Here is an 849,258-nt window from a genome sequence, read left to right on the forward strand (position 1 = left end):
CCATCCTGCCAGGGAGGGCCCATTGGGACACACCTAAGCTCCCATTGTGTGTGACTGTCTAGGAGGAATACACAAAGCCCAACTGCCAACTAAACCCAGTAATGTGTACAGAGACAGGCTGTAGGCACCAAATGGCTAAACAAAGTGCCAATTTTCTAGAAGTGGAACTTTCAGAATAGTAATTTAAAATCTGACTTCATCACAAGTTTGGATTTTAAAGTGTGATTCCACAGACACCAGACTTGAAGTGTTTATGTCTTCCCAATTGGAAATTACATTTATAAATTGGAATAAGTGAATCCCAATATTAACCTATGGGAGAGATAGGCCATGCATAATGAAAACTACTTTGAGATTTTTGTACAGGACATGTAAAACCTATCCTACCTTTTAAATACATTGCACCCTGCCCTCTGGGTTGTCCAAGACCTACCTTGGGGGTGTTTTCTCTGTGTAAATAGAGAAGGTCTAAGCCTGGCAAAGGTTATTTTGCCAGGTCGACATGGCTGTGTAAGTTGCACACAAGGGTTTTGCAATGGTAGGCCTGATACATGGTTAAGGGTTACTTAAGTGGGTGGCACAATCCGTGCTGTAGGCCCACCAATAGCATTTAATTTACAGGCCCTAAGTACATGTATTACCACTTTACTAGGAATTTACAAGTAAATTAAGTATGCCAACTGGGTATAAGCCAAGCACCTTACCACTGGTTAGCAGTGGTAAAGTGTGCAGAGTCTAGAAGTGGGCAGAATTTTTTATTCCGCTGGCGGAATTGGAGGAATTTAGCAATTCTGCATTAGTCTTGTAACACAGAATCACTAATAACTTCTGCTGCTCCGCTCGGCCGGCGAAATTATTCATCACTAATATTTAGTTCACCATCTAATCATATTTGACTGTGTAGACCAGATTGCCATCTGCTGGTCCGGGTTGGAGACTGAACTGCAGCTGTCCTGCATTTAGCACTGAAACTTTATACACTCAAGTCATGTTCTGTGCAAGATATTTGGTGCCCTAGTTTAGAATGTTAGGGCTATTGAAGGGTACCTGCCTGATGTCTATTCAAAGCCCATTCACAATGGAAGCTGCTGTCCTGGCTCTTTGTGGGCATCTCTGGTGAGGAAGAACTCTCAAGAAGGAGCTGAAATGCAAAGCCAGAATGTGGAGAGAAAGATGCAGTGCTGCAAGTTGAAACAGTATATTGATACAACCTTGTATCCAATAGTGCAGCCATGGCCATTATGGAAATCATTTGGTGAGCAGAATGATTTACACCAGACTATTAAACGAAAACTGCTTCCTCTGCATCTTTTACAGCCCATTGGGGAACAAGCTGAACTGCACTGCCGCAAATAGGATACTTCCTATGGTATAAACATGAAATGTGGTACAACACACGTTTCACTGGCTACTTTACCTGCTCTGTGTTGGCTTCGGATCGGTTCAGCACGGAAGCTGAGAGTGGTCGACGGAGCAGCCTGGAGCCATTTTTCGTCTGTATTCAAAAATGAAAATTAGGATACAGCACTCCCTAACTCCAAGCACATGCAAACTTCTCAAGGAGAAGCAATCTCAAGGAGACGCACACATCACATTCCTCTATCCAGAGGACAACATGTGACTACACCAGAACAAACAGCAATAATTCCTGTTATGTATGGCAACTGCAGCAAACATGTGTGTTATGCTCTTATGTAATGATTCAAGGAAGTGCTGACAATCTGTGTTTCATTGGCATGTCATTCTCTGGTACCAACAACTTTTCTTCACACCAGCCACTTATATTATCAAGGCAGCAATAGGGGCTCCTGTATTTACATAGCTAAATCCAACTCTCCTGTATACTTTACTTAAAAAAAGTACTTCAATCAAACTCGGATCAAGAGTTATTAGAAATGCTACACACAGAATGAAAAGCTGCTGCAGACAGGTTTCAGCTGCTGGTTTATGAATTAGAGCATTTCACCGCGTGCTTGCTTCTCACTTCTTTTCAATTGGAGGTGGGGCTTGTTTTGCCTTTCAGATCTGCCAACCCTGAGGGCAGCAGCTGAGCAGGCGGAGCATGCTCTACTCATCCCAGGCCGCGAGACACGGGTAGCAGCCTCCCCGCAGCTCCAGGCGGCAGGACACGGGGTGAGTTCCATGGCAGAGGAGAGTGTGAAAATACACAGGGCTTGTGTGGCAGGGCCATGGACGAGGTATAGGCACCACAGTGACACTCACAGCAAAGAAAGATGTGCACTTGTGGCCACTGGGGATGCACATATGGCATTAGGGACTTGTGGACACCAGTAAGAGGCACATGAGCTGTAGTAGCATGCAGGCTGCCTTTGAAGGACAGGCCACCTGTTTACTTCAGGATGGACATTTGTATCTGTAAGGGTCACTCTGCTCATAATACATGTGGACTCCAGGGCGTGGCTTGTCTACCCCAGGGAGCGATTTTGCGGGCTCTGGCTCACAGAGGTGTGTAGGTCATTTCTTTGTGAAGGGCACATACATCCCCTCCTTCCCTCAGTGAGCTTTACACTTGTACCCTGAGGAATGCTTGGCTCCTGGGACATAAAGGCTTTCACTGATGACATGTGGAATTTCCTTGTGTAACTACATGCTGTCCATGGTTTATATGCAACCGGTTAATGTTTCACTGCAATACCATGGCAGTACCATGGCCAGACCCACTCGAAGAATATAGTATGTCCTGCTTGCCTCAAGACAAAACAAATGCAATGGCTTTAAACACAAGCAAGAGCCTCAATGCCCTACAAGGCATTTTGAACACAGTGGGCCTAATTACCGTTCATACAACTCGGGAGGTTTTCAGTGTCCTGCCTGATTCCTTCCTCACATTGTGTCTCCACATGCCTGGTACAAAATTCACCATTCCATTTGAATACCCTGCCCTGCTGAAGCAGGTTGGAATGGCTATTATAGGGGTGGTCAGAACTCCTTGGAGTTTTTCTGTCAGCAGAATTTCACTCAGTAAAGCTCTGTGAGTTCTGCCCTCCAAATACCAGCCAAACAAGCTTAGAAAAGTTGAGGAGAAGAAAGGCAACAAGCTGGGGGGAAGACCACCCTAAGGCTGTGAGGTCTAACACAATTTTTCATAAATGATATCATATAGTTCCTATAAATCTATATAGGATCTGCGCGTTCAGACAACATAAACTATGGGATTGGTGTCCAGACTGATTCCAGACACCTCCACCGGATATGTTCACCTGTAGACCAGCTAGTTCACAGTGCCACTATCATCTCCTATTACCAAGGAGCAAATAGTTTCTGGCAACTATCGAACATGATGACCCTGACCCCTCAGGGATTGTGGAAACAGTACAATACCTTTCGCTCAGTCACTCGTGCTAACTTTGTCTCAGAGAGATACACAGAATAAATGATGGGAACGTTTTCAATAAGCATTTATTAAACCAGCGTCATTCTAGTGTAAAATACGTGTGCTGCAACAACCATAAGACAGAAACAGATATATACGGTTATAAGCACCATCAGGGTAAATAGATGGTAGAATTCTACCATAGTGCTAAAACAATGAATATATGCAGGCATATAAGTAAATGAAAGTAACGAAGCGTACTCCTACGATGTTAACCCTAACTAGATGTACCTAAGTGTACCTAGCATGGTGTGTAGCCAAGAATTCCCCTAGAAAAGAGCCAACCCCATTACCTGATATGAGAGAATGAAGGACCCCGTCTTGGTCTTGAGTTGGACGCCCTGCATGGATGTCAGACCACTGCGTGCTTGAGTATCTGCGTACAGGGACCTCAACGTCTCGTGTCAGTTTGTCAGCATGGAAGTCTTTCTCCTCTGCCTCGCTCAGTGAAGATGGGGTGCTTATATACCCAAAAGGTACCCTCAGGGGTTCTACCAGGCTGTGTCAAGTTGGCCGAGGATGACGATAGTGATGAACCTTACACACAGTTAAAATGCAGAAGATGGTAATCCTCCTGTGATTCTGAGAATCCTCATACATAATAAATGAGGCTTGTTTTTGGAGTAAACCACACAATATTTATGCAGCACTTAACTAGGTAAAAGGTCAGTTCCAAAAATCGTTATGTAGTACAATGGCAGGGCAAATGTAGGTGAACAGTTAGGAGACTACCCAGGCCTATATTGGAGAACATTGGGATTTATAACAATGAGGTTCTAAGGGGTTTCATAGATGCCCGTTGCATAGTTTTACTAAGGATATTTTAATATATTCCTTCTCTGTGTTTAGCGTGTTAAACAGGTACACATCATTCTCCATCAACTCTGCAAGTATAACTTGTATGCTAAACTGGAAAAAAGCTAATTAGATTCCACCAAAATCGTTTTCCTGGGTTACGTGCTTAGCCCAGCTGGGAACAAAATGGATCCAAATAAGGTAGACACAATGGGCATTCCCCACTAATGTTAAACAAATCCAAAGCTTCCTTGGATTTGCCAGTTTTTATTGCCGGGTCATTGTCAACTTTTCTAAAGTCCTCACTCCTGTAACCCAACTCCTACTCAAGGTAGGAAAGTTTCACTAGGACTCAAATGCAGAAGAAGCCTTCTAAGAGTTCAAAAGAAAATTAGCACTGGCTCCAATTTTGGCTCACCCAGATACTTTGGGGCCGATTCCGATCTGGGTCGGAAAGCCCTCCGACCGAGCCAGATCCGGAGTGTTTTCCAACCGGGCCGGAGTCCTGCAGTCCGACCAAGCGAGTACGATGCGGCCGTATGCTGCCAGACTCGGTTCGGTCGGACTGCCATAGAAGTCAATGGGAGCCGGTCGTACGACGCGTACATGGGCTCCCATTGACTCAATGGGTACATCGCGGACAAGTGTGCCCCCTATAGTGGGTACGCATCAGTGCAATCCGCACCGTACATGCCTGTGTTGGGGAGACCCATGCGTCTCCCCCTGTGTCCGAGTCGTAGGGCTGCGGGTGACAGGGGTTCCGATGTGGACCCCCAAAGGCAACCACCCGGACAATTTGCGAGATGGACACTCCGGCTAGCACAGGCTTTCCAACGCGTGCATCGTACTGGCTTGGTCGTGAATCACATCCATTGCACGCCACGGTTAGCTTACGACCGAGACGTACGGAGCTGTTCGGACCCGGAAACGACACGGTCGGTGAATTTCATGTAGCTCGCATCGTACTTGCAGCTGTACGAGTCAGCCGGAAAACACGCGAACCGCTCATAGTTTTTCCTGCTTGATCGCGTTTGGTGCCCTTCCGACCCGGATCGGAATCGGCCCCTTTAAGTCACTTTATAGTGGAGGCTGATGCGTTGGAAACCTCTATGGGAGGAATCTGGCTCAATGGTTAGAGCGTCAGACCTCGATGCAGAGCACTGGTCCGGGACCAGGGTTCGATTCCCGTCGCGGCAGGGTCTCGGGCTATAAATTCCGCGGACCGGATATTCTCGCCTCAGTGCATATTCTAATCATGGGTCCCACGCTGCAACTACTGGGCAATAGCTTGCTTAATCTCCACAACAGCCCCAACAGCACTGGGATGCCTGGCTTCACCCTAGGGATGCCCAGGAGTGGACATTTCACAGGGAAAAAGCCAGGAAGGGTTCCCTAGCGGTATGAGTACAGCGCTGGGAAACCCCGAACTGGGGTAGCTGTGCGCTATATAAGTACAAGCACATTTACATTTACAATCTTGTATCAGCAAAACAAAACTACAGGAAAGATGCACCCCATTACCTATTATTCCAATAAGTTACTTCCTGCAGAATAGAACTACCCAATTGCAGATTGTGATCTATTGGCAATCAAAGCAGTTTTTGAGGAATGGCATCAGTACCAGTTAGGGGGAAGACATTATTTTTAATTAACACAACTTAATTATTAATTTTCGTCCAATGAAGGGAAATGCCGAAACTGATTCTCTTTCTTGAATTAGAGAATCAGAAATCATCATGCCCCAAGAAGAGCCAAAGCCCATCAATCCTATGGAACATTTTCATTTACTTTTTACAGGATCAACAAGCTCACAGAGGTGCAAAAACTCTAGAGCAATGTTTACAAAAGAATGAAAAGTTAGTGATCAAAGATGGGCTCCCGAGTATGAAAACTATTTGTACATACTAAGTAAATCATTACAACTGCTCATTTTGCAACTATATAATGATGCTCTGTTAGCAGAACACCCTGGTACTCAAAAAACCTTACAGGCATTTTAGATGGCCGTTTATGTCCGATGACATACAACAGTATGTGTACACCTGATTGACATGCACCCAAAGTAAAATTCCTCATGGAACTCCTGGGGGTTTATTATGCCCAATCCCTGTCCCATCCATGCCACGGCATACCTCATCCTTAGATTTTGTAGTGGCACTCTCAAAAACCAGCTACGGAAACACCACAGTGTTAACTGTTATGGATCATCTTTCCAAAATGGCCCACCTTATTCCATTAAATAAATTCCCCTCTGAAGTAGAATAGGCTTCCATTTTCATGACCGATATATTGTAAGATTATGTAGTCTTCTATCCTTACTTATCACAGATCATGGATCATAGTTTATCTCAAAATTCTGAAGCACAGTGTGTAGGTTGTTGGACATGGACATGCAATTGCATTCTAGCCTCAATATGATGGTCAAGCAGAGAGAACACATCAAACTATGGAACAATACTTACGTTGTGTGTTGATCAATTTCAAGGGAGACCGGTCCTCATTATTATGGGCCATTGAGTTTGCTTATAATAATGCTGAAAACACCTCCCTAGGGATGTCCTCCTTCTTTTGTGTTCAGGGATACCAATCCTTGGATGACTCCATGGGAAAATGCACAACTCAAGGTACCTGCAGTGCAGGACTACCATGCTCACCTAGGCATTCCCTGGGGTTGCAGGCCAGGCACTGTTGCCAAACCCCTGCTGTGTGTGTCCAAATCCTGTGTACGGCGTCGGCTTGTCTGCCTGTGGTGGATTTGCTGCAGGGCCTGGTCAAAGGTCAGGCCATGTTGTCATCTGTGTATGGTGGGGGGTTGGTTTTACGTTTGGTAATAAAATATCACTTTACGTTAAAAAAAGTAAAGGTATAGTTAGGTGAATATGTCAGGGACAAAATTAATGTTTTGAACTAAAAAACAGGGAAATTCACCAGTTATAGTTAACAAAGCTAGCTTTAACTTTAGCCCATGCCATTCACAGCTTTTCACCTTGCATCACTCATGAAATGTTCTCTGATATAATTTATTACATCACTGATGACACCCCAAATGGCATCATTGATGCCCACTGATGACATCACCAATGACATCATCCAAGCTTATTTTGTACACATTACTCTATAAACTAGTATGGCATGAAAGGCCTATAAGTAAGTACAAAATAGCTCAGAATAATATGAAGCATTATTAATGCCATCACAGATACAATTCATTTAGTTGAAGCGAGCATGTGTTTTGCGGACATTTGACCATATTGCCATACACTTCACGGGTTAGCCTAGTTCACATTAAAATTCAACCACAGATATATGAGACACTCTCTTTGCACACACTGTTCAATATATATACAAAAGTGCAGAGAAAGCCACTTTACTCAAGATACTCAACGTCTGATCCAAATTGAATGCCCTACTGCGTACAGCTTTTATATGTATCAAACCCCTCACAGTCACTGAATCTACATTGAGAAATGAAGTTGATATGAATAGAAAAGTGGGTACCGTAAACAGTGTTTACTTTATGGAGAGAGTTTATTCTATCTTAGCAGACAGTGAAACCTTCATGGGAAATACACCACAGAAAATTAAAACATATCTACTAAAAGCAGTGTACACGTTATGCAACACTTGTCAAAAAAGACACTATTTACCTAAAATAGCCAAGGTCTTAAGGTGCTAAATATGATACTGTCTGCAGCCTTCATACTGTGCCAGAAACTTTGCAGATAGCCTATATTTTCTGAAGCAACAGAAGCACATGTACATAAATTAATACCTGGTGCAACAGACATCTATCTTATACAGAAATTGTCAAGCTGTGACAATTCTGTCCAGTAACTGAAGGCTGCTTACAATACTTAGTATGCACCATATTTAGTACGTCAATCTGTGTGGAACATGCTGAACACAAGTTGTCAACTGTCACCTGCACACAGAATTACTCTTCAATGCAGAGATTTATGATGTGTTCAAAACATCTACACACCTATGATTCATTAGGAGCACATGCATTTTGTGAACACTACATCCATTAGCTGTATAAAATTAGGTAGAACAGTAATATGGTAGCTACTTGCCACTATGTAAACTATAAAACAAACAAACACACGCATTGGATGATGTCATCAGTGATGTCATTAATTATATAATTTGAGAAGTCAACAGTGAAATCAAAAGTTATATCAAACAACATGTCATGAGTGATGTAATATGTGAGGTCATAAGTAGTGCATGGCGGGGCACAAGTTTGAGGTTGCTCTGCTACCTATAACTGGCCAATTTATGAGTTTTTTTAGTTCAAAATATGAATGGTGTTACTGACATATTCACCTAACTATAACGTGACTTTGTTTTCTTCAATGATTTTCTAAGGTTTTTTTAATGCAAAGAAATATTTTATTACCATATGTAAAACCAACCCCATCATGGATGGTTGACAACATGGTCTGGCCTGCAGCATCGCCCTGGGGCAAACCCCCACAGCAGCCAACCCTATCTAATATTGGCCCCAGGGACCTGCCCATAATTTGAAAAGGGAGAGGAGCCGCATGACCACCCTTCCAGAGCCATTAATGGCCCTGGGACCCCATCCTCCAGGGCTGGCTCCTGCTATGTCCCGGGGTACGTAGCAGTTTCACTGGCCGCACTGGTGCAGGCAGGGAAACCTGTATTTCCTCTCACTTGGCGAGAGCAATTTTAAAGCTCCTGCAAAGTGAGAGCAAACACAAAGTTTGCTCCTAGCCGGCGGAAGCTTTAAAAATGCTCCCACCACCTGGGAGCAGACTTCAGATCTGTTTCCCTACCCGTATTAATGCAGGCAGGGAAACAGATCTAAATGTTGCGCCTACCCACAGGGAGCAGCATTTATAGCTGCGCCCTTTGGGCGGGAGCAATGCCGGCTCCCTCTAGATCCAGAGAGAAGGCTAGGGCCGTGGAGGCCTTGGAGCTCTCCTCACTGCCCCAAATGAGGATATGGTGGGTTGGACAAGCCCCAAGGGGTGGATTCCTGGGGATGCAATCATCCCAGGGAGGGGGACCGACTTGCACTTTAGTAAATGTCCGGTCACAGGGGGATGGGATCCCAGGGCCAAAATCGGTAAAGGGAGGGGTCTGCATGCCCCGTATTAACTTTGGCTGGGCCCTGGGGGATGGGGTCCCCAGGGCAAAAATTGTTATAGGGAGGGTAACACATGCTCCCTTCTTCCACAAAATGTGCCGTGCCATGGGGATGGGTTCCCTGGTGATGAAATCAGACCAGGGAGGGTTGGCTGCTTTTGGGGGGTTGGCCACAGGGTCTGACTGAAGGCCGTGCATGGTGTGTAGTTGGCTGCATGTGGCATTGCGGGCAGGCTCTGCTGTCAATCCAAAGGCTATGCGTGGCATAGGGTTGGCTGCATGCAGGGGGCTGGCTGCACGGCCTAGCTGCAGGCCACAAGGTTACATGTATGTTATAGTTAGGAAATAGAATTTTTAAAACATAGAAATTCACAAAAAAACAAAGGTTCAGGGACGATATAGTTAGGTTCAGATTTTACACACACAAAGCCATAGAAATCCAGCAGTTATAGTTATAAGTATCCCAAGCAACTATAATTCGTAGCCTAAGGTAATAATAGCTTGCGCCCTCACCATGCAGTGCTAATTATCCCACATATTACATAACTCATTACATCTTCTATGACATCATTGATCTAATCAATGCAACAATTGCTGTCGAATTATTAATGAGAACACTGTGCATGGCGGAGGCCCGTCTGGGGCCCAAAATGTATTTTTTAATTTTTGCCACAAATTAACAGGGGATCCATGAATCCACGGCAACATTTTTTTAAAAAGCATGCGCTGTCTCCTGTGCTTAATTTATATTCTGCCTCCCGGGTGGGCCAGGTCCCAAGGGATATATTTTTTTGGTGGGGGATGGCATGCACGTGGACCTTCCTCCCCAGGCCGATTTTAGACCCAGAGACCCCATCTCCAGGGCCCGGCCTTTTAATTACCATGGGAGGTAGACATGCAGCCCCTCTAACAGGCTGATTTTGGCCCCAGGGACCCCATCACTTGGGCCCAGCCGTAGTCTTAAGAGGGGAGGGGGAATGCAGCCCCCTCCTCCGGGCCATTTCAGACCCGGTCATACTGGTAATGGCAACGGGAGCTGCAAGACCCCCCTCCCCAGTCCGATGTCAGCCCTGGGGCCGGCCAATTCAAAAAGGAGGTGGGCCCCCCTCCCATAGCCATTAATGGCCCTGAGTACCCCATCCTCCAGGGCCAGCTCCTGCTATGTCCTGGGGTGCCCAAACCCAGGACATAGCGTTTTCCCTGCCTGAACTGGTGTTTTCAGGGACACCTGTGTTCCCGCTAGCTTGGGAGGAGTAATGTCAAAGATCCTGTTAAGCAAGAAGCAAGAGCAAACACAAAGTCCGCCCGAGCTGGCCAGAGCTTTAAAAATGCTCCTACCAGCTGGGAGCAGATTTTGGATCTGCTTCGCTGTCCACAGCGATGCGGGTTGGGAAACAGATCCGGATATTTCTACCATTCACAGGGAGCAGCATATTTAGCAGGGATTCCACTGAGGATATGGTGGGTGCCCATGGTGGGCACCAGGGCATCCACCCTTAGTTTGCCGGGCCTGGGGATGGGGTACAGGGGCTGAAATTGGCCTGGGGGGACCATGCAGCTCCCTCCCTCTTTGCTCATTGTCCGGGCACCGGGGGATGGGGTCTCTGGGGTTGCAGTCAGCCCGGGAGGAGGGCTGTGTGCACCTCCCAAATTTAACCTTAGCCTGGGGGGCCACATAACACTGCCCCTAAAAAAACCTATGCAGGGTATGGGATCCCCAGTACCAAAATTAGCCCTAGGAGGGGACACATGCCCCCTCCCCACAAAATGTGCCGGGCTCCAGGGGATGAGGTCTCTAGGGCCAAAATTGGCCCACGAATGGGGGTCATCTCCCCCAAAAAATGCATCACGCCCCAGGATACGGGACATAGGGAGGGGACCTGCGGTTGGGTGCCTTTTCCTGTAGGCCATGTGTGGCATGAAGATGGCTGTATGTGGGAAGTTGACTGCAGTGCCTGGCCACAGGCAAGGGCCTATGACCTCCCCCTACTATGTAGCCCCCTCCCTGACCCGATTTCGGCCCTAGGGACGCCATCTTCCAGAGCCTGGCCAATATAGTGTGGATGCCCTGGAGCCCACCCTGGGCACCCACTGCATCATCGTTTGGGGCCACTGGGGGAGCCCCAAAGCCAGCATAGCTCCCACCTGCAGGGAGCAGCTAAAAATGCTCCCTGCAGCGGGAGAAATATGTTCATCTGCTTTCCTGCCTGCTTCAGTGCAGGCAGGGAAAATGATGACAGTGTTTGCCTTCGCTTGGCAGGAGCTTCAAAGTTGCTCCCATCAAGCGAGAGCAAATACAGGTTTCCCTGCCTGCACTAGTGTGGGCAGAAAAACTGCTGTGTCCTGGTGGTGGACATTCCGGGACATCTTTGGAGCAATCCCAGGGGGATGGGGTCCCCAGTGCCATTAATTGCTACGGAAGGGAGGGTGCGCATGTCTTCCCTTCCCCTTTTTTTCACAGCCGTGCCCTGGGAGGTGGCTGAAGGAGGGCTGCGTGCCCCCTCCCCTTCATATATGACGGCTGGACCCCGGGGGGTCGCAGTCACTGAGTCCCAAAATCATCCTGGGAGGAGGACACGTGCCCCCATCCCACTATAGAATAAAGCTGGGCCCTGTGGAATTGGGTCCCCAGGGTTGAAATCGGCTCAGGGAGGTGAGCCAGCAGCCCCCCCCCTGTTCAGCTATTAGGCTGGGCCCAAGGGATTGGGCCCCTGGGGGTTGAAGGTGGCCCAGTAAGGGGGCCACATGCTTCCCCCACCTCTACATTATAAATAACAAATTCCCCTTGAACCTCTCCCACCGAAGGCGGTGAAAATTAGCAAGCACAGGTAACCGCCCATGCTTTTTTTAAAAGAAACTCCCACACATCCTTCGCGAATATGCGGAAAAAAACCATTTGTGGGACCCCACCACCAGGCCTAATGGGTAAGGGTATTCCTTCTTGTCCCACTTGTCTGTTTTTTAAATATATTTTTGTGGGACTCGGCCGAGTCCGAATCCCAAGATGGCTGCAGACGCTACCTGGTTATAGTGCTGGCAGCCAATCAGTTCTCATTTTGCAGAGGATTTGTGTCCCAAATATAGATTCATCTTTTTTCTTTACTAACTTCCAAACTACTGAACGGATTTACACTAAATTATAAAAATATATCTTTCTGGACCAAGATCTAGCTTTATGCTAAATTATGCCATAATTCCATTCAGCAATTCAGTCTGCAGTCGTGTTCAAAATCCCTTTGTAAAATTGCAATGGGAAAACTCATTTTGGGACCCCTTTTTTTCTTGGCCCACGCTTGATGAATCACCTTGAAACTTTCCTGACAGCAGTTGAACTGAGTGCTGTAGTAGTTTTTCCTATGAAAACTATCTTCTAACTGCACCTGGGCAGTAATATAATTCCGCTTTTGGAGTTGGTGGAATTGGGGAACACTGTCCTACTCATGTAACACGGAGTTCTTGCTAAATTTTGCCATCCAACACATGGTGGGATTACTTTTCTATTGGCACGTGCAAGTGTTTTCTTGGCACGTGCTGGCTTGCTTGAAGAGATTTGCTGGACGCTACCAATTGAAATTTGCTGGCCGCTATCGCTGCTTCTGGTCACAATGTCACCTTCCAGTGCCATTTTAAGGACACTAGCAAGTGCGAGGGCCACGGCCGCATAGCGAGCCAATTCTCTACTCGAGAAGCAGCTAAATCTAATTGAAAATATATTTTTCAGTTAATATTCTACTCCAATGGACTGTTCAGGTTGTTTTTTACTGCGAGAAGCATTTTTTTATTTTACTTTTTTTCAGCAAGAAGGCAGTGCCCCAAAGATTCCAACTTCCTGCTCCTGTCCAGACGGCTACTGTCCATCTCTTGGTCATTTTTCATTTGCATTTCAAGATGGAAGGATCACTTTCTTTGTCTGTTGCATATATACCATTGGATTTAAAGACTTTGTTTTTGTGATTTCACAAGTAACTTTAACAACTTTTGTAGAAGGGTGTGGTTTATTTGATAGAGGAAGTGCACCAATATTTATTTGCGCTTTCATTTGATTTTTTTTGCTGCAATGGGAGGTCTGCAGTTTCAGTGGGGGGCTAGTTTTGTTTTTTACATGTACTATTTTATCTTTTGTTAGGGAAAAAGTTTGCACAGTTCAGTACGTTTTCTTGTTGTTTGTTGAATTTGCAATATTAATTTACTTTACTATGTGGGCTAGTCTGCCCACAGGCCATCTAGCCAGATGGCCCAGTACTAGTCATGGGCACATGAAGCAACTGTTTCTATGGCATATGTTGTTTTAAAATATCATTTAGGGCAGGAATTGCATTGGATTGAATTATTTTTTTTATTTTTTATTTCACATTTTATTACTGAAAAAAATTGTATTGGTGGGGTAATATATGATGCATTGGGAGGATGTGTGTTGTTGCAAAAATGTTATAGCTGACTTAATTTTCATTTTTGGCATTGCTGCATTAATTGAAGTGGTTTCTCAGTGTTACCATGCCTCCTTTTTCTGGCCAGTGTGTGTGTGTGTATGTGTGTATGTGTATGTATATATAGGTGTGTGTGTCTGTGTGTGTGTGTTTGCCATAGACCAGCATTTGTCTTTGTTCTCCATGCCATGAGGCCAGGGGCCATTTTGTGCAGTCAGTGTCCATAAGCCTGTACGTGTATTTTGTTGTCCATGCCTCCTTGACTGTTGTTTGACCGACAGCCTCTATTGTGTAGCCAGCCTGTGTGCTCTTGTCATAGGCCTGCATGTGTTCTTTGTTGGAGCCATGCCTCCTTGCTTATTGTTGTTGTTTGACCATGCAACCAACCGGTGATCATTTTGTGTGGCCAGCCTGTGTGCTCTTGCAATAGGCTAGATTATGTTATTTGTTGGGGCCATGCCTCCTTGCTTTCTGTTGTTGTTTGATCATGTGGCCAGCAACCATTTTGTGTAGCCAGCCAGTGTACTTTTGCCAGAGGCCTGCATGTGTTCTTTGTTGGGGCCAGGCCTCCTTGCTTGCTGTTGTTGTGTTTGACCATGTGTCTGGCGACCATTTTGTGTAGACTGCCAGTGTGCCTTTGCCATAGACCTGCATGTTTTCTTTGTTGCAGCCTTGTCTCTTTGCTTACTGTTGTTTGATCATGTGGCCAGTGACCATTTTGTGTAGCCAGCCGGTGTGCGTTTGCCATAGGCCTGCATTTGTTCCTTGTTTGGGCCATGCCTCCTTGCTTGCTGTTGTTTTTTGACCATGTGGCCGGTGGCCATCTTGTGTAGCCTGCCACTGTGTGAATTCTTTTTTTTTCTCCAGTTTTCAAAGCCATTTTCTAGGGGGATTCATAAGAGGGGGCTATGCCTCTTTGTTTTTATATTTATTTTTTTACTTTTCCTTAATATCAGTTTAATATGCTTGAGGATCATTGTAGTATATGTATATATGAACAGTGTTTAAGATTATATATATTTGTTTTACATTTTCCCCTGCACCTCCTTACCTCCCAATAGGTTCTCATTGTCCCTTAGTATACCAACAATAATTATTTTTATTATTTATTTATAATTTGTTGTGAATTAAAAAAAGAAGTGATTTCCTTTACATTTGTTTTATGTTTTTATTTTTTGTTATATTCTCTAACCATCCACCCCCTGCCTGCCATATGTGCCTGCCGCACACCAGCATTCATTTTTTAAGGATTGTCATTACTCATTTTCCTTTTTACCCTGGACCTGTGGACCCCCCTGCGTTCCATATGTGCATAGCTGCACACCAATGTTTCTTTCTTAAGGATTAATCCATTTCATCCTGGAACCCTGTCTGCCTTAGGTGCACATACATGGGCATTCACTTTTATTACATTTCTCCCTGTTCCCCATTAACTGTCGTAGGTGCGCTGCACACCAGCATTTTGTTTTAAGGATTATTCCATTTCCCACTGGACCTCATTGCCTGACATAGGTTCACACACCAGCATTCAGTTTTAAGGATTATTTCATTTACCCCTGCACCTCCCTGACTGCCATAGGTATCTCCATTAGGTGCACATAAAGCAAACAGTTACATCTCTATGTTGTTATCCTGATTGAAAACTAAATGTTATGGTGGTGTGGGTTGACGTTGGAATGGATACACTATTGTTGTTAATTATTTAGGATAATAAGTAACCACACTAAATTACATTGTCTGTACTATGAATAATTCAAACTACAAAAATGCCATGTTTCACTACATGTTTTTCTTGATTGCTTGCATTTAGGTGTGTAAGAGACATCACCAACAGTACTGGCAGACAGAAGGTCTGTACAAAGTGATGTGACCACACCACGTGACGTTCGTCCTCCAGTCTCTTCCATTTGTGCCGCTAAGTGCCACTGTCATCTGATAGCTTAAGATGGCCCCAAAGAAAGGTGCTGCCTAAAAAGTGGACAGTGAGGATGAGAGGAAGAAGCAGATTGACACCACTGACTTTTTCAGGAAATCCTCCAGGGAACAAACCCGGTAGTAGCACTCCTGTATAATCTCCAACCTAAGCTCAAGGCCATGTCTCCCAACGAGGCAGCCCCTGCAATCATGGCAAGGAACAGTGAGTTTGAATTGGATTAGTATCAGCTGCAAACTAGGCTTCAATCGTTGCAGGAAACTGAGCAGAGTTGACAACAGGAGTGAAGCAAGCAATAGTAGATCTTCCTGAGGTAGGAGCTTCCTGCAGGGCAAGATGAACCTGCTGTTGAACCAGAGGCTTCCAGATCTCCAGCAAGAAATAAGAAGGGTACTCCACCATATTCTCCTAGCCCCCTTTAGATTATCTGGATATGGATTGTACCCCAGCTGAGTCCAAGACAAGCGAGGAAAGATAAGGAAAAGGAAAGTTCCTGAAAGCCTTACATTTATGGAAGGGGATGAGGATGATGAGCTAGTTATTGTCACAGAAGGTGGCTTAGAGGACACCAACATATCGCTCCTATTTAACCTGCCCCAAGGGATGTGGACCTGGTACCACCAACACCACCAAACCAAGCTTCGATATTTTTGAGGGCCCCACTGAGACCTGCATCCACTGCTACCTCAGTTGAAGAATGTACTGGAGAGAGGCAATCAACGACACATCCACCTACCTCCAGTTCTTCTTCAGTCATTGGCAGTGGCACATTAAGAAAGTTCTCCTCCCCAGTTCAGGACTTCTTTACGATTAGCTAGCAGGAGGATAACATTGCAACATACTCCATTTGCCACACGGGTGTTTGTTGGGGTAAGTCTGGTTTACACTGTGGTACTAGAGGCCAAATGAGCCATATGAAAAACATTATGCAATCTGGCTGGAGACTCACCTTAGAAAATTGCTGCATGTGGTGGTGGTGATGAGAGAGGAGAATCAGCTCTGATCACGGTAGGAGGTGAAGGTGATGAGGAAGAAGAGGGTTACAGCTTTTCGTAAAGCAGTCCTTTCCTCAGCAGTGCATCAGTATCATCTGCCTCAGCAACCTCAAAATTGCGCAAGAGTCAGATGGAGACACCACCGCATACAGTGACTAACCCAAGACGCACATTGAGTCTACCACCACCTAGTTCTGTCCAGTGGCACCACAAAAAAAAAAAATCCAAGGCACTATTATAGGCATGTTTAGGCAAGAGGAGCCATGCGAATGTAACCACCCAAAGGCACATTCGTACAATGGGAAGCCGACTCAAATGTTAACCCTGTATGTCCTCCATTTTTCTTTTGTGAAAGGAGTGGGATTTTTAGAATTTGTGATGAAATTTGTAACAGATCCCAACCTGAAACTGAAGGTTCCCAGCTGGACCTATGTTGCCAGAGTTGCTGTTCCAGCAATTCATCACCAAGTGCTGCAGTTGGTAGAGTCCTGTTCACACTATCCACCTAATGACAGACATGTGGACCATTTGTCAAGCCACTGATTACATGTGTATCACTGCACACTGGATTTTTTTGGGAGGGTTTAGGCAACAGCTATCTACTGGTCTCAGAAAATGTTTAAGGGCGCATGCAACAGTAGCCATGTTTCCCATGGAGAAATCCCAGACAGCTGCAAACATCTTGGAAGAGGTTAACAGCAAAGTGTTTGAATGGTTGTGACCAAGAGGTCTCAGAATTGGATTTGTTGCAATGGACAATAGCAGTAAAATAGTTAAGGCCATGGCAGATGGCGGTGATTTCAGGGTTGTGTGTTTGGCACATTGTACCAACCTGATTGTTAAGGACTTTCTAAAAAAAGAAGACATAGTCAGCAACATACTTACCACCTGCAGAAGAATCTACATTCATTTGAAGCATTCTTTTGAAGCCTCAAAGCAGTTGAGGATCATTCAGTGTGCTAATAGTGTACCAGTTAAAGTCAACACATTGGAACCTATTACATGTTACAACGTCTGTTTGAGCACTACAAATCAATCAATGACTTTGTTATTCAAAAAGTGCGGACGGAACTGGGAAAAGCATGACCATGAAGGTGAAGAAATGGAGCATAGTTAAATGCCTGCCACAGATGCTACTTCCTTTTGATGTTTTCACCCGGGAATTTAGAAAGGAGGACAGTACGATGAGCCAAGCCATCTTGTTGTTGCATCTACTACAGGACCAGTTAAAAAAGGTGTTGCAAAGGTTCACAGGTGTGGATGGCAAATGGCAACAGGAGAAGTGCATGACTTTGTTGACTTGGTTGAGAGCTTAATCCTTCGCTTGACTGTTAATCTAAGGCTGCAAAGAGACATCATGTCATCAAAGAGTATATATGTGCCACAATACTTGATGCTCGGTGCAAAGATTACTGGCCACTTTTACTGAAAATGGATGTTTCACTAAACAAGATGTGGATTGTTGATCAAGCGCGAGACCGTGAAGAAGAACAGCTGGAAATTTGAGTCTCGGACAGATGTTCTGGGGTATAGCCTTCAACTTCCAGAGATGGTGGTGATGTTGTCCCAGAGCAACTAACACCAGCAATAAGAAAAACTGCAACAACAACTACAGCAACAGAAGATTCAGACACAAACTCTGCTTGGTTTCAAGTGGCAGGGCTTAAGTCAAGTGCAGAGGTGAAGGCAAAAGAGGTTTAGCAGGTGGCAGCACCAATGACCATTTAGAGGATGTGCCGGGACAAACTGGATGACCCAAACGAGGCCTACATGGATCAAAACCCATTGTCTATTGGTAGGGAAAGATGTGCCAATGGCCAGAGCTCAGCACTGTTCCTTGAATACTACAGGAGGAGGAGGAAGATGAGGGTTATTGATCAGACTCAAGTGTGTTAGCTGACCAAGTTCTGGGCTAACCACCTGAGTCTGAGGACAAACTCTACTTCCCTGTCTGAGTAGGCCACCATAGAACTTTTTAATTATTTATCATCAAACTGCTTAGTGCTTTGCCAAACAAACAAAACAAAAAAAAGGGATATAGCTAGAGGAACATCATATATTTTGTTTTTGTCTGACTGAAGGCAGCCCTCCATTTTATAGCACATGTATGTCGGATTGGAGTTACATTGGAGTTGGAGTTGTGCAGTGAAGAAGCCTCCCCATTCTCTTCAAGGACATTGGAGACAATGGCTGCCTCTGTCCCATGCCTATCCTTTTTTTCATCTCCTAGCACAGCTGCCCCAGTAATGATCATTTGATTTACAAGACTGCCAATGTGTTGCTTACATCACAGAGGAGATACAATGAGTACCTTAGTGCTTGGATCAGAACAGGTAACTATTGCACCCATGAGTGATATTATTGAGTGATTGTGAGTCATGATTGATGATTCATGTGGTGGCAGACAGTGTGGGAGGGTGTTCAACTAATTTGTATACTTGATTTTGATGATTTACAATGTTTTACCTAAAGGTGATTGTCCCTTTCACACTTAGCAAGATTTATTTGCAGGGTTCATTAATTTTTGCTGGTTCTTCGGCAACCAGATCCATCAGTTTAAGTAATAAACAACAAGTTTACAATAAATACTCAAATTCTGTTTCTCTTCTTGTTTGTCAACAGAAGTGCACTACAGGTTTATCTCTCTCATTTGGGTCAGGTCGGAGTTGGACTGATTCATTACTCGGAGTCAGGAGGAGAATTGAAGGACTCAGGGCGGCACTACCTTAACAGCCAGAAGAAGGAAGTTATGGACTTCAAAGGGAAACCAACATGATGTTTACTCTAAGAGGTCTACTCAGCTCTGTGGACTGAAAAGAGGTGTGTTGATTTGAAAAATGCTGCTGACTGTGTGTGCTGGCTCAAATGTGAAACTCCTCTATTATATGGTTTTGGTCAGGGGGTAACTGCAGACACATGTGTTATGTCACATCATCATCATCACATAATGCACACCCTCAGCTAAATGTTATGATGATAGTTGTGAGATTAATCAGCCCAGTACATGCAGCTACTTGTCCAGGATAGGTTGTAAATTGCTCTCACTTCTAAGTTAATCAAACATAGGTCATAAATTGAATCAATGCAGCAGCCTACGCTCTTGCTCTGCTTCAGAGTCTTGGTATAGTCCTCATGAAGCTTACCTTCTGTCCTTCTCCTTGACTCTAGGGACGGACACTGGGCGAAGAATACAGACACACCACCAAATTTGGCATTTACTGTATAATTTTTCTTTAAACTATCATTCATTTTCAGAACTGTGCTGGTTCACACCTCTTGTATCTTTCAAACCTAAATGACAGAACATTTACAAATATAATACCTTGGGTCTCCAGGGCGGAAGGACTGTTTGCAATACATTTAATTGAACTGTGATTCCTTTATTTTCCTTCCTCAACAGATTTCATGTGCTGCTCATCACCCTGATGAATATTATTGTTGTGTAGTGTTTGTTTTTGTCACACCTTTCCCCAACTCCGCTTTCCCATTCCATCCATTCATCCAACCCCTAACCCTCTTCCCCCAGGCTGTGTGACTTATTGAGGTGTGACTTAATTTACACCATAAATGAATCACACACTTGGTGGGGCGGATGTGGTGAAAGCAACACCAATTCACTGCAGGACCTTCTATTACCTGAACAAGAGGCCACACCAGCCCCACCTACCGACTCACGCATAAAAAGAGACCTATAATTTAGATATAACATCAATTGTCAACATAATCATTCAGGCTTTGTGTTGTGTGAATGCTGAACTTAGTCTAGCTCCCCATTGTTCATAAGAAGTTGCTATTGCTAGTTTTTGTTATAATAATATCAGGTATTTGTGTCATGGTGGTAGTCTGGTCTCAATCTTTGTATAGTTATGATATAAATATAAGCCACTAACTCTGTGCTTTTTTTCAATCTAGTTGCCTGTGATGGATAATCCTTTTAATTAATCCTACAGTGGGAGTTCACCTAGGTGGGGCTGGAGTGGGACATTGCTTGTTGTGATGCCTTCCCTGTTAGCTCGCTAGCCTGTTACTACTACCACCACCATTAAAAAGGCACCTTAGGAAACCTTGCAGTAAGTTTTTGGAAGATTGAGAGAGTTAGCAGCCATAGATCCATCTCTTCAGGTAAGAGAACTATGGAGTGAAGTTAACTAGTCTAGGTAGTAACTAACTTCTGCTAGAAGATTAAGATGTTGGTTATCTAGGTTGTTGTAGGCAATATAGGCAATATAGGCATAGCAAAGACTTACCCCTTTGTGGTCAAAATAGTTACAGAGGCTAGTAGGAGAAGGATATGATTAACAGTCTGAATTCTAATGGAATGTCCTTGAACTGAGCCCTGCCAAAATACTCAGCAGTTCATTTCTCTCTCCCCTGAATCAACAGAGTTGTTCAGTAGTGGGTGTTGGTACAACTCTGACAGATTTTCTCCATGAATGACCAGGGCCGTGTTTGTATGGTGACGAGGGAGCAGAGACCCCACCATCGGGGACAAGCTGAGTATAATCAAATTCACTGAACTGCCAGTAGGTATGAATTACATGTCTTGTATGAGTAGTATTGCACCACAGTTCTCATTTGCCCTGAGTGGAATCGTCCCTTTACCTCTGAAACACAAGGAATATAGTGTAAGTTTCCATACAATTAGGTGTTGCCCCTTCCCTTACAACCATGTGTACCTATCTATCTCAGTGTCCCATATTTCCTAATGTGTTATCTATGCTGGTGTTTAACCCTCCCATATGAGACTCATTTCCCTTTGTATCATTGAGGTAGATGGACATACATTGGAATTCCATGGCTGGTGTCAATCTGTTATTAAAGAAGACTGCCCCAGACACACTAAGAGCCATCCTGGGACCATAGATGGATGCAAGAGCTAGCGTGTTTGTGCACTGGTTTGGTGGCTTTGCTACTTCCAAGAATCTCTTTTCTGGAAAGTCTCGGGGCCAAAGTGTGTCCTCTCCTCTGGTGTCCCTGCTGCGCATTCAATGTAGCTCTATTTGAATATCGCTGGGATACATGAGGAGGTATAGCTTTGTTGGATTTGCCATGTAACAGGTCAGATTTACCACTAATCTATGGGCTTCCATTCTGTTGGGTTGTATCTTGGCCCTAACTCTATGAAAGTACATGGGGGAAGGCATTTTGCTTTTTCGGGAGCTATCTCTTTGGACAAATAAAGCCTGTCTGCACCAAGTGCATGCGGTATCAGTGAACAAATGTAACATGACTTGTCTGATGTCTGGGCACACATGGTGGTCATGTGCTGACACTATGTGTTGTGTAGGAGTGCTCTGTGTAGTGTGTGCCTCCCCCGTTCCGATCAGAGGCCCCCAAGATCATCTGTGGCGTCCCTCAAGGATCCTCCTTCAGCCCGACACTATTCAATATCTACATGGCACCACTAGCACGCGTTGCCCGACAGCACAACCACAACATAATCTCATACGCCGACGACACTCATCTGATCCTCTCCCTCACAAAGGACCCCCTCACCATCAAATCCAACCTTCACCAGGGAATGAAGGCCGTCGCTGACTGGATGGAGGACAGCTGCCTCAAACTGAACACAGACAAGACGGAAATCCTCATCCTCGGACCCAACCCCTCCGCATGGGACATCTCCTGGTGGCCCACTTCACTGGGATCCCCCCGGCCCCCACCGACCACGCACGCAACCTGGGAGTAATCCTCGACTCGAAACTCTCCATGACCAAACAAGTCAACGCAGTCTCCTCCACCTGTTTCAACACCCTCCGCATGCTCCGCAAGATCTACAGATGGATTCCGACCAACACGAGGAAAACTGTCACCCAGGCCCTAGTCAGCAGCAGACTCGATTACGGAAATGCCCTCTACGCCGGAGCCCTGTCCAAGCTCATCAGCAGACTACAGAGAATCCAGAATGCCTGCGCACGCCTGATCCTCAACGTCCCGCGCCGCGACCACATCACCCCCCCACCTGAGGAACCTGCACTGGCTCCCCGTCGACAAAAGAATCTCCTTCAAGGCTCCTTATCCACGCACACAAAGCACTCCACAAAACCGGCCCAGCCTATCTCAACAGTCGACTCTCCTTCTATGTACCTAACAGGAACCTCCGGTCCGCCGACCACGCCCTGGCCACGGTCCCACGCATCCATAGAACCACTTCCGGAGGCAGGTCCTTCTCTCATCGCGCCGCCAAGATCTGGAACACCCTCCCCCTCGACCTGCGACAAACCGAAGACCTGCTGACTTTCAGGGGACAACTCAAGACCTGGTTCTTCGACCAGTGACAGTGCCTCCGCCCCCCCCCCCTCCCAGTGCCTTGAAACCCTCACGGGTATGTAGTGCGCTTTACAAGTTATGTGATTGATTGATTGATTGATTGTGTGGGATGCTAGTGTTGGGTTTACTGTAATTATAACTGACATGAGATAGGACCCTACACAAGTGATGTGCAAATGTTGGGGTGGACTCCATGTGACGAGGCATGTCTTTGGCAACGCATGGATGCGACCACACCCACAGTAAACCGAGAGTATACAATCGTAGAATAATACATACTTTATTGAACATGTCTTGGGGATAGATCCAGGGATAATGTTGGTAGTCCTCTGATGTTGGGGGTTTATTTACTTTTGGGAGAGTTCGAAAAGTTTGTGGAAAAAGTTTGTGGTCTTTAACTTGCACACTTGGGTATTGTTAGGATTTCAGAAGTGGTCACTGCAGAGATGGTGGGCCTCTGTAAGGGTGGTGCACTCTGGTGGTTTGATCAGGTACCTTTTGGATAAGAACTGTTATTCGTTGGTTAAGATCAGAAAACTTTTGCATCCTTATGCATATCATCATCAATCATTTTTGGGTATTCATGTGCTTTTCTTTTTAGGAATGTGCTTTTATATTCATATGTGCTGTTTTAGTGGGGCACAGGAAGGTGGCACAGATTGGGGTGTATACTTTTTGTACTTATTTTTTTAAACGTGGGGGGTTAATTCACGGGTAACCTTAATTTTAGTCTTACAGGTCATCCGTTCTTCCCCTCACCATGACGACAGAAAAGGATGATCGTTAAGGGGTGGTCTTCAGGACCGGGTGAATGATTTTGGCTGTTTTAACTAATATGTTATGGGTGTCGCTAGACTTCCAACATCCTAACTTTCCCTAGTGTCTGTGCGGGAGACACTTTTTGCGGCATGCAGTGGGACCCTCCAGTGCCGGGTGTCTTAACTACACCCTTTTTCTAGAGGGTTCTTTTTGGGCTAGCTTTTTTTTTCTTTTTACTGATCATTTGGGTGTTTCTCCAGCATTACATGTGATTTGCTTGTTTCTATTGTTGTGTACCAGAGAGGGTTGGAGCGCTGTCCCACGCCCATCATCTGTTCCTTGACATGGCATTGTCCAAGATTGGACTATTTACTCCACTAGACGGTGCATGTAAGGCCTTGTGTGTATCAGCTGATCGTTTGGCTGGATATGATGGTGAGCATATTATCATCCATTAACTGGACCCAGGCTGTACAAAAATAGGTCATAAGCAGTGCATGGTGGGGGCGTAAGTTATATATAAATGGTGAATGTCTGTTTTTTTTAGTTCAAAACGTTAAAGCAGTCACTGAAAAATGTACCTAACTATAACAATACTGTATTCTTTGTTTTTTGAGTGAAAATATATGTATATATATATATTCACTTAAAAAACCATAGGTTTCACACATGTTATAGTTAGCTGGGCATTTCCCACGTAAAAAAACAATGAAATTCCCCCGTTATAGTTAGTGCAGGAAACTATAACTCACGCGACCGCAATCCGCTGCTGATGATGTCAGATATTACATCACTGTATTTAGACACTTCTTTACCCATGTCTTTTTCCATTCATCTTTAGCTATACATATATTTCATTTTTTTTTTTCAGAAAGACACATATGTCATCAGTGATGTAATATCTGACGTCATCAGCAGCGGATTGCGGTCGCGTGAGTTATAGTTGCCTGCACTAACTATAACGGGGGAATTTCATTGGTTTTTTACGAGGGAAATGCCCAGCTAACTATAACATGTGTGAAACCTATGGTTTTTTAAGTGAATTTGCAAGGTTTTTTAAATGCTAATTCCTAACTATAATGTGTGTGAAACCTATGGTTTTTTCAGTGAATTTGTACGGTTTTTTAAATGGTAAGTTATCTATTTATTAATATTTTTTTTTAAACAAAACTTTTCCATGGCGCGCGCACGGTGCGCTTCACGCACCGTGCGCGCGCGGTGGGCACGCGGTGCGCTTCGCACACCGCGCCCCCACTTTACGCAGTTTGTGCCGTGCGCGCAGCCCCGAGCGCTTCGCCCCAAGGGCCAAATACATTGGGGTTTTTTCGAAAAATCGCGGAGTGCGCGCACGCAGCGCGAACTTCGCAGAATTTTTTCCGTTTGGGTGGTGCGCGCAGGGTGCGCGCACTCGGCGATTTTTCGAAAAAATAATATTTTTTTTTTTGCCCTTGGGGGTCCTTCTGGGACCCCCTGACCACGGCTAGGGGTCAGGAACTGTCCACCCTGCCCCCTTTTCACGTTCTCCACATTTGTTTTTCACCCCCTCAGAGTGCGAGAGACAAAATGGCGGCCGACACTTCCTGGTTTCGACCGATTCGAATGTTTACGAAGATCTAACAACCAATCAGAATTGCGCTCGCGCACGGCAAGGTGCGCGCATCCAGCGCGCACGCTGCGCGCGTACAGATATATATATTGATTTAAATGCTATTTTCTCTAGAAATACTGAGCAGATTTACACCAAACCTGCAAAAGGCACTTCATGGACCTTATGGCTACCTCTCTGCCAAATTTCACGTAATTCTGTTCAGCCGTTCGGGCTGTAGCTGCGACTAAAGTCCCTATGGAAAAATCCATGGGGAAAACGTGTTTTGGGACCCCCCCTTTTTCTCGGCCCCTGCTTGACGAATCACCCCGAGACTTTCAGGGTAGGAGCGGAGCGGAGCGCCCCATTAGTTTTGAAAATTTTGCGAGGATTCGTCAATCGGCGCCTAAGTTATTCAAAATAGAATTTTGAGATTTCCTATGGAAACTCGGTCCTAACTATAACTATCGACTGGCGACCGCCAGTAGATAATATGTGTGTATATATATATATATTCACTAAAAAAACATAGGTTTCACACACGTTATATTTAGGAATTCGCATTTAAAAAACCTTGCAAATTCACTGAAAAAAACATAGGTTTCACACATGTTATAGTTAGCTGGACATTTCACTCGTAAAAAACCATTGAAATTCCCCCGTTATAGTTAGTTCAGCTAACTATAACTCACGCGACCGCAATCCACTGCTGATGACGTCGCATATTACTTCACTGTATTCACTAAGATACTGTTAATAAGTCAGTTATACAATTAATTTTACAAAAAAAAACATCCATGTAGACACTTATTTACCCATTTATTCTTCCATTAACCTTTAGATATACATATATAAAAAAACATTTTTTTTTCAGAAAGTCACATATTCACTGGATGATGTCATCAGTGATGTCATCAGTGATGTCATTTGAGATGTCATCAGTGATGTCATGAGTGATGTCACTGACCATGTCATGAGTGATGTAATATGCGACGTCATCAGCAGTGGATTGCGGTCGCGTGAGTTATAGTTAGCTGAACTAACTATAACGGGGGAATTTCAATGATTTTTTATGAGTGAAATGTCCAGCTATCTATAACATGTGTGAAACCTATGGTTTTTTCAGTGAATTTGCAAGGTTTTTTAAATGCTAATTCCTAACTATAACGTGTGTGAAACCTATGTTTTTTTTAGTGAATTTGTAAGGTTTTTTAATGCTAATTTATGTATGTATTAGTATATGTTTTATATATTTATTTTACAATAAACTACCTATGTATAAAGTTATAGATTGACTGTATCCTTTAATATGGAATGGCTCAGCTATTTTATTTTGAATTTGGATAAAGTTGAACAGCAAAGTTAATATCTTCTATAAACTTATAAACAGTTTAAAATGTTTTTTTTTTTTAAGGGTTTTTCACTGTGCGCGCACCCCGCGATTTTTTGAAAAAAAATAAAATGTTTTTTCACCCTTCGGGGTCCTTCAGGGACCCCCTGACAAAGGCTAGGGGGTCAGGAACTCTCTACCCTGCCCCCTTTTCACGTTCTCCACCTTTCTTTTTCACTGCCACACACAAAATGGCATCGCGCACCGTGCGCACACCGTGCATGCACCCCGCGATTTAAAAGAAATAAATGTTTTTTTCACCCTTCGGGGTCCTTCAGGGACCCCCTGACAAAGGCTAGGGGGTCAGGAACTCTCTACCCTGCCCCCTTTTCACGTTCTCCACCTTTCTTTTTCACTGCCACACACAAAATGGCATCCGACACTTCCTGATTTCAACCGATTCGAATGTTGACTGACATCTAACCACTAATCAGAATTACACTTGCGCACGGCACCGTGCACGCACGGTGGGCGCACGGTGCGCGCATATAGATATTTCTGTACTTTTAACTGCAATTTTCTCAGGAACTACTGAACAGATTGACACCATATATGCAAAAGGCACATGCCTGACCTGAGGACTACCTCTTTGCCAAATTTCAAGTAATTCTGTTCAGTCGTTCGGGCTGTACCTTCGACTAAAGGTCCTATGGGAAAATGCATGGGGAAAATGTGTTTTGGGACCCCCCTTTTTTCTCAGCCCCCGCTTGACGAATCACCCCGAGACTTTCAGGGTAAGAGCTGAGCTGAGTGCCCCATTCGTTTTGTAAATTTCGCGAGGATTCGTCAACCGGCGCCAAAGTTATTCAAAATAGAATTTTCAGATTTCCTATGGAACTCGATCCTAACTATAACTATCTACTGGCGACCGCCAGTAGATAATATATGTATATATATATATATATATATATATTCACTTAAAAAACCATAGGTTTCACACATGTTATAGTTAGGTGGATATTTCACTCGCAAAAAACAATGAAATTCCCCGGTTATAGTTACTTCAGATAACTATAACTCGCGCGCCCGCAATCCTCTGCTCATGACGTCACATATTACATCACTCATGACATGGTCAGTGGCATCACTCTTGACATCACTGATGACATCATCCTTGTGATAGAGTGGCGGTCACGCGAGTTATAGTTATCTGAAGTAACTATAACGGGGGAATTTCATTGGTTTTTTACGAGTGAAATATCCACCTAACTATAACATGTGTGAAACCTATGGTTTTTTAAGTGAATTTGCAAGGTTTTTTAAATGCTAATTCCTAACTATAACGTGTGTGAAACCTATGGTTTTTTCAGTGAATTTGTATGGTTTTTTAAATGCTAAGTTATGTATGTTTTATTATTTTTTTTATATATTTATTTTTCAATAAACTATGTATTAATTTTATTTTCTTTTTTTATGGTTTTTCACCGTGCGCGCACGGTGCGCGCACCCCCGCGATTTAAAAAAAATAAATGTTAATGTTTTTTTCTGCCTTCGGGGTCCTTCAGGGACCCCCTGACAAAGGCTAGGGGTCAGGAACTCTCTACCCTGCCCCCTTTTCACGTTCGCCACCTTCCTTTTCCACTCTCGCACTGAAAACAAACAAAATGGTGGCCGACACTTCCTGATTTTGACCGATTCGAACGTTGACTGACATGTAACAACCAATCAGAATTACGCTCGCGCACGTTAGGGTGCACGCACGGTGCGTGCACAGTGCGCGGCTATAGATATGTATGTGCTTTTTACTGCAATTTTCTCTGGAACTACTGAACAGATTGACTCCATATATGCAAAAGGCACTTCCCTGACCTGAGGACTACCTCTCTGCCAAATTTTAAGTAATTCTGTTCAGCCGTTCGGGCTGTACCTTCGACTAAAGGTCCTATGGGAAAATGCATGGGGAAAACGCGTTTTGGGACCCCCTTTTTTCTCGGCCCCTGCTTGACGAATCCCCCCGAGACTTTCAGGGTAGGAGCTGAGCGGAGCGCCCCATTATTTTTGAAAATTTCACCAAGATTCGTCAACCGGCGCCAAAGTTATTCAAAATAGAATTTTGAGATTTCCTATGGAAACACGGTCCTAACTATAACTATCTACTGGCGACCGCCAGTAGATAATATATATATATATATATATATATATATATATATATATATATATATATACACAGGTTTCAGGGACGTTATAGTTAGTTGGACATTTCACTTGTACAAAACCAGAGAAATTCAACCGTTATAGTTAGTAGAGATAACTATAACTCACGCCCCCGCAATGCACTGCTGATTATGTCACATATTACATCAATCATGACATGGTCAGTGACATCACTGATTACATCACTGATGACATCTCAAATGACATCACTGATGACATCATCCAAGTGATAATCTGATGCACCTCCTAACACCCTAATATAACCTTTTATACACCCACTCTAAAATACAGACTACCATGTTCGAAACCATAGACACACCAATAGCAGTTAGAACATACCCGCTCAGTGATTCCTAGGTCTGAACACACACATCCACTCATTCACCCATACAGTAACTCATACATGCAGTCACTCATCAATACAGCACTATCATATGCACTCATACACCTATACATACACTCACATACCACCACTCATCCATGGACTTACTCACACACCTACTCAGTCATGCAAAGAATCAACAACACCCATTTACTCACCTATACGGTTATACACAGACCACCTCACTTATTTATACAAATACTAACACATACTTACTCTCTTATACAATCACTGATACAAGCACACTCTCATCCATACAGCCACTCTCACAATCACTCACTCTCACGTATAGTCATTTATATACTCTAACAATCACATATACTACCTTTAACATATGTAGTTACTCATACATATACCACTGAGATATCCATTCACTCACCAACACACCCATATACACATTCACCCACCCATACAGCCCTTCACAGATGCACTCTTCAACCCATACACCCAGTGAATCACCCACTCACACATCTATGCACAGAGTCACCCACCCCCCACCTACTCACACAGTCACTCAGGCATCCATACATATACTCAGACAACCAATCAATAACCCATATAGACAGTCATATAGCTACTCACCAACCCATGCGGCACTAATACACCAACTTACAGACTGATACAGACATTTACCCAGTTTACACACTAACCCATGCATTCAGTAAGATACGCTTGATCAGTCACTTATACAGTCACACACCTACTAAATCATCTATTCAGATACTTATACACCCACTCATTCTTCAATACACCATAAAACATATTTAAACTTTACAGAAACACACAGTCACTGGATGATGTTATCGGTGATGTCATCAGTGATGTCATAAGTGATGTCATCACTGATGTCACTGACCTTGTCATGAGTGATGTAATATGTGACGTCATCAGCAGTGCATTGCGAGGTCGCGAGTTATAGTTATCTCTACTAACTTTAATGGTTTAATTTCTCTGGTTTTGTATGAGTGAAATGTCCAACTAACTATAACGTCCCTGAAACCTATGATTTTTTCAGTGAATTTCACAGGTTTTTTTAAATGCTAATTTCTAACTGTAACATCCCTGAAATCTATGGTTTCTTCAGTGAATTTCAAAGGTTTTTTTAAATGCTAATTTCGAACTATACCATAGCAGTCGCGTTTGGTGGAGAAAGGTAAGCGTGGCTTCCGAACACCTCTTAGCAATCCCACTGTGTGAGATTTACTAGAGGTAACAGGAGGGGTAGTTAGACCGCAATGTCAACCTTGGGGGCCAACTACCCCTCCTATTACCTCCAGTAAGCCCCACACAGCAGGATTGCTAGCTTCTCATACTAGGCCACAACCCCTTACTCCACCACTCTGCAAACGCACCCCGCTGGCATGTTCTAATTTGGGGGATTAATTCCCCTTGTATACTGAGGGTCCCTGGGGGCCAACTTCCCCGCCAGGTACCTCCAGTAAGCACCACAGAGCTGGATTGCAGAGTGGTGGACACAGGCCACGCCCCATTTCTCCACTAGTCTGCAAACACACCCCCTGGTGTGTTCTAAGTTGGGGGATTAAGTCCCCTTGAATCCTGAGGGTCCCTGGGGGCCAACTAGCCAACCAGGTACCTCCAGTATACCCCACAGAGCTGTGTTGCAGAGAGGTGGTCTGAGGCACCGCCCCTTTTTACACCACTCTGCAAAGTTTATATCAATTTCCAATATTGATCCGGACCTATTTGCTGTACGATTTATTTTAGTGTGATAAGTAAATCAGGATAGTAGGATCTTCTTTCAAAACTTATGGAAACCTCACCATCATTAACATCTGTACAAAATGAATAAACTTGCACCAAAGTCTGAGAATTTTTGGTCTCTTTTGTTCTCATAACCAAAAAAATCATTCCAATTTCTATTTCTCAAAATGACGTGAATGTGAGCGGGATAGATTCGGTCTTATAATCCCATTTTGAATGTTTTTTTAAATTGCTATTTACTTTACTGCTAATTGTTTATTCTTAAAATGCTCAACAATAGTCCCTTTGTGCATTTTCCAAGGTTTCCATAAGTCCGTCAAATAATTAGGATGTCAAAATCACAGATGAAATGATGTCATTGGTGATGAAGAAAACATAGTTGAAAAAGTTTGTAAAGCTGCAGTTTTCAAATCTGGCAGTAAAGACACTGTTGATGTTGATGGTGAAGCTGACATATTCTGCATGCCAACATCAATGGAATCTGAAAAGGCAGACTCTGACCAAAGTAAGCATTGGTGGTGATGACATTGGCGATAACATTCGCAGATTGTCATATATCAAACACATACAATAGGACGGATGCTTACAATAAATCTAATCACTGCCAATCACTCAGGGTTGCATTCTATACCATAGTTATTTTTCCCACCATACCACCTCAGATTAGACCCAGTAATATGCAAATCAGATGTGGTCATGCAACAATAGGAACAGCCCAGCCCAACCCAAACTGCCAAGCCAGGTCCTCTCTGAACCAGAGCATAACAAACCCAAGACATGTTTCACATGATTAGGCCCCTTCTGTCAGTGTGTAGCTTGGTTCCAGTAGCACAGTGAGAAAGAGAACCAAGTCTGGGTATACCCATGGCTGTTTAGGAAGTTACATATAACTTCTCCAATAATTGATAATTGCATTGCTGCACAATACACTTGAAACCTGTGAAATGACAAAGTAAAATTTTCACTAATAATATTCAATAAATCTCCTCCAAAGTAAAATTCTGTTGTTTCATTACATTGTTGTTCAATCAAGTAGATGTTCATCCATGTTAGTATTTATGATTGCTTTATGTCTTTACTAGAAAAAAATAAGAATTGCACAACCATTAGAAGTGTTGTTGAAATTCCACCAAACATATTTGAGAACAACGAACTTAAGACACAAAGAGGGAAATAGTCTTGAAGCCAGTCAATTAGCATGGATAATGGTGTGCAACAAGTGAGCAAAATGTTTTAGGAGCTGAGTATGCAGTAGTTGTTGAATTTAAGACTCACCCCAGGATGTCTGCAGGGCAAATGTTTTTGATGCAAGTGGTTAAAGACACCTCTTTCTGAGGTAGAATTGCGACAAGTTTATTTAATTTATCAAAGCACTTATTTATGATATTTACTTTTGCACAGGTAACACTTACAAACGTTTCTTTGGAAAATATAATACCACAACATTTCACTATTTTGTCAACAATTAACACATAGTTAAATACGAAACACTCATAGGTGCATTTGATAAGAAGGAATGAATAAAACAGGTGCTGCAAGTCATTTACAAGCAAGGCTGCTTTTCAAAGTGTTGAAAGGACCATACACAGTGATAGAACCACAAAAGAGTGAATGTCCTGGTTGGTTGGTGCATGCAGATGTGTCAATGAGCTAGAGGATATGGGACAGTCTTTTGTCCAACATTTGAATTCAAAAGAAAACTTTCCAACATGTTGAAAAAAAGCAGTGTGTATTTTCTCACACCAGCCTAAGGACATGTGTTTCTGACAATCATAAAACTAAAAGGCAGTGATTGGCAAGAGACACAGAAGATGTGGATCTTCCACTACAGAGAATGGGATGCTCTCTATCTGTTCTAATGACAAATGCGTGTATGTTTCTTATTTGTGTTGACCATTCTGCTTTGAGGTCAAACTAAAGGGACTCCTCATGGCAATCTCATTAATGTGCTGTCATGGCACTTTATTCATTTTTAAAGTTTGTAATGCTCAATTCAATTGTATTATTTCTTGCATCTGAGCATTCCACCATTACAGATTAAGAGCAGGAGAAATAGTGGTAGAAATTGTGTACATGCATTTTGAGAGTGTTTGAAAACCATTGTCAATATTTTTCAATGTGCTGTGCATTATTTCTGTGTCAATTTCTCTCATTCTTTCTACAGCTTCTCTTTCGGAATATCCCCGTTCTTCTCTCATATCAGCATATATTAGGGTATAAATACATTGTTTATTTATTACCGGGTATGGCCCTAAGAAGAAATCATCTAAATCTATGTCTTCACTAAGCTTTGATAGATTGACAGTATTTAAAGTATATTAAGACAATCATTGTTGGTATGCAGATGGTGGGACAAAAAGTAAAAGCTGTAGCAGAATGGCCCACACCTAAATAAGTTAGGGATGTGCAATGCTTCCTTGGCTTTACCAACTTTTATCATTGTTTCATTGACCAATTATCATGCGCTGTGGCACCAATCACCAAATTGTTATGAGAAAAGGTGCGATTTGACTGGTTCTCGGAAGTTGAAGCATCATTTACAACTTTCAAGGCAACTTTTAAAAGTTCATCCTAATATAGAACAACCTTCTATGTTCTGATGTTGTTATTGATGCAGTACTATCGCACAGAAACAATTACACAAGACAGTTGTATTTGGTCATGTACATGTCCTGGAAGCTCAATCAAGCCAAGCAGAATTACATAATTGTGGAAAAGGAGCTATTGGCAATCAGAGATGCATTTAAAGAGTGGAGACACTATCTCAAAGTAGCCAAACAAACCATCACAATTTTCACAGTTCAGTTCATGAGTGCAGCCCGATTGCTCACACCACAGCAGTTATGATGGAAGTTAAGTTTTGCAGAATTATTTTTATTTGTAATGTATAGACCAGGAGCAGACAAATGAAAAGCAGACACATTATCTCGACAAGATTCCACGACAGCTCATACGACAGGACCACATCAATCTATCATAGCCCACTTGTCTGCATAATCAGCGCCAATGAGTTCTATGATACCCTTTGAGACCATTTCATGATCCTAGACTGGCAAAAATGGATCATGAGCACCTAATGGGAGTCATCGCCTAAGGTCTACCATTACACGATTCTCGTATCTTTGCTTCTATCACAGAATTACAACAAACAGTATTTCAATGGTTACATGAGAACCCAACAGCAGGACATCAATGATTTCCTAAAATACTAGATCTGGTACATAGGTACTTTTAGTCGCCACCCTTTTAAAAAAAATCTAGAGCTTATAACCGATGAGTGCGAAACCTGTGCTAGAAATAAAACTTATCATTCCAAGCCTAGAGGTCTGTTGCACTCCCTTCATACCCCAAAGAGACCATAGGAACACAACCCAACTGACTTGATCATTGGACTCCCAAAGGTGCAACATTGTTCAGTGATTCAGGTTGTAGTAGAAAGCCTCACCAAGTATGCTCATTTTATTGCTTGCACAAACATACCAACATTTGGCTAGCTGGCAACCCTTCTACCCCACACAGTCTGGCTCCATGGTTTGCCTAAGACGATCCTCTCAGATAGTGGCTCACAGCTCTCATCTCAGTTCTGGCAAGCTTGGTGTAAGGCATTTCAGATATCCTCCCCACTGTCCACAAGTCACCATCTGCAAACAGATGGACAGACAGAACAACTGATCCAAACCCTTAAACTGTGTCCGCACTATTATGCTGAGGAAGCCACAGAGTCTTTGGTGACTCTTCTCTAGCTTGCTGAAATAGCATACTCATATCACTCCTCAACTGGCACTACCCTCTTCTTTGGTTTGTATGGTTTTCATTTTGACACATTACCAGTCACAATACCCCGCTCTGTGGAGAACACACCCATTGTCAAAGACCCCTACAACACATCCATCACATACAATCACAAATCCATGATCACTTAGAGAAAGCCAGAAGAGCATTCAAACAACAAATACCATAAGCATGAATGTCCATGTCCAGTTAACCAACCAGGAGATAGGCTGTGGTTATCCGCATAACACATAATCGTAAAAAGCAAAGATATAATTTATCTTAAGTACAAAGGACCATACCAAGTAGTGCAACAAGTGAACCCTTTTACAAGTTGAGTCTGCCTCGCGCGTTGTGTGTTCCACACATTGCTTTAGAAATTAGCCTCACAAAACTGTTGCCAGCATCTACCCCCAATGTTGATTCATTACGAATGGTAGTATGAAGTCCAAGTGATACTAGATGCAAAACTGCACAGGAACATCCTGTGGTACTTGGTGTCCTGGAAAGGGTACAGGCCAGCGGACGATTTATGCGTCATTTGCACCATTGACATGTGCCTCGTTTACTTCCGCACTTCCCCCTCCTCCATCCTCACAAGCCAGTGCCTAGAGTGTGCTTGGGAGAGGAGGACTGTCAGCGCTGCAGTGGTGCGTGTTCTAGGACCCGCCCTGCAAAGACCTCTATGGGGTGCTCTTGCTATTGTGGGGGCCATCATGCTGACATTTTCTCTGTGGAAAAAAAGGCATATTACATGGTCTGCGCGCTGATGGCTGGTGGCTACGATGCCCTGTCCAACTGCTTTAACTCGGTTCATTTTCCATTTACCCAGAGTGTGTTGTCGAATGTTTATATGCATTCTTTTGCAGTGAGAGTGCCTTTGGGACCAAACTTACCAGCTGCCCTGGAGGGCAGCCATCTTGGGTGTGGCTGAGCTTTATATTAGACTGCCCTCCCCCTATGGGGGCCACTCACTATTCACGTGCTCTTGCTGATGCAAGAGCTCTCTGTTCCTTGGCTGTGCAGAGCGGTCTCTGAAGCGGCCTCCCCTCCTGCTGTGAGCATTGCGCTGGAAGCACGATGATACGTTGACAGCTCCCGTTCCATGCTGGCTCCTGCTGTTATATTTTGAAGCTCCGAGGGGGTAGTCTGGTGTCTGTGAGCAGGGGCAGGTTGTGCTCTGAGCGGTAAGACTTTTCTTGGGTGGGGCGCTTGTTTATTTACGCCCCGGGGAGCCTTTCCTGAACCAAGCATACTCGCTTATAAAAACACTCGAACTTCGACTCTTCAGCTCTCACTAAACCAAGTTTCAGCTGCCAGTCTGTTGTAATTCGCCTTGGGGCTCCTTGCCATATGTCCCATATATATTTGCTATGTGTTATATATTTTGTTTTTGAGCTCTTTAGCAGTGGCTGAAGAATCATTGTGTGTGCATATATATAAAACGATCAAAAATCAATAAGAGAGGAAGGGATCAACACGGCTAGTCCCCTCAGTAATTTATCCAGAATCAACAAAGCCAGTGTACATTAATTCAAAACAAGGGGCACTGTAGTTAAACGCAATACATTAATCAAAAGAGCACAGAGCCACTGGTTCCCTATGAACCGTTATGTCAATGGAAAGAAAGTTGGCCACTATGGGACAATACCCAGTGGGTATAAAAAGCCCTCACTCGCCAACCTGGTTGGTGACATGCTTCATCATTGGGCTTCCACTGGGACGACCGAATGTCATCCCAGTGTGCTGCGACACCAGGTTACTGCGGAGCGGGGTTAGTTGTGTGGGGAAAGTGCATTTAAAATATCCAATTGAGTCAAAAAGAAACTTTAAAGATTTTGCTTAATTGGAAAGGAGTAAAAAGGAGTGAGGGTCAAAAAAATAAAAGACCTGGTTCACTCCGTGGCGGTCAACATGTTTCTGCCTCTAGGAGTGTTAATCGGGCATTCTTCAGGACCAGAGTGGGATGTGCGGAGCCCCGGTGGTGTGAACTCACTAAGGTCCACCCTGCCGTGGGCTGCTTATGTGAAAATCAAAAAAACACTAAATAGTGTTAACTCCGCCAGACAAAGTAATAATTATGGGGAGAGGAACGAGTTTACTCTGACGATACAAAGAGACAAACAAACAGAAAGACAAAACATAAAGAGAGATATCAATGTTTGTCGCAAAATCGTGCTCTACAAATCAGGAGTTAAGAACTGTTGTGCTCGAAGGACAAATGAGTGCCTCTAGATCTACCTCAGGTGCCAAAAATGTGAGAAGCTGTGCACCTAGGTATAATCAAATATCGGTGTAAGATAACAGAACGTTATCTCTCTTTATGTTTTGTCTTTCTGTTTGTTTGTCTCTTTGTATCGTCAGAGTAAACTCGTTCCTCTCCCCATAATTATTACTTTGTCTGGCGGAGTTAACACTATTTAGTGTTTTTTTGATTTTCACATAAGCAGCCCACGGCAGGGTGGACCTTAGTGAGTTCACACCACCGGGGCTCCGCACATCCCACTCTGGTCCTGAAGAATGCCCGATTAACACTCCTAGAGGCAGAAACATGTTGACCGCCACGGAGTGAACCAGGTCTTTTATTTTTTTGACCCTCACTCCTTTTTACTCCTTTCCAATTAAGCAAAATCATTAAAGTTTCTTTTTGACTCAATTGGATATTTTAAATTCACTTTCCCCACACAACTAACCCCGCTCCGCAGTAACCTGGCGTCGCAGCACACTGGGATGACATTCGGTCGTCCCAGTGGAAGCCCAATGATGAAGCATGTCACCAACCAGGTTGGCGAGTGAGGGCTTTTTATACCCACTGGGTATTGTCCCATAGTGGCCAACTTTCTTTCCATTGACATAACGGTTCATAGGGAACCAGTGGCTCTGTGCTCTTTTGATTAATGTATTGCTTTTAACTACAGTGCCCCTTGTTTTGAATTAATGTACACTGGCTTTGTTGATTCTGGATAAATTACTGAGGGGACTAGCCGTGTTGATCCCTTCCTCTCTTATTGATTTTTGATAGTTCAGCAGCGCACAGCTGTGAGAGACCGTGTTGTTTCTTTCTTCCCCCCCCCTTACCTCAGGCGGGGGCTCTTTTTATCCTCCCGGGATTGCATCATCCCTCCTGTACCCAGACAGTATGGCCTCTCTTGGTCTTACTTTCTCAGACTCTGAGGTGGATGCTATTCTAGCACGCCCCTCACTTTTTGCGGACCCCTCCATATCACAAACAGTGACATATGCTAGCGAATGGGAACAACTCTCTGAGTTGAAGAAAAATCGAATCCGCACAATTCTGCATGGCACGATCCTAACGGAGTACCTACGGACTAATACAGCCCCAAGGGGCTTGCTAGTAACCAACGCTCCACGTATCTTTCTGGAGGATGCCACCTTCAGAAAAGACTGGGCAATGATAGCATGGCACTGCACTCGAGACTGGTTAGTCTTAATCATAAAAACAGCCGTCCGACTGTCTGAGGCGATTATGATCGAGATTACCCAAACAGAAACACAATTCAAAACCACACTCACTGGTTTTAAAAAACGACTTGATGAACTGAACAAAGACATCAATGAGTATAGAGAGAATCTCACACAGAGCAAGGTGAATCAATTTCAGAAAGATCTTAAGAAATTTGAATTTAATAAAGTATACCCTTATGCTGACCCGGCCTTTGTGGCCGTACGTAGAACTGAAACCAACTCCTACGGGACAGATGATGACTCCTCTAACAGCAGTGGTTCAAGCAGTGGCAGCTCCAGACAAACCAGAAGGGGCAGACAAAGAGGAAGGTCACGTCCCTTCCCTAATCAAGCACCTTGGGCAAACTTCCCCCCACAACAAGGTGCTATGGGCTCACACCCCATACAATTCCATTACCCATTCGGCCCACAGATGGGATGGAACCCTGGATATGCCTCCCCAATGTACCCTCCTAATCCGTTTTCACAGCCCCATTTTTTAGAGAGGGGCCAAAGGGGAAAAGGCCGGCGGAGAGGGAACAACCAAAGAGTACACTGGGTACAAGACGACCCAGTGGGCAACCATACCCGGAGCAAACAAGCTCAGGAACAGTTGGCCTCGGGACCGAGCACTTCAACAGCCTGATCGTCAATCTGTCTAATAAGACACTAACAGACCATGAGAGATCGGTTTTGGAAAAGGGATTGGGCTTTGTTCCTTCAGCCCGCCCCGACAAATTCCGCCTTCACTGCGAACTGGCAGCTTTTTTCAGGAAGTTGAAATTAAAAGCTTTCTTTGAAGGTCGAGTTAACGAGGGAGCTGACTTGGACGTAGGGGACACCCCCCTCCGACCACCATCGACCTTTAACCCTCCTCCACATACCATTCCTGTGGAAATTACGACCTTTGAACGAGCAGTTTTTGCCGAAATTGAGCACACAGTCATCCCCACTACTTTTAAGAATCTGAGGGCAGATGAGTACAGAGCCATCACCTCTCTCCGTGCGGACCCCACCCTAACCATAAAACCCGCAGATAAGGGGGGTGCTGTCGTACTACTGAACACTACCGACTACGACCAGGAGTGTCTCCGTTTATTGAACGACCGCCACAACTACACACCACTCCTCAATGATCCATCTGAGGAGCTCAAGGGTGAGATCCTAAGTGTGGTCGAAGAGGCACAGACACAGGGTGTCATCACCAGTGTTGAAGCGCGTTTCCTCACTGAAGGCCCGGGTAAGATCCCTTATTTCTACACCCTTCCCAAGATCCATAAAGAGAGAGTCCCCCCACCTGGACGCCCCATTGTCTCGGGGATTGACTCTCTCTTGGAACCCTTATCCCGGTTCTGTGACCACTTCCTGAAACCCTTGGTCCAAAAATCCACCACCTACCTTAAGGATACTAAGGACCTTCTGAAATTACTTAGTAACACCACGTGCTCTGAACACACTATACTGGCAACATTGGACATAGAAAGCTTGTATACGAGCATTCCCCAGGACGAAACCATCAGGGTCCTGGAAGAATCACTTGACTCCACTCCCTGGGAATACAGAACCACTAAAGAGTTCGTGATACAATGTGCTTCCTTGGCCTTGAAGAGAAACTTCTTTGAGTTCCAGGGACAATTGTATCTACAAACCACAGGTACTTCCATGGGGAGTACCTTTGCTCCCAGTGTAGCTGGACTGTACGTCTATGCTTTTGAACAGAAGTTCATCCTCCCGACTTCAAACCCTTATCGTTCTTCCATAGCCTTATGGAAGCGATATATAGACGATGTGCTTCTGATCTGGCAAGGTAGTAACAACACCCTCCAGTCTTTCCTCACATGGATCAACACTCTGAATCCGCACCTGAATTTCACACATACATACGACGAATCTGAGGTTGTATTTCTTGATGTGGTGATAACTAAGGTACGAGGGTCCTTTCAAACTAGGACCTATTACAAGCCAACCTCGAGGAACAATCTCCTCGAGTTTACCAGTTTCCACCCACGCACCCTGAGGGAAAATTTACCCTACGGACAATACCTCCGCCTACGACGAAATTGCACCACCCTGAGCGATTTCAAGAGCCAATCTCAGGATTTAACAACTAAACTGAGAACGAGAGGGTACCCATCCCCCCTCCTTTCCAGAAGTTACAAACGTGCGAGGAATCAACCAAGGGATGTACTCTTAACTGACTACCCAAAGGATACTGCGTCTATCCCACTTACCTGTGTCACCACCTATTGTACCCTTTCAAACCAACTGAAAAAGACTATCAATAAACATTGGGGTATAATTAACAGCGCTAATCGCAACTGGGAAAAACCACTCTTTTCATTCAAACGCGCACAAAGCCTCCGCAACAATCTGGTACATACACGACCACTGATGCCACGAGAGACCCCACAAAGATCTATAACGGAAGCTTGGGGCCTCCCCAAGATCACTGGGCATTTTCCTTGTTCTGACTGCAGTGTATGCCATCTGACCTCACATACCAAAACCCTCAACCTTGAACCTAACAAGATCTGGACCCAAAGAGGCCACACGAATTGTAACACTGCGAATGTGGTTTACCTCATTACATGCCCTTGCGGCTTACGATACGTGGGGATGACGACGAGGAAGGTCAGACTCCGGATATGCGAACACCGGAGTAACGTCAGGTGCAAACGCACAACTACCAAAATGAGTGAACACTTTCTATCTGTCAACCACACAACCAACGACTTAAGGTGGACAGTGATAGAAGAGATCTCAAGTGGTAGAAACATCCCTAAGGTACTTTTTGAAAGGGAGCAGAGGTGGGTCTACCGTTTGGGGACTAACCTTCAAGGGTTGAATGATAATGTCCCTTGGGCCAATATCCTTTGAACACTCTCAGCCTATATGATGATCACTATTTTCATTAGAAACCCCTGATACCACGGCTTTTTTGACTCTAATTAGTCGTTTGGTTTATCTCATCTTTCCTGCTTTAACGATAATTATTCTGTACATTAGGAACTCCTGCCACCCCGGCAGTGATGTCCGCATTGTGTCATTTCCCAGCTATGTTGACTTTGGTCTATTCAGGCCCTAATCTCAGACAGGCCAGGTCTCCTCGATCCAGTGCACGAGTCTGCCTTGCAGTCCTTTCGAGCAGTACCGTACACGTCTTTTTATGCCCTAATCTCAGACAGGCCAGGTCTCCTCGATCCAGTGCACGAGTCTGCCTTACAGTCCCTTCGAGCAGCACCGTACACTTGATACTCTCTATCCACCTATGTGGAACCGGGCATTTTCTCCAGGCCCCGATGCGCACTCCACGTGTGCTCTGTGTGAGTTCGTTTGGTGCTCCCAGTGGTTCCTGCCATTAAAGTTTTGTACAAACCTCCTTTTTTTCCTCCCTCGTTGTTAAGCGTTGCCTAGCGCAACGAACAACCTCTTCTTTCACACCTTTGCTCCGATTGGATCTCCCTAGGCCAATCAGCATTGGAGTAAGAGCTTTCTACCCAATCAGGTAGAAGCTCTCTTAGCGAGCCTGACTAGGGACGTGCCGAGTGGCCTTTATATACACACCCCCGGCCCCGGATCATTACCATCCGGACCCGGCAGCAAGAGGCTGTGTAGGCTCTCCACGGGTGCAGAGCAGCAAGGGCGTAAGTAACATTATCCGCTCCTCGCCCAACAAGGTAAGCGAGCCTTCGCTTTCTCCTCCGTTCGTGATATTCACACGAACTCCGTTTTCTTTTCATTTCTTCATGATGCAGGGTGTGCCAACTTGCTCCCACCCCCCTCCCGGGATCCATGAGGCATCTAACGGACTGGCCTCTCTGTAAGATCCGTTCCCTTATTTGTGCATACTGAGCATCGCGGGCCTTTTTCATCAGTCCCTAGCCCGATTTCTCCGCATTTGAGTGTCACTGTTACATTTCACGTGCGTTTCGAGATTTGACTACTAGTCACTTTTGATAGGATAACGTTCTGTTATCTTACACCGATATTTGATTATACCTAGGTGCACAGCTTCTCACATTTTTGGCACCTGAGGTAGATCTAGAGGCACTCATTTGTCCTTCGAGCACAACAGTTCTTAACTCCTGATTTGTAGAGCACGATTTTGCGACAAACATTGATATCTCTCTTTATGTTTTGTCTTTCTGTTTGTTTGTCTCTTTGTATCGTCAGAGTAAACTCGTTCCTCTCCCCATAATTATTACTTTGTCTGGCGGAGTTAACACTATTTAGTGTTTTTTTGATTTTCACATAAGCAGCCCACGGCAGGGTGGACCTTAGTGAGTTCACACCACCGGGGCTCCGCACATCCCACTCTGGTCCTGAAGAATGCCCGATTAACACTCCTAGAGGCAGAAACATGTTGACCGCCACGGAGTGAACCAGGTCTTTTATTTTTTTGACCCTCACTCCTTTTTACTCCTTTCCAATTAAGCAAAATCATTAAAGTTTCTTTTTGACTCAATTGGATATTTTAAATTCACTTTCCCCACACAACTAACCCCGCTCCGCAGTAACCTGGCGTCGCAGCACACTGGGATGACATTCGGTCGTCCCAGTGGAAGCCCAATGATGAAGCATGTCACCAACCAGGTTGGCGAGTGAGGGCTTTTTATACCCACTGGGTATTGTCCCATAGTGGCCAACTTTCTTTCCATTGACATAACGGTTCATAGGGAACCAGTGGCTCTGTGCTCTTTTGATTAATGTATTGCTTTTAACTACAGTGCCCCTTGTTTTGAATTAATGTACACTGGCTTTGTTGATTCTGGATATATATAAAACGATCCAGACATTGTTTTTATGAGCTCTTTAGCAGTGACAAATGACCAGTGGGTGAGCATTGTTCCAAGTGTATGATCGGTAAAGCGTGTGACGCTATCTTAGATGTGAGCTATATATCATGTATGATTGAACACGATCCATCAGAGAATACTGAGAAGAAGCATCATACATGTTATCTCGCAAAACTGTTTATGTTGATTGTATTTTATGTTGCTCAATAACCTTTTCTTTGGATATCTCTTTCCCCGCTGTTCCCTTTCCCTCGCCTGGCCACTCCAATACTCTGCGCTATCAAGGCATACTGAGTTGGAGGTGCCTGTAGGTGGGCATTATAGAGCATTGTGCAGATCCTGAGGAGATGGCCTCTGTGACATCATGTTACCACAGCCGTTGTGGGTGAAATGAGTTTGGCCATTATCTTCTGTGTCCGTGAGCCCACAAACTTCCTCGGCCAGTAATTGGCATAAGTGAGCATTGAAATCCCCTCCCCAGATGAAATATAAACTATGTTCTTCATTATGTTTCCTTGCTGCTAACTCTGCATCCAGTATACATATAACATTTAATATGTCTATACTAAAGATATTGAGTCAGATGTACAAACATTAGGAATATAGATTTCCTAATTGCGATTCTCTCCAAATTGCAATAAGAAAACTGGTATTCCTAATTTATGAAACTCATTGAGTTTGATTTAGGGATTCGTTGTGGGTCACAAATTGACCTAACGTTACCATATTGCATTTTGCATTTTGTACATTTGAAAAATAATTTTTCCCGTCGCAAATGGCCCAATTCTGCAAATCTGGCCGCTTGCAACTGGAAAAATGCTTTGTACATCTGGCCCATGGTTGTAAAAATTTACACAGATTGTGCAGGTTTTGAGACTCAGCTGCCACAGTTGCTTAAAGGCAAACAAAGGTATAGTCTGAAATAAAGTTGCCCCATTCCACATTATCTAACTTGCTTTCAGGCCTGCAGTGTTCCAATACAACATGGTAAGTCAGGACTATAAACCTTCCCATAGACATTAGATTCAGACCTCTCCAGCCTTAAAATCATGTCCTTCACAACTAGGTTGAATTCAGTTAAAGAGAACTGCTTGGTGGCGAGCTCTTCAATAAATAACACCGCATAGTCCCTTCCATAAACTGCCTACCTCACCTGAATTCTGTGATGTGTGCATTAATGTTATCACGTGTAGCCAGTCAATCTGGGCCATTAAAAGCACTTAAGGGCTAGAAATGGTCGGAAACAGGGCAGCTAAACTTTGACAGCAAATGTAACTGGAAGAGAGCTCTACCTTCACCAGTGCGCCACTGGAAGGAGCAGGCAAAATAGCGCCCACAGATGTGTAGCAGGGAAGCCTCCTCTTCTGGGCCTTCCAGGCAGCAAGGCAACCAACGATGTAGAAAGCATTTAAATAGGAATCGTCACCATCTAATTAGGAATAGGAACTCAATTCAATCATAAGCTGCTTAAGAGGATTTTTGTCCATGAATTTGAAAAAGTTCCAGGAATTATAATGTCAGCCAACTACATTGTTTTAAAAAAAAGAAATGTGAATAATTTCTGTCAGACCAATACCCTTAAAAGGAACTCTTTCCAAAACAATACCATCCAGAAATGGAAATACAGCATTGTTTACAGTCTGGTAATCCTGTTGTGCTCTGTGAGATGAAAAAGGTGGCTGAAATTCCTGAAGTACAGGAAATGGAACTGTTTTATCAAGAACATAGGGGCATATTAACAAGGAACAGGGAAAATTAACGCTAAGGGTGCTTAGCGTTAATTTTTTTAATGCCCGCTATCGCTGGATAATATCGCCTGGTTATCACGTTATTAACAACGCTAACCGCCTAGGCGATAAAAAATCCAGCGATAGCGGCATTTTGGGAGGTTATCGCTGGTAATGCAGCGATAAAACTACAAGGATAGGGATATCCTTGTTGATAGCCCATGGTGGATTTATCCATTTAATCCACCTCCCATTGGATTACATGGCTAAATCTGAAAATTAGCAGACGTAAAAAAGCAGCGTTAACCGTGGTTAGTGCTGCTTTTTTTGTCTCTAACAGGGTTAGCGTGAAGCTTAATAATAGGAGAAATGTCGCTTAGCTACATTTCTCCTATTATTTTGCTCTGGAATGCCCACTTTGCATCTCATTAGAGATACAAAGGGAAGCGTAGTGAAAAAGGGTGCTAACATGCGATTTTGCATGTTAGCACCCTGTTGTTGATAGGGCGATATTTTTATCTCCGCTTCTTTGGCTTTTAAAGCCAAAAAAGCGGAGATAAAGCCCTTGTTAATATGCCCCATAGTTCCCTTGTACTAAAAGTAAAACTATAATCAACATTATAATCCATGGTGGAATGGGTAGAATTCCAGAAGAAATCCAAATGTATGACCATAGTGGAAAAACATATCTGTCATGGGTCCAACAGCAAAGAAAAAGCTATATTTAGTACCAACTGAATAGAGGAGCAATGATTATTTCTCTTCTTTCAAAACCTTGAGCAGAGACATTTTCATGCAGGGCTATTTCTTGCAGCAGTATCATTTAATTTGATGTGGATTCTGTTGCAGGTTCATAATACATCACAGCAGCAGAGGTTACAATTATTAATATTGCAGCATCAGGGTCGCTCGTTGAAAGTGGCACTTGGGGTAAAGCTGGAGATAAAGTAATCTCATGAAAACCCGGACTGGGGATTCTATGGGGATAGACTGTTCTTGTGGTAGTTCCTTCAGGGTAGGAAGAGAATGTGGTGGTCTCTCCCGGAAGTGCCTTGGTGTTGATAAGAGTCTGCTGAACAGAATCGCCTTATAGTGCTTTTTAATGTGATTGTCCAACACCTTCCTGTTCTTTTTAGCCCAACGAAGCAGTGGCAGGATTACTGTCTGTTAGACCTGTCTTCCTTAAGGTGGTCTTCCCAGAAACAATTTGCCTACTTACCTCCAATTTTTGCTGAAATTAAATTTTGTTGGCCTTATGACTCTGCACTTTCCCACTTCTAAGCAGTGCTGAACCAGAGTTCAGACGAAGAACGGACCAGTCTGGAATCAGATCTTCTTTTTGTTTCTGCTGAAAATCTTAAGAATGAAAGAATCTGAAGAAGAGACCTGCAGCACCCCAGCACCAGAAAAACCCTTGGCAGCATTACCAGATGATCAACCGTATCAGTGTGCAGAGTCTGAGAAAACCCTTAGCTGGAGGTTGGACCTGGATACACCTGCATATTTTCACTCTGGTGGAATCACTTGGCATCCCGGAGTGCTTCTGGCAGGTTGCAGCGAGTGAGCGAGCAGCAGCGGCGTGGCCGCAGGAAAGCAAGAGGGCAGGAGCTGAGGTCACCGAGGTCACTGAGCCCCCGTGAAGACCAGGATTTGAGCCAGACTAGGGACCTGAGTCAGGAAGGCAGTAAGATGGCGAATGATAAACGGAGGTGAGGCGGGGAGAACAGAGTGAGAGTCTGGCGCCCTCGCAAAAGTGGCCCAGCCAGGTCTGGGCGCAGCTTGCGGGTCGGCCGGCTCCTGCTTGACTCTCGATTTCCCTGCTATCACTGCCCTTGCTGTCATTGGCAGCCACCCCTACTATTTTACTTCTGTTCTCAACCTTGTCAGCCCAGGAGGAGGTCTTTCCTGGCAGGTGGTGAGTACTCTGGACAAAGCGGCAGATTAGGCCAAACACTGCTGTGCACCAACTGCCCCACCTCGCATTATTGGGCTTTCTCTTGAATAAGGGGATGCATGGGTGGGGCACTGTGGTATTGCGGCAGTACCGAGTGTGGACCACACAACTAGGCAGCAGCACCCTAACAGTGCCTTTTGATATTCTAACAGCAGTGAAGGGCAGCCACTATGCCGGATTAGGTTAAGGGTCAAGGTTAATTCAACTTAACCAGAGCAGCACAGATTACAAGGTCATAACTAAAATTAAACCATCATTTCTTTACCAGCCATGAAATTTGATCATCATTGTTTTTATACAAGTCAATTTTAAGTAATCTAACACTGGCAGTCCATCCATTCACAAGGAAAAATTTTAAAAAAACATAACAATCAACACAAGAAGATCAAATACAATAAGGAAACAAGGAATATAAATCAAACCATAACCTCAGAGGAAATAGGCATCTCACAGCCATATATATAGCCTTACAAGGAAAACTCGCAAGTCATAGAAGTAAAAATGTGTCCAGAGATTGGAGACACCCATAACATTTCAACACAAAGTAATGATGAAGCAAACGGTGCATGAATTACTCATAATAAAGATAAGTCCACTCAATCAAATCAGGAAATCAGTCAATTTGTTACTGAAAAGGGACCAACAAGCCTGGAATCAAAACAAAAACAATACAAGAGGAAAAACCTAGCAATCCTAGCAGTCATCTGGACCTCTTCACAACATTACTACACACCTTACAGGCATCTACAGAGGCACAAATTATCCAGTCGGATAAGCTGGATATTCAAATTGAGCTAATGAATATAATAGCTTCATACATTGCAAGGATGAACATGAAATTGGACAAACTTGATAACGAGAGTGTAATCCACTTACCACAGCAAGGATCCTGTGCCTGTGCTCCAATAATCGAAAAAATGAGCCTGCTACCAGCTCTATTAGAAAAGATAATAACCATCAACGGAATATACCCCTCCTAAGCACACATACCATGGAGTGAAGGTGTGATCCAGACTTGACTATGTGGTAGTTTCACTACCATTGATGCCGCTTCTCTCCCAATTCTCCATTGAATACGCCACCAGTAGTGACCACACTTATCAACACATTTACTTCAACCTAAATTTACCCAAACATCAGACTAATCCAGTAATGGAGGGAAAAATCTATTCAATTGATCTAAAGTGCCTTAAATGGACAAACTAAACCTCATAGGAGCTACAAAACCCAATAAAATAATTAATAATAGCGAGCAGGACTGAGGGTCCAAATGCAATACAATCCTGGACAAACTTCACATCAATATTTACATCATTAATGTCGGGAAAACAAAAACAGGCATCAAGAAACTCAGGGGTATATTCACATGCCCCTATCACCACGGGAACATCACCTATTACGATGTTTCTGTGGTGATAGGTGCTTTGCCTTATTTACAAAGCAGCTTTAAGCCACTTAACGTGGCTTACCGCTGCAAACAAGGCCCCTTTCATGCTATGCTTAGCGTGAACAGGGAGGGCAATGGGTGTTGCAGTGGGCATTCCACCGCAACACCCATTGATTCTGACGCTGCCCCCTATTTACAAGGGATGCATAAATAGGAGGCAGTGCCAGCATTATGTCCTGGGAAATCCTGGTCTTATCCTGGCGCAACAAGGAGAAATGTTTCATTTCTCCTCTTTTTTGCTGTTTTCATGTGTGCTGCATTGTGCAGCACACATGAAAACAGCAAAAGGTCAATGATTGTTTATGTACAAGAAGGCCCCCCTGCACAATCCGTTTTCAACTTCTATGTGTGCCGCAGGAACTTACTGTACATAAACAATCTTCCCGTGCATGCAGACACCCTTGCACTATAGTGCAAGGGTGCCTGCATTGGCGCTAGGCTGCTAAGTGTAGCACCAGCACAACACAGATGGAAAAGCAGGGCAGCACCATATTATTTTAAATATGGTGCAGCCCAGCGTTTCTAAAGTGGCGGAGTGAGGCTTTAAGCCAGGAAGGCTAACACCTCACTACGCCACTTCCCCTGTAAATATGCCCAAAAACTTCAAGGAATTAACAAGTGAAGTTCAAATCCTGAAACGCAAAGTAAAGAAAGGCATCAGGAAATTTTAAAAAAGGATCCTGATCAAAAAACATGGGACACTGCAGGTCAGCTGAGGAAAGAATACAAAAAGCTGTTATGAGAAGATAAAAGAAAGAGAAATGAGAGATGCTAGGCAAACCAACTTCAGCACGTTTTGGGAAATAATAAACAATCTGACTACACCAGTGAATGCCTTAACTTCAAACGTACAAGAGCACAATTGAGGCAGCATGGCCGCCGGCTAGGTAGCCCGGTCGGGAGTACCCGAGACCTCAGGGTGAATGGCTAATGGTTGTTAAATGGTTGGTAAATATAATTTAGGACAGGGGAATTTACAATTCTGCCCGGATTGAGAGTTTGCTGCATTTCTCACATGCGAGGCAGCGAGAGGGCGGATCCATGCAGCAGGAGCCGAGGAAGCCTCCCACCGCGGCAGGGTGCAGTGTCAGCATGTGGACAGATGTAGCCTCGGAGCTGCATTGGAGTTGAGCAGTGGCTGCTCGGATCTCCTTCCAGGGTCCTCCAGAAGGTCATGGGAGTTGAGTGATGGACTTGGGGACTACCACAGTTTGCCTCCGTGGGGAGGTGCATGGGTCTTCCACCAAGAGTTTGACACTGGTAAGTGACCGGGGAGGGGGCAGAAAAGAAAACTCTTAGCGCTCCCAACTATAGCAAAGAGAGAAAAGGGAAAAGATACACATCCACAGTGGAAAATGATAAAGATTCAATTGGGAAGCAAGGGATCAGCTATTGTTTACGAAACGGGAAATTTGCAGTGAGCATTATTACCTTAGAAAACAAGAGAAAAAGCCCCATTATAGTACCTGTAGTAAGCACACAAGTGGGGCTCAAGGGAGCGGGCCAAATCTGGGACACATCTACCTTACCCCAACACCACCCCTGGCAGTACCAGGCAAGCAAATGGGAAAAAAAGAAAATAACACCTTCCCTGCGTTCCTTTTTTAAAGTACAAGCTAAGCAAGTCTCTATACGTACAGCAATCAGAGAGGTACAGGGAGACTTTAAAGCTAGGCCCAAGGCAGGCACAGACATGCAGAGGAAGGACAAACATCCCTCAAGGGAAGAGCTTGCTGTCAATAACAGAGTTTAAATTTTGGCCCTGGAAGGACCAGAGGATGACACCTTTACAAGTGTTAACTCCTCAGAGAGATTTGAATGATGTAGTCCAACAACCACTGCCACAGGTACAAAACCAAACAGAACAACCAGAAATAGAGAAATTGATGCAAACGTTAAACACTGGGATGAGTGTAAATTTGCCAAATCGGAGAGGAATCAAGAAAAAATACAAGAGACATGTGAGGTCCTTGAAGTGAAGGTAAACACCCTCATGGATAGAGTACTGGAGGTAGAAACCTCCCTAGATAAACTTGGGAAAGAAGTAGAAGCCTCACTAGAAAACAATGCAAGAAGGAAAAATCTCAGGATTTTTTAACGTTCCAGAGGGAATGGAAGGAGAAGACATTAAGGGGTTTGTGATTGAGCTCTTGAAAGACTTTATCCCTGGATTAGAAGTGTTAGGTTTAGAAGGAGATATTCAGAGGGTTCATCAAGACCCTTTTAAAAAAAGAACAACAAGGAAAAATGAGCTGAGAATTTTAGTCAACTTCAAATCCTATGTCTTGAAGAAAAAAATCCTGGTTGAGGCTCTTAATGCTGGCACCTTCTCTAGAGGGGACTAGACAATTTGTATTCTCTCAGATTTATCAAGAGCCACGCAGGATAGGCAGTGGGAGCTGGGTCAACACATACAGGAACTTAGGTCTTTGGGGGCCACAGCTCAGATGCGTTTCCCTGCTTCTTTGAAAAGTATGTGGAGGAATCAAATGTTTAGCATAAGAGAGCCCAAGGAAGTGGAGAAGCTTATAGACCAAATGAAAGTCCAGCAGACATAGACAAGGAAAAAGGAGGGAGAAATATAGCATGTAATAAGTATGCCTAGAGAGAAGGGTTGTCGAAAAGGGCAATTTATGCTTTGCCCAAGGGGGGTGGGAGGGGGAATGTGGATCACAATTAATTTAATGATTGTAATGTTCACAAGGTGTGAGAGCATATGGGAAAAAGGAAAAAAAAGTTTAATGTCCTCTGGCAATTGTTCAGGCAGAATGGGGTTCCCGGATATAATGCAAGATAACAATCTGTGTACTCACTAGGAAGAGGGAGCATCACTAACCACAAGATGCTCAACATAATGATGTGGAATGTAAATGGTTTAAGAGTCAAACATAGAAGACAAAACATTTTAGAATATATCAAATTATTGGATAGCGAGATAATAATCCTCCAAGAAACACACCTATTGAGGGTAGAATGGGAGGAGATTATGAAAAACAAAAATGGGTGGACAGTTATGTTTGCACTAATCAGATGTGCTGTATTAAAGATGTGTCTATTTTATAGACACATCACAATAAGCAATAATTGTGGAGGCCATTACTGACCCGAAGGGATGATCGGTGATAGTCAAAGTGAAGATGTATGGTGAAATGTACGCCTTGGTAGGATTTTACGGCCCAAACCTAGATGGCCCTATGCCGTTTTAGGCCCTATACAATCAGTTACTAGACATCACGACCCCTATAATTGTAGGATGGGATTTTTACTCCCTAATGGATCTTAAAGAAGACAGATTTTCCCCCGTAAAGTTTCTAATGTACCTACAATGAGAACATGGTTGAAAAGATATAAAGTGGACTTGGGGGTTGGAGAATGTTTGGAAAAGCAAAGGGAACAACTGGAAATATGTTTACTTATACGAATAAAAAATATGGTCATGCTTCTAGAATAGACTTTTTCCTAGTAGATAAAGGTTTAAGCAAGAAAGTGGAGCACATGCCAGCTTATCTGTCTGATCATTCAGCAGTCTGTATGAAGTTACAAGTAAGGAATTCCTAGGCAAAACCTATATGGATGTTAGACAGCACCCTCCTTTTAGAACATCAAATTGTGGATAAATTGAGACTAGAGACAAAGGAATATTTCTCAATAAATGAAGGTGCTGCCCCCATTCAGATAATCTGGGATGAAAGTAAGGGAGTAATTAGGGTGTTTTGGCCAGCTTGGCCTTCGTTAAGAATAGGAACATCAGGAACAGAATTAACCAGCTAGTGGTTAAAATTCAGAAATTATATAGGACACTGGAGGGTGAAGTTTCCAAGAAGACATAAAAGAGAAGAAGAATGATCTACTAAACATCCCAGAGGTCAGAACCAGAAACAAATGGTAAGCTAGTAAGCTATTGCATTATGAATATGGAGAAGGTAGTGGGAAACTTCTAGCCTGGAAGTTGAAGACTGAACAAAATAAAATTAAATATCCCACTTCTCCAAGATGAACATAGAGAGGCTCTTAATTCTGAGATAACCGCAGAAGAAGTGTCGAAGGTAATAAAGAAAGGGAAGGCAGCGGGTCCAGGCGCGCTCCCAAATGAGTTGTATCTGGCCTTGAAGGAAGTTACGGCCCCTCTATTAGCCAAGGTGTTTTCTCAGAAGGACAGGAATGAGGCTACTATTAGTATATTACTGATGCCAGGGAAGGGCCTGAAGTACTGCGAATCGTACAGGCCTATATCACTATTAAATTGTGACTATAAAATATGTACTCTGATACTGGCCAGGCAGCTGGGTAAGGTGATAAGCTTTCTGGTACATAAGGATCAGAAAGGGTTCATAAGAGGAAGACAGCAGCATGAATTGATCCATGAACTAATTGGGGCAATAGACTTAGCTACGAAAGGGAAAATTCCTCTCTCAATTCTTACCTTTGACACAGCTAAAGCTATTGATCGAGTCAACTGGGGTTTTCTGCATAAAGTCATCAACTACTCTGGGTTAGGAGAAAGATTCTCCAAGGCGGTGAGTTGTATTTGTAAAAGCCCCACAGCAAAGATTTTGGTAAACAAGAACCTAACGAAGGAGATAAGGATTAAAAGAGGTACGTGGCAGGGATGTCTGCTCTCACCGTTGCTCTTTAATTTATATATGGCACCCTTAGCTAATGTAATTATAGCCTGTCAAGAGATTATCCCCTTTCAGCTTTAATGGTGGCAGAAAAAAGTCTCATTATATGCTGATAATTTATTGATCTTTACAAGCGATTTAGGGACATCACTACCAAAGATCAGAGACATTTTGGTAAGATTTGGAGAAGTTTCAGGATATCAAATTAATCAGCAAAAACCGAAAATTATAGAATGGAACTCCCTAACTCACAATCGCCATTCAAAGGATAGGATAAGATATCTAGGGGTACTGGCGACTATCTTTTATGGGGAGGTCAAATACGATAAAAATGTCAATACTTCCTAAATTCACCTACATTTTAAAACAATACCACTAGGATTTAAATCGGACTGGATCAAAAAGCTACAGGGGGAATAATTTTATCCGGGCAGCCAACGGGATAAGAATAGCAAGGAAAAAGTTGAGAAGGAGAAAAGAACATGGAGGAAGTCCGGATCTTCTACTATAAAGTTGTGCAATCCAAATTTAAAATGTCAGATCACTAGTTAAGTTACACTCTGCTTATCCATTGTAACAGCAGGTAGCGATAGTAGCACATTTTTTTCTTTATAAATTTGGGCACCCTAAATACTTTAAAAGAAATCACACTGAAGACGCTACTATCAGCTTGTAAATTGTGGTATCAAATGAGAAGATCTTTAAACACTTCATATTATAGCACCTATGCCCCAATTTGGGAATCCCTAGGAACTCCAATATGACTCAGGGATAAACTATTGATTCCACTGAATGATGCAGGGATAGTGAAGTGGGGACAATTGGTAGAAGAAGGAGGTATAATAGGCTTGGAATCCCTCTCAGTAAGCGTCGAAGGTAGCCTGTCAAAGTTTAAATATTAGCAACTGACAAGTTGGGTAAAGAATTTAAGGAAAAAAGGGGCGGGCAACAGAAAACTAGAGGACGTACTACAAAGAGACCCACTAAAAAAAGAAGTGTCCAAGTGGTATTGGTTTATGATTCAAGCGGGAGAGGAAGACTTCACACTGCCTACAGAGCTTTGGGGGAGAGACCGTCCGACGCCGGACATACAAGGTCTATGGCAAGTATCTATGGCTACATTATGGTATACAAGAAAATCTGCACAGCTTAAAAGAAATCACCTCTTCAGACTACACAGAGCATAATGGACTCCGAAAAAGCTGACGAAGATGAATAGTCGGGAGGTGACGGTTTGTCCAAAATGTGGGGAAGAGAGAGCGAACAACATCCACATGTTTTAGCAGTGTCCTCAACTCCAGCGGTTTTGGTCCAATCCGGGCAAGGTGTTAAATGAGGTGATGGGCCAAGACATTGAAGTAAGTGAAGATTTAGGGGCCTATTAGGATGGCGGGTGGATCGCCACCGCCACATTTGGATGGAGGGTGGTCCACGGTGGATGGGAAGACCGCCCACTGCTTTTCTGCCAGTCGACACGTCGACCGGGCCGAAAACTGTCACAATATGGTGGCGATGTCTGTAAGACACCGCCAACCATATCAGGACGCCGGCGGAGAGCAGCCTTTCCATGGCAGCGTTGCCACCATTAAAAGGCATGTATTTTTTGCTGTTGGTGGCCCGTGACGGGCACCCAAGATGTCAGGGGTGGGGGGTGCACATGGGTGTACCGTTGGTACCCCCCTGCATTTACATGCACAATGTGGCAGGCACCGCTCTGTGCCTGTCACGTTGTGCATGCAAATGCTCTACATGCATTTCTTACATTGCGTCAGGTGCCAGTGTGGCAGGCGCATCCTAATTTGAATGGCGGGACCGCCGCACCTATGACGGGCGGTCCCTTTTGCCGTTGCGGCGGCAGGCTGACTTTGTCCGCCTGCCATCGTAATAGACCACTTAGTTATTTTAGGAGTTATTAGAAAACCCACTGATGATGTCAGGTTACCACACAATAGACAAAAAAGATTATTATTTGCATTAGTCCTGCTTGCCAGGCAGGAGATATGTATAAAGTGAATATACAATGAATCTGCACAAATGGTTATGATCATTGCAGAGGATCAATAAATTGGATTGTAGCAGAGGACATAGCAAAAGAACCAGTTTCTGGAATTTACGGAATTGGAATATAGTGAAGGAATTACTAAGATAATGGGGAAGTTCTGAAGAGGGTGGGAAGTCCAATGATTATTTACCAGGGCAATAAGTCAAGATCCAGGGGATCTGTTATGGATTTCCCATGTGCAGAACTTCCCACTGGATGGGGAACAAGAGGGATGGGCCCTCACAAGAAGGACTGTCTACACCTCTACTCTAATTTTGAAGAGTTGAATGGTAAAATCTTCTGAAGAAGGAACCGATGATCTTGCACAATGAGGACTAAAAGAAAAAAAAGAGAAAAAAAGAACACAATTGGGCCAATTTTCTAGCAAGATCTAGCGACGGCAACAGGAAAAGCAGAAAACTCCAGCTGTGGAAAAGATGGTATTTGCAGGGTAAAGGTAAAAACAGATTTATCAACTTATTTATCTTATGAAATAATCAACACAATATGGAAAGACAGAGGAGATGGAGCACCAGGGCCTAATGGCACCTTTCAACCAATTTTTAAGTACGATCCAACTTTCTGGAGCAAACATCTAGCCACACTATTTAAAGAAGCTGAGCTAGTAAATTCTATTCCATCTAGTTGGCAAGGCTAAAAAATTACACCAATCTACAAAGGTGGAGGTGGAACAAACCCAATAAATTATAGGCTAATTGCCCTGTTAGATGTAGAAGCAAAGTACCATGCCTCTCTGACCTTGGCAGACCTGATCAATTGTTCGGACAAGCTTAACTTGATTGCTATCATCCAGACAGGTTTCAGAAAAGGGATTGAAATGATCAAAAATATTCTAACTCTCTCACTAATAGCAGAAAAATGCAAGCGAAAGAAAAAACAACTGCACCTTTGCCTCATAGATCTAAACATAGCCTTTGACAGCGTGGATCGTCAACCATCTGTGGAAAAAACCTGACAGCTTGGAACATCCCTGACAGAATGTTAAGAGGTATACTGTTATTTTACTCCCGAACATGGATAAGAATAAATTCGGGAGATGTCTCCAGATTATCAAGAAAGCTGAATACAAACAAAGGCTTAAAACATCCTTTTCAATCTATCAATGTCCGACCGAACACAACGACTTGATAAGATCAACTCTCCTCCACCACAATTGGGAAACCTATCATTATTGCATATTTCATATGCAGACAATGTGGCGTTAATGAGCCTAACTAAGGTTGGTCTCTGAGGGTCACTCACGGAAATGATGGAATATATACCAAGTAATAAACTAGAAATAAATACCTCAAAAAGTAAAACAATGCTCATCAGCAATCCTCCTAGCACCAAACAGCAAAACATCTGGCTTGACGGTAAACCGCTAGAGGAAGGAACCAGTTCTAAATACTTATTTTTTATATGGATAATAGATTAAATCATCAAGAGCAGATAAACTATATGTCACAGAGAACCAGCATTAGCTTTCGCTTTTAGGACCCTGGCAAAAATACTGAAGGGGCCTTCCTACAAACCACTGTTTAACGTGATAGCAGCAAAAATGCTGCAAACAATATCTTATGTAAAGATTCTGTACTTTTGAACAAACTATTAGTTCCAACATAAAAAAGGTCTTTCAGATCCACCAGTCAGGATCACCGACCCAGGTGTGACTTGAATTTGGGCTTATAAATTAAAAAATAGGGAGATGTATACCACAATAAAGCTCTGCTATTAACTGAAACAGAATACAGCGTGCTCCCTACTCAAAAAGGCCCTATGAACAGAACTGGAAAATGACAATATCTCCAAAAAGCGTTAACAACTACCCGCACTGCTGAGCTATGGAACAACAATCTCCCTTTATCAACTTTAAAAAAAGTCATAAACTAAGAGGAAAAGTCCCATTCTCTGCTACTTGACAAAAACACCTTCAGCCTTAGATCGCACGCCTGGATGGTAATTAAAAATTACAAGATTCATGCACCAGCACCTTACTTAAGCATTACATTTTTGGTACATCTAACAAGACATCTGATTGCCCTACGCTTTGGGAAACTATCGTCCATTGTGGGCCAGCCAAACAGGATACATAAAGGGCCTGCAATATGCCAACTTTATGGCAGCAAAAAAGAGGACATCATTCATGTAATCTGCATATGTCTCAAACTTTATTCAGCACGAGTCACTTTATTAAGAAAAGCCCTAATCATCAGAGGAATAAGGACATGCAGAGATGCTATAAAGCAAGGGCTATATCAGTCCGATCCTCGAATTAACTGCAAGCTGATAACATTTCTCAACATCCATTACCAAGATCTGAAAATCAAAAATCAATGGGAGCATTAATTTCGACCTCTGTTTAGGACAATATTGGATTTTATCATCCATGAAAAGTAACATTACTGGATGTAAAGGAAGACTAATGAGCCCATGGATTAAGGGTGTATATCATAGAATGTGAAAATCTCTGAATTATTAAAAGACGTAATTGTACCAGTTAGGAACATTACTGGATACACACGACTACAAATGATTGTAACTACTAAGGGTGTATGCCCTAAAATGTGAAATTTTGTTATTGACCATGTCGGGCCACTCTGGAGTGTCAATCAATACAAACATGAATTGGTTGTTGTCAATTCATGCTTTAGATTTGTTTAAAATAGGATATTTATTGTATTTTTTTAATCTATGCGAAAAATATTAGGATTTTAATTAACTAAACAATAAATATTTATTCACTTCTAGCCTGTGCTAAAGTGTTTATGCTCACTCACATAAACATAGTTTGATTGCCATATACCTAACTGGCATATTTAATTTACTTATAAGTTCCTTGTACAGTGGGATACCATATACCCAGGCCTGTAAATTATGTGCTACCAGTGGGCCTGTAGTATGTATTATGCCACCCACCTAAGTAGCACTTTTAAACATGTCCCAGATCTGCGTGTGCAGCCGTAATGTAGTTTTAAACTACCATGTTGACTTGGCATTAGAAACCCCCTTACCAAGCCTTAAACCCCCGTTTTATAACATATAAGCCGCCCCTAAGGTAGGCACTGAGTAATAGGGTAGGGTGCTGTGTAATTAAACAGTTGGACATATACTGTTATGTTTTGACATGTCCTGGTAGTGAAAAAAACAAATACATTTTTCACCACTGTGAGGCCCAGCTCTTCCTTAGGATAACATTTAGGATTTCCTTATTACATTCAATTAGTTGTAATTTCCATTTAGAATCAGGTAGATATATCATGTTTGATATCTATGAACTTGTAATGACAAACACTATAATGGTAAAGTTGGATTTTTCAATACAATTTTGAAAATGCACTTTTAGAAAGTTGGCATTTTTCTACCCTTATCCCTAACAAATCTTGTATTGTCTCTGCAGCCAACTTGGAGCCAGGGCTGGGGAGTCAGGACATTCCATGCACTTCAAAGAGCCTTTCCAGAAGCATCTCCCACTTTCTAGAAGAATGGCATCAGGGAATAAAAACAGGACCTCAGACCCACTCTTCAGTTCACTACTGGACTTGCAGAAGGACTCTCAGATGATTGCCTGCTACGGTGACCTGCTGTGCACACTGCCGGACTGCTGCTGCACCTGGAAGGACTGCCTTGCTGCCTGGAGCCTGCCTTGAACCCTCAGATGCCAGCTCTTCTGTTGAGGTCTACATCTTCACCTGAATCCAAGGCTACCAGAGTGACTGCAAGGGCTAGTTTGCTGGACTCCTGTTTAGAGCCATAGGGACACAAAAGGCTCCCATCGTTTTGAATCTGCACCTGGACCCGACTGAATGAGTCCTGAACCACCAAGTGGTGTCCCACCAGTCCTGGACCTTTGCTTGTGGTGCTAAAAATGGCCAGCTGGGCAAATCCCCAAACTCCTTTGAGAACCAGTAGGAGACTGGTACCAACCGTTCGACTATCGGCCCGTGGTGCATCGCTGGTTGGATTGACTTGGAAGGTTGTTCCGTTGCCTTTTTTTCTACAGCAACAAATCCTTTTCAGTGGTGCTTCACCAATGGCGGATCCAACCTCATGGACTGTCTTCCGGTACGCCCTCTGCCTTATTGTGTTGGAATTTTTTTTACTTTAATTTCTGCGACTGAGTCCAAATGTTGAAATCTTTACTGCGACTTTGGCCCAAGGCCATAAGACGATGACGTTCCCATTTTAGACACCTCCTGAAGCCTTACCCCACTGAACTTTACCTTCTCAGATACTTTTTGTCTGAAGGTAAATGCTGTCAGCGTCCAATTCACTTCTTGCATCTGAACTGCCCTATATCGGGGTCCGCCATATTTTTTTTACTTTGACCTGGTGTTGTGCGACTACATGGCCGTGGTTTGCACTTTAAGCTTTTAGTCGCTAGTGTTTACAAAGAACTTTTAAAATGTATAACTCTGGTTATGCTGATTGGATTTTTGTTGTTTTGGTGTCAAATAATTCATTGAAATTGACTCTCGTGTTGTGTTGTCATTCTATTACTGTTTGTGTGCTGCATAAATAGTAAATACTTTACACTTGCACATTGCTTTTAGGTTGAGTCTAACTGCTTTAAGTTAATGTCTAAACCTGAGACAGAAAACCCAGTGGCACGTAACCAAACCACAAAATGCTGAGCATTACTTGAGTGAGATCAGTTCTAGGTATCAATCAATTCTGTGAGGAACCTAAACTCTCTTTCATCACAGAAAGGCACATTCAGCCACACTAGGAAACCAGGAATATATTATCAAGATTTTCATAATTAAAGTCTTATTCTAATGAAAGCAATATGAATGGTAACTAATATAAAAACATTCTAAATAGTGACAATTTTACTCAGGAGGGTGAGTAGTAAATATTGTCCCATAGTGATGATATCATAAAGCTTCTTTATATTTCAAACCCAACCTTCCTCTCGGCTAACTAAAGTAAGCTTTTCACCAAACCTGTCCAACTTTGAGTTTCAAGGATAGTTTGCACCAACAGAGCTCTTCTGAACAATAGAGACAATGTTCAGCCAATAACCTGAATCTGCTTTTCTTGTCTGCGTCTGCAGGCTGGACATGGTTTACCGGTAGCCTTCAGTAAAGGAAGGTGATTACAGCTCTTCATAACCCTCAGTTTCGGGACCCTGCTAAGACATTTCTCTGTAGCTCTGTTCCTTGTTTATGCATTTTACCTGAATGTTGAACGTTTTCAGAATAAACAATTAGCAGGCTTTGCCTCCGGAATACTTGCCATCTATGACTGGATGACAACAAATTGTCCCAGCTCAACCCGGAAAAGTTGGAGGTTATGTTGATGGGAAAAGCCAGCAATAGTTGGTTGGATGATTGGTGGCCTATTGAATTGGGCCAGGCCCCTAACCCTAAACAGTCAATCAAAAATCTTGGCCTAAAATTGGATCAGGCCCTGACCATGAAAGATCATGTTGCGGCGACAGTAAGCTCATGCTACTATGGTTTAAGGCTTCTCAGGAAAATCTTTCCCTATCTGCCTACCTCCCATCGCAGAACCTTAGTCCAGGCAATGGTTATTAGCCGTCTGGACTATGGCAATGCCCTTTTGGCAGAAGTGGGACAGACTCAAATGGCTAAACTGCAAGTAATTCAGAATACAGCAGCACGATTGATCTTGAATTGCCCAGCAGGATCAGCTTCGGCCCCCCTGCTGAGGGAGTTGCATTGGCTAACAATAAAGAACAGAGCCTTTTTTAAGATCTGTTGTCTTACATATAACGCATTGAATGAAAGAGGCCCTCTTTATTTGCGTAAAAAACTATTAAAGTGTTCTCCAGGTAGGAAACTTAGATCCAGCACTCTAGATCTTCTCCAGGTCCCTAGAATTCGTCTTACCCGCACCGGAGGTAGAGCTCTTTCATATTTAGCGCTATTGGAATAAGCTCCCTCTAGCTGTACGTAAAATTCCATCGCTAAGCGTCTTCAGGAAACAGCTGAAAGCGTTTTTGTTCCAAACAGGACACATCTTTTGATACCCGGATCTTTCTAGTCTCAGTGCATTCTCCTAGTTAGCGCCTAGATGCCCCAGGGTGAGTTGTGCGCTCTATAAAAAACATTTAACATAACATTATGTGAAGCTTTGCCTATCATTTAAAATAATAAAGGAGAAGTGAATTCATCAGGTTCTATGAAACTGTTTCATTATTTTTTAAAACACAATTACTGGGAAAGGGAATTTAATGCATACAAAAACATGAATATATTTAAGCATATTTAACTATCATGTTGCAAATAACAACATGAATAAATGTGCATTTTATTTTGAAATCGATAACTAAATAAACAGAATGTATATTTCAAGAGGAGGGCTACCTAGAAGAGAAAATATGTGATAATTATAACACGTTCTCATTTCCAACAAATGTTTGTCAGTTCATCATTTTATCCATGTTGAAGGAATGTGCTGCATGTCTCTTATACATTCTTCTACGTCTACAAAATATGCCACACATATCACAGTTTTTCTTAATTACATTTTCAGAATTACATTTTTTTTATTATTCTTTTCCGCAGCTGCTGCATGAAAAGACTCATGTCGACAGCCGCCCTCAGGGACTGTTGGTGAGCATACATGGAGTTGCCAAGAATGATACCATCTGATTGTGAGTCCCATCCGTCTCTCTTGAAGTAACATCTGTATATTAAAGTTAAAGTATATCATCTTCTCAAATACCAAAGTAACATCTGTAAACTACTTTTCCATGCAGTACATGGGGATGCCATTCCATCCATGAACAAAGGATGAAATGGAATTTCAGGAGAAAACTAAATTCTCCTGAAATCTTCCTTCTCTGCAGCCTCCCCTGCTACAGATGGAGAGGAATTTGATGGCCCTATGCAGGGTGACATCTCAAACACCCCTTCACTGCCAGGCCACTTGCAAGTCCCCATGTACTAATTTAAAACCATAGATGCTAGTCCTGGCAATGCAGAACTCTCGTGCAACTGACCCTCGGCCTGAAGGTACCGGAGTTATTGCCTCTGCCCCATCCTTGCACCCATATTCAATTCCGGTCTTCTTTCCATCTTTAAAAGGAGAAGACAATCCAAGTGAGACAGATTCCTCTTCCATTGAGCACTCTCTACTCAACTACTTCCCAAGATCCCAAGAGTCAAACCTCAACACGTAGGGCAAACAACTGTCTCTTTCAGATGGCCACCCATGATGAGAGGTTGATATGAAGAAATGCTGCCTTCTGGAGGATATATTCTTTGAACAACAGTCCTCTGTGCAGGGTGAGAGTTGTGAAATGGAGATCGAAAATTATCCGTAAACTTTTCCAACCCTTCAGACTTACTGTCCTGAGACACCATTGTAGCAAAACAGTGATTCCATGACCAAACTTGCTATAGCAAATGTATCTGCATAAATTAGACTCACATATACATCCATATATTCCATCTTATATCTACATGCAACATTCACCTACACTTGTAATTTCCCTTCAGATTTGGTCACCTCACCTGCAGTGAGTGGACATGTGTGGTAAGTGACTTTTTCCATGGATAGTGTGGAATAGATTTGAGTCGGTTTTGGGATTTATTACCACTGAAGTACATGTGGGTGTAACTTGAATGGCGAATAGCAACTGACATACTATTGGCAAGTCAGCATTTGTCTTTGTTTATCCCTCTCCGTGCCCCTCCTTAATTTTCATTGTACTCCTATCTTTTGTTCTTAGAAATTTCCCCATTTTTAAGTCACTCTGCCTCGCCTCACACACATTCACACCAAAACCTTTATGTAGGTGTGTAGAGTTCTCCGCAGTCATAGCAGTGAACCCTGCACAAAAAAGGTAGGAAAGGCATAGGTGTATTTCTACAGTGAATTGCATTTGAGAGTATGTCAATAGGAACAACAGGAGTACTACTTAACATACTAAACGTGCATTGGGGAATTGGCCCCAAGGGTGTGTTAAGAACAGATCAGCAATTTATTTCCTTAGTGTCTGTAGATTTCCACTTCAACCAGACAGTCATTCTGGCTATATTCTTTCCAAAACCCTTTGCTCCAGTGAAAAAATCAGTCCATTCTCTGGATATCAGAAAATGCCTGAAGAAAAGCAATTGCCCAGGAAGGAATTGTACAAATGCCTCCGGCCTTTATCACCCTCTGCCACAAAAAAAGCATGCTGACTCCTTTTCGGAAAGTAGTTTTAAACACCACAACAAGACTGGCAGCCACAGTACTACTTTTGTCAAGAGTAAATCTTATCAAAATCAGCAGGTCTGTCAAATAGGCTCCATATTCACAAAGTGGTACTACTCAGCTATCCAGACCAAGGCTGAATGCAGGCAACCCTCCTCAGTATCTTGTTTCAGTGTGATAAGACTCATCACTGTCTTCTCAATTGTTGCTGTATTTCATGGTAGTCACATTTTATGGACTGGTGAGGGACAAAGAAGGGAGACAAAGTAGACCCACTAGTGGGTATGAAAAGGACACCCTTTTTCTCATGATTTCTAATAGATTGTATCAGTGTTTTGCAACCACAGTCACAAACCATTATTCTGATACTGACTCCCTAATGAGAATTGTATCCCAATCACATATCCCATGTGTATCTGTTAGACCTGGCAGCCTTAGTGTGGCCTTCTCCCAAACCTTTTGCCTTCTCACATCCTGTTGTCTGGATATTGTTTTTGTTAGCATTAGGGCTCTGTGAACTTTACCACTGCTTGCCAGTGCTAACGTACTTGTGCTCTGTACTTAAAACCCTAGTAAAATTGGCTTACACCCAATTTGCATGTTGAAATTAACTTATAAGTCCCTAGTAAATTGTTACTACATACACCCAGGGAGTGTAAATTACATGTTACTTTTGAGCATGCAGCACATAATATGCCACCCACTTAAATAACCCTTTAAAACATGTCACAGGTCTTCCATTGCTGCCTTTGTGTAGTTTTAAAATGCCAATTCAACCTGGCAAAATAAACCTTTTGCAGGGCACAAACCTCCTTTTAAATACATATGTCAGCCCTAAGGTAGGCCCTAAACAGCCAATAGGGTAATGGGCATTTTATTTAAAGCACAGGACAAATGGTTTTAAGTTTCACATGTCGTGGTAGGGAAAACTCCCAAACTTGTTTTTCACTACTGTCAGGCCTACCTCTTCTATAGGGTAACATTGGGTTGCCTCATTACATTGAATATGTGCTAACATTTGATTGGGAACTTGTAGAATGTCAAGTTTGGATACAACAGGATTGTAATTTTAAATCCACTTTCATGGTAAAGTCGGATCTTAAGTGACAATTCAGAAAATACCACTTTTAGAAAGTGTGCATTTTCTTGTCCTATATGGTGCCTGCAGCCTCTGTTATGGGGCACATGACTATGAATAGTTGGCAGTTGACCTTTGTGTTCATTTCTCACAGGCAGTGGAACTGAGTGTTGGAAGGATAAGCCATCTTGCCAGGAAGGGTGAGCAAAGCTGTTCCCTGCCTCACGTATCTTTCAGAGAGCTAACTCCAGCACGCTCACAAAACATCTTGACATCAGCCTATTCTCACAATGGACCCATTGAATTCTGAGCAGTGGAAGGAAGGAACATTCCAGAACCAGCTGTGGGTGTAGTCTACATGTTTCCCCCATTTCCAAGGCTGACACCGGGTTTACATATTGTACCCTCAGACCAACTCTTCAGTACACTCTTGGATCTTTGTCAAATGTCCAGAAGATCTGTCTTGTACTTTAGAGGACTACCCTGCACTTAAGGCCTGCATTGTAGCTCATTGAACTGCCTGTCTGCTACCAGAACACCGTCCTGCTGCTTGAAGCTTTCCTTGTACCCTCAGATGACTTGCTTGCTGCTTAAGGCCTACCTTACTGCCTAATGCCAAGACGTCCAGAGTAACTCCAAGGGCTAGTTGGCTGGCCTTCTGTGTGAGCTACAGGGACATAACAAGCTCCAGAGGCCTTGCTTATCTCAGTTACAAAAGCTGATGCTCACCCCATCCCCATAACTTATGTACTGTGTGTGCTGTGCTGCGTTGAAAGACAGGTTTGTATATTGGGGCCCCAAAGAGAGCATTGTGCAGTAATTACGCTGCAGAGAAGTACACCAGATACTCCCACCCCTAGTGATAACTACAGATGCAAGAGTATAGGTTAATAAGTTAATGGACTGAGCAGTGAGATTAGTATACCTTTGAGCAATTCCTTTTCAGGGCAAGGACAACATGAGTGCATGCATATTAAGCAACGTGTTTTTCTCTTGTCAGAATTTGAGAATTTTGAGGGAAATGTTCCAAATGATTTGTCAGAGGTTTTCCAACCCATCTGTAGATCTTTTTGTAGATCAAACCAATGTCCTTCTTCTGATGTCCTTCCCTAGGTTCAGAGATCCTCTCTCAGCGGGGGTGAAAGCATTAACTTGCCAGTATATAAAAAGCCTGCTGTATGTCTTTCATCCAATCCCCCTGATCCCACCACTTCCGTTGAGAATTCAGGGGGAGGGAGCAGAAGTGATTCTAGTTGTCTATTCTGACTTTGGAGACATAGGTTTCCAATTTTCTTACTATTTCTCAAATCCATTTATTGCTCCTCCTCTGCTACCTCTGTATGTCTCCTGAGGCAGAATGTAGTGGTTTGCAATTTGAGAGGGAAGTGCTTCAGAAGTCAGGTATGTCCTGTTTCATATTCCATTCGGGCTTCCAGGAGATTATCTACTTGAAAGTCTTATGTTTATCATTGAGCTTCCTCTCAAAGTGGTGTCTTATTAATGACTTCTCTCCTATGCCTTGCACTCCTCACCAAACTTTTGCAGTTCATACAGGATGTGTTTGACAGGCGGTGGTCATCGTCTACTCCGATGGTACAGTGGAGAACAAATTGAAACATTCGCTCCTCCTGCGGTGCTCTTTCTGAGGTTAAAAGGTGGGTTTCTAAACTATTTAAGGCTTTTGTCTTCTTGAGACCCTGAGGAAGAAAGTACATTCCTAATCTGGACCTTCTTCTGGTTTTAAGATTGTCACATGATCCTCCCTTTGAGGCTTTTTCTGCGGTCTCCCTGAGGTTTCTATCTTTGAAGGTGCTTTTTTCACGGCCATTGTTTCTGCCAGTAGATTAGGGAAATCTAAGCTTTGAATTTTAATCCTCCTTACATCCTTTTGCTTGAAGATCGGATAGTGATAAGACTTGGTCCCTAAAATTAATTTGTTGTTTCATGGGTTTCAGGAGATTATTCCTCCCATTCTTCCTTCTACCTCTGATTCTAAATCTCTTGTGGATGTGGTCAGAGTTGTTATGATTTAATTGGCTAGATTCTGCTGATTTCAGTAAGAGTAATGCACTTTTTAATAACTTTGGTCAAGATTAGAAAGGGAACAAACCTTTTCCTACTTTGTCCTGTTGGATAAAAGAGGTATTTGTCATCCCTTATTCCAGAGCTGACCTGGTGACTCCATGTTTTGCTCAGGTTTGTTCAATGTAAGGCTTTTGTTGCAGCAATCTGGACTCCCCAATTTACCTTTACCATAGGTAAGGCTAGGCACACACACCTGCTCAATGCCAGGATACCCTTGTGGCTGATAGTGCACTTCACTAAAACACACAATATAAGCTTTATTGATGACTGTAGGTTGAATTTAGTGCAGGGCCCTGTATTAGATTTTGGCGCAGCAGCTCTTAGTGTTAAAACATGTATAAAGTTGTGGTTGTTTTGGCAGAGTCATGCTTGTGTTTTTGTTTATTGTACATTACAATGATATATGTGGTATGATTTCTATGAAAGGTAATTTATGCATGCTTTGGTATTCCTGTAGAGAGTAAGTAATGGGGTGAGAAATGGATGAGGAGGTAATGTCTGGATTACTTACCGGTAATCTTCATCACCCAGATCTCTTATTCCTCATTCCATTATATATGTTCCCTCCCTTGCCCCTTACCATTTGGGAGTTTGTGGGGGCTTTGTATGATCAGGAGGACTAGAAGTCGTGTTCCCCTTTAGTAGTTAAAGAGGGCAGGGAATTTTTTTCAAGTTTATTTTTTCAGAGATGTTTGTTAGGGGTGACTGAAGTGAGGAGTCTCCTCACAAATGCAAGTAAATAGGGGGATGAGCAATAAGGAATCTGAGTAATGAAGAATGCTGGTAAATGATCCGGACGTAAGTACCCGTAAAGTATGAGGAGTTTGACATAGGGCAGTGCAAAAAGTCACCTTGCTGCGTTGCCCTACACCAAAGTGAAAGGGCAGGAATGCACCGTATTTATGCAATACGGTGCATTCCTGTCCTTTCTACTTGTGCTGTTGCCATTTTGGCAGCCTAGCGCCAACGTAGGCACCCTTGCACTATGGTGCCCTGATGCCTCCGTTTCATGCAGGTTTTTTTTTTTGCGGAGGAACGGGCACCTTCCTGCATAGAAGCAATCCTAAGAGACGTTTTTCTTGTTCTATGTGTGCTGCAGAATAAAGCACACTTAGAAAGAGGAAATACTGAGGAGAAATAACGATATTTCTCCTCGTTATGCCTCATCTCGGGAGATTTAAGTATCTGGCGATTCCCCTGGTTTACATGATTTTGTAAATCTGGGACAGCATCAAAATCTATGGGTGTTGAGTGGAAATACCCAACGCAACATCAATGGAACGAGTCCTGAGTGGAGACTAAGGAGATGCAGCGATTTGCGCTGCATCATCTTACTGAAGATTTATGAGGCCACTCAAAAACATGCAGTGTGGCTTTGTGTGGCTTCAGAAATCTGATTTAGAGCCCTGTGTCATGCATGTACCACTTTATATGGTGCAAAAGTGATGCAAGGGTCGTATAAATAACTCCCTAAGAATGCAGTCACTAGCTACTGTTGTTTACCTGTGTTCTGTTCTCAGTTGGTGGACCAATCAGGTACATGGGGCAGACATGGACAGTTGTCCTCTGTATGCCTCTTCTGGGTGGGATTAGGGGGACAGATCTAATACCTTAATTGCCAGCTCTTCGTTTTCCTTTCCCCCAACATCCACCCTCAACCCATAAATGCTGAACGTACAAATAGCACAAGTTACAGCAGAGGTCCTTAAGTGCTGTTGGCATCTGAGTAGATAGCAATATTCCCTAACTACCTGATAAAAAATATGACAGCCATATGAACACCAATTTGCAGATGTTCTATCTTAAGAACTATCCCTCTCTTCTCTACTTCTTTCCACCTTCCATGAAAAGGCACTCTTTACAATAGGCACATTTATTTAGAAAACTGAACAGGTCATAAGATGATTGTAACATTTTTTTAGGATAGTCTTTAAAGTGAAAACTCAAGCGATTCTTCTTAAAGCAGCAGTAAATAACATGATATCTGAAGAGAAGTAAACCTCATAGGAGCAATCACAAGTAACTTACATGTTTTAAGTAAAAGTACATATAAAAAAGCAACAATTCACCAGCTGCAAATCTGCACGCGCCATCAAAAGGAGTTTAACTCTCACTCGCAGTCCAACTTCCAGTTCGGAATCTCACTTACATGACACTGCAGAATTAAAAAATATCTTTTCTTTTCTCCCCTTCTCTTTCCTTTTTTAAAGGTCTCTCCTTTAACGTGTATTTCTGTTTTTTTACTCTCTCTCTGATATTTTGCTGACTCCTGTTCTCCCAGCATTGTGTCTGTGTGGGTGCACTTTCATGGCATCTCTAGCTATAGGGAGGATCTTCTACTTCCCTGGGGTGGGGAGGACAGGCACCACTTTGGGGGGAAGAGTTAGGGAAAAAGCTGGAGGGATGAGGGTGTGGGCATGGTCAAAGGCTTTCACTGCCTAATTGGTTATCTTAGGCTCAGTTTGAATCTGCAAATGTTGCTTGTTGAGGGCTGGCTATTTTCTTTAGGCATTCATTTAATGTGGGATTTATGAACTTGTTAACGATCCTTTTAGGAGATGGATTTGGATAAGTGCCCTGGTAGAGACTGGTGTTTGCAATTTCCTGAATTATGATGACCCCATTCCAGACCAGGTCGAGGTCAGGCTACCTCTGTATTCTAGCACCGTACAATTTAAAGGTCCTATTATTGCGGGTAGGGATTTTAACCCCCTTGAAGACTGAAAATTGGATGCCTTAAGGAAGAATATAAGACAGTCTGAGCCTAAAACAGCAGGTCTTATTGCCGCCTTCAAGACTGAGATTGGCCTTATAGATCTGAGGCAATCATGATTTCTGCTACTCAGGGCCGGACTGGCTACTGGGCCTTTCTATGTTAAGAATGGAAAACCAAATGGTTTTAAAGTATTTTTTAAAGCCAATTGTTTTGCTTTCTTTACTTTGAAGCAAATGCAGTTCCCCATCAATATAAATCAGCCCCCATGGCAGTAAAATAGGGCCTCAGCTTGGCAGTAGACCAAAACGTCCAGTAGCCAGTCCGGCCCTGCTGCTACTTAGTCACAATAGTTGTTACACAGTTAGTCATAGTGCGGCATCTAGAGTAGATTTTTTTAATCTTCAAGTTCCAAGGAGGGCTGGATTCTCGAATTATTATGAATAGAGTTTCTGATCAAAAATAAAATATAATTTGTTCATTTGGTTAAGAGCACCTATATTGTTATTTCTCCTTGGCATTTTGTAGCCCTGACAAAGTCGATATGCTCAACAAAACACGTGCTGGCTACTGGGAAAAATCAGCTTTGAGAAGAAGCAAAATACATGACTTTGGGAGTACAAGAATTGAAATAATAACTGACGTGTGGAGTTCAAAATCTAAATGAGTACATCAACTGAATAGTTTATTATGATTGCAAACTGAATATTTATACTATCAGTGTGTGCCAATTGGGTTTATCTGAATATGTACAGGATCCTGTTTAGGCTTCCTAGTTGTGAATGAAGGGTGAACATTCCTCCCTTGTGTGCACCACTTCTACTTTTTCGAACTTCAATATACTGTATTAATTATCAGGTGAGTGCTGAAGGGACACCCGTCTTTCGCCCTTCTTTTAGTATGCTGTAGTTTCCTTTAAATTGAGTGGGAATGGGGTCACTCCTAGTGTAAAAATCTAAGTTTTGTTAAAATGTTGTTATCAGAGCTTGATTGGGTGGGATCAACAAAGCTGTTTTGACGGACGTTTTTCAAATTAATTTGGATTTTGTCCCTCTCCCTATTGTTTGGACACCTTTAACACAACATTAGCACATTTGGCTATGATGGTTAAAACAGAAAGAGTTTGCTTTCACTACTTCAGGAGAATGTCGAACTTGCAACCTCTACACTAAGCTCTCTTAGCTCAGCCAGAAAGGAGCTGGACAAAGAAAAACTTAAAGACTGCTTGCTACACAGGTGAAAAATTGCTGAGGCATTATAATGTAAACCAGGCCTGTTATGGGGAGAGGGAGAATGCTGTCAGACTGTTAGCATGGTGCATCAAAGCAAAGGCTAATGCTAACTTTGTAAAGCAATTGAGGACGCAGTAATTAAACAGCTAATGTCTAATCCCTGTCTAATGCAGAGATCATGTGTGTATCATTACATGGCACTCTAAAACTCAGATGACACCATCAATCCTAATCAGATTCCTGATTTTTTTTAAAAGATCACAATCCCTAGGATATCTTCAATTCAAAGTTTAGCTCTTCAGACCCCAATCCGGAAGAAATTAAGCTATGCTTAGGGTGTTGCAAGAATAGGAAAGCCGTAGGTAGTAATGAACTCACTATAAAGGTTTATAAGATCCTCTTCCCTGAGCTACAGGGTATACTGGTAAAACTCCTTAACTCAAAATTAGACAGGGAGCCCTGTGCTTTCTTCTTTTTCAGAAGTGATTGTCATTAGTATCTTGAAAAAAGATAGGTCAGCATCTCATCTAGTATCATACTGTCAAATTAGTCTTTTACATTCTGACTACAGTCTTTCATGAAAATGATAGCAGTTAGGGTTATGTCTATTGCTGTGTCTTTGATCCACCTAGATCAAAACAGGTTTCTGGTGAGGTAAGTCAATCTCAGCTAATACTCAATATTTGATACAGGCAGTGGACCATTTTTCTCAGAATAAACTGCAATCAGCTTTGTTGATGTTCGATGCAGAAAAAGCTTTTTATTTGGTGAGCTGGGAGGTCCTTTTTTGCACCAAGAGAGCTTTTTTATTCCCTTTTCAGTTTTAATCAATGCTAAACCTCTATGCGAATGCTTCAGCAATAATAATAATTAACTCTGTAGTTGAAGGCAAAATTAGGATTACCTGGGGAACAAGACAGGGATGTCAGTTATCCCCAATTGTGATTGCTCTCTTCATTGAACCTTTTGCTATACCTATTCGTAGGGATGAAAGTATCTCTCCCTGTCTCCATGGTATTGTTTAATTGAAGCTATATGCAGATGATTTGGTAGTCTGCTTAATTGGGGGCATATACCTGTGGAAAACAGATTTTTTTTTAATGCCTCAACTTTAGATCTAACTTACGAGTATAACCGCTTGCATCCAATCAGATATTTGGACATCTATCTTACATCTATTTATGAGGATTTGTATAAGCATAATATATTTAACAGAAGTCTAAATGAACTTGTAGCCAACACGTGTTTCATCTCAAGGTAAATCTACCATTGACTTCATCAGGGTCACAGAGAATTCCAAGTATATTGTCAAGTATATATTGTTCTCGTCTTAAATATCGGAGTGACTTCATGTGGCCACCAACCAATATATCTGACCAGTTTTTAACTCCAAGTTTTCTAAAATTATCTTTGTCTAATCGTGGTAGAAATGGAGAGTACTCCAAAATTTACAATCTTGGTGAGATATTTAAGATGTTGGACTTCTGTTTGATATATGCAAAGACCAAAAATAAAGTGGAAACATCAAGTACAACGTCTGCTGTACATTTGAATTTTGGACACTGATTTGGTGCTCATGGTATTATTGATTGTTATTTGGAGGCAATGTTGGCTTCACTATTTTAAGGGTTTAGTGGCCGCTTCCAGTCCTTGGAGCACCAATTAGGAATAAATAATCTGGGACATTGAAATACACCATTGCACACAGATTTCACCCTGCCACTTTCTGTTTATGTACCCTTTACTATCTTGTTTAGGATTATCAATAGTGATAGTCCATGGCTTGATTCTGGGCTGTGATATTTTTCGCTATCTGAGCGTAGGTTTATATTCATTGCAATGTCTGTAGCTTGTTCTGTGATCCAGCAACGGTGGAATGAAACAGTCACCACTCCTGGTTCATTGGCAAAAGAAAAAGAACAGCGGTAAGACTTTTGAACATGTGTATGCAAAAAAATTAACTGAGCGAAGAAGTAATGGCATTTTCTAGATTCAGTATAAGCATGTTCTCAGTAAGTGTTTAGCTTGGCATGTACTTTGTTTTAAATTTATAAATGTACTACATCTGCCATATTTGTATCAACCTTTTTAACTCTGTTTTAATGATGTGCTGCTATAATGTCTTAATGTATTCTCAATGTATGATGCCATTGTACCTATATTTGTATTTATAGTTATTTATATTTCCATGCCCTCTTTTTTCAATACTACCAATAAAAAAAAATACAAAAAAAAAAGTTTATTGCACTCAACTTTAACACGTGAAGTATATATCTATTATAGCTGTTTGGGTTTTTACCTAACTTTGTGCAATTTTTTTAATGAACTGGCCTAATATATGTAACTTATGATTGCATGTTAAAGACGCCAAAATCGATTACGTAATCCTAGTCACGGTGTCATTATAACAATACAAACTTTATAAAAAGGTCACTCTAATGATAAAGCTTTGTATTGCTATTTATCTGCAATGTGTTAAGAAATGTTACAACATTTCTAATGGTAAGCAAATTGTAAACAAAAGCGCATGTGTGTAACATATACAAACTGACATGTTTTATATTAGTATTCAATTAAAAGAGATTGTTTTTCAAACCTAAACACACAAATGAGCATACATTAGTTGAAATAGTGCTCTTGCAAACCAATCACATAATAGCCTACAAACTAATATCCAGAACAATAATTTGACATTGCTTCTCTCTGCTCATAGGTGGGTGATGCTCATGAGCATGCCACAGCGCAGATCTTGTGAGGCATCGGTATTAGGGTGAAGCCTTCTGCAGGAGTAAGATCCACATCTGTTACACCAGGAGGAAGGCGGAAGGTGAACTTCTGCAGCAGGCTCGTGAAGAAGATGAAGAGCTCCATCCTAGCAAGAGTCTCACCGGCACAGATCCGCCGACCTGGAACAAGCACATTAATAACATGTTTCAGGGATGGTAAAACCAGAAATGTAGCTACAGCAACAAACTAGATCTTTGGGTATTGCATTGTTGTCTTGCAGCAGGAGTCATGAACAGTAAGGACTCTCAATGTTAACTGAGACAATTTCTGGATGATCCTTCAGGCTCCATGCTGGTGATGCACTGTTTCACATTCATTCATTTTTCTTATAGTATCCAACACTTTCCTGAAGAAAAAATGAATACAATGGGCATATTGACTCTTCAAAGGAACTTTGCTTTCCTTGATATCACTTTCAGACATGATAGACAGACTCTGATCTGGTCGGTTGGCCTCAGCATTCTCTTAAACAGGTGGGAGATTAAAGAGGAGGTGCAAAGAAGGTTGTTTCTGTATTACACATATCTCAAGAAAATGTGATCCCGTCTTCGTAGCATATGCTAAACCTCCTTCAGGGTTTGGAAAAAGCACAGGGCTTTTTTATCTAATCCTCACTGTTAGAATCCGGTTTCTCTGGTTGGCACAGGTAGGTACTTGTGACAAGCAGGGAACCTTTCCTCTAGTCAGGGAAAGGGGTACACTCCTAAAATAACCCCTGCTCACCCTCTAGGTAGCTTGGCGTGAGAAGACAAGGCTTATCTCAGAGCGTTATAGGTTAAGCATTTGTGAACACATACAGTAACCAAGTGACAACACTACAAATGGACACCACACAGGTTTCATATTAAAAATAAGGATTCTTTATATAGAGTTACCACAAGACCATTAAACGACAAAAATACACAATACTGTTACTTTAGATGGTAGAAGGTTGCTTAGTTCTCTTAAGTTCTTAAATGCGACACTTTAAGTCAATGTACCTTTTAGATGCGACACGCAGGGCAACAAAAGTGTTGCAACGATGTTGGTGCGATTAAGTTTTTGGTGCAAAGAAATAAAGACGAGCGATCTTTCAGATGCGTTACGCTTCTCCGATGTTGCGAGAAGACTCGACTCGATGCGTCAGCTGCAGCGGCGTCACCCTTTACGCGATGCGACGACAGCGGCTTTGGCAGCGGCACTCTTCACCGACATTTGCGAGACGCTTCCGCTCGATGCGATGCTGCAGCGGCGACACCCCTTTACGCGATGCGATGACAGCAGCTCCGACGGCGACACGCTTCTCCGTAGATGCGAGGCGCTTTTCTTGATGCGGTGCAATGCGACAACTACAATGGCTGCGATGGCGACACGCTTCTTCCTCGATGCGAGACTCTTCTCTTGATGCGGTGCGATGCGTCAGCTACGATGGCTGCGATGGCGACACGCTTCTTCGACGTTGCAAGACACTTCCTGGATGATGCGAGAGGCTTCCGCTCGATGCGATGCTGCAGCGGCGACACACTTTGTGAGATGCGACAACAATAGCTCCGACGGCGGCACGCTTCTCCTTCTTGAGTCGCGCTTCCAGCTCCTTGCGACACGCAGTTCCTCAGAAGGCCCAACAACAGCAGCAGGCACTTCCAAAGAACTCTGGGGAGCTGGGGGGTGAAGTCTGTTGTTCCTGAGACTTCAGCAGGAGGCAAGCTCTATTCCAAGCCCTTGGAGAGCTTTTTAAGCACAAGTTGAAATAAAGTATTTTGTAGTCTTTCTCCTCTCCTTCAGCAGCAAGGCAACCACTGCAGGCCAATCCCCCTGGTCAGGGACAGTACTCCTCCTTACAGCTTTCCCAGTTCCTTCTCCTCAGGCAGAGGTTCTTCTTGTCAAGCAGGATCTAATTTCTTGGGAGCAGGGTCCCAATACTTATACCCCTAATTCCTTTGGTCCTCTGGGGTAGAGGGGCCTTTGCCCAGTCCAAACCAGTTCCTGAGCACTTTATTGACATGACTCTGACTTTCCATTCAGAGTGCAGGGCCGAGACATCAGCCGCTCCACAGGAGGTGGAGCCAGCATTGTGGTGGCAGAGCACAGTCCTATTCAGAGTCCAGGTGTACTCCTCCCACCCAGCTGGATGTCAATCTCTCTATTCACCACAAGGCTACCTAGCCCTGCCCCTCTGGGTTTCCCCAGCCCTGTTACTCACACAAACCAGACAGGCAGATACACATCATAGCAGAGGTGGGCTGAAATGGTTAGGCAAGCAAATACCAACTTTCTAAAAGTGGTATTTGCAAACACAGAATATTAAAATAAACTTTACTAAAAGATGTATTTTATTATTCTGAGTTCAGGCATACTAAACTCGAATTCCTACCATGTTCCCTGGGTCTGTTAGGATCATAGAATGTAACAATTCTAACAGCCCATTCTGGCCTATGGGGAACAGGTAGCCTTACAAAAGTGAAAAACGAAAATGGCTGTAATTCACTATTAGGACATGCCACACACATCAGGGCTTGTCCAACCTTATGATTACAATGCACCCTGCCCTTGGGCCTACCATAGGGGTGACTAATATGAAGTTAAGGGAAGGTTTAGGGACTGGCAAGTGGGTGCACTTGCCCAGTCAGCATGACAGTACCAGACTGCACGCAGGTTCTGCAATGACAGACCTTTGGTACATTTTACCAGGCCGCTTCTGTGGGTGGCACAACCAGTGCTGCAAGCCCACCAGCAGCATTTTTATTTACAAGCCCTGGGCACTCCTGGTGCACTTTACTGGGGTCTGACAGTAAACCAAATAAGCCAATCATGGAATCCAACCGACATATACATTTTAAATAGGGAGCACTTGCACTGTGGCACTGGTTGGCAGTGGCACAGTGCTCTGAGCAGCTAACACCAGCAAAACACATGAGGCACAGCGACAAAAAGAGGAAGGGAGACTCACGCCAAGGTGCCAGGTCTAACACTCACCCACCAGAGTTGCCCCTTGGTGAGATGCTTCATCATAGTGTTTCTTCCGTTCCACTGCGGAACAGGGCTTGGTGCTACCTGCAAAATTCACTGGAGCACTGAATGGTGGTAGAATAGTAGTTGGCAGTGATGGCTCCTCCATGGGGGCGTGGGGGTGTCACCCTAGTGCTTTTTCTCAGTGGAGAAGGCAGAAACATAAACTACCATTTTATGTTTCTGCTTCTCGCACTGCGAGAAAGCAGAAGTGCCTGGAGTGCCTAATTGTGGGCGGGCAGGTGGGCGGTCCTGGTCGAGGGCCGGGGGGAGTAGCTTTGCCCAGTGTTGTGGGTACTGACTGTTTGGTTGGCCCCAGGGCCGACCAACCCAGTCATGCGCACTCTCCCTTTTTCTCTATGTAGGCTGCTGCATGCAGCCTACATAGAGAAAATGGCCCGGCTGGGGCGCTCTCCACTGCGCCTCACCAATCACAACACTGCCATTGCAGTGTTGTGATTGGCTTTGGGTAGAGGAGGGAGGCTGCCTGCTGGCTGCATTCTGTAGGAGCACGCGGGTCCCGATGCCGGCTGCACCATTACACTGGCCAGGTGGCCAGGAGTGGAGCGGAGGCGACGCAGTAAGTAACTTTTTTTTTTAATTCCCCACACGCGCATCCCCCACTCCTCCCGCGAGCATGCCAGCTGCAGCTGATAAACAGATGATAAAAGCACTGTACAACGAATATGATTCCATGGCTTGTATTTTACTTAAACACCTGGCTTGGGTTTTCTTCTTCCAAAAGAAAAGGCTTGCAGTAATCTTATAGCAGGGTTTTTTGCTGAATGTGCTTTTTACCCAAGCCTTTCCTACAATCATGCTTATAGGGTTAGAGTGAGGTTAAAGGCAGCCAGACTACATTAACTGGACGCCTGCCAGAGACAGAGGGAAAGATAAGGTCTGGGCCACAAGACCTAATTTCTCCAGCCTCGAGCCAGTAAACACAAGGCGCAACGCAAGTAGTGTTTTGGTCCAATGTAACCTCTCTAAGCGACTACCGTCACCAGCCTGTGTACTGGAAGTCTACACCCACACTCAGATATACAACACACACTGTTACTGTGCCCCACTAAATGCACAAATAAACGCAAATCACTTGCCAGGAAGTAAGGGAGCAGGCTTAGATGTTCTCCTTTTGGATGCTGAATTTCTCAAGGGGCTTTTTGCCGCTGAAACTTGTAAAAACAACGAATAAATGAAAAAGTATGTTTTCAGGGAGGTCTACTAACTCTAAGGCTAGCTAACAATAGAACATGGTGGTAAATTGCTAGGTTAACATGGCACACAGAGGCACAGCATAGCTTGCAAGATGTCAAAGTTAATGGAGCTTTTTGCCGCTCTCTAATACCCCAGTCAGCAGTGCCAATCTAAAGTAAAACACAGTTATTATACCATGACATTATTTCACCTTTATAGACATATGGTAAAGCCTGCTTTGTGGCTGGGAGCAGATCGGCTTCCCATAATTACAATGTGAACCGCGGCACCACCGGCTCTGCAGATAGTGGATCAGTGATTAAAACTGAAATCACCGTGTAAATAGTTCGCTGACACAGCGTAAGTAACAACAATAATCAAAGCCTCAACTCTCCGGTTTGGGATGAAGTGGCGATAGTGCAGTGATTCAAGAAGGGACAGCGACTCAAGTGCTACTACTTGGGTGCAGGAGACGGCAAACACATTTCTCAGGCAGATACTCAGCGCGTGCTATTGACTGGCCTCGAGTAAATCTTTAACCCGACATCTTGTCGCGAGCATAACTGCGCTGCTCATCTCATTTGTGGCGGGCACCGGAATGTCGAACCTGACCACCGCGCCCTGCAGGTACATATTTCTACAAGCGGCTCTCTCGCTTGCCACTTCAAACAAAAGCGAATAAACGTTTCAGGCCAAACATGCTGTGCACCTGGACAGGTTCCAGTCTAGGCAAAGCAACGTAACGTTACACATCCAGTAATAAACCGCGACACCAATGCACAAAGACAGAGAAACTGACAAAGACGTACACACAAAAACAGACGCAAATACATAGAGATGAACACGTAATTGAAAAACAATGCTCAGACACACATGCAGCAAACCAGGCAGATGAGCCAGTGACAGAAACACATGCAAACACACAGAAAGGCAAACATACAGAGAGAACTGAGTGATAAAGACACATGCATGCGCACAATTATATACACAGAGACACATCCACATGTTTAACACAGTGAAGTGAGGGGAGGGGAGGTGCAGTGACGGATCTATGTTTATTAGGCCCAGCACTAATTGCTTTATTAACCTTCCTGCTTCCTCAAATTTGCTTGAAAATGCACTGTTTGTTCACTCTTTTTTAAAACTTTTCTTGAGGGGAAACCCCCCGAAACCTCCCATAGGTTGTTCGGGCTCGCTTGCTACGCTCGCCCTCCGCAGTGCAGTACGACAATAATGTTACACCTCACCACTTTCAAATGTCACCAGCCACCATTGGTAGTTGGACAGGGATTTCTAAATGAAATTAAAAATACCTGCCTGGTAGGAGAGCTATGCTTTATTCCGTCCTCCTGATGGTATGGTTAAAGAAAGGCAAAGAAAAGTAGAAAGTGTGGGTTTAATGACCCTTCTTTCTACATGTCTACATGTTTCAAGCCACTCTTCCCAGTGGCTATCTTCAGGACCAAGGAACTCACTGCCTGATTCCACTTCTGAACTAATAGTATAATTATCGCAAAGTGTCTTCCCACACTCTGCAAGCTCAAAAGTATACTTTTTACTTACTTGGTGTTATTGTCTGTCATAACAGCAATATATAAGGAGAGAGGTAGCCTGCCATGGTGTATGGCAGATACTACGGTAACAGATTGCTTCATATCAATAAGATAGGTTAAGCGTGCTGTGAATAATAGCTTTAAAAACACCTCAATGTGAGTAAAAGCTCATGTAGGCTAAAAGGGATACTAAATGAAGTGCCTAAGTGGGCACATCTATTTGGTATAGTGATCACCCCTGTGATTGAACACACAATTACAAACTACCTACTTCACAATACAGCAAACATATTTGAAAGATACTACAGAAATATAGAAAGCAAATGTTTTGCTCCATAGGTCCTCCGGTGGCAAGGTGACCCTGTAGTCACACTCTGTGTGTATATAAATAGGGGCAGTCAATATGAGCATGTGAGGAAAGCGTCCTACAATGTGGTCAAGAGTTGGCTATGCAACAGGATTGCCACTGGATTCAAGCAAGCCTGGCTGAAGACGGCTGAAATGCCAGAAACCGGTCCTAGGAAGCTTGTTTCCGGTCCAGGGAAGACATGGCTTGGCAGTTCGGGCTGGACTGTTCCCATGAGGCACAGGGTCAGACTGATTTGCATATGGCCATGTCTGAACTGGGGTGGCAAAGTGGGCTAAAGAACGGTGATGGATTAAACCCAGATCAGTTGACTGGGGGTGAGTGCTTGCAATGTTCAACACTCCGTCCATCATTTTCTTTGGTTTTGCTTTGTTCGCCATAAGTTGGCAGGGTATGCTCAGACGTGAGTCCCTTGCTCACTTTGCCACTGGATTCCAGCAAGCCTGGCTGAAGACGGCTGAAATGCCAGAAACCGGTCCTAGGAACCTTGTTTCCGGTCCAGGGAAGACATGGTTTGGCAGTTCGGGCTGGACTGTTCCCATGAGGCACAGGGTCAGACTGTTTTGCATATGGCCATGTCTGAACTGGGGTGGCAGAGTGGGCTAAAGAACAGTGATGGATTAAACCCAGATCAGTTGACTGGGGGTAAGTGCTTGCAATGTTCAACACTCCGTCCATCATTTCCTTTGGTTTTGCGTTGTTCGCCATAAGTTGGCAGGGTATGCTCAGACGTGAGTCCCTTGCTCACTTTGCCACTGGATTCAAGCAAGCCTGGCTGAAGACGGCTGAAATGCCAGAAACCAGTCCTAGGAAGCTTGTTTCCGGTTCAGGGAAGACATGGCTTGGCAGTTCGGGCTGGACTGTTCCCATGAGGCACAGGGTCAGACTGATTTGCATATGGCCATGTCTGAGCTGGGGTGGCAGAGTGGGCTAAAGAACGGTGATGGATTAAACCCAGATCAGTTGACTGGGGGTGAGTGCTTGCAATGTTCAACACTCCGTCCATAATTTCCTTTGGTTTTGCTTTGTTCGCCATAAGTTGGCAGGGTATGCTCAGACGTGAGTCCCTTGCTCACTTTGCCACTGGATTCAAGCACGCCTGGCTGAAGACGGCTGAAATGCCAGAAACCGGTCCTAGGAAGCTTGTTTCCAGTCCAGGGAAGACATGGCTTGGCAGTTCGGGCTGGACTGTTCCCATGAGGCAAAGGTCAGACTGATTTGCATATGGCCATGTCTGAACTGGGGTGGCAGAGTGGGCTAAAGAACGTGATGGATTAAACCCAGATCAGTTGACTGGGGGTGAGTGCTTGCAATGTTCAACACTCCGTCCATCATTTCCTTTGGTTTTGCTTTGTTCGCCATATGTTGGCAGGGTATGCTCAGACGTGAGTCCCTTGCTCACTTTGCCACTGGATTCAAGCAAGCCTGGCTGAAGACGGCTGAAATGCTAGAAACCGGTCCTAGGAAGCTTGTTTCCGGTCCAGGGAAGACATGGCTTGGCAGTTCGGGCTGGACTGTTCCCATGAGGCACAGGGTCAGACTGATATGCATATGGCCATGTCTGAACTGGGGTGGCAGAGTGGGCTAAAGAACGTGGTGGATTAAACCCAGATCAGTTGACTGGGGGTGAGTGCTTGCAATGTTCAACACTCCGTCCATCATTTCCTTTGGTTTTGCTCACAGGTACTACATCAAGGCGTCACCGTGGCCAATTAACCCATAGTACTACACTGGGGCCTGAATATTACCTGTCTCGCCCTGTTCGTTCCATTTTTACATGATCGGGGCTGAAGAGCGAGCGCGTATATAGGGCCTCCTCACTCCATGCTGAAGAGCTCCCGCCAGACAACTAGTAGTCAAAAAATTTAAAAGACAAATCAGGACCAACAATAGACAACATATCTTCAATTAGTGGTGAATGGTTGATAACTCAGTAATAACGATTCCAGTGTCATATACATTGCAGTTACCCCAGACGAAGGCACGAAGATTGTCCCGAAATACATTGAGTTTATGTCATCATGTTTATTTGAAATCCATTTTGAACCATTATATTCTGCAGCAACAAGCCTAGAGTGGCATTTTTTTATGAATCTGAACATTGGAATCCCTATGTCTCTGAAAAAAGTATTGAAGAAAGTATTGAAGAAGAAAAAAGTTGATTAAATTGGAGGGAAATTGTTAAAACTGGACTAACGTTGATTTAAATGGGCGACGCCAGTTGGTAGTGCATCTTGGGTCTGTTACACCTTCAGCGCACCAGCTGCTGACAAAATTATTATTTTGCCAGGTTGAAATGGTAGTTTAAAACTGCACACACAGGTTGTTATGTCAGGCCTGAGACAAGTTTAAAAAGGCTAACAGGTTACAGTCCCTTTTTTCTGATGACAAAACCAAGAGGTGTAGCCTGCCCAGCATCTTCAGTGCACTGAAAGGCACAGATGGGCCCGCTTTTGGCCTGGTGTTTACCCAGGTGCGTCCCCTGTGATTCCTGCACAGTGAGTGTGTTGAGCACTTTAGAATTCCACTAACCCCTCCTCTTCCATCTAAAGGTAGTGCAGGGATTGTGGCAGATAAAGTCCTTGGTGCACTGTCAGAACCTCTTCAGATGTTGTGACCCACACAGTGGGGGTGCACAGAGCACTTTAGAATCCCTTAATACCTTTTGTGTATGCTATTAAGTGCAGAGTGGCAATGTGGCTTCTAGAAGGAGTCGCCCTTTCTTTGAGCAAACAAGAAGGGAACTTAACAGACCTTCTCAGCATCTATTCTTAACAGAACAGAAAGGTCAGTATTAGATTATCTTCACAAGAGGCTGGAAAACAGCAGATCTGAACTTGAGTGGTAAGTACAGAATTTGAAGAAGTGATTGAATAAACAGGTTCACCAGAGTAGAGCCTTGGAAGCAACAGCAAGTGGTTGATAGCTTGAGGACTCTAAGAATAAGTATGTTGTGATTGATTAAGAGTTTAGAGGTTGTGGATGAGCTCTGTAGATTATGTGGTACTAAAATGCAAGAGAGATTACAGGTATATGGGGTGGAAAAGGGTAGAGGTGGATCAATGAGTAATATAGCAATGGTGTCTCTGTTAGTAAAGATTTTTGAAGAGCTTGTGGTGGAGAGAGTAAGTCATAGATTGTGCTTGTCAGTCACTATGGTTGAAATATGTTGAAGAGGTTTTGAAAGTATCATGAAAACAACAAGGGAGGGAGGGAATTTTTCTGAGGAACACTCTTAATCCTCCAAGCAATATACTCAAAAACAACAGAAGAGTGTGCCTCTTTATTAATCATATGAATAGAGCACAAGTGAGGAATTCGAATAGGTTCTTAATAAAGCCCTCACTCACCAACATGGTTGGCGACATGCTTCATCATCGGGCCCACCAGGAGAGGCCGAATGCCACCCTGGTGTGCTTCAACGCCAGAATTACTGCAGAGCTGTTTTTTTGTGTGTTCAGTGAAAGTGAAGGTGAGTTAAAAATGTCTCAGTATGAATGAGCGATAGCCCTAATTGATTTTGTATTTTATATTTTGTGGGCGATATTGTCGTTAAAGGCCTGGTAAATCACTTATGTATCTGGTACATAGGTACTTTTAGTCGCCACCCTTTTAAAAAAATCTAGAGCTTATAACCGATGAGTGCGAAACCTGTGCTAGAAATAAAACTTATCATTCCAAGCCTAGAGGTCTGTTGCACTCCCTTCATACCCCAAAGAGACCATAGGAACACAACCCAACTGACTTGATCATTGGACTCCCAAAGGTGCAACATTGTTCAGTGATTCAGGTTGTAGTAGAAAGCCTCACCAAGTATGCTCATTTTATTGCTTGCACAGACATACCAACATTTGGCTAGCTGGCAACCCTTCTACCCCACACAGTCTGGCTCCATGGTTTGCCTAAGACGATCCTCTCAGATAGTGGCTCACAGCTCTCATCTCAGTTCTGGCAAGCTTGGTGTAAGGCATTTCAGATATCCTCCCCACTGTCCACAAGTCACCATCTGCAAACAGATGGACAGACAGAACAACTGATCCAAACCCTTAAACTGTGTCCGCACTATTATGCTGAGGAAGCCACAGAGTCTTGGGTGACTCTTCTCTAGCTTGCTGAAATAGCATACTCATATCACTCCTCAACTGGCACTACCCTCTTCTTTGGTTTGTATGGTTTTCATTTTGACACATTACCAGTCACAATACCCCGCTCTGTGGAGAACACACCCATTGTCAAAGACCCCTACAACACATCCATCACATACAATCACAAATCCATGATCACTTAGAGAAAGCCAGAAGAGCATTCAAACAACAAATACCATAAGCATGAATGTCCATGTCCAGTTAACCAACCAGGAGATAGGCTGTGGTTATCCGCATAACACATAATCGTAAAAAGCAAAGATATAATTTATCTTAAGTACAAAGGACCATACCAAGTAGTGCAACAAGTGAACCCTTTTACAAGTTGAGTCTGCCTCGCGCGTTGTGTGTTCCACACATTGCTTTAGAAATTAGCCTCACAAAACTGTTGCCAGCATCTACCCCCAATGTTGATTCATTACGAATGGTAGTATGAAGTCCAAGTGATACTAGATGCAAAACTGCACAGGAACATCCTGTGGTACTTGGTGTCCTGGAAAGGGTACAGGCCAGCGGACGATTTATGCGTCATTTGCACCATTGACATGTGCCTCGTTTACTTCCGCACTTCCCCCTCCTCCATCCTCACAAGCCAGTGCCTAGAGTGTGCTTGGGAGAGGAGGACTGTCAGCGCTGCAGTGGTGCGTGTTCTAGGACCCGCCCTGCAAAGACCTCTATGGGGTGCTCTTGCTATTGTGGGGGCCATCATGCTGACATTTTCTCTGTGGAAAAAAAGGCATATTACATGGTCTGCGCGCTGATGGCTGGTGGCTACGATGCCCTGTCCAACTGCTTTAACTCTGTTCATTTTCCATTTACCCAGAGTGTGTTGTCGAATGTTTATATGCATTCTTTTGCAGTGGGAGTGCCTTTGGGACCAAATTTACCAGCTGCCCTGGAGGGCAGCCATCTTGGGTGTGGCTGAGCTTTATATTAGACTGCCCTCCCCCTATGGGGGCCACTCACTATTCACGTGCTCTTGCTGATGCAAGAGCTCTCTGTTCCTTGGCTGTGCAGAGCGGTCTCTGAAGCGGCCTCCCCTCCTGCTGTGAGCATTGCGCTGGAAGCACGATGATACGTTGACAGCTCCCGTTCCATGCTGGCTCCTGCTGTTATATTTTGAAGCTCCGAGGGGGTAGTCTGGTGTCTGTGAGCAGGGGCAGGTTGTGCTCTGAGCGGTAAGACTTTTCTTGGGTGGGGCGCTTGTTTATTTACGCCCCGGGGAGCCTTTCCTGAACCAAGCATACTCGCTTATAAAAACACTCGAACTTCGACTCTTCAGCTCTCACTAAACCAAGTTTCAGCTGCCAGTCTGTTGTAATTCGCCTTGGGGCTCCTTGCCATATGTCCCATATATATTTGCTATGTGTTATATATTTTGTTTTTGAGCTCTTTAGCAGTGGCTGAAGAATCATCGTGTGTGCATATATATAAAACGATCCAGACATTGTTTTTATGAGCTCTTTAGCAGTGACAAATGACCAGTGGGTGAGCATTGTTCCAAGTGTATGATCGGTAAAGCGTGTGACGCTATCTTAGATGTGAGCTATATATCATGTATGATTGAACACGATCCATCAGAGAATACTGAGAAGAAGCATCATACATGTTATCTCGCAAAACTGTTTATGTTGATTGTATTTTATGTTGCTCAATAACCTTTTCTTTGGATATCTCTTTCCCCGCTGTTCCCTTTCCCTCGCCTGGCCACTCCAATACTCTGCGCTATCAAGGCATACTGAGTTGGAGGTGCCTGTAGGTGAGCATTATAGAGCATTGTGCAGATCCTGAGGAGATGGCCTCTGTGACATCATGTTACCACAGCCGTTGTGGGTGAAATGAGTTTGGCCATTATCGTCTGTGTCAGTGAGCCCACAAACTTCCTCGGCCAGTAATTGGCATAAGTGAGCATTGAAATCCCCTCCCCAGATGAAATATAAACTATGTTCTTCATTATGTTTCCTTGCTGCTAACTCTGCATCCAGTATACATATAACATTTAATATGTCTATACTAAAGATATTGAGTCAGATGTACAAACATTAGGAATATAGATTTCCTAATTGCGATTCTCTCCAAATTGCAATAAGAAAACTGGTATTCCTAATTTATGAAACTCATTGAGTTTGATTTAGGGATTCGTTGTGGGTCACAAATTGACCTAACGTTACCATATTGCATTTTGCATTTTGTACATTTGAAAAATAATTGTTCCCGTCGCAAATGGCCCAATTCTGCAAATCTGGCCGCTTGCAACTGGAAAAATGCTTTGTACATCTGGCCCATGGTTGTAAAAATTTACACAGATTGTGCAGGTTTTGAGACTCAGCTGCCACAGTTGCTTAAAGGCAAACAAAGGTATAGTCTGAAATAAAGTTGCCCCATTCCACATTATCTAACTTGCTTTCAGGCCTGCAGTGTTCCAATACAACATGGTAAGTCAGGACTATAAACCTTCCCATAGACATTAGATTCAGACCTCTCCAGCCTTAAAATCATGTCCTTCACAACTAGGTTGAATTCAGTTAAAGAGAACTGCTTGGTGGCGAGCTCTTCAATAAATAACACCGCATAGTCCCTTCCATAAACTGCCTACCTCACCTGAATTCTGTGATGTGTGCATTAATGTTATCACGTGTAGCCAGTCAATCTGGGCCATTAAAAGCACTTAAGGGCTAGAAATGGTCGGAAACAGGGCAGCTAAACTTTGACAGCAAATGTAACTGGAAGAGAGCTCTACCTTCACCAGTGCGCCACTGGAAGGAGCAGGCAAAATAGCGCCCACAGATGTGTAGCAGGGAAGCCTCCTCTTCTGGGCCTTCCAGGCAGCAAGGCAACCAACGATGTAGAAAGCATTTAAATAGGAATCGTCACCATCTAATTAGGAATAGGAACTCAATTCAATCATAAGCTGCTTAAGAGGATTTTTGTCCATGAATTTGAAAAAGTTCCAGGAATTATAATGTCAGCCAACTACATTGTTTTAAAAAAAAGAAATGTGAATAATTTCTGTCAGACCAATACCCTTAAAAGGAACTCTTTCCAAAACAATACCATCCAGAAATGGAAATACAGCATTGTTTACAGTCTGGTAATCCTGTTGTGCTCTGTGAGATGAAAAAGGTGGCTGAAATTCCTGAAGTACAGGAAATGGAACTGTTTTATCAAGAGCATAGGGGCATATTAACAAGGAACAGGGAAAATTAACGCTAAGGGTGCTTAGCGTTAATTTTTTTAATGCCCGCTATCGCTGGATAATATCGCCTGGTTATCACGTTATTAACAACGCTAACCGCCTAGGCGATAAAAAATCCAGCGATAGCGGCATTTTGGGAGGTTATCGCTGGTAATGCAGCGATAAAACTACAAGGATAGGGATATCCTTGTTGATAGCCCATGGTGGATTTATCCATTTAATCCACCTCCCATTGGATTACATGGCTAAATCTGAAAATTAGCAGACGTAAAAAAGCAGCGTTAACCGTGGTTAGCGCTGCTTTTTTTGTCTCTAACAGGGTTAGCGTGAAGCTTAATAATAGGAGAAATGTCGCTTAGCTACATTTCTCCTATTATTTTGCTCTGGAATGCCCACTTTGCATCTCATTAGAGATGCAAAGGGAAGCGTAGTGAAAAAGGGTGCTAACATGCGATTTTGCATGTTAGCACCCTGTTGTTGATAGGGCGATATTTTTATCTCCGCTTCTTTGGCTTTTAAAGCCAAAAAAGCGGAGATAAAGCCCTTGTTAATATGCCCCATAGTTCCCTTGTACTAAAAGTAAAACTATAATCAACATTATAATCCATGGTGGAATGGGTAGAATTCCAGAAGAAATCCAAATGTATGACCATAGTGGAAAAACATATCTGTCATGGGTCCAACAGCAAAGAAAAAGCTATATTTAGTACCAACTGAATAGAGGAGCAATGATTATTTCTCTTCTTTCAAAACCTTGAGCAGAGACATTTTCATGCAGGGCTATTTCTTGCAGCAGTATCATTTAATTTGATGTGGATTCTGTTGCAGGTTCATAATACATCACAGCAGCAGAGGTTACAATTATTAATATTGCAGCATCAGGGTCGCTCGTTGAAAGTGGCACTTGGGGTAAAGCTGGAGATAAAGTAATCTCATGAAAACCCGGACTGGGGATTCTATGGGGATAGACTGTTCTTGTGGTAGTTCCTTCAGGGTAGGAAGAGAATGTGGTGGTCTCTCCCGGAAGTGCCTTGGTGTTGATAAGAGTCTGCTGAACAGAATCGCCTTATAGTGCTTTTTAATGTGATTGTCCAACACCTTCCTGTTCTTTTTAGCCCAACGAAGCAGTGGCAGGATTACTGTCTGTTAGACCTGTCTTCCTTAAGGTGGTCTTCCCAGAAACAATTTGCCTACTTACCTCCAATTTTTGCTGAAATTAAATTTTGTTGGCCTTATGACTCTGCACTTTCCCACTTCTAAGCAGTGCTGAACCAGAGTTCAGACGAAGAACGGACCAGTCTGGAATCAGATCTTCTTTTTGTTTCTGCTGAAAATCTTAAGAATGAAAGAATCTGAAGAAGAGACCTGCAGCACCCCAGCACCAGAAAAACCCTTGGCAGCATTACCAGATGATCAACCGTATCAGTGTGCAGAGTCTGAGAAAACCCTTAGCTGGAGGTTGGACCTGGATACACCTGCATATTTTCACTCTGGTGGAATCACTTGGCATCCCGGAGTGCTTCTGGCAGGTTGCAGCGAGTGAGCGAGCAGCAGCGGCGTGGCCGCAGGAAAGCAAGAGGGCAGGAGCTGAGGTCACCGAGGTCACTGAGCCCCCGTGAAGACCAGGATTTGAGCCAGACTAGGGACCTGAGTCAGGAAGGCAGTAAGATGGCGAATGATAAACGGAGGTGAGGCGGGGAGAACAGAGTGAGAGTCTGGCGCCCTCGCAAAAGTGGCCCAGCCAGGTCTGGGCGCAGCTTGCGGGTCGGCCGGCTCCTGCTTGACTCTCGATTTCCCTGCTATCACTGCCCTTGCTGTCATTGGCAGCCACCCCTACTATTTTACTTCTGTTCTCAACCTTGTCAGCCCAGGAGGAGGTCTTTCCTGGCAGGTGGTGAGTACTCTGGACAAAGCGGCAGATTAGGCCAAACACTGCTGTGCACCAACTGCCCCACCTCGCATTATTGGGCTTTCTCTTGAATAAGGGGATGCATGGGTGGGGCACTGTGGTATTGCGGCAGTACCGAGTGTGGACCACACAACTAGGCAGCAGCACCCTAACAGTGCCTTTTGATATTCTAACAGCATTGAAGGGCAGCCTCTATGCCGGATTAGGTTAAGGGTCAAGGTTAATTCAACTTAACCAGAGCAGCACAGATTACAAGGTCATAACTAAAATTAAACCATCATTTCTTTACCAGCCATGAAATTTGATCATCATTGTTTTTATACAAGTCAATTTTAAGTAATCTAACACTGGCAGTCCATCCATTCACAAGGAAAAATTTTAAAAAAACATAACAATCAACACAAGAAGATCAAATACAATAAGGAAACAAGGAATATAAATCAAACCATAACCTCAGAGGAAATAGGCATCTCACAGCCATATATATAGCCTTACAAGGAAAACTCGCAAGTCATAGAAGTAAAAATGTGTCCAGAGATTGGAGACACCCATAACATTTCAACACAAAGTAATGATGAAGCAAACGGTGCATGAATTACTCATAATAAAGATAAGTCCACTCAATCAAATCAGGAAATCAGTCAATGTGTTACTCAAAAGGGACCAACAAGCCTGGAATCAAAACAAAAACAATACAAGAGGAAAAACCTAGCAATCCTAGCAGTCATCTGGACCTCTTCACAACATTACTACACACCTTACAGGCATCTACAGAGGCACAAATTATCCAGTCGGATAAGCTGGATATTCAAATTGAGCTAATGAATATAATAGCTTCATACATTGCAAGGATAAACATGAAATTGGACAAACTTGATAACGAGAGTGTAATCCGCTTACCACAGCAAGGATCCTGTGCCTGTGCTCCAATAATCGAAAAAATGAGCCTGCTACCAGCTCTATTAGAAAAGATAATAACCATCAACGGAATATACCCCTCCTAAGCACACATACCACGGAGTGAAGGTGTGATCCAGACTTGACTATGTGGTAGTTTCACTACCATTGATGCCGCTTCTCTCCCAATTCTCCATTGAATACGCCACCAGTAGTGACCACACTTATCAACACATTTACTTCAACCTAAATTTACCCAAACATCAGACTAATCCAGTAATGGAGGGAAAAATCTATTCAATTGATCTAAAGTGCCTTAAATGGACAACCTAAACCTCATAGGAGCTACAAAACCCAATAAAATAATTAATAATAGCGGGCAGGAATGAGGGTCCAAATGCAATACAATCCGGGACAAACTTCACATCAATATTTACATCATTAATGTCGGGGAAAACAAAAACAGGCATCAAGAAACTCAGGGGTATATTCACATGCCCCTATCACCACGGGAACATCACCTATTACGATGTTTCTGTGGTGATAGGGGCTTTGCCTTATTTACAAAGCAGCTTTAAGCCACTTAACGTGGCTTACCGCGGCAAACAAGGCCCCTTTCATGCTATGCTTAGCGTGAAAGGGGAGGGCAAAGGGTGTTGCAGTGGGCGTTCCATCGCAACACCCATTGATTCTGACGCTGCCCCCTATTTACAAGGGAGGCATAAATAGGAGGAAGTGCCAGCATTAAGTCCAGGGAAATCCTGGTCTTACCCTGGCGCAACATGGAGAAATGTTTCATTTCTCCTCTTTTTTGCCGTTTTCATGTGTGCTGCATTGTGCAGCACACATGAAAACAGCAAAAGGTCAATGATTATTAATGTACAAGAAGGCCCCCCTGCACATAAACAAACATTTTTTAGAAAAGCCATTTTCAACTTCTATGTGTGCTGCAGGAATTTACTGTACATAAACAATCTTCCCGTGCATGCAGACACCCTTGCACTATAGTGCAAGGGTGCCTGCATTGGCGCTAGGCTGCTAAGTGTAGTACCAGCACAGCACAGAGGGAAAGCAGGGCTGCACCATATTATTTTAAATATGGTGCAGCCCAGCATTTCTAAAGTGGCGGAGTGAGGCTTTAAGCCAGGAAGGCTAACGCCTCACTCCGCCACTTCCCCTGTAAATATGCCCAAAAACTTCAAGGAATTAACAAGTGAAGTTCAAATCCTGAAACGCAAAGTAAAGAAAGGCATCAGGCAATTTAAAAAAAGGATCCTGATCAAAAAACATGGGACACTGCAGGTCAGTTGAGGAAAGAATATAAAAAGCTGTTATGGGAAGATAAAAGAAAGAGAAATGAGAGATGCTAGGCAAACCAACTTCAGCACGTTTTGGGAAATAATAAACAATCTGAATACACCAGTGAATGCCTTAACTTCAAACGTACAAGAGCACGATTGAGGCAGCATGGCAGCCGGCTAGGAAGCCCGGTCGGGAGTACCTGAGACCTCAGGCAGAACGCAGAAGTAGGCACGCATACCCCGTGGGTGAATGGCTAATGGTTGTTAAATGGTTGGTAAATATAATTTAGGACAGGGGAATTTACAATTTTGTCCGGATTGAGAGTTTGCTGCAGTTCTCACATGCGAGGTGGCGAGAGGGCGGATCCATGCAGCAGGAGCCGAGGAAGCCTCCCACCGCGGCAGGGTGCAGTGTCAGCATGTGGACAGATGCAGCCTCGGAGCTGCATTGGAGTTGAGCAGTGGCTGCTCGGATCTCCTTCCAGGGTCCTCCAGAAGGTCATGGGAGTTGAGGGATGGATTTGGGGACTACCGCAATTTGCCTCCGTGGGGGGTGCACGGGTCCTCCACCAAGAGTATGACACTGGTAAGTGACCGGGGAGGGGGCAGAAAAGAAAACTCTTAGCGCTCCCAACTATAGCAAAGAGAGAAAAGGGAAAAGATACACATCCACAGTGCAAAATGATAAAGATTCAATTGGGAAGCAAGGGATCAGCTAGTGTTTACGAAATGGGAAATTTGCAGTGAGCAATATTGCCTTAGAAAACAAGAGAAAAAGCCCCATTATAGTACCTGTAGTAAGCACACAAGTGGGGGTCAAGGGAGCGGGACAAATCTGGGACACATCTACCTTACCCCAACACCACCCCTGGCAGTACCAGGCAAGCAAATGGGAACAAAAGAAAATAACACCTTCCCTGCGTTCCTTTTTTAAAGTACAAGCTAAGCAAGACTCTATACGTACAGCAATCAGAGAGGTACAGGGAGACTTTAAAGCTAGGTCCAAGGCAGGCACAGACATGCAGAGGAAGGACGAACATCCCTCAGGAGAAGAGCTTGCTGTCAATAACAGAGTTTACATTTTGGCCCTGGAAGGACCAGAGGATGACACCTTTACAAGTGTTAACTCCTCAGAGAGATTTGAATGATATAGTCCAACAACCACTGCCACAGGTACAAAACCAAACAGAGCAACCAGAAATAGAGAAATTGATGCAAACTTTAAACACTGGGATGATTGTAAATTTGCCAAATCGGAGAGGAATCAAGAAAAAATACAAGAGACATGTGAGGCCCTTGAAGTGAAGGTAAACACCCTCATGGATAGAGTACTGGAGGTAGTAGAAACCTCCCTAGATAAACTTGGGAAAGAAGTAAAAATCTCACTAGAAAACAATGCAAGAAGGAAAAATCTCAGGATTTTTAACGTTCCAGAGGGAATGGAAGGAGAAGACATTAAGGGGTTTGTGATTAAGCTCTTGAAAGACTTTATCCCTGGATTAGAAGTGTTAGGTTTAGAAGGAGATATTCAGAGGGTTCATCAAGACCCTTTTAAAAAAGGAACAACAAGGAAAAAAGCGCAGAGAATTTTAGTCAACTTCAAATCCTATGTCTTGAAGAAAAAAATCCTGGTTGAGGCTCTGAATGCTGGCACCTTCTCTAGTGGGGACTAGACAATTCGTATTCTCTCAGATATATCAAGAGCCACGCAGGATAGGCAGTGGAAGCTGGGTCAACACATACAGGAACTTAGGTCTTTGGGGGCCACAGCTCAGATGCGTTTCCCTGCTTCTTTGAAAAGTATGTGGAGGAATCAAATGTATAGCATAAGAGAGCCCAAGGAAGTGGAGAAGCTTATAGACCAAATGAAAGTCCAGCAGACGTAGACAAGGAAAAAGGAGGGAGAAATATAGCATGTAATAAGTATGCCTAGAGAGAAGGGTTGTCAAAAAGGGCAATTTATGCTTTGCCCAAGGAGGGTGGGAGGGGGAATGTGGGTCACAATTAATTTAATGATTGTAATATTCACTAGGTGTGAGAGCATATGGGAAAAAGGAAAAAAAAGTTTAATGTCCTCTGGCAATTGTTCAGGCAGAATGGGGTTCCCGGGTATAATGCAAGATAACAATCTGTGTACTCACTAGGAAGAGGGAGCCTCACTAACCACAAGATGCTCAACATAATGATGTGGAATGTAAATGGTTTAAGAGTCAAACACAGAAGACAAAACATTTTAGAATATATCAAATTATTGGATAGCGAGATAATAATCCTCCAAGAAACACACCTATTGAGGGTAGAATGGGAGGAGATTATGAAAAACAAAAATGGGTGGACAGTTATGTTTGCACTAAGCAGATGTGCTGCATTAAAGATGTGTCTATTTTATTTTTAAAAAAACTGCAAAGGCAATAATTGTGGAGGCCATTACTGACCCGAATGGAAGATCGGTGATAGTCAAAGTGAAGATGTATGGTGAAATGTACGCCTTGGTAGGATTTTACGGCCCTATGCCGCTTTAGGCCCTATACAATCAGATACTATCACGACCCCTATAATTGTAGGATGGGATTTTTACTTCCTAATGGATCTTAAAGAAGACAGATTTTCCCCCGTAAAGTTTCTAATGTACCTAAAATGAGAACATGGTTGAAAAGATATAAAGTGGACTTGGGGGTTGGAGAATAATTGGAAAAGCAAACGGAACAAGGGGAATATGTTTACTTATACGGATAAAAAATATGGTCATGCTTCTAGAATAGACTTTTTCCTAGTAGATAAAGGTTTAAGCAAGAAAGTGGAGCACATGCCAGCTTATCTGTCCGATCATTCAGCAGTCTGTATGAAGTTACAAGTAAGGAATTCCTAGATAAAACCTAGATGGATGTTAGACAGCGCCCTCCTTTTAGAACATCAAACTGTGGATAAATTGAGACTAGAGACAGAGGAATATTTCTCAATAAATGAGGGTGCTGCCCCCATTCAGATAATCTGGGATGAAAGTAAGGGAGTAATTAGGGTTTTTTGGCCAGCTTGGCCTTCGTTAAGAATAGGAACATCAGGAACAGAATTAACCAGCTAGTGGTTAAAATTCAGAAATTATATAGGACACTGGAGGGTGAAGTTTCCAAGAAGACATAAAAGAGAAGAATGATCTACTAAACATCCTAGAGGTCAGAACCAGAAACAAATGGTAAGCTAGTAAGCTATTGCATTATGAATATGGAGAAGGTAGTGGGAAACTTCTAGCCTGGAAGTTGAAGACTGAATAAAATAAAAAGAAGATCTTAGCGATTTGAAGGGAGGACCAGGCCAATGTCACCTCGGATGATCGGGAGATTGAGTGAGCTTTTATTATTTTCTTTCAGAAGTTATACACAGAAGATGTGCAGATATCTGAAGAACAAATTAAATGCTATTTAAAGAAATTAAATATCCCACTTCTCTAAGATGAACATAGAGAGGCTCTTAATTCTGAGATAACCGCAGAAGAAGTGTTGAAGGTAATAAAGAAAGGGAAGGCAGCGGGTCCAGGCGCGCTCCCAAATGAGTTGTATCTGGCCTTGAAGGAAGTTCCGGCCCCTATATTAGCCAAGGTGTTTTCTCAGAAGGACAGGAATGAGGCTACTATTAGTATATTACTGAAGCCAAGGAAGGTTCCTGCGAATCGTACAGGCCTATATCACTATTAAATTGTGACTATAAAATATGTACTCTGATACTGGCCAGGCGGCTGGGTAAGGTGATAAGCTTTCTGGTACATAAGGATCAGAAAGGGTTCATAAGAGGAAGACAGCAGCATAAATTGATCCATGAACTAATTGGGGCAATAGACTTAGGTACGAAAGGGAAAATTCCTCTCTCAATTCTTACCTTTGACTCAGCTAAAGCTATTGATCGAGTCAACTGGGTTTTTCTGCATAAAGTCATCAACTACTCTGGGTTAGGAGAAAGATTCTCCAAGGCGGTGAGTTGTATTTGTAAAAGCCCCACTGCAAAGATTTTGGTAAACGAGAACCTAACAAAGGAGATAAGGATTAAAAGAGGTACGTGGCAGGGATGTCTGCTCTCACCGTTGCTCTTTAATTTATATATGGCACCCTTAGCTAATGTAATTATAGCCTGTCAAGAGATTATCCCCTTTCAGCTTTAATGGTGGCAGAAAAAAGTCTCATTATATGCTGATAATTTATTGATCTTTACAAGCGATTTAGGGACATCACTACCAAAGATCAGAGACATTTTGGTAAGATTTGGAGAAGTTTCAGGATATCAAATTAATCAGCAAAAACAGAAATTATAGAATGGAACTCCCTAACTCACAATCGCCATTCAAAGGATAGGATAAGATATCTAGGGGTACTGGTGACCTTCTTTTATGGGGAGGTCAAGTACGATAAAAATTTCAATACTTCCTAAATTCACCTACATTTTCAAACAATACCACTAGGATTTAAATCGGACTGGATCAAAAAGCTACAGGGGGAATAATTTTATCCGGGCAGCCAACGGGATAAGAATAGCAAGGAAAAAGTTGAGAAGGAGAAAAGAACATGGAGGAAGTCCGGATCTTCTACTATAAAGTTGTGCATTCCAAATTTAAAATGTCAGATCACTAGTTAAGTTACACTCCGCTTATCCATTGTAACTGCAGGTAGCGATAGTAGCACATTTTTTTCTTTATAAATTTGGGCACCCTAAATACTTTAAAAGAAATCACACTGAAGACGCTACTATCAGCTTGTAAATTGTGGTATCAAATGAGAAGATCTTTAAACACTTCATATTATAGCACCTATGCCCCAATTTTGAATCCCTAGGAACTCCAATATGACTCAGGGATAAACTATTGATTCCCCTGAATGATGCAGGGATAGTGAAGTGGGGACAATTAGTAGAAGAAGGAGGTATAATAGGCTTGGAATCCCTCTCAGTAAGCGTCGGAGGTAACCTGTCAAAGTTTAAATATTAGCAACTGACAAGTTGGGTAAAGAATTTAAGGAAAAAAGGGGCGGGCAACAGAAAACTAGAGGACGAACTACAAAGAGACCCACTAAAAAAAGAAGTGTCCAAGTGGTATTGGTTTATGATTCAAGCGGGAGAGGAAGACTTCATACTGCCTACGGAGCTTTGGGGGAGAGACCTGCCAACGCCGGACGTACAAGGTCTATGGCAGGTATCTATGGCTACATTATGGTATACAAGAAAATCTGCACCGCTTAAAAGAAATCACCTCTTCAGACTACACAGAGCATAATGGACTCCGAAAAAGCTGACGAAGATGAATAGTCGGGAGGTGACGGTTTGTCCAAAATGTGGGGAAGAGAGAGCGAACAACATACACATGTTTTAGCAGTGTCCTCAACTCCAGCGGTTTTGGTCCAATCTGGGCAAGGTGTTAAATGAGGTGATGGGCCAAGGCATTGAAGTAAGTGAAGATTTAGGGGCCTATTAGGATGGTGGGTGGATTGCCCCTGCCACATTTGGATGGCTGGGTGGTCCACAGTGGGCGGGAAGACCGCCCACCGCTTTTCCGCCGGTTGACACGTCAACCGGGCCGAAAACAGTCACAATATGGTGGCGATGTCTGTAAGACACCGCCAACCATATCAGGACGCCGGCGGAGAGCAGACTTTCCATGGCGGCGTTGCCACCATTAAAAGGCATGTATTTTTTGCTGTTGGTGGCCCGTGACGGGCACCCAAGATGTCAGGGGTGGGGGTGCACATGGGGGGTACCTATGGTACCCCCCTGCATTTACATGCACAAGGTGGCAGGCACCGCTCGGTGCCTGTCACGTTGTGCATGCAAATGCTCTACATGCATTTTTTACATTGCGTCAGGTGCTGCTTACAGCACCGCCCGCCGCATGGTAAAAAATGCGGGATGCGCCCGCCAGTGTGGCAGGCGCATCCTAATTTGAATGGCGGGACCGCCGCACCTATGACGGGCGGTCCCTTTTGCCGTTGCGGCGGCAGGCGGACTTTGTCCACCCGCCATCGTAATAGACCACTTAGTTATTTTAAGAGTTACTAGAAAACCCACTGATGATGTCAGGTTACCACACAATAGACAAAAAAGATTATTATTTGCATTAGTCCTGCTTGCCAGGCAGGAGATATGTATAAAGTGAATATACAATAAATCTGCACAAATGGTTATTATCAGTGCAGAGGATCAATAAATTGGATTGTAGCAGAGGACATAGCAAAAGAACCAGTTTCTGGAATTTATGGAATTGGAATATAGTGAAGGAATTACTAAGATAATGGGGAAGTTCTGAAGAGGGTGGGAAGTCCAATGATTATTTACCAGGGCAATAAGGCAAGATCCAGGGGATCTGTTATGGATTTTCCATGTGCAGAACTTCCCACTGGATGGGGAACAAGAGGGATGGGCCCTCACAAGAAGGACTGTCTACACCTCTACTTTAATTTTGAAGAGTTGAATGGTAAAATCTTCTGAAGAAAGAATCGATGATCTTGCACAATGAGGACTATAAGAAAAAAAAGAGAAAAAAAGAACACAATTGGGCCGATTTTCTAGCAAGATCTAGCGACGGCAATAGGAAAAGCAGAAAACTCCAGCTGTGGAAAAGATGGTATTTGCAGGGTAAAGGTAAAAACAGATTTATCAACTTATTTATCTCATGAAATAATCAACACAATATGGAAAGACAGAGGAGATGGAGCACTAGGGCCTAATGGCACCTTTCAACCAATTTTTAAGTACGATCCAACTTTCTGGAGCAAACATCTAGCCATACTGTTTAAAGAAGCTGAGCTAGTAAATTCTATTCCATCTAGTTGGCAAGGCTAAAAAATTACACCAATCTACAAAGGTGGAGGTAGAACAAACCCATTAAATTATAGGCTAATTGCCCTGTTAGATGTAGAAGCAAAGTACCATGCCTCTCTGACCTTGGCAGACCTGATCGATTGTTCGGACAAGCTTAACTTGATTGCTATTATCCAGACAGGTTTCAGAAAAGGGATTGAAATGATCAAAAATATTCTAACTCTCTCACTAATAGCAGAAAATGCAAGCGAAATAAACAACAACTGCACCTTTGCCTCATAGATCTAAACATAGCCTTTGACAGCGTGGATCGTCAACCATCTGTGGAAAAAACCTGAGAGCTTGGAACATCCCTGACAGAATGTTAAGAGGTATACTGTTATTTTACTCCCGAACATGGATAAGAATAAATTCGGGAGATGTCTCCAAATTATCAAGAAAGCTAAATACAAACAAAGGCTTAAAACATCCTTTTCAATCTATCAATGTCCGACCGAACACAACGACTTGATAAGATCAACTCTCCTCCACCACAATTGGGAAACCTATCATTATTGCATATCTCATATGCAGACGATGTGGCGTTAATGAGCCTAACTAAGGTTGGTCTCTGAGGGTCACTCACGGAAATGATGGAATATATACCAAGTAACAAACTAGAAATAAATACCTCAAAAAGTAAAACAATGCTCATCAGCAATCCTCCTAGCACCAAACAGAACATCTGGCTTGACGGTAAACCGCTAGAGGAAGGAACCAGTTCTAAATACTTATTTTTTATATGGATAATAGATTAAATCATCAAGAGCAGATAAACTATATGTCACAGAGAACCAGCATTAGCTTTCTCTTTTAGGACCCTGGCAAAAATACTGAAGGGGCCGTCCTACAAACCTCTGTTTACCGTGATAGCGGCAAAAATGCTGCAAACAATATCTTATGCCAGCATTGCTTTACACTGTAAAGATTCTGTACTTTTGAACAAACTATTAGTTCCAACCTAAAAAAGCTCTTTCAGATCCACCAGTCAGGATCACCGACCCAGGTGTGTCTTGAATTTGGGCTTATAAATTAAACAATAGGGAGATGTATACCACAATAAAGCTCTGCTATTAACTCAAAGAGAATACAGCGTGCTCCCTACTCAAAAAGGCCCTATGAACAAAACTGGAAAATGACAATATCTCCAAAAAGCGTTAACAACTACCCGCACTGCTGAGCTATGGAACAACAATCTCCCTTTATCAACTTTAAAAAAAGTCATAAACTAAGAGGAAAAGTCCCATTCTCTGCTACTTGACAAAAACACCTTCAGCCTTAGATCGCACGCCTGGATGGTAATTAAAAATTACAAGATTCTTGCACCAGCATTAAATTTTTGGTACATCTAACAAGACATCTGATTGCCCTATGCTTTGGGAAACTATCGTCTATTGTGGGCCAGCCAAACAGGATACATAAAGGGCCTGCAATATGCCAACTTTATGGCAGCAAAAAAGAGGACATCATTCATGTAATCTGCATATGTCTCAAACTTTATTCAGCACAAGTCACTTTATTAAGAAAAGCCCTAATCATTAGAGGAATAAGGACATGCAGAGATGCTATAAAGCAAGGGCTATATCAGTCCGATCCTCGAATTAACTGCAAGCTGATAACATTTCTCAACCTCCATTACCAAGATCTGAAAATCAAAAATCAATGGGAGCATTGATTTCGACCTCTGTTTAGAACAATATTGGATTTTATCATCCATGAAAAGTAACATTACTGGATGTAAAGGAAGACTAATGAGCCCATGGATTAAGGGTGTATATCATAGAATGTGAAAATTTCTGAATTATTAAGAAACGTAATTGTACCAGTTAGGAACATTACTGGATGCACACGACTACTAATGATTGTAACTACTAAGGGTGTATACCCTAAAATGTGAAATTTTGTTATTGACCATGTTGGGCCACTCTTGAGTGTCAATCAATACAAATATGAATTTGTTGTTGTCAATTCATGCTTTAGATTTGTTTTAGATAGGATATTTATTGTATTTTTTTTAATCTATGCGAAAAATATTTGGATTTTAACCCCTTGTGCGCTCATGACGGAACCACGCCATCATGAGCCATGGGCGGCGTGTGCTCATGACGGCGTGGTTCTGTCATGCTGCGGCCGCCCACGCGGCTCTAATTCCCCGCCTGTGTGGGCGAATTAGAGAGTGGGCGGAGTCGTGACGGAACCACGCCGTCATGAGCACAGCTCACCCGTGACTCATGACGGCGTGGTTCCGTCATGAGCATGGCGGCGCCGCGCTCACCCCTCACCCCCCCAGCGCTGCGGCGGAATTCGCGCCGCAGCGAAGGGGTTAATTAACTAAACAATAAATATTTATTCACTTCTAGCCTGTGCTAAAGTGTTTATGCTCACTCACATAAACATCGTTTGATTGCCATATACCTAACTGGCATATTTAATTTACTTATAAGTTCCTTGTACAGTGGGATACCATATACCCAGGCCTGTAAATTATGTGCTACCAGTGGGCCTGTAGTATGTATTATGCCACCCACCTAAGTAGCACTTTTAAACATGTCCCAGGTCTGCGTGTGCAGCCGTAATGTAGTTTTAAACTACCATGTTGACTTGGCATTAGAAACCCCCTTACCAAGCCTTAAAACCCCGTTTTATTACATATAAGCCGCCCCTAAGGTAGGCACTAAGTAATAGGGTAGGGTGCTGTGTAATTAAACAGTTGGACATATGGTGCCGATTCGGATCCTGGAAAAAATGTCCCCATATGAATCGTATCCGGTATTTTTACCGTACTAATCGTACAAGTAGCGTACAAACTGGTAAGTACGATTCATATGGGAAAAAGTCCATACGAATCGCATTGGGAAAATTTCCCCACAAGTTCTCGGGTCGGAAAATGTGTCCGACACATTCTCGGACGATTTACCCTACGAATCGGAAAAATGAAGTCCGACCGCGCAAGTACGATCCGTCCCGTCCTTCCAATTTTACAACCGTATGGAAAATACACCGTATGGACCGAACTCCCATAGCAACCATCGAGACATGTGCCCGCATACGCGCCGAACACCCCCCCCAGCCCCCGTATGTACGCGCCAAATGCCCCCCCCCGCCGAGGATGTACGCGCCGAACCCCCACCCGTGTATGTACGGAGCATACCCCCACCAGTGTCTGAATGGCGCGTACCAACACCCCACCAGTGCATGTACGCGCCGAACCCCCACCCGTGTATGTACGGTGCGTACCAACACCCCACCAATGCATGTACGCACCCAACCTCCACCCGTGTATGTACGGCGCGTACCAACACCCCACCAGTGCATGTACGCGCCCAACCCCCACCCGTGTATGTACGGCGCGTACCAACACCCCACCAGTGCATGTACGCGCCCAACCCCCACCCGTGTATGTATGGCGCGTACCAACACCCCACCAGTGTATGTACGGCGCATACCAACACCCCACCAGTGCATGTACGCGCCGAACCCCCACCCGTGTATGTACGGCACGAACCAACACCCCACCAGTGCATGTACGCGCCGAACCCCCACCCGTGTATGTACGGCACGAACCAACACCCCACCAGTGTATGTATGGCGCGTACCAACACCCCACCAGTGCATGTACGCGCAGAACCCCCACCCGTGTATGTACGGCGCGAACCAACACCCCACCAGTGCATGTACGCGCCGAACCCCCACCCGTGTATGTATGGCGCGTACCAACACCCACCAGTGTATGTACGGCGCGTACCAACACCCCACCAGTGCATGTATGCGCCGAACCCCCACCCGTGTATGTACGGCGCGAACCAACACCCCACCAGTGTATGTACGGCGCATACCAACACCCCACCAGTGCATGTACGCGCCGAACCCCCACCCGTGTATGTACGGCGCGAACCAACACCCCACCAGTGTATGTACGGCGCATACCAACACCCCACCAGTGCATGTACGTATCGTACAGACGCCAAAAACACGCATACTGAACCAGGACAACCCCAAACAACACAAGGAGAGTCAATTTGATTCACACAACACCACAAAACATGTCCAACATACACAAATACACCCCAAAGTTCAAACACAGCCACACCCACAAATGGACCAATAAAAAGGCCCAACACACACAAACCATGATCCTTTGCAACAGATCCACCACTGCCAGACCACAGAGACAACGCACAGCACCATACTACAGCCATCAATACACCTTACACTTGCACTCCTTCACACAACCACCATCACAAACACCCCCTCATTACATTCACACACACACACCTTCACAACCACACTCACACCCCCACAACCATCCACACCCACACCCCCACAACCATCCACACCCACACCCCACACCATGCCCACTAACAAGAATCCAAAGTTCACAAAGGATGAGCTGGAGGTCCTTGTCGACGAAATCATCAGAGTCGAGCCACAGCTCTTTGGAACAGTGGTCAGACGGACAAGCATATCCGAAAAAACAGCCATGTGGCACAGGATTGTCGATGCTGTGAATGCTGTTGGGGCCACCAGAAGGATCAGGCATGAGTGCCAAGCCAGGTGGTACGATCTGCGGAGGACGGTCCGCCGCAAAATGACGGACGATCACAACCAGGGGAACATCACTGGAGGAGGGCCGCCCCGCAGACTGGCACAGTACCATCCCTGGGAGGAGAAGGTGATGGCCACGCTGCCGCCGGTGGGAGTAGACGGAGTACAAGGAGTCCCAGACCCTGGTGAGTACACAAACAACTCACCTCACATGGGGGGAACGCCATACACAACCAAAATCCCAATCATGCACGCAACCCCCCCAAAGCCAGCACCGGACACAACCACACTCCAAAAACACACACATGCCACTAGCGCCTCCATGCCCCATCCACCAAGCAAGGCCATGCCAAGTCACAGGCCACACAAAACACCAACACAAGACAGGATGTCCCCGATGCCGGGAGGGTGTGCCCCAAAACTAACATAGAGCAACTCTGAAGCACACAACAATGCCCTCAGCCCATATGGCCTAGGGCACAGCCATACAAACAGCGTGTTCCCACACAGTACTGTGTTGCCTGCAAATGGTGGCCGCGTTGCCGGATGACATGGGTATGAAGGCACAATTTGCACATAACAGCAGCTAATCAAGACGCATCACTCTGGAAGAGTGTCAGCACACACCGCCACAGCAGCAGCGCAGACTCAGACACTCCGCCCAATGGGTGCCCGGAGATTAGAAACAAACCCACATGAACAAGCCAATGGCCTTTGAAAGACCTGCAGACTGTGTGTCCCCAGGAAGCTGGGCTGAGGCGACAGAGGGTGACACACAGAGGGAGGGAGGAGGCTGACAGAGGGAGGGAGAAAGGGAGACAGAGGGAGACGGACAGAGGGAGGAGGCTGACAGAGGGAGGGAGAAAGGGAGACAGAGGGAGACCAAATCATCCTTGGGTGGTGTGGCCATGTCCGCTCATCAGCAGGTGGACTGTGTGCATGTAGACAAGGTGTGGCAGTGCCTTAACTCCCCCTTTTTCCTGTGACAAACACTGGGCCATGTGTCAATCTGTGCACAAGTACATCCGTGCTGCAGGCACAAACCTAAGCTTACACACAGTAAACCTACCCACTGTGTTTGTTAGAACCCTGTCACAAATGCTCAAGTTACCAACCTGCATTCTCAAATAGCATGGTGAAAACACCATTTGGCAAAGTACAGTGCAACACGTAAGGCGGCTCTGCATGGCTTGCTACGCCCGCTCACTACACTGCTGACTGCGTTCCAAAAAGATGCATCAACTAAGATTGTGTCACACATAGGTAAAGTGTTGAAAACTGTGGCCAAGGGACATACCCATGCACAAGTGCACTGCGAAAGGAATGCAAGCCATATCCAACCACCCAGAGGAACTGTGCCAACTCAAAAATAAATGAAACATGGATGTTGCATGTAACTCAATTAACATTGTCTCTCTCACACACAGGTCAACGTCGTCGATCTCCCCCCAACACTGGGGGGGAAGACTCACAGGACCAGAGTCTGCGTGAAGAGGACCCCACCGGCAGCGACGACTCTCACCACTCCGTGGACGACCCAGACCAACCTGGCCCCTCTGGTGTCCAACCACCTGCAGCACCTGCGTCAGGTACAACTGTGCCAACCACCACCCCCATTCCTGCCACATCCCAGGACACACCCAGGAGCCCTGCCCGCACACAACAACACAGCCAGTATGTCCAGGAGGGACAAGGTTCTCCGGGCACCCAGGAGGAGGCAGGCGACACCGCAAATGCCATCCCTCAGGGGTCCCGGAGACCCGATGTGCCCACAACGGCAGGCTAGGTGCAAGTGGGCAGGGGTGGTGGGAGTGGAGGACGGCGGAGGCGCGAACCTGACCAGTTGGCTCAGGAACCGGTAATGTCACACGTCAGCAACATCCTCTACTCATACCGGCGTGACACCATGGGCATGGGCCAGATTGCGTCCACCCTCACCGACATCAAGGGGACCCTCGAGGAGATCAAGACCCTGCAGGCCGAGCAACATGCCTGTCAACAGCGACACCAAGGACGGATGGAGGCAAGACAGGCTGAGCTCGTGGCAGTGCAAACGGAAATGATCCGTGTACTCCGTCGGATTGCCGACAACATGGGCAACCCTCCCTGTGCCACCAGGCGAAGAACATCACCACCCACAGGGAGGGATCAGGAGGAGGAGGATTCATCTGACGGAGCATCCCAAGCATCGTCACGGCCTGCATCTGAGGGTCCCCGCAGGAAGGTGGGTCGTCCACGCAAAAGACCGTGAGAGTCAGCGGAAAATCACCATCTCCCAGGTCACCTGGCCTGGCACCTGGCCCTCTGGCCCAACAGCAGCACTACAGCAAATGACATTCTCTGCCACATGGACTTGCTGGTCACTGTCTGACCAATGTTGACAAAGACTGTGGCAAAGACTCTGATGACTTCCATTGGCAAGGATACCAACTCCCCCAGTGAACTTTGGATTCTACACTCCCGCCAAGCACCTCTTGTCATCCCCCCAAACACGTACCCCACCACAAATAAATATCTTCACAATCACGAGATGATGCCGTCATTTTGCATTATTCCACTACATGTGTGTGTTGTAAAATAAACCATGCCTGAGTTTTGAAGTAACTCCAACCATGCATACCCTGGGGTCTGAGTCTGGCACAGGACACACATGGGTCACAATGTAGCATCCAATACAGACATGGAGCACCATACTCACCCATGATAGGCCCAACCAGCTGAGGGGGTGCCCGCACAACTGTGCCCACAGACCTATTTAGAAGAGCAACAGTCATGCGCAGAGGTCAGGGATCATGTGGAGTGTCCTGGGGTGCTACTCCCAGGTATGTGTAGACAGGTGGCAGAACCATGGCCTGCATGCTTGAGTCAGGTGGATGTGGAGAATGGTGGGCCGGACAAGGTTGGATGCCTGGAGATGGCACAATGGGGTCTTGGATCACAGTGCCACAAGTTTGTGTTGTGGTTGTGGGCTGCATCCTGAGTGTGTGCCTGGATTGAGAAGGTCATCCTGCAGCTGCCAGTGATCCATTCCCTCCATCGCTGTTTGAAGTTGATGTTGCCTGGTCGCCGGATGTAGAAGCAGAGCTGTGCAGATGCACCCTGGATGTGGACAAGTATCATGGGAGTTGTAACGCACATGTCCGTAGAGTGCAGGGTAGGATTAGACACAGATGTCGTAGTTGACCTGGGGGATGGTCTCTCTTGCCTTGAGGTGGATGGAACTGGGGAACTTGTGCTTAATGCAGAGTGTGCTGCAGCATGAGGCACAGATGCCGCTGATCAGCATAGCACATGTGAGCAAGCAATCCATGATGAACACCAGCTCGTTTCCGTTGACACTGGGTGCCCTTGCTGCAGGCCCTGCAGCAGCATGCGCCATGTCAAGAAAACAATGCCCCAAGTTGCACACAAAGACAAGGATCTCAGGAAGGAACTATGCAAAAGGTGTATGTCAAGGAAGGAATGTCTAGTTCAACATGCCACACACACACACAATGGATGCACATGCAGCACAGTAGCCGTCGTGGAGACTGACATGCCAGAATACCTATACAGCCATGGACATCATGCACAATACAGATTCTAATCCCTGACGAACAGCTTGGATCTTGCTACTCTACACATAGACCCATATGCACCATCTCTGATAATTATGCCAGACATGCCGCATGCACAGTGGCAACAGACCACCATTGACAGAGCTGAGGCACCTTGGAGGCAGAGGGACACCTTTATTAGTCATGTGTGTCGGAATGCTAATGCAACTCTGTCAACACATACACAGGTCATGTGGATGAACATGTGGGACCGACACTGGCACCCCCCTTTGCACCACATATGCTGGAAATCCATAGAACTGGCACACAAGTGACGGGTTACAGCTAAACAGCCCCTGCTGCTCACGGAGAGGCTGCCATACACCATTGAGCCTCCAATGGGGAATTCACACACCATGTCAACCCGGTGCAACCCGTATGTTTTCGAGGGCAGTGTTAGACACATTGATGGCTCCATCACAATCCACAATCCCATTACAGATGACTGTCAGCAAGTCTGAACATCAATTCAGGTGAATTCAGCTCCATGTCATGTGCCCCATGGTGAATCTACATGTATGCTAAGTATCCAAACATGAACAGGAGCAGTGCACACACAATCAAAACAAATACCACACCCAAAAAGCCGTGCTGCATCCCTTACCCTAAGGCGATTTCCAAACGTGTCCGTGCATGTAACGCTGATTCAGCACATGTTGCCGTGTTCATGAGGAATAGCAGGAGCACAACAATGCCACCAGCAGACAGCATGCGCAAGTACCTGTGGATGAGAGACACACCAGAAGTCAGCCATTAGAAGCACATCCGCATGCATGTGCATGTACTCGACACGTATAAGGTTGTCAACATGCTAGGTGACAAGGATGACTCCAGAACAACATTCATCTATTGCACCATCACTCGAGTGACACATCCAAACACACCTCTGACTCACCTGGCAGACATGCAGATGGACACACACATTGCAACACATACCACACACGGCCCAATGCGTGCACACTCAGACACTGGAACTCACCACTAAGCAAAGAAGTTGCGTATGAGCCGACTCCGGATGTCCTCTTCCGCCTCCTCCTCCTCCACATCACTTGCCTCGTGACCAAGCCCTTCATCCTCCACGGGTGGATGGTCCTGCTCATCCGGATCCAGGATGAGTGGCACAGCTTTCTCCACTGCCATGTTTTGCAGCATGCAGCACATGAGGAAGATCTTGCATACCTTCACCGGTGCATATGGGAGTGCGCCACCGGTCTTGTGGAGGCAACAGAATCGGCTCTTCAGGAGGCCAAACGTCCTCTCTATCACTCGCCTGGTCCGCCCATGGGCGTTGTTGTAGCGGTGCTGGGCAGCCGTGCTGGGGTTGCGGAGAGGCGTGATCAGCCATGGCATGTTGGGATAGCCAGCGTCCCCTACATGGAAACATCATGGACAAAAGTGGGTCAGGAGAAGCAGTGAGACAGGAAGATGACGCTAAATACAGGACTGACAGAGTATACCCACCAACAAGACATGCCCGTTCGTTGCGCAGCGGCAGCATCATTTCAGGCACCCTGCTACGCCTCATGATGTAGGCATCGTGTGCTGATTCTGGAAAACGAGCACAGACATGTGAAATCACCATGTTGGCAAGACACACCACAAGGGCATTAATGGAGTGGTAATGCTTGCGGTTCCTATACGCTACCTCCTGTGCCTGTGGTGGTACCAAAGCCACATGTGTTCCATCTATGGACCCAATGACATGGGGCATCCCTTCCAGGGCATAGAACTCACGCTTGACACCTGTCAACTGCTCAGGAGTTGGGAATTTAATGAACTCATCTAGGTGAACCAACATGGCCTCTAAAAAATCATGCAGCACACGGCTGAACATGGTTTGGGACATGCCACCAACGTGAGCAATGGTATGTTGAAAGGTACCCGTGGCAAAGAAATGTAGGGCTGCCATCACCTTCATCTTGGGTGTCAGTGCACCAGGATACCTGTGTAGCGGTTGGAGGTGTGGTGCCAGCCGTGTCGTCAAGTCCTCAATCAAACGTTGGAGGAAGCGGTAGTGGCATATACAGTCATGTTCCCTCAGGTCAGCCAAGTCCCAAATTGGTCGAGGGAGAGGCGGAGCCCTGCAGTGAATTTGAAGGGACAACGAAGAGTGAGTACAGTACACCACCAATGTCAATGTACTGAGCACATGTTCAACAGGCAATACACATATGCTACATACAGAGTCAGGTCTGTGCAATGAGCCCTGGACACGTATGCCAGGCAGGGGACACTCCTACCAAGAGCCAGCTACAAAAGTCGATTCTCAACCTCAATATGCCATGCCATGAAACTATCTGTGGGCCAGTGTAAGTGAACAGGCAGACGCATTACAGGAGTTACAGACATCCACATATGTGCAGAAGAAGGATGTTTATTGTACAGGTTGCGGAACACTAGATGCACAGGTCACATGTCATAGCAAAAGGACAGACCACACACCTTGCCATGAGGGAGTACATGTCAAGACTGATCACACATACATTGAGAGTATGCAGATATGTCCTTGTTATAAAACTCCGCGTCCATGCATACATACACACCTTACGTCGGATTACACATGTGGGCTGGTGTGCGTAACAGTGTGCCATGCCCATCTACACACAGACACATGTTGGTTGCAGCAACTGCAGGTGAATTTGACCAAACACCTACAGCAAACCTATGGGAACACATGACACACACATGACATAGTTACAGCGTGCAACGCGGGCATTCACATCTCAGCGGTAATTTTCCGTGTACCTGGCATCAGGGGACAGTTGCGGGTGTCGGTGACTGTGCCATGCCAGTGACGCATGGCACAACAAGTCTGTACTACATGCACACATGTCAATGGAGTGAAGGGGATGTGTGGCACATAGTGCACCATCACACATGACATGTGTACACAGCTCATCATACTTAAATTAGCTTCACACCTCAGGAGTATTGTGCCACATCACGGCCTGACACACCTGTGCCCGGCACACATAGTACTGCACAGACAATGCCTTGATGTTCAGCCTTGGCCAAGTATGACAGCTCTATTCCTGTCTGTGTGCCGCCTGTCACCACTGTCAGGTGTGAAACGCACCGTACATACGCTCTGAGGGCGTGTGTAGGGTCCCTATCCCTATGGGTGTGCTGGCGTATGCGTACGCCATAGTAATACGGACCGTACACGTGTGTGTAGGGTCCCTATCACTATGGGTGTGCTGGCGTATGCGTACGCCATAGTAATACGGACCGTACACGCGTGTGTAGGGTCCCTATCACTATGGGTGTGCTGGCGTATGCGTACGCCTTTGTAATACGGACCGTACACGCGTGTGTAGGGTCCCTATCACTATGGGTGTGCTGGCGTATGCGTACGCCATAGTAATACGGACCGTACACGCGTATGTACGGTCCGTATCACTATGGCGTATGTATACGCCAGCACACCCATAGTGATAGGGACCCTGCACACGCGTGTACGGTCCGTATTACTATGGCGTACGCATACGCCAGCACACCCATAGGGATAGGGACCCTACACACGCGTGTACGGTCCGTATTACTGCATTTGGGGTGCCCTAGGGCCGTGGAACGCACCGTACCTGTGTGAAAATGTTGAAATAACATAGGGGACACATGAGGGAAAAGTATAAGGGCCTAAATGCATGCTGGTTGTCATGGAGACTGAGTTTACTGTTAGAATTTTTGCATCAGGTGGCCAGCAGAAGTCGGTTGGAAACAATATACTTTGTTGCAAAGTGGTTGTTGACTTGACATCATGCTCAATTTTGAAACCATGCAAAGCCCCTCACTGGGGTAGGTTTAAAGGGATTGGAGGAAACGTAGGATGCTAATGTGACTGACCAATCACTCCTGTTAATGTAACAGGCCAGCAAGGCAGATATAAGGCAGCCAGGTCCCATGAGAGAGCACTTGCCTGCACATCCTTTCATTCCACAACACTGCTGCTGCTCGTGATTCCTCTGGCACCATGTCCAGGTCTGTGGAGAGGGCCCAGCCATTCACACAGGAGGAGAACCTTGCCCTGCTGGATGTGATCCTCCCACAGTACACCATGCTGTATGGTCGACCAGGGGAGCAGGTGAGGGCTGACTCCACTAGCTTAGACTGTGCCCCTTTTTTGACACTGTGACTTCTGGCATCGTGTCCCTGTGTGACAGACATGCAATGTTGTTTAGTGGGTCCCAGGGTGGGGAAAGCCTCATGTCTTCCATGCAGCGCATGCTGTAGTTCCTGTGTGCACTCCTCACTTGCATAGTGCTTACTGTGAAAAACAATGCATGGTGCATGCCACATTCTGCCTGGCTACTCCTCCTGGGAATGTTGTTGCTACAGTCCTGATGTGATTCTGTGGTCCCCCCAGTGTGACAGGTGACAGTACCCATAGATGTGTGTTTGTTTAGTGTACCTGTGCTGTGAGTGTCCAAATGATGTGTTTGTCCCCTGGACATTGGTGTGTGTGTGTAAGTCCCCTGTCATGGGGATGAGTGCATATGGGGAGTGTTGCACACCAGCTGCATGAGGGATGGATATACCCTGGCCATGTGATGTGTGCAGGGAGCAGTGCTGTGTTACTGCCGTGCTGAGCCAGCCCCACACCTGTGACAACCCCCACTGTAGTGGCACATGGGCAGAGTGAGGTTTGTACCCGCAGTTGGCAATGGCAGGTGATTGTCCTGTACCTGTGTGTGTCTGTGTATTCTGCTGAGGTTGCGTCAGTGGGCTGGGGCATGTGATTGCTTTTAGGTGCTGTACATAATCCTGGTGTAGCTTGTGATGCACAGTGTGATCCAGGATCATTAATTGTGTGGCACCCCTCATGCCACCTGTGTACTTTCACTGCCACATAGTGCATTTTGCCTTCCCCAGAGGATAATGTCCCTATGACAAAGGTGCAATGAGTTTTCTGCACACCATGGCCTGTTCAAATAAGACAAATTATTAATATGTGTGTCTCTGTGTCATTGCTCAGGTGTATTAAAGTATTCTCACTTTTGCATCCTCACAGGTAGGCGTCCATGCCAAGGGGGAGATATGGAGGCGAGCCGTCAGTGCCGTGTGGAAGACGGAGGGTCGGAAGCGGCGCCTAGCCCAGGTGAGGAAACTCTGGCAGGATATCCGGTGCTGGACGAGGAGGATTGCACGGGTCCTGCTGGGGGACTCACCTGAGAGCAACAACAACCGTGGGAGCCGGCGTCTGACCCACATCCATAAGCGTGTGCTGGCGGTGGTCTTCCCCGACTTAGATAGGCGCTTACAGGAGAGGCAGCAGCAGGAATGGGGTAGGTACATGTGTGTTTGTCGTGTGTACCCAGCTTTTGGAAGTGCGCAGTTGCATGGATACACTGCCAGAGTTTAAATGTGCAGTGCATAACCAGTTCCACAAAGTAAACACCTGCTGTTCTTCCTCCCTTCCCCTCCTTGCCATGTGTTCCTGGGTCTGTGGGTAGTCACTCTTGCACAAGGTAATCTAGGCTGGCAGTTAATCCAAGTGCCCAATGCTTGCAGCATCATGTGTGTGGGTGGTATGTAAGCGGTTTTGGGACCTTGCCTGTGCCCTGGCCAGGTTAGTAATTGTGGGGTCCATGTCAGTTGGCACTGACGCTGAGTCCCGACATAGGAGTGTGTCTTAGAATTGTACTGCCTTACAGCATGCATGTACAATGTTGTGCCCTCTGACATGATGTGCATGAGTGGGAGTAATGCATAGTGCTGGGACGGTTGCTTCAGTTGCAGTCATATCCATCCTGGACCATGGAGGTGTGTGGCCACTACCGTGCCCTGGGGCACCTTTTCCTAGGTATCATGTGTGTCATCCAACAATGTGGACATTCTCAGTGTCTTCGGCATAGGTTGGGCTCTGTGGCATTGTACCCTGGCCTCATCTGTATTTGCGTAAACTGTGCTACATGTGTCCACGTTACAGTGTGACCCAATTTTGCCTGTGCATACCCACGGTGGGCAGTGCCTGTGTGTCTTGGTACGACAATCTGATGATGGTTGATTGTCAATGATGTATGTGGACAGGCACAACAGTGGTGGTTTGTGTACAATCAGGATTTAGTGCAGCCCATGTGTTTTCATCCCAGAGTAAGAGGTGTCAGTACTTCCTCTGTCTCAATCACATTGTCTCAGGTAGGGGGTGGCTTGTGAGGGCAAGGCCTACATGTCCAAATCTGTATTCTCCTTGCTAGGTCTGGCCTGTGTGTGATGTTTGTCTGGACATACACTCAAGGTGCAGTGACCCAGTCATGTTGGGCATGTTTCAATGCGTTAGCTTTGCAGCATGTGCAAAAAGTCAATAGACATGGTTCCTGCTAATCCCTTTTTTGGCAACGCTGTGTGGTACAGATGCAGTGCACGATTGTCCCCAGAGCCTGGCTCCTCTGTCCAATTTGATATCAAGTAATTTGCTGTTGTATAATGCACTCCATTGTTTCTCAGTGGCATGGTGGGTCAACCAGCTGTGTGTTGCAGGGCCTACATATGTACCTTGTATTGTAGATGTTACTCATGTTGCTTTTCAGGCTATGCACTGTGACCTATGTAGATCTGACTCATGTGACATATGTATTCAGTTGTCTGATTATTTTCTGTCTCTTCACCTTGCCCACAGCATCGTCGGGGGACTCCGAGGGAGACACTGGCACGGACCGTGAGGAGGGACCAAGCACCAGTGGCAGCAGTGCTATCTTGTCTGGCACATCGAGTGGCACGGAGGCCGAGGGGAGTGAGGCGGAGGACCTGTCCAGTTACACCACCGACTATGACGCTGATGGGTCCGAGGTTGAGCTCCCAGAGGGGGCGGAGGCTGCTCCCACAGCTGAAAGCAGCGCACAATCTCTACCCGCCCCCTCCGTTCCCATCACCGGCCTCCCACTTGCTCTGGCCCCTTCCCGCCGTGCTAGGTCACCACGTGTCTCCTTCTTGCCAGGCACCGCGCCCCCTCCCCCTGTCTCCACCGCTGCCTCAAATGCCGAGTCTGTGGACATCCTGCGCCAGTTGCAGGTTGGTCAGACTGCGATGCTGAATGTCCTCCATGGCCACACCCAAGTGATCACCCAGATGGAGGCATACCTGGAGGGCATCTCAGCTGCGCAGTCTGACCAACGCCAGTTGCTGCGGTCCATAGACTCGACACTGACTGCAGCAGTGGGTCTCCTGCAGCGCTACGTCCCCCCCACTACCCTTTCACCATCCACACTTCCCACTCCCATGCCTGTCCCAAGCACACCCAGACGTACCCATGCACACACCCCACCAGACACAGGCACCACACCACCAGGAAAAGCCAAACGCACACCTCCTGTCACGCACACACAGGGTGAAGTAGGCACACCCACTGGGTCAGGGGGCAAACGCAAGACACGCAGCCACAGTGGGAGTCCACATTCATCAAAAACCCCTGCCTCCAAATCCACTCCCCTCAGCTCTCCTGGCCATGATTCAACCAAAGAATCCTTCCTGGCCGCCCTGTCCCTGAGCCCCAGTGTGACACCACCCCGCAAGCGGTCAAAGGAGTCCCCGGTCAGGGTGGTTGAGTCCCCCCCCTGTTCACACCCTCCCCCAGTAGTGCTGCGACCCATCCCTCCGACCCCCCCCCCTCCTTGGGGCCTGTGGTTCTTTCGGGTACAGGGGGGACGCTGGAGGACCTTGCAACCGTGTGCAGCGCACTTCTCACATCCCCCTTTGGCGCTGCCCCATCCCCTGTGGTGGAGTCCTCCTTCCTTGCACCCACAACACCTACCCTTGCCCCTCCTGTCCCTGCGGTGCCTGGTCCTTCCCCTCAAATGATGCCCCCCCTTCTGTGGATGAAATGGACATGTGAACTGTGCAGGCAAGCTAGGGGACACACGTCCCGATGTGTACCCCCCCAGGACTTTGCTGATGGCCTGGCCCATGGGCCTTGTAAATAATGGACATTTAAACAAATGACAATTCGAATGCTGAATAAAGCTTTTTGTTTTTCTTTTGCACACTTATGCTTTCCTGGACTTGCTGCTGGTGGTGCTGCTCCATGGTTTGGGGTGGGGATAATGTGTTAGGTGTCTGGGAAATGTAGTGGTGTGCTGCTCATGGGGTGGACCCTGGTATCTGTGTGCCATCACAAGGTATTTGCAAAATAACTTTGTCTATTTTCAGCTCTTACTGCATGGTGACATTGTCCCAAGGTGTGTTCCTTCCTCTGTGGACCCTGACATCTTCCCTGCAGGGTGTTTCCTAAATGTTGTGCTGAGCTGTGTCTACATTTCCTTGGTGTGTGACGGATCCGTTCAACTTTGCCCATGCATGCTGGGCAATGTCTCCACCTGCATCATTAGTGGCATCCTTGGTGGTCACTGTACTTGAGTATCGAGTATATTTACGTGACTTCATGTGGACATGTTCCCTTTCACACACTCTGCATGTGTGTACTCCCAGCCTCGCACACATGTGTTTCGTGTTCAGCAGGGTCTTGGAGCACCTGACTGACAATTGTGGGTATTGTATCTGTGGGTACTGCACCCTTTTCTTTCCATGGGCACTGCTGGGAGGACTCTGCACCCACCCCTCCTGTGTCTGGGCACTGCTGTGAGGACTCTGCACCCACCCCTCCTATGTCTGGGCACTGCTGGGAGGACTCTGCACCCACCCCTCCTATGTCTGGGCACTGCTGTGAGGACTTGCACCCACCCCTCCCATGTCTGGGCACTGCTGGGAGGACTCTGAACCCACTCCTCCTGTGTCTGGGCACTGCTGTGAGTGATAGGCACCCACCCCTCCTGTGTCTGGGCACTGCTGGGAGGACTCTGCACCCACCCCTCCTGTGTCTGGGCACTGCTGGGAGGACTCTGCACCCACCCCTCTTGTGTCTGGGCACTGCTGGGAGGACTCTGCACCCACCCCTCCTGTGTCTGGGCACTGCTGGGAGGACTCTGCAACCACCCCTCCTGTGTCTGGGCACTGCAGTGAGTGATAGGCACCCACCTCTCCTGTGTCTGGGCACTGCTGGGAGGACTCTGCACCCACCCCTTCTGTGTCTGGGCACTGCTGGGAGGACTCTGCACCCACCCCTCCTGTGTCTGGGCACTGCTGGGAGGACTCTGCACCCACCCCACTTGTGTCTGGGCACTGCTGGGAGGACTCTGCACCCACCCCTCCTGTGTCTGGGCACTGCTGGGAGGACTCTGCAACCACCCCTCTTGTGTCTGGGCACTGCTGGGAGGACTCTGCACCCACCCCTCCTATGTCTGTGGCACTGCTGTGAGGACTCTGCACCCACCCCCCCCCCCCATGTCTGGGCACTGCTGGGAGGACTCTGCACCCACCCCTCCTGTGTCTGGGCACTGCTGTGAGTGATAGGCACCCACCCCTCCTGTGTCTGGGCACTGCTGGGAGGACTCTGCGCCCCCCCCCCCTCCTGTGTCTGGGCACTGCTGGGAGGACTCTGCACCCACCCCTCCTGTGTCTGGGCACTGCTGGGAGGACTTTGCAACCACCCCTCCTGTGTCTGGGCACTGCTGTGAGTGATAGGCACCCACCCCTCCTGTGTCTGGGCACTGCTGGGAGGACTCTGCACCGACCCCTCCTGTGTCTGGGCACTGCTGGGAGGACTCTGCCCCCACCCCTCTTGTGTCTGGACACTGCTGGGAGGACTCTGCACCCACCCCTCCTGTGTCTGGGCACTGCTGGGAGGACTCTGCACCCACCCCTCTTGTGTCTGGGCACTGCTGGGAGGACTCTGCACCCACCCCTCCTGTGTCTGGGCACTGCTGGGAGGACTCTGCAACCACCCCTCTTGTGTCTGGGCACTGCTGGGAGGACTCTGCACCCACCCCTCCCATTTCTGGGCACTGCTGGGAGGACTCTGCACCCACCCCTCCTGTGTCTGGGCACTGCTGTGAGTGATAGGCACCCACCCTTCCTGTGTCTGGTTTTTAACGTAGCTGTAAAGATATGTGCCCAGGTATTTTTTCATAAACAAAGGGCGATGTCTAAAGTAGCTTTGTAACGTCGTCTGCCCCCGGGTTACTTACATTCATATTGTGGGATGTATACACGTTGACGCAATTGGCATTGCGATCGAGAAAGTATATATTGCTTTCCTCCTTTGTTAACTAGAGACAGGTCTAAACCGTACTTAGTCGGCCGGAGAGACTCCGGATCTTATGTGTCATATTAAGTAGTGACCGGCTATTTACACTGGCAATAGACGTTGGACACGTTTGAAACTCTACACTCGACCTAAATACTGAATGATTCATGTACATATAGTTACACGATGTCGACATAATAACCCCGATTAACTATTTTTGGGGTTCTTTAGAACATGCTGTGAGTCTGCCATTTTCAAAGCCAATCGGTCCTCTTTATCTGAACAGCTGTAATAAGATGCCGATTATTGCGGTACATACACAATACTTTTGGTGATTTATTCTGACTGGACATGTGACTGGGATTCTGTCCCAAAACCGCATTTTAACAATTGCTAACATTTTTTAACACTACCCTTGGTTTGTTAAATAATTCGCCCTACATGATTCATACTTACAGGGCGGGGTCTCAATTACCTGAGTTGGATACCGGGTGAGGTGAGGTCTGACGCTCACACAAGTAAGGTGAGTTGGCGCTCTTCTCATACAAGATACACTGATTGGTACTGTTATGAGGTTCATTTTTAGAGAGCTTTGTATACAATGAGGAACATTGAAACAGAACACAACCTATCGTTTGTATTTTCTTTCAACAGGAGTGAAATACACCCTACTTGCCGTGAGGTCGATAGGTACCAGGTTGTATTGTTGGACAACTTGTCACTTTTTCTTTTCTTTTTTAATCACTTGCAGTAGCAATTATGTATTGGTCCTGAAGAAAGCCGGGAACACAATCCCTTCTGGCTGAAACTAGTCGACCCCTATATGACGCAACCTATTAGTTGAAAGTTGCCGCTACATGCTTTTTAAATAGGATTGGTACAGAGATATTCATTAAACATAGTTTCTCTTTTCCAACTCCCTTTTTAAATTTTCACTTGCACTGCACTTACTACACATAGCATCCATCAATAGAAATACATATGGCCGCTCTTGGTCGATTTCTCTCTCCAACTTGTACTCTACTCTAATCTTGGCTACTACATCTGCCTCTTTGATTGGAGGAGTAGTAACAAGATAGAAGGATGACCAAGTGATGACACTGGCCTCCCTTGGCAGTTGATGGAAATCCGAATCTAGAGTTCAATGTTCTATCTCTATTAGCAATACCTAGATCAGTTGATCTCAGTAACACTCCATTGGTTGTTCTTTTTCTGTTTTAGCTTCCTTATGTTTAGTTCCTCTTTTTGCACGACCACCAGTTCACTATTGTTTTTCATATGTAAGGATATAGGGGATTTGAACTGTTGTTTTGGTCATTAAACTTTTCCCTTAGACCCTTTTCCCATTGGGAGTTAATGTTGATGTTCTCGAGCAGCTGATGGCTGCGGGTCTTTTTTAACCTAAGTATCAACCTTGAGGTGATAAATTGTTTGAGCGTTTTTTTCACCTGTTCTAGTCGTGATCCAGTTTGAATATCTCTTCCCAGGAGCAGTTGTTATACTTTGCTATACAGATACGCTGCTTTCTTCCACATTACATCCTCTGGCCTACCTACGATATGGCAGAATTTAGCGGACTCACGTACGATGACTCATTCTATCAGTCTATTTTAGACACTACACCTAGTATTTTAGGTAACCTCTCTGCCTCCACAACAACTCCCAATATAGAAGATTGGGATAAAATTTGGATTCTTAAGAAATCCCATTCACGCACAGTTATCCATGGTGCGATAATGGCAGAGTATTTACGCAGCAACTGCGCACCCCCAGGCCTGATCGTGACTAATGTCCCTCGATTATTTCTTCAAGATAAGAAATTCCTAAAGGACTGGTCACTGATAGCATGGCGCTGTACGCGCGACTGGCTGATTCTCATTATCAGCACAGCCAAGCGTGCAGCGGATGCTATTCTGGTCGAGATTCAAATTAACGAGGCACAAATCAAAACAACTATCACCAGTACTCTGTTTAAAAAACAGCAAGATGAAACAAACAAATCCAATAAAGACTTTAAAGATACCATTCTTCTTTCGAAGATTGATAAATTTAAAAAAGATTTGGCCAAATTTAAACTGGAAGTAATCTACCCCTATACCAGTGAGGGTTATACACCAGCAGAATTTAACAAAAAAGGCAAAAGATATGGGTCAACTTACTCAGGGAGCAGTTCCGAGGAGGACTTGAGTGACCCAGATACCCCCACAACTAGTAAACAACAATTCAGGGGTAGAGGTATGAGACGACCTTGGAGGGGTTACCCAATGCCACAATTCCAACAATGGTGGCCTCCGACTCCATGGGGCTTTCCCCCACAGCAGTTTCAACCACCTAATGCGGCCTATCAGATGTACCCACAAGACTTTAACAACCAGTCTTTTTTAGGGGTAGGCCCAGGCAGAACAAGAGGCAGGAGGAGAAACCGGCAAGCTCAAGTTCATTGGAACGATCAACAACCTCTAGTTGCTCCACAAATGAACACCCGGAGCAGGTCCAAACAGAACCCTCAAACATCCGAACAGAGCCTACAGGAGACTTGATTGAGAACCTGAGTACCAAGATTCTTACCCAGGCTGAGATTACAGTTTTGAATAAAGGGCTTGGATTTGTGACAACATCGGCAGGCGATAACTTCCAAGTTCAATGTGAACTTGCTAAATTTTTTCGGAACGTTCGCCTTCATCATTTTTTTAAAGACAAAGAACAGATTGAGCCTGCAACAGATAACATTAATACTGGTCTAAGAAAACGCTCGACCTTCAATCCACCAACACATGCTATCCCGCCCCAAGTACTTGCTTTTGAGAGAGCAGTTCTTGATGAAGTCAGTACCCTGTGTCACAATAACAGAGGGGGTTATAGCAATCTACCTAAAAATGAACAGATGGCACTTCGTGCACTAACAGAGGACAGAGAGATCACTATTAAACCCGCAGATAAAGGCGGTGCCATAGTGATTTTAGACACCCAAGTATATCGTGCCGAGTGCTTGAGACAACTAGATGACAAGAGGTTTTACCGACTACTTAAGGAAGATCCTACAGAAAGGGTCAGTAGAATCATTACCAACAAGGTAGAGGAAGCTTTCAATGAAGGATGGATTACACCTCATGAAAAGGATTTTTTACAAACAACTCATCCGGTCATGCCATACTTCTATATACTTCCCAAAATACACAAGTTGCAGAGACCACCTCCCGGGAGACCTATCATCTCCGGGATAGGTTCTCTGCTTGAACCTTTATCTACGTTTGTAGATTTCTTCCTTAGACCACTGGTGTGTTTGATGCCTACTTATCTCCAGGACACGAAAGACGTATTACGTCTGCTCCCTACTGTGGATTTTGACCCTAGTCTAGATCTACTTGTTTCATTTGATGTAGAATCACTTTATACCTCTATTCCGCAAGATGAAACGTTAGACACGATTGCTTCTATCCTGAGAGAAACAGAACTTAATTCCATCACTCCGGTCAACTTCATCATGGATCTGGCACGCATGGCCATGAAGGAGAATTTCTTCAAATTTGAGGACAAGATCTTTTTACAAATCTCAGGTACGAGCATGGGGAGCATTTTTGCACCGTCTCTAGCTAATCTCTACGTGCACAAATTTGAACAGTATCACGTCCTCAACGAAGAGAATCCCTTCCATGAGTCTATCAGACTCTGGAAGAGATACATCGATGACATTCTTGTGATCTGGCGGGGTGATCAAGAATCGGTCAGGCGATTCCAAGAGTGGCTAAATACACAGAATACATTTTTAAAGTTCACTCTAGAGATGCACCCATCTAAGATAGCCTTTCTCGATTTGTCTATTTTTGCAACAAGCACAGGATTGGGCAGTGAGCTATATCGCAAACCTATGGCTCGCAACTCACTGCTTCGATATGATAGCCAGCATCCAAAGGCATTACGCGACAATCTGCCATATGGCCAATTTTTACGCTTGAGACGTAATTGCTCATCAACTGATCTCTACAAACATCATGCGAATGTCTTAACTGATCAACTTTCAGCAAGGCTCTATCCTAAGAGGCTTGTCAAGAATGCCCGCAAACGCGCTCTTAACAATCATCGAGAGGCTTTGTTAGAGAAGAAGATAGAAAAACCACCATCAGGTCGTTTAACCTTTGTGAATACCTTTAGTACTCTATCTAATGGCATTCAGAAATGTATTCGGAAGAACTGGCGTTTTTTGAATACCTCTAAGACAAACATTCCACTGCCACTCTTTGCCTTCAAACGAGGATCCAACTTGAGGGACAGATTAGTACATACACAAACTAGGGAACTAGAACCAAGGAGAGTAGGCACCCTTTGGGACCTTCCACCAGTCCAGGGACATTTCCCGTGCGGCAACTGCACAGTATGCCCACAAACTAAGCATACTAAAACTCTAGATCTGGGTATGACCAGACCTTGGATACAGAAGACTTACTCCAACTGCAATAGTGACAACCTTATCTATTTATTACAATGTCCATGCCATCTGAAGTATGTTGGCATGACGACGCGTAAGGTTAAAACAAGGATGCTTGAACATAAAAGCACCTTCAGATGCAGAAAAGAAAACACGAGACTCACCAGACACTTTGTGGAGCTTAAGCATCAGGCAGACGATTTCTCCTGGACTGTCTTGGAGAAACCATTTATACCGTCCTACAACAGTGATAAGGCTAGATTCTTATTTACTAAGGAGCAACGCTGGGTTTTTAGACTCCAAAGTGACACAAAAGGCCTGAATGATTCTATTCCATGGACTCTTCTGTAAAGGGTCTGACTCTGACCCATGATTTGATAAAGAGATCACAACGAGTCTAGTATTTCCCCCATGGGGTGTACTACATGTTCTGCACAACATAGGAATTGACATTGAGATTTTTGTCTTAATTCCTGGATTCTTTAGCACTATACTCGCAATATCTATTAGTGCAATGTACACACTGACTGTGTCCCATTTTCTGTGTTTAGGGTCCAATACGAATGGATATCCCTACAAGACTAATTGTCCTTTCTAGATCCTCCAACATATAAATTAAGATATCGTTTTAGATGCGATTATTCATGTCGCCAATCTACTCGCATATCATACATCAACATGAAGGTGTAAGAACTACTATTTCTGGGTATAGTGACGTAATTCTGTAGTCATCCATCGTCATTACCCCGAGCCATTTGTAAAACGTAGCGTGCCGCGTCACATGACTCACTCACGTTTTAAACTCTCGTCACACTAAGCCTCGGTACCTCCCACAAACACAGGAAGGACCGAGGCACCGACGGAGAGGTGAGTTCGACTGCGTGCAAGCGCTTCAATTTTGTTTGACCCATGGTTTTTAACGTAGCTGTAAAGATATGTGCCCAGGTATTTTTTCATAAACAAAGGGCGATGTCTAAAGTAGCTTTGTAACATCGTCTGCCCCCGGGTTACTTACATTCATATTGTGGGATGTATACACGTTGACGCAATTGGCATTGCGATCGAGAAAGTATATATTGCTTTCCTCCTTTGTTAACTAGAGACAGGTCTAAACCGTACTTAGTCGGCCGGAGAGACTCCGGATCTTATGTGTCATATTAAGTAGTGACCGGCTATTTACACTGGCAATAGACGTTGGACACGTTTGAAACTCTACACTCGACCTAAATACTGAATGATTCATGTACATATAGTTACACGATGTCGACATAATAACCCCGATTAACTATTTTTGGGGTTCTTTAGAACATGCTGTGAGTCTGCCATTTTCAAAGCCAATCGGTCCTCTTTATCTGAACAGCTGTAATAAGATGCCGATTATTGCGGTACATACACAATACTTTTGGTGATTTATTCTGACTGGACATGTGACTGGGATTCTGTCCCAAAACCGCATTTTAACAATTGCTAACATTTTTTAACACTACCCTTGGTTTGTTAAATAATTCGCCCTACATGATTCATACTTACAGGGCGGGGTCTCAATTACCTGAGTTGGATACCGGGTGAGGTGAGGTCTGACGCTCACACAAGTAAGGTGAGTTGGCGCTCTTCTCATACAAGATACACTGATTGGTACTGTTATGAGGTTCATTTTTAGAGAGCTTTGTATACAATGAGGAACATTGAAACAGAACACAACCTATCGTTTGTATTTTCTTTCAACAGGAGTGAAATACACCCTACTTGCCGTGAGGTCGATAGGTACCAGGTTGTATTGTTGGACAACTTGTCACTTTTTCTTTTCTTTTTTAATCACTTGCAGTAGCAATTATGTATTGGTCCTGAAGAAAGCCGGGAACACAATCCCTTCTGGCTGAAACTAGTCGACCCCTATATGACGCAACCTATTAGTTGAAAGTTGCCGCTACACGCTTTTTAAATAGGATTGGTACAGAGATATTCATTAAACATAGTTTCTCTTTTCCAACTCCCTTTTTAAATTTTCACTTGCACTGCACTTACTACACATAGCATCCATCAATAGAAATACATATGGCCGCTCTTGGTCGATTTCTCTCTCCAACTTGTACTCTACTCTAATCTTGGCTACTACATCTGCCTCTTTGATTGGAGGAGTAGTAACAAGATAGAAGGATGACCAAGTGATGACACTGGCCTCCCTTGGCAGTTGATGGAAATCCGAATCTAGAGTTCAATGTTCTATCTCTATTAGCAATACCTAGATCAGTTGATCTCAGTAACACTCCATTGGTTGTTCTTTTTCTGTTTTAGCTTCCTTATGTTTAGTTCCTCTTTTTGCACGACCACCAGTTCACTACAGTATTGCAGGCATGACATGATCCGCATCTATGGTTCCCCAATATTGGGGGTAATCCAGTAAGAGTGGTCTGTGAACATGTTTTACGGGCCTCTTGTCTAGTGTGTACTAACATGTCACGTAGGTTTCTGTTTCTCCTATATGCTATAATAGGTGGTGAGAGTACCTCGCCGTCATGTACATTAAGAATTTTCCAATTTTTGGTAATGATGTTTTTGATTTTGTAGTTTAATTGGGAATGATTGATGACACATACTGACTGGTCTTTGGGAGGGCGAGTCTGGCCAATCAAAAGTGCCTCTCGATTATAATATTTGGCTCTTTTAAATGCTGTTCTGATTAGTCGATGAGGGTAACCTCAGGCCAGCAGACGTGTTTTTAAAGCATCCCCATGAGTATGGAAATCTTGTATTGAAGTGCAGTTTCGTCTTATCCTGAGAAATTCTCCAAAGGGTATGGAGTCTTTCTGACAAGTGGGGTGAAAACTTTGATGTTGTAAAATTGTATTTTTGGCTGTAGGTTTGCGGTAAAAACTCACTGTTAGTTTTTCTTCTATACCTTGGATTACTATGTCCAGGAACTCGACTTGCACATTACTGGAATGTGAGGTGAATTTGAGATTCCGGTCACTGGCATTGAGCCAATCAATAAACTCTTCAAGTGTCTCATTGTCGCCCTTCCAAACAAAGAAAATATCGTCAATAAATCGCTTCCAGAGACCAACATTTTCAAAGAATGGAGCTACCTCGTTGAATATACGATTGCGTTCCCATTCTCCCATGTATATGTTTGCTATGCTGGGAGCACATGATGCTCCCATGCTCGTGCCTTTCACTTGCTGGTATATGAGATGGTTAAACTCAAAGAAATTGTTCGTAAGGACTATTTCCAAGCACTGTAATATGAAGGCATCTGGTCTATTTCCCGGTGTTCTATTGAGAAGCGATTCTACTGCTTGTAGAGCTTGACGTTGGGGGATATTAGTGTACAATTGTTCAATGTCAAGTGTCACCAAAATTTCCTTGTTTGGATCAAACGGTGTACCTTCAATTTTTTCTATGATGTCGCCCGTATCTCGTATATAGGAATCATAGTTTTTCGTGAGGGGGCATAAGAAGGTATCAACGTATTTCGATAAGGGTTCTGTACTGGATCCAATCGTAGAGATAATCGGTCTTAGGGGTGGATCTGCGACATTTTTGTGAGTTTTGGGAACTCCATATAGTGCTGGTACAGTAGGGCAGGATTTGTTCAAGAACTGATATTCCTGCTGACAGATAGAGCCTAGTTCATAGGCTCTTGTGGTGATATTCCGAATGGTTTGTTCGAGTTTACCCAACTCTCTAGGATGTGACTTGCTGTAGTGTTCTTTAACTGCCAACATGGCTAGAATTTTCTCATTGTAGTTCTCCTGATCCATGATTACGATACCTCCTCCCTTATTACAAGGCTTAATAATGATATTCTTATTATTTTTGATGTTGTTGAGTGCCTTATGGTCTGAGAGTGTTAAGTTATGTTGTTTATATGGAGGGACTTTAGTAATGCGTGATATTTCCTTTAATACTGTTTTTTCAAAAATATCCACCTCAGCCCCCACCATGTCAAGGGTGGGTGTGAAGGTGGAAGGTGGTTTACAGGACGAGAGGTTTTCTTCTGCTTCTTCTACTGGTCTCTGCATGAAAATTTTTCGAAGTCTAATCTTTCTGAAGAAAGCAAAGATATCTTCATGAAGTTTAAAGGAATTAGGACCAGTACTAGGTACAAAGGACAGACCTCTTCCTAAGAGATTTATCTCATCTGAGGTGAGGTGTTCTGATGAAAGGTTGAAAATGGGTAACGTATCTGTATTGATAATATCTGATCTACTTACGTCCTCCAATATTGCTGGTTGCGAGTTTTTAGGTATGGCTGTGGATGTTGAGGGGCCATGGATGTTTGTTGGTTCCCCCGATCCTGTCCCCAGCGTCTTGTTCTCCCATACTGTTGGCCCACCCCTCCTGTGTCTGGCCATGTACGCTGGGGACATACACCGGTGGGGGTACGCTCCGTACATGCACTGGTGGGGGTATGTGCCGTACATACACTGGTGGGGGTACGCGCCGTCCATACACGGGTGGGGTGTTGGTACGTGCTGTACATACGTGGGTGGGGGTTCGCGCCGTCCATACACGGGTGGGGTGTTGGTACGCGCCGTACATACGCAGGTGGGGGTACGCGCTGTCCATACTCGGGTGGGGTGTTGGTACGCGCCGTACATACGGGGGTGGGGGTATGCGCCGTACATACGGGGGTGGGGGTACGCGCCGTACATACACTGGTGGGGTGTGGGTACGCTCCATTCATACATGGGTGGGGGTACGCGCCGTACATACGCGGGTGGGGGTACGCGCCGTCCATACACGGGTGGGGTGTTGGTATGCGCTGTACATACGCGGGTGGGGGTACGCGCTGTGCATACACGGGTGGGGGTACGCACCGTACCCAGGCCTTTAGAACGTGGGCACAGGCCGTACCGCCATTGTTGGGGTGACGTAGGGGTGGGCGCGGTACGACCCGTACCCACGCTCTTAAGGCGTGGGTACGGTATGTACCGGAATTGTTGTGTTGCCGGTTCGCGTCATCACCCACTTCCGTTGTGGCGGACGCATGCGTTGCTGGACACGCCCCCACCCCCTCAAAGTGACCAGGCCCTGAAGGTCAGGTATGTCAAGGGCATGTATGATTTGTAACTTGGGTGGGGGTCGTGTGTCCTGCCCCTGCCCCCCCCTTTGCCCCTGGGTGTTGTTCTGACCTTCTGCGGCGTCTGCGGCGGTTCCTGTAGAGCAGGTGGACTGCTATGAGGGCTGGGATGACACGTAGGTTCGGGTCCATGGCTGTCCGTCATGTACAGGTGCTCCTTGTGCGCGTCGTCCTGATTTCCCTGCAGTTTTTGGCAGTCGGAAAATATATCCCGTGCGGGGTGACGTTGGTGCGGATCGTACTTCCTGGTTCATGAAACGCAGCCTGAATGCGTCCCGACGTCACGTCGGCGCTTTCCTGGATCACATTTGTATGGATATTTTCGTCGGTCGGTGTTTTGTACGATTCGTACGGAAATAGTTTTTCCATACGAATCGTACTTGCAATATTGTAATGTTTTTTGACCGGGTACGCGTCGGACGGAGAAAATGCTCCGTCCGACGGTTCGTACCCGGTTTCTCCAGGATCCGAATCGGCACCATACTGTTATGTTTTGACATGTCCTGGTGGTGGAAAAAAACTAATTAATTTTTCACCACTGTGAGGTCCAGCTCTTCCTTAGGATAACATTTCCTTATTACATTCAATTAGCTGTAATTTTCAATTAGAATCAGGTAGATATATATGTTTGATATCTATGAACTTGTAATGATAAACACTATAATGGTAAAGTTGGATTTTTCAATACAATTTTGAAAATGCACTTTTAGAAAGTTGGCATTTTTCTACCCTTAGCCCTAACAAATCTTTTATTGTCACTGCAGCCAACTTGGAGCCAGGGCTGGGGAGTCAGGACATTCCATGCACTTCAAAGAGCCTTTCCAGAAGCGCCTCCACCTTCTAGAAGAATGGCATCAGGGAATAAAAACAGGACCTCAGCCCCACTCTTCAGTTCACTACTGGACTTGCAGAAGGACTCTCAGATGATTGCCTGCTACGGTGACCTGCTGTGCACACTGTCGGACTGCTGCTGCACCTGGAAGGACTGCCTTGCTGCCTGGAGCCTGCCTTGAACCCTCAGATGCCAGCTCTTCTGTTGAGGTCTACATCTTCACCTGAATCCAAGACTACCAGAGTGACTGCAAGGGCTAGTTTGCTGGACTCCTGTTTAGAGCCATAGGGACACAAAAGGCTCCCATCGTTTTGAATCTGCACCTGGACCCGACTGAATGAGTCCTGAACCACAAAGTGGAGTCCCACCAGTCCTGGACCTTTGCTTGTGGTGCTAAAAAATGCCCAGATGGGCAAATCCCAAAACTCCTTTGAGAACCAGTAGGAGACTGGTACCAACTGTTCGACCATCGGCCCGAGGTGCATCGCTGGTTGGATTGACTTGGAAGGTTGTTCCGTTGCCTTTATTTCTACAGCAACAAATCCTTTTCAGCGGTGCTTCACCAATGGCGGATCCAACCTCATGGACTGTCTTCAGCTACGCCCTCTGCCTTATTGTGTTGGAATTTTTTTAACTTTAATTTCTGCGACTGAGTCCAAATGTAGAAATCTTTACTGCGGCTTTGGCCCAAGGCCATCAGACAATGATGTTCCCATTTTAGACACCTCCTGAAGCCTTACCCCACTGAACTTTACCTTCTCAGATACTTTTTTTCTGAAGGTAAATGCTGTCAGCGCCCAATTCACTTCTTGCATCTGAGTTAATGTCTCAACCTGAGACAGAAAACCCAGTGGCACGTAACCAAACCACAAAATGCTGAGCATTACTTGAGTGAGATCAGTTCTAGGTATCAATCAATTCTGTGATGAACCTAAACTCACTTTCATCACAGAAAGGCACATTCAGCCACACTAGGAAACCAGGAATATATTATCAAGATTTTCATAATTAAAGTCTTATCCTAATGAAAGCAATATGAATGGTAACTAATATAAAAACATTCTAAATAGTGACAATTTTACTCAGGAGGGTGAGTAGTAAATATTGTCCCATAGTGATGATATCATAAAGCTTCTTTATATTTCAAACCCAACCTTCCTCTCGGCTAACTAAAGTAAGCTTATCACCAAACCTGTCCAACTTTGAGTTTCAAGGATAGTTTGCACCAACAGAGCTCTTCTGAACAATAGAGACAATGTTCAGCCAATAACCTGAATCTGCTTTTCTTGTCTGCGTCTGCAGGTTGGACATGGTTTCCCGGTAGCCTTCAGCAAAGGAAGGTGATTACAGCTCTTAATAACCCTCAGTTTCGGGACCCTGCTAAGACATTTCTCTGTAGCTCTGTTCCTTGTTTATGCATTTTACCTGAATGTTGAACATTTTCAGAATAAACAATTAGCAGGCTTTGCCTCCGGAATACTTGCCATCTATGACTGGATGACAAGAAATTGTCCCAGCTCAACCCGGAAAAGTTGGAGGTTATGTTGCTGGGAAAAGCCAGCAATAGTTGGTCGGATGATTGGTGGCCTATTGAATTGGGCCAGGCCCCTAACCCTAAATAGTCAGTAAAAAATCTTGGCCTAAAATTGGATCAGGCCCTGACCATGAAAGATAATCTTGCGACGACAGTAAGCTCATGCTACTATGGTTTAAGGCTTCTCAGGAAAATCTTTCCCTATCTGCCTACCTCCAATCGCAGAACCTTAGTCCAGGCAATGGTTATTAGCCGTCTGGACTATGGCAATGCCCTGTTGGCAGAAGTGGGACAGACTCAAATGGCTAAACTGCAAGTAATTCAGAATACGGCAGCAAGATTGATCTTGAATTGCCCGGCAGGATCAGCTTCGGCCCCCCTGCTGAGGGAGTTGCATTGGCTAACAATAAAGAACAGAGCCTTTTTTAAGATCTGTTGTCTTACATATAACGCATTGAATGAAAGAGGCCCTCTTTATTTGCATAAAAAACTATTAAAGTATTCTCCAGGTAGGAAACTTAGATCCAGCACTCTAGATCTTCTCCAGGTCCCTAGAATTCGTCTTACCCGCACCGGAGGTAGAGCTCTTTCATATTTAGCGCTATTGGAATAAGCTCCCTCTAGCTGTACGTAAAATTCCATCGCTAAGCGTCTTCAGGAAACAGCTGAAAGCGTTTTTGTTCCAAATAGGACACATCTTTTGATACCCGGATCTTTCTAGTCTCAGTGCATTCTCCTAGTTAGCGCCTAGATGCCCCAGGGTGAGTTGTGCGCTCTATAAAAAACATTTAACATAACATTATGTGAGGCTTTGCCTATCATTTAAAATAATAAAGTAGAAGTGAATTCATCAGGTTCTATGAAACTGTTTCATTAATTTTTAAAACACAATTACTGGAAAAGGGAATTCAATGCATACAAAAACATGAATATATTCAAGCATATTTAACTATCATGTTGCAAATAGCAACATGAATAAATGTGCATTTTATTTTGAAATCGATCACTAAATAAACAGAATGTATATTTCAAGAGGAGGGATACCTAGAAGAGAAAATATGTGATAATTATAACACGTTCTCATTTCCAACAAATGTTTGTCAGTTCATCATTTTATCTATGTTGAAGGAATGTGCTGCATGTCTCTTATACATTCTTCTACGTCTACAAAAGATGCCACACATATCACAGTTTTTTTAATTACATTTTCAGAATTACATTTTTTTTATTATTCTTTTCCGCAGCTGCTGCATGAAAAGACTCATGTCGACAGCCGCCCTCAGGGACTGTTGGTGAGCATACATGGAGTTGCCAAGAATGATACCATCTGATTGTGAGTCCCATCCGTCTCTCTTGAAGTAACATCTGTATATTAAAGTTAAAGTATATCATCTTCTTAAATACCAAAGTAACATCTGTAAACTACTTTTCCATGCAGTACCTGGGGATGCCATTCCATCCATGAACAAAGGATGAAATGGAATTTCAGGAGAAAACTAAATTCTCCTGAAATATTCCATCTCTGCAGCCTCCCCTGCTACAGAAGGAGAGGAATTTGATTGCCCTATGCAGGGTGACATCTCAAACACCCCTTCACTGCCAGGCCCCTTGCAAGTCCCCATGTACTAATTTAAAACCATAGATGCTAGTCCTGGCAATGCAGAACTCTCATGCAACTGACCCTCAGCCTGAAGGTACCGGAGTTATTGCCTCTGCCCCATCCTTGCACCCATATTCAATTCCGGTCTTCTTTCCATCTTCTAAAGGAGAAGAAAATCCAAGTAAGACAGATTCCTCTTCCATTGAGCACTCTCTACTCAACTACTTCCCAAGATCCCAAGAGTCAAACCTCAACACGTAGGGCAAACAACTGTCTCTTTCAGATGGCCACCCATGACGAGAGGTTGATATGAAGAAATGCTGCCTTCTGGAGGGTATATTCTTTGAACAACAGTCCTCTGTGCAGGGTGAGAGTTGTGAAATTGAGATCAAAAATGATCTGTAAACTTTTCTAACCCTTCACACTTACTGTCCTGAGACACCATTGTAGCAAAACAGTGATTCCATGACCAAACTTGGTATAGCAAATGTATCTGCATAAATTAGACTCACATATACATCCATATATTCCATCTTATATCTACATACAACATTCACCTACACTTGTAATTTCCCTTCAGATTAGGTCACCTCACCTGCAGTGAGTGGCCATGTGTGGTAAGTGACTTTTTCCTTGGATAGTGTGGAATAGATTTGAGTTGGCTTGGGGATTTATTACCACTGAAGTACATGTGGGTGTAACTTGAATGGCGAATAGCAACTGACATACTATTGGCAAGTCAGCATTTGTCTTTGTTTATCCCTCTCCGTGCCCCTCCTTAATTTTCATTGTACTCCTATCTTTTGTTCTTAGAAATTTCCCCATTTTTAAGTCACTCTGCCTCACCTCACACACATTCACACCAAAACCTTTATGTAGGTGTGTAGAGTTCTCCGCAGTCATAGCAGTGAACCCTGCACAAAAAAGGTAGGAAAGGCGTAGGTGTATTTCTACAGTGAATTGCATTTGAGAGTATGTCAATAGGAACAACAGGAGTACTCCTTAACATACTAAACATGGATTGGGGAATTGGCCCCAAGGGTGTGTTAAGAACAGATCAGCAATTTATTTCCTTAGTGTCTGTAGATTTCCACTTCAACCAGACAGTCATTCTGGCTATATTCTTTCCAAAACCCTTTGCTCCAGTGAAAAATCAGTCCATTCTCTGAATATCAGTAAATGCCTGAAGAAAAGCAATTGCCCAGGAAGGAATTGTCCAAATGCCTCCGGCCTTTATCACCCTCTGCCACAAAAAAAGCATGCTGACTCCTTTTCGCAAAGTAGTTTTAAACACCACAACAAGACTGGCAGCCACAGTACTACTCTTGTCAAGAGTGAATCCTATCAAAATCAGCAGGTCTGTCAAATAAGCTCCATATTCACAAAGTGGTACTACTCAGCTATCCAGACCAAGGCTGAATGCAGGCAACCCTCCTCAGTATCTTGTTTCAGTGTGATAAGACTCATCACTGTCTTCTCAATTGTTGCTGTATTTCATGGTAGTCACATTTTATGGACTGGTGAGGGACAAAGAAGGGAGACAAAGTAGACCCACTAGTGGGTATGAAAAGGACACCCTTTTTCTCATGATTTCTAATAGATTGTATCAGTGTTTTGCAACCACAGTCACAAACCATTATTCTGATACTGACTCCCTAATGAGAATTGTATCCCAATCACATATCCCATGTGTATCTGTTAGACCTGACAGCCTTAGTGTGGACTTCTCCCAAACCTTTTGCCTTCTTACATCCTGTAGTCTGGATATTGTTTTTGTTAGCATTAGGGCTCTGTGAACTTTACCACTGCTTGCCAGTGCTAACGTACTTGTGCTCTGTACTTAAAACCCTAGTAAAATTTGCTTACACCCAATTTGCATGTTGAAATTAACTTATAAGTCCCTAGTAAATTGTTACTACATACACCCAGGGACTGTAAATTACATGTTACTTTTGTGCATGCAGCACATATTATGCCACCCACTTAAATAACCCTTTAAAACATGTCACAGGTCTTCCATTGCTGCCTTTGTGTAGTTTTAAAATGCCAATTCAACCTGGCAAAATAAACCTTTTGCAAGGCACAAACCTCCTTTTTAATACATATGTCAACCAGAAGGTAGGCCCTAAACAGCCAATAGGGTAATGGGCATTTTATTTAAAGCACAGTACAAATGGTTTTAAGTTTCACATGTCATGGTAGGGAAAACTCCCAAACTTGTTTTTCACTACTGTCAGGCCTACCTCTTCTATAGGGTAACATTGGGTTGCCTCATTACATTGTATATGTGCTAACATTTGATTGGAAACTTGTAGAACGTCAAGTTTGGATACAACAGGATTGTAATTTAAAATCCACTTTCATGGTAAAGTCGGATCTTAAGTGACAATTCAGAAAATACCACTTTTAGAAAGTTGGCATTTTCTTGTCCTGTATGGTGCCTGCAGCTTCTGTTTTGGGGCACATGACTATGAATAGTTGGCAGTTGACCTTTTTGTTCATTTCTCACATGCAGTGGAACTGAGTGTTGGAAGGATAAGCCATCTTGCCAGGAAGGCTGAGCAAAGCTGTTCCCTGCCTCACGTATATTTCAGAGAGCTAACTCCAGCACGCTCACAAAACATCTTGACATCAGCCTATTCTCACAATGGACCCATTGAATTCTGAGCAGTGTAAGGAAGGAACATTCCAGAACCAGCTGTGGGTGTAGTCTACATGTTTCCCCCATTTCCAAGGCTGACACCGGGTTTACATATTGTACCCTCAGACCAACTCTTCAGTACACTCTTGGATCTTTGTCAAATGTCCAGAAGATCTGCCTTGTACTTTAGAGTACTACCCTGCACTTAAGGCCTGCATTGTAGCTCATTGAACTGCCTGTCTGCTACCAGAACACCGTCCTGCTGCTTGAAGCTTTCCTTGTACCCTCAGATGACTTGCTTGCTGCTTAAGGCCTACCTTACTGCCTAATGCCAAGACGTCCAGAGTAACTCCAAGGGCTAGTTGGCTGGCCTTCTGTGTGAGCTACAGGGACATAACAAGCTCCAGAGGCCTTGCTTATCTCAGTTACAAAAGCTGATGCTCACCCCATCCCCATAACTTATGTACTGTGTGTGCTGTGCTGCGTTGAAAGACAGGTTTGTATATTTGGGCCCCAAAGAGAGCATTGTGCAGTAATTACGCTGCAGAGAAGTACACCAGATACTCCCACCCCTAGTGATAACTACAGATGCAAGAGTATAGGTTAATAAGTTAATGGACTGAGCAGTGAGATTAGTATACCTTTGAGCAATTCCTTTTCCGGGCAAGGACAACATGAGTGCATGCATATTGAGCAACGTATTTTCTAGGCCTGGGCGAAGCACTACGCTACGCTCGCGTAGTTTGCGAAGTTCGCGCTACTTCGCACTACGCGCACTGCACGTAGCACAGTGCGAACACGCGTAGCGTAGTTTTGCGTAGTGCTGCGGTCATCTTTTGCTTGCTCGCGGTCCTCAACGTCAAGTTGGCGACCGCGAGCAAGCAAAATGACATCCCGGCGAGACTTTTTCCTTGTTCGCGATCAGCAACATCAAGTTGGCGATCGCGAGCATGGAAAATAACCCTCCCGGCGAGATTCCCAACGCGAGGTTTCTCATTGAGAGGGGTCGCGTATGCTCGCGACCGCTCGCGATGAGAAACTACCAGTTCGCGTTGAGAAAGCTGCCGCTCGAGTAAAAATCTACTCGAGCAGCAGAAAACTGCAGCTCGCACTGTGCAAGATGCCATTTTCAATGATTGCACAGTGCCGGTTGCTTGTCCGCACTGTGCAATCATTGAAAACAACATCTTGCACAGTGCGAACATGTTACTACGCAGTTCGCGAAGTGCTACGCGTAGCTCGCGTAGTGTGAACTTCACTTTGCGTAGCTGCGCGAAGTGCTACTTCGCGAACTACGCCCACCCTTAGTGTTTTCCTCTTGTCAGAATTTGAGAATTTTGAGGGAAATGTTCCAAATGATTTGTCAGAGGTTTGCCAACCCATCTGTAGATCTTTTTGTAGATCAAACCAATGTCCTTCTTCTGATGTCCTTCCCCAGGTTCAGAGATCCTCTCTCAGCGGGGGTGAATGCATTAACTTGCCAGTATATAAAAAGCCTGCTGTATGTCTTTCATCCAATCCCCCTGATTCCACCACTTCCGTTGAGAATTCAGAGGGAGGGAGCAGAAGTGATTCTAGTTGTCTATTCTGACTTTGGAGACATAGGTTTCCAATTTTCTTACTATTTCTCAAATCCATTTATTGCTCCTCCTCTGCTACCTCTGTATGTCTCCTGAGGCAGAATGTAGTGGTTTGCAATTTGAGAAGGAAGTGCTTCAGAAGTCAGGTATGTCCTGTTTCATATTCCATTCGGGCTTCCAGGAGATTATCTACTTGAACGTCTTAAGTTTATCATTGAGCTTCCTCTCAAAGTGGTGTCTTATTAATGACTTCTCTCCTATGCCTTGCACTCCTCACCAAACTTTTGCAGTTCATACAGGATGTGTTTGACAGGCGGTGGTCATCGTCTACTCCGATGGTACAGTGGAGAACAAATTGAAACATTCGCTCCTCCTGCGGTGCTCTTTCTGAGGTTAAAAGGTGGGTTTCTAAACTATTTAAGGCTTTTGTCTTCTTGAGACCCTGAGGAAGAAAGTACATTCCTAATCTGGACCTTCTTCTGGTTTTAAGATTGTCACATGATCCTCTCTTTGAGGCTTTTTCTGAGGTCTCCCTGAGGTTTCTATCTTTGAAGATGCTTTTTTCACGGCCATTGTTTCTGCCAGTAGATTAGGGAAATCTAAGCTTTGAATTGTAATCCTCCTTACATCCTTTTGCTTGAAGATCGGATAGTGATAAGACTTGGTCCCTAAAATTAATTTGTTGTTTCATGGGTTTCTGGAGATTATTCCTCCCATTCTTCCTTCTCCCTCTGATTCTAAATCTCTTTTAGGTGTGGTCAGAGTTGTTATGATTTATTTGGCTAGATTCTGCTGATTTCAGTAAGAGTAATGCACTTTTTAATAACTTTGGTCAAGATTAGAAAGGGAACAAACCTTTTCCTACTTTGTCCTGTTGGATAAAAGAGGTATTTTTCATCCCTTATTCCAGAGCTGACCTGGTGACTCCATGTTTTGCTCAGGTTTGTTCAATGTAAGGCTTTTGTTGCAGCAATCTGGACTCCCCAATTTACCTTTACCATAGGTAAGGCTAGGCACACACACCTGCTCAATGCCAGGATACCCTTGTGGCTGATAGTGCACTTCACTAATACACACAATATAAGCTTTATTGATGACTGTAGGTTGAATTTAGTGCAGGGCCCTGTATTAGATTTTGGCGCAGCAGCTCTTAGTGTTAAAACATGTATAAAGTTGTGGTTGTTTTGGCAGAGTCATGCTTGTGTTTTTGTTTATTGTACATTACAATGATATATGTGGTATGATTTCTATGAAAGGTAATTTATGCATGCTTTGGTATTCCTGTAGAGAGTAAGTAATGGGGTGAGAAATGGATGAGGAGGTAATGTCTGGATTACTTACCGGTAATCTTCATCACCCAGATCTCTTATTCCTCATTCCCTCCCTTGCCCCTTACTATTTGGGAGTTTGTGGGGGCTTTGTATGATCAGGAGGACTAGAAGTCGTGTTCCCCTTTAGTAGTTAAAGAGGGCAGGGAATTTTTTTCAAGTTTATTTTTTCAGAGATGTTTGTTAGGGGTGACTGAAGTGAGGAGTCTTCTCACAAATGCAAGTAAATAGGGGGATGAGCAATAAGGAATCTGAGTAATGAAGAATGCTGGTAAATGATCCGGACATAAGTACCCGTAAAGTATGAGGAGTTTGACATAGGGCAGTGCAAAAAGTCACCTTGCTGCGCTGCCCTACACCAAAGTGAAAGGGCAGGAATGCACCGTATTTATACAATACGGTGCATTCCTGTCCTTTCTACTTGTGCTGTTGCCATTTTGGCAGCCTAGCGCCAACGTAGGCACCCTTGCACTATGGTGCCCTGATGCCTCCGTTTCATGCAGGTTTTTTTTTTTGCGGAGGAACGGGCACCTTCCTGCATAGAAGCAATCCTAAGAGACGTTTTTCTTGTTCTATGTGTGCTGCAGAATAAAGCACACTTAGAAAGAGGAAATACTGAGGAGAAATAACGATATTTCTCCTCGTTATGCCTCATCTCGGGAGATTTAAGTATCTGGTGATTCCCCTGGTTTACATGATTTTGTAAATCTGGGACAGCATCAAAATCTATGGGTGTTGAGTGGAAATACCCAACGCAACATCAATGGAACGAGTCCTGAGTGGAGACTAAGGAGATGCAGCGATTTGCGCTGCATCATCTTACTGAAGATTTATGAGGCCACTCAAAAACATGCAGTGTGGCTTTGTGTGGCTTCAGAAATCTGATTTAGAGCCCTGTGTCATGCATGTACCACTTTATATGGTGCAAATGTGATGCAAGGTCGCATAAATAACTCCCTAAGAATGCAGTCACTAGCTACTGTTGTTTACCTGTGTTCTGTTCTCAGTTGGTGGACCAATCAGGTGCATGGGGCAGACATGGACAGTTGTCCTCTGTATGCCTCTTCTGGGTGGGATTAGGGGGACAGATCTAATACCTTAATTGCCAGCTCTTCGTTTTCCTTTCCCCCAACATCCACCCTCAAACCATAAATGCTGAGCGTACAAATAGCACAAGTTACAGCAGAGGTCCTTAAGTGCTGTTGGCATCTGAGTAGATAGCAATATTCCCTAACTACCTGATAAAAAATATGACAGCCATATGAACACCAATTTGCAGATGTTCTATCTTAAGAACTATCCCTCTCTTCTCTACTTCTTTCCACCTTCCATGATAAGGCACTCTTTACAATAGGCACATTTATTTAGAAAACTGAACAGGTCATAAGATGATTGTAACATTTTTTTGGATAGTCTTTAAAGTGAAAACTCAAGCGATTCTTCTTAAAGCAGCAGTAAATAACATGATATCTGAAGAGAAGTAAACCTCATAGGAGCAATCACAAGTAACTTACATTTTTTAAGTAAAAGTACATATAAAAAAGCAACAATTCACCAGCTGCAAATCTGCACGCGCCATCAAAAGGAGTTTAACTCTCACTCGCAGTCCAACTTCCAGTTCGGAATCTCACTTACATAACGCTGCAGAATTAAAAAAATATCTTTTCTTTTCTCCCCTTCTCTTTCCTTTTTTAAAGGTCTCTCCTTTTATGTGTATTTCTTTTTTTTACTCTCTCTCTGATATTTTGCTGACTCCTGTTCTCCCAGCATTGTGTCTGTGTGGGTGCAATTTCATGGCATCTCTAGCTATTGGGTGGATCTTCTACTTCCCTGGGGTGGGGACAGGCACCACTTTGGGGGGAAGAGTTAGGGAAAAAGCTGGAGGGATGAGGGTGTGGGCATGGTCAAAGGTTTTCACTGCCTAATTGGTTATCTTAGGCTCAGTATGAATCTGCAAATGTTGCTTGTTGAGGGCTGGCTATTTTCTTTAGGCATTCATTTAATGTGGGATTTATGAACTTGTTAACGATCCTTATAGGAGATGGATTTGGATAAGTGCCCTGGTAGAGACTGGTGTTTGCAATTTTCTGAATTATGATGACCCCATTCCAGACCAGGTCGAGGTCAGGCTACCTCTTTATTCTAGCACCGTACAATTTAAAGGTCCTATTATTGCGGGTAGGGATTTTAACCCCCTTGAAGACTGAAAATTGGATGCCTTAAGGAAGAATATAAGATAGCCTGAGCCTAAAACAGCAGGTCTTATTGCCACCTTTAAGACTGAGATTGTCCTTATAGATCTGAGGCAATTATGATTTCTGCTACTCAGGGCCGGACTGGCTACCGGGCCTTTCTATGTTAAGAATGGAAAACCAAATGGTTTTAAAGTATTCTTTAAAGCCAATTGTTTTGCTTTCTTAACTTTGAAGTAAATGCAGGTCCCCATCAATATAAATCAGCCCCCATGGCAGTAAAATAGGGCCTCAGCTTGGCAGCCGACCAAAACGCCCAGTAGCCAGTCCGGCCCTGCTGCTACTTAGACACAATAGTTGTTACACAGTTAGTCTTAGTGTGGCATCTAGAGTAGATTTTTTTCAATCTTCAAGTTCCAAGGAGGGCTGGATTCTCGAATTATTTTGAATAGAGTTTCTGATCAAAAATAAAATATAATTTGTTCATTTGGTTAAGAGCACCTATATTGTTATTTCTCCTTGGCATTTTGTAGCCCTGACGAAGTCGATATGCTCAACAAAACACGTGCTGGCTCCTGGGAAAAATCAGCTTTGAGAAGAAGCAAAATACATGACTTTGGGAGTACAAGAATTGAAATAATAACTGACGTGTGGAGTTCAAAATCTAAATGAGTACATCAAACTGAAGAGTTTATTGTGATTACAAACTGAATATTTATACTATCAGTGTGTGCCAATTGGGTTTATCTGAATATGTACAGGATCCTGTTTAGGCTTCCTAGTTGTGAATGAAGGGTGAACATTCCTCCCTTGTGTGCACCACTTCTACTTTTTCGAACTTCAATATACTGTATTAATTATCAGGTGAGTGCTGAAGGGACACCCATCTTTCGCCCTTCTTTTAGTATGCAGTAGTTTCCTTTAAATTGAGTGGGCATGGGGTTACTCCTAGTGTAAAAATCTAAGTTTTGTTAAAATGTTGTTATCAGAGCTTGATTGGGTGGGATCAACAAAGCTGTTTTGACGGACGTTTTTCAAATTAATTTGGATTCTGTCCCTCTCCCTATTGTTTGGACACCTTTAACACAACATTAGCACATTTGGCTATGATGGTTAAAACAGAAAGAGTTTGCTTTCACTACTTCAGGAGAATGTCGAACTTGCAACCACTACACTAAGCTCTCTTAGCTCAGCCAGAAAGGAGCTGGACTTGGCAAAGAAAAACTTAAAGACTGCTTGCTACACAGGTGAAAAATTGCTGAGGCATTATAATTTAAACCAGGCCTGTTATGGGGAGAGGGAGAATGCTGTCAGACTGTTAGCATGGTGCATCAAAGCAAAGGCTAATGCTAACTTTGTAAAGCAATTGAGGACGCAGTAATTAAACAGCTAATGTCTAATGTCTAACCCCTGTCTAATGCAGAGATCATGTGTGTATCATTACATGGCACTCTAAAACTCAGATGACACCATCAATCCTAATCAGATTCCTGATTTTTTTTAAAAGATCACAATCCCTAGGATATCTTCAATTCAAAGTTTAGCTCTTCAGACCCCAATCCGGAAGAAATTAAGCTATGCTTAGGGTGTTGCAAGAATAGGAAAGCCGTAGGTAGTAATTAACTCACTATAAAGGTTTATAAGATCCTCTTCCCTGAGCTACAGGGTATACTTGTAAAACTCCTTAACTCAAAATTAGACGGGGAGCCCTGTGCTTTCTTCTTTTTCAGAAGTGATTGTCATTAGTATCTTGAAAAAAGATAGGTCAGCATCTCATCTAGTATCATACTGTCAAATTAGTCTTTTACATTCTGACTACAGTCTTTCATGAAAATGATAGCAGTTAGGGTTATGTCTATTGCTGTGTCTTTGATCCACCCAGATTAAAACAGGTTTCTGGTGAGGTAAGTCAATCTCAGCTAATACTCAATATTTGATACAGGCAGTGGACCATTTTTCTCAGAATAAACTGCAATCAGCTTTTTTGATGTTCGATGCAGAAAAAGCTTTTGATTTGGTGAGCTGGGAGGTCCTTTTTTGCACCAAGAGAACTTTGTTATTCCCTTTTCAGTTTTAATCAATGCTAAACCTCTATGCGAATGCTTCAGCAATAATAATGATTAACTCTGTAGTTGAAGGCAAAATTAGGATTACCTGGGGAACTAGACAGGGATGTCAGTTATCCCCAATTGTGATTGCTCTCTTCATTGAACCTTTTGCTATACCTATTCGTAGGGATGAAAGTATCTCTCCCTGTCTCCATGGTATTGTTTAATTGAAGCTATATGCAGATGATTTGGTAGTCGGCTTAATTGGGGGCATATACCTGTGGAAAACAGATTTTTTTTTTTTTAATGCCTCAACTTTAGATCTAACTTACGAGTATAACCGCTTGCATCCAATCAGATATTTGGACATCTATCTTACATCTATTTATGAGGATTTGTATAAGCATAATATATTTAACAGAAGTCTAAATGAACTTGTAGCCAACACGTGTTTCATCTCAAGGTAAATCTACCATTGACTTCATCAGGGTCACAGAGAATTCCAAGTATATTGTCAAGTATATATTGTTCTCGTCTTAAATATCGGAGTGACTTCATGTGGCCACCAACCAATATATCTGACCAGTTTTTAACTCCAAGTTTTCTAAAATTATCTTTGTCTAATCGTGGTAGAAATGGAGAGTACTCCAAAATTTACAATCTTGGTGTGATATTTAAGATGTTGGACTTCTGTTTGATATATGCAAAGACCAAAAATAAAGTGGAAACATCAAGTACAACGTCTGCTGTACATTTGAATTTTGGACACTGATTTGGTGCTCATGGTATTATTGATTGTTATTTGGAGGCAATGTTGGCTTCGCTATTTCAAGGGTTTAGTGGCCGCTTCCAGTCCTTGGAGCACCAATTAGGAATAAATAATCTGGGACATTGAAATACACCATTGCACACAGATTTCACCCTGCCACTTTCTGTTTATGTACCCTTTACTATCTTGTTTAGGATTATCAATAGTGATAGTCCAAGGCTTGATTCTGGGCTGTGATATTTTTCGCTATCTGAGCGTAGGTTTATATTCATTGCAATGTCTGTAGCTTGTTCTGTGATCCAACAACGGTGGAATGAAACAGTCACCACTCCTGGTTCATTGGCAAAAGAAAAAGAACAGCGGTAAGACTTTTGAACATGTGTATGCAAAAAAATTAACTGAGCGAAGAAGTAATGGCATTTTCTAGATTCAGTATAAGCATGTTCTCAGTAAGTGTTTAGCTTGGCATGTACTTTGTTTTAAATTTATAAATGTACTACATCTGCCATATTTGTATCAACCTTTTTAACTCTGTTTTAATGATGTGCTGCTATAATGTCTTAATGTATTCTCAATGTATGATGCCATTGTACCTATATTTGTATTTATAGTTATTTATATTTCCATGCCCTCTTTTTTCAATACTACCAATAAAAAAAAATACAAAAAAAAAAGTTTATTGCACTCAACTTTAACACGTGAAGTATATATCTATTATAGCTGTTTGGGTTTTTACCTAACTTTGTGCAATTTTTTTAATGAACTGGCCTAATATATGTAACTTATGATTGCATGTTAAAGACGCCAAAATCGATTACATAATCCTAGTCACGGTGTCATTATAACAATACAAACTTTATAAAAAGGTCACTCTAACGATAAAGCTTTGTATTGCTATTTATCTGCAATGTGTTAAGAAATGTTACAACATTTCTAATGGTAAGCAAATTGTAAACAAAAGCGGATTTGTGTAACATATACAAACTGACATGTTTCATATTAGTATTCAATTAAAAGAGATTGTTTTTCAAACCTAAACACACAAATGAGCATACATTAGTTGAAATAGTGCTCTTGCAAACCAATCACGTAATAGCCTACAAACTAATATCCAGAACAATAATTTGACATTGCTTCTCTCTGCTCATAGGTGGGTGATGCTCATGAGCGTGCCACAGCGCAGATCTTGTGAGGCATCGGTATTAGGGTGAAGCCTTCTGCAGGAGTAAGATCCACATCTGTTACACCAGGAGGAAGGCGGAAGGTGAACTTCTGCAGCAGGCTCGTGAAGAAGATGAAGAGCTCCATCCTAGCAAGAGTCTCACCGGCACAGATCCGCCGACCTGGAACAAGCACATTAATAACATGTTTCAGGAATGGTAAAACCAGAAATGTAGCTACAGCAACAAACTAGATCTTTGGGTATTGCATTGTTGTCTTGCAGCAGGAGTCATGAACAGTAAGGACTCTCAATGTTAACTGAGACAATTTCTGGATGATCCTTCAGGCTCCATGCTGGTGATGCACTGTTTCACATTCATTCATTTTTCTTATAGTATCCAACACTTTCCTGAATAAAAAAGGAATACAATGGGCATATTGACTCTTCAAAGGAACTTTGCTTTCCTTGATATCACTTTCAGACATGATAGACAGACTCTGATCTGGTCGGTTGGCCTCAGCATTCTCTTAAACAGGTGGGAGATTAAAGAGGAGGTGCAAAGAAGGTTGTTTCTGTATTACACATATCTCAAGAAAATGTGATCCCGTCTTCGTAGCATATGCTAAACCTCCTACAGGGTTTGAAAAAAGCACAGGGCTTTTTTATCTAATCCTCTGCCTTGTTTTTACATCCAGTAGTAGAAACATTAAATTTCCTGCAGAAGAACTTTAGCTGTGATACTTTGTAGCTTTCCAGTTTCTCTTCTTCCCATTCAAATTCAGTATTCACAGAGACTATGGATGCTGCTTTCTCCACCATGGTTAAGTTTGGCAGTACTCAAAAATAGACAGTCCCAAAAAGAAATCTACCAACAAGTATTGGTTGCGTTAAGGTCTGCACTCACTAAGTAGTGTTCACCAATTACTGTACACAAAGTCACAAAGGCAAGTCCAGAATCCTCACCGCTGACCAACAATGTTAGAATCCGGTTTCTCTGGTTGGCACAGGTAGGTACTTGTGACAAGCAGGGAACCTTTCCTCTAGTCAGGGAAAGGGGGTACACTCCTAAAATAACCCCTGCTCACCCTCTAGGTAGCTTGGCGCGAGCAGACAAGGCTTATCTCAGAGCGTTATAGGTTAAGCATTTGTGAACTCATACAGTAACCAAGTGACAACACTATAAATGGACACCACACAGGTTTCATATTAAAAATAAGGATTCTTTATATAGAGTTACCACAAGACCATTAAACGACAAAAATACACAAGACTGTTACTTTAGATGGTAGAAGGTTGCTTAGTTCTCTTAAGTTCTTAGATGCGACACTTTAAGTCAATGTACCTTTTAGATGCGACACGCAGGGCAACAAAAGTGTTGCAACGATGTTGGTGCGATTAAGTTTTTGGTGCAAAGAAATAAAGACGTGCGATCTTTCAGATGCGTTACGCTTCTCCGATGTTGCGAGAAGACTCGACTCGATGCGTCAGCTGCAGCGGCGTCACCCTTTACGCGATGCGACGACAGCGGCTTTGGCAGCGGCACTCTTCTCCGACATTTGCGAGACGCTTCTGCTCGATGCGATGCTGCAGCGGCGACACCCCTTTACACGATGCGATGACAGCAGCTCCGACGGCGACACGCTTCTCCGTGGATGCAAGGCGCTTTTCTTGATGCGGTGCAATGCGACAACTACGATGGCTGCGATGGCGACACGCTTCTTCCTCGATGCGAGACTCTTCTCTTGATGCGGTGCGATGCGTCAGCTACGATGGCTGCGATGGCGACACGCTTCTTCGGCGTTGCAAGACACTTCCTGGATGATGCGAGACGCTTCCGCTCGATGCGATGCTGCAGCGGCGACACACTTTGTGAGATGCGACGACAATAGCTCCGACGGCGGCACGCTTCTCCTTCTTGAGTCGCGCTTCCAGCTCCTTGCGACACGCAATTCCTCAGAAGGCCCAACAACAGCAGCAGGCACTTCCAAAGAACTCTGGGGAGCTGGGGGGTGAAGTCTGTTGTTCCTGGGACTTCAGCAGGAGGCAAGCTCTATTCCAAGCCCTTGGAGAGCTTTTTAAGCACAAGTTGAAATAAAGTATTTTGTAGTCTTTCTCCTCTCCTTCAGCAGCAAGGCAACCACTGCAGGCCAATCCCCTGGTCAGGGACAGTACTCCTCCTTACAGCTTTCCCAGTTCCTTCTCCTCAGGCAGAGGTTCTTCTTGTCAAGCAGGATCGAATTTCTTGGGAGCAGGGTCCCAATACCTATACCCCTAATTCCTTTGGTCCTCTGGGGTAGAGGGGCCTTTGCCCAGTCCAAACCAGTTCCTGAGCACTTTGTTGACATGACTCTGACTTTCCATTCAGAGTGCAGGGCAGAGACATCAGCCGCTCCACAGGAGGTGGAGCCAGCATTGTGGTGGCAGAGCACAGTCCTATTCAGAGTCCAGGTGTACTCCTCCCACCCATCTGGATGTCAATCTCTCTATTCACCACAAGGCTACCTAGCCCTGCCCCTCTGGGTTTCCCCAGCCCTGTCACTCACACAAACCAGACAGGCAGATACACATCATAGCAGAGGCGGGCTGAAATGGTTAGGCAAGCAAATACCAACTTTCTAAAAGTGGTATTTGCAAACACAGAATATTAAAATAAACTTTACTAAAAGATGTATTTTATTATTCTGAGTTCAGGCATACTAAACTCGAATTCCTACCATGTTCCCTGGGTCTGTTAGGATCATAGAATGTAACAATTCTAACAGCCCATTCTGGCCTATGGGGAACAGGTAGCCTTACAATAGTGAAAAACGAAAATGGCTGTAATTCACTATTAGGACATGCCACACACATCAGGGCTTGTCCAACCTTATGATTACAATGCACCCTGCCCTTGGGCCTACCATAGGGGTGACTAATATGAAGTTAAGGGAAGGTTTAGGGACTGGCAAGTGGGTGCACTTGCCCAGTCAGCATGACAGTACCAGACTGCATGCAGGTTCTGCAATGACAGACCTTAGGTACATTTTACCAGTCCGCTTCTGTGGGTGGCACAACCAGTGCTGCAAGCCCACCAGCAGCATTTTTATTTACAAGCCCTGGGAACTCCTGGTGCACTTTACTGGGGTCTGACAGTAAACCAAATAAGCCAATCATGGAATCCAACCGACATATACATTTTAAATAGGGAGCACTTGCACAGTGGCACTGGTTGGCAGTGGCACAGTGTTCTGAGCAGCTAACACCAGCAAAACACATGAGGCACAGAAACAAAAAGTGGAAGGGAGACTCACGCCAAGGTGCCAGGTCTAACACTCACCCACCAGAGTTGCCCCTTGGTGAGATGCTTCATCATAGTGTTTCTTCCGTTCCACTGCGGAACAGGGCTTGGTGCTACCTGCAAAATTCACTGGAGCACTGAATGGTGGTAGAATAGTAGTTGGCAGTGATGTCTCCTCCATGGGGGCGTGGGGGTGTCACCCTAGTGCTTTTTCTCAGTGGAGAAGGCAGAAACATAAACTACCATTTTATGTTTCTGCTTCTCGCACTGCGAGAAAGCAGAAGTGCCTGGAGTGCCTAATTGTGGGCGGGCGGGTGGGCGGTCCTGCTCGAGGGCCGGGGGGAGTAGCTTTGCCCAGTGTTGTGGGTACTGACTGTTTGGTTGGCCCCAGAGCCGACCAACCCAGTCATGCGCACTCTCCCCTTTTCTCTATGTAGGCTGCTGCATGCAGCCTACATAGAGAAAATGGCCCGGCTGGGGCGCTCTCCACTGCGCCTCACCAATCACAACACTACCATTGCAGTGTTGTGATTGGCTTAGGGTAGAGGAGGGAGGCTGCCTGCTGGCTGCATTCTGTAGGAGCACGCGGGTCCCGATGCCGGCTGCACCATTACACTGGCCAGGTGGCCAGGAGTGGAGCGGAGGCGACGCAGTAAGTAACTTTTTTTTAAATTCCCCACACGCGCCTCCCCCACTCCTCCAGCGAGCATGCCAGCTGCAGCTGATAAACAGATGATAAAAGCACTGTACAACGAATATGATTCCATGGCTTGTATTTTACTTAAACACCTGGCTTGGGTTTTCTTCTTCCAAAAGAAAAGGCTTGCAGTAATCTTATAGCAGGGTTTTTTGCTGAATGTGCTTTTTACCCAAGCCTTTCCTACAATGATGCTTATAGGGTTAGAGTGAGGTTAAAGGCAGCCAGACTACATTAACTGGACGCCTGCCAGAGACAGAGGGAAAGATGAGGTCTGGGCCACAAGACCTAATTTCTCCAGCCTCGAGCCAGTAAACACAAGGCGCAACGCAAGTAGTGTTTTGGTCCAATGTAACCTCTCTAAGCGACTACCGTCACCAGCCTGTGTACTGGAAGTCTACACCCACACTCAGATATACAACACACACTGTTACTGTGCCCCACTAAATGCACAAATAAACGCAAATCACTCGCCAGGAAGTAAGGGAGCAGTCTTAGATGTTCTCCTTTTGGATGCTGAATTTCCCAAGGGGCTTTTTGCCGCTGAAACTTGTAAAAACAACGAATAAATGAAAAAGTATGTTTTCAAGGAGGTCTACTAACTCTAAGGCTAGCTAACAATAGAACATGGTGGTAAATTGCTAGGTTAACATGGCACACAGAGGCACAGCATAGCTTGCAAGATGTCAAAGTTAATGCAGCTTTTTGCCGCTCTCTAATACCCCAGTCAGCAGTGCCAATCTGCAGTAAAACACAGTTATTATACCATGACATTATTTCACCTTTATAAACATATGGTAAAGCCTGCTTTGTGGCTGGGAGCAGATCGGCTTCCCATAATTACAATGTGAACCACGGCACCACCGGCTCTGCAGATAGTGGATCAGTGATTAAAACTGAAATCACCGGGTAAATAGTTCGCTGACACAGCGTAAGTAACAACAATAATCAAAGCCTCAACTCTCCGGTTTGGGATGAAGTGGCGATAGTGCAGTGATTCAAGTAGGGACAGCGACTCAAGTGCTACTACTTGGGCGCAGGAGACGGCAGACACATTTCTCAGGCAGATACTCAGCGCGTGCTATTGACTGGCCTCGAGTAAATCTTTAACCCGACATCTTGTCGCGAGCATAACTGCGCTGCGCATCTCATTAGTGGCGGGCACCGGAATGTCGAACCTGACCACCGCGCCCTGCAGGTACATATTTCGACAAGCGGCTCTCTCGCTTGCCACTTCAAACAAAAGCGAATAAACGTTTCAGGCCAAACATGCTGTGCACCTGGACAGGTTCCAGTCTAGGCAAAGCAACGTAACGTTACACATCCAGTAATAAACCGCGACACCAATGCACAAAGACAGAGAAACTGACAAAGACGTACACACAAAAACAGACGCAAATACATAGAGATGAACACGTAATTGAAAAACAATGCACAGACACACATGCAGCAAACCAGGCAGATGAGCCAGTGACAGAAACACATGCAAACACACAGAAAGGCAAACATACAGAGAGAACTGAGTGATAAAGAGACATGCATGCGCACAATTATATACACAGAGACACATCCACATGTTTAACACAGTGACAAGCACAGACCTCCATAAATGTCACCTTCTTGGTGAATGCCTCTACCCTATTTATATTTCCAAGATTTGTGTAACAGTAACAGCAGTGAGGCATTTAAGTGCTTGGAGAGTAAATAGCTTCACCCTAATTTCAATATCGCTAGAAAATAAAAAAAATTGTACCCAAACTAAATTGCAGTATTTGATTATTAAGCCTGAGCTGGGTGAAGGTACAAGAGCAAAGCTGTGTGAAGTGAGGGGAGGTGCAGTGACGGATCTATGTTTATTAGGCCCAGCACTAATTGCTTTATTAACCTTCCTGCTTCCTCAAATTTGCTTGTTCACTCTTTTTTAAAACTTTTCTTGAGGGGAAAACCCCCCGAAACCTCCCATAGGTTGTTCGGGCTCGCTTGCTACGCTCGCCCTCCGCAGTGCAGTACGACAATAATGTTACACCTCACCACTTTCAAATGTCACCAGCCACCACTGGTAGTTGGACAGGGTTTTCTAAATGAAATTAAAAATACCTGCCTGGTAGGAGAGCTATGCTTTATTCCGTCCTCCTGATGGTATGGTTAAAGAAAGGCGAAGAAAAGTAGAAAGTGTGGGTTTAATGACCCTTCTTTCTACATGTGTACATGTTTCAAGCCACTCTTCCCAGTGGCTATCTTCAGGACCAAGGAACTCACTGCCTGATTCCACTTCTGAACTAATAGTATAATTATCGCAAAGTGTCTTCCCACACTCTGCAAGCTCAAAAATATACTTTTTACTTACTTGGTGTTATTCTCTGTCATAACAGCAATATATAAGGAGAGAGGTAGCCTGCCATGGTGTATGGCAGATACTACGGTAACAGATTGCTTCATATCAATAAGATAGGTTAAGCGTGCTGTGAATAATAGCTTTAAAAACACCTCAATGTGAGTAAAAGCTCATGTAGGCTAAAAGGGATACTAAATGAAGTGCCTAAGTGGGCACATCTATTTGGTATAGTGATCACCCCTGTGATTGAACACACAATTACAAACTACCTACTTCACAATACAGCAAACATATTTGAAAGATACTACAGAAATATAGAAAGCAAATGTTTTGCTCCATAGGTCCTCCGGTGGCAAGGTGACCCTGTAGTCACACTCTGTGTGTATATAAATAAGGGCAGTCAATATGAGCATGTGAGGAAAGCGTCCTACAATGTGGTCACGAGTTGGCTATGCAACAGGATTGCCACTGGATTCAAGCAAGCCTGGCTGAAGACGGCTGAAATGCCAGAAACCGGTCCTAGGAAGCTTGTTTCCCGTCCAGGGAAGACATGGCTTGGCAGTTCGGGCTGGACTGTTCCCATGAGGCACAGGGTCAGACTGATTTGCATATGGCCATGTCTGAACTGGCCATGTCTGAACTCTCTACCACATATTGTGGTACAATATGTGGTAGAGAGTAATGTGACAATAGGGACATGAGGATTTAGGGAGTGTGAGATAATGCACGAGGATAGATAAGGTAGATGGTAAGAACATGGCAAATGGTATATAACTACTGTTACTACTTGATGACTTGACTAATTGGTGATGTGATTTCTTGCTACAACGAAGGTTGCCAATTATGTAGAGAGAAGAAGAAGAGGGCTGTTTACACCGACCTCGCTAGTGCTAGCTGCGCTTTTCGCTTGCTCAATAACTTTTAAATAACCCGTTTTTGTATTTACTTTTATTTCTGTTAATTTACCTTGTTTTTATCTGCAGCGACCCCCCTGGCCTCATTCTGCACTTTAAAACCCCCCTTGGGGACCACTACCACCGCCTTCGGCGGGTTCGGGATCACGGGGTACCGGGGACGTATTTTAGCGCCATCTTGGATCGGGCTCGGGTACTCTCGCGCATTCTCGCGAGATTTCGACCTGCTGAGCCTACTTGAGGCAGCGAGAGACGGTAGGTCAGCCTGGAGAAGGTGACCACTTTACACCGACCTCGCTAGCGCTAGCTGCGCTTTTCGCTTGCTCAATAACTTTTAAATAACCCGTTTTTGTATTTACTTTTATTTCTGTTAATTTACCTTGTTTTTATCTGCAGCGACCCCCCTGGCCTCATTCCGCACTTTAAAACCCCCCTTGGGGACCACTACCACCGCCTTCGGCGGGTTCGGGATCACGGGGTACCGGGGACGTATTTTAGCGCCATCTTAGATCGGGCTCGGGTACTCTCGCGCATTCTCGCGAGATTTCGGCCTGGCGAGCCTACTTGAGGCAGCGAGACGGTAGGTCAGCCTGGAGAAGGTGACCACTTTACACCGACCTCGCTAGCGCTAGCTGCGCTTTTCGCTTGCTCAATAACTTTTAAATAACCCGTTTTTGTATTTACTTTTATTTCTGTTAATTTAACTTGTTTTTATCTGCAGCGACCCCCCTGGCCTCATTCTGCACTTTAAAACCCCCCTTGGGGACCACTACCACCGCCTTCGGCGGGTTCGGGATCACGGGGTACCGGGGACGTATTTTAGCGCCATCTTGGATCGGGCTCGGGTACTCTCGAGCATTCTCGCGAGATTTCGGCCTGGCGAGCCTACTTGAGGCAGCGAGACGGTAGGTCAGCCTGGAGAAGGTGACCACTTTACACCGACCTCGCTAGCGCTAGCTGCGCTTTTCGCTTGCTCAATAACTTTTAAATAACCCGTTTTTGTATTTACTTTTATTTCTGTTAATTTAACTTGTTTTTATCTGCAGCGACCCCCCTGGCCTCATTCTGCACTTTAAAACCCCCCTTGGGGACCACTACCACCGCCTTCGGCGGGTTCGGGATCACGGGGTACCAGGGACGTATTTTAGCGCCATCTTGGATCGGGCTCGGGTACTCTCGCGCATTCTCGCGAGATTTCGGCCTGCTGAGCCCACTTGAGCCTTCTATCGGCCGCGCAGCGGTGACGCGCAGCGGAGCGCCTTCATCGCGCCTGAGTCCAGCCAGAGTCCTGCCCGTCTGCGCTCGTCCGCGCTAGGCAGGGCCTGGCAGGGCTCTTTGCCATTTCAGGATGTTATCTTCTGAAGATCTACGCGCGTTGCGCCGTGGGGTAAGTGGCTGCCGCCATGGTACCTTGGATCCTCTTTGTGGTCCTTATCAGTGCCCTATTTGTTCCTTCACTCTTCCGGCACCACAACCCATCCTGTTCTTTCAACCTAAATCCCCTAGAGCTCGCATTACTGGTCCCGTACGGGCCTCTGATATCTGTTCGCCTCTTAAAATATTTCTTTTGAATGTAAGGTCATTGGCCTGCCACTCACAAGAAATCTTTTCACTGATTATTGATGAAAATCCAGATATTTTCTTTTTCACCGAAACTTGGCTTCACGATAATTCTATGGCTGTGATTAACTTAGCCCTCCCATTAGGCTATACCATGCACTCATCCCATCGTAATGGCAGAGGTGGCGGCATCGCAGTCGCGGTAAAAACTTGCTATTTGTGTGCCTGGTCTCCCACCACTATAGCTGGATGTGAGAGCGCGCACTTCAACATCACTGTAAGTCCCCACTTCACCTTCGCGGGACTTTTAATCTATAGGCCTCCCGGTCCTGATGGAGCTTTTCGTGTCAGCCTTCCGGATGTGGTCTCTTCTTTAGCTCTGAAAACCAATAATTTTACGGTCATTGGTGATCTGAACCTCCACATGGCAGCACCACTTTCTAACCCAGTCCAAAGCTTGCTTTCTGATCTTGAGGCATTTCAATTAGTCCAACTGGTTAAATTCCCGACTCACATCGGTGGACACCTGCTGGATCCTTTTCTGACAAACATCTCCTCTAATATTGAAGTGCTCCAGCCCAAGCCTATGGCCTGGACTGATCACTATCTGATCGAAACGCATATTGCTATTAACATCCCCCTAGCCAATAACAACTTGCCTAAGACTCTCAAGCGTCCTTGGAGAAATTTAAATCTAGAGCATTTTCACCGTCTGTTGCTGCAGCACCAACCTCAACCTCCTCAGGAAGTTTCCCGTGGCTATGACGATTTCTGTAAGTGGCTTGACCAGTCTCTGGATACCCTTATATCAGCTAGGTGGACCAAGGCTAAATCCGGCTCCCCCAGTCCCTGGTATGACAAATCTCTTAGGGTACTGAAAGCATCTTGTAAAAAAGCAGAACGCGCTTGGCGCAAAAACTATGATACTGATCTTAAAGCAGCCTATAGATCTTGCATCAGGATGTATCATAGGGCTATATGTTCAGCCAGGGCTGCTTTTTACTCACAAGAAATAAAAAACAGTACTAACCCTACCAAGACCATTTTTAGGGTGTGCAAGGACCTCACCAACAAAAGAACCGCCTCCACGTTCATTGCCTCTATGACACACTGCGAAGATCTGGCCTCGTTTTTCGTTGAAAAAGTGGAGGCTATATACAGGTCGTATGCTGTGCCTTTCGTTAGAGAAATTAACAGTGCCCCTCTGACCTCTAAATCCTTATTAGCCATTCGAGGTCCTACCCAAGAGGAGTTCCTAAATTTGACGATCAAAGTTAAATCAGGTTCTCCGGATGATTCTATGAGACCCATGCAATTTTGTGATTTTGCCGATTGCTGTTACCCGGCGATGCAGAGCTTAATTGATCTTTCTTTTAGAACTGGTAGTGTTCCCACTGCTTGGAAGCAGGCCACTATTATACCAATTCTAAAAAAACCTTCTCTTGACCCTTCCAAATCAGAGCATTACCGACCTATTTCCCTCCTCCCTTGGATGGCTAAATTAGCCGAGGCTCACGCCAACAGGATTTTATCCCTCTACCTGCAAGAAGCAAACATACTAGATAACTCCCAGAATGGGTTTCGAGCCGGTCATAGTACCGAGACCGCTCTCTTGGCGGTGGTGGAACATATCAGGAAAATACTAGACCAAGGTCAGACGGCGGCACTGATCCTATTGGATCTAAGTGCCGCTTTCGACACGGTCTCCCACCACATCCTTTTACACCGCCTCGTGGAGGCAGGAGTTGGAGAACAAGCGCTTGACTGGTTTCGATCATTTCTTACGGGTCGAACCTTTAAAGTTTCTACTCCTCCCTACATCTCTGCCCCACGCCCCATTCTGCAGGGAGTTCCACAGGGTTCGGCCCTCAGCCCCACCCTTTTTAATTTGTATGTTGCACCGCTGGCGCAGGTAGCTGCCAGCTTTGGTCTTACAATAGTGTCATACGCCGATGATACACAGCTGGCGGTATCACTTAATGGCGACTCCAACATGAACGCCCCCACCTTTCAGGCAGCCCTCAAAGCTGTCGCCGGTTGGATGGCGAACAATCGCTTACAACTCAACGCCACCAAGACGGAGGTCATTCTTTTTGGTAGAGACAGCGAGCTTTGGGGTGACCAATGGTGGCCTCCTGAATTGGGTCCTATCCCTACTCCAGTCGCCGAAGTCAGAAACTTGGGCGTTTGGCTTGACGATCAATTGTCTTTTATTCCCCACATCAAGCGTGTCGCGGGAATTTGTTTTGGTGCTCTACAATGCCTACGGCCTATTTTTAAATTTTTTGACGCAGACACCAGGCAGATCATAGTCCAAGCTCTGGTGCTGACCAGATTGGACTACGCCAGTTCCCTGTTTCTGGGTGTTAATCAGGCTGAGCTTGCCCGCCTTCAGCGGGTACAAAATGCGGCGGCCAGGATGCTGGTCGGCCTCCCTAAATTTGTTTCTGCTCGCAGCACTATCCATGATCTTCATTGGCTCCCAGTAGGCCAAAGAATCAAGTTTAAGGCTTTGTGCCTTACTTTTAAAATTCTCAATTTGGCCTCCCCTCCTATTCTCACCCAGACCATTCTCCATTATGTCCCCTCAAGAGCTCTTCGGTCTGCAGGGTCCAATCTGGCCATTGTTCCTCGTTTTAAAAAGTCCAGAATGGGTGGACGCTCCTTTTCGGTGATGGCAGCTACATTATGGAACTCTTTGCCTGCCTCACTTCGTTCCATCCACGATTTGTTTCAGTTCAGGAAACAATTAAAACCCCATTTATTCTCCTCTGTATAGTTCAGTGTTCTGGTCCTCATTGTTGTGTTGTGTGTTCCATCTCCTAAAGAGCCGGGACGCCTCTTGGCTGCGGCATCTGTGCGCTATATAAGAAATAATAACATAACATAACAACATAACTGTTTAACTGTAAGTGTTCATTGATTAGAGTGGGTGGCGCACCAGTTATTGTGTTCACAGTAAGTTCAGTTTCTAAAGCTCCATTTAAGGTAGAGTTGAAGGCTGAGAACCAATATAGCTTTCAAATGAGAGTCTGAGGGGCACTGGGCACTCAATCATTGAAAGGTATACATGAAGCAAAATTGCGTGTCTCTAGGTGCTATAGGAAGCTTATAAGATTACGAGAAGAGCAAGAAAATGCCCACCCAATTCAGAAAGAAAACTTGTAAATCCTCCTTTACACGTACTTGTCTTTGCACAAATGGTGATTTACAAGTTTTGGAAATTCATTTACATTTTCAGTAGATCACAGAATACTGAACCAGCCAGAGGTTTCCAAGTATACTACTAGGTCTGTCATTTAGTTGCTATTTTGTCAATATGGAATTTTAGTTGAATGGGATAAAAGCAGTGCGTTGTTCAGATGCAACTCGTTTCTTTTTGTTGATCTATAGGGAAAACATTTTCCTCATAGAGAAATCCATTCCCCTATAACCTTTCCATGGACATGGATTAACTGCAGCCCCTTGCTGGAGCACATCTCTGACCATTTCCAGGGTGGGAAAGAGCTGGACAGTTGTTCTGAACATTCAAAGGTGCATGGTTATGGGCAATACACAATTCCTAAACAACAAAGTAGTAAAAGTATTTATGCCTGTTGGGTATCTTTGTGTGGAAATCTGAGACGGGTATTTGGAGCGATATTCAATCGTGAACATATGTTTATGGTCACCATGGCTTTAAAAATCATATCAAAAGTATTTAAGGTTGAGAAGATTGACTATTATCATGCTCTATGCATAAACATTCAGGTATGGATATCCAGACCCCAGTTGCTTGGAGGTGTGAAGTTCTTGCTCATATTAGGAACATTTCGATGAGGGTAGAGTAAGAAGATTCCCAGAACCAAATCCCAGGGCATACCTCAGTATATATTTGTGGAACTTGTACTGCACGACCAAAAATGATAATGAAAGACCAGCTAGTGTTAAGAACGTCTGACACTGAGTCACACTTGTGGTTTCATCTAACATTTTGAAGGCAATGTACTGATTCAAATAATCAGGGCAGATGGAGTGATGTATTCACTTCTAGTTTAAACTCGAACATTGAACAAGAAAAATGTATCTGCTTTAGTTGCTCAAAGATCGAATCCTAAGTTTGATTTTAGGTAGAAATCAAACTATCTTTGGGAGGCAATGTCATCGAATGCAGTTCGGCAGCATGAATTCAAAGGTTCAATGCCTAAAGTGCAACAACCCAGTATTGCTTGTGAAATGGCTGTCATTTCTCAAGCAGGAGCTTCCCATGTGTTTTTCAGTTAGCCGGTATTTGTTTGGATAACACTAAAGAAAAAAAGTGGTCCGAACAGGGCTAGCAAATGTAAGAAGAAATCCATAAAGAAGTTATGGTGTCACATTGGGTGTCTAAGAAATATGCATATTTTCTTTAGAAACACAATAGTTTCAATCAATATGCCAATACTACAAAGTTTAATTATAAAGTCTAGCCCTGTTATGCCTTTTCCTAAACAAAATTTGTAATTGATTTGTCACTGAAAAATAGGACATGCAAAAAAGACACCACAACACACTGGTGAAGATTGCCAGGCATGGAGCTGACAAGTGTACTTCTTTATCCCACATTCTGTATACAATTGGTTTGGAGGTGCATTCTTCACTGAAGAAAAGGGTGTGAATTCGAGGAGGGTATAACAGGCAGATGAAGAAGGGCAGACATTTTGTTAAGAAAGTCCTATGCTCAATGAAGGACTGACTTCATGTTTCTGGATAGCCACTTAACTCCATTGTACCTAAAATGTATACACACCCTTAGTCAAGCATGGTGCCCCCTGCTTGCAAGCACCAAGAAACGTTTTTTTTTTATAAGTATTCACTGCAGTGTTTTATTTATACAAGTCACCTCTGGTAGAAACCCCTCCAGCTCCACGTAGGTAATGTACTTCACTTACTACTGTGGCAATTTTGTGGTATATAAGTTATATGTCCTGTATGTGTTGTTATAAGACTGTTGTCTTTTCATGACGACTTAAAGACATCAACACCAAAATAAAGACTGTTGTATGAGAATATGGTCCTCTGCATGCAGTTTACAGAATGACCAGAGGAACTGCAGAAGCTGATGTTCACTTCTAGTAGACTAGAATATGGTCTGCGGCAAATAGGCTGACCCGAGTGCAAAAGTGAAGCCCAAGTTTACTCTGTATCCTACAAAAAGGGCAGACTAATGGAAAATCTAGACTTGGAGCCAGGCTGGGCAGAGTTGAATACCAATTACAGGAGACATAGTTGAGAGTGTCTTTGCCATGCCATTGTGCCTGCCTATGTCTCTACGGTCTGATCCTCAACACACCACTCTACTGAAGAAGGCTTGTAAGCACTGGGCCAATCACCAAGGGTGTGATAAGTAGGAGGAGCTTTTTTATACCTCTGTATCTCAGTAAAACCTCATAGGCTTTATTGGCTACCTGTTCAGTCTCATCATGGCCCAAGAGGAATACAAGATTTTTATCTCCCGTCTGGCTGATCATGCCAATGTAGAATATGGGTTGAGATGAAATAGTTATCCTTCTGGCACAATACCCTGTAAAAGAATCCAGGAATTCCTAAACCCAAAAGTGATTTTAGCAACATTGATTTAGGAGTAGGTTTTCCTTGTGAAGTGAGGTGCAATCAAAATGCTGATGAAGGCAAGCAAAGTTTTTTGATTTTGCCTTGCTTCACCAACTTGACTGTTTTCTAGCTGCATAATGTCCCAACGGGTCATCCAGCATAAAGGGATGGAGTGGCCTGGGGCAGAGGATGGGTCGTGTATTGAGGCTGGGCTCGATGCTGGGAACAGCACTTGGGGCTAGGGTTTAACAAAGAGAACATTTTAGGGATAACTGGGCTAATTTTGCAGTCAACATTGTAAGGGGTGGGTTGGGGGTGGGGAAGGACTCATGCATGAGAGGGAGTTCAGATAGAGAATGGCTACCATGCAGCGCTGAAACACACACTACCTTCCAGAGCCTCTCATGAAGCTCAGAAGTTTGAATAAAAATGGTGATTTGAGTGTCTCCACAATTCTTGATAATGTGTTTACATTTCTTTCACCAATCTCATATTGTGCTGTATGATCTTTAATTATTTTTTTCTACTGGGTCACAATTTCATTACCACGTCCAATCTTTCACACCTCATTTCTTTTCAGTTTCACTTCTTTACTTTGTTTCTTTGTGTTTCTTTGCAACCCAAAGCTATAGGAATGAATACCCCTTGTGGGTGAAGTTGGGTTTCTCGTCACTAGGTGTCGGTGAGTGTGGGATTCTGTATCCACTGACAGAGTTTTCTTTTAGATATCATGGAGATGTGACAGCTGTTACATACATTGGCATGATACACTACCACTGAAGGTTAACTGTTGCTAAAGTATTCTGGAGAGTTTAAGGCAGCAATTAATTGTATTTCTATCCACTGATTAGCAACCTCTGGCAGTGCTAAAAGCTAAAAAAGAGCCCACTCTTCAATCTTGCCTTGCCCCAGGCATCCCTCTGCAAATACCTGGAATACATGCAAATCTGTGGCCAAAAACACAGAGAGAAGACAGTAACACGTCTTCTTCATTTTTGAATGTCCTCCAATTGAAATCTCATAATTAAAATTCCCTGTTGTTGTTGAAGCAAAACAAGCTTAACTTCGGCCTTTGGCTCCAGATCTCTCAGTATGAATGAGCGATAGCCCTAATTGATTTTGTATTTTATATTTTGTGGGCGATATTGTCGTTAAAGGCCTGGTAAATCACTTATGTATCCAGCTCTATAAACAAGGTAGGTCAGTTGTTACTAAAATAATCCCCAATTTCACCACTGCACACAAGAAATTTATCAATGGGTAAACTCACGTTATTTTCAAAGGTTTGATTACACATGCTTTCACACCCACCAAAACATACACAGCAACAATTAGTTATTTGAAGGCATGGGTATTTACAAGTGAATGCTATTTTCTACAGATAGTATGATGTCATTACTTACTTCAATACAATTAAAAACAATATTGAAATCTATCATTTTAACTCATTGCTACAGATCAGCATTGGCAAGTTTATACTATGGAAGATAAGCTTGTTTATGAAAGGTTATATGTTTAAGCCACATCCCACCAACTTGGTAGAGGTCATTTGAAGCAGTTGCCATTGCATCTGACTTTTGAAGGACCTCTAGTAATCACTCATAGAACTGCAGCTTCATTAAAGATTTTCAATGCTTTCACATTTGACATAAGATGGACCACTAGTAACAAAACTGTGGAACAGCCACTCCATGAAAGAATTTCAGATCTTTTACATCTGACTCAAAAGGGATATCTGATAGCACCTTGAGGAAAAGAGTCTCTCTGAGCGAATGTTGATGATTTGGCATCTGATCGAGAAGCACATCTAGTAACAACTGGAGGAACCACTGCAATTTTTTAATACGTTTATTTACTGTTTTAACTTTTGTACGTGACAGCGGCAGCAGTGTATGCGAGGTGAGGATGAGGTGTGCAGAGTGGAAGTTCCCAGGAGGTCGGTGGAAATGCAGGTGGTGGTTCATGTATGCGGGTCCTTGGTCATGGAGGGCTTTGTAGGTGTGGGTCAGTAGCTTGAAATTGCATCTCTTCTGGATCGGGAGACAGTGGAGGTCCTTCAGGTGCTGGGTGATGTGTGTCGTCTTGGACAGGTTGAAGATGAATCTGGTGGCTGCGCCTTGGATCGTCTGGAGCCTCTGCATGAGGTTGATGGTGGTACCTGCATAGAGTGTGCTGCTGTAGTCCAGTCGGTTAGTGATTGTGGCCTGCGTCACCATCTTCCTGTTGAAGATGGGGAGTCACTTGAAAACTTAGCAGAGTGTGTGGAAACAGGCTGAGGGGATGACATTGACCTGACGTTTCATGGAGAGTTAGTTGTGGAGGATGATGCCGAGGTTGCAGTTGTGGTCTTTTGGCGTGGGGTTGGGTCCAAGTTCCAGGAGTGGGACATGTTCCAACAGCCACCAGCAGTCATTCCAGAGGGCTGTGTGTCTACCGTAGATCAGAACTTCAGTCTTGTCTGTGTTGAGCTCCAGGCAATTGTCCCAAGTACCAGTCTGCCTCTTAGCAATCACATTGCATCCCCCCATCTTTTAGCTGCCACCCAGAGCTGTAGACCTCACAGCAGTCGCACTGACCTCCCCGTCCCAGAATAATTGTGTTGTGTACTATTGTCAGTGCTCTGCATCTGCTCTTTTGGGAGGTATTGGACCCACTTCTGCATCATAGAATGCACCATGCATCACAGACCAGGTGTCCAGGTCATTCAGTACCCTCTCATCCCTTCTAGACAGTCAGATGTGTGCTTCTTCAGCTAATACCCATTCAACCGGGTACCTGCACCTAAGGGTTACTGAAGGGCCTCTGTCACCTAGCCAGCCCACGGCTATATGTTTCTTGGCTGGAACCAATGCAAGGTATCGGACTTTCCATTGCATTTTCTTCCCTCTGGTTTTGTTATTATGCCCAGTAGGCATTGGCGTGAGACATCCTCTAATATAATTCAAGTCACTGCCTCTAATCTTGCCACCACCATCATCCAAAAAGCATGTACTCATGGACACAGCCGTGCCATGTGTAGGAAGGAGTTACACCAAACAAATGATGGACGGAATGCTGACAATGCAGACATTCTCCCCCAGTCAAGAGATCTGGGTTAAATCCATCGTTCTTTTGCCCACTACACCACCCCAGTTTAGACATGGCCATATGCAAATCAGTCTTGACCCTGTGCCTCATGGGAACAGTCCAGCCCGAACTGCCAAGCCATGTCTTCCCTGGACCGGAATCAAGCATCCTAGGACCGATTTCTGGCTATCAGCCGTCATCAGCCAGGATAGCTTGACTCCAGTGGTGTAGTGAGCACGGGTCCCACGTCTGGGAATACCCATCCCACTTAGGGCGAAAAGCGTTACAACAAACAAATGATGGACGGAATGCTGCCAATGCAGACATTCTCCCCCAGTCAAGAGATCTGGGTTAAATCCATCGTTCTTTTGCCCACTACACCACCCCAGTTTAGACATGGCCATATGCAAATCAGTCTTGACCCTGTGCCTCATGGGAACAGTCCAGCCCGAACTGCCAAGCCATGTCTTCCCTGGACCGGAATCAAGCATCCTAGGACCGGTTTCTGGCTATCAGCCGTCATCAGCCAGCATAGCTTGACTCCAGTGGTGTAGTGAGCACGGGTCCCACGTCTGGGAATACCCATCCCACTTAGGGCGAAAAGCGTTACAACAAACAAATGATGGACGGAATGCTGACAATGCAGACATTCTCCCCCAGTCAAGAGATCTGGGTTAAATCCATCGTTCTTTTGCCCACTACACCACCCCAGTTTAGACATGGCCATATGCAAATCAGTCTTGACCCTGTGCCTCATGGGAACAGTCCAGCCCGAACTGCCAAGCCATGTCTTCCCTGGACCGGAATCAAGCATCCTAGGACCGGTTTCTGGCTATCAGCCGTCATCAGCCAGGATAGCTTGACTCCAGTGGTGTAGTGAGCACGGGTCCCACGTCTGGGAATACCCATCCCACTTAGGGCGAAAAGCGTTACAACAAACAAATGATGGACGGAATGCTGACAATGCAGACATTCTCCCCCAGTCAAGAGATCTGGGTTAAATCCATCGTTCTTTTGCCCACTACACCACCCCAGTTTAGACATGGCCATATGCAAATCAGTCTTGACCCTGTGCCTCATGGGAACAGTCCAGCCCGAACTGCCAAGCCATGTCTTCCCTGGACCGGAATCAAGCATCCTAGGACCGGTTTCTGGCTATCAGCCGTCATCAGCCAGGATAGCTTGACTCCAGTGGTATAGTGAGCACGGGTCCCACGTCTGGGAATACCCATCCCACTTAGGGCGAAAAGCGTTACAACAAACAAATGATGGACGGAATGCTGACAATGCAGACATTCTCCCCCAGTCAAGAGATCTGGGTTAAATCCATCGTTCTTTTGCCCACTACACCACCCCAGTTTAGACATGGCCATATGCAAATCAGTCTTGACCCTGTGCCTCATGGGAACAGTCCAGCCCGAACTGCCAAGCCATGTCTTCCCTGGACCGGAATCAAGCATCCTGGGGGAGAATGTATGCATTGTCAGCATTCCGTCCATCATTTGTTTGTTGTAACGCTTTTCGCCCTAAGTGGGATGGGTATTCCCAGACGTGGGACCCGTGCTCACTACGCCACTGGAGTCCAGCTATCCTGGCTGATGACGGCTGATAGCCAGAAACCGGTCCTAGGATGCTTGATTCCGGTCCAGGGAAGACATGGCTTGGCAGTTCGGGCTGGACTGTTCCCATGAGGCACAGGGTCAAGACTGATTTGCATATGGCCATGTCTGAACTGGGGTGGCGTAGTGGGCAAAAGAACGATGGATTTAACCCAGATCTCTTGACTGGGGGAGAATGTATGCATTGTCAGCATTCCGTCCATCATTTGTTTGTTGTAACGCTTTTCGCCCTAAGTGGGATGGGTATTCCCAGACGTGGGACCCGTGCTCACTACGCCACTGGAGTCAAGCTATCCTGGCTGATGACGGCTGATAGCCAGAAACCGGTCCTAGGATGCTTGATTCCGGTCCAGGGAAGACATGGCTTGGCAGTTCGGGCTGGACTGTTCCCATGAGGCACAGGGTAAAGACTGATTTGCATATGGTCATGTCTGAACTGGGGTGGCGTAGTGGGCAAAAGAACGATGGATTTAACCCAGATCTCTTGACTGGGGGAGAATGTATGCATTGTCAGCATTCCGTCCATCATTAGTTTGTTGTAACGCTTTTCGCCCTAAGTGGGATGGGTATTCCCAGACGTGGGACCCGTGCTCACTACGCCACTGGAGTCAAGCTATCCTGGCTGATGACGGCTGATAGCCAGAAACCGGTCCTAGGATGCTTGATTCCGGTCCAGGGAAGACATGGCTTGGCAGTTCGGGCTGGACTGTTCCCATGAGGCACAGGGTCAAGACTGATTTGCATATGGCCATGTCTGAACTGGGGTGGCGTAGTGGGCAAAAGAACGATGGATTTAACCCAGATCTCTTGACTGGGGGAGAATGTATGCATTGTCAGCATTCCGTCCATCATTTGTTTGTTGTAACGCTTTTCGTCCTAAGTGGGATGGGTATTCCCAGACGTGGGACCCGTGCTCACTACGCCACTGGAGTCAAGCTATCCTGGCTGATGACGGCTGATAGCCAGAAACCGGTCCTAGGATGCTTGATTCCGGTCCAGGGAAGACATGGCTTGGCAGTTCGGGCTGGACTGTTCCCATGAGGCACAGGGTCAAGACTGATTTGCATATGGCCATGTCTGAACTGGGGTGGCGTAGTGGGCAAAAGAACGATGGATTTAACCCAGATCTCTTGACTGGGGGAGAATGTATGCATTGTCAGCATTCCGTCCATCATTTGTTTGTTGTAAAGCTTTTCGCCCTAAGTGGGATGGGTATTCCCAGACGTGGGACCCGTGCTCACTACGCCACTGGAGTCAAGCTATCCTGGCTGATGACGGCTGATAGCCAGAAACCGGTCCTAGGATGCTTGATTCCGGTCCAGGGAAGACATGGCTTGGCAGTTCGGGCTGGACTGTTCCCATGAAGCACAGGGTCAAGACTGATTTGCATATAGCCATGTCTGAACTGGGGTGGCGTAGTGGGCAAAAGAACGATGGATTTAACCCAGATCTCTTGACTGGGGGAGAATGTATGCATTGTCAGCATTCCGTCCATCTTTTGTTTGTTGTAACGCTTTTCGCCCTAAGTGGGATGGGTATTCCCAGACGTGGGACCCGTGCTCACTACGCCACTGGAGTCAAGCCATCCTGGCTGATGATGGCTGATAGCCAGAAACCGGTCCTAGGATGCTTGATTCCGGTCCAGGGAAGACATGGCTTGGCAGTTCGGGCTGGACTGTTCCCATGAGGCACAGGGTCAAGACTGATTTGCATATGGCCATGTCTGAACTGGGGTGGCGTAGTGGGCAAAAGAACGATGGATTTAACCCAGATCTCTTGACTGGGGGAGAATGTATGCGTTGTCAGTATTCCGTCCATCATTTGTTTGTTGTAACGCTTTTCGCCCTAAGTGGGATGGGTATTCCCAGACGTGGGACCCGTGCTCACTACGCCACTGGAGTCAAGCTATCCTGGCTGATGACGGCTGATAGCCAGAAACCGGTCCTAGGATGCTTGATTCCGGTCCAGGGAAGACATGGCTTGGCAGTTCGGGCTGGACTGTTCCTATGAGGCACAGGGTCAAGACTGATTTGCATATGGCCATGTCTGAACTGGGGTGGCGTAGTGGGAAAAAGAACAATGGATTTAACCCAGATCTCTTGACTGGGGGAGAATGTATGTATTGTCAGCATTCCGTCCATCATTTGTTTGTTGTAACGCTTTTCGCCCTAAGTGGGATGGGTATTCCCAGACGTGGGACCCGTGCTCACTACGCCACTGGAGTCAAGCTATCCTGGCTGATGACGGCTGATAGCCAGAAACCGGTCCTAGGATGCTTGATTCCGGTCCAGGGAAGACATGGCTTGGCAGTTCGGGCTGGACTGTTCCCATGAGGCACAGGGTCAAGACTGATTTGCATATGGCCATGTCTGAACTGGGGTGGCGTAGTGGGCAAAAGAACAATGGATTTAACCCAGATCTCTTGACTGGGGGAGAATGTATGCATTGTCAGCATTCCGTCCATCATTTGTTTGTTGTAACGCTTTTCGCCCTAAGTGGGATGGGTATTCCCAGACGTGGGACCCGTGCTCACTACGCCACTGGAGTCAAGCTATCCTGGCTGATGACGGCTGATAGCCAGAAACCGGTCCTAGGATACTTGATTCCGGTCCAGGGAAGACATGGCTTGGCAGTTCGGGCTGGACTGTTCCCATGAGGCACAGGGTCAAGACTGATTTGCATATGGCCATGACTGAACTGGGGTGGCGTAGTGGGCAAAAGAACGATGGATTTAACCCAGATCTCTTGACTGGGGGAGAATGTATGCATTGTCAGCATTCCGTCCATCATTTGTTTGTTGTAACGCTTTTCGCCCTAAGTGGGATGGGTATTCCCAGACGTGGGACCCGTGCTCACTACGCCACTGGAGTCAAGCTATCCTGGCTGATGACAGCTGATAGCCAGAAACCGGTCCTAGGATGCTTGATTCCGGTCCAGGGAAGACATGGCTTGGCAGTTCGGGCTGGACTGTTCCCATGAGGCACAGGGTCAAGACTGATTTGCATATGGCCATGTCTGAACTGGGGTGGCGTAGTGGGCAAAAGAACGATGGATTTAACCCAGATCTCTTGACTGGGGGAGAATGTATGCATTGTCAGCATTCCGTCCATCATTTGTTTGTTGTAACGCTTTTCGCCCTAAGTGGGATGGGTATTCCCAGACGTGGGACCCGTGCTCACTACGCCACTGGAGTCAAGCTATCCTGGCTGATGACGGCTGATAGCCAGAAACCGGTCCTAGGATGCTTGATTCCGGTCCAGGGAAGACATGGCTTGGCAGTTCGGGCTGGACTGTTCCCATGAGGCACAGGGTCAAGACTGATTTGCATATGGCCATGTCTGAACTGGGGTGGCGTAGTGGGCAAAAGAACGATGGATTTAACCCAGATCTCTTGACTGGGGGAGAATGTATGCATTGTCAGCATTCCGTCCATCATTTGTTTGTTGTAACGCTTTTCGCCCTAAGTGGAATGGGTATTCCCAGACGTGGGACCCGTGCTCACTACGCCACTGGAGTCAAGCTATCCTGGCTGATGACGGCTGATAGCCAGAAACCGGTCCTAGGATGCTTGATTCCGGTCCAGGGAAGACATGGCTTGGCTGTTCGGGCTGGACTGTTCCCATGAGGCACAGGGTCAAGACTGATTTGCATATGGCCATGTCTGAACTGGGGTGGCGTAGTGGGCAAAAGAACAATGGATTTAACCCAGATCTCTTGACTGGGGGAGAATGTATGCATTGTCAGCATTCCGTCCATCATTTGTTTGTTGTAATGTGTAGGAAGGACGCACCTTCTACTCCACATCGCGGACAAGCAGAGAAATAGCTGCGCTACACACATACATTCTACTTAGCTTAATTGGCTTCAGGTAGATACGTTGGATATAATTAAAGTGTATCAGTTTGAATCTGGCATTGTAGGATACCTTTCTGGTCGACTCACACATTGCCCTCCACTTTCTGTCCATCGGTGGGTCTCCTAGTTTGACGTTTCTTGCCAGTTGGGCTTAAGGGATCTTTTTTACCCTGTCCTGTTTTATCTAATGTCAACACAATATGTCGGGCTGCACCTTTTATCGGCACCATCTCCAGGGTCTCCGTCTGAGAAGGAGTTTCCGGTAACTCTGTCCAGATTTCCCAAGCCATCCCCGCAAGCTTGGCATATTGCAAAAACTGCCCAGTCCCCCCGAGCACATCTTGCAAGGCTCTGCGAACTGGAAGAATTGCTCCCCAGGGTACAAGTCTCCTAACCTTCAACAGTGGCCCTCCCACAATCAAGCAACAGACAAGTCCTTGCCAATATGTTTAAACAATATCCACAAATCCAAGTCTCTTGCAACAGGGGGGTCACTTAGAAACATTGTTGGCCACCCCCTTCCAATGAACCGTCTGTCCTACTAGGTAGGGAAAAATTCTAGCACGCCTCACACCTCTCTAAGTTGTCACCTACCGCCACCCTCTGTGGTGCGTCCTGTAGCTTAGCTGCATAGTACTCAATGTTGGGTAGTCCCATACCACCCTCTTCCTAGTCTAATTGAAGGATAGTGAGCGCTACTCTGCTTTTTTTCCCATCCACCACTAGAAAAATCAGTAGACTATCCAGTACATTAAAGGTATCGAGAGTAAGCACACTCAGTGAATTCTGGACTACATAGAGATATCTGGGCAGAAAGAACATCTACGCAACCGCAATTCACCCTACTACTGAAAGGGCTAGAGTATTCCAGAGGTTTATGGAGCACATGCACACCTCCAGCATCTTGTCTATGTCACAGCAGAGCTGTCTTTTTGTTTTAGGGACCACCATGATTTCCGTATATCTAAATATATCCATTATTTGGTGTAGGCCTAAACTAGGAAAGCCAATGGGAACAACAATGTTTTGTGCCTGTTGATCCAGAGTACAGCTACAACTCCAAACTCACCTAGGTTAGCCAACTATTGTGTTACAGAGGCTCCGCTATCCTCAGATAAAAAAGTACATATTCTGCATATAAGGAGAACAGATGTGTGGAATCACCACTCTAAATACCCAGGTCTCCCATGTCTTTTTACAGTGTAATGGCTGGGGGTTCCACTGCCAGAGCAAAGAGTAACTGCAAGAGAGATCTCCCAGCCATGTACTACGCTCCATTGACCAATCCTTTGACACCACCCTACTGAACCTAGCTCTGGCCCTAGGGGCATTGTAGAGGAGCCACAGAAGTTCGGTCTGAACCCCATTTGCTTCAGGACCGGCATCAGGTACGTCCAGTCAGTGTTTCAAAAGCTTCTGCAATATCAACAGAGACCAACACAAGACCCTCGCAGTTATCCTCTTCTGTATGCAGGATATGTGTCAATCTATGCGGGTTCATGGCTGTATTACGGCCCAGTATGAAGCCACACTTGTCCTCATGGACCAGCACCCCCACCACCATGTGCAGCCATTCTGCTACAATCTTGCAAAGCACCTATGTGTCAGCACAGAGCATGGTCATGGGTCGGTAAGAGGAAGGGTATGCAGGATTCCCCCCTGGCTTGGGTATCTGACAGACCACTCCTTCTAGCAGTGTAAGGGCTAATTTGACCCTCCACTTGGCTTCCTAAAAAATCTCCAGCAACGGCTCCACCAACTGCGTTGTGAAGGTCTGATAAAACTCCAACAGAAGGCCATTTCATCCTGGTGTTTTCCCTCTGAGCATCATCCCAAGTGCCCTCCTCAGCTCCTCCAGTGTGAGCTCCACTTGGAGTTCTTTGCAGAGTATTAGCAGGACTCTGGGCAGTTCTAAGTGACAATGGGATTAATGGCAGACTCCTGAACTTTTCTTTACAACCCTTTCTAAGTGGTCTCAGAGCGTGCTATTGAGTGCCACTCGCGTTGTCGCCAGCGTTCCATCAGGACACCTCAAGGCCATGACAGGAGGCCTACCCACCTCCCGTTTTAGTATCCAAGCCATAGTTTACTGGGATTGTCGCCCTCTCAGTGCTTGTTCTCCGACAGAGTAAACTTGAATCCCATGTTTCCTATAGGGCCTGTCTGGTGTCCTTAAGTTCCATCTTTATTTCCTGTGAGTCGGTTTCTCGTCTCTGTAGGTTGCCTTCCTTTCCTTCTAATATCCCAAGTTCCTTCTGCAGTTGCCATCAAATACCACAGATATTGCTCATGCATTCTCCTCTTATTACTGATTTCAGTGCTTTCCATTCAGTGGCTCGTTTGGTCGTTGATCCTCAGTTAGTACACTGGTTAAGTCACCAACACCTCACCTACAGTTTCCTTAAATGCCTGGTCTGATAGCGCCTCACGTGATAGTCTTTAGCAGGAGGGACCACTCTTCAACCCCATCCCAGTGAGTTTGAGCAGCAGGGAAGAGTCACTCGATAAATATCTACTCATGTAGATTTGGCCAAGTGCACCCTGATGAGCACCGCCGTTGTCCCCAGGAATTGGTCCAGAAGACTGTATGTATCATACATGAGGGAGTGGTAGGAATATTCCTTATTAGTTGGGTACTTTGCTTTCCAGATGTTTACATACACCACGCTCTTCAATACATTACCTGGCGCAGAGCTCCACATGCCTGGCTTTGTTTGCGATTTCAGGGGCAACCTGTCCATTTCTCCATCCAGCACACTGTTATAGTCCCCAACAGATAGTATCTTTGAGTCTACATATTCAGTCAATAAAGCCTGCATCCTAATGTACAAATCGTTATCATGACTATTGGGGATGTGTGCTGTGCAGTATATAGAAAATAGTATTTAGAAGACATTGTGACGTGAAAAGGTAAATTAGCTTAGGCAGTGTTGATGAGTGAAAATGGAGGCAAAAAATTAATGTACCACCCAGAGACATCAAATTATCTTGTGATGTTTATTTCAAGTAGCTACTTCAAGTAGACAAAACTACATGTTCTTCCAAGGTGTTTACTGTACCATGCCAAGGATGTGGATCGGGGGAGACATATTGTTGAGGTTATGTTGACCAAAACAAGCCTGAGATTTGCTTGAAGGCCCTGGTAAGATGATAGGTAACAGTGAGAGAGAGGTCCAAGTTGCAGCTGTTAGGAGTCAGGAGGATTCTGGGCTAGTACAGATACAGATAGTACAATGAAAACTACTGGCACAGGAAAGGAGCACAGTATTGTGCAAGCCAGCTTTTAGTGTATAGAAAGGAGGAGTGTGTAACACTTGAGGAAGATCACAGAGTTGTGCATATTTGCTGCCCACAACCACAGTCCCTCTGCTCAGTTTCCAGGGAGAGTTCTGGAGCAGGCTTTCTGGTGCTTGATGCGACATTAAAGTGTCAAGCCCTACTTGAATGTCACTTCTTGCTTAGTCCTGGGTTTCTTGTGTTGCAGTTCAGGGTGGATGTGGCTTGGCAGTTTCAGGCTGGACTGTTCCAATTGGAGCAGTGTCCTGACTGATTTGCATATAGATGAGTCAAAACTGAGGTGACTTGGTGTGCAAAATAACGATGGATTGGGATGCGGCCCAAGTAATTACTAGTGGCTGACAATATTTCAAAAATTCCATCCATTTCTTTTTTGTATACTTTCAGGTTCTTCATAGGACACCTGGGGCTCACTTCAAAGAGGCCTCCTTTGCCCACAGCAAACCATAGCTTACACTTGTGCAGGGCCTTTATTTGTCCCCATTACCAGTCAGGACCCAACAACAATGAGCCTTTTTTGACATTATAGTGTCATAGCCTGTATTGACAGGATTGTTGGTTTTCCATATAGCATTTGGAGAGCACTTCGAAGGACGAAAACAGGACTCCAAAACCATTATTATGTATCCTGTGTCTAGTTGGTGAAAACTCAGATTTGTTCCACCAGACCTTATCTCTGAGGTTGATGTGGGTACAGGAACTGTGCAAGCCAGTTTTAGTGTATAAAAAGGAGGAGTGCGTAACACCTGGGGAATATCACAGAGTTGTGCATATTTGCCACTGCCCACAACCACAGTCCCTATGCTCAGTTTCCAGGGAGAGTTCTGGAGCAGGCTTCCTGGTGCTAGATGCGACATTAAAGTGTCAAGTCTTACTTGAATGTCACCCTTCTTGGGACTTGGCTTGGCAGTTCAGGCTGGACTGTTCCAATTGGAGCAGGGGCCAGACTGATTTGCATATAGCTGGGTCAAAACTGAGGTGGCATGGTGTGCAAAATAACGATGTATTTGGATGTGGGCCAAGTAATTACTAGTGGCTGACAATATTTCAAAAATTCTGTCCATTTCTTTTTTGTCTACTTTCGGGTTTTTCATAGAACACCTAGGGATCACTTCAAAGAGGCCTCCTTTGCACAAGCAAACAGTAACTTACACTTGGGCAGGGCCTTTTTTGTCCCCCATGCCAGTCCGGACCCAACCACAATGTGCCTTTTTTCGACATTACTGGGTCATATCTTGTTTTGACAGGTTTGTTGTGTTTTCATATAACATTTGGAGTGCACTTTAAAGGATGAAAACGGACGCCAAAACCATTATTATGTATTATTATGTATCCCATGTCTAATTGGTGAAAACTCAGGTTTGTTCTACCAGACGTTATCTCTGAGGTTGATGTGGGTACAGGAACTGCCTTAAACTGGATGTTGGTGTTAGATGTGGAAGCACACTAAGATTACCATAGTATGCACTCCCCATGCACACCCCCAACCCAATTTTATTTTTGGCTGAATACTTCAGCCATCTTAGAAATGCCCAAAGTGAGTGAGGTTAGCCCCAGGAAACTTTACCCCATTGATTAGGATGTCCCCGGGGGTCATTCCCACCCATCAGTCAGATTTAGGATTAAAAGAGGCTACCAATGCCCGACCCCCTAAATAAATCGTCCAACCACTTTTATAGCATCAGTAATTTACAATGGTTCAATTTACCAAGTAAGCTTCATGGAAAAAGATGCTAATTCAAGCTGGCACTCAATAACACGGGCAAATCACAAGGATCCCAGCCCTCAGTTCATTCAAAATCAGGTCACGCACATTTAAAATAATCTTGATCTGAATGGGCACCAGGGCCAAACGGCCTACCAAACACTTTATTCAAAAGAGCCCCAACCTTCTGGTCTACACATCTAACCCCCTTCGTGACTCATGTGCTGGAGACAGGTATCATACCAAATTGATGTTGAAGCAGCATATTCCGACCAATATAAAAAACAGATTAATCGCACTAATAGACGTGGAGGCCAAGATATATGCCTCAAACCAATTTAGAGGACTGGGTGACCAGTACCAACCTAGGGCTTGATTCAGAAAAGTAAACTTAGACCAAAAGTCTAAGTTTAGAAAAAAAGTCTAACTTTACTACTACTAAAGTCAGACTTTTGGTCTAAACGTAGGCCAAAAGTCTAACTTTAGTAGTAGTAAAGTTAGTCTTTATGTCTAAACTGAGACTTCAGGTCTAAACTTAGACTTTTGGTCTAAGATTACTTTTGCGAATCAGTCCCTCAGCCCCCAAACACAAACTGGATTTTGCGCGGAAATGTGCACCTTAACCAATTTATCAGCAGTCACCCTCTTGGTCAAGCAAGCCATTTCTTAATCTAACACACTTTATACATGCTTCATAGACCTTAAAGCTGCCGTCGATAGGGTCCCCAGGGCAAAGCTATGGAAAAAAATGGAACGTTTGGATGTTCCTGCAAAACTGCTTGAGGCCATCCTTAACTTTACTCAAAAACATGGGTTCAAATAACATTTGGAGATGCCTAAAAAGTAACCAGCGAAATTCCTACCACCAATGGCTTAAAACAAGGGTGCACCTTGGCTCCCTGCTTGTTCAACATCTATACAGCAGATCTGGAGATCCATCTACATCAAGTACAGGGAAGCTAGGAAACAAATAAATAGGAAGCCTGCAATATGTGGACAACATCTTCTTGCTCAGAAAAACTCCTCGAGGTCTACAGCAGCTGATTATCCAACTTGTAGATTACACAGTATTTGCACAATTGGACCTCAACTATCACAAAAAAGGTCCTGTGCTCCTCGAGTACTCACAAAAGACAACCCAGATTTACCTGGAAGGCAAATGGCAACACTTTGGAACAGGTTGTAACTTACAAATATCTGGGGATCCACGTTGATAGCCACCTTAACTATAAACAACGCATGGCATCTAGGCAAACAAAAGCAAACAAGATGTTATGTGCAATCAAAAGCCTGCAAAAAAAACTAAGACACTGCTCAAAAAACCATCTACTGAAGGTCATGGCAGCAAAAGTTTTGAATTCGATCTCATATGAATCAGAATTGCTCAAAAGCAAAGATGCCTCAGGCTTGAACTCTTCACAATCCAGCCTTTTTAAAAAAAAAAAACTGTTCAGGATTCTATGTTATATATCACAAGCAGATATCAGGCTGGAGTTCGGATTAAAAAAACAGATCCCAGCCTGACAAGGAGCCCTAATAACATTTTATTGGAGAATGAGGGCCGCATTCACAAACTCCCTTGCACACCAATGTTGGCTCTAAATAGAAATACTCAGTTTCACTTGTAGCCTTAGAACTAGAAGAAGCCTGACAGACAATACCTGTATACCCAGATTTTAAGCAAGTAATTAACAAAGCTACCAATCTGCAATCATTGTCAATAGACAAAGCTGCTTTGGCGAACAAAAGACATGCATGGGTTGTGTTGCCAAAATGCAAAGTCTTAAAACCCCAACCATATCTATTGGAACACTTCTAAGAATCAAAAAAGCACAACTTGATGCTACTGAGGTTGGGAGTGTTTCCATTCAAAAATCTAACACTGAAATGGAAAAAGATGTGGCCAACCCTGGAGTGCCGTCTCTGGATACAGCAGCGAATCACTACTTCATTTATTATGCATTTGCCCAGTTCTTCTACCTCTCTGGAAAAAGCTACTATGGCCAATATTGAAACAGCAGCAAATAAGAACATGATCAATCAATCAAGCACGGTTTTGTTGAGCGCAACTACTCACCCTTAAGGGTCTCAAGGCGCTGGGGGGTAGGGGTGCAGGTTCTAGTCCATCAAAGAGGAGGTCTATCGAACAGCCAAGTTTTGAGGTTTCTCGTGAAGAAGGGGAGTGATGTCGTCTGTCTGAGGTGGAGCGGTAGGGCGTTCCAGGCTCTGGCTGGGGGGAAGGAGAAGGAGCGGCCTCCCGATCTGGACTTCCTGGCGCGGTGGACCACGGCGTAGGAGAGCTGAGCTGTTCGTAGGGTCTTAAGGGATGCGAGGAATTCGAGTCGGCTTTTCAGGTATGCTGGACCAGTGTTGTGGAGGGCTTTGTGTGTGTGGGTGAGGATCTTGAAGGTGATTCTAGCCTTGATGGGGAGCCAGTGGAGTGTGCGCAGGTGCTGGGAGATGTGGCAGTGTTTTGTCAGGTTGAGGACCAGTCTTGCGGCTGCGTTCTGGATGTTTTGTAGTTTGCATGTGAGGTTTTTGTTTATTCCAGCATAGAGTGCATTGCCGTAGTCAAGTCTGTTGGTGATGAGGGCGTGATTGACGGTCTTTTTGTATTCGGGGGGGGGGGTCCATTTGAAGGTCTTGCGTAGGAGGCGGAGGGTGTGGAAGCAGGAGGATGCAACGGAGTTGATCTGGTGGTTAATTTTGAGTTCGGAGTCCAGGATGATTCCGAGGTTGCGTTTGTGGTCCATGGGGGTGGGCGGGCTTCCGAGAGCTGGGGGCCACCAGGTGTCATTCCAGGCGTTGGGGTGTGGGCCCATGATGAGTACTTGTGTTTTGTCAGTGTTGAGTTGTAGACAGCTGCTTTTCATCCATTTGGTGACTGCTTCCATGCCTTCATGAAAGTTGTGTTTGGCTGCATTGGGTTTGTTGGATAGGGAGAGGATGAGTTGAGTGTCGTCTGCGTATGTAACAATGTTGAGTCGTGGGCTCTGACGATGGGGGTGAGCAGACGTTGAACATCGTGGGGCTGAGAGAGGATCTCTGGGGGACTCCGCAGGTGGTTGGTGTAGGGTCCAAGAGGATGGGAGGGACTCTGACCCACTGCATTCTGCCAGAGAGGAAAGAGTGGATCCAGTCGAGGGCCTTGTCCCTGATCCCTGGGTTGCGAAGTCTGCGTGTTAGGGTGCGGTGAGAGACTGTGTCGAAGGCCGCTGAGATGTCGAGGAGGATGAGGGCTACTGTTTCTCCTATGTACAGGAGGGAGCAGATGTCGTCGGTGGCGGCGAGGATGGCGGTCTCTGTGCTGTGTTTTTTTTCAGAAGCCGGATTGGGAGGAGTCGAGGATGTTGTGCTCTTCGATGAAGATGGCGAGTTGGCTGTTGATGGCTTTCTGCATTATTAAAATCACTAGGAGGCTCCAGGGTCCAGCTAGCATGTAAGGCAGTGTGGTCCCTGGACTCAGTAGCAAATGAGTTCGAAAAAGTAGACTTATAAAATCAGTCTAATTATCGAGGCATTTTATCTCCCCTCTGTCCTCCCACTCCAGACATGTCATGGAACAGCAACATGAACGCCTTAAAATCTGCCACCTGCTGCATAAAGATAGTAGTAAAATAAGAAAAAGGCTTCAAACGTACATGTACCCAGTCTGGCTCAAAGGCACTTTGACAGTTTACATGCTCTTTGCACCACTACTCTGAGCTTTTATATCTGTTATGGCACTAATCGACTGTTTGAGTTATCACCATGAAGTTATATCCACATGCGTCTGGTTCAACTTGCATGTATCAGATGGACCAATTACAGAATTAAGTGGTGGCCGCCCGTGATCCCTAGTAAGCTCATGTAATTCTTGGTTTTATATTGCAAATCAATAACACTGCAATTTTAAAATATGTTGCCCTCTTTTATGATTTTATTTGTATGATTTTAAGTAATCAAAACAATAAACTTACTTACTGGTTAGGATGTCCCCAGGGGTCATTCCCACCCACTAGCTTGTGTCAGGCATAAATGTGGCATCTTCAGGCTCCCATATGTAACACTCCTGGACGTGTGAAAGTTCAGAAGACTGAATCTGCTGTCCTAGATCTGAGAAGAGCCTAGAAGAATGGACCTGCTCTCCCTCTTGTACAAAGGACAAGGCAATGGACTCCAAGGCTCATAAGGCTGACCTCCGGTTAAAGCTAAAGGGACACAACAAGCTACAGTAGGCAATTCCCTGCAAGTTCCAGCTGAACAGTGGCAAACGAACCTCGACTGGACCCTCTTGTTGGTCTTTGCCTGCCACCCTGAGAGTCTCTAAGGGCTCTAAAAGTGGTCTCCCATGGTGGATTCGGACTTAAAGTATTAAAGACATAAGGCAAATTATTTCACCAATACTAACCTGCTTAGTGTATCTGACACGCACTCCATCACAGTTAGCATCAAATTGTGCCTAGATCCTTTTTTACCACGACCATTGACTATCATTGGACCTTTGTGCTTCTTGGCGCGATTTCTATTTAAAGCTTTAAAAAATCATATCTCTGTTCCCCTATTTGGATTTCTGTCATTTTGTCTATTAAATTGTACTGTATTTTTTCTATTCATTTAACGATTTTTATTGTTTTGCATTGGAACTCTATTACTGTTTTAGTACTGCATAAATACTTTACCCATTTCCTCCAAATTAAGCCATTCTGATCTGTGCCACAGCTATCAGGGGTCGAGCTCAGGTTTATATTGTGACTTTAGTGGCTCATACAGACCAGGATTGTGATTATTACTTAAAGTGGGTATTCACCCCTCTCAACTAAACTATCTATTATTATGCACCTGCTATTTGTGAGGTACTACGTAGTTCTGTCAACAAACTCCTGCCATTTCATGCCTTGGAGTGACCTAATTTCTTTTACATATCTGCCAGAAATGTCACCTTCCCACTTTTGCTACCGGCAAACAGGCAGTCATAAAAGGTTCAAATGAGTTCCATTTGCAGCGTCTGTTCAGTTAATACAGTTTCAAAGAATTATGGTTCTCTCCTAAGTTTCATTATCCTTTTTGTCAATGTATTCCATTCACACTCAAAAAAGAAATGCTGGAGATATGTGCTACAGCAACAAATGATGGACAGAATGCTGAGTAAATCAAACATTCACCCCAGTCAAGAGATCTGGGTTAAATCCATTGTTCTTTTGCTCACTACGCCACCCCAGTTTGGACCCAGCCATATGCAGATCAGTCTTGACCCTGCTCCTCATGGGAACAGTCCAGCCCCAACTGCCAAACCCGGTCCTCACTGGACCAGAAACAAGCATCCTGGGACCGGTTTCGCGGTTTCACCGCTCATAAGCCTGGCTAGCTTGAACCCAGTGGCAGAGCGATCAAGGGACCCACGTCTGGGCAAACCCATCCTACTTAGAGCACAAAGTGCTGCAGCAACAAATGATGGACGGAATTCTGAGACTCTGTGACCATGAGATCGGTGACTCAGCGATGCGGCGAGTGTAAGGTAAGTGGTTTTATTTATTTTTTTATTTAATTTTTCTTATCTCATTGTCTGTCGACTTCCATCCACACCAGCCCCGCCCCGCCCCACCACTCTTACCTGTGCCTGACGCCAATCAATAATAGGTGATTCTGGTCAAGGCTATTGGTTTAAACAATCAGCTCAGGACATTGTTGTTAGGATGACGAAAAATATCCTTTCATTTGTACAGACAAATGTGGCAGCTGCATATACTGACTCTTTGTACCTCCATTTAATTGGCCCAGTTTTACTTTAAACACTGTTGCTTTATTAGAAAGTCACAAGTCACAAATCCAAAATTCTCTCTCTATTTAAGTATATAAGTGTTCAAATGGGCAATTATTTAGGTGCTTACCTTACCAAATGTGTTTTTCTTTTTTTTTATAAAATGGATTTCTTGATTGTCCATCTGCAACAGAGTAAACAGAATTAATAGGCTAATAGCTTCATTTAAAATTTGGTGGGTTGCCTCAGCTACATTTGGAGACGAGGCAACTGCTGACTTTTCCAAGCCATCGCCTCAGCTGGCTCTATCATGGGAAATCCATGGCCTAGCGAATCATCAGCCACAGGGCGTGAGGCAATAGATTTCCATCGCACCATTACTTTTGAGGCATAGCAGACTGGGGCCTGGACAATGAACAATGGCTCCCACAAGATGGGAGAAAACAACCTATATGTCACGGGCATTTTGTTTCTTCCTAGAACAAACACCAAATAGAAGTTTTCTTCAGGAAAACACAAATGAATGCCAACCAGTCCAAACAAACATTGTGCCTACTCCCCATTTATCTGTTCCTTTAATCTATCCACTGCATCATCAATTGCACTGAAGCTCAGGCAGGCAAAGGTCTCTAACAATTATGGTCGTTTTTCAGCCTCATCTACTTCATTAGCCTCCAAATCACTATGCTCCATGGTCTGGTCGATGTATCATGGTGCCTTGACACCACAGTGGCCCCCTACCCCTGCCCCTCAAAGTGAAAGGAATGTATTACTCCTCCCTGCCCAGTCCAGGGCTCGACGGGTGTCACTGTGCCCTCAGAAGCTGGCAGGCAGAAGGGAAGCCCCACTACTTCCACCCATCCATTCAATCAATCAATCAATCAATCAATCAATCAATCAATCAATCGATCATTTGTAAAGCACACTACATACCCGTGAGGGTTTCAAGGCGCTGAGGTGGGGGGGGGGGGTGCTGTTGCTACTGGTCGAAGAGCCAGGTCTTGAGTCGTCTCCTGAACGTCAGCAGGTCTTCAGTTTGTTGTAGGTTGAGGGGGAGGGTGTTCCAGGTCTTGGCGGCGCGGTGGGAGAAGGACCTGCCTCCGGAAGTGGTTCTGAGGATGCGCGGGACCGTGGACAGGGCGTGGTCAGCGGAGCGGAGTTTCCTGTTGGGTACGTAGAAGGAGAGTCGACTGTTGAGATAGGCTGGGCCGGTCTTGTGGAGTGCCTTGTGTGCATGGACCAGGAGCTTGAAGGAGATTCTTCTGTCGACGGGGAGCCAGTGCAGGTTACTCAGGTGGGGGGTGATGTGGTCGTGGTGTGGGACATTGGGGATTAGGCGTGCAGAGGCGTTCTGGATTCTTTGTAGTCTGTTGATGAGCTTCGACGAGGTTTCGGCGTAGAGGGCGTTTCCGTAGTCGAGTCTGCTGCTGACTAGGGCCTGGGTGACTGTTTTCCTCATATTAGTCAGGATCCATCTGTAGATCTTGAGGAGCATGCGGAGGGTGTTGAAGCAGGTGGAGGAGACTGCGTTGACGAGGATGACTCCCAGGTTGCGTGCGTGGTTGGTAGGGGCTGGGGGGGTTCCTAGTGAGGCGGGCCACCAGGAGTCATCCCACCAGGAGTCATCCCATGCCGAGGGGTTGGGCCCGAGGATGAGGATCTCCGTCTTGTCTGAGTTCAGCTTAAGTCGGCTTTCCTTCATCCAGTCAGCGACGGCCTTCATTCTCTGGTGGAGGTTGGATTTCGCGGTGGAAGGGTCCTTGGTGAGGGAGAGGATCAGCTGTGTGTCGTCGGCGTAGGAGATTTTGTTGAGGTTGTGCTGTCGGGCGATGCGTGCGAGTGGTGCCATGTAGATGTCGAACAGCGTCGGGCTGAGGGAGGATCCCTGCGGGACGCCGCAGTTGATCTCGGAGGCTTCGGCTCGGAACGGGGGGAGGCGCACTCTCTGAGTTCTGCCAGTGAGGAAGGAGGTGGTCCAGTCCAGGGCCTTCTCTTGGATCCCTGCGTCGTGGAGGCGCGTGCGAAGTGTGAGGTGGCAGACGGTGTCGAAGGCGACGGAGAGGTCCAGGAGGATGAGGGCCGCCGTCTCGCTGTTGTCTAGAAGGATCCTGATGTCATCTGTGGCCGCAATGAGGGCGGTCTCGGTGCTGTGGTTGCTGCGGAATCCTGATTGGGAGGGGTCCAGGATGTTGTTGTCTTCGAGGTGATGGGTGAGCTGGATGTTAACTATCTTCTCGATGACCTTTGCTGGGAACGGAAGCAGGAAGATGGGCCGGATGTTCTTGAGGTCGCTCGGATCTGCCTTGGGTTTCTTCAGTAGCGCGTTGATCTCTGCGTGCTTCCAGTCCTCAGGGAAGGTGGCGGTCTCGAAGGAGAGGTTGATGATGTTACGCAGGTGGGGTGCGATGGTACTGCCAGCTTTGTTGAAGATGTGGTGTGGGAGAGGGTCGGACGGGGATCCGGAATGGATTGTGCCCATGGTCTTGATTGTGTCCTCGATGCTCACGTTGGCCCAGGTTGTCAGGGGGTCGTGGTCGGTGGGGTGCGGTGAGTCAGGTGTGTCGAGGCCTGTAGGGGTCATCCGGCGGTTGAAACTGTCATGGATGTCAGTGATTTTTCGGTGAAAGAAGGTGGTGAGTGAGTCGCACAGGGTTTGCGATGGCGGGATTCAAGCAATGCTTTCAACCTCTTTTACCCTTTATCCTCTCCCCTTCAAGCAGAGACAGCTGCACTGAACTTTTTCTACCTATTCTTTGTGCAGGGTGAAGATGGGCCACATAGCTGAAATCCAAACCTGCCTTTCTGTCTCTTTCAAAAGATCTCAATCACCTTGGTAAGATGCATCCTGTGATGTTTGGTTATATGGAGGCAAGTTAGATAGTTGTCAGAAGCATTGTGTAGTATCCTGCATTTGTAATGAAATGTATTTTACACCTCCTTCTCAGCCAGTGCCTGTGCTCAGTGCCCAATAGAATGTTGGAATCATGACCTTCATCACTACACATTGGTTCTCGACTGCAAAGAACAATGGCTGGTGGAGATGGATTGGGACAATAGACTGCTACCAGAGTCTCACTTAATGACTGAGAAAAAGTATGCGTTGATGTGTCCTGCCCTCTCCCATAAAAAAAGCCCAGCACTGGCCCTTCCTCCCTCTAGGACCTGCCTTCTGCCACAGCGAATAATGCAAATTTCGCAGCGGAGTAAAACACGTTTGCAAATAGAGGAAGGTCTTCTGTGCTTTCATTTTAATGCTCTTGAAGCTTGCAAATATCAGGAGGAAAAGAGAAATATAGGGGATAGCTGTTTCTTGACCCAAGTCCCGTCTGAATATTTCTAAAATCTAAAGGAAACGTATTTTAAAAATAAAAAATGTGTGTGGTACAGGAAACAGCCATCATGTTTACTGAGTTACTTGTTTCCTTCCATTCCGACCCCAATTTCTTATTTCTCTCCAATTGTGCGTGAATGTCAGCTTTTTATGAAACAAAATATAGGTAAATCATTGAATGCCCCAATCTGGGTGCCGACATTAAAAAAAAAATACCAGCATGCGGCCTTTTGCCGACCCCTGCATAGTCTGAGAGCAGATGTACTGGGTTTGTGCCAAAGGTCACAGTTTGCATTGAGCCCACTGATAACAGCTGAAGGTCAGCAGCTGTGTGTACAGTGCTTGCAGGCCATGATCAATGGCTGAGTCCACCTGCTTCCCAAGGCGAGAAAATGGGGGCAGAGTGTGACCTTTGATCATAGCCTGTGCTGAAAGCCTCTTCAACCTGATCCACTATTCAGAAAGTCAGAAATTATTTCTTCTATTCCTTTCTGTTGGTCTGTTAGTCCTTCTCAATATATATGACCTATCAGAAATTGGGCATTGTATGTATCGACTGATCGAACTGAATTTCTATAAGGGCAAAACCTTACAAATAAATCACACATTTCCAATAAGCAGCAGGATGCTTTAATAGCTGAAGGTATGGGGCTGGCAAAATGCGCTGAGCCACAGGTCATGAGCCCATGAAATTCAGCAAGGTAGACTCAGCCTTTCATCCTTCTGTAGCTCAATAAAGTACCTTAACATATAATCACAGAACTTTGAAATGGCACAAGTGCAATATGTTGTAAAACAAAAGTTATTATTGTATAAAATATGACTGATGCAATTAGCTTTTGAACATTCACTGGCTAAATAATTTGAAAATGTTGACTTCTAGTTTACACTACCATGACCAGTTGTATTACAGGCAGGCAAAGAGTTGGATAAAACACGAGCTTAGGAATCAACTCGGTCTGGGGTTCTTGTGATTTATAAAAACTACTCTAGTAGGTCTCATGCAGAACTGTATTCACATCTTCTTATAGAGCTGTGGGCACACCACGTCGTGTAGTGCTCTAGAATACATTTTCTTCCTTAGAAGGCAGGGGGCCCATTATGATTTTATAAATAGTAATGGGAACGAAATTATAGTATGCTTATGTGTCACCCTCGCCCTGAAAATCCTCACAAATCTGCTATTCATTTGCACACTTTATAATTAACCCCTGCTGCTCATTTTTATCTGCTAGGAAAATAAATAGAATTTGAGAATAACGGCAGTGATATGAGAAGAAAGAACAGAATCCTAAAAGCAATGGTGGATCTTTCGCATCACATATTCTGAGTGGACAAGAGAAAACCAGTCAGGCGCAGCAAGCTTCATGCTTATTTAGAGTCTATCCAGATGTATCCAATGAGATGGCACATAAAGGTAGCAGAGTGCATAGTGTAAACCCACTGCTTAAAGTAGCCAGCACCCAGTGACCAGCAATGTAAAATCTCAAGCTCTGATGTTTAAGGCCATTTGGGGAAATATCTGATTATTCTAAGATATGACACAGGTGGATCTCAGCTGGTTTGAGAAGCTGTGTTTGAGCACTAACAGCCAGGAATTAGAAAAGGATTGCAAAAGGAAGTCTTGCACCAAGCTTGCTGTTCAGATCTAAAATTGACATTACCCAAATCACTTTAGAAGTTAATAAAAACGCATTTTAGCTTTAGATAACTTTTGTTATTTTACCTTTCTTTCCTAGTATTCTATATGAGTAATCTTGGCAATAGTGGGATTTGGTCTCATCACCACCATCCCTATTTGATCCTGCAATAACGCCACAGAATGCTTACATTAATTGGGGAGGGACATTGTCTAAGCTGGGCAAACAATAATGAGTAGTGTTGCGGTTTGGGTTTAGGGAGGAAAAGCTAAGTTAAGACAAACTGAGTGGTAGATACGGGCTACAGGAATCTACAGGAATTCAAACAAGCATTGGCAAAGCCAATATGTTTCGCCTACGCGCTATCTATTGACTTTGTCAATGTTTTTTGGACATGTTGCACAGTAGCGCATGCTGCTGTACATTCCAGCAGCCCAAACGTATATATTACTTAGTGGCAGTCAATTGTTCCATAGGATACCCGTTTTTTGTGTTGCTAATAACTTTGGCACAGTTTGACGAATCACTTCGAAACTTTACAAAAAGGTGCTACTTTTTAACTACTTAAAGCGTGGAAAGATTTGGGGTGATTTGTCAAGCGCGGCCCAAGAAGAAGTGAGTCCCAAAACACAGAATCCCCATGCAGTTTCCATAGACTTTTTTAGACAAGGCTGCAGCAAAACCACTGAATGGAATTACACCAAATTTGGCAGGAAGCTATATCTTAATAAAATTAAGGGAAAAAATAATTGTATATCTGGGGCCATATTATGTAAAGTGCCCGAGAGGCGCAATGGGCATGTGTGCCCACTTGGCGCATCTTGGGCACTTTGGTATTACAAAAAGAGCCGCATACACTTGTGAGGCTCTTTCCATAATGCAGATAGCACTGGTGCACATATAGCACCTGTTATTTCACCAGAGGGTGTTCCTTCATATGCATGAGGGCGTGGCCACACACAAATGAGGGAATCTCTTTGCCTCTGTGCCTATGTCGTATTATAGACACAGGTGCAGAGGCATAGGAATTGTCAGGCGGCGCACTGACAGTGCACCACCTAAAAGGTGGTGCACTGTCAATGCGACCCCTGATAGAAGTCCCCTGGAGAGTGGATACAGCCCTTTGAACCCCCAAAACATCCCCTTGCAGGCAGGTGCAGTAACTCACTGCACCTGACAGCAATTAGATCTCTCTCCCCTCTTAAAAGTGCAGGGGGTTTGCCACCTGCACAGTGAAATACAGAGCAGCTGCTTGAAAGTCTCTATATTTTTCACTTGAATGCTCTGCCCCCAGGGCAGCACAAGTTCGAGGGTGCCTTGGGGCCAGCTCTTTCAATGTAGTAGGGTGCACTTTGCCTGTTTGCACCTAGGTGCACCTGTTTTAAGGTGTGCCGTGGTGCAAACAATATATATATAAAACAAAGGTTACAGGGGGATGTTATACTTGGGGAAATAGAATTTATAAAATCCATAGAAATTCACTGAAAATAAACAAAGGTTACAGGGACGTTATAGTTAGACTGACATTTCACTCGTACTAATCTAGACAAATTCAGCTGTTATAGTTAGCTAACTATACCTTATGTACCCGCAATGCACTGCTTATGACCTCACATATTTCATCACTCATGAGATAGTCTAGGACATCACTCATGATATCTCAACTATCATCACTGATGCCATCTCAATGACATCACTGATGACATCACTGATGGCATCGTCCAGTGATTGCTGAGTGTCAAACATATATACTAAGGCAAGTGGCTATGGGAGTTTCTATATATGTGAGTGGATGGGTGTGCAAGTGGTGCATACAAGAGTGAGTGGGTATGTGAGAGACTGGGTGTTTCAGTGGGTGTATGAGTAAGTGAGTGGATGTGTGAGTATCTGCATGGGTGAATGAGTTTGTGTTTAAGTGGGTGTAATGGTGAATGAGAGGATGAATGAAAGTGTGTCAGTGGCTGTAAATAGTAAATGTGAGATTGAATGAATGGCTGAATGGGTGACTGAGCAGGTACATAAATGTTTGTATGGGTGAGTGTCAGGCTACATAATTGACTGTATGGTTGCATGAATGGATGTGTAAGTTGATTCATGGGTTAGTGAGTGAGTGTTTGAGTAGTTGTATAGGAGAGTGAATGGGTGTGTGAGTGGCTGTATTGGTGAGTGAGTGTGAGAGAGTTTGTATGGGAGGGTATGTACTTGTCTTAGTGACTGTATAGATGAGTGAGGTGTTAGTATGTCCATGAGGTAGTGGATGTGTGAATAACTGTATGGGTGAGTGAGTAGGTATGTGCGTATTTGTATAGGTGACTGATTATGAGAAAGACTGTATGGGTGTATGAGTGGGTTTGTAATTGTCTGTATATCTGTATGGCTTGATGTGTGAGTCACTGTATTGGTCAGTGAGTAGGTGAATGAGTGGCTGTATATATGAGTTAGCGGTCGTGTTAGTGGCTGTATGGGTGATTTGATGTGTGAGTGGCTCTATGAATCAGTGAGTAGGTGTGTGAGTGTGAATGATATCATCAGTGATGTTATGAGTGATGTCATTGACCATGTTGTGAGTGATATAATATGTGAGGTCATAAGCAGTGCATTTTGGGGGCATAAGTTACAGTTAGTTTAGCTAAGTATAACTGCTGAATTTATCTGGTTTGTACGAGTGAAATATCATTCTAACTATTAAGTCCCTGTAACCTTTGTTTTTTTCAGGGAATTTGTACATTTAGAAAAAAATCTAATTCCTAAGTTTAACGCCCCTGTAACTTTTGTCTTTTTCTGTGAATTTCTATGTAGTCGTGTTTGTAGAGTGGTGGAGAAATGGGGTGGGGCCTCTAACCAGCTCTCATGAATCCCGCTGTGTCACACTTACTAGAGGTAACAAGATGGATTCTGGACCCTTAAGGATCCTCAGCTTCCAAGAGGACTTCATCCTGCAACCAGTAGTGCACCAGAAGGTGCGTTTTCAGAGAGGTGGAGAAAGGGGATGTGGCCTCCAAAGACCTTTCAGCAATTTTGCTGTGTGGGATTTATTGGAGATAACAGGAGGCCTCGTAAGCCCCCACAGACCCTCAGCAGCCAAGGCGATTTCATTCCCCAACCAATAGTGCACCATGAGGCACATTTGCAGACTAGGGGAGAAAGGGGGCGTGCTCTCTAACAACCTCTCAGCAATCCAACTGTTTGGTACTTACTGGAGGTAACAGGAGTGCTTGTTGGCCCCCAAGGACCCACAACATTCAAGGGGACTTCATCCTCCAAATAGTAGTGCACCAAAAGGCAGGTTTACAGAGTGGTGGAAAAAGGGGTTGTGGCCTTTGACCACCTCTCACACAATCCAGCTGTGTGGGACTTACTGGAGATAACAGGAGGTCTTTCTGTCCCCCAAGGACGCATGGGGACCTCAGCCCCAAACAAGTAGCGCACCAGGAGGTGCGTTTTCATAATGGTGGAGAAAGAGAGCATGTCCTCTAAAGCCCTCTCAGTAATCCCGCTCTGTGGGACTTACTGGCGCTGACAGGAGCTGTTGTTGGCCCCCAAGGACTATCTGGAGCAAAGCAGACTTTATTCCTCAACCAGCAGTGCATCAGTAGGCGTGTTTGCAGAGTGGTCAAAAAAGGAGGAATGGCCTCTGAAGTCCTCTCAGCAATCCGCCTGTCTGAGACTTAATGGAGGGCGCAGAAAGGGTTCCTGGTTCCCAAGGACCTCAGCATCCAAGAGGGATTCATCCCCCAACCAGCAGTGCATCTGGAGGTGTATTTGCAGAGCAGCAGTGAGAAAGGGGGCGGGGCTTCTCACAACTTGTTGCTCCCGCATTTGGGTTTTTCAGGATGAGGGCCACGTGGCTCTTCTTCCCTGGGCCAATTTGGGCACTAGAACCCCATCCCCCGGGGCCCAACGTTTTTTAAATATATTTTTTAAATTAAAGGGAGTGGGGTCAAGCAGCCGCCCTCTCTGTCCAATTTCGGACACATGGATCCCAAACCCAGGCCCAGCATTTTTTCTTTTTTCAGCCTTGGGCCCAGAGCCAAGCCTCTAATGTGGGTGCCCTGGTTAGTTGTTAGCCCGAAACCAGTCCCAGGATGCTTGTTCTTGGTCCAGGAAAGATATGGCTTGGCAGTTCAGACTGGACTGTTCCCATGATGCACAGGGTCAAGACAGATTTGAATATAGCTGTGTCTGAACTGGGGTGGCGAAGTGAGCTAAAGAACGATGATGGATTCAACCCAGATCTGTGACTGGGGGTGAGTGTCTGAAAAGTTTCAGCTCTCCATCCATCATTTCCTTGTGTTTGCTCTGGTCCCATCCAGGGCACCCACTCACCAAAGATGGGTCCTGCGGGTGGAGCCTGAAGGCCCCCATGGTCTCTGCCATCTCCCCACCTCTTGTTGGAACAAGTATTGATTTTACACATAGGGAGCTGCTAACATGAAGCTCCCTGTGTGTAAAAGCTCTTGCTTGCTCAAAGAGGAGCACGGTTTGCAATGGCTTGACAGAAGCGATAAAGCCCCTGCCAAGCCATAGTAAACAGCTATGTCTCGGGGTGGGCACCCGTGGACATAGGAGGGCCGGCCCTGGGCAATGGTGAGCCCCAGGGCCATGTATGGCTCCAGGAGGAGGGGCCATGCATCCTCCTCTCCTTTCTTGTTTTTGGGCCTGGCTCAGGAAGGTGGCAGTTGAGAACGTCCTGGGAGGGGGGGCCAGAGGAGGTGGTGGTCCCTGGGGCTAAGGGGTATGTGGGGCCCCCATCTAAACAATTTAAAGCTCCAGGGAGGTGGTGGTCCCTGGGGCATGGGAGGCCTGTCAGACTGTGCCTGGGATGTGGCCCACCCAGGCGGATTCATCAAAAAGACATGCAGGCGCTCACAATTCCTTTTTTGCATTCCGCTGCAGCCCCATGGGTCCATCTGGGCATTTGTGGCAAAATTCAATAAAAAAAATGCTTTTAAACCCCGCAGGGTCCTTGTCAGACTCCCCACCATATCTGGGAGGTCATAGTGTTCCTACCCTGCCCCCTTTTCCTTTTACTTTTTTTGTGGAACTCTGCTTCACGGCAAGTCCCAAGATGGCTGGTTGAAGGGTCGACAGTCAATCAATTTTCAGTAGGAACTGCGAGTCCACTGCAAGGACTCGTGTCTCCAGATATCAATATGTTTTCAACTTAAATATCTCTGAAACTACTGAACGGATTCACACCAAATCACAAAAATACAGCTTTTGGACCAACATCTATCTTTTTGCTAAATTTGGTGTAATTGCATTTCGCGGTTCGGGCAGTAGTCGTGTTAAAAAAATGAAAAAGCACCATAGACATATGGGTGCCGATTCCGATCCGGTAAAACAATTTACCGTACGACTCGTATCCGTATTTTTTTACATACGAATCGAACAAGTCTCGTACAAACGGCGAAGTACGATTCGTACGTGAAAAATACATACGAATCGCTTCGGGAAAAGTCTACAAGACGTCCCCGGACAGTTTTACATACAAATCGTAAAACTGAAGTCCGAGCGCGCAAGTACGATCCGTACCGCCCGTCCGATAACACAAGCGCATGGAAAAGGCCCCGTACGGAGCGAATTTTGCACGACCCCTACCCCGAGTACACTTGTGCCCGGGTTATGAGTCGTACGGCCCTCCCAGCCTCCCACCCCTCCCGTGTACGTCCGCACCATACCCCCCACCCCCGTATGTACGGACCGTACCCCCCACCCCAATATGTATGGACTCTACCCCCTTAGCCGCGTATGTCCGCACCATACCCCAGGCGTACCCCAATCCTTGCGGATGTACGGACCATACATACACGAGGATTGGGGTACACGTGGGGTACGGTCCGGACATATGCGGGTGGGGGTACAGTCCGTACATACGGGGGTGGGGGGTACAGTCCGTACATACGGGGGGTGGGGGGTATGGTCCGTACATACGGAGGGTGTGGGGTACGGTCCATACATACGGGGGGTGGGGGGTACGGTCCATACATATGCAATGTTGGGGTACACACCGTACATGATGACACGTACGATGTGGGTGATGGCGTATACGTTGCGTACCAAGCCCCCTTTTCATCATGCATCGCAGCGTACTTAGCTTTTCCGGCACTTTTTGGCTCCCGTAAAAATATAGCCGTGAGAAGTGCTGTAGGTACGAAACGTACTTGCTGATCCGTAAAACGCTGCCTGACTCCGTGCGTACATCGCGTACGTGCTGTCCAGGATCAGAATTGTATGTATTTTTTTAGCCGTACGGTGTTTTTTATGATTCGGACGGAAATGGTATTTCTGTACGAATCGTACTTGCTGGTTTGTAAGGTGGAATTCCCGGGTACGGGTCGTATGGAGAAAACGCTCCGTACGACCATTCGAACCCGGGTTTTACAGGGTCGGAATCGGCACCAAAATGGGGAAAACACATTTTGGGACCTTCTTTTTTCTAGTCCTCTGCTTGACCAATCACCCCGAAACTATCAACTTAGCAGCTGAACCAAAATGGGGAAGTTTTGTGAACATTTCATGAAGCGGCACTAAAGTTATTTGCAAAACAGAAAAAATGATTTTCCTATGGAAACTTTGGTCCTAAGTATAACTACCACCTCTGTACTGTCGCCAGTAGGTAATACGTATACACATATATATATATATATATACAAACACACGTACACACACACACAGACACATATATATTCTCTGAAAAAAGCGATGGTTATAGGGACATTGTAGTTAGGCCTGGATTTCTCTCATACAAAACCATAGAAATTCAGCGGTTATAGTTACCTGAGCTAACTATAACTCACGCCCCCGCAATGCACTGCTTATGACTTCACATATTGCATCACTCATGACACGGTCAGTGACATCACTGATGACATCTCAAATTACATCACTAATGACATCATCCTGTGACTGTAAGTGTTTTGTGAATGTTTCTGAGAGCTAAAGATATGTAATAAGCTATAGCATAATTGAAATTACAATTCCTCTGAACTAGTAATTAGTCTTACTGAGTGGCTGTGTGACTGTCTGTATCAGTGTGTGAGTGGATATCTGAATAGCTGTATGAGTGTGTGAATAGCTTTATGGATGTGTTAGTGGGTATGTGAGTAGCTGTATGGGTGATTGAGTGGCTCTATTGGAGAGTGAGTGGGTGAGTGAGTGGCTGTAAAGGCAAGTTAGTGACTGTGTAAGTGGCAGAATAGGTATGTGATTGGTGTGTAGGTAGCTGTATAGGGGACTGAGTGGCTGTGTGACTGCCTGTATGGGTGAGTAGGTGAGTGGCTGTATAGGTAACTCAGCAGCTCTTTCAGTGTGTGTATAGGTATGTTAGTGGTTGTGTGTGGATATACTGGAGAGTGAATGTCTGTGTGAGTGGTTGTAAGGGTGAGTGAGTGGGTGTGTGAATGGTTGTATGGATGCATGAATGAATATATAAGTGGTTCTGTTGGTGTGCCAAGCACAGGAGGAAAACCACAAAATCAACGTAAACCAGAAATCCTGCTGTAAACAGCAAAATGGCACCGCATAAAAGGGCCTACAACGATAAAACGATTGGGTCACTGTCTGCAGCTAATGAAAATACTTGGAGCAAACTGAGTATGCGTATAGGTGAATGTTTGGACTCCAAATAACGTCCCATTATTGATCAACTAGCCCAAATTAAAGTTAAATTAGTGAAGCCTTTGGATCTCAGGACTTCCGCATGCACTCAATATTCGTCACTGATTTATTCCCTAACCAGGCTCCCTTACCCGTGATTGATCTCCTCCCTGCGTCTGCTCCTTATGTTGTTGCCCTGACCAATGTCCACAGGCTCGCAGCTGACAGTATGTAAACCACCAGGGGTTTAATGAACAAATCTATACACTGGTTGAACTACAACATTGCTGTCAAAATTGGGACATATCAAAAGCGATCTTGATGGCAAGACGTGTGCTGGGGATTGGCGGGGGAAAGAGGGTAGAATGGTGATGTCATTGTGGTTAATTTCCGTAATCCTATGGTTGTTCAGGATATACTTCGTAAAGCAAGTATAGGAATGTTTAAAACTAGTCCTGTGAAGATATTGCCACTTGACTTTTTTTTATCAGCATCTTGTTAACCCACCCTATATTCCTGAATGTTTGACTTCACATTTGCGTGTGTTGCCTAGAATCCCACCTCAAGCGATAATTCCCCTGAACAATAGATTCTCAACCTTGGCTGGGTTGGAGGACATCGACTGACGGTTCAGTGAGGAGCATAGTTTCTCCGGTATACTGGAGAAGGGTGGGGCACCTGACAGTTCCATCCCTGTTGCCCAATTGATTACTAATCCTGTACTGAACCATCCTCCTAAAGGGCCTGGTCCTCTGGACAAGGCCAGGGTACCTGATAGTCCAACCCCTGTTGCCCATTTGACTACCATTCTTACACCAAATTCTCTTCCTACAGGGCCCAGCACGAGCGCCTCCATGGATGAATGTCCAACAGACAATGCTTATATACATTTTTTAAGCTGGAACATTGTGGGCTTAGCCTCCAAAATCCTGATTGATGGATGGTGATCTTTTATTGCTAACTTCAAATTAGTTTTCATGCAGGAAACTTGGGTGGTAAATAAAATAGGCTGGTGTTGTTGTTCTTCTCACGAATATCTCTTACATAAACTGCTTTAATAGAACCACCGGTGTCGACTTCCAGATAATTTCTCATTATTGTATCAACTGTTTATCTATTACGTGTGCCCAGTATTTGTTTTATATTTATACTGTTTAGGGCTTTTGGCTCAAACTCTTTCAGAGGTTTGGGGTCCACCTCTGCACTGGTGGCGCCGTGAAGCATTAGTTCTTCATTTCTATTTTACACTAATTCGGTAATCTGCTTGAGCGCCATCGTCTTTGCTTTCTCTGAAACCCCTCGCGGAAACTAAATGAAATAGTATTCAATGGATTTATGTGCTTTAGATTGCCTGTGATCCCATCCTCATTGGGCAGAGCTAAAGGGGGATTGACTGCCTGGTTTAAATTTAATATTGGCTTTTCAGTTTTACTGCTCTTTCAGGAGCAGGGCGAGGCGCAGGCTTTCTGCCTTAGCTGGACTTATATCCATAAGATCTATCTGGTAAACTTCTATAACAATTTTTCATGTAGGGGCAATTGTATTTTCCAATGTCTCTTTTGTAGTGATGGATATGCTTGTGAAGAAAGAGGCATTGGCGGAATCCCCCCTTAAGATGATGGTGGCAGGGGACTTCAATGCTAAACTGTGGCACCCACTGTCTCTGTCTCCAACCACCTTTGACCTAATTGCTCGACACATTGATTGTAATGTGATGGACACTAGGGGCGGGTCCTATTTTTCCTCCTGGCAGAATGGGGTCTGGTCAACAAGGTCCCTAACTTTACTGACCAACATATTCCATCTTTCATAGGGCGGGGTGCTGGGAGCACCATTGATTACATCTTTACCTCTTGAAGTATGTCCCCAACTAATAATAATTGTGAGGTCCCTACCGGGATCTAGAGCGACCACAACCCCATTTCTACAAAGATACAGTTACCACATGTGCAATATAAGTTTAAGTCTTTGATTCCCCAGGTTCTATCTACTAAGGACAGAGGGAACAGTGTGGTATGGCAATCCGCAAACCTGAAGAGCATTATGTCTCAGGTTGTATGCAACAGTACTGGCCTTGTGAATAGCTGCAATCTCATACCTCGTGATCCAGCTCGCATTTGAACTGATTTCTCAAATCTTCTATTAAGGATAAAAGTGATACTCTTTAGACCTATTGCCCAGCCACGTCGCCATGCCAAATCATGGTTTGACAAAGCATGTAGAGCAGCCAATGATTCTTTATGCAAAGTCTTAAAGTAAATCCCCAGAGACCAGAGGGCAATCCTGGAAAGTAGAAAGATTTATCAGCAAGCCAGTAACAGAAGTTAGTCGGCCATGAAGGAGGAGAAATCAGAGTCCATTGTGGGTGCCTGCCAATCTAAAGATGGTTCTGTCGGGTATGAGCAAAACAATTACTTTGTTATACAAGTGAATCAAGGAAGAGGTAAGGAATCAATCAAGAGTTGACCACACAATGTAAGAGTACAAATCACGGTAAAGCCAAATTTGAAGGGTGTAATGTCATTCTTTATATATAAATTGCATCATTTATATAAAAACACCCATATCACTTGTAAAGCGAGGTTACCAAAGTAATAAACTGTAAAGTGAATCAGTGAGTCAGTGACAAGGTGACATAAGTGACAGAATTGTGCATAGTATGTACAGTGATCGAATACAGAAAAAACTTTTTATGTACACAATATGAAGAGGGCCAGTATCAAGGAAAATCACAATGACACCGTTTCACGAATAAATCAAAACATGTATAGAAAACAGGTCTTGAACTGGTCCTAGCAATTATCGTCGACGTTTCAACCCAGTGTAAGCGACATTAAATCGTCATGTAGGGTCTTCATCAGGACATTAAAATAAACGATGGCAACCTGCAAGAGCAAGTAAAGTACGTATCAATAATGTAATGTGCGATTATTTTAATGTGTGGTCCTGAATAATAAGAGGCCATAACTCACCTAGCCTATGGTCTAGGATGGCCTGGCAATCAAACGTTCAAGTGTAGAAGGACAGAGCGCCTCATCAAATGGGGTCTCTGTAAGTCAAAAATAGAGCGCGTGATGCCGTCAATAAACCGCTATCACTTGATTGTCAAGCAACAATGAGACTGCGTCTCTACAATGTTAAAGTTAAGAGGAGTACGAAAAAGGGAGAGTTATGATTAATCAAATAATTAACCTCCATTAAAACCGATTTGGGAAATTAAATAAACACGACAATCACGGGTTACACACAACCAACTTGGGTGCTTAAAAGAGCTCACCTCAAACGGCGTTTTCCTGTAAGGAAGGCCGAGTCCGGTGAATGAAATACGTCGGATCCAATCCGAAATCAATTTTCTATGAGTATCTGTAAGGACAAGCGTTCATTGAGGAAAAACTCATGGCCGGGTACAGAAAACTTGATAACTGGATTGGAAGAGTAAGTGCTTACTTAAATTGGAAGTCAAAGCCCAGCGATCACGACTCACGCTGCAGCACCTCCTATCTTAGTCGGAGGAAGCCGCAACTGACAGGCCGGCTGCTAAATGAAGGCAAGCCGGGGCAGTCCTGTCTGACGTAGACAAAGTGACGTGTCAGGCAAGTTGCCTAGCAACCACGTTCGCTTCAGGGAACTGAAGCAGCTGGGGCCAGCGCGAGATAGTCCGCGCGCTTGGCTGACGTAGACAGACAGTCAACGTGTCAATCTGCGCGATTGACTCGATAGACAAGGGATAAAATGGGTAAAAAACCGGCGAGCAATGCCAATATATAACCCGACCCATGACAAGGTCAATAGGTTTCAATCAATAGTCGAATGCCAGAGAGTGTGGACTACTCTTGCGCATAGGAGATAATTACGTAGACGTATGCAAAGCAATGTGTCGAGGAGGTTGCCTGGCAACTGCAGTCACTTCTAGGACCTGAAGCAGCTGGAGCTTGCACGAGATTGTCCGCGTGCTTTGCTGGAGTGTGCAGACAGTTAAAAACGTCAGTACATAACATTAGGTACAATTATACATGTTCCCAGAGATAATTATCAGACCCACACCTGCGTGTGCAATTAATAATAAAACTGATTCATGATGACATTAGTTTCAAGGAAAAATCGAGTGTCATAGTTTACATCACATGTACACAATAAAAACTTTTTAGAACAGCAAGCTCAAAAAACATCGCATGAGTATAGTGTAAGGGCCGTCCCAAATCCACATGTGAAAGGACCAGTTTACAACGAGAATATCAAAATGAAATTGTGACTGATCAAGCTCATGATGACAAACTCACATATACAGACTACGGAAGAGCCAAAGGTTATGCAATACAGAATTCATAGAGAAATGACTTTCTAATCAACATGTCATAGTTGACCCATCTCCCTAGATGTTTCCTCGAGGCTATTAAGACCTTGCTGGACAGTGTTGAGAGAATGAATCCATCTACATTCTTTTCTCTTTAAATTCAAAACAATCGAGCCACCTCTGGGCGCCAGGCTTGCCTTTTCTAGCACCCACCATTTCAAGTCTTCAGGCTGATGGTTTTGTGCTAGAAAATGATCCACCATGGGGGCCCCTTGTGTCTTGCATCTAATGCGACTCATGTGTTGAAGTATCCTCGCTTTTATTTTTTGTGTTGTTTGTCCCACATACAGGGAATCACAAGGACATCTTATCACATATATGAGATTGGAGCTGTTACAATTCGTGAAAGTTGAAGAGTTATATGTTCTGTTGTTATGGGTGAAGGAAGAACCCTCTATTGACAAAGGACAAGCTTTACATTGGCCACACTTGTAATGGCCCATGAGGGGAGGTAAACCCAACTGTTCCCTGAGACCACGTGGTTTAGGTGGTTCAAGGTATGCCTTGACAACACTGTCTTTCATATTCTTGCCCCGCTTAAACGCGAAGATAGGTTCTTCAGTGGTAGAGAGCTCACTGGCAACAAGATTCCAGTACTTCTTGATAATGTTCTTCATACCATTACTCTTTGTGTTAAAGGATGTGACACATACAATGTTCTCCTTCTTCGATCTGTTTTCCTTGACCTGCAGGAGTTCGTCTCTCGGGCAATACCACGCGCGTTTACGTGCGCGTTTCAAAAGACCCACTGGGTAACCACGTTCTTTTAGCCGAGCGGTGAGGATCTCGGTTTCTTTAAAGAAATCAGCTCTTCGTGTACAGTTCCTCCTTAGTCTAAGGTATTGACCATACGGAAGATTGTCTCTCAAGCTGCGTGGATGGTGAGAGTCATACTTGAGGAGGGTGTTCCGTTCCGTTGGTTTACGAAAGAGGTCACAGATTAGTTGTCCATCATCAACTTCAAAGGTGAGATCCAGGAAATCGATGGTACTGTTGTCATTCGACATGGTGAACTGGATATCATTAGTTCGTCCTTAGTACCAGACCAGATCATTATAACGTCGTCTATATAACGTTTCCAAACAGTAATGTGGTCAATGAACGGATTTTGGTAGTTGTAAAGATGTTCCTCTTCATATGCATCCATGAAGATATTGGCCAGGCTAGGCGCATAGGTAGCACCCATCGCCACGCCTTTACATTGGTAATAAAATTGCTTCATAAAAATAAAGTAATTATGTTTCATGGCAATTTCCAACAGGCCAACCAGAAAGTCGGTCGGTATCCAGTGAGGTCTCATTCTTTTGTCAAGGATCGCTTTAATCACTTCAAGAGCCCTTGTCTGGGGAATGGAGGTGTAAAGCAAGGATACGTCTAGCGTGACCAATAGCTGAGTTTGGGTATCGAATGGTTGACCCTCCAACAGTTGGATGATATGCATCGTATCCCGGACATATGATTTGGTCAAAGGTATCCATGGCTGCAAGAAGTGATCTATGAATTGGTTAAGCGGTTCCAATATAGATCCACATCCCGAGACAATTGGTCTTCCTGGCGGCTTGTCCAGGCGCTTGTGGATCTTCGGGAGGGTATAGATGGTTGGAATCCTGGCCTCACGTTTGTTCAGAAAATCACATTCAGACTGACTGAGGAAACCTTGTGACACTCCATCCATCGTAATCCTTTCAATCAATGATTTAATTTCAGTTGTGGGGTCTCTTGGTACCGGGCAATAACTGTCTCTACATCCCAATTGGAACTCTATTTCTGCAACATAGTCTTGTGTGTTCTGCAGGACAACTGCTCCACCCTTGTCCGCGGCTTTTAGCACAATTGCCTCATTAGCTCCCAGAGTTGAAAGGGCCAACTTTTCTGGCTTGCTGATGTTGTATTTGATGTATTCCTTTTTCTCAAGTAGGTCCATGGTTTCCTCAAGTACAATCTTTTCATAAGCGAGTATTTTTTCACTCATCATGTATGCACTCGGTGTAAATGTAGAGATAGGTCTGAAAGGTGTGGCTGTGGCAGCAGGGGCATAGATATTTTTAGAAAAATATTATTTCAGCCGGATTTTCCTGAAGAAACGTTGCAATTCAACCTTAACATTAAAGGAATCGGGAACAGATGTGGGTACAAATGATAATCCTTTCGCCAAGACCATCCTTTCTTCATTCGTTAGTGTATAATCTGAGAGATTGATTATGGGATCCAAAGTATCAGAGGGCAAGGGATCAGGAATAACTTGAGTCGTTATGAGGCTGATGTTAGCTTGAGGGACTGGTACAAGCTGGGAAATATCATTCCCAAGGCCGCTAGTTGTAGGTTGCTCCAACTGTGGAGTTTCTATCGGCGTGTCTACATGCTGCTCCAATGTGATCTCACTTGTGATTATCGCTGATGAATTGTATTCAGACATTGGTATTTTGGTGCCTTGTTGTGAGGGTAATGGCCTAGTCAAACCTGGTGGTGGACAAACGACAATTGCATCATCAGAATGCATATTCACCATCGGTACGTTTGTCTGCGGGTCGAGATCTCCCCATGGGCTTCTGGCTGGAAGAAGCGGACACGTGAATTGGTGCGTCGACTGTTCCCTCCCCTGCGGTTGTTCCATCCTCTTGGGCGACCCCAGAACTGATCCTGACCTCCACCCCTGTTTGATTGTCGGTGGCCCTCCCCTAAAAAAAGGGACAATTGGTTATCTTGGTGGCTGGTGGAAGGTCTATCCAAATCTGAATCTGAACCACTGCCAACCGTAGAGTCAGAGAAGGTCTTAAATCTCCTAGGGCCCTGTCTGCTTTTATTGGAAAAGAAACCTTGACTATCCTGTTGATAGTAATCATCCGCCAGGTATGGATATGTGGATTTTTTGTCGTAATTTCTAATGTCTTTAGACAGCTTATCCAGTTTTTTATTCAAAGTTATTGTATTGAACTCCACTAAGGTTTTCTCAGCCCTTTCCAGGGCCTCCTTGGCATTTGTTAGAGCACTATCCCCCAAGATTTCTCTCTTGAGTTCCGTAATCTCCTGTGTAAGTTTTTTCGTTTTTTCGATTGACACGTTGACTGTCTGTCTACGTCAGCCAAGCGCGCGGACTATCTCGCGCTGGCCCCAGCTGCTTCAGTTCCCTGAAGCGAACGTGGTTGCTAGGCAACTTGCCTGACACGTCACTTTGTCTACGTCAGACAGGACTGCCCCGGCTTGCCTTCATTTAGCAGCCGGCCTGTCAGTTGCGGCTTCCTCCGACTAAGATAGGAGGTGCTGCAGCGTGAGTCGTGATCGCTGGGCTTTGACTTCCAATTTAAGTAAGCACTTACTCTTCCAATCCAGTTATCAAGTTTTCTGTACCCGGCCATGAGTTTTTCCTCAATGAACGCTTGTCCTTACAGATACTCATAGAAAATTGATTTCGGATTGGATCCGACGTATTTCATTCACCGGACTCCTTACAGGAAAACGCCGTTTGAGGTGAGCTCTTTTAAGCACCCAAGTTGGTTGTGTGTAACCCGTGATTGTCGTGTTTATTTAATTTCCCAAATCGGTTTTAATGGAGGTTAATTATTTGATTAATCATAACTCTCCCTTTTTCGTACTCCTCTTAACTTTAACATTGTAGAGACGCAGTCTCATTGTTGCTTGACAATCAAGTGATAGCGGTTTATTGACGGCATCACACGCTCTATTTTTGACTTACAGAGACCCCATTTGATGAGGCGCTCTGTCCTTCTACACTTGAACGTTTGATTGCCAGGCCATCCTAGACCATAGGCTAGGTGAGTTATGGCCTCTTATTATTCAGGACCACACATTAAAATAATCGCACATTACATTATTGATACGTACTTTACTTGCTCTTGCAGGTTGCCATCGTTTATTTTAATGTCCTGATGAAGACCCTACATGACGATTTAATGTCGCTTACACTGGGTTGAAACGTCGACGATAATTGCTAGGACCAGTTCAAGACCTGTTTTCTATACATGTTTTGATTTATTCGTGAAACGGTGTCATTGTGATTTTCCTTGATACTGGCCCTCTTCTTGTATATTGTGTACATAAAAAGTTTTTTCTGTATTCGATCACTGTACATACTATGCACAATTCTGTCACTTATGTCACCTTGTCACTGACTCACTGATTCACTTTACAGTTTATTACTTTGGTAACCTCGCTTTACAAGTGATATGGGTGTTTTTATATAAATGATGCAATTTATATATAAAGAATGACATTACACCCTTCAAATTTGGCTTTACCGTGATTTGTACTCTTACATTGTGTGGTCAACTCTTGATTGATTCCTTACCTCTTCCTTGATTCACTTGTATAACAAAGTAATTGTTTTGCTCATACCCGACAGAACCATTGTTTTCTTGTAATAATCATACCCAGGTTCTGAGGGACACAGGGTCACCCCATTGTCTAGACATTATGCCAATCTAAAGAGCCACAAGCTTTTTGCAAAGCAGAATGATCTGTTTTATCCCCGTATAAACATGAAATAAAGTAACACTCTATATCTCGGCTGAGGCATGGTTGATGCACTTTGCTGGGTTGTATACTACCGACTGTAAGGCTGATGATGCCTCAGTGTCGATTATTCCTACGTGCTCAAAACTTGTTTTTAATGAGGAGGTTTTTAAGGCAAATGTAGACAGCAGATGCAAGAAGGCTCCGGGTTCGGATGGCATTCCGCTTGACTTATTTAGGGATGACCCAGTGTTCTGGACCCCGGTTCTCACTTAAGTTTTCAACTCTTCCTGCAGCCAGGGGGTGTCAAGGTCATGGCGTTTATCTATAATTGTCCCTGTTTTAAGAAAAGGAAACATGCATGATGTTGAGTGCTATCGCACGATATTCCTTTTGGATTCTTCAGCAAAAATTATTGGGGCAGTTGTATCGGACCGCTTACTGGATTGGATTAATGCCAACAGTATACTTGCTCCAAGCCAGTATGGGTTAAGAAAGGGGCTCGGGACAATTGAACAGTGCCTTAATTTCTACCTCATTGTGGCAACATATAAATGCCCCAAGAGTGTCTCCACCTATTTGGCTTTTATGGACCTATCAAGCGCATTTGATTGCGTCTCCCGCTCAAAGCTGTGGGTCATCTTAGAGAGCATAGATGTTGATATGGGGCTGGTTACATTCTTAAGGCACATCCACCATGACCTTACAGCCTCAGTCAGGTTTGGGAACGCTGGCGAATGCACAGAGCGGTTCAGCATTAAGCATGGGGTGCATCAAGGATGTGTCCTTGCCCAATCCTTTTTCTTCTCTATGCGAACAACCTAGAGAAAACATTGTTTTCTGTTGGGGCAGACGTTCCGCTTCTGGAGAAAAATGCTGTGCCCGCACTGCTATATGCTGATGATGCAGTTCTCCTGGCAAGGACTGCCAACGGCCTTAAAAAACGAATTGTCAGTTATGTTAGCGTCATGAAAGACCTGGGCCTGGAGCCAAATTTTAAGAAAACATTCACAATGATATGTGGCCCAAAAAATACCAAAACCTGTACACTAAATATTGATGGCAAACCCCCAGTTCCTTCCCCTATTTAGGCTTGGCGTTTGATGAGGATGTTTGTGGCTCACATGCATTAAAAATAGAATAACCCAATATACTCAAGCTGTAGGCACTACTTTCTTGCTTGCCATGTCTATCGGTAAGAAGTCCATTGCTCCAAAACTAGAGATATACAACGGGAAATGCCTGCAGATCTTAACATATGGAATGGGTATCTGGGGTTGTAGGGATGCACATGCAATGCAGATAGAGGAGAATAGATTCTGCGTCCCTCCCTCATCTCCGCATTTCTCCCTCCATCTGAAGTTAGGCATGGAGTATGTCCAAGACACCATTAATGCTGCCCACTTGGCTCTTTGGTACTCAATTTGGTCCAATCAAGAAGCCTGATTTTAACCGGGCTGTTATTAGAGATTGTTTAACCCGTGGCTTGACCATACCGTGCCTTCAATATATTAAAAACTGCTTTTCGGAACTTGGCTGTGCCTCATTGATTGAGCACCCAAAGTCAATAAAAAAAGGACAGAAAGTGGGTCCAGCATAGTTTTTGCAAGCACAAATAAGTCTCTAGGGAACTTTGGAAGTGGGCAAACCCTCAGTTAGAGATTATTGCCTTATTCAAGCAGCCTCAACAATTGCTCCGTATTTATTAGACGTGACCAACGTTATGAAAGAAATCTGTTTGCAAGATTTAGGTTGGGTTCCTTTCGCTGCATGATATGTTTTCCCTTAGGACAGTACTCTGACACTGTTGCCATTTGTTTATGTGATAAGCAATCACGTCAAACTATTTTACATTTTGTCTTTTTTTGTCAATTTTATCTGCCGTTTAGTAGGAATTTTTTAATACAGTGTCTGTGCAGACGCAAAGTCTCAAAGTGTAAAGCGTCTCTCTTCTACTTACTGCAACTTAACGATTGTAACATTTGCTATGCAGTTGCTAGTTTTCTGAAGTGTACTTTCGCTAAGGAAAAGAGTCTGCTGTTTTGATATAAAAAGCATTTTATTGTTTTTTTTTGTAATAATTGTCCATGCATTGTGTTTTAAATGTCTATTGCTGATGTACATTTTTTTGTAATTTTTACTCATCTGGCGCCTTCTTGTTGCCCTTGGAACTAGAACTCTTGCACTGTCAATTTATTTAATGCTAAATCAGTCCTCTTGCACTGTCACTTTATTCAGTGTGAAACAGCACAAGGAGTCTGTTCTTTAAAAAATTGTGGTAGTTTCTAACTTACAAGACATGACGGACTTCTGTTGTGTAGTTCCTATAAACCTATATAGGATCTGCGCGTTTAGATAACATATACTGTAGGATTGGAGTCGGCTGATTCTAGACACCCCTACCAGATATGTCAGCCTGTATACCATCTAGCTCACAGTGCCACTAGAAACCCCTCTTATCAAGGAGACTAGTTCTTGCAAACTATTGAACATGACAACCCTGATCCCTCAGGATCGTGGAAACAGTGTACTACTTTTGGCTCAGTCACTCGTGCTCACTTCGTCTCGGAAAGATACACAGAATAAACGCTGGTGACGTTTCTCAATAAGCATTTATTGAACGAGCGTCATTCTAGTGTAAACTAGGTGTGCTGAAACCACCATTAAACAGTAACAGATATAAAAACGATTATAAGCACTAACAGAGTAAAAGAATGGTAGATTTCTACAATCATGCTAAAACAATGAATACAGGCAAGTATATAAAATACATGACAGTATTAAAATGCATACTCCTACAATGCATCCCTAACTAGATGTACCTCAGTGTAACTAGCATATATGTGGGTTTAAAGCTAAGAATCCCTCTAGGGTAAAGTCAACCCCATTACCTGAAGTGAGAGACTGTGGGACCCCGTCTTGGTCTCGAGATGGACACCCAGCAAGGGATGTCAGACCACTGAGAGCTGAAGTGTCGTGTGCAGTAGCCTCAGCGTCTGTGTAGGAATGGAAGTCCTTTTTTCCTCTGACTATCTCAGCAAGAGATGATGTATATATTCCCAAAGTGGTACCCCCTGGGGATATACCTTGCTGTGTCATGTTGTACTGGAATGACGGAAGGAATGACCCTTATACATAGTTTTTATGCAGGAGATGGTAGGCCTGCAGTCCTGCTGTGATTTCAAGAATCCTCCTGCATTATGAATGAGGCTTAAGCTTTTCAGAGAAAACCCCATGTCATCTTTGGACATCACTGTAATTAGGTTAAAGGTCAGTACTAAGAATCGTTATGTAGTGCAATGGTAGGGAGAATATAAGTGAAGGGTTGGGTGACAACCTGAGCCTATATTAGGGTACCTATATGGGACATAACACTTGGAACTCCTTTTTTGGGGATTGTTTCCTCATGCCTGTACTTGCACAAGGACCTGTCCTATTTTTTTAATATGTGGTTGCCATTTTCTAATATGTGTGTCTCCATTGTAGTTTGTTTTTATTGTGTGTATCTTTTATGATCTGTCCTCAGAAGATCAAATAAAATCAATTTGATTTGATTGAGTGGCTGTGTAAGTCGCTGTATTGGTAAGTAAGTGGTTGTGTGAGAACCTGTATTGGTGAGTGAGTGGCAGTGTGAGTGACTGTATAGGTGGGTGTGAGTTCCTGTATGGGTGATTGAGTAGCTGTGTGAATTTTTGTATGGATGATTCAGTGGGTGTGTGAGTGGCTGTATTAGTATATGTGTGGGTATGTAAGTGTCTTTGTCTCTATGATTGGATGTGTTTTTTGAGTGAGTGGGTGCATGGATGGCTGTATGGGTGAGTTAGTGGATGTGTGAGTGGCTCTATGGATAAGTGACTGGTTATGAAGGTACTGGTATGGGTCTGTGAATGGGTATGTGAGTGATTTTATGGGAGTGGGGTTATGAGAAGTTCTATGGGTGTGTGAGTGGTTCTGTGGATGCTCATCAGTGATGTCATATCACTGACCATATCATGAGTGATGTAATATGTGAGCTGATTTGTGGAGGCCTAAGTTAGCTCAGGTAACTATAACTGCTGAATTTCTATAGTTTTGTACGAGTGAAATCTGAGCCGAACTATCACAGCCCTGTAACCTTTGATTTTTTCATTGAATTTCTAAGGATTTTTTAATTTTATTTCCTAACTATGATGTCCCTGTAACCTTTGTCTTTTTCAGTGAATTTGCAAGTTTTTTTTAATCTATTTCCTTACTGCAACGTCCCTCTAAGCTTTTTCAGTAACTTTGGGTGTGTGAGTGGCTGTAATGTTCAGTGACTTGGTGTATGAGTAGCTGTATGGCTGTGTGAGTGGGTGTGTCAGTAGCTAAGTGGGTCTGTGAGTGGGTGTGTGAGTCTCTTTGTGGGTCTGTGACTGGTACTCTGAATGGTGCTATTGGTCTGTGAGTGGGTGTGTGAGTGGCTGTGCATGTCTGTGGATGGGTGTGTGAGTTTTGCTATGCGTCTGTGAATGTGTCTGTTTGAGTGGTCAAATGGTTTGTGGACATTGCATACTTAGGGTTTTTGAAATGGAGAACTATGCACTTTGATCTTACGAGGGCACATGAATAAAGAAAATACTCATCACAGTCATCCAGGTTGAGATTGTGCTCCAGTAGATTAATTATGCAATCATTTCTGTTAAAGTTTAGAGATCATTTTTCAATGTAGAATAGCAAAGAAAATATATTTGCTTTGCATTTGCCAAACCCAAGAACTTAGGATCCCATCCATCACAGTCAAGTGAAGCTTCACCTGGGGCATCTGCTATGTTTATATTTGTAAGTGCTTTATGCACATATTTATTTGAACTAAAATATAGAATATAGTTAGAATGGAAAAAACTTTGAAGAAGAAGAGTGCCGTTTTGGAAAAATATGTCTACTGAAGTGGAGTGCATTCTACTGGTAAATTAATAAATGATTTCTTCGTGTGTAAATGCTTACTTATTATTGTGCATTACAGCTGTGTAATGGACCACTAGTTTACATACTTCTTTGTGTCTCTCTTTGCCATTGGTTTCAATGGGTTAATATTTATCTATTTTCTTTTTAACGCCATGAATTTATTGGAAATTATTGTGATACATAATATCAATTTTTCAGGAAAAGTCTCAAAGACAGTGTTTTTTTTTTTAAACTTGTTTTTATTGTATTCATTAGCAGCAGCACAATACAGTAATCAGATACATAATTTTCCACAATGTAGAGCAATGCAGTAGCCCCTGAATGCGACAAGTTGGCAGAAAACAGTTCAACAGCGGTACATTTCTCCAACATCCACCATTTCGCTCCCCCACCCCCGGGATCCCCCATCCCAGTCTGTGTCTGAGGCATCGTCTTCAGGATCTGAGGGCGGGTCACAGATGTCACCCCTATAGGAGTTCCACGCTCCCCATACTTTACTCCATTTGCCAGGACAGCCCCGTCTGATAAAGGCCGACTTCTCTGCAAACATGGCCTCGTCCATATCTGTGCCCCAAGCAGTGAGGCGCGGCAGTTCCCCTGTCCCCCATTTTTGAGCTATGTTGCGTTTAGCTATCATGAATCCTAATGTGGCCCAGCCCTGCGCCAGGCGCGAGAGGTCGTTAGGCTCCCAGATATTCAGCAGGCAGCGTCTGGGCTCCGGCACCAGCGTGACTCCCCCCGACTGTGACAGCATGTTCATCACCCCCCGCCAGTACTCCTGAAGCACGGGGCATTCCCATATGGTATGGAAGAAACCTCCCACCTCCCCGCAACCACGCAGGCAGAAAGGATGTGTCGCGCTGCCGATCTTGTGCAGTGTGTGCCTGGTGTAATAGGAGCGGTGGAAGATGCGAAGCTGCACCAGCCTGAGCCTCGATGGTATACCCGCCTCCCGTGGCGAGGCCAGCGCCTCTCGCCACTCCGGCTCATCGAATTCCCCCAGATCACGGGACCATTTCTCGCGGAGAGGGCCCATTGGGTCCGGCAGGTTGTTAATTAGCTTACGGTATGTAAACGATGTGGCCCTTTTCGGCATATAATCCGTTAATAACCGGTCCTCCAGGGGCGATGCCTCTGGTACCGCCACACCCGGTGTTAGCCGTGCCAGCAAGGCGTGTTTAATTTGCGTGTAGCGGAACCATTCGGAGGGCGCCAGTTCATATTGCTGTTGGAGACGGTCGAATGTGATAACGTCATTCCCATGCCACATGTCGCCAATCGTAGAGATACCTATAGCGTCCCACTTATCAAATCCCCTGCTGTGCCGGAGCCTCCCAAGCTGCCTGGAGTCCCACAGCGGCGTGAGCTTGGTCAGCACCCCGCGCCACCCTAATCTGGCCTGTGCTGCATGCCATATGGCCACCGTTTGTCTGAGAGGGCCGATGAAAGCCGGAGTCAGCCCACCTCCATACAGGGTTGCCAACACACCTCGTTCCCCCATTATGTCCCTATCTGCTCTAAATGCCGGGTCCGTATGCGGGACATGAAGCCACTGGTTTATGACTTTGAGCTGCGCTGCCCAATACTAGAGCTGAATGTCGGGAAGCGCTATCCCCCCGTCGTACCAGCCGCGAGTAAATTTTGACTGCGCTATGCGCGGCGGTCTGCCACCCCACAGAAGGGTAGTCACCTGCGCTGCTATCGCGCGGAAGTAGTCTGGCGGGACGCGATACGGTGTGTTTTCCAGCACGTAGACGAACCGGGGAAGGGCCATCATTTTAAAGAGGGCCGCCTTCCCCAGCAACGCAAGCGGTAGCGTACCCCAGTGGCGCACATCACGCCGGAGGCGGTCCAATGGGGGGTGCAGATTTAGTTGGAAGAAGTCCGTGGGGTTGGCCGTGATATGGATACCCAGATACTTAAACGACTCCGTCACCGTCTGCAACGGGCAGTCCACGGGGAGCCGGGGAGTGGGGCCGCGCAGCACATAGAGCACCGATTTCGACCAGTTGATAGTATAACCGGACGCTCTCCCGAAAATATCACAAATGTTGAGTAGGACAAGGATGGAGCGTCTCGGGGAGGAGAGATAGAGTAGCACGTCATCCGCGTAGAGGGAGATACGGTCCTCCCAGTCATTTGTCCATTTAAGTCCCCATATCTGGGGTTCCCAGCGGATCCAAGCCGCCAAGGGTTCTAATACCAGAGTGAAGAGCAGGGGCGACAGGGGGCATCCCTGTCGGGTGCCACGCGTAAGGGGAAAGTCTCTCGATATGTGTCCGTTCACGGCCACATGGGCCAGTGGTTGGGCGTATAAGAGCCGGACCCAGGCCCTAAATTTGGGCCCAAAGCCCAAGTGCGCCAAGACGGCAAAGAGGAAGGGCCATTCGACCATGTCGAATGCCATTCGCGCATCCAATGAGAGCAGCACCGCCGGTTCCTGCACCTGACCCACACGGGCCAACACTCCGTGTAATCGTCGCAGATTAAGGGCCGTGCTCCTGCCAGGCATGAAACCCGATTGGTCCGGGTGTACAATGTCCGGCAAGTGCGGCGTGAGCCTGGATGCCAAGAGTTTCGCGAGGATCTTCGCCTCTGCGTTCAGCAGAGAGATAGGGCGATAGGAGGTGCATTCTGACGCCGGCTTGCCAGGCTTAGGGATAGCCACAATAGTAGCTGTCCGTTGGTCCTGCGGGAGTATACCCGCTCGGAGACTATCCGTAAACATGTTGAGCAAATGAGGGGCGACCGTCCCGGCCAGTCGCTTGTATAGCTCAACTGGTATACCGTTGGGTCCCGTCGCCTTACCTGACTGCAGCGCAAGGATTGCCATTTGCACCTCCTCCAAGACATCCGCCGCCTCAGGGGCGAGCCGGGGCATCGCCAGATCCCGCACATACGTCCCTGCCTCCTCCTCTGTCATAGAGGAGCTGGAGGAGTAGACCCGCCGAAAGTGACGCGCAAGAGCGTCCGCTATCTCGCCAGGTTTTGTTAGCACCTGGCCCGCCTCAGAGGCGAGCTGCGCTATCCACCTGGTTCCACCCTCCCTCCTGTCAAGCCACGCCAGGAGCTTCCCCGTCTTATCCCCCAGGTCATATATCCTGTGCTGTGTGGCCAGCAGCTGCTGCTTCGTGTGCTCCGTAAGGTGCGCCCGATACTTGGTTTGCGCAGCCCGCAGGGCTGCGGCTGACTCCAGAGTTGGGTCCCGAGCCTGCCGATCCTCCGCCAAGCGCAGTTCCCGTTCAAGCAACTGTAGCTCCGCCAGCGTCGCATGCCGGTGCACCGCCATGGTGGTGAGCGCCTGATCTCGGAGGACTGTTTTGTACGCCTCCCATAATATCGTCGGCGAAGCAGCAGAAGGGGCATTTTCCTTAAAGAAGAGGACCGTCGCCTTTGACAGCGCTTTATGTATCGCCGGAACCTAGAGACAACCCGGGCGTATCACCGGAATACGGCGACGTGCAAGGCCGTAACAGTCATATTTCAGAAGTATAGGGGAGTGATCGGAGATACCCCTAGGTCTAATCTCAACACTATCGATATTGCGAGGACAGTTAGTGGAACCCAGGAAGTAGTCAATCCTAGTAAGACTGTTATGCACCCCCGAGTGGTACGTGTATTGCTTTGTCAAAGACAGTGTTTTTGATAAAGTGCAAAACACATAAATACACCTTTATAATTATTGTTTGAGAACAGCTGTTTACTAATATAGGGGCTGATTACGATGGCGGTAGGCCCACCACTGTCAGTCGTGCGGTGGCGAGCCCTCTGCCATCGAACCTGGATTCACCGCCTGCCAGATTAGGATGGTGGGCGGATCCAGACCTCGATCGTGGCGGGTGCAAAGACCGCCCTCCACGGAACTGCAACAGGCAATCGTTCCTATTGCCTGGCGGGGGGGTCTGCATCCCTAAAATGGTGGCAGTGCCAATCAGGCACCGTCCGCCAAATTAGGACGCTGGCTTCGGCCAGCCTTTTCATGGAGGCAAAACTGCCAAGGAAAGGCTGGAGGGGATTGGTTCTGAGGGCCCGGTGCGGGTGCTGCAGTCAGCAGCACCCACCGCACTGTTAAATTGCAAGATGCCACTGCCATGGTGGTGGTTGCATCCTAATTTGGAGTGCAAGATTGCCGCATGCAAGATGTGATTGTAGGACACACTTTTCATTAACCTGTTTCTTTTTTCTTGAAAGTTCCAGTGGGTTTTCACTTGTTTCTTAGAAGTGTGCAGTACTGTTTGTGCAGAACTTTGCTCAAGATATTTTTTGTCATTTTCTAAAATCAAAATGACAACCAGAGGAAGTGCCCAAGTCCAGGTGACACAGCAAGTGGAGGAGCAGGAGGCAGAGTTGTATCAAGAAGAATCTGGCGATGAAGGACCATCCTCTAAAAACAAAGTATTGCATGCAATTTCTTTATGATTCCACCTGGGAAATCCAAGACAGTGGCAAAATTCATCAAATGCAGGTTATGTGATAGGATCCTTTCAAGGGGCACCCCCAAAAAGTTTTCAAGCGGAACTACAGCATGTTATACCACCTAAAAACATATCACAGAATGGATCTCAAAAGGGCAAAGAAGGAGAGAGCTGGAGAGGAACCATCTGCCTCCAGGACTACTCCACCTGCTCCCTGACAGAGAGTGCCAACAGAACTGGAGAGATGACACTCAGAAATTTCTCACGAATTAAGGTGTGTTGGCACATATTGTCTAGACTGTAGTACCACTCTCACAGCTGGTGAACAGTCTATAAAAGTTATTCTGGAGACAGCAAGGAAACACACTTGCTGTTTTTTTTATTTGCTCCAGTATTTGCACCTTTTTTGTGGTTATACTTTTTTTTCCCTCCCCTTGATGCAATTTTCTTTAAACAAAAAATACAAAAAAAGGACAAAATGTTGGGAATAAAATACAAAACACAGTTCCAAAAAAAGAAGAAAAAAAAGGTTCTTGTCTGAACCACCTTTCATGGGTAAAACAAAAACATAAGCTGTATGTCTGTGTACAAATAGAGAGGACTGGCTGTGTAAGTGTGTGACTTATGGTGTTAGTGGCTGCATAGGTGACTGATTGGGTATGTAAGTGTCTATAAAGGTGAGTGGCTTGCTCTATGAGTGAGTGGGTTGGTAGATGAGTACCTGTAGTAGTGTGTTAGTTACTGTATGAGTGAGGGAGTGTATGAGTGGTTTAGGACAAATGGGTGTATGAGTAGCTGCATGAGTGATATATTCACTGTGTCAGTGGCAGTATGAGTGTGTGAATGAGAGCGTGAGTTTTTGTGCGAGTGAGTTAGAGGTTGCATGAAAGGATGTATCAGTGAGTGAGTGAATGAATGGATAACTGCCTCTGTAGGTGAGTGGGTGACTGTGTGAGGGGCGATATGTGTGAGTGAGTGGGTACATTAGGGCTTGTATGAGTATGTGAAAGGCTATATAAGTGAGTGATTCGGTGCATAAATAGGTGTATGTGTGAGTGAATGGGTGTTTTAAGTGGATGTTTAGTTAAGTAAATTGCCTGTATTGGAGGGTGAGTATCTGTGTGAATGGTTATATGAGTGAGTGAGTGTTTATAGGAGTTGTATGTGAGTAGAAAGAGTGCTTGTGTGAGTAAAAAAATAGCTGTGTTGAGAGGCTGTATATGTGAGTGAGTGGATGTCTGTGTGCTTCTATCGATGCACGAATGGGTTAGTAAGTGCTTGTGTGGGTATGTGAGTGGTTCTGTTGAGAGGCTGTGTGGGTGAGTGAATGGGTATATGAGTGGATGTATGGGTGAGTAAGTAGATGTATGAGTAGCTGGAAGGGTGAGTGACTGTATAATTGAGTGAGTGGGTGTGTGACTGGCTGTATAGGTGAGTGAGTAGATATGTGAGTAACTGTATGTGTGAGTGACTGCTAGTATCAGTGGCTGTATGGGTCAGTGAGGGCTGTGTGAGTGGCCTAATGCATGACTCACCACTGCTGTGAGTGAGAGAGAGAGAGAGAAAACGTTGTTTATTTAGACCATAGTCTTTTAAACAGTACAAAGCACAATTGGGATCCAATAGTAGGTACATTATGAATTCTATACCAAATAAATAATTAAAATTCCATACAAATAAGAAAAAGGGAAACACCCTCAAACAATCACAGTTCATTAAGCACAATTTATAAAAATCTCTAAATTTCTAAAAATTCACATTGATGGGAGAGCCCTAAAACATTTAAGATCAATTCCCCTCCTTTAATTTCTCCCTTACAAATTCTCTTGTTGTCTTCAGAAATGTTCCCAATCTGATTACAATTTCTAATGATGGCATATCTGTAAGTAAACAAACCGCTTGGGCACGTAAATTTAATTTGTGTGATAAGAATGTTGGGCGTAAAAACAATTTCTGTATGGCTAAGACAAATATGCAATCAAGCAATATGTGCAAAATGTCATTTCTTATTCCTAGCCCACACTTACAATTACCATCTGAGCCAATCAATGCAGCCTTTATTTTTTCTTCTGTCTTCCAAGGATTAATCCCAACTCGAGTCCTTAAAATTTCATGTCTTAAACCTTGGTTGGGCAAATAATCTAAGTACGGAAACCAGGCTTCGTTTGCTCATGAGCTTTTTAACCACTGGAACGATTTTTTCCCTATCATATAATCTAGGTCCTGTGATCTTGAGTAAGACTGCCCTTGTTCCCTAAGCGTTCTCTTTGTAAAATCGACTACCAGGGATTGCTGAGAGAGTCTCACATTAAGGCGCGCTGCTATTTTCTGGAAATTTCTTCTCACGTCCTTTGCCCAACTAAGGCTACTTGTTTGAATCTCCTCGCCATTGTGAGACCTTCTGTACATCCCCTGGGTCCTGACGTTTCCAAAATCTTAACAAAGACATTTGGGTCTGCACACTCCATGATATTAACCCTAGCTCCATTCTAATTGCTTGTATCATTGTGCTGCTAGGTAATGATATTAATATTTTTAAAATGTTTCCTTCTTCCCAATCCCACCCGCATTTACCACTCAGGTAAAGAACCTCTGCCCCGTACAGTACTTGCGGGGGGATCATTGCTTCAAATGCCTTTAGCATGGGTCTGTGTGACATATCACCATATTCTTTGTTACATTTTTTAAGTCCACATACTGACGAAAAAGCTTTTGCTTTTTGTGCCTCCAGGTGGGTGCGCCATTTTAGCGCACTACCAAACCAGAGGCCTAAATATCTATATTCTTTGACTACCTCCAATTTGCCTTGACCTAAAAACCAGTTAAAATTCTTATGACTCTTCCCAAAGCATAAAACCTTTGTTTTTTCCATATTTACAGTTAAGAACTTTCTATCACAGTAATTTTTAAAAGCATTTAATTTCCTTTGGAGTCCTATTTCTGTTTGATCAAGGATCACAAGATCATCTGCGTATAGAAGGCAAGGCACTTTATTACCACTCATTCTTGGGCTTGCGCTTCTTTCTACTTCTAATACTGCAGGGAGATCTGCTAAAAAGATTGCAAATAACAGGGGTGCCAAAACGCACCCCTGTCTAAGGCCATTCCCTACAGATATCTTATGAGTTAGCTCCGGGTGCCCCAAGGGTCGGGTGCCTTGTTAAAAAAAGCAGGGACAGTTTAACATGTGTTTTATATGACCTGGAAGGGAAAAAGTTCCAAATTTGTTTCCCCTTTTGTATTGCTGCTAGCTCAATAGGCTAACATGGGAAGACTCTATTAAACTTTAATGATGTCTAGTTTTTGGTTGGAGTTAGCTTGCAACTTAATTCAAAGTATCAAAATAATAGTTACAATAAATCCATAAACTTGCCAATGTCAGATTTATTCTAAGTATCACAAATAATTAGGTTTAGCACTTATTATTCATAAGCTACCTTAAACAGCCCAGTAGCCTCCTCTTCTGAAAGGCCATCCTCTGACAGTCTGAGTTACGCTGCTTCCTGAATGGGTGAGAGGAGGCCTTGGGCTGAAACAATACAGCCATTTGGTGGGAGGATATTTGCTTCCTGCAAAAGCCAGGGACAGGAATGGGGCTGGGGATATAAACTGAACTTCAAAGGTAGAAGCCCAGATGTCACAGGACCCACGTCAGCCCCCACTTCCTTGATGCCCAGTCAGATGGGAGCCACCCCAATTAGTTTAGGAGAGGGACTGGAAGGGGAATGCAGCGAAAAGTTAGCTACACCTGTAGGTTGGGTTAGCTAGACCTGTACTTCAAGGCCAAACTTCCTCCATTTTCATTTGCATTTGAATGTGCATTCTTGGACACAAATATGCTACACTTCCCAGCTAGTTGTCATAGCAGAAGGTGGCAACTTGAACCCCATTGGGGTTGGGGTGTTCCCGCTCTTGTCAACCCAGAATTGGGAATAAATATGGGAGATCTGAAGGAATCAAGAGGACTATAGGTAACGTGCTGTGCTATGCTCATTTGTGAATGTTTTAGGTGAAAGTTTACATGTATGGCCTCAGTCGTCATAAGACTGAAACATGTTGACTATGTGTAAACACACATTGAGTATTAACCCACTTCTAATATTTTAATCTTGTGAAAGTGGGGGTATTAATAAAAATTATGCTCCCACTACATAGTTTTACTATTGCTGGCAGTGTACATATAGCACTAATAGAGATAGTACCACGTTTAAAACAGCTCTCCTATGCAAGGAATCAAAAGAGTCTCAACAAGACCTATTCTGGCATGCATCCAGGATAAGGGGAAACCCTTAGATGAAGCAGGTCACCTGATTTGGGAGGGGATTTACATTCTTTTTATGCTAACTAGAAATCAACAGGACCTGTCTCAGGTTATGTAGATTTCAGGTCTGAAAATGTATGTATGTATGTTGCCCTTTTAGAGTTAATTCAATTGATTATGATGTGAACCATGAAATATGGGGAAAATTGATGACGGGTCGTTGATGTCCACTCTGAGACTGATCTAAGCAACTTGTAGGACTAAGGGTCTAAACACAATTACTTCTGGTTGGAATGTGTTGTCTCAGGGTATAATGGGGCAGATTTATGACGACTGGCGCATCCCTGCATATCAGCAGGGATGCGCCAGTTATTATGCGCCACAGCTGCGCCACCATGGATGCGCCGCATTTATAATGCGGCGCACCATGGGGCAAAAACGGCACAGATGCGTGACGCATTTGTGCCGAAAAGTGGCGCATTGCTGGAGTTGCGTCGCAAGCGCGACGCAGCTCCAGCAATGATCTGGGGGGCCCTATCTGTACAATGCTGCGTCAATCCTTACGCCTGCTTCAAGCAGGCGCAGGGTTTTGACGCAGCATGGGCCTAAAAGTGACTGAGTGAAATCTTGTAGATTTCACTCAGCCACTTTTAGGAGGCGTTCCTGCGCCGGAACGCCCCCACCTGCCCTGGAACGCCTACATGTGGCGCAGGGCTTTACAACGTGACGCATCTGGGAGATGCGTCACGTTTGTAAATGCCCCGCACCATGGCGCAGGATTTGCGCCGCTGCTGCGTCACAAAAGTGACGCAACGGCGGCGCAAAAGTGCCGCAAGTGCAACATAAATCTGCCCCAATATGTTTTAAGGACAATTTCTTCTGTATTGGCCTGTGGCTTTAGTAAACCCGAATATTTAATAACCTGTAATACTACTTTTGACAACTCAAAGGATAAGCAATGGTATTTCTCTACAATACCATGCATTAATAAGTATTCCATGTCAGGTTTATAGAAAGATACAATTACTTAATGTAACTCACCTGCTGAGAAAGGCATGAACGCTTCGTTCTTCACAAACTTTCCTTCTGAATCAAGAAAATGCTGTGGATAAAATTCTTTCGGTTTTTCAAAATGAGCCTCGTCTTGTAAGACAGATGCCAAAAGAATAGTGACTGCAGTTCCCTATGAAAGAAAAGGAAAAACGCAAAATTAGATATCAAGACAGATGTATGAGGAAAAGTAAATGTGCATTAAACATCTTCAATGTACTGGAAAGGAGAGAGAGTGCAGTAGACAACTGTCATGACACAATGTTTGAGAAGTTTGAGGAACATTCTAGAATTCCCAAACTGCATTAGATCTTTCCTCCACAGTCTCAGCCAGCAGGTTCGAATGTGGTCTTCTCAGTTAGTATATTATGGGTTACCGCAAGGTTAATTACCCAAAGCCCATTCAATAGGATCAGACATGATGGCAGAACCCCTACAGTTCCTGGCTCTAAACTGTGGAATGTTCTGAGGGTAGAGCTAAAGTACATGCGTTTCAGGAAGAGGCTGGAAACGAAACTATCCCGACTTTCTGTCAAGTGAAACTCTTCTATGCGAGCACTGCAATAAACAATACAGGGCCGGGCAATAGGAACATAATAGCTGCCATAGCAGCGGGTTAAAGTAACTAAAAGGCGACAGGTAGCTCTCTACAAAACATCTCAATACATACATTGAATACAAATGTCAATGTTTTCTTTCCTGCAAAGCACAATAATATAGGTGAGCAACAGCAGGGTACAAAATACGTAAGTAGTTATACTGTTCCTGTCTGTTGTGAGATAAGTAAGAATTACTATCTGACATATTGTTACAATTTCATTTTCTAGTGCAAATTTAAAATCCACACATAAAGTAGGAAAGCATCTCCTGGAGCCTGTGAGGTCAATTTGTATCATTTTGGGTAATGTTTGGTCCAGTGATCCTGTCATGAGAATGTTGTTGTACTTGGTGATCAACAATAAAGTTTATTTTCACTGTTAGCCTGCGGGGGCGCCAGCTATAAGCGTGCTGATAATTATTGATGTGAAGCAAAAGAGAAGAACTCAGTGTCATGCACTTTCCAGCAGACCCTTTTGTTTGTGTGTTAGGTTATCTTGGAAGCTTGCACCTGCAAACATTGACAGCTCCCTCAGATGAAGCACTTCACTGCCATGGGTGGCTCATCCTTCGAGTGATTACAAACTCCTCTCCATTTCTTCCCATGATAATGCATCTCTGCCACTCATGGTAAAAAAACAATTCCCCCATTGCAGTTGCTTTTCTCTGCCTCCTATGGTATCAATTACTGTTGCTTTCCACATACATGATAATACATTTTTACCCCTCAAAGAAACATCATTGTGCGGTCCCCAGTGGATCTCCAGTGATTTGTGGCTGGAACTACTTACAGGGCTCGATGGGAAGGCAATGCTATCTTAATACCAGACAACGCTGAAGGAGCATTATAAGCTTTTCCTTCTACCATGCTAATTAAGCTGTACAGCAAGCCACTGCAGAAAAACAGTACGTCTTCACAGCTTGAAAAAACAAGCATTTGCAATGCACTAGGTCTCGCATTCATGCGAGTTTTAGATATTGTCCTTGTAAATGACAATGTCTTTTATTTATGCTTTGGGTTTTAAAACATAAATAAAAGGCATTTATCATTTACAAAACTAATAGCCTAAACTCTCGCAAATGCAAGACCTATTGCATTGCAATAAACGGCCTTCTTGACCGCTTGTTAGATTGTAAATATCAGAGGAAGAGACCGGCCTGCGACGTCTTCAAAGTAGTGATAAATAGTGCAGTAAAGAAGATGTGTAAGACTTGAAAATTACACAGACATAGAGTGTGAAGTGAGGGTTGCATATGATCCGAGCTATAAACACTAACAAAGCTCTACAACACCTTTCGCTCTGTGATTACACTGTCGTGGCTCAGGATGAAGAGCGGGCGGGGGGTTATTTCCACCCCTCTCTGTGATTTGAGTGTGCAGTGTGGCATTGCGTAATGTCATTGCTATATTTGGCCTAATAAAAAACACTCCAGCTGTAGTAGGGCCCTGGCTATACCTCCTGGTGCAGGGATGGCTGTGCTTTATGGCCGGCATGGAAGGAGGGAGGGAGGGATGGTCTCAGCTGCAGCTCCGGGCTCGTACAGTGCCCCTGCTATTACGAGTGAGCGAGAGGTGCTGAGGTGGTGGAATTGGTATTGGTGGTGGTGGTATTGGTATTGGTGGTGGTGGAATTGGTGGTGGTGGTATTGGTGGTGGTCTTATTGGTGGTGTTGGTGGTGGTGGTATTGGGGGTGGTGGAATTGATGGTATTGGTGGTGGTGGTATTGGTGGTGGTGGTGGTGGTATTGGTGGCGGTATTGGTATTGGTTGTGGTGGAATTGGTGGCAATGGTGATATTGGTGGTGGTGGTATTGGTGGTGGTAGTGGCATTGGTGTTGGTGGTATTAGTGGTGGTATTGGTAGCGGTATTGGTGGTGGTATTGGTGGTGGTTTTGGTAGTGGTGGTATTGGTATTTGTGGAGGTGGTAATGGTGGTGGTATTGGTGGTGGTGGTGGTATTGGTGGTGGTGATATTGGTGGTGGTATTGCTGCTGGTTTTGGTGGTGGTATTGGTGTTGGTGGTAATGGATTGCTGGTGGTGATATTGGTGGTGGTGGTATTGGTGTTGGTGGTATTGGTGGTGGTGGTATTGGTGGTGGTGGTGGTATTAGTGCTGGTATTGGTGCTGGTATTGGGGGTGGTGGTGGTATTGGTGGTGGTGGTATTGGTGATGGTATTGATGGTGGTGGTGTTGGTGGTATTGGTGGTGGTGGAATTGGTGGTGGTGAAGGTGGTGGTATTGGTGGTGGTGGTATTGGTGGTGGTGGTATTGGTGGTGGTTTTGATGGTGGTGGTGTTGTTGTTAATAAAACAGGCTTTTGAAAACAACACAGCAGGTGGCTTTAGTACAGATGACATGTAACACAGATGTGCTGTTGTCAGCTTAAGCCCCTTAGCACACGATTATGTGCTACCTGGAATTCACATGACTTTCGCTAATCATTTCTAAATCCATTTTACTTGGGGGATTGAAACAGACACGAGATAATGCCGGGGTAAAGTGATTGAAAGCCGGAGCCCGTGTTAAAGGGGCGGCCATGCTGCCTATAGAAAACACAAGCGGTTTTAGCTGAAGCAGTCAGAGAAACACAATAAAGTAAATAGTGCTTATAGACTAAATAACAAGTCCTGTATAACAACTGAAGTAAAGGGGCCAGTCGCCATGGGAGGTTACAAATATAGATAAGGCCATACTAAGGAGGGACTAACAAGCCTATTAACAAATCCAAAGGCAGCATTTACGAAAGAAAATGACACAAGCCAATGAAAAATATGAGCGGAGAGTGTGCGCGGCTTCTCTCCCCTACTCTACTACAGCAGTATCACAGTGCGAGCAGTGCATGTACGCTGAGCTGGGCTCGACCTAATAAACTACTTGTGAGATAAAAGTGCTTTAAGCTGTATAGCACAGTTGTAAATTAGCCTCAGAAGAGGTAGAATGCATTCACATTCAATCTGTAAAACCAGACGACTGTGAAACAACAATGCAGCACTGCAACAACTGCAACACTGCAACGGCTACAACACTGCACATGTAACAAAGTGCAGATGTACTGTGACCAGGTGAGAAGGAGACCAAAGATGAAGCTAGAGGTGCAGAATTAGACCTGAAAGCCATCTGCAGCCTAAGAGGTAGCTCCTACTCCAGGCCCTGTTGGGAAGCGCAGGACCTCTGGTCTCCTGCCACCTTTACCCTCTGCTTACTGCAGTTAGGTCTGCAAACTACAGCTGCATTGAGTGCAGACTGGCAACACTTGTAGGAGCCGCAAAACTAGACCCTGGAACCAGTTCATGTGAGTGACCCTGCTTCTGCCAATGCTTTGTTGAAATGTCATTCACATTCTGGATCAGTTCACAAGACAACATGCATAGCGTGCAACAATGTGTCAGCCCTCTTCTGTGATTGATCTCGTAGTAGCTTCATTTCCCTTTCAGTCAGCTCACAGCACAGCCTTTTGGTGACCTATGTGTCAGCTATCCGGAGTGACTTAACTTTTACTCTTTTCAGAGTCCTCATCAGTAAGGGCAGAAAGTCAAGAGGCAAAGGAGTTTGCCTCAGCCATTAGGAGATTTTGAGCATGAACTATTGAACTGATTATTGAAACTGTGCAGTGAGTGGACCCCACTGGATTTTGAGAGGAATCCAGCACCTAAAATGGTTGCTGCATCACAAGAGTGCTAAACTGGACACAAGAGAGCAACAGGCTACTTGATTGTTCACAATGAGCTATTTACTGGACACATCCATTGTCGATTCTCTGGTGCTCACTAAGGAGACTCTAGGAGCCTCATTTACAAACATTTGATGCACGGCAGAGCAGCAGGCCTTCCGGCTGTGCTCCCATGCGTCAAAAGAAAAGGGCAGGAATGTGCTGTATCTACAAGATACGGTGCATTCTTCTACTTCTGCCCTACGCTGCCCCACAAACAGCAGCTGTGCATCAGCGCAGGCACCCTTGCATCATGTTGAAAGGGTGCCTGCGGTGTAGGGATGATTGTTTTTCTGCAGGAAGGGACAACTTCCTGCACAAAAACAATAATTGATGCAATTTTCCTCTTTCTATGCGTGCTGCATAGAAAGAGGAAAAAATTAGAAGAAATAAAAGCATTTCTCCTCGTTGCACCAATCTGTAGAAATCTGAAGCATTCCTGGGTTTACAATTCCTCGTAAATCTGGAAATGCTTCAGATTCTATGGGTGTTCTGTGTGAAAGGAGCACATATTTACAAGGCCATGAAAAGCCACGTAATGCGACTTTGCGTGGCCTTGTAAATATGTTGCTGCGCCAACGAAGTTTTGAAAAAGTGATGCTCCACTGGCTTAAACGTGGCGCTAGATATTTACCCTGTGAACATTGCAAATGGCCCCTAGGCCTAAAATACCCCTATAGACTAAATTAACCTGAAACATGTGTTGTTGGTGCTAAACTAAGGCTAGGGCCCTCTAACCAAAATATGGAAATAACTGTACAGTGGGGAAGAGTGCAAAAACCCAACTTTAAGCTGTGAGGTAACCAATAAATCAAGTTCAAACTTCATTTAAGTTTCATGAGATCATGGTTCTTATTTTCGTTCTCAGCAGTGACAGCCTATACGTTTCGCCTCTGCAGCTTGCAGCCCTTTGGCTCTTTCAAGACAGGAAAGCAGAGTATTTGTGTCCTTGTAAGTTTGTCAAGTTGCATTACATCGGCATAAGCACAGGAGCTATTTTCAGGTCTATAAAGCACAGCTTTATATGGCGGTCTCAAGCAGAAGAACTCTTTTCTGGTATTGATTGGTCAACAATAGAACTTGCCTACAAAAAAAGGGACTTGGGTCCCGTGCTCTCCATGCCCCTGGAATCACGCTATCCTGGCTGAAGAGGGGTGTAACCCCGAAACTGGTCCTAGGATGCTTGTTTCCAGTCCAGGGAGGACCTGGCTTGGCAGTTTGTGCTGGACTGTTCCCATGAGGCACAGGGTCAAGACTGATTTGCATATGGCTGGGTTCAAACTGGAACGGCATGGTGAGCAACAAAACAATAGATTTAGGCCCAGATCTCTGTACTGGGGTGAATGTATGACATTGAATGATTGTCCATCAACTGTTGTTTTGCATTTGTCACCCCGAGTGGGAAGATAATGCCCAGACGTGGGTCCTGTGCTCTCCATGCCACTGGAATCAAGCTATCCTGGCTGAAGAGGGTTGAAACCCCGAAACCGGTCCTAGGATGCTTGTTTCAAGTCCAGGGAGGACCTGGCTTGGCAGTTCGGGCTGGACTGTTCCCATGAGGCACAGGGTCAAGATTGATTTGCATATGGCTGGGTTCAAACTGGAACGGCATGATGAGCAAACAAACGATAGATTTAGGCCCAGATCTCAGTACTGGGGTGAATGTATGACATTGTTCTGCATTCTGTCCATCAACTGTTGTTTTTACAAAAAAAGAGAGGGAGAGAGAGTATGTGGGCTGGGGCCACCCTCCAAAAGTCAGATTTATTTAAAGAAATAAAGGACCCAACCTTACTTAAACGAGGAATATCTTGTTCCTTTTCCTGGGAAAAACATTACGTTTTTTGTGCAAACCTCACCACCATGGTTACCCCTTGGTGGCATGCTTCATCATAGGGTCCTTCCAATTCCTCCATGGAACAGGGAATGCTGCGACCAAACGAATTAAGCGGGAGCACTGATTAACAGACTATGAGATGCAGCTGTTCCAGCAGGGAAGGAGTGAATGTTTGTTTAAAATCACCTGGCTAGTGGGTGTAGTACTTTATTCCGACCCCTAGTCGGTAAGGTTAAAAACAGGGGATGAATAGGGTCATTAGGAATAATGTCCGTACACCCTACTGGTCAACATGTTTCAAGCCTACCCCTTTCCGCTATTCTTCAGAACCTAGTACAATACATTTTTTTAAAACTAGTTCTACTCTATTACAAAATATACCATTAGCTTTTAAGGAGAAATCTTTAAAGTCTTTACAGGCAAAAGTTAATACCTTCATCTGGGCCCTGAAAGGAGTACGAATTGCATGGAAGAAATTACGAAGGAAAAAGAACAAAGGAGGTCTGTGCCTCCCAGATTTAGTTATATATGCAAGAACCTTTTCCCTAATAACAGGAAAAATGCTAATGAATATACCAGATGGGTTGGACATTGGTATAATGCTTAAAGAGATGCTTCTTGATGTGGAAAATGGAAATCAGGGCTCTCTATATAAATTTGGAGACCCAAGATTCTACAAAAAAGTCCGTTTAAAAATATTACATACTCTAGCTACTACCTGGGCAAAAGTCAAAAACACTTTAGGATTCACCTATTTTAGCGCCCTTGCCACCATATGGAATACACTAGGCTCACCAGAATGGACTAAAGACGCCCTAGCAAGCCCTTTAATTAAAGCAGGGATTCACCAATGGGGCCAGTTAGCCCCGAATGGGATTTTACTATCCTGGGACGAAATTAACTCATTGACGGACAAAGAACTGTCAAAATTTAAATGCTGGCAAATAAGCAGTTGGTACCATTCTGTTGTGCTAGAGGTAGGACTAGCCAATGAAATGGAATCAACATTAGTCATGAATACAGCAAAGAAAAAAGAAGTGGCAACCCTTTATTGGCTACTTATGGAAATCGAAGACGGTGACATGAAGTTACCAACGGAACTATGGGGAGATAACTTGCCTGGCTGTAACATCGAAGAATTATGGCAAGTATCTCATGATATTTTCCACACGACAATACAACCTGCAAATTTAAAAAGAAATCATGTTTTTTGTATTTACAGGGTTTATTGGACTCCATTTAAACTCGCAAAATTCTCTAAGGGCCCGATCCCAAAATGCTCAAAGTGCCTCCAGATAAAGGTGGATGATATTCATATGTTTTTAACCTGCACAAAGCTAAGTCAGTACTGGGAGGAGATAAACAGAGGTATGAAAAGTATATTCGGTGTAAAATACAGGTAAACATAAATCTAGTCTTTTTCGGGCTCCCACCACAATATAAGCCAATGTGAAAGGGGGAAAACAGATTATGCTTATATTTGATCTTAATTGCATGAAGAGAAATATGTACAAAATGGGTTAAAGATAACCCCCCAAAGTTCCTAGATTGGGTAACTTCTATTAGATATACAATGAAGATGGATAGAGCCAGACCAGACAAAGGAAATAATAATACAAGTAAGAAAGATTTTTGGGCCCCATGTAAACGTTGGCTGGACACATTAAGTTAATACATCAAATTATTCATACAAGTCCAATGATTAAGCCTTACACTATTTTACTAATTCTCTTTGGCTCTTGTGGATTGGCCGGAGAGATATAGAGCCAATTGTTAGAGAAGCTTTGTGTAAAGCATTTCCATCCAGATTTGGAGCTCTCCGGTTGGTGCCAGCTCAAAGGGAGGCCACAGGAGTTAACTGAACAAGCTCAATTTTATCGGAAGGTGAATGAGGACAAAAACAAATCATTTATAAGGGATGCACCCAGAAGTGCAGAGGTAGTAAGGCAAGTATTTTTCTCCTTTGTACCAAAGAACTCAGGAAAATATATGAACGCAAATGAAGCAAGCTCCAGCATTATTTGAAACCAGGTGGGATGGGACAGGGATCCCTTGCCACATTCTATTTCCTTAAGCACTGAGCCAAAGGTTCAAGCCTATTATCCATTAAAACCAGAAGCAAAGTGGATTATAAGGGGCCTCATAGAACAATTACAATATTAAGGTGTAAAGGTGTCTAGTCTTTTAACCAGGAACACTTGCTTGTTCCTGGTGTTGAAGCCAAACAATTTATATGAAATTGTTTATTAGTAGAAGTTTAAATGCAAACAAAGACCTGCATGTGGTAGAAAACACTCACAGTAATTACTAGATAGATGACAAAGTTAGTTAGAAAAAAAATTGAAAAAGTCACTCAATATTATGAATGGATTTTTTTGTCAAAATATAGGGGCTCATTAGGATGGTGGAAGGACTGGAGTCCGTCCACCATCCTGGTGGAAACCGGGACCATCCACCATGCATGCGGCGGTCCCGCACACTGGATCAGGATGCGACCGCCACCTGCACTTGCGGTACCATGGGTACTCCCCAAGTGCACCCTGGCCTCCCCCAACACAAGGGGGGCCCGCAACGGTCCCCCAAATCCAATCCCCACCAGCCTTTCCATGGCGGTTCCACCGTTATGGAAAGGCTGTCCCCAGCTGTCATCGTAATTTAGTGGACAGTGCCTGCTAGGCACCACTGCCATTTTACCGGTGAAGACCGCTCTTGTGGCGGTTATGTGGTGGACGGTCTTTGCGACTGCCACGGTTGTGGTGAGATTCCCGCCGCCATCCTAATTTGTTGGGGGAAAACTCGCGGTTGAAGTACGGAAGGACCGCCACCGCATGGCTGGCAGTGGCCGTCCTTCCGCCATCGTAATCAACCCCATAGTGCTTGAATATGTAGTAACTAACCAGCTTCTCATTTGTTAGATTTCAATATGAATATAAAAGATTGCCCAAGTGGTATAAGAACAGCCCAGGACTCTTTGATGCAAGAATAATGCAAATCCTACAAGAAGATCAAGAGGTATTATCCTACATTGATGACATCTACATCATAGATGATGATTTTTCTCAATGACTAGACAGGATGCACAAAATAGTGACACTCCTAGCCAAGCATGAGTTTAGAATAAACCTTAAAAAAATATAAAATTGCTTATCTTAACATGATATTCTTCACACATGAATTATCCAGTGAGGGCAAAGCACTGGCACCTACATTCTACAGAAGTGAGATAATTTACAACCTTCAAACACACTGAGAAAATTCCAAGTGCTAATAGAGTTTTTTTATCAAGCTTACTTTCTATATTATGCTGAGTGTGTTAAGGCCTTATATAAATTCATTTCACACACGTATTCTGAGAAAAAGTGGATGAAAATGTATGCAGCTACATTACATGGACTGCAAGCAGACATGTTTAAGACTAAAGGCTTGATTCACAAAGGGCCTCTGCACTCGTGGCAGAGGCCACACACTTGTGGCAGGACCTCCGCATTGCAGTTTCTAATTGCAGAGATCCCGCCATGGCTGCAGGGCCCCCTCCACGACTACTGGGGCCTCCACTCTACGTTTGGAGGCCCTTGTGAACCAGGCCCACCATACATACAGATGTAGAACAACAGTATAAACCTAGTAATTAGAGTTGTTCCTAGTATTTCAGGCTACATATACAGAGTTTACAATAAGGGACAGATGACCCCCATACTTTATAGATCAAGTTTGATTGTGCTTGGGAATATTGAGGGCAGAATATCGAAGGGTCACAAAATTGTGACCAGAATATTGAGGGGTTAAATGTCAAAGATGTAAGTGCACAGAGGGAGGAATGGATTTACTATTCTTAACTCCACATCAACGTACCTTGAAGGGGAAACAGCGTTTACAACACTGTCTCCGCAACGCAATGCCATTACAACGCAGTCGTGACAACAACTGCGTTGTTAGTACGCAATACCATTACATCGCAAGTAATTACAACGACTTGCAGTAGGGGGCGCAATTGTATTGGATTTAAAAAACAACACCTTCCCTGCTGGAGCGCAAACTGGAGTAGGAATAGTAAATAATACTATTCTTAAATCCAGCGCGCCCCCTACTGCAAGTCGTTGTAATGACTTGTGATGTAATGGTATTGTGTACTAACAATGCAGTCGTTGAAACAACCGTGTTGTAATGGCATGCGATTAAATCGCATGCATTGTAAGGAGCTATATTCACCTTGAAGATCTATATCACCAAGGTACGCATCAGTGGAGTTCGGTATAGATCATGTATGAATTGTATCCTTTAATATTTTATTCCTCGATATTCGGATCATGATATTGTGACCCTTCAATATTCTGTCTTTGATATTCCCGATCCACACCATCACATTCATACTCAACTGCAGAGAAACAATTTACATCCACTGTGAAAATTCTCACAGTAGTTTAGATTGCCATTATGAAGGAGCACCGAATGGCATGAGGAAAGTAACTGTTGCCCTTTTCTGTATACCTACACTTGAGGCATCTACTAAATCTGTAATCCACAATGCTCTAGCCCCACACCTTCATTGATTGTAGTGGGCCACAATGTAAAATGCAACTGATTGTGAATACAATCAGACAAGTTAAACCGACGAATTTCTGAGGTATACACAAAGCATTCCACAAATACCAAATATTTTCTCAATGATATGTACGAAGGATAAAGAGCGTGTTCAATACGGAGCACGCTGCTGGAACTAAACAAAATTATTCTACAGCCTATGCTGCAGTACAGGGAATGTTTGAAGACCAATTTCAAGAAAGTGTGTTCACACACCAAACTTTTAGGTGATAGAACTGCACAGATAGCAGCAATACATGCCATATTACTTGCTCTTAAGAAAGCTGATCCGTCAGTTCCCATGTGTATTGTGTCAAATTCAGCATTCTGTGTACAGGGTTGCAATGTGAACTTGCCTCGTTGGCACCTTAATCAGATTTGAAGATTCAAAAGTAAATTTATAAAAGCAAAACAGCTCTGGGGAAAGGTAGCTGTTCCACAGGACAGGCTTCCTTTGGTCCAAGTGACACACACCATGACCCTTAAAAGTGAAGGATTTCACCCTAAAGGTAACTGTGCAGCTGAATTTGCTGCAAAGAAGCAGTGCAAGCCTTTAAGCTTGCTGCTGTAAATCGATTAAGAGAAAATAGCAAAGAAGCAGAAAGTGCCAATTGTGGTCAATGGTCACTGCAGATCTGCAGATAGGGGCCTAGGTGCAATATGAGGTGGACCACAATGGAACGTCGGCGAGATACACCAAGTACACCAGCTATGTATCGGAAGTGGAAATGCTCTTAGGGCCTTATTTACAAGCTTTTGGAGTTGGGCAGCACCGCAAGCCTTCTTGCAACGCTGCCCTGTGACAAATGTGAAGGGCAGGAATGCACTGTATTAATGAGAAATGGCTCTTTCTTGTCCTTTACCTCAGCGCTGGCGCACAATTGGCAGACATACGCCAATGCAGGCACCCTTGCACCATAGTGCAAGGGTGCCTGCATTGGGGGAATGATTGTTTTTGTGCATTAATGGAAACCTTTCCACACAAAAACAATCAACGGGGGCAATTTCCATCATTCTATGTGTGCTGCTGAATGCCGCACACTTTGAAAGAGGAAAAATGATGAAAAGTACAATTATTTCTCCTTGTTGCGTCTCCCCAAGTATCCCCTGCGAAGGCGTAGGCTTTTTATGCATTCCCAGGTTTACAGAACATTTTAAATCTGGGAATGTGTCAAATGCCATGGGTGTTACTTGGGAACACCCACCGCAACACCCATGTCACGCCTTTCAATCGCAGTGACTTGTGCTGCGTTGGGTCACACCATATTCACAAAGCCATGAAAAGCCACGCAGGGTGGCTTTACTTGGTCTTGAAGATATGGCACTGCACTGCACCGCACGCAACCTGAAGGTCCAAAAAAAGGAACTTTCCGGCAGTGCACAGGTGCTTGTAAATGATGCCCTTAGTTTCTATGTCCCAGTCATAAAAGAGATTTTGTCTATTCTCTGAGGAAAAATGTTTCTCCACGCAGGATAAACCAAAAATTCAATCCGATGCCGACAAACTGCGGGTTGGTTACTTTTCACAATCGATTCCCGTAAAGCTCTGGAGCTTTGTAGCAAATGTTTTTTAAAAAGTTCCCAAACTTCTTTCGGTACCCAAACAACCACAAGATTACACTTACAAGGCCCCCAGAACCTCAGAGCACTTAAAGGCCCTCAGGCTGTCAGGCAGAGGGAAACAGTAAAGTCCAGTCCAGGGCCAGTTGCTGGGATTCTTCACTGCTTCACTGATGATGCTAGCTTAATGCATATTGATGCTGTTCGTGGTTCGCATACTGTTTTATGAATCACTGAAGTCGTAATAAACATTTTGAAATTATTTAGTGACTCTGATAAGTCCTATTGTGGACAAGTACGAGAGGGCGGAGGTTTGTCTTGTTCTGCGCTGCCTGGGTGGTAGTCCGGGGGGAGCCCCGGGGGTGGGGATGGTCCTGGGAGTGGTAGCAGTGGGTGTTGTGTCCCTCAGGGGCCTCCGAGCTGCATGATTAGTAGCTCCATGGCATCTGTTGGTCTTCAGATGTGGCTCTGGGCTAGGCTCCCTTTCAACTGCAGGTTTTCGTCGTACATAAGACCAGGAGAAAGCAGGTCTTAAGTCCCTGCTGCTAACGTCCCTTATCGCCTGTTTTTTTACGGGAAAGCCTACTCTGCATATGATTAGCGTTAGTTGTCGCTGTCAGCCTTGTCAATGTTTTTAGCGGCAGCTATCGCAGGTAAACTGGCGATGTCGGCTGTTAGCGCAGGCTTGTGAATAGGGTAGTAAATCTATCGTAACTTTCGTGGTGGAAAAGGGCCACTAAATCGGCGATGAGTCCTTGAGAATATGCCCCCTAGTGTCTTTCTGACCAATGGAATAAAGGTCTCCAGGCTCCAACCTACCAGATATGGGATACAGATGAATTGTCCTTGCATCCTATGCTCTCCCTTTCAAGTGTGCCCCAAGTGTTACATGTCTCTCAACAATTTAGTCTATCAGGAGTTGCCAGTGTGGTGTCACAGGAAGCCCACAACCCTGACTCTGAATATTCTGTGGAGTTGAGCAGAGTTGTCTTAGCTCATTCAGGTCAGCCTATGGTTTGCTTCTGGGAGGCATCTCACACCTCTTTCACACCTAATTTCTGGCTAAGCACAGGCTGTAACACGCTGGAGAGTTAATGCAAATTAGCCTGTAGAGTCTCCAGGAACTACAAGCATGGCAAGATAAATTTCTTAAAGTTACTTTGCTGCAACATTTATTAAAACTATGACCACCATTTATTTGGATTTTAACATCTACTTAAAAAGTGGTTTAAATATTTTTCTAGCTTGGTCCGTTGCCGAGATACAGTATCTGAACTATGTAGAACAGCTGGGCCTGCAACAGTTAAAATAGCTTTCCGGTCCTCGCCTCTATAGGGACACGGTAACATGAATTTTTTACATGTCCCACTGTTAAACGCAGTGCATCCCACCTTTTGGGCTACAAGGCTTACACAGCGGTGACTTACTAGTTTTAACAAGAGGTGTTTACCTGGTAAAAAGGGTTATTTTAACAGGGCGCACTGCAAGTTTTGTATTGCAGCAGTCAGGCCACACTAAGAGGCCTGAAGCCACGTATTTCCTTTATCACATTAGTGGATGGCACAATAGGTGCTACACAATACAAGTGCCATTTAACTTTTCATGTCATTGGTGCAGTTTCAACACCCTATACAATGGTCTTATGGGAGCGTTAAATGTACCCATCAGGGCCATAAAATTCAGTAAAAAGTGGGGGGGTGACAGTGCAGAGAGGGTAATTTTATCATACCATGATATACTATTTGTCTTCAAATAAAACATACTACTGCAGTAAGACTAGCCCCTACTCCCCCATGATATCTGCCAAATGGTTTGGTCTCATGTTCCTTGGGTCTCATGTTCCTTGATCATATCGGTCCACTACTGATATTCAATCAATATAAGTACATCTTGACTGCGCTCAATTCCTGCTCTAAATTCATTTGGGTGTGGCCACGAATGACTAGCACTGCTCAAACAGTCGTAAAAGACCGTGAGTGCTTAATAGCAATAGGAGTACTTCATATGTTATATTTAGATAATGGTCCTGTGTTCACCTTCAAGGTGGTTTTGGATGCTATGTGTGCTCTGGGAGTATGACTGCTATACTCACACTCGTCACATGGAGAATCTAATGGTGTGTTCAAGTGTGCCATAACTACACTTAAGCAAGTCTTGACTGCTGGGTAATAGATATAAGATTGAAGTAGTTTCATAAACTGTATAGATTTCAGAGATCATTCAATACATTGCATATATGATTAATTGGTGGCTGAACCCCATGCCAAATGCTTTTCGTTGTCCCAATGTATGTCTCTGATCTTGATCTCCTTGAAAAAGTAGCAGAGTCAAAAACTGATTCATGGATACATGTCTAATGGCTAAATGTCGACTCCAGGATTTAATTTGTTTTGTTCTTTTAGCACTTAGAGTTGCTGATAGAACAGGGTCTGTTTCTGTTGTTTAGCGCTGGGAGGCCTGTTGGGTAGCCATTTGCTCTCAAATGCCTAGAATAGAAAAGAGTGAAATAGAAAAGAAAACAATAACAATCATCTCCTCCTGTTTCATGAATGGATTTATTACAGAATATTCAAAAAACTAGAGAGACACTCTCCAACAAAAAGGGCTCCTCCATTACTGAAAATAGACTTGCTGAGGAGTGGCTGACTAAAGTGGGAGAGCTAGTTCAGGAGCAGATCCCTCTAAATCAAGTCTTTAACTATATTACAGACCCCCTGTTCCAGTTATTGGGGTAGAGGCACAGGCACTGTAATGTTGTGACTACTTAATGGTGCAAAAGAAAAACTGAAAGATTTTTATTGATCACATCAAGGAGCACTATGTGGCTGATTATGTCAGACTCCAAAGTTCCTACAGATTAGTCAAGTATGTCCTCCCCTATTCTGGAACTACGCCAACAAGAGCAAAGCCATGTTGAAATTATTGGCTCTGGTCCGGGACTAATGAGCCTGCTGTGTTCCACATATTGTAGATTACAGTCAGGAATTATCTGGACATGGTGCAAGCATTATGTTCAACAAGTGAACCAGCATCTGCCATATCAATGATAGCAATTTCGTCTTCACCTGCAACTGCTGTCTTATATGCACCAATCAATTGAAATGATACAGATGCAATAAATCATTGTCTGGAAATAATCCCAATCCAGGTCCGAAGACTGGAGTTTTTTTTTCATAGTCTCTCCAGGAAACCCAAGAAAAAAACCTCTCCATTTAGTCAATGCTACAGATGGACTTTTATCTGTTGCTGGGGCTGAGACAAGTAAAATTGACCACCAGCGTTCTACATTTGGCTATTTTCAGCCATTAAGTAATTCCTTTTGTGGCTCACAATGTTAATTACAATCTTGCTGATGGTGCATGTGCGCTATCTTCCTGAAAATGTAATAATTTCTCCCGTGGTTCAAAGAATTGCAGTCACCTTCTTCTCAGTGAGTTGAAAGGGACCATTATATAGTTAGCATCACTGCATAAACTTTGCTGGGTGGTATCCTATGGGAAAAGAGTACTTACTAAATTTTGGGCCATGTAGAAATGATTTAAATCTCTTTTGTTTTATTCTAATTGGATGGCATTGTTACTCCAGATCCTTTTGCAAATGAATGGGATACAAATGCTCTTAAAAAAATGATAACTAACTTCAGTTTCTGTGTTTTCAACTTTTTAACTGTTTTGGTACTTCTAACTTTTTATACATTTTCTTCTGTTAAGCCTATCTGCTCTGTTCCATAGCTACCATGGGTTGAGTTAAAGGTTAAATTACTGAAACCATTACTACACCTAACAAGAATAGTAACATTTTTACTTGTGGTGAACTACCATCCACCCCAACTATAAATCCACTTTCTTACAAATGCCAAATTATTCCTTGACACATCAATAGGAAGCAATATCCTGAATTAAAACACATACCTTTGGAATAAAGTATCCTTTAAAGGTGACATCTGTTGTCGTCTCATGAGGCAAGTCCAAGGGCAGGATATTGGCAACCCTCTGAATTTCATGGATGACTGCATTGGTGTACGGCATACTCATTCGGTGCTCATATTTTGCCTGGGCAGAACCCAACACCCTTTCAATCTCTTCTTGAACTTTTCCTGAAACCGAAAATCAAATATATGAAACAGATCTGCCAGGGTTTTCAGTTCTGAAGCAATTATCTGAAAGGGGGGTGCAAGGGTAAAAAAACTAGCACATAAAGCTTGTTATTCAAACAAATCCAAATGTTCAACACAAATGATATGGTTTGGGGAGAGAGACACCCTAGGAGAGTAAATTATGTAGTTTTGTTGTCAGTGGACTGCACTGCACCATACTGTTCTCTTGTGATAACTAACTGTGTGAACTGAAAGTTCATTTGACCCCAGAAATGCCATGACACTGCCCTACAGGAGATGTGTAACTGCTCGATAATACACCTTGCTCCATCCTTCAAATTTCATAGATCCTAAAAGTACAAAGTTATAAGTCACACACTTATAGAGGTTTGATTTAGTAGAGTCCTTTGGAGCCTTTGTTTTTTGAAAGTACTGGGCAATCCTCATGACAGAGAGGAAAGTATAATGAATCAATATTTGGAAGGGTATGTTGTGGGCATTTGCTCCAAATACAATTCCTCATTGTATGTATTAGGGTGTTGCCACCTACATACGCAAAACAATAATATTTTGCCACCACCTCTAAGGGGATAAGGACCAATTCACAAATGAAAAGGGGTCCCGGGGGTTAGTATTTAACTAAAAAGATTTTAAGGAGGAGGTAGTGGTCCACGGGAAAAAGCCCACTAATAAAACATGTTTTTCTTTTTAAACGCAGTGCATTTTCTGTGTATGAATGTAAGTGGTGTTTAAAAACAAAATTGGTTTACTGAGAAGCAATCACAGACATGGTGGTCTGCTGACCTCAGCATGACACCATGCCTTTTTGTTTTGCCAATCATAGTGGATTGCAATTTACGACCTACTTTATTAATATTTATAAAGTAGCTTTAATTCCAACCCACTACGGTTTGGTATTTTGTGAGCTAACCTAATAATAAATAGGTTGATCCGCAAAATACAAATGCAATCGGTAACAGTTGGTGTACAAATTGTAAGCACTTTTAACTAATGCATTTTTAGTACATAAGGCCCTTTATGATGATTTTACTTGCTTTTTAGTTCTAAGTTAGTACTCCTGGATATGCTCACCTCCTTGTAGAAACATACCCTAAAAAAACTGTCATGGGTTTTGAACCTAAAGTTTTTAACTCCATCCCACCTTATACCTGTACCATAAGCAGTGTGACCCAGGCACAGTCTCCTACCATGTGATCACAAGGGAACTCCACAGTGTGTGGAGAAGGGAACAAGAGGCGTGGGGTTCTAGGAGCTAGCAGCCTCCACTACTAATTGTTTACCACAAAGAGCTGCTCCTAGTGTGATGACCCTAATACAGTTACAAAAACATTGTGAGTGAAGGCATCTCACAAAAAGTGACGGACTGGTCTCACACACCACCTGGTGTCATGCTTCATTATCGGCAAGTCCTCGCCCTCTAAAACCTTCGTTTGATAGAGGGCGGGCATACACCTGATGACAGGGATGCACATTATAGTTATCAGGAAATCTATTTTACTTCATTTCACCAGATGCTTCCGCAGCACCATGGCAACCAAACACGCTTTCACGCGTTACGCCCAGACGCATGACCACGCCTCAGTATCCCTAGTTCACATGGGATACTCACACCCATGCACGCACTCCCCCAGCCAGTCACGCTTCTCCTCTTTAGCTTCGTCCTGCCTCGAGCATCTCCTTGTTCGGGCATGTCCCGCTCCATACGCAACACCATTGGATGCGTGCCACCGCCATCTTAAGACCAGGCATTTACCGGCTTTAATGATACCTATGTCCGCTGAGGACACCGGAAGCCACACACCGGGAGGCACTCTCTCGGCTAATTTCACATCGTCACTACCAATTAACCATACGGCTGTACTATAAAATTGCCGGCACCACTCCCTCACTTCAACATTCGGGAGGACCGGGAGCAGCCATCTAGGATGCATGAGGGAACCTTTCCTGAGACAGTAAGAGTGTGAATGAGCTGAGTGATACACCAGGATCCGTTGATCCATTCTTGTGCGAGTGTGGCTGTTTTGCATCTATGTTTGGAGGTTTCCCTCCAAAACATTAATTCATGCAGTTTGTGGTTTACATATTTTTCCCTTTCAGAGCGGACAACAGGAGTTTTCCCTCCCCCTTCCCCCATGGGGCAAGTAGTTTTTGCGATTAGGGTAAGATTATTGAGAGCCACTTCGCGCTTACAATTTTCTGCTTCTATGTAAACACACATAGAGTGTCACAAGTCACGTGAATAGTCACTCACTTACAGGAACCAATGCATGCGCTGTTTCTTGATGCATTTTTATATGTTCTCTTGACCCAAACCTACTGTTACAAAAATTTATGATTTCTTTCACTCTTTCTCTAGGCTTGACATTTGGAAGCCGTTTAGGAAGTGGAGAGTGGTCTTTGCCACACCCGCACAGTGGTAGCTTCTTGCCACCAGTTGGTAAGAACGGAGCCCCTCTGTTTACACTTAGGTCCTGATGAATGCCTTGGACCCACCTGGGCCGACGCGGCAGAAACATGTTGATCACTCACGAGACGGTTAGGAGACACTAAACACTCCACTCACCGTCCAATGTTTTTAGTATCATATAGCTATTAGTCACATTAAAATAGATTTCCTGATAACTATAATGATTTGTAACCTCACGCACATTTTCACGGGCCCCCACTCAATAGTTTAGAAGTGCATCCCTGTCGTCAGGTGTATACCCGCCCTCTATCAAACAAAGGTTTTGGAGGGCGAGGACTGGCCGATGATGAAGCATGACACCAGGTGGTGTGTGAGACCAGTCCGTCACTTTTTGTGAGATGCCTTTACTCACAATGTTTTTGTAACTGTATTACAGTCTCCTACCACCCAGGTCATAAAACTGTCAAAGCTTACTTCATTAGATGTGGACAAGCGCACTTGTCGAAGAAAGCTACTATGTTGGTAGGGCAGGGGCAGAGGTACTACGATTTCTGTGTGAAGGGTGAGCTGGAGTGCACCCTCTCTGGGGCAGCACTGCCTCCTCTGTCTACTGAACATGTGCAGGCAGTGCCTGATTCATGTGCTAAAGAAACAGACGGAATGTACTGTGGAAAAGGGCACAATTCCCAGGGGGTAGGCTATTGATTTAAGAGGTGAACACTCAAGATCACCTGTGAATCATCAGATTGATTTCCAAGTAAGCATTACCCATAAAATCTCCCAAGAAGTACAAATAAACTACCTTGCACTGATATGTGTCCCATGGGAAGACCATATGCTGTTTCCCAGAATCCACGAAAGTAGGACCCTCATGTAGTGTCTTAATCTAAATATGTGATGCTATTTATGTACAATATTGTGTTGTGTGTATATATTAAAATATTATTTTTCTAAGTCAAACCACTGGCTGAGCATTGATTTAATGGTTACTATTGGATGGTCTGTTGAGATCTTCATCTCTAGCCCGACATCGCCTCTGTGAGTAAGCCTAAAAGTTGCTCTACCTTGCTACTCTAAGGGTCAAGTATTAAAGGGGTTCACATGGTTCCTGGTTTGGGGCTTAAAATTAGGGTTAAGCACCGAAGCACCAGCGGTGAAAGGCACATATTGTTACAATCTGAGTCCAGAAATGCCCCACTGCCCTGGGAGTCCTGAAAAAGGTCCTTCAGTAGCCATATTTTAAATCCTGGAACTGGCTCTTCAGGGTTGTTAAAGCAATACATTAATGAAATTACCTCTTGAAATTATTCCCCATTACCTTTAGTAGATAGATTAACTAACAGCAAGTCTAAGGAAAATGTGATAAGATCCAACAATGTTCAGCATCGGCATAAGCATAACAATGGATTGATTCACTGAAAGATGTGCAAGAGTTTTAGTCATAGGTTTATTCTGAATATGAGGAACCCCAAAGATCCTCAATTAAAGGGGAAATCTGTTGAATGATGTCACACTGTCACTAGCCCAAGTATGTGTCATCAATTGAAGCAACACTCTAAAACAGTGGCTTGTAACCTTTTGACTTCTGTTCACCCCTTCTTAAATATTGCTGGAACCCAGGGACCCCCACTGAATTATAGGAACCCTGGGAACCCCATTCAATTATTACTGGAAGCGGAGGACAATGACCTAAGTATTTTTGATGTTTTGAGCCACAAAACAGCACACTTTCTCCTCCAATCCTTCTCTTTCTTTTGGAACACTGGTACATCTTCTAGAATCCTACTCCAGCTGTATTTGGTCCTCATTTATTCTGGTCCAGTTTTTGTGAGTGCTAGGCCTTCTACAGTTCTCTAGCTTGGATATCTTGTCAGTCAGGAGGTTTATGTTTACCCCATCTTGCTATTTTTCCAATCACTGACCCTTTAACAAGACATGTGTTGCTTCTAGTTGAAATTCCTACATGATAAGCAAAACAGTGGATACAGGAAGTAGTTATCCTTACTTTTTGCAGATGATAGAAGGGAAGGTGTGACAATTTGTTTCAGCTTTTCACATTATCAATGATGCAGAGTGGGTAAAGAGGACTTTTGTTTCTTCACTAGATGGGTGTGTGTTAGACCTGTCAGCCTTAGGGTGGTCTTCCCCCATACATGTTGCCTTAATTCTCCCATTTTTGCCGATCTTTGTTGGCCACAGGACTTTACCATTGCTGACCAGTACTAAAGTCCTTGTGATCTCCCCTTTGAACATGTTAAAATGTGTTTACACCCAATTGGCACATTTTATTTACTTATAAGTCCCTAGTAAAGTGGTACACCATATACCTGGGCCGGTAAATTTTACTTGGCACTAAAACCCACTTGCCAAGCCTAAAACTTTCTTTTTGTTACATATAAATCACTCCTATGGTAGGCCTTAGGCAGGCCATAGGGCAGGGTGCACTGCAATTAAAAATGTCGGACATGTACTTTTAAGTGTTATATGTTCTGCTAGTAAAATACTTCTTTTTCCACTCTGGAAGACCTACCTCTCACATAGAATGGGTTACATTATTACATTTGATTGGTGCTAACTTTTGATTTGGGAATAGGTAGGAAAATTAATGTTTGGTGCCTGCGGAATTGTAATTCAAAATTGTCTTTAATAGTAAACCTGGTTTTAAGTCACATTTCTGAAAATGTTACTTTTAAAAAGTTGGTATTTTCTTGTTCTGTTTGTTGCCTGCAGCCAGTACCCTGGGTCACAGGACTAGGTGTAGCTGCAGTTGGTGTTTGTGTATAACTCACAGGCAGCGAGACAAAGGAGGAATAGGTGTTGTCAGGATTGCCCATCTTCATAATGATGAAGGGGAGGAGCTGTCATCTACCACACTTGCACATCACAAAGACTCAGCCTCAGCGCACTCACAAAGAGTTTTTGAACCCCGAAACAAGCAGGGTCCAGGACAGGGAGGCAGGAAATTCCAGACACCTCTGTATGGGGAGGGCCCTATAAGCTTCTCCCACTTCAAAGTGGACACCAGGTACAAATGGTGGACCCTCAGACTCAAACCTTCAAATCACTTCTGCACCTGTGGAAGACTCAGAAGAAGGTCTGCTCTGCTTCAAGAAGGACTTCTACTCTGCTGTTCTGCTGCCCTGCTGCCCGAGTGAGAAGGACTGAACCTAGGACCCAGAACCGCTAGAGTGACTCCAAGGGCTAGTTGGCTGGTCTCCTGACCAGAGCTGAAAAGAGGGTATGCATTTCCTAAGAATAGGGTAGAAAGGTCAGTGTATGAACTAAGGGATCAGATGCGGGGCATCTGATTGCTTAGGAGAAAAATCCCTCAGACACCCAAATGTGTGTCATGCTTCATCATAGGGCATGCTCTTTGTCGTGCCAGCATTGCAATGCCAACGGGCACTCACAAGGGGGCTCTTTGCCATAGTTCTTTTAATTTAAGCCATATGCGAAGATTGGGTATCTGTGTATGGGTTCGAAAGTGTAAATTGGTGTTAGTGTAGTGAAGTTTAAAATAGGCTAAGAGGTGCTCAGACAATTTTAATATATGGGTCCTCTTGTCTGGTTGACATGTTTCTTGCTGCTGTTAGTTATGACCGATCAATGGCAATTCATCAGGACAAGCTCCCTAATCTACACTGTGATTTAGGAAATCTTAGGAAGAATTAGTGAGTAGTGCCCAATCACTTCCGTTCCTTTTAAACAGAAAAAAGTATATTAAATAATACCTTCATTTAATGGTAAACATCCAATCTGAAGCAAAGGGAAAAAGGTATGAAAGAATTATTGCAAGCATTTGGGCAGCTGCAACGTGTTTTAATGGTGGACGTGCTAAGAGATCCCGATGCATTTCAGTGAACCAGACTTTTGAACTACAATCTACACAAGTAGGTTCTTGTGAACATCTTCCTCAGTAATTCTGAGAAGCCGTTATTCACCTAATTTTACATTGTTTGTAGGCATATTTTGAGCCTGCTAAAATTAGCATGGCCAGAGGGGGCTATTTTCATCCCTAATTGGGTGAGTCGCAACATTCGAATCAGTGTTTTGTTAAATATTTCTGTGGTGTGTTCACTGATGTTTTTATATCTGTTTTTTTTGGTTTTAAATATCCTCTTGCGTGTTGTGCAAATAATAATAGAGTGAAAACACAACACTAGAAAAATTCTAAATCAAGTTTCAAAAATAGAGTAAAATGTAGAAAATAAAGTGATACAAAGACAACAAAAATCCAAGTAGTAGAACCAGAGATCTGAGTTTTTAATGTTTAAGGTCAAAATAGTGGCAACAACACAAAACAGTACTCAAGGTTATCTGCTTGTACAGAAAGTCACAAGCTTAAGAAGTACGCGATGTTGGGTACAGGGACCATGTTCGTCCCGCTGAAGAGCTATCTTGCCAACTCTGAGCAAAGATTGCCGTTCGCACTGGTGGGGGTAATTGGAGGTGCGAGGACCAGGTTAAGCATCATGGACACTGCTTTAGCACGAAAAGATGATTGTTGCAGGAAATTTGCGCTGGTAGTTGAAGTGGGCTGTTGCTGTCGGCGTAAACAGCAAGGTTCTCTGAAGTTTCACGTTGGGGATCAACGTGGGCGTTGCGGTCGGCATAAAGAGCTTGTCATTGTGGACGGTAATTTGTCGGCTAGAAGAGGTCTCTTTACGGTCATGAGGATCACAAACGTCTGTATCTTTACCTTTTCCTTAGGAAGAGCACACTCTTATACCAGCAGGTCCAGGACCTGTGGGGGCAACTCTTTGGTATCAGGATGCACTCCATCAGAGGTTAGCAGCAGGGCTCAGATGGGTCCAGGCAGGTCCAGTTAGTGCTCGTTATCTAGGCCATTGTAGAGAGGCCTCTGGAAGCCTGTTGTTTCCCTGTAGCTATTGGTGGCACTTCTGTGGAATCTGGGTTCAAGGCAAGCAGGGCCAATATTCATTCTTTAGGCAGTTGGATAGTCCTTCTTCTAAATCTTCCATAGGTCCAGTAGTGTTCTGCAGGTGCCACTTTAATACCTGTTGCCAGCCTTTGTGTGGGGATTTCCTCGATCTACCCCCAAATCTGGTTCTGGTCAGTTCTTCCCCTTCTTCTGTGTTTGGCTCCAATCTGTCTAGTATGACAAACGAAAGGGCAGGTGTTAGTTTCTTTTGTGTGTGCTGCAGGCAGGATCGTTTGAAGTGTAATCAGGACAGGGCACAACTTCTCCCCAGCTATCCTGTCAGGGAGATCCTTTCCCTCCACACATATGCCTCTCTTCTCTATGTCTAAAGCAATACACACAACACCACAGGAGAGCCATTCACAGTCATATTACCCTGGACATAGGTAGAAAGGCACATTTGGTTTAGGGCAGAAAAAGGCCAAATTTCTAAAAGTGTCATTTTTAAAATAGTAACTTAAAATCCGGCTTTACTGTCACTTGACTGTAAACTGCGTTTCTCTATATGGTCCTAAGCTGAAGTTATCATGTGTTAAGTGTAATAAGCAAACCCAGTGTTAGTCTATGGGAGAGATTGCCTTGCAACAGTGAAAAACTACTTTAGGGATTTTTCGCTGCTAAGCCATGTAAAACTAAAACCCACATATCTGACTTTTTGAATAGCATACATCCTGCACTAAGACTCGCAAGGCCTACCTTAGGGGTGACATATAAGTATTAAGAATTAAGGTTTAGGTCTGGCAAAAGGTTTCTTTTACCAAGTCCAAATAGCAACTTAAACCGCATTGCAGGTTGCAGTTGCAGGCCTGAGAAATGTTTAACAAAGCTACTTTAGTGGGTGGCACAATGAGTGTTGATGCCTACTAGTAGAATTTAATTTACATCCCCCGGAGCACATGCAGTACCATATACTAGGTACTTGAAAGTTAATTTAATGTAGCAATCAGTTGGTGGCCAATTTTACTAAGTTTAAAAGGGAGAGCACAGGCACTTTACCACTTGTTAGAAGGGAAAACTGCACAGAGTCCTAAAAGACAATGAAAATGGGTTCAGTTGAAGAAGGTAAAGGAATGTAAATATCTAGGGTGAACCAATAGAAAAGGCCTGGTCCATTAGCCACTATGTCATCTCTCCCCTACTAAATGAAATACCACATATTCACTCTTGATTGGTACTTTATATTCTATGATACAATCTTAACCATTCTTTAACATATTCATAGTGTAGCCAACTGTTATTTGATTGTTGTGTAAAAAACATTCATTATTGTATACTCTGCCCAACCTCTCCTCTTCCTGCAAATAAAACCAGCTTATGAACCTTGTAGCTTATAATTACCACATTCCTGGTGCATGGGTTGAGTCCTCAAAAGTACTGACTACCTCCTAAACCAAACAGTGTTAACTTACAGTTGCTACTGAGTTCATTACACTGTGTATGGATGTGCATGAGTGAAAATGATTTGAAGGTGGTTCGTAGATTAGAAATTCTAAAATTTCCAATGTTTGTGTAGTTTAAGTTTGAATAGTAAGAATAACTAGTTATAGTAAATACGTAGATTAGAGTAGCAATAGTGTAGAGTGGAGTGGCATACAGTGGGGTGGCATAGATTTGAGTGGGGTAGAGTGTAGTAGCGTAGAGTGTAGTAGCATACAGTGGAATGGCATACAGTGGAGGTGCGTACAGTGGAGCAGTGGAGAGTTGAGTGACATAGAGTGGATTAGCATAGAGTCGAGTGGCACACAGTAGAGTTGTGGACAGTGCAATAGCATGGAATGGAGTGGCGTACAATCTAGTGCCATAGAGTGGAGTGACTTAGAGTGGAGCAGCGTAGAGTGTAGTAGCCTGGAGTGGAGTGGCATACAGTGGAATAGCTTACAGTGGAGTGGCGGAGAGTGGAGTGCCATACATTGGAATAGCGCAGAGTGGAGTGGAGTAGAGTGGAGTTGCCTACAGAGAAAAAGCATAGTGTGGATTGGCATGGAGGTATAGAGTGGAGTTGAGTACATTGAATAGCATAGAGTGGAATGGTATATAGTGGAGTGGCATAGAGTGAAGTGACGTACAGGGGAGTGGCGTTGAGTGGAAAAGCGTGGAGAGGCATGCAGTGGAGTGGCGTAGAGTGGAGTTTGGTACATTGGAGTGGCATACAATGGAATAGTGTACAGTGGAGTGGCGTAGAGTGGAATGGCATGCAGTGGAGTGATGTACACTCAACTGGCATAGAATGGTGTGGTGTGGAATGGATTGGGATAAAGTGGAGTGGTGTAGAGTGGAGTACCGTACAGTGTAGTGCTAAGAGTGGAGTGGTGTTGAGTTGATTGGCACACAGTGGATTGGCGTAAACTAGATAGCCTAGAGTGGAGTGGCATAGAGTGGAATAGCATATAGTGGAGTGCCATACACTGAAGAGGCGTGGAGAGGGGTGATGTCAAGTGGCTTATAGTGGAGTGGTGTAGAGTGAAGTAACATACAGTGGAGTGTTTTGAGTGCAAATCGCCTTCAGAGCAATTTTTAAAAGCACTAAAAAATTCTCCTTTGAATCATTGCTGAAAATAGTATCTGCCAAACTAGTCCCAACATTGGCATATGGGTCAGAGGCTTTCCCGGGAAAATTGGGGGCCTTCTTGAGCAACTCACCGAGCACAGTCTTTAGAAATTACCATATAACACCTCACCAGCCCAGATTAGGATGTAATTTGCACTAAGTGACCAACTGATCACGCAGAAGGCCTGCACTCCGCACGTGTAGCAGGGCAAAATTACTGAAAAGTCTGATTTAGCTTGAAGTATCATGCGCCAACAGCTAACGCCCTCCAAATGTCTGGGCACATGCCCTCTCTGAAGCACTGGGGCTAACTGGCATGAGGAGCTGTGGAACTTAAAACTACCGCATCCACAGTTTAAATCAGCTCTGAACAGAAAAGTACAAATCAAATACTCTGAATCTGATCACAGTACATTTGCTTAAAGAGAATACGCTGCCCTGGTCCTCATCAGTTATGTTAGAAAAGGTCCCCAAAAATACATCATGGAACCGTTTTCACCATATTACAAAATAAAATTCCTGCATCTCCGGACAGGCTGCTTTTCATCACTAGGCTTAATACCTCCATGGACAACTAAAACTGTGACTAAAATATGTTGATTATTTGTTCTATTTCAGGAATTGATAACACATCTGCTCTGCATATGCCCCACCCTCCTTGAGAATTGCAGGAGATTTCGTCGGCATCTGTGGATCAACGAGGGGTCATGGACATTATCATCTGCCGTTAGCCACTTATTGAATAATTGTCAGCCACAAGCAATCTCCAAATTTATAAAATTTCTGGACATCACAGATAAACTATTAAGAAAATATCCAGAACCTTAAAAGAAGTAGCAGCCTAGTTTCAAACTTCTTTAGAGCCGAAGATAAATCACAGATATTTGTTATTGAAGCACGAATACAAATAACTAGCTTTTACATGGTGTAACTTCGAAGATTTTATTATTTTATTTTAAACCACATGGTCACAATCTGAATAGTGCAATGAAACTATACAATGTCGACATTACTAAGTCAGAAGCTGCTTATTGAAATGTTTTTAATATATTCACATTACTTGCATTGGTTTAACTTGTACGATTGATAATTTGATCTTTTTCACTAATCATCTACATAATACTGTAAAAAACGAGGTATCGATCATTCTTTTAACTCTTATCACATTTGCACTTTATGATAAAGTATTTTTCTATTTTTTATTTTGAGTGCTTTGACTGGAGTGGCATACATTTGAGTTGCATACCCTGGCGTGCCATAGAGTCAAGTAGCATGTCGTATAGTAGAGTGGAGTGCAGTAGAGTGGTATACTGTTAAGTGAAGTGGTTTATATTGGAGTAGCATCTCGTAGAGTAGATTGGAGTGGCATATAGTGGAGTGGCGTAGACTGTAGTGCTGTGGAGTTGAGTAGCATGCCATAAGGTAGAGTGTAGTGCCGTAGCATAGAATACTATAGAGATTAGTGCCGCAGAGTGGAGTGGCGTACAGTGGAGTGGCATATCATAGAGTACAGTGGAGTGTTGTAGAGTGGAATGGCGTAGACAGGACTGCTGTAGAGTTGAGTAGTGTGTTGCACAGTACAGTGGAGTACCATAGCGTGGAATGCTATAGAGTGGAGTGGCATATAGTTGAATGGTATACAATAGCATAGAGTGGCATAGACTGCAGTGGTGTAGAATGGAGTGATGGTAATGATGATGATGAGAATACTTGTAGAGCGCACGAATGCCTGGGGGCGTCTTGGCACTAGAGAGTACACAAGCAATGGAAAGCACCAACTATTTTCTGAATAGCAATGTTTTTAGGGATTTCCTAAAAGCCAATGGAGAAAGCATAGATTTCAATTATGGTGGAAGCCTGTTCCAGTTCTCAGCAGTGCACCTGACAAAACTCCTGCCCTCCCACAAGGAGCACTGTGGGAGAGGGAAACCACTATCTGTGTGTCGTCAGCATAGGATACTAGCGACTTGCTGAAGGACTTAATCAGGCTAGCCAGGGGCATGACTTATATGTTAAATAGGGTCTGGATTACAATCAGTTGAAAAGGCTCAGAGGTAAACTCCTTAAGGAAGACTGTAAGGATACAAATCAGGTAGAAAGGAGCGCAGCAGTGTCAAGGCAGCATTCTTAATTCCAATACTCTGCAAATAGTCAATTAGCAAAGTATAACTGACCATATCAAATGCCACGGAAAGATCAAGCAAAATAAGGGCTGCACTGCCACCCTTAACTAATGTAATCCTGATTTCCTCTGTGGCCAACAATAAGCGCCATCTCGGTGCTGTGGCCGCTTCTAAATCCACATTGGGTGTCTTCTAGTAGCTGGTTGCTGTCTATGAAGGAGGTAAGTTGGGAATTTATGACCTTCTCTACCAGATTTGCCAGGAAAGGCATCTGAGAGATAGGCTGATAGCTGTTAGGGTCTGATTGATTTAAGCTGGATTTTTTCATTAGAGGGACAACTGATGCCTTTTTCCATTGTTTGGGGAAAAGTCCAGAAATGAACATTGCATTAAAAATCCTGGTCAAGTGGTGGACAGTAGATGGTAGGCAAGGATCCATTGGAGATCCAGATTTAGTAGACAGAAGGGTACAGTGGAATAGCGTACAGAGGAGTGACATACAATGAAGTGGAGGAGAGTGGAGTGGCATTGAGTGGAACAGCATAGATTGGTGTAGATTGGAGTTGCATACAGAGGAATAGCGCAGAGTGGAGTGGCATACAGTGGAATGGCATAGAATGCAGTAGGGTAGAGTGGAGTGGCGTAGATTGGAATAGTGAACAATAGAGTGGCGCAGAGAGTAGAGGAGTGGAGTGGCAGAGAGTGGAATGGCATACAGAGGAATATCATTGAATGGAGTGGCTTAGAGTGGAGTTGTGTAGAGTGGAATAGTGCAGAGTGGAGAGGCATACAGTGGGGTTCTGTAGAATGGAATAGCACAAAGTGGAGTGGCATACAGAGGAGTAATGCACAGTGGACTGGCATTGAGTGGCATAGAGTGGCATCGAGTGGAATAGTGTACAGTGGAGTGGCATAGAGTGGATTGGAGAGGAGTAGAGTGAAGTGGCATACAGTGGACTGGAGTACAGTGGAGTTGCATACAATGGAAAAGCATAGAGTGAGTGACGCCAGACTCTGAGTGCGAGCTGGCAAGTGAGCGGGGGTTCCAAGCACGCCTGTGGCTTTTTCCAGCTTTGCTGGGAGAGGACTCTGCTTGAAGCCACCTGTAGCAGCCTGCCGCCACAAGCCAGTTTGGTGACGGTAGTGCCGGTAGCAGCCAGCGGCCGGGGGCCTGGGGCAGTGCTCAGGCATTGGTCAGGAGAGATTGATGTGGGGGCTTAACGCCCAGTCTCCTGTCTCCCTCTAGTCTGCCTGCTTTATCTCCCGCTCTGAGAGGCAGAAGGCAGGCAGCATTGATGTACGGCGATCAGGGGACGGAAACAGATAATTGGAACTCCATGGACTCTGAGGACTCCAGTGTGCAGGTAGAGGCTTAGGCCGCAGAATCCCTTGGCAGCGCAGAGATGGCAGACATTAGGCCGGTGTGGCTTGTGCTTCCTGGAGGGGAGCCTGCATCCTGCACGCACATCCATCAATCGATCACCAATTCTGCTTACTGTTTGGTTGCTTTTTATCCTGCTTTCTATCCTGTTGTCTGCTGCTTGCTTGCACACCAACACTACCTGCTGCTATTTGCTGTTTGTGAGTGACCACAGATCCATGGAAGCAGCCCAGCTAGGCTATCCTTTGTGTGGTTTGTGGTCCGGTCCGGTACGCAAATGCACCCTTTTTGTTTGTTTCCTTTCTTTGGTCTACGAAGGTTTGCACCCAGTCTTGTTCTGTGCCTTCCTTTGGTTAGTGGATTGTCAGCATAAGCTGTGGTTGTGTTGCATTTGCCATTGCAGTGGTTTTTCAGCAACACAGTTGATGCAGGTTTTTCTCAGAGTTCATTGATATTGCCTGAGTGTTTTCTGTGTCCTTGACAAGTATGTGTGAAGAAATATCCCAGCCAGAATCGGCAGCCTAATATTGTGAGTGCTGGCTCTGACGGGTTTTAGGAGGGGTTTCAGGAGAACACAATGAAATTGAAGAAATTACGTTCTGGGTGAGTAATTTCATCTTCCCTGAGTCAACACCCAAGAGTAAAGAAATCTATTCATGGCATCAGAAGCTCCCAGCAACATCTCTTCAAATCTCATTCCGCTATTACTGTTTTTTTTCCGTGAAATTCCTAAAGTCGCTACTGAGGCAGTAGTGGAAGCCTCTAGTTCCAGTTGTCCTGTGCCTCCACTTTTGGCTATGTCCTCTTCCCTGGCTCATGGACGTCCAAAGGGAGTCAGTGACGACACTGGGACTTTGATGTTTGGCGGGGTACAAGAGGGTCTGTTTCATATGCCTCCATCTTTGTCATCTGAGGAGTCATCGCCAGCTGCCCTTTTAACGACTTCTAACCCCTCCGCAGAACATAATTAAAGATTGTACTTTAATTTCACCCCGGAGGGTGGCCATTGTCGAGGGCTATTTATGCAGAACTTCAGAAGTGAAATTTATGATGAAGCTGCTACAAGTTGTCAGAAAGAGGGGATGTTGGGTGAAGATATTATTGTTCCTGACATTGACTTTGATCTCCCAAGTACTCAATTGAATACTGGCAATGGAGGAGGTGGCCCTTCATCTGATATTTTATTCAGAATTGAGATTTTTTTTTTCTATTTTGTCTTTATTGGAAAAAACTGTGTTACGCTCTGATCATGTATTGGAAATGGTGTCTGCAATTTGTTTGAGGTGCATAATGTAAGCTAGTTAGGCCTTTCTAAATCAAAGTCGGACGTAAGTCAGTTTAAGGATAATATTGTGAAAACAATATGTCTAAAATCTTTGTGTCCTCAGGAAGGGTAAAGGATGCTTTTGTTCAGTATGGTACACCACTGCGCTATGTGGTGTCCCCCAAAAATGACCGTATTCCTGAAAATGAAGAGCCATGTTTTAAGTAGGTTGTTTGGTGACCAGGCTCAGAACCCCCCTCTGGGCACAGACAAGATATACATCTTTCTAATGGTTAAAAAGGGGTCAAAAAAGGCATCAAAAAGGCTGAGAAGGTAAGTGGATCAGTACTGTAGTCAGGAGTAGGACCGGGGGGAACCCGCAATTGCTAGTACATCGACGTCATTGCATCATCCTGTGGTCAAGTCAAGTAATACGTCACAAAGGGTCAAAATGGAGGGTAAGGTGGAGTCTCCTGCAAGGAGTCAGAAGGGTACGATTAAGAAAAGGAAAAATAAAAAGATAAGAAGAATCCCTAAACGTAAAACAAAAAAATGCATTTCCATAAGAAATATTATATGTAGAGTTGGAGAGTTTGGGGTTGATGACATTCCCTCTGGAAGGCAGTGGCTCAAATGTTCCTTCTATGCAGATTTCCCTCATTATGACACTGTTGGGGTGGAGGCAAAATCTGGAGCAGCGTCGGCTGGCTCCACTCTGTCCTCTGTGGGCTTTGGCTTCCATACCAAGGGGCTCATTTATGAGCCCCTGCGTCACTTTTGCGCCGCCGGTGCGTCACTTTTTGTGACGCACCAGTGGCAGAAAACATGCGCCATGTTGCGCCATATTTACAAAGTGACGCATCTAGGTAGATGCGTCACTTTGTAAACCCCTGCGCCACACTATACCTGCGCCAGGTATAATGTATGCAAGGGGGGCGTTTTGACGCAACAAAGGGTCGTAGAAGTGACGCAGTGAAATCTACGAGATTTCACTGCGCCACTTCTAGTGTGCAAATGCGTCAATTTCTTGCGCCTGCCTCACAGCAGGCATAAGACTGACGCAGGCCCTTTCACATGGGGCTTGCCCCATGTGAAAGGACACATTGCTGGAGTTGCGTCACTTTTGTGACACACTCCAGCGATGCGTCACTTTTGCGCCTACAGATACGTCAGAAATACTAACGTATCTGTGACTCCTTGCGACATGATGCGTCATACTGTAAATATGACGCATCACTGGAGTCGCAGGGAGGGCGCAGTGAAAAGTGGCGCATCACTGTTTTCACGCAGTGATGCGTCACTTTTCATAAATGAGGCCCCAAGTGTTCTGCTTGAGCCTCCTAGAGTGGGAGGGGGAATAGGAAGTGGAGGTCCTTTCTCCTTGCCAGACACAGATTCTAATGATGTTAGAAATTCGTTTGGTGGTCTTGAGAGCAAAGCTCCCACTTAGGAGGGGCAAACAAGGGGCATCAGGTGTCTTACCCACCGAGTATGAGAAATGTAGGTCACCACACCACAGTGGCTTCTGTCATGTACCCCCATCCTTTGGGTAAATTTTATGGATGCCTCTGCTAGGTTCTTTACAAAGGACTTGTGTAGAGCAGAGATCTATATCATCCATTCTCGAGTCTCCCTCGGTGAATAGAAGCACCATCCTAAACTCTTTCATGGAGATTGATGGCTTAAAGTTGGTGAAAAGTGGTGACATTACAAATATGACTATTCATTTGTTTGCTTCGTCCCCCTACTCTAGAGTCACCTCTGGTTCTTTAGTTATCGTAAATTCAGTTGTACAGAATTGCAAGTACTTTCTAAAGCATGGGATTGATGTTGTCCCTTCAGTAGAGCATTTGGAACCCCTATAAAACAATCGAATGGTCTAAAAGTATTTAAGTCAATGGTGATTGAAGCAGTGGAGCCTGACTCTGATTTTATACAAGGGAATACTAAAGAAGTAGGGGCCGATTCACAGAACTAATCTGAGACAAAATCCTAAACTTACTACTTTTGGTATTTACAGAAGGCATTTAGTAGTAGTAAAGTTAGGATTTTGTCTTAAGTTAGGATTTTGTCCTAAATTAGGATTTTGTCTTAGAACCAAAACTTAAGACAAACTTAAGTTTAACTTAAGTTTAATTTAAGACAAAATCCTAACTTAAGACAAAATCCTACCTTTCCTACTACTAAATGTCTTCTGTGAATACCATAAGTAGTAAGTTTAGGATTTTTTCTCAGAATAGTTCTGTGAATCGGCCCGTAGTTATTTCACTAGGACGAGGGGGTTGAGTAATTAATGTGGTGGAGGGCCCTCTAATACATCCCTGTGCTATTGATTTGAAGGATGATCCTTTCCAGTGGAGTTTGGTGGCGAGTGCTTTGAATAATGCCTGCCCTTCACTCAGGATCAATGAGCCTTTGATGTAGCTTGGGTGGGCTGCTTCTGTCATGGAATATAGTCGGGTTGGGTCCAGAAAAGGAAAAACGAAATTTTTTGAAATCCTTAAATCTCTTAATCATTTATTTACAAGAAACCTGGTCATGCACAGAGTTTGATTGCAGGGGTTATTTTGTATTTCCCTGCAATGCACGGCATTCCGAAAGGGGTCATGCTAGTGGTGAGGTGGCAATCTTACTAAAGAACATGGTTAACTGGAATCATGTACTTACATCCATCGAACTTGTGCCAATGCTTGAAATTGGCCTCATAAGGTGTAAAAGGCTGTCCATATTAGTGATTATTTATATTCTTCCTGGGAAACCATTTGATTTCCTGGCGAACTCACTCTTTGCCTTTGTGATTTACTGAAGATTGCCCCCCGGGTTATATGTATGGGTGACTTGAATGGAAAGGTGTCTAATTCTGCTTCTGCAACCTTTGCCAATGTTGAAAAAAAAGATATATGGTCTATTCCAGTGTTTTTATTTTCGAATAAAATTAGAACAGACAGGTGTGAGTTTTTACTACTAGAGACTCATGAATAATGTGATCTGATTATATTAAATGGAAGATCTCCTACGGGTGAAACTGCTTCATTTACCTTTCATTCATCCTCCACCCAGAATTTACTTGATTATGTGGTAGTCTCTTTTTCAAATGTTCGGGGTTTGTGTGCAACTGACTGTATTTCCAACTGAAATGAGTGTTCCTAGCTTAGTTGGTACGTCTGAGGCCTTTAATCTCCAAAAGTTAGATTCCTGGAACCCTTGTTTGGGTAAGATTTGCTTTAACAAGTCAAATGGTCGTTCTTTTCGGACAACTAAGAAAACAGCTACTCTAGGTGCTAAGATCAAGGGAGTTTGTGTCGAACCTGTAGGACTTGCTTGTGATGATCCTATTCTCCTTTAAGAGTCCCATATGGAAGAGTTCCATAAATTGAGCACTATGCTCCATGGCCCTTGGTTCCTGAAAAACTTCCTATTTAAGTATTTAAGGCTGTAAATCAGGAAATAAATTTACAAATAGGAAAACTGTATTTGCTGCTTCTTTGGTTAGACAGCAGGAAATTGACTGCCTTAAATGGTTAAGATCCCGATGCAAACTCCAAAAAGGTAGGAGGGAACGTGATTTAAAATGGATCAATCTCAGAGAGGCTGCGAGTGCTAAAGACTGTAGGAAATTCTGGCACTTGATTGCCAAATATTGTGAGTCTAGGGTGAATGTACAGGCAATCCCTATTTCTGAAAACTTCCGCGTGGAATATATTTATTTCAGTTGTGTGTGAGTAACAACTGAGCGTATTGTGCTCCCTCTGTTGACAAGATTATGGGGTTTATAAAGAATGCAAGAACTTCTGGTGCACTGGGGCCTGATGAGGTTCCCATCTTGGTTATTAAAAAGGAGGTAGTAGCTTGGGGATACTTCCTTGGCCAGTTATTCAAATATTGTATTATTCCAGGAAAACCACCCAATTTTGAAAGGCAGTGTTATTGTACTGCTGATTTTCCCAGCAAGTTTCAGACAGATAGCATTGTTGAATGCTTCACGAAAGCATTTTGCCAAGAGTGAACTCTGTCATTTAAAACAGTGGTCTCAAGACCAGAATATTATTTACCCGGAACAAGCCAGTTTTAGCAGGATACATAGTACACTTTATAATATTGTGATCCTTCAAACGGTAGTGGAAAACTACCCCTTTTCTCAAGGTATGTCAGTATACAGGGCATTGATTGATTTCTCCATGGCTTTTGATAGAGTTGACCATCAAACGCTCTGTAAAAAGCTACTCCTTTTGGGTGTTCCACACCACCTTTTGGTTCTTATTCCGGAGCTATGTTTGGATACCTGGTACCAAATCCTAATGGGAGGGACGCAGGATTTATCCTGTAAGGTTAACACTCAAAGTGGTCATAAGCAGGGCTACTTGTTGGCCACTGCTATTTTCATATATATATTTATGATCTCAAATCAAGTGAAATGTGATCCTCCCAGAATTGGTGCATTGATCATTGCCTCCCTACTATATGCTGATGATGAAGCCATAATGGAATTAACCCCAGCAGCTTACGGGGTTGTCTTGAAGCATTGTCAAAGTGTGCAAAAGTCCACTTTTTGAAGATTAATATTTATAAAAGCAAAGTCTTGATCTTTCGTAAGAATGGTCCAAGACTAAAGAAGAATCTAATTTTGGTATTTGGGTACTGATAAATTAGAAAACGTGGACTTGTACCTTTAGCTTGGGAAAGTCTTCACTATGAACGGGTGGGATGCTGATCACACGATACCCTGAACAGATTTTATAACATTAGTGTGAGACGTAGTTTTGGGCATGTCCTGTCAGTCTTTAGGGCTAATGTTCCCCCTTCTTTGTGCTATGCATGTGAAGTGCTAGATATGAGTTACTGCCACTCTTTTGAGGGGATTGAAGGTTGAAATTTTCATCATGGATGTAGTTTGAATACACTTGCAGCACCTCATGCTCTGCGTTTGGAGTTTGGTTTATTATCTTCTTACTCTTTCTCTTTGGGTGCTGTCTTGAGGATAGGAAACTCACTTCTGTGTAGAGAGGCGGGAGCTTTGTAGGCAGCCCTGAAACTTGAAATATTCTTCTTTCAGAAAGAACACAGTGCTTTTTTAGGACCTTAGATCAGGCCAAAGGCATTTTTGGGCCGTTCTGAATGTAGACTCTTCTATGCCCAAGTCCGCTCCGAAGAGCTTATTAAATGACTCTCTGTTTAAAATAAGTCTGGCTAGAGATATTGTCCTATGCCAGTCAAATCCACATAATCAAGTAGTTCAAGAGAGTAATTGGGGAACAAGCCTCAGCTTTATTTAATTTGGAATTTGTCTCATTGGATCAGAAGGCTGATCCTATTGCTGAGATAAGATCTGCTCCCTTTGCATGTAATTGCCAGTATCTGGGATAAAATTCTAAAAAAGGATAGAAGATAGTTGTGCCAGCTACCTATCCAAGATCTCAACCATGAGCTATTTGTGTGTCCTGTGTTACAGAATGTTCGCCGCCATTTTTTAAGGCCTTTATTTATCAAATACAACATACCTTCTTACTCGGAGGCTCATAAATCTGTATTATTTCATATGAATTAAATGATCGGTAACAAGCTCTACCAATTGTTTTAGATAATTTTTGAACATCTATTGGGGCCTTAGTGCATTACGGGTGGGAGTTTAAAATTAATGTTTATGTATGTCCCAAATGTTTTGATGGATTATGCTTAAAAAGTGCTACCTCTTGTCAGGTTTTTTAGACCTGCAATAATGGTATAGGGTATTTTTGCATATGTTTGCTGCTATTCTTTAACGTTGCATTTATAAAAATGTATTATGCCATATTTGTGCATCCTATACTACACTATGCATGTTGTCACTTTACAAAGGCTTGAAAATGAATGCATTGATCAAATTGTTTATATGCATTATTTGCTTTCCTTATTCTTGTGGTGCATGTTGCCTCCTTCTAGAGTTTGGAAATAAGTCATTTGCTCAAACTGGTTGGCCTAGTGCATAAAGTGTTTTTTGGGTCTTGTATATTTACATGTAATATTACATATTTTTCATTGCGCTGTGCATGATGTCATTTCCAAAGTCTGCATTTATAACTACAATATGCAATACCTGCATATCTTTTGTGGTGCTTTGTATGTCGTCACTTTATAAAGGACAGTAAATAAAGCTTGTTGTTGATGCGTGGTGTACAGTGGAGCAGCAAAGAGTGAAGTGGTGTAGAGTGGAATAGCGTACAGTGTAGTGTTGTAGAGTGTAGTGACGTGGTGTTGGGTAGGGTGGCACACAGTGGAGTAGCGTACAGTGTAATAGCATATGGTGGAGTGGTGTACTGTGGAGTGGCAGAGAGTGGAGTGGCATAGAGTGTCATAGCGTAGAGAGGAGTGGCATACAGTGTAATAGCGTAGAAAGGAGCGCCATACAATAGAGTTGTGTACAGTGAAATAGCACAGCGGAGCGATGTACAGTGGAGTGGCACACAGTGAAGTGGCAAAGAGTGTAATAGCAAACAGTGAAGTGGTGAACAGTGTACTGGGAAGGAGTGGAGAAGTATAGAGTGGAGTAGCATAGATTGGAGTGGTGTAGGGGGAGTGCCATTCAGTGGAGTGCTTAGAGTGGAGTGGGGTATAGTGGAATGGCACATTATAGAGTAGAGTAGAGTGAGGTACATTGGATCGGCATACACTGGAGTATCATAGAGTCAAGTAGCTTGTCGTAAAGTAGAGTGGAGTGCTGTAGAGTGGAATACTGTAGAGTGGAGTGGTGTATATTTAAGTGACATGTCGTAGAGTTGAATATGGTAGCATACAGTGCAATGGCATAGACTGTAGTGCTGTAGAGTCGAGTAGCATACTGTACAGTAGAATATAGTGACATTGAGTTGAATACTGTAGAGTGTAGTGGCATAAAGTGGAGTGGCATAGAGCGCAATAGTGTACAGTGGTGTCCATAGAGTGGAGTGGTGTACAGTGGAGTGGCATGTGATGGAATAGAGTGGAGTGGCGTACAGTGGAATGGCATAGACTGGAGTGCTGTAGAGTTAAGTAGCATGCCATACAGTACAGTAGAGCACCGCAGTGTGGAATGCTGTAGAGTGGAGAGGCATACAGTTGAATAGTGTAGAGTGGAGTTGGGTAGAGTGGAGTTGCATAGACTGAAATGGTAGAGTGGAGTGGGGTACAGATGAATCACATACAGTGGAGTGGTGTACAGTGGACTGGTGTACAGTGGAGTGGCAGAGAGTAGAGTGGCACTGAGCAGAATAGCATAGAGTGGAGTGGTGCAGCGTGGACTTGCATACAGTGGAATAGCACATAGTGGAGAGCTGTACTCTGGAGTGGCATACAGTGGAGTAGGACAGAGTGGAGTGGGGTAGAGTGGAGTGACATAGAGTAGAATAGAGGACAGTAGAGTGACATAGAGTGGAGTGGGGTAGAGTGAAGTGGTTTACTATGTAGTGGCATACAGTGGAGTGGCAGAGAGTGGAGTGGCATACAATGGAATATTGTGGAATGGAGAGGCATAGAGTAGAGTTACATACAGTGGAATTGTGTAGAGTCGACTGCCATACAGTTGAATGACATACAGTGGACTGGCATCAGGGGTGTAGAGTAGAAAGCATACAGTGGAGTGGCATAGAGCTTAGTGTAGAGGAATAGCGCACAGTGGAGTGGCCCAGAGTGAAGTGGGTAGAGTAGGGTGGCATAGAGTGGAACAGAGTACGGTGGAGTGGTGTAGAGTGTAGTGGCATAGAGTGAAGTGGCATACTGTGTAGTTCCGTGCAGTGGAGTGGCATACAGTGGAATATTGTAGAATGGAGTTGCATAGAGTAGAGTTGCGTACAGCGGAAAAGTGTAGAGTAGAGTGGCATACAGTGGACTGGCATGGAGGGATGTAGAGTAGAATAATGTACAGTGGAGTGGTGTAGAGAGTAGTGGAGTAGAGTCTCGTGGAGTGGAATACAGTGGAGTGGAGTGGCATACAGTGGAGTGGAGTACAGTGGAATATCTTAGAATGGAGTGGCATACGGTGGAGCTGCGTACAGTGGAATTGCCTAGAGTGAGTGGCGTACAGTGAAGTGGCATAAAGAGGAGTGACTTACAGAGGAATAGCACAGAGTGTAGTGGCTTACAGTGGGGTGGCATACAGTGGAGTGGCGTACAGTGGAGTGACATACAGTGGACTGGCATGGAGGGGCGTAGATTAGGATAACATACAGTGGAGTGGTGCAGAGTGTAGTGTGGTGGAGTGGCATAGAGTGGAGTGGAATACAGTGGTGTAGAGTGGCGCACAGTGGAGTGGAATACAGTGGAATACCTTAGATTGGAGTGGCCTACAGAGGAGTTGCATAAAGTGGGATTGCATAGAGCAAGTGGCGTACAGTGAAGTGGCATAGAGTGAAGTGACGTAGAGTGGAATAGCACAGAGTGTAGTCGTTTACAGTGGGGTGGCGTACAGTGGAAGAGTGTACAGTTGAATAGCGTACAGTGGAATAGCGTACAGTGGAGAGGCATTCAGTTTAATACAGTAGAGGGAAGATCTGTACAGTGGAGTTGTGTACAGTGAAATAGCGTAGAGCGGTGTGGTGTACAGTGAAGTGGCATACAGTGGAGTAGCATAAAGAGTAATAACAAACCATGGAGTGGCGAACGGTGTAGTGTGGTAGAGTGGAGAGGTATAACGTGGAGTGCCATACAGTGGAATGTCATAGAGTGAAGTGTTGTAGGGTGAAACGGCATAGAGTGCAGTGGCTTACAGTGGACTATCATACAGTGGAGTGGTGTAAAGTGGAGTGGCATTCAGTCGAATAGTGCATAGTGGAGTGGCATAAACTGTAGTGGCTTACAGTGGAGTAGCATGCCATACAGTAGAGTGCAACAGCATAGAGCGTAGTGGTGTATATGCCTTTACAAAACTAAAAGTCAACCATCTTGTTTTTACAACACTTTTTTTGTGCTTTACGTTATGGCCTTCGATATAGGTAAGTAGTAGCCTTTCTTGTTGTTCCCTACATATTGCCACTTTATTAAAGTGGTAATAGATAGGAAAATGTGTTAATATTTCTCAATTTTCTTTTTTTTTAAAATGTTTATGGACAACTGTGCTAGTACATAGAAAATACAGTAGTAGTTACAGAAACAAAAAAAATATTGAAAAACTAAAAAATGCACTGTAATACACTATATTAGAGAAATATAGTGTATTTTAAATTCTTTCCATATTTATCTATATTTTTATTTTTGTTGCGTACCCCTGTACTTCCTAGGTTGTACTCCGTGGGCCCGATTCACAGAACTAACTTAAGACAAAATCCTAAACTTACTACTTACTACTTTTGGTATTCACAGAAGTTAGGATTTTGTCTTAAGTTTGTCTTAAGACTAACTTAAGACAGACTTAAGACAAACTTAAGACAGACTTAAGACAGTCCTAAGACAGACTTATGACAGACTTAAGACAGACTTAAGACAGACTTAAGACAGACTTAAGTTAGGATTTTGTCTTAAGTTTGTCTTAAGTCTGTCTTAACATTATCCCACAAATCTTACCTTAGACAAGGGACCAAATTGCCCCGTAGCAGGGTGAGGGAGGAAGACCCCTGTAGTCAGAATGTGGGTATTTTGGAAGGAGACAAAAAAGAAGAGACGAAAACAAATTTAAAGGCACCATTCCAACCAAGGGAATCTATGAACTCTAAGGTATGGGAGCCTAAAAGTACTCACTTCAGAAACTAGTAGTATGGCACACACTCATTCACACTCTCTCTCTCTCTTACTGCCTCAAGGTGCATCTCCCTTGTCTGTACCTATGTGTGTCCTCATCACCTCCTCGTCGGTAAATGCAAGGAGCGAGTACACGCTATTTATAGTGTGAGCATGATGATGTGGTTGTTAATTAGTGTTGTAATTGAGTGAGAGTGGCTACCATATGTGGAGATCCGGTGTCTCCCAGTGTGCCACTCGAAATACCAAGGCGTCGCCTGACCTGCCGGGAGTGCAGTCATCTGATTATAAAGCCTTTTATGGGCATCCGGTGTCCGAATTAAGGCCGTCGAGTAAGGGCCAGGCATTCGCCTGTCCGATTCGGAGTTCTGTTTGTCCATAATGAATTGCCGAATGCCAATGGGAAATGTGAGGACCCGCCCTCCCCAAGACAGGCATGTTGTATTGTCTGAGGGCTACGCATGCGCATGGGTGTAGCGTCGCGTAAGAAGCCCTTCCATTTATTAACACTGCAACGAGGTAGTTTCAAGAGGAATGCACACGCCCAAGCAGAACAACTTGAGAAAAAGCTACACGACCGACACTATCCGAGGAAAGTGGTTAAAAAAGCAAAAAAAGAGCCCGAAACAATAATTAGGAAGCACTTCTAGAAACCACTTCTAAAGAGAAAACAGACAGAATTGTGTGCATAACAACGTAAACCCCAGTTTCCAATACTGTACAGAAAATCATAAGGAAGAACTGGCACATCCTAGATGGTGCGGAAAAACACTGGGAACCACAGTTTTTCGCTTAAGACAAGCAGGAGTCTACGGGATTAGTTGGTATATACAAAAACACCTCCAAAAGTGAAGGAAGAACAGACAACCCTTTGGCCCTTTGGAACACACAGAGGCCAACGGGACACTACGCATGTGGTGGTTGTGTTGCATGCCCTCTAACTGTGACCACGAAAGAAGTAGACATTGGCACTACAAATCCATGGAAACTGAAAAACTTTAGCAATTGCAACACCGAGAATGGGGTATACCTCCTCACATGGCCTTGTGGCCTCATGTATGTGGACATGACCACTAGGAAGATTAAAATCCGCATTAATGAACATCGAAGTGCCATAAGATGTAAGAAAACAAACACTAAACTGACAAGGAATTTCCTAGACCACAATCACAAAGACACCGATCTAAAGTGGGTGGTTTTGGAAGTAATGAAAAAACTGAAGATAGACCTGACCAAACCACTACCTGTCCGAGAACAACGGTGGGTGTACCGCCTTCGAACTTGGGAGAAGAGACTAATTGACGAGATCCTTTGGCTGCAACTTGGACAATAGTCATTACGCCACTAACGCACTGTCTTTAGAAATCTAAATCTCAAGAACGTTATGCACAAAGTCTAGTACAGGATTTCAAGTACCCCTAGCAATGACATATGTGCTGGGTATTCTACTTTTATAAAATATTTTTGCATAGTATCTTATTGCCCTCTAGATTAAGCATAGTGTTTTTCAACTCTTTTGTTGAGGAATTCAGTGTATACCCCTGGGCATTGTCTATAAAGCATGGGAATGTATGGTACTATCACATAACCACCTCATCCGTGACTGATCTATAATAAACGCAGTGTTTGCAATGAAAATTCCCCCCCCCCCCTCTTTTGTTTCAGTTGTACTATTCGACGATAAACACATCTGGGGAAAAGCTTAAATCGGGCATGTGATTACAACTGACGTGCTTGTCTTATACTGCTACTCATGGGCATGAGTGGCAGGGCTTCTTACGTGATGCTACACCCATGCGCATGCGTAGCCCTCAGACAATACAATGCGCCTGTATTGGGGAGGGCGGGTCCTCGCATTTCCCATTGGCATTCAGCAATTCATTATGAACAGACAGAACTCTGAATCCGACAGGCGGATGCCTAGCCCTTACTCGACGGCCTTAATTCGGACACCAGATGTCCATAAAAGGCCTTATAATCAGATGACCGCACTCCCGGCAGGTCAGGCGACTCCTTGGTATTTCAAGCGGCACACTGGGAGACACGGATCTCCATATATGGTAGCCACTCTCACTCAATTACAACGCTAATTAACAACCACATCATCACGCTTACACTATAAATAGCATTTACTCGCTCCTCGCATTTAACGACGAGGAGGTGATGAGGACACACATAGGTGCAGACATGGGAGACGCACCTTGAGGCAGTATAAGAGAGAGAGAGTGTGAATGCATGTGTGACATACTGCTAGTTTCTGAAGTGGGTACTTTTAGGCTCCCATACATTAGAGTTCATAGATTTTCTTGGTTGGAATGGTGCCTTTAAATTTGTTTTCTTCTCTTCTTTTTGGTCTCCTTCCAAAATACCCAGAGTCTGACTACAGGGGTCTTCCTCCCTTATCCTCCTATGGGGCAATTTGGTCCCTTGTCTAAAGTAAGATTTGTGGGATAATGTTACCACAAGTAAACGCGCGCACAGATGACTGTCACGTTTTTTCACACATAGCCACTCACTATAATGTCCATGCATGTGACTGAATGAAGAGCGATGTAAATAATGTCCTTGGTGCTCTTACTGTTAAATTTTATCTCGCCTACAAATTTATCTTTGTCTTTCAGGCTTGAAACATGCAAGCCGCATACCAGTGGAGTGTGACACAGGTCACCCCATGCAGAGGAACCCTCTCGCCATAGTCTGATAAGAGTGGAACCCGAACATTTTTTCCTTTAGGTCCTGATGAATGCCATGGATCCTACTGACAGAAACATGTCGACCATATTCATCACGGTGGGGGGACAATAGAATCCCCAACACACCAATCATTGAGTTTAATTACCATATAGATGTCAGTTACATTAAAATTGATGTGACATCTATAATGGCTCTTTATTCTCACTTTTTCTTATAAGAGCCCCCATTTAGTTTAGAAATGCATCCCTGTCGTCAGGTGTAGGCCCACCCTCTATCAAACCAAGGTTTTAGAGGACGGGGACTGGTCAATGATGAAGCATGACACCAGGTGGTGTGTGAGACCAGTCTTTCACTTTTAGTGAGATGCCTGCACTCACGATCTAACACTTTAGCACCTAGGTCAATCAATCAATCAATCAATAATACTTTATTTGGTTACATCAATAACCATAATAGCACATAAAAACATATTAAAGTTATTAAAAAGCGTATGATGATGTTAACAGTAAAAACGATGGACCAGATACTTAATCATTATTTCATTTCTCATATATTCACATTGTAATCGATTTCCTGCACTCAAAAATATTTTTTAAGAAGACGGTTACAGAAGCTATTACAGATTCTGTCTGTATCTGTTGTAGAACCTAGGTCATTTACTGGAAGCGGTCCCATTTGTGTTAAACAGGGAGAATTATAAAACCTGCTACTTACCTAGATCTAAGTACCGAACCCATAACACAGACAAAGTGTGCTTAAAACAACATGACTGCCTTTAACTTTTTCAAAGTCAGTCGTTAGCCAATCACATGATGCCTTGTCATCACCATGTATCCCAGCAGTTTCACAAATGGTATACCACAGCTTGAGTTTTACTGCCTTATATGTCCAAAACGGTTGAACGTATTTTTGTGAAACCTCAAAAAGGACACACCATAATCTATATTCCAGCAAAATTTCATACCTAATAAGTACAAAAAAGTCCATTGAAAAATAATTTTTTGTATGCACCCTCTTGACAAATAACTGCAAAACGTTGCATTGTCTGCCAATGGAGGAAAAGCAATAGGTCTGCAAAGTTTTGTGGAGTTTCGGCAAACGAGGGCAGTTATTAGCGAGCACAAATCAGAGAGATTTCTATCTCTATGAATCCTTGTTTGATAAAGGCATACATGGTAAGGGTATATCCATGGTAAAGGCATGTGTGGTAAAGGCATTGCTTGGTAAAGGCAATGCATAGTAAATGATGCATGGTGAAGGTATACGTAGTCATTGCATGTATTGTCATACAACCCGAAATCTCTAGTGTGTTTTCTCTCTCTTTATTTTCTTTCTTATTGGTCTAATTTGCTGACATTGCAATAGGTTGGCTGGGTAACATCCTCATATAGGAATTGGTCACTGCCTATCACTACCGAAAAGAGACCTGTCATGACCGCTTCTAGGTTGGTACCTTCTGCTCCTTCTTCTAGGCCTTGCGCACATATGTTTTCTTGGTGACCACTGTTTTCCAAGCCCTCATATTGTAAGTCCAGGGATTCCAAATGTGTTTGGTAGAGAGTAACCTGACCCATTAGGTTTGATCTTGCACATTCCAGCTCCTGATGTTTGATTTGTATGTCAAAAATTATAGTTTCTAAATGGTCAAAGTCATTCTGCAGTGCAGCATTCTGTTTCCCCAGGTTGTCTTTTACATCTGCAATAGCTTTATAAAGGTCCACCTTAATTTCTTCCCTTAATTCTCTTTTAAAAGATTGGACATTGGACAGCAAATCATTTTACTAAGATCTGCTGAAGACCCCATGGAGGACCGAGGTGTTGAAATCTGCAAGGGTGCTTCAAAGAAATTCATCAGTTTCTTTTGTGTTTGTTTCTTGGGTGACAAATTCAATTGTTTATAGTCTCTACTAAATATCTGCTGTCTCTGGTCGCCAGGCACAGCCTGAGGGATATCTTGACACAACTCTGAGCCAGATAATGTTTTTTTTGGAGATGGGATGCCTTCCCAATGTATAATGTTGGCCACTCTCCTCACCATCTCTGCTCATACTTGTTGCTTACAAAGGAGTAAAAGGAAACTCAAATGCACTTACTGGTATCTCTAATCCTAGCTTGGTTTCCCAAATCATTAATATGCTTTGCCTCGGTGCCTCTTGATGTGTCTCTCCTTAGCCAGCCTCATGATTTCTCCCTGCTGGGGCTGACACCGGTCACTGTCTGGCAAAGTACTGAGTCCACGGGCCTCTACTCTGCAACACCGAGCCCTAGTGGAAGCAAAATAATTAAACCAATCTCTCCCACCTCGCCAAGCAACCTCTTGCTGTCCTGCACCCCCAGTTCTGTACTTTCATTGAACAATGACTCCTGTAGCCGCAATTTTACCTTATCTGTCAATTGACCTGGACGCTGGCAGTTTGTTCATTTATTCCACCGCTGTTGGGGAGAAGCTGCATAACACCCCACTGGGCGACTACAATTCCCGACTTCCCTTGCGCCTGGGACGCACATAAAACTGCGAAGCCGGCCCATAGCATGTGTAGCCACAATTTTACCTTATCTCTCAGTTGACCTAGACGCTGGGCAGTTTCTTCATTTATTCAACTGCTGTTGGGGAGAAGCCACATAACACCTCGCTGATGGACTGCAATTCCCTTGCACCTGGGATACACATAAAATAGCGACGCCGGCGAGAGACAAGCGCGGGGACGTGCCTGGGCAAAGCCCGGGCCAAGGGGGGCTAGTCCAAGCCCATCGGAGCCCGTCAGACGCTGGGCTGGACCACCCCTTTAATGGCCATCCTCCTGGAGTTTTCCAGTACCAGTTTGTCCACAGGAAGGAGTACCCCCTACAATGGGTACAAGCAACAAGCGAAGCCTGGGGGGTGGGGGGGGGTAATGATTACACTTGATGCCTTTTTGCCAAGGGCTGCTAGCACCCTGTCACAAGAAATAGAGCTTACAGAACACTGACTTTCCCTGGAAGAAATGAGAAGTTGCCCAGCCCCATTATCCTTGTTATCTGTGACTGGTCCAGAACTGTATAAAACATCTCCCTCTGAATCCCTAACCTGTGATCTTTCGCATCTGGCTTTGGTCTCTGCAGATTACCACGCCCCCATTGAAGAGGCCAACACTGAACCAGCTGATAAAAGGAACAAATGTGGAAAAAGAGTAAAACCAAATCCAATCAAAAAAATATTAATCAAAGAAACTGCAGACAGCGAGCGAGGGAGCGCCACGTTTGTTATATTTATCTTCCGCTACAATCCCTGTATCGAGCAATGAAGAGGGATGGAAGAGACTGGAGAATGTTGTGTCTCTTCTTCTACAGCTGTTAATACACAGACTCCCTAAGATAGAAAAACATTTAGGCCTACTTGGGTCAACAGATGCCACAGGGGGAGGGACGGCCAGGGGCGTATCAGAGGCCCCCACAGCCCCCGCGGTGCAAGGGGCCCCCATTGTTCCATTGTTCCATGTTTGGAGAGGGCCCCCTCAGCCCCTTAGGAATGCCAGTGCATGCCTGACAGAATGCGTGCCATGGAATAAGAAACATTTAAACACTCGGGAAAGCCATTCTGCTTTCCCAAGCCAAAAAAACCCACTGTTCTGGTTACATCACTGGCAGACAGAGGCCCAGCAAAAGGTACCCCATGGCAGAGGCGTAATGCAGGCCCCTGGGGCGCAGGAGGGGGCAATCATAGAAGGGGGAGAGTGGGCATTGAGCCCAAGACTAATATATATCTGTGCGATCTGTGAGTGCCTGGGCCTCACGTGACATTCTGCAGGAAAGAGGGCATAATTTTGCGATATGTAACTGCAGGGATGCATATGAAGCAGGCCTACATCCCAGGCCTTTGTGATTGTGGGAGCGGTCAGCGGCATTGGGCGCACCTCAGACTGCTGTCCAGGAAAAGCAGCATCTGGAACAACATAATTTGCTCCACCTCCCTCCTTGTGATTCTTAATGTAATGCACACATTATTTGTGGCGAGTTTCTGGGCACAAAGTATGAAATCACATGAGTAGCAACTACCTGCAGGCAAACTTAGCAGTGTGTAAGCTGTCAAAATTGCTTCCACAGACCCACTGCATGCTGTCTCCGAGGTCAAAGTCACAGAAAGCGACATCCTTGCATGGTGACCCCTGTCTCCTTAGGGGTTCCAGGTTGTCATTCAGACACTCTGTGAACTGGAATGCTGGGCGAGAGGTGTGTTGTGTCCTCCGGGCCTCCATTCAAGCATTTGCCAGTTTTCACATAGTCACAATCTCATTCCTGCCTCATTAATAGTGAGGTGGGAGACATGCTTTTTTGTGACAAGTGCCCTCTGTGGTGCAAGGGACTCCCTCTGCAAAGGGAGCGGCTTGTCGCTGTTCAGTGGAATTAATGTGCTGCTAGAAGCCAGTTTGGTGCACCAGGCACTAAGACTGCTCTAAATTACCTATCTGATGCACCATATGATGCAGCAGCATTGCATGGAAGTTATAAGATGTATTCCTGTAACTTTCTTTACAATTATTTAAAAAAAATTAAATATGAAATGTATAAATTCCTTGCGTGATACGAGCTAGGATGGTGTATCATCCACCATTACCTACAAACTCTGTTTTCAGCTAGAGGTTGTTGCAATTGTTGTGTTGGGGACTCTGGCCAATGTGCTTTGTCTTGTAAAGTCCCTATGTATGGCAGCATGTTTCTTTGGCATTATTTTAGTACATTTTGTGGTTATGCGCAATGACTATGAACCACTAAATTCTATTTTGCGTGCAAACGCGTCTGTGCATAAAATAGGGATAACTGTCTGTCCTCAGTTTGTGGGAGTTTGAACCCACAGTTTGTGGCGTGTTTCTATAGCATTCGACGTTTAGCACTGGATGGGAAATTATGTCCTACCCCTTCTTTTTTTACTTAACTGTGTGCATCTTGTTGTTACCTTTCAATCCTACCCATTCCCTGTATGTCGTTCCTCATTTCTCCTGAGCATACTTCAGTCTAATTCCTCCACCCTGTTGCTCCTGCCCCATTTTTCCTCTTTCCTCCTCAGGGTCTCCTTGCTCAACAGGGTATTCATTGGCCTCAGCCTACTAGCTACTCCTTCACCTCCTGCCTCTCCCTACCATGCATCCCTAGTCCTCCGACAATGGCGGTGCTACAACACCATGTTGCTTCCTTGCGTCCTCACTTGTTATCCCAATATACTTTTTTAAAGTGCGATCAATTGGCTTGGCCACTGTTTACTTTCATCCATCGACACTTGTTTGAAAAAAGGCGAAAACAAAGCCAGCATTGCATTTTAAATTCCTTACTTTGAATATCAGGGTATTTCATCATGAGTAGCATCCCCCATCGAAGAGATGTGGAAGTGGTTTCCATTCCAGCTGCAAAGAGATTTCTCACAACGCATTTTAGATTATTGTCATTGAAGTATGTATCCTGGTTAGACTTTATCTAGAAAGAGAAGGATATGTGTGACCCTACTAAATAATTATTTTATTAGTCAATAGCAGTACCAAATAGTTACATCTTACTACTAATAAAAGCTAGTCTCCTTAACATGCAAACAATATCCGGACTCAGAGCAATATATATGTCTTGTGGTTGTTGATTTTTTTTAATAGCATTGGCCTTGTCGAGTCAAGTCCTATTTTCTAATTAAATAATCTAATTGCTTTTAAAAGTGCTGGCTTTTGACACATAATCAAAGTGTAGCCATCAAGACTGTGGTGCTGCAGTTCTTGCTATAGTCCACCCACTTCCTAGGCTATTAAAAATTACTATATGCAGTAGATCCGGCATGTCATGATAGCTGCACAGCAGCTAACCTTGGCAAGAGTCAAGCAGTACCCAGAGCTGTCATCTTTCTTTAGAGAGGAGGGGGAAGGTGTAGTTCCATTGCTTGCTTTTCAATTTCTTTGAATTTACCTGGGTCACATGACTAGATGTGTGTAGCAGTTGGCGTTTGGGTATTCCACCCAGACAGTATCAAGATGGAGGATCTGGGTGTTGGTAGGATTGCCATCCTGGCTTGATAGGGGGAGCTGTCACGTACCATCCTTGCACTTCAAAGGTACTGCCCCAGCTCGCACACAAAGGACTTCACTCTAGCCTATTGTGCCCCATGACAGACTGGGAGGCTGGGAGGCAGGAAATCAAGACACCTCTGAAGGGGCAAGAGTCCAGAAGCTTCTTCCACTTCAAAGGGGGCACTAGGTATAAAATTTGGACTCCCATACCTCCCCTTCAGTACACTCCTCAGCCTGTGTACACTACAGAAGAAGGCCTACCTAGCTGCCAAAGGACTGCTGTACTGTTTGAGGCTTGCCCTGCTGTCTGAAGACTGGACCTGCACCCTTCATTCCAAGCTCCGTGAGTGACTCCAAAGGCAAATTAGCTGGCCTCCTGATCTGAGGTATAGGAACACAAGCTCCAGAGGCCTCCCTGCAACTGCCAGCTGACCTGCTACACTGAACCTGCCTGGACCTGTAACTGGACCTTCCTGAACCCTTCTAGACTCCTGATCCCCAAGAGGTGGGTCCTGGGTCTTGGAACCTTGCCGTGGCATCAGTTGAGCTCCTACTAGAAGAAAAGGAGAAATCCAGAGGTTTTGGGATCTTAACGACTGCGAACGGGCCCATTCGCACCAAGATCTTTCTGCCCACGCCGCCCCTAATGCGAAGCTCTGGCGAACCCACCTCTACAAACTACAGGGACCACCAGCAACACCTGGCAATGCAAGATCTGTAATTCTCACTATAGCACCAACAGCCCGCCAGGAACGCCAATGTGAAGCTCCAGGAGCAATCAGCCACAATGCAACAGTAATGATCATCCTTGACACCCGACCTGCTCTTTGTGCTACAGCTCTCCCTGCGGCCTCCTCCACCGTGAGCTGGACTCTTCACTCTAAACTTTAGAAAGCAACTTTTTCAGCAGGACTAACCTTGTCCCTGTATCTGGCCTGGACTCCTACGTGGTTGGCCTCAACTTGTCACTTTCACCTAGTCTCGCACCACCAGAAAATCGTGAGTGGTACTTTGTGCTTTTCAGTTCTATACATACCTTAAATCTTTGAAACGGCATATCCCCAGTTCCACTGATTGGATTTTTATCATTTGGTGCCAAATTGTTTATTACATTTTACTCAAATTTTCTGAATTAGTAACACAATTTTACAATAGTTGAGTTTGTTGTTTTTGCACTGGTCAGTGATTGCAGAGGTGGGTACAGAATTGTACTAACACTCATGCAGTCTCATTTAATCTAGTCCTACCAGGGGAATCAGATTGCACATTGAAGGAACACATGCCATTTCATTGACTGGGGAGGATGTCAAATACCCCTTTAACTAGGGCTGCTAAGTTGAGGCAAAAGCAAAGTATTTAATGGAGAGAAACATACGGCATGGTTCAGGTGTGTGTTTCAAAACAAAGTAATCAGTAGGGCTGGTTATGTTTCTGTACGCTTTATGCGCGCAAGGCATATCTGCATATTTTATCAGATCTTCATCGACCTACAATCCAACAAAAAGGTGAGCTGTGAGGTAGTAAGTCCACATCAGTCCACAAACCTCTGTAAAATTACAAGTTTGGGTGTTTGGGGCTTCAGACAGAATCAGTGGCGGCTCCTCCGCTAAGGCAGAGGAGAGTTGCCCCACTGCTTTTTAGCAGTGAAGTTAAAGAAAAACAAAATGATAATAACTGATGTTATTATCATTTTATTTTGTCCTGATGCCCGGCAGCTTTGTGGACGGGCTGCTCTCATGACAAGAGCAGGGGGAGCGGTGAGCACACTGTAAGTGCGCATGAATGTTTGGCCGGCTGTCTTGGGCCAGCCAAACAGTCATGTGTACTTTGCATGTTCTCCATGCAGGCTGCATTACAGCATGTATGGAGAACATGCTCCGGCCAGAACAGGCAGCACATCCATTCTCCCAGTCAGCGTCTGAGCACCGAACCACAGTACTCAGACCAATCACAATGCTACATTGCAGAGTTGTGATTGGCTGACTGGGAGCCTGGATGTGCTGCCTGTTCTGGCTGGAGCGAGGTACAACGGAGGAGAGACTCAGTGAGGAAGTGGCAAGAAGGTAAGCAATTTTCTTTTTCTTTGTTTACACCCACTTCCCCACGACCCCACCCGCCGCCCCACCCCCGATCCGTGCCTGCCACCACTGGACAGTACAAAAAGTTCAGGCAGCTCGAGCAGTTCACACTAAATCTGGTCATTTATCTACTTATCGTGCAGAATAAATCTGGGTGGTTTCCTAGACCCATTTAATTCTGCTACGTACGAAAAACACAGAGGGAAGAAAGCCTACGACCGCAGGCCAGAGGCTTTCCGACTGACATCCCTGGTTTGACTTCTGCCACATAATTACAATGCAGGCAGTTAGAACTCAAACTAGCCGGTCATTCCGTCTGGCTTCCGACGACAGGCTCAGGGAGCCCATCGGCCCATCAGAACTGCAACATAATCACTTTAGGATGGTGTTTCTGCCATTGAAATTATGATGTCGGTTTCACACAGTCCTTCCATGCCGGCCTTTCTGACATGGAAAGGCTGTCGGAAAGAGACTTTGGGGTCCCCAAGCAAGGCGCCCTTGCCTCAGTGGCTTATAGTTGCGGGCCAGGGGGGGACACCTATGGTGCCCCCTGTAAATCCCTGCACCATGTGGCAGGCACCTCATGAGGTGCCTGCCACAGGGTGCAGGGATTCGCACAAACTCCCATTTCTCTATGGGAGCTTGTCCTGCGACCGGTTTCCGACCGCAGCACAAGCTCCCATAGGGACATGATAGTGTGCGACCACACCATGTTCGGACGTAATGTAATAATGCGGCCGGGACCGCCGAGTGGTGGTTGGTTGGTCCCAATTCTGCGGCGATGTCGGTCGGAGGCAACTCTGACCAACATTGCAATCAGGCCCAGAGTGTATAGACATCCTATTCCTTTTACTGACTTTTTTTGCCCAACCCTGGTAAGAAGAGTAATATTTCAAGCCCATTTTTAAGATGCTGTAAAAATACAATACACTTCCGAATAAGTTTCTGCATAAGTTCCATTCTGAGGGAGCCCATTTTTGGTAGAGGGCATGTTACGCATGGCAGACACACAGGTCTTGTGCAATGTGTCTGAACTCCGATCCAGCACCGTTTGTGTTTTCAGATTTAACGCAGAAGCCTCCAACAGCTTTGAAATATACATGCCATGCTAAAGTCACGTTTATGGTAGCCAAGACTGAGACACTCAGGGATACCCTGTGAGATCAACTTTTTCAATCTGTCCGACTCTTACAGAACATACTGTGCTTTCCTGGTGTGTCCGAAGCAAACGTCCTGCTTATCACCACCACCACTGCTGAGAAGGCCACTCTCTATGTATAGTTCATCACTTAAAATAGTTAATTGGACAAGTTAAAAAGAAATATCTACTGTAAGTCTGATCAAGTATGCATGCTCTACCTCTTTCTGCTTGACAAGAAATGCATCCATCAAACTCCGCTGGTCATTGGTATCTAATTTTTCGAGATATTTGACAAACGTGCCGGTTACAAATGCGTCGAATTCTGCCACGTTCCGGAGGACCTTCCTGTGTGCTCCGGGTAGGAATCCGATGAAAGGATAAGCATTATACAGCTGTGGGAAACAACAAAATCAGATCATTTGAGAAAATATGGCGAGCAAGGCCACAACCAACAGGCGCTGGTAAAGCCAGTGGGCCTTGCTTTGTTATTGGGCAGCCAGATGCAGGCAACACTCTGGGCACATGTGTAGAACATACTCTGAGCCTGCTTTACAGGCACAAATGCATACACAGGAAATATTCAAACAGGCACACCTGCTGAGAAAGACGACTGCACAGGCACAATACCATGATTATTTATTTTGTGGTTAAAGGAAGCAAATTAAACTGGGACTCGCTAAGCTCAGAATAGCTTTGGAATGGAAGTCAGCCAGGGGGCCCAGGTTCGAAAGCTGGAACAAAGATGTCATCACGTGGGATGGGCCGAGGGCAGAGTGCTAAGCTGGAAAGAGGCCAAGGGAACGAGGAAGCGCCCAATGGCTGAACAGTGGAGGTAGGCGCTGGTAGCATGGGAGAACCCGGAGGGCACCAGTATTGAGGAGGAAGGGCCAGGACAAGGGTCCCAACACGGAAGCGCTGGATTTAACACACCCCGCATCCTCCAGGGAGCCCAGGGGACTGCAGTGCAGGGGGGCCCCTAAGCTCCAGGGGGCCCCCTCAGCACTGCACTTCGGCCGGGGGGCTCCTGATAAGAGTCGGGAGGGCCCCTCCATATACCTTGCAGGGGGGCCCCCTCAATTATCGTTACGGCACTGCGACTGATTCCAGTAGGAGACGTGTACAGGCAGTTGATAGTAAGGGGCCCGGTAACCAGGAGAGTGGGGCATAGCGGCAATGAGAGGCCCCTCCCTGGCCCACTTGTGGGCAATCCCCACTGAGACTCCCTTTAGGTTATACTGGTCAAGATCGTTCATTTCAATCCTCTGCACAGGTTTTTCTTTTTTGTTATTTGGTTAGTGTTAAGTAGTTAGAGTAGCATTCAAATAACTGAGGGGCATATCAACAACAACCGGCGATAATTATCTCTAAGCGCACTTAGCGCTAGGATAATTATTGCCGGCTAGCGTGAATTTTTATCGCTGAGATAGCGTGCTATTAGCAACGCTTATCTCAATAGCGATAAAAATCCTCACGCTAACAGGCTAACGTGAGATTATCGCTGGAAACCCAGCGATAATCTCACGTTACCTTGTTGATAGGGACAGGCAAACTTAGCCATGATATCCTCCTTCCATAGGATATCATGGCTAAGTCAGAAAAATACCAGACGTAAAAAAGCAGCGTTAACCGAGGTTAGCGCTGCTTTTTTTGTCTCTAACAGGGTTAGCGATATTCTTGATAATTCTCCTATTATTTTACTCTGGAACGCCCCCTTTGCATCTCATTAGAGATGCAAGGGGAAGCGTAGAGTAAAAGGGTGCTAACATGCAAATTGGCATGTTAGCACCCTGTTGTTGATAGGGCGCTAGTTTTATCTCTCCTTTTTTGGCTTTTAAAGCCAAAAAAGCAGAGATAAAGCCCTTGTTGATATGCCCCCATGATTGGTATGCTTGTATACAGGACCGATGTTGAAAAGCTACCCACTTAAACAATGTAGTACAGATGTAACTGTGGAGCAAGTACTAGATAACAGCAGTCACTCAATAAAGATGTGGGCAATTTATTGGACTACTGCTAATGTCTGCTATGTACTGAGATGGTTATTAGATGAGTAGAGAGTTCGCTATAAGAAATCACCAGTAGTGATGAGCACTAGCAGTGCCTGTACACAAAAGACTGAAATCATTTATTGTAAAATCTGAACATCCCCAATGTAATGTCTTTCCTTCTTTTTTTCTCTTTTATGGGTGAGGATTTATATAAAATGCCAATAAAATACATTAAAAAATAGGAATAAAATTAAAGAACATTTTATGTGATAGTTCATCCCTCTTATCTACAATAGACAGCTGAAAATCAGGAAGAAAAGGGGGAATATGCGCGCATACCACTTAGTCTGACCTCTCTAAAATGTTTGAAAAGGATTTATGTTAGTTCAGGATGTCTCTTTTTCCAGAACTGCAATATTATGCAATTGCTCTCCTAATCTCGGTTGCCATAGAATTTTCGGTTCCTAAATTGCTAAAATATTTGAAAACATGGGACCCGCAATCCCTGTATAAAAGCATGTCTTTAATTTCCCCATTGCAGGTAATTTGCGACGAACATAGTCGCCTGTAATCTGACAAAAGCCAGGATAAAAGGCAAGACACAACATAATTAAAGCCACATTTTTAAAAACAAAAAGGAAATCTGACAATGCCTTTTTCTGTTCTGTTTTATTAGATAGAAAGTGATAATCAGAAACGAGATATTTAGGAAAACATGTTTATTTTCAATGTTGTGGGTAATTATAGAAAAGATAGAATCTTACGGCAGGTTTCTACATATTCGGAGCTATAGCGTTTTTTAAATTCTGACTTGTATTAAACTGAATATTTAAATGAATGAATGATCTAAACCAGGGGCGTCACTAGGGTTGGTGTCACCCAGTGCGGGTAACATATGGTGTCACCCCTCTCACGACTTACCCCATGGACCTCCTCTGTGACAGAGCCCAGGTCACCTCGTCCGGCACGCCTTCCCGGTGGTCATCCTGGCTCCTGCAAACCTCCCGTTCATCCACGTCCTTGGTCAGGGTGTCCCTTCTGGATCCGCCGGCCTCTGGTCGCGCTGGTTGCTCTCCCACCGCTTTCTCCTCCGTAGCGTCCGCTACCGTGTCCTCCGTGTTGTCCTCCTCTGCACTATTGCTTACAGCCGAGTTCCACTCCGCAGTTCCGCGCCATCGGAATTTAAAGTCCCTCCTCCCCCTTGCACCGGAAGTATTACACCGGCAACAGAGGAAGAGACCAGGAAGCAGGACTCCTTGGTGCCCCAGGGGCTCTCGCCACAAGCCCCCAAGGCCTTTTTCTGGCTTACAGTACTCCCCTACCAGGCCAAGAGTCCACCGGAGCATGAGAGAGGAAGTCCACATTGGAGCGACCCAGAAGGTGATATTGAAAGGACTGGAGGCAGAGGCGAGGCTGCAAAGTTTGGCCAGCAGCCAACACAGCGTAACGAGGTTGGTGTCACCCCCGTGTGCTGGTGTCACCCGGTGCGGTCCGCACCCCCCGCACCCCCCTAGTGACGCCACTGATCTAAACTTGTAAAGCGCAACAGGAGTGTCCAGGAGCTAGAGGCTCACACATGACTGCAGCCGAGGACGACCTAACTCTTAAAAATACCTGATTTCAGCTATATCTTATAGGTGGTCATATCAGTGGATGCTCTCAGACCCGCTGAAAGTTTGCTCCATTCTTGAGCCCCCAGGAGACTGAAAGATCTGCCGCCTCTGCACGCCGTGTACCTTGGGGACGCAGGCGAAATCAGCAGAGGATGATCTAAGTGCTCTAGTGGCTGCGTAGCGACAAGCACGCCTTTGGAGGTATCCAACAACTTTACCGCGGAGGGCTTTAAAGAAAATTACCATGGCCTTCAATTTTATATGCTTCCTCACTGGAAGCCAGTGTAAGGCCTTGAGATGAGGGGCCATATGAGACCTATATTTCAATCTGAGAATTGCCCTAGCCGCTGAATTCTGCACCACCTGGAGGCGCTAAAGGAGGCAGTCCAGTTGACCCAGGTAAAGGACCTCGGCATATTCTAATCTTGATGTAACCAGCGCCTGAACCACCATCTTCCTGGAGTCCAGTGGGAGGAGCGGGAGGAAGGAGGAATTTTTTCGGCATTCGAAGTAAGCCAAAAACAGGTTCCCACCAGGGCCTGAAATTTGGATCGCACAGAGAGGGTGTTATCAATGTAAACGCCCACATTTTTAACTGTGGATTGGGCAACACTCGGGGTGGATAGTTCCCCCAGCCACCATTGGCTCCAACTGCTCACAGAAGGCTGGCCAAAGAAAACAATCTCTGATTAATCAGGATTGCACTTCAGCTGGTTCTCCTTCAGCCATTTAAAAACCTTTGTGAGGCAATATCTGGTTGCGTCCCCATTGAAGTCTGTGCTTTTGTCGCATGAAAAAATCAGCAGAGTGTCATCAGCATAGAAAATTATCTTGGCGTCATTTGCCTCCATCAGGAAGAGGCCTGTGGGATTCCTATCTTCATACTGGGCATTAGGGCTGAAAAAGGGGGAGTCCATATCACCTGTTCTCTATCCTTCAGATAGGAAGTTATCCAGGCTAGAGCCCAACCTCCAATGCCCATGCTCCTCAGTCTGTCGAGGAGCATCTCGTGTGGCACTGTATCGAACGCCGCCAACAGATCAAGTAATATGAGAATTGCTCGACCCCCCTGATCAAGCACATCTTTGAGATGCTCCATCACCTCCAACAGAGCTGTTTTAGTACTATAATTGGGCCTAAAGCCAGATTGAGTGGGGTGCAAGAGATTGTTACTTTCTGCGTACTCCATGATCATGTTATTAACATGTTTCTCCAACACTTTGGAGAAGGCAGAGAGGAGGGAAATAGGCCTATAATTCATGGGAACGCTTGGGTCTGTATTTGTTTTTTTTAGGAATGGCTGGATATTTGCCTGCCTTCAGAGTGATGGCACAATGCCCATTGAAAGAGAGGTGTTTAGCACCTTATTGACTGGTTGGTTTGTGGTCGATGCTAAGACGGGTATTAATTTAGCTGGGCATGCATCTGCTGGTGATCCTGACTTGAGCCCATGAGTTATGCAATTGAGTCCTCAGATTCAATGGCCGAGAAGTGTAACAGTGATGGCCCTTGTGAGAGTGCTGGGGGAGAATGGAGCCTGATTATTTTATCATAGATGCGAGATGAAGTCATATCACCCTCAGCCTCGGCGAGGGAGGATTGATGGATCGTCATTATCTTTTCGTGAAAGGAGCGGGCCACCTGGCTTGTCCAATCTGCCTATACCGGGGCTTCCCTACTGGCTGCCTTGGGTGCCGTAAAGGACTTTACAATCCAAATAAATTCCCTGCCTTTGTTGTTAGTGGTCGCAATTTAGGTCTGCAGATAGCATATCTTGGACACTTTCATCATCTTATGATGAGATTTTAAAGCTGCCTTATAAATGATCTTATCTTCCGAGAGATAATGATTGTGCCACTTTCTTTCGAGGCCTTTGCATTTTTTTTTCTAACTCCCAAGGACTCATTGAACCAAGGAGCAGAGCGACAGATCCTCTCCGGAGTGCATGAGGTCAGTGGGGCGACCGCATCGATGTTGGTCCTGAGCCATGATTCTAAAGCACAGGCGTCCAATTTGGGATTGTCCGTGAGAGAAGGGACAGAGGAAATCGAGCGCCCCCTGAAGAGATGGCAGAGATATTTTATTGAGGGCTCTATTATATTCAGTCGCTTTCCTCCCAGGTGGGACATGGCCCTGATCTGGTCTGATATCCGGAAGTTAACCAGAAAATGATCCGACCAGGTTAAGGGGATTGGAGGGTCCGTTTCCAGTTCTGTATTACAGATGATTTGATCTAAAAAACCACAGGGTCGTATCAGCAAGGTTATCGCCGTTTTGCAGGGAACATCCCTGCAAAACGGAGATAACCTCGCTATCTCTGGAATTTTTATCGCCCTGGTGTTGTTAATAATGCGCTATCAGGGCGATACATTCCAGAGATAGCCTGCGATAAAAAAGTTATCGCTAAGCACGGCCAGCGATAATTATCGCTGGCCGTTGCTAATATGCCCCTAGATTACAAGCTGCCATTATTTTTGACAACATGATTAGAATAACGGGTTTGTCCCACAGACGACTAGGTAGGACCTTACAACTTTCTAACCAACGAAAAACCTAACCGTCACTTAGAATGCTGCTTTTTACTCAGGTCATTGTATGATTTAAATGGTCTGTAGCATTTGTTTACATCTCATTGAATCTTTTAGATGTTCATATCATCCGATAAACATGTCATACTGAAAGAAAGACCTCTGGCTTCCATTAATAAACATACATGTAAATCAAACTTTTACAAAAAACATAAAACTCACAATACAATACATACAATGCATTATGAAGGTGATTACAATCAAAATGAATCCAGTCAATATTAAAAAATAAACAGCAGCCGTTATCTTAATTACTTTGACAGATAATCATTATTTTGCATAAGATGCTGCTTGCTGCTTGCCACAAGGGTCACCTTTGTGCCTACTAACTAAAAAAGTCAAACAACAGGAATACAAATTGGTTTGCATCTCCACATTTTGACCCCACACGAATAAATTTAGCCAAATCATACTTAAGATTAAGAACTGGCATCTGTTACGGAATTTGGAACACCCACTACAACCACCACTGTTAGGATGAAAAACAATACCAGTATAGGCCAACAAACAGTGCGGGCAGAGATCGCCCCGGCAGCAAGAAAAAGAGGCCTTGGAATGGCCAGCTCGTTCCCTCGGTCCGACACCACGCATTTTACGCATCACAAAAATATTGCAGAGTGTCTTGCATTCCAAAATGAACGCAATGTGAAGAATAAAGCACACCAGACAGAAAAAGCAGAAGTACGGGCAATTCCACAATGCTGGTCAACCTTAACACCTCCCAAAATTGCAAAAAAGTGGTGGTTTCAAACCGTATTCCTAGACAATATTCCGAATAAATCATGAACTGGTTTTCCAGAGAGAACTAAAGCCACAAATGAGGCATTCGATTTCCATTTCCAAGGCACATTGACCTATGACAAGCACCATTCGGACTGGGCACAATATTCTTCAATGTCTAAAGCACTGCCAGCATTTCCTATTTACTGCCTATCCCTTTCTGTTTACTAGGTGCCAACCTGGTGATTTGATACACAAGGGGTCTCTTTCTCTCTCTTTCTCTCTCTCTTTCTCTCTCCCTCTCTGACTGACGATTGCTTCACAGCCAATTCTGTCAACAGCAAACAAATCGGGACCAGCAACAGAAACAGTGTGTGACACACTGGACCCTTTCAAGGTGTCAGTGTTCTTCAGGAACAAAGAGATAGCTCCACTTCGTTAAACATCTTCTTTTCAGCACAGCAGCCCTGTCAGAGGGTCTGCATTGAGCAAAGATGTGTGCTGAATCCCGTTTAGTAACTTGGGGTGCAAGGTACATCCCCAAACTGCCACTGGGTGTAAGGCAAAGCCTAAGCTAAGATGGGTCCCATCTTTACCTACACAGGTCTTAGTTTGACTAGTCACATCTCATGATAAAAGTGCAAAATGCCACATAGGTAAAACCGTCACTTCACAAACTTCATTGTTGGCTCATCAGCTTGAATCCCTCCAGAACATATATACAGAGTCGTGGCGAAATTCCCAAGATGTACCATGTTAAGTTTTTCCAACCCGCCTGCAACTTGTTCCTCACATGTGGGAAATTCCTGCGTGTATTTTCCAAATTACAGGACATATCCCACACTTAAAAAGTTCTATGGTGTAAGTATTTTCACTGTGTGCTCTTTGTGACATCTATATTGTTGCAAAGTCATCCTGTGCCCTGGGCACCCCCCAATGTTTTACTGAATGGAACTGGTGGTAACTGACTCTGACTGACCCTGGGCTCTGCCTAACCAGGCCCGGGGCCAGTGCTATGCTGAAAAAGACATTTAGAATGCAGTGAAAACACCTACATACAGCCCTGTGATTGGCACGATCTCCTAGTACATCATAGGGCCGGGGGATTAAAACTGTGGTTAAGTCCCTAGTATAGAATAAGGCAGGGCAGTGTAGAGGCCAGCCGCCTTTTCTGCACTTGCATGTGTGCACTGCTGGAGCATGAGGTCAGTTTAAAAGAAGCCCTGTGTTGCAGGACTGCTTTCAAAATGCAAATTGTGCCTAAACTCCACTTTAGTGTTTGGGGCACTTAACAATTAATAAACTACAATGTTTGGGCTTATTAGGTACCCCTAGGGTCTCCCCTGGGTGTCCCAGGGGTGGGTGAGAGGTCAGGTGTTTAAAAGGAGGACCCTTTCTGTTATTTATATTTTATTAATATGCCCTGGGTTAAGTGAAATTGCACATTTCACACACCCCCATTGTGATAAAGTGCTTCACAAAATCGACTTTGGTGCTAGGAGCACTGTGGAGGGAGGATCTGCAATATGTTTACCTATTCAGAACCCCTAAAGTCTCTCCTAGGTGTTCCAGGGGTGGGGGACTTGTAGACATAAGCAGAGGTCTTATAAAAGGTGTTTTGTTAAGCCCTGGTTTTGAAAAAATGGCCCAAGTCATTTTTCCCATTGCAAATCCTCGACCACATAGGTTAACATGGCAAGAAGTTATTAACTAATAATTTTCGCTAGGAGATTAATAATTAAAAAAAGCATTCATGGACTTCTCAGAACGGTATTGAGAAATCCAACACATGGTATTGTAGAATTTCTCATAAAATATACAGACAAGAAGTTATAAGTCTTTCTTGTCTGAAGACAAAATTCAACCTTCCAGGGGCCTGCCCTGATTGATTGAGTGGATTAGCCAGGCTCATTTAATGAGGTGATAAAGAGCCCCTGGGGTTATCCAGCTCTTATGGGAGGGCAGAGTTCTGCTACACAGGAATGCCAGAGCAGGGGGAGGGTTCGTAAACAAAATCCTTCTATGAAGGGAGGAGACAAGCAGAAGACACCAGTTTCATTTACAACTCTCCTCTTTGCACCCAGCCAGATGCTAGGCTTAAGGAAGGAATTAGCAGATGCAAGGGTGGGGGGAACAATGGAGATTGGCCATCCTGGAGGTGTGTTTAGCCAGCTCTTCTCTCCTTGCTGGAAATTCTGACATATTGAATTTTGGAGAAGTGTGCTTTCTAGGATATCATTGTGCCACACTTTGGAGGAAGTGGTCATGCTCTGGGGTATTGCCCTACACCTCATTGGACAGGAGTGCCCTCCTGCCCTCCTGCTCGACCCCAGAGAACACTGAATAAGTATCTGAGAGGGGCAGTGCCTCTCAGATCTGCTGCATGAACATTAAGAGAGGAGAAGGGTCCCTGCTGGAAGTTGATTTTTGCACCAACCAGGCCCTGCAATCTGACTCACTGAGTCTGCTGCACAATCTGAAACTACAGACCTGTGGATCAAACCTGCTTCAAAAGGACTAGAGAGTGGACTCCCTGCAAGCAACAGGTTAACAGGTCTCACCTGGAGCATCACCACAAAGAATCCTCAGCCGGGAGTACTACCAGTGGATATGTAAGGGTTTTGTCCAAGTGGATTGAGGGAACTGAAGTCCCAAACTTTCAAGGATCATCTTGGAGATTCCAGACCCTTGGATTGTGGGAACTGAAGTCCCAAACTTTCAAGGACCATCTTGGAGATTCCAGACCCTTGGATTGTGTTTCGGACACGTTGGATCTGCAGGAGGAACTTCAGGAAGGAGTTTCTAATGGAATTAGGCCTGCTAGTGGAAGCTGCACGACGTCTGGTGAGAAATCCTCAAGAAAAGTTGCTAAGTGTGAATTTGTCCCTGTCAAAGGCAACCAAATGTCCAAAAGTGGCACTGTTGGTTTCTAAGCACCAGAAAGGGTCTAATCTTTAAACATTCACATCTCTGGTTACCTACAGTGGATTGTTTTTCATTTTAGTGTCATTTGAAAAAGATACAAATATTTCCTATTTTGATAAATTGGTGGTGGATTTTTACTGTGTGTTGTGTCTTAATTATTTACTAAATTGGTGTTTTTAAATGCTTTACATACCTGGCTTTGAAGTTAAGCCTCCCTGCTTCCTTTTGGTCTCAGATCCATCTGTTTTTATAAGACTATTTAGGTTTTGCCTGCACAGTACTTGGGCTGTGCTTGTGAAATCTCATGTAGTCAATATATCTTAAAAAGGGGCTCTTTCCCACAGTCAAATTACTGTGTTCATTCGCTTTTTTGTGAAACTATTTTTTTGTCACACTGTTTAAGCCCCATTTACTGTCAAGATAAGATCTCTTTCTATGGAGAAGGGCGGAAGCTTCTAACAGTAGGCTGGAATGCTTGCTTTGTATTACTTAGTATCTTTTATTGATGTATATTATTTTTCTTTTATGGATATGTTTTATCCAAATGAAGATATGAAATTAAATGAATGATTATTTAGTTGTGTTGCTCACATCTCTAGCTGACTTCGGGCATTGTCCCTTCTGCTTGGAAACGGGCGATGGTCCGAGCGCTGATAAAAAAGCCCAATCTGGAACCATCGGACTTTGGGAACCATCGTCCGATTTCCCTGCTTCCCTGGGTGAGTAAGATCGTGGAGAGGTATGTCAATCTCCAGCTGGTCAGCTTCCTTGAGGATAACCAGCTGTTAGACACCACCCAGACAGGGTTCAGGCCTAAGCATGGAACAGAATCCGCCCTCCTAATGGTCATCGAGGAGTCCAGGAAAATCCTTGATCAGGGAGGAGCAGTGGCAGTGATCCTCCTTGATCTCAGTGCGGCATTCGACACGGTCAGTCATGCCACCTTACTGAACTGTCTTTCGGATGTCGGCATTGTGGACAAGGCGTGGCTCTGGTTAAAATCTTTCTTGAGCAACAGGTCATTCCAAGTGTTTGATGGACAGACAGTGTCTTCTAGCATTCCCCTGAAGTGCGGAGTCCCGCAGGGCTCCTCATTAAGCCCCGCGCTTTTTAACGTCTATATGAGGCCACTGGCTGAGGTAGTTCGCCCGTATGGAGTCAAGATCATATCCTATGCGGACAATACCCAGCTGTGGTCTCTCTAGCGCATGAGGCTCTTCAATCACGATCAGGGGGACTTACCGAATGTCTGGAGGAGGTGAAGACCTGGATGACTCAGTCATCATTAAAACTTAATGGTGACAAAACGGAGCTCATGCTCCTGGGCCCTGCCGACCCCACATTTGTCAACTTACTGTGGCCCCCCTGTCTAGGTCTCCCCCCGGCCCCGAAGGATAACATCAAAAGCCTAGGGGTATGGCTGGACAGGAGTCTCTCACTCAACACCCAGGCCACAAAGCTTTCAGCCACCTGCTTTGGAATACTTAGGACATTGAAGAAAGTTCTTCCTTTGCTCCCAATGGAGGCAAAGCAGATAGCCATACAGGGCCTGATACAATCACGGCTGGACTCCAACAACGTCCTATATCTGGGTGCACCAGAGTACACCTTAAAGAGACTTCAGCTGGTACAAAACTGTGCCGTGCGTACTCTGCTGCAGATTCCTCGTAGATTGTCAGTAAAGGCGGCTCTGATCAATCTTCACTGGCTCCCAGTGCGTAAGAGAGTCTCTTTTAAAGCAATGTGTATTGCCCACCAGGCTTTCTGGGATTCGGGTCCTCCAATCACCCGTGATCTAGTAAGCCAGTATCACCCAGGTAGAAATCTGCGTTCTAGTCAGGCCTTCATGGCAGCAGTCCCCAGAGTCAAAAGGTCTAGATCTGGCGGAAGGACGTACGCCTTTAACGCCGCCAAGATCTGGAACTCCCTCCTGTTTCACCTGAGATCCAATCCTGATCTCGTTTCTTTCCGTAAACAATTAAAAACACACCTATTCAATTCTGTTTAATTTAACTCAGTTTTTTCTTCTTTTTCTGGTTCTCAACCTCTTTATCCTTCACTGGTTCCTTTTTTTTAGCGCTTGGACGCCTCAGGGCAGCAATCGCGCTGTTATAAATTCACTTTCATTCACTTTCATTCATTCATTCATTCATTCATTCATTCACTTCGCCTGTGCTGTGCTGGGGCTCGTTGACTTTGCCCGTCTCTCCGGTTTCGCTGCTTCGTGTGCGCTGTGTGTCTCCCCTAGCTGCCGCTACCTTCCATCGCGCGGTCAGCGTAGGGGGAGACTACAGCTCCCAGACTGCCCTCCGACTTCTGCCACACCTGAGGAGCATCATCGCGCCCGGAGGTGCAGAAAACACTGAGGCTCCCTCGGTGGAGCGGGGCTCACATCTCTAGCTGACTTCGCCTGTGCTGTGCTGGGGCTCGTTGACTTTGCCCGTCTCTCCGGATTCGCTGCTTCGTGTGCGCTGTGTGTCTCCCCTAGCTGCCGCTACCTTCCATCGCGCGGTCAGCGTAGGGGGAGACTACAGCTCCCAGACTGCCCTCCGACTTCTGCCACACCTGAGGAGCATCATCGCGCCTGGAGGCGCAGAAAACACTGAGGCTCCCTCCGCGTCGCGGGACGCGCGCGGGCAGCGCCGGGCTAAGCCCGGGCAAAGGGCGGGCCGTCTAAGGCCGTCAAAGGACGACGAGGGACGGGACGGGCCACCCCCCTGACATTACTATACGGTAAGACTGTCCTCTGGATTTGGTGTGACCATTCTTTGGACTTGTCAAAGACTTTATAGGAATTACCTACCTCTATACGTCTTTATATCTGGATATCCGCACTACAATCCCTGCTGACTAGTACTCCACCATGTCTACACAAATGGGAAAATCCCGCACTATAACTGTCAATACATCACATGGAACTGCTACTGGGACAATTGACCAATTTTTTAAGAGGGTAACAAATGTACTTGAAAAAGAAATAGCTGACACAGAGAAGCGTCTTTCACTAGATTTATTAACTGGGGAACGTTCCTCTCTGGGGTTACTAGCCCAAGCTGTTTCTCCAGGGAGGACACACTTGGACTTAGTGCAGGGCCCCACTCCCCTAATAGCGGTAAGGGCGGAGGACGATGATGATATAACATCCAGCGCTAACACAAACGCTGTGCTTATTACAAATCCCTCCTCACCTTGTTCAAATACATCTGGATTATCAAGTTCCCCCAAATTATTCTCAATCTCCCCATTGACCATAGTTCAGCATCATAGCGAAAAGAAAAAAAAAAGGAAAAGAAGGGGATCACCATCTGTGAGAATCCAAACGAAAATACAAAAAATTAACCCCTCTGTTCCCCACACTACAAGATCTTCCAAGTCGGTAGGTCCCTCTCTCTCCTCGGAGATAAACGATTCGCCCACTATTTCTAATTTCTCAGGATCTTTAAATACCTTACATCTAGAAACAGATTTCACCAACAGATTAGAGGTGTTAATAAAATCCCTCCTACTCCCCTTGTTAGAGAGAACACGAATGATAAGTGCACATTTAGATAGCTTGGGCAGTCAAATAGAAGGGAATACTGCCGCCATGATAGAACTGCAAAGTGCTCATGCCAAAAACATTGGTAGTAACCACATAATACCTCCTACTCTGTCAATATCACAACCCTCGACAGGCGCCGCGTCTGTAACAGCAGTTAGCACACAGGGGAAAAAAGCTCTGTTCAAAACAAATAAACCGACAACTAGTAAGGAGAAATTTTCTTCACTAGATAATAGTCAGGGAAACAGGGAGACCGTCCAGCCCAGCAATAAAAGGGAAGGGGATAAGAATGGACCCACTAAAAACCTTCCAGCAGACAAAATCTCCAACCAGTAAATGAAGTAGTTGGGAACGAAAAGGGGAAGTTACCATCCACACAGTTACCTAGAGAAATAAAAAGAATAGTAGATTTACCACCACAATCGGCCCCTTATACGATTATTATGGCTGGGGTACCAGAGCTTGTAAAGGGGGTCAGAGAGGGTTATCATTCCTTAAAAAATAAAACCATCCATTGGCTCGAACTGAATAGACCATTACCTGCCCATGTCAGTGGAGAAATTTTGTCCGTGAGACGAGCAATTTGGGTGGGTTCAAGACCCAAAGATAGAACTGGGGATGTGATAATTATAAACTTTAAAGATCACAGAGCAGTAAGGTGTATCGGAGACTGGTACGAAACAAGAGGAGGGGATACTATCTCCACCCATTACGTTAGTTATTTTTATCCAAGAGACCCAACCTCATATTCAAAATCTATCCCAGTAAAAAACCTTCATCCGGATTGGAAGGAAGTGGGTCCCCAATTCCTGCGCCAAAATGTGGATAACTATCGCCCTTATCCTCAGTCATATAGGGAGTTCCATAGTAACAACAATAACTTTCCCCCACATTATGGGTGTAACGTGCCCACCTATAATCGTTATTCAATGCTCTTTGGACTAGATGAAGTTGATTGACTTAGACGGCAGTGGAGAGTCCCGCAAAGGCTGTCTCCTTCAGAGCCTTGCATAGTGCAGGACTCTGTAACTGCGGAAGGGGATGCCATCGGTAAAGCACTAGAAGACAGAGAGCAAGATTTATTGGGTGACCTACCATCTGTAAACGTAGAAGATACTCCCCTTTTTCAGGAACTTATAGACGACTCAGTACACAGTTTACCCATTGAAGACGAACTCCACCTGTTAGAAAACACACTAAATGGTACATTTAGTTTACCAAGAGTGGAAGGCCAACTGACCATAAAAAACTCCTCTCAAGAGGGAGTAGACCCGACTGAAAGAACTGATGTAACCCAGAAAAGTTTAAGAATACAATTTTTATTCTGGAACATTGCAGGGCTTAAGAGAAAAATTACAAATGGGAGTATTCTAAACTATGTACAAGAACACCACGTGATTTGTTTACAGGAGACATGGGCAACAACCGAGCTACATTTAAAAGGGTATAAAACCTTTTTTACTCCAGCAAAAGCCGTCTCGCATGGCAGACCCAAAGGTGGGTTGGTGACTTACATAGCGAATACTCTATTGGGCCTAGAGCTTACACCCCTTGCACTAGAACCAAACTACCAGGTACTAAAACTAACATTTGAGGAAAAAAAGATCATTCTTGTCGTAAATTTATACGATAATCTGATAGAAACTGATAGATTACATATATTGGGGGCTCTCCGTAAGAAACTCGTAACCTGGTCTAAACAGAAAAAAACTCAGGACCCCCCAAGTATCATATGGGGGGGTGATTTCAACCATCACCCATGTAGTAGAAGTAACACTAACCTCTGCGGGGTGGTGGATGAAACAGATGGTTAAATAACTCATTTCAGTCACTCAAAGGTGGGAAACTTCTTAAATGAAACCATGTCTGAATTAGGCCTCGTAATATTAAATACGCCAAAATCTTCTAATGGCCAGCTGGAACCAACCTATCTGGGAAGGGGCTGTGAGTCAACAATTGACTACATATTGGTCACAGCCACATTAGGAAATAAGGTTGGAAATGTTAGTATTCTTATAAATACCCTAAGTGACCATGCTGCCCTGGCCATAGTTTTATTCCTGGATCTCTCACTCAAAATTATGGACAATTCTTAGCAAAATGGGTGTAGACCCGGTCCTAGTAACTTTCCTTCGTGAATTATATATGAATGCCTCTGCCAGTGTACGTTTTGGAGTCCGGGGAGAACTCTCGAATTCATTTGCAGTAGAGCGTGGTGTCAGGCAGGGTTGTGTCCTGGCCCCCTTTCTCTTTTCGTTATATACAAATGGTCTTGAGACGGAGATGCTACAGGGGGCCCAAGACCTCCCTCGAGTTGGAGAACGCTTGATACCAGCGCTCTTATACGCGGATGATGCCGTGATACTTGCACGTACACCACGAGAATTACAAAAAGCAACTGAACGGTACGCAAGCTTCATGGGCAAATTAGACCTTCGAATAAACATAAAAAAAACGTTTGTTATGGTGGCAGGGCAGGGTAGAAAAAGGGGGAAGACTATCTATCTAGATAAGGAAAGGCTAGAACCAACGGATCAATACCCATATCTTGGCGTAGTGATGGATGCGAAGCTAAATTGGAAACCAGCCATTGAGGCTCGTAAACACCACCTTCTGAGGGCAAATGCTGCCCTAATAAAATTTTCACAAAAATTGGGTAAGAGACCACCTGTAGAGCTTCTCCGTATTTACAAAGCGAAGTGTCTCTCGACAGCACTCTACGGAGCAGGCCTCTGGGGACATAAAAATACTAATTCCCTCCAGGTGGCAGAAAACAACTTCCTGAGATTTCTCTTGGCGGTTCCAAAACGAGTCTCCACCTTCGCATCCCATACTGAATTGGGGACTCCCCATATTGAGGACCTTGCAAAAATTGAACCACTTTTACTGTGGTACCGCGTTTGGACTTCGACTAAAAATACCCTCACAAAGAAGTTACTGTCAGATTGTATGTCATTGGACCACGTGGGGAAGATCGAGTGGCTGATGTATATAAAATATTTTTTATTTGACCTAGGATTGGGTAAATATTACCTGACACCAGAACTTATTTCTGAAATACCCAAGAAAGAACTAAAAATAAGGGCACTGTCCCACGTCGAAGAATTACGTATGTGCGCAGAGGTCTGGAAACCATCGGTTCGCCACTCTATGCTAGTGATGACAACTCTGGATATCGAACCATACTTAACGTATGTCCAGTCGCAGTTTGAGCGGTTCTTATTGACCAGATTCAGGTTAAACATCTTCCATAGGATAGTAGCCTTCCCTTCTAAAAACACTTGGGAGAAACATTTGCCGGTGTGCCCATGCGATGAAATAGCAGAGCAATCTACAATGCATACTATTTTGTTCTGCAAATACTATATTTCACACCGCAAACTTTGGTTAGTTCCTGTTTTGAGACAGTTAGGTTTCAGAAGGTGTCGGCCAGCCATGTTACGGTTGCAATTCCTGGACTCTGAATTTGTTTGCAAATGTGTTAGTACTTTTCTCAAATGTATTTTTTATCACAGGAAAAATCTTGAGGACGTATAGTCGGTTATGTGAGGTCAAATGGTAGAATATATTTCCAAATTGTATTAATAACAATCCTTTTTTTTTTTTTTTTTTACCAAATCTATTTTATGGATTACTTATTAGACGGAGTATTGTAATTATAGGATACCAAACGTTGTTTTGGGCATATCCCCCAAAGCATCCTAATAATGCAGTTGGGGGTTATCTTTTTCTTCCGCTTCAAAGAGCCATAAAACCTTATTATATATGGGTTTTTTTTTCTCTTTTTTATGCATAGCGACACTATCTGATCATTTTTTGCGCTTTAGGCTATGCATGTACATCATATTATATTACAATATGCAACCACAAATGACTTTTGATTCTCCCCTTCCCAAAAGATCGTTATTTTGCATACATTCTAAACGTTTTGCCTTTATGAGAGCATTTTAAATCTCGTATTTTTTAATTCATATGACTTTTATTGTATAATTGATGAAATGTAATTTTGTACTTGCTTTTATGGTTTGAAACCAACTCACCGAATAAAGCTCATTTATTATTATTAGTTGTGTAAAGCAGATGATTTAGCCTTAGAATGTTTGTGACATTTCCTATTCATGCCTCAGTACCTTGCTTTGCCCTTTGATGGCATTATCAGATAGATTTTTTCAACTTAATCTATTTGGTCATTATGATAACATTCTAAAGTAATAAACATTGCATGTTTGAAAATAAAGTTAATATACAAGACCTATATTCTACTACTAAACAGGCAGCTACAAGTGCCTTTACCTTGAAGACTACAGGGTCATGATTTGAAAGGTGAAGCAGGTGCAGTAGCACCGGGCCCAACAGTTGTCAGAACTCCTCTAAACATATTTGATAACTTTGACTACTAAACAGAAGTCACAATTGCAGTTACCTTGCAGTTAAAAGGGACTTGATTTGAATGGTGCAGCAGGTGCAGTGGCACCAGGGCCAAAAGCTCTAGGTTCCCACTAAACCCAGATTAAAACTAAAATGTAAAACTAAACAGTCATTCACAAGTGCAGTTACCATGCAGACAACAGGGTCAGGATTTCACTGGTGTGGCAGGTGCAGTGGTACGGGGCCAAAAGTTGTCAGAACTCATGTAAACACCTACTATTGCTACATTTTACAAGTAAACAGGCAGTTAAAAGTGCAGTTATCCAGCCAGCGCTAGGGTCATGATTTTAATAGTGCAGCTGAGGAGTGGCACCGGGACCAAAAGCTCCAGGCACCCCACTAAACACCGATTATTGCTATATTTTACATCTAATTAGGCAGTCACAAGCACAGTTATCTTTCAGGTACTAGGGTCATGATTTGAATGGTTTAGCAGGTGCAGTGGCACCAGGGCCAAATGTAGTCATGGCTATACTAAACATCAAATATTGCTATATTTTACTGCTAATTAAGCAGTCAACAGTGCAGTTATCTTGCAGGCAACAGTGTCATGATTTGAATGTTGCTGCAGGTGCCTTAGTACTAGGACTAAAGGCTCTAGGCACCCCACTAAACACCTAATATTGCTATATTTTACTACTTATCAGGCAGTCACAAGTGTAGTTGTCTTGCAGGCACTATGGCCATTATTTCAATGTTGTTGCAGGTACAGTGGCACTGAGGCCAAATGTTTTCAGAACTACTCTAAACACCAAATATTCCTATATTTAAGTACTAAATGGGCAGTCACAAGTGTAGTTACCTTGCAGGAACTAGAGTCATGATTTCAATGGCCCAAAGATCTAGGAACCCCTATAAACACCAAATATTGCAATATTTTACTACTAAACAAGCAGTCACAAGTACAGTTACCTTACAGGCATTAGGGTCTTGATTTGAATGGTGTATCAGGTGCAGTGGCACCAGGGCCAAAAGTTGTCATACCTCCTCTAAGCAGATAATATTGCTATTACATCAATTAATTCCAATATTTCCCTCTTTCATTTCATTTTTCAAAACGTTGCTATTACATACCCGCACTATACCACTAGTTGCAGCACAACATATTGCCTTTTTGTACATAAACAGTCATAAAACATTTAAAACTTTATGTAACTTATATTGTACAACTATCAGTAAGCTACAAATTACAACGAAAGACAGCTTATTATTAATCACATAGGCGAAACCTAATGCATTACCAATGCTTGTTTTGTTGTGGCTTATTATGGATTTTAACATTACATATGCACAAAGTAACTTTATTTCACCAGCACAGTTGAACTTGAAACATTAAAAGCTATCGTAGTGTCCTGATGGTATTTGACCTGAATGTATAAGCACCGCAAGTATGCTAAGAACTTGAGTATTGTATTCATAGTGCATGCTAGTTGTTGTATTACTTAAGGAACAATGGGGCACATCGCAACCTGCATTTAAATCACATGGTCACGTAACTCAGTAACCTGTTTCACTTATCATCGAGGCTCGTGATAGAGCCGAAACGCATCAGGACTATGAAGAGGATATGCACGCCGCCACTTTCACTTCTGGAAATAAAACATTGGGAACTTCGAGATTTGGTTTTCACGTTTTTGTTTCATGTTGGATTGATTTATGGGCGCCCCGTTACTGTGTGTTGAAGCTGCCCTGCATGGGTCTATGGCTCCTTTAATGGAGGTATTGTTCGGTGTTTGCACGGACGCGGGAGCATGACCCACTTGCCTACATGTCACTAGAGGATTTCCTCAGGATTACTGCATAAGAGAGGTGAGTATGGGAGAAAGGACAGTATGTGGCTGCTTCCTTTTGGTCTCAGATCCCTCTGTTTTTAAAAGACTATTTTAATTGTGGCACTGTGTGCAAGAAAATGGGTTTTAATATTACAAATGCATGTAGTCACTTTATTTCACAAGCATGGTTGAACTTGGAACACTAAAAGCTATCGCAGTATCCTGATGGTATTTGACCTGAATTTATAAGCACCGCAAGTATGCTAAGACCTTAAGTATTCTATTCATAGTGCATGCTGGTTGTTGTATTACTTAAAGAGTACTGTGGCACATCAAAGCCTGTATTTAAACCACGTAGTTACCTAACTCAGTAATTTGTTTTACCTGTGGTCAAGGCTCGTGATAGAGCCGAAACACGTCAAGACTATGCAGAGGATATGCACACTGCCACTTTCATTAGTAGAAATAAATATTGGGAAATTCGAGATTTGGCTTCAACGTTTTTCTTTCGTGTTGGTTTGATTTACTAGTGCTTCATAACCTTGTGTTGAAGCTGCCCTGCATGGGTCAAAGGGTCCCTGAATGGAGGAATTCTTTGCTGTTTCCATTGACAATGAAGCACGACGCGCTTGCCTCCGTGTCACTAGCGGATTTTCATAGGATTGCTCCATACGAGAGGTGAGTATGTGGAAAAGGAGCAGTATGTTGCTGCTTCCTTTTGGTCTCAGATCCCTCTGTTTTTAAAATACTTTTTTTATTGTAAATATAGCCCAGTGACATTAAGGCCAGCTGGACAGTTATAGTAAGGTTAGCTTTCCCTTAGACAAGCTGCTTTTTAGTTTGCTAATAACTTTGGCACAGTTTGATGAGTCTTCATGAACTTTTCCAAAATAAAAGCAAATTCACTTAAGCTCCTTCCTAGAAAGTTGCAGGGTGATCCATCAAGCGGGGACCAAGAAAAAAGAGGAGTCCTTAAAGCAAGTTTCCCAATACATTTCCTTTAAACTTCTTTAAATAGCGCTACCGCAAAAACTGCAGAACAGAATTACACCACATTTGGCAGGAGGCTACATACCGGTTCGTGGATTGGGTTTTATGTGATTTGTTGTAAATCGGTTCAGTAGTTTTTGAGAAATTAAGGTTAAAAATTATTTGTGTGACTGGACGGTTCTTCTGAGGGAATCCCATGAGAGTCTCGGAGGAATGTCTATTAAAAAATAGAGCTTCTGATTGGTCAAGGAGCTTTTTTTACCTTACCCATCTTGCTCCCAGGGGAGTCAGATTCTGGTGGAAGTGAGCGCACTGATTGGCTGCCCAGCAACATGAGGAAAATGTTGCTGGCTGCCATTACAGGGTTCGAGGACGTAGTCCCCTCTTCTGAAGTTCTAAAACAAAATATTACAATGGGGCAAAGTTAGGGATTACCTCTACCACTCGGTCTTTTGGGGGGAGCCAGAGGGACCCCCCTCCCCGGGGGCCAAAATAAAAAAAAATCAGCTGTTTTTGCCACAATCTTTTGCAGACTCCCGTGGGATCACTGCAAACAAAATAATGACTCTACTCAACTTTTGTTGTACTACGAGACTGCAAAGACACCGGTAGGTGCAAAGGACAGTGAGGCACATGGACAAAATTCTTGCCAAATTAGCCCACGCCTGAACAGCAACCCATGAGGAATCCTGTCTCTACCTAAAAACGATGCAATACAAGTCATATTGTGATCGAACGATTGTGAGGATATTTTGTAATTACTTACTACAAATACTCTCACCGTGCATGTTTTAGTACGCGTGCATTACGTTTCCTGGTCCTGAAGAAATCCACGTTGACCCTCCTGGGCTACCGTTAGTGGCTGAAACATGTAGAACACACCCAGGATGACCACAATAAGGATACATCGGACCAATTAAACAGCCCATACACATCCACCACTTGTTTTTAGCATTGACCAGGAACCCCTTAAAGCTAAAATACATTTAAAAAAATTGAGACTTCAGGTCATAGGGATTCCAGAGCCATTTTTAAAATCACTACGTCACATGCACAAAAATCACAAAACAAAACCAGCTCCGCAGTAATTCTGGCATCGCAGCATACCGTGGAAGCATTCGGCAACCAGGGTGGTAACCCAATGATGAAGCATGTCACTTACTAGGTAGGTGAGTGAGAGTTCTTTTTAAAAACTCTGCGGGTTCCTATGTCCCTGCAATCAACACCAAAAGGGACAAAAGAAAGAAGACTGGAGTGTCCATAACAGAAATAGGTGGCTGATCCGTTCTATATTTGTTTTGTATCATTTGAATTGGGAAGACGAACAGAACACCACTTCTCCCTCTTTCTATGTTTATGTTCTACTCACTTTCTGCCTCTCCCAACCCATTGTGAACCCCGGGGACCCAATCCCCTGGGGTCGCATATATTAAGGAAGAGGAAGGGGCACTCTGCCCCCTCCTAAGCCAAAAGGGGAGGGGGGCTGTGTAGCCCCCCTCCCCAAAACTCTAAAGGCATCGTGGACCCCATCCTCCAGGGATGAGTAATAAAATAAAGGAAGAGAGTTGTGCTGACCCTCTCCCTGAGCCTTATAAAGTCCCTCAGCACCCCATTCCCCAAGTGCTAACTTTAATGCAGAGGGATTAGCACTAGCACAGGCAGGGAAACATGATGATGAATCCACATGACACATTTTGATGAAAAGAAGATGTATTTCAGGTGACAGAGTCCCCTATCTCTTCTTGTTCCTTCACCTTACACAACATCCTCTACTTTAACATTCTAAGGCAAGCTTCAATTCAACATTCCATTTAGAGAATGGAAGAACACATTACAGGTAAGTAGATGGGAGATTTATAGGAAACACAGGGATAAGGATTGGACATACCAATTTGCCATAAATTAGAACATACCAATGGATCATAAATTACAACAAATCTCCTATTACAAACATTTTAAGGAGTTGATTCTTCAGATATCTAGTACATTGTATAGTCTGATTGCCATTTGGTGGTTGGCTCTGTCTGATCCACCTGAGGTTTGTGATTTTACTAGATGTATTGGTGTAACTAGTAGATTCATCAGACTTTGGAATTAGTCACCGGACACCGGGCTATTCTGTCCCTGCTCAAAGTGAGTCTATCCTCCAAAATGAAAGAATTATGTATGACATATTTAATTTTCTTAGGTTTGCCCCCCTCTTTTCTGTCATAGCATTTGTTATACTTTCCTTGATGTTCTTCTACTTTATCCTTGACTTTAAATCTGACAACCCAAACAGTGTGTCCACCGTTAAGCAGAATTGGTGATAGTTTCGAACAATGATTCCTTCCTTTTAAAGATACAAAAGGAGATACACCAAACACAGCATTTGGGGTTGTGTGAAATCATGGCTTGTTTGTCAATTGTCACTAGTATGCGGTGTCACGCACTCCAAAGTATTAAAATATAGTATCTAGTGTTACTCAGTTTAGAGCTTGCAGAAGGGTACACTCTCTGAACCTGGAGTGTAAAATAAATGAATGTCAGTAAGCGTTCCCCATCTGGGGTTCGTTCCCTTCAGCACTGCCAAGTGCCCCTCTTGAATGAGGGTTCTTTATTCACAATAAACCCCAAAGTCATCTAATTTTTTAATGTTAGTTTTTTTAAATCATCTAATCAGTAATTCATTATTTCCTGTTCATCAATAATGACATTCATTCTCATGTCATCCCGTCCCAATGCATTAGGGCTTAGGGGAGCTCAGATGCCGTTTGTGAGCTCATGGACATGCTTAACAAAAGTGTTTTGTTAGAATGAATTACTTTTTTGAATAAGGTGGTGTCACAGACAGGAATACCACTGATTTGATGAATTAAAAAACTAACATTAACTTGGCAGTGCTGAAGAGAACAAACCTCAGATGGGGAACTCTTACTTACATGTTTGTCAATTGTCCAGGGATTCTCCCACGGTATATGATAGTGGTATGGTCTCCTTCACCATTTTATTAACTCACTCTACTAGCCCATTGGCTTTTGGACAATAAAGATGGGGTTTTCTGTGACTGATACACAATTTTATAAAGAATTTATGCCATTTCTTCAGAGGCAAACTGTACCCTGTTATTTGTGACTAAGGCAGTGGGATTGCCTTCCTTAGAGAATGGGTCTGAGAAAACTCTATTAAAGTAGATGTGTTAATGTTGTTTATTGAGTTGGTTGTGACCCACGAGAATGGTGATCTACTATAACAAACATGTATTTGTTGTTATCCTTATGTAGGCTTATGTGTCCTAAGATATTTGAAACTAGTTTATCCACAGGTGTGGTCTGCACTTCTATGGGGGGAGAGGAACCTTACGTATGACCTTGGACTTGTCACTAGATATGCATGCCTTACAGTCCCTCACTTTATTCTCCACCATAGAATCAATATGGGGGAACCAGTAATCATTTCTAATTTTGCTTTTGGTCATACTCCTCCGTAAATAGCCCTCATGGTAATTTCAATAATATTCTTACCCATGACTGACAACTCACCTTTTACATTCTAATATGGTTGGAGATTCTCCGGCAGATCTTTAGACTTGTCAGGCCAATCATAAATAACCTTGTCCCTGACTGAAACTAAGGTCTCATCGTCCTTGTTACTATGTTCCCATTCATCCTTATTAATATCAGGGACTTCTATGGCAAGAACAGCTTCTTTCAGAGTATTGACTCCCGGAATCCCTCCTTCCACAGGCGTCTGGGACAAATAGTCGGCTGCTTGGTTTGTGTCTTTGGAATGTATGCTATACTAAAGTTATATCCCTGCAATCCAAACACCCATTTACATACAGGAGGTGTAGCTTTCTCAAAGCATTTAGTTGAGAATATGGGAATCAGAGGTTTGTGACCCATTCTGAGGGTGAAAGGTAAACCCCACAAGTAAAACTTATAATGGTTTATGGCCCAATAACATGCCAATGCTTCTTTGTTAATAGTAGAGTAATTTAACTCAGTGTCTTTAAGTGTACTTGATGCAAACGCTATGAATGTGTCCTTTCTGTAATGTCTTGTAGATATGAATAACCGGACCCTTCTGGTTCCTGATGGACTCTGTATGAGAATGACCTCATCATTTGGGTGTGTCTGGGTGTGGTGAATAAAGTTCATGATGCAGTGCGTGCAGTTAGCAGTTGTACTCTCAAGAATAAAGACGTGCTCTACAGTACTCCATATGTGGCATGGTCATTTGTATGCTACCGGCTGACTTCCAGCAGACTGCTTGTGTGTGCCACATGAGACTCAGTCAAAGTGAAGCAACCAAAAGTTGGCGTATGTGGAGTCAAAACGTCACCCCAGCTGTTGCAAGGCTTTAGAAAAAGTGAAGGCCCTATGGAAAGTTCAGTCGAAGTTGGCCGACATCCTGCTGGTAAAGCCGAAAGAAAAGTTTCTGCGCCGCATCATAACACAGAGCCAGCCTACATATGGTAAGATAGCGCTCAAGACAGTGACAACCTGGTGCAGAGAAGCACCCAAGGCACGATAGCCATGTGAAAGAAAAGCGTTCCAAATGCTGAAGCATACAGGGGCCAAGAAAATGTCAAAGGCAGAAACCAGTAATGATGCAGAAGATTGAGAATGCTGAAGAACATGCACATGAGACAAAGCAGTCACTCACTGCTAAACAGAAAAAAGAGGCCATACAATCAGACTCTGATGCAAGCCTGCCTCTGGGGCTTGGAGATGGTATAAATGGAGCAGGTGCCAGCAGGTGGCAAGTGGCACCACAGTGAGCCCGGCTGTGCACATCAGGAAGTTCCACAGTGGGTATGATGTCACCATCTTCCTAAAACTGCATCTCCCATTCTATGCTGCCAAAAACAGAATATTGGCACCAGATGTCTTCCCTAGATTGAAACATTTGATGATTAGATTTGCACACTAGAAGAAACAGATCAAATACTTAAAGAATCTTGCCAGCGACATAGTGAAAGAAGTGATAAAGAAAATGCCACAAGGTTATGAAATATCTTACCGTCAGATTAAGGTTGCATTAGGAATCAGGTTAAATCCAATGCTGAACGTCAACTATAAATGTTACATCTTCAACCAAGCTTGATAACAAGCTGGACATACGATGGATGAGTTGGGTGAAAGTACCTCATCAAGCATTGCAAGGTGAACGAATTCAACAAAGAAGAATTCATCCATCTTAGAGGCATCAATGATTGCCTTTCTGACTCGATTGCCTTTCTGACTCATTCAGACAACGTATGTTGTACAAGACACAGTCTGACACAGTCATGGCTGCGAGAGCAGAAGAACATTCCAGTCAACAAGCTGTCGATACGGATGCTGGAGTAGCCCAGAGTGAATAAGCATTGAACATGAAAAGTAAGCAGAGACACAAGGTAGAGGATCACAAAGTGATATCTCAGAGGAAGAAGAAGAAATTGCCTTTCTGATTCGTATTACCCTATCAACATGAAGGGAAATGTCATGCCATTGGACAAACATGCAAAGGCCACGGAAAAGAAAACCATTTTGTAACGGTTTGAAAAGTGAAACAGAAACTAACTGTGTCACGTTCAGAAGACACAATGGATGCCATTAAGTTCCAGAAACCATCTAGCCATTCTAAAAAGACCAAGTGGGGACACCAGTAGAGGCATGTGGAAACCAAAAAAGGTCGATGGTCATTGAATTAATCTTCATCTGTCACTTGTCACTGTTGAGCAACAGTGAAGAATATGGCTGTGCAATGATGATGTCAACTAGTGAACGCCATGAGCACGTGGGTCTGGCCTCATGCAGGGAACAGTCCAAGCGAGATGGCCATGTGAAATAATGACGCTCCTTTTGACATTGCCCTATGATCACACCAAAGATAAATGCTTGTTTCATACCTTTTATCATCGACAGTAGTGCATCGATAAACATTCCAGCAAAGAAGTACAATGGACTGTTGCCAGTGCCCCGACTTAGAGCTTCAAAGACAAATGAATACATGTGGCCTACCTAGTCCATGAAACAATGATGAGTACTGACTTACTATGTCTGCATGTTTATTTATGTTGTAGTTGATGGAAATCAGACCTATGTTATGTAAAAAAAAGGGACCCCTTGAAAGATACTGCGGTCCACGGGACAAGGAACAAGGAACAAATGCTAAACAACCAACATGGGAAACTCGTCTAACCTTACTACTTATTTTCATACATCTACCATTTAATAAAAGAGTGCTGGTCTGTTCTTCATTTGAAATTTTTAGACTTATCTTATAACACAGCCAGTTAACCAATGTGTTAACAATGCTATGTGACTTTTCACTTCTATGTAACATTTCATTTCCATGTATAATTTAAATTCATATCATCATCACTTTATAATTCTTTATCCATTGTTGTTTTCTGCTGTGGCGTGGCCAGTTATCATCAACGCGTGTTTCGGCATAGCGCCTTCCTCAGGAGTGCCACAAACAAAAGCCTGGTATACTACTCAAAGACTGTAAAAACAATATGATAATACTGAACCACAGCTAGCACCAATGCACTACAACTCAAGTGCAATTCAGTTAAAACTGTATTTCAGCCACCAAGTCCACAAAAGAATGAATAGATCCTTCTCCAAAAATAAAAATAATGTTCAGTACTGTCTGGACATAGTGTTTTCACCTTTCAACAGAAGAAAAAAGTGAAGAGAAATTCCTTAAAGCATATCTTTCCAAACGTAGCCTACCCAGGGCTACAGTGAGAGAGAAGAAAAACTGTCCAGTGTATGCTATAACGTGTTCCCAAAAGAGACATGTGAGATTGTTTTGCATTCAAAATGCATCTCCCAAGGTCTTTAGGTTTAGGCTCCGGGAAACATCTACCATAATTAATGCCTTAAGATGATCCCCCTTATTGGTAAGGGGTCTAGCCTGGAGATATGGCCACAAGATTGCTACCCCTGCATGGGCAAGCTGGATTGAAAGTAAAGAAACACATGTGGGTAGAAGTGCTCACTCTAATTAACATTATAACTCTACATCCCACGAGATAACAAACTATAGTCTGCCTCAGACACTCTACCTAATTTAAAACTGTATGAGTGTGACCTCTATTTCACTCAGTGCCTTGAAAGGAGAGGCAGGCACCGTGAAGCGGGAATATTAGTCCTCCATAGTTCAATGTCCTTGTACTGCTTGAGATAACGTGTCCTCACCATGGCTCTGTACTGTATAAACAAACCTTCCCGGGATAAATGTCACAGAAAGATGCAGGTCTCTCAGCACCGTGGTGGACCAGGTGTAGTGAAGAGGCCCAACAAGGACTACGTGTAGCAAATTGACTTTTTCCACGCTATCTCGCCATTGAATCCCTTCACGTGGTTTTGGAGGGTAAAATTACAAAGTACCTCTCTATCTTTCCTCATTTGCAACCCCTCGTTTCCTTCTGTGACATTATTTTTTTCAAGAATGAGCCATTTCTGTCAGCTGTCTGGGGAATCACTTTTTTCCACACAGTGTTTGACCACAGGTGCCACCAGAGTTTTAATGGCTGAACGATGTTCCATCAGTCATATGTGGAAACTGCGACCGGTTTCCCCCACATACCCTAAACCACATGGGTAGAGCAGTAGGTAAACCACTTTTCGGGTTTTACAGATAATCATTTTCTTGGGCCAAATCTTGACACAATTATGTGTCCAAATATCTATAATCAATAGTGCTGTGCCAGGACATGCACTGACCACAATTGAAATTGTCTTTAAATGGATTTGTGCCATCAATAGCTTTCTGAATAAAAGTGCTACTTTTTTCATGCGCGACCGGACCGGCCTAACTTTAAAATTATTGTTTCTACGATGGGCAAACATCGGTTTGGGTAACACAGTGGAATTATCAGAGTTGATATTCAAGATGTGCCAATTAGAATTGATCACATCGCATACTTTTCCTTCATGACTGAATACCTTGTAATACATACTAATTGAGAGTCTTTCTGTCATTGACTTGCCTGAAAAGGTAATCTTGATCATATAATCTAGCTCTCTTGTAGGACTCATGGATAAGGCTCTTCGGGTATCCTGTTTTGAGGATTCTTTCATGAATTGTGGCAGCTTGTTTGCGATAGTCTTGCAAGTTGCTACAGTTACAGTGCAGTCTAAGAAATTGTTAGAACAGAATACCTTATTTCTGGTTTCGTTGACGGTAAATACTGAAATGCAATAGTGTGTTCCGTGCTGTTGGCTTGACAAATAGGACTACCTCAAGCTTTCCTTCCTTGTGTTTAATACAGATGTCTAATAAAGTAACTAGCATCTTGGATGAGATTCAGCATTTCATTAATATTAGGGCGGTGGTCTCTGCCTGTTCATATGTTTGTATTTAATCCCTAAGATCAACGCATATCTCAATACTTTTTGGTGCTTCTTTTGAAGCAATTACGATAACATAACATGTGTATTTGTAAAGTGCATGTCCACTAAAAAGGGTATCTTGGCGCTGAATAACAGATGTGTTTTGTTACCTGTGAGAAAGTGGCACTGTATATACTGTTCCCAAATAGGTACAGGGTGTACAGAGTCCACAGTCCCATGAGGTTTGGCAGAGGTTAAAGTTAGATATAACCTTACTCTCTAAAGTGGTAGCTTGGTCGAGCAGTAAGACAGTATCAGAGGACAGTGTAAAGCATTTGTTGCACACACTCAGTCAGCAAATGGTCTCACACATTCAATAACTGAACTCTAGGAAAATGGTTTATATACCAAAAAATATATGCTTCTTTTATTTTAAAACCAACAATAGGTATTAAAATATACTTTCTCAGAATGAGATGCTTTATATAAATACTTTTGCAAGATGCAATTGGCTTTTGTAGAAAGTTACAAGTTGTTGCAATAGGCAACACAATAATGCATTACATTACTTTCAGGATTACTTTTGGGATTCCAGGACTGGATCCTACATTCAGTCCTGGGACAGTACTTAGAAACAAGTGATAAAAGTCGACTTAGTTACTGTCATGAGTTTTAGACAATATTTTGCTATTTTAAAAGTTGACAAAATATTTCATAGAAAATAGTCAATGATTCCCTATGGAAGAAAATTCAAGTTGCAGGTGTAGTATGCTCTCGTTACTTTTGTAATCCAGTACTGGGTGCCTAGACTCAGTACTGGGACCTTTATCCAAAACAGGTAAGTAATTACGTTGTTACAATTTATACGATTTTTAAAGAATATTTAAAGTTTGTAGAAATCGACTCTTAGAAGAAATTTCACAGAAAAACAGTCAATGGTTTCCTATGGAAGAAAATTGGGTTACTGGTAAGTACGGTTGTGAATATTTTTCAGGGTCAGTGCTGGGCACCAAGATCCAACACTGGGAGCTCACCTATTAGCAGGTGAGTATTTTTGTTTTCGTTACTCGGCTGATTTTTGGTTAATATTTTAAGTTTTGAAAACTCCACACTTAGAAGAAATTTCAGAAGAAACCAGTCAATGTTACCCTATGGAGAAAATTGAGTTATCGGCTTTAAGGTAAGTACTCGACTGGCAAAGTTAAGGTTCTGGGCATAGACTCAGGGGTCTACCAGGGTCAGGTAGGTACAGTTGTTTCACCCTCAGCGGCACAGGGGCAGCCGGTTGCAGAGAGAGTTAGGCCCAATGTTATCCTATGGGTGGCAGGGGGCCTTGGTTGGTGGCTGCTGACTAGCAGGCCACACGGCTGTGGGAGCTGGGCTACTGGTCATTTGCTCAGGGGACTTAGATAGGTGTAGAGGTTACACTGCCAGGGCCACTTGGGCGGCTGGGTGCAGGGTGCTTTTGAGCCTTCGGGTGCTCAATTGATTTCAATGGAAAACTCCTGTTTAGAAAAAGACTACAAGCTCGGGGACAAAGATTCTTCAGGTGCCACCACCACTTCGAGAGGTAAGTTGGGTAGTTGGAGGATAGGTAGGTACCCGAAGTTGGGCACAGGGGGCCGCAGGGCGCCGGGTGCAGGGGTGCCTTTTTGTGTCCAGAAATCTTACCCTCTGTTGATCGTGGTTGGGGGATACCTGGTTCTGAGGCTGCAGGCGTCGTCAGGAGCATCGAGGGAAGTCCTTGGGTGCTGGACTCGGGGTCACAGTCGCCGTGGGGCCGTCCTCATGGTCTTTGTTTACTCCGGCACAGGCCAGGCTTGGCGGGTGCAGAGTGTGAAGGGTTCGCGGTTCCGGGCTGATGCCAGGGATTAGGAGCAGATTTTGAGTAGAGCCTCTATTCATGGGAGTCCCAGGGGCTTAGAGCCAAAAGGTAGCCAGGTCCTCCGGGGTTTGTGAGGTTGCTGGTCACAAGAGGTGCCGGGTTGTAGCAGGAGCAGGTTCGAGGGTCGACAGGCCGGTAGGGCTGGGGCCAAAGCAGTTGGTGTCTTCCTCTTCTTAGCAGCTGCAGGGCAGGTCTTCTTTCTTCTTGCTATTCTTTGTATTTCGGAATCTGGAATCTGGGGAAGGAAGGCTCAGGGTGCCACTAAATACTAGATTTAGGGGCGTTACAATTAGGTAAAGGGCAGGGACCAATGGGTCCCTATCCTGGGGTGGGTACACCCCCTATTCTGCCACTCTCCTGTGGGAGGGAGGCAGTATCCTAGTTCTGATTGGGTAGGGCCTCCCATCTTCAAGATGGCGAGCGCCCGGAGATGTGCTTCACCTCACCTCCCCCACCTGAGGGGTGGGGTTGGCAGGCTGGCACATCCCCTGTCCTTATTTGGGGTTTCCGGCCAAGCTTTCGCCAGAGTGGGGGTTGCAATTGGCCTGGGGAAACTCACGGAGGCGGCATGCCTTTGAAGATTCCCCCTGCCCATCCTGGGGGAGGAGATCTAGCACCTCGCCCAGGATGTGCATTGTTGCAGGCCCAGGAGAGCAGGGGCTCTCCTACCCAGGGGTCCAGCAACATGTCTGCTGTGTGGCAGCCTAGGCAGCCTCTCAGACCAGACGTGGATTGTAGGTAAGGTTTCAGGAGGCCTCTCTAAGATGCCCTCTGTGGTGCTTGGTACATTAAATCCCACACTGGCATCAGTGAGGGTTTAATGTGCTGAGCAGTTTGATACCAAACTTCTCAGTCTTCAGTATTGCCATTATGGTGCTGTGGAGTTCGTGTTTGACAAGCTCCCAGCACCATGTACTCTTAAATGACAGCACTGCACAGGAATGGACCTGGGTACTGTAGGGGCACAGGGCTCATGCTCCTGTGCCCACACCACTGGCATAGGGCACCCAGCTAGAAGGGTGGCTGATGTATGCCAGGGCAGTGTAAGTTGTGGGCATGGCACACAGGGATGTGTGCCATGTCGACTCTCTGTTTTGTCCTGTATTCAGACACTCAGCCTGCAAGGGCATTGTGTGTGTGTTAGGGTACAGGGCCTCTAAGGGTGGCACAATGAGTGCTGCAGCCCTTACAGGCCTTCCCTGGTCACAAGGCCCTGGGTACCTAGGGTACCATTTACCAGGGGCCGACATGTGGCCAGGGTTTGCCAATTTGGGTTGGAGGTTTTGGTTTAGGGAAGGAACATAGGCCCTGGGCACCTGATTGGCAGGAGCCCAGGGCACACTCAGTCAAAGTACAATCAGCAATTCTGCAAAAAGTGGGGGCATACCATGCAAGAAAGATGGCACTTTCTCACATTACTCAACTCAATTTATCAACTCATTTTATCAACCTCAGAAGAATGAAAAGCTGAGTGGACCCGCTGGGATTTTAACCTGTGACCATGAAGTCAAACACATGCCCCTACAATGGGCTCATTCGTCCACTAAGTCACCAGAACCGGCATATTCTGCACACTCCATTTTTTCAAATACTCCTAGAGCTTCAAGCTTGCCAAGTGCTTTTCTAGGGGGGTTCTCTCATGAGCGAGTGAATAGGGTGTGCTTTGCGTACCACCAGAACTGCATTGGGTTACAGTTTGATTTTGTGAAGAAATTTTTTGAGTAAGTCTAAATCTTCTGAAAAGACTTCTGGTAATTCCTTACATGCTCCCATTCCTGTAAAGGGTCTAGTTTGACTCCTAGATCTTTCTGCTGTTTCCAACCGAGAAGATTGGTTCCCTGTTTGGTAATAGACACCTTCCCTGAGGTGGTTCTGCCCTTGAAGGTTATATGCATTATCAACATACCTGCCAAAAGAGTTGGATCCCTATTATATCCTCCAGGGTTGATGTCAGGAGGTGACAAGGTATATTCTCTGCCATAAGATTTTTTTTAAATGTCACATTTTTTATTAAAGTCTATAGAGAATATGAATCTGCGAAAACCTCCAAAGAAATACCATAAAAACTCACATCATGTGTAGGATATAGCATCCTTGAACCCATACTTATACTAGATACCTGGAAAATATTTTCTTCTTTTCACAATCCTCACTTTCCATATGGATAACCTTGCTCCCTCTTTCTTAGCAAACCTTCGCAAAGTGTCCCTTTTTATTGCACTTCCTGCATGTTATTCCCTTAACAGTACACTTGGGGTTATTGGCTTAATGGTTCGCATGACCTTATCTATAGCATTTCAATTTTTCAACATTTAAACTTTTGTGTAAGCACATCCTTTACACACACTTTTGTCTGCTATACTATTCACACTACTAGAGTTTATCACATTGGTTTCAAGGCAATGTTTAATTTCTTTCCTTCAAAATGCTGTATGTTCAATGGTTTCGCCTATACTTATGGCTTGAGATAAGTCAGAATTTTAAGGCAATAATTTTTCCTGTACTTTGGTATCATTCGTACATCTAACAAGATGGTCTCTTTAAGAGAGTTAGTTTACAATCCAAACTTACATGTAGTAGAATAATAATTAGATAATTCCCTCAAGATGCAACACAATTCACAACTTTCAAAAGTTTACTTTGGGACAGAGATAAAAACTTATGCCTTTCCAAACCTACATTGATTTTTTTCTCTAAACGGTTCTACAATTCTTTTCAATGTATTCTGGTATGCATCCAACTGTACATGTACTATGTGCCTCTTCATACCCACTTCCTCCTCAACAGTTAATTCAGACAAATCATCAAATATTCTCCCTGCATGAATCCCTACATTATGTAAAAGAATATGTTGTATACGTATTAGAGAGAACTTATCTCCCCCCATAGCGATTATATGATATTCATACAATTGTAGCCACCTTTTCTATGGCATAAGTGGTTCTCCCAATTCATTGAGGAAAGGAGGCGGCTGGGACATATTAAATGAAGCCATGTCTCAAAATAATATTGGAAATATGGTGAAAGCACTAGTTCTAAAGTAACTACAAATAACTCTGACAGTGTACTGTAAAAACAATTGCCTTTCAACTGCGGTTTATACAAAATATAATATGACCGATGCACATCACATCAGTAAAATATACCCTAGAACATTTAAGCATATCACCTGAATTTGGGTTCATAAATACAGTCTCGCTGTATATTTAGAATGGTAAAGTTAACTCCATTTCTTGAAAATAAATATTTGTAGGATTCTGGAAAACTACTTGTGACTAAAATTAACTGCAGAAAGGCTAAAACTATGTGTGGAGCATTAGAGCATCTTTACTGTTAAAGTAAATATGATCGTAGCCCATGAACTACCTCTGAGAGGTGGTCACATTTCTCCTTGATCACAGCAATGATGCAGGCTTCACTGCCTTCCTTTCAATAGGTGTGCTGGGTGCCCTCCCCTTCCATGCTACAACGATTGCTTTCCTAGATGGGCCTGCAAAGGCACCCCTCCTACGATGCTACAACAGTCCTTCAAACGGCATTTCAGGCTGGACAGACACTCCTTCAACATGGGGATGATGCTTATGGTGCTCTTGTTAATCTGGAAGATGGAGTTATGCGGTGGTGTAATGCTCGTAGTGCAATGCTCTTCCCAGTGGCGTAACAAAACTTGAGGGGCCCCCCCTGCAAATTGCACGGAGGGGGCCCCCCATGCTCTGGTCCCAGTCAGGAGCTCTCAGGCCAAGGGCCCGCCATCCATGCACGGTGCCGGGGGTCCCCGTGGAGCTGGGGGCAACCCCGCACCGTGAGGCTGCAAGGGCTATTTTTACACCACTGACGTACCTACATGCAGCATGGTTGCCTTCATAACCAATACAGATCTAATATAGACTAAATATGAAGAAAACAGTCTCTAACATATATTTCCTTCCAAAATGCCAAGACATTCAGGTTGTCAACAAGTAAACTTAAGTAAAATTCCCTACTATAAAACTCATTAGTGGGTACTGCAGTGGGTCTGGCCCAATATGTCCCCCCGCACTAGATAACAAGATCACTCTTGAATCTCCCCAGACACCCACCTACCTCACAGTACCGCTACCAGCTGGTTGTCATTTACAAACAGGGTCTCATCATGGTCTTCACATCCAAACAGGGCTCCTCCCCCAAACGACCTCACTGTAATCCTGAGTCGGTAGATGCCTACTCGCAACCAACACTCAAACATAATCTTCTGAACTACAACCAAACCTGCTAGTGAAGCATCCGGGTCCCGTCCCTTACAGTTAATGGGGTCACTAAACATGAACACTCTTCCAGTCAAAACTTGCTCAATCACTCTGCGTGCTGCACTTAAAACTGCTCTCAAAAAGCACTTACCTTACAAGAATTGTCTGCACTCCAGCCTTTCACGGGAATTGTGTATGCAGAGAGCAGCAGCGGGTCATTTTTAATAATTATTTGCTATGTACTTCTTTCCTTTTATGTGCATCACAATATAGCAATGTGGATTGCGCTTAAAAATTATAAATCTGCCCCAAGGCAGTTTTCATGCTGGAAACACTTTTGCGACTGCAAATTGTGCAATCACAGACAAGCAACAGCATCACGCTCGCTAGTTAGTAGGTGTGCAAACTCTGCCCAATTGCACAGGAATAGATAATAACACATATAACAAATTGTTAGTCCTCATTCCTACATATTCAGGCAACACATGTTCACAATTTGCTCCTGCTATTTACTTCAGTTTTTTTCTGCCACAAATTGTGGGTTCAAACTCCCAAAAAATGAGGACAGACAGTAATCCTATTTTATGCACAAACGTGTTTGCACACAAAATAGAATTTAGTGGCTCATAGTCATTGCGCATAACCACAAAATGTGCTAAAATAATGCCAAAGAAACATGCTGCCATATATAGGGACTTTACAAGACAAAGCACATTGGCCAGAGTTCCCAACACAACATTTGCAACAACCTCTAGCTGAAAACAGAGTTTGTAGCTAATGGTAGATAATACACCATCCTAGCTCCTATTACTCAAGCAATTTATGCATTTCATGTTTCAAAAATTTGAAATAATTGTAAATAAAGTTACAGGAATACATCTTATAACTTCCATGCAATGCTGCTTCATCATATGGTGCATCAGATAGGTAATTTAGAGCAGTCTTAGTGCCTGATGCACAGAACTGGCTTCTTGCAGTACATTAATTCCACTGAACAGTGACAAGCCGCTCCCTTTGCAGAGGGAACCCCTTGCACCACAGAGGGCACTTGTCACAAAAAAGCATGTCTCCCATCTCACTATTAATAAGGCAGGAATGAGATTGTGACTATGTGAAAACTGGCAAATGCGTGGATGGTGGCCCGGAGGACACAGCACACCTCTGTCCCAGGATTCCAGTTCACAGATTGTCTGAATGACAACCTGGCACCCCTAACAGGGGTGACCATTCCATTGGAACATAGGAAGAATACATTACAGGTAAGGAGAGGAGGGAGGTTATAGGAAACACAGGGATAAGGATAGGACATACCAATCTGACATAAGCTAGAAAATATGGGTTTGCTGCAGTCTGGCGGGAGCATTTATAAATCTCCCGCCAAACAGGAGCAATCATTGAGTCTGCTCCCAGCTCGTGTGAGATTTAAAAATGCTCCCACCAGCTGGGAGCAGACTTGTGTTCTGTTTCCCTGCCCACAGTGGTGCGGGCAGCGAAACAGAACACATATTGCCAGGAGGGAGCAAGCATAAATAGCAGGTTTCTCTGGGCAGGAGCAATGCCGGCTCTTGCAGCATGGAGGGAGCTGGTTGTGGCTCTAAAGGCCCTGGGACTCCTCTGCTGACTCCAGCGAATGCTCTGTGGGTGCCCTGGGTGTGCACAAGACCGCCAACTTCTCACCCCGGGGAATGGGGTCACCGGGCTGAGAAGGATTGGGGAGCTGGGCCACACAGCCTTCCTCTCCTTTTAAACAAGAAACAGCCCCATGGGATGGGTTCCCTGGGTCCTATGAAGGCTCAGGAGAGGGGTCACATGTCACCCCTTCTCTTTTTTCTTACATTTGGCCAATGGAAATGGGGTCCCCAGAGCTGAAATAGGCTTGGGGACTTTTGTATATATTTAAGAAAAATTTAATGTACAGAGTACTGCAGTTCTGCCTTGGAATACTGGAGTATTTAAAAAAATGTATATGTTGAACAATTTAAAATGCACTGTAATACACTAGATTGTACAAATATAGTATACTACAGTGTATTTTCATTAGATTTAATTCTTTACAAAAAAGAATATGGAGTACCACTGAAATAGATATAAATTACTGCCCTACTTATAAAAAAAAATTGTGCAGTTACCCGTCAAGTGCTGTAAAACTATATGGAAAAATATAAATTAATTTGTCTACCTATTACCACTTTAAGAAAGTGGTATTAGGTAGGGTACAACAATAAAACCTACTACTTACCTATATCTTGGACCCTAACCCAGAACGCAGTAAATGTTTACTGAAAACTACATGGCTGCCTCCTACAGTTTTGAAATACAGCCATTGTCCAATCAGATTATGCCGTCTCATTGGCATGCACCATGGTATACTGCGAAGTTACAACGGTACACAATGGCACAAGAGATAACTAAGGGCCTCATGTAGGTAGCCAAATACCGGTCGGTAACGGCCGATTTTCGGTAAATATGCCGTTACCGACCGGTATTCAGACAAGTGAGATGTAGGAGTCCAAAAACGACTTTTCGGTAAATATGAGGCGGTAAATACCGAATCATATTTACCGAATTCTAAAATACCGAATCAGATTTACCGAATACATACTTAACGAATCGGTAAATATGAAGTGGTAAATATGAAGTGGTAAAAATTAAAATGACATGTAGGAGCACTCGGTAATTAAGAAATCCAAGAAAATCGGTAAATAAGAGTCGGTAATTAACACGGATTGAAAGCAGGTGGTAACCATCAGCAGTGCATATAAGCAATCCTAAAATGCAACAGCGTGGACAACATGGCCGCTATGTATGTCATTGCAAGGCGCCTACGTCTACAGGCAGCAGGACTGAGGGTGTGGCGACGGGAGGAACGCATCTACAGACAGCGCATCACACTATTCCAGCTGACTGATGCAGAGATACATGAGAGGTACAGGCTACACCCCGAAACCATCATGGACTTAATCAGGGACCTTCACCCACTCCTGGACCAGCCAATAAGAAGGGCGCACGCCATACCCCCACATGTGCAGGTGCTCTGCAGCCTACATCTGCTGGCATCCGGCAGTTATCAGGTGGTGATAGCTGCGGTGGGTGGTGTATCCCAGAGTTGCCTGTCACGTTTCTTCAGGAAGTTCCTGGATGCCATGATGCAGAGAATGCACCACTACATCAGCTTCCCCAACACACAGGCTGCACTGCAGAAAACAAAAACAGACTTTTATCACATGGCACAGTTCCCCCATGTCATCGGCTGTATTGATGGCACACACATCCCAATCTGTCCACCAGCTGACACAGAGCACATCTACAGGAACAGGAAGTCCACCCACTCCATCAATGTGCAGGTGATCTGTGATGCAGGGAACATCATCACAGATATTGTTGCAAAGTTTCCTGGGAGCACCCACGACTCGTACATCTTCCAGAATAGTGGGATCTACACACGACTGAGTGCCGGAGAATTTGGAGAGGGATACCTGCTAGGTGAGTAACAGTGACGCCCCTTGCAACCTGCAAATCATAGTGTAAAGAGGCATGTGACTGATGTTTCCCTTTAACTCATCTAGGCGACAGTGCATATGCATGCCGGTCATTCATCCTCACTCCCTACCTACACCCAGCAACCCAGAGTGAGAGACGATACAACGTGGCACACAAAACAACACGCAATGTGGTGGAGCGCACGTTTGGACTTCTGAAGAGCAGGTTCCGCTGCCTCCACAAGAGCGGAGGCGCACGCCAGTACACACCCATCACCTGCTGCAAGATTATTGCCACTTGTGCAATGCTGCACAACCTTGCCACGAAAAAAGGTACAGATGTGGAACTAACATATTTTGAGGACAACGAGGATGAGTCAGGCCAGCCACAGGGCAACGCAGCTAGAGTGCCAACTGCAATCGATGGGAGAGAGAGACGGACAGAGATCACATGCAACTATTTCTGAGTAAGTAAGGGGACACAGCCAGTTGTGATTAGTCATGACGTAGTTTTAATGTGGCACCACGCCATGAACACATGAACAAGCCAATCTGGCAATATACCATCTATACAAGGAGTATGTCCAGGGTTACGTCACCCATTGGGAAGTGGCTAAGCAGGGCCACATCAATGTTTGCGCATACGCGCTGCAGTGGTGGATGGCACGGCCTGTGCATCCTCACTAGAGCCAACCCCAAGCCGCCTGCTGCTCCTGCGTCCTTCTGGGACGGGGGGTGTGATGCTGCTCCTGCTGCTGGTGTCGATGCTCTCCGAAGCATCCCCTGCAGCAGTTGTCGACGCCTGACTAGTAAATAGCACCCCTAGTGCACTTGTCACCTGCACCATCCCCCGAGACAGGTCGCTGCAACAGTGTGTTAGGCCCTCCTGCATCGTCACAGAGCGCCGGCACAGTAGAGAAGTCGCAGTTGCCAGACGGTTGAGTGCCCTGTTGGTAGTGTCCCTTCTCTGCCGTTCCCGGCGCCGTGCCTCGATGTCAGCATCTAATTTGCTGCACAACTGCTGGATTGACTGGGACATGTCCCGAATGCCATCAGCCATGCCGCTGATGTTATTGTCCATGTTGACTAATGTAGTTTTCATCACCCGCATGTGCCTCTGGACTGTCATGACTGCCTTTGTTTGCAGGCGCTGTTGTTTCAACATTTGGCCCTCGAGACCCAAGAAGACACCATGGCCGTCAATGGGTGCTGGTGGACTCTGGACACGCGACCTGCGGCGCCCTCTTGCTCCCGTCTGTGCTGCCTGTGAGGTGTGGGGCACAGTGGCATGGCTCCCTTCCTGGGGCCTGGTGAGTTCTTCAGGGCCCATGCTGTCGTCTGACGAGGTGTCTAAGGCTCGTAGCCTGGCTGCTGGACGCCTCCTCATTCCCACACCTGCAAGCGGAGATGTGGCCGGTGATTCAAACATGAGTGGCGATGCTGGCTCTGGGTGAGGTGATGCTGGCTCTGGGTGAGGTGATGCTGGCTCTGGGTGAGGTGATGCTGGCTCTGGCTGCGGCGAGGCTGCCTGTGTTGGTGGTGCGGCTGCCAGTGGGCCTGCTCCCTGGTCTGAACTTGTGCTGGCTAGAGGTGATATTTGTGGCCGGTGTGCCGTCCCTCCTGCGGCATGCCCTGTCCTGCATGATGTCACATCTGTGGACAGAAATACAACATTGGCTCAGTGTCCCCGAAGGGCTGCATTGAAAGCGTCACAATAAATATTTTCACATTCCAAAATGTCCTCTGTCTCCTTGTGCCTCGAGTGCGTGACATGCCTTGTTGCCCTGTAACATTTACGTCATGGTTGGTGTTTCCCTGACTACATCTCCCGGAATGCATTGCCTGTCTGCACTGACACGTGTGGACTGCAGTGTGATTCTCGTTTCACAATGGGGGATGTGGCATAGGGATAGGGGGTGCTACATTGCTGTGCTTTCGTCTTACCTTGTTGTGTGGCGGCTCTGGCAGAGCTGTCGGCGTCCCCAAGACCCACGACGCTCTCTTGCTCGATTGTGGCCCCCACCAGCTCCTCCAGTTCGGTGAGGGCAGGTGCCCTGTTGGTTCCACCTCCAGTCTGGCTGGCCTCCTTCTGGATGTCGCCCATCTTCCTCTTGGTTACAATCCTCAGGTCATACCAGCGCTTCTTTAGGACCTCTATGTCCCTGTGGGTCACTCCCACAGCATTCACCTGGGCCTGGATGGCCAGCCATATGTTGCGCTTTTCAGCCTCAGGCACTTGCAGGGATTGCCTTCCAAACAGCTTCTGGTGCTGCTTCACCACCTCCTCCACCAGCACCTGGAGTTCCTTGGGGCTAAATTTCAGCTTCCTCCTCCTTTCCCCTCCGTCTCTCTGTGTTCTCTGGCTGGACATGATGTTCGTTTACCCGCTCGCACAGGCACCGGCTCCCTGCCTCTCCTCTGCACTCCAAGCCTCTCCAGGGTCGGCTAATTATGTACACCTGCCTGGGTGTGGCCACTTCCTGGTTGGGTGGGCTGTGGTTGCACAGGATTAGCTGTTTCGTCAAGTCATGTGATTTTATTTACCGATTCCGTACATACCGATTCGGTATTTTCCGATTCGGTAAATACCACCTCGGTATTTTCCGATTCGGTAAATACCACCTCGGTATTTTCCGATTCGGTAAATACCACCTCGGTATTTTCCGATTCGGTAAATACCACCTCGGTATTTACCGATTCGGTGAATTCCGATTCGTGATTACCGAATGTTACCGAATCGGTAACTGTTACCGAATTTTTACCTACATATAACTTACCGATTCTAATTTACCGATTCGGTACGGCTCGGTATTTAAGAAACGGTAAAATTTATTTACCTACATGAGGCCCTAAGTATTTTACCACTTATAACTTTTACAACACTTACACTATTTACACCTACTACCAAAAATTAACATTTAAACCTTATAATGTATAAACCTGCCACATTACTTCTACATCTGTTCACCCACTTTCATGCTACATTGGTTTCAAGTACCACACTCCACTCTACTCCACTCTATGCCACTCCACTCTACCCCTCTCTACTATACTCAATTACACTCTATGCCACTCCACTCTATGCTAATCCACTGTACATTAATCCACTGTACCCCACTCTACTCTATCCCACTCAGCTCCATGCAACTCCACTCTACACTCCTCCACTCTTCACTGTTACGTTCTACACCGGTTCACTGTACGCCTCCCCACTATACCCTACACCACTCTATGCTATTACACTCTATGCCACTTGCCAAAATGTCACTACACTGTATGACACTCCACTGTTATAATCACACTGTACACCACTCCACTCTATTCTACGCTACTACACTGTATGCCACTCAAATGTACTCACTTCACTCTACGCTACAACACTCTACGCTAATCCACCATACACCTCTCCACGGTATGCCACTCCACTCAACGCCACTCCCCTAAATGCTATTCTACTACACAACACTCCAGTCTGTGCCACTCCATACAATTCCACTTCACTCTATGCTACTCCATTTCTGCTATTCCACTCTAAGCTACCCCACTTTACAACATTCCACTCTACACTATTCCACTGTATGCCGCTCCACTTTACACCACTCCACTGTATGCTATTCCACTCTACCCCACTCTAGTGCACGCCACTTCACTCTACACCACTCCACTGTATGCTACTGGACTGTATGGTACTGCACTATATGCTATTTCACTCTACGCCACTCCACTCTTTTCCCCTTCACTCTATGCTAGTCCAATCTATGCCATTCTCCTCTACACTATTCCACTGTATGCCACTCCACTTTATGCCACTGTACTCTATGCTATTCCACCGTATCTCAATCCACTGTACACTACTCCACTCCACTGTACGCCACTCCACTCTACACCAATCCACTCTAGTGTATTCCACTACACTCTGCTCCACTTCATGCTATTCCACTCTATCCTACTCTACTGCACACCACTCCAGTCCACCGCACTTCCCTGTATGCTGCTATACTGTACGGTACTCCACTCTATGGTATTCCACTCTACACCACTCCAATGTATGCCACTCCACTCTACGCTATTTCATTGACTACCACTTCATACTACATCAGTCCACTCAATCCTATTCCATTGGATGCCACTCCACGGTACGCTACTCCGCTGTACACCAATCTACTCTATGCTATTCCACTCCACTGTATGTCACTCCAGACTAGGTAATTCCACTTTATGCTACTACACTGTAAGCCACTCTACTCTACGCCATGATGCTCTAAGCCACAATATGCTACGATACGCACTCTATGACACACCACTTTACAACACTGCACTCTGTGCCACTACAGTCTATACTACTCAACTGTAATGCAATCTACAAGCCTCTACTCCACTCTATAAAATGCTGTGCCCCTCCACTCAACCAAACTTTACATAATCCACTGTACATCATTTTACTCTGGTCTATGTCACTGTACAACACTGTGGTCCATTCTATGAAAATCTACCACACTCTACCCAACTCCTGCTATGACATTCCACCACAATTTACTCCACTCTACTCTATAGCACACTACTCCACTCAACGCCACTCTATGCCATTCTATTGTACAACACTCTATGTAATTCCACTATACCACACTCTACCACCCTCTACCATACTCTAGCTCACTCCACTCTACAACACTGTACTCTACTCTATGCCACTCTGCTCTGCTCCACTCTGTGACAATTTCCCACACTCTACGACATGCCATGCCAATCATACCACTCCACTCTATGATTATTTACTGTAAACTACACCACTCTACTGAAATCTACTGTACGACATTTTACCCCACTCTCTGCCACCATTCAACGCTCCACTTTATGCCGCTCCACTCTGATCTATACAAGTCCACTCTATAACACTGTATACAGCTGTGCAGTACTGTACTCCACTTTATGCCCATAAAATCCATTGTTCAACACTCTACTCCTCTCTACTAGACTTTCCAACAGTCTAGGATACAGCACCCCAATATGCTGTACGAGATGCCACTCCAATTTATGACACTTTACACTCCACTCCACTACACTTCACTCCACGTCAATCTACTCTATAATATGCAAATCCAGTCTATTACACTTCACTGAACACTATGCTAAGCTACTCCACTCTGCTCCATTACACTCAAATCCACTGCACAAATATGTATCTCACTCTACGCCACTGTATGACAATCCAGTCTAAGCTGCTCCACTGTTCAACACCCTACTCTAATCCATGCAACTCACCATGCACTGTGTTCACAGACATTATGGCATCTCAGATGTCATAAGTGTTTTTATGAATGCTATAATTTCACATGGTATAAGTGATGCAATATGCAAGAGTATAACAAGTGCATCCAGAATAGATTAGTTACAGTTAATGTAGTGTGGCGAGTGAGGAGACTAGACTGCGTATGGAGGTGCGTAACTTGTAGTAAATTGAATGTGGTGCGTAAATTAGAAATTTAAGTTATAACTATAACTTTAGAATTTCTAAAGTTGTTATAGTTTAAATTGGGTTTCATCGATCAGTCCATCAAGATTGAAGGTTCCTAATTCAATCCTGGCTACAGAAGAAAGTTATCATGTGCGAAGGGTCAACACTTTCGACTGACAGTTTATTGGTGATTGTTCACCACATGCTGGTTGTTACAAGCTTTTCCATACATGTGCAGGAGGGAGTTTGACAATATTGACAGAAATATGTCTATCCCTGTGATGTCCTTTTAGAAGGATGAAACACGTTGGCTGGGCTGGATTTTTGTATGTGAAGAAGACGTCTTTGAAGATTCAAGATTATGGCTTTTGTATATCTATGAGTTGAACGAAGAACTTTACATTTTGATGGACTGATTGGTGTTTAATTTAATGATCATATAATTGATCCACTCAAGTGCGCTATTGATATTTAGTAGTGTTCCCTGCATTGTTGCGAATTGCTTCACAAGAAGGGTGGGGTGTGTGAGCAGTAGGCCCTTTTGGAAGGTGTACCCTGTACTTTGCCTTTTGCGGTCGTGGAGAGCCACTACGGCTCTCATTTTGGGATTTTAGTTGGGGTTGTATAGAAAGAATAAATAACTAATAACGTCTTCCTAGCTATAACTTAGATTTAACCTTTGTTTTTTTCATTATTCAATATCTATATCACTATATCTATCTCTCTCTCTCTATCTCTCTCTCTCTCTCTCACTATATATACATATATATATATGTATATATATATATATATATATATATATATGTATATATATATATATCAAAGCTCAAAGTACCCTAACGTACAAGGAGCACTCGGGCCTCAGCTGCACACGAGGAGCCTTGATAGGTAAGCACGCCTCCAACACAACAATTCCTTTCACTGTTCAAAACTGCCCTGGATGCCTGATGCGTTTCGAAGTGTCCCCACTTCTCTTCAGAGGCTTTGGCAGTTTGGAAAAAGCGCTTAGGGCACGACCCCCTTAATTGCATAGATGCACGCCCTGGATGGGCTTGTGGGATTTGTAGTGCCTCACGTTGCGCAAATGTTCAGCTGGCAACCTTTCAAGCCCACAGATGGGCCTCGCTGTGCGTGATTCGTGCAAGATCCATACGCTGCGGCCCCACGATATCGGCCCATAATTAAAGACCGCATGGCCCCCGGTTCTCTCAGGGTGGCGCTCCTCCCGCGGCAGGGTCACCGCATAAATATCAAAGCACAAAGTACCCTAACGTACAAGGAGCATTCGGGCCTCAGCTGCACACGAGGAGCCTTGATAGGTAAGCACGCCTCCAACACAACAATTCCTTTCACTGTTCAAAACTGCCCTGGATGCCTGACGCGTTTCGAAGTGTCCCCACTTCTCTTCAGAGGCTTTAGCAGTTTGGAAAAAGCGCTTAGGGCACCACCCCCTTAATTGCATAGATGCACGCCCTGGATGGGCTTGTGGGATTTGTAGTGCCTCACGTTGCGCAAATGTTCAGCTGGCAACCTTTCAAGCCCACAGATGGGCCTCGCTGTGCGTGATTCGTGCAAGATCCATACGCTGCTGCCCCACGATATCGGCCCATAATTAAAGACCGCATGGCCCCCGGTTCTCTCAGGGTGGTGCTTCTCCCGCGGCAGGGTCACCGCGTAAATATCAAAGCTCAAAGTACCCTAACGTACAAGGAGCACTCGGGCCTCAGCTGCACACGAGGAGCCTTGATAGGTAAGCACGCCTCCAACACAACAATTCCTTTCACTGTTCAAAACTGCCCTGGATGCCTGACGCGTTTCGAAGTGTCCCCACTTCTCTTCAGAGGCTTTGGCAGTTTGGAAAAAGCGCTTAGGGCACCACCCCCTTAATTGCATAGATGCACGCCCTGGATGGGCTTGTGGGATTTGCAGTGCCTCACGTTGCGCAAATGTTCAGCTGGCAACCTTTCAAGCCCACAGATGGGCCTCGCTGTGCGTGATTCGTGCAAGTTCCATACGCTGCTGCCCCACGATATCGGGCCATAATTAAAGACCGCATGGCCCCCGGTTCTCTCAGGGTGGTGCTCCTCCCGCGGCAGGGTCACCGCGTAAATATCAAAGCTCAAAGTACCCTAACGTACAAGGAGCACTCGGGCCTCAGCTGCACACGAGGAGCCTTGATAGGTAAGCACGCCTCCAACACAACAATTCCTTTCACTGTTCAAAACTCCCCTGGATGCCTGATGCGTTTCGAAGTGTCCCCACTTCTCTTCAGAGGCTTTGGCAGTTGGGAAAAAGCGCTTAGGGCACCACCCCCTTAATTGCATAGATGCACGCCCTGGATGGGCTTGTGGGATTTGTAGTGCCTCACGTTGCGCAAATGTTCAGCTGGCAACCTTTCAAGCCCACAGATGGGCCTCGCTGTGCGTGATTCGTGCAAGATCCATACGCTGCAGCCCCACGATATCGGCCCATAATTAAAGACCGCATGGCCCCCGGTTCTCTCAGGGTGGTGCTCCTCCCGCGGCAGGGTCACCGCGTAAATATCAAAGCACAAAGTACCCTAACGTACAAGGAGCACTCGGGCCTCAGCTGCACACGAGGAGCCTTGATAGGTAAGCACGCCTCCAACACAACAATTCCTTTCACTGTTCAAAACTGCCCTGAATGCCTGACGCGTTTTGAAGTGTCCCCACTTTTCTTCAGAGGGTTTGGCAGTTTGGAAAAAGCGCTTAGGGCACCACCCCCTTAATTGCATAGATGCACGCCCTGGATGGGCTTGTGGGATTTGTAGTGCCTCATGTTGCGCAAATGTTCAGCTGGCAACCTTTCAAGCCCACAGATGGGCCTCGCTGTGCGTGATTCGTGCAAGATCCATACGCTGCTGCCCCACGATATCGGCCCATAATGTTAGGGTACTTTGAGCTTTGATATATATATATATATATATATATATATATATATATATATATGAATGATACCTTCATAAGAAAATCACTAAAAATGAGTCACATATGGAATATATATATATATAATATATATATATATATCATATGTGACTAGTGAGTTTTTTGTGGAAGGTATAATTTTATGTTCTTCCTCGATGAAGACCTACAGGTGATGGCTTTTTGTTTGTTGAAAAGTAGTAGTTATACACAATTAGCACCACTAGGGTTTTGCATGGTCCTGGATCCTCCGGTCAATACAGGAAGGTTGCCGATGCTGATGCAGCAAGCTATTTGGTGAGCAGCATCCAACCTGCTCATGGTGGTCACTTATGTGAGATACTTTCTGTATGACTCTTCATGAGTTTTTCATGTGTAGGTCCCCTGGCAGCGGGCTCGTAAAAAGTATCACACCTGGGCACAGGGTCTGACTCTAAATTGTTATTGTAGTATAACCTCACTCTATAACGACATCTGCTTGAGGGTGTCCTTTATTTATTTTTTATTGGCAATTATTAAGGGCTTTGTTGTTGTCTTTGGTTCTTTAAGTGGAGGGCACCCTTGGTACTTCTTTAGTCACTCTGCAGCTCATTTTGTGTGTGATAAACATCAATCATGCCAGAAGTATAGGCTGGAAAAAACAAACTAATGCAGCACTTTCTTTGGGAGTGGGATGTATGTACAATACAAATGGTACAATCAACACAGCTAAGCTAGGGACAACTTACCAAAACAATCGGTGCTGCCAAAAGTCTCAAGCCTTCATTGATCAAGCTCAGGAGTCGCAGGAATGTTGGGTCATTGTATTTAAATCGCTGGCCAAGCAAAATAGCCACTATGATATTGGCAACGGATGAATTCATGATTATTGTGTTGTCAAATGGTTGGCCTGGAAAGGAAAAAAAACTTAGCTGAATACAATGGTGAAAAATATTGTTCTATATTTTTCATCTCGTCTCCCTGAAGAATCATGAAATAGTCTTGAAAATATTGAGGAATGTATATTATATCCTTGGGGTAAATATTCTGCATTGTCCCCTTCAGAGACAAGAATAAGCCTGCAGAGAAAAAAAGAATGCACCCCAAAGGAGACACATTAAGGTTCACCCTGTTCTGGGTTTTGAACAAGAAATCAAGTAGTTAAAGTGCATCCTCATTTCTCAAACTGTAACTCAATGTTTGCAGCAGAAACAGAGATGGTTCTTTCCTTTAACCCAGCGGAGGATATTGTTAAACAACTTGGGAGTGTGTAACGGATCGGTGCATGCGAAATCAGAATACCTAGGGTTGACACAGTAAGCTATCATTAACTATTTTTTAAAATAAGTTTGTACAGGACGTCACACATTGAAGTGCCACACAATAATCAGAATCCTAGATATTCAACGGTTGAAGCAGCCCACCTATTACAATATGTCTTCCACATTGTTTTATGTTTTCCTACAATTGGACCAGAATTTTGTTTTGTTTAGACATAGATTCTGAACAGAGCTTCTTGAAACTATTGAATGGTAAAATTCAATATCACTATTTTGGACCCACCAAACTTGCAAAGCCTCCTTTATTAATAGCTTCCTTTACAGGCTCCAACTAGTTATAGCAAGCAATAAATACACCGAGGGTCACTATAAACGTGTTTTTGGTTTACTTTCCTTTATTTTGTCCAGATTTCTTTCATGTTATCAAAAATTGCTTTACTCAAAAGTATTGGCTTTAGGAATGGCTGCATGGCATTTTAGTTTGTTAGGTCTGCTGTTAGCCAATACCTTTCGATTTTACTAAAATGATATGCATAATATACTTTAAACAAGCATTGGTATATGTATTAGGCTTCACTTATGTGATGAATAATAAGCTTTTTTTGTTGTAAGTTGTAGCATTCTGAGTAGTTGTACAATATAAGTTACAGAAAGTCTGTTAAAGTGTTGTGACTTGTTTCTGCACAAAAAGGAAATGTATTGTGCTGTTACTAGTGGTATAGTGCGGGTAAGTAATAGCAACATTTCGAAAAACTTAAAGAGGGAAATAATAGAATTAATTGATACACTAGCATTATTATGTGTTGAGAGGAGTTCTGACAAACTTTGGGCCCGGTATCACTGCACCTGCTGCACCATTCAAATCATGACCCTAGTGCCTGCAAGATAACTATGTTTGTGACTGCCTGTTTTGTAGTAAAATATTGTAATATTTGGTGTTTAGAACAGTTATGACAACTTTTTTGCCCGGTGTCACTGCACGATTGAAATCATGACTCTAGTAACTGCAAGGTAACTGCATTTGTGACTGCTTATATAATAGTTCAATATAGCAATAGTTTAGTGCGGGTCCCTAGAGCCTTCGGCCCCAGTGCCACTGCACCTGCTGCACAATTCAATGCAATTGTGTCTGCCTGTATAGTAGTAAAATATAGCAATATCAGGTGTTTAGTGGGGTGCCTAGAGCTTTTGGTCCTGGTGCTACTGCATCTGCTGCACCATTCAAATCATTACCCTATTTCCTGCTAGATAAATGCACTTGTGAGTGTCTTCTTTAGTAGTAAAATGGAACAGCAATATTCTGGGTTTAGTGGGGTCCCTAGAGCTTTTGGCCCAGTGCCACTGCACCTGCTGCACAATTCAAATCAAGCCACGTTTTACTGCAAGATAACTGCAATTGTGTCTGCCTGTATAGTAGCAAACATAGCAATATTAGGGCGTTTAGAGGAGTTCGGACAACTATTGGGCACGGCGACAGTGCCCCTGCTGCACCATTCAAATCATGACCCTGTTGTCTGCATGGTCACTGCACTTGTGGTTGCCTGTTTAGAAATAAAATATAACGATGTTAGGTGTTTAGTGGGGTGCCTGGAGCTTTTCGTCCTGGTGCCACTGCACCTGCTGCACTGTTAAAATCATGACTCTAGTGCTTGCTATATTACTACACATGTGACTGTCTATTTACTTGTAACATATAGCAAAATTATGTGTTTAGAGGAGTACTGACAACTTTTGAGTTCTGTGCCACTGCACCTGCTGCATCATTGAAATCATGACCCTGTTGTCTGCAGGGTAACTGCACTTGTGACTGCCTGTTTAGTTGGAAAATATTGCGATTTTATGTGTATAGTGTGGTGTCTAGAGCTTTTGCTCCTGGTCTCACTGCACCTACTGCACCATTGAAATCATGACCCTGTTGTCTGCAAGGTATCTGCAACAGTGACTGCCTGTTTAGTAGTCAAATATAGCAACATTACGTGTTTAGAGGAGGTTGGATAACTTTTGGGCCCAGTGCTACTGCACCTGCTGCACCATTAAAATCATGACCCTATTGTCGGCAAGGTAACTGCACTTGTGGCTGCCTGTTTAGTAGTAAAATGTAGCATAGCTCTTGTATATTAACTTTATTTTTAATGCACAATGTTTATTACAATGTTTAGACTTTGATCATAATGATCAAATAAAATAAGTTGAAAACATCAATCCTATAATGCCTACAAAGTACAAAGAAAAGTACTGAAGCATGAATAGGAAATGCCACAAACGTTCTAAGGCTAATGCTTTACACAACTAAGCAATAAAAAAAAAGCATTCCAGCATACTGTTAGAAGCTCTCTGCCTTTTCCGTGGAAAGAGATATTCCAGGGGGAGTTTCCTTCTTGCTTTACTCCTTTCTTTTATTCTTAGTTTGTTTCTTAATTGCATTCTTTCTTTCCACATCTCTTGCCTTTTTCTCTTTCTTCTTCCGTTCTTTCTTATCTTCTTCCTTTCCTGCCTGTATTCTCTCCTTCTTTCTTTCGTACCCTCATTCTTTCGTGCCTTCTTTCTTTCTTTCTGCCCAGCTGTTTTTTTCTTTCTTTCTTGCTTTTGAAGCTGTGTAATATAGTGTTTCCTACATTTACACATTAATCCTACTCATTGTCCTATAACAATACTAATTTGTGTGCACTGTCTTAACCAAAGTAACAGTAGGTCGCTGCTTCTACCTGTAGTAAGAACCATGTATATATCAGCTATAATCAATGTATTTGCTCATGCTAACAGTACCCGGTTGGCTGCTGTGAGAAATCCGGTTGTTGTTTGAAATTGGGCTGACCCCTGTTTAAGCAACAACAACAATCCCTGTCAGAGTGAACGACTAAAGTCAGTAAATCAACCTGTGCTTAACCCTCTGGTAGCTTAGCACAAAAACAGCCAGACTTAATTTACAGGCAATTTGTAAAGTATTCCAGCAGCTTATGAACAGTAATAAAGTGAACACACACCAATTTGGAAAAATGTAGTACATTTTTGTAAATTATTCAACATCAAAACAAAACAAATCCAATTAGTAAGTATGTAATTAATATTTATTTTTGCATATTAATTAGCAGAGTAAGAAAACATTTACAAGTTCAAAAAATTAATTCATACTTAAAATTTCATACCTCACAAAAATACAGTAGTCTAAAAGAAGCGATAGTCCATCAAGTGCTCTGTGGATTTTGACAAGGATTTGTTTTATTTAGCAATAATAGGGAATTGACGTGCAGCTCAACGGGGGTGACCTAGTTCTGGGACACCCCCGCGCCGCACGGCCACCAGCTGCTGCGTGTGTCTTCCCCGCCTTACTGCCCGCTGCCCAAGCTGCCGCCACGTGACCACGCCCCCTGCCTTCTAGCGGCGTGGTCCGTGACCGCCTGACCTGCCCCCGTCGTCATTTGTGTTTAGAACTGTATTTAGTGTTGCCTGTTTCCCTGTAATTTGTTTTTGCCTTCTGTATTGCCTGTTTTTTGCCCCCTGCGTCCTCCCTCCCCGCTCCCCGCTTCCCGCCACCGCCGCTAACCCCGCCCCTTTTTGCCTTCTGTACCCTCCCCGCTCCCGCCTCCCAGCTGCTCCGCCCCCCCCGCGCACTTGGCCATATATGGCGACCGTGCGACGCAGGTGAGTGTGACCTAGTTCTGGGACACCCCCGCGCCGCACGGCCACCAGCTGCTGCGTGTGTCTTCCCCGCCTTACTGCCCGCTGCCCAAGCTGCTGCCGCGTGACCACGCCCCCTGCCTTCTAGCGGCGTGGTCCGTGACCGCCTGACCTGCCCCCGTCGTCATTTGTGTTTAGAACTGTATTTAGTGTTGCCTGTTTCCCTGTAATTTGTTTTTGCCTTCTGTATTGCCTGTTTTTTGCCCCCTGCGTCCTCCCTCCCCGCTCCCCGCTGCCCGCCACCGCCGCTAACCCCGCCCCTTTTTGCCTTCTGTACCCTCCCCGCTCCCGCCTCCCAGCTGCTCCGCCCCCCCGCGCACTTGGCCATAGATGGCGACCGTGCGACGCAGGTGAGTGTGACCTAGTTCTGGGACACCCCCACGCCGCACGGCCACCAGCTGCTGCGTGTGTCTTCCCCGCCTTACTGCCCGCTGCCCAAGCTGCCGCCGCGTGACCACGCCCCCTGCCTTCTAGCGGCGTGGTCCGTGACCGCCTGACCTGCCCCCGTCGTCATTTGTGTTTAGAACTGTATTTAGTGTTGCCTGTTTCCCTGTAATTTGTTTTTGCCTTCTGTATTGCCTGTTTTTTGCCCCCTGCGTCCTCCCTCCCCGCTCCCCGCTTCCCGCCACCGCCGCTAACCCCGCCCCTTTTTGCCTTCTGTACCCTCCCCGCTCCCGCCTCCCAGCTGCTCCACCCCCCGCGCACTTCACCATATATGGCGACCGTGCGAACGCGCAGCGGTCACGCGCAGCGGGCGCGCCGATTGTGCGCCGAAGGCGTGCCAAAGGTAAGCCCGTCTACGCCCGTCCGCGCCTGGACCGCGCCCAGTGCCAGGACCCCTGGCCCACGAGGACCCCGGCCAACCCGCCTGACATACACCGCCGCCACCCTCATCGCACTCAACACCGGCCGAATCCCAGGATGCTACCGAGCCACCCCACGACGCACCCACGGACCCTTCAGCTGCCACGCCTGCAAGTTCACCTGCATCCGGACCTGCCCGGCACCAGCACCTGCCAAGCCGAACACCAGCAGCTACCACCTCAAGTGCATCCTGCTCAACACCCGCTCCGTCCGCAGACACGCCATCGAACTCTGGAACCTCCTAGACACCACAGCCCCTGACGTCGCCTTCCTCACGGAGACCTGGATGAACGCCTCTTCAGCGCCCGACATCGCCATCGCCATCCCAGAGGGCTACAAGATCACCCGGAGGGACCGCACCGCCAACCAGATGGGAGGAGGCATCGCCATCATCCACAGGAACACCATCCGTATCACGACTAGCACTGACAACACCCTAACCACCGCCGAACACCTGCATTTCCAGATCCACACCGACCCGAAGACCACCCTCAGAGGCACCCTGATCTACCGACCCCCGGGACCACGCACTCAATTCAGCGAGGACATCGCCGACTTCGTCAGCCCGCATGCCCTCCCCTCCGCTGACTACATCCTCCTGGGGGACCTCAACTTCCACCTGGAGAACAACAACGACCGCAACACCAGCACCCTGCTCGACAACCTCGCCAACCTTGGACTCAAGCTACTGGTGAGCACCCCCACCCACCTCGCCGGACACACACTCGACGCCGTCTTCTCATCCAGCAAAGACATCGCCTTCAGCCACGCCACAGAACTCCACTGGACGGACCACAGCTGCGTCCACTTCACCTTCGAAAGAACGACGATCCACCACCACCAGCAACAGGTTGCCCGTAGAAGCTGGAACAAGATCACCGTCGACCAGCTCGCCGCCTCCCTGAGCCAGCACCCTCCTGCCAGCTCAGCGAACCCCAGCCAGGCCGCCGACAACCTCACGAAGTGGATCAGCAACTGCGCGGACGAACTCGCCCCACTGAGGACCCCGTCCAGCAGACCCGGCAGCAAGAAAGCCCCATGGTTCACTGACGAACTCAAGAGCTCCAAGAAGAACTGCCGAGCCCTCGAGAAAGTCTGGAGAAAGGAACCTACACCGGACAACATGACCACCCTCAAGCTCGCCACCCGGAAGCACCACCAACTGATCCGCGCCGCCAAGAAAACTGCATTCAAGGACCGGCTGGACAACAACGCACACAACTGCAAGGAACTCTTCAACATCGTGAAAGAGCTCTCCAACCCCAACGCCGGAAACAACGACATCACCCCTTCGCAAGACCTCTGCAACTCCCTCGCCTCCTACTTCCACAACAAGATCGCGGACATACACAACAGCTTCAGCACTCAACCGACGCACGCCACGACCACAGCAACGCCGCCCACCACCACCCTCCGAACCTGGACTCTGATCAGCACCGAAGACACCATCCGCATGATGAACTCCGTCCACTCCGGATCTCCGACTGACCCCTGCCCTCACCACGTCTTCAACAAGGCCGACGCTGTCATCGCACCCCACCTGCGGGACATTATCAACACCTCCTTCAACACCGCCACCTTCCCCGAGAGCTGGAAGCACGCCGAACTCAGCGCTCTACTCAAGAAACCTACAGCAGACCCCACCGAACTCAAGAATTACCGCCCCATCTCGCTACTCCCGTTTCCAGCCAAAGTCATCGAGAAGACCGTCAACAAACAGCTGGCCGCCTTCCTCGAGACAAACGGATCCCTTGACCCCTCACAGTCCGGCTTCTGAGCCAACCACAGCACCGAGACCGCCCTCATCGCCGCCACCGACGACATCCGAGCCCTGATGGACAACGGAGAAACAGCGGCCCTCATCCTCTTAGACCTCTCCGCGGCCTTCGACACTGTCTGCCACCGCACCCTAGTGCAGCGCCTCAGCAATGTCGGAATCCAGGAGAAGGCACTGGAATGGATCGTCTCCTTCCTCGACGGAAGAACACAGAGAGTCCGCCTACCACCGTACAAGTCAGAGGCCACCGAAGTCATCTGCGGCGTTCCTCAAGGATCCTCGCTGAGCCCTACCCTCTTCAACGTCTACATGAGCCCCCTCGCGGCCATCGCACGCCAACACAACCTCAACATAATCTCCTACGCCGACGACACCCAGCTGATCCTCTCCCTGACCAACGACCCCGCCACCGCCAGAGCCAACCTGCACGAAGGGATGAAGGATGTAGCCGAGTGGATGACGACCAGCCGCCTGAAACTGAACTCAGACAAGACGGAGGTCCTCATCCTGGGCTCCTCGCCCACCGCCTGGGACGACTCCTGGTGGCCCCCCGCCCTGGGCACCGCACCCAAACCGACGAACCACGCACGCAACCTGGGCTTCATCCTGGACTCCTCCCTCTCCATGACCAGACAAGTCAACGCCGTCTCCTCGTCGTGCTTCAACATCCTGCGCATGCTACGGAAGATCTTCTGGTGGATCCCCACGGAGACCAGGAAGACCGTCACCCAGGCCCTCGTCACCAGCCGACTGGACTACGGCAACGCCCTCTACGCCGGAACCACCGCCAAGCTCCAGAAGAGACTCCAGCGGATCCAGAACACCTCAGCCAGACTCATCCTCAACATCCCACGAAACAGCCACATCTCCAGACACCTGAGAGACCTGCATTGGCTCCCCGTCAACAAAAGAATCACCTTCCGTCTCCTCACCCACGCACACAAAGCCCTACACGATCAAGGCCCGAGCTACCTCAACAACCGAATCAACTTCTACGCTCCCAAACGCCACCTCCGATCAGCCAGCCACGCCCTCGCCGCCGTCCCACGCATCCGTAGAGCAACAACAGGAGGAAGGTCCTTCTCCTACCTGGCCGCCAAGACCTGGAACTCCCTCCCGGCCGACCTGCGCCTGACCCAAGACCACCTCTCCTTCAGGAAGAAGCTCAAGACCTGGCTGTTCGAGCAGTAACGGCACCCCCCCCCCCCTTAGCGCCTTGAGACCCTACGGGTAAGTAGTGCGCTCTATAAATGTCTTTGATTGATTGATTGATTGATTGATTGAAGATCCTCACTGCAAGGTTCCATGCCCTGGGACTGCTATTGTCTTTCTGGGGTAGCCGAGTAGATGGAAGTAAAGTATTCACTTGTAGAAGGAACTTGGCGCCCCTGCAGGAAAGCTGAATGGCTTTGATGTTTATTAATGTCAACACTGCAAAATGGCATGATTATATATTAAGTGCTCCTAAAGCAAGGCAGAGTAGCTTCTGCCTTAAAGAGTTTACGGCTGGGCAGATGCATAGAAAATGTAACAAGCTTTTGTCAAATCGACTGCAAAGTCGGCAGAGAGAGTTCGATCATCTTTGTTCCCAGAGCGGCACCTAATCTTTTAAGGGAAAAACTCCTGTTTGTATTTTTAAATAAAATCGCTGGATGGTTTGGGAAATGTGACACATAAGGTATGGTTGCGGCCCCCAGCTGCTGTAAGATTGTAAGACTGACCAGCTGTGTTTTTTTCCTGCCAGTTCACCTTTATCCATTGAACATGATTTTAATTTGATTTTTTTAAATGCCGCGTGTCTAATGTTTAGCTCCCAGGCCTCGTGTAAATTGAGGGATGACAAAGCTTGGCGGAGCGCGGTTGGCCAGCTGTTTTTGATCATATGCTGGCTTTCCATTTCGGACCAACACAAAGCGGCCAAGACTCAGGTGGGGAGGCTCTCAACTTCCAGCACAATTTAATTAGAGAAGCCATTCTGACCGGGAGCTGGTGCTTGAGTCCAAATTCCAAGCACACTTGACCTGGGCAGGTGTGTCTTGGTATGCGGTAAATGCTTTTGAACAGGACAGACTGTAGAGTGTGAAGAATCGTTGCGTCTTTGTCCTTGAGGAGTTCTGAACCATAAGTCAAAGACGGTAACATTTAGCGCTGATAATTTGGAATAAGTATGACTGAGACAAACTACACATTTTTGTGTTTATTAGATTGAGGGCAAAAAACAGTTTGTTTGCCAAGGCCCTTCTTTGTGCAACAATGCTTTTAGAACTGTAGTCTGGAGTCCAGTTCTACCCCTAGATATTTGTGGGTATTCACCTATTCGATCTTATTGCCAGGGACATTCCATTTAAGTTTAAAGTTTTGCTGCCTGTTTTTGGCCAAGAAGCAGATGACTTTGGTTTCACTGTAGTTTAGCTTCAGGCCTAAAGATTTAATTATACTATGTAGAGTGGTGATTTGACGCTGCAAGCCCCTGGAAGTCCGGCTGCATGAAACACTATCATCTGCATATTGTAAGCAGCGCACTGGTCTATGTGCTAGTTTTGGCGAGTCGCTCACTACTTCAGATAGCAGGGTGTCCAGGTCTGCTGTGTAAATATTAAAAAGGCAGGGGGGAGAACACAACCCTGTTTGAGGCCAATGGATGTGGGGATATTTCTGTTCATTCTATCACCCGTACCTGTTTTAATTTGTACCCCAGTGTCATAGAATAGATTAATGATGGCTTTGAGAAGGTTTGGGGGTGCTCCCCATTTGGTCATTTCTGCCCATAAAAGGCCCCTCGGGCCTGAGTTGAAAGCTGATTTTAGGTCAACAAAACAGGTGTATAGATTTAGGGCCTTATGGGTGACTTTTTCAATCATGAGGGTGAGAGCCAGGAGGTTAATGATTGTACCGATGCCTACCCGGAACCCTGTTTGGGTGGCAGGGATAATTTATTCAGCCAATGCCCATGCTTCCAGGTCTGTCAGAAGATTAGTGGTGTAGAGTTTTGCTTCAACGTCAATCAAGGTGATTAATCTATAATTTGCCGATTTTGTCCATGAGCCTGATTTAAAAATGGGGTGAAGAATGCTACCTCTCCATGATGGTGGAATTATGTTGGGGGTGAATGCCGAGTTGAATAGGGGGGTAAGATACGATGCCCAGAAGGTCTGGTCGTATTTGAATACTGCATTAGGAGTCTGTTCGGTCCTGGTGCCCCGTCTGATCTCAGTTTCTTCAGGGATTGCCCCACCTGCACTTCTTACAACCAATTAGCTTCTCGCAAACTTACAGTGGGCAATGCCCCTTTGGTAGTTACTTCTTTTGGTGTTGCACTGTGGGTGGATTTCTCAGGGTGGGCTGCCTCAATGTGCTCTATCCAGTCTGATTCAGAGATGCCGCCTTTGCAGTGGCAATAGCCGCAGTTTGCGATGGTGTTGATTTCTGGTCAGAACTTTTTGCTGTTTTTTGTGTGCTTGTGTGTAACAATTTTATCCATATGTTATCTTGATGGCAACATTTTGCCACCCAGAGTGCCTTCTTATAGGCGTGCCTTAGGGTCGCAATTTGCTCTAATATGGAGTGATTAGATGTTTAATTATTTTTGCGCAATTACCTATTATCCCTGTTGGTTGCTCTCTTTTCTCTCAGAAGGGCTGCGGTAAACCAGGGGGCCCCTTTAGTTGTTGTTTTGAAGATCTGTGGAGTATTTGCTGGCCATTTATAGACCAAAATTGCTAATAGAAGTTCCCAGTTGGGCCACGTCGCCTGTTGTGGATAATTTGTTTCGAGAAGTGAATATGATGATGAAGTTCATAAGGACTGCTGCCATCCATCCATTCCAGGCAAGGCGTTTTCGATTGTAGGCACAAGGATAGGCGATTAAGTCAGTGGTTTCTGGGGCTCTTGGTGGGTGATTAAGAAGTTCGACCTGCTGAGGAAAGTGGTCACTTTCTATTCTTGATTTTATAGAAAAAGACCAAATTTTGTCGAAGGACTCAGAGTCCACAAGTGTGTAGTCTAAAATGGGTGTGGTTATATTGAAGCTCCTTATAAACGCAGCCGGTTGGTCTTGTAGAAGGCGGCCGTTGAGGGCACACAGGCCGATTGCTTCTAGAGCTGTAATGCACAATTTCCCGAGGTAATCAGTTTTTTGATGCTTTGTTATCACCAAAGGTAATTGTTTTGTAGATGGCCCGGGGAACCGTTGGTTTTCCTCCTGGGCGTCTGTTTGCAGTTAGTGCATGTTAAAGTCAACAGTCAATATTATTTTGTATGTGGTTATGTCTTCTGGAGTGATTTTAGGATTGATACTAGTGAGAGGATCTGGTCCTGTTTGTTCTTCCTAGATGGATGAATATAGACATTGCAAAGTAAAAGGTTGGCATCCACTGTGTTGGTTTGTGGTCCTAGGTCTTTATTAGGTGAGAGTTTAAGGCATTGCTCCCATGCCAGCCCAAGGTCTACATTGTCCTGACACAGCTGGAGGTCAGTTGCTATGTAGATTGAAAGGCCTACTGCTGCTCTGCTCTCTTTGGATATTTTTGTTGCTTCTTGTTGGTACCAGGTTGGCGAGTGAGGGCTTTATATAAAACCTATTTAGGTTTTTTCTCCTTAAACAACATACAGTGTTGTTTTGAGTCAGCAGACTTGTGCTCCTTTGACCCTAAGAGGTTGCGTATAAACCACACGGACTTCGTTGTTTTTTTAGATTTATCCCTCGAGGGGAGTAGCCGTGTTGTGTTCCCTTCCTCTCTCGTTGTTTTTGAGGAGTGCTTCTTGTTGGTATTCTTTGAAACCTACGATTGGTGTTGGATCCTAGGCCCAAATTTCTTGAAGGAGGAGTATGTCAAACTCTTGTAGAAACAAAATCAAGTCTGACTCTCCCATCTTGTTTTTAAGAGCAAAGTTTCAACAATTGGCTTGAGGGGGTCTTTATATTGCCCAGTGATGAACATGCCATTCGTCCTGATTGGGTATGGGCCAGTTGGCTTTTTGCGAAGAACTATCTCATGTAACTTGGGGCCCCGGGCACTGCTTAGTAGGTGATGCACAGATTTCCGGTGTTAATAGGGTGCTTTCTGACTTAGTCCTATTGCGCCCCTTGAAGGGCTGACTGATGTTGTGCAGATTCTTTGGTAATAGTGCTGCTGTGGCTGTAACAGGCTGGAGTATCTCTCTGCCTCGATCAGTTTTAATTCAATGCCCCAGTTTAAGAAGCAATTTTTTTTTGCCAAACCATTGTAACTGTTTTAGTGTTGGCCCAGGTGACTACCATGTTTTCGTGCCCTGCCCTCTCTTGACTGGGTTTGAACTCATTGCCATCTATGTATTCTGTTTTCCTGTGGCTAAAGGCTTCTATTGTATGAATGAGTTTCAGGATTACACTTCTGTTCAGTGTGTCATGGCATCCTCTAGACCTATAAAGATGGATCATTTCTAGTCTCTGTGAGTTGACTCCATGAGTTTCAGAACGAGTCAGGTGCTGGATGCTATCAATGGAGGCTGACTAAAGAGATAAACAAGCTTGTTGTCTGTCCCCAGGAGGCATGCAAGTAATTTGCTCCAGAATTTGGGGAAAGGGATGGTGGTCACCCTGATGAATGGCGGTGGCTGAGAGAGATTGAGAGAAGGAAGAAGCTGAGATGTATGGCATTGCCTTTGGATTGAGTGAACGAGAGCATGTTGTGATCTGTGGGTTAGGCAGTGCATCGGTATGATCTCGTGCTAGCTTCATGTGCTGGAAAGCTGTGCGCAACTCCTCCAGTTGCTCACTATGGGGAGGCGTGTGTCCCGTAGAAGATGATTGCCTGCGCAGATTCGCACCAGTTAGCTTTGTCTCCTGCTGGGAAAAGTTGTGGACTTTTAAGACCATATGATGGTGCCTTGGTTCGCAGTCTCCTTTGCTGTTTTGTGTTATCATTTTGCTGGACTGCGCTTTGCGCATTTGAAAAATTGGGTACACCTCCGGCCTATGGAGAGAGTTGCTGAGCATTAGCTGGTCAGTGTAATGTTGTGATGTTTAGGTGGTTAGTGATCTTATATGGCGGTTGTCCCTGGCGTTCCTGAGGCATTTGCGTTTCCTTTTGGTTAGGAGAAGTTGGTGATGTTGAGCAAAGCCCTCAGAGCGAACCGGATATGACCCACCTTGAATTTTGTTTATTATTGGTCCAGATTGGTGACACACTATTGAAGGAGTAAGGGCTGCCTCTGCTGCTCACATGGTATCGTTCTTCGATGTTAGAGTTTTGGTAGGGGATAGTAGGGCGGGGATTTCCAGGTTTACTGTATTGGCAAATGATGCTGCCACAGGCAGTTTGGAGACTTAACTTCCATGAGGATTTCAGACAGGATATTTGGAATTGCTGTTAAGTGATCCAGGGTGGAGGCGCATTTACAAGAGTGATATGCAGTCTCAGGATCTTTTTGTACTCGCTTTATTAGGCTATTTAAATCCTATAGGTTTTGTTCTATGCCTGAAACGTGCGTTGCCAAGATGTTCAATAGTTCCACTTGAATTTCGAGTTCTTCTGATTGTAATTTAAGGGCAGATGAGATCACCTTCATTGTATTTATGAATGGTGTCCACAAAGGTGTGTCGAGGACAATGAGGATGATACGGAGTGCCGAACTGGCTTGCTTTGTAAGTTGCTTTGTGAAAAAACATAAAGATGCGTTACTCTTGTGGACTATGTTGTTTATGGACATGTCTTCTCAGGTTTCTTTATTGATATGGTTGTGACTGGCAGAGCCCATTTCGCAGCGGAGTCTGATTGGGGAGAGCAGGGCGTTGAAATCGTGCATGAGACCAGAGATTGCAAAAGTCTTTGAATGAGCCACTGCTTCAGCCTGTTTCTCATTGAATGGACTGAGTAACAGGTTCTGCCACTTTGATGAAGTCTCCAATAGGTGTCCTGAGTGTGTGGGGTCTGACTCTTTGGTGCAAGGGTTGCAATGGTTGGAGGAAGTTAAGATTGGGGAGTGATGTATGGACTGGCTGGACCCAAGAGTGATTTCTGGGGATGGGCCTTTGGATGGGGACCGATTTTGCTGTTCATGTTCAGTGGAATTATCTTGTGCTTTAACAATTGTGTGGTTAGAAAGTGTTTTTAAAGGGTTGTCTGTTGGAGGATCAGACAGGATTGGATGCAAAGTATTCAACATTGACATGGCTTATATTTTAGGGGATTTCAAAAAGTCAATTTTTTTAATCCTGAGGCGATTGCTTTTTGCGGATTGGTCCAGCAAAGATGATGTGAGGGGTTCAGCTGTGGAAATGATGTTGCCTTTGGCTGTGTGGGCAGTATGAACTGGCTGCTTGAGTTTAGACTTAGCAGCGCTTTTTTTGCAGGTTTTAGGGGTTCTCAAGACAGGTGCTTTGTTTTTATTGATGTTTTTTTCCAGTAGGCTGGTCAGCGCAGCTCAGATCCGCTCCACTCTTGTGTGCTCTTAAGTGCCAGAAGGGGGAGCGTCATTGTCGGGGAGCTGCTGGATGAAGTCCTGGTGTAGATTTATACATTCTGACTTAGGGCCTGACTATGACTTTGGCGGTACAGCAGCAACGTGCTTTTCGGCTGTTGAACCGCCAAAGCCGTGGTGTGACCGCCCGCCAGATTAGAAGTTAAATCCTGGTCTGTCAGGTACTCCTGTGGCAGTCTGATGGTGGTGATCTGACGGGGGCAGTCTGTTAGGCTCATAGAAGAGCCTATCATGCAGACTGCTTCTGTCAGAGCGCCAACTGCTAATTCCTCAATATGAGGCATATATGCCACACTGTGCAGGAAGGGGGGTACAAATCCAGGGGAGAACTAGATTTGCCACCCCGCATGCACAAGGGTCAAATCTGGCATAGGGCCCTGTTAGGGCTCCCTTTGTTTCCATTCTGCCATCCTTTTCATGGCGGGTTCACTGCCCTGAAAAGGGCGATGAAATGGCAACTCGGAATGTGCTTGGCCATGCCAGCTGCAGCACTGCCAGCATATTCCTGGTCTAGCGGAATCCTTGATCCTGGTGGTGCCTGCGGTCTCGTAGCAGTCCGACTGCTGCAGTTGTAATATAGTGGGCCGTCCTTCAGTGTGATGATTTGAAGTCAAAAATCTCTAGCGGGATGGGACTAGAGACTGTAGTCGACAAGAGTTCCATGAGGCCGGTACCCATTCGGTGAGGGATCACTGAACAGGATTTGCTGCTGCAGAGAAGAATGTAGCGGGAGCTGCCACATATTCAAGCTAACCTGCGATGTACCTGGTGTGGCTAGATAGCAAGTTGTTTGTGATCTTCTCTCGGTTCTCAGAGCAGTTTTTAGCCACAAATATCCAAGTTTTGGATTTTGCCTATCTGGGTTCCTTTAGCTCCACCACCAAGCGTCCTTTGGGTGTTTAGAGCTTCCTCAGGCTGGGTCCAGGTGTGGGTTCAAGATGGTTTGAGCCTTTTCTGTCCCTTAATCTCAGATCAGGAGGCCATCCAACTAGCCCTTAGAGTCACGTGGGTTGTCCTGGGTTCAAGTGGTAATATGAGGATCAAGCAGCAGGGCAGGCCTCTGAGGGTTCACAGCAGGCTTCAGGCAGCAACGTAGTGCTTACAGGTACAGAAAAGCAGTCTTTCAGAGCACACAGCTGGCCACAGCAGCAGGAAGTCCCCTGAAAGTCCTTACATAGGCCCAAAAAGTGTACTGAAGTGTGGGTCTGAAGTCCTATTTTTATACCTAGTGCCTTCTTTGAAGTATGAGAGGTTCATAGCGAATTCCCATTGTAGTGCTTGAAGTTTCCTGACTCCTTGCCCTAGTTCCAAGCTAGCTGCATAAACAATGCAGTGGTGACAAGATATTTGTGTGAAGGCAGGTCACAGCCTGTTCAGCTGCAAGTGGGGTTGTGCCCAGTTCCATCCATCATCGTGGCAGCTGATAGCCCATCCAGGCACACCTAATCCCTCTATTGTGTGGCTGTCTGAGAGGAATGAGCAAAGTCCAACTACATCCAGTTATGTGATGCTGGTCAGGCTGCAGTTACCAACTAGTTAGGGCTGGAAAATGCCAAGTTTCTAAAAGTGCCATTTTCAATATTGTATCTTAAAATCTTTACCATTAAAGAGGATTAAAATTACAATTTCTCAGACACCGAACATGAAATGCTTATCTGTTCTCAATCAAAAGTTAGCACTTATTAAATATTTGGCAACCCAATGCTATCCTATGGGAGAGGTAGGCTTCATAGTAGTGAACAACAAATTTTGTAGTTTTTTACTACCAGTACATGTAACACTTAACAATACATGTCCAACCTCTTAATTACAATGCACCCTGCCCTATGGGTTACATAGGGCGTGCCTTAGTGGTGAAATATCCAATAGAAGTGGTGTTTATGGCTTGGCAAGATGTTTGTATTGCCAATTTGAATTGGCAGTGTAAAACTGCTTTCAGCCTGCAGTGGCAGGCCTGGATCATGTTCCAAATGCCTACTTAAGTGGGTGGCACAATAAGTGCTACAGGCCCTGGGTATATGGTATACTACTCTACAAGGGACTTATAAGTAAATTAAATATGCCAATCAGGTGTAAGACAATTTTACCATGTTTTAGGGAGTGAGCGCAAGCATTTTAGCACATGTTAGCAGTGGTAAAAAGCACAGAGCCTTGAGGCCAAGAATAACGAATTAGGTAAAAAAAAGGAGGGGAGGAGCAAAATGTTTTTGGCTGACCCTGCGGGGAGGACCAAGTCCGACAGCTGCCATCTTTTTTCTCTTAATGCTGCCTAGGCCAAGTCACTCAAATTATTTCTTCATAAAAGTACTGCAGGTTTCATATTTTGTAACAAAAAGCATTTGTTAGCTAGAAAAGTGTTATTGTTTCTTGTTGGAACTGTTAGATTAGGCAGTCTAATTTAAACTTGGCATGGGCATGCAGTGTGTGGAGATGGGAGAGAAAACCACCTATACCAGGCAGACCGAATTGTTGCTAACAGATGTTTTTCCCTTTGTGTAAGGCTGGGAACCTGGTGAGTTTACCCATGGTCCGACTGGAACAAAAAAAGGCCGATTCACCAAAACAAAAGTGTCCTCCATATCTGCAATTTAAAGCAATTTTGAACTTTGTAAAGACACTGTATAAGTAGTTCACATGCAAGGTATGGAGGACTACATGAACTTGAGCTGGATGCAGGCCATGTTTGTATTTGATAGCACGTAAATCAACAGTAAATAAAAGCACAGGTGACCATAAAAATGCCCACAAACAGCCACAAACTGCCAACACATTGACCTGTCAGACCAGCTCATTCGGCACTGCCTGATTGCCGTGTAGGTCAGTCAAACCCTCAGTTTAGCTGCTCACAGAGAACATTGTCTCCTGATTGGAATATCCAGATGAGTTGGTGAGACAAAGCTTCAGTATCTTCTATCACGTATTAATTGCGTGTTCTATAGAATAATTTAGCATATTCTGTTCTGATTTCCTGAAAGAAAATCTTTCTCGAATTCTGCTGATTCTCCTTGGCCACGGTGTTGACCTTTGTGCTTGAGCACAGTGCCTTTCCACTTGAACCTTAACTTGGTTCATTTGATTCAGACACCTTCCTCTTAGAAACGTACCCTTCCCACTTTCAATGCTTTTTTTAAAATAGGGAATTTCTTTCAAGGAACCAATATAATTCTTGTTCTGTGCACTTTACATTGACATATTTTCCATATTGTTCTTTATAATATACCCTCACCCTTCATCAGCCAGGCTAGCTTGAATCCAGTGGTATAGTGAACACGGGACCCATGTCTGGACATACCATTCCCACTTAGGGCAACATATGCAAAAGAAACAATTGATGGACGGAATGCTGGACAATGCAAACTTTCACCCTAGTCACAATTATCGGGGTTAAATCCATAATTCTTTTGCTCACCACACCAACCCAGTTTGGAACCAGCCATATGCAAATAAGTCTTGACACTGTTCCTTGTGGGAACAGTCCAGCCAAACTGCTGGGCCAGGTGTTTCCCTGGACCGGAAACAAGCATTCTGGGACTGGTTTCAGGGCATCACCCTTCATCAGTCAGGCTATCTTGAATCCACGCCGCTAAGAGTGCGATGTGATCCAGCGATAGACGGCGATAAAATAAAACGCGCTCAGCGCGTTTTGCTATATTTATCGCATTTGCTTGCTAATATGGCCCCATATGCATTTTAGCATGTAAAGACAGAGATACTTGGTATTTTACCAAAAATATATGAGGTCTCTGTTGGCAGAGCGAAGTTGTGGAATTCACGTAGTTTTTGTTCAACTTTGGAGTTCTGTGTAGTAGTACTCCGCCAACTATGCCCACTCTTAACTGCAATGCCAGTGTTAAAGGCAGTTTATGCAGGGCATGGAATGTTAAGTCAATGCCCTGGAGGAAGTGGGGGTGTATGCACACAGGGGGACACAACATGTGCCCCTCTGAATGCCCCCTTCCCACAGAGGCAACAAGGGACCTGCTTCTTTATTGCCACACTTTCCAAGGGGGTTGCACAACCATGAAAAGTGTGGCAGTGAGGAAAATCCTAATATGCTTTGTGGGGCTGCAGCGGCACCACCAGCATAATAGGGGCCACAGACCACAGTGCCACCGCCAGAGATCGAGGATCGCTGGCGGCAGCAGTGGTTCAGTGGTGGTCCAACTGCCACTGTCCTAATGTGGCTGGTGGATCACCAGTCTGGCGGTCCGTGGCCCGCCACCACAGGTTTGGCGGTCCATTGGACCGTCAAACTCAAAATATGGGCCTAAGGCAGTAACATGACAACTTTCTAAAAGTGATCACCTGGTCCAATTTGAAAATTACACTTATAAAATGTAATAAGTTACCACCAATGTTATCCTATGGAAAGGGTAGGCCTTACAGTAGTGAAAAACAAATATAAGAGTTTTTCACTACCAGGAAATGTAAGGCTTTGAAATACATGTCCGCTTTTTAATTCCACTGCACCGTGTCCTCTGGGCTTCCCAAGGCCTGCTTCAGGGGTGACTTATATGTATTAGAAGTAAGGTAAAGGGTAGGCAAAAGGTTTATTTTGTCAGGTCAAAATTACAGTTTTAAACTGCACACACACAGGCTGCAATGGTAGGCCTGAGACATGTTAAAAGTGCTACTGAAATGGGTGGCTCAATCATTGCTGCAGGCCCACTAGTAGCATTTAAGCATTTAATTGACAGTCCCAAGGCACAGGCAAATGCCAATTGGTTATACGCTAATCTTGTCATGTTTAAGGAGAGACCACAACACTTAAGCACTGGTCAGCAGTGGTAAAGTGCACAGAGTCCTAAAGCCAGCAAAAATTAAGTCAGCCAAACAGGAGGTCTGAAGGCAAAAGGTTAGGGGGAAAGCATGCCAAGTCAACATTATTGCATTGACACCGGTTCTGTGTTAACAATGTCTCAGTCAATAATTGGAACTAGAACTACTTCAAAGGTAAGCTAACACAACTGCTGCACAATCTAATGCCCGTAAAAATGAAGGTCTAAAAAGAGGAGTTCTGAAAAGTTGGGGTCTCCTTACATTTGCACCCAACTGAGCACTTTGTACACCCTCTAGCAATTGACCCACAGAGTAGCGGTGTAGAGCCGCCTAAGGTTTACTCAGGGAAGTGGTGTGGCTTAGAAAGCTCAGACTCCTCAAAGCACAACATAATATTAAATAAATCAATGTCCACTCACTGCTTTTAATTTAAAAAAGAAAAAGTATTTTAATTCACACACAACCAAATTCTAAGCATAAAATGACAACTGTACATAATAAGAACCACACGTCTTTTGCTCCTGCTGAACTAGAGATATGAGTAAGAAGGTCTCTGAGATAACAATGTAAAGTCCCTTCCTAAGATGTTTGTCACCTAGATCACAATGTAAATTGTTTTTTTCACAGAGTCACAATGTAAATCTCTTTCCTATTGCATTTGCAAGGGATCTCACAATGTGAACTCCCTTCGTGCCAACTTTATTTGCAGTTGAGGGTTCAAAAAACAAAACCCATTCTTACTCTATTTGACACTGGGTTACATTATGGGGTTGCATCATTTAAAGTCCCTTCCTACTGTATTTGTTACATTGTCTGTGGTAGCAATGCATATGGCAACTATTAATAATTAAACTACTCGATAGGCTGACCAGCTGAGACCCCTGGCAATCCCTGAATTAGGTCCATACCATTAGGGCACATGACGGCTGATGAAAGGTCCTGCATTCCGGCAGAATGTAGTTTGCTTCATCTGTACCATTTTGGCTAAGGATCTAGAAACAGTGTTGATTTGGCTGTCTCGGACAAACTACTAAAGCAGCTGAGAGTTAACCCTGCAAGTGTCATATTGTTTCCGGTGAATAGCTGAAGTTGGGACATGGCATGCGATGACTTATTCAACACAATGTTTATTGGTCATTCTGTGGCTGCAACGCTGAATTTCCATAAACTATTCAACACGAAATTTGGAAAAGTTTCCAAACTCAAAATATGTAGGTGGCTTGAAGGTGGACTACACTAATTGCACAGGTTAGCACTTAAAAATAACTTTTTAACCCTGATTCTTTTAAAGGCATTTTAAGGTAGGCATCAAATAGATATATTTACCTTTGTGTGCTTCAAAATCTTTTATCAAATAACCACATTCTTCAATAATGTTGTCTTCTATTGTTGACTTGCCCATGCCAAAGTCACGTAAAGTTGTTAATGTAAATCTTCTCATCACCTTCCAGTTCTCTCCATGAGATAAAATGATTCCTATATAGAATTAAAATGAAAAGAACCTTTCAAGCTGAACTTTCATTCCACATGATTTATTTGTCAACTACAAGGTTATGAGTGGCACAAAGTAAACACATGTGATAAATAAAACATTGAGGCACAAATTCAAGCATCTTCTGCAGTTGCATCTCACCTTAATTATTGATGGATGTACCAAATTACAAACATTGTTACATCTCATAGCACACTGTGGACCAAATTACGCAATGTCCATGTGACTCATAAAGGTATGCGAATCAAAGACTGAGAGGTTTCTTTATACATTCCAAACACCTTCTTCCACAGGTCCCATTGTCTCCATAGAGTGAAAGGGCTGCTTTCAGCTGAGACTTGGCATTTTAATGGAAAGTGGTTGCCGTGGTGCAGGAAAAAGGATGCCCACCATTAACCTCCACCTGCAATATTAAACCAACATTTGCAATACAATTTGGTTCAACCTACTGTTGCAAGATGCCATTATTGCACTGGCTAGTCATTGTAAAATAAAATGCCAATGTTCTTCCACTTGTCAGTGCAAATATTGGTGTGAAGTTGCACTAGTGCAGTCATGGCCTGGAAAAAAAACTACACATACACACACCAACCTCTCTTCTTCTTTGATGTCTATCCACCTCTATGGACACTGTCTAAAATTGAGGTATGAGACTCAACGAACGACCAACCCCATGCTGCCCACACAACTACCCTGATGAGACTGGATGTTCAAAAGGGAAGAAGAAAAAGAAAAAATAACTGACCGGATACTTTTAGGTCACAAATCTCTAGAACAAACACTCCATCCTCGCCATTTAGACTAGCTTACTCAGCATTTTAGGCTTTATTTTTATTAGCATTTAGCCATGTTATGACCATTGAGTGAACAATTAAAATACCAATAATTGAACCGTTTGAAACATTCTAAAATGTTGCTGTCCCTGATTTGAGTTGTGCTAACACACAACTGTTTTGCATCTGACTTTGCTTTCAAACCTATGGAGTATAAAACTGAGTTGAGGGTTTTAGTAAGGAGGAAGTAGTGGCGCCCTGCAAGTATGCGTGTAGTAAGTTTTGGTGGACATATAAGTATGGTGCTAAACAGGAAGGGGAGACCCTATTAACCCCTCAAAGTATGTAGGAAAAGCCCTACAACAAAACTGTACAACAAAGTCCTGTGCACACATACAAGTTCAAACGCATAGATGCAACATAATATACAAGTGGTACGATCAGAGTGCTAAGGTAACACTGGAAATTCTCTATTCTGTAACAGAAACGCAACCAGACGACACGTGTTTCGTCGGGGAAATGAACCCCACGACTCTTCAGGGCTGGGAATGATACAAACAGATTGTATAAACATATCGCACAGGGTGACTGTTGGTGAAGAGCGTAAAACAAAAGCAAATGTCAAAAAACAGAGGTCACCCTACTGAGCATGGAAAACCCCACATTTGACAGAGACCAAGTGAACAAAACCAATTAAGGAGTGCAAGGTTGATAATACATCACAACGTGTATTCATTGATACATTCATCGAGTGACCATAAATATGCGACAGAGTGTAACCGCTTGGTGAGACAGAAATCAGGACAAGAAAAGCAGTGCTAGTGGACCCCGTCGCATTAAAGTGGTGTATCACGGGGAATCCATTCCGTGGGTAGAAGCCGCCCGATAAAAGTTAGGTCACTGGGAATGTGTGGCGACGTGCAGTGGACCCAAGGGAGTGGGCTGGTGGGCTCAGGAGCCACAGCCAGTGGAAAACGTTCACACTCTATGTAATGAGGTTCGCAGGGATAGAGGATCTGTATCTCTGTGCACCCAGAAGCGTCAGCCACCCGTGAATGTAACTGCCACATCGTTGCCGTTAGGGGACTACAATACACAGAGATTGCTGGGGAGAGAGGCCACTGCGCAATTGGAGATGCTCCCCTGCTGAATACAAGAGGTAGGGGCCCCATTCTGTGTGACTGACAGCACCTGGGTCTCCCCTTCCCATACACACCCACAGAGAAGACAAAGGTGCCACATCTTGATGCACCTGCAGGTGCCTGACCCCCCCCCCCGCACAAGTATTTGCCATGCCACAGTATTCAGGGGGGCTCAGACACACAGAGATCGCTGGAAAGATAGGCCACAACATGATTGGAGATGCCCCTCCACAAACCTCTGGCGATTAGATATAGGGCCCCTATGTCATGTGACTGCCCCCCCCCATAAGTACCTCTGGCATTATCACTGCCAGGAGCTCCAGACACAGTGGGGCCGTACAGGTAGGAGTCCTTGATATCTGAGGGCTTTGTGATGCCTTATTTCGTACTACTGGGCCTGCAAACCATCTCTAGGGGGCCTGTGGGGCGCTTGGGCATTAAGCTTGTGGCAGCAGTAGCACTTTTTTGCCTTGACCCCTAGACAGTTCCGCCACTCGATGGGCATGAAAGTACAGCCCTGCGCCCCTGACAAAACCTAGCTGGATCTAATGCTTCCCCCAACAAGATTCACTCTACTTCACTCTCCTTTCGTGATGAAGTTAAATTGTATGAACTTGCTCTACCATTATCACTGCAGGGGTTCCCCAGTCCAACACTGGTGCAGCAGCAGCTCCACTATTTATCCACCAGAATGCTCGTGCTGCTTGCAAGTTGCGGTGCAAGCGCAATCTCCAGTGTGCCCTACTATGGATCCTATACTCAAGGAGGTGGCAGCCATAAGAGTGTGTGCCAACATGGGGTGAGACTCCCCAAACTCCTCACAGACACAGACCAAGATAGAGTGCTTCGCAGAATGCTCTTTGGAACCCACCAATCCTATGGGTCATCAATCTTCACTTTCACCTCGTACCGACTCCCATGGCACAGAATCCATTCTGCAAGCAATCAAGGAATCACACACCGCCCCAAGACTAAGATCGAGGAAGTTGGGATAGACAACACCTTCCCGCACAATTATCTCTGCAGCCGAGGGACAGGTCCCTATCTTGGAAGACACCTCCAGAACTCTTCAAGTGATGGTCTCCCACGTCCATTCATCTGTCAAAGAATGCATGTAGGAAACCGAGAATAGGGTATGGTAAAACAACTTGAAACTTGAAATGGAGGGTATGGAAGGTGCTTCCCCAGTAACATTTCTTAATCTTGGATCTCATTCTGGCTTCTAGCTGACCAATTGTACCCATGCTTCATCCTCAAGAGAGCCCATCAGGGTCTGATGCAAAAACCTCACCCTTGTCTAGGATTTTCATCACCACGATCCTCAATTACAAGGACAGAGATGCTGTCCTCATAGGAGCCATCACACATCCTTGTATTCCTGTATTACACCTGTCTGGTCCACAAGTAAAGGAAATTGTTTGACACTGTGAAAGAGAAGCTGAAAACTCTAAGCCTCACCTTTTGTTTCCCAGTGTGCCTCAGGTGCTGCACAACTCCAGTTCCTTCTTTTTGACACTCCTGAAACGCCTTGGGAGTGGGCGATGGAAGAGAACTCTCTATCGTGGGCCCTCACCAACTAGCCTATCACAGTCTAGCAACCGCTCACAGAGTGACAAGAAAATCATGGCTGGGGGTCAAATTCCGTGGAGGCGCTGCTCCCAGAAGTGCAGGGGTCTGCATGCTGGATGCCCGGAGTTCTTGAGGGCAGAAGATGGGGACATCTGAAGGGACAGAAACATGATTAGCAGCCCCTCTGGTGGACGCACTAAGGACTGGGCCTCTAATCCTGACATGGCCTATGGCCAAGACTCCATTTGATGGCTGCTGAAAACTCTAATTACTGTTCACACTAATGCTGGTCCAGGAATTAAGTAAACCTCTCAACCAACAGGTTCTCTCCAGCAGCACTGTATTCTACTGCCCATGGAGAGACTGGGCACATATAGACACTGTATTGTTGGTTTGATGACTATGTTGACAGGGTTTGTTTGGGCAACAGATGCTATGAGGGTGAAAGGGTGGGGTGAGGAAAGTTGAGGGCAATATGGGATTTTTTTTTTCATGTTTTTCTCTTTTAGACTACTGTTCACACGTCACACATGCTGCACACCTGCAATACCACATCCACAAACCTTCCAGGGCCCAACTGTACCACATGGACATCATCATGAGTGGATTGAGGTAACTCTCTCCACCATGCCCGATGTACACACACCATCCCCATTGCCAGCATGGCCAAACTCACAATACTGACCTGGAACATGATGTCTGAATGAATGTATCAAGCATGGAATCATCTTTCAGTTTGTGAAATGCCATTCACCAATGGTCTTGCACTTCCAGAAGATGCAGCTCCTCAGCACACGCTGCCAAGTCTTCGTCCATGCAGGCTATGACAGGGTTCTCCACACAGGCCATACCAGAGGCTCACAAGGGACCACAATTCTTCTTCATGGAAACTTTCCCCTTTCAGTTACCCACTCTACCACAGATGCCTCCTGTAGGTTCACGATCCTACGGGTGTATTTGAGGGCATTCACTATAGCATCCTTTCTGTTTGCACCCCTCTACACTTGATGAGCGCATCCCTTGTGGACCTTCAGACAGTGATCCTCAATCTCCCCCTGAGCCATACGATTAAAAGAAGACACTTTAATGCAGTGCTCCATTCTCAGGTGAATTTCCGGAAGATCTAGGGGAGGTTGTGGTCTTATTACAATATACTTGTGGATTAGTGGTAGCAGCATGATCCTTGTCCCTTTCCTTTTGCTGTCTACTTGTTCATCTTCACCTGCTCAAAATCATCATGTTTGTCTGACATACTCTTGTTTGTCTATTGCAAGGGAATCAATAAAATGTGGTTATAAAAAGGATAAAAGTTCTCTATTTAGAGTTTAGCAAAGGGGATGCTCTATCAAATTGTGTAGGATATCCAGTTTGGTGTATTACAAGTGACAAAGGCTATAATGCACTTGTAGTATGACGAAAAGGAAAATCTGCTCTATCATATAAAATTCTGATAATAAAATAACTTCAAGTCAAAACTCTTAGCTCAAAACCTGACCCTAATGGCTGATGCCTATTCACTGAATTCTTACTATAAAATGTAAAAATGTATTTCTGAGTAGTTTATTGGTCCAAAGCAGAAAATCAAGCTAGTTTGCAGTACAAATGTGGTGTTTGTGATACTCTTGTGAGCAGAACATCTAAAATGACAGGAGATTTTAACTTCTCATTTAATCCGAGTTTTTACAAAATCTTCTTCTCTTTCTGCTAAATTGAGATGGGTGGTTTGTGGTTCTTTAAAGATTAAGTCTGTTGGCAGCTATTTTGTGAAAGTACCATGAGGGATACTCATTTTACTCTCCTGAGCATAAGCATTACTCTAGAACACATTATTCTTTTCTACCAGAGAGCCTAGTCCAATGACTGTTTGATCTTGCTTGCACTAATATTGTAGTTTATGATTTTTCCCTTAATGAGTCAATACTAGTTAATAACTTTGTCTAGATTCTTAGTTCTGCAAGGATATCTTAGAGAAAATAGGTGTGTTCTTGAGGACATCTTAGAACCTACCAAGCTTTTGATATTTGTCTTAGGTGTTGGTGTACAGCAGCTAGTATAAATAAAAAGAAAATATTAATTCTAGAAGTGGACGTCTAAAAACTACAAAGGATAATATATACAGGGGAAAGCCTTCAAGCAAAGATTGATTATGAGAACCAAGCCAACTGGGGGATCTATTTGATCATGTGGTTAGGAAAATATATGAGACCAAGGAAGTACCAATGTTAACTAAGATGAGAAAAGGGGTAATCATATACCTTGCTAATTAAAACTACAACAAGTAAGTAGCAGAGTGAAAGATATTATAGATAAGGGATCTACAGTCATGGTTAATAAAAAGATGCGGTGTCCTTTGAAAGCTTTCATACAGAGATGTATCATAAAGAAGGTAACATCCCAAAGTGTGCCATTACTCCCAATTCAGCCCTGTTGGGCCCTCAGGCTGGAACGCATTGAAACCCCGATTACCACACATGGTGCAATTATGAGTGCTGTGGTCATTACCACACTTGCTCATCTTTCAGGACAGCAAACATGGGGGCATATTATCAAGACAGGCGATAAAATTATTGCCGCTTTAGCGGCAGAACACTGCCACTAAAACCGCGATGATGTGCTTGATAATATGCTCTATGGCATTCCAATTGAAGCCCATGTTATATGTGAAGGACATCTAACCTGAGCTTCAATTGGAATTCCATAGAGCATATTATCAAACCCATTATTGCCGTTCTAGCTGCAGTTTTCTGCCGCTAAAGCGGCGATAATTTTATCGCCTGTCTTGATAATATGCCCTTGGTAAAAATGACTGGTGGAATAATGCCCAGTACATTCTGATACATGCAGATGTTGTTGCTCAGATCAGCAACTATCCATGAAATTCATAGTAAATGCCAGGTCCTGGTGTCCCACTATAAAGGATAAAAGAAAGTATATTTTTAGAAATCTAACTTGTTTGTGTTATTTTCATACATAAATCTTCCAGGAACCACCTACATTTAGTCAATAAGTTATAGAGCTGCCAGGTACATAAATGTAATACTCCCAGTAAGTCAGATTAGGTTTTGTAAGTCACAGCCCCTTCCCCCACTTGGCCTAGCCCCACATAACCCAGGCAAATTCTTTGTATCACCTTCTCCATGAGACGGAAGTCTGTTATGAACTCTCCAAAATGGCAGATACTTAAAACTTCTCTTTGGTAATCATATGAATCTTCAAACATCAGGGAATCAATTGTCAGTTGGCATACTATTATGTCATCAGGGTTTTAAATGGGGTGGGCTCTTACACACTCCCTGTCAAAGAGGATGTGTGGGAGATATTCAGGTACACTTAATAGGCATGGGCAGTGATCACGAGTAAAGAGACCCCATTTCTTTTGTATTGACAACTGCTACTAGAATGGCTGCCCTAACCCAGGCAAAGATGCATCTTATCTCATCAAGCAGGATTGCGTTGCCTCTCATTGATCAAAGATCACTTGAAGCTTGAGGTTAGTAAACCTGGACATCGACTTCTGCCATTTGCCTTTCCTACATCTTCATGATCTATTTTTAGGAGGTCCGTTGTCTCATGGGGTTTAAAGCCATTGTCAGAAAGAGGTTCTTAGGCAGAGCTATTGTAATCTTTTTTTAACTTCTGGCCTTTTGGAAAAAATTTAAAAACCTTTTCTCGAGCACCACCAAATCAAGGAACCTACTGCCTTAGCTCAGAAGCTCTGTTATCATGTCTCTGTTTTTTAACTTTTATTCTTTTTAAAATAATTTTTGTATTGAAGTTCAAATAAAATACAGTGGCATTTCAAGTGTAACTGTCTTGTGCATAGTCATTATATTGATGAATAGAACCAAAACCTTTGGTCCCTACCTCCCAACCTCCTGCATAGTCAAACTGGGGACCTGGCAGTATAGGGTCCCATGATTGTCCCTCTGAGGTGCTGGATCAGACATTTTTGAAACCGTCCCACTGTAGGTGCTCCAAGTGCTTCATATATTGTCCTATTTCTTGGGGCTCCCGCTTTTGTTGTAAATTGCTTTTTCAGCTATCATACGGGAGTTCATATCCGGTTTCTAGGATTCTAGAGAGGACATTCCTCTGGCCCCCCCAAGCTTTAGCAATGTTTCTTTTTGCCACTGCTAATCTCAGCATGGTCCATATTTTGGGATATTTCGGGGCCGTGTACTCTCCCCACACATTTATCATATACTTTTTGGCTGACTGTCCATACACATTCCCCGCTTGCCTCATTCAGTGTGAAAGGTCAGTCCAGACCAACTGAATTACAGGGAAGGAGCATATGATAGGATAAAAAGGGACTACATGCCCATACCCCCTCAGGCACAGACCGGTAGTGGCTCTACCCAGTTTCAGTAGGGTGGAATAGTACGAACGATGTAGTATACAGACCGGCACCAGACAGGACCCTGATTTTATCGAAATTTCCCTTGGGGCACCCAGGGCATTCTCCCACTCTCCATCTTCAAAGTTTCCTACGTCATCCTCCCACCTTTCTTTTAGCTATTTCAGGGCATCTGGAGAGTAATTTAGAATTGTTTTGTATGTCAATGATGTGGCTTTTGTGAGCATTGGGTCGCCAAGCAGTTTGTTCTCCGGGGGTAGGACTCCTCTAAGTCTCTGCTCCTTGCTATGTTTGACCGCAATGCGTACTTGACCTGCAGATAACGGGAGGTCTTGAAGTCAGCCAGTTGCTATTCCATATTTAATTCTGATAGAGTAATCACATCTCCCTTTCCCCACAGGTCTCCTGCAGTGGATATGCCTTGATGGAGCGGGTAGTACAAGATTTTGTATACCCCCACCCCCTATTCTGCATGCATATACTAATTAAATAATCTATTAACTGTAATATTATTAAATGAGTTTGCATGTTTTAATCAATATTACTAATATACGAAATATACGTGGGGTCTGCAATTTGCATGGCTAAATAATCTTTTTAATTAAAATCCGTACGCATACTAACCGTAGCATATGTATTGAATAGAATATTGCATGATATATGTGGCTTTTGTGATGTTTTCGTAATGATGCCCCAGATGACATCAAATGGGTGAATATGAACGCTTTAAGTGTCGCTATATGCTAGATAATTACAAGCACATAGAGGGATTAGTAAGGGGTTAACATTTTAGTGATTATTTCTATGTATGTATTAATTACTTCTTTGTGTTTGTTTCGCTTAAGTTGTCCTTTGGGCCTAAAAACAAAATGGCCGCCAACGTGACACGACGTGATGGCCACCATTCCATGAGGTTTCGGACGAAGTGCAACTGCGCTATAGTTTGTTCCTGTGGCCTCGTTATGACCCTTGTCATACTCTGCCCAAACAAGGCCACGGTGGGAAGTCAACCAAGTACCAAAACAAAGGACATTTACAAGAAACCGGAAAAATCTAAAACCATGACATAACCTCTTGAACTGTGCAAAACCTCACCGGACGATCCCAACCGACCATTTAGAAAAGCCCAAAACTTGCAAAATGTTACATCTTGACTTTACTTTTATTATAAAAATGAGGGTATAATAGAGAGACTTGCTACTTCTTTTTCCCTTTTCCTTTTGCTGACGAAGACGACGGTGACGCTACGTGACGGATGACTGCTGCGTTCCTGAACCTTTGACAGTTCGAATGCTGCCCATTTGTTTTTTTTGATGGACTATGAACTTTCTAAATTTTATGGGCACTGATAGATGCTTGCACGTCTCTGGTCCTTGCCCATCTTTGGGACTGTAGTGTGCTGCATGAAGGACTTTTGATTTCTGATCTTCTATTGACCGACTGATGGCTGTTTAATGACTTAGAGGACGCCCGATAAACAGATTAGGTAAATATGGTGTTCTGTGATTTACATAAAAAATTATATAAACTTTCTAAAGGCCAGCCTAATATTCTGCGGAAAATAGATAAACAAATATTGATTAACAAGCAAATGCGTTTGTCATTTATTTAGGGAGGAAAGATCAAAATCTTAAATGTGTTTTAGCTGGTTCTAAATCACCATCAACTAATCCAACTAAATGATCCATTGATCACGTGGGAGTAGTACCTTGATGTTTAGGATTGAGATCTGTAGGTGTAAGGAAATGAATGTATAAATATGTAATATAACTTTTCCTCTTTAGGTTAAAGGGTATTCCTTTCATCTCAGCGCTTGAACTGCTCATCTCTCCTGTAAGGGCAGACCAGTGTAAAATGACGTGTGAATGTTGGTGTTATGGGCCCCACCAATGACTGCATGTGTGAAAGTGTTAATGTGATATCTGGTCTGTGACGAAGGGAGGATATTCGGTACGGGTCGCATCCTTTTCCCCGTTACCCAGGTTTCCGCGCTGCAACAGTTTTTCTGGTAGCAAGATGATGGCTTTTATTGTTTTGGTTTGGTGATTATTGCTTGTAAATTGTTTATTGATTATTGATTAGTATTGGTTTATGTATTAACACTCTATGTTGAGTCACGTCGAGTTCTATGTTGTTTGACGGCTTCTGGGATGTAGGAAGTAGGAAGTTTGTAACAGTTCCATAGTAGAGCAGAGGTAAGCGCTGCTCTCGAGAAAGACGGAATTGTTGTCGCCCTGTAGGTACACAGGGAAAACGTGTGACGATTGGAGTTGCACAACGCATTGTCTGGGTTCGATTCAGTAACATCGTCGTGTGTTGCCATTAGAGACATTTTCTGTATGAGAGAAGTGTATGGTAGCGAAGGTCACCTGTGAAATTTTGGTCTTAGGTACCAGGAGTCCAGAAGGAGCTCTGATAACGTTTATCACTGGAAAGGTAATAGGTGTTCCCTAAGTTTGTTAGAAGGATAAAGTAGAGGGAAGTGCTACGTTGTTAACAAGTGTTATAATTCTGTAGTAGGGCAGACTGTTCGCTGCTCTCGGGAAAGACAGAATTCTGTGTGAATGAACTACATTTTCTGTATGAAAGTGCGTGAATGAAAAGGCATTCGGGTTAATTGCGAAACTGGGATTGGAGAATTACAGAAGTGACATAGACGCTACGGATTGGTGCGTTAGTGTGAGTCGCGCTACGATTGGTTAAAACCACAGAATAGTCGTAGGAGAAAACAAGCGATACACAAAATAGACAAAATTATGTATTACGATCCACCTGAGAAGGAAAAGAAGTCCTGGTTTGCGAAAATCAAGAAATTGTTGAAGAATGATAAACCGATTGTGACTAGGGAAGGACAGTTGCTTTCCCCACCGAAAACTCCAGCTTCCTTTATGGTTGCGAAATATGGATATCATACTTGTATTTGGATAGACCATTGGGTAAAATACACGAAGAATGACGGAGTTTTTGCATTTCCAGAGCACAGTTCATTTCATTTAGCGGTTTTGAGAAATTTGAGAGAGAAAATGATGAATCTAGAACCAAGACCTAGGCCAACACAGTTTGAAGCACTGACAGAATGGGAAGATGAAATGCATGACAGAGAGAGAAAGAGGAGTGGCGGAAGATATAGATACATGTTTGGTAGATATGGTCATGAAAATCATAATGACAGAATGAGGAGGTGGCGGAATGCAAGTATGACTGAAGGTTTGTTTCCTGTAATAAATGCTGAAGAAGTTGGAGGTAGAAAATGTACGGAAAAAAGACATAATATAGAATCAGGAGGTTATGGAGTACATGAATCGGAGGATGATGTTCTTGATGATATGTTTTATAAAAATCCACCCCCATATCAACCAGAATCTGAAATGTTGACACCAAGTGCCCCAATGAGAGAAACTTTGGAAATCATTAAGACTGAACCAGTACCCCAAGAATTAGGGAAAAATAATTCCTTCAGAGAGATAGAGAGAAAATCAGATGAGAAAGTGAGTGGTGAAAATTCAGCAGAATTAGCAAAAACAACTTTAGAATTAACTGAAAAGATAAGAGAATTGACTAACAATTTAGAAGTTGTAACTGTTTCAGTGACTATAGGCCCTGTGATGCCTATTTTTGATAAACAGAAAGATAGTGAACATTGTTTAATGGTTCCTTATAACAGCAATAAACAGACTGAGAGGCCAAAGAAAAGTATAGATGAAAATCCATGGAGACAAACAATGAGTACGATCGAGCCAAATGTTTCTAAAACCTGATATTAAGTCCAAATATAGCAGAGAGACATACAATGACAATGGAATCAGTATTAGAGACTCAAAAAGACTTAGAACGAAGTAATGTAGAGAAACCAGTAGGTCCTACTTCAGAAGAATTGAGCGAATGGTTGAGAAGCTTGCAGAGAAAAGACAAAGAATCTCAATCGATAGATGTGGCCAAGCTACGAATGGTTCTGGAAGAATTAATAGTAGGAACTATCCCCACAGAGAAGTTAAAAACTTATCTGGACGAAGAGTTACTATTTCTGTGCAAAAGTATAACTTGGAGAGCAAATAATCTGCATGAAAGATTAGAAGAAGTAGCAAATGAAATGGGTATAGATATTGAAAAGGTAAAGGCTCTACAAAAACCATATCGAATAGATTTTACTGAAAAAGATATTGAAAATTTAAATACCACAGGACGAATAAGTCAGATTAAGAAAATAATTATCTTGTTGAGAAAGTGGGGAGATGTGGATAAATGGAGAAGTAGATGGTACCGAAAACGAGATGATGCCACAGATAAAACCTTTGCAGCTTTCCCTGTAAAAGAAAAGGAAAAAGTAGTAACAGAATGCCCCATGAGAGAAATTCCAGGGGGAGGATATGTACATGTTCCATGGACTAGGCAAGATATTTTGTCATTTACCAATGATTTCCCTCGATTGCGCGAAAAGCCTGTCGAGTAGTATAGGCAAGTGGACAGATTTGTGAAACTATCTAAAGTATTATGGATTGATCTAAACAGTCTATTTGACATAATAGTACCAGCAGACTTATGGACAGAGTGCAAGCTCATGATTAATTGGCCTACGCAAGAATACCCTAGGGATCCAAAGACAGGACCCCCGACCCAGAAGTGATGAAGAAATATGAACAGGTTATTGCCTTTTTGAAAAATAAAGTACCTCCCAAAGAAACTGATTGGGTAAAAATTGACAGAACTCATCAGGAAAGTAAGGAGTCTGTACACGCATATTACGAAAGATTGATTCTGGCCTTTAAACAGTTCAGTGGTGATGAAAATTTTAGTGAAAAGGATTTGAGCCATTTTGTATACAGATTTGTATATGGTCTAGAGATTAGTGAAATGATCAAGCAACATACTGTAGATTGGCAAAACAAGAAAATAGATGAAGTATTGAGACATGCTAAATATTTTAGTGATGAGATTGAAGCCAAACAGCGTAAATTAAAAGAGAAAGCTATGTGGGCACAAGTAAAGGTGGCAGAAAGACAGGAAGTTCAGTTAATGGAACAAGCGAATAATACAGGACCCAGACCAAAGTTCACTCCTGGGAAAGGTAATGGAAATTTTAATATAGAAGAAGCTAAAAAGAAATTCCCATGTCATAATTGCAGAAGATTAGGCCATTGGAAATTCGAGTGTAAAATTCCCCCAAATACTAATAATGAAAACGCATCACTGAATCCACAGGTGCAGAATGAGTTGAGAGGTCAACCGCAGCGACAGCAGCAGGTTGTTACCCAACAGAATCGATTGCCAAAACCGCCTTTTCCACAAAGCAAAAATTCACAGAAATACAGTAATGAGACAGGATTCTACAACGAAGAACAGGTAACTAAGCTGCCGCTGTTTCGCAGTATTGGCTACAACGCGATGAGAGCGAGTCAGAAGAAGGTTATTGACGGTGCCGAGGGGAGGAAGAAGAGTGCGTATTTGGTGCAACTCTGAGTAGATAGACCCATTTGTGGACGGAAAAATAAATAATGAGAATATTACTTTCCTAGTAGATACTGGTGGTACTCAATCAACTGTTAGGTCAGCTGATGTTAAGAATCTTCCTCTCTCGGAGGAAACAATCCAAGTAGTTGGTGTATCATACAGACAGATTAAAACTTATCTTACAGAACCAGTGAAAGTTAGCATAGGGAAATTCTCTGAAATGCACCGCTTTGTTGTGTGCGATACAAGTCCTGTGAATTTGTTATGTAGGAATTTGCTGTGCAAAATGAATTTCACTATTTTCTGTACCCCTGATGGTATAGCATTTGAGACCCCTGATGAAGATGTGTTATATAAAATGACTATGGCAAACAGGGAAACGGAGGTTACTGAAGTCTATGCTGTATTTAACCCTGATGAATTACCTAAGGAATTGAAACAAACTATAAAGGCAGAAGTCTGGGATTTCACGGGAGAAGATGTGGGACTAATGAGAAATGTGGACCCAGTAAAAATAACAGTGAAGGAAGGAATAAGCTATCCAAATGTCACTCAATATAAATTGACATCTGAGATAATTGAAGGAGTTACTCCTATCATTGAGAAAATGATAAAACAAGGCATTTTGAGAGAGATAATGAGTAGTCCATGTAATTCCCCAATTATGGGACTGAAAAAGCCTAATGGGAAGTTCAGGATAATGCAAGATTTGAGAAAGATAAACAAAATCGTTGTGTCATGTGACTTAAAGTGTCACCATCGAAGTTGCAATTTTGTCAAAAAGAAGTACATTATTTAGGCCATAACATTGAAAAAGGACTAAGGAAGATAACGATAGACAGAATCAGGATCATACAAGGAATGAGAGCTCCAATGACGCAAAGAGAGGTGAGAATGTTTCTTGGAATGGTTGGGTATTGTTGTCAGTGGATAAGCAACTTCTCCCTGATTGCAAAGCCTTTGGTACGCTTGACGAAAAGTGATGTGAGAGATCCCATTGAGTTGAATAAAGAAGAATTGGCAGCTTTTAAGCGATTGACAGATAGTTTGTGCTAAGCGCCAGCATTAGGACTGCCTGACTATGAGAAAGAATTTGAGTTGCATTGCAGTGAGAGGAATGGATGTGCACTCTCTGTATTAATACAGAAACATGGAAAATGAGGAGACCAATTACATACTTTTCATCTATGCTAGACCCAGTAGCTGTAGCCTTACCTGGGTGCTTGAAAGCAGTGGCTGTTACCTGTAGGAGTTTGGAACAGAGTGAGGAAATTGGGATGGGATATCCTGTGAAAGTGTTTGTACCTCATGATGTGGCAATCCTTTTAACAAGGAGTCGCACTCAGTTCATGACACATAGTCGACTGACTAAATATGAGAAAGTCATATTAGGTGCAAAGAATGTGAGCCTTGTGAGATGCTTGAATGTGAAACCTTCAACGTTGTTGCCTGATTCTGAGAATGTGGAAGTCAGAGATGAAGCGGATCATGATTGTTTGGATGTACTGGAGTTTTGTACTAAACCACGACCGGATATAAAAGATGTACCTTTGCCAGACAGTGACTTTGTGATGTTTGTAGATTGGTCATGTCTGAGAACAGATGATGGAATGCTGAGTGCAGCATATGCAGTGTGTACCGTTGCAGCAGTAATGGAAGCGCTCTACCTGAAAGGAGTAAAATCAGCCCAAGTAGCTGAACTTGTTGCTTTGACTAGGGCATGCAAGATTGGAAAGAATGTGAGAGTGATTGTGCTGACTGATAGCCAGTATGGTTTTGCTGTTGTGCATGATTTTGGCCAAATTTGGCTACAGAGAGGATTTTTGACTTCAAGTGGAACCCCCATAAAGAATGCTGAAGTGGTTGGGAAATTGCTTGAGGCGATACGGCTGCCTAAACAATTGGCAGTCGTGAAGTGTGATGCTCATTCAAAAACTGGAGATTATACCGCAATTGGCAATCAGTCTGCCAATGATGTGGCTCAATATTGTGCACGTAATCAGAATTCCATTAATCGGGTGAAGGAGAAGGAAGTGAATTCTTGCACCTTAATGTTTACTAACATTGTGGGTACCTGGGAGGAAGTGAGGCAATTGCAGGAAGAAGCAGGAGATGAGGAAATGAAGCAGTGGGTAAAAGCAGGATGTGCACCAAGGGAGAAGGATCATGTGTGGATCTATCGGGATGGAAGACCAGTTATGCCTGATAGCATGGTGTCTGCCATGGCACGGATGTATCATGGACAGGGACACGTAGGGAAAGACGCCGTGATTAGGGCCTTTAAGCAGACCTGGTACAATGCAAAGTTTAGACTTGTAGCAGAAAGTCTTTGTCAAAGATGCCTTATATGTCAGCAGTACAATCCTGGAAGAAAAACAGTGGTGAGTCTAGGAACAATAGGTCGAGAAGGAGGGCCTTTCACCAGAATGCAAGTTGATTTCATTGAGATGCCTCCCTGCAACAGGTTGAGGTATGTTCTAGTCATGGTCTGTTTGTTTTCTAGATGGGTAGAAGCATACCCAACAAGAAGAAGTGATGGAATCACAGTGGCAAAATTGCTTTTGAGGGAATTTATTCCTAGATTCGGGTTCCCAGTAACAATTGAGTCAGACAGAGGAAAACATTTCCATAATGAGATCATAAAATCATAAAATTGATTTGTGAAGCATTGAATGTACAGCAAAAACTACATTGTGCCTATCGACCAGAAGCTTCTGGTGTGGTGGAACAAATGAATGATACTATGAAAAACAGAATAGGGAAAATGTGTTTAGCCACGGGTTTGAAATGGCCTGATGTCTTGCCTCCAGTACTCATGACTATAAGATCAATTCTAGACAGAACCACAGGGTTGAGCCCCAATGAAATTATCATGGGCCGAGCAATGCGTCATGTGTTCATACCAGTCAACAAGCTGTTACCTATAACAGTTGACATGGTGTTGGATTACTGTAAAGGCCTGGCTGACGCAGTTCATTCTGTGTTTCATCAGGTTGGAGCGGATGCCACCACCCTTGAGAAGAAGCAAGCTCATGATCTGAGCCCAGGGGACTGGGTGAGAATCAAAGTACACAGAAGGAGGAACTGTTTCGTCCCACGGTGGGGAAAACCACGACAGGTGATTTTGACCACAACAACAGCTGTGAAGTGTGCTGGAATCAAGAACTGGATTCATGCGAGTCAAACATTGAGAATTCAAATCCAGTGGATAACAAAGAAAGAGAATATTACGATGAATCAGAATCAAGTTCTGAATCAGATGAGGAAGAAACAAGAATAAGAGAAAACCCTGAAAGGGGGGAATCAGAATCAGATCTAACTTTTGTCCCAAGAAGTATTTCCTTGAGAAGAAGGTTACAAATTTCTGACACCAGCTCAGATTCAGAGACTGAACAAGTAACTCTACGATCGAGAAAAGAAAAAGACAGTGAAAAGACAATTAAAGAAATTGTTGATAAAAAAGTTCCAGACAAAAATTTGAGAGAAATTCCACCTGAAATAACAAAAATAGATGGACAGGTGCCAGATACAGAGAGAGAGGGAAAGATTCTTGTGGAAGACCCCCGAGGAGGTGTAGGGAATTCCTACCATCCAGTTAGAGGAAGGGACAAGTAGTCAGCAGGAAGACTGTGCGCAGGAAACTCGAGGAGGGACAGAAGTAGGGAAAACAGAAGAAGTGGTGGAAAGAAAAGCTGTTGAAAGTAAAAAGCAAGTTTAAACAGGAAAGCGAAGATGAAGTACCAGAAGGTCGAGTCTTAAGGAAGAGAGCATGGAGAACTGAAAAGAATGATAAAGGAAGTAAACTGAAAATATCAGCCAGAGATTAAGTTTGGCCGAACAAAATAAAGAGGCTAAGATATCGACTGACACTAGTAAATTCACCAAGAGCGGAACAGGTGAATGAAGTAACTAGTCAAGACAAATTAAAAGACGGAGAAATAGTTGTAATAGAGGAAAGCAAAAGAACAAGGAAACCTAACCAGAAGTATAAGTCGCCGGAATGGACGTATGTGGCCCTGCCTGAAATAAAAGAAGAGGCGGATAGCCAAGAAAATCCAGAGGTGACCGTACCGGAAGTGGTTGAGGAAGACGAAGAATCGGAAGTCCTGAGAGTTATCTTGTCCGACATTGGAGAAAAAATGGATGTTCAGGAAGTTCTGTATTCAGATTACGAGGGAAAGGTGAAGGACAATGAGATGCCAAACTGAATAAGACAAGAATGCTGCTAATGGAAAAACAATAAGATACGGGAAAAGACAAAACTGGTAGAACCAAGTAGGTGCTTAGAGCCTTGGGTTAGACAAACTAGTTGTGAAGTAGAAGAGGCTAAGTCAAAAGACACCGTCCATTTTTACAAAACGGCAAACACAGAAAAGCTAGATGTATATTCTTGAAGCGATGGTGTAAGATGTGTTGTTGTTGTAAAGGATTACTAATGCTTCTGTGGAGTGTACTAGCCCTGATGATCTTATTTAAGGTTACCATAGACACAATACAAGGACATAGTGAAAACAAAACTAATATAGAAAAGATTCAAAGGGTAGTTCCGACTAAAATAGATCAAAATTATTTGCATAAAGACAGGTCTATAACTGATTTTTCTAACAACGTTTTTTCGAAATTACTGTATGAATATGTAAAGACAATAGACGTAAGGGACTGCTACGTCTGTATGCAGTTACCTGCATCTGTATCGGAGGGAGTGACTTATCACCACCTTCAAGTAACATATGGAATAACATGTAGTGTAATAGCTAGTTTATTTTACCAAACAGGGAAGTTAAAATATTATTTCTCAGATGTAGATAACATATTTTCACAAGTACCATCAATTAACAAGCTAAATAAGGTAAAACCTGCAAAGATATTGGGTGAATTTTTCTTAGAGTCTAAAGAACCAACATTAGAGTATGTTTTTAGAAATAATTTGACTTGCAGTTTAAAGAAAGAAGAAAAGACATTTTTGGATATTGTTGAACAGAGGAGATTGAAAATGCAAAGGAAAGCATCTGAGGGAAAAATGGAAAAGACAGTTTGGGATGTTGAAATGGAAAAACACCTGAAGGGAGAAGTTAGTCCAACTATGGCTTTAGATTGGCCTCAGAAAGGTAAATTGTGTATTAGAAGGAATCAAACTGCATATGATAATTACTTTGTAGGTAATAGTGAGTGCCATGATACATACCGAATCATAGGTGGATGGGGATTTAAAGGAGGAAATGATCCAGTTTTTCCTGGGTTATATTTTATCTGTGGGAGCAAGGCATATTATCGTTTGCCAGACCATTGGTATGGCACATGTTATGTAGGCCTGGTTTTCCCAAAGATTTTTCACATGGGAAGAGGAGAAGATGGTGTACATAAGTTAGGTAGTTATTTAGCACGTAGAAAAAGCGGATCTTGGTCAGAAATTGTAGGTGACATCTTTGGAGCATTGATACCAGCAGTGGAAATATCTCTGAATGCAAACAAAATTAGAAGACTGTCAACAGTAGTGGATCGCTTGTCAACAAGCACCGCTGGAGGATTTTTATTGGGAGATGGTTGCCATGCGTGCTATGGTAATGCAAAATCGACTTGCCCTTGATATATTATTGGCAAAAGAGGGTGGAGTCTGTGGAATGCTGAAAGTTCAACATTGTTGTACTTACATTCCAGACGAGAGTAAAGATTTGAAAATTTATATTAAAAATATAACTGATCTGCATGATGAAATTGAACCACTGGAGGTTGAAAGTGTGTGGGAAAAGATTGGAAAGAAAATATCTTCTATTAAAGATTTCTTAGTAAACCTAGGTAGTACCTTTTTAGGAAAAATCTTATTTCCATTAACATGCGTAAATTTTGTAGTATTAATATTAAGATTAGGATGTCTATGTCGCAAGAGAAAGAAAATCCAGAAAAAGTTAAAAAGAGAAAATGTAAGAAGGTAGGATAAGAGACAAGAGAGGGAATTTGAAGAAGTAGAATTAGAAGAAATGAAAGGTAACATGTATAAAACAGCCAGAAGAGAAGAAATTGGGGAGCCAGAGATGTAAATTAAAAGCAAGAACTCATTTCAACTCCATGAAAAGTAATTCAGAATGTTAATGGTGTGGTGATAAAATCACCCAAGGGGGGATTGATGGAGCGGGTAGTACAAACTTTTGTATTCCCCCCCCCCCCTATTCTGTATGCATATACTAATTAAATAATCTATTAATTGTAATATTATTAAATGAGTTTGCATGTTTTAATCAATGTTACTAATATACTAAATATACGTGGGATTTGCAATTTGCATAGCTAAATAATCTTTATAATTAAAATCCGTACGCATACTAACCATAGCATATGTATTGAATAGAATATTGCATGATATATGTGGCTTTTGTGATGTTTTCGTAATGTTGCCCCAGATGACATCAAATGGGTGAATATGAACGCTTTAAGTGTCGCTATATGCTAGATAATTACAAGCACATAGAGGGATTAGTAAGGGTTTAACATTTTAGTCATTATTTCTATGTATTAATTACTTCTTTGTGTTTGTTTCGCTTAAGTTGTCCTTTGGGCCTAAAACCAAAATGGCCGCCAACGTGACACGACGTGATGGCCACCATTCCACGAGGTTTCGGACTAAATGCGACTGCGCTACAGTTTGTTCCTGTGGCCTCGTCATGACCCTTGTCATACTGTGCCCGAACAAGGCCACGGTGGGAAGTCAGCCAAGTACCAAAACAAAGGACATTTACAAGAAACATGAAAAATCTAAAACCATGACATAACCTCTTGAACTGTGCGAAACCTCACTGGACGATCCCAACCGACCAATTAGAAAAGCCCAAAACTTGCAAAATGTTACATCTTGACTTTACTTTTATTATAAAAATGAGGGTAGAATAGAGAGACTTGCTACTTCTTTTTCCCTTTTCCTGACGAAGATGACGGTGACGCTACGTGACGGATGACTGCTGCGTTCCTGAACCTTTGACAGTCCGAATGCTGCCCATTTTATTTTTTTGATGGACTACGAACTCTATGGGCACTGATAGATGCTTGCACGTCTCTGGTCCTTGCCCATCTTTGGGACTGTAGTGTGCTGCATGAAGGACTTTTGATTTCTGATCTGCTATTGACCGACTGACGGCTATTTGATGACTTAGAGGACGCCTGATAGACAGATTAGGTAAATATTGTGTTCTGTGATTTACATAAAAATTGATATAAACTTTCTAAATGCCAGCCTAATATTCTGCGAAAAATAGATAAACAAATATTGATTAACAAGCAAATGCGTTTGTCATTTATTTAGGGAGGAAAGATCAAAATCTTAAATGTGTTTAGCTGGTTCTAAATCACCATCAACTAATCCAACTAAATGATCCATTGATCACGTGGGAGGAGTACCTTGATGTTTAGGATTGAGATCTGTAGGTGTAAGGAAATGAATGTATAAATATGTAATATAACTTTTCCTCTTTAGGTTAAAGGGTATTCCTTTCATGTCAGCGCTTGAACCGCTCATCTCTCCTGTAAGTGCAGACCAGTGTGAAATGACGTGTGAATGTTGGTGTTATGGGCCCCACCAATGACTGCATGTGTGAAAGTGTTAATGTGATATCTGGTCTGTGACGAAGGGAGGATATTTGGTACGGGTCGCGTCCTTTTCCCCGTTACCCAGGTTTCCGCGCTGCAACAGTAAATAGGTCCCATTTATCAAATCCTTTCATATCTCCCAATGTGGCTAGTGCCTCTGAGTCTCGGAGTGGAGTTGCCTATTTAATTTTGTTTCACCATCCTAGAAAAAGTTCTTACTTTCTGCCATATTGTAACACCGTGCTGATGGGAACAGGGAGTTCTTAACTTTTATTTATTTATTATCTTTCAAAGACATACATGGAATGAAATATACAATAAGCGTTGGTAAAGCCAATAGGTTTCGCCTACGCAAGCTATTACTTTTGTCAATGTTTTAGCTATGTTGCACAATAGCGTGACTGAGGTGCAGCATGGCTGAAAGTTTTCAAAAAGTTTGAAATTGCTTGGGGGGGGGGGGCTGGGAAGAATATTGGCGGGAAGAAGGGTATGCAACACAAAAGCTGTAGATGCCTTCCGCATCGCAATTAAAAAAAAAAACACCATAACTCAATAGCTCGCTTAGGTGAGACCTATTGGCTTTTCCAACTGTTGTTGTAAGGTATTACACCAGCAGCTGACTAATGGCTGGATGGAAGGGTAACAGGCAGGAAGCCCTCATGCAGACAGATAGACAGACCTGTAGAAAATGCAAAAGACAACAGGCATTTGACAGATGCATGGAGAGAGACAGAAAGACTACGTGCAGACATACCTACGGATAGATACGTAGGCATGTAGTTTGAGTAGATAGGTGACAGTGCGACCTGTGCCATTTAGACTACCAATTGTTGCAGACATGTCACTGTTAGCAGTGTTGCCTTCTGGAAGTGGGTTTAAAAATTGGGACCTTCAGACGGGAGGGTGCTGGGTTGGGGAGGGTAGGTTCTCTAAGCCTCCCCATTACATGTATGTGTGTGTGTGTATGTGTGTGTGTGTGTGTGTGTGTGTGTGTGTGGCTTGTGTGTCACGTCATCAGTACTTCTATGTTTCTTCTTGTGATGGCCCTCTGAGTATGTGTGGGCTTTTGCTCATGGCTTTGCTATGGTGGAACCTGTAGGAGGGCTGGGGTGTGGGATCTTCACCAACACTGATAACTGAATGTGTGTGTAGTGAAGGCAGTGGCATCTAGGTTCATTTATGTAAGGCAATTAGCAAATGTTGCAAATATAAGCATTTCAGGTGGTGGGTGGTGGGGGAGAAGGTCATAATCTGTATTGTTTGTCTGATAAGTCATTTGAAATACTTGCTTAAGATCAGGGAGGGAAATGCTGTTTGAGTATTTCATGACCAGAGCACATTCAAACTAGAGTACAAAATACTAGCACAGACTTTAACAACTGTTGCTTTAGCTTTTAGCGAAAAAACGGTATGTGCTGAGCAGAGATAATTTTTCTGTTTGCAGGTGGCAGTGCGTCAATACTAACGGCTATTGGTTCCCTTGAGATGACGCCCATGGCAAGGTTTGGTTTGTGTATTTGTCAGCAAGACAGGTGGGAGGGCACCGGCGGCATCGGTATACATGTGGCAAGTATGTGATGGTAATTGGTTTGGAAACTGTTTCACAAGTTAGCAGACCCTTGCCAGAAAATGCCCCACACCCTCTGTAAACTGGGTTCTAGCCTACTATACACATGCTTTTGCACAGCTGCTTTCTGTACCTCTTTTGTGTAATTTCTCTATGAATTGCACAGTCCTCTGATATGGGCAAAAAATAGTGAGCCTGACATGCCTGGGACAGGGCTGGAGATGTAATCTCCCATCATTAGTTTAACAAAGGTCCTGCCAAAATTGCCCGCAGTTGAAAGAGACCCGAGAAGCGCAGAGAAACATGGAATTGGGAGTTACTATTAAAGAGCCAGCCAGGGCTAGAGACACTGGAGCAAGAAATAAAAGAAGAGCACAGCAGAGGAGCCAAGGAAGCATGTGTAACCATAAAACAGTGCGCGTTCCCTGCATCGACCCAACATCCTATGATTCTGGGCAAATCACTTAATCTCCTCGTTGCTAAAAAAGGAAAAAAACAAGAAATAAAAGACGAGCACTGCAGAGGAGCCAAAGGAGCAGGAGTTACCATAAAATAGTGCGAAACTCCAACAACCTTGGATTCCAGGCAAATCACTTAGGGCCTGATTGCAACTTTGGTAGTACAGCTCTGGGTCCACCACGCCACCACATCGCCAAAGCCGTTGTCAGGCCGCCCGCCATATTAGGAGTTTCTTCTTGTCTAGCGGGCTTTGTTTTTGATGTTCCCATAACGGTGCCCTGAAAATGGGCACCACAATGGGAACGCCAAAAACAGTTCCTGCACGGCATGGACTGATAAGTCCATGTCGTGCAGGAACTGGAGTGCATGCGTACAGGGGGGCTCCCTTTGTTTCCTCTTGGCTAGGGTTTGCATGGAGGAAAACCATGGTGGAGAGGAAACTCCAAATAAGCTTTGATTGCGGGACCGTGGGGGTCCTACCGAGGATATTGATGCCTCCTGAATGCCGCAACACCTCCAGGTAATGGTGGTTCCCTGGTGGCTGTGGCAGGGCAATGGCAGTCCAACCACCATAATCGCAATAGGGCGGTCGGGAGACCGTGGTCACCACACCCCCATAAGTCCAGATGTACATAGACCGCCAGACTTGTAATTAAGCCCTTAATCTACTCGTGGCTAGAAAAAGCAAAACAAAACAAGCAACAAATAAGGAAAAGCTGGTGAGTAATGGGAAGGGCAAGCAATGAAGCAACAGGAAAAACATTGAAAACACAAGTGTGATACTAAAAAAGATGACTGACACTGCTTTGGAATGAATAATGGGAATGTGTTTTAATTGTGTGTTCCAAAGGAGTGCCAGCCATTTTATATGCTGATCTCCATTCAAGGACAGAATGTTGTATAAGGGATAGAACTCCGACTTGTAGCTGGGGAAGAGGGTTAGAGTCTCAGCGGGAGGCTCAACATCATGTTATTCTGGGCAAATCATGTTAAATCTCTCCATAAATGTTTCCGTGGAACTGGTGCACATGCCTAGATTTAAAGTAACATTTCGCTCAGCATTACCTCCAGCTCAGACGTCTACGTTTAAAATTTACGTGATTTTGGTTATTGAACGTTGCTGGTCATTTCCTTATATTTATTTATTTATTTACTCATTTATATTGCGCAGGCGAATCATCCCCAGGGGGATCTCTCGGCGCATGGGAGAGGGGCACTCAATAATAAAAAAGAAGGACAGCTTAGAATAGCCTGGTTTTAAGAAGCTTCTTAAAGCTACGGTAATTCATACAGACACGGAGCTCATCTGGCAAGGAGTTCCAGTGGGTGGGAGCAAGATAGGAAAAAGCTCTCCCTCCCATCCTGACCTTTCTGACTCTCGAGACACAAAGCAGATTTTGATTGCTTGATCTCAGCAATCGAGTAGGGTGGTACCATTTGAGCTTCCTAGCCAATAGGAAGGGCCCAGCCCATGGAGAGACTTGTGGACCAGGCATAGCAGTTTAAAAATGGATCTCTTTTTCATTGAAAGCCAGTGGAGTTGATGAAGAAGGGGTGATGAGGGGGTCCGAGCCGGTTTATTGAGAATGAGTCGAGCCGCCGTGTTCTGGACCACGTGTAGTTTGGTGGCCAGGTCCTCCCTCAGCCCGACCAGCAATGAGTTCCCGTAATCCAGTCGACTAATCAAAAGTGACTGGACAAGGGTCCGTCTGGCCGTGAGCGGGATCCAGGGAAAAATCTTGCTAAGCATTCGCATGGTTCCAAAACAGGCCCCAGCCATTGATTTTACCTGTTCGTCCATAGCAAGATTATTATCAATTTTTATGCCCAGATTCTTCGCCCATTCTGTGGGGGAGGGGGCATCTCTCAGTTCAGATGGCCACCATTCAGGGGTCCATAACTCCTTTGCCTTCCCATATAGAATAATCTCGGTCTTTGAGGAATTAAGTTGAAGAAAATGTTTCCTCATCCATTCTGCTATGTTGATCATGCATTTACGGAATTTGGACCTGGTTACTGCGGGGCTTTCTTCGATGGGGACTATCATCTGGGTATCGTCTGCATACGATATGCATTCGAACCCGGACTCGCGGATGATGGCGGCCAGTGGGGCCACGTATAGGTTGAACAAAGTAGGGCTCAAAACTGAGCCCTGAGGAACCCCCTTGTCAATAGTAGTGGTCTGGGAGCTAAAAGGCCCAAGCTGGACACATTGAGATCTTTCCACCAGAAAGTTCAGGAGCCATTTAAAGGCCCTTCCTCCGACACCAATCTCTCGCAACCGAGCTAAAAGTGTTCGATGGGAGATGGTGTCGAAGGCGGCAGACAAGTCCAATAAGACCAGTATCACCGGGACGTCCCTGTCCAGGGACATCCTTATAGTGTCTGTTACCTCCAACAATGCAGCCTCGGTACTGTGTGAGACACGAAAACCCGACTGGGAAGCATCCAGTATATTATTTTGCTCTAGATATTGGTAGAGGTGCTGGTTGATCCGGGTCTCCATAATTTTCGCACAACAAGGCAGGAGAGAGATGGGTCAAAAATTCTGAAGGTTGCTAGGGTCAGCCAGCGCCTTCTTCAAAAGGGGTTTTATACGTGCCTCCTTCCACTTACGCGGAACAGTGGAGGTTATTAGCGAGATATTACAGACAGATGTAAGAGACTCGGCAAGAGCTGAGGACAATACTGACATTACGGCGGGAGGCATTAAGTCTGATGGAGACCCTGATTTGACTCTGGTTATTAGAGAGCGCACTTCGTCCCTCGTTATATTAGGGATTAGTTCTAAAGAAGGCTTGCTCGGGGACTCCAAAGATGAAGATTTGTCATATAAACCCTCTTCGGGGTCAAAAGAGCTATAGATCTTGTCAATTTTATTTATAAAGTGACTACCTAAATCTTCACAGAGTTCCTGGGTGGGCGGGGGGAGAGGGTTATTAGCTCTGGGATTTGTAAACTCCTTTACTATAGTAAAGAGCTCCTGAGATGAATTTTTTGCATTCATAATGCGGGCACCCAGATGCATTCTCCTAGCGGAATCACAGCTGTTCAGATAAGCCCTATGAGCGCCTCGATAGAGCAATTCATCCTGTTTCAGCTTGGATCGTCTCCATCTTCTCTCCTTGGCCCTACAGATAGCTTTCTCCTTTCTGAGGTCATCTGAATACCAAGGGGCGGGGGCAGCCCTAGTCTGGATGTTTACCCTCTTAAGAGGGGCTATAGTGTCTAGGGTTTTGGTTATGGCGGCTTCGAAGCGATCCAAAGCCGTGTCGCCATCATCGGCCTCATTGAAAATAGGAGAGATAAAAGCCCTGCTAAAGGAGTCCGATGTTACCTTTTTCCAGGGTCTACAGAGCTCCCTACGAGGGCGAGGGGGGCTAGAGAATTTTGTGGGGGCCCAGGAGAAGCTGAGGGCGGAATGGTCAGTCCAGCCCATGCTCCGCGGAAGTTCTACCCCCACCTCCTGAATGTTGGTGAAGATGGTGTCCAGCGTATGACCCGCCACATGAGTAGCCCCCGTGATTCTAGGAAGAAGATCAAGAGTCTCCATTGCCGCTATCAGGCATGCAGAGTCAGTGCTGAATGGTGCCTCCAGGTGGTGATTAAAGTCCCCCACAAGCAAAAACCCAGCGGCCTGAAATGTGTGTGGGGCAAGCCGTTCCAATAGAACGGAGCAGAATTCTTTCTTATTGCTTCCAGGGGGGTGATACACTAATGCACCTGTCCGTTCAGTAACCTGGGCCCGGATAACCCTGAATATCAACAACTCTAAGTATGGAGAGGAGACTGAAGTATATTCAACTGATGTTCATGTAAAGTGCTCCAATTCCTTTGGGTCTAGTTAGCGCTATCTTAAATTGATAAAATAAAAGAATAAACAGTGGGAGGGGGTTGGGAAACAAATACAAGGTGGTGTGAGAAAACAATAGTGGGCAGATTAGGTGAAGGGAGCAGGACAAAAGTAAAATCACATGTAGCTTCCAAACACACTTGTTCACAAAAAACAAAGTAGGACAACAAAAGCAGATGAAAAGTAGTACTTTGGCCGAGCTCCATTGATAAGAAAAACACATGAAGAACAACAGGAAATAGCATGCTACAACCAATAGACATGGAGAAAAAGTAGGTGGCAAGCACACAAACAAATGAAAAGTAAGGGCAGGATGTAAGCCCTTTTTTGGGTTTATATTAAATAAATAAATTTCACAAGCACAGCGTAAGCGCTGTGCAGGCAAGACCTGAAAATCATATGATAGACACCTGGAATTACCAAGCAACAATGGAAAGAGAAAACTATTTTAACTGTATTGGGCTTATAAATTAACAACAAAAAAGTTAACGTAAGTTCTGAGTCCAACATCAACACGATGGGGCATATTTACAAGCCGCTATTGCCACCACAACATCACTTTCCACGATGTTGTGGTTGCGATAGGTGCTTTGCCTTATTTGAAAGGCAGTGTTAAACCACTTAATGTGGCTTAACGCTGCCTTGTAAATAAGGCTCCCTTTCACAGCTTTACTTAGTGTAAAAGGGGAGGGCAATGGGTGTTGCTGTGGGCATTCCTCTGCAACACCCATTGATTTTGACGCTGCCCCATAATTACACAGGTAGCGTAAATATGGGGCTGCGCCAAAATTAAGACCAGGGATTTCCTGGTCTTACACTGGTGCAACGACCAAAAATGTTTAATTTCTCCTCGTTTTTGCTGTTTCCATATGTGCTGTGTTGTGCAGCACATATGGAAACAGCGAAACTGCACATAAACAATCACTCCCCTCAATGCAGGCACCCTTGCACTATGGTACATGGGTGCCTGCGTTGGCGCTAGGCAGGTAAATTTAGCCCGAGTGCAGGGGGAAATGCAGAACTGCACAATATTCTTGTAAATATGGTGCAGCCCTGCGTTTCAAAGTGATGGAGCTTGTTGTTAGCCTTCTAGGCTTAACGACATGCTTTTCCACTTTCCCTGTACATATGCCCCTATGTTTGCTGTATGATTTAGATCCTGAATGCATGCTGGGGTTATACTTCGGTACCATTGCAAAGAGGAGTTTAGGCAGGGATCAGAATTACCACCCGCTGTGACAGGAAACAACAGGAAAGAGTTCCTCAGTCCGAGCCTGCAACGCGTTTCCATCATAAACGGCCACTCCATCAAGTCCAACGCTTTCTCAGCGTCAACAGGAACTGGAACTGAAGGGAGCCATGGGTCTACTTTACAGAGATAAGTCATCAACATTCTGAGGTTGAATGTTGCAGAGGGCTGCAGTGTAAAGCCGGATTGGTCTGGCAGTACCAGAGACCGCATTAATGGCTGTAAACATTGTGCCAGGTTGGGCCAGTTTTTTATTTACAGTATTAAGTAATGATAATGGTCTGTAAGAGGAGCATTCAGTGGATTCTTTATTAGGTGTCACTATTACTGTGAGATTGGGCTCCATGGTGGTGGATGAAAGCCATCCCTTCACCAATCGCACCCAAAAGTCCAGGAGCGAGAATATCCATATATGTTTTGTAAAATTCAACTGGCAATCCATTCCCTCCTGCAGCCCTGCTACCGGGAAGGTTCATGATGGCTTGCTTAATGTCCCCCAGTGCTATAGGGGAATTTTACAATTCCTGTGCCTCGCCATCCAGCCAAGCCAGGGTCAAACTATCCAAATATTTCCATAGCTCTGATACTGCTCAATGGACATCAGGGGAATATAGATGCTCATTGTATTTACTGAATTCGCCCAGTCAAAGAATGGGTCAGATGTGACACCTATGACATCACAATTAAGGTTAGCAATCGGACTAAACGCACTTTTGCTTCTGGCGATCCAGGCTTGAGTTTTTCCAGGTCGGTCTCCCTCTCCAAACATTTTCACCCATGCTCTCCGTCCCAGGCACAAACCCTTATGGTTCGTCCCTCCCTGTGTTCAAGCAGTGCCTCCTGAAGCCGAGTGAGGAGCGCAACATTCTTAGTAGCAGTGTACCTAGTTTCTAGGTGTCAAAACTCTCTATCCAAGTGACAAATTCAATTATGAATTGATTTAAGTACCCTAGAGCTTTTAGAGCTAAGATGCCCCGAATTAAGGCCTCCCAGAATGCTGAGACATGTTCAACTGTTTGCTCATTCGCAAGTATTATTCCAGTATGGCCTCCCTAATCTCCACCTCATCACGCAGTTCAGTGCTTTGCAGTCGCCAGCTATAAAGTTGTGGCAGAGGGATGAGGTCAGTAGTGTCAAATTTACAAGTGAGTGGTCAGATGGAGGGCGAGGGAATATGTCTACAGTTTGCACCTTTTGCCTATGTATGTCCGAAATCAGCCACAAATCAAGCCGAGAGGAGAGGAAACAGCATTTACACCATGCATTCTATCGACATGCCTTAAGGAAAACGACAATGGACTCGGAAGTCCAACTCTTTCCCTACTGTTGCACAGACTGGAGTTGGAACAGTAATTTATACCTCTCTAAAGTCCAACGCTTTCCCTAAGCAGTCCGTTGTAACAATATGCATGGTAAAGGAGTGCATGGTAAAGACGCATTCAATGTAATGCACGCAATGTAACGGCTTGTGTGGTTCCGAGAGGACATGTCGTGCACTGAAGAACTGAAAGTGCACTTGTCTACTCAGCCCTCAGCCACAATCACGCAGCAGTGAAAAGGGAGATCAGCCGCCTACCATGGCACTGCCTTTCAGGAATGAGCGGCACTGACGTGACCCTTGAGTCAGCAGGGGCCCGCTCATTCAGGACTGGCTAGCTGCACAGCAGTGGTGTAAGGCTCTGACAGGCCCTAACCTCTGCCACTCTATGGTTTTCCCATAGCAGAGGGCAAACAGGTGGGCCCTCCCAAGGGGTGCACGGTCTGGGCTGCGCCTCTGCAGTTGGGTCGCAGTGGGGAGTTGATCAGACAGGGCAACATTGGCATCATAAAGGCATATCTGGCTGGCCTCCTCACAGCGGAACAAGGCCCTGCTAGGCCCCGGCCTCAGCTTCAAACATATTCCTCCGAGTCTAAGGACAGCTCTCCAGAGAAGCCATACAAGGGCACGTCCCCTTCCGCCGCCTCTGATGGGGCTCCCCATTAGGTGTTTGTAGACAGCATGGGCTCACTCTGGCTCTGCTCCATCAGTGTGGCCTCCAACTCTTGCGGCCGCCAAACATCCTCCAACAAGCGACTCGGCCCAGAATAGCAGCTGGGGCGCAGGTCACCACAGGGCACACAGCCCACAGTAGATATGCACAGGGCTCCAGCCCACAAAGCAGTCATGGCAGAGCAAGGCAGGCATGGCGGAGTCAACCAGCTGTGGCAAATATCTGTGGCATGGCTGTCGCTTATCATGCTGCCGGGGTAGGCCTCACATCGCTTGCTCCCACCGCATGTTCCAATCACCTCAGCTTGTGCATCTCTCAAGGAACGATTGATTCTAGGCTCATTCGGTACTCGGGCATGGATCTGCATCTCTCAACCTCTACAGGAGCAGCGTAGGTGCAGCTATTAATCTTTGAGGCCATCAGAGCCCGCAGTTCAGGCAGCCATCTTCATTGCTGGCTCTATGGCACCACCTGAAACCTTTTTTTAATTGAAAAATAAAAACTGCTGAGCAGGCTCATTAAACATGCCACTCACTTAGCTAAGGATCAGTGCTGTCAGTGGATCAGTCGATGCGTTTCGAACCCTTCTCAACTAATTTGGGGGTTCTCCTCAGGACTCAGACCTCAAGGAGAGCTCTCCGAACGTAATACATAATAGAGAATTGATCTCAGAAAGGGAGATTTGTTGTTTAATTTCAAACTCTTTAAAGTGTACAGAACCAGGAGGTGTAATCTGTTTTGAATTTGAAGATTTTGAAGTTTTTTATTTTGTGTAATGTATAGAGTCTGGATGTAGTGTAGTATGTATGTATGTATGTATGTATGGAGTATTTGTATAGCGCGTACTGTCACCCGAAGGGTATCCTGGCGCTTTAGACAATTATAACAACACCACACAGAGCAGTCAGGTGAAATTAAACAAACCTAGGAAAGAGAAACGTTTTTAGTTCCTTCCTAAAAGAGGGAAACTCCCCAGAACTTCTCAGCAGCAAAGGGAGAGAGTTCCAATGTTTAGCCGCCACAAAACCAAAAGCTCGGCCGCCCATCCGAGCCCTCAATACCTTTGGAACTACCACAAGATGTGCTGACAGTGACCTAAGGGGGCGAGTGGGCACATACCACTGGAACAATTCTTGCAACGGAGCGGGTCCTTGCCCATGAAGTCCTTTAAACACCAAACAAAGTGCTTTAAAGATAACTCGCTGTGCGACCGGCAGCCAGTGAAGATCAGCTAGCGCCGTAGATGAAGAATCGGAACGGCGATGGGACAGGGCTAGCTTGGCTGCCATATTCTGCACGCGTTGTAGCTTGGCCAACAATCTATTTGGAGCCCCCAGGAGTAGTGCGTTGCAGTAGTCTAACCTACTCAAAATAGTACCGCGAACCACTTCTGGACGAGCATGGGCCGGCAGCAGCGGAAGTATCTTCCACAGCATGCGAAGCAACATCATGCAGGTGGTCACAGTTTTATTTACGAAAAGATCCAGTTGGAGATTAGGCCCAAACACAACGCCCAGATTCCTGGCAGATGCTGCTGCCAAAGGAGCTTCCTGAAAAGAGGTAGGCCAAAAAGCAGGAGGCAGTGGCCGAGGGATGTGGTCCAGCGAGCAGTGTAAAACCTCTGTTTTAGAGCTGTTTAACTGCAGAGAATTCTGCCTCAACCAGTCCGCAGTTGACGCCATACATTGATGGAAAGTCTCCAGCGACACCGCATCTTTGCCCTCGATGGAAAAGATGAGCTGCGTATCATCGGCATAGTTAATAACCGAGATGCCGAATGATTTAATCAAGCTCACCATAGGGCGAAGATAAAGATTAAACAGTATAGGGCTGATGGCAGACCCTTGCGGTACGCCCTGCTCAACTGTTTTAATCTCCGACTGGAATGGTGGCAAAGCCACTACCTGGCGTCTGTCTCCCAAATAGGAAAACAGCCAATCACGAGCCAAGCCCTTCACCCCTATATCCTCAAGTCTTCTGACCAGGATGTCATGGTTGACTGTGTCGAAAGCGACCGACATGTCGAGCAGCACTAAAAAGGCCGCTCGCCCAGTGTCGGCTCGCGAACGAAGATCGTCCAACACGGTCACCAGGGCAGATTCCGTACCGTGTGCTGGTCTGAAGCCAAATTGAGACGCGTCCAAGCAGCAGTTGGTCTCCAGGAAACTGGACAGATGTTTAGTAACCAGTTTCTCCAGAATCTTAATAGGAAAAGGAAGCAGCGATATAGGTCTGTAGTTCGCTGAACAGGTAGGATCCAAAGTTTCCTTCTTCAACAGAGGTGAGACCACTGCTAATTTCCAACACTTTGGAACACGTGCCAAAGAAAGAGACTGGCAACAGATAGCATAGAGCGGAGGGAAAAGCTCCGCTTGGAATACTTTCCAGTATTTGTGTGGCAGTGGGTCCAAAGGAGAACCAGAGGATACACTGTTAGCCAGCAAACAGAACTCCTCAAAGGACGGAAGGGGAAAACTATCCAGCTGTGCCTGACTACCAACTACCCTTACCGCCTCCATATCGGCCACTAGAGTGGAACAAAATACGGGCTGAGTGACAGTTGTAATTGTAGGAGCAAGCTTACTTAAGATCAAAGCGATCTTATCTTCAAAGGCCTGCGCCAAGGAGGAACACAAAGCTTGGGAGGCAGGAATGTCGTTAGCCGCAGAAGCAGGTCGAGAGAGATCCCCAACAATCTTAAACAAGGCCTGCGTTTTGTTCGGTGCATTTAAGAGCGATTCCTCCAGGAATCGCGCTTTGGCGCCTTTAATCTGCATTTTATAGGTCAACAAGGCCTGCTTAAAAAGGGCTTTCTCGGGTTCCAGATAGTGTTTTCTCCAAGCTCGCTCCGCACGTTTACAACAGAGCTTCAAATGCGATAACTCCGCAGTAAACTACGGCATAGCAGTCTTGGATCTATTCCTGATTTTGCGCAGAGGAGCCAACACTTCTAGGGAATTAACAATTTTCTGACTAAGGCTCTCGTAGCTTGCATCCACAGAATCCCCTAATGGGGTTTCCCCGGTCAACAGGGACGGCAGGCAGGATTGTCTAAGTAACCTTGACCATTGCCTGCCCATCTTGGTCTTAATGCCAGTACTTCCATTCCCAGTTGAAGCCGTAGGACATGCCACAGAGAAAAGGACCAGGGCATGGTCCGTCCAACACTGCGGAAGAATATCTCGAACCACAACCTGTCTAGTATCGGCAAAGACCAGATCAAGAATGTGGCCCTTAGTATGGGTCTGTGAGTGCACCAGCTGCTGCAGATGAATATCGCTGCAAGCCTGAGTCAAATCCGGGAGAGCCGACCTTGTAGAGCCATCAGAACACAGGATGAAATCTCCCAGAATCAAAGTCCTAGCATGGGTATTAGAAAGCTCATAGATGGAATCAATTAACTCTGGTACTGCTGATAAAGAGCTGGCAGGGGGCCGATAACACAACAGCCCGGAGTAGAGAGTTCCTCCATGCCCTTTCAAAGAGAAGGCCAGAGTCTCGCAGCCCAAAATACGCTTTGTGTCAAGCACTGAGACATTAAGCGACTCCCTAAATATGAGGCCAACCCCACCTCCTCTAGCTCCCTCCCGCGGGTTATGTCTGATCTTATATCCAAGAGGACAGGCTAGCCCTAGTTCCACTGCACAATCCGCTCTAGTCCATGTTTCTGTCATGAACAGAACGTCTAACTTACAGGAGTCTATAAGTAAGGCGATTTCTGTATGATGTTTGCTCAGAGACCTCACGTTAAGCAGACCACACATCAGGGGCTGCGCCCACCGCTCGGTTGCATGCGGCTGGTGGCACGTATTCGTGCCTGGATTGAGTTTTAACAGCATGTCTCTGGAATAAGGTAACCGACCATCGGGCAGTAGAGCAGAGTTCCCGGCCCTCGGCACGACCTGTGCGCGAACGGGCGCAAACGGGCTTACCTCTGGCGCGCCTCCGGCGCGCCGCCGTCGCGCTCGCTGCGCGCCAACGCTGCGCGCTGGAACACACATCCCTTAAATGCTGTGTCAGTAATCCGCGCGGGAGTCCTGCGAGGACACACCTCTATCCCCACCAAAGATGGCCTCCGAGGTCGACCTAATCCAATGAGCCTCACCTAAGATGGCGGCCGGAACGCCGCGATCGCGTCCTGAGTAGCCCCCCAACAACTGACTAAATCCCGCAAAGTGCAGGTGAGTTGTAAATTTTTATAGTGCAGGTATGGTCTGACTAATCCCCCAGTAATTATGCCACCGAGAGCACTAAGCGCCAGAAATAGCTGCGCAAGATGCAAAATTAAAACAGATTAAAAACGGAAACAGCAGCACCAGACTACGCGTTAGCGCTGGCTATAAAGGTCTACCTGAAGCCACCGCAAGGCGCCTTAAATATACTGTCCGGTGCGCGGGAGTCCTGCGAGGACACACCTCTATCCCCACCAAAGATGGCCCCCGAGGTCGACCTAATCCAATGAGCCTCACCTAAGATGGCGGCCGGAACGCCGCGATCGCGTCCTGAGTAGCCCCCCAACAACTGACTAAATCCCGCAAAGTGCAGGTGAGTTGTAAATTTTTATAGTGCAGGTATGGTCTGACTAATCCCCCAGTAATTATGCCACCGAGAGCACTAAGCGCCAAAAATAGCTGCGCAAGATGCAAAATTAAAACAGATTAAAAACGGAAGCAGCAGCACCAGACTACGCGTTAGCGCTGGGTATAAAGGTATGTGTTGTAATTCATATGTGTTGTGTCTCAGTGTTATGTTAATTGTTAATATTTTTTTTTAAACAAGTATAAAAAATTAAAAATTACAAAAAAAACTTGTAATCAAAGAACAAATTCAAAATAAACAAAATATTTTCTCTGTAAACAAAGAAAATGTAATGATCATAACAATTGAGAGGTGTGATATTTTAGTTTGAATGAGGAAGTGAATGACTATCAGTATTGGCAAGTTGTTGTTTTGGTAATTTTCTAAAAGTGGCATTTTCAGAATTTTAACTTAAATTCTGACTTTTACTGCTAAAGAGGATTTTTAATGACAATTTCTCAGAAAGAAAGCATGAAATTCTAACTTGTTCCCAACTGCATCAGCTCTTAATAAATGTGATAAGGCAACCATGTGTTTTCCCATTGGAGAAGTAGGCCTCAGAGTAGTGAGAAAACAAATTCAGGAGGTTTTCACTACCATGACATGTAAAACGTAAATGTACATACCCAAACTTTTAGTTACAATGCACCCTGCCCTATGGACCTTAGGGGCAACGTTTATCCAATAAAAAGGTTGTTTAAGGCTTGTCAGGGAAGCTATTTTGCCAAGCCGAGCTGGCAGTTTAAAACTGCATTCAGGCTACAAAGGCAGACCTGTGACATATTTTAAGAGGCTACTTAAGTGAGTGGTACAATAAGTGCTGCAGGCCCACTAGTAGCTTTACATTTACCGTATATGGTATACCACTCTACAAAGGACTTACAAATAAATTAAATATGCCAATCAGTTGGAAGCCAATGTTACCATGTTAAAAGGAGAGAGCACACATAGTTTACTACTGGTTAGAGGGAACTGAAAATGTTCCAATCTCTCGAGAAAAATCTACATTTAAGTTTAATCCATAAGTTACATTTGCTCTATGAATGTATGAATGAGAATAGTATAGTGATGGAAATTTTGTGAATAGATTCAATGCCATATTTAGAGTTTCCTCCAGATATTGTAAGACTTTTAGTTTCTTCCAATTTTTATAAATGAGTCCCTTTGTCTTTCAACCATTCTAGAGTTTTATTTCTCAGTGCCTCACTGTTTCGTGAGAGTGAAGCACATTTGAAAGATGATATTGCTCTGTGGGATATTTTGCACTAATGCAAACAGGTATTGTTGCCAAGTGAGAAGGGTTACCCATCCAAACTTTTGTCTCATTGGTTAGGGAATGTACAGCAGTGATCTCTACTCCATGGTGAGTAAAACCTACAAAGCTGGCTGCTACGTGTGCCATATTTGACATCAAGGTCTGATAAAATTGGTCATTGGTGTTCTCATTTGGAATTCCATTTTGTAGAACGATTATAGATAACTATGGAGCTTCAACTAGCTGTGTGGCAGATGAGGTGGAATCAAGAAGATGTTATTTCTAAGGAGCATTGTGCATCCTTTAGCAAACCGATGGTTCCCACCTTTCAGATATATGAAGCCAAAGCTGTGGGACCTGCCCTGTACGGTGCTGAATTCTTGGGGGGGGGGGGGGGGGGGGGAGTCCAACTGTGCTGGTTTGTCAGGATCGGAGAATAAGTTCCTAAGAAATTTGGCCTACCTCCCTTTCAGTACCCCGTTATATCCACTGCTGCTTGATAGGGGTAGGAAGACGATCAAAAATAAAGCCAGATTGCATCTGCTAATATTTTGTAGGAGAATCTGGTCTACTCTCGAACTTACCAATTTAGCTGTCATGAACACAGACAGTTTTAACAAAATTAACGGCTTTCAGGCATCAAACAGAAATGCTGATTTCACTGGGTATGAAAGAGCTTTGGGAGACTCTTTGCCAAGTCCATGTTTCTTCCAAAGACCTGCTGAAAAAGCCATATTGGACTTGGATAATGCAGAACGATGCTCATAAGGCTGCCAGAGCTATACTGTCAGGGGAGTTTCTTGACTTTAAATTCACAGGCGCTGTGGCATTATATTGGGATATCATAACAGTCCAGATGGACAGGAAATATTATTTCCAATTCAAGATTGGTGTGTTACCATTGAAATCCTTCACCTGCAAATGATTCTGGTTGTATGGCCTGCTTGTAATACTGCTGCTGATTCTGTAGCCCACTTTTTGTCATCTGTCTGGCTTGTGCTGGACCTCGACAGGCATGTAGCCACTGCACTGTTCTTTTAAACCTAAGATCTGATCCCCACCCTCTATTTGCTTGTTTGGTTGCCACATTTTTGGGGCGAATGTGCTTCATTAGAAGAAGGGTCCTGAACCCCAAGTAAAAATCAAGGCCATATTGATCAAGGGGCAGTTTACCGCTTCTTTGCACCTTAAGTAGTTTTGCTTTTTTATGATGTGATGTTTGCTATTTTTAGGAGACTGTAGATTTGTCTCTCCATTCTTACTGAGTTTATGGATTGCTTCTCCTTTCTGTACCGTGCTAAGGCTGCTTATGTAAATTGTGAACTGTGTCACAATGTTATTTTTATTGATTGTGTGAAATTCTAGTGTTTTAGCTATGTATATATTCATTTTATATTTTTATTGGATACTTTTATGGCACTAGCTGCTGAAATAAAGGTACTTTTAATTAAATTGAATTCAATGGAATACAGAGAAGATGATACAACATTACACGTGGATCACTTACTTATTTGGCATGCCATTATACTGCTGCAAGACTAGTTTTTTTTTATATTCAAGTCAATTATATATCAGATTCAAGGGACTCATCCAAATGGTTTTTTCTGATGATTCTGCAGTTCAACTAGAAATTTCAAATCCAAAAAAGAAGATGGACATTAGGAGATGTGTCTTAAATACATTTTTGTTGGAAGATTCGCGCTACTTGATAGTTCAAGACAATTTATAGAGACTTGTTTTTAAGCAGGATATAATACTAACAGGCATTGCAAAAATTTGGGATATTTTTGAACCTACATAGAAGAAGTAATTCTATCACATGAGATAGCTAAGAGAAGGGGCATGGCTTCGCTAGACATGATGGCGGATGCGGTTCTCTAGAGCTCCGCATGGGTTCCTGAGAAGCGGCATCCATCCGCCATAAGGAGGACCCTAAAATGAACCGGAGAGCGAGCACTGGGCCCCCAGCAGCCAAGTCACCAGCAGACGGTGAGGCGATGTGGGAGGAAGAAGGCGACTGAAGGCGCTCGGCGGACTGCGAGGCAGGGACCGCCTGACTACAAAATGGCAGCTGCCTGGTGACAGCCAAGATCGGCCGAGAGATCCTGAAGGTCTGGGTTCCCAGGGACTGTACGAAATGCACCAGGTGCAAAAAAAGATTCCAGCAAGGGGCGAAAAAGAAGCCGCAAAGGAGCACCAGTAAGCGCGCGACTGGGAGTGGCCACGTTTTACCCAGGGATAGCCATGCCATCTACCGCTGCCATGGGCGCAGCCCTGCAGCCTCTCCTGTGCCTGGGTGCAAACCTGTGACCACCACCGTCCCTGAAATAGCCAGCACCCTGACATCACCCCTGGTTGCTTCTGAAGATAGCCCAGCCCGCCGAATGGCAGGAGGGAGCCCGATCAGATTTTGAGGTGGGCGGAGGGGGCGACCTGAGGCTAGAATTGGACAAGTGAGGAGTCGGTCTGACCCGCGGAGCGCCGAGGAGACAGCTGTGCATTCCCCTGCCACCCCCACTTCTTTCCCGGTGAACTTGGCCATTTATAAGGGCTGCCCCCCATTTGTCCCAGCAACTCCCTGGGCCTAGGAAGATTCCGCGGCCCGACAGAAACAGGGGTTGGAGAAGACTCCCGGGGAGGAGAGCCATCAAGTGCACGTGCAGAGCAGAGGGGTGAAAGGGACAACGAGAAGAGGTTCCCAACACTCTGAGCCCAGGGCCTGCGTGCAACCCCCAGGGGAGCAAGGTCGCAGACACCAGAGAGCCAAACAACAACAAGGGGCACTTCTCTTGATCTCGGTTCGCAGACGAGACAAGATAACATAGTCCGCCGAGACGGGCCTGAGAAGGCGGTCCGCAGTCAGAGGTGCTCCTGATGGTGGGCGATGGCCTGGAGGACTGGGATGACTGCCGTGCCCGGATGAGGAGGGCCCCACCTGGACCCAGAACAGCGGGTGCATCCTTATGCTGCCCCCGGAGTAAGGAGAGCCAGAATCCCAGCAAGGAAGAATCAAGAGGAGGCCCTAACGGAGAGTAACTGAACCTGCCCCAGATCTGCCGGTAGGGGACAGGAGGGGCTGGCGGTGGACCGAGCGGCACACTCTCAAAAACACTAAGAGGTGGGGACCTGTCCTTCCAAGAGCCACCAAAGCGAACTTCCCAGAGGCCCACCACCCATGTAGGAGAGAGTTGTGGGAACTGTAGGAGCCGACCGGAGCCTGAACTGGGCCAACAGAAAAGAGTGCCATAGGTGCCCGCAGACTATAGAACAAACATAGCAACTGGAAGTCATGGGATGCCCCAAGAAAACCGGAGGACCCCCACCCCCTAACTAGACAAGGCCGAAGTCCCCAACTCAAGCAGCTCAAGACGCAAACACAGACTCCAACGCCACCATGTCGGATGAGCTTGATAGGGTCCTGGCAGCCAAAGAGAAGTCACGCATCACCATGGAGAGGCGCTTTGGTACTCAGGCCATGGACCTCACCCTGTTGCGGGATGACCACCGGACACTGGCGGACAAGGTGGCGGATGGGGAAAAGCCTTATCCACGTTGCAGCCTCAAGCCAAAGCACAACAAGACTCCATAAAAGAATTGCAGGCTCGGTAGCGACTCTAGAGGAGAAAACGGACAATCTGGAAGGATGCTCCAGGCGAAGCAATCTGCGTATTTTGAATTTGCTGGAGGGAGTGGAGGGCAGAGATCCCATTAAATATACAAAAACCTTCACACCATGGGAGGAGCTCACCCCTTACTTCTCTGTTGAGAGGGCGTACCTGGTGCTGGAGCAGCCTCTGCCCCCAGGCTCACTCCCACGTCTCATGCAAGTAAAGCTTCTCAATTTTTGGGACAGGGACACCATACTCAGAGCCGCCAGGAACAACAACCCCATTACAGTGGAAGACAAACAAGTTATGCTCTTCCCGGACTATTCTAGAGCCATACAGCGGCAGTGTGCGTCATTCCTTGAAGTAAAGAGGCTACTACGGAATCAGAACATTCAACATTCCTTGTTGTTCCCAGCACGACTTAAAATTATCCATAATGTCACTACAATATTCTTTGCGGACCAAGAGAAAGCTATGGACTGGATGGAACTGAAACCGGAAAACTAACCTAGGTCATAGAAACAATCGAACATCCAGGCCCAAGACGACCAGGCCCCCGTGACGCAGAGCAAAGAGCACCCGGAGCCTTTCAGAAATGCAACCGCAAAATAAGTCACTGAAACTACCAGATCTAGAGCAAATCATAGCGGAACGTCGAAAGGCCGTTCAGGCGGTGACAGAGCTGGGGGCGAACCTCTCAGCCTCGGACAACGAAGATACTCCTCACGTTTTCACGCCCGATGAGGACCCCAACGATTCCAGTAACTCCGACGAGAACTCTGGGACTCTACCTACTGTTACACCACAGACATTAGATGCACTTATATAAGGTAAGCCTCCAGTAGTAGGCACATTGAACCTCCACACTAGAGAAGCCTCACTGCCTAGCCATGTAATACTAATCACACATCATGATTATATATGCCTTAAACCCACCAATATCGAATGCCCCCACTGGCCATACACACAGCCCTATGGAACCCACTGTGCGCAATAGTCTCAGAGGAGTGCGCGAGTCAGACGAACCCCCCCTTACAGGTCATTGGAGGGTACACGTTTGTACCAGTTTGGATGTGCCGTCCATTACAGCAGATCCACAGTATTGGGTTTACAACCCTAAAGTGTTCTAGTTTAACCCATTGCCAGACCCCGACCCCATACCCACCCTGAAATATTGGGCCGAAACATTCACAGTAGCATCCAGTCCTCAAACCTGGCACAATCAATTATATCCATGAGACACCAAGCGGGACCCCCAGGACCCCGTTCTCCCAATGCACGACCTATAAGCCACCATGAACTCCTTTGCGGACATTACATTTCTCACTCTAAACGCACGGCGCATACACACAGCTCGGAAGCGCTAAGCTATTTATGCTTATATCAAGCGCCAGCAAGCGCAGGTCATACTCTTACAAGAAACTCACCTCACAAAGGGGGAGCTTGAAAAGCTGCAAAAGAAATGGCGGGGCACCTTCTGTACCACAACGTATTCAGCGTATGCGCGGGGAGCACTCATCTAGCTTAGGCAAGGCACCCCCTTTTTAGAGACCAGCAGAAGAATAGATCCCGAGGGGAGGTATGCTCTATTAGAAGGGCTACTAGATGGTCAGCGGATATTAATAGGCAGTATCTATTACCCCAACACAGAGTAAACAGTATTACCCTATCAAATAGCCTTGCCCAATTTACCACTGCATCGTGGATCTTAGGAGGAGACTATAACTGCACATTAGATATCAACCTGGACAGATATCACCCACCCGCCCCAACTTCACACACCCATGCACAAACAGCCCATTTCCGAGCTTGGGTAGACACTGGTCGTTGATGGACGCATGGCGACTTGCACATCCGACAACAAAACTCTACTCCTTCCATTCTATTCCTCACGACCTGCAAGTACGGCTAGAACAGTTCATGTGCACACACACGATCCTCCCCATTACTCAAGACTCGGACTACCTAGGAATGGTGATATCGGATCACGATGCACATGTCACGACAGTTAAATGGCATCCACCCTCACCACCGATCCTCACCTGGCAGCTCCCCTGAGACACCTTAGAGAACCCGGTGTTCCAATACGAACAGAGAGAAAACATACAGAATTACTTCTCCGAAAATGCGTGCACCATGGGCTCTAGGGCACTCAAATGGGATGCCTTTAAGGTGGTCATGAGGGGAGTATACATTAGACAAATCACGGGGTTGCGGAAAACATTGGAGTAGAAGGTGCTAACAATGGAGCAGCGTGTAGCGCAATTGTCCAAAGAGGCAGATAAACAAGTGACCCTCCCTACACAAGTAGGGGAAGCTAACACCAAATACGCAGAAGCCTGCGCATATCTGCGCAGATACAACTTCTGCACCTATGCTGCCAGAGCCCACAGAGAGGGAAACCGCTTGGCTTATACGACAGAACCTAGGTGCACAACCCATCACCAGCATAAGGAATACGTCAGGTGATATCACATACACGCAGGCGGAAATTATGCTAAACTTCCATGAGTACTATAGCGACCTGTACAGGGAGTCGATCCTGAACAGGGAGGAACACATCCACAAAGTCTTACACTCCATCACTATGATGTGCTTGACGGAAGAGGACCGGTCCTCCCTAGACGAACAGCTCACAACGGCAGATATTAAACGCGCGATACAGCACTTAGCCAAAAGCAAAGCCCCCGGTCATGACTGCTTCTATAAGACCTTTTCCTAGCAACTAGCCCCACAGTTGAACACAGTCTGCAAGGTAGCGTTAGAGACGGGAACGCTCCCTAAGTCCATGCGGGAATCAGTGCTGGTGACTTTCCCCAAACCGGATCGGGATCCCTCGCTTAGGTCATCATACCGACCTATCAAATGGATCCCCCTGAGTCAAGGAAGACTGTCACCCATGCACTCATCACCAGCAGACTAGACTATGGAAATGCACTCTACACCAACATCAACAAGTCCCTACTCCGCTGTAGGACTTGACCTTTTTGGCTAAAGTTCCCTAAACTTTTTGCTTTCACCCTAGACCGTTTTCCTGACTTACAATAGCCAATTTAGATGATTGGGGTACTTTGCCACTGCTGATCAGTGTCAAAGTACAGGAGTTCCCTGTTTAAAATGTAATGGTGATTGGTTGGCCATGATTGGTATGTGTGCCTTACTAGTAAAAGTCCCTTGTGATGTTCAAGGGCTAGTAATGCAAGGACGCTAAGAGAAGGGAACTCAGGCCATCAGTGTAGGGCCTGCACGCAGAATGCTAAGTTAGCATGTTGTCCTGACAAGCGCAACCACTTGTCAGGCCTGACTTTCCCTTTTACATACACATTTGGCACCCCGGTGGTAGATCTCAGGTAACCCCTGGGCAGGGTGCAGTGTAGGTAGAAGGCAGAACATATACTAAAGTGTGTGCTATGTTCTGACAGTGAAAAACTCTCCATTTCGTTTTTCACTGCTGAAAGGCCATTCTGCCCATAGGACAGAATGGGGGAGGCTGGGTGCTGTGTTTGTTAGCCTAGTTTCCTGTCAGTTGATAATGGAGAGGTGAAGTTCAGTATGAACTCATAGTGTTATAACACATCTTTCTGTGAAGGTGGTTTTGTCACTGTGTGTTCATAAACCACTCTTTTAGAAAGTGGCTGCGTTTTGTGCTCTGAGTATTTCTGTGTGTCTCTGAAATGTGGATTGTTTGTCTGGAACTGAAAGGTGAGAGGAGCTGGGAGAGGTCTTGACACAGGGAGGGGTTGAGATGGCACCAGGCTGCCCTGCATCTGGAGAGTAGAGGGAGGAGAAGCCCAGGAGGTGAAAAGGCCTGGGCTGGTGCTATAAACCAATTGACCCATCTCCTGCTGAGTGATTAAGGATCCAGACCCCCAGTATCAAAGGGAGAGAGGTGACACTGGTAGGGAGACACCCAGAACTGATTTAGGGAGGGGTCAGGGACCCCTAAGCACATACGAACTTCAAATACATTAAGGGGTATAACTAGGAGAGTTGAAACCCCTGAAAGTGGGAATGAAACAGATATGGATTGAGACTGTAAAGGCTTGGACCCATTTTGTGGTCAAGAGGAACCTCTGCTAAAATAGGAGCAACTGAAGAGACTGCTGTGGATAGACAAATCCTTGCTTCGTGATCTGGGGCTGGTCTGCAGTTTGCTGTTCTAACTAAGAGAGAGGCTGTTGGGACTGTGCTTGGAGGCGCTGGGTTCCCCTGCTTGAAAACTGTGCTTTGTGCCGTGTCTTGTAACCCCCAAGGGCCCGAGGTGAGCTGGCTCCCTTTTTGGAAATGCAGGATAAAAATAGTTTCCGGAGAAGTCCCACGCGACGTGGTGTGCACGTGCTTTTGCAGCTTGAGACCCTCAGAAGTTGTGCCTTGTTATCGTGGGCACACAGGAGTAAACTAAGTCTCGAACACGCTGGGCACCTGTCGAAGTGCAGGCCAAGGCGTTGGTGAGGAGCGTCTGGTCGTGCTGTGCACGAAGAGACGAGGTTAGGCTCAGACGCGCTGGGTGCGTGTCGTGGTGCAGCCCGGGTGTTGATGAGGAGCGCCTGGGCCACGTGTGCACCAAAGGAAGAAGCGAGACTCGGACGCGCTGGGTGCTTGTCGGGGTGCAGCCAGGCGTTGGTGAAGAGAGCCTGGGCATTGTGTGCACCAGCGGTAGAAGTGAGTCTCGTCGTGGTGTAGCCTGGGTATTTGTGAAGAGCGCCTGGGCCTCGTAGGCACCAAACGAAGAAGTGAGTCTCAGACGCGCAGCATGCGTGTCGTGGTGCAGCCAGGACATTAGTGAGGAGCGCCTGGACATCACGTACACCGGGAGAAGAGGAGAGACCCGGACGTGCAGGGTGCGTGTCAACCTGCAAGCAGAGGCGCTGGTGTAGAGTGCCGGGTATCGTAAGTACCAGAGAAGAGGCGAGTTGGGGACGCGCAGTGTGCGTGTCAAGGTGCAACCTAAGGCGCTGGTGAGGAGTGCCGGGGTAGGGTGTGCACCGAATTTGAAGTAAAGTCTCCACAGTGTTGAGGGCGGGTCTCGGTGTTCACTGAGACCGGCGGAAGGAGGGCCACTTTATTGGGCCCACGGAGTAAGACAGCTGTGGCCCGGACCTGCAGCCCCAGAAGAGCTGAGCCGCCGGATCGAGTTCTGGATAAAGGCCCAAGTCACTGACATCAGAGAGGAGAGTGGGGTCACGCCCCCCCAGGTAACGTTGATCACGAACTGGGGTGGGGTGCGGGCCCGGAGGGACACACTCTCGGCCTCTCGCTTCTGTCAGCTGCGCGAGCCGTTGCTTCGGCTCGGATCCCGGCCCATGCTGACACAAGGAGGGGCAGTACTGGGGCTGGAGTGGGAAGCTGTACTTTTGTGTCATCATTTGATCCATAACGGGGACACTGTTGACGAAGCACGTAATACTGTCGTATTACACTTTGCATTATTGCTGCTAACTAAATATCGAACTGACGTATGACGCCTGACGAACTACATGCTGGGTGCGCTACGCACTGCATTATTTTTCCCTTGCATATTATCTGATTGTAATGTGGCGCATTGCATTATTTCTTCAGTGCATAGTATCTGGGTATAACGTAGCGCAGTGTATTATTTCTTAATCGCACCGTACAGGATTGTAGCGTGACACATTGCTTGGTTTCTTCCTGGTACAGGGCATGCTGGTGGTGACACGCATTGCATTATTCCTTCAATTGCAAAGTACATGACTGTGGGGCTACGAATGTCATTATTTCTTACACAGTGTAAGAGAATATGGTTACGCATTGCAGTATTTGTTTCCTTTTGCAACGTGTGTGATTCTAGCAATACGACTGGCCTAAACTTTTAGAAACGGTTAGAAGTGAACTTAACTGTTAGTTAGAAGCGGTGGTTGGGATTAGAACCTACCAACCCACCGGAAAGAATACTACCCATTCTTTTATGTTGATTTTGTATTGTGTGGTTTTATAGTATAATTGCTTATATAAAGATTATACTCATTTTATCAAAACTTGTGTGGAGTCTACTTGTGGTGAAATCATGGGGTTACTGTGAGCGTGGTTGCACATACTGAACACTTGTGTCTTGGAGATAACCCTGGCTGCTCGTGCCAAGCTACTAAGGGGGTGAGCAGGGCTATCTCAAATGGTGTCCTTACTTAGCCTAACATTGAAGCGAGGAGTCGGGGACTCCCGCCTCCAGCATTTGGTGGTGGCAGTAAGCGATAAGGACCCCCACTTCCAACATCCGCAAACTCCAGACTACACAGAACACCACCACCAGACTCGTCCTCGGCATCCTCTGGCATGAACACATCCGCCAACACCTGCGAAAGCTCCACTGGCTCCCCATGGAGAAATGAGTCACCTTCAAAATCCTCACTCATGCCTAGAAATGCCTACACAACAACGGACCCAAATAGCTCAACGAAAGAATCAACTTCCACATACCCAAAAGAAACCTCCAATCTTCCAACCTCACACTGGCTGAAACCCCGCGCATCCACAGAGCCAGAGCAGGCAGAGGATCCTTCTCTCACATTGCGGCCAAGACCTGGAACGAGCTACCGGCAGACATCAGATGTGCCCCCTCCCTGAACACCTTCAGAAAGACTCTCAAGACCTGGCTCGTCAGCTAAACGGACTTTGTAACCCCCCCTCAGCACCTTGAGACCCTCACGGGTGAATAGGGAGCCTACAATCCCCTGATTGATTGATTGATTGATTGATTGACCACTCTGCTCACAACAGTTTGCAAAATACTGGACATGATCATAGCAGATAGGCTCACGAGAGTACTCCCCCACCTCGTGCACCCCGACCTGAGTGGTTTTGTGCCTGAAAGGAATATACCTCCCAGAATATAGGAAGGCTTTTCCATGTCCAAGATAGGGTATGAGGTAACCCTGGGCGTAGTTCGCATAGTAGCGCTACGCATAGCTATGCGAAGTGCACTTCAAACTACGCCAGATACGCATAGCACTATGCAAACTGCGTAGTACGCTGTTCGCGATGATTGCACAGTGCCGGATGCTTGTCCGCACTGTGCAATCACTGCAAACGGCATCTTGCACAGTGCAAGTGGTCGTTTTCTGCCGCTCAAGTAGATTTTTACTCGAGAGGCAGCTTTCTCAACGCGGATTGGTAGTTTCTCATCACGAGCGGTCGCGAGTATACGTGACCACTCGCAATGAGAAACCTGACCTCCCCGCATTGAGAATCTCGCCGGGAGGTTTATTTTCCACGCTCGTGATCGTCACCTTGATGTTGATGATGAGGAAAAAGTCTCGCCGGGATGTCATTTTGCCCGCTCGCCAACTTGACGTTGAGGACCGCGAGCGAGCAAAAAATGCCAACTACGCTACGTGATTTTGCACTGTGCTATGTGCAATTTGCGTAGCGCGAAGTAGCACAAACTACGCAAACTTCATGAGCGTAGCATAGTTGTCCACCCAGGGTTAGTATGAGGCCGGTTCCTGCCTGCCACGTGCCTTGTGCTGGACCTCAAGAAGGCGTGTGACACCTTAGCATGGCAGTTTTTATTCGCGGTACTGCTGTGGGTGGGGGTGGGTCTTTGACTCATGCGCACATCAAGCTGTTATACACCAACCTCACAACTCGGGTTCGCATAGTCCCAGGGAACATGCCAGGGATGCCCCCTGGACCAACTGCTGTTCCCCCTCGCAATGGAGCCATTGGTGATAAGACTTAGGGAGGGGGCAAACTTTGGGGCATTCCGCTTGAGGGACGAACTCATAGTGTATCCCTATAAGTAGACGATCACTTTATATACATCAGAGACATCACTGCGGACCTTACGCCTCTCTGGGCCACACTCGACAACTTCGGGAAGTCAGCGGGATTGAAGGTGAACTGGGCCAAATCAACTATTTACCCCCTACACCCGAATGCACCCCAATGGGGGATAAACGCTTGAGAAGCCAAGCTGGCATGGAACGGGGACGCCCCACAATACCTGGGAATCAGACTATATCACACCCGAGAGATCTCCTTGAAGGCAATCACTATAGAGCCTTAAGAGGATTTAAAACCAGATTAATTTCTGGTGTACATTACCCCTGGCCCCAACAGGGAGGGTAGCTTTATCAAAGATGGTAATAGTACCCCGTCTCCTATACTACTTCGCAAATGTTTCGGTGATCCCCCGCATGCTTTCTTCCGAGAACTAGACTCCTTACTCATATCGCTGATATGGGGAAAAGGCCACTGCAGAGTAGCTTTGATGACATTGCAGTTGCCTACTTCCTTGCGGCGCAGCTACAGTGGCTCTCACAGTGGACGGCTGGGCATCACCTGGAGGAAACCGAAACACAAGCAAGGTCTCTGACAGCTCCCATGATACATCAAATGCTTCTGCCGGGAACCAAACCTAATCCAACCCATCCCTTCTGATGAAGGTGGCTAGGGCCTGCATGCTAAGAATTCACCGCATCTCTTGGGCTGTGCCGATATACTCCCCACTGTTACCATTGGCGGGTCTCCCCAAGGGACGCGGACACTACACATCTAGAGACTTACTTACCTGGTCAGAATACGCTCGCACAGAGGCGGAAGCCCTATTCACAGAAGGTCAATTGTCTTCCTTCAAAGGCCTGACAGAGGAGATCGGGCTCCCCGCTGGACAATTCCTTTTTCACAGACAGCTCATATCCGATTGTAGGAAGACATGGGATATGACAGAAGGAGAACCTAAAATGTACCCCACATTACACGCGATACTAAACATGGGCACAGGACGACACCTCATCACTTGGTTATACAGATCAATCATAGACCTCACATGTGTGCCACCAACGCGCCTCCGATCAAAATGGGAGGAGGAATTTGGTCGGGCGTTGCATGATAACTAATGGCTCACAGCCCAAGAACACCATTAAAAAGTGTCTAAAAACCAACACTTCAAAAATATCCAATTCAACATACTATACCGAGCGTAACTTACACTGTTGTGGCATAAGCGCTTCTTCCCTGCAACACAGTTTGATACCCACGCTGCCACTCGCCCAACGCCACATTTGTCCATTTGCTATGAACATTCCCCACATTGCATATTTACTGGACCGGAGTACACACAACGATACAGGCAGTCACAGGACTGGCGGACCTGGCCACATGGGAGGCCAGCGCCTTGGGGATATTCAAGCATAACAAGCAGAAAAAGTTGGAAACCCGCTTCGCGATATTGGCCCTGTTCCTAGCAAAGCGAAGCATCACACTACACTGGCGTTCTCCTACAGGTCCCCCGATAGCGGCATGGAGAGGGGCAGTTATGAAATGGGTAGCCATGGAAGAAAATGCAATCAGACGGGAGGAGGTGCACGGAACACGCCGCCGCCCCATATCCATGGAGTGGTTGATGCTACTTCACAGCTTCAAGCAGATACACAAAACCCCTGCAGGACCCCCAACAGCTACCCCGGTGGGCTCTAGCCCCATAACACCGCACAGGGAGCCGCCTGAGCGGGCCCACCCACCTCCAAGAGAACTCTGTGTTGTCCCGGTGAGAGAGCCACATCTGGTGCTACTAGACAAGCAAAAACAATGTAGTGTCACAGGCCCTGGATGCCTCCAACCCTACCCCCATCCCCCTGAGTTATTCCCCCCAGTTAGTTGGAATTAATGGATTCCTTCTGACCTGATACACGAATGGCGAGTGCGAATCAATCAGACCCAAGAACCAAGCAGTCCACCACAAGACCCAAACGTCCGCTAAGAACACATTTTACACGAGCAGGATAATATACACCCAGACAGTCAATCGTCTTCGTACCAACATTATGCGATGGTAATGCAACACACTGAAAACTAGACAACTGTAATTGTTGCTGTAATGTGTATACCTTGTTTAAATATGAAAATCCAATAAAAAGGTTTACAAAAAAAAATGAGATTGCTAAGAGAAACAAAGGAAAAGAGCTAATTACAAACCTACATACCCAAATATGTAAATCACAAAATCAATTACAACTAGTTAATCTAAAAGAATAAAATGCACAGCTTAATTTAAATAAGTTTTATGATAAATAAATTAGCCCAACAATAAAACCTATATGCAAAAGAGCAATGAGGAAAGGGATTATGTGGGGACAGGTTTTGCTGGATGGCACAAAAACAAAAGCAAATTAGTAGCATCAAAAATGTAGCTAATCACGGTATTATAGAAAAATATTTGTAAATCATTTTGAAAATATTTATTCACTTCATTAAAAGGTGGCTATATTTCATTTGAATAATCTTTAAAAAAACTTTGCAGATTCTACAATCCCGTAGATAGCCACTGGATGAATAAAACCTTTTACAACAGAAAAAAGTTAGTAGACTGTCACAAAGTTGCCTAACCTCCAAGCATCAGGCCTGGACGATGGTTTTCCCATTGAAGTGTATAAAACATTCTCAGCAAGGTTAATGTAAAATTTTACAAAACTAGCCAATTACACATTACAAGGATGCAAGGTGCTCAAAGGTTTTAAGCAGGGAATAATCCTTATTTCTTTTAAAACCAGGGAAACTAAATAGGATCTAAATTCTTATCAGCCCATTACATTGTATTATATAGATTATAAAATGTTAATTAAACTATTAACAGTTTGGTTTAAATAAATATCATATAAATTAATACATGAGGATCAGAATGGATTTGTGACAGGAAACAAATTAAACACTGGGACAAGTTACTTACTTGAAATCATTGCTATAGCTAATACAGACACATGTTAATAATGATGCTTGAAACAGATTACTAAGGGGTCGATTCCGATCCCGGGTCGGACAGCTCTCCGAGAGCTGTCCGTAGCCTTACCGTGCGACCAACACGTACCCGTTCCTGGTCCGTCCTGTAGATGAAGTACAATGCGCATAACTGCCAAAAACACGACCGACACGTAGACTGTGATTCAAGCTTCATTCTCCGTCCGAGCCGTACATCCGATCGCCGAACCGAGTCGCCCGGAAGCAGTATCCACAGCAGTTTCCGCCCTGACAAGTATGATGCGTACTTCCTACGCGCTGGACGGGTCGCCACGAACAGAACGTCACAGCATCCGGAAAACCAGCATATCAGCTACGATTCGCGCCAGAACTCAATCCACGGCTACGAGACCGACCAGCTTGCAGCGGGTACGAGACGGAGCAACAAGCAGCGTGTACGAGACAAACACATCAGGAATCCCATCGCGCAGGTCATACCAGTACTCTACATCTATGACCGGATCAGGAACCGATGCCGACGGCGCAGGCGGTAAGTCAGACACCTACCACACAAACAAACGACACGTACCCGCAAAATGGTACACACACACAGGGGATCCACATCCTGGCCACTAACAACAGGCCACCATAGGGGTTGCATGGCCAGCACCACTAACACCCCCACCCATAGGGCTTATGTTGTCCATCACCCCTGCCACACCCAGCCATAGGGCATATGTTGCCCATCACTACTGCCACCCCCATCCATAGGGGACCTGTTGCCCATCTCCACTGCCACCCCCACTCATAGGGCTTATGTTGCCCAGCACTCCTGCCACCCCATCCATAGGGGACCTGTTGCCCATCACTACTGCCACCCCCAGCCATAGGTGACCTGTTGCCCATCACCCCTGCCACCCCCACCCATAGGGGACCTGTTGCCCATCACCCCTGCCACCCCCAGCCATAGGGGACCTGTCGCCCATCACTACTGCCACCCCCACTCCTAGGGCTTATGTTGCCCATCACTACTGCCACCCCCAGTCATAGGGGACCTGTTGCCCATCACCCCTGCCACCCCCAGCCATAGGGCATATGTTGCCCATCACTACTGCCACCCCCACCCATAGGGGACCTGTTGCCCATCACTACTGCCACCCCCAGCCATAGGGGACCTGTTCCCCATCACTACTGCCACCCCCACTCATAGGGCTTATGTTGCCCATCACTACTGCCACCCCCAGCCATAGGTGACATGTTGACCATCACCCCTGCCACCCCCACTCATAGGTGACCTGTTGCCCATCACCCCTGCCACCCCCAGCCATAGGTGACCTGGTGCCCATCACTCCTGCCACCCCCAGCCATAGGGGACCTGTTGCCCATCACCCCTGCCACCCCCACTCATAGGTGACCTGTGGTCCATCACCCCTGCCACCCCCACTCATAGGTGACCTGTTGCCCGTCACCTCTGCCACCCCCAGCCATAGGTGACCTGGTGCCCATCACCCCTGCCACCCCCACTCATAGGGGCCTCGTGCCCATCACTCCTGCCACCCCCAGCTATAGGGGACCTGTTGCCCATCACCTCTGCCACCCCCACTCATAGGATGGGTGATGCGCCACACATTCATCATACTCCAATATTAGGTATGTCAGCAAAATACATCCCCCTAACATCATGACAACAGTGTGTAGTCTGTGACAAATGCCCACAACAGTGATTATGACTTCGAACATACAATATAACTAACAGCACATGTGTGACCAACAAATGAGTGTGCCCTACGCAAGGCAAGCATCACCATAGCACTGTGTCAATGTAAAAAGAACAACCCCTCACTGTGTAGAACAAAAGTTAAGTGTGGGCTTCCAAACTGCAGCAGATGTTGAGCATTGTGGTGATGGGGTCTAAACCCCCCCTCATCACAGTGACCAAAAGGTAAGTGTCATCATGGTCAAAGCTGCAAATAACAAACAGCATGTATGATCCCTGCTCCCAACACATTAAACACTTCTGGTGCGAAGTAGTGGTTGTGTCTCATTCCCACAGAGATGTGGTGAGGCTAACTATGCTGTGAAAACATAACACACTCTCGGCCATGTGCAGACAGGCACCACTCATGGGGGCTGACAATGCATACAGTGTACAATGACACAAGAGCAGAAGTGACCATCACAAAGCATACACAAATCTCGAAAATAGACACACTAATCAAAACAACCTGTGTAGACTGTAGGTGTCAGCTCACAAACTCCCATTCCATGCCAGCAATGGCACCTAACAACCAGGATGAATGTGCACAATGACGTGATATGACTCACAGGGACAGCAAGGAAAATCACAGAAACAGTATCCAGACAATGGCCCACGACAGCAATAGCAATGCACTGATGCAGATGCACAATCACAAACAGGCAACCTCACACTGCACATCTGACACAACATGTGTGTGTGTGTGTGTCTCAGTATGCCCAGGCAACTACACAACACATGAGGGGGGTTGAACCACAGTGACACAGATGTGGACACAGTGCCATACAAAAGTAAACCATCATTGGGACACCCTTAGTGGGCAATCAGGCATTGTGAGATGAGCAGGAGCACAACAGACACATGTGACACAAGCTGGAATGAACACCAACTAACACAGCAAGAGACTGACACACAACAGCACTACCCCCAGTGATCTGACATTGGGGTGACACAAGCATGCATGACACCTCCATTGTGATGACAAAGGCAGATGTTGTACAAACTGGGAAACCCAGACATGTGTCCTGTTCCACAAACGTACATCACACATACACAAACAAAAATCACTCAGCATGGCCCCACATCCATGGACAAACGGGAGCTAGGGGACCATCCATGCAAACATTTACACCAGTCCACCCTCAACACCACACACCCTAAACTGCAACAATGTGCATCTGTGAAGCCCACATGGACAGGTGACATTGCACATGCACCCATGACAAATACAGGAATGTTGGGAGGAACTAAGGTGCACAGACTCATCACACAAGGACAGTTTACAAACCTGGAGAATAACAGACATACTGCACAGTATGCGGTACAGGGCCATGACGTCAAAGCTCACGTAACCTTCAGAATAACTGCCACAGTCCCAGGACAATGCAGAAGCCAAGCAGAAACACAAGGCACACATGCTGACACCTGCCAACATTGCAGCCATGAACCCGACAAGTGGGAGCAGTCACACACACATACACATGTCTCAATCACTGAAAGGTACCACCCAGGGACAACTACATGACATTGCAAATAAACAAGTGCCTTGGGGAACCCTGACTGTGTCCCATCTGTGTCTGACAACATCATCACCACTCAGAAGTGACAAATCCCAATGATGATACACCAATTAACAGTAGTGTGTCATGCACCCACACATCTGGTAGCCCATGGCAAAGTAGTGGGATGAACCCAGTACCACTCAGCAAGCATCAACAATAATAACATATCAAGGGAACACTGCCTGTGTATGAAAAGGGATGTTCATACAACACACACCATGGGCCCAGGCTATGTCACGGGACAACACACTTACTTGAGGGGACCTACCTCCTGTGGAAGCCCAGCTGCGCCAAACATATTCACAGCACGTCTCACTCATGTCAGCAGAACACTTGGTCAGTCAGCCATCAGTTACCACACAATGAAGGCTCTGGTCACAACAGCCTGGGTACATGAGTCTCCCCTAAGTCATCTGCACATACTCAAAACATATGTCTAGCAAGTTGCACAGAGGACCCAGTTGCACCTATACCAATGATGCCCACACCTGTAGGTCCAGTGGTGACGCTCACAAAGTCTGTGAAAATGACAAATTGGACAATGCGAAGCACATCATTTGTGCATGGGTGCAAGCCAGAGATGTGACGATGCAAATTAAATGTTCACAAAGATGTCCACAAATAGTTGATCATGACACACCCAGGTAGCTGCAAAGGATGACATGGATACCCACCAGAATAGGATACATATCTCATGGACCACATGGAGTACCTCACATCAACACATCAGTATTCTACATTGGAAAACAAGCATTACAGGTGCAAGGGCATGTTAAACATAATCAACATAATGTACAGCTAAATCAAGTTCACAAGTATAAAGAAAAAAGCTTTATTCAGCATATTAAAAGTTAAACGTCCGTTCAAACAAGAGGCCAATGGCCAGTCCATGTCCAAATGCCAAGGAGTGAACTAGAGTGACAACTGTCACACGTTGCTTGCCTGCACTGCTAAGGACCGGGGTCATCGCCTCGGAGGGCCATACATGGGTCAGGCCAGGCACCGCAGGGACAGGATCAGGGCGCAGAAGAAGGAGGCAGTGAAGAGGTGGTGAATGCAGGTGAGACACTTGCAACTGCTGTGGAGCTGACTGATGTGGTGGGTGCAGTCACAACTGTGGGGCACAAGTCAGATGGGGTGGGTGCCGGCACAACTCCAGTGGGCAGGTCAGATGGAGTGGATTGGGTCCCCACGGCAGTGCCCAAGTCAGATGGGGTGGTCGTGGACTCCACTGCAGTGCCTACATCCATGTGAGCAGAATGGGGTGCAGGTGAGGTGGGCAGGACAGGGGGGGACACGGTCCCCACATCAGTGGCACTAGCCGTCTGACCAGGTGTGGAGGAGCAAGTAGTAGGGGGGGAGGGCCTTAGCATTTTAGGGATGGTGTATCTGTGGGTGGGGGAACCCGGGGCAGGGAGTGGTGGGGGAACCTCTGGAGTGGTGGCCTGGGGGATGGAGGATGGGAATTTGCCTTGGAGCTGCATAGTGGTGGGGGGGGTCTTGCTCTTCCGGCTCCGGGGGGACTTGCGGGTGGGGGTCTCAGTCTGACTGCGCCTGGGGGAGGGTGTCCGGGTATGAGGGGCACTCCCCTCTGTGTGTGGGGACTTCCTCTTCCCCTTGTAATCAGGATCTGCTGGGTCGATGGGGAAGAGGCCAAGGTCAAAGAGGAAGAGCTTCTGGGGAGATGGGGTTGCAGGTGAGGCAAGGGAAGGGGGCTGGGAAGGAGAGCTTTCGGAGGACTGCAGAGTGGTTGTGGATGACTGTGTGTGTGTCTGAAAACCAGCCCCTGTGAGTGTGGTATCAGTCCCCTGCACGTGCTTGTGTGCACGTCTAGACCTTGGTTTGGGTGTTTGTGTGCTGCCCGTGTCTGTGGCTCTGTGAGTATGTGCAGGTGTTTCTGTGCTTGGGACAGGTAGGCTGCTATGAATCGTGGATGGTGCAGGGGTAGGAGGGGTGCGGGACTGTTGGAGGAGGGACACTGCTGTCGTCAGGGAGGAGGCCATGGACTGATTGGTCCTCTGTAGGGCAGACATGCCCGATGAAATGCCCTCCATGAATGACACCAGTTGTGTCAACAGACTTGTGTGTGCATGGAGAACCTTCAGCATCGACGTCTGCCCTACATGGATCTGTCTAAGTAAGTCCACAGACTCCTCACTCAGGGCAGCAGGGGACACAGGGGCAGGGGGTGCGGTGCCTGGCACAAAGGAGACATGCTCACGAACACGGGAGCCTACAGGGACCTCTGGGATGGGAGCCAATGGGAGGGTGGTGATGGTGGTGGTGTTGGCGGTGGCGGGGACAACCTCACTAGCTGGGGGTTGGTGGCTGCTGACACCTGCCTACACAATGGAGTCATCCTCAGAGCTTCTGTGGCCCTCAGCTAGGGGGGATGGTGCTGACGACTCCTCTGTGTGGCTCCACTCGCCCTCCGTGCCGCTGGGTCCCCACGACTCCTCTCCTGTCGCTGTCAGGCTCTGTGGCTCCTCCTGGTCCGTGGAGCTGTCCCCTCCTGTGGCCGTGGATGTATCTGGATAGGAATAGGAAGTAAGAGAACAATATCAGTCACCTGCACCGACTGCACACACCACAGTGAGTGCATCACATCACAGGGCAAGCCCTGGCATCATCAGCTGAAAGCTCAAAGTGCCAACACTGTTTAGAATAAGCCAATTGTCATTCTCAACATCAACCATGGCACACATATCCCTCCTTGACTTGCACACATATGTCTTTTGCATGTTGGATGCTAATACCCCAATGTGCCGACATGCACCACCCACACATTATTTTGACATACAAGTTAACATGTAGGAGTATGTCACTATACACACAGCACATCTCTTGCTACTGACTCAGTACAGGTGTCCGGATGAAGGGATGGGCAGAGACTCATTTCACATGCTTGTGATGCATGCCAGCAACACACACTATGATGTTCTCATGTCCTAATGGGCAATGCCACAATGGGGTGCATGGTGCACTCTTGAACACAATGCTGGATCACTCATAGCAAGTTAAATGCCATGGCACTGGGATGCCCTGAAAGTCAGTCAACACTGTCTCCTGTCACAGCGGCAGGGCATCCAGACAACAACAATATGCACTGACTCACAATCCTAGCTCAGGGGTAAAGCTAACGTTGCAGATGACCGGCGCACTTGCTCATCCCCTGCAAACAACATATACAGGACCCAGAACACCCCACATCATGCAAATCAGACATATGAGTCTCTGCAAACACAACTCCCTGTACATTGACACATCACAGTCTGCCATGCATGTAACCCAGCTGCATGAAGGACACAGTTGCATACACCATTGTGAGCTGTCAGATGATCACCCACCTATATGTCACACAGGTCTTGTCTATCACAGTCACATCTCAGATGTCCTGCTGACCCTCTGAATCACGGACACCCCAGTTGTACGTAACAATAAGCCACACACTAATGACACAGAGGCAGACACCTGAGGGCACATGTCACTAAGCACAAACTGCAATTTCATGCACAGGATTGGGATTACAGAGTGTTTCTGAATGCCCTTGAGGGGGCATGACTGGGCAGGTCTCCATGAAACAGTGTTTGGCCCTGGACATTAGTCAGGTGGCTAAGCGAGTGTGACATACTTGATATACATACTCCTGAGGCCCCAAAATTGGAGTCCCCTGCTCCATGCGTTTGTTTGGAATACCCCAGCCACATGTGGTGAGTCAGAACAGCAATTGGAACACATCTCAAGGGCACACACAGATCACATGTCAGATCTCAGGCATTGGACAAACAATTGAACCACCCATGAAACACACAACAGAGTCACGGGAACAGATGCTGTCCAGTAGATGAAGCATAGCTGACTGCAGGGACACAGTGCCCTAGTGACACAAGCAACAGACTGTAGGGGCCACACCTGTAGAACAGATGAGGAGGGTGCATCACACAATTGAGGGACCTGAGTATTGGACTACAAGACCTACGTAATGTGGAAGTGTGACCAGGCCAAAAGACTGCAATTAGCATGTCAGACATAGTACACAGATTAGGCATGGACTTACCCCCTTCCTGCTGCTGTCTGGCCTTCAGCTGCCTATCCAGGTCCGGGAAGACCACCGCCAGTATCCGGAGCATGTGGGGGGTCAGGGTCCGGAGTCCGCCCCTCTTGAGTGGAGGTGACAGCTTCAGCTGGACTCTAGCTATCCTCCGGGTCCAGCCCCGAAGGTCCTGCCACCTCTTCTGGCAGTTGCGGATCCGCTTGTAGACCCCCACCAAACAAACAGCATGGGTGATGGTCAGCCATATCTCATGCTTCTGGTGGGCATCAACCTGTGAGGATGACAAAGTTAAAAGTACATTTACACACATGCCCCAGATTTATGCTGCACACATTTGGATATACATGTACCATGTTGTCTGACTAGAAGTACTAGCAGTGTGTACACCAGTGGCAAGCATTCTCACTGACTACTTTCATCCCCCAAAGTGTGTAGGTACATGTAATGGATGTCAGTCAGTGGTGTCCTGCTTCTGATTTGTGCACATGCCCTAGCAGGGCCTTGTGCGCCCCACAGCAGGAGCCAGTGTCAGCCATCTTGTCAGTCATATTCCACTCCCTGTGATGTGGGCATGTTTCAGAGAGGTCTTGATGGGCCAATCAGGGGGGGGAGCATTATCTGTGACTACAGGCCCCATCATGCTTTTGGATACACTCAGTTCACCTGCATCCCCACAATTCCTTCCTGTCAGTCAGCTGCACTGTGAGGTAGTGTGTTTGTGGTGGCAAACTGTCTGGCAGTGTCTATTTAGCTTTGTGCCACTGCCTTGCTCTATTTGTTTGTAGGTTGGTGCATGTCATGACACAGTTCCAAGTCACTATGAGTTGGCAGGTATTGTGTTTGTCTGACTGGCGTACACATCTTGGTATGATTATCTATTGGTTACTGTAGCTTTGCTTGCGGTGCATGGTTTCACTGTCCCCTTGCCACACAATCTTGGTTATGTTGTTTGTGTACTCACCAGGCTCTGGTATATCTGTTAGGCCATGGACACTCTCTGGTGGTAGGATGTCCCGCACCTTCTCCTCCCAGGTCCTGAAGTAGACTGGTATGGCAGGAGGGCCACCGCCAGTGCACTGACTCAGGGCGTGATCTTTTTCGATGAGTTTCTTGACCCTCCTGCACACGTCATACCACCTGTTCTGGATATCGTCCTTTGTGCGCCTTGCTGGTGCTTGTGCGTTCACCTTGTCCACAATCCTCGCCCACATCTTTGTTTTCTGTGACATGGGGGTCCTTTGGACCGATGTACCAAACAAATGTGGCTCTACTCTGATGATCTCGTTTACCAGCACTTCTAACTCACTATCTGTGAACTTTGGATTCTTCTTTGGGGGCATGGTGATGGGTGGAGGTGGTGAGAGATGTGTGTGTGAGGGTGCAAGTGAGGGTGGGTTGGTGTTGGTTTTGCTGGCTGTATGTGTGTGTGCTTTTGGATGAGGTGCTGATGGTGTGTGGGTTGTGTGATGGGTGAGTTGTGAGTGTGTCTGTGGTTGCTGTGTAATGGTGTTTGCTGCTGGATGTGTCTCCTGTTTGCAAGGGATGATGGTAGTGATTGTAGTCCTTTATATAGTTGGAGTTGAGGGTGTGTCTTTGTCCCAGTTTTTTTAAATTTGATATTTATTGGCTTTGTCATTGCTTGTTTGGTACTTTTGTTGTCTTTTTTCCTTTGGGTTTTGTAGGCATGAAGGAGACGTTCATCTGACGGAAACAGACGCTGATGTTGTCTCGTGCGGGCTTCTCCGCCTCGTTCACGCTGCCTATCTTTTGTGTTTCATACGCGTCGGTCGCGAAGGTCTCTGTTGCTTGTGGGCCCATTTGTCTGTGCGTATCGGTCGTGCGGCTTGGTCTCCATGCGAGTCGGTCTGGTTTTACACGCATTGCATCGGACTGCGCGTATCGGACATCGCGGGTAGTTGTCGGTCGGGTTCATTACGGGTTTGTGTCCGTCAGTGAAATTTGCGTCGGTTTTCTGGTCGGATCACTATTTTCCCTACGGCTCGGTCGTACGGCTTGTATTCCGTACGTGTCAGTTGTAATTCACACGCGTTGCATCGTACTGCACGGGTCGTACGGCGCTGGTCCGTGTCGGTCGGTATCCGGTCCGGGTCTGTGTTGGTCAATTCGTTTTGCGGCCGGAATCGGAATCGGCCCCTATGTGTGCTGGCACAGTTTATTTAACGTGATGGACTTTATTGGCACTGCATTGGCATGTGAGGCATTAATTAAACAGGGAATGAGACAGCGTTGTCCTCGATCCCCGTTTTATTTTCCTTTTTTTATTGAGCATGTAGCAATTGCACTAACTCCTAAATATATCACCCGAATGAAGATACATCAACATTTTACGCAGATGATATACATATATTTTTATAGCTAGAAGAAAACTCAGTTCACATGCCACTTACTACTTTCACAGAATAAGAACATTTGGATAGTTTGGAATTAACGCAGCCAAGATCGCATAATTATTCTTAAAAAGTTCATATGAAAAATATTTACCTCAGTATCTCAAGGGGGTGGAAACTGCTAACCAAAAAGAAATTTGTGTATATTGCATAACTACTGATTTGCAATTTTGATTAATCAGTAATAGGCTCAGAGCCCAATGTTTCTCAGTTCTACTTTAATTTAGAAAGTCTGGTTTCTAAGATTGACATGAATAATTAAGGAAGACAAGTAACTCTTTTATAAAATGTTTGAATCTTTATTTATATACTTTGTTTTTAAAAGTTGCAAGATGTTAACATTTTCTTATGTGTAAACTCTGACACAGATTAGACTTTTAAAAATAGGAAACACTAGTTTGGTATATTAGGAATTAAAAGGAATTGATACATATATTTAAGATTTTAAAAAGCTTAGATTCAAACAATGTGTAGAATATTTTTAAAAGATGGAATTATTTTAACAGCTGTTCACATTTTTTGCAAGTTTAAATGTTATTAAACAGGAAGACAAACTAAGTATATAGTTAATGGTATTTGAAATTCTAAAAACAAAAAGGTTCAGAAACAACAAAGTTCATTAACATATAAAGTTTGAATTTTTATTCTGATGCATTTATTCACTCAAAGAAGAATTTTCTTCTCTTATACCATATATAAGATTTGTCATATTAAACCATAACTACCCAGAATGTGTGTGGAGTTTACTACTTCCCAAAACTTGTCTTGGGGTACATTCACTATTAATGATGTAACAACGACATGGAAAGTAATTTACAATTGTTCAACAAAGAAAGTGGCTATGTACTCATTTACTGGCACATACAGGGCCTCATTATGATGTCTGTTGGAAAGCATTCCGACTGACTCCTTGTTATAGAGCTGTACGATTCGGCTCTGACTGACTAGGAGTCTCCGAATGCTGGTCGGAACCGAGTCAGAAAGACCGAACGGTTACCTTTCCATTGTAATCAGTAGGTCGGAAAAGTTTCCGAGTCGGTCGGAAACATAGGTTCCGACACGGGTTAGGAAAATCCAAATGCCATACGGAGCCTTTCCGACCGACATCGTAATGAGGCCCTGAGTTGTAAAGTCCGTTGATGAAGAGCTTCTAGTTACAAATACTAACTGTTTATTTGCTGTGAGGTGTTGCAGGAAAATATGATGAACTTTGATACATCATTTACTGTTATAGAAGCTTGGAAGTCGTAGGGCCCGATTCACAAAAGTAATCTGAGACAAAATCCTAACTTTATGACTTTCGGTGTTCACAAAAGGCATTTATGTGTAGTAAAGTTAGGATTCCTAACTTTACTGCTCCTAAATGCCTTTTGTGAATACCGAAAGTCTCAAAGTTAGGATTTTGTATCAGATTACTTTTGTGAATTGGGCCCCTTATTATTTATACAATCAGAATAACAAAGAACACATTGTTGCGGCTATTTAAAAAGATTCTGAATGTGTGTGTATGGACATAAAGGTAAGAACGAATGTGTCTCTACATGTATATAGAATAGAAAAAGCAGATTCTCTTGTGCCCCATGTTTAATGTATTGCTATTATTTATTTTCTTGCACAAATTCTTATGAATTATATACTTATTGAAGTTCGACTTGATATTATGGTAATGAATTTAAAAATAAAATGTTATACAAAATAAAATATTCATTGTTTTCTGACCCACTTTTAGAAAGGAAGTGAATAATTCTGATGCTGGTGAATGTTGATAGATATTGCCAAATTATTAATGTTTGACTTTAAATCTAAGGAATTAAATCACTAAACAATTTTTGTCACATGAATCTCCTTGTAGTAATATGTCAGGTAAAGGAGCATGCACTTACCATAGCCTTCATCTGTTTTTTGAAATATAGGGATTTTTTCTCTTTCCCCAAATTCTTCTGCATGATTTACTAGGGCATCCTTTACTGTCTTGTGACCTGCCAGAACAACATATTTCTTCCTTCCCATCTGAATGCTGAATATTGGTCCATATTCCTTGTATAACTTAAATGAAAACAAAAAAAGATTCAACATTTTGCAAAAATACTCTTATGTTTTATTTTATGCATTTGAGAACATGCCACAGATTACAAATAATATAGAAATAAAGCCTACAGTTCATACCAGTATTATTACTACACGTCTTACTATCATTAAATTCTTTAATCCATGAGATGACAACCTTTCCAGATAGGTACTAGGCTGCCATAACTTTAAGTATTAATGAACCAAATCCACTTATCAATCTTGGCATGGTACCAGAATATCCTATTATACTGAGCCACTGGAACTCATAATAGAAATTTCAGCTGGACAATATATTTTTTTTTAAAACAATATTTTTTATTACCATTTGAAGCAGGAAAAGAAGAACCAGGCGACAGTCCCGCACAACGTCCCTCTCAGGGGGTACTCATAATAGTGGGGGGGGCCAGAGAGCGCAAAGAACCTCCAAGTCCCCGACCGATCCAGGCAGCCAGCTTATAATAATAGAGGGATCAAAACCAGGCGTGAGGTGCAAAATCCAGTAGAGGGCCTCCTCTCTCGCTTAACAGCATAACCCTGCAGGGCTCAAGCTATTAGGGTCGGTCGTGGCAAATCTAGCTCGTTCTGGCACCCCCTCCCCCCCGTAGCGTCAAAGGGAACCAAACTCAAAATATCAAATTATCAAATTCCCCCATCACCCATCCCCCCCGTAACCCCCCCATGCCCCCCCCAGTGGTGGCGGCTACCAGTCAGACTTATGCCAAACTCCCAGCCATAGTTAAACCTGAAACAAGTGGAGGGCCCTAGTCGAGGGAGGACACACCGCCGCCGGCAGTCCCTTAGAGAGAAAGCGAACCAGTGGTCCCCAGCAGAAAATGAAGTTCTTAACAGACCCCAAGAAGACATCATCCATCCGTTCCATGCTCAGCAACTTCCACAATCTCGCATGCCACACCGAGATCACCGGGGCCTCCCTCCTCCTCCAGGCCGCCGCCAGAGTTATCTTAGCCGCCCCTACACAAAGCCAAAGGATCCTTTTGTCCGCACGCGTCTGGTGCTCAAGAAGGGGATCCCGAAGGCCCAGCAGCACGTAGGCCAAGGAATCCGCAATCGGATATCCCAGGATCTCCTTAATATGGGACAGTATTTCCTCCCAGTAGGGCCGGATGATCGGGCAGTCCCACTAAATGTGGCGGAAGTCCCCCAGGAGACCACAGCCCCTCCAACACCGATCAGAAGTGGCAGGGAAGTTGCGGTGTAGCTTGGCGGGTGAAAGGTACCAGTCCATCATGGTCTTGAGATGTGCCTCGCGGAGTTCCACCGAGCGATTGTGTTTGGCCAAATCTCTCCACAAGTGGGACCACTCTGCCTCCGAGACGGCACGTCCCAGGATGTCCTCCCAGAGGCCCATGTAGCGCGGTCTCGGGGAGAGCACAGTAGTCAAGAGGTGGTCATAAATAAAGGAGATGACCCCACGCATCGTCGAGGTGCGAGAGAGAAAGGCCTCGAAAGGGGTGGGCGGCCGCATCGCCGCCTCTCGAACCGACGGGGAGAGGGCCCAGTGCAGCAGCTGGGTGTGGCGGAACTGTTCCACCTGGGGAACCTCGTAATCCCAGCCACAGTTAGCAAACGTGAGCGGGGCCGTGCCATGAAACAGGTGCGTGAGAGCGAGACAGCCCCCCTCCCTCCAAGCATCAAAAGGTCCCTCCTGCATTGCAGGTGGAAAAGCCGGATTGAAATGAATGGGAGTAAAAGGCGACGGGAACGTAGTCCAACGCTCGTCTCCAGAAACCGAGTCCCAAACCTTAAGTGTAGTGCCAGTAGCCGTGCTGATGTACGCATTCTTGGGTCTATCCCCCTTAGGCTTCCATACTAAGTCCCAGATCGTGCGCCCCGTCACACTCCTGTCCATGTGAAGCCAGTGTTTCTCCGAGAGCGGTTGGGTCCATTCCACCAATTTCCGCAGTTGCGCTGCTTTATAGTAAAGGAGCGGTCCGGGAAGCCCACCCCACCCTCCCCCTGAGGGCGCTGGAGAGCGGCAAAGGAGAATCTAGCCCGTCCCCCCTGCAAAACGAAACGGAGCAGAAGCGTCTTTAGGTGGCGGAAAAAGTCACTGTCCAGGACAATAGGGAGTGCCTGATATAAATATAAGAGCTTCGGGAGGAGCGTCATTTTAATTGCATGTATCCTTCCTAGCCAGGAGATAAACAACGGTTTCCAGCGGTTCAAATCAGATTGGATCGAGGCCAGCAAGGGGGGGAAATTAGCAGAGTACAGTTTCCCCACCTTGGGAGTCAAATGCACTCCCAAGTACAATAAGGAGGAAGAAGCCCAAGACAGGGGCGAAAGCGGTTGGAGGCGCTCCACCTCTACCGACGAAAGCGTGAGGTTAAGGATATAAGATTTGTCATAGTCACCTTAAAGCCCGCCACCGCCTCAAAGCTCGCCAGGGCCGTCTGAACGTGGGGAAGGGAGTGCACCGGGTCCGCAAGGGTAAGCAAGACGTCGTCCGCAAACAGGGAGATCTTGTGCTGTTCGCCCGTGAAGGGCAAACCTCGTATGTCCGGGTGTCCCCGGATCGCTAGCGCCAGGGGTTCGATACTCAGCGCAAACAGCAAGGGGGAGAGAGGGCACCCCTGCCGCGTGCCCCGCGTATGCGGAAAAAGGGGTGATAAGTAGCCATTAACCGCTACCCTCGAGCGGGGGCCGCTATAGTTGGCCATGAGCATGGTCAGGAAGCGATCCGAGAATCCAAACGCCGCCAGTGTACGGAAGAGGAACTGCCAGTCCACCAGGTCAAAGGCCTTTTCGGCATCTAAGCCGATTAAGACCGCCGGGATGTTGAAGCGATTGGCCTTCTCAACGAGGTGAATCACCCTCCTGGTGTTATCATGAGTTTGAAGCCCCTTGATAAACCCCGATTGGTCCGGGTGGATAAGAGTCGGCATCAGATCTTGCAAGCGAGCCGCAAGGATGGAAGAGTAAAGTTTAGCATCAATATTGAGCAAAGCGATCGGCCTGTACGATGAACATACTGTGGGATCTTTACCGGGTTTGGGGATGACTGAGATGACCGCTTCTGCCATAGACGCCAAGGAAGTCCCCGATTCGGCCATAGCGTTGAACAACTGAACCAAGAAGCCACTAATATCAGCGGCAAAGGTCTGATAGAAGAGGGCCGTGAAACCGTCCGCACCCGGCGCTTTGCGGGGCTTCAGGGATTTAATGCACCCAGCACCTCCTCACTAGAGATGGGGGCGGAAAGCAAGTCGTTCCAGGCCCCAGACACCTGTGGGAGCGGGAGCCCGCGTAAATACTCCCCCTGGATAGCGGGGTCCAGGGACTCCCCCGCGTACAACGCCGCATAGAACTCCCCGAAGCGCTCAGCCTTGGCCGCATCACACTGCTGTACCGAGCCGGTTATATCCTGGATGCCTCCTATGTAGTCTCTTTCACGCTTACGGCGCAACTGGTGGACCAAATGCCTCCCCACCTTGTTTCCCTGAGCGTAGGAGAGCTGACGGAGCTTCAGGAGGGTGAGCTCCGACCGATTATTATAGTGAGCTCGGAGTTTGCCCCGGATAGCAGTCAGGGGCCGCAACGTCTGCCTGGAAGGTTGGGCCTTGTGCGCCTGCTCCCGCACCGCGAGCTCTGTCTCCAACGCCTCGCGCTCCGCCCTCCGCAATCTGTTAAGAGCCGCGTTAAGGGCCAAGCAACTACCCCGTATGGAAGCCTTAAAGGCATCCCAGGTAGTAAAAACCGAGGTGTCCTGTACCGGGTTAAGCTCAAAGAACTCCCGAATCGCCTTACGGAGCGCCCTGCAGGAGGGATCGTCTCTCACCACTGACGCCGGGAAATACCACCGGCGCGGGGCACTCCCCTCCGGTGCCCACTGGAAGCCCAGCGCAACCAGGCTGTGATCTGATACAGCAAGAGGAAAAATCTTGGCTTCTCTCAGGGACCCCCGAAGGGACTGATTGAAGAAAATGGGATCTAAGCGTGAATACGAGTGATGGACATGAGAGAAAAAAGTGTAGTCTCGAGAGAGGGGGTAGAGGGAGTGCCAGCCGTCTAACAAGCCCAGCTCCTCGAAGCGCCCGCGCGTCTCGTCGGAGAATACCCCTGTCTCCGTTCTCCTGCGGTGAGAGCAGTCCAATTCCCGATCCCACACTAAGTTAAAATCTCCCATCACGAATAGTGCCCCCTCCGCAAAGTCCTCTACAGATCGCAGCAGGTCCAGGAGGAACCTATTTTGCCCCACGTTGGGAGCGTACAGCACGAGTAACGAGCAAGTCCTACCAAGAAGCACCCCCTTGACAAGGAGCCACCTACCCTCCCTGTCACTCCTAACTCCCAAAGGTTGGAAGTGAAGCGTCGAGCGGAACATCAGGGCGACTCCTCGCTGCTTGGAAGCCGCCGAGGTCCTATAAATAAGGGGGTATTGCTTATGCTTCAACCGGGCTTCATCCCGCCGAGCCAGATGGGTCTCCTGGAGACCAACCACATCGAGGTGGTGATCTAAGATATACTTCCAGACCTTTTGGCGTTTCTGGGGAGAGTTCAACCCCTTCACATTCCAAGTTCCTAAGGTAACAGGCATTCTTCACACAGCCCCACGCCCAGCTCACCTAGGATCCCTCTAGCAAAAGGGAACTCCCCACTCCATACACCAGCCCCATCCATAAATGCCTCCTCCCAAGCAGGCCAGCAGCTCACCCCCGGGCCACCACCCCCAGACCACCCCCAGCCACCTCCCTGGCTCGTGCCCCTGGGCGACCCAGAGCCTGAGTGACATCGCACGGAAAGGCAGACCCCCCGCCCCCCACCCGGCCCCGGATACAGGCCACTCCGAAGCCTAGCATGACTCCCATCCCGCACCACACAGCCGCTCCCCCCCACCCCGACCCCCCCTCTACACCTCCACTGATTGAGACCCGCAGATCCATCGTGCAAGCAAGTTTGGGCCACCACCACTGACAGTTCCCCAGCCCTCCTCCCCCCACCCCGCAGCCCCCCCCTCTCTCCCCAGAACCCACCCACCCAACACTCAAACAAAACCCAAAGGCAAATAAGAAAAACCAGCCCCAACGAAAAGATTGCAACAACACAAACATTTCAACCAAGAGGGCTGACGTTAAGACCCTCAGGAAACCATGTCCCAGGAGACAGTCAAGTGTCCCAGTCGCTCATCGGCCTGGGGCGTCTTCTCCAAAAGTACATAGTCACCCACGGTACCGGAGCGGAAGAGGGGGGGCGTACCTCCACCGCCAAACAGCCTTCCCTCAGCCTTCAAGCAGCCAACGAGCTGTCCCGCGGCGAAACCCCCAATGCAGTCACCACAGAGGCCACCGCTCCATTCCGTTCCTGCTGACTGGCCGCCGTGTCCGGCCCGCTCTGCTCCACCTGCCGTCACACTCTATGCCAGGATGAAGAGCGCCGCCGGCACCGCGAGGGCGAACGCCCATCTCCCCGAGAGGGTGCAGTGTCCTCAATCAATCAATCAATCAATCAATGACACTTGTAGAGCGCGCTACATACCCGTAGGGTCTCAAGGCGCTGGGGGGGGAGGGGGGGGGGGTGCCGCTACTGCTCGAACAGCCAGGTCTTCAGCTTCTTCCTGAAGGAGAGGTGGTCTTGGGTCAGGCGCAGGTCGGGGGGGAGGGAGTTCCAGGTCTTGGCGGCCAGGTAGGAGAAGGACCTTCCTCCTGTAGTTGCTCTTCGGATGCGGGGGACGGCGGCGAGGGCGTGGTTGGCTGAGCGGAGGTGGCGTTTGGGAGCGTAGAAGTTGACTCGGCTGTTGAGGTAACTCGGGCCTCGGTCGTGTAGAGCTTTGTGTGCGTGGGTGAGGAGGCGGAAGGTGATTCTTTTGTTGACGGGGAGCCAGTGAAGGTCTCTCAGAGGTCCGGAGATGTGGCTGGTTCGTGGGATGTCGAGGATGAGTCTGGCTGAGGCGTTCTGGATCCGCTGGAGTCTCTTCTGGAGCTTGGCGGTGGTACCGGCGTAGAGGGCGTTGCCGTAGTCCAGACGGCTGGTGACGAGGGCCTGGGTGACGGTCTTCCTGGTCTCGGTGGGGATCCACCAGAAGATCTTCCGTAGCATGCGTAGGATGTTGAAGCACGTCGAGGAGACTTTGTTAACTTGCCTGGTCATGGAGAGGGAGGAGTCCAGGACGAAGCCCAGGTTGCGTGCGTGGTCTGTCGGTTTGGGTGCGGTGCCCAGGGCGGGAGGCCACCAGGAGTCGTCCCAGGCGGAGGGTGAGGAGCCCAGGATGAGGATCTCCGTCTTGTCCGAGTTCAGTTTCAGGCGGCTGATCGTCATCCACTCGGCTACCTCTTTCATCCCGTCGTGCAGGTTGGCTCTGGCGGCGGCGGGGTTGTTGGTCAGGGAGAGGATCAGCTGGGTGTCGTCGGCGTAGGAGATTATGCTGAGGTTGTGTTTGCGTACGATGGCCGCGAGGGGGCTCATGTAGACGTTGAAGAGGGTGGGACTCAGAGATGATCCTTGGGGGACGCCGCAGATGACTTCGGAGGCCTCTGACTTGTACGGTGGTAGGCGGACTCTCTGTGTTCTTCCGTCGAGGAAGGAGACGATCCATTCCAGCGCCTTGTCCTGGATTCCGACGTTGCTGAGGCGCTGTACTAGGGTGCGGTGGCAGACAGTGTCGAATGCCGCGGAGAGGTCCAGGAGGATGAGGGCCGCTGTTTCTCCATTGTCCATCAGGGCTCGGATGTCATCGGTGGCGGCGATGAGGGCGGTCTCGGTGCTGTGGTTGGCTCGGAAGCCTCCAATCCTAGAAGGTCCCTGGCCGCCTACAGTGATCTAAGTTGGACCAGCCTGTTCTGCCATCGAAAGATGAGGCGAAAGGGATGACCCCAGGAGTACGCCACATTCTGGTCGCGTAGGAACATTGTCACGGGCCGAAATTCACGCCGCTTCAGCAGCGTAGAGGCCGCCAGATCTTGGAAGAGTTGAGGATGGTGATCCCTGAAGAGCAAATTAGCGATACTCCTCGCCTTTCGAAGAATGCGTTCCTTGAGTTGGAAATCATTGACGCAAACTAAGATGTCTGGTGGGAGGGACCCCGAACCTCTCGGCAGCCCCACTCTGTGAACCCTGTCCATCTTGACCTCATGGAGATCATCATCACCAAGGATTTGCAAGAAGAGAGCTTCAAAATATCCACGCAGATCTCCCGCCTCACCGTCCCAGGGCACCGCTCGGATACAGATGTTGTTTCGACGAGATCGGTTCTCCAGATCTTCCGCATGGGCCTGAAGATCCAAGTTCTGCTCCGTTAGTCGAAGCACATCCTGTTGAAGCTGGTGGACGTCGCCCGCTAGGCCCAGGTCATGCTCCTCCAATGTTGCCACCCGCTCGCCAATGCCGTCCACATCTCTTCTCACCTCTCTCAGATCCGAGGCGAGCTGGGTGCGGAGGTTCGCGATATCTTCTTTGATGGCAGAGAAAAGTTCTAACATAAAGGCTTTAGTGGCCGGGGAGTCCTTTTCTCGCCGCTGAGAGGAAGCGCTGGCACCTGGGGGCGTCGTCGGCTGCGCGCCCCTTGGGGGCCCTTCCTTGTTCGTTTTGCCCTTGCGGGGCCCAGACGACATCGTGCACGATCTGGTGGGCGTATGTTATGCAAGACCGGGGCGGACTCCTCTACTGTCGACCGGCTTCTCCAAGGCGGGTATTTCTTCCGCTACTGCCCCACCGGTGCTCCCGCAGGATCGGGGCCCCCGCGGCAGAGGCCCCTCGCCACACCGCACAGCAAGCCCACCGTCGCTGGAGCACACGACCTTCATCGCTCCTCTACACCCCCCAGCCAGGCCAGCGTCCGCACCTCCACCGTATGACCCCCGGAAGGTCACGTTGGCACGGTCCCGGGCCGCCAGAGTGGTCAGCAGGCAACGCCTGTATGCACAGCCAGGGCAGGGAACGCACCTCCCGGCATCCGCATGGTACGTGGGGTGCAGGCCTCACTCCTCAGCCAGGTGTAGCAGCAACGATGCCCCACATGTAGCCCCCCCAGGGCCCTCGGGCCCAGCGACAGTTCAACGGGGGGGGGAAGAAGGGAGCCCACCGCCGTATGGAAGCTGCAGTTCAAGGGATGAAGCAGGCCTCACACCAACACTGTCTGCCCAGGCCCGAGCGCTACACAGGGGGGCGCTCCCTACCTCCACAGGTCCTCCGCCGATGCCCCGCCTGGAATGGAGTCACATCGGGGCCCCAAGCCCCCGCCAGCTCTCCGCAGATGCGGGAGGACCACGAACACGATGGTCCAACATCACTCCTCCAGCGGCGGTCCCCGGCGCACTCCGGATCCCACTGCGGCACCGCGGCTCCTCACAGGCATGTCCTCCGCTCGGCGCGGCCGCCGGTGCACTCCCCTCGCAGTGCCGATCCTGCCGTGAGAGCCACCGGGCAGTCCCCCTGCGGCCGGGCCGCCAGTCGACGCTCCGGAAGGTTCACAGCACCGGAGCCTGAAGCAACTCTGTAGAGGGAGCGCGGCAAAGGGCCCGCCCCCAGCCGCGTCCCCACGCAAGGCTCCCGTTCGTGGCTGCCAGCCATGCTACAGGCTCCAACGCCACCAGTGGGTCCGCCGCCGCTCCTGAGGTCGCAAAAAGCGGCAAAGCTCCTCCGGGGCCTCCGGGGAACAAGCGCCAGCTCTGGAAGGCAGCCGGGAGAGCCAAGGGAAGGCGCTACACAACGCTATGCAGGTACGGCGGCAGAGGGACAGAAAGCACGTCCTACTCCGTCGCCATCTTGGCCCCCCCCCCCATCGACAATATTTTTTAAACAAAATTTAGGAAATAATATTTATATCAGAGAGTATCTTTCTGACACAGATATTTTGATACAATCTCCAAGCCATCAGCCATACTATTGAAGATCAGGTATCATTGAGAGAGAGGGCAAAAGTGTGTAGGAGGAGAAAGACATATGTCACAGTTAGTGGAAGAAGATCAAGGAATATTGAAATTACCGGAAAGGAATCAGGAGATTACCTCCTTGTTCTTATTACATTTACTATTCCCTGCTAAACAAGGACATTCTAGCTTCACAATGTTCAACTGCAACAGTTGTTTACAAGACACCATGATTGTTGCGTCGCCAGTGGATATTTAATTATAATGAAGTGAACTTGTCTATGCACTTTAAAGTACGACATTTTCCACATTGTCACCAGCACGACGGCCATTTTAAAGTCAAGAACTAAGAAGAAAGTCTGCCTGTGCCTGCCTAATATCAAGTGGAACCCCCTTACAGACACTGCTGCAGGTTGCAGGAGTGGAGAGAGAAGCTAGCTGAGCCTCCACATGTCTACCCAACCGGACTCCTCACAAAACGCAGTGCCAGGCCTCTCGCAAATCGCGCCGCCCGGACCCCTGTTAGTGGGAGTATCCTTCCGACACCCTCCCGAGCGTCTGATGCTGACCTCCGGAAACAGCATGGGTCTCAAATGGAAGAGCTGGATAGAAGACTTTGAAGACTTCATGAAGGGCTCACAAGTGAATGATCCTGACCCACAACATACACAGACGTGAGGGAAGCATTGAAAAAGAAGTTTCTCCACAAGCGAAACCTAGACTATGACCGCTATACTTTCAACCCTGCGTCTCAAGAACGAGATGAGTCAGTAGGCAACTTCATCTCTCGCCTTAAGCGTCTAGCCCGTTACTGTGAATTTGACAACTTCAATACTGAAGATGCACTTCGCTTACTGATCATTGAAGGATGCCAATCGGAGTTGCTACGTCGTCACTTGCTGAAAAAACACTGTTCGCTCAATGACATTGAGGAGCTCACACAAATAAATGACCAAGCGGAAGAGCATGCAAAAAAGATGGAAGCTGGTAAGACAGAGAAATGGGAACATGCGTTCCGAATACACTCTCAGACAGACTCAAGACGTCGGCCAGATCATCAGAAACCGAAAAAGTTCACAAGTTCTTCCTGCAGCGAAAACAAGAGCAGTCACACCCGGAAACAACCGTTGCAGTGCTATCGCTGTGGCCTGGATTACCCTCACACGGGCCCCTGCCCAGCCATTGGACAACAATGCCACCGATGCGGGAAGGACAATCACTTTGAAGCGGCTTGTCATACTCGTCGTAAGGCAGCCGGGCCAACCAAGCGAAGTACTGGATCACGTCACCATGTGAGGGCAGTGCAAGGGAGAAGGGACCGCTCAATGAGCTCGTCAAGATCCAGCACCCAGTCACAAGGTTCATTAGATCCCGACGATCAACGTCAAGAGAATCGTCCGCCCTCACTCCCATATCACAAGACAGTGATGAATACGTGTGCATGGTAGCAGACCCAGACCAATTAAAGAAATACCCCAGACTACATATTCAAATGGGTAATCACTCCGCTAAGTTCGTTTTAGACACTGGAGCAAATACAAGAGAATGGACCCGAGACAGAAGTTGGAACCGGCCACGGTGTGCGTCTACACGTGGATGTCCAAGGAACCGCTACCGTGTTTGGGACAATTTCGCACGTCTTTGACCTACAAAGAAAGGACAGTTCAGGCTCAAACTCATGTAATAGAAGGCCCTGAAGCAGCCAACTGCCTTCTCAGTTTACCAACATCAGAACGTCAGAAGCTCGTAGAAATTCTGTACAGAGTTGACGACTCACCCGACATAATCAGCAAGTTCCCAAAACTATTCTCAGGCCTGGGAAAATTAGCCCATGTCAAAGTCAAGTTGCAGATCAATGAACAAGTGACGCAGCACCATAGGAAAGTACCATTCCATCTCCAACAAGCAGTGGATGACGAACTCCAAGACCTGCTAAGAGCGGACATCATAGAAAGGTCAACCGGGCCTACTCCGTGGGTGTCACCAGTAGTAGTTGTGCCCAAACGAGGACATGAAAACAAAGTGCGCTTGTGTGTGGACATGTGAGCCCCGAACACAGCCATTGAACGGGAGAGGCATCCAGGACCTCATATTAGCGACATGATCACTCGCCTGAATGGAGCGACAGTTTTCTCAAAACTGGACCTCAACAAGGGGTACCACCAGTTCGAACTCCACGAGAAATCTAGATACATCACCACGTTCACCACTAGGCCTGGGCGGTAAAGTCCTCGCGGAATTTGCAGAATTTGGGTAATTTCGTGTTCCGCGGAGAACGAGGAATTGCCCAAAATTCTACAGTCCGCTGTTTTGCGGAATGTTTTGCTTGTTCGCGAACAGGAAAAAAGCATCACGAACAAGCAATTCAGCATGTTTGCGGAATTTCTGCGTGTTCGCGGAGATTTTTTACCATTTCGCAGAGCTTTGCGTAGCGCGACTACGCAAATTCCACCCACCCCTATTCACCACAAATCGAGGGCTTTTCAGATACAAGCGCCTCAATTTTGGAATCTCTTCAGCGGCGGAGATCTTTCAAGAGGCAGTTCGGTGAGTGATCCAACACATCCCAAACTCATTCAACTACAGTGACGACATCCTCGTGTTTGGTGAAACACGCAAGGTCCATGACAAAGCACTGGATCGCATGTGTCATGCCCTTCTCAATGCCAACCTCACGCTTAACCGAGACAAATGTGAATTCCATAAGTCAACTCTCAAGTTCTATGGTCACATCTTCTCCAAAGACGGCATGAGACCCAATCCTGAAAAAATCTTGGCGCTTGCCGACACGCCACGACCCCATGATGTTAGTGACATTCGATCCTTCTTGGGCATGGCCAGCTACTGTGCCCGATATATCTAAGACTATGCGACCATCAGCTATCTGCTGCTAGAACTCACGAGGCAAAGCCAAAGCTTCCATTGGTCCAACAAACGCAAACATGCCTTCAATGAGATCAAAAATGCCGTGAGCTCCTCCATCCACCTCGTGTACTTCAACCCTCGAAGAAAGACTGAGATTACAGTAGACACTAGCCCCGTCGGACTTGGCGCTATTCTAGCTCAGTATGATGACGAGGGAGACCAACCTCACATCGTGGCCTATGCCAGTCGCAGCCTCACTGACACAGAGAATGCATACTCGCAGCTGGAAAAAGAAAGCCTGGCGGTTGTGTGGGCATGTGAGCACTTCCATCTTTTCGTGTATGGGAAACACTTCACACTCACTACTGATCATCAGGCCCTAATCACTATATTCGGCAACCCTCGAGTGAAGATGCCTCCACAGATTGAGTGGTGGGGAATCCGCCTGCAAGACTACACATACACCATCATTCACAAACCGGGGAAGGCAGAGAACCCGGCAGATTACATATCACGACATCCCCAAGCGCTGACGCGGACACGCACCTCGTTAGCCGAAGAACCTTCATTTTGTCAATGATAAAGCACGCCCACCTGCCGTCCCACTGGACGCCATTGTAGAAGCCACTGCCAAAGATGCCACACTTCAAGACGTCATGCAATGTATCCGCACAGACTCTTGGAGACATTTGGAGGACCCACAAGCCAATGATGCCATGAATATGCAAGAACTCTTATCTTTCAGACATGTCAAGGATGATCTCATGATCAGTGCCAACGGACTACTGCTGAGTGACAGAAGAATTGTTATTCCCCACCAATTAAGACAAGGAACTGTCAATCTAGCACACGAAGGTCACAGAGGTGAAGTGGCCACAAAGAAAGCACTGTGAGAGCGAGTCTGGTTCCCGTCCCTTGACCAGATGGTAGAAGCCACACTTCAAGACTGCCCGCAATGTCAACTAGTAGGATGAGAAGAACCACACTCCCTGCTGCAGATGTCTGACCTCCCAGAAAGCGTGTGGCAGCAAGATGCTGATGCTGAAATCTGGAAAATACATCATCGTCATCATGGATGAATATTCCCGATTTCCCGTTGCACACCAAATTTCATCCACAAAAGCATCTGCCGTCATACCTGTCATCGGCGAAGCGTTCACAGCGTGGGGAATCCCCATGGTATTAAAGACAGACAACAGGCACCCGTTCAACAGGCATGAGTTCACAGAGTTCGCAAATCACCTGAACTTCAAACACAGAAAGATCACTCCCCTGTGGCCCCAAGCCAATGAAATGCTTGAGCGTTTCATGGCCACCATAAAGAAAACTCTACAACATGCTGAACTGACTCAACGTGACATCCAACCAGCACTCAATGAAATACTACGAGCATACAGGACCACACCACATAGCACCACCAACAGATGTCCTGCCAATCTGATGCTTGGAAGAACCCCGTGCACCAGGACACCGACTGCGAACGCAGTCACACAGTCCAAACTCCCGACCTCGGACCACGAGACATTGGTGAATCTTGACCAAGAAAGCAAAGATGAAAGAGTATGCTGACAACCGTCGGCCTGCCAAGGCATCTGACATCCGAGAAGGGGATTGGGTGCTGGTAAGGTAGGAGCGGAAAACCAAGGCTGACAGTTGCTACTATGCCCACCCGCTCCAAGTATCAAGGAAGAAAGGGACTTTGATCACAGCTGCCTCTGGAACTAAGAGGACCACAAGAAACGTGTCGCTCTTCAAGAAATGCAATCCAGCAGTATACACTTGAGAAGAAGAAACTGATTGGGATACGGACATATCGAGGCAAGAATTGGATGATCAAGAGGAACCTCGATGTGTGGTCGACATGAAAGAAGTGAGAGAGAGGCGTCTCTCTCGCCGACCACAGAGTATTATCCGGAGACCAGCCCGACTCATCAAAGAACACTAAAGAAATTAACATGGGACACTGACAAATCAAAAAGGGGGGAGATGTCATGTCGCCATGCCTGACTCTGTCTGCGACTTCCGAGTCAGGCATGGCAGGAAGCGGAAGGGAGGGGCGAGGCGAGGGAGCATCAGTTCGGGGTTACAGGGGAATAAATAAAGACGTGTTAAGCCTCGATTATGTCCGTGCATTTCTGCGGAGGGCGATCCGAAATTAATATTCAATGTTGACTTACATTCATTCTTAGAGATGACTATGGTAATTGTACTCCTACTTACTTCCTCTTAAATAGGTAAACCCATTGTTTTCCATTTCCTTCTTATTGTTCAGCCCTGTGGTAAGCAGATATACATTTATAATTTTTATGAACTCAATTATCTTTCTACATTCTTTGGGCCATGTGTACAAATATCTTGTGCTCAATATTTTTGCAGCCGGTAAAGAGTTGTTCAGAACCGACCAATCTACTAATTGGTTGGTTTGTTAAAGTCAGCATTGTAGTGGGTCTTAAGCTGACCTACCACCTGAATATTAATTAAGTAGGTCGCAAATTGTGACTCACTATGATTGAAGAACATTGCAGGTATGATGCAAACTTTTTCATAATGTGGCTCATTTTCTTAGAGAAAATAAGACTTAGTTTAAAAGAAAAGTTTACTTTTAATGTTTGTTTCAGAGTTGACAGTGGGCCCCTGGACATCTGTCTATTCTTAAAACAAAATATTTACGTTCACATAGGGGAATCTGTTCCAAAAGCATTTCCATCCTTTGAAAGGTGAGTACATTTTCAATGTTTTGTGACCAGAGTTTGTTCGAAAAAAGTTTGATACATAACTTACCAATTCTGTATTTGGAAAGGACGTCTATAACATGCCCCTTCCGGAACCAATTAATTATAAATCCGGAATCCTTTTTTGGGGGGTCAGAAAAGCCTTTATGACTCCTAAAACAGAATTAGTACATCAAAAAAAGCATTTTAAGGGTGCATAATGCTTAATTGGACATTGTTCTGTACATTTGGTCCCTACTTTATTTAATTGTATTGCTTATTTGTGCTATCAATTCTTGCACATCTCAATGAACTAATGGGTAAGACATGTATACCAATAAGATGTGTTCATCTGGATGGTCTCCCTTGGTAGGTTGTTGTGGGACTTTAGGTATAACATCCAAAAGTATCTTGGTCTACTATCCTCTGTTAGCAAGACAGGGGGCTATCTCACTTGTGTAGTGATTTGCAGTAGGTAACTGCATTATCTGGTTTCATTCCTTGTACGCACTCTAGTAGTGCATGTTTGGAGGTGCCTGGCTCCACCTGCATATTAGTGGGGCCATCTTCCAAGGGCCTTAAGGCCACTGCTCTTATCTTATGTTTATGCTTTGCTAGTTTTAAATCTCTTTACTTCAGATTGTATTTTGTTTCCAGCAAGTGTCTATCTGCAAGGGAGTTTGCAACAGATCACGAAGGGCTGTTAGACTCTGGTTTGTTTTTAATTTTTAACTCACTGTTTTGGTTGCTTTAACTGCTGTGTCACCAAACTCCCTGACACACCTCTCGACCGGATGCCAGTCTTGAAAATGATGGCCACAGCACATATGCACAGCTGATGCTCACAGCGGGCACACCGCTGGCATGCCGAAGGTGCACCTAAGGCAAGCCCGCCTCTGCCCGTCTTTGCTTACATTACGCTCAGCACCAGTATTTATGCCGGTTGTTTGCCACAGCCTAGAGCCCGATGCTCCTCTAAAGACCAGCTTCTCAGCTTGAATTCTTCAGGTAAGCACTGTCTACGACCCACCTTCTGACCTTTCAGCCTTCCCAAGTCTCACACCTGCCCCTGTTGTAGGTTTACCCATCCTAACTTCAGGATCAGGGACTCCACTACCTCGGAGAATGCTACCCCTAAGATATCTTCGCCAGCAGTTTGTTGTGTCTTGATTAATGCCCGCTCCCTTTTTAGGCATGTACTTGAATTAAATTATTTTTCTCCAAAACACAATCCTTGGATATTGCTATTTTAACGTGGCCTCTAGCCTGGAAGTGTCCACTGCAACTCCTGCAGGTTACTCCATCTTTAGACAGGGTTGCATGGATAAAAGAGGCGGTGGACTAGCCATCATTTACTGCAGCACACTCAGATCTACCGTTATAGGTCACATCAGCTCAAGAGAGCTAGAAGCAATATCCTATAAAACCAAGCTCACTAACAATCATTCGTTCAACGGTCTTCATATTTAGGGACACCCTGGTCCAAAAGAGACATCTCTTCAGGCCCTGGGTCACCTTCTAGATACAATAATTGATGCTTCCAACTATACTATTTTAGCCAATTTCAATATCTATCTAGAAGATGCTCAAAACCAGGTTTCTGCCTTACTAAAAAATGTGATGGATATTCTGGGCCTAACCCAACTGGTTAAGTGCGCTATGCATGCAGCAGGCTATCTGCTATATTAAATATTTTTCAATAATCCTGTTCTTCTTACTCTTCCTTCCCTTCCTCTTGTGTTCAGACCATCTGGCATTTATGTTCTCTCTTACACACCATGCAGATGTACCTGTCCCTGCTAGGCCTAAATCCTCTTAGTCATCTCTTCCCTGGTATACTGTCTCCTCTGAAGCCTTAGGATCACCCTTGATACAAACTCCCCACTACACTATAAGGACCTTGATGAGGCAACTGAAATCGGCCCTTAATCGTACAGCACCAGTCAAGTCCCATAACAATCAGAGAAGGACGCCCTCCGAACCTTGGTTTTCAGAGACTCTTAGATTACAGAAGCAGAACTGCAGAAAGCTGCAAAGAAGATGGAGGCTCGGTTATGCCTCTAAAGAAAGGGAACTATATAAGCAATCTCTAGCAGTCTACAAGGATCTCATCACTAAAGAGAAAAAATTGTTCTATACCGACAAAATTGAAGCTTAACAATTTCAACCAAAGATTTGTTTTCTATAACAAAAATTCTTGCTAAGTCCCCAGAAAATATAGGGCCCGATTCACAGAACTAACTTAAGACAAAAACCTAAACTTACTACTTTTGGTATTCACAGAAGTTAGGATTTTGTCTTAAGTTTGTCTTAAGACAAACTTAAGACAGACTTAAGACTGTCTTAAGACAGACTTAAGACAGTCTTAAGACAGACTTAAGACAAACTTAAGACAGACTTAAGACAGACTTAAGACAGACTTAAAACAGACAAGTTAGGATTTTGTCTTAAGTTTGTCTTAAGTTTGTCTTAAGTCTGTCTTAAATCCTAACTTCTGTGAATACTAAAAGTAGTAAGTTTAGGATTTTGTCTTAAGTTAGGTCTGTGAATCGGCCCCATAAATACTAATGCCAATCATGCCTTATGCCTTATGTAACTCCTTAGCCTCATTTTTTAAGGACAAGCTAGAAGCTATTTACAGTCTTTTTGCAGGTCTTCTTCCCCAAAGCCACTCATCCAGAGACCACAAATTTGAATTTCGCAACTACCCCACTGGATCCTGCCACTGATTATACAGGAAGGATCTCCTCTCACAAACCTGTCATTTCAGAACACATCTCTATCATCTTCAATCAGATGTTTCTCAAATGTTTCCTCCCTACTAAATGGAAACTGACATCAGTTCTTCCACTTTAAAAAAAAAACACATCTAGATACTGCTGAACCCAATAATTATCACTCGGCTGCCACTCCCTGCAAAAACTGTTGAAAAGGCTATGAATGCTGAACCTACATAGTTTATTGAGAGTTATGGTCTCTTTGACCACACTCAGTTTGGATTCAGAAGTCACCACAGAACGAAACTTGCGTTGATGACAGCATCTGGGCAAATTAGGCAAGCCGTTGTTGCAGGAGGCAACGCTGCACTAGTCCTTTTAGACTCTAGCCAGCGTTTGACACTGTCGACCCAAAAAGTTTTTGGGAGCACCACACCTCTGCTGGGATTAAGGGGCTAGCAATTACACGAATGAAATATTTTCTCACTGATCTTGAACAATTTGTCGCTCTTGAAGATTTTAACTCTCCCACCTTCACTTTACCTCGTGGCATTCCCAAGGGTTCGTAACTGAGCCTTACCCTTTTCGATATTTATATCATACCATCCGCCAATCTGATCCAGTCCTTTGGGTTGTCTGTAGTTTTCTATGCCGATGACACTCAAATTGTTATATCTGTGGCCAGCAATCCCGTTGACACAGCCACTCATTTTGATATTTGTCTGCTTCATGTCAATAATTGGATGTCTTCGAATGATCTAAACCTTAACTGTAGTAAAACGGAGGTCTTGATTTTTGGAAGAAATACCCCCTTCTGGTCCCCACGATGGTTTCCACAGGAACTTGGCTTGCTTCCTATGCTGACTAACAAGGTGAAAAATCTAGGTGTAGTCTTTGACAACAAACTCTCCTTTGAGGGCACTCTGCTCTCTACCACTTTCTCACCCTTACCTAAAGTTGGGATTAAAAGCTGTTATGCTGTGTTCATTTTATGTAGAGCTCTCCTACACTGTAATGTGGGATCAATTTCAGAGGAAAGGTAGTAGAGGAAATGAAGATATTTTTGGAGGCTTTTATCAGAGGAATAGAACAAAAAATCTTTCAATTTGAGTCGAAAAAGCAGCATATTGACCCTCTTTTTAAAGGGTGTGGGGATAGCATTCCAGAGTGTGGCCGCAGCAAATAAAACCTCCAGTACTCCATCTGGTTCAATTAAGTTTAGGAACTAGAAGCAAGAATTAATGTTTTGACATTCCTGCTGGGAGAGGGAGTGCATGCCCCCTTTAAATATAAAGATGGCTTAAACCCAAAGTCACTGTAGACCAAGCAATACATTTGTATTGAATGCACTCATTGACCAGGAACTGGTGAAACTCTTTCTTGCTGACGTTATTACCTCTATGGAGGCCACAAAGGGAGCCTAGTACTGCATTCTGAAAATACTGCAATCTGCAATCAAAACATTACAACTTCATAGGAAGTCTCCATTGTCAAAATCAAGGTGGGAGGCAGCTATCGTCAGGATTCCCCCACCTTTTGGGAAATACTTTCCCTAAGGATTTTAATATGTGTCGGCAGCATTCAGCAAAATGTCCTTTGAGCAGGCAGGGTCAACAGCGCTCACCAAAGTGTCTATATTTCATTAGGATTTCATTATGTTATGTTATGTTAAAGTAGATTTATAGAGCGCATGGCTACTCAGAAGAGTGTCCCAGCACTAAGACAGAAAAGCGAGCAAAAAAAACAGAGGAAGGAAAAAGAGAAAAAAATAATTAAATTGTTTTTTGGAACAGCCAGGTTTTCAGTTGTTTGCTGAAAGCAAGCAGGTGGTTGACACATGTACAACAACTGATTTCAGGGACATTGTGCTCAAATGTTTTTCTTTGTTTTTGGGTAGGAGTTATACCTACAGCGAATCAAGGGTTATCAGCATAGTTAGAATCCATGAAATTCTACAACTGAAGCAGTGGCATCAAATAGCGCAGACGTACGTGGTGACAAAAATGTTCTCTGTGGAACACCAAACGTCATTGGGCTCCACTTGGTAGTAGACGTAGCAAGGCGAACTATATGGTGCATGCCACCCACAACTGAAGTGCTCTGTTAAAGAGGCCACATTCAGCTAGCGCCTGATGCAGGATGGTATGGTTCATGTCTCGAATAGTGCAGACACAGCTATGAAGATCTGAGCTCTGCCACCAGCTACTGAGGGCTCGGAAAGAAGCTTTCAAATCCTTTAGGACTGGTTCAGCTAACTCTTTTTCCACATCTGCCTTAGCTATCATTAGGATGTTTCAACATCAAATGCACTGGCTCTCCTGATCCGCTTTCATGGCCACATTGAAACCCTGCATGGGCTGCTGTGAAGCACCCCCGCCCTCTCTTGTCCGTGCCCAGCCCCTGCCCATCCCTTATGTCCATGGTCCTTCATGCATGCCCCTACCCCCTCCCTCTTGTCCACCATGGCTGTTGTGCTGCCACTAACACTCTCACTTTGTCATGCATGGCCTTCTGTGTTGCCACAGCCCCTCCCACTTGCCGTATGTGAGCAGCTTGCTGCCCCTGATGCCCTCCCACCTTTCTTCTGTTGTCTGTGTGTATGCCATAATGGTCTTACTGTTACCCTCCAGGGTGTGTTGTGTTACCAGTGCCCATCCTGCCAGCCCTCCATGGTCAGCTTGCTACTCCTACTCTGTTAACTTTTCCATGTGCTGGCCCCTATCCACTCCCTCCTACCTTGTCTGGTCAGTTGTCATTCCCCTGTCCCCTCCATACTGCCCTTCATGATCTGTTATGCTGCAACTGTCCCTCCTGTCTGTCTGGTATGGTCAGCTTGCTGCCCTTGCCTCTTTCCCTTCTGTTGTCCATGTGCATTGCTTTGTACCCTACCTAATCTATTGTGCTGCACTGCCTTCCCGCTCGCACTATGTGGTGTATTGTGCTGCTGCAAACCCTGACACCTGACCGTAAGGTCAGTTTGGAGCCCCTGCCCATATCCCTCCTGACCTTTGTTATCAGAATACTGTCCCTACACCATTACTCCTGCCCTCCGTGATCCAATGTACCATACTTGCCAACATTTTGAACATGGTAAGAGAAAGATTTTGTTAAAAAAACTGGGAGATTTGATTTTCCCCAATTGACTTACATTGAAAAAGAGGAGATTTTAGGCAGGAGACAGATAAACTAAAGCCCTTATGGTTGTTGTTGTTGTAGTAACTTTATTCGATATATAAAAATATCATAAGAGTATAAAAACATTATAAAAACAATATTTAAAATAGGAACGCCATACAACAGCAAATTTCCCGTATGTACAAGGAAAAATTTTGACAATATCTAAAACAACATAATTCATAAGCCACAGAGAAAAGAATGTTATGCAATGGGTGCAGCATAGAGAAGGGACAAATACAACAGTAAACAACTTTACATAGGGCTAGGAGCTATGGCAGAGGTAAGAAAAAAATGCTGAAGTTCAACTCAGTGACTGAGACTTCTTGAGGAGCCTCTGTCTGATCCTCCAGGCCCCCCCAAGAACTTAGCAGTCCCATAGATGATGCTGGGGACTGATGTCTCATAAGTTAAGATACACAGGGCCACCTTGTACGACCTGCAGCCCAAGTTGGCGCATACGGGTTTCAGCCATCTAGATCTAACATGGCTATAGGCCCGACAGGCAAAAAGGAGGTGGGCGATAGATTCCGTGGGGGAGGCACAACCTGGGCAACCCATAGCAACCCGCTGCTCGCCTCTCCACCCTGTCTGGAACTCATGTGCTGGTAGAGTACCATACCTTCATTTAAGGTAAAGTGACCTGTCACTAGGGGACTCGATCAGGTCCAGAAGGGGCTCCAATCTGAGTGCAGGTTTAATGCCTAGGAATTTCTCACTGAGGATACCTCTCTGGGACCTCAGAGTAACGGTGTTAACCCAGTCCCAACAGATTTTTTTTACGATGGCTTTGGGAGGGGGATGCTGGTTCTCCCAGGACTCACCCAAACCTAGCTCTACCACCAATTTATGTAAATTGGATACCCACGGGATCTTATAGCATGCTCCAAGTTTTAATATGTCATTCAGAGCGGATGCATACTGATCTAGTTCCGGGGACCTTCTGAGCCTTACCCAGTATAGTAAGGGGCGCAGCCTTGCCACATCACTTATGAGATGTCTACCAAGGTCACTACGGAGAGGAACTAATGGAGTAGACAAGGGAAGTGAGACTATGTCTCTGAAGAACTTATTTTCTGATTTAGTCAGGTCTGAGACATTGTCAAATCCTCATAGTTCCGCCCCGTAGAGAGATGCTGATAAAACCTTCCCCTGGTAGACCTCGATTGCTGCAGCTATTGGACAGCTATATGACAGCCTCTGATGTCTAGCTATAGCTCCCGCAGCTCGCTTATGATTCAGGAGCATTTTAGATAGATGTGGGGCCCAGTTCAGCTTGTTGTTAACCCGCACCCCAAGATAATCAAAGGCTGCCACAAGCTCCAGATTAGAATTGTCCACCCTGATGTCGTTCCTAAAGCTTTTGGAAGGGGACATGGCCATTAGCTTGGTCTTGGATGTGTTGATCTTGAGGCCCCTGGTATTGCAAAAATCGGTAAAACGAGTCAAAAGTTTTTGGAGGCCCATAGGACTCTTGGAGATCAGCAGCGTATCGTCTGCAAACAGCAGGGAGGGTGATTTTTCCCCGCTCAGGGTTGGCGTGTCGACCCCGTCAACCCTCAGATAGTCTGCCACCCCATTTATAAAGAGAGAGAACAGGGTCGGCGCTAGAACACAGCCCTGGCGGACCCCTCTCCTTACTGCGATTCTCTCGGTCATCTGTCCCTGGTGCCCCCACCTGACTCTTGCAAAATTACCTTCATGAAGCCGTTTAAGAAGGTCCAAAATTAAGGAAGCCCTTATGGGCTTAAAAATACCAAGAGTCTGTGGGCCCGATTCACAGAACTAACTTAAGACAAAATCCTAAACTTACTTCCATTTTGGTATTCGCAGAAGGCACCTACTTATTTTGGTATTCACAGAAGGCACTTACTCATTTCGGTATTCACAGAAGTTAGGACTCCTAACTTTAGGACTCCTAAACTAAGAAAAATCCTAACTTTAAGACTTTCAGCATTCACAGAAGGCATTTAGGAGTCCTAAAGTTAGGACTCCTAGCTTCTGTGAATACCAAAATTAGTAAGTGCCTTCTGTGAATACCAAAATGGTAGTAAGTTTAGGATTTTGTCTTAAGTTACTTCTGTGAATCAGGCCCTGTATGTTTGTACTGCCACTGCCTCTTTCTTCTGCCGTCAATGATCTGTTATATTGCCACAGCCTCTCTTGCCTGTTGTGCATGCTTGGTTTGTTGCCCATGCACCCCTTTCCTTTGCCACCAATCAGCCCTGCCACGTACCACGCATCTGGCATTAGACTATTGCATTTCAGTGTGGTGATCCGCCCAGAAACGCAAGGTCACGCATAATAGGCATAGTGCTACTATGCTAAAATAAATCTGGAGTGGTAGAGCACCATGGTATGGTATGTGGACTACTCCTGGAAGGCTTGGGAGCTGAGCTAGTAGCTGCTAATTCACTGATTGCTACACTGTATTGATAGAAGGATAAGTTTCGCACTGAAGCATTATATTCTGACCGAGATATCAGCTGGCGACTCAGTTTGAGTGCCACAGTCCGCTACTTTGATAGGCCCCACAGGATGCCACATCATGCTGTTGACTGCAGTTAAAAGATTGTGGGAGGCTGGCTAGGCTGTGGCAAATCATGGCAGCTCTGCTTGCACCGCCGCGCGTCGGGAAATTAAAATCAATGATGACCCTGCGATCTCTGGACCCAACACAACTGGACCAATGTGGCCTCTGGAGCCAACTGTGCAGCTCAGCTGCACCTGCCGCTGATCCTGAGTGAGTTTGATGCCCGGGCAGTGCACATTTTGCCAAAGGAGTGAGTTGTTGCGGTCAGGACTCTGAGGAGGTGGGTTGCCGGATTGTAAACTGAATTGCTGTGGATCGCCTTGCAAGTAATTGTCATTGACTGTGAGACAGTACCAATTGAGTGTTAATCATTACCAACAAATTTACTTTTCACACAACAAGTAGCCCCGGCCTTTGTTCCATCAGGTCTTGTGGATGGTCTGAAGAGTTTTTAAAATTAATCTGTGGCATTATACTGACCACTGAAGTGCCCTTCCATTTCTGGTGCTTTGCGGCAGTTTTAAGATCTTAGAGTTTCTTCTTGCTTAAATGAGTGTAATTTCTGATATTTATATTTTTCCCTCGTCTTCATTGCTTAATTTTAGCTCATAAGAAAGTGCACTCAGAGTCATTTGAATGTCATTCATAATTACACTAAAATTATGAAAATGTCACACATAAGCAATCTGAAACCTCGGCAGCTATGCTCCATGGTCCATTGTGCTGTCTCTGCACCTCCCACCAGCCCAGCTCGGCACCCTCTTCCATGCCCTCAATTATCGGAGTATGTTCCCCTGACCTCTGCCTCCCCAGAGTTCCCTAATGAACAACGTGATTTCTAACATTCTATATTTATTATAAATGTGTGGCACTCCTGATATCATCTTGATGTGATCAAAACTGTAATACCTAAAGCTTTTCCGTTAGAAATTATAAAAATTCCTTCCTTAATTAAATGTCTTAGGTTTTACCAGTTTGATTCAATCAAGATAGCTTCAGCTGTGCCACACTTTTGTCCTATGTAAGACTGTTAACTCTCAAGTTGTTTTTAGAACACTCTGGGAGGTTGCAGTAGAACACAAGGGAATTGACTAACAGGCTGCTCCGGTTGGAAGTACATGTTTTACTGAAAATGTCAGACTTCATTCTCATATGGCTGAGGAACATAATGTGAATTTACAGAAAATGTTCTCTCATTTTAGCTTCAGGAGCACTTTCCATAACCTCTATTGGAAAAACATGAGAAAACAGTTTTCTATCAATCATGATTCATGAAGTCACAGCAAAAGGCTTTTTCACAGAGTAAATCACCTTTGCACATACCACTATTCCTAAATTTAGAATGGTACCAACCTCAAATGATTTATATTATGACTAAAATCTGTTATCACCCTTTAAAAGTTCTCATTTTTGTGACCCTTAAAAACTGCCATTCGCTACAGAGCATTTCAATGGGGTGCTATCACGTATATTGGTCCCAAGATAGCTGCCAGCACTTCCTAGATGACAGCCAATCCGATCTCACCATGAGATCTGTGCTTAGGCGCTGCCCAGATATACACATTTCTTTTTGCTTTAATATCTCAAAAATTACTGAACAGATTTAGACCAAATCACAAGAGCTACCTTCTGCCAAATTTGGTGTAATTCCGTTCAGGGGTTCGGATTGTAGTTGAGTTCAAAATCCCTTTGCAAATTGAATGGGGGAAAAATGTTTTTGGATCCCCCTTTTTCTCGGCTCCCGCATCATGAATCAAACAGAAACTTTTAACACAACAACTGAGCTGAGTGTCATTCTAATTTTGAAAATTCTGTGAAGATTCCTCAAATGACACAAAGGTTATATGCAAAACAAAAAACACTTTTCCTATGGAAACTAGGTCCTAACTATAACAACCTACTGGCGACCGTCAGAAGGTAATATCTGTATATAGTCAATGAAAAAAGCAAAGATTACAGGGACATTATAGTTAGGTTCTGGATTTACTTGCAAAAAATGATGAAAATATAGCAGTTAAAGTTGTACTTATCATTAAAGTTATGTTAAGAAACTATGAATTGTTGCCTTAAGTTACTTAATGGCATGAGTTATAGTTTCTTCAGATAAATTTAACTATAAGTATAACTATAACTGCTGAATTTCTATTGTTCTGTGCAAGTAAATCCAGAAACTAAGTATAAAGTCCCTGTAACCTTTGTTTTTTTCAGTGAATTTCTATGTTTTTCTTAGCACGCACGGTAATATAACCAATGCAGCCCATGGCCGAAAGGTTTGGCCACAGGACCTGGTCCATTGCCAGGCCCTTCGGCCAACCCTGCGGCATGCACCCAAAGAGTGTGCAGCATGGGGTTGGATGCAGTGGGTGTTTTCTTTTTTTAATTATTTTTCTGGGTCCAGGAATTTACACAGGGAGCTGTGTTAAGACTCACGGGTGGAACCATGGATCGAACTGTAAAAAAAATTGGGCACATTTTAGCCCATCAGGAGTCCCTAACAGACCCCTCTATCTCTCTTATGGGGACAGGATACCTGTATCCTGACCCAATATGTGTTTTTGGGCTCTCATTTCCCCTTCCCCAGGCATTGCGACAAACAAAATGGCGGGTGCAACTTTCTTTAGCGCGCAGTGTCAGGGTTCACGGGAGGTTTCCTCTGCGTAATTCGGAACCCACCACTGTGAATATCATCTCCTCGGTTAAACCGAGTAATGGAATTTATGGGGCTCTCAGTTGGCGTATTTGTTGGCGCCGCTGGATTTCCAATATGGCCGCTGACGCATTCATGGGTCGGCGTTCTAGTCTTTACTGAATTCTAACGCAGCAGGTGAGGCGCGCCTGCCAACGTTCTCGAGCGCACTTCACCAGAGAAATTATCGAAGCAACACGTACCTCACCATCGTGGAAGCTAGGGTAGGTCGCGTCGAGGAATTTCGTCGTGCTATCCTTCGACGGTCACCTTACATACTCAGGTTAGTGTATCTCGTAGTAACTTGAATAGTATGTAGAACCTATTCCTGACAAGTAGGAAGTCCGAATTCTAGTCATGAGTGACAAAGAGTAGTTCAGAGTCCGGTGACAATTCTGAGTTTATTCCGCAGAAGGAATAAGACTCTCTCAGAGGATTCAATAAGACTCTCTTGGAGTATTCATAGTTTAAACCTGAACAACGCGAAACCCTCCTCGCACTGTTCATGTTTAATTCCTGTTGGGACAAGACAGATAGTGCATTAGTCTTAGAGTTTCCGAGTAAATCTACCATAGTACCTAAACAGCGAAAAGAACCTCAGACATTATAGATAAATAGGTTATCAAAACTAGGAAGTCTATTTACGCCTAGCTTACGGTTATCAATTCCCAATGCTGTAGCTCAACGAAAAAGTACAACATGCTCACGGCTAGAAGATGAAGTAAGTTAACAGTTACACACAGCAGTGTAGTTTATACTCGACAGAGAAAATTCACGTTACTCACCTGTTTAATTCTATTTCCAAGACCCGACACCACCTTCACTCCAGTAAGAAAAGAAGAAGAAGAAAGGGTTAGCAAGAGCCAGAGCAAGTCAGTTGTTACACACTCAAGCAACTGGGAAATAGAAGAGAGGTTTGGCCCTGAATACCTCCTGGTAAGACAAGCTAATTCATTACCTCATATACAGTAAGTTAATGCTTAAGGAATTGTGTAGTGAACAAATGCTAATTGTTGCAGAATCGTTTCTCTACAACGACGAAGATATCCAGGGCTGTCTCTTCTCTGTCCAATTCCCCTTTCCCCCGTCGACACTTGCCCGTAGAGAGTTATACCTATTCTCGCGGAAACGTTCCGATGGGGGCATTGGGAAATTAGCATCATTCTGCTCCCGTGTTAGTTGAAGACTGTAAACGCCTCTGACAGAGTGAAGTGCCCACGTTGTCATCAGCACCTGAGCAGAATGGCGGAAGGGTTAGATCTAAAAAATTTGAGTGAAATACTTGGAAATATACAAAGGGATCTAGGAGCTGTTAGAGAGGAGAATCAAATCTTAAGACAGGAGATACTGGTTATCAAGGGAAGGGAGACCATTTCTGGAACAAATGTAAAATCCACAGCCTTTGAAACTCTAGGACAAAACATAAGTTCAAGCTCTGTACCCTTGGGTACCACTCAGGTGGTGCACTCCTTGTCCCCAGTAATTCCCCTTGCTCCTCCGGAGCGATTTAATGGAGACACCCAAAAGGCCCAGATTTTTCTGACTCAATGCTCCCTACATTTTATGTGCCGTCCTGCGATTTTCCCTGATGCTCAATCTCGGGTAGCGTTCATTTTATCTTATCTTAGTGGGGATGCTGCCTCCTGGTCGATGCCCTTAGTAACACAAGATGATCCAATCCTTTACAATCTTGAAGATTTTAAGAAAGAATTTCTTCGTATATTCGATAGGAGGAAAGCTTCACAGGCCACGGATAATGAATTGCTAGAGCTTCGTCAGGGTAATAGAGAGTTGGTAGCTTATTTGGCTCAATTTAATAAGTTGGTAGTGGAGACAAATTGGCCAATGAATAAAAGAGCAGCAGTGTTTTACAGGGGATTGAAGGATGAACTAAAAGATGCCCTGTCTCAGGTTCCAAATCGACCCTCTGAAATCTCAGCCTTAATAGACCTGGTGTTAGAGATTGATTATCGCCTAAATGAAAGAAAGGGAGAAAGAAGAAGGGATTTTAGATCAAGTGTCCCTCGGTTTGATCGAATCAAGTCAGAATCAACACGAACTGTTGAGCAAACCACTCGAGAGGAACCTATGCAGATAGGTGCCATTAGAGGCCCATTGTCGCAGGAAGAAAAAGAAAAAAGACGTCAGAACAAGCTTTGTATGTACTGTGGAGGAAGTGGTCACTTTGTTAAGGCCTGTCTGAAGAGACCTAAGTTACAAAACAAGGAGAAGGAAAACTCTCAGCACCACCAGTAGGCGGAGTTGGACTGGTGGATGCAAGTAAAGACACAACTCCAGTGTTTCATCAACTGGCGAACACCCAGCAAGTCTCCACACCTCACCTGACCTTAGCTGTTACTTTGAAATTTCGAACAGTGATCTTGCAGGAAATCGCAATCATGATAGACTCCGGGGCAACTGGTAATTTTTGCGATCAAAAATTTGCAGTTCAGATAGGTTTACTGGCAATCAAAAAGGAGAAGAGCGAAAAGGTTAAGGCAGTTGATGGGTCAGACTTAACTTCAGGACCAATAACCAGCCACACTGAATCTGTACAGATAATTACCAAGGAGGGTCATCAAGAACTAATGCAGTTTGATCTAATAGATGCTCCTCAATTTCAATTCATTTTAGGAATTCCATGGCTCACAGAACACAATCCGTCAATTGATTGGGAGGCCAGAACCATAGCCTTAGATTGAAAATATTGTGCCCAACATTGTTTCTCTGAACCAGACACACTAGCTGAAAAAAGTGTGGCTGCGCAACTTTGTGACAATGGACAGACAGTATGCGTAATTCAAACTACTGAAATTCCAAAAAACCTTCAGGATTTCAAGGATGTTTTTGACGAAGCTGAAGCAGAAAGATTACCTCCACATCGGTCTTATGACTGCAAGATAGACCTGGAACCGGGGGCGAATTTACCATGCAGCCGAGTTTACGCCCTCACTGAAAAGGAGAATCTTCATCTAAAGGAATACTTAACGAAAAATCTGGATAACGGTTTCATTAGACCTTCCCAGTCACCAGTATCCTCCACTCTCTTCTTTGTGCCCAAGAAAGGAGGGGACCTTCGAACCTGTATAGACTTTCGAGCAATCAATAGAATAACAACAAAGAATCGTTATCCTTTGCCTCTGATCTCTGTGTTGATTGACCAAGTTAAAGAAGCCAAGATTTACACCCGACTTGATCTTCGGGGAGCTTATCACCTAATCAGAGTGCGAGACGGTGACGAATGGAAAACAGCCTTCAGGACTAAATACGGTCTTTACGAATATCAGGTGATGCCGTACGGCCTATGCAATGCGCCAGCGGCATTTCAGTACTTCATAAACGATGTTCTGAAGGACTTCATTGATCTATGTGTGATAGTATACATAGATGACATCCTGATTTATTCTAAGTCTGAAGAGGAACATCACGGACAGGTCCGAGCTGTTTTACAACGTCTCAGAGAAAATTCCTTATATGTGAAGCTAGAAAAATGTTTGTTTAACACCACCACAGTAGAGTTCCTGGGATTCGTGTTGTCACCTTCTGGAATCACCATGGATGAACACAAGGTAAAGGCAGTTGCGGACTGGCAATCTCCAACCACCATCAAGGAAGTCCAGAGTTTTATAGGCTTTGCTAACTTCTATAGAAGATTTATCCATGGTTTTTCTCAAAAGATTCTACCTTTAACCAGATTATTGAGAAAAGGAGTTCCTTTTAATTGGTCAGAGGAAGCTGAGCAAGCATTCACCTTATTAAAGAAAAGTTTCACTTCGGCACCTATTCTTCTACATGCTGACCCCACAGAGCCATTTTATCTAGAGACTGATGCCTCCGACTTTGCTATAGGAGGCATTTTATCTCAAAGGCACAAAAACACCGGCCAGCTGCACCCTGTGGCGTATCGTTCTCGTAAACTCAGCCCAGCGGAATGCAACTACACCATCACAGAGAAGGAGCTTTTAGCCATTAAGGATGCTTTTAAAGAATGGAGGCATTACCTCATGGGTGCTAAGCATACGGTGACGATATTCACTGACCACAGAAATCTGAAGTTTTTACGTTCTGCAAGAACTCTTATACCACGCCAGCTTCGATGGTCCCTCTATTTTGCGGAATTTGACTTCGTCATCACATACAGGCCTGGTTCCCAAAATGGGAAGGCGGACGCCTTGTCCAGATTGGATACTGACCATCAGAGTATCAAGGTCGAAAATCAGCAAATAATTCCGGCTGACAGAATCATTGGAACCATTTCCTTGGAACCTTTTGAAGATCAAATTCGAGAACACATGACCACTGCTCTTATCCACGACTGGGCCGCTGAAGACCCTCTACGAACTGTCCAGAATGGATTACCCTATCACGGACAAGCACTATTCCTACCCACCACAGACCTTCAAACTAAAGCCTTACGTGAATGTCACGATCACCCTCTAGCAGGTCATAAAGGTGTCCACAAGACAGATGAATTAGTTAAACGAAGTTTCTGGTGGCCACACATGACAAGTGACATTCGGCAATATGTTTTGGGATGTGAGATTTGCACTCGGGGAAAATCGGACAGGCAAGCACCAAAAGGCCTTTTACAACCTTTACCAACTCCCCCATATCCCTGGCACACAGTATCTTTAGACTTAATTGTCGATCTCCCATCCTCTCATGGTTTTGACACTATCCTAGTCTGTGTGGACACTTTTAGTAAAATGACACATTTTGTACCTATTAAAGGCACACCAACATCACTACAATTATCACAGTTCTTTAACCAACATGTCATTCGCCTTCATGGCATTCCTAAGGTGTTAATCACTGACAGGGGGTCCCAATTCCTATCTCGATTCTGGAAAGCTTACATAAAAGGGTTAGGTATCGACCACCGCTATTCCACTAGTTTCCATCCAGAAACGGATGGACAAACTGAACGCACAAACCAAGAGTTAGAACAATACCTACGGCTTTATTTGCTTGATGAGGAAGCAGATTGGCCTGATTACTTGTGGTCTGCTGAATTTGCTCACAATAATGCTCAAAATGTTTCCACTGGGTACTCCCCCTTTTTCATAACTTCTGGCAGGCATCCTAATGCACATATTCATTTGTCTAACATCGAAGTCCCTGTAGTTCAGGATTTTGCCCAACGCCTAGTCAACATCCACCAATCGGCTACACAAAATTTGGCCGCTGCTAAGGCGTCTTATAAACGTGGTGCTGATCGGAAAAGACGACCTACGCCCATCCTTAATGTAGGAGACCTCGTTTGGTTGTCTACAAAGAATTTACGCCTGAAGGGCACCCGTAAATTCCAACCACGTTTTATGGGTCCTTTCCCTATTGAAAAAATCATAAATTCTGTCACCTATCATTTGACATTGCCAGCTACTACTAAAATTCACCCGGTTTTTCATGTTTCCCTACTAAAAAAGGTGCAATCCACTTTACGTCAAACATCTCCCCCTGCTCCCATTATTGTTGAGGGAGACCCTGAATATGAAGTAAAGAGAATTTTGGACTCAAAATGGAGTCGCAATCACCTTTTTTATCTCATTGATTGGAAAGGTTTTGGACCTGAAGAGCGATCCTGGGAGAAATGCTCGGATGTCCACGCGCCACATTTGATCCAGGCCTTTCATGCCAAGTATCCTAATAAACCTCGCTTGGAGGAAACCCTGTTGAGAGGGGGTACTGTCAGGGTTCACGGGAGGTTTCCTCCGCGTAATTCGGAACCCACCACTGTGAATATCATCTCCTCGGTTAAACCGAGTAATGGAATTTATGGGGCTCTCAGTTGGCGTATTTGTTGGCGCCGCTGGATTTCCAATATGGCCGCTGACGCATTCATGGGTCGGCGTTCTAGTCTTTACTGAATTCTAACGCAGCAGGTGAGGCGCGCCTGCCAACGTTCTCGAGCGCACTTCACCAGAGAAATTATCGAAGCAACACGTACCTCACCGTCGTGGAAGCTAGGGTAGGTCGCGTCGAGGAATTTTGTCGTGCTATCCTTCGACGGTCACCTTACATACTCAGGTTAGTGTATCTCGTAGTAACTTGAATAGTATGTAGAACCTATTCCTGACAAGTAGGAAGTCCGAATTCTAGTCATGAGTGACAAAGAGTAGTTCAGAGTCCGGTGACAATTCTGAGTTTATTCCGCAGAAGGAATAAGACTCTCTCAGAGGATTCATTAAGACTCTCTTGGAGTATTCATAGTTTAAACCTGAACAACGCGAAACCCTCCTCGCACTGTTCATGATTAATTCCTGTTGGGACAAGACAGATAGTGCATTAGTCTTAGAGTTTCCGAGTAAATCTACCATAGTACCTAAACAGCGAAAAGAACCTCAGACATTATAGATAAATAGGTTATCAAAACTAGGAAGTCTATTTACGCCTAGCTTACGGTTATCAATTCCCAAGGCTGTAGCTCAACGAAAAAGTACAACATGCTCACGGCTAGAAGATGAAGTAAGTTAACAGTTACACACAGCAGTGTAGTTTATACTCGACAGAGAAAATTCACGTTACTCACCTGTTTAATTCTATTTCCAAGACCCGACACCACCTTCACTCCAGTAAGAAAAGAAGAAGAAGAAAGGGTTAGCAAGAGCCAGAGCAAGTCAGTTGTTACACACTCAAGCAACTGAGAAATAGAAGAGAGGTTTGGCCCTGAATACCTCCTGGTAAGACAAGCTAATTCATTACCTCATATACAGTAAGTTAATGCTTAAGGAATTGTGTAGTGAACAAATGCTAATTGTTGCAGAATCGTTTCTCTACAACGACGAAGATATCCAGGGCTGTCTCTTCTCTGTCCAATTCCCCTTTCCCCCGTCGACACTTGCCCGTAGAGAGTTATACCTATTCTCGCGGAAACGTTCCGATGGGGGCATTGGGAAATTAGCATCATTCTGCTCCCGTGTTAGTTGAAGACTGTAAACGCCTCTGACACGCAGATCCGCAAGTCCACTGTAGGAATCAGCATCCCTATATATCCGTATTTTTTTGCCCTTTCAATCTCTCTAAAACTACTGAATGTATTTACATTAAAAAAAACTTTCTGTACCAACATCTAGCATTTTGCCAAATTTGGTGTAATTATTTTTAGCGGTTCAGGCCGTAATTGTGTTCAAAATCCCTATGGGAAAATGCATGGAGAAAGTGAATTTTGGGACCTGAGTTGTTTCTTGGCCCCTGCTTCACGGATCAACCTGAAACTTTTAACACAGCAGCTGAACTAACCAAAGTATACGTTTAGAAAATTTCATGACAATTGGCCAAGTGCACCAAATTTATTTGCAAAACAAAATAAACTCTCTCCCTATGGAAACTAGGTCCTAACGATAACTACCTACAGGCGACTGCTGGTAGCAAACACACACACAAACACACACTCATATGTGTGTGTTTGTATATATATATATATATATATATATATATATATATATATATATATATATATATATATATATATATATATATATATATATATATATATATAGCTAAAACAAAAAACACAGCAGCTTCTAATCATCTACAACTATCTGATATTCAAGTCATTCTGCAGAACGAAGAAGCAGATCAACAGCAGATCAACACATTCATTTCCAACATGAACCCAAGGTATAATTCTTCAGCAATCTCTTGTTGTGTCGGGGTCTGCTGAGACTCCATTTAAACTAAGATCGATTTTTGTGCCTACTTTGCCCAGAGATGCCATTGATATCTTTAATGATAGAATAACGGAGGAGATCAAAAATCTAAATCATAATTCATACAAACTACAAAGGGCATGGAGTGACCATGATAGAATATACCATAATTTAATCAACAAGCACCAAAAAGGAATTAAGTCATTATTAGAAATGCAGACAAAGGAGGCAATATTGTTTTGTGGCCCAGAACGAACTATCTTGCAGAGGCCTACAGACACCTGAACAATGAACAATGCTACAAAAGAGGTACCACTCACCAAATGAGAGAGGTCAACATCTCATTTTGTAAGGATTTAGACAAGTGGAAAAATGAAGGTCTCCTGACTAAAGATACATTTCTATTCTTGCGTAATAATCATCCAGTAGTGCCTGTGATATATTTCATTCCCAAGGTCCATTAAAAAACTGTGCCTATACTCGGTAGACCTATCATATCAGCAAGAAACAGCACCTTTGAGAAAACATCTCAGTATAATGATTATTTTCTTCACAATCATGTATCTAACCTCCCTTCGTTCATTAAGGATACAAATGATTTCCTTCGCAGGATATCTGACATTCCTTGGTCTAGTGACTATTTGTTGATGACATTGGACATTACTGCTGAATACACGAGTATTAACCAACAAGATGGACTCAATGCAATGAAATATTATTTGAGAAGCAGACCAATGCGGTTGTATAAACATAGCAGTATGCTATTATCTATGATTACGTGCTGCTTGTATAATGATTTCTTTCATTTCAACAATGAGATATTCCAAAATTGAGAGGAGTCGCCATTGGGGCCTTTATCTTCCCCGGTTATGCATGTTTACACATTGGCTGGTTGAAGGAGCAGGTCCTAATTGCTAAACATGTTGAAGCTTGGGAAAATAATGTTGTAATTTGGCTTTGTTACATCGACGATGTCTTTGCTATATGGAAAGGGACAAACGCCAGTGCACAAGGATTTGTAGATAACAACAATTCTAACAATGTAAACCTTGAGTTTACTGCCCATAATAGTTCTGTAGAAATGGATGTCATTGATGTCCATATCTATGTGGAAAACAATGACATTGAATCTCAATTATTCTGAAAAACCACTGCAGGTAATTCAATTTTACTTGCTCGCAGCTTTCATCCTAGATATTTAAAAGAAAGCAGACAGCATCCCCTATGGGGAAATGCTGAGACTGCATAGAATTAGGCAGTCAAACTTAGGGCCCGATTCACAGAACTAACTTAAGACAAAATCCTAAACTTACTACCATTTTCGTATTCACAGAAGGCACTTACTCATTTTGGTATTCACAGAAGACAATTACTCACTTCGGTATTCACAGAAGTTAGGAGTCCTAACTTTAGGACTCCTAAATGCCTTCTGTGAATACCGAAAGTCTTAAAATTAGGATTTTTCTCAGTTTGGGAGTCCTAAAGTTACGACTCCTAACTTTACTACTACTAAACTGAGAAAAATCCTAATTTTAAGGCTTTCGGTATTTACAGAAGGCATTTAGGAGTCCTAAAGTTAGGACTACGAACTTTACTACTACTAAATTGAGAACAATCCTAATTTTAAGACTTTCGGTACTCACAGAAGGCATTTTGGTTTCCTAAAGCTAGGAGTCCTAACTATACTACTAATAAACTGAGAAAAATCCGAATTTTAAGGCTTTTGGTATTCACAGAAGGCATTTAGGAGTCCTAAAGTTAGGACTCCTAACTTTACTACTACTAAATTAAGAAAAATCCTAATTTTAAGACTTTGGGTATTCACAGAAGGCATTTAGGAGCCCTAAAGTTAGGAGTCCTAACTATACTACTACTAAACTGAGAAAAATCCTAATTTCTGTGAATACCAAAATGGTAGTAAGTTTATAATTTTGTCTTAAGTTAGTTCTGTGAATCGGGCCCAAATACTTTAACTAAGTGTCAGGAAGAGACCGCAGCTAGATTCTTGTAACTTGGCTACTCTAGGGCAACTATATCACGTGCCATTAAACGGGCTACCAAGGAAAGTAGAGAATCAATCCTATTCCGGGAGTACAAAGGTGATAAGATAGTGTAAAGACATCAGACAAAACCATAAGAGTTGTGACCACAGCATTAGATTAATTGTCCCGTTCAATAATCAACAACATAAATTAAGAATTTTTTTTAATAAACAATGGCTCATCATCCTAATTGATCCTACTATAGGGCTGGCATTGCCAAAAAAGCACACTATCACATTTAGAAAAGTTCCATCCATGAGTGATGCCCTAGTAACTAGCAGCCAAGAAATATTTCCAACTAGTAATTGCCATCCCGACAAAAAAGGATTTTTTAAAATGTAGCTCTTGTAAAGCAAGTTGCTATGGTGTAAATGTGTCTCAGTACACAACAGATTTTGGTGACAAACCGATAAAACTAAGGGTGTTTTTTAACATGGAAAACCGAATATGCAGTTTACATCTTAGAATGTACCTGCAAACTCAAATATGTTGGTAGCACAAAACTACAAGCATTTGTGCGTATTTTGCAACATCTAAGAACCATTTCTAATTCTGATCCCACTTACCTTGTTGGTCGGCTTCACAATAGCAACCTCAGTTGTCTAAAATATTATGTTATTGATTCAATTCCCTGGTTACAATAGGAAGGCAACCGGGAATAACTTTTGAAACAGCTAGAAGGTCAATATGATCTTAATTTAGACACCAGAATCCCAATGAGTTGAACCTTGTGGTGGAGCTACATGATTTTCTGTAGCGACAGGTTAGTGATACTATTGTGAAAATCAACGAAGTGAGAAATCCGTAATATCTACTTGTGAGATATGCCAGTTCAGACTTTAGTCACTTTACATCATAAATCTTGAATGATACACTGCCATCCAATTTTGCACTTTAATTATGCACTCCACTTAGCACACTAGGGGCTTTATAGAGCTGAAACCACTTGATATAGATGTTTTGTGGTTTATCTTGCAGCCAGTTCGAAAACTTGTCATGACTGTAAATAATGAAGTATTAAGAAAATATAAACCTCTTAAATCAGCATTGATTGATATTTGCTACTTGCACATAATTGCATAACAATCATTTTCCTTAAAATTTGAGACAATTTAGGATTTTAAGTAAGGTTGAAATAATTTGTGGTAAAATAAATATAATCAATAAGATGTATTATATTTTGTAGCAGTTTTCAATCCACCAGTTCTAAATATGAGGTTATTGAATGGACTGATTTTTACGCAACTACCTTCATCTATTTATTTGTTCATTGTTTTACCAATTTGCTGGTTTCTAATTCATATTGCCTTATATGTGGCATTTGATGAATTTTTATATCCATGCATTTTATATCAATGTTATTTGTATGACATTATCAACTTATTGAATTTCTACATGTTCTTATATAGATGGTTTGGATAAAACAAAAATTCATCGCTACGCAGTACAAATAATTGTAGTTTGTTTTCTACAAACTCTAAACTCCAGGTGAATTCTGCTTTCAGTGTTTGTTGTTTGCACTGTGGCACGTGGGAGTCTGGTAAGAACACAAAAAGAAGCGCCTAGTAACTGTATCTATACTTGAGCAAGACCAAGGGTGGCCGAGATGAGTTGTATCTTTGAAATGTTGTACTGGAAATAAACAAGCACATATGGAACTGGAGTCTGTGCCCAGTTTCTAGTCCGGATGTTGTGAATAAGGCTCAGTGAGAGCTGAAACGCGTAGACGTGGTTGTCTGCTATAAGCCAGCACTTTAAATAAATGTGTTTGCCGCCCCGCATGGAGTGCCATCTCTGGTATGTCCCATTGGAGCTGATTAAAAAAAATATATATATATATATATATATATATATGCTACCTACTGGCGGTTGCCTGTAGGTAGTTATAGATAGGACATTATTTCTATTCAAAAAGCGTTTTTTCTTTTGCCAATATCTTTTACTCCGTTTGCCGAATCTTTGCGAAATTTTCAAAACTAATGGGACGGTCAGGTCAGCTCCTGTGTTGAAACTTTTGGGTGATTCTTCAAGTGGGGGCTGAGAAAAAGTGGGTGTCCCAAAACGTGTTTTCTCCATGTTCATTTCCTTAGGAAACGTTGGACACAGCTACAGCCCCAACTGCTCAACGGAATTACACCAAATTTGGCAAAGAGGTAGCTCTTGGTTCAGAAAGCACTCTTTTTGTTAAATGGTGTAAATCTGTTCAGTAGTTTCTGAGAAATTTAAGCATTTCTCATATATTCAAATATACCCACAGAGGACCCTCCCGATCTAGAGCTAGCAGTCTGATTGGCTGTCAACAACCAGGAAGGGTTGGCAGCCATCTTGTGACTTGGCTGACCCGAGTCACAAGAAAAAAAGTTGAAAAATAATTTTTAAAAAACAAGAAAAGGGGGAGGGTACAAACACTCTGACCCACCTAGGCCTGCCCAAGGCCAAAAAAAAGCATTTTTGTAAAAACTTTCGTCGGGATTCGCACTGGGTGCCCGAATCCCAACAAAATTAAAAAAAAAAAAAATTTGCAGTCTCTCGCGCTTTGTTTCTTTAAAGCCCCCGGGTGGGTCAGGTCCTGGGGACAATGCCAGATTAACAGCAGCCCCGGGGACCACCACCTCACCAGGGCTTTTTTAAATATGTGAGAGGAGCTCCTCCCCCTCCTCCAGCCCCAAGGACAGCCACCTCCCCAGGCTATCTATAAAAAGTAAAGTGTGGGGGGCTCTTCCCCCATACTGCCCTGGGGGCCACCAATTCCCCGGGCACCAATTAATGAAATGTGGGGGTCCGTTGCAGCCCCCCGGCCTCGGGGACCACCACCTCCCCGGGGCTACACAGATGATGGGAGGGGGTCATGCTGCCCCACTCCAGGGGCCCTCCATGGCCCAGGAGACTGCCACCCCACAGGGATGTCTCTAGTAATGTCATGGGGTCCCCACCCCCAGGAAATTGCAGTTTGCTATGGCATGGCCGGAGCACTGATCCTGCCATACCACAGTAAACACTGCTTCGCTTCATGGAAGCCAGAGTATTGATAATGCTCTTGCTTCCATGAAGCAAACCAGAATTGCTTTTGGGAAAAGGGAGCTGCATTTTAGCAGCTCCCTTTGTTCAAAAATAATGCATGCTCCCGCAGGAGTCATGGACCTGGCAGTGACTCCGGGGGCCTTGGGTCTCCCCTGCAGTCCCCAACGATGTGGCCATGATACGGGGGATGAGGTCCCTAGAACCAAAAGTGGCCCGGAAGGGGAGCTACTCGGCCCCCCTCCCTTTTTAACTATTTTTTTTTAATTGGCCTGGCCCTGGGGGATGGGGTCCCAGGTGCTGAAATCGGCCGGTGGTATGGGGGCTATGCGGCCCCCCTCCTTAAAAAAATTAAAAATGGCCAAGCCTCGGGAATGGGGTTGCCAGGGCTGAAAATGGCCTTTGGGAGGGGGGGCCACGTGGCCCCCTCCCTTATTATTTCTTAAAAAATTAAATGGGTCCCTTCACTTAAAAAACATTGGGAAAAAAATGGCTGGGCCTCAGGGGATGGGGTCCCCTGGGCTGAAATCAGCTTCTGGAGGGGGGCCATCGGGCCAAAAGTGCCAAGGGAAGGGGGACTATACAGCCCCCTTTCCTAAATAAAAAAAATAGAGGAACCGGCAACTCGCCAGAGGATGTCCTTGGCAGCCAACTACCCCTCCTGTTACCTCCAGTAAGTCCCACACAATGGGATTGCTAAGAGGTTTTCGGAGGCCACGCCCCCCTTTCTCCACTACTCTGCAAATGCACCTCATGGCGCACTACTGGTTGGGAGATGAAGTCCACTTTCCTCCTGAGGGCCCTTGGGGGCCAAGAAGTCCTCCTGGTACCACCTGTAAGTTGTACGCAGCGGAATTCCTGAGTACTGGTTCCAGGGACTGTGAGTGTTATTTAAATGTTTATGAGTGTTAAATATATATACCAAGGTGCATTGATAAATCAGTGGGTTTATGAGTGACTGTGTGTGAGTGACTGACTGTGTAAGTGAGTGATTAGGTGTCTCAGTGAATGTATGGGTGAGTGACTGGTTGTATGAATGTGGGTATCTGTCTGTCAGTTAATGTCTAAGTGGGTGTGTGAGTGTGTTAGTGTGTACGTGAATGGCTATATGGGTGATTGATTGGTTGTTTGACTACGTCTGGGTGTCTGTGTTTATAGGTGAGGATGTGTGTGACTGCCTGTATGGATCAGTGAGTGGGTGAGCCAGTGGCTGTATGGGGTACTGTTGCATGTATAAAAAGTTATATGAGTGATTGAGTGTCTGCATGGCAGTGTCGTTGATTGAGTGCATGTGTCAGCGTGGGTGAGTAACTGAGTACGTGAAAGGCAGTATACTTGACTGACGGGGTATACGAGTGACTGAATGCGTGAGTGAGTGAATGTGAACGTAGCTATATAGATAAGTGCATGCTTTTGTCAGTAACTGTATAGCACAGTGAGTATATGTTCCTATTTCTATGAGTAAGTAATTGGGTGGGTGTGTAACTGTTTGGGTGAGGAAGTGACTGTATGATTGACTATATCGGTGAGTGTCTAGGTGTGTGAGTAGTTTTATGGGTGACTCACTCAGTGTGTCAGCACCTGTATGAGTGGAGATGTCAATGGCTATATTAGTGAGTGAGTGGGTCTATGAGTGGCAGTATGGGTGAGTGAATGGATGTGTGTATAGATCAATGAATCCGTGAGTGGGTATGTAAGTACTGGTATGGCTTTGTGAATAGGTTTGTGTATGGTTGTCTGGGAGCGGCAGTGGGTGTATAAAAGATTCTACAGTGGTGTGAGTGGGTGTGTCTTTGGAAACATGGTGAGTCTTACAACAGTGACATGGGAGGGTTGCTGTTTTATATTTGGCTAGGCCCAACATTCTGAGCAGTAGGTGAATAGTGAAGTTGCCAGAGAAAAGTGAGGTTCAAGACATGTTGGCAGAGGGATTAGGGATTAGGCTACTTCGTATGAGTCTCTTGAAAGGTACACTTGAAGTAGGCCATATAAATTTAGGTGTCTGCTTGAAATGGGTAGTGCACTCTGTCAAGTTTAAAGGTCTGCGTGCTCTCATGACTCAGGTATGTGTCCACTTGTACATGTATTCTGACACGTGCTGTGCACCTGAAGATCCTACCTTAAAAAACTGGTAGCTTCTCGTACAGGTGTACAAATCTTCTCAGTTCTGCTCCATCATTTAGTCATGGAGGAATACATGTCTTACCTATGTAGGTGTCACAGAATTCCTCAAATAGACGGTTGAATACCCACATGCCTTGCATTATGAGCAGAAAGGAATACATACACTTTCTTTTACAGAAAGCTAGAGAGCATGCGGTCTAAAACACAGGTATTCCACTATTTCTAGGTTTCTTTTTATGTATCATGTCACTAGGAAAAGGCACAGACACACACATTGAAGTCTTCAGAAACATGATGAGACTTACAACAGTGACATGGGAAGGGTTGCTGTTTTATATTTGGCTAGGCCCAACATTCTGAGCAGTTGGTGAATAGTGAAGCTGGCAGAGAAAAGGCTCTACTATTACACTTATCCAATCACTCAGGCACTACTCTTGCACTCAGTCATTCACGTAGGTACCACCCATGCATTCATCCAATCAATCATGCACTATCCTTGCACTCAACTATTCACTTAGACACTATGCATACACTCCTGCATCCTCTCTGGTACTACCCATGCACTTATCCAGTCATGTAGACACTTCCCATGCACTCATCAAAGTACTCAGGCAGCACCCATACACTCATCCAATCATTCAGGCACTACCCATGCACTCATCCAATCATTTAAGCACTATCCTTGCACTAATCCAATAACTAAACCACTACACATGCACTCATCGAATTATTCAGGCACTATCCATGAACTCATGCATTCTCTCAAGCATTACGCATGCATTCATTCACTCACCCAGACACCCTTGCACTCATCCAATCACTAAAGCAGTGCTCTTCAACACAAGCATTCACTTAGGCACTAACCATGAACTTATGCATGCGCTCAGGTACTATGCTTGCACTCATCCAATCACCCAAGCCCTATGCATGCACTCATTCAATTACTCACACAATACCCATGCACTACCTTTGCACTCAACCATTCACTCAGGCACTGCTGATGCATTTAGCCACTACCCATGCACTCATCCAATCACTCTGGCACTACTTCTGCATCCACTTAGGTACTACCTATGTACTCATCCAATCACTCATTCACTATACTTGCACACAACCATTCACTCAGGCACTATACATACACTCCTGCATTCTCTCAGGTACTATACTCACACTTATCCAGTTACCCAGGCACTCTCCATGTACTCATCCAATCACTCAGGCACTACCCATGCACTCATCCAATCATTCCCCTGTATTATGGCAAGGTAGCATCTTACAGCCCATTTTTATATTTAAAAAAAACTATGTACTGCATATAGTTATAAATTATATAAACATATTATATAAAACATTACAATATATTAGAAAAGTCTTTTTTGTATATGTATATATTTAGTCAATAAAAAAATAGGTTTTAGGGATGTTATAGATAGCAATTAGCATTTAAAAAACCTTAGAAATTCACTGAAAAAATCACAGGTTTCAGGGACATTATAGTTAGAAATTAGCATTTAAACAACCTTAGAAAGTCACTGAAAAAAACAAGTTTCAGGGACGTTATAGTTAGAAATTAACATATAAAAAACCTTAGAAATTCACTGAAAAAAACACAGGTTTCAGGGACGTTATGGTTAGAAAAATTAGCATTTAAACTAAGCCTGGGCAAAGCACTACGCTACACTTGCATAGTTTGTGAAGTTTGCGCTACTTCGCACTACGCAAATTGCACGTAGCACAGTGCAAACACGCGTAGCATAGCGTAGTGCAGCGGTCATTTTTTGCTTGCTCGCGGTCCTCAACGTCAAGTTGACGACCGCGAGCAAGCAAAATGACATCCCGGCGAGACTTTTTCCTCGTTCGCGATCAGCAACATCAAGTTGCCGATCGCGAGCGTGGAAAATAAACCTCCCGGTGAGATTCTCAACGCGGGGAGGTCAGGTTTCTCATTGCGAGTGGTCTCGTATGGTCGCGACCGCTCGCGATAAGAAACTATCAGTTCGCATTGAGAAAGCTGCCGCTCGAGTAAAAATCTACTCGAGCGGCAGAAAACTACAGCTCGCACTGTGCAAGATGCCGTTTTCAATGATTGCACTGTGCCGGATGCTTGTCCGCACTGTGCAATTATTGAAAACGAACAGGGTACTATGCAGTTCGCAAAGTTCTACGTGTAGCTCGTGTAGTGCACTTTGCGTGGCTACGCATAGCGCTACTTCGCGAACTACGCCCAGGGTTAATTTAAACACACTGTGATATCATCAGTAATTTCACTGACCATGTCATGAGTGATGTAATATGTCATTTCATCAGCAGTGCATTGCGGGGGCATGAGTTATAGTTAGCTCAACTAACTATAACTATAACGGCTGAATTTCTCTTGTTTTGTACGAGTGAAATGTCAGCCTAACTATAATGTTCCTGTAACCTGTGTTTTTTTTCATTAAATATCTAAAATTTCTTAAATGCTAATTTCTAACTATAACGTCCCTGAAACCATATATATATATATATATATATGTAAAGAAGACCCTCTTGCTTCACGACAAAGAAGGTAGGAGTCGCACTCAGGATTGTAGGAAAAGAACAGTTTAATGACTGACGCGTTTCAACCTCACGGTCTTTGTCTGGCAACATATAAAGGCATTTTGTTAAGACAACCCAGCATGACCAAGCAGTTATTTCAATAGACATGGAAAAAAGAATATCATGATTACATGCAGAAAACAGACTCTCCATACATAAAGACTATCACCAATTGCAAACAGGAAAATAAAATTAATATAATTTCCCTACAATCTAATTTCTCCCCTATTCGCAATAATAAATACTGAATAGGAAAAAATAAAAAATAAAATATAAATGATCAATTATTAATTATTGGATAGGTGAAGGCTTGATGTGAAAAAAGTATTTGTAGCTAGTGCTAGAGTCCGTCGATTGCATGAAAGGAAAAATAATCATCCCATCAAATGTGCATCATAAAGAGATGGTACACAAATGGAGTACATGGGACTGCCAAGTGGCAACAGACAAAACTACCCTGTATCTGCACAGGACTTTTAAGCTACAGAAATACAAAATCACACAAATAGTGTATTCATCAAGATGTCTAAGGAAAAGCTTGGGTAACTGTCAAGAAAAGAAAGAACCCACCCCCAATATATTCAAAAACCAAGGCTTGGCGACTGAGCCCCCCCTTCCGACCAAGCAGCCGCTTGGGCGAAATGGCGGTAAGTAAGGATTAAATAGGGAGAAAAATAAAATCAAATAAACATTTGCGGATGCAAAATGTCAGATGGAGATCAGCATAGCCAGAAACAGGGGAAAGCCCGGAGGGAGCACGCCTAACAGGGAAGCAGGAGTGTATCAATACAGTGTCCAGAATTGTAGGTACACCTCAGGTATATGATATCACCTCAACCTAGGTGAACATGAAGGTCTTCTTCTCGATTTAGGCCACCAGGCGCCTTAGTCTGTAGGCGGATGATATACTCCGACTCCAAACGTCGCAGGCGGCGTTCTCGGTCACCTCCACGTGGATGTACTGCAACCCTGTCAATTCCAAAAAACGAAATCTTAGAGCTGATGTCAGGAAACTCACCATGTTCTAACACACAATGTTTAGCAATAGTGTAGGTTAGATCCCTATTCCTAATAGCACGGAGATGCTCCAAAATCCGCTTTTTGACTGGAAACAATGTACTGCCAATATAACGCAAACCACAAATGCAGGTCATAACATAAACAACAAATTCTGTATTGCAGTTGATAAAAGAAAGAATTTTCTCCTTTCTACCAATTGGTAACAGGTAACTTTTCACATTGTGGCTGTTTGCACAGGCCTTACAACGGCCACATTTGTGGAAGCCAGGAAGTTCTTTAAGCCATGTGCCTGTTTTCTTACTTTGCTGCGTAAGATAACTGTGTACTAGTGTGTCCTGTAGAGATGTGCATCTGCGGTAAGTGATGTGTGGTTTAGGACTAACCAACTTACCTATCACTGAGTCCTGTCTGACCAAATGCCAGTGCTTACTGACAATCTTATGTAATGCTTGAGATGCAGTGGAAAAGGTGGTGATCAGCCTGACCTCCTGTTTATCCTTCCCTTGTATTTTAGGAATCAATAGACTGTCCCTACTTTTTAAGCAAGTTTTCTCAAGGGCTGCTCTAATAGTTTTACTTGAGTAGCCCCGTGTACGAAAACGAGCAGCCATGTTGGTTTGCTCTTTGGACAGGGCCTGAGGCGTACTACAATTGCGTTTTGCCCTGAGGAGCTCTCCATAAGGGATACTTTTCTTGAGGCCTTCAGGATGATGACTCTGTGCATGAAGTAAGCTGTTCCCGGCAGTAGCCTTTCTGAACAGGCTTGTGTGAATGGTGTTATCTGAGACTTCCACTAGGGTATCCAGGAATTCAATGGTAGTGGTGTTAATCTTGCTAATAAACTTGAGATTGAGGCTGTTATTGGAAAGTCCGGCAATGTAGTCTTGTAGGGAATCCTGTGGCCCGTCCCATATCAGAAAAATTTCGTTAATGTAACGGGTCCACAGGATTACATTGTCTAAGTAACACTCATTACCTTGATGCCAAAGATGTTCCGCTTCCCACCATCCCATGAAAATACAGGCATAACTAGGTGCGAAGCAACTTCCCATTGCAGTACCTGTGTATTGTTTGTACCAAGTTTCCCCAAATAAAAAACAATTATTGTGCAAACAAAAGTGAAGCATGTCCAAGAGTAACACAGTGTGATCAAACAATGTAATAGGCCTGTCACGTAAGAAATATTTACACGCTTCTAACCCTAGATCATGCTCAATACAAGTGTACAGCGATACCACATCAATAGTGGCTAACACATAAGAGGATTTCCAAGGAATGCCCTGTATTTTAGAGAGGAAGTCCATGGTATCCCTACAGTAAGATGGCAAGCTAAAAACATAATCATAGAGGAAAAAGTCTAGATAAATGGAAGAATTTTCTAGTAGGCTTTGATTGGCTGCAATGATGGGTCGCCCAGGTGGATTAGCAAGGTCTTTGTGCACCTTAGGGAGCATATAAAATACTGGGACAGCTGGTTTCTTAGTCATCAGGAATAAAAATTCATTGCGCCTCAAAGTCCCTTGGCCTAACCATGTCTCTAGTAACTGATGGTATTGGACAACGGTATTCTTGTATTCGGCCCGGCTAGATCTCAAATAGCTTCCTGAAAATTTGAGCTGCCGTATTGCTTCAGCTTTGTACTTATTGACATCCCATAATACAACATTCCCACCTTTATCAGAAGGCTTAATGACAAAGGAATTAGCTGTTTGCAGAGAAAGCAGGCCCACCTTCTGTTCAGCTGTTAGATTATTACCAAGCGAGTTATTTTGTTTCTCCCAAAGTTGTATAAGGTCTGATAGAATCATCTCATGGTACGTATTGATTCCATCGTGGAGGGTCACAGGATTGAATCTAGATTTGGGCTTAAAGTCATTCCTTGTTTTGTGGTCAACAGTGATACCCATGCTGATCAAAAGATCCCTATCCGTATCCCAGTCTTTACTACCCTGCTCAATCTCTCTAGCAGCAGCCAAAAGACCTATATCACATATGATCAAGGGGTCAGGTATCGGGTTCTGGGTGCTGGAAGACAGCTCCAAAGCAGGGACAGCCACACCTTGTTTTAAGGAATGACTTTTGAGGAGTTTAAGTTTCCTTATGAACAGAAAAATGTCAATGCGCGTTCTGGGGAAGTTAAAGTTCGCTGTGGGACAGAAGGATAAACCCAATTCCAACAAAGCACGTGCTTCATTAGTAAGATTGTGAGAGGAAATGTTTATGATAGAAGGATTTTTATCATTAAATTGCTCACCCATCATTTGTTGCGCTTGGAACGCCGTTGTCCTTTCCCATAGGGCGTCTCGTTGTCTTTGGCCTTCGCCTCCTCTCCTTGTTTGTCTTTTCCTTGTACGTTGTTTGCGCCTCTTCCTCTTCCCCTGGGTAGTTTCTTTCTTCCACCAGTCAGTGCCAGGGTGCCTGGCGTTTCATCCAAGTCTGACTGAATATCCGAGCTTGATTCCGAGGTTGCAGGTTCCACAGTGCGCGTCATTTCAGATTGTACAAAGTCTCTCCTTGCAGAATCATATTTGCGGCCAAAGGTTAAAATACTGCCTTGGGCGTAATCATTGCGGTCCCTTATAAATGTCCAACGTTTTTTGGATTTTATGCCTTCCTCATACTTGAGGAGCCTGCCATCCATATCTTTCAAAAAGGCAATGATTTCACTCTGTGATTCATGCTTATCTAGCATTTCTCGGAGTTCCTTAATCTCTGCCTCCACTTGTACCAACTCAAGGGCTGCGTATTTGGCCAGCATTTCCAACATCTGTCTGCATGTGGAAGCCATAAGTGCGGACCATATGTGTGGCAGTCGCCAGTAGGAAGTTATAGTTAGGACCTAGTTATTATAGGAAAATGGCAACATTCTATTCGCAATAACTTTGGTGCTGATTGGTGAGTCTTTGTGAAATTTTCAAAACTAATTCTTTGTTGAGATCAGCTCCTATGTTGAAATTTTGGGGGTGATTTGTGAAGGGGGGGCCGAGAAAAACGGGGGGGGTCCCAAAACATGTTTTTTCAATGTTAATTTCCATAGGAAACTTTAGACAAGGCTACAGGTCGAACGGGTGAACGGAATTACCCCAAATTTGGAAGGGAGAGGGTCTTGGTCTAGAAAGCACGCTTTTGTTTATTTGGTGTAAATCCGTTCAGTAGTTTTCTGAGAAATATCAAAATCTACAGATATCGATATTTGGGAATTCTGCCATCTGACTGGCTGAGGCATTACGAGTACGAGCTTGCTGGGGTTTGGCTGCGAGCGGTGCGAGCGGTTGCAACTAGGAAGTGTTGGCCACCATTTTGTGATTCTGTTGAAGTGAGTAAGGGGAAAAAAGGGAGAAAAAAGTGAGAAAGAGGAGGGTAGGAGCGCTGTGAGGTTTGTAGGGTTGGTAGGGTGTGCTATAGAGGGAGTGTGAAGCAAATTATTTATCCCTACTGGTGTGAAAGTGCCTTTTTGCCCACTGTAAGATGGTGCTGAGGTGAGGTGCCGGTACACTCTGGGATGAAACCGTGCATCTAAACTGTGAGCGCTGTAAAGTGATGTGCTCTGGGCGCAGTAGCATAGTGGGTGCTGTAGCATATCTGTGCAGGTGGTGTTAGTATGTGTTTAGAGTATAGCGGGAGAGGGAAGCAAAGTACTTAGTGGTATCGGTATGAAGACCCGGGGATGAAACTGTGAGTGTAAGTCATGAGTTTATTGCTGTGAAGTGGTGTGCTGTGTGTGCTGTTGGATACTGGCTGCTGTAGCATACCTGTGTAAGTAGTGTTAGTGTGCGTTTATTCTATACAGGGAGTGTGAAATGAACTACTGATCCCAATTGGTCTGAAGAGTCGAATGTAGTGTTTTAGGAAGCAGGAATAAAGGATTAATCATGAAGAATATAATGCAGAAGGTTGCAATGCCAGAGAAGGAAAATGGTAAAATGAGTTGTGTCTAAGAAAGTGGTTGTGCGTAATAAAGGGATGGAGTTTGAAAATTATATAGAAGGTCTCTTTATTTAAGTGCCATAATTGGACCCACTGGTGCAAGAGCTAGGGTATCCAGCTGATGCAAAGTTGAACCACTTCTGCTGTATTCAAACGTAAGCTCCGGCATCGGTGAATTGCATATTAAATGTTACAATTGCATGTGAAATAAACAATAGCTATTACACTTGAATGACTGTACATTCTATAAAGAAAATGAAGGTAGGATACGATTACCACATGTATCATTTAAGAAAAGAAATAAATAAAAAAGAAATTGCAATATGTAGTTATCAAACTTTTTATGTACCTCGGCAGTGCTTTTTTGTAACAGAAAATTAACAACAGTAGAATAGTTAGCAATCTATTGTACAGTAGATTCAATGTGGTGCGTGTCAGAAATGGTACTAGTTCTACCCACATTGGAACTTTGAGAATGAATACAAACATTTCGCTTCTGAGAAGCACATTCGGTACCTTTGTAGTCAAACCTTACATTATTGTCTTCAGCTGTTTCAATAAAACATTCTTGTGTACAGACCTAAGGCATCGAGCTTGGACAAACTCCAATTTCTTCTGCTGTAGTCAAATAGAAGCTCCTGCATCAGTGAATTGCACTTTATATGTTACAGTTCTATGTGACCTACAGAATAGCTATTAGACATGAATAAATACATTGTATAATGAAAATAAAGGTAGTTTACGATTACCACACTGTGCCAACCAGTTTCTAAACAAAGTCGTCTTTTTATATTTTTATCGTGATGTTCTGAGCAGAGGCTGACTTTGTGTAAAATTGTGTGAAAGGGCTTTGTGAATAACAGGCAGGCAGAGAGGTGTGTTCACAAAGAATAGACGTGGTTTCTAAATGGGTGTCGGGTTTAGGTTAATTTTGGAAGTAAATAGCTTATTTGCATAGGCCATACATCACCGATTCCTGGTTAGACTGGAGACATAAGGGGGAATTATGAGGATAGAGTTCAAATGTCTGAGTATACTTAGAAAGTTGTTATATCAAAGTAGTAGGATTGAAGTGTATTATAAAAAATTTAAAGGAAAAAGCAAAAAAAGATGGAAAAAAATCCATTCAAGAATAATGTGAGTGTCTTACAAGTCTTGGAGATTCTAGTCCAGAAGTTCTTCAGCTGCTTGAGATGCGTAATGTTCCAAGAGGCTATTGATTGATTCATTGTTTGCTTTGTATATTGCATACCGTAGAGCTCAAGTCAATGCCACGTGGCTGTGGGCCCTTGCTGAACGCTCTCTCTGGGCTATAATGTAGACTTCAGTGTCCACATTTGACATTGAGTCGGTATTATAGATGATGCAGTCCTGTAGGAAAAGACATTGCTCCAGTGCGCTCTGTCTGCACCACTGATATGCATCATTGCAGGATCTGCACACGTTTTCTTTCTTCGTGTATTGCAAACTGTAGAGCTCAAGTGAATGCCAGGTGGCTGTGGGCTCTTGCTGACTGCTCTCTCTGGCCTACACTGCAGACAGCAGTGTTCACAATTCAGATGGAGTCGCTATTGTAGATTAGGTAGTTCTGTAGGAAAAGACATTGCTCCAGTGTGCTCTGTCTGCAGTACTCATACGCATCATTGTAGGCTCAGTACACGTTTTTTATGCTTCGTGTATTGCAAACTGTAGAGGTCAAGTCAATGCCACGTGGCTGTGGGTCCTTGCTGAAAGCTCTCTCTGGCCTATTCTGCAGACTTCTGTGTCCACATTTGATATTGAGCCGGTATTGTAGATGATGCAGTCCTGTAGGAAAAGATATTGCTCCAGTGTGCTCTGTGTGCAACACTCATATGCATCATTGCAGGCTCTGCACATGTTTTGTTTTAGTTTGTGTATTGCAAACTGTAGAGCTCAAGTGAATGCCATGTGGCTGTGGGCCCTTGTGACCGCTCACTCTGGCCTACACTGCAGACAGCAGTGTTCACAATTGAGATTGAGTCGCTATTGTAGATGAGGTAGTCCTGTAGGAAAAGACATTGCTCCAGTGTGTACTGTCTGCACCATGCATATGTATCATTGCAGGCTTTGCACACTCTTTTTTGTTGCTTCGCTGATGACAAACTGGGTAGGTGAAGTCACTTTATGTATCTGTGGGTCCTTTGCGACCGCTCGCTATGGCCTACACTGCAGATAGCAGTGTTCATAATTCAGATTGAGTCGGTATTGCAGATGATGCAGTGTTGATGGCAACAGATATTGCTCCTAGTACGGCCTATCTACAGCGCGCATTATCGGTGGCTGTGCACATGCTGAATGATTTTGATGTGGTTATGTGAGTGCACTAGAACTGATGGAGCGTTTATGATATAATCTTTTTGTGTATTATTTCAGATCTATTGATTGTGTGTCAGTATACCACTAGTTGTTATTCTTTTACGATGGAATTATTTCTGTATTATTTCACATCTACTGTCCCTACCTTACTACAGCATAAATTATTGGTTCTTTTAATATTGAATCTCTGTGTGTGGTCCAATGATTACTGTTGTAGTTGATGCTAGCAGCAACCATTGTCTGAAGGCTGGTTTAGACTTACCGCACACACACCCAGCACAAACGTCACTGGATATATCACCATGGTAATAAAAAGTAGTCGAGGGTACGTGCCCGTATCCACTTCCACTATCTATCTGTGTCCGTGTGCTCATTATCTATGCATGATACTATCTCTGGGCCGTACTATATTATGTTGTGTTGTGGACAGCGTATGCAACCATGTTACCTGTTGTATTGGAGACAATTTTGGTAATGTAACTTTTAGGTGTATGGGTATCATAGGTGGACGGCTACTTTAGAGGTCATGAATATTGATGAAAATGATGGTTGCATGTTGTGTGTAGTGTAAGATATGAGTATATTGCAAAAAGTTTTGAACAAAGCTCTCTAAGCAGAAGAGATGTGTCTCATGAAATGCAGTACAGATATTGACTTAAATGGGTGGCGTTTTCGAACTGTTACAATGGGAAATGTTATGAACTAATGAAATGCTTTTTTTTATGGTTACATGGCAATCGCACAGCCAGTGCGCAATGAGACCGCTCCCGATGTGATTTTGCAAAAATATATTTATTATGATATAAGTTTATTAGAGTTAGAAATATATAACTGCTTAAAATATTTTTAATTATCGCTTGCTCTCACATACACTTTAAAGTTTTTTAGATATTGTTTTGAGACAAAAAAAATGAGGGAATGGCGTATGCGGCACGTCATCATATGTCTATGACGTAAGACAGGGTGTGGAGAGTGCACTCGTCACATACGCAACACACAGCGGACGCGACCCTATATGTACATGATGTAACGCGTGGCTTGGTAGTGCGTACCCGTTGCATACCCAAGTAACAGCTGGCACGACCTCATATGTACTTGTTGTTATGCAGGACGTGGTGCCACGTGGTGCCACAAACCCGTTGGATATGAAATGCGCATCATTTAAATGTGGTGGATAGGATTCGCGTGTTGATCGAGCTTGGTAGACTACCGGTACGGGACTGTAGTTTTCTCCAAAAAAAAAAAAAGGTTACATATTTTGTGAGGAAGATATAAAAGATTATATAATTTGTAAAGTTTAAAAAAAGGATGATAGATTTGCAAAATATTAAAGAACAATTTGAAAAAATATAGGTTTTATAAAAATTAAAATATGAAATTAACATTTAAAAAACCTTAGAAATTCACTGAAAAAACCATAGGTTTTACAGACGTTTAGTTAGGAATTAGCATTTAAAAAACCTTAGAAATTCACTGAAAAAACCATAGGTTTCAGGGACGTTATAGTTAGTTGGACATTTGAATCATATAAAACCAGAGAAATTCGCCAGTTATAGTTAGTTGAGCTAACTATAACTCGCGCGCCTGCAATGCACTGCTGATGACGTCACATATTACATCAGTCATGACATGGTCAGTGACATCACTCATGACATCACTGATGACATCTCAAATGACATCACTCATGACATCACTCATGACATCATCCACGTGATAGTCTGACACACCTCTTCACACTGTAATATAACCTTTGATAGATGCACTCTAAAATACAGACTACCGTTTTGAAAAGCATAGACACACCAATATCAGATACTAGATATCCATCCACTGATTCCTATCTATATATTGTGAGCAGATATACACTGATACAGTCACTTATACATGGTGCTACTGATTGATCCATAGAGTTACTCACACATCTATTCAGTCATGCCAAAAATCAATCATACAGCCATGTACTCACCTATGCAGATATATACACAACACCTGCCTATTTACACACCCATCACTTTCCTTATTTATATAGATACTATCACATACTTACTCTCTTATACAATCACTAATACATGTACACATTCGTGTATGTAGACACTCTTGCAATCACTGTCTTTCATGTAGTCAATTATACATCCCAACACTCACATATTGTGTGTAAAAACATATATAGTTACTCACATATATACAACTGAGACATCAATTCACTAATGAACACACCTGTTGAGACAGTCAGCTATCTATACAGCCCTTCTGAAATGCACTTTTGAATCTATAGAACCAGTGAATCAGCCATTCAGACATGTATGCACAGAGTCAGATAGCACCCACACACCCACTTAGACAGTCAGACCCACATACACATACTCATACAATCAATGAAAAACACATATACACACTGAATTAGCTACTCACCAAGCCATACACCTGCTTGCACGCCAAGTGAGAGACTAAGAAAGACATTCACACAGTCTAGTCACTAATCCATGCATTCAGTAACATACATTCAATCAGTGACTTATAGAGTCAGTCATGCATCTGCTAAATAATGTATTCAGGCACTTTTACATTGACTTATTCTTGAATAGACCTTGGCATAGATATATATGAAAAATATTTAAACTTTACAGAAACACACATTCACTGGATGATGTCATCAGTGATGTCATCAGTAGTTGAGATGTCATCAGTGATGTCATGAGTGATGTCACTGACCATGTCATGAGTGATGTAATATGTGACGTCATCACTCATGACATGGTCAGTGACATCACTGATGACATTACTGAAGACATCTCAAATGACATCACTGATGACATCATCCAGTGAATGTGTGTTTCTGTAAAGTTTAAATATGTTTTATAAATATATATATGCCAAGGTGTATTGAAGAATGAATGAGTGTATAAGACTCAGGATGGATGATTAAGTAGGTGTGTGACTAACTGTATAAGTGACTAATTAATTGTGTCTTGCTTAATGCATGTATTAGCGACTGATATAGACATTTACACAGTTTAAGTTGTTAGTTGGTGTGTAAGCAGTTCCACGGTTTGTTTAGCAACTAAATGAGGATCTATATAAGCTATTCATTGCTTGTCTGAGTACCTGTACTGTATGAGACCTGAGTGTCTGCATGGGTGGGTGAAGGGTGTGACTCTCTGCATAGATGTGTGAGTGGCTAATTCACTAGGTATATGTGTTCAAGTCTGTATCTGTGAAGGTCTGTATGGCTGAGTGAGTGTGTGTATGAGTGTCTCGGTGAGTGAATGGATGCCTCAGTGGTACATGTGAGTAACTCCATATGTGAAAGGCAGTATATATGAGTGTTGGACTATATAAATGACTATATGTGAGAATGAGTGATTGTGAGAATGTCTGTATGGATCCGTGTGTCCTTGTATTAGTTATTGTATTAGAGTATAAGTATGTGTTAGTATATGTTTAAATAAGTGATGTGGTATGTGTATAACTGTACAGGTGAGTAAATGAAAGTGTTATTGATTATTTCCATTACTGACTAGGTGTGTAAATAACTTTAAGAATGAGAGGCAGTGTGTGAGTGTCAGTATAGATATGTGACTGGATATGATAATGCTGTATTGGTGGCTGACAGTATGTATGAGTAAGTGTATAGGTGAATGAATGGATGTGTATAGACCTACAAATTAGAGAGTGGATATGCACTAACTGGTATTGGTGTGTTCACGGTTTTGAAAATTATAGTCTATATTTTAGACTGGGTGTATCAAGTGTTATATTAGGGTCTGATCAGGTACATCTGATTTTCACGTGGATGATGTCATCAGTGATGTCATCAGTGATGTCATTTGAGATGTCATCAGTGATGTCACTGACCATGTCATGAGTGATGTAATATGTGATGTGTGGAGAAGTGTGGCTCAGGGGTTAGAGGCGGCAGACCCGGAAGCTGAGATCGGTCCTGGACCAGGGTTCAATTCCCCACCTCGGCGGGTCTTGGGCTAAAAAAAAATTCCACGGACTCGATAATTCTCGCCCCGGTGCCTCCTCGACTCACGGGTTCACACTCTGCGACTCTGGGCAATAGCTTGCTTAATCTCCACAACGGCCCCTCGCGGCGGGATGCCTGACTTTCACCTTGTGGATACCCTGCTATCTCACAGGGGAATACCAGGACGGGTTCCCTAAGCTAGCGCTGGGAAACCCACTGCGGGTAGCTGTGCGCTATATAAGCTCAACTACATTTACATTTACATTTACATGTCATCAGCAGTGCATTGCGGGGGCGCGAGTTATAGTTAGCTCAACAAACTATAACAGGCGAATTTCTATGGTTTTATATAAGTCAAATGTCTTCCTGAACCTATGGTTTTTTCAGTGAATTTCTAAGGTTTTTTAAATGCTAATTTCAAAATATAACGTCTCTGAAACCTATGGTTTTTTCAATAAATTTCAAAGGTTTTTTAAATATCAAACTACTATTGTGTATTTGTCATTAATACTATGTTTTCTAATTTTTCAACTACATAAAATAAACTACACAAGTACTATGTAACGTAATACATTTCACAAATTCCAATGAGTTTTTAAATAATACAAAACAATTTAACATTCAGATAACAATTCTTCTCCTTTTTTTTGCTGTCATCAGCTACTACTTAACTTCACTATTCACAGTGATGCCAGTGTAGTTTTATCATAAACAGCAGGGGAAAAAAACAATCAACTAGATTGTTAAAAAATAAATAAAACCCTAATTCTCTCAAATATAATACAAAATCAACACAAATAACACATCCAATAGTACTTCAAATGTTCAAAGTTTACCTTTACTTCGTAGATTGTCTGCAAATTTACCCAGTACGCCAGATAATGTATCAAAACTGAATCTTGAACCTTAGTGCCTGCCTACCTGCTGGGTGAACCTCTTGCTGCCCTGCCACTGCACCGCTGCTGCCGCAGTCCTTGGGGCCGTTTCTTGCTGTGTGTCTCCCCCGCCGCCGCCACAGCACTTCGCGGCCGAGAGCGGGGGGAGACTACAGCCCCCAGGCTCCCTTGCGGCCGTTGACGCCGCCAACGCGACCGGAGGCGCATAAAACATCGCGGCTCCCTCTGGGGAGCGGGAATCTTGAACCTTAGTGCCTGCCTACCTGCTGGGTGAACCTCTTGCTGCCCTGCCACTGCACCGCTGCTGCCGCAGTCCTTGGGGCCGTTTCTTGCTGTGTGTCTCCCCCGCCGCCGCCACAGCACTTCGCGGCCGAGAGCGGGGGGAGACTACAGCCCCCAGGCTCCCTTGCGGCCGTTGACGCCGCCAACGCGACCGGAGGCGCTTAAAACATCGCGGCTCCCTCTGGGGAGCGGGAATCTTGAACCTTAGTGCCTGCCTACCTGCTGGGTGAACCTCTTGCTGCCCTGCCACTGCACCGCTGTTGCCGCAGTCCTTGGGGCCGTTTCTTGCTGTGTGTCTCCCCCTCCGCCGCCACAGCACTTCGCGGCCGAGAGCGGGGGGAGACTACAGCCCCCAGGCTCCCTTGCGGCCGTTGACGCCGCCAACGCGACCGGAGGCGCATAAAACATCGCGGCTCCCTCTGGGGAGCGGGAATCTTGAACCTTAGTGCCTGCCTACCTGCTGGGTGAACCTCTTGCTGCCCTGCCACTGCACCGCTGCTGCCGCAGTCCTTGGGGCCGTTTTTTGCTGTGTGTCTCCCCCGCCGCCGCCACAGCACTTCGCGGCCGAGAGCGGGGGGAGACTATAGCCCCCAGGCTCCCTTGCGGCCGTTGACGCCGCCAACGCGACCGGAGGCGCATAAAACATCGCGGCTCCCTCTGGGGAGCGGGAATCTTGAACCTTAGTGCCTGCCTACCTGCTGGGTGAACCTCTTGCTGCCCTGCCACTGCACCGCTGCTGCCGCAGTCCTTGGGGCCGTTTCTTGCTGTGTGTCTCCCCCGCCGCCGCCACAGCACTTCGCGGCCGAGAGCGGGGGGAGACTACAGCCCCCAGGCGCCCTTGCGGCCGTTGACGCCGCCAACGCGACCGGAGGCGCTTAAAACATCGCGGCTCCCTCTGGGGAGCGGGAATCTTGAACCTTAGTGCCTGCCTACCTGCTGGGTGAACCTCTTGCTGCCCTGCCACTGCACCGCTGCTGCCGCAGTCCTTGGGGCCGTTTCTTGCTGTGTCTCTCCCCCGCCGCTACAACAGCACTTCGCGGCCGAGAGCGGGGGGAGACTACAGCCCCCAGGCTCCCTTGCAGCCGTTGACGCCGCCAACGCGACTGGAGGCGCTTAACACATCGCGGCTCCCTCTGGGGAGCGGGAATCTTGAACCTTAGTGCCTGCCTACCTGCTGGGTGAACCTCTTGCTGCCCTGCCACTGCACCGCTGCTGCCGCAGTCCTTGGGGCCGTTTCTTGCTGTGTGTCTCCCCCGCCGCCGCCACAGCACTTCGCGGCCGAGAGCGGGGGGGGGACTACAGCCCCCAGGCTCCCTTGCGGCCGTTGACGCCGCCAACGCGACCGGAGCAGAGACGTTTTAAGGCATGGGCAAAGTGGGCTCTGGCCCAGGGCCCCTGCCTTTCAGGGGGGGCCCTTGATAGAGCCAGCTATGTTCTGCAGAGAGTCTTGCCCTGATGACCTTGAATCATTTATAGACAGATTGTTGTAAATAGCGTTTTTTTATCATTTATTTTGAATGTGTAAGAGTCTATTACAGACATTTTGCAGACAAAATGTGTTTCTTTATGTTTCACGCAACATTCATATAAAAAGATTCTTTTATATCAATACAGGACCTCACATAGGAAAAAAGAGGCGTGACAGATTATTTGCAGTAATATTAGTGAACTGCCACTGTGCTACAGTATTAAAAACACACATCACTATCCATGAAGAGCAGATGTACACACATTTACAATTTGACCAAAGAGGGCAGAAAAGAGCTGAAACTTGATCATAAAATCAAAGCTGTTCCGAACAGGGGCCCCCAAAATACATTTGGCCCAGGGCCCCCAAAATTCTTAAAACGTCCCTGGACCGGAGGCGCTTAAAACATCGCTGCTCCCTCTGGGGAGCGGGAATCTTGAACCTTAGTGCCTGCCTACCTGCTGGGTGAACCTCTTGCTGCCCTTCCACTGCACCGCTGCTGCAGCAGTCCTTGGGGCCGTTTCTTGCTGTGTGTCTCCCCCGCCACCGCCACAGCACTTCGCGGCCGAGAGCGGGGGGTGACTACAGCCCCCAGGCTCCCTTGCGGCCGTTGATGCCGCCAACGCGACCGGAGGCGCTTAAAACATCGCGGTTTCCTCCGCGTCGCGGGACGCGCGCGGGCGGCGCCGGGCTAAGCCCGGGCAAAGGGCGGGCCGTCTGTGGCCGTCCGGGGTCGAAGGAGGTCGGGTCGGGCCACTCCCCTGGCTCAAACGAGGTGTGGGCCTAGCTGCAAGAGATCGCCAGTCGTGTGAGTACATTATATACCGTACCAGGGAATTATTTAGTGTTGTGTAGCATACCGAGTTACATATTGAAAAATGGGGAAAAGACCACCACCTGTGCCTAAATCTGTTCGTAAGCAGCTAACTTCATCATCTACTGCCACAAACCCCACTCCATTACCTAGTCTGACCGCTATTGACAAAATGCTCCAGAAGACAATTGGTGCTGTGGCTTCTGCGATTCAAAATACTGAAAGACGTTTATCACTTCCATCTAGCCTGCCACCACCTTTGCTGCAGGAGAACTCAATGGAATCCCTGCTTGCTACATCGGACATAACATCCTATGCGGGGCTACCAGGCACAGTACTTAATGAGAACCACAGAACTGTGGACATAGTATCCCCTAACCTATGTTTGATGGATAACAGACTTTCGCTAACCCCGACTATGCTAAGATTAAGTACTAACAAGAGTGCTGATTCCATTTTATCCCTAGTTCATGAGCAGGCATATTCGGATGGAATAGAACTATGTTCAGATACCGATGTGTCGATCACAGACAGGGGTAAATGTGATAGCATATCAATGCAAACAAGGGGACAAAAAGTAAGAAAGCAAAAAACAAAAGGAAAAGGGAAACAATTTGAGCCACCAGTAGTTGGGCGCCCTCAACTGCGGAGGCCTCCCGCTTCTGTAGAGCTAAATGATGGTAATAGCGAAGTCTATCCTAGCAATAAGGATGAACAAATAATATTAACTAATGTAATGTCGGGGAATGAAGGGTTCTGGGGGAGAATGGAGACTTTGTTAACTACCCTCTTAGGACCTATCAACCAACAAGTTCTCAATATTGACAAGAGGTTGAGGGCACTGGATGATCATGTGTTAAAATTAAGTACAGAGTGTAACCCTACCATTACACCACACCTCGGTACAACTAACACCAACGCAGTTAAATCACAACCTATTAAGGCCAACAAGAAAGGTATAGCGCACATCAATGCCCCTCCCTTAATACCCAAACCGAGCACTAGTAAAGATTCATCATACTCGGAACTTCCACCCAAACAGGTATTTAAAACAACTAAGACAGCTAGTTCTGGAGGAGGGGACCAAATCACTGCCAGAATCAATAGGGCATCAACAACACAAGTGATTGATGTTGACCAACAACCCCCGTCCGCTAAGCAGGATATAACGATCTATAACGAGTTTGTACCAAATACTCAAGCACAGGGTCCCCCAACTATCAACCTACCACCAGAATCTGCACCCTATGTTTTGATATTAGCAGGAACCCCTGATTTAAGGGAGGGTATACGTGAATCTCATGAAGAGCTAAAACCTAAAACCATTCATTGGCTAGCTAATCATAGTGATTTTAGCTATGAGTATACCCATGAGATTTTGACTACAAGAAGGGTAGGTTGGATTGGTAAACACCAAAAGGATATTCAAGGGGACTGTGTAATAATCAATTTTAGAAATCCATGTATCATTGAGCACATTTTAGCGACAGAGTATGGAAAAAATAGGGGGTCTATTATCTTACTCCCTCTGGGATATTTTTACCCTCCGTTAAGGCCTCTCTACCAAAATCATCTACCCCAGTGGAAAAGGAGAACGTCTTTTATAAAGATGGCTCCCCCCAAACCGGCTCAACTGTTTTATAACTATCCAATCTTTAATATCCCCACCAGTAATAGGTATAGTTCACTTGAAGGCGTAGATTGACATGGGGACCCAGACAATACTATCAAAGTGGGAACTGTTACGATTATATCTGATTTCGAGCTCCAGGATAGGATAAAAGGGACGATGTCCAAGACTAGGGAAGACTTAGTTGGAGTAAGCCGGATTGGCACCAGTAACACAAGTCTTTCTTCTCTGTGTTGTGATCTCCCAGAATTCACAGACCATCCAAGTCAACTTGTTTGTAATCCTATCGCAAGTATAGACCCATTAAATGCTTCCCCACATTATAAATTAGCCACGCCATCGTGTAAGAACTCTTCTATAACTGAAACTACCAGGGTTTTATCTTGGAACGTAGCGGGATTGAACAGTAAACTCGATGATCCTGAGTGGGGCACGTTCATTGATGGATTTGAAATCTGCATGTTCCAAGAAACCTGGGCAAGAAAAGAGGTTCTTAAATCAGGATATGCCAGTTTCCACATCCTGGCATCCTCGAGGGGAAAAGGAAGACCCTCTGGGGGTCTTATTATTTGGGTACGCTTGCATCTGGGGTGTTCTGTATCCCAAATTGATACAGGCTCTAATGATATTCTATGTGTCAGGTTACAGTTTTTGTCCAGGCCCCCTGTTGTTTTAATAAATGTATATTCACGCCCGTCTCCAAAAGGTATTGAATCCATTACCTTGGAAGAATTAACTAACTTCCTCGGTACTATTGATATTAACCAGTTGATTATATTAGGTGGGGATTTTAATTGTCAATTTGAACCGTTGGAAGGTTTACCACTGGACGGTTTGTATGATGAGGACCAGTTTTTAAAAATCTCAGAGTCAGGTTGCCCCAGATAAGTTGTCTCACCTTGAGGCACAGTCTTCATGCCTGTAATGGGAGAGCATCATCTGCGACTTCGAATAGCCACACATTCTATAGTAAGAACAAGGGGTCCATATTAGATTATATTTTAATTAATTCACATTTTTGGGACATGATGGTGGACTTTAAGATAATCCCTCGTATTGATAGCGATCACTCCGCCCTCATGGTGGAACTTAAAGCATTGAACGCAGGGAGTCTGTCGGATACGAGTAACCCCCTTGACCCTAGGCTTGTGGTCTCTTATTGTAGAAAGAGAGTGAAATGGTCTAATTTTATTGAATCAGAAATAAAAATGGCCACTTTATATGATGCCTTGCTTCCGGTTTTTATAGATGCATCCAACTTGTCTAACTTGGCCAATGAGAGCCTAGACCTCCAGCTGGCCCAATTAAATTTTGATGAACTGGGTAAAATTACCCATGATTTCTTTTTCCCAATTAAAAAACTGAAAAAAGATAAACAGCCCACCCATCCTTGGTATAATAGCTTGTGCCGTAAGGTAAAAAAGGAACTGGTAACAGCTATTAAAAATCGAGACCGCTCTACAATAAGGATGGTAAGAGCTCAATATAAATCTGTTATAAATAAAACAAAACAAAGCTGGGAAGCTGAAAATTGGGCTACTATGAAAATTGCATTGGGGGATAGAGACATGAGGACTTTTTGGGGAATAGCTAATTCAGGTACAACTACTTTACGCAGTGCGGTCGAACCAAATTTAGACGAACAGACCTGGCGCACCCACTTCGAAACCCTGTATGCTAAGGAACCTGAAGTTGCCCATACCCACGCCTGTGATCCATTAATTTCTGGCACAGCGATTAGCGAAGATTTAGATCCTTTATTTGAAGATGATTCGACCTTAATCATCTCTATAAAGGAAATAAATATTGCACTAGCTAGTATAGCTCCGGGCAAAGCCCCAGGGTTGGATAAGATACCTGGTGATTTATTTAAAAGCGAACCCGCTATCTGGGCTCCTTATCTTTGGATGCTTTTTAATGCAATTATGCAAGGCATGAAGATTCCTAAAAGTTGGTTAGGTGCGGAAATAATTCCGATTTTTAAAAAGGGTTCCCCACTTCTTCCGACCAATTACAGACCTATAAGTCTGATAGACATCCCCCAAAACATTTTTGCGAGAGTTCTCCTCCTCAGACTACAGTCATGGATGGAGGAGAGGGATATTTTGTCTATACTACAGGCTGGTTTCAGAGAAAAATTATCCACTCTGGACCAAGTCTTAAGACTGCAATTATTATACTGGAAAACTGTCTGTCTACAGGGGGGTAGTCTTTTTTTAATATTTGTTGATCTTAGATCAGCATTCGACTTGGTCCCGAGAGAGAAACTATGGTCTGTTTTAGGAAGGATGGGGGTTCCTATTTATTTAATACATCTTTTTAAACGTTTACATGAATGCAATTACGCCCAAATTAGGTATGGAAAGGATGGTAATCTTACTGCTCCTATTCCAATTAATCGTGGAGTAAGACAGGGTTGCGTTCTCGCACTCACCCTGTTTAGTCTCTACATTAACGGCCTAATTGATACCCTGTCAGCAGCAAAAGATTTAGATGCCCCCAAGTTAGCCACTCGTAGAATTTCGGCCATGATGTTTGCCGACGACACCCTTTTGGTTGCTAAATCAGCCATGGGGATACAAAAGGTTTTGGATAAATTTGAAGAGTTTTGTAGGGATCGTGGCTTAGAAATAAACCTTCAGAAAACTAAATTTATGGCATTTAATTGCCCAAAAAGCACACGTCCCAATCCATGCCTAAATGGTAAACCGCTCGAAAGGGTGTCATCTTTTGTGTATCTGGGACTTACAATCACTGAGTCTATGGATTGGGGGGCACATATTACAAAATATACTTTAAAACTAGCACAAACCTCAGGAGGGATTATGAAGGTTTTTAACAATTCCAGCAAAAGAAATGTTAGTCCAGCTGTGGAAATTTATAGGGCTCAGGCAAGGGGTGGAGCATTGTATGGTGCAGAACTATGGGGCCACCTAAACACGCCAAAATTATTACAGGTGGAAAAACAATATCTAAGACAATTATTTAGATTGCCCCGAAATACCCCTTTGGTCCCGCTACGCCTAGACACAGGCATAATGCCAATAGATGAAGTTGCAGGACTTAAACCTATTATGTATTGGCGACGTCTGTGGACAACTCCCGAGCTTATACCTTACAGGGAGGAGCTCACAGAGGTACTAAGGTCTTGTGGTTCTTTGAAAATTCCATGGTTTGACCATATAAGAATTCTCCTAACTAGCCTGGGTCTTGGAGATTGTTGGCTTCATCCCGAGTCTGCTTGTTTATCAATATCAAAGGGTCAAATGAAGGCTTGCTATAGTGATCACAGATTAGCTCAATTTAATAATTCCTCTGGGATTGGGAAATGTACTAGTGCCTTTTTAGAAATCAAAGCATTTTTTTGCTTTGAACCGGCAATTGATCTCATTACTCCACCTGCAGCCAGGAAGCTCTTTTTACAATTCAGATACGGGGTACTCCCATTACGTTGTTTTACATCTAAATGGAGTAAACTAAATCCGACCCATTGTCCTATGTGTGATTACCCAGAGAAAACAGAGCTGCACGTTTTTTTCTGTTGTGCTGGATACCAGAAGGCTAGGAGTCGCTGGTTGGTTCAGATCTGCAGGAATCTTGGCACCAGGTCTTGTTCTGAAGCATTTAGGATACTGAAATCTGATACTGGTATCCCAATAGTTTATTCGGTTGCCGGTTTTTTATTTTCGGCATGGTGCACTAGAAGGGCCCATCTGAGATCCCAAAATGTAACTTGATTGTGTAAATTTATGCTGTAATTGTATTTTTTTAATCCATTATTCATGCATTAGTTTTAAATATAGTTTTTTTTTTTTCTCTTCCTATTTTTATTGAAAAATGCTTTTTAGTCTAATTTATATATTTATTGTTCCATGAACTCTCTAACAAAAATCGTGTTATCTCTGTCCAAATTTTATGATTCAATGATTCGATGATTTTCTAAATTTGAAATTGCATGTATAACTCTATTGTTTTTATTTATGTGTATGCACTTTCTAGGACATTTTGTCCGAAATAAAGTTTTTTGACTGACTGACTGTATCAAAACTTTTGCTTTGAAAGCATCCAGTATGAATTCCTTCAAGATCTTACGTAGTTTCTCTGCACATTTTCCCAATACGCCAGATAATGTATCAAAAATTTCGCTTTAAAAGCATCCAGTATGAATTCCTTAAAGATCTATACACCTTCCCATTAAATCTAAATAGTGTATCTAAAATCTTTGTTTCAGAAAAATTAAATATGAGTTGGGTAATTCATAAGGCAATCTCGGTTTCATTTCCAAGTGTGTATCATTACAGTGACTCCAACCATTATTACACTTTAAATAAACTGTATAATGTCCACTTGTAGTAGTACTTCCAGCATGGAAAACAATAGCAACTGTTCTAAAAGTTCTTCCAGAAATAGATACTTGATTAGAAACAACATTTTAAATTTTGGTTTCCACTTTTCTTCCATTTGGTCGACAGCGTTGCAGCATTATAATCAAATATTTTCCATATCTTTGTAGGCATAATGCAGATAGCATTCTTGATTTACAACGAGAACACATCATCTCATGATCAGCTTCTTTTACTAATTTGGAAAATGGTACAGATTTGCAGACAGGTATTGTTAAATATAAAAATCGTTCTCTGCTAACTATAGTGCTTGAAGTTAACGAGAACTCTTCACATTTATGTTCCCATTTGTAACTGAGTCCAAATAAACTCTCAATCTGAATTCCTTCATCTTCTAGTACTCCAAGCATAACTATCAGAAATTCTTGTGCATCTTGCTGTATATTAGCACTGAACGTTAAAGATCCAGTACATGTATCCAACAGTTGGCGAATACCAGAAGCAGAATGAATCTTACTTCTATCAGTTCTCAATTCTTCAAATAAAGTGTACAGTGCAGAACATAAAGTTCTTTCCTGACTTTCCATAATTTCACCACAAACATCTTCAAGATAAAATATAACATTTAGAATGACATTACCATAGCAGTTGACACCAGAAGCATTTTCTAATTGGTATCCAACAACATCATCATTTTCTGCTTCTTTACATCTTTTCTTTTCTGTTGATTCTCTTTCTGCTTTTCAACCATAGTTAACTCTTCAACATATTTGCGTTTTGAACACACAACACATTTCTCATGAATAGGATATTCACCTAAATGGGGAGCATAAAGCCTTCACAAACGATTATATTCTCTTACACAATTAACATCAGCACTAACCTTGTTCTCATCAAAATCAATTAAATACAAACCAGACAATGTTCTAACTCGAGATAATGCAACATATACCATTCCCTCTTTAAACACAGTTTTTCCAAAGAATTATCTACACTTAAACCTTGTGATTTGTGAATAGTTATTGCATATGCTAAACAGAAGGGAAACTGTTTTCTAATAACATACAAGTCTTTTACAAGCACAAAACGTGCGGCAGAACGTCCAATCTGTCTTACCTCTGCAATCTGAACAAATTTAACTTTCAAAAATTCAATACTATTTCTATTTTGATATTTTACAAAATCAACAACTTTCCCCATTGCTCCATTCACTAAACCTTCTTCTACATTCAGATTACGCTTCAAAATTACCCGACAGTTTAAACATACATCTAAAAAAAATTCTAAGCCAGCAGTTTTTGATACAGACTTTTCCAAAGAATCCAATTTAGTCTGTAGTTTTTCTGAAATAACAATTGTTATTCCTTGATGCTCTATTTTATCAATAGCTTCAATGTGAACTATTTCTTGATTTTCCAATTTCATAAGCTCTCTATTAAATGTATAACACTCTTCCACTGTAGGCATTAAGCAAACTATAGACTTTTTTCTGTCATTTTCTTTTACATTACTTCTGCTGGTGTGTTTTCACTTGAAAACAAGTTCTTTAGTAGACGACTTTGAAAAGCTTCTTTACCATGTTTTCTTAGAACACCAATTCTTACATGTTTTAGAATATTTGTATAATCTTCATCTCTTGCTTGTCGCATATTCTGAGTGAGTTCGTTATATTCAAAATGTAACCACAGATTCACATTTCCAATACTTCCCAGAGATTTCTTTGTGTCTTCATGTAGAAGAGTTTTAAACACTGGTTCTCCTTTTACAGGTGTTAGTTGTAGCAGATCTACAAATACAATTAAATGTTTTCCTCCAAAGAGAACTTCGTAATCTGTTTTTAATACCTGTTGCATTCTTAAGTGTACAAAAGCAAGCATTAAGTTTGAGACCATGCTCACCTCATCAATAATTAAAGGTTTCTTGCAGCTAATCCAGTTGGGGCTGTTACCACACAACATAAATGTGAACCAGTAGTTTTTTTAAGAAAGCTGGTCAAAACTTTAATTAAAAAACTTTTACCTGTCCCAGCATGACCACTGATGTACATCAGAAGAGGTTTAAAAGATGAACACAGACATTCTTCTTTTTCATGCAACAAACCATGTTATATCCGTTCTCTCACTTGCACATATATTTGTTTCTGTTCAACATTTACTTGTTCTTCTAAATTTTCCAATGTTATATTCTCCTCGTATGCTCGTTGCATTGCAATTTCGACTTCATGCAGAGCAATCGCTACTTAATTTTCCAGCATTGGTTGTCCAAGAGGATCTTGACTACATGGACCACTACTTTGACTATCTTGAGAACTTTCATGAGCTATTTCAGCTATAATAGTCTTTTCCTGTTCAACTTCATCATTCATCATTTTTAAATATGTAGGGAAAATTGGACATCAAATGCTATCTTTACAAGCATTAAAAGAATCTTCGTAGCAGTCAAACTCTCCAAGTAATTCACTTTCGCTACGCCATGGTTTAAACAGCTGCAGAAGTGCTAAATAGAAAAATCCTTGCTTATCTGGAGTTTCACAACAGAGGGCCCGATTCACAGAACTAACTTAAGACAAAATCCTAAACTTATTACCATTTTGGTATTCACAGAAGGCACTTACTCATTTTGGTATTCACAGAAGGCACTTACTCATTTCGGTATTCACAGAAGTTAGTAGTCCTAACGTTAGGACTCCTAAATGCCTTCTGTGAATACCGAAAGTCTCAAAGTTAGGAATATTCTCAGTTTAGGAGTAGTAAAGTAAGGACTCCTAACTTTACTACTCCTAAACTGAGAAAAATTCTAACTTTAAGACTTTCGGTATTCACAGAAGGCATTTAGGAGTCCCAAAGTTAGGAGTCCTAACTTTACTACTCCTAAATTGAGAAAAATCCTAACTTTAAGACTTTCGGTATTCACAAAAGGCATTTAGGAGTCCTAAAGTTAGGAGTCCTAACTTTACTACTCCTAAACTGAGAAAAATTCTAACTTTAAGACTTTCGGTTTTCACAGAAGGCATTTAGGAGTCCTAAAGTTAAAACTAATAACTTCTGTGAATACCGAAATGAGTAAGTGCCTTCTGTGAATACCAAAATGAGTACGTACCTCCTTTGAATACCAAAATGGTAGTAAGTTTAGGATTTTGTCTTAAGTTAGTTCTGTGACTCGGACCCTAAGTTTCTTGTGGTTTATAAGATTACCCTTTGCATGTTTTACTAAACAACCATGACATCCAACTACTGCAAACTTTCCTTCTTTTAAATTATCTTTAACATTTCTTTGGAAGCTGTAATGTTGAAGTACTTCATACAGACATAGCTGTTCCAGATGTTGACTCCTTTTTGGATAGTATGTATCCAATATATTAGTTTTAAGAATGTCTGTACTATCTGGCTCATTTGCTGCTAATTGTTCAATTTATTCCAATAATTTCAACACTCCATTTCGTTTGCAGGCGAGACCTAAACTTACCCAAATGATTCCTCATGACTTTGAATATAAACTTGAAGAACACAAGCGGTCTGAACATTCATACGATCCAATTTCTCAGTGGGAAAGCATTTTCAAACTAAAGCTGTACCATTTTTTGCTAAGACTATTCTCTTGTGAAATTTCTTCCCACATTTGTTTCATCTCTGTTTTTTCAGATTTTGTTATGTATGATGTAACATAAAGTGCAACAGCAATTGAGTTGTCCGCAACATACTGGATGTCCATGTTCGCATTCCACATTTTTAAAATGACTGGATTGTAGTCATTGGTATACTTTGAAACTTCTGTTCATTTTAAGTTGTAGGTATTCTTTGGAGATTTCTGAGTTATTGTGTGCCTCACAGAAGAAAAAAAATAATTTTCTCTTATTTTACAAATGATTGGACAGGGAAATCCAAACTGACATTTGGTGTAAAATGTTCCTTCAGACTTGTATTTTCTTCTGCAGTACTTTCCACAACGGTGACTTTGGAACCATAAAACTTGCTGTCTCAAGCTTCTATCTCCTCCTTCTCTTGGAATCTCACATGTCACATACTGTTCGATGAAAGACAAAACTGTTTCATCAGAATCAGTTCCAAATGTAGGTGCATCCTTGTCCCATAGTAGCATATGTATATGAGGTGCACCTCTTGCTTGGTACTCCTTTCTCGAAAAGAAATCGGTAACTTCTCCAAGAGGTGCATTCTTTTCTTTACAGATAAAAGACATCATATCTTGAAACTTATTAATAAAATATCTGCACACATTTACAGGATCCAATGAACACAGTTCACTAGGAGTCTTTATTTAAACATTTTTTATATTAGAATTCGCTTCTCTTAAAGACTCAAGCAAATCTTCCTTCTTCATACTCTGGATAGCTAAGTGTGACCAACCATGTTGGTGTACCTAAGTTCCGTAACATACACTTGAGTTCTCCATGACGACAATACCAATGCTAATTTTTTCCACGTTGACATGCCATCAAATTGATTAACTGTTTCTTGAACATTCTCCACAAATTCTTTCGCAGAAAGAAGTGATTCATGAACTCCAGTTTTAAGTATATGAGTCACTGCATTTGAGAGAGAAGACAGATCACTTTCAAACAAAAGTTGAAATATGTATGGAATGCACTGTCGAAATCTAGGATCTTCAGAATATAATCTTGTTAACCGATATTCTGAAGCTGGAATCCGTACAGGTCGGTCATCATATCGTCCACCTTCTCCAGTAGGAAACAACTGTGGCAAACAACGAGCTTCCAAGCTTTTCTCCCATACACTCATTGGAGTTCCCTGTGCTTTTTTTCATTTGAAATAACTCAATGCTACTTCCTATCACTTCTTTTGAATGCAAAGGACATATTGTATCATGTTCGTAAATCTCTTCAGTCCTTGACTTGTCCACTTTCTCTATTTGACCACTTGAAATTTCAAAATCATCTTCTTATCGTATTACCTGTTCATTCACATTTACATTTTTTTAATAAATATTGTTCTCTATAAGATATAAGGTAGCCTTTTCAACTTTATTAACATCCACAAATACTTGCCATATTTTCCGACTCCTTGTTGGTACACCATTTACTAAAATAACTACTGCCTCATCTTCCTCTTTCTCTCCAGAAATAGTTTCAATGTTTTTCGTAAAATCCAAAGGTAAGTACACCACTCTTCCTATCAGCCCTCTCTGCAAGTCTGTTGGTGGCAGTTTACCTGTTTTAGGTTCCATCCGAAGAATAGTTTGAAAAGGATGAACAGATTGAATTAGAATCGACTCATATGTATTCAATTTGGCCAGCTCCTGCGGAATAGCTACTAAATCCAACTTATTATGCACTGCTCTAGCAGGCATTTTGTTCTCTTCTAATTTGTTGTAACAATATTTACATATACATTGATCACTACCTAACTCGAATCGACCTTCAACAAACAAGTAAGTTGCAAATTCTTCCCACTTACCATTGTTCTCCTTTTCACTTTTCAAATACAAAACAACATTCCTACTTTGACTTTTATAATGAGTACGTCGAGAACAAACACAAACATAGTTTGGTATTTCATAGCACACTACATTAAACTTTCCAATTTCTTCTTCAAACTGATCAGTGCTAATCACTTTCTCATCTCCTCCAACATCTATAATTGTCAAACTTTCACTTTCTATGAACTGCTCTTCTGAACCAAAATATTGCATTTTAATATCATCACACTTTTTTTGAACATCTGATAAAGAACCATATAAAAGACTTCCATTCAGTTTACTGAAACTTATTGCAGGGCTTTTTACATAGTACAGTCTCTTTACAAAGTTCCGCATTTCTGAATGGTGTACGGCTAACATCCTCAAATGATGAAAAACACTTTTACAAACTTTTCTTGAAAGACAAGCCAGAGAATGCCCATACTTCTCAGTATATTTTCTTACATTACATGGATCTAGTCCTTTTAACAACTTAATCGTCTGTTTTATATTTTTCTGAGTATATTCTCGTAGCAAATGTTGCATTTTATCAATGGATTTCTGTTGAATACTACAAATGCTACTACAACTCCACTTATACACAGGAGCTCATGGACGTTTCCCTTGCACTTCTTCAGCTATTAACTCTTCTGCACTTTTACTAACCATTTCCTCCTTTGGAAGAGGAACACCACCCTGAACTTTGTAGCAACGACCTCCAGTATCAACTGCAAATGATAAACTATTTTCCTGGAAGTAACTTTCCTCATTAAAAAAAAGGCTCAGTACTAGAAGTATGTCTCCAATGTCCACTAAAGATTTTACAAAAGTTGGTTCTGTTCACAAGTCTTTTTTTTCTACTTTTGTCTTTCAATACTTTGACTATTTTATCCAAAACTTTCAATCTCTTTAAAATCAAAATGAACAACTTCTGTTTCAAATTGAAAGCAGTATCCACTATACTTTCAATACGCTGCTTCTCTTTGAATTGGAACATTCTTCTTTTATATTTGCAGCATGTTTTCAATAAATTCTGAATCACTCTAGATCGAAAAAGTCTCTGACGAATTTCTTGAAATTGTTTTTGTCTCCGAGCACCAGATACTATTTCTTTATCATCTTTCCTTTTGCTCGTACTTGAAATTGAACTCTGCTTCACCTTACTTGAAAAATTCTACCTTTTGCTTTGTGTGATGTTTTTCTCATTAAATGTTCGTAATATTTTTTTCAAAAATTGTCTTTTGCTTTTACTCGAACAAATAGTTTCTCTACTACTCACATTTTTTTCTACTTCAAGATCTTTCCTTTTCGTCAAATATATATTTTTCTTCTCTTTTCTTTTTTTTTCACTTCTTCTAGGCAGTTCCAAATTTGAATCCAAATGAAATAATTTTCTGAAAAACAAAAAATAGATTCACATTTCTTCACTAAGTGAAAATAATACCATACAATTTCAAAACTTCCACTAACAACTTCCAGACCCAGTGCTGCAACATGATGGAGCACAACAGATGAGCACTAGGATGAAAAGTAGTGCCATAGAACATACAGCAAGTATTTATTTAATTATTTACATACTCATTTACAATTTATATATAACTGCACTACCTCATACTTTTCACCTCTCCGCCACACCCCACCACCCCACACCACTTTCTCTGCAACCCACCGCACACAACTTTATAAATCAAATTTTTTAAAATGTTAATCTATGTACTTAGAATGATATTATCAACCAAACAGCACACCTACAAATTTCCATTATTACCTAACAATTTTATCAACAACTTCGCAAACATAACACTGCACCCAGGGCTTTAACTGGAGGGGGTGTCTGTGGGGATGTGACCACCAGCACTTTATTTTTGGGAGCCTCAAATTGGGTCTTTATAGGGCACTATACTCGACCTCACAAGCGTAATCCGTTTTCTTTTCTTTATTGCACCGCAGTTACACTGTGAGAGCATGCACATTGCTCACTACTTAGAAGTGCAGACATCATGCCAAGTGACTCGCATTGTAGGAGAACGGAAATCCTTTAAAGAGAGACATTTTCTCTCAGTATTTCCCTTCTCTTTTTGCAAAGCACCAGCAACATCATCGTGGGGTGATTAGCAGACAGACCACCATGCGCGCAACACCCATTGCCCCGGACTCTCTGACACAGCTTCCCGGGCGCACACACAGAGCGGCACCCGAGTACTTCACCGGTCTTCAAAACATCATTTTTTTGTAAAGGAGACATCTGTTCTTTTTCACCCCTTTTTACAGCCCCTACATGCCCACTCTGCCTATTGCTGAAAGAATTAGGCTCCCCGAAATTTCCCTCTGGTTGCGCCTCTGCAAACGACTACATCAAGGAAACTCCAGCACGAACCTGCTCTTACCTTACACACAGTCTTGTTTTAGAGCTACGAAAACACACACTTTGCCTGCCTCACTAAGTTCTCACACCCCCTCTTTAATATGAACATAAAAGCTTTCCAATTACTTTTATATTCCTATACTGTACTTCACATGGAAATATAGAACTCAAGGTTCTCACCATCCCAAATTAGCTCTCTGATATACTTTCTCAAACATAAGAATTGCAGGTATTTAGTGTCAGTCACGGCCACTTTATAACAGTGTACCTATAAACAACTCGACAAAACGTTATGTTTCTAAATTAACGTATTACACTTAAAAGCTCCTTTACATTTCTTTCGCTAGATGTATCTTTATTTAAAACACCACCAGAGAAGGGTGTTGAAGTATGCTCCACAAAGAGTAACTAAAAAATGTGTTATTCATTATTAAAAAATCTGCCTGTCAATGCTTTTTGCAAGCCTTTTCAACTCCTTAAGAGGGTAGCTGGATGAGTATAATATGTCGTATTTTAGATCGGGGCGGACGATGCACGGAAATAAGAATGTATAGTTGAATAAAGGGCGAGTGGATGCATGGCCAGATGCATCAATGGATAGATACATAGATAATTCTATCAATGTATGGATGGATGGAAGGTTTAACGAATGCAAAGACCAGTACTTACGATAGACGGGTGAGCTGATAAATGCTTAGGATTGATTCTGGGACAGATATATCTATGCATATATAGGCGTATTGCTGCATGAATGGCACTATAGGCGAGTGGGCTCAGAGATGCTTAAGATAAGCAGACGAACAGATTTATGTATATATATATATAAGTAGGAATATATCCATCAATTAAAAGATGGTTGAATGGCGCAGTGCTTAGGATGCATGGATACTGCACTTTAATTGGGCCGGGTCTGAGGACCGGCACTTATTTTCAGGCAGCCTCCAAACGATTTTTTACCAGGCTCTATTTTTGGCCCTCTCAAAGATAGTCAATTTTTTTTTTTTATTACACTGCAGTGACAGCATGCACATCGATATACGCATGCTTATTTTGCTCACTACTGAGAACTAGAGACATCACGCTAGGTTACCCACGTTGTAGAAGAAAGGGAAATCCTTTAAACAATGTTTTTTTCCGAACCTACGATAATTGGAGAGGATTTTCTAAAGCACACAATGATACTTATCTTGATTTAGACCACACCCCAACTTGCTTAGCCCACACCCCTTTAAGAGCTGTGCCCCCCCTTTTAGAGCACCCACACTTTTTTGTCTCCCACTTAGAACCCTAACTACACCATAGTAACAAACAAACAGTGTAACCTTCCATTAAAATCTACAATGGCACCAAGTTTCATAATTTTCCATCAATGCTATCAGCCTTCTACCACAGTACAAGAGTGTCTATCAGCACAAAGATGTCTTATCCACTGAAATGTTGTGTAATTTCTGTACCTGTCTGCTGGAACACTCATCACCAAAACGTATTAAAACATGGGAATTTGCCAGAAAAATATACCCCATACCATAAAGCGATTCATAAATGGGCACACTGCCACTGCACCACCCTCTTCCCCATCCTTCCTTAAGTTTACAAAATTAAAGAAAGAGCAACACCAAACCTAGTAAATACACTATACCAATACAAGAACTTAATTTCAACAACTGTCTACCAGAACGCTCATGAGCAAAGCGTATTAAAACATACAAATTTGCGGGAAAAGCATATGCCATGCCATAAGGCACGTTATAAGTGCTCCCAGTGGTACTACATCACGTTCTGTAGCTCGACATCTGCATGATACTAAATTCAGTGTTTTAATCAGAAACATACCCACATCCCCCACACCCACCCCCGCCCTTCCTTAACCATACAAAATTGTGTGTGCCGGAACACTTATCAATAAAAAGTATTCAAATTTGCGGGAAAAACATAAACAATACCATAGCACGGTTAATAAATAGGCCCACTCAAACTAAATTACCTTTACTAACTACACATGCCCACGTTACAAATGTCCGTCCTATAATCAGCAACATACGCACATCCCCCACCCCTACCCATACCATGCTTAACCTTATGAAATCAAACAACGAGCCCCTGCACTCCCGTTACCACCACTATAGCCATAGATAGACTTAATGTCAACAGGTGTCTGCCGGAACGCTCATCAGCAAAAGCTATTAAAACTTACAATTTTGCAACTCAAACATACACCATACCATAAGACGGTTTATAAATAGTCACAGTAACACTACACCACCTCAACACCCGCCCTTGCTTAACTTTACGCAATAAAAGAAAGAAAGAGCCCAAGCAAACGTAGAAGCCCCACTATAGCCATACACAGCCTTAACTTCAACAGATGTCTCCTGAAAAGCTCATCAGCAAACCGTATTAAAACATGCAACATTTTCTTTATCTCCCCAAATACATTACAGACTCAAATTAACGCTGTACTTCATTTTCAAAACAATACAGTCCTATAAAGATGACAATCTACACTTCTTCTCTGTGAAAAATTTCTAAACATATATAAAATACTTATATAACAACAGCTCAAATGTTATGCATATTTCATGACCAATATCAAACACCACACTTTATTAACACTATATTACTTTGAAATAAAAAATACTTTCAAAATTAAAAACATCACCTCAAATACTTAATCAATACTATAAAACACATAACACACCTTGTTCATTTCTAACTCACCTTTGTAGTTGTTATCCAGATTTCAAATGACACACGCATACAATTCTCTCTTTCTCACATAGCACATGTAAAGCTCTGACTTCATCAAGAATGAAACCAGGAATGGCACAATTTCTCTGTCGCTCTACACATAAATACATGTAAAGAACAAATCAGAATACTTCATTCCTTCAACGACATTCCAAAACTTACCTCCATTGGTTAATTTTGAATTTTCCTTCCGAAAAGCTACTTATTATTCCGCGCCACATACCGGTCACAAGTTCAACTTATTTTATCACCACACTTTCTGGAACCTTCTACGACACCTGCAGGTTAAAAGTTCCTCATTGTTTTTTTAACCTAACGATATACTTTGCAACATTTTATCGAACATTCAACGGCACGTGCACTTTAAAAGTTCACAATAGGGGTTAGTAGTTCATCAGCTTTATTCCCAACTCCAGCAGCACCTCACCTTACGCCCCCAGCGCCATCAGACCCATAGGAGTCAGTGCTTTCCACTTTCCAAATACCAAATTCATTTCATACACACAAATTTACCCTCGCTCTCCCTATATAACACCCCCTAAGCACCATACACAAGTTACAATGTTTGAAACAAAAGTTCCTCCAAGTAGCTATAACTACATGCTGACACTACTTGCACAGATGTGGCACAGCAGCCAGAGCACATGACTTCAAAGCATATGACACACAGTTTGGGCTCACGCTTTCATCCCCGAGTTCGGCAGCGGCTCAGCTTAGCAGCATGAGACTCTACACACTATATCACATATTTTCCGTACCCCAGAACTTTCAGACCAGTACGGGTCAGTAGTTTGTCCTAGTAGTTATAAACACATGCTGACACTACTTCCAAAACTGCACTGCAGCGGCCACGGCACATGACTTCACAGCATAAGACACACAATTCAGACTCACGCTCTAATCCCCGAGTCCCGCACCACCTCACCTTAGCAGCATCACACTCTAGGCAATACCTCACTTAATTTTCATAGCCTAGCATTTTCACACCGGTAGGTATGATTAGTTCACTTCTCACCCCCTCTATAGCACACCCTAAACACCCTACAGAGGTTACAGTGCTCCTACCCTCCTATTTCCCACTTTTTTTGCCCTTTTTTCCCCTTACTCGCTTCAACGGAATAACAAAATGGCGGCCAACACTTCCTCCTTCCATGAGACTCTAGACAATACCTCACATATTTTCTGTACCCAGGACTTTCACACCACTACCGGTCAGTAGCTCATCCTAGTAGGTATAAACACATGCTGACACTACTTCCACAACTGTACTGCAGCGGCCAGGGCACATGACTTTACAGCATAAGACACACAGTGTGGGCTCAAGCTTTAATCCTCGAGTCACGCACAAGCTCACCTTAAAAACATCACAAATAGCCAATACCTCACTTAATTTTCGTAGCCTAGAACTTTCACACTGGTAGGTATGATTAGTTCACTTCGCACCCCCTCTATAGCACACCCTAAACACCCCACAGAGGTTACAGTGCTCCTACTCTCCTCTTTCCCACATTTTTTGCCCTTTTTCCCCCTTACTCACTTCAACGGAATCACAAAATGGCGGCCAATACTTCTTAGTTGCAAACGCTCGCAGCGCTTGCAGCCAATCAGCAGCAAGCTCGTGCTCGTAACGCCTCAGCCAATCAGATGACAGAATTCCCAAATATCGATATCTGTAAATTTCGATATTTCTCACAAACTACTGAACGGATTTACACCAAATAAACAAAAGCGTGCTTTCTAGACCAAGACCCTCCTCCCTGCCAAATTTGGGGTAATTCCTTTCCCCCGTTCGACCTGTAGCCTTGTCTTAAGTTTCCTATGGAAATTAACATTGAAAAAACACTTTCTGGGACCCCCCTTTTTTTATCGGCCCCCCTTGATGAATCACCCCCAAACTTTCAACATAGGAGCTGATCTCAACAAAAAATGTGTTTTGAAAATTTGACAAAGATTCATCAATCGGCTCCAAAGTTATTGCGAATAGAATGTTGCCATTTTCCTATAGTAAATAGGTCCTAACTATAACTACCTACTGGCGACCGCCAGTAGGTAATATATATATTTACACACACACATACATACCACCAATTGGCTCCACTAACAGCGTGCTATTCATGTCGGTACTGGCGTTTGGGGTGGAACCAAGCCCCTCATATGTTTTTGCTACAAAAGTTCATATGCTTCACTCCAGGAGATTTCTTTTGTCAATGTATTTATTTCACCAAACCATCACCAACGTGTTTTGACCACCAAGGTCTTGGTCACGGTGATCAAAGCAATTCAGGTTCCCGCAGCTAGCGGGGAGCCGGAAGGGACAGCCAGGCCTTGAGGCTTTTTCCATGGTCCCCAACACTAGAAAGTAGGTACCCTGGGTGGGACCAGGGCACCCACACTAGAGACAGGACCCAGGGAGATGGGGTCCCCGGTTTAGAACTCGGCCCGAGAGGGAGGCCGTGCGGGGCTCTCCCATTAATTTTTTTTTATTAAAAAAAGAGTCTGGGCCCGGTGGATGGGGTCCCAGGGCCGAAATTGCCCACAGAGGGGAGTCTCTTGACCCCCTCCCTTTTAGTAAAAAAGAATCTAAATTAAAAAGACCTGGCCGCGGGGAAAGGTGTCCTGGGGCCAAAATCGGCCCAGAGAAAGGGGGCAACGCTGCCACCCTCCCAGAATAAATTATATAAAAAACATAATCACCAGAGGCCTGCCCTCTTTCATCACCACCCGGTAAATTTGCTTACTGGCACACTGTTGGTTGGGGGACAAAGACCCCCTGGCTGCTGAGGGTCCTTGGGGGCCAACAAGACCTCCTGTTGGTCCGGTAAGTCCCACACAGTGGGATTACTGGGAGGTCTTCGGAGGCCACGCTCCCTTTCTCCACCACTCTGTAAATTTGCTTCTTGGTGCACTACTTGTTAGGGATGAAGTCTCCTTGACTCCTCTGGGTCCTTGAGGGCCAGAAACCCCTGTTGTTACCCACGGTAAGTCCCACGCAGCAGGATTGAGGAGAGGTGGTCGGAGGTCACATCTCCATTTTCCAGCACTCTGCAAACGCGCCTTATGGCACACTACTAGTTAGGGAATGAAGTCTCCTTCAATGCTGAAGGTCCTTGGGGGCCAACAAGCCATCCTGTTACATCTTATATGTCCCAAACAGTGGGATTCCTGGAAGGACTACCAAGGCCACGCTCCCTCTCTCCACCACTCTGCAAATGTGCCTTCTTGCACACTGCTGTTTGGGGAATGAAGTCCCCCTGGATCCAGAGGGTCCTTGGGGCCAACTAGATCTCTTCTCTCTCCTGTCTCCGTTTCCCACACTGGGGGATGGCTGAGAGGTCTTTTGAGATCATGCCCCCTTTCTCCACCACTCTTCAAATGAACCTCCTGGCACACTGCTGGTTGGGGAATAAAATCACCTTGGATGCTGAGGGTCTTGGGGGCCAACTACCCCTTTTGTTACCTCCAGTAAGTTCCACAGAGAGGGATTGCTGAGAGGTTGTTGGGGGGCCATGCCCCCTTTTACCACTACTCTGCAAACGAACCTCCTGGTGCACTGATGGTAGGGGGATGAAGTACCCTTGGATGCTAGGGGCCCTTGGGGCCAGGAACCCCTTCTATTACCTCCAGAAAGTTCCAGACAGCAGGATTGCAGAGAGCTGGTTGGAGTCCCTGCCCCTTTCTCCACCCCTCTGCATGTCGCTGCCCCCTTTCTCCACCACTCTGCAAAAATGACTACTAGTTAAAAAAAACATTGAAATTTACTGAAAAGGTTACAGGAATGTTATGGTTAGGAATTTGCTTTTAAAAAACCTTGGTAATTCACTGAAAAAAACAAAGGTTTCAGGGACATTATAGTTAGTTCCAGGTTTCACTCGTGCAAAACCAGTGAAATTTAGCACTGCTAACTATAACTCCGAACCCCGCCATGCACTGCTTATGACCTCACATATTACATCACTCATGACATGGTCAGTTACATCACTTATAACATTTTTAAAAGGTTTTTCATTTTGGTCCCAGGGAGCCTACCCCGGGACAAAAATAATTTTTATGGGGGGGATAACCATGTCAAAAGAGTCACTTTGCTACCTGACCCCCAAACAAAGGAGGATGAGACTAACCTTCCCCTAGTAAGTCTTCATTGTCTAAGTGGAAGAACCTGGAAAGCCCATCTGCACTGACATGAGCAGTCCTATGTCTGTGTTCCACCGCAATTTCTGTAGGGGTATGGACCACCTTAGCAGTTTGGGAGTTTCACCTTTCATCTGCATTAACCATCTGAGAGGCCTGCGGTCAGTTTGTACAATGAAGTGAGATTCAGACAGGCCTTAGCTTCTTCAGGGACCAGACCAGAGCATAGGCTTCCCTCTCAATGGCACTCCAATAATGTGCCCTGGGAAGTAGCGTTCTATTGATGAAGGCCACAGGCTGGTCTTAGACTTGGTCATTTAGTTGAGATAGGAACAGTCCTTTTCCATGTTCAGAGTCATCAGTCTGCACAATGAATTGCTTGGCATAATCTGGATATTTCAGAACAGGTGCAGAGCACAGTTCTTCCTTCAGAGTGTTAAAAACCTTTTGACAACTCACTGTCCTGTTCCCCTTTTTGGGAATTCTTTTGGTTCTGTGATGGGTGTCGAAATGGTGCCATAATCCTTCAAAAAGCTCCTGTAGTACCCAGTAAAGCCAAGGAAGGCCCTGACTTGAGTCTGGGTTGTTGGAGCCACCCAGTCCAGAATGGTCTCGATCTTGGGTTGTAGTGGTTGTACCTGGCCTACACCAACAAGGTAGCCCAAGTATCCAACCTTCCCCTGCCCTATCTGGTACTTGCCTGCCTTTTTTTTAGATATGTCTTTATTAATGTTTTCAATGTTTTAAAATTGCATACATACAGGTGTTACTTATAACTGTTATCTGGCCAAGTACAGGGTATGTTTGTTTAAGTACATCAATGATCCCTTAGTTACACATTTTGATCCTATAGTTCAAACTTATTTCCCTAATTTGACACAGTGTTTTAGTACAACTTAATCACTTAAAAGTATTTCCTGTTCTGAAGTAACATTATGCACTGGAGGGAGTCACACTGTCTTGGCAATCATTAAATATATCTTATTTATAATAAACAGTTTGTCCAATTTCCTGGGAAACCATTCAAACTAGTGTCGTCCAGTGTTGCCTCTAATATTCACTTTAAAATGTTTTGTCACTATCTTTCTTTACCCCCTCACCATTTCTCACTTATGCTTCTACAGAGTTGTCTCTCTGTACTCTCAACTGCTTCCACCCACTCCCCCAGATGCTTGGAATCCCTGGCATTCCAAGCCCTCAGTACTTCTGTCCACAAATCTGCTATTGGGCTCCATGAAGCCCTCGGACTTCCTCACGTTGTATAGCTCTTTCTTCTGCTTTTGCCCAGCTGTCTACATTTTTTTATCATATCAACACTGTGGGGCCGTTCAGCGCTTTCCAGGTCCTAGCTATTTGCCTGCATCTGCATGCTAACACTAGCACTAGGTCTACAAACCAGGAGCCCACCTTCTTTGCTTTCGGTCTAGGGAACAATCCCTGGAGGAATACCTCAACAGTGCACTGGAGTGCTCCGGCCAAAGTCGTATTAATCTGGTCCAATACTGTCCCCCAAAACTCCTGCAATTGTATACGCTCCCAGGTCATATGTATGAACCCTACGTCTCATTGTCCACTTATGGGGCATCCCCGGATCTGCTCCCCCATGTATAACATTCAGTCTGTGGGGTATGATGTAGACCATATGAACATAATTAAATTGGATGAGTTTTAATGCAGCATTCCTGGATATTTGTTTCGGGCTCCGTAATATTCGGGCCCACTCCTTATCCTGTAGGTTTCTCACCACCGCCACATTCCACCTCTCCCGTATCCGCTCTAAAGGTGTTTTCACCATCCCAATCAACACTCTGTAATGCCACTTTACTAAGTGCCTAGCTGATCCAAGCATGACTAGTACTTGTAATGTCTTTTGGGTCTGCAGTTCCTGCTGGGCATTTCCCCAGAGGTCTTTGAATGTTTTTACTACTGAATGGTAGGTGAGAAATCAAATTGGGCCAGGAAATCTTCCAGGGGGATTAGTTCTCCACCCTGGTACAGTCTCCCAACAATGTAACCCCAGCCGCTGTCCAGCTGGACATTTGTGTGCTCGAGAACGGGACAGGCGGCTCCTCCTGTGGAAGCCAAATGATGGGTAGACCTGGAGCATAAGGTGGGACTCTTGTAGTACGTCGAAGACATCTCTTCCCACTGTACAATACCGCTTGCAGCAGCACCCCTGGACTTGGAATGTTCACTGAAGGGGGGTATGCTTAGCTGTCAGCAGTCTCTAATTGACAAGCAGGTGTGTAGCATTTGGGAGTTCCAGGTTCCTTCTGTCTAACCACTGGGCCAGCCATTGCAGCTGGGCCATCAGATAATAAACTCAAACTCTGGGGTACCTCATCCTCCCTACTGTGGGGTTCTCTGTAGCACGGCCAACAAGACTCTATTTGTGCGCCTGTCCCAGACCAATTCCCGCAGAAGTCAGTTAAGCCCAGCGAACCATGAGGGCTGTATCACCACTGGTAAGTTCATGAAGTAGTATGGCAATCTGGGGAGCATAATCATCTTAGCCAGCGCAATACGAGCCATCATGGGGAGTTTTAGTGAATGCCAAAATGGGACACACGCTCTGAGGGACTACATAACTGAGTTCAAATTCCCCTCCCGAAGATCGTCCCATCGTGAAATACTTGTATTCCTAGATATTTAAAATAGTGGGGGCCGAGTTCAGGGCTGCGGGCAAATCAGCAGGGCGTTGTACCCCACATGTCAGTGGTAAAATATAATTTTTCGATTTATTCAGTCTAAGGCCCGCCAAGGCTGAATAGTCCTCCAGACGGGCCAACGCTTGTTCCACTCCCCTGCAACTGTATACTAGATATAATAATAAATCGTCTGCATAGAGAGAGTTAATATGGTCCCTCTCCCCCAGGCAAATTCCATGTGGTCACCCTTTTTGCCTAAACAATTCTGCTAGAGGCTCAATAGCTAGGACAAACAGGAGAGGGGATAACAGGCAACTCTGTTGGGTACCTCTATGGATATTATATGGTCGTGATATCACCCCTCCCATTTTCAACTGAGCCATGGGGTGGGAATACAATAATGTAACCCACTTTATCCATCCATCTCCCAGTCCCATTTTAGCCATTGTAGCACACAAGAAATCCCACCTTAAAAATCAAAGGCTTTTGCCAGATTACCAACATTATAGGAGCCTTGGGGCATTGGACCCTGTCTGGGTGATGCATGATATGAAAGACACAACGAATATTGGCAGATATGGCACTTGTTGGTATGAGTCTGTTCTGGTCTCCGTGGATGAGGTTTATCATATGGGGTAGGAGTCTCAACGCCAAAACTTTGGTAAGGGTTTTTAAATCAACATTAAGCATGGGAAGCGGGCAAAACTCAAATACCTGCATTCCCACTAGTTTTGACTTTGGTAGGGGAACCACCAGAGCGTGCCTAGTAGAGGCCGGTAGTACACCCTTGTCCAGGTCTTCCGCATAGGGAGTCTCCAATTTGGGAGCCAGGGTTTGTGCCAATACCGAATAGAATTCCACCGGCAGACCATCTGGTCCTGGTGTTTTCCCAGTGGCCATATCTCAGAGGGCCTCCCAAACCTCTTGTGCCATCACTGGCCCTCCCAACTCATTCCTCAAGTCAGGGTCCAGTGTCCTCAATGGTAAGGGTTTCAGGAATTCCCACAGATCATCCACAGGTCGTGGGATTGGGGCCTCATAAAGTTTAACGTAATATGCACAAAATGATTAATTTATAGTTCTGGGGGAGTAGAGCACTGTCCCCTCTGCATTTGTAATTTGTGTGATGGGTGATCCTCTAGAATTAGGCTGTACTAACCATGCAAGTAGTCTACCCGCTTTACCTCCCCTTCGTGTTCTCGAGAGTGATATTCATGTAGGTCTAAACTCCGCAACCACTTCAGCGCACTGTTGTACTCTCTTCTTGTGGTGTCCAACTGTCTGCATCCCCCAATAGGTTAAGGTCCTGGTCATGCAGGGTGGACTCCAACTGGAGGAGTTCCATCAACAGTTCCTTTCTAAATCCCACAGCCTGTCCCAAGCAGTGCCCTCTTACCACCACCTTAAATGCCTCCCACTCTACAGCCCTAGCTGAGTTGGAAATATTCATTGACCATCTCAGATAATGAATTCCTAAAGCGTTCATCAGTCAAGAGGACCGGATTAAGCCGCCATGTGGGGGGTCACCGTTGGTTCTGCCAACGGGCAGAAATAAAGGAAAAGCGGGTTGTGACCTGAAAAGGTGCATCCTAGATACTCTCTATGTGTTGCTGCTTCGGCTAATCATGTGGAACTGACAAATTGGTCTAGTCTAGTGTGAAGGTCATATAGATGTGAATAATAAGAACAATCACGCAACAATCTGTGATGCCCCTCCAGACGTCTATAAGTTCCCACTGTGTTAACCACTTTTTAAGTTCCCATGCCAGTTTGGAGGCCAATGTGCCTCACATTGGAGGGGTTGATCTATCCATATCAATATTCCCCACACAATTAAAGTCTACCCCCCAAAAGCAAGTCAGTCATGTTCAGGGAAGAGAAGTACGTGGACAGCTTCCCTAAAAAATTAAGGTGATCATGATTTGGGGCATATATACTCCACAGTGTGAGTTCTCTTCCCAAGAGTCTACTCTGAACCAATACAAATCTGCCCTCTGGGTCTATATGCGTACTTTGCATCTCAAATGGAGTGCCAGTCCTGATCCATATCAGTGTGCCCCTGGAAAATGCAGGGTAGGAGGTGGCGCATTATTGTATACGCCAGCTATGCCATAATTTAACCCCTTCTTCTGAAGTCAGGTGTGTCTCTTGGAGCATGACTATGTGTCCACCCCTCCTAGTGACGTAGCTATGTATTTGATAGCATTTGGCCGGCGACCCCATCCATCTCACTTTCCAGGATAACATTTTAATTTCTTGATGTGATTGTTTCATAGTCGTCTCAGAAACCTTTTAAGCTGCCACTGTTCTCCCTACCCCTCTTCCTCCTCCTCCCTTAGGCACTAGATGTATGAGGACCACTGGACAGACATGGAACCCCCTAAATAGGTAACTCCACATCCCTAGGGCAGCTTCGCAATGGCTCGCTGCCCAAACTTGCAACAAGAAAAAAGGGTAATAAAGGTAGATGGCTTCTGCCCACTCAATAGTAGAGCCAATCTAGTTAGGGGTATGTTGCAAAACAAGGCTGTGCCTCTCCAGTCCCTTCCTGGGCTTCAATAAGTTACTGCAGCTGCCTTGTTCCAGTTTGGGGCCCCAGTGCAACACTCGGATATCTCCCTTATATCTTAATCATAATGTATGAATGTTACACCCTAAACTCCAAGCCACCACTGCCAAACAATCACCACCCATCTAGGCACACCACTAAGGAGGGAGGCCTCATTTTGTCCCCCCTCACCCCGCTCACCACCGAGCATTACCGGACCCACCTGAAGCAATGTGCCACTCGAGTTCGAGTGATCAGTTCTCTGGTCGGTAGACTCTGCAGCACCATCGTCAACTGAAAGTGTTGACAGGACCTCTGCCTCTACTTTCAGAGCTGCTTGTCGTTCTACCGCTGCTTGAGATGAGTTAGGTTTTTGCAAAGTTATCCATCGAGTAGAACTCCGCAGTCTTCTCTGCTTCGGTTTGGTAGCTGCCACCGTACCTTTCCGCTGCCCGGGAGGTAGTGCATTTATCCACCCATGAACACACCTCATCTGGGGAGCCGTAAAAGTAAGCCTTTCTGTTCAGCTGTATTCGGAGCCTGGCCTGGAACTTCAAATTGTATACATTCTTCCGGTTTCGCCTCTATAAAGGAAGCACGTTGTGTTTGTACCTTTACTGTAGAATCGGGAAATACTGATACTTTATTGTTATCCATCGCATATGGGCCATGAATGCAAAAGTGTTGGATTATGAAATCCCAATCTCTATAGTATAACAGATTTGCAACCACTGGGCTGGTGTCGTCCTGGTGCCAGAGGTCACAACAGAATCCTCTACGCTCTCTCTACTGCAAAAAACTTAGAGAGTGATCCCGGAGTCGCTGTCTTCTGGAGCCAATCTTCTAAGAAGGCCACCATATCTGTTCCTTCTATGCCCTCAGGGACTCCCACCACCAGAATGTTATTACAGCAATTACGACCCTCCTCATCTTTGGCCTGCCACTCGCTCATTGCCACACTAGCAGTTAAGTCGTCCAGCCTGTGGGATGCAGTTTTTTGTTCTGGTTGTTTCTCTTCTAATGTAAGTTCTACTTCCTTCATTCTGTCCACCAGTTTGTGGTGTTCTGCTTGTATTAGACCCAGCCCCACCTACACTGTCCCAATGTCCTGTTGCAAGGTGTTTTTTGTGTTTTGCACTAACCTCTTCCATTCCGGTGTCCACACTGCCGTGGAAGGACTCTCCTCCATCCCGCAGTCTCCTCCCCTGTTTAGGTCTATCTTTGCCCATCTTGACCTCTAGTTTGTGTATTATGCAGTGTCCTATTAGCTGCAATGTTAGGCTCACTATAGGTGTTCTGTGCCGTAGTGAATCTACACAGCTCTCAGACCAAACTCTCACAGCACAGCATCATTGCTGCTTCTCTTTTCAGGCATGGGCCAACTTCTATATATAGACGGCAGGCTGTTCCTCTTAGCTCACTGATGCACTTTCACCATGCATGCCTCCCCAGACTGACAGTGCTACCTGGACCCTAGTCAATTAAATTTTCCCTCATTCTGGGGTGGGTGCAAGCCACCAAGGTAGATCCCCAAGAGTGTACAAGGGGTTCAGTATCTTACAGGCCCTTCAGGTGCTCAGGTTGCTCGGTCCCACTATGGGGGGGGGGTGTTCTGTCTGAGTCCACTAGGTTTGTCTGTCTGCTCTTCCAGAACAAATTGGGTTACTTCGTCAGTCTCCTAGTTGGCCATCCCCGCTGTACCTCACTTGACTCCACTGGTGTTCAGAAGCTCCAGCCTCTCTTCACTAGGGGCCCAAATAGTCCCAAGCATCTCCTTAGACAGTCCCCTGATCTCCACAAACAGCAGGGTAAACGGTTGCATGCATTGCTAAGGACCGCTGGGACACCAGGAGAGAAGGTCTCTGTGTCCCAGTGTTCGGCACTGTCGCACTGCCTCACCTCATGTTCCGGCCTCGGATTCTGCAGCAGCTCCGCAAGAAGCTTCGTAGTTTCCTCTGGATGGTAAAGTAGGTCTCCCCCTTCAGCCTTTGCTGTCAACTCGTAGAACCTCACCTCCTTCAGTGATTGCCCACAGGCTCGGGGGCATCACGACTTTGGGTGCCTCTTCACTGAGCCTTTGCCCTAGCAACACGTGACACGGGCTCAGTCTGATCCTCTCTTTCAGCCACAGGGGAGGCCAGGAGATCACCCCCAGGTAGGGGCACTAATCCACTCATTTTGGGCGATCTGTCTAGATGTTGCAGCCACAGTGTCGCTTCCAGGCCTTGTCTCTTCTTTTTTTTTAGGACCTGCCGAATCTCCAGGTGGGAAGGCCTATGTGTCCCGCTGTTGTGCTGCCTCACCTCGTGCTCCAGCCTCAGACTCAGCAGCAGCCCCACTGGTATCTTCACAGTCTCCTTTGGGTAGCACAGCATGTCTACCCCTTCAGCCTCTGCTGTCCACTCTTAGCACCTCTCCTCCTGCGGTGATGGCCTACCGCTGGGGAACACCGCCACCTGAGGCGCCACTTCTCCCTGCCTCTGCCCAGACAAGATGCGGCACGGGTCCAGTCCGGTCCTCCCTTTCAACCCCGAGTGAGGCTGGGAGATCGCTCTTAGGCAGGGGCAACCATCCACTCGTTTAGGACACCCGTCGAGGTGTTGAGGCCACAGCGTTGCTTCCGGGCCTTGACCTCACTGGGTAGAACGGGGCACCATCACCAGCGAATTTTCCCGAAACTCACCCTAGGGGCTTCAATCTTGCAATCAGGCAGCAACTATTGCATGTGGGGAGGGCTGCTCTGCTATCATTTCCAGGATTTTATGCCAGGGCTGGGACAGAGATCTTCACCAGGCACTTGCTTGCCTGGATAGTGAGGTCTGCACTTCTCAGAACCTCTAATACTTTTCCAAGGTGGACCAAGGGATCCTGCCAGATGGAGCTAAAGACAGCAATATCATCTAGATAAACTGCACTGTGGGATTCTGAGCCAGCAAGAACTTTGCACACCAACATTTGAAAAGTGTCAGGTTCATTTTTCAGTCCAAAAGGCTTCACTGTAAACTGATAATGCCCATTTGGAGTTGAAAATGCAGATTTCTCAGGTACTCAGATATTTAGTTGTTCCCAACCTGTCAATTAATTCATCTGCCCTTGGAATTGCATGTGCAGTGGTTCTGGCCAATGTACTGCGGTCACACAGAACCTCATTTCTTTCTCACCACCCTGGGATATGATATGTGTGGATGGTAACCACTGGGCTGGCCCAGTGGCTCTCAGATGGTTCTATGACTTGCAATTCCAGCATCTTGATTACTACAGCTTTAATACTCTCTTTCACATGATCAGACTACCTGTAGATTTAGTTTTTGAAAGGTAGGCTTTCACCAGTATCCACATCATGAGTGCACAAGCTAATCTGACCTGGGGTCAAAGAGCTCAGCAAACTAATTTAGGACTTGCCTGCAATCACTGTGTTGATGGGTAGTGAGGGTGTCTGACAAGACCACTCTTTCCACAGACCCATCTTTTGAGTTGTTGGACAAGAGTTCAGGGAGAGGTTCACTCTGTGCTTCCTGATTCTCATAAGTAACCTGCATGGTCAAATATGCCCTGTCATAGTTGGGTAAAGGCGATTCACATGGATGACCCACTTGGCGTTCCTGCAAGAGTTAAGGTCCACCAGGTAGGTGACCTCCCCTTTTCATTATAGGATTGGGTAGGGTCCACTCCACCTATCTTGGAGGGCCCTATGGGCCACAGGCTCACACCTTGTGCCTTGGATGGAACTCCACCATAGCAGCCTTTTGGTCATTCCATTGCTTCTGGAGCTCTTCGCTGGCCTCAAGGTTTTGGTTTGATTTCTCCATTTATTCAGCCATCCTGGAACGAAGGTCAAGTACATAGTCTACTATGTCCTGGCTAGGCTCAACAAGAGGTTTCTCCCATCCCTCCTTCACAAGGCTCAATGGTCCCCTAACAGTATGACCAAACAAAAGCTCAAATGGGGTGAACCCCACTCCCTTCCGTGGCACTTCGCTGTAGGCGAAAAGCTGGCATGGCAGTAGGACATCCCATCTCCTCTTGAGCTTTTCAGGGAGTCCCCCAATGATACCTATGGTATGGGGTAGTGAACCTGTAAGTCACTCCACACTCCTTCCACATGTGTTTTTAGGTAAGCAGACATAAAGTGTGCATCTCTATCTGATACCCCCTCCTTAGGGAAGCCTAACTCTGATAAAGATACCAATAAGGGCCCACGCCACTGTAGGGGTAGTAGTAGTTCTAATTGGAATAGCTTCAATATACATGGTGGCATGATCCACTACCCTCAGAACATACCTGTTTCCTGATGCTGTAGGAGGGCCAAGGGCATCAACAATGCCCATGCCTACCATCTCAAAGGGAACCCCAACCACTAGGAGTGGAATTAAAGAGACATTAGGGTACCCACATGTCTTGCCACTGGCGTGACAGATGGGGCAGGCCCTCTGTCCCTGGCATAGCACTTCCCTAGAGGGTCCCCCTGGGCCCAAATCTCAGTCTTGTAAGGCTCCAGCTCCTGAAACCCAGTTCCCTCAGGTGCAGCCTTTTCTTCTCCCTGAGGAGCAGGGTCTGGTGTCTTATTTGAAGATGGTTCCCCAGTCTACTTGGCTTTTCTCTTGGAGGGCTGGTCCATTTTTCAGACTCCAGCACCTCTTTTTCACTCTGGACTTTGCTCTGTTTTTTACACACACCCTGTGTGGGATATCAAGCATTTCTGCATGTATTCTCTGTTCAAATCATTGCCAAGCAAATAATCTACTGGTATTGATGAAGAGACTACTACTTCCTATTTTCCAGCAACGCCTTCCCAGTAAAAGGACACAATCGCCATGGGATTGGTTTTTGTCACATTGTCAGAATTGGTTACTGGATAGGCCCTTCCAGGCAGATACTGTACTGAGGAGACCATGTTGCTGGCACCAGTGTCTCAGAGCTTCCACCTAACCCCATGAATAATAGTATGCTGTCTGTATTTTTGCATGTAGTGAGCTAGACAGCTAAGGTGCCTAAGTCCACATCCCCTACTAGAGTTGCCTCAGTAAACTCTCTGACATGGCTTGTGCTCACCTGAGATCCCATCTGGAGATTGGCCACTGCATTTTCTGCAGGTGGACTAGAGGAGTTTGGTTTGTTTTTACTGCCAGGGTTTCCAGTTCAGTGTCCAAGTGCTCTACAGTCATGACACCAAGCCTTTTTGGGATCCCAGTTCTTATACTGGTACCCTCACTTGGGTTGTGATGAGTTTCTGGGCCCATTCTCCTGAGCAGGCTTTTTGGGTCCTGAAGAAGACTCATTTTTAGGTCTCGCCTGACCCAGCGCAATGCGCTGGTCTGGAGAGACTTATTGAGATGGCTCCAAAAAGTGCTACCAGGCCAGCCTAGACCTACAGTGCATGTGCGCGGGCGCGCGTACTATGCTTTTCCGCGATTACTTTCACTTTCGCGGCCGCACGGCTGCTTTGATGTTTGATCGCGATCGCGATCACTTTCGCTTGTTTATCTTTGTCACAACATTATATCATAAACCCATTGCCATCTCTCACACAAACACACACACACGCACGTGTGCGCACACACACACACACAAACACACAGAGGCACATGTGCACACATACAACTTTGCATGTTCACTCTTACATTTAGAGAGTTGCTGGAATCACAATGAAGAACTTGCCGTCCCAAGGTTGCAGATGCCAAATGCTGACGTCCCGTCTACAAGCCCAAGTGTTGCAAAATGATTGGATGTTTTTATGTGTTAATTTCGCTCTGTCCGGTTGCAAGTGTTTCCGAATGCGGTTTAATCACATGCATAAATACCGATCAGTGAAACTGCATATGATATATTCGCATGCTATAACACACCCAAAACTACTGAGCATCAACTAGCTTGTTTATCTGTGTGTCCCTATTTCTTGCCCGTGGGCCAGGAAGGTTTCCTCCTCATCAGCTCGTTGTGAAGCTTGACACCCCTTCTGTATCACAGTGCAGGCCCAGCTTGTCTTTAGTGATTCTTTCAAGAGAGACGCTCACAATATGTTCCCAAAAACTTCTTCTTAATGACTATGCACAAGTACATTATTAGGAGAAAATGTTAATAGAAATCAATAGACCAATTTAAACAATATTTTGTCTTGTAACTAATTTTTTCGAGATAAAATCAATTGAGACATTTTCCACCCAGGGACGACTATCTCTAAACATACATATTTGTGATTCTTAATATTTTTTATTCTTCTGCTGTATATTTGATATTAATTTGCATAGTAGGAAAGCATACATGTGCGGTCAATGAACACCTAAATATATAAATCGTAATGAATCACGCAAGAGCGGGTTCTTCTCTGCCTCTGTAGTATTTAGGTTCCTATCATGCAAGCGCTCTCTCGCCACCATGCATAAAGTAGGGGAGCTAAAAATACCATTCCCAGAGCTGACGCACAAGAAACATGCATTATGGGCAGGTACAAATTGATAATATAGAGGCAGGCGTAACAGATCAACCACATTAAAACATCAGCTACTTCGACCCTCAGCTCAATCACTTTCTGAAAAAAAAATTGCAAGCTGGATTATATTTGACAATCTTGAAACAGGGGCCTTCCTGAAATATCATTACTGCGGCTAATTCCAACTCGCAGTTTCAAAAATATAATCCATACCAACCTCTAAACACTGTAGTGCAGTCCTGCAACAAATACACACTGAAGCACTCTTACGCAATAAGTAGTGAGTGATGGCAAGTTGCATATTTTATTGCAAATACATTATTAAATAATAGCACAATGGTACAATGTCAACCAGTCTACATTTATAACATTTCACTTGGGAGATGGGAAGAAGTTGGCAGTCTGGCTTCGGCTCTCCTTCCAGCTCGCTCAGACATTTGCAGATACCGGCCTTGGTGATGCTGCAGTCAGGGCCGTTAGACAGGGATGCTTCTCACTGTGAGCTCTTCGACGTTAGGGCTCTCACTAGCAACATATTTGCCAATATCGGGCAGATAGGCATTTGCTTGAATGATCATCCCACATTGGTAAGACTGATCTTTTCAACTGTTTGTTTCACGCCACATCATTCTGCGTGTTGTGTTCTAGCAACATGGTCTTGCTGACATGGAGGGTTCTAACAGCCCTGCTTAGGGATTTTGAGATAACCCAAGCCACACAAATGAGTGTGGGTGTAGCTAACTCCTAGACAGTGTTTTGCATGTCAGACCTAGACCCAATTTTACAACAAGCATTGGCATAGCCAATAGGTCTCGCCTTTGGGACCTTATAAGTGTTTAGCCATGCAGCATTTGCATAACTAAATACTTATAAGGTCCCAAAAGCGAGACCTATTGGCTATGCCAATGCTTGTTGTTTTTTCCTTTCTGAACACCATCTTTCCCTTGGGGGTGCTTTTTGGGCTCTTGTTCTCCCCCACCAATGTTAATTCTGGACACCCTTGTTTTGACCCAGTTGTCTGCCCTCTTCCCTAACTCTAGTGGAGAAAGTGGACCTAGGTCTGCAGATGTTGTTATACCGCCTCATTGTAACAATTACTCAAAAGATGCTCTTTCATGATTTAACTGATTCTGGGTTTTTATAGTCAAGGACTGATTCTGGGTTTTTATAGTCAATCAGTGTACCCTTCTTGAGGTCATAAGACGCAGCATCTCTTTCAAGCTATGCCAGAAGTCTATCCCTGCATTCCCCTGAGAACAATTCACACAAGAGTGGAGACCAATTTGGTCTAGCTACTTTTCTCCCTATACAGGCTCTCTCAAATGCAGTAAACCATTTGGTGATGGCATTACCTTCTGAACATAGAGGGACAATCCCTTTGGGGAGTTCTGAGTCAAAGGAACGTCCACTCTCCCTAATTACACATGTATGCTGCCACCAGAGATGGGTCCAAGGCCTATCTCCTTTCTTTGCATTTCTAGATCCAGGAGCAGAGCCTCTAAGTTCAGTCTCCTGGTAAATTTTTCCTTCATGAGGTCCTCATCTAAGGGTGTCTGACCTGTGCCTAGTGGGACCCTAGCCCTGATAGGAGGATTTCTCCCCATCCCAAGATGATGGAAATTTCAGGAGAGGGGTTCACCTTGCCTGCCACACCCCATGGGTGCCGTAGGCTAAGTAGGGACTGCCTCCTAATTATGAAATGTTTCTCACCTTTCCTCCTGCCAAAAGTGGAGCAGGAAATGGGCCTGGCCTCCCCCAATGTCCAGAGGTTCCTGGGTTGGATTGCAAAGCTACATTGCCTTTGAAGCTTCCCGCCCAGGAAGGCCATCTTGCCCTAGAGGAGGTGTGAAGCACCTCAGCACAAAGCAGGCTTTGTCTCAGTCCTCAGAGCACTGGCTCTCACCTCATGAGGTCAGATACATATCTGGTAGTGGGAGGCTGATGAAAACAAATCAGGAACCACACAAGTGCTTGGTAGGTTTCCAGGGGACCCTTCAAAAGGGTCTCCTGTGTGAATTTATTAATAAATCCAACACTGGCATCAGTGAGGATTTATTAAGACATCATGTTCAGTACCAAACATCTTAGAAGTCAGTAAAGCCATCATGGAGCTAGGAAACTCATGTTGACAAGTATCCAGCCCATATACTCGTTATGGCTTCCCTGTGCACATATAACATCTCAGAATGGACGCCCACACATAGGATATAGTGCACCCTGCCTTAGGGCTAAAGGCCTGCAGTAGGGGTGACTTACCTATATGCCATGCAGGGTATGGGAGGAATGGTACACAGGGCTGTGTACCATGTCGAATCTTCACATTTCTTTGCACCAAGACATGCAGCCTGCAATGGCAGAGTGCAAAGGTTTGATGAGGGGTCCCTGGGGTGGCACAACCAGTGCTGAAGCCCCAAAGGACTCTCTTTAGTACCCATGCCTAGGTACCAGGGGTACCATTACTAGCGACTTACAGGGGTAACTGAAGTTGTGCCAATCGTGGTACAGTTTTTGGGAAAGAGATCTGGACCTTAGAACCTGGTTAGCAGGGACCCAGTGTACTTACAGTTCCAAATTACATCAGAAATCAGGCAAAAGTGTCAACAAACTATGTCAAAAGAGGTACTTTCTTACATTTACATAATAGAGCCATTCACTCACCCAGACAACCACTCACATGCCCACTCATACACCCACACAACTACTCACATACCCATTCACACATCATACAAGCAGTCACACGCCTGCTTACTCATCCATGTAGCCACTCACTCAGACACTCACTCTCAAATACAATCACTCACAGACCAACTCACTTAACCAAACACCCACTGAAACAGCCCCTCACTCACCCATACAGCCACCTGAACACCCAGGCACTCACCCATACAGCCACTCAGTCACCCTTATAGCCACTCACACACACATTCTCTCACACATACAGGCAGTCAGACAGTCATTCACTTACCCATACAGCCAGTCACACACCAATTCACTCATAAATACAGCCAGTCACACATTCACTCCCTCACCCACACAGCTGCTCACACATCTACCTATTCACCCATATAGATATTCACAGACCCACCTATTCACCCTTCCAGCCACTCAAAGACCCACTCACACAACCATACAACCACTCAGAAACCCCTTCACAGACGGATACACACAGTCACACAGCCTCTCACATAATATGTTAGAAATAGTATCACTTTTAGAGGTACATAAAGTATACTAATTGAACTTTTCTAATACCTTAGTATTTATGTTTACTTCGAATAAACCTTTAGAAAACACTCACAATCACTGGCTAATGTCTTCAGAAAAATCATCATTGATGTCATTTGAGATGTCATTAGTGATGTTGACTGATGTCACTGATCATGTCATTAGAAATGTAATATGTGAGATCATAGCAGTGCATAGCGGGGACATACGTTTTAGTTAGATAAGGTAACTATGACTGCTGAATTTAACTGGTTTTGTGTGAGTGAAATCTGAGCCTAAGTATAATGTCCCTGTATATATATATATATATATATATATATATATATATATATATATATATATATTACCTACTGGCGGTCGCCAGTAGGTAGTTATAGTTAGGACCACGTTTCCATAGGAAAACCTCAACATTCTATTTTGAATAACTTTGGCGCCGGTCGACGAATCCTCGCGAATTTCTCAAAATAGGTGGGGCGCTACGCTCCGCTCCTACCCTGAAAGTCTCAGGGGGATCTGTCAAGCGGGGGCTGAGATAAAAGGGGGGTCCCAAAACGCGTTTTTCCCATGCATTTTTCCATAGGACCTTTAGAACGAGCTACAGCCCGAACGGCTGAACAGAATTACTCAAAATTTGGCAGAGAGGTAGTCCCTAGGTCAAGGAAGTGCCTTTTGTAGGTTTGGTGTAAATCTGTTCAGTAGATTCTGAGAAAATAGCCTTTGAATCAATATATATATCTGTAAGCGCGCAGAGTGCGCGCTGGGTGCGCGCACCTTGCCGTGCGCGAGCGCAATTCTGATTGGTTGTTAGATCTTAGTAAACATTCGAATCGGTGGAAGTCAGGAAGCGGCGGCCGCCATTTTGGCTATCGCATAAAGAGGGGGTGATAAACAAAGGGGGAGCACTTGAAAAGGGGGCAGAGTGGGTAGAAATAGACCCAGTAGGCATTGTAAGGGGGTCAAAGTAGGACCTTGTAGGGCAAAAAAAAAGAATAATATTTTGTAAAAAAATATCGCCGAGTGCGCGCACCCTGCGCGCACCCGGAAAAAAAATAAAAATAAAAGAAATTTTAAAAAAATTGCATTTAAGTGTTTAGATATAAGGTGGCTCTAAAAAGAGCCCTTGTGTTTATTGTTTGTTTTTCGGTACCTACAAGTAAGTACCGACGCAGAGTCTGAGGTTCAAGAGGAAGACTCTGTTCCCTTCATCATTGAAGTGCACACCATCTCCTCTATAAATGTCTTGCATGTCGTAGCGCAAGTTGTTGTGGTAAATGGAACCCATACCATAGTCTCTGAGGAAAGCAGAAATAGATTTGTTGACGTGCTTCCTTGCTTTGTCAATCTGCGGACAAAATTGGTTGGACCAGTTCCACTTTTGCCTTTGGCATATGTTAGAATATACAAAGGCAGTTTGTGGAAAAAGCGACATCAATTGCACAAAGGTGTCCTTAATAAGCATTTCCAAACCTACCCCAGTTAAAGTGCCTAGATCATTACCACCACAGTGCACAATAATAAGGTTAGGCTGTGGGAGATGTTGAAAGGTTTTCACCAAAGGCATTAATTGGTGCCACTTTAACCCTCTCTGACCAATCCACTTGATGTCTACATTTGGCAAAGCAAGGTCTCTCACCATACCTCTTTTCTCTGCAAATTTTTCACTCCAGAAGACATAGCTGTGTCCTACAATCCACACTGTGAACATCTTCAAAGGAGATCTGGATGCACTCAGGAGGTGTAATTCAGTAGAATGGTAAAAAGAAATGAAAGACAGTTTGGAAATGGAGGCATACATATTTTTTATAAAAAAAAAAAGAACTGATTGGCTGTTTCATACCATTCTACACTAAAAACTAGGCTGTATGTGTAAAATAATAGAAGCATGTTTTGTATTGGTTCAGAAAAATGTGTTACCAAAGAACAGTACTATGGATTTGCTGTAAGGTTTGAAAAGTCAAGCACTCTTGCTCTGTGGAATTGAAACATTGTGTGGCGAACTTCTGACCTAACTCCACACAGCAGTGTTCCATGAGCTGTTGCTATGGTAGCAGGCAGAAGTCAAGTTGGGGGGAAGGGAACTAGGCAGAAGTGAAGTAGGGGGAAGGGTACTTTTGGAAAAGGGTTGGTTTTCAAGCAATAGAAATGTGTGATTACATTTGAAAAAAAGGGGGAAGCAGTGAGATTTGAAATTAACATGTATATGTGTGGAAAAATAGAGGGAAAGATTGCCATTATCTGGTTCTGCTGAGTGGAGAGAGGTGTAGAGAACAGAGGTCCTGGATGTTACAAGTACATGTATGTTCCCTCCAGTTCCAGTTTCCAAGACGCAAACATATGTGCGTCCACCATCAACATGTTCTCTGTCAGATCCGCCATCAATGGGCTGGATATTCGAGTATGAAGTATGAAAGGCCACCGACTTTATATGGCTAAGTTACTCTATTTTTACAGTTCAGGCAGAATAGGCCCGATTCTGTCCTCAAAGCCTTTCCCTGCTCTCTGTCTCTGACAGCTTCAGCTTGAGCTCGCATCTGTATCTATGAACTTTGTCCTACTCCCTGTGCAGCTAACGGTGCCTGCCTCGGCCAGTTTCGCCTGCCTGCCAAGAAGCTGTATTTCACCTTCGAATTATCTACTTTGTTTTTCAGCCGATGCATTCCTGTCTAGTGATTTAGGCAAACATTTCCTTTAGCTCCAAGCAAAGGACTCGGCCTTTCCATCCTCATGCAAGTAATTCATAGCCCTGTCACCATGGAATATTCCCATCCTCTCGCATTCAGTATAGACATTTAGACGCTTGTACACACACGCACAGTCAGTATAGAATAGATTCTGTCCGAGAGTCCTTCCTTGTGGATAACATAGTTCTCTAAACATAGGATGTTAGATATGATTTGGGATTAGGTTGACTTGACCCCCCAGACTTTTCGTCTCCACATGTAGAGCTAAATGTCAAGTCCCCTTCACCCCCTAGTTGCACGTCAATTACACGTCATGCTGCTGCGCGCGCATCTATGTTAAGTATTATCTTATAGATCCACCTATGTGTGATAATCAGAGCCAATCATGTTTCTTCTTGCTCATTATTACGCCTAGTTTCGATTACGTATTTACTATGTCATTTCTCTTATCAATTGTTACACCCTCTACATTCGTTTCATTGTAATGTATGACCTATAAAAGTTACTTCTTGTCAATAAAGTATTGTACTTCACTTCCTGAACCCTCGTGGTGACGGAACCTGAAGGCCGCCACTCGAGTCGGCCATTTTGGAATAAAGCTCATTCAGAAAACCTCTTATACCACGGATTCTGCCTCTTATTATTCTGAGCTATTTTACTTTATTTTAGATTCCGTATGAAATTCAGTCTAGGTAAAAGAATATTTACCACACTCTGATAATGTGCTGTGGGGTTTTGAGGTTTCAGTCTGTAATGCAAATACATTCAGCATCACTAAGGCTGGTTGCCCTTGCTGGAGTGTAGGCAGTCACCCAGCATACACATGGTTTGTGGTCTGAAAAAGCAGTCTGGACATGTGCATTTAAAAAAATCTGAAAAGTGGATTCATAATGTGTCAGTCTGTAAAAGTGATTTTCACTTGCCAACAAAAAAGAGCAGTAAGTGTGCATTCAAATTGGCAAAGATTTTTCGTTTTGTGACTAATGTGAAAACATGACTCTGTGTGCAAATAGGAATTACAGGAAGAGATTTGTTGCGTTTTGCTCTGGTGATTTCACAGTTGCATTAGTAGGAAAAAGGGGGAGTCTCTCAAAAAAAAAAAAAAAAAAAAACCTTGGGTGCGCGCAGGGTGCGCGCACCTCAAAAAAATTTAAAAAAAAATTAAAAAAAAAAAAATTTGTTTGGTTAAGTTTATAAGTGGCTCTTAAAAGAGCCCTTGAGTTAATGGAGGGAAACAGGAAGAGAAAAACGCAAAAAAAGAAAAAACATCTATGGCCTAGTGCATGAATGCGCATCAAATTTTCTCTGAAGGAGATCAAGACTGGTCTCCCCCACAGAAATAAGAGAACCGCAATCAGTGCACCGTGTAGACAACCTCGCCAAACAAGGTGGACCAACAAGAGGTAAAGAAACAGGTGAAGGCACCATCGCAGCTGAAGTGCTCCCCTGAGCTGCCGAAGATGTGCTCGGCTGAGCTGCTGCTGATGTCGTCGGCTGAGCAGGTGGAGGGTTTTCTCCAGAAGCTCGACGATAAGATGCTGGGTGCATTTTGTAAACATGTCTCAACATAGTGTGAATGCTAAAAGAATATTTCTTGTTAGGATTCCCACGAGATAAGACTTTTTTACAAAGTACACATGTAACTTTTGGTGCATTTACCTTTTTCTCATTCTCAGGAAAAGTAAAAAACTGCCATACAAAGCTGTCTTTCTGCTTCCTGTTCCTCTGCCTCTCAAGAGTGTCCTGCTCACTGTCTGAAGTAGGTTGCTGTTCAGCCATTGTCTCTCAACAACAGAATAGCTCCTTCTCCAAAGGAATCAGAACTAATAATGAGGGGAGTAGGTGTGGTTTGGGAAGAATCTGGAACAGAAAGTACTTCAAACCAATCATAAGTGATGATTCTTGATCACATGACTTGCCATGAGGGGATTGGGTGTGGTATTGAAACAATTAGAAACTGAAAGTAATGATAACCAATAAGAAATGTTGTTTTATTATGTATAAACCTGAGGTGCGCGCACTGCGCAAGCTCCGTGCGCGCACCCCGTGATGACGTATGCACCAACGCGTAAACGCGCAGGTGCATACGTCATATACGCGTACCTAGCGCGCATACGTTTAACACGCGTATACGCGACCGTTATTGCGCGTAATTTTAGCGTATGCGGAAGTAAACCGCGTCGAGGGCGTAGGACGCATGCGTACGTACGTACGCATACGTACTGGGTGCGCGCTCCCTGCGCGCACCAATAAGTATATTTGAGTACGTAAATAACGTACGCCGGAATTCATAAAAAACATACGAAATAGTACTAGGTGCGCGCTCAGAGCGCGCACCCCAAGAATTTATAAATAAAAAAAAAAAAAGAGGACATTAAATAATTAAAAAAATTATAAAAAAAAAAAAAACAAATTGAATTATTTAAAAAAATAATTTAAAAAAAAAATACAGATAATATATAAATGAATATAAAGTAATTTTATTTAAATAAAAAAAAATATCTTTAATTAAAAATACATAACTTAGCATATAAAAAACCATACAAATTCTCAGAAAAAAACATAGGTTTCAAAAACGAAATATTTAGGGATTAGCATTTAAAAAACCTTGCAAATTCACTGAAAAAACCATAGGTTTCACACACGTTATAGTTAGGAATTAGCATTTAAAAAACCTTGCAAATTCACTGAAAAAACCATGGGTTTCACACACGTTATAGTTAGGAATTAGCATTTAAAAAACCTTAGAAATTCAGTGAAAAAACCATAGGTTTCACACATGTTATAGTTAGCTGGACATTTTACTCGTAAAAAACCAATGAAATTGCCCCGTTATAGTTAGTTCAGCTAACTATAACTCGCACGCGCCCGCAATGCACTGCTGATGACGTCACATATTACATCACTCATGACATGGTCAGTGACATCACTCATGACATCACTGATGACATCTCAAATGACATCACTGATGACATCATCCTTGTGATAGAGTGGCAGACCTCCTCTCACCCTAATATAACCTTTGATACACACATTCAATAATAGAGACTAAAATTTTTAAAACAATGGACATACCAATACCAGTTACAACAACCTCTTCAGTAATTCTAAGATTCACATACACATTCACTCATTCACCAACAGTCCTATACAGTCACTCATACATGTACTCACTCATCATATGTACTCATACACCTATACATCCAGTTACACAATGCCACTCATCCATAGAGTTACTCACACACATAGTCACTCATGCTATTAAAGAATCAAACATCCATTTACTTGCATATACAGTTATACACACACCACCACACTTACCTCTACAGAAACTTACACATACTTAGTCTTTTAAACAATCACTTATAGAAACACATACTTATTCATACAGGAACTCTTTCAATCTCTCACTCTCACATATACTCACTTATATACACCAATAGTCACATATACTAGTTTAAAACATATGTAGTTACTCATAAAGACACTATTGAGACAGTCATTCACTCACTAACACACCCATGAACACACTCATCCACCAATACAGTCCTGCACACATGCTGTCTTCAACACATACAAACAGTGAGTGACTCATTCATGCACCTATGCACTACATAATACCCCCCACCGAACCATGCAGACACTCAGACTGACACTCAAAAAACCAACTAATAACCTATATAGACACCCATGTAGCTACTCACCAACCCATGCAGCCACTTATACACAAAGTGAGAGACTGATACAGATATTTACATATTTAAACATTACTCACTAAGCCATGTATTCACTATGATACACTTAATCAGTCAGTTACACAATCAATTTTTCAAAAACAAATCATCCATTTAGACACTTATATACCCATTTATTCTTCCATCGACCTTGAGATATACATATATAAAACATATTTAATTTTCAGAAAAACACACATTCACTGGATGATGTCATCAGTGATGTCATTTGAGATGTCATCAGTGATGTCATGAGTGATGTCACTGACCATGTCATGAGTGATGTAATATGTGACGTCATCAGCAGTGCATTGCGGGCGCGTGCGAGTTATAGTTAGCTGAACTAACTATAACGGGGCAATTTCATTGGTTTTTTACGAGTAAAATGTCCAGCTAACTATAACATGTGTGAAACCTATGGTTTTTTCACTGAATATATATATATATATATATATATATATATATATATATATATATATATATATATATATATATGTGTGTATTTTATCACTTCATCCTTCTGTAACAAGTATTTCCTCTGTGTTTAGGAAATCCAGATTGAAAAAGGCAATTAATTGCAGAAACGCGTCTCTGTGTGAAAGTTGCAAACAAAGGAAGGAAGCAAACTTTCCCTAGAGTGCAAGTACTCTTTTAACTGAAGGAGGAAGTGGCAAAGTAAAAGTGCTTTGCAGTAAGTGCCCTACCTTGCACCTCCTGGGGTTTGGAGCAGACTGGCAAACCGCAGGGAGAGTGGAAATATATATATTTATTCACTGAAAAAAACCACAGGTTTTAGGGACGTTATAGTTAGTTGTACATTTCACTCGCACAAAACCAGAGCAATTCCACCGTTATAGTTAGTTCAGCTAACTACAACTCACCCCCCCGCAATGCACTGCGGATGATGTCACATATTACATCATTCATGACATGGTCAGTGCCATCACTGATGATATCACTGATGACATCACTGATGACATCATCCAGTGACTGTGTGTTTCTATAAAGTTTAAATATGTTTTATATATATGCCAAGGTGTATTGAAGAATGAGTGGGTGTATAAGTGTCTGGATGGAGGATTTAGTAGGTGCGTGACTGACTGTATATGTGAGTGATTAAATGTGTTTTACTGAATGCATGTGTTAGTGACTAAACTGTGTGAACGTCTGTATCAGTCTGTCTGTTGTTGTGTAAGCTGCTGCATGGGTTGGTGAGTAGCTACATGAGTGTCTATATGGGTTATTGATTGGTTGGCTGAGTATTTGTATGGGTGCCTGACTGTCTGTGTGGGTGGGTGGGAGGTGTGTGACTCTGTGCATAGATGTGTGAGTGGTTGATTAACTGGGTGTATGGATTCAAGAGTGCATGTGGAAACAGCTGTATGGGTGGGTGAGTGTGTGTATGGGTGTGTTGGTGAGTGAAAGGATGTCTCAGTGGTACATGTCCAAGTAAGTACATATGTAAAAGGCTGTGTATGTGAGAGTTGGAGTATAAAAATGACTATATGTGAGAGTCAGTGATTGTGAGAGTGGCTGTATGGATGAGTGTGTACTTGTATCAGTGATTGTATAAGAGAGTAAGTATGTGTTAGTATCTGTATGAATAAGTGAGGTGGTGTGTGTATAACTGTATAGGTGAGTAAATGGAAGTGTCATTGATTCTTTGCATGACTGACTAGCTGTGTGAGTAACTCTGGAAGAGTGGTGGTGTGTGAGTGTCTGTATAGGTGTATGAGTGTATATGATAGTGTTGAGTGACTGCATGTATGAGTGACTGTATGGGTGAATGAGTGGATGTGTGAGTAGACCTAGGAATCAGTGAGTGCGTATGTAGTAACTGGTATTGGTGTGTCTATGGTTTTGAAAATGGTAGTCTGTATTTTAGAGTGAGTGTATTAAAGGTTATATTACGGTGTGAGGAGGTGCGTCAGATTTTCATGTGCATGATGTCATCAGTGATAACATCAGTGATGTTATTTGAGATGTCATCAGTGATATCATCAGTGATGTCACTGACGATGTCATGAATGATGTAATATGTGACATCATCAGCAGTGCATTGCGGGGGCGCGAGTTATAGTTGGCTGAACTAACTATAACAACAGAATTTCTCTGGTTTTGTATGAGTGAAATGTCCAACTAACTATAACGTCCCTGAAACCTGTGTTTTTTTTAAGTGAATTTCTAAGGTTTTTTAAATGCTAATTTCTAACTATAACATTCCTGAAACCTATGTTTTTTTCAGTGAATTTCAAAGGTTTTTTAAAGGCTAATTTCTAACTATGCTACAGAGGTAGGACATGTGCAGAAGGCGCAGAAAGAAGCAAGAGAAATGCAGAAAGAGGCAACAGATGTCCATAAAGATGAAGAAAGGTGCAGAAAGAAGCAAGAGCTATGCAGAAAGAACCAACAGAGGTGCACGAAGAGGCCTAGTTGCAAAGTCCTCCTGTGCCCCCAAATTTTTACTGACTGGTACTGGTGGTAACTGACTGCCTAACCAGGCCCGGAGCCAGTGCTATGCTAAAAGACACTTAGGATAAAGTGAAAACACCTACATACACTAGGGTACACTATGGGTTGGTGTACCCCTGTAATTGGCATGACCTCCTCTGTAAGGCCCTAGTATATAATAGGGCAAGGGGATTAAAACTACCGCAAAGTCAGAGGTGCCGAAAGATGCTTCTTTAAATAGTAGTCACATTTGCAGAGTGGTGGAGAAAGGGTGCTGGGCCTCCGACCAGCGCTCAGGAATTCCACTGCGTAGGACTTACAGGAGGTAACAGGAGGGCTTCTTGGCCCCCAAACTCCCTCAGGAGTAAATTGGACTTCATCCTCCATCCCGTAGTCTGCCAGAAGGCGCATTTGCAGAGTGGTGAAGAAAGGGGGCACGGCCTCCGAAGACGTCTTAGCAGTCCCACTGTGTGGGACTTACCGGAGGTAACAAGAGGGGTAGTTGGCCCCCAGGGACATCCTTGAGGGCCAACTATCCCTCCAATTACCTCCAGTAAGTCCCACACAGCAGCATTGGTAAGTACTCGAGGCAGGCCATGCCCTCTTTGCCCACCACTCTTCAAATGCGCTCCTTAGTGAGCTCTTGGATGGAGATTGAAGTCCCCTCCCCTGCTGGGGGTCCTTTAGGGGCCAACTAGCCTACCTCCTACCACCAGTAAGCCCCACACAGTTGGATTGCTGAGAGGTGGACAAAGGCCATGCCCTGTTTCTCCACCACTGTGCAAACGCACCCCCTAGCGCATTCTAAGTGGGGAGATTAAGTCCCCTTGAATACCGAGGGTCCCTGTGGGCCAACTAGCCCACCAGGAACTTCCAGTAAGCATCACAAAGCTGGATAGCAGAGAGGTGGTCTGAGTCCATGCCCCCTTTTTACCCCACTCTGCAAACGTGCCTCTTGGTGCACTGCTGCTCGGGGGATGAAGTCCACTTGTGTCCTGAGGTCCTCAGGACACAAAAGGACCTCATCATCCCACCAGCAGTGCGCCAAGATGTGCGTTTGCAAAGTGGTGTTAAAAGTGGTGTGGCCTCGGATCACCTCTCTGCAACGCAGCTCTGTGGCGCATATTGGAGGTACCTGGTGGGCTAGTTGGCCCTCAGGGACCCTCAGTATTCAAGAGGAATTAATTCCCCAACTTACAATGCTCCAGGGGGCATGTTTACAGAGTGGTGGAGAAAGGGGGCATGGCCTCCTGCGAGATGCCGGAATTTAAAAAATATATATTTTTACAAGGGGGGCTGTGTGGCCCTACTTTGTTTACTTTTTTTGGGGCCCTGGGGACCCCATCCCCCAGGGCCTGACCCCTTTTTAAAAAAAAAAAAATGGGAAGGGGGTAACACGGCCCTCCTCCTGAGGCCAATTTCGGTCCCGGGGACCCCATCCTTTGGGGCATGGCCTCCTTTTTTTATATATTCATAGGGAAGGGGAGCTGCGTGGCCCACCTTCCCTGGGCCACTTTTGGCCCTGGGGACCCTATCCCCCGGGGCATGGCCTCTTTTTTAATACCTCATTATAGGGAAGGGGGCCATGTGGCCCACCTTCCCTGGGCCATTATTGGACCTGGGGACCCCATCCCCCGGTGCTTGGCCCTTATTTAAATAATTTTCAATTGAGGAGGGGGGCACGCAACCCTCCTTTCCAGGCCGATTTCGGCCCCAGGGCACCCAACTCCCAGGGCACAGCCTTTTTTTAAAAAAAATACTGCCACGGGTCCATGTGGCCCCCCTCCCGGGACACCATCCCCCAGGTCCGGCCCTTTGCGTTGGGGACCATGGAGGGAGCCACAATACCACCATGGTCCCGCTGGCTCCCCACCTCCTGCAGGAGCAGTTATTGCTTTTGAGAAAGGGGAGCTGCTAACATGCAGGTCCCCCTGTCCAAAAGCAATCTGCTTTGCATCATTGAAGCAAGAGTAGGTTTTCCTGCTCTCGCTTCAATGAAGCAAAGCAGAGTTTGCTATCACAGGCCGGGAGCCACGCGGCTCCCGCTCTGTCATAGCAAACAGCACCCCGGGACATTGCAGGAGCAGGCCCTGGGGGGTGGCGGTCCCCAGGGCCATCAAGAGCTCCTGGAGTGGGGCCCCACTCTCTAGTCTTTAAAGCCCCGGGGAGGTGGTGGTCCCCAGGGCCTGGGGGTCTGCTACGGACCCCCGCATTTTTAATCAGTATGTGCCCCAGGGAGGAGGTGGTCCCTGGGGTGTGTGGGGGGCTCTTCCCCCACACATCTTCTTAATTCCAAAACAGATGCCCGAGGGGTGGCGGTCCCTGGGGTTGCAGGGGGGCCGTGTGACCCCCGCATTTCATTATCAAAGCCCCGGGGAGGTGGCGGTCCCCGGGGCAGTGTGGGGGGGATTGGGACCCCCCACACATCTTCTTAATTGCAACACCGAGCCCCGGGGGGTGGCGGTCCCCGGGGCTGCAGGGGGGGATTGGGACCCCCCACACATCTTCTTAATTGCAACACAGAGCCCCGGGGGGTGGCGGCCCCCGGGGCTGCAGGGGGGGCCGTGTGCCCCCTACATTTCATTATCAAAGCCCCGGGGAGGTGGCGGTCCCCTGGGCAGTGTGGGGGGGATTGGGACCCCCAACACATTTTTTTTAAAGCCCCGGGGAGGTGGCTGTCCCAGGGGCTGCAGGGGGCTGCAGTGTTCCTCACATACAATTAAATAAGCCCCAGGGAGGTGGCGGTTCCCAGGGCTGCGGGGGGCCCCCGTGGGGCCCTGCAAATTAATTGGTGAGTGTCCCTGGGACCTGGTCCACCCAGGGGCTTTCTAAAACAGGAGCTCGAGCTTCAGTTTTTTTCATTTTCTCGGCTGGATTCGTGACCCCAGTGCAAACTCAGCTGATTAGTTTTTTTGTGGGACCCCCTGAGTATGCCTAGGGTGTCAGAGTGTTTGTACCCTGCCCTCTTTTCTTGTTTTTCACCTCTTTATTTACTCTTTTCTTGTGACTCGGTTACCGAGTCACAAGATGGCTGCCAACACTTCCTGTATGGAGTGTTGGCAGCAAATCAGAGTAAAGCTCGTGCCCGGGAGGGTTCGTGAAACACTCCTCTGTGCTCAGATATCGATATTGGTCTTTTTTTAATTTCTCAGGAAACACTGAATGGATTTACAACATTTAAAGAAAAGGTTTCTTTCTGAACCTAGCGCTACCTTTTTGCCGAATTTGGTGTAATTTCATTCAGCAGTTTGGGCTGTAGTCGTTTCTAAAATGTCCTATGGAAATTACCATGGGGAAATGTGGTCTGGGACCCCCCTTTTTTCTCGGTCCCCACTTGACAAATCATCCCGAAACTTTCAAGACAGGAGCTGACCTGAGCGCCCCATTAGTTTTAAAAGTTTTGTGAAGAATTATCGACCGGCGCCAAAGATATTGGCAAAAGAAAAAATGCCTTTTGAATAGAAATGAGGTCCTAACTAAAACTACCTACTGGCAACTGCCAGTAGGATATATATATATATATATTTATATTTATATTTATATATTCACTGAAAAAACCATAGGTTTCAGGGGTGTTATAGTTAGCTGGACTTTTCACTCGTACAAACCATTGAAATTCCCCCGTTATAGTTAGTTCAGCTAACTATAACTCGCGTGCCCGCAATGCACTGCTGATGACGTCACATATGACATCACTCATGACATGGTCAGTGACATCACTCTGGACATCACTGATGACATCTCAAATGACATCACTGATGACATCATCCAGTGAATGTGTGCTTTTCTGAAAATTACATATGTTTTATATATGTATATCTCAAGGTCGATGGAAGAATAAATGAGTATATAAGTGTCTAAATGGATGATTTGTTTTTGAAAAATTGATTGTAAAACTGACTGATTAAGTGTATCTTAGTGAATACATGGCTTAGTGAGTAATATTTAAATATGAAAATATCTGTTTCAGTCTCTCACTTTGTGTATAAGTGGCTGCATGGGTTGGGGAGTAGCTACATGAGTGTCTATATAGGTTATTAGTTGTTTTTTTGAGTATCAGTATGAGTGTCTGAGTGTCTGTATGGTTCGGTGGGGGGTATTACGTAGTGCATAGGTGCATGAATGGTGACTCACTGTTTGTATGTGTTGAAGACAGCATGTGTGCAGGACTGTATGGGTGGATGAGTATGTGCATGGGTGTGTTAGTGAGTGAATGACTGTCTCAATAGTGTCTTTATGAGTAACTACATATGTTTTAAACGAGTATATGTGACTATTGGTGTATATAAGTGAGTATATGTGAGAGTGAGAGATTGGAAGAGTTCCTGTATGAATAAGTATGTGTTTCTTTAAGTGATTGTTTAAAAGACTAAGTATGTGTAAGTTTCTGTAGAAGTAAGTGTGGTGGTGTGTGTATAACTGTATATGCAAGTAAATGGATGTTTGATTCTTTATTAGCATGAGTGACTATATGTGTGAGTAACTCTATGGATGAGTGGCGTTGTGTAACAGGATGTATAGGTGTATGAGTACACATGATGAGTGAGTACAAGTATGAGTGACTGCATAGGACTGTTGGTGAATGAGTGGATGTGTATATGGATCTTAGAATTACTTAATAGGTTGTTGTAACTGATATTGGTATGTCCATTGTTTTGAAAATTGTAGTTTCTATTTTTAAATGTGTGTATCAATGGTTATATTAGGGGGAGAGGAGGTCTGCCACTCTATCACAAGGATGATGTCATCAGTGATGTCATCAGTGATGTCATTTGAGATGTCATCAGTGATGTCATGAGTGATGTCACTGACCATGTCATGAGTGATGTAATATGTGATGTCATCAGCAGTGCATTGCGGGCGCGCGAGTTATAGTTAGCTGAACTAACTATAACGGGGGAATTACAATGGTTTTGTACGAGTGAAAAGGCCAGCTAACTATAACGCCGCTGAAACCTATGGTTTTTTCAGTGAATTTTTAAGGTTTTTTAAATGCTAATTCCTAACTATAACATGCCTGAAACCTATGTTTTTTTCAGTGAATTTCAAAGGTTTTTTAAATGCTAATTTCTAACTATACCTACAGAGATAGGACATGTGAAGAAAGAAGAAAAAACGCACAGAAAGAAAAAAAAGAAATGGATAACGTGCAGAAAGAACAAACAGAAGAGCAGAAAGAAGCCTTGTTGCAAAATCATCCGGTACCCTCAACTTTTTCAGACGGATACTGGCGGTAACTGAGTCTGACTAACTAGTCCTAGAGCTAGTGCTATGTTAAAAGACACTCAGAATACAGTGAAAACACCTACATACACTAGGGAACACTATGCGTTGGGGTCCCCCTGTGATTAGCATGACCTCCTCTGTAAGCCCTTAGTATATAATAGGGCAGGGGATTAAAACTACCTCTTAAAACGCGCCACAGGGCGTGTTTGCACACGTTAACTCAGGCCCTGCCCCCTCCCTTCCCCACTGTGTAAACACGGCCTGTGGCCGTTTTTAGTTGGGAGATTAAGTCCGCTTGAATCCTGATGGTCCCTAGGGGCAAAATTGCCCACTAGGTATGTCCAGTAAGGGCCATTGCAGAGAGGTGTAAAAATGGGCACGGCCTGCGCCACCTCTCTGCAACGCAGAGCAGTGGCGCTTACTGGAAGCACCTGGTGGGCTAGTTGGCGCCCAGGGTCCCTCAGGATTGAAAGGGAATTATTTCCCCAACTTAAAACGCGCCACAGGGCGTGTTTGCACACGTCACCTCAGGCCCCGTCCCCTCCCTTCACCACTGTGTAAACGCGCCCTGTGGCCGTTCTAAGTTGAGAGATTAAGTCCCCTTGAATCCTAAGGGTCCCTAGGGTCAAACTAGCCCACTAGGTACCTCCAGTAAGTGCCACAGAGCTGCGTTGCATAGAGGTGTAAAAAGGGGCGTGGCCACAGAACACCTGTCTGCAACGCAGCTCCCTGGCGCATACTGGAGAAACCTGTTGGGCAAGTTGGCCCTCAGGGACCCTCAGAATTGAAGGGGAATTAATTCCCCAACTTACAACTGGCCAGGGGGCGCGTTTGCAGAGTGCTGCAAGGAGGGGGCGTGGCCTCTGGCGCGATGCCGGTCTTTTATTTATTTTATTTTTTTAAGCAGGAGGGCTGTGTGGCCCCCCTTTTTTTCTAATTTATTGGGCCTGGGGACCCCATCCCCCAGGGCCTGCACCATAATTTTTTTTGTTGAAAAAAATATTTTGGAAGTGGGCCGCTAGGCCCCCCTCCCAAGGCCTTAATCGGCCCCGGGGACCCCAACCCCCGGGTCATGGGCTTTTTTTTTTTTTTATTCTTTAGGAGGGGGGCTGCGATGCCCCCCTCCTCAGGCCACTTATGGCCCCGGGGACCCCATCCCCCGGGGCCTGCCTTTGTTTTTTATTATTTAAAAAATATATATATTTATAGAAACACCTAGGACATGCTGGACAAACTGTATGGTACCATGACGATTTGCGTGATATTCATTAAAAGGCGACTAGGCATACAATGAATCCACGTGGAATGTATTTACACCGCTAGTGAAGCTCTGACGTGTCTGACGCCCTACCGTGCCTAATCCCGGCGCCCCCGCCGGTGGGAAATCTCCAAGTAGACACCTTTGTTGTTTATTTATACAAACATGGGTAGCTATTGACGAGCACTTTTAGAACACACGCACACCAAGCCATTCAAAGGGTATTCGACAAAAATTGGACCAAACTATGCAAGAAACCCCCCTCACGGTTAATAAATCACACATCCACCGCCGGATGTGTAATACTTTTTATTTTACTCTCTGGAAAGGAGACAAACCTCACTTGAGAGTCACAGCATGCTCCTGGCTGAGCCCAATGTTGTGTTACACCCACCAGTACCTGCCGAGTGCCACACACCTCTGTGTTGTATTCCACCAGCTAGTGCGTATGCTATGACACTCTCTAGCCCATGTGCACTGTAACACCACCCCGTGAATATGTCATGCCACACTTGCCTTCGCACAGGTTATATTGCCCCATCTAACGTGCCTTCCTCGATGCCCATAACACACAGAGCTATGCCATACACATTACAATCTGGGATCCATATCTTTGTCACAGTGCATATGCAACGTTACACTCCCCAGCACATATTTTATATTACAACTTTAGAGACTAGTTAGGTTACACAACACTGCCCTGTGCATATTACACTCCAAGGCGCATATCGCATAGCACGCGCTAGTGCCTGTGCAATCTCGCGCTCTCCAATGAATCTGTCATTGCGCACAATGTATTGCATATTATATTTCACGCCGGGTTCATCTTATATCACACTTTTTGGTGCATAGTTTAAACTATATACTATATCTAGTTTTCATTTTCAATCGTGCTCTCAGGACTATGTTCTATATAACACTGCGTCCACCTAACCTTTTCACGGGCATTACATTTTGCAATAGGGGGTGGAGGGTCAGGGGATGTTTCTGCCAAGTGAGCCCGGAGTCACAGTCACAAACGTCCTCTTCTTCCTGAATAAAAGTGAGATTATGCTGCATACTTGTTTATATTTTAAGTAGTTCGCACAGACACACATTTTAAAAACAATAAAGTTCCTAATACCCACCTTCTCTGAACAGTTAGCTTGCTACCCCATCCACCTCCTCCCTATCCTCTGTTGTCTGAATCCATGGACTAGCCTCCTCCCTCCTGCTATGCATGGTCTGATGTGCTGCCACTGCCCTCCATTTAGCATGATGTACCAGTCCACTCCTCCTGCCCTCCATTGCCCAATTCTATGGCCCATCATTGACCTCCTGCTTAGCCTCTGTGCTTAGCTTGCTGCCCCTATTCTCCTTCCCCCTGCCCTCCGATGTCTTTGTGCCTGCCCCTGCTCCATCCTTTTTGCCCACCATGTTCCATGGACCTGCCACTCCTATCTACTCTGAGTGTTCTGTTGAGCTGCCACTCCCCTCCCACCTGCCTGGCATTGTCAGATGACTGTAACCTGTCCCTGCCACCTCCACCCTGCCTGTCCACATGCCATGCCCCTATCCCCTTCCTTCTGTCCTCCATGGTCCATTTTACTGCCACACCCTTCTGCCCTCCCTGGTCTGTTGTACTGCAACTGCTCCTCCTGCCTGCCCCGCGCGGTCTGTTGTGAGGCCCCTTTCTCGGAACTCTCTTGTCTGTGCCCAGGTCCTGACCCTCCCTTCTATCCTCCATGGTCCTTGGTGCATGCCCCTGCACCCTCCTTCTTGCCCATCATAGCCATTGTGCTGCCACTAACCCTCCCGCTTACCATGCACGGTCTTCTGTGCTGCCATGGCCCCTCCCACCTTCCCTGTGTGGTCTGTGTGTATGCCATCATAGTCTCACTGGTGCTCTCCATGGTGTGTCTTGTTTCTAGTGCCCATCCTGCCTGACCTCCATGGTCATCTTGCTGCTCCTGCCCTGCCCCCTTTCCCCCAGCCCTCTGTTTCCCTGTGCAGACCCCTATTCCCTCCCTCCTGGCTTGTCTGTTCCATTGTAATGCCCCTGATCCGTCCCTCCTGCCCTTTATGGTCTGCTATGCTGCAGCTTTCTCTCCATTATGGTCAGCTAGCTAGCATTGCCTCTTTCCCCTCTGTTCTCTGTTGTCCATGTGCATGGTCCTGTCCCCTCCCTATTGCTTTCTATTGATTGTTGTGCTGCACTCCCGTCCCGCATGCGCTGTGTGGTGTATTGTGCTGCTGCAAACTCTGATGCCTGCCCTGTAGGGTCAGTTTGGTGCACCTCTCCATGTCCCTCCTGTCCTCTGTTATCCGAGTCCATGTCCCTACCTCAATTCCTCCTGCCTACCATGATCCAATGTACCATACTTGCGAACATTTTGAACTTGGTAAGAGGGAGATTTTGAAAAAAAACAGGGGTATTGATTTTCCCCTTTGAGTTACATTGAAAAAGAGGAGATTGTAGACAGGAGACAGATCAAATAAAGCCCATTTGAGCTTAAAAACATTGGACGTTTCCTGGCTGAAACGGGTCTGTTGGCATGTATGGTTGTACTATCACTGCCTCTTCCTTCTGCCCACAATGGTGTATTATATTGCCACAGCCTCTCTTGCCAGTCCTGTATTGTTGGTTTGTTGCCCCTGCCCCCCTTTCCACTGCCCTCAATAGTCTGTTGTGCTGCCACTGCCCTTCCTGCCTGCCCAGTGTGGTCAAATTGTTGCCTCTGCACTCCCCTACCTGCCTTCAATTTTCAGAGTCCGTGCCCCTGGCCTCTGCCTCTCAACAGTATCCCAATGAACAACTAGATTGCTAACATTCTATATTTATTACAAAAGTGTGGAACGCCTGACGTCATCTTGATGTAATCAAAACTGTAATACCTAGAGTATTTCCTTTAGAAATTACATATATGAGAGGGTCTTATTTGCATCAAAATTATGGTTAGTGCTCTAAAAAACTAAAATGAGGACATATTTTCTGAGTTTTCAAATAGCGACAAAGAACTTTTAAATTATTTGTAATCTGTATGTTTTTTTATCCAGTTTCCCACTTGATTAAATGTTGCACCTAGGGGAGAGGATGTGGTGTTACTTCCAGAGCTGCAGACTTTGCAACTGGGGAACCAGGTTGGAGTTTCTGCTTCAGCTCAACATTCTGTGATTCTGGTCAAATCACTTAATCTCCCCATGTCTACAACCAAAATGAATTTGATCTTGTGTGATGTAACCAATGCTCATGTAAAGCACTCCAATACCTGACAAGTCTGCACTATATAAAACTGCAAATACACAAAAAATAAGTGTTTTGCACACTTCTGTCATTGGGCTACATGTTGGCTACATCTGGGTGATATTTGTGCTGCATTTGGGCTCTTTTGTCTCTGGTGGCCATCTTGGGAGATTTATTTGTTATGAAGTTTCCTAATTTCCTCATTTACTGCAGTCTCCTCAGTAGGAAATGCTTTAAGTTTTTTACGTTGATTCCATCAAGAAGGTATTCAGATATGTCACACATTTGCCATAAATTCTGAATGTTAGCACTCTAGTTGCTCATTAGATCACTGTAGTAAAGCTACTGCTCACCACGGAAGTCTGCTGCTGGTATTAAAAGTGTATGTTACAGTCTGCATGTCAGAATATTTTTATGAAATAGAAGAGGATTTGAGAAGTCAAAATGTGCCCTAATTTTTCATTCTGCAGAACTAATCATAATTTCTATTGGGAAAATGAACCCCCTCATTTTGTTCCTTTGTAAATTAAATGTTTTAAGTGTTACCACTTTATTCCAATCAAGATGGCTTCAGGTGTGCCATACTTTTGTCATAACTAAGACTGTTAGCGCTCTAGTTGTTCGTAAGAACACTCTGGGACATTCTGTCATTGGGCTATACTTGGGCTACATCTGGGTGATATTTGGGCTACATTTGGGCTCTTTTGTCTCTGGTGGCCATCTTGGGAGATTTATTTGTTATGAAGTTTTCTAATTTCCTCATTTACTGCAGTCTCCTCAGTAAGAAATACTTTCAGTTTTTTACTTTGGTTCCATCAAGAAGGCATTCAGATGTGTCACACATTTGCCATAAATTCTGAATGTTAGCACTCTATTTGCTCATTAGATCACTGTAGTAAAGCTACTGCTCACCAGGGAAGTCTGCTGCTGGTATTCAAAGTGCATGTTTCAGTCTGCATGTCAGAATTTTTTTATGAAATAGAAGAGGATTTGAGAAGTCAAAATGTGCCCTAATTTTTCTTTCTGCAGCACTAATCATAATTTCTATGCCAAAATGAACCACCTCATTTTGTTCCTTTGTAAATTAAATGTTTTAAGTGTTACCACTTTATTCCAATCAAGATTGCTTCAGGTGTGCCATACTTTTGTCATAAGTAAGACTGTTAGCACTCTAGTTGTTCGTTAGAACACTCTGGGACATTCTGTCATTGGGCTATACTTGGGCTACATCTGGGTGATATTTGGGCTACATTTGGGCTCTTTTGTCTCTGGTGGCCATTTTGGGAGACTTATTTGTTATGATGTTTCCTAATTTCCTTATTTACTGCAGTCTCCTCAGTAGGAAATGCTTTCAGTTTTTTACGTTGATTCCATCAAGAAGATATTCAGATATGTCACACATTTGCCATAAATTCTGAATGTTAGCACTCTAGTTGCTCATTAGATCACTGTAGTAAAGCTACTGCTCACCAGGGAAGTCTGCTGCTGGTATTGAAAGTGCATGTTTCAGTCTGCATGTCAGAATTTTTTAATGAAATAGAAGAAGATTTGAGAAGTGGTTAGTGCTCTAAAAAACTAAAACGAGGACATATTTTCTGAGTTTTCAAATAGCGACAAAGAACTTTTAAATTATTTGTAATCTTTATGTTTTTTTTATCCAGTTGCCCACTTGATTAAATGTTGCACCTAGGGGAGAGGATGTGGTGTTACTTCCAGAGCTGCAGACTTTGCAACTGGGGAACCAGGTTGGAGTTTCTGCTTCAGCTCAACAGTCTGCGATTCTGGTCAAATCACTTAATCTCCCCATGTCTACAACCAAAATGAATTTGATCTTGTGTGATGTAACCAATGCTCATGTAAAGCACTCCAATACCTGACAAGTCTGCACTATATAAAACTGCAAATACACAAAAAATAAGTGTTTTGCGCTACATCTGGGTGATATTTGTGCTGCATTTGGGCTCTTTTGTCTCTGGTGGCCATCTTGGGAGATTTATTTGGGGACGTGCCTATTGAGGGGAGACTCACGACCCTAGAGCCTGCCAGAGCCTGCTTGAGCCTGCCGTGAGGGGAACGGCCACCGTTGGGGAGCAGAGAAGTTGCCTATCCGCATTCCAGCGCCATCAGCGCCGCCGTGAGGGGAACGGCACGCCGGGGAAAGACTACATTTCCCAGCAGCCTCAGACCCAGGCGCTTGCTGTCGTCGTCATCAGGCAGTGCCTGGGCCCTATTTCTCCACTGCCGGTGCCCCGCAGCGCGGGACGCGCCTATTGAGGGGAGACTCACGACCCTATAGCCCGCCAGAGTCTGCTTGAGCCCGCCGTGAGGGGAACGGCCACCGTTGCGGAGCAGAGAAGTTGCCTATCCGCATTCCAGCGCCATCAGCGCCGCCGTGAGGGGAACGGCAGGCGGGGGAAAGACTACATTTCCCAGCAGCCTCAGACCCAGGTGCTTGCCGTCGTCGTCATCAGGCAGCGCCTGGGCCCTATTTCTCCACTGCCGGTGCCCCGCAGCACGGGTCACGCGCGGGCGGCGCCTGGGCGAAGCCCGGGCCAAGGGTGGGCCCGTCCTTGCCCGTCACTGACAGGAACAGACTAGACTGGGCGACCCCCCTAACGACGCATCTCCAGCGTATGTGTTAAGGTACTGTTGTCCTTTCATTTGTATGAGAGTCAACGTTAGGGATATATTGCTGGTGTTGTACAGATTGTTGGTTCTATCTCCCTCCTTTGCCCTGTCCGCTCCCTGCCCGACTTGTGAAGCCCACTGTGCCTAAACTTGTTATCTCGACTTCCCGGCCTCCACTATGCCACCGAAAGATACTAAAGGTAGAGTGGCCAATGTTCATCTTAATGGAACTATGGATCAATTTATCACTAAGTTTAATTGTGGCATTGACCAAGAAATTACGCTGCTGGAACGCCGAGTTTCACAGGACCTTGTGGCGGCCAGGAGGTCCTCAATGGGCCATATTGCTAATGCGCGCTCCCCTGTACAACAAGCTTCTAATGGCGCTGCTACTCCATGTTTTGATGTTGATTCCCTGACCCTGGATTTGTTACCCAGTGGAACAGTTGCTGTTTCCTTGGGAGAACAGTCCACGGTCTCTGACTCATTGTTGATCTCTCCTTGCTTGTTGCCGTTTGCTCCCAGTACAGTACCAGAGCCTAGCACTAGGCAACTGCGTGAGAGGCATCCTGGGGCCATTCCTAAAAACAAGCAAGGGTGTACCTTCATTAATGCTGGGAAGGGCAAGATCGGCAGAAAAAAACAAAAACCTGTGAGCCACCCCAGAAACCCTAGAATGACCCCCGCTCCTTTGGAGCAGCCCACTTTGGCTGTATTAGCAAATAAAGTTGCACCCCCAGCTCACTCATTACCCGTTAGAATGGTGCGCCAGGATGTTAGTGGGGGGACAAGTGAAGCAGATAGGGATGAGGGAAGGACTCCTGAGTTATCCAACATATATGATGCTATTAGGCTTCTCCTCCGCCCTGTGGAGGATAGAATACACAAGATTGAACAACATCTACTTAGGATTGAACAAGGTCTTGGGGGATTTATTGATTCTTTAAACAACATTGATCAATCTGGGGTTCCCAAACCATCGGATAATATTAGAGTAGAAAAAGTCCCGGCTGCTCTCCATGACCAGTTAGGCTCTAACTGTAGCTAACAAGTCCACAGCAGTGTCCGATCATATGAAACCCGCGCAGCACAACATAACCCAGCCCAAAGAGGATGTTAGGATCTCTATATCCCAGACCCCAAGGGGGAAAACATTCCAAACTTGCCTCCTGAAGTTTCCCCATTTGTCGTAATCCTAACAGGGGTCCCCGAACTGGGTAAACATGAAGTTGAATCCCCCATAACTCTGAGGAACAGGGTTGTGCACTGGCTCAACAAAAACAGACCACTGCCAATGCACAAAGCCTGTAAGATACTCATGGTTAGGAGGGTGCAATGGGTAGGCCATTTGGCGAAGAACATAAGGGGGGATTGTATTTTAATCAACTTCGACGACCCCAAAATAGTTGAGTACATTTGCAACTGGAGACATCCTAGCTCAGGAGTATCTATTAGTGCCCTTCCTTTGACCTATTTCTATCCCCCTGGCCATTTTGCCACAACATCGGATGGGTGGACACTTGTTCACCGGAATGGGAGGGGATTGCCACAAGGGGGCTGGTCTAGACCCCCACCACCTTTAGACTCTATATTCATGCAAAACCGGTTCAGTAGTCTAGAGGCTGTTGATTGACTGAAGGGCAGAGGAGGTGCACCAAGTAGTCCCTTGCTCCCCCCAGGTTGCTGTATATCTGATGTTACTATATCACCAGAGCATCCGGGTCCGGAACTATCTACTTTGGTCATTTCACCACAGAGGCCTACTAACATTACTGATCATCATCTGGACCATCCCTTAAGCGTTTCAACTCCCCGTGATGGCTCCTCTAGCTACCTTAAGCTTGTTTCTTGGAACGTGGCAGGTCTGCGTAGCAAGCTTTCTCTTCCGGATTGGAATGATTTTATCGAGGGATATGACCTATGTTTGTTCCAGGAAACCTGGAGCCTTGAGCCATTATACAAGCCGGGGTTTTGTTGTTTTTTTGCACCAGCTACCTCGACAGGTCGTGGCCGTCCATCTGGTGGACTTATGGTATGGGTTAGGGCAGAACTTAACCTTAAGATTATCCTTAATAGTTGCTCTACACCAGATGTAATGAGACTCTCCATCAAGTGTACTAAGAGCAACTATACATGGGAATTTTTTAATGTTTATGCCCGAGGAACCCAAGGGGGCGCAAAATCTCCCACTATCACAGCCCTTTCAGATATGCTTTATTCCTGTCCTTCTGACTCCCTTTTCTTTGTTGCCGGCGACCTTAACTGCTCATTTGAACCGCTTGCCACAGATGACATCCTGGGAATACACGATGAGGATGCTAGATGGGGTATTCCCTCATTATCACTTAAGCCTGTAAAGAGATGGTCACCGGTTGTAATCCAAATAAATGCTCTAGCGATAGAATTTGGGCTAAGAGCTGTTAATGGGCGCACGACCTCTGACGCAGTGGGAGCAAATACTTTTAATAGGGTCTCTTGCCAAAGCAGAATTGGTTACATATTGGTTGACAGGAGGGTGTGGAAATTTGTTGTAGATATGACTATCATACCAACAATTAACAGTGATCATAACCCCTTGTCCCTCAATATGCTGGAAATGTGGCATAGGAAAGAGCAAACCCCTTCATCTGGAATGCAAATGCTATCCAAGGCAGTCCTGCCATCTAACTGCAACAGGTTCCTCAAATGGCCCAAGTTTATTTTGAGTAACTCAAAACTAACCACTCTTGAAGAAATTCTTGCTGACCAGACCCTTAGGCTTTCCACAGTTCGCAGGGATAAGGTTGGCCCTGCTGCTGCAGCTAAAGTCTTTGTGGAAACTATAGATTCAATTGGCACCTTGTTTCTTGACCATAGCAAAAAGCGCAAACCAAGTGCTAAGCCAGAACACAAGTGGTTTAATAAGAGTTGCAGATTGAAAAAAGATAGCCTGGTCCTTGCTATCAAATCCAACAACCCGGGTGAGGTCCGGCAAGCAAGATTGCAATACAGGCAGGCCCTCGCAGCTGCCAAGAAGGAATGGGAAGAGCTGCGCTGTGATAGCTTAAAAACCGCGAGCCACTCAAAGAACGGTGAGCTCTTTTGGTCTATAGTGAGAAGATCCACTAGCCACGAACTGGACCAAATTCCCAACCACATAACGGACAGGGAATGGTTTGACCATTTCAGGAAACTATATGTAGGGGAGGAGCAAATGGGGGACCTTTGCATCCGAAGGGGGACCACAGCCACTCATCCTGATCAGTTTTTATTTACCAGGATAGAGAAGAGAGAGTTCGAGATAGCTATTAATAAGATTGTATCCACTAAGGCCCCGGGACCAGATGGCATCCCGGGTGACTTATTCAAAGCTAACATTGATGGATGGGCCGCGTATTTCGTGATTTTCATCAATGCTTTGTTGGAAGGCTCACCGGTACCGAAGTCTTGGAAGGGAGCTGAAGTAATCCCCATTTACAAGAGGGGCCCCAGGGGGGACCCAGCAAACTACCGTCCAATTAGCCTTATAGATACTGGACAGAAGTTGGTTGGTAGGGTCCTCCTGGAGAGGATCCACTTTTGGGCGGATGACAATGACATTATTACACAGTTCCAGGCAGGCTTCAGAACCTGCACAAGCACGATCGACCAGGCATTTAGGCTAGTGCTCCTATACTGGAAGGTGGTCACTATCGGCAAGGGCGGCCTTTACCTGGCGTTCATTGACCTCAAGACCGCCTTTGATCTGGTCCCACGTGATCGCTTGTGGTTGATCTTGGAGGAGATGGGGATTCCACCTTACATCCTGAATCTTCTAATTCGGATGCATGAAGGTAATTTTGCTTGCATTAGATGGGGGTCTCAGGAGCAAAAAACTGATAAAATCCCAGTGAACAGAGGGGTTCGTCAAGGTTGTGTGTTGGCTCCTACACTCTTCACACTTTTTGTGAATGGTGTAGTCTCTTTCCTGCTTGAAGCTAATGCTGATGTCCCTGCTCTGGCGGGCGACAAAGTTCCCACATTACTCTTCGCGGATGATACGCTTCTAATATCAAAAACACCAGCAGGATTGCAGAAGCTATTGGATCGCTTCTCTTTGTTTTGCAAGTTGAGGGGTCTTGTCATCAACACCTCTAAAACTAAACTCCTTTATTTTAACCCAACCAGATCCTTCAGATCCACCTTGACTCTTGATGGGAAACCACTGGAGCGTGTTAAAGAGTTCGACTACTTGGGGATCAGAATCTCTGCTAAACTCAAATGGCAGCCTCACATTGACAAAATGGTGTTAAACCATAGGCGGGTAGTAGGAGCTTTAGGAAGGGAACTACGTGCGTCCACTACTAAACCCATCGCCCCAGTCCTGGATATATACGATGCAAAGGCGGTAGGCTGTGCTCTTTATGGTGCAGAACTATGGGGCTTTTGTTGTGTAGACGCACTTGTTACCGGAGAAAACAAGTTCTTCAGGGAGCTTGTATCACTCCCAAGGGGAACTCCGACTAAGCTATTATTGAGTGATTTTGGTAGGCGCTCCATTAAAGATTTAGCCACCTTACGTCCTCTTTTATACTGGGCGCGGTTATGGTGCACCCCCGAGCTCTCTAGTTATGCTGACGGCCTAAGAGAGGTCATGAGTCTTCAAGGTGCCCACAATATTGGTTGGCTTACTAATATTAAGAAGCTTCTGGTGGCAACAGGCCTCACAACCGATTGGGATTCTGAGGCATCATTATCCAAGGAAGAAACCTAAAGAGCTTTTTGGGCATGGGTTGATGCACAGGAGTTGAGAGACCCAAACCCTGGCAGACTGACTGAGGCATTTCGCCAGCATAAGCCTACGCCCCACCTGGAACCCTATCTAGACTTCATCACGAAGCCCAGGGACAGATCACTCTTTATTCAGTTTAGGTTTGGGACCCTTCCCCTTCGCGATCGCACTAGCAAGTGGAATCCTCCACACAAGACTCCTCTGGATTGCCCAAATTGCTTGGGCGCTATTGAGAATATTTCCCATTTCTTTTTTGTTTGCCCAGCATATGTAAAACCCAGAATGAAATGGCTCAAACCTGTCTGTCTGCAGCTCGGAACGAGGGACCACTCTGCTGCACTGAGAATCCTCAAGACTGACGCCAATACTACTATAGTCTGCGGGGTGGCCAAATTTTTAGGTTGGGCATGGCTGATTAGGCAGAAGATAACTAGATCAATTTGAATATTTCGTGTAACCCACAAAGCTGTCAAAGTTTAATACATTTTTAATATATTTATTGTATTTAAAAAGATTCTTTTACGACATGTTTTTAATATGTACCTTCATGAATTGTGTTTTATGTATAAATGTGCTTTTATGATATTATATGTCGAAATAAAGCTTTGATTGATTGATTGATTGATTTATTTGTTATGAAGTTTCCTAATTTCCTTATTTACTGCAGTCTCCTCAGTAGGAAATGCTTTCAGTTTTTTACGTTGATTCCATCAAGAAGGTATTCAGATATGTCACACATTTGCCATAAATTCTGAATGTTAGCACTCTAGTTGCTCATTAGATCACTGTAGTAAAGCTACTGCTCACCACGGAAGTCTGCTGCTGGTATTAAAAGTGTATGTTACAGTCTGCATGTGAGAATATTTTTATGAAATAGAAGAGGATTTGAGAAGTCAAAATGTGCCCTAATTTTTCTTTCTGCAGCACTAATCATACTTTCTATGGCAAAATGAACCCCCTCATTTTGTTCCTTTTTAAATTAAATGTTTTAAGAGTTACCACTTTATTCCAACCAAGATGGCTTCAGGTGTGCCATACGTTTGTCATAAGTAGGACGGTTAGCGCTCTAGTTGTTCTTTAGAACACTCTGGGAAGCAGCAGTCGAACACAAAGGAATCAACTGACAGTCTCTGCCCTTGTTGGATGTACATGTTTTACTGAGAATGTCAGACTTCATTCTCACATGACTGAGAAAGATAATGTGAATTTACAGAAAATATGCTCTCAGTTTAGCTTATAGATCACCTTCCAAACCTCTGTGGGAAAAGCATGAGAAAATAGTTTTCTCTCAAACATGATTCATGATATCACAGCAGAAGGTTTTTCACATGGTAAAATCACCTTAGAACACACCACAATTCGTAAAATGAGTATGGTACCATCAACAAATGATTTATAATGTAACTAAAGTATTAAAACCTTCTATTAACTGCAATGCTTTTTAATGAGGTGCTATCATGTATATTGGTCCCAAGATGGCTGCCAACACTTGTTGGCCAACACTTCTTGGATGAAGTGCTAACAGCCAATCAGATCTCACGATGAGATGTGTGGTTAGGCTCCGCCCAGATATATATGTGATTTTACTTTTGATTTTCTCAGGAACTGCTGAACGGATTTACACCATTTAAGCAAAAGGCACGAGTCTGAACTGAGGACTACCTCTTTGCCAAATTTGGTGTAATTCCGTTCAGCACTTCGGGCTGTAGCTGCGTCAACAGGTCCTATGGGAAAATGCATGGGGAAAACGCGTTTTGGGACCCCCCCTTTTTTCTCGGCCCCCGCTTGACCAATCACCGTGAAATTTTCAGGATAGGAGCGGACCGGAGCTGGCCAAAAGTTTGGAAAATTTCACGAAGATTCAGCAATCGACGCCAACGTTATTCCAAATAGAATGTTGCAGATTTCCTATGGAAAATAGGTCCTAACTATAACTACCTACTGGCGACTGCCAGTAGGTAATACATATATATATATATATATATATATATATATATATAAGATATCACTAGTGTTAATGACCTTAACTAGAATGAGGCACGAGAGAAGCTAAGGCCAGGAAACATTGCGGTCAAAAGGTAATTTAAAAATCAATGCTTAAATGCGATCCAGGGACACAGTACCAACCTCACGACTGTGTCCACCCGAAATTCTTTATCCAAAGGGGTGGGCTTCGCAGCAGAGAGTGTGTGCGCCTAGGGGTGGCCTTTAATGCTTTTCCCGATACAGTCATTACATTAGGATAATCTCTGTTTAAAAAAAAGCCTTTCCACATTCTTGGGCAGCATGGCTGACTGCTCAAACTTCTGCTATGTTTCTTGCCAGGTTGCTTTTTTAATTGAATAAAGTACAACATGCTCTGCATTCAGCCCTCGAGTAAAGAGGATTCCCCTTCCGCTCGCCGCTTTTTCCTAATGCACCGGCTAGCGGTAATACTTTAATTGCATTTTATGTGATCCCTGAGCGGCTGCTACCGGGCAGGGGTGGTGCGGTGGAGGGTAGGAATGTAATAAAAGAGGGGTTTTACGCAGGGGTTGGATTTACAGATTAACTCTTAATCAGCTCTGAACTCGTCATTCCGACCCATGCTTAAACAGAACTGCCTCTGCGTTCGGTTTTCTGGTTCTGTGTGTAGATGGGGCATTAATTACAGTTGTGCCGCTCGCAGGCGAGGAAATTGCTTCTTTTTAAAACTGCCGATTTTACCTTCAACATCCACGGAGCTGCTGGCTGTAACGACTTTAAAGCGCTGAAGTGCTTCTGGGGCTCAGTGTGTTCCCGGGACTGCGAGGACCAGCGTGCCCTGCCTGACTTTGTGCCTAACGCACCTGGTTCCTCTTCCCGGCCCCTCCCTTTACTTCTTCATTCCTACATTAAGCCTCGCGGCCCCCGCTTCGCGGGAGCCGCTCGCAGGCGAGGAAATTGCTTCTTTTTAAAACTGCCGATTTTACCTTCAACATCCACGGAGCTGCTGGCTGTAACGACTTTAAAGCGCTGAAGTGCTTCTGGGGCTCAGTGTGTTCCCGGGACTGCGAGGACCAGCGTGCCCTGCCTGACTTTGTGCCTAACGCACCTGGTTCCTCTTCCCGGCCCCTCCCTTTACTTCTTCATTCCTACATTAAGCCTCGCGGCCCCCGCTTCGCGGGAGCCGCTCGCAGGCGAGGAAATTGCTTCTTTTTAAAACTGCCGATTTTACCTTCAACATCCACGGAGCTGCTGGCTGTAACGACTTTAAAGCGCTGAAGTGCTTCTGGGGCTCAGTGTGTTCCCGGGACTGCGAGGACCAGCGTGCCCTGCCTGACTTTGTGCCTAACGCACCTGGTTCCTCTTCCCGGCCTGAGGTTCTGTAGCGATCCGAACCCGTGGATTCGGTATCATAGTACTGACACGATTTTGGTACCAATGAACCGCAAATGATCCATTGTATACGTGACAGTGTTTTCGCTGCGCAACTAGCACGAATTCACTGGAAACTAGGGCATTCTCTCTAAAAGTCACGGCATCCATTTTAGTTACGGCATCCATCTTGTTTCTTGCCCTCACATAGTCAATGAACGGACGATGACCCCGGCAAGATCACCTTGTTAAGGACACGTAAGCTCGAGCCCGAGAAAGACTGACGCTGCATGACTCGGCAGAATCAAGCTGCCTCCCTTGCCTGAGGCCAGTCCTGCTATACTGGTCCTCGTGTCCGTTGTCCTGACTGAAAGGCCGAAGACGATTGCCCTGCCCGTTTATGATCCATAAACACCTCTTATCCTACATTTCAATCCTTTGCACCTGGCACTGCTCCTTTCCTTCTGGGCTTTTACAATGGGGAGGTTACGATTTTTATGATGGGGAGGATCAGGCGAAGAATGAAAAACTGTCGAAGAGGACCTGATTGAATACCGAAAAACCCACAACTAATCATTGTTTGATATTTATTTATTATCTGTTTGGGATACCGGGTTGGGCATGAGAAATATTCGTGTAATGTTGCCCCGAGACATTTTTCTTGTATTTAAGAAGCGACCCACTTAATGCAATTTGAACAGTCTCCTAGATTCTGCCTCTGTGTGGTTCCTATGATTTCTGTGTCCCTGCAGTAATAAACCTTGGTTTTTGACGCCGCCATCGAGAAGCCCGTGTCTCTGTTTATTTGTGCACCGAGACAGGAGGAACTCAGGGGTCTTCGGGTGTTGTTTCCCTGACACCTCTGGACTCTTAAAAGTCCAGAACCTCAAATTGGCGCCCAACGTGGAGCGACGTCATCCGGTACCGGTCCAAAGCCTGAAAAGTTCGAGAAGTTTCGTGTGAAGATTCCGGAGGGAGGTACCCCGCTTCATCGATCCCTGCATGTCGTAAAAGTGGCCCGACGATCTCTTCCACGAGGGTTCCCGTTCCCAGACGGCTACAGAGGACTGCTGCCTTGACTGTCGCCATGTCTTGGACCCGAGGTGCAGACCTTAGTACGGCGAGACGCAGACGGGTTCTCCTTGGTGACGTCTTCCACATTTCAGTTAAGTATTAAGTGGGTCGTGCTCAGTCTGGTTATTTGGATACGTTTGTTTTGGATTTGTAGATTATCATTGGTTGCTCTTGTTAAGATAATCTTTGTATTTGGTATTGGTTCATTTTGGTAGGCCTAAGTCCTCTGCGCATCTTTGGTTGGAATTTGTCTTTGTAGTCATGATTAAGGGTAAAAATTGTTTCTTGTCCTTATTACGTTGCAACGGGGATTCCCGGTTGGAGGATTCGTGTTCGGTTCCTCCGATTGGAACTCCTACATATGAGCTCTATTGTAAACATGGTGTGGGTCCTATTACGTATAATGAAGTATGGGTCCGTTATACCAAGAAAGATGGTGTCCTTAGTTGGCCACCGCATGGTAGTTTCGAAAGTGAAATCCTAGACAATCTAGAAATGAAGTTGTTCAAGAAAAAAGCTCGGCCGGCAATGTTTGATTCTTTTCGCGTATGGCGCAAAGAAGCCAAACAGAGAGAAATTAGGAAAACAAAGAAAGAACAGAAAGAGAAAGGGTTGACCTTAATGGAGTCTGCTAGGCAGCTGCATGTCAACGAGACCGAAAAAGAAATAGAAATAGCGAATAGAAAACATAATTTGGCGATCGATAAATGCTACCCTGTCTTGCCATCTTGTCCTGCTAAGCTGATAGAGGACCCTGAAAAGGATCCTCTGTTGTCTTACCTGTTGAGTTCACCTCCACCGTATGCACAGGGTATTACAGCACCACAGTTACTACCTGTTGTACAGCCAGCTGCTGGTCAGCATGGAATAGGTGCTCCACTTCCTTTGAATCCAGCTCCTGTCTTTCCCGTGATCAATGATCCTACGGCACCCCCTCTCCCTGGGTCGCCTGTTCCGCCTTTGCCTGTTGTTTCGCAAACTGCTTTACCTACTACACCCACCCTCACTATATCATCTGCTCCAGCTGCTCTGCTCCCGAACCCTGTAAACATTCTGACTCCGCTTTCCGTTCGTCGGAAGATAACCGACTCTGTAACTAATATCTTAACTCCTCTCTACAGGTCTTTAATTGGGACCCCCGTTTCTGACTCTATACAGAGACGTAGCCAGCTTCCTGGTCCTGAGGAACGAGACACGTTAGATTCGACAGCTCTTAGGTGGATGTCGAAAGCTGCAAAGTATGATGCACGAAGAGTGTTAGAGACATTTATGCAGTGGAATGAACCAACTCAAAGTTATGTTTTTGACGTGATGTGTACTCTTGTGCGTGAAGAATGGGAAGATGATGACTTAGATACAGTCCCCTCTGATTTAATAAATATTCAGCAGAAATTCGCCGCAGGAATAGTGATAGGTTCAGAAGTAGGGAGAGCGATAGAATTGATTTTAGCTTATAGGGATGAGTCCCCTTTTCGGGCAACAAGAGACCCTGATGGTACACCGGTAACTAGAAAAAGACGAGGTCAGTATCCGATGAGGGAAGTTCCGCCCATATGGCGCGAAGCAGTTGCTGCTGATGGGAACTTGGGTATTGCAGCTGCTCCAGCACAATTCCAGAGAGTGTGGATACACATCCCTTGGAAGCGAGCTGAAGTACTAGCGGTAAAACAAGCATTGCCAGACCCGCGTAAAAATCCTGCTGGTTATTATAAAGAGTTAACGCAAACAGTCCAAGCATGTATCATGAATTTGGCAGACATTGAAATGCTATTTGGTAATGTAGTGCCACAGCCTATATGGGCCAAGATTCGGCAAGAGAACCACCCAGTCGCCTTAGGAGGTGATTGGCCAGCTATCACAGCGGCAGACGCACAGCAGGTTGGCGGAGCTAAACCTGAACCTCTGATTGCTGACTTACCTGGCAGAATAATTAATCTGATGAAAACGCTGATGCCAGCGTTGCGAGTAAATTGGGATAAACTATCAGCATGCAAGCAAAAGAAGGACGAAAGCGTCTCTGACTTCTTCACTAGATTTGAAGAGACTTTCGTAGACCACAGTGGGCAAGATATGAGTACCGAGGGAGGTCAGAGGTTGTTTGTTGATAAGTTCGTGTTTAATTTATTACCTGAGCTTAGTAACAAGTTAAAGGATTCAGAAAGTGCATGGGCAGTGTCGACGACAGCACAGATACTTGCAACTGCACAGTACTACGAGAATAGAGAGAAAGAAGAGAAGGAAAAATCAGAAAAGAAAACGAAAGATTTAAAAACCAAAGTTCTTTTGCAACAAGCATATCCGCCTCGTTCGAATCAGTCAGATTCACAGCAGCGACTCCAGTTTCAACAGCAACCACAATTCCAGCAAGGGACGACCCAAAGATTTAATTATAATTTTCCCCGACAACAGTTAGCATGGAATCAGTGTGCCTATTGTAAAAAGGAGGGTCATTATAAGAATGAGTGTCCAGTACTACATCCACAAACTAGTGGTATCCCAGCTCAGAGAGGTGATGTTGGGTTTACGCAAGCTCCTAGAGGTAGAGGGCGTGGTACGATGACACCACAGGCTGATCGCCAATCGAATTATTTCGACCAGCGAAATATACAACCTACGCAACCAGGTAGATCTCCACAGTATCATGTTGCAGATTACTACGATCATAATGAAGAGATCCATAGAAGCGAGCAATAGGACAGCCGCAGGCAGAGAGAGGGAGTAGTATCAGTTCCAGTTGATCAGAGTGGACCTTATGTCGAGGTAGTTACCTCAGGCGTGGTCGAACTGTTTCTGCTGGATACTGGTGCGGCAAAAAGTTCAATCATGCGTGCAAAACTCCCTGGCGCACCTTTGTCCGGCTTAACGAACACTTCAGTAGGTTTCTCAGGCGCCCCTGTTCACAATCCTGTGTCTAGTCCTTTATCTATCTCTGTTGGGCCATGCGAGCTAGAAGCACCCCTTATCCTAACTACTGGTTGTAATGAGAATCTGCTTGGTTTAGACCTGTTGAAACGCCTGCATGCGACACTGTACTGTTCTCCTTCGGGAGTACAGCTCACATTAGGCAAAAGAGTCATCTCTCCGATGTACATGTCGATGGATAAGCTCCCACCGGAGCTGCGTTCTCTCCCTGATACTCTTTGGGCGACTGGTCCTAACGATGTAGGTCTCTTGGAAATTCCCCCTTACGTGGTAAGTCTAAAAGCGAATGTTAAATTTCCACGAATCCCACAGTATCGGATTTCAAATGAAGGTGAACAAGCACTTTTACTGATTGTAAAAGACTTGATACAAAAGGATGTGATAGAAGAAACAAGAGGAAATGTCTGCAATAGTCCTGTCCTGCCGATTTTGAAACGCACTGATCCTTCCAAACCTCCAATCTACAGATTTGTGATTGACCTCAGAGAGGTTAACAAAATTGTGATTCCACAGTTTCCAGTGGTACCAGATATCACTGCATTACTGACGTTGATTCCTGCATCGGCATCATGGTTCACGGTGATCGACTTGAAAAATGCATTTTTCAGCATTCCGATAGCAGAAGAAAGTAGAGACATTTTTGGTTTCTCCTTAGGAGGACGCAGTTTCAGATTCAAACGCGCTCCACAAGGTTATTGTGAAAGCCCTTCAATTTACAGCCAAGCATTAAAAAGTCAATTAGATGCTCTTGTACTTCCTCATGGTGTTGCTCTGATCCAATACGTAGACGATCTTTTGCTAGCCGCTGACGACAAGGAAACTTGCAAAGCAGCTACTATTTCTTTATTACGTCATTTGTCCGACTTACATCACAAGGTGTCACCTTCTAAACTGCAATATTGTTGCCAAGAAGTGACCTACTTAGGTCATCTTTTGTCAAAGGAGGGAAGAAGGTTGACCCCAGAGAGAATCAAAGCAATCTCGCAGATGACTGTACCAAGCACACAGAGAGAAGTGCGCGCGTTTTTGGGTATTACGTCATACTGCAGGCAATGGATTCCAAATTTTTCTCTCATGGCGAAACCATTGGTAGCCCTGACTGGAAAAGGTGTTCTGAGCCATTTGCCATGGTCTGATGAATGTCAACAGAGTTTCTCTGACTTACGTGATGCGCTGTGTTCAGCTCCTGTGTTGGGTACTCCTGACTACAGTAAGCCGTTTACACTATATGTCCATGAAAGAGAAGGTTGTGCATTGAGCGTATTAACGCAACAATTTGGCGACAAACAGCGGCCTTGTGCATATTTTTCATCCACGTTAGATCCGGTAGCCAGAGCATTGCCAAGTTGTTTGAGAGCCACGGCAGCAGCCGCAGTGTCTACTCGACAGTCTGCTGGACTAGTCATGAACAACATGCTAGTAGTCATGGTTCCACATGCTGTGGATACACTCATGAATCGAACGAAAACTCAGCACCTCACCAGTGCTAGATTATCAGGCTACGAGCTGACACTTTTGGCAAGTCACATTCAGATCAAGCAATGCAACATATTGAATCCAGCAACGCTGTTGCCGACTGCTCAGGAGTCGAGTGATTCAGAGCCCCATGATTGTTGTTTCAGAACTGAGGAAGAGACAAAAGGTAGAATTGATTTAAAAGATACTCCGTTATCAGACCCAGACAGCACGTTATATGTCGATGGGTCCTGCTTTAAACTCCAGAATGGTGATGTGACGGCCGCGTATGCAGTTACGACTTTGAGTACGATTGTTGAGGCTGCAAGAGTGAGTCAGAATTCTGCCCAAGCAGCAGAATTAATTGCATTGACAAGAGCGTGTGTTTTAGCTGAGGGAAAGAGAGTGAATGTGTTTACTGACAGCCAGTACGCCTTCGGCGTTGCACATAGTTTTGGACGTCTGTGGAAAGAAAGAGGTTTTCTCACGTCCCATGGGACTAAAATCCAACATGGTCAGTTAGTCAGCGATCTATTGGAATCCCTGACCCTACCGAATGAAGTTGCGATTGTGAAGTGCAGTGCACATCGAAAGATTACGGATGATGTTGGCCGAGGGAATGCGTTTGCTGATGAGGTCGCTAAAGAAACGGCCAAGAGCATGATGAGCCGAATGTACGTTGCAACGTCTGCAAGATGGATTGCTGAATCAGGAATGTGTGAGAATACGATTGACAGTGTGAAAGCAATCCAAAATGAGGCAACTGAAAATGAGAAGAATGAATGGAAGGAGAAAACGGGTAAAATATATTCGAGTGGATGTTGGATTGATCTGTCTGAGCAGCAACGTTGGATGTTACCCAATGCGTATGTACTTGCAGTAGTCACGATGGCGCATGGAGCGGCGCACATCAGTTCGAAAGGGATCTGTAAAATGTTAGCTCCAGTATGGAAGAATGATGGAATTACTAAGTGTGCGGAGAGAGTGGTGAAAAACTGCATGGTATGCCTGATGCATAATCCTGGCAAGGGAACCCCAACCCCAATTGGTCATTTTGCTCCCCCTTCTTGTCCCTTTGAAGTGATTCAGTTGGATTATATCCACATGGACAGGTGTAACAATCTTAAGTATGTCCTAGTGGTAGTATGTGCCTTTTCGAGATGGATTGAGGCATACCCATTAAAGGATAACACTGCCATGTCCACTGCCAAAATCCTCCTCAAAGAATACTTCCCTAGGTATGGTATGCCACGGATTGTTTGGTCAGACCACGGAAGTGAGTTTGTAGGGAAAGTTATGAAGAGTGTGTGTGCAGGCCTAGGAATTGTACAAAAATTCCACAGTGCGAATCATCCGCAGTCAGCAGGTTTGGTGGAAGGGTACAATGGCACCCTGAAGCTGAAACTTGCGAAAATTCAAGCTTCCACTGGTCTCTCTTGGCCAGACGCGCTGCCTCTAGCTTTACTGTCCACCAGAGCAACTGTACACTCTCGAGTAGGGCTTAGCTCATATGAGATTGTGTTCGGCCGCCCTGCTAATGTTTGGGGAGTCCCTAGACCAAAGGAATTCAAACAAATAGAATACCCAATGTTGATTGATTACCTTCATGATCTGACTGCTAAATTGAGCCTTATTCATCAACAGGTATTCGAATCTTTGCCTAAACTGCCGGAGAGTCCAGGCGATACGTTGAAACCCGGTGACCAGGTAGTGGTGCGGAACTTTGAACGCACCCGAAACCTTCAGCCAAGATTCGTGGGCCCGTTCCAGGTCCTCCTTGTAACCAGAACTGCAGTACGCCTGGCTGGCAGGAAAAATTGGGTGCATGCCAGCCACACAAAGCGTGTCCCTCTTCCACTTCCCTATGACAACTGGGTTAGACGAGGAATTGGTGTATCCGAGACAGAACCTGTTCCTAGGCACATCCCTTTCAGTGATGCAGAGTACCTAACGGACCATCCACGAACTGAAACGCAGAACTTTGACACCTCAGCAGACCCCGTTCCTTTGAATCCTGAACCAAGTATTGCACAAAGTGAACACTTGTCACCTGTGGAGTCGAACATTTCTACACCTGTGGACCAGCTATTTCAAGACCCAACAAGACCTGGAAAGTACAGTTACAATCTACGTTCTCATGTGATAAACTGATGACATCGCATTATTAAATTTTTTGTTTGAAAACTGTAAAACTGTTTTGATCGCATTGCATCCCGTACAGTCAGGAAGTTTGCTTTTATTTTTACTATCCTCTTACCTTGCCGTCTGGGTTACCGTAGGGTCGTAACGTGTGCCTTGTTTTAATTTACAGGGAATCAGACATTAGGTCGGTTTCTTCTGTTTGTCTTGGGAACTCCCAGGATAGACAGAGGTAAGTTTCTAACAGGTACAAATCATCCGTTGCGAACGGTTGTAGAAGATGGAGCTTCCTGAATTACGACAGGTTAAAGTCATAAATGTGCACAAGACAAAATTATATGACATATTGTACAGTAAATGTTTCCTAATGCAATGTGCGCTGACACTTCTGATTGTTTTTATAACTCTAGTAGGCGGAATTATTTTTGGTATTCAATTGATCTTTGCACCTGTTACGTCTACAGTATCTCCTCAAATTTCTGTTTCCCCAACTATTGGTACTATTCACTCTTTCCACCCTTTTCCTGCTCACGAGCAAGCTTGACGCTCTGAGTTTATAAATAACACTTTCACTCAGCTCTTGCACCAACATCAACTAGTGGTTAACACAACAAACTGCTGGGTATGTGGCTTGATACCACATACCATGGACAAGGGCATCCCTTATTTGGTTCTGCCTTTCAGTTATAATGGATCATTCTGGGCATTTCAGACCATGTTCGCCTATGCTCTAGAGACCTACCCTCCACGACCTCCGCGTTCCACCCGGTATAACTCTGCTAATAGAGCCTTGGTAAATGGAATCACTGACATGGTGAGAGATGTCAATAATACTCCGTACATTCCCATGGATGAGTTGCGAGTTTACATGGGGTGGAACATTACAGAATATGGCATTACTCTGGGCGAGAACAAACGTAAGAGCTCAACTCCGATCTGGGTCGTACCCCACCAAGGTCAGGTCTGTTTGCAAGGGAATGGGAGGAATCCGAAAGCTCGACTGGGGAAGAGTGACTGTATTGAAACATACGTGTTCCCGTCACAATCTTCCCCTGCATTCTTAGCCGCTAAGGGTACCTATTTTGTTTGTCAAGACAGAGCATATACATGGCTGCCCGCTGACTTCTCAGGCTCATGTTATATCGCTCGACTGTTACCTCCGACATACACTGCTGCACCGGACTATCACAAAACGAGAGTTGTGAGAGGTGTATTCAGTAAAGAAGATACTGCTGGCCAAGAAGCAGGAGACTTTTTCAAAGGTTACCTTCCGTTCTGGGGGCCTATGGTCAACAGTAGAAACCTGCGTCAACTAACACGAGTAGTTGAATCCACCATTACCGAAACTGCGGGTGCCCTTAGTAACCTAACGGCTGAGCTTCAAGCGGATCGCCTCATGACGTTACAGAACCGTATGGTTCTTGATGTGTTACTTGCAGATCGAGGTGGGGTATGCAAAATGATCCAATCAAGTTGCTGCGTTTTTATCCCAGATAATGCGCCAACAGTATACAAGGCCATCTCTAAGCTACACAAAATCTCCGACTCCATTCATGTAGAGGAAGGTGACTGGTCACTTATGGGATGGTTCTGGAATCTGTTATCTGCATGGGGGTGGAAGGTTCTAATGGTCATTGGTGTTACGTTAGTATTTTTATTCTCGTGCTGTCTCATTATTCAGTGTGGCCCTGCCTTATGTAGCGTTTGTGTTTCATCATGCGTAAGAAGACCACCTGTTTTCAGAGATACGCCACGGGATAGAGTAATGCTACAACAACATATCAGTGACCTGATGAACATAGAACTGGACTCTGACATAGAGTGAGTTATTGCCTATGTAAGGGCAAAAGGACGGTCTGAGGTTCTGTAGCGATCCGAACCCGTGGATTCGGTATCATAGTACTGACACGATTTTGGTACCAATGAACCGCAAATGATCCATTGTATACGTGACAGTGTTTTCGCTGCGCAACTAGCACGAATTCACTGGAAACTAGGGCATTCTCTCTAAAAGTCACGGCATCCATTTTAGTTACGGCATCCATCTTGTTTCTTGCCCTCACATAGTCAATGAATGGACGATGACCCCGGCAAGATCACCTTGTTAAGGACACGTAAGCTCGAGCCCGAGAAAGACTGACGCTGCATGACTCGGCAGAATCAAGCTGCCTCCCTTGCCTGAGGCCAGTCCTGCTATACTGGTCTTCGTGTCCGTTGTCCTGACTGAAAGGCCGAAGACGATTGCCCTGCCCGTTTATGATCCATAAACACCTCTTATCCTACATTTCAATCCTTTGCACCTGGCACTGCTCCTTTCCTTCTGGGCTTTTACAATGGGGAGGTTACGATTTTTATGATGGGGAGGATCAGGCGAAGAATGAAAAACTGTCGAAGAGGACCTGATTGAATACCGAAAAACCCACAACTAATCATTGTTTGATATTTATCTATTATCTGTTTGGGATACCGGGTTGGGCATGAGAAATATTCGTGTAATGTTGCCCCGAGACATTTTTCTTGTATTTAAGAAGCGACCCACTTAATGCAATTTGAACAGTCTCCTAGAATCTGCCTCTGTGTGGTTCCTATGATTTCTGTGTCCCTGCAGTAATAAACCTTGGTTTTTGACGCCGCCATCGAGAAGCCCGTGTCTCTGTTTATTTGTGCACCGAGACAGGAGGAACTCAGGGGTCTTCGGGTGTTGTTTCCCTGACACCTCTGGACTCTTAAAAGTCCAGAACCTCAGGCCCCTCCCTTTACTTCTTCATTCCTACATTAAGCCTCGCGGCCCCCGCTTCGCGGGAGCCGCTCGCAGGTGAGGAAATTGCTTCTTTTTAAAACTGCCGATTTTACCTTCAACATCCACGGAGCTGCTGGCTGTAACGACTTTAAAGCGCTGAAGTGCTTCTGGGGCTCAGTGTGTTCCCGGGACTGCGAGGACCAGCGTGCCCTGCCTGACTTTGTGCCTAACGCACCTGGTTCCTCTTCCCGGCCCCTCCCTTTACTTCTTCATTCCTACATTAAGCCTCGCGGCCCCCGCTTCGCGGGAGCCGCTCGCAGGCGAGGAAATTGCTTCTTTTTAAAACTGCCGATTTTACCTTCAACATCCACGGAGCTGCTGGCTGTAACGACTTTAAAGCGCTGAAGTGCTTCTGGGGCTCAGTGTGTTCCCGGGACTGCGAGGACCAGCGTGCCCTGCCTGACTTTGTGCCTAACGCACCTGGTTCCTCTTCCCGGCCCCTCCCTTTACTTTTTCATTCCTACATTAAGCCTCGCGGCCCCCGCTTCGCGGGAGCCGCTCGCAGGCGAGGAAATTGCTTCTTTTTAAAATTGCCGATTTTACCTTCAACATCCACGGAGCTGCTGGCTGTAACGACTTTAAAGCGCTGAAGTGCTTCTGGGGCTCAGTGTGTTCCCGGGACTGCGAGGACCAGCGTGCCCTGCCTGACTTTGTGTCTAACGCACCTGGTTCCTCTTCCCGGCCCCTCCTCTTCACTACATATAAGTCTGAAAGCAGTCACGCGTTAGCGGGACGCGTGCGGGACAAAGGCTGGGGCTAAGCCTGGGCAAAGGGTGGGCCGTCCGAGGACGATCGTGGACGGGACGGGCCACCCCTCTAACCTTTATCCTGCGGTGAGATTATCTTTCGTGCCTTGTCTACAGTATTTATATGTTGTGGACATTGCCCTAGTGCTAAGTTGGACTTTAGTGATAACTTATTTTTGTAACCCCTTTGCAGTCGATAAACATGTCCTCAGATACTGGTAAATCGCGTACTCTAACAGTTAACACTTCCAAAGGCCCAGTGTCTGGAACAATTGATCAATTCTTCAAACGCGTAACTACAGTTTTGGAGAAGGAAATAGCGGATACAGAAAAGCGTCTATCTCTGGATCTGCTAACTGGTAAACGTTCTTCATTGGGCACTTTCCCCCTTCTTGAAAGGTCTAGATTAATTAGCCTACATCTTGATGACTTGAGCAAACAAATGAAAGGGAATAACTTAGCCATATCTGAACTCTCAAATATACAGACTAAAAGCAATATTATTGAACAAGCACCCCCCTCTACTTCCGTGCAAGTGCAACTTTCACCCAGTTGTAATTCGATGAAACCGCGCACTGACTCGGGGGAAAATCTCGCTGAAAACTTATTTAATAAAACCACAGATATGGGTAGAACCTACCCCATAACAACTGGGAAAAAATCAGACAGGGAGATAAAGGCGGGAAATTGCTCTAAATCTGTAGAAGTAACCGAAGAACCAAAAAGCAAAGATAAAAATAATTCTTCGGTAACACATAATATGAGGAAAAAAGATATAAAAGAACACGAGAATGATGAATGGCTACCCCACTCTCAATATATTCCATCAAGTAGAAGAGTGGACCTACCCCCTGAATCAGCCCCATACACGATCATTATGACAGGGGTCCCCGAATTATCAGAGGGTGTAAGGGAGGACTTTTATGCGCTAAAAAACAAAACTATCCATTGGTTAAATCATAATAGACCTCTTCCAGCACATATAAACGGGGAAATTCTCATGGTAAGACGCACATGCTGGGTAGGAACAAGACCAAAAGAAAAGAAGGGCGACGTGATAATTATAAATTTTAGGGACCACAGAGCAGTTAGATGCATCGGCGACTGGTACGAAGCTAGAGGGGAGGACGCTATCTCTACACATCTTGTCAACTACTTTTATCCACGGGAATTGCTTTCCCGTCCCAAACCCCATGTCACAAAAGATCTCTTTCTGGATTGGCGGGAAGCAGATCATCGTTTTTCCTATCAGGCTGCCCGTAACCACTCTTCTCATCTTCAGTTAAATGGAAGGTCTTCGAATAACAATTATCAGACCTTAAATGCAGCACAGTGGAATAAGTACCCCCAGACACATCAGAGGTTTAACATACCTACCTCTAATTCTTATGCAACTCTGTATGGTTTGGAAGACGTAGATTGACATAAAGTGAGTCCTGTCCAATCACAAAAACTTACTGTGGTATGTCATTCCCGTTTTAATAACACTGATTCTGCAAGTGAAAATGTGGAAACACAAACGATAGAAAATGTCAGCCCCCCCGTAGTATTAAATTTAACAAAGTTGGGTGGTGTTGACACCACTTCCACGGGGACTAATTGTAGTGAATCACCTAAACAGTTTGGGGATTTAGGACTAAGACCTTTAGAGTACTCCCCCGTAGTAGAGGTAGCTCGTATAAATAAAATTATAGATTTAGAGATGCTGCCATTACTGTACAATTTATGTCATGGAACATTGCAGGTCTACGTGCCAAAATAACGGATGGGACCTTAATGGATTTTGCTCAAGATTACCACATAATCTGCCTACAAGAGACATGGTCCATCAATGAACAGCATCTGATGGGCTACAAGACATATTTCTCAGCGCAGTCGCAGGTCTTCATGGTAGGGCGAAGGGTGGTCTAATGGTATTTATAAAAAATACCATACCCGGGTTAAAAGTAACCCCCTTTAGTCTTTGTACTAACTACCAGATATTGAAACTCTCATTTATGAGGAAGGGGACAATTTTCTTAGTAAATACCTACGACAACCTTCCAGAAAGTGAGAGACCAAATCTACTTGGGACCCTCCGCAATAAACTCTCCACTCTGACAAAAAAACTACAAGGGTCAGACGTCCCAAGCATCGTTTGGAGTGGTGACTTCAATCGTCACCCCTGCGGTGCGAAAGATAGTAACATCTGCGGGATGGGGGAAGAAACAGATAATCATTCAACTTTTAAAAAAAGCTCTGAGGAAAACCGTAAAAGATCAAGAGGAGATTCGCAGGCTAAGAAGGTTATACCGACTAGCCTGCAAAAGAAGGAAACAAGAATTAAAAAAATCTTTATGGGATCAATTATACGAGAGCTCCCAGATTAAAAATAGTGAGCTGTTTTGGAAGGTAGTGAAGACTCCCTTCCTGACAGAAAGCAATGACCAGCCAACAGTTGAAGTAGCGATCGATGGTCCAACATGGGTAAACCACTTCTCCAAAGTCTTCGGTAAAATACAAGGAGTAGACATGATAGAGAAGAATAATGATCCTATACAAGAAACTCTTTTCCCAATTTTGTTAAACTTTGAATTAAATGAAGTCATAAACGCTCTTAAAGCGAGTAAATGTGGAAAAGCCCCCGGACCAGACGGAGTACCAGTCGATTTTTTTAAATTTAAACTTGATCGGTGGGCACCAATCCTAAAGAAAGTGTTTGATGCCACAATGAGTCACGGTTTAATTGAAACCTGGACTCATCGATCATGGTCCCGGTGTTCAAGAAGGGTAACAGAGAAGAGGTGACCTGTTATAGGCCAATTTCATTATTGGACTCGCTTGGTAAAGTTTTGGGTAGAGTGGTTCTTCAGCGACTCCAGGAGTGGGTGGAAGATCATAATATGCTATCGGATATCCAGTTTGGTTTCCGGGAGGGCTTTGGAACAATAGAACAGGCATTGAACTTAGCCCTATTAATGGGAAAATATGTAACAGCTAAAGATGGAAGATTATACTTGGTTTATGTTGATCTTTCTGCGGCATTTGACTGCGTTTCCCATTCAAAGCTCTGGTCAGTTCTCACCGATATGGGCATAGACCCAGCCCTTGTAAACCTCCTCCGCGCATTATATTCCAATGCCTCGTCCAGGGTCCGTTTTGGAACACAGGGTGAACTGTCCGAGTCCTTCAGGGTAGAACGTGGCGTGAGGCAGGGATGTGTCCTGGCCCCCTTTCTCTTCTCCATCTACACAAATGGTCTTGAGGTGGAGATGTTGAAGGAGGCCCAGGACCTCCCCCGAGCAAAAAATCGCCTCATACCAGCGCTCCTCTATGCGGATGACGCAGTAATTTTGGCGCGTACTCCGCGAGAGCTGCAGAAATCCCTTGACAGGTACTCAAAGTTCATGGGTACCCTGGACCTCAAAATAAATATAAAAAAAACCTTTGTGATGGTGGCAGGAAAAGGTGGGAAAAGAGGAAAGTCCATTTTTCTGGACAAAGAGAGACTGGATCTGACTTTCCAATACCCGTACCTTGGAGTTATGATTGATGACAAACTTAATTGGAAAGCGGCCATTGAAACTCGAAAACATCAACTCTTGCGAGCAATTATGGCCCTTATAAAATTTTCCCAGAAATTGGGAAAGAGGCCGCCCGTAGAACTTCTTCGCATTTACGTAGCAAAGTGCCACTCCACCGCACTCTACGGGGCAGGCTTGTGGGGTCATAAAAATATGAGCGTGTTGCAAGTTGCAGAAAATACTTTTACGAGATTTCTCCTGATGACTCCCAAATGTGCATCTACTTTTTCCTGCCACGCTGAACTTGGTATGGCCCACATTGAAGACCTGGCTAAAATCCAACCTCTTCTATTGTGGCGCCGCGTTTGGACGTCATCAAAAAACTTACTTACAAAGGAGATTGTGGCAGACTGCATGTCCTTGGAGCATGCTGGGAAAATCGAGTGGCTGTCGTATGTAAAAAATTTCCTTACTGATTTGGGTCTGAACAACTACTATGTTAATCCCGAATTAATGTCTGGCATTTCAAAGAAAGACCTAAAAACAAGAGCTCTTTCTCACTTGGAAGAACTGCGGCTGAGCAAGGAGATAAGTAAAACATCTGTTCAACACTCCTTGACAGTCGCAACTACCTTGGAAATTGAACCATACTTGACCTATGTTGACTCACAATTTGAGCGTTTTTTGTTGACACGTTTTAGACTGAATGTCTTCCATAAGCTCGTAGCTTTCCCTAAATGCAATATCTGGAAAAAGGACTTAGCGGCATGCCCCTGTGATGATATCTCAGTTCAAACAACAATGCACACTGTTTTGTTTTGTAAGTTTTATTCTGATCATCGTAAATTGCGGTTAACTCCTCTGTTGAGAACTCTCGCCTTTAGAAGGTGTTGTCCTGCTATGTTGTACCTGCAATTTTTGGACACTATACTGATTACAAAAAGTGTCGTTACTTTTTTGAAGTGTATCTATAATCATAGAAAAAACCTTGATTGAAGTAATTTCTGTTACCCCATATAACTTTATGTATCGAGTAAATTTTCTGTGATTGTTCTTTTTATGTACTTTTATGGTTATAAATGTTTTTCTATATAACCGAATAAAGATTTATATATATACAGTTGTCATTGCTTAGTGAACACGCGTGCCTCTCCATTAAGTGTGTGGATGAAATGTGAATTGGCGACCTCAGCGACCTGGAGGAAGAGCTGGGGGTGCTGAGACAGTGCTGCAAAAATCAGAACAACGAGGCACTGTACGGGATCAACGGAGCGTTGAAGGGCACCCAGGAGGTCAGGGAGAAAAGGGGGGAATCAACTGAAGCACACAAGCAAACCCCAAAACCTGGCGACAAACCCACCGCCGGAGGACACATCGCACTGCCTATTAACTCAGAGTCCGCCGCTGATGCCATGTGTGACCCGTTCATTCCGGACCCACACAGGGCTCATTCTTGCTTCCAAGGTCGGTAAACCGAGGACCATTGCATTGTGGAAGAATAACACATATTGTGTACAGCGCATAGAAGCAGCAGTGGCTTTTAAAGAAGCGCTTTATGAAAACGTTATTATTAAAATAATACGCATGAAATTATCATCGGCTGGTCCTAATGTCTCCGCAGGCACGGCCATTAAGCTGGGATTGCTGTTACAGTCAGTTGGTTTGCAAGAGCATGAGGCCTAGATTTATCAACAAAACCTAGATATTAGTACAACTACTCACCTTCACAACAGGCCCAGACACTGTCACTGCAAACCATCCATCCTCACTGCGACTGTATTCCATCTCGCTGCAGCAATCTCACTGCAAACACAAACCGCCACTAAAACGCACCACCCTCACTAAAATACAGCCTCTAATTGTGGTGAAGTGGGCCCTTGACATCTCTGCACCCCACTGGCACTGCACCTGCTGCAATATTAACAGGTGCGCCCCCTTACTTTACCCTCACTGGACTGGAGCCATGCACATTGCAACTATTTTCCCCTCACTTCACCTGCCTTGATGCTAACTACCAACAAAGTCGCTGTCACTGTACCCGTACTCCGTTCACTATGCCTGCATGCAGACTGAGGCTGCAAACATCTCCCTGCAACCACATTCAATTTCAGGGCAGTGGCACTGTGCGATCCCTCACTGGAACCACACATATCCGCACTGCAACCGCAATCACCCTCACTAGAACCACATGTATCCGCACTGCAACCGCAATCACCCTCATTAGAACCGCCTAATCTTTACTGTAATTGCATTCGTCCTCACTGCAGCCGCATTCATTCTCACTGGTACTGATTACATTACAGCAGTCACACATTCACCCTCACTGGAACTGCGCAAAACCTCACTGCAACCATATAAACTGTTGCTGAAACGGCATAAACCCACACTGCAATCACATGCACTCTCACAGCAACCACACTTAACTTGTCTGAAACAACACACACACACTAGCACGCACACACACACGCGCACTATCATTGTAGTCACATAACCCTTCTTGCAAACATGTACCTCCTCACTAGACCCGTGTTCACTCTCCGTAGAGCCACATTCACACTCGATGGGCCAATATTCCCATTCATACTCACCGCAAATCACACCCACCCACGCTGCAGCAAACACCACTTTCATTGTAACCACACTCACTCTCACTGCAACCAAGTTCACCTTCACTGGAGCTTTGTGTGAATGGAAGTACATTCCCTCGCAGTGCAACTGTGCTCCAACTCTCTGTCTCTCAGTACAACCCCCCCTCCCTCGCTGCAACCATATACACCCTCACTGCAAACAATTTCCACTTCACTGCAACTACATTTATTATCAATGGGCATTAGTCACCCTCACTGCAAAAACCCAAACCTCACTATAACCAAACTCACCATGACTGCGCCAACATTCACATTCAGTGCAACCACATTCTGCCTCACTGGAACAACATTCACTCTCACCGCAGCCACACTCACCTTCACTGGAATAATACATGTTGTCTATTGAGTTTAATTAAAAAAATATAAAATAAAACTTACCGTCCCGCGCCACCTCAGCTTCTGGATGGATCCCGACTCCCGCCGTCCTGCGTTTTCTGGTTCCTGCAGCTCTCATCTCATCAGGAAAGGCAGCCTCCCTCCGTTCCGCCAATCACAACGCTGCAATGGCAGCATTGTGATTGGTGAGGTGCAGCGGAGAGCGCCCCAGCTGGGCCATTTTCTCTATGTAGGCTGCTCTTGCAGCAGCCTACATAGAGAAAAAGTGATAGTCGGCGGTCCTGCTCAAGGGCAGGGGGGAGTGACTTGCAGCACTCTAAGTATCCAGTCACTATCCATGTACTTGTACAATGACTCAGGCATTAACACATGCAGTGCTACAATCAAATGTGTACTATCCATGCAGTCCTCTAACCACCTCCTCACTTCTTATTCGCTCCTTCAGTTCCCCAGGTAGTACCCATGCAGTCCAGCAATCACACGTTCACTCTCCGTCCACTCCTCCAATCATCCAGCCAGTACCATGTCCTTATCTAATCACAGCGCCAAAACCCAAGACTTATAAATTCACCATGCTGTCAACTTGCAGCTCTCTAAGCATCCAGTCACTATCCATGTACTTGTACAATGACTCATGCATTACCACATGCAGTGCTACAATCAAATGTGCACTATGCATGTAATCCTCTAACCACCTACACACTACTGATTCACTCCTCGAATTACCCAGGTAGTACCCATGAAGTCCAGCAATCACATGATCACTCTCCGTCCACTTCTCCAATCATCCAGCCAGTACCATCTCCTTATCTAATCACTGCACCAAAACCAAAGCACTTATAAATTCATCATGCTGTCAACTTGCAGCACTCTAGTATCCAGTCACTATCCATGTACTTGCAGAATGACTCAGGCATTAACACATGCAGTGCTACAATCCAATGTGCACTATCCATGCAGTTCTCTAACCACCTACACACTACTGATTCACTCCTCCAATTAGCCAAGTAGGACTCATGCAGTGCAGCAATCACACTGTCACTCTCTGTGCACTCCTCCAATCATCCAGCCAGTAGCATGTCCTTATCTAATCACTGCGCCAAAACCCAAGCACTTATAAATTCATCATGCTGTCAACTTGCAGCACTCTAAGTATCCAGTCACTATCCATGTACTTGTACAAGGACTCAGGCATTAACACATGCATTGCTACAATAAAATGTGCACTATCCGTGCAGTCCTCTAACCACCTCCAAACTACTGATTCACTCCTCCAATTACCAAGGTAGTACCCATGCAGTCCAGCAATCACACTGTCACTCTCCGTGCACTCCTCCAATCATCCAGCCAGTACCATGTCCTTATCTAATCACTGCGCCAAAACCCAAGCACTTATAAATTCACCATTCTGTCAACTTGCAGCACTCTAAGTATCCAGTCACTATCCATGTACTTGTACAATGACTCAGGCATTAACGCATGCAGTGCTACAATCAAATGTGCACTATCCATGCAGTCCTCTAACCACTTATACACTGCTTATTAACACCTTCATTTTCCCAGGTAGTACCCGTACAGTCCAGCAATAACACTGTCACTTCCCATGCACTCCTCCAGTCATCCAGCCAGTATCATATACAAATCAAATCACTACGCCAATACCCAAGCACTTGTAAATTCACCATACACTCTCCTTGCAGTACTCTAATCATCCAGTCACTAACCATGTACTCATCCAATTACCCTGACACTAACACATGTAGTGCTACAATAACACGTGCACTATCCATGCAGTCCTCTACCCACTTATACAGTGCTTATTCACACCTTAATTTTCCCAGGTAGTACCCATGCAGTCCAGCAATTATACTGTCACTCCCCATGCATTTCTCCAGTCACCCAGCTAGTACCATGTACTAATCTAATCACTCTGTTAATACCCAAGCACTTATAAATTCACCATACACTCTCCTCGTAGTACTTTAATCATCCAGTCACTACCCACGTACTCACGCAATGACCCAAACACGAACACATGCAGTGCTACAATAACATGCACACTATCCATACAGTCCTCTAGCCACTTATACACTGCTTATTCACAGCTTCATTTCCCCAGGTAGCACCCATACAGCCCAGCAATCACACTGTCACTCCCCATGCATTTCACCAGTCACCCAGCCAGTACCATATACTAATCCAATAACTCTGCCAATACCCAAGCACTTATAAATTCACTCTAATCATCCATTTACTACCCATGTACTCATGCAATGACCCAGACACTAACACATGCAGTGCTACAATAACATGTTCACTATCCATGCAGTCTTCTAACCACTTATGCGCTGGTCATTCACACCTTCATTTTCCCGGGCACTATCCGTACAGTCCAGCAATCACACTGTTACTCCCCATACACACCTCCAGTCACCCAGCCAATACCATGCACTAATCCAATCACTCCATCAATACCCAAGCACTTATAAATTCACCATACACTCTCCTTGCAGTACTCTAATCATCCAGTCACTACCCATGTTCTCATTCAATGATCCAGGCAGTAACTCATGCACTGCTACAAAACTCCATGCACTTTCCATGCAGACCTCTAACCACCTACAAACTACTCATTCAGTCCTCCAATTACCCAGGTAGTACCCATGCACTCCAGCAATCCCCCTCTCACTTCCCATGCACTCCTCCAATCACCCATGCAGTACCATAGACTTCTCCAAACACTCCGCCAATACCCAAGCACTTATGAATTCACCATGCATTCTCTTTGCAGAACTCTAATCATCCAGACACTACCCATGTACTCATACAATGACCCAGACACTAATTCATGCACTGCTATAATCCTCCATACACTACTCATGAAGACCTCTAACCACCTATACACTACTCATTCACTCCTCCAATTACTCAGCTAGTACCTATGCACTCCAGCAATCCCCCTGTCACACCCCATGCACTCCTCCGATCACCCATCTAGCACCAATATACTTATCCAATCACTCCACCAATACCCAAGCTCTTATAAATTCACCATGCACTCTCATTTCAGTACTCTAATCATCCAGTCAGTAGCCATGTACTCATTGAATGACCCAGGCAGTAATCATCCACTACTACAATCACTTGTGCACTACACATGCACTCATCTAATCACTAACACACTACTCATGCACTCCTCCAATTACCCTGCTATTATACATGAACTCATTCAATCACGTTGCCACTTCTCAAACATTCATAAAATAACCATGCACTATAATTGCATTTCTCTGATCACCCAAATAGTGTTCATACTCTCATGCAATCACTCAGGTAATTTTTCATTTTTTAACCAGTAAATGTGGTTCCGTAAGAACCTCTTTTTTATGGAACAATTTTTTTTTTTTTTTTTTTAACCTTTTTTACTAATTTTGTGTGTTTTTTATTTTAAAAACAACAGAGAAACATGAAGATCAGGAAATGATCTCTTGAACAAAAACAAAAGTGCATTATAAAAAATAAATTAACATTTGTGCGCTTTAAGAGCAGCAGAGATGACATCAATGCACTGTTCGCCAACACAGAACTCGGTGGCGCACTTAATGCAACTAACTGCTGCATTTAAAAATTCAGACATGATGTGAGGCCTTGGTGCAGATGGAATCTGTGCAGAAGTTGATGGTGTACTGGGGTCTTCTTCAGCAGCAGCATTCAACTGTCTCTTACTTTCCTCTCTTGCAAGGTGTACAGGGTGGATGGTCTCCATATGCTTTTTCATACTACTCGTACCGCAAGAGTACTTTTTATCGGAGCCTCTGGACAGCACTCACACAGATAATGCAAGTTTCTTTTCTTGCATTTACCTTTTTTCTCCCTCCTGAACAATAAAAAAGGACCAAACAATGCTTTCCTTGCTTTTCTTCTTCTGCTGCACCATCTGTTCTTCCTCCTCTACGGCAAGTGGATCAACTTCGGCAAAACTAGAAGCCATAGTTGTATTAAAAATAAACAAACACGCAAAAAAGGTATATCAATATAAAGAGAAACAAGAAACAGGTCTTCTCTGTATCAAGGACAAAAAGTAAGGGAAATATCAGAAGGATGGATCTTCCCTCTTTCACAATGAAATTGATTTCAACCAATCAGATTACTTTTTTCTTTTGTTGACATGAAGTCGCATAGGGTGGGCGCACTCATCACGCACCCTTCGCGCACCCGTGAAAATCATATATACCATTATACACTATAAAATAAAAATTTCTATCAACTTTGATTAAGTATATTAGCAAAACTCTTCAGTCTAATATCATATTCAAACTTTCTATAGTCATTTTTTCAACTTTAAAAATAAGCCGAAGTCGCGACTTCGGCGTGATCTCAGAACGATCACGGCGCGACTCTGGAAATACGTGCGGGGAGATGTCGTGTACATTAAGCGGCTACACCGCGTATTTCGTAACTTTACTTTCGTCTAATTGAAAATAATACTTTCAAAATACTTTTAATAATAAATTTAGACAAACACTTAAAGGAAAACTATGAAATTAATTTAAAGATATTTCATACTTTACAAACTACGCTGAAGTCGCGACCTCAGCACGGCTTTTCAAAATGGCTACCGGAATGCGCGCAGCCATTGTGTAGGGTGCGTGAAAGGGTGCGCGACTTCTGTATAATATAAAATGCATCTAGTTTTCTTAACTAAAAATTATTCACAATTTTATTTAAATATATATATATGAACATATATAGAAAATAAAAAAAACATAGGATTGAGGTACATTAGACTTACAAATTTTCATTTAAAAAAGCTTTTGAAATTCACTGAAAAAACCATAGGTTTCAGGCACGTTATAGTTAGAAATTAGCATTTTAAAAAACATAGAAATTCACTGAAAAAAACAGGTTTCAGGCACCTTATAGTTAGAAATTAGCATTTAAAAAACCATAGAAATTCACTGAAAAAACCATAGGTTTTAGGGACGTTATAGTTACTTGGACATTGGTCTCACATAAAACCATAGAAATTCACCTGTTATAGTTAGTTGAGCTAACTATAACTCGCGCGCCCGCAATGCACTGGTGATAACATCACATATTACATCACTCACTCATGACATGGTCAGTGACATCACTCATGACATCACTGATGACATCTCAAATGACATCACTGATGACATTTCAAATGACATCACTGATGACATCATCCACGTGATAGTCTGACACAACTCCTCACACTCTGATATAACCTTTAAAACACGTACTCTAAAATACAGACTACCATTTTTGAAACCATAGACACACCAATAGCAGATACTAGATACCATCCACTGATTCCTACCTATATATTGTGAGCTAGACATACACTCATACAGCGACACATACATGCTGTCACTCATCATTACATCAGTATAATATCCACTCATACACCTATACATACATTCACACAGTGCTACTGATCCATAGAGTTACTCACACATCTACTCAGTCATGCCAAAAATTAATCACACCCATGTACTCACTTATTCAGATATATACACACAACCTGACTTATTTATACACACACCACCTCCCTTATTTATATAGATGCTAACACATACTTACTCTCTTATACAATCACTAATAGAAGTACACATTCATGTATGTAGACACTCATGCAATCACTCTCTCTCTCATGTATAGTCAATTATACACCCTAACACTAACATATACTGTCTAAAAACAAATATAGTTACTCACATATATACAACAGAAACATCAATTCACTAATCAACACACAGCTACCCATACAGCCCTTCCGAGATGCGCTTTTGAATCTATACAACCAGTGAATCAGTCATTCAGACATGTATGCAAAGAGTCAGACACCCCCCACCCACCCACATAGACACTCAGACACCCATACAGATACTCATACAATCAATAAATAACCCATATAGAGACTGCTGTAGCTACTCACCAACCCATGCACCTGCTTACACACCAACTGAGAGACTAATATAGACATTCACACAGTTTAGTCACTAACCCATGCATTCAGTAACATACGTTCAATCAGTGACTTATAAAGTCAGTCATGCATCTACTAAATAATCCATTCAGTCACTTCTACATCCACTCATTCTTCAATAGACCTTGGCATAGATATATATGAAAAATATTTAAACTTTACAGAAACACACATTCACTGGATGATGTCATCAGTGATGTCATTTGAGATGTCATCAGTGATGTCATGAGTGGTCACTGACCATGTCATGAGTGATGTAATTTGGGACGTTATCACCAGTGCATTGCGGGCGCGAGAGTTATAGTTAGCTCAACTAACTATAACAGGCGAATTTCTATGGTTTTATATCAGTCCAATGTCCAAGTAACTATAACGTCCCTGAAACCTATGTTTTTTTCAGTGAATATATATATATGTGTGTGTGTGTGTATATATATATATAGATATATGTGTGTGTGTGTGTGTGTGTGTGTGTGTGTGTGTGTGTAGATATGTGTATATATATATATAGACACACAGTAGGGAGACTATTAGACTTCGGAGGGGGTTCAATTTACTATTCCCACTCCAGTCTATAAATCAGTAGGAAAAGTGTTGGACATCAGAGGGGTTAAATGTACTATTCCCACTTCAGTGTGTGCAACAGTAGGGAAAGCCTTGGACTTCAGAGGGGTAAGATTTGCTATTCCCACTCCATTATGTGTAAAAGTAGGAAAAGCAGTGGACTTCGGAGAGGTTAGATTTACTATTCCCACTCCAGTCTGTGCAATAGTAGGGAAAGTGTTGGACTATGGAGGGGTTACATATACTATTCCCACATCAATCCAAGCAACAGTAGGGAAATCATTGCACTTCGGTGGGGTAAGATTTACTATTAGCACTCCAGTCCATGCAACAGTAGGGACAGCGTTGGACTGTGGACAGGTTAAATTTACAATTCCCACTCCAGTCGGTGCAACAGTAGGTAAAACGTTGGGTTTAGGTGGGGTTGCATTTACTTTTCCCACTCCTGTCTGGGCAACAGTAGGGAATGTTTTGAGCTTAGGAGGGATTAAATGTACTATTCCCACTCCAGTCTGTGCAACAGTGGGGACAGCAATAGACTTTGAAGAGGTAAGATTTGCCATGCCCACTCCAGTCTGTACAATAGTAGGGAAAGTGTTAGACTTCAGAGGGGAAAGATTTACTATTTTCACTGCAGTCTGTGCAACAGTAGGGAAAGTTTTGGACTTCGGAGGGGTAAGATTTACTATTCGCACTCCAGTCCATACAACAGTGCAGACAGCGTTGTAAGTTGGAGGGGTTAAATTTACAATTCTCTTGCCAGTCTGTGCAACAGTAGGGAAAACATTGGGTTTAGGAAGGGTTGCATTTACTTTTCCCACTCCAGTCTTTGCAACAATAAGGAAAGTATTGGACTTCAGAGGGTTTAAATGTACTATTCCGTCTCAAACCTGTGCAACAGCATGGAAAGCGTTGGACTTTGAAGGGGTAAAATGTACTCTTCCCTGTGCAACCTTAGAGAAAGCGATGGGCTTCGGAAGGGTTAAATCTAAGCAGCAGTAGGTACACAATATTGCATAGTTGAATAACCCTTCTTATTTACAAACAATATAAAACTCTAAATATAACTATTATTACTTAACATAAATGTACATAAAAATGCAAAAAATAAACAAAACGTATCAAATACCAAAATTAATAAACAATGTAATAATTAATTTTCAATAAAAAATAATAGGTATTTAATTATTTCTTAATTAATTTTCCACCTTAAACCCTCACACATCTAGTTACCCACACCTAAAATATAATGAAAATAAAGACGACAAAATTTACATAATTATTATTTAATTACATAGTTAATTAACAATAACAGTTGTTTACTATTACTTAATAAATTTCCCTCTCTACAAACCTCGCAGTCCACACCTAAAATATGACAAAAACGCATAATTAATACACAGTTTAGTTATTTTTTTATCAATTAAATATTTAATATTAAGTTTTACTTTTTATTATTATTTAATTAATTTCTCACCCTATACTACCCTACAAACACAGGTACTGACCACTAAAATATAACTAAAATAACTCATTTTTACATAATGTGGATAATTAATAATCAATTAACTAATTAATAATAAATTATAAATGAATTGTAAATTAATTATCACCTAATTAACTTCCCACTCTATACCCCTACAAACATAGCAACCGTCACCTAAAAGTGTAATAAATCAATCAAACATAATATACATAATGAATATCAGTCACATACTTACTCAAAAATTATTAATAATTAATATTTAACTAACTTCCAATCCTAAATACCCAACAATCCGCCACAACACTACAAATTACTGTTAGCATTCAAATTAAAACTTCTAAATCACTTAATCTTGCAAATATATTTTAAAAAAAGTAACAACTATACAAACAATGAAATTAAATGAAATGAAATGAAAAGTGTAGCTTATATAGCGCAGCTGTCACTGCTAATGGAGTCTCCTGGCGCTGTAGATAACTAAGGTCAGCTATATCAGTATGAGAGCTAAATCAGGGCCAGACAGCAGACATCTGTTATTCCAAAAATCCAAGTCTTTAGGGCCCTTCTCAACTGCTCTTCCTGTTCTATCGCTCTAAGTTCCTTTGGCATACAATTCCAGGCCTTTGCCCCCAATACCGTTGCTGATTTCCCTCCTTTGGTTGACAATTTGAAGCCAGACACTGTAAGTAGATTTGCAGAGCTAGATCTAAGTGTCCTCATTGTGGTATATGGTTTGAATCTTGTAGAGAGGTATACAGGACCCAAACGGCAAAATGCTCTGAAAGTTGTCAACAGTAGTTTGAACAAAATTCTTTTATGGATCGGGAGCCAGTGAACAGTCTTCAGGGCGGCAGAGGCAGACGCTCTACGAGGACGCCCTAGGACCAATCTGGCCGCTGCATGCTGTACTACTTTAAGTCTCCTCAGGGTACTAACACCTCAAACTAATATATAAACTAAAACACATTAAATAAGTTTAAACACGATATTCATTCCAACTATATTATTGAAAACGATATTTACAACAGTGATATTCTTAACAGTGGTATTATTTACCTGAGATTTCTGCATCACAATATTTTTGCATCACAACATTTTGTTTCCAATATTTCTGTTTCCCAACATGGTATTTCCTCCAAATACCACAAATTAAGCACCAAATTTCCAAATCTATTCTGATTTTGCCAACCAACCTATGTACTATTTATCATTCAGAGTAGTTCGCAATTTGATATACCTCATTACTATTCATAATATAGGTCTCAAATTGTGACTCACTCTTATTTGAGGCCATCACAGGAAAGTGGCCTGTTACTGCAGAAAGATAAAGGATTTTTAAAAAGCAGAATATGTTCCTTACATTGAATGAAAAAAATATTTTTGTTATAAAGTTTAAGAGTTGGCTTTGGTACCCTGGACCACTTCAAACTGTTAAACAAACTTTTTTACATTGACAAAGGAGAGGGTTCCCAATAGGGCCCTTTCTCCTTTGTGAATAGGTTACCACCTCCTAGAAGTGGTAACCTATGAATTGTTTGCAGCCTGCACAGGACTCCCAGAAGCTTGCCCGGCTGCCTGTGGCCTGGTATGTACTTTAGGCAACTGCCCTGCTGCACCAAGGAAAATGCCGTGCTGACCGAAACCTGCCCTGTGCCCTCAGAGGAGTGTTCTGCTGCTTGAGACCTGCTTTTCGGCTTGAACCCAAGACTTCCAAAATGATTCCAAGAGCTAGTTAGCTGGCTGGCCTCCTGAGGAAAGCATCAGGGACAGAAGTGGCTCCAACCATCTTGAACCCATCCCTGTACCCAGTCTGATTGAGTTCTGACACTCCAAGTTGTGCCCGTACAGTACTGCCCCTTGGAAGTGATGCTATATGGGTCGAGAAAGCCCAAATACAAAACTTGGAACTTAAAAATTGTTCCATGAAAATGTGCCTTGAGAACCGAGAGGAGGCCAGGACTTACTTGCACAACAACCCGGCCATGGCGCATCGCTGGTCAGCCTGACATCATGGCTGACATCAGGGTTGCTCACCCCCCTTGGTTCACAGCAGCAGCAAATTCTGTACAGTAGCTCATGCCCAGAAGGGTATCCAGCCTTGTAGAACCTTTCTTGGCTACAACCTGCTGGAGATTTTTGACTTTCAAGTCAGAATGTAGAAATCTTCCCCACAACTTCGTCCAGAGGTTCCCCGATGATTGTGTCTCCTTCTCAGACACCAACAGCTGCCTGGCCCCGCTGATTTTCACCTTCTCTGATATTGTTTCAGCAAATATTGTCCAAGTTTGAAGTCAAGTGGAGACTGGGTGTAATCCACTTGTGTATCCAAATCACACTCCAACGCAGTCAGCTACAACTTACCACTTTGCCCCACTCTCACGTGACTAGATGTTCATGGATGGCGCTTTGATCTTTTAGGCACTATTATTCTCTTTAAACTTTACAAATTCATAAAGATGGTTCCACTGATAGGATTTTTGACATTTTAGTGTCAAATCATTTGTTGAAAGCTACTATATTTTTCTGAATCGGTGTGGGATGTTTCTTGTGTTGTGTTTTCACTTTATTAATGTTTGTGTGCTGCATGTCTCTAAGTTAAGCCTGACTGCTTTTGTGCCAAGCTACCAGAGGATTAAGCACAGGTTCATTTAGTGACTTTTTGTGGTTCACCCTGACAAGGATTGTGGCTGCTGCTTGAGTAGGTCCCTGAGCCCCTACCCCTGCATCCAACAATCCAATTTCTCACATCAGATATAAGATATTGAACTGGCACTATACAACAACATTTTGCAAGACCTCACTCTGGGAAAAGAAGCATAGGCAGTGTGAAATTTCATGCACTAATCGTACCATTCCAACTCGAACATTTAGTGTGAGGGTCCTGGGAAAGTAACAGCTCTATTTTGTTAGGAGTAACACTTATAGGGTTTTGATCACAAAATGAACAGTTTAAAGAGTAAAGTGGTGTTATCTTAGAACCGCACTGCAAGTGAATTTTTCGCATCTGAATTAATCTAGTTTATATGACTATGTTGCAGAGCATAAAGTTAAACCCTTTCGCGTGTCGTAGCTCAGGCCTCAGATTTATAGTATTTGCTGTCAGCTTTCATGTACTGCTGTACCTGTTTTTTTAGAGACATTCCAAACATCTTTGAAGGAAGGGCTTTCTTGTCAGTCCTGTTCAAAGTAAATATGTAAATCTGGAACTAGGTGTTGGTGCCAGGTGGTTGTTGACTGACCTTATCTCTGACATTACACTTTACCCTTGATAGGTTAAGTGTCCATGCAGGTGAAGGGAGTGCATAAGCCAGCATATCTGGCAACAATGGCATAATTGAGTTAGCATAAAAATCTGGCTGCAAGCCAACAGGGAGTGCTGGTGGTTTCTCACCTACTGCATATCTTAAATGGATGTCTGTTTTCAGGGATGTTACAAGTATAGATTTTGATTTTTTGGGAGATAGGCAGTGCAGGCAATGCAAGGATTTACTGGTCATATGGGGCACAAGGAAATGCAGTGGGGAGAAGAGAAAGTGGGGCGGGCTGGACGAAGGAATCATTTTCTATGTAACCTGAAATACATCCCTGAGGGAAAACATTGTTGTCTTGCAAACATTTATATAATTTGAAATACGTGTAAAGAGGTCCCTGGTTTTACTCTGCTCCACACAACCCTCAACGTTCAAGATGCTCTTGGCTTCTGTGAATAGCATCCCCATCCAGTATTATCCCAGTGTTTGCCAGTAATAACTTTAGACTCTCTGATTGTGATTCAGTGTTTTGAAATAGTTGTACACTGGCGTAGATTGTAATTTCCAAAATTATCTTTAAAGAGCTCATTAATGCTCTTTTAAGAAAACGTTTCCCCTGTATGGTGGCCTACCTCTAAACAAAATTGTAGCTTTTTTTGTTTTTATTTTACCTACACATCAGTTCACTCACACCCACACTAAACACAATATACCAATCACATAAAAGAGAAGCAGACTATATGGTAGAGCCTTCCCAGGATGCCTCCCAGTGTTAGATGGGGAACTTGATCATGAAACAAGCAACGAAAGGTGTGTAAGGGAACATCATCCTGTCGAGAATACTTGTTCCAAATATTAGTAATAGGCAGTTTGTTTTGTTTCTAGTAGGCATATTCCTGCTAGACTGGACTATTTTTTCGAACAAGTAATGCACTGGCCGACCAGTCCTTACGCTGAAGGCCCAGATCCGGCAGGGCCCCCTTAGTTGCCTCTCTGCCACCTTTTCATGGCAGGCGCACCGCCATGAAAAAGGCAGTGGAAAGGCAAATGGTAATATACTCAGCAGTGCCAGCAGCAGCACCGCCAGCATATTCATGCCGGTTGCAGACCAACGGCCCAGCGAGATCCTTGATCCCGGCTGAGCCCGCAGTCTCGTGGCGGACCAACCGCCATTCTCATAATACTGTGGGTAGATCGTCATACCGCCACCACGAGTACACCAGTCATGAGGGCCGCCATACTCGTAATAAGGCCTCAAGTATTTTCGATGATTTGAACCACAAAACAATTCACACTAAAACACAGAAATATGCATTCATCAAACAAATAGACAAAAGATGGGATTGTTTATTTAATTCACAAACAAATATTAAAAAAATTAAATAAACATTTTAATTTCAATGGGAAGGTTGGAGCTTTTCTAAATCCAATTGAAGTCACTCGTTGGCCATACTATATTCTGTTTGATGCACTTACACTGCTCTCATGAATCAATCTGAGGATACAGACTTAGGCTTTAGTCTCCACTTGTAAATTCCATCACATTTAAATAACATTTTAAGTTTTACATTTTGCTTCTTTAAATTTATACAATGCCGGGGTCTCCTGACCACAGGTTTAGAACCACTGGTCTAGTAGACCGCGATGGGTATCTAGCGGAGGATGTAACGTTTGCTGTGATTGTGGTAGAGTGTCCATTTCTAGGAAGTATTTATAGTAATAATTAAGCATTTGGTGAAGGTCTGAGACTAGAACAATATAAACATGCATCATTGGTTCTTGGAATGACTGCACCTCAAATACTTCATGAGGCTAATTTTCATGGAACTTTTCACAAGACCTTTCTCTAAATTGTTGTCTGTCTCTAAATGAAAAATCTCCACTCAAGTGAGAGGTTTCATCTTCTTTAGCACAGCAAAATATAGCTTCTCTGGTTAGAATTTCGATGGTGCAACCATTTGAATGTGGACAGCCATGGCACAATAATACCCATTCCTACAGAATACTGGTCATGGCATAAAGGTGATACATCTTGTATCATCATCCATAGCTTGAATATGACAGTCTCTGATATAATGTTAGCCTTGGCATTATAATGTTAATTCTATGTACATATGGCCATCCATAACATGATGGTGTCCACCCCTAGTATAAAACGCACCTTTCTATAAAAGTGTTAATTGTTAACACATTGTAGGTATTTGTGGCAGTATAATGCCCACTCCTGGTATAATATGGCCCCAAGTATAATGGTTATTTATTAGCATATTGCTGGCTTCTGTGGCATAACGGGGCTCACTCCAGGTATAATGTCAGCCTCGGCATAATGGTTATTGTGAGAAACTGGATTAGAGTATTCAAAGACAATCCAAAAATATTGGGCCCCGATTGTAACAACAAAGGTATTTTGCTTCTGGTATCCAAGGGCCTCCATACTGTGTTTCCTAAAACTAGGAACCAAGTAATCCTTTTAGCATTTGACTCTCAGCATAGAAAATATGACCAATCAAAGGCGTACCTGGGGAAGTACAGAGGGTAAGTGACTGAGAACACAACAATACAATAAAACACTTAATAAAAAGATGTCTGATCGGCGCATTTTTCGAAGTAAAAGTACTTTATTACATATAAAAGCAAACACTATGAACACAATTACAAAAATGTATTAATAGCAGGTGATTATATCAATGGGCCCATCTGAAAGGCCTCACAGACTATAGAGGGACGCACAGCAAGGATGGGTCACCTATAAGGCTAATAACCCAGTAGTCCTAACATCTATATACAACACCAAATATGCATTTATAAAAAGTCAGGCCTGATGGCTAGCCAATGATGTCACTGCCGGAATATAAGCCCAGGGCCGGCTTTAGTGCTGGTGGCGCCCTGTGCGACAATGTTTGTTGGCGCCCCCCCACCCCCAATGACCACCTCCACCACGGACGGATTCTCTCACTAGCACCCTTTAACAGTGACCAAGTCACCATAACCACACTCTCTCAGATGCATTGAATTAGTTATATAGCGCCACTCATACCAGTGTCGGTGTCCGAGCACTTTGCATCACACACACATTACACAGAGACAATCAATCATACGAGTGTAAATCAGTGTATAGGAAATGTTACTTAAGCCAAATGACTGAAAGTGTAGGAGTCACATGTCATCCATACTGGTAGGCAGTATAGTTTAAGAGTTCTTAGGGGCATATCAACAACAACCGGCGATAATTATCTCTTAGCGCACTTAGCGCTAGGATAATTATCGCCGGCTAGCGTGAATTTTTATCGCTGAGATAGCGTGCTATTAGCAACGCTTATCTCAATAGCGATAAAAATCCTCATGCTAACAGGCTAACGTGAGATTATCGCTGGAAACCCAGTGATAATCTCACGTTACCTTGTTGATAGGGACAGGCAAACTTAGCCATGATATCCTCCTTCCATAGGATATCATGGCTAAGTCAGAAAAATACCAGACGTAAAAAAGCAGCGTTAACCGCGGTTAGCGCTGCTTTTTTTGTCTCTAACAGGTTTAGCGATATTCTTGATAATAGGAGAAATGTCGCTTAGCGACATTTCTCCTATTATTTTACTCTGGAACGCCCCTAGATGCAAGGGGAAGCGTAGAGTACAAGGGTGCTAACATGCACATTTGCATGTTAGCACCCTGTTGTTGATAGGGCGCTAGTTTTATCTCTCCTTTTTTGGTTTTTAAAGCCAAAAAAGCAGAGATAAAGCCCTTGTTGATATGCCCCTTGGTGCGGAGAAGCACAAACGCAGAGTCGAAAATGAAACAGCATAGTTGGGAGTTTTCTTTAATAAGAATCGATTTCGAGCTAAATTAACCCTTTTTGTAACATTAATCACTGTTCTAATAATGTATACTTTGCAGTGTGTGTGCAGTTCTGGGATGAAAGTTCACTGTTGTATATTAGGACTTTAAGTTATAAATTCCAAGTAACAAAAGGATGTCTCTTTTGAATGCAGTAATCTGCTGACCTGTTTACATCATACGCACTCTGTAATCTACTTGGTACACGTTCTTTGCAGCAGGCATAATAACCCTCTGCACTAACTTCACCTAAGTCAAAACCTCAACTATACAAAAAGCTGATCTCTCTCCAGGAAGATAATTAATCACACGAGTTTTCTTGACATTTATGTGAGGCCTGGTAATTGCAGGCGGAAAGAAACGCTGCAGCAGGTGCTTCAAAAGCTTAATAAACTTTCAAACACGGCGCCCCCAGGAAGCCAGCACCTGGTGCGGTGGCACCGGGCGCACCGCCCTAAAGCCGGCCCTGTATAAGCCCTTCAACAAATATTCAAATGCATTTTTTAGCAATATGGAATACATCATAATATCAAAATATGCTTGTTGTGACTTCGTTTAAACTTTCACCATTATCATGTCATTCTTCTGGGCTTCAACATAATGGCAATCGCAAACAGTACAAAATAGTCAAATATTTAGCCTGTCTAATAATATTTTCTTTAACAAGGTTGCCTAGCAACCGCAGAGGACACAAAAAGAAAGGTCTTTGATTTGTGAGCAGAGGGCCCGCTCTCCGCCCAAGCAGCTCCGACGTAGCCTCGCCTGCCGCTGCTGCAGACACCTCTCTCCTGGTAGGTGTTTGAGGCCCTCCTCCACCCGCAGGCTCCTGCCTATACCTAGTCCCTGGTGGACCAGTGGGAGAGCCTTGCTCTTCTTCTGCTCCACTTCTGTCTGTCTGCCTTTGTTGTGCCCGTTTTCTGCTGTGATGTCTTTTCCTGTCTTTACTGCTTTTTTCACTGTCTTACTGCTTTTTCACTACAATTTCTGTGCCTGTTTTTGTCTGTATTCTCTTCTTTCTGCCCTTCGTTGTTTTTTGTGCCAGTGCCCTTGTTATCCTTCCTGCCTGTTTTCTCGTTGCCTTTTTCCTGCTGCTGCCCCTCCGCAGCCCGTCCCCCATGCCGTTCTCATGCCTGCCTCCCAGCTGAGCTTCCCTCCCCCCTACCCTATTTAATGCTGACCAAAGGCATGCCAAAGTCAAGCACGTCTGCGCCTGTCCGCAACCCGACCGCGACCAGCACCAGGAACCTTGAATCTCCCACCATCCATTGCTGCGACGCATCCACCCTCCTCGCACTCGACCCCAGAAGGAGCAACAGCTGCAAGTGGGCCATGCTGAGGACCACCCACGGACAGTTCTCCTGCTGTCACTGACACCATACCGGCACTACCCCATGACCACACCCCCACACCGAACGCCAGCTCCACCGAAGCCCTGAATTGCATCCTCCTCAACGTGCGCTCCCTGCACAGACAAGCCATAGAGATCTGGGACCTCCTCGACACCCTCTCACCAGATGTCGCCTTTTTCACAGAAACCTGGACAAACGCCTCCTCCGCCCCTGACATCGCCACCGCCATCCCTGACGGATACAAAATCCAGAAGAAGGACCGCCCTAACCACCCAGTCGGAGGGAGCACACAAGAGCTCCCTCCGACTCTCCACCACCAGTGACTCCTCCACCACCGAACACCTGCACTTCCAGATCCAGACCAGCCCTAGAACCACACTTTACGGCACCCTTGCCTACAGACCCCCCCAGACCTCTCGCTCCATTCACCAATACCATCGCTGACCTCATTACCCCCCACATCATCATCTCCATGGACTACATACTCATTGGAGACCTGAACTTCCACGTCAACAACCCCAGCGACTCCAACTCTGCCACCCTCCTGGACAACCTCGCCAACATCAGACTGAAACAGCTTGTCATCACACTTACCCACAAGGAAGGACACACCCTGGACTACATCTTTACAGGAGGTAACAACATCCACTTCAACCACACCACACAACATTCATCCAAAACAAGATCCTCGCCAACTCCAGCAACTCGAAGGAACTTTTCAGCATCATCCAGAAATTCACTAAGCCCCCCAGCAAAACTGCGGACATCACCCCCTCCCAGGACCTCTGCAACTACTTCCGTCTGAAAATCGAGGGCCTCTACGAATCTCAATGACAAGACGCCTGACCCCTAAACCACATCCTCCTCCAGCAATGCCAGCCAGCCCACCATTTCCTCCTGGACCCCAGTCACCACCGAAGACACCACCTCAACCATGAAAAGCATCCACTCAGGAGCACCCACAGACCCCTGCCCGCCGCACATCTTCTACAGAGCCGCCACCGGCATCCAGAACTACGACACACAATCAACACCACCTTCAATACCGGAATATATCCCGATGACTGGAATTGCGCAAAGTCAGACCCCTGCTCAAGAAGCCCTCAGCAGATCCCACAGACCTCAAGAACTACCGACCCATCTCCCTCCTCCTGTTCACGGCCAAAGTCACTGAGAAGACCGTCAATACCAAGCTGACAAGATTCATCAATAAAAAAACCATCCTCGACCCCTCCCAATTAGGATTCCGCAGCAACCACAGCACCGAGACCACTCGACTCGCTGCCACAGATGACATCAGCAAGGTCCTCGACCAAGGACACACCGCGGCCCTGATCCTACTGGACCTCTCTGCAGCGTTCGACACCGTCTCCCACCGCACACTCACTGCCAGACTCCGACACATCGGAATACAGGGAACCGCCTTTGAATGTATCCGCTCCTTCCTCACCGGCAGACCCCAAAGAATCAGACTGCCTCCCTTACTCTCCTAACTGACGAAAATCAACAGCGGAATACCCCAAGAATCGTTGCTCAGCCTCACACTCTTTAACATCTACATGGCCCCCTAGCCACCATCGTTAGACAGCACGGACTCAGCACAGTATCCTATGCCAATGACACCCAGCTCATCCTCTCCCTCACCCAGGACCCTATCACCACCAGGCTGAACTTCTAGGAAGGAATGAAGGACGTTGCAGCCTGGATGAGCAGCAGCTGCCTGAAGCTCAACTCGGAGAAGACACAGGTCATCGTGCTTGGACCCTCCCACTCTGCATGGGACAACACCTGGTGGCCCACCGCCCTCGGCAGCCCACCCACCCCCATGGGCCACGCCCGTAACCTCGGCATCGTACTCGACTCCTCCCTCTCCATGAACCCGACAGGTCAACGCCGTTGCTTCCAGCTGCTTCAACACCCTCCATATCCTCCGAAAGACCTTCAAATAGATCCCCTCTGAATCAAAGAAGACCCTCCCCCATGCACTCATAACCAGCAGACTGGACTACGGAAACACCCTCTACGTCGGTAACAACAAGTCCCTGCTTCGCAAACTCCTGACCATACAGAACACTGCAGCCAGACTTGTCCTCGGCATCCCTCGACAGGAGCGGATCACCCAACACCTCCAGAACCTCCACTGGCTCCCCATAGAAAAGAGAATCACCTTCAAGATACTCACCTTCGCCTACAAATGCCTTCAGAACGCCGGACCCAAATACCTCAACAAGAGAATCTCCTTCCACATACCCAAGCGAAACCTCTGATCTGCCGACCTCGCCCTCGCCGAAATCCAAGCGGATCCGCATAGCCAAAACAGGGGAAAGAGCTTTCTCCTACATCGCAGCCAAGACCAGTAACGAGATCCCGATCGACATCAGACGCGCCCCCTCCCTAAACATCTTAAGAAAGACACTAAAAACCTGGCTATTCGACTGAATGGAGCTGCTTACCACCTCCCCCCAGCACCTTGAGACCCTCACGAGTGAGTAGTGCGCATACAATTCCCTTGATTGATTGATTGATTGATTGATTGATTGATTGATTGATTGATTGATTTGTGCGCCTCCGGGCGCGGAAAGTTCAGCATTGGCACCTTCCGGTGCTTGGGATTATGGGGATTGGAGTCCCCCTGAATGCGGCGTGCGTCTGCTGGCAGCTGTTGAATGTAGAAACACTAGCCCATCTTAGGACCAATATGGGATCAGAATGGGCCAGATGCATGGGCCTGGTTCAAGGCATAGCATGATCCTTGACGGTCCTTTGTGTCTTGGGCTGAGGTAGTACTGAATGTCTCAGTCAACATCTCATGAAATCTCCTCAAAGCCTTATGGCCATTTTGTATTACTGCAGGCATAAATGCTTCATCTGATGACCTTTGCTAGGCAATTAAGGAACAGTTTTGGAGAGCCTCTTTTGCACCCTCCCTGGCAGTTCCCCATGGATTTTGACCTTAGGCAGCACTTAGAAATATCTTTAGTAGCTATCAGAGAAGAACTAGATTTGTGTGAGTGATTCTGCAAACAGGTTAGTCAGAAAATACGTTTAAGAGGAACTAGAACCCAATTTTAAAGTGAACAACTGCTTGTTTGTGCACAGTCAGTGTCAGAGAAGCTAGGATAGCAAGAAGGGACAAAAAGAAGATAACCACCATCCATTTTTAACACATGCAACTCATGCAACTTAAAACTGTTGAATATACATTTGAATAGAAAACAGCCAACCACTGGAAATAGGATTTATTTGCATCAGCATGCCAGTGGTGAAGAAATCTGCTAATAAAGGAACAAGCTCAAGTGGATAACGGTCAAAGTTCAAGAATATTAGCTACAGATACAAACAGGAGTTTAATGAGCGTAATTGGACAATACTGAATTAAAATACCTAATAGGTCTCTATCATTTCAGAAACGTTTTTCCTAATAAAATAGATAAGAATGTCTAAAGGTGAAACCACAGACTCCATTCTGGAATCCTTAGGTATGATTAATGAAATGATATTGAGAATAGAGTGTCCTTTCTAGGGAATACTCATGAACTGCACTGCTAATTTTACCTCTACTTTCTATTTTTAGTATTTCAGTAATCGATTTAAATGGGTGACTGGCTCTGCAATACCAGCAACCCTGTCACACAGTTCTGCTGGAAAAGAGAACCTGCTGGATTTCACATTGGTCACACCAGTTTTACAAAGCACATTATTCTGTTCATCATAGTTCAAAGAGAGTGACCATTGGCCACAAGTAATGGATTGCTACTGGGGCATCACATTACCAGCTGAAGATCACTGCAGAAGAGGATGATAGCATTAGCTATCAAATACATAGATGGAATCAATACTCCATAAAGAGGCCATCTGTCTTCTGAGGCCAGAAAAAAATAAAAATTGAATCTCCTTGTAGGAGAGTATCTTCAAATCACTAGTAGATTTCTGTGCCTCAGTGGAATACAATATGTCTAACAAGCTGAATCTTCAAAGCAACATCATACTATATAAATGATATTTCCCTGTTTTTAGAGCCACGAAAAACAGCTTAATTGGTTAATAAAGTGTTATGCACTAACACATATATCTTAGGGTCACCATAATTTGATTACATCTAAAACAGCATATAAAGATAAGTGATGGAATGAAAAATCTACTTTTGAAGCAGAACGGTGGCATGATATAGTTAGTTGGGCTGCCTTGTCATAAACACACAAAAATGGGGGGTGCATTTGTATTCTTGAACAAATAGTACAGTTATATCATAACATTGATGCTGTAACACGGAAGACTTATTTAACATAATTTATTTCAACCCAAAGGCCACACACTGTGTTGCTCCACCATGTCAGGAGTCCAACCTGCTCCTTAATAAATATGTGCCTCTACAGAAGTTCCAGCCTACTTGTATGGTAGTTAAAGAGGAGGTTATACCAGGGCCCAATACTTTATCAACAATGATCCCTGAGGAAATGATTCAGGGGCCCTTTCCTCCTCTAGAAGTAATAGTGCACCAAGCCCTAATGGTGTGCATATCTTAGTCTTCAAACAAAATGTGGAAAGCTGGAAGTGTAAGCTGTTACAACTATACAATGGAATAATGGTGTTGAAGATAATGCCAGAATCCTAGAAGGGTTTGATAATACACCCTATTTAAAAAGTGAGGTAAAACGACCCCAAACATCTTACAACAAACGCATTTTTGGATAGCGAAGCTAAAATATTTGCTTTATTTTTATTTGTAGAACTCGAGGAATGGGTCTCTAGTAATAACATTTTACCTCTGTAACACACAGGCTTTAGAAAAGGATCTGCGACATTGAACCATATCAAAGTAGTTAATTTACTGGCACATAAAGCCATCAAGCAGGGAGCAGCTCTATACACCTGTTATGTGGACTTTAGTGCTGTATATGACAAGTGTTAGAATCCGGGTTCTCTGGTTGGCACAGGTAGGTACTTGTGACAAGCAGGGAACCTTTCCTCTAGTCAGGGTAAGGGGGTACACTCCTAAAATAACCCCTGCTCACCCTCTAGGTAGCTTGGCGCAAGCAGACAAGGCTTATCTCAGAGGGTTATAGGTTAAGCATTTGTGAACACATACAGTAACCCAGTGACAACACTACAAATGGACACCACACAGGTTTTATATTAAAAATAAGGATTCTTTATATAGAGTTACCACAAGACCATTAAACGACAAAAATACACAATATTGTTACTTTAGATGGTAGAATTTTGCTTAGTTCTCTTAAGTTCTTAAATGCGACACTTTAAGTCAATGTACCTTTTAGATGCGACACGCAGGGCAACGAAAGTGTTGCAACGATGTTGATGCGATGAAGTTTTTGGTGCAAAGAAATAAAGACGTGAAGATCTTCCAGATGCGTTACGCTTCTCCGATGATGCGAGAAGGCTCGACTCGATGCGTCAGCTGCAGCGGCGACACCCTTTACGCGATGCGACAACAGCGGCCTTGGCAGCGACACTCTTCTCTGACGTTTGAGAGACACTTCCGCTCGATGCTATACTGCAGTGGCGACACCCCTTTACGCGATGCAACGACATCAGCTCCGACGGCGGCACGCTTCTCCGTGGATGCGAGGTGGTTTTCTTGATGCGGTGCAATGCGACAGCTACAATGGCGGCATTGGCGACACGCTTCTTCCTCGATGCGAGACTCTTCTCTTGATACGGTGCGATGCGTCAGCTACGATGGCTGCGATGGCGACACGCTTCTTCGGCGTTGCGAGACACTTCCTGGATGATGCGAGACGCTTCCGCTTGATGCGATGCTGCAGCGGCGACACACTTTACGAGATGCGACGACAACAGCTCTGACGGCGGCACGCTTCTCCTCCTTGAGACGCGCTTCCAGCTCCTTGCGATACGCAGTCCCTCAGAAGGCCCAACAACAGCAGCAGGCACTTCCAAAGAACTCTGGGGAGCTGGGGGGTGAAGTCTGTTGTTCCTGAAACTTCAGCAGGAGGCAAGCTCTATTCCAAGCCCTTGGAGATCTTTTTAAGCACAAGTTGAAATAAAGTCTTTTGTAGTCTTTCTCCTCTCCTTCAGCAGCAAGGCAACCACTGCAGGCCAATCCCCCAGGTCAGGGACAGTACTCCTACTTACAGCTTTCCCAGTTCCTTCTCCTCAGGCAGAGGTTCTTCTTGTCAAGCAGGATCTAATTTCTTGGGAGCAGGGTCCCAATACTTATACCCCTAATTCCTTTGTTCCTCTGGGGTACAGGGGCCTTTGCCCAGTCCAATCCAGTTCCTGAGCACTTTGTTGACATGACCCTGACTTTCTATTCAGGGCAGAGACATCAGCCGCTCCACAGGAGGTGGAGCCAGCATAGTGGTGGCAGAGCACAGCCCTATTCAGTGTCCAGGTGCACTCCTCCCACCCATCTGGATGTCAATCTCTCTATTGTTATGTTATGTTATGTTACAAAGCATTTATATAGTGCTCGGCTACTCTGATAGAGTGTCCCGGCGCTTTTGCGCATACAGCTCAGCAAGAGTAACATAACTACATTGAAACAGAACAGATATAAAAAGAACAAGAAGAAGACCTAGAGATTAAAAAGCCAGGTCTTAAGGCTCTTCCTGAACAAAAACAAATTGGACGTTTTCACCACCAGGCTACCTAGCCCTGCCCCTCTGGGCTTCCCCAGCCCTGTCACTCACACAAACCAGACAGGCAGATACACATCATAGCAGAGGCGGGCTGAAATGGTTAGGCAAGCAAATACCAACTTTCTAAAAGTGGTATTTGCAAACACAGAATATTAAAATAAACTTTACTAAAAGATGTATTTTATTATTTTGAGTTCAGGCTTACTAAACTCGATTTTCTACCATGTTCCCTCGGTCTGTTAGGATCATAGGATGTAACAATTCTAACAGCCCATTCTGGCCTATGGGAACAGGTAGCCTTGCAATAGTGAAAAACGAAAATGGCTGTAATTCACGATTAGGAAATGCCACACATATCAGGGCTTGTCCTACCTTATGCTTACAATGCACCCTGCCCTTGGGCCTACCATAGGGGTGACTAATATGAAGTTATGGGAAGGTTTAGGGACTGAGAAGTGGTTGCACTTGCCCAGTCAGCATGACGGTACCAGACTGCACGCAGGCTCTGCAATGGCAGACCTTAGACACATTTTACTAGGCCGTTTCTGTGGGTGGCACAACCAGTGCTGCAAGCCCATCAGCAGCATTTGTATTTACAAGCCCTGGGCACTCCTGGTGCACTTTACTGGGGTCTGACAGTAAACCAAATAAGCCAATCATGGAATCCAACCAACATATACATTTTAAATAGGGAGCACTTGCATTGTGGCACTGGTTGGCAGTGGCACAGTGCTCTGAGCAGCTAACACCAGCAAAACGCTTGAGGCACAGCGACAAAAAGTGGAAGGGAGACTCACGCCAAGGTGCCAGGTCTAACAACAGGGTAAGTAGATCAATAGTTTGGCAGAACCTGTCTTCTTGCGGAATTCTAGCAACATTGTTTAGCTCAATCAGCAAGCCTCATACCAATACAAGGGTAAGGATGAAGGTTGGTACAGGTAGCATAGTCATGTGAAAAATGTATTCTAGCAGAGGTTTAAAGCAGGGATGTGTCCTTGTGCCTGTATTATTTAACCTCAATACAGCTGACATTGTACACACCCTGAAGAAGGTAAGACTGCTATAACATAATCTGAGTTATATTCCTATACCTGCCCTTGAATATGCAGAGGACTCTGTGCTGTTGGATCACACCCCATTTGATTCACATCAATACAACAACAAAAAAATCTAACGCTACATTTGAACAAAACTAAGAATGTATGATTCGGCACACCTGTTGACGAATATACCTGGTGGATCAGTAAAGAAACAATCGTATTGCCTGGAACGCATTTGTATCTACGTGTCCCAGGACCAGAAAGTAAGCCATGAATTCCAGCTTCTTGCAATTCATGACCAGGCGATGTTTATTCAACATAAACTTTGAAAACTATGTCACAATATGCACAGATCTTTTCAGAGAAAAATTGATGCCTTCAATGAGCTATAACACATCAACATTTGGTGCTAAGTTAAATGACGAAATGAAAAAATTATTTTCTGCTGCAATATGCTCAGTTTTGAACTACCAAAGAATAAATCTAACTTTCGACTAAGACTCGAATTTGGTCTGAGGATCCTTGGCACCATGATAGATCTTCAAATCTTGATGTACTGCTCAAGGCTAAAGAATTCAAAGGCAGGGTTCTTAATATTTTATTGAACTATACAAGCATCCAAACCTTTTATATCTCTAATGGAATCACTAAACTCAATTGAACTGATGGAGCAATGACAAAGTATTCCACGGAATAGTGCATTTAAGATTACAGCCAAAAAAGAAGCAATAGGAATATTGTATGATAAAAACATTAGGAGATTCACAATCTTTTCACACAGGTCATGGGTACTATCCTCTTACACGTTGCCAGCCACTCAGCACTGTGTGAGAATGTTACTGCAGCATTTATGTGGAGCTAAGTTCATGAAGCTTAGGCTTCTCCTGGTTCCACCTGCAACATTGAAATATGACTCACTCTTGATAAGGTCCAAGATTTGTAAATGCTGTGGAGGATGAGGCTTTCACTTAGAATAGCTGGCACATATTATCTGCATATGACCATATCTACTTAACAGGCACGGAAAATGTGTGCGACCTTGCTTTGTCAGATTGAGCTATTGCACAATCGAAGCTGCAAAATTAAGGTGACCAACTGGCATGGGTGCAAATTGAGGACAGTGATTGTAAACATTCATGACAAAGGGTCAAAATTCAGGACAAAAATTCAGGACAGGAGTTCAAAATTCAGGACAAAACTTTGGGACAAAAGGTAAGTTTTACAGGCACATCAGTGCCACTGTGAGGTGTAAAGCGGTACGCATAGGATGTAGCTACTTGGGACCTGCAATACCAGACTAGAGTGCAGTCCTCCAAGTGGCCAGCTTTATGTGCCAGATCGCTTCACATATTCCATTTCTGTTCAGCTGGTGATGACTTGCAAAGGGACTGGTACAGTACTGAGTAATGGATAAGACCAGGCGGACAGGTCTTGTGTGAGGGTAAGAGCATTAAGCAGGAAAAGGGCATTATTAACCAGTCTGTATGAGCTATAATTGGCTGCACACTGCTGAGCGTATGGTAGTGGTTAGATAGGAGTTGAGCTTACTATATAATGACCTGTCTAGTGGCTAGCCATATATCAGCCCTCCTTATTTTACCTGTATATTGGAAATAGCATACTGCTTGGGTTGTTTTATTTCTGTGAACTGTAAACTGCAGATTCTCATTGATGCACAGAAGTGTGCTACAGACTAGAAACTGTATACACTGTAAGAGCAGAATTGTATAGCAGAAAGAGGCACTGCATTTTACATACAGAACATTTTCTATTGAATGGAAGCAAAATGGCAACATGCAGTTTCACTGATAAAACGATATAGCGCACAAATACTAATGTGTGGAAATGTGGTTTCAGCAAACATGTATCATTTGAGCATCACTAAGTAAAATGTCTTGATTGTTTTGATCCTATTAAAACTCTGTTTCCAGCACACTTCTGAATTACAAACAAGTGGTCAATTTGTGATTTCCTAACTGCTGAAATGTTTTGAAACATTTGCACAGTTCATTTGCAGATATTTAAAAGTTGTGTGTTACAAACAAACTGACAGCTTACAGCCTTTGTTTTCCCACCCTCAAGAAATTTTGGGAAAACATGGTGCATTCTACAACAAGTTTGTCATTAGTAAATGATGAACTCTAATGTGTACCAGGATATTACAATCTTTGATGGGACTCTTCAATGATTCCCTCACTATCGCCAACAGTGCCTCTCTCTCACATGTATTTCATTTTTTATAGTGCCTCTCATACCAGTGTAGGGTGCTAGAACACTTTACATCACATACACATACAAAGACAATAAATCATACCTGTCTAAATCAGTGTATAGAAAATGTTACAAAAGGCAATGGGGACTACAAGGTGTAGGATGCAAGTCACCTATACTGGTATGCATTTTAAAAGTGTTTGGTCTGAAGAAGCTCAAACTCAGGATTCTACACATAACACAGTAGTTAGCATTGACTTTAATGCTAACAATTTATTATTACAGAAACAAACCTTTTTTTAGCAACATCAAGATAATGAAAAACTGCTCATAGCTCACTGTGCTAAATTATGTATAGAACTTAAGAACTGCCCAGTAACAAAAGAATCTCACTGACAAAGGCAGTAACCCACTGAGCTCTGCTCATAAAATACTGTTCTTTGATATGCACCGTACACTTTCTTTGCAGCAGGCATATTAACCATCTATGCTACCTGAGATGATTCAAAACTGCCACTAAACAAAACTGCCATCTCTCTCCAGCATGTACATTTGTCACCAGAGTTATCGTGATATTTTTATTGTTGCCTGAAAACTGCTGGACATACAAGGAACTTTGCAGTGCCAGCCTCCAGTAACAAACCACCCCCCAACACTTCCAGCCTCCCAGGGAAACGCCCAGTGCGGGTACAGCCAGTCCAGCCTTGCTAGCAACCTCCAATGGTGTCCCTCATCTTCTCATAGGCCCTCTCTCATGTGTATTTAATTTCTTTTATAGTGCTACTCATCCGAAGTATGTAGGGTGTTGGTGTGCATTACATCACACACATTATATAGAGACAATGACTCATAAATGCGAAAGTAAATGTATAGGAAATGTTACTTAAGACATTGAGGGCTACAAGGTGTAAGAGTCAGATGTCATCCATACTGGTAGGCAGTGGCGTAGCATTGGCAGGGCCACAGGGGCGGTTGCCCCAGGAGCAATATTCTTACGGGTGCAAATTTTTTTAAGATAAAACATTTGTGGTGTAAGGGCCTAGAGTCGCGTCAGTGCTGTTGTCTGCAAGTGCAGGTTATGTTGTCTTGCCCCCCTTTCCCTGCAGAAGGGCTGTGCAGAGCCGTGCCCTCATACATCTCTTATGGTAGATGGAGGGCTGCTTGCGCTGTTTCCTGTGACATGAGAGCAGCACCGCCCAGCGGAACAACAGTGGAACATCTCTCGTGGTACCACGGCGCCGTACAAGGAAATTGTTTCTGCTTTTTGGCATGCAGAAGGAGCATTTCAAGCCCGAGTTTCATGCTTGCTGCCTGATGTCATGTGTCTGTTTGGGATGGAGGGTTGAGTCACCTGGGGGTGTGGCATCCATTCATTCTGTTATCCATCATTCAGTCTTTCAACATTTATTCTGTCCTTCCATCTGTGTGCCCATCCATATCCAAACGTATTCAACCATTTCGAAACCTATCTATCATCTATCCTTCCATCCATCATTTCACTCATCCGTCCCTCCATCAACCATTTCACTCATCCATCGATCATCCATCCATCCATCTACACTTTTTAACCCATCCATACTTCCACTCATGCATCCACACTTCCACCCATCTATCCATTCACTCATCCATCCAGCCATTTACCCTTTCACCCATCCAGCCATCCTTTCACTTACTCATCCATTCATGCAATCAGTCACTCATCCGTTCATTCTTCCTTCTTTTCACTCATCCATACACCCATCTGCCCATCCATCCTGTCAATCATTAATCTATATGCTCACTCATTCATTCATCCTCCCTTTTTCCCGCCATTCCCCTTTCACTTAGCCATCTTTTCACCCATCCATCCACCCACCCATCGATCCACTCATCCACTCATGAATACATCCATTGACTCTATCACTCATCCATCCTTTCACTCATCCATCCACCCTTTTACCCATCCATCCACCCTTTTCACCCTTTTACCCATCCATTCACCCTTTTACCAATCCATCTACCCTTTTACCCATACATCCACCATTCCAGCCATACATCCACGGTTCCACCCATAGATCTATTTATTTACCCATTCTCTCATCCATCCTTCCACTCACTCATCCATCCATCCTATCTCGCATTCCCCATCCATTCACCCTTTCATTCATCCATCCAGCCATTCACCCATTCTTTCACTTACTCACTTACCCACCTTTACAAATTAATTATGAGCTGTGCCTTTGTCTGGAGAGTTGCAGACAGAAGAGGCCCATCAAGAACTTCACCCTTGCTGTAGTTCCTATAGCAAGGGGTGGGGCGGGGGAGGGTTCACTATGCTCCTGCACATAGGCAATCTGAAAATTTGGAAGTCATGCATGATGCAAAGTGCCAGGACGTGAGGTGACTGACTTGTGTGGTTTCCAGGGCTTTAAGAGGGTTGACAAAACTTGGGGGTCTCTCCAAAGGACAAATCCTATGTAATTAAGGACTTGGCTTAAAACGGTGTAGTTAAAATCTGAGTTTAGCATAGTGTGCTGACCGACTGGTATTCTGCTACTTTTGTTATTGCATCCAGATATATAATACATTACACCTACAACAAGCCAGGACTATTGGTTTTGTCAATGGTTGTTAGTTGCATAAAATAAAAAAGCAGCATCTACAGCTTCGTTGTATATAATATTGAAAATGCTTCAGTTTTAAAATGATGAGACTGTGAAAGAACTAAAACCACTTTTTTTTAACTTCTTTCGCTGGCTTCTTTTCATGAAACGGATTCTGTACATTTTTTCCATCTGATAAGGTGCAACACTTTTATTTATGTACTGTCAAAACAGAATGCCCTGCCCTAAACCAAAGCAGCATGAGGCCCACCACACGCTTTAACAGCTAAGACTAGCCCATTGTCATTCTTTATGCAATATGCCGGCATTCAGAATGACAAGGGGCGGGGTGGGGCTGCTCTTGTGCTCTGAAGAGGATTGGTAGTCTGCTCATCAGGGAGTTGAGGCTTCTCGCAGGGGAACAGTGATGCTCCCAATGCCCAGAATTACGGACAAAGGGCGTCCGTAAAAAGGATCATCATTGACAACAGACGTGAGATCCAAATCACGGACGGTCCATGAAATTTACGGACGGTTGGTCACCCTATGCAAAATCAATAAGTCTAAAGGGCACTGATAGTCAGCTGAAGTATTGAATAAATGTGATCATATGTGCACTTTGCAGACAGTTGGAATACAAGGACAATAAGTCATGTTTTGCATACAGTCGATGTCTCTTTAAAGCCTCAGTTATTCTACGACGGGAAAAAGGTTTGCCCAATGTCCGTATTGAGGAGTGATAAAGTTTAGCAGCAATGGCACTAGGTTATATCACCATGTTGAACCAAGGGTAGGCCCTGAAATTCACCTTTTTGAATGTATGATTATGTATTTAATAAGCTTATTAGTTTCACTGTTTGATTACATAAAGCAGAGTTCAACAAACTGTATTTTTATTACTTGAGCCAAGGGCCTTATTTACTAACATTTTGTGTCATGGTTCCACCACTTTAGTAGCGCATCCCTGACACAAAATGTTAGTAGGCTTTGTAAAACAAATGTAACGCAACACAGCGGCTACTTCATTGTGTTACATTTCATTCTGAGAGGCATTCCATTGGTGGAAGATGGGCAACATGAGTGAAACATGGGCAATCTGCGCAGCACATAGAAAGAGAAAAATGCTTGAGAGATTGTTTTTGTGCAGTAAGGTATCCTTTCCGGCACAAAAATAATTCTCCTTGTAACACAGGCACCCGCGCATCATGGTGCAAGGGGGCCTGCATTGGCGGGAGGCTGCCTGAAGTGCACCAGCACTATGACAGAGCAGAAGTGGGCCATATCTTATGGCACATTCCTGCACTGTCCCTTTACCGCAATGCAGCGCAGCAAGTTGCCTTGCTACACTGCGTTGCATGACGGGTTAGTAAATCTGGCCCCAAATGTTTTATTAGGACCAGATACGGATCCTTCTTTTCAAATCATGAATTTTCCTTAATATAATGAAACGTGAGACCACGAAGAATTGATGGAGCAACTAACTAGGTGATAGGAAGTTACATGTTGAAATTTGGACATGTACTGTGAACTCTCAGGAATTTGTCTGAATGATTAGGAAGTGCTCATAGACAATTGAAACTGCATTGCAGATAGATTAGGAGTCATGAAAATTCTATTTAATATGTGGGTTGTTGCCGTTTAATTTAGCTGTTTTTTTTTATGAAGCAGTCCATGTAGAAGTATCTAATAAGATGCAAATTTTCCAAATTGATGAATGATGTCTGTAATGATTTTTACCAATCCTACAAAAAAGTGCTACATACTTACTTGCTTTCATATACTCACATTTAATTATTCAATAATTATACCGGCCTTCGTTCAACTTGGACCCAATTGAATACACAATGAGCAATTATTTATTAGTTGTCAGAGGATGTTATCCTGATTAAACTGTATAATTATGAGAGTAGTTTGAGATACTTGTTGAAAGCTGGAAAGGTATCTTATGTGTAAAATGAATGTATGATGTTACAATGCATACATTTACAACGCATGCCTTTACAATGCAGTTTTTACATCGCAACATCCTTTACAACGCATTCTTTTACATCGCATGCCATTACATCATATTTTCAGAAACTACCTTTACAATGCATTCCATTACATCGCATTATACATTTACAACGCATACCATTACAATGCATACCATTACATCGCATTTAAGGTAAGTGTTGGATAGTATAGGGGTAATAATTACTATTCCAACTCCAGTGAGTGCAACAGTAGGGTCAGTGTTGGATAGTGTAGGGGTAAAAATTACTATTCTAACTCCATTGAGTGCAACAGTAGGGTCAGTGTTGGATAGTGTAGGGGTAAAAATTACTATTCTAACTCCATTGAGTGCAACAGTAGGGTAAGTGTTGGATAGTGTAAGGCAGTGGTCTTCAAACTTTTTGATGCCGAGACCCCCTATCAAAATGTGTTAGGCGTAAGGACCCTCTCCCGACAAAAATTTCTAGAACCCGGTATTTATAGTTGACAACCACAAATGTTCTCCCGAGAAACAGTCAATCTGTGGTTGCACCTCATAAGTGCCAGTTTAACACCCAAATATTGCAAAAGCAACAAAAAGATGACCAGTACAGCTTCACAAAAGGCCTTCTACAGAGTGGCAACACCTGTTGCTCCTTTTAGTAACATTTGAATCTTTTGAATAAATAATTTTGTTCTGTTAAAATCAGCAGATTATGCGGCAGATGATGGATTATGTGGCAAATGCGGCAAATCTTTAATTAGGCTAAAATCGCTGCGGTCGCACAATCACATAATTGCAGTGGCCCTTGGTATAACAGCTGCAATGCCTTGTCTGGAACATAATTGCAAGGTGTTAGAGGAAAACCATACTATATTTCATGGGATGCTGACAGCTTAGCATTTACAGCTGCATGTAACTGGATGTAGCTGAACATCATTCATCATAATTAAAACATACCGATGTTTTTTAGGTCATTGACCGTCAGGTAGCTACATATAAAATATTGGCAGCTTCAATGAATAACAAATACATTTTAAAAAGTTGTTACTCAGTGGGAAATACACTATAAAAAATTATGAAACCTCTATTAGTTAATGCACTGCAGACGTCTGTGTGAAACCAGAGAGTCACAGAATTCAATTGTGGTTGGTGCAGTGGAGAATAGTGACCTGTGTATTTTTAGTGCAATGAGGTCACAGCCCATGACAGAAAGCACTGTGAATATGTAAGTCTTTATTTTATACTTGCATTACACACAGTACAAGATAGACTGCTACAAAATGCACAAAATGTTTTACTATAAAATGGTGCTTCCAAAATATATGGGGTGCTTCAGAAATATAGGGGCTTATTTATAAGCCCCTTGCCCTGCCGGTGCGTCATTTTTTATGACGCTCTGGTTGCGCAGGCCCATATTTAAGAGCCCACGCAAAGTCACTTTGCATGGCTTTTCATGGCCTCCTAGATATGGTGTAAGGCAACGCAGCGCAAGTCGATGCGTTGCCTTACACTGCATCAGGGGGTGGGGATGTTCCATGGGCATTGCGATGTGTTTTCCTGGGGGATGCGTAAAGAGGATAAATATCTTTATTTCGCCTCAATTGGTTCCTCTTTCTATGTGTAGCACACATAGAAAGAGGAAAAAGCCTCCATTTGTTGTTTTTGCGCAGGAAGGGGTACCTTCTTGAACAAAAACAATCCTACCAACAATGCAAACGCCCTTCTACCATCGTGCAAAGGTGTCTGTGTTGGCACTAGGCACCAAATTGTGCACCAGCAGAAAGGACAGGAGTGCACCGTAACTTATACACACAGTCCATTCCTGCTCATTTGAATTGGCATAGGGCAGCGCAGCAAAAATAATTGCAGAGCTGCCTTACACCATTTCATTGTAAATAACGCCCATAGATTTGAGTAATTTCCAGACCCTATGTAATGCAATTTTTTTACATAACTGTCCCTTCAACACATTCTCAGGTATAGTAAGCACTATGTGAATACAAAGACAATTAAACGCAAGCTCTTCACAGCTCTACCACTCAAAAAGCTTCAAGTGATTTGATCAATTAACTGCAACAGCACTCTCCTGTCCTGAGAAATCAAGCCCCGCAGACAGTTAAACACACCTATCTGCCAGTGTGCTGCTGGCCTGAAAGAAATGCAAATGTGCACAACGAGTTAATCTGCAAATTCTTTATATTTGCAGATTAACTCATTGTGCACATTTGCATTTTTTTAGGCCAGCAACACACTGGTAGAAATGCATGTTTAGCGGTCTGCCTGGCCTCGATTTCCCAGCACAGGAAAGTATTTTAACTAACTGTCTGGGCCGTTTTCTTTTAGAAAATGAAGTGCACAACCCCCTTTCCATGCCTCCTCGGTCCCCTTGGGGGTCGCGCCCCACAGATTGAAGACCTCTGGTGTAAGGGAACTATGCGTTGTAATGGTATGCATTGTAATGACTTGCGATGTAATGACTGCATTGTAGTGACATGCATTGTAATGACATGCGTTGTAGTGACATGCGATGTAATGGCTGCGTTGTAATGACTTGTGATTTAAAGGATGTTGCGATGTAATGACTGCTATGTAAACGTAGAGCGATGTAATGACTGCATTGTAAAGGTTGTTTCCCGTGTAGAATACTTAAACTGAGCTCCAGTTGGCTATGATAGAGAATGCATGTGTCAATGGATTTGCATGTGTTTCAGTTGACCCTGCTGACATTATTGCTCTAAGGGGATTTCTGATTTAGGGATGGTAAGTTCTCGGGATAGTCTTGTGATGTTGCATCTAGGAGACTTGAGGAAAGACCCAGCATATTAGTATTGGTTTTAAGTAGGACAATGCTGAAAACAATGTATTTTTTCAAACACAGACTAAATGCCAGATAGGAATATTAGGGCATGTCTGGTGCTTTGTAAAAATTGTGTTAGAAAGATTATCAATATTTTTGTTAATAATACAGCCCCAATTAAATTGAAGCTCTTCCAGAAAGTCCTTTTTTAGATCTTAGTGATCAGGAGGCATCCCCACGTGAAACTGCTGATTGCGGTCTAGTTCCTGCTTTTGTTAATCGGGCTGAAGAGCGCTAGATAGACAACACAGCACAAAGCTACCCCACATCCATGTTTGTTGTACTCCAAGTGTTTGCTGCTGTTATTTCTGAATTAGGCATTCTCTTAAGGAGGCCATATTGGGCACAGGCACTGCCCTTTCAAGCTGTTTAGTCTCCAGTATGTGTCACCTTGTTCTCAAAAACTATAATACTTTACTGTGTGAAATGTTACCCTTCAGAGAGCTTCCTTGCCTAGGCATTGGGCAAAAGCAGGGCTGCAAATAAAGCTCTCCCTATGCTGACCTATTTGATCTACAATCCTCTATGCCCATCTTGTGCTAAATCATCATCAATCCAGTTTGTCAGACAAATATCTTCTCCTAATACAGCTTGGATGCAGGTTTACTGTGATCTATAAACAGTTGCATTAAACTATGCTCTTGTCAAGTGAGCAATAAACAGGAGTACAGCCCGTTAACCCAGGTGAGACCGGGCGTAATATGCAACAAAAAACAACGTCTCAACTGGAGAGTACTTAAGAAGGGACAGTTTGCAAGCGGTGAAATGAATCGCATGAGGATGGGGGAACAAAGGAGGGGAGACCACAGCATAGGGGTGAGGTAGAGAAAGTCAAATTTCATACAGTTCTGTAAGTAGTTGGGAAGCACTACAGTACATATATTTATACAATGACCGTAACACACAAGGTGGGCACTGGACGTGCTAGTGAAAAGTGGACGGCGCAGTGACACAAGGGTGCAAAAAACAGTGTGAACGGCGAGATAGAAGAGAATTTTAGGTGGTCAAAAAACATTGCAGATATATACAAATTGTATGTACAAAATTATTCAGGTAATTGAATTGACCATAAGAGCGCCTGAGTTCTAGGCTGTGTAGTCGACTTTGATGATTTCAGGTCATCATCAGGATAATAGGGCATTCATTTGAAGGTAGTGCTTCTAGGGAAAAGAAAGGGAGAGAAGGGGTGGTCAGAAACAGAGTGGTCCAGGGGACAAGGATAGCGAAAGTAATTATATGAAAGCGAGGTACTCCTGTTTATTGCTACTTTGTTATTGAGCAACCGCCAGGTTGCGAGAGTTTCTCTACTCTAATTTACACATTAAGGTGTAACATTATGTGTGATTAAATACACATATAATGACTTCTAGGGAGACCCCAGCTTACAGAGATGTCTACATCCAAAGCATTTTGAGTGGTCCCTCATTAATCTCACATACATCTACACCCCTCGCAGCAGCCCCTAATTCTTCAAGGGTCCTCTTGGAAAAACTAAATCAGACACTATACCACTTGGCCTCCAAATACGTAATATTCCGGCCATCTTTACACAAGATCCCAAATTCCGTACCGGTTTTAGTCATCTAGCCACAACCTGCTCCACACATTGGATGGTGCTAGGCATAGACACCGCCATAGAACACAGCCAAAAAGAACTAGAGGAAATCGCTGAACTCGAGGAACTCATTCCATCTGACACTACCCTCTCTGACGCTAAATCACTATTGGATAGAGTCAACAGCACCATCGCCACTTTTCACAATTTTGAGCAAAATAAGAAAATATCCAAAATACAAAGAGACATAAAACACTACAACAAGGACACCACATATCCTTATCTACTTGACACATTCTTCAACACACCGTATCAACCACCAAGAAATAGAAACTGGGGAGATACAGTAATAATCAAGTCATTACCTTCTCTGACTCTTCAAATACATCCATAGAGGACTCAGACCCTGGAGAAGGTTCCAGTACTTAACACCCACAGAACAGACCACATCCCCAGCCCTTACTACCCAGTGGTTTTTTAGGTGGGAACCGAGGACGTGGTCGGGCACGAACAAGACCAAACTACCAGTACCAGTACGCGAGCGAACGACAAACCCGTCGAAAATTCTACCAATGGGGCCCCGAATGATGTTCGCCCCTTTGATTTCTTCTGCCCCTTTGACTACTTTGGAAAATAGTCCTTCTCAGGTCCCTTACAACAGTGATAACATCAGACCACTCATAATGGACATTGTGACATATCAGCAACCGACTACAGACCAAGTGATTATCAAACTACCCCCCACCTTGGCTATTGATATACCCCAGCATTCCTCGTTGGATCATTCATCCCCTGCCGAAAACGGCCTGGGTCTAGTACCAGATGGTAATACTTTCGACACCTCATCCATCCCTATCTTTAACCTTTCTAGCCATATCCTGTCCTCAGCTGAGATTTCACTCCTCAGCAAGGGCTTGTCCTTTGTCCCCACGGAACACTGCAACTTCTTTAAACTACAAGAAGATCTGCTTCTTTCTTTTAGGCGTATCCGCCTCAAACAACTCTTTTCTGATAAACCAGATGACAACACTCCAGTTGCTAGACCATTCCACCCAGCCTCGACCTTCCTTGCTCCCACATCTATGATGCCACCAGAAATTATTGCTTTCGAGAGATTAGTCCTGCATGAGGTGACGGAACTACAGTCTCACTCAGAGTTCGTCCCCTACAATTTATCTCTTAATGAGAAACAGGCCCTAGACAATCTACAAGACAACAAACAGATAGTCATTAAACCCGCAGACAAAGGTGGAGGAATAGTGATTATGGACATGGAGAACTATGACAAAGAGATTTTACGCCAACTGAACAACCGGTCTCACTATCAACCCTTACCGGGAGATCCCCTTCCTGAAGTTAGAAAACAGATACAGTCTATCACCAAGCGAGTCTTAGACTCTGCCATTATCACCTAAAAAGAATATGCCTTTCTCAACAATCCGCATCCACGCACCCCAGTCATCTACATATTACCCAAATTCCACAAAAATACTACTAATCCCCCTGGATGTCCTATAGTCTCTGTCTGTGGATCTATTCTGGAACCTGTGGGCAAATATGTTGACTTTGTCCAAATCACTGACATCTTTGTAAGAGACAGTACACATCTCATAAACATCATTGAGGACACACCCTTTGATATCAACAATGACCTCATGATTGGTTTAGACATCGAGGCATTATATACCAATATCCCTCACATTGATGGTCTCTCTGTCATTGCACAACTCCTTGACTCACGCCCCAGACCAGTCTGTATCCCCACAGAATTTATTACTGACCTACTACGCATTGCACTCACAGGTAACTACTTCCTGTACAAAGAAACATTCTACTTACAGACCAAGGGCGTAGCTATGTGGGCTTGCTTCGCTCCCAGTTTTGCCATCCTCTATGTTCACCATCTTGAAACCAACTTGTTCCTGTCCATACATAATCCATTTCTCAATAAAATCAACCTCTGGCGTCGTTACATCGACGATATCCTTCTACTTTGTCACGGTATACAGGATGACCTAACATCTTTCATAAATTGGCTCAACCACTGCCAAAAACACCTGGAATTCACTTCAGATATCAGGTCCAATGACTTACCCTTTCTTGATCTCACTTTACATGGTGAGGATGGTATCATTGGCACTGCCCTTTACCGAAAACCCACCGAACGTAACACTCTTTTTATGTATTCCAGTTACCACCCTAGGGCCTGAGGGATGGCTTACCATACGGCCAATTTCTCCATATTCTGAGAAATTGTAAATGGCGCAAGGACTAGTTCAAGGAAGCAGCCATTCGCGCTAAAAAACTGATCAACAGAGGCTACCCTAAACGCATTGTCACCTCTGCCTCTAAAAGGGCTTGGTATTGCCACAGGGAGGTTCTACTTTCTCCTTCTCCCAAACGTACCAACTCACGTATCCCTTTTGTGTCCACATACAGCCCTTCTAGCAATTTGGTCAGTAGGGTAATCAAAAGGAACTGGCCTTTACTTCGATTCCATGCACCATTCACAGAACCCCCTTTGTTCTCCTTCAAAAGGGGTAACAACATTGCCAACAAGCTTGTGCGTGCTATTACGTGACCACAAACTGACAAGAGAAACCAAACCGTTACCTCACTCTGGGGACTATCACCCATTGTTGGCCATTACAAATGCCAGTCTTGATTAGCATGTAATTTTACAACTAACACAAAGGAATTTGTTAATGATGGTCATACATACAAACTGAATCATTTCACCAACTGCCGTACTGCAAATGTCATCTACGCAATACGTTGCCCTTGTGATTTACTATACATTGGCCAAACAACACAGATGGTAAAATCACGCATTCTCCAACACCAAAGACGCATTAGGTGCAATGTAGACACAGCACCCTTGATCAGTCACTACAAAGAAAAAATCACGCAGAAACAGATCTCATCTGGCAGGTGATTGACTCTCCCAAACTGCCACTCAGGGGTGGTAAACTACAACTGCTTCTTAACAAATGCGAATGCAGATGGATTGCACGCTGCAATTCTGTGGAAAAAGGGCTCAACACTCTTGACAAATGGAACACAGTCATTACAGCTACATGATTTCTCTGCCCAATGTTGCGTTGTCCTTGAACCAGTCTTTCCACGCTTTAGAAATACTCCCCCTTCTTTTCCTTTTTTCAATACCTTTCTCAATAACTTTATTGAAAGAACATCTATCAACTCTGCATTACCCGCCCTGGTTCCCCTTTGCTGCCCGCCATAGTGATGCCCACAATTTGATATGTTATTTATTTTGGATGTACCCCTTGCGAACCTCGTTTTTACTGCCTCACATTGACTGCCTTCATTCCCTAACTGCCTCTTTTTTCTCTCCCCCGTACTATTTCTCTGTTAAATGGGTTGCTTCGTTATATTGAAACATTCTGTTTTGCTTATTGTTTAATGTTACCATTGATGTAAGTCCAATTTTGGACTCAGCACTGCTTGCTATAGTTATGCTAATAATTTGATATGTTATTTATTTCGGATGGACTCCTTGTCAACCTCGTTTTGTTTTTACTGCCTCACATTGCTTGACTTCATTCCCTTACTGCCTCACATTGCCTGAATTCATTCCCTAACTGCCTCCTTTTCTCTCATTCCCCCCGCATAACTTCTCTGTCAAATGGGTTGCTTCGTTATAATGAAATATTCGGCCTTGCTCATTGTTTAATGTTGCCAGTGATTTAAGTCCTTTTTTGTACTCAGGAATGCATACACTGATACCTTCGTATGTCAACCGCCAACTGAGTAAAATACCCACTGTATTTCTCTGTCACCTAATTTGTAAATTGTTTACCTCAATGTGTATCCCAATGTTATATTGTAATTTTCACTTATGTATCACACATTTATGAAAGTAACAACCACACCCTCTTCTTTACTCCTCCCTTCCTTTTCTCCTTTCCAAACCTCCTAGTGCATCCACGATCTCGGGACGCACTCTCTCGCTTTCACTTGCGGCCCTCCCGGGGCACCCTACTCAGACTACTCTTCCCCTGTCTAGTTGCTTTCCCTTCCTCGTGACCGCTGGTCACGTGCCCCACTTCCGGGTCCTTTTCTTCCCTTGCGTCTCGTATGCGGCTGCATCGGACGCTTTACTGATCGCCTGGTTCACATAGAGGCTTCGTTCCTCTTCGGCGGATTGATTGACTCTCCACGAGCCGATGGATTGATTTACCCCTCCCTCCTGGGATGCCCTTTCACTCACAGTAAGTTCCCATGACTCCCTGCCCTCGCTGACCCTAGCTTTATCGTCCCACTTACTGATGCGATGTTATTACATTCACTGCTCGTTTCTTTTCAGAACTTACTGCCCTTCCCTCACATGCCCAGACTCCGGCCCATTGAACCGATGCCCCAGATTTATTCTCACGCTTTTGGCCGTCGGCCAACGCGCACCCCCCTTTGGATTCCCCACCGGGTAAATATTCGACCACTCTAATTACCTGCTTTTTACATTTCATGTGCTTCTTCCTCTTACAGCCCCCCCCTTTTGCCCACAGATTTACACAGCGTCTTCTACTCATTACAATCTACAACCTTAAATGACGCCTCTGGTTTTTCACTAGGTATTTTTACTTCGCTCTCATATAATTACTTTTGCTATCCTTGTCCCCTGGACCACTCTGTTTCTGACCACCCCTTCTCTCCCTTTCTTTTCCTTAGAAGCATTACCTTCAAATTAATTACCTATTGCCCTGATGATGACCTGAAATCATCCAGGTTGAAACGCCGTTGACTACACAGCCTACAACTCAGGCGCTCTTGTGGTCAATTCAATGACCTGAATAATTTTGTACATACAATTTGTATATATCTGCATTGTTTTTTGACCACCTAAAATTCCCTTCTATCCTGCCATTCAGGCTGTTTTTTGCACACTTGTGTCACTGCGCCGTCCACTTTTCACTAGCACGTCCAGTGCCCACCTTGTGTGTTATGGTCATTGTATAAATATATGTACTGTAGTGCTTCCCAACTACTTACAGAACTGTATAAAATTTGACTTTCTCTACCTCACCCCTATGCTGTGGTCTCCCTTCCTTTGTTCTTCCATCCTGATGTGATTAATTTCACCGCTTGCAAACTGTCCCTTCTTAAGTACTCTCCAGTTGAGACGTTGTTTTTTGTTGCTTGTCAAATGAGGACATTAGAGTTCACAATTAGGAATGTGCCTGTTAAACAGTTATGCAATGTTTGTGTCAAACATTTACTGACTTTATCAAACTGTGTGTCATTGCACTAATCTACGGTTACACAATGTTTGACTAAGTGAATTTCATTTGACAAAGTGGAACCACGTGACAGCTGTATATTTTAATAGGTGTTGCCTGAACACCACCTTAATGACTTACTTTGCCAGATAACGTTTCTGTTAATGTTTTGCCTTACTAATTGTAACCTCTGCTTGTAAGTGTCTCAAGTCATGTAAACTAAATCTGTTCAGATGTGTGCTAGTCATGTTCCCCTAAATACATTATCGACCATTGTCTGGCAGCTCTGCTGCGATCAGGTACACCCTCCCAGGTGCTGTCCTGAGGAGACTGCAGCTTTATTGCCGAGTTTTCCCTCACTATTTGCCTGATCAGGATTTCTGAACATGTTGTATAAGATTTCGACATCATTGTATTTGTTTTCTATTTGTAAATATTTTCACACCGAGCACCTTTTGCACTATGGGGCATCTGCGGTAGATTGTGTATTATGAAGTGAAAATAATACATTACTGTTGAATGTATATATCACCCATCTCTTCTCAATCATTGTGTGACTACATAACATGTATTTGTAAAGCACACGTTCACCGAAGGGTATCTTGGTGCTAAAAAACGGATGCTTATTGTTATCCAACTCAATGGTATTTATGTTATCAACCTCATAAGCATGAAAGGCTGAGTGGGCCCGTGGGATTTTAACCTGTGACCATGAGGTCGAACACAACCCCTACAGTAGACGCATTAGGCCACTAAGCCATCAGGCCCAGCTTCACCCCATTGTAACTGTGTGATTTGGGTGATTAGAATTGTGTATCAAATTTGGACCTAGGGGCGCATTGGTTTGGACACTGTAGGGTGCTGTAGGGCTGGGCTGACAGAGCCCTTTTTAGGTCTTGCCTGAGCCAGCACAAGCGCTGCACTGGCGAGACATTTAGTAGCGGCTTGTCGAAGTGCTACCAAAGCGGCCACCAGCTTGCTGTCACGTGCACAAGCGCGCGCGCTGCTGCACGCGCATCCCTCGCGTGCTTTAGCGCGTCATCGTGATCACTTTTGCTTTCACAGTGATCGCGATGACTTTCGCTTTCACGGCCGTGCGGCGTTCTTTTTACTGCCGCGCAGCCAATGCTTGTTTCTTTAGTTTCTCTTTTTGCCCTGTCCTCAATCCCCTCCTCCTTGCTTCAGCTCTTCTCCCTTTTCCTCATTTTTATCCTTTAACTCCTCTTCTTTAACCTTCTATGCTTAAAGCTTCGCCTTCCTCATAGGCCCTTTATCACTCATCTTCTCTCCCTTTTTCTAGCACTATCCTTCTCTCGCCCTATCTGCTGCCGCCCTTTACACACATTATAGCCACTCGCTCTCTTACTCATCCTTTTGATGTTATTCCATTCCACACTCTTCCTCCAGCTTCTCCTTTTTTCCCTTTCTTCATTTTTGTCATTCGCATCCTCCCTTTCTTGTTTTGTCCTCTCTCACTTTCTCTTTTTTTGCCCCTCCCGTTCTTCCATATTTGTCTCTTTCATCATCTCTCTTGCACTCCAGGACAAACGGGAGTCTGGGTGCTATCTTTGTTTTTTCGCGCTGTCTAATGCACTGGGTGGGGCAGAACAGCTGCTTCCTTAAACTCCCACGTGTTCATTCCCAGAGCAGAGTAAGCTATGAGGCATGTCCAGAAACACACTGCCTCACACACAATTATTTCAGCTTGTGTCTAGTTGCCACAGACCCCTACTTTCACCCTAAGTAAGTGCTCTGCGATGGAAAGTTCGAGGTATGTGAAGGAAACAGACACACCAGGTGTAGTCGATTTGAGAGTTTTATGTTGACGCAATATTAAAGACATATTTGTATGGACGCCTACACTAACAAGCATTGAAAATGCAATAGGTCTCGCCTTTGATTAAGTTAAAGCCATTTGCTTTGCTAATGGTATTGTTTAGCAAAGCAAATGGCTTTAACTTAATCAAAGGGTTGTTTGTGTAAGAGTACTTCCTTTCACCGCTCTACACTGCCTGTCTCTTTTCTCACTCTTGAAGGTTTTTTCAAACCCTGCTTTCTCCCTTTGTTACTTATTTCCTATATTTCTCCTTCTCAGTTTTGTGCCTTTCTCTCTCTTGCTCTTTGTCAAAATCTGCTGATGAAAGCAAGCCCCCTCTCCCTCTATGCCCCCGTCTGCTCTACCAAGACTGTGCTGCCCTGCCCAGGGCAGTTCACAGCCAGCTTTCACGTCGCCCCCGCCCCACGCGCGTGCGATCACAGTGTGTCTGCCAAGTCTCGAACCTGCAGTTTTCACACCTGGCCAAGGGCTCCGCGTAGCCTTCCTTAGAACCTTACCGTAATTCAAGGGCATGTGAATCCATTCTATTCCTTAGTTCTTGATGACATTGACAAGCTGGTATATAGTGATCAAACATATATTTATTGAGAATAAAAATGGTCTTTGGAAGTGAAAAAGAGATGTTTTCTTTCATTTTTTTTAGGAAATGACAAGGTATTGTTTAAAGAATTGTTAGTTTACCCAAAATGAAATGCCTGTATTTGACGGCAAAATGCGTGTATTTTCATATTTTCTGAATCTGATAAAGCGAACATTTGGATGTAACATTATGGCATTTTCAAGTTAAAGTAGTGAAAGAAGTTACTTTAATGATAATTCATGTGGAGCTATACAACAGACCCAATGCTGACCTTATTTCCTTGCCCTGAACATAATGAGCATTGACACCTTAAATTGCACCAAATATAAGCATTGGCATAGCCAATACGTCTCGCCTTTGGGCCCTTATAAGTTTTTAGCCATGCAACAGTTGATGGTATTGCACCAAGGATAATGTGCTGCATAACTAAATACTTATAAGGTCCCAAAAGTGAGACCTATTGGCTATGCCAATGCTCGTTCTATTGGAGAGAAGGCATGACAGCTGACTTGCATGGGGCCATTTTGAATGTTGATTTTAGAGTGGAGGAAGGCTCAGCATCCTTTGATTCTGGGAAAACCACTTAATCTCCCCGTGCCTTAAAATCATAAATCTGACCTTGTGTAATGTAATCTGGTGCTCATGTCAAGAGCTTCAATGTCCTTGGGACGAACAAGAAGTTCCAAACACTATGTCGATTGCCGGTTAGCTCCCCCTATTTTAGTTACTATAACGACGCCTTGAGTCAAGCATAGCGACACACCAATTTATGTGCTGAAAACACAAAAAACTAAGTTAAAGCTAACCCATATTTTTGAGTCTATCAGAGAGAGGTGTAAGCTTCCAACCTCTCTCGCCGAGTATGCAAGCCCATTAACTGTTAGGGAGCTGTTCTGCTTTTTATTCAGGGTCCCATTATGTGAATAATAGACAAGTGCTGTGCTGGGGGAGTAGACAACAGCGCTGTGACTAGACCCAAAGTTGCCGCCCAAAGGAGTATCCAGCCTGTTGCCATCTTGGAGTTCTAAATGAGAGTGTATGAGTTGATTGCTCCTACTGATAAAGAGAGGTGTACACTCCTGCTGAAAAAGAAATGGCCATGATATAGGGGCTATGGGGATTACCTCCATGAGATTAGGTATTATATGGTCAACGGTGGTCAGTGGATTCGACTGTGTCTCAATCGTTGTTGCGGTATCTAATCTGTGCTCATGGCTCGTGTGGTGTAATTACATTATGCAGAGCCAGTGCAGTGCTATAAAAACCTATGTATTGATTATTTCTGAATTTCTTGGGTTGATATTTATTCTCAAAAAATGTGGATTACTTCAACATCTGTCCCTCAAATATTAACAGTGTGAGCATGAGCCTTAGAAGTGTATTTCGTTCCATCAGATCTCATCATTGAGACCATCAACACTGGAGGACAGACGAAATATCCATTACTGTTCCCTTCTGAAAAGGGTGTGCTGATTCATATTTGGATATGCTTCTAGCACTGTCCAACATATATCATCTGGAGTGCGACACTTGTTAAAAAAATGCGTGCTCATTTTTGTTTCTGATTTTTTGCAGTGTATAGTACTGCGATGTTCATTGGTTCTTAATTTGACTGGTCGTGTGGTCATCCCTAAATATTGCTTGCCACATGGTCACGTGATCAAATAAATACAGTTCTTTGATTTCCAATTATTATACATATTTTGTGTCCACAACAATTCAGTTATGAATTGTACCTCTCTAGGGCTCTCTGTGTAGGTACAATCCACAATTGACCCATGAGGAAAGTGTCCCTTTACCGGGAGGTCTTTGTTCTGGTACCTTCAGGTCACGTGGGCATGTGTGTATTAACAAGTCTTTTACATTGGAGGTCCGTATGAATGCGAACCTTGTGGTGGAAATGATAGCTGTCCGGTCTCCAAGAACAACCAATGTTTTTTCATGATATTACGCATTCTGTTTGATTGTGGTTAGGCATGTAAGGATGTCTTCATGTTGTCTAGTGCGTGGTTCAAGCAGTGTGTTCCTGTTACAGTTTCTCGCACTCTTTCGTGCAGTTCCCACGCAATATGGGTGATATTGTCCAATTTCCAGCATTTTGGACAAACATTGTGCTTGTGTGTCAAAGACTTGTATTTTGTTGCAGTTACGCAGCAGGTGTTAAAACTGTTTGTATGGTAAGTTGTCTCATAAGGCTCTGGGATAGTGACTTCCATGGAGTAACAGGTTATTTCTGCCTTTTGTTTTTTTATATGAGCAGGTTTTTAATCCATTACCTACTTGTTTAATCATGAGATCAAGTAATAACAGTTCTTCATCAGTAATGGTTTTGGAAAATCTCAGGTATGGGTTCAAAGTAATCACCCAAGTGCAAAAGGCCTCATGGGTGGCATTATCTCCTTTCCACAAGATGAGAATGTCATCTATTTAGCACCGCCATAGACGGATATTTGTGTCGTATGGATTGTTGGTGCAGAAGATATATTGTTACTCCAAGTGTGACATGTTGAGGCAGGCTAAACTTGAGGCAAAGGTACGCCTCATGGAAGCACCTTTCGTTTGTTGGTACAGTTGTGTTGCATGTTGGAAAAAATTCTCTGTGAGGGCTATAGTAGCACACTCCATGGTGAAACTGATGGGTGTGGGTGATATCCACTCCTCTGTTAGTAGAACATTCTCTATTACCTCTAGGGTTGCTCCCTGGGGAATATTAGTGTAAAGAGATTCCACGTCCAGTGTGACCTGGAGGTCTATCTGGTGTGTATCAGTAGTTGATACACTCACATTCAGTATATCTGTTGTGTCTTGTGGATGGAAGGAGATCTTTTGTACCAGCAGTTGTGAAAAATAGTCATAGAACCTAGATAACGGTTCCAGGAGAAAATTGATTCCTGAGACTAAAGGTCTGCCTTTATGTGGAGAGATTCCCTTGTGAATCTTTGGAAGCCTATAAAGTATTGGATCATGGAAGGTTCATTCACCAAAAAGTTCTGTTTCATTTTTAGTCAGATTTTAAGTCACAATTCTGAAAATTCGACTTTTAGAAAGTTGGTATTTTCTTCTCCTAACTATTTGGTGCCAGCAGCCTGTTCCTGGGTTACATGACAATGTGGAGCTTGCAGCTGGTCTTAGTGCATTGCTCACAAACAGTGAGACAAAGGGAGGCAAGTTGCTGGCAAGATGGGTCACTCTGACTTAACAAAGGGGAGGAGCAGTCACCTACCACACTGGTCCATCACAAAGGCTCTACCTGAGCACTCTCACAAAGGATTCGTCACTAGTCTTTTGTGTCCCGAGAAAAGCTGGGGCCAGGGCAGGTAGGAAGGGGATGCCTTACACCTCATGGGGTGGAAGACTCTAGAACTTTTTCCTACTATTTCAAAGTAGGCACCAGGTACAAATATTGGACCTGTGACCCCCAACTCCTTAGTACACCTTTGGACCTGTGGAAGTCTCAGAAGAAAGACTACTGTGCTGCTTTGCTGGTAGAAGGACTGCCATTATGTTGCCCTGTTGTGCTGCCCTGATTCCCTCCTACCTTAGTGGGAAGGACTGGACCTGCATCTTGAACCCAAGCCCACCAGAGTGACTGCAAGGGCAAGTTGGCTGGCCTCCTGATCAGAAGCCTCAAGCACAGAACAGGCTTTCCCCAACTTGAACCCAGGACCTAGACTCTGTCACATGTGAGTAATGCCCTAACAAATGATGCCACCCCAGACCAGGGCACTTGAAAGTGGGTTTGAATGTGCTCTGCCAGTCCAATTTTGGTCCCCGCAGAATCAACAGATTGCTTTCCAAAAACTCCATGACAGAGCCGCTGAGTAACACATTGCTTCACCAAACTCCGCATCAGGACTGCTGCGTGATCCATCTCCGGAGCAGGACTTCACATCACCGCCTACAGCCTCCCAGGAACTGCCGCTGCATACGCATCCTCAACTCAGGCCTTCACATCGCAAGGCCACTCATCAACAACATCGACGACGCAGGACTTTGTATTACAAGCCCTGCAGCATCTTCAGAACAGGCCGGTGCACAACGCATATTCAATGAAGGAGTTCACAAAGCAAGCCCCTCATCTACGGCATCCTCGATGACGATGCACAACATCACTTTGCAACCACAAAGCCCTTCTGATCTGTGGCTTTGCGATGCATCCATGGTGCAGGATTTAAGGTACTCTTGTTCAGCAGACCTAGCTGGTTCCCTGTATCCTGCTCGTGCTCCATCGCGATCAGCCTGAATTTGTGACTTTGTCCCAGTCTGGCGCAACTGGTCGGATGATGATTTACCTTATTGTCACTATTTTCACTTAAATCATTACAATTGCATATCCCCGGTTCTGCTGATTGGATCAGTGCTTTTCTGATACCTTACTTGACTAATTTGATCACTGCTGCTCTGACTACAGGAAGGGTCCTGAACAGTCTAAACATATGCCAGCTCATCAAACACTGCTAAATAATACAATATAAGTTAGAATTTGTAAGTCTGCAACAAGGTGTACTACAAGGTTCCATTTTCTCTAGCATTTACACACTAGTGGCTTTCCATCTTGATGGGCCAGATTGTGCTTCACATTTATAAGCTGGTATGACCAGCATCTCGTCAATTCCCATGTTGAGCATTTTTGTCTTGCCTATAACTGAGACCTCCTGCCACCTCCTTTAAACACTTCAAAATCTTGTACTACTTTCCTTCCTGATGTTCCAAATGTCTTGAAACTGTGGGGAGGGCTCCCATGGTGTTAGGGGTGAATTAATCTCAGGGGGCGCCAGGCTCTGGTCCAGAAGACCATATCAAAAGCCCTTTTGGAAGCAGGACAAACATCATGCTGAACACTAAAAGAAAACAGAGCTGCATTGATCACTCTGTATTGGGCCATCCGTAATGTTTTGTCACTCATGTTGTGTAGGTATCAAGGTAAGGACAACTGAGATCCAAACCCTTAAATCCCTCTCACTGTGGATACTTTTACACTGCTAGGAAGGCTGGGCTGCCAAGAGCATGTCATCAATCAAGAAGTTGATTGGATTAAAAAAGGATAACTACGCATAATTGCAGTTTTTGAATGTTTTTAATATGTTCAGAGCTGCTCATTTTTATAGAGTAACTGTGAGAAAATATATTTGTTGTTGTGTGGGAAGCCCAGTGATTTAGTTTGCAAGATTGGTTTGCATCATTAAAAAGTCTGAACACTATTCTACTGATACACGGCTATACATTAAAATGTCCTCGTCTACTGACATTGTATTCTTTCCCTAATTCTCAGCAGATATTCAGTCATGATGACTTATGATCACCTCAAACAAACTAAACCTTTTTAAAACTGAGTACACCTCCATTCCTCCACAAGGCTCTGCAAACTTTGGGCCCGATTCATAAAGGCACTCTGAGACAAAAGTCTAACTTTCCGACTTTTGGTATTCACAGACCTCTTTTTCTACAGTCAGGACGGAATCTCCACACCCGGGCCGTATTCTAAGCACCCGGGTCGTACTCTCCGGCTCCAGCCGTACTCTCCGGCTCAGGCCGGATGAAGTCTAATCAATTGGCCGGAATACATTTTTTTACAAAAAGGAACTTTAGGAACATGTGATAAATGGTAAAGGAGGTCACGAAAATCAGTTTGGGCAGGGAAAAGGGTGTTGGCAGACACTACATTATATCCAAGAAAGGTTTGCTCCATTGCATCATGGTTCATACAGTCCATGATTTGTGCTCACCTTACACCGAAATGCACCTAGCCCTGGCGCACTGTGTGCTGCCTAGTATCAACACAGGCACCCTTGCACAATAGTGTAAGGGTGCCTGCATTACAGTCTTTATAGGTAGGATTGCTTTATGCGGGAGGCACACCTTCTTGCACAAAGAAATCCTAAACAGCATTTTCCTTTTTCTATGTGTGCTGCAAACTGCAGCACATGTGGAACAGGAAAAACAAGGAGAAATAAAGATATTGCTCCTTGGTACGCCTCACTTGGAAATGCTGACCCTTAAAACATGTTAAAATTGGCTAAACCCAAATTCAAAAAATTACAGTATATAGTCCAGGAAATAAACCAGTGTCATGGACGTGGAAAGTCAACTGTATTATACCATCTACTAGACTGACCAATCAGTCAAATCAATCTTTATTTAGTTACAATCACAACCAAAAAAGATGAAATCACAGAGCAAATAAATTGAATACAGAATCATAGATATGTAGCAATTAAAATGGAATAAAATCATATTTAAAACAATGTACCATGAAGGCATATCCACATAACCTCAGTCGAGTCTCCATTGTCTGGACCTCAAAGCTGCCCGAAGAAAGGAGGTTACTGCAAAATGTGTGTATTTATTTGACAGAAGCTGCAAATGCATGAGCGCCACACAGGCGTGTGTAAAATTCAGGGCTTTCAGGAGAGGTCACAGAATCTGCTTCCTAGGCTGACTAAAATATTTACAAATAAGCGCAAAATGCAGTGTATCCTGTGGAGACCTTCCTTCGCAGCCATAGGGCCTTATCATACTTGACTGAAATCAGCCAGATGGGGTGGCCAGCCACCAGAAACCTGTCCCTTTCGCTACTAAGGAGAGAAAGGCAAATCTCCATTCCCTGCACAGTTTTCAACAGTAAATGCCACCGCACTGCAGGCTTCACAAGCTCTATGCATTCACAATGAGGAAGGGTGTGCTTAAAAAACAAGTCCCTTACATGCCTAAGCACTCAAGAGCTTAGGAAATCATAATTATGAAAGATATACGCCCTGCCTAAACTATTGAAAGACAACTTTACATAAGAGATCCAGGGAATTTTATGCACATTGTCAAGTGACAGTCAGTCGGGATAAAACAATTTAACTGGGAGCCCTACTTGGACCATATCTTAACCCAACACAGCAGAGGCTTTATGGCCACCAAGTCAGCAATATACTTGATGCCAAGCCCTTAATGCGCAGAAAAGGATGGAGTACTTTGTGTAAGCTGAATCTTATGCACAGAAGTGTACCCCCACACTTTGCTGCCATATAAGATGTATTTGGAGTGATAAAGCTTTACTAGAACACATGGGGACCAAGATACCTATAGGCATAGCTAGCTATGGCCCCTATCATCTTGCTCATATCACACTACTTTCCCTCTACCAAAGATTTCCAACTCAGGTTAGCGTAAAAAAGCATTCCCAGATAAGAGAAAATTGGGACCTTAGCCAGGGTATGGCTCCCCGCCTTAAAGATTTTGAACCTAGTCGACTGAGAGCCAACTACCAAAATGTATGATTTTGTGAAGTTGACCATCGATCCCCACTGTCCATAAGGAAGACATACCTGTGTATTAATTATTGAACCCACTGCTATATGGGCCATAAGCATGTCATCATCTGCGTACAGTAAAACTGGCAGTGATTTCGCACCTACTCCAGGGCAGTCGGCCTGTGCTGATAGAGGAGCATATTTTAAGCCAATAATGTACAAGGTGAACAGGAAGGGCGCAAGTATGCACCCTTAACAAACATGCCTTACTCATGTACCCCTGTGAGTATCTAAACGCTGATGTGGTGTGACCATGGAGGTTCTTTGGTAGGATTACAATATCATGGTCAGCACCCTGATTTTGAGCAAGTCCCATAACTTCTTCCGATTTACCCTATCAAAAGTGGATGTAAGGTCCATAAATGCTAAGGCCACGGTATATTTATTAACTATTAGGTAGAGGTTTAAACACTGATCAATCATTGATTTACCTGGCTGGAAACCATTCTGAGCCTCTTTTAATATCTCATTAGTGTCTACACATAGTCATAGCCAGTGGTGGTTCCTCCGCAATGGCAGAGGAGCATCGCCCCACTGCCTGGCTCAAAGCCAGCAAATGAAAAATAAAAAAATGTTCTAGCATTGTTTTATTTTTCATTTGCCAGTCCTGAGCCAGCTTGCACAGGGAGGGTGAGGCGTGGGGAGGAGAGTGCTATGTGCACTCCCTAAGTGCGCATATGTGTTTGGCCGGCCGTCTCAGGCCAACCAAAACACACATGCACACTAAGGTTTCTCTAGCTTGGCTGCATTGAAGAGCTGGGTTGTAGAAACCCCCACAGACTCCCTGGTCTGAGTGGAGCATTTTTCCAGCCTGCTCAGGCCAAATCCCACGCTGCTCTCAAGGTATGAGAGCAGCCCAGGGATTACAGGGAGTCCGTGACATGGCCCCAGTGATTGCTGGGACCAGAAAGGATGAGGTGTGACTCGGAAGGCGGGCAGCAACCCCAGGTAAGTGTTTATTGTTTTATTACTAAACCTCCCCAGTGCGCGCACCCCCTCCTGCGCTTCCTCATGCCAGCTCCAACTGGCCCACTACTTCTTTATTGTGGCGGACGCCACTGCTCATAGCGACCGTCGGTCTAATAGGACCCTACCAAGGACCTTAACGACTGCATCAATAAGAGAAATGGGATTTTAACACTGTGGATTATCCTTGTCAACTTTCTTGAAAACTGAACAATAATGGCAGACGATCAAGATAATGGAACTCCCTTCCTTACTGCTGCGTTTGAAACCTGGATCAAACGGGACCCCAAATCTTGATGTCTCGAAAAAAGTCTGGTGGAATAGCGTCAGGCTTGGAGTCTTATTGCGGGACAGAGCCTGGATTCCCTGATAAACTTTCTCAAGAGAAAAAGTAACATTAGTTCTCCGCAATACCAGGTCTGCCGCCTCCTCTGTTTCTTCAGTGAGTCCAAAATTATAAACACCCTTAAAATGTTCTGCTCATTGCTGCCCAGTGATATGATGAAATAAGTCTGGCCCTAAAGGCTCCAAAGAGCAAGGGCTATTTATGACCACTGAAAAGCGCACTTTTTGTCATCTCACAAGCATGGATACTAGGCTGACCAAGAAAACATGGCTACAGGCCTACCTATGTAATGTTACTGCTGCAGCTTAAAAACGTTCAGATGGACTGATCAAAATGAACCTCTTTTTGATAGAAGGATGGGCTAAGTTGACATCCTAAAGTCCCTCCTAAGTAGGCCTTGCAGCCCCAAGACAGGTTTTTTTTTTTTGCAGAGTTTTATATAGCGCGAACTAGACCCAAATCCAATCAGGTATCAGAGCGCTTTACATAGCACCAGTTACGTTACATGAGGGCACACATTCATTTTTTGTTAGGCACAGGAAGATTAAGTGATTTGCCCAGAATCACAGGATTTTCGGCGTCATTACCGAGACTCGAACCCAGTTCCCCAGGTCCGAGGTCGAGCGCCCCAGCCGTTAGGCCAACTCCTCTCCCCTAAAATCATAGGGGAGAGGAGTTGCTTCATATTTAAAAGTGGAACATGTAGAAATTAAAAGTTGGCATTTTCCTAAGGAACGGCAATTTCGGAGGGTTCAGGAACTTCATTAACATTAAATAGAACATGGTGATGCCTGTCAGTCATTGTTTGGTATATGACAAGACCTGGAGAAGAGGGGCTTTTAGCATGGACAGACCTTTGGGTGAAAGAAATGTTCATCTGCCATGTTGGTGTTCACTAAGAATGGTGCACAATAAGATAGGTTGCAGTAAAGCAAACAGGATGTGCTGAAAATGAGGGAAGGTTTACCATAAGGAACTTTTTGATCATTGGTCAGGGAGTCCTCTCCACCTACTAGCTAGTGGACCGAACACAAGTGACACCTTATTCCAGGTGCTTCAATCACTGGCCCCGTGGAGGAACAGAGGAGGAAGAAGCCTGTTTTCTTTGACCGACAAGGAGACCTGATGAACTGCTCTCACTGTACCCAGGATAGAGAAGTGGACTCCAGGGATCATTTGGTTGACCATGTATGTGGCTACAGGGGCACCAAAAGCTTCAAAAACCCTTTCCTCAAAGAGACCAGTTTCAAGTCAACCCGGCCTGGACCCTGCTGGTGACTTCTGCTGGAGTGAGTTCTAGCCTCTAAGTGCTGTCCCCGAGGTCCTGGGCCCACTAGGACTGACCTGAAGGGACTGATCCAAAGAGGAAGAAAAATTCTGAATGTTTGACCTCTGGGTGTCCAACACCTGCTGCTGAGGCCATCTAGAAAAGATGCACCTTCGACAGGCAACAAAGCATGTTTTAGGCCATTTGTATCTTTTTGATGCCAAGACAAATGATTCAGCAGACCCACAAGCAAAAGGTATATGACTTTGATGCTCCCTGCCTCTGTACATCTTCCCTTCTTGCTCCCTAAGGTGTAAATTGAGCTCCAAAAAGAGACTTACGGCCAGATTTAAAGTTTTGCAGTCTTCACTCTGAATATCAGGCCCCACCCTGATGGACAACATGTAACCTTATTTTCTGATCATCACCAGCCTAGTGGTTATCTCTGTACCTTCAGAGGGACCACTGTTGCAGCAGTTCCTATGAAGGTATCAAAGGTCTGGAAAACGGATGCAGTAAGTAATGACTGCTATCTACCAAAGTTAATTGTTGTGTAAAAACAAACTCCCAAAATGGAAATTGAAATTGAAATAGAATTGAATTGAAATAACATTTATAGAGCGCATGGCTACCCGGAGGCATCCCAGCTCTAGTAGCCGCAGTAGTGAGGAGTTTCACCAGTTAGGGGAAAAGTGAAGTTTTAACAGTTTGCGAAAGGCTAGGTGGTTGGTTTCTACATGTATAAGAGGAGGGAGGGAATTCCAGAGCCTGGCAGCGTTAAAAGATAATTGCCGACCCCCGCTTCTGGTCTTCCTGACCCTAGGGACCGTGACAAGATTCTTAGTCTTCGAGCGAAGGCTTCTGTAGGGCTGTGAGGGCTGGAAGGTATTGTGAAGAATGGCGGGGCCAGTTCCAGCTAGGGACTTATGGATAATACATAGGGCCTTGAAATTAACTCTCTCCTGACTGGCAGCCAATGGAGAGATCTCAAGGCTGGTTTGGCTGAATATTGTTTGGGAATGCCTAATAGCAGTCTTTCTGCACAGTTTTGTATTGTCTGAAGTTTGGAAAGGGTTGCAGCGGGGGCACCCAGATAAAGGGCGTTTGCATAGTCCAGCCGAGACAAGATAAGGGCCTGGACCATAACTTTCCTAGCCTGAAAAGAAAGAAGGGGAAGAACCTTCCAAATCATTTTCAGGATGCCATAGTACGTGGCCGCCGTCTTCCGTGCTTTTACCTTAAATGTAAGATCTTGATCGATCCAAAAACCCAGGCTTTTTAACTGGGTCTTGGGGTGGGGGCTAAGCCAAGGGAGGTCGGCCAAATTGCATTTAGATCGAGGGGAGAATGATTGCCTAGAATCATGATTTAACTTTTTTCCCCGTTCAGTTTCAGGAAGGACTCATTCATCCAGTTAGCAATTTCTTCCAAGCATGGACGCAGACTGGGAGGGGAGCATTCGTCTCTATTAAGCCCGATCACAAATTGCGTGTTATCCGCATAGGTGACTATGTGTACTCCGAAAGGTGAAACTACCTCTGCCAGGGAGCATGTGTAAACGTTAAATACGGTGGGGCTCAGGGAATTTGTTTTCACAAAACAATTACCAATTTACTGCACAACCAGAGTTTTCTCCTTGGGTGTAGGGGTCATTATTTAGCTTTTTATGTTTTAATGGATTTTCCCTAGCAATGATGAACATAAAAAAAAGACATCAGCCGTCCTGAAATATGGTGGACTCATGCCCATACTCTGATGCTCAGCACTCCATGTTGATGTCAGAGTGATCTTTCCATTAATGGAGCCAAATGGGGCACAGCCGATGGAAAGCTGAAGATCCACATGACTCAAATAGGGCAGGCAGACCAACAATCATGTTTGTGAAGGTGTGCTCTGTCTGCCAACCTCTACATCTGACCCTGAATCCCAACATAGAAATCAGCACAGAGCAAAGGTGGTCTAGGTATCCAGATGACAAGAGGACTTCAGTAACATAAAATTTGAATTTTCTAGCTACCTGCTTTTTCCACCCAAACCAAAGGTTTCAGCGAAACTGCATGCAAAGTGTTTCTGACTTCAAGAGGAATTTGTCACATGCAAGCTTCAACCTTGCCCCCCTGGAGGACATATACTTACAGAAATAAGACCAAGGGCATAGGTAAAATCTTTGACAAGGTTGATCCACCAGGCTTAGCTGGCTTTCAGTGCATTGCAGTTCACCTATGCTTGCACCTAAGTCCCATTCAACTCTACCCAGAGAAGCTACGCTGTTTCTTGGCACTTTCAACTTGAAAACTTTAAAAATGAAAATCCATGGTTCCCCTGGTTGGATTTTCATCATTTTTGTGTCATTGTTCTTATTTTTTTTAAAAATTGTTCTAAATGGGTTTTGGAATTTTTTTTGTTATGTTTTGACTGTTAACTATTTTAGTGCTGTTAAGTATTTAACATATTTTTAATAAGGTACACCTATCTTCTCTGTGCTATAGCTACCAGGGGTTGAACTCAGGTTTAATTTTTTAAACTATGTGGTTAACCTATATTTTTATTTATTACTGGGGAAGGACTCGCATCCTCCCCTACATACAAACCGCACCACCAATATAGGTGGCAGACAGGAGAATTTGAAAACAAAATACTCTATTAAGAAAATAATCCAGTAAATTTGCCCATCTGGCTATGAATCAGGTACATTGATGATGTGCTTGAGGTCTGGAAGGAGTGTTGAAACTTCTTATAGGCTATCCATAGCTGGCTTCATTCTAAAAGTGTTGATTTGTGATGAATACACCAAAGTTTCAGTAAAGGTAATGGCTATTTTGCAGTAACTAAAGTTTTACTACACTTTTGTGCAATGGGTTATGATTGGAGGTTAGTCAAAATAATCCTTCAAAAGAACACAGTATTAAGATTTCAAAACATTACTAATCATGTTTTGATTAGTCTTTAGCTCTGAAAGGAATGCCATGAGGAAGGCAATTCAAAAAAGTTTACAGTTGCGGAGTGGTTCCAACTACCATACTGGAAGTCTATTATTTACTTTCACGTGAGCAACACATTTAAGAGATTGCCTAGAGAAAACATTACAAAAAACAAGAAAGACAGGAACTGTCAGGGCATTATGGAACTATTTGTAGTAAACTAGGGATGTAGATAAGCACATGCCATAAAAGCAAACTGTAAGTCTTTCAGATATTAATCCAAGAGTGATGAAAATGCATTGAACATCGTAGGTGTGTATAGGGGCAGTGGTATCTATAGCTCCCATTTACTGCTTATTCTTTGAAATACTATGAGTCCCTTATTTTATACCTTCATCTAATAACCTTTCATATATATATATATATATATATATATATATATTATCTACTGGCGGTCGCCAGTAGATAGTTATAGTTAGGACCACGTTTCCATAGGAAATCCGCAACATTCTATTTTGAATAACTTTGGCGCCGGTTGACGAATCCTCGCGAATTTTTCAAAATAGGTGGGGCGCTACGCTCCGCTCCTACCCTGAAAGTCTCGGGGGGATTCGTCAAGCGGGGGCTGAGATAAAAGGGGGGTCCCAAAACGCGTTTTTCCCATGCATTTTTCCATAGGACCTTTAGACACAGCTACAGCCCGAACGGCTGAACAGAATTACTTGAAATTTGGCAGAGAGGTAGTCCTCAGGTCAAGGAAGTGCCTTTTGTAGGTTTGGTGTAAATCTGTTCAGTAGATCCTGAGAAAATAGCATTTAAAAGCATATATATATGTGGGTGGAGCCTAACCACACATCTCATCCTGAGATCTGATTGGCTGTCAGCACTTCATCCAAGAAGTGTTGGCAGCCATCTTGGGACCAATATACATGATAGCACCTCATTAAAAAGCATTGCAGTTAATAGAAGGTTTTAAGACTTTAGTTACATTATAAATCATTTGTTGATGGTACCATACTCATTTTAGGAATTGTGGTATGTTCTAAGGTGATTTCACCATGTGAAAAAGCCTTCTGCTGGGATATCATGATTGAGAGAAAAATATTTTCTCATGCTTTTACCACAGAGGTTTGGAAGGTGATCTATAGGCTAAACTGAGAGCTTATTTTCTGTAAATTCACATTATCTTTCTCAGTCATGTGAGAATGAAGTCTGACATTCTCAGTAAAACATGTACATCCAACAAGGGCAGAGACTGTCAGTTGATTCCTTTGTGTTCTACTGCAGCTTCCCAGAGTGTTCCAAAGAACTACTAGAGCGCTAACAGTCCTACTTATGATAAACGTATGGCACACCTGAAGCCATCTTGCTTGGATTAAAGTGGTAACTCTTAAAACATTTAATTTAAAAAGGAACAAAATGAGGGGGTTCATTTTTCAATAAAAAGTATGATTAGTGCTGCAGAAAGAAAAATTAGGGCACATTTTGAGTGACTTCTCAAATCCTCTTCTATTTCATTAAAAAATTCTGACATGCAGACTGAAACATGCACTTTCAATACCAGCAGCAGTTTTCCCTGGTGAGCAGTAGCTTTACTACAGTGATCTAATGAGCAAAAAGAGTGCTAACATTCTGAATTTATGGCAAATGTGTGACACATCTGAATGCCTTCTTGATGGAATCAAAGTAAAAAACTGAAAGTATTTCCTACTGAGGAGACTGCAGTAAATGAGGAAATTAGGAAACTTCATAACAAATAAGTCTCCCAAGATGGCCACCAGAGACAAAAGAGCCCAAATGTAGCCCAAATATCACCCAGATGTAGCCCAAGTATAGCCCAATGACAGAATGTCCCAGAATGTTCTTAAAAACAACTAGAGCGCTTACTGTCTTCATTATGACAAAAGTATGGCACACCTGAAGCCATCTTGATTGGAATAAACTGGTAACACTTAAAACATTTAATTTAAAAAGGAACACAATGAGGAGGTTCATTTTGCCATAGAAATTATGATTAATGCTGAAGAAAGAAAATGAGGGCACATTTTGAGTGACTTCTCAAATCCTCTTCTATTTCATTAAAAAAAATTCTGACATGCAGACTGAAACATGCACTTTTAATACCAGGAGCAGACTTCCATGGTATGGCACACCTGAAGCCATCTTGATTGGAATAAACTGGTAACACTTAAAACATTTAATTTAAAAAGGAACACAATGAGGAGGTTCATTTTGCCATAGAAATTATGATTAATGCTGAAGAAAGAAAATGAGGGCACATTTTGAGTGACTTCTCAAATCCTCTTCTATTTCATTAAAAAAATTCTGACATGCAGACTGAAACATGCACTTTTAATACCAGGAGCAGACTTCCATGGTGCAGTAGTTTTACTACAATGATCTAATGAGCAACTAGAGTGCTAACATTCAGAATTTATGGCAAATGTGTGACATATCTGAATACCTTCATGATGGAATCAAAGTAAAAAACTGAAAGCATTTCCTACTGAGGAGACTGCAGTACATGAGGAAATTAGGAAACTTCATAACAAATAAATCTCCCAAGATGGCCACCGGAGACAAAAGAGCACAAATATAGCCCAAAATCACCCAGATGTAGCCCAAATATAGCCCAATGACAGAAGTGTGCAAAACACTTATTATTTTGTGTTTTTGCAGTGTTATATAGTGCAGACTTGTCAGGTATTGGAGTGCTTTACATGAGCATTGGTTACATCACACAAGAACACATTCATTTTGGTTGTAGACATGGGGAGACTAAGTGATTTGACCAGAATCACAGAATGTCGAGCTGAAGCAGAAACTTCAACCTGGTTCCCCAGTTGCAAAGTCTGCAGTTCTGGAAGTAACACCACATCATCTCCCCTAAGTGCAACATTTAATCAAGTGGTCAACTGGATAAAAAAACAAAGATAACAAATAATTTAAAAGTGCTTTGTCGCTATTTGAAAACTCAGAAAATATGTCCTTATTTTAGCCTTTTAGAGCACTAACCATAATTTTGATGCCAATAAGACCCTCTCATATATGTAATTTCTAAAGGAAATGCTCTAGGTATTACAGTTTTGATTACATCAAGATGATGTCAGGCGTTCCACACTTTTGTAATAAATATAGAATGTTAGCAATCTAGTTGTTCATTAGGATACTGTTGAGAGGCAGAGGCCAGGGGCACGGACTCTGAAAATTGAAGGCAGGTAGGAGGGTGCAAAGGCAACAATTTAACCACACTGAGCAGGCAGGAAGGGCCGTGGAAGCACAACAGACTATGGAGGGCAGTGGAAAGGGGGGCAGGGGCAACAAACCAACAATACAGGACTTGCAAGAGAGGCTGTTGGAGGCAAGATCTATTACGGGTCAAGGAAGCTAGGGGCGGTCCCCAGATCCCCGGGAGCCACCACAGAACTGAGCAGGAGAGTGAGTCAGGGACAAAAGGGGCACCTTAATTTGAGCCGGGGTGCCTAGGAACGCTTGCTCCAAAAATGAAGAAAACAGACATATGAGACATGGAATTGGAGGCAGAATACAATGGCAGTTTAATGAGAAGATGCAACTTCAAAGAAACCGCAGAATAGAGACATAAAGTACAAAATACAGAATCCAGATAATCATACAGCTGTCATGATATTCTCTGTATCTCAATTAATGTACTGACAGAGAGAGAGAGAAAACACATCTATAAATGCATCATGAGAAACAAGTTACACCAAGGAAAATGTTACCTAGGAACACTCACGTTTACTCTTAGAGCAAGCATTCCTGCAATTACAATACAAAATCTTTTAAATGCAAAAGTAAAGAGAACAATGGTTAAACATAACATGACATTTCATATAGGTAAAATAGAATAAGATACTTCAAGCAAAGCAGAGCAAGACATTTTAAGCAAAGGAAGACAAGAGCTCCCAGCTCTTGGGGAAAACCTGCACTGCCTGTTAACCTACATACAGACGGCAAGGTAGTCCGTCGATATCTGTGGGTGCTCCCTTTTTATATCATTTTGTGGGCTCCTTTGCACGCTACATCTACCTACGTATGCTACCCAAAAGCTTCGTCTGCAGATTTTACCAGACATTTCGTCATTTACCCACTTAATGCTGACAATGGACTGGGTGAAAAGGTCAGTCTCTCAGGCCAATCGCTTATCGTAAGTTCCATAGAGCAAGCAGAAAATAATGGGGCAACAAACCAACAATACAGGACTTGCAAGAGAGGCTGTTGGAGGCAAGATCTATTACGGGTCAAGGAAGCTAGGGGCGGTCCCCAGATCCCCGGGAGCCACCACAGAACTGAGCAGGAGAGTGAGTCAGGGACAAAAGGGGCACCTTAATTTGAGCCGGGGTGCCTAGGAACGCTTGCTCCAAAAATGAAGAAAACAGACATATGAGACATGGAATTGGAGGCAGAATACAATGGCAGTTTAATGAGAAGATGCAACTTCAAAGAAACCGCAGAATAGAGACATAAAGTACAAAATACAGAATCCAGATAATCATACAGCTGTCATGATATTCTCTGTATCTCAATTAATGTACTGACAGAGAGAGAGAGAAAACACATCTATAAATGCATCATGAGAAACAAGTTACACCAAGGAAAATGTTACCTAGGAACACTCACGTTTACTCTTAGAGCAAGCATTCCTGCAATTACAATACAAAATCTTTTAAATGCAAAAGTAAAGAGAACAATGGTTAAACATAACATGACATTTCATATAGGTAAAATAGAATAAGATACTTCAAGCAAAGCAGAGCAAGACATTTTAAGCAAAGGAAGACAAGAGCTCCCAGCTCTTGGGGAAAACCTGCACTGCCTGTTAACCTACATACAGACGGCGAGGTAGTCCGTCGATATCTGTGGGTGCTCCCTTTTTATATCATTTTGTGGGCTCCTTTGCACGCTACATCTACCTACGTATGCTACCCAAAAGCTTCGTCTGCAGATTTTACCAGACATTTCGTCATTTACCCACTTAATGCTGACAATGGACTGGGTGAAAAGGTCAGTCTCTCAGGCCAATCGCTTATCGTAAGTTCCATAGAGCAAGCAGAAAATAATGGGTATTGTACGGGAATTCAATATATTCATGTATAAAATCTCCTCAGTTCTCCTAACTTGACGCTCTGCGGTTGCCACTTCCTTAAAAGCGGGAAACCTGCCCAGGAAGCAAGTACCAGTCCAGGATGCAGCCTACTGTATGTCGACAGCTTCAGGGGGATGTTGAACTTTGATACCGAGCACGGAGCACTCGGGTAGGGTGGGGGCTACTGGTTTGGAGCAGAAGGCCTCGCAGACCTGCCTTCAGACTGCTATACACTAAAATTGCAGAGCTATGGTCAATTTAACAAAGAGGCCTACATATTGAACAGAAGGGCCTACACAGGGGTTTTATACTGGCTGAGTGGTAAGGATGTCTCAGGATAATTATATAGCAACACAGGACCCGCTGGTCAATTTAATACGGCCTACAAATGCAGCTGGCAGGGCAAGGACAAGGGTCTCATACTTCAGGTGTGGACAGAACGGGCCAGGGGCCCCCTGTGATACAAAATCTACCCTCCTTCAAGCCTGTGGCAATGTAATAGACCATTGTGGGCAGAAGGAAGAGGCAATGGTAGTACAACCATACATGCCAACAGACCCGATTCAGCCAGGAAACGTCCAATGTTTTTAAGCTCAAATGGGCTTTATTTGATCTGTCTCCTGTCTACAATATCCTCTTTTTCAATGTAACTCAAAGGGGAAAATCAATACCCCAGTTTTTTTTCAAAATCTCCCTCTTACCAAGTTCAAAATGTTCGCAAGTATGGTACATTGGATCATGGAAGGAAATGGGATAGGGACATGGACTTGGATAACAGAGGACAGGAGGGACATGGAGAGGTGCACCAAACTGACCCTGCAGGGCAGGCATCAGGGTTTGCAGCAGCACAATACACTACACGGGAGTGCAGCACAACAATCCATAGAAAGCAAGAGGGAGGGGACAGGACCATGCACATGGACAACAGAGAACAGAGGGGCAAGAGGCAATGGTAGCTAGCTGACCATAATGGACAGACAGGAGAGAAAGCTGCAGCATAACAGACCATAAAGGGCAGGAGGGACGGATCAGGGGCATTACAATGAAACAGACAAGCCAGGAGGGAGGGAGTAGGGCTGGGGGCAAGGGGGCAGGGCAGGAGCAGCAAGATAGCCATGGAGGTCAGGCAGGATGGGCACTAGAAGCAAGACACACCATGAAGAGCAACAGTGAGACTGTGATGGCACACACACAGACCATGGAGGGAAGGTGGGAGGGGGTCAGGGGCAGCTAACTGACCACACAGGGAAGGTGGGAGGGGCCATGGCAGCACAGAAGACCATGCATGGCAAGTGGGAGGGTTAGTGGCAGCACAATGGCTATGATGGGCAAGAAGGAGGGTGGAGGGGCATGCACAAAGGACGATGGAGGATAGAAGGGAGGGTCAGGACCTGTGCACAGACAAGAAAGTTCAGGGGAAGGGACCTCACAACAGACCACACGGGGCAGGCAGGAGGAGCAGCTGCAGCACAACAGACCAGGGAGGGCAGAAGGGTGTGGCAGTACAATGGACCATGTAGGACAGGAGGAAGAGGATAGGGGCATGGCATGTGGACAGGCAGGGTGGAGGTGACAGGGACAGGTTACAGTCATCTGACAATGCTAGGCAGGTGGGAGGGGTGTGGCAGCTCAACAGAACACTCAGAGTAGATAGGAGTGGCAGGTCCATGGGACATGGTGGGCAAAAAGGATGGAGCAGGGGCATGCACAAAGACATCGGAGGGCAGGGGGAAGGAGAATAGGGGCAGCAAGCTAAGCACAGAGTTTAAGCAGGAGGTCAATGATGGGGCATAGAATTGGGCAATGGAGGGCAGGAGGAGTGGACTGGTGCATCATACTGAGGGCAGTGGCAGCACATCAGACCATGCATGGCAGGAGGGAGGAGGCTAGTCCATGGATTCACACAACAGAGGATAGGGAGGAAGGGGATGGGGCAGCAAGCTAACTGTTCAGAGAAGGCGGGTATTAGGAACTTTATTGTTTTTAAAACATTGTGTCTGTGCGAACTACTTAAAATATGAACAAGTATGCAGCATAATCTCACTTTTATTCAGGAAGAAGAGGACGTTTGTGACTGTGACTCCGGGCTCACTTGGCAGAAACACCCCCTGACCCTCCACCCCCTATCGCAAAATGTAATGCCCGTGAAAAGTGTAGGTGAACACAGTGTTATATAGAACATAGTCCTGAGAGCACGATTGAAAATGAAAACTAGATATAGTGTATGGTATAAACTATGCACCAAAAAGTGTGATATAAGATGAACCGGGCGTGAAATATAATATGCAATACATTGTGCGCAATGACAGATTCATTGGAGAGCGCGAGATAGCACAGGCACTAGCGCGTGCTATGCGATATGCGCCTTGGAGTGTAATATGCACAGGGCAGTGTTGTGTAACCTAACTAGTCTCTAAAGTTGTAATATAAAATATGTGCTGGGGAGTGTAAGGTTGCATATGCACTGTGACAAAGATATGGATCCAAGATTGTAATATGTATGGCATAGCACTGTGCGTTATAACATAGGCATCGAGAAAGGCACGTTAGATGGGGCAATATAACCCGTGCGAAGACAAGTGTGGCATGACATATTCACGGGGTGGTGTTACAGTGCACATGGGCTAGAGAGTGTCATAGCATATGCACTAGCTAGTGGAATACAACACAGAGGTGTGTGGCACACGGCAGGCAATGGTGGGTGTAACACAGCATTGGGCTCTGTCAGGAGCGCGCTGTGACTCTCAAGTGATGTTCGTCCCCTTTCCAGAGAGTAAAATAAAAAGTATTACACATCCGGCAGTGGATGTGTGTTTTATTAACCGCGAGGGGGGTTTCTTGCATAGTTTTGGTCGAATTTTTGTCGAATCCCCTTTGAATGGCTTGGTGTGCATGTGTATTAAATGTGCCCGTCAATAGCTACCCAAGTTTGTATAAATAAACGACAAGGGTGTCTACCGGGATTAGGCACGGTAGGGCATCAGACATGTCAGAGCTTCACTAGTGGTGTAAATACATTCCACGTGGATTCATTGCATGCATAGTCGCCTTTTAATGAATATCACGCAAATCGTCATGGTGATAGGTACGTACGGTTTGTCCAGCATGTCCTAGGTGTGTCTATAAATATATATTTTTTAAAAATAATAAAAAACAGTGGCCGGCCCTGGGGATTGGGGTCAAAAAAATATAATTAGGAGACTGGCCCTGGGGGATGGGGTCATCAGGGCCAATAAATTAGAATAAGAAGGGGAACCAAACAGCCCCCCTTCTTAAAAAACTAAAATAAATAAAAGACTGGCATCGTGCAGGAGGCCATGCCCCCTCCGTGCAGCACTCTGCAAACGCGCCCCCAACAGGTATCTCCAGTATGCGCCAGGGAGCTGCGCTGCAGCCAGGTGTTCTGAGGCCAAGCCCCTTTTTACACCTCTCTGCAACGCAGCTCTGTGGCGCTTACTGGAGGTACCTAGTGGTCTAGTTTGACCCTAGGGACCCTTAGGATTCAAGGGGACTTAATCTCTCAACTTAGAACAGCCACAGGGCGCGTTTACACAGTGGTGAAGGGAGGGGACGGGGCCTGAGGTGACGTGTGCAAACACGCACTATGGCACGTTTTAAATTGGGGATATAATTTCCCTTCAATACTGAGGGCCCCTGGGGGCTAACTAGCCCACCAAGTGCTTCCAGTAAGCGCCACTGAGCTGCATTGCAGAGAGGTGGTCCAGGCCGTTCCACTTTTTACACCTCTCTGCAACGCAGCTCTGTGGCACTTACTGGAGGTACCTAGTGGGCTAGTTGGACCCCAGGGACCCTCAGGATTGAAATGAACTTAATCTCCCAACTAAAAATGGACACAGGGCGTGTTTACACAGTGGTGAAGGGAGGGGACGGGGCCTGAGTTAACGTGTGCAAAAACGCCCTGTGGCCTGTTTTAAGAGGTAGTTTTAATCCCCATGCCCTCTTATATACTAGGGGCTTACAGAGGAGGTCATGCGAATCACAGGGGGACCCCAACGCATAATGTTCCCTAGTGTATGTAGGTGTTTTCACTGTATTCTAAGTGTCTTTTAACATAGCACTGGCTCTAGGACTGGTTAGTCAGGCTCAGTTACCACCAGTATCCGTCTGAAAAAGTTGAGGGTACAGGATGATTTTGCAACAAGGCTTCTTTCTGCTCTTCTTTTTGTTCTTTCTGCACGTTATCCTTCTTCCTGCACTTATCTTCGTATTTGAGGACTTCTGTTGCTTCTTTCTGCACTTCTTTTGTTTCTTTCTGTGCATTTTTTCTTCTTTCTTCACATGTCCTATCTCTGTAGGCATAGTTAGAAATTAGCATTTAAAAAACCTTTGAAATTCACAGAAAAAACCATAGGTTTCAGGCAAGTTATAGTTAGGAATTAGCATTTAAAAAACCTCAGAAATTCACTGAAAAAACCATAGGTTTCAGGGGTGTTATAGTTAGCTGGACTTTTCACTTGTACAAAACCATTGAAATTCCCCCGTTATAGTTAGTTCAGCTAACTATAACTCGGGCGCCCGCAATGCACTGCTGATGACGTCACATATTACATCACTCATGACATGGTCAGTGACATCACTCATGACATCACTGATGACATCTCAAATGACATCACTGATGACATCACTGATGACATCATCCTTGTGATAGAGTGGCAGACCTCCTCTCACCCTAATATAACCTTTGATACACACATTCAAAAATAGAGACTAAAATTTTCAAAACAATGGACATACCAATACCAGTTACAACAACCTCTTCAGTAATTCTAAGATCCACATACACATCCACTCATTCACCAACAGTCCTATACAGTCACTCATACATGTACTCACTCATCATATGTACTCATACACCTATACATCCTGTTACACAATGCCACTCATCCATAGAGTTACTCACACACATAGTCACTCATGCTAATAAAGAATCAAACATACATTTACTTGCATATACAGTTATACACACACCACCACACTTACTTCTATGGAAACTTACACATACTTAGTCTTTTAAACAATCACTTATAGAAACACATACTTATTCATACAGGAACTCTTTCAATCTCTCACTCTCACATATACTCACATATATACACCAATAGTCACATATACTAGTTTAAAACATATGTAGTTACTCATAAAGACACTATTGAGACAGTCATTCACTCACTAACACACCCATACACACACTCATCCACCCATACAGTCCTGCACACATACTGTGTTCAACTCATACAAACAGTGAGTCACTCATTCATGCACCTATGCACTACGTAATACCCCCCACCGAACCATGCAGACACTCAGACTGATACTCAAAAAACCAACTAATAACCTATATAGACACCCATGTAGCTACTCACCAACCCATGCAGCCACTTATACACAAAGTGAGAGACTGATACAGATATTTACATATTTAAACATTACTCACTAAGCCATGTATTCACTATGATACACTTAATCAGTCAGTTACACAATCAATTTTTCAAAAACAAATCATCCATTTAGACACTTATATACCCATTTATTCTTCCATCGACCTTGAGATATACATATATAAAACATATTTAATTTTCAGAAAAACACACATTCACTGGATGATGTCATCAGTGATGTCATCAGTGATGTCATTTGAGATGTCATCAGTGATGTCATGAGTGATGTCACTGACCATGTCATGAGTGATGTAATATGTGACGTCATCAGCAGTGCATTGCGGGCGCCCGAGTTATAGTTAGCTGAACTAACTATAACGGGGGAATTTCAATGGTTTTGTACAAGTGAAAAGTCCAGCTAACTATAACACCCCTGAAACCTATGGTTTTTTCAGTGAATTTCTGAGGTTTTTTAAATGCTAATTCCTAACTATAACGTGCCTGAAACCTATGGTTTTTTCTGTGAATATATATATATATATATATATATATATATATATATATATATATATATATATATATATAAACCAATTTGGTCCCATGTGTGTTTCTTTGCGGCTTTTGAGTTTTGTAATATTTGACTGAGCCAGACTTAATGATGTTAGCCTTAAGTTATTACCTCTGCTAGCCATCTGGCAGTTCAAGCCTGCCCTTGATCCACAGACCTATTGGGGGGGTTAGCCTTCTGCTGGACGAGGAAAGGGATATCAGTGGAACCTGAACAAAGCTGACTCCTGACAGGCCTGGGGATGTTGTTCTCACAGAGATAGTGGGAGACCAGGAAGAACTCTGGAACTAGTCACAGAAGGGGTTTCCACTGAACTCTTATAGGCAAGACACCCCTTTTGAGTGGGAGAATCAGTCTCAGAGGAAAGGTCTTCTAAAATGTAAGAAATTGGGTTGTTGGTTGAGGGGTGTACAATAGCCACAATCCTATTCAGGGTGAACCAAAAACAGTCTCTAAATTAACCTGTGCTTAACCCTCTGGTAGCTTGGCACAAAAGCAGCCTGATTTATCCTAAAGGCAATTTGTAAAGTATTAGTGAATTGCTTAAACAGTAATGGAGTAAAAACACAACACAAAAAAAATCCCACACCCGTTTAGAACAATAGAGTACATTTTAATACATATTTTGACACCAAAACAACAGAAATCCAATCAGTAGACCTGGAGTTCTGAATTTTTAAAGTGAAAAATAGGGCCAAAAAAATGAAAGCACCAACTGCAGACAATTAGTCACGCGAGGCTGTGGCAACATCAAAAGTTACAGCCAATTGGGATAGAGGGTGTGTCAGATACATGAAGTAGATCAGGTCCAGTCTCTGCTTACCTTCAAACTTAGAAGAAATTTCAAACAAAAATGTCTGGGAAGTAAGAGTTCAGAGGGGCAAGGTAGGTGACCTTTTCTGAGGAGGAGGAGGTGTCATCATCGGGAAGCCACTGGATAAAGTTGTGATGAAGATTTCTATATTTGGACTTAGTCTCTTTTTTGGAAGTCGAAAAACTTGAGTGGGATGAGCGAGCTCCACAAGGCCAGATACCCCTTCTGCGAGGTGCGGGTGACCAGGATTTGCTGCTGTAAGGTAGGATATAGTGGGAGCTGCCAGGAAGTCAGGCCGACTAGCGATGAACCTTGGGCATATTGATGAGCAGATAGGTCCCTGTCTCCACTCGGTACTCAGAGCACTTTTTAGTTGAAAATTTTCTACGTCCGCAATTTTACATTTGGACTATTTGGGCATCTTTAAAACCACTTTCAAGGGTCCAGACTGGACTAGAGGGACACCACTTGGAGGGTCAGGTCTCATTCAGGCAAGGTCCAGATGTGGGTTCAAGATGCTTTGAGCCTTTCTTTTCTGCCCATGAGACTCTGATTGGGAGGCTATCCAACTAGCCTTTAGAGTCACTCCAGAAGTCCTGGGTTCAAGTTGGAGAACGGGGTGCAAGCTGCAGGGCACACCTCTGGAGAGATCGGAGTGGGCCTCAAGCAGCACAGCAATCCTCTCTGTGCAGCAAAGCAGCTGTGTAAAGTACACAGCAGGCCACAGCAGCGGGCAGTCCTTTTGCAGTCATTCTGCAGAGTCCTTTTGCAGGGTCAGAAAGTAGATGGATTAGTGAGTCTGAGTTTCCTATTATTATACCTGGTTCCCCCTTTGAAGTGGGGAAATGTTTGGAGGCTGCTCCACGCAGAAGTGTCTGGAATTTCCTGCCTTTCTGTCCTGGTCCCAGTCTATCTGCAGGCACAACTGGCCAGTGTGAAGTTCTTCGCGTGAGAGCAGGGCACAGTCTTTTGAAGTGCAAGTAGAGCTCTACACAGCTCTGTCTCCCCATCCAGCCTCAGATGGCCCATCTCGGCCTGACCAAAAGAGTGACTGGTCCTACCCATATCGCCGGGCACATGTTAGATCTTATCTTTTCTAACATCGATCATCTAGCCTGTAGCCCCCCAGAGCCTTTTACATGGTCAGACCATGCTATGGTCAGTTTTGCCATCAAGGAGTCCTGCCCTAAGACTCCAACCCTAAGCTCGGTTAAGAAACAAACTCTGCTTAGGCCTTGGTGCAATCTTTCAGTCGAACTCTTTGAGGAGGCTTTTCAATCAGAGAAGGGGTAAATGGAGATGGGAAAGGAGGTAACGCTGGATGGTTTCAACAAGGCGTTCATCACTGCATTGGATGTAGTCATCCCTAAAAAAAAACATGGTTCAGTTGCAAAACCGCCCGTCAGCCCTCTGGTACACCAGCGAGCTTAGGACGGAAAATTACAAATGCAAAAGATTGGAGAGAGTCTGGCGTGCCAGTAAAGCAACGCAAGATAGGACACAGTATAAACAATCCCTGACCACCTATCATCTCAATTTGAAATTGGCAAGACGCCAATATATTTTTAACCAAATTGAAGGTGCTTCTAATGCCCCTAAAGTCCTTTTCAGCATAGTAAAAGAATTTGTATCTCCTCATGCTTGCAGGCAATCCCCCTTGGAAACGCAAGATTTTTGTAATCAGCTAGCTAGTCATTTTCAAGATAAGATCATTAGAATCTATGCGAACTTCCCATCTAAAACTGCGCAAGTTCTTGATACCCTCAGATACAGGGATTTGGAAAAAAGGACAGGAAGTACTCTGGACTGTTTCGCCCCAATCACTTTTGAGGAAGTCTCTAAAGCACTTACCTCAGCTAAATCTGGCTCACTAACTGATCTTTGTCTACCTAAGACGATGGCTCTTTTAGCCGCCAATTGTGCACCAGTTATTCTCCAACTGTATAATTCATCTATACAATCTGGGAATATTCCAAGAACATGGAAGGAAGCATTTGTGCGTCCTATCTTGAAGAAACCAACGGCAGACCCACGAGAACTTGGAAACTACCGTCCAATCTCCCTTTTACCTTTATTGGGAAAGGTGTTGGAAGGCATGATCAATAAACAACTAAGCCAATATCTAGAGCTAAACGAAATTCTGGATCCATCACAATTGGGATTCCAACAGGGTTTTAGCACCGAGACTGCTATTTTAGCAGTCACAGACTCGCTCAGGCTACAAATAGATAAAGGGGGTTTGGCAATACTGATACTACTAGATCTCTCCGCAGCATTTGATACCATCTCACACGAAATGCTAGCAGAGAGACTGGACTCTTGTGGTATCCAGGGAACAGCCTTAAAATGGTTGCAAAATGTTATGTCCGGGAGAACACAAACAATCATGCTTGGTCCACATTTGTCAGATTCAATCAGCTTAGACAAAGGCGTACCTCAGGGCTCCTGCCTAAGCCCGACCATATTTAATATTTATATGGCCCCATTAGCAGGGATAGCGGAACAACTGGGCTTTGAGATCATCTCTTATGCTGATGATACTCAGCTTATTTTCTCGGTTGGCACTGACATAGTAGCAGAGAAAGCACGGTTTGCCAGAGGAATGCTTGCAATCTCCAGTTGGATGACGCAGAACTGTCTCCAGCTGAATCCCGGCAAAACTGAGTTAATGCTAATAGGCAAAGCCACAGCTAGCTGGTCTGATAACTCGTGGCCCGCCCAATTGGGAGTTGCCCCCGTTCCTACTTAATGTGTCAAAAAATGTAGGGCTAAAACTAGATCAGTCGCTATCTATGAGAGACCATAGCCGCGACGACCAGCTCATGCTACTATAGCCTGCGTCTGCTGCGTAAAATCCTCCCCTTCATGCCTACAATCCATTGTAAAACCTTGGTCCAGGCTATGGTCATCAGTCGCCTGGACTATGGTAACGCCCTGTTGGCAGGGGTAGGAGAGACCTTGCTGAGCAAGCTGCAGGTGATTCAGAATACTGCAGCTAGGATGGTAATGAATCGGCCAGTGGGCTCCGCATCGGCGCCCTTATTGCGAGAACTCCACTGGCTATCAGTGAGAAAGAGATCGTTCTTTAAGATCTGTTGTCTCACTTACACAGCACTTAATGGTAGAGGCCCCTAATACCTCCAAAAGAGAGTTACTAAGCACGTACCTAATAGAAACCTTAGGTCCGGTGCGCGGGGTCTCCTACAAGTCTGTGTCATTCTGGAGGAAAATTCTTTTTGTATTTAGCACCAAGATACTGGAATGAGTTACCAGACTCCCTCCGCAAAATTGCTATTTATAGCACATTTACGAAACAGCTAAAAGTATTTTTATTCTAATATATCTTGTCCTTTTTCAGTCTCAGGAATATTTCTAGTTAAGCGCCGAGATGCCCCGGGTGAGTTGAGCGCTATAGAAGTTTATATAATATAACATTACATAACATCAAGGCACCCCTAGATCCTCTATTATGTGGCAGTCTGCGAGGAATACACAAAGGCAAACCACACACAATGATGTGACCCAGGGAGAGGCTGCAGGCACCAAACGCTTAGGATAAGAAAATGCCATCTTTCTAAAAGTGGCATTTTCAGAACTGTGACTTAAAATCTGACTTAACCATTAAAGAGGATTTTAAATTACAATTCCTCAAACACCAAATCTGGCTTTCCTATCTACTTCGACTCAAAAGTTATCATTTATTAAATGTAATAAGGTAACCCAATGTTTTACTATGGGAGAAGTAGCAGTCACAGTAGTGAAAACCAATTTGTGAGTTTTCACTATCCCGACATGTAAAACTAAAATGTACATGTCCAACATTTTAAAAACAATGTACCCTGCCCTATAGACTGTCTAGAGTCTACCTTAGGTGTGACTTATATGTAGGCTTTCCTGTTTTCAGTTTCTATTTCTGGTCAATTCTGGTGGGGTTTTTTCAGTGTTTTCAAGTGATTTCAATACCTTAAAAAGACAGTGGTTACACATTTTCGCGCCATTAAAACAACAGAAACTGTGTTTTTCCGGTGTTTATCGAACTTTTTGCTCTTTTTATTGCTTGCTTTCTGCACTGATAGTGCATGATATATAGACAGTGTACGAACAGTGTAAATGAGGTCCAAATACATTTTTACAAATCAAACGTATCGTTGTACACCATACAATATTTCTTCAGTGAGTCATGCACGCTCGCTGTTTCCTTCCAATGTAAACTTTTCCGTGAAAAGGCCCTCTCAACATTGGCACTTGAGACCGGCAACGCCAAATTAGCCAGTTTACAATTTGTTAACTCTGGCCACTGATATAGCTTTCCATGCCAATACTGGTGTACCTGAAGACTGTGATTCTCTGTGACAGGTTCTGCAAAATATGCGTTGAACTGGGCGCATATGTCCTCAGAGTTATTGAAGCGGTCAAAAATGAGGCAGCACTTTTGAAACTCCGGAGAAAATTTCCCTCTACAGAAGGGATCTATAACTTGTGCAGAGTACCACAGTGAGGCTTCATTGATTTCAAATGCCATTGTTGGTGAAGGGCTATTTCTCATATATTGTAAAATAAAAGTTCCTGAATTGTTTCTCAACATTTCTTTGTTTACCAAGTGGCAAGCACTCTGACATGGAATATGCTGCAGTGCCAAAGTCACTGATAGTGTCGCCCAGCCTACTCTCAAGGAGATGTTTCACATCTACACCAATTATGCTGAACATTTGGTAGACTAGGGTGTTTTCAGACCCTAGTTTTTTATCATGTCCACAACAGCAGTCATGCTTTCCTGTAAAGATCTAGGAATGCAGTAGTACGTTTTTCAAATCACTATCAATATGTGATCAAAGATCCTCAGATTTCTTGCCTTTGGCATCATCATTGAGCAAAAGTTCTGTTAAAGGTTGTCACATGGATAATATAGCATTCATGACCTCTAGGACTGAAAACCACCAGCTAACTGGCACAGTTGGGAGGAGTCTTTCTTCGATGCCACACAAAGCACAAAATGAGAAATATTTGTGTTTTACTTTCTGTGCATTACAAAACAGTTCACCAAAATGGACTAAAACGTCAAGAGCATTCTTCATTAACTATGAAGATTGTAAAGATGCTTTCGGCATACTATCTAACCAGTGGCAAGGATGTCTTATAGGGAAGCACTTTAGCTCAGGTATCAATTGTGACAGGTCATCACACAACTTTTTCATATACGTAACTGAATCACTACAAATACAAACAAAATCACTCCAATCTTTGTTGAACTTGGTAAGAACTTTTCGCAGCAGCATTCCAAGTTACACTGCGTTCCATGTTTTCCAAACGTCAGGTGTCATGTTTTCACCAGTATCCCAGATGCATTGTGACTGCACTCTTTTCACATATACCTGTCACTATACCTTGCGTTTAATGTTTAAAGCCTGTAATGTTTCGCAATTCACCTACTATCAATACTGATTCACTAGAAAAGGAGGCTGAAGTATCAAGGGTTTTTACCCATTCTCTGTGGATAAATGTGATGGTACATTTGGTAAAGATTCTTATGAAACCTACATTTTTCCTATCAGTTAAAGACTCAAACGTAGCAAGAAAATCAAATATGATTTTGATATTTCCTGATTCTCTACAGTTTATAAAATAAATAAACAACACCTAAAACACGCTTCTAATCCCTGTATCTTTAGACCAAAGACCACAAAACTGAAAAAAAGAAGAAACAATATTTTAGAGACATCCCTAAACAACAAAACTCAAGCAGAATAGTGTTAGCCCAGTCTTTCTCACTGCTACCATATATAACAAAGTTACATTGTATTGGCCCCTTCAGGAAGAAAAAAAATTTCTCTTTCACTCTCCTTTTCCTGTTTTTTGAACGGTATTTAGTTTGTGGTTGTGCAGGTTTTTTTCCAGTGTTTATATGTTTACACTGGTGAGGGCTATTGCCCTTCCAGTGGGGTTTTATCAGTTATTATAGGTTCAAACATAAAACCGAATAGCCTACTTATATGTATTAAAAAGGGAGGTTTAGGCTTGGCAAAGGGGCTATTTTCCCAAATCAAATTGGCAGTTTAGAACTTCCAACAAGCTAAAATTGGAGACCTGGGACTTGTTTTAAGAGGATAATTAAGTGGGTGGTACAATAAGTGATGCAGCCCCACTAATAGCATTTAATTTACCAACCCTGGCTATATGGTGTACCACTTTATTAGGGAGGTAAAGAAAATATGCTAATTAGGTGTAAGCCAATTTTACCATGGTTGGGAGAGTGATCAAAATCACTTTAGGACTGGTTAGCAGTAGTAAAGTGCCCAAGGCCGAAGGCCAACAAAAACAAATATTGAAAAATAGGAGGGGTGAAGGTAAAACATTTAGGGGAGTAACACCCTGACAGGTCTGACACAGGGCATTGGTTCATGCTGCCATCTTGAAAGTTTCCATAATGCTGTACATTTGGGTGGACCAGCCTAAGGACTGCTCCTATGAAATATCAGTTATGAGTGGAGGGGTAATGTGGAATTTCTGGAATAGATAAGGATGTTCACATTCTGGAATTCTCCATCTCCACTTTAAAACGCTTGCACAGAGGCAGAGAGTTTGAAAAGAGGAGAACCACAGAGGAGGAACTATAGATGCATAGTTTGCTGACAAACTTTCATGAAGTTCTAGAACTCTGGACTTTGGGCTTCATGGACTTCTGTTGAACCTTTACTTTAAATGCAATGACACCGGCTGACTCACTTCCTCTGTGGGACAAAAGACGGTGGATTTCCTGAGGACCTTGAAGGAAGCTGGTCCCTTTTGATTAGTGGGGAATAGTTTTAGCTGTAGGTGCCCTAGAAAGTGGGACCACAGACTCATGCAGGACAAATAGGTGCCCACCAAGAGGCCAGGCGGTCTGTGGTCAGGTGAGCACAAACTGTGTATTTTGCATTCAGCGTTCTGGGGCACGACTGCAGAAAGGTCTTGATCTTGGAGCATGTACCAACATTTCTTCCTTCTAGGAGACACCAGTGTCCATGGGATAGGAAAATTATTTTGCAATAATTAGAAGAATTCACCAAAAATATAGAGGGCCGGAAGACCCAATTCAACAGTCCTGGTGAATGAAGAGTTCTTAATAAGGGAAAAAAGTTACATGGCCCAGCTGCTGGATAATGCTGATTAGCCTACTCGAGGTTCAGGCAGGTAGAGTGTAGCTTTTTAAAAATTACTTTTCCCAAATATTCACTAAAAGATCTGACTTCACCAGTGCATTTGATTTTTAATAAATATTATTCAATAGTGGTGTAATAACTATGTAGCTTATGCCTAGCCAAAGTTAGAAGACCTACTATTTTATTTCAACTGTAGTGTTTCTCATAGAACAGTTACTGGTCTAACTGTGACAATAGATTTTGGGGTCTATTCACTGAAGGTAAATATCAACATTAATTTCTTGCATGTACAATTTTTAAATGCAAGGCATCCTACCTTGAGGGCTCAAGGCTTTTTAGGGGCGATTTTAAATTTAAAAGTAGGGCTCTTTCCTGAAACAAAGGGTTATTTTGGCAGCTGTGTCTGCAGGATCAAAAAGCTGCAGTGGTGAGGTCACTCAGCCAGGGTCTAACTCAATGCTTTCTTTGTCCTTCTAGTGGATGGTACAATAAGTGCTGTGTTCTATAGGCGACATTTATTTTCCATTCAATTGGAGTGTTTTCATCCACCATATAAAATAGCATTACTGTAAAAAGTTTAAAATGTCAATTGGGAATTAAGAAATGTTACCATGTTTTAGGGGTCGGAGCACATAAATGAGGACCTGGACAGCGATGCCTCATTTTGGAGAGTTCACAAACCTGCAATACTAGTTAGGAAAAAAAACATGAAGATGAGGATATACAAAAACATGCACCTTCCCCTAGTATGATTTTATGTAAATATACATACCACATGTTTGTTTAGGCATACATGGAGTTATTCCCGTCTAGGGGTTAGGGCATGCTGGTGTGCATACTCTCCAGGATGTCTGGCATAGGCCTCTGGTCTGCATTTTGAGGGTCATCATGTGACTGTGACCTTTATTTCTTGTGTGTCCCCTATAGATCCAAGGTTCTTTAGAGTCAAAGCAAATTCTTTTTGAATCAGAGCTCTTTACTCTACAAAAGTCTCAAAATGTCTGGCGCTGTCAAGTTTGGGGTGGATGGGTACCAAAGCAGTGCATAGGAAACAACTTCAGCAAAGAATGTAAATGAGCCAAGCAATGGTTTATTTACCTTATTACAATAAACATGCCCGGCCCTGTGTTTAGTACTTTAGATATATAAAACTAGCCACAAGTTGGCACAGTAGCATCTGAAAAAAAAAGTTAATAATTCACTCCCCAACACATTATCCTTTGGCCAAGTGCCTAGCCGAAGTGGAACTAAAGGACTAAGCACAGTGCAGGGTATGTCTATCACAATGAAGCAACTAAAAGTTAATATTTGCACTTCTCCCTCTGGTGTGTGCTGCACTGCTCCTCCTTGTAGTCTGCATTGCTTCGCCCACTTACATTCCTGCTGAAATAAAGGGTTCTGATCAGAGGCGCAACTAGAGCTAAATTTCGAGGGGGGCTCCTAAAAATTTCAGGGGAGGTGGGCTAATTCTTCCAGCAATAGGCGAAGTGGAGATGAAGGGGTGGAAAAACAACAAAGCCTCGTTAACACGTAAATGGTCTTTTACAAACCTTTGAAGTACTCAGGTGCGGCTGCCACACACGAGGTGGTATGGGCTGAAGCCCTCTGAGCCCTATGGGCGCCTGGTTCTGATTCACAAAGAATTTGCTTTAACTGTAATATTCCAGCTTAAATCTGGAACTGGGGAGATGATGTGGTCTGACGGCTAGATTGTCAACTTTGGAGCTGGGAAACCAAGGTTCGTGCCTCGGGGTCGTGTCCACTTCCTGTGATTCTGGGCAAATCACTTAATTTCCCCATGCCTACCAAAAGAATTAATGTGTCCTTGTGTAACGCAACCAAAACCTTCGGGTCGAGTTTACCCTTTATAAATCTGCAAAAAAAAACCTCGCGTTTAAACCAAGTCGCCCAACAAAAGTAAGTCACACCTACTCAAAGCAAAATATTTGCAAGTCAGGACCCAAATGTTCACTAATCTTCACTAACAGAGTGAGTGCAGCATGGGCGGAGTTTGTACAACCTTTCCTAGCATATACAGAAGAGGTCCAACTTGAGCAGATGTAACAACATTCCCTGTATGTGGGATGTATTAATTTACTACTGCAAAAGTTTAGAAAATAATAATAAATCATCGTGTGAGCAGGGGATGTATAGAGCGCCACTAGGACCCACTGCCACCAGTAAAACTCACTAGGCACGTCTGACGCCGGCCGAGGAGATAAATACATGCCCTGGTTACTTACAGGTAATCTTCATTACTTCTAGTATAGTCTTCCTCGCCACATGAGTTACGCAGTGAGCTTTAGCTCCACACTAGAACACTCCAAAGCAAATTAGCATCCCATGCCTCCCATCCCTCCCCAACATGGCCGACCATCATCACCCCTAACCCAGTATAAGGGGAGGGTCGACCCATCCCACTTCCTGTAGAACTTCCAAGCCCCAAGAACCACATGAAGCCGATAGCCAAACAGGGAGGGAGGAATAGGAACTCATGTGGCGAGGAAGACTATACTCAGAGTAATGAAGATTACCGGTAAGTAACTGGGGCATTACCTCCTTGTAAGTCTTCCTCGCCACCAGAGTTACGCAGTGAGCAAATACCCAAGCCCAGCTGCTTCATGTAAACTCACAAGAACCCACAGACAAAGGGACAATCCAAAAACAAGAAGGTGCAATCCAAACAAACATTCGGACTCCAACCAATAGGAAGCACAGACAGTGACCAACAAGAATCGGAAGGACCAATACCTAGAACCATCAGCAAAGATCCCAGCAGAAGGACCACTCCACACCACTCTGCAGCGAACTAAGAACAGGAGAGGAAAACACCAGGCGGAGGCCCAAGAGTCAGACAGACCCCCGGGAGACCGACCCGGGCACCCGGGCAGACGCCACAGAACCTAGTGCACAGAGGCCAGCAAGAGAGGCCTTGCAACCCAGTAAAACCAGGATGAGTGAGGAACCAAAAGAGACAAACAAACTGACCCAGCAGCAAGAAGATGCAACCCAGCCCCACAGACGCCAAACAGCGAGAGAGCAGAATCCACCCCAGACCAACTGCCGGAGGGAAAGAAGGCAACATACCTTCCCGGGAAAGGGCAACAACCGACGGGACCCGAGGAAGGAAAGGCAGGAACCAGATACATCACAAACCAGAACAGCAGGACCCGCAAGAACGGAGGAGAGCGCAGAAGAACACAGCACCCCCAACCGACCTTCAGGAAAACCCCACCAAGGCGAGGAATACGAAGACTAGCACCAACGGACCCACCAGAAGGGCCTGCAACACCAATGGAAGAACCCTGAAAGGCGCAAGGCAAGAAGTCCCAGGCCGCAGCAGAGGGCCACGGGACGCCCGTAATGCCATCCAAAGAGCCAGGCCAAAGGCAAACCATACAAAAAGGAAACAAAAACCCCCTCACTGGAAACACCGAAAAAGAGTCAAAAACTCCCAGAAACACAATAGCGCGAAAAAAGGCCTGAAAAAAAACAGGTATCAGAGCGCCATACATGAGCATCAGTCCAGAGCTGCGCCAGATGGACACACTCACCCATAGTGAGGTACGGGGAGAGCAAGAGAACAGCACAGAAACACCGGATGCTGAGCGACGGAGCCAAGACACAAACCCGGGACACTCGCACGGAGGACGATCACTCCAGCCAAAAGGCAACATCCTCACCCCTAAACCAATGAGAAAAAGACCCCCAAAGGTGAGAAAACAAGACAGAAGAGATGCCGGGCAATGGAAGACCCAAAGCAACTCCATCGCCGCCAGGGAGCATCCCAGAGACATCAGGCCCAACCACAGAAGCCAAAAGATGAAAACCAGAACCGCCACAGGAAACAGGAGGCGCCGCAATGGGGAAGGAAGATCCGGGAACACTCAGAACTCCTGGACGGCCACCACCCCCAGCAGAGGAAACCAAGGACGGCGAACCTCGCCGTTGAACCACCACAGAACACACAAAAGTCCCCTGTGAACAAAACCAGCTCAGACAAAGGAAACGGATGAAAGCAGGGAAACCGGCCCACGGAACAACAATGCATCCAGCAACCACACCCCTGAGCGTGGGGGGAGAGAGCAAAAGCAAGGCAGGGCAGGGCAGAACCCAACCCCTTCAGAAACTGAACCACTGACCAGCACCCAAACAGGGCCAGCAACATACAAAACACGACCACACACAGGGATAAGGAGGCCAAGGTGGGAAAAACCCATGCAGGCAAAACGCCCCACACCACACCAACCCTAGGAGAGAAATCGCTTAGAGTGAGAACGCCAGCAATGGCCAATCTCAACTGTCAGTCCCAGGTGGTCAGCCAGCCAGGGAACAACCAGGCCCGACCCAGCTGCACACATGAGACCATACGGCACCAGGTGTCACCAGTGTGGTATGGCCGAAGGCCACGGAACGAGGCAGGCCACCACTACCAGCAAGACTGTCCAGACCAGAACAGGAGGACCCTGAAGGGCAGGGACGACCCCCAGACAAGTCAAACGAAGTACACACAAAACCCGGAAGTAGGACCTGCAACCCGCATGCAGGCAAATAAATTCATCCAAAACAGAACAGGAACCCAATGTCGGCCACCAGTGCCGCAGGCCAGCAAAAAGTCAAAAGCACCCAGGAAGGGGGCACCAGAGAGGAAGACCCCTGGAAGAGGACTCCACCAACCATCAACCCCAAGCGGGCCGAAGCCGCAGAGACAGGGCCACTGGCAGACCGCAGAACAGGAGCCCCCGGTGACAAGAGAAGGAACACCACAGGCAAAAGATGGAAGAGGGCGATGCCGGGACACAAATAAGAGATCCCCAGATGACAGCAGAAAACGACAGGCAGGGAGCAGCAAACAGAGCCCTCAAGCCGGCAGGCGCACAGTGGGAGCCCAAAAAGCAGAGAACACACCTGGCCATGCCCAGGTATGGGAACACCAACCGGTATAAAGCGGGTCAAGCCACAGGGCCATGGTCTCCCTGACCAGAGAAATGCCACCGAAACAGGATGTGCGAGAAAGAGCACAACCCAGACCGTCTGGTCACCGGAGCACCAGGCACCCAGCCAAAAACACAAGGCGTGCCTAGGCGTACACCCATGCAGGCACCAATCAGGGTAGACCAGATAAGAGCAAGGTGTGCAGGGCGGTACAGCAGTAGGCTAAGGACAGGAACCGTCAGGGCAGAATGCCCACAGGCATAACCGGGAAAGAAAGACAAAGGACAAAACTTAGCCCATCTTCCCAGACCGAGAAGGGCAGCGCCCAACACAAACGGTCACCGAGGCCAATAATGGAAAGAAAAGCACAAGCACAGATGCTGTGAGGACAGGAGACAGGGAAGGGTGCAGAGCAAACGAATCTACCCATACCACTGAAAGACCAACAATGATCCAGGTCGCAGACAAAAGCAAAGGGCAACAAAAAAATGGACACACACAGTCGCCATCGGCCGCAATCAACAATAACATACGGACAGCCACGACCGGACACAAATGCATAAAAACATAGAAGAAAAGTGAGCGCTGCCAGGCCGGAACGCAAGCAACATCACCAGATGCGAGGGCGTAGCCAAATTAAAGGGCAATGCAGAGCAACAAAAGGGAAGAAAACTGGCAAAGACCCCCAACAAAAGGAGGGGGAAGCCAGATGGAGTAACGGTGCACCAATGCCCGTTGGCAACCAGTCCACCCTGCCACCAGAAACTCAAAGTGAGCCAAGTGCCCATGGGCAGAACCACATGGAACCACCCAACATGCACTAATGATGAAGGAATAGGCACAGGGTGCTACACCCTAGGTCACAACAGTGGCGAAGAGGGGTAGACAACAGAAGCAATCCTCAAGGAAAATATGCGCCATGACCAGACTCCATTGACCCAGCACACGTCACAGGGAAGCCACACTGTGGGTGCAGACACACCAAAAGGATCCTGGCTCGAGATTGGGCAGAAACAGCCACATCTACACAGTGCAAGCGACAACCGCCACAACCCCCAGGCAAACAGAAAAAATAGAGGCTGACAAACCCACAGCAACCAGACGCCACACGCCCAAGGGGCACAGCACTCAGCCCGGGGACAGACCACCACCACCACTGAGGCGGTAGGAGGGGAGTCCAAGCAGGGTAGGACCAGCCGCCAACCCCCTGTAGAGAAGTGGAAGGAGGGAGGGTGTGGCCGGGGCTGGACACGTAAGCTGAGCCCGGAAGATTGCCTGACCCAAACGGGAAGAGGAAGAGACCGAAGCACCGCAGCGCCAACCAGAGTCAAGCAGCAACGTCGGAAAACGTGCTACAAACAGGGAGGCCAACTGGCACACAAACACCGGCAAACAGAGAAACCGCCAGGAGCGCCAACAAGGAGCACAAGGAAACCCCACAATGGGACCCAGGGCCGCAAGACCCCCTCTAGACAAATGCTCACGGGCCCGCTTGCTGCCAGATGTAACGCCGCCGTGCCATGCACCATCAGGTGCAGAGCACCCAGCCCACTGCCACACCCCCCGCAAAGCAACACCCCCCGGCCCACAGGCCACCAGAGGACCCAGGGCACCCCGGAACGAGTGCGAGAGAGAGGCTGTGGCATGACCTGTAAATCGTCCCGCGGCACGGACCCAGCAGCCATGAAGCTGCCGGAAAACCCCAACCAGAGCCCCTTCCCACGAGGCACAGCAAGGGACAGAGAGGCTGAGGGCCCCCGACACAGCCAAAGCACCGCCCTTGTGACGGGGACCACCCAAAGTGCCGGAAGGAAGTAGGGAGGGCTGCAAGCACACCACGCCAGACAACCCACCCCCTGGCAGAGAAGCCAAGCAGGAGGCGCCGCCCCCTGGAGATTAGAAGACCGTAGGCCGACAAAACCTCCGGCTGACCCACCGCAGTGCTAGCCAAGACCAGGAGACACGTGGGGAAGTGGCAGGGGCCCCAGGTCCCAACAGACCACCCGTGAATACCGCATGTCACTGGAAAAGGCGCGCAGGGCCGAAACACCGGGGTTTGCGCACGACCCAGTCTTCCCACAAGGCTAAGGGAGTAGAAACGGCCAAACAACAGGTGAGCCCGCTAGGGCAGGGCAGGGCTGAACACACACAGAGGAGCCCGCTACCGCCAGAGCCCGCTAGTGCAGGGATACAATAAAGACAACAGTGCAAGGGCCGCTAGCCACAAGGTGGGGAAAACACCCAATGCATGAGCCCGCTCATGCAGGGCCTCTTCCCCAGGGCCCAGGGACCTGCTAGAGCAGGACCTTGCCCCCACTTACCTGATACGACATCACGCTCTGGAGAATCTGCACGCAGAACAAAAAAACAGGGATGGGTCGACCCTCCCCTCATACTGGGTCAGGGGTGAGGATGGTAGGCCATGTTGGGGAGGGATGGGATACTAATTTGCTTTGGAGTGTTCTGGTGTAGAGCTAAAGCCCACTGCGTAACTCTGGTGGCGAGGAAGACTTACGAGGAGGTAATGTGTTGTGTGCCACTCGCTTCTGAAATAGCACAGGGTGGAGCTTCATGACCAGATCGGCCTGAAAAGTACTTATTTAGTTTTACCTGTGACATTTTGTCACTAAAGATAATGGGGCAGATTTACAAGCCCCTTGCGCCACTTTTGCGTCACTTTTCCCATGTTAAAAGTGACGCAAAAGTGGCGCAAGGGGCTTGTAAATCTGCTCTAATGCATATAGGGGCATTTCAGCAACAACCGGCGATAATTATCGCTAAGCGCACTTAGCGCTAGGATAATTGTCGTCGGCTAGCGTGGATTTTTATCGCTGAGATAGCGTGCTATTAGCAACGCTTATCTCAAAAGCGATAGAAATCCAAGCGCTAACTGCCAAAAGTGAGATTATCGCTGGAAAACCAGCGGTAATCCCACGAAGTTTGGCGATAGCTTGCTGATAGGGTCTCACATACCTAGCCATGATATCCACCTTCCATATGATATCATGGCTAAGTCAGTTTCAAAGCAGGCGTAAGGAAAGTAGCGATAACAGAGGTTATCGCTACTTTTCTTGTCGCTATGCTGCTTTGCGTGAGGCTTGATAATAGGAGAAATGTCGCTAGGACATTTCTCCCGTTATCCTAGGGAGGGACGCCCACTTTGCATCTCGTTAGAGATGCAAAGATGGGCGTTCGGAATTCAGTCGCTAAGGCAAAGTTTTATGCGATAGCGTGACCTTGCTATTATAGCAATAAAATTATCACCGCTTTTCGGCCGCAAACGGCCGCAAAAGCGGCGATAATTTTTTATCGCCGCCTTGTAGATATGCCCCTTAGTTAACTCCTTTATCACGTAAACGCACACCAAAGGAGCAAGTTAAGTTTGCTCCGTTTGTTTGCTCCTTAGTAAAAGTTGTATGTAACGTGAATCTGTGTGCTCCTTTGTGCATAGCTCTGCATTTGTATGTATCAATATGGCCCCAGCTGCCGGGTGATTTTTCAATGATACCAGGAAAGTTTCCAGTGCAGGGGCCTTCCTTTGCATCCATTGACTAGTTGAAAAATGACTTTTGCCCGACAAAGCTTTGCAGAAACCACGTCACTTGGCACCACCAGTGTGTACAAATGCAACTCATGTAATCGTGGTCCCCGTGTGTCTCACACTAGTAAGGAAAAGCTAGCTATTGTATCTGTTTTGGATTTTGCACGATAATGCAAAGATTTAATTTAGAATACTCGAGTACCGGGATCCATGGTGGTTCACCCAAGGGTATGGATTACTTCATCTCAAACACGCATCGATTCTTTAAGTAAGAAACACGCACTGACTCTAAACAATGCAGAACGTCCATTTGCTGTGGCGTTAAAAGGCGCGCGCTGCGCTCACCTCGAGTAAGGTCAGGTAAGGTCTCCTCAGGTTCAAGATGTGCAGGTTACCGATGACCGGCAGCGGCCTCGGTCCGGGAGGGAAGTTGCTGTATTTGTCGCTTTTCCGTCCGTTTATAATGTGTATTAGAAAAACGAGAGTTAAACCACTAAGCAGCAACGCGACAACGGGATCAGGAAAATACATCTTTACGGGTAGCCCAGCAACACCAGCAGCTGCAGGAGAATCGCGGAGCACTACGGAAAGGAATGCCTGATACGTTTTTTTACCGCGTGTTACGCAATTTATTCTTGCTGCATCCCGCTTTTTCTCCTCCCATTTTTAGGTCTCGCCGAGTCAGCGCGTATGCGCTACTCGGAGAGACATTTTGTAGATGAGTTTTCAAAGTGCTGCTGGCTGGCCTAGCGCTTGCGTTCACGCGAGCGTGCACACGCGCAACCGGCTGCCAGCAGTCTTTCACGGGTCATTAGAACCGTGATGACTTTCGCAAAAGTAAAGAAATAGAAAAAAAATCGATTTCTTTACTTTTGCTATAATCGCTGCACCCGCGCTTTACTTTTAATGTTCAAAGTAAAGCGCCGGTGCCGCGATGCTTGTTGACAATGGGGTTAGTAAACATGCTTGCTCTCCAGCCCTTTGGGAAGAACCCAGTCCTCTTTGCAATTCAAGCCTGACCCTTCATTGAAGCCGGTCTGGGGTTGCTTTTGTTTCCTTTTAGAGGAGAGAGTTCGCAGGGTAGCAATTCGGTCTGGACAGTCCCTTTTGGTACTAGACTCATATTCATTTGCTTATGTCTGGTGTCTGCCTGTAATGGATGGGCAGGAATGCGACACGGGAATGACCTGTGGCCAGGTTAGTTGAAGTATTCCACCTATCGCTTTGTACTGAGTCATCTTTGTGGCCACATTGTCCTTCTTTTTTTGTTGCCAGAAATCCGTATACTTCAGCGCTTTACATAAATATGCAAAGCAACCCATTGACTGCAGCAAAGTGCGCTGGCGCACTTTTTAACTGGGGCTCATTAAATATAGACGTGTGCGGAAGGTTGAGTGCTTTGTTCTTGTGGTCTTTCTCGCCGCTGTTTTCTAAAAGTAAACAATGATTCCACCCATTGACTCGGAATCCAACCTGGCTGCATGTGCCGGTTGTGGATCGGTACTTCCTGTTTCGTTTACGGGGTAAGAGGTGCATGCGCGGGTGGACGAGGAGGGTTGTGCAATGCATGCGGCAATATTATCTCACCTGGCAGGCTGCACTAATTACTAGACAAGCGTCACATGGGCAAATGGCCCGGGTTACCGTTGGCACACCTGATCGACGTCCTCGCTGTTGTAAACAAGGCGTCTAGGGCATTGGGGCTGGCGTACAGAAATTTCCTTTCAGCCCATAGAAAAATCCCATCCCTAGGGGAGGTTGTTTTTTCGCATGGTCCCTCCCGCTGACTCAGTTTCACTATTATTAATTTCTTTATTGCCGCCATTCTTGTTTCTACACACACACACAACCACACACACAACCACACACACAACCACAACCACACACACAACCACACACACACACAACCACACACACACACAACCACACCCAACCACACATACAACCACACACACACACACACAACCACACACAACCACACACACACAACTACACACAACCACACACACAACCACACACACAACCACAACCACACACACAACCACACACACACACACAACCACACACACACAACCACACACACACAACCACACTCACAACCACACACACAACCACAACCACACACACAACCACAGCCACACATACAACCTCACATACAACCACACAACCGCACACACCACACACACAACCACACACACACACACACACACAACCACACACACACAACCACACACACACAACCACACACACAACCACACACACACACACAACCACACACACACAACCACACACACACAACCACACACACAACCACACATACACACACACACCCACAACCGCACCCGTGCCCACAACCGCACCCACAACCACACCCACACCCACACACACAACCACACACACAACCACACACACAACCACACACACACAACCACACACACACAACCACACACACACACACAACCACACACACAACCACACACACACAACCATACACACAACCACACACAACCACACCAAGCATTGGCATAGCCAATAGGTCTCGCCTCTGGGACCTTATAAGTGTTTAGCCATGCAACAGTTGATGTGGTTGCACCAAGGATATTGTGCTGCATAACTAAATACTTAGAAGGTGCCAACCACAACCACACATACAACCACACACACAACCACACACACAACCACACACACCACACAACCACACACACTCAACCACACACACACACAACCACACACACACACACACACAACCACACACACACACAACCACACACACACACAATCACACACAACCACACATACACACACACACCCACAACCACACCCGTGCCCGCAACCGCACCCACACCCACAACCACACCCACACACACAACCACACACACAACCACACACACAACCACACACACACAACCACACACACACAACCACACACACACACAACTACACACACACACAACCACACACACAACCACACACACAACCACAACCACACACAACCACACACACAACCACACCAAGCATTGGCATAGCCAATAGGTCTCGCCTTTGGGACCTTATAAGTGTTTAGCCATGCAACAGTTGATGTGGTTGCACCAAGGATATTGTGCTGCATAACTAAATACTTAGAAGGTCCCAAAAGCGAGACCTATTGGCTATGCCAATGCTTGTTCTGTTCGTTTGCCGTACCATCCACCTAGTGTTAAAGCGGAGTCATTATTTACATAAACTAATAATGCATGCGTTTCGGAGAATTCTTTTTTGTTGAAGGCAGGTTTTGTTAGGTTATTGGTCCCAGTTAGCGAGGGGGCGTGACTTTAACAGTAACTATCGTAAACGTATAGAAGTTGTGTGCCTGCAGTAAGGAATCCCAAACCGGAGTAAAAAAAGCTCTGGGCATAAAAACACACATCCAAAGCATAAACAGAACTGTGAGCTGAAAAACAGTACTGAATGTATCTGTAGAACGCCAGAATAAAAGACAACAAGGACTGGCAAAGCCAATAGGTCTCGGCAATCCGAGAGCTAATGGCGTTGTCAATGATAATGTCTTTTTGTCATGCGTTATAGAGGGGGTGGATGTATGTTGGGTGGAGTGGAATTATGTAGTTTGGATGGGAATTGTTTGTTGTGGAATTGTGTGGTGTTGAGTGAAGTTATGTGTAGTGGAATTTAGGTGGCATGGTGTGCAGTGGAAATGTGTGGATAGTAATTATGTGGTATTGAGTGTACTGGAATTATATGGAGTGGTATTATGTGTCTTGCAGTGTAATTATGTGGAGTTGTAGTGTGTGTTGTAGAAAGGCATGTAGTGGAGTGGGATTATGTGGAATTGAATATTGTGTAGTGATGTGGAAATCTGTGGTGTGGATTGGTTGTATGTGGTGTGTAGTGGAATTGTGTTGAGGAGGGGAATTGTGCGGTCGGTCATGGAATTATGTGGTACGGAATGGAAATTTATAGAGTTGAATTGTGTGGTGTGGAACTGTGTGGCGTAGAGCAAAATTATGTTGAAGGGAATTATGTGGCATGGTGTGGAGTTTATTTGTGTGGATTGTTGCTTTGTGGCATACAGTGTATTAATGTGGGGTGTATTTATGTGGTATTGAGTCTTTTATAGACCTCCCGCGCCATTGATAACACAGGGCTACTTACAGCAAAAGAAGAGTCAGATGTGAGACCATCTTGGGGTAACTCCAGGCTATCTGATTGGAGGCTCGTGAACAGATTTGCGCCTCTGTCCAACCTCGAAGCTTGTGACTGACTACAGCCAGCGCATACAAGCACGCAAATGAATTGTGAAAGGCAACCCACTGTGATTATGGCTATTAGTGAGAGTGCATAGTCACCTTTAATATACCACGCGGTCCAAAATACGGTATTTAAAATAGCCTCATGGAATGTGGCAAGTATTTCACCCAAGCTGAGTGACATTAATTGGTTAAAGTCATGGCAAGAGCACGAAATAGTATGTTTTCAGGAAACATGAGCTACGGATCCAGTGTTTATAAATGGATATCGCTCTTTTCAGACCCAAGTGAATCCATCTACCTCGGGGAGGGCTAAGGGGGGTATCCTGATCCTAATTCGGAACGATCTACCTGTAAAAGTAAAGATGAACGCCCAATTAAATTTCAACTTTCACATCTTGACGCTGGAGGTACAACAGGAAGGGACATGGTTACTAATACATTTTTATAATAACAGATTTGATTCAAATATGCACTCAATTGTGGGGGAGGTTGACAAAGCAATCACTGATACTGCACGCAATATTAAGAATGTGAATGTAAATATCATATGGTTAGGTGATTTTAACATTCACCGCTGTAATTTTAACATACTGCCTGTCTGTGGATTAGAAGATATGGGGGGAAAGCCAATACATCACTTTACACACAGTGAGTACGGCAACGGCTTATCCAAGTTATTAGCCTCCCTAAATATGGAAATAATTTGTGACCCAGACCCTGCAAAAATACATTTTGCCGAGAACTTTTCAACGAAATGGGGCGGAGTCAACGATTGACTACATACTTTTAACACTCCTCCTCAGGTAAGGGTTGTTAAGGTAGAAAATTCCTTTACGACATTTAGTGACCACACTATTTAATCATTAGAGCTGAAGGTACCAACATGAGAGACACAAAAGTGTAGCAATGTCGATACACCAATTGTGGATAGGAAAAATGGGGTTCAGCTGAAATGGGCACATATAGACAAAATCAAGATGATTCATGAAATCGTAAAATATAGACAAGACAATATACAATTGTGTTTAGACCCAGAAGCTGAAGCAGGGGAAGTTGTGCTAGCCTTCCGTGACATCTTAGGAAATATAAAATCGGCCCTTACAGAACAAAAGTGCCTAATAAAGCAAAGGGCAGGGGCTGGTTTGATTCTCCATGCACAAAAGCTAGGAAGGCTCTGCTGCATGCTCTAAAAGTTAGGCCTAGAAGCCCTGAACAAATAAAAATGCTGCGGGCCTCATATAAATTGGCACAAAAAAACATAGAAAATGTAATCAGGGAGGACTTATGGGCCGACCTTGATAAGGCAGCTAACTCGGGAAACAGCTGTGATTTCTGGCAGATAGTGAATGCACCACATTTTAAAATTTCTAATGACCCAACAATAGACATAAATGTCGATGAGGAGGCATTCGTCTCACACTTTGAGAATATTTTTGCCCTAAATTCTGATACTCCACCCCACTATGTGTCAGTGGAGGAAATGTCCCATGTGCCTTTAGCCTGTTCCTTTATAGAAGTTAGAGTAGGGCTGGATTCATGCAGCTTGGGAAAGGCCCCAGGACCGGATGGTGTCCCAATTGATTTTTTTCAAGATAACCCATACTTATGGATACCACTCCTAACGAACATTTTGAATAGTATAGCTATGGTAGGCCTGTCCCCTTCATGGTCGTCGGGGGTCATAGTACCCTTTTACAAAAAAGGAGACAGGGCCAACCTAAAGAATTACAGACCGACCTCCCTGCTGGATACAACATCAAAGCTCATGGTCCGCCTCCTCCTTTCTAGAGGGATGGGCTAAGGATAACAACATCTTAATCCAGGCCCAGTATAGGTTCCAGCATGGAAGGGGTACTGTGAATCAGTGCCTGAATTTAGCACTGACCATAGAATAGTACACCAGAATGAAGGATGGGAAAATATACATGGCATTCATGGACCTGAGCGCAGCGTTCGACTGCGTGGTCAATGATAAGCTATGGAACATAATGGAAATGATGGGGGTCGACCAAACTATACTACATTTTATCAGACAATCGTATTTAAATGCGACTGCATCAGTCCGCTATACCAAAAATGGAGATTGTACGTGCTCTTTTAAAATTTCCAGGGGAGTAAGGCAGGGCTGTGTATTGGCCCCATTTCTTTTCTCCATATACACAAATGGAGTCGAGAAAGCACTCAATGTGGCCACTCGGGATGTCCCTCTTTCTGAAACCCAACAGCTACCTATCTTGGCCTATGCGGACGACGCGGTGCTAATTGCTAGAACAGGGCTCGGCTTACAAAGGCTGATAACCGCATATGTCTCTTTCATGGATTCACTGGAAATGGAGGTGAACCAAAGCAAGTTTTTTGTAATAGTAGCCAGGGCAACAAAAAGAGAAAAAATGTCGTACTTCCATGCGGATGCAGAAAGAATAGAGATGGTGGATTCTTTCCCATACTTGGGGATTCTTTTTGATAAAGACCTGTCATGGGCAACATTGATGGAAGGAAGGAAGATGGTGATGGAGAGGGGCATTACTGTGGTAAAGTCTTTCGCTAGAAAATTAGGCGCCAAACCCTTACTACCGATAAAAATATTTATCAGGCTAAAGAAAAATCAGCAGCGACTTATGGTGCCAGGGTCTGGGGTGCGGTAGCGCCAACTCCACTACAAACCATCGAGAATAAATTTTTCAAATCTGTAGTGGGTCTCCCCCCTCCTTTACAAACTGGATTCTACATACGGAATTGGGCTTGCCCTATATTTCAGATTATATACAACTAGCCTCACTCCTTCTTTGGCATTCAATTTGGCGGAGAGATACAAGATCTCAAGAACTTCTGGCCCATCTCCCTGCACCCATTCCCGGCGAAAGTCATCGAGAAGATCATCAACCAACAACTGACCCGCTTCCTTGAAGAGAACAACACCTTGGACTCGTCCCAATCCGGATTCTGCAGCAACAACAGCACCGAAACCGCACTCATCGCCGCCACCGACGACATCAGGACCCTGCTGGACAATGGCAAAACCGCGGCCCTCATCCTCCTAGACCTCTCGGCCACCTTTGACACCGTCTGCCACCACACCCTATGCTCACACCTCTACAATGAAGGGATCCGCGACAAAGCACTGGACTGGATCACCTTCTTCCTCACAGACAGAACCCAGAGAGTCCTCCTCCCGCCACTCCGATCCGAAGCCAACAAGATCACCTGCGGCGTACCCCAAGGATCATCCCTCAGCCTGACCCTCTTCAATGTCTACATGACACCGCTCGCCAACATCGTCCGATCACACAACCTCAACATCATCTCATACGGCAACGACACCCAGCTGATCCTCTCCCTCACCAAAGAACCTGCCACCACCAAAACCAACTTCCACGATGGAATGAAGGCCGTTGCCGAATGGATGAAGAACAGTCGCCTCAAACAAGACGGAGGTCCTCATCCTCGGCTCCACCCCCTCTGCCTGGGACGACTCTTTGTGGCCGGCCTCACTGGGAGCTGCGCCGACACCCACCAACCACGCACGCAACATGGGGTTCATCCTGGACTCATCTCTGTGAATGACCCAGCAAGTCAACACTTTAACACCCTCCGTATGTTTCGCAAAATCTACAGATGGATCTCCACTGGAACCAGAAGGATGGTCACCCAGGCCCTCATCACCAGCAGGCTGGACTACGGCAACGCCCTCTACACGGGAACCACGGCTAAACTCCAGAAGAGACTCCAACGCTTTCCGAATGCCTCCGCACGCCTCATCTTCGACATCCCCCGCCACAACCACATCACTGCTCACCTGAGGAACCGGCACTGGCTCCCCATCAACAAGAGGATCACCTTCAAGCTTCTCATCCACGCCCACAAAGCACTCCACGACGCCAGACCAGCATACCAAATCAAACAACTCACCTTCTTCACTCCCAACCGCCAGCTTCGCTCCGCTGACCTCGCCCTCACCACTGTTCCACGCATCCACCGAAAGACCACCAGCGGCAGATCCTTCTCTGATCTCGCCGCCAAGACATGGAACACCCTCCCCATCCACCTACGACAGACCCAGGACCTGCTGTCCTTCAGGAGACTTCTCAAGACCTGGTTGTTCAAAGAGTAGTAGCCCCCACCCAGTGCCTTGAGACCCTCATGGGTGCATAGCGTGCTCTACAAATGATTGATTGATTGATTGTGCCACTCACCCAATCAATAATAAAGAGCTGCTTAACTATAGATAAGTGGAAGAGGTATAGGTGAATTAGCTATGCGGAGTCAGTATTAACAGAAATTGGTCTCCCCGAACTTTTTAAAGATCCACTAGCTCGAAAGAAGGTCTCTAAACAAAAGGTCACCGACTTGTTCTTGCTGATGTCTGAGAACAAGCGTAAAGAACATTATAAAGAGACACATGCTGTCCTTACATACTGCCTTAACCCACCATTAATAAAGGGGGGGTTCTCTTACCTAGTGAATGTAAATAGGTTACAACACAAATGTATTTCACTGAGGTTTCGTACTAATTTGATCCCTCTCATGTTAGGGTATTCGTAAAAAACATATAATCACTCGGATTTAAGTGTGTGTCCATGTGATAATTTATCACGCCAAACTGAATTGCACATAGTTCTATTCTGCAGGCTATACGAGAATGAAAGAAATGACCACCTTAAACCACTTTTAAAGAAAGGGAATTTTAATCAGTGCCGGGTGGCACTACATTTTTCATTATTATTATTATTATTATTATTATTAATATTATTAGTAATGCTTATAGAGCGCAACTGACACCCTACGAGTAACCTGGCGCTGTGATACAAGTGTCTAGCTGAGTGTGCGAACTGTGTCCCCTGCCATAGAAAAGATTTAAGAGGAGCATACTCGAGGATAGAGCCAGGTTTTTAGCCTTTTTATAAACTGCAGGATATTATCTATTTGTCTGATATCAGGTGGTAGTTTATTCCAGAGGCGAGAGGCTGCCGTACCGAAAGCCCTGCCTCCTGATTTAACTTTCCTGATTCTGGTCACCTTCACCAAATTGGCCAAAGAGGAACGAAGCACTCGGGGAGGAACATACCATGTGAGCTTCACCTGCAAGGATTTGGGTCCTTGTCCGTGCAAGGCCTTGAACACTATACACAATGCCTTAAATTGTATCCTCTGCGAGACTGGAAGCCAGTGCAACTCAGAGAGTGTCTGGGAGGTGGAGAAACGGCGGGGTTTCCCTAGTGCCAGTTTGGCCGCCATGGTCTGTATTCTCTGAAGTCTCTCAATCAGATATTGTGGTGATTCCAGTAACAGAGCATTACAGTAGTCCAATCTACTGAGAATGGTATTTTGGACTATCAATGTTCTGGCCTGTTTAGAAAACATCGGGAAAATGTTCCGAAATGCTCTAATCAAAGTGAAGCAGCTACCAACTGTTTTGTTGACATTTTTTTCTAGTGTCAATTTATTGTCAAACATGACTCCCAGGTTACGTACCATATTACTGGGAGCCACTGGGGGAGTAGTGGAAGTAGGCCAAAAATCTGACGGAAGTGTAAGGTGGATTCAACCTGCTGCACAGTGTAGAATCTCCGTCTTATCGTGATTAAATTGAAGAGAGTTCTCCCTAAGCCAGGTTGCTGTGTCCCTCAAACAGACATGGAAGGCTTCTTGGGATACTGATTGCTCACCCTCTAAGGACAAGATGAGCTGGGTGTCATCTGCATAATTTACTAGATTAACGTTCTGAGACCTTATGATGGCAAGGAGAGGGCTCATGTAGATGTTGAATAAAATGAGGCCAATCGCCGATTCTTGTGGGACACCATGCAGGGTGTTTGAGAACTTAGACCAAAATGGAGGAGGGCTACTGCCTGTTGTCTATTGGCTAAATACGATTGAAACCATTTTAAGGCAGTGCCCGCAACTCCCACGTCTTCAAGCCTGGACAGAAGAGCCCCATGGTTTACCGTATCAAGTGCGGCAGACAGGTCGAGAAGAACCAGTATGGCGGACTGTCCCCTGTCTGCACGCATCCGTAGGTCATCCATAATGGTCACCAAGGCAGTCTCCATCCCATGGCCTGGACGAAATCCAAATTGCACCTTGTCCAAAATATTGTTTGTCTCTCTAAGAACTGAGATAGTGTTTTACTAACTACTCGTTCCAGAATTTTAAGTGGATATGGCAGAAGAGAAATGGGTCTGTAATTCTTTAGACAGGCTGGATAGAGGGATGCTTTTTTCAGGAGAGGCGTCACCAACGCCTGCTTCCAGCAGGTTGGTACTGAGCCACTCATCAATGATTGATTACAGATTTGCCGTAGAGCCGGGAAGAGTTAAGGGGCCACCTCCTTCCAGATTTTATGTGGCAGTGGATCCAAAGGGGACCCTGAGGATACTCCCATGGACATTATACTGAATTATTCCACAGAAAGTGCGTTGAAGTAGTCTAAAGAATAGGATTTCTCCACCCCAGCCCGTCTAGCAGACGGTAATTCCTTGGGTGTTATACTCGAGTTCAGCCCATCAATAATATTGCTAATCTTATCCCCAAAATAGTTTGCCAGTCTGTCGCATAGTTCCTGGCTGGGCACAATCTCATTCTTTGAGCAGTCTGGATTGATCATATTGTCTACTATCCTGAAGACATTTCGAGTATTGTTTTGTGCCTTCAGGATAGAGTTTGCGAAGAACTCTGTCTTTGCCATCAGAATTTCTTTTTTGTACTCAGCTACGGCTATCCTCCAGGATATTTTTTCCCCATCTGCATAATCCCTAAGCCATTTCCTTTCCACTTGCTTGCAGCCCAGTTTCAGATTTCTAAGCTTTTCATTGAGCCATGGGGCTGACGGTCTGCCAAGTTTTTTGTGGTTTTTGACTGGAGCAGCTAGGTCCAGCCTGGTAGTTATTTCTTCACAATATGTTGCGTAATTTTCTTCCACCAGCTTATTTGCATCACAGCTCTCGATAGACACAAATATCGGAGATACCGCTGCCTTTTTCCGAAGGCCCTTCCAGTCCCTGCTTTGAAAGTTCCTGACATTCTTAGGGGTTGGTGTATTCAGCCTGAGATTATATAGCTGAAAAATAATCAGGTGGTGGTTCGACCAACACACCGGTAGGGCCTCAACTGATCCCATTATCTGTTCATTAGAAAACACTAGGTCCAATATATGTCCCCCTCTATGTGTGGACTCCATGACCCATTGTTGTAAATTTAGATTATCACAGGATTGAATGATATTATAATATCACGGATCATTAAAATCATTATCTGACCCTTTGATTTGCTATTCGGTGGTATCATTTCTGTGGGCCTGCATGAGGAAGAAGAAGGGGAAGGCGCGTAGACCAGTGAGAGTGACCAACAATAATACAACAACATAGACCTAGAATATGCAATGATTTTAACAATTTTAATGTAGTAATGTCTTTTATTCAAGAATCACCGTTGAAATATTTGTTATCTTAAAAACAAAATTTTGCATACATTTATGATGATGTATTTATCTGTGCTTTTGTGATCATTTGAATTTGATCGAATAAAGAATGAAATTGAATTGAGTAGAATTTAATTAAGTGGAGTTGAAAAACATTTAAAAAGGCTACAAATTCCATGAAATTGACCACCAGTGTCCAAATCTTGTACGCTTTTTCCTGGAATTCTATGCTGTCACTGTTTTGTTTTTTCTTTTTTACTAGAGCCTTCCCCAAGAAGACCTCCAGCAGCCAGCATGATTGTCATATACATCCTCTCACTTTGAATCACATTGAAGTGAGAGAATGAAAACTAAACACCAGTCTCCCTGTAAGACACAGCCTGACATTTGACCTCTGCCTTTGAATGAACAGCAAATGTGACAAGATAAGTACAAGAATTAAAGGCCTGTTTACAGAAAGTGAGTTCATGGAAAGATACAGTAAACAAGGTTTGGGCAAAGTGAGGGACAAACTCGAGTTGGTCAGCCTAAAGCAAAAAAAGGCAGCATATGGAAAGCCAGAAAATGGGAGTTACAGACCACAAGTCAATAGTAAGCAATGGGCGGAATGCATTCCTAAGATGTCTTTAGCAAACCAGACAGTTGATGTGTCTGGTAGGCTTCATGACCTAATAAAGGAGTTAGACCTACCAGAAACGTAACATCCTTTCACCATGGCACAGAGCAGACAGACTTTTTTTTTATTTTTTATTTTTTTTAAAGGCTTTTAGTACGGTACAAGAAAAAGAAAAGAAACATGGCATTGCAGTGCAGTGTAAAGCAATTTAATTAAACCAAAATTACATGGCTACATGTCCAGGTACATGCATCTTTTAAACCTGTACAACAGTAGCTACTAAGTCTATACTGCATAAGATCAGGCAAAGCTTCCAATTATATGACAGCAAACTCTACAATGGTACATTAACCCCAGATGTGTCCCTATTGAGTTCAGTTCCAGTGGATGCAATCCGCGGCTGTGTAGAGGCATCATTGCCATCCCGCGTCATAAGGCGGTAGGATTGGAGCGGCTGCCAGATATCTACGGGCCTAGCTGCAGGTGGCTGCAGTTGTGCATATGTGTCACTTGTAGTATTGCAGTCTGTCATGCTATGAAGCCATGCATGTAGTGTGGAGGCATATTTACAACCCCACTTAATAGCCACTTTGCGTTTAGCAATGAGGGTTGCAATTGCAATGAATTGGCGCTTGGATTTGGGGAGATCTTGCATGTACCCCAACAGCACGAGCAGGGGCGTGGGCGCAACCTCGAGTTCAACCATGCAGGAGATTTCCCCAAAGACCACCTTCCAATAGCACTCTATCTTATTACAGGTCCATGTCATATGAGCAAAATCGACCTCTGGGGACCGGTACTTTGGACATTCGTGTGGACGCGAGGAGTCTATACGATGCATTTTATTAGGTGTCATGTATGCCCTCCACATAAATCTTAAATGCAGCAGCTTATGCCGGTGATTAGGGGAGACCCGGCAGGTTTGCGTACAGCATCGACCCCATTGCACATCTGTAAGCGGGAAACCAAGGTTGCGTTCCCAAGCCGCCCGAACCCCTGTATCATGACACGGGAGCAGTGCCTCTGCTGCCTTGTACATCCGAGCCATCTAATGGCTCCCATCCCCATCCTTAATTAACCCTGTCAGGATTGGGAATCCAGGGAGCTCCAAAGGGTAGCTATACATGCTCGCACGCAATGCCCTCTGCAGCCTTTGCAGCAGAAATTGGTCCATTATAGTAGCCTCTCTAAAGCGAGGATCCTCTGTATGTGAGAAAATATGTCCGCCGGGGAACAGCTCGCCGAATGACGACAGCTTAAATTTGGACAGTGTGTGTTTTACTAAGATCGCCTGTAAAATGGGTACCCAGCCATTACCTGGCAGTGGCAGCGTGGATGAACATAGTATAGGGGATCGCGTTACCCACAATAACTTATGCCATGCCTGACTAGTTGCAGATAGTGTCTGGATGTCGTGCGGGTCACGCGGGAACCCCACAGGCATCAAGGTGTTGAGTGGTGCCGGAAGCGCCAGATCAGCCTCTGGTCTGTGATATGGAATCCTGACATCTGCATGATTTCAGTGTTGGGCAAAACTCGCTTGTGCTACCAAGTAGTAGATTTAGAAATTCGGTACCTCAAACCAACCCCTCTCTATGGCGGCACCAAGGTGTCCCAACCAATGGGGGCTTCTTACCCCCCACACAAGTCGTAGCAGCAGTGTATGAAGATCTGTTATATAAAGGAATAGGGATGTTTTGGAAAAGATATAGCAACTGCAGAAGAACCACTATCTTAATTATAGCTATTCTACCAGCCATTGACAAGGGCAGTTTCAACCATCGATCTATATTGCATCCCAGTTTCTCCATAACAGGACCGTAGTTCAGCTGTAGAATACGATCCTTTTCTCTATGGATATGGACTCCAAGGTACCTCACCAAGTCATCACACCAGGACAGCGGGTATTCCACCGTCCTGTCACAAGCTACCTCCTTCAACTGGAAAACCTCCAACTTCTCCCAGTTGATCCGTAAGCCTGACTTGGTGCCATATCTCGTCAGCTCCTGGAGAAGTGGAGTTAAGTTTTCATCCAGGTGACGTACATTTAATATAATATAATTGGCATACAGCGTAAGTAACAGTGGACCAGTGTTAAATTGCAGCCCCCGATGACAATGCCTCTCTTGTAAATGCCACACCAATGGATCTAGTGTCACTACAAATAACAAGGGAGAGAGTGGGAACACCTGCCTTGTTCCTCGCATGAGTTGAAACGCGTTAGTCAATGTACCATTAAGCCGAATGTGTGCTGTGGGCAACGTATATAATAACCTGACAATTGCCAAGAACTGCTCCGGTACCCTAAGTCTTCCCATTGTAGCATATAAGAAGGGCCACTCAAGCGAGTCAAACGCTTTCTCCGCGTCAAGTAGGACAGCAGCTGCCGGGACTGTCAGTGATATTCTATGCAGTGTGGCAAATACCGTGCGGAGATTGAGAGCTGTTGATTTGTGGAGGATAAAACCTGATTGTTCCGGAGATATCAGTTTCTTGACAATCAATGCAAGCCTTGTTGCCAGTATTTTAGCAAGTATCTTATTGTCAAAGTTTAAGAGGGAAAGTGGTCGATATGAGCTACATTTCTGCATGTCCTTCCTGGGTTTCAGAAGCAATATGATAACCGCTTCCCTCAGTGTGGGTGGGAGCACCCCTGCCTCGACTGCCTCCTAAAACATGTCTATAAAATGAGGTGTAATGAGGTTCTTGTATATTTTTTATAAAAACAACCCGTAAACCCATCAAGTTCCGGTGCTTTAGAGCCATTCAGAGCATTGATAGCCTCGGTTACTTCATCCTCAGAGAAGGGCTTGGCCAGAAATTCCTGAAGCACCTTTTCCATCCAGACCAGCGAGACCTCATCGAGGTAATAACTGTTGTCTGCTGGGAGTCCGGCAGCTCTTGTGGTGTATAATGCTGCATAATACTTAAGTACCTCTTCTAGAATCCCAACATTACCAGTTATCGGCAATTCGTCATGTCCCGTTAGTTCGGCTATATAGGTCAGCCTACAAGACTGTTGCATCAATCTAGCTAGCGTTCTACCCGGCCTCTCGCTCTCCTCATACCACCTAGCCACTGCATATTTGTCTAGAATGTGCGCCTCGCACTCTGCAGCTTCCCGAAATTCAGCCAGCAGTGTTGCGTGTTCTTACAGAACGGGGGGACCCGTGTTAATCACTTCCATACAATCCAGCTCAGCTAGCTGCGATTCTATCTGTCCTAACCTATGTCGCAGATCCCTAAGTACCGCAGCACTCTTTGAGATGCACACTCCCCTTGCATATGCCTTAAAGGCTTCCATAATTGTGGCCTTGGATTCCACTGATCCTACATTTGTTGCAAAGTATTCGGAAATCGCTTCCCCCAGTTCAGTTTCAAAAACGGGATCTCTCAGGGCCATATCAGGAAATCTCCACGGACGCACTAACCCCCGCTTTACCAACACAGGAGAATGATCAGATAATGTACGTGACAGGTGGCTAAGTGCATCTATCCGTATTGCTACCCAAACAGAAAGGCACCAATAATCCAAGCATGTCCAGGTGTTGTGAGGTGCGGAGTAATGTGTAACCCCCTCACACCCTTTACAGTTGTATCTCTATGCGTCCACTGGCCCAAATTGTTCTATAGTGTCCAACAACGCGCCTTGCCCTGGGCTTTGTGGCGGTTGTGTGTACTGTGTTATCGCGCTCCGGATCGAGTAGTAAATTAAAATCCCCCACATGTATATGTGGTCTGCATACCATGTGAGTGTGAATAGTGTCAAAAAAGTCAGGGTCATCAACATTTGGCGCATATATATTGACAAACAACACAGAGTGCTCTAGCATACAATCCGTAACCAATAAATAATGCCCTCCTGCATCTCGACAGGCCTCCTCCTCTGGGAGCAGTACCCGTTAATGTATCAACACTGCAACAACCCTGGCATAGGAACGATACCCTGCAAAATAATTATGGGCCCCCAGCTTGACATTTGTTGCCAAATGGGTCTCTTGTAAAAAGGCAATGTCCACCTGATGGCGTTGCATGTAATTGGTCACTTGTTTATATTTGCGGCTATTATTAAGGCCCCTAACATTCCAGGACATCATTACCATTTTGGCCTCTTCCATCACCTTGTTAACCATGATCTATGTCTTGCGTTTCCAACTTGCTAGCACCCGGATCATTATTGCTACACTGCAAATGGCAACTGTATGAAAACCATACTACTGACTTTTGCCTGCAAACCCAGTACCCCTCCTCCTACCACCCATTCCCCATACGTAACTTCAGGGGGAAAAAACCCCACCCCTTATAGCCATATTTGAATATACATGCAAATAAAGAAACATTATACTGTGAACTTGCATAAAATTAAGCAGGTGCATCCACACTCGGGTGGCAACACCCCACCGCTTCCCCAGTTTCTTGGCACAAGTGCTTGCATATATGCATCAGATAGGTCCCTGGCGGCACTCCAACGGGCCACTGGCACAGATCCATGGCGATGCAGAAGAAGTGTTGTGTAAAAACGCATCCTAACTGGCCCACTGGTTTACAAGTGTCCACAATGCAATTTAGCTGGCAGAGAAGAGGTCGGCACAAACACTAGAGTCTGGTATATTCTGTGACTGGTGCGGCGACGTTGTACCATGCTGTTTCCCTGTCTTCGAGTACTTCTGGTAGAACTACTGGGCATCATAGGGGGAATTAAAGATTCAGGACCGTCCATACAAGTCCACCTTTAACCGTGCTGGATATAACGTTCCGTACTGTAACCCCATCTTCTGTAGGGCCGCCTTCATCCCAGTATACTTTCTGCATGCCTCCTGTACCATGGCAGTGAAGTCTGGGTATATGGATATGGTCGACCCCTGCCATTCAAGCTGGACCTTCTTACGCACCATTCGTAGGGCAGTATCCCTGTCTTTGAAGTTCAATAACCGGGTAATGATCAGTCTAGGCAGGCACCCCGGATTTTGTCCTGGTCTCAGAATGCGATGTGCATGTTCAACTACAAATGTTGTAGTAATGGACTCACAACCAAAAAGATCTGAAAGAAGTGTTTTCACAAATCTGTCCAGCCTCCCAGAATTGGTAGATTCAGGGACCCCGTAATGTAAATGTTATTTCGATGCCCACATGCCTCTAAGTCCTCATTCTTAAGGCCTACCGCTTTGAGTTTCTCCATTCTTTCGTACTTTTTGATGGTCTGGGAAGCGCCATCTTCCAGGTCGGAGATTTTACTCTCTGCTGTGGTCAGATGCCCTTCCTGTTGATCCAATCGGGCCCCCATACATTCCAACCTCTTGTCAAGGGTGTCAAAACAGGTGTCCAGCGCCCTGAAGCCCGCCCTCAGTTCCAACAACAAATTATCAGGCCCAGTTGTCTCAGTTGTGTGCGTCCCGCCACACTCCACCATGCAGATCTGTTGCGTCGCAGTACCGGTTCCAGGCACTTTGAAAGACAAGGTGATTTGCTTAGGGTCCTCACAACCTATACCACAAACTTGTGGGTTACGGTGGTCTAATTCGTAAATACAGCCCCCTTATATTTGACTTGCAAGGTGGTATAAAATGGAGCCCCGTCGTGAGTGGGCATTGCGCTGAGTGACAATTTCCCCGTCCAACCACTCCACCAATTCCACACTGCAGTGTGGACAATATAGCACCACTATAGCACCCGTGCACGCGCCAATGGATCTGCAGCCTCCTGGCAGGCGATGCAGTGTGTCTAGGCAAGCTCCGCTGCCAGCACGTTGTATGTGCAGAGGCCAGTGGGGGGGGAGACCACCAGTACCACCCCCACAACAAGCAGGCCCCTCCTGCTATCTTCACCAGGCCCCGGGTGTCATCCGCAGGGCCTTGCAGATTGTGCCCAGCCATCCATTGCGCACACGCGCTGCACCTGTATATCCAGGGCCCTACACACGGCCCAACACAGCCCTTATGGGCCTGCCACTGGTGGTAGGCTAGCTGGAGGGCAAATTGAGGGTCATAGCCACAGGGGAACAATCTGTGAGGGTCCCACAGTGCCAGCCCTGCAGCCGGTCCCCAGGCTTACCTGCGGCCCCTGTCGCCACGGTGCCTCTGGGGAGCGTCCGTGGGTCTTTGTCAAGTTCTAGGCAACTCCTTGCCCCCACCACAGCCGCCCACCTCAATACTGCCGCACGGTCTTGACTCGCGGTCCCCCCTGCAGTCCACGCCCCGATTCCGGCCAGGATGTCACTCAAGCCCCAGGCTTCACACGAGGCTGCAGGCCACACCATGCCCAGCCTCCACAGTACGGGGCCGATCCGCACCGTGATCACCAATCGGGCCAATCTTCATGTCGGCAGCCACACCACCACCTCCTACATCATCCGCAGCATATTTTGAAGCTGGATTGCCGCTACAGCCGCCAGGGCTAGCAGTTACAGGGAGTCCACGGCGGTGCTACTTGCCAATACAGCCGATATGGTTGGCGGCTTGGCCATGCCCCTGAGCAGACAGATTTAGAGAAATCTGTATATTACTCCAGCTGTAAAATGAGAGAGTAAAAGAAATAGCCTTTCAGTGGCTCAGCTGCATAACATAAAACACAGAAACTGGGAATCCATCTCAGCCTTGCCACTTGAGTGATCCCTTTTTTGTGTATCAATTATATTATTGATAAAATTATGAATTGAAAAATAGCAGCAAATACAGTGATAAGCAAGTCCAGCGTATACCCATATAGAGATATAAACATTGATTATGATACATGCACCAATAGCAAACAATACTTATATATAATATTGAAGAGAGATAGAAACGGAAAGAGAGGGGTGAGAGAATAAGCTATAAAAGAAAGAAGTTAAAGAGAGGAAGGAAAGAAGGAAATAGAGAGAATGAGGGGAAGTAAGACGGAAACTACAAAGCAGGGAAAAAAGAGAGGGGAAGTGGAGGGAGGGTTAGTGAGTACAATGATTGTAATGAGGAAGAAGCAAGAGCCTAAGTGTTGTATTCTGTTCTATTCTGTGTCTCCTTGCTCCCTGCTGCTCAGCCTATGTGTGTGATGTAATCAGAATGTTCGTGAATGCATGGTTTGAATGAGTGGTCAGTTTGAGTGAGTGGGGCTGAGCAGCAGGATGCTGCTCCTGGTGGGGTCTCCTTTACCATTCTACTTGTAATGAATAAACCTACTTAACTACACCTTTGGCTACTGGATTACTTACCCACAAGAGCACTTTCTTCATTGTAAAAGTGGCAACAATCTGATACGAACAACGTGTGCAGAGAAAAGAAATGAAATAAGAAACTACAAAGATGATTGCCAGCCAAGTCTGATGATAAGTTTGTCAACGCCCTCGATGCCCCACCGGTGTCTTCTCCAACAGACAGCCTCCAAAGGTATGTTTCGGGCGTTGGACATTGTGTGCCCTACTTGGCTTGAAACCTGCTGCCAACCTGCTGATACTTTGGATTACAGCCAACCTGCGGATACTTTGAATGCTTAGACCATTGCTTTTGTCAAGCTCTTGTTAAACTTTGTGACCTAATCGTGCCCTGGCGTTCAGTTGTTGGGTTGCTCCGAAAACATATAGTGACAGCTAAGATCAATCAAATTCAGACCCAGTGTGTGGTGACAATATTGTCAAATTTAGTGATTGGGGGCAAATATCGGGCCCCGGAGTGTGTCACGGTCATGCAGAGAGTGTGTGCCAGCGTTTGCGAGCTAAGCAAAACTAAAGGGGATGATGCGCTTTGAAAATTCACAGCTTCGGAAGTGTCTAGCGAGGGCAAAAATCTGGTCATGCTGTTAGGTGACTGTGAAATGTGCTGGTCGGGGGCAGATCCTGAAACGTAGTGATCGCGAGTAAACAGGACCACTACTGATGTGCCAGTGAACTGGGATTTGAAATGCCACATTTATAATTTTACAGTTACTCAACAACGAGGTGAGCAACTCGTGTTGTGAGTAATGAGCTGTGGAGTTGCAGAGACTTGTCAAAGGAAAATGACATACATGTCAAAGTTTATTTGCTTTTGCCTGAAGTGAATTATCATTTGAATTAATTGCGACCGTTACCTACAGCATGCAGTCGGGTGAGTAACCCAGTGTTCTTCTCCATGACTCATAGTGGCGTGTTGTTCCCAATCTTCCATCACTGAGGTAATTGCCAAAGAATTCTGATGGCTGTCATGACGCTGTTCACACAAAGTTGTTTGGAGCGGGTCTATTCGTGCACGCTGTGCTGCAAGCCATCCGGCGCAATGTCACCAGTGTGCGCTGCCATCTTTAGATTGGCGTTTTTGCACAGTTTATCGCAAGCATAAAACAACGTTTGCCAACCACGTTTCATTAAAGTTGAGGTGGATGTCATCGCTTCAAACGAATATGAGATCCGGAAAGCATGTGAAACAAGATTATGTTTCCCTGATACTGCCCGGAAGTTTCTGTGACGTCCTTGGAGGTATAGCATTAACCCTGTTCCCATCTCAATCTTGAACAATCTGTTCCCACGTCAATCTTGAACAACGCATCTGAGCGGTGGAACAGTGCCAGTCAACGGTGTCAACGGTGACTGCTTTATTTATTTCAGTTATTATGTTGCCAAGCACGAATCTTACTGCGTTTTGTGACAACGGTGTCTACTTTAATTATTTTAATTTATAGTGTTGCCTTTTTCAAATGCGTAGCCTCTGCCTATGCATATAGTTGTGCCTGCCATTTGTTTTGCCTAAATTATTGAGCTGTTATCTGCTGTAAGGAGTTATTCACTTATATTTTGTTGATAAAGAGACCAGCTTTTAACCTGTTATGTGTGTCATGTTTGCTGAGTACTTGTAGTAATGAATTTACATACTTTGTTCAATTTGTTAGCGTGCACATGTGCATTTTGGGGGTTGCATACTCCGTACAGTGTTTTACCTTGGTGAGCGTTTCGGGGAACCTTGTACCCCATGCACTGGGGAGTCATGTACCCCGTGGTGTATGTTTTTCCTTGGCACGTGTTTTGGGGAGTCATGTACCCCGTGCGCTGGGTGTCACGTACCCTTTGCAGTGTATTTTGCATTGGTGTGTGTTTGAAGAATCATGTATCCCGCATGTTTTGGGGAGTCATGTACCCTGTGCTGTGTGTTTTGCCTTGGTGTGCGTTCTTGGGAGTTATGCACCCCGTTCTGTGTACGGTGTTGTGTTGGTGTGTTGTTTTGCTGTGCTTCTGCATCTGTTGTTTCTTGGGGTGCCACTTTTAAGTTTTGGTTTTCCGTTTTTTGCTTTTCGTGCCAGTCTGGCCAACTGACATGATCCGAGACATTCGGGGTTTGGTTTGTGATGAAGGAGGGTGGTTTATGTGTGGTACATTGTCATGTGATGTCTCTGTGACGTCTGACAATTCTCTTATGTTTACTGCGAGTGTGAGTTCTGGTGTGATGTTGACGTTTTTTTTATCTGTATGGTGTGATGTTTTCATCATCATTCTGTTTTTATCTTCATTGTCCGATATTCCATTTTAACACTGTATTGCCACCGTACAATTTCCATCCATTTTATTCTGCATTGTTTCAAAACTGTTCTGATTCCTCTCCTTTGTTTATTCAGCTTGCAGTTTAGAGTTGTAATCATCCTATCACATTTCCTGTTGATCTGCTTATTTGGAAAGTCTATTTTTGTCATGGTTTTGGCATACTGTATTTCTTCCCTCATTCTTTCTTTTGTTTCCTTTGTTTTGAAGGAAGGAGATATGTTGTATTCTGTTCTATTCTGTGTCTCCTTGCTCCCTGCTGCTCAGCCTGTGTGTGTGATGTAATCAGAATGTTCGTGAATGCATGGTTTGAATGAGTCGTCAGTTTGAGTGAGTGGGGCTGAGCAGCAGTACGCTGCTCCCGGTGGGGTCTCCTTTACCATTCTACTTGTAATGAATAAACCTACTTAACTACACCTTTGTCTACTGGATTACTTACCCACGAGAGCACTTTCTTTGTTGTAAAATGAAGCAAACTATGCGTGGGGGGCATCTTACATAAAAGGGACCATATAGGAAGAAACGTATATGCTTTTTCCATGAAATTGTAAATGATCTTTACATATGATGCGGTCTTATACATCTCTGCAAGTCATTTCTCATGTGACCGCAATTGTGGAGAGCGCCAATATGGCAAAATACAGATTTTGGCAGCTGTAAGGGCAGTGACGAGCAATTGACGAGAATGGCGGGTTAATTCCCGAATGACCGATAAGTCATGGAGGAGAACTAGGGGGTCTGGAAGTGCCAAGGGCAAATCCATAAATTCCCCGAGCAAAGACTCTACTTACTTCCAGAAGGGTTGTATGGTGGGACAGTCCAGCACAATATGGACAATATCACAGGACCCATGATCGCATTGCCAACAGACAGAATCAGGGAGTAACCCTGCAGTCTGGATCTGAGCCGAGGTCTAGTGCCAGTCCTGAAGGGTATTGAAAAGAATGAGTTCCATCCGTGCTTTACAGACTCCTCATGCTAGGGCCTCCAAAAGTTCTGTCCAGTCTTCCTCGTCATATTCCACCTGCAGACAAGCCTGCCAGGTCATCCTGAGGCTAGCCAATTGTGGATGAGACTAAAGAGGAAAAATCAGGAGTTTATATAATCCAGACATCACTCCTTTAAACTGACCCTAAGTGTTGAGGTAAGAGAGTATCGGGCAACAGTGATTTGTTCAGGGATGGGGACCCAATTTGCTCAGTAGACAATGACAAAGTCCCGTAGCATCTCAAAGGACTTGAGTTCACCACCAGAGATCAAGTGCATAAAAGTCAGAATCCCAGCTCTGCGCCAAGGGCCTCAGTCAAGCATAGTCCCTCCTATGCGAATGCCGGCATATTTCCAGATGAGGGCTTTGTCACGAAGATACACGTCCACTGAAAAAAGCTTGTGGGCCCCCATCAAGGTAGCGTACATGGCTTCCATCATGGGATCGGGGGAGTCGGTGGCAACAGGACCAGGAAGGTAGAGGGCCTGTAATTCCAACAATGCCTCCTGGAGTCTTGTGTTTGATCATAACCCACAACGGAGGGTCTTGGGCATGAGGGTTCCAAATGTAGAGTGAAAGAATAATGTTCCACAGAGGGCATGCCTAATCCCCTGCTGATCTGTGGGCCATTCGCTTCCGAATTGCCAGAGGAGGCCTTGCTGAGTCCCAGATGAAGGCCTTAATGGTCTTATCTATCTGACGGAGGGTCGAGAGGGGTGTTAATTGGGTAAGCATGCCTAACACATATGTGATTCGGGGAAGAATCCCCATTTTCACTTGAGTGATCCTAATTTGCCTGTGCCTAATTTGCCTTTATCGTCATATCTGAGGGCACCTTGAAATACATCAATTCTAATAAATGCCACTCAATGCAGTGATTGTGTACTGAAGTGAAATGCTCCCCCAAATTAAAGAAGTCCACTTTTTAAAATTGTGATTACTGCTTGAAAAAGCCATGTGTCTGAATGCAAATACAAATCAGAAGCATGTAGATCACTTCCTTCTGTGACCATTTCTGCACATGACCATATTAGAAATTGAACCAGTACACAGTCTCCCCCTCAGCCTCACTTTCTCTTTAAAATAAATAAGATGCCACCAAGGGATGATGCAACAGCCTGAAGCTGAAGCAGCGTGGAAGCTGCAAATTTCAGCTACAGGCATCAGTACCTCTCTATTGCCCATTACCACCTCAGCTGCCCACTGTGTCATTAATTACTTCTACAGCATCATTATTGGAAGGTAAAAAATGCATGGCTGCAGCGTGCCGGAGCGCTAACAATGAAAGTGGCTTCTCCTAATAAATTTGCTTGTGTGTATGTTTCGCTTAAATATCTGCGTCCCCTATTGGATGCCTGTTTGTCAGCGTCTGCGGTCTCTTGTGGAGGTCTGTTTGACAGTCTGTGGTCTCTAATGGAGATCTGTTTGACAGCGTTTGCTGTCTTTTTTGGAGATCTGTTTGATAGCGTCTGTGGTCTCTTTTGGAGATCTGTTTGACAGCCGTTGGGACCCCAGTCTTTTCTGGGCATTTAGGACAGTGCAAAAAAATTGCTTGGAGGAAGAGCAAAAGTTGTTTATGAATCTGATAAAACGGGGTAAAGCAGTGTCGTATTTGGACTGAAAATAAGCCCGGACACCATGATAAAAGTGGCCCCCATTAGTGAATTTGAGTTATACGACAGCTAAAAAAGTAGTCCATGTTTTAAAGTGGTGCTGTTTTGTACTTGTAAAATACACATTATATAAGTGTTCTGTGAGGTGTGGGAGATTTGAGCATACTGCCTGCAAGCAGGGAAAATTAAAAGTAAAAACCGGGCCAGCAGACAGAAGAACGGTCCAAACACGGCCCTGTTAGACCAGCCCATCAAGGACTGCCTGATTGCTCTGGGTGAATGTGTTCAACCGGCACAAAGGGTGAAATGATGCTGGGAGGGAAGGTATTCAGACAAGATAGTGAGTTAAGAATATTGAGTTGCGGAAATATCTAATTTTTAATATTGTGCCACAGAAATATAATTTGCAAAAATATTGTTGACTAAAATATCGATTTATTTAAGGTAAGAAATATCGTTTTGTAAGTTTCTTTATGTGTTTAAATTATATTCATATTCATATAAATTATATTTTAATTGCATATGTTTTATTTTGTTTGTGTAATTGTTGTTAATGTTTTTGATTATAGTTTGTCATTTTATGTTATTTATATTTTTAATTTAATTGTAAAATAATAATTTATAGAGTTGTGGCGGGCTGTAAGGTTTGTAGGGGTACAGCATGGGAAGTTAATTAAGTGCAATTATATATATATATATATATATATATAACGCTCTGTGTTTGAACTGATTAATATACTTGATTTTTTAGATGTTCCCTTATTATTTGCATTCTCTTCTCTTATACTATTTTACGTCATTTCAGTATTTATACTACTTTTTCTTATCCAGCTATGTTCTTATCCTGATCAATTTTACTCCATGTGTGTCGTTTTAACTGGTTTTATCTTTGATTTTATCGGTTTTTAGACTGATGCTGGTGGGGTGCTTTTGATTATGTTATCCTCATAGCTGGTGATCTTTATGGTCTTGATGTTATTCCACTATTGTCTCCATACCTTTTTTGCCTAAAATTTATTGCAGTTATTTGTCCAGTTTCTTATGTCTCTCATTAGGATTATTCACTACTCAAATTCATTTTAGAGTATTTATTCTGTAATTTTTTGCTCTCGCCAATGTTTACATTAATGAATTCATTCATCCTATTTTCTGGTATCTGGACTATTCCCACATTATATTGCATTAATTATTCTCACAATGTTGAGCTCAGGTTAGTATTGTTATTCTGTTATTTTAACCTTTTCTTGCTTGTAGGCATCTGCACTATTTTACTCACTGTATATTTTTTATGTGAATTTGCTACTATTCGTCCAACTGACAACCAATTTTGGTTTTCCAGGTCTGAGTTGTTTTCCATGTAACCATTGTTTTACAAACAGTCTAGGGGCACTTGCCCAAGAGCCTTTTTATTCCCCGATTATTATTCTTTTTTCAGTATTTATAACAGCGTGATATAAAATATTTTAAAGGATTCTTTATTTACTTAAATAATATCTTTTATGTTCTCCCGCTTTTACTGATTATAGGGGTTTAATACATTAATTCAACATTTTATTATTGTATTTTATATTTATTGTTCTAGACTGTTTGGTTAATGATTGATGGCATGGATTATATTTCTTTCTCAATATTACTGACTCGACCTGCAAATGATTTTAGCTAATAGTATGTTTTCTACTTCTATTACATGGTTGGTAGTTTTGGCGGCACTCACGGCTATTTAAACTCTATGACCCTTGTACATGTCATGTGATCAAGACCGGTTCTCCGGTCGAAACGCGTCATGCTGTCGTATGAAAAATAAAGCACTTTACCTTATAGCCACGGAGTGGTCTGTTCCTGCTGCTTGTATCATTGGGCATTCTGAAGGACTTTGGAAACCATATATATATATATATATATATATATATATATATATATATATATATATATATATATATATATATATATATTGTAAACATTTATATGAAATAATTATTTGATTGTTAAGTATGTAAATTGTATAAATAATGTATTTTGAGTTATATTTTAGGTGTGTGTTGTTAGGTTTGCACGGGGAAAGGGTGGGAAGTTAATTAAATATTAATTGATTCATTATTAATTATTGATATATTATTAATTCATTTTTAATTAAATATGTAAATTAGGTAATATTTATAATTGTTTGATTTATATTTTAGTGGTAGGTTGTTGGGTTTGTAGGGGTATAGGGTGAGAAGTTAAATAATAATTAATTATACATTATTTATTTATTTAATTAATTAATTATTAATTCATTATGTAAACTGTGTAATTATTATAATATTTTAATTTAGATATATGTTAAATGTGCTTTGCTAGGTATGCAGGACTATAATGTGGGTATTTAACTGAATAATTATCAAATAAAATGTTTTTCTTATATAACGTATTTAAAAATGGAAAATGATTTTAACGGTTTAATTGTTTTTTATCTACATATTTCACTTTATGTTAATGGATTTATACTTTTATAAAATTAATACTTGTATTAAGATAAATTATGTGTTTGAAGTGAAGCACTTTCCCTACTGTTGCACAGAGTGGAGTGGGAATAGTAAATGTTACCCCTCCTGAGTCCAAAGCTTTCCCTACTGTTGCACCAACTGGAGTGAGAATAGTAACTTTTACCCCTCCTGAGTCCAACTCTTTCCCTACTGTTGCACCGACTGGAGTGGGAATAGTAAAGGTTATCCCTCCTGAGTCCAACGCTTTCCCTACTGTTGCACTGACTGGAGTGGGAATAGTACATTTTACCCCTCTCAAGTCCAACACTTTCTCTACTGTTGCATCGGCTGGAGTGGAAATACGAAATTTTATCCCTCCTGAGTCCAACGCTTTCCCTGCTGTTGCATAGACTGGAGTGGTAAAAATACATTTTACTCCGCCTGAGTTCGACAATTTTCCTACTTTTACACAGACTTGAGTCGAAATATTAAATTTGACCCCTCCTGTGTCCAGCACCTTCCCTACTGCTCCACCAAGGGGAATGTTTTTGTGCATTTAAAATGATATTTTTAATTGGTTAAGTTGCAATATATATAATATATTTAGAGTAGTATGCATTCTTTTATATTTCTTACTTTTTATGTGTAATTAAATTGCTATTTGTTTGAAAAAAAAATCTGTTTATTTATTAAGGTTTTATATATATATATATCTCTATATATATGGAAACCACAGTCCTGAAATGATCACGGTTTTTAGGATCAAGAAAACAGGTACGGACCTCCAGCGTGGTGAAAAATTATTTTCTTTTATTGTGCAGATTTAAAAGTGCCAGTGCAAAGTAATTTGACAGCAAGTGCCCAGCCTGACGCGTTTCGACTGCCAGACGGCAGTCTTGATCACATGACGCGCTGGACCAATGATAATGTATATATAGTTTAAAACTAAAGAGTCACATGATATAACAATTCCAATTAGTTAAAGACACAAGCATAGACAATGAAGACAGACAATTACATTTGTAAAGCATACTAGCTTTACCATAATGCATCATATTTGAGATATATATATAGTGTCAAAAATAATGGCATAAATGCTCCAAATTTTAATGACATCAACCTCAAATCATTGTGTTATTGTGAACCAAAAATTCTAACATGGTAAAGATCATTTAAAAAGAAAGTTCTTATTTTAAGAGCTTTTGCTAATTCGAACCATCAATGCCAAGAAGAATACTGGTATTCTCGTTTTAAGTTAGATTAGATTCACCGTTAAATGCTTAGACAAATCAGTCTTTATAATCACTAAAATGGAATGTAATAATGTGCAAAAAATATGCAAAAAAGTGCTAATGTGCAAGTGCAAAATACATACAAAGACAAAGCAGCATACATACAGACATCACTTAAGTCTAATTCTTATTTCATCATCTTAATTTCCTTCTTTTTTTCTTTTCTGCTTTTTCCTCTCCTGCGTTATTTTCAAATAAGTATTGAGATCTCATTTTCCAAACCAATCAGTTTTCTTCAACCTATTAATAGCATACAAAATCAACACGCAAAATAAATATTTATATAAATTTGTGAATACAAATATAAATATATAGAAAAACATGCTCATGATATTATTCCTAAAATTTCTAAGGTATAACCACAACTTGATTTGCAGAAAGTGTTTTTTTCACTCTTTTTTATCCTTCTTTTTCTAAAAAAGATTAGAAACATGTGATTAATGCCGGCAAAAAAGTCTCTTCAAACCCTGTAAAATTAAGAAACCCCTTAATAAAACCAGGTAAGACAAAACCTTTCCACTGAATTAAAACACTACCCTACCAGCCCATAAAAGGATGTAAAACTGCGATCTAAAAGAACAAATGTTTTAACTGTCAGATGATAAAAAACACTCCTACACATCAAATTTCCTAATTACGATAAAACTCACAGAGCTTAAAAACCGGCAATATATCTCTCTTAAAACCAGTTAAAATCTAAGATGACGTAGACTAAAAACTGGAACATACAAAGAGAATACACATCGATTAAAGGAGTCGTCCCAAAGGGTACATTTTATCAAAAATAAATAATTATAAAAAGTTGTGCAAATCATCACTATTGTTCAATCCATCGGGCATCTTTGTGTCAAGTAACATAATGAATTCCGATTCTACCTGTCTCAACCTCTTTTCCCGATTACCTTCTCTCATATTTTTGGGTACTGCACTAATAACATAATAACTAAGATCATTCAAATTGTTATTATGCACCAGTTTAAAATGCCGTGCCACAGGATAATTGGGATCAGAATTCACAATCGCTCTCAGATTTTGTAATATTCTGTTGAACACCTGTAATTTAGTGCTGCCCACATAAAGTAAGTGACAGGTACATTCTAGGACATAAATAGCGAAGTCTGTTCTACAAGTATAGTGACCTTGCATTTTAACTGGTTCTGGGCTAAAAGCTGTGACATATTGTGAAACATTTTTTCCAAATTTACAAGCTCGACATGAGCTGCACCTGGAGAAACCTGATCTAGCCGAGAGCCAACTATTAGAAGTTAAAATTGCAGGGCTATTTCTTACCAATGCATCCCTCATTGAGGGTGCCCTTCTAAAAGTTAGGCTAGGTAGTTTAGGCATAATTCGAGACAAAGTTAAATCCGATAGAATGATTGGCCAATTCTTATATAAAATCTTACGGACTTGTCTCTCCTGCCGACAAAAATTTGTAATTAGTCTTATATTGTCAACAGACTGAACAGCCAGACTCTCCGTGCTTTCATTCAACTGCCTGGATGAGCTTGAGATATCAGGTAAAACATTCACATCAATTACTTCATTAGCTTTGTCACGAGGTATTGTCAGATCAGAAGCTATATACCCTCTATTTAAGAACCTTCCAAATGCTTCTGCTTGACATTGTTTGAGGTCCCCTTCATGTTTACAAATGCACTTAATTCGCAAGAATTCCACATAGGGAATACTTCGTATAAGATGTTGAGGGTGTGAACTAGTCGCATGTAGCACTGAATTTCCAGCTGTTGTTTTTCTATGTAATTTGGTATGGATCATGTTGTCTTTTACAAAAATTTCAACATCTAGAAACTGTATCTTACTGTCACTAATATCCGATGTAAAAGTGAGATTTAGGGCATTAATGTTTAAATCATTCACACATTTTTGGGCTGTTTCAATAGAACCTTTCCAGATAATACACACATCATCTATGAACCTCCACCAGTGAAGCACATGTTGGTCATAAATATCTTGATGAGTGGTCCTCAGGACATGTTCCTCCCACCAGCCCACGTGTAAACACGCGTAACTGGGGGAGAAACATGCCCCCATCGCCACTCCGCGTAATTGCTGGAACACTTCCTTATTAAATAAGAAAAAATTGTGAGGCAAACAAATCTCTATCATTTTGACCAACATTTTGTTATGTTCATACATGACAATATTTCTTTTATACAAATAATAGCGAATTGCATTAATCCCATCACAATGATGGATGCTGGTGTACAAAGAACTAATGTCCATTGCTATTAGAAGACAATCCTCCTCCCATTTTACATTTCTCAGTTTAGTTAGAAAATGTCCTGTCTCCCTGATAAAAAGATGGCAATTCTTCCACAAACTCATGTAGATAATGATCAACATATTTTGACATTGCCTCCAAAAGGCTTTTACGTGCGGAAATAATTGGTCTACCAGGGACCGGTACCACCTTCTTATGCACTTTTGGAATAAAGTATAAAAAAGGAGTCATTGGATGATCATTTAAAAAAAAGTTATATTCATTTTTGAATAATAAGCCAACACGCTTCCACTGAGCCAGTTCACCAAAGACAAATTCCTTATTCTGTCTCAGTTCCTGAAAATTGGCTCTCCTGTAACAATTAGCATCATTGAGATGTGACCAGGCTTCCTCCATATACATGGTTCTTGGCCACAAAACAATATTCCCTCCCTTATCAGCTTTGTTAATTATAACCTCCGTGTGTTCCTGTAGTTTACGGATTAATTTAGTGTATTGCATTTCAGAAAATTTACGCTGTCTCTTTTGTTGCATGACAGTACTATTTAGTTTCTTCAATTCATTAACTATGCATTCACTAAAAACATCAATCGCATCCCTCGGCATCATTGGGATGAAAGTAGAAGGGGGTCTAAATGGACTTGTACTTGATGTGTTACAGGTAATACCCGCTGCGTGTAAGTTCACCTGTGTTGAATCATCTGGAATATCACTTGAATCAGCCAAAGATTGCATAGCCAACAATGTGCCCACATCCGCTGCTTGCAGATTAGAACTAGATCCTGATACGGATCTACTTTGAGATGCAATATCCGCTGCATTCTTAAATTGGAAATGCTTTCTTAATTTTAGTTTTTGAATAAATTTAAACACATCCACTCTTGTTTGTGTATATTTAAAACAATTAGTGGGACAATATGAAAGTCCTAGGGCCAATAATTGCTTCTCTGCCAAAGTAAGCGTAATCTCAGACAAATTAATTACAGTATTGTCAATCTCATCATTGGGTACCTGTCTTATTTCTTGTTGTTGAATTTTTTCTTGTTCCTTCCTTTGTAGTTTGATTTTCCGCCTCTGTTTCCTCCATTGATTCCTTCTTGTTCTGGTTTCTGCGCTTGATTGCGAGGTCTCAGAGTTTGCCGGCGGTCCTCTACTAAAAAAGAAAGCTCTTCACGAGGTGCGAAATTGATCGGAACTTGAGGTGCTTTACGACCACTACTATCATCAGATTCCAGACTACTATCAACGCTACTAGTTTCCACTGAAGAACTATCGCCATCAACTTGCGCGCCCAAAGTAACAGTAACATTCGTGTTATTTTCTTTAGAGAACGCACGACGTTTAATATCTCTTTATATATATATCTATATATCTATTACCTACTAGCGGTCGCCAGTAGGTAGATATAGTTCAGACCTATTTTCCAAAGGAAATCCGCAACATTCTATTTGGAATAACGTTGGCGCCGATTGACGAATCTTCGCGAAATTTTCGAAACTTTTGGCCAGCTCCGGTCCACTCCTATCCTGAAATTTTCACGGGGATTCGTCAAGCGGGAGCCGAGAAAAAAGGAGGGTCCCAAAACGCGTTTTCCCCATGCATTTTCCCATAGGACCTTTAGCCGCAGCTACAGCCCGAACTGCTGAACAGAATTACACCAAATTTGGCACAGAGGTATTCCTCAGGTCAGACTCGTGCCTTTTGCTTAAATGGTGTAAATCCGTTCAGTAGTTCCCGAGAAAATGACATTTAAATGTACATATATATCTATGGCCTCAGAGGATCTGCGCACCCTATGCGACCCAGCGCGCACCCTGCCGTGCATGAGCTGTATTCTAATTGGCTGTCAACACTCCAAATCAGGAAGTGCTGGCAGCCATCTTGTGTCTCGGTAGAACCGAGGCACAAGAAACCTAAAAAACAAACGCGAAAAACGCAAAAAGGGGTTTTCAGCAGAAAAGTTTTTAAGTGTCTATTTTCACAAACTAAAAATATTCCTAAAAAATCATCTGTATGACTTAAAACATTCTTTCAACTGTTTACAGGAGATTGGCCAGTGCTGGATCCAGGATCCACCAATGAGTAAGAAAAAGTAACAATAACACTACTTACCTGCTAAGCAAATTTTCTGCCATAGGATAACATTGGTGATTCTATGTGAAAATTTTTCGAAGTGTCAACTTTTAAAATACAATAATAATCCTTAAAAATCACTACTGTAACTAAAACGCTTTTACTCAACTGCTTACAGGAGATGTCCGAAGACTGAATCTAGGATCCAGTCCTGTAGTTAGAAAAGTAATCCATAAAGTAACTAATTGCATTTGACTAGAAATTCACATTGAGCTCAATGTTGCTTTGTGTTTGAAATTTTGTTGCCCATTGCAACAACTGTAACTACTGTACTTAAAAGTCTATTGCCTATTTGCAAAGTATTTAAACTAAAGTAATTCGTTCTGACAAAAGTATATTTTGTATTGTAATGTATAATGTAATTAAAAAAAATATATATCTAAAAATAAACAGTTTAAACAATGTAGTAAATCAGTATAAAAAAAATCAGTATAACAATTAATACATTAAAAATTGTCATTTACAAAACCTTTGAAATTCACTGAAAAAACCATAGGTTTCAGGCCTGATATAGTTAGGAATTAGCATTTAAAAAACCTTTGAAATTCACTGAAAAAACTATAGGTTTCAGGCCTGATATAGTTAGGAATTAGCATTTAAAAAACCTTAGAAATTCACTGAAAAAACAATAGATTTTAGGGGTGTTATAGTTAGCTGGACATTTCACTCGAACAAAACCATTGAAATTCCTCCGATATAGATAGTTGTACTAACTACATCTCGCGCGCCCGCAATCCACTGCTGATGATGTCACATATTACATCATTCATGACATGGTCAGTGACATCACTGATGACATCTCAAATGACATCACTGATGACATCATCCACGTGACAATCAGATACACCTCATCATACACTAATATAACCTTTCATCACTCACTGTAAAATACAGAGTGCCAGATTTAAAACCATTGACGCACCAATACAAGTTTCTAAACACCCACTCAGTGATTCCTAGATCTATACACACATCTAATCACTTACCTATAGATTCACTCATATATGCTGTCAATGATCAATAGAACACTATCAAATATACTTATACACCTATATCGACATTACACACCAGCACACATCCTAATCACTTATGAAGTCATCCTACTCACTTGTGCAAACAATGGATCACACTTACTTTTACTTAGCTATACACTTATAAAAACACCACTTCATCTATTCATATAGATAATAGCTCATACTTAGTGTGTTATAAAATCACTATTACAACCATACAGTTATCCATACAGTCACTCATACAATCACTGAGTCTTATGTATACTTATTTACATACAACAACTGACACATACACTGGCTTTTATTTTTCTAGTTTGTTGGACATGTACCATTGAGACATATATTTACTCATCGCTACACCCATAAAGATATTCACTCACCCAAACAACTGTTATAACATGTAGTTTTAACTTCATATACCTACTGAATCAACTATTCACACATCTTTGGGCAGTCACACCCCCCCACCGAACCACACACACATTCACTCTCCCATACAAATACTCAGTTAACGAATCAATAAATTATATAGACTTTCACGTAGCTATTAACCAACTAGTGCAGCAGTTTACACAACAACTGACAAAGTGATACAGATATTCACACAGTTTAGTCACTAGCCAATATATTTAGTGAGACACTATAAATTAGTCAAGTAAACAGTCAATCACACTGCTACTAAATCCTCCATCCAGATATTTATATTTATATATCCACTCATTCTTCAATGCAAATTGCTATTTATATAATACATATTTAAATAACGAACCAAACCACATTCACTGGATGATGTCATCAGTGATGTCATCAGTGATGTCATTTGAGATGTCATCAGTGATGTCACTGACCATGTCATGAATGATGTAATATGTGACATCATCACCAGTGGATTGCGGGCACGCGAGATGTAGTTAGTACAACTAACAAAAGGTCAATAAAATAGTTGTAGTACTATAAAAATAACAAGTCCAATCCCAACAAATTCTCCCCACAATTTGACGTTAGTAACAATGGTGAGTCAACCGTAAAGGGGCCAATAGTCAAATCAAGAGGCTTGGAAATGGGGCTAACAACCGGCACGCCTGAAAAACCCACCGAAACATTGTTTTGGCCAGACAGAGCGGCCCCCGGGACCAGTGAACGGGAAACAGAGCTATTTATAGCCCCTGTATCAACTAAGAATTTCTCGGTCGTACCTTGTAATTCTGCAGTAACATAGGGTCCACGCTGATCTACAGGCACTGGAACTGGTCCCTTGCCCTGTCCCCGGCTGTCTTAGGTGTGAGACATCCCTTTCACGTTGTCCATTTCATAATCGTCATGATAGTACTGCCTCCCTCGGGAGTCGTCAAAATAGTTCCCGCTCTGCCTATTGTGCGATATATCCTCTGACTGCATCCCTCCTTGGCCTCCTCCTCCTCGTCCACGTCCTTGAAACCCCCGACCTCTCTGGGCCTCACCTTTCTGCAACAATTCTGGACGCTCGTTCCGACAATGTCCCTCCTGCTTACAGCACGCAAATTAATTGAGCCCGAGGAGTGCCCTTGAAGCGCCACCCCTGTTAGACCAGGGTAGCCGTGGGGCCATACCTGAACCTCTTCCACTTCCCCTCGCAACTTGCTGCATCAATACCCTCGTCTTCAAGTCCTTTGACTTTTTCTCCACTTTTTCCTTGTCCTCATTCTCACTTTGTTCATAGTACTGTGCCATACTTAATATTACTGACGGGGATGAGGTCGTCCAAGTGCTTTCCAAAGCCTGCAACCTTGTTGCAATCTCAGGAAAGCAAGTTAGCCACAAATCGGTTAACAAACAAACGAAAACCACCCTCTTGTCACAGGTCCTGACCACTAAAATCCGAAAACACCCCTTCAACTCTGGTAAAGAAATCCGACACACTTTTATCCTTCTTCTGACAACACGCAGTCAATTTATCCCAATCCACCCTCTTCGGCCGGATCAGGGAGTGCATGTAAGTGATGATACATCCCAGCAGGGCTAGGAGTTCCACTTTTGGCTTGTCGCTGGGCTCACACTCCTTATCCCAAGCCTTGATCTCATCCCATGTGCCACCCAGCTCCAGTACATGGTCCTGCGTATGAACTTGCCTCCATATATCTACCAGTACCAACAGGCCAAAAAACAACTCTATATCAGCTAACGTCATCAATGTGGAGGAGGCCGCCTCCGTCAATTCTTCATAGTATGCGGTTGTGTTTTTCCGAGGGTCCGGTAACTGGCTCTTTAGGGATAAGACCTCAGTCCTCTTCCAAGTGGTGTAAATCTACTGTTCCTGAAACCGAGCGTCGACTCGCGGTCTTATTACAGTTTCCGTGGAGTCGCGCAATTCTGGTATTTCAGGAAGGTAACTGGGATGGACTTCCCTAATGGGATGCTGTGCCTCTATTGTTGGAAATGTTTGGAGCAATCTGCCTCGGTAACCCACCAATGTTGTTACATTGCTAAAAACCTCATTGGGAGCCATACCTGTAGCATATACTCTGTCTCATATGTCGTAGATAATTGGTGGAGCAACACCCTGAAAACACTGCTCCCACAGCCCTAACAGCGTGGCCGACATGTGATTAAGGGCATGCTGCTGTATTAAGGGATCATAATCTTTCATCACACTCCACACATCTTCCACACTATAGATCAGGTTCCGGGCCTACTGAGCTGCCTGATTCGCCACCATTTCTTTTCCTCATCTCCAACAGCAGAATGCACCAACACTTTTTCCAAGTGGTCGCGTGCTGCTGCCCAAATCGCTTCATGCATCCCGCACACAGGTGTTTCAACAGTCAACAGTGTTTGGGGTGTTGCACTCAGGGGGGATAGAGCAGACGCGGAGACAGGCACCATCATGTAGAGAGACAGTGTGGTAGGGGTGAAAGGAGGCATAGCAGTCAAGACGGAGCCAACAGATAGGACAGGAGATGTAACGGCACCCGCCCCTGTGACTGACAGGAGTAGAGGAGAAGTAAGTGGGGCCAGGGCTGAGGAAGTAGTGCTAGAAACAGAAACACTAGAGAGGGCAGTGCCAGAGGCCAAAGGCCGAGATGTCGAAACCATCAGATATATCTTTTCAGGGGCATAGAGTGGTGGGGGGCGAGAATCCAATAGCTCCTCAACAAAATCAACACCTTCCTCCCTAGCAACATAACATTTATCAGTCTGTAGTCAAAACCTTCTATCTGCGCACTCTATGCCTTTCTCTATCTTTTCCCTTTCATAGGTGACTGCTTTCTGCGTAATAGTTTGCGACTGTCTCTTTCGGGCCTCTTTCTCCGCTCTCAGACGCCACTGCTTTCCTTGCTTTTGCCATACTCTTAAAGAATCAAACATCGACTGCCTGCTCTTTTTAGCGAACAATTTGTCCTGCAAGAAATTCAATTTTTGTTCATCAAACGAGCCAGTAAGTGGCCATTGTAACTCAGGATTGTCCCTCGTATATTTATTCCACAATGTGCTAAACATAATAGGGCCAATACCATGCTTTACGTATACGTCGAAATTTGGAGTACCCTCCGGAGGTGCAGGCTGGCTCTCTTCCAATCCAGCATCAGTAGAACAACATTGACTTCCAAAACATCCTAACTTACTTAAACAAGCCATCTTAATATAAGACACATGCACTTTCCCTAACGGACAAATATAGAACCATCAACAGTAATAAAAGAAAAAAATAATAATAAAGATTATTCAAGAACCAAACCAAACAGTCCGGAGACAACTTCCCACAGACTGGGGACTGTACCAAGTTTAAGAATAGAGGCTCCAGTCCCAGACCTTTTCAAGCATTAGCCAAATTACCAGTTGGTCTGGCAGATTGTTTGCGAACACTCTGTGTCTCTTCAAGGGTCCGCAAACCCACCAAGTTCAAGACAAGACAGTCCAGTTGTGTCGTTCAAGCAAGGCAGTTTGAAAACTGCAGACAAGACAGTCCGGAGACTGCATTCTAGACACAGCCTGTAGGCTCGTGCCGCCCAAGAATGGCGCCATTTTTCCAAGAATCAAATCACTCACCTGGTGCATACAGGTCGAGTCAAACTATTCTCCACTGCCGGCTCTGCAGACCAATTGATCAACTCCAAGGGTTTGCCTTCTCAGGACCACAGCCGGTGACCACTAGATGAGGAGACGCGGGGCGGGGCATCTGCAAGAACCAGGCTCGATCATGTGGGTATCCCCGATCTGCCCGACCGACCAAGCGCACCCTCGACCCTACAACCCGATTACGGGTGAGTCGGATCACCTTGCGGGGTCCCTGTTCGGGCACCAACTGAAGGAAGGGCCCTGTAGAGCCACTCAGGTTTCTTATAACCACCTGCTATGCCTTCGCAAGATGAAAAGTCGGTCACACAGTAGAGAATGCAAACTTACACATTATTAGCAATACTCTGCAGAGGAGTCCAATCTGACCTGCAACCTAAGATATCTGCCGAGGGACTGGCCCCTCAACAATCTGTAACACCCAATGAACCTTCCAGAGAACTTTCAACCACGCCCCCTATGGAAAGTTACCGGCCTTGGCCGAACATGAACAAAGGAGGTACAGGGGGATGAGCTACCACCTGCCAAATGGGTACATGCTATCTACAATTCAAGGCCACAGCGCCGAGTCTCAGCGTCGCCTAACGTGGGAGCAGAACTACACACTCGGATAGGTATGCAAGGGCAAAATAGCCTATTCATTAGTGAGTTGGGTTGCAGCCTTGGACAGAAGAGAAAATAATAATGAAGTACAGTGTTCTGCTGTGGCAAGCAATACCAAATAATGAGGCCTAGTATGGGTACAGCCTAAGCAGTCTAAAATGGATTACGAAATACAAAATGGAGTCACGCTTGCTAACTGGATCCTGCACATGATGAGGATAACTCAGTGGGTTGCATAATGTGAATGCAAATGACATGCAGATTCAGGCACTCCCAGTAAGCAAAGATTTCTTTATTTGATAAGTCATAAGGCAATGTCCATCCTGATGCGTTTCGGCTGGTCCCAGCTGAGCTGTAAAATGACAAAATATTGGGTGCTTCTTTGAACAAAGCTATACCTCTTTGAAGAGCTCTAAGTAGAGCGAAACACTATGTCATGGGTTGCTTGTACTCATTTCAGGTTGGATTGGTTGGTATGTTACCAATTCAAAGCTGTAATACTGTGCCTGGAGTGGTAAATGGCTTAGACAGCACTGTGCTAGTCCTATGCTTAAAGACTTTGCTTTATGGGGGCATGGCCTGGAGGTCAAGATGGCGGTCGCACTCTAAGAGTGCTCCGGACCCCTCCGTCATCCGCTCCTGCAACCGACGCCATCAGCAGTCTCATCAGGCCCTAAACCGATGCCAACACCTAATTAACGCCAAGACATCCTGTGGACAACGTGAAGTTGAGCCCAGGGCCGCCGCAGAGGGAGAGCTGTGTCTGAATCCTTGATTGTCCCCACACAAGATGGCGGCACCCGCCGGGCCATAACCCGACCTGGGGTCTGACTTCATTCCATGGGCAGCCTCTCCTTGCGGATCGGCCTCTCCCAGGCCCTGCGACTGCATCGCAGCTCTGACCACTGCTGATACACCCTACCAGGGAGGCGGGCCTGGCTCTACGGGAGCTTTTCCTGACTGGAGCGCGGGCCAGAGCATCGGCCGTTGTATCAAGCGGTGGGCCCAGCGTGCAAGCTCCGATCACCATATCCGAGGTGGGTCGTTCCTGGGGGCAGCGGACTGGTGCATGACTCCGTGCCCTCCACCGTGGAAAACTAGGGGCCTGGGGTGGACCTCTACCCTCTGTTGCACTGGCTCTGCTTTTGCCCTAAAGACTGCCTGACCTTGCGAGCTGTGCCGGACGGGAGCACGGGCCGTAGTGCCGGCCGCTATATCAAGCGGTGGGCCCAGTGAGAGAGCTCCCCATCTTGCTGCAACCAGGACCGCCGGAGACAGTGTGGGGTCCCGCGGGGGGCCTCCGCCACCTGAGTGGCAGCAGGCTTCATCAGCGAAGGTGGTTCGGGCCCTGTCCTGGGAGGAGGAGGCCGCACCTGCCCTGCTTTAGGCCTCTTGATGCTGAGACACGGGTTTGGCGCCCTGCCCTGCCGATATCCCTATACACACTATCCTGAAGACCATCAAGAGGGGACTTGGCTGTCACAGTCGAACAGCAGCCCTCCTCCTACCGGCAGACCAGCACGGGGGGCAGTAAGTCAGACGGTTGGTTCTGGGAAGAGGAGGCCCGCATCCCCCTTTGTCTCCTGGGATTCATCAAGTCGAGAGGCCCCCCGGCCCACCCACACTCACACCTGCAGCACTGCGGGGATCACCGAGTGGGGGCTTGGCTGTCGATGTCCGGACAGCGGGGGGTCACCGAGTTGGTCCTGCCCTCCCCCGCACCCTCTGCCCCACTGAGGAATCCTCCAACAGCCTTGGACCGCAAAGGGGTGCCAGTCAACGGGGCCCAGGGAGGCAACGACCAGAGGTGGGTGACCCACGCCACATGTGAGAGGTAGGCACAGACTGGCTCCCGGCTTTGTGTATTGGAACCACGCAGCAGTGGTTGGGGGTGGTGGTTCGGCTGTGGTATTGCGTGGCAGGTAGTGCTCCCCTCCCCCCTAACCCTGCTGCACTTCCAGGGTCCTGGTCCCAGCAAAGAGCAATCGCCTGGGGTGAGATGCAGCTCTCCACCACCCACAGTTGGACCTGCTCTCCCGGGCTTGACGGGCAACTGTTGCCTGTGCCCCTCATACAAGAGGACCAACAGTGGGCCCTTTGGCCGCCCTCCTCCTCACGGTGCTGCTTAACACCTGCGCCCTCAAGTGGCCGCAACTTACGCCTTGCGCTCGCCGCTACCCGCCTCCTGAACAGAACTTGGGCTCCACCATGGGCGGCATCCTCCTCTGGCTCCTGTGGCGCCCCACTGATGGTGGGCCCTGCTCTCCCGTGCTTGCTGGGGCTTGGCGCTAAGGGGCGGCGGCAGTGAGCTGCCCGCAGAGACAACGTCACAACGCAACTGGTCCGTGCCCTGTCTAACAGCATCTGAGTCACACCTCACCATCGCCCGCGGCCGAGGTCGCCCCCATCATCAGCGCCAATGTGGAGAGATCGGGGGCCTAAACCTCCACCAACGCAGACGTAAATGGACCAGTACATGACTAACGATCCCGGGTCCACGAGCGGACCAGTCAAGGAAGCCGCCACGCCAGTCGCCGACCTCAACACTATACTCCAGACGATCAGCGCCTCACAGGCCTCAGTTGAGGTAAGATTAGCGAGGTCCAGGTGGACGTGACCCTCCTTTGACAGGATCTCTCCAGCGTGACAACCCGCTGAGGTCGCCCAATTGAAAAAGCAAGTGGCTCACCTGTAGACTCACACAAAAGACCTGCACAGTTGTGCGGAAGATGCGAAAAACAGGTCACAGCGCAACAACCTCCGCCAGGTGGGGTTCCCAAAGGGCGTGGAACAGGGGCAAATGCGGGACTTTATTGAACGCTAGATCAGATGCTGGATGCTTGAAGACTCCTTGTCCACCTGGTTCGCCGTTGAGCGTACCTACCACTCCTTGGCTCCCAGGCCTCCACCTGGCGCACCGCACAGGCCTGTCATTGCCAGAATCCTTAATTTCAAACACAGAGATTCCATTCTGAGCGGGGCTCGTAGCCGCAAGACTCTAACCTTCCAAGGGGATCCCACACAGATCTTCCCGACTACGTGCGGGAGGTGCAGTCCCAGAGGTGCTCCTTTACCGAAGTTAAGCAAAAACTGTGAGCCTTGAATCTCCAATACAGACTACTTTTCCATCTCTCTGTGGTGTTTCAGAACAAAACTCACTTCTTCAAATCCCCTGGTAATTCTGCACATGGGAGATTCCCCCAACTCGGCGTGCCCGACTTGGCGGTTGAACGTGTGGTTCCTCAAGGACAAGAAGCTTAAAAAGGCAATCGGGCTGAACTCCGACAATATTTCCTCACCAATACCGGATCCGTTTCCTCCCTGCGCACCCTCTGGGAGGCAACCAAGGCCACCATCCCTGGCTTTGCCAAGGTCCAGCTCAACATCAAACGGTGAGCCCAGTCCCACCAAATCACCCTGCGGGAGGTCAAAGTGTTGTGTCTTAAACAGCGCCCTCCCGAGGACCGCGACGAGATGCAGCACAGGCGACTCGCATTCCTAAGGGGCGAGATCAGGCAACTCTCCCTGGACGCCGCCAAGCTCTTGTGGCAATCCTCCGTGGCAAGGGTTTACGGGTGGGGTGACAAGAACGGGAGGATCCTTCACAGCTTGGCCACATATCCTATGGTCAATCACATAATTCCGGAAGTGGTGGACCCTGACCGTGTGGGGCACCGCTCCCCATTCGCAATGGCTCGGGCCTTCACCTCCTTCTACCACGTGCTGTACTCCAGACCGCGCCCAAACAGCTCCCTTTCAGAACTGCTGAGCCCAGGTAATCTATGACTCCCTCACCTCAGTGTAGCGGAGTCCACTGACCTGGACCTACCCCTGTCCCGAGAAGAAATCAACGACGCAATAACACACACATCGCCGGGTAAGACCCTGGGCCCAGAGGGTCTCCCACAGGAGTACTATGCCACATACAGAGAGACCCTCACCCGCACCTCTCTGGGCTCTTTGCTGAGGCCTTCAAAAAGGGTTCTTTTCCCCCTGAGACGGATGTTGCCACCATCATGGTTATCCCCAAAACGCAACCGCCGTCACCCAATTGCGCCCAATATCAACCAATTTTCAATGCGGGTTTATGCCTGCGCGGGGGACCAGACATTGCCTCCACCGTCTCCACCTGGCCCAAGCGAACAGCCACTTACTCACTACGTACTTGGCTCTTCTTCACCTCGACTTTGAGAAGGCCTTCGATTTGGTGGACTGGTGGTACCTAGATGATGTGCTGGCTGAAATGGGATTTGGTCCTCGATTCCGCAGGCTGATGAGGGTCCTCTACTCTCAAACCCACACGTGAGTGCTGGTCAACGGAGCGCTGTCAGAGGAATTCCCCATTATGAGAGGAACAAGACAGGGATGCCCCCTCTCTCCCCTCCTCTTCGCTTTAGCGATGGAACCCCTAGCGGTCCTCATCGGATCAGACGACCGCATCCAGGGCTGGAAATAGCCTAACTCGGAAGTGGACAAAATTGCCCTATACACAGACAACATCCTGCTCTACCTCGCAGAGCCGACCCAATCTGGCCCCCACTGCCTTGGGGCGCTACACTCCTTAGGGCAGGCTTCCGGTCTGCAGCTTAATCCCAGCAAATCAGTCCTGTTACTCCCGGATCTCGCCTGTTCCCTCAACATAACCCCACTGGTAGGGCGCGCCAAGGAGGATCTCTGCAGATGGAAGAAGCTGCAGCTGAACCCTCTGGGCAGGGTCGCCCTATTTAAAATGATGATCCTCCCCAGATTCCTTTACATTCTCCAGAATACTCCCTTCTGCTTTCCGCCGTCCTGGTTCAGAAACCTTGACAGCCTTGCCACTAAATTTATCTGGGGAGACTGCCGACCCCGCTTAGCATTGGCCCGCTGCCGGATTCCGCTCTACGACAGGGGCATGTGAATGACCAACCTATACTTGTACTACTTGACAACTTACCTACTTGTTTTACACGATTGGTTCAACTTGGGTCGTCAGACCCGGCCTACAGACTTGAGCTTGGGGAGCTGGGCCTCTCTTGAATTAAGACGATGATGTATGGGGAGACCATACCTAGAACACTACCTTGGGTGACACAATCCATCCTCCTGGCCTGGTGAGCCTCGCTGCACCACACCCAATAGACAAACAAGTTGACCCAACACACTCTGCTCTCGCACGGCACATGGCTGCAGGGGGAGAACACTCTTGGGGGCTTTCAATCCTGAGATCTGAATGGGATCTCCCAGCTGGGGAATGTGTGATCCAGCAACCATATGCGCTCCTTCCAAGACCTCCTGTCCAGGTACTCACTGCACCCAACCCAATTTTATAAATACTTACAGTTGCCCCACGCCTTCTGCACACACATCTCGGGCGGCACTACAATACCCAAATACATCCCCCTGGAGGCACAAATTATGATGGAAGACCTGGGGAAGGGGGGTATCTCCCGCATCTACCCGTCACTAACCAACAACACCCAGACAACACTTTAGTGGCTTTGAGGCCAGTGGGAGGGCTGGGTGGGCCCCCTGGAGGAGAAGGATTGGAGGGACGCCTTGACAGCACCTAAGACGGTTACTGCGTCTGCCAGACTCTGTCTGATCTAACTGTACTACCTACATGCAGCCTACCTCACCCCCGCTCACCTCCACAGAGCTGTCCTTTACCCAACCGCCTCTTGCACACACTGCGGCCAAGACCAGGCCGACTTCTTCCACATGGTTTGGGTTTGCCCCCTCCTAGAGCAGGACTGGGGGAGTATAGAGCAAGAACTTACCGAGGTCCTAGGCTGGGAGGTCCCGCACAACACATTGCACGCCCTTCTGGGGATCACAAACGGGTTGGACGGGTCCCGGAATGACAAACTGTTCTTCAACACGGCAATGATTGTGGCGAAGCGTGACATAGCCGCCAAATGGAAATATCCTACCCCGCCTTGCATAAGGAGGTGGCCTGGGGGAGTTGATTGGTGTGCAACGCAAAAGAAAGCCCTATACGAGGCACGGGGCTGCCCAAAGAAATACCACAAGGTTTGGGGCAAATGGCTGGGTCTGATAACTCGAAACTGTCCTACCTGTTTATTACCTGCTTCACCTATGACCTCCCTGGGGTCACGATGTATTATGACCTACCTCCTAATCAATTGTGGGACGTGATTATCCTTGTGCTGTATTGTACAGCTAATTTTGTACTCTCTTTTGTTTAAAAACTCAACAAAATTGTTTATTAAAAAAACAAGAATTTGCTGTAGAAATGGCAAAAGACTTTGTCCGTTTCTATCTCGGTGTGGATGGCACTGTTCTAATCTTATGCTTAAAGACTTTGATAGAAAAGCAGACTTTGAGGTGAGCAGATCTAGAGTGTCGCTGGTGTTGAGAGTGCTCTGTACAGGAGCTACTTTCCACCTAAACGTGAGAACTACCCAGTGTTCTCCTTTTCTTTTTGGCATAATTTATGTGTCACTCTATGCCTGAAAGCTATAGTTAGGACCTTGTTTCTATTCAAAAATCGTTTTTTCTTTTGCCAATATCTTTGCCGCCATTTTACGAATCATTGAGAAATTTTAAAAGCTAATGGCTCGCTCCGGTCAGCTCCTGTCCTGGAAGTTACGGGATGATTCATCAAGCGGGGGCCGAGAAAAAAGGGGGTTCCCAAAATGCATTTTCCCATGTTAATTTCCATAGGAAATTTTAGACACGGCTACAGTTCGAACTGCTGAACGGAATTACATCACATTTGACAAAAAAGTAGCCTTTTTTTAAAATGGTGTAAATCCGTTCAGTAGTTTCTAAGAAATTCAAAAATAAAAAAAATCGATATCTGGGCAGAGCCTAACCACACATCTCATTGTGAGATCTGATTGGCTGTGAGCACTTCATCCTGGAATTGCTGGCAGCCATCTTGGGACCAATATACATGATAGCGGCCCATTGAAATGCATTGTAGTGAACAGAAGCTAAAATGAGAGCATATTTTCTGTAAATTCACATTATCTTTCTCAGTCACGTGAGAATGAAGTTTGATATTCTCAGTAAAGCATATACATCCAACAAGGGCAGAGACTGTCAGTTGATTTCTTTGTGTTCTACTGCAGCTTCCAAGAGTGTTCTAAAGAACAACTAGAGCGCTAACAGCCTTACTTATGACAAAAGTATGGCACACCAGATGCCATCTTGTTTGGAATAAACTGGTAACACTTAAAACATTTAATTTAAAAAGGAACAAAATGATGGAGTTCATTTTGTCATAGAAATTATGGTTAGTGCTGTAGAAGGAAATATTAGGACATGTTTTAAATGAGATCTCAAAAATCTTCCTGTTATATTTCAACAGGAGCAGCCTGTCAGTTGATTCCTTTGTGTTCTACTCAGCTTCCCAGAGTGATCTAAAGAACAACTAGAGCGCTAACAGTCTTACTTATGACAAAATTATGGCACACATGAAGCCATCTTGATTGGAATAAACTGGTAGCACTTAAAACATTTAATTTAAAAAGGAACTAAACAAGGGGGTTCATTTTGTCATAGAAATTATGGTTAGTGCTGTAGAAAGAAAAATTAGGACATGTTTTAAGTGAGATCTCAAATATCTCCCTGTTATATTTCAACAGGAGTAGCCTGTCAGTTAAAAATTTGCGAACAATCGTGACAAGAATTTTCAACTCTATTAAGGACACGGAGGCGAGGATTATGCTTCTAATTTCTTTGCTCTTTTATTACAGCAGCCAATAAAAACACTTTCGCTCCCTGACTCCCTGACCCGAAGAAAAATGGTGCTGAAGGAAGACTGACTGGCCGACCCTGGTTTCACAGTGAGCTCGCTGTCAGGTTTTTGTTCTGCGGAATCCAGACGCATCAATAAGCTCCACCTCCGGACCTTCCGAACACCCTGGAGTATATAAAGACACAGGGTGTTCGAAGGATACGGCGAGGGAAAAAACCCCTATCCGGGGAAAAAACCTTAGGAAGGGAAAGGGAAGGGTCAGCAGGGAAAGGTTGCTGAAAAAACAAGACACACAGGTTAGTACCTTGATCACATTCTACTCTCAATAAGGTCTCGCTAAAGTAAATGACTGTTCACCTGAAGGTACTCATCGTAAGGTCTGCACTTCAACGAATCACTCCTGATCCTCCCTCTCCCTGTAGAACACAAAGAACCCCGTTAGTTGGCAGCGTGGATATCGCTCTCCTTCTCCCTAGTATACTGTAGAGCTCTACTTAACATACCCTTGCCAACTGAAAACCAGGACCCCAAAAATGGATGTAATCAGGATAATGTGCTTGGACCATAGACCCCTTGTTGCGGGTTCACCAATCCCTGATGAGCAAACGAAAAAAGAACGGTCTCGGGGTATATTACAGCATATACTCCGGTTGTATGACAATAATCTCCCTCCAAACTTGGATTCCTCCAAACACGGTAGGGCGTAGTGATCAACTACCGCCGTCCGCTTTGGCACCTGTAATCCCCAAGGTATTCTGTAATTCGTGACGGCAATGCAGAGGAACGCCTTCCCCTAACACTCCGCCACTTGTATCCGCCACTCAAATGCCTCCTGAGGGCCACGGACAAATAATCTGCTCTCACGAGCTGCCGTCCACTGCCAGACCTCTATGGCAGGTCCCCTGACAGTTAACTGGCTTCCTGACGCTGCTTGCATCAAGCGCTAATGTCGACCGACGGGCTGAAAAACGATACCTGGTCTGTTGTCTTCAGTCGGCCCCGATCTTTGGACGAAGTCGCCTCGTAGAGGCTCCGAAACAAACGAGAGCAGCCGCTCCCATTAAGCTCCCAAAATCGCGAACGTCTTCACCACCGCCTTGCCTTCCTATATCCGGGTCCCGCAGCAAAGGCTGCTGGGAACGGTAGTTTAAACCCCGGGGAACCTGGGAAATGTAGTTTTTAGGTAGGCGCACGGCTTGAACCCTGACAGTATGTCCCCCTCCCTAGCGCCTCCTAGGGCCGGGTTTGGAAGGACACCTCCGATGAAAAGACGCAATGGCACGTGGGGCGTGCACATTGTTCCAAGGCTCCCAGGAGTCATCCTCCACGGAATACCCCTTCCAAGAGACCAAATACCATAGCACCCCCCGACGCAGCTGTGAATCGCGTATGGACCGTACTTCATACTCGAGACCGCCGTCACCGAGCACCGGTGGGGGACGCTTCTTCTGAGACGTCAATGCTTTCTTCAGTAGGTGCACATGAAACACTGGATGGATCCTGAGGGAACACGGCAATCGCAGTTTGTACGCCACTGGATTGACTTGTTTCACGACAGGATACGGCCCAATAAAACGTGGATGGAATATGCTTCGCAGCTTAAAGCGAATGTATCTGGTGGACAACCACACCTTGTCTCCCACTTGGAATTGAGGACCGGGGTTCCTGTGCTTGTCCTCCCACTGTTTGTATACCTCTTTGGCCCTTACCACATGAGCGTGCACTTCCTTATGCAGTTTCCTCAACATACGTAAGCGAGTCATCACTGCAGGCTGGTTACGGATTTCTGAAGGGATGTTGACGGGCAAAGTGTTGGCGTCGTACCCGTAGTTGGCTCTAAAAGGTGACATGCCAGTGGAGCTATGCCAAGCATTGTTATAGGCCAGTTCGGCCACCCATAACAGGTCCACCCATGATTCGTGAGCTTCTTTAGAATAGCACCGCAGGTATTTTTTCAGGGTCTGGTTCAGCCTTTCAGTCTGCCCGTCTGTCTGCGGGTGAAAACTCGTTGAAAGTGCTGCTTCAATTCCCAGGGCCCTACACCAGGTTTTCCAAAAACGGGCAATAAACTGCGGACCCCTATCCGACACTATCACCTGGGGAATGCCGTGTAATCGGATGACCTGAGAAGCGAGTAGTTGTGCTGTCTGGCTGGCCGTGGGAAGATTCTTACATGGGAGGAAATGACCCATCTTAGTTAGGTTGTCTACCACCACCAGGATAGCTGAACACCCCTTATCCACGGGCAACCCTGTGATGAAATCTAGGCTTATGTTCTGCCATGGTTGCGCAGGTGTGGGCATGGGCATTAGTAATCCTTTCAGTCTGGTATTTTCCCCCTTAGCCCTGGCGCACTCCTCACACTCCAGCACCCACAGTTTGGCGTCTTTCGCCAATGAGTCCCACCAAAAGTGTCTTCGAAGTAAGTGTACTGTCTTAGTCACTCCCGGGTGACCTGCCATGGGAGTTACATGACACCAAATGAAAGCCTTCTTCTGCATATCCACTGTGGGCAGGTACAAACACTCCCCCTGAAAAGGCAGTCCTTGTCTCACTACCCTTCCTGGTTTACTCGCTGCCCATCGATCCCATGCCACCAAAGACCTAGAATTCCTAACCGTTTCCAGGAACTTCTCCGCACGGATCACACACACCACCTTCGTGGCCGGAATGATGGCCTGAGGAGCGATGTCTGGTTGCACCCAGGGCACCACCTGTCGGGACAATGCGTCTGCTTTCCGGTTGTCGATGCCAGGTCTATAGGTTACCACAAAATTGTATTCAGCAAAGAAAAGCATCCAACGCATTTGTCGTTGCGTTAGATGTCTAGCCGAGGTCATATACTGAAGGTTTCTGTGGTCGGTGTAAACCGTTACTGCCTGGCAAGCCCCCCACAGATAGTGTCGCCATTCTTGAAAAGCCCGCTTGATCGCCAACAGTTCTTTCTCGGCTATCGTATAGTTGACCTCCGCAGGAGTCAACTTCTTGGATAGGAATGCTACAGGATGGAGATAGCCAGTGTGTGCATCACGCTGGGACAACACAGCCCCTATCGCTTCCTCTGAAGCGTCTGCTTCTACCACGAAGGGATGTTCCAATATCGGATGTGCCAATACCGGCGCTGTAGTAAACGCCCTTTTTAAGGCAATAAAAGCCTCATCAGCTTCTCTGGACCACACGAACGGTACCCCTTTCCTCAACAACCTGGTTATAGGGACCGCAGTGTGAGAAAACTGCACAATGAACCGGCGGTAATAGTTGGCAAACCCCAAGAAACTCTGCACCTCACGCACGTTTCTTGGGGCTGGCCAATCCCGCACAGCCCGGACCTTCCGATCCGACATCTGCAACCCCTTAGGACTGAGGTTCACCCCCAGGAACTCCACCTCATGCACACCAAACTCGCACTTGCTTAGTTTGACAAACAAGCAATGTTCTCTCAATCTCTCCAACACCCTGCTCACATGCTCTACATGACAGGTTTCGTCCTGTGAATATATCAGTATGTCATCTATGTACATAACAACGAAACGGTCCACATAGTCCTTTAGCATATCGTTAATAAAAAATTGGAAAGCCGCCGGGGCATTACAAAGCCCAAACGGCATCACCAAATATTCATATAGGCCGTATCGCGTCTTGAAAGCTGTCTTCCACTCATCCCCCTCACGTACCCTGACCAGGTGATAAGCCCCCGCAAATCCAAACGGGTATAGATCTTTGCTTCCCTCACCTGGTCCAGCAACACCGAGATGAGGGGGAGAGGGTAACGGTTGCGTATGGTGTTTTTATTCAAGACGCGATAATCCACACACGCCCGTAGATCCCCATTGGCCTTTGCAATAAAGAAGATGGGAGAGGCTGCCGGGGATCTAGAAGGCCTAATAAATCCCAAGCGAAGGTAGTGGTCTAAGTACTCCTTTAGATGAGCAGTTTCGGGTACCGACAAGGCATACACTCTGCAAGTGGGAATTGTAGCCCCTTCCACCAAATCGATTCGGCAATCGTACTCCCGATGTGGGGGTAACCTTTCTGCCCTAACTTCACTGAACACATCACTATAACTGTGGTATTCAATGGGGAGTTGTACGTCGGTTTCTACTGCCGTCGCCGCCATGTAGGGGGTAGCTAGCACTACAACATGTACTGGAGGACTGGGTGACAAGTGTTCCTGACAAAACTCGGGCACAAAACGAAGTGCCTTGGCTCTCCAATCAACAACAGGGTTGTGCCTTCGCAACCAGGGCATGCCTAGGATAACCTCGTATTGGGGGGCTGCAATAATGTTTAAGGTCAAAACCTCAGAATGCGTCTTCCCATGAGCCACAACAGAGAGCCCCACCTCACTCGTTCTCTCAGTTATCTGGCCGGATTTCAATGGCTGCCCATCCACCGCTAAGACTTCCTCAGGATTTTCTCTTGGAACACGGGGTAAGGCCAGACGGGACACCAAGCCTTCATCTATAAAGTTGCCTGTTGCGCCTGAGTCTACCATTACTGAAACCTGATGGATTTTGTGTCCGCATTTAAGCGCCATGCCTATAACCAGATGCCACTCGGTTTCCCCTACCCCAAAGGTGGATACTGAAGTGAGTTTCCATTCGAGATCTCCCTTTTCACCAGCTCTTGGATTCTCAGTCTGACCCTTATCTGCCACTAAGGAAGAGACCGCAACGCGCTTAAATCGACTGGCGCTAGATGGTTTGGGTTTCGAGGGGCATTCTCTAACGTAATGCCCCTTCTTACCGCAGTACATGCAGAGACCCTGCGATCTCCTAGCTTCTCTTTCCTCTTTGGACAACTGGGCTCTAACTGCTCCTATTTCCATAGGTTCTGAACTGTCTTCTGGCCCTCCCAGTGGCTTACGGGGGGACCGCTCGTAACTGTCTGACCCTCTGTCCCATCGTCTCCGGCTACCCCCTCTCTCTGACAGACGACTATCTAGCCTTAACACCAAATTTATCATATCCACACAGGTGGTAGGCTGAGGGTCCACTTGGGCCACTACATCTTTCAACTCTTCTTTTAGTCCTTGGTAAAAAAGAGACATCCTCTTTTCCTCCGGCCAGTCAGCCTCAGCCACCAAGCGGTTAAATGCAGTTAAATAGGTAATCAACTCATTCCTCCCCTGCCTTAGCTCCAAAAGTTCCTTGTCAGCACTAAAGGTAGTGGCTCTACGATCAAACATTCTCTCAAATTCCATTTTAAAAGCTGACCAATCCGACAAAATGGGATCGTTGCGCTTAACCAACGGCACCGCCCAATTGGCGGCGTCCCCTGCCAAGTAGGAGATGGCAAAGGCCACTCGGGAATGGTTATTAGGGAACGAGGCTGGTTTACAGGAGAAGTGTAACAAGACTTGAGTTAAAAACACTTGTGTTTTACGAGGGTCACCTGAAAACCTTTCGGGGGTAGCCAAAGGAATGGGTGGGGGTACTGTCACCTGAATGGAAGAGGCAGAAGAAGAGGCGCTAAAAGGGTTCCTAGACAACTGTTCCACTTTGTCTCGTAAAGCAGTAGTTTCGGCTCTAGATGATGCCAACTCCTGCTGTACCAGGACTAACGCATGTAACACATCCTCCATGGACGTCATTATTGCTGCGACTGGACCGGCCAGAATGCAATTCTTGGGTTCGCGATTCTGTCAGGTTTTTGTTCTGCGGAATCCAGACGCATCAATAAGCTCCACCTCCGGACCTTCCGAACACCCTGGAGTATATAAAGACACAGGGTGTTCGAAGGATACGGCGAGGGAAAAAACCCCTATCCGGGGAAAAAACCTTAGGAAGGGAAAGGGAAGGGTCAGCAGGGAAAGGATGCTGAAAAAACAAGACACACAGGTTAGTACCTTGATCACATTCTACTCTCAATAAGGTCTCGCTAAAGTAAATGACTGTTCACCTGAAGGTACTCATCGTAAGGTCTGCACTTCAACGAATCACTCCTGATCCTCCCTCTCCCTGTAGAACACAAAGAACCCCGTTAGTTGGCAGCGTGGATATCGCTCTCCTTCTCCCTAGTATACTGTAGAGCTCTACTTAACATACCCTTGCCAACTGAAAACCAGGACCCCAAAAATGGATGTAATCAGGATAATGTGCTTGGACCATAGACCCCTTGTTGCGGGTTCACCAATCCCTGATGAGCAAACGAAAAAAGAACGGTCTCGGGGTATATTACAGCATATACTCCGGTTGTATGACAATAATCTCCCTCCAAACTTGGATTCCTCCAAACACGGTAGGGCGTAGTGATCAACTACCGCCGTCCGCTTTGGCACCTGTAATCCCCAAGGTATTCTGTAATTCGTGACGGCAATGCAGAGGAACGCCTTCCCCTAACACTCCGCCACTTGTATCCGCCACCCAAATACCTCCTGAGGGCCACGGACAAATAATCTGCTCTCACGAGCTGCCGTCCACTGCCAGACCTCTATGGCAGGTCCCCTGACAGTTAACTGGCTTCCTGACGCTGCTTGCATCAAGCGCTAATGTCGACCGACGGGCTGAAAAACGATACCTGGTCTGTTGTCTTCAGTCGGCCCCGATCTTTGGACGAAGTCGCCTCGTAGAGGCTCCGAAACAAACGAGAGCAGCCGCTCCCGTTAAGCTCCCAAAATCGCGAACGTCTTCACCACCGCCTTGCCTTCCTATATCCGGGTCCCGCAGCAAAGGCTGCTGGGAACGGTAGTTTAAACCCCGGGGAACCTGGGAAATGTAGTTTTTAGGTCGGCGCACGGCTTGAACCCTGACAGTATGTCCCCGTCCCTAGCGCCTCCTAGGGCCGGGTTTGGAAGGACACCTCCGATGAAAAGACGCAATGGCACGTGGGGCGTGCACATTGTTCCAAGGCTCCCAGGAGTCATCCTCCACGGAATACCCCTTCCAAGAGACCAAATACCATAGCACCCCCCGACGCAGCTGTGAATCGCGTATGGACCGTACTTCATACTCGAGACCGCCGTCACCGAGCACCGGTGGGGGACGCTTCTTCTGAGACGTCAATGCTTTCTTCAGTAGGTGCACATGAAACACTGGATGGATCCTGAGGGAACACGGCAATCGCAGTTTGTACGCCACTGGATTGACTTGTTTCACGACAGGATACGGCCCAATAAAACGTGGATGGAATATGCTTCGCAGCTTAAAGCGAATGTATCTGGTGGACAACCACACCTTGTCTCCCACTTGGAATTGAGGACCGGGGTTCCTGTGCTTGTCCTCCCACTGTTTGTATACCTCTTTGGCCCTTACCACATGAGCGTGCACTTCCTTATGCACTTTCCTCAACATACGTAAGCGAGTCATCACTGCAGGCTGGTTACGGATTTCTGAAGGGATGTTGACGGGCAAAGTGTTGGCGTCGTACCCGTAGTTGGCTCTAAAAGGTGACATGCCAGTGGAGCTATGCCAAGCATTGTTATAGGCCAGTTCGGCCACCCATAACAGGTCCACCCATGATTCGTGAGCTTCTTTAGAATAGCACCGCAGGTATTTTTTCAGGGTCTGGTTCAGCCTTTCAGTCTGCCCGTCTGTCTGCGGGTGAAAACTCGTTGAAAGTGCTGCTTCAATTCCCAGGGCCCTACACCAGGTTTTCCAAAAACGGGCAATAAACTGCGGACCCCTATCCGACACTATCACCTGGGGAATGCCGTGTAATCGGATGACCTGAGAAGCGAGTAGTTGTGCTGTCTGGCTGGCCGTGGGAAGATTCTTACATGGGAGGAAATGACCCATCTTAGTTAGGTTGTCTACCACCACCAGGATAGCTGAACACCCCTTATCCACGGGCAACCCTGTGATGAAATCTAGGCTTATGTTCTGCCATGGTTGCGCAGGTGTGGGCATGGGCATTAGTAATCCTTTCAGTCTGGTATTTTCCCCCTTAGCCCTGGCGCACTCCTCACACTCCAGCACCCACAGTTTGGCGTCTTTCGCCAATGAGTCCCACCAAAAGTGTCTTCGAAGTAAGTGTACTGTCTTAGTCACTCCCGGGTGACCTGCCATGGGAGTTACATGACACCAAATGAAAGCCTTCTTCTGCATATCCACTGTGGGCAGGTACAAACACTCCCCCTGAAAAGGCAGTCCTTGTCTCACTACCCTTCCTGGTTTACTCGCTGCCCATCGATCCCATGCCACCAAAGACCTAGAATTCCTAACCGTTTCCAGGAACTTCTCCGCACGGATCACACACACCACCTTCGTGGCCGGAATGATGGCCTGAGGAGCGATGTCTGGTTGCACCCAGGGCACCACCTGTCGGGACAATGCGTCTGCTTTCCGGTTGTCGATGCCAGGTCTATAGGTTACCACAAAATTGTATTCAGCAAAGAAAAGCATCCAACGCATTTGTCGTTGCGTTAGATGTCTAGCCGAGGTCATATACTGAAGGTTTCTGTGGTCGGTCTAAACCGTTACTGCCTGGCAAGCCCCCCACAGATAGTGTTGCCATTCTTGAAAAGCCCGCTTGATCGCCAACAGTTCTTTCTCGGCTATCGTATAGTTGACCTCCGCAGGAGTCAACTTCTTGATTAGGAATGCTACAGGATGGAGATAGCCAGTGTGTGCATCACGCTGGGACAACACAGCCCCTATCGCTTCCTCTGAAGCGTCTGCTTCTACCACGAAGGGATGTTCCAATATCGGATGTGCCAATACCGGCGCTGTAGTAAACGCCCTTTTTAAGGCAATAAAAGCCTCATCAGCTTCTCTGGACCACACGAACGGTACCCCTTTCCTCAACAACCTGGTTATAGGGACCGCAGTGTGAGAAAACTGCACAATGAACCGGCGGTAATAGTTGGCAAACCCCAAGAAACTCTGCACCTCACGCACGTTTCTTGGGGCTGGCCAATCCCGCACAGCCCGGACCTTCCGATCCGACATCTGCAACCCCTTAGGACTGAGGTTCACCCCCAGGAACTCCACCTCATGCACACCAAACTCGCACTTGCTTAGTTTGACAAACAAGCAATGTTCTCTCAATCTCTCCAACACCCTGCTCACATGCTCTACATGACAGGTTTCGTCCTGTGAATATATCAGTATGTCATCTATGTACATAACAACGAAACGGTCCACATAGTCCTTTAGCATATCGTTAATAAAAAATTGGAAAGCCGCCGGGGCATTACAAAGCCCAAACAGCATCACCAAATATTCATATAGGCCGTATCGCGTCTTGAAAGCCGTCTTCCACTCATCCCCCTCGCGTACCCTGACCAGGTGATAAGCCCCCCGCAAATCCAAACGGGTATAGATCTTTGCTTCCCTCACCTGGTCCAGCAACACCGAGATGAGGGGGAGAGGGTAACGGTTGCGTATCGTGTTTTTATTCAAGACGCGATAATCCACACACGCCCGTAGATCCCCATTGGCCTTTGCAATAAAGAAGATGGGAGAGGCTGCCGGGGATCTAGAAGGCCTAATAAATCCCAAGCGAAGGTAGTGGTCTAAGTACTCCTTTAGATGAGCAGTTTCGGGTACCGACAAGGCATACACTCTGCAAGTGGGAATTGTAGCCCCTTCCACCAAATCGATTCGGCAATCGTACTCCCGATGTGGGGGTAACCTTTCTGCCCTAACTTCACTGAACACATCACTATAACTGTGGTATTCAATGGGGAGTTGTACGTCGGTTTCTACTGCCGTCGCCGCCATGTAGGGGGTAGCTAGCACTACAACATGTACTGGAGGACTGGGTGACAAGTGTTCCTGACAAAACTCGGGCACAAAACGAAGTGCCTTGGCTCTCCAATCAAAAACAGGGTTGTGCCTTCGCAACCAGGGCATGCCTAGGATAACCTCGTATTGGGGGGCTGCAATAATGTTTAAGGTCAAAACCTCAGAATGCGTCTTCCCATGAGCCACAACAGAGAGCCCCACTTCACTCGTTCTCTCAGTTATCTGGCCGGATTTCAATGGCTGCCCATCCACCGCTAAGACTTCCTCAGGATTTTCTCTTGGAACACGGGGTAAGGCCAGACGGGACACCAAGCCTTCATCTATAAAGTTGCCTGTTGCACCTGAGTCTACCATTACTGAAACCTGATGGATTTTGTGTCCGCATTTAAGCGCCATGCCTATAACCAGATGCGACTCGGTTTCCCCTACCCCAAAGGTGGATACTGAAGTGAGTTTCCATTCGAGATCTCCCTTTTCACCAGCTCTTGGATTCTCAGTCTGACCCTTATCTGCCACTAAGGAAGAGACCGCAACGCGCTTAAATCGACTGGCGCTAGATGGTTTGGGTTTCGAGGGGCATTCTCTAACGTAATGCCCCTTCTTCCCGCAGTACATGCAGAGACCCTGCGATCTCCTAGCTTCTCTTTCCTCTTTGGACAACTGGGCTCTAACTGCTCCTATTTCCATAGGTTCTGAACTGTCTTCTGGCCCTCCCAGTGGCTTACGGGGGGACCGCTCGTAACTGCCTGACCCTCTGTCCCATCGTCTCCGGCTACCCCCTCTCTCTGACAGACGACTATCTAGCCTTAACACCAAATTTATCATATCCACACAGGTGGTAGGCTGAGGGTCCACTTGAGCCACTACATCTTTCAACTCTTCTTTTAGTCCTTGGTAAAAAAGAGACATCCTCTTTTCCTCCGGCCAGTCAGCCTCAGCCACCAAGCGGTTAAACGCAGTTAAATAGGTAATCAACTCATTCCTCCCCTGCCTTAGCTCCAAAAGTTCCTTGTCAGCACTAAAGGTAGTGGCTCTACGATCAAACATTCTCTCAAATTCCATTTTAAAAGCTGACCAATCCGACAAAATGGGATCGTTGCGCTTAACCAACGGCACCGCCCAATTGGCGGCGTCCCCTGCCAAGTAGGAGATGGCAAAGGCCACTCGGGAATGGTTATTAGGGAACGAGGCTGGTTTACAGGAGAAGTGTAACAAGACTTGAGTTAAAAACACTTGTGTTTTACGAGGGTCACCTGAAAACCTTTCGGGGGTAGCCAAAGGAATGGGTGGGGGTACTGTCACCTGAATGGAAGAGGCAGAAGAAGAGGCGCTAAAAGGGTTCCTAGACAACTGTTCCACTTTGTCTCGTAAAGCAGTAGTTTCGGCTCTAGATGATGCCAACTCCTGCTGTACCAGGACTAACGCATGTAACACATCCTCCATGGACGTCATTATTGCTGCGACTGGACCGGGCAGAACGCAATTCTTGGGTTCGCGATTCTGTCAGGTTTTTGTTCTGCGGAATCCAGACGCATCAATAAGCTCCACCTCCGGACCTTCCGAACACCCTGGAGTATATAAAGACACAGGGTGTTCGAAGGATACGGCGAGGGAAAAAACCCCTATCCGGGGAAAAAACCTTAGGAAGGGAAAGGGAAGGGTCAGCAGGGAAAGGATGCTGAAAAAACAAGACACACAGGTTAGTACCTTGATCACATTCTACTCTCAATAAGGTCTCGCTAAAGTAAATGACTGTTCACCTGAAGGTACTCATCGTAAGGTCTGCACTTCAACGAATCACTCCTGATCCTCCCTCTCCCTGTAGAACACAAAGAACCCCGTTAGTTGGCAGCGTGGATATCGCTCTCCTTCTCCCTAGTATACTGTAGAGCTCTACTTAACATACCCTTGCCAACTGAAAACCAGGACCCCAAAAATGGATGTAATCAGGATAATGTGCTTGGACCATAGACCCCTTGTTGCGGGTTCACCAATCCCTGATGAGCAAACGAAAAAAGAACGGTCTCGGGGTATATTACAGCATATACTCCGGTTGTATGACAATAATCTCCCTCCAAACTTGGATTCCTCCAAACACGGTAGGGCGTAGTGATCAACTACCGCCGTCCGCTTTGGCACCTGTAATCCCCAAGGTATTCTGTAATTCGTGACGGCAATGCAGAGGAACGCCTTCCCCTAACACTCCGCCACTTGTATCCGCCACCCAAATGCCTCCTGAGGGCCACGGACAAATAATCTGCTCTCACGAGCTGCCGTCCACTGCCAGACCTCTATGGCAGGTCCCCTGACAGTTAACTGGCTTCCTGACGCTGCTTGCATCAAGCGCTAATGTCGACCGACGGGCTGAAAAACGATACCTGGTCTGTTGTCTTCAGTCGGCCCCGATCTTTGGACGAAGTCGCCTCGTAGAGGCTCCGAAACAAACGAGAGCAGCCGCTCCTGTTAAGCTCCCAAAATCGCGAACGTCTTCACCACCGCCTTGCCTTCCTATATCCGGGTCCCGCAGCAAAGGCTGCTGGGAACGGTAGTTTAAACCCCGGGGAACCTGGGAAATGTAGTTTTTAGGTAGGCGCACGGCTTGAACCCTGACACTCACGGCTAAATTCACGGCAAAATTCACGAGCCTCCGGTGTGAAAAACGCTAATTTAGCACAACTACCCTCGCCTCTAGCTTCCAATAGTATCAGCTGCTCCTGCTGAAGCTGCCATCGGTACATCGCTCTCCCCTCCTCGTCATCTCCGAACTGAACTCACCGTGTGTGTGACTGTGACTCTATCGGTGCTGGGCTGCCCGCATTTTACACCAACTGTCTTCTATGTGGCTTCTCCTCATCCAGCTTCCCCGGCTTCGATATTTCACCCGGAGTTTCCCGTTTTGGTGGGTTAGACAACCAGCGCTTTGCTCTGTCCTGCGCTTATACACAATGCCGCCAAAAAACGCCAACCTACAGGTGAAACCTCCAAACACCCGTAGTGGCAAGAATAAGCACGCTCAAACTAATGGCGCAGAGGAGCTGGAAGCTCCTAACTCAATGCGTGGGACATTTAAAACTGGTAAGTCAATATCTGCTTCTTCTGCTAAAAAAGGGGGAGAGCCCTCGAGCAGGAGCTCTAATCAAACTGTACCTGCACTCTTTGAGAAACAAGCTGCCAAAATTGTTACTAATCTGCGCACATTGGCATCGACTGTTTCTCTCGCACCAGCAGACATAGGAGACCCAACCCAGCATGATAATATTGGTAACACTAATATCATTGAGGGTTCCTCACAGACTACGGGGGTAGACGGAAATACTGCTGTAATTTCTGTAATCAATGACACTTTATTAAACCCCGATTCCGAATTAGAAGTGATGCACTTCTTTGAGCCCTTGCCTGTATTTGGATCATTGTCGCACAGCATTCTGGGATCCGTAGTCTCAAATACTTTGAATACTACGGAAGCCGAAACCAGGATATCTACCCTTGAAGACGAAGTCGCCACACAAAAGAAGGAACTTGCCTTTGTTAAAGCACAATGGGATGATGTCAGCTTCAAGCTTGCTGAGTTGGAAAACCAATCGCGGAGAAATAACTTGCGTGTGTTAGGAGTCCCTGAGAATCTTGGTGGAGCAGATATCCGGAAATTTATTTGTGAACTATTCTCAGCAGCATTCCCGGAACTCACTTCTTGGGACTGGCCGTTGGTCATTGAGCGTGCCCATCGTTTTCCATTTCAAATTAAATCTAAGTCAAAAGAAGGAGAGTACCCGAGAGCCATTTGGTCAGATTCAATAATTTCTTAGCCAGAGAAGCTATTTTTGATCTGGCCAGACCTGACAAAAAGGGTTCTGCTAACGGTTGTTGTTTCTTTGTAAGGCCGGATTTCTGCCAGTCTACTGTTACTAAGCGGTGGCAGTTAAGGCAATTAATAGCAGGTTTCCAAGAAAAAGGCGCCACTGTCTATTTACAAAATCCAGCCAAACTCAAAGTTATTTTCAAAAATCAAACAAGATTTTTTGTTTCAGAAATTTTGGCAAAAGAATATCTCGATTCTCTATGACCTAATGCTTATTTTCAATAGAAATGTTATTTAAAAATGTTATAGCTATGTTGGATTGATATCGTTAGCTGACTGGATTAAGCTGATTTTTGAACACTAATTTTTTTTCAGGTCATCTGGGAGGGGGGCGGGGAGGCACTCTGTGATCCCAGGGACTGGCTGTCCCTGTGCCTCATAAGGTGGGTTGGGGTGGGGGGAGGGTGTCAGGGGAGGGTGTGGTGGGGTGGAGGTGGTGGTGGGGGTGTAATTCAACATCAGTCAAAATTGAGCAATATATAATGATAATGACTGGTTATTTTCAGGATACGGAGTGTTGTTCAGACTGGTCTACTAATGACGTAATATTGGGCAAAGTAATGAAATCTTTTGCTATTGTGATTTGTTTCCAACTTTATAAGGAGCCATGTTTGATAGACCATAGTTTTTTAATCTCCTTCTGTGTTCCATCATCCAATGGATAGGATAATTAAAATTTGCACTTTCAATGTTAACGGTCTTAATGATGCGAAAAAGAGAGGTATTTTGACCAAAATGATTCATTTGTTACAAATAGATATACTCTGCCTTCAAGAGACACACTTATCATGGGAAAAAAGGGATTTGTTAAAGAATCTGGGATTGGATGTGTTAATAGTTTCTAGGCAGACAGGCATTAAACGAGGCGTAGCTATACTCATGTGCCGTAATCTGGGTACTGTAATCAAGACCTCTGCTGATAAGTGGGGCCGCTGGGCCGCGGCAGAACTTTTAATTTCTCAGAACAGGTTCATGGTTTACTCAGTCTATGGCCCCAACCTGGATGACTCTGAGCTATTTAATTATCTAAATCAGGAGCTTGCTCTTAGCAGTATTCCCATTATTTTTTGTGGGGATCTCAATATTCACATTGATGCTGACTTCAGCATCAGACAAAATCCAAGATATAAAGGTTTGAAGCCACGGTCTTTTAAGGCTCTGCGGTCTCTGGTATTAGATAATGCCTTATCTGATGCTTGGCATATTGCCCACCCAGATGAGTATGGCTTTACTTTTTTCTCTGCTCCGCATAGGAAATTTGTTCGTATTGACTACTTTTTTTTTATCTCAGTTCTTTTTGGATAAAATTGAGTTAGAAGTTCTGCCTAAACTATTATCTGATCATAACCCTCTCTGCTTAAAGCTTAGTTTTTCATTAGATGGACAGGGCAATAAATCAACCTGGACGTTCCAGCGGAATTTACTTTTACAACCAGATTATATTCAGTTTATGTCTAATGTTATCCAGGAGTTTTTTTAGATAAACAATGAGTCGGCTTCAGTTCCAGTAGTCTGGGACACATTTAAACAGTTGTACGGGGAGAGACATTAAAATATGCTAACCTTCAATTAAAGGACAAGCGGAACAAATTTAAAAAGGACTGTGATATGGTTCTACATGCAGAGAAACGGCTCGCGGAAAGCATCAAATTGAATAGAGACATAGAGGAATCCCAACTCGATCTATCGATTAAACGCAGCTCTGTTTATGCTCATATAGCCGACCAGGTAGCTCTACATCATAATCAACATCGGACTGAAAGCTATGAACTGAGCGAACAAACCGGGAAAGTTTTAGCACAAAGATTATGCCAAAGAGCTACGGCTAATGAGATTCTTAAAATTCAAGATCTTAACGGGGGCTTTAAAACTTCTAAAGAAGATATACTGGCAGCATTTAATGAATTCTATCAACTGCTGTATCATCAACCGGACAGTATATCTGATCTCGCCACAAAACACTATCTTGAAAAGATTAACACTATAGAAATGTCATATAATATGTGGAGTGTCTCAGCGCCCCAGTTACCTGGGAAGAGATTGAATTAGATATCACCGGTCTTGCGTTCGGCAAAGCCATGGGTCCGGATTCCATTCCTCTAGAATTCTATCGAGTATTTAGAGGAATTCTAAAGCCAGAACTGATGAAGATCTTTTGCTCTGCTTTCGCCGGCAACCCACCAGAGTCATGGTCTCATGCTATTATAGTAATTTTTAAAAAGAAAGGGAAAAATAGTGAAGAACTAGGCTCATATCGACCCATCTCTTTGATTTCTACTGATAGTAAAATTTATTCAAAAATTCTCGCCAATAGACTGAATCCACTGATGCCGACCCTCGTGTTCATCAGACAACATGGCTTTACACTGAAAAGAGACACCACAGACCATGTTAAAAAAATAATAGCATTATTAGACTGGGCCCAGACCTCTGAATCCCCAGTTGCAGTGGCCCTGTGTAATGAATACCAGGAGGTTCCGCAGGAGCGTCAGGAATCCGGAGAGAATACCACAGCCTTCCCCGGCGGCCTTCCGCCTCTATCAGACTCTAGAGTAACGGATGGCACCCCCGGGGAAAACAGGGAAACAAAACAAGGGAAGGCGGGAATACTTCAGGAAGGACAAGGGCTCCACGTCTGGTACAGGTGAGGCTGAATACTACTGTAGGGAAAGAAGGGTTAATTCAGCTATGCAATGTTGAGGCTTCTCCTAATATTCAATTATAACTCCTAAGCACACATACCCTTCTACTGCTAATTCCGTATGAATACTACGGCATTCTACTGCCAGTTCTAGGCGAACAGTAAAGACATAGGCCAGCTTCGAAGAGTATCCTGTACAGCAGAGAGATATAAATTCAGACTGGCGTTAATTGTCCCCGCTAAAAACCCATGCCTGTGTGACGTTCACCACTTACCCCCACTATTTACGGTGGACCGGGAGTCGTATAGGGTTTATATCAGCAGCAGGTATAGCTAGTGCACCTAATTGAGGGGTAATTCACAGAGATGTAGTAACTACAAGAGGCCCTCACAAACGTTCTGTAACTATCACACATAGATATGATTACAATAATAGAAACAAAAGGCAGCGCAAAGCGCTGTTACCGTGGTTCAGTTGTGGATATTCGATATAACCAAGTGGTTCACGCAAGTCTTCCCAAGTAATCTCCAACTTAAAACAAATCAGGAGGAACCCCCACAAGAAGCAGCGAGGTCGGGGTCAGATCAACAAGAGAGGGAAAGGAACAAAAACAACCAAAGGGGAATGGGTGCGAGGCAAAAGGCAAATGCCTCTTTTCCTACAGATGCAGAGCGTGGTGTCAGAGCTCTGTTCGGCGGGGTGGTAGCGCCGCTACAGATGCAGAGCGTGGTGTCAGAGCTCTATTCGGTGGGGGGTAGCGCCGCTACAGATGCAGAGCGTGGTGTCAGAGCTCTATGTGGCGGGGTGATAGCGCCGAGAGCCCGGGTGAAACACCCGGTGGGCGGAGTTACTAGACGAACTCCGGCTTCGATATAACAAAGTACTTCCCGATGGAGAGGGAAGGAAGCTGAAGGGAAACTTGGCAACAAAAGGGACTAAACAGTCCAACGGAGATAAACTACATCAGCATTACCGAACGCTAAGGAAACAGGCTCGTCCTCCGACGAAGAGACAGCACAGCGGGAACAGGAAGCAATGAAAGACGGAAGTCAGGCTCAATGATGCGGATGGAAATGGGGCCCAGAACTAGAACGCTAAGCGCGTTCGGGAGCGTTTACGCTCCTTTTATACTCTTGCGATCGCCGGGCAGGGCTCCGGGGCATGACACCCTGTTGGACGCAGAAAAAGCGTTCAACAGGGTCTCCTGGGAATTCTTATGGTCTGTCTTGCTCTGGATGGGTTTTCCCATTCCATATATTAACGCAGTTAAAGCCCTCTATATCCAACCCAAAGCTGCCATAAGAATAACCGATTCTCTCTCTAAGGGCTTTGCGATAACAAGGGGGACTAGACAAGGTTGCCCTTGTTCCCCCTTGCTGTTCGCATTATATCTAGAACCATATCTACGTAATTTATCCTCTGCGGCAGATATTATACCTGTAAAAATTAATACCAATTCATTTAAAATCTTCGCCTATGCGGATGATGTTGCCGTAACTACCATAGACATTAGACGTGCACTACCAAAAATCATTCTCCTGGCGGAAGAATTTGGCCTACTATCTGGCTATAAATTAAATGTGGCTAAAACTCAATTAATTCATTCTGATTTTGGCCGACCTAATGAATTAGCTTTTGACTCTGAAGCCCAATATCTGGGGATAACGATTTCATCCAAGGTCGATGAGATTGTACGCTTAAATACTGAGCCTGTCCTGAATTCTTCTAACAAAACTTTGGAGAGATTAAATAATTTACATTTCTCTTTTTATGGCCGAGTCAATATAATTAAAATGCTAATCTTTCCAAAGTTTTTATATTTATTCCGAACCCTACCACTTTTGTTTCCGGCATATTATTTCACAAAGATTGATAGAATGATCTCCAGATTCCTGTGGGGGTATCATCGCTCTCGACGAGCGTTGAAATGGTGTTTTTTGCCCAGACTGAAAGGGGGGTGGGGAGTCCCTAATTTTCGGTTGTATTATTGGCTTATTTCTTTAAGATTTATGGGTATACTCCTTTTTTCGGATATTGTCACTGAAGAATCCGTTTATCCCTCAGTCTATGAATTACTGCTAGGCAAGGCGGCTCCTCAATGCTTAGTCAAAATCATTGAACCCAGTTATTATAAAAAAAAACAAATTTAAGATTATTTTAGCCTGTGCTACAATTTGGCGACAATTTAGGAAAAAAATTCTCGGTCTGGGTGAAATTAGCTATTATTCCCCAATGTTTAATAATCTTGCCTTACCTCCCGTTTTTCATGACCAAATCACAAGAAAATGGCTCCTTTCAGGAATACAGATTTTGGGAGATTTATACGAAGATGCTCAATTCTCTCCATTTTCAGCTCTCCAAACTAAATATGGTCTACCACAGCATCATTTTTTCAAGTATCTTCAGATCCGGAGTTTTTTAGAATCGAAAGGTCTTCTCACTCACTCCTGTATGAATCCTAATAAGATATTAGAAACTACGAGGAAAGCAAAGAAAATAGGCCCAGTTTATCAAATGACTATTAATTAATTTGAAGACGATTTATCTTCTGTGGAGAATAAATGGCAAAGGAAGCTAGATTTAGTAAATATCGATATGGGAAGATCAATCAAGTTATCCATTAAGGTACTCTTTAACGGATCCCTTCAAAGCCAACATTATATGTCTATCTTCGATCTTTATTATTCTCCTGCTAAGATAGCTAAGTGGAAGGCTGGCGGTGAATCAAGATGTAATCGCTGTGATGAGGTGGATGCGGACTCCATTCATATATTTTTTAAATGTGAGAAACTTTCTTGTTTTATTATCGATACTGAATCTTTTAGTAATAATAATCTAGGGATTGCTGTGAAATTCTCTCCCGAACTGGTAATTTTTGGTTTTCAAGCAGATCAGTCTGGGATAAGACCTATGGCTGAAGAAGCATTTTTGTTTATCTGAATGTCCGTTTTCCGTTTCTGCATCACTTCTCGCTGGATTGATAATGAACTCCCAACCTTTCATCAATGGCAATTTAAGCTGCTCTCTATTTATCATTTAGAAATGGCTATGTATAGGCTTAAGGGGATAAGGAAAAAAAGGCAAGGATCAAAAATCTGGGATCCAGTTACTAAATGGATTTAAGACACTCCCCCTATTTGTGTATTTTCGCTGTCTGTTTCTCATTTATATTATTTCTACTCCTTTTTACATTGCTCAATGTATGACTGTTTGTTGAAGTAAAGCAATAAATAAAATTTAAAAAAAAAAAAAAAGGACATGTTTTAAGTGAGGTCTCAAATATCTTCCTGTTATATTTCAACAGGAGTAGCCTGTCAGTTAAAAATTTGCGAACAATCGTGACAAGAATTTTCAACTCTATTAAGGACACGGAGGCGAGGATTATGCTTCTAATTTCTTAGCTCTTTTATTACAGCAGCCAATAAAAACACTTTATTTATAAAACTACAAATCCCATGAGCACCAAGTGCCCTCTAACCATAGGGACTGTCCCTATATAAGGCACAACTGAGGTAATCACTTCCTCTTTCGTTACCTGATCTCAAAACCATTAAATCCAATGTCCTTTAAGACAAAAACTCAATTCTGACCTGTCTTCGTGATGGAAAAGTCCTTCACAAGAACCAAACATCTCGAAGTTTAACAGGGAAACTTCCGATCCCGGTTGCCCGCATTTCGAACAACTGGCGAGTAAACACAGTACTTCATAGGAGTGAAGACATTTCAAATAATTCAGTGAAGAAGGAATACTCCTTACTTGCCATTCGTATCTGTAACAAAGAGAACAAATCTGTAATAACAGTAACCCCTGAAAATATCGTAAACATCAAATCCGTCAAAAACAGGGGGGGAAATAGTAAAGTAATACAGTCAGGATGCCATATTATCAGCATATCTGTAAAGTCACATCATATGATTCAGAACAATACATAACTCTGGGTGGGATAATCCTCACCTCCCTGTCCTTAATAGAATTGAAAATTCTTGTCACGATTTTTCGCAAATATTTAATTCTATGTCAAGACCGGAGGCTCCGATTATGCTTGTACAAAGCTTAGCCACCATTACTGATGCCACATCTATAATAGGTTTATAATAGAAAGACTTAAAGGTGGACTCTGCCGACCAATCAGCCGCATTCATTATATCGGTTAGACTTACTCCCAGAGAGAAAGAATTAGACGCCATCGCCCCTCGACCAGAATGAGCACCAAATCTGGAGACATCAATGCCTGCTTCGCTCGTGAGCCAACGCACCCATCTAGATAAGGTGGTTGGGGTCACTGGGTGAAAAGGTTTTTTTAAAGCAATAAACAGCTGACCATGCATATTTGAACGAAATTCAGCTGTACTCACCTCATACGCTTTAACACATTGAACCACACATAATTTCGGGTGATCCGGAAAAGCTGGATAAGACACTGAGATGGTATTACATTTGGTACGTCTGGAGACAATAAATGTGACCCCTTTAGGGGAGAAACGACGTCCTGCCAAGTCTAAAGTCTGCTAACTTGGGGTCCAGTTTGAGGAGGCTAGACTGTCTCCTCTCACTGGACATGGCGCAGTTGGCATTGCCCAGCTGACGCACAGCTCATTGTGCCCCTCCGATGAGGTAATCGGGGTCTATTGGAGCCCCGAGGTCTTTGGCGTGAAACCCCATCTCCAGAATTTTGGTCAGAGGCCCTGACAGCTCGAGTAAATTATCCTGGCATGACCGCCAGGTGCAGTCTATGCCCTTCTTGTGGTCTTTCAAATATTTCTTTAAGTAAGTCAACATCATGGGATCCACCTCGGGGGTCTCCACAACACGAGCCGCTAAATCCGGTCTTGGGCATTCCGACCAAAGTCGTGCCCTGACGTCCTTATCAAAGGGAAGTCGGAGGTGTGATTGAACATAATCCACCACCTCCTGTGGCAGGAGCCAAGCGGTGGAGTTAGGGTGGACTATGTCCGCAGGCTCAAACGTGAGGAGCGTAGGCTGTGGGGGAGTATCAATATGGTGTTCTTTCTTGGATTTCTTCGCCGGTCTGGGAGCTTCCTCCAGTTCTGAATCCTATTCTGAATCCCTATTTTCCCCTTGGATGGAGTCCGTAGACTCGATCGGCGCAATGTAGGGGTGGTCGTTTGCCAAGGCCCTGGAGAGACGAGCAAAATCCTCTGTATGAGGGTTGGAACCCTTCTTCCCACTTGTTTTCGGTTGGGCGCTTGAGGCAGGGAGCCACCCCTGCTAAGCGCGTAATTACTTAAGTGCTGTTTGATAGGTGCAATCGCTCTCACTAAGACTGAGTTAACTGAGTGCTGCACCCCACCATCTAAGGCCTCCACGAGGTCCTGCTCCAGTGAACCTGTTGGTTCAGATTCGAAGTAATCCTCCTCTAAAAAGAATTTGCCCATTGTGCAGAGCCACAGGCCACCAATATGATGTCAATATGAGGGCAACTCAATCTTCAGGAGGAGTCACGGGGGAAAGGAACAACCCCAGGCAAGCAAGTAGGTTCAATAAATGTTATGTGGTGGAGGGAGGGCTTGCCAAACCTCTCTAGGCAGAGCCTATATACTATTCTACTGTGCTCCGCGTCTTACGAGCATCGGGCGTCACAGGGGGCATCAGACAGGCCATTCCGCTTTTTTAAACTGGAGCGTTTTCCTGCTCTGCTATTAGTTTGAAACTCTGTTGGAGTTAATGCCCAAAATAGGCACCGTGCATGCGCGTTATCGGCCGCCCGTCAAAAATTCAAAGAGGACTCAGCGTGTTCGAGCGACGCGCGGGTCCTTGCCCCCGCACTCCCACTGCACCTGGATACTCGCGCGGGCACAACGCACCCGGCCGGGGAAGCAACACGCTCCCCAGCGGCGAGCAATCCGACACGATCGGATGGGAACAAGCAAGTCAGGTAAATACTTGCAAAAGACAGGTGCGCTGATGAAGTGCGAGGCAACAAAGCGTACAAGTCAATGAAGCGCCAAGCGACAACACCAACGCGCAATAAGCACAAAGTGCATGCAAATACTTGTAACAGACTGGCGCACTAATGAAGCGCGAGGTAATACAGTCTGTAAGTCAATGAAGCGCCAAGCGAAAACATTAACGCGCGATAAGCACAATAAGACTATTAGGGGAAAGGCACTTAACTGGCTGCGGAGCAGCAAAGAAAGAAGAAGTGATTACCTCAGTTGTACCTTATATAGGGACAATCTCTATGGTCAGAGGGCACTTGGTGCTCATGGGATTTGTAGTTTTATAAATAAAGTGTTTTTTATTGGCTGCTGTAATACAAGAGCAAAGAAATGAGAAGCATAATCTGATCCCAGGACACCCCCACGCCGCACGGCCCTCCTGCCGTAGGCGCGGTCTCTGCCCCAGCACCACAGGTCCGTCCCTGACCTCAGTGCCCCCTCGCTACCACTCGCTCTACCTCCTCCGTTGTTCTCCGCATTTTCGTCGCATTTTCGTCATTTTCTTATAATTGTTTTATTGTACTCCCTCTGTATTATCTCAGTTTTGTGCCTATTTGTTTAGGATTGTACCCACTTGTGTGCCCCCCCGCTCCCCGCTTCCCGCCGCTGCTCCCTCGCGGCCCCGCCCCCTTTCCCTTCTGTTACCCCATTGGCCGCCCCGCTCCCGCCTCCCAGCTGCTCCTCCCTCCCACTTGGCCAAATATGGAGCCCGCGCGGTGTGAGCGAGTGTGACCTGTTCCCAGGACACCCCCACGCCGCACGGCCCTCCTGCTGTAGGCGCGGTCTCTGCCCCAGCACCACAGGTCCGTCCCTGACCTCGGTGCCCCCTCGCTACCGCTCGCTCTACCTCCTCCGTTGTTCTCCGCATTTTCGTCGCATTTTCGTCATTTTGTTTTAATTGTTTTATTGTACTCCCTCTGTATTATCTCAGTTTTGTGCCTATTTGTTTAGGATTGTACCCACTTGTGCACCCCCCCGCTCCCCGCTTCCCGCCGCTGCTCCCTCGCGGCCCCGCCCCCTTTCCCTTCTGTTACCCCATTGGCCGCCCTGCTCCCGCCTCCCAGCTGCTCCTCCCCCCTACTTCGCCTCATATGGAGTAAGCCTGCGCAAAAATTTTGTTCCGTTCGCAGAAATTGCGATAATTTGACATTTTCGCGTTCCGCGGAGAGCGCGAAAATGTCAAAATTTCCGCTTTCCGCAGCTTGGCGATAATTTGTTTCTTGCTCGTGCTGTAAAATAATACATTCTCGGGCGCGCGCGATCGCCTTACCTGAATCCCTGCGTTCGCCGACAAGTTTTCCTGATCCGGTCGCGTTCTCCATGAGATGTTGGATTGTTTTTAGCCATTTGCGCTGTCTCGCGACAGTTCGCGCCCGCAGTGACGTCATGCGTCGCGCGATCACGTCTTTCTTCTCGCGATCATGCACCGCGAGACAACTCAAAACAAGATGCCCGCGCCCGCGAGCAACCACATGGGTAAGTTGGCGACCCGCAACCATGCAGAAAATCTTGCGAACATGCGGGAGAAAAAATTCTGCATCTTCGCGATATTTCCGCTTGTTTGCGATAATTTTTAACATTTTCGCGATAATTTGCGAAAGTGGATTTCGCAAATTCTGCCCACCCCTAATATGGAGCCCGTGCGCATGCGCAGCAGTCACGTGCAGCGGGCGCGCCGATTGTGCACCGAAGGCGCGCCAAAGGCAAGCCCGTCTACGCCCATCCGAGCCTGGACCGCGCCCAGCGCCAGGACCCCTGGACCTCGACAATGCTAGCGCACCCGATGAACTTACAACGCCGCCACCCTCCACGCACTCAACGCCGGCCGGAACCCCACCTGCTACCGAGCCGCCTCGAGACGCACCCACGGACTCTTCCCCTGCCAAGCCTGCAAATTCACCTGCCACAGGACCTGCACCGCACCCGCCAAGCCGAGCACCAGCCACAACCACCTCAAGTGCATCCTGCTCAACACCCGCTCCGTCCACAGGCACGCCATCGAACTCTGGAACCTCCTCGACACAACATCACCAGACGTCGCCTTCCTCACGGAAACCTGGATGAACGCCTCCTCAGCCCCCGACATCGCCATAGCCATCCCGGAGGGCTACAAGATCACCCAGAGGGACCGCATCAACCAAACCGGAGGAGGCATCGCCATCGTCCACAGAAACACCATCCGCATCACGACCAACTCCGACACCCTCTCCGCCGCCGAACACCTTCACTTCCAGATCCACACTGACCCCAAGACCACCCTCAGAGGCACCCTCATCTACCGACCCCCGGGACCACGCACACAATTCAGCGAAACCATCGCAGATTTCGTCAGCCCACATGCCCTCACCTCCACAGACTACATCCTCCTGGGGGACCTCAACTTCCACCTGGAGAACAACAAGGACTGCAACACCTCCGCCCTGCTGGACAACCTCGCCAACCTCGTACTCAAGCAACTAGTGGACACCCCCACCCACTACGCCGGACACACGCTTGACCCCATCTTCTCCTCCAGCAAGCACATCTCCTTCAGCCACTCCACCGGACTACACTGGACAGATCACAGCTGCGTCCACTTCAACTTCAGGAGAACCACGACCCACCACCTCCCGCAACAGGCTCCCCGCAGAAGCTGGAGCAAGATCACCGACGACCGGCTCGCTACCACCCTCAGCCAGAACCCGCCCACCAACACGACAGACCCCGACGAAGCAGCCCGCAACCTCACACAGTGGCTCACTGACTGTGCCGACGAACTCGCACCACTGAAGAATCCTCCCAGCAAACCCGGAAGCAGGAAAGCCTCGTGGTTTACCAACGGCCTCAAAAACTCCAAGAAAACCTGCCGCACCCTCGAGAAAGCCTGGCGCCTCGACCAGACAGCAAAGAACATGTCAGCCCTCAAAAACGCCACCCGCAAACACCACCAGCTGATCCGCACCACCAAGAAGACAACATTCAAAGAACGACTGGACAATAACACAACACCCACAACAGTAAGGAACTCTTCATCATCGTCAAAGAGCTCTCCAACCAAAGCGCCAGCAACAACGACATCACACCCTCGCAAGACCTCTGCGACTCTCTCGCCTCGTTCTTTCACAGCAAAATCGCCGACATACACCACAGCTTCGGCGCACTGACCATGCACCCTACCACCGAACCATCGCCCCCCACCACCACCCTCTGCACCTGGACCCCTTTAAGCACCGAAGACACCACCCGCATGATGAACACCATCCACTCCGGCTCCCCCACCGATCCCTGCCCACACCACATCTTTAACAAAGCCAACTCCATCATCGCACCCCATCTCCGGAACATCATCAACAGCTCGTTCGCATCCGCCACCTTCCCGGAGAGCTGGAAACATGCCGAGCTGAGCGCCCTCCTGAAGAAACCCACCGCGGACCCCACCGACCTGAAGAACTTCCGCCCCATCTCTCTCCTCCCCTTTCCAGCCAAGGTCATCGAGAAGACTGTCAACAGACAACTCTCCGCCTTCCTCGAGACCAACGGATCCTTCAACCCCTCGCAGTCCGGCTTCCGAGCAAACCACAGCACCGAGACAGCCCTCATCGCAGCCACCGATGACATCAGGTCCCGGCTCGACAACGGGGAAACTGCCGCCCTCATCCTCCTAGACCTCTCAGCAGCCTTCGACACCGTATGCCACCACACCCTGACACAGCGCCCCAGCAACACCGGAATACAAGGAGCGGCACTGCAGTGGATCAACTCGTTCCTCGCTGGAAGAACCCAGAGAGTCCGCCTCCCCCCGTTCCGTTCCGCGGCCACCGAAGTCATCTGCGGCGTCCCACAAGGATCCTCACTCAGCCCCACCCTCTTCAACATCTACATGAGCCCCCTCGCAGACATCGCCCGCCAACACAACCTCAACATCATCTCCTACGCTGACGACACCCAACTGATCCTCTCCCTCACCAACGACCCCGCCACCGCCAGAGCCAACCTCCAGGAAGGTATGAAAGACGTCGCAGAATGGATGAAGATCAGCCATCTGAAACTGAACTCAGACAAGACAGAAGTACTCATACTCGGACCATCTCCCTCTGCCTGGGATGACTCCTGGTGGCCCCCTGCCCTGGGCAGCGCACCCAAGCCAACGGACCACGCACGCAACCCAGGCTTCATCCTGGACTTCTCCCTCACGATGACCAAGCAAGTCAACGCCGTCTCATCATCCTGTTTCAACACCCTGCGCATGCTCCGAAAGATCTTCCGATGGATCCCCACCAGAACCAGGAAGACGGTCACCCAGGCCCTCGTCACCAGCCGTCTGGACTACGGGAACACCCTCTACACTGGAACCACAGCCAAACTACAAAAAAGACTCCAGCGCAACCAGAACGCCTCAGCACGACTCATCCTGGACATCCCTCGCCGCAGCCACATCTCGGCCCACCTGAAAGACCTTCACTGGCTCCCCGTCAACAAGAGAATCACGTTCAGACTCCTCACCCACGCACACAAGGCTCTCCACGACATGGGCCCGGAGTACATCAACAACCGCCTCACATTCTACACACCCACCCGCCAGCTAAGATCCGCCAGTCTCGCCCTCGCCTCCGTCCCACGCTTTCGGAAATCCACCGTCGGAGGAAGATCCTTCTCCTACCTGGCAGCGAAGACATGGAACTCCATCCCCACTCACCTACATCTGACCCGGGACCATCTCTCCTTCAGGAAACAACTCAAGACCTGGCTATTCGAGCAGTAGCGACCCCCCCCCCCCCCCTCAGCGAGTTGAGACCCTCACGGGTGAGTAGCGCGCTATACAAATTATGCTGATTGAAATTATGCTGATTGATTGATCCTCTGGTCCAGACATAGAATTGATTCCTTTGTGTTCTACTGCAGCTTCCCAGAGTGTTCTAAAGAACAACTAGAGTGCTAACACTCTTACTTAATTGAAAATTATGGCACACCTGAAGCCATCTTGATTGGAATAAACTGGTAACACTTAAAACATTTAATTTAAAAAGGAACAAAATGAGGTGGTTCATTTTGCCATAGAAATTATGGTTAGTGCTGCAGAAAGAAAAATTAGGGCATGTTTTAAGTGAGATCTCAAATCCTCTTCTATTTTATTAGAACATTCTGACATGCAGACTGAAACAATCACTTTCAATACCAGCAGTAGACTTCCAGTTAACTCCCTGGTGAGCAGTAGCTATACTACAGTGATCTAATGAGCAACTAGAGTGCTAATATTCTAAATTTACTGCAAATGTGTGACACATCTGAAAGCCTTCTTGATGGAATCAAAGTAAAAAACTGAAAGCATTTCTTACTGAGGAGACTGCAGTAAATGAGGAAATCAGGAAACTTCATAACAAAAAGTCTCCCAAGATGGCTACCAGAGAAAAAAGAGCCCAAATGTAGCACAAATATCCCACAGATGTAGCCCACATATAGCCCAATGACAGAAGTGTGCAAAACACTTTTTATTTTTAGTTTTTTCCAGTTTTATATAGTGCAGACTGGTCAAGTATTGGAGCGTTGCATCTTACTTGGACCCCATATTGCGTATTTTGCACGAAATACATGAGATTGATCTTGCGAAACATTGAACTTTATTATTCTGTTAACCTGAAGTTGCTCTGAACTGGGCTTTGTAACACCCGTTTTTACCTTCTGGTTTTAATTAATTCTCACTGTATTGTATTAAGAAAGAGGATTTACTGTTTTTATGTACACTTTTATGATCTATGTTTCTAAATCAGATCGAATAAAGTTTAATGAATTTAATTGAAGTCTCCCAAGATGGCCACCAGAGAAAAAGGAGCCCAAATGTAGCACAAATATCACCCAGATGCATTCCACGTATAGCCCAATGACAGAAGTGTGGACAACAATTTTTATCCTTTGTTTTTGTGCAGTTTCATATAGTGCAGGCTGGTCAGATATTGGAGTGCTTTACATGAGGATTGGTTACATCATACAAGGACAAACTAATTTTGGTTGTAGGCATGGGGAGTTTTAGTGATTTGACCAGAATCACAGAATGTCGAGCTGAAGCAGAAACTCCAACTTGGTTCCCCAGTTGCAAAGCCTGCAGCTCTGGAAGTAACACCATATTCTCTCCCCTAAGCGTAACATTTAATCAAGTGGTCAACTGGATAAAAAAACATAAAGATAACAAATAATTTAAAAGTGCTTTGTCACTATTTGAAAACTCAGAAAATATGTCCTCATTTTAGTTTTTTAGAGCACTAACCATAATTTCTATGCAAATAAGACCCTCTCATTTCTATAATTGCTAAAGGAAATGCTTTAGGTATTACAGTTTTGATTACATCAAGATGATGTCAGGCGTGCCACACTTTTGTAATAAATATATAATCTTAGCAATTTAGTTGTCTCTTGTCTCTTTCTGCACATCTCTTGCCTCTTTCTGCACCTCTCTCACCTCTTTCTGCAGCTCACTCTCTTCTTTCTGTACCTCTCATGCCTCTTTCTGCACCTCTCTTCCCTCATTCTGCAGCTCACTCTCTTCTATCTGCTCCTCTCTTTCCTCTTTTACACCCCTCTTACCTCTTTCTGCACCTCTCAAACCTCTTTCTGCACATCTCTTGCCTCTTTCTGCACTACTCTTGCCTCTTTCTAAACCCCTCTTGCATCTTTCTGTACCTCTATCGCCTCTGTCTGCACTTCTCTTGCTTACTTCTGCAGCTCACTCTCTTCTTTCTGCACCACTCCTGCCTATTTCTGTACCTCTCTTGACTCTTTGTACACCTCTTAGTTCTTTCTGCACCTCTCTTGCCTCTTTCTGCAGCTCACGCTCTTCTTTCACGCTCTTCTTTCTGCACCCCTCTTGCCTCTTTATGCACCTCTCTTTCCTCTTCCTGCACCTCTCTTGCCTCTTTCTGCACATCTGTTGCATCTTTCTGCACAAGTTGTGTCTCTTTCCATACCTCTCTTGCTTCTTTCTATACCTCTCTTGTCTCTTTCTGCACCTCTCTTGCCTCTTACTTCACCTCTCTTGCCTCTATCTGCACCTTTCTTGGCTTTCTACTTCACTCTTGCCTCTTTCTGCACCTCCCTTGCCTCTTTCTGCACCCCTCTTGCCTCTTTCTGCACCTCACTCTCTTCTTTCTACACCTCTCTTGCTTCTTTCTGCACCTCTCTTGCCACTTTCTGCACTTCTCTTGCTTCTTTCTGCACCTTTATTCCTTTTTTGCATTTTTCTTGCCTCTCTCTGCACCTTTCTTCCTCTTTCTGGACCTCTCTTGCCTCTTTCTGCACCTCTTGTGCATCTTTCTGCACCTCACTTGCCTCTTTCTGTGCTTTCTTCCTCTTTCGGCACCTCAATCTCTTCTTTTTGCAACTCTCTTGCTTCTTTCTTTGCCTCTCTTGCCTCATTCACCACTTCTCCTGCTTCTTTCTACACATTTCTTCTTCTTTTTGCACCTCTCTTGCTTTTTTCTGCACCTTCTTGCCTTTTTCTGAACTTCTCTTGCTTCTTTCTGCACTTCTCTTGCTTCTTTCTGCACCCTTGTTTCTCTTTTTGCACATATCTTACCTATCTACATGTAGTTAGAAATTAGCATTTAAAAAACCTTAGAAATTCACAGAACAAACCACAGGTTTCAGGGATATTATGGTTAGAAATTAGCATTTAAAAAACCTAAGAAATTCACTGAAAAAATCACTGGTTTCAGGGACGTTATAGATAGAAATTAGCATTAAAAATACTTAGAAATTCACTGACAAAACCATAGATTTCAGGGACGTTATAGTTAGAAATTATCATTTCGAAAACCTTTGAAATTCACAGAAAAAAACATAGGTTTCAGGGACGTTATAGTTATAAATTATCATTTAAAAAACCTTTGGAATTCACAAAAAAAACCATAGGTTTCAGGGATGTTATAGTTAGAAATTAGCCTTAAAAAAACATAGAAATTCACTGAAAAAAACATAGGTTTCAGGGATGTTAGTTGGACATTTCACTAGTACAAAACCCGAGAAATTCACCTGTTATATTTAGTTGAGCTAACTATAACTTGCGCCCTCCAATGCACAGCTGATGATGTCACATATAACATCATTCATGACATGGTCAGTGACATCACTGATGACACCACTGATGACACCTCCAATGACATCACTGATGACATCACTGATGACATCATCCACTGAATGTGTGTTATTCTGAAAATTAAATATGTTTTATATATGCATATCTCAAGGTCGATGGAAGAATAAATGGGTACATAAGTGTCTAAATGTATCATTTTTTTTAAATTGATTGTATAACTGACTGATTAAGTGTATCATAGTGAATACATGTCTTAGTGAGTAATGTTTAAATATGTAAATATCTGTATCAGTCTCTCGCTTTGTGTATAAGTGGCTGCATGGGTTGGTAAGTAGTTATATGAGTGTCTATATAGGTTATTAGTTGTTTTTATGAGTATCAGTATGAGTGTCTGAGTGTCTGTATGGTTCGGTGGGGGATATCACGTAGTGCATAGATGCATGAATGAATGACTCATTGTTTGTATGTGTTGAAGACAGCATGTGTGCAGGGCTGTATGGGTAGATGAGTGTGTGTATGGGTATGTTAGTGAGTGAATGACTGTCTCAATAGTGTCTTTAAGAGTAACTACATATGTTTTAAACTAGTATATGTGAGTATTGGTGTATATAAGTGAGTATATGTGAGAGTGAGCGATTGGAAGAGTTCCTGTATGAATAAGTATGTGTTTCTGTATGTGATTGTTTAAAAGACTAAGTATGTGTAAGTTTCTGTAGAAGTAAGTGTGGTGGTGTGTGTATAACTGTATATGCAATTAAATGGATGTTTGATTCCTTATTAGCATGAGTGACTATGTGTGTGAGTAACTATGGATGAGTGGCGTTGTGTAACAGGATGTATAGGTGTATGAGTACATATGATGAGTGAGTACATGTATGAGTGACTGTATAGGACTGTTGGTGAATGAGTGGATGTGTATGTGGATCTTAGAATTTCTGAATAGGTTGTTGTAACTGGTATCGGTATGTCCATTGTTTTGAAAAGTTTAGTTTCTATTTTTGAATGTGTGTATCAAAGGTTATATTAGGTTGAGAGGAGGTCTGCCACTGTATCACAAGGATGATGTCATGAGTGATGTCATTTGAGATGTCATCAGTGATGTCATGAGTGATGTCACTGACCATGTAATGAGTGATGAAATATGTGACGTCATCAGCAGTGCATTGCGGGCGCGTGAGTTATAGTTAGCTGAACTAACTATAACAGGGGAATTTCAATGGTTTTGTACGAGTGAAAAGTCCAGCTAACTATAATGTCCCTGAAACCTATGGTTTTTTCAGTGAATTTCTAAGGTTTTTTAAATGCTAATTCCTAACTATAACGTGCCTGAAACCTCTGTTCTTTTCAGTGAATTTCAAAGGTTTTTTAAATGCTAATTTCTAACTATGCCTACAGAGATATGACATGTGAAGAAAGAAGTAAAAACGCACAGAAAGAAAAAAAAGAAATGCAGAAAGAAGCAACAGAAGTCCTCAAGACGAAGAAAAGTGCAGGAAGAAGGATAACGTGCAGAAAGAACAAACAAAAGAGCAGAGAGAATCCTTTTTTCAAAATCATCCTGTACCCTCAACTTTTTCAGACGGGTACTGGTGGTAACTGAGTCTGACTAACCAGTCCTAGAGCCACTGCTATGTTAAAAGACACTTAGAATACAGTGAAAACACCTACATACACTAGGGAACACTATGCGTTGGGGTCCCTCTGTAATTAGCATGACCTCCTCTGTAAGCCCCTAGTATATAATAGGGCAGGGGTTTAAAACTACCTCTTAAAATGCGCCATAGGGCGTGTTTGCACACATCACCTCAGGCCCCGTTCCCTCCCTTCCCCACTGTGTAAACACGCCCTGTGGCCGTTTTAAGATGGGAGATTAATTCCCCTTGAATCCTGAAGGTCCCTGGGGGCAAAATAGCCCACTAGGTACGTCCAGTAAGCACCATTGCAGAGAGGTGTAAAAAGGGGCACGGCCTGCACCACCTCTCTGCAACGCAGAGCAGTGGCGCTTACTGGAAGCACCTGGTGGGCTAGTTGGCCCCCAGGGTCCCTCAGGATTGAAAGGGAATTATTTCCCCAACTTACAACGTGCCACAGGGTGTGTTTGCACACGTCACCTCAGGCCCCGTCCCCTCCCTTCACCACTGTGTAAACGCGCCCTGTGGCCGTGCTAAGTTGAAAGATTAAGTCCCCTTGAATCCTAAGGGTCCCTAAGGTCAGACTAGCCCACTAGGTACCTCCAGTAAGCGCCACAGAGCTACGTTGCAGAGAGGTATAAAAAGGGGCGTGGCCTCAGAACACCTGTTTGCAACGCAACTCCATGGTGCATACTGTAGATACCTGTTGGGCTAGTTGGCCCTCAGGGACCCTCAGTATTGAAGGGGAATTAATTCCCCAACTTACAACTCGCCAGGGGGCCCGTTTGCAGAGTGCTGCAAGGAGGGGGCGTGGCCTCCAGGCGCGATGCTGGTCTTTTTTTTTTTTTTAAGAAGGGGGCTTTGTGGCCCCCATTCTTTTTCTAATTTATTGGCCCTGGGGACCCCATTGCCCAGGGCCTGCCCCCTAATTTTTTTTTAGAAAAAAAAATTGGGAAGGGGGCCACGTGGCCCCCCTCCCGAGGGCTTAATCGGCCCCGGGGACCCCAACCCCCGGGGCATGGCCTTTTTTTTAAATTATTTTTTTAAAAATACTTATAGATACACCTAGGACATGCTGGACAAACCATACGTACCTATCACAATGACGATTTGCGTGATATTCTTAAAAGGCGACTATGCATACAATGAATCCACGTGGAATGTATTTACACCGCTAGTGAAGCTCTGACGTGTCTGACGGTCTACCGAGCCTAATCCCGGCACCCCCGCCAGTGGGTACTCTGCAAGTAGACACCCATGTTGTTTATTTATACAAACATGGGGAGCTATTGACGGTCACATTTAATACACACGCAAACCAAGCCATTCAAAGGGGATACGACAAAAATTCGACCAAAACTATGCAAAAAAACCCCCTCACAGTTAATAAAACACACATCCACCCCCGGATGAGGAATACTTTTTATTCTACTCTCTGGAAAGGAGACAAACCTCACTTGAGAGTCACAGCGCGCTCCTGGCTGAGCCCAATGTTGTGTTACACCCACCAGTGCCCGCCAAGTGCCACACACCTCTGTGTTGTATTCCACCAGCTAGTGCATATTCTATGACACTCTCTAGCCCATGTGCACTGTAACACCACCCCGTGAATATGTCATGCCACACTTGCCTTAGCATGGTTTATATTGCTCCATCTAACGTGCCTTCTTCGATGCCTATGTTATAACGCAGTATAACACAATAGGGCAACCCAATAGACCCCAGGGGTTTGGGTACGATGTAATTTCAAACACAATATAAACCCTGAGGATTTATTTCATTAGCATTCCTTAGTCGTATAGTCACCTTAGTGAGCTTAATTTCATAAAGAACCTAGAGGTAAACGATAGTTATCACAGTTCATTATTTATTCAATTTTTTGGATTACTTCTTTTAAATTTCAATGTGACAATAAATTCATATATACAGAAATGAGAAAATCAATTTACATTTGTACACTGGCAACACAAACTACTGTCAATTAGGTACATATAGAAAACAGTAGTAATTGACACTTTTTATGATGATGAACCATCCACAGTTTGGTCATATATCAAGGAAACTCTTGTTTCAATATTGTTAGTATCACAACACATCAGATGGGTATTTGTTTCCACCAAATAAGTGTCACAGCGTCGACGTTTCGGTCTCCTATTAGAACATATTAATCAACGAGACCATCTTCAGGACCAATGTTGCACCATGTATCTATTGTAAACAAATATATTGCATTACTCATTGATACCAATATACATATATACATCTAAGTTCTACACTTAGGTATTGCCTATACAATGAAGGAGAAAAGGTGTATCAAAGGTTAAAAACCGATCAGGTGACCAAGAGCCCAAACACCATAGAATATATGACCACCATTAAAAGATTCTCCGAGACACAACTTTATTAGTCAAGCCAGTTCGTGGAATACAACAACTAATTAGTACTTCTCACGCAGCGTGACCCTCACCACTTTGTGAATCAATAGATCGTGTTAAAGTGGTGGGAATGTGCCACTTACTATGTAAAGACCATAGCCTAGTCAAGGTCTATCGAATCACTTCTCCCACAGTCTTCAAAAGAAGAGCTGGATATCTAAAAATGTTTGTACATAAAACGCCATAAATCAGACAATTGTCAAAAACTATAAACTATAAGTGCATTGTTACCAATAAATAAAACAAAACGGACAAGCCTCTCAGCCATTACTTACAAGAAACGCCCCTTATCGTCGGCGGTGTATAAATCCTAATTCTGTGAACAAACAGAAACCCACCTAGTCAGTTAGCGCCAATTCACATTCTCATACAGTATCTTTTCCAATAGATACGGCGCTCCCACCTAATACTGAAACTTACTCTTTTTGACAGAGGTTAACCGTTATTCTCCTTCCATTGCACGTCTCGCCACATAGTCCGAGCATGAGTGCTGGGGCAACGCAAACCTTAATAATCACGTAAATAACGTGATCTCAGACGTCACTGATACGCAGTAAACATGTCGGCCATCTTTGAGTGTAGTCCAAACAACGGACCAACTTGATATCACGATCGTTTCAGGATATATTATAACACCAAAATGCAATTCAAATCAACACCAGATGAACAAACGAGTGCCAAATATCAGGATTACATCCATCTAACAAAAACCATCATATTTAATTGTACCACACCACATGTCAGGTTGCTTCAACTGAATCGTGTCGCAATCGTTTCACACCAAGTGGCGGCCATTTCTAAATGCACACATTAGCACTGTCAGTATGCAGAGTATACATATCCTTCTATAGCTGGAGTAAAGTAGGTCCAAAGGCCACAAGTATTACTACACCGCTTGGCTAATACTCGCCATGTAAGCTAGAAGGCCACTTTAAAACAGAGATGTAAGTGACTACACCAGCATTGGGAATCATAGGCCATCAATATGGAGCTATAACATCAGAGACAACCAGATGGTGATCATATATTCTAGAGTGTCGCTAGAGTTTGCCATTCTATAAAGGAATTTAATCCCCTCTCCACTGTCTTGACTAGCCAAATCCACCTGTTTTCCTTCAAGGTCAATAGGCGTTCAACATTCTGTCGCCTTTTTGTGTTCTTGATAGTCTCAAGTACAAACCATTTCATTTCAGTAGGGTTGTGTTCTTTCTCTATATAATGCTCTACCATAGGGGCAGTAATGATTCTACACCTAATCCGCGACTGGTGTTGTATTATACGCTTTTTGACTTCTTGTGTTGTTTTTCCTATATAGTATAGGCCACAGGGGCACTCTATACAATATATGACATTTCTTGTCAAACAATTAGTGTGTTGGCGTATTGTCCATTCAATTCCATTCAGGACACAAGACTTTACTACTAATGTCGTTGGGCAGGCTATGCAATGCCCACATGGGTAATGCCCAGTTATGGGTGCTAGCCCCCATAGATTCGTTATTGTGGTCGGAGCAGGTTCTCTATAAGCTTTTACTAGTGAGTCCCTTAGATTCCTTGCTCTTTTGAATGCAAACCGTGGTCTCGATAGCTGTGGTTCAGCTTTTTGTACCAAATGCCAGTTTTTTGACAGAATCTTTTTGATGGAATTAGACTCAGTGCCAAATGTCATGACACAGGTAATGATTTCAGTTGTGGGAGCACGCTGGTCCTTACTATGTAGGAGTGCCTCCCGATCATATTACCATGCTCTCTTGAGTGAGCGTTTCACAAGTCTGTAAGGGTAGCCTCTCATTCCCAATTTTGTCTGTAAAATTTTGGCCTCCCTGAAATAATCCTCCCGTCTGGTACAGTTCCGTTTGATACGCAGGAACTGGCCAAACGGGAGGTTATCCCGTAGGTTCCGTGGGTGGTGACTAGTATATTCGGGCAAAGTGTTTCTTGCTGTCGGTTTTGTGAATAGACTAGTGGCTAATACTCCGTCATCATTCCAAATTTTTAGATCAAGAAAATTAATAGACTGGTCATCAAACTCTAAAGTAAATTTGAGATGGTCACTTTGTTCATTCAGCCAAACATGGAACTCATGTAGTCTCGAAGTGGGCCCCTCCCAGATCATCAATACATCATCGATGTATCGAAGGTATTTTTTAATTTCATTTTTGAAGGGGTTGTTGTTGTAGATGATCTCCTCTTCAAAGGCAGCAACATATAAGTTCGCTATATCTGGAGCAAAAATTGCTCCCATAGCGACTCCCTTTACTTGGCCATAGAAGTCGCCATTGAACAGAAAATAATTTTGTTCCAAGGCGATCTTAGCACATTCGACAATGAAGTCAGATGGTACCTGATGGGGACGTGGCCTTCCTTCTAATGTCATATGAATTACCTCTAGAGCTTCTCCTTGTGGGATACTTGTATACAAGCTTTCTATGTCCATCGTGACTAGAATGTTGTACTGCTTGTTAAAAGGTTGACCTTCTATTGTTGTGATTACATGTGTGCTGTCTCTTGTGTAGGATTGTGTCAGCATTACAAACGGTTTTATAAAGAAGTCGACATATTCAGCTAGAGGTTGTAAGATGGATTGGCAACCAGCCACAATTGGTCTTCCGGGGGGTTTTTTGTCGTCCTTATGTATTTTCGGTAGCGTGTAGAACGCAGGTATGGAGAAGTCATTTTTGTTCAGGTAAGCGAATTCCTTTTGGCTCAACCATAGATTATCCATAGATTATATGTATGTTATAACGCAGAGCGCTATGCCATACATATTACAATCTGGGATCCATATCTTTGTCACAGTGCATATGCAATGTTACACTCCCCAGCACATATTTTATATTACAACTTTAGAGACCTGTGCATACTACACTCCAAGGTGCATATCGCATAGCATGCGCTAGTGCCTGTGCTATCTCGTGCTCTCCAATGAATCTGTAATTGCGCACAATGTATTGCATATTATATTTCATGCCCCGGTTCATCTTATATCACACTTTTTGGTGCATAGTTTATACCATACACTATATCTAGTTTCCATTTTCAATCGTGCTCTCAGGACTATATTCTATATAACACTGCGTTCACCTACTCTTTTCACGAGCATTACATTTTGCGATGGGGTGGAGGGTCAGGGGGTGTTTCTGCCAAGTGAGCCCAGAGTCACAGTCACAAATGTCCTCTTCTTCCTGAATAAAAGTGAGATTATGCTGCATACTTGTTCATATTTTAAGTAGTTTGCACTGACACACATTTTAAAAACAATAAAGTTCCTAATACCCGCCTTCTCTGAACAGTTAGCTTGCTGCCCCATCCACCTCCTCCCTATCCTCTGTTGTCTGAATCCATGGACTAGCCTCCTCCCTCCTGCCATGCATGGTCTGATGTGCTGCCACTGCCCTCCATTTAGCATGATGTACCAGTCCACTCCTCCTGCCCTCCATTGCTCAATTCTATGCCCCATCATTGACCTCCTGCTTAGCCTCTGTGCTTAGCTTGCTGCCCCTATTCTCCTTCCCCCTGCCCTCGGATGTCTTTGAGGCACAGGATCAAGACTGATTTGCATATGGCCATGTCTGAACTGGGGTGGTGTAGTGGGCAAAAGAACGATGGATTTAACCCAGATCTCTTGACTGGGGGAGAATGTCTGCATTGTCAGCATTCCGTCCATCATTTGTTTGTTGTAAAGCTTTTCGCCCCAAGTGGGATGGGTATGCCCAGACGTGGGTCCCGTGCTCACTGCGCCACTGGAGTCAAGCTATCCTGGCTGATGACAGCTGATAGCCAGAAACCGGTCCTAGGATGCTTGATTCCGGTCCATGGAAGACATGGCTTGGCAGTTCGGGCTGGACTGTTCCCATGAGGCACAGGGTCAAGACTGATTTGCATATGGCCATGTCTGAACTGGGGTGGTGTAGTGGGCAAAAGAACGATGGATTTAACCCAGATTGCATTGTCAGCATTCCGTCCATCATTTGTTTGTTGTAACGCTCGGATGTCTTTGTGCATGCCCCTGCTCCATCCTTTTTGCCCACCATGTTCCATGGACCTGCCACTCCTATCTACTCTGAGTGTTCTGTTGAGCTGCTACTCTCCTCCCACCTGCCTAGCATTGTCAGATCACTGTAACATGTCCCTGCCACCTCCACCCTGCCTGTCCACATTCCATGCCCCTATCCCCTTCCTCCTGTCCTCCATGGTCCATTTTACTGCCACACCCTTCTGCCCTCCCTGGTCTGTTGTGCTGCAACTGATCCTCCTGCCTGCCCCACGTGGTCTGTTGTGAGGCCCCTTCCCCTGAACTCTCTTGTCTGTGCCCAGGTCCTGACCCTCCCTTCTACCATCCATGGTCCTTTGTGCATGCCCCTGCACCCTCCTTCTTGCCCATCATAGCCATTGTGCTGCCACTAACCCTCCTGCTTTCCATGCATGGTCTTCTGTGCTGCCACGGCCCCTCCCACCTTCCCTGTGTGGTCAGCTAGCTGCCCCTGACCCCCTCCCACCTTCCCTCCATGGTCTGTGTGTATGCCATCATAGTCTCACTGTTGCTCTCCGTGGTGTGTCTAGCTTCTAGTGCCCATCCTGCCTGACCTCCATGATCATCTTGCTGCTCCTGCCCTGCCCCCTTGCCCCCAGCCCTCTGTTTCCATGTGCAGACCCCTATTCCCTTCCTCCTGGTTTGTCTGTTCCATTGTAATGCCCCTGATCCGTCCCTCCTGCCCTTTATGGTCTGTTATGCTGCAGCTTTCTCTCCTGTCTGTCCATTATGGTCAGATAGCTACCATTGCCTCTTTCCCCTCTGTTTTCTGTTGTCCATGTGCATGGTCCTGTCCCCTCCCTATTGCTTTCTATGGATTGTTGTGCTGCGCTCTCCTCCCGCATGCCCTGTGTGGTGTATTGTGCTGCTGCAAACCCTGATGCCTGCCCTGTAGGGTCAGTTTGGTACACCTCTCCATGTCAATCCTGTCCTCTGTTATCCGAGTCCATGTCCCTACCCCAATTACTCCTGCCTTCCATGATCCAATGTACCATACTTGCGAACATTTTGAACTTGGTAAGAGGGAGATTTTGAAAAAAAACTGGGGTATTGATTTTCCCCATTGAGTTACATTGAAAAAGAGGAGATTGTAGACAGGAGACAGATCAAGTAAAGCCCATTTGAGCTTAAAAACATTGGACGTTTCCTGGCTGAATCGGGTCTGTTGGCATGTATTGTTGTACTACCACTGCCTCTTCCTTCCGCCCACAATGGTCTATTATATTGCCACAGCCTCTCTTGCCAGTCCTGTATTGTTGGTTTGTTGCCCCTGCCCCCCTTTCCACTGCCCTCCATAGTCTGCTGTGCTGCCACTGCCCTTCCTGCCTGCCCAGTGTGATCAAATTGTTGCCTCTGCACTCTCCTACCTGCCTTCAATTTTCAGAGTCCGTGCCCCTGGCCTCTGTCTCTCAACAGTATCCTAATGAACAACTAGATTGATAATATTCTATATTTATTACAAAAGTGTGAAACGCCTGACGTCATCTTGATGTAATCAAAACTGTAATACCCAGAGCATTTCCTTTAGAAAATACATATATGAGAGGGTCTTCTTTGCATCAAAATTATGGTTAGTGCTCTAAAAAACTAAAATGAGGACATATTTTCTGAGTTTTCAAATAGAGACAAAGCACTTTTAAATTCTTTGTTATCTTTATGTTTTTTTATCCAGTTGACCACTTGATTAAATGTTGCACTTAGGGGAGAGGATGTGGTGTTACTTCCAGAGCTGCAGACTTTGCAACTGGGGAACCAGGTTGGAGTTTCTGCTTCAGCTCGACATTCTGTGATTCTGGTCAAATCACTTAATCTCCCCATGTCTACAACCAAAATGAATTTGTTCTTGTGTGATGTAACCAATGCTCATGTAAAGCACTCCAATACCTGACAAGTCTGCACTATATAAAACTGCAAAAACACAAAAAATAAAAAGTGTTTTGCACACTTCTGTCATTGGGCTACATTTGGGCTACATCTGGGTGATATTTGTGCTGCATTTGGGCTCTTTTGTCTCTGGTGGCCATCTTGGGAGATTTATTTTGTTAGACCTGTCAGCCCTTTGGGTGGTCCCTCCTCATCATTATTTATTTTGTCCCACTTTTGCCTCAAACCCTGTTTGAATTTTTCCTTTTTGGGAACCACCAGACTTTTTCGTGTTGCTGCAGATTCAGGGAGCCATTTTACCTACCCCTGAAACTTCTGTCTGAGGGCCTGAAGCACAAAATGGTGGCCACCTGTGACATCACCAGCATCCACTGGAACCTGCTAGCACCTTCCAGAACATTCCAGAACCCTGTGACAGTTGGAGGCGGTTTAGAATGTTGGGAAGCTAAGACAGAGAGTTGGCAGTTGGAGCTGGCAGTTGGCACCTGACTGGTGAAGAGTGAGCAGCAGAAACCTGAAGGAGGAAGGAGTGAGGCAGCAGGGGTGGAAACTTGTGCCTGGAGTGGGGTCCATAAACCCACCCTTGATACTAGTCCCTACTGACTGAGCCCAGCCTGGAGCCCTGTGTGGGAAGAAGTCAGAAAAATCATCCTAAGGACCTGGACAGCAGGAACAGGCCTTAGAAACAGAGAACAGCAAGATCCTGACCTGGAAACTGGTTTCCCGGGAGTCCGACGTCGAGTAGCCTGAGACCTGGAGCCCGAGGTGGAGAAGCGGCGCTGACTGGAAAAGCAGACGTCGTACCCGGAGCCGCCGGAGGTCGAGAGAGGGCGCCGTCAGAGGTCGTGAGGAATACCAGAGGTCGAGGAGGAAGTCACCCGAGGTCGAGTGAACGGCGTCATCGGAGGAGTGAAGTCCGCCCTCCGGAGTCGTCGGAGACCGAAGTGAAGGGTAACGGAGGTCGGGAGTGAGGATCGCACTCCGGAGTCGCCGGAACCTGTGAGAATCGTGCCGGAGGTCGGGAGTGGAGGTCGCACTCCGGAGTCGCCGGAAACCTGTGAGGAGCACCGGAGGTCGGGAGTGAGGATCGCACTCCGGAGCCGCCGGAAGTCGACATCGAGGCAAGGCCGGCCGACATCATCGAAACCGAGGTCGCCATCGGACCGGAGCCGCCCGAAGTCGACATCGAGTAAGACTGCCCAACGCCATCGAATCGGAGGTCGAGATCGAACCGAGGCCGCTGACATCGAGACCGGATCCGCCTGCCGGCGTCGTCAAAGAACTGACATTGTGCCGAGGCCGCCGACATCGAACTGGAACCGCCTCACGGCGTCGACACGACTCCAGCGGCGTCGGAGCATCAGAAAAAGGGCAGTAAGTGGAGTAGAGGGCGCCTAAGGCCCTGTGGAGACCTGAGAGACTGCTCTAAGGGGCTAGGGAGGTGCTGGAACCAACCTGACTGTGCCAGGGGTGAACTGGGACTAATCTAGAGAAGTTGTGTGGAGAGAGAGAGCCAGGTCTCTGGTATTTCCCCCCTTTATCTACCTCAGTTTAGGCCTCAGCCTTGTCCAAGCCAGGGAGTAGACACCCCCAAGCATTCCACCTCCCCACAAGCTGTGCCTGGGCCAAATCAGCCCTTAGGAATTCAAAAGTGATCTGATTCCATGAGTGTCACTGTCAGCTTTTAAGTATTTATTAGGGGCATTGTATTTATTGTATTTAACCTATTTATTGTTCCACTGTATTTATTGGTCCACAGTATTTATTGATGCACAATATTTATTGGTTACAATATTTATTGCCTCGGAATATTTAATTGCCTGTCTGTATTGCACTTTTATTTATGCCTTCAGTATTTATGATCACCCCTATTTATTGAATCATTAAGCCAGTATTTATTTGTCCTGCACTTTCTAAAACGTTTGTATATTGTGATTGTTATTTATTTTCTCCAATCAGCAACTAAGAGAAAAAGAAGATAAAGAAAGATATTTTCATAATTTTTACGGTGTAGAGTCGTTTTTGGAACGGATGCACGCATGGTTATTGTTTGGGTATGTTGTATGCTTAGCACGGAGCCTGATTCCTGACCACTCGAGCCAAGCTACCACAGTGTGTCCGGAAGACCACCACCACCCCTTCTAGTGTGGGAGTGGTTTTCCAACATAAATTGGTGTTCAGTGGTGGGATAGAGCTGTGCCTACGCATACTCAACAATAACTGTGGGTAGTCCATAGGCCTACACCGGGAGTTTTCTCAAAGCGGCCTTCCTGATTGTGGGTTTTTGTTTTTTCCAAATTTACTCTGGTGGTGGGAGGAGGTATTATTAAAGGTACCCCCCTGCATAGTTACTGCACAAAAACCTGTCCTCTAACCTGAGTGGGCAAGATGGAGTTTGTCCTAGAAAATCTAGAAACGTACACTGTGGCCCAACTCAGGGAGTTTTGCCAGCGGGAAGGGGTGTACTGTCCCCCAGGAGCAAAGAAGGGTGCACTCCAAACCAGCTTAAGGGCTTGGGGGGAGGCACGCCGAGAAAGCAAGGCTGAGGAGGAAGACACGGATGGAGAGCCTGACCCCGAGGGGGCTGAGATGTACCAACCTGAGGTGGGGAACCTGTCAGCGGGGCCCAGAACCATTTCCAGGAAGGGCAGCAGTGCCTCTAGCGGTGGCTTGTCTTAAGTGGAGTTAACAGACCGGAGGGAGAAAAGACAGCTCACATGGGACTTAGCAAGGCTGGAGAAGGAGAAGGAGGAGCAGAGGATGGCCCATGAATTACGACTGAAAGAAATAGATCTTCAGATCTTGAGAATCGGGGCACAACCTGTTCCTAATGGTGGCAGCCAAACCCAAGAGATCACCAGGGAACCTAAACCATACCTGCCAAAGGACATAGTAGCTAGCTATGGAGTGGGCGACGATATCGCCAAGTGGCTAGCGGCCTATGAGGTCTCATTGAGGGCCCATGGGGTTCCAGAGAAGTACTGGGGAGGGGGATTGTACAAGTACATGCCTCCAGCGGGTAGGGATGCTTTATTGGCCCTCGAGGAGGATGAGCAGACCCACTACCCCACCATGAAACTGGCGCTCATCAGAAAGTTTGGACTAACACCTGAAAAGTACAGACAGAAGTTCAGGGGTAGTCACAAACTGGGCACGCAGAATTGGGTGGACTTCCTGGACTATGCGAAGAAGGCAATGGAAGGTTGGATTCAGGGCAGTGAAGTGAGGAACTACGAGGGGTTGTTTGACCTGGTACTGAAGGAACACCTGCTCGAGAAATGTTTCCCTGAACTGCGGCAACACCTGGTGGATAGCAAGCTGACCAGTCCCCGGAAGCTTGCTGAGGAGGCGGACATTTGGGCTAGTACCCGGGTGTCCACAAGGGGGACTGGAGGGGATACTCAAAAGGCCGGACAGGGCGCCCCCCAGAAGAAAGAGGGAGGGGAAAAGAAAAAGGAGTTCTCCAAAGGCCCCCAAAATAACTTCCAAGGGAAGGGAACAGGATTCACCCCTAAGGCTAACCCGCCCAGAAACCCTAATCCTGGCCAGAGTCAGCAGCCAAGGGTTGTCCATTGCTATGAGTGCGGTGGCGTTGGACACTATAAAGGAGATCCGAAGTGCTTGAAACGACCACCCCCTCCCACTGGAGGAAAGACCCCCGGAGTAGCTAGTGTAGTGCTCGGGGAGGAGATGCCCTTAACTAAGGGAAGGGAGTGGGCGGGTGTCACTTTAGTGTCCCTGGGAGAACGGGAGATGGTTCCTAAGATCCAGGTGCCCGCAAATACCGCAAAGTATGGGCAATGGGTCACCATCAACGGCCAAAGAGGGGAGGCTCTGAGAGACACAGGAGCCAGTATGACTATGGTACGTAGCCAACTGGTGTCTCCAGAGCAGGTAATTCCCGATGTACTCCACCCAGCCGCGATGGCTGACGGCAGAACAGGCCACTATCCAGTGGCCGAGGTTCCCTTTGAATGGGGGGGGGTTGCAGGTTCACTTCGAGTTGCCGTAAGCCCTGCCGTGCCAGTCGATTGTCTGCTGGGGAATGACATGGAGCACAACGCTTGGAAGGAGGTGGAATACCGGACTCACACTGAGATGCTGGGTACACCTGATTGGGCCTGTGTGAGCACAAGGTCCGCGACTACCCGAAGAGGGAGTTCATTTCGGCTGGAGCCTGGAACAAAGGCCCAGCCAGCTGCCAGTCAAGGGAAGAACCGAGGACAGGAGGAGCCTGCCTCGGCGTCCACACCCCGTAGGACGGATAGGCCACCGGAGGTGGTGGACCAGGAGTCTGCGGTGGGGGACGTTACCAACCTGGAGGACCTACCCATCCCGGCCGAGTGGCACGTGGAGGGAGGCCCGTCCAGGGAGGAATTCTGCCAGGGACAGAGGGAGTGCCCTACCCTTGAGGGGCTGAGGCGACAGGCCGAAGCCCAGGCAGCAGGGAACGTTGAAGGGAACTACAGTGTTTACTGGGAGGATGGCCTCCTCTACAGTGAACCCAAGGCACCCCTACACGGATCGTCACGAGCCTTGGTAGTTCCTCAACGTTATCGAGCCTTCCTTCTGGAGTTGGCTCACGAGATACCATTGGCAGGACACCTGGGGCAAGACAAGACCTTCGCCCGTCTTGTCCCACACTTTTATTGGCCTCAGATGAAAGTGTCGTCCGATACCTACTGCCGGACATGTGTGTCTTGCCAAGCCAGTGGGAAAACAGGGGTGAAGCTGAAAGCTCCCCTGGAACCACTTCCTGTCGTTAGCACCCCCTTTGAAAGGGTGGGCATCGACATTGTGGGTCCATTAGATCCGCCGACTACAGCTGGTCACAGGTTTATCCTGGTTCTGGTGGATCATGCCACACGGTACCCAGAGGCAATACCTCTGAGGACCATAACAGCACCTGTTGTGGCAAGGGCCCTGATGGGAATCTTTACCCGAGTGGGTTTTCCCAAGGAAGTTGTGTCCGACAGGGGGACCAACTTCATGTCAGCGTATATGCGGGCAATGTGGAAGGAGTGTGGAGTGACATACCGGTTCACAACTCCTTACCACCCCCAGACCAATGGTCTGGTGGAGAGGTTTAATAAAACCTTGAAGGGCATGATCAGAAGTCTGCCTGAAAGCCTGCGGAGGAAATGGGACGTCCTCCTACCCTGTTTACTTTTTTCCTACAGGGAAGTGCCACAGAAGGGAGTGGGCTTCAGCCCCTTCGAGCTTCTGTATGGGCACCCTGTACGTGGACCTCTCAACCTGGTGAGAGACGGATGGGAAAGAACTCCCAGAAAGCTTCCCCAGGATGTGGTGAGCTACATGCTGGCCTTCCGGAGCCAAATGGCTAAGTTGTGGAAGCAAGCTTCTGACAACTTGGAAGCCAGCCAAGCAGTGATGAAGGCGTGGTATGACCACAATGCTCACCCGGTGGAGTTGGAGCCTGGCCAGAAGGTGTGGGTGATCGAACCAGGAGAGCTTAGTGCCCTCCAGGATCGCTGGTCAGGACCCTTTGAGGTGTTGGAGAAGAAGGGTAAGGCTACCTACTTGGTGGACCTGAAGACCCCTCGTCAGCCCCTGCGGGTGCTGCATGCCAACCGCCTCAAACCCCACCACGAGAGGCCCGAAGTCATCTTGATGATGGTGACTGACGGAGGAGAGGACGTGGAAAGCGAGCCTCTCCCTGATCTGTTTGCGTCTCAAGAGAAGGATGGGTCGGTGGAGGGAGTGATTCTCTCCCCATCTCTAACTCCTGAACAGCAGGAGGACTGTCGCCAGGTCCTGGGGCAGTACTCCTCGTTGTTCTCCCTTGTCCCGGGTAGGACTCACCTGTGCGTCCATGACGTGGACACAGGAGACAGCCCACCTGTGAAGTCCAAGATCTACCGGATGTCAGACAAGGTGAAGGCCAGCATTCATAGTGAAGTCACTAAGATGCTGGAGCTAGGAGTGATCGAACCTTCTAGCAGCCCCTGGTCCAGTCCGGTGGTGTTAGTACCAAAAGCTGCACCACCGGGTGCCCAACCAGAACTGAGGTTCTGTGTGGACTATCGGGGACTGAATTCAGTGACCAAAACTGATGCTCATCCGATCCCTAGGGCGGATGAATTGATTGACCGGCTGGGAGCTGCCCAATATCTAAGTACCTTTGACCTTACTTCAGGGTACTGGCAGATCTCTTTGACTGATGGAGCAAGGGAAAGGTCAGCCTTCTCCACGCCCAATGGCCACTACCAGTTCTGTGTGATGCCCTTTGGGCTCAAGAACGCACCTGCCACGTTTCAGCGCCTGGTAAACCAGATCCTCACCGGAATGGAGAGTTTCTCTGCTGCTCATCTTGATGACATAGCCGTCTTCAGTAACAGCTGGGAGGATCACTTGCGTCACCTGCAAGCTGTTCTCCAGGCCCTGAGACAAGCTGGATTGACGATCAAGGCCAGCAAGTGCCAGATCGGGCAGGGGTCGGTAGTGTACCTTGGACACTTGGTGGGTAGGGGAGCGGTGCAACCCCTCCAGGCGAAGATCGAGGCCATCATGGCCTGGGAACCCCCCAAGACACAGACTGAGGTCCGAGCATTTTTGGGCCTCACGGGATACTACCGCCGCTTCGTGAAGGGGTACGGTACCATCGTAGCCCCCCTCACGGAGCTCACGTCCAAGAAACAACCTCGACGGGTAGTCTGGACGGAGGCTTGTCAGCAAGCCTTTGAGAGATTGAAGAAAGCCATGTGCGAGGCCTCGGTCTTACGGGCCCCAGACTTTTCCAAGGAGTTCATTGTCCAGACAGATGCATCAGAACATGGCATTGGGGCAGTGTTATCGCAGCTCAACGAAGAGGGTCTGGATCAACCCGTGGTCTTCCTATCCCGGAGACTACTTCCCAGGGAACAGAAGTGGAGTGCAATAGAGCGTGAAGCCTTTGCAGTGGTATGGGCTCTGAAGAAGTTGCGGCCATACCTGTTTGGCTCGCACTTCCTAGTTCAGACCGACCACAGACCCCTTCGTTGGCTGATGCAAATGAAGGGGGAGAATCCCAAGTTGTTGAGGTGGTCTATTTCCCTACAGGGGATGGACTTTCAGGTGGAACATCGGCCTGGAGTGGACCACGCCAATGCAGACGGTCTCTCAAGGTATTTCCGCCTTAGTGATGAGAACTCCCAAGGGGTTGGGTAGCTCTCCCCACTTTCAGCTGGGGGGGACGCGTGTTAGACCTGTCAGTCCTTTGGGTGGTCCCTCCTCATCATTATTTATTTTGTCCCACTTTTGCCTCAAACCCTGTTTGAATTTTTCCTTTTTGGGAACCACCAGACTTTTTCGTGTTGCTGCAGATTCAGGGAGCCATTTTACCTACCCCTGAAACTTCTGTCTGAGGGCCTGAAGCACAAAATGGTGGCCACCTGTGACATCACCAGCATCCACTGGAACCTGCTAGCACCTTCCAGAACATTCCAGAACCCTGTGACAGTTGGAGGCGGTTTAGAATGTTGGGAAGCTAAGACAGAGAGTTGGCAGTTGGAGCTGGCAGTTGGCACCTGACTGGTGAAGAGTGAGCAGCAGAAACCTGAAGGAGGAAGGAGTGAGGCAGCAGGGGTGGAAACTTGTGCCTGGAGTGGGGTCCATAAACCCACCCTTGATACTAGTCCCTACTGACTGAGCCCAGCCTGGAGCCCTGTGTGGGAAGAAGTCAGAAAAATCATCCTAAGGACCTGGACAGCAGGAACAGGCCTTAGAAACAGAGAACAGCAAGATCCTGACCTGGAAACTGGTTTCCCGGGAGTCCGACGTCGAGTAGCCTGAGACCTGGAGCCCGAGGTGGAGAAGCGGCGCTGACTGGAAAAGCAGACGTCGTACCCGGAGCCGCCGGAGGTCGAGAGAGGGCGCCGTCAGAGGTCGTGAGGAATACCAGAGGTCGAGGAGGAAGTCACCCGAGGTCGAGTGAACGGCGTCATCGGAGGAGTGAAGTCCGCCCTCCGGAGTCGTCGGAGACCGAGGTGAAGGGTAACGGAGGTCGGGAGTGAGGATCGCACTCCGGAGTCGCCGGAACCTGTGAGAATCGTGCCGGAGGTCGGGAGTGGAGGTCGCACTCCGGAGTCGCCGGAAACCTGTGAGGAGCACCGGAGGTCGGGAGTGAGGATCGCACTCCGGAGCCGCCGGAAGTCGACATCGAGGCAAGGCCGGCCGACGTCATCGAAACCGAGGTCGCCATCGGACCGGAGCCGCCCGAAGTCGACATCGAGTAAGACTGCCCGACGCCATCGAATCGGAGGTCGAGATCGAACCGAGGCCGCTGACATCGAGACCGGATCCGCCTGCCGGCGTCGTCAAAGAACTGACATTGTGCCGAGGCCGCCGACATCAAACTGGAACCGCCTCACGGCGTCGACACGACTCCAGCGGCGTCGGAGCATCAGAAAAAGGGCAGTAAGTGGAGTAGAGGGCGCCTAAGGCCCTGTGGAGACCTGAGAGACTGCTCTAAGGGGCTAGGGAGGTGCTGGAACCAGTTCCAGAACAACAAAGTCAGTGTAGTGTCTGCAAGGCACTTACCATCCGAAAAGCACGGGTCTCCAGAGTCGGGACCTTCCCAAAACGTTATAGGGAGGAGCACAGACCTTGGGAGGTAATACAAATTAAGTATGAAAGCCCTCACTCACCAACCTGGTTGGTGACATGCTTCATCATCGGGCTCCACTGGGTATGACCGAGTGCCATCCCAGTGTGCTACAACGCCAGGTTACTGCGGAGCGGGATTTTGTGAGGTGATAGTGAATTTGGAATTAAAAATACCCAATTGAGTCAAAAAATATATAATTTAATAGTTTTGCGAATTGGGAATGATTAAAAAGGAGTGAGGGTCAAAAAATAACAGACCGGATTCACTCCATGGCGGTCAACATGTTTCTGCCTTGGGTATGTTATACAGGCTTTCATCAGGACCAGAGTGGGAGTGTGTGAGCCCCGGAGGTATAAACGCACTAAGGTTTACCCTGCCGTGGGCTCTAATGTGAAAAAGTAAAAAAGTAAATAAACAATTCAAAATCCGCCAAGTGGTATCAAGGTGGAGAGAAACGAGTTTACTTAAGAGGCCAGACCGTTCGTCGCCTCAGGGATCCCGGGGTGGGGGTGCGAACAATATGGAGTCCTTCCTGGACCCGGCGGATCGAGGCTGCATAGGTACACAACGGGTGCCGAACAGCGAGGGCGGTGTGCCATATTGTTCGCACCCCCACCCCGGGATCCCTGAGGCGACGAACGGTCTGGCCTCTTAAGTAAACTCGTTTCTCTCCACCTTGATACCACTTGGCGGATTTTGAATTGTTTATTTACTTTTTTACTTTTTCACATTAGAGCCCACGGCAGGGTAAACCTTAGTGCGTTTATACCTCCGGGGCTCACACACTCCCACTCTGGTCCTGATGAAAGCCTGTATAACATACCCAAGGCAGAAACATGTTGACCGCCATGGAGTGAATCCGGTCTGTTATTTTTTGACCCTCACTCCTTTTTAATCATTCCCAATTCGCAAAACTATTAAATTATATATTTTTTGACTCAATTGGGTATTTTTAATTCCAAATTCACTATCACCTCACAAAATCCCGCTCCGCAGTAACCTGGCGTTGTAGCACACTGGGATGGCACTCGGTCATACCCAGTGGAGCCCGATGATGAAGCATGTCACCAACCAGGTTGGTGAGTGAGGGCTTTCATACTTAATTTGTATTACCTCCCAAGGTCTGTGCTCCTCCCTATAACGTTTTGGGAAGGTCCCGACTCTGGAGACCCGTGCTTTTCGGATGGTAAGTGCCTTGCAGACACTACACTGACTTTGTTGTTCTGGAACTTTTCCCTTGAGGGGACTAGTCGTGTTTTTACCCTTCCTCTTCTGTTGTTGATTGAGGTGCTGGAACCAACCTGACTGTGCCAGGGGTGAACTGGGACTAATCTAGAGAAGTTGTGTGGAGAGAGAGAGCCAGGTCTCTGGTATTTCCCCCCTTTATCTACCTCAGTTTAGGCCTCAGCCTTGTCCAAGCCAGGGAGTAGACACCCCCAAGCCTTCCACCTCCCCACAAGCTGTGCCTGGGCCAAATCAGCCCTTAGGAATTCAAAAGTGATCTGATTCCATGAGTGTCACTGTCAGCTTTTAAGTATTTATTAGGGGCATTGTATTTATTGTATTTAACCTATTTATTGTTCCACTGTATTTATTGGTCCACAGTATTTATTGATGCACAATATTTATTGGTTACAATATTTATTGCCTCGGAATATTTAATTGCCTGTCTGTATTGCACTTTTATTTATGCCTTCAGTATTTATGATCACCCCTATTTATTGAATCATTAAGCCAGTATTTATTTGTCCTGCACTTTCTAAAACGTTTGTATATTGTGATTGTTATTTATTTTCTCCAATCAGCAACTAAGAGAAAAAGAAGATAAAGAAAGATATTTTCATAATTTTTACGGTGTAGAGTCGTTTTTGGAACGGATGCACGCATGGTTATTGTTTGGGTATGTTGTATGCTTAGCACGGAGCCTGATTCCTGACCACTCGAGCCAAGCTACCACAGTGTGTCCGGAAGACCACCACCACCCCTTCTAGTGTGGGAGTGGTTTTCCAACATATTTGTTATGAAGTTTCCTAATTTCCTCATTTACCGCAGTCTCCTCAGTAGGAAATGCTTTCAGTTTTTTACTTTGATTCCATCAAGAAGGTATTCAGATATGTCACACATTTGCCATAAATTCTGAATGTTAGCACTCTAGTTGCTCATGAGATCACTGTAGTAAAGCTACTGCTCACCACCGAAGTCTGCTGCTTGTATTAAAAGTGTATGTTTCAGTCTGCATGTCAGAATTTTTTAATGAAATAGAAGAGGATTTGAGAAGTCACTCAAAATGTGCCCTAATTTTTCTTTCTTCAGCACTAATCATAATTTCTATGGCAAAATGAACCCCCTGATTGTGTTCCTTTTTAAATTAAATGTTTTAAGTGTTACCAGTTTATTCCAATCAACATGGCTTCAGGTGTGCCATACTTTTGTCATAAGTAAGACAGTAGGCGCTCTAGTTGTTCTTAAGAACACTCTGGGACATTCTGTTATTGGGCTATACTTGGGCGACATCTGGGTGACATTTGTGCTAAATTTGTGCTCTTTTGTCTCTGGTTGCCATCTTGGGAGACTTATTTGTTATGAAGTTTCCTAATTTCCTCATTTACTGCAGTCTCCTCAGTAGGACATACTTTAAGTTTTTTACTTTGGTTCCATCAAGAAGACATTCAGATGTGTCACACATTTGCCATAAATTCTGAATGTAAGCACTCTAGTTGCTCATTAGATCACTGGAGTAAAGCTACTGCTCACTAGGGAAGTCTGCTGCTGGTGTTAGAGCGCAAAAAACCCCTGTCAACGGGGAAAAAGCAAACCCTCCTTTCTGGTATCCTTCCCTGCATCACCGACCCGACGTCACACTAACTCATTCACACATGCATTCAATGGTGGGGCCCAGAACACCATCTCTCACACCAACCATTCACCGGTCTGCGTGCAGTTGGGGGGATGAGCGGTGTAAGTGCTCGACATGTGGGGGAACACCTTATAAGCTATAGGGAAAAGAAAGTTAATTTACAATATATACATCAATACTCCTTCTACCAACAGATCTCAATCCTGAACATCAAGGCACTGCCTCCACGTGGTCAATGGACCAAATAGTTGGATTGGTTGATGGTGATCTAGAACCAGCTAAAACACATTTCAAGATTCAGATCTTAACCTTCGTAATAAATCACAACTCAATTCTTATTAATCAATATCTGTTTATCTAAAATTTCTGGAAATTTTATATTTGCATTTGGAAAATTTATATCAAAGTTCATTTATAGCACAGAACCTCATATTTACCTAATCTGGCTATTCGGAGTCCTCTAAGTTATCAGTCAAAAGTTCGTCGTTTTCTGCTCAGCACGCTACAGTCTCAAAGGATCGGTAAAGACCAGAGACGTGCAAGCATCTGTTAGTGCCCATAGAATTTTAGGAAAAGATCTTCGTCATCAGGTAATTGGGCAGTATCCGGACCATCTAGGATTCAGAAAACGCAGCTGTCACCCTAAGTAGTAGAGTTTTCGTAGCGTCACCGTCGTCGTCATTGTTGTCATCGGAAAGAGCGATCGCCAGTCAATAGTTAGCCGTCGGTCCGTAGGAAGTAGGAGAAGATCCCTCTCTATTCTATTATGTAATTTTATAATAAAATCACAGTAAAAAGTTACATTTTGATAATTTCGTATGGTCGTGATTGGTCGGTTGAGATCGTCCGATGGGGTTTTAGCACAGTTTGAGGGGTGAGGTCACAAGTTCAGTTCGTACTGGTTTTTGTAGATGTTCATTGTCTTGTCACTTGGCTGTTGTCCCACCATGGCCTTGCCTTGGTACAGTGGGATATGGGTCACGAAGAGGCCGCAGGCGTCTTTGTCGCTCTTGCACAGTTCACTCTGCGCCTCACGGGACAGTGGCCACTACATCGCGTCGTGTCGGCGGCCATTTTGGGATCTAGGCCCAAACGTCAACTTAAGCGAAACAAACACAAAAGTGTAATTAATACATAGAAATATAAATCTAATGTTAACCCCTTACTAATCCCTCTATGTGCTTGTATTTATCTAGCGTATAGCAACATTTAAAGCATTTATATTCACCCTTTTGGTTCTCCTTTCGAGCAACATTACAAAGACATCACAAAAGCAACATATATCATGCAATATTCTATTTATTACATATACTACTATTAGTATGCGTACAAATTTTAGTCATTAAATTATTTAGCCATGCAATATGCAATCCCACGTGTAATTTGGATATTAGTAATGTTGATTTAATATTCATGCAAACTCATTTAATAATATTATAATTAATAGATTATTCGATTAGTATCTTCATGCAGAATGGGGGAGGTATACAGAATTTTGTACTACCCGCTCCACCAATCCACCTTTGGTGATTTTATCACCACACCATTAAAATTTTGTATCTAATTGTCAAGAAAGTGAAATGAATTCTTTAGTTAATTTACATTTCAGTTTCCCCAATTTCTTCTCTTCTAACTGTTTTTTACATGCTTTCTTTCATCTCTTCTAATTCTACTTCTTCAAATTCCCTCTCTTGTTTCTTATTCTGCCTTCTTTTCAAATTTTCTCTTTTTAAGTTTTTCTGTATTTTCTTTCTTCTATGACATAAACAAACTAATCTTAGAATTAATACTATAAAAATCACACATGTTAATGGAAATACGATCCTACCTATAAAGGTACTACCTAAGTTTACCAGGAAATCTTTAATAGAGGAGAGTTTCTTCCCAATCTTTTCCCAAACACTTTCAACCTCCATTGGTGTAATTTCCTCATGCAATTCAGTTATATTTTTGATGTAAATGTTTAGATCTTTACTTTCGTCTGGAATGTAAGTACAACAATGTTGAACTTTCAGCATTCCACAGACTCCACCCTCTTTTGCCAATAATATATCAAGGGCAAGACGATTTTGCATTACCATAGCACGCATGGCAATCAATTCAGTATTTACCAATAAAAATCCTTCAGCGGTGCTTGTTGACAAGCGATCCACTACTGTTGATAGTTTTCTAATTTTGTGTGTATTTAGAGATATTCCTACTGCTGGTATCAATGCTCCAAAACTGTCTTCTACAATTTCTGACCAAAAATCTCTCTTTCTACGAGTTAATAAACTACCTAACTTATGTAAACCATCTTCTCCTATTCCCATGTGGAATATCTTTGGAAAGACCAGACCTACATAACATGTGCCATACCAATGGTCTGGCAAACGATAATATGCCTTGTTCCCGCAGATAAAATATAACCCAGGAAAAACTGGATCATTTCCTCCTTTAAATCCCCATCCACCCATGATTCGGTATGTATCATGGCACTCACTGTTACCAATAAAAATAATTATCATATGTAGTTTGATTCCTTCTAATACACAACTTCCCTTTCTGAGGCCAATCTAAAGCCATAGTTGGACTAGCTTCTCCCTTCAAGTGTTTTTCCATTTCAACATCCCAGACTGTCTTTTCCTCCCTTCTCTCAGATGCCTTCTTTTGCATTTTCAATCTCCTTTCTTCAACCATATCCAAAAACGTCTTTTCTTCTTTCTTTAAACTACAAGTCAAGTTATTCCTAAATATGTATTCTAATGTTAGTTCCTTAGTTTCTAAGAAAAATTCACCTAACACCTTAGCAGGCTTTACTTTATTCAACTTGTTATTTGCAGGTACTTGTGAAAATATGTTCTCTACATCTGAAAAATAGTATTCTAATTTCCCTATTTTATAGAACAGACTAGCTATTACACTACAGGTTATTCCATATGTTACTGGGAGGTGATGGTAGGTCACTCCCTCCGATACAGATGCAGGTAACTGCATACAAACGTAGCAATCTCTCACACCCATTGTCTTTACATATTCGTACAAAAGTTTTGAAAACACATTGTTAGAGAAATCATTTATAGACCTGTCTTTATGTAGATAATTGCTATCTATTTTAGTCGGATATACTTTCTGAATCTTTTCTATATTAGTCTTATTTTCACTATGTCCTTCTATTGTGTCTATTGTAACCTTAAATGAAATCATTAATGCAAACACACTCTGTAGAAGCATTAGTAATCCTTTACAACAACAACTCATTTTAAACCACCGCCTTATAAATACACATCTAGTTTTTCTACTTTCTGTGTTTGCCATTTTCGTAAAATGATCAGTGTCTTTTGACTTACCCTCTTCTACTTCACAACTAGTTTTGTCTAACCCAAGGCTCTAAGCACCTACTTGGTTCTATTGGTTATGTCTTTTCCAGTATTCTATTTTCTTTCCATTAGCAGCATCTTTGTCGTATTCAGTTTGTCATTTGATCGTCTTTTACTTTTCCCTCGTAGTCTTGATACAGAACTTCCTGAACATCAGTCTCTTCTCCAATATTGGACAAGATAACTCTCAGGATTTCCGATTCTTCGTCTTCCTCAACCACTTTCGATACAGTCACCTCTGGATTTTCTTGGCTATCTGCCTCTTCTTTTATTTCAGGCAGGGCCACATACGACCATTCTGGCAACTTATACTTTTGGTTGGGTTTTCTCGTTCTTTTGTTTTCCTCTGCTGTAACTATTTTCTCATCTTTTGACTTTTCTTGACTTGTTACTTCATTCACCTGCTCTGCTCTTGGTGAATTCACTCGTGTCAGTCGATATCTTAATCTCTTTATCTTATTAGGCCAGATTTCATCTCTCGCTGCTCTTTTCGATTTATTTCCTTTGTTATTCTTTTCAGTTCTCCATGCTCTTTTTCTCAAGACTCGACCTTCTGGTATTTCCTCATCACTTTCTTCTGATTCTGTTTCAACTTGCTTTTTGCTTACAGCTGTTCTTTCCACCACTTCTTTTATTTTCCCTACTTCTGTCCCTCCTCGTGGTTCTTGCACACAATCTTCCTGCTGACTAATTGTCCCTTCCTCTAACTGGATGTTGGAATTCCCTACAACTCCTCAGGGGTCTTCCGCATGAATCTTTCCCTCTCTCTCTGTATCTTACACCTGTTTATCTACTTTTGTTATCTCAGGTGGAATTTCTCTCAGTTTTCCATCAAGAATCTCTTTATCAATAACTTCCTTGACGGTTTCTTCACTGCTTTTCTTTTTCCCCGAGCATTCCGGTATTTGTTCTGTCTCTAAGTCTGAGCTGGTATCAGAAATCTGTAATCTTCTTCTCAAGGGACTATTTTCTGGGGCAACGATCAAACTTGGTTCTGTTTCCCCCCTTTCAGGGTTTTCTCTTGTTCTGGTTTCTTCAGCATCTGATTCAGAACTAGTCTCTGATTCATCAAAATATTCTCCTTCTTTGTTATCCACTGGATTTGGAATTCTCAGTGTGTGACTAGCATGTATCCAGTTCTTTATTCCAGCACACTTCACAGCTGTTGTTGTGGTCAAAATCACTTGTCGTGGTTTTCCCCAACGCGGGACCAGACAGTTTCTTCTTCTGTGTACTGTGATTCTCACCCAGTCTCCTGGGCTCAGATCATGAGCTTGCTTCTTTTCAAGGGTGGTGGCATCCGCTCCAACCTGATGAAACACAGAATGAACTGCGTCAGCCAGCCCCTTACCGTAATCCAACACCAAGTCATCAGTTATAGGCAACAGCTTGTTGACTGGTATGAAAACATGTCGCATTGCTCTTCCCATGACACTTTCATGGGGACTCAGACTTGTGTTCCTATCTGGAATAGATCTAATAGTCATGAGTACTAGAGGCAAGACATCAGGCCATTTCAAACCTGTGGCTAAACACATTTTTTTCCAATCGGTTCTTAATGGTGCCATTCATTTGTTCCACCACACCAGAAACCTCTGGGCGATAGGCACAATGTAGTTTCTGTTGTACATTCAATGCTTCACAAATCAATTTCATGATCTCATTATGGAAATGTTTTCCTCTATCTGATTCAATTGTGACTGGGAACCCGAATCTAGGGATGAATTCCCTCAAAAGTAGTTTTGCTACAGTAATTCCATCACTCCTTCTTGTGGGATATGCTTCTACCCACCTTGAAAACAAGCAGACCATTACTAGAACATACCTCAACCTATTACAGGGCGGCATCTCAATGAAATCAATCTGCATTCTCGTGAAAGGTCCTCCTTCTCGACCTATCATTCCTAGACTTACCACAGCTTTTCTTCCAGGATTGAACTGTTGACATATAAGGCATCTTTGACAAAGACTCTCACCTACCAGTCTAAATTTTGCATTGTACCACGTTTGTTTGAGGGACCGAATCATCGCATCCCTCCCTATGTATACATCCGTGCCATGGCAGACACCATACTATCAGGCACGACTGGTCTTCCATCTCGATAAACCAACACATGATCTGTTTCTCTTGGTGCACATCCTGCTTTTACCCAGTGTCTCATTTCTTCATCTCCTGCTTCTTCCTGCAATTGCCTCACTTCTTCCCAGGTACCCACAATGTTAGTAAGCAGTAGGGGGTAAGAATTCATTTCCTTCTCTTTAGCCCTGTTAACTGAGTTCTGATTTCGAGCACAATATTGGGCCATATCGTTGGCATATTTATTTCAAACCGCGATATAATCAGCGGTTTGTACATGAGCAGCATACTTCACAACAGCCAATTGCTTTGGCAGCTGTATCGCCTCAAGCAACTTTCCAACCACTTCAGCATTCTTTATAGGAGTTCCACTTGAAGTCAGAAATCCTCTCTGTAGCCATATTGGGCCAAAATCATGCACAACACCAAAACCATACTGACTAGCTGTTATCACAGTCACTCTCACATTCTTTCCAATCTTACATGCTCTAGTTAAAGCTATCAGTTCAGCAACCTGGGCTGATTTTACTCCCTTCAGGTAGGATGCTTCCATTACTGCTGCAATTGTGCACACTGCATATGCTGCACTTAGTTTTCCTTCATCTGTTCTCAAACATGATCCATCTACAAACATCACAAAATCACTCTCAGGCAAGGGTTCATCCTTTATATCAGGACATGGTTTGGTACAGAAATCCAATACATCCAAACAGTCATGATCCACTTTGTCCCTGACTTCGACATTTTCAGCATTAGGCAATAGTGTTGAAGGATTCACATTTAAGCATCTTGCAAGGCTCACATTCGTTGCACCTAATATGACTTTCTCATACTTAGTTAGCCGACTATGCATCATGAATTGAGTGTGACTCCTTGTTAAAAGGATTGCCACATCATGGGGTACATACACTCGCACAGGATATCCCATCACAATTCCCTCACTCTGTTCCAGACTCTTACAAGTAGCAGCAACTGCTTTCAAACATCCTGGCAAGGCTACAGCTACAGGGTCTAACTCAGCTGAAAAATATGCCATTGGTCTTCTCAATTTTCCATGTTTCTGTATTAATACAGATAGTGCACATCCATTCCTCTCACTGCAGTACAACTCGAATTCCTTATCAAAGTCAGGCATTCCTAATGCTGGCACTTCACACAAGCTGTCTCTCAATTTCTTAAATGCTGCGAGTTCTTCCTTATCTAAGTTAAAGGGATCTCTCACGTCACTTCTCGTCAGGCGTACCAAAGGTTTTGCAATCAGGGAAAAGTTAATTATCCACTGACAACAATATCCAACCATTCCAAGAAACATCCTCACTTCCCTTTGCGTCATTGGGGCTCTCATTCCTTTTATTATCCTGATTCTGTCTGTTGTTATTTTCCTCAATCCCTTTTCAATTTTGTTACCCAAATATTGTACTTCTTTCTGACAAAATTGCAATTTTGATGGTGACACTTTAAGTCCTCCATCTGCCAAATGATTTAATAAGGCTATGGTGTCCATTACACAGGCTTCTCGAGTTTTCGACGCCACAAGCAGGTCGTCGATATATTGGACTAGCACTGAATTTTCGGGCATTTCTAAATTTTCCAAAGACTTTTTCAATATCTGATTAAATATTGAGGGGCTTACTGTGTATCCCTGTGGGATTCGGCACCAAGCCAAAATACGTTTGCCAAAACGGAACGCAAAAATTTGCTGGCTATCATGGTGCAACGGGATGGAAAAGAAAGCGTGACATAAGTCAATTACTGTGTACCATTCTGCATCATGAGGAATCTGATACAAAATCACAGATGGATTTGGTACAATAGGACAGCACGACGCCACAATTTTATTTATATTTCTCAAATCCTACACTATCCTGAACTTTCCATTAGGCTTTTTCAGGTCCATAATTGGTGAATTACATGGACTATTCATTATTTCTCTCAAAATTCCTTGTTTAATCATTTTCTCAATTATAGGGGTAACTCCTTCAATTATCTCTGGTGTCAATTTATACTGAGGAACATTTGGGTAGCTTATTCCTTCCTTCACTGTTACCTTCACGGGATCCACATTTCTCATCAATCCTACATCTTCTCCTGTAAAATCCCAAACCTCTGCTTTCACTGTCTGTTTAAATTCTTTTGGTAGTTCGTCAGGGTTGAATACAGCATAAACGTCAGTAATCTCAGGTTCCATATTAGCCATAGTCATTTTATACAGTACGTCTTCATCAGGGGTCTCAAATGCTATACCATCAGGGGTACAAAATATGGTCCAATTCATTTTGCACAACAGGTATCGTCCTAATATGTTTACAGGACTTGAATCACACACAACAAAGCGGTGCATTTCGGAAAATTTCCCTATATTGACTTTTACTGGTTCTGTGAGATACGTTTTGATTTGTCTGTTGGATACTCCAACCACTTGGATTGTTTCATCCGAGAGAGGAAGATTCTTAACATCAGCTGACCTAACAGTTGATCGAGCAGCACCAGTATCTACTAGGAAAGTAATATTTTCATCATTTACCTTTCCGTCCACAAAAGGGCCTGTCTGGTCTACTTCTAGAGTTGCGCCAAGTACGCACTCTTCTTCCTCCCTTCCGCACCGTCAATATCCTTCTCCTGACTCCCTCTCATCACGTTGTAGCCAATACTGCGAAACAGCGCTAGCGCACGGCAGCTTAGTTACCTGTTCTTCGTTGTAGAATCCTGTCTCATTACTATATTTCTGTGAATTTACGCTCTGTGGAATAGGCGGCTTTGGCACCTGATTCTGTTGGGTAACAACCTGCTGCTGTCGCTGCGGTTGACCACTCACCTCTTTATGCACCTGCGGATTCAATGATGCATTATCACCATTAGTATTTAGAGGAAATTTACACTCGGATTTCCAGTGCCCTATTCTTCCGCAATTATGACATGGCCATTTCTTTTTGGCTTCTTCAATATTGAATTGTCCCTTTCCTTAGCAGTATTAAATCTAGGTTTTGCTCCTGCATTATTTGCTTGTTCGATCAATTGTGCTTCCTGTCTTTCTGCTACCTTTACTTGTGCCCACATGTCTTTTTCTTTTAATTTACGCTTCTTGGCCTCAATTTCATCACTAAAATACTTGGCATGTCTCAGTACCTCATCTATTTTCTTGTTTTGCCAGTCCACTGTATGCTGCTTAATCATTTCACTAATTTCAGGACGTAGTCCATATACAAATCTGTATACAAAATGACTTAAATCTTTTTCACTTAAGTTTTCATCACCACTAAACTGCTTAAAGGCAAGGATTAACCTTTCGTAATATGCATGTACCGGCTCCTTAGCTTCTTGAGGAGTTCGGTCTATTTTTACCCAATCGGTCTCTTTGGGAGGTACTTTGTTTTTCAAAAAAGTGATTACTTGTTCATATTTTTTTATCACTTCTGGATCAGGGGCACCAGTCTTTGGATCTCTAGGATATTCTTTTGCAGGCCAATCTCTCACGATCTTGCACTCTGTCCATAAATCTGCTGGCACTATTATATCAAATAGGCTATTCAAATCAATCCATAAAACCTTCGATAATTTTACAAATCTGTCCACTTGTCTATACCACTCGACTGGCTTCTCATGTAGTCGAGGGAAATCATTTGTAAATGATAAAATATCTTGCCTTGTCCAAGGAATATGTAAATATCCTCCTCCTGGAATTTCCCTCATTGGGCATTCTGTCACTATCTTTTCTTTTTCTCTTACGGGGAATGCTGCAAACGTTTTCTCTGAGGTATCATCTCGTTTTCTATAACACCTACTTCTCCATTTATCCATATCTCCCCATTTTCTCAATAAAATGATTATGTCTTAAATCTGGATTATCCGTCCTTTGGTGTTCAGATTTTCAATATCTTTCTCAGTAAAATCTACTCGATATGGTTTTTGTAAAGCCTTTACCTTCTCAATGTCTATACCCATTTCATTTGCTAATTCCTCTAGTCTCCCATGTAGATTCTTGGCTCTCCAAGTTATACTTTTGCACAAAAAGAGTAATTCTTCATCCTGATAGGTTTTTAATTTTTCTGTAGGGATAGTTCCTACTATTAGTTCTTCCAAAACCATCCCTAATTTGGCCATATCTATAGATTGAGATTCTCGATCTTTTCTCTGTAAGCTCCTTAACCATTCGCTTAATTCTTCTGAAGTAGGACCTACTGGTTTCTCTTCATTGCTTCGTTCTGAGTCTCTTGGGATTTCTGATATGGAATCTGTAGTCGTTATCAGTCTTTCAACTAAACCTGGATTTGCTGTCAAATTTTTAGGCATACTCTGTTCTGATGCACTTACTGTCTGTCTCCATGTGTTCTCTTCTGAATTTATCCATGGCCTCTCTGTCTGTTTATTACTGTTATAAGGAACCGTTAAACAATGTTCATTATCTTTTTGCTTATCAAAAATGGGCATTACTGGACCTATGGTTACAGGAACAGTTACGGGGACTACGTTTTTAGTTAATTCCCTAATCGTTTCGGTTATCTCTAAAGTTGTTTTTGCTAATTCTGCTGAATTTTCACTACTTACCTTACTATCCTGATTTCTCTCTACTTCTTTGAAAGAATTATTTTTCCCTAACTCTTGGGGTACTGGTTCAGTCTTAATGCTTCGCAAAGTCTCTCTCATTGGGGCACTTGGTGTTAACATTTCAGAATCTGGTTGATACGGGGGTGGATTTTTATAAAACATGTCGTCAAGAACATCATCCTTTGATTCATTCACTCCATACCCTCCTTACCCTATATTATGTCTCTTTTCCGTACATTTTTTACCACTAATTTCTTCAACATGTCTCAGAGGAAACAAACCATCAGCCATATTTGCACTTCGCCATCTCCTCATTTTGTCATCATGATTCTCTTGACAATGGGATCTACCAAACATGTACCTATATCTTCCACCACTCAAATTGTGTCGGTCTAGGTCTCGGTTCTAGATTCATCATTCTCTCTCTTAAATTTCTCAAAACTGCTAAATTAAATGAACCATGCTCTGGAAATGCCAAAACTCCATCATCTTTTGTGCATTTCGCCCAAGTGTCCAACCAAATACAAGTATGATATCCATATTTCGGAACCATAAAGGATGCGGGCGATTTTGGTGGAGGAAGCAACTGTCCTTCCCTAGTTTTAATCGGTTTATCCTTTTTAAATAATCTCTTAATTTTTCCAAACCAGGACTTTTTCTCTTTTTCTGGTGGATCGTAATACATCATTTTGTCTTCCGTGTATCACTAGTTTCCCTACGACTATTCTGTTGTTTTAACCAATCGTAGCGCGACTCACACCTACACACCAATCAGCAGCGTCTATGTCACCCTGTAATTCTCCAATCTCAGCACGACTTACACTAACTCACCAATCAACAGCGTTTACGTCACCCTGTAATTCTCCAATCTCAGCGCGACTCACACTAACGCACCAATCAACAGCGGTTATGTTTCTTACTGACTAGCCAATCCCAGCGCAGTATTTCTGACGTCAGCTTTTCTCGCTGTCGCAGCCCCTACTCCTGCTGACCTCTCCTTTACAAAATGTATCAGTAATTTTCTTTTACTTTCTCTCTTACTCAAAATCTGTTAGTAACGACATAAAAACACCACCATTGTCTGCTTCGCTAACCAAAGAACAGTCAATTACCTTTTTCACACGAATTCTGTCTTTCCCCAGAGCAGCGCTTACCTCTGCCCTACTACAGAATCGTTACTTCCGTTTATAAAGTAGCACATCCCTCTACTTCACCCTTCTAGCAAGCATCAGCTAACCGTTTCTCCAGAATTAAGACACCTAGTTGGAGACGTAATGCTCCTGAGAAATAAAACCAGAGTTTCACAGTTATCCTGAATGCTATTTCATTCATGCACTTTCACACCGAAAATGTAGTACATTCGCACAGAATTCTGTCTTTCCCGAGAACAGCGAACAGTCTGCCCTACTACAGAATTATAACATACGTTAACAAAGTAGCACTTCCCTCTACTTTATCCTTCTAGAAAGTTTAGGGAACACCTATTACCTTTCCAATGATAAGCGTTATCAAAGCTTCTTTTGGACTCCTGGTACCTAAGACCAAAATTTCACAGGTGACATTTGCTACCATACACTTCTCTCATACAGAAAATGGCCCTAATGGCAACACACAACGATGTTACCAAATCGAACCCAGACAATGCGTCATGCAACTCCAATCGTCACACGTTTTCCCTGTGTACCTACAGGGTAACAATAATTCCGTCTTTCCCGAGAGCAGCGCTTACCTCTGCTCTACTACGGAACCGTCACAAACTTCCGACTTCCTACATCCCAGAAGCTGTCAAACAACATAGAACTTGACACGACTCTACATAGAGTGTTAATACATAAACCAATACCAATCAATAATCAATAAGCAATTTACAAGCAATAATCACCAAACCAAAACAATATAACCATCATACTGCTACCAGAAAAACTGTTAGAGCACGAAAACCCCTGGCAACGGGGAAAAAGCAAACCCTCCTTACCAGTATCCTTCCCTGCGTCACAGACCCGATGTCACACTAACTCTTTCACACATACATTCAATGGTGGGGCCCATAACACCATCTCTCACACTAACCATTCACTGGTCTGCACGCAGTTGGAGGGATGAGCGGTTCAAGTGCTCGACATGTGGGGGAACACCTTATGACCTATAGGGAAAAGAAAGTTAATTTACAATATATACATCAATACTCCTTCTACCAACATATCTCAATCCTGAACATCAAGGCACTCCCTCCACGTGGTTAATGGACCAAATAGTTGGATTGGTTGATGGTGATCTAGAACCAGCTAAAACACATTTCAAGATTCAGATCTTAACCTTCGTGATAAATCACAAATCAATTATTGTTAATCAATATCTGTTTATCTAAAATTTCTGGCAATGTTATATTTGCATTTGGAAAATGTATATCAAAGTTCAATTATAGCACAGAACCTCATATTTACCTAATCTGGCTATTCTGAGTCCTCTAAGTCATCAGTCAAAAGTTTGTAGTTTTCAGCTCACCAAGCTACAGTCTCAAAGGATCGGTAAAGACCAGAGACGTGCAAGCATCTTTTAGTGCCCATAGAATTTTTAGGAAAAGTTCTTCATCATCAAGTAATTGGGCAGTGTCCGGACCATCTAGGATTCAGAGAACGCAACAGTCACCCTAAGTAGTAGAGTTTCCGTAGTGTCGCCATCATCGTCGTTGTCATCGGAAAGAGCGATCGCCAGTCAATAGTTAGCCATCGGTCCGTAGCAAGTAGGAGAAGATCCGTCTCTATTCTATCATATACTTTTATAATAAAATCACAGTAAAAAGTTACAATTTGATAATTTCGTATGGTCGTGATTGGTCAGTTGAGATCGACCAATGGGGTTTTAGCACAGTTTGAGGGGTGAGGTCACAAGTTCAGCTCGTACTGGTTTTTGTAGATGTTTATTGTCTTGTCACTTGGCTGTCGTCCCACCGTGGCCTTGCCTTGGTACAGTGGGATATGGGTCACGAAGAGGCCGTAGGCGTCTTTGTCGCTCTTGCGCAGTTCACTCTGCGTCTCGTGGGACAGTGGCCACTTCGTCGTGTCGCGTCAGCGGCCATTTTGGGATTTAGGCCCAAACGCCAACTTAAGCGAAACAAACACAAAAGTGCAATTAATACATAGAAATAATGAATCTAATGTTAACCCCTTACTAATCCCTCTATGTGCTTGTATTTATCTAGCGTATAGCAACATTTAAAGCATTTATATTCACCCTTTTGGTTCTCCTTTCAAGCAACATTACAAAGACATCACAAAAGCAACCTATATCATGCAATATTCTATTTATTACATATACTACTATTAGTATGCACACGAATTTTTGTCATTAAATTATTTAGCCATGCAATATGCAATCCCAGGTGTAATTTGGATATTAGTAATATTGATTTAATTTTCATGCAAACTCATTTAATAATATTATAATTAATAGATTATTCGATTAGTATCTTCATGCAGAATGGGGGAGGTATACAATATTTTGTACTACCCGCTCCATCACTGGTATTCAAAGTGCATGTTTCAGTCTGCATGTCAGAATTTTTTAATGAAATAGAAGAGGATTTGAGAAGTCAAAATGTGCCCTAATTTTTCTTTCCGCAGCACTAATCATAATTTCTATGGCAAAATTAACCCCCTCATTTTGTTCCTTTGCAAATTAAATGATTTAAGTGGTACCACTTTATTCCAATCAAATGGCTTCAGGTGTGCCATACTTTTGTCATAAGTAAGACTGTTAGCATTCTAGTTGTTCTTTAGAACACTCTGGGACATTCTGTCATTGGGCTAGACTTGGGCTACATCTGGGTGATATTTGTGCTACATTTGGGCTCTTTTGTCTCTGGTGGCCATCTTGGGAGACTTATTTGTTATGAAGTTTCCTAATTTCCTCATTTACTACAGTCTCCTCAGTAGGAAATACTTTCAGTTTTTTTTACTTTTATTCCATCAAGAAGGCATTCAGATGTGTCACACATTTGCCATAAATTCAGAATGTTAGCACTCTAGTTGCTCATTAGATCACTATAGTAAAGCTACTGCTCACCAGGGAAGTCTGCTGCTGGTATTGAAAGTGCATGTTTCAGTCTGCATGTCAGAATTTTTTAATGAAATAGAAGAGGATTTGAGAAGTCACTCAAAATGTGCCCTAATGTTTCTTTCTGCAGCACTAATCATACTTTCTATAGCAAAATGAACCATCTCATTTTGGTCCTTTTTAAATTAAATGTTTTAAAGAGTTACCACTTTATTCCAATCAAGATGACTTCAGGTGTGCGTTAAGTTTGTCATGGGTAGGACTGTTAGCACTCTGGTTGTTCTTTACAACACTCTGGGAAGCTGCAGTAGAACACAAAGGAATCAACTGACAGTCTCTGCCCTTGTTGGATGCATATTTTTTACTGAGAATGTCAGATTTCTTCCTCACATGACTGAGAAAGATAATGTGAATTTACAGAAAATATGCTCTCCGTTTAGCTTATAGATCACCTTCCAAACCTCTGTGGGAAAAGCATGAGAAAATAGTTTTCTCTCAAACATGATTCATGATATCCCAGCAGGAGGCTTTTTCACATGGTAAAATCACTTTAGAACACACCACAATTCCTAAAATGAGTATGGTACCATCAACAAATGATTAAAATGTAACTAAAGTCTTAAAACCTTCTATTAACAATGCAATGCTTTTTAATGAGGTGCTATCATGTATATTGGTCCCAAGATGGCTGCCAACACTTCTTGGATGAAGTGCTGACAGCCAATCAGATCTGACGATGAAATGTGTGGTTAGGCTCCGCCCAGATATATATGTGAATTTACTTTTGATTTTCTCAGTAACTACTGAACGGATTTACACCAAGGCACGACTCTGAACCAAGGGCTACCTTTTTGCCAAATTTGGTGGAATTCCGTTCAGCAGTTCAGGCTGTAGCTGCGATTAAAGGTTCCTATGGAAAATTGCATGGGGAAAACATGTTTTGGCATCCCCCTTTTTTCTTGGCCCCCACTTGACGAATCACCCCGAGACTTTCAGGATAGGAGCGAACCGAAGCGCCCCACCAGTTCAGAAAATTTCGCGAAGATTCGTCAACAGGCGCCAAACTTATTCCAAATAGAATGTTGCGGATTTCCTCTGGATAATAGTTCCTAACTATAACTACCTACTGGCGCATGCCAGTAGATAATATATGTATATATATATATATATATATATATATATATATATATATATATATATATATATATATACATATATTATCTACTGGCGGTCGCCAGTAGATAGTTATAGTTACAACCTAGTTTCCATAGGAAATCTCAAAATTCTATTTTGAATAACTTTGGCGCCGGTTGATGAATCCTCGCGAAATTTTCAAAACTAATGGGGCGCTCCGTTCAGCTCCTACCCTGAAAGTCTCGGGGTGATTCGTCAAGCAGGGGCCGAGAAAAAAGGGGGGTCCCAAAACGCGTTTTCCCCATGCATTTTTCAATAGGACCTTTAGACACAGCTACAGCACGAACGGCTGAACAGAATTACTTGAAATTTGGCAGAGAGGTAGCCATAAGGTCAAGGAAGTGCCTTTTGCAGGTCTGGTGTAAATCTGTTCAGTATTTCCTGAGAAAATAGCATTTAAAAGCATATATATATGTGGGCAGAGCCTGCCCACACATCTCATCCTGAGATCTGATTGGCTGTCAGCACTTCATCCAAGAAGTGTTGGCAGCCATCTTGGGACCAATATACATGATAGCACCTCATTAAAAAGCATTGCAGTTAATAGAAGGTTTTAAGACTTTAGTTACATTATAAATCATGTGTTGATGGTACCATACTCATTTTAGGAATTGTGGTATGTTCTAAGGTGATTTCACCATGTGAAAAAGCCTTCTGCTGGGATATCATGATTGAGAGAAAAATATTTTCTCATGCTTTTACCACAGAGGTTTGGAAGGTGATCTATAAGCTAAACTGAGAGCTTATTTTCTGTAAATTCACATTATCTTTCTCAGTCATGTGAGAATTAAGTCTGACATTCTCAGTAAAACATGTACATCCAACAAGGGCAGAGACTGTCAGTTGATTCCTTTGTGTTCTACTGCAGCTTCCCAGAGTGTTCCAAAGAACTACTAGAGCGCTAACCGTCCTACTTATGATAAACGTATGGCACACCTGAAGCCATCTTGCTTGGATTAAAGTGGTAACTCTTAAAACATTTAATTTAAAAAGGAACAAAATGAGGGGGTTCATTTTTCCATAAAAAGTATGATTAGTGCTGCAGAAAGAAAAATTAGGGCACATTTTGAGTGATTTCTCAAATCCTCTTCTATTTCATTAAAAAATTCTGACATGCAGACTGAAACATGCACTTTCAATACCAGCAGCAGTTTTCCCTGGTGAGCAGTAGCTTTACTACAGTGATCTAATGAGCAAAAAGAGTGCTAACATTCTGATTTTATGGCAAATGTGTGACACATCTGAATGCCTTCTTGATGGAAACAAAGTAAAAAACTGAAAGTATTTCCTACTGAGGAGACTGCAGTAAATGAGGAAATTAGGAAACTTCATAACAAATAAGTCTCCCAAGATGGCCACCAGAGACAAAAGAGCCCAAATGTAGCCCAAATATCACCCAGATGTAGCCCAAGTATAGCCCAATGACAGAATGTCCAAGAATGTTCTTAAAAACAACTAGAGCGCTTACTGTCTTCATTATGACAAAAGTATGGCACACCTGAAGCCATCTTGATTGGAATAAACTGGTAACACTTAAAACATTTAATTTAAAAAGGAACACAATGAGGGGGTTCATTTTGCCATAGAAATTATGATTAATGCTGAAGAAAGAAAATGAGGGCACATTTTGAGTGACTTCTCATATCCTCTTCTATTTCATTAAAAAATTCTGACATGCAGACTGAAACATGCACTTTTAATACCAGGAGCAGACTTCCATGGTGAACAGTAGTTTTACTACAGTGATCTAATGAGCAACTAGAGTGCTAACATTCAGAATTTATGGCAAATGTGTGACATATCTGAATACCTTCATGATGGAATCAAAGTAAAAAACTGAAAGCATTTCCTACTGAGGAGACTGCAGTACATGAGGAGATTAGGAAACTTCATAACAAATAAATCTCCCAAGATGGCCACCGGAGACAAAAGAGCCCAAATGCAGCCCAAAATCACCCAGATATAGCCCAAATATAGCCCAATGACAGAAGTGTGCAAAACACTTATTATTTTGTGTTTTTGCAGTGTTATATAGTGCAGACTTGTCAGGTATTGGAGTGCTTTACATGAGCATTGGTTACATCACACAAGAACAAATTCATTTTGGTTGTAGACATGGGGAGACTAAGTGATTTGACCAGAATCACAGAATGTAGAGCTGAAGCAGAAACTTCAACCTGGTTCCCCAGTTGCAAAGTCTGCAGTTCTGGAAGTAACACCACATCCTCTCCCCTAGGTGCAACATTTAATCAAGTGGTCAACTGGATAAAAAAACATAAAGATAACAAATAATTTAAAAGTGCTTTGTCGCTATTTGAAAACTCAGAAAATATGTCCTTATTTTAGTCTTTTAGAGCACTAACCATAATTTTGATGCCAATAAGACCCTCTCATATATGTAATTTCTAAAGGAAATGCTCTAGGTATTACAGTTTTGATTACATCAAGATGATGTCAGGCGTTCCACACTTTTGTAATAAATATAGAATGTTAGCAATCTAGTTGTTCATTAGGATACTGTTGAGAGGCAGAGGCCAGGGGCACGGACTCTGAAAATTGAAGGCAGGTAGGAGGGTGCAAAGGGAACAATTTAACCACACTGAGCAGGCAGGAAGGGCCGTGGAAGCACAACAGACTATGGAGGGCAGAGGAAAGGGGGCAGGGGCAACAAACCAACAATACAGGACTTGCAAGAGAGGCTGTTGGAGGGAAGATCTATTACGGGTCAAGGAAGCTAGGGGCGGTCCCCAGAGGCCCGGGAGCCACCACAGAACTGAGCAGGAGAGTGAGTCAGGGACTAAAGGGGCACCTTAATTTGAGCCGGGGTGCCTAGGAACGCTTGCTCCAAAAATGAAGAAAACAGACATATGAGACATGGAATTGGAGGCAGAATACAATGGCAGTTTAATGAGAAGATGCAACTTCAAAGAAACCGCAGAATAGAGACATAAAGTACAAAATACAGAATCCAGATAATCATACAGCTGTCATGATATTCTCTGTATCTCAATTAATGTACTGACAGAGAGAGAGAGCAAACACATCTATAAATGCATCATGAGAAACAAGTTACTCCAAGGAAAATGTTACCTAGGAACACTCACGTTTACTCTTAGAGCAAGCATTCCTGCAATTACAATACAAAATCTTTTAAATGCAAAAGTAAAGAGAACAATGGTTAAACATAACATGACATTTCATATAGGTAAAACAGAATAAGATACTTCAAGCAAAGCAGAGCAAGAAATTTTAAGCAAAGGAAGACAAGAGCTCCCAGCTCTTGGGGAAAACCTGCACAGCCTGTTAACCTACATACAGACAGCGAGGTAGTCCGTCGATATCTGTGGGTGCTCCCTTTTTATGTCATTTTGTGGGCTCCTTTGCACGCTACATCTACCTACGTATGCTACCCAAAAGCTTCGTCTGCAGATTTTACCAGACATTTCGTCATTTACCCACTTAATGCTGACAATGGACTGGGTGAAAAGGTCAGTCTCTCAGGCCAATCGCTTATCGTAAGTTCCATAGAGCAAGCAGAAAATAATGGGTATTGTACGGGAATTCAATATATTCATGTATAAAATCTCCTCAGTTCTCCTAACTTGACGCTCTGCGGTTGCCACTTCCTTAAAAGCGGGAAACCTGCCCAGGAAGCAAGTGCCAGTCCAGGATGCAGCCTACTGTATGTCGACAGCTTCAGGGGGATGTTGAACTTTGATACCGAGCACGGAGCACTCGGGTAGGGTGGGGGCTACTAGTTTGGAGCAGAAGGCCTCGCAGACCTGCCTTCAGACTGCTATACACTAAAATTGCAGAGCTATGGTCAATTTAACAAAGAGGCCTACATATTGAACAGAAGGACCTACACAGGGGTTTTATGCTGGCTGAGTGGTAAGGATGTCGCAGGATAATTATATAGCAACACAGGAGCCGCTGGTCAATTTAATACGGCCTACAAATGCGGCTGGCAGGGCAAGGACAAGGGTCTCATACTTCAGGTGTGGACAGAACGGGCCAGGGGCCCGGACTCTGAAAATTGAAGGCAGGTAGGAGAGTGCAGAGGCAACAATTTGATCACACTGGGCAGGCAGGAAGGGCAGTGGCAGCACAGCAGACTATGGAGGGCAGTGGAAAGGGGGGCAGGGGCAACAAACCAACAATACAGGACTGGCAAGAGAGGCTGTGGCAATATAATAGACCATTGTGGGCGGAAGGAAGAGGCAGTGGTAGTACAACCATACATGCCAACAGACCCGATTCAGCCAGGAAACGTCCAATGTTTTTAAGCTCAAATGAGCTTTACTTGATCTGTCTCCTGTCTACAATATCCTCTTTTTCAATGTAACTCAAAGGGGAAAACCAATACCCCAGTTTTTTTTCAAAATCTCCCTCTTACCAAGTTTAAAATGTTCGCAAGTATGGTACATTGGATCATGGAAGGAAATGGGATAGGGACATGGACTTGGATAACAGAGGACAGGAGGGACATGGAGAGGTGCACCAAACTGACCCTGCAGGTCAGGCATCAGGGTTTGCAGCAGCACAATACACCAAACAGGGCATGCAGGATGGGGGTGCAGCACAACAATCCATAGAAAGCAAGAGGGAGGGGACAGGACCATGCACATGGACAACAGAGAACAGAGGGGCAAGAGGCAATGGTAGCTAGCTGACCATAATGGACAGACAGGAGAGAAAGCTGCAGCATAACAGACCATAAAGGGCAGGAGGGACGGATCAGGGGCATTACAATGGAACAGACAAGCCAGGAGGGAGGGAGTAGGGGTCTGCACATGTAAACAGTGGGCTGGGGGCAAGGGGGCAGGGCAGGAGCAGCAAGATAGCCATGGAGGTCAGGCAGGATGGGCACTAGAAGCAAGACACACCATGAAGAGCAACAGTGAGACTGTGATGGCATACACACAGACCATGGAGGGAAGGTGGGAGGGGGTCAGGGGCAGCTAACTGACCACACAGGGAAGGTGGGAGGAGCCATGGCAGCACAGAAGACCATGCATGGCAAGTGGGAGGGATAGTGGCAGCACAATGGCTATGATGGGCAAGAAGGAGGGTGCAGGGGCATGCACAAAGGACGATGGAGGATAGAAGGGAGGGTCAGGACCTGTGCACAGACAAGAAAGTTCAGGGGAAGGGGCCTCACAACAGACCACACGGGGCAGGCAGGAGGAGCAGTTGCAGCACAACAGACCAGGGAGGGCAGAAGGGTGTGGCAGTACAATGGACCATGTAGGACAGGAGGAAGAGGATAGGGGCATGGCATGTGGACAGGCAGGGTGGAGGTGGCAGGGACAGGTTACAGTCATCTGACAATGCTAGGCAGGTGGGAGGGGAGTGGCAGCTCAATAGAACACTCAGAGTAGATAGGAGTGGCAGGTCCATGGGACATGGTGGGCAAAAAGGATGGAGCAGGGGCATGCACAAAGACATCGGAGGGCAGGGGGAAGGAGAATAGGGGCAGCAAGCTAAGCACAGAGTTTAAGCAGGAGGTCAATGATGGGGCATAAAATTGGGCAATGGAGGGCAGGAGGAGTGGACTGGTACATCATACTAAATTGAGGGCAGTGGCAGCACATCAGACCATGCATGGCAGGAGGGAGGAGGCTAGTCCATGGATTCACACAACAGAGGATAGGGAGGAGGGGGATGGGGCAGCAAGCTAACTGTTCAGAGAAGGCGGGTATTAGGAACTTTATTGTTTTTAAAACATTGTGTCTGTGCGAACTAATTAAAATATGAACAAGTATGCAGCATACTCTCACTTTTATTCAGGAAGAAGAGGACGCTTGTGACTGTGACTCCGGGCTCACTTGGCAGAAACACCCCCTGACCCTCCACCCCCTATCGCAAAATGTAATGCCCGTGAAAAGGGTAGGTGAACACAGTGTTATATAGAACATAGTCCTGAGAGCACGATTGAAAATGAAAACTAGATATAGTGTATGGTATAAACTATGCACCAAAAAGTGTGATATAAGATGAACCAGGAGTGAAATATAATATGCAATACATTGTGCGCAATGACAGATTCATTGGAGAGCGCGAGATAGCACAGGCACTAGCGCGTGCTATGCGATATGCGCCTTGGAGTGTAATATGCACAGGGCAGTGTTGTGTAACCTAACTAGTCTCTAAAGTTGTAATATAAAATATGTTCTGGGGAGTGTAACGTTGCATATGCACTGTGACAAAGATATGGATCCCAGATTGTAATATGTATGGCATAGCACTGTGCGTTATAACATAGGCATCGAGGAAGGCACGTTAGATGGGGCAATATAACCCGTGCGAAGACAAGTGTGCCATGACATATTCACGGGGTGGTGTTACAGTGCACATGGGCTAGAGAGTGTCATAGCATATGCACTAGCTAGTGGAATACAACACAGAGGTGTGTGGCATTCGGCAGGCAATGGTGGGTGTAACACAGCATTGGGCTCTGTCAGGAGCGCGCTGTGACTCTCAAGTGATGTTCATCCCCTTTCCAGAGAGTAAAATAAAAAGTATTACACATCCAGCAGTGGATGTGTGTTTTATTAACCGTGAGGGGGGTTTCTTGCATAGTATTGGTCGAATTTTTGTCGAATCCCCTTTGAATGGCATGGTGTGCATGTGTATTAAATGTGCCCGTCAATAGCTACCCATGTTTGTATAAATAAATGACAAGGGTGTCTACCGGGATTAGGCACGGTAGGGCATCAGACATGTCAGAGCTTCACTAGTGGTGTAAATACATTCCACATAGATTCATTGCATGCATAGTCGCCTTTTAATGAATATCACGCAAATCGTCATGGTGATAGGTACGTACGGTTTGTCCAGCATGTCCTAGGTGTGTCTATAAATATATATTTTTTAAAAATAATAAAAAACAGTGGCCGGCCCTGGGGATTGGGGTCAAAAAAATATAATTAGGAGACAGGCCCTGGGGGATGGGGTCATCAGGGCCAATAAATTAGAATAAGAAGGGGAACCACACAGCCCCCTTTCTTAAAAATTTAAAATAAATAAAAGACTGGCATCGTGCCGGAGGCCATGCCCCCTCCGTGCAGCACTCTGCAAACGTGCCCCCAACAGGCATCTCCAGTACGCTCCAGGGAGCTGCGCTGCAGACAGGTGTTCTGAGGCCAAGCCCCTTTTTACACCTCTCTGCAACGCAGCTCTGTGGCGCTTACTGGAGGTACCTAGTGGTCTAGTGTGACCCTAGGGACCCTTAGGATTCAAGGGGACTTAATCTCTCAACTTAGAACAGCCACAGGGCGCGTTTACACAGTGGTGAAGGGAGGGGACGGGGCCTGAGGTGACGTGTGCAAACACGCACTATGGCACGTTTTAAATTCGGGATATAATTTCCCTTCAATACTGAGGGCCCCTGGGGGCTAACTAACCCACCAAGTGCTTCCAGTAAGCGCCACTGAGCTGCATTGCAGAGAGGTGGTCCAGGCCGTGCCACTTTTTGCACCTCTCTGCAACGCAGCTCTGTGGCACTTACTGGAGGTACCTAGTGGGCTAGTTGGACCTAGGGACCCTCAGGATTCAAATGAACTTAATCTCCCAACTAAAAACGGACACAGGGCGTGTTTCCACAGTGGTGAAGGGAGGGGACGGGGCCTGAGTTAACGTGTGCAAAAACGCCCTGTGGCCTGTTTTAAGAGGTCGTTTTAATCCCCATGCCCTATTATATACTAGGGGCTTACAGAGGAGGTCAGGCTAATCACAGGGGGACCCCAACGCATAATGTTCCCTAGTGTATGTAGGTGTTTTCACTGTATTCTAAGTGTCTTTTAACATAGCACTGGCTCTAGGACTGGTTAGTCAGACTCAGTTACCACCAGTATCCGTCTGAAAAAGTTGAGGGTACAGGATGATTTTGCAACAAGGCTTCTTTCTGCTCTTCTTTTTGTTCTTTCTGCACGTTATCCTTCTTCCTGCACTTATCTTCGTATTTGAGGACTTCTGTTGCTTCTTTCTGCACTTCTTTTGTTTCTTTCTGTGCATTTTTCTTCTTTCTTCACATGTCCTATCTCTGTAGGCATAGTTAGAAATTAGCATTTAAAAAACCTTTGAAATTCACAGAAAAAACCATAGGTTTCAGGCACGTTATAGTTAGGAATTAGCATTTAAAAAACCTCAGAAATTCACTGAAAAAACCATAGGTTTCAGGGGTGTTATAGTTAGCTGGACTTTTCACTTGTACAAAACCATTGAATTCCCCCGTTATAGTTAGTTCAGCTAACTATAACTCGCGCGCCCGCAATGCACTGCTGATGACGTCACATATTACATCACTCATGACATGGTCAGTGACATCACTCATGACATCACTGATGACATCTCAAATAACATCACTGATGACATCACTGATGACATAATCCTTGTGATAGAGTGGCAGAACTCCTCTCACCCTAATATAACCTTTGATACACACATTCAAAAATAGAGACTAAAATTTTCAAAACAATGGACATACCAATACCAGTTACAACAACCTCTTCAGTAATTCTAAGATCCACATACACATCCACTCATTCACCAACAGTCCTATACAGTCACTCATACATGTACTCACTCATCATATGTTCTCATACACCTATACATCCTGTTACACAATGCCACTCATCCATAGAGTTACTCACACACATAGTCACTCAAGCTAATAAAGAATCAAACATACATTTACTTGCATATACAGTTATACACACACCACCACACTTACTTCTACGGAAACTTACACATACTTAGTCTTTTAAACAATCACTTATAGAAACACATACTTATTCATACAGGAACTCTTTCAATCTCTCACTCTCACATATACTCACATATATACACCAATAGTCACATATACTAGTTTAAAACATATGTAGTTACTCATAAAGACACTATTGAGACAGTCATTCACTCACTAACACACCCATACACACACTCATCCACCCATACAGTCCTGCACACATGCTGAGTTCAACACATACAAACAGTGGGTCACTCATTCATGCACCTATGCACTACGTAATACCCCCCACCGAACCATGCAGACACTCAGACTGATACTCAAAAAAACAACTAATAACCTATATAGACACCCATGTAGCTACTCACCAACCCATGCAGCCACTTATACACAAAGTGAGAGACTGATACAGATATTTACATATTTAAACATTACTCACTAAGCCATGTATTCACTATGATACACTTAATCAGTCAGTTACACAATCAATTTTTCAAAAACAAATCATCCATTTAGACACTTATATACCCATTTATTCTTCCATCGACCTTGAGATATACATATATAAAACATATTTAATTTTCAGAAAAACACACATTCACTGGATGATGTCATCAGTGATGTCATCAGTGATGTCATTTGAGATGTCATCAGTGATGTCATGAGTGATGTCACTGACCATGTCATGAGTGATGTAATATGTGACGTCATCAGCAGTGCATTGCGGGCGCGCGAGTTATAGTTAGCTGAACTAACTATAATGGGGGAATTTCAATGGTTTTGTACAAGTGAAAAGTCCAGCTAACTATAACACCCCTGAAACCTATGGTTTTTTCAGTGAATATATATATATATATATATACACACACACTGAAAAAAACAGGTTTCAGGGATGTTGCTGATGACGTCACATATTACATCATTCATGACATGGGCAGTGACATCACTGATGACATCTCAAATGACATCACGGATGACATCACTGATGACATCATCCAGTGACTGTGTGTTTCTGTAAAGTTTAAATATGTTATATATATATATATATATATATATATATATATATATATATATATATATATATATATATATATATATATATAGGCCAAGGTGTATTGAAGAATAAGTGGGTGTACAAGTGTCTGAATCGATGATTTCGGAAGTGCGTGACTGTCTGTATAAGTGATTAACTAAATGTGTCTTAGTGAATGCATGGATTAGTCACTAAACTATGTAAATGTCTGTATCAGTCTTATCAGTCTGTCTGTTGGTGTGTAAGCGGCTGCATTGGTTGGTGAGTACCTACATGAGTGTCTATATTGGTTATTGATTGGTTGTCTGAGTATCTGTATGGGTGCCTGAGTGTCTGTGTGGGTGGGTGGGGGTGTGTGACTCTGTGCATGGATGTGTGAGTGGGTGATTCACTGGGTGTATGGGTTCCAGAGTGCATCTGTGAACAGCTGTATGGGTGGGTGAGTGTGTGTATGGGTGTGTTGGTGAGTGAATGGATGTCTCAGTGGTACATGTGTGAGGAACTATATATATGAAAGGCAGTATATGTGAGTGTCGGAGTATATAAATGAACTATATGTGAGAGTGAGTGATTGTGAGAGTGGCTGTATGGATGAGTGTGTGGTTGTATCAGTGATTGTATAAGAGAGTAAGTATGTGTTAGTGTCTGTATGAATAAGTGAGCTTGTTTTTCTATAACTGTATAGGTGAGTAAATGGAAGTGTGATTGATTTTTTTCATGACTGACTAGGTGTGTGAGTAACGCTATGGATGAGTGGCGGTGTGTGAGTGTCTGTATAGGTGTATAAGTGCCTATTATAGTGCTGTACTGATGAGTGACCGCATGTATGAGTGACTGTATGGGTGAATTAGTGGATGTGTGCGTATACCTAGCAATCAGTGAGTGTGTATGTATTAACTGCTATTGGTGCGTCTATGGTTTTGATATTGGTAGTCTGTATTTTAGAGTAGGTGTATCAAAGGTTATATTAGTGTGTGAGGAGGTACATCAGATTATCACTTGGATGATGTCATCAGTGATGTCATCAGTGATGTCAATTGAGATTTCATCAGTGATGCCATCACTGATGTCACTGACCATGTCATGAATGATGTAATAAGTGACTTCATCAGCAGTGCATTGCGGAGGTGCGAGTTATAGTTAGCTGGTTTTGTGCGAGTAAAATGTTCAACTAAATATAACATCCCTGAAACCTATGTTTTTTTCAGTGAATTTCTAAGGTTTTTTAAATGCTAATTCCTAACTATAACATCCCTGAAACCTATGTTTTTTTCAGTGAATATATATATATATATATATTCACTGAAAAAACCAAAGGTTTCACACACGTTATAGTTAGGAATTAGCATTTAAAAAACCTTGCAAATTCACTGAAAAAACCATAGGTTTCACACATGTTATAGTTAGCTGGACATTTCACTCGTGAAAAACCAATGAAATTCCCCCGTTATAGTTAGTTCAGCTAACTATAACTCACGCCCCCGCAATGCACTGCTGATGACGTCACATATTACATCACTCATGACATGGTCAGTGACATCACTCATGACATCACTGATGACATCTCAAATGACATCACTGATGACATCATCCAGTGAATGTGTGTTTTTCTGAAAATTAAATATGTTTTATATATATATATCTCAAGGTCGATGGAAGAATAAATGGGTATATAAGTGTCTAAATGGATGATTTGTTTTTGAAAAATTGATTGTATAACTGACTGATTAAGTGTATCTTAGTGAATACATGGCTTAGTGAGTAATCTTTAAATATGTAAATATCTTTATCAGTCTCTCACTTTGTGTATAAGTGGCTGCATGGGTTGGTGAGTAGCTACATGGGTGTTTATATAGGTTATTAGTTGGTTTTTTTAGTATCAGTGTGAGTGTGTGTATGGTTCGGTGGGGGGTATTACATAGTGCATAGGTGCATGAATGAGTGACTCACTGTTTGTATGTGTTGAAGACAGCATGTCTGCAGGACTGTATGGGTGGATATGTGTGTGCATGGGTGTGTTAGTGAGTGAATGACTGTCTCAATAGTGTCTCTATGAGTAACTACATATGTTTTAAACTAGTATATGTGACTATTGGTGTATATAAGTGAGTATATGTGCGAGTGAGGGATTGAAAGAGTTCCTGTATGAATAAGTATGTGTTTATATAAGTGATTGTTTAAAAGACTAAGTATGTGTAAGTTCCCATAGAAGTAAGTGTGGTGGTGTGTGTATAACTCTATATGCAAGTAAATGTATGTTTGTTTCTTTATTTTCATGAGTGACTATGTGTGTCAGTAACTCTGTGGATGTGAGGCATTGTGTAACAGGATGTATAGGTGTATGAGTACATATGATGAGTGAGTACATGTATGAGTGACTGTACAGGACTGTTGGTGAATGAGTGGATGTGTATGTGGATCTTAGAATTACTGAAGAGATTGTTGTAACTGGTATTGGTATGTCCATTTTTTTGAAAATGTTAGTCTCTATTTTTGAATGTGTGTATCAAAGGTTATATTAGGGTGAGAGGAGGTCTGCCACTCTGTCACAAGGATGATGTCATCAGTGATGTCATTTGAGATGTCATCAGTGATGTCATGAGTGATGTCACTGACCATGTCATGAGTGATGTAATATATGACGTCATCAGCAGTGCATTGCGGGGGCGCGAGTTATAGTTAGCTGAACTAACTATAACGGGGGAATTTCATTGGTTTTTCACGAGTGAAATGTCCAGCTAACTATAACATGTGTGAAACCTCTGGTTTTTTCAGTGAATTTGCAAGGTTTTTTAAATGCTAATTCCTAACTATAACGTGTGTGAAACCTTTGGTTTTTTCAGTGAATTTGTACGGTTTTTTAAATGCTAATTTTTGAATTATTTAATTTAAAAAAAAAATGTATATTAAAAATAAAATTCCTATGTATTCATTTATATATTATCTGTATTTTTTTATTTGTTTTTGCTTTATTTTAAAAATTTCAATTAGGATAAAGTTGAACAGTGTTTTTAATTTTTGCAATTAATTTTTCCCCACTTTTTTTTTTTATATAAATTCTTGGGGTGCGCGCTCTGAGCGCGCACCTAGTACGTTTTCGTAAGTTTTTTGTGAATACCGTCGTACGTTATTTACGTACGCATACATACGTTATAGTGCGCGCTGGGAGCGTGCACCCAGTACGTATGCGTACATACGTACGCATGCGTGCGTGCGTCGTACGCGCTCCACGCGGTTCACTTCCGCATACGCTTAAATTACGCGCAATAACGTTCGTGTATACGCGTGTTCAACGTATGCGCGTTACGTGCGCGCATATGACGTATGTACATGCGCTCCTACGCGTTCGCACATGCGTAATTACGAGGTGCGCGCTCGGAGCTTGCTCAGTGCGCGCACCTCGGGTTATATGCTCAATAAAACAACACTTCTAATTGGTTATCATTATTTTCAGTTTCTGATTGTTTCAACACCACACCCAATCCCCTCATGGCAAGTCATGTGATCAAGAATCATCACTTTTGATTGGTTTGAAGTACTTTCAGTTCCAGATTCTTCCCAAACCACACCTACTCCCCTCATTATTAGTTCTGATTCCTTTGGAGAAGGAGCTATTCTGTTGTTGAGAGACAATGGCTGAACAGCAACCATCTTCAGACAGTGACCAGGACACTCTTGAGAGGCAGAGGAGCAGGAAGCAGAAAGACAGCTTTATATGGCAGTTTTTCACTTTTCCAGAGGGACAAAAAAAGGTAAATGCACCTAAAGTTACATGTGTACTTTGTCAAAAAGTCTTGTCACGTGGGAATCCTAACAAGAAGTATTCTTTTAGCATTCACACTATGTTGAGGCATGTTGACAAAATGCATCCAGTGACTTTTCGTCGAGCTTCTGGAGCAAACCCTCCACCTGCTCAACCGACGACATCTGCAGCAGCTCAGCCGAGCACATCTTCGGCAGCTCAGCCGAGCACTTCTTCTGCAGTGGTGCCTTTGCCTTCTTCTACACCTCGTTTTGGACCACCTTGTTTTGCGAGGTTGTCCACACGCTGCACTGATTGCGGTAAACTTATTTCTGTGTGTGAGACCAGTCTTGATCTCATTCAGAGAAAATTTGATGCCCATGAGTGCAGTAGGCCATAGATGTTTTTTATTTTTTTTCGTTTTTCTCTTCCTGTTTCCCTCCATTAACTCAAGGGCTCTTTTAAGAGCCACTTATAAACTTAACCCCAAAAATTTTTTGGGGGGGGATTTTTTTTTTTTTTTTTTTTGGGAGTGCGCGCACCCTGCGCGCACCCAAGGTTTCTTTATATTTTAATTTTTTTTTTTTTTTTAATTTAATGTACAAAAAGAGGTGAAGAAATGGAAACATGAAAAGGGAGGATTGAGTAATACTAATATTTTTCACTTATTTTAAAAAAAAAAAAAAAATTTTAGAAAAGAAAAATGTAAAAGTATTTTGCAAGGGAACATTTTTTTTTTTTTTTCTTTCCAGTTCTGCAAAAAAAGAAAAAAAGTATTAATATTCAATCATACATTACAAAAAGCATTACATGTTTTTACATATTTTACAAAGCAATTTTTTGCACTTTTTTTGCTGTTTGCAGAATTTTTCATTTTTCACTTAAAATAGTGAAAACAATTGTATTCATCATTTAACAGCGGGCAAAAAAAAAAACAATCTGAAAGATTGCTTAAAAAAAGCCCTAAAACTTTCCTCACTAAAATATACCTTGTTAGAAATATTAATATATATTACAAGTACTTCTCTAGATGAATAAAAAATTTCTAGACAAACCGTCTTTAAACCTTGTCGCAAAAGCACACATGCGAAAATAATTTCTCTCAAAGGAGTCCACAATTGTTTTTATTACTTTTCCTTTAGGCCAAATAGTAATTTTAAAATCCTTTTTAAGTGATATCTTCAATTATAATCCTTTAAAAATACAAAAAATACAATTCCTGTGTGCACACAGATTCATGCCATCATTTTAGGCACATAACACAGGCTGCCCCTTTCATGGGACTGCATTTCTTACTGAACAACATCTTCACAAATTAAATCTCTGCCCACAATTCCTGTGCACACACAGACTCATGCTATTTTTTTTGGAACAAAACAGTGTCCCTGAATAGTACCAAATTACTGTTACTGCCTGACACATTTCCCTTATCATTTACAGAAGCAGAAAACAGCTCCTTAAGACCATGACCATGTGTTACAGGGTGAGTGATTAGACTAGATCAATTTAAATGAGGCCTTGGTGACGTTGAATGTGTTTGCATTACACATTGCTATCTGAAACAGCACTCAGAGCTGAGTACTACACATGAGAGTGTTGGAGAAGCTGCTGCGTGTGTGCCAAGAGTGTGTTTCTGAAGACTGTGTATTGTCTGGTGCAAGACAGATGAGCAAAGAGACTTCCAGAACTGCATGAAGACTGCAGAGATATATGTAACAGTGCATGTGTGCTAAGGGTTATTTTCAGTTTTGAACATATGGCATCTACATGTGCCTTTGCTATTTTGAAAAGGAAATCTACCCTGTTGGTTTCAAATTTTTTAGCTTTTACCTCCAATTTGCAATTAAGTGATTTCTGCTGAGTGCTAACCACCACATTTGAAGAAAACAAGCTGTCCCTTTCCTGCAAGTGCATGTTTTACAAAACAACTGCAACACAAAATACATCTCTGGCCACAATTCCTTTATGCACACAGACTCATGCTGTGTTGGTAGGCACAAAGCACAGGCTGCTCCTTTCCTGGGTCTTTAATCCTTACAGAACAACAACTTCACAAATTAAATCTCAGACAACAATTCCTATATGCACACAGACTCATGCTGTGTTGGTAGGCACAAAACACAGGCTGACCCTTTCCTGGGTCACCAATTCTTACAGAACTAATGCTTTTTTCAAATGTGCTGCCATTTTCCTCTCTTTTCCTTCAAAGTGATTTCTGCTAAATCCTAACCATCACAATTAAAAACAAGCTGTCCTTTTCTTTCAACTGCAAATCTTACTTTTCAACAGCAACGCAAATTAAATCTCTGTCAATAATTCTTCTCTGCACACAGACTCATGGTTTGATGGTAGGCACAAAACAGTATTCCTCATTGTTACCAGTACACATTAACTTATGGTGAAAACATAGTCCTTAATATCTTACAAGTTCAAGACAGTTAAATATCTCCCAAACCTCAAAATGTAAAACATAACTTTTGAAGAAGATTCACAATTCTAATATTTATCTCAAAAATCACCACATACTTTCCCTCTCAAACTCTTAACTCACCTTTAAAATTAGTTAGTTGTTTAAGAAATGTGCCACTCAAACAGCAGACTATCAGAGTCAGAATATCAGAGCTCTACACCTCTCTCCTCTCTGCAGAACCAGTAAATGGCAATGTTTCCCTCTCTTTTTTCACACATATACATGTTAATTTCCAATCTCAGTGCTTCCCACTTTTTTTCAAATGAAATCACACAATTCTATTGGTCGAAAACTTCAACCCCTTTCCAAATGTACCCTTCCCCCAACTTGACTTCTGCCTGCTACCATAGCAACAGGTCATGGAACACAGGTGTGAGCAGAGAGGTCAGAAGTTCAGCAGACAATGTTTCATTTCCAAAGAGCAAGAGTGCTTGACTTTTCAAACCTAACAGCAAATCCAAACTAATGTTCTTTGCTCACACATTTTTCTGAACCAATACAAAACATGCTTTTTAAAATTTAAACATACAGCCTAGTTTTTAGTGTAGAATGGTTTGAAACAGCCAATGAGTTCTTTTTATAAAAAAAAGTATGTATGCCCCCATTTTTCAACTGTCTTTCATTTCTTATTGCCTTTCTACTGAAAGACACCTCCTGAGTGCATCCAGATCTCCTTTGAAGATGTTCACAGTGTGGATTGTAGGTCACAGCTATGTCTTCTGGAGTGAAAAATTTGCAGAAAAAAGAGGTATGGTGAGAGACCTTGCTTTGCCAAATGTAGACATTAAATGGATTGGTCAGAGAGGGTTAAAGTGGCACCAATTAATGCCTTTGGTGAAAACCTTTCTACATCTCCCACAGCCTAACCTTATTATTGTGCACTGTGGTGGTAATGACCTAGGCACTTTAACTGGGGTAGGTCTGGAAATGCTTATTAAGGACACCTTTGTGCAATTGATGTCGCTTTTTCCACAAACTGCCTTCATATATTCTAACATATGCCAAAGGCAAAAGTGGAACTGGTCCAACCAATTTTGTCCGCAGATTGACAAAGCAAGGAAGCACGTCAACAAATCTATTTCTGCTTTCCTCAGAGACTATGGTATGGGTTCTATATACCACAACAACTTGCGTTACAACATGCAAGACATTTATAGAGGAGATGGTGTACACTTCACTGATGAAGGCAACAGAGTCTTCCTCTTGAACTTTAGACTCTGCATCGGTACTTACTTGTAGGTACCAAAAAACACACAATAAACACAAGGGCTCTTTTTAAACACTTAAATGCGATTTTTTATTATTTTTTTTTTTGAAGTTTTTTTTCGGGTGCGCGCTGAGTGCGCGCACTTGGCGATATTTTTTTTTCAAAATATAAATCTTTTTTTTTGCCCTACAAGGTCCTACTGTGACCCCCTTACAATGCCTAGTGGGTCAATATCTCCCCACTCTGGCCCTTTTCAAGTTCTCCCCCTTTGTTTATCACCCCCTCTTTATGCGAGAGACAAAATGGCGGCCGCCGCTTCCTGATTTCCACCGATTCAAATGTTTACTGCCATCTAACAACCAATCAGAAGTGCGCTCGCGCACGGCAAGGTGCGCGCACAGGACTTGCTCAGTGCGCGCACGGTACGCGCGTACAGATATATATATTGATTTAAATGCTAATTTCTCATGAAATACTGAACAGATTTACACCAAACCTGCAAAGGCACTTCATGGACCTTATGGCTACCTCTCTGCCAAATTTCACATAATTCTGTTCAGCCGTTCGGGCTGTAGCTGCGACTAAAGTCCCTATGGAAAAATGCATGGGGAAAACACGTTTTGGGACCCCCCTTTTTTCTCGGCCCCCGCTTGACGAATCCCCCCGAAACTTTCAGGGTAGGAGCTGAGCGGAGCGCCCCATTAGTTTTGAAAATTTCGCGAGGATTCGTCAACCGGCGCCAAAGTTATTCAAAATAGAATTTTGAGATTTCCTATGGAAACTCGGTCCTAACTATAACTACCTACTGGCGACCGCCAGTAGGTAATATATATATATCTATATATATATAGATATAGATATATATAGATATATATAGATATATATATATATATATATATAAATGCCAAAGTGTATTGAAGAATGAGTGGGTGTATAATTGTCTGAATAGAAGATGATTTAGTAGGTGCGTGACTGACTGTATAAGTGAGTGATTAATCGTGTCTTACTGAATGCATGGGTTTTTGACTAAACTGTCTGAATGTCTGTATTAGTCTGTCAGTTGGTGTGTAAGCGGCTGCATGGGTTGGTGAGTCGCTACATGAGTGTCTATATGGGTTATTGATTGGTTGTCTGAGTGTCTGTATGGGTGCCTGAGTGTCTCTGTGGGTGGGTTGGGGGTTGGTGACTGGGCATAGATGTGCGAGTAGGTGATTCACTGGGTGATGGACTGTATGGGTGGGTGTTTTAAGTTGGGATATTAAGTCCCCTTGAATCCTGAGGTCCCCTGGCGGCCAAATAGCCCACCAGGTACCTCCAGTAAGCGCCAGGGAGCAGAGTTGCAGAGAGGTGTAAAAAGGGGCGTGGCCTCATTACACCTCTCTGCAACGCAGCCCCCCGGCGCATACTGGAGGTTCCTGGTGGGCTAGTTGGCCCCCAGGGACCCCCAGTATTGAAGGGGAATTCGTTCCCCCTCTGCAAACATTTGCAGAGTGGTGTAAGGAGGGGGCGTGGCCTCCGGCCCGATCCTTTCCCCCCCTCTGTTTTTTAGAAGGGGGCTGTGTAGCCCCCCTTCTTTTTCTTTTTTTTTGGCCCTGGGGACCCCATCCCCCAGGGCCTGCCCCCAATTTAGATTTTTTTTTTTTTTTTAAAGGGCAAGGGGGCCGCGTGGCCCCCCCTCCCCAGGCCATAATTTGCCCCGGGGAACCCATCCCTGGGGCATGGCCCTTTTAAAAAAATTTTTTTTTTATGGAGGGGGGCTGCATAGCCCCCCTCCTGTGCCACCTACGGCCCCAGGGACCCCATGCCCCGGGGCAATTTTTAAAAAAAATGTGGGGAGGGGGGCCGTGTGGCCCCCATCCCGTGCCACTTATGGCCCGGGGACCCCATCCCCTGGGGCCTGGCCTCCGTTGGGGGCCGTGGGGGGGTCACCAATCCCCCCACGGCCCCGCCGGCTCCCCGAGTCCTACGGGAGCCGGCATTGCTTTTCCACATGGGGAGCAGCTAACATGCTGCTCCCCGTGTGGAAAAGCAATCGTCTTTGGTATTTGGAAGAGAGAACAGGCTTCCAAATACCAAAGCAGTTTGCTATGGCAGGATGGGAGTGGCGGTCTCCAGGGCCATCATTGGCTCCGGGGGGGCCGCGCGGCCCCCCCACTTAAGTTAAAGCCCCGGGGTGGTGGTCCCCGGGGCTTGGGGGTCCGTAACGGACCCCCTATTTTACATATTCAGTGCCCCGGGGAGGTGGCGGTCCCCGGGGCGTGTGGGGGGGCTCGAGCCCCCCACACAGGGTTGTCTTTTTGTTTTTTTTTAAAAAAGCCCCGGGGGGTGGCAGTCCCCGGGGCTGCGGGGGGGCCATGAGCCCCCCTGCATACATTAACATAAGCCCCGGGGGGTGGCGGTCCCCATTATAAAACCATATTGCCCCCGAGACTTGGCCCCCCCGGGGGCTAAATCTAAATGAAAGCGCGGGAGCCCACGCTTCGTTTTTTTTCCGTTAGTGATATGTGCAGACCCGACGCGCATCCCGCGATTTAAAAAAAATATATATATATTTATTTTGGCCTTGGGGGTCCTTGTGGGACCCCCTGAGCAGGCCTAGGGGGTCAGGGTGTTTCTACCCTGCCCCCTTGTTGCGTTTTGCATCTTTGCTTTTGTGCTTTCTTGTGCCTCGGTTCTACCGAGGCACAAGATGGCTGCCAACACTTCCTGATTCAGAGTGTTGGCCGCCAATTAGCATTCAGCTCTTGCTCGGGAGGGTTCTAGGAGGGTGTATGGAGGATCCGCGGATCCTCCGCGGCCATAGATATTTATGAACTTTTAACTCTAATTTTCTCAGGAACTACTGAACGGATTCACACCATATATGCAAAAGGCACGATTCCGAACTGAGGACTACCTCTGCCAAATTTGGTGTCATTCCTTTCAGCGGTTCGGGCTGTAGCTGCGACAAATGATCCTATGGGAAATTGCATGGGGAAAACGCGTTTTGGGACCCCCTTTTTTCTCGGCCCCCGCTTGACGAATCACCGCAAAACTTTCAGGGTAGGAGCGGAGAGGAGCGGAGCATGCCAAAGTTTGGAAAAGTTTGCGAAGATTCGTCAATCGGCGCCAAAGATATTCCCAAAGATATTCCCAATAGAATATATATATATATATATATATATATATATATATGTATATATATATATATATTATCTACTGGCGGTTGCCAGTAGATAGTTATAGTTACAACCTAGTTTCCATAGGAAATCTCAAAATTCTATTTTGAATGACTTTGGCGCCGTTGATGAATCCTCGCGAAATTTTCAAAACTAATGGGGCGCTCCGTTCAGCTCCTACCCTGAAAGTCTCGGGGTGATTCGTCAAGCAGGGGCCGAGAAAAAAGAGGGGTCCCAAAACGCGTTTTCCCCATGCATTTTTCCATAGGACCTTTAGACACAGCTACAGCACGAACGGCTGAACAGAATTACTTGAAATTTGGCAGAGAGGTAGCCATAAGGTCAAGGAAGTGCCTTTTGCAGGTCTGGTGTAAATCTGTTCAGTATTTCCTGAGAAAATAGCATTTAAAAGCATATATATATGTGGGCGGAGCCTAACCACACATCTCATCCTGAGATCTGATTGGCTGTCAGCACTTCATCCAAGAAGTGTTGGCAGCCATCTTGGGACCAATATACATGATAGCACCTCATTAAAAAGCATTGCAGTTAATAGAAGGTTTTAAGACTTTAGTTACATTATAAATCATTTGTTGATGGTACCATACTCATTTTAGGAATTGTGGTATGTTCTAAGGTGATTTCACCATGTGAAAAAGCCTTCTGCTGGGATATCATGATTGAGAGAAAAATATTTTCTCATGCTTTTACCACAGAGGTTTGGAAGGTGATCTATAAGCTAAACTGAGAGCTTATTTTCTGTAAATTCACATTATCTTTCTCAGTCATGTGAGAATGAAGTCTGACATTCTCAGTAAAACATGTACATCCAACAAGGGCAGAGACTGTCAGTTGATTCCTTTGTGTTCTACTGCAGCTTCCCAGAGTGTTCCAAAGAACTACTAGAGCGCTAACCGTCCTACTTATGATAAACGTATGGCACACCTGAAGCCATCTTGCTTGGATTAAAGTGGTAACTCTTAAAACATTTAATTTAAAAAGGAAAAAAATGAGGGGGTTCATTTTGCCATAAAAAGTATGATTAGTGCTGCAGAAAGAAAAATTAGGGCACATTTTGAGTGACTTCTCAAATCCTCTTATATTTCATTAAAAAATTCTGACATGCAGACTGAAACATGCACTTTTAATACCAGGAGCAGACTTCGATGGTGAACAGTAGTTTTACTACAGTGATCTAATGAGCAACTAGAGTGCTAACATTCAGAATTTATGGCAAATGTGTGACATATCTGAATACCTTCATGATGGAATCAAAGTAAAAAACTGAAAGCATTTCCTACTGAGGAGACTGCAGTACATGAGGAAATTAGGAAACTTCATAACAAATAAATCTCCCATGATGGCCACCGGAGACAAAAGAGCCCAAATGTAGCCCAAAATCACCCAGATGTAGCCCAAATATAGCCCAATGACAGAAGTGTGCAAAACACTTATTATTTTGTGTTTTTGCAGTGTTATATAGTGCAGACTTGTCAGGTATTGGAGTGCTTTACATGAGCATTGGTTACATCACACAAGAACAAATTCATTTTGGTTGTAGACATGGGGAGACTAAGTGATTTGACCAGAATCACAGAATGTTGAGCTGAAGCAGAAACTTCAACCTGGTTCCCCAGTTGCAAAGTCTGCAGTTCTGGAAGTAACACCACATCCTCTCCCCTAAGTGCAACATTTAATCAAGTGGTCAACTGGATAAAAAAACATAAAGATAACAAATAATTTAAAAGTGCTTTGTCGCTATTTGAAAACTCAGAAAATATGTCCTTATTTTAGTCTTTTAGAGCACTAACCATAATTTTGATGCCAATAAGACCCTCTCATATATGTAATTTCTAAAGGAAATGCTCTAGGTATTACAGTTTTGATTACATCAAGATGATGTCAGGCGTTCCACACTTTTGTAATACATATAGAATGTTAGCAATCTAGTTGTTCATTAGGATACTGTTGAGAGGCAGAGGCCAGGGGCACGGACTCTGAAAATTGAAGGCAGGTAGGAGGGTGCAAAGGCAACAATTTAACCACACTGAGCAGGCAGGAAGGGCCGTGGAAGCACAACAGACTATGGAGGGCAGTGGAAAGGGGGGCAGGGGCAACAAACCAACAATCCAGGACTTGCAAGAGAGGCTGTGGCAATGTAATAGACCATTGTGGGCAGAAGGAAGAGGCAATGGTAGTACAACCATACATGCCAACAGACCCGATTCAGCCAGGAAACGTCCAATGTTTTTAAGCTCAAATGGGCTTTATTTGATCTGTCTCCTGTCTACAATATCCTCTTTTTCAATCTAACTCAAAGGGGAAAACCAATACCCCAGTTTTTTTTCAAAATCTCCCTCTTACCAAGTTCAAAATGTTCGCAAGTATGGTACATTGGATCATGGAAGGAAATGGGATAGGGACATGGACTTGGATAACAGAGGACATGAGGGACATGGAGAGGTGCACCAAACTGACCCTGCAGGGCAGGCATCAGGGTTTGCAGCAGCACAATACACCACACAGGGCATGCAGGACGGGAGTGCAGCACAACAATCCATAGAAAGCAAAAGGGAGGGGACAGGACCATGCACATAGACAACAGAGAACAGAGGGGCAAGAGGCAATGGTAGCTAGCTGACCATAATGGACAGACAGGAGAGAAAGCTGCAGCATAACAGACCATAAAGGGCATGAGGGACGGATCAGGGGCATTACAATGGAACAGACAAGCCAGGAGGGAGGGAGTAGGGGTCTGCACATGTAAACAGAGGGCTGGGGGCAAGGGTTCAGGGCAGGAGCGGCAAGATAGCTATGGAGGTCAGGCAGGATGGGCACTAGATGCAAGACACACCATGAAGAGCAACAGTGAGACTGTGATGGCATACACACAGACCATGGAGGGAAGGTGGGAGGGGGTCAGGGGCAGCTAACTGACTACACAGGGAAGGTGGGAGGGGCCTTGGCAGCACAGAAGACCATGCATGGCAAGTGGGAGGGTTAGTGGCAGCACAATGGCTATAATGGGCAAGAAGGAGGGTGCAGGGGCATGCACAAAGGACGATGGAGGATAGAAGGGAGGGTCAGGACCTGTGCACAGACAAGAAAGTTCAGGGGAAGGGGCCTCACAACAGACCACACGGGGCAGGCAGGAGGAGCAGTTGCAGCACAACAGACCAGGGAGGGCAGAAGGGTGTGGCAGTACAATGGACCATGTAGGACAGGAGGAAAAGGATAGGGGCATGGCATGTGGACAGGCAGGGTGGAGGTGGCAGGGACAGGTTACAGTCATCTGACAATGCTAGGCAGGTGGGAGGGGAGTGGCAGCTCAACAGAACACTCAGAGTAGATAGGAGTGGCAGGTCCATGGGACATGGTGGGCAAAAAGGATGGAGCAGGGGCATGCACAAAGACATCGGAGGGCAGGGGGAAGGAGAATAGGGGCAGCAAGCTAAGCACAAAGTTTAAGCAGGAGGTCAATGATGGGGCATAGAATTGGGCAATGGGGGGCAGGAGGAGTGGACTGGTACATCATACTAAATTGAGGGCAGTGGCAGCACATCAGACCATGCATGGCAGGAGGGAGGAGGCTAGTCCATGAATTCACACAACAGAGGATAGGAAGGAGGGGGATGGGGCAGCAAGCTAACTGTTCAGAGAAGGCGGGTATTAGGAACTTTATTGTTTTTAAAACATTGTGTCTGTGCGAACTACTTAAAATATGAACAAGTATGCAGCATGCAGCATAATCTCACTTTTATTCAGGAAGAAGAGGACGTTTGTGACTGTGACTCCGGGCTCACTTGGCAGAAACACCCCCTGACCCTCCACCCCCTATCGCAAAATGTAATGCCCGTGAAATGGGTAGGTGAACACAGTGTTATATAGAACATAATATGTTCTGGGGAGTGTAACGTTGCATATGCACTGTGACAAAGATATGGATCCCAGATTGTAATATGTATGGCATAGCACTGTGCGTTATAACATAGGCATCGAGGAAGGCACGTTAGATGGGGCAATATAACCCGTGCGAAGACAAGTGTGGCATGACATATTCACGGGGTGGTGTTACAGTGCACATGGGCTAGAGAGTGTCATAGCATATGCACTAGCTAGTGGAATACAGCACAGAGGTGTGTGGCACTCGGCAGGCAATGGTGGGTGTAACACAGCATTGGGCTCTGTCAGGAGCGCGCTGTGACTCTCAAGTGATGTTCGTCCCCTTTCCAGAGAGTAAAATAAAAAGTATTACACATCCGGCAGTGGATGTGTGTTTTATTAACCGTGAGGGGGGTTTCTTGCATAGTTTTGGTCGAATTTTTGTTGAATCCCCTTTGAATGGCTTGGTGTGCATGTGTATTAAATGTGCCCGTCAATAGCTACCCATGTTTTATAAATAAACGACAAGGGTGTCTACCGGGATTAGGCACGGTAGGGCATCAGACATGTCAGAGCTTCACTAGTGGTGTAAATACATTCCACGTGGATTCATTGCATGCATAGTCGCCTTTTAATGAATATCACGCAAATCGTCATGGTGATAGGTACGTACGGTTTGTCCAGCATGTCCTAGGTGTGTCTATAAATATATATTTTTTAAAAATAATAAAAAACAGTGGCTGGCCCTGGGGATTGGGGTCAAAAAAATATAATTAGGAGACAGGCCCTGGGGGATGGGGTCATCAGGGCCAATAAATTAGAATAAGAAGGGGAACCACACAGCCCCCCTTCTTAAAAAATTAAAATAAATAAAAGACTGGCATCGTGCCGGAGGCCATGCCCCCTCCGTGCAGCACTCTGCAAACGCGCCCCCAACAGGCATCTCCAGTATGCGCCAGGGAGCTGCGCTGCAGACAGGTGTTCTGAGGCCAAGCCCCTTTTTACACGTCTCTGCAACGCAGCTCTGTGGCGCTTAATGGAGGTACCTAGTGGTCTAGTTTGACCCTAGGGACCCTTAGGATTCAAGGGGACTTAATCTCTCAACTTAGAACAGCCACAGGGCGCGTTTACACAGTGGTGAAGGGAGGGGACGGGGCCTGAGGTGACGTGTGCAAACACGCACTATGGCACGTTTTAAATTGGGGATATAATTTCCCTTCAATGCTGAGGGCCCCTGGGGGCTAACTATCCCACCAAGTGCTTCCAGTAAGCGCCACTGAGCTGCATTGCAGAGAGGTGGTCCAGGCCGTGCCACTTTTTACACCTCTCTGCAACGCAGCTCTGTGGCACTTACTGGAGGTACCTAGTGGGCTAGTTGGACCCTAGGGACCCTCAGGATTCAAATGAACTTAATCTCCCAACTAAAAACGCACACAGGGCGTGTTTACACAGTGGTGAAGGGAGGGGACGGGGCCTGAGTTAATGTGTGCAAAAACGCCCTGAGGCCTGTGTGCTAATCACAGGGGGACCCCAACGCATAATGTTCCCTAGTGTATGTAGGTGTTTTCACTGTATTCTAAGTGTCTTTTAACATAGCACTGGCTCTAGGACTGGTTAGTCAGACTCAGTTACCACCAGTATCCGTCTGAAAAAGTTGAGGGTACAGGATGATTTTGCAACAAGGCTTCTTTCTGCTCTTCTTTTTGTTCTTTCTGCACGTTATCCTTCTTCCTGCACTTATCTTCGTATTTGAGGACTTCTGTTGCTTCTTTCTGCACTTCTTTTGTTTCTTTCTGTGCATTTTTTCTTCTTTCTTCACATGTCCTATCTCTGTAGGCATAGTTAGAAATTAGCATTTAAAAAACCTTTGAAATTCACAGAAAAAACCATAGGTTTCAGGCACGTTATAGTTAGGAATTAGCATTTAAAAAACCTCAGAAATTCACTGAAAAAACCATAGGTTTCAGGGGTGTTATAGTTAGCTGGACTTTTCACTTGTACAAAACCATTGAAATTCCCCCGTTATAGTTAGTTCAGCTAACTATAACTCGCGCGCCCGCAATGCACTGCTGATGACGTCACATATTACATCACTCATGACATGGTCAGTGACATCACTCATGACATCACTGATGACAGCTCAAATGACATCACTGATGACATCACTGATGACATCATCCTTGTGATAGAGTGGCAGACCTCCTCTCACCCTAATATAACCTTTGATACACACATTCAAAAATAGAGACTAAAATTTTCAAAACAATGGACATACCAATACCAGTTACAACAACCTCTTCAGTAATTTTAAGATCCACATACACATCCACTCATTCACCAACAGTCCTATACAGTCACTCATACATGTACTCACTCATCATATGTACTCATACACCTATACATCCTGTTACACAATGCCACTCATCCATAGAGTTACTCACACACATAGTCACTCATGCTAATAAAGAATCAAACATACATTTACTTGCATATACAGTTATACACACACCACCACACTTACTTCTACGGAAACGTACACAGACTTAGTCTTTTAAACAATCACTTATAGAAACACATACTTATTCATACAGGATCTCTTTCAATCTCTCACTCTCACATATACTCACATATATACACCAATAGTCACATATACTAGTTTAAAACAGATGTAGTTACTCAGAAAGACACTATTGAGACAGTCATTCACTCACTAACACACCCATACACACACTCATCCACCCATACAGTCCTGCACACATGCTGTGTTCAACACATACAAACAGTGAGTCACTCATTCATGCACCTATGCACTACGTAATACCCCCCACCGAACCATGCAGACACTCAGACTGATACTCAAAAAACCAACTAATAACCTATATAGACACCCATGTAGCTACTCACCAACCCATGCAGCCACTTATACACAAAGTGAGAGACTGATACAGATATTTACATATTTAAACATTACTCACTAAGCCATGTATTCACTATGATACACTTAATCAGTCAGTTACACAATCAATTTTTCAAAAACAAATCATCCATTTAGACACTTATATACCCATTTATTCTTCCATCGACCTTGAGATATACATATATAAAACATATTTAATTTTCAGAAAAACACACATTCACTGGATGATGTCATCAGTGATGTCATTTGAGATGTCATCAGTGATGTCATGAGTGATGTCACTGACCATGTCATGAGTGATGTAATATGTGACATCATCAGCAGTGCATTGCGGGAGCGCGAGTTATAGTTAGCTGAACTAACTATAACCTGGGAATTTCAATGGTTTTGCACAAGTGAAAAGTCCAGCTAACTATAACACCCCTGAAACCTATGGTTTTTTCAGTGAATATATATATATATATATATATATATATATATATATATATATATATATATATATATATATATATACACATATATATCCAAAAAGCGCACACGCCACCCAGCAGCAGCGCGAAACCGACCACACCAGCGTGCTTTTTAAAATCCTTTATTCCGGGCAAAACAGCATGACGCGTTTCGAGGTCAGGTACCTCTTAATCATATGCACAGTTGAGAGGGTGGGATCGTCAGCTATTTCAAACGTAACTTCAAACATTGAAAAAGGACTACTGTCCATTCATTTAAAGAGGCAGTCTATTTTAGCATTTTCGTTTCATCATTGTTGTTACGGTATGTAGTACTCTGTATATTCTTTTGCTACAATACAAGAATAGTTTCTTTTGGATACTTCAAAGTTCACCGTAACATTAGTACCTGTTTTTTCCTCTATTATCGGACTACAGAGCCCACAATGCCTCTCTATTGCTCTCCAATGTAGACCTTGGCAAAACTTCCCAAATGTCACTGTTTGCCTCCCAAAGCCTTTCAATTGGTCAAGTACCTTGTTATGGCTGCATCCGATGGCCACAGTGACACTGTAAATTTCACAACCACCCTGGTTCCAACATGTTCTTCCTTGCCTCTTATGGAGTAAAATTCATCCACACGACGTGCTTAAGGGAAATCCCTCTTGCAGACTCTGGCTGATTTAAATGTTCACATCCTCGGTGAGGCGGGCCTCTCACAGTGGCCCTTCCATTCAACCTTTGTCCATGACAAGTATTTCAGCCGGCGGGCGCCCCTTAAGTAAATCCAAACAAAGTCTGACAACTGGAGCTCCACAGCCTTTCGAGTCGGGGCCGGTTAAAGGTGTGTCAGACACCTCATAAATCCAAAAAGCGCACACGCCACCCAGCAGCAGCGCGAAACCGACCACACCAGCGTGCTTTTTAAAATCCTTTATTCCGGGCAAAACAGCATGACGCGTTTCGAGGTCAGGTACCTCTTAATCATATGCACAGTTGAGAGGGTGGGATCGTCAGCTATTTCAAACGTAACTTCAAACATTGAAAAAGGACTACTGTCCATTCATTTAAAGAGGCAGTCTATTTTAGCATTTTCGTTTCATCATTGTTGTTACGGTATGTAGTACTCTGTATATTCTTTTGCTACAATACAAGAATAGTTTCTTTTGGATACTTCAAAGTTCACCGTAACATTAGTACCTGTTTTTTCCTCTATTATCGGACTACAGAGCCCACAATGCCTCTCTATTGCTCTCCAATGTAGACCTTGGCAAAACTTCCCAAATGTCACTGTTTGCCTCCCAAAGCCTTTCAATTGGTCAAGTACCTTGTTATGGCTGCATCCGATGGCCACAGTGACACTGTAAATTTCACAACCACCCTGGTTCCGACATGTTCTTCCTTGCCTCTTATGGAGTAAAATTCATCCACACGACGTGCTTAAGGGAAATCCCTCTTGCAGACTCTGGCTGATTTAAATGTTCACATCCTCGGTGAGGCGGGCCTCTCACAGTGGCCCTTCCATTCAACCTTTGTCCATGACACGTATTTCAGCCGGCGGGCGCCCCTTAAGTAAATCCAAACAAAGTCTGACAACTGGAGCTCCACAGCCTTTCGAGTCGGGGCCGGTTACAGGTGTGTCAGACACCTCATAAATCCAAAAAGCGCACACGCCACCCAGCAGCAGCGCGAAACCGACCACACCAGCGTGCTTTTTAAAATCCTTTATTCCGGGCAAAACAGCATGACGCGTTTCGAGGTCAGGTACCTCTTAATCATATGCACAGTTGAGAGGGTGGGATCGTCAGCTATTTCAAACGTAACTTCAAACATTGAAAAAGGACTACTGTCCATTCATTTAAAGAGGCAGTCTATTTTAGCATTTTCGTTTCATCATTGTTGTTACGGTATGTAGTACTCTGTATATTCTTTTGCTACAATACAAGAATAGTTTCTTTTGGATACTTCAAAGTTCACCGTAACATTAGTACCTGTTTTTTCCTCTATTATCGGACTACAGAGCCCACAATGCCTCTCTATTGCTCTCCAATGTAGACCTTGGCAAAACTTCCCAAATGTCACTGTTTGCCTCCCAAAGCCTTTCAATTGGTCAAGTACCTTGTTATGGCTGCATCCGATGGCCACAGTGACACTGTAAATTTCACAACCACCCTGGTTCCAACATGTTCTTCCTTGCCTCTTATGGAGTAAAATTCATCCACACGACGTGCTTAAGGGAAATCCCTCTTGCAGACTCTGGCTGATTTAAATGTTCACATCCTCGGTGAGGCGGGCCTCTCACAGTGGCCCTTCCATTCAACCTTTGTCCATGACACGTATTTCAGCCGGCGGGCGCCCCTTAAGTAAATCCAAACAAAGTCTGACAACTGGAGCTCCACAGCCTTTCGAGTCGGGGCCGGTTACAGGTGTGTCAGACACCTCATAAATCCAAAAAGCGCACACGCCACCCAGCAGCAGCGCGAAACCGACCACACCAGCGTGCTTTTTAAAATCCTTTATTCCGGGCAAAACAGCATGACGCGTTTCGAGGTCAGGTACCTCTTAATCATATGCACAGTTGAGAGGGTGGGATCGTCAGCTATTTCAAACGTAACTTCAAACATTGAAAAAGGACTACTGTCCATTCATTTAAAGAGGCAGTCTATTTTAGCATTTTCGTTTCATCATTGTTGTTACGGTATGTAGTACTCTGTATATTCTTTTGCTACAATACAAGAATAGTTTCTTTTGGATACTTCAAAGTTCACCGTAACATTAGTACCTGTTTTTTCCTCTATTATCGGACTACAGAGCCCACAATGCCTCTCTATTGCTCTCCAATGTAGACCTTGGCAAAACTTCCCAAATGTCACTGTTTGCCTCCCAAAGCCTTTCAATTGGTCAAGTACCTTGTTATGGCTGCATCCGATGGCCACAGTGACACTGTAAATTTCACAACCACCCTGGTTCCAACATGTTCTTCCTTGCCTCTTATGGAGTAAAATTCATCCACACGACGTGCTTAAGGGAAATCCCTCTTGCAGACTCTGGCTGATTTAAATGTTCACATCCTCGGTGAGGCGGGCCTCTCACAGTGGCCCTTCCATTCAACCTTTGTCCATGACACGTATTTCAGCCGGCGGGCGCCCCTTAAGTAAATCCAAACAAAGTCTGACAACTGGAGCTCCACAGCCTTTCGAGTCGGGGCCGGTTACAGGTGTGTCAGACACCTCATAAATCCAAAAAGCGCACACGCCACCCAGCAGCAGCGCGAAACCGACCACACCAGCGTGCTTTTTAAAATCCTTTATTCCGGGCAAAACAGCATGACGCGTTTCGAGGTCAGGTACCTCTTAATCATATGCACAGTTGAGAGGGTGGGATCGTCAGCTATTTCAAACGTAACTTCAAACATTGAAAAAGGACTACTGTCCATTCATTTAAAGAGGCAGGGCCCGATTCACAGAACTAACTTAAGACAAAATCCTAAACTTACTACTTTTGGTATTCACAGAAGTTAGGACTTTGTCTTAAGTTTGTCTTAAGACAAACTTAAGACAGACTTAAGACTGACTTAAGACAGACTTAAGACAGACTTAAGACAGACTTAAGACTGACTTAAGACAGACTTAAGACAGACTTAAGTTAGGATTTTGTCTTAAGTTTGTCTTAAGTCTGTCTTAAGTCTGTCTTAAGTCTGTCTTAAGTCAGTCTTAAGTCTGTCTTAAGTCTGTCTTAAGTCTGTCTTAAGTCAGTCTTAAGTCTGTCTTAAGTTTGTCTTAAGACAAACTTAAGACAAAATCCTAACTTCTGTGAATACCAAAAGTAGTAAGTTTAGGATTTTGTCTTAAGTTAGTTCTGTGAATCGGCCCCGCAGTCTATTTTAGCATTTTCGTTTCATCATTGTTGTTACGGTATGTAGTACTCTGTATATTCTTTTGCTACAATACAAGAATAATTTCTTTTGGATACTTCAAAGTTCACCGTAACATTAGTACCTGTTTTTTCCTCTATTATCGGACTACAGAGCCCACAATGCCTCTCTATTGCTCTCCAATGTAGACCTTGGCAAAACTTCCCAAATGTCACTGTTTGCCTCCCAAAGCCTTTCAATTGGTCAAGTACCTTGTTATGGCTGCATCCGATGGCCACAGTGACACTGTAAATTTCACAACCACCCTGGTTCCAACATGTTCTTCCTTGCCTCTTATGGAGTAAAATTCATCCACACGACGTGCTTAAGGGAAATCCCTCTTGCAGACTCTGGCTGATTTAAATGTTCACATCCTCGGTGAGGCGGGCCTCTCACAGTGGCCCTTCCATTCAACCTTTGTCCATGACACGTATTTATGTTATATTATAAAATTATTAAATTAAGAAATATTACTGTTATATTGCTTAAAATGATTATTTTAATAATAGTTTTACGTTTTAAAAAGTCTAAATAAACATACACACATAAATATATATGTGTGTGTTTGTTTTCATATTTCATTTACATTATATTACTGTTATATGTTAAAATATTTAGGGGCGATTATGATGTCGGGCGGACTTGTGTCCGCCTGACACGTCTTGTAAACGGGACCAACTGACCTCCAGTCGGCAGTCCCGACTACCTGATTTGGATGTGACCAAACAATGTTTGGTCTCATTCCGACATTTCCCTATGGGAGCATGGGTTACGGCCTTAAACTGGCCATAGTAGATGCTCCCATAGGGAAATGGGAGGCGGTGTTATTTTTTGGTCTTCTAAAAATATATGATGCCCAAGGGCACATTTAACAAATATCTTTAAGCCTCTCGCCTTTTGTCCTTTTGTTGTAATGTCTTGTACATGCAAATATAATCAGTCTTAATGAATCCGGCTGAGATATTGTTGTATTTATATTATACTTACCCAGATCTCAGCTTGGTTTATAGGTTATACTCCTGTGGTTTTTCTATAGTTCATCATCTTGAGCAGTTTTTACCTGGTTATCGTTGACCAGCAGGCATTCACTTTAGTTTGCACTGTGAAGAATGGTATGGACTCCATGCATTAATTTGTGTGTCCGAAAACAATCTGAATGTCCTTAATAAATATTCAGCAGTTCTTTTTTCTCAAGCCTGATGCAACAGAGTCTTATTCTTCCTTAGCGGGTGTTGGTGCTAATCTGACAGATCTTCTCCGGTAATGACCAGGGCGGGGTATGTATGGTGATGAGAGAGCAGAGGCCACACCACCCGGGGATGAGCTGAGTGTAAGCAAACTCACCACACTGTCAGTAGGTATCCATCAGTGTGGAGGTGCCCCATGGCATGTCCGTAATGTACAGCACTGTACTGCACTTCTCATTCGTTCCTAGTGGGATGGCCTTTTTCTCTGAAACACAAGGAATACATTGTAAGTTTCCTTACAATTAGGGGTTGCCACTTCCCTTCTAACCACATAAATCTATTCACCCCGGTGTCTCAGATTTCCTGATAGGGAGTATCTAAGCTGTTCTTTAACCCTCCCCCACGAGACTCATTTTCCTTTGTATCATTGAGGTGGTTGGCCCTACACTGGAACTCCATGTCTGGGGTCCATTTGTTTTTATAGAAGATAGCCCCAGAAATGCTAAGGGCCACCCTGGGACCACAAACGGAGGCAGGAGCCAACATGTTTGTGCATGGGTGTGGCCAACATCATCAGATCCCATGGTCTCAACATAATTTCCTATGCAGATGACACCCAACTCATTCTCTCACTTACTGACGACCCCACCATCACCAGGACCAACTTCCACAGATGCATGACAAACATCGCCAACTGGATGAACAACAACTGCCTGCAGCTAAACACAGACAAGATGGAAGTACTGATCTTTGGCAACAGCAGCAACATATGGAATGACTCCCGGTGGCTATCAGACCTAGGACCCACACCCACTCCCTCAAACCGTGCCAGAAACCTCAGAATTATCATTGACTACAAGCTGACCATGAAATCACAGATCAACAATGTCTCCTCCATCTGCTTCCTCACTGCGCATGCTACAGAAGCCCTTCAAGTGGCTACCCCTACATACAAGACGCACTGTGACACAAGCCCTTATCACCAGCCAACTGGACTACGTCAATGCCCTCAACATAGGAATCACTGCACACCTTCTACAGAGACTTCAAACCATACAGAACATCACAGCCAGACTCATCCTCAGCCTTCCCCAATGAACCCACATTCTACCCCACCTCAGGAAACTCCACTGGCTCCTCGTACAGAAGATATGCCTATTCAAGCTGCTGACCCACGAACATAAGGCTCTACACAACCAAGGACCCACCAATATTAACCACCGCCTGAATTTCCAACCATCAAGTAGATTACACTCCACCTCCCTTTCAATTACCCATGCTCCCTGCATTTACTCAAGCAAAAGTGGACGACTCTCCTTCTCCCACATCGCAGAAAAGACCTGAATAAGCCTTCCCATGCACCTTTGGACCATCGCCTCACTTCCAGAATTCTAAATGGCCCTCAAGACCTAGCTGTTCAATTAAGCCTTTAGGGACTGCAGTGCCTGGATACCCTATCAGTTGATTAGCCACATCTTGATTGATTGTCTGATTGGCGGTTTAGCTACCTCCAAGAACGTCTTTTCTGGAAAGTCTTGGGGTTAAACAGTATCCTCCCCTATGATGCCCCTCCTGGTCATCCTATCTAGCTCTGTTTGGATCCCGCTAGGCTCGGTGAAAAGATGCCATGCTGTGGGATTGGTCTTGTATCTGGTCAGATTCACTACTATTCTATGGGGTTCTACTCTATTGTGTTGTATCTTGGCTCCAGTTCTCCATAGATATAGGTGGAGAAGACATTTTGCATTTTTGGGGGCTACCTCTTGGGACAAGTAAAGTCTATCTGCGCCTACTGCTTGCGGTATCAATGAACAAACGTAACATGACCTGGCTGTTGTCTGGGAGCCCATGGTGGCCATGTGCTGATACCCCATGTTGTGTACTTGGGCCCTATGTATCGCGTGTGGAAGACTAGTGTTGGGTTCAGTATAATCATAAGTGATGAGATAGAGGTCTCTACGCTAGTGCGGTAATAGCTTTGGGGGTAGATTCCATCAGACCATGCAGTGCATTGATGACGAATGGATGAGGAAACACCCATAGCAAACAGAGAGTTCATAGAAGGGCAACAATACGTAACTTATATAACATTGCATGTCTTGGGATGGCTTTCAGGGCAGACGTCTGTAGTCCTTTGGTGATCAGGGGTTTCTTTACTTTTGGAAAAATTAAAAAGGTTTGTGAAAAAAGGTTTGTGGTCCATGACTCTCACACTTGGGTTTTGTTCAGGTTATAGAAATGGTTGCTGCAGAGGTGGTGGGCTGCTGTAAAAGGGGTGCACATTGGTGACTCGATACTGTTGTTTGTTGGTTTATTTCAGAAAACATTTGCATACGTATATCATCATCATTTTTAGGGGTGTGCCTTTATATTCATGCATGCTATTTTAGTACGGCATAGGAAGGTGTCCCAATCAGGATATCTACTTTCTTTTCATCTAAAGCAGTGGGAGTTTATTCATCAGTTTTCCCCCCCTCACCATGACAGAAAAGGTTATTTTAAAGAGTGGTCTTTGTGAGCATGTGATGATTTTTGGTTATTAACTAACATTTTTAGTGGTGTTGCCAGCCTTCCAATTTCCTACCTTCCTAAGTGTGTGCCTGGGGGTGCCTTTTGACCTACACATGCACGAGGTGATGTATAAAGAGGGGGTGTGCCATAATTGGATGCTGTGCCCTGAAGTCACATGTAAACCCCTAGTCCTGGCACGCACGTGCAGTGAGACCCGATCTAGTGGCGCCAGGTGTCCTGACTACAACCTTTTTCTAGAGGATTTTCTTTGGGCTGCCTTTGGGCTTCTTTTTACTGATCTTTTGGGTGTTTCCCTAGGTTTCATGTGATTTGCTGTCTCTATTGTCATGAGAGTGTAAGAAGGTTGTCCCATGGCCCACATGTGTTTCTGATATGGCAGTGTCTGAGATTGGATGTATTGCCTCCCCAGACGGTGTGTGTATAAGGCCTAGTGGGTAAACTGGTCGATAGGCCAGATACGGCGGTGAGCATATTCCAGTGTATCTTGCACTGAGCTGTGATTGATTTTGCAGACTCTCTTTCTCCTGGTACCCCTCTCCCTAGAGCTACACTTTATCCAGGATATTTGGGCCTTCTGTCCCCGGCTGCGGCCAGGGACGTCTAACCGACAGAAAGCTACTTTTGTTGTTTTGGAGGGATATTACACGATGAGCAGGCATCCTGATGTTTGAAAAAACTTTGAGGGAAAGAAGGAATCAGAAACATTGCTAAAAAATGGGAGTCTGGTGCAAGGCCAGAACTCGTCAAAATTCATCTAACCGAGGGGTGCTGGACGGGGACAGTTGGTTCGGGCAAACCTCTCCTCCTGACAGACTTGGCGCCGCACACCACATGTTGGTTTTGGTGCAGAGGACATTATGGGGACTTCGCTATCCTGAGCGTACAGGAAATTTGGCTCCTGGCATTTTGAAACTGAAAAGGGACCTCCATTGGCAGGAGGCTTCTGGCATTTGGGGGTGCTGCAGTTGGAACCACAAGGCATGAAGAAACTTTGGCCAAGGGCTGGAGGACCAAGAATGGAGTAATTTTGACCTGGTAATAGCAACCCATCCCAAATGGACCTGGGTGAGGGGACCTAGGTGCCTGGTTTTTAAGAACTTGGGGCCTCATTTACAAGCTCCTTTTGCCACCACTGCATTACTTTTTTATGATGCAGCGGCAGCATAATGAGTGTGCCACACTGCACCATATCTACAAACTGAACCATTGGGTCCAATGCATCAGTTTGTAGAGCCCTGCATCACATTATACCTGCACCAAGTATAACGAATGCAGTGTAGGCGGTCCCACACAGAAAAGCCAAGTAGAACTGGTGCAGTGAAATTTACAATATTTCACTGCATCACTCTACATCTTGACTGTGTCAAAATCCTTACCCCTGATCAGACTAGGCATAAGGATTGACACAGGGCTTTCACTATGGAACTCGCCTATGTGTTCTGATGCATTGATGGAGTTGCATCAGTTTTACGACCAACTTTAGCAGTGCACCCCTTTTTCGTCAACAGATGCTTCAGATTTGATGACACATCTGTTAATCCTTGCACCATGGAGTTCTGTATTGTAAATACATTACATCCATGGTGTCGCAGGGACATTTGGCGCAGGTGCAAGGAAATTGATGCATGGATGCTGATGCCTCAGTTTCTTGTAAATGAGGCCTGTGGACTGGAGCCATCCTGCCCCCATCTTCAGAGTGCCCTCCCCATGGGGTGTGGTCAGCCAGCCCCACCCTGGGTGATCAGCAGCAGAGTGTGGCCTAGGCTCCTGCAGGCACTCAAAATGGCGAACTCTAATGTGGATTCCCAATCGACAAACTGTACAGAAGCCTGGAGTTTCCTGATCACAAATAAAAGGCTTGAATTCCTAATGTTGTCTCACTAGTCTTCATTTTTTAAATGAACGTTGTCGTACGAATGGAGTGGTTGTTTCACATTGGGGGTTTTAACTTACTGTGGATTTGTATTTTGTGTTACACCTCACTGCCATGGTTGTGGCCCCTGTCCTTGATGGGCTTTGTTCCCTGTCTGTTGCAGCTCTTGCCATGTGTTTGACCAACCCCCTGATCCCTGTTGTAGTGGTGCAGTAGCTGTGTCATTTTTCCTGTGGCTGATTGTAAGGTGCATTCGGGCTACCTGGGCTTGGTTTTGAGGATGGGGATTTTGCGGGGGCTGGGTCAGGTTCATCGATCTTTGTTCGTAATAGTTTTTTAGGTGGCATTGGTCGGCCATGTGGCCTATTCTGTGGCAATAATAACAATCTCTGAGGACTTACCTCTGCTGTTGTAGCTGGGTTCAAACCCCTTCAATACTTGCCATTTGTACGCTTGCATGTAGGGAAAATTCCACTTTGGATCTCCCCTTCAGTGCTAGATACAGTCTTACGCAACTGCCATATCCACCGTTAGAAGGATCCCTCTTCCGGCTATGGTCTATCATACTGGCCCTCTTTTTCAGTCCAGCGGGCTAGCCGGTGACAAAATGGTTGTGTGAAGATCTTGTCTTCCTCTCTAGTCACTATCTTCCTTAGAGACAGTTTGTCTGTTCTGCGAGTTTGTGGGGAGTAGCAGACTTCTTCGTCACTGCTCTCCTCATGTGTACGCAAAGGTGCCATGGTGCCATCCTGCATCTTAATTGGGTTTGCACCAAGCTACCCTGATATCTTATTACCTGGTCGGCCCCTCTCCTACGATGATGATCTGGTGAGGCTCGGGACTCAGACAAAAGCCTCCCTTCTAGCTCCACTTCAGACTCTTCTCTGAGCAGAGCTCTGTATATACCCCTGCTCTTCCCACTTGGAGGGCGAGCTGCTCTGTTCTCCCATTGCGCTTCCAGGGTGAAATCTGTAGTACTTTCATGTTTAACACTCATAAACATTTAGAAAACACTTACACTTACTGGATGATGTCATTTGAGATAACATCGATGATGTCACTAACCATGTCATGAATTATGTAACATGTGAGGTCAAAAGCAGTGTAATGTGGGGCCGTAAGTAATAGTTAGCTTAGGTAACTATAACTGCAAAATGTTAATGAATCGAATGAGTGAAATATAAGCCTAACTATAACGTCCCTGTAATCTTAGGTTTTCTTCAGTGAATTTCTATGTTTTAAAAAAATTATATTTCTTAACTATAACATCCCTCTAACCTTTACTTTTTCAGTGAATTTATAAGGTTTTCTACATTTTATTTTCTAACTGTAATCTGTAACCTTTGAGAGTGAGTGTGTGAGTGAGTACTTGAGTGTCTCAGTGTGTGTGTGTGTGTGAGAGAGTGCATGAGTGTGTCAATGGGTATTGAGTGGGCATGTATGTCTGTGTAGGTGGAGGAGTGGATGCATAATAGAGTCACTGGGTGTGTGAGTGTCTGAGTAGGTCTGTGAGTGGCTGTGAGACTATCTGAGTGGTTTTCTGAGTGGGTGCATGAGTGCCTGAATGGTTGTCTTAGTGGGTACATGAGTGAGTCTCTGAGTAGGTCTGGGAGTAGGTTTGTGAGTCTCTGAGTAGGTCTGTGAGTCTCTACATGGGTATGTGAGTCTCTGAGTAGGTATGTGAGTCTCTGAGTAGTTATATGAGTGAGTGTGAAAGAGTATGACTGGTTCTGTAAGTGGGTGCATGAGTGTCTGAGTGAGTCTCTGAGTGGGTGCATGAATGTCTAGTGCATAGTTAGTAACTGTAAGTGTGTACAGTAAGTGTATCTTTGCTTCCTGCAGATGTCCTTTTATGGTTTAGCATTTCAATTAATCTCTAAAATAGATAGAAAAAGTGATTGGGTTGCTTTTAGTAACATACTGATCATCTTCCAAAATTCAGTTTGCCTTTGCAAAATACTAATGTGAACAGGCTATGGCCAATTGAGAGACGTTTGGAACTGATTTCCAGATTTACATATTCTTAGTAATATAAAAGGAGAATCATGGACTACTCTTTGACCAGAAGAAGGCAACAAATAACTTATTTGTTACAGTCACTATAGCTTCCACTATAATAGATATATCATGCATTGTTATCTATGAAAGATTTGAGATTATTTTTCAATCTGGAATTTCGAAGAAAGCACACTTACTTTTGTTTTGTGAAGGTGAGGAAAACAATACTTTGCTGTTTAAAGCGTTAAATCTTCTTCTGGGACACCTATTTTGTTTACATGTTAAAGTTGTGCTTGATGTGTTTCATTTTTGTTAAATGTGCATGAAATAGAATCTCACTTGCTTGTTTATTGAAGAAGAGTGTACACATTTCTACATGATACCTACCCATTTTGTCCACTTTCTAGTAGTTGTTTACTGAGTAGCACGTTGTTGAGTGAATGTACAGCGTTTACTCCCATTATCTTGGGGTAAAGTTGAAAGAGTATTGTCTGTGAGGTGTTTTATGTGCCTGTGAGGTATGTGTAGAAATATATTAATTTTTGTATTAATATTTTGGGAGTTGTGGACCCATCGCGAAGGCATTGTGATTTATGTGTGGTTTGAATAGAACTAAATCAGATATGTGGACACTTTTAAGGTTTTGTTTAAGAGATGTGCAATACTAAGAAACTAATAAAATTACTATAATGTCAAAGAGAAACCACTTTAATGAGCATTTTAGTATCTGAGTGGGTTTGTGAGTGGGTGCATGACTGTCTCAGTGGGTCTGTGAGTGGGTATGCGATGGCCGGAGTAGGTCTGCGAGTGGCTGCATGACTATCTGGATGGGTCTGTGAGTGGGTGTGTGAGTTTCTGAGTGGGTCTGTGAGTGGGTGCTTAAGTGTCTGAATAGGTATAAGTGTCTGAATAGGTATGTGAGCGCATGCATGAGTCACTGAGTGGATATGTCAGTGGGCACATGCATATATGAGTGTGTCTGTGAGTGGGTGCATAAGTCTATGAATGGGTCTGTGAGTTGGTGCATGAATCGCTGTATGGGTCTGTGAGTGGGCGCATGAGTCTCTGTTGCAAGATGGAAGTAATATGTGATATGGCTGGTGGGCCTTAACATGTAATGCTAACACAATGCACAACAGTGGGCCTTGTATTTCTCCCAGCAATCCTTAGGTCAGTCCTGCTAGAGTGGCAAAGAGCAGTCAGGCTTAATTAGAGGAACATGTATAAAGCATCTCATGCACCAACATTGACAATAAGTAAATGCCATGACTCGAAAGAAAACCGACACCAATTTACAAAAATAGTATATATATTTATATATAAATATAGACACCAAAATGAACTTGATACTTTACATATAACTGGAGGTATGAACTTTCAAAATATTAAACAATAAATGTAGTTGAAGCTGTCAAATATTTACCATTTAAGTCAATGGGGGAAAACACAGCTAACACAAGCTACTTGCAGGGTTCAAATGAACCCTCTCTTAGTTAAGGTTCTGCGGGCCCTAGACCAAGATTTGACAGTTTTCACTATGTTACCTTGCCCAGGGAGTCTGGGTACAGAGGCTGATTAGCTATCATTTGGGCTGAACGGGATCTGTGGGAGCTATAAAAAATGCAGCACTTGACAAAACTACACTTGGAGATCGAGTTACACTCTACCCTCGGAAAGTAGATGCCTTCGGGGTCCCAGGACCTGGATGCAACAGCTGGCATTCTTCCACCTTACTCGGTGACTCCAGGTGCAGAGGTAGCTGTCAGCTGTCAATCATCAGGGCAGGTATCGCCAAAGATGCTTGGCCACATAAATCGCTGACACCACCTTAAGGGTGCAGGGACACACCAGCGGGGTCATTGCTGATGTTGTTCACTGTCACTGTGAGGTGCTCTCAGGCTGGAGATGTTGATTACGCATTCAATCACCTGACTGGTGATAACCAAGATTTGGCTGCCACAAATGTAGTCCATGGCTATTTCGGTGGCTGGAGGTCGACAGACATGGACGAGTGGTTTGAAACTTTGAGTGAGTTTAGCTATCACTCCAGGCTTGCAGGACACCACTTGTCTTTGGGCTCACTCTCGATGGCCCAGCAGGTCGCGATTCTTGTAGGTTGCTCCCGCCTTTGGCCTGTGGCATGGTCTCGGCCTCTTCCAGGCCACCTCCTGCACAAGGTGCTAGGAATTCGGTTGCCCCATCTAAGTGAACGGCCTGTGACTGAATATGGACAACAGGAGGAATCCGGGAAGAAAGTGAAAATTAGATAACAGGAGGGGGTGTGAAGAAAGTAAACACAGACAACAGGAGGGGGGCAGGAAGATAGTGAACACATACAACAGGGGTGGGATTAAAGGCACCACAAAGTACGGCGGGAGGGGGCAGGAGCAAAGTCAACACGGACAATAGGAAGGGGTGGGAACAAAGTCAACACGGACCAAGGGTGGGGGTGGGGGTGGGATTAAAGGCAGCACAAACTACGGCAGAAGGGGTTGGGAACAAAGTCAACACGGATGGCACACGTCACTACCACAATACTACCCCCAGTAACTGACATCACAGTAGAGTCGTGACATCATGCAACCCATGACATCCCTCACCAGATGAAGTGCACTGTTGCCATCGATGTTGGTGCTATTGAGTAGGTAGTTCCCGCCTTTGCCATGTAGCGTTGCCTCGTCCTGTTCCAGGTCGCCTCCTCCGCAAGCTGCCAGAAATTCGTTGGCCCCATCAACGGGAACGGCCTGCGACTGAATATGGACAAAAGGAGGGGGTGGGAAGAAAGTGAACATGGATAATGGGAGGGGGTGGAAAGAAAGTGAACACGGACAACAGGAAGGTGTGGGAAGAAAGTGAACACAGACAACGGGAGGAGGCGAGAATAAAGGTAACGCAAACTACAGCGGGAGGGGGCAGGAACAAAGTCAACACAGACAATGGGAGGGGGAGGAAGAAATTGAACACAGACCATGGGAGGGTGCGGGACTAAAGGTAACACAAACTGGAGCGGGAATAAACTCAACTCATGGCTTTCTGAGATACCAGCAGAGCTTGGAACACAAACAGGAAAGCTGAGGCAAAAGAAAAGGTAGTGCGTGGACACTATACATGGCCCATATCGAAAGGATCCATGCAGCTGGGCCAAAACAGCCACAAGGCGGGACAAATGTACTCTATTCACAAACAAAAATTATGCAATTTATAAAGGCGGGCCAAGCAATCAATGAAAAGCTGTGGGCATGTGATGGGTGTGTTCAAACTCCACAGAGGGATTATAGCATGCCTAGCAGAGCAACGCATGAGCGCTGCCTCTAGGCTCGACCTAAATTTTTTTTTTTTTTTTTTTTTAAAAACCTTTATTTCTTCAAGAATCTGGACACAGCTATTCAGCCGACAACCCGGAGGTTCGGCAGCTTCGATAGGAGAGTACAAAGAATCGTCCACAGTACATTGAAGGAGCAGTGAGAAGGTTCCATTTTTAATAATTACAAACACACAACAAACCCCAGCAAGGCAACAACACTGAATGCCCACGGTGGTAGCCCCCCAGGGGGAGCCGGACCCCAATCGTCTAACAGTCACAGTACTATGATAAGAGGAAAAAGGGGGAAAAGCAGAGGCCCAAGAAGTCAATTAACCATCACATCTGCATACTGAGCTGGAAAGAAGGTCAAGAAGAAAGCTGTTCCTCGGGGGGATCCAGATCAGGGGCAAGACATATTCCCCCCCTGTATTGATTCCACCGCCCCCAGATGGCATGCCACTTCCGAGGGCGGCCTCTGGCACAATATACTGTCTTCTCCCTGAGCATACTCCAGTCCATATTTTCTTTCCACGCAGTTAACGTGGGGGGCCCCCCGGAACCCCACAAGCGCGCGATGTCCCTCTTAGCAACCATGTTACCCAGGGTCACCCACTGGGTCTGTGCCTCATCATGGTCAGTGGGCCCCCAGACATTCAGGAGACAACACCGCGCTTCCGGCTGCATAGCAATGCCCGTCACCTCCCCCATCACCGCATAAACTCGCCTCCAAAATTCCGTGATGACACCACATTCCCAGATGATATGTAGGAAAGTACCCACCATACCGCATCCCCTCCTACATAGGCCTTCCTCAGAGAATCCCATATGAACCAGTCGCGGCCCCGTCACATACACTCGATGCAGGATCTTGAGCTGCACCAGCCTCAGACGCGACGGGATCGCAACCTCCTTAGGAGAGGAAACAGCAGACTGCCAGTCCTCATCATCCAACTCGAGTCCGTCCCTAGTCCACTGGTCCCGCAGCCCCAGTAGCATATCAGCCCGAACATTTATCAGTTTCTTGTAGATGAGCGAGATCGTGCTCTCCGGCATATGGCCATCAAGGATCCGGTCCTCCAAAGGAGAGGACTCAGGCACCTTCTCACCCTCCACGAGGACTGACCGCAGGGCATGACGCACCTGAACATATCGGAAAAACTCAGACGCCCCCAACTCATACTCCTTCTGCAACTCTTCAAAGGACTTCACCCTACCCTTAATCAGCATATCTCCAACCCTGGAGATGCCGATCAAGTCCCATTTATCAAACCCTTTCGTATGCCAAAGCCTACCCAACCTTTCAGATTCAAACAACGGGGCAGCTAGGGTGAGCCTATCCTTCCAACCCAGAGAGTCAGTCGCCATCTTCCATACACGCACCGCCACCCCAGTGGGCCCCGTGAGGGATGAGTCGAGGGACCGCGAGTACAACGCCCTAAGATAGTTCCCACCGCGCAACAACCATCTGTCCATGGCATAACCAGGGCTGAGGGCGGGCCATAGAAACCATGGTTAATCGCGGACAACTGGGTGGCCCAGTAATAGCGTCGGATGTCTGGAAGCGCGATACCCCCGTCATACCATGGAAGCGTCAATTTAGCAATCGCTACCCGCGGCCGCCCATCCCACAACAACGTCCGTTGGAGGCTTTCGACCTCCCGAAAGTACTTGGCCGGCACCCAATCTAGAGTATTTTGCAATGCGTAGAGGAACCGAGGAAGGGACATCATTTTGAACAAGGCAGCGCGCCCGAAGAGGGAGAGCGGCAGCCTCCGCCAGCCCTCAACATCCCGCCGCAGGCGCGCCAGGGGGGGGAGCAGGTTTCTCTCATACCGCAAAGCGGGGTCCATGGAGATAAAGATCCCCAGATACACGAAGCCCTGCTGAGCAATCTGGATCGAACAAGTTCGCGGGACCGGCGGAACCTCACCACTCAGGACGTATAAATACGATTTACTCCGCTCGACCTAAAATTTAATCAAAGTTTAAAAGCCTTGAAGCAGGTGAAATATAATAATTAATAAAAATGTTTTGAGGTAAAACTTCATGATCCGTTATATTTATACAGATACAATAAAATTATTGTATATATCTTTACAGCATCTTCAAGAGCAGGCAAAGGAGATATTGGCCAAGAAGGTGGGGAAGCAGCTAGCCATTGTGTTTTGGCATGGAGGGTGAGGGAACTGGAATAAAGGCTACCACCTCACCATCTTCATCGAAGGCCTCCACAAGAGACCATTCCCTAGTGGTGGTTGACCCTACCAGAACTTTAACAACTGCATCCTTGTCCACCAATCAGAGACATATCTACACCCCATGCTTTCTCCCCCCAGATGGCTAAACCTCAAACCCTAAAAGGGCTGGGGTTTCCTTTGCCACAAACACATCATCCACTGCCTCTGTCACCCCGGCTGCGCTGAGTGAGGAGGTTGAACTATTGTGCAGCCAGACTGTAAGTTGCTTGTCCCACCCGTTCGCAAGATGTTTCCTGCCGTACGTCACTGCAGATTGCATGCTCAGGGGGAAGTATTGCGCAAACTTCACCATCGGTCGTGCATGGGTGCAGCCATCTTGTTTTTCTTCTCTGTTATGGTGCGGGGGCCTATTTTTCAATCCTGCCTAGATCTTTTCAATCCTTTTTTCAGATTTTTAAAATGAAATTATCTATCCCTCTTTCTTCTTAATTGTATATTTTGCAATTTGTTTTACTTTTTGTGTGTTTTTAGTGAGTTTTGCACTTCATACTCTTTTTCTTTATACTACTTCCTTCCACATTGTTTTACTTCCTTCCTTCTTTTCACTGTTATTTTTTATACTTTCCGACTCACCACCCCCCCAGTATCATGACAGAGAAAGATAGCAGGGCCAAGGTGGCAAAGAGGAGCTGCATTCCTTGCAGAAAGCGGCACCCGGAAGGGATGCTGGCCCAGGCCTTGTTTTCTGAGGTGGAGGTGGCAGTGGCAGTGCTGGATTTTTTTGTTCAGCGCCACCTCCCCTCCATCCTGGCGGCAGGCCACAGGCCTATGTATGGGCTCCAGGAGCGCCAGCACCCACAACTAGCTGACGTACTGGTGGTATGACATCCTGGACCGAGAGCAGGATCTGCTGGACCTGCTAGGTGTTGATGTTGCGGGGCTTGGTGAGTAACTAATTATTCATAATATTATTATTACTAGTGTGTTCTATGTTATTGTTAATATTCTTTCCCCAAATAGCAAGCATTCTGCTCACATGCAGGTAAGTTACGTTTACAAATCTGATATTATGTTGCGATCATTATTCTAGACAGGTGCTCATGCTCGGCGCTACTTAATCGTACTTTTGTTTGCAACTTTGCGCTCGTTTGGGCAGAATATATAAGAACTTAAAATAGGTAATGCAGACTAGAGAGACTCCTTTCCATTGTCCTGTCACTAAGATAGTTGTAGTTAGTTAGTTACTTAGTAGTATTAGTAATAATAATTTAGCGGCCCGCATACTCTCACTTAATAGAACCTTTTTTGTAGTTCATATAGTACTAGCAACCAACCAATTTGGTGTATGCAATATGCATGCATCCATCTATGCATAAGACTAAATGCAGACTTATTGGCTCATCAAAGGCGGTTGAGAGGATTGCGATTTGCGAATGTGATCAGAACTTAGAAGCAAATATAATTTTTTTTCAATTCATTCCAAAGTCTTTGGAATACATGGGCTAGGTAGGTGTGGGATTCAAGAATCAGATTGTTTGTATGAAAAGTCAATGCTATTGCAATTATCGTTTCCTGCCCAAAAATCTTTTTGGAGCAATTTCATATTTAACACCAATAGTTTTTTGTCCCTTTCATTATATCTTACACCATCATTAGCATCCGGAGGCAAGAGTCAGACGCAGACGAGATCGTCCGAGGCAGGTGCAAGAGCTGGAAGTGCCTCTCAGAAGGAACGCTCCTCATCTAATGGCTCTGCTGGCCCCAGTAAGTCCTCCTGTTGTTAATATTATATATATATTTCCCTAACCTCTAATGCTCTTTTTTTTGAACTATTATTTTTGTTTTCTAATTTGATTGTTTCCAAAATCCTCTTTGATCTATCTACTGTTTGTAAATACTTGTTATCCCTGCATTATCCTATTTAATAACTCAGTTATTTTATATTTCTAGTGTCTGTATTTTAATTTCCACATCAAACTACCTGTCTGTACTAGTCTGTCTGTAGCTTGCTTTGTTCTAGTTTTTTGGTCAGCTTTCCATCTCTCCTTATATATTTTGTGGACTTCCTAGTGGTGGTACTGTAAGACTCAGAGAACCCATTGGTCCATACTACTACTAGTACTACTACTCTGCCTTGCAGATTGCATTCCCAAGTAAGGTATTCTACGTATGTTTGTTGAGATGAGATTGAGAATGAGAAGGCTTTCTTTTACTTTCTCATGCTCAATAGGTAAAACAACAGAGTGGCCATGGTCACGCTGGACACCCCAAAGTTGTGTCTCCTTCTCACCTACGCCTGGTATTATATATATTAGCAGCAGTTGATGGTGAACTGATTACTGTGCACCATGGCCGGAGAGAGTATTGAGGATGAGAACTGCGCCATTACATTTTCCAACCAAGAAGACCCCAGGTCTGATTGTCCGCCCAGTTGCCCACTCTTATTTCTGTTCAAAAACTCAGATTCACCAGTAGCTCTAGCCACTCAGTCCAGGCCTTTACAGGTTGTCTTCTTGAGAAGAATTTCAAAAATTGCTACCTACAAAATGCCCAACCGTATATTGTATTATTTTTGATAGGACATACTGCACTCTGTAGTCTGTACCAGCATTGTAGTGATGTGTGTGGTGTATGTATTTTCAATACAAAAACGGAAACCCCGGCACTCTGGTTGTATATATATACAGTTTTAGATGTAGATCTCTCAGAGCAGAAAAACTAAATGATGTGAGGGAATAACCCCTGACACAGAGAACATCCAGGAAAGCATGTATGGATCATTCAAACACTGATTTATTCATTAGTGAAATGTTCAAGGGCATGAATCAAATCATTACATCAAATATCAAAAATGTTCATAAAAATTATTAAATCTATGAAGTTCTTAGGAGTCCAGTTCTTGACATGTAGAGCATCAGAAACAGCCAACGCGCGTGTCGTCACCACCGTGACTTCCTCAAGGCTGTAGAAGTAATCATAAATACAAAAAATTGTTATGTACATACATAGAAAAAAATCTCTCGTTATTTTATATTATAAAACCACAGACTGTCTCCTTAAATTACACAGAAAAAGACAGGTGAACGATATTTAAATCTTGGAAACCTCAAATGCATCCAAACCAGGTCTTCACAAGCAATCCAAACCGGTTTCAGACTGATTGAGCCTATTAAATTGGGTGTAGCTTGTTTGCACTAGTACAGTGAGCAAGAGACCCACGTCTGGGCATACCCTTGGCTACTTAGGCTGTTACACAGAACTTCTCTAATGATCGGTGACTGCATTGCAGTCTGTAAGAAATTGATTTATTAGTTGTGCGAGATATTATGCCTGTGCAAATAACAGGTCCACAATTTCCCCTTACTGGGAACCAAGCACCCCATGGTAACGCTTTACTCTATCAGGGTAGCAAGGTGTTGAAAAAGGAAAAGCATATTTATTTCCCACACACTCAATCAATAAATGAATCATCCATTTGTATAGCGCACTACTCACCCGTGAGGGTCTCAAGGTGCTGAGGGGGGATGGTAGCAGCTACTGCTCAAACAGCCAGGTCTTGAGATGTCTCCTGAAGGTCAGCAGGTCCTGGGTCTGATGCAGATGGGTGGGGAGGGTGTTCCATGTCTTGACGGTGAAGTAGGAAAAAGATATGCCACCGGTGGTTCTGTGTATGCATGGGACGGTGGCGAGGGCGAGGTCGGCGGAGCGAAGCTGGCGATTCGGTGTGTAGCAGGTGAGACACTTGTTGAGGTATGCTGGTCCGGCGTTGTGGAGTGCTTTGTGATCGTGGGTGAGGAGCTTGAAGGTGATCCTCTTGTTGACTGGGAGCCAGTGCAGGTCTTTCAGGTGGGCAGTGATGTGGGTGTGGCGAGGGATGCCGAGGACGAGGCGTGCAGAGGCTTACTGTATGCGTTGAAGTCTTTTCTGGAGTTTGGACATGGTTTCTGCATAGCGGGCGTTGCTGTAGTCCAGTCTGCTGCTGACGAGGGCATGGGTGACCGTCCTTCTGGTTCTGGTGGGGATCCATCTGTAGATCTTGCAAAGCATGCGGAGGGTGTTGAAGCAGGAGGAGGAGACGGCGCTGACTTGTTGGGTCATTGAGAGCGATTAGTCCAGGATGAACCCCAGTTTGCGTGCGTGGTCGGTGAGTGTTGGTGTGGCTCCCAGAGTGACCGGCCACCAGGAGTCGTCCCAGGAGGAGTGGGAGGAGCCGATGATGAGTTCAGTTTCAGGCGACTGTTCTCCATCCAGTCGGCGAAGACCTTCAGTCCTTCGTGGAGGTTGGTTTTGGCGGTGGTGGGGTCCTTGGTGAGTGACAAGATCAGCTGGGTGTTGTAGGCGTAGGAGATGATGTTGAGGTTGTGCGAGTGGACAATGTTGGCGAGTGGAGCCATGTAGGCGTTAAAAAGGGTAGGGCTGAGGGATGATCCTTGGGGCATGCCGCAGATGATCTTAGTGGCTTCAGAGTGGAAAGGGGGGAGGCGGACCCTCTAGGTTCTGTCGGTGAGGAAGGAGGTGATCCAGTCCTGGCCCTTGTCGCTGATTCCTGCTTCGTGGAGGTGTGTGCGTAGGGTGTGGTGGCAGATGGTGTTGAAGGCAGCTGAGAGGTCCAGGAGGATGAGGGTCGCTGTTTCGCCATTGTCCAGCATGGACCTGATGTCATCGGTGGCAGCGATGAGGGCAGTTTCGGTGCTATGATTGCTGCGGAATCCTGATTGGGACGGGTCTAGGATGTTTTTCTCCTCGAGGAAGTGAGTCAGTTGCCTGTTGACCTTCTTTTCGATGACTTTCGCGGGGAATGGAAGCAGGGAGATGGGGCAGAAGTTCTTGAGGTCCTTTGGGTCCGCTGTGGGTTTCTTGAGTAGTGTGTTGATCTCGGCGTGCTTCCAGCTTTCCGGTAAGGTGGCGGTCTCAAAGGAGCTGTTGATGATCTTCCAGAGTTGGGGTGCGATGATGCGGTTAGCTTTGTTGAAGATGTGGTGAGGGCAGGTGTCGGATGGTGAGCCAGAGTGGATGGTGTTCATGGTCATGATGGTATCGTCGTTGTTGACGTGGACCCAGGAGACCAAAAGGTTGGTGTGGCGGGGATGGTGAGTCTCCGGTGTTGGCAGCTGTTGATAGGGTCTGGGTGTTGAAGCTGTTGTGGATGTCTGCGATCTTGCGGTGAAAGAAGGTGGCTAGTGAGTCGCAGAGGTCTTGCAACGGTGTGATGTTGTTGGCGCTAGAGCTGGGTTTGGAGAGTTCCTTCACAACGTTGAAGAGCTCTTTGCTGTTGTGTGCGTTGCTGTCGATGCGTTCCTGGAAGGTGGTCCTTTTGGTGGCTCGAATGAGTTGGTGGTGCTTGCAGCTGGCGTCCTTGAGGGCAGCTTGGCTGTCCGGTGTCTGTTCATGATGCCACTTCTTCGCGAGTCTTTGGTAATTCCGCTTGGACTCCTGGAGGTCGGTGGTGAACCAGATGGTCTTTCCGTCTGTGCGTCTATTTGAGCGATTTTTGATCGGGGTGAGAGTGTTGGCACAGTCGTCGATCCATTGCCTGAGGTTAAAGGTGGCTGTGTTGGTGTCAGCGGTGTCGGTTAGTGGGTCTCGGGCGAGGGTGGTGATGAGCTGGTCTTCGGTGATCTTGCTCCAGCTGCAGTGGGGGATCCATTGCAGGTGGTGATGCGTGGTGGGTTTCTTGAAGGTGAAGTGGACGCAGTGGTGGTTGGTCCAGTGGAGTTCGGAGGTGTGGCTGAAGGTGATGTGTTTGCTGGCGGAGAGGATAGGGTCGAGTGTGTGTCCGGCGGTGTGGTTGGGGACCGTGATGAGCTGTTTGAGTCCGAGGTTGTCGAGGTAGTCGAGCAGGGCTATGGAGTTGCTGTCGTTGGCTTTCTTGAGGTGGAAATTCAGGTCTCCGAGGAGGATGGAGTCTGTACGCAAGGGCGTGCGTGCTGACGATGTCGGAGATGGCGTCGATGATCTGTGGCCGGGGCCCTGGGGGTCTGTAGACAAGTGTTCCTCTTAGGGTGGTGTTGGGATCAATGTGGATCTGATGGTGGAGATGTTCGGCGGTGCTGGAGGTGTCTGCTGTGCTGGTCGAGATTCTGAGGGTATTCCTGTAGACAATGGTGATTCCTCCTCCAGGTCTGTTATTGCGGTCCCTTCTGGTGATCTTGTAGGCATCTGGGATGGCAATGGCAATTTTGGGTGCCGAGGAGGAGTTCAACCAGGTCTCTGTTAGGAAGGCGACGTCCGGGGAGGCTGAGTTGAGTAGGTCCTAGAGTTCGATGGCGTGCATGTGGATGGAGCGGGTGTTGAGTAAAAATGCATCTGAGGTGCTTGCATCCTGCCCTGACGGGTGGGGCGGGATGTGCAGGTGTTCGGCGGCTGGTGAAGCTGCTGTTTCGGCAGGAGAAGGGTCTGTGGGTGAGCTTCGGATTGGCCTGGACGCAGTTTGATGATCGGCCGGTTTTGAGTCCGTGGAGGAAGGGGGCATCGTAGCATCGTCGGGTTTTGTGGCGCTTGCGGGGTCCAGGGGGTCTGGCACTGGGCGTGGTCCAGGCATGGACTGGCACAGACGGGCTTGCCTTAAGGGGCGCTTTCAGCGCGCCAGCGGCGTGCCTGCGCAGCAGCTGCCATTAAGTAGGGGAGGGGGCAGGACTGGAGGTGGGGAGGCGGGAGCGAGGCTGCGACGGTGGGCGGGGCCGCAAGGCTGTAGCGGTGGGAAAAAGGCTGCCTGGGAACAGGTTCAGGACCAGTAAGGATACTGTCCTGTGCCCAGAGTGCGAAATAAAATAAATGAAAATTAAAAGTGAAAAAACAGAAGATGAGTTTCCTAGCAGAGGAGTGTTGTAACTTGCGTTTATCTGCTGCTCAGCCAGAATGAGTGTGGTGTGGAATGTTGGATGGATGGAATGTTGGATGTCTGTGAATGTCAGTTGGGTATGGGCTGAGCAGCAGGACAGCTGCTCCTGGTGGGGTTTTCATCATTTATACTTGTAACAACTTAAATAAAGAACTTAACTAATCTACGCTAGAAGATCATAACATCATTTGGATTACAACATTTTGGCGATGTATTAGAAGAAGAATCCACGTGTGCCACCTATTGGAACTTAAAAAAAAAAAAGTGAAACTTGACAGGAACAGAAAAGAGAAGTCCAAGGATGTTCGAGAACTGAAACCTGACAGGTACAGGAAATAATAACCAAGGAAATCACAAGGAAAAGACTTTTTAAGGAAATTAGAACTACGTATGTACTGCTGTCTGGCACCCAAACCCCACCAGTGACCCTGCCAACGGTCGCCCTTTAACCCAAGCGTGCCAGATTTAGAGTTATCATGGACAAAATACGAGTTTCAGTATTTCACTTAAAATATGTTGATCGGGGACAAAGATCGGGTCCCAGTGCTAATTATTGAAGAGTTAGGTTTCAGTGTGAAGAATCTGTATGTGTGTCGATTGGGGGCAAAGATCGAGCCCCAGTGTGTATTTTGAAATATATTACTCGGGGCCCCGGTGAGAAGCTGTTAAGCAGTTTGTTGACTTTAAAATACGGGCCCTGTTGCTGTCTGGTGCTGTTTTTGGGCAGGGATGAATAACATCGATTCTTTGGAAGTGTCGAGTGAGGGCAATGACTAATAGAAGTCTCCGAGGTTGACAAATCATCAAACAATGCATATATTAATTGGCAGCAAATGTTTTCAGGAGTAGAGATGTGCTGATGCCGATTGAATTTTCAACTTTATTCAATGGTTTACACTGTTTTCAGGGTGTGCCGTGTATGTACAGTTTTGTCCTCAGTAACGGATTAACTGTTACAGTTTAAATGGAAAAAAATCCTGCACGAGATGGACAACACATGCGCCAACTTACCTCCTAATGGAGACCTTCGGCGTCACCATGTCACCATCTCTTTTGTGACGACTTCTCACTCCAATCCGCGTCAGAACTTCTGTGTGGAGATTATGGGTGCATGTGCGTGCCGAAAACCACCCGGTTCTTCGTTGATATGCGTGCCTCCATTTTAAGTGAATAATCTTGGCGCACACAGTTTACAAGACCAGGTATTGACAACAATGTCAATTGAGAGTTTCAGATTACCAGGAACCTTGCTGCGCGGAGTTCGGCAGTTGGTCAGAGAAATATTTTTATCAGTTAACCTTCTTGCCTTGCTGATGTGTGATATATCGTTTTTATTAACAGATGAAGATGACTGTGTAAATTGCTGTGAGAATATCGACAGTGTGTCCTTTAACTCAGAATGTTTAAAAGAAAAAACACAAGTGAGAGGAAAAGATCCTGCCTTTGCTGACGTTTGCCAATTACATCACTGGTCAGGGTAATAGAGTTTATTGAAAGCTGAAGATTACCTGCTGAATATTGGCAGTGTGCCCTTTAATCCAACATTGACTATAAAGTCTATAATTGGGATAAATGACAGAGACCGTAACTAAAAGCAAGAGTGTGATGAAGGGCATAGAGCCCAGAGCCGGGACAGTGATCCTAGGAGATAGAATCTGGCAACCTCCAGAGTGAGCCTGGAACCGGGATAGCGATCCCAGAAGCTGGCCATGGAACCAGAAATAGAAGGGGACAAAGTGTCCCAGAATTTGAACCACGACTGAGAGCCAAGTCCCATAATTGAAATTGGGAGGGGACAGGTGTCCCAGAATATGAACCACTGTAGATATGGTGTATGGGTGTTAAGCCACTCATTGGTTTGAGTCGTGTATGAGATGGCTGTGTTTTGTTAAGTCACTCATTACTACATATTTGTTGTAGATTGATAGTAGGTAAATAAGTCACCTATTGACTTAGTGCTTGAATTTGAACCACGGCGAAGAGCCTTGTCCCATAATTGGAAGTGGGAAGGGACACAGGTCCCAGAATTTTGAAACACTATTAATGTTGTGTATGAGGTGGTGGTTAATTGTTCGGCCACTCATTGGTTTGAGTCATGCATGAGATGGCTGTGTTCTGTTAAGTCACTCATTATTAGGTATGGTTTGTTGTATTATATGTGTGAACGTGACACTGATTGTATTGGTGTTTGAGTTTTGGAATGTTGGATAGAAGTGTATGAGGGTGATTGTTTTCTGACCTGCGGTGCGCGCGGTGTGTCCTGATATATGTATTGGTTTAAGGGTTGTTCCCTGTATGTTGCTTGTCGTACCGGTCTGGCCAACTGGTGTGATCTATGGCATATAGGTTTTGGTGCATATAGGTTTTGGTGTATGATGTAGGATGGTGGTTTATTTCAGGAGGTGATGTGATACTTTGGTCAGAATGTAATGTGGTGTGAAATCTTATGTGCGAGATGAGATGTAGTATGGTGTGATAGGATGTTTCTTTTATGTGAGCTTGATGAGATGTGGTATGGTGTGATACGATGTTTCTTTTATGTGAGATTGGTGAGATGTAGTAAGCTGTGATAGGATGTTTCGTTTATGTGAGTTTGATGAGATGTGGTATGGTGTGACAGGTTGTGATGTGAGATGTTTATATTGTATTGCATTATTTTTATTATTATTAGTGCATTGTATTCCATTTCTTGACTATATGTTATTTGCCATATTGTCATTATTTTAAGTGTTTCATCTAACCTATTTCACAATGCACTTGTTCCCCGTAAAGAAGGGAGATATGTTGTAACTTGCGTTTATCTGCTGCTCAGCCAGAATGAGTGTGGTGTGGAATGTTGGATGGATGGAATGTTGGATGTCTGTGAATGTCAGTTGGGTATGGGCTGAGCAGCAGGACAGCTGCTCCTGGTGGGGTTTTCATCATTTATACTTGTAACAACTTAAATAAAGAACTTAACTAATCTACGCTAGAAGATCATATCATCATTTGGATTACAACAAGGAGCAGACCAGGAGGCGCTGTGTGCGTCGCGGCGCTCTGCAAGTGTGAACCTGGAGGCGAAGGGCTTCTGGCACAGAGACAGGGGGCTGTGTGAGCGAAGCTGCTGGGGAGAGTGCTTGGACCAGAGGTCCAGGCAAGCACTTTACAAACTTTACAAATATATAAACTTTACAAATATATACACAAGGCAGATAGAAATACCTTGGTGACACTATGACCTCACAATTGACCCTAAAGAGTATTACTCTTAAAGATTCATGACCCTCAATATCACAGTACCCCCTCCCCCCCCACCTATACCAGAGAGCACATAACAATATACAGCCTCATGCATCAAGCAAAAATCCAGTTGGTAAAATACCGAATCGCTAATAACACCCGTTAGCGAATAAAAAAAACGATTTCCAATGCATGAACCCAAAATGTGAGCCAATAACGAATCGCAAAATTAATCCGGTAAAATACCGAATCGCAAATAACCCAAAAGCAAATTTACCGAATCGCTAAATACCGAATGAGCAGATACCGAAATCACTATTAGCTCCCGGAAAGTGCCAATGGCAAATAACGAATCGCACCCCAATGCAACAAAAGTCGCAAATACCGAAAACCCCAAAATTCGCTATTTTGCTTGAGCTAAATAAGGGGAATCAGAACCTGGCGGTAAAGTAAAAAAAAAGTCATGTGAATAAAAAAAAACACTTTCAACATGTGCAACTGATTGTGCCAATCACCAAACCCTTAAATGTGGCCCAGGAGACCCTGTTGGCTACCACAAAATGGCAGCCCTCTACGTGCTTGCAAGGAGGATGCGTATCAATGCGGCAGGACAGCGCAGGAGAAGGGTCCAGGAGAGAATTGTTAGACTGCGCATCACCTTGCTCGGGCAGTATGAGGACGAGGTGTACGAGAAGTATCGACTCAATTGTGCCATGATCATGCGCCTCATTGCAGACCTGGAACCATCACTGCAGCACCAGACACACCGGACCAATGCAATCCCTGCGCACGTCCAGGTCCTATGCAGCCTGCACCTACTGGCCTCAGGGAGTTCCCAGGGGGTAAGTGCGGTAGCCGGAGGCGTATCGCAAGGCGCACTCTCACGCTTCTTCAAGAAATTCCTAGATGCCATGCTGACAATGCTACACACCCACATCAGCTTCCCCACAACCCCACAGCAGTTGGACCGCAACAAACAGGCATTCTACCAGGTGGCACAATTCCCCCATGTAAGTGGATGCATCGACTGTACGCAAATCCCCATATGTCCACCCGCAGCAAATGAGTACATATTCCGGAACTGCAAGTCCCACCACTCAATCAACGTGCAGGTTGTGTGCGATGCCAATCACATCATAACGGACCTAGTGGCACAATTCCCGGGGAGCACACACGACTCCTACATATTCCGCCACAGTGGAATCCACAGGCGTCTAATCAACAGAGAATCTGGAGAGGGACTCCTGCTTGGTACGTACAAATTACGCTTCCCCACACCAACACCACACATGTATGGACATCACCAATGCTAAGTCTTTGCTTCTATCTTCTAGGTGACAGTGCTTACGCCCTGCGTAAATATATACTCACCCCATACATCAATCCAGCAACCCCACAGGAACAACGCCACAACGCAGCACACATAAGCACTAGGAATGTCATAGAGAGGACATTTGGGATTCTGAAGAGTCGCTTTAGAATCCTACATAAGACTGCCGGCGCCTTGCTATACAAATCTGAAACCTGCTGCCGGATTATTGCTGTATGTGCAATGCTGCACAACATTGCGACCAGAAGGAGGATACCCATAGAGGTGGACAGGGATGACGACCACCGGGATGACCAACCACCCGCCCAACAACGACAGGCACACGTCCCTAACACAGCAGAGGGCCACAGGAGGTGGACATACATCATGCAACATCATTTCTGAATCAGGTGAGAATGAAACATTACAAGATTGTTTGGGGTGCAACTGTTTAATGCACAGTAGCACTGCGGTATGTGCAACAAAACAAGCAATGGAAATAATGCTCCACAGGAAAAAAGTAAAATCAAATGTGCGTTAAAGTCACGCCTGTGCAGACTCAGAAAGGGGAGGTCCATGGTTGCCCCACCATGGTCCGGCATGTCTGTGTATCTGTCTAGTGGCGCTTGCCACGTACCCCAAGCCTCCGCTCAGGTGTCTCCAGTGCCTCACCACGGCCTGTCCCCGTGGAGGCCCGCGAACTGCGGCGCCTGGTGCTGGCCTCTGGCAGTGACACGCTGCTGACACTGGAGGCAGCCTCACTGGCATCATCCCCTCCCAAAGCAGCTGCACTGCATGTGCTGCTCTGTAGGTGTTCAACAGCAGTGGTCATCTGCCCTAGTGCCTTGGCAACATCCCCGCAGAAGTGCCCAAGGTCCACCTGCAAGGACACAGAGCGGCGTGCCAACACTGCGGTACTGTTGCTGTGACGTGTGATCGCCTTTGTAGCGGCGGCGGAACGCACCAATTGCTGTCGGTGCCTCCTCTTCTCGCACTCATGGCCCTCCTTCATGGCACGGGTGAGCTCTTGGATATCTTCCCTGAGGTGAGCATTGCCCTCTGCCACCACAGTGGTCATGTCACTAACCGCCGTGCTCATGTCCGTAACCGCCGCAGTCATGGCACGCATGTCTCTAGCAAGGCGCACAATATTGCAGCTAATGTTTGCCATGTGTCGTCCCTTCAGGCGCTGTACACGCAGCATCCTCTCCTCAATGGCAGAAGTGGGTGGGAGATCCAGGTCGCCTGAGGAGACGGAACTGGGCCGAGCCCTGCGCCACTGTGTGAGTCTTGCGTGTCCAGGTGGTGCATCAGGTGGTGTGATGGTGCGCAGACTGTGCCCCAGTTGTGTGGAGGGTGTTTCCATCACCTGCAAGGGTGCAACTTGGGACCTGCGACTCTGCGCTTTTGTGGCTGTTGTAGCTGCAGCGCGTGTGGCTGGTGCTGGTGCTGGTGGCGCTGTTGCTGGTGCCTGTGCTGGTGGTGCTGGTGGTGGTGGTGCTGGTGGGGTGGCAGGTGGAGGTGATGTATGCGCATCCTGCGCTGTCTCCAGGTCGGAATGCACAGGTGTCTCGGATATTATCAGCCGCCTGCTGTCGTCCGAATCCCCAGGAGATGCATCTGTGTGTGAAACAGTGCATGGTTAGTGGGATAGTTACACCTACGTAGTGCTGTACACATACATGTCCCTCTGTGATCCACTAAATAAACAGTCTCTATCCATGTTCAACTGATGTGGTGAATGGTCATAGCATTTACGCCTGTACATACACACTGGGCTGACTAGACTACAACTCCCATGATGCACTAGTGTTAGGAGTAAAGCTGTGTGTGCCAAAGCTGCATACACACTCAGATCCTGCTGGGGGCATGGAAATGGATTAACGCTATGCTGGGTATGGGCACAGGCATGCATCTTACCTTGGGCACTTGTGGCTGCGCCGGACGTGTCCAACTGGGTCACTCCCACGACGGCTTCCCGCTCGATTGTTCCTTCCACCAGATCCTCCAGGGCAGTGTTTGCTTGGACCGTGGAAGGGCCGCCTCTGGTTCTGCTTGCCTCCCGGAGCCTCTCTGAGATCCTCTCCTTTGCACGCTTCCGCAGGTCGTACCACCTTTTCTTGAGGTCGTCGATGCTGCGGGGCGTCACACCTACAGCATTCACCCTCTCCCGGATGCGCAGCCAAATGCGGCGCTTCTCTTGCTCAGGCACCTTGAGGGCCAGCTTACCGAAGAGGCGATCATGCTTGCTGCTGACTCCCTCTATCAGGTGCTCCAGCTCCATGTCGGAGAACTTGCGCTTGCGCTTGCGTGCAGCCTCAAAAACCAAGAGGGGTTTTGGCTTAAAGAGCAGCAAGGCTAAGCCAAATATCATCAAAAGACCAAAACAAAAAGCCAGTGCTGCACACAACTCACCTATGCTTAGAAAGGGGGAACTGAATGAAACAGTAACTCCGGCAACCACTTTTTCCGTTGGATTTAATCCGTGAAATGTTTTACATTTTTTATATTAGCTGCATTTTCAGTTAATAGAACATATTCATTGTGAAAATAGACAATATAAACATTATTACCACAAAAACAACAACAATTTGACTTAATTTTGTATAAATTGACACCAATACATAGAAAACTACAATCTAACGTATAAACATCTCAATCATACAAATCATCCATCCTCACTAGACAATCTACACATTAGAACAATTATGAACAAATAATGTACAAAAAGACCATCAATAAGAAAGCATTTGACATAGTTTGTAAAACACTATACTGTGTTATTTAAGAGAAGATTGGCCTAAAGCGAAAAGAAGGGGGGTCTACGCGTTTCGAATCCCTTATTGTGCGGGGATTCTCATCAGGACCAACATATAGCTGAAACAAAACAAAAGAAATGTTTTTAATCAAATGACCCCACTCTATTGCGTTATGGCTGCATGTGTTGAATAGGATCTTACCTTAGAATCAAGCAAGCCAAGCTTTTCAAAATTGTCACTATTTCAATCCGTGACCTAAGTACATAAAGAACCAACAAAATGTCACCTCATCATATTTCTATCATCCACAACAACGAACCAATTATACCAAAGGACAAATGACAGCTGCCACCCATCTTACTTATGAAGCTGTGGTGTGTTCCGACGCGGTATTCATGCAGCAGCGATTGCTTGGTGAGTCTCCAGTCAGATATTGATTGGGAGCAAGTCTCGGTATATTTATATTCTGAAATACGAACAACTCTGTATGACAATCTATCCCTTATCGTTGTATATACGTCATGCTGGACGTTTTTTGTGAGGTTATTAGTGTCTTACCTTGACACGTATGGGCGTGAATAATCAAGGAATCTCTTTTCTTTTGCTGAATTGTATGAAGCAACTAGTGCTACGACGGGGCCGCTAGATTGAACCGGAGATAGCCATGGAGAATCAATCTCGGCATTCGCATCAATCTAAAAATGGACGACGGGACCCAGTTAATGTGAGCCTAGGTGTCTATTAATATATTGCGGGGTAATCTTCGCGATGGCGGGGCCTTACCTCGAAAAGCGTGAGGACTCATCTCTCTTTGCTCCGTTCCTTCGTCTGAAGACTAATGCAGACTGGAGGCGGCCATCGCCGTCAGTCGTATTTGACGTCTGATGACGTGAGCGGGCAATGAACTACAAATGGCATGGGAATTGTAGTTTTGTGAGAACGAATAAAGCATTTTGTTTGCTGGACTTGAATTTGATTGATCAACAGGCTGCCTTATAACATAGCGGGGACACATGGATATGTGAGATTCTACTCCGCTGTTTAACAGGCTATTATAGACTACTGAGATAGCAGAGCCACATAGCAGAACTACAAAACAAATGGGATTTGTAGTTTTTCATTGTCATGTGTTGAGTACTGATGCTGAGAGATAGAACAGGCTTATAAATTATAAATCTCAGAGAGTTCATTTAATCCATCTATGGATGTGTTGAATTTAATTATAAGCATGGCTTCTCTTTTGAGTAGTTTAGCATCCAAGTCGCCACCTCGCTGATCCCGTTCAACTTTCGAAATGACTGTCCATTTCAATTCTTGTTCCGTATGGTTCTTCAAATGCCAATGGTTGACCAATGGTGCGTTGTGCACATTTTTGCGTATTCTTGATTTGTGTTGTTGAATTCGATTCCTTACCTCCTGATTTGTCTTTCCAATATAAAGTTTGTTGCATGGGCACTGAATGCCATATACTACAAATTTTGATTTGCAATTGGAAAAGGTATCATGTTTCCAATATACTCCATTGTGGAAGAATAGATTTCCTTCAGTGGTTGAATCGCAGCAGACACATGTGCCACACTTATGGTGTCCCTGTATTGGCGGGAGGCTCAGCATGTCTCTTATATCCGGGCCTTTTGTTCTGGGTAGTGCCGCTCGCACTAACTGATTGGCAATGCTTTTATCCTTTTTAAATGCAAATAATGGTATTTCATTTAATGTTTTCTCCAAATTCTTTACTAGGTGCCAATTTTGTTTGATGATCTTTTTGAACCAATTGGACGTTGGACCAAACGTAGAGACGCAAACAATTCTTTCAGTTTTCAATTTCTCACGTCTCTCAAGTAGAGTTTCACGCGGTCTCCACCACGCTCGTTTGATGGCCTTTTTCAAGAGTTTTTTTGGGTATCCTCTCGCTAGTAGGTTTTCCTTCAATTTTTCTGCATGGAGAAAATATTCATCTTTAAATGAACAATTTCGTCGGATGCGAAGAAATTGCCCATAAGGCAAATTATCTCGAAGACTGCGTGGATGGTTGCTTGAATAGTGCAACGCTTTGTTTCTGTCTGTTTCCTTTTTATACAATGTAGTCATCAGGCGTCCATCTGTTGGGTAAACCTCCACATCCAGGAATGCCATTTTGGATTTGGAGTAATTCATACTAAATTGTATGTCAGGTGTTCTGTTGTTGAGCCAATTGAAGAACGCATGTAGCTTTTCTTCTTCTCCAGTCCAAACTAGGAAAACGTCGTCGATATAACGGAGCCAATTGCTGATGGAATCCGCAAAGGGGTTGTTGTTATGAATAAATTGGTCTTCATATTTGGACATCTATAGAACTGCTAGTTCCGGGGCGAAGGGACAGCCCATAGCCACACCTTTGACTTGGTAGAAAAAGTCGTTTTGAAAGCGAAAATAGTTGTTTTTTAAGGCAAAGGTTGCTAGTTCCATAATGAATTTAGTTGGTATTTTCTCGGGTTTGGGTCTGCTGTCCAAGAATGTTTGAATGACAGCTAGCCCTTCATCCTGCGGTATCTCCGTGTAGAGTGATGTCACATCTAACGTCACTAAGAAGTGCTGATTTTCATGAAAAACCATTGTCTCAAGTTTGTTTAAGAAATCAGTAGTATCCTTTAGGTAGGATTTGACCTCACTCATAAAAGGTTTTAAGAAAAAATCTACGAATTTAGAAATAGGTTCTGTTAATGATTCACACCCGGAGACTTATCGGTCTCCCCGGCGGATGATGTTGGTCTTTGTGCACCTTTGGTAGTACATAAAAAATTGGAATTCGAGGATGTGTGTTTTTTAAGTATTCGAATTCTTTTTTGCCCAAGAATCCTTGGTCAAAACCTCTTTGAAGTATATGAAACAGTTTACCTTGCAGTTCACCTGTAGGGTCTTTCGATATTTTCTTGTAGCAAAGCTCATTAGAAAGTTGTCTATTGACTTCTGTTATATAGCTTTCCATGGCCCATATGACAATCGATCCGCCCTTATCGGCTTGTTTTATTATTATCGATGGATCGTTTTTCAAGTCAAAGCGAGCATCTTTCTGAACTTTGGAGATATTAGGTCTTATATATTTCTTTTTTCGTTTTTCTTCTTCGGTTATTGCTGAAAGGATCACCTTTTCAAAGGTTGTGACCTCTTTGGGGACTTTGGAGGATGACGGACAGAACCTTGATTTTTTCTTTAGACCCGTTGTTTCTATGGCGTCTCTCATAGGGTTTTCTGAAAAAAAGGTTTTCAACCGAATTTTCCGGCAGAATTCGATAAATTCCGTCTTGAGTTGGACGAAGTTGGTGACTTTAGTTGGAACAAAGGATAAACCTTTTTCAAGTACACTGGACTCTGCATCTGTTAGAATTTTGTCTGATAGATTGAAAATTGATGACATTTTTAGTTCTTGTAATTTTGACGCCTCGTTGACATTTCCCATGGCTGGTTTGTATATCTGGATCTCCCTCGAGGTTTCCGTTGGCCTCTTCCTAAAAAAGGCGGTTGCTGTTGGAAGTTTTGTTGGTAATTGCCTCTTCTATTGAAATCCGGACGGGTGTTGGGATTGTCTGAGTCACTTCCACTTGATGAGGATGTTGATTCTGAAAAGGTAATGAAGTTGTTTCTTGACCTGCCTTGATACTCTGGCAGGAATTTTCTTGATTCCGGTCTTGAGTAGAAATCTATCTGTAAATAAGGATAAGTTTTATCTAATGAAAAATTCTTTTTATCCTTTTCAAATTTGTTGCTTTTTTGATTGATTGAGTAGTCCTTGAATTCGGAGATTTCTTTTTCTACTTTCTCTAGGAGCGCTTTTGCGTCCGTGATCAGTTGATTTGATTTGATCTCACTTTCCAGAATAGCAATTTCCTCTAGTTGCTGTTTGTACAATCTTTGAGCTGTTTCAACTGTGAGGACCATTAGATCCCTACTACATTTGGTTTCTATTAAGCTGTATCCTTTTTTATAAATTGGGTCGTCTGTGAATATAACCGGTACATTACGGATCTGTAGGCCTCCTGGGATTGTACCGGCTCTCAAATGCTCTATTAGGAAATGGCCGTGTAGGTCCGTCCTAATTTGTTTTTTCTTTAATCTGATAAGTTTGTCAGATTCATTATTGACTTTGGCTGTAACGCTCAATGCTGCCGACGCGAAAAGAGGTGGGTCACTTAGTAATTTCAAAATGTGTTCTTCACTATAAGCAAAGGTGTCATGATCTGTCATAGTTTCGACGAACTAAACAACCATGCTTAGCGACAGCTTGGTAATTGGGCCATAAAAAAATCGCTGCTTAATCGGCAAAAAGTGCCCATAAAGCGGCGATCTGGCCCTTGCTAATATGCCCCCTGGTTATCATGTAAGATATATCTTTCTCCTGCACTTTGTGATGAATGGCAAAAGCCAACATGTACATTTTGGGCCCTTACACGAGATTATGGGGCGCTCTATTTGCCCTGGGCATGCATGTGTGATGAGCGGCTTTCTGCTTCTCAGAAATGCTTTTCTTTTCTTTCTTTTGTTCAGAAAGTGCCTTGCATCGTGCTCTTCATTTGGGGAACCAACATGCCACTGATACATGGACTGATATATACCATGCATTCTCTAAGTCACTTTCTCTACTCTCCTTAATTTATGAGACTTTGCTGCAAAATATAATCCTATAAGCCAACTACTTTGCTTCTATCTACTGCATCAGGGCAGAGGTTTTCTACCCTGTTTTGTATGTTGTACGGAGCACATTTCAAGGTTTGTTATTTGCAGAAATCTATGTCTTACACCCGTTCTGTCACCCATGCGATCTTCCTTTGGACCCCATAATCGTATTTCACATTTAATTTATTTTCTTTCTTTCTGCATTTCTATTTATCCTTCCTTCCTTCTTTCTTTCTTTCTTTCTTTCTTTCTTTCTTTCTTTCTTTCTTTCTTTCTTTCTTTCTTTCTTTCTTTCGTTCTTTCTTTCTTTCTTTCTTTCTTTCTTTCCCAGCTCCTACCCTTTCTTATTTCCTTTATATTGCATTCTTGTTTCCTTCCTTTCTTTTTATGTTTTTCCTTCTTTCATTCTTACATCCTTTTCTTTCCTTCCCTCATTCTTCCCTCCATTTATGCCTAGCTTGTTTCCTTCCTCTATGTGTTTCTCAAGCAGCAAAAGTTATAATGAATGCACTTTGAGGTTAAAAATGGGGGTTCAAGTTAAGGTCTTTCTGGGAACAGACAAAACTGCATCAATAGGCCAAAGAGTAACCTTGAGGATTCTAGCACACATTTATGACATTTCAGTGCAGGATCCCTGCATGGATGTGAACCTTAACATTTTAGAGTGAGCCTTTCATCCTTTTCAGGTCAATAATATGATAATCATTGATTTGAGCTATAATCCCATATGTTATTTACAACAGCATGAAACAGAGCAACGGGCTGCGTATACTTTTACATAAACTATAAGCTATTATTGAAATATGAACGACCAAAGCAGGAACATTATAAATTTTTTAAGTACAATGTGATGGTCATGCCCTCATAGCAATGGTCACATGCAATTTTTGGTTTACTTCTTGTACAGTATTATTAAACAAGCATTTGCAATGCAATAGGTCTGGCATTTGATAAAGTTAGAGCTGTTGGCATTGAAAATTAAATTATTTTTTATTTTTGTTTTTTATTTGCAGTTGAGCAATTATATTTGCATTGCACTATTGCCATTGGTATAAAAAAGCTAAAGTAACAAACATTGTCATTTTCAACGCCAACAGTTCTAACCTTAACAAATGCGAGACCTATTGCATTGCAAGTGTTTGTTCATGATTGTTATCTGATTCGAAGTCCAATTATAGGAACTACACACAGTAAACCAATTTAGGAGCTGCCATGGCACTTTATTGATTTTCAAAGTTTGTATTTCCCAATTGTGTTATGTCTTGTATTTGAATCTGCCCCATCGCAAAATATTCAAATCTTCTTTCAAAAGATGAAGAGTGTGAGAAATCATTTTTAAAAAACAATTAAAAAATGTAATTGAGATTTGCATTAGTTCTTTGTCAGTTTCTCTAATTCTTTCTGCAGCCTCTCTTTCAGAATATGTTTGCTCTTTTTAGGTCTCGTCTAGCGTTGCAGTGCATGCGCTGCTCGTTTTGCGAGTCATGCAGTATATACGATAGCGTGGAAGCTTCGTAGAAGCTCGGTCCATTCTCCGCCCATCTTTTTGACTGGCTTACATCCTAAATGCTGCCTTCCGATTGGCTTTACGCTAAAAAGTCTCTCCTCCTGATGGCCATGTTGTCATTTGTATCCTTCCCTGGCTATTGGCCCCTTTACTCCAACACTATTTTCTTCCCTGTGTCACCCCCGCCCCCTCCAGCAGTCCATGACTTCTCACCCCCAAACCCCTCCCACTCCTGTTCGTGCCTTTTTTCACACCCGCACTCCCGTTTCCAATGCAATAGATCTAGCGTAAAAACGAGTCTTATTGCATTGCAAATGCTTGTTTGTCATGGGATTTGCTAGGTGAATTCGCACTCTTTGTCGCAAGCGCTGCTGATGGCTATCTTACGCATGCACACTAAACACCTCTCCTCCCTCAGCCAGCCCGGCCCCCTTTCTATAATATTCTCCAGTCTTGTTCCCTACAGTACCAATTTAAATTGAAATATATGGCACGGCAGAGGTAAGCGCACACTTGCCATGACCTCACATCTTTATTTATAAACAGCACCGCTTTCACTTTAAGCGCAGCTCTAAATGTTTATAAACGGCGCTGCTTTCCTCTACAACCTACTACCGCGCATTTACAATTCCGATGTATTGCCTTTCTGAACGCACTCAGACAACAGCTGTTTCTTCTGCTGTCCTCCAAACACGCCCCCTCCCACTGTTCACTGTTAATGGGACTTGCTCTCCTGTCCCAGTCTCTCATCTCCGCACCCGTCCTCCATCCTCAACCACTTCCCTTGCTGCTACCTCCTTTAGCGCTGCTCACTTGTCACAGCAGCCAATCTCGTGAAACTTGTAACCTTTTAAAAAACAAGACGCTTATTAACCATTCAAATAAAGTTGAACATTTTAACCATACTTTCGGTTTATTTTCTTCGTCCAATTTTACAAATCTCTTCCGCCTCACAGCCAATGTTAGGGTCGGGACTTGTAGGGGCGTGTCGAAGTAGCCCTTCCCCACACAACACAATGCAGTTTTTCATGGCTCAGCACAATACCCGCTCTATAGACTTCGCACTTTCACTTCTACATCTCCACAACACACACTTCATGGACGCCAAGCTTCAATCTAAGTTCTTAAAATGCAATTATCTCAACGTCACCGCCTGAAGCCTGTCAATTACTCCCTATCCCCCACACAAGTTACACTTCTGGCTTAAGCACAGTGAATAGTGAACCAAGCTGCACACACACCTACACTAATGCCGGCAGCACACTTTTATTGCATGCCATGTCTCTGCCATCCCTTCAGCTCCATACTTAAAGGTACATCACTACAAAATGGGGCAGGCAGCCAAGCTCACAGCGGGGCCAGTGCCTAACCGCTTTTACAGCTCAACCCTGGGACATTCAGAGCAGGCGGTATGCAAGGCAAGGGGGCACCATTAACAAACCTGCTTCAAAGCAGCCAGCCCGGCTGACAACATCTCCAAAGTTCAATTTTCGTCCCCCCCCTTTTATATGTTTACCCAATCACAATGCCATGAATTAGCGACAAATGTATTCAGTTTCATTCAACAACAACAGAATAAAGAGTCTGTTTTGTATGTGGTAAAAATAAAAGCAGGCTTCAAAACTGTTGATAGTCTTGCTAAGTCACATGTACTGATTTTTACACAGTTGTAGTATAAAACATGCTTCGGTGACATGTATAGGGGCCTCCGAAGCTATTGTAAGAGTAACAACATTGCCATATGCAATGCCAATAGCTCTAAGTTTCACAAATGTGAGACCGATTGCATTGCAAATGCTTGTTCTAAAGCAGCATATCCTAAGGTACATATTTTAATTGTTTAACTTTTATCGGATGTGGCCCCAGGAGGAAATCATTTAAATCCATGTCTTCACTAAGCTTTGATGGGGCGTCCTTCACAGTATTTAAACTAGAATGAGACAACTATCTTTGTCAATACTGTGCATAGTTACAGTCTGGGAAGAACATATGGTATATTGAGGATCTGGTCTGTTTGCTAATGGACCAGCAGCTTTAGATAGAAATTGGTTCATAAACATATCAGTATCGATTGGCCTTAGTACTATTTCATGTGAGCTGAACACAGTTACATTATATGTTCTTTTTTGTATCATTTCATTCAACTTATTGTAAGTGATGTTTTTCTTCCATTTTCAGCCTGGAAAGTGTGTCAGATTAATCCTTGTAATTAATTACATCTTTAGGTATTTAAAGATGTAGCACTCATGAATGTTGTCTGCTGCACTTTTTTGTTGAGGAATATCCTACCCAAAACATGGTAGCAGTGGCCTTAACTTGCCAAAAATGAGTTCCCCCTGTATGTCTATCTTCTTTCCAATATACACAACCCTACTCGGCAAAAGAATTAATGAACTGTGTGGAATAAATAAACCTATGATTAGTGATCATGATCTTTTTCAGTTCCTCTGGCTTTTGAAAATAACAAAGGGCAAAGTGATAGGACCTATCATTACTAGGGGTGGACGGTAAACTATGGTCGCCGGCGTAGTGTTCAGAGTTTTACCATTCTGCGCTCCGCTAGGAGCACGGAGCTCAGCAAATACCCCGCCATCCGCCATGTGGCCTAGTTTACCGCACCAACCCTTCGTGATTTGTCACACATTCCTTCCAAAGGTTAATTTGGACTTTCACTGTAACCAAACAATCTCGTTACTGAACTTCTTCCTGACACTTTCTAATGCGTCAAAAAGATCACTTCATACTTAAACACAAAAAAGACCTATAATATTTCATAGAGAAAGTAAAAGCCTATCAATTATAGAGATGTTCACATTATGGCATGATGGCATGCCACATTTCACCTCATATCCGTTGTGCTGCTGACAGAATGCTTCCAAGGAAAATATATATAACAATTTAAAGCGGAGCATCTTACCCATCCGAAAGAAAGCAGCGATGACTGTACCATTTTATATAAGCGCCAAAGCAGGCATCTTCTTTCTATTCTATTTCTATTCATTAGAAAGACTTCTGTGATATGGATGCGCTCCCATCCAAGAACATCATTCCACACCATTCCAATCTTGCGCATATGGTGCCATGCACAGTTGTTGGTGATTTTGTTCTCAAGCTGGCCTGGTAACACTTCACTACATTACTTGGGTGGCACCAGCTATGACCTGAACCAAGCACAGCAGCCTTATATCTAGGGACATATGTGTATTTGCTCAAGAGCAGGCAAGGCATCAGGTTGGAGTCAGGATTCCAAACACAAACCCTTAATTAAAACACACACCTGTACAGCGCATCCATACCTTATGCTTTGTTATAGCGCATTCATACTGAATACTTTGTTACAGATGCTGTTTTCTTTGAACAGTGTACTAATTTCACCAAATACCGCAGGATCAATGCTGGAGTATTGCCGATTTATGGTTTTGTCACGCATAGACTGGGCCACTTCAAGAGTTAGAGAGCTGCACACTAACTATGCATGAGCTCTCAGATGACTGTATGTGTAAGTCTGCTTTCTACAGAATCACTGACCTGAAGGAGTTTCTTTTCATTGCATCTTTAATCTTTAGCTATCGTAATGCACTGGGAATACTGAAAACATATTGGTACAGTAGACGGGGAAGGTCCCTGTGTAGCTGTGGAACAGGGACCAAGTTCCAAGTATGACAGCGGTGTGTTGATCCTGAGCATGCATCAGATGCAGCTGATCCATTCCAGGTTTCATAGACTCAGGTGATACCAGCGCTAAAATGGCCAGCGGTGGGAGAAATCTTTTGAGAAGGATTTGTGCAAGACTAAATCCACTATTAGCCTTGGGTGAAAGTACCTGCTCTGTCCCTCTGACCTTGGCACCTACAGCTAAGAGCCAAGGGAAAATCAGGGGATGAAAGATGCAACGGCAGCCTGGAGGAGCTGTCAGACTGAACTGGGGCTGTCTGAGTCATTAATGAGGAGATGTCGAGAGAGATTTTTGAATTGCAGATAATATTTGTAGAAATGAGATGGCCATTAGTCCATGTGCTGTTGGTTTTTGTGTCTCCCTGGGACTTTCAGGTGCGCAGGACTCGCCTCACCTCTACCAAAAGTTGCTGTGTGCTGCGTGCCCACTCACATAAATGTCTTTCAGTTTCTCAATGCACTGGGAATGCCCACAGCTCTGACTTTAGTCAATCATTTGATGCAATTGTTTATTTTGAAAATTCAATGTTCTGCTTTTCTCGTTATGCCCTGGTTGTGTGCCGCTGCAATTGGCAACGTTCTTACTCTCTGTCTCTTTCTCTGGTAACGAGTGACTTATGAGCATGTCCATGTAGATCCCAACCGCATGGTGAGTTCTAATTAATTAAATACAGGCCACCTGATTACATTCACTGCAAAGTTCAAAGTATAGGATTCCCTACAGTACCACAGTGAAGATTTCAACCAGATGGTGGATTCTATACAGATATAACTGTGCCATTTTTGCTGTTTGACACTGTCATTGCTTTTTATAAGATTTGCCGTGTGGAAATTCATACCACAACTGGATTTGGCTGTCCACATCCGTGTTATCAGTCCTGAGGAAGACCCGCCGAGACGCTTGTTCAATAGCACCTACCTCTGGGTCGAAACGTCAACTCTCTTTAGTCAGCTCATGTCCATCAGTTTCCTCACCCCAAAGCCAGAAAAAAGAACTTTGCTACGGTTTTTGTGAAAACATGGGATATAAATTGTGAAAGGATAGACGCATATTGATACATATGATACATATTTGTTATTTGTATGTTTTTGTATATATTTCACTCACAATACCTTGTCACTTCATTTCACTTGACTTACAAAAGTCACTTTGTTCATCTGTTGATGAAACTGTTTATGTGACAGCCATATATAAAAAAAAGAGTAAATACTACTTTTGAACTATTGAATAGGTATTTTTGGTGTGTTTCCTACGGCATATCAATTATTGAACACTAAGCAATTGGTTTAGCTGACAGAACTGAATGAAGATTATTATATGAGCATGTACAGCAGACTCCTGGAACTCCACGGAATGTCACTTAGCTTTTAGATGACTCAGCGGAATCCCGTGGAGTAGAAGTCCGCATAGTTTCACCTACCACTAGTCATAACTATTGAAATGAGGAAAACTTTTCTGGAAACATCTACTACTAATTTTGAGTGGGACACAACAATACGCCCACTGAGCACAATTATACTTTTCTCTAGAGCTGTTTCATGGATGAATGTAATAGTGTCCATTATGATGAAAACAAAACAGCTGCAGCTGATTTTCTTCATTTCAAAAAGCTCTTTACTGTCCCATGAGGCATTGGAACTTAAATTGATCACCAGCTGTTTAACAGCATTTATGTCCGATGAATTTGCAACAAATGGCCAGGAATTAAAATGTTATCCAGCGATATTTTTAAAACAAAAGAATTTGAATCATTTTTTTAGCACCCATATTCTGAAAAAGAATTTATTCTCAAACACCATCCAGCAGTTGACACGCAGTGGTGGTTACACAATGAAAATCTTGTGAAAATCATTGAGAAATAATGTGGCTGCAATTCCTGAAACCAGGAAAGTTAACTGTTTTATTCGGAAGGTAGTTCTCATGTACTAAAAGCAGAATTATAATCAACATTAGAATACAAAGACCTGCAGTAGCATTTCTGATGTTGTGGACCTATCAGCAAGCAGTAATCCATCTGTAGCACCGGCTGACTGGAGGAGGGATGATTATTTCTCTTCTATCAAAACCTGAATCAGATGCATTTTCATATAGCAGTATTTCTTGCGGCGGTATCATTTTTATTTATGTGGCTTCTGTTGGTGGTTCATGATAAACCACATCTACAGAGGTTGCAATTGTTGATAAGGCAGCATCTGGGTTGCTTCTTGAAACTGCCACTTGGTGTAATGCTGGCAATACAGCAATCTCATCAATCTCCAGATTCTATGTGCCTGGACTGTTCTTGTGGCAGTTCCTCCAGAGTAGGAAGATGTGTTGATCTATTCCAAGGCATCTTGGTGTTGATGGGAGTCCGCTGAACATAATCGTCTACATAGTGGTTCTTACTGTGATAAAACAACACCTTCCTCTTCTTCTTTGTACCACGAAAATGCAGTAAGTTTACTGTTCATGTGCCTTTTAACCACAAAGTGGAACAGGTGGTCTGTACAATGGTCTAAAGACTTGCTTGCAGGGACTTTTCCCTGAACTTGCTCTTCCACCTTGGGGAACCCCCTGCAGCAGCTTTAGTAGCTTTATCTTTGTTTGTGGCAGAGGAGGAATTTTTCACATTGATTAATTTAGTTCTGGTTTCTTGAATAGTCTGCAATAAATGTAATCAGAAGGCAGGATCAGGCATTTTCAACTTTGCCACTTGCCCAGGGACATTAGGATCAGGCACATACATTAGTACTTCAAAGAGGAATTGTTTTGGGGTGTGATCCCTAAAACTCCTCTAGGTAAAATATTTTGTGCTCTCTGAACCCCATAAAGGACGTGTAACCAAGTCAATTCTGTCTCTATTACCCTAGCAGTCAAAGCTTGGTTAAGTGTACTCTTAGCTAGTTCTACTGTGCTCAAATATAGCAGTTGCAGCACAGATACAATATCTATGAACATCACAGCAGCAAAGACAGGACTGTTCTTTGAATGAAAGATACAAACTCTACATTGCTAATAAACACTGAAAATCGTTTACGTCCACTTGAGCAGTGGCAGTTTTTGTGGTCAAATCCAAAGGAATCTAGAGCATGAATCAACTGCAACCAATAAATATTTGTTTTGATTCATACTGTGGAGTGGACCGATATGGTCAAGAAAAATTACCCCAGGAGGAGAAAGTAAGGGGAATCTATGTTGGTCTTACAACAGTTGAACATTTTAATTGTTGTCAAATGTTGCATTGCTACACATATTTGCTTTTAAGCTCTGGTAAATACAGCCACCAATATCATTGCTGTAGTATTGTTATAGTAGCACTGTTGCCAGCATGAGCTGAAGCTAATCGCTTGTGAGCTGTCCTAACTAGATCTACTCTAGCTCGCTCATGAGGAATATTAGAAATTGGGTTCTGGTTGGCAGAGGTATGTACCCTGTCCAAGCAGGAAACCACAATCCTAGTCAGAGTAAGTCAAAAACACATGCCAAATTAACCTGTGCTCACCCCATACTAGCTTGGCACAGAGCAATCAGGCCTAACTTAAGAGGCAATGTGTAAAGTATTGGTGCAACACTTCAAACAGTAAAACAGTGAAAACACCACACAAAAAGATAATACTAATTTAATAAACAAAACAAGACCAAAACTAAAAAAGTCCAATAAGTAGAACTGAAGTTATGAATTCATAAAGAATACTCTAAAATGTAGTGTTTAAAAGCATAAAGAGCCAACCAGGGCTATCTGGTTGTTCTAGACTGGGCTACATCCAATATTTCAGGCTGACAGCAATGGAGTGCAGATTGGATGTAGGGACAGGCTTGGCTCGCTGAAAAGTACCTTGGTTGTGTCATCGTCGAAGACGAGGAGCGGAGTGTAGGTCAAGTGTTGCGTCAATGACATTTGACACAGGAAATGTGATGCACCAATTCCGAGCCTCGTAAAGGCGATGATGCATCTGCAGTGGTATGATGTGACAAACAGCTGAGATGCTTCAGTGTTGATCCTCGCAATGGCTGCGATGCGTTGGTGCTGAACCTCGTTATAGCGACAATGGGTCCACAGTGCACAAGACGCGCCAGTTCAGGGCCTTGCACCAATGTAGAGGTGTGGATTCTGCTGAAGCAGCACTTACACTCATTTCAAAGGTCTCAAGACTGTGTTGGCACCACTTGGCAGGGCAGACTCACAAATATCAGAGTCCTGGTACTGAGGCAGGTGAATTGGAAGCCTTTTAAGTGCCTGAGACTTCAACCTGGAGGCAAGCCAGCAAGCCCTTGTAGTCACTCTGGGCTCATTTGATGTAGGTCCAGTCCTTCTCAGTCAGGTCAGAGGTGCAGCAGGCCAGCACAGCAAGAGAGCAGTTCTTTAGCGCAGGGGTCCAGCAGAGTGGCAGTCATTCAGAAGCACAGCAGTCCTGCTTCCTGGCAGTCTTCACAGGTCTAAAAGTTTACTGAATGTTAGGGTCAGAATTCCACTTCATATACCCAGTGGTGTCTTTGAAGTGGGGGAGACTTCAAAGAAGAGCTTTGAAAAGCACAGCAGTCCTGCCTTCCTGCCCTGATGCCAGACTCACTACAGGGGGGGTATGTAGCCATTGTATTTAGGACAGGGCACAGACTATTCAGGTGTAAGTGTAAGGCTGTTCCCAGCTCCTCCCTCCCATCCTTCTGGATGGTCCACTAAGTCACACCTAAGCTCCTATTGTGTGTGGCTGTCTAGAGGGAAATAAAAAAGCCCATCTATCACCCACCTCAGACATGCATTGGAGATAGGCCTCTGGCACACATCCATCTTTCTAAAAGTGTCATTTTTAACATTGTAATGATAAATTTGACTTTCTAGCAAAGAGGACTTTTCATTTCAATTCCAAAGGTGCTAATCATTACAGCTCTATCTCCTTCCAATTGGGAATTACAGCTTATTATGTGTAATAAGGAATCCCCAATGTTAACCTATGAGAGGGCTAGGCCCCATAGTAATGAAAAACTAATTTGGGAAGTTTTCACTACCAAAACATGTAAAAGTTAAAAGTGCACATCCTGCCTTTTAATTACACAGCTTCCTGCACTATGGGTTACCAGGGGCCTACCTTAGGGGTGATATATATGTAATAAAAGGAGATTTTTGAGGGTTGTAAATGCCAAGTTGACATGGCAGTGCAAACTGCACACACAGGTTCTGCAGTGGCAGGCCTGAGATATGTTGTAAAGGGCTACTTAAGTAGGTGGCACAATCGGTGCTGCAGGCCTACTACTAGCATTTAATTTACTGGCCCTGGGCACAGGTAGTGTACTTTACTAGGGGCCTATAGGTAAAATAAATATGCCAATTGTGCATAATCCAATCAAACCATGTTTAAGGGAGAGAGCACAAGCACTTTAGCACTGGTAAGCAGTGGTAAAGTGCACAGAGTTCTAAGGCTAACAAAAATGAGATGAGCTTAATTGTAGGCATGTAGACAAAAAGTCTGGGGGAAGACCACCCTAAGATTGACAGGTCTAACAAGAAGTATGACTATCCCTTCTAGGTTTAAAAACCACAGGAATATTATCTTTAGTGGGAGTGCAAGAGTAGTTAGAATGGAAACCGTCAGGGAACCTTTTCCTATCAATGGTACTTGAATTGCCACGATATGTCTGAATCAGACTTAGATAATGATTCAGTTACAGCAACTACCACAAAAGATTTCACAGCTGTCTTTGCACCAAAATCTGTTACAGTTCCCTTTAGAGTGAATTCCTTCACTTTTATAGGCCATGGTTTGCTGTACATGGTTTATCGTTCAATTCTTTTTATTGCTGTTATTCAATCAAAAACAAAAACTAACGCTAACAAGTGACCTGGCACAGTTCAGGGCTACACAGAGCCCGGCAATGAATGCATGCAAGCCGGCATCTTATGGGCAAACAAAACTCCCAATCCACCCACCCCCACCCACCCTCCATTCAACTCTGCTCTAGCTTGGGAAAATTTGTTAGTGTCGCTGTAGACCATTACTACTTTGGGGATGTTGGCGCCCTCGCCTTCTGTAGATGGATGAGGTGCAAGTATCTGGGGCGCGTAAGTTCACGGAACTCTTGCATCAATAGGGTCAGGAAGGGAAGCCGTAACTCACCAAAGTCGGCCCCTTTTCCAGCATGAACTTTGTCTCCCCCACTCCTGGCTCAAATTCCGGATTATCGAATAATGGGGTCATAGGCGATGGAAACGTCGTAAGATTGTGTTTAATGTTGGCCTGATCCCATGTCGTCATTGTTGTCTGTGTGATGTCGGACAAATAAAGGCTCTGTGTCTATGTGTCTTCTGTAAAAAGGGAATTTTCATCAGTGACATACCCGCTACAGCCCTGTCCTGGAAAAACCAGTGCTTTTCTGATTCTGTACGGTTCCATTCCACTAAATGCCTTAGCTGCACTGCTTGATAATACAGCTGGAGGTCGGGGATTCCAAGCCCACCTTCGCCAGCTGAGGTTCTTTTTCATCCTAGGTTTGCGCCCCTGCCATATGAATTGCATGATCTCCGCTTGTAGTTTGTGAATCATGCCTGTTGGCGGACGTGGTGGGAGTGTTGGAAACAAGTATAGAATTTTGGGGAGAATCATAATCTTAATAGCCGCTACTCTACCCAGCCAAGAGATCGCGTGGTGTTTCCATCTGTGTATATCAGCACAAACTTGTCTGAGTAAATTATTGTAGTCGGTGGTGGCAGCGTCGTGTGTGGATGCTGCTATTTGAAATCCCAGGTAAGGAACTGTGTTGTGTGACCATTGGAACAGATGTTGTTTCTTGAGGTGTTCTACCCTTTGAGGAGGAAGAGAGAGGTTGAGAGCTACAGATTTCCCTACATTCACTTTGAATCCGGATACCCTGCCAAAATATTCTAATTCTGTGAGGAAGCCCCCCAGTGGCGTGTCAGCCTCGTTAAGGATCATCAAGACTTCATCCGCGCAGAGGTTTATGATATGCTTATCCCCCTCAAATGGGACTCCAAGTATCTGTGGATGTGTCCAAACTCTATGCATCAGTGGCTCCATGTAAAATGCAAATTTCAAGGGTGACAGAGGAGAACCCTGCCTTGTGCCTTGAGCTATCTGGAGTGGGGCTGACCTATGACCGTTGACTCTTACAGTTGCTGTGGGAAAGCGGTAACAGTTTAAGATCTGAGTGCAAAATCGTTCCCGAGGCCAAAATGGGACAAAACTTGTTCGAGGTAGGGCCAGTGTACTCTGTCGAATACTTTTTCAGCATCTATCATCATCATCTTCATGTAGTTGCCCGGAAATCTGGAAGCCTTGTCTACTATATGTAAGACCCTCTTGGTGTTGTCACTGGTCTGTCTCTGGGTGATGAAGCCAGCCTGATCGGGGTCGACCAAGGCTGGCATATATCGTCTCAGTCTGTGTGCTAATATACCTGTAAATAGATTTAAGTCTACGTTGAGCAGCGAGATGGGCCAAAATGAGCTACAGTGTGTTTTATCTTTCCCAGGTTTGGGGATAACTGTTATAACAGCCTCTAGCATGGAGGCTGGGATCGCGTCTGGTTTAGAGAAGAAGGAATTAAAAAGCCTGGTCAATAGAGGAGCAACCTCTGTACAGCAAGTTTTGTAGAAAACCGCTGTAAAACCATCTGGGCCTGGTGATTTGGCCAGTTTTAGCCAGGTTATTGCAGAAATCACTTCCTCGATGAGAATATCATCCTCTAAGATTGCTGTTTGGTCTGGGATCAATTTAGGTGTTTGCACGTCTTGGAGGTATCTGGTGCTCTCTGTGTCATCTAGCGTTTGCCCCGCTAAAGCTGTTCGTAAAATTCTCGCAATGTCTCAGCTATCGTAGCATCATCTGTCACTGGATATCCCTCTCGATTGATTGTCGTTTGGATCCTTTGCTGCTGCCGGCTCTCCCAGAGCTTATGTGCCAAGCGCCAACTGCATTTGTGTCCCCCCATAGAAGGAGTGGCGCAGCCGGTGGGCTGCGTGTTCCGCTCTATCCAAATCTAATGCGGCTAATTGTGAACATAATGCTGAGAGTTGACGCCACACCCTGGGAGCCCCAGTCCTCTGATGTATGCGTTCTAATTCCCTGATCTGTAGGGATAAGCTCTCTCTTTTCTCCCTCCTAAGTTTATTGTCTTCAGCCAATATTGCTATAAATTCACCTTGCACGACCATTTTAGGTGCTCCCCACAAAATTGATGTGTCGGTCTCTGGGGTATCATTGTGTGCAAAGTAGTCCCCCAGTGCATGTTTAATTTGCTCCACTACCTCGTTTCCCTGTAGTAGTGTATCTCTCAGGCGTCACTGTCTGCAGGGTTGAGTCTGGGGGGAAAGCAACACAGTTGTCATCACTGTCACGTGGTCCGATAGTGTTGCAGCAAGTATTTCGGTGTTTGCTGCCAGAGTGTGTATTTCTCTAGTGCCCAGCAGATAATCCAGTCTAGCATACGTTTTGTGAGCGTTAGAGTAGTAGGAGTATTCCCTTGCTTCGGGTGAGAAGCCCTCCAGAGGTCAATCAGACCAAGCTCCTTCAGCTTAGCATGCCCCTCCTTTGACAATGCACCCACTTGCCCTTGTCGTGGTGCTGACCTGTCTGTATTGTTGTTAAATACTAAATTAAGATCTCCCCCCAGTAGAATGCTACGTTCATACGTGGCAAATATCTCTGACAGTGCAGTGTGTAGGAAACCCTCCTGGCCCTCATTTGGTGCATAAATCGTTCCCACTATTAGTCCCTGGCCTCCGACTGTAAAGCGGTAGGTGAGTAGTCTGACTTTTATCTCTGCCTCCTTCTGTACCACCCTTACCTGGAAGGCCAGAGATACCAAGATGGCCACCCTGCCGGTTTAGTAGAGCTAAAGGAAAACAGCTGAATGGGAAACTCCCTCGCTTTAAGCCTGCAGCAATCGCTAGGTAAAATGTGAGTTTCTTGTAACAGGCAGACGTCTGTAACAGCCAGATATGATAAAATTGTGCGGCACTTGATCGGCTTATTAAGTCCCCTCACATTGAGTGAGATAATTTTAAGATTAGAGGATTGCATTCTTGGTGTGTAAACATGCCATTAGCCTGAAACTTTTTCTCCTCCATAATTACAGCTGGACTGCGACCATGTCTCGTGTGAGCTTAAGTCGATGTGTGATGTGCCTTGTAGTTAGATAGCATGGTGAATGGAGGTCCCCAACATTATCCCCAAAAAAGGAAATAACAAGAAGAAAGAACAAGAAAAAAGTCCCATAGTAATAGGAACTAAATTACCCAACATGAAGTTCGAAGTCAGTCCTGCGACCATTGGTGGCCACTCGGTGAAGAATATGGGGTCTATGTTGTGGCCAAGTTCTTGCCGCTCCCCCGCCACCCCCTAAGAAAGATTCCGTGAGGTGGCCTCCACTGGATGTGGTTAGTTATACTCAGCTTTCGCCAGCACGGAAGGGATAGATTCCAAGACCTCTTGCTGTCCTTTCGCAATTTCAGCTTGATCTGGCTTGTTCGGGCTCCGACGGCGACCCTGTCTTTGCCAGCGCTGTCGCTGTTCCCCACGGACTGGGGATCCCAGGTCTCTGTCTCCATGCTTTCCAGGAGGTTCCAACCCCAGCAAATGGCAGGCCTCCGACAGCGACCGCAGCTGCTAGAGTCTGCCCTCTCACCGGAAGATGAGTCTAAAGTGGTGACCGAATGAATATGCAATGTTTTGATTTCGCAGGTAAGCAGTCACTGGGCGAAAGTCTCTTTGTTTTTGCAGTGTTAGTGAGGCCAAGTCTTGAAATAGTGTAGGAGTTTGGTCTCGGAATGAGATGGAATGCATTGCCCTTGCTTTGCGTGGTACTTCTTCCTTGGTTTGGAAATCATGCACACAGACCAGAATGTCTGCTGTAGGGGCATGTCAGTGTGCTCTGTCCAATTTGAGAATAGGGTTTTTAGGATTGCCAAGTATGTGTTTAAAGAGATCCCTTACATATCCAAAGAGATCGCTTCCCTCTGCTTTCGACGCCACACCTTGGATCAGGGCGCTGTTCCTTTGGGAACGATTCTAAAGATCCTCCAAATGTGATTGTAGATCATGTTTTATTGTTAAATTGTTATTGTACTTATTTGCATCTTTTATGGTCCATAGTGGCCGAAATAAAGACTTGATGATGATGATTGTAGATCTTGGTGTTGTTCTTTAAGACGGCTGATCTCCTGTCTCATGGCCTCCGTCTGTTCAACTCGGTTATCCCCTTTGTCTCCCAATGCTGCCCCTCTGTCTCTGAGCACGTCTGTGTCTCTTCTAATCCCCTTCATTTCTAGTGTAAGGACCACTTTTAATGTTTGGAGATCCTCTTTAAGCGACAGAAAATGGGATTCCAGAAATGCTCTGGTCATCGGCTCTTCCACTGAGTTAGTCACTGATGTATGCGGCGCTTCTACAAGGGATGGAGTTTCAGCCGCGCTACCACCTGTGGGCCGCATGAGCATGTCCTTAAGGGAGAGGTCTTTCTTCACCCGTCCGGTGGTCATTGTTATTCCCCTTCACCCACACCGGCTGAGTCTGGGTCACGCTCCTTCATCCCTCGCGCTGGGTCTTCGCTGCCTTAAATGATGCTTGGGACTGCACACTGGGAAGGCCCCTGCTCTCCGACCACACTCTCTTCCTTTGAGGTTTTTAGATGCAGGGGCAGATCAGCAAGGCCCTTTATCTCGGGTCCCTATGTCGCTCCACAACCACCACCTGGGGCACCAGTCCCTCTCCTCCAGCGTTTATTAAGCACTCTGCAGTGTCCCCTGGCCCATAGAGCGTGGCTGCTACCGCTTTGTGGGGCTCTTGATGGTCTCTGCTGGGGCTGATCCGGGTATGCCAGTCCTTCTCATCGTGTAAATCGCTGTGTCATCTCCGCAACCATGCTCTGCCCGTCAGCTCAGTGAGTCTGGGCTCCTCCAGCAGCCTAGAACCATATATGCAAAGTTCTCTTAATAAGGCCCTAAGTATGAAGGCAGATATCTTTACCTCCCCTGGACATGAAATTCTAATTTCTGCTGCTCAGATTGTTCAAGCCAAAAGTCAACTGCTTCAGCAAGATCTCATCCAGGCATCTTCCGTAGAGCCCTCTTCAGCCATAACCTGCTGCCTTGGCCAGCTGATGATTTTTTACTTCCATTCCAAAGCCTTAGACCAAAGGTAAAACGTTTCACTGGAAGAAGCTTGAGCCCTTTATCTGAGCTGCACTCATTTGCAATTGGCCAGATTACCTTGGTTGGCGATTAAAGCTTTTTGGTGTTATTTTGAGCCTTTAGAGTTAAAAAATCATGTATCCGTTTTCCCCTATTTGATTTTGGTCTTTTTAATGTCGTTTTAGTTATTAAAATGTACTGTATTTTTCAAAATCTGTTTGTACGTTAAGCACTTATGAGTGCTGCATAAATACTTACACATTGCCTCTAAGTTAAGCCTGTCTCCTCTGTGCCATTGTAAACGGAGGTTGATCTCAGGTTAATTTAGTGACTTTGATGGTTTACCCTGACAAGGAAAGCGCTCTAGTAGGGCATGAATGTTAGCGTGCAACCCCCTTCAGGTTGCTCTCTTCCAAAAATACCTACACTGCCTTTCAAGTTGTGGAGTACTTCTATTTCATGTGAATAAGAGGTTGTGCAGAGACATTTGTATAAATAAGACTGTTATTCTCATGCATGGGTAAAATATTTGGAGCTTATGAAATATTTTGTGTGTATTACAAAAACTCCTGAGTGGGCAGTTTTGGATCATATTTAAATTCCACTTCAGATCCATTAAAAAAAGCAGCTCATTGCACCCATCAAAGTTGTACATTGGAAATATTAGCTTTTGTTGCTGCTACCTTTGCAGCTATGGGAGAAACTCCAAGAAATGGTATATGATGATTATAGCATATTTTAAGATGAAGCAAATGTCTGTTGAATGGGATATGCCATATCCCTCTTTTGCATTTATCTGTATCAGCACAAGATGTCTCACATATCAGAGTAGTCCTCAGTTACATTTTCAGAAAGCAAACATTTTATATTACTCTTTTCTGAAGCTGTACATCAAAAGGCTCATGTCCACAGGCATGTTCAGGAACTGTTGGTGAGCAGCTGATGTCAATGGGTCTCTCTAAACAGCAAACATACGTGGCATTGCCAAGTATAATGCTATCCTACTGTAAATCTTATTTGTCTCTCTTGAGGTGACATCTGTTTCTTAAAGTTACAGTACAACATATTCTTAAATATCGATGTAACAGCTGTAAATTACCTTTCCTTGCAGCACCAGGTGATACATCCTGATGATGATGCCATTCCATCCACAATCAGAACATGGTATGGAATCTCAGGAGAAAATCCAATTCTACTCCAAGATGCCATCCTGGCAGTTTCCACCACTACAGAGGCAGAAGAAGTAGATGGCCACACACAAGATGACATCTCAAATACCACCTCACTAGTAGACAGTAGTTTCTCTCCCAGGGCACTCTTCCAGATTGCAAGTACTTAAGTACTAAATAGAGAACATGGATGCTACTCCTGGCAATGGACTCCCCCTCAGCTTGCAGGTATGTCTGTTATCTCCCCTGCTTCATCCTTCCACACATGTGCAATTCTAGTCTTCTTCTCATAAAGAAGAAACCCCAGTAAAACAGATTTCTTCTTCTTCTTAAATCTTTATTTCGACTCAGAAGAGTCATAAAAGAAGTCATACAAATACAATTTTGAAAAAACAAATTATCTTGAGAAAGCAATATTAAAATAATAAGACAACTGTAATCTGGAATGGATACAGATGCAATTGACAGGAATACTTCAACATAATCCATAACCACATGGTAACAATTTTACATTTCATTTCAGCAAATGAGTTCTTCTAATATACCATGTTGCTGCTAGATATTTGCAGATAGCAAATACGGTAGGAGGAGATAGATCACTTTTCAGCAGCCTATAGGCATCTAAGTGGTGCCTAAAGCCCCAGTTCCTGCAAATTGGAACGATCCACTTCTTCCTAGATTTAGTGTAGGAGGGACAAAAAAACATTAAATGAATAGCGTCCTCCAGCTCGCAAGAGCAAGCAGGACAATTTTTAGAAGTAGGCGGGTGCCATTTACTAGTGAGGGTTCTAATTGGAAGCGCATTGTATCGCCATTGTAAAAATAATTTTCTCAGGGCGATGGGATTTATGTCATTTAACACAGTTTCCAATTTATAGTGATCCTTCATAGTTAAAAAGTAGTGGTCATTGATCCCAGGGTATCGCTTGCAAAAGATGCCGAAAGATTAGAGTTATGATAAAGTGCAACGAGTTCTTTGCGGGATATAGTTGCACAGGCCTCTAAAGGTTTTGTCCAAAGGGTCGGAAGGCCCAACCTAAAAAGTTCACACTTGACGTACTTAAGCCATGGAATATTGCCTAGAGCTGGATGAAGGTAGAGTTCCATAAGTTCGGAACGATAACTCAAGAGTTCAGGGGTTGACCAAAGGCGCCTCCAAAAAGTTAGAGGCTTCACACCTAGTTCCTCCCTTATTGGTCTCAGTCCCATATCGAGCCTTAAGGGAAGTAACGGAGTACTAGATGGAAGTACAGCCAAGTTCCGTAGGAACTTGTTTTCCGTGGCTGCAATTTCAGCGGCACAATCAATGTCCCATAGTTCGCCGCCATATATTAGAGCCCCACGTGCCTGCATTTTATAAATTTCCAGCGGCGGACCAATAGGATGAGTCATAGATTGATTCCATAATTTCAGAATTCCACCTGCTCTTTGAGTTAGCTTTAAGTTTGATTTTATTTGGTGATGGGACCAAGTCATTTTTTCATTCAGTTAGTCCCAAATACTCGAAAGTATGGACTCTCTCTAGGGTAATTCCATTTATGCTGGGATTAGGGCGAAGGGACCTAGGGGGATTAAAGATCATAAATTTAGTCTTAGCTGTGTTGATCTCTAGCCCCCGGTCAGTACAAAAAGAGACGAAGCCATCCAAGACACGTTGAAGCCCCATAGGGGTCTTAGCTAGGAGCAACGTGTAGTCGGCGAACATGATGGCAGAAATGCCAGAGCCCGCGAGCCGTGGAGCATTTCTATTAGGTACATCATTTAGGTGGGAGATAAGGCCATTTACATATAGACAAAACAATGTGGGTGCCAGGACACAACCCTGCCTTACCCCTCTATCGACAGGGAATCTGGCTGAAAGGCTACCATCTCTACCACATCTTACCCTTGCATAGTTGTTAGTGTGGAGGCAAACTAGTATGTGCAAAAGTGGGCCTGGGAGACCTAGATCTTGTAACACAGTCCATAGTTTTGTGCGGGGAACTAAGTCAAAAGCCGCACGCAAATCTACAAAGACTGTGTAGAGGGAGCCCCCCTCTATCTTTACTGTTTTCCAGAAGAGCATACACAGTCTGAAGATCTGGTCAGTTGTAGAAATGCTCTTACGGAAGCCAGCCTGATAGTTGCTCAGGATCTCAGAGGTCTCAATCCATTCCATGATACGATCCAAGATCAACCTCGAGAAAAGCTTCTGGGCAACATCTATTAAACTAATAGGCCTGTAGTTTCCCGGAAGCAGGGGGGACCCTGTTTTAAAAATAGGCACAACTTCGGCTCCAAGCCATGTGAAAGGGACAGGCAAACCATCAAGGATAGCGTTGAATAATAGTGTAAGATAAGGTGCCCACACTCTGGGTTCATGTTTATACAAATCTCCTGGTACCCCGTCCAGCCCTGGTGCTTTGCCTGCAGGGAGCTGAGAAATTGCAAGCTGAATCTCGCTTAACGTAAAATTTACTTGAGCCTGGCTAGGTACAGCATATAATGGGGCCGCCGAGGCAGATGTTAGCCCCCTATAAAGAGTGCTAAAATGATTTTCCCAGACTTCTGGGGCAATGTTGTTTTTAACAATTGCAGGAGGTTCGGTTGTGCCAGTAGATACGATCAACCAAAATCTCCGAGAATCTCTAGATTTTAAAGCTGATGTTAAATTTTCCCAATTTTCTGAAGCCCACTCCAATTTAGCATGTTGTATCAAGGATCTGTAAGTCTGTCTCTTGTGTTGGATATCAGACTTTGAGACTTTCTTTTTTATGGCATCGAGCAGTTCACTCTTGGCCAGTCTACAGGTCTTGTTATACCAATTAGGCCGGTTTACCAATCTCTTTTTACAGGGAACAATTGGATTAAACAAACCAGACAATATGGAAAATAATTCCTGATTAGCACTAGCCAATTTTTCATAGTAATTTGAGAAGGGAAACTGCTCTAGAGTCTCTACTACATTATTTAAAACAGAGGCCACTACAGCATAAACTCGGGATAATTCTTTATGATTGCAAACCAATTTGTTCCATTTAATTCTCCGTTTGTTATTTGTAAGGATGGCCGCGCCTGTTGGCTCCATATTAACTGGTGACGCTAGATCTAAAGGGCTCAAACCCAATAGGGAAACATCCAGTATAAGAGGGTTATGGTCGCTCTCCCCCCTTGGGATGACTTGGAAGTCGAGGACTCTATTCCATTCCTTGGCTTGAACAAAGATATAATCGAGTCTGGCCTCCCTGCCTGGTTTATTGAAAGTGGGCTTTGGGGGATTATCTGAATTGGTTCGTCCATTACAGGCCCTAATCGAGTGAACCATTGTCATGGAAGTAATCTGGATAGCCAGGGGGGCCCAGGCCCTAGCCAATGGGCCTACAACCTGGGGAATGTTCCAGATTTCGTCCTCTTCTAGATTTATTTGGTCCACCAAACCCTCAAGTGGTTCAAAATGAGAATTGAAATCACCAGCTATAAGGAGCATTATATGTTCAGGTATTCCAGTTAAGAAATTTGACAGGGCATCGATCACCCGGGATTCCGCACAAAAATTCACGGGTCTGGCATAAACGTTAATTACCGCCAGCTTAGTATCTAGGCCCCAGTCCAATAACAAACATAGAATATCCTCAGAGCCAGTTGGAAGGTTCGTAACAGTACATCCCAGGTAAGTAGCAATCCAGGTAGTTAAACCGCCTGAGGGGCGGCCACGACAGATTTCACTTTTATTGAACATTACCTACTACACAACTTCCCAAGAGTAAACCATCAACATGCAGGACACACAGCTGGCATTATCAGATGACCATGCATGAGGAGGGATTGGTATGGACAAATACTGCCATCTTGAAGGGTTGGTTCTGTGATCAATAGTCCTCTGTGTGGGTTAACATTTGGGAAATGGAGATCAACAATCAGTTGTGGACTTTGCCAACATTCCACTCTTACCATCCTGAAACAACACTGTGGCAAAACAATGATGCCACAACCAACCTTGCTATAGGAAATGTAATACATATCTGCACACGCTACACTCACATATTCCATCCTGCATCTACATATATCATTCACCTAAACTTGTAATTTACCTTCAGACTAGGTCACCTCACCTGCAGTGAGTGGCCATGTGCGGTGCATTTCTTTTTCCATGGTTTGAGTAGAATACATTTGAGTCTGCTTGGGCTTTATTACCACTGGAGTACATGTGGGTGTAACTTTAATGGTGATTAGCAACTGACTTACCCATTGGTAGGTGAGCTTTTATGCACATCTCTCTCTGGGCACCTCCTTAATTTTCCTTTTACTCCTTTTTGTAATAAATATTCCTCATTTTCATGTCACTCTTCCTTGCCCCTCACACATTTCCAACAAATTATTTATCTTTGTGGGCAGAAAACTTTGTATAAAATAGAAGGAAAGGTGTAGGAGTATTTATACGGTAAATTGTGTTAAAATTATGTGAATTAGAGCAGGAGTACTACTTAACATACTAAAAATGCATTGGTGAATATGCCTCATTGTTGTGTTAAAAACAAATCAGAAATGTATTTCAACAGTGTCTGATTTCCACCCCAACCAGGCAGTTGTTCTGCTTACGTTCTTTCCAAAACCCTCTGCTCCCTTGTAGTAATCACTTCATTTTCTGGATGCCAAAAGATGCCTAAGATTTTACTTGGTGAAAATAAAGATTTTACAGAAAGTCAAGCCAGCTATTTGTGACATGTTTAAATGGAAAGCAATAACCCAGGAAGGAGTTAGCCAAAGAACTCTGCCTTTATCACCTTCTACCACAAAAATAATGTTGCCCCTTTTAGTAGAGTAGTTTTACATTCCATCACAAGAATGGCAGCCACAGCATTACTCTTGACCGGTGGTGGCCCATGTTTAAGGGTGGAGGGACCCTGTCCTAAAGTGCCCAGGGCTGAGTGTCAATCATTAATGCTCATCACAGAGTGTGGTTGAGTCAGCAGTCTCACTGACCCCATCCCACACGATGATGAGTAAGGGACTGCTGCATCCCCTCATTGACTGACCCACAACAAGGTCAGTTAATGAAAGTAGGAAAAAGTCCCAACCTTCAGGAACCACTTAGGCTTTCCTCCCGCCACCCAAGATCAGTGCTGCGGCCCAGTAAAGTTTTATTTTTTATGTTTTGATGTGTGTGTGTATATGTATGAATGTAGGTGCATTTGTGGGTGCATACTGTGTGCACATATGTGAATGTATGGGTGTGAGTGAGTGTGCATTCGTGGCCCGCCTGCCCACTTTCTCAAATTACTGGCTGGCACTGCTCTTGACAAGCGTGAGTCTTATCAAGATCACCAAAGCAATAATCAGTAAGATAGGCTACGTATTCACAAAGTGGTACTGCTCAGAGATCCAATCTAAAGTTTACACCAGACTGTAACCAGCCCTCCTCAGTATCTTGTTTCAGTAAGCTGAGTCTCATCCCTGTCGTTGCTATTGTTGTACTTCATGTTAGTCATATTTCATGGTCTGGTGTTGTACGAACAAGGCAGACACAGTGGAGCCGCTAGTGGGTGGTGGTGTCTCTTTGACTCACAAGTTACACTTTATGACCCTTTACAAATCAGTTTGTGCAGCAAGCACGAAAAGGACAACCCTCTTCACATGATTCCCAATAGAATGCATTAATGGTTTGCTGCTGAGATCACAAACCATTCATCTTATACTCACTCCCTAAGGTGGATCATATCCCATTTGCAAATCCCATGCTGATCCTATGAGACTAGTTCTGTCTTGTAAATTAGTGTGTTTGGCAACGGGCAAATCACACATTGTCGATGGCACCACAGCATTCCTCATTCACTAAATACCAACCGCTGTTGTTTTAAGAAAAAGGGGCTGATTTAAAAAAACAAAAAACATGGTAATCAGTTAGTGTAAATTCATCAATGAAGATCTGATCTCTCTTGCAGGTCTCCATCACTCAGTCAGATTTGTTTGGAGGGACCTGCTGAAGGGCTCCTGCCTCCGTCACACTGACAGGAATGGAGGCAGTGCAAATTCAGCTTGAGCTGCAAAGTGGCAGTGTGCACAAATAACTAACCGCTTTGCTTGCTGATACATGTAATAAATTGCCCAAATAGTTAAAGCTGTGCCATAATTCCAGGTCTTGCAAAGTGGATTCACATGTGATAGAAGTATTAAAGTTATCAATCATTTATCAGAGGTAATGGACACAGTCATTTTTAGGTGTGGGCTGGGCAGCGCATGCGCTGTCTCCTAGAGAGATGCTGTATACAGTATAGTGAGAGAAACTCCGCCCACTTTCCGCCTATGTTTTTGATTGGCCGAATTCCTAAATGCTGCAATCTGATTGTTTTCCTCAACTTAATCCCGCCTCCTGATGGCCATGTAGTCATTTTTAGGTCTGGTCTGATCCAGCGCATGCGCTGGTCTGGCCGAGACATTTTGTGTACGGTTTTTCAAAGTGCTGCCTGTGGCCTAAAGCTTGCGTGCACGTAAGCGTGCACGCACGCAGCCGCCATGTGTCTTACCTCCGAAGTGCTTGATCGGGTCCCCGATCACTTTCACTTTTGCGGGTTGCGCGGCTGTGTCATTTTCACGGCCGCGCGGCCAATGCTTGTATTTTCTATCATGCTCAAAGTAAAGTTTGCTGTTTTAAGAGGTCCTAGCGCAGTCCGGGTGCTTTACTTTCGCCTGAATGCGGACTTAATTTCCATGAGAATAATTTCTCATAAAAGCTAAGTATTGTCTATCTGCTGTCGGGGATATTTTGGGGGGCAATCGTTAACATGGACTGGCAGGGCCCTGCTGGCCCCCCTGTGGCTAGGGCCTTGAAGGGCCAGGGAAATGACAAGGAGTAGAAATTACAGAAATCAAATCACGTAGCAAGAGCCCTTTTTACTCTCTGTCCCTTCCTCTACGATGATATTCCCGAAGACCAGGGTGCCGATCACGATCCTGCAAAAACCGGGTACGAACCGTCGGACGGAGCACAATCTCCGCCCGACGCGTACCCGGTCGTCAATTTTCACAAACAAGGAATTACGATTCGCACGGGTACACCATTACCGTACGAATCGTAAAAAAGCCCGACCGAACAAAAAAACACCTACCAATGCGATCCGGGAAAGCGCCGACCTGACGTCGGGACGCTCGCAGCCAGCCATTCACGACCCAGGAATCACGATTCGCACCGACGTCACCCCGCACGGTGAATATTTTGCGGCAGCCAAAAACTGCCGGGAAATCAGGACGACGCGAACAAGGACCACCAGTACGCGACGGACAGACGACGACGCGAACAAGGAGGACCAGTACGTGACGGACACACAGGACGACGCCACCAAGGAGGACCCGTACGCGACAGGACGACGCGATCAAGGAGGACCCGTACGCGACAGTACGACGCGAGCAAGGAGTACCAGTACGCGACGGACAGACATGGACCCGAACCTACGAGTCATCCCTGCCCTCATAGCAGTACACCTCCTCTACAGGTTACGACGCAGACGCCGCAGAAGGTCAGAATAACTAAGGGAGGGGGGAAAGTGGGGTGGGGTGGGGGTGGCACGACCAGGGCAGGCCACAAAACAACCACATAAGTCACACACCACACATGGCCTGGACATACCTGACTCCCATGCCCTGGTCACCACGAGGGGGTGGGGGCGTGTCCTGATAAGCCAGCGACCGCCACAACGGAAGTCCGTCACCACGCGAACCGGCAACACAACCAGACAGGTACGTCCCGTACCCACGCCTGAAGAGCGTGGGTACGAGTCGGACCACGCCCACACACGTCACCCCAACAATGGCGGGACGGATCGCACCCACGTGGCAAAGGCCTGGGTACGGGCCGCACAAACATCACATAGCGTGGGGACGGATATGTACGGACCCTACCCCCACCCCGTATGCAAGGAGCGTACCCCCCAGCCCAACAGTGCAAGTACGACCCGTACCCCCACCCGCGTATGCATGGAGCGTACCCCCCATGCCAACAGTGCAAGTACGACGCGAACCCTCACCCGCGTATGCAGGGAGCGTACCCCCCAGCCCAACAGTGTAAGTACGACCCGTACCCCCACCCGCGTATGCAAGGAGCGTACCCCCCATGCCAACAGTGTTAGTACGACCCGTACCCCCACCCGCGTATGCAAGGAGCGTACCCCCCATGCCAACAGTGTAAGTACGACTCGAACCCCCACCCGCGGACTCACGGACCGTACCCCCACCCCAACAGTGTAAGTACGACCCGTACCCCCACCCGCGAATGCAAGGAGCGTACCCCCAGCCCAACAGCGTAAGTTCGACCCGTACCCTCACCCGCGAATGCAAGGAGCGTACCCCCCAGCCCAACAGTATAAGTACGACCCGTACCCCCACCCGCGTATGCAAGGAGCGTACCCCCCATGCCAACAGTGTTAGTACGACCCGTACCCCCACCCGCGGACGTACGGAGCGTACCCCCACCTCAACAGTGTAAGTTCGACCCGTACCCTCACCCACGTATGCATGGAGCGTACCCCCCAGCCCAACAGCGTAAGTACGACCCGTACCCCCACCCGCGAATGCAAGGAGCGTACCCCCCAGCCCAACAGTGTAAGTACGACCCGTACCCCCACCCGCGAATGCAAGGAGCGTACCCCCCAGCCCAACAGCGTAAGTACGACCCGTACCCCCACCCGCGAATGCAAGGAGCATACCCCCCAGCCCAACAGTGTAAGTACGACCCGTACCCCCACCCGCGAATGCAAGGAGCGTACCCCCCAGCCCAACAGTGTAAGTACAACCCGTACCCCCACCCGCGTATGCAAGGAGCGTACCCCCCAAGCCAACAGTGTAAGTACGACCCGTACCCCCACCCGCGGACGTACGGAGCGTATCCCCACCCCAACAGTGTAAGTTCGACCCGTACCCTCACCCGCGTATGCATGGAGCGTACCCCCACCACACCAGTGTAAGTAGACTCGTACCCTCACCTCGAATGCATTGAGCGTACCCCCACCGTGTATGTGCCAAGCGTACATATCCTGAAATCGGAGGTGTGTGTGCAGAGTCCACCCAGCAGTGCCCTGAGACAGGAGGGGTGGGTGCCTATCACTCCCAGCAGTGCCCTGAGACAGGAGGGGTGTGTGCAGAGTCCTCCCAGCAGTGCCCTGAGACAGGAGGGGTGGGGGCCTATCACTCCCAGCAGTGCCCTGAGACAGGAGGGGTGTGTGCAGAGTCCTCCCAGCAGTGCCCTGAGACAGGAGGGGTGGGGGCCTATCACTCCCAGCAGTGCCCTGAGACAGGAGGGGTGTGTGCAGAGTCCTCCCAGCAGTGCCCTGAGACAGGAGGGGTGGGTGCCTATCACTCCCAGCAGTGCCCTGAGACAGGAGGGGTGTGTGCAGAGTCCTCCCAGCAGTGCCCTGAGACAGGAGGGGTGGGGGCCTATCACTCCCAGCAGTGCCCTGAGACAGGAGGGGTGTGTGCAGAGTCCTCCCAGCAGTGCCCTGAGACAGGAGGGGTGGGTGCCTATCACTCCCAGCAGTGCCCTGAGACAGGAGGGGTGGGTGTGGAGTCCTCCCAGCAGTGCCCTGAGACAGGAGGGGTGGGTGCCTATCACTCCCAGCAGTGCCCTGAGACAGGAGGGGTGGGTGTGGAGTCCTCCCAGCAGTGCCCTGAGACAGGAGGGGTGGGTGCCTATCACTCCCAGCAGTGCCCTGAGACAGGAGGGGTGGGTGCCTATCACTCCCAGCAGTGCCCTGAGACAGGAGGGGTGGGTGTGGAGTCCTCCCACCAGTGCCCTGAGACAGGAGGGGTGTAACACATGTGTGTGAGGCCAGAATTATCCACATGCATACTGGCTACAAGGGAACATGTCCCCATGAACTCATGTCAACAGACTCCACACACAAGTACAGTGATCATCAAGGATGCCACGATTGTTGCAGGTGGAGACATGGCCCTGCATGCATGGCCAAAGTAGAAGGGCTCCGTCACACACAGCTCATGTAGACACAGCTCTGCGCTAAACATTGGGAACACCCTGCAGGGAAGAAAGCTGGGTACACAGAGGAAGGAATACACCCTGGGACAAGTGCACCATGCAGTAACTGCTTACATGAACAAAGAAAGTTAGCCAACACCTTGTGATGGCACACAGATCCCAGGGTCCCACCAATGAGCAGTACACTACTACATATCCCACACACCCAAACCCTTACACACCACCAAAAACCATGTAGCAGCCCCACCAACACCAATACCAGCATAGCAGTAGTGTGATAATGAAAACAAAATTAAGCTTTACTCAGCATGAGCACAATGTCCGTGGATCGCAGGCAGTTCAATCTTCACAAAGCCCATAGGGCAGTCAATGATTCTCAGCTGGATGGGGGACACAGTGGGATGCGTGTTCCCTACCTTGCCTGCACAGTCAAATGGCATTGTCTTCCATAACGGTGAGGGCATCAGGGGGGGGGGAAGCAACAGGCACCGCAGGGACATCAGGGCAAAGGGGCGGCGTTGTGGGTGCAGGGATGGAGGACTCCACCACAGGGGGTGGGTCAGTGCCAAAGGCGGAGGCCAGGATGGCACTACACACCTTTGCAAGGTCCTCCAGGGAGTCCCCTGCACCCGAAGGGACCTCAGGCCCCAAGGAGGGGGGGGGGTCAGAGGGATGGGTCGCAGCGCCACCGGGGGAGGGTGGAGACAGGGGGGGAGACTCAACCACCCTGACCGGGGACCTCCTTGACCGCTTGCGTGGTGGTGTAACTGTGGGGCTCAGGGACAGAGCGGCCATGAAGGAGTCCTTGGGGGAGATGTGGCCAGGAGAGCTGAGGGGAGGGGATTTGGAGGGAGTGGACTGGGTGGAATGCGGACTCCCACTATGGCTGCGTGTCACACGTTTGCCCCCCGACCCAGTGGGTGTGCCTACCTCACCCTGTGTGTGCGTGTCAGGAGGAGTGCGGTGGACCTTCCCTGCTGGTGTGGTGCCCGTGTCCGTTGATGTGGGTGCATGCCGACGTCTGGGTGTACGTGGGACAGGCATGGGAGTGGGAAGTGTGGATGGGGCAGGGGTAGGTGGGGGGAGGTCGCGCTGCAGGAGACCCACTGCTGCAGTCAGTGTGGAGTCGATGGACCTCAGCAAGTTGCGTTGGTCAGCCTGCGATGAATGAATGCCCTCCAAGAAAGCCTCGATGTTGGTGAGGGTTTTGCCGTGGGCATGGAGGACATTAAGGATCGCAGCCTGACCAACCTGCAGTTGCCGCTGGATGTCCACAGACTCTGCATTGGCGGCAGCAGTGGAGACAGGGGCAGGGGGTGCGGTGCCTGGCAGGAAGGAGACATGCTGTGACCGGGCACGCTGGGAAGGGACACGAGCAAGTGGGAGGTGGCTGGTGGGAACTGAGGGGGCGGTGCGAGGTGTTGTTCCGCTGTCAGCTGCTGGTGCAGCCACCGCCCACTCGGAGACATCCTCCTCGGACCTGTCAGCTTCGTATTATGACGTGCCAGTCGACAGGTCCTCGGCCGCACTATCCTCCACCTCTGTCCCACTCGATGTGCCAGCCCCGATGTCACGGCTGGCACTGGTGCTCGGTCCCTCCGCCTTGCCTGTGTCCATGTCTCCCTCTGTGTCCCCCGACGATGCTGTGGGCAGGGTGGAGAGACATAAATTAATCAGACAGCTGTACACATCAGTCACATGAGTACAATCGACATAGGTAACACTGCATAGCCTGAAAAGGAAGATCCCTAACATCTACTAAACAAGGTACCGATGTAGGGCATGAAACACACAGTTGGTTGAGCCACCATGCCACTGAAATACCATGGAGAGCATGAGACAATAGCTAAACACAGGAAACTGAGTCTGACAGAGCACCCAGGCCCTGGGGACAATCCAGCACTGCATCTGCACCACACAGCGTTTGCGAAAATACCGATGACCAGGGACCATATCCATGAACTTGAGACACATGCTGCATAGGTAATGCTGAAAACATGCCCAACATGACTCGGTCACTGCACATTGCGTGTGTGTCCAGACACATCACACACTGCCCAGACCCAGCAAGTAGAAATCAGGATTTGACACATAGGCATTGCCCGCACCAACAAGACCCTACACGAGGCAAATTGTTGAGACACAGGTGGCACCAACATCTCATAGTCTGGCTGATACACACAGGGGCAGGCAAAAAGCAAGAGTGTACGCCAAACAGCCAAGGTGCGCCTGTACAAATAATGAGGTACCAGTGCCCATCCTCAGATGAGTATAACAAGACACACAGGCACTGGCACACACAGGGGCAGGCAAAAAGCAAGAGTGTACGCCAAACAGCCAAGGTGCGCCTGTACAAATAATGAGGTACCAGTGCCCATCCTCAGATGAGTATAACAAGACACACAGGCACTGGCAACTGTGAGTATGAAGAAGGACAATCAGGTCAGGCTGCACAGTGGACACCTGTACAAAATAGCACGTCTATATACATGGTGACAGGGGACAATGGCACAGAGCACAACCTACGCTGTAGACACTGAGATTGTCCACGTTTATGATGACACATACACCACTGAGGAAAAGGTGCCCCAGGGGACAGTAGTGGGCACGCAACTACATGCTACTGAATGTTAATGACTGCAACACACGTCACCATCCCTGCACTATGTGTATCGCACACTCATGCACATCATGTCACAGGCCACTACATAGGACATGCGCGCTGTAAGGCATGACACATGAGAGACCAAGTCCCATGTCTGGAGTCAGCATCAGTGCCAACTGACATGGAACCCACATGCAGTGAACTTGACAGTGCACAGGCAAGGTCCCACAACCTGTTACACACCACCCCCACACATGATGCTACAGTCATTGTTCTCGTGGACAAAGCGCCAGCCTACATCACCTTGTGAAGGAGTGACTACACACAGACCAGGGAACACATTGCAAGGAGGGGAAGGGTGGCAGGGGCACAGCGCTATACTGGGGCAAACAGGATCTGCACAGCACCTTTAAACCCTGCCAGTGAATTCATGCTACTGTGCCCTTACAAATGCCGGTGACACACAACAAACACACATGTACCTACCCCCTTCCGGCTGCTGCATCGCCTGTAAGCGCCTCTCCAGGTCTGGAAAGACCACCGGCAGCACACGCCTGTGGAGGTGGCTCAGACGGCGGCGGCCGCGGTTCTTGTGGCTCTCAGGTGAGTCCCCCAGCAGGAGCCGTGCAATCCTCCGCGTCCAGCACCGGATATCCTGCCAGCGTTTTCTCACCTGGGGCAGGCTCCGCCTCCGACCATCCACACCCCTCACGGCACTGACGGCGGTCAGCCAGATCTGCTCCTTGGCAGTGGCGCCTACCTGTGAGGAGGAACAAGTGACACCACATCAATACACCAGCCACATGTCACAGAGAGACATATGGGTACAAATTAGCTGGTTACAACAAGGCATGTCATGCAGCCAACGCATTGCACCTTTGTCATAGGGACATCATCCCCTGGTGAGGGAAAAAGCTGTACGTGCCACAGTGGGTACACAGGTGGAATGATGGCAATGTCACAATCAATGATCAAGGCTCACACTGTGCATCACACCCACCCCTCCTGTCTCAGGGCACTGCTGTGAGTGATAGGCCCCCACCCCTCCTGTCTCAGGGCACTGCTGTGAGTGATAGGCCCCCACCCCTCCTGTCTCAGGGCACTGCTGGGAGGACTCTGCACACACCCCTCCTGTCTCAGGGCACTGCTGTGAGTGATAGGCCCCCACCCCTCCTGTCTCAGGGCACTGCTGTGAGTGATAGGCCCCCACCCCTCCTGTCTCAGGGCACTGCTGGGAGGACTCTGCACACACCCCTCCTGTCTCAGGGCACTGCTGGGAGGACTCTGCACACACCCCTCCTGTCTCAGGGCACTGCTGTGAGTGATAGGCCCCCACCCCTCCTGTCTCAGGGCACTGCTGGGAGACATCAGGCACCCCCCCCCTGGGACCCCCCCGACAGTACATGGCATGTGTGTTACACCTGGACGCAATGGCAGAAGTCACAGTCACAACATAGGGACAGTCTGTGGCAGTGGCCTATGCACTCACCTGATACCCTGGTCGCCCATACAGCATGGAGTACTGTGGGAGGATCACATCCAGCAGAGCCATGTTCTCCTCCAGGGTGAATGGCTGTGTCCTCTCCACAGCCCTTGACATGGTTCCAGGGAATCAGTAGCAGCAGCTGGGTCGACGAATGCAAAGATGTGCAGGCAAGTGCTCCCTCATGGGACCTGGCTGCCTTATATGTGCCCTTCTGCCCAGTCTCATGCACAGGAGTACAGAGTGATTGGTCACTCACATTTGCATCCTATGTTTCCACCAATCCCTTCAAACCTAGCAGTCTGTGGGTTCTCTATCGGTTTCATTCTCCTGCATGATGTCAGCCCCACAAACACATTGCAACAAAGTAGAAGAATTCCAACTGACTTCTGCTGTGCACCTTCCAGAACAATTTCGAATTTTGAACTTGGTCTCCATGACAACCAGCATGCATGTAGGCCTTAATACTTGTCCCCTATGTAATTTGGAGCATCACACACAGGTACGGTGCGTTTCGGGGCCCTAGGGCACCCCAAATGCATGGCAATGGCCCGTACATGCATGCCTACGCTCTCCATCACTATGGGTCTGCACGCGTATGCGTACCCGTAGTGTTACGGACCGTACACACGCATGTACGCTCTCTATCACTATGGGTCTGCACGCGTATGCGTACCCGTAGTGTTACGGACCGTACACACGCATGTACGCTCTATATCACTATGGGTCTGCACGCGTATGCGTACTCGTAGTGATAGTGAGCGTACATGCGAGTGTACGGTCCGTAACACTACGGGTACGCATACGCGTGCAGACCCATAGTGATAGTGAGCGTAGATGCGAGTGTACGGTCCGTACCACTACGGGTACGCATACGCGTGCAGACCCATAGTGATAGGGCCGTACACACGCATCTACGCTCACTATCACTATGGGTCTGCACGCGTATGCGTACCCGTAGTGGTACGGAACGTACACACGCATCTACGCTCACTATCACTATGGGTCTGCACGCGTATGCGTACCCGTAGTGCTACGGACCGTACAAATGCCTGTACGCTCGCCATCACGATGGGTACACATACGGCAGCACTCCCACAGTGATTTGGGAACATGCACAGGCCCTCTCAGCAGCAGTACGGCGGTTTTTACACATCACTGTGGTGATAGGCGACACACATGTAGGAATAGGGCGGACATACTTGTCCATGGATGGACATACTTGTCCAGGAATGGACATCAAGGCATCGTCTGTGCATTACTACATGTGTGGGGCACAGGTGTCACAGGCTGTGATGTGGAACATGCCTCCTGAATGGAGAAGGCACCAGATGTATGATGAGATGTGTACATGTGTACTGTGTGAGGGTGCAATGTGTGCCAGGCATGCCCTTGACTCCTTTGACATGTGTGCATGTGGGACTGCGCACTTGGGGTGAGCGTCACTGGCATGGCACGGACACCAACACACGGAAGTGTCCCATGATGCCCGGTACAGGGGTCATGACACATGACTTGTCACTACCCACAGTGCACAATGTGACTATGTCATATATGTGTCCGGGATTTACATCAGGTTGATGTTGTAGCACCCTCAAAAGCTGCAGCCGTTGCAGCAACCAACATGTGGCTGTGTGTAGATTGTCATTGCACACTGTTCCCAACACCATGCCACATGTGTTATCGGATGTGAGGTGCACATGTATGCATGGGACACGGAGTAGCGTGACAAGGCCATGTCAGCAAACTCACAAGGAATGTGTGGTGAGTCATGACATGTGCACCTTCATGGCAAGGTGTGTGGGCTGGACTAGTGTAATGTCATGTGACCTGTGGCTCCAGTGTTCCGCTACCAGTCTCTGCAATCGGCATCACACTTCTGCTGATGTGTGGGTGTATGTCACTCCTGTCTTGCGTCGGGCAGTGCACTTGCACTGGGACACAGCTATTTCCATGGCGTGGCATGGGGAGGTTCTCAATCACCGTGTGTAGCTGGGTCTTGGAAGGAGTGTCACCTTGCATCCATACGTGTCCTGGGCATGTAGCACATGCCTGACTCCATATGTGGCATGTGTGTATTGCCAGATTTACATGTGCTCAGTAGACATGAGTTGTTCTCGTAGTGCACTCACTCTTCCTTGTCACTTCCAAATTACTGCAGAGCGCCTCCTGTTGCCCGAAGAATTCCAGACTTGGCTACCATGCAGGAGAATGACAGGATCCGGCTCTACCGCTTCACCCAACCGTTGATTCTGGAGCTGACGGCGAGACTGGCACCACACCTGCAACCGCAGCACAGGTATCCTACGGCACTGACACCCCAGCTGAAGGTAATGGCTGCCCTACATTTTCTTGCCACGGGTACCTTCCAAAATACCATAGCTCATGTTGGTGGCATGTCCCAGAGCATGTTCAGCGGTGTGCTGCATGATTTCTTGGAGGCCATGTTGATTCACCTGGATGACTTCATCAAGTTCCCAACCCCTGAACAGATGACTGAGGTCAAGCGTGGATTCTATGCCCTGGGAGGGATGCCCCATGTCATTGGGTCCATAGATGGGACACATGTAGGTTTGGTACCACCACACGCACGGGAGGTGGCGTACCGCAATCGGAAGCACTACCACTCCATCAATGCCCTTGTGGTGTGTCTGTCCAATATGGTGATTTCACATGTCTGTGCTCGTTTCCCAGGATCAGCACACGATGCCTACATCATGAGGCGTAGCGGGATGCCTGATATGATGATGCAGCTGCGCAACGAACGGGCATGTGTTGTTGGTGGGTACAGTCTGTCTGTCCTGTATTCTGCATAGCCGACCAGCACAACCGCTACACCAGTTCTAACGATGTCCATGTGCTTCCCATGTAGGGGACGCTGGCTATCCCAACATGCCTTGGCTGCTGACACCTCTCCGCAACCCCATCACGCCGGCCCAGCTCCGCTATAACACCGCCCATGGCCGGACAAGGCGAGTGATAGAGAGGACGTTTGGCATGCTGAAGAGCCGATTCCGGTGCATCCACAAGACCGGCGGTGCACTCCCTTATGCCCCGGCGAAGGTCTGCAAGATCTTCATGGTCTGCTGCATGCTGCACAACATGGCAGTTGAAAGAGCTGTGCCACTCATCCTGAATCAACATGACAAGGACCATCCACCCGTGGAGGACGAAGGGCTTGGCAATGGGGCTAGTGATGTGGAGGATGTGGAGCCGCAAGAGGACATCCGGACTCGGCTCATACGCAACTTCTTTGCTTAGTGGTGAGTACCAGGGTCTGAGTGTGCACGCATTGGTCCCCGTGTGGCATGCGTTGTGATGTGTGTCTCCACCTGCATGTATGGCACGTGGGTCAGAGGTGTGTGTGGGTGTGTCACTGGAGTGATGGTGGCAGTGATGGTAGTATTTCCCCAGTCATAATTGTGACCTAGCATGTTGTCATCCATACATGTGTCGAGTAACTGCACATGCAAGTGGCTGTGCTTTTTGTGGCTGACTTCTTGTGTGTCTCTCTTCCCCAGGTACCTGCGCATGCCGTTTGCTGGTTGCATTGTTGTGGCACTGCTATTCCTCATGGACATGACATCGTGGGCTGACTCAGCGTTACAGGCACGGACACGTTTGGAAGTCTCCATGGGGTAAGGGATGCATCTGGGGTGTATTGGGTGTGGCAGTTGTTCACGATGTGTGCACACTGCCCCGGTCGGGGTTTGGTTCCTCTGCAGACATGTGGCATCCCCATGGGACATGACATGCAGCTGGGTACACCTGAATAGATGGGCTGCCTGGTTGTCAGTCATCAGTGATGGGATAGTGGATTGTGATGATGGCATCAATGTGTGTGACACTGCCCTCGGACACATACGGTTAACATTGTCTTGACATGGCGTGGGACTTCCACATCAGCGGATGTATGGTGTATGGCAGGCTCTCCGTGAGCAGCTGTGGGTGTTTAGCTGTTAGCCGACGCTTGTGTGCCAGTTCCATGGCTATCACGCATTTGTGCTGCAGAAGGGGGGTGCCAGTGTTGGAGCCACATATTACTCCACATGATGTGTTCATGTGTACTTCAAGTTGCCTCTGCAATCCCAAAAACATGACTAATAAAGGTGTCCCTATGCCTCCAAGGTGCCTCTTCTCAGTCAATGCTGGTGTGTTGGCACGGTGCATCCTGCATGTCTGGCATGGTATTCCCTGATTGTGGCTATGTGTCAATGTGTCGAGTGGCAAGATGCAAGCTGTGTGTGTGTGCTGAGACTGTGTATTGGGCATGATGTCCATGACTGTGTGGGTATTGTGACATGTGCCATCCCCATGCATCCAACGTTGTCCCTGACCCCATTCTCTGCATCCACCGGACTCAAGCTTGCAGGACATGGTTCTGCCACCTGTCTACACATACCTGGGTGCCCCCCAGGACACGGGCCAGGATCCCTGACCTCTGCGCATGACTGTTGCTGTACTCAATGTGTCTGTCAGCACGGTTGTTCGGCCACCCCCTCAGCTGGTTCTGACCATCACGGGTGTGTATGGTGCTCCATGTCTGTCTTGCCTAATAAACTGTGACCCATGTGTCCTGTGCCAGACTCAGGCCCCAGGGTGTGGATGGTTGAAGTGAACAGATGACTCAGGCATGTTTAGACTGTACAAGACACATGTTAGGTAATAATGCTACCAGCAGGCATCTACTCTTAATAGTGTGATTTATTATTGGGGGGGGGGGGGACAAAGTGAGGGGCTTTCCGGGATTAGGGAATCCAAAGTTCAGTAGGGGAGTTGGTGTCCTTGCCATTGGAAATCCTCAGAGTCCATGCCACAGTCTTTGTCAACATTGGTCAGCCAGTGACCAGCAGGGCCATGTGGCAGAGAATGTCTCTTGATGCTGTGATGCTGTTGCTCCAGTGGGCCAGGTGCCAGGCCAGGTGTCCTGGGAGATGGTGATGTAGCAGCCACCCTCACGGTCCTTTCCGTGGACGGCCCGGCTTCCTGCGGGGAACCTCAGCAGCAGGCCGTGACGACGTCTGGGATGCTCCGTCGGATGTTTCCTCCTCCTCCTCATGATCCCTCCCTGTGGGTGGTGATGTTCTCCGCCTTCTGGCACAGGGAGGGTCGGCCATGGTGTCGGCCATCCGACGGAGTGCAGCGTGAATCCCCTGGGACGCCGTCACTTGCTCAGCCTGTCTGTCCTCCATCCTCCGTTGGTGTACCTGTAGACAGGCTATTAGCTCCGCATGTTGCTGGGCCTGCTGGACCTTGATCCCCTCGAGGACGGACACAACCTGGGCCATGCCCGTGGTGTCCTGCCGGTATGAGTCCAGGATGTTACGGACATGGGAAAATACCGGATCCCCAGCCAACTGGTCAGGCTCGCGCCTCCGCCGTCCTCCACTCCCACCACCCCTGCCCACTTGCGTCTGGCCTGCACTTGTGGGAACATCGGGTCTCCGGGACCCCTGAGGGGTGGCATTGGCGTTGTCGCCTGCCTCCTCCTGGGTGCCCGGGACACCGTGTCCCTCCTGGCGAGCCTGGCTGCATTGTGGTGTTGGGGCAGGGATCCTGGGTGTCTCCTGGGATGTGGCAGGAGTGGGGGTGGTGGTTGGCACGGTTGTACCTGACGCAGGTGCTGCAGGTGGTTGGACACCAGAGGGGCCAGGTCGGTCGGGGTCGTCCGCAGAGTGGTGAGAGTGGTCGCTGCCGGTGGGATCGGTCTCCTGCAGATCCGGGTCCTGTGAGTGTTCCCCCCCAGTGTTGGGGGGTGCAGCACGATGTTGACCTGTGTGTGAGAGAGAAAATGTTAATTTTGATCCATGCAACATCCATGTTTCATCCGTTTCAAAGTTGGCACATTTCCTCTTGGAATTAGGATCTGTCTTGCATTCCACTCACAGTGCACTTCTGCATGGGTGTGTCCCTTGGGCACCAATTTGGCCCCTTTAACTATGTGTGGCACAGTCTTACTTGCTGCGTCAAGTGTGACTGCAGTCAGCAGTGGAGTGTGCAGGTGTGGCGAGCCATGCATTTGCGCCTTCCTTGTAGCACTGTACATGTGCACATGGAGTGGATCCACACACTTATATGATGCAGGTGGCTGTCCTTGTGCTCGTGTACAGGTTGTGACATGGCCCTGCGTTTTGCCATGATGAAGAGGGGGGGTTCTGGCACTGGCCACCCTTGTCTACATGCACGCAGTCCACCTGCTGACGAGCAGACATTCCCACACACCAAAGGACTGATTTGCTCTCCCTGTGTCTCCCTCCTTCTCTGTCCCCCTCTCCCTCCCTCTCTGTCCCCCTCTCCCTCCCTCTGTGTGTCAGCCTCCTCCCTCTGTCCATCTTCCTGTGTCTCCCTCCCTCTCTGTCCCCCTCTCCCTCCCTCTCTGTCCCCCTCTCCCTCCCTCTGTGTGTCAGCCTCCTCCCTCTGTCCATCTTCCTGTGTCTCCCTCCCTCTCTGTCCCCCTCTCCCTCCCTCTCTGTCCCCCTCTCCCTCCCTCTGTGTGTCAGCCTCCTCCCTCTGTCCATCTTCCTGTGTCTCCCTCCCTCTCTGTCCCCCTCTCCCTCCCTCTGTGTCCCCCTCTCCCTCCCTCCGTGTGTCACCCTCTGTCACCTTGGCCCAGCTTCCTGGGCACACACTGTTAGCAGATCTTTGAGTGGCCCTTGGCCTGTTGATGTGAGTTTGTTTCTGATCTCCAGGCACCCATTTTGTCTGCTGTGTGTCTGTGCGCTGCTGCTGTGGTGGTGTGTGCTGCCACTCTTTCACAATGTTGGCTGTTCATTAGCTGCTGTCATGTGCAAAACAGTGCCTTCACCCCCATGTGTTGATGCAAGGCGTCCGCCATTTGCTGGCAAGTCATTCCTGTGTTGGGACACAGTGTTTGTCTGGCTGTGACCTAGGCCATATGGGCAGAGGGCATTGTTGTCTGCTTTGGAGTCGCACTATGTGATTTTTGGTGCCCAGCCTCCCGCCATCCGGGTTACCGTGTCATGTGTTGTTGTCTTCTGTGGCCTGTGACTTGACATTGTCCAGCTGGGTGCATGGGGCATGGTGGCAGCAGTGGCATGTGTCTGCTCATGGAGTGTGGTTGAGTCATGCGATGGCTTGTGGTGGTTGCGTGCCTGTTATTAATTTTGGTTGTGGTTGCAGTTCCCCCCATGTGAGGTGCGTTGTTTGTGTACTCACCCGGGTCTCGGAGTCCTTCTACTCCTTCAACTGCCTCCACCGGCAGTATGGCCATCACCCTCTCCTCCCAGGGATGGTACTGTACGGCTCTGCGGGAGGGCCCTCCTCCGGTGGCGTTGGCCTGGTCGTGTTCCTCCTGCCTCTTGGCTCTGACCCTCCTCCGCAGATCGTACCACCTGTTCTGGCAATCCTGCTTGGTCCTCCTGGTGTCCGCAACAGCATTCACAGCATCGACGATGGTCTGCCACATGGCTGTTTTGGCTGCCTGGCTGGTGCTTCTGACCAATGTTCCAAAGATCTGTGGCTCGACTCTGAGGATTTGATCAACAAGGACCTCCAACTCTCGGTGACTGAACTTTGGATTCTTGGTAGTGGGCATGGTGAGGGGTGTGGGTGGGGATGGTGTGGGTGTGGGGGGTGTGTGGATGTTGGGGGGGGGTGTGGATGGTTGTGTGTGTGTGTGAATGTGATGAGAGGGTGTTTGTGAGGGTGGTCGTGTGAAGGTGTGCAAGTGTAAGATGTGGTGTAGCTTGTAGTCTGGTTCTGTGGTGTCTGGCAGCAGTGAGTCTGTTGCAAAGGCTCATGGTTTGTGTGTGTGAGCCCTTTTCATTGGTCCATGGGTGGGTGTGGCAGTGTTTGAATTTTGGGTGGGTGTGTTATAAGGAGTGGTGGTGTATTGGGCCTCTGTTTGTTTTTGACAGTTGCAGGTCAGTGATTGTGTTATTTTAGTGGTTGTTGGCCATGTTTAGTGGCTGTGTGCCTTTCGAATGGTGTATTCTTGTGTTGTTTTGTTTTGTCCTTGTTGTGTACGTGCGTTTTGAGCGTGTGTACGGTGTGTACATGGGCCATTTGGTTGTACGATTATGTCCTTGTGTGTGGCTTTGTACGACTCGTACATGCGGTTGTGATGTTGGGGCATGGGGTGCGCTCCGTACTTAGGAGGTTGTGTTGGGGGTGCGCCAGGAACGTACTGGGGTGTACATGGACGGTGGTACGACACGTACAGGGTTGGGGGGGTGTACATTGACGTTGGTACGACACGTACAGGGGTGGGGGGGTGTACATTGACGGTGGTACGACACGTACTGGGGTGGGGGTGGGGGTGGGGCTCGAACGTACTGGGGTGTAGGTTCACGGTGGTACGACACGTACTGGGGTGGGGGTACGACTGGAACGTACTGGGGTGTACATGGACGGTGGTACGACACGTACTGGGGTGGGGGGGTGTACATTGACGGTGGTACGACACGTACTGGGGTGGGGGTGGGGCTCGAACGTACTGGGGTGTAGGTTCACGGTGGTACGACACGTACTGGGGTGGGGGTACGACTGGAACGTACTGGGGTGTACATGGACGGTGGTACGACACGTACTGGGGTGGGGGGGTGTACATTGACGGTGGTACGACACGTACTGGGGTGGGGGTGGGGCTCGAACGTACTGGGGTGTAGGTTCATGGTGGTACGACACGTACTGGGGTGGGGGTACGACACATACTGGGGTGGGGGGGTGTACATTGACGGTGGTACGACACATACTGGGGTGGGGGTACGACTGGAACGTACTGGGGTGTACATGGACGGTGGTACGACACGTACTGGGGTGGGGGGGTGTACATTGACGGTGGTACGACACGTACTGGGGTGGGGGTGGGGCTCGAACGTACTGGGGTGTAGGTTCACGGTGGTACGACACGTACTGGGGTGGGGGTACGACTGGAACGTACTGGGGTGTACATGGACGGTGGTACGACACGTACTGGGGTGGGGGGGTGTACATTGACGGTGGTACGACACGTACTGGGGTGGGGGTGGGGCTCGAACGTACTGGGGTGTAGGTTCACGGTGGTACAACGCGTACTGGGGTGGGGGTACGACTGGAACGTACTGGGGTGTACATGGACAGTGGTACGACACGTACTGGGGTGGGGGGGTGTACATTGACGGTGGTACGACATGTACAGGGGTGGGGGGGTGTACATTGACGGTGGTACGACACGTACTGGGGTGGGGGGGTGTACATTGACGGTGGTACGACACGTACTGGGGTGGGGGTACGACTGGAACGTACTGGGGTGTACATGGACGGTGGTACGACACGTACAGGGGTGGGGGGTGTACATTGACGGTGGTACGACACGTACTGGGGTGGGGCTCGAACGTACTGGGGTGTAGGTTCACGGTGGTACGACACGTACTGGGGTGGGGGTACGACTGGAACGTACTGGGGTGTACATGGACGGTGGTACGACACGTACTGGGGTGGGGGGGTGTACATTGATGGTGGTACGACACGTACTGGGGTGGGGGTGGGGCTCGAACGTACTGGGGTGTAGGTTCACGGTGGTACGACACGTACTGGGGTGGGGGTACGACTGGAACGTACTGGGGTGTACATGGACGGTGGTACGACACGTACTGGGGTGGGGGGTGTACATTGACGGTGGTACGACACGTACAGGGATGGGGGGGTGTACATTGACGGTGGTACGACACGTACTGGGGTGGGGGGGTGTACATTGACGGTGGTACGACACGTACTGGGGTGGGGGTACGACTGGAACGTACTGGGGTGTACATGGACGGTGGTACGACACGTACAGGGGTGGGGGGGTGTACGTTGACGGTGGTACGACACGTACTGGGGTGGGGGTGGGGCTCGAACGTACTGGGGTGTAGGTTCACAGTGGTACGACACGTACTGGGGTGGGGGTACGACTGGAACGTACTGGGGTGTACATGGACGGTGGTACGACACGTACTGGGGTGGGGGGGTGTACATTGACGGTGGTACGACACGTACAGGGGTGGGGGGGTGTACATTGACGGTGGTACGACACGTACTGGGGTGGGGGTACGACTGGAACGTACTGGGGTGTGGGTAGACGGGGCTATGACACGTACTGGGGTGGGGGTGTGGCTCGAACGTACTGGGGTGTAGGTACACGGGGGGTACGACACGTACTGGAGTGGGGGTACGACTGGAACGTACTGGGGTGTGGGTAGACGGGGCTATGACACGTACTGGGGTGGGGGTGTGGCTCGAACGTACTGGGGTGTAGGTACACGGGGGGTACGACACGTACTGGGGTGGGGGTAGAACTGGAACGTACTGGGGTGTAGGTAGACGGGGCTATGACACGTACTGGGGTGGGGGTTCGACTGGAACGTACTGGGGTGTACCTAGACGGGTGGGGGTATACATATACGGGGGGTACGTGTCGGACGTACGGGGGCTGGGGGGAGTGTTGGGCGCGTATGCGGGCACATGTCTCCATGGTTGCTGTAGGAGTTCGGTGCGGACGGTGTTTTTTCCATACGGTTGTAACCTCGGACGCACGGGATGGATCGTGATTCCTCGGTCGGACTTGGATTTTCACGTTTGTAAGGTAAATCGTCCGAGGACGTGTCGGACACGTTTTCCGACCCGAGGACGTGTGGGGAATGATTCCCGGTGCGGTTCGTATGGACTTTTTACCATGCGAATCGTGATTGCCAGTTCGTACGGCACTTGTACGATTCGTACGGTAAAAAGACCCGATACGAGTCGCACGGGGGAATTTTTTACCGGATCGTGATCGGCACCCAGGTGTGGCAAGGGCACTGCCTGCGGAGCAGTCGGCGAGCCGTTCGCTGCCGTCCCGTTCTGTACAAAAGGGTTCAGCGCCCAGCGGTTGTGTAACACGGCACCTCCCGAGACTGATAGTCATTCGCTCGGCACGCTCGGGTGTGGTTTGAAAAAACGCATTTTCCGATGTCAATCCTTAATACATTTTCACTTTCGATTATTTTACATAAGGTAAACAAGGCATGGGCTATTTTTCAAAACTGGAAAACTCCGTGAAGAATTGTTCATTCAGTGGGTTACTGTTTAAGCCAACAAATATGGTTTAACTCTAGGCATAGGGTCGATGCCGATAGAGAACAAATTAATTCATCTCAGCAATAAACAAAAGCAGCGGAGCGGACGGTTGCCAGAGAGTAAGCTTTACGGCATGACAGAATGACTCGGCTGGCAGGTTGTAGCATGCATTCCCCCGAGTTCGACGGCATGTCATTTTTCACGTGTCTTATTGTTTAGACAAATAAATGTCGTATGAAGTAAGCTTATTTACCTTGTAATGTTAGACAGCAGGTTTCATGGGTTAGAAATACTGTGCAAACCACAGTACATTTACATAATCTTTTTGGATGCAAAAACTTTATTAGAGGTCACTTCTTGTGCTTCACTTTGCAATGCACATTATAAGAAGGCAAAATGAAAGAAAATGCAAAATGGATAACATTTCCTTAAAGTGTGCAGAACGCACCTGCACAATCACGTTGTAGTACATTGGTGGAGTCGATTTATAAAAGGAAAAAATGTCTTCGCAATGCCCCAGGGGTTCTTACTATTATATTAATGCAAAATCTGTTAATAAAACGATGCTCGCCATAGCACAGGTTCTCAAGGTCCGATACCTGCCCGTGGCCGAGGCTGCCTCACATCAAAGAGAGCCACCTCTGCACTGCTGGCTGTGATGCCCCTGGGTTCAGGGGCCTCGGGCGGTTAGGCTCGCGGAGCACAGCAGCGCGGAGCGGCAGACAGACATGCAGGACACACATGTGCTACTGTTGGAGACCTCTCCCCCGAGCGGGCCGGCTCCCTTTATTGGCTCCCGCAGGCCACGCCTGGCCTGCGGATGACGTGCGGTCGGAACACTGGACCGTCAACCATTACACTGGCCATCCTCACCGATGAGGGATGCTTTGTTGTCACTCTTTGAATGCGCCTTGGTTGTCCTCCCCATTCAGCAGTTTGGCCCTTTTCTGACCTCTTGCCCCCTGACAAACGCTTTCTAATGAAGCCCTGCAGCCAGAGGCACTGGATACCCCACCTATGGACATCGCTCATAATTCAGGCCTGCCACAGAAGCACCAGCACTCAAACAGCACAAAGGAAGGTTAACATGCTCTCCTGAGGGACTAGGGCCACTGAAGGAGATGCCCTGGCTTTTAATTACAAAGGAATGGCGCCAAAAGCTCCATAAAGATGTTGGCCAGACCTTCTTTGTTTTTTGTTAAAGTTTTATATAGCGCGAAACGAACTCGACCCGAATGTATCGGAGCACTTTATATGAGCACCATTTACATTACACAAGGATCAGTGCTGTAAATGGAAAATAATAAGTGCAGGTACTCACCAAAAGGAGCAGTGGGCGGAGTTTAGGGCGGGCACAAGGGCGGTGCTAAGGGGGAACAAGGGGCGGGGTCAGCTTTTTGACCTTGCCAAGGTTGTATACACGAAATCTGCAAGCATTGTTTGAATGTGGGATGTATCTGTCAATTAGTTATCTCACAAATAACTATATATATGGCAATTACTAATAAGTGTTTATTACTATCCAAAGAAACCTTTCTTTTTTTTAGCAACTTTAAAATAAGAAAGTATTGAGAAAAAAACAGCAAGTTCAAAATATATGCAGTCTTGTTTTGTAGTCAGGTCCTTGTTGCTGGTTCATAAAACACTGAGCTATAATACAGGAATGTTAACTTTTGACCAGCAGGTAACACAAGGCTCTATGCAACAAAAACAGTAATCAACTAAGCTATCTACATAAAACAGCTAATCTGTGATTTACATGTTGCATGCTGTGCTTTCCAGCATATACATTGATCCTCTATACAATATTATGGTGAGTTGAACCTTTGATTAAAATGTACACAGATCTTTTAAGCAAATGCATTAACCTTCATAGTTATTCACTTTATTGTTACTTATGATGCCCCAAGCTCACTTACTTATGCCTTCTGGTTCTCATGATTGGTGAAGGCGCAACTGCAAAAAGCGAGGAATTCATCAGGCAGTCTTTTCATTCACGCCACTAGTGAATGTTTCTGTCAAACCTGGAAACCAGAGACATAGTTTGTATAACTTTAGTGAACAGCATATTCTGTCTCTCTCTCTGCCACTGGATGAGAAATGCGAACACACCGACAATAGCGATATTGCTGTTGGTGGCTCAGCCTTTCAACATTCCGTTTTATGTGGCTGAAAGGAGTGGTGGCAGGAGTAAACACGATGCAGATGTGATATCAGAAAGAATAAAGTATCTACTGGGCTGATCTGGCTGCACTATGTGTAATCAAAATACACGCCATGATCCCACTTGTGTTAATTCAGCTAATAATTAATATTATATGCCTATATACTTACTATAATAAATGTCAAATGCATTCTTGCATTTGCTGATGAAATAAATATTAAAAAGAACTTTAAATAGTGTTCATCCGCTGCTCGCGCTATGATTCAGGTGCTATTTCTTTTCTTTTTTTGTTTTACGATATGACGCCGTGAACGCTGGCTACGTCACAGAGCTTTTTTAACCTTCCCCCGCCCTCCTCCATCTTGTTTATTCTCCCCGCCACCTCTCCCCATCCTGTTTCTTCTACCCCCTCCCACTGCCATTCCTTTCATGTTTCTTTTGGCCGCTTCATAAAGCTTCTTTTTAAATGTCCCATTATAAGACCTATTGGCTTTGCTAATGCTTCTCCTACTTCTTTCTCCCAATTCAGTTTATTAGTTTTTTTGACGACTCAATAACCCCTTTATCTTCACTGTTAAACTGTTGCACACTCCAATTTCCTACAGGGTGGTAGGCAGATTTACCCACTCCTGCTCATCTACTGTTAGAAGGTTTCAGCTTTAAATTGCCTCCACCTGTCACTTACTATGACTTTCAGTAAACCTTCCTTTCTGAATACAGCATCCACAAAGTTCAGCTTAGCAAATATTTCCCATTTGCTTCGATTTTGTAATCTGTACTTAAAAGTAGTACTTTTTTAAACTGAACAACTCGCGCTTGCAAACGGTTTGAAATAAAGTTTGTAATGTGAAGCTTTCCAAAGAAATGAGGACAGTTTATGTATCAAACCTCAAGGTCTGAATAATGAGGCCATTGCATAACGGATTTTTGGATCTAACTAAAACGCATTCATTTTATCAACCGCCTAAGGATGACATGCTGCGTCAGCCTGCCTTAAATCGAACCAGTGGCCTACAGCCCACTGAGACATCTGTCTAGCACACGAGTCTCTCCTGGAACATTTGCAAACCTGAGTTAGGGCCAGAGCTGACCACGTCTGTACTGGGGAACAAGGTGCCAATCTCCACTTTTTTTATTGGACTTACAATCTGTCCAAGGTCGATAAAAATAGGAATCAGCGAGTTTGGTAACAATATCCCTTCTTATTTAAACATGCAATAAGGCAATTTAAAAGCATTAGCTTACATTAACTTGTTATATCCTGAACAGTGCCTCCCACCACCACCCATTAGATTTTACAGCCCCCTCTCAGCCCCACTGTGAAAGATCAATGGATAAGCGAATGACTCTGCAGACACACCCCTGCTCTGATGACTTACAAAGCAGCTCACGCTGTGTCCTGGTGACGAGCTCCTGTGATTGATTCCGTGCAGTGCTTGAAAAGGTGCTGCCTTGGTATCAGCTGAGGGATTAAGAGAGCGCTGCCTCGGTTAAAGTCAGGTCCCCATGAGTACCGGTACTCTCTTCGTTCTAGAAAAAGTGCCGGTACTTAAGGGGAGAAAATGAAAAAGTGCCGGTACTCAGTACTGGTGAGTACCGGCCCATTTAAAACACTGACAAGGATACATTCTTTTTTTGATAGGCACGGGGCGATGAAGTAATTTGCCCAGGATCGCAGGATGTTGAGCCAAGACTCGAACCTGGTTTCCAAGCTCCAAAGTCGGGAGCTGTGGCGGTTGGAAATAGTATCTGCCCTTTTGTTTCTTTAGTTCAGAATTTGTTCTCTTTCTTACAGATAGGCTGTGAACTGAAATCTTCTGTGAACGGAACATTATTTGTGTTTACATTTCTCATAAAAGCTACTCTTCGGCTGCACAGGCTGCTTTGGTTCCACCTGGCGCCATCTTGACAACATCTATATTTGTTTTAGAATGTTTATCGAAGCAGGAAGTCAGCATCGAATGTCACCTAAAACTGTGTAGGCAAAATGTAAAATCTGAGAATCATTGGATAAATGCCCAGTGGAGATCATGTGCTATTTCTTACTACTGCTTAACAATCTGTATATAATGCAGACCTTGTTTTGTAAGAGGGCAATTTAATGTCTCTTACTACTGGAAAATATTAATTTGCTGTGATTAAAATTATGTCTAACTGTTAGTACGTTGGGTGAAGCAGCCCATAGGCAGAAGAAGGTATGTAATAGTCGACTTTTGGAACTAGGAGACCTGGGCTCTTGAGTTAACAGGTACAGAAGGCCTGAAAATTAATTCTACTAGTGAGCCTGCAGCACGTATTGTGCCATCTACTGAAGTAGCCCCTCAAACCTGTCTCAATCTTGCCATTACAGCCTTTGTTCGCAGTTTTGAACTGCCATTTCGACCTGGCAAAATAAAGCTTTTGTCAGGCCTAAGGCTCCCTTTTAAATACATTTAAGTTCTCTCTAGTGTAGGCCCTAAATAGCCCATAGGACAGACAGAGTGTGTTGCATTAAAAAAGGAGGACATGCACTTTTAAGTTTTCATATGTTCTGGTAGTGAAAAACACCTACATTCGTATTTTATTACTGTGAGGGCAACCTCTCCCATAGAATAATATTTGGTTACCTTATTACATTTAAAAAGTGATAGCGTTTGCATGGGAGTAGGTGGGCAAGTCATGTTTGGTGTCTGAGCAATTGTAATTTAAAACCCTCTTTAATGGGAAAGTCATATTTTAAGTCACAATTCTGCAACTGCCACTTTTATTAAGTTGCCATGTTCTTGTACTAACCATTTGGTACCTGCAGCCTGTTCCTGGGTCACAGGACTAGGTGTAGTTGGCCTGTATGTATTCCGCCCAGTTAGCGTCACAATAGAGGGTCTGTGTGTTGGCAGGATGGGCCATTCTGGCTTAATGGGGAGGCGGAGCTGTCACCCTATCCCACTTGCATTGCAAAAGCAGTGGGCCAGCTCACACACAATTGACTTCACATTAGCTTACTGTGCCACCAGAAAGACTTGGACTACGGCAACCAGGAAGGAAGTTCCAGACACCTCTGCAGGGAGAAACACCAGTAACTTATCCCATTTCAAAGTGGGCACCATGTATAACAAGCATTGGCATAGCCAATAGGTCTCACCTTTGGGACCTTATAAGTGTTTAGTTATCCAGCACAATATCCTTGGTGCAACAACATCAAGTGTTGCATGGCTAAACACTTATAAGGTCCCAAAGGCGAGACCTATTGGCTATGCCAATGCTTTTTCTCCTTCCCTAGCTATCGGCCCCTTTACTTTTAAATCTGTTTTGTTCCCCTGCCTCCCCCGTTCCCTCCCACAGTCTGTCACATCTCTGCCCATCACAACCCCCCCCACCCACTCCTGTTCCTGCCTTCCTGGACGACCGCAGTTTTATTTACAATGCAATAGGACTCGCGTAAATACGAGTCCTATTGCATTTGTAAATGCTTTTTTGCCCCTCTGATTGGCTGGCTGCATTGCACTCCATTATGCCTGACCTGTCCCACTCGCATGCGCGGATGCTATACATCGTACGCATGCGCGCCACAAGTCTGCCTCTGCTTTCCTCCAGCCCATCGTGGGTCGCATGCACGCTCCCGGGTAAGCGGGGTGTGAATGTACCCTGAAGGGGCCACGGAGCATCGGCTGGAGAACCGCCCCATGAGAGTAGTATCGGACAGGGAGCAGCGTAAAAGAGAGTTTGGGTTGCAAGTGGGGTAGGATGTGGTTAAGCAAAGTGAGTGGCGGCTTTCGAGCGCTCGCTATAATGTGTTCGCAAAGTAGATTTGGCACTTCTCGCCGCACTTGTGCTTTTTTTAATGCTAAACTCTAGTGTAAGCTTGCAGTGATAAATGATAATTAACTACTTCTGTGTGGGCACATTTAGTGTCACTCGCGGTTACAGCACCGGCGACAGAGGGTGAAATGTCACGTTTTTCCGCGTGTGCATCTTGTTCGCTTCGGCTTCTTGCTCTCTGTCCTCTTACTGACTATTGCACTTTTAAAGTTTGAGATAAGGGGTAGCGCCGCATAGTAAATGAAAACCCACTGTTAAATTTCAATCGTACACCTGGTCTGTGCATACGTTCTGTCACCACTCTCGAAAACCACACATCTGACGTGCAACCACTTCTCTGCTTAAACGTTTTCATTTTGTTTTCACGTTCCTTTACAGAGAGGGCTTGTTTAAATAATTGTACAGTGGAAATCTTGAAACAAGTGGGACGAAGGTGAGGTGGGCATGATGGAGTGTCATGGAAAGAAAAACCGACAAAAGGCGGACACCAGAGCCAGCAGCCTTCAGAACCAATGTTTCAAAGCACTTTTCCTAGACCCAGGTCCGAGGGAGACGGCTGCAGTTAGCACCTGCGCCCGTCTGGCGGTCAGTGCCCTGGGCGCGGGCCCAGTTCGCACATGCCAAAGGCCTGCACTGATCAAAGCCATCCTTTCAGACACTGCTGGTGCTGGCTTACTTTTAGGGAGTGGGGTAGTAATCCGACCGAAATCCTAGAAGTAGCAACGAAAAGGGCAGGGGTATAGAAAACAGTACAAAATCAGCACTGCCTAGATCCAGTCCCTCAGATTGGGTGTTGGAGTTAACCATGTGTTTAGGTTTTTGGGCGGGAGGGAGGGCTCCAATCAAGTGGCTGTAGTGCTTCATGTTGGGAGGGAGGTAAGGGTTGAACGGTGGTCGACTTCACAGGTTAATGTGGAGGCCGGCATACAAAGCATGCAACTCGTAAGGCCGTAACGGAGCTGAGGAGCCCCGGAGGTCAACTGTGGGGAAAATGATGCCCAAAGCAAAGAAAGTTCAGTTGGCGCTTGCTACACCCCCCTCTTCCCATACACAAACAATCGGGTGGAGTGATGGTCGTTGTAGTTGGAGAAGGCCGTCAGATTGCTATTATGAAGCATGTTTATGAGGCATTAGCTAAAAACTAGGAGTTGAGAAAAAAGTAAGCCAACTTGTGTGCACGAGGTGGTGAGCTGTATGAGCCAGAATATGACTTAAATGCATCTAGAACTTAAAGAATATGCAGCCCCATGAAGAGAAATGAGATTCTGTGGATCCACTGGGTTCTGTATATAAACTGATTCACCATTAAATGCAGAAGCGATTTGGAAAATAGTACATTTGTAGTTTATAGATCTACTGAGTTGCTAACAAATATTCTATACATACATGCCAACATGGCCGAATCAGACGGGAGTATCCCGATTTTTGAAGCCAAAATCCCTTTCATTAATTTTTTTATAGCTTTTTTTCAGCCTAAAATTTCCTCTGCTTCAATAGAAGTCAATGGAGAAAACACATCCCTCCGATTTGTTTTTCTTTTCTTCAAAGTCTCTCACTTTTCTGTTGTAAAATGTTGGTGTGTATGCTATGAAGTGATAGGAAAGGCACTTGCAACTCCATTCAAATCTACCAACAAATGATAATAATTAATTAGGCTTTATATATATTCAGATATGGACTTGAAACCCCCTTATCTGTTTCGTTTCATCGTCCACTTAATTGTTGCATTTTCTGCCGGCATTCTGGGTGCATACAACTTAATCTGGCTGCATTGTTTTTGCACTACTTTAATGACAATTTTCCCATACAGGCACCTTCTGCTTTTTGCTAGCATGGGGATTCTCATATTAATTTGTCTTGGCACATTTGGTTCAAAATAGAGAGTTAACAAAGCAGAGGTTGTGTGCTTTCTGAATGGTTGACTTCTCTGCATGACAAAGTTCAGCATAATGTGGGTCACCTTGGTCTGTTTTTAGGTCGAGCCTGGGCAGCGCATGCGCTGCTCTGCGAGGCATGCTGTATTCAGTTAGGGAATTGAAGCTCTGCCCACTCTCCGCCCATATTGAGGTCTCGCTGAGCCCAGCGCATGCGCTGGCTCGAAGAGACATTTTGTATGTGGGAATTTCAAAGTGCTGCTGGCTGGCCTAACGCTTGCGTCACGCGATCGTGCACGCGCGTACACCCGGCCACCAGCAGCACTTTGAAAACTCGTGCTTCATCGCGATCACTTTCGCTTTCAGAGCGATCGCGATCACGATGACGCACGTGCACACACAACTCCCGCTTCTCCCCCTCCCCACCACATATTGCGTCTGCAGCCGCTCGCGCGCAGCCAACGCTTGTTAAAGTATGCCGTAATCTAATGTTTACATTAGTTACATGAATACAATCTGAGAATTTAGCAGGCGTTCGTCATTCTTAAAATTTTGTGAATATTGCGTGACGTACAGTTTGGCAGCACACAGCGGTTCTTAATCGTAAATTAAGGAGCTTGGTAAAATTTAAGACCATGCTTTCGACTGTTCTTGTAGTGTCAGAAAGCAGTGAGGAAGTATTCTGTGCCAGGTACAGATTCAAAAGTGGCGAACACCGTAAAATTCCTTGGTATTATTAACAGAGCTTCTGAGCTGCCTTCAAAAATGAGTCAGCAACCCGCTGTGTAAAACTAGTAAGGCATTATGTTTGTCATAAATCGCCAAATTGTTTGAAGGCGGGCTTTTCATTTTCACCTTACGCCCGCTATTTTTTTTGTTTTTTAAATAGCATTTTCACGCTAAACATCACGAGTCATTGTCAGACGCGAAGAGGAGCGGTCACGCGAGAGCCTGATGGCCCATGGAGTTTGTTTGGTTGGTTAGTGCCCCCCACCTTTCTCTGGGGTGGCCTTCTCAGCTATGCTGCCCGTAGACATTTGCAGTGCAGCATGTGATGGTGAGCTCATGGAAAAAACTTCCACTAGACAAACCTCCGATCTTTCTGTAGGAAGAAAATTAATCACGGAGTTGTCTTGACATTTTAATTGAGGACTGAAAATTGCTGGAGGCCAGGAACGCTGGCAGAAGGTGCTTTTAAAACTATTATATACTGGCAAACACGACGCTCCCACCTAAAGGCATCGCCCGGTGCGGTCGCACCGCCCTAGAGCTGGCCCTGGATGGATCCTGTTCTGGGATAGGGCTACCCCTATCCTTGGGTTCTACTTATTTGTTATGGAACCCAGATGTCTGTCTCGTGCTGCTAAGGCTCCGGTTCTTAAAAGGCCATGGCACTTCCTGATATGCTTGTTTAGGGTCCGGATCCTTACAGGACATTCTATCTTCATATTGGGACTTACTGGTGGCTTTAAAAATTCCATCCCTCCTGCTAGTTCGGATGGAGCTGGAAACTTACACGGCATTATATATACATCATTCTTTTTATTTTAATTTGGTAGCATTACATTTGAATGTTTAATTAATTGAACACAATTCAAATATGGGCTAGCAATGTAAAATGTGTTGCTGTTCCTTTCGAAACTTGTGCATAAAGGAGATTTCATGTAGAAAAAAATAATGCCACATGCTAGGAACGTATTATATTTTCTTATACCCTGCTGCCGACGGCTGTACCGGTTATTAAAGCCCGTGTAGCTCAATTATACCCCCCAGCTGTTTGCTGTTCTGTACACTTTGCTGTTCTGTACACGTGATTATCTAGGATTCTCCACTTAACTGACTCTTTTCCATTTAGTTTGAGGTAAATATGACCCCTTTCAATTTTTTTCTTGTTTTTTGATCCACTTCGATGCCTGATAAAGCCAGTTAAGAGGACACTTCACCAGTTTCTAGTAAAAATGCGTCAAAGAGTCAGCGATTGTTTTTTTTTTTTTTTTTTTAAACCTCTGGCGAATTATCATCTCCACACTCTCATCCAAGACCCTCTAGAAAAATTTAACCAGCTCAAACTGGTTTAAATGTGACATTTTTTAAAGAAAAATCAGTACTAGTACATAATCTGTTTATCAACATGTTTAAACGAATTGTCACTTTATTTTCTCCCACACTTGGCTTGGAAATGTTTGTATCAAACTATATTCGACTGCAAACATACTTTGATTACTTAATATCACCAAAGTTGTCTAAATTTTATGAAGCGTGCATTTTGTGCTACCCCTAATCCCTTAAAAAAGTACAGTTTATTTGCGAAAATCCTTAAACATAATTAAGTAGTTGATGATTCTCACATGTGCTGTACGAAAATATCAGAGATATTGCAGTTTTAGGATCTGACCAAAATGATTTTCCTCCATGGTTTTCAGACTAAATCTTTCTAGGCGTCTGCGTATCTTTAAACTGAGTAACAGTATGCCACTTTTGGAGCAATCCGTGATACATCTCTGCTGTGCCCAAAAGGGAGTAAAATAAAATAATTTCTCCCTTGGGGATCACAGTGCTCTAGAGAAGGTTTGTCTCGGGTTACCCGCTCTCAGGGCCGGAAAAAGGGTTTACTGGTCTGTTCAGCGAAACTTTCCAGACCCCACCAACGGGCATTTGCAATGCAATAGGTCTCGCATTTTAGAAAGTTAGACCTATTGGTATTGCAAATAACAATGCCTTTTAATATTGCAGGTTTTTTAAACAAAAATAAAAGGCATTGTCATTTACAATGCCAATAGCTCAAAATCTTGCAATTGCGAGACCTATTGCATTGCAAATGCTTGTTTTCATTGGTTTGTGTGATTGTCCACTGTAAGCTGTGGCTGTTCATTGGTCAAAAGGCTTAGTAGTCCCTCACTAGTATCGCCTTGTCTCATTTTGTAACCTCCCATGGCGACACTCCCTGTTACTTGTGTTGTTACTCTGTAGGTTTTCATTACAGCCTCCGAGCACTGTTTTCTCAAATAGCTTTGTGCTGCTTGCTGTTGCAGGCAGGACATGCTCTCTCCTAAGGCTTTAAAAAAAATGATAGCACACATTTGCAATGCAATAGGTCTTGCATTTGCGAGAGTTCAAGCTAGTGACATTGTAAATGACAATGCCTTTTATTTATATGTTTTAACAAAAAGTGACGTACTGGTGGCGCAGGGGGCTTGTAAATCTGCCCCAAGGTCTTTAGCCCCTCACTGACATTGCTTGTGTAAGCTGCGCCGTCCTTCTGTTCCCCATGTCACAAGCAACCTCGAGTTTCCCTGGGGCTTTGTAACCTGCTGGCACCCCCACCTCCATTAAGCTAAACTCAGCTGGTAAACACATCAAGCCTTTATCAATGAGCTGATTTTTTCATGTGAATGCCCTTCCAGGGGCTTATTACGGAAGCTTTCCACCAGGGCAAATCTGTTTTGCTGCTTGTGCAGCATAAACCTACCGGATGGCAAGGTTGCTCAGTGAGTTAATACTTCTGGAAACCAGGACATCGCACCCATGTCAGCAAAATGTTTATTATTAAATGTTATTTTCAGCACTTTGGAATTGCAAAAATGACAACTTATTATAAAATTAGCAGTATGCTTTGACACACCTAATACCATAACTGAAACCGGATATTCTCTTTTCGGTGCTTAGGTATTGAATACCATGCAAAATCCGACAATAAATCAAAATGCATCCTTACTCAGAAAATAATATATAAACGTCCAGTTCATTTGATATGTAGCTGTTGTAATTTCCTCAAAGTTTTATTGCATTTGTCTGACAACCTCGTTCCTTGATCCTTATCACCTTGAACAGTCCATGGCTCCATTCTCTTTAGAGGGAAATGAACCTGTCGTTTGTTATGCTACAACAGCTCGACCTCTCAGGTAACACATGGATAATATTAATATCTGATTCGATCTAATAGTACAATGTAGACTGCGGACACCCCAACATTACCATCTGCAAACAGGAAGAGACTGCTTGGTTCAATATCTCCCAAACGTGAACAAACGCTTCTCTCCAAAGCTATTCAAGAGGGCATAGTATTCTTGAAGCTTACTTAGTAAAGTGCAAGGTTGGGGAATAACTTTTCTCTCCCACTATCTTTTCTGGAACTCGTCATAGCGTGTCCTTTATTGCATTCAGGTCACCTTGACTGATTGAATCAGCTGCTGTTGCAAATCCATCTCGGTCTAAAATTTAGTCAACAGCGACTATGTTTTCATTTATGATTTGTATCATGCTACATTATACGATAAAGCATGCACTTGTGTCAAAATACATGAAAATTGCACAAGCTGGGTCTACAGTTGTACATGCAAGACTCTTCAATATGTGGGGGAAATTGTCACAAAGCCCAAATTACTAAAGCACTGTCAGTCGTTTATTTAAAACAATATATCGAACATTCCGTATTACTACTATCATATTTTCATAATACACTAATATGGCGAGACCGATTGGCATGGCCAATGCTTGTTATGACAACTATTTGTACATTTTCAAGGGATTCATGCTGTACTCTCAGCCTCTTGCAGAGAGAACGAGGACCCGTACCTCACCAGAAGGAGGGGTTGCATCTGCTTTTCACCCAATAACATTGGCACTAGTGTGCAGCCAAGGTGACATGATCAATAGAAAGGGCAAGACTAAATGAACTTGTCCCAAATTCCTGGGTGAAGGTAGAATGGGCCACGCATTGCTGGGCTGTATCCAATGGCAGGAACATCATGCAGTCACTGGGCTAAACGCCATGTTGTGGGGAGATAGATTACGGGGGTCACTGGGTTGCTAATTGTGCAGTACACCCTTCTGCCCTCTGCCTCTGGCTGAACACTGCTGCTGTGCTTCACATCTGGACAAAAAACAACTACCTACATGGTGTTCTAAATCCCGCTCAGCATCCTTTGATGCTGTGCCTTCAATACAGGTGAGGGCCTTCTACTTGCCTCTATGACTACAGAAGGTTGGAGCTGCAGCTGCTTTAATGCAACACCAGCTGAACCAAGCACAGGGTATTTACATGCACATTTTGGAAATGTATGTGTAGCACTTAATAAAATGTGCTTTGTTTCCCTCTTTCTCTCCCTGAGCACCAAGAGCTAAGATATGACATTCACTAATGGATTAAATATATGAAGTTCAGTTACATCAATTGTCTTGTTTGCTCTGTACCATTTATTAAACTGCATTATTCTGTGTTCCTGATATTCCTAGAGTGATGGATTTACAACTATATATAACTAAAGTCCACTTCCTTCTGCCCAAGGGAGGTGGTGGGTACATATTTTTGAATGTGCTTTTGTTTTCTGTGTAATGATAGTACTGGGTATTCTTTCGATGCACAGCAGAGGTTATTGATATCACGGGATGTGTTTTCTGTTTCACTATTGTAACTTTCTTTGTCACACCACAGTGACCGAATGGTGTCCCTGTCCAAAAGGGTTTACACAGTCTTCATTCGGGGGGGACTGCCAAGATTTTCCCCAGCTATCTAGAAGCAGATTCCCATTATTTTGGGTAGGGCCCTTCCCGATCCCTTTTGAGTACGGACTCCATGTCAGTTTGTTTATCAATCTACACTTAAAATATTTTCATGTTCTTTCCTGTCTTCAACTGAGCACTCCTTATGACATTTTGCTCGCCATACACTTTTAGCATGACTATAATTGGTTCTGGCTATTGACTAGATCAGGGCTATCATTCCTCTGCCAAAGATGCTTGAAATTTGCATTTTTTGATTTGATTGACTAACCAATGCCTTTTGCCTTCTGTATTGATTCTATATTTTAAATAAGCCTTTTTGGGTTGTATGTTGAATCTTGTCTCAAGTGGATGTCCCTGTGTTAATTTTCCTGTGTTTATTCTTATGTTTGTAATCTGGGCACATTCAAAGACTGTGTTTACGGCTCTCATCTCTTTAAGATGCACGTGTACCTGATCCATCAATTGGCCCTTTTGATATAAAAAGTGGTGACACCTGTATTTGGAAACCAGCAGGTTGGCTGCTCGCTGCGAAACTTAATGTAGACAATAAGACAATAATTACTATCGCTCTACATGGGATGAGGAGCATGGCACAAAATGCAACTGCTGCAATAGCACCGTGCCTGCTTTCCACCTCCTAACCAGGAATCTTGCATACAGAACACCATGCAGGATGACACAATGGGGCACATCCATCATTGTTTTTTGCGCTCGCAAAGGGGCAGATTTGCATTTGGGATGCATCATCTCA

At 44.9% G+C, this 849,258-nt stretch overlaps 1 protein-coding gene across 4 annotated transcripts; it reads right to left on the minus strand.

Annotated features, from left to right (window-relative positions):
• Positions 1-135,819: 135,819 nt before the first annotated feature.
• On the minus strand, positions 135,820-617,034 carry LOC146816633 (cytochrome P450 2K4-like). Of its 4 annotated transcripts, none has more exons than XM_085610511.1 (10): positions 616,800-617,034; positions 392,930-393,092; positions 330,982-331,131; positions 310,566-310,726; positions 263,192-263,365; positions 259,038-259,179; positions 226,483-226,667; positions 210,277-210,418; positions 174,373-174,426; positions 135,820-140,787 (listed from the first exon to the last, which is right to left on the minus strand). In XM_085610511.1, exons 1-9 carry the CDS (start codon positions 616,983-616,985, stop codon positions 174,374-174,376), a joined length of 1,356 nt encoding a protein of 451 aa, XP_085466637.1. In that variant the 5' UTR covers positions 616,986-617,034; the 3' UTR covers positions 135,820-140,787; position 174,373. The 4 variants fall into 4 exon arrangements, with proteins under 4 accessions (XP_085466637.1, XP_085466639.1, XP_085466638.1 ...); XM_085610513.1 differs by lacking the exon at positions 174,373-174,426 and adding an exon at positions 436,854-437,009 and having other exon boundaries at positions 616,800-616,928; XM_085610512.1 differs by lacking the exons at positions 174,373-174,426; positions 616,800-617,034 and adding exons at positions 436,854-437,009; positions 439,315-439,853.
• Between the last annotated feature and the right edge of the window lie 232,224 nt (positions 617,035-849,258).

The sequence above is a fragment of the Triturus cristatus genome, chromosome 6 (assembly GCF_964204655.1).
Source record: "Triturus cristatus chromosome 6, aTriCri1.1, whole genome shotgun sequence".
Taxonomy (NCBI): Eukaryota; Metazoa; Chordata; class Amphibia; order Caudata; family Salamandridae; genus Triturus; species Triturus cristatus.

Bases quoted from the DNA above. Each gene is read 5' to 3' on its own strand.
- LOC146816633 (XM_085610514.1), bottom strand. From the start codon at position 616,985: ATGTATTTTCCTGATCCCGTTGTCGCGTTGCTGCTTAGTGGTTTAACT. The intron at 259,180-263,191 runs GTAGAGCATGCA...TTCTCTTTCTAG, and splicing joins TTCTTGTCAAGCAGAAAGAG to ATAAAGTCTAACCAGGATAC. The intron at 210,419-226,482 runs GTATGTGTTTTA...TTTCTTTCATAG, and splicing joins AAGGATACTTTATTCCAAAG to GGAACTGCAGTCACTATTCT.